This window comes from Canis lupus, chromosome 13, assembly GCF_048164855.1.
Source record: "Canis lupus baileyi chromosome 13, mCanLup2.hap1, whole genome shotgun sequence".
In the NCBI taxonomy this organism is placed as follows: domain Eukaryota; kingdom Metazoa; phylum Chordata; class Mammalia; order Carnivora; family Canidae; genus Canis; species Canis lupus.
The window spans coordinates 2,269,941-3,127,922 of NC_132850.1; the positions used below are offsets into that span (position 1 = coordinate 2,269,941).

General features: G+C 49.4%; 6 protein-coding genes and 5 long non-coding RNA genes across 26 annotated transcripts; 4 read left to right on the forward strand and 7 right to left on the reverse strand.

Moving 5' to 3' along the window:
* Positions 1-1,286: 1,286 nt before the first annotated feature.
* FOXJ3 (forkhead box J3) lies at positions 1,287-143,063 on the forward strand. Of its 5 annotated transcripts, none has more exons than XM_072771645.1 (13): positions 1,287-1,617; positions 24,892-24,952; positions 44,588-44,912; positions 58,256-58,330; positions 89,632-89,715; positions 107,187-107,288; positions 119,144-119,272; positions 122,358-122,532; positions 124,765-125,181; positions 128,634-128,735; positions 129,115-129,306; positions 137,873-137,980; positions 140,037-143,063. In XM_072771645.1, exons 1-13 carry the CDS (start codon positions 1,302-1,304, stop codon positions 140,150-140,152), a joined length of 2,202 nt encoding a protein of 733 aa, XP_072627746.1. In that variant the 5' UTR covers positions 1,287-1,301; the 3' UTR covers positions 140,153-143,063. The 5 variants fall into 5 exon arrangements, with proteins under 5 accessions (XP_072627746.1, XP_072627749.1, XP_072627747.1 ...); XM_072771648.1 differs by having other exon boundaries at positions 1,287-1,491; XM_072771649.1 differs by lacking the exon at positions 1,287-1,617 and adding an exon at positions 2,106-2,244.
* Positions 13,703-71,560, reverse strand: LOC140602328 (uncharacterized). The gene is made up of 5 exons (XR_012005279.1): positions 71,342-71,560; positions 39,602-39,729; positions 38,490-39,440; positions 35,913-35,995; positions 13,703-14,185 (listed from the first exon to the last, which is right to left on the reverse strand). It is a non-coding gene; the product is annotated as an uncharacterized lncRNA (long non-coding RNA).
* Positions 143,064-151,673: 8,610 nt separating the features above from the next.
* Positions 151,674-153,026, forward strand: GUCA2A (guanylate cyclase activator 2A). The gene is made up of 3 exons (XM_072771532.1): positions 151,674-151,831; positions 152,338-152,533; positions 152,826-153,026. The coding sequence occupies exons 1-3, from the start codon at positions 151,757-151,759 to the stop codon at positions 152,888-152,890; spliced, it is 336 nt and encodes a 111-aa protein (XP_072627633.1). The 5' UTR covers positions 151,674-151,756; the 3' UTR covers positions 152,891-153,026.
* A 2,806-nt stretch (positions 153,027-155,832) lies between these two features.
* GUCA2B (guanylate cyclase activator 2B) lies at positions 155,833-158,120 on the reverse strand. Its single transcript, XM_072771533.1, has 3 exons — positions 157,971-158,120; positions 156,610-156,796; positions 155,833-156,062 (listed from the first exon to the last, which is right to left on the reverse strand). Exons 1-3 carry the CDS (start codon positions 158,073-158,075, stop codon positions 156,001-156,003), a joined length of 354 nt encoding a protein of 117 aa, XP_072627634.1. The 5' UTR covers positions 158,076-158,120; the 3' UTR covers positions 155,833-156,000.
* A 72,002-nt stretch (positions 158,121-230,122) lies between these two features.
* Positions 230,123-689,542, forward strand: HIVEP3 (HIVEP zinc finger 3). Of its 10 annotated transcripts, none has more exons than XM_072771652.1 (13): positions 230,130-230,222; positions 322,408-322,522; positions 386,986-387,221; positions 387,613-388,140; positions 527,041-527,121; positions 595,225-595,422; positions 628,786-634,422; positions 638,653-638,798; positions 672,085-672,260; positions 678,399-678,485; positions 681,156-681,212; positions 682,842-683,755; positions 684,752-689,542. In XM_072771652.1, the coding sequence occupies exons 7-13, from the start codon at positions 629,350-629,352 to the stop codon at positions 685,496-685,498; spliced, it is 7,200 nt and encodes a 2,399-aa protein (XP_072627753.1). In that variant the 5' UTR covers positions 230,130-230,222; positions 322,408-322,522; positions 386,986-387,221; positions 387,613-388,140; positions 527,041-527,121; positions 595,225-595,422; positions 628,786-629,349; the 3' UTR covers positions 685,499-689,542. The 10 variants fall into 10 exon arrangements, with proteins under 10 accessions (XP_072627757.1, XP_072627753.1, XP_072627754.1 ...); XM_072771651.1 differs by lacking the exon at positions 230,130-230,222 and adding an exon at positions 320,774-320,946; XM_072771653.1 differs by lacking the exon at positions 322,408-322,522 and having other exon boundaries at positions 230,132-230,222.
* Positions 607,126-626,541, reverse strand: LOC140602332 (uncharacterized). Its single transcript, XR_012005280.1, has 3 exons — positions 626,162-626,541; positions 608,255-608,482; positions 607,126-607,383 (listed from the first exon to the last, which is right to left on the reverse strand). It is a non-coding gene; the product is annotated as an uncharacterized lncRNA (long non-coding RNA).
* Positions 651,356-658,606, reverse strand: LOC140602333 (uncharacterized). 2 transcript variants are annotated; one of them, XR_012005281.1, is made up of 3 exons: positions 658,107-658,606; positions 652,523-654,483; positions 651,356-652,351 (listed from the first exon to the last, which is right to left on the reverse strand). It is a non-coding gene; the product is annotated as an uncharacterized lncRNA (long non-coding RNA). The 2 variants fall into 2 exon arrangements; XR_012005282.1 differs by having other exon boundaries at positions 652,523-657,058.
* LOC140602334 (uncharacterized) lies at positions 689,228-711,113 on the reverse strand. Its single transcript, XR_012005283.1, has 3 exons — positions 709,447-711,113; positions 692,157-692,316; positions 689,228-690,905 (listed from the first exon to the last, which is right to left on the reverse strand). It is a non-coding gene; the product is annotated as an uncharacterized lncRNA (long non-coding RNA).
* Positions 710,419-717,807, forward strand: EDN2 (endothelin 2). 2 transcript variants are annotated; one of them, XM_072771663.1, is made up of 5 exons: positions 710,419-710,615; positions 711,753-711,909; positions 713,413-713,531; positions 714,496-714,594; positions 716,108-717,807. In XM_072771663.1, exons 1-5 carry the CDS (start codon positions 710,551-710,553, stop codon positions 716,199-716,201), a joined length of 534 nt encoding a protein of 177 aa, XP_072627764.1. In that variant the 5' UTR covers positions 710,419-710,550; the 3' UTR covers positions 716,202-717,807. The 2 variants fall into 2 exon arrangements, with proteins under 2 accessions (XP_072627764.1, XP_072627763.1); XM_072771662.1 differs by lacking the exon at positions 710,419-710,615 and adding an exon at positions 711,253-711,420 and having other exon boundaries at positions 713,409-713,531.
* Positions 717,808-813,260: 95,453 nt separating this feature from the next.
* On the reverse strand, positions 813,261-834,474 carry FOXO6 (forkhead box O6). The gene is made up of 2 exons (XM_072771666.1): positions 833,702-834,474; positions 813,261-815,391 (listed from the first exon to the last, which is right to left on the reverse strand). The coding sequence occupies exons 1-2, from the start codon at positions 834,113-834,115 to the stop codon at positions 814,102-814,104; spliced, it is 1,704 nt and encodes a 567-aa protein (XP_072627767.1). The 5' UTR covers positions 834,116-834,474; the 3' UTR covers positions 813,261-814,101.
* Positions 826,677-833,234, reverse strand: LOC140602336 (uncharacterized). Its single transcript, XR_012005284.1, has 3 exons — positions 831,759-833,234; positions 827,094-827,188; positions 826,677-826,714 (listed from the first exon to the last, which is right to left on the reverse strand). It is a non-coding gene; the product is annotated as an uncharacterized lncRNA (long non-coding RNA).
* Positions 834,475-857,982: the final 23,508 nt, after the last annotated feature.

Here is an 857,982-nt window from a genome sequence, read left to right on the forward strand (position 1 = left end):
GAAATGCCTCAGCTGAAGCTAGAAAGGAAGCTGGACTATGAAGATGTCAGGTTTGAATTCCAGCTGGTTTTTCTCTCCTGAGCCTCAATTTCATCAGCTGCAAAGATGAGCATAAGAGTCCTTTCTCACAGACTTGCGAAAGCATTGCATGAGAGGACACGTGAAAGCACCTGGCATGTGGTCTCCACTAGCTGGACAGTCCACCAGGTCGGAGCTTTGGCTTGTTCTCCACTGAGGCCCCAGCACCTAACACATGGTTTGGCTTTGTTGAATAAACCTACTACTACTACTACTACTACTACTATTATTATTATTATTTTAAGATTTCATTTATTCACTAGAGAGAGAGCAGCACATGAGCAGGGGAGGCAGCAGAGGGAGAGGGAGAAGCAGGCTCCCCTCTGAGCAGGGAGCCCAACATGGAACGCAATCCCAGGACCCTGAGATTGTGACCTGAGTGGAATTCAGATGTATAACCAACTGTCTGGCATAACCCAGGTGCCCCAAATAAAACTAATATTGATAAATAAACTGCTATTGTTAAAAAAAAAAAAATCCCAAGCCCTACCGTCCTCCAGTTTTCTTCACATCTCTTACCCTGGTCTCTTTTCAGCCATAGCGCTGAATACCTTTTAACACACCAAATAATTTTCTTGTTAGGTTAATCGCCTTTCTCTCCACAATAAATGAAAGCTCCGAAAGGGAAGGATGCTTCCTCCTCCTCCTCTCTCTCTACTGTTTGCTGATGCATCCAAAGCACTAAAATAGTGTCTGACAACCTTAATAGTAATTGGCAAGTATTTGTTGGACAAATGCGTGAATGAACCTTTTTATTTTCAGAGACTTGCTAGCGTCTTAAATATAGAAAAGGAGGGCAGCCCGGGTGGCTCAGTGGTTTAGCGCCGCCTTCAGCCCGGGGCCTGATCCTGGAGACCCGGGATCCAGTCCCACGTCGGGCTCCCGGTGCATGCAGCCTGCTTCTCCCTCTGCCTGTGTCTCTGCATCTCTCTCTCTCCTCTCTGTGTATGCTCATGAATAAAAAATTAATTAATTAATTAAAATGGAATACAGGAGTACTTTGAATGCCCAGCGCCTAGAAATGTTTGGCCAATGGCAGGTGTTCAGTGTTTGCTGAAGGAGCTGGGTACTCAGCTCCTTAACTACCTGAGGTCTTTATCCGATTCCCTACCAGACCATTGTCAAAAAAAGGTTCCTAGGGCCAATTCGCATCGAACACTGAGCACCTACTGTGAGCTCAAATGCATGCTTGGTGCTCGCCTTTTAGAGACGTGACTGACCCAATGATGCAACAACAGATTAGAGGTCTGAACGTAATCAAGCATGAAATTACAGGGCAGATCCGCAGGGCTAATAATCTAGAGAAGGAAACCGTGAAGATTGACGTAGAAGGAGATTCCGAGTTCACGTCTTCCGAGCTACCCTTGTGCAGGTTCCACCTGTTGGGAGCAAGGACCGTAACCGGGACAACAGGTGTCGCATCAGAAGGGCCTCGGTGCTGTGCTCTCAGCAGGAAGCTAAGGCTCGACCGGGGATGGGCTCGGTGGACGGGTCTAGAAGCCTGGGCTCGACCGCGCCAGCTGCCCGCGCCGTGCAAAGGTGGAAACGGGGTCCGGTTTCCCGGCGGGGGCGGAGGCGGAGGCGGAGGCGGAGGCGGAGGCGCTCGTCGCCACCGCGAGGGGGCGGGGGGGGGGGCGGACAAGGTCACAGGGCGCCGTGGCTCTGGGGCCCGAGGAGTCCGGGAGCCGCGGGTCCCTGCCGTCCCCCACTACGGGGCCGCCCCCAGTCCCCAGCCGCCGCTCGGAGGCGCAGGGACCCCCGGAAGCGCTCGGAACCGCCAGACGCGAGCCCCCGGCGCCCCGGGGCACTACTTGTCCCCGCGGAGGGATCCCGCGCGCGCCGATCCCGCGGAGGGGAGGGGACGCCGCCGACGCCGGGCCGGTGACGCGCTGACGCAGCGACGTCGCGGGGGGCGGGGCGGGAGGGGAGCGGGCCGGGAAGTAGTTCCGGGTGCGCGGCCCCGGATGTTGGCTGCTCCCGCCGCCGCCGCCGCCGTCGCCGCCGCCGCCGCCGCCGCCGCCGCCGCAGCCGCCGCCGCAGCCGCTCTCGGCGCTGCTCGGGGCCTCGGCCGCTCGCACCAGGCGCCGTTGGGGCCTTTCCCGGGGGGCGGAGACGCACGCAGCGGCCGGGGGCTCGGCCGGGCCGTCCCGGCCTGCGCAGCCTGAGGTGAGTGCCCGCCGCCCGGGCGGCGGGGCCGAGGCGGCGGGCGAGGAGGCGGGGCTGGGGCATCTCCCGGGACGGAGGCAGGGGCTGCCCTCCGCGAGACGGCGGCTCCCCTCTCGGCCGCGGCCGTGCGGCGGGGCGGCGGGGCGGCGGCGGCTGGCGGGCGGCGAGCGCTGCGTCCCTCCCTCCCCCGCGGCGCTCGGCCTCAGCTGCTGCTGCCCCTCAGCCGGGAAGCGGCGGCTCCGCGCCTGCCGCCCCTCCCCCAGCGGGGCCCCGGGGCGCCGGACGGGCTTCCCGGGGGCGCCGAGCGCGCGGACAGCGGCCGTCCGCCCCTCCCCGGGGCCTGCCCGCCGCCCCGCCGGCCCCCGACCTCGGCACGAGGCAGCTGCTTCCCCTCCGGCCCGGGGCGGGGCGGGGCGGGGCGGGGCGGGGGGGTCGGCCGCCGGGGGTGCCCTGCGGGTGCGGCCCGCGCACCCCGACGCCGCGTCCTCCGCGGGCACCGGGGCGAGCGGCCGCTCCATGCGGACGTGTTGCTGTCCCGTGTGTGTTGCATCCTGCCCACGTGGTAGGGTGTCTCCCCCCTCCCCCCTCCATTTTTCGCAGCTGGCGAGGAGGGAGGTCTGCGCCGTGCTCCGTCCTCCGAGGCTGGTCGTGGGGTCAGTGCGCGTCGCCCCGGCCGACCTTAGGTTGGGGGGCGGCGGGAGAAGCCGGCGTCGTACTCTCGGAAACTGGAAGCCGCGGGGGACGCGGCAGGGCTTACTTTCCCAGACCTCTTCCCTTCTGCGCTTTTAGCTGTTTTCGTCCCCCCCCCCCCCCCCGCCCCATCCGTTGCCTGCGACTCCACCGAGTGTGCTCTAGCTGCTGATGCACCGAGGTGTGCAGTTTGCACTTCTCCGTTCTACTTTCTGTGTGTCTGGTTGGCAGAGGTTTTTCTTTTTCTTTTCTTTTTTCCTCCTGTGTCGCGCCAGTTTACGTCTCCGTCTCTAAGCGGATTCCCGAATGAGCGGAGTCGGGCTGGCCAGGGACCGAGCGATCGGTGGGCATCTGTTTTGTTTTTTCCAGACCCTCATTCATTCATTCATTCATTCATTCATTTATTTTTATTTTTTATATTTTCCTTTTTGCTTCCCAGCGAGACGAGTGCGTGTTGTGGAAGTACTTACCTGCTTACCTGTATGGCTCTTGGAACGCGGCGCTCCGTAGTGTCCCTGAGTCCCAGAGGTCGTGGGAGCTCCTTTATATCACTTTTCCTGTTTTTTCTTTTTTTTTTTTTTTCTGTTGAGTATCTTTGCGCTCCTCTGTTTTCTGAAACTGGTTTTGAAACGCGTTTTGGGGGTAGTTTGTTTTCCTTTAATGTCCGCGTCCCAGGTTGAGGGCTCCTTGCATCTTCCCGTGTCTCGCTCCTGTGTGACCACAGATTGCTCCCTTAACAGGGCGCAGGCTGCACTCGCAGTGAGAGAAGCCTTATTCCTCCTAGACCAGAGCAAATATTTATACAAAAGCAGCAGCTCCCTTCACTTTTCTGTTTGGATGGCATATATTCATGAGGTGGGATTGAATTCTTAAAGGTTTTCGTTTTTATGAGACACCTGAGGATTTTTGTTTTCTTTTAGTGTCTCGGAGTTGAGGTGAATCTCGTTACCGATATTTGTGATACTGGGAACTTTTCATGTATTTATGAGGTGTTTGTTGGCTGGGGTCAGGACATGTTTATTTTGGCTCTCTTTGGTTCATTAGTTTGGGCCAAATAAAAAAAATCCTTAATATTACGAAGTCACTTTTTAGATTCCAAGTTGGCTGGCATTCTCTTTCTTGATTTTTTTTTTTTTTTTTTTTGCGTTGTGCATTCTTTTTGAGTGTATATATATATTTCCTTTTATGTGGTACAATTGTTAGTGTATTCTATGCAAAATAAAAATATTTAAATACAGATTCTATCTGCTTTCATTATGCTAAGTATGGGTGGGGCAGTGGAAAATAGAGACTGTTTTTCTGATGTATTCTGAAGCATATTTTTTTTTAGCAAGTCAGCATTTGTGTCCTGAAAAATACTGTGCTGTGTGTGAAGTAGTCTGTGTGAAGAGACACGGGAATAAAATATGTCTCTATCTATAAATGCTTCAACTTCTATGGGGAAACAACACGTAACATACGTGTTCATAAACCACCAAGCAACATCAGACGCCTGATTGGGATAACAATGCCCAACCTCAAAAGTATAAGTGAGATTTGCAAAAGATAGGAATTTTCAGAGGGGAGGAGATGTATTCTAGGAGAGTGAAGGAGTATTTACAGAGATAGAGAAGTGACAATGTGTATAAAAGATACAGCAAGCGGGTTGACCTGCACAAAGAGTCTGGATTGGTAAGTAGTCATAAATGAATTCAGGATTAGTGAGTGGGTATTGGTTGAGGACCTATCAAGAATGTAATGTTTAGTTTGTTGGGGTACCATATTGGATTCTAGACTAGAAGTAAGATAGTGCATATTGTTCCTGAGGAAGGTTTTGTATTATCGGAGTGTTCTGGAGTGAGGAGACTGACAAGAATGGTCTTGGAGAATTTGGGGAATAAGATGAGGGTCTGATACAAGGTAATGATTATTATGGAAATAAAATAATACCTAACATTTATTATTTCCTGTATGCCAGGGATTGTTCTAAGCTCATTACATGTATTTATCTCAGAATCTTCTTAAAGGTCTTACTATTTTTTTTTTTTTTTTTAAGATTTTATTTATTCATGAGAGACAGAGAGAGGCAGAGACACAGGCAGAGGGAGAAGCAGGCTCCATGCGGGAAGCCTGACACGGGACTTGATCCTGGGACTCCAGGATCACACACAGTGCTAGACCACTTAGCCACCCAGGCATCCCCGAGATCTTACTATTCTTATGAAGAAATTGAGTTACAGAGAGGTTAAGTAACCTGTCCCAAATCCTTGCAGAGCCAGGATTTGAACCCCGGCAGTCTCATCTTTGAGCTTTTGCACTTAATTGTTAAATGAAACTGTCCTAAGAAAGAAACATAGGATATGTAAGAAGATGTATGTGTGAGTAAAAATTAATTTGAACTTAGTGATGATTGTGGACGAAGGGAAGATAGCAAATAAAACATTAAAAGATAAAAGCCTAGAGTCCTGGGAGGATGATTGATAATAGGAAATTAGGAAAGTATCACTGTGGGGCAACATTAATTGGGGTAAAATCAGTTTTTCAGTAGCAGGCTAGTTTCTTGCCAGTCCTGATGGTCTTTTCTCCTTGCTGGTCTGACTCTGGAAATGAAGACTAGTTTAAGCAAAACAATTAGAAAAACATCTTTTTTTTTTTTTTTTTTAAAGATTTTTATTTATTTATTTGTGAGAGGGAGAGAGTAGGAGAGCACAAGTATTGGAGAGAGAGAAGCAGGCTGCCCATCCAGTGAGGAGTCCAGGATTCTGGAATCATGACCTGGGCCAATGGCAGCTGCTTTACCAACTGAGCCACCCTAGCACCCTGAAGAACAGATACCTATTTGGAAGAAAAAAATGTACTCCACATTGCAAAGTCACATAGAAATAGGATAGAAATTATTTTAGTTGAGCCTCAGTACTGCTTCCCAGCCTTAGAAAAGACCATAAAGAATGACTAGAGTAACATTGAAATATTTGTGGTACATTACTATAGGATTAATAGAGATAAAAATATTGATTGTTCACTGACCAGGGCTGTAGATGGTAGTAAAAAACAGGTGAGTAGATGAGTGATAGGAAGTTAGTAGTATGATGGTGAAAGGCCTTTGAGGTTTGGAATTTTGGGTGACGTTATAGACTAACAGGTAAACATTCTGAGGAGAACCAGGAAGTACATCAGTGCTATATGGAAGCCAAGGATAGGAGAAGTAGTATGGTTGATAAGTGTCAGAGATAGTCTGAAAGTTCAAAAACAATCAGCATGGTGAAGACTATTATTCAAGTAGGCCTGGGAAGTAAATTTTAACCTTAGAATTTTGAAAGGAAAGAATAGGTGTTTGATTTGTTTTCCACAGAAGGATTTGTAGAGACATTATGGTCTGGTGTGGTAATTTTTTTAAAAAGATTTATTTATTTTAGGGGGTGGGGAGAGAGAGGGAGAGTCTAAAGCCGACTTTGTGCTGTGTGTGGAGCCTGACGCAGGGCTCTTCTTACAAGCCTGAGATCACAACCTGAGCCGAAACCAAGAGTCAGACTCTTAAGCTAATGTACCACCCAGGGGGCCCCGGTGTTGTAATTTTAAGGATTTTTTTCCTAATGCTTCCACCAGTCTCTTTCTTGTCCACATGTCAGAGCTACTCAAATATCAGAAAATTCACTTTTTTTTTTCCTTAAAAAGAGAAACAAATGTATTCTAAAACCAGTGACTTTATACTTGAATGGTTCTCACAAACTTTTCTTACTCTTTTTTTTTAAGTTTTATTGAGGTATAATTTACATAGTATATAGTTTGCTCATCCAAATTATACAGTTCAATGGTTTTTAGTATATTTAGTATATTAAGTTGTACGTCCATCACCACAGTCATCTTTAGTCATTTCATCAACCCATAAGAGAAAGTCTGTATTCTGTTCTGGACATTGCATATAAATGGAATCATAACAGCATAAGGTATCTGGGTTCTTTGACTTAGCATAATGTTTCAAGCGTTATCCATCTTGAGGTTTGTATCAGTATCTCATTCCTTTTTATTGCTGAATAATACTCCATTGTATGGCTATACTACTTTTTATTTATCCCTTCATTAGTTGGACATTTGGGTTTCTTATTCTTGTAAAAACCTTTCCCTTTCTTCATCTTAGCCCTTACTTGTCAATCTTATTCCTCCAGTGGCTTTTCTTTTAGATTGTAACCTCTGCTATGCATTCTAATAGGAATTGGGGATATAAAAATGAGTAAGACATGGCCCTTGAACACTTAACATATATTTTCTCATACATCATCTCATTTCATATCACAACAGTCCTGTGATGTAGGCAAAGCATTTTTTTAAGATGAGTGATTCAAAGTTTAGGTGACTTGCTCAAGATTGTACATCTAAATCTGTAATAGAGCTGTGGGATCTTCTTAGTCCATGTTCATTGCCATTTCTGCTACTCTGTGCTATTGTCTAAGTTAAAGGATTCCTATGTGAATTTCTGGATAATTACAGGGGCTGGGAAATCTTCTTAGTAAATCAGTAATTTTTAATGATTAATCTTTAGGACTTAAAATGAAGAAATCTGTATGTGTGTGTATTTTTTTTTTAAACCAGATTCTGTCACTTGTTTGCTGTGTGATTTAGAGAAGTCATTTCATATTCCTGTCTTTTCTTCAGATCACCAGTGAGTATTTATGTGATGATAATAATAGTAGAGAACATTTTCTGAAGCCTTAGTATGGGTCCAAAACTTACTATGAGTACTTTACGTTTATTATTAATATAATCCTTATAACAACTCTAAAAGGTAGGTTTTATTTTTATTAATTTTATAGGCACAGAGAAGAAACAGGCACAGAGAGATTAAGTAGCTTGTCTGAGATTCTATAGCCAGGGATGGAAAGAGGCAGGATTTGAACGCCTGCAGTCTATTTTCAGAACTTAGTGGCTGTTAATCACTACATTGTACTGCTTACTGTGTTATGAGTTAATAGAGGGTAATATTTCAAGTAAGGGCATGATGAGAGTATGAAGATTGGATATTGAGTATGTTGGGGAAGCAAACAGCAAAATTAAAGCTGACATTGTGTCCACATTTTTTAAAACTACGAACCTGATTCTAGTGTACAGAGATACATGTTGTTTATGCTTACAGGCACCTTTTTTGTTTGTCCTTCCTAACAGCCTTTCAACTCAGAAATTGCATTATTTTCAGTGCTCTTCACCATTGGCTTTGGTAATCACTTAGCTTTTCACGTTGCAGCTGTTCAGAAACCTTGGCTTGGGACAGCTAAAGCTTACTTTTACCTCTCCTCAGCCTTTCTATAACTGAATTTTCGTTTTCCATTTTCAACAGTTAGTGTTTCAGTCCTAGATAGAGGTATTCTACCCTCCTTCACTTGAAAACTCAGAAAACATCGCAGTGGCATTTTATAACAACTGTCAAAAAAATTTGATCATCTTAATTGGCATAATTGGATTTTAGTGCACAAATAACAAGAACCAAAGCACAGTGTTTTGGTTAAAGAGATTGACTTACACTGAAATTGGAAAAGGCATCTGCTATACAGGATTTTGGATTTAATAGAATTTGTTATAACCAGATCAGCAAAGCATTATTACTGTGGGCCATCTGTTGGGATATGGAAATAGCTTTGTTATATGGAACCAGATGTTGTATTTATATTTATAACAATGGCATTCTACTTATTTTAAGTAACCTTTGTAGTTAGGTAGCTTCGGCTTCTATTCTACATGACATACTAACTGATAACCTGAGAATGTGATGTCTTTCAAACTGGTTATTACTTTTTTATAGAATTAAGACAAAGCAACTGAAACAGAAAGCAAATGAGACTTATACATGTCAGACTTTTGTACTGTGACAAGGTAAAATATAGGATAAATAAGAATATGATTTTATTAGGACCGTATTCAAGAACTCTTTTTTTTTTTTTTAGATTTTATTTATTTATTCATGAGAGACCAGAGAGAGAGAGAGAGAGAGAGAGAGAGAGGCAGAGACACAGGCAGAGGGAGAAGCAGGTTCCACGCAGGGAGCCTGATGTGGGACTCGATCCCAGGACTTCAGGATCATACCCTGGACTGAAGGCAGGCGCTAAACCTCTGAGCAACCCAGGGATCCCCAAGAACTCTTACTTTGACACATTTAATAAAGCGTAGAATCTAATAATTACTAAACCACTCTGGTTTCTTAAAAATTTTAGCATAAATGTGAAGTGATTTTGTTTTGGTATAATCAGACCTACATTGCCACTGTCCTGCCTGACTTTATTTCCTATCATCAATGGGTAATGGACTCCCACTTATGGAATGTAATAAGAGGAACTGACTGTTGTTGGAACATAATCTTAGAGGACTCTCTTTTGAGTTGAATGCTAATAGTTTAGGAGTGGGCAAAGTCCTTGTGTGGGAGTTTTTAGAGTCTCTATAAACTTTACATGTTGGCTTTCTTAGTCCATTTGGGCTACTACAACAAAATACCACAGCCTAAGTAGCTTGTAAGTAACAGAAGTTTATTGCTTATGTTCTGGAGGCTATAAAGTCTAAGATCAAAGCACCAGCATTGTTGCCTTTTGGTGAAGGCCCCCTTCCTGGTTCATAGCTGGCACCTTAACATAGTGGAACTCCAAGGGATCCCTCTGGAGTCTCTTACAGGTTACTAATCTCATTCATGAAGGCTCTACTCTTAAGACCTAAGCACCTCCCAAAGACCTACTTAATATCATTTTGGGGGGTGAGGATTTCAACATGTGAATTTTAGAGGGGACAGAAACATTCAAACTCTAGCATAGCATTAACTATTTTTTCATTATCTTCATCTGTAGAGAGAGGGTCATGAAGAATTGGGTCACATATGGGAGAGGGTCACTGAAGAGTTGATCCATTATTCCAGGATGACCCTATATTTGAAGGATACTACCCAGTAAACTTTCAGCTAAACTTTTCACCTGGAGTACAAAGCTAAAAGCTGTAACTGAATTCACCTACTGGAGAGCATCCTGCCCAGTGGTACAATGATATCAAGGAAATAAGATTGATCTGATTGTTAGAGTGCTGATGTTATCCTATTTAAAGATCTCAGAAATTAGGATTAGAATTTTTCTTAAAGTTGAGACCTGTCTTTACTGTATATTGATACACAGATTTGTGAGGGGAATGGATGAGGGGTCAGACTACTAGAACTCGCTAATAATTTCAAATTCTGTTTGCTTACAGAGAGATGGGAGTACAATATGGTAAAAACAAGTTATTGTTGAGATCCTAGATTTTGGTTGGTGGCCACATGGATGCTTATTAAATTGTTAAAAATGACTAAAGGTTTTGTGCCTTGGCTGTAGAACTTTGGGAAGTACAGACATACAACAGTCAAATATGCTGTAATCAGGAGCAAATTGACTGTCCTAGCAGGAGATGAATAATATATGGCATCATTTTCTGCTAGTGTGGTTGGGTCTGTGAATTTATAACATGCTTTACCTGTCTACCCTGTGTGTAAGGAGTTCTTAATGGTGTTGTCTCACCATGTGTGTGTGTGTATGTGTGTGTGTGTGTGTATAGTTAGTATCACCATCGGAAAAGGCATTTTGCATATTTGGGGAAGTACTGTTTTATAATCTATATTATAGGGGATGTGTGTTTTGGAAAAATATCCATCTTACATTTGAATAATACTTTCTGAAAAGCATTTTCTCTGATCTGTTGGATTTTGGAACCTTGCAACAGCCCAGTAATAGTGGTAGGGCAAATAATACACCTATTATTGATAAATAGAGAAAATGATACAAGTTAAGACTTAGTGTTACTCAAGTCCTTTAATAGAGCAGAGACAGGAACAAAGATCTTGCATTCTGTTTCTGGTCTTGTACTCTTCATAGAAAACTGGCAAAATTTTTATAAAGAACATACTTTGGATTTTTGAGGTAGAAATTAGAGGTTATGGACCCCAAAGGACCTGGGCTATGTAGAGCAGAATTTGTCTTGTGATAATATCAGACTAGGGACTTAAAACTATTGAGAACAACTTCTTCCCTTGTTAAATTTGGGTCTATTTCCAGTTGTTGGATATATTTTTACTTGAGTCTGCTTTCTTTGTCTTTGTAGAATTTTGGAGGCAAGGAGGGAGATAGAATCAAAAGGGACACTTTCAAGAATTACAAAATAGCAGATTTGGTCTTATGGAAGTACATATCTATAACATGTAGACATTAAGAAAATGTTCCTGGAACATGAATCTGCTGAGGGAACTTAGGTTACTGTCATAATGTGAGTCTATTGTCTCTTGCCTAGGGGGTAGGAAGAGTAATAGTATATAAAGAAGTTACAACTGCATAGAAAAAAAATTTTGAAAGAAAGCATCACAATGAGTAGTCTTTATTTTCTCCTTTAACCTGTTTATATTTTCTGAGTTCTCTACTGTGAGCTTATATCATTTTTATAATCAGAACAATTAAACATGTATGAGAATTTAGAGGATTCAGAGAAATGTGAATCATAACACTTTTGAAAAGCATTTTAAACACTTGGTGCTATCACAGTATTTTGCTTTCTAGACAGTTAGGTTCATAAATCAGTTTGATAATAAATTATTTCATTATAATCTATTGGTTAAGTTGTAGGTGTAATAAGTGTTTTGGGTTTTCTTCACATTAGAATTTGGTCATTTAGCTTTGCTGATTAAGGAATTAATTTTAGTTCCCTAGAAGCAACCAAGACTTTAGGTTTACTTACAGTAATTACTTATCAATAAGTGATCTTAAAATAGCACTGTGGTTTATAATGAAAACTAGACTTAAGATCTGCTTGTATGCTACCATATCACTGGCATGTTTCTAATAAGAAAAACCGCTTGTTAGTGCTTCTTTAAGGTACTGTTTTCTTTCTTTCTTTTTCTTTTTTAAGATTTTATTTATTTAAGAGAGAGAGAGAGTGAATGAGAGCACAAGCATGGGGGAGGGGGGGATCAGGGCAGAGGGAGAGGGAGAAGCTGGCTCTCTGCCGAGCAAGAAGCCTGATGTGGGGCTCAATCCCACGACTCCGGGATCATGACCTGAGCTGAAGGCAGGCTCTTAACCAACTAAGCCATCCAGGTGCCCCATAAGGTGCTGTTTTCATTCAGGGACATTGGACTCATTAATTTCTCTGACTTGTTGCTCATTTATTCACTGTTTGTGCTATGTCCTGGGCATTCTACTAAATGCTGGGGAAACAAGTAGAAGACAGGGTTCTTGCCAGCAAAGACTACAGCTTTTAGTTTGAGAGAGAGACTGCAGAGAAAACCTTTGTTATGTAGAGGTATCTTCTTCTCTAGTTTTTTATTTTGTTTATTTTTTTTTTCTCTAGTTTTTAACTAAAAAGCCAGAATGGCTACCTTTGGTTTTTGAAGAACTTAATGTATTTAGTGGTGTCTGTAGAGATCTTTAAGAGGAGCGAATGGCTTCATAGTTATTCCTCTGCCTGCAAAATATTCAGTCATCTAAAGAATTTCCTCATCTAAGGAGTATTTTTTTTCCCCCGCTAAGGAACAGTTTTTATTAAGGTAAATGATCTATGCTTTCAGATTAGCTTTGGGAGCAATGTTTTGCTTTTAGATTCTTTTAGAATAGAGACTGTGTCTCTATACTTAGCACTGTAAATGACATTAACAGGCATTATTATATATTCACTATAGTTGTAAGTGAAAGGGTACTTAATGTTTAAGTTTAATTTTAAGATTTTTTTTGGAAGGATTTTATTTGAGAGAGAAAGAGAGTGAGTGAGCGGGAGGAGCAGAAAGCGAGGGAAAAAGAATCTGAAGCAGACTCTGCACTGAGTGGGGAGCTAACTTGGGGCTTGATCCCACAACCGCTATGAGATCGTGACCGGAGTCAAAACTAAGGGTCTGACCCTTTAACTGACTGAGCCACCCAGATGCCCCTGGAATTTTAAAATTGATACAAATCTATTTTATCAAAAGTTTTCTTTTGTCTAAAATAGAAGTAAAGTAGTTCCTAAATTTTAAGAGTTAATCCTTTATTTAGGCCAGTGAGATTTCCCTCTAAAGCTCTTCATACATACTTACTTGGCTACCCTTAGAACACCTATAGTCACTGAACACCTGTAAGGTAGGCTGCATTAGTTCTAATTGAGGCAGCATTTCCTTTAACTTCATCTCTTAGTCCTCTGTGGAACAGTAGAGACCTAGTTTGCGTTCTTTAACAAGATAATCCTTCAAGTATTTCAGTGATTATTCCACAAATATTTCTTGAACACCTGTGCATGCAAGACACTGTCTTGGGCATTATGAGAAATCTGAAGGTAATTAAGAGGCATAGTCTATTTGCAAGGAACTGATACAGAAAAAAAGCCATTGGCTTGTTGAAAAGTGAGTTTTTGCTTATGATCAGAAAAGCTTTGTGGAGGAGATGATATTTGAATTAAGATTAGTGATGGATGTTCTAGGCTGATAGCATAATAAAAAACCTAGAGATATGGGAGCACAATGCAAGTTAGAGGAGTAGCAAGAGGATCACTTGTCTTTTCACAAAGTATCATCCAGAATATTAAAAGTGTTCATTGTATCCCTAGCACTTAGAGAAATGTTTGGCAAATATTTGGGGCTTGGTGAATTTCTGTTGCATGAACAAATGGTTCCAATTGGAAATACTGAATGAACATCCTTCCTGAAGAATCATAAAGCACTTGAGGATGTTGAACACTATGGTAAGTCTGTTAGAGAAAAAAAAGTTCATCTCAAACTTAACTTACCTGACAATGGAATCCTTATTAACTCTTGAAATCCTCTGGAAAATAATATCCTCAGGGTCTCTATGGTTGAGGTGACAAGGAAAGCAGGGAAATGTTTTCTTCTCCATATTAAACACACCCAGTTTTTTCGGACATTCTGCACTTACATTTGGCTTCTAAACTCCTCACTAGGTTGATATCTCTCCCTGCAAGCGTTCTAGCTTGTAAGTGTTATTAAAATGTGACGCTCAAAACAGAGTATAATACTCCAGTTGTGAACCAACCAGGGAAGAGTGCTTGGGACCAGGGCCCTTCCTTGATCTGGATACTATTCTTTTAATGAAGTTTAAGATTGTATTTTGTTTCTTTTTAGCAGCTGAGTCACTCTCTTGGCTCATATTCAGTTCTCATATTAATTTACAAGAAGTTCTTTGAGTAGATTCAGAGAGATTTCCTATTAGTAGAGCTAACAAATGAATGCCGGTTTTCTTCTGATTGAGTCTAGGCTGTTTTCTTCAGAAGTACCAGTCATTCTTAAGCTTCCTGAAATCTGAGAAAGAAAAGAAAAAGAATTAATTGTACAGTGCTGGAGTTGACCAAGTAACAGGAAGGTCCACAAGTGCATTGCTGAGTATTTGCAAAAGTAGGTAAAGTATAATGAATCCTCATATACCCATCACAGGTCTGTCATTAAGCTATTTGCCACATATGCCTCAACAGCCTTCCTTTCCTTTCCTTTCCTTTCCTTTCCTTTCCTTTCCTTTCCTTTCCTTTCCCTTTCCTTTCCCTTTCCTTTCCCTTTCCTTTCCCTTTCCTTTCCCTTTCCTTTCCCTTTCCTTTCCCTTTCCTTTCCCTTTCCTTTCCCTTTCCTTTCCCTTTCCTTTCCCTTTCCTTTCCCTTTCCTTTCCCTTTCCTTTCCCTTTCCTTTCCCTTTCCTTTCCCTTTCCTTTCCCTTTCCTTTCCCTTTCCTTTCCCTTTCCTTTCCCTTTCCTTTCCCTTTCCTTTCCCTTTCCTTTCCCTTTCCTTTCCCTTTCCTTTCCCTTTCCTTTCCCTTTCCTTTCCCTTTCCTTTCCCTTTCCTTTCCCTTTCCTTTCCCTTTCCTTTCCTTTCCTTTCCTTTCCTTTCCTTTCCTTTCCTTTCCTTTCCTTTCCTTTCTTTTCTTTCTTCTTATTTTATTTATTTTTTTAAGTCTTAAAAATATTTTGAGAGAGAGAATGAGCCTGGGGGAAGGGTAGAGGGAGAGGGACAGACAGGTTCTCTGCTGAGCAGGGAGCCCCACTCGGTGCTTGATCCCAAGAACCCTGGGATCATGGTCTGAGCCACAGGCAGACACTTAACTGACTGAGCCACCCAGGTGCCCCCAGAAAGGTTAATTTGACATGTACCTGGACCACTAGTAGCCAGCAATCCAATGTTAGAGATAGATGGATACAAAACAACACAAAGCAGATTATTTGCCTTCCAGTGTCATGCGTTGATTATATATTTTTGGTTTTTTTCCTGGAAAATGCTGCCAGTGGAATCTTAACCATTACTTTAGTCATGTATTGATGAGGAACCCCCAGGTGATTCCCTCTTGAATCTATCTAAATTATACTGTTTTTGCTTGGTACTCAGTGTTCCCACTAGCTCCCACCTTTAACAGATGTGGAACTCAAGGCACAACCTCCTTTTTTTTTTTTTAAAAGAAATTTATATAATTGTGCAGAATTTTCATTTTTCAAACAAGATTATTGACATTTTGAGAGCAGAAACCTTGTTATTTTCTGTGTAATATTGGGAAGCTTATATTAATAAGTATTTATGGAGAGTATGGGTACCCATGCTAGTGGTCCTATTCTTGCTTCCTCTTACCCCCCCCCCCCCACACACACACAAGAGTCAGCCAAAGCTTTTGCTAGTTAAAAGTAAATAATCCAGATCTTAGTCTCTTCTCTTAACCCCAGAAGCCTCCTTTAAAAATAAAAGCCCTTTCAGTGGTCTGAATCACAGATGATAGATACGTGGTTTGCATGTGGCCATTTCCCCATCACTTTGTCCATGGCAAACTACTAATTACTGGTTGTTTTTAGACATGACCTCCTCAGAGTAGCACTTCAGGTAGCTATTACCTATTGAACATAATTGGTAAATGATATGAAGCCTTTCTGCTAGCCATGTTGTAAACCAGTAGTTCCTGTGCATCAGAATCAGCTGATATACTTTTATTTAACAAATTCCCTAGGTTTCACCCTAGACTTGAGTCAGGGTTTTTAGTGATGGGATAAAATTTGTTCTTACAATGTTGGCAGTGGTTTGTGGACTGCCTTTGGACCAGACAGGTAATTTTTATTTTGTTAAACAGCTCTAGCAGTGGGAGACTGTAGCTTCCTATCTTTTTGGTTGCAGTACAGTATGACATTCCTCTGGTGATCAGTACATTCTGATGTGTTCAGTTTACTTTTCAGGGATATGGTAGGATCTCTTGCTTTGAATTACACCAGGCAAAGCACATGAATCAAATGCCCAAGATAAAGATACAGGATCCAGAGAGGTGGCATCTTGGCTTTCTAAATATAACTGAGTTTAAATTTAAAGCCTCAAAACCCTTCAGCCTTCTGAAAGCCTATTCTGTTTAGTGAATACCTTTAAAAGTTTAAAGTGGAAGAGTTCAACATTTTTGATTAAGTAAACAATCTTTTGAATTTTTCATATTTCAGTACATTCAATAAAAGTGACTTGAACATAATATTTAATTTCATATACTTTTGTCAGATTTTCCATTAAAAACAAATCTATAAATTGGGAACAAGTTCTTTATTAGACCACATAATAGGATTTTAGGACTGGAAATTGTGGTTAAGTTATTGAGCAGAGTAGAGAGACTGAAGCTTCAGGATTACCCAGTGAGTTAATGACAGACCCAGAAATAGAATCCTGTGTTATTTACTTGGGTTATGATTTAGTTTGAAGAGGGTGGCCTGTGATCTGTTTACATAAATTGCAGGAAGTAAGGTTTGGGGTTTGTAAAAAGCTATATAGTTCTGTGTTGTTTGGCCAAGAAGCTCCTCTCTCCCCCACATTTACCACCTGTTTGATTGACACCAGACCTAAACTATGGAGTTCAGGAAAGAGGCAGTTAGTTCAGACTCCTTAGTCTTAAAACAGTCTTAAAAAGCTAAAAGCTGATTGTTGCTTGGCATGCACTTTTTTTTTTTTTTAATCTTCCGTTATTAGAGAACAACAAGACTTGTCCTTGTTTTAGGAGGAGAGTGGCAGTTAACCTAAGTAGTTGATTTGTAGATACTAGTAGAATTTTCTCTAGAATTTTGTATAAAACTTTTTTTTGTGAACCGTAAGGGTATCTTCATTAAACATGTTTAATTAATAGATGGTGCAGTTTGGAAATAGTGGAACTCACCAGAAAACAAACTTTCCTGAACCACTAATGATTCAGGGGTTATATATTTGAAAATATTGCTGTGGTAGCATTGCTTTCTGGTGAAGTCATTACTTTTTTACTCTACCTTTCCTGTTCCAGTTTGGGGGTGGGGGTGGGGGTGGCTCCTGTGGCACTAGCGAAGGAAGCAGGAACTTAAGAACATTTGTGTGATGGAGTTCTAAACTTCTCTCATTTTTTGAAGCTTTATTGAGATAGAATTCATATACAGTTCACCTGTTTAAAGTGTGAAATTCAGTGTTTTTAATGTATTCACAGGGTTGTGTAAGCATCACTGCAGTCTAATTTTAGAACATCTTCCTCTCTCTGAAAGAAACTCCATACCCAGTCAGTCCCCTTTAGTCCCCTACTCCTCAGACCCTAAGAAACTACTAATCTTATTAAATGTAACCAGTGATCCACAGTCTAACTACTAATATAAATTTGCCTGTTTTGGACATTTGATGTAAATAGAATCATGTAGTCTTGTGACTGCTTTCTTTCACATAGCATGTTTTCCAGGATCATGTTGTAGCATGTATCATTCCTTTTTATTACCAATTACTATTCCACTGTATGGATATAGCATATCTTACTTATCCATCAACTAATGGGCATTTGGATTTTTACTTTTTTGCTGTTAAGATTTAATGCTGCTATGAACATTTGTGTATAGATTTTTCTATGCATGAATGTTTTCATTTCTTTGGTATATACCCTAGGAGTGGAGTGGCTGTGTCATATGGTAACTGTTTAACTTTTTAGTAAACTGCTCAACTGTTTGTGAAGTGGCTGTGCTCTTTTACATTTCCACTAGCAATATATAAGTTTCAGTTTCTCTACACCTTTGCAACACTTGTTATTGTCTATTTTTTTTTATTATAGTTATCCTGGTGAGTATGAAGTGGTATCATTGTGGTTTTGATTTGCATTTCCCTGATGATTAATCTTTTCATGTGCTTAATGGACACTTACAGATCTTAGTAACTTTTATCTTTGCCCTTTTATTTTTGCAGTCAGATGCTCTACCCATGAGCTGTATCTCCAAATTTTTGCCCACTTTAAATTGTGTTACTTTTTTATTATTGTGTTTTAAGGGTTTTTCATATATTCTGGATACTTGTTTTTCTAACTGCAGATTGGTCCTAAATTATTTGCCTTGAAGTAGCGAGAGGTAGTTGATGGATGCAGATTTTATTTAAAAGGTCTAGTGAGTTTTCAGTCAGATTTTGTTCTTAGTTTACCTGGACTCTCTTTTTTCACTGCTTGTGGAACCTGTTCTATTCATTTATTGAACAAACATGACAGTTAACTATATACTAGGTTCTGGGGATGTAACAGAATGAAACAAACTTTTTCTCTGCTTTCCAGTGGGAGAGAAACAGTAAAACAGGTCATATCTGTTGGTGATCAGCTGTAAAGAAAACAGGGTAATGGGGGATGCAGTGTGATGAATGTTGTAACATATTCACCTTCTCTGATTCCTTAATCTGTTCCTCTCTGACTGCTTGACCTTATTGCATTTCCCATTTATTTTCATTTTGTTCAATTTGTAGCTAAACCTGTATTTTAGCTACAAACCCAGTCTTAATTCTTAACCCTTTTGCAGTCTATTTTTTTTTTTGTTTTCACTAGGACACAAAATCTACCCTCTTACTATTAATTCTCTTTTAATAAAAGCCAATATTCTGTTTTCATCATGTGTCCATCTTAACATGTAGCATTATTGCTTTTCCTGTGCATTAAATCACTTGCAGCGATCTCCGGTACAATTTTCTTAAAAAAAAATTTTTTTTTTTAACTAGTTCCTCTTCTCTTAATTATCAGAGCTCTCCAAAGTTATGTTTGGCCTCTCGTTTTCCTTTAATACTCCCGTGGTGAATTGATCATTCTCACATGATTTTTTTTTTTTTTTTTAAGTTTTATTTATTCATGAGAGACAGAGAGAGAGAGAGAGAGGCAGAGGGAGAAGGCAGGCTCCTTGCAGGGAGCCTGATGTGGGACTCAATCCCTGGACCTGGGATCACGCCCTGAGAGAGAGAGAGAGAGAGAGAGAGAGAGAGGCAGAGGGAGAAGGCAGGCTCCTTGCAGGGAGCCTGATGTGGGACTCAATCCCTGGACCTGGGATCACGCCCTGAGATGAAGGCAGATGCTCAACTCCTGAGCCACCCAGGCGTCCCAATTCTCACATGATTTTAATTGCTTTCTGGAGCATAGGACTCTGAGATCTCACTTTTTAGCTCAAGCTGCTCCAATACCTTCAGGTGGAGGTGAGATGGGCAGCTTATGGCTACTCAGCAGGATTCTTTTCCCTTTACTCCATCCTCTGGCAGATTTCTTTTGTTCAGGCTGATTAAGATAGGTAATTTCTTTGACTGCAATAATAATTACCTGTGACTAATGGTATAACAAGTCACAATGCTCAGTTAAGTAATATGAGTCAAAGGGGTTATTCCTTCATGGATGCTAGTGAATTTTATACTTTCAAGTCTTTTATTAGACAGGCCTAAGTTCAGAAGTAGAAAAAAAAAAAAGGAATAGTCTCTTAACCTCTAGTGCTGTAGCATTTATTTTAAACAAACTTGTAGTTCTTTTTTCTAAGGTTACACTGATGCTTTCATTCAAGCTGTAGTCACTGAGAAACTGAGGCATGAATCTTCTCTTTTGTAGAATAGGAAATTAAGCCTTAGAGAAATTAATAGTACCTAAGGTCACTGTTGGTATTCCAATCTATGTCTTGACTCAAGGTCGTGAATGTTGAGTTCTTTGTAAACTTATAAAGCATTACATCTCTGTGTCAGTGGGAGAGGGAAAATTAGATAAGAATTAGGGAGCTTTTTAAAAATACTTCATCCCATTTCACCTCCTGCTCCTAAATAATGCGTTATTATACTACTGTTAGTCTGATAAACATCTTCCTAAATGTAAATACTTTATAACTCATATATATATATATTTTTTTAACTCATATATTTTATTAAAAAATTTAAGTAATCTCTGTGCCTACTGTGGGGCTCAAACTCACAACTCTAAGATCAAGCTCGCATGCTCTACTGAGTTAGCCATGTGCCCCTGTAACTCAATTTAATATACACTTGAAGACTGCTTATCTTAAAAGGAATTCCATAATCTTGTGTTGGTGACGGTATAGAGTACAGTTGCTTCTATTGGAGCATACTCATCAGTGAATGATTCATCTTTACCACTCATTTTCTGGTTGCCATTCTATACAAACCTACTTGTATGTTGGTTTTTAAAGGGTTTGGAGAAAATTCTACTAGGTGCTTTTGACACTAGCTCAAACTGTATAAATTATGGATATAAATGAATGAATGAATATATTCAACTATAGCTGGCTTCAGAAATGTGAGTTTGTAATTCAGAGGACACTGGGACTTTCCTGACCGAACTGTAAACTTTAGCCTTCTTTTCTTTCCATGTTGCTGGTCATTTGCTGGGTAGAGAGAAGATTGGCAGATGTTTGTTCTTTCAGTTAACCAGCCTAGAGTTCACCATTTAGGAGGAGTAATCTAGATTAAAAATGAATTAAAATTCAGATTAAAAACTGAAACTAAGGCATTGAGGCTAAAGCAAATCAGAAAGATACCTGGGAGCTAGAGTTGGTAGTAAATGGTAACTAATTGGGGGTCCTAAGGTTGTTGATGTTTGGGGGACTCAAAATATAAGATCCTTTTCCCTGGCCTGAGGAGGGAATTTTGAACTGAGGAGTTTAACGAGAACCAACAGAAGAAAAAAAGTTATTTTTTATTTTTTTATTATTTTTTAAGATTTTATTTATTCATGAGAGACAGAGAGGCAGAGACACAGGCAGAGGGAGAAGCAGGCTCCATGCAGGGAGCCTGATGTGGGACTCGATCCTGGGGACTGCAGGATCACGCCCTGTGCCGAAGGCAGGTGCTAAACCACTGAGCCACCCAGGGATCCCAAAATTACTGTTTTTAAATATAGTTTTTTATTGAGCTACAAACTCACATACCATAAAGTTTCCATTTTAAGGCATATAATTGGGTGATTTTATACTGAAGGTTTTTTTTTTTTTTAGAGATTTTTATTTATATTTATTTGAGAGAGAAAAGAGGGAGAGAATTAGCACTAGTGGAGGGAGGAACAGTGGGAGAGGGACAAGCAGACTGCCACTGAGCGTGGAGCCCAATGTGGGGCTTGATCCCATGACTCTGAGATCATGACTGAGCTGAAACTAAGGGTCAGACACTCAGTTGACTGAGCACACAGGTGCCTCTATACTAAAGGTTTTTATTCACAAATTTGTACAATTGTCACTGCTATTGAGTGCCAGAACACTTTCATCATTCCAAAAAAAAAAAAGCCTGATAGAAGTGTCCCCCCCCCCCCCCCCCCCCCCCCCGCCGTTCCCTCATCTTCTGGTCACTACTAATCTGTTTTCCAAATATGTGATCTATTGTGTCTGACTTCTTTCACTTAGCATAAGGCTCTCAAGGTCATCCATGTTGTATCTTGTAACAGGTCTTCATTCCTTTTTATGACTGAATAATATTGTATATTATATGAATATTGTATACCACAATATACCAAATGTGGTATACCACATTTCATTTATCCATTCATAAGTTGAACATTTGGTTTATTTCCACTTTTTGGCCATTATAAGTAATAACTGCTATGAAAATTTGTATGCAAGTTTTTGCACATATATGTTTTAAATTCTGTTGGGCATGCACACACATGTACCTGCGTGAGTGTGTCCATCTATCCATCCCCAAGAGGATTTCTTTTCTATAAACACATACATACATATGTGTGTAGGATTGAATTGCTGGGTCATATGGTAACTTTTGGAGGAGTTAACTTTGTTTTTGCTAAAGCTGATGTTGTAGAATATTACAGAATGTGATTTAGATTTTAAAGTCAAGTGGGCTGGCTCACTCTCCATTCTTTTATCCCTACCTACGAATCTAGACCATGGGACAGCCCATCTGATACGTAGATTGTTAGGGTCAACAGATCAGTGCATCCAGATCACTCACTGCCTGTGGAGTCCTGATGTAGAGTCCCGAGTTAGCTCTACCCAGTAATCAAGTTACTTACCTCTTCGGTGGGGAGTGGGTTAAGAGCTCAAGAGTGTTTAGAGAAGTCATTTCTCATAGAAATCAAAAAATGGAAAGAGGTGTTCTGTTTTAACAAAGGCAAAGAAAGGAGTTAGGCTAAAAGGCCATTCTTAAGTAAAAGGACTTATGTCATTTTATGATAGGAACTTTATTAAAGAAAGATGATCATTTTTGCTTTGGAAAGACAGATTTGTTTTTTCCAGGATGGAATGTTGTTAGATATTTATGTTCGGAGATAGGAGATTGATCCCTGTTAGAGATACAGATTTGAGAGTCATACAGGTAATTGAAACAGAGGAGTAGTTAATCACTCATAAAGTAAAACAGAAAAAAAAAAAGGCTTTAGTAGGGTTGCCTGGGTGTCTTAGTGGTTGAGTGTCTGCTTTTAGCTCAGGTTGTGAACCCTGGGTCCTAGGATTGAGTCCGCATCAGGCTCCCTGAAGGGATCCTTCTTCCTGTGCCTTTGTCTCTGCCTCTCTCATTGAATAAGTAAATAAAATCTTTTTTTTTTTTTTTTTTTTAAGGGTCTAGTAATTACCATATCTGGAGATCTTTGAGGTTTTGGTTCTGTAAACTGATACTTCAGCTTTATCTTACTCTAAGGTGGCTTGTTTCCTTTTGTGTTTTTTTTTTTTTTTTAATTTATTTATTCATGAGAGACATAGACAGGGATAAGCAGGCTCCCTGGAAGAGCCGGATGCAGGACTTGATCCCAGACTCTGGGATCACACCCTAAACCGAAGGCAGATGCTCAACTGCTGAGTCACCCAGGTGTCCCTCCTGGGTTTTGTGATACCCCCCTTCTGGGTTTTGTGATTTTTGATTGTGAATTTATTTATTTTGGTACCTTATCTGGGAGTTCTAGGCCTAGATCAAAGGCAGATTCCCCAGAGAGGATTTGCATTTGTTTTTCTCAAGGACAGGTGGGGAATAATACCATTCTAGGACTACTGTAAACAGAATTCTAAGTATGAAGCTTTTTAAACCGTGAGAGGGGAGAGTCAGCTTAGGTGAGAGTCAGCTTAGGTGAGAGTCAGCTTAGGTGAGAGTCAGCTTATGATTATCAGTATCAGGGGAGATACTGGTTTACTGCAATCATAGGCCCCCATCCCCTGGCTGGCACTCAGTGCCAAGGGTAAGCAAGCAAGTTTTCCTTGCTATCTCTTGGGTACCTGGACTTTGCCTCTTGTACCTTGGGCCCCATTAGGCCTTCTAAGTGCAAGCTGAAATTCATAGGGTTTGGCACAATGCCTTGAAGGCGAATGAAAGCTGGTTTCAGTTCCCTGCATACTTCTTTAGTTTCTCTGTTATATTTAGTTTTTAGGCCTTGATCAGATGTTATTTTCCTTCAGGATTATTGACTAATTTTTAAAGATTTTGGAAGATTTTATCCAATGTTTGTAATTTTCAGTGACATGTTGATTAAGCTATCTATTCTGTCATTTTGGCAGGAATAGAAGTGCCTTGTCTCTCTCTAGTGTATGCAAGAACAAATAGATGCAAGGAATTCATTCAGCCTCTAGCTTAAAGGTTATAACCTTGGGACAGAATCTAATGTTTTGTTTGGTCCACATTGTATTTAGAAAAGAAAAATCAGGAGAATGCAAATAAAATTTTGGATATCTTGCTTATCTTGAAAAATTAGTTCTTAGAATATTGGGTTTGCAATTAATTCTCCTTAGCAGCAATTGGCTGGAACTGGGAATAGCAGCTGATCCATCTCCTTCAGTGTGAACATGTTCTCTTTAGTTGTACACACTCTCCACTATTTGTGCAGTGTATACATATGTTTATGCTTATGCCCATTCCAAGTTCTCTCATTCATGTTACCTGTAGACATTTGTGGATCATCCTTGTGCCCGGTAGTAGTACTAATAGACAACATTACATTTGTTCATTGATTTTAATTCTAACAACAAACCTGGAATTTATCCCTGATGAGTAAATAGAATTATGTAGGCAGTATTTATTCCCAAGTTACAGATGAAGAATCTTAGGTTCAGTGAGGTTACATAAATTCTTTAAGGTCTTTTAGTGTCATAGTTAATTTTTTTTATAAGATTTTATTTATTCATGAGAGAGAGAGAGAGAGAGAGAGGCAGAGACACAGGCATAGGGAGGCAGAGGGAGAAGCAGGCTCCATGCAGGGAGCCCGAGCGGGACTTGATCCTGGGACTCCAGGCCCACTCCTTGGGCCAAAGGCAGGCACTAAACCGCTGAGCCACCCAGGGACCCCCATAGTTGATTTTGAACCTAGAGTTTCTTATTCAAAACTCCTGTTTGAGTGCTATTTTTAACTTTAAGTGATGGAACTGTTCTTTCTTCAGGTGAAGTCTTAAGTCCAGTATAAAAGAAATCAATAAAGATAACACTGTTTTGACTGAAGAGTAGATGGTATAGGGGACAATTATGTGAGGATGGGAACCTGCAATACTCATTATTATACTCTCTGTATAATATTTAGCATAACAAGTTGTTGAATTTTATGTTTTCAGCTCCTTTGGAGTTGGAATTATAGTGTGTTTTTCTTATGCTTCCTGGTATGTCTGTCTTCAGTATAATTCCTCTCATTGTATAATAGCATTTTTGATTCATGAAAGTATGTGTTCAGGTAGAGTTGAATATTTTAGCCTTCTATTTGTTTTCAGAGTGTTTTAATTAGAAATGAATCTTATTTATAGTTTAATATACTTTGGAGCTTCTGATAACTAACTTTTCTTTACTTTTCAGATTCTCTTTGTGGCCAGATGGGTTTGTATGGACAGGCTTGTCCATCTGTAACTTCATTAAGGTGAGTGCTCTTCTTTTCCTTACTGGAATGTGTAATATTTTAAAAGTTCATCTGGTCAGGTCATATTAGAATGAATTTCAAGGTAAGGTTCGTAATAAAATATTGTTTTGTCAGTGCTATTTGATGGGTTGGGAGATATTTTTGTGTATGGAGATATTTGTAGTAATGGGATTTGGATTTTAATTTTCAACTACTTAATTTACGTATGTTCTTATACATGGAATAACAAAATTTTTATACTTTTTTTAAAAAAATTATTCTGCTTTCTACTTGTTTTAATTAGAAAGTATACAGTAGAGTTTGATTGCTTTTGTAGCAGATTAAATAAGACTAGTTTTATCTATTTTTATCTCTTTCTAAATCATGATATAAATATACCGAGATTATCCTCACTTATAGTAAATAAGTAAGGCTTAAAAAGTAGAAACTAAGTTGTATATAATCCAGTAGTCTTAGGTTTTTTGAAGTTGCTAAATCCTTTTTACAAATTAAATCTTACGTGAAATCCTGTGAATAAAAGCATACAGGACTTTTTGTTTGCTTATTAGGTTTTCATGTTCTACCCTCACAATTGCCCCTGAGGTATTGTTGCAGTTCCCAGAGCACAGTTTGAAAAAATAACCTAAATCTAGTCTGTTAATTGAAATCTTTCAGACTAGAATGTGAACTGTTAATGGTAGCATGTCCTGGTTACAAGTAACTGCTGGAGCAGTATCATGTATTTCTTTGGTATATTGAGCACCTGGGTATGTTGTTGGGCACTATTCTAAATGCTGACTACAGCAGTGAACATAACAGATAAAAATCCTATAATCATGGAGCTGCATTCTGGTGAGGGGATAATTAATAAACAAGAAATATCTGTTAGTATATATAGTGCCAGAGCAAGCACAAGAAGCATGTTAGTGACAGTGATGAGGGCTAAGTGAAAAAATAGTGAAGGGGAATGGGAAATAATAGGGTTGTGTGTCATTTTAGTCAAGGAAAGCTTTACTGAAAATGTGATATTTGAAAACCTGAAAGAGTGATGGATTCTTCCATTTGGGGTATATGGAATATGAACATTCCAGGCAGAGGGAATCCAGGAACTGATAGGCTTGAGACTTGCCTTGTGTTTTGGAAGACTAATGAAGAAGTCAGCATGGCTAGAACAGAGTAAGTGATGAAGAGAGTTGGGAATGCCCAGTTTTGGAGGGCAGAAGGAGAGAGAGGAGAGATAAAAAGCTGTTAGAGCTATGAATGTGAAGTTAGGGAATCCTAAGGCTTGAAAGCAATTCTGGTGGTCTAGAATGCCACAGAAGAAAAATGAATTTGCATTTTTAAAAAAGATTTTCTGTATATTTGGCAGAGCAAGTGAGAGAGCAGGGGCCGGGGCAAAGGGAGTGGGAGGAGCAGGCTCCCCACTGAGCAGGGAGCCTGACACGGGGCTTAATCCCAGGACCCTGGGATCATGACCTGAGCTGAAGGCTGACACTTAATCGCTTAGTCTACTGAGCCACTTAGGTGCCCCTGAATTTGCATTTTTATGTACTTGAATTTTCAGCAGGCCAACGCTGGCTATCCTTTGCTTCAGTAGAAAAGCTTTACTCTGCCATTATGGCACTTCTTTCCCTGAGAATGCATCTCCAGCTTATCATGGAAATAGATGGAGAGGTTGCTTTTCTACTTTGCTAGAGTGTATGTGTCCTCTGTCCATACCTCCAGATGAGGGACACCTATATAGCTCTGAAAAGAACCTTTTAAAAAAAGAGACTATCATCATTTCTTTTTTTTTTTTTTTTAAGATTTTAAAATTTCTTTATTCATAAGAGTCATAAAGAGAGGCAGAGACATGGCAGAGGGAGAAGCAGGCTCCTCACAGGGAACCCAATGTGGGACTTGATCCCACGACCCTGGTGTCATGCCCTGAGCCAAAGGCAGACACTCAACCACTGAGCCACCCAGGTGCCCCTATCATCATTTCTTTGATTTCCAAAGCTGCTTTGGAACTAATTGACTTAATAGTGCTCAGAATGATGGGAGGAGTCATTTTACCCCCCTCCCCTTTTTAATATTTAAAACTTTGAATATGGTTATATTGGGATATTTTGGAGACTTTGATCTACTGATTAGACTTCCTAAAAGATATTTTAGTTGTGAGATATGCTGAAATAATCCTATACTAAAGTCATTGAGATTTTAAACCTCTTTGAGTATTTATGTGTAGGCTTAAGCCTATATGTGACATTGGGTTAGGAATAATGTATATCTAACTTCTGTGCTTGGTAGAATTATAGAATTGGAAGGAATGATGAAAGAAAAGAACTGTATGTTATTTGATCATTTGTAATATTGTATTATAATTCTTGTGCATAATATTCTAGAATCAAATTTTTTTTGTGCATATAGCTATACCGTTAGCATTTAATTAGTACTCTGTGGTGTCTGAGTTGGATTATTTAGTATCCTTATATACATCTTTCATTTTTGTAATATTCTGTATGGTCCATCTATGAAGCATGAGTTCCTATTCTTAAATGTGTTAGGGTAGAAAACTGTTGCTTGTCGTTGGTTTTTTTTTTCCTTTTTTTTGGCAACTGGAAGCAAGTATAACTTAATGATATAAAGAAGAGGAGAAAAGAAAGACTATTTTTTTTGATGGTGGCGATAGGGGAGGAATCTGGATTACTGAAACCACAATGAACTTTAGTTTACTTTTGCATAGTCTTCTCCAAACCAGAAATGGCCTCCCTTGTTGCTTAACCAACTGAGCACCCAGGCACCCCTAAACAAGTTACTTTTGACACTTCTTTGCTTGTTATTATGGGTAGCATTGAATTTTAACAGAACTTACTGTAACAGTATTATATTCTATATAATGAGCCTTTTTTTTTCTTTTAAATCAGTCAGGTCCCAGTTAGAGGGCAGAAACCACACCGTTTGTTTGAACAGAGATTTTTCTTTTTGAAGATTTTATTTATTTATTTGACTGAGAGAGAGAGGGAGAGAAAGTGCACAAGTAGGCAGAGCAGCAGCCAGAAGGAAAGAGAGAAGGAGCAGGGAACCCGATGTGGGGCTTGATCCCAGGACTCTGGGATCATGACATGAACCAAAGGCAGACACTTGAGCCACCCAGGTGCCCCTGAATAGAGATATTTTAACAAAATGTTAAACAAAATGATTTAACAAAATCATTTACTAGATATAAAGTTGTTAAGTAGGTAACAAAGGATAAAAATAAAACTATCATGGAGAGAGACACTTCAAGAAGCATCTATCAGCACCAAGGGCTTAGAGACTAAAGGGAAAACCTAGAGACTTAGGAGGAAGGGTTCTGTAGAATCAAAGCTCAGACCTCTGAGGAAAAGACACTACATGGCTGGTGCTGGTGTCTGAGCTCAAAAGAAGGGTCCCACAGGTTTGAGCCTCAGACCTTTGAGGAGTGGGCATTGACTGGACTTGGTGTCTTTCACAAGTCTTGGGAGAACTATAACCTGGATTCACTTCTACTATGGGAGGATATGCTGTTATAGGAATGAGGAAATCTTTGCTGGGGTAAAGCCCAAAGAACAGACAGGAAGGCACCAGTATCTTTTTCCTACTCTGGGGTTTCAGTCCATCTTGAAATACTGGCTCTTGGCAGCCTGAGAGACAACCACCTGGCAAAGTGCAAACATGGTTTGCAGAATCCCAGTTTCAGCATCATTAAGGCAGATTGGAAAGAAGGGTGGGAGTTTGGAGCTGAGAGGCAATAACTTAATAACTTGTTCCAGCTAACTACTGAGAAGTAGGGTATAAAAAGATGCTTTTTCAGATCTGTTTTGCAGCCAGTGTTTATCTGATTTTAGTAGAATACTTACATGTTGCTAAAAGAAAAAATCCTAATTTTGTAAATCATGTGAAATTATATTAAAATTTGATATAAGATTCACAGTGATTCTTTGCAATCTGAATCTATTGCATTCATATCCTGAGTTTGGATAGTAAGAGTCTAGATAGTGAATAGTGCATCCTCTCCATCTGTTCAATTCCTCAGTTTTGGATAACAAGAATGAGAATTCAGATGATGATTGATATGGTTTCTATTAAACAATAGAATCTTAAAAATTTAGCAGAATCTGCTTGGTTCCTGAGTTTGTATAAGATAGATTTAGGGCAGTCCGGGTGGCTCGGCAGTTTAGCGCTGCCTTCAGCGCAGGGCCTGATCCTGGAGACCTGGGATCGAGTCCCATGTCGGGCTCCCTGCATGGAGCCTGCTTCTCTCTGCCTGTGTCTGTGCCCCTCTCTCTCTCTCTGTGTTTCTCATGAATAAATAAATAAAATCTTTTGAAAAAAAGTATAGATTTGAGTCCTGAGATGTACCTGTATTTTATTTCTAATTACAGAGTAAGAACGAAAGCTTACCAAAAAAGTAGAAACTTTCCTTGACATTTCCTTTATGTAGACAAGTAAACACATATGTGTATATAACCTACTTCTTTTGCATGTTGTAACAATAGATTATTATAATTTGGTTTGATTAAAGCAAAATAAAATTTGATGTTTCTTTAGACTTGTTTAGTTGAGGCCCTTTATGTATTTCTGCATAGAGGATTGATTTTACAGTTCCCATGTATATAAATCTTGGGACACTGGTGGTTATCAGTAGCACTATAAGTAGTTTCTGGTGACACCACCTTCTACATGAGATCTCGTTTTTTCTTTTTTTTTTTTTTTTTCCTATTTTTACCCGAATTTTTGCACTTTTTCCTTTTTGTTAGGCTTCTCCCTTAAAAATTATTTATTTTAGAGAGTGTGTGTGTACTTGCCTTTGTGACCTGGGGGAGGGACAGAGAGGGGGAGGGAATCCTCAGGCAGACTCTCCACTGAACACAGAGCCCAACATTGGGCTCCATCCCACGACCCTGAGATCATGACCCTGTCAAAATCAAGAGTTGGCCATTGAACTAACTGAGCCACCCAGGGTACCCTTTTATGCTTCTCCCTTAAAGATGCCTTTTATTATTGATCCAATCTGTCTGTTTAGGATATACTAGGAAACACATACGGATATTTTAGCACAGGAGAACCTCATGTGTTAGTGTCCCAGATAAATTTCCTGTCCATCTGTTTCCTCATTTCTCTTCTCTTGATATTGATGACCTTACTATTTATTTAGAATGACCAGAAAAGGGTGGATTTATTTTAAGACCTCTTATTGCCTTATTTCTAGTAACAGGCTTGGTATTAATAAGGCAGCTCTGGTATATAGTCTTAGAATTAGGTAAATACAGGCCTAAGTTTCTGCCACGAATTACCCATATGATCTTGGAAAGTTATTTCACTTTACCCAATTTTGCGGTAACAGGGTTGTTAATGCTTATCTCACTGGTCCGTTAGGATTCGTGGGATTAAATATATACATAAGTCACCTGGCGTATTTTTTCTTTTCTCTTTTTCAATAGTAGAAAGCAAAAGGGATCATCATTTTTAGAATAAAAGAGGGCAGATTTGTATCCTTTGCTGTTAGCTCAAGAACATGAGAGATTTCCTCTATTTGCTCTGAATTCTTAGATTCTAAAGTAACTGCCAGTAGTGTTCAAGTTTGCAGCAGGCCTTCAGGCTAAGGATGTTGCTGACATTGAATATTATATGTTTATTATATTTATAATTTTACGCTATTAGGTCTCTCCCACACAGTGGCAAAAATAGCCATTGTTTATCCTTGTTACCACGTTTATCAAGCTTTTTGGGGGAATTGATAGAATCTATTAATTTGCGTGTTTAGGTGTGGCATATTCCAATTAAATAAAGAGTAATGAGAAACCCTCTCAATTTTGACAATTACAGAGACTTTTCTAAACCATATTTTGAATTTTTCTGGCTTATATTGTAAAGCTTTATTGTCTGATACAGTAGTCCTTAGCCTCATGTGACTATTTAAATTAAATAAAAATAAAAACAAAAAAATCAGTTTTTTAGTTACACTACATTTTAATTACCCAGTAGCTACACACGGCTAGTGGCTATCATACTGGATAGCACACATACATTTTCATTGTTGCAGAAAGTTCTTTTTTTTTTTTTTTAAGATTTATTTATTTATTGAGGGGGTGGGGAGAGACACAGGCAGAGGGAGAAGCAGGCTCCATGCAGGGAGCCCGACATTGGACTTGATCCCGGGTCTCCAGGATCACACCCCGAACTGTAGGCGGTGTTAAACCGCTGCTCCGCCGGGGCTGCCCTGTTGCAGAAAGTTCTATTGGACAGTTCTGGCCTTGAGCATCCTAAATGTAATTTTATCTTTGATCTTAGATGACAGAATGCCCCAGGGCTTCCATTTCTGATTATTAGGTATTGAAGAGTATCACTTGACTAGTCATTGACTTAAGGATATTATTAAAAGTTAACTTTTGCGACTAAATATTGACTTTGATATCTAGCATGTATGGTGTTCTCACTACTAGACCAGGCATTATTTAAGCATTTTAAAATATATTAATTATATCCCTCCAACAGCTCTGTTATAAGGCTGATACCATTGTTGTCTTCATTTCCTAAGTGAGGAATTAGAGATATAAAAGTTAAGCTAAATTGAAGGATATGCAGGGAATGAAGGGACAGAGCTGGGATTCTTATGTAGGCTTTGCTCCAGTGCCCATCCTCTTAATCATGAAGTTCTGCCTCTTGGCTGTCAGTATTCATCATAATTTGAGGCTTTTTCTTAAGATGAGGGATGTCAAAAATATTCTACTTAATTGAGGATACTAGAAAAAATTATAAAAGGGAAATAGGGCAGCCTGGGTGGCTCAGCAGTTTAGCACCACCTTCGGCCCAGGGCGTGATCCTGGAGACCCAGGATTGAGTCCCATGTCAGGCTCCCAGCGTGGAGCCTACTTCTCCCTCTGCCTATGTCTCTGCCTCTCTTTTTCTCTCTGTGTCTCTCATGAATAAATAAATAAAATCTTTAAAATAAAAAGGAAATATCAATTCAGGAAACTGGAGAGAAAAGTAGAAAACTAGTGAATTTACGTTCTCTAAAATTGAAAAAAAAACTTGTTATGAAAGGCAGCAGGTTTTTTTATAGGGAGGTGGAGAAATTTGAGTTGTCACGAATTCATGTATGTGGGGGAAATGATATCAGAGGTAATAGGGAATAAAAAGCATCACTGGGTATGTTGGCAAAGTAAAAGAGTTAAGTATAAAATCTGTGCCTGTCAACAGTGTATAAGATAAAAAATAGTACTGAAAAATAAAAAAGTGTTATGATTTGATTTAGTAAGCTTAGTTTAGTCAAACTGCTTGGCTGCAAGTAAAGGAAACTGGCACTGGATATGTTAAACAAAATAGAAAAGAAATTTATTTGTGGAGAATATGGGAGTATTTCACAGAACCAAGGGGATAGTTGGATCTCTTGAGGGGCTAGAACTTAGGTTCTTAGGAACCTAGGCAGTATACTCTCTTCTCTCTTGCTTTTCTCAGACTGTAATTTGTTTCCTCATTTCTACAAACCAACTTTCTTTGCCTTTTTTGGCACATGGCCATCCCATACCTCTCAAGTTCATAGCTGCTTCATTCAGGAGGCCATCTCAAACCTAATTTCAGTCCTAATTCTGAGTTCCTAAGGAGGAAAATTCAGGTGAACAACTTAGGTCAGGTGTCAACCCTGGTTCTCCTCCTTTAATTTGTTGGTATAGATATGACTTTCAGGGCCCTGGGGATGCAGATAACTCTGAGAAAGGGCATGGTGAGCTAAGCAAACTACTGCAGGAAATATCTGATACAAAGCAGCACGTATCCAGTGTTGGGTGAGAAGAGTTAGGATTTCAAGAGAGGATTTTTTTTTAGGATTCAGACCCTTTTCTTGTAGTCATACGGGTAGTGAATGGGAGACTAGATTGCCACCTTCCTTTTAGAATTGTGCATTTGGAACTGGAATCTTGTTCCAGTTCTGTTGACTTTGACAGATACGTATTGAATACATACTCATTATGTGCTTACTATCATTCAAGATTCTCATAGAAACAATAAAAGAAAAGGACAACAGAAAGATTATTTTGCCTCATACTGATGCTTACTTGAGAATCTGAGGGATAGGTGCTTATGGACAGGTCCCTGTTAAAGGTTATGGTGCTGATTGGAGATTTTAAGCTGAGGGACCCCTTTCTTTGCAGTTAACCTTCTTTCTTTCCCTTTTTTTTTTTTTTAAAGGTGTCTAATAGTTGTCATTTGTTGAGTGTCTACTGTGTGCCAGGCATTAACTGTATTCGCGTGTTCCATATATATTTTGTCATTTGCTACTCACAGGAAATCTATGAGACTTACAGGTTTGTTTGACTTATCTAAGGATGCAGTTAATAAGTGGGAGAGTGAGAATTCAATCTTTTTGAGTGACTGGAAAGCCCATACTGGAGGCGCCTATTTGGGTCAGTGGTTGAGCGTCTGCCTTTGGCTCAGCGCCTGATCCTAGAGTTCCGGGATCAAGTCCCACACTGGGCTCTCTGCTTCTCCTTTTGCCTATGTCTCTAGCTCTCTCTCTCTGCATCCTTCATGAATAAATAAGTAAAATCTTAAAAAAAAAAAAAAAAAAAAAAGCCCCATGCTGTTTTCATTACATTGTACTATATTGGAAACTGTGATCTTCATGATGAGTTATAAAATTAAGGTTATATTAGCCATATAACATGGTTCTTAAATTTTTTGGTCTCTCAAAAATTATTTAGCATCCAAAGAGCTTTTGTTTATGTGTTATATCTGTAAAAATTTATTATATTAGGGCTTAAAACTAGGAAAAAATGAAAATACTTATTAATTTACATAAAATAACAGTAAACCCACGATATGCTAATATAGACAACATGTTTTATGAAACATTAACTGTATTTTACAAAACAAAAAAAATGAATAAGATTGGCATTGCTTTACATTTTTGCAAATTTAGAAACTGTTTTAATAGAGACAGCTGGATTCTCATCTCTGCCATTGCGTTCATTCTGATGTGATATCACCCATCACATAGCATCTGAAAAGCTCCATTGTACACTTACGAGAGATGAGAGTGGAAAACACAGATAACATCTCATTATGAAAATTGTTTTGATCCTTCAGATCCCCTGAAAGGGTGTCTGGACAACACTTTTAGGATCACTGAATCAGAGACATGACATGTAGAAGTTGAAGCTGTTTCTTAACATTTTCTGTGCAACATATTTAACCCTAAAAGGTAAGATGGGATTACCTTCCACTATGTCAACCTCTGCCAGCACTGATGCCAAACTACTGGTATAATGTATGGTGAGTTGGAACAGTATGGTTGTAAGAGGTTAGGATAAACACTGAGAGGATGAATTAGTGATATGTGTCACTCAGAGGACTTTTATTATATATACTACATATATATGTGTATATATATATACACACACACACGTATTTTAAAGTAAGTATAAGGAGTATTAATAGCAGATTCTGTATGGGTTTTTAACTTTTTTTAAGAGAGCTCCTATGCACAAGCTCACGAGTGGGGGAGAGGGAGAGAGAGAATCCTAAGCCAGGCGCCAAGCTCAGCACTGAGCCCTACATGAGGCTCTGTCCCAGGACCCTGAACCAAAATCAAGAATTGGACACTTACTGAGCCACCCAGGTGCTCCTGTGTGGGTTTTTTTTTTTTAAGATTTTATTTATTTATTCATGATAGTCACAGAGAGAGAGAGAGAGGCAGAGACACAGGCAGAGGGAGAAGCAGGCTCCATGCACCGGGAGCCCGATGTGGGATTCGATCCCGGGTCTCCAGGATCTCTCCATCTCGCCAAACCGCTGCGCCACCCAGGGATCCCCTGTGTGGGTTTTTAAATAACAGCTAGAAAGGTGACTTCGAGTGTTCTTGTGTTAAAGGGACTAGTGTTCATCAGTCTTTCCAAACTACTCAGAGATTCTAGTAGGTGAGTGAGATTTAAATGTAAAATACAGTATTTACTTGATGACAATGTAGTTGAGTGGTTAATGTCCAAAAATGTTTATTTTTCCTTCTCACATTGTGGAGCAAAAGATACCTTAGATGATAATTATACATACAGTGTGAAAATATCTTTTGACCACATGATCCCTAAGTTTGTACCTTAAATGGAGTTCTAAGAGTATGGCTTGTATGAATTCAGAATACAGTTTTTTGAATCTAATATCATATGTGGGGTAACTTGGAGAGAATCTGGAAAAGAGCAATAAATATATTAGGGTTCCAAATTCAGATACTATTCGAGTAATTCTGGACTTTAAACTTAACAGAAAAAGGAACTCCAAGTTGTGTTAATACTGTACAATACGTGAAGTATCGTGAATAGAATTCTGACCAGTTCTCATTTTCCAAGAGAGAATTTAAAGAATTTTACTTCCCATAGCAAAGGGGATATATATTAGCCAGTTAATAATTTTAATTTTTAAAGGAATTTATTTTTAAAGTAGTCTTTATGCCAAGTGTGGGGTCAACTCATGACCCCAAGATCAAGAAATGCGTGCTCTTATCAACTGAGCCAGTAAAAAATTAAAAAAAAAACAACAACACTCATTGAGTTACATACCTTAGAACAGACTGAGTTAAGTTGTGAACTTTTCTTCCCTTGAAGATCTTAAAAGAATATTGTTGGTCTCCAAAATAGATAATAGCAGGATTTTAAAAAATGACCTACTGAGATTCTTTTTCATCTCTGATTTTATGATAATAGCTCTGAAATCATAGTAGTTTTACAAATGACAGTTGCCTGACTAAATCTCCCAGATTTTTGCTTGAGCTGTGTTGTGAAAATTCTTGGAATTTTAGGAGGGGAAATAGAAGTTGTGAAAGTCATGAGGTTTGAAGAGTGACCTTCTACTATTTGTGTATTGGATTCCTTCTCCTAAATTGATTCCTTCACCTCTATTTTCACTTCAAACCAGTGAGGATTTTTCAGCTTATTTTTTTTAAAAAGGTCATTGCTTATAGGAAGTTTAAAGGCTCAGTTATTCATACCTTGGTGGGGATTAGTTTGATGCTGTCCATTTATTTCCTAAATGGAGCAGAGACCAACTGTCTTGAAGAGGTGCGAGTTTTTACTGAAAGAGAAGATCAAGTAATTATGCATTATATGATACCAACATGGTGGCCAATATTAGAGGCTTAGGGCATGTGAGATGAGAGAACCAAGGTATAGAGGGTAATTAGAAGTATGCCAGATATAAACCATATTGAAATTTTGTCAAGAACAAGCTGATCTTGCACCAGGAAAATGGAAAAGCTTCTTTCTTTCTCCCCCGCCCCACATTACTCCTTTGTCTCTCTGCTCCAAGATATCCAACAGGGGCTTTTTTTTTTTTAATTAATTAATTTATTTATGATAGTCAAAAACAGAGAGAGAGAGAGAGAGAGAGGCAGAGACACAGGCAGAGGGAGAAGCAGGCTCCATGCACCGGGAGCCCGACGTGGGATTCGATCCCGGGTCTCCAGGATTGCGCCCTGGGCCAAAGGCAGGCGCCAAACCGCTGCGCCACCCAGGGATCCCGAACAGGGGCTTTTATACTCTAAGAACTGTTGAGTTAGAATTCCTTTATGGAATAAATAGGATTTTGTGGTCTGCTTCAGAAATCATCGTCACATCATCTAATTTCTGTGGGGAAGAGTATGTTCTCAATTCTCATATGTAGTCCACAAACAAAAATTTAAAACCTTATCCTTTCTGGGTCACTTTAGTGTAAATAATTGAATGAGGGGCTCATTTCCATTGAGGTGGTTAAATGATTATTTTGTCAGTTAGGGCATGTAAGTCTAAAACTACTGAGTAAGAATGACAATCATTTAAAATTTAGAAAATTCTGGGGCACCTGACTGGTGCGGTAGAGTTCGGTAGAGTTTGCGATTCTTATTCTTGGGGTTGTCAGTTTGAGCCCCACATTGGGTATAGAGATTACTTAAAATCTTATTTAAAAAAATGAAATAAAATTTAGGAAATTCTGAAGAGTATGAATCTGATAATAAAATTGTATGTTAGAAGCTATTCTTAGTACTTTGTATGTATTAACTCATTTAGTCCTCATTTAATCCTCACAGCAATCCTTTGGGTTGGATGCTATTTTTATCCTCATCTTAACAAATGAGAGAACTGAAGACATTTACTTGTGTAAGGTCACATAGCTTAAAGCCAAAGAGTTTGGGTTCTAACCCAGGCAGACTTGCTCAAGAGTCTGTGTTCTTCATTACTAAGTCATATCTAATGTAGGACGCTGTTACTTTGTTGAAATTAAACTAGGAAACTTTGAGTTTGCTGGTATATGAAAACTAAAGTAACACCAGCTACTTTTGCTTGGAAATAGCTTAAATTTTTACCTTTAAATTAGGTAAAAGTAGCTTTAAATTTTTACCTCATTTATAAGATAAAATTTTATTTTTTGTCTTGACTATAAAACATAAAGTCAATCTGTAGATTATTTTATTTCTTTTTAGATTTCTGCCATAAGCTGCCCCTGTGGGTACACAAATATTCATGTGTACTTTCTCCTATATATTGAACTTATTTGTTCTTTCCAAAGGGGAACAACCCAGAGTTTCATCCAGTTATTATAAATAACTGAAAATCTAAGCTCTTTAGGTACACAGTCTTTTTTTTTTTTCCTTTGGTACACAGTCTTTTTCATTAGATCGTAGTGTGGGTTTTTGTGGTTCAAAGTTCTGTAAACCAAAGATGAGTTATTGACGTTCTAACTAATACTAGTGGTAGGGAAGGAATTAGGATAACGGTGATTGAAGCTATTATTCAGAAAAGGGGATTATTAAGTGCATTATAAAATCTTACTGGTTAGGAGTGACAGTGACTCCCTGATAGTATAATACTTGATTTTGTTCTTTGATAGGGCCTCCATTGTCTCCTATGCCTTCTGAAAGTCTTAATCTTGTCCAGTGTCTTCCATAACCACACCTGAGATGGGTATTAGTGAAGATGCCCTTTCTGGGAAATGTACGGCTTTTATAGGTCACTTCTTGTTGATGAATTTGGTTATTATTTTGGAAACTTAAGAGGCTTTTGCAGTCTAGTCTCTTTATCTCTCCCCACCTCCCATACAATTATCTCAAAACACTTAGTTTCTAGATTTTTTGCTGCTTTGATCCAAAGTGCCTGCCCAGACAGAATTTTTCAGTGTGAAGATTGTGCCCTTTGTGCTCTGTTTACCCAGGAATTTCCAGTCTTGTTTTGGTGCTGTGGAACCCCTTCAACAGTCTGGTGAAACCTGTGGATCCATCTCAGAATGATGTCTCAAAATTCACAAAATAAAGTACTTAGGATTACAAAGGAAACCAGTTATATTGAAAGACGATTAGCAAAATATTAACTTTGAAACATAGTAATATGTGCTTTTAACTTACTAAATAAAATATCTATTGGCAAGTCTAATATAATAGCACAATTTTTAAGTAATTAAGTTTAAATTAAAAAAGTTGAGATTCTGCAACATTTGCATGTGAGAAGAATATATTGTGATTTTTATTGGTAGCAAAGTCATAAGTACTATGATTTGTCTAATTTCATAATTAAAAGAAATGCTAAATTTCACTTACAAGTTGGTGGAAATAAAGAGTATTTTTTCACCATCCAAGTTCATTGGCCTCTTCTGGCTTCTGAGGGAATGATGATTCTGATGAGGCCATTTGAAACAATGGTGGAAATCATGGGTGGAAAGACAACACCCTTACGACCTTAGTTTTGTGTGGTAAGGTACCAGTCTTCCCTACTGCCAAGGCTGTAGTTTTGTAGCTACCATTCAATTACTTCAGTTTGCTACTTCAGAAGCAGTTGGTGTTTTTTCAGCTATGCAAGACTTTGAATTATAGGACTATTAGCTTGAATTGCAGGCCATAGGCAGGGAGTTACCCCTCCCTTAGGAAATCTGCATTTTCTCCATCTCTGCTTGCAACTCTGAAGTTTATTTCTCTCTCAGGACTTTAAGTGATAAGAAGCCAGCACATGCCAACATTCTGATTTCTTTTTTCTAGATTTCTCTCCTTGCTATAGCATTAGTTGACATATGGTTTGTTTCAGTTTCTGTAGATGACCACAGTTGACCAAATCCTTCACTCTCTTTTAATAAGGTCACCGGTTTTCCAGCTAGCAATATCAGAATTAATGTTTGCTTCATCAACTCCCTTAAGGGTGCCTTATTTTAGTCTCTGTTACTTGTATCACCCCACTTCCATGTCCCAAATTTCATATTTGTTAAGAATTGAATTCATCTGCTGGTAGATATCTTTTTATAGTAGTTAGACACATAAGAAATCTGGAAGGTAGGCAGTTCAGGGTTTGGATGGCAGCTTCACAATTGTTTCTCAAAAAACTCAGGGACCCGGATTCCTTCTCTCTGTTCCCATATCCTCAGTGTTTGGCTTCCATTTTCAAAGATCACCTTATGATCTAAGATGACTGCTGGAGCAATAGCTCTTGTGTTCACATTGCAGAGAGCAGGCATGGCAAAGAGGTGCAATGCCATCCAGAATGAAATTGAGATTATATTCCTAAGGAAGAACATAAAAACAGATATTAGGTGGCAGTTGATGGTTTCTGCCATAGATCTTACTTCTTGTTGCCTTGAGTGCTAGGTTCTGTAATAGGAGTCACATATTTTAAGGTGTGTGTGTGTATATATGTGTGTATGTGTGTGTGTATGCACACATACCTTGATGGGTCAGTCGGTTAAGTGTCGCTTTGTTTTGACACATGTCATGTGAGATCAAGCCTGAGTCCATCGTGGTGCTGGGCATGGAGCCTACTTGATTCTCTCCCTCACTCCTTCCCCTCTTCCCTCTAAAAAAAAAAAAGGAAAATATATATATTCCTTGAGATGCATGTGATCAGAATTATTGCTGTGGTAATTACAGAAATTTCTTTTGAGTTTTCAGTTGCTTAGTTTTTCTTAGAAGTTTTATGATAAATGGGTCTTGTGATTGTTCTTAAGTCTTTTTTTTTTTTTTTTTTTAAGATTTTATTTATTTATTCATGAGAGGCAGAGACATAGGCAGAGGGAGAAGCAGGCTCCATGCAGGAAGCCCAATGTGGGACTCGATCCTGGGACTCCGGGATCATGCCCTGAACCAAAAGGCAGATGCTCAACTGCTGAGCCACCCAGGCGTCCCTTTAAGTCTTTCAAGATGAAATGCCAAGTGCTAGGAATAGAGTGGGAGGATTCAAGAATATCTAGGTCATGACATCATTATCCTCATTATTATTATTTTCCTTGTTGTTGTCTTACCTTTATTTAGGAAGCCAACAATATCTCTACCTTTTCCCTCCCTTTTCCCCCCCTCCTTTTTGATACTGTTGAAAGCTTGAAAACTTCCTGAGTAATTATTGATTACTCCTTGGTAGTTAGGGAGGTTGCAGAGGGAGGCCAAGCAATATGTTAAAGTACCCAGAAAGCTTATTTGAGATATCAGTGGCAGTGTTTCATAAAGTGGGATTAGAATCCCTTCCTCTCCCCCATCTCATGACTTAATGTTGAGTTGTTATATCTCAGTGCTGTTTACAGTCTCATTTTATGCAGAAAAGATTCCTCATGAAACTTTTTTTTAGCAATAAATATTGTTACAGAGTTAAGAATTTAAGACTTCAATTTTCCATGCCCTGTTTTCTCCTATAAGTAACATTATCTTTTTATCTTTGCTTCCATCTTCCTATTTTTCTCTGCTATTCCAGAACTGTCTCTGTTCCTGTGTGGTGCTACTTGTCAGTCTGAGTCATACTTTTTTCCAATTCATAAAGTTCTTGAATCCTGTGATTATCCTTACCTCATGCTACTGAGTCCTTTTTTCGTTCACTGCTTCCTTTTAGCTTGTCATTGTGTATGATTTCACTTTTTTTGGGAAGGATCACATTCATACCTTCATTGGCTAGTCACTGTTCAATCATTTAACCATTTTTCATTAACCCTTCACTTATTATGTTCTTAGGCATTAGAGAGAGAAAAGAATAAGAAAGTTTCTTCTTCCAAGGAGCTCATGGTCTCTGGGGAGATAGATAAAGATAGTTATAATTCTATGTAAATCCTGGGATAGAGGTGTTGATATGCTACTATGAGAGTAGGTTCTAGTTCAGTTTAGGAGATGGAAGAAGAGTGGATTGACCAGGCTTTTGGCGGGGGTGTTTAATCTGAGACTTGAAAAGAAGTAGAAACCAGCTAGGCAGTGTTAGAAGGAAAAGACGTTCCAGAAAGGAATGTTTTTAATCCAAATTCTGTGTTATTTTTCAGATAACATGTACCTGGCATGGGTTAGTTAGTATCTGAAGTATGGGTACTCTTCTCAATGGGGAGGTAAGAGAAGAGGGAATGAGGGTGTAGTAAGCTTAGGTGTATGACGCAATTATATGTATGAAACAGCATGGTAAATGCCATATTGAGGTTATGATTGCTCTGGGAATTTAGAGAAGGATTAATAAAAGATTAATAAAAACTAAGGTAGTTGAAAATGAGTTTAGATTTAGTATAATAGGAGAAAGGGAACCATTAAAAGTTTTGGGGCACAAGGACGTGAAAATAGTGTTGCCAGATTTCTCTTGGAGTGTATGCATGGACTCTGGAGGTGATTAGCAGAGAGGAGTGGTAAGAAATCAGTCAGGGAGGCCAGCTAGGAAGCTTTTGGAATGAGGTGAGGTAATGAGGGCCTGACATTTCTTAACCAGATTTCCATAACCAGATTCCTCAGAGCCTCTCATGCTGTTTTTAAATTTACCACCATCTGTTCTCTTATACAAGTGGACTTCTGTCATCACCATTCCATTAAGAGGTTTCTTTCTAAAGTTACTGATGATCTGGCCAAATCTAATGGTCATTTTTTGTGTTCTTCATGCTTAATGGAGAACCATTGCGGCAACCAAGTGACACACAGCAGTGGAAGCACTTTTTACCTTACTACCAAGAATATATAAAATTTAAAAATTTGTGGGCGCCTGGGTGGCTCAGTTGGTTGAGCACCTGCCTTCCACTCAGGTTGTGATCCTAGGGTTCTGGGATTGAGCCCCATGTCAGCCTTCCTGTTTGGCGGGGAGCCTGTTTGTCCCTCTCCCATCTACCTGCTGCTCCTCCTGCTTGTGCATGCGCGCGTGCACTCTCTCTCTCTGTCAAATAAATAAATAAAATCTTTTAAAAATTTTAATAATTTGCAAACAGAAACCCCACTTTCTAAATTATCTTGTTTTCTTTATTTCTTAATTTTTATTTTTTTAAATAATTTATTTTTTTTAAAGATTTTATTTATTTATTCATGAGAAACAGACAGAGAGGTAGAGACACAGGCAGAGGGAGAAGCAGGCTCCATGCAGGGAGCCTGATGTGGGACTTGATCCTGGGACTCCAGGATCACGCCCTGGGCCGAAGGCGGTGCTAAACCGCTGAGCTACCCAGGCTGCCCTATTTCTTAACTTTTAAGAAATGATTTTATTTGAGAGAGAGAGAGAGAGAGAGAACATGAGTTGGGGGAGGGGGAGAGGGAGAGGGAGAAAGCTCCCAGCTGAGCAAGGAGCCAACACATGGCTTAGTCTCAGGACCCTGGGAGCATGACTTGGGCCGAAGGCAGTCGCTTAACTGACTGAACCGCCCAGGCGCCCTTGCGTTTTCTTTATTCCCTAAGTTCCTATAACTTATTTCATCCTGGCAACGAGCATGTCATATAATGCTGAGATTATAGAGCAGGATGGTAAGTTGTTTTTGTTTTTATTTTTAATCTCTGAAGGTGCTGTGTAGAGAATTTAAAGTTCACATTTTTAGAGGAATATATAGAGTAGAGATGGAGGAAATTTGAGAAAGTGAAAAAGGTAAAACTGTGGATGAAAATATCCAAAGAGCAAGATAATAGGTCTCTACTGGCAGTACAGATAGACTCCTCAAGACTGTCTCTTGATTTATAATTACTGTTGCCTAATCTGGTTTACTTTATACTCCAGTAGTACCCTCGCCAGATAATCCTAGAGTAATATTATTATTAACTAATGCTTAACGGATGTTTCTTCTGTGTATATGCTACCACATTTAATTCTCAAAGTAATATTTTAATTTTTTAAAGATTTGAGAGAGAGAGAGAAAGTGCAGGTGAGCGTGCTCCAGCTGGGGCCAGGGTGGGGGACAGGGGTGTGTGACAGGGGAGAAGAAGAGGGAGCAGCAGACTCCCCACTGAGCAGAGAGCCCTGATGCAAGACTCCATCACAAGACTCTGAGATGATGACCTGAGTTGGAAGTCCATGCTTAACTGGGTGCAGGTGCCCCCTCAAAGTAATATTTTAACTGTAGGAACTATTACTGTTTCATTTTACAGATGAGAAAGCTGGAGTTTAGAGATGTTAATTTCCATTTCCTGGACCTAGTAACTAGTAGAATTAGTATGAACTCCGATCTCTCTGACTTGAGAGCCTGCATTCTTTATCAGTTCTGTATTGGCTCCCAGAAGTGCATATCCCAAGCACGTATGCCAGAGTCCCTTTTGCAGCCATTTGGGATGAGGGCCCGTATTGGATTTTATTTGCCACAAAATTTTTCCTTTCGGTGAGGTACTTTGTTTTTTCTTGTTACTTTGATAGCATTTAGAAGTCTGATTCTTCTCTATCACCACAGTCATTATTCCTGTTTCTTTAATCCCATGGTAGACAGGTTTTGTATCTTCTGCTGAAAGTTAGCAATTCCAGTGTGAAGTGTCAAGCTTTGTTTCTATGTTTTTATCCTCAATTCTACAAGCAGCCTTTTCCCTTCTCCGGAATATGTGTTAACCTGGCAGATTTTGTTTTTCTTTTCTTTCTTTGGGTTGTAATGGCCTGAATTTTTCAGCCTTGGAGAGAAATACATTACAGAATCCAGATCATTAGATGTTTGCATTAGACCGCCCTGAGTTTTTAATGCTTCTTGCTATCCATTTATATGATTTTATCTCATCTATCCTACACTCCCAGATCTTTAGTTTTCTTAAGCTTGTTCATTGATTTTTGTGGTGTTTTACTTATTTATTTTTTTTAGCTGCCTTGGTACTGCCTATCCTCCTCTTCTCTTGTTCATCAGTGTCCTTGAGTTTGCATTCCTCTTTTCGGTCAGCTCCCCCAGCTAGCTTGTCTGCTTACTATTCTTGTCTACGCTTCTTGCTTTTCCTACCTCCCACCTGCTCAGCTCTACCTTCTTTTCTCCTTGCAAATTCCTGTGCTTATTTCTCAGTCACTTTTCTGACTTCTTTACTTTGGATAGTCTTTTGTTTGTATGACTCCCCTAAAATTTGTGTAAAAGAAATGCCAAGTGTACAGTCTTAAGATTTTAAAGGGCCTGCGGTATTGGTGAGTAAAGAGCTGGACTGCAGACTTATTTTTCATACTATGATCCTGTTGCCCTATTTAAAGTGACAGTCTTTTTTAGAAACATTGGCATTGGGATCACTTTGTGTGTAGGTATTGTTCTGAATCTTAAACATTTTAAAACCAAATTTATTGTATTTTGGAGAGGAAAAAATTTAAAAAGATTGGAAATGTTGAGCCCTTAAATATTTGTTTTGGTCATTAACATACTCAATCTTTTTCCTCCAGATTTAACTCAGGCTTTCCCTCACTTTGGAACTCCTAGATTTGTGAATATTGGATATTTTGAGAAGCAGGGGTTCTTTCCTTGATATTGACTAAGGAGTCTATTTACCTTCAGGATGACATCTGAACTGGAGAGCAGCCTAACATCTATGGACTGGTTACCACAGCTCACCATGAGAGCAGCCATCCAAAAATCTGATGCTACACAAAATGCACATGGAACAGGAATTTCCAAGAAGAATGCACTCCTTGACCCAAATACAACACTGGACCAAGAAGAAGTCCAACAGCACAAAGATGGGAAACCTCCATACAGTTATGCCAGCCTCATTACATTTGCAATTAATAGCTCACCCAAAAAGAAAATGACTCTAAGTGAGATTTACCAGTGGATCTGTGATAACTTCCCATATTATAGAGAGGCTGGCAGTGGTTGGAAGGTAAGGATTTTATTTAAATTATTATTTTTATGCTATAAACATAAAAATGGCTCTATTGAAGATAAAGCTTTGTAGGGGCTTATATAATTAAAAAGTGAAATTCTGATGATTAGTCATTTTTAAGATGTCAGACAAGTAAAATTTTTTTATTAAGTGATTAATTTTATCTTTGATGGAATACCAATTCGTTAAAACTTTATTATGTTGCATGACTGAGAGAACATAAAGTAAGAACAGAGATAATTAGCATTTACTGGAAAACAATACTTACAGCTCAGGTAAGTGGATAGTGGGTCTTTAGTTTAAAAAAAAAGTATTGTAACTAGTATTGTTTTCCTCATCTAAGGTTTTTTTTTAACTTTCATTTTGAAAGAGTTTTAGATTTATCGAAGAGTTACATAAATAGTCCAGAGAGTTCCCCTGTGTCCTTCAATCACTTCCTCTATGTTAACATCTTAGGTAATCATAGTACAGTGATAAAAACTGAGAAATTGATGTTAGTTCAGTACTTTCGAGTTTTTTCTTTTCCTTTATTCCTTCTCTATTAATTGGGATTCTTTTGTATTCAAGACTTCTACTTTCTCGTTTTATTTACTTATTCAGTCTTTTATTTTGCATAGTATGCATTCATGGACATTTATTTGTGCTGTCATTATTTGTCAATCAGATAGTTGAAGCTTTGGCCATAAAGAGCTCTTAGAAGTTGGCTCCTGTGCCCTTTTGATTTGGCCCTGTTATTTTGTTTGTTTAGCACTTTTTAACTTTCTGGCACAACAAGATGTTCCAGGCTCATCTTGTATTATTCCTGTCCACTCGTAGAATCAACCAGATTTTAAGAAGCCCTCGTTCCTCATCTAAGCTTTTTGATGAACTGTCAAATTGGTTTCCTACCTAATTTATGTTCTACAACAAATAATTCAATTTAACTTTCTTTTGTGTCTGCAGATATTGTTTATATTCCCATATGAGAATTACCCAGTTGTATGCTATGTAGGGTATGTGTATATGCATGTGGAAAAAGGGAGTTTAGAGTTTTAGATGGTAATTACTCTTGTTTCTTTTAAGCCTTCCTGTCTCAACACTTTTGTCTTTTTTGTTTGACTAGATTTATTAAAGATATTTACTGATTTATTATGCATTGATGATGTGCTATGCACCATGTCAGATAATCAGGTGTCTCAAGGGAAGGGATTTTTAACATATCCACTTCTATTCCATGTCCTAGTACAGTGCTTCCATTTAGTAAGCCTAGGAAATGTGGTTCAAATGAAACCTTGAATCTTGGTCCCAGCCTTCTTTCATAGCTTTACTTTTTTCTAGTTCTTTCTCATGCATCTTTTTTCTTTTGCCTATTCCAGCCTGCTAGCTGTCCCTGGAAATAAAAGCTGTGATTTTTTTTTTCCTTGCTTTCAATTTTCTCTTATTTGTCCTTGGACTTTCTGCCTTTTTTTCTAGTTGGCATTATCCTATTTTGTCTTTCAGCTTGTGTGTTACCTCTCTCCTCCCTATAGAACTAATCTCTTCTGTTTCCATATGCTTGATAAATAACAGCATCATAGACTTTTAGATTTTTGCTTAAATATCTTGTTTCATTAGTTTTTGTTTCTGTACCCAAATACTTAAGTGATAGTTGCTTTTATTTCTATGTGTCAGGTGCTTTACTCCCAAGTGCCTTCTGACATCTTTGTCTTTTTAAGTCACACAACAGTTTTAGGAAGTAAGTATTGTTACTGTCCAAATTTGCAAAGTAAGAAAACTGAGGCTTAGAGAACTAACTTTACAGTTTCTCAAAGAATGCAGGAACCCAAGATTTAGTAACAAACTTGGAGATTTGGAGATTTCAAATCTCATGCCTTAACCATTACACAAGGCCTATAATTTTGTAAACACTGTATAAATATTTATTGAATTTAATTTTCCAAGATGGTCTGTCTCTTAACTGGCCAACTCAGTATGAGCAGCAATTGTTAACAGTATAATATGAATAAGAGTCTACTCTTAACAATATTTCATTGGAGGAAATACATAAAAGTATTTGATCCATGAATAAAAAAAAAAACATCATTTTAACCAAGTAGTAGTGATCCATGTAAACTGTGTGCTCTGGCTTTAGGCACTACTATTCAGTAGAGTCCTTCTGTCAAGATTTCGGATGAGGGAAGGCAGATTTTGATAAACCTGTTTAATATTGGAAAAATATGGTGGCTAGGGAATAGACATGCCAAATTTGAATAAGTGGCTTTGGCTTAGAAAGCCCATCAGGGATTCATGGGTCTCTTTAACTGGTTGTAAACCTAAATATTTGCTGAAACCAGACAGGTGACATAAATGAGTAAAGCAAAAAAGATGCCTAACAGAAGAGTGCATGTCTAATGTAAGGCAGCTGTGCTCTAGGCACTTGTTGCATTTTAGAGAATATGACAGATCTTACATCCCCCCACCCCCTGAAAATTCAGAAATCTGGATTTTGTGTGTTTTTTCCCTATTTATTTATTTATTTATTTATTTATTTATTTATTTATTTATTTATTTATTAAATTTTATTTATTCATGAGAGACACAGACACACACACACACGGGGGGCGGAGGGGAGCACAGACACAGGCAGAGGGAGAAGCAGGCTCCATTCCCATGCAGGGAGCCTGACGTGGGACTCGATCCCTGGTCTTCAGGAACACACCCGGGACTGAAGGTGGAGCTAAGCCACTGAGCCACCTGGGCTGCCCTGTTTCCCAATTTTTAAATTTTAATTCCAGTTCTCTTTAATACAGTGCAGGCCAAACATAAGTCTGTTGGCTGAGTTCATTCTGTGGACTCTGGCCTAGATCATATCCTCTTATTTTCAGCTACTTTAGTCTTTAATTTGAAAAGGATTTACTTACTGTATACTCTTGTGAGTATGTTGAGTTTGGCAGTACTAAGAAACTTATTAACACAGGCCCCCTAAGGAAGCTTATAATCTTTATTGGATAAGGGGGATAATCTATAAACAAGTAAGTATGATGTTATGTAAACAGTTCTGTAATAGAGAAATACAGAATACTGTGCTGTGATGAATTGACTAATGGGGCACACCTACTGTGTGTAATACTATCCAGTATATGTGTGGCTTAGTAAAGAGTGTTAAATGAAGATTGAAGTTAAGAAGTGCTGTGAGAATTTAGAAGAGCTTATGGCAAGTGTGATGAGATTCTTGAGTGGCAAAAAGACTAAGTGCTAGGAGCACACAGGAAGGGTGAATCAATAGAAAACTATTGAGGAAGTGTAATTGAGCACTATTTTGAAGACGAGGAAGATTTGGGTTTTTATTTAAAATATATATAAAAGGGGGATCCCTGGATGGCTCAGCAGTTTGGTGCCTGCCTACGGCCCAGGGCGTGGTCCTGGAGTCCCGGGATCAAGTTCCGCATCGGACTCCCTGCATGGAGCCTGCTTCTCCTTCTACCTGTGTCTCTGCCTCTCTCTCTCTGTGTCTCTCATGGATAAATAAATAAAATCTTAAAAAAATATATATATATAAAACATTCAGGAAACAGTTGCTTATAGGGGTTCTTGAGAGAAAGCAGTAAGAGTTGGGATAGAGCCAGAATGCAGAGATTCCGTGAATATATGAATGCCAAGCTGAAGAGCTTGGTCCAAATTTTGAAGTGAATAGTACATGAAGATCAATTATGTACCTCATTTACTGTCTGACCTCAGCTTGGCTCAAGTGTAAGTCCACATGAGAGTGCCACATCCATTCTGCTGAATTTTGTGCTGCTGGCCAGCCCAACTCATGCCCTGACACTGGTTTGGAAGTAACTGATAGTTTTAGCTGGAAGATAATGGCTTAGTTATAGTGAGGAAAGAAGGGGAAAAGGAAGAAATGGGAATAGGTGGAGGAGTATGTTCCTCATAGAACCAAAGAGATTGGTCCAATCTCTTGCTTTAGGCAGATCTTTAATATTTCCAGGGATTGCTATCTTATAGTTTTTCTTTTAAACCCCAATTTTAGGGTGCTTAGAACTTGCCAGGATTGTTGCCAATTTTATTTCTGTAGACAGAGAAATAATTTAAAATAAACATTGCAAATGGAGACAAATGGAAACTGGTTTACCACCTCCTTTGCTCAGGTCTTAACTCTATTTTCACATTTTACAATTTGCTCTCCTTAGATTTGTTTTGCACACTCCTACAGTCTGGTGCTCAGTATTTCTTGTCACCCAGAGGAGAAAATTGCCATGGTCATTTGAAAGGATTCAGATAGAACTTTAATATTTAGTTAGAATTCCCTTTCATTTCTGTGCTAGGGCATTGAAGGGAGGTTATATACTGAAAATAACTCTTTGAATATTCCAGAAGAGTTTAAAAAACACTATTTTAATTTCTATGATGGAATGATTTTGTAATCTGAACTAGAGTTTTTCCTCTAATTTAATTTTTATTTAAATTTTTGTGCTATTCGTTTACTAAATTTAAATTTTTGTGCTATTCGTTTTACTAAAGAAAACCTTTTAGCTTACTGGAGTTTAGGGTAATAAAAAGAAAAATACAAAAAAATGTTATGTGTATGTGGAGTGTATTCTTTTTATGTGGGCAGAGAAAGAAAAATCTATATTTGTTTATTGTTAAAAAGAAACAAATAATAAACTAGAAATGTAGTGAATATAGTTACTTATAAGGGGTTGGGTGGAACCTGGGTGGAACCTAGGTGGAAGGAGTATAGAAGAGAATAAGATTTTGAGTACACTTTATTTCGTTCTAAACCATGTGTTTTTACACTATATATATATATAGAGAGAGAGAGAGAGAGAGAACCAAAAAGGATGGAAAAAGGAAACTTTAGAATTGAATATAAGCAGAAACAGACAAGCCATACGTCTTACCAAATGAATAACACAATCACACAAAAAAAATTCAAGGAACTTTTGAAAAGAGTATTCTATTATTTCCATATACTAAGATTGAAAAGAATTGCAAAGAAACCGTGATGTTTACTTAATAGCTCTGTTTAGTGGTTTTTCACTAGGGGCAGTCAGTCTCTACCTCCAGTAACCCCAAGAAGAGAAGTTGGGAGCAATTCTAAAACTATATAATATGCATGGTATGATAGAATACATGAGTACATATATTTGATGTTGGGAAACTAGGGCTCTCACAGTGAGGGGGAAAACGAGATACAGGTAGGAATGTGGTGGTTAATTTGAATTAGAGGTACCAGTTTAAACTTAAGTTTAAAATAAAAATCACTTAGAATGTTTTTAAAATTTAGATTCCTGGGTCACAACTCCAGAGATTTTGAATTAGTCATCTTGAATAGAGCCTAGGAATTGGCATTAAAAACCATTATAAGTGATTTTAGTCCAGATAAATTTTACTTTTGAGAAACCACTTTTGGGGCTGAGATTTTTAAGGCCAAGCAGTATGCTTTGATCAGTTATTTAACCTGGGCCATTTTTCTCCAGGTTAACCTAGACCATTTAAATTATATCTACCTCTATTCTCCTAACTTCTTTTCTTGGAATTATTATAGTTACAGTCTGGCCAAGATGTGAGGATCTTCATTGCGTGTGTGTGTGTGTATATATATATATATTCATGTCTTGACTTTCGTATCTCTCTGGGTATTTTAAAAACTTTTTTAAGGATTTATTTATTTGAGAGGGGGTGGGGCATGCACATGCAGGGGGAAGGGGAGAGGGAAAGAGAGTCTTTTTTTTTTTTTAATTTTTATTTATTTATGATAGTTACAGAGAGAGAGAGGGAGGCAGAGACACAGGCAGAGGGAGAAGCAGGCTCCATGCACCGGGAGCCCGACGTGGGTTTCGATCCCGGGTCTCCGGGATCACGCCCTGGGCCAAAGGCAGGCGCCAAACCGCTGCGCCACCCAGGGATCCCGGGAAAGAGAGTCTTAAGCAGGCTCCACTTGGAGCCCAACTTGGGCCTTGACCCCACAACCCTGACATGATGATCTGAGCTGAAACCACGAGTCAGATGCTTAACCGACTGTGCCACTCAGACACCCCTTTCTCTGGGTATTTTATTTTATTTTATTTTATTTATTTTATTTTATTTTTTCCTCTGGGTATTTTAACTTTCTAAATATGCTTTTGGTTTTTTTTTTTCAACTGATTTGTGATTACCATATGAAAAGCATTATATTCTAGGTTATGAGTTGATAGACAAGGTCCTTACCATCATGGAGCCTACATACATTTTGGTATAGGATGCAGTATGTGGGAAGAAGACCATTAAACAAATAATTATAAGTGTGATGAGAAGTCCAGGGTGAGAAGTTTATTACAGTGAGACCTAAACTACTGAGAAAAGTCAGAGAAGACTTCCCTAAAGAACTGATGTTTAGGGACTTCTGGGTGGCTCAGTGGTTGAGCATCTGCCTTTGGCTCAGGGCATGATCCTAGGGTTTGGGATTGAGTCCCGTACATCAGGCTCCCTGCAGGGAGTATCCTTCTGCCTGTGCCTGTGTCTTTGCCCCCCCACCCCCCTTCTCTCTCTGTCTCTCATGAATAAATAAATCTTTAAAAAAACAAACAACTGATGTTTAAGCCAAGAATGAATTGAAGTTGAATAGACTCAGGTGAAAGGGATAGAGTGAGTAATGCTGGGGGCAGTCCTCTTTGAGGGAGCAACAAATGGAAAGCCTAGAGGTGAGAAGGAACATTAGAGGGGATGAATATAGACAGTTGGGTAAGGAGGGTAGGGTCAGATGAAGGAGTTTGGAGGCTATAAGGTTATTGGATTTTATCCTAAGTGCAGTGGGAAGTCATTGAAAAGTTTTAAGTGAAGGAATAATACTGAATACCTTGTGGAGAACTGCCTGCAGAGTTGAGCATGGTGGGGGAGAGACAAAGAGAGAAAGGTGGAGGACGACACCACTTAGGAAGCCTTTGTACTATTTTTGGTGAGAATGGTGTCCTGGATTGAGATAGTGATGGGAGATGGAATAAAGTAGGTGGATCAAAGGTAGACTTAAGATCTGGTAACAGATTGGGATGCCTGCACGGCTCAGTGGTTGAATGACTGCCTTTGACTCAGGGCATGACTTCGGGGTCCCATATCAGGCTCCTTGCGGGGAGCCTTCTTCTCTCTTTGCCTATGTCTCTGCTTCTCTGTCTCTCTCATGAGTAAATAAATAAAATCTTTAAAAAAGAAAAAAGATCTGGTAACATTTATTTTAGATGGTGAAGAAGAGAGAAGGGTTTTAATTTTAAGTATGTCTTAAAGCTTTCTTTTAAAATTTTTTTCAAAGATTTTATTTTTGAGAGAGAACGAACATGAGCTGAGGGGAGGGGCAGAGGGAGTCTGAACAGGGAGTCTGATGTGGGACTCAGATCATGACCTGAGCTTGAAGGCAGATGCTTAACCAGCTGATCCATCTAAGTGCCTATCTTAATGCTTTCTGATTAGAGCTGTTATGTGAATAACTAACTGTCTTTAACCTGAGAAGAGAAAACTGGAAGATCACTGTGGGGATAAAGATTGAGTTTAATTTTAATCATACTGAGTTTAAGGTGTTTCTGGAGATGTCTGGTAGATTGTTGAAAATATATGTTAGGAACTCAGGAGACAGGTGTAGTTTGGAGGTCCAGATCATCACAGATGGTCATTGAAGCCATGGCTGTAGATGAGATTTACGTAGGCAGCAAATGTAGAAATGAAAAAAGGACTTGGGGGGGAGTCTTGATGATTTCCAACATACATCTTAGCTTTTTGTAGAGGAGGAAGCCCTAAGTAGAGATGTGTCCTTCCCCTGAGGCCATATAGAAAAATTTTTTCACCCCCATCTTAAACTTTTAAGGTGGGTAGATGAACTCCAGTTTGTTTAAATTAGTTCCTTTTTTTTCTTGTCTTTTTTTAGATTTGGGCTATTTTTTATGATTCCATTTTATTTCTGCTACTATTTTATCAGTTATACCCCTTCTAAATTTTAGTGACTGTTCTAGTTTTACCATACGCATCTTTATGAAGGTTTGCTTTCAACTATACCATTTTATGTATAGTGTAAGAACATTATAAACCTTCTATTTCTAATTCTTTTGACCCATCCTTTGTGCTATTGTTGTCATACATTTTACTTTTATATTATAAACTTCATAATTGTTATATTTTCTCGAGATAGTTTTATTTTATTATTTTTTTAAAGATTTTATTTATTTATGAGAAACGGGGAAACATAGGCAGAGAGGGAGAAAAGGACTCCCTGCAGGGAGCCCAATGTAGGACTCCATCCTGGGACTTCGGGACCACACTCTGAGCCGAAGGCAGACGCTAAACCGATGAGCCATCCAGGAGTCCCTGGATAATTAATATTTTTAAAGTGTTATAAATAAGAAAAAGTGTTTTTAAAATTTACCTTCATTTTTACAATTTCTGGAACTTTTTTTTTTTTAAGATTTTATTTATTTGACAAAGAGTGCACATGGGAGAGCACACAAGCAGAGGGAGAGGGAGAAGCAGTCTCCTGGGTGAGCAGGGAGCCTAATATGGCACTTGATTCTAGGACCCTGGGATCATGACCTGAGCCAAAGGCAGCTGCTTAACAAACTGAGCCATCCAGGTGCCCCTGGAACTCTTATTTCTTTTTGTAGATCCAAGTTCCTATTTGTTACATTTTTGCCTGAAGAACTTCCATATAGCATTACCAGCCAACTGGCACTATAAAAAATAAAATCTTTTAGCTTTTGCTTTTCTCAGTCTTTATCTTGTCTTCATTTTTGAGAGACATTTTCAGTGCATACAGAATGTTTTTTTTTTCTTTTAGTATTTTGGAGATGTCACTCTGTTGCCTTCTAATTTGCAGTTTTTGAGATGTCTCAAAAACTTTGCACAGTTTTGAGATGTTATAATTTTTATCTTTATTCCTCTGTACATAATTTTCCCCCTCTTGCTGCCTTCACAATATTCTCTTCATTTTGATTTTCACCATTTTGACCTCTAATGAAAATAGGTGTGTGAATTTTTAATTTCTTCCGTTTGGCGTTCTCTGAAATTCTGCATCTGTGATTTGATGTCTTGAATTATTTTCAGAAGAGTCTTGTCTGTTCTTCACATTTTTCTTCTCCATACTTTTTTTTTTCCTCCTCTGGGACTCCCATTACATATATTGTTCCACAGTTTTTGAACGATCTTGTGTGTGTGTTTAAAGTTTGTACACGTGTGTGTCAATTTGGGTAATTTCTCTTGATCTAGCCTCAAATATCTGAGCTTTTCCCTGGTTGTGTCCAGTCTGCTGATGAATCTATTTAGGGAGTTCTTTATCTTTGATTATGTCCTTTAATTTTATTATTTACTTTTCACTCTTACAGTTTCCACATCTCTGTTGAAATTCCCCATCTCTTTTTTTTTTTTTTTTTTTAAAGATTTTATTTATTTACTCATGAGAGACGCAGAGAGAGGCACGCTCCATGCAGGAAACATGATGTGGGACTCAATCGTGGGACTCAGTATCATGCCTTGGGCCAAAGGCAGGTGCTCAACCGCTGAGCCACCCAGGTGTCCTTGAAATTCCCTATCTCTTTATGCAAGTTACCACCTTTTCTACTTGGTCCTTGAACATATCAGTTAGTTATTTTAAAGTTCTAGTCTGATAGTTCTAACACCTTTCATTTGAATATTGATAGTTTTATGTCTTGACAGTGGAGTTTCTTCCCTTGCATTTCTTACATGTCTTGCAGTGTTTGAGTGCCAGATAATATGTATAGAAGAATGGTCAAGATTGAGATAAATGGTATAGAGAGCAAGTGAGTGTGGTTGGTGGGGGCTGAGGAGAGAGGCAGAGGAAGAAGGGAGAGAGGGGATCTTAAGCAGGCTCCACACCCAGCGTGGATTTCATGACTCTGAGATCATGACCTGAGCCAAAATCAAGAGTCAAAGCTTAATCAGCCAAGCCACCCAGGCAACCCAAGGTAAATAATGTTTATACCTGTAGATGGACAAGTGTCTTTCTCCCCAGGCCATTTGTTTGGAGAGTTGAATCAATTTGTCAATAATTGAGTTGGATTTGGGTTTTGTTGTTGGTATCTTTACCTTCAGTATACCACAGACTTTACATTGCTGTAGCAATAGGCTTTTATTACCTGTGCTTGGAATGAGGTGCCTGGGTACTATAGAATTTTCTCAGTTTTCCTGTTTTCTCTTTAGATTTTTGTTGTCCCTGCCTACCTTGCTACAATTGGGGATCTCTCCATGTTCCTGCCTGTCCTCTATCAATAGGCTGTTCTCACTTGTTATTCACTGCTGGGCTTGGGATAGGGGCTTTGAGTTTTCTCTGCTTTCTTTCCTTCCTCCTTTTCCTTTTCCTTTCCTTTTTATTTTTTATTTAAAAAAATTTTTTTTTTAATTTATTTATGATAGTCACACAGAGAGAGAGAGAGAGGCAGAGACATAGGCAGAAGGAGAAGCAGGCTCCGTGCACTGGGAGCCCGATGTGGGATTCGATCCCGGGTCTCCAGGATCGTGCCCTGGGCCAAAGGCAGGCGCTAAACTGCTGCGCCACCCAGGGATCCCTCCTTTCCTTTTTAAAATAACTATGCCCAACTTGGGGCCCCTACTATGACTCCAAGATCAAGAGTCACTTGCTCTACCCACTGAAGGAACCAGGTGTCCCTCTTTTCTTGATTCAGCCTCAGTCATACTTAGGCCCTTGGACTTGAGGTATGGCCTTTCAGTGTTTCTTCCCTTGAGCCATACTAGGGTATCTGTAGTTTCTTTTAATGTAGGGTCCCGGGTCCAAGGCACTTTCTGACAGTTTTCCCAGAGGTAAAGGGGGTTTGCTTCTACTCTTCCTTCCCAGCCATCAGTAGATCTTCGCTTGTGTCTTGAGAGGGTTTTCATTTCCATTCTTCCCTCAGAATCAGTCTTTGCCAGAGTCCTGTCGGTGAGTTTTGCTGCTCCTGCCTCATAGTTAAAGTTGCTTTGTGAGATCTCTTGAAGGTGGTAGGGCCTTATTTCCCACTACAACTGTCTATTACCTCCTTCCTGCTTATGAACTACAAGGGAAACGTTCTTTGTTCTCCTTTCTTATTCCCATTCTTTCTTGTGAGCATGTAATAAAGGCTCATGGGGAAAGAGCTTTAAGAGTGAGTAGGAACTTCCCTTATGGTTGGGGCCCTTGCTACTTTAAACTGACACATAGGAGACGCCTGGGTGGCTCAGCAGTTGAGTCTCTGTCTTTGGCTCAGGGAGTGATCCTGGGGTCTGGGATCAAGTTCCGCATCAGGCTCCTTTTGGGGAACCTGTTTCTCCCTCTTCCTGTGTCTCTGCCTCTCTCTCTGTGTCTCATGAATAAATAAATAAAATCTTGAAGAAAAAAAAAAAAAACTGACACACCAGCCTATGCTTTACCTTACAAATTTTAGCTAGTTTCTTGGATGCTTGGATGGTGGCCACTTCTTTCTCCCATACTCTGCCAAAAGATGAGACAGTTTGTCTGCTTTCTCCTTGAATGGGCTTGTCCTTCTTAGGAATTTAATTTGTTGTGCTGCCTTGCAGCTTCATCTCTCTGATGTGACTCAAAAATAGGATTTTTTTGGTTTTGTTTTTTGGCTTTACCATTAAACATTTTTTCATTGTTTGGGAGTGATCATTACTCTCTGTAGCTGTTTATATCCCAAGCAGAGGTGGAACTCCCATTCTTAAGTTTGAAATTAATGTTTGGTAATAAGATAGGCTTGAATTTATATTCGGTGGTCATTTTTAAAAGACTTTTGTAATCCTGATATTCCTCTACGAGGGGAAAGTTTTTCTCTCTTTTTTAAAGATTTTATTTATTCATGAGAGACACAGAGAGAGAGGCAGAGACATAGCAGAGGGAGAAGCAGGCTCCCTATGGGAAGCCCGATGTGGGACTCAATCCCAGGATCCTGGTATCACAACCTGAGCTGAAGGTATGTGCTCAACCACTGAGCCACTCAGGTGTCCTGAGAGGAAAGTTTTCATATAGGCATTGTTGTTAGAGTTCTGGATTTTATGTTTAAAATATGCCCTAAATGCTCTCCCCTAAAATTGGCTAAATGCTTTTGGAGCCCCCTCTCTATCTACTAAATACCTGGCCATGTTGGCACAGAAATTATGGAATGGATTTTGGAACATTGTATTAAAAAGAAATGGCCTTTGGGTATTTTTTGTAAAAATTGTGGCACAGTCCTTATTCAAGAGAAGATTTTCTGTTTCACAGATTCTTCAGGTTGCTGAGTGCATTTTCTTGCCATCCAAGATAGTTATTCTTTCTTGCTGCATTGATGGAGCTAGATGTTCTTGCTAGCCCTCTGTAGCCACTGTTTTATGTGTGTGTGTGTGTGTTTTAAGATTTTATTTATTTATTCATGAGAGACATAGGCAGAGGGAGAAGCAGGCTTCATGCAGGGAGCCCGATGTGGGTCTCGATCCTGGGCCTCCAGGATCACACCCTGGGCTGTAGGCAGCGCTAAACCGCTGCGCCACCAGGGCTACCCTGTTTTATGTGTTTTCTTACAAATTGAAGTAAGAACCTAATTAGCTTCTATACATTCTTGTAATGGAACAGTGGAATTGTTTTTGCTTAAACATTTTTTTAACTCATTAGAAAAATGATAATACTTGTGCATTATAGCTTATTTGAACATTGCAGGAAAGAAAAAAATTATCTCCTATAATTCAGGTAGAATAACTGAGCATTTTGCAATTCTGGGTAATTCTAAGAATGAGTGAATGGGGGTTGCCTGATTGGCTCAGTTGGTAGAACATGCAGCTCTTGATTTCAGGGTCATGGTTCTAGCTGCATGTTGGGCATGGAGCCTACTTTTAAAAAAATGAATGAATGAATACCACAGGTAAAGTCATAGTCATGGGGCAGCCCGGGTGGCTCAGCGGTTTAGCGCTGCCTTCAGCCCAGGCCGTGATCCTGGAGACCCGGGATCGAGTCCCACGTTGGGCTCCCTGCATGGAGCCTGCTTCTCCCTCTGCCTGTGTCTCTGCGCCTCTCTCTCTCTCGGTCTCTCATGAATAAATAAATCTTAAAAAAAAAAGTCATAGTCATGATGTAATATACAATTTTATATTTCGTATTTAATATTTAACATTAATCATAGGCGCATCTTCCTATGATTAGATCTTCCTAAAAGGTCTTAATAAACGTTTAAAATGGGATACATATTTCATCATTTGGAGTTTTATAAAGTTTACTAGAAGCTGTCTTTCCCAGTAGTTACTTTGCAGCACTGATAATTTAAAAATTGGAAAGGTTTACATTTGAAGCTTGGAATTGTATTCTAGTGCACAGAGATATTTAGGCCTCTGATTCTGTTTTTAAGAGTAGATTTTGTCTCTTGGATTCCAATGACCCTGTGGCTTTTCTTTAATTTCAGAATTCCATACGACATAATTTGTCACTGAACAAGTGTTTCCTTAAAGTGCCTCGATCAAAGGATGATCCCGGAAAGGTAGGATTCATTATCTTAAGATAAAATAATTGGATTCTTCATTATTTATCTGTTGTCATGTTTGTATCTGAGTAATCTGTTACACATAGAGAAAGAGAATTGGAATGAGAGCACTCAAGAACCTGTCTAATTCATTGGTCAGGAACCTTCCTGATGCTCCTTCACTTTACCCTACTTCATCCCCATTTAGTTGATAATCTTCAAGGACCAACCAGGCACTTCTCTTTAAGCAGTGGGAAGTAACTTCTAGTGTAGAGCTGGTCCTCTGTAATAGGTTGCTGCTTCTAATCTAGTTTTGTTTATTTTCTTAAGTAGTGTCTATTTGGTTTTTGAATTGCTTGTCAGGAACCACAATTCATTATTTATTGCATATAAGAGGTATATTTGGTAGATCTTGACAGAAGTGCCAATAATTCTTACCCTGAAATAAAATTCTCTGTTTCCTTAATTTCTTAGTTGATGTTTTTTCCTTTTCATTCTATTTATCTCCTGCCACCATTATACTTCTAGTATTTTATCTACAGGGACTTCCCTTCTTTTTGGTTTTAATAGCCATATCAACTGCAGTGTGACCTGAACTTGGTACTAGTTACTTGGTTTCTAAAGCTCAGAGTACTTTCTTGGGCCATAATTTGGTTGTCAGGATGCATTATTAGATGATTTTGAGACAGTGTATTTATCTATTGGCAAATGCACTATTGTTTGGCTGGTTAAAAAGTCTAACCAGCCAAACAGTCTTTTTAAGTTAACTATCCCTGGAAGAATCTTTCTAAAATCTGTCTAAAACCTGGCTATGTTACCACCCCTACTTAAAAGTACTGCCTGGTCAGTATCTTGGAGATGTTTCCTTGTGTTATCAAATACCCTTTATGCTTTTCCTTGATCTACCTTTCTAGCTATGATTCATATTCAAACTGACTGTGAGGAACTGCTTGAAGTTTCCCAAACATGCTTTTCGTATGATTATCTTCTACGGCACAAACTCCCTTTCTCTACTTGTGTGGCCTACTCTTTGGGTCTTTTAAGGTTGATGAGCTACAGCATTTCTTCTCTGAAGCTTTTTTGTTTCCGTATACTTCATCTGAGTCTGTTATTCCCTCTTGATTTTCTGTTACTTGGTCATCACTGTAGTAGCTCCTAACCAGTCAGTCTATCCTTGGGTTTACTACTTCTTTATAGTAACTTTTACATAGTAGCCAATGCTGTCTTTCAAAAATGTTATCCTGTTATATTTTCTTTTCTTTTTTTTTTTATTTTCTTTGTTTAAAATCTTCATGGACTATCTGCTGTCCTTAGGTTGAAGTCTAAACTTTAAGAGGGTAGGGATCGTGTGTGTGTGTGTGTGTGTGTATATATATCCACATATGTATGGATACACACACACACACACACACACACATATACTTTTTAGCTCCTGTTGCTTGCACAGTGGCTGGTTTCACGGATGAGATACTCTTGTTGAATGAATGAATGAATGAATGAATGAATGGTATCCTCTGCTAGATAGATAACTTCTAGAGATTAGAGATAAAAAGTTAATCATTTCCACTATAAAGAATGCACTCTTAATGTATATTTTATAGTACCTTCTGTGATGTGCCCCATCAAGTTGGTTCTAAGTAAGATCGAATAGATTATTATTATAGTCTTATTTGACTCAGTTATTTGCTGTGTTTATAATTCTCTAAGGTTGTGTTTCTTTTCTTTAAAGCAGGCTTATTATAAAAAAAGAAATGTTATATTTGCTTCATTACAATTTCTGATGGGCAGTGAGTATATATGAATCTGACTGAAAATGTTCCTACAAGAGTTTAGAGATTATTTTAGTAGAGTTCTTTGAGAGCACTGATTTAATACCATAAATAGTTGGTTCAGATATAATTTTTACATGACGTTTAAATCATTAAAAAAGCCCGGTACACCTGATTGCTTTACTGTGTTATGTACTAAGTCTTAACCAATTGGCGATCTATTTAAAAAGAACTTGTGCTGTCAGGTTTTCTTTTGTGCAGAACCTAAAACTTTCTCCACCTTTAATTAAATAGTATCATGGGATAAGGCGTATGTGGAAAACATGTTTTCTCAGAATCCTGATAATTTAACAAATTTCAACTTTTCCCATTAGTTTCCAGTTTTAAAGTCTTGTTTTAATCAAAGCACGTCATTGCTATAATTAATTTTGGTCATAATAGTGAATATCATACATTTAATCTTATAAAGTACATTATATTAATAAAGACATTTTTATTTTCAGTCTCAAGGTGAGATTTAAATATCCATTGTTCTTTCTGTGGTCAGAAGTACATTAAATTGGATCTTAATAAAATGCATTTATAGGAATAAAGTCATTTTAATTTTTGGTACCAAAATACAATTTTTTATTTAAAAATACTATTGCCTAAAAAACATTTTTGAAAAACCTCAGATCTAACCCATTTCATAGAAAAGAAAACTAAGGCTAATATATGAGGAATGACTTGTCCAGATTCAGTGTGGAATTAGAACTCAAGTGTATTGGCCAGACTTACCTGTAGTCACAGAAACCCATTACAGACCAACTAAGGGAGAAAATTTATATAGGAGGAACTGGAGCCTGGTTCTTAAATTGTGTCATTTTAGTCTACTAAAGTCCCTTAGTTCTACCGGCTTCTCTGATGGCTGCTTTTATCAGCCCAGTTAATGGCAATGATGACCATCCGCAGCTTCTGATTTACGTTCCACTAGTTTACTAACCTTTAGCAGGTGGGAGTTTTGGTGTCCTCCCCTACCTGGAATGTAACAAACATCTTACTTAGAATGAAGGCTGCACAAGCAGAATACCCTTGGTTTCCTTGGTTCCTAGACTAAAGCTTTTTCTACTACACCAATCTTCCTTGAGAGGGAGGCCAAAATGTTAGTTAAGTTTTGGTACTTATGAATTGTTTTTTCTTTTTGTATTACAGTGTTGCCTGGCATTTGAGGAGCTTTTCCAAAACCACCCTCACCACAGTGGGAGAAAACCATTGAGCCAAGGTGGGGTGGGAGTAGTTTTTGATCTTGGGTATGGGGTGGACTTTAACCCCTTAGGATTTTACTAGTTGCTGCCGTGACTCATAAGGGTCCAAGAGATAGAGGTAGAAGTAGCGCATCCAGTATCATCTTCTTGTATTTTTATCTGTATAGCTTCCTGTTCAGTGTATCACCAGAGAAATATGAAGGCCAGCCTAAACCTAGAAGAGTATTGTTGAATTACAGATGTTTTTATATGGCTATTTATTCCTAACTCAATCCTTCATCTTCTAGAAGTCTTTGCCGTGAAATCCCTGAATATTTGAATCTCCCCCATATACATTAATGGGCTGAAATCAGTCTTCTTATGTTCCTTGAAACTAATTTCAAATAGCCACAATATTGCTTTCTTTAAAAAAGAAACACAAAATGAAATTATGTTTTGCATCAGTAACTCTGCTGCCTGTTTTAAGACAGATGTCTATTTTCTTTTATCTTCATTACAATCCTGTTTCTGCATCTTATAGTCCATCTCCATTTTTAATTATTTTTATCTTTTCTATTTTTATTAGTTTTCTGTTTGTTTTATGATCTAATTGTCTTTAAAGTCTTCTTATCCTGCCTTTTACTTACACATGCCTCTTAATTATCTTAAAGGAAGGTAAATGTTTTCACATTATGGGAAAAGAAATCCTATCTCTTTCTTTGCTTTCTGCCTTCATCTTTTCTCAACCTTTTTTCCTCTTCTCCAACTCAGAAAAATGAATCTTTGATTTTAAAGGAAATAAAAGATTACAGGAAGTGGTTTCAACAGTTGTATAATTAGCGGCAGTGAGTTCTAATAGAACTGAGGTAGTAGCTAAGAAGACACTATGAGGGCCACCTGCCTGTTCTGAGAGAGACTAACTTTAGTGGATTCATGCTAAGAAGAGCTTTTTAGGGCAGGGTGGGGCATGCTTTTCTTGCTTGGAAATAGGAAGGTCATAAAGGCTTGGTGGCTGTGAAAATCAGAGTGGTTTGTGAGGAAACAGCTGCTAGAGAATTTTCTGGAATTCTGAGACTAATTTTTTTCTATTGTCCACTGTCATAGTATGGGGACCATAGCATAGTTGACTGATCTCTTTTTTACAAAGAGTTTTCTTTTTTGGCCATGTTAGTATTGTGTTGTATTTATTTATAAATTATTTCTTATTCATAAGTATCCTATTTTGGTCACTTGATTTGTTAAAAGATGTAGAAGAACTAGAGAGGTTTGAAAGTATGTAAGATATAACATTAAGTGATTAACAGTGTTGTAGAAATCACAGGTATGTGGTATTTACTCTGAGGAAAGAAGATAAGAGTGTAATTTTAATACTAGTCTTAAAGTAGATGCATGATTTTTGTGAAGAGTTTGACCTCTTTGTATAAAACCAAATAGGAAGTGGGATTTAACGATAAAAGCAAGAGTTTGGTTAGACAAAAATAAGGACATGTTATTTATTTGATTGAAAAAACACTGGTAGGGTTCCCAGGGATATTTTAGAGTTTGCCACTTCTGAAGCACTTTAGGGATAGATCAAATTAATAACCTTTGTGGCTTTAATTCGTGGTAGGTAAGAGCCCCACTCGAAGGCTGAGAAGAGGACATGATCAAATTGAGCTAAGGGACCAGTGAGTATAAAGTTGAGATAGAATCAGGAATTAAGGGAATTAATGTAAGTACAGTAATCTGCCCTTATCTGCAGAGGATACATTGCAAGAACCCCAGTGGATGCCCAAAACCTTGGAAAGTACCAAACCCTATGCATGTCTTTTTCCTATACATATGTACCTATGATAAAATTTAATTCAGAAGTTAGGCATAGTGTAAGAGATAATAACTTATGATAAAATAGAACAGTGTTAATGTTATTCTGTAGGAAAAATGTGAATGTCATCCCCCCGAAATACATTATACTCTATTCCCACTTTGATGATATGAGATGATAAAGTACCTGCGTGATGAGATGAAGTGAGGTGAGTGATGGAGGATTGTGATGGCTCATTAGGCTACTCTTGACCTTCTGATGATATGTTAGAAGGACCATAGTTTGTGACAAACTGCAGGATGTGAAACTGGGGTTAAAGAGGGGGCCACTGTACTCACATGAGATCCAAGAGTGAAGAAAAGGATGAGTACCAGGGAATACATGTTAAGGCAAAGGTGGATTTTGAATGTGAGACAGTTCAGTAGACAAAGCAAGGTTAGAAAGCCTAAAAGTAAATAAGCACTGGCATTTGAAGAGATTTGAAAGACTGAGTTGAATGAGATGAGGATCCTATTCAGAGAGAACATTGCAGAAATAAATGTGCTGCACAGAGCCCTAACAATATACTCAGGAAAGGCAGTTGAGTTAGAGTGGCCTTTTATTTCCACATGCCATATTCTCCATTATCTTTTAAGGATGGGAAGTCACAGTTTGTTCTTGTTGGCCTCCTCTATTTTTTTCCCATCTCTAAACTACTTTTAAAAAAAGTATTTTGTAAAAAAAAAATATATATATATATATTGTCAACAATTTTTTTTTAAGATTTTTATTTTATTTATTTATCCATGAGAGACAGACAGAGGCAGAGACACAGGCAGAGGGAGAAGCAGGATGCTCACAGGGAGCCCGACATGGGACTCGATCCTGTGACCGATATCATGCCCTGAGCTGAAGGCAGACGCTTGAACCACTGAGCCACCCAGGCGTGCCTTGTCAACAAATTAATTTAAAAAACTATATATGGTAAAATTCACTGGTGTATAATTCTATTTTTTTTTTAAGATTTATTTATTTATGATAGAGAGAGAGAGAGAGAGAGAGAGGCAGAGACACAGGAGGAGGGAGAAGCAGGCTCCATGCCGGGAGCCCGACGCGGGACTCAATCCCGGGACTCCAGGATCGCGCCCTGGGCCAAAAGCAGGCACTAAACCGCTGAGCCACCCAGGGACCCCCTGATTCTAGTTGTTTTGACAAAAGCATACAGTGTAACCAACACTGTGATCAAGATATGGAACATATATATATTTTTTAAGATTTTATTTATTCATTATTGAGAGAGAGAGAGAGAGGCAGAGACACAGGCAGAGGGAGAAGCAGGCTCCATGCAGGGAGCTGGATGTGGGACTCGATCCCGAGACTCCAGGATCATGCCCTGGGCTGAAGGCAGGCACTCAACCACTGAGCAACCCAGGGATCCCCAAGATATGGAACATTATTGTCCGTTGGTAGTCAGCCTCTTCCTCCACCCCCAGGCCACTACCGATCTGTTTTCAATCTATATTTTTGCTTTTTCCAGAAGTTCATGTAAGTGGGACTCATACAGTGGCCTTTTGGATCTGGCTTCTTTCAGTTAGCATAATGTATTTGAGATTCTATCTATGTTGTTTTAGCAGTTCATTGTTTTTGTTTTATGTATTCTGTTGTATGGATTTACCACATTTAATCACCATTTGAAGAATATGTGGATTGTTGTCAGTTATAATTTCATTTGGCCATCAAAATCTTTTGGTCTTTGGGTCAATAATTAGTTTGACAAAATACTAAGGTACAAGACAGTGTTGAATTAACCTAACCTAATAACATAGTAGCCATACTAAACTGCTTTGTGGGTTATGTTAAACATAGGTGAGAATTCTGTCTCTTGGAAATCAGTTGTGATACATTAAAACTTTATTTTTCTCCAACTTAAAAAAAATTTCTACAAGGACTAAGCTAAGGCAATGGTGATTTAAAAACAAGATACGACCAACTATTGATCACTTAATCGGACATACTGTTTTTAAGTATCTTTAACATTTAAGGAACTGTTTACTATAATCAATATGTTTATTATGTATTATTTTTAATCCAGTGATGAAGAGTAAATTCCTTAACAGTCTTCTTTCCTGAATAACACTTAGCTTATATACAAAAACAAAAAACAAAAAAACCACGTAGCTTAATTTGGTAATCAATATATTTAAAAGTAAAAGTAATAAAAGCCTGTATTTGTTCAAGAAAAATGTTCCAAGGACCTGAGCTATCATTAAGATAGTTTTTGTCCAAACATTCATTCAGCCAGCTAGCCAACCAAGCTGCCTGCCTTTGAGTATATTTGACTATTTACAGTCTATTTTTGTGGTCTGAGTAGAGTGACTATTTAACTTCTAGTCCAAACTAGAAACTTCTAAGAATGAAAGGGGGTGTTTCTTAATTATGCTTAGGCAATAGGTGTAAATCAAGACAAAAATTGGGAAGTATGTTTACTCTATATAGTACATGCAAATGCTGTACCATGGAGCTCTGGGCAATTACCAGCATCTTAAGATGTTGGAGGGAAAACAAACAGACTTTTAAAACTGGATTGGCAAATTTAAACTGGGAGAAAAATAAAACATTGAGACATGGTATGAAGCCAAAGAAAAAGTCAGGGACAGAAGGGATTCAGTATGTGTCGGAGGCCCTGATGATGGGCATTGAGAGTTAAGGATGAACACAGAATAGTCTCTGGTGATTCACTTTATCAGTGAATGTGTAACTTGTCAATAGGGTTAGTTGAAACCAAAAACATAAAATTCACAGATTTAGCCATTTGGAATGGTTAGTAATTTATGATAGGGACTGCTTTCCCCAGGAATATGAAATAAATAGTAACAACCTCTATTTATATTTAATCAGATAATGGCTTTATTTTTTAAAGATTTTTTTAAGTAGTCTGTGTACCCAACGTGGGGCTCAAATTACAACCCTGAGATTAAAAAACACATGCTTGGGCAGCCTGGGTAGCTCAGCGGTTTAACACCACCTTTAGCTCACGGCATGATCCAGGAGACCCGGGATTGAGTCCCAGGTCGGGCTCCCTGCATGGAGCCTGCTTCTCATTCTGCCTGTGTCTCTGCCTCTCTCTGTCTCCCTCTATGTGTCTTTCATGAATGAATGAATGAATGAATCAAATAAAATCTTAAAAAAAAAAATTACATGCTCCAGCAACTGAGTTAGCAAAGTGTACCAGATAATGGCATTTTTATTAGGCTGCTTTTAATCTGAAGGCTGTTAAAGAAAGGTCAAATTAATGTGTGATAGAGCAGGGTACTTCTTATTGACATAAAATTTCAATCAGAAATAAATTATTAGGATAATTGTACTTTATTTTAAGTGATAAATATTTTGTAATGATGAAGTTAAAGGTATTTAAGTCCATTGTTGGTCTTTGGCACATTTTAATTTTTGATGCATTTTCTAGATTTTGATTACCTTAATTTTCCTGAAATTGATGAATTATCAGTATTGTTTGATCACTTCAGTTTAGGATTCCTACCTGGTTTTTAATTGGGTGCCACTTTCTTCCCCCTCTAAAATCAATTGGGTGCTATTTTTCCCCCCTCTAAAATCCATCTTTGTTTTAGGATGGATATATATAATCTTTTTTAATTGTTAGTATTGTTCTTCAGTAATCTCAACACCCAACATGGGGCTTGAATTCATGACCCCAAGATCAGGAGTTGCATGCTCTTCTAACAGAGCCAGATAAGACAGATAGAGGCACCATATTTTAGGATATCTCGAAGTTGGCAGTTGATTTGTTTTTAGAAGGTGTGTTCAAAGCTGTACAGTTCTTTTTTTTTTTTTTTAAGATTTTATTTATTCATGAGTGACACACACATAGGCAGAGACACAGGCACGGGGAGCAGCAGGCTCCCTGAAAGGAGTCCGATGTGGGACTCCAGCCTGGACCCCTGGGATCACGCCCTGAGCCAAAGGCAGATGCTCAACCGCTGAGCTACCCAGGCATCCCCAAAGCTATACAGTTCTAATTTGTGATCTTTGGGGTTTTGCACACTAGGTAGGCTGTTGGAGTCTCTCCTTCAGGAGAACATTAGTGTGCTGTACCAGAATTGTTGATACGAATTAATGTCTACATTTGTATACTGCATTACAGATTAGGGAGTTATTTTATAGGTATTATCTCAATCTTTACAACAAACCCCAGTTTCAGATTGTGATATTTAAGTCCACAGTAGAGTTTTCCATAGTAGGTTAGTTTGTGTAAAACTCACATAATGTAACTTCACATAAATGGAATCATTCAGCGTACAATTGACCCTTGAATACAAGGTTTCTACTGCACAGGTGCACTTATACATGGAATTTTTCAATAAATACAGTACTTTAAATGTATTTTATAATTTTTTTAAACACTTTTTTCCTCTAGCTTACTCTATTGTAAGAATACAGGTAATAATACATATAAAAGAAAGTATGTGTTAATTGTTAATCAGTCAGGCTTCTGGTCAACAGTAGGCTATTAGTAGTTAAGGTTTGCGGGACTCAAAGGTAACATGTGGATTTTTAACCAGAGGTGGGGGGCTGTTAGTGCCCCCAAGCATGTTCTTGGATTACCTGTACCCTCTGTTTGTGTCTGACTTCTTTCAGCAGGATGTCTGTGATGCTATTGCACATGTCAGTTGTTTGTTTTTTATTATTGCTAAGTAGTATTCCATTTATTCATTGATTTGTTGGCGGACATTTGGGTTGTTTTCATTTTGGGACTATTAGGAACAAGCTACTAAGAAATTCTCATACATATATACCTTCATTTCTCTAACATAGTGTTTACTGTGTCAAAGGGTAGGTGGGAGATTAACTTTATAAGAAACTGCCAAATCTTTTCCCAGAGTAGTTGTGTATTTTAAATTTCCAGTAGCAGTGCATGAGAATTCCAGTTGCTCTACATCCTGGTCAACAGGTGGTATCATGTATCTATCTTTGACTAAGTCATTTTAGTGGACATAGAGTGGTATCTCATTGTGTTTTAATATAGAATTTTCCACATTGAGCATTGAGTAAGTACATGGAAATGTACTTACTGGTCATATGTATATCCTCTTTTCTGGAGTTTCTTTTAAAGTCTTTTGGCCTTTTTTCTTTTTAAAATTTGGTTGTCATTATTGAGTTGTAATTTTTTTTTTATTTTAATGAACCCAACAGGCTTGCTTTTTTTTTTTTTTAGAGAGTGTGAGAGAGAGAGAGCAGAGCGAGAGCGGGGTTGAGGGAGAGGGAGAGAATCTTAAGCAGGCTCAACATTCAGTGTGGAACCTATGTGGCTCGATCTCATGACCCTGAGATCATGACCTGAGCCAAAGTCAAAAAGTCTGACATTTAAACTGACCAAGCCATCCATGCGCTCTGTAGGTTTTTCAAAAATATGTTCTGGATATGTTTTTTCCTAGATTTATTCTATATAAATATTTTTTCAGACTAGTTTGCCTTTTTCTTATTATAATAGTGTCTTTCATATTTTTATATCTTTGTTGCTGAATGTAATGATTTCTATTAATAGGTATTCTGGTTTTTTTTTTTTTTTTTTTTTTAGTTTCAGAAGTAGAATTTAGTGATTCATCAGTTGCATGTAACAGCCAGTGGGTGCTCAGTATTCACAGGCCCTCCTTAGTGCCCATCCCCCAATTATCCCTTCCCTCCAGCAACACTCAGTTTGTTTCCTAGAGTTCAGCGTCTGTTATGGTTTGTCTCCTTGTCAGGTTTCATCTTATTTTAATTTTCTTTCCCTTAGTTCATCTGTTTTGTTTCTTACATTATACAGATGAGTGAAATCATATGGTATTTGTCTTTCTCTGACTTAATTTGCTTAGCAAAATACCCTTTAGTTCCATCCACGTCATTGCAAGTGGCAAGATTTCATTCTTTCTGATGGCTGATTAATATTCCAGTATACATATATATAATATATGTAATATATAAATGTAACATATAGGTAATATACATTATATATATATGTATATATATATCACATTATCTTTATCCATGCATCTGTTGTTGGACATCTGGGCTCTTTCCATATTTTGGCTCCATTGCTGCTATAAACATTGGGCTGCATGTACCCCATCAAATCACTGTTTATATCCTTTGGGTAAATATCTAGTAGTGCAGTTGCTGGGTTGTAGAGTAGTTTTATTTTAACTTTTTGAGGAACCTCCATTCTGTCTTCCAGAGTGACTGGACCAGTTTGCATTCCCATAAGTGTAAGAAGGTTCCCCTTTCTCTGTATCCTCACCAGCATCTCTTGTTTCCTGAGTTGTTAATTTTAGCCATTCTGACTGTTGTGAGGTGGTATCTCATTGTGGTTTTGATAAAATGGTGTCTTAAAAAGAGTAGACATTTTGGATTTTGATGAAGTCTAATTTACCAATTTTTAGTGACTTTTGTGTCCTGTCCAAGAAATCAACCAAGGTCATAATGATGTTTCTCCAATGATTTCTTCTGTAGATCTTATAATTTTATTTATTATTAAAAATAATATTTTAAAGTAATCTCTGTGTCCATTTTGGGACTTGAACTCTGGACCCTAAGATCAAGAGTTGCATGATCTACTGACTGAGCCAGCCAGGTGCCACAGATTTTATAGTTTTAAATTTCACATTTAGGTCTGTGACTCATTTAAAATTAATATTTGGGGCAGCCCGGGTGGCTCAGCGGTTTAGCACCACCTTCGGCCCAGGTGTGATCCTGGAAACCCGGGATTGAGTCCCACGTCGGGCTCCCTGCATGGAGCCTACGTCTCCCTCTCCCTCTCCCTCTCCCTCTCCCTCTCCCTCTCCCTCTCCCTCTCCCTCTCCCTCTCCCTCTCCCTCTCCCTCTCCCTCTCCCTCTGCCTCTGCCTCTGCCTCTGCCTCTGCCTGTCTCTGTCTCTCTCTCATGAATAAATAAATAAAAAAAACTTAAATAAAATTAATATTTGTGTGTGATGTTTAATCTTCCTGTTTGTTTTTATATTTATGAAATACTCTTAAAATATTCTTTAAAACTTACTTTTTTCTTCTAATATAGCCACTACAGCTTTCTTAAGTAGCTTCACAGCATATATCTTCTAGTATTTTGCTTTTAGTCTATATATGCTCTTGTATTTTATAAACAGTATATAGCCATTGGCTCATGCTTTTTAAATTCAATCTAACAGTTTCTGCCTTCTTAGGGTGCTTAGTCCATATTTAAAATGATTGTTCATATGATTACAATTTGTTTTTCTTTTGTTTCTTTGTTGCTTCATTTCTGCAAGTTTTGGGATTAATCAAATAGTTTATTATTTTTAATTTATTCATGAGAGACACAGAGAGAGAGAGAGGCAGAGACCCAGGCAGAGGGAGAAACAGGCTCCACGCAAGGAGCCCGATGTGGTACTTGATCCCGGGACTCTAGGATTACACCCTGAGCCAAAGGCAGACGCTCAACCTCTGAGCCACCCAGGCATCCCTCAAATTGTTTGTTTGTTTGTTTATTTAATAAAGATTTTTATTTATTCATGAGAGACGCAGAGAAGCAGAGACATAAGCAGAGACGTAGGCAGAGAGAGAAGCAGGCTCCATGCAGGGAGCCTGACATGGGACTGGATCCTGCGTCTACAGGATCACACCCTGGCCAAAGGCAGACACTCAACCGCTGAGCCACCCAGGTGTCCCCCTCAAATAGTTTAAAGTACTCTCTTCTTTTTTCTCTTTTGACTTCTTAGCTGTGCTCCTTTTATTTTTAGTAGTCATGCTAGAGCTTAATATGTAATATTAAAAGTTTAGAAGTAAATAAACCTTTTCACTTCCTATTTCATACTTCCTACTGCTTACCTTTTCCCACCCATTTCACAAATCTAGTAATCTTACAACAGTACAGTTTTATTTATCTGTGCATCCCTTTCTTTGTGCTGTTGTCATATCTTCTACTTGTATCACAAATCTCACTTTAGGATTGTTTTATTTGCTTTAGACAGTTGCGTTTTAAGGAAATTATGTTGGAGAAAGTGTTTTCCTAATTATTTACCTTCCAGTGTTCTTTTCTATAAATCCAAATTTCAGACTGATCTCTTTTTCCTTTAGCCCCTAAAGGATGTTTTCTTTGGCATTTCTTATAGTGTAGGTCTGCAGGCAACAAATTTTGTTGGCTCTTATTTATCTGAAAAGGTCTTTATTTCCTCCTCTTGAGTACTTTTTCTGGATGTGGAATCTTGAGTTTGCAGGGTTTTCCCTACCTTTCAGAATTTTGAAGATGTTCTTTTCCTTGGCCTCCATTATTTCTGGTGAAAAGTCAGCTGTCATTTATATGTGGTGGTGTGTCCTGTTGTGTCTCTCCCCTGCCTTAGAGTAGAACCTGTCTTATCTGTGGATTTATTTTCAGCAGTTTCAGTTACCAGTGGTCAACTGTGGTTGCAAAGCAGATGATCCTCCTTCTAACATACTGTCAGAAGGTCAGTCATAATAGTCTCATATTGTGTCACAATGCTTACGTCATTTACCTCACTTCATTTCATCACATAGGCATTTTATGATCTCACAAGCGTTTTTATCATCTCACATCATTACAGGAAGAAGGGTGAGTACAATAAGATATTTTGAGAGAGACCACATTCGTATAATTTTTTTTTTCTTTTTCGTATAATTTTTTATAGTATGTTACAATTGTTCTGTTTTATTATTAGTCATTAACTCTTATTAAACCTATTTTTTTTCTTTTTTAAAAGATTTTATTTATTTGGGAGAGGGAGAGGAGGAGCAAGCATGAGTCGGAGGGAGAGGGAGAAACAGACTCCTCACTGAGCAGGGAGCTCGATGCAGGGCTTGATCCAGGAACCCTGTAATCATGATATGAGCCAAAGCCAGATGCTTAATGACTGAGCCACCCAGGCACCCCATGCCTTTTAAATTAAGCTTTATCAAAGGTATCAAAGGTATCAAAGGAAAAAAATAGTATGTATAAGGTTTGATACTATTCACAGTTTCAGGCATCCACTGTGGGGTCTTAGAATGTATGTCCAGTAGATTAGGAGGACTACTGTAATGTGCCTCTTAATCCTTGTCTCTTTTGGTTTTCAAGATTTTTCTCTCAATTTTTAGATTGAAGGTGTTTGTACCTCAGTGTAGTTTTCCTTGTATTCATTCTGCTTGGGATTTGCTAATCTTCTAGGATCTACAGAAGAGGCTTTCATCCAAATTTGGGATATTTTGGTCATTAGTTCTTTTAAAAAACATTAGGGCTTCATTTTCTCTTTTTAGTGTCCATTTAAAATATAGACTGTTTGACATTGTTTCACAGGTCATTGAGGCTTTATTTTCTCTTGTCTTTTTTTTTTTTTTCCCCTTCATATTAGGTAATTTTTACTGATCTGTCTCCAGGATTTCTCTTTCACTCTGTCTTGTCATTAAGCACGAGATGAACTTTTTATTCCATCTATTGGATTTTTTATTTGTAGAATTTCCATTGGTCTTTTTTTCTGTATATTAAGAGATAATTGGTGAAATGAGTTCAACAAAGTGCTCTGATGCTGGAACGTTAGGTTGTATAATAAGGTATATAGTATTGTCCCTGATCCATATAAGGTTTTGGAAGCTCATGAACATTATTTAATTTTAATTTTTAATTTTTTAAAAATTTCATTTATTTATTGATGAGAGACACACAGAGAGAGGCAGGCACATAGGCAGAGGGAGAAGCAGGTTCCCCGCAGGAAGCCTGATGCACGGAACTCGATCCCAGGACCCTGGGATCAGGACCTGAGCCAAAGGCAGATGCTCAACCACTGAGCCACCTAGGTGCCCTTCATTTTTTTTTTTTTTTAAGATTTTATTTATTTATTGAGAATGTGAGCATGAGAAAGAGAGCATGAGAATGAGTGGGATGGGGAGAGGAGAAGTGAGAGGAAGAAGCAGGCTCCCTGCTAAGGACCCTGGGATCATGACCTGAGCCAAAGGCAAATGCTCAACTGACTGAGCCACCCAAGTGCCCCAAACCTAATTCACTCTTTCATCTGATTCCTTATATCATCACTGATGTTTTGAGATCCTGTGTTTTTACATCTAAAACAAAGTTATTAGAAGAAGTGAGATTTTTAAGAAATAAGTTGATTTTAATTAAGACAAGTTAGATTACTTGTCATCTCTAACTGGTCTCTTTCCTCTAATTTCTCTTTCCCTTTGCTCGATCTTCTTTAGTGTTGCCTTTTTTAGGTATGATAAACAGAACCACAAACCTGTCTCTCTTGCCACATTTTCATTTCTAGCCCGCAGCTTCATGCCCTAAACTGTATATTTAAGTTGTACTGCATTATTTTTCTTGCATTTATGACGCAGTTTTATATCTTCTTATTTTTGAGGATATCTTCATATCTCAAATATTATATCTTAGACTATTTAAGATAGTCTTTCTTTCCATCTTATTCATCCTTTGGTGGTCAGTTCAAATGTCAACATTACTCTGAAAGACAGTAACAGTTCTTTTTCTCTGTTTCACCTTTTTTTTCTTTCTTTTTCCCTGTTTTCACCTCTTTTCTTTTTATGACCATAACCTTTTGAGTGTACAACTTTTATAGTTCTTAAATGATGTAGGCATCTGTGTTTTGACCTGTTCTAATCTGTTGTGTTTTTTTGTTGACCAAGATTGGATTTTTGAGGGGCATCTGGCTGGCTCAGTTGGAGGAGCATGTGACTTTTGATTTCAGGGTTATGAGTTCAAGCCCCACATTGGGTGTGGAGATTGCTTTAAATAAAACTTAAAAAAAATAAAGATTGGGTCTTTGACATCTTCATATCCCCATAGCACCTAGCATAGTATCTGTACATAATAGATGCTTAAACATTTATTGTAAGAATGATGTTTGTCTTTTCCTAGTTAAGAAGTAGCTGGTTTTATGTTTTGTTTTGTTTTGTTTTTAAGATTTACTTACTTTTGGAAAGAGAGATTGAGAGTGTATTTGAGCAGGGGGAGGGGCAGAGGGAAAGAATCTCAAGCAGATTCTCCACTGATGCAGAGCCTAGTAGTGGGGCTTAATCACACAGCCCTGAGATTGACCTGAGCCAAAAATTAAGAGTTGGACATTTAGCTGACTGAATCACTCAGGTCCCCCAGTGTTGGGTTCTTCTTAAGGAAACTTTTCTAATTATACATTAATTCTTTAGCTATTTTCAATTAAGGCTGGCTTTTAGATGTTTAGAAATTGTCACTTTGCATCTTTTTTACTCTTTTGGTCAGAAAGGCAGGGTCAAGACTATTTATTCCATTTTACACTAATTCACTTATACTTTGAATCCGAGAGAATCTGGAATTCTTAAAGTGGATGAACTACTTGGCTTTTTCTGACATTAATGACTGTTTAGAATATTTATCAAAGATTGACATGGTCCAAAGGAAAGCCAGGAAACAGCTACAAATCAAGGGAGTTGAGTTCTTTTTGGGCAATACCACTGACTTTGTTTTGTGAAAAGTGGCATTTGACTGTGTTGGGCATACCACTGTATTAAATCAGAGCTCCATGACTCCTGTTTTCCTTAATTAAAGTATTTTTAAAATTCACATACCATAAAATTCACCCTTTAAAAACATCATATGATTCAATGGTTTTTAGCATATTTGCAAAGTTGTGGGACCATCACCACTATCTAATTTCAGGACATTTTTACTTTATCACCCCAAAAGAAACCTTGTCCTCATTAATAGTCATTCCCACTTCATTCTCCATTTCTATGGATTTATTTTGGACATTTTGTATAAATGGAGTCATGTAATTTTTGGCCTTTTGTGTCTTCTTTCAGTTAGCCTAAGTTTTTCAGGGCTACCTATGTTGTAGCATGTATCAGTATTTCATCCATTTTTTGTGACTGAATGATACTCCACCGTATGGATATATCACAATTATTTATCTGTTCATCAGTTGATGGACATTTGGGTTGTTTCTATTTTGGCTATTATGAAAATTCTGTTGTGATCAGTTTTGTACAAGCTTTTGTATAATATTTTCATTTTTGTAGGAGTGGAATTGCTGGGATCATATGTTTAATCTTTTGAGGAACTGCCATACAAAATTTTCCATAGGAGCTACACTATTTTATATTCTCACAATTATGAGGCTTCTAGTTTTTTCGTACCCTTACCAACCCTTTTTATTTATTTATTTATTTATTTATTTATTTATTTTTTAAAATTTTTATTTATTTATGATAGTCACAGAGAGAGAGAGAGAGGCAGAGACACAGGCAGAGGGAGAAGCAGGCTCCATACACCAGGAACCCGACGTGGGAATCGATCCAGGGTCTCCTGGATCGGGCCCTGGGCCAAAGGCAGGCGCCAAACCGCTGCACCACCCGGGGACCCCCAACCCTTTTTATCACATCTTTTAAATTATAGCCATCCCAGTGGGTGTGAAGTGGTATCTCATTCTGTGACAAGTTTGATTTGCATTGCTCTATAATGGGACACGATAATGCTTGTTTTTTCATGTGTGTATTTGCTATTTGTGTATCTCTTTTGGAGAAATGTCTCTTTAGGTCCTTTGGCTATTTTTAAAACAGGATGTCTTTTTATTAGTGAATTTTACATGTTCATTATATATTTTAGATACAAATACTGTATTATATGTTTTGTGGATTTCCTTCCATTGTGCAGGCTGTGTTTTCACTTTCTTGATAGTGTCTGTTGATAAATTTATCAATTTTTCTTTGGTTGCTTATACTTTTGGTGTCATATCTAAGAAGTCAATCCAAAATCATGAGGATTTTCACTTCTTTCCCTAGAGTTTTATAGTTTTAGCCCTTACATTTAGATCTCTGATCCATTTTGGAATAATTTTTATGCATGATGGTAAGAGGCCCAAATTCATGCTTTTGCATGTTGATACCCAGTTTTCCCAGGACCATTTGTTGAAAAGACTATTCTTTCCCTGTTGCTTTATCTCATTCTTTGGAAAACCATTTGACCATAAAATACATTTATTTTTTTTCCTAGACTCTTAATTCAAATTACTGTAGTTTCATAGTAAGTCATAAAATTAGGAGATATGAATCTTCCCAACTTTGTTTCTTTTCCCCAAGATTGTTTTGCCTGTTTTGGGTCACATACCTATTTATTTTTGGATCAGTTTGTCAGTTTCTGCAAATAAACTGACTGCAATTTTGATACAGATTGTGTTGAATTAGAGATCACTTTGGGGCATATTGCCATCTTAACAATATTAAATCTTTCAGTCTGTGAGCATCTTTTATTCCTCTTAACTTGAGTAAAATGCTGGGTATATATAAAAGCAAGTAGAGCTACAGAATGTAATAAGCCCTGTTTAGCTCCGGGATGTTCTGAATGTTTTAATTATTTTACAAATAAGACATTTTTTGGAGTTAAGTTTGGCAGTCACTTATTAAGTTACAGCTTTTGCTAGTTATTGTTTGGCTCTGGAGATCTAAGGATAAATAAGATCACTACCATTAAAATTTCTGGTCTGGTAAAATTTCTGGTAGGAAAATCACTTATAAACAGAATTTCATACAGTATATTAGATTTAGAGATAAAGATTTTTTTTTTTAAGATTTTATTTATTTATTCATGAGAGACAGAGAGGCAGAGACACAGGCAGAGGGAGAAGCAGGCTCCCTACGGGGAGCCTGATGCGGGACTCAATCCCAGGACCCCAGGATCACAACCTGAGCCAAAGGCAGACACTTAACCACTGAGCCACCCAGGTGCCCCTAGAGATAAAGATTTCTTGAAGTTGTTGGCTAGTCTTTACTGTGTAAAGCTTTCACTATATAAAACAGTGAGTATAAATTGTATATTAGCATAACTTTTTAGTGTTGCCTGTTGTGACAGCTTATGGAGAATTTAAAAAGTAAGTACTTTAAAGACTATTAAGACTTAGAATTTTGGATGGGTTAATATAATACATTTTAAATGAAATTTTGGTGTTTATGAATTAGTAATTACAAGAAAACTTAAAATCAACATGCCACATAAATATTGAAGGAAATAAATAGTATTCAAATGGAGCAAAAGAAAAATTAAAAAAAGAACTCAGCTGTCTGGACCCCTCTCTTACTATGTCTTATGATTATTTTAACCTAGTCAAATGAACAGATTCTTTCTTATTCTCTCTCATAGATCTTTGACTTTAGTACCAGAATTCTCTCTACAGTTTATTTCATGGCTTCATTTGGCAGTTCTTTTGAAGTCTTGGAACCCCCTCTCAGAGTATTTTTAAATGCTTAAACTAGAATACAGGATTGAAAAGATAAACAGTTACATTAAAATAGTTATAAAAATATTATAACATTTATGATACAGTAATCTATATGCTCCCTTAGAAACATTAAATAATGAAATTGAATGTGGTAGCACATTGTTATTTTTGGAATATAGCATTAAATAACAAGTAGAAATGAGTAATGAGTAGTAATGACTGACATTTTGAAATAAAAACTATTAATGTGACAGGAATTAAACTGATTTTTAGGTATTTCTAATATTGTTTGTTTGTTTCTTACATTCATAATGGAAGAAAATGCCGAGTTTGTGTTTTCTCCTTACCCAGTTTCATGAAGTCCCTGAATCCTGTGCATAGACTGAGAGTTCATGAATGCCAGGTTAAAAATGCTAATTGAGCTCTTTTCTCTGCCTAAAATTGTTTTTATTCCCTTTTCCTTCTTCCACATATGAGCTTTTGATCATCCCGAGATGTAGCCCAGTTGTCTCATTTAGCACTTGCTGATTATTTATTTGCCTGCTGTGTGCTAGTCATTATTTTAGGTATTTTGAATACGTAAGGAAACAGAACAGACAAAAAATCCATGCCCGTGAGGAACTTACAGCCTTATGGGAGAGTAACAATAAACAAATACATAAATTATATAGAATGATATAGAATGTTAGATAATAAAGGTGCTGTAGATGGCACCTGGCTGGCTCAGTTGGTTAAGCGTCTGCATAGGTCATCATTTCAGGGTCCTGGGTTTGAATCCTCCGTCATTCTCTCTGCTCAATAGGGAGTCTTCTTCTTCCTCTGTGCTCATGCTCTCTCTTATTCTCCCCCTCAAATAAGTAAATAAAATCTTTTTTAAAATGCTGTAGAAAAATATGTAGGATAAAGTGGATTCAGTGTGGATTGCCATTTTCAAAAGAGTAATAAGCAAGCTAAGCCTATTGAGAAAGTGACTTTTGAACAGGGACATGAAAGTGGTGAGAGTTAATTACCCAGGTATCTTTTCTGTCCCTTTCACCACAGATGAGGACTGAGACTTTCTCTGTATTATATTCCTAGTGCTAGCATTGTGACTAGCACATGATCAACCCTTCATGAACTGTCATTAACAGAAAGGTTGTTTACCTTTCTGATATCTGCCCATAGTTTGAGAAGTTTATCCAGTTTGGGTGATTCAGCATGTGTCATTTTCCCAGTAGTGGATTAGATAAATATTTAGGTTTTGTACAGGTATGGCTTGTTCTTACATTTACTTTCTGATATTAAGCTTCACTAAATATATTTTGACTGTTATTATTAATTTGTTTTTTCTTGTGCATGTAGGAATAAAACAAATGTTAAATGAAAAAAGATGAGGGGCACCCCGGTGGTGGCTCAGTACACTGAGCATCCACTCTTGATTTCAGCTCGGGTTATGATTTAAGGGTTGTGTGAGAGATCAAACCCCAGGTCAGGCTTTGAGCTCAGTGGGAATCTGCTTTTCTCTCTCCCTCCCCTTGCTTGTGTGTGTGTGTGCACAAGCGTGTGCTCTCTCTCAAAGTCTTTTTTAAAAAAGAAAAGATAAATTTTTAGAATCATTTAACTTTTGTAGGCACAAGTCTCTTTGGCAATCAAATGAAAGTTGTAATAGTTGTAATAGGTCCTTTTCAGCCCTTAAAATGTAAGATTTGCCAAATATTTTTATGCTTCTACCTTAGAAATTGTAGGAGATGAGAAAAAGTACTAACTGATTAGTGCAAAACTATATGTGATCAAATACTAGAGGAGGAAATGTTTCGTATATATTTAACCCTTTGTATATCATCAGGGTCCATTGGACCCAATTCAGTTTTCAGGTATCTGTTTTGAGCAATTTTAATTTGTAAAGATGATTATTTTATGACTTTTATTCTTTCTTAGAAATCTTCTGAAGAACAAATAGGAAATTTATGTATTTTTTAAAAAGAGGGGCACCTGGGTGGTTCAGTCCATTGGGCATCTGCCCTCAGCTCAAGTCATGATCCTGGGGTTCTGGGATCCAGCCCCACTTCAGGCTTCCTGCTCAGTAGGGGATCTGCTTCTCTCCCTCCCTCTGCCCACCACCACCACTCCGCCCCCACATTTGTGCTCTCTCTTGCAAATAAAACCTTTTTTTAGGTTCTAAAGAATAGAACTTATGCTATCTTGCAATTACCATGTGATTCTTTTATAAATATAACATGCATTATAGATTTATTTATTTATTTATGATTTTATTTATTTATTCATGAGAGACAGGCAGAAACATGGGCAGAGGGAAAAACAGGATCCCTGCGAGGAGCCCAATGGCGGACTCCATCCCAGGACTGGGATCATGCCCTGGGCTGAAGGCAGGCGCTCAACCACTCAGTTACCCAGGTGTCTCTGTAGAATTTTATTGATCTTAATTTTCCTAAATCTTGAAATGGTTACATCACCTTTATTATTTCATCATTGCCCATCAGTTTTTATCCATATGCCCAAACATTAAAATCAGAAGAATACAAAAGAATGATTGAATGACCTAGAAGGATGATGTAATAATGAAATCATCAGTTATACTTCAGTTTTCTTATTGAGTTGCCCACTTTCAAGAATGTATAATAAAAGTCTATAGGTGCCATTTTAAGTTTATTTTTTTCCCCCTTTTAACTTTTATTGAATATATATTGTGAGAGTTAGGGTTTTTTTTTTTTTTTTTTTTTTGTAAGGACAAAGATGAAAATTGACAAAAGAGGATGGTTTATTTTTATCTGTAGAATGAAAAAAATGAATACAAAGAGAGCAACACTTCAGACTCTAATTGTCATGTTTATAATCACCATCTAATAATATCTTAGATATATCTTCCCAAACTCAAAAGATACTGAGTTATTGATATATTTCTGAGGACAAAAACATAATGTAATATTCTCATCCCTTTAGTCATTCAACAAGAAAATCTTCATGTTGTATTTTGTGACTAGAATCAAAATCATCCTGTTTTTTTTCTATAAAGCAATGTGACAGATTTTTCATCTTTTATGGTATTTCTGCACCAAAACTCGGATAATTCGTAAGAGGACAAATCCTGAAGTTAGATGTGTATACAAAAGTGCTTGGGAGGAAATATATGATACAGGAAAAAATGTTAGAGTTCTCAATCTTTTTGGTGTTTATAAACCAAATAGAATGCTTTTTGTAATTTTGGGACAGATGGCTATCCTTCACCAAAATCCTGGGCCATCAAAAATCTCAAAAGTACTGCATTTTGAAAATATAAGAACAACCAGAAGTAATAATATGTTAAATCTATTCAATATATTTGAAATCTGAAATCAGTATTGCCTTTTGATAGTAAAATATAAGTTAAAGAACCAGAAGTAATAAAAAGTAGAGCGTATATATAGAGATTGGAAATTTGGAATGAGTATTTTTGGGTAGATGTTTTAGTTTTATGCACGACAGTTGATGAACAATTAGTTATATTCAGGACTATTTTGGTATATATTTTTCCAAAACCAGAAAAACTTGGATATAATAAATATATTATTATATGTTACAGAAAATCTGGATTTAGGGACACTTGGGTGGCCCAGTGGTTAAGTGTCTGCCTTTGTCTCAGGGCATAATCCCGGGGTTCTGGGATCAAGTCCCACATCAGGCTCCCTATGGGAAGCCTGCTTCTCCCTCTGTCTATGTTCCTGCCTATCTCTCTGTGTGTCTCATAATAAATAAATAAAATCTTAAAAAAAAAAATAAAGGAAATCTGGGTTTACTATACTTAAATTTGTATTAAAAATCTCATAAATTTGTTTCCCACTCTCCTTGTTATTTATCCTAGAAGTTATTTCTAAAATGACCTAACTTCTCTGTCCCATGGACACTTCTTGTTCATAGTTAAATAGTAATAACTAGTTTTCCTAGTATATACTTTGGGCTAATTGTCATGATAACTCTATGAAATAGATAAGAGAAAAGTAGATCAAAGGTTTGCCATCTTGTTCAAAATTCTTGAACCACATCTGGGGTTTAAATCCACATATGTGGATTGATAGATGTTCTCTTCAGGATATCATATGACCTTCTAAATATTATAGTACTTATTTTGGAATCCAGCATGATGCATTCATTATTCAGGGAAAAATTCATAGCCTAAAAGAGACTGGTGTCAGTATGGCACCGGAAAGTGTTGGGAGTTATCTCAGCTGACCTTCTAAATATTATAGTACTTATTTTGGAATCCAGCATGATGCATTCATTATTCAGGGAAAAATTCATAGCCTGAAAGAGACTGGTGTCAGTATGGCACCGGAAAGTGTTGGGAGTTATCTCAGCTCCTGAATCAGGTAAACAAGTGGCCCAGAATATGGATTTAGTAGACACAAATTTCAAAACAGATACTATAAACATGTTGAAAGAATAAAAATAATGTATATTCAAATAATGAATGAGTGAACAGATAGGGAATTTCATTACAAAGATGGAAACTATGAAAAGAACCAATGAAGAATGTAGAGCTGAAAAGAACTATAACTAAATGGATGTCATTGAGTGACCCTAACAGCATATTATATAGGTAGCAGAAAATAAGACCTCTGCATCAGGAATATATAAGAATTATAAATGTGTGTGCCCCAAAAAACAGCTGCTTGGGGCTCCTGGCTGGGTCCATCGATGGAGCGTGGGCTCTTACTCTCTAGGTTGTGAGTTCAAGCCCTGCACTGGTTGGAGATTACTTAAAGATAATATCTTGGATAAAACAACAAGCTAGAGCTTCCAAAAACAAAAACAAAAAACCTGTCAGAACTAAAAAGAGAAAACAAAACAAAAAAACAGAACTAAAAAGGGAAACAGACAAATCCACAATTATAGGAAGATATTTTAACATATTTCTCTCAGCAAATAATAGAACAATTAGACAAAGTATTTAAGGCTCTAAATACTATATTCATCAAAAGCAGATTCTAGGGAAGGAAGCCTGGGTGGCTCAGCTGTTTAACACCTGTCTTCTGCCCAGGGTGTGATCCTGGAGCCTCAGGTTAGAATCCCACATCGGGATCCCTATGGGGAGCCAGTTTCTCCCTCTGCCTGTGTCTCTGCCTATGTCTCTCCCTCCCTCTCTCTCTCTCTCTCTCTCTCTCTCTCCCCCTCTCTCCCTCTCTCCCTCTCTCCCTCTCTCTCTCTCTCTCTCCCTCTCTCTCTCCGTCTCATGAATAAATAAAAATCTTGAAAAAAAAAAAAAGGCAGTATATTCTTTTCAAAGGCACAGTAAATATTCACCAAGATAGACCATAGGCTGGGCCAGAAAACAAGTTTTAGTAGATTACTAAGGGGTGAAATTTTAGAGTATGTTTTCTGACTGGTAGAATTAAATTAGAAATCTGTAACAAAAATATATTTAAAAAACCGCAAATGTCTAGAAATGAAATGGTACATTTCTAAAGTACCTCTGGGTTAAAGAAAAAAAATTATAAGAATGTTAGAAGTATTTTGAACGAATGATAATGAGAGCAGAATAAAAAAAAAAATTTGTGACATGCAGCCAGTGCAGTGTTAAGGAAGAAGTTTATAGCTTTAAATTAGAAAAATCAGGAGGGTGTGAAATCAGTTATGCAAGTTTACCTTAAGAAGGTAGAAAAATAAGAGCAAATTCGAAAAGTAAGTGGAAGGAAACAGGAAAATTAGAAATCAAGAAAATGGAAAATGAACAAATAAAAGCAATGAAACCAGAAGCTAAAATATTTAAGGAAAAACCAATGCCAATCTTCCAGAAACTTTAAAAAAAAAATAGTGAGTGAAGGAGCAGTTTACAACTCATTTCATGAGTTTAGCATTACTGTGATACCAAAGTCAGGCAAAGAAATAAAACTACAGACCAATATCCTTTGTGAACACAGACCCAAAATCTTCACAAAATATTAGCGAATTAAATTCATTGATATATAAAAAGGAGAATATGTCATGATCAAGTGGAATTTGTCCCAGGGATGTGTTGCAGGTTAAAATTAGAAAGCCAATTAATACATAAAACTCACTACATATTAGAAGAAAACAGAAAAATCATATCTCAAATGTAGAAAAAAATTTTGACACTCATTCAGCAAACTAGGAATAAAAAGGAATTTCCTTAATTTGATTAAGAAGGCATCTATCAAAAATTTACAATTTATATCATATTTAATGATAAGAAACTGAATGCTTTCCTTCTGAGATTGAGAACAAACAAGGATGTTTGCGTTCACTGTTATGCAACATTCTATTAGAAGTCCGAGCCAGTGGGCAGCCTGGGTGGCTTCAACAGTTTAGTGCCTGCCTTCAGTCCAGGGCGTGATCCTGGAGACCTGGGATCGAGTCCCACATCGGGCTCCCTGCATGGAGCCTGCTTCTCCCTCTGCCTGTGCCTCTGCCTCTCTGTCTCTCTCTCTGTGTCTCTCATGAATAAATAAATAAAATCTTAAAAAAAAAGTCCAAGCCAGTGGAGTAAGGCAAGAAAAAGACATCCAAATTGTAAAATACTAAGTGAAAGTGTCTTTATTTGCAAGCAACATTATTGCATATGTAAAGAAGCTATGGAAAAACTGCTAGAACTATTAAGTGAATTTAGCAAAGTCACAAGATACAAGGTCAGTATTTTTTTAGATTACCAAGGAACAACGGCAAGTTAACAAAAGCAATTCCGTTTATAGTAGCCTGTAAAATCATGAAATACTTTAGGGATACATTTTAACAAAATAAATGCAGACCTGTTCACTAAACCCTGTAAAACATTATCAAGAGGAATAAAAGAAAACCTAGGTAAATGGAGAGCTATAACATGTTTATGAGTTTGTGGAATAGAGGACTTGTTAGATGTCAGTCTTTCCCCCATTGGTTTATAGAGTTTATGCAATCCCAATAAAAATCCTAATGGAATTTTTTTTTCTTAAACTGACAAACTGGTTCTCATAGTTATGTGGAAATGCGAAGGACCTAGAATAGGCAAAAACAATTTTGGAAAAATGGGAACTTTAGGACTTGCAGTGCCGGATTTCAAGATTTTTTGTACAGCTACAATAATTAAGACACAGAGGTATTGGTATAAGGATAGACATGTAGATCAGTGGAACAGGATAGAATTCAGAAATAGACCCATGTATATATTCAGCTGATTTTTGATAGAGGTGCCAATGTAATTCAGTGGGAAAAGGATGTAGTCTTTCCAAGGAGTGGTGTGGGTGGAAGGAAAATTTATATTGATCCTTGCCTCATACAGAGAGTTAACCCTCAGTGGATCAGAGACCTTAACATAAAGGTTAAAATTATCTTATGAAACATGTAGATGAAAACATGGGTGAAAATAGGGGTGCCTGGGTGGCTCAGTCAGTTGGACATCTGCCTTCCACTCAGGTCATGATCCCAGGGTCCTGAGATTGAACCTTACTTACTCCAGGCTCTCTGCTCAGCGGGAAAGTCTGCTGCTCCCATTCCCTCTGCCACTGTTTCAGTGCTCTCTTGCTCACTCTTTCAAATAGATAGATATCTTTATTTAAAAAAAAAAAAAAAAGACATGGGTGCAAATATTTGTATGTTTTAGTAACCAAGTATATTTTTTTAAAAGAAACAATCAGTGCAAACCACAAAATGAAAATTGATAAATTGGACTTTTTTATTTTTAAGATTTTATTTATTCGTGAGAGACACAGGGAGGCAGAGCGATAAGCAGAGGGAGAAGCAGGCTCCCTACAGGGAGCCTGATGTGGGATTTGATCCCTGGACCCTGGGATTGGGACCTGAGCCAAAGGCTGAGCCACCCAGGTGCCCCGGTAAATTGGACTTTTGAACTTGAGATTTTTGTTCCTTAGATGATGCTGTTTCAAAAACGAGGAGACAACCACGGACTGGGAGAAAATATTAGATAGAATATATTATATCTTTTGTTAATCAAAAAGCATTTTAAAAACTCTTATAATGCAAATAATCCAGTCTTAAAACCCAAATAAAATATGGGCAAAATTTGGATGAAAAATGGATGGCAAGCACATGCAAAGATGCTGCCTACTTATCGTTTATTAGGGAAATAACATGAAAATCAGTGAGGTACAATTATAATATTCACTAGATGGGTTATAATTGTAAAAGACTTAAAATGCCAAGTGTGGGCAAGGACATAGAGCAGCTGACCTCATATATTGCTAGTGGGCATTGAAAACAGTTTGACAGGCTAATTTCATTTATGTGAAATTTTAGAAAAGGCAAAACTAATTTATAATATTAGAAAACAGGTCATTGGTTGTATGGGATGGAGGTGGGGGCAAAGGAAAGAGAATTGCTTGCCAAGCCACACAAAGGTGCCTTTTAGGGTGATGGGAATGTTCTGTATCTTGCTTTTGGTGTTGCATGAATGTGTACATTTGCCAGAACTCCTTGAACTGTATACTTAAAATAGGTGTGCTTTATTTAAAAGAATACATGCTCCATTAAAGTTGTTTTTAAAAATAAAACCACATGAAAAAAACTGTTGTTTCCTTCTTGTCACACATGGGTCTAGAGTGCAACTTGCTGAGTGCAGGCCTTACTCTGAGAAGAAATTGAGTGGAATGTGTTTGTTGATAGCCTGTATCTGGGCAGTTCAGTTTCTGTGAGAAATATTTAATAAGGAAGAACAAAGGTAACCTTTGTGTGGCTTGGCAGAACATAAAATTTACCATTTAACCTTTTTAATTTTTTTTTAAAGATTTTATTTATTTATTCATAGAGACACACAGGCAGAGACACAGGCAGAGGGACAAGCAGGCTCCATGCCGAGAGCCTGACGTGGGACTCGATCCAGGGTCTCCCGGATCACGCCCTGGGCTGCAGGCGGCGCTAAACTGCTGCGCCACCGGGGCTGCCCCATTTTAACTATTTTTTAAGTATATATAGTACAGTGGAATTAAATATACTACCATTGTTATACAATCATCACCACCATCCATCTCTAAAACATTTTCATCTTTCCAAACTGAAACTATAACCATTAAGTGGTAATTCCTCATCTTCTCATCCCCCACCTAATGGCAGCCACCATTCTACTGTCTGTGTCTGTGGCTTTGTCTATTTTAAGTGAAATTATACAATATTTCTCTCTTTGTGATTGACTTACTTCACTTAGCATGCATGATGTCTTCATGGTTCACTCATGTTACAGCATACATATATCAGACTTTCTTTTTATCTATTTAAAAGACTTATTTTAGAGAATCAAAGGATTTAGAGAGTCAATTAGGAGAGGCAGAGGGGGAGAATCTTCAAGCAGACTCCTCTCTGAGTGCAGAGCTCCACATGGGGCTTGATCTCACAACACATGAAATCATGACTTGAGCTGAAACCAAGAGTTGGGCGTTTTCCCTATTGAGACACTCAGGTGCCCCAGAATTTCTTTCCTTTTAAAGACTGAATAATTTCCCATTGAAAAAAAAATATATCACATTTTATTTATCCATCTATTGATGGACCTTTGAATTGCTTTACATTTTAGGTATTATGAATAATACTACTATGAACATGAGGATACAAATATCTGTTCAGGTCCTTGCTTTTGGTTCTTTTAGGTATCTACCTAGAAGTAGACTTGATGGATCATATTAATTTTTTGATGAGCTGCCACTTATTTTCCACCGTGGCTGCACCATTTTACATTCCGTTAGTGATGTGTAAGGGGTCCAGGGTGTCCACATCCTTGTCAACACTTGCTGTTTTCTGTTTTTTGTCTTTTTTTTCCTAATAGGCCTTCTAATGGGTGTGAAGTGGTATCTTGTGGTTTTGATCTGTGAAGGGAGATGTTGAGGTTATTTAATGCAAACCTGTGATTTCACAGATGAAATTCAGACAGTGGGTTAGTAAGAGCTACTTAAGGTGGAGGATTTTACAATTTCTTTTTCTCTTTCTTTTAAAGATTTTATTTGAGAGACAGTGAGTGAGAGAGAGCACACGAACAGGGACAGAGGGAGAAGGGAGAAGAGTACTCCCTGCCAAGCAGGGAGTCAGTCCAGTGTGGGGCTCTGTCTGACACTCTGGGATCATGACCTGAGCCAAAGGCAAATGCTCAACCAACTGAGCTAAGCAGGTGTCCAGATTGTACAGTTTCTTTTGTGAATAATTTCAATGTTTGTGTTTGCATTTGGGCATTTAGGGTTTTTTAGTATATCCTGAATAGTTCAGATTATGAACAATTTTTTTGATATATTTGTGATAAATTATAGCCAATCATATTTTGTGTGGAAGTATATTTTTTATGGTTTTATTAAAATGTTTAACAATAAGTCAGTCTGGTGTATGGACACTGAGTGGTTTCCCCAGGTTAATACATAAATCCCATGAAAAACAATACTAAACACTGGTAATTTGTCATTTCCATGAATAGTGGATTTTAAACTATTGTCCGATGAGCATTGGTATTTTTCTTCCCGCTTTATTTATCAACTTATGTAACAACTGAGTATAAAACTTTTTTCCTCCTTTGTTTATTTGGAAACTTGCTAGCTGAACTTAAAATCATTTTCATTTTTGGTGCTTAATTTCTGTAACATGTACATTTTATTACATGGTTGTTAGCAGGCTTATGTCAGGTCTGGTAGACTCATTAGCTGAAACTGCAGTGATTACTTTGAAAAGATATGGAAGAAATCTTCTGGTAATGGCTGGGTGATGAGTGCTAAGTTCAGGTACCAGTTTACGCTAGGATCTGGGAAGGCATAGTATGATGCCCTGTACTCTTAAAATTGTTGACACAGTTTGTTCACATGCTTTTCTTCCCATTTCAGCAAGTGTTTATTGAGTACTTACTATTGTCTGACATTGTGCCTGGCACAGTAGACATAGAAATGAGTTTCCACCGTCAGGAACTCAGCCCGGAAAGGATATAAACCTATAAATAAGTTTATAAATGTTAATTGCAATCAGTTGTCTAAATGGTATGGAGATCTTACAGAGGAAGAGAGTCATGAGTTTTTAAGGGTAGTAGGAGGATCAGAGGAAGGATTCCTTTAGATAAGATCTGAGCTAAATTTTGAAGGTAGAATGTGAGGTTGTCGGTGGTAGGGTAGATATTATAGGCCGTGAGATCAGCATGTAGGGCAGGCAGAGCTGTGTGAAAGGACATGGTATGCTTAAAAAACTTTAAGCAGCTAATTGATGTTGGACACAAAGTTTGAGGATTGGTAGGTGAGCGCTTTATTTCCCCTCATTGTCAAATACTGCCTGTAAAAGGAGCCTGGGAAGCTAAAATGCATCTCTCCCTTCTTTCCTTTTCTTACTCTCTCCTTTATTCCTTGCCCTCCTCCCTTAAGAGTGAGTGTGTGTGTGTGTGTGTGTGTGTGTGTGTAAACAAGTAACTGAGCAAGAAAGGAAGTTAAGACCTTGATTCTGGTCCTGGTTCTCAATACCCTTGGTTGAACAGACCCATTTCTTTTTTTGAGCTTTGGTTTCTTCATCTGTATAATAATGTGCAAATGCTGGGATCCCTGGGTGGCTCAGCAGTTTGGTGCCTGCCTTCGGCCCAGGGCATGACCCTGGAGTCCCAGGATCAAGTCCTACATCGGGCTTCCTGCATGGAGCCTGCTTCTCCCTCTGCCTGTGTCTCTGTGCCTGCCTCTCTCTCTCTCTCTTTCTCTCTCTCTCTCTCTCATAAATAAAATAAAATCTTAAAAAAAAAATAATGTGCAAATGGTATACTTTTCAAATATTTTTTTAAAGGAATCACAGTTTCTGAGTGCCTAGAACACAGTAGGTGCTAAATATGTATTTTCAAATGAGTAGTCTAAAAAGTTGTTTCTAAGAGAGGATAAATATTTAAAAAGTTGTGATAGAATAAGCAATAAAAGATTTATGTACAGACCATTGCTTCCCAGGATGCGTTTATTATATAAAATGTGTTGAGGCAGTTTGTCCTTATAAGTTGTTTAACTTACCATTTGGATTTGTGAGGTCCCAGAGTGTAGTCTCTTTATACATAAAACTCTATTAGACTTGAATGTCATATGTTGTAGTTAACCATATTTGTGTCCAATTAAGAATCCGAATATATTTTAAAAGTGTGTTCATTGCACTGCACTTTGGCTGTGCCAGAAGTTCTCAGACCTTGATACTTCAGATTACGATTTTTTTCTCCTGCAATAATCTAGTTGTAAATGGACTGTTTTTTCTTCATATAACTTTACTTTTCTCGAAGCTAGTTTATCTTCTTATGCTACTTTTCCACTGTTGTATCTGCAGAATGTTTGCTTTTGGAGCAGAGGATTATAAAAATCCATTTTTAATGGTATGGGGTTGCTGTAATATACTGTTAATGTGATTTCTGTCTTTACCTTTAGGGGTCCTACTGGGCAATAGACACCAATCCGAAGGAAGATGCGCTGCCTACTCGGCCAAAGAAGAGAGCACGATCTGTAGAACGGGTAAAAAGCTCTTTATCACAAATTTAGTATGGTAGGGTTTATGTTAGTAGTACAGGTTTTTAAATTCATTTCCAGTATAACAAGTACAACCTTAATGAAGGTAATATGTTATTTGTATAGCATTTCTGTTGTTTGAAAGCACTTTCAGACTCATTTTATTTGCTTTTAATAGCCCCTTGAGTGAGGTAGGCAGTTTAGGAATTACATAAAAAGTTTGTTTGTTTGTTTTTGTAATTAGGGCACAGCTAATGTGAGACTTGAATCCAGGTCTCTTGAATTTTAATTTGGTGTCCTTTCCTCTGTATCTACAACATTGTAGACTGCTTTTATGTAACAAAGTTACTGCCTTTCACTGCAGGCAATCAGTCTGATTATATTGAATTTTCCTGATCGTCTTCAAAATGCTTTTTCCTGCTTCCAACCATGTAGTAGTAATTTTGTGTACCAAATCCTGTTTGTATGTGTTGTTTGTATAAGATCACTCTTGTAAATTTGTGGTGGTTGTTTGTATAAGATCATTCTTGTAAATTTGTGGTTAAAATTAATTTGTAAGAGTAGAAGAGAAAAGGAGCTCTAGTTGATATCCTAAGTTATTTGTTGCAATATACTTTTAGTCCAGTTTGGCTGTCATCAGATACTAACTTTACCTTTCAGCTTTCACCAATCTGTATTTTCATCATCTCAACTAAAACACATATATGCACCATTCTACCTTACTATTCCTTAAGACTCATTTCAGATGTTAACTATCTTGTGAAACTTTTCCTCACTTCTTTGTGTTCTTGTAGAATTTTTACAGTTTTTTTATAGAATTTCCCACACTTTGTAGAAATAATTTGTCTCTGTATTTGTCTCCTTCACTGGACTGTGATCCCTTAAGAGCAGAGAAAATGTATTTGTATCTCCAGTGTTAGTATGGATCAGCTCATAATAAGATCGTAATGTTTGCAGAATAAATCGGGGCAAAGGGAATAAGATGAAGGAAACTGGGTAATAATCGGTCAGATAAATTTGTTTTATCACCATTCCTGGTAGAGAGAACTTCCCAATCTCAAAGATAAGGACCTTACGCTGGGTGTAAGTTGGGATCAGGTAAGCTCGTGAAGTATAGCAGCCGTGGGATATTTGGTAAGGCAGATTTATGGAGCCGGCGGTGGGAATTCAATATTCCAGTACTAATCTGTATTGAATTAGAGGTGAACTCTTAGGCCAGAATGGTTTTTGGTTTTATACATACCAGTTTAAGAAATTAAAATTTAGTATTGGTGAGATGGTCTTCTGGTAAGTTTTAAGACTGAGATATTGATGAACCATGTATGTAATGGTTTGAGAAGGAATGAACCTCAGTTCCTGTCCTCCAAATTCTGCCTTTTAAAAGAGACTTATTTTTTTTTCTTTATTTATTTATGATAGTCACAGAGAGAGAGAGAGAGAGAGAGAGAGAGAGAGAGGCAGAGACACAGGCAGAGGGAGAAGCAGGCTCCATGCACCGGGAGCCCGATGTGGGATTCGATCCCGGGTCTCCAGGATCACGCCCTGGGCCAAAGGCAGGCGCCAAACCGCTGCGCCACCCAGGGATCCCTTAAAAGAGACTTAGTACGTGGACTTTAATTGTGTGAGGACATGGGGTAGAAAACATTTAGCATCTATTGTAAGAATTTGAAGGAAGAGGAGAACTATCCACATTGTCAACCCATGGCATCAACAGCATGTGTATCTTGGAAAGCTGAGGAATCATGGTCTTCTCCCATTTGTTCTCTTCTTCTGAAGTTCCTGGAACTTGAATTATTTTTGGAAATTTGAATTGGTAGGTGGATTGACAACTGTGCATTCCTTTTGGATATCAACTCTGAATATTATTAGTTTCATAGTTCTTAGAGCAACCATTCTTTACTTTTGAGAGTAATTTTTTTTCCCCGAAGACCAAATTACCTGTTTTCCAGTGGAAATTCATAGAAATAAAGGATTCAGATTTCAGAAGTATGTTTTATATATACAAAGCATGTATTCTTGAATGTATATTTTGGACCTGTATTTTCTACTGTTTATCTTTTTATCTTCATTTTGAATTGAAAAGCATGTAAAAGTTTCAACAACTTACCTTTGTAGTGTAGTCTCATAAGATAGCCAGTCTTTTGGTTAGTACTATTGATAATTATTTTGGCCTGAGCTCTGTATTGGTTGCTGCTGTAGGAGAGGAACTATATTAAAAGATTCTAGCTGTAAACAGACCACATATAATCAGGCAGACAGATATTGTTTAATAAATATTCTGAAAGGCAGCCTTCTTACAAAATATCATTTCTTGCTCTGACAAACTAGTTACATTTGTATTTTTCATTTAGAGGGTTTTTTGGGGGGGAGTTGAAGGAAGGTAGTAGTTTTATTAGAACAGAGATTGTATTTTAAATGACCATTGGGATTTATCTAAGGAAATGCATATGACAGTCAAATAATGATGGTTCTGAATATATTTATAAGTTTAAAGTCTTCTTAAAAACTAAACATGAGCCATCAATTGAAACTTTTTAAAAAAAGATTTTATTTGAGAGAGTGTGTAAAAGAGCCATCACAAGTGGGGCGGGGTGGGGGGAGGAGTAGAGGGAGAAGCAGACTCCCCACTGAGCCAAGAGCCTGATGTAGGACTCTATCAGATCCTGGGATCATGACCTGAGCCAAAGTCAGATGCTTAACCGAGTCACCCAGACACCCCATAAGTTGAAACTTTAAAAAAAATTGTGTTTGTTTTAGAAAGAGCAAGTGAGCAAGGAGGGAGGGGCAGAGAGAGAATCTTAAGCAGGGTCCTTGCCCAGGTGTGAGCCTGAGGGGGCTTGATTCACGACTCTGAGATCATGACCTGAGCTGAAATCAAGAGTCAGACATTTAATTAGCTGAGCCACACAGGTACCCCTATTTTTATTGTTTTAAGTAATTTCTATACCCAGCGTGCTGCTCAGACTCACAACCCTGAGATCAAGAGTTACAAGCTCTCTTAACCAGTCAGACACCCATAAACTTTTAAAAGTTTTAAAAATGCAGATGGTAAGTATGTTGACATCATTGAAAGTTTATTAAGTTTCTGAAATATTTTTCTCAATTCTATGTGAAAAATCAAAATATTTTACACATTTTTGAAGAGAGATGAGCTTTTAGTGGGACAGAATTGGCCTTCTAAACTGCTAAAGAGAAAGGATTTTTAAAAATGCAAGTAACCATATCTTTATGTCCTAAATGAAAAATAAAGAATGATAGTTATCTCCAACCTAGTATTTGTAATTCAGTTCTCTGGACCACCTCCTTGTCCCTTCCATTTACATGAACATAAGCCCATGTTCTGTCTTAATCATTACATGATTCCTTTCTTTTTTTCTTAATCCTTTCATATATAAATGTCTCTCAGTTTCCTTTTTCTTCTTCTAACTTCTTGCCACTTTTTCTTTACCTTAAAATGGACCTAGAGACCTTAAAAATATTATTGAATAAAATTTAGTTTGGTGACATGAATAGACTCCTTTAGAAGGAGTCCTTTGTTTCTCTTCTGGCTTTATAGTTTACTTGTTCTTGTGACTTTTGGCAAATTGGTTTTTGTTTTGTTTTGTTTTGTTTTTGAGTTTCGGTACTTCCATTTATAAAATAAGATGGAAGTCTCAACAGCTACTTTGAATTGAATGTTTGTGTTCCCCCAGAATTCATGTTTGAAACCCTAATTTTATTGTGATAGTATTTGGAGGTGGGCCCTTTGGGATTAGGTCAGAAGGATGTAGCCTTCATGAATGGGATTAGTGGCTTTATAAAAATGGGCCACAAAGCTAGCTAGCTCTCTTTGCACCATGTGAGAAACCAGTGAGGATACCTACTAACAGGGCTCTCACCAGAACCTGACCGTGTTGGCACCATGATCTTGAATTTTCTGCTTCTGGAACTGTGAGAAATACAGTTCAGTTGTTGATAAGCCACCAAGCTTATAGTTATTTTTTCTAGCAACCTGTGCTAAGACAACATTGTAAAATAATAATTATATTGAGTTTATGTGCCAGATGCTTTTTATTTTTTTAAAGATTTTATTTATTAGAGAGTACGTACGCACATGAGTGGGCAGAGGGACAAGCAGACTCCCTGCTGAGCATAGACCCTGACGTGGATTTGAACCCGGGACTTGATCCCAGGGCTCTGAGATCGTGACCTGAGCCAAAATCAGACACTTAACCGACTGAATCACCCAGACACCCCTCAGATGCTTTTTAAAGAATTTTAAATATATGAACTCTTGTAATTTTTAAAAAAATATTTTATTTATTTATTCATGAGAGACACAAAGAAAGAGAGGCAGAGACATAGGCAGAGGGAGAAGCAGGCTCCATGCAGGGAGCCTGACGTGGGACTTGACCCCAGGTCTCCAGGGTCACACCCTGGGCTGAAGGCAGCGCTAAATCTCTTGAGCCACCTGGGCTGCCCTAACTCTTGTAATTTTTATAGTAACTTCAAATAATGAAACTGATAGGTATGGATATTAAGTAAGTTATCAAAAGGTACTAAGGCCAGTAAGTACCAAGGCCAGGATTATGAACCTGGGTAGTCTGCCTTTAGAGTTTATGCTGTTTACAACTGTCCTTTCCTGGTGTTAGTGTTTGCTATGTTGAAGACTACAACAGTGAATCAAATTTCAGATTTCTTTTTATATATGCATATCTTGTGAGCTAATGGTCCATGATTTTAAAAGAGAATCCCTACATTTAACGTATGTATATATAAAATTTATATTATGTACATACATACAGAGACACGCATATACGATTAGGGGGCTTAAATATGATTACAAGTGACGAACAAGTATTAACTAATAAATCTATTAGACCAGGCAAGGATAGCTGAAGTGACTCAAAATAGATAGTGCTGTCCTGGAAAGGCCTCTGGGAAGAGGATTGAAGCTTAGCATGTAACTTTTTTTGCATAGAAATAGTAAAGGATGTTGTTCCACGTGAAGAAAACAGTGTGCATGATTGATGGGCAAGAAGTGCAGGTGGGCATAATTGAGAACCTTTTTATTAACTATCATGTAAAGTTTAGGCTAGGGTGTGGACATTTAGATAAGGAGTAGAAAGCCTAAAGCCTTGGGATTAAGGAAGTTACTTTGATTTGATAGCCTGTAGTGTTGAGAAATGAATCAAAACACTTAAGAAAGATATATCTCTTTATAAAATACTCTTTTAAGAGGAAGATGCTGTTTTTTCCACTGCCCTTCTAGGTTGCTGGCCCCCCTCCTCCTTATAGAAAAACAAATTTAATTACATAAGTACTTATGGGAGTCCCACAAAAATATGAGACTCAGGGCAGCCAGGCATTTGAGGTTTATAAACCATCCTGAGTTACGGAAAGACATAGGGGTTTGGGCCTTCACAGAAGAAGGCAATTCACAGGAAGATGGGAGAAGAGCAAATGTTTAGTAAATAAATGTTTGCCCTGTCATGCAGATAGGTATAAAAACTTATCTGTGGTAGTGACTTTCTTCCTGATACAGGCCCCTTTCTAATTTCTTTTGGGCAGTTAAGGAGGAGGAAGTAAAAAGTTTTTCCTGAGTCTCCTGGGTCTGGTTTGCCTTAAACTCAAAATAATCCACATTCCGAAATGGCTTGTTCTGAACCCCCTCAGTGCTGAGTAGATATCATTGTAAAATGACAATGGTCTGGGCTAGGGATATATGCATGAGTTAGTAAGTTCTCTAGAAGAGCAGCATAGTATCCAGTCTCTTACTATGTATTCATAATTGTGTGAAATGCTGCCATTTTACCAGTTTCATTTGATACAACTTTGTTTTCTAGATACTGTGTGTCAGGCATTGTGCTAAAATGTTATGTGGTATCCCAAGAACAATGAGACATGATAAGACACAATTCTAGCACAAGAACAAAGTATGTATAAAACATATTAGGAGAAAATACGACACATTGCTATATGCAAAGGAAGGAGACATTTTTTTATTGGGACTATCTGGGATGGCTTCTTACGTGGCTTGGCTTTCAGGTGGAGATTGCAGCAAGGCAGGGGAAAGGAGCATTCACTAGCACACAACTCTTGAGTGTTGAGTGTCTGCTCTGACCAGGCACTGTATTTAGGTGCTGGAGAAACATTATTTAACAAAACAGACATTTTCTGCATTCCTGAAGTTTATATTCTGATTGGAGAGGGTGCAGATAGGGAAATAAGAGATCCGTGATCAAAGAAGATAAGATATAGGGGTGGAATAGTATCAGGTTTGCGAGAGAACAGAGCAGTTCATTTTATCTGGATGAGGTTTTCCTCTTTTAAATTTATTTGCATTGGGGATCCCTGGGTGGCTCAGCACCTGCCTTTGGCCCAGCGTGATCCTGGAGTCCGGGGATTGAGTCCCGTGTCAGGCTCCCAGCATGGAGCCTGCTTCTCCCTCTGCCTGTGCCTCTGCCTCTTTCTCCCTCTCTATGTCTATCATGAATAAATGAATAAAAAAATGTTAAAAAAATAAATTTGCATTATTTTTGCCATTTATTGAGAGAGCACACCTTTTACATTGTAAGCATAGAGCTAAGTGTTGGGGGAATAGTGGTAAGCAAGACAGACTTTCCTTTGAAACTCTTAGTTAAGCAGGAAATCTAAACTGATAATTCATAATATTGCTTGTCTCAGCATAATTAATAGTTCCCTATTCATTCTCAAAATTGCATTTGGATGATAGATTGTGTGGTCACTATAAAAGATAAGGGTCTTGAGAACTTTGGACCTATAAAGCAGAGAACTGGTGTTTCCATGAGGCCTGGTAAATGGACAGAAATAAGGCAGATGAGGGTGGTTGGCAATGTGAAAGAGCAAGGGGAATTACATGTACAAGCCTAGTTGTTTAAAAAAAAAAAAAAAAGTGCTCAAAGGGGCACCTGGGTAGCTCAGGCAGTTGAGCATCCAACTCTTAGTTTCATCTCAGGTCATGATCTCAGGAATCATGAGATCAAGACCCGCCTTCTGCCCAGGGTAGAATCAGCTTGTACCCCTCCCCCCCTCCCTCCCTCTTTCTTTGTGCCCCTCCCCCGCACCCCCCAATAAATAACTTCAATAAAAGAAGTGCCCAGAGTTTTAAGGAACTGGCTAGTCTGTATGGCTGGAGCATAGAGTCCAACGATAGTAATTTCTTTCATTTTTTCCTGTCCTATTAGTTTCTGTTTTTATATTGATTAACAAATATTCTCTTTAACCATTTGCATTTATTTTGTTTTTTTAATTTGGTTTTGCTTATTCTGTTCAACCAACGGATATATTGATGAAAAGTGCCCTGCCTACTAGAAGCTGCTTTAGGGTAGAAAAAGCAGAAATTGCTGGATATTACCTATGGTGATTTTCTTGAAGACTGGAAAACTGAAACTGTTCCAAGGGAACTGAATGTTAAGGAACAGAAAAGAGAACTCCTGTTCTAAGCAGTTCTTTGTTAAAAAAAAAAAGAGAGAGAGAGAGAATGAGTGCTTCAGATGAGTATAGTTCATCTCTTATCATGTTGATAATCACAGAAACATATTCTCTGTTCATTCTTTGATTGCCTTCCCCCCTCCTCAAATTTAAATCATGTGTCTTGGTCATTTGTAGTATTATTCTTTGCTTATAGGAATCTGTTATACTAAAGCTGTGTGAGGCACATTCAGGGGATCCAGGGGGTCAAAGCTGTGTTCATAATATTAGATGTTCTTTGCTTTTTTTACTTACAATTTTTCAGAGGCTGTATGACCTGTGATTTTGTAATAGATTGAATGCAGAAGACTTCTGTTAACCAAAGCATTAAAGCAGCTTGTTTAAAAATGTAAGATAATGCCATTTTTCTAAGTTTTTTATTTTCTCACTATATTTTCATACAAAATATTTATGTTAACACGCAGTGTATCACTGTTTTAAATAAATTAATAAATTTTGTTTCAGTTTAAATTTCTAATAGGTAAATACAAATAGATATAAGTCACATAAATAAAAGCTCTTTGGGAACCTCAGTAACTTGTAATAGTGCAAAGGAGTCCTGAGATAAAAAAATTTGAGGACTGTTGTGCTAAAGGAAGATTTCCTGTCTCTCCCAGGAGACATTCCTTTTGAGAAAAGAAGATCCCTGTCAAGATTTGAGTTCTACTGTGAGTAGACAAGGAATTCAGTACAGGTAGTTTGAGGGGTGATACTAGGAAGGTGGGGTGGGGTGATTAACAAGTCAGGTATCACCGTGAGCACTTAGAGCTCAGTCCAACTGGGAAACACTGGGAGTTCTGGACAGTGAGCTGTCAGCTCTTCCACTTCATTGAGTGATGATGTTACTAGAGACATTACCTTTTTTGTACTTCTGGCCTGCCCTGCACAAAGCCAAATCATGTTCCCCAATTGGAAAAAATATGCTCAGGTAGAGAGGTATAGGTGTTTGTAGTAAACAGGCTAGAGATGAACACAGAGGAGAATGTGGTTGCTACATGTCTTCTTTTCTATTGGTTGAATATGTGTGTTTTCAGATCTATGTGCACTTTTGTTTTTCACAGCCTCTTGCATTTTCACAGCCCTTGACTTATTTCTTAAATTGGATCTAATCCAAAAAATCTTTTAAAAATCTTTTGTCTCTTCAAGGTGTATATGGGCACGACTGTTAAATTAGTAGACTGGGGGTGCATTTTTTTTTAGTATATTGTTTCTTTTTTTATTTATTTTAATTTATTTTTTTAAATTTTTTTATTTTTTATTTATTTTTTTGAGTATATTGTTTCTTGTAATTGAAAGAGACTCTTCCTGGTCACTGGTTAGTGTTTGCCTGAGTGCCTCATTCAGGGTTTTAAAATAAGTGGGCATACTTAGTATTGTCATAGAAGAAGCTGAAATGGTTGTATGTAACTTGCTTATGGGTAACGAGGGCACATGTTTACTGTATTTCTGTTGTATGTTTGGCACTGGTAAGGTGCTTTGAGAGTTCTAAATAGGAGATAATGCCCCTGGGGTGCTGCCAGTGGTAGGAAATAGAAATTCTAAAGACAAAAACATCCCCCTCCCACCTCCCGTAGATTGTGTTATATTTTGGCAGCATTTAATCATCCAGAGTTGTTCTGTGTAAAAACATAATAAAATTATAAGTAAAATCAAGTCATGTTACAAAGTCATGGATTACAAGATTTAGGGGAAATAGAACTTAGCTAGAAGGTTAGGAGACCTAGTTTTAAAGTTACTGTATTTATAATTTAGAGGTTTAATTTTTCTGGCCATAGTTTCTTTATATATAAATGTAAATGACAAGCTTGTCAGCTGTCAGAGCCGATAAGCTCTTTGGGCCCTGGAAATCCCACAAGTGCAGAGACTCCAAGGTAGAAACATACCTGGAATCTTGAGAAACAACGAGATCGTCACTGTGGCTGTTCTAGCCTGTGGAGGAGGGAAGAGTAGTAGAACTTGACATCAAAGAAATAAATGGGAGTAGGAGGAAGATTGTGCAGGGCCTTGTATGCCTTTGTAAAGAGTTGGGTTTTAGGCCAAGGGAAGGGTAGGGTAGAAAGCCACTGGAGAGCTATAAGCAAAGTAGTGATATAATGTGACTTACATTGTAACATGAACACTGTTAGCTGCTCTAGGAGAACAGTGGTAGAAGCAGGAAGACAAGGAGGAAATTGCTATGGATAGTTCAGCTAAAATCTTACAATGCATTGTTGTGGAAATTACTTGGGAGTAAAGGCCAGATACATAGAAGTATTGTATAAACTCACTATCTTAAACGTGTTGGCCTCTGGGGGAAAAAAAAACATACAGTCTGCAATTATCCAGCTTTTATTGGAACAAAGATGGGGGCATACACATTACTTATTCTTAAGTTGTGTGTGACAGTTCAAAGGCGATTACAAGTTTAATCAAAAAGATGACTGGAATGGGACACCTGGGTGGCTCAGTGGTTGAAATGTCTGCCTTTGGCTCAGGTCTCGGGGTCCTGGGATTGAGTCCCGCATTGGGCTCCCCACTGGAAGCCTGCTTCTCCTTCTGCCTATGTCTCTGCCTCTCTCTGTCTCTCATGAATAAATAAAATCTTAAAAAAAAAAAAAAGATGATGATGACTGGAAGATGGATGGATAAATAGAAAAGAGGACATTCTTCTAGGCAGGATATTCTACATTGGCTGCATATCTGAGATTGTTGTCATTTTGTGACTTAGTTTCTGTCATTGTTAGAGTGGTTTTGTTGGTTAGGTGATCCCCTTCTGTGTACCTTTTATCTCTGAGCCTGAGTAAGGGGGGATTCGGTTAAAGGTAGAAGTGAGCAGAAGGAATGCAATCTACATTCCTACTTTTAGAACTCCTAGAACTGAAAAAAAAATTTTTATTTCAATTGGTAAACATGTACTGAGTATACATCATGTGGGAGGAACTACATGTTGCCTCTAAAAGGTAGGTGTGAATAAAAGTTCCTGGGGATTATAAAGCCAAGAAATCCTGTCCAGTTAGAGATTATAGGCTAGAAGTGTTTTCATTAGTTCATTTGGATGAATGGGTAGGATGTAGTTTTCTGCTATTTTACAATACTATTGAGAGATTGTTTATATACAATTCATCAAATAAAGTTTATAGTTTAAGGAATTTGCACATGCGAAATTATCACCAGTGTCAAAAGAACATTTTAGTCACCACCAAAAATTTCCTCATTCCTCTTTGTCATTCATGCCTTCTTCCATTTTCCTTGCCAGGCAGTCCTGATGGTGGCGGGCGTGGGGTAGGGGTACCCTGGGAATTGAAATCTTAAGGATATTAATTATCCAAGTGTTCTGTTTCTTCATTCATTAGTTCTCTATCAGGAATGTTTTTTAAGTTTTCAGCGTAGGGGACCTGGATATTTCCAGTTAGATTTAATCCTGAATATTTTGGTTTTGAAAGCTATATATTTTTTTAGAATCAGTTTTCCAGTTGCTTGCTGCTAGTATATAAAATTAATTTTTAAAAAATATTTTGTTCATTTTTTAATGAGAGGCAGAGAGAGAGAGAGGCAGAGACACAGGCAGAGGGAGAAGCAGGCTCCGTGCAGGGAGCCAGATGTTGGACTCAATCCCTGGTCTCCAGGATCACTCCCTGGGCTGAAGGTGGCGCTAAACCGCTGAGCCACCCAGACTGCCCATAAAATTAATTTTTATATATTAACTTTGCATCCTATGACCTTGATAGTTTTAGTAGTTATTTTTATGGTGCCTTGGGATTTTCCACTTTAACAGTTTCCTGTCCTTCTTACTCTTGTTCCTTCCCACCTTATTATAGTGACTAGAATCTCCAGTACAGTGTTGAATAGAAGTGATGAAAGTGGGCATCCTTTCCTTATTTCAATTTTTTTGGGGAAAGTGTTCAGTATTTCACCCCCATGTGTGACATATCTGTTGGGATTTTGTAGATACCCTTTATTAAATTGAGGAAGGTCTCCAGTAAGCCTAGTTTCAGAGAGTTTTTAATCATGAATGGGTGTAGGATTTCATCAGATTTTTTCTATACGACTTGAAATGGTATAGATCATACGGCTTTTCTTCATTTTGTTAGCATGTTTAATTACACTGGTTGCATTTAGGATGTGTTAAACCTTGTGTTCCTTGAATAAAGCCTACTGAGTCATGATATATTATTCCTTTCATATATTGTTGGGTTCAGTTTTCTCTACGTTGTTAAAGAATTTTGCATCTGTGTTCATGAAGGATTTGGATTTATAATTTTCTTTTGTAATGTCTTTCAGGTTTTGACGTTAGTATTATATTGGCCTTATATTGGGGATATTCTTTCCTCTATTTTCTAAAAAAAGTTTCTGTAGATTGGTATATCTTTCTTGAATATTGGAGAAAATTCATTAGTGGAAACCATCTGGCCCTGCAGGGTTTCTTGTGGGTAGGTTTTTGATGTTTAATTTATTTGATATGAGACTATTAGTATTTTTTCTTTTTAATGCCGCTTTTGGTAAGTTATATTCTTAAAGGCATTTGTTCCTTTGATCTAAGTTGTTGAATTTGTTGGTATAAAGTGGTTTATGATATTTTCTTTTAATATTTATAGAATCTGTAGTAATAACTCTTCTTTCATTCCTGAATTTGAGGATATGTATTTTCTCTTTTTTTTTTCCAGGATAGCTCAGTGTTTCTCAATTTTGTTAGTCTTTTCAAAGAACCAGATTTTGTCTTTGTTAAATTTTGTTGTTGTCTGTTTTCTATTTTATTTCTGTATTTATCATTTACTTCCTTCTACTTACTGATATTTCTAGCTGTGTCCAGCTTAGGTTTACCTTTAAGATTGCTTTAACTGCATCTCACAAATTTTGGTATATGGCATCTTTTTTTATCATTTAGTTCAAAGTATTTAAAAAAATTCTCTGGTGAGTCTTACCTGACTCATGAATTACTTACATAAATGTGTTATTTCCAAGTATTCCAAATATTTGGATATTCCTAGATATCTTACTGCTTTATAATAAAGTTTTTTTTTTTTCATTTCAGCTTTTACATATTTATTAAGACTTATTTTGTGGCTCAGCATGTGTTATATTATAGTGAAATATCTGTGTGCACTTGAAAAGAATATGTATTCTACAGTTGGATATAGTGTTCTCTAATATCAATTAGATCAAGGCATTTTGCTAATGCATGCCAGTGTTTTTCTTACTGATTTTAATTGGTTTTTGCTTCATGTAATTTGAAGCTCTTTTATTAGTCACATTTACATTTTATTTTATTTTAATTACTTATTCATGAGAGAACACAGAGAGAGAGAGGCAGAGACATAGGCAGAGGGAGAAGCAGGCTCCATGCAGGAAGACCCAAGTGGGACTCCATCCCAGGACCCCGGCATCACACCCTGAGCCAAAGGCAGGCGCTCAACTGCTGAGCCACCCAGGCATCCCTATCAAGTGTTTTTTAATCGTTTGGTATACTCTGTCATAAAGTCTGTTTAATCTGCTATTAATACAGTCATTTCATCCTTATGTTTACTGTTTACAGTGTATATATTTTTGAATGTATTACTTTCATCTCCTCTGTGTCTGTATGTTTGAAGTTGTGACTATTGTAGGCTGCAGTTAGCGGATTCTTTTTTAGTATCTTTGATAATCTTTTTAGTGGAGGTTTAGATTATTAACTTAAATGTAATTATTGATATTGTTAGATTTAGGTCTTCATTTTGTTTTCTGTTTGACCTCTATGTTTTTAGTTCCTTTCTTTCCCCCTTTCCTGCCTCCTTTTAGATTACTTAGATGTATTTTAGGTTTCTATTTAAATTTATCTATTGGCTTTTTAGCTATAGATTGGGACTTATATATTTGAATTCCAGTATATGTTCCTAACCTTTTGTAGTCTACTCAGACATAATAATTTACCATTTCATATAAAATGCAGAAATCTCTTCCAACCACATGGGTCCCTTTTGCCCCTATTCTCATCATTCCTTCTAGTTGTAATATGTATGACATCTGCATATATTGTGAGACAATGTTACAAATTTTGCCTTAAATAATCATACTGTTTTTAAAACCTAAGAGGAAAACAAGCTTTTATATTTACCCAGATGTTTACCATTTCTGGTGCTTTATTTAATTCACTTCTCAAGGTTCACATTTCCCTATGCTGTAATTTACCTTTAGCCTAATGAACTATCTTGCAATATATGCAGGTCTCTTGGCACCAGATTCTCTTAGTTTTTGTTTCTCTGAAAATGTCTTTCTTGTGCCTTCTTTCCTAAAGAATATTTTCCTATGATACACAGTCTAGATTGAAAGGTTTTTTCCTTCAGTACTTTAAAGATGTTTACTTTCTAATGACCTCCATCATTTTTAAATAAAAAAAGATTTATTTGAGAGAGAGAGAATGAGCAGGGCAAGGGGCAGTGGGAGAGGAAATCCACAAGCATACTCCGTACTGAGTGCTGAGCCCAACTTGGGGCTCCTTCCTAGGACTCTGAGATAATGACCTGAGCTGAAATAAAGAGCCAGCCACCTAACTGACTGAGCCACTCAAGTGCCCTGACCTCCATCATTTTTATGAGAAATCTGATCATTTCCAATCAGTATTCTTCTATATGTGATACGCCATTTTTCCTTTGCTGCTTTCTGTCTTTAATTTTCAGTAGTTCAATCATGAAATATCCAAGTGGGATTTTTTTAAAAAAATAGGTCTTATGGAGGTTTACTATGAGATTCTCAAATATATACATTTGTCTTTAAGAGAATTTCTGAAGTGTTCAGTCATCAATCCTTGCATATTTTTTCTTTTTTTCTCTTTCCTCTCCTTCCTGATCTCTAAGTATGTTACACCATTGAGATCATCCCATAGCTTTCTGATGCTCTAATTTTTTTTAATCAATCTTTTTTCTTTTTGTCCTTTAATTTTTGTTGCTTCTGCCTTTGAGTTCACAGATTCTTTACTGTTTTATCTCCATTCTAATATTAAGCCTATCCTCTGACTGTCAAAATACAGATAATGTAGTTTTCTTTTGTAAATTTTGATTCTGTTCCTTTTTATATTTTTATTTTCTCCACTAAGATTTGCTTTATTATGTTTTCATTCAAGTGTGCTTCGTTTTTGTTTTTTACTTTATCTCATTGAGCATGATTAGAATTAGCTAAAGTCTGTGTCTCATAATTTCAATATCTCAGTCTTCTTGTGGTAGGCTACCATAGATCATCTCTTCTCTTGACAGTAAGTTGTCTTTTCCAGTTGCTTGTATGTCTTGTAATTTTGGATTGTATCTTGGACATTGTAAGTAATAATGTTTTATAGATTCTGGATTCTGTTACAATCTTCCATAGAATATTGGTATTTCTGTTTTAGCTGGCAGTTAACCATGTTAGTCTCAAACTGTTAAGTTCTCTTTTCTATGGACAGTGGTTCCAATTTCGATCTGATTCTGTAAGTCTGTCTGCTTTATTCTAGTCTGCATTTGCATAGTCACAGGTCAACCTTTTGTGACTTGTGTGGTGTCTCATACATAGTATTAGAGTATCCCTTTTGACATTCTACCCTGTTCAGATTTATTTACCTGGGTTCTTTTCCCTAGTTCCACCTGACAGAAAGACAACTTTAGCTACCTACCTCCACATCTACTGCCCAGCCTTGGGGCAAAGCTGCAAGAAACCAGGAAACTGAGGCTAGTGTCTCCAAGTTTTGACTTTTTTCTATATCTGCCTAATATATTTACTCCTTGGAATCCTCTGCTTGTTGTCATCTTATGCTCTGTGCCTCCTTCCCTCACCCCCCCTAGTTTGTAGTTGTTACCAGCTTGTTCTGTGGGATATCACATCACCATACTGGAAGTAGAACTTGAATGGGTAGGATTTTGATTTTGACAGGGAGTAAGAGGAAACGCCAGAAAGGATCTTTCATAAACTGACTGGTTCCCCCAGATTAGACTCATTGATACTTTCTTTGTCCAGAATTTGAGGTTTGGCTACAATAACAAGTTATCAAGATACATTTTGGGATACCTAGATCCCCTGGCTTTATTAATCAGACTGTTTATTGTCTGTCAGTGTGCCTGTAAGTAAAAATATATACCACACTATTGAGCATATCAAAGCATGTTGTAAAGAGAGTGTTGTTTATTCTCCTGATTGAACCAGACTGAAGTGTCCATAAATAATATTTAATTAAAAGATTTTTAAAATTTACCATCTGATTTATAATAGCTGAAGCTATGAATCTAGCTTTGTAGGAAAACAGTGTCTCATATCAAATCTGTCCCTTTTCTCATTAATCACTATTAAATATCCCTCGTTCAAAGATCCTCAGCATCAATAGCAGATAGGTTCTAGTAGTCAACAGGCTGGCCCTTACTGTGTTTCAGGTATCATGCTGAGAGCTTTGCATAAATTATTTCATTAATGCTCTTAACAGACTTCTGGAGGAAATGACATAATCCTCCTTTTTATAGATGGGTGAAAGAGCATAAAGGTTGAATAATTTGCATGCCATCATACAGACACATGCTTGCTTCTTCCTACCAGTGGGGAGGAGTGGGGAGGAGTGAGAAATCGTGAACCAATAGTTGGATTGGAGATGACTCAGTTAAGTTAGAGGAACATGAGATACAGTGTTTTAAAGTAATCTTATATGTTAATTCAGGTTTAGCTAAGTTGACTGGCACTAGAATTGAGGCATAGACAAAATCGTCTTTGTACTTCTTCCACTTGTATTTCTGAAGCCCTTTGCCACTTTTGCCTCACTCTCAATGTGTACCCATGTACCCAGCACAAAAGTGCTAGATTCTGTCTTCGCGTGGGGGGTGGGGGGGGGCGGGGGCTTGCCTTTTATTTTTTTCATTTCAATCAAACTGCGTGTCCCTACCTTTTCTTCAGTTGTCTGAAGAAAAAAATTCATGATGAGGGATTAAGTGATAAGTAGATTAATCTTAGAAATATGTCTTGGTGAAACTGCCCTCTTTTTCATTTAGTGTGGTGTTTTAAAAATGCATCCTCACTTGGGACCATATATGGCTTTTGGGGGGGGGCAGAAGAGGAATATACATAGAACTAGCATCATAGCCACAAATTGTTTATGTCTATCCTTCTTCAGCTTTGGCATTGACGTTGAACGCTCTTGAGTACTCACCAAAGCCATAAATCATCTCTTACGAAAAAAAGAAGTTATCACCATTTATATCCTGGATTCTAAATGTAGAATTTTGACCTCCATGTTAGCTCTATAAACAATGTGTATGAAGTTGTGTTACTCAGATCTGTTCTATTGCACTAACAGATAAAGGAAGAAAAATTAAGCAACTGAGAACCTTAAGTCAGAGATTTATTTCTTTCACATAATTAGAGCTGATAGATTAGACAGATAACCAACCAGCTGTGTTCTACAAGTTCATTCAGATGTTTTTGTTTCTTCTCATCTTTTCGATGTTCCCTAGGGTATTACCCTTGGCTTTTTGATTAAGCAAGTTTACCACCTCATGTCTGTGTCCCAGCCTACAATAAGAGGGAAAGACAGTGGAAGACAAGCAGGTTCTTCAAAAAGGTAGACAGAAGTTGCACATATCACTGTTGCTCACATCTGCTTTACACAAGTTAGTTACGTGGCCACTTGTACACCTTAGTCACATGGCCACAACTGGTTGCAAATGAGGCCTGGAAAGGTGGTAGTAGCAGAGCCGCCATAAGTCAATAACTATAGGGTTTTATTACTAAAAGGGAGAAGACGGAAAATGGATATTAGATGACCGCAAGCAGTCTCTACTACAGAAGTTTAGGATTTTTGCTCAGCTGTTCCACAGTCAGTTAAAAGAGCTGGTTCAAAGTAGCCAAACCAATGGACTTTGTGATATCAAGTCAGTACCATATTAAAATACAGTACAAGAGATTTCAGTAAGGATTTAAATTCATGTTTTCAGAAACAGCACAAAACTGGATGTTGGAGAATTTGATGAAATACCTTCAAATTGTGTTAAAGTTGCTGGATATATAAGCTAATGATTATTTATTTTGTTCTTGTATTTTAGGCCTCAACTCCATATAGCATAGATTCAGATTCTTTGGGAATGGAGTGTATTATTTCGGGAAGTGCCTCTCCAACTCTGGCAATCAACACTGTGACTAACAAAGTAATTCTGTTTTTTTTTAAACACTTTTGAAATGTCATTGAATAATACGTTTAATTTGCCTTTATAATAACAATAGAGTTCTATATGATTGCATTTAAAGATGATACAAATTTGGCTATCCTATACATGGGAGCTTGAAAGCTTGAATCCACAATGTTCTGAGGTATATGCAGTTAGAAGAAAATATTTCTCTAAAGAAGTTGGAGGATGCTTATTGGGAAGCTCTATTTAATTTAAATTCTTGCCACTGCCAGTTCCTATTGATAGAATTTTTTAGTCAGTAATTTGTTGAATCAATTTGTTTCAAAAACCATTAATTAACCCTCTAAATATGTGCTTGAAGAAAAGATTTTCAGATTCCCAAGGAGTTAACAGAATCCAGTAAAATGAATAATTTAGACAAACTCGTAGAGTTCTTTGAATGGTGGTCAACCTGTTTCATGATACTCATATTCAAGTGTAGGTGCATATCCAGAGATAGTATGTAGTAGTCTGCTGTTTTTTCCTTCCTTCCTTTCCTTCTCTTTTTTTCTTTCTCCCTTTCCCTCTCCTCCCTTCCCCTTTCCTCCCCGCCTCCCCCCTCTCCTTCCCTGTCCTTTTGAAGCAAGAGTCAGAACTTCAAAATTTCATGCAAGTCATTAGATACTTAGTGAGATACAAATATCTCTTCTTTACAAAGTAATTTCTTAGGCTCATCTTTTAAAACCTAAAAAGTCTCTGGGAGGTTCATGAAGTAGCTAAGTTTTATGCATGTATTTCCTCCCTTACTAAACCATGAGCATCTTGAAGCCATATATGTCTCACAGTCATGCTCCTTCTCACTTTCATACCTTGCTTTTACCCTCCCTTCCTTTCCCCCTTACTTACACTGGTTTTTGGTTTATCTCTTCCACTTTATCATGCACACACATAAACATACACCTATGTATATACATAACTATACTGATACAGTATACATAGATTCTTTTTATTTGTAGAAGGATAATAAACCAATACAAGCAGATTATCATCTTAGTGGCTGATCGGATTTATAATTCAGAAAGGAAATTGGCAGCTGAGGTATAGAGTATTGATTTTTTCCAAATACCAATTCATGGAATGATTCTATCAGAATCACTTCGGGAAGGCGTGTGTATGTGTGTGTTTGGTGGGGCTGGTGGTAATTCTAAGGTTTTACTGAAGGCCTGCCAACTCATTTATTTTATACTTACGGATAGGGTTTAGAAATCTGTACTTTAAGAAATCATCCCTAATGGTGCCAACTAAACTTGAGAATTTCTGGTGGAGCACATGGGTTAGAATCAGAAATATCCAATACTATTCTTTGCAGTAGTACAAGTAGGAGATACTGAGGCCTAAACATAGATAGTGTGGTTATTAGGAAACAATCAGGAAATAGTAAAGCTCAGACTTCATTATGAAATAATACGGGGGTCAAAGGAGCTGGAGTTTTCAGACTTCTGCTTCTAGATATGATGGAATAGCTACTATTAGATTAGATTAATCCTTCTTTCTATCTACATAAAATACCACCATCCCCACTACCAATAAAAAAGAGGGGAAAGACACTAGAGAACAGAAAAGCCAGGACTTCAGGGGCGAAGATCCCAGGAAAAAGGGAAATACATTGAGATAAGCCATGCATATTTCCCTTGAGACATTTCTCCGTTCTCAATGCATGGCATAGAGGCTGAACAGAAAGCAGACACCTAGAGCAGTCGTTGGGCTAGGAAGATGAAAACTGGAGTTTGAAGCTATCAAACAGCCATGACTTGAGGACTGAGATCCTCGTGAATCTCAGTAGTGAGTTCAACTTCTTGCAAGTAATATTGACTTAAAGCATTTACTAATTCTAACTCATGTATTTGGGCTCAGGCATAGAAAAATGAAGTGGATTTTTCACTAAGATTTAAACAGTCTCAGAAGGAGGGAACAAAATTATTGTTCATGATCTTCAAGGAGGAGGGGATCTATGGTAAACCCTCCAGGCTTTCAAGTCAGTACCTCAAAAGGCTTCTGTGAGTAAGAGTAAACCAAAATAGACCAGCTTCAAATTGTTACTAGGGTGGTGGCTAATATTTTTCAACTTGCCAAAAGAAAACTAAATCCTTTATGGAAGAAATAACATCATCCTGAGTTTTTACAAATTTCCATAAGTAAGATTTCCCTTTCAGTCAAAAATTGTAGACATAATAGAAAACAGGACCAAATAAATAACAAGGGAATGGGTAAGGAAAGACAGCATAAACATATTACAAGTGATCTACTAGATACTGATTTTGAAATAACTAAGAAAATAGTTGAATCATGGAAAATTTATCAGCGAATTGGAATCTGTATGGAAGAATCAAGAGGAAACTCTAGAACTGAGAACGATAATAATTGAAATTAAGAATTTGATACGTGGGTCTAATAGCAGATTAGGTACACTAGAGGAGAGAATAGTAAACTGGAAGAACTGTCAGAAAATATGTAGATTGAAACACAAAGAAAAGCAATGTAAACACAGGAAAGCTTAAGAGATCAGTGGGAGAGAGGGGAAAAGGTCTAACAAACTTGTTATTAGGTTCAATGGAGAGGAAAAAGGAATGAAGAAACAATATATTAAAATTTTTAAACTGATGAAAGATAACACAGTACAGATTCTAGAACTTCTGAAAACCTAAAGAAGGATTAATCAAAAGAAAACCTTATCAGTCAAAATCAAGTTGCTGAAAAACAGAGATTAAAAAAAGTCTTAAAATTAGAGGCAAAACCAGGCAACTTCAAACAACAGTAAGCCAGGCACTGATTTCTGAATAGAAATGATTAAATGTTTAATGTTTAAACATTAAACAAAGACATGAGAATGAAATCTGTATAGTGCTGAAAGAAAATACTGCTAACCCAAGTTTCTACAATTAAAATTTCTGTGAAAAATTAAGGTTAAATAGATTTTTACAAAAACAAAATCAGAGAGAATACGTTACTAGTACACTAGTATTAAACAGCTAAAGGGAATTAATTTTTCAGATAGATGGAAATTATCCTGTGCTGAAAGAATGAAGGACACCAAAAAAGTATGTCTGTTTATAAAGCTAAGTATGTATTGACTGTTTACAATAGCAGTTCTGTTACATAGTACAATACCTTTGAGTCTAAAATAACTGTAGAAGTTAAAATACATGACAGTATTCAGGTAAGGCAGGAAGAAATATGATCGACCTTTGAACAATGTAGAGTTGAAGGATGCCAAGGCGCCCCCCCCCCCCGCACAGTTAAACACTTTCATAAAGCTTTTGACTTCCCCAAAACTTAACTAATAAATAGCCTACTGTTGACCAGAAGCCTTACTAATAACAAAATAGTTGATTAATACCTGTTTTGTATGTTATATACTGTTATTCTTACAATAAAGCTAAAGAAAGTGTTAAAATCTTAAGAGAAAAACATTTTTGCTGTACTGTCCTTTTTATTTATTTATTTTTAAAGATTTTAATTTATTCATTTGAGAGAGAGAGAGATAGCACCAGGATCCCAACTCCAGGATCCCAATCATGACCCAAGCCAAAGTCAGATACTCAACTGACTGAGCCACACAGGTACCCCTATTTATTTATATTTTTAAATCAAAGTCTTCACTCAACATGTGGCTTGAACTCACAACCCCAAGATCAAGAGTCGCGTGGTCTACCTACTGAGCCAGCCAGGTGCCCCAGTAACTGTGCTGTTTATTTTATTTTTATTTTTATTTTTATTTTTATTTTTATTTTTATTTTTATTTTTATTTTATTTTATTATATTTTATTTTATTTTATTTTATTTTATTTTATTTTATTTTATTTTATTTTATTTTATTTTATTTTATTTTATTTTATTTTATTTTATTTTATTTATTATTTTATTTTATTTTATTTATATATATTTTATTTTAAGGCAGGGAGGAGCAGGGGGAGAGGGAGAAAGAGTCTTAAGCACGCTCCATGTCCAACCCCGAGATCATGACCTGAACTGAAATTAAGAGTCAGACACTTAACCATCTGAGCTACCCAGGTTCCTCTGTACTATATTTATTGAAAAAATTCTGTATATACATGGACCCATGTGGTTCACATCCATGTTGTTAAGGATCAACTGTATACAGTTAAAGTCTCTGCATTGCATGGGAAGTACTAAAAGTATTAAGGCAAGAGCATGTTGTAATATTTAGGGCAGTGGTTCATCAACATATGTCACAATAACTAGAAGGGCTTGTTAAAACCCAGATTGCTGAGCCTCACCTGAGAATTTTTGGTTTAGTACATTGGATTGGAGTCTGAAAATTTGAATTTATTTCTTTTTTTTTTTTATTTTTATTTTTTAATTTTTATTTATTTATCATAGTCACAGAGAGAGAGAGAGAGGCAGAGACACAGGCAGAGGGAGAAGCAGGCTCCATGCACCGGGAGCCTGATGGTGGGATTCAATCCTGGGTCTCTAGGATCGCGCCCTGGGCCAAAGGCAGGCGCCAAACCGCTGCGCTACCCAGGGATCCCCTCTTTTTTTTTTTTTTTTTTTTAAAGATTTTATTTAAAGTAATCTCCACACCCTGTGTGGGGCTTGAACTCCCAACCCTGAGATTATGTTCCACTAACGAAGCCATCCAGGTGCCTCAAAGATTTTATTTTTTTAAGTAACTCTGCATCCAACATGGGGCTAGAATTCACAACCCTGAGATCAGGAGTCACATGCTTTACCACTTGATCCAGCCAGGTACCCCTGAAAATGTGAATTTCTAACAATACTCAGATATTCGTCATGTTATTGTTTGCTACAAGAATAGTAAGAGAATATAAGGAAAATAATAAATCCAAAAGGAGACAAGAAAGAAAAGAACAAAGAAGAGATAAGAAAACAGGAAAGCAAATATGTATTTAGATTGAACTATGTTAGGAAATAAATGTAAATGTATGAAATATTCCACTTAAAATTCAAAGATTGTCAGACTGTATATATATGTGTGTTTGTATGTGTTTATATATATATATAGAGAGAGAGAGAGAGAGATAGTGCACACGAGCAAGATTTTATTTATTTATTTTAGAGAGAAAGAGAGTGTGAGTTGGGAGAGGGAGCTAGAAAGAATATCAGGCAGAGTCCACACTGGGCACAGAGCCTGACATGGGTCTCAGTCTCACAAACCTGGAACATGACTTGAGTGGAAACCAAGAGTCAGACACTTAACTGACTAAGCCACCCAGGTGCCTTGCAAGAGATACATCTTTTATTTTATTTTTTTAAGATTTTATTTATTCCTGAAAGATACAGAGAGAGAGAGAGGCAGAGACACAGGCAGAGGGAGAAGCAGGCTCCATGCAGGGAGCCCGACGTGGGACTCGATCCCAGGTCTCCAGGATCACGCCCTGGGCTGAAGGCGGCGCTAAACCACTGAGCCACCAGGGCTGTCCAAGATACGTCTTTTAAAGGACAAGATACACTCCTGAAAACAAAGATACTTTATTATGAAAAAGGATCATTTCAATAAGAATACTAAATTTATATATGCCTCAAAAGCTGACAAAACTAAAAGGAGAAATGGATAAGTCATTATTGACCAAAGAGGAAGATTTTAACATATGTCTCTATAACTTGTAGAAGAAGCAGATCAAAATTAAAACATAAACAAATTCCACTAAAGATATAGAAGATTTGAACCAGGAAATTAGGAAGTTTGACTCATTTGGTGAGTCTCACACACACACACACACACACACACACACACACACAATATTACACTTAACAATTGCAGAATATACTTTTTCTTAAAACATTTATTTATTTTAGAGAAAGAGCAAGAAAGTGTGGAGGGGAGGGACAGAGGAGAGAGAGTCTCAAGCATACTCTGTGCTGAGTGTGGAGCCTGACTTGGCTTGATCTTACAATCCTGAGATCATGACGTGAGCCGAAACCAAGAGTCAGACACTCAACTGACTGCCCCCAGAATATACATTTTTTTGTGCACATAGAATATATACCAAAATTGATCATGTAATACTGATTTATGCTAGAACATAAAAGCAGTCTCAGCAAGTTTCAGAAGACCAACACCTTATAGTGCATATTTTTCAGCAGAGTGTAATTAAGGTAGAAATAATAGCAAATAGATGATCAGAAAATCCTCCAAAGTTTACAAAATTAAGCAGTATAGTTTATAAATAAACCAAGGACAAAGAAAGAATCCTAATAGAAATTAGTGAATACTTTGAATTGATGACCAACAGAAATATGAAACCCTGTGGAAGGAATGCAGTCAAAAGTATTAGCCTTAAATTTGTGTACCAGAAGAGAAGAAAGATTGAATATTAATGATTTAAGCATCTAGATAAAGAGCAAAACAAATCTGAAGAAGACAAAGATAATAAAAAATAAGTCAACAAACAAGAAGTTGGTTCTTTGTAAAGATTAATAAAGTTTCTGGCCAAAGTGGAATAACAGGGCCTAAATTTACTCCACTACTTGAAACAACTGACAAAATATATGAAACAGTGGATTTTAAGAGATTGGGCCATAGGACAGTGATCTGTGAGAAATTGTAAACAAACAAGGTCAACCCTAAAATTGTCCTAGCTTCCTGTCCGGACAAAGTTTCCAAGGCTCAGAGGTTTCCCTGAGTGGAACAAGTGGAGCTGGGAGATCATGGCATCCCCAAAGTGGCTAAAGTTCCCAGGGCAGGAGGATATTAGAGAGGAGAAAGCTGTACCAAAAGAAAATTGCAGTGATAGACTGAGGGTGCCATCCGATTCTTCAGTTGGGTATTTATCAGTGCAAGAGTAAGGAAGACTAGAGAAAGAATCACCTGCAAGTATTAGTGGGGAAAATTACTGCTACTCCTATAGGGCCAGGTATAGTGACTGTTCACACAGGAGTGAAATGCTTCATAATTCACAGGTCATTAAGTAAAGTATTCAAAGATTTTGCTTCAGTAGTAGAATAAAATTAGCCCTAGATTAAAATGCTGCTCTGGTCCTATCTACGTACCTTCAAAGCAAAACCCAGAAAGATTGATCTGTTTTTAGGTAATTCTACTTTTAAATTTTGATTTTAATTTTTTAGATGTAATTTAGAGACCATTGTAAAAAATACCCTTTTAAAGTTTATAATTAGTGGTTTTGTGTATATTCACCAGGGTGTGCAACCATTAACCAGCATATAATTCCAGAACATTTTCATCACCCCAGAAAGAGAAGCCTGTACCCATTACCATTGATCATTGATTCCCTTTTCTCTCCATTTCCTGTGACTATTAATTTACTTTCTAACTTTGTGAATTTGCCTAATCTGGACATTTCATATAAATGGAATCATATACATAATTTGTTACATCTTCTTTCACTAAACACATTTTCCAGGTTACTTCTTTCACTAAACACTTTTTCCAGGTTCAGCCGTATTATAGCATGTATCAATACTTTATTCCTGTGGTCGGATAGTTTAACTGTGTTCCAGAATAAAGGTCAAGAATGTGGGGTGACTGGGTATCTCAGTTGGTTAAGCATCTGCCTTCGGCCCAGGTCATGATCAGATCAAGCCCCACACTGGGCTCCCTGCTCAGTATGGAGTCTGCTTCTCCCTTTCCCTCAGCCACTACTCTTTGCTTATGCTCTGTCAAATAAATTTACGCCTTAAAAAAAAAAAAAAAAAAGCTCAAGAATGTTTATAGGAACACAAAAATATCCAGTGCTAAGCAATGTAAAATTCTCAGTGTTCTGGCATCCAATAAAAAATTACCAGGCTGGCAAAAAAGTAGTTAAAAAAATACATAATGAGAACATCAAAACTGACCCAGGAATAACACAGATGATAGAATTAGTATAAAACAGCAAACAATTACAAACCAAGATCTAGAAATAACCTATCAATGAATGAATGGGTGAGTAGATCTTAGATGTTCTCATCATAAAAAGGAAATGGCAATTATGTGAGGTGATGGAGGTGTTAAAGCTATGGTGGTATTTATTTTGCAGAATTTAAGTGTATCAAACAAACACATTGTATACCTTAAACTTATATGTTAATTATATCTCATAAAGCTGGAAAAAGCCCAGTTATTATAAATAATTGTGTTCCATGGAGGAGTAAAATGATAGGTTGAACATGTGTATAGACATTTGGAAGATATAATTTTTTAAATCCAAATCAGACTTCTTGGAGATAAAAATTATGTCTATTTGAAAAGTGAACTGGATGGAATTAACAGCAGATTAGACATTGTAGAAGGAAGGATTATTGAAGATTAGAGCAACAAAAGTTAGACAAAATAAAACATATGAAAAGACTAGAAAGTATATAGGATATTAGTATGCTGGGCTAACAACTAAGAAATCTGGATCTACAGAAAGGAATTAAGGACCAGAAATGGTAACTGTGGGCAAATATAAAGCTTTGGGTGTTTTGTTTGTTTGTCTGTTTGTTTTTAATTTAAAATCTCTTCATAAAAGACAATAAACTATTTAAAGCAAAAATACAAAAAATACATTGTGGGTGTAAAACATGTAGAAGTAAAATATAGGACAATAGTATTCAGGCAGGTAGAGGAGAAGGGAAGTGTTATGAAACAAATACTTTTTTTAAAGATTTTTTTAAAATTTATTTATGAGAGACACAGAAAGAGAGAGAAAGGCAGAGGAAGAAGCAGGCTCCACGCGGGGAGCCCAATGTGGGACTCGATCCCGGGTCTCCAGGATCATGCCCTGGGCTGAAGGCAGCACTAAACCGCTGAGCCACCCAGGCTGCCCCTGAAACAAATATTAAATAAACTTTGAAAAAGCAGGAACAAAGCTGTCATTCACAGATGACATGATTGTTTATATGGGAAATTCAAAAGAATCTACAGATAAACTCTTAGAATTAATAAATGATTTAAACAAGTTACTAGTTTAACAGCGATTTCCTTGGTGAAGCAGGAAAAATAGTTTAAGTTGTGACCTTTGAGTACATGTCTTAATATTCTGTATGATGAAATGGAAAGTATTCATAAAACACATGCTGAAGTACAGTGGTTGCTTCAAGGAAGAGCAACCTTCTTGTGTGGTTGTTTGAGTCGGATGTGGAGCTAGCTGCTTTTGTTCATGGATCATTGTACGTGAAAGAATAATAGACACTGATTATTCAGATTTCGGTATTTGGCAGATTTTTTTGATAATGAACAAAGTGAATTTGTTGCCTCAAGGAAAATAATTGACAGTATCCTTTGGCAATGATAAAATTTGAGCTTTTAAGCAAAAAATGGAAGTTTTAGAAAACTTTTATCCATCATAATGAGTCTAATAGACTTTAAAGACTTCTTTTTTTAAAGAAATCACTGGTAATGTTAGCAAGTGTGTTGTTTTAATGTTGTATAATGTTATATACAATGTATATTGTATATCCAATGTATAATGCATAATGTTATAAATTCATGCTTGGATGAATGATCCATTCAAAGTACAAGGTAGAACAGATGATTTTAATGTAACAGGAAAAATTGATGCGTTTTCAGATCCACATTGTAACTAATCTTTAAAAAATTGTGACTTGGCATATTTTGGGGAAGACCATTCACAATAATCTGAAAGCCTGTTAAAATATTCTTCCCTTTTCCAAATATATATATGTGTGATACTGGTTTTTCTTTGTATAGTTCCACCTAAACAGCTCGTTGCAGCAAATGGAATACAAAGTGGATAAGAGAATTTAGCTGATCCTGTTGAAAGCCAGGCATTGAGATTTACAAAAAATGTAAAACAAGGAAACTCTAATATTGTTTATTGAGAGAAAATATTTCTTTCTTTTTTCTTTTTTTTGGTAAGATTTTATTTATTTATTTGAGAGAGAGAGAGAGAGAAAACACGACCACGGGGAGAGACTGAGGGAACCAGATTCCCCACTGAGCAGGGAGTCTCATGTGGGGCTTGATCCCAGGACTCTGGGACCATGATCTGAGCCAAAGCTCAACTGACTGTGAGTCACCCAGGCGCCCCAGAAAATATTTCTCATGTTAACATTTAGTTGGGTTTATAATTGTTATTTTTAATTAATAAATTAAAATATGTTTTTAATATATAATGTGCCAATTATTATTTTGGGGGGTATATAATATGCCAATAATTAATAGATGTAACAGCACAAACAAAAGCTCCTTGACTTCAATTTTTAAGACTGCAAAATGTTCTGGGATCGAAGTTTGAGAACTGTTCCATGCTTTGTTCTAGATGGTGATTGTACAAGTATGCCCATTTTGTAATAAATTAGTCATTTGTGCACTTTATTATGTACATGTTAAATTTTAATAAAGATGTTTATCCTCTTTGCAGATAAAAAATAAGCTATTAAGATTTTGTCCAAGATTTCTTACTTGAGTGGTAGATAACTAAGCATGGATAGGAGAGAGTGTGAGTGGCTAAGAAAATTACCATAGGGTGCTTGTAATTTTTTGAGCTAGGAGACCATAAGCTTGATTTTTTTTTTTTTTTTAATATTCTTTTCCCTAATTAGTTTGTAGGCATGTTATTCTAGCTGATGTGAATGGGGGACAGTTTCGTTTTGCCTTCAGTATAGCGGGATACATGCCTAGTTTTCTACATAGTTGGTCTCTTTTGGCAAATGTGACTCCATTTTTAGCACAAACGGTGATAGCTCAGTTGGTTAAGTCAGTAAATATTTATTAATTGTATACTGAATAGAAAGCACTGTGTTGGTTATGATTACTTACTGGGGACTCGAGCTAACAGTCTAGTAGTGGATAAAAATTAGTTATACCATAAAGCTAAATATATTGTACCCACGGAAATAGGAACATAGAAAGGAAAGTTGGTTGTACCATCTGAATTGAACCTTGAAGGATAAATAGGCTATCTGTTCTAAACTTTTGTTTGTTTCTAATTTAAGATTCTAATGTTAATACTGATAAAAATCTTCAGGAATGCCCAGCCTGCTTCTGGTTAACCATTGTTAACAGTTTGATTTATAGTTCTTGGCATCTGATATGTATGTTAGAATTTTTTTTTAAGGTTTATTTTAGAGTGAGAGCATGAGGGGGGGAGGGGCAAAGGGAGAGGAAGAGAGAGAATCTCAAGTAGACTCTGCACTGAGTATGGAGCCCGACATGGTGCTCAATCCCACAACCCTGAGATCATGACCTGAGCCCAAACTAAGTCAGATGCTTAACCAATGGAGCCACATTATTATCTATCTATGGTTTTGCAGGTATGTTGGATAGTTGAGTGTCCAGTTTTCAGTAATATAACTATAATGCCTATGATTCTTAAAAATTCCTTTTTTGTGTTCTTTTGTCAATGCCTTTTTTTTTTTTTTTAAAGATTTTATTTATTCATAAGACACACAGAGAGGTAGAGACAAGGCAGAGGGAGAAGCAGGCTCTCTGCATGGAGTCTGATGCAGGACTCCATCCCAGGACCCTGGGACCACACCCTGAGCTGAAGGCAGATGCTCAACCACTGAGCCACCCAGGCATCCCTCGATGCCTAAATATTTTAATAAAAGAGAATAACAGTGCTGCTTAACACCTGAGTAAAAATAAGTTTGTACATTGTAGAAATATTTAACAGTGAAAACCTTTAATCCCCTTATTAAATGTTGATGAACTAATTACACCTGGTAGTATATTGAGTTTATGTGCTTCTGGATAAGATATTTTTCAGTTTGAGAGTAATTATTTCATGGCGAACGTGGCATTAGCAGTGAAGGGCATGGAGTTGCAGTAGGTAAGCACCAAAGGAAAGACCACTAACGTTTTGTCTTCTTGCCATATACCATCCTAATTGGGTTTTTTTTGTGGAGTTGCTTAGAAAGAACTCTATACAGTGAGAACTACTTATGCAAATGTTTTTCTTTTCTAGGTAACTTTGTACAACACCGATCAGGATGGTAGTGATAGCCCACGCAGTAGCCTTAACAACAGTCTCTCAGACCAGAGTTTGGCATCTGTTAATTTGAACAGTGTTGGCAGTGTGCATAGTTATACACCGGTAAGTCTTGGTGAAGTTAATAACTTCTTTGCTGAGAACTCCTTTAGTGCTTAAAAATAAGCCAAATGTTATTGAAGTATAAATGAAAAAGTGAAGATGTGTGTATTTTTCGCTAATCAGTTTATTTAGGTTGGATAAGTAGATTCCTACCTTGATAATATTTTAATTGTACTTATATTTTACCAGATTAGATACAAATATGTGGTTATACTATGTTTTTGTTTTATCATTTTGGTTTACTTTATCTGTTCTGTGAGTGAAACACAGTGTTCTGTGAAAAGTAATTGGAATAGGAGAAAAGTTGTACTTTAGTCTAACAAAGCTATATTTGATGATACGTCATAGTCCTTGGTAAAAGAAATTAGAGAATGTTTATATTACCATGTTTTCCAGCTGTAGATGTGAGAAGGGAATTCTACAAACTTCAGAAGTTAGGACAACTTGGTACTCCATTGTTAACCAGCCGTATATTTTTAATTTTGGTCTGGAAAACAAAGCTATACTATAAAGGGATCTGTGTGTGCTGATTTTGTTACCTATTATAAGAACATGACCCTTGTGTTATCTGATACCTCTTTTCAAATCATCTGGCAACTGTCCTCCCTAGAAGATAGAACAGAGCTCAGGAGCCATACACTGCACTGTTCATTGGTTTCAATTTGATCTCACCAGTTCCCCCCCTGTTCCCGGATGAGTAAATAGATAAAACCTTACACAGGACAAAGATATATAGGGGACGGGAACCTTAAATAAGAAAGTAACACAAGGGAAACCAAAAAATGAGAGGGGAGAATTAAAATTCACATTGAATGTATGAAAAGAAAAGGTGGCTCAGCAAAACTGTTATCAGTGCTCTGGAGGAAAGAAACTAAAATATTCTACATTCTGAAAATATTCAGAATGTAGAAGTTACAGATAAAGGAATAACAGTTATGTACAAGAAGATAATAGATCTGGAGAATTGAGAATTACAGGTGTCCCTGAAGAAGAAGCTAGCTAGAATAGTTGGCGCAGAAGCAGTTTTCAGAAGAAATAGAGATTATAAAAGGGTTACTGAGTTGTAGGAAAAGTTAATGGAGGAAAACCTGTCCCTGGACACATCATGATAAATTTTAAAATTTCCAAAATTATCACCCATATAAATACTTAGATATAAGTTAGATACATTCAGGGAAACACAAATCATGCTTCTATGATGCTAAGTACCGGAGGATTAATGGAATAATACTTTATGTAGAATTTTGAGGGAATAGGTTTGGATTTATAAATATTATGTCCAGCCAAATTTGCATTCATATATGAAGAGAGATATTCTTTGATATGCAGAGCTTAAAAAGCTTCCTGCCTTTGCTTTCATGTGCCCTTCCTGAAAAACATTGCTGATCAGAAGGTAAACTAAATTAAAGCAGTCAGTAATGATGAAATCATAATATCAGAGGACTAGTTGGAGCATTGAAGCAAACTAAGCAAAGATTTAATAATTTTTAAAATGTTTTTTAAATAATATAAATGTGGAGAATCTTGACACCAAGAGTGTCCAGTATTACAAAATATAATAAAAAGAAAAAATTATATTTGTAGAACGAGGTGACACAAGAAAGAACAGGTCTATTATGCCAGTACACATAGGAAGGTTAAACTTTCCTGTGCAAAGCTAGGCATCATATACTGTGCATTTTCCTTTAACAAGACATCAAGTAGTCATCAAACGCTCTGTAAGCAACAGGACAGTGCCAGCTGCTGGTTGGGCTTGCCACATGTTTATGGATTGATCCTTTGAGGACACAGTGACCCCCAAGTGCACAGAGACAGTGTTACTACTTATGTATAAACCAGATTTGTATGGTGCCATCTCCCCACATCCACAAGATGACACCAAACTGGAGGAACCAGATGACAAACTCCACAAGTGGTGGGTCCCTGTAAAGGAGGAATGGATTCCAAACTGCAGCTAAGCAGTTGTATGACTCACAGCTATACCTAGAAGTAAAGTAGAAAGTCCCCTGCCTCACTGGAAATAGGGAGGCACATGAGAAACTGTCTTTAATAAGAATTTGCTCCTCATAAGACCACTCACATTCCGTGTTCCAGGATAATCACCAAGGCTTAGGTCATCCTGCCATTTGAGCGTTGCTTCCAGTCGCCTCTGTGGAGACGTGTAAGGTCACCAGAATGCCAGTGGTGGAGTCATTCCCCTACTCAAAATTCATATTTTTTTCTGTTATTGCAGACTTCTTATGAGCATCATTTTGAATGGCTGCATAAATTTACAGTGACTGTTCATATTTTAATTTCTCAAAGCACTAAAACAAAACAAAACAAAAAGGCAGTTTACCACCCCTTGATAAAATCTTTAAGAGATATAGCTGATCTTTTTTTATTTTTAGTTGTGCTACCTTTGGTGATAATTCTTATTTTTTTAGTTGTTAATGATGGTTTTTTTTTCTTTGCCTAGCTCAAAGCCATGCTATATTGTTTTTCTTAGAATCTTCTTTATATGTTACATTTCTCTTTACCTGTTACATTTTTCATTTCCCTTTAATTTCATTTGAAAAATGTTTTTCTCTAGAAATGAAAGTTAGGTGTGTTGAAGCTCCTTGCTGCTTTGGGCAGCACCATACTACCTGACTCACAGTAGTAACAGTATTTGAGCTTAAATACTAAAGATTACTTGAATAAATGAATGAAAATGTTAGTAATATCATAGTAGAGTTTGAGATGAAATTGCTTCAGTAGAAATGAAGATATAGATTGTACAGAAGCTGGAAGGGTTCCAGGCCTAGCCTATTATTTAGTTGTATGGTGTTGGGAAGGTCATTTAAATTCTTTGAACTCTTTCCTTTCTTCTCTGAAATGTGGGGGTTGGATTAGATTTCTGTGGATCTTCAAAATCCAGGGTAACGATTTTGTGGTCTTGTCCTTCATGTGTACCCAGCTTAACAGAGGATGGGAAAGTCAAAGATAGGGACATTATTTCCTTTGGATTCTAGAATCTATTCTGATATTTTCAGTTATTTATTTTATGTAACGGACCAATTCTTATATATATAGCTACTAAATTAGTAGTATTTTCTTTTAATGTTAGGTGACAAACCATCCAGAACCAGTCTCTCAGTCATTAACTCCTCAACAGCAACCACAGTACAACCTTCCAGAACGAGACAAACAACTACTTTTCTCAGAATATAATTTTGAAGATCTCAGTGCCTCATTTCGGAGCCTTTATAAGTCAGTTTTTGAGCAGTCACTTAGTCAACAAGGTGAGTTTTCTTGGGGGTGGGGGTTTTTGTTTTACTAAGGTATAATTGACATACATAACCTATTAATTTCAAGTGGAGTTTTTAAAATACTATTTGGTAAAGTATTTTTATTGAAAAATGTTAAGAATTATTTTCACATAGCAGCTGTTAAATTTCTTGAATCATGAACCGTATCATCATAGTCACAATTGAATATTCTTTGTGCCTTTACTATATCCTGTATATATTTGTATAATAGCACAAAAATGCATACACCTACTTCACTTACTAGTGGTATCCTGGAATAGCGCATGTTGAAGAATTCTGACACTGCATCTGTACCATGGTTAGATTAGTTAGCCTGGAAAGACTGCGATGGTTAATTAGTGATGTCTAGCATGTGAAGTGTTTGAGTGGTAAATGTTGCACCACGGGAATAGACGTGCTTTTCTTGTCTTTACTGTTATTAGCACAGACATAGCTGGTGGTATGTGGTAGCACCAAATTTGCAATTTCATGTATGGCACTTACAAGTGAACTTACTGATTAGTGGTAAGCTGTGGGTCACTATTTTATACAACATCCTTAAATTTTATTTTAAAAACAGTTTGGAGGGGTAGCTGAATGGCTCAGTCAGTGAGTTATGTGACTCTTATTTTGGCTCAGGCCTTAATTCTCAGGGTTATGAATGCAGGCCCTGTATTGGCTCCATGTCCAGCATGGAGCCAACTTTAAAAAAAGAAAAAATTGGTATTGAAAATGTTGGTTTAGGTCATTTCTGAGTTCCTTTTTACAATGCTAGGACTTTATTAGACATGGATAATGAAATAACTGCTTTCTTTCATCTGACTTGTAAGAACCCTATAAATTCCCTTCAAATGATAGTTTTCCAGGGCCAAGACAAGAACTTTTATTAACTCTTCTACGTATAAAACCTTAATTTATTAGTTAAGATTATCTTACAATATACTTCAATATAACTTTACTGTTAATGGGCAATGTGAGAATAATATTTTCATTTAAAAGATTTGATTCTTTTATTAATGGTAACTGTGCTATAGGATTTTCTTTTTCATTTAATAAAATCCATTGTTTTGATTCAGTAAAACATTGTATGTGACATCCCTTTGGGATTTGAAAATAGCCTAGTTATGTTGGATCAAATATTCTAATAAGATTTATTAAAATGAGTGTCCACCTGCAAACCAAAAGTACATTTTTAACATTAGTCTCTTCTGGCCTAATCATCAGTATCATCCTAACAGCTAACATTTACTGAACTAATCCTCACCTTCCACTTGCACCATGGCATTTAATCCTCACAATAATTCTGTGAAATAGATATATCCATACCCATCTATAATTAAGGTAATTGTGACTTACAGAGGTTAATAACTTTCCAGCATTAGCAGGTGTGCAGATGGCAGTACAAAGACTTTAATCCTTACTTTCTGGTGTTATAAATTATGCATTCTTAACTCCTAAACTGTATGGTCTAAAGAATATTCCAGCTGAATGAAAAAGCACTGAAGATGGCTGTTTTGTTTTGCTTAGTCTTAAGAATTCTGGCCACCTTTGACTTAAAAGTTTTTGGAGTTGTCCAAGAAGGAGTTCAGAAATAACTGTGCCTTATTTCTCTCCTCTACCTCTCTCAAATTCTTGGTCTTCACTCCTGTAGAGAACTATCCTGAATGTGACCCAACACCTTTCCCACTTTCCCCCTAAATTTACTTAGTCTTTCAAGATTTCAGTTCACATACTGCCTTTGCTTTCTTCCTTTCTTTTCTATCTCTTCTTTCTTTCTTTTTTTCTATTTCTTTTTCTTTTTCGTCTTCTTTCTGAGAGGGAGAAGGAGGGGAGAGTGTCGACTCTTTCTTTCTGTCTTTTCTTTTCTTTTCTTTTCTTTTCTTTTCTTTTCTTTTCTTTTCTTTTTTCTTTTCTGATTTTATTTATTCATGATATATATATAGAGGGGGTGGGGTGGGGCAGAGACACAGGCAGAGGGAGAAGCAGGCTCCACACAGGGAGCCCGACGTGGGACTCGATCCCGGGTCTCCAGGATCGCGCCCTGGGCCAAAGCCCAGGCACCAAACCACTGAGCCACCCAGGGATCCCCAGTGTCGACACTTCTTAAGCTGAGTCAGCATTGCTTCCTGATATGTATATCTTTGCTCTGTAAATAATTTTGTAAATGTCTGCCATAAAATGTAACTGAAATCTGACTCAGAATGTTTTTGCTTTCTCTGTGTCTAGGTTTGATGACCATCCCTTCTGAATCTTCCCAGCAGTCCCACACCTCGTGTTCGTATCAGCACTCTCCTAGCAGCACAGTGAGCTCTCACCCACACAGCAACCAAAGCAGTCTGTCCAACAATCATGGCGGTGGCCTCAGCACCACGGGCAGTAATTCGGTTGCACAAGTCTCACTGCCCCACTCCCAGATGCACACACAGCCGTCTCCACATCCGTCCCATCGACCGCATGGTTTACCACAGCATCCACAGCGTCCCCAGCACCCAGCATCGCACCCGCAGCAGCACAGCCAGCTCCAGCCCCCTCACCCCCAGCACCCCTCTCCACATCAACACATACAGCACCATCCGAACCATCAGCATCAGACGTTAACACATCAGGCACCCCCAACCCCACAACAGGTATCCTGTAATTCTGGTAAGTTGGTGTCTCCTGACTCGTGTTTGACTGTGAATTAGGATCTGTTCTTTGTTATATGAGGCTTATGTATATTTACTCCTGAAATCCTTCTCATCTGTCTTCTTTTGTGCTTCCTTGTTGTAACCCTGTAGTTGTAACTCATTCAGTCCTTACATTGATCTGGAGATTTTCTTGATTAAAATTTACCATGACAACATAGGCAAACTGACCAACCCTTGTAGGTTTTGGTTTAGACTCTCATTTGTCCTTCTGGAAAACCAGTGTTTTAGTGAGCATTTCAAAGAATGGGATACACAGTATATCTGCAATCTAGTATGATTCAGTGTGGTATAGAAGAAAGTATATAGGTTATGTCAGAAAAAACATATCTAAATTCTCATTATGACTCTTATGACCTTTCGTGCATTACTTCTTTTAGTCTCATTATTTCCTCATCTATAAAAATGGAACTAAAATACCGCGGTATACAGTGTTGTTATGAGGATTGCATTGAGAATACAAATAGGAAATGCCTCTGCTGGTACCTTGCCTTTAAGTATTCAGAGAATGTTCCCACTCTTCCTTTCTTTGCTTATTGCTGCCAAGTATCTCATTTTAGAGATATAGATTGCAAAGGAAGAAAATATTCTTCATATCCTGGTTTTTAAAAACTCTATTGCTCCTAAGATAGGTCTTGATGGTTTCTGGTGAGATGCTGAATTCACATTGCTCACAGCCCACGCATCTGCACTGCAGAACTCCCAGGGATGCCCCCGACATAGACTACAAGGTGAATGGGGCCCTTTGGAGTTGTACAGAGTACAGATCCTTCCCATAGCTTGCCTGGCTATCCATTTAGCAACCAAATCACTGATGAGATTTTTTATCTTGGAGGGACAATTTCTATATGCTAGATAGTGCTACTTCTTAACAATTAAAAATTGATCATTATTTCAGGCAATTAAACTACTGTCAGGGAAATGATCTTTAGATAGGGCACACTGTCTCTTATATTCTGACTTTGCTATAAAGCTTAAGTTTTTCTGAAACTGTTGCCCTTTTTTTTTTTTTTATTTTGAGGAAAATCATATAAGGTTCAAAAAATGCGTATCAGGGTACTTCAAATTTAGTAAATTCCTTTTCATAATTTATTTTGTTTTCCCAGTTAATAATTCTAAGGGAGAAAAATAATAATTCTAAGAAGGTTCTAGAATAAAGTTGAAAATTGGGTATAATTCTTGATAATGATGAGTCCCCAAAAACGGCTTGAAATTATTATAGGTCTATGCATAGAGAAAAGTATAAGTAGTGCCCTCTTTTCTTAGTGTTAGTCACTATTGTTGACTTAAAAAATTTTTTTTTTTTTTACTGAAGTATAGTTAACGCACAATGTTAGGTTAGTTTCAGATGTACAGCATAGTGATTCGGCAACTCTGTATGTTATGCTGTGTTCACAAGTGTAGCTACTATCTGTCACCATACAATACTATTAAAATACCACTGACTTTATTTCTTACGCTGTACCTTCCACATCTATGACTTACTCATTCCGTTGCTGGAATCCTGTACCTTCCACTCCATTTCACCCATTTTGCTCATCCCCCCCCCCCCCCCATCCACATGTTCTATGTATTTAAAAATGGAGCTGTTTCTTTTGTTTTGTTTTCAGATTCTACATGTAAATGAGATCATATGATACTTGGCTTTTTCTGATTTATTTCAGTTATACTACTGCCTCCTTTTTTAATGTCAGTACACTCTTCAAAAAGTTAAGTTTGTTCTTAATATGATTTTAAGGATTGACTAATGATTGTAAAGATTTGGTGTCAGTAGAAGTCTGTAATGCTCTGGTCATGGCTTCTATTAATTCTACTGATTGCCAGGGGAGAAAAAAGTACTATTACCACTGAAAACAATCCATCATCATGTGTTCTTAGTGGCCTGTTGCTATACCAGAGGTAGCTTGCCAGAGAAGGAAAATAGCCTTTCACCTGGAGGAGTTAGGAATTGTCTTTAATAGGGAAGGAATGGAAGAAACTAACAGTTGTTTGAGTTCCCATTGTGTGATAGGCAATTCAGATACATTATCTCCTATTGTCCTCTCAAAGCAACTATAAATTACCACATTTAATAGATAGGAAAAGTGTAACTCAAAGAAGTTTAACAGCTTGCCTTAAGATCAGAGCTAATAAGCATTAGAATTGGAATTTATATCTTGGCCTATCAGGACTTCAAAGACTATAACACCAGTAATTCCAAAAGGACTAAATCAGTAAACATTTACTGAGTGGGTCTTGCAGAGATTGCTTTGTGTTGCCATGTTAGCATTTATTATAGGTCATGGACATGAAAGTCTCATAGACTTGAATGTGGCATTACTTACTTTTCCCCAACAAAGTTCTAGTTATGAGTTGCCCTGGGGGCAGAGTCATGTTGTCTCTGGTTCATTGTTTATTTGAAAAAAATCCATAATTGGTTATTTTGTAAACCAAATAACCAGTAGTTGATACAGTTATCTGTGATGTAGCAAAAAATCCTTTTTATTAGTTCTTACCTTTATCCATCCAGTGGTGATTCTGATAACAGAATAATTTCTGATGCAGTGACTAAATGGAGGATTTTCTTCATCTACTCAGCACTGTCACTGAGTGCAGCTCTAGCCCCATGCCCCTGAGTGGTGACCACTTTGCTGACATATAGACTGTGGAGTCTTAACCCTCCTGATGATACTACAATCAGAGGATACTATTCCTGACTAGCCTTGGTTTGGATTCATCAACATTTCTTACAGATGTCTCAGTCCTTTCTTTGCTACTTTGCCAGGAAGACTGCTAAGGCATTTCTTTCTGTCAGGGTTGCCTTATAAGAAATTTGTCCTCTTGCTATACAATCTATTGTATAACAATTGTATAATTGCTATACAATTTGCCTCTCTTAAGTCAGTGCTTTAATATACTGTGTGTTACTTCTAAATGTGAACTTGCCTCTGAGTTACAAAGAACATATTTCTTAATGTCATAACAAGACAGGAAAATGGACTTCATATAGTAAGGAGGGAGGATATATTGATTTGCCTGACTTGCCCTGCCTGTCATTCATTTGTACTGTACAAATGTAAAGAGCAGTAATCAAGTTTGACATTATAAGGTGATAGGGCAGTTTGTAAGCTGTCAGACTGGGGCTTAGAAGCACCAGGTTCAAGGTTTAGATTCATCATAGTAACCTTGCTAAGTTATGCCACCTCTCTTGGTTCAGTTTCTTTTTATTTATAAAATAAAGAGAAATAAGACTCCTCTGCCTGTTTCACAGAGACGATTGCCCCAACATATGACATCAACACATGATATGATGGATGTGAATCACTCATAAAACTGGATGGAATAAGCCCAGCTCATTGTCTTCCCCCTACCATATACTTCAGACTTTCACTACCCAAGATTTATGTAGTATTGTCAATATTATTTTTGTAGGTGTTTCAAATGACTGGTATGCAACACTTGACATGCTAAAAGAAAGTTGTCGAATTGCCAGCAGTGTTAATTGGTCAGATGTAGACCTTTCACAGTTCCAAGGTAAGTGTGGGTTCTTTCTGACATAGAACCAAAAATACATGATCCTGTTTACTCTCATAGGGATGGTTCTTTGTAGTAAAGTATCTCCTTATATAGTGTTTCTTTTGCAGTTGATAGTATGCTTAAAAAACAACACTGCAAAATTCATGATTAAGTCAGTCAGTAGATGTAGCAGAGGATCAGAGGTAAGAGTTCTGAAAGAAGTGTGGCCACATTTAGAAGTAATTAAGCTTTGAATAATTTTTAAATGTCATTCTTCATTGCACAGTTAATCATTACCAGTGGAAATTTTGAGGGCTGGAAAAAAAAATTGTGTCTTGTTATATTCCTTGCAATGCTTGCAGAACAAACTGTGCTATTTCTAATACTTTTCTCATAGGTTTGATGGAGAGTATGAGACAGGCAGATCTCAAGAACTGGTCTTTGGATCAGGTTCAATTTGCTGATCTCTGTTCTTCTCTTAATCAATTCTTTACACAAACTGGCCTTATCCACTCACAAAGTAATGTTCAGCAAAATGTTTGTCACGGTGCAATGCATCCAACAAAACCTTCCCAACACATTGGAACAGGTATGGGTTTAATTATCTTCCTGATTGTCTTTCTCATTTGTGTGAAATTTAGTGAGACAGCTTGGTATGTTGTTAGTATGATAGTGATCCATTTACATCTTTTCATTTCTAAGAAATGCAATGAAATAAAATAATTTATATATTAAAGATATGTTTAAAAAGTTGAGATAAGGAGACTTTTGTCATGAACTATATGATTATTGTTTACAGTTGACTGTGATCTTTAACCTTTTAAGTTCAAACAAGAATTAAGTGTTTTAAAGATATATACAATTTTATAAGAACATAGTCTTGAAGTTATATCTATTTAAACTTGTGGAGACTTGCAGTGAAAATCAGCATGTCTTATTTTATATATCTTCTAAGAATGTTAAGATTAAAATTCAAAGCTTCAAGTAAAGAGTACAGTAATGGTAAATTGTCTCGGTGTTTTACTCTGTACTTGAAATTCATGCTTTGTGTTTTTCACCTAACTTTCTTCTTTTTCTCTTTACCCTTGTAGCCATCTATTTTACTCTAATTGCAGCACCTTTTCATTCTGTAGATGTTTAATATTCAGGTGCTTTCTTTGTTTATTTTCTTGCAACCTTTTATCTCCAAGTTGACTTATTTTCTGTTCATTATTTTTGGTTTTACATTTGATGCATTTTTAAGTCTCTTTTCTATCCTGTGGCTTTCTTCAACCATTATCCTAGCTTATTTCACATATTTGGTCTTTCCATATTCTCAAGATCCCCAGCCATGCTATAGCATTCTTTTCATGTGAAATCTTTATTTCTGTGTCTTTTTTATTTTATTTTTTTAAGATTTATTTATTCTAGAGAAAGCGAGAGTGCATGTGGGGGCGGGGGGGTGGGAGCAGAAGAAGAGGGAGAATCTGAAGCAGACTCTCTGCTGAGCATGGAGCCCAATCTGGGCCTCGATCCCACAACCCTGAGATCATGCCCTGAGCCGAAATCAAGAGTCGGGCATTGAACTGACGAAGGTACCTAGGCAGCTTTCTGTGTCTTTTGATAGAAATCTTCCATCATCTTTGCTTCTTCCATTTGAATAGTTTGCCTAACTTGAAACTCTCAGTGACTGATTTTGGTGGCTCATTCATTTCGTAAATTACATCCACCCATGAGCCTCATTCAGTGCTTGGCATATACAAGGTACTTTAGTATTAGCTGAACTTGTTGAGTGCCCTCCAATGTGCCTGACAACTAAACTGTATTTTTTGATGGCTCATTTATCTCCTTTCTCCTTCTCTTTCTCCCTCCCTCTCCCCTCTCTTTTTGTCACTTCCTATTTGGTATCTTTTGGATGTATAAATACTCTTTGAAAAAAAAATTTTATTGTAAAATATAACATAAAATCACCATCCCAATCATCCTTAAGTGTATAGTTCAGTGGCTTTAAATATACTCATAGTGTGCAGTTGTCATCACAATCCATCTCCATAAATTTTCATCTTGTAAAGTGCATATTCTGTACTCATTAAACAGTACAGGCCCCCATTTTAACCCCTGTCCCTCTGACCCTCCACCAAGCCCCTGGCAGCCACCATTCTTTCTGTTTCTGATTTTTTACTATTTCTAAGTATCTAAGGTAAATGAAATCCTATAGTATTTATCTTTTTGTGACTGACTTATTTCACTTAGCATTTCTTAATCCATGTTGTGGCATATATTAGGATTTCCTTCCTTTTTTATGGCTGGATTACTAGTCCATTGTATGTATATACCACATTTGCTTATCTACTCACTTGTCGAACACTTGGGATGCTTTCATATTTTAGCTGTTGTGAATAATAATGCTGTGAACAGGAGTGTACCAATATTATTTCAAGGCCCTGCTTTCAGTTCTTTTGGGTATATAGTCAGAAATGGAATTGCTGGATCATATGGTAATTATTTCATTCTTTGAGGAACCACCATACTGTTTTTTATGGGGGCTATACCATTTTACACCCTCCTAACAGTGCACAAGGGTTCCAGTTTTTCTACATCCTTGCCAACATTTGTTATATTTTTTAATCTCTTTTTTAAAAAATAGTAGCTATTTTACTGGGTGTGAGGTGGTATCTCATTGTAGTTTTGGTTTGCATTCTTTGATGATTATTGAATATCTTTTTATCTGCTTATTGGCCATTTTTGTATCTTCTTTGGAGAAGTATCTGTTCAGGTCCTTTGCCCATTTTAAAATCTGGTTTGGTTTATTGCTGAGTTTTAGGAATTCTCTATTCTTTTGGATATTAGCCCTTTATCAAATGATTTGTGATTATTCTTTAAAAAAAAAGATTTTATTTATTTATTTGCAAGAGATATATATAGAGAGAGAGGCAGAAACATAGGCAGAGGGAGGAGAAGCAGGCTCCATGCAGGAAGCCCAATGTGGGACTCGATTCTGGAAATCCAGGATCATGCCCTGAGCCAAAGGCAGATGCTCAACCACTGAGCCACCCAGGTGTCCCATGAATGTTTTCTTTCATTATTTTGTTTTCTTTTTTACTGTGTTGATAGTGTCTTTCAGTGCACAATTTTAAAATTTTTCAGGAGGTCCAACTCATCTTTTTTTTCTTTTATTGTCTATGAGTTTGGTATCCTATATAAGAAATCATCACCAAATCCAGTGTCATGAAACTCATGCCCTATGTTTTTGTCTAAGAATTTTATGGTTTAGGTCTTAAATGTAAGTCTTTGACCCATCTTGAGTTATTTTTTGCATATGACATTAGATCCAATTTCGTGCTTTTTTGCATATGGATATCCAGTTTTCCCAGCACCATTTTCTGAAAAGATGGTCCTTTCCCCCATAGAATGGTCTTGACACCCTTTTAAAAAAATCATTTAACCATATATGCAAGAGATCACGAGTTCATTCCTGGGTTCTCTGTTTGATTCCAGTGTTTGTAGTATATTTGCCTTTGTGCCATGACCACACTGTTTTCAACTATATTTTTGTAGCAGGTTTTAAAATCCGAAAGTATGAGTCCCCCTGCTTTGTTATTTTTGTTCAAGATAGTTTTGGCTATTCAGTGTCTCTTGAAATTCCCTATAATGTTTTAGGATGGGATTTTATATTTTTGTCAAAAAAAAAAAAAAAAAGGAGTTTTTGATACGGGTTACATTGAGTCTATAGATAGCTTTGGATAGCATTGACATCTCAACAATATTGTTTTCCAGTCCATGAACATGAAAAGTGTTTCCGTTTACTTGTGTCATCTTAAATTTCTTTCAATGATATTTTTGTAGGTTTTTTTTTTTTTTAAGATTTTATTTATTACTCATGAGAGACACAGTGAGGCAGAGACACAGGTAGAGGGAGAAACAGGCTCCCTGTGGGGAGCCAGATGCGGAACTTGATCTCAGGAGCGGGGATCACGCCCTGAGCCAAAGGCAGAGACGCTCAACCACTGAGCCACTTGGGTGCCCCTGCTGTTGTAGTTTTAATTGTACAAGTCTTTCATCTCTGATTAATTCCTAAGTATTTTTTATTGCCATTGTAGATGGAATTGTTCTGAAAATTTCCTTTTCAGGTTGTTCATTGTGTAAAAATGGAACTGATTTTTGCATGTTGACTTTGTCCTACTACTATGTTCAATTTACTTATTTTTGGATAGTTTCTACATATAAGATCTTTGGAGGTTTCTACATATAAGATCATATTTGTGAACAGAGATAAACATTTTCCTTTCCGATTTGGATGCCTTTTATTTCTTTCTTGCCTAGTTGCTCTGGCTAGAACTTCTAGTAGTATGTTGACTAGAAGTGGACATCCTTGCTTTTGTTCATGATCTTAGAAGTAAAGCTTTCAAGTCTTTCACCTTTGAACATGTTTGCCATGGGGTATTCATAGATGGCTTTTATTATGTTTAACTAGTTTTATTCTATTCTTAGTTTGTTAAGTGTTTATTATGAAAGGGTGATGACTTTTGTCAGTTACTTTTTCTACATCAGTTGAGATGAGCATGTAGGTTTTTTCCCTTTCATTCTGTTAATGCAGTGTATTACATTGATCACTTTTCATATGTTGAACTATCCTTTTCTATTCCAGGAATAAATCTCACTTGGTCATCATGTTTAATCCTTTTAATATGGTATTGAATTAATTTTGCTAGTACTTTGTTTAGGATTTTTGGATCAGTGTTCATAAGGGATATTAGTCTGTGGTTTCCTTATAGATGTCTTTGTCTCACTTTGGTATCAGGCTAATTTTGGCCTTATAGGGTGAGTTAGGAAGTGCTCTCTGTCTTTCAGTTTTGGGGAAAAGTTTGAAGTTTGAGAAGGATTGGTGTTATTTAAATGTTTGGTAGAATTTACCAGCAAAGCCGTCAGGTCCTGGGCTTTTGTCTTTATTGGGATATTTTTTATTACTGATTCAGTGTTACTAGTTTTAGGTGTATTCAGATTTTCTATTTTGTTGTAATTTAGTCTTGGTGGTTTTTATGTTTCTAGGAATTTGTTCATTTCATCTAGGTTATTCCAGTATGCTGGTATACAATAGCAAATGATGCTATTTCCTTCCCCCTTTTCTGGATCCTGTTCTCTTTATAATCAGTTGTAGTGTCCCCACTTTCATATCTAATTTTAGTTACTGTTTCATTTATCTCTGTTCTAATCTTTATTATTTCCTCCTTTCTGCTAGCTTTGGGTTTATTCTGTTCTTCTTTCTGTAGGTCCTTAAGTTGTAAAGTTAGGTTGTTGATTGAGATCTTTCTTGTTTTTTAATGTGTTTGTAGTTACAATTTTCCCCCTTGACACTACTTTTGCTATTCATCCTCTTGTCAGAGAAGATGCTTAGTTATATCTATCATTTATAAACTACTGAGACCTAATTTGCAGCCTGACATATGGTCTATCCTGGGATATGTCCCATGTGCACTTGAGAAGAATGTGCATATTGTTGGGTAGAATGTTCTGTACTTGTTAGATCTAGTTGGTTCATTGTGTTACGTCCTCTGTTTCCTTATTTTCTTCTCTCTGGTTGTTCTTTCCATTTGAGTGTGGGGTATTTATATCACCAGTTATCATTGTAGAGTAGTTAATTTCTTTCAGTTTTGTCAGTTTTTGTTTCATTTGTTTTGCTGCAGTCTGTTATTAGGTGTGTAAGTGTTTATAATTTTTCTGTACTGAACCTTTGATACATAATGTCCTTCTTTGTCACCTTTTTGATTTAAAGTCTATTTCGGGGGCTCCTGGTAGCTCATTTGGTTAAGTGTCTGCCTTCGGCTCAGGTCATAAAGTCCTGGGATCGAGCCCCACATCAGGCTCGGTGGGGAGTCTGCTTCTCCTTCTGCCTCTGCCTTTCCCCCTGACTTATGCTCTCTCTCACTCACTCTGTCTTTCTCAAATGAATAAACAAAGTCTTAAAAAAAAAAGTCTTATTTTGTCTGATATTAGTCTCTATTTCCTTTTGGTTGCCTTTTCCATCCTTTCACTTTTCATTCTATTTGTGTCTTTGGTCCTAAAATGAGGCTCTTATTCTTACTCATTCTGCCAATTTCTCTTGATTGGAGAATTTAACCCATTTATGTTTAAAATAGTTACCAATAAGGAGTGATTTGTCATTTTGCTCTTTATTTTATTTATATATATATATATATTATTCTTTCTTGTCCCTTAATTTTTGCACTACTGTAGTCCTCTGTTTTGCTGATTTTTTGTAGTGAAATGTTTGAATTTTTTCGTATTCCTTTTGTGTTTATTGTATATAGCTCTTTGTAGTTACCATGGGGATTGGGGTTTACCATCCTAAAGTCATAACACTCTAATTTGAATTTATATCAGTGTAACTTTTATAACATAAAAAACTCAGCTCCTTTATAGCTCCATCTCCATCCCTTTTGGTTGTTGATGTCACAAAGTCACATTTTTTACATAGTGTGCCCCAAAACCTATATTAATAATTCCTTTAAATGCATTAGTCTCTTAAATTATATAAAAAACATGTGGAGTTAACAAATGAAAGTTTTAATAATACTACTTTCTAGACTAACCTTATTTATTTATTTATTCATTCATTCATTTATTTATTTATTTATTTATTTAAGATTTTATTTATTTGAGGAGGCAGTAGCTCCCCTTTAAAGCCTCTGGAAATCAGTTCAGGTGGAGGGGACAAGCTTGCAGCATTGGTGGAAGGTGCAACAGTGGCCACCCTCCTTTGTGTCTGCATCTCTGTGATCAGAGCACAGGTCCCCAGTAGTTGAAGCACAATGGCCTTTTAGCCCACATTGGCTCCTCCTGTAAGCTGTGTTAGTTGTTCCAGGAACATGTATACAGCTGCCTACCATGCGGTAGAGATGGATGGATAGGTGATGGCTGTTGGGCTAAGAGTTGAAATTGACCAAAACTAACTGCAATTTATCCTCTAAGCCATCCTCTACAAATTGTAAACTGTCAGCAGACTTCCAGGGTTCCAAAGTTCCAAAGGCTCTAGGGTTTTCTGTGGTACTGGACAAAGTCTACCAGTGTAGCTTTGTCTAGGTTGGAAGAGAGGTTCCTGGTGCTACCTACTCTACTGTCTTCTCAGAATCCCTATATTTGTTTTTAAGTATCAAGATCTGTATAACTTGCCATATATTTTCACTGATTTGCTTTCTTCCATTTCATCTTTTTATCTCTTCTTGTACATAGACGGCTTATCTTCTTTGATCATCTGATAGGTTTCAAACCTATAGTTTTCCCTTTCAGGATACTTTCACTTTTCCAACTTGTATTAAATCCCAGAGGTGTACCGTCCCTTCTGTCCTTTGTCCCTTGGTTGGTTTTCCTTTCCTCTTTTCTTTCCCTGTTCAACCAAAATAATGAAGTTAGTTCTAAGTGCTGCCATGTTCTCTGCAGATCATCTCAGATCATCTCAGCCAGCCTTAAAATGCTCACGGTGGGGGGTGGGTACCTATGTTGCTTACAGATTATTGCCTCCAGCAGATCAGGAAGTTCTAGGAAAGGATAGAAGGATGTGTGGGTCAGTCTTAAGATTATTTCAAGGGCCATGGTATATGTTAGCCAGTGGCTCCCCCTTTCTGGAATTGTAATGCTTTTCTTCAATTTTGTGACCTAAATTTTTAAGTAAGGTCCAGTGTACCTTTTGGTTTTGGAACTTGGCATTTGTGGTCATGGAAAAAGCACTAACCATCTGCTGTCCCGTGTGCGTGTGGCCAAGCACCTCTTCTGGATTCTTTCTAGACTGAGATACCATAGGTTACTTTTGTTTTGTTTTAAGATTTAAAAAAAAATTTTTTTTTATTTTTCCTCTAAGAATATACTAGAGCTACAATTTAGTATAACTCTTCTCTCTTCCTAAATCTTATGTAAATTGATCAAAGAGCTTAGTTCTGACTGTAAACTTTACTACAAAAAGGCATGTCATCTTGGGAGGCAGTGGCTAGAATTCAGAAGTGCAGGGTTCTGTTCCTGGTTCTGTCACATTTTCTCTGTAGGTCTTAACGTCCTCATCTGCATGAATAGAGGGAGGCCTGAATTAGGCTGTCTCAGAGGCTATTTTAAGCCTGGACAGTCTGACATTCCACTGACAGGTAAAAACTTGTGAGCAGCCAAATAGAGTGTTCCTACCTTGAGTATCTTTTTACTTGCCTCTGGGAAATGGTTGCTGTTTTCTAGTTTGATTACAGCATTGCTAGAATGCAGTTGTAATATGTAATTCTAGACACAGTAGAATACCTAAGGGAGAAATAGCCTTTCCAGAATTCCAGATGTTCCATACAATGTGAGCCAGTGTTATGGTTCTTCTTCCCCAGGAGTAATGGGGGGCTGGGGGGAGCATATGATGTTTGCTCCCTTCCCTTTCTACTTTGCATTAGGATGCAGCATAATTGACATTTTAGAGCTGTTACACTTAATGGCTCCTGTCGATGAAAATATATTAAGAGCCTTCAGAAATGCCATTCAAATGAGATCTCTGTTTCCCATCTTCACACTTCTAAATAATACATTTTTCATCAGCTTTACTTGATGTAGCTCTTTTAAACGTGTGCAAGCCTTTCCTGTCACTCTGTGCCTCTACTCATTCATTTTGTTAATCAGCTAGGGCACACATATAGGTCTTCTTTGAAAGTGAAAAAGTAAGGAAGAGAGGGACAGTGTTTCTTAGAGCCCATGATCCAGGAGAACTGGATGTTCACGCTAGCCCTGTCAAACTGATGTGCCTTTGGGCATGTCAGCTTAGTCTTTCTTTCTGTGCCTCAGTTGCCTCATCCATAAAATGGGGATATGCCCTGTCTTGCCCTCATTTTGGACTGAATGGAAGGCTCAGATTCAGATGATAACGTAGATATGAAAATGCTTTTGAACTATTATGAAGTGTAACAGCAGCAGTAGAGATGACTTGCCTGCAGGCTTTCAGACACAAAGAGGCAATGCCATAATTAGCATTAGTGTACTAACACTAAGCCTGGCACCACCTTTGGTATTAGCATCTGAAAGAAGTACTTTTTCTTTCTTCTTCCTTGCCTTACCTGCTTAGTTTAGTTTTAGGTAATAATTTTATTAAGGTCTTAATGCTTGACTTGTTTTATTTATGTAACTCTGTTTTCCTTCATTCTGCCTTTCAATCTGATTAGGAAATTTGTACATAGACTCCAGGCAAAATCTCCCTCCTTCAGTGATGCCGCCCCCTGGCTACCCTCACATCCCACAGGCACTCAGCACTCCAGGAACGACAATTGCAGGTAATTTGGGGTGTGTTGTGTTGCAGTTGGTACTCAGAGTGTAGTATGAAAAAAGATCTTAGCTGTCCCAGTGTGAGGCTGTTCAGGAGGGAGTGAACTCCCTGGTAAGGGAGGATGGGGTGACAGTGCACAGTTACTTGGTTTTAGTGCTGGGTGAGGGGAATTAAGTGACATTTGGTATTTGGACCATATGACCTGAAGTCTCTTTGATGTTATGATTTTAATTATATTGTCTTGCCTTTCTAAAGAGGTCCGGGGGCATAGGGCTTGTCCTGGGGTCTTAGGCATCTTTGAGGCTTTTTGACTTCGACAGGACTTGAACAGGCTTCAAGAACTTGTTTGATTAGCTCCTGTATATTCTGCTCCATTCATTCTCCTCATATCCCCCCCCTCCGCCCCCCCAGCTCTAGTTTCTAAGGATGTCTCTTACAGAGGAGGTAAGTTGCAAGAGTCACTAGTTCATAAGTGTTCCCCTGGGTTCCTGAATGCTGGATAAGTTACATTTATCAGGGCAGCAAAGGCAGGCATGAGGGTGGAGGTGGAAGGGAGCTTAAGGAGGATCTAGATGAGGAAATTAAGGCTCAGGAGTGGAGATAACTTACCCAGAGCCACCAGTTTTGCTAAAGGAACAAACCAGGACTCGAGTCTTGATAACTGGATTTAGAGTTCATTGTTTTCTCCACTTAGGCTGCTTGAGGAACAGAAAGGTCATTTGCAGGTGTGAATTTAAAACACCCTCACCTAAAAAAATAAAACCCCCAACAAGTGTGTGCCAGGCAGTAGTGAAGGAGGAGTTGGGGCCAAGTGACCTGTACTTTGATGAATGTGCAGGAATAAGTGCTCAGCGGGGTGAGCTCTCCTCAGCGCTCACCAGGAACCTGTAGGTGGCAAGATACTGTAGTTAAGACTCTGGAACTGGATTCCCAGAGTTTGTGTTCTGATGCTTTGCTGCTTGGTAGCTGCCTAATCCTCCTAGCTCAACCTCTGGTCTGTTAAAAGGGAGCTCATAACACTGTCTAACTCCTAGGGTTGTTAAGAGAATTAAATGAGGATTATACATAAATCACTTAAATTAGTGCCTGGCACATAGTAAGAAATTAATAAGTCAAAAAATAAATACAGGCATTTCTGCTACACTGTGATATATTGAAAGTCTTAACATTTTATAAAATGGTGCATTAAAATATACAGGGCTTATAAATAAAATAAGATTAGCAGCAGACTACTTGAAACTTTGTAATCAGATCAAGCAAAATCAAAAACTGCAACAATCCAGTAAAAATTCCACAACATTAACAGCATATGTTTAATTCCTAATAAAATAATGAATTCTGCAAGTAAATAGAAATTACACTTAAGAGAAAAAGTCTGGCTTGGAATCGGGTTTGACAAAGCTGTGGAGACAAGGGCAGAACGCACCAAAATTGGGAGAGGACAAGCTGCACACAGCCACACTAATCTAAGAAGACTGAGTGTGGAGAGGGTGGGCATCCTATTTCTTCACTCTGGTCCACCATGGCTTCCTGCATTCAGCTGTGTTGATATCCTCTATGTTCACCCACTGTTACTTGGTGGCACAAAAGTTAACTTGCTGAGAATTCAGGATGACCCAGTGTGACATCACTGGTATGCTGGCATCATTCCCCTTTTACCATTCTCATGGGAGCCGGTTCATGTTACTGGAACATATATTGATGCAGGACAGACTAAGAGAGAGGGTTGTATCAGCATTTGGACACTCTAGTGTTCTTTTTATGCCCTCCTTGCTACCTCCTGGAGTAACCAAACAGGCATATGTATTTGGAGGTCAAGTGAACAAAGTTCAAATCTATTCGCCTTCCTAGTTGTATGACCTTGGGTAACTTGTTCCATTCTTTTGAATCCAAGCACTGCTATCTATAAAATGATCATAAGAGCCACCTCAGTGAGAGCTTCTGAGTGGACTAGGGAGTTAATGTGCACCAAGTGCCTGGCACAAAGGAAGCGCTCAGCTGACATTCATTAATTCCTTTTATCTCTACCCAAGTCACTACTGACGTTGCCTCCTTCCTTGCAGGCCATCACGGAGCCATGAACCAGCAGCACATGATGCCTTCCCAAGCCTTCCAGATGCGACGTTCTCTGCCTCCAGATGACATCCAGGATGACTTTGATTGGGATTCAATTGTGTAGAGCTTGTTTCTGCAAGGCACCAGACCCCAGCGTCACCTTTCTGTGCAGTGAAGGGAAAGGTTTAAGAGAATCCAGTTGAGAAAACAAAGTTGTTAATCACTTTACCGATGTTATCAAAATTTCTTTTGAAGACAATCAAAAAGATTTTGGCTGGATAACTTACTGCTTTTATCTGACCCAAACAAGTACTACATGTTTGTCTCCCTGCCAGCTGCCCTATGTAGCTCCTAACTGTTGTGTGATTTGAACAGCTTTTGCATATTTGTGTCAGTTTGATGTTGACCACAAGTGCCAGACTGATTTTTCAGACAGAGCCTATTTTGCTGCAAGCAGTTTATAGATACATATGTGTAAATATATGTACAAAAATTACTGACAGGCTTCAATTTTTCTAATTGGATTATTACGTCTTGAAAAGAAAGTTACTGTGAGTTTTTATTCCTCATTAGGCTATTTTCTGCAGGATGCTTTTAACTGATGTAGGCAACTGAAAGGAAATAGATTTTTTCAAAACCCAATTCCCCTTATTTAATCTTTTTTCAGAGATGTGGGTATTGAGTTCAACTCAGCAAGTCAAAGAACCCAGAGTTTGATACTCTCCAAACAATCCAGAGGGGCATGTTGTTCCTGAGCAGCATAAAGAACTGACCAAATTTATTTTGATGGTTGGGGGATTACAGAGTTTATGTCGTACCTTGTCAATGTCTGTTTTCTTAAATTTGCATTAGAACAGTTCTAAAATGTATTTGATCAGTTAGCAGCTGAGCATTGCTTGGCTCTTTAACAAAATCATTGCCTCCATAGTCACCCATGTATTTATTATTCAAAAGTGTTATTTTAATATTTATTGCTACCTTCTGTGAATGCTCAGCTCCTCTTGGGTTCATTAAGGAGAAGTGTGGTGTCTGAAAGCACAGAATTGTTTTTCTTAAGAGTTTACAGACAAGACAATCAGAGAGATTGTGTCATTCTCTTTATCATCGCTCATTTTACCATGTGAGTATATTTCTCTATCTTAGCATTCCTGCTGATTGAGACATATTAGCTAAATAGGATTTTTCTGGAATTCAAATCAGAGTTCATTTGGGCAATAGAACAGCAGGGCACTGTGTATAATGCAAGTTTCCTCACTTTCTGTTTAGGAAGCACTGAAAGGAGGATAGAGCCACACACAGATTTTATTTGCCTCAGTCTTCAGTGCAGAAACCCTTAAGTGGTCTGCTGTTTCTCTTGTCCCGTGTGTCTGTGTATGCATGACATTGGGTTACTTTCTTTGAAATGCAGTGTGCCTCATTGGGGTTTTTATTAGTTTTTTGTTTTGTTTCATATTGTATCATAGTTACTTTGCATGGATTGATTGTCTTAGTTTTATAATCAGTTTTATAAAAGTAACAGAAATGAGATTTTTTTTTAAATGAATAGGTTTTGAATTGGTTCTTTAGACCATAAAAAAAGGCAGAATTTCTTTCATTTATAATGGGGGAATGATACGTTCCATCAAATCAAGGAGTAATAACTGCTCACTGGTTGCTTTTTAGCATCTCTAGTCTCTTTATCAGCCATTCTTAAATCACTTTAATTAGCCTTAGTGATAATGTGGTTGAGTGTTCTCTACTTGAACTAAACAGACATCTTTGTTTCTGTATGTGTGTATGTGAGAGTGTTTGTCAACGTGTGTGTGGGTATTTTTTTTTTTTTTTTTTAATGGAGTGTTGCCTTTAATGAATCACTGGGAAGCCAGCCATAGTAAAGCTGGTGAGGTTGGGGAGAAAGGAAGGGCTTTATGTTCCTGTTGTTTGGACCCTGCTTGGCATGAAAATGGAAGCTCAGTTCCAGCCCCTTGGATCAGTGAAAATCGGAGGATTCTGGCAAGACCACCAACAGGCCCCTCTTACACGGATTAGAGGCCAGATGAGATAGCAGCCTGCAGAGAAAAAAACTTGAAAAAATGGGGTGTGGGGGGGTTCAATAGTCTGCTCAAGTCACTGTTTTCTAGATACCAAAATAGCTGTTTTGAAACTTTAAATTGCTTGGTTAGCAATGTGCACTTTAAACAATTTGGGTATTAGAATGCAGTCTCACATTGAATGATTTGAGTAGAAACCACTGATGAAGATTTTACAAATTCTGTGAAGCTAATTTCCCATTTGGCAATCATTTACTGATTTGCAGTGATCAATATTTTTATGAGAATTTAAACTTAACACAAATGGCCCTGGAGGCAGAGCCTCCACTCAGTCCCATTGCACTCTTGTGATTCAGGTGGCCCAGGAGCCCAGGACAGGCCTTCACAGCGGGCTCCAGCCAGCCAGAGCCACCTGGTGAGGTGCAGAGCATCCCCTCTAGTGGCTGTTTCAGTTGGTAGTTGTTAATACAGAGCAAGTTCTGTCTTGGGCTTAAATTGACTGAAGACTTTTGGGGAAAAGTATAATAAATGCATATAATCAAATGGGGGGGTACTCTGTCCAGGAGAATAATCCGACTGGCATTTGTGGCAGTTTTTGAAATGTAAATGTATTCATGTGTGTTCTTGTAAATACATGTCTCTCAGATGTCCTTTGAAGTGGGAGGGAATCAATCCGGGGATTATTTCAAATGGAATAGAGTATTTTGATATTGTTCATTCAGAGGGTGATGTGTACATATCTATATTGTATATATGTGATGAAAATGCATTGGCTTTTTGTGCAAACACAATCTGCTCTCTGTACTGCTGTTGGACAGTCAGTGTTTTAATGTTTCTACAGTTTTGCTATTGCACGATTTCATATTTTGCCTCTATGATGAACGGCACCCATTCTTTGTAACTGTTTAGTGCTGTAAAGAAATACCCCAAGTGTCATTAGGATTGTTGCTGCCAGAACTGATATGCATGAATGGCACTTAAAATAAATATATTATGTTAACTCTATTCTCAACACCAGTTGGCCTGTGTCATTCGCTATAATCGAGGGAGCAAGACTGGAGCCAGTCCCGATGCAGAAACTTGCAGACAGTCCTTACGGCCTTAGAGATCGTGTCCCATGCGTTGCTGCCTTTAGGAATATCTCACTAGCTCTGTGAATTTGGGGGACTGACTTAGTTTTTCTGAGCCTCATTTTCCTCATTTGGAATGCCTTCAAAATGAGGGGATAGTAATACCTTTCTCCTAGAGTTGTAGTGGGATTAAATTAACTAATGCATTTCAACATTTCGAACAGTACCTGGGCCATGAAAAAGCACTCAGCATGTGCCAAGTGCTGTGCTAAGTAGATACTGTTATCCTCATCTCCCAGGATGGTTCCGACTCAGAAGTACAGTGGCTTACCCAGATCCTTTATTAGAAGTGATAAGAGCTGGGTTTGAATCCGGGTCACCTGATTCTTTTACACCATCCTCTTACTTTCAAGAAATTCCCCTACTCCCTGTGTCCTTGACCCCATTCCTGCCCCCAGATGTGCCTTCCCAGAGGGCTACCACCCAAAAGTGAAAGTGGAGCTTAACATTGGCTGAGCACACACACTCTGTCACCCTTCCCGTGAGAAAGCCACGACTCCTGCCTTTAGTGGGTGCAGACTTAACCCAGGACAGGCGACGGACACCAGCCCAGGGGAACGGCCCGGGGAAGCTGCCCCAAAGGTGCGCCCTGGCAAGGCAAGATTCTGGTGGTGAGGAGTTAGGTTATGGTGAGGGCTGAGGCAGCGGTCCAGGAAGGCCTCAGCCTAGCATGGGCTACTGGAGTTGAGTCCTCAGACGGTCCTGAACAGACAGGAGAAGGTTTTTCTATTTATACCACTGCTCTGAGCCAGGCATGGACGCTAGACTACCATGGGGGGAATGGAAGCTGAAGAAGGGACGGTTTGCTGGTAAAATTTTTTTTACCATTACCAAAAATTACCATTTTTACCATTATGGTCTCATCACCATAATGAGAGCATACCTCTCATATGAGCAGGGCAATCATATGAGATAAGTGGTGAGTTCTCAACTTGATTGATGTGGAAACAGGTTCAGAGGCTAACTCCTGGGCAGACCAACGGTACTGGTGGAAGTGGACCTGAAGCGTCACCCTGCCTAACTCAAGCAGAGGAGGGTTTCCTACCAATCCCATAATCCTGCCCAGGGCCTCTTGCTATCTCTAACTGAACCCATACATCACTGCCAGGAAAAGCTATTTGTTGCAACTTTACAGTTGGGGAAACTGAGGCTCAGAAAGGTTAACTTGCCCTAGTTGTCATAGCTAATAGAGAATCTGGGGTGATTCAGTCTGGGCCTGACTCCAAAGCTCATTTGTTTTTTACCCTATTGCCTTCCAAAAGGAAATTTTCCCAAGGCCAGAGGTAATGCCTACCCACCAGTGCATGTGTGTCTCTTGCAGTGAGGAACTGTCGTCCCCCCCGCCCCCCCCCACCTCACATTACAGGTAAATTTTGGTCATTAGCAGTGCCTCTGAAGGGCTGTGGAAGGGTCGACTGCATCTAAACTGCCTAGAATCATGACTATCTCGAAGGCTTCGGGCCAAAAGGGCTCTTTGAAATCCTCTCTTACAGCCCCTGCATCTTCCTGTAGAGAACACAGACCCAGAGAGGGAAGTGACTTGTTCAGTCACATGTCTAGGGGAAGATTTGGGGAAAGGGAGTCGTAGAGAGCATCATACATTTAACAGGAATTTAAAATTCCTTCACACGTTATCTTACTTGACCTGCGCAGGAATCTTGCTGCAGCACTGTTACTGTCCCATTTTACAGAAGAGAGGCGGGCACATCACAGCTGCATCCGGCGTGCATTCAGAAGAGCTCTCCGGGGCAGTCGTACACACGTGGCCAAAGAGGGAGGACGGAGGTACTGAATAGCCACCTGAGGCCGGATGTCACTGGGGGCTGCCACCCTGTGCCGTGTGTGTGAGCACCTGTGTCACCGGGCGACCCCAGTGGATGAAGACACCCGTGTTCTACATAACATGGCCTTTGGCCCCAAGTCAGCTACTTCAAAGGCAGACTGTAACCCACATTTGGAAAAACTGGCCGTGTTGGCCTTATTGAGACACGGGGTCTTTGTCCCCAGCGTGGTTCCTTCCTAAAGGGTTTTCAAGAGTGATTCTGAACTGACCTCCCTGTGTGTCTCCCTCCCGTTGATGGTGACTAGTCAGCACGTGCAGAGCACACACCTGGCGGGCAGCTGCAGCAGGGCCCTCTCCAGCCTCCCACTCAGAGCAGCGCCCCTACGTGATGCTGACCCCAGAAGTACAGAACACAGCTACCCTTTATTAATATTACTTCTCCCAGCTGCGCCTTGTAGGTCGTATTTACTCTTCAAAACAGCTAGGTGCTAGATGGTATTCTCAAGCTCCGGTTGTAAATGAAGAATCTGAGCCGTACACTTGCCCAGGGTCATCCTCCCAGTAGTAGGAATGATGGTGATGGTGGTGATGGTAGTGGTGGTGGTGGTGGCGGCGGTGGTGGTGATGGTGGTGGTGACGGTGGTGGCAGTAGGGGTGGGGGTGGTGGCGGTGATGGGGGTGGGGGTGGCGGCGGCGGTGGTGGCGGTGGCAGTGCTGATGGCGGTGGCGGTGATGGTGATGGTGGTGGCGGCGGTGGTGGTGATGGTGGTGGCGGCGGTGGTGATGGTGATGATGATGATAGCAGGAGCCGCAGCAGAGCTGGGATTTCAAACGGAGGCCGCCCAGCCCGACCGCCCGCCCGGTCACTCGGATGTGCCGCTCACGGCTCTGCGCAGAGCCCGGGCCCTGAGACCAGAGCAGCGAGGCTGCAGTGAGCGGCAGCGGCCGGCAGAGGGCGCGTGGCCGCCAGCTGTGTGCCCTTCCAGTTACTGAAGGGCCTTCCCCACCGGGCCTTAGGGAGCCCAGCGGCCAGGCCCCAGAATCTTCTCTCCAATCAGAGATGCTGGGGGAGCCAAGGAGCCCCCTGGGTGTCGTCAGGAAGCCTCCCGATGGGGCCCGCTCCGGAGCTGCCTCTGCGCCGCTGCCCCCCCTTCCCAGGGCAGGATGGCAGAGGTCACCCCACCAACCCCAACCCCTCCGAGCTCCCGAGGCCACCCGCCTCCCCCGGAGTCGCAGGTGCAGGTGCAGGTGCGGAGGCCCCAGCCCCCAGCGCGCCCTCCCAGCCCCGCGTCGCCTCAGCAGGCCTTGGTGACCCGCACACCCCCCCTCGTAGAGTGACCCTTGCCGTCACTCGCCAGGACCTGCCCAGTGCGGGAGCCCGTGGGTTACCTGACCTAAGCCCCCGCTGCCCTGCAGGTCGCGTCACTGTCCCGTTCATCGCCGACAGTGCCAGGGCCGTGGAGAGGCTGAGGGCCCCTGCCCGGGTCACAGCCAGCGGGTCACAGCCAGCGAGTGAGGCCGGACGACCCGCCCGGTGCCCTTGGCCTCCGTGGGGCCACCACGCCCGCCCCGCCCGGCCCGGCCCGGAGCAGCCTGGGCTGACGTCACAGGGCGGGGCGATGCCCCTGTCTGCCCCGGCGCCCAGAGGGCCCCCAGAGGTCGGAGCGGCAACGTCCTGCCGCCCGAGGGCGCCTCCCAGCCCTCCTGTGGGAACCGTCCCTGCCCGGACTAGGGGCCTGCAGCCGGCTGTGTGGGGGCAGGTGGCTCCGGCTCCAACTCAGCCTCCCTCCCCTTCCCGAGCCTTCTGGGCCCCCCACCCCCAGGGGCCCACAGCCTGGGGTCACTTGCCTGGGAGACAGCGGGCTTCCGGCCTCCGTGGACCAAGGAATTCCTCCCCCTTCTCGTCCGGCCCGGCCCCTGGCCGCTCCTCCCTGCTGGTGTCAGCCCGTCCCACATCTGCCTCCACCTGGCCCGCCCCCCGGGGAGCGCCCCCCCACCGGTGCACCCGCGGCCTCGGCCCCCATCCCTGTGGGTCCAGACCGTGTCCCTCCATCGAGGCCCGGCTCGAGGCCCCGTCGGCGCCCCGCGTCCGGCAGGCATCCTCACCTGGCCCCAGCTCCCGGTGGGCGTCCCGCCGCGGCCTCCCCGGGCCTGGGGCCTCTGGGGTGAGGTCAAGGCCCCGAGCGCCTAGGGCTGCGGGAGGGAGCTCTGGCCACCTGCCCCGGCCGCCAGCCGCCAGCCCAGCCCCGCCAGGTCAAGCCAATGGCCTTCGAGGTCCAACTCCATCCTCTTCTGGGTAGCGCTGGGCCCTCTCCTCCGAGAACCTGTTTCCTCTCTGTAAAGTGGGCACCACGGAGCTACTTCATGGGGTGCGACTCAGCAGCTGCTCCCGTCTTCTTCCTTCCCTTCAAGATGCGGGGCCAGGGCCGGGGCCGGGAGGACATGTAGGGGGTATGGACCGAGTAAATGTGTCTTTGGAGTTCGTGAGAACTGGCTTCTTCTTTTTTTTAAAGGATTTTATTCATTTATTCACGAGAGACAGAGAGAGGCAGAGACACAGGCCGAGGAGGAAGCAGGCTCCCCGGGGAGAGCCCGATGCGGGCCTCGATCCCAGGACCCGGGTCACGCCGAGCGGAAGGCAGGCGCTCAACCGCTGAGCCCCCAGGCGTCCCGTGAGACCTGGTTCTGCTCTGGGACTTTCAGCTACTGCCAAGCGCACCCGGCCATGAATGGGGAAAGTTGTGTCTTCCCCGAGGCCGGGTAGCCAGCCACCTCTCTGCTGTCCGGGTGCCCCGCGCTGTGCGCTACCAGGACAACCGTACCCGGCGCCCGCGCGTGCGCCGTTGGGAAAGTCCTGGCTTCTGTGAGCTTCCGTTTAGCCATCGATAAAATGGAGCTCTGCAGTTATTCCTCACAGATCCCCAGCTGGCTTGCAAGTCTTCCCCGGACAGTTCTGGGCTCTTGGAGGAACCAGAGCATGTCACACACCCTCCAGGACACGTTTACAAGCAGGATGGGGAGGCTGTGACCTGTGAGCCGCACCCTCCCTCTTCAAGGTCACGCAGATCAGCATGGAAGTCTCTAGACTCGTGCCTGCGTGGGCTCCGTTCTGGGCCTTTTGTCCTGCGGTCACCCGGGGCCTCTGGCCCGCCAGGAAGCAGAGCTGGGCCCGGGCCACTGGGCCACCTGCGATGGACCAGCAGCACCCACTGCAGGTGCCAGGCCCGTCGGAGTCGGGGTCGTGCCCACCGTGAGCCGGGCTCTGCTTTCAGGAGCTCAGAGGCAAGTGGGGAGACAGAGGTTGGGAGGTGCTGCAGCCGGAGGAGGCGGGGTGCTCTCCAGCCACCCTGCCGGCGCTGGGGCCGGAGGGGCCGCTCCCTGATGGCCGGAAAGCCGCTCCTTGTCTACAGTTTTCAGACAGTAGAGACGGAGTGTGGGAAAGGCCACGCAGCCGTTCCCTGGAGGGGCTGGGACTGTCACCGACAACAGGGGGGCCCTCCTTCCCCGGGCCGCTCCTCGGGGCGCTTCTGGGGATCCCGGTGAAGGAGTGAGCGGGGCCTGACCCCGAAGGGCCTTGAAGGCCAGGCCAGGGAGCCTGGGCTTTCTCCTGGAGGTGTGGGGCGGCCGGCCCGGAGGCGGCACCGCCTGCAAGGCTACAGAGGAGCCAGTTTGCCGGAAGAGGCGGCCGTGGATGTGGGAGGCCCAGCACCCCCACCCCACCTGCTGCCCACAGGGAGTGAAGAGGGGTGTGGAGGGGCTGGGCCAATGCCTCGGGGCTCAGATGTGGACACGGGGTTCTGGAAGGGCCCCAAGATCCAGCACCCAGGAGCGCGGGGAGGCCGCCCAAACTCACACCTGGGCCGGTGCTGGTACGGGAAGGGTAGCTGCTTCCCATTTCCCAGGCCGACGTCGGAGGTGGAGTTAGTAGGGCAGGGCCCAAAGGTGCGAGTCCTAGGAGCCGTTTCCTCTTTCCCACAGCGTGAACCACGTCACTCCCCAGCCCCTCCCCCAGGCTCCGGCTCCAGGTAGGCCTGGCTCCAGGTAGGGCTGGCTCGGGGGCTGCGGGCGCAGGCGTTAGGAGCCCAAGCCCCTCAGCCCCTCAGAGCCGGGGAGGGGAGGGACTGGAAGCCCGGGCAGGCCCCCTCCAGCCCACAACAGCCGCCAAGCCCCATCCTTAATGTCAGTTATGTTTCAGTTCGCCTGAGCCCCACACCGACCCAACCCTGATCCCAAACCTGACCCTGACCAGCCTCCACAGCGCCTGCAATCCCGACATCAACCCAACCCCAGCAGCTCCCCAATTCCAAACCGAACCCTGACACCCACCAGCCCTTGGCTCCTATGCCCTGGACTCAAACCCCACTTGGAGTCCTGATTTGAACGCCTCCCACTAACTGTTCTTCCATGTTGCCCCGGCCGAGCCCCAACCCCAGCCCAGGACCTCAGGCTGACCCTCCCCAGCTCTCACCCTAACCCGGCTGGACTCCAGCCACCCCAGCTCAGTCCCAGGGCCAACCTCAGCTGTCCCCCAGATCTCTACATAGGGTTCACGTCCACCCCAATGACAGCAAACTCCACCCTTGTGCCAGTGTCTAGTCTCACCTTCCACCGGGCCCCATCCATAACCCTAACAGAGCCCATGCCATCCCCCCCTTCCCCTGCTGCGTGCCCCCACCCAGCGCTCGGCTAGCAGAGGCCACCACGTGGCTGCACCCCCGCCCCCCACTTCAGGGTGCACGCGCGCGCGCGCGCGCGCACACACACACACACACACAGGGGAGGGAAGTGCCCCCTCGCTCTGAGCACTGGCCTAGGAGGGCAGATAGAGCAGGTGTTTCCTGCCCCTCCCTTGGACGTGACCCCATTTATCAGCCTCGGCTCCTCCAGCCCCTTCTTCAGTACTGACTCCCTCCACCCTGCCCCGTCCCCCTCCTTCAAGCTGGCCAGGCTTCTGGCCTGGTTTGTTTGCCCATCAGGACACTGGAGCTCCCAGGGCTTTCCTTCTTCTGTATCCTGGGGACCTTGCTCACAACAGAACACAAGGAACACACACTGAGCCCGAGGGTCAGAGTCTAGAGGGGCAGAAATACACAGCCGGGTAATCCTACGCAACAAGATCCCCAGTGGGGGAATGTATCTGGTTCTTCGGGAACGAAGAGATGTTATTTAGCTGGGCATGCAGTGGGGGTTATTTGGCCTGGGCCTTAAAGTTTGAGTAGGAGTTCAGCTAGTGACAAGGGTGGAAAGGACTTCCAGGCAGCTAAGACCGCCCGTTCAAAGGCAGGGAGGCATGTTCAGGAAGGGTGGGCGAGGTGAGCCTGGTAAGAAAGTCAGGGTTGGGGGATTACGCTGCTCTAGTAGGGGAAGAAGGGGAGCAGAAGGGGGAGCACACATGGGACGGGTAGTCGGAAGACAGAAACAAGGGAGGTTAGGGGAGCAGGGGCAAGGGTATTGGGAGGGAGAGGGGAGGAGTTCTTTCTAGGACAATCTGAGGCTGACGGGCAGGCAGGGTCGGCACAGGATGAGGACAGGCTATGGCTCAGATGAGCAGGTGGTCATCAGCCAGGAGCTGCTGCTGCTAGTGATAAAAATAATAATAACGGGATGACCGTTTACTGAGTGCTTTCTGTGTGCCAGGGACTGAGTGAAGCATTTTTACATCATCTGATCTTCAGAATAAGGCCACAAGGTAGGTGTTATTAGTATTATTGACTAATAATAATTGACTAATACCCCCAAGGGGTGCTGGGGCTCAGAGAGGAGAAACAATTTGCCCAAGTGCACACACATTAAAATCATGCTGCGGGGGACGCCTGGGTAGCTCAATGGTTGAGCATCTGCCTTCGGCTCCGGGTGTGATCCCAGAGTCCCAGGATCGAGTCCCGAAGGCTGTTTGCAGGAGTCTCATGCGGGACTCGATCCTGGATTCTGGGATCACAACCTGAGCCGAAGGCAGCCGCCCAACCACTGAGCCACCCAGGCATCCCTAAATAAATAAAATCTAAAAAAAAAATCATGCAGCAGGTAGGACTTGAACCCAGGCCCACGGGACAGCAGAGCTGAGCCCTTCCTCGAAGTCATAGTGGCCCAACCTGGTAGCTACCTTGGCCTACAGCTCATCTCTCATCATGTGAAACCCTCTTGTAACCCCCTCTCCTCCCAAGGCTGAACTACTCACACTTTCCTGAATAATCCAGACCTGTTTCCCTCCTGGGTGTCCTACGTGGAGCATCCTCTGCAAGAAATGGCCTATCCCCCGCCCCTTTTCTAAGAAAATGCCACCCACTCTCCAGAACTCAGTGCTGACACAACCTCCTTTGGGAAATCATCCTGAACTCCCCAAGCCCTGGGCTGGATGAGGCGGCTCCCGCACCCACCACCACCCCCCTCTCACCTGATCACCCTGCATCGCCACTGTGTGGACCCCTCTCCCTCCTTAAGGGCTGGCCTGGGGCTGCAGGCCCACCCCAGTGCAGGCCTACCCCAGTGCGGGGCCTGGACCCCGGGAGCGGGGGTCAGTGAGTGTGTGTGCTTGGCGAACGAGTGCAGGACCTCGCCTGGCTGTGGGGAAAAGTGGGAGCCCAGGGCGGGGCTGGGACTCTGTCGGCCTCAGGGACTGATCTCTTATCTGCAAGGCTGTCTTAGCCTTATCTGATCAGGCCCCAGTTGATGGGAAAGCCCATGAGGCTCCCAGGTTACTCAGTAACCCAGCCCTCGTTAAAAAGCCCCACTGTTTCCCTCTGGCATCCAGAACCAACTGCTCCTCCCTCTTGGCCACTGCTGCCATGAACACCTTCCTGCTCTCTGCACTGTGCCTCCTTGGGGCCTGGGCTGTCCTGGCAGAGGGAGTCACCGTGCAGGTACATCCTCTGTCCCTCCCCGGGCCCCGCTGGCTCTCTGCGCCCAGGGCCCAGGGCCTGTCCCCTTGGGGATGGAGCAGAGGGTATGTCTCAAGTGTGGCTCTTTCTCAGGAACCTGTCCCGTCCACACCCCTTTCCCCTTTCACACTTGGAGGAGAGAGGAGAAATACCATTTAGGAAAGGCCGGGGGGGGGGGGTCGTGATTAGCCAATTTCTTGAGCGGCTGCCACGAGCCAGGCTGCTCACGGGAAGCCTGATGGTCACCCTGGGAAAATGGGGATGCTCAGTCCCATTTTTCGGAGGAGGAAAACTGAGCCTCGGAGAAGGCCCTCCCTCGGCACACGGCTGGGAAGTGAAGGAGCTAGAACCCATTCTAGCCCTTACTCCCCAGCCCCGTTCTCGGCCAGAGCAGCGGCCTGGGTGTTGGGCGTCGGGCGGGTGCGGACGCCCCGGGGCAGGCTGGCAGGCTGCAGCCCCGGCCCCACGCGCCGACACGTGTCTCTCAGGACGGAGACTTCTCCTTCCCTCTGGAGTCCGTGAAGAAGCTCAAGGCCCTCGGGGAGCTCCAGGAGCGCAGCATGCGGAGCGGCAGGAAGCGTGGCGGCCCCGCGCTCCCCGGAGCCTGCAGCCACCTCCAGTTTCCCGAAGAGCTCAGGCCGCTCTGCAAGGAGCCCAACGCCCCGGAGATCCTCGGCAGGCTGGGTGAGCGCGGGCGGGGGGGCGGGGCGGAGCTCCCTGATTGGCCGCCCTGAGGGGGGCGCGCTCTGATTGGCGGGCCCGACGGACCTGCCGGAGGCCGTCCCGGGTTGTGATTGGCGGAGCTTACTTCGGCGCTCCTCGCTGCGCCCGGTGATTGGCCGGCACTGCGCGGCCTCAGCGCTCCGGGCGGGGGGGCGGGCCTGGGTCCTCCCGGGGTCCCGGGGGCGGCCGTCCAGGCCCCGGCGCGCGGGGAGCGGGGCTCTGACCCCCTCGGCGCCGCGTGTCTCCTGCGCAGCGTCCATCGCCCAGGACCCGAGGTCGTGCGAGATCTGTGCCTTCGCCGCCTGCGCCGGGTGCTAGGACGGCCGGCTCGGAGCACCGGAGCACCGGGCCTGGGGAGCGCCCTGGGGAGCCCGGGCCCTGGCCCATCCGAGGAGCTGCCGGTGCCCCCCGAGGATCCCTCCAACCCGCCGCCAATAAACCAGTTCCCAGAGTCCTCCTGGTGTCGCTTCCTTCCTCCTCCGCCGGTGGGCTGGGCGCCGGCGTGGTGGGTGCCTGCCCTGCCCCGGAGGCCCTGCACACCCGCCCCCGAGGCCCCTGCACCCCGCCCCGGGAGGGGGCTGCCACCCCGCGCAGGCCCAGAGGCCCCCAGCCTGCAGACCTTCTTCACTTTTGCATGTCCCGGGGCTGCCCGCCCCCCCCCCCCCCCAGGTCAGCAGGTCAGCCCCTCCCGAGGCCCCAAGGCTGGGCTCCCTTGGCCTCATCACATGTCCCTCCCCTCCCAGGAGGGGTCTTCTCGCTCCCGCCCTGTCCGGGGTGCTGGGAGGGCACCCTGACCGGCCGTGGCCCGCAGGCCTCTGCCCTCTGCCCTACGGGGGCTTCGGGGCCTGGGCAAGCCTGTCGTGGGGAAACGCACGGCGCCCGTGGGTGCGGGAGGCTCTCACCCACGCGGGGAAAGCCGCAGCTCCGCAGGCCAGCCTCGGCGCTCCCACACTCCCACAAGCCGCTTGCCCTCTCTGTGCCTCAGTCCCCCCCCCCCCCCCCCCCCCCCCCCCCCCCCCCCCCCCCGTAAACTCGGGAGTGCAATAGCACCTGCCCCGCGGAGGGGTGGGGTAACCCGGGATCGGGGATGCTGTGCGGGCGCAGGTCAGGCCGGGGCTGAACAGAGTTCAATAAATGGTGAAAACAAAAAAAGCTGAAAACCAGGCTCAAGCCGAGGCCGTTAAGAGGGCTGCCTGTGAGCAAAGTTAGGGGGACCGGGAAAGAGGCATTTCTCAGGGAGTTGGGTGGTAGGGAAGTGCCTGGTGAGGCTCTTTAGGGTCAGGTCAGGGAGGCTTTGCAGGTGGGAGGGGAGGCGGGCCTTTGCACCACTGCTGTGGGCCTGGCATGGACATCACAAGCCAGTCTGGAGGGCAGGAGGCAGAGGGCGTTCTGGAAGGTGGAGTAGGCGCAGACACAGAGGCGGGAAGGCCCGAGGCCCTGGGGGGTCCGGTCTGGACGGGGTGGTCCCGGGAGGCACACAGGGCTGGGTTTGGACGTGGCCATGTCACTCACAAGTTGTGAAGCCCTCTGTGCCACTTGGTTTCATCTGACAATGGGGATCCTGACAGAGCCCAGCAGCGCCCTGGGCTGCAGGGGGTTTGGGGAGACGCAGGTGGGCAGGGTCCTTTACTGCTCGCACTCTGGGGCTGGAGTCTGGGTGTGGATCCTGGCTCCGCACAGCCTGTCACCGGCTGCAGCCAGTCCTCAGCCTCCCTGTCTGTAAAACAGGGATGACAAACAATCCCCACTTTGCAGGATTGAGCCAAGGTAACACAGGAGAAGCTCCTGGGGCCCCGTAGCGGGCGCTCTGCTGGTGCTGCTCTTACGCGTCCTGTGCCCCTGCTCCCCCTGAGCCTGGCACCGAGCAGGTGCCCGTCAGAGGCAGTTCCCTTCACCGCCTCCTCCCCAGGCAGGTGGGGACCCAGCGCAGCTGAAGGGGGCAGTGGAGCCGGGGCTCAATGGTGCGTGGGCTCAGTTTTAGACTTGAGAGAAGGGCACTGGGGAGCCACAGAAGGGTAAGGGGCCCCCATCAGAGCAGCACTGTGGTGTTTCTTCGGCATGTTGGGCCTGAGAGACGCAGGAGGGACTGCAAAGGCCTCAGCCAGCCTTGCCTGTGGGGTGAGGGAGAGGAAGGAGCTAGAGCTCTGGGGCTTGTGGCCTGCGGGAGGGGGGTGCTGCAGGGCTCACCAGCAGAGCTGGGCAGTTGTAGGGGGACAGCTGGCCTGGGGGGGTTCACTGTGGCCTTGGCCCTGGTGAGCTGAGTTCGGGGAGCACGGCCCCTTTGCGCCTGGCTCTCCTCTCTGGCTGCCCGGGACAGGGGCTGTGGACGAGCCCACCTCGCGGACAGGCCCAGGAGCTGGCCGCAGCTTCGAGAACCCGGAGCCCCCTCTGCTAGGCGTCCTCCATGGGGCTGGTGGTTCGGAGCGTGGGGGGCCCTGCCTGGGAGGAAGCCTGCTGTGGCTGAGCCCGTGGTCCTGGTCTAGTCCGTCCTCTCGCTCTCCCTGGGTCTCCTTGTTTGTTTGTGGAGTGGTTATTAGCAACACTTCTTTTTTTAAGATTTTATTTACTTATTCATGAGAATACACAGAGAAGAGAGAGCGAGAGGCAGAGACACAGGCAGAGGGAGAAGCAGGCTCCATGCAGGGAGCCCGACGTGGGACTCGATCCCGGGTCTCCAGGATCAGGCCCTGGGCTGAAGGCGGTGCTAAGCCGCTGAGTCCCCCAGGCTGCCCTATTAGCAACACTTCTAATGTAACTAGTTACTGGTAACTAGTAACTAGTCCCACTTCACCAGCCTGTTTCCAGGACTCCGTGAGCTTAGAACAGTGCCTCAGCTGTAGCCAATGCTCCCTAGATGGGGGCTCTATTATGATGCCCGGGCCTCCAGCCTGGGGGGCAGGGGCTCCCATCTGGAGCTGGACAGACGGTCCTGGGGGGCCTGAGAAGGGGGAGCTGATGAAGGTAAAGGGTGAAGGCCGAGGCCCCCGGGAGCCCCAGGGCAGAGGCAGCAGGCACCCACCCCGGGTTCTTCCCTGCACCCACCCAGCCCCGCGGCCCCACCCTCGGGGCAGCTTCCCGCCCTCCCTCCGCCCTGGGATTGGGGGGGGCTCATTCCACGCCCAGCTCCCCCCTCCTCTAGGAAATAGCCTGGGAAACTCCCGGCAGCCTCAGGGAATCAACCTTTCTCCCAGGCACCTGGGCCTCCCAGGCAGCTGTGCCCACGGCCGCCGGGCGGACAAACGGACGCCAGACTTGGGGCGTAGGTAGGTGGGGGATCTTTATTGGGCAGCAGGGCCTCCTCAGGGGCCAGACGCCCCTCCAGCCACGTGTCCCACGGCTCCGCATCCGGCCGCTCGGGCCTCGGCTGGGTGACGATGACCCCGGGAGCCCCGGGGGCGCGGGGTGCTCGGCTCGGGGCAGCGGCCCCCTCAGAGGCAGCCGGTGCAGGCAACGTTCACGCACAGCTCACAGTCGTCGCTGGCGATGGCCTCTGGGCAGGAGAGAGGAGCCGTCGGGAAGGGGGGCCTGAGGGGAGGCGTCTTCTCAACAGGCAGGGGTTCAGGTCCCGGGCCTCTCCTCCCTGGGGCGGGCAGGCCCGAGTTTTCCCGTGGGTTCTATGGACAGTATCAGCTGACGGGTGGTGAGGAGAGGAGGCACCTGGGGGTGCTCAGTCAGTGGCCACATTCGCTGGCCGGCTCTGCTCCCTCCCTCATGTTTCGGCTCAGATGTCACCTCCTCTTGGGAGCCTCCCAGACCCCGTGCCCCCCGTGCCCCCCACTGTAGTGCAGTCCCTGCTTACAGGTCCGTTGCCCGGCGTCCCCTTCCCTCCCATCTGGGAAGTCTGCCAGGACCACCAAGGGTCTGGGGCGCTGGGGGCTGGGGTGGGGTGCGGTGCCCAAACAGGGCAGGCCAGGGGCTGAGCTTCGTGACCCTCCTTCCCCTGGGGGCTTACTAGAGAGCACGAGAAGTGGAGGAGCTGGAGTGTGGGGAGGACAGAGAGCGAGGGCCAGGACGCTGGTAGGGGTGGGGATACTCACTCAAGGCCTGGAAGATGCTGGCAGCTTCCCTGGTCGTGCAGATGGGCTGGAGGTCCGTTGGCAGGGCCGGGTGGTGACACTCGGGGGGCACGAGGTTCTGGGTCTGGAGGCGGGGGCTGGGCACCCACGTCCCCTGCAGGTCACTCAGCCTCTTCACTGATTCCAGCTGGACCTGGAAGCCTTGGTGCTAGGGGGCCGGAGGGGGGAGGAGATGAGATGGCATCCAGACCCGGGCCAGGACGCCGCGCACCCCACAGAGCCTTCCCTGTTCTTACGGAGGGTCCAGGCCACACTCAAAGGACAGCTGGGAGGTGGGAGCTGGTGCCTGGCACCTCGCACCCCAGTGCACCACAGGCCCCCGCCTGTAAACGAGGTCGCAGCGACGCTGCGGAGAGTGGGTCAAGGTATGGGCTTTGGAGACCCGTGGAACCCCCGTTCACATCCCAGCTCTTCCCAGCTGGCACCTGTATGTCCCACACTCTGAGTCTCATCTGACAAATGATGCCTCCCTAGCGCCTGGCACCCAGGCCACACTGGGTGATCGCCACTGGGTAACTGGGTGCCAGGGCTCCTGCCCGGGATGGCTGTGGTCCTCCTGCTGCTGCTGCTGCTGCAGGGCACACAGTCAGTCTACACTCAGTAACTGGGTGATCCCCCCTGAACTGACATGGTAAAATGCCCAACCCCAAGCTGGCCGGTTCCCAGGCCGGGGCTGCAGGGGAAGCTGACTCTCCTCCACCCCCGGCAGGGAGGCTTCACCCAGAGTCAGGAATAGGACGGACACCCAGGGCCACAGACTTCCCCATCCTCGCTGCCCAGGGGCATCCTGCCACCCTGCAGGCAGGCCCTGCTTCCGTGACTCCTTCCAGCTTCACATCGTCTTGGAAGGAGCCTCGGTACACGCTGTGCCCTCTGCCTGGAGCAGCCCACGTCCTCGGAGGCTGGCTCTCCTGCTCATCCTGCAACGTCAGCTCGGTTACCCGCCAGGGAAACTTTCTGGTGACTATCCCCCATCCACCCGTACATGGGGTGAATATAGAGAGCTGTGGGGAGACCCCTCTCCTTCGGGCTCCTCAAGGGCAGGGACTGCATCTTGTTCCACCTTCTGACCTCTGACCAGGACCTGCCTTCTGAGAGAGCAATGCTGACTAGCGGTGGTTTATTATCACTATCATCACCATCGTCATCACCATCGGCACTCTGGCTGCCCCCACCCACCCGCTGTCTTGGTCCCTGGGGTGATTCGGTGTTGGGGTGAGCCCTGGGCCCTTGCTCCCCCATAGCCCATGAATTTCCTAGCATCCCCTCTCCACCCCAGCCTCTCACTTCAGGCAAAGGGCTCAGTGGCCAGAGGGACTCACCTGAATGTAGACTGACTGTGTGTCCTGCAGCAGCAGCAGCAGCAGCAGCAGCAGGTGGACCACAGCCACCCGGGACAGGAGCCCTGACACCATCCTGCTGCGCATCTTGCTCTGTCTGTATCCCACAGCCACCGTCCACGGGCTCCCATCTGCCTTCCTGGTGAGGAGCTCTTTATAGGCCAGGCTCCAGTGCCCTGGTCACTCATTAACTGGCCAGCTGGGGTGGGGTTGATAGCTGACTGTCTCTCTGACAAGCCAGGAGCCCATTCCCAGGAAAGGGGCTGGGGGTGATAAGGGCGGGGAGGCCCAGCGCACCTAGGGATGGGACACTGTGTGGCAGGCACCTGTCGGGGGTGCTCTGTGGGAGGGCCTTGGACACGCCACTGCCCTTAGCTCCATAATACACCCATTCAAGTGGGATGATGGAGAGACCATTCAGACAGGGAAAGTGAGGCTCAAGAAGTGAAGAAACTTGGCCCCGGTCAGGAGAGTCACCCCAGGCTAGTCGGTGGCAGTGCAGGGACCCAAGTGTTGGCCCCTGTTTCACTCAGGCCGGCCCCTGTTCTTTCTCTGGCGGAAGGATGTAGACAGACAGGCTGGTCCGGGGCACGGTGGGCAGGCACAGGGCTGACCTCAGGGCTCTCTGTGTCTCTGGACCCTTGTGTCTCCTCCCCCGCCTCCCAGTTTAAGGCTCATCCCTCTGATGGGGCCCTACCCAGGCCTTCAGCCTGCCTCTCTGCCACTTCCAAATGGTGCTTGGGTACCCTCAGGCCGTGTTTGCCCCATCTCACCTGCCAGTCACCTAACCCAGCAGGCTATCGGCTTGGAGGAAGAGGAAAGCATGCCAGCCTTGGGGACAGATGGACCGAGGCTCAAATCCTGGTCCCACCGCGGCTGTGTGAGTTTGGACAAGTCACACCAACTCTCATGGAGCCTGTTTTGCTCTTCCATCAAATGGGCACAATGACAGCATCTCCCATAATGAGGTCACTGTGGGGATGGTGGGGCCGGGCCCACTTTAGTTCCTGGGTAATAGGAGCTCCCGCCACTCCTTAACCCCTCTACCCCTTGGGGCCGAGCGTCAGTTAGTCGGAGAGAAGAGGGCAGAGTCCACAAGGGCGTTTCACCACTGCCACCAGGCAGCTGTAAACAGAGCTGGAGCCCGGGCTCACCTCTGCCGGACAGGGGGCCTGCTGTGTGACATCGGATTGAAGCCCAGGTGGCTCAGCTAGGCCCACTATTTGAGGCTCAGTCTCCAATTTGTCGCTAAAATGTGATGTTGTCACACGCCCTGATGCCCTCTTTGCCCATGCTTTTGCTGGGGCATTCCAGCGGCCTGACATGCCCATCTCCCCCTTTTCCGTATCTTAGGTTGGGATGGAAAAGGGCTTGGGTGAGCTCTGGCCTCTCCTGTGTCTTGCTGGAGGTCCAGACTTCAGCCTTTACTCTTTAGGATGTGAAGGAACCAATGGACTCTTACATGGGTTTTTCACTTGTAAACTGAAAATACTCATCAGTAACAATAATAGCTTTCATTTTGGGAACATTCACCAAGAGCCAGGCTCAGGGCTGGTTTGTGCGCGTCATTCCATCTAACCCTATATTGTCTCCCATTTTCCGGATGAGAAACCCAAGGCCTGAAAAGGTCAAGTGCTATGTGCATACGAGGGGGCAGCAGGCTTTATCTCTGGAATTCTTGCATCTGCTGGGCTGACTGGGTTCTAGAAAAAGGAACACGGGCCCTGGAGGCAAGAAGATCTCAGCGCTTCTCAACCATGTGACTTTGGGTTCCTTACTCAGCTTCTCTGAGCTTCTGTTTTATCAGTAAGTAGAGGAAATAATGAACATTGTCATAGTGGCTGTTGTGAGGAGAGACTGGCCAGTCCCATCCCAGGGGCACCTGTGACTCTCCCTGGCCCCAAGCTGACCCCTTTCCAGCTGACGTCTGGTCCACGGCGGCCACGTAGTCAGTGGTGGTGCCTCTGCCTCTCCTCCGTGACAGGCCCCATCTCTGAACCCACAGCTGGATCAGTTCTGATCTTTGGCTCCCAAATCCTCGCTCTTTCAACCAGAGCGAGCTCAGCCCCACTCGCCCCACAGGAAGGGCGAGGAGCAAATCTGGAGGCCCTTCCAGCTCTTCCAGCCAGGAAGCCATGTGTTACTCTTTTCCTGGGAACAAGTTGTGACTTCCCTATCTGTCTAACATGACTCAAATTCATATTTCAGCCCAGCTCCTCCCAATCGCTCTCTGAATGACCCACCATCCATCAAAACTAACTGGCATAGACGTAAACCCACGCTGCCACCCCCGTTCAGCTGGGGTCCCCTGACATTTCTCAGGGCACTTCCTTCTTCAGGGACATGGGAAGTGACTCTGGTCTCTGTGTAGAAGCTTCAAATGCCACGGCAGAGTGACAGTTCACCTGTGTGTGTGTGTTCGGGCGCTCCTCTCTCCAAACTGGGTTCCCCCGGCACCACTGGTGTCCCAGAACCTGTGACCCTCCCTGCCCCTAAATGGACCACCTCCCTAGCAGTATTTGTCACAGCCGACCACTCTGTCTCTCTGGGAACAAATCATCTTCTCCACTTGCCTTCTGGGACGCATGCTCCCCGATCTCATTGGCTCATCTCCTGAGGCTCCTTTGTTGGTTGTTCTTTCCCTCTTTGAACTCTAGACTTCAGAATGCTCCAGGGCCTTCAGGGCTCAGTCCTGGGTCTGGTCACCAGAGATCTTATCCCATCTCAGGGACTTCAGTGCCCACTGGTTCTCGATTCTCCCCTTAACCTGACTTGTCTCCTCAGGTCCAGACTCCTTCATTCACCAGCCCAGTATCTCCCATTACAGTCGATGGTACTACCAGTCACCCAGTTGCTCAGGCCAAAAATCCGAGAGTCAACCTTGATGCCTTTTTTTTTTTTTTTAATTTGCCAAATTCAATTCATCAGCAAATCCAATTGGCTCTACCTTAAAAATATTTCTAGACTCTAACCATGACTTATCATTTTCACTGCTACCTATAGGTCCAAGTTCTCATCACTAATCATTAGTCTCACAAATTATTACAATAGCGTATTAGTCAGGATTTTCCAGAGAAACAGAACCAACATCTAATACATATATATATATATATATATATATATATATATATATATATATATATATATATATATCCTATCCTATTTTATGTATATATGATTCATATCTCATCCTTCCTTTCTTCCTTCTTTCTACCTACCTACCTATCATCTAGTTATCTATCAATCATCTAATCTATGCCTGTCTATCTAGATTTATTTTAATAAACTAGCTTATTTAATTGTGGGGCTGGCAAGCCTGAAGTCTGTGGGGCAGACTGCAGACCGCTGGTCTGGAACTTCAGATGTTGATGTTGGAGTCTTGAGTCGGAGACCGGTAAGGACAGGCCAGCAGGTGGCAAACGCAGACAGGGTCTCTATGTTGCAATCTTTGGGCAGATTTCTCTCTTCTTGGGAAACCTCAGTCTTTGCTCTTAAGGCCTGCACCCAACTGGATGAAGCCCATCCCCATGATTCACCCAAAGTCTGCTGATTGTAAATGTCAATCACATCTGAAAAGCTACCTTCACGGCAACATCCAGACCAAACAACGGGGCGCCATTGCCTGGCCAAGAGAAACTTTGAGCCTCATCTCTCTGTGTCCACTCTTGTCCCCTGTCCAGGCCCTTCTCCACACAGCAGCCAGAGTGATCCTATCACAGCCTAAGCCAGACTATGTCCTTCCTCTGCTCTAGTCTGCTAACAGCTTCCCACTTTACTTAGGGTAAAGCCAAAGGCTTCCACTGTCCTCCAAGGTCCCTTTGGCACCCCTCCAAAGATTTTGACCTAATCTCCAAAGAGTCTGCCCTTTACTTTCTGGGTTCCGGCCACACTAGCTTCCTTGCTGCCACCCAAACATGCCAAAGGTTGCTTATTTTGAGGTCTTTGCTCTTTTCCCACATATTTGTATGGCTCATCTGTCACTTCATTCCAGGTATCTGCTCAAATGCCATTTTCCCAAAGAGCTCTTTCTTTTTTTTAAAAAAAATATTTTATTTATCTATTCATGAGAGACCCAGAGAGAGAGAGACAGAGAGAGGCAGAGACACAGGCAGAGCGAGAAGCAGGCTCCATGCAGGGAGCCCAACGTGGGACTCAATCCCAGGTGTCCAGGATCACGCCCTGGGCTGAAGGCAGGTGCTAAACCACTGAGCTACCCAGGGATCCCGCCAAAGATCTCTTTCCTGGCCATCCTACCTCAGAGAGCTTCCCCCATCACCCCTTGTTTCCTTGCTTTCTTGTAGCACTGGTCCTACATGTCCATTTTGTCTCTTGTGTTCCCTCCCTACTAGATTATAAACTCTGTTAGAGTAAGGAATTTGTCTATCTTCTTCTCCCAAAACAATATCTGCCAAATAGCTGGTGCCCAACCAAGAGCTGATGAGTTGAATAAATGAACGTGTTTGAAGTACCTACTCCAGGAACCACTAGATGTTTGGCCTTGGACAGTTTCCTACTTCTCTCATTCCTCGCATCTAGCACCTTCCTGACACATGTAAGGGGCCTGGCCCATGCTGTGTATTCAGAAAATGCTGAATTGTTATTATTATAATATATTTAATAATAATAATGTTATAATAATAATGTTATTATTATTCTCATCGTTGTGAAATCATTGGTTTATCAGGAAACACGATTCTTTCTGTGTCTTCAGGGCATAGCAAACTCTAAGGCATCCAATAACTTAATCAACAAATAGGGCAGCCCCAGTGGCTCAGCGGTTTAGCGCCGCCTTTGGCCCAGGGCGTGATCCTGGAGACCCAGGATCGCGTCCCACATGTGGCTCCCTGCATGGAGCCTGCTTCTCCCTCTGCCTGTGTCTCTGCCTCTCTCTTTCTCTGTGTCTCTCATGAATAAATAAATAAAATCTTTGAAAAAAAAACTTAATCAACAAATACTTACTGATGGCCTACCATGTGACAAGCGCCATTCTAGGCACAAGAGATACAGCAGCCAACACAATGGACAAAGTCACTGCCCACCGAGCCATGCTGGTTGCTTGGACAAGGAGTTGGGATTAAGATGTGAGCAGGTGTTGGATCTAGACATTCTTTGAGGTTGGAACCACAGGATTATTTTCTGTTACCTTGGATGTCAGGGGTGAATGAAGAGAGGAGTCAAAAACAACTCTAAGTTTGTCCCAGGTCAAGTGGTGCTGCCATCGAGATGGGGAACAGAAGCGAGCAGGTCTAGTGAGGGTATCAGGAGCTCTGATTGGATGTGTTGAGATGCCTGTTTGACATCTGTAAAGATGAGGGCCACAGACATATATCTTGTCGTCATCAAGGAGTATATGATACAGTGAGTTCTGACCCTGGATTGAGGGAGCGTCTGGGAAAGAGGAGAGGTCCCATGACAGAACCGTAATAGGGCACTGCGACATTGGGAGGTAAGGCACAGAGGCAGGAGCCAGCAAAGCAGATGGAGAAGGAGCAGTCCTAGAGCCCAGTCTGAGTGTTGTGTCTTCAAAGCCAAATGAAGGAAGTTTCAGGAACCAGCGCGTGATTCTCTGGGTCAAAGGCTGTAGTTAGCTCTGGTAAGATGAAGACAAGAACTGCTCCTGGGTTTGGCAACGTGGAAGTGGCTGGTGACCTTGAGAAGATCTATTCTGGGAAAGGAGCAGATGTAAAGCTGAGCAGAGTGGGATGGGGAAAGGAGGACAGGGAGTGGACCTGGTGGGGTGCGCTATGGCTCTAGAGCTAGCGTTTTTAGCTATCACTTTAAAGTTAAAGGCTAAAATGGAAAGAGGAAAAATTTATTATTTATTTTTAAAGATTTTATTTATTTATTCATGAGAGACACACTGAGAGAAGCAGGGACACAGGCAGAGGGAGAAGCAGGCCCCATGCAGGGAGCCTGACACGGGACTCGATCCCGGGTCTCCAGGGTCACGCCCTGGGCCAAAGGTGGTGCTTAAACCACTGAGCCACCCGGGCTCCCCGAAAGATGACAAATTTAAAGAAGGATCAGCATATTGGGTCCAACGCATGGGCAGAGTTGATCCCGAAGACCCTGAACCGAGAGCTGTATGAACCAAGGTGTGGTAGATTTCCCAGCAGCCCCTCAAATGAAATTTTGGCCTGTCTCTGGAGCAGTGGGTGACCTGGGGGGTGGTTCTGTGTGTGCTATGGCCAACAGGAAACTTAGAACCACATATGTACCCCCATATTAGCAACCACACTGAATCTCATTCAATCTCTGTCTTCCCCTTTGGCTCCTCCCAGCCTAGCCATATCCTACTGATGGTGCTCTCCACGCCCAACCTCCACCCACATAACCCCCTGCCCCCGGCTCCCCACATACACGCCCCCGCCCTCCCACACCCAGACATACAGGCCCACACTCCCCCACACACCCACTGCCCCACCCCAGGGCCTCCCACCTACCCACACCCATGCACACACCCACACATACATACCCACACTCCCACACACCCACACGCACTCACACCACTCCCCCACCCCACTTACGCACAGACACCCACACAGCCTCACATCCCCATCCCCCTCCTCATATCTCCTCTATTCCCTCCACCCCCTTTCTGGTTTGTTCATGTTCTCTCCAGCTTGAGGAAGAAGTGTTTAAACACAAATAAGCGGATCAGGGTTGCCCCCTGGTGTTGGGCAGCTGACACTGCAGGCAGAGAAAGCCAAAGCCCTTAATCCTCAGACTCCATCCTTCTGAGGCAGTGCTTGAAGAGTCGTGGGTGAGCTCATTTGCTGTCCCTGATTTGAGCCACAGTCCGGAGCCTCTGTCTCCACGTCTACGCCTGGGTGGGAGGTGGTCCCACCAGCGTGATCATGAGGGTCACCGTTGGTGATACTCCTTGGAGGTGCCAGAAGGGAAAAATGTGTGAGGTTGTTCCGGAAAAGTTCCTGCTAGCTGGCTGATGCCCAGGGCCTGGGCTCTCCAGATAGCGGATGCTGAGGTGAATGAGAAGGTTGAAATGGGGAGGAGAAGAAGGGGAAGTTCAGGCCATGGGGGTGGGGGGACCTGGCACTGAAATCGGGTCTTGGGGGCAGCCAAGGGGCAGCTGAGGCGGCAGGAGAAACAGAGGAGGACACGTGTAGGCTTCCAGAGACCAGAGCTGCTCTGGGAGGAGGAGGTGGTGTGTGCCTGCGACCCTGACTTCTGCTGGCATTTCTGACTTGCTTCCCCTGAGGTCAAAGGCAGGCGTGGCAAGGGGTGTGTGTGTGTGTCTGTGTGTGTGTGTGTGTGTGAGCATGTGTGCACACACCCACATGCCTGTAAGCATGTGTATGGGAACATGTGTGTGTGCATACATGTGAGTGGGTTTGTGTGCATCTGCATGCGTGGGGAGAGTGATGTGAGCGTGTGTGCGCTTGCATATATGAGAATAGTGTGTTGGTATGTGGGTGCTTCATGTGTCTGTATCTTTAGAGGTGAGAGCATGGGTGCATATGAGTGTGTGTGTACGAGCATGTGCAGGCATGTGCACACGACGGGAGGGTGAGCCGGCATGTGCGAGTGGTGCACAGGCGCATGTGCATGTGTGTATTTTTGTGTCTGTGTGAGTGTCCCCCTCCTGCTCTCTGTCCCTCCTAGGGCTTAAAGGGAGCCATCGAGGGAGGAACGCGACCTCTCACGCCCCCTGTGAGCACTGCCTCCCTACAGAAGTCCCCGGACTCTTGGAATTCTGGTCGCTTTGAAGAGACCTGGATGTCGGCGGACGTAATGACACCACCGGCAACGTAACAGTCACACCCGGGGCGACAATGCGGTTGGGCGCCGCTCTGCAGTCGACAGGGAGATAGGGACCAGACACGGGACACCCACGAACACTGAATAGGCACCAGCCAGGGTCTGGAAATGCGTGAGACAGTCCCTGCCTGCAAAGGGCGCCCGGTCCATTAGGACAGAGGGGGACAAGGCCACGCATCAGAATCAGGGAGCAGGGGCAGGAGCCCCAAGGAGCCTCCAGTGTGGAAGTGGAGTCGGGGAGCTGTCAGGCTCCCCCAGCCCCTTGCTCGCATCTCATGCCCGGGGTACCCCCTGCCCTGTCCCACCTGCCGGGGCACCAGCCCAGACCACGGCCCCCCTACCCTCCTGTCCTGCCCCTGTCCTGCCCTGCAGCCCCTGTGCCCCCACCGTGGAGCTGAGCGTCTGCTGCCTTTATGATCATGTTCTTAGTGCAAGGGACCCATCTCCCCAGTTAGACGGCATCCCCTCCGGGGCCACAGGCTCGGTTTCACCTCCTCAGACGCCCGCGCCTAGGTGGCCTAGGCTGGGACGCACTGGTCCCTCCTGATGCCCGAGTCTAGGGGTTCTTTGTTTGCGGTCCCCGGGCTGAAGCGCGGAGGAAATCCTAAGTGCTGAGTCAGGGCCCAGCTTTGGCAAGCAGGACTGCGTCTCATTAAGTGGGGACGGGATGCAAAGTCCCCGCAGCATTCATGGGATCGATGTCCAAGGCGCAGCTGCCATCTATGTTTCAAAATTTGCAGTTGGGGATCATTGTGAAACTTGATTGCTCTGTCTTGGGGACTTCTTGAAGTCCAACTCCACAATAAAGCCAATCAGACTCAACCATCAAATGTCAAATAGGAGCTAATGAACCATTCACGGGCTTGGGAGAGAAATCAGGCAATCTCTTATTTCACGATCATCCCTTCCAAATATTGAATCTGAGCCGTAAGCAGAATTTGCTGTAATTGCGTTCCCCTCCTCTCGGGTGTGGGGGATCATTGGCATTCGAGGCATGTCTCGGCTTTCTGGAGAGAGGCTTGACGAGCCGCCCCACTGCTTTCCAGAGGCGTGAGCTCCTGGGCCATGGTTCGGAGAGGGGGCAGGCAGGGGGTGCTGGGATTCCTTCCGGCCCTGTGCTTGAGCCTGTCGCGCTGGATGGTGGCTGGGTGTCCCAAGCAGTCACGTGGCATCCTCTTTGTTGGGGAAGACATCTGTGTGGAGGGAGGGGGACCCCCTCCCAGAAGCCCCACCGGCGGCTTGGATGAACTTCAGGAGGGTAGCCCAGGGACGATGTCCCCTGTCTGGTCCCTTGCTCTCTGTCGGCTGCATTAAGGTCTGCAGAGACTAGCATCTAGGCCCGGCTGAGCCCCGGTGCGTACATTGCTCCCTGCGCCCCCTGAAACATCTGGCTTGATGATGTGGGTTTGTCTTCACCTCTACCTGGGACAGTGCGAGGATACAGGACGTTGTTACTCTCATTCCCATTCCCGTAGGAATTTAGGGTAGCACGACGGTGAGTCACTTGCTGGGTCAGAGACGGCTGGTTGTCTGCTGCCATTCCCTCTCCCCTCCTGGACTATGCAGCCACGGCGGGAGAGCACCTGTCGAGCTGGGGATACGCAGCTAGGCTTGGTCACAGAACCAGCCCTCATCACTGGGATGTGTGAGGAAGTGATAGGGGCCGCTTGTTGTTCAAGGCAGCAGGCCTCCCTCCCCCATCCCCATTTTCCTCTTCTCCCTGACCAGTTGCCGATGATGACAAGGCTCTGGAAGACGACAGAGTCACAATACGGAAGGGGCCAGGGTCCTTCAACGGACACGATCGGGACGGGCCGTCGTAGAGTGCATCAGAGAGTTCCTCTTCTCGCTCCTCTGCGCGTCTGTCTTACTGTGATGTGAACGCACAGTTCCTCCCGTGAAGGTGGAGTATTTTGCTCACATCGGTGGAATCAGGCAAACAAGGCAACGATCCAAGCCCCAGCCTCATGAAATCGCGCAGGCTTCCATGTGTTTGCTTGCACCTGTGCCACCTGCGCATGAACACTCCCGCAGGGTCAAAAATCCATGTATAGGGCAGCCCGGGTGGCTCGGTGGTTTAGCGCCGCCTTCAGCCCAGGGCCTGATCCTGGAGACCCAGGATCGAGTCCCACGTCGGGCTCCCTGCATGGAGCCTGCTCCTCCCTCTGCCTGTGTCTCTGCCTCTCTCTGTGTGTCTCTCATACATAAGTAAAATCTTGAAAAGAAAGAAGAAATAGAGGAAGAAAAGTCCCATTGACAATAGTATCAAAAACTATAAAATACCGAGGAAGGCCTAAGAATTACATGAAAACTATTAAATTTATGAAACCTTTATGGAAGGACCTAAAACTGAAAAAGGACCTGAATAAATGGAAATTAATCATAAGGAAAAACTAAGATAATTAAAAATATCAGGCCTCTCAAAATTAATATATGAATATAGTGCAATTCCGAACAGTGGGCTTTTTCTGAGGTTTTCTGAACCCAATAGAATTATTTTCAATCAGGCAGCCCGGGTGGCTCAGCAGTTTAGCGCCTTCTTCAGCCCAGGGCGTGATCCTGGAGACCCGGGATGGAGTCCCACATCGGGCTCCCTGCATGGGGCCTGCTTCTCCCTCTGCCTGTGTCTCTGCCTCTCTCTCTCTCTCTGTGTCTCTCATGAATAAATAAAATCTTAAAAATAAATAAATAAAAAATAAAATATACGCAATTATAGGAAATGCGAACAAACCCCAATGGACGGGAAGCAGGTGGCCGGGGGATGAGGGGCAAGGAGAGAAGGGGACATGGGGACATTTTAGGGTAGGTTTACCACCTGGCGTGGCAGGGGCTTCACAGGTGTATACGTTTCTCAAAAGTTACCCAGTCGCAGGCTTCAGATATCTTCGGCTTTGTCTGTTATACCTCAATAAAACTGGAAAAATGAGATTCGCATGTGAAGAGTGGAGGGTTTGAGAGTCTTGGAGGCCCTGAGTGGTTCAGCGCTGGCTTCCTCTAGCTTACTACTGCTTATTAAAACGACTTTTTATTTTTTATTTTTTTAATTTATTTTTATTGGTGTTCAATTTGCCAACATATAGAATAACACCCAGTGCTAATCCCGTCAAGTGCCCCCCTCAGTGCCCGTCACCCAGTCACCCCCACCTCCTGCCCACCTCCCCTTCCATCACCCCTAGTTCGTAAAACCATTTTTTAAACTTGCATCTCCAGGGGATCCCTGAGTGGCTCAGCGGTTTAGTGCCTGCCTTTGGCCCATGGTGCAATCCTGGAGTCCCGGGATCGAGTCCTGCGTCGGGCTCCCTGCATGGAGCCTGCTTCTCCCTCCTCCTGTGTCTCTGCCTCTCTCTCTCTCTATGTCTATCATAAATAAATAAAATAAATCTTAAAAAAAAAAAACAAAAACCTTGCGTCTCCAGTGGAGGCCAGGCCCTGGACGAGGCACATCCACTTTGTGTTCTCGGGTTCTGAGAGGCTTTCCATTTTTCAGATGTGTTGTCCTGGCTTTTCCAGAAAGGGAGTTCCCTGGAGTGTTTCCCTAAAGCCCCTGCCAGGCACTGGGGGAAGGTGAAGGATCGGTGGGCTTTGGGGAGGCTGGCGGTCGGCCAGCCAGGGAAGGGGCGTCCTGGGGGGCAGGCCCTGGGCCTTGGCTCCGTGTGCTCTCATCTCCCAGCTCCTCGGGGACGTGGGGCTGGCTCGGGCGTATGGCAGCCTGGCTGCTGGGAGGGCGGACTCGGCTGAGACAATGCGTCTGTTCACGGTCTGGTGCTCCTGCCCTCCCTGCACCAACTCAAGTGAAGATTTTTAATGATGCTCAGAAATGGTTTGCAATGGAAATCACCACTGGATTCCACCCCCAGCCTCTTGGGGGGTGTGTGTGTGTAGGATACAGACCCAAGGCAGATGCTACTTGGCTCCCTACCCTCCTCCGGGGGCAGCTGTGCCATTCCCCCCACCCCGGCTTGCCAGTCCTCGGAAGTCCCCGCGGGACTGATGGAGAAAGGAGGGCTCAGCAGGAGCTGAGTTGTGAGTCTCCAGGTGGAACAGCCCATGGTGTAGACAGCAGAAGATCAGGCTCGGAAGGCAGGAGGGAACAATGAGCAGGCAATGAGCGTGCGTGAGTCCCAGAGTCCTTCCTCTAACCCTGCACACCCCTGCCAACCTCGCGTCAGGGGCTGTGCTGCGCAGTGTAGCACTTTTAGCACCTTCCGAAATGACCCCTCCAAAGTCATGACAAGCAAAACTGTCCCCAGGCATTGCCAAATGTCCCCTGGGGGAGAGAGCACCCTGGTTGAGAGCCACCGGACTAACCGCTTTAGACCTTAATTGCATCACCCGTGAAATGGCCACACTGGACCTCCCTGGGGGCAGGAGCTGGACTAGGCCTCATGTCCAGTACGGCAGCCGCGAGCCACATGAGCCTATTGAGCACTTGAAACATGGCTTGTGTGACAGAGATGTCCTGTGTGTGTAAAGCACAGGCTGCATTTTGAAGACTTAGTAGGATAAAAATAATACAAAACATCTCACTGATAATTTTATATTGCCTACATGTGGAAATGATCTTTTAGGGACATGGTAAAATAAGCTGTTATTCAAATTAATTTCACTGGTTCCTTTTTACCTTTTTTTTTTTTTAAGATTTTATTTATTTATTTATGTGAGACAGAGAGAGAGAGAGAGGCAGACACAGGCAGAGGGAGAAGTAGGCTCCATGCAGGGAGCCCCATGAGGGACTCGATCCCAGGACCCCGGGGTCATGCCCTCAGCCAAAGGCTGATGCTCAACCGCTGAGCCACCCAGGGGCCCCTGATTTGCATTTTATTTTATTTATTTATTTATTTATTTATTTATTTATTTAGATTTGCATTTTAAATACACACTCTATCTTTGCTGTTTTATCTCCTCTCCTAAGAGGTCGCAGAGGGTTCTGGAATCAGAGTGCTGCTCTAAATCTGAGCTCCATCGCTTGCTACCTCTGTAGTCTTGGGCAAGTGACTTAAACCCCAAGTGCCTCAGTTTCCACATCTGTAAGATGGGGATGACAATGGTAACATTTACTTCATAAGGTTGTTGGGATGTTTAAATGGATTATTAGATGGAGAAAGTAAGGAACAGGGTGGGAGGGCCACCGTACCTGCTTGCTGTCATTCGATATTAACTTTCTGACAGGGGACCCCTCGACCTTAGAGGTCTTGGCTTTCCTCATTCTGAGCGTAATACAAATCTGCAGTATATTTTTATGTGTTTCTCTTTTCTATTAAATGTTTTCCTCTCCCAAGAGGAAGTCCCAGCCCCTTTGGGATTTTTGTCTTCTGTTCCATGGAGCTGGAGAACGTAAAGGAAGGAGTTGGGGGCAGACACGGGACACAGGGAGAGAACTCCACCAAAGACCGTGATCCCAAGTTCTCTCCCAGAGCAGGATTCCTTACAGTTCCTCCCGACACTGCTTCCTTTTAAAGCCAGTCTGAATAAGGAAGGAGGTGCCACCCCAGCAGGAAGGAGAAGAAAAATGAGTTTCCCTTGGCTCTTGCCTACTGTAGCGCCCCAGGCTACTGGGCCAAGGCAGGGAGAAGGCACAGCTTTCACCACTCCATGCACATATTTGGAAAATTCCTTCATTGTTAAGTTCTTTGACCACATTCCAAGAACCCAGCAGTACCTCCTCAGAGAGTGACCCCTGGGAGCCAAGACCGGTCTAGGATATGTTGCAAATTGCTCAAGGGTTTATAGCAACTTTGGTGGCATGACATGTATACATAAGAGCTCAAAATCTTGAAAATCTATCTGGGTACTGAGCTGGGTAAATAAAACCCAGTGCCTCTGCAGCTCTGCATGCTAATTCAAGCAGAAGTTTCCTAGCAGTGCTTAGCCGTGAGCCTGACTTGCCATAAGTGGACAGTTTTGGGCAACTCTCCATTAAACTTGTCTCTTGGGAGGATAAAGTTCATGCTGGATGTGCTAGTGGCAAGGGAAGAGGGGCTCCCGTCAGCCTCGACCCAGGGAGACGTGGACTTGTCCATTCATCTTCTTGCTTCCTATACAACCAAGGACTAAATTTGGTCTAGGCTTGCTTAGGAACTCTGCTATCCTTGGGATAGACCTTGGGAGCTGAAGCCTTTGGGGTCCCAAGGGATTCTGGATCAACTTCATGCTATCTAAAGGAGTGTTGTATGATCCAATGTGCTGGGGCAGCTCCAGGCATAGCCCTTCCTGTATGACAGTTTCCCAACCAGAAGGGAAGGGGCTGTGAAAAAGCCTCTTTGCATGCTGTGATACAATAAATATCTTTATCTTTGTCTCTGCTCCCAGTCACAGAGTCCCTAAATCTCTTGGAATTTCCTGAGGGGTAGGGGTGCTAGGTCTTTGACCCTGGGTCCTGACACAAGAGCTTCTAATACTCTTGGAATCTCTGGGGGTGATAAGAGTGTCTTTTTGTATGCTAATGAGATGACTGGTGGCTGGGGGCCCCTAGATAGCACCAGGAGGGGGGCTGGCCACCAGAAAGATCAAGCCCTGATTAGAAGCTGGGAATTTTCAGTTCTACCCCTAACCTCCGGGGAGGGACGAGGGGCTGCTGATTGAGTTAATAATTGGTTATGCCTACGTGTTGAGGGACCCATAAAAATCCCTGACCTATGGAGTTCAGAGAGCACCTGGGCTGGGGAACAGGTGAGGTGCAGGGAGGGCGGTGTGTCTGGACAGCAAATGGAAACTGGTGCCCCCTTCCCACACCTTGTCTTATGCGTCTCTTGGGCTGGCTGATCTCCTATATCCATTGTAATATTCTTCCGAATAGGTCAGCAAACACGGATAAATGCTTCCCTGCATTCTGTGAGCCATTCTAGCAAGTCATCACACCCAAGGAGGGATTCTAGAACTCTCGATTTATAGCCGGCCAGTCAAAAGAACAGGTGACAACCCGAGACTTGCAAGTGAGCCTGAGTGGGGGGCAGGCTTGTGAGACCGAGCTCCTAACCTGTGGTGTCTGCACTAACTCCAGGCAGGAAGTGTCAGATATTTTTTTTTTTTAGGAAGTGTCAGATTTGAGTTAAATTGTAGGATGCCCATCTCAATGCCCACTGAGAATTGCTTGATGCAGAGAAGCCCATGGGTCTGGTGTTGGGAGTGTTCTGAGAGCAGGAGAAAACAGCTTTCTTTTACACATTCTCTCTTATCAGAGAAGAACTTTCCCTAAAGTGCCCAGCAGCCCTCTTCTTGAGTCTGTGGGTCAAAACAGTGTCACCAGCATAACCCACAGCGATCCTGGTGTAGGATTGAGGTGCTGGGTGGGACCAGCCAGGACCCATGCATGCCCTGGGGCCAGCCAGGCTCTGGTGGCAAGGAAGAAGGGGAGAATGGATGCTGGTAGGAACTTCTTGTCCTGTGGAGCCTTTGTCCCAAGAGCAACGGGGAGCCATTGTAAGGCTTGAAGCAGCAGAATGACATGATCAGATTTGTGTTTTTAAAGGACACTTGGGCAAGAGAGTGGAGAATGAGTTGAAAGGAGGCAAGAACAGAAGCAGGGAGATTAGTTCCAAGCTGTCCAGGCTTTTATAACAATGAATAAAGTCAGATGGGATTTCATTCTTATGCTATAAATACTTTTGGTTAAGGCTTTACTGTATCGCAGGATAATGCTTTGAAGAATCTCCTGATAGATTTTCCCTTCTTAGCAATTTACTTTTCGCTCTCTCACAGCCCTTAAGACTGGGCTAGGAGACCAAGCTCATTGCCCAGGAAAGAGGAAAGAGGCTACTACCTAAAGCAAAGAAATCATTGCTCACCCTAAGTTCCAAACTAGCCTTTCTAAATCCACGGAAAGACAATGGTCTAGAATAAGAGCCAACGATGGCACGCGGGTCAAATCTGGTGGCTGGTTTCGTAATAAAGTTTTATTGGAACACGGCTATGCTCATTCGCCTACAAATTGTGTATGCTGCTTTTGCACTGCCACAGCAGAGTTGAGTCGTGTCATCGGGACTGGGGACTCTATGGCCCGCAGAGCCTAGAAGATTTACCATCTGGCCCTTTATGGAAATGCGTTTGTCAGCCTAGTCTAGAAAGGCCGACTTTGGAGACAGGAGGCATTTTCCTGGAACATCTAAAGCTGACTCTTTCCTATCAAGATCCAACAGCTTGGAAGACTTCCCACACAGCAGGAGGGACAAGGATCTATCTCCAGGGAAGTTTGGCCACACAAGATTGGGGAATGTTCTAGAGCTGAGGCAGGCAAGGCAGGATGGGCTTTAGATGTGAATGTCTGGGCTTCCCCTTCCGAGTCCGAACTCCCAAACGTCCGTGGGCACGTATCTCGGGAAACTTCAAGGCACTCTTTCGCATTTTCATGGCGTGGCTCCAGTGTGGCTTAGAGACAGAGGAGGCAGGTGGCTGGGGGAGACCCCTTGGAAAGGTGGGCCTCACCTGGTCCCACACACTTTGGTCTCTGGACATCTTTGGCATTTCAGGAAGGCCTTGCCCGATCTGCCTTCCTCATTCCATGAAGTTAGCTCCCCCGATATATACTTACAAAGAACCCCAGCCTTCCCCTGTCATAATGCTCATCGCACCTGTAATTATTTAGTATCCATTTAGCCCAGCAGACCTTTATCCTATCAAGCAGGCACTGTAACTTGTTTGTGGCTTTATCCTTTTTCACAGAACTCAGTGATACCACTCACCGAAGTGGTGTGCAATGAATGAATGACTATCTGCAAAGACCACCCCTTAGTTTATCCCTATCTGTTTGGTATTTTATCATCTAATAGCTCTTGGCACTGTCACCAGGAAGGCAGGATCCCCATTTACTAGGGCAGAAGACAAAACCATTAACTGAGGGGCCGCATTTGCAGGCAGCACTCAGAAACCACAGAGGGCCCTAGAGCGAAGATGCATTCTTGACATTTAAGCGTCTACGTTGACAGATGCCCATTACCGGACTCTTCAGTAAGCCGTGGCTGGTATCTGCAGGGAATGAAGACTTTCCCCTGTCACTTCCTAAGTGGAAGAGGTGAAGCCAACTGGCCTTCAAGTAACTGACCCAATTAGCTTGAGGATGACCTCTGGCATGGATGGACAGAAACAATATGTTGTAGGGGGGATCATCTGGAGGAAGGGTCCTTGGACGAAGAGAGATGGGCTGGGGCTGTGGTCAAATAATTCAAATATTGTTGTACTTTTGTGCATGCCTGTTATACTTCAGTTACAAGTTAAAAGATGAAAAGGGAAAAGACAATTCTCTCAAGAAGTTTTTACCCAAAAGACAACATTTATTTCGTGTTTGGCGAGGGCCAGATGCTCTGCGAAACACTTGGCCTGCGTTTTCTTGTTTCATCTTGAGAACAGCCCTGTGAAGTGTTTATCATTGATTGGAAAGCTATGGAATGAACACCTACCTGTAGCAGGCGTTGTCCAGGCCCCGAGATACAGCAGCGAGCGAGGGAAACAACGGTCTGTCCCCAGGCAGCTCACATTCCAGTGGAGAGGTACCAATACCAGCCCCAAACTGTAATAAAAAAAATAAAAAACAAAAATAAAAACCAGAAAATGGAGGTTCCAGTTAAATTCTGTTTCTGGTAAGTGATCAGGCCAGATTCATTTCCAGAAGTCTCTGAGTCCCAAAACTCCTAGCCACCCTGCCATGCTGTTTCCTTCGCATTGACTCTCTCAAATGGTTGTGTCGACAACCCTCTAAACCAGCTCAGAAGTTCTTCAGTATCTTGTAAAACGGATTCTTTTAATTTATTTTTAAGGCAGAAAAGTTTCGTGTCACTGAAAAGTGTGAGGGAGCGGGGATTAAGGAGCTCCAGCATTGCTACAAGGCCACCCCTCCGTGCTCCTCCCCTTGGTGTCAGCTTCCTTCTCCTGCAGGAGCTCCCCACGGCGGCCCCAGGCTTGCGTGGCCCCTGCAACTGGCTATCCTGAGATGGCTGTTGTATCTCTCTCCTGGACTCTGGCAAAAATCAACAAGTGTCTGGCTTGGGGCATAGTTCTCTTTCCAAAAACTAACTGCTCATAAGGCCAAGGGTATGGGTACTCTTTTTATAATTTTATTATTCTTTGAATATGTTATATATTCAAGTGGCACAAAATTCAAGGTAAAAAGGAAAAGGCTATGATGGCAAGGTGCCCCTGCCACTCTTGCCCCTCAGCACCCAGCTTCCCTTCCTGGACTTCCTTGTTCTTTATGTACGTGGGTGGAGGACACTCGAAGACCAAGGGAGTGGAGGCATCGCTGGGTGGCCCTGCTCAATAGATAAAAAAAGATGACCAGGTTTAGCCGGAGGTGCCTAACACTGACCTGCTAAAATGTGATGGGTCCTGAGATACTTCCCCAATTCAGACTGAGGCCAGCCTTTCCATGAGTCACCTTCTATTCCAAGAAGCCTGTGTTCCAGGACCTCTGAGCAGCCAGGCTAGTGATTGGAAAGAGGAGTGTCCACAGGAGACAAATACCCTGGTGTTCTGAGTCAAGTCCTGGGGTCTCGTAATTTGGTTTACTGAGAGCCCACCATGGGGCTGGAGTGTCCCTCAGACAGGAGTGTCTCTAGCAGAGACAAGACCTAGAAATGGAACAGCCACTCTAACGTACCGTGTTCCCTCAGCACCCGTGGGTTATCCCTTACTCTTGGTGCCTGTTTCTCTCTAATGATTTTTCTTTTTTTCCCCAAAGATGTTATTTATTTATTTGAGGCAGAGAGAGAGAGAGCACAATCAAGGAGGAGGGTCCGAGGGAGAGGGAGAAGCAGACTCCCCGCAGGGCAGGGAGCCCGACGTAGGATCTGGCCCCAGGACCCAGAGATCGTGACCTGAGCCCCCAGGTGCCCCTCTGATGACTTTTCAAATGACTTTTCAAAACACCCTGAATCTCTCCTCTCCCGTTCCTGTGCAGGTAAGAGACATTGGAAACACTGAGCTCTTGGTTTTAACAGCCAGAATCTTTGACAATAGGAAACAGATCGATTCTGGTCACCAGGAATAGGCCGTGTTCTGGAGAGCGAGCGTGCTAGCGTGCGTTCCACAAGCTCACTACTAGGGGTTGACTGTAGTGTCATAGTTGGGCCATTTGGCAGGACAAGATGATTATTTCTAATGTCTGCTGAATTAATCTCTTCCCTCAGTTTCCAAAGGACCCAGACTATGTTAGAAATGGACATTCTTGACCATCCTTTGGAAATCATACATAGTATCTTTACTCTGAGGTTTAGTGCCATAAATATTCAAGGTCATAAAGTTGGCATGCTGCTTTGCTTTATCTTTCAGTTAACTGGATGTTTTCCTTTGCAACGAAACATTTTGTTTCCAAAGACCATTTGGCTCTGTTTCCATGCCCCCATCAAGTTCTCCAGACTCTTGCTAACCCAGGACCTATTTAAATAAATCATATGCATATTGGCATTCTGCGGGCACTGGGGTCACAAGAAAAGCTGTCCATTTGTTTTTTGTGTCAATCTTCCAAACACTCTCTAAATTCTCTACCCATGGCTATAAATTGTTGACAAAAGAGCGTGAGAGTTGGCACATAGCAAGAGTAGACGACAGGTCAAATACTGATCTTTCCAGCATTCACCAGGCAAGAACCAATGTCTGAGATCAGAATTCTTCAGAGACTGACCAGAGATCTGGGACTCTCGCAGGGTTGGCCGAAGAGTGCGGACAGTGGATGGTAGAAAAAATTCAACATGCTCAGTTAAGAACAGAGCACAGAGGTGATTGAGATGTGGTCCCATTTTGGGGGACCCTGTAGTCTAGGATGGGAGATGGAGGTTCATTCAGGAAATACTTATTGCACATCTACTGTGTGCCAAGGACTGGGGAGACAGGGATAAGATGGGGGCCTGCTTGTTTATAGGGAGACAGAAATATGAACAGAGATCTGTGACCTCAGATGGGAAGTGAATGCCAAGGGCTCTTGGGAAAATGGATGGGGACGTGAAAGATCAGAGATAGCTTCATGGAGGAGGTGACAGGAGCCTTGAAAGTTGAAAAGGAATTTGTCAGGCACATGAGATAGGAAGGACATTGGGGTAGAAGTCTCTGGAAGGGAAAAGCGTGGAGAAATAGGAAGTGGGACTGTCCAGAAATAGCAGAAATGGTAATAATACTAGCAAACATTGATGTAGCACCAACATCGGGCGCTGCTCTTTGATTTCAGGTACGCTGGCCCCCTTCATCCTTCTACCCAGATGAGATTGCCTATGACCACTTGCCTATGATCAGAGTTGATTAGTGGCGGACTGGGATTCCAACCCCGGCAGGCTGGCTCTGGTGTTCGTGCTCTTCCCCTCTACACTGTCACCATGTGCCCCACGCACATGGCATGGGGTGGAGGGAAGCCGTGGAGATGAGATGGGCACGTGTGTCGGGGCTGGATGGCGGAGAGCGTTGTCTGCCTTTTGCCAGCGCCGAGACTGCTACCCTGTAGCAGAGAAGGATCCTGCGGAAGAGCTTGCAGCCAGAGCTGGGCTTTGGAAAAAATCCCCTTGGCGTCTATGATGATGACCTAGAGCAGAAGAACCTGCGGGTTGGCTTAAGGCGGCTACAGGTGTTCAGGTCGGACCTGGTGACACCTGAAGGGCAGGAGCCGTGGCCTGAGAGGAGGGGAAACACTTAAGAGCTTTTTGAGGAATAATATGGCCAGGCTTAGGGGAACAAGTGGCTCGGCTGGAGGGGGGGGTGACAGGAGATGTCAGAGACTGAGGCCTATAGCTTGGGTGCCATTTGCAGCTGCCGGCTCTGAGCTGCTTCTCTGGGCTGCTGCAGTGCGGATTCCCTGCCTCCATCAACAGGCTGCACCCTTCCTCCCCCTACTTCCCCAGGCTGCCCCAGTGTGGACTGGTTAACTCCCTTTAGTACCACAGACACCAGGCTGCAGAACTAACAAAGGAGCCAAGACCTACATACAGCGCAGAGGAATCACAGCACAGGATTCACTGTGTCCTCTCAGGGGGTCGAAGGTCTTCCCATTGCAGAGTCTGCTAAACCCAGATCCTCTTTCCCCCAAGTCTTGGGGCCCCAAGTCCTCATTTCCTCCCACCCAAGAAAGCAAAAATGTGGTTGGCATCATTATAACCCCAGCACTCCAGGAACACTGCACATTTTCTGGCAACGCAGGTATCTCCTCACTGTTTTGACCTCCCTTTCCAGACTAATTTCTTCGCCTCACCTCTGCATACTCAAGGGGCTCATTAAAGCATTTCCTAAACAGGAGAGCGAGAATCTCTCCCATAGATGAATTTTGCTGCCACCCCTAGCATGCAAAAACAGCCACAGGCATCTCTGAAAACTGCAATGTTTTCATTCCTCCCATAATATTAAATATTATTTCAAAAAGGCCAAGAATGGAGACCATTTGATTTATCTCATGTCTCAGTGGACAAACACGTACTGAGGGAGAATTTCCACCTTTAGTCAAAGAGGGTCAATCTTCTCGCTAAAGACAATGAGACAAGCTGGACCAAAAAATAGTCTATTGTATTGAGAGCTTAGCCAGCTCCTGTCCAGGCCACAGCCTAGCTTCAAACCGCCTTGGTGGCCTGGAAAATCTCAATTCTTGCAACTGGATTAAGATGGTCCTGGATTGCGGGTGTCCCCATCCCTCCACCTCCCCCTCCGCTGGGCACCCAGCAACAGCAAACATACATCTTCTCCAGAGGAAGGTATCATCATCTGAAGCCTCAGGTTACACCTACAAACAACTTTCCTAATGCAGCATCCACCATTTGCATCAAAGTAAACCAGGCATATCGTGGAGTAAACGTGATGCCATGACTGGCATCCGTCAGAAAAAAAAAGACAATAGATATACAGAAGTTTATATATAAAAATAATCAGACACAAATAAAATAGTTTATGAGGGGCGCCTGGGTGGCACAGCCGGTTAAGCATTCAACCCTTGGTTTCCATGCAGGTTGTGACCTCGGGGTTGTTGAGCTCTGAGCTCGGGATAGAGTCTGCTTGAGACTCTTTCTCCCTCTCCTTCTGCCTCCCTCCTCTCTCAAATAAATAAAAATAAATCTGAAAAAAATTTTAAAAGAAAAGAAAATGGTTTTTAAGTAAATGCAGTGCTAAGTAAATGCGTACTGTTTTTTAAGTATGATATATGAGGCTTTTGTGCTAGGCACTGAGGATAAAATAGGGAGCAAACAAAACATAATTCCCACCCTTCTAGGGCTTTAGAGTCTCCTTGGGGAGACAGACATTACTCAGATAAGTCACCCTGTGGTAGATTGATTGTAAAACTGGGTCCAGTCTTGAATGTACAGTGGTGCATATGGTTACTGTGGAAAACCATATGGAGGCTGCTCAAAAAATTAAAAATAGAAATACTATATGACCCAGCAATTCTACTTCTGGGGATAAACCCCAAATAATTGAAAGCAAAATCTCAAGGCAATATTTCTACAGCCACGTTCCAGCGGCTTTACTCACAATAGCTAAAACGTGGAAGCAATCCAACTGTCCGTCGACTGACCCACAAATAAGCAAAATGGGGTATGTACCCAAAGTGGGACACTATTCAGCCTTACAAAGGAAGGAAACTCTAACATGCTACAACGGGGATGAACCTCGAAGACATTTTGCTGAGTGAAATAAGGCAGTCACAAAAAGACAAACGCCTTATGATCCACTTACACGAGGTGCTCAGAGTCATCTAAAGAGTAAAGACAGAAGGTAGAAGGGTGGTTGCCAGGGGCAGCACGGAAGACGTGAGGACGTGTTGTTTAACAGGCGTAGGGTTTCTGCTTTACAAGATGAAGTGAGTTATGGAGGCAGATGGTAGCAATGGTTGCACAACAATATGAATATATTCAATACCACTGAACTATACAGTTAGAAATGGTTAAGATGGTAAATTTTATTTATATGTGGTTTTTTAAAAAAAGATTTTATTTACTTATTTGAGAGAGAGAAAGAGAATGAGCTGGGGGAGGAGCAGAGGGAGAGAGAGAAGTAGACTCCCCAATGAGCAGGAAGCCGACACGGGGTCCCTCCCAGAACCCTGAGATCATGACCAGAGCTGAAGGCAGATGCTTAACTGACTGAGCCACCCAGGTGCCCCATATGTTGTTATGTATGTTTTAATACACTAAAAAAGAAGAAAGAAGACAATGGACCCAGGTCCCGTTCTTCCCTATATCCATCCCCTCTGTGCTGTGAGTCTGCAGCCCTCCCTACAGGTGAAGGATTTTCCCTTCCTCCAATCGGAGCTAGTGCTGCATTTGCTTCAGCAATAGAACGAGGCAAAAATTCTTAAGAGTTTTCTGATCACTTCAATTCCAGCAGTATTTGTGGGTTTTGTTTTTTTCTAATTTGTGGGTTTTGTTCTGACGTCTGTGGTGTCTGCTGGTTTTACTCACTGATTTTTTTATGTGTGTGCTCTTGTTTTTCTGTGATTATATATTCCTCAATGTCCAAGCCACAGACAGAGATTCGCAAACTTTTTTCTGTAAAGAACAGTAGACTTATTTTAGGCTTTGCAGGCCATATACTGTCTCTGTCACTCCTTTTCCTTCTCTTCCTCCTCCTCCTCCTTCTCCTTGTGACAACCCTTAAACATGTGAAAACAATGTTAGCTTGTGGGTCTTACAAAAACAGGCTGCGGCTCAGATTGGCCTGTGGGCTATAGTTTGCTAACATCTGGCCTAGGATGACTTTCTTCAAAGAGTTTTGTGTTTCTTTCAAGTGTGTAGGGTTATTATCAGTCTGGAACTACTTTAATTAAATGTATGGCTTGTTTTTTTATTGGACCACTTAGGTGGTGTGAATAAGGACTTCCAGTACATGAGGGCAGTTTACCTTTTTTTTTTTTTAACCCCAGTATAGTTAATGTACAGTGTTATATTAGTTTTAGTTGTAAAATATAGTGATTCTACAATTCTGTACATTACTCAGTGCTCATCATAAGTGTAGTCTTTTTTTAAATTCTTTTTTTAAGTGTATTTTATTTATTCATTTTATTTTATTTATATATATATTTATATTTATTCATTTTAGAGAGAGAGAAAGAATGTGAGCAGGAGGAGGAGCAGAGGGGGAGGGAGAGAATCCTAGCAGACTCTGCACTGAGCACAGAGCCCAATGTGGGCCTCGATCCCAGGACCCTGAGATCATAACCTGAGCTGAAACCAAGAGTTGGATGCTTAACCAACTGAGCCACCCAGGTGCCCCATGATAAGTGTACTCTTAATCCCCATCTCCTATTTCACTCATCCTCCCACCTCCCATCTGGTAACCATCAGTTTGTTCTCTGTGTCTAAGAATCTGCTTTGTCGTCTTTATTGTTTTATTTCTTAAATTCCACATATGAGTGAGATCATTTGGTAGTTATCTTTCTCTGTCTGACTTATTTCACTTAAGATTATATTTTCTAGGTCCATCCATGTTGTTGCAAATAGCAAGATCTTGTCCTTTTTTACGGCTGAGTAATATTCTGTCCTATATATGCTACATCTTCCTCATTCATTCATCTATGGACGGAAACTTAGGCTCCTTCCATATCTTAGCTATTGTAAAAATGCTGTAATAAGATAGGGGTGCATATATTTTTTGAATTAGCGTTTTCATTTTCTTTGCGCAAATACCCAGTAGTGGAATTACTGAATCACATGGTAGTTCTATTTTTATTTTTTATTTTATTTATTTTTTATTTTTTTATTAAAAATTTATTTTTATTTTTATTTTTTTGAAGAACCTCCATACTGTTCTCCAGAATGGCAGCACCAGCTTGCATTCCCACTAACAGTGCACGAGGGTTCCCCTTTCTCCACATCCTCACCAACACTTGTTTCTGGTGTTTTTTATTTAAGTCATTCTGACAGGTGTGAGGTGATATCTCATTGAGGTTTTGATTTGCATTTCCCTGATGATAAGTGACGTTGAGTAACTTCTCATGTCTGTTGGCCATCTGCAGGTCTTCTTTGGAGAAACATCTATTTAGGTCCTTCAAGGGCAGTTTCCTTTGGCTCAGTCTTACCTTGAGGATGTAGTCCTTTGAGAGTCTTGCCAGGTATGTAAGAGGATCAGATTACCCTGCCCCAAATATGCTTTGGTTTCTGAGCTCTTGCCTACAAAGCCGTCAAAACCAAAGTTGGAGTTTGCCAGGATTTGAAAAAGTCTTTGAGGGACTTAATTACTTTCCTGGGTGCCTGCATTTGCTCTGGTTTTGGCCTGCTAATTCCTCAGTTTTCTTGCTGGCTCTATAATACTTTAAGGAAGTTTTTAGAAATATTTTACACATTACTTCTGTTTTTTTTTGTTTTGTTTTGTTTTTGTTTTTGTTTTTGGAGTCAGGAGGACAGTCTAATAACCTAGCCTGCTATAATGGAAACAGAATTGTTGGATGAGAGAATTTTATTCTTCTAAAAATTACATCAGATATTCTTTATGTGAGAAGTGACCTAGGAGACTGTTTAAATTTGTTTCATTCAGTTATATTAGTAAGTCTTTTTTTTTTAAGATTTTATTTATTGGAGAGAGAGAGTGAATGAGAGAGAAAGAAAGAGAAACAGAGAGAGAGAGAGGGAGAGAGAGAGAGAGAGGGCGCAAAAAGAGAGGAAGAAGCAGATTACCCACTGAACAGGAAGTCTGACTTATGGCTCTATCCTGGGACCCGAGATCATGACCCAAGCGGAAGGCAGACACTTACCTGACTGAGCCACCCAGGCACCCCAGTTATGTTAGTAAGTCTTAGTGGTAAATGAAACATGCTGGCAATAGGAGAGGGGTGCACAAGGTTGAATGCCGAAAAAAAAAATCAATGTGAATTTATGACCTTAGAAAGAAATATCTTTCAAGCCCTGTTACTAAAGGTGACCCACCAGTAGCAGAAGCACGGGGCCATGAAATATGGTTTTGCATAGCTTAAAGCTGCTGAGAGAGTAGATTTTAGAAGTTCTCATCCTAAGGAAAAAAATTGTAACTATGAGCAATGGTGGATATGATCCAGACTTGTGATCATCTGGCCATATATCCAAATACCCAATCATTATGTCACATACCTGACACTGACATGCTGGTATATGTTTATCATACCTCAGTAAAACAGATAGACAAAAGAAATCTCAACCTAGGTCCAGATTTTGATAAATGAACATCATTCTCCACTTAAGTGGGAAAGATCAGAGTGATTCTGGAAAATTGTATTGTTTTCCAGAAGCAAGGATAATTTCTGATAATTTCTGAAACTTACAGAGGCTCCTACTCAACAAGTTGTGACAATCTGAGCACAGAGAATACAAGTAATTATGACTGTATTTGGAAAAAATTCGGTACCTGGAAGTCCGCAAGATCCTAATAACACTCAAAAGAGAAAAATTAATATAAAATGTATAAGAGAGTAGTTGTAGTACAACAGAAGGGATGGGTGTAATCAAATATGCTTAATTTTCATTCTTTTAAATGAGCATAGGGATCTTAATATTTAGAGTTTTTGGTGCTTTTTAAATACATGTTGGGCTATTAAACCAACACATTTAGTGTTTTAATCTATGTAAGCAAGAACGAATGAACACAAACATGCAAATGAGCCAAAAATCCTGGAAAAAATCAGAAAGGTACCAAGGACACGAAGGAATGTTTGCAATCATGGGTCAATCAAAAGAATCAAGCTGATGAGGGGTCAGCAATTATTCTGCATCAGCGGTCATTTCCAGTTAGGTCTGAAGAGAGTTCTAGGCTGATAAATTGGCCAAGTTTCCCGAAGAGGAGAAATGATTACACAGACAGACTCTCTCATTTAGATGTTCTTGCTAATTATAATGAGAATCTGACAAGGCCCACTTAAAAATTTCAATAATCCTAACAGACTAGGTCAATAGATCACAATGATAATCAATTAATTAGGTAATTCTGAATTTGTCAAACTTGAGTGCATCACATCTGGGAAAGAGGAAATGTCACAAATCTGAATTTTTCATGAAATCAATTTCCATTGATGTAATGAGTGAAATTTTATTCTGAAAGAAACCCAGGCCAATGACTGAGGACTTGGGTTTGAATTTCCTTGGGCCGTGCAGCCAGGCCTCCTATTTCAAGCAAGAGCTAATAGTTTGACACCCCAGATTGTGCAAATTTAGCTTTCTGAGGCAGTATTTGTTTCTTCGTTTGAGTCTAATAAAAGATAACTACAACCCAAAGAAGGTATAGATCAGCTGTATCCAAGTGAAATATCTGCAGTGGTGGAAATATTCTACACCAATGCCCCCCACATACTAGCCACCAGCTACGCTGCTGACTGAACACTTGACATGTGGCTAATGAGAACTGAATTTTAAATTAAATTAATTTAAATTTAAATACCATATGCAGCTACTGACCACTATATTGGACAAAGCAGGTATAGATACTATACCTGGCAACATTTTTATAGTCATTGGAGGGAACCCCAGAAAAAGGGGCACATGATTAAAATTTAAATTTAATTATGAAATTTAAATTTGGTATTTTAAAATGCATTTCAATACAACAGCATAAAGTAGATTATGCACATGCTAAATTTGAGGGGTTTAAGATCTTTAAGAAAATCTGATATGAGAGCTACAATCTTCAACAGAAGAAAGATGAAATGAGTCAGTAATCAGATTTTTCGTGTTTGTGGAATCTTCATTTTGGCAAATCCATCTGTTGTGATTTGTATCTTGTGCAAGTCCTGTGTGAGGAATGCTAATGTAGTAAACGATACTAAGTGCTCTGCAGAATTATGGATCAATAAGTTGGATATTAAGCAAAGTTCAAGGAGTAGGGAGTGTTTCTCTCAAAAGCTCCTGGACATGTTTCTTCCTTTGGATTCTCCTATCCTGGCTCCTTACGTTTTACATTTCTTTTTTTTTTTAATTTTTTATTTATTTATGATAGTCACACAGAGAGAGAGAGAGAGAGAGGCAGAGACACAGGCAGAGGGAGAAGCAGGCTCCATGCACTGGGAGCCTGATGTGGGATTCGATCCCGGGTCTCCAGGATCACGCCCTGGGCCAAAGGCAGGCGCTAAACCACTGCGCCACCCAGGGATCCCCGTTTTACGTTTCTAAATGCAGATGGGCCTCACCCTAGGATGGGGCTCGGTGACTTCCCGCCTGGACCAGTCCTATCCCTGGACTGTAAATGTCTTCAGGAAGGTCCAGTGTTCTTAAGAAGCCGGTGTCCTTGGATCCCTCTGCGTAGCCTTGGTAAGGGTACCTGGGTGGATCTCCCGGATTTGTCCACATGGGGCTCATCCTACCCGTAAATTCTGCCGAAGACTCAATTGCTGGTCCCAAGACGCCTGCCCCCTGTGCGGTTCCCCACTAACAGGCCGGAGGCACGCTCAGGAGCGAGGACTCTGGAGCCAGACAGATGGCAGGTTGCACCCCAGCCTCACCACTTAAATCTATGTGACCTACAGCTAATGATTCTGAGCTTGGTGATAATGATAAAAATAGCTACGTCTTAATGGGTTTTTGTTAGGATTAAATGACCTAGTTAATGTAGAGTGCTTGGCATTATTATTGATTTCTCACGACATATCTGAATTCTGGATACTCAGAGCATCAGCTCAGATCCTCCCTCCACCCACAAGGATCGTAGTTAGGGCCCCTCTTGTCTGACTCACCCGGGACCAGACACCAGGGTTCACGTGCACCAAGAGCATCCAACTCGGCCCTTCTTTTTTGCAAACTGGAAATGGCAAATTCGGACCGTTTCTTAAGCCTCCTATTTTCAGTTAGTGAGATGATTGGTGACTTCTCTGCTCCTTGTCCATGCTTCTTCTTCTGTCCTCCAGCCCCTGCACTGGTAGGTAAACCCATTGTCAGAGAAAACAAACCGCCAGAAGAAACTTCTGGGGACATCCTGCACTGCCGCCAGCACCTGCCAGCACCCGCCAGCACCTGCAGCCCTGGCCTCTGCTCTCTCCCCTGCTCCCCATTCTGGGCGTTCAGTCTTGCTCTGCAGCGGGGATGGAGCCCAGCCTCCCCATCCACTTCTGGCTCCTAGGTTTATCCCCCTGTGTCCAGCATCCATCCCCTCTTCCCACTGCATCATTCCCAGGGGCCAGCAGACCACAGGGGCAGGTGTCCCTTCTCTGCCCCCCATTGTAGCAGAAGTCCATAAAGACTAGGATGTTGTCGGGGCACCTGGTTAAGCATCTGACTCTTGGTTTCAGCTCAGGTCATGATCTCAGGGTTGTGAGATTGAGCCCTGCCCAGGGCTCCACACTTGGAAGCGGGTCAGCTTGAGATCCTCTCTCCCTTGGGCCCTGCCCCTGCTGCTGCTCGCTCTTTCTCTCAAATAAATAAACACATAAAGAAAATCTTAAAGAAAAAAAAAGAGTAGGATGTTGTCTCTACTCCCTTTTCTCCCCTGAGCTCTCGAACCCCGAGATCAGGCTTTTGCCCCGAGTGGCTCTACTCTCACCGAGGTCGAGGTTGGCAGTGACCTCCCCGCTGCCCAGCAAAGGTCAATGCTCAGTACTGCCCTGCTTGACCCTTTGGCGGGTGTTGCTAAAGCACCCACCTCCGTTCTCGGCCGTGCTTCTCCCCCTGCCGTCCAGGACACTTGGCCCCCACCCCTACCGCAGCCTCCCTCTCGGGCCCTCTGCAGCTCCCAGCCTCTAAACACTGAGGTGTTCCAGGGCCCAGGCTTGGAGCTTTGCTTTCCTCCCCGCTTGCTTGCTGGTCGCACCCAGTGAGGTTTGACATGCCTTCCGCACACGCTCTGGCCTCTCACCCGGGTCTGTCTTGCGGACTCTGCCTTAGGGGCCCAGCTTCCTTCGAGACGTTTCCACGGGGCTGGCTGTTAGACATCGCAGATGTAGACTCCAGTCCCCAGTGAGCTCATGCTCCTGCCCCACCTGAGCGGGTGCTCGGCCGTCCCCTCGAGCCACGCTGCACACCCAGTGCCTCGGTCAATCCTATGGTCTCCACCTTCACACACCTGGACGTGGCCGCCCCTCTGCACCCACAGCCCCCCAGCCCGTGATCTCCCCTCGTGGCCCGGGTGGGTTCCCGGGTGAGCATCCGTCCAGCCTTGCTCCCTAGGCCAGGGGCGGGGGTCCTGGGGGGACCCGAGCCAGACCTCACGGCCTCTGCTCGGGCCTTGAGGCCTCTGCAGCCCTGCGCCCCGGCAGCTGCCCTCCGACCTCATCCCCTGCCCGACCGCGCCCCACCCTTCCTTCCTTCCTTCCTTCCTTCCTTCCTTCCTTCCTTCCTTCCTTCCTTTCTTCCTTCCTTCCTTTCCTCCTTCCTCCCTTCCTTCCTTTCCTCCTTCCTTCCTTCCTTCCTTCCTTCCTTCCTTCCTTCCTTCCTTCCTTCCTTCCTTCCTTCCTTCCTTCCTTTTTTCCTCCTTCCTTCCTTTCCTCCTTCCTCCCTTCCTTCCTTCCTTTTTTTCCTCCTTCCTTCCTTTCCTCTTTCCTCCCTTCCTTCCTTCCTTCCTTCCTTCCTTCCTTCCTTCCTTCCTTCCTTTCTTCCTTCCTTCCTTTCCTCCTTCCTCCCTTCCTTCCTTTCCTCCTTTCTTCCTTCCTTCCTTCCTTCCTTCCTTCCTTCCTTCCTTCCTTCCTTCCTTTTTTTCCTCCTTCCTTCCTTTCCTCCTTCCTCCCTTCCTTCCTTCCTTCCTTCCTTTTTTTCCTCCTTCCTTCCTTTCCTCTTTCCTCCCTTCCTTCCTTCCTTCCTTCCTTTTTTTCCTCCTTCCTTCCTTTCCTCCTTCCTCCCTTCCTTCCTTTCTTCCTTCCTTTTTTTCCTCCTTCCTTCCTTTCCTCCTTCCTTCCTTCCTTCCTTCCTTCCTTCCTTTTTTTCCTCCTTCCTTCCTTTCCTCCTTCCTCCCTTCCTTCCTTCCTTCCTTCCTTCCTTCCTTCCTTCCTTCCTTCCTTTTTTTCCTCCTTCCTTCCTTTCCTCCTTCCTCCCTTCCTTCCTTTCTTCCTTCCTTTTTTTCCTCCTTCCTTCCTTCCTTCCTTCCTTCCTTCCTTCCTTCCTTTTTTTCCTCCTTCCTTCCTTTCCTCCTCCCTTCCTTCCTTCCTTCCTTCCTTCCTTCCTTCCTTCCTTCCTTTCTCTCTCTCTCTCTCTCTCTCTCTCTCTCACTCTTTTTTAAGAGAATCACATGGTGGCTTTATTCTTTTTGCTACTTAAAAAAAAGGTGCCGTGCTGATGGTTTGGGTGGTTGCCATCATATGGGGAAGGCCAAGTCCACACTTCATCCTGCATCGTGAGTTGCCACCTGAGTCTTCGCAGTCATCACTTGCATCCACAGAGACTTTTAGAACAGGCCCCTGGGTACGTGGCTACGTGGAGGCCCTTAGAGGTGTTCTCAGTAGGCTGGGCTGCCTCTAGCATATGCTCAGATGCTTGACAGATGCATCCAAGACCAGGAGTGTGTCTCCATTCTGCGCTTCCCGGTGCCCGAGCCCAAGGGCAGCTCCAGCCTCCCTCTGTGATCACCGTAGATATGGTTGCCCCTCTTTCCTTTCCCCTGGGAGGGTGTGAGGGGCTGGCTGCTGGCCAGGGGAAAGCACCTCCAACGGCCTCTGGCCTCCTTGCTGCTCTTGACTGTGTTGGAGGTGCTCCTTCTCGGGACTTGGCCCTCCGACTCATCACTCCGCTCCCTTCCCTGAGCCTCTGCTCGTCTGCGTTGGTGTGCTTCGTGGCTGTTTCTTCAATATGCCAGGCTCACTCCCACCTCAGGGCCTTTGCACTTACTATCCCACACGACTTGCTCTTGTACATTTGCCGTGTTTTTGGTCTCAGTGAGGCTTTACCTAAGCTCTGTATTTAAAATTAGAACTCCATTTTTGGATGCTTTCTGTCTTCCTTTACTGCATTATTTGTTTTTTTTTCCATGTCTCTCAACGCCCATCCTTGTTAGGATGTAAGCTCCACAAGGGTCAAGATTTTCAAAATCCCTGTATGTTTTAAAAGTAATCATCTCAAAAAAAAAAAAAATCATCTCCAAAACCAAGGCACATAGCAGGCACTCAGAATACTCATTGAATGCACAAATGAATGAAGTTCACTGAACTTAGTTAGCTTTTGTGATAGGCAAGAAATCTTTGAAATATAATTTTTAAAAGATTTTATTTATTTATTTGAGTGAGAAAAGGCACAGGCTGGGAGTGAGGGGAGAGGGAGAAGCAGGCTCCCCCCTGATCCCAGGACCCCGGCATCATGACCTGAGCTGAAGGCAGGCGCTTAACCGACTGAGCCACCCAGGTGCCCTAAAATATAATTATTTTCAATTAATTGGTTAAAACCAGAGTTTTAAAAGCTGTTTCTTAGCGTTTGGTATAATTAGTGTTCCTTTTTGACAAGACCTTGAATAGTAGAAAAGGATCACATTTTGTGAGATTTAAAAAAGGTTAAAAAGAAACACTTTTAAGTTGATGAAATAAGACTTCTTCCTCTCTTCTCCAGTCCTGTATAGATTGCGAATTGTTTTAAGAGAAGAATCACAAAATTAGCATTTCTTTTGAATTCTTGAAGCCGGGCACATAGCAGCATAAAAAAAATTGCCGTAGCTTGGGTACATGGTGGCAAGTCCAAGCTTTCTCACAGTGGGGAGGTGGGTTGACCGAGGCGGTGCTTTGAGGCAAGACGGCTCAGTGGTGTGCATCACTGAGCCTCAGAGGTGGGCTGAGGGCAGGACAAGGAAACCAGGTTTGCAAAAGCACCCAGGCTGCTCCAGGATGGGGCCAGGCCTTTGGTGGTCTTCTTGAGCACCTTTGAGGTGGGTGCTTGGGGGAGGAGGGGGGGGTTCCCCTTTGACATATGGGAAAAACAAAGTTCAAAGGAGGTCACTGCCAAAGTCATCCGCTAGATGTGAAAGAGTCAGGATTCGAATGCAGGCCTGAGCTTTTCCCAGGAGTCTCACACTCGCTTCCGGGCTTGTACAGACGAAGGAACCGAGGCCTGGAGAGGAGGGAAGACTTGTCCAGGGTCTGAGCAGAGAGCGAACCCAGCGATCCCATCCCTGGGGTCACCGTCCTCAGCAGCCTCTCCACCATCTGGCAGGGCTTCTCTGTCTTCCAACTTCCACACAGCCTTAACGTTTATTGCTTTTCATCCCTTTAAGCGCAAGAATACACTACCAGGGAGGCCAGAAATGTATTCCATCCAAAGTGACAGTTCCCCAAAATGTCCCTTCAGTGGTTTAGCGCCTGCCTTTGGCCCAGGGCACGATCCTGGAGACCCGGGATCGAGTCCCACGTCGGGCTCCTGGCATGAGGCCTGCTTCTCCCTCCTCCTGTGTCTCTGCCTCTCTCTCTCTGCCTATTATAAATAAATAAATAAATAAATAAATAAATAAATAAATAAATCTTTAAAAAAATAAAATAAAAAAATAAAGAAAGCCACCGCCATTGGCTTAAAATTACCCCCCACATGTTCTTGCTTTAGACACACACGGACCCACACAGACACGAGTCACACCACATATATCATTTGCTACCCTGCTGTTTGCCCTTTCTGGTATCTTCTGGGAATCTCTTCATGTCAATAAATGGTACAATTTCATTCTAACTGTGGCATGATATTCCGCATACGAATGTCCCGTGTGCCATATGCTTTGTGTAACTAACCCCCTCCTAATGGACATTTAGGTTGTATCTTTGGGACATTTCTCTAAACCGCCCTCCAAGGTATGGTCTCAATTTTCTGACCTCACCAACACGTAGACAGAGCCCATTTCCTCACCTTCTCACCAGCAATGTGTTTCAGTATCATTTCTTTCCAGGGGGAAGAGAATCAGGACCCCAGGATCAGTCTGGGGTCATGGACAGAGCACTGGATGATAGAAACACCACCAACTCGGCCCATCATCTAGTGGGCAGCAGGAGGAATCCCAGTTCTAGATTCTTCTCACATGGTAACTCACAGCTGTCCCCTGGGTGAGACCCTCCAGTGGCCTGTCGCTGTCTCTAAGGACACCTTCCTCAGCAAGGTGTACAAGGCCCTCTGGTGTGGCCTCAGCCCCTCCACCCTAAATGTGCACCACATCCCGCCACATGTTCCACATTTCTGTTTCTCAGATGGGTGCACCGGGCAGGTTTTACCGCTTCCCAGTCCCATCTCAGTGCAGTGAAGTGTCCTGCTTTCTCTTCGCCCCCCAGGCCCCTCTGTGAGTCAGGAACACCGCCTCCTGTTTGGAGATTATGCATGACTTGGATTGTTGACCAAGGGGCAGCTCCAATGACCCTCAGCATAACTTTGGGATCCAGAAGACTGTCCTACTTCTGTACATCACGGGCGACCTTCAGGAGCTGTCAGGGAAAGCTCCTTTCCAGAGAGTGGTGATGGCACTGTTTGTGTGGCCCAGGGCTGGCTCGATGACAGTCTAAGAGCGTGGCTCCCACTTGCCTTGCCCTTGCCCAGGACCCACTAGTGTCATCTATGGAGGAGGGCTCCCCCTCCAGCTCCCCTCCCCGCCTCAGTGCCCAGGGAAGCTGTGGACGATCTCTTCTCTCCTCTCTCCATCCCACAGCTAAGGTTTGAGTTCTGCATCCTTTCCTTTTGAAGTCTCAAGAGAGACTCTTTTTTTTTTTTTTCTCCCAGTAAAACCCAACTCTTGAAAAAAATTTTTAAAAAGTTGGCTCCCAGAACTGTTGTTTCTTACTGGGGGCTCAACACAGAAACTTATTTTAAGAAGTTGAAAAATAGAGCATTAAATATTTGTCTTTGCATTCTTGATATAAAAATCCTAATCAACTTTGCAGCAACCAGGATGCCTCTGATGGGTTTTTGAAACCTTTCCAGGTAAGGAGATATGGAAAAGAAAAGGACCAAGGTGGTTATGTCTATACATTATCATGTGCCAGACAACTTTGTTCTTACCACAGGGCCTTTGCACATGTTCCAGCCTCTGGCTTGATCACTTCTCTCCTCCCTCTGCATGATGATGCTCCAAAGCTTCCTTCAGATCTCAGTGCAGCAGTCACTGCCCCAGGCAAGCTGACGCTGTCTGTCCTCCCGCTCCAGGACCTCCTAGCACCATAAACTCCCCTTAACACTTCTCAGAGTTACAACTTTACATTTTTTTCATGGTTTTCTGATTGAATGTCTATCTCACCACTAGACTGATCTGCAAGAGGATGAAGACCAGGTCTCTTTTCCCCTCCCATTTATCTCCAATATTTAGCACAATGCCTGGCTTACTCTTGGTATAAGAAAGAATAAGTGACTAAGAACAGTCACAGACGTACTGGTGCTACACCCAGTGCTGGGCTGGAGCTGGCTCATGCCTGGTGGTGGAGCTGTGGGTGTACGTCTTTCCGCAGCTCCACCTCCTGTGATGTCACAACTGCCAAGGAATCGGCCACAGTGGCAGTATTTACACCACAGAAAGCAGCAAGTGCCATGAGCCAGATCTCCTTTGCTCCTCCTCACCCTCCATCTGTTAAATGCTTACCAGTTCACCCCTGGGTACATCTGATTTCTGAAAGTTTTTCTCCTCAATGTCTATACTCGCTTCCACACTTATTTTTTTTTTTAAAGATTTTATTTATTTATTCATGAGAGACACTGAGAGAGAGAGAGGCAGAGGCAGAGGCAGAGGCAGAGGCAGAGGGAGAAGTAGGCTCCATGCTGGGGACTCAATCCTGGATCCTGGGATCAGGACCTGAGCCAAAGGCAGGCGCTTGGCCGTTGAGCCACCCAGGCATCCCTCGCTGCCACACTTCTGATGCAATGTCACATAATCTCAATTTGCCCACAGTCAAGTCTTTGTCATATTTCCTTTGAATTCGCACACATTCTTTATTCTATGTAAGCATAGAACAACATACAATCAAACCAGAATTGAAATGTGTGCTATTTGAACGCCCGCCATCCTAGAACCTAAGGACTTTGCTGCGGATCATTTTGCTGAAGTGTGTTAGGATTTCAGGGAGCACAAAGGCAGAAGGCAAATGCACAGTCTTTTTTGCCAAGACACTACAGGCATGCTTATCTGGTGGCAGCTTGATGACACAAGATGGGCAGTGAGCAGGGGGGCAGGAGAGCTCCCCTGCATGCCTCGTTCCATTGCACAAGCTCTGCCGCTCTGGGAAGTCATCTGGTCTCTCTGGTTCTGTTTCCCTACATAGGGTGGAGTTTATTTTTTATTTTATTTTAAAGATTTTATTTATTTATTCATGAGAGACACACAGAGAGAGAGAGAGAGAGGCAGAGACACAGGCAGAGGGAGAAGCAGGCTCCATGCAGGGAGCCCGATGCGGGACTCGATCCCAGGTCTCCAGGATCACGCCCTGGGCTGAAGGGGGCACTAAACCGCTGAGTCACCCAGGCTGCCCTAGGGTGGAGTTTAATGATTCAATTAAAGGCTTTATTGAAGAAAGGTGTGGCCAAGGTTAACCATGTAGCCTCCAGGTAGCGGAGACCGTTGAAGTATGTGCTTGGCCCAGATGGATGGACTGGGGGACACTCTGCTTGGGGGAAACCAGAGCACAGGTGAGGAAGACACCCCTTTGCCAGGTTCCTCTGAGTCCCTGGGAGCAGGTGGTGGGGGTGGGGGCACCTGCCATGTGCCAAACTCTGAGCCAGGTGCTTTGCCTCTTAACTCCCCCGGAATGTTCCTACCCCTAAGAGGTCATTACCTCCAGGAGGGGAGTAGGAGAGGCAGGAGGGGGGATTCCAGCTTGATGTGAGGGTGACGGCCTGGTAAATTGGAAATTTAAAGGGATGCACCAAAATACGTTTCATGGTGAGGGGTTCGTCCCAGATGCTCATTATCAAAGGTGATATAATAAAACAGGCTCGATGACTCTTACTGCCCTCGCCCATGTCAAGTGTACTAAAAGGCCAGACTGCAACCACTGGTGGAGAGGGCTTTTAGGGAGAGCTGCAGGTGTGCCATAAGGGGCCCCCCAAGACCAACACCAAGGGGAGAAGCGGGGGTAGCGGTGTACCAAGAGGTGTATGGGGAGTGGTCTGCCCCAGTGGGGAGAAGTATTTACAAGTATTGTGTAGCGTTGCCAAATCATGTTGGTGATAAAAATCAGACCAACCTTTGGTTGGTTTTATTATGATTTTGAAATTCTCTGTAATCAGTGCACCTCCTTGTTGACCAGGGTGTCAACACGGAGGAAGAAAGCTCCTACTACCCCTCCGCCTCCGTGTGCTGCTATGTGGGGAGAGGCGATTCCCCATTTTCCTTAAATCAAGAGAGAAGGGCAATTCTGGTAGTTAACTTATGCGCTTGCAGTCTGGGGAGGGTGGTCAGCTGGGGTCTGATTCCCATCAGAGAAGTCTTCGGGGAAGGAGGAAGGGTAGGCTGGCCCAATGGGACGAGAGAGGCGCTCAGGGCCAAGGATGGCTGAGTGTTTTATACACACCAGCTTGGGGCCACGTGTGCAAGTGGCCGCAGATGGAGTGTGATACGTCCCATCTGATAGGGCTGCTGGAGGAACAGACACACCAGGGGTGCTTGACCAAGAGAATGGCAGCTGCTAGCCCCACCTTGGTGGGTCGGGGGCCATCCCAGAAGAAATGACAGAAACACTCATAAGAGGAAGGGTCAGCTGTAAACCCTTGGCTACTCCAGAGAGCCCAGAGGCCGCTTGCACAGTTGCCCATCAAATAAGAACTTTCCTGTCTCTTCTTAACCTCCTCCCTTCCCACTCACTGCAGATCTTGGGGGGAGGAGCAAGTGGGGGGCGGAGAAAGAGGAAAGAAGCCTGTCTGGGGCTTTCCACCAGGGGCCTAAGCTGGGCAGAGGGGGAGCAAGTGGTGTTGAATGGATTTGGAAGAGTTGATAACTGGATGCCCTCCTGACTGGACAGGCGATCCTGTGTTACCCAAGAGTGACCAGAACCTGAAAAGACAGTGGAAGACAAGAATACAGTTGCTTTGGGCCATAAGCCCTGCTTTGTTCAACACAATGTTATGTAAAGAACTTTCTAAAAGTGAGAACTCTCTACCCCACTAGGTCCCAAGTGGCAAGAGCATAGGGTTGGCTTTTGTCTTGCTCATCACCGCACCTTCAACCCCATGACACAGTGTCTGGCATAGACCACATACCAGTCCATCAATATCTGCCGAATGAATTGTAAGTATTAATAATGCCGATTGGGCTGCATCGTGAAGGGGTGGGTTTCTGGGGGTGAGCAGAATGGAAACAGGTGGTCCCTGTGGGGGGGTCTTGCTTTGTTCAGGAGACGGGCCAGATGGTGCCTCCATTCCCTTTCTACATTCTGGTTTCTGGCCTGAGCTCTGGCACAGCTTCCTTACTTTACCAGTAAGGAGTTAACACCTAAACCCAGGATAAGGCCGGGGCTTAGAGACAGTGTGCTTTCTTGTTTCTGCTGTGTTTTTCTTTTTTAAGCAAAAATGAAATTATCGAGCAAAGCGCAAATCTTTGTGTTCACTGTTGATACCTTATCTCTTATCCTTGAAACAAACCTGAAAAGCAGGTATTATTTTTTAATCCTTAACCTCAGGAAGGTTAAGTGACTTACCCAAGGCCACTAACCCCGGCCAGGAAGTTGCCAAGATGGGATTCAAGGAGAGGATGATTCCCTTTAGGGTTTTGTGATAACCTCTCCTTATTAATGGGGTGGGAAGCTTTCTCAGGCATGAGGGCCAAACGTTCAGATGGTTTGGGGGAAATCATGTGTGGTTTTTGGATTGGAGGAGGCAGGTTTTGAGAGGAAGGAGGGTATGCATTCAGAGTGCTTTGGGACCAAGGAAAGGAAAGGTGTGCGGGCACTCAAGCCCCTTATCTGCCGTGGCAGGTGGGCACTGGGGCATGCTGGGTGGCAGTAGATTCAGGAACAGGAGCTAAAGCCCAGGGTGTATTAGGTTCTCTGTAAATTTTGAGGAGTGGCCGGTGGGTTTCTCCAGGCCTGAGAATGCATGCCAGCGGATACCAGGGCCGCACCGCTGGGAGCGACTAGGGCTGTGGATGCCATCGCAGTTAAATAGATCTCCCTTTATTTGCCAAGCACATCGCATGAAAGCACAAATCATAAATGCATGGCTCAGTTACAATTGCAAGGTGGGTGCCCCAGTGTGGCTACCATCCAGGCCAAGAAACAGACCAGAATGAGCACTCCGGACCCCCTGTTTCTCCCGGGAGTCACTAATCCCCCCGAAGGTAACCACTATGCTACTTTCCAAGCATAGGTAGCTCTGCCTGGTTTTGAAATGCCAACAAATGGAATCATGCAGAATGTACTTTTTGTGTCTCGGACTTCTTTTGCTCAGCACTGCATCTCTGAGATCCACGGCTGTGGCCGCTTGCAGCCGGCTCGGTTTCATTGCTGTATGTTAGCTCACTGCAGGGCTTCACCACCCTTTATTTTTTCCATTCTACCAATAAACGTATTTTTTCCAGTCTGGTGCTATGACAAATTGCTAGAGACGTTCTTGTGCCCATCTTTCGGGTGCACATATGTTCATTTTCTATTGTATATACCTAGCAATGGAATTATCAGGTCTCAGCACAGGCATATACCCACCTTTACTAGATGCCCCTGAAAAGTTTTCTAAAGTGAGTATACCAATTTACACACCCACCAGGAGGATATGAAGGTTCTGGCTTATTCCCATCTTTGGCAATACTTGCTAATAGTCTATCTATCTATCTATCTATCTATCTATCTGTCTATCTATCATCTATCTATCGTCTATCTATCTATTGCGTTCTGAGAGTTTTTACCATAAAGAACATTGGATTTTGTCAAATGCCCTTTCTGTGTCAATTGAGATGATTGTGTGGGTTTTTTCCTCTTTGTTTTATTAATGTTACATTGATTAATTTTCTTAGGTTGCACCATCCTTGCCTTCTTGGGATAAAACCCTCTTGGTCCCGGTTAATAATCCTTTTAATGCTGTTGGAGTGGATCTGCTAATTTGTGTCGAGGATTTTGCATAGTCATAAGTAGCAACGGTCTGTAACTTCCTTTTTTTTTTTTTTTTTTTTTCATGTTTGGGCTTTGGTATCAGAGTCATGCTCACTTCATCGAATGAGTTAGGAAGTGTTTCCTCCTCTTCAATTTTTTGAAAGAGTTTGAGAAGGAATGGCATTAATTCTTTAAATGTTTGGTGGATTTAACCAGTAAATTATTTTGGGGGCTGTGCTTTTCTCTGTGGGAAGTTGTCTTTTTAAAAAAATATATTATTACTAATTTCATATCTTTACTTGTTACACAATTACTCAGATATATTGTTTCTTTTTAAGTTGATTTTGGTAGTTTGTGTTTTTCTAGGAATTTGCCCATTTTATATGGATTATCCCAAAACTTAGTGTTATTCAGCCATTTAAAATGAGCCTACAAACCAATATTTAATGATAGGGAAAAATGTTCACAGTATATTATTAAGTGAAAAAACTAGGTTTCAAAACATTATTCTGATTTCAGGTTTGTAGAACTCATAGTTTATGTGTATATGCTTAGAAATGAACAGTCCAGAAGAACATGTTTAGGGAGATTAGTAAGGGGTGATGGGATTACTGGTGTTGTGTTTTGCTTTTTTACAGGATGATATTTATAATCTTCTTTAGGCTTCTCTGTATTTTCTAAAATTTCTCAATTAAATACGCCACATCTGTAATATGAAATAAACGACAAAATTTTGTTTTTAAATTTATTTCAACTGAAGTACATTCATTTGGGTTAAGATTCTGTATCTTCAGTGTAACCCATGATTCCAACCCATTTTCAGGCTGTGATCCCTTGGTAGAGCTCTAGTCTGTTAGATAACTAATTTGTTATCTCGGAAAGATGCGAGTGGGGCAACATGGTCCTAAAAGAACCAGACAGGCCAGATTGCGATTGTTGTTTTCTGTTTGTTTGTTTGTTTGTTTGTTTGTTTAGAGTGGGGAGGGGCAGAGAGAGAGAGAGAGAGAATCTCCAGCAGACACCCCACTGAGCATGGAGCCAGACTTGAGGCTCCATTTCATGACCCTGAGATTATGACCTGAGCTGAAACCAAGAGTTGGTTACTCAGTGACTGAGCCACTCGGGTCCCCCTGTGTTTGTTTGTTTTTGTAAAGTAATCTCTACACCCAATGTAGGACTTGAACTCATGATTCTGGCTCTCTCTACCGACTGAGCCAGCACCCCTTGGATTGGTTTTGAGGAGGGAGTTGGAAAGGATGGTGGGGTATAGCTGAAGAGGCAGGGTTGAGCTTGACCTTGGCAAGGCCTGGGAGTTAGAAGCCAGGGCGGGGGAGGGGAGGGTGGAGGAAGGACTTTTCAACGTCATTTACAACCTGTCCTAATATCGGTGCATGTCCAGGATTTGTGGGTCTGAAGATTGTGTAATCCAGGGTGCCTGTTTTCAGAAAAATGACTATGAATATAAAGTTAGGTACTAATGTGTTTTCTTAGAAGGAAAAAAAGGGAAATCACAGCAAATTGCTAGGTTCAGAAGCTCTAGGACCCTTTCTTCTGGGAGTTCTTTCAGCCACCAACCAGAAATGCCTGTTGTTTCTGATTACCACGTGGCTTCCCTCTCCTTCTGGAACCCTCCATCACTCTCAGCACCTCCAGTGGACACAAGGATTTACCTGCCGGAGGGGCCTTGAAATACTAGTCTCAGTAGCTTCATGGGAACTCTTGCTTCTGATGGGCTTTCTCACCGCCAGCCCTTTGAAGCCTTCTCCCAGTTAACACTTGTAGGTAGTGATACTACAGGACAGCAGCGACTATGAATTCATTCTTTTCTTTCTTTCTTTCTTTCTTTCTTTCTTTCTTTCTTTCTTTCTTTCTTTCTCTCTCTCTCTCTCTCTCTCTCTCTCTCTCTCTCTCTCTTTCTTTCTTTCTTTCTTTCTGATAGTCACACAGAGAGAGAGAGAGAGGCAGAGACACAGGCAGAGGGAGAAGCAGGCTCCATGCACCCGGAGCCCGACGTGGGATTCGATCCCGGGTCTCCAGGATCGCGCCCTGGGGCCAAAGACAGGCGCTAAACCGCTGCGCCACCCAGGGATCCCACGACTATGAATTCTTGTAGGCTCGTCCTGTGAGCTGCTCACACCTCAAGCTGTTCCCTTCTCTTAAAGCAGAGGCTCTTATTTCTTTCCTGTTCTTCCTGGAAGAAGAAGGGAAACTGAAACTAGGATTTGCTGAAGAGGAATTCTATGGTTCGGTCCAAATCAAAGGCTGTGGAAACTATGTAAATGGTTTTAATTCCTTTTTTCTCCCTCTCTGATATGACAGTGGGCGATTCAGAACTTGTTCCAAGTGTCAAATCTCGATTTCTCAAGTGGGGAAATTGTAGGTTGAGGGGTCACACAGATAGGCCCAGATTTCGCTTTAATATTTAGGTAAAATATGCAGCCGAGCCTTCCGAGTGCGTAGGGAAGGTGTTGCTAGAAAATATATTTCCCTGGATGATAGACTTCCAAGTAATACTGAATATCACATGTCTTTTTTTTTTTTTCTGATCTGAGAAATTCAACATGCAGAGCAAACATTTATTACTTAAGCCTCATATCTCTTCTGGGGAGAAGGTTCAGCAAACATTATCTTTGTTGCACGGGTGGGGAAAACTGAAGCATGAGGCGGTTTACAGGGATATATGTCAGGCTTGTACAGCAAAGCTGAGATACCAAAGAGGCTCCATGACTGGCAAGTCATGCCCTCTTCTCCCTTCCCTGTTCAGTTTCTCTGGAGAGAAAGAGTGAGGTTGGTTGTATAACCAGTGATCTTGTCCAGTTAAGTCAAGATGCCTGCAACCTTCTGCTCTTGCTCTGCACAGGCTGGAAAAGTCAGTGGCACTCTTTTGGTTGTGAGGAACAGAAATCCAGTTGAGTAAACATTACCTGGGCAGGGGGACTTTGCTGTAAAGACTTAGGGGTGTCTCCTGGACCTCCAGAGTGGGAACGTAGAATGTGCCCCTCTGTGGTTTCAGGAAGGGCGGAAACCTTTCCCTCCATCCCTCACCTCTGGTTTGGTCTTTATCACTGGTGACAAATGTTCTCTATCTCTTCCATTCATGGGAGAGAACGTGGCTTCTGACTTGTAGCTAAGGCAGGGACTGATTTGCTGGGGTCCTCTGTGCCAGGCAGAGGGAACCTGAGGGCCCCAGGGACAGGTGATCTCCCAGGTCCAATTGTAGGCCATCAAACAGTCCAAATGGGGTTGCTGGCAGCCTGCTCTGGGGGGATCAGAGGCAGTTCCAAGAAGAAGGGGAGGGGTTATTAGGAGCTGGGCCAATCATCCCTAAAATGCTTATTTTAGGTGGTAATTTTATGAAAGCATTGAAGGCCTCCTCAAGGTCTGCCTCAGTGACATCAAAATAGCACAGCAGGATCCTCCCTTGGAAGACTGCCCAGTCCTTATACCACTTTCTAAACACTCACGATGTGTGAATAGCATTGGTGGCAGCTGTACCTTTAAGGTGCTTGGACAAGTGCATGGGGTGGGGGTGGAGAGGTGGGTGGGGGCTCATCAGTTAAGCATCTGCCTTTGGTTCAGGTCCTGGTCCCAGGGTTCTGGGATCGAGCCCCACAGGGGTGGGCGTGGGGTGGGGTTGGGCCTTCCTGCTCAGTGGGGAGCCTGCTTCTCCCATTGCTTCTTCCCCTCCCCCTGCTTGTACTCTCTCATGCTTTCAAATAAATAAATAAATAAATAAATAAATAAATAAATAAATGAATAAATCTTTTCTTTTTTTTTTTTAAAGATGCTTGGACAGCCTTTAAAGGAGGTTGTTTCAATCCCTCAAAGTGCAAGATGAAACTGCCTTCAGCAGTAGTGGCCTGGAGGGGCTGGGCAAGGTTCTTTGAAGAACTTCTTAAGGAAAGCAGAATTTAATTATTAATTCTTCTAATAAATACTGCTGCGGCATGGGAATGCAATAATGGATAAGATATCATCCCTGCCATCAAGGAACACAGCCAATTGGGGCTAAAACAGATGCACAGACAGGCTATTATCATGCAGTGTGACAGGTGCCAGGACAGAAGGGTGTGCGTAGGGAAGGGGAGGGTGGAAGGGGACCGTGGGAACCACAGAGGGGCACCGCATCAGACTTGGGCTGAGGGACATGACTCGGAGGGGCGGTGGTAGTGGTTATGGGACAGTTTCTGGGAAGTAAGGATATCTGAACTGAGTCTTGAGTCCACGGCAGAGGACTTCCGAGCTATTGAAGAGAGTGAAGAGAATGGCTTGGAGAGTAAGTCAGAGAAATGGGACTAACCCTACAAAAAGGCACATGCAGGTAGCTTTTAGCATAGGTAAGTCCAGCCCGTATGCTCAGGAAATTTGCTAATAGACACACTGTCAAGTGTACACACACACACACACACACACACACACAGAGCCAAGTCGGTGAAGGAAATTAGGATCCAAGCCAGACCTTAAGAACCTTGAATACTGTTTGTGCTCTGATTATATCTTCTAATGTAACTTGAGAGAAAGTGTGATCATCTCATGGAGTTCACTTGAAAATTGTAAGGAAAACGGTCTTGATGTTTCTGAGAGTTTGGTCAGCGTGATGGTTCATTTTGTATGTCAACTTGCCTACTTACCCATGGTATCCGGGTGTTTGGTCCGCTACCAGTCTGGATGTACTGTGAACATTTTCTTTTCTTTTTTTTTTTTTACTGTGAACATTTTCTAGGTGAGATTAACATTTAAGTAGACTTTGAGTCTACTTAAGACTCAAAGAGATTAACACTCAGTAGACTTTGAGTGAAGCAGGCGACCCTCCGTGATGTGGCCTCCAATCAGTTGAAGGCCTTTAGAGAAAAAGACTGAGGTCCCCCAAGGAAGAAGCAACTCTGTCTCTAGGCAGCTTCCAAACTGAAGCTGCAGCATCCACTCTTCCCTTGGCCTCCAGCCTGTTGGCTTGCTCTGCAGAGTTTGCACTTGCCACTCGTCAGTCCCTGTTCCTTAAAATCGGTCTCTATCCTGTTGCTTCTGCTTCTTTAGTGAGCTCTTTTTGTTTGTTTGTTTGTTTGTTTGTTTCTTGTTTTTTTTTGTTTTTAGTGAGCTCTTGACTCATACATACCGCGTGTCTATCTTTATCCTGTAAGGTTTTATTTTTATTTATGCATCTTAAAGAACTCCATGCTGTTTGCTGTACCATCTTAGGTACAAGGAGAGAAAGAGGCTATAAAGTGGAATTTGATGTCAGTCTCTAACAGGAGTGGCCGGTAAGGGACGTAAGGCCAGGAGTCACTCTGGGGAAGTTTTGAACTGAGCTGCTCACACTTGTTTGAGTGACATTTCTTCTTCTTGCTTCTTTTACTGCTCATTCACAGTTTCACGTAAATGCTTGCTCACCTTTGTCTGTAGGAAAGGAGTCTTTCTTTTCTTGTTCCTTCTTCCCTCTTTCTTCCTCCCTCCTATGCACAGATACCCTATGTTAATGACATGATCCTATACAGTTGTACATACCCACATACTATTTTTGTTTTTATGATGTAATCTTTATTTTTTTAAAAAGACTTTATTTATTTATTCATGAGAGACACACAGAGAGAGGCAGAGACATAGGCAGAGGGAGAAGCAGGCTCCCTGTGGGGAGCCCGATGTGGGACTTGATCCCAGGACCCTGATCACAACCTGAGCCGAAGACAGACGCTCAACCACTGAACCACCCAGGTGTCCCGTGATATAATCTCTAGATCTTGCTTCCCCACTTAGTAATACTGCCTGGAAATCTCTCCAACGATGTGGGCAGACATGAAGGCTCCATTTTATTTCCTGCATCACATTCCATAACATGCATGTGACAACACTTCTTTAACCAGTTCCCAGTGACAGCCTTTCATTCTGTTTTGAGGTTTTTTTGCCTCCACAGTGCTGCAAAGAACATCCTTGTACATATGTCCCTGCAAGTTTTACCACCACTTAATTACTTCCAAAATATGCCTCAATTAACCTGCTTTGGTAGAAAAAACAAAATGTGCTGTGATTTTAAATTAAATACCATTTAATTAATCACCCTGAGAACAGATTGAGCTTTCAATATCTTTATTTATATTTAATTTTTCATATTTTGGCATCTCTCAATATGTTCTTCTTGTACTTAAGGAAAGATACAAACCCCCCCAGCACAGAGTTTTTAAAAACTCAACTTTCAAGAAGTTTATTTATAACAATTTAGATTAAAAAAATAACATGTTTCTCCTTGCCCCACCCTCCCCATTTTTGAACAGAGTTTTAAGATGTGCAAATTCAAGGGTAGGACTGACACAAGTTATTTCTAATTATATACAAATTATATATTTGATAGGCCATTGTCTCAGATTATCATTTTATTTATTATTTTATTATCTTTATTAAAGCACAGCTGACATACAGTATTATATTAGTTTCAGGTGTATGGCGTATTGATAGAACAATTCTGTACATCACTCAGTGCTCACCATGATGTGTGGTCACCATCCGTCACCATTCAACACTATTACCATATTATCGACTATATTCCTTTTTTTAAAAAAAGATTTTATTTATTTATTCATGAGAGATACACATAGAGGGAGGCAGAGACACAGGCAGAGGGAGAAGCAAGTTCCCTGCAGGAAGTCTGATGTGGAACTTGATCCTGGGACCCTGGGATCACAACCTGGGCTGAAAGCAGGCGCTCAACTGCTGAGCCCCCCAGGTGTCCCTATTGACTATATTCCTGATGCTATAGTCTCAGGTCATCTTTTAGAAAGTTTTATAAACAGTGCAGAACAGGGACGTGTCAACTGTCTTCTTGCAACAGTCACAAAGATTGTAAAGACAATCTTTTAGAAAAAAAGTAGGATTTGGTGATTATTGCTACAGAATTGCAACTTTGGAGTCCAGAGCCACAGTGAGGCACTCAGTGCTGTCAAACACCGCTGGGGGCAAGGAACAGCAAGGTCAGTTTGGGGAAGCAATTCATGGAAAGATTCGTGTTCCGAAACTAGATATCCTAGCTCTCAAATCATTCAAAATACAAAAAAATATATTTTCACAAAGTTTTTGTCTTGGATTTTTATTTCTATGAATGTGGATTGAGAGAAACCTCGCTGTCAAGGGTGACAAAACATGAGAGACACCTAACTCTGGGAAATGAACTAGGGGTAGTGGAAGGGGAGGTGGGGGGGGTTGAGGTGACTGGGTGACGGGCACTGAAGGGGACACTTGGCGGGATGAGCACTGGGTGTTATGCTATAACACCCAGTTGGCAAATTGAACTCCAATAAAAAAAATTAAAAAAGAATAAAAATAAATAAAAACAAACTTCATGAAAAAAAAGAAACCTCACTGTCCAATAATAGAAGAAAGGTTAAATAATTGTAGAAAGGTGGGCTGGACTATTACACAGACAGTAAAGAGACATAAGAGAGATGAGGAAGAGCAGGGAGGGGGCACCAGGGGGGCTCAGCGGTTGAGCATCTGCCTTTGGCTCAGGTCATGACCCCAGGGTTCCAGGATTGAGTCCCACATAGGCTCCCTGCAGGGACCCTGCCTCTCTCTCTTCCTGTGTCTCCGCCTCTCTCTGTGTGTCTTTCATGAATAAATAAATATAATCTTAAAAAAAATAGGAAGAGCAAGGAGACCACAGGGCAATACTGACTTAACAAAACAACACAGGCTACAGAGTTAAGTGTGCAAATTGGTTACAAGTGCACTGACCCATACACAAGCATGAGAGGATAGAATAGTTGAGTAAATAGCATTTTGGGGAGAGGAGAATTTTAAGCGATTGCTATTTCCCAAATTTTCTATGATTGTGTTATACATTACTTCTATACTCTGTTTTGCCAATTAGTATCTATGAAGAGCTCAGTAAGTGGTCAGACCCTCCTCGATGTGGCTTCGTCTCCACATTTAGTCCTGGGGTTTATCCCGCCAGTCTTCGGGTCGTTTGCTGGAGTATTTACACTGATGTGAGTGTTCTCTAGTTGTTTCCAAGGCACAAGGAGAGCCTAGGGTCCTCCTACTCTTTCATCTTTCCTGGAAATCTTTTACTTACTTCTGTACTTTTTTTTTAAGATTTTATTTATTTATTTATTTATTTGAGAGACACAGAGAGAGCACGAGAGAGTGATGGAGCAGAGGGAGAGGGACAAGCAGACTCCATGCTGAACTTGTCAGGACACAGGACTCGATCTCATGACCCTGAGACCATGACCAGAGCTAAAATTGAGGGTTGGATGCTGAATGGACTGAACCACCCAGGTGCCCCTATACTTTTTTTTTTTAAGAGAACCAACTAAAAATATAGATTTCTGATGAGATTACAAATTCACCCTTATGAACCAGTGAGAATTATCTGTACTGGAGTGACATAAATGAGGCAACCATACAGGTTTTCAAAGCAAAAGCATCTATTGAAGACAAAGAATATTTGAGAACCGATAATACAAGAAAGATTTTGCTTGTTTTGTTTAGGTCTTTCAATTTATTAATACAGAAGTAATTCAATCACATGGTATCACAATCCACAAATAAACAGAAAGTGGAAGAGGATGGGGTTAACACATCTCTGTGCTGAAGAAATTATTATTTTTTTTAAAAGATTTTATTTATTGGGACACTTGAGTGGCTCAGCAGTTGAGCATTTGCCTTCGGCTCAGACTCAGGTCATGATCCTGGAGTCCTGGGATCGAGTCCCACATCGGGCTCCCTGCATGGAGCCTGCTTCTCCTTCTGCCTGTGTCTCTGCCTCTCTCTCTCTCTGTCATGAATAAATAAATAAAATCTTTAAAAAATAGAAGCTATAGATCTTCTATAGAAGATCTAGCTAAGACCATTTTAAAAAGATTTTATTTATTTATTTGAGGGAGAGAGAACATAAGTGGAGAGGAGGGGCAGAGGAAGAGGGAGAAGCAGACTCCCTGCTGAGCAGGAAGCCTGATGTGGGGTTTCACCCCAGGACCTTGGGATCATGACCTGAGGCTGAAGGCAGATGCTTCATCAACTGAGCCACCCAGGCTCCTCTGTGCTGAAGAAATTGTGATGAAATGCAGAAAAACATGGAGAGTGACAGCAAACACCTGTGTACCCTGCACTCAGCTCTGGAAAGACCTCGTATTTCCCTTTTTTTCTCTTATGACAAAAAAATTTAAAGATTGAGTTGAAGCCACTGAGAACTTGTCCTTATCCCATTTCTCCTTTTCCTTGCCCAGAGATAATCAACTATTTTGGTTTTATCATTCCTGTGCCTGTTTTAATATAATTACTACATTTGTGTGTATGCAAATTACGGATGGCATAATTTTCAAGTTTCCAAACTTATTGCCACTATTATTGTCCCAAGCATATTATTATGCAACTTGCTTCTGGATTCAGTGTCATGTCTTAATATTTATGGACATAGGTAGCTTTCGTTGATCTATTTGCCTGTTATGGAGTCATCCACTGAAGAAGCATGCCACAATTCATTTGTCCTTTCTTCTATTTATGGCCATTTAGGTTCTTTCCATTTTATGCTTTCATTACAATGCTGCAGTGAACATTCTTTTTTTAAATTGGGGTTATTATTATTATTACTATTATTATTTTAATTCCAGCATAGTTAACATACAGTGTTATAGTAGTTTCAGGTATACAACATAGTGATTTGACAGTTTCATACAACACCCAGTGCTCATCGTGACAAGTGTACTCTTTTTTTTTTTTTTAATTTATTCATGAGATACACAGAAAGAGAGGCAGAGACACAGGCAGAGGGAGAAGCAGAGGGAGCCCGACGTGGGACTCGATCCTGAGCCTCCAGGATCACGCCCTGGGCTTAAGCCTGTGCTAAACCACTAAGTCACCAGGGCTGCCCAACAAGTGTGCTCTTAATCCCTGTCACCTATTTCCCCCAACCGCCTGCTCCTCTACCCTTTGGTAACCATCACCTTATTCTCTATAGTTAAGAGTGTTTTTGGTTTGTCTCCTTTTCTCTTCGTTCATTTGTTTTGTTTCTTAAGTTCCACATATGTGTGAAATCATATGGTATTTGTCTTTCTCTGACTAATTTCACTAAGCAGTACACTCTCTAGAGCCATGCATGTCATTGCAAATGGCAAGAGTTCGTTCTTTTTTATGGCTGAGCATATTCCATTATGTATGTTATATAATAGTATATATTACATATGTTATATCATATGTATTATACATTAGATATATTTTTGTGATATATATATATTTATATATATTTATATATATTTATTTATATATATATATATATATTTATTCATGAGAGACACAGAGAGAGAGAGGCAGAGACACAGGCAGAGGGAGAAGCAGGCTCCATGCAGGGAGCCCGATGTGGGACTCGATCCCGGGACTGCAGAATCACACCCTGGGCCGAAGGCAGGCGCTAAACCGCTGAGCCACCCTGTGATCCCCCAACAGTTAATTTTAATGACAAATATACCAGTCTTTCACATTATGGTTGGTCCTTTTTGCTTCTCATTTAAGAAATCTTGTTTTAAATACTTCTTTCCTCACAACCTTAAATGTATTCTATATATTTTTTGAAAATTTAAAGTTCTTTAAAAAAAGATTTTATTTTTTATTTATTCATGAGAGACACAGAGAGAGGCAGAGACATAGGCAGTGGGAGAAGCAGGCTTTCTGCGAGGATCCTGTTGCAGGACTTGATCCCAGGACCCTGGGATCACAACCTGAGTCAAAGGCAGATGCTCGGCCACTGAGCCACCCAGGTGACCCTGAAATTTTAAAGTTTTAATTGTAAATCTTTACCTGGAATTTATCTTATAGAATGTGAATGGATGATTACATCTTAATTTTTTCTTTTGGATGTGTCACAGTGTAAATTCTCAAACAACCCTTCCTTTCTGCATTGATTACAGTGCTACCTCTGCCCTAGGTGGTTTTCATATGTGTGCCAGTCTGTTCCTACATTCTCTCTGGCTGCATTGATATGGTTGTGCATTCTTGAGCCAATTCCACTTGTCTTAGTTGTTATGGCTTCAGATAAATCTAGCTTTCTGGTAGAGAAGCCCCCCATCCTTCTTCTTTTTCAAAATTATCCGAGTTACTCAGATCTTCTTACTCTGCCAAATGAATTTCAGGGTAGATATATTTCTGTTGCAATTTTGATTGGAATTATATTCAATATCAGAGTATTTTAGAGAGAACTGCCACCTTTACCATATGAAATCGTCATCATCCTTAAACATGGTATGCCTCTCCATTTATTCTGGTCTTCCTTTATATCTTTTACAATATTTTTTTTAAATCTTTTTTTAAAAATTTTTATTTATTTATGATAGTCACAGAGAGAGAGAGAGAGAGGCAGAGACACAGGCAGAGGGAGAAGCAGGCTCCATGCACCGGGAGCCCGACGTGGGATTCGATCCCGGGTCTCCAGGATCGCGCCCTGGGCCAAAGGCAGGCGCCAAACCGCTGCGCCACCCAGGGATCCCTATCTTTTACAATATTTTATAGTGTTCTTTATAAGGCCATGCACATCTTTCACCAGATTCATTCCTTGGTGATTTATGTTTTTGTTGCTATTATGAATGGTAACTTTTGTCTATTACATTTAATAATTGATCATTACTGGTATTTAAGAAAATTATTTTTTAAAGATTTGTTGATTTTAGAGAGAGAGAGAGAGAGAGTAGGGGGAGGGCCAAAGGGGAGAGAGAGGGGGAAAGAATCTTAAGCAGACTCCCAACTGAGCATGGAGCCCTATTGCGGGGCTCTGTCTCCTGACCCGGAGATCATGACCTGAGCCAAAATCAGGAGTTGGATGCTTACCCGACTGAGCCACCTGGGTGCCCCTAGGCATTAAATTATTAATGTTTGTTATTCTTGTGTTAACCTTGTTATGTTATCCTTGTGTTAACCTTGTTGACCTCTCTTATTACTACTAAGTTTGTAGATTCTCTTATGTTTTCTACCAGATAATAAAATCAGCTGCAATTTGTCTTACTCAATCTTTCAAACTCATATCCTCTTGATTCCTTCCCCCCCCCCATCGTGAATTGACTTTAATCTCCAGTACAATGTAGAATAGAAGTGTTTACAGCAAATATCCTTGCTTGTTCCAGCTTGTATGCTTCTGTGGACTCACCATTGTAGATACTGTTTACTGCAGGTTGAAAAGAAGGTTTGTTACTTGTTGGAGGCATAGCTGAATATATTTATAAGATCTGTGTTTTGTAAATTAAAGGTCACAATCCATTCTTGGGTTGTGAAATCATTTTAGTTGGTTGCAACTCACGTTTTTTAACAAATGAAATAGAATGGAACGAAATAAATTGTATCAGAATGTATCACTTGTATTAAAGATGAACATGGTTTATAGAATTATTTATTTGTCATCTATCATCTATCTGTGTATGTGTCCATTTGTATACTAGGTTTTGCTATAAAATATATTTCTTAAAGGGACCACATAAAAAACATTTGGAAAATTCTATATTATACCATGGTTTTACATTTTGTTCTTCATATTTACTATATATAGTCTTACTAATTTTTTTCTTACTTGATCTATGTGTGTTTGATAGAAGTGTTTCAAAAATTTTGAACTCTGATTATGGATTTGTCTGTTTCCCTGTAATTCTGTTTTGCTTTATGTATTTGGAAACTACGTTTTAGATGCATGTAAATTGACAATTTTTCTATCTTCCTGGTAGATTGCTTGTTATTGTTATGCAATACCCCCTAATTCCCATTAACTTTGTGCAGTAAATTAACATCATCTTACTAGCTTTATTTGGAGATAGACATATATAAGTTTTTCCATCTCTTTTTTTCAATCCATACAATCCTATATGTTGACCTCTGTTTTGTACTAAATGAATTTAGTGCAGTTGGATTTATGGTGATTTCTGATATACTTTAACTTATTTGTATTTTCTCTTTATTGGCATTTTCCTTGTGTTCCTCCTCACCCCCTCTCTGTTCCTTTTTAATTATTTATTAGGTTGGCAAATTGATTTTTAAATGTTCCTTTTATTTTTCCTCTGTTGATTGTTAATCTTTTAATTTTCCTAAAATTTTAACATATATTATTTGAATAAAAAATATTCTAAAAAACACATTGTTCTTTGGCATTTCTATCCTTCTATTCATAGTGTATGCACATTCGATATTTAATTAGGCATAAAAACATATTTTGTGAATTTTTTCTCACTGTTATTTCATTGTTCTTTCTATCTTCAACTTCTGCTGTAGTTTCACATTTCTTTTGACTGAAATTCATCCTTCACTAAGTATGTAGATGTGGAGCTGTCTGTGGGAGGACTCATTTAGTCTTCATGTTTTTGAAGCATCTTTTTTTGTCTCTAGTCTTAAATAATAATTTAGCGGAATATAAAATTTTAGGCTGACAGCTAGTTTCTTTTAGCATATTAAGGATGTTACTGTATTGTCTTGTGGCCACAATTGTTACTGAAAATAAATCACTGTCAACCTCTTGGTTACTTCTGGGTATTTTTTTTGGGGGGGGGGTCTTTTCTCTTTGGTAGCTTTAAGGGTTTTCTTCTTAGCAACAGTGATCTGCACTTTCACTGTCATGTGTCATGCTCTGTCCACAGAGTGTCCTTCCCATCAAAGGACACGTGTCTTTTGCAGTTATGAAAATTCTCAGGTCTAATCTCTTCAAATATTATCTTTCCCTCATTCTCTCCATCCTCTTCTCTTTGAACATCTCTCAGATATAGGGTGGAGCCTCTCAAGGCATCGTTCATATCTGTCAACTACTATAATAAAAAATCAGCTTGTTGTCACTCAGGACGAAGTTCTGTGTGTGTGTGGCTCGCAGCTATTTCTCAATTCAGTACTCTCTGGATCTAACCTAGAGTTTCTCTTTTCTTTTGAAAATTTTTTTTTTTTTAATTTTGGTAACCACATTCTTTTAGCTCCACAAATACATGTTTGTGGTTTCTTAATGCCTGCTTGGATTTATTTCATTCATGTCTCTTGTGTGCTTCAGATTTCTTACTCCTTAGTATTGAATGTATTACCTTGGCTTATGGCTTTGAACATTTTAGACATACTTATTTTATTTTATTTTTTAGACATACTTATTTTAAAGCCTTTGTAAGACTGTTGCATAAAAGTAATTTTATCTCTAGACATTTCATGTTTCAGTGAATGATTTTGATGGTTCTGCAGGCTTCCTTCTTTGGTATTAGATTTCTTCATTTGCTATGACAGTCACATTTTGAATGTGTGTCTGAGAGAGAGAGAATGTGTGTGTGTTTCTCTCATCCTGTTTGTCTAGCGGTTTTGGGATTTACAGTTGCCTCCATCTGACCCTCCTGCACGTCCCCAGTACAGCACCAGGTGGAATTTGCTCTGCAGTGATGTTGGGGCTATCACAGATCCAGTCATGGGGCAGCAGGTGGCTGGCTCAGTTCCTGGCCAGGAAGTTGTATCTACAGCCCACTTTTCTAAGCCAAGAATCCTCTATAAAATTGTAGTCTCAGGAAGTAAGTTGATAATTGATTTTTCTTAACAGACTCCTTTAGAAGGAGGAGCCCAATCTAGCCTCTGGCTTCGAGCAGTGAGCATAGCTCTGTTCCACTGTTGTGCGGGAAGCACTGTTAGTTCCCATTATGCGGTAGAAGCCAAAATTTGAGCTGCCGCTATGTACTTGCAGACTTGGAACATAACAGACTTGTGCCTTCAAACCTACTCACCACTTTGTAATTCACTGCCAGCTCTGCTCAGTGGAGATGTTTATCTTTTTTCCTGCCTTCTTATATTTTATCAATCATTGCATGTGTTTGGAGCAAAGGGGGTGGATCAAAGCATTCATCTTTAGTGCTTCCTCTTGATTGGAAGTCCAGTCTACCTTGTAAAGATAGACATTACAAATATCCACTTTGTTCAAATATCCATTTAATTTTAGTTTCTGAATGCTACATATTATAGCCATATAATACACATGTATATATAGCCATATAATTACACATTGAAAATACTATTTTTATTAAATACTTTTACTTTTGTTTATTATAAGATATTCCCAAAATTTATAAGAGTTTTTATGGTTTTTTTTAAAATTTATTTATGATAGTCACAGAGAGAGAGAGAGAGAGAGGCAGAAACACACGCAGAGGGAGAAGCAGGCTCCATGCACCGGGAGCCCGACGTGGGATTCGATCCCGGGTCTCCAGGATCGCGCCCTGGGCCAAAGGCAGGCGCCAAACCGCTGCGCCACCCAGGGATCCCGAGTTTTTATGGTTTTAATGAAAATAAGGCAACTTAAAAAATTCTGTTGGTCTTTTTTTAAAAAAGATTTTATTTATTCATGAGAAACATGGAGAGAGAGGCAGAGGCATAGGCAGAGGGAGAAGCAGGGTCCACACAGGGAGCCTGATGTGGGACTCGATTCGGGGACCCTGGGATCACACCTTGATCCGAAGGCAGATGCTCAACCACTAAGCCACCCAGGCATCCCCCAAATCTGTTGTTTTTGATGGGGATTTTTGTGTTCTTCATGTAAGCATGGTACCGCCCCCAGCAAAGCCAACTCAAAAATTCTATAATTCAACTGTAAGACTGGATGGAAAAAGTGCACAATTGATTTGTTGATAGAAGTCAGCCCGCTGTGGTGGCTAAGAGGATTGGGAATCCCTGGGAATCCCTCAGTCTTGGCTTAAAGTCCCAGAAGCCACTGATTACTAGTTGTGTGACTCTGGGCAGTGTACACACCTTTTAAGCATCATTTCCCTCATCTTTGATGTGTTGATAATAATAGAAACAAAGAGGATTGCTTGAGGATCAAAAGGCATAATACATCTGATGTATTTACATGCAGCACCTGGCACATGGTAAGTGCCCAATAAATGTTAAGCATTGTTATCTTCATGATTAAATCATGAGTATATGTGTCAATTAGCCTTGATAGATAAAACAACCAAACCATGAAGTTAGGACAGAGCTAGAAAGCTCATCTGAAAAAAATAATAGCAAAATAAACTCACAACGTATCATGTGTCGTTCAAACGATGAACACATCAGTCTCCTCTACCACAGAACAATATAGTTATATCAAACCACAGCAATGAAGAAAATTTGGTGAAATTGAGTTTTCCAGACTAGTCATTTTAATAAAATTTGCCCCAGCTTCCACTGGTCAAAATATCACCTTCAAATTTTCCATATCACCGTCAAAACTTGCCAGGAGAGAATCTGCCTTTCTCACCACTCACAAGTTAGCATCTCGACATCTTTCCACTCTTCTGTTTTTATCAGTAGTTTCTATTAATGAAATCACAGTTCATTTCTTCCCTCCTGAGTTAAAAAAAAAATCCCAACAAACTGAAGGATGATCTCAAGCTGAGAAGAACAGTTCAACTCTGCAATGATGCAATGCCTATAAATATTGTCCTATTAGACAAGGGCTCAGTGGCTTAAGTGGCCTAGTTAAACAATTAAAGCTAACCTGCTTGGTCCCTTGGGATCACAAAACCAAGAACTTAGGGACTCAATACAATCCCAGAGGACTCAACTTTAAAAGCACCTGATTTAACTTGTTTTTAAAAATAGTGCACTGTGTGTTCGTGTGTTTTACTTAGCAGACTCACTGACGGTGGGTGTAGGGGGTTGGTCTGTCTGCCTGGTTTCACATCAGTGCAACACCTTTCGTTAATGGATGTGGGATGGAAGGGTGCTAAAACAAGGCATTGATGCATGTGCGAAAGCTTGTCACCTGTTCACAGAGTAATGAACAAACCGTAGGAGAAAGGAGAGGTCAAAGCAGGATTTCTGCTGAACAGAGAAAAAGCAGTGTCTCTAGGGCTGAATTCACACCATATTTAGAACAAGTGTCAATGTTGGAACACATGACACCTTTTTCTTTGGAAGCTGGATAGGACCCTTGACATGCTAGGACTTCAAGGACACATTCAAAGGCTTGTAGGTTTACCTTTCACACCAGCTAGCATGGTTACCAGTTCACTGTTGCTTGTGTCTTCCAGGTGAACTCCTTTGAAGAATAGGTATATTTATACTGGAGGACGGAGGAGTTCGTCTCACCCTGCCATCAAGTGGAGAAGGACTGTGCCAGGCACCATGGTAAGCGGGAGACTGGAAGTATCCATGTTCTGGTCTTGTTATTGCCAAGGAAGAACATCAAGAGAAAAATAGAGACACAGACTATGTTTTCAAATACCTGTTGGCATTTGTATGTTGTTTTTGGAGAAATGTCCATCCGAGTCCTCAGTCCGTTTTAAAAATCAAGTTATTGTTTTTGCTACCTAATTGTAGGAGTTCTTTATATACTTTGGAAATTAGCCCCTTATTGGTTCTTTGATCTTCAAATATTTTCTCTTGTTCTGTAGGTTACCTTTTCACACTGTTGGTTATTTCTTTTCTGAAAAAAAAAATGCAGATCACTAGTCACCAGGGAAATGTAAATCAAAACCACAGTAAGAAGTCACTTCACACATGTCAGGATGGCTATTGTATTAAAAAAAGACAGCAAGTGTTGGTGGGTATGTTGAGAACTTGGTACTCTTGTATACTACTGGTGGGATTGTAAGATGGTGCAACCGCTATGGAAAACACTATACAAATTCCTCAAAAAATTAAATGTAGAATCATCATATGATCCAGCAATACCACTTCCGGATATTTATCAAAACAAAAATCAGAATCTCAGAGATATTAGCATGCCCGTGTTCATTGCAACGTGATTCACAATGGCCAAGATGTGGAAAGAACCTAAATGTACACTGACAGGGGATCCCTGGGTGGTTCAACGGTTTAGCACCTGCCTTTGGCCCAGGGCATGATCCTGGGACCCCGGGATCGAGTCCCACGTCGGGCTCCCTGCATGGAGCCTGCTTCTCCCTCTGCCTGTGTCTCTGCCTCTCTCTCTCTCTCTCTCTGTCTCTCACGAGTAAATAAATAAAATCTTAAAAAAAAAAATGTGCACTGACAGATGAATGGATAAGGAAAATGTGATACATCCTATATACATACATATATATACATGCATACACACATGCGGTCATACACACATGCATTCAATGAAATACCATTCAGCCTTTAGAAAGCAGGAAATTCTGCAACGTGTAACAACATGGATGAACCTTGAGGACATCCTGCCAAGTGCAATAAACCAGTCCACAGAAAAACAACTACTGCATGATTCCCCTTACGTGAGGTATCTAGAATAGTCAAATCCGCTCACTCATAGAATCAAAGAGTGGAGTGGGGTTGCCAGGGGCTGGGCGGGGGAGGGGGATATGGGGAGTCATTAATCAATGAACATAAAGTTCCAGTTAAGCAAGATCAATCAGCCCTAGAGACCTGCTGTACAACATTGTACCCAGAGTCAGCAATACTGATTGTGCACTTAAAAACTTAAGAGGGAAAAAAAAAAAACTTAAGAGGGTAAATCTCATGTTAAATGTTCCTAACATACTACATTAAAACAAAATGAAAAAGAAAATTGAGAAGGCAGCCAAGGAAAGAACCTTGGAGAACGACAGAAGTTTGTAAATGTGCAAACTGAATCTCTCTGTGGTCTGGCATTCCTAATTTTGATGTCTTTGCTCAGACTCTTACCTTATGTTTGGATTCCCTTCCGCCATCTGGGTCTGAACTCTTCCAATGCCTCAAATGGAAGTAATCCCTCTCAATATGATGTCTGCTCCTCTTTACTGGCACCGATCACTCTCTCCTTCATGTCCTAGTTATTTGTATAGACGCATATATATGCTTCAGGGTCTGTGTTTTCAGGAGACCAAGAATCTCGGCTTCCTGATCTTGTGGTCTAGTTCCTCACTGAGCTTCCTGAAGAAGAAGAAAATGAGGATGATGATGATGATGATGATAGTGAGGAGGAAGATGAAGAAGAGCATCGTGATGGCAGCACATTATAGTGGAACAAATATAGCTTTGCAAGCAGGCTGTCCTTCTGTCCTTGGTTTGAACTTAACCCTGCCATTTGCTAATTGTGTAGCAATTGGCAAGTTCCTCAACATAGCTGCGCAAAGTTATTTTGAGGAGTAAATAAATTAACCTACATTTATATGTGCTCTATTCTGGATCACACAACAGATGCTCCAGAAATAGTAAATTCTTTTTTCTTCTCTGTCTGCCCCCTCCCCAGTCCATGATAGTTTATACGGAGCTTCCATCTTCTGTGCACTGGAACAAGCTTAAGGTGCAAGGGACAGGAACCCAGCTTAAGTAAATGTAACAAACGAACATTTGCTCACGTAAGTGCAAAGGCAACACAAGGCTTGGTTCTGGGCTCAAGTGAGATGATTGGAACCCAGATTTTCCCTCTTCCTCTCTTAGCTCTGCTTCCACCGTGATTGGTCACTTCTCAAGCAGGCTCTGTACCTCAAGGCAGATGGGCACCAAAACTTCAGGTTATGTCCTCAGCAACATCAGAGGAAGGAAAGCACCTTTTTCCTAGCTGCCCTAGCCAAAGTCTGAGAATTTCATCCAAGTGGTTTTTATTGGCCTGGCTTATATCACATGCTTATCCCTGAACCAACTGTGGTTGGTTCAACCAAACAAACTGTGGTTTGGGGGAACGTGGTGTACTGAGTGGCAGCGTTGGGTCTCACGTTTCCTCACAGCTGAGGGAGAGAATAGCCCTCCCTAAACCACATGCACCAAGAGCAGGGAAGAGATGGCTCCTCAAGGGAAATCAGGGGGCGGTGACCAGAAGAAGGTGACTAAGGCAAAATCTCTTCATGACTTCCATGAGATTAGCCATGCCTAGGGAAAACTCCTCTTCTGCTTGGTGGAATTTCTAAAAACTCTGTACAGACATAAAGGCACCTCTATACTTCAGTGGTTTTGGGTTTCCTTATCACTTTCCCAGGGCTATGGAACGTGTGCGTGTGTGTGCACGCGTGTGTGTGTGGGGAGGTATCTAGTGAACCAAGTGACGTCCTAGGAATATGGTGGTTCTGTTAGTGTGTTGGAAGGCAAAGGCACACTCAGAAAGGCTGAACATAAAGGCCTATTTATATAGATGTGGGCAGGGTTAGCCCACAGCAGGTAGCGAAGCTTGCAGGGCCTAGCCTGGAGTCGCAAAAGGAAGGAAGGGGGTTCCCAGAGGCCAGTGGGAGCTGGAATTGCAGAAAAAGGTGACCATAGAGGAGCTGTGGCCTAGGAGGAGTACAGCCGCCTTCTGAGCCTTGGCAAACAGGGAGGGAGCAGGGAAGTAAATACCCCAGCCTGCCTCTACTCTCACCTCCATTCCACGCTGCTGACTCCCATTGGCCAAACCCAAGCAGAAGCCAGACAGCAAGGGAGCCCAGGTGAGAGAGTGCACAGAGCAGGGCAGAGAAGGGCAAAGAATAGAGAGTAGCCAGCAAGATCCTACTGTTCTGCAAGGTTTATTCTCCGGGAGGAAAGCACAGCGTGTTAGCCACTTGGCCCGTGATCAGTGCAGTTGGGGGAAGGGGGTGTTTAGTCAGCGTCTGGCTAAATTCTGATTTATTCTCTTTGCTTTTGGAAATGTAATAATCTCTCCATCAAAGCTCCATCTATCTGCCAAAATAATGCATGTCCTTTTGTACAAATGAAAGAATTACTGCTATTATGCAAACACTGAAAGGGGAGCACATTTGCATGCAAAGGGGAAGAAAGAAAAATCCTATTTGCAATAAAATTAATTATACCAGTGTGGCAAAGAGACACATGAGTATCCATTTAACACTTGGACAGGAGCAGAACCAACTTTCCTTGCCAACCCTGATGAAATAATGGAAGCCAAAAAGAAAAGGCCTAGATAGAATAAATAGGAATTGGGAATTTCTGGCCATTTTAAGACTCCCCCCTCCCCGTGCCCACAACAGAAACAAAAGATTGAAATGAAGGTTTTTACAAATATTAACCATGAATATTAATGTTCTACGGCTGATGCCTGAACCAAGTTCCTCATTAACATGGCCTTAGCATGCAGGGTTTGTGACTGGTATCAGGTGCCGTGGAGAATGTGCTTCGCATCTGAAACCAGAAGGAAGGTAGATGCTTTAGGGTTAGAACTTGTCAGGTGTTTCTTATCCTGCTGTATTTGGTCACTAGGAAATAGGAACTTTGAAAGAAAAAAAAAAGCGAAGGAATCACTTCTTTCTGGGGAAGAGAAAGTTGAACTGTCACCAAGGGACATTCAATTTATAAAATGCCCCCTTGCATCCCAGGCCCTCCATGGTAATATAGGTACTGGTGGTTTGCTTGTTGGCCTCCCCAAACCAGATTGAGAGCTTCGAGGGGCAGGGACTGTCTACCTGTCTTATCACCCTGGATCTCCAGTCTTGGCACAGAGGAGGCACTCCATAAATGTGGAATTGAGAAATATATTAATGAATGAACCCCAGAATTTTACTTTGAGCTCCAAGTAGTCTCAGAAATCACTAATTTCAATGGCTCTGAAAGAATAAGTGCACTTGGGATGAGGGGTTGGGCAGTGGTGGGTGGGAGGTGAGGTTAAGAAGATGAGATATGTATGGGAGAGACTTTTTGGAGACACATCCCCCCCGGATCCACCTGCTGCTCCAGCCTCCACATGGATATCAGCATCCAGTGAACACGAGCATTTATTTTGAAAAGCTCCGTTAGGTGACCCCTAACCAGGCTGAGAACCACCGGCCAACACATACCCACCCAGCCACCCCTCCAACCCTCCCTGTTTCCAGGACTCAGCTCTGTGTTTGCCACAGAACAGGTGCCACCATTGGTTTCTGAACAAATGGATGTCGCAGGGGAGACTATTCAGAAGTGGTAATCATTTGCCCAAGACCATGTAGAGTGAAGTCTTGGTGGTCCAGGCACTCGACACAAAGGATCATCGCAGAAGAAATATTGACTGTATTTTTTTTTAAGATTATTCATCTATTTATTTGAGAGAGAGTGAGGGGGAGAGAGAGAAAGAGTGAAGAGCAGAGGGAGAGGGAGAAGCAGCTTCCCCAATGGGCAGGGAGCCGGATGTAGGACTTGATCCCAGGACCCTGAGATCATGACCTGAACCGAAGGCAGGCACTTAACTGACTGAGCCACCCAGGTGACTCACTGACCATATTTTTTTGACATCTTCCCCACTGCTCCCAAAATAAGGGTTAGAGTTGCAAGCTCTCCTATGTGAAAGAGGATGCACGGCAGGACTTTCTGGAGAAATGGGATCCCATGAAACGGTGGAACCAACCCTCAGGAGAGGAGTGGGATGCCCTTGCTAGATCCTCCACGGAAGTGTTAAAACGTGATAGACACTCACCTTTCTGGGTTGGTGAAGATTAAATGCAGCCTTTGTGGAGGCAAGGAGCGGACTATTCCAGCTATTTAATAGCATGAATCGCACCATAATCCCATCATCCTCACTGGGAAATTACATTGCTACTGCCTTGCTCGGGGGAGTAGACGGGAGACACGAGTGCTCCATGGAATACTGGCTCTGTCACCTACTAGCTATGTGACCTTAGGCAAGTTACCTAACCTCTCTGTGCTTCTGTTTCGTCCTTTGTAACAGGGGATAACAGTAGCACTTCATGGGGTTGTTTACTGGGATTCAATGAACTAGTATGTGCAACACTCTTAGAGCAGTGTCTGGAATGCAGTAAGTGCTCGCCACACAGGAGCTCTCATTAGTAGTGCTACTGCAGATGGCCCACCCCAAGGGGAGAGGACGCTGATATTACCGTTTGTTGCTTGTCTACAAGGCTGTGCATTATTTAATAGATGAAGTAAAGACAATTGAAGTCGTCTTAGTGGCATGACACTGAATCAGAAGGAGCCTCTTTGTGAGGGAGGACAGTTGGTTTTCCTAGGCTCAGTGCTGACATCAATGATTTCCTTTGCATTTCCCGAATCCCAGAACCTTAAGTGGTGGGAAGGGGCTCACAGTTCATCTCAGCCGGAAAGGAGAGGACACTGACTTGCCCAAGGTTGCACAACTAGCGTGGCCCGGTCTTCTAATTGCTAGAACAGTGCTCTTTCTGCCCGTCACCATAGTTACAGTAGGTTGGTCCATGGACATGCAGTTTGTTTTCACATCTGTAATGTTTAAAGTGACACACACACACACACACACACAAGAATCAAGGTGCAGACAGCACTTCAGTTTTGCAAGGAGCCATCAGCCTTAAGTAGGAAGGCACCATGTTTTCCGTTTTGAAGGGAGGGTGAGGCTGCATCAAAGTGCCAGGGGCCCTAGTTATAAGCAACAGAAAGAAGCCCTGGGTAACTCGAACAGTCAAGGAGTTTATTGGGAGGTTGTCAGGTAGCTTGTGACCCGAAGGGAGGCTGGCAAATCGGGCTCAGAAGATGATCAGAGCAAGAGGCCCAGCGGCTGCCACAGCCAAGGTCACCCCTCAGGGTCTGTGGTGAAGATGCTGCCAGGTGCAGCTGCCCCCAGACACCAAGGCCAAAGCCCCACACTCCACCCTCTGTTGTCGCCAGTGGACACTCATCCTGGGCCTCAACTCTCCCGAGCACTCTCTGGCTGCCTCTGTCGTGGCATCACTCTCTGTGACTCGAAGTCCCAGGAGGAGTACTCTGCTAGCTGAGCCAGATGCTGGCGGCTGGGGGTGCGGGGCCGGGGGAGAGCCTCTGGCCTTCCCACACTCAGTCCTGGGAGGAAAGCCCCTCCTCATCACCAAGGTTTACAAAGGAGGATACCCCCTCACTTGGAATTCTCCCAATAAGAAGGTGATCGAATGCTGAGTAATCACAAACAAACGAACAAAAACAACAGAAAATCCATGATCTCAAAAAAATAAAAAATAAAAAAATCCAGGAAAGATGTGTGGCCCAGACGCCTGCCCTTCTCCTTCTCTGGAGCTAGCATCCTCCACTTGGCCTGCTCTCTCCCTGCTCCTGTTCACCCCATCACTTCCCCAGGCTGAAGGAAACAGATGCTCCGAGAAGGAGTTCAAGGTCACGTGATTCTCCTAGAGCTTCGTTTACTTCAGTCACAGCCAGACTCATGCTGGACACCTTGAGCATCTTGTCTCCTATGAACATAAAACCCAATGACCTGGCTTTTTCTTTTTTTATTATTGTGATAAAATTCTCGTAACATGAGAGTCACCGTTTTAGTCATTTTTAAAATATACAATCTGGTGGCATTGGGTACGTTCACAGGGGTGTGCAACCATCACCAGCAGCTAGTTCCAGGACATTTTCATCACCCTGAAAGGAAGCCTCCTACTCATTAAGCAGGCATTCCTCATCCTGCTTCCCCTGAGTCCCTGGAAACCATCAGTCTGCATTCTGTCTCTATAGATTGGCTTGTTCTGGAAATGTCATATAAATGGGATCATATGCTAGGTAACCGCCTTCCTATTAATCCTCTGCCTCATCCTGCTACAGGTTCTCTGTCTCCTCCCTCCCTCCAAAACCTCATCTCAGCACATAACGGGGAATCATCACTGGCCACTCAACCCTTCCCTGATGAAGCCACAGAAGGGAGAGGAAAGTCGATGCATCTCGGGACCCATCACAGAGATCGTGAGAATCCCTTGGGGAGACAGAGCATAGCTGGCTGTCTCTGTACGATGAACGATGACACAGAACAGAAGAGGGCTGGGTAGGAGGTGGAGGGGTAAGGCCAGGCGAAAGCTGCTGAGTTGAGTCGAAGTCTTTCTCTTTCCCTAGGCTGGTTCATCTCTTCAAGGCAAAGAAACAGCAGGGCCATGTCAGTGCTGGCTGGGATGATGACATATGGCAGGGCAGTGATGGCCTCGATGGGGGCAGGGAGTGGGTCAAAGCAGGTTCAAACAGTCCTACCAGCCTGAGCGTTCCCTCTTCCCCCACTCTCCCATCCATCGTCGAGGGAGAACACCTGAGCAAGAGCAGTCCCTGCAACTGAAATACAGGGTGGGTTTCTGAGGCACAGGTTTGTCCACTGGGGCAGGTGCAATAAATAGGTATTTTTGAGCCCCAGTGATAGGGCTAGAGGCTCTCTTCTCTCTCTGTTCTCCACCCCAACCCCCCTCTTGGCAGCCTCACTGGAAAGAGCATCACTTATGGTCGTGCTAAAAGCCATAATTGCGGTCTTTGGGTAATGTTTACAATCAAAGAGATCCCATTAGAGAATGGCTTAAAGAATACAGGTGTGCATTTCTCTCATATATAACAATTCTGAAATCTACTGGAAGCTCTGCTCTGTGTTGTCATCCAGGGCTAAAGACATTGTTTCTGTGATATTCAACGGGGCTTCTGAGAGGTCTAAGATGAAGGCTCAGTAGGCCAGCTGGGCTACAACACCACGTAAGGCCTGAGCTCACCCGTGGGACAGAGCATCGTGCTCTCATCCAGCTGTCAATATCTTTTTTTTTTTTTAAGATTTTATTTATTTATTCATGAGAGACAGAGGCAGAGACACAGGCAGAGGGAGAAGCAGGCTCCATGCAGGGAGCCTGATGTGGGACTCGATCCTGGGCCTCCAGGATCACACCCTGGGCGGAAGGCAGACACCAAACCGCTGAGCCACCCAGGCACCCGCCCCTGCCCCCGGCTGTCAATATCTGATGATGTCTCCATAGTGAGAACATGTGGGTAGGAACCAAAGGTAACCTCGGGAGGGGTCCTTCTAATTATTGCAATGAGTACTTGGCTTAATGCTGTGTTGTGTCCATCACTATGATCTTGGGCCTGACAGATTTGGGGTGTTGATATTCCTGAAGAAGAATGTTCTCCCCCCCCTCTGCCCCCTCAGAGAAACATGGCCATAGTTTTGATGAAATGGAAGCTGAGCTCATCCCTGGCCATTTTGGGACTCCTCATGCCATTGAATGACAGGAAGAGAAGGGGGTCACTGTCCTGGCTGTCAGAGAGAAATGGGGTTGCTGCAGTGCAGTAGTGCTGAGAAGACTCAGCACTCAGCACTACCGAGTCTTCAGGACCAGGGGATTCATGGAGCCACTTAGAACCTCCATTCTAATAATGAGGTTCAGAGGAAGACTTGGCAACCCAACACAGAGAAGATGAGTAAGGGCTCAATTATCCTGACGTGAAGACGTGGGAGGTGCTCCCCACCTGTGGAGGTGCTATAGAGGGTAAGGTAAACACAAACTAGATAATGAAAGAAGGAAGCCGTGGTTATCAGCTTCGGCCCCATGACAGGCTACAGAAGGGGAACTAGCAGCCATACGTATTTTATGGATTCTTTTTTTTTTCTTAAGATTTTATTTATTTATTCATGAGAGACACAGAGAGAGAGGCAGAGACACAGGCAGAGGGAGAAGCAGGCTCCATGCAGGGAGCCCGACATGGGACTCAATCCCGGGTCTCCAGGATCAGGCCCTGGGCCGAAGGCGGCGCTAAACCACTGAGCCACTGGGGCTGCCCTGGATTCTTCTTTTTTCCCATAATTGATTCCCACCCCCCCACCCCTTTCCTACTACTTGAATGAAGAATACCCAGGTAGCTAACCTCCCACCAGGGAGGACACTTGAAATGACATCACCAGTAATACTAGAGTGCCTTATGACACATTTCTCCTTGTGTTTGAGATGAGATTTTCGTCACTCAAATGAAGGGGAAACTAGAGGCTGGATGGTCAATGGGGTGTAGTGGACCGATTCTCTGTTGATGCTGCTGGATTCATTCTCCACCCTTCTCAGTTCTATTCTTTCCCCGGGAAGCTGTGCCCTCTGGACGACATCATCTGGACCCCCTTCCTTGCTGGCGGGTTTTCTGCTCAGGTCAGCCGATGACAGGCACTTGCAGATTAGAGGATGAGAGGCAGCCAAGAGTTCAAGATGCCTCTTCCCTTCTGGCTCCGTTCTGAAGCCATTCCTCTGGCAGGATCTCTGCCCGACTGTACAGCTCCTGCTCGGCAGCCTCTCCTCCACATTCCCACTCTCCTGTTTCCTCTGCTTGTTCTTCGCTCTCAGGGGTGGTAATGGTTTCCTGCTGTTGTTGGGATCTGGGTGCCTCCCCCGACCCCAAACAGTCCTTTCACTGAAATCTTCACTTGAGCCATCTGGGGCGAGCTCTGTTTCCTGCTGTGACCTGACTGATCCAGTGTCCGTTTCCTCCCCGGGTCCTGAGCTCTTGAAGAATAGGAACATTGTCTTCGTCATCTCTGTATGCAAAGGTTATCTGGTCGTAAAATGTTAAATGAATCAATCAAAGCTGTGCTGAAGATCTGTCTTTTCCCATGAATTTCGCGAAGCCAGAACAAAGAACAAACTTAATCAGCAGCATGTTTTTAACTTCTATTTCCAGGAAAGCAGCCCCGGTTCTGTCCACATCACCTCTTCCTGATGTTCCCAGCGCCTGGTGTCCCAGTGCAATATTGGACAGGGACCCAGGCAGTGCCTTTTCACATCAGGATGTTGATAACAACTGCATGTCCAGATACGTTATTCTAAATGGGCTGCGTATCCCTGCGTGAAGCCTTTGCACATAATTGCTCGTGCAGTAAAACGGACAGTTTGTTCGACCCTTCAGGCTTCTACAGGTGCTTAATCTCTTTTATTAAGTGACTCTCCTTACTGAATAACCATCCCTGTCTCCTTCCTCTAGGCCTTGTTGCTATGGATAAACGAACCTGTGCTCCAGAGTTGTTGGCTAATAATACATCATCACGTCCAACTGATTGAAGTTGGTCAGTGCTGGGAATGCAGACGTGAGGTGGGGAGTGGGGGGCGGTAGGGGGGTGGCCAGCAAGTAAAATGTATGAATCAGAAATCAGATCCCGGGAGAGAGAGAAGGTACAGAGGAGTGGGGCTCAGGTCAAAGGGTTTGGTAGAAGAGATCAGAATCTGAACAAAGAGTCTAGGCCACAGGCACCATCCTAAGAATCCAGTCTTCTAAAGCAGAGCTTCCTTATATGCTTCCTTCCCAGACCACACTTCCCTCTCTTACTAATTTCAGAGCCTAGAAACAAGTGGCTGAAGTATGAGGGGGGCGGGTAGAAATCTGGGTAACTCCTGATAGAGGCAAATATTAAGGATTTCTGTTTATCTTTCTAGTTTCAGCTATCTTTTGTTGGGTTATGTTGGAGAGTCTTATTTTCCTTGGTGCTTACTAGCAAATGATAATGTGCTTACATTTTTATGAATACATTTACCCTTCAGAGACTTATAGGATGTGAAAGCTGGCAGGATTCTTCAAGATTATTCATATTATCTTTATTTTATTTATGAGAAGATAGAGGCTTATTTTCATTTGTTTTGTAGGTTGTGAAGTGTTATTATTATTAGGACTACGCATGTTATACACAGAAAACTAAACTCTAACCATGAAGGGAATTTATTGGCTCATGTAACTGGAAAGTATGGAGTAACAGTTTCAGGTGTGGCTTGATCTGGTCGCTCACTGCTCAGCAATGTAACCAAGGTTCTGTTTTATTTTCTATTCTCCCATTCTGCCTTCCTCAGGATTCACACAATGTCTGGCATCTGGTATCTATTCTTGTGGTCACATGTGCCTGTATTAAATCTAGACTTTATAGCATTGACAAGAGCTATGGCAGGGACAGCAATCTTTGTCAGAAGTCCAAGAAAATGTTTTTATGGATCTCATTGTCTTGACTGGGCTCCATGTCTTCCTTTGAACCGATTTCTGTAACCAAAGAGATGGGATAGAATGACGGCTTTAAGCCAACTAGGCCTAATTCCTAAAGTTTGGAGTCAGGTTAAGAAAGACAACTTGGGTTAGAGTGGAGTAAAACTGAGTTTCCAAAGAAATGTTGTGGTTCAGATGATGGTGCAAAAAAGGAGTGGGTACTGGGGAGGCTGACTGCAAGGATCCAAGGGCAGGGACTCATTCAAGGTCAAGCAACTGGTCATGGCCAGAGTGGGACTAGAACCCAGCTCTCCTCAGCATTTGCATATGATTGGCTACATAAGCTCACTGGAGGTAGTACGTGCTACACAATAGACATCCAAATGAAACTATGGGTTTGCTTGTTACATGCAGTTTATTCTGTGGCTATGATTATAAGCAAAGACAAAAACATACCTCGCCAGGTAGTCACAATAATGAGTACAATTGTCTGAGTTACTTAATTTTGCATCTCATTAAGCCACGAAGGTTTTCAGGAGACATTGGGTAGATTTTTTTTTAATTTTTTAATTTATTTATGATAGTTACAGAGAGAGAGAGAGAGGCAGAGACACAGACAGAGGGAGAAGCAGGCTCCATGCACCGGGAGCCCGATGTGGGATTCGATCCCGGGTCTCCAGGATCGCGCCCTGGGCCAAAGGCAGGCGCCAAACCGCTGCGCCACCCAGGGATCCCAACATTGGGTAGATTTTAAAGATGAGAGCCACATCATTTAAATAAGTGCCTCTCAGTATTACTGAGGGTTTAGCCATCTTCTGGAACATTTTTTGGAATTGGAATACAGTTTCGGACGACCTGTATGAGATGCCTTAGGCCTGAATTTCTGCTTCTTATCCTTCTGGGGGAAAAGGCTTGTTAATGTTCCTCAGTGAGATCTCTTTCTCTTATTCAGTAATTATACAAGCAAAGAAGAAGAACGGAAGGTTCTGAGCACTTGCCATGTGCCAGGTGTTAAGCTCTAACAATATAGGAAGGAAGCCTCCAAGGAACTCCAAGTTTAGTGGGAGAGGCAGATAATTAAATGGATAAGTAAGATACCACAGCAGTAAGTGTGGTAACAGGTGGAAGAACAGGGTGCTTTAAGAACACAGAGGAGGACAGAATGTTGGTAGCAGGGAGAGCCAGGAAGGGTTTTCAGGAGGAGAAGTCCTTAAGCGATGGTTGGAGTTAGCTGGGGAGAACAGGGAAGGGCACTCTACACAGAGGGGACTCCTGAACACAGAGGCGTGAAACCTTAGTGTGTTGCCATGAATGCCCAAGTAATTCAGAAGGGCAGAAATGCAAGGGCAAGGCAGACAGTGGGGAGGAAAGGCATGGGAGAGGCAGGTGGGAGCTGGGACTCAGCTTGGAGGCTTTCCAATGGGTGATGGGATGCTTCGAAACAATTGTAGTAGGTAAAGACATGGTTGGTGTCTTAGACATATTTCTTTATCGAATAGGTTCTAGGGTTGCAGGCAACTCTGCTTAATTTCCGAAGCAGGAATACTCTGGAGAGAGATAGGGTCATTCAGGAAGGAAAAACTGCAGCACCCAGGCTCTGAATGGAGCTCCCAGGGCACAGGTAGCAGGAATTGACTGGGAGTCTCCTTGGTTGGGAACAATCAGTTCCAACCACTTTCACTTTTTATGTGGCTCTGCCTGGGATTCAAATTCCGGTTGGAGACTGTCTCATTGCTTCAGCTCGAGGGCACACCGAACCTGGGTCAGGTAAGGTCAGCACCTTTTTTTTTTTTTTTTTTTTTTAAGGATTTTATTTACCTATTATTCATGAGACACACACATACACACAGAGGCAGAGACACAGGCAGAAGGAGAAGCAGGCTCCCCACAGGGAGCCCGACGTGGGACTGGATCCCGGGACTCCAGGATCACACCCTGGGCCAAAGGCAGGCATTAAACCGCTGAGCCACCCAGGGATCCCGTAAGGTCAGCATCTTGATGGACAGTCTCACCAAGCCTATATCTCATGGGGGAGGGTGGCTTCCCAAAGCAAGATCTGGGTGTTGCCATCATGAGAAAGAGGAATGCCAGCTATGTCAGCTAAAGCAATGGGTGTCCCCTTCTCAGCTGTTTGGAAGCTGGATTTGAAGGGGGACAAAAGATGAAGGGAATTAGAAGGCAAAAGATGATGGGGGTGTAGATTAGGGCTGGGGTAGTACCACCAATAGAGAAAGATTGTGGGATTTAAGAATACTTATGGGATAAAAATTGGTGGCTGAGTCTAGAAGCAGAAGGAAGGAAGCATCAAGGATAACTTCCAGGTCCCAGCATGCAGCAATAGATATCCCTCCTGCAGAGAAGTTAGAGCAGGGGGACAGAAGATGACAAATTGTTTAGGACACACTACATTTGAGAAACCCGTGGCACATCAGGTGGATGCTGGAATTTGAAGTATAACCGAACTCATAGACATGGACAATAGAACCTAGGAAAGATTTTGGAAGAAGCCACAGGAAACATCAATATTAAAATAGGAAAGCTCAAAAGACAGAAAGAATGGAGAGGAAGAGGAAAACCAGGAATTTTCAGGGTCACAGAAAGCTTCAGGATCCAGGGAGAGAAGAGATTTCAGCTCTGGTACCAGCAGAAGCCACATTCTAGGGAACAAATATATAAATGGGAGATGAGGAGGGAGGGGTGAAAACATGTTGCAAGAATCCTGGATAAGAAGGGCTGAGAAAATGCGAAGTAGCTGGAAAGGGTAGAGCCTCAAGGGAGTTAGCGGATCTTTGTTTTCAAGTGTTTGGTAGGTTGATTAAAAAAGAGAGAGAGAGAGAGAGAGAGAGAGAGAGAGATAATCCACATGCCATACAATCCACTCTTCTAAAGTTTATTATTCAGTGGTTTTGGTGTATTCACAAAAGTTGTACAATCATCACTCGTCTCTAGTTCCAGAACATTTTCATCACCCCAGAAAGAAACCCCATGCCCATTAGCAGTCACTCCCCATTTTCTCTTACTCCCAGCCCCTGGCGACCATTCATCTACTTTCTGTAGATGTGCTGATCCCAGACATGTCACAAAAATGGAACTCCTATGCTATGGGGTCATTCATATCTGCCCTTCCTCATGTAGTTTCCAAAATTTCATCCCTATTACCCCATTCCTTTTTACGGCCCAGTAATGTTCCATCGTATGGAAAAGCCATAGTTTATCCTTTCATCAAATGATGGACCTTCTAATTGTTTCCACTTTGGGCCATTACGAATAGGCGTCCGTGTACAAGTTCTTGCATAGATACGTTTCCAGTTTCCTTGAGTACATGCTCAGGAGTGGAAATTGCTGGGTCTCCATTCTGGCTGGGAGAGGCTCGGTCTGGTTCACAGGCTGAGGGCGCAGGAATCGGCGCAGAGGGGCGCAGGGGGCGCGGGGGGGTAGGTGCTGGGGAAGGCCACCGCCTTCAGCATCACTCGCCACCCTAACGCCCTAACCTCGCTTCTCCACTACTGGACCCTCTGCACGCACATCCCTCCCGCTGCCCAGGCAGCCAATGTAGCGCGCGGATAAAGCACCCCTGGGACTCGCCGCACGTGCAGGGGGCTGGGGGCTGGTTTTCCGCAGCAGGTCACATCTTGGGGTCTCCTCTGGGTAGAGCCTGGCCCACTCCGGTTTGGTTGCCTCCCGTCGACTCGTTTCCAGGTGACTGCGGACCATGCACCCCGTAGTGTGGGCCTGACTCCCGGCTCCTCGGGCCACCCGGGGCTCCCGGCCGCCCCGGACCGGCGAGGACGCCCGGCCGGCGCCCGCCGCGGGGGACCCAGCCCGCCAGCACCGCGCATGCGCCGCTCCGGGCCGCGGAGGGGGCGGGGAGTGGGCGGGGCGGGCGTCCCTCGGGCCAATCGGAAGCGAGCGCCCCCGCCCGCCCGGCTGGTGGACCGAGCCTGACCCCGCGGAGGGCGGAGGGGGCGGGGCCAGCCGCGCGGCCGCGGGGGGCGGGGCCCGGGGCCCGGGGGCGGGGCCTGGGGCTGTCAGTCCCGCGCCCGCCGCCGCCGCCGCCGCCGCCGCCGCCGCCGCCGTTCCGTACCCGCCGTGGCCCGGTGGCCGCCCGCGCTGCCGCCCGCCGCCCGCCGCCCCGGCATCCCGAGCCGCGTCCCGCCGTGCCGGCCCGGGCGCAGGTAAGGCCGGCCGCCTGCCGAGCCCCGGCGCCCCCTCCTCCGCTCGCTCCGCCGCGCGGGCGCCCCCTCCGGGCCGTGTCAGCGCCGCGGCTCCCCGCCGGCCGGGGGCGGTCCCGGGGGGCGGTCCGACGCCCCCCCCGCGGCCCGGGCTGCGCGCTGCAGCGGGTGCCGGGGCCGCGCTCCGCAGCCGGGCGTGGGGCGGGGGCGGGGGCGGGGCCGTGCGCGCCCCCCGGCCGGTTACACAATCGCAGGGGCGGCGGGCGGGGGTCCCCACCTGTCCCCGCGACGCGCCCGCGGGGACCCGCAAAGTTTCACTCTGTGGCCGGCGCCCGTGCACATCCCCCGGGGCTGCGCGGAGACCGAGGCCGGGCCGCGAGGATGCGCCCGGCGCGCGGCGTCGCCTTTCCCGGGGCGGCTCCGGCCCAGGTCGCCCTCCCCGAAGTCCTGCCGGGAGCCCGGCCCCGGGGCTGCAGCGGCCCGGGCGGCTCAGCCTCCCCTCCCGCTCGGCGCTGCTCCCGTTCCTAATTTAGCATTGACATTCAGACCAGGTAGGCGAACGGCCTTAGCGTTTCCCCGACAGTTGATACCTGGCCAGGTGCTTTGCAAAACAGATCCTGAAGCGCGTGGCTAATGCCTCGGGTCTAGCAACTCTGCAAGAGCCCCCCCCCCCCCCCCCCCCCCGAGAGCTTGAGGCTGCTTGCAGGGGGATGCTCTGGGCCGAGGTGCAGGCGGGAGAGCTGCTCAGGTCCTCTGGTGGCCCGGGAAGGGGTCGCTTTCCTGTGCTTCTCGCTCACGCCGTGTGTTGAGGGTCCCCGATCGTCTTCACGCAGGCAGAGGAGGTTTCAGAAGTGTTGCCGAGGCAGTGGCTCAGGGAAAACCAACCAACCTGAGACTCAGGCAAGTTTGGATACTTGTCTGCTTCACCAGGTGACCCCTCCTGTGCAGGGAACCTTGGCTCTTCCTGTCCCGTCCCCATCTTCCCCGTATAGGACTGTGTCCACCGGGGTTGGCAAGGCGGCTCCTCCTCTAGTCCCTAGACCTCTTGCTACCTGTGGTTTCCACACCTGCCTGGAGACATCCTCCACGAGTGGGCTTAAGAATTAGCACTTTTATCTGCCCATTAAGCAATACAGCCCGAAACTTCTGTAATGAGGCACTGTCCTAGCGTTGAATCTTTAATAATGTCTAATTCATGTTAATAGTGTTCCTACAATGATCATTCTATTAGCATGCCAGTTCTGCAACACCAGTACGTTTAGTATAGAAGCAGCAAGGCACTAGAAATATTATCACGGCAAAAACAGTTCTCCAACAGATTTGCAGCCCACTTTACTTGGATAATGACTGTTAAAGGCTGTTAAGGTTTTTTTTTTTTTTTTTTTTTTTTTAATTCTTCGGTGCAGTAGGTGTTACTGATCTCTGAGGTCATTCCTCCCTGGAGTAGTCACTGGGTTGCAGTCACTGGGTCACTTAGATATTTTTTCGAGTTGTATCATCTGAGTTTCTTCCCCATGCTGATTTCTTTTGGGACAAGGTATGGAGCTAACAAGATGTGGTTTTGATTTGCCGGCCTACATTTTAAGAAGGGTGACATTTATTGTGTTTCGGGGCTTCTGTGAGAGCTGTTGATGCTGATTTTATGAGCACACGTACCAGACACTGTTTTGGGTGCTTTCCCGTTCTCACAGTGACCTTGTAAGGGAAGTACTGTCATGACCTCATGTTTCAGATGCTGAAATTGAGGTCCCGTTGATGGACTCAGGTGGCACAGTGGGGTAGATGACAGCTGGAGTCTAACCTAGACAGCCTGAGTTCAGAGTCCAAGTACTTAACCAACCACTGTGCTATCCTGCCTCCGTAGATTATTCTTTCAACAGGTATTTATTTCTGCCTTCTGTCTGTAGGACATTGCATTCTGTAGCGTGGGTGAAGAGTGCTTTATGGCGCAGCAGCAGACACTGGGTTACGGGTTCTTGTGGTCTTTTTTATTTTTATTTTTATTTATTTTTATTTTTTTGTCTTCTTATTTTTTTTTTTTCTTGTTGTGGTCTTAACTCTGCTGCAGCTCATGTGTGATTTCCAGCAGGATGCACACTCTCCTGCTTTGTATTCCCTCATTGGTGGAACAGCAGCAGTCGAAGCAGATGAACTAACTAGACTTAACCTCATGGGGTGCTGGAGAGATGAGTGAGTGCACGTCAGAATTAAATGTCCTCCTCCCTAAGGCACTGTGTAAGATCAAGTTTCAAACTAGTGTTGTGTGTGTGTGTGTGTGTGTGTGTGTGTGTGTGTGATGGGGAAGGAACAGGGGCATACCCAGCACTCTGGGCTGCTAGGGGCTATTATGGGAGTGTAATGGTTGAGAGATTTCATCTTAAATACTCCTCTATTATTTTATTCTGTTGCCACCAGCATCATTCCTTTTGTAATGAGGAGAATGAAAGCCGACCAGGAAAGAAGTCATCCTGTAGAAGTGAGGTAACCAGGTCCCGTCCTGTGTGAGGGGCATTTGTGGGGGACAGTGTGGCATTACTTTGCAGGAGGCTTGGGGTCCGATGATGGGAGGCTCTGAGTGGTGGACCCAGGAGTTCTCAGAATCACAAGAAGTCAGGATTGAAAGGGAACTTTAGGGTCATTGAGTTTGACACCCTCCTCCCTCCTCTCTTTTCCCCTTCCATCTGCCCATAAATCCAGTGGGTAAATCCCTCCCACTCAGTGCTCATCCTGCTCCTACTCGGACACCTTGTGGGTCAGACATTGGATGGGCTTCACAAATCTGTGCACCAAAGAAGTTGGAATTGTATCCAGTGACAGGGAATGGGAACCCACAGAAGGATTCTGGGCCCTTCTGGCTTGTGCTCTTGATGGATCATCATTGGCATAAAACCTGGATTAGAAGGGAAGTGTGAAACCAGGGAGATAGGTAGGAAGCCTTGGTCAGAATCTAGGATTGGGGTGGTCCAGACTGAGACAGGCAGTGACTTTGGGGTAACAGAGGGAGGAATGGACCCCAAAAGACGGAATCCACCCCCTCTCCCTCCCAGTGCTTGACTGTCCACAAGCGTCAGAGGGGGAGAACAAGTCAGTGTCTCCCTGGGGTGGGGTGGGGTGGGGGCATTGGAGAACCCCCGAATGGAGCTGGGGAGTGTGATGGGGTGGGCAGGGGAGACAGCTACCTTTGTTCCCCAAAGCTGGATAATAGACTGGGGCTTAATGGGAAGGCCCCTGTAGACTGGAAACAGATTTTCTTTCTTCTCTAGAAGGGAGTGTCCCATTTAAATACAGTGGGAAACTCCCTCTGCCTAATGAAGAAATGTAACAGTATTTCCCTGTGGGGGTTGGAGTCCCTGTGGGAGTTGCAGACTCCTTGGGCTCCGCCAGTGGTGTCTGGTGCTTCTTGGTCACGGTGGGAATCAGGTGTTATCTGGAGTTGTACCTGACCTGTTGGTGATGCTGTCTTTGTCATTTCGTTAGGAAACCTTCTTTGGGGGGATTCTGTTTTCCCATGACACCTGTAAAATAAGTGCTGGAGAGCCAGCCCACCTTGGGGAGTGCTCAGGGTCATTAGAAATTTTTCCTTCTAAGGCAGATGATGGGGCACTTCAGAGGAGGCCTGGGTGAAATGATTACCACATTGACAGGCAAACAGAATAATTTGGAGGAACCAAGATTTACGCAGGAAACCACAAAGACAGGAAAAGTAGTCAGGAGTATTATAAGTTGAATTTTCTCTTGTTAATTTATGTGTTTCCGGCTTAGGATGCAGCATGTCTTGAATATTCATATTTACCAATTTATATGTTGACATATATTATCTAATAGTGCCTGTGGAAATAAATTGTATAACCTCAATTTTTTTTTCCCAGGACAATAATTGGTCTTGGGTTTTCAATATCTTTTAAACCTGTGATTCTCAAACAGGGGCAGTTTTGCTCCCTAGGGAACGTGGGGGCAATGTCTGGGACATTCTGGGTTGTCACAACTGGGGTATGAGCTCCTGGCATTTAGTGGGTGGGGGCTAGGGATGCTGCTGAGCATCCTACAGTGCACAGGATGCCCCCCCCCCCCAGACCGGGAATTAGTAACCCCAAATGCCAATCTCAACAGTGTTGAGATTGACAAAATCCACTTTAGATCATAAAAACAATTTCTTATGAGGAGCAAGTTGAAGTTACAGGAAAAGAAGAAGAAGAAAGAGAAGGAGAAGGGAGAAAGAAAGGAGAAAGGAAGGAGAAAGGAGAAGAAGGAGGTTATACGAAGTGTTCCTTGACTTCCTGAAAGTGATAATGGTACCCTGGCTTCTGGCCCCCAGGAAGGAGAATCAGCTAAACGAGCTGCTGGAACACAGGCATTTGTCTGCCACCCAGGAGCTATTTCAATAGCTAGATTGCTCAACACACTAGTTTGGAACAGGAAGTAGAGGCCCTTGTAGTGGGATGAGGCTGTAGGGGTGATTTCTGGAGGCAGAAGGTTTGCAGGCCAAGAAGGGAAGCTGGGTCGTGCCAGAATCATTTTGAAAAGTTCTAGGGAGTTTTTCAAAGGTGATTTTGTTGAGGACAGCGAGTGTGATGTGTGGTGCTTTAGAAGTTGCTGTCTCTGCCCTGGGAGTGCATGAACCCTCCGGCCTGTGGATCTGAGAGGCTGAGGACTTCCCAGATTTTTCTGTGTTCAAACACAGGGTGGAGAGCAAAGGACACTTGGTTTTGTTTTCAGGTTGTAACTAGTGTCCTCTCGCCACACCCCTTTAACAACTTGTTTATTATGGTACATTTTAAACATAGATGCAAATAGAGAAAAGAGGACCCCTGTTCACCCGATGCCCAGCTTCAAGGATTGTCAGCCCCTGGCAGAGCTTCAATTTTATTCCACCCGTCTTAGACTCCTGACCCCCCCACCTTTTTTTTTTTTTTTTTTTTTTTATTTAATCTAGAAAATGGCTTATGTAATTCCTGATCACCTGCCTCCTAGGAGAGGCTTGGCAGTGAAGGAGGGAAGTGATTTTCCGGTGCTTGGGTCTCCCTGGAGCACAGTGGATCCTGGACATGTAGGATTCTGAGAGCCCTAGGACCTAGGAATAGGCCTGGGTGTATCTGGGGTGGAAGAGCTCAGCGCCTCTTGGCGGGAGAGTACAGGCGATTAGGGACAAGTTTCTTTTTAAGCCTCATGGGTGGACAAGCCTGCTTTGAGTCTCTGCTGGTAGAAATGTTTCTGGATTTCGCAGTTGAGGCTCCCCTTGGTTCCTGGAGGGCACTTCCTCATAGGATGACCCCTTCTTTCATGACTCACTTGCTGGGTGCTGTGTGGTATGAAGTCAAGTGTTCTGTGTGGGCATCTGGTTCTGGCCTGGGGCAGGGGTGGTCTTCACTGCCTGCCCCCTCCCTGGAAAGCACAGGGCAGGGTAGGGGTGGGAGAAGGAGGCAGGATTGCCAGTGGTTGCAGATCCTTGTTTGCAGTGGCTGCTTCCCCGTGTTTGTTGGTAGATGGAGGGCTGTCCCAGTGTAGTCACTGGCAGTCCACACCAGATGGGGATGGCATTAAGGTTTACCCTTTGCAAACACGGCTTTCTTTTCTAAGTTGTGTCTCCCAGAGCTATAGAATTAAAGTTTTGATTTTTTAATTAAAAAAAATCTTTTTAGGCCGTTGGAGAAGTGGCATGTGTTTACTTGACTTGGGTGTTGTGTTGAAATATGCATACAAAGAATGACTTTAAAAGTTGAGAGAGGGATCCCTGGGTGGCGCAGCGGTTTGGCGCCTGCCTTTGGCCCAGGGCGCGATCCTGGAGACCCGGGATCGAATCCCACATCGGGCTCCCGGTGCATGGAGCCTGCTTCTCCCTCTGCCTGTGTCTCTGCCTCTCTCTCTCTCTCTCTCTGTGACTATCATAAATAAATAAAAATTAAAAAAAAAAAAAAAAAAAAAAAAAAAAAAAAAAAGTTGAGAGAGTTCTTGGATAATCAGATAATTGATGTCTACGAATTTTAATTAGTGCTGGCTTCTGTAAATGTAGATGCTCTGGACGAGGTTCACAAGCAGCTACTTTAGTGTGAGCTTCTGGAGTCCTGAAGGGCTGTATTTCCCATCCTTATTTGCCTTGCTAAATACATTTTTTTTTTATTCCACATAGAAGTTTAGGTGGCATCAGCTTATTATGAATATCCTGTACCTGCAGTTGTGGATTTTCCCCACCTTTCTGTGGGGAAAGCAGCTCCTAATCTGTTACCAGGGGTCATTTACTCTGTGCCTCTGTTAGGTTGCAGGCACTTTGCTTACATTAACTCTGTTCCTTAGGACCCTGCCACGTGGGACTTAGTATTCCCACTTTGCAGAGGAAGAAACTGAGGCCTAGACAAGGTTAAGGAATGTCAGGAGGTAGCCCCGGCTTTGAATCCAGGTTTGCTTGATTCTGAAGCCGAGTGGTTTCCACTAGACCCTGTCTCTCCCAGTGAGAAGTTGGTGGGAGTTTGTAGGAGCGTTGGTGGAGAGGCCGGGGCAGGTGCTGTGAAGGGGGCTGAGAGGCCTGGTTACTCCAGCTAATGAAATCCTCACTCTGAATCCCCCTGGGAAACATTGCTTTTGAGTGTGATAAATTACTTGTGTCCTATTTTTGAGCTGACTGTATAAAACAGAATCACACACTGGTAGCCCTGAGCCAGATTTGGTCAGCAGATGTGTTTTATTTGGTCTGCACAGTGTTTTATTTTTTAAAAACTGGATTAATTGTCATCATTTAGAAAGTAGTAGATTTCACACTGAGATTCCCCAATTTCTTGGCTTCTCGGGAACCCTCAGAAGACGGGGCACCACCAGGCCTGCATTCCTCCCTGGCAATAGTCAGGAACAGCGGCTGCTCCCAGCTTGCCGTCTTGCCACCCTGCCCTCTTCACTCATTTGTGTTGCTCGCCAGGACTCGGAGGGCATTTGAGTTAGAGGCACCCTTATGGAAGTTAGGCACATGTTCTCTGCTGGTGGCAGGGATGCTTTAGTGGAGGCTTGTTCTGTATGTAAATTAATGATCCCCAGCAATTTTTCCGCTTTGCAGGGTGCCTAGAGAGGGTGGCTCTACTTGGCATGTGAACAGACACATCCACCCTCTCCTTCTGCCCCCCAGCAATGGCTAATTGGATTCTGGATGGGTTCTTGGACTAAGGGGGACCAATTAGATATCTGGGATTTGGACACTGAATCGGTTGAGCTGAGGATCCTCAGGCAGGAAGGACTTCTAGATTCGGGCTGACAGCAGTGACAGCAGAAAGATAGATGAGTGAGCAAAGAAGCTGGATGGCAGGCAGGTGAGAGAGCGCCTGGCAGCAGAGAGGGCGGCGGAGTTGCCTGGTCTCTACTTTCCCTATCCTTCCTGCAGTGGGTTCCTCTGTAGCCACTGCATTCACTCAGTGGTATTTATTGAGTGTTTGCTATAGGGCCAGGCACCATTCTAGATTCTTGTGATAGATCAGTGAATAAAACCAGACAATGGCCTTGTTCTCATAGAGCTTATATTTGGGTGTGGGGAAAAAACAACTCCGAACAAAAAAGGAAGTAACGTAAAGTATATAAGGTGGTGATAAGTGCAAGGAAGAAATATAAACTGAGTAGGGAAACAGAGTGGATGTTGGAGGTAATGCTGTTATGGTAGAGAGGGTGTTCAAGGAAGACCTCTTGATGCAGTGATATTTGAGCAGAGATGTGAATGAGGAGAGGTGTAAGCCATGAGGAGACCCAGGGGTGCTGCGTTCCCTGCGGAGCGTTCAACAAGTACAAAGGCCCTGAGGTAGGAGTATGCTTGACTTATTTGAAGAATAGCAAGGAGGGTATATTGTGGCTGGAATGCAATGAATACTGGGAGAGAATGTAGGGCCTCATATCTCTATTAAAGACTGATTTTATTCTACTGAGATAGGAAGCCATTGGAAGATTTTTTTTTTTCTTTTTTTTTTTCTTTTCCATTGGAAGATTTTTGAGCACAGGTGGCATGATCTGGCTTCTGTTTTGAAAAATGTAAATACTGTATAGACAATAGACAGTAAGGCAGCTAAGGTGAATCCAGGACAACTAATTAGGAGGCAGTGCGATAGTCCAGATAAAATACAATGGTGGTTTCGACTTGGGTGGAGGTGGAGGTGGTGAGAAGTGGACAAGTTCTGAATATATTTTGAAGGTAGAATTGACCGGACTCGAGGACATATTTGGTATTAGATGTGAGAGAAAGAGAGGAGTCAAGATGAGTCCAACCTTTGAATAAAAACATTGCTGTGTTAGTTGGCATTTCCCCTTCTTTTCCTGAAAAACATTCAAAAGCAACAAAGGAAGGTGAAAAAATAATAATGAAAACCTTGCAAACTATTCTACTTTTGGCAAAATTAGGAGAGAAATTTAATTCATAGGCTTCAAAATGTGTGTGAAGAATATCCTGAATTGATGAGGTCAGGTGGCAGCCATGTGGGAGGAAATGAAGAGAGGCAGCATGGAGATGGTGAGAGAGCCCTGTAGCTACAGATCTCAGAAAGTTCTAGAAAATCATGCTCTTTAAGGTAAAAAGTGCAACCTGATGTGAAAAAGCTATATCCCTTGCTTGTAGCAACTGTTGGGAACTGGGTGTAGCTGAAGGAATATACCTTCCTAGTTTGGGTCAAAGAAGCCAAAGAAATGGGGTTACCTGGAGAACCACACCTGTGAGCTACCATGTTTATGGGGACTGTTCTGTCTCTGTGGGAGGCAGGGAGGAAGACAGCCTTTGGATTGCAAAAAAATAGCTCATTTGAAAGAGTATCGTGGTCGTCCTCCCCTCCCCTGGCTAGAGGAACCTCATGCAAATACTGTAACTGCCAAGGAAAACTAACTCCTTCAATGGTAACAAAGAAGGAAATGGTAGCCTTTTTTTTTTTTTCTTCTGATAATGGTAGGCAGGGTTATGTGGACCAAAGTTCCCGCTGAAAACTATTAAAATATTTGGGTATATTTTTTAAATTAGAAAAAATTAAATTTCCTTAAAAGCACTAAAGAACTGAGAAGAGAAAAAGGGGCAATCAAGTGGAAATCTATGGTCTGATGGGAACCGAGAGGGATGTGCAGGTCACTAGAAGGCTTCAGTCGCTTTTGCCCTGAGAATGTTTGTTGATTCTAATAAAATAGGGCTTTGGTTTTGGCAGCCTCGCAGGGCAAGGAGGTTAGAAGTCAAAGTCTGTAGCTTGCCCAAGGTGGAGAGTCTCATAGGAGACTATTTCCATATAAAGCTGGAACTACTCAGGGTAAAGGTGAACCAGAAGTAAAACCATCTCTAAGTGGTTTTACTTAGAGATAGTAGAGGTTTCCCAAGACAAAAAGAAGAGCAAGACAAAAAGGAAGAGGTGGGTTGTGATCACTGGCCAGCCTTTGCATAGATTTTGAGGACTGTTTTTTTTTACCACCTTGATTTTACAGAACTGCAGCCATGAATTTGGTTTGAGGTGGTTCCAGATTGCTATTGTGACCCTCCTCTTGTTGTGGGACCCCCGCCTTGTCATTATTACATGAAACCAACTACAAAGCCACCATGTTGGAAAGCATAGCAGAGAAACTGCATCCAAGTGACACTATTAGAGCCATCCCCGGTTTTTCTTTCATGGCCTAAGCTTATTGGAGTTGGATTGTTTGTTGGAATTGAAGGACTCAAAACTGATACAAGGATTGACAGAAAGATCAGGAAAGAAGAGTATTAAATTCAGAAACACACACATATGGAGATTTCACCTCATTGGATTGGATGCTCCTCAGTCATCTTTGCTGCGGATTCTCTCTTCCCAGTTTTTTTTTTTTTTTTTTTTTTTTTATCTTTCCAGTTTTTAAAGTTGGGAGTATTGCAGGCTCAGGCCTTGGACTCTTCTCCATTCTTAGATGAATTTATCCTGTTTTATGGTATCAAATATCTATTTGTACATGACTCCTAAATTTATATCTCCGGTTTTCATCATTCTTCTGAAGTTTAGACCCATGTATTCATTTGCCCACTTTGATTCTATACTGGAGCATTTGACAAGATCTGAAACTTAACATGTCTTATACCAAAGTCCTGATTTTGAACTCCCTACTCCGAACCTTTTCCTTTATTCTCAGGCTTGTAGAAGGGCACCGCCATCTACCCAGTTGTTCAGACCCCAAACCTTGAAGTTATCCTTGAATCTTCTCTTTCCTATGACTCCCACATTTAGGCCAATAGGAAGTCCTGTCGCCTCTGCCTTCAAAACATGGACTGCATCTGAGCACTTAGCCTGGCCTCAGCTGTTCCCACCATCATCCAAGTCATGACCATCCTTTGCTTGGATTATTACAATAGCCTCCCTCATTCTATTCTACACACATGGTTAGAGGAGTCTTTTTAGAAAATTTAATAAAATTAAATTTTATACATAAAGTATATTTATATAAAATTTTATAAATTTTATATAAATTTTTTCCCTCTTCCTTTTTTAGAGGGGCAGAAGGGGAGGGAGAGAGATAATCTAAGGCAGGTTCTACACCCAGTGCTGGAGCTCAGTGTGGGGCTGGATCTCACAATCCTGAGGTCATGATCTGGGCTTAAATTAAAAGCTGGATGCTTCACTGATGGAGCCACCTAGGCGCCCCTAGAGAAGTCTTTTAAAACATAAAAGATATCACGTTACATGCCTGCTTAAAACCAGTGTTTTCTCATTACATTTAGAATACCCCAAATCATTATCAGAGTCTATAGGACTGTGTACAATCTGGCTCCTACCTAGGTTTCTAAATTTATCTTATGCTTCTTTCTCTCTCACTTACTCTGCTACGGTTACACTGGCCTCTTTGCTCTTTCTGGACCTTCCCAAGTACATTACTACCATAGGGCCTTTGCCGTTCTTCCTTCTGATCTTGTTATGGCTCATTCCATCATGTCATTCAGGTCTATGACAGATATAACCTCTTCAAAGAGACCTCCTCTGATTCTTGCATGTAAATAGTCCTTGCCTTCCCCCTCCTCACAACCTTATCCTGCTCTGTTCCTCAGAATACTTGTCATGATCTTGTTCGTTGTCTGTTTTCTTCACTAAGTTTAAACTTTGTATAGTAGGAATGTTGTCTTATTTAATGCTTATTCCCAGCACTGGAATAATGTCTGGGTCATGATTTGAGCTGATACATATTTTTGAATGGCTTATTAAATGAAATTCATGAATGATAGAGGTGGCATATCATAGTTTCTAAGAGACATATTATTTAACAAGTGGTTTTGAGAAAGTGATTAGGCATTTAAAGATAAAATAGATTGTTATTACTATTTTCTTAAGTAGGCTCCATGCCCAACATGGGGCTTGAACTCATGACCTTGAGATCGAGAGATGCATGCTCTACCAACTGAGCCAGACAGACACCCCTGAAATAGATTATTAATAAGGGGATGTTATGAACAATTTTATGTGAACATATTTGACAATTTAGATGAAAAAACAAATTTCTTTAAAGCCTGACATATCAAAACCAACACAAGAAGAAATTGAAAATCTGAATGGAACTAGATCTATTAAAGAATTGAATTCGTTATTAAAGACATTACTACCAACCAACCAACCAACCAAAGAGGCTCTGTAGGTCTATATGGTCTCTCTGGTAAAGTCTTCCCAATGTTTAAATGAAGTAATAACACCAATCTTACACATTTCCCCAGAGAATAGAAAAAAAGTGTAACATGTGCTCACTCATTCTTAAGAAAAATCTTTGTATCAAAACCTGATGAAGACATCACAAGAAAAGGAAATTAAAGACTGAACCCTCTCATGGACATTGATACAGAAATCCTAAACAAAATATAATCAAAATGAATTCAATAATGTATAAAAAGGATAATATGCCATAACCAATGGGACAGGTTTCAGGAATTTACAAGTAGTTTAATATTTGAAAATGAGGATAATTCACAATAACAGAATAAGGAGAAAATACATACAGTAATCTCAATAAATGCGGAAAAAGATTAGATAAAATTCAGCATTGATTCATGATAAAAAGAATAAGTCTTAGCAAGGGAAATTCTTTATCTGATAATGAGTGCCTACAAATAACTTAAACATCATACTTAATGGTGGAATGTTGAAAGCCTTCTTTCTCTCTGGGATGTCTGCTAGCATGAATTCTATTTATTATTGCATTAGAACCGCTAGCCGTGGCAGCAAGGGCAGAGAAAGTAATAAAATTGTCACAATTAGGATGTAACATGATTGTGTATCCAGAAAATCCAAAAGAATCTTTAGATAAACTCTTGGAATTAATAAGAAAATTTAGCAAGGCTGATGGATACAAGATCAACATATAAAAATCAGTTGTATTTCTGTATACTAGTAACGAAGAATAGTAAACAAATTTTAAAAAATGATACCATTTACAATAGCCTCAAAAACACCAAATTTATAGGTATAAATGTAATAGAGATGTACAATATCTCTACACTGAAAATAAGAATATATATTGAGAGAAATTAAATAAGACTTTAGTAGATGGGGAGATATACTATGTTCATAGACTGGATGACTCAATGTGGTAAAGATGTCAGTTCCCCCAAATTTATGTAAACCATTCAAAATTATAAAAGACTTTTAAAGGGACATTATCTGAACTGTGAAATTTGTATGGAAAGGAAAAGAGGCAAAATTAGCTAAGACAATCATGAGGAATAAGAACAAAGCTGAGAGAACTTCCACTACCAGACATCTAGACATTTTTTTTTTTAAGATTTCCTTTATTTACTCATGAGAGGAACACAGAGAGAGAGAGGCAGAGAAACAGGCAGAGGGAGAAGCAGGCTCCATGAAGGGAGCTCGACCTGGGACTCGATCCCAGGACCCCAGGATCAGGCCCTGGACTGAAGGCAGCGCTAAACCGCTGAGCCACCCGGGCTGCCCAAGACATCTAGACTTATTATAAAGCTATAGTAATTAAAGCTGTGGTATTTGTGCCAGAATACACAAAGGGCCCAATGGAACATATTAGGAAATTTAGGAAGAGATCCTTATATGATCACCTGATTTGCAACAAAGGTAATCCTGAAATGTAGAAGAGAGTGTCTTTTCAATAAATGGTGCTGGTTCAATTTAATGTCCATATGGAAAAAGTGAATCTTGATCTCTTCTTCAAACCATTCACAAAATTAATTCCAGCTGCATTGTAGATCTAACTATGACAGGTAAGACAATAAAGGTCTTAGGAGGAAACATAAGAGAATATCTGTGTAACCTTGGGATAGCAAACATCTTTTAAAGAAGACACAAAAGCACTAACTATAGAGGGAAATATTGATAAACTAGATTAGATTGAAATAAAAAATTAATGATCAGGGGCAGCCCGGGTGCCGCCTTCGGCCCGGGGTGTGATCCTGGAGTTCCGGGATCGAGTCCCACATCGGGCTCCCTGCACGGAGCCTGCTTCTCCCTCTGCCTGTGTCTCTGCCTCTCTGTGTGTGTGTCTCTCATGAATAAATAAATAAAATCTTAAAAAAAACCCACACTTCAACACCCGTAAAACAATCAATGTGATTCATCATATCAGCAAGAGAAAAACCAAGAACCATATGATCCTCTCATTGGATGCAGAGAAAGCATTTGACAAAATACAGCATCCATTCCTGATCAAAACTCTTCAGAGTGTAGGGATAGAGGGAACATTCCTCGACATCTTAAAAGCTATCTATGAAAAGCCCACAGCAAATATCATTCTCAATGGGGAAGCACTGGGAGCCTTTCCCCTAAGATCAGGAACAAGACAGGGATGTCCACTCTCACCACTGCTATTCAACATAGTACTGGAAGTCCTAGCCTCAGCAATCAGACAACAAAAAGACATTAAAGGCATTCAAATTGGCAAAGAAGAAGTCAAACTCTCCCTCTTCGCCGATGACATGATACTCTACATAGAAAACCCAAAAGTCTCCACCCCAAGATTGCTAGAACTCATACAGCAATTCGGTAGCGTGGCAGGATACAAAATCAATGCCCAGAAGTCAGTGGCATTTCTATACACTAACAATGAGACTGAAGAAAGAGAAATTAAGGAGTCAATCCCATTTACAATTGCACCCAAAAGCATAAGATACCTAGGAATAAACCTCACCAAAGATGTAAAGGATCTATACCCTCAAAACTATAGAACACTTCTGAAAGAAATTGAGGAAGACACAAAGAGATGGAAAAATATTCCATGCTCATGGATTGGCAGAATTAATATTGTAAAAATGTCAATGTTACCCAGGGCAATATACACGTTTAATGCAATCCCTATCAAAATACCATGGACTTTCTTCAGAGAGTTAGAACAAATTATTTTAAGATTTGTGTGGAATCAGAAAAGACCCCGAATAGCCAGGGGAATTTTAAAAAAGAAAACCATATCTGGGGGCATCACAATGCCAGATTTCAGGTTGTACTACAAAGCTGTGGTCATCAAGACAGTGTGGTACTGGCACAAAAACAGACACATAGATCAGTGGAACAGAATAGAGAATCCAGAAGTGGACCCTGAACTTTATGGGCAACTAATATTCGATAAAGGAGGAAAGACTATCCACTGGAAGAAAGACAGTCTCTTCAATAAATGGTGCTGGGAAAATTGGACATCCACATGCAGAAGAATGAAACTAGACCACTCTCTTTCACCATACACAAAGATAAACTCAAAATGGATGAAAGATCTAAATGTGAGACAAGATTCCATCAAAATCCTAGAGAAGAACACAGGCAACACCCTTTTTGAACTCGGCCATAGTAACTTCTTGCAAGATACATCCACGAAGGCAAAAGAAACAAAAGCAAAAATGAACTATTGGGACTTCATCAAGATAAGAAGCTTTTGCACAGCAAAGGATACAGTCAACAAAACTCAAAGACAACCTACAGAATGGGAGAAGATATTTGCAAATGACATATCAGATAAAGGGCTAGTTTCCAAGATCTATAAAGAACTTATTAAACTCAACACCAAAGAAACAAACAATCCAATCATGAAATGGGCAAAAGACATGAACAGAAATCTCACAGAGGAAGACATAGACATGGCCAACATGCATATGAGAAAATGCTCTGCATCACTTGCCATCAGGGAAATACAAATCAAAACTACAATGAGATACCACCTCACACCAGTGAGAATGGGGAAAATTAACAAGGCAGGAAACCACAAATGTTGGAGAGGATGCGGAGAAAAGGGAACCCTCTTACACTGTTGGTGGGAATGTGAACTGGTGCAGCCACTCTGGAAAACTGTGTGGAGGTTCCTCAAACAGTTAAAAATATACCTGCCCTACGACCCAGCAATTGCACTGTTGGGGATTTACCCCAAAGATACAAATGCAATGAAACGCCGGGACACCTGCACCCCGATGTTTCTAGCAGCAATGGCCACGATAGCCAAACTGTGGAAGGAGCCTCGGTGTCCAACGAAAGATGAATGGATAAAGAAGATGTGGTTTATGTATACAATGGAATATTACTCAGCTATTAGAAATGACAAATACCCACCATTTGCTTCAACGTGGATGGAACTGGAGGGTATTATGCTGAGTGAAGTAAGTCAGTCGGAGAAGGACAAACATTATATGTTCTCATTCATTTGGGGAATATAAATAATAGTGAAAGGGAAAATAAGGGAAGGGGGAAGAAATGTGTGGGAAATATCAGAAAGGGAGACAGAACTTAAAGACTGCTAACTCTGGGAAACGAACTAGGGGTGGTAGAAGGGGAGGAGGGCGGGGGGTGGGAGTGAATGGGTGACGGGCACTGGGTGTTATTCTGTATGTTAGTAAATTGAACACCAATAAAAAAAAAAAAACCCACACATAACAAAACAAAACAAAAAAACTTCTGATCATCAAAAGACACTGTGAAGAAAGTGAAAGGGCAATCCATAGGGCAGAAATGTTGTAAAGAACTAAAAACCAGTAAGAGAAAAGCAAGTAGCTCAGTACAAAAATAGATAAAAAAGGACAAAGTAAGTAAACAGCTTGCACAGAGGATTTTCATATGGTCAATTAGTACATTAAAAGGTACTCAACTGGGCAGCCCCAATGGCATAGCGGTTTAGCGCCGCCTTCAGCCCAGGGCGTGATCCTGGAGACCCGGGATGGAGTCCCATGTCAGGCTCCTTGTGTGGAGCCTGCTTCTCCCTCTGCCTGTGTCTCTGCCTCTCTCTCTCTGTCTCTAATAAATAAATAAAACCTTAAAAAAAAAAAAGGTACTCAACTTCATTTGTTCTCAGAGAAATGCAAATTAAAGCCACAATAAGTATCTCTACATATCTATTCGAATGGACAAAATGAAAAAGGTAAAATCAAGTATTGACAAGAACATGAAGAATTTGACTCATATATTATTGGTGGGAGTGTACAACTACTTTGGAAAACTGGTAATATCTACTGAAGCTGAACACACATACCCCATACTCCAAATTACACGCCTCAGTATGTACCCGAGAGATGTGTATATATGGTTATAAACAGTCATTTAAGAATGTTCATGGCACTCCTATTATGTTATTAATAGCCTCAAAGTAGAAATAACCCAAATGTCCAAAGGCAGTAGAATGGATAAATAAATCATAGTGTATTCATACATTCCATTGTATGAATTCTTATTCCTGTGTAAGAATAAGTTATCCATAACTACATACGGAGACATGGATGAATTTTACGAGCATGATGCAGAGATAAAAAGAAACCAGATACCAAAACAGACAGAATTACTTTTTGGTGATATAAATCAAGATAGTGCTTGCCTAGGGGGGGTAATGACTGGAAGGGGAAATTTACGGGGTTTCTTGGATATGGGTTATGTTCAGTTTTCTGCACTGGACGATGTAGCTCAGGGTGTGGCATGCAGGGGTGTGGTGCATGGAACGCATGAAATTTACTTTTGAAAATTCAGCGACCTGGACATTTATGCTCTGTGCACTTCTCTGTATGTATCTTATGCTTCATTAAATTTTTGATTTAAAAAAATTGGATTGGATCCAATTTTAAAGATCCAATATTGGATCTTTACTTCTGTTCTTAAACCCAAGCAAGTTACAGCTAGATTCAATATTTAAATATAAGATGAAAGTTCCACAATTAAATATGGGTCAACATTTTGAAAGTCTTGGTGTACCCTAAATTGTACTGCATAAAACGAAAAATTCATTCAAAAGGCACAATTAAAATTATAATTAAACCAAAGGTAAATGTCAAGCTAAGGGAAATATTTGTAAAATAACATATTATGTCTGCCAGTCATGTCATCAAATATTAAAAACTGGATAATGCCAGGTGTTGCTAAGGTTTTTTAGAAGAGTACTCTCATACCCTGTTGTTGGAACTATTTCTACAGCATTTTTAGAGGTGTTTGGCAATGTCCTTTAAAATTTAAAACATACATCCTATTTGACCTCACAATCAATTTCCAGGAATTTTATCTCAGAAAATATTTGTATAAGTGTGTGAAATTATATATATCAGGATCAAATATTCATTAAAGGAGTTTTTGTGATAAAACTGGAAATATCTTAAGTGTCTATTAATATAGCACTAGTTAAAAGGTATGATAGGTATGATCTATATAATAAAATATTCTATGTCCCATAGAAAGGATGATATTGCTTTGTATCAAGTGAAAAAAATCAGATGGCTAGGAGAGACTGGTGAATAAAAAGAGTAAGTTGATGAGCATTTATTATCTCCTTTAAAGAAATATACATTTTATTGGAAAATATACACCAAACTATTAACCATGGATATTAGGAGAAATACCCTTTCTTGAGGTGTCTGAATTTTTTTTTTTTTACAACAATGGGCATATTACTCTAGCAGGCAGAAAAAGTGTCAAAAATTACACAAAAGCAAAATGAAATTTCTTGCACAGAATGATCCCATATAAGTGAAAATATTCATGGGACATGTGTTAAGTTTGGTAAAAAGTAGACCAGAGTGTCCACACTGGCTGTCTCCTGGGGATGAGATTACTCATGATTTTCATTTTTATATTTCGTTGCATTTTCCAAATTTCCTACAAGTTTGTGTTGCTTTATTAATTGAAAGATAACTAATAAGGACTATGAAATTCTGTCTGTATTTTACCAGCTTCATGACATGGATGAAACCCCTAACGAAGGCATTTTTTCCCATCCTTCTTGCCTATTTCCCTGTATCTGCTGGTTCTTTTCCACAGGCACCCTACCTTTCATTTTTCTACAGAACACAGATACGTTTGCTTTGGAAATAATTGAAACAATATAAGGCATAGAGGGAAAAAGGGGGAAGTTCTTTTCCCTGTTTCACTTCTCTCCCACGGTTCTTTCTTTCTTTTTCTTTCTTTCCTTTTTTTTTTTTTAAAAGATTTTATTTATTTATTCATGAAAGACACACAGAGAGAAGCAGAGACACAGGCAGAGGGAGAAGCAGGCTCCCTGTGGGGAGCCCGACGTGGGACTTGATCCCAGGACTCCCGGGGTCATGACCTCAGCTGAAGGCAAATGCTCAACCACTGGGCCACCCAGGTGCCCCCCCCCCACGATTTTTTTCCTGTACATTTTGCTCAAGTATGTACATCCAGATACAAAGTCTTTTTTTTCAACACAAATGGAATGCTTGCCCAGTACTTCCTATCACATTCTACTGGCTGCTGTTCTTGGACTTTTCATGCGGTTTCACCCCTATGTGCCCAAAGCCCCTTTTGCTCTTTCCTCCAGTCCCTGGGCAAGCAGCAATTACAGCATGTGATCATTTGATGTTTTCACTAAGGGCTTTGGAAGGGGACAGTTCCAAAGGGACAAAGCACAACAGGAAAGCCAACATCACCATAGCTGTGAGGCTGCTGGAGGACGATGGGCAGCATGGCAGGATACCGTTTCCAGTTGCTCACTGGGTTTTCGGCCCTCTGGTTCCATTTACTTATGGCACACCCCCCTGCCTAGGCAGCCAGGGCATTCCACGTTCATTGCCTTGGGGGTGGACAAGTGCCATCGCAGATTCCAGAAATCAATGCCTGGCTTTTGATTTTCCAAAGCCCAGTCCTGAGGGGGGCACCAAAGGGCTCAGTGCATAGACAGTAGATTTAGAAGGATGCCTGCTGAGCAAGAGAAGGCTTTTCTAGCCCCCCTCAATCTCCCTGCCCCTTTCCCAGGGCGGTAATAGTGCCCTTGGAAGGGGAATGGGAGGAGGGCGACAGGACCAGGTCAGTGGCCCCTGACAAGGCTGGCTGCACCTGTGTCTAGGCTGAATCCCCAGGGGCTGTGACCACATAAACCCATAAATCCTCATGAGTCTGGGGATCCAGATATCGGAGGAAGGCTGTGCTCCTGTATTTAGGCAAAGCCCAGGACTATGGTGTGACCCTGCTTCCCAATGCCTGGAGCATCCATGCAGAGGTGGCTTCTTCCTCGGTGGAGGCAGAGAAGCCCCCCACCCCCTACCCCCAGCATTTCCCAGAGTCCTTGAGCAGCAGGGGGCAGGGAACGTGCTCCTGGGAGGTGCAAGGGCCTTGGAGGTTGGCTTAGAGAAGGCTGAGGAGGCCTGTGCTTGGGAGGGCCCTGTGGTCCTCTGAGTGGACCAGTCAGGGATCCAAGGGGAGAGAGGAGGTGTGGGCAGGGGCCAGGGGGGTGGGGGCGGCTTGGGGGACCAGGTGCCCCTCTGCCTCTGGCTCCTTGGCGCTCACTGAGTAAGGCCCAGGAATTTAGATCTAACCCTGTGGAGGTGAGGCTGGGGAGAGACTTGGAATTGGGTGCAATTGCCACATGGAGGGTTTAAGTAAATATTAGCCGATTAGAGAGCAGTGAAGGCGCATGCTTTGCACACCTGAGTTTGAGAACTGAGGATTGTCTCCATTACAATCAGGAAAGGAGGTTCGCTTTTAAAAAATTTTTTTTAAAATTAAAAAAAAATTTTTTTTAAAGGAGGTTCGCTTTTATTTCTTTGCCCTGATTGTGGTGCCGTGGGGCTTGGTGTGACGGCCAGGAGCCCAGGGATTTCCTGAAGTATGATCTGCAGGAGGCATCTCACCTTCCCCCCTGCTTGGCTGCTCAGGGTGGGGCAGGTGGGGGTCGCCACGGGCTCTTGGGGACCAGCAGGTCCGGCAGCCACAGCTGTATGGGAGTATGGCTGTATGGCTGTATGTCCGGCAGCCCTTGCAGCTGTATGGGAGTAGAGTAGGGAAGGATGAAAGCAGCAGAGAGGGACCTTTCTGGACAAGGCTATACAGCGCCCTTAGAGCTGATGCCCAACAATCCAAGAGATGCAAATGAAAACCAACAAGGAACCATGTTTGTTTGTTTGTTTGTTTTAAACATAATCTCTGTGCCCACCATGGGGCTCGAACTCACGGCACAGAGATCAAGAGTTGTGTGCTCTGCTGACTCAGCCAACAGGGCACCCCAAGGAATTGTTTTTCAGCTCATTAAATTTGGGGGTGAGGGGAAGATGCTTGTCACTGACTTGCATTAATTCAAGGGTGGGTTAAGTGATTTTCAGACCTATGTTTATCAGTGGTTCATAGAATTTGGAGTTAGTTCTGGAAACCACCTGGCAACTTTAGCTCCATTGGTGCCCAGAAGCTTTGCTTCAGTGGACATCACAAGACAACAAGCTAGTGGCAAGGAGAGGACAGAATGAGAGGACAGCACTGGGCTGTTTGAGAGGAAGTTTCTTTGGAGCCGCTTGAGGGATTCTGTGAAGCTCAGGATGTAGGTCCTTTCGGTGGCCCAGTTTTATTTGTGCTCTGCTGTCTCCCCATTATTTCAGACTTTGCTGATCTTTGCCACAAATCCTAATCTGCTCATCTGCTCTGTCCCCCTTTCTCTTCCTGCCTTCCTGCTCCTGCTTTGCACACTCTGCTAACCTCTTTGCTCTATGCCATTGGCTGTTGGTTTTTCTTCTTCTCCCTGAACTCTGACCCCACTTGCCCCTGGCCTTTTTCTTTCCTGTGATGTGCACATCCTTGCTCAAGTACGGCTCCATTGTTAACTTTGTGGCATGCCTTTTTCTTTTCACCTCGCGGACTCTCCACCAGCTGGGAAGGAACATGTATCTGCTCTTCAGGAAATGCTGTCCTTTGGGTGGAAAAGGACCGGTTTCCTGGCAGTGCCAGAATGAAGATCTTTCTCTACTGGAAACAAACAAAACCCCTTTATCTGTGGAACTTCCTGTTTCCTCCAGTGAAAGCTGTGCTTCTCAAACATGGGGCGTTATGCCAGGGGCACATGAAATCATAGGACAAACTGGGCACATCTTCCTGGATGTGACTTGGAACTTTGGGGGAAAGTCATTTTGAGTTTTTCTTCCTCATCAAAAATGCTGCCACATATGGGCTGAAGAATAAAATTCACATGGCATTTAAAGATTAAACAGGAGGTATAAAAATTTCATGCTTCTAGTAAGCTGCTTTGGGTTATGTCTTCAGAATTCCTGGGGTGTCTTTCTGCTGCTCTGCTGTACTTCAGTGGAGAATTTTGAGAAGCCTATCAAGCATTCCCTGGAAGTGGCAGATGGCTGCAAGTTTGACCCAGTGAATTTAGCACCTTGGGCTGATTTAATGAAGTTGGAAAAAACTTTGAAATATTCATAGAGATTTCTTTCCTCCCCATCCCTTAAAGTTCCCCAGTCCTCCTACTTATTGCTATTAATTCATTGCCTGAGGAGCATTTGGATTGTTAATAGCAGAAATGTAAAGATAATAAAACAGGGTTTCTATCGAGATTTTACATTCAATCGAGATTGTGTGTGTGTGTGTGTGTGTGTGCATAGCAGAGACCAGCAAGCTTTCTGACTTGTCAAAGTTGGTTAATGAACATCAAATGTAAATCTCTTGGAAGGAATCAATGTACTCTGAGTTGAAGTGTGTTTTCCCCATGATTTGTATGTTGAAAACCCCCAAAACCTGAGAATGTGACCTTGTTTGGAGGTAGGGAGTACAGAGGTAGTCAACTTAAAATGAGGTCTTTAAGATGGGGTCTAGTCCAGTGTGCCTGGCGTCCTTGTAAAAGAGGAGAAGAAAAATGGACACAGCTATGCATAGAGGAAAGGTTACATGATCCATAGTGCAAGAAGAGGGGCCAGGAATAGATCCTCTGCTAAGCCTTCAGAAGGAACTGACCTTGCCAATACCTTGATCTAGAACTTCCGCCTCCAGATGTGTAGGCAATAAATTTCTGGGTTTTTTAAAGTTTACAGCAGCCTTAGTAAACTAATAGACAAAGGATAAGGTTATGCCATAAACCACAGATTGGAAATATCATGTTTCCTTAAATCTAAGATGTTATGAGTTTTAAGGTACACTCCAATTTAAGAGATATCTATGCGTAAGGAAATGTCTATCTTAGAATCAATAAATATGGCAGTGTAGACGAGAAACAAAAGTACCTTGTTCTGCAAACCAACTAAACATGGTATAAAGCAGGAATGCGGAACAACCAGAGGAGATGTGCTGCAGCTTCTATGGCCATGGATTCATGGAAAGAGATCCAGTGTCCTATCTTTATGCCATGGGCTGATCCTTGCAGGTGGGGTGAGGTGAATCCAAGAGCAGCATCATTACCTCACTCTTATTTCCGCTGTTTCACAGGGTGAAGCCTTGTAGAGAAGTTCTTTGTGTCATCATGGTGCAGCACCAGCAAAAGTGCAAAAGGTCAGGGTGACATGTTTGAGATTGACATTAGAGAGCAGCACAGCATAGTGTCCCAAACTCCTGGTCTTCAAGTTAGTTTTGAAGTAAAAAAGAAAAGTGGGAGAAGACTTTGAGAATGAGTGAGCCAGTGAACCCAAAGGAGTGTGTGGATGAGATTGAAAGGATGCAGATGACCCTTCTAGATCTGATGCTTGAAGGCCAGCATGAGAACCAAGGACCTCAGTGAAGGATTTGGTGGGGGTAGAGACCAATGACCAAAGATTGAATGGGACAAGGACAGTGCGATAGAAGCCAGGGTAGGCACCAGGTGCCCAAATGTCCGAGCCATGTTTGACAGAATCTTGGCAAGAGGGATGATAGTAGTGTGATATTTTTGAATTCACCAATTTTTAACTTGAAATGATTGCTTTCAGTCAGAAGTGACTGTGTTTACCTGGAAATAACCGAGATTGAATTTCTGGCTTTGGAGGGAATTGGGGGCAGGGGCTGTCAGGACAGAAATTAATTCTGGTTAAAGTTAATATGAGAAAAATGTATCTGACTTTGTACCTTTGTTTTGATTTAGTTTTTCTTTTTTTTTTTTTTTTTTTACTTAGTACACCAATTTTTTACTTCTAAGCTGTTGCCCACTTCCCTCCCCCCATGTTTTATGGATTTCACTTGCACCAAGAACATTCAGTTGTTTGTCTTATCCATTTCCCCTTAGTTTCCTAACCTGCTTTGGGTTACAGACCACTTGAGCATGTGATGAAAACTATATTTCTGTAGAAATATGCATGTGGATGCACATACATATCGAATTTGGCATTGAATTTCAGGGAATTCCCAGACACTCCAAAACCCCTCATGTTGTCAAAAATGGAAATAAAAAGTTGGTTTGTGTTAATAGAAATGTATTAAGAATTCTGGTTCAAGATAAAAGAGTTGTGTATATTCACTTGCCTCCCCAGCCTTCCTAGAAACCACTGAAATGAGAGTTGAAGATACGTAGAAAACAACGAATCCATGACAGCTCTGAAAACAAGGAGTGCTATGGGGTAGACAAGAGATTTCATCAACTTTTTGGAAGATGGAGATTAGATGGGCTTGAATTTTATTATTTCAAGTTCAATATATAATTGGAAATATGTTTAATAGTAAACCATGGCCTAGAACTCAAATGGGGGGCAGTTCCAAGGAGCGAAACTTTCTTCAGAGAGGCTCTAAGCTTGGGATTGGTACATATAGAGGATCAAAGTGAGCTCCAAGGCAGCAGTCTGGGTTGTTCAGTGGAAAGATGTCCTCAGGACATTTTGGATTAAGTAACTCCTTCCTTTCTTTGATGTGTATAGAGCAGTTTGAATTCTAAGAACTGTTTTTTGTGAACTTCTGAAAGATTTGCTGAAGGAAAGCTCAGGGTGTGAGTTAGAGCAAGACAGAATAATATTTGAAGCAGACCCAGTGGATAAAATGGAAATCCTAGGAGTTGAGCCAGAGAGTGAAAAGGAAAGCCATCTCAGACTAGGAGGAAAATACTTTTAAGTGCCCCCCCCCCCTTTTGCTTGACAGTGGTGGGAGTTCCAAATCCATTTGCCTGCTTTCCATCCAGGTATTCCAAAGAGAAGGATCTCTCCCACAAACGCTACAGCCTGCTTCCATATTCAGAGCAGATAGATCTCCTTAGTTGCAAAGGAAACTTGCACTGAGCTGCCTATCCTTTCTATGAAGTCCTTCATCAATAAACATAAATGGTCAACTAAGGAGAACCTGACATCCGAGAGAAATCAACATTATGAAAGACAAAGACCAAGGTAAACAAAACAAGAAGTCACCTGAAAGGTTCTGGAAATATTAAAAGCAATTCAGAGATTTTCACCTGACCAAAAGAATGACACATTGCTATGAAAAAGATGTAGTTTTAGAAGAAAGAAGTTCCCCAGAAATTAAAAATATGATTGTTGAAATTTAAAAAAATGAGTAAGATGTTGGGAGGACAGAAAGGACACTGATAAATTACAAATGATCACACAGGAAGATGAAGTTGAAAGAAATCTTTCTGAACCTAGTACAAGAAGATAGTATATAAGAGATATGTAAAAAGACCATAAAAATGGTTTGAGAAGGTCCAGTATCTGTATAATAGATACAAAGGAAATCATCAAAGAAATAGCAGAATTAACTTTCTCTGGGGCAAAGCTTCAAATTCTTGAATTAAAAGGAGTCCATTGTGTGTTAAGCAGAATAAGTGAGAAAAGACCCAAACTAAGTAAGCTCTTATGGAGTCCTGCTATTCTGGAAATGAAGATAGATACTATGAGAGCTCTCAGCAAGAGGAAAAATCAGATTATTCACAAGGAAATGGGGGAATAGATTCACGTCACTTCAGTAATCGACATTAGATGCTAGCAGACAATGGAATAATGCTTTCAAATTTCTAAAGGGCAATGAACCAAGAATTCTATACCCTGCTGTATTAATTAGGGTGCTCTTGATGGAAAGGAACAGAAAACCAACCTCAAATGGCTTATATAAGAAGGAAATGTATTATCTCACACCTATGAAATTCATAGGTAGGGCATCTCAAGGGTTGGTGAATTCACTGGTTTAATAATGAAAAATGACAAAAAAAAAAAAAAAAAACCCTTTCCTGATTCTTCTGCCATTCTGCAGCATCATCCTCAGCGTTTTGGCTTTGTACTCAGGCTGGTTCTTCTCTGGTGACAAGGTATCCACTGTAGTTCCAGGCACCACATCCAGAAACAACAATCTCCAGAGGAAAGACAAGAATGTCTCTTATTCAGAAGCTAACCTGCTTTTCTTCATGTTTTGTTCACTAACATTTTTATAACATGTTTATTCCTCAGCCAATCATTGGAACGATAATAGGGTGACCGTATTGATCTAGACAGGTCAGGAATTAGCCTGCGTGGACACGTGGAGAGGGAAAATACCTGCACCAAACAAGATCCCATAATGAGGTGGGAGCAGATGAATGTTATGACATGTAGCAGTGTCTGCTCTACCAGCCACATGAATAATTAAATGTGAGAGTCAAGGAAATATTTTCATATGTGTAGGGACTCAGGAAACTTGCCTTCCACGTAGTCTCTCCAAAAAAAGAACAATTACTGGAGCCTATTTCCTAGCCAAACAATAAATCAAGAAATGATGAAAATATTGGATCTGGAAACCATAATAATCCAGTAGGGCAATGAAAAGAAATCCTAGTGTAACAACTGGAAGCAGATCTAGAAAGCAACTAGCAACAATCAAAGTCAAGAATATCTTCGAGAAGAGAGTGGATTCCATTACTTGTACTGTAGAATTGAGAACTTTTAGGGACTCAGGCTGGCATATGGTCTCCCCTTTCTTCTTTTTAGAAACTCTGGGCTACAGTGGAGTCTGGAGTGGGAAAAATACTTTTCTGCTTTGCATTTTCTACTCTTTCTTGCTACCTTTTTTTTTTTTTTTTTTTTAAGTGCACGTATTGCTTTTACAATAAACGTTTTAGTAGAGTACAGGTACTGGCGTCTTGTGGAGTAGGCTGCCTTCTGGTAGCCATCAGCACTAGAAAAGTTGAGAGCCCTGGAATGTGTGGCAGTGCTGTGTAGTGTCTGGTAAGCAATGCCCACTGGCTCCCGCTCTCCTGGCACCCCCCGGGCCTCTGCTCTCGCGGGAAGCATCCTGGTCACCACGATGTTGCTCCTCTGTAAGGAGACTTGCCACTGTGTGAGGGTGAAGTTTCAGAGACGGTAGAAGGTCAGTATCACATAGAAAGTCCTCGAATTGCCCATCAAATACTCTATTTACCTGCAGGGCTGGAGATTGTGCTTTCTCTCAAGCTTTTCAATAAAACTGCCTTTTCTCCACACAAGTGCTGTTTTTTGACTAGGCACTCAAAGACGCTCTTGGATTGTGTTTATGAGCCACACTCTACCAAACCACACCACACCACAGACGACACCACACCTCATATCATACCTCACTACACGCCACACATCACACCATACCACACATCACAGCATACCACATACCACACACCACACCACACCACACGTCATACCACATACCACACCACATGTTATATACCACACCACGCCACACACCACACTATACACACCATATATCATGCCACACCACACACCACAGCATACACCCCACACCACACTATACACACCACATCTCGCCACATACCACACCACACACACATCACAGCATACCACACCACACATTACACCATGTATCACACCACACCACACACTTCTCCATATACCACACCATACCACATATCACATCACACCTCACCACACACTATACCACAGTACATGCCGCACCACACCACACCATGCACCACCTCTCCACACACAATGCTACACCATTGATCACATCACACCTCACCACACTCTATACCACACTACATGCCGCACCACACCACACCATGCACCACCTCTCCACACACAATACCACACCATAGATCACATCATACCTCACCACATACCACATTTCACCACACACTGTACTGCATATACACCATACCACACCACACCACGTCACACACTACACCATACCACCCTACACATTGCACCACGGCACACACCACCTCTCCACACGTGACACCGCACCACACCTCACACCACACCTTACCACACACCGTACCACACCACACCAAGCCAAAGTATATTAATCTCCGGAATCCCACTCAAGGTGACGAAGTGCGTTACACTTGGAGAGAACTGCGCTACCTGAGCTGGGAGGAGGAACAGGGATTCACATCCCTACCTCATGACCCTGTGAGGCCACAAGCTTTTGGAAAGAAACGGAGCATGCAGGGGCTCAGGCTCTAAAAATCTGTCTTCTCTCTGTGTTGTGGGGATGGTGAGGAGCGGGGTGCCTGAACTTATGTCCATGTAGGTTGGGTACTTGATGGGCTCCACGCCACTATATTTTATAAGTGTACTTACTACTCAGAAAAACTCAGATTCGGCAGAAACTACTGTGCACACCATCTTTTCTAGTGATGAGCTTTCACATACTTTGTGGTGACCTTAAAGCTCTCTGGGTAGAGCCGTTTTATAGAAAAAGAATATTTAAAACTGGAAATTCCCAGGAATATCATAAAAAGAAGCTAGTTATGAAAGACTGGACGGCCTCCTTCCAGATCATTCCTGTTGAAAGATCATAGGCATTTGGCAGTTTCACATTTCCCACTTTAAACTTGATGTGGAAGCATTGAATCTGAGTTGACTCTGATGGTTGTGCAATTTAATTATAGTCTTTATTTTATTTTTTAAGGATTTTATTTATTTGACAGAGAGAGAGAGAGAGAGAAAGAGCACAAGCAGGGGGAGTGGGGGAGAGGGAGAACTAGACCCCCCCCACAACTGCAGGGAGCCTAATGTGGGGCTCAATCCCGGGACCCTGAGATCATGACCTGAGCGGAAGGCAGACGCTTAACCGACTGAGCCACCCGGGTGCTCCTAGGGTTTATTTGGGAAAAGATATTGTCAGATAAGTGGAACATTTGATTGATGGCTAAGATTTCCACGCTCAGCACTTTCACTGCTGGTTCCTAGAGTGGTTCTAGCAATGCTCTCTTTCCTTGGTGTTGGTTGCAAAACATTATCTATCAGCCGCTCCCTTATCTTCAGAAGCCTTTGCTGTGGGCACCGACACGGGGTCTTTTTTTTTTTTTTTTAAGATTTTATTTATTCATGAGAGACACACAGAGATAGAGAGAGGCAGAGACACAGGCAGAGGGAGAAGCAGGCTCCATGCAGGGAGCCTGACGTGGGACTCGATCCCGGGTCTCCAGGATCATGCCCTGGGCTGAAGGCGGCGCTAAACCGCTGCGCCACCCGGGCTGCCTCTGACATGGGGTCTTTAGGCGAGGTACATGCTAGATCAATTGTCCACTGGCCTTCCGTGGGAGATGGAAGCTTCTCGAGTTCATCAAGGGAGGCCCTCATTGGCGTCTTTACAGGATAAAGGAAGGCCGTACCCGCTGCTCCCAGACGTTGGTGCTGGAGTTTGTCTGATTCCTTTAATACATTCAACAAATACATATGAGTGCCTACTATGTGCTGGGCGCTATTCCGGGCTCTCTTAACAGGCAAAGCAGCTCACTGTCAGGCACCTTATACTTCCTCCTACAGGGAGACACACAGGGAAACCCCATATATTAATAAGGAAATTGTAGGTTCTTTAGAAGGAGATAAGAACCTTGGGAAAAATAGAGCAGGGTAAGAGGAACCATGGGCAAAGGGTAAGCCTCATTCAGAGGGTGACGTTGGCGCTGGGTCCTGAATGGGATAGGAATGGAAGGGTCAGGGCAAGGGCCCTAAGGAGAGGGTGGCCAGGACAGCGAGGAGGGTTCCCTTCCTCTCTCCTGGAGACACTGACTGTTTGAAGTCAGGGCTCTAGAACCCCGGAAAAGTCATGCATGCAGAGATTTCTGATATTTGGAACAAATACATTAGAAGCTATTTTGTTTATGAAATGAGTCACTAGGGCAGTGCATCAGGGAACCCAGATTGCCGGTGCCCACCCCCAGAGTTTCTGAGTCACTAGATCTGGGTTGGGGCTCGAGAATTTTACCTTCCTAACAAGTTCCCAGGTGATGCTGTTGCCACTTCTTTGATTACCATTATTGGAGAACTGCTGCTCCATAGACAATGAGATTTCTCTCTCTCTCTTTTTTTTTTTTAAATAAAGATTTTATTTATTTGAGAGAGAGAGATAGTGAGAGAGAGTGAGAGAGAGCACAAGTGGGAGGGAGGAGCAGGCTCCCCACTGACCCCAGGACACTGGGATCATGACCTAAGCTGAAGGCAGCTGCTTAACCAACTGAGCCACCTAGGCGCCCTGACAATAGGATTTCTCTGATGGGAAGTCAGTGGTGCATTTTAGATACAATTTAGTGACAACTAGTTTAGGAATGTATCTTTAACATAGATAACTTCTTTTCCTCAGGAGTTTATACAGTCATATGTTGTGAGGCTCAAGTGGCCATCTGGGCCAACCCTTTACCTTTTTACCATTCTAGCCCCATTTTGACTAATGAGAAATTGACACCCAAAGAGGCTGTGGCTGGCCCAAGTCACATACTTAAGGTTTCGAAAAGACACTGGGATTGCAAAAGTAATGCAAGTAAAGCTTCCTCCGCTTCCTTGTTTCCAAACCGCTGGATGTACAAACTTAAATCTGTACTTTTTAATTGGAAGGGCTTCCATTTTAGTTTTAAAAGAGAATTAGAGGGCAGCCTGGGTGGCTCAGCAGTTTAGCGCCACCTTCGGCCCAGGGCCTGATCTGGAGACCCGGGATCGAGTCCCACGTCGGGCTCCCTGCATGGAGCCTGCTTCTCCCTCTGCCTGTGTCTCTGCCTCTCTCTCTCTCTCTCTCTCTCTCTGTCTCTCTGTGTCTCTCATGAATAAATAAATAAAACCTTAAAAAAATAAAAAAAATATTAAAAAAAATAAAAGAGAATCAGAACTCCCAAGTCCCCTTTATATCTTTGCTACATTTTTAGGCCTGGAATGCCCATTGGGTTCTGCTTGTCTTGAACTAGTGTGCTCCTCATTTCTTCCTCAGGCCCCTGGTGTGCTGCTGTGGTTTGCTTTCCTCTCCTGTCTCCTCACCTGGCGGCCCTCCTGTCCGTGAGGGCGGCTTGCCAGGAGGGGCGGTGTGCAGGGGCCTCCAACACGACGTGTCTCATCATTCTGCCAGGGGTTGGTACCTAGCCTGCGACATCTGTATTGACTTGATTCCTTTTTGGTGGCAGGATTTGTGAGAAGAAAAAAAAACTACACGTTTAACAGCAGGCAGCTTCATGTCACTGGTATCTCAAGTTTATGTCTCCCCAAAGGCATGTCTGAGGTTTTTCTCTTTACTGTACCCTTGAGATGATGAAAGTGACATTTTTTTTTTTTTTTTGCCCTAAAAAGACATTTGCCCGTTGAATTGGTCCCTTCACCTCCCCACACCTTAGTTTCCTTGTCAGCAGAGCAGGAAATGTGATCCTTCTTTAGAAAGGAGACCTTTAGAGGTTCTGGGGCTTGAAGGCTTGGTTCCCTGCCAGTCTGAGCAGCCACCTGGGAGGCGCAAGATTTCAGGATCTGTGCCAGGAAGGAGTGCCTGAAGGACTTTCTTCCTAAAGCAATTTGTCTTTGGTCATCCCTGCCTTCCCTGTGGCCCCATTGACATTAGTGTGTGTGGACAGGACCCCTTTGCTGAATTAAGGACAGGGTACTTTGCAGAGGGGCTCAGAAGGTAAGAGGGAATCATTTTCATTGTATTTTTGTATGTTATCTTTGAAAAGCCAGGTTTGAAATTGTAATTTCTACATAGGTCACTAATATTTAAGAAAAAAAAAATTAGCAGTGAGAAAATACCCCAGAAATCCCTGGAAGGCAATAATGAATGATACTGTTAAAATTTGTAACCTCATGTGAGGGTTTGAATCAAGGTCTTCCTTGTTCTCACTGTCTAGTCATCATGTGTAGGCAAAATGCTAGAACAGTTTACCCTCTGGGCCTTGCCCTAGGCAGAAGCGGGACACCACTCATGGCTCAGTCTGCTGTAGAAGCACATGGCAGGGTGGGTGGGAGAGCCTGGAGCCAGAATGACATCCAGACATTCTCCTTCTGGGCTGTAGACTGTATATAGGAAAGTGGAACCTTCCAGTCTGACTGGTCCATGAAGGCAGTTCACAGACCTGGAGCCCCCTACACCATGGCAGGCCCCATGGGATAAGTGGTCAGCACTGCTGGTGCCTGGCTAGGGCCTGGCATCTATATTTAAAAGCACTTGTTGGTGGGCGGGGGAGGCACCTGGGTAGCTCGACTGGTTAAGCATCTGCCTTCGAGCCAGGCGGGTCCTGGAATGGAGGCCCACATGAGGCTCTCTGCTCAGTGGGGAGCCTGCTTCTCCCTCTCCCTCTGCAGCTCCCTCTGCTTGTGCACTCTCACTCTCTCTCTCTCAAATAAATAAATAAAATCTTAAAAAAACACAAAGGCACCCTTGGGTGATTCTCAGGGGTTGAGAACACAGTGTTAACAGGCAACTCGGCTGCTCTGAGCCTGCTTTTGCACATCTGAGCCAGTCTTAATCTCTCCTAGCCCCTGGGCAGGTAGAGAGATTTCCCAGTGAGGAAGGCTGTCATGTGAGTGGGTGGGTGACACTCTGATGGGGGTTATTTGCCACTCCTTCCCGAGTGACAGCCAGCAGGAGCCTGGGCCTGCAAGAGGTCCCTCTGGTTACCGTGGTTGCCCGGCCCTCTGGGTCTGTCTCACTGAGGCCTCTATTCTGAAGGTGCCTGTTGAAAGGCTCTGCAGTGGGTGGCAGGGGAGGAGAAGGTAATTTGGTCCCATCTTGGCAAGATGTCCTCTGCGTCAACGGTTAGTGCTCAGACAGTTGCTGATTGTCACATTGTGTGTCGGATGCTTTTCCTTTTTTATAAAATAAAGACCTACTGTTTCTAAAGAGAACTGGCATCAACCAGAAAAGTGCGAGGCTAAAGCTTGTTTAGAGAGGGAAGACACTTTTTACAATTTGGCTGCATTTAGTGCATATGAAGAGGGGCACAGGCACCCAGCATCAGAACAGATGCAGCCCATGTGGGGTCCTGGAGTGGGGTCCTGGAGACCCCTCCTGCACCTGCGTTATCCCTCTAGCTGATGGATGTAGGGACATCCCAGGGGTCCTGGGAGAGGGGCCAGGGCAAGGTGGGCATTGGTCACAGGTCCAATGATCTACAGTCAGGAGACTTAGTCGGTGGCTATTTACTGAACATATTTTACCAACCAATATGCCTGTAGGGGTGCTTACTGTCTAGATACCAGATCTGCTTGTAAAAGATGTAAAAAATTCTGGTTGACTTCCACCAGAGTACGGGACAAGCCAGAGCTGGGTGGACAAGCCATGAGCACTGAGTCGTGTCTGTCTGGTTGGGAATGTCTTCAGGGCCTAGCCACCCACCTAGAAGGTGCTCAGTAAATACTTGATCACTGAACCTAGTCTTTCAAACTTTGTGAGTCTCCTAAGAACAGGGAGCCAGAGTTGCCTGAAAATTCAAGAAACACCGTTGCTGATGCTGCGTCAGGTCCTGGGTAGAAGGGTTATCCCCAGACACCATGCCTTTGTGCGCCCACCATCTTCAGGAGGGAGAGGATGTTTTCCTACTGTGAGCGTGTGAGGAGCCCTTAGCCTGGATTAGTTAAACTAGGTCACTCATAGCCTAGTTAGCCAGTGTGTTCTGGTGTCCCGGCCAGTGTTGAGGCTACACTGACAGGTGCGTGCCTCTGAGCCGATCATTCAGTGTCTAGATTATGTTATTGTATCTGCTTTTTCTGGTGTTCTCTTGCAGATTACTTTGTTTCAGTGTGGTGTTCATCACTGTCACTTTTTTTCCTGTTTTGTTCTCCATTTTTACACTATGATCTATCTTGAGTGGAGGCACTGAGTCTAACTTTGGGGCTAGGAGCATGGCTCTGGAGCTGGACCACCTGGGTTGTGACCTCTCTGTGCTTTGGCTTTCTCATCCATAGGAGACATAAGAATAGGTGCTGCCTCGTGGGGTTGTTGCGAGTATTACTATATGTGATGTACTTAGAACAGTACCCGGCAAATCCTAACTGCTGTATGAATGGTTCCTCTGCAGACGATTTGATTTCAATGGCCAGATTTCAGATATGCTGACATAAGCCCTGAGAGCTGAACTAGGTGGCTCTTATTCTGGGGGTGTGTGGTTGGGGGAGTGATTGGATTTTCTGATTGTCTGTCTTGGGAATTCAAAATAGAATTTGGTGAAGACTTTTGACCGTGAAGAGAGTCTTTTAGGTGCTAAGTTGAATGTCTTTAGTGTAGTTATCATCAGTGTGTGTTGTAGGAGAATTGTCATCCACTTGCAGGCCTTCCCAGGTGACTGGATAATTGTGATAATGGATCCCTACTGTTGGGGTAGAAGACCCCACCCCCCCAAATATCTGAAAGATAAATGGTGATGGTTACCATAATCTCCCATCCTCCTTCTCTTCCTGCAGGAAGCTGTTCTCCTACCCCATGTGGTCTTGGTGCTGCTGTTTATCTGTTGTGGTGACTGGTACCACCTTGTGCCCTCAGGTGGACCTGTGACCAATGCCAGGCCAACCCTAGGACTACTACATCCTTCCAGTCACAGTGGTTGATTTACAGATGGGCATTTACCCAATCCAGACCACAGAGATACTACCTGGAGGGTTTTCTACTAGATCTTGTGGGGACAACTGCATTCTTCACTTACGTTGGCGAGTTGCAAGGATGTTGGCCTGGGACTACCAGAAGCTGTCTTCTCGTGATATGAGAAGAATCTGTCTACTGTAGGAAAGAATGAAGCTGACATTCAAAGAGAAGCAGATACGAGTAGACTAGAGAAAGAGAAGCAGAGACAGTAACAAACACATCCTTTGAGCACCTAGATCCAGCTTTACCTGAATTGGTCTATACCAATTCTAAGCTTGTGATTTTAAATAAAATCTTTAAAACAAACAAACAAACAAACAAACAAAGTGATTCCTGCTTATATAGATGGGCTCAAAATAGAAGTAGCAGAATCAGATGAGGGAAGTGCTAAGCCAGCTAGTTTTATCTCTAGCAATCTTCTTGTACTATCAAAGAGGCGAGCAGACCATTTGTTAACTAATGCTTGACCATTTCACATGATTTCGAATGGTTAAGTTTTGAATAATCAGATCTCAACTCAGATTTTATGGTCAGATTTTCAACAATTAGCTTGGGCATCCAACAACTGTCTAGTGTACATGTTTAATTTTACATTTGACGGAACTAAGCTATCCCCAAACCCTCAGGATATTAAATATATGCTGGGTGGTGTACAAACATCCATTGAAGATAGAAGAAAGAGGCCTGTCTGAAATGCTCAGTATTCTTAAAGAATATATAAAATTGAGCAAAAACCATGGCATTGTATGGGTATACATTTCTTAAGCCCCCACCCCCTTCCCCACTTAATAAAATGTGCCAGATACCCAGGATCAGAGGTAGGTAGAAACAAATAACAACGGTCAGTTTAATTGGGCAAAATTCGATGTCCAGTTGCCCGAATGCACGACAGTAAGACAAAAATGGTTTGATGTAAAACTTAATTCAGAGCAAATCAAGACCGAAGACAGACTCTTTTTGACATGAAATGTGAAGTGTTCATTTTTTACAATAGATTGGCTTTACTTTTTGATATTAATCTTATATTTACCCCTTTGCTACTCCTTGTCTTTTTAACAGACAAGCTTTTAACTCTCTAGGGCTGGTTTTGTTCATTGATGTGAAGCCAGAGACCTTGGGATATTTTACCAACACATCTGTTGAAATTGCTGACTTCTCCAGTTTTGACAATTTACTAAACTGATATAACAGGTAGTTCGATTGAGCCGCTGTATGGAGAGCAATTGTTTAGCACAGTTTGATATTTAACACTGCAGCTTAACCATAAAAAATACAATTTATGCTAATATGTTCTATTCAGGCCTGTTTCCAGTGAAGCCTACAATTTAGCCACTTCGAGTTCTTACAACTGCTGTTTACTAATAATGCCTGATTTCAACAGAAGAAACATTCCTTCAATGCCAACAGCATGGGAAACTTGTATTTTGAGGGAAGTTAATCATCTGGTGATTCTTTAATCCTTATGCTAAAAGTTGAATGTGATTTTCACATCTCGCCTGCTTTCTTTCCTTGCGTTGTGTTGTATTTTGGATCCTTACAAAATTCAACCAGGTACAGGGTGGTCGCAGTTTATGCAAGGATGCATTCCTGAAATACTCACATGATTCAAAACTTATACAGTTCATGTCTACTTTTTCCCAAGAACTAAGTAAGAGGTAGGATTTGCTTGACTCAGCTGTGCCTAGTGAGAGGACGTATTGTTTCATACAACTTTATTTATTTATTTTGGAGAGTGGGGGGAAGGGTGGAGGGAGAGGGAGAGAGAGAGAATCTTAAGCAGGCTCCGTGCTGAGTGTGGAGCCTGACGCAAGGCTTGATCTCACGACCCTAAGATGATGACCTGAGCTGAAATCAAGAGTCAGACACTTAACCAACTGAGCCAGCCAGGTGCCCTATGTGACATAATTTAAGTTGGCAAGAAAAATGTGACTGCACCATGTATCTTTTGCCTTTAATCATGCCTGTGGAATCATCAGACTGTCTCTTTGTGTCTGCGTGCTGCTGAGTCAAGAGTGAGAGTGGAGCCCCTCCCTGAATAGTAGGCATGGGGCAGCCACGCAGCGATGGTGGTGGGACAGTTTTAACAACATGATCACAAATTCATTGACACTCCTTCCATTGGGAGGTTGGTCTGTGCCCCTTCCTCTGGACTCGGGGCTGGCCGTGATTGTTTTGACCAATAGTGTGCGGTGGAAGTGATGTTGTATGACTTTCACAGTATAGCAGGTGGAATAACATCCTCCCCTTGCCCCTCTATAGATGGCCACATCCTAATCTCTAGAATCTGTGAGTATGTTACCTTCCATGGCAAAATGGACTTTGCTGGTGTGATTAAGTTAAGGATCTTGAGATGGAAAGATTATCCAGTGGGCCCAGTGGAACCACAAGGGTCCTTATAGAAAATAGGCAAGGGTGTTAGAGGAAAAAAGAGATTTGAAGATGCTGTGCTGCTGGCTTTGAGGATGGGGGAAGGGGCCACGGCCAAGGAATGCGGGTGGCCTCTAGAAATTGGAAAAGGTAAGGGAACAAATTCTCTTTTAGAGGCTCCAGAAGAAATGTGACCCTGCTAACACCTCAATTTTAGCCTAGGGAAACCCGTTTGGGGCTTCTGACCTCCACACTGTAAAATAATGAATTTGTATTGTTTGAAAGCACTATGTTTGTGGTACTTGTTATAGCAGCAGGGGGAATCTAATACATAAGGCTAGGAAGGCCTGATTTCTCCTGGAACATCCTCTGCCCTGACGCTCCCTTGCAGGACATGCCACTCTGAGCAACCCAAGCTGCATGGAGAAGCCAGGTGTGAATGCTCTGGTCAGCAGCTGCGAGGGGCCAGTCCTTGGGTCATCCCAACCCGGGCATCAGATTATAAGTGAAGATATCTCCATATGGTCCTAGCCTGCAGCTTTTCGGGTTACCCCCAGCAGTTTGAATCTTTCCAGGAGAGACCCCAGACATAGTGGCCAGAGACAAGCTATCTCTGTTGCCCTCTGCCCAAATTCCTGACCCACAGAATCCATGAGTTTAATAAAATGGCTCTCATTTATACCAGTAAGTTGGGGGTGATGTGTTGGGGGTGAAGGAGGTCTGGATATGGGAACCAAGGCAAAATATCTCATTTATTGTCTGAATGCCAGCGTGGGTTGGTCTGTGGTCAGAGGTGAATGTTACATGCTGGCTTGCCCTGATGCTGTGATGGGGCTGAAGGAGAAACATGAATCCAAGAAGTCTGAACCCTCAGGTGGTTCGATTAAGGACCTTGTGTCCCAGATGTGAGGCCTTTTTGCTGAGACCGAGGGGGTGGGATACTCAGTCACATGGCATCAGTTAGGATGATCCTGGCAGCAAGCAGGGGACACGCTGGACACCAGCTTTTGAAAATATGAAGATGTTTCCTGTTCACGCACAAGAGGTCAAGAGGGAAAGGAAGCCAAGAGAGGGTGGGTTTAGCAGGTTAACAAGATTCTTCTCCTTTACCATCCCCAGCTTGTTGGTTTGTCCCCAGGCTTGTCCCTGTGTGGCCATATGCCCCAAAGGACAAGGCTGGAGAAGAACATGGAGCCACTTTAAATGTATGACCATGACGCTCAGGTGGACCCTTGTGCTGCCTGGCAGGTGTGCCCTATTTACTCACCATTCACTCACGTGGCCAATGGTGACGGAGCTCCTACATCGGTGCTCATTTCTCAAGTCCTGTCCCTCTGAACATTTCCACAGAACCTCTCTGCCCTCATTCTCCATGATGACCCTGTTTCCTATTTTTTTTTTTTTTTGAGAGCATGCAAGTGGTCAGAAGAGAAGCCTCTCACCGCCACATCTTAGGGCACCAGCACCCATAGCACCCAGCCACGCCTTCCTGCCCGACTGTGGACAACCCCTGGCCATGTTCTGGCCCGCTCCAGAACATCAGGTCCTTTCCATCCTGCATCCCTAGTTTTACTTCTCCTGCTGGATCATTCTCCTGAGCATGGGAGCATGCTCTCCTCTCTCCCATGGTAGTCTCTCTTCATCTTTCCTTGAGCTCACCTCCCTCCTTACTAGCACCTTTGATGCACTCATGAGAATGAAAATATTTTGTAGGATCTATAGGTAAGTGTGTATATAGTATGCATGTTAGAGATTTATGTCCAGTTCTGACACCTCTGTCAACTTTCTTTTGGCATTTGCGTTATGTACCTTTCCCAGCTTTCTGTAGCTTTCTGTTTTACACGGGTCTTCTGCCAATTGCATATATATACAGCAGGATGGAGGTTTTTTTTTTTAAGATTTTATTTATTTATAAGAGAGAGAGAGAGAGAGGCAGAGACACAGGCAGAGGGAGAAGCAGGCTCCATTCAGGGAGCCCGACACGGGACTCGATCCTGGGTCTCCAGGATCACACCCTGGGCTGAAGGCGGTGCTAAACCGCTGAGCCACCGGGGCTGCCCTGGATGGAGTTTTCTATTCAGTCCAAAGATCAGACTTTTAGATGGAATATTTAGTTCATGTTTAATGTTAACTTTTGAGCTCTTTGGGTTTACATTGCCTATTAGGGCTTGTTTTTTATTTTTTTAAGATTTTATTGATTTATTCATGAGAGACACACAGAGAGAGACAGAGACATAGGCAGAAGGAAGAGCAGGCTCCCTGTGAGGAGCCCGATGCGGGACTTGATCCTGGGACTCCAGGATCATGTCGTGGGTGGAAGGCAGACACTCAACTGCTGAGCCACCCAGGCATCCCTATTAGGGCTTGTTATTCATTCTGCTGGTGTCTGTGTTTTCTTTCCTTTCTTGCCTTGTTTGCATTTATCTCCTGCCATCATTTCCCCTTTCCTAGTTCTGAATTTATACATTCTATTTATGTTCTTTTCGTGGTTACTCTGGAAGATAACAACATGCATAGTTTATTCATCAAAGTCTAAAATTAATAAATATTTTTACCCTCCTTCTAATGGTACAGTGACCTCAGAACACTTTCACTCTGTTTACCTCCCTCCAGGTTATGAATTATTGTCATGCCTTTTATTCCTACTTTATATAAAAAATAACTCACAAGGCATTTTTGCTGTTTTATACAAATCATGTTAATTTGGTTCTGTTCACCTGTTGGTTACTTTCTCTGCTCTTTTCCTTTCTTGCAGCTCAGATTTTTCATCTGGGATTACCTTTCTTTTGCCCAAAGAACATTCTTTTAGATTCGCTTTTAATGAGTATCTCCTGATAGCAAATTCTCTGTTTTTTGTTTGAAAATGATTTTATTTTGCTCCCATTTAAAAAAGATATTTTCATGGAGACTATAATTCTAGGCAGTTGTTTTATTACAGTGAAGATATTCCATTGTCTTTGGCTTTCACTGTTGCCTTTGGGAAGACAGCTGCCAGTCTTTGAAGGTAATCTGTAGCCTCTGTCCCCCACCTGGCTGCTTGCGAGATGTTTTCTTGTCTTAATTTTATGAAATTTTACTGCACAATGTGTCTGGAGGTAGGTTTCTTTTCTCTTGTGATTGGGTTTCACTGGGCTTTTTGAATCTGCGATTGGCATCTGGAAAGCTCTCAGTGATGGGGAGTTAGGGGTGCACTTGTGATGAGCACTGGGTGTTGTATGGAAGTGTTGAATCACTATACTGTACACCCGAAACTAATATAACACTGTGTTAACTAACTGGCATTAAACTAAAAACTTAAAAAAAATAGAAATCATCACACATACACATAGGCACAAAATATCACTTCTGTCCCATTCTCTCTCTTTTTGTTCTGGGGCTGAATAAATGTATGTTAGACATCATCTTCTCTGAATCTTAATTTCTCTTTTGTATTTTTTTTCCTAGTATTGTCTCTCTTTGCAATATCTTGGGTAATGTCTTTGGACCTTTTCACTAATTCTCTCTTCAACAACATCTAATCTGTCGTTAAACATAGCTGCTGATCTCTTATGCTTTTTTTTTTTTTTTTTTTTTAATTCTGGGGGGTTTTTTGGTGATTTTTTTTTCAAATCTTTGATGTCATTTTCAAATTCTTGAAAATATTCCTGGCAAATATTGTCAGGGTGGTACTTTATTTCTTTCAACAAAGTCAGCGTGATTGTTGTATTATTTGCATTTCATATTTTTAATGCTGCACATCTTGTCTGCTTCTGCTCATGCTGTTTCCTAGGGTGCATGGGTATTTTTTTTTTTTTTTTGTAATTTGTGGGGAATTCTTTGAGGCCCAAGATGAACATGCTTTGCTCCAGAGAGGATTCCTTTTCCTTCTGCCAGGTGCATAGGGTCTCTGTTATCCTGGCGCTCTCTGTCCTGTGGCTTGCAGTGGACTTTCCACCTAATAGCTACCCATTAGCAAAACCAGGTCTTTCTGTTAGAAGTGAATGTACCCGTTCAGCTTCTCTGCCCTCTGTCCTCCATGCTTTCTCTTTATCCTTCCCTTTGGCCTCCTAGATGACTTCTCCTTCTCCTCTTAAGTCAGGACTCCTTACCATCATAGCTTATGTTTTCTGGAATGTTAATTTTGCTTCTGGACTTTGCTCAGGCGGTTTCAAGTTCTGAGTTGGTGTTGCTTTTCTCCTCATTTCTCCCTTGGCTCTGTTATATCGACTTTGATCAGACAGCTTCAATCTCTTTGTTTTTCTTTTCCATACAGGTGATAGATATTTTTTTTTAAGTTTCCCAAAGAGAACAGAACTGTTTGAATTCTTCTGCGCATTTTTTCCTTCTCGTTGTTGAAGAGTCCTTATTTGTTGTCTGCTTGCTCTTTTTTTTTTTTTTTTTTTGTTTAACCAAGGACAGTTCTCATCTAGGACTATTATTTGATAAAAAGAGCATTAGAAAGAATTTTTCTTGATTCCTCTACTTCTTTATCTGGCTACCCTTGAATCCTCCCCTTTGTGCGTAAGAGTCTGTCCTTTTTTTTTTTTTTTTTTTTTTTTGAGAGTCTGTACTTTTGTTAAGTCCTTCTAGAAGGTGGGCCATGGACTGAGGCTTTCAGTAGGATAGCCATCAGCAGGAAACTTTCTTTTTCTTTTTCTTTCTACTTCAAAATGCAGCTAAACAAAACCTGTAGGAGCTACTTGGCTGCTCAGAGGAAGATGGGTCTGCTGTCCTAAGGAGTCCTTCTGGCTTTGGTGTCCTGTCCTGTCCTGCTTGGGGGTAAGCCAGCCACTTTCGAGTGTAGAACCTGTGGCTCCAGGGGCTGGCTTAGGTGTGACTGTCTTTCTTCACCAGCTGCACCTTTGTTTGCTGTTGCTGTTCTCTGCTAAGACTGTTACTGTTTGGTGCTTATTCTCCTATACTTTTCCTACCTTCTCATTCACAACTGGGGCAGGAGAGGGAGTGAGGGGAATTATCTGCCAACACTCTCTCTCTCTGTCTGACTGTAATTAAGGAAAAGAATTGCAAAGCATGTACTATGGTTTAAACTATTGTGCGTTCCCTCTATAACATTGGCTCTTGCCAGCCAAATTAGATTCATGTGCATTATTGATATGTTGATCTTGCTTTAGGTGAGTTTTGGCTATGTTGTTACAAGAAATTTTAGATTCATTTAAAATTCATAGGAGGCATCAGTGAAAACTTGCTGATGGGTACCTTTTCCTTCTTCAGGGAATCGCGTATGCTGAGCTTCTGTCTTGTTGCCATTTATTTGGTCCAGCCAGCATTTATTGAGCACCTGTTTTGAACCAAGCAGAGCCCTGAAAATACCAAATGGTTTCTCTCCGTCTTCCAGTTTGTCAAGACTTGTTTGTACTTTATTTTTTTCTCTAAATTGGCAGCTTTAATGATACACTACTAATTCTCTCACCTATTCTGTGAGCAAGTAATTAATGAAAATGTTAAATAGTACTGGGCAAGAACTGACCCTGGTGGAACTACATGTATTGAACCCCCCAAATTGACATTTATACTGACCTGTTAATCAATTTTGCATTTACTGGATACATAAATTATGGTTTCCCAGGCTCATGATGGGCAGGTCATGCAAGATAAAACCTGCAGTGTTAAGTAAATTCCTCTTGTTAAAGGATGAGAATTGTCAGATTTATCAAAACCATGTTGCTTTTTACCCTGGCTGTAGCTTGTTTATTAAAATAAGCAAGGGTGGCTTTCATGTTTTCTAGAGGCTTTGAGCTCCACAGTAGGTTGAGGACTTTGCTCCATCAATGCTGTTAGCTGTTTTGTTTGTAAGGTAGAAGAAAAGCAAAGTGTAAGAAGAATCTTGTTAGCTTCGAATTCCTTTTTGTATGTCCATTCCTGAAACTCTAGAAGTGGCTGTCGCTCAAGTAGATCCTGACCTTCCTGGTCCCTTTGCTTGAATGACAGGTACGGCACCAGTTTCAATACCGTATGTTTGTTGTTAAATGAAAAGCAAGCAAACCAGGAAAACCTATCAAATGCCATCGTGAAGAAATCCACTTTGAAAGTAGCATATCCTTCAGCATACGGATAGGGGTACTCACAGGCGGGGTCAGGATACTGCTACCCCCTCATCCTTTCATGCCCTCAGATCCTTGTTTTCAAGAAGAAAGCATTTCTTTATTTTCTTTATTTTTTTAAAGATTGTATTTATTTGTGTGTGAGAGAGAGAGAGAGAGAGAGAGAGAGAGAGAGAGGGAGAGGCAGAGACACAGGCAGAGGGAGAAGCAGGCTCCAGGCAGGGAGCCCGACGTGGGACTCGATCCCAGACTCCGGGGTCACACCCTCGGCTGAAGGTGGCGCTAAACCACTGAGCCACCCAGGCTGCCCTAAAAGTTTTTTTTTTCTTTCTATATAGTAGATACTTTTTCCCTGTAAAGAAGGGAAGTGGGGCACCTGATGGTTCAGTGGTCGAGCGTCTGTCTGCCTGTCAAAATGCAGATACTGCTAAGCTGTAGAAGGGTGAGCTGAGCCCGGTTAGGCCAGGTGAGATCTGACTGGGCCTAAAAACGAAAAAAAGAAAGAGAGGGAGAGTAATTGGAAGAGAAAAGGAGACAGTGAGGGTCTGAAGAAGAGCATGCAGTCTGGCCTTTAGTATCTGGATCCTGTGATGAGCAGGACCCTGGGATCATGCCTTGAGCCGAAGACAGACACTCAACCACTGAGCCACCCAGGTGCCCCTTTCTTTTTCTTTTTTTTAAAGAAAAATTTTATTTAAAAAAAAAGAAGAAAGATTTTATTTATTTATGTACTCCCTGAATTTATGATCTGGGAGGTCAGGGTGGGGCCTGAGAATGTGCATTTCTTTTTTTTTAAAATTTTTTAAAAAATTTATTTATGATAGTCATACAGAGAGAGAGAGAGGCAGAGACATAGGCAGAGGGAGAAGCAGGCTCCATGCACCGGGAGCCTGATGTGGGATTCGATCCCGGGTCTCCAGGATCGCGCCCTGGGCCAAAGGCAGGCGCCAAACCGCTGCGCCACCCAGGGATCCCAGAATGTGCATTTCTAACAAGTTCCTGGTGCCACTTTGAGAGCCACAGACATAGGAGGGAGGAACTGCTGGGGAGGGCACAGGGGCCAGTGTCCCATGCTTCTAAAATTTTGTGAGGGCTCCCCGCCTCCCCTCCCCATGATTTTTATTTATTGCTCTATTCTGGGTGACCAGAAGAGTGCCTGGCACAGAGTAGGTGCTCAATAAATATTTGCTGACTGCGTAAAAGCTGAGACAGCATTTCTGTTCATTTGCTAGGGCTGCCACAGTCAAGTATCACAGACTGGGTGGCATAAACAAGTGTATTTTCTTTCAGCTCTGGAAGCTGAAAGCTTCCTCTAAGAGCAAGGTGCTAGTAAGTTTGGACTCTCCTGAGGCCAATCTGCTCTGCTTGCAGTCAGCCACCTTCTGGCTGTGTCCTCACACGGCCTTCCCTCTGCACACATGCATCCTCGGTGTCTGTTCATCATCTTTTTTTTTTTAATAATAAATTTATTTTTTATTGGTGTTCAATTTGCCAACATACAGAATAACACCCAGTGCTCATCCCGTCAAGTGCCCCCCTCAGTGCCCGTCACCCATTCACCCCCACCCCCGCCCTCCTCCCCTTCCACCACCCCTAGATCGTTTCCCAGAGTTAGGAGTCTTTATGTTCTGTCTCCCTTTCTGATATTCCCTACCCATTTCTTCTAGGGATGTCGCTCCTATTGGATTAGGGCCCCAGTCCCTGTGACTTCATTTAACCTTAGGTATCTCTTTCAAAGCACTGTCTTCTAATACAATCACATTAAGGCTAGGACATCAGCATATGAGTTTTGGGGGAATACAGTTTAGCCCATAACACCACTGGGATGTATCCTGGCTGCTGACCAGGGAGTGGGGCGGGTCATATTTCTCAGCTTGGGATGCCATAAAGGTTGAGAACACCCCATCTAATAGACTCCTTTGTGCCTTACTGAAAGGCTGAGTTAAGACATAGCATGAGTCGTAATGGGGAAAAAAAATGGAATTAAAATATCACCAGTTTTTTTTTTAATTAAAATTTTTAAAAATTTAAGTTCAATTTGCCAACATATAGTATAACACCCAGTGCTCATCCCATCAAGTGCCCTCCTCAGTGCCTGCCACCCAGTCACCCAAACCCCCCTGCCCGCCTCCCCTTCCACAACCTTTTGTCTGTTTCCCAGAGTCAGGAGTCTTATGGTTTGTCTCCCTCTCTAATTTTTCCCACTCAGTTCCTCTCCTTTCCCTTATAATCCCTTTTACTTTTTCTTATATTCTACATGTGAGCAAAACCATATGATGATTGTCCTTCTCTGATTAACTTATTTCACTTAGCATAATACCTCCAGTTCCATCCACATCGAAGCAAATGGTGGGTATTCATCTCTTCTGATGGCTGAGCCATATCCCATTGTATACAGAGACCACATCTTCTTTATCCATCATCTGTCGAAGGACATCTTGGCTCCTTCCACAGCTTGGCTATTGTGGACATTGCTGCTGTGAACATTGGGGTGCAGGTGCCCTTTTGTGTCACTGCATCCGTATCTTTGGGGTAAATCCCCAGCAGTGCAACTGCTGGGCCATAGGGCAGGTCTATTTTTAAGTCCTTGAGGAACCTCCACACAGTTTTCCAGAGTGGCTGCACCAGTTCACATTCCCACCAACAGTGCAGGAGGGTTCCCCTTTCTCCACATCCTCTCCAACATTTGTGGTTTCCTGCCTTGTTAATTTTCCCCATTCTCACTGGTGTGAGGTGGTATCTCATGGTGGTTTTGATTTGTATTTTCCTGAAGGCGAGTGATGTGGAGCGTTTTTCATGTGCTTGTTGGCCACGTGTAGGTCTTCTTAGGAGAAATGCATCAGACACAGTGTTGAGAAGGAGCTGTTCATCTCCTTTACTACAGAGCCATTCCTACTGATGGTACAATGAGGTTTGTTTTTTTTTTTCTTCTTGAGTCCCTGGTGTGCTACTGCGTGCGATTATTCATCAGTTACATGTTGCTCATAACCCCAAATCTTCCCATGCTTCTAAAATTTGACTCTAGAGCTAAAGCATCCGCGTGAGATGTCCGGCCCAGAATGGGGTCAGGAAAGCCGGATTGCTGGAGGAAGCAGACAATGGGACAGGCACAGCAGGGCGTCCCGCTGTTTTCCCTCACTGGTGGGAGGAATTATGGAATTTGTCCCTTATGCTTTGAGACTGACAGCATCTGGTCCCCCCCACGATGCAGTCTCTGGACATTGTAGGTTCTTAACAAATACATGACCCCAGAGACCTGTCTTTTATTTGCACATGGTATGATGAGTGGGTTGGGTATCACTTGGTTTCCTGAACTGCCTGGTCTGACTCCTCTGTTCCTGCTCAGCCTGGGAGCTGCAGGAGAGCTGTGCTCACCGCCTGGCCTGCGCCTGCTTCCTCCCCCTGCTGGCAGGCAGGGACCACCTGAGGCTGAGAGAGGAAGGCAGGAAGGCAGCCGAAGCGATGGTGGCTTGGCGGGGAGTCACAGCAGGTGGCAGCTCACACAAAGCTGGGAAGACCCAGCTGTAGCCTCTGCCTTGTGGAGTCCCCTGGGAGGGGCTCCTTCTCACTCGGTCCCTGCCTGGTCCTGCCCTGAGCTCCCTGTCTCATTTTCGTGCTCTCTCCCTCTCCCCTCTCCCTCCTCACGCTGCCTAGTTTAACACACCCTATGCCCATCTCCTTCCCACTGCTCAGCTCCCCTATCCCTCCCCTGTGGTTGTGAGCAGATGGGCTGTGAGCAATAAGGGTTCGGAAGCCATGAACTTGGGCGCTATTCGTTTGCTAGGGCTGCTGTAACAAAGCGCCACAATGTGGGTGGCTCAGCTTAGAACGACAACGACAAGACCTTGTCTCTCGGTTCTGGGGTCAGAAGTCCAAAATCGAGGAGTTTGTAGGGTCAGTGCTTCCTCTGAAGGCACTAGGCCTCCCTCCTACTTCCGGCAGTTCCTTGGCTGTGCCAACAAGCTCCTGTCTTCACGTGGCCTTGTCCCTGTGCGACCATCTGTGTTCAGATTTCCCCCTTTTGTAGGGACACCAGTCATACGGGCTCTGGGGCCCACCCTCTGCCGGCATAATCTCATCTTAATTTTACTAATTACATCTTAAGTAAGCCTCTGTCCCTACCAGTAGTTTTGCATTACCGTGAGAAATAACTTAAGATACAGTCTGAATTGGAGTTTCTAAGAAATGCTTGTAAACAAATACTTTCCCCGTACATTTTGATGACCTTGCTTACCTGCAAGAGAGCAAGAGGTGGAAATGACACTTGTGGGAGGATGCAAGGAAAGGGGTAGTAACATGCACAGGTGAGAATTCTTAGAATGAGAATGAGAACAAACCAGAGGTTTAGCGGGCCCTTGGCTGCCTGGTTTGGGGGTAGCATTCTGGAACCGGCAGGCCCTGCCAGGCAGGCTGAGGTGGGATTGCCCAGTTGGGTTCCTGGTATCCCTTGGCTTCACTGAAGCCAGTGACTTGCCTTCTTGGGCCTTAGGTTTCTCCATCTGGGGAGGGTGAACTGTCATGCCTTAGAGGGGAGTGGTGGGCATGAATGAATTACGCTGTAAACGTTCAGAGATCCTCAGATGGAAGGTGCGCTTTCAGTCACCACTTGGTCTGGACACACACAAAACATGACCTTCCCCTTCCTTTTCCATTTCTCTCCATGGGTCATAGCTGCGATCACAGGGGTAGAGGTGAGAGCATTATTGATACAGAGGTGAGCATGGCTGACCTCAAAGAGAGAATCAACCAGGTGGCTGAATTCACTGCTCTCGACCTGGAATTCCGAGGGTGGCACCTGCTGATTCCAGCAGGAGGACAGGTCACCCTCCGGTGAGGGCTGGCCAGGTCCGCCTGGGCTTCTGATGGTCTCTGAACCCTTCGCCACTTTGGAAGCCCGCAGTAGGGCCCCTTCCTCTCCGAACACGGCCTTGTGGGTTCATCCACTTCCAACGGGTCAGTTCTTGCCGAAGCATGATTCTCACTGGACATTTGGCATCACAGAGCGTCTGTGTTGGCAGCAGGTCCTGGTCTGCGTGCTCGCTGCTTGGGGACTCTCGGCCTCCAGTTTGGACTCACTTGGTCTAAAGACACATTGTGGGAAAACAAGCCCTGGCAATCCGCTTTCCCTTCTAGCAGTAGCTAGCCGCGGCGTTCACTTACGCTGGCTCGGATGGACGTGTTGTAACGGACCAGCTGGAAAAATGATGAAAATTCTTTAAATCGATTTTTCTCACTTCCAAAGAAATATAGTCATGGGAATCACTCACCAGAGGTGTGGGGAGAGTCACCAGAAGAATTCAAGGACCAAACAACCACATTGATTCATTCAGTCGGTGTCTACCTGTGCCACCGGAGAGGCCTAGAAATACTATAGCAGACTTGTGTTGGGGAGTGGTTCGGCCAAAATTCATTTCTGTTTATCCACTTGTCTCAGGGAGATTCACAGGCATGAGGCATATTTAGGAATGTTTTCTGGGGGATGCCTGGGTGGCTCAGCGGTTGAGCATCTGCCTTTGGCTCAGGTTGTGATCCCGGGGTCCTGGGATCGAGTCCCACATTGGGCTCCTTACAGGGAGCCTGCTTCTCCCTCTACTTGTGTCTCTGTCTCTCTCTGTGTGTCACTCATGAATAAATAAATATTATCTTTTTTAAAAAAAAAAAAAAGAAATGTTCTCTGGAGCCACCGCAGTGGGAGAATGAGGGAGGCAGGACTGGGTGGAGGGGGAATCTGAGCTGGGATGGAGTCCCAACTGAGGCTGTGGCTGATCTCACGGGAAGCTCGGGGACCAGGATGGCCTCTCAGAGTAGAGATAAGGGGACGGGCCTTTATCCCCCTGTATCTACTAGTCAGTGGGCACCAGGACTGCCCCCGGGAATGTGGTGGAGGCAGCCCTTGCAGTCCAGAGCAGTGCCTAGAAGTGGAGTCAGCCGAGAGCCATCAGCAGTGGTGGGAAGGTGGGCCTCAATCCTGTTTGGCAGGCTGTGTGGAGATAATGACAGATGTCCTAGGGCTTCCTTTTAGGGTAGTGATACCAAGTGTCTAATACTGAGGCCATGGTAAATAACACAGGCATGGCCTCTGCTCTCGAAGGACTGCCAATCCTGTAGAAGGGCAACGAGAAAGGAGGTGATTACAGTACAGAGTTTATGGTCCTATGGGATTACATGGGTGCCACGAGGGCATCCTGGAGGAAATCACGTCTCGGCTGAAATCTGAAGAATAAGGAGTTGGTCATGTTAAGACGGGGTGTGAGAAGAGTATTCCAAGCAGAGAACACAGCATACAGGACACCCCAAGGGCCAGAGGGGAGAGCATCATATCTTTGAGGAAAGAACAAGGTTCAGAATGGCCAGAGGGTACAGTACGTGTAGGGGTGAGGTGGGGTGGGGTGGGCTCAGGTGTGACAGCACCCTGAAACCGAGTGTGCAAACTGGCCTAGAGGAGGTTTAGGAAGGGAAGGGGAGGGATGAAGTGGAGCCATTGGTCATGAGATGGGCTTAGAGGAGCAGGTGGCAGTAACTGAGGAGTCGGGAATAGGAAATCCCAATGGTTTCTGTTCCTTCTAGTCTGAAATCCTGTCAGTATGTTTATGTTTGCCTGAGCCCGTGGGAATCTCACACTACAAATGGGCATCGTCCTTTCTTTTCTCTTGTACTTGGACTTTCTTCCAGTGCCCCATCCCCAACCTCATCCCCTGCTGTAGCCTTGCTCAGGGCTGTCCTCTGTCCCCTTCTCCAGTGGCTACCCTAGGCCACTCTTGCCTTTGCTGCCCATTTCCCTGAAGACACTCATTTTTGGTCTGTCCACACCTCACATGCCTTCATTCCTGAGCCGTGATCTAGTTTCCACCCTCTTCTGTGGAGGTTCCTTCAGGTGGCATGGATGATTTTCTCAGTGACCTCCTCTGTCACTGTCTTCCAGGCTCACAACTGCATTTCGTTCTGGTGGCCCACTTTTCCCTTGGAGTCTTCTTTTTCAGGGTTTCCTGAAACTGGGGCTTCTTGATTCTCTTCTTAATCTCCCCACTTTTGCCTCCTGTCCTTCCTACTCTTACTTCTCTAGAAGTAGGAAGTCCCATGACTTTGTCCCTTGCCCTCTCTTCCTTCTCTCTTTTCTAGAAATTCCGTGCACTCTCATGGCTTCAATTGACATTCCCATGTGGACATTCCCCTCACCCCAACTCCGGATTGGCATTTCCAAGGGATGCACCTTTGTCAACCTGGTTGTTTCCTCAGTGCTACAGACTCCCAAGTTCCATTATCCTTCGTCCTGTGTCCATACCGATGCTGCTTCCTGCCTTTTGATTTTGGTGAACCACATTCTTCCTATTTATCCTTGTTGGAAAAGTTGAAGCTTTGACAAGTCCTTCTTTTTCTTCTCCCTCTGCACCCCAACCCTGCCCCACAGCCTGACAGTTGCCAAGCATTAACAGACTCTTCCTTTGCATTCTGGCCTTCTTTTCAATATTGGTTAACAGGTTGTTTAACCTCAAACCCTTAATTTCCTTACCTATGAAATGGGGACAGTTGACAGTAGGTGACTTGATTAGCTCACGAGGTTTTTGTATTTATAACATGATGTATGTTAAAGGTAGGTAGTGCTTTAGGCCTTCACTATCTAGAGTGTTGGCCTCCTAGTTGGTTTCCCCAACTCCAGTCACACTCTCTGCTTCCAATCCATCATCCACAGCATTGTGTAATCTATGAAAATGATCTTCCTGTGGAGAATCTCTGGTCATGTCACTTCTGTGCCCCTAAACTTTCACTGACATCCTACGACCTGGTAAAATACAAGTTCCCTTCACTGCATTCAAGACCCTACACGGTATGGCACTGTGTTCGACATACTTCTAAGATGACCCCCAATGACCTTCACTCCCTCTTATTCCTTATGCGTGGGCTGGACCTAATGACTCGTTTCCAATGAATGGAATAGGGCAAAAGTGATGGGATATCCCTTCCATTATTAGGTTACAAAAGACTATGGCTTCTGTTTTGTCTGCAATCTCTCTCTCTCTTCTCTCTTCTCTCTCTCTCTCATGGCCTTTGAGGAAACCAGCTGCCATACTACAGAGGCCCACATGGCAAGGAACTGAGTATGGCCTCTAGCCAACAGTCAGCAGGGAACTGAGTCTTTCAGTCCAACAGTCCATGAGGAAATGAATCCTATGAGTGCTGAAAACCAGCGGATGATCTTGGAAGCAATTCCTGTCTCAGTTGAGCCTTGAGATGACTATGACCCCAGGAGATACCTTGATTGCAGTCTGTGAGAGACCCTGAAACTAGTGAAGAAGACTCAGCTAATAAGCCTTGCCTAGATTCCTGACCCACAGAGCCTGTGACATAATAAATGTGTGTTGTTGTAACCTCTCAGCTTTGGGGATAATTTCTTATTCAGCAATTGATAACAAATACCTCAATCTCTTTATCCCTTACTAAGGCCTCTTGCTTCTTTTGAACTAAGTTCCACATTCTTTCCAGACCACACTGTGGGCTCTCTAGCCTCCATGATTTTCCTGGGGTCTCTACTTTGCTTATAACACTTTCTTCTGGGGGATCCCTGGGTGGCCTAGCGGTTTAGCGCCGCCTTCGTCCCAGGGCCTGATCCTGGAGTCTCGGGATTGAGTCCCACATTGGGCTCCCTACATGGAGCCTGCTTCTCCCTCTGCCTCTGTCTCTGCCTCTCTCTGTGTGTCTCTCATGAATAAATGAATAAAATCTTTAAAAAAAAAAACAACACAACACTTTCTTCTGTCTCCTTCACCTGGGAAAGTCTTGTTTGTCTTTTTGTCTTGAGTGCTTAGATACTTGCATATAATTATGTTTCAATAAATATATTTGAATTATTGAAAAGGATTTTTAAATTATTATTTGGAGGAATTCATTTAGGAACAAAGTGGTTAAGGTACTCAGAACTTAAAAACAATTTAATTCAATAAACATTTACTTAGGGTCTCCCTGGATGACAGATCCTATGGATGTGATCTCAGACCAGAATGCTTGGTTTGGAACATGGAATGCTCCTTTCCCACACATTTAACCCTTCACTTAGTTGATTCCTATGTATATCTCAGGGCTTATCTGTTATGTGTCATCCCTTGAAGGCAGTTTTCCCTGACTCTCAAAATAGATCAGATCCACTTATTATATGCATTCATTGATGCCTGTACTTTTCTTTTGAGACATGCCCTACCATTGTAATTAAATAATGAATTGTGTGAGTGGTGGTTGAATGTCCATTAATCCCACTGGCCTGTGAGCTCCAGGAGGCCAAAGACCCTCCCTTGTCCTTGGTCACCCTTGGATCCTTACAACTGGTCCAGTGCTTTATCTCTAATAGGAGGCCGATAAATATCTGTTGAATCAGTGTAGACTTATTTTGTTGCTAGTAGTCCCTGGACCCCCCCTCCGGCCCCCCAGCCCCGCCGGAAGATCGCATTGTGGGTGGAGCTGCTGCAATGGCAATCCAGCATGATGGCAAGGGCCACGACACAGGGCTGTACTGAGTGCAGCGCGAGTATAGCAGAGGAGAGATGGGAACGAAATCACAGATGACATGGTGAGTGAGCTGGGTTTTGAAGGATAAATAACAGCTTGGGAGGTGGAGGAGTGGTGAACTGGAGAGGCAGGGCTTTGTGGTGTGAAAACAAAGGCAGGAAGGATCGTAGTGAATTAAAGCAGAACTTCCGAATGGAGTAGGGTGCTGTGGTGTCCTGGGGTGCCTTGAATAGGTGCAGGTTTGCCAGTTTGTTGATCTTTGTCTCTTTACCCTGGTGAAGCCTCAAACATGATTATTTTCTCCGTATCCCTGGGAGGCCTTGGATCAGCTCCACATGGAACAGGACAGGTGTGATAGGATTTGGCAAAGATGAGCCTGGGAGAAGGGCTGTGACCAGGTTGTAAAGGGCTTCTGTGCTCTGCTTAAGGGTTTTGGATTTTGCCCTGTGGGAAGTGATGAGCCATTTGTAGTTGGACTACCTTTATATACATTTTTATTGATTCCAAATTAATGTGGTCCAAATGAATGACTTTTATAAGTTCTACCTCTAATTTTTCAGAGATCCAAAGCGGAATATCCTGTGCTGTGGCAGTTTTCACTGTTGTGTTGTGACTCATTGGTGCCTTGGATCAGTTGTGATCACATTATAGGTAATTTACTACAAGTTAGTAGAATGTGGGTGTTTTCAGATTACTATTTTTTTTTTTTAAAGAGCACTTTTAGGTTTACAACAAAATTGAGAGGAAGGTATGGAGATTTCTCATATATCCCTGTCCCCATTATCAGTATCCCTCACCAGAGTGGTACATTTGTGACCAAGGATGAACCAACACTGACACATTTTAATCACCCAAACTATAGTAGTTTACCTTAGGGCTCACACTCGGTGTTGTAGTTCTGTGGGTTTGGACAAATGTACAATGACCTACTCATCATTATCGTATCATACAGAGTATTTTCACTGCCCTGAAAATCCTGTGTGCCCCACCTGTTCATCTCCCCTCTCTCCGCTCCAGGTGACCACTGATCTTCTTAATGTCTCCATAGTTTTGCCTTTTCCAGAATGTTGGAATCATACAGTGTATGGCCTTTATAGATTGGCTTCTTTCACCGAGTAATATGCATTTAATGTTCTTCTATGTCTTTTTGTAACGTTTCTTTTTATTTCATTTCTTATTTATTTCCTTTTATTTTTTTATTTAAATTCAACTTGCCAACGTATAGTAGAACACCCAGTGCTCATCCTATCAAGTGCCCTCCTTAGTGCCTGTCACCCAGTTACCCTATCCTCCCACCCACCTCCCCGTCCGCAACCTTTATTTCATTTCTTTTTAATATTTGATTGCATTCTGTTGTCTGGATGTCCCACAGTTTATCCATTTACTTACTGAAGGACATTTTGATGACTTCCATAAGTTTTGGCAGTTATGAATAAAGCTATAAACATCTGTATGCAGATTTTTGTATGGAACTCGGTAGTTTGTTGGTGTCTTTTTTTTTTTTTTTTTGAGAGAGAGGGAGGGAGGGAGGGAGAGAGAGAGCGAGAGAGAGAGAGCGAGCTTGACTGGGGAAGTAGGGTAGAGGCAGAGGGAGGAGAGAGGGAAAATCTTAAGCAATCTCCATGCCCAACACAGAGCCTTATGCAGGGCTTAATCTCACGACCCTGAGATCATGACCTGAGTCAAAACCAAGAGTCGGATGCTTAACTGACTGAGCCACGTAGGTGCCCTGGAACTTACTAGTTTTTAAAAATAAAATAAATTTAGTAAGTTTTCCTAGTTTAAATCTATTAATTGCCTAGGGCTGCTGTAGTAAAGGACCACAAACCAGGTGACCTAGAACAACAGAAATGTATTGTCTCATAGTTCTGGGGGCTAACAGTTCAAAATCAAGTAGTCCAGAGGGCCATGTTCCCTCTAAAGTCTGTAGAAGAGGACACTTCCTTACCTTTTTCAGCCTCTAGTAGTTCCAGATGTTAACTTGGCTTGTGGTAGCACCATTCCACTCTTTCCACAGCCCTCCCTTGGTGCATGTCTCTATGTCCAAATGTCTCCTTTTTAAAAAAAATTTTTAGGAGTGAGAGAGAGCAAAAGAATATGCAAGTGGGGGGAGGGGAGGGGCAGAGTGAGAGGGAGAGAGAGAATCTTAAGAGGTTCCATGCCCACTGTGGAACCTGACATAGGGCTCTATCTCAGGACCATGAGATTATGACCTGACCTGAAATAAAGAGTTGGATACTTAACCAGTTGAGCTACCCAGGTGCCCCCAATGTCTTCTTTTTATAAAGATGTCAGCCATATTGGATTAGTCTCCACCTTGATGATCTTATCTCAATTTGATGAAATTCCCAAAGACTTTATTTCCAAATAAGGTCACATTATGAGGTACCAGAGGTTAGGCCTTCACCATATCTTTCTTTTTAGGTGGGGAGAGGAGACCACCATTCAGTCCATAACAATAATCCATAATTTTCAGTCATGTGCACTTCAGTATTCTTTCTTGGGTCAGAATAAACTGGTGGAGTTTTGCATTTAACCTATAGTCATATTATGTCAGAATCTGAATATGTCTATGGCAGTGCCATGCTTATGAACTTGAATCTACCAGATAGAAGGAAAATATGAGAACCCTTGATATAATATAACCTTGTCACATTGACTTTTGTTTCTCAAAGACTTTGTTTCTCTTTCATCCTTCAGGAGCTGGCCCTTTAAGACTAGACTGCGATAGTGCATGGTTGTCAACTAAGAGTGATTTTGCCACCCAGGGAACATTTGGCAATGTTTGGAGATGTTTTTGGTTATGACAACTGAGGTGGTGGTGGCAGGATTTTCCTGGCATCTTGATGGTACATGCCAGGAATGCTGCTAAATAAACATCTTGCTGTGCTCAGGACAGGTGCCCACAATGAAGAGCTGTCTGACTCAACATGTCAACTGTGCTGTTGTTGAGAAACCCTGCAACAATGGGTTTTGTGTGCTTCAGTGTCTAGGGTGGTAGTAATAAAATACTTGAGTTAGACTGAACTCAAGTTCATCTTTCTCTGAGTAGACTTAAAAAAAAAAAAGATTTTATTTATTTATGAGAGACACACAGAGAGAGGCAGAGACCTAGGCAGAGGGAGAAGCAGGTTCCCTACAGAGGAGGACTCCGGGATCACTACCGGAGCCAAGGGAAGATGCTCAACCATTGAGCCACCCAGGTGCCCCTCTCTTAGAAGATTTTTAATGTTGTCTAAGATGTTTTGATATTCTTAATACCTTTGCCAGTCTGGTTAGTGTGATGAAATAAGTTTGAATATAGACTCATCAGTCTCCCTAATGCCATTCAAAGTTGAATAAGAATTCCAGTATCCATGGGATACTGGAATACCTTATGGCCCAGAGAAAGATGCATAACTTTCATATACTCAGTGTCTAGTGAAGCCCCAGGGGGTACTTAGTAAGGACAGTTTTCACAAATGACAAGTGTTTTGTGAGATTAACATTAAAATCAAAAGATGATTCATTGAGTAGTTTGGTATGAAATTTCCTTTCCCAATCAAATTTAAAAAGGCACTAGGTAATAATTATTCCTCATATACTGTCAGTTATTTTCAAACATTCTTTTGTATCGTTGGACCCAGGAAAGCCCAGCCCTTTTGGCCAAGAGCAACCCTCAATAAGGCCTGGCCTTGAAGTTTGATTGGATCTGGAGAACTGGGCCTTGGCTCCTCTGTCTTTTTCATGGCTTCTCACTGTGGTCCTGAGTGTCTGTGGGTAAATATCTATTGTTTTTATTCTTTTGGATTAAAGTTTATTTTCTATATTCTTGGCTTAAATGGATCTCTTGATGCCTTTTTACTTATAACCCTAATACACTGTTTGGATGGATTACTACCCATTCCCTTTTTGATAAGATTCTTGATCTCTTATCTCAAGGGACTTATAAACTAATTCTTGGCTTCTGGTGCTTCTCATTCTAGCTGAGAATTGCTGGGAAGATTTTCTATCTATCCATTGTCTTCTTTTTGAGTCATGCAAGGCACGTGACAGCATTTCGTTCTGTAGAGGCTGATTAATTAAAGCCCATGAGGTCATTTGTCATATGTCTTTAGGGCCTCAGAAAAAGGAACAGTATCACTAATTGGGCTTAAGAAAGAAGAGAGAAGAATATTAAAATTTCAGGATAAAGATGTTATTGGATAATGCTGCTGTTTTCATTATTTTTATTGATAATAATCATAAAGCCTCCTTAATTACAAATTATGAAATATCCTATCTTTGGGCACAGGGAATGCTTTCATCTTTCCTCTTGGGTCAGTTATTGCCATAATGCTACATAACAACAACAACAACAACAACAAAAATCCCACAAAATCTTGGTGACATGCAGCTATAAGCATTTATTTCTCATTCATTCATCTTGAAAGTCAGTTTGACGAAGGTTTGCTGATCTGGGCTGGCCGCAGGTTTTCTTGCTACACACGTCTTTTACTTTTCCTGCATGAGTGGTGTGCTTATACCTAAGACATGCTCTTCTCATGATGATGGCAAACGTACAGAATACAAATTCCATTGGCAAAGCTCAACATCACAGTAGATGTCCTGGTTACCATTGCCATGGCAAAAGTTTTCCTGAAACTTAGTGGCTTAAAACAATAACAATTATTTTATGGTCTCTCACGGTTTCTCTGGGTCAGGTGCTCAGGAAGGGCTCAGATGGGCAGTCGCGCATCAGGTCTTTTGTGAAGTTACAGTCAGGTGAGTGTTGGAGCTGGCATCGCAGGAGGCTGACCAGTGTTTCCAGGACTCCCCACTGTTCTCTCACTTCTCCAGTGGTCACTCTGTGTGGGCTTGTTTGGGCTTTCACTCAGCATGGTGGCTCTAGGGTTGTCAGCATACAAGGTGGTTGAGAACTCTAGTATAGTTGTTTCAGAGAACCAAGTGGAAGCTACATTGTCTTTTATGACCAGCTTTGGAAATTACATAGCATCACTTCACCACTCTTGATTGAAGCAGTCGCAAAAGCCACTTTCAAGGGAAGAGACACAGATCCCAACACTCTATGAGAGGGGTGTTAAGGTCACTTCGAGAGAAGTGCATGAGGGATGGGAAATAGTGTGGTAGCCCTTTTTGAAAAATACAGTTGGTTGCAGTGAGGCATGGAAGGATTTTCTGCTCACAGTGGAAGGGGAGGAGAGTGGGTATTTGCTGAACAAAAACTCAAGCTCTCATACCTTTAGCATATTATATGGGGTTGTAAACACAGTGGATGCATAAAAATGTATCCTGGGTAAGTGGATTAAGTTGGGTATTTAGAAACATGGCCTGGATGTGAGTATATGCAAAATATTCATTGAGGAACTGATTTTATGGAAAACCCCTAATGGAGTAAGAGCAACAACACAGGACAGGGAGAAACTAGGTAAAGGTGTGGTCTTGGAAGTCTGGCTTCAGCCAGTGTTACCCAATGAATGTTTGTTTCCCCTTCAAAAATCGTACGTTGAAATTCTAACCCTTAATGTGATTCTATTAGGTGAGGCCTTTGGGAGGTAATTAAATCATCAGGGTGTAGCCCTCATGAATGAGAATGGCCTTATAAAAGAGGCCCGGAGAGATCTGCAGTCGTCCTCACCATGCAAACCCACCATGCAAGGGTCCAAGAAGACAGCCCTCTGTGACTCAGAAGACAGCTCTCATCAGAACTCAACCATGCTGGCACCCTGCTCTCAAACTTCAGAACTGGGAGCAATAAACTTCTGTTGTTTATAGGCTGTGTGGTCTATGATGTTTTGTTATAGCAGCCTGAGCAGATTAAGACCACTTAATCCCATAAGGAACTGGACAGGGGGGATTGTACCACAAAGGTTTTCCTGCCTGGAGGCAAGGGGGTTGACCTTTTATCCCCCTGCATTAGCAGGTTACAGGTACCCCTGGGGGGAGGTGGAGACACATCTCTAGATTAGACTGCTCTCTTAGGAGGCTAAGAAGAATCCTCCAGAGAGGAGTGCAGGTGTGAGCCACAGCAGCCAACACCTGCAGCAGTTAAGAGGAGGATGGGTACACCTGCCCGGTAAATGGGGACCTGAGTGGAATGCCAATAACATCTGCTGCAGTTCATCCCCTGTACTTCTCAGATCCACTTATTTCTTGCTTTAAACTTCCTCCATCCTCCCACAACTTCTTTAGGATTCTTCTTGGTCAGGATTTCAGTGTTAATGGGACAAACTACAGTCCCACTGTTACAGCTGGTTCCGAGGCCATAACTGCTACACATCATGTCCCTTGTTGGCTGCTGTTTCTAGAATCTCCTTCCTTGGCTCTCACTTCTGTTAGGACTGAGTCAGACTTGCATCCCTGAGGGGTCTGCGTCCCCGGTTACCACGTCCTTACCAGGCTGTGGTTGTTGCATTTGCCAGTTTACAGTTAAAACTGGGCACTGAAATACCAAGACACACCCCAGAGGATCACCTGTCAAATCAGTGACATGTCATCTGTATTCTTTCCTGCCTGTTATATGGCAGGACCCCCACTTCCCCATGATGGTCATGGTCAAACCCACCTGCCCAGAAGACTAGCTCTACTTCTTTGCTTGCTATGAGGATGAGGAACTTACAGTAACTAGGCAGGCAGCAGCTACATCTTTAATTTTAACAAAATCTATGCCCTAAGTTGGAAGCATCTCTAGACCTACAGAGCCTAAGGTATCAAGTGTAAGAAACACAAATTTCTCCAGTGACACTGGGATTAATAGTGAGTGAGGCCACTCCCAGGCCCCCTGCCCGCTTGTTCCCAGACCTATGTATTCTATTTATTGGAAATGAGCCTCATATAAAGCTCTTGATTTTACATCAGGAGTCTATGCTGCTACTCAGAGGACTGCACTGCACCTGTGCGAGGTGTTCTGTCCATACGCACTCCCTAGCTGTGCTTTCAAAAGGTCCTTCCAATGTTTTGTCAAGCCAGCAGCTTCTTCATCCTTTTTTTTTTTTTTAGATTTATTTATTTATTTATTCGTGAGAGACACGGGGGTGGGGAGGGGAGAGGCAGAGACACAGGCAGAGGGAGAAGCAGGCTCCATGCAGGGAGCCCGATGTGGGACTCGATCCTGGGTCTCCAGGATCACGCCCTGGTCTGAAGGCAAAGCCAGCAGCTTCTGAGTGGTCTGCTAAGTCGTAGGACCGGTGGATTGCACGGTCCTTGCCCATGTGCACCTTCTTTGCTGCAAAATGGATTTCTTAGTCCAAAGTGAATTGATTGGAATTTCAGCAGTAGCAGCCAAGCGAAGACTTTGTGAGTCCTGGTGGCCGAGGCCCACAGGCAAGACAGACAGATCTACACCCCAAATATTTGTCAGTCCTAATCGAGATGAAACACTGCCCTTTATAGGGTGGAAGGGAATCAACTCATGGCCAGCTAGCTCGCCGGTCTCCTCTAAGGATGTATCGTAGCAGGGGCTCAGTAGTGGCCTTTGCAGCCGGCAGCTTGAATGCCCAGCAGGTGCAGAGGCTGGAGAAGCTGTGGATTGCGAGAGCTTATGGGGCCTCCATCCTGCCATTTAGGCTGCTCCATTTATGAACCAGCTGCATTCTTGCTCTGGGCCCCCCTCGAAGCCGGCAGCCTTCTATGCCACCCATTCTCCAGACGAGAGATGTTAAGTTCACAGGGGTTAACATTTTTTTCAAGGGCTCAGAGCTAGTAAGTGGTGGTTGCGGAGTTTGTACCTGCCATTCCCGTGGCACCGTGTTGCCTCCTCTGTGTTTGCAGACCTATTTCTAGGATATCTATGAATAGAAGAAAAATCCACCTGTGGTTGATTGCATGTGGGTGAATTGGCTTGCCCTTGAAATGCCAGATGTAGATCAGTTTTAGCTTTTCAAAATAGGCTCTGACTCAGGTAACGTACCGTTCAAGGACAGGAGCCGGCGTGTTGTCCTGTCCTGACTCAGGGAGTGATTCACACTCAGCTGGCAAAATCTGGGAGGCTTTTGCATTGCATTATAACCTTTTAGGTATTCATCTTATTCCTTAGCTAAGAATAGATCTGGACCATGAACAAACCCTTCTGAAGTCATCCTCCTCCACTGGAGTTCTAAGTTTTCTTTTTGTGTCCAACCTGGACAATAGGGATCATTGCATTTTGAACTTTTGCTCTCCTCTGCCCAATTTGTCCTTGGATGATGGAGCTCTCCCAGATGCCTTTGCGTTGAGTGGGACATCAAGGACGCAGTTAGCTCGAGAAGTTAATTCACTTGCCTAAGCTCTATATGTGGGAGCCAGGACCTGACCCTAAGTGGCTTGGTCCCAGAGCCCACACTCTGTTCGGCTGTCTCTGACTAAGGCTGAATTTGTTTCTATTTATTGACAACTCGTGATGAGAAACTCATACCTACGTATTTAGCAGTGTTTGGGGACTGGGTCAGGACTAACATAGTCACAATTTTAGATTGTATTCCACTTTATTTGACAAAATGTACTTCTACTCATTTGCATAAAGATTATTCTGGCAAAACTAAGTCTTCTTCGGGCACAGGGTGGTTCTTTGAACTTTTGTTTATAGTGGCTTACAGATTAGTGGGAGGTAGATTTTTAGCAAGTATGGTAAAAAACATAAATAATTCTCGTTTTGTTGAGTAAAGATGAAAAATAAATCATTGAATTCTTTTACGCTAATATCATTAATTTCGTATATGAATTTTCCTTTTAAGTTGTACGTGTGTGTGTTTCTTTTATAAAATTAAACATACAGTTTTGACTAGAAGAAAGTTTTAGGTGCCTTCTCCACCGCTTGTAAGACTGCTTAGGCCACCCAAGTGATTCACTCCTCATCAGCCTGCAGCGTGGAGAAAGGAGTTGGGAAAATTTATGTCTGTGAATAAGACCCCAAAGCAGAAGCAGCTTCAGTTCCCTCTTCTTCATGGTTCATGTCGTCACTTCCATGATTTTTTCCAGTGCTGTTCAAAACCTACATATTATATATTCCTATAGTCAACAAAACCCGAAAATGAATTCAAACTCCATACATAATGTTTGGGCCCACACCTCTTTCTGCTTCCATTGGCGGAAATACTTTGGGGTTGTTCGTGTCTCTCCACGTTGCCAAAGCAATTGCCTCTGTATTCTGGGGGGAGAGATAAGATAGCCTTGGCCCTCTCGAAGCAGAAAGCACACTTGTATGGAAACAAGACAGTTGATATTTGGCATAAATTTGTACCGCTGGTCCATTAGCATGGCTGACCCGGAGTGGCTGTAGTTATGGAAACTCCCAGAATGGATTCATTGGCAGAGTGTCCTTACTCTTGCTGTTGTTTTACAGAGATCCCGACCCAGGGAGTATTGTATTTCTTGATTAGGATCAGCCTGCATTTCTCCTAAGAACTCAGAGCCCCCTGGACTGTTTCATTTCTAATTCTGACCACACACAAATGGGTAATCGGCTGCAGGTTGGCGTGTGGACTTCTGTGAACCATAACAGCCCAGCCTTCCTCCCCTGAAGGCCGCACACGCTTGTCTTCCTTACTGCCTCTCCCCAGCCAAGCAAAATATTTCCTGGGTTTGGGCTAAAGAGTGAAAATCCAGCGTGATGCTACCTTTTTTTCACCTTCTCCTGTTATAATCTGCAGGAGACTTATCTCCACCAGGGAGGTTATTGACATTAAAGCCTTGTGGTGTTAGCATTGGAAGGGTAATGAGTCCCTTGATGACTTCAGCCTTAGCTGTTGTTCAGCTTCTGCTGGGAGTGAGTCCTGGCCACCAGTCTAGATCATTCAGGGAGGGAGAGGGAGAGGTCCAGGCAGCCTACCTCTTCTGACTGTGAAAGGATTCCAGAATTTTCCTTCAAGTTCCAGATCACCTCCAGAAATAATTTAAGTCCCAGAGGCCCTTTCCTAAGCACCCGGAGCCCTGAGTCATTCCTGTGTGCTCCCCCCTACCACCCCCCCCCCCCACAGTGATTGTATTCCTCTGTCCATTCACAGTTTTAATTATGCGCTTACTCAATGGGCTTCCCTTCTGGTTAACTTCTCCTGGTAACTCATTAAACCTCTGAGTCACACGTTCCTTATTAAAGAGAGGGAAAAAAGGGAAAGAGCGAGAAGGAGCTGTGCCCTGGGAGGAACCTGGGGGTGGATCACTGTGGTTAAGCGGAGCTGGATCTCTGCAGGCCTCGGTTAGCTCTTCCCCTGACTAGAGGTGTGCCCTGTGGTGCAGGCCGCCATGCTTTCCGCCTTGAGGGCCTTCACCTGGGCTTTCACAGGAGTTTCTGCTGTTGGGGGAGACCGGCTTCCAATTCTGGTACTTCCCTCCTGTGCCCTGTGAACTTCGGTGGTCTCCTAACAATGGAGCTACTAATTAAAAAGGAATTCCAATTGTAACTTTTGTCTCTGAGAGAACATTAGAGGGAACCAATTCATAACCCACAGAGACGCCTACTCTTTCCTGTCCTTTCCTCCTCAGTTTTTCCCAGACCCCCTCCTCCCCTCCCCTGTCTCCCCGTGCCCCCACCGCCCCTTGCTCCTCAGCCCACCAGGCTATTTCTTTTCTTCCTCACCCCTTCCCCAAGGTAAGTTATTTTACTTCTTTGGGCCTTGTACACCCCTCTCTAAAACGAGGTTCATGGTAGTGTACGTATGTTGAGAGGATTAACTGGATAAAATCCGTAAATACCACCCATACAGTGCCTGGAACATCCTAAAGGTTAGCTGTTATTCTAAATTTTGTGCAGCATCCTCAGCCTCAGCTTTGACTTTCTCTCAGTGGAAATGCTGCAGAACAAAATCGGGAAGCAGAGAAAGTGATCCCTAAATAATGGTAATAATAAGCTATCACAGACTGAGCATGACTTGTGTACCAAGTACTATCCTGACTCCTTATTGTGCATTATCTGCACACTTTCCATTTTTTCCCCTTTGGGTATTTAATGGCCTCCCACAGCCCTGAAGGGTAGATGCTATTATTATTCCCACTTCACAAATGAGGAAAGTCAGATTTAGAGGGATGAGCAACTTGCCCTTGGCCACATAGCTAGTAAGTGCTGCAGCTGGAATTCAAACTCATGCCTAACTGATTTCCCAGTTCATGATTTAATCACTTTGCAAAAATCTGCAGGCCCGTGATGCTGCCAGCCACTAGGAAGGCGTGTGTTCTCTGTGTGGGATTTGACTCACGAGGGCCATGATCCTCCACTCCGAGACTTGGGGCCTCTGCTGATGAGTGAACTGCCCTTGGAAACAGCTGTGGGGGTGGAGCTGGCCCCCACGGCTGGGGTGAAACCACCAGGCCTTTCCCGAGGTGAAGGCCCCAGAGGCCTCCTTCGTATTCAGAGACAGAGAAAAATGTGTTTTTCTGCAAAGGTTGGCATTTATTTCTTAATAATCAGTTAAAAATTTATGTAGGTTCCCTAATCAGCAAAACAAAGGCTTTCTGTACTTTTATGTGTGCTAGGAACCACTAATGAGTTCTTGGGGATTTATCACTGACTCTAGAATAGAAGTAGAAGCCAGTATATCTAGAGTCAGTAGACACAGGTTTTGCCAAGATGCCTCAGCTACAAGGGAACCTTGAAATATTCCGCTCATGCAGGGCTACATCTGTCCTGGAGAATTGGGGGATGAGACGATGCCTATCTTCCTCCTCAGATGACCTGGGTTGGCCCTGTACAGTCCTTGTCTCCTAAGGTCACCTTCGGGGGTCTACTTGGGGGTACTCTATCAGGGACCTGTCTGGGACTGTCTCTGAGCAGTGACAAATCAGTTGTCCCAGGAGCCCGAATGTAATGTTGAACTTTGCATCAAGTGTAAGGACCAACATCTTCCTGGACTCCAAAGCATCAGCAGCAGGAGAGGCCATCGCAGGCTGGGGTGCTGTGATTGATGCCTGTTTTCTGGGCACACAAGTGTCAAATAACCATTATTAACAATGACAGTCCATTACTATTTTCTTCTTCTTCCTCCTCTGCTTCCTCTTCCTTCCTCCTCCTTCTCTTGTATCTCCTTTATTCTTCTCTTTCTCCCCATCTTCCTGGTCCTTTTTTTGATTTCTCACCATGAAGGTATATGTATAGCAAGAGAACATGTCAAGACTTGGCAGGTCATTCATTCATCCTTCAAACATTCATAAAGCACTTTAAACTGAGCATGGGGTCAGGGGTACACAGATAAAAAAAAGGAATCTGTCCTGGGGGACGTGCAGAGTCCAGGGGGAAGAGACAGACATCTGACAATCATAATAAGCCACACGTTCCCTGAACTTACTATGTGCCTGGCATTGTGCTAGATTCTTTGACCTTTGACAGGGTCATCTTATTTAATCTTTTTATTTTTTTTCTTTTTATTTTTTTTCATCTTATTTAATCTTCACACAGATATTATGTGGGGAATTCTAGCATTTTCCCCCCTATTACACATGAGAATGAGGCAAAGACAGATGAAATAAGTGGCCCAAGTCACACGGCTAGGAAGTCACAGATCTGACTTGAACCCAGGTGCTTTCATTCCAGGGTCAATATTCTTGACAGCTCTGCTACCTTCCCCACAACCACAGTACCTTGTGACAGGTGTCAGAGTACGGCCTAGCAGAAGTAAAGTTTGAAACTGGCCACGGCAGATGAGTGGGAGTTTTTGAGGCTGGAGAGGTGAAGGAAGAGCACTGTAGGCATAGGGAATGGTGCAAGCAGAGACGGGATGCCACAGGACACCTGACATCCGCAGCCCGTGACCACTGTCTCACAGGCAACAGACTGATTCGGTTCCTCCTGGGAAGAGAGGGTAGTGATCAGACTTGTACACTAAAAAGACAGTCATCATTTAAAAATGATAAAGAAAAATAGTCATGTGATTAAAAATCTTTGAGTGTTAAGAATATGAATGATAGGGTCTATTTTTATTATTTTACATCGTTTCCAAAATTTCCTTTAATGAGCTTGTCTTGCTTAGATAAAGTGTAAAGGGCACGTGTGTTGGAGAAAGGAGTTGTGAGTTGGTGACAGGGCAGAATGGGGAGCAAAGTGGGGAGGGAAACTTGTTGGTGAGACAGTGCAAGAAGTCTCATCTGCATAGGAAGCACTTGGAGGTGAAAGTCTAGGGCTTTGGTTGTCAGAGACCCTATCTGACTTGCCTCCACCCTCCTCAGCCCCTCTCATAGGACCTAGCAGGCACTAACCACTGCACAAATACACATTAGATTAATGTAAGAACGAATGAGTGAATAAAAGAGGACAAATGAAAGCAACGTGGCTGGAGAAGAGGGCTTGGACCTGAGGAAGAGTTCTGAGATGGAAGCTCCAGGAACTAGCTACACAGTGGTGGCTCAGGGGTGAGGTCTCACCTTAAGCAGCAGGAAGCTGAGCATCCTCTTACCTCTGATAGGGAACCCGGGAAGAAATGCCTTAAGGGAGAAGCAAGAGCTGGTGAAGAGTTTGATCTTGGATATGTTGACTTGGCGATTAAATTGATAAAACAACTGTAACCACTTGCTGTAAAATCCACATTGGTTGTGGAAGGTGGATGGGCTAACGAGAGAGTGGGGAGACAGCCCTGAAGGACAGCTGCTGCTCGGTGCAAGGACCAGTGCGTCACAGTTAAAAGCTGTCTTCGGAACCTTCCAGTTCAGGTTCCCTCTGCCTCCACTGACAGGGAATGTTTAGTTGCCCAAACTAACATGTATTTCTGACTCCATGTTTTGGTTACTTTTTATTTGAGTATATCACATATACACCAAAATGCACAAATCTTAAGTATAGAGTTTGTAGAATTTTCGCAAAATGAACACACTTTTCTAATCTCCACTCAGAACTAGAATAGAACATTAGCAGCACATCAGAAGTCTGACTTGTGCCTCCCTTGATCATTATCTGCTCTATTGCCATAGGCTACTTTTACTTAGTTTTTATCATTACATAAGTAGAATCATTCAGCATGTTCTCTCTTTTTCTTTCTTTTCTTCCCCCAGTGTTATGTTTATGACCTTTATGATCATGGGTCATGTGGATGAGGTTTGTTCTTGTTCATTGTCTCATATTATTGGATGAATATGCTACCTTGGGATATACCATTGTTAATGGACATTTGGGCTACTTATAATTTGCACTGTTATAAATACAATTTTTGTGAATCTTCTTGGCTTTTATCTTTTGGCTGACATAAATGTTCGTTTTCATTATGTACATACCCTGGAGTGGAACTACAGAGTCATAAGGTATATGTATGTTTAATTTTTGTAATTTACACAAAACAGTTTTCCAACATGTTTGCGTCTATTTACATTTATACCAGCAATTTATAAAGTACAAATTGTTCTATCTCTTTACCAACATTTAATATTTTAATTTTTTTAACCATTCTGGAAGATTTGTAGTGTTACCTCGTTGTGGCTTTAATTTTTCATTCCCTTTTAAAATAAATATTTTATTTATTTATTCATGAGAAACACAGAGAGAGAGGCAGAGTCACAGGCAGAGGGAGAAGCAGTCTCCTTGTAGGGAGCCTGATGCGGGACTTGATCCTGGATCCCAGGATCACTCCCTGAGCCAAAGGCAGATGCTCAACCACTGAGCCACCCAGGCATCCCTGCATTTCTGATGATTAATGACTTGGAGTTTTTTTTCATATACTTCTTGGCCACTTAGTTATTCTTCTTTTCTTGTGAAGTGTTGTTGGTTTAAGTATTTTGTTAGCTGTTAAGTTGAAAGTCCATGTGTGTTAACTCCAGATCATTTGTGGATCTGTTTCTACTGTCTGTTTTTCTCTTGGTTTTCTATTATTTGGTTCTGTTTTCTGGACTGTTTGGCATTCTCCATTAAATGCTGAACATTATATTTGAAAAATTATAGAGCCTCTGGATGATATTTCCCTTCAGAGAGGATTTAATTTTCCCAGATAGAGCAAGGAGAGATCACTTTGATCCAGGTTAGGCAGATCTATTTCTAGTTTGTTCTTTCTTTCTTTGTTAATTTATTTATTTATTTTTTTTTTCTTTGTTAATTTAAAGATATATTTGTTTTTTTTTTTTTGAGAAGCAGGGAGGGGCAGAGGGAGAGAGAAAATCCCAAGCAGACTCCCAGCTGAGTGTAGAGCCTGATTTGGGGCCTGATCCCATGACCATGAGATCATGACCTGAGCTGAAATCAAAAGTCAGACACTTAACCAACTGTGCCACCCAGGCACCCCTGTTTCTGAATCCTGTTTCTAGTTTCTTCTTAATCACAGGTCATGGATCTCCCAGAGTCTCAGTTGAAAGCCTGGTGTTTAGTGAACCCCTCCTCCTAGTGGTCCTTGAATCTCAGTTTTTATATCTCCAGCCCACTGAGACTGCTGATTACTATTTGGCTCTGCATTGTATATCAATAAATGTCCCCATGGGAAAATGTGATCCTGCCAGAGGGTTTGCTTCAGGAAACACTTAATGTTCTTTGGGATCTTAGTTCCTCAAGTTGTTTCGGTTGTTCTCCAATGTCATCAAGCAGCTGGTGAGTATGTGTGTGTATGTGTGTATGTGTGTGTGTGTGTATGTATGTGTATGTGTATATTGTTTTGGCCAGCTTTTGTAGATGTTTTTAGCAGCAGAATTAGTCTGATACCAGCTACTCCATCATAGCTTGAGGTATAAGCTTGTTATTTCCATTTTAAGTAATGTTGAGAAGAACGTTTAAAAAAATCTCCTCCTTTTTCCAATATTTAACTGTCTTTATGGACAAGGGCCTTAGTGTGTCTATGTGTGCTTGTCTCAGTGGTACAAGAGAAGGAAAGCCATGTGTTAAAAATGTGGGGTTTTCAATGTAACCAGGAGCAGAAACTAGGGGCTTATAATACATACAGATTGCATCTAATGATGTTTCCTTTTTTCCTTCCCCAATGTTCAAGTATGGTTGGAATGGTGACTAGCTCACAAAATATCCTTAAATTTATGGCCAGATTTATTGCATGCTTAAATGAGACTATATTTCCTTAATAAGAAAGCATCATTTATACTTATAATAAACAAGTAAATCAATACAAATAGACCAATAAGACTGAATGCTACACCAACAACTCAAAGAATTTAAGATGCAGAGTTTTAATTTTTTAATTAATAGACATTATTATTATTATTTTTTTTTTTAGCAGTTTTAGGTTTATAGCAGATCAGTCAAGAGTACAGAGAGTTCCCATATACTCTCTCTCCTCTCCTTCCTGCACAGTTTCTCCTGTTATTTACATCTTGTATTAATGTTGGACAAGATGCAGAGTTTTACCTTGGGAAGGTAAATCCTTCCCAAGTGGCTTCTCAACCTCAGTAGTAGCTCACAGTGCAGCAATTTTTCCTGTGGGAATGGAGGGGAAGGATAGAACTTTCCACTCTGGAGCATTTTGGTCAGAAGCATAAAAGCAGATATTATGGATCAGTGCCCATACAAAGCTCTGATTAGAAACAACCATCAGAATCTTAGAAAAATCTTTTAAATTAATCTGCTATGTGTAACTCCTGGTTATACAAACCCCAAGGGACAAAGTAATCCTAGGGTAGACAGTTTTTGTTAGAAATACCCTTTTGGGGAGAGTGCGGTACCATATTTTAAGCAAAAAGTCAAATCTCTCTTTCCTAAGTGATCCCCAATGGTCTTGGAGAAGATAGCCCTGGTTAAAACTGTGTTCATATTAATAAAAGATATTAAAACATCCAGCATTAAAAGATATTCCTATGGCTAATTTTTTTGCTTAATTTTTTTTCAAATTGTAGTAAAATATACATAACATAAAATTTGCCATCTTAACCATTTTTTAAAGATGCATTTCTTATTTAATTTTTAAAAGATTTTATTTATTGCGAGAGAGAGAGCACAAGAGAGCACTAGTAGGGGAAGTAGCAGAGAGAGAGAGGGAAAAGCAGACTCCTTGCTGATCAGGGAGCCCAATGTGAGGCTTGATCCCAGAACCCTGGGATCATGATGTGAGCGGAAGGCAGATGCTTAACCAACTGAGTCACCCAGATGCCCCAAGACTTATTTATTTGAGAGAGAGAGAGAGAGAGAGAGAGAGAAGAGGGAGAAGAGAGAGTTGGGGAAGGGACAGAGGGAGAGAATCTTTAAGCAGACTCCCTGCTGAGTGCAGAGCCCAATGTGGGGCTCAGTCCCATGACCCATAAGATCATGATCTGAGCTGAAACCAAAAGTTAGACACTTAACTGACTGAGCCACCCAGGCAACCCATTTCTACCATTTTTAAGACTACAGTTCAGTGGCACTAAGCACATTCACATTGTTATACAACCATCACTACCATCCATCTGCAGAACTTTTCTCATCTTGGAAAACTGTAACTCTATACCCACTAAACAATAACTCCCTACTCCTCCCTACCTTTGGCCCCTGGAAACTACCATTTTACTTTCTGTTTCTATGAATTTGACTCTTTTTAGGAATCTCATATAAGTGTAATCATACCGTATTTGTCCTTTTTAGACTTTTAGACTGACATATTTTGCTTATTGTCTCCCTTCTCTCTTCTCTGCAAATCTCTTACCCTCCTTCCTTATTGTCAGATGACATCCTCCCTTACATTATATGTAGAAAAAAAATCCAGGTGATGATAATTCCCTCACATTTTCACCACCAAATTTATCACCATGCTGGTACACCCATCTTTTCCTACCTCTCTGCAGTGTGATAGCAGAAGTGTCCCTCCTTCAATCAGAGACTGCCCTTGTGTATTCCATTCCCCTCCTCTAGTATTTGACTCCTTTGGCCATCTTCCTTTAACACAATCAATGGATCATTCCCTTTAGTAGACAAACTTGAATTGATATCAGTGGGTTTTTTTTTTCAATTTTTAAATTGTGACAAAATATACATAACATGTAATTTATCATAACTACCTTTAAGTATACAGTATACATTTATAATGTTGTACAGCCATCACCACCATCCATCTCCGTAAGTCTTTTCATTTGGTAAAACTGAAACTCATACCCATTAAACAATAACTCACCATTCCCCCTTCCCTCCCATCCCTGGCAACTACCATCCTACTTTATGTCTCTATGTGTTGACTACTTTAAATATCTCATATAAGTGGAATTGTATAGTATTTGTATTTTTCACTTATCGTAAAGTGCTCTAGATTCATCCATGTTGTGGCATATGTCAGTGTCCTAAGTTTTTAAGGATGAATAGTATTTTATTGTATGTATATACCATATTTTGCTTATTCATTCATCAGTGGGCACTTGGGTTGCTTCTGTGTTTTGGCTATTGTAAATAATGCTGCGAAGAATGAGTGTACAGACAGCTCTTTGAGACCCTGCTTTCAATTCTTTTGGGTGTATCCCCAGAAGTGAAATGACTAGATCAGATGATAATTGTATTTTTAATTTTTTGAAGAACCACCATACTGTTTCCCACAGTGCACTAACAGTGCACAAGAGTCTCAATTTCTCCACATATTTGCCAAAATTTACTTTCTGTTTTTTTTTTAAATAGCAGCTATCCTAAAGGTGGTATTTCAATGTAGTTTTGATTTCAATTTCCCTTATGATTAGTGATGTTGAACATCTTTTTATGTGCTTATTGGCATTTGTTGGTACCAACTGCCTTTCAAAAACACCACCTCTTCCATGACTGCTTGTTCCACTCTTTTTTTTCCCCACTCTTACTACTGCCCAATTTCTTTGTTTCCTTCAGAGTAAAACTTATTGGAAGGGTTGTCTTCAAGCAATGTATCTTTCTCTGCCTTCCATCCACTTTTCAGTATACTGCAGCCTGGCCTCTGACTCTACTACACTGCTGAAACTGCTCTTGTCGAGGCTACCAGTCAGTGACCTCAGTTTTGTCAAATCCAATAGATAGTTTCAGCAAAATTTGACACTGTTGACCATCTTCTCTATCTTGAAACACTTACTCCTTGTGAGTCTTGGGACACTGTGCTCTCCTGGGTTTTCTTTTATCACCCTGGTCTCTACCTGACCTCTCAGTGTGGAAGTCCTGGAGTTCCTCAAGGCTCAGTCCTGGTACTTTCCCCTTCTCTCCCCTCCCTTCCCCTTCCTCTTCTTCCCTCCCTCTGTACTCTCCCCTTCCTCATCTTTCTCCTCCGCCCCCAACCTTTCTCCCTCTTTCTCCTCTCTCCTTTTTCTTCTCTCTCCAGCCTTCTCTTATCTTCCTTTCTCCTTCCTCTCCCTCCTCCCTTTTCACCATCTCCTCTTATTCCCTTTCTCTCTACTGTATCTTTATCCCTTCTTGCTTTCTCCTCTTTCTTCATGCTCTCCTCTCTTGTGTTTTCTCTCTTACTTTTTTCTCCCTGCCCTTCTCACAGCTTCTAACTTCTCTTTCTCCATCCTTTCTCTTAAAACAAAGAATAAAATTCTTTTAGAGGGACCATTTGTTTTATATTTTGCATTTCCTGTTGCCTAACACTCACCTTGTTTCATGCATGATATCATCTGCCTGGCCTCTGTGGACATTTGAGTTCGTGATCACTCTCATAGGTCATATATTGTAGATGTTTATACAAACATTTTCCTTTATTTCTTCATTATATATTCTCTAAGGGATGGGTCTGCATCTGCTTTATTCCCAACAGTACCTAGTAAAGTGCTCTGAGAATAACAGAAATATAATCAATTGAATAAAATAAACAAGCAAACAAATACAAGTATTCTTGAAAATATAAAATTGAAAACTTTTTTTTTTTATCTTGAATAAGACACATTTTTGACCAATTCCAACAGTATTGGTCACCTAATGGGCATTCAGGGTTTTTGGTTAACCAATTGAATAGTAGCAACCTATGGGTTGCTGATATGACAGAGAACTCAATGAGTATCACTTCCACCATTTAGAATTATGCTGAAGCATTTATATTTTTAAAGATTCAGCTCAATTATATACTTTATTAGAAGTAGAAATAAGAGGCAAAGAATCTCAGGGTATCAGAAAAGTGTGATAGATTATTTAATGACTTGATTGAAAGCAGAAATGCTGTTATGAATAAAATAGTGTTTTTTTATTGAGATGAAAATGTATTTTCTTTTTATGTGTGGCTCAAAAATCATTTTTGTTAATATTGCTAAATGAAAATACTAATTAATACTCTAGGTCAGGCCAGGTGCTTCAGACTAAAGTAAAATATGATCAATAGTGTGATTTAATTATCAATAAAGAAAATCTATCAATAATGGGAATTGAATAATAGGAAACAAAAATAATGATTTGGAGACTGAAGCATGTATTTAGCCAAATGATCTTGTATAAATACTATGCCATGGTTTTCTCAGCTCTAAAACAAGGAGATTGGATTTAATTATCACTGAGGTATTTTCCAGCTATCAAATTTCTGTATTTCTATAATACATCAGTGGTTGCCAGTTCTATGATCCCAATGTTTGCTTTTCCAGTGCATGCCTGATTCTGTTAAAGAAAAATACCTAGTAAGCCCTAATGGAAGCCATCTGTTAGAAAAGGCAGGAGACAGAATTTCAGGGCTCTGTACCTGCTTTCTGGCTTTCTGTATAGGTAATCTTCCCCAGTCCTTCTAAGAGAAAGAGAGGAAATGTTGACAATTTAGAGAGAGAGAGAGAGATAGAGAGAGAGAAAGGCTGTCCACCTTTCTCAAGACTCGTCAGCACCTGCCCGGTGGACAGCACCACAGTTCCTCTAAGGTTCACTCCCCTCTAAGCCCAGGTTGCCGGAGTTCACTAATCAAGTGGTTTGCATTCTTTAAAAAAAAATAAAAATAAAAAAATAAACAAGCCATGAAACCAGAGAGGGCCACACAGAAGGCTTCAAGGATAATATTCTAGATCTTAAGTTGGAGCTTGGTTCAAGGATGTCATTTTTTATTTTGTTCTTTATATCATAATAAACACAGTTTGAATTCTTTTATATCTATCAACGTCTCCGTGATAAAATTAATGAGCTAAAAATATGTACCACATTTATTTTTTAAAAGACTTTATTTGTTTATTTGAGAGAGAGAGTGAGCAAGAGAGAGAGCACAAATGGGGGAGGGGCAGAGGGAGAGCGAAAAGCAGACTCCCCTGCTGAGCAGGGAGCCTGACTCATGGCTTGATCTCAGGACCCTGGGATCATGTCCTGAGCTGAAGTCAGACACTTAAGAGGTTGAGCTACCCAGGCGCCCCATATGTATCACATTTAACCAAAACAGAGAGACATTCTCATTTAAAGAGAGGCTTCACATCCAGAGGAATAATTAAGAGACTATATGTATCAGTCCTAAAGAGTTTCAGTCATAAAATTTCCTTCCTCAAAGTATAAAGTAAAAAGAGTAAAGCCAGCATGGTAGACCCCATGTGAGAATAAGAATGTATATAAGGAAATAACAGCTATTCTTCACTTTGAAGGAGTCCACAAAGGCTGGCTGGCCTATAACTGGGGTGAACCAGGTTCATGAGAAGTTCCATAAAGTAGAAGTCAAGAGTGTGATCTTGTCTTAGAGCAGAGTCAGAGCCCAGGTCCTCCCATATTATTGTGTTAAGGTTATAAGAATGAGTCTAAGAACCATGTTGTCACTAACAGAAAACAAAATCTGAGGCAGACTGTTTATTGTGTGAAGTTCAGGAATTCTTGAACTGCAGACTTCACCATTTGTGTCTCTGATCATTTACTTTATGCCTAGGGGAAAATCCAGGGAACCACTGACTTTCAAATCCTTCAAGACCTGCTGTTCATTTGTCAGTTCTCACCCTTACTTTCCTTATGGTTCTGATAAACAGCATTAACCAACCCCTTTCTGTGGCTTGGTTACATGGATTATCTGGATTCCCTTACCATACTACTTCACCTTCTGGGCCTTCCTCTTTCTCCTGTCCCCTTTTACATTCATTCTTGGCATTCAGCAGATGTTATGGAGCACTTATGTAGGGTACTATGCCACATGCTGAGAATAAAAGGCTGAACCACATACCCATGGTCTACACTAATGCTGTTTATAGTGTAGTGGGAAGGAGTAAGATAGACATTAAACAGACATCTAGAGAAATTGATATAAAGTTGACCCTAAAAACGTGAATTTGAACTGTGTGGGTCCACTTATATGTGGATTTTTTTCTGGACAAATACAGCATAGTACTGTAAAGGTATTTTCTGTTTCTTATGATTTTCTTATCTCTAGCTTATTTTATAATAAGAATAAATATGTAGTACATATAACCTATAAAATAGGTGCTAATCCACTGTGTTATTGGTAAGGCTTCCATTCAACAGTAAGCTATTAAGTAGTTAAGTTTCTGGGGAGTCAGAAGTAATACATGGATTTTCAACTTCTCAGAGGGTTGGTGCCCATAGCCTCATGTTGTTCAAGGATCAATGATATATTTTGGTTCACACATATAGAGTAGATGAGGTGCTATGAGAGGCAATAATAGGAAGACCTACTCTAAACTGAGTAATAAGAGAACTCAGCTTTGAGGATGTGGCATTTAAGTTGTGATGTGAGGGATCAGACAAATGCAAAGAGAAGACAAAGTTCCAGCAGAAGTAAGTGTGTACAAAGGCCTGAGACAAAAAAGAGTGTTGATACCAGAGGTCCTGAAAGCAAGCTGGTGCCATATCCTGGACACAGCAGTATAAACAGAAAAGAAGTATGTGATTTGTCCAGTACAGAAAAGAAGTATGTGATTTGTCCAGTACGGAATTCTTTGTGCAAATCTGGCCTCACTACTTTTAAGGGTATCTTCATGGATAAATGCCCATGATCTGTTGTTCAGTGAAAAGAGTAGTATCTTGAATATGTAGTATCATTCTACATTTGACTATACATTATATTAATTAGGACTTTCAGGTGCAGGTCCTAGGAAGCCCAGTCAGAATTTGTTTTAGCAAAATAGGCATTTATTAGTTCAGATACCTGAAAAATCCACGGGTAGGGCTAAAATCAGGTCTGGCTTTATCAAGGTTTCAAATGTTCAAATGTTCTAGACCAGTGCTGTCCAGTAGAGGTAGGATATGAGTCACATGCATCATCAATTCAACATGTAATCAGTACAAAAATTTTGAGTGAGATATTTTACATTCCTTTTTCTTAAGTTTTGGAATCTGGGGTGAATTTTACATCGTGTCTCAATTTGTACTAGTCACATTTCAAATACTCAACAGCTACATGTGGTTAGTGGCTACCATCTTGGACAATGCTGTCAAGGCCTTAGATCCTCTCAATTTCAATACACACGAGAGTGAACCAGATTGTCTTCTGGAAGGCTGACCTTCCAGAAGCTTCTTTGGAAGCTTCTTTGCATCTCACTGGTGCTTTAAAAAATCAGGTGACTATGTTGAATTAGCATTGTGACTAGGAAGAAAGTGATTTACTCCATGATTTAGGCCCAAATCATATGCTGTACCTCAGGAGTGCAGGAAAGGGGTAAACCCCACCTGACCTCCGTGTGTGGGATAGATATTTGTTATTTTGGTCACTTGGTATTCAGTTATCTAGTTTTGGGTAATAGTGTTTGGGGAGTCTGTCCTCCCTATATGGAAGACTGAAAAGCTGATTGTTAGTAGAAATTATTTCTAGGAAATGAGATTCCTAGGGTTGCAAAGAGAACTACTTTTCTTTTTCTGTTTTATATATTTCAGGTTTTAGTTTCTTGATACTAGCATGTACTGTGTTATTTTTGTTTTTAAAGAAGAGGATAGGTAACTAAGGTTTTCTTGTTCTAAAATGGTTAGTACCAGGGGGCCTGGTAGCTCAGTCAGTTAAGCATCTACTTTTGGCTCAGGTTATGACCTTGGGGTCCTGGAATTGAGCCCCATGTCCAGCTCCCTGCTCAGCAGGGAGTTTGCTTCTCCCTCTCCCTCTGCCTCTCCCAACCCCCACTCGTGTTCTTTCTCTATCTCTCTCAAGGAAATAAATAAAAGTCTTTTAAAAATTGGTTAAGAACAAATGGGGGGAATAGTATAATACTAAGGTAACCAAATGTTTTGGTTTGGCTAAGAAAGTCATGGATTTAAAGCATTATGTATATTGATAAGGTTAATTCAGAGTTTAAAACAATATCTTAAGAGTAATTGGGCAATTTGATGGAAACTTTGAAGCCCAATGAATTGCAGAGCATTCACGTTTTGTATTTCTGTATCCTCAGGAAGCAAGGCATTCCAAGAGTTAATTTTTCTAATAACTGAAGCTTACCCTTTAAGCATCAAAATGTTTTAATATTAACCACTTCTGATGAACATATTGCTCTGATGTATTGCATATTTTCCCAACTTCTTAAGTAGAGTAAATCAAACATAATTGAACTACTTTTGGACACAGGTTATTGCGGAGTTTTCCACCTGGTGGGCAGCCACTCACTGGTGTGTTGTGAATGGATTTCAGGTGTGTGGAAATATGATCCACCTCTTATGGAAGCCAGGAGGGGTTTGGGGTGACAGAGGCCCCTGGGTCAGGTAATTGCCTCTATCTTCCCCAGTGTCTCATGTAAATGGAATCATTTTCTATGTATATCTTGACTTGGAAAAGGTAGGAAAGCACTAGTTATTGCTTTGGGTTAAAATTCGAGATCCTGGCAGGGCCACCTCGGTTGGTACTTCATCTTGGGGTGATTTCAAGGGTGCTTTACATTCACCCTTGAACTGAATTTCTCCAGATGACTACTGCCCTTTGCTCTTTGTGGCAATCTTTAATTGCTGGCAATTGCCATTGCTTCTTATTGTTTTTGCTGTCTTTTTTTTTTTTTTTTTTTTTAAAGCTACCAGTTCTTTTTTTTTTTTTTCTTTTGATATTTTATTTATTTATTCAGGAGAGACACAGAGAAAGAGGCAGAGACACAGGCAGAGGGAGAAGCAGGCTCCATCCAGGAAGCCTGAATGTGGGACTCGATCCCGTGACTCCAGGATCACACCTTGGGCCGAAGGCAGGCGCTAAACCGCTAAGCCACCCAGGGTACCCTGTTTTTGCTATCTTATTTTACACAGTTGTTTAGGTAAAGTGAACTATGCTTGAGTGTAGCTTGTCTCTCCCACCTGTAGATTTAGTAGTGACTATACACCATATATTTAAGATAAGCTTAGAAGGTCATGTTATGAGTCTCTTTATCAGAGATAGTAGATACGTTACAGAGTTCTTTATTATTTAGTTTTATTTTTAAATTAATTTTAAGTTGAAAAAATTATATCTTTTATTTGTATTTGAATTTGAGTTCCCTATTCTTAAGAATTGTGATATATGTGTACGTTATATGTATTATACCATATGTAATTTCAGGCAGACTACAAATAAATTACTGGATGACAGCATCATAATGTAGTGTTTTAAGGAAGAAAAGAATATTTGGTATGTACACATATATGTATACAGAGAGAGAGGGAGAAATTCAGAAAATATGGAGGGCAGTTATACCCTTTTTTCAAACCAACCTCATAAAGGTCAGTTGTCATGCTCTCAACAAATGGTCTCTTGTTACCATTCTGAAACCAAATGTCTTTCTGGTCAGACAACTGGTGTTAGCCAATAAGGCATTTCTGATGCTTTTGTGTTCTTATGCAAGGGTGGACCTCTTCCAGCATTGTAAATGACAGAAGGAAATACTCAATGGGCAACACAAAATCTTAATTAACATTATTCTGGGGCACTCAAGGTCAGCAGTTAAAAGTAAGATCTTAGTAGTCTAACCTGGGGTTTAATTCTGGTTGTACCACATACTAGCTCTGTATATTGGACAAGTTTTGTAATCCCTCTGAGTCCCAGTTTTCTCACTGAGTTTTTATCTGATGAAATGAGAAAATATTTGTATTGTCTCTGGCTTGTAGTAAGCGATCACTAAATGGTATTGTTCCATTTTCATTATTGATGATGATGATGATAAATGAAGTAGTTACTGGTTAATGGCAAGACTTACCTTTGGAAAAAACATCATAAATAGTAAAACATAAGTATGACATTTTTCTCATTGGCCTAATTTTGAGTAGTCAGTCACCTGTTGTATTTCTCACTAAATAGTGACATGTATGAAAATTCTGAAATTGACTTAAATGGGTTAGAAATTCTCTAGAGTTAATTTATTCTTAGCTAGCCATAATGTTTGCTGTGTAGCATCATATTCTTTGCCAGGCAATTGCAGACTGGTAGGTACTTTCAGCCAGACAATTGTCCTGGATTATAGCTGACTGATAGTCAGTTCATATAGGTTCCACCTTCTACTTTATGAAAATTGGTGTACATCATTTATATTTTACTTAAACTCCTATGGGACTTTCCCCCATATCTTATATTTCTCAAAAAACAACAGATAGAGGTGTTTCTGGGACATCTGTCATTGCTAAGGCCCTTAGAGAAATTTCCAAGAAGGCAATGATTATTCTGACCACCTGCCATATCTTCTGATTGCTATTGCAAAAGATGCATAAGAGCCACATTAAAAGAAGTAGGGTTCTCGTTTCTACTCACAGATGTAGAGAGCTTGAAAGAGAATTACTCCTGAACTTACAGTGAAAGAAGTCTTGACAAACAGCAAATTCACTTTTCTTGAGCCCACTGGAGTACTGAGGTTCTTGGGAAACTATCAGTGTCAGAATATAGGAAGAGACAGGATCTGCAGGGAGAAATGAGACATAAGCACTTACTTACCTGGGCAGGAGGCAGCCAGACACCTGTAAAAATTCAGCCAGGGTGATTGATGAATAGGTGGAGTCTGGCTGAGTGCACACTAGCAAAAGAGGGTGAAACTAGGGTCCACAAATAAGATCTATGCCTTCTGGCAGGCATTTCTCCATGAACCCACCATGAGCTCACAGAAATGGTTGGGAGAGACTGCAGAAAGTCTCCCTTGTGGTACATTGCTGAAGAAGAACAGAAGTTGCTGTGGGAGGGGTAAGAAGTTCCACTAGGACCCTTTTTTCCCTATGAATAAAAGCCTTAATTTGTGTAGTATGTGTGTAAGGATGAGCACTATCATCCTTAGGATACTGGTGAAATCCTACTATACCTAGAGAAAGGGAACAGGAAAAAACTCTTAACTCCTAGGGAAATGAAGGTACATGTACTAGATTCAGAAGTAACCCAGAGGTGGGGTAAGATTACTGAGAAGACTACACCTCCAGGACTCAGTGATGCAGTGCTTGTCTAAGACTGAGGCTTAATCAGAACAACAGAGAACGCTTCCTTCTCTCCATTCCCAAACCAGGTTAACAACAACAACAAATTAAATTAAAAAAAGAAAGAAAAGATGGAACAAATATGAAAACAGCTAGCAAGATAGTAGATTTTAATTCAGTCATCTCAATAACCACATTAAATGTGAATGGTCTAACCACACCAATTAAAAGATAGAGATTGTCAGATTGGATTAAAAAAAAGCGAGACCAAACTATACAAAACCCACTTCAGATATAAAGATAGATGGGTTAAAAGTAAGAGGATAGAAAAAGATACCTATGCAAACACTAATCAAAATAAAACTGGAGTCTTTATATTAATATCAGACAAAATAGACTTTAGAGCAAAGGCTTTCTCAGGGATAAAGAGTGATTAAATAATTATAAAAAGCTCAATTCTCCAAGAAGTAACAATCCCAAGTAGGTGTGTACTTAACAACCAAGTTCTTAAATACATAATGCAAAAACTGTTAGAATTAAAAAATGAAATAGACAACTTCATAATTAGAGTTGAAAACATCAATGTTTTTTTCTCTATAAGTGTTAAGTAGGAAGAATGTTAAGAATATAATGACCTGAACAATGATGTCAACCAACTTGACCTAATTTATATTTATAGAATACTCCTCTTTACAACATATCCTTCTGTAGTGCATGTGAAACATTCACCACAAGATGCTATATTTTTGCCATAAAACAAATCCTAACTTTAAAAGAATACAAATTATACAGAGTATGTTTATGAACCACGATGGGATTAAACCAGAAATCAGTACAGAAATATACCCAGAAAACTCCCAAATATATGGAAAATATACAACATACATCTAAATAACCTATATGTCAAAGAGGAAGAATTTGAAAATATTTTTAACTGAATGAAAAGGAAGCAACATGTCAAATTTGTGAGATGCAGCCAAAGCAGTGCTCAGGGGGAAAATTGTAGGTTAAATGATTTATATTAGAAAAGAAGAGGGATCCCTGGGTGACGCAGCGGTTTAGCGCCTGCATTTGGCCCAGGGCGCGATCCTGGAGACCCGGGATCGGATCCCACGTCGGGCTCCCAGTGCATGGAGCCTGCTTCTCTCTCTGCCTGTATCTCTGTCTCTCTCTATCTCTCTGTGTGACTATCATAAATAAATAAAAAAAAAAAAAGAAAGAAAAGAAGAGGGCCACCTGTTTGGCTCAATGGTTAAGTGTCTGCCTTTGGCTCACGTTGTGATCCCAGGGTACTGGGATCGAGTCCTGCATCAGGCTCCCTGCAGGAAGCCTACTTCTCCCTCTGCCTGTGTCTCTGCCTCTCTCTGTGTCTCTCATGAATAAATAAATAAAATCTTAAAAAAAAGAAAAGAAGAAAGATCTCCAGCCACTAATAGAAGCATCAACCTTAAAAATAACTAGAGAAAGAAGAGCAAATTAAAACTAAAACAAACAGAAGGAAGGAAATAATTAAAATAAGAGCAAAAGTCAATGAATTGGAAACAGAAAAGCAATTCGGAAGTATCAAACCAAAAGCTGGTTCTTTGAAAAGATCAATGAAATTAATAAACCTCCAGCCAGACGGACCAACCACTGGGATTGCCTAGAAACTGCACCCTAGTAGTAATGAGCACATTCAGTGCCCAGAACTCAGTTTCGAAAAGCCAATTACAGGAACCAGAGACTTTGAGACTGAGAAGGGGAAATACAAGGTGATCCTGGAGCATCAGTGGTGCCACAAATAAGGAAGTGCTAATCAACAACAACAACAACAAAACAACAACTAAAACAACAGGATTATGTGAAATACAGGAGCTCTTGTGAAAGAGGTCTCAATGGTCAAAGCTGGAGCAATTTTAGCCAAACAACAATAGCAACAACAACAACCCAATATATTAGGCTATAACTCAAAAAACAAAATAAATATCCATGAGTTCATATTGGTAAAAACCAAAGTAGAATAATCTGGTTATTTAATGGGGAGAAAGGATAATTCTTCTCATAGAAGAATTCCAGTTAACAAATGTAGAGAATAAGGGAAATAGAAAGTCACCATTGGAATACCACAGCCATAATTGCTGACAGTTCACATAATGAATCCTAAAATTAGTGAGTGAAAGTCTGAAGAGAAACAGACATTTGCATGGATTCAAAGTACTCTCCTCCAATTTTTGTCAACTGCAAAGGGAAAAATAGTAGCTTTATAGTGGAGAAATCTCGAAGACATTACCTTAACCAAGGGATCAAGGTTCATATCACCACACATACTGACATTATGACCCCCGCCCTGATTGGATGTATGAAGGCACATCATTTCTGTGGTATTGTTGCCGAAAACTATAATTCCATTCTAATCACGAGGGAACATCAGACAAACCCAAATTAAGGGACAGTCTACAAAATACCTGACCAATGCTCTGTTAAAGTGTCAAGGGCATAAAAAACAAGGAAAGACTGAGGAATAGCCACAGATCAGAGGAGACCCAAGAGAAAAGACAACTCAATGCAATGTGCAATCCTGGATTGAAACCTAGAACGGAAAAAGAACATTAGTGGAAAAACTGACAAAATTAGAGGAAAATTTATAGTTAATAGCATTGTACCAATGTCAGTTTCCTGGTTTTGATAATTGTACAATGGTTATATGAGATATTAATTACCCTCAGGGAAAGCTGGGTGAAAGATATGTGGGAGTTCTTTGTGTAATCTTTACAACCTTTTTATTAGTCTAAAATTATTTAAAAATAAAAAGAAAACAAAAAATTGGGAGAACTTTTGATAAAATAGCTCCAAGGAAAGAAATAAAAGCTCTTTTGTACTATCAGGGAGTAGTATGGACACCCTTAGACTGTAAATGAGACTTGTTTAGAAGAGCATCCTGCACACTACCTTGGCCCCCTGTGATTCACTGTGCTCTTGGAACTCCAGCCTGAGAATTACTGATGGGACGATCTGACCAATTTATTTGAAGACATCCTCTTTTTAGAGGCATTCCTTAACTCTTTCTAGATCTTACTTTGGCTTTTTATCCTGTCTCAACTAGGTCTTGGAGGTGATGATGACTTTAAAATACTTTTTTAAAGTTAATTATTTTTATCTAAGAAAGGATGAAAGTTTTTTTCCTCTACTCTTATGGATTAATCACTGGGGCCAGGGGGTACAAATTGGCAGTTCATCTTCTGATTTAAACTGTTTCTAGCCAACACAGCTTTTGTTTGTTTGTTTGTTTGTTTGTTTGTTTATTAGATTTGCAAGGAAGCATGATCGCTATAGCTCTCTTCTGCATATACCATGCGGTTTCATACTCTTATGTTATTTGTATGGTCCCCGAAGGCATGTGAGTTTTGATCCCAGGTGAATGTAATAAATTACATATAATTTGTGGTGTTTATTCATGATCTTTACTAGTCAGAGCCCTTTTCCAGTCTGAGATTTCTGATCCTGCTCCTATCATTTTTTAAGATTCCTCTCTGGAGTTGTGGCCTTAAATCTGCTTTTTATTATGACTTCCCCATGTTTATCCTTGCAGCATTTTTGGGTGGGCTGTGAGTTGCCAGAAGGGAAACTTCCCCCTTCCCATACATCATACACACATGGAGTTTATTTAGCATGGATATGCAAGCTGCCCAGAAGCCAGGTGGTCATATGGAGTGGGATTCATGTGGCCGGTCAGTACAGGAACTGGTAGGCACCCAGAGTCCCCATTTAGGGCACATGACCGCCATGTCACTGGCTACCCAATGTAAGATTTTACAAGGTCTGAGAGGCTTGTTTTGTGCTACATCATACTCCTTTTGCTCCAGAAGCTTCCAACACGGGAGGAACTTCTCCAATCACGTGGCTTAATGCTTCCTTAGAAGAGAATTCTTATCATCATTGGGTTCTCCTGGTTCTTGAATTCAAACTCAATCTGGCAAGGCCATGTCATCATCTGGGAGAAAAAGTAGAATCAGACTTCAGGAGCTGGTTATCTGAGCAGTCTCTGCCTCCAACTTTCTGGCATATCAGAAAGCCCTTGTCCCTATACCTTCCAACTCCATTTCTTATCCTGACTTTAGCCAATGGTATTTATGTAATACTGTTAATAGACTGAGTCTATGGATGTGATTTTTAGACTCCTTCATCTGTTAGAATGTCTCTATATCACATTTATTCTATTGGTATCTGGACTTGGCAAAATTTGATAAGACCATAGCTTTCTTGCTTTCTTTCTTTTTTTAAAAGATTTTAATTATTTATTCATGAGAGACACACAGAGAGAGGCAGAGACACAGGCAGAGGGAGAAGCAGGCTCCCTGTGGGGAGCCTGATGTGGGACTCAATCCCAGGACCCGAGGATCATGACCTGAGCCAAAGGCCGATGCTCAAACACTGAGCCACCTAGGAGTCCCAAGACCATAGATTTCTACAGCAGAAGCCAGCAGTAATTCTTCACTAGGATTTTTGGAATTATCTATGGAACTTTAAAGATGTACATTTACCAAGGCCCTCCTGTAGAAACTTGGGAGATCTTATATTTTTCCAAAAGTCTACAGGAATCTTGATATACAGTCACAAACAGGATCCTCAGGCTGCCAGGAACTTTAGCTCACATATTTTCTTAATTTATCTTAATATACTTTAAAAATTTTTTTTCAAAAAAAAAAAAAATAAAATTTTCCAGTCATAAAAACACTCCTGCTAGAGAATCTGTGTACTTCCTGGTGATACTTAACATCTGCCATGGGTCCCTGGGGTCCCTGATGGACTTCCTCACATATTAAGGTTTAAGTCCTCCAAAGTTTTATTGTGAGTGTATGTGCTTGTGTGTACATGTGTGTGACTTTAGATACCAAATTATTTACTTTTAGGTAAGCAAAAGCAAGAAGGGGGATACATCTTGGCCTTGGCTGTTTTTTTTCTGGCATTGGAAACCACCCCACCAAGGCCTCCAGACAAGCTGAAGCATGTGGAAAGAAGGACTTGAGCCATCCTGGGGTATTGTTCCACTCTAACCAGTGACATCTTCTCTAAGGAATTTGAAAGAAAACCACCATTAACTTCATTTCACTGTCATCTTAGGCTTCACATGAAGAGTCATCTGACCTTACCTCTCTGGTGGGCAGATCACCATTTTTGGCATGATATGGTAACTTATTTTCTGCCTTTATCATCATATCTTCCTTTATTTTTGGAAGAGGAAAGAGCATGAGGTGGGAATCAAATGAACCTAGGGTTGAATCCTCATCTGATGGTCACTGTGTCTGCCCTCAGACAAAGAACAAAAGCCTCACATTCATCATCTGCAAGCTAGGTGGGAAATCTAGCTTAGATGGTTGTGGTAAGGCTAATATAACCCTAATTTACAAATAAGGAAATTAAACAAGAAAGGATTAGACAATTGACTCAAGGTCCACAGAGTTTGAATCCAGATGGTCTGACACCACTCAGAAGCCACCTGCTCCGTCCTGCTGTGCAGTTCTACAGAGGGCCAACATGAACTTCTTTTCTGTCTCAAGATGACCCAGTGTAGTAGAGGTTTATGGAAATACTGTCTAGTGTTCTACATTGGACAATTCTTAGACAAGTGCTTGGAGTATTTTCATCTTTGGCTGTGAACCTGGCAAGGAATGCTGGTAGCCAAAGGAGGGTGGGTGTGCACATGGACTCAGGCTAAGAGGGATTTGAATAAGCTGTGGTTTTCTGCCCCAGCAGGAGGTGTTTGTAGTTACCACTTCAGAAAATTAAAATTACAACTTTCAAAATGAATGAATGAGTGAATGGAATATTTAATAAATGACATAATAATGGAGGAATTCCCAACAGAGTGCCTGGAATGTAGTAAGCGCTTCATAACTGCTTATCTCCATCTTCTTCTCTTCCTCCTTCATCTGAATTTAGCTTAATCTGTTATTTCTTTCCCCATAAACTGAGGTCACTCTCCTTTTCCTTACATCATTCTTAATCTTGATCAGGTGTTGATGAGCACTGGCTTTAGGGTGCTAAAACTAAAGTGCCTTTTGAAGAGTGATGTGAGATGAGAAAGGATGGAAGCTACTTGGGATGATGGAATTGGGTCCCAGATGTCAGGGTAAAATGATGGACTGATTCTCATGCTATGAAATATAATGGAGCTAAATGTAAGGTGTTGTGATGGGGCCTAGAAAATGACTGCATGAGTGCAGAATGGGAGAGATGTGTGGTTGGCATGCACAAATGTGAAAAATACCTGGGAGATGAAATTGATAGGTGTATTGGTTAGGGCACAGACTCAGTTGCTATCATAGACCTAAAATAACAATGGTATAAATAAATGAAAAGTGTATTTGTCTCTGATAAACTGAGAATAAGCAGTATAGGGTGGAATGATGACAGGACCAGAAACCCAGGCTCCTTGTATCTTGTTGCTCTGCTACCCTTTGTACACAAGGCTATCAGGTTCAAGTTTCCAGTCACTGGGAAAGGCAAGAGAGGAGAGAGGGCACAATCCTTCCCTTTAAGAGCAGGAGTAGGAAATTTTACAGTTTACCTCTGCTTATATCCCACTGGCTAGAACCTAGCCTCCTGGCCATACCTTCCTACAAGGCAAGGGTAGGAAACATAGTCTTTAACTAGTAGCCATGGACCTAGCTAAAACACTATTGCTAGGTAAGGAGAGGAGAATGGATACTGATTGAACAATTTGGAGTCTTATAATTAAATCATATGATACAATAATGCAATCTGTTTGCCAAAAAAAAAAAAAAAAAAAAAAGTCTTGGGCAATGTTACATTGTGTTGATAGAAGTATAGTATCTTCTAGAACTGGAGTTGGCAAACTTTTTCTAAAAAGAGCCAAATAGTAAATATTTTAGACCCTGCAGGTCATGTATGGTTGCAAATTGTTTTTTCTTTTTTTTCTAAAATTTTATTTATTTGAGAAAGAGAGAGAGCACAAGTGAGGGGAGGGACAGTGGGAGAGGGCTCTCCGCTCATTATCATTATTGTCATTGCTGGGCGATCCCAGGACGCTGGGATCATGACCTGAACTTAAAGGCAGATGCTCAACTGACTGAACCACCCAGGCGCCCCTGCTTTTTTTTTTTTTTTTTTTAATAATCCATTAAACATGTTAAAACCATTCTTAGCTCACAGATTATAAACAAAAAGTAGCCTGCACGAAGGGCTATTGTTTGCCAACTCCTATTCCAAAACGATGATGGTGATGAGTCTGGGACCAAACCCTAAGATGTACAAGAACATGTTTAGGGTTGGTGATCAGGATGGAAGCGGACTCTGGATGAATTTTCAGGAGTGGTTATTGAAGGAATTGGTTACTTTTAGTTTGGAGAAGCTCACATTCTTGAAGGCATTGTCTGCAGAGATTTGAATGTTAGGTACTGTGTATCCAAAGGGAAGAACTAGAATCAGAGAGAAGATTACTAGAGACAGGCTGTAGCCCAGCATAAAGGACTATTTATGGAGATCCTATCACCAGGCACTGTACTGAGCACTTTACTTAGATGATTGTACTTTGTTTTCAACAATCACATCAGGTAGGTGTCATTCTTACCTTGACCTTCCAGGTGATATAAAGCAGCATTAGAAGGTTTGATAACTTGCCCGGGCATGCGTGCTACTAAGTGCTAGGGTCATGGTAACTACAACTCTCCCATGCAAATTAGATGAAATTAATGTATATAATTATAAGGTATATATATATATAAGGTATGTATATAATTTAGTAGCACCAGACATAGAGTGAGTGTTCTTGCAGGCCCTAATCACTATAGATCCCATAGGAAGTACTCTGTCTCATCATGGTGCCCGTATTGGTTTCTTATGGCCACTGTACCAGATGACCACAAACTTGGTAGCTTAACACAAGGTATTTATTTGCTTAGTGTTCTGGAGGCCAGAAATCTGAAATCAGTTTCACTGGCTAAACTCAAGAGATCAGAAGGGCTGTGCTCCTTCCAGAGCCTCTAGGAGAAGACTCTGTCCCTTGCCTCTTCTGGGTTTATGGTGGCTTCCCAGTTTCCTTGGCTTGTGGCCACATCGCCCCAGTCTTAGCCTCTCTGCTCACATTGCCTCCTCCTCTCTGCCCTCCGCCTCCCTCTTACAAGGTTACTTTGATTACACTTAGGGCCCTCCCTGATAATTCCGGATAATCTCCCTGTCTCAAAATCCTTAAATTAACCACACTTTTTTTTGCCATGTAAGATAATAGTCAGGTTTTCCAGAGATGAAGAAGTATAGATATCCTTGGGGCCCTACCATATGGTAGTTAAGCAGAGAGTAGATAGCCACATTATTTTCTTAACACTATTAGGAAAACAAAACCCAACTTTATAACACTCTATGATTTATTGATCAATCATAACATCTACTTTTTCTTGTGTTTTTTTTTTTGTGAAGATAGAATATATTTTGTATAAGGTATGATTGAAAAGTAATATTTTTTTTAAATAGGCACAGTCTGACATTTATTGAGTAATATGTTCTTTGCCCTATTGATTTAAAATGCAGTTTTCAGCAAATGTTACACTTGAATCTGTTACTTGACTTTATTCATTTCTATTAGTCCATTTTGTAGGTTTCCAGATCTGCTCTATATACTGTTTTATTTACTATAGCATTAGAGTGTATATTTATAGTTGGTAAAATGAATCCCCTCACCCCAATTCTTATTTTTCAATTTTCTTTTTTTTAAAGATTTTATTTATTCATGGGAGACACACACACAGAGAGAGAGAGAGAGGCAGAGACACAGGCAGAGGGAGAAGCAGGCTCCATGCAGAGAGCGGGATGCGGGACGCGGGACTCGATCCAGGGACTCCAGGACCACGCCCTGGGCGGAAGTCCGCGCTAAACCACTGAGCCACCCAAGGATCCCTTCTTTTTCAATTTTCTTGGCTAATGGCTCTTCTCCTGTTTTCTGTATTATTGTGTATTTTGACTTGAAAAAACTTCCTTATTATCATTTTAATATGGCTGTGGGAAGAGGGGAGATAGATGGAATTCTAACTGCCTCCCATAATGATCCTCTCCTCCTGTTTTTTATTCTAGTGATTTTACTTACTCCTCTCTATTGAGATTTTCCTTTTGTTGTTATTGTTGAAATCATATGAATGTTTAATTCCAAATATCTCTCTTTCTGCCTCATATTTCAAAACTTCTAGCAATTAAACTTTAGAACTGCATTATTAATTGTTTTTATATGTAACCATACCTTTTATTGACTTTATTCCTCATTACATTTCTTATATAACTTATCTTCTCCTTTCTTGAGTCCATTATTCTGGCTTATTTTTTTTTTCTTGGCCAGAATAGACCTTCAAGTAATTTTTTAAAAATGTAGTAAAGGGTATTGGGGTGATATAATTTCTGTGTCTTTGAACATGTCTTTCTTTTGTCATCACATATGAGAGAAATTGTAGTTTGGCAGCTGAGAGAATTCTTGAGTTACAATAATACTCTCTTAGAAGTCTGTTAAAATCGTGCCACTGTCTTCTAGTAGAACATTGAAGATGAGAAATATGATATCAGTCTGATTTTCTTTTCTTTTAAGCAGCCTGATTTTTCTCCCTTATCAGGAAGCTTGTAGTTGTTTCTCTTTGTTCTTGGAGTATCGGCCTACATCTAGAATTGTGTATTTTTTAAAAAGGTTTTTTTATTTATTTGAGAGACAGAGAGAGAGAGACAGAGATAGCGAGCGAGAGAGTATAAACAGGTAGGAGAGGGAGAAGCAGGTTCCTCTCTGAGGGACCCCGATGTGGGACTCGATCCTAGAACCCTAGGATCATGACCCGAGCTGAAGGCAGATGCTCAACCGACTGAACCACCCAGGGGCCCTAGAACTGTGTATTCTTTCAGGCATATCCCTGCGTAGCACTCACACTTATATGCTCTAAGGCCTAAAGTCTTTCTTCAACTCAAAGAAATAGTCTTTTTTAAAAAAGATTTATTTATTTATTCATGAGACACACACACACACACACACACACACACAGAGGCAGAGACACAGGCAGAGGGAGAAGCAGGCTCACTGCAGGGAGCCCGATGCGGGACTTGATCCTGGATCCTGGGATCGTGACCTGGGCTGAAGGCAGGTGCCCAACCACTGAGCCACCCAGACATCCCTCTTCTTTTTCTTCTTTGATTATTGCTTTCTCCTTCATAAACAATGTTGTCTCTTTCTGGAACTCCTGTCAGACTAACTTTGGATGTTTGGGAACTCTCTGTTACATCTTGTCTCTCATCGGATGACTTAAATAACCTCCTCCTCCTCCTTCTCCTCATTCCCTAATGAGCTGGGGTCTTGCCCCAATCCAGCCTTTGACTTCTACCCATATTAGGGACAAACTTCCCATTTTCCAAAGATGCTGTGAACTGACTGCCATTCTGTGTGGACAGAATCAGCTTAGTTCCCAATGTCCTGTAATTTGCTTCTGAACCAATGCCCATGACCCTCATTGACTCTCTGATCCTTTGAGCTTGGGATTTTCCCGGACTTTTTCTGGAAACCTGTGCACTTTCTTCTTAGGAGGTCTATGCAGAACGATGACTTTTATCAGGACTTTTAATCAGCTCTTGCTAACCCACATTCCATCTACTTTACATCTTCCTCATATTTTCCAAAATGCTGGCCTTATTGATGGCATCTTTCTCTGGCTCCCAGCACTGCCACTCATATATTGGTTATATAATTTTTTCCCCAGAGGAGTGGGAATAAATGTATGTGTCCAATTTATTATCCCAGAGACAAAAAAGCCCCAGAGTGGAAATAGAGGGGAGCATCATTTGGTTTCTGGACCAAATGACCTTTCAGCCTAGCTCTAGGAAGCTTTTCTTTAAAGACTAAAGAATAAAGCAGCATAATTAAAGGTTTGAGAATCAACTTTCACAAAAAGGTCCAGAGAGGTAGGGTTTAATTTGGTCAAGGAGAACAGAATAAGGTGAGACAAATGGCAAGACACATTAAACCTGCTGAAGACAGGACAAGAGGGACCAAGCTTACATTACAGCCACGGTGATGCGAGTTGGTCACTGCGAAGACCATTTAACTCTTAAAAACTTGTGGGGTATCACGAGGCATTGCCAAGCCAAGTGAAGATGCTTCCTTCCTTCCTTCTCTGGTTGTTTTCTGGAGGGTCAGGGCTGTTCTGTGCAAGGAAAGAGGATGGACTGAGCCACCTCCTGGGTTCCCTGTCAGCCTTGGGATATCATGATTATGATACCTTGGTGCATGTGATGTTGGATGTGGAATGAAGAACGGCAGCAGATAAACTCCCAAGGGTAAAAAAATAAAATCTTAAAAAAAAAAATCTTGTCTTCACCCCAGCCTTACTGATCATTGTATTTTTTTTAAATGTGAGAGACTGTTTTTTGTCGGGAACACTTTTTCCAAATCTTTAAAACCGAGTGGAGAAATCTTCAGTTTCTTCCCCAACATGCTAGGAAGAACAGGAATTTGAGCAGCTCCCTCTCCCAGCAGCTGGAGGCAGCCCTGGCTCCCAGCACTGCTGGAGATTCCATCCACATCCCCTGGCAGTCCCCTCCCCCCAGGGCTGGGTACATAGAGAAGCTGGGAGAGGGCACCGGGCCAGGCCAGGGAGAGGAGTGCCGGGCCCCCTGTGGTAGGTCTGAGCCTTGTCACATTGCCTCCAGGGCTCAGGTCGCTGGTGGCCGTGGGAGAGCCAGTTGCAACCTGTGTGGCTGGTGACATTTCCGGCTGCCAGTGCCCAGCCAATCGGTGACGGGCCCAGCTAGCTAGAGCGATGACACATGAAATATGATAATTTTCTGCTAAGGAGCCCTGGAAGAGAGGAGAGAAGAGAGTGTGTGTGTGGCTGGGAGAGCTCAGCATAGGCAGTGCCTGCCACGAGGTGGGAGGGGACAGCCCATTGGTTTTAGTGGTTTGCCAAAGGAAGGAATGGGCTCTGATACTAGGGCTAGAGGGACATGCCCCAGGGAGTGGCTGTAGGAACACCAGGGTTGCTCTTCAGGTAAGCTGCTGCTGTGCTGCTGCTGCTGCTGCTGCTGGGTGGGAACCAGAGAGAGAAGCAGCCAGTGCCATTCTGGAGCTCTGGGGCTCCCAGGGTGAAAAAGAAACTATAAGGAGCAATTTCCTTCCTTTCAGGCATAAGTGAGGTTAGGAGTTTTGGTTCCTTTTCGGTGCTAACCTCTTTATTTTTTTTTTTTATTTCTATTTTTATTTTTTTACCTCTTTAAAAGCTAAAACAAAATTGGAACAAATACCACCTGGGTGGCTGAAATACTTAATGAATAATTTTTTTTAAAATTTGGGCTAGGGGTTATCTCCCCCTCCCCCACTGCATTTTGCTACCTCGATGCTCAGCCTTGCCCAGAAAAAGAAAAAAAGTGTTGTTAACACAGTCTTGAAGAAGGGCCTAAGTCTGAATCTTAGAGACTCTAAAGGTTCCGGTGGTAGTTTTGATTCCAGACTCTGGTTGGAGGAAGAAAATGTCTTGGAATAAGATCTGGTCCTAGATTACATTATACTTTTGAAATAGTGCCAGCATGATTCTTTAGTTTGAGGACATGGCACCTGAAGCATGGGGCAAGATTCGGAAAGAGCACCCTGGGGTTAACTGTTAAGGTGGCGAAGCCCACACTTCCTCCAGCCCCTTTGGCAGGCTTCCTGGTCCTATGACAGCAGTTGGGGCTTGCGAGGGGCGCCCTCTGTGCTGACAGTCGTCTCCCTGCATTGTCTGACCCTGTGAATATGTGTGTTCAGAAGTGAAGGATCATAGCGTTTACATAACATGCTGATTAGTCACTGAGAAGCCCATCACTGCAATAGATGTGTGTCTCTAGCTTTACACCTTGCGTTTGCATTCCCTCTCTCTCTCTCTCTCTCTCTCTCTCTCTATATATATATATATATATATTTCTTTTTTTGTTAAAAAGCCACAGATAAATGAAATCACGACCACTCTGTCATGATTTCACAGCCGGCCCTGTGGCTGTAGGCGTGGGACTAAGCTTCCTGCGCTCGGAGGAGTAGCTATTCAGAAGTGATAATTGGTGCACTGTATCTTTAAAGGTTAAAACCCCTTTCAAAAAAGGTCTGGACTCATAGTGGCAAAGACGAGCGAGGCATGGGTTGGCTCCGGCTTCAGCAAACAGCTGCTGATTAGATTCCGTGTCTGCGGGCTGAATTTATTCCGTGCCTTTCAGCAGCAGGAATCCAAGAGGGATGCTACTGTTTGGGTTTCTGATCGTGATTTATATTTATTCAGAGGAATAACAGAGGGTGGATCTGTTCCGGCGCGAGCATGCTCACAAGCAGCCGACTCTCCCATTATCCGGCCGCCTAGTTTGGGGCTCCAATGCCCGTGCACACTCCGTGTGCTTATGTGTGTGTACAAACACGCGTGCATGCCTGGATGGACAGAGGCACGCACAGTGCCCTCAATGAGGTCTCTACCCCTTACTTGAAACAGGTGTTCAGGAAAAAACCGCCCCAAGCCCCGACTGGCCGGAGTATTTCATGAAGAAGGGGCTGTGGATCGGTGGGGTCCGAGGACGCGGGAGCAGCGTGCCACCCCGAGGCCGAAGGTAGGGGGCTCGGGACTTGTATGCGGCGGATGGATCCCTGGCGCCTGGGTTTATTGATTGTGCTTTTTTGCCTGCGGCCGCCACGGGCGAGCGGCGCGCTGCGTTTCCATCTCGTCGTTGCCTTTCTCGGGCACCGCGTCCGGGGCTGAGCGGCTGCTCTGCGGGGCGGGGGGGTGGGGGGTGGGGGGGGGTGGGGGGGCCCGGACGCCCCGAGCGGCCCCGAGCTGCCCCGAGCGGCCCCGAGCTGCCCCGAGCGGCCCCGAGATGCCCCGAGCGGCCCGGCGGGCGCCGCGCACCGACGCGCAGCCCTCCCCGCCCCCGCCCCCGCCCCCGCCCCCGCCCCCCGCGACCCTGAAGCGGGACCGCGCGCTGCCTCCCCGGCCGCGGAACCAAACGGAAACCAAACTCCAGCCCCGCTGGGAGCCTCGCCTCGCCTCGCCTCGCCTCGCCCCGCGCCCGCCCCCGCCCGCCCCCGCCCGCCCAGCCGGGCCGCACACGTTACCGTCTCTTCACAGTAGAGACCCTGGTGGTGCCACCTGGCACCTGTCCGTCGGCGGCGCGGGGCGGGACGCAGGTGGCCGCGAGGCCCGGCTCTCCCGGCGCCCGGCGCCTTCGGCTGGTTGGTGCGGCCGCTTCCGTGGCTCGGCCCTCCCTTGAACTTTGGGGGCGGGGTGCAGCGGCCTTCGGGGTTCTGGCGGCAGCAGCCAGGTGCGCCCCCGGCCCCCCGCTCCCCGCTGCCCTCCGCTGCCCTCCGCCGCCGCGAGCCACAGCGTGCGCGCGCGCTCTGGGCCTTGGGGGTGGCGGAGAACGGGGTGTGCGCTGAGCTGGTCTCCATGGACGTCCTCCAGCGCTCGTCTGGGTGATTATGTAACCCCCACTAATGATCAGCCCGTGCGCCCCAGCGGCGCCCCCTGGTCTCCCGGCCCTCCCCCGGACCCAGGGAGCTGGGTCCCATGTTTAAGATGTTTTTATGTAACTATGTGTCTGCTGGGGGAGGGGGGCAGGGAGAGTGTGGGGAGACGTGGAAGGACTGGAGCAACTTCTGTGAAAAACAGGGGCAGAGAGCACGTGTGTACTGGGGACAGGGTGGGATGGACTTGGGGTTGCTGTTGATCTGAAGACCCTCCCACAGCCCTTTCCGCTGGTCATTGCTTGTCTGAATTTTCCCTTCGGTCATCCGACCCCTGTTGAACCCTGTAGAAGGTGTGAACCACTCCTGCGGAGCCCCTAGGATCCTAACTGAAGGGGGAGGGCGGTCCCCAGTGCAGGGGGACCGCCCAGGCTCACTTGCTTTAGGTCCCAGCTGTCCGCCATGCCTCCCGGAGGGGAAGAGTTCCTGCCCTGCTAGGGTTTCAGTTTTGCTCTGGGGTTAGGCTGCCCTGTGGGGCCTGAGAAAACCTGAGGCCAGCTGAGATGTTTGGCATTTGCTCTTTAAAACTGTGATGACTTTTGCAGAGGCCGGAGACCTTGGGCATTCTTGCATTAAAATGTTGTGGGTTTTTTTTTGGGGGGGGGTGGACGGGGGGAAGTAGGAGAGTAGCCATCCTGCAGCAGCATCTGCAGGCAGGAGAGGAAGATGTATATGACACTTTACTCTCCGTTCTTCCTCCCCATTCTGTTTGGTGAAGGCACCCAGAAGACACAGGATTGTCACATGGGGCTCCTTTATCACACCCCTTAGCACCTCAGTCCGGGGCCGCTGGGTAGACTTGTTAAATTTGATGGGAAAGTCTGGCCTCTTCAGGCTAAAATTGTTTTCTTCTCCCCCCAGCACCCTGGTGGGTCTCCTTTAAGAGCCAGCTACTAAAGTGTACACAATGCAGCAGGGCAAGATGTGTTCAGCTGGCACCGTTGTTGGCTTGTCTCCACCAATTGTGTTTCAGAGGCAGCCACCCTCCTCGGAGTGGAGAAGGGTGTGCTGCCTTCAGGGTCCTTGCCAAGTGGGCCTTTGAGGCGTTGAGTGTGTGAAAGGGACCAGCAAGTAGAAGATGCATTTAGTCTGAAGTCCTGGCAGGTTCCAGGCCCCAGCTTGACGGGGAGATGATGTGGGGAAAGCTGTGTGACAACTGGATGGCCTTGAACTCGTCTCTCACTTCCTGCTCTGTGAGTTCCTGATGTCTCTCAGGTTCTTTCTGTCTCCACACTGTCCACCAGGGAGATCCTGACATGCTGTCCTTCGTTCCATTTCTGGTGGGATCACAGCATGTTTGCAAAGCTACAGACACACAGGGAAGGCAGGGCAGGGCACACTGGCTGGGTGAAGAGGCAGCTGGTGTTTCAGGCCAGGCTTGGCCACATGTTGACCAATGTTGTGTTTCATCTGTGAAGTAGGTATCATGAGCATAGCCTTACCGAGCCCACAGAAATGTCTTGAGCAGAAAATGACGTGAACATGGGCTCTGTAGCTAGCCGGCATGAGGATAACACCACAAGGATCTGAAGCTCACATTTTCACAATTTCACTTACCCTGTTGGGACCTTCGTGGTATAAACCAAGAGAGATGTCCTGAGGTCCATGAGCTACAGTTCATGTATTTCGGCCACTGCAGAACATTTCATACTTTCTTTCAGGCGTCTTCGTTTATGTAAAGCTCTAAGCGGCTTGGTTTTAATTTGCCAAGTACCCCTAACAGATTGGAAGAGATTGACATAGTACTTACTGTACAGGGGTTATCAAAGTTCTTTTTGTTAAGTGCCAGTAAGAAGTACTAGTAATGTAAGAAACGGGAAAAAGAAAACAGATGAAATGAAATTTAAAAGGCACGGGAATTAAAAGCATAGAGTTTTAGGGCATCTAATAAAAGTACTTAATGTAAGCAGTACAGTGAAATTTTATGTATTTTGATAGGTCCTCAGAACTCTGTTTTGTAGCCAAGTAACTGATGCTTAAGATGACCTTTATGCATCAAGAACAGTTTTTTAAAAATTTTTATTTATTTATGATAGTCACACACACACACACACACAGAGAGAGAGAGAGAGAGAGGCAGAGACACAGGCGGAGGGAAAAGCAGGCTCCATGCACCGGGAGCCCGACGTGGGATTCGATCCCCGGTCTCCAGGATCGCACCCTGGGCCAAAGGCAGGCGCTAAACCGCTGTGCTACCCAGGGATCCCCCATCAAGAACAGTTTGAATGACATTTTGTGTGTCCAATGTAAGAAGGCATGAGATTTTGCAGTAAACCCCAAAGGATTTTTTAAAAAAAGATTTTATTTATTTATTCATGAGAGACACACACACACAGAGAAGCAGAGACCCAGGCAGGGGGAGAAGCAGGCTCCTTGCAGGGAGCCTGATGTGGGACTCAATCACGGCACTCTGGGATCACGCCCTGGGCTAAAGGCAGACGCCCAATCGCTGAGCCACCCAGATGTCCCTCAAAGGATTTTTTTTTCTTTTTTTAGCATGATGTTTAAAGGAAAAAGTGCATTTGTGAAGGATAACAGAATCCTTGAAGTTTCTTGACAACCAGGGGCTTTCTGATCAAAATTATAACTGTAAAGCACTCCGGTTGAAATTAATTAAGAATTTTCTGACCTTTTGCTGAAATTTAGCAGAGAACTATTATGCTGGTATTAGTACTGCTTATGTTCTAACATTTGATGCTACAGAAGATACTAAGAGGGAAACACGGGAACCTCAGCCTGTCTTCTTGTGACCAGAGACACACTTAAGAGCCTTCCTGCTTGGTGACTTTAGTGCTGGAATTAATTGGAAGAGACCCCATGATAGAAAAGACGAAGCAGGAGAGGACAACCCTAGTGGCGTGTGTCTCTAACGTCAGGGTGGGCAATGTGGACTCCCCACTACTAGTGTGCTGTTGAAAAGCGAATCAGAAAAATGAATCCAGGCTGTCATGGCAACACTCTCATGCTGCACTGTGGTGTTGATGCAACTCCGACACCGTGCTCGAAACTGGAGGGGTATCTGAGTTACCCCAGCAGTGCTACACTTTGCCTGACCCAGTGCCGGTGTTCTTAGTTAACAATTTATTCCAAAAACAAATGCAGATAGCAAAAACAAAAGCAGAGGACAGTGAATTGAATGCTGACACTTCTTAAAGAGTATTTTTGAATCTGACGCATATATCAGAAATGTGAAGACACCAATTTAAAGTAGCAGAAGAGTACTTGTTCAATTTCTAGATGCACATAAATTCATCGTTTTGGTAGATCATTTTTGAACTCACTAAAAAAAAAACGACAACAATAGCTGTCAATAGCAGGCCATTGAATATGATCAGAAGTGTTCAGAACTGTCCAGAAGTTCCATATGTATAAGCCAAAGGGTTACTGATGTAATAAGGTAGAGTAATAAGGTAGAGTAAAGGTAGTGTTCTCCAAAATCAGGGGGCTTGGAAGGCAGAGGAAGTAATGTGGGGGGGTGACAGAACCCCACTCAGGGGTCACACTTGGGAATATGTGCTTGGGCCATAGATCCAGCTTGTTGCTGAAAGCCATGCATGGTAGTGAGGTGATACTTCCCCTCATTACTAAGTGTTACAAAATATCAGGTGTGGCGGGCATTCTTGTGAGAAAAAGGCCAAGAGTGGGGCTTTATATCTGCACAGAGGTGCAGTGGAGATGAACTGAGAATGCCCCTCAGATCTGGGGAGGGAAGTCAGGGTAGAAGCACAGGGAAGTTTGTCTCAGGCATCTTGGAAACTCTGAACGCACATGGGTCCTTGGATTGGGGTTCAGGGCCATCTTTTAAAAAAAGTGAGGAATGTGTGCGTACCTGGTAAGCAAATAAGAGCCACGAAGAAAAATAAAAGTAGTGTCATAAATACATGACATGCTCTGCTGACCCTCTGTCACCAACGTGAGTCTGTTCAGCCATTCATGGGAGTTTCAGGCTTGGCATTAGAGGCTGAAGCTATCTTGAGATCAGAGGAGCCCTGATAAAAAGGAACTGATTTAGTTTTGATAGAGGAAGAATTCTGAAAACCCTCTCCATCAAGAGTCAATACAGCAGACCCTTGACGTTTTCTTTTTCTTTTTTTTTTCCTTGACGTTTTCTATGGATAGATCTCAACCTGTTGGCAAATCCCCAGATTTGCAAATGCAGAAGTATTTGCGTAGGCTCTCGATTTGCTTCTGAATCAGATTTCTGGCGGGAGAGGAGAGGTCCCCATGATTATTCACAGCCCACCGATGATGAGGGCCTTTTCAATGTGCCCTCAAGGAAATAAAGTTTCTCTCACTTCCAGAGGGTTTCTGTTTCCCTGGCCGGGAGCTTTGACGAGGCTCCCTCTCTAGCTAAGGGAGGATGCCCTGTAGCTTTATGATGCATCGTTAACACGTGTGCTTCGGGAGGAGGAAGATTGCCATTAGGGGTTGTTCACGAATAGCTGAAAAAGTGAAAGTTGAAGCTGCCAACACCAGGCATGGCTGGAGTTGCTTAAAAAAAAAAAAAAAATCACACGTGTGCAACCTCCCTGCACTCCCTGCACTCCCTGGTGCTCAATATATACTTAATACACTCTTAGAAACTTCCCCTGACTGGCAGCAAATCTCCGTGAAGAGAATTGGGGCATCACACAGCTGAAGCATATGGTAAAGGACTTAAAAATGAGAGCATCACCACCGAAATCTAGGCAAGAGAGACAGGACCTAGTCGTTTGTTCCATGCCCTCATTTTAAAAGATTTCAAAATTTGAGAAGATTCCAGGAGATTTAAAAAACAGCCAGCATTGTGATTGTGATTACATTAAATAAAAGAGTCAGAGCAAATGGACTCTGGAGGCCGGGCCTTGCTGCACCTTACCAGAGAGGTTCTTGCAAGGATGTTTCTGGAGTGATTTGGGTGGAAGCTCCTAGAATTTTAAGTGAGTTTAAGAGCTCTGCCGATTACAGTTGAGGAGATCGTCTTTGCCAAGCAACTAGAAACAGCAATTTGTTTTAAGAGTGTCTTATTAAATGTTTCTCTATGAACTTAAAAAATTTTTTATTATTATTTTTTTATGAACTTCTTTTTAAATAACATTAATAAAATAGCCTAAATTCAAAACAACGCTTACAAACTGTATATAATGGTGTAAAGTTACTTACCAGTCCTCTTACAAGAAATGTTACTCTTACCTGTGAAGAACGGTACCCCTATCCATCCTGTCCCATCTCTTTACTTTTGGGATCACCATTTTCTGGACATTTCTCTTTTCCCCCACGCTTTTCTTTATTGTCTTACCCTCTTCTGTTTCACATCCCTAAACAGTGCGTCTAGCTGTGTATGTCTGTGAGCTTTATATAAATGGAATCGTACTCTTGGTATTCCTTGTTCTCATGTTCCCGTTAGCCCATGCAGGCCAGAATGCTGTACTGGTTGGCAAACAAGTGGGATATTTCCAAATCTGTTGGTGGTAAGTTGCCATCCCTCTGCAACCCGCCCCCCCACCCCTGGTGCTCTCCTGACCCCTCTTCAAGTCCCTTCACCTTGGAAGGGATCACACCTGGCATGGCAAGGGAGCCTTGGGCCCACTATGCTGAGAATCCCTTCTGTCTGACTGTGGTGACTAGTTGTTCAGTGTTTCATTCTTGGATTTGTTTGTGCTGTTGAGTGTAGCTGAAATTTTTTCACTTTGCTGAACTGTGATGTTCTACTAGAAACACTAAAGTTATTTCCAGTTTTTTTGCTATTTTAAATATTGCTGCTGGGAATATTCTTGTTCAAGCCACCGCTGTCCCCTATGGTGAACACGTATGTAGGTTTTCTTAGGGAACATACATAGGAGTAGAATTACAGGTCAGAGACTGTGGACATTTTCAGGGCTACTAGACTGGTTCAAAATCAATTAAAAAAAATCAATTTCCATTGTGTTATGTGAATCTCACCTCAGTAAAAAAAAGAAAAAAAAAAGCTAATTTCCATTGTGTTTGGCCAGTTTCTATACCCAGCTGCAGTGTATAATTGTTCCTTTTGCTCAATATCCTTGCTAGTACTTTATGTATTGTTGGATATTGTCAGAAATTTTTGCCAGTCTTGTGGGTGTATAATAGTATCATACCTGCTTTTAATTTGTATACATTTGATTATTCAAGAGTTTCAGCATCTCTTCATATGCTTATTGACCGTGTGTGTGTGTGTGTGTGTGTGTGTCTGTGTGTGTGAGGTGCCTTTCAGATCTCTTGTCTATTTATTTAAAATTTGGATAGTTTGTGTTTTTCTTATTTATTTGTAGAGGTTATTTATGTATGCTGGAAACTATTTCTTAGTGTTGAAAATACGTTCTAATTTGTGGAATATTGCTGGATCCTTTTTTAGTATTTTTAGAGTGGCGGAAATTCTGAATTTTAACGTAATAAAATTTTATCTTTCTTTTAAAACCGAACTTTTTGTGTCCTTTTAATGATGTTTTCCCTACAGCAAAGTCATAAAGTAGTCTCTTGTATTGCCTTTTAAAAGTTTTAGTTTTGCCTTTCATATTTAGTTATTTTCCCTTGAGAATGATTTTTTCTATGGATTTGATATTCTTTATCAGGATAAGGAATTACCGTTCTTCAATAGTTTACAAAGTTTTTTTTTAAATTCATAAATGGATATTTATAAAATACTTTTCTTGTATTTTTGGAGAGAATTTATGTAATTTTTTTCTTCCTTTAATTTGTTAATGTCTGGTCAACTATTTTCTAATGTAAAATTAATTTTGTTTTCCTAGAATAAACCTGATTTGGTCATGATGGATTCATTTTGTTATGTGTTGCTAGATTTGTTTTACTTTTATTTTGTTTAAGAGTTGTGCATCTGTGTTCCTTCATGAGTGTATTGGACTGTGATTTTCATTTCTCATATTATCCTTGTCAGGCTTTTGTATCCAATTCTGCTAGACTTGTGAAGTGTGAGCTGTAGAATGTGTTCTCCTTATCTCTTCTCAAAACGAGTTATGTGGGGCTGGGATTCTTTTTTCCCTCAAGATTATTAACCTCTGATTCAGTTTCTTCAGGAGTTATTGGCCTATTTTCAGGTTTAATTTTTTTTCTTTGTAAGTTAGATTTTTAAAAAAGAATTTATCCATTTGTCTGAGTTTTAAAAATTTTTACCATAAAGTTATTTATGATATGCTTTTGTATGCTTTTAAGCTCTGTAGCATTTATGGTGATAATATCTCCTTTTCATTTATAATACTGTTGTGCCTTCTATGAACCTTTGTTGAATACCCTTTTCAGAATTTTGTCTATCTTATCAATCTTTTAAAGAACGAGTTATTAACTTTGTGAATCTCTCTGTCATTTATTTTGTTTTCTAGTCTGTTAATTTCTACATTAATTTTTATTATCTTCTCTCTTTAACTTATTTAGGTCTGACCTGTTGTTCTTTCTGAACTTCTTAAGTTGAATGTTTGACCTTTTTCCTATTATGAACATTACAGGTTGTGTATTTCCATTCTAACTTCATTGCACATTTTTTGATATGTAATATTTTTGTGTCATTTGGTTCTAAGTATTTTAAGATTTCCACTGTTATTTATTCTTTGACTCATCATTTATGTGTACCTGTGTTTCTTCATGTCCAGATCTCTCTTTGTTTTTCTTTGTTATTACCTTTTTGATACTGATTTCTAACTTAATTGTATCATGGTTGGTAAATGTTGTTTATAAATTTTACTCAAGGGATCCCTGGGTGGCTCAGCGGTTTAGCGCCTGCCTTTGGCCCAGGGCATGATCCTGGAGTCCCGGGATTGAGTCCCGCGTCGGGCTCCCTGCATGGAGCCTGCTTCTCCCTCTGCCTGTGTCTCTGCTTCTCTCTCTCTCTCTGTGTCTCTCATGAATAAATAAATAAAATCTTAAAAAAATTTTTTTACTCAACCTTTTGTATTTACATTTGTTGAGGTTTATTGTGTGAGACTTAGTATGTGGTCAGTTTTCACAGCGTTGAATGGATTCTGTCATTGTTAAATATAGTGTTCGGTGTAACTCTATTGGATGAAGCTTCTTAACTGTACTGTTCAAATCTTTTCTGTCATCACTGATTTTTGTTTGATCATTGAAGGAAGTGCATTATAATCTCCCACTGTGATTGTGGATTTTTCTTTCTTTTTATGGTTCTGCCAGTTTTTTGTTTTATATATTTTGGGTCTTTGTTGATATGTACCTACAAGTTTAGAATTGTTTTATCTTTCTGGTGAATTGGATCTTTTATAATGGGGTGGTATTTGTATCTTTAGTGATTCTTTTAGGCTTAAAGTCTATTCTGACTGATATTAATAGAGCTCTACCTATTTTGCTTTGTTTAATATTATCTGAGGTGTCTGAAACACATTCTTTAGAATTTTCTTATGTGAGGGTCTGCTGGTGACAAGCTCTCTGTTGTTCTTTGCTAGAAAATACAATAAATTTTCCCTTGTTTTTGAGAGCTCTCTTTTCAGGGTAGAATTCTAGGTTGACAGTTATTTTCTCTCCAATACAATGAAAATAGTATTCAAACATCTACTGTTTTCCACCATCATCTTTGAAATCTGCCATCAGTCTTGTGTTTCCTATGAGAATAATCTTTCTTTTTCTCTACTTTTGGATGTTTATTTTTTTTGTCTTTGGTGTTCAATATTTTCACAAAGATGCACCTGGGTGCATATTTCTTTTAATTTCTTAAACTTCATACTCATTAGACTTCTATAATCCATGTGAGAGTATCATTTATGGGAAATTCTTAGCCTGTCTCCTCAGGCCACAAAAGATGAACCTCAAGGTCACTTTGTTTGGCAGGTATCCTCAAACTGGCTTTAGGGCTTGGCTCCCATTCTGAGTTCTAGCTTTTACTTGCTTTTCACTTGAATATATCTTATAAACTTCCCAGCTCAGTAGTCATTCAAAATGTTTTTCTTTAGTATCCAGTTTTCTTTGTTGTTTTCAGCAGAATTGCCTACATATCTAGTCCATGGGGCTTATAAGTAAAAGTCTACATAGTTTTCTTCAATACCACAATAAGCCTTAATACTTGTTAAACATGAAAGACTATGCTGAGTCTACTGACAGGATATATGTATTTATACACATTTATTTCAATGGTTGGTCCATTCCATGGTTCATTCAGTTTGAATGAACATACATATTTATATATATTTATACATATTTATATTTCATACAGTTCATTCATGGTTGTTCTTAGCAATGTAACTCGCACAGGTTTCTTCCAGGCTAAGATAGAAGACTAACTGGTGCTAATGGTTGGAATATGTATGTTTTAAACCTGTCAGTAAGAGTCTTACCAGAATAGAAATGAGTGACATTGAGTGGTTAACAGTTTAGCCTTTGTTTTTTTTTAATGTTTTTAAGGATTTTATTTATTTATTCATGAGAGACACACAGAGAGAGGCAGAGACATAGGAAGAGGGAGAAGCAGGCTCCCTGTGGGGAGCCTGATGTGAGACTCAATCCCAGGGCCCCGGATCACAACCTGAGTCAAAGGCAGATGCTCAACCACTGAGCCACTGAGGTGGCCTCAACAGCTTAGTCTTTAAATGGAGTTCATCCACTGCTAGGGGGTTAATTCTTCTTTTTTGGTAAATTGGGACAACTGATGGATTTTTAGCTGATCTTCAGCTCCACACATTGGCTGCCCTGTTTTGACAAGGCATTTCTTCTGGATGTAGCTTTTTTTTCCAAACCTGGAATAAGAGGTAATTAAGATTAGAGATAGTCTTTTTGCTTTTCTGCTCACTAAAGGCTAAATTCTCAGAATTGCTACCTTTTCTCTTGTGGATAGCTGTTTTTTTGGTTTTGTTTTGTTTTTCCCTGTTTTGGTCCAGAGTCCCACCTTCCATGTTACCCTTATCTCTTCATTCTTTGTTATTGAATGATAGGCCTTCCCACCTAGGGACCAACTCTCTTTTGGGGGTAAAAATAAAGGAGTGCAAGTATCCAGTTCTCTAAAACTGGCTCTTTCAACTTTCAGCAAGCAGGACGTGGGGACAGCTGGCATCCCCAGACCCTCCCACTGCCCATGTGGCTGGGTTGCGCTTGGCTGAACTCAACTTGCATTCTTTTTGGCTGAGGGACTTTATAACTCACTGTTGCTAGGAGGGGTTTGTCCAAGAGAGTCCTGACTGGTGAGTCTCATGTGGTTTACTCCTGGGCAGGTGGGCCCTGCTGCTCACTTCCTGGTGTATTTCTGAGTGAGGGGCTGCTGGGTTGTCATTGTCCCCTTCCCTTCCTGTGAGCCTACTAGTGGTGGGGCATAGCAGATGGACATTCCGGCTGCCACGGACCCCCTGCAGGCCCAGTGAAGGGAACCGTGCCAGTCTCCTGTTCTGTCCCCATTCCTACTGCCTGCCTGCCCTGTTAACTTCTCTGCTCACCTCTCATCCGGCTAGGGCAGGGACGCCCCAAGCGTTAGAGAGCCAGGCAGAAAGTAGTTGGGTGAAGGCTTCCTCTCTCTCTCCATCCTTTCCAGGGTTTATGATGATAGGAGCTCCTCTTGCTGCTACCCCAGAGCAGCGTGGCAGTTGCTTTCCTTGTTCTCTCCACCTCTTTTTCTCCCCTGCTGCAGCCCCTCACCCCATTGCCAAAGAGTTTGGAGAGAACAATTCAAGGGTGAATGATATTTTTCTTGGACAGAGACAAATGACCGCCCTTCTTCCCAAGGCCAAGTAATTCTTGGAAAGATGTTTCCTCTTTTTCATCTAATACATGCATACTTTCTATCTGGGAGGCAGAAGCCACAGAGGAGCCCAATGAGAGAGCCTCATGGGCTTGCCAGCCTTCTCTGTGGGTCACTGGCCAGTTTTGCTGAACATCTGCCCCTCTGAAGTAGGCTGAGAATCAGTCTCCCTGGATGTCTGAGCATTTCCACTAATTTGTAATGGCAGTGCTGGAAATGCTTGGGGCTCAGGGGCCTGCCACTAGCTTGGCAAGGACAGGGAGAGAGTAGACTTTCAGGAGAGAGTGGAGAGAGGGATGGAAAGAAGGAGAAAGGAAGGTAGGAGGGAGCAAGGAAGGAGGGAAGGATGGGAGGAAAGAAGGAAAGGGGGAAGGAAAGAGGGAGAGAAAGAAAAGGAAAAAAAAAAAAAAGAAAGAAGCAAAGGAAGCAGAATGTATATAACTCACTCCTGAGCCCAGAACCTCCCAGGTGGGACTGTATGACATCAAGTCTCTTTTTGAAATTGTGCACAATGGACGTATAACAAAATTCACCCCTGTAAGTATACAATTCAGTGAGTCTTGACAAACATCTCTACCCATGTAGCCACACCACTCTCAAGATACAGGACATTTCCATCATCCCCTAGAAGTTCCCTTGTGCCTCTTTGTAGTCGAATCTTTCCTTCCACCCCCTTCCCTTCCCAATCCATCACCGCTCGGTTTCCTGAAGCCAGAGTCCTGCCTCTTCCAGAACTCCGTATAGATGGAATCTTAAAACAAGGGCTTTTATGGCTCCTGAACTTCTTTTACTCAGGACAGTGCTTTGGCAACTCCCTTGTGTCGTGAGCATCAGCAGCTCATTCCCGCATGGCCCCGGTACATTCCTTCACTCGGATGTAGTGTATCCGTTCACCTGTTGATAGATATTTGGGTTCTTTTCTGTTTCGGGCTGCTATAAATAAAGCTACCATGCACATCCACATACGGGCTCTTGTGGGTACCTATCTTTTCCTTCCTCTTGGGTAAATACTTAGTCAAGTTTCTTTTCTTATTTGTTGCTCCAGCAATTGGAAAGGCCATTTTATCTCTCTGGGCCTATCAGCCTGTCCCCCAGGGGTGCCTTCTATTTCCCTTCTTATGGATGAGCATGGAAATAATGAAGGGATGTGGACACCACCACTGGTGCCAGCACCTAGTGTATCCCTCAGACATTGCGTTCTGTTTGTCCACCTGTTTGATACCCTCGCTAGACTAGAGACAACGCGGCACAGGGATAGAGAGCACTGGCATTGGAGCCAGACTCCCAGAATTCATATTCCAACTCTGTCACATGCTAACTGTGTGACTATGGACAAGCTCCTTTTTCCTTAACTTCCAGGTGCCTCAGTTTCTTTATCTGCAAAATGGGGATAAAAAGAGTACCTACTGAATGAGGTTGTAAAATCTTGATAATAGATATGCTTAACCCATGATAAATACTATGCTGTTGCCGGGTAGGGATATCAGGGTCTGGAACACACATGGTCAGAGCTCTTCTTAGCGGCTCATGATGGGACCAGAGCAGTTCCCATCGACTGCTGTGTTGCCTGGCACCCCCACACTGGAGCTCCCATGGGGTAACAGGCACTGCCTTCACACTGGGCAGATAACACTTTTTTTTCCCTCTTGTCTCTATCAGCTCTTCTCACTTGGGCTCTAGCTGCTTCCTTTTAATTCTTAAATTAAAATTCTGTCTTGGCTCTCTTGTGTGGTTATTATGCTTTGAAACCCATAACTGCAAGTTGCAAGGGAGTCCCACTTGTTTGCTTTGTCCCAGATCCTTCCCTCAGTTCTGGGTCCACACACATCAATCATAGAGGAAGCAAGGCCTGGAAAGGTCCCTCCCACACTCTGGGGTCCTCACACCCTGGTTTGCGTGAATCTTCTCATATCACAGGGCTTGAGGCCTAGGTTGATTAGAGATATGGCAAGGGGGGCATAGGCCCAGGTAGATTTTCCTATAGTTCCATCAAGGATGTAACTGTCAGGGCCTTGATCGTAGCCAGGGTTGTGGATGCCCATCCCTGACCCTGTCACCTCTGCAAGGTAACAACTGAAGCTCTCCTTGGGGGGTGACTCTCTTAGTGGAGTGAGGGATATGGGGCCCACTGAGTACATAATTGGAAACGAGGACTTAGCCTAACAGCCCTACATTCCAGGAAACACTCTGTGGGTGTGACCTTTTTCTCTCCAAGAATAAGATGATTCTGGGCCAGGATGATGAAAAGAACTAGAGAAATCAGAATGTGGGATTGATCTTTGATATTTGCCAAAGCGAGAATAATGCATCCAAAGTACAGTGTTCTGTGGGTCTGTGGGGAGGCTGGGAGCTCTGAGCAAGACAAGGTGGTGACCACTCTGGGCACTCTGGGTAAAGCATGGCATTAAACGGTTTCCATGGGGGGAATCTCTGGGTGGCTCAGTGGTTTAGCGCCTGCCTTCAGCCCAGGTGTGATCCTGGGGTCATGGGATCGAGTCCCGCGTCGGGCTCCCTGCATGGAGCCTGCTTCTCCCTCTGCCTGTGTCTCTGCCTCTCTTTCTCTGTGTCTCTCATGAATACATAAATAAAAATCTTTTTTTTAAAAAAAAAAAAAACAACAACCCTCCCCTCCCCCGGTTTCCGTGGTTAATCTCAGTTAATGCACTCCAGTGAGTTAGAAGATAGCAGCCATGTGCTCTTAGAGCAGTGGTTCCCACCTTGGGGTGCCCTGATTTTATTGGTCTGGGGTGAGTCCTGGGCACCTGGAATTCTAAACACTGCTCCAGCGATTTTAACATATAACCAAGACCAGGAACTATTTTCGAGACAAAAAGAATTGGGCTTTCAGAGGTCAAAGTCACTGGCTCAAGGTCATACATCTGTGAGTGGAGGTGGAGGATAGGAGCGCAGGCCTGCATGACGGCAGCACTTGGACAGGGCGCCCCATTCTGTGTGCTGATCCGAAAGGTGTCAGCATCTGCCCCTGGTGCTGGGCAGGAAATGGTCCACAGGGACACAAAGATGCTGATGGCTTTCCTAGCGCTTCCTTGCTGACCCAACACTCTTTAGAGACTGAGCACATGCGTGCTCTGAGCCTGAAAGGCTTCCAGGACAGAAAGTCACTGGCCTCGGCTCCTGGCCCACTCGGGAGAGCAACATGCCATCTGCCCGCAACTCTTGGTCTATCCTTGGTTGGTCACATCTGGATCCAAGAAAGCAAGGGTGGATTTTCTTGTTTTTATTTTATTTTATTTTTTAATTTTTAAAAATTTTCTCCTAGTGTGACTCCATAGCCAGGCATGGGGTCTTGGTCCTTCCTGAGCAGGGCAGGATGGGGGAGACAAGTGCGGTGAGTAGTGATCTTTGCCATCCCCTGCCTCCCATAATAACTGCGGCAATGGGACTCCCAGGAGCTCGGTGCTTGCTGTATGCACCAGGCACTGCTCTAAGGGCCTGACACATATTAGCTCCTTTTATCCTCACAGGAGTCCTGTGCAGTAAGTGCTATTATTATTATTATTCCATTTTTCAGATGGGGAATGTGAAGCACTGAGAGTCCGGTGGCAAAAATGGGCACAATCCCAGGCGGTCGGAGTCTGGGGCTCACTCTTAATCCATCAAACTAAACTGCCTCCCAGGGATCCTATTTTGCCTTGTGTTTTAATTGTTCCAGGACTGTCATCTGGTGATAGATTAACTTTTAGCACAGGGGCATCTCTCCATCTCCCCGTCTCTGGCACAGAGCTGGATTCATAGCAGGTATTCAGCAAATATTAGCTGGTTGATGGATTCTATTTTATTTAAATTGATTTTGTTTCGGAGGGGTCTGCTATATCCCGAGACTGTGATCATCGTGAGTGTGTTCCAGGAGCGTAGTACAGGTTACTCCATTTTTCTACTTCTTGACTTGTAAGTATTTCTAAATACTCCAAGTACCTTTTCAGAGGTGCGCACCGCATTCAGTATTGGTAGCTGCCCTAAATTCTCACCCATATCGGTTTTCCGAGAGGAACACTTTTGTGCACTTTAGGAGCAGATCTGCCTTTGAAGGATTCTTTTCCAGAACAGAAAGGATTCTAAATAGTAACGGCCCCTCCACCATCCAGGCCCTGGAAATGAAGTCGTTTGTATGTTGGGCTCTTCCAGGACAATCCGCTCAAAACTCTGTCCCGATTGAGTGGCAAACATCATTGGCGCTCTGCCCAGACACCGTTGGATCCCGTTGACAGGTTCTGTGCATCTCTGGGTCCCCCGCAGCTTCTGTGGCTTTTGCCCCTGTCCCCTTCTCCAAAGCACTGTCCTCCTGCCAAGCGAGCTGGAGCATCGGTGGCCAGTATTAACCGGTGCAGGACTATGAAAGCTCAGCTGCCTTGCCGTGGGGAGGAGATGCCAAACTCTGGACGAGGCACAATGTATACTCCAGAAGTCTCCTGGGATCAGGGCAGAGGCTGGGACTTCACCTGGGGTCAGACCCCAGCCTGGCCTCTCCCCTTCTCTGTAGGGCTCTCCCCATTCCTTTCCCCACTTCCTGGGGACATTTCTTTGATGAATCCCCTGCCCTGGGATCCCTGTCTCAGGGCTTGCTTTGGGGGCGTGTGCCCTAAGTTCTGGACAGTGGGTTGGATGTCATTTAAACCAGAAAATATCCGGCAGCCTGGGTGGCTCAGCAGTTTAGCACCACCTTCAGCCCGAGGTGTGATCCTGGAGACCCGGGATCGAGTCCCATGTTGGCTCCCTGCTTCTCCCTCTGCCTGTGTCTCTGCCCCTCTCTCTCTCTGTGTCTCTCATGAATAAATACATAAAATCGTAAAAAAACAAACAGAAAATATCCCCTCAGTCTCTCTTTTAAGCTTTTGTGCCAGTGTCCCACACCTGCCCCACTGCTCTCTCTTCTTGGGGCATCCATTCTCACCCCCAGCACATCCCTATCCATAGCTTCTGCTGGCAGCCCAGCCCCTTCCCTGCGCCCCTCCCCCCCACGTAGTAACCCAGCTTGTTTCTACCCTCTGATTCTGTTTCATTCGCTCAGTATTCGACAGGTATTTCTTGAGTCTCTGTTCTGTGCCAGGCGTTCTGCTGAGTACGGGACGTACCGTGTGCATCGCGGAGGCGAGGCACTTGCCCTGGCGGCCCTTACACTTCCAGGGAGGGAGGAAGACAGTAAATCGGCAAACAGATGAATAAGCAGGGTGATCGTACGTTGAGGTGACGGCTGGGCAGGACATGCCGGGTGATGTGCCAGAGGACAGGCTTGGGGGCAGCCAGTGAGATCCAGGCCCACGTCGCACCTCCCGCTTGCTCTTCAGGCCTCGCGTGTTGGTTCCCAGCCACACCTGCTCCTAGTGAGAACACCTGTGACCTGCGGCTCTCGGTGTGGATGACCTCATTCAGGCTGCATCTTCCTTGCCCTCCAAGTAGCATTTTATGAAGTTTAATTAAAATTCTAAAAATCTTCTTTTCTTCTCTTGGCTTCAGAGGCACGACCCTCTGCTGATTTTCTTCCTCCTTTTCTGGCTGGTCCTGTGTGGCCACCTTTCCTCCACCCCCTGCTTGGCCATTAAGAGTGGGAGTACCCCCCCCTCCAGAAAACTCTTCTTCCTGGGGCCTCTCCCCAGGGGGCACACTTCATCTCCACGGTTTCTGTTTCCATGCATCCCGTCTGGACTACTCTTTGGAACACCTGACTTTCAATTCAGCCGTCTTCTCAGCATCTCCACCTGGATGACTTAACACAGGTACAGCTTGGCTCAGTGTCTGCTCACCCCCCACCCCCCTCACCCAGCCGCTGCCTCCTGCCTTTGAGTCTCTCCTCTTCAGATATCCTCTGTCTCAGTAAGGGGCACCCCTGTTCCCCCAGGTGCTTAAGCCAGAAAATAGACGACTTTACCCTCCCTCCTTCCCATTGCCCATCACACCTGAGCTTTCTATCACCAAGGGCCATCCATTCCTCTTCCCAAGGACATGGTTCTGAGTGCGCCCACTTGTCCATTCTCACTTCCACTCCTCTTGTCCAGGTGCTGCTCCCCTACACACCTGCCTTGACCCTTCCAGGCTATTCTTTGTGCTGGCCCCGATCATGTCAGAGGCTGAATGAAAGAACTGAACCGTCTTAACACAGCCTGTTCACCTCCCCGCCTCTTCTCTGCCACTCGCCACCCACCCCCCTCCTCCTGAACAGCGTGTTCTTTCCCAGGTATGAGCTTTGCTTGTGCATCTCCTTTTCCCTGGAAAGTGTCTGTGGCCAGGCCCACGTTGTTTGTGAAGGAGCTCCTTGCTTTTTCCTTGAAGTGTTGCAGTCGTGATGGGGATGGGGTGGGGTGAGATGGTGGGAGAGACCACTGCCATCTCTCTTTTCCCTCTCTTTTGGGAAATTTGGTAGAGATCAAGGAGGCTGTGGCATGCTGGGGGTAGGGAGGAGGGAGTGGGTGATGTCTAACACGGGTGCAGGCAAGAAGGGGGTCCATTGTCTATAGAGAATTTAAATGCAATAATAAAACCAGTGAAAAGTCTATCTGCTTTTTACTGTCACCATGGATGAGAAATTTTTAAAAAATACTGATGATGAGATAATTTTTCCCACTGAGGAAGACTGTTCTCCTCCTCTTCCCTGGGTCTAGGAGTAACTCCTGGAGTCCACCGAGAAATAGTAGCAGGAACCCTGGCTTATTGACCACCATGTGCCAGGCGCTTGTTAGATGCATTAGGATTCTACTCACGTGACCTCATACTAGTCCTAAAGGACAGGCAGGATTGTATCCATTTTAAAGGTTAGGAAACTTTAACTTTAACTTTAAGGATACCAAAGAGACAAAGTCAGTCCACATCCTGAACTGCTGGTGGGGAAGCCCTGAACGTGGGCAGCTGGTCCTGAAGCAGGTGGCTGTGTTTGGCCTGGTGCAAAGCGAGCTTTGTGATCTGGTTCTGTTTTTCCCTCATGAGGCCTGTGCTTCCAAAGACTTCGCTTTAGGAGAGGCCTTTGGAATTCAAACCTAACCCCCAAACACTCCTGACAAGGTCTGGCTTCACCAGAATGCCAAGGTCCTGCCGATAGGGGAGGAGACTGGGGCCTGCAAGCGGTCGGTGCAGAGACAAGAATGTAGATTTGGAGAAAAGTCGGGCTGGATTTGAATCCTAGACCTATCACTTATGTGACCTTGGGAATCTTATTGTCAGGGAGCCCATTTCTTCATTGTAAAACTGGGATTTTGGTAGAAACTGACTTGAGAGAACCCTTGGGAGGGCATCGTGATTGGAGGGCTGTGATGCCACCATCATTGTGCTCATTCGCATTAAGCATCAGACCCTACAGTGGATGGTAGCTCCTGGAAGAGGAAATGATGTGTAATAGACATGTGACAAACGTTTTCTTCCACACGGAGGTCCTCAGGAGCAGTGTCAACATCAGTAGTTTTAGGGGCACACCCCACTCCTCAGTGGGGTCCATGGAACAGACAAGAGGGTGCTGAAAGCTCCTGACCAACACGGAAACCACGTTATATGGGAAACCAAATTTCTGGTTGAAGCCATTTCCTGGTGGTGCCAGGGTCCCCCCCCCTTTTTTTTTACAATCAGTAAAATGGATATTTTCCCTCAACATAACACCTTGTTCCAAAAGGAACGTATTGATATAATTCGAGACATCACAGCAGATGTTTGATTTTTAACAGTTTTATTTGTATTGGCTCATTGAGGCTACAAGGGAACATGCACAATGGTGGTAGCTGTGCGTTTCCCCTTCAGCATCTGGTTGGTGCCTCTGTGGCAAGGATGCCAGCCCATGGGAGTGCAGGCGCTGCACTTCCTCTTTGCAAAGAGCCGGTGGAGTGGTTGGTGTATTAATTAAGCAGTGGGTTTTTAATGCTTGCTGAATGAATAGATCTGCTCTGTCTTCTAGCCTGGGAACCAGAGCGCTTAGATTTTATGTTATTTCCCCCAAACAATCAATTCTTACAACACTCCAGTGAGAAAATAAAGCCTCTGTTTGCTTCAGCTGGAAGGAAGCTTGATTTGTCTCTCTTCCTACCTGTAGAGACGTTGTTGCTTTCAGAAAGTCTGACTTAGATGCGGCCCTGTGCTCCCCTGCCCTCAAATTCTGAGAGAGGAAACCTTTCTATCTCCCGTTGTCTCTCCAGCGTGCAAGGCTGTGGGTGTGTGCATGTGCACATGTGTGCCGCACATGCGTGTGTGTGGCCCATCACCTGCGGGCAGGCTGACCTGAAGATGCAGCTCAGTCCCGAGGCCCTGAGAGAGCCCTCCTCTGAGCCAGGGCAGGGATGTGGGCTGGAGGTGCAGAAGCTCTGCAGACAGGAGTTCTGGACCCTTCCTCCTGGGCTGTGGGAGAGCGCGAAGTCAAGCCTGCTCTAGGACAATGCTTTTTCACGGTGTGGCGTTGGCACTTCTTCTGGGGTTGGACCCCAGATGACTTCCTTCCTCTCTCACCCCATCCCACCTCCGAGAAAGAATGGCTGGGAAGGACAGGCCTCCCCTTCTGTCGTCTTGGCTTTGTGCCCAGGAACGGTTGTTTACTGGAAACTAAGTTTTTCTTTCTTAGGTGGATAGAAAGAGCCGGACTTAGTTTGATATTGATGTGGAAAGAACTTGGGTTCCAAGTTTTGTACCCAGACATTGAGCGACAAATAAACAAGACAGGTGAAACCAATGTTTTAGGGATGACCAGGGCTGCGTTACCACGTAGAGAGGCCGAGGCTGTAAGACAAAGATGTCATTGGTTACCCAAGGGAGTGAGCACTTGGGCTTCTGTCCTCCTCCCTGCACCTCCTTCCTTCCCTCTCTCTCTGCCCCGTTTTTTGGCCTCCCTGTCCTCCCCCCAGCACAGAAGAAGTAGGTCATTCAAGGAACCACCTTACCTGAAGAGTTTGGGTGTCACCCACAAATGTGCTGTCCCAGAGGTTGAGCCCAACAAAGTATCTCTCCAAGACCAAACCCTAGCGAGACTCTTCTGAGCCCTTTATCTACTGGGATTCGACTTCTAAGCTTCTGTGTTGTCCAATTTCAGCAAGAACCCTGCTAATTTTAAATTTCTGAATGTCTTGGTATAGTCGCATGTTTTGAGAATGGAGGTGTTTGAACATTTGCCATTTTCTGGGTGTTGGAGGGGAAAGAGAAAAAGCCGGTGGCATGATCCTTCATCTCAGGGTTCAAGGTTAGTGCAGATAACTAGGGTTAATGCCAAACGAAGGCCAAGAAGCCACATTCGCTGCACACCTTTATAGCAGGGGCTAAGTTAGGTATTTTTTTTTAAAAAAAGATTTTATTTATTAATTCATGAGAGACACACAGAGAGAGGTAGAGACACAGGGAGAGGTAGAAGCAGGCTCCTTGCATGGAACCTGATGTGGGACTTGATCCCAGGACCCCAGGATCATGACTTGAGCCGAAGGTAGATGCCCAACCGCTGAGCCATCCAGGTGCCCCAGTACACAGTGATTTGAATAGTGCCTGGCACTTAGGAGCTGCTATGTCAGTTTTGTTAAAGATGTGCAAGGTACGTGCTCTGAGGAGTAAGTCACTTGTATGAGGCCCTTGAGCTAGTAGGTAGTAGGTTGGGATTTGAACCCAGTGCTCTCTGGAGCGAGGTTTCTCAACATTGGCCACTGCTGGCATCTTGGGCCAGATGATTCTCTGTTGTGGGGGGCATCCTGTGCCTTGTAGGGTGTGTAGCAGCATCTCTGGCCTGTGCCCACTAGGTGCCGGGAGCGACAGCCCAGCTCCAGTTGTGGCAACCCAAACATCTCCAGACATCCCCAGATGGCCCCTGGGTGCAAAACCACTCCTGGTCGAGAACCACTGGGCTGCAGGGACTCCCCCTGGGAGGGTGTAACAACGGGCTCATTTTTCAGTTCTAAGGCAAAAAGCTCAATTTCCAGTTATCACCTTTCTTCTTTATAGACCAGCCGTCGGAGAAGGCTGGGCCCCGGGTGGCTGCTGTCTACACACGCAGCAGCCGAGAAGTCTCTGCATCAGGGCCCAGGCCGGCGGCCGCTCAGCCACAGTTGTGACATCTTTTCTTTTCCTCCTCTGGGGAGGCACGAGGGAGCCCATCAGGGAGGCAGGCCCAGCCTGGGCTGCTTGGAGTTTCCGTCCACAGCAGGCAGCGCTGGTGGTGTTGCAGCCAGACCCACGGGGCCGGCTTTCCCTGGAAGCACAGCTGCTGGCTTTCACTGGAGGTGGGTCGTGAAGGTCCCAGAGCAGAGGGTCCGCAGACACCAGGACGACTCATGCCCGTGGCTGCTGTGTCATGGTGCCGCCTCACCGAGCGCCTCCTCTCTCGTGGGCCTATTTCCCGGGCTGGTGTTCACCTTGTGGACTTTCCTGTGCTTTCAGCAGTGCAGAGGCTGCCTCCTGACTGTGACGGGCTGTGGCTCGGTGTTGGGCAGATGTGGGATGTGTGCAGAGCACCCAGCTGAGCTGAGCCATGCTCCCTTTGCAGGAACTATGCTGGCCAGCCGCTCGGTGTCTGCCCAGGTGGTCAGAAAACTGAGTTAGCAGCACCTGTTGCTCTGGATGGGGGTGGGAGTCGGGGGGTAGGGGAGGTAAGGGGCAGAGGATAGTTTTCTTTTCTCTAAGGTAAAGCTGTAGTGTTTGGGCCAATGTAAAGAGGGTCCTATGCAGATGATTGTTTTTTGTAGGTCAATGGTTTTATTTTATTTTATTTTATTTTATTTATTTTATTTTTTAAAAGATTTTATTTATTTATTCATGAGAGACACAGGCAGAGGGAGAAGCAGGCTCCATGCAGGGAGCCCAACGTGGGACTCGATCCAGGGTCTCCAGGATCACGCCCTGGGCTGAAGGCGGCGCTAACCGCTGAGCCACCCGGGCTGCCCGGTTAATGGTTTTAAATCAGTGCTCATGGCTTGGGTGTCCCAGATGTTTGGTTCTGGTCCAGATCTTGCTCTTCCCACGTTCTGGTGCAAGCTCTTTTCCCAACATGCTCGATTCCTGTCCAACCGAAAGGTGGTATTTGGCCTCATGTTGAATTGAGGCTGCGGAACAGACAGTTCTCCAGTGTGGACAGGTCTGGAGGTGCCATTCACATGAAAATCCCTCGCAGAATTTCTCTTTCGTGAGTTCAACTCTCCCCTCTTTCCGTTGGAAGGCCTTGGCTTTGTATAAACTGTAAAGTCAGGATGCGGGAAGACGGGTTTGTAGGGTATGTGGTGGAAGACAGCTCCTCAGTGAACACAGTTGAGCCCTGGTCCCCTCTGAGGGCTGTGTCTCAAGTGAGCTTGGGCCCTAAAGCAGCCCGAATGGCCACTCAGAACAGAGAGAGGAAGGGGATTGCCAAGGACTTGGGACCGTGCAGTGAGGAAGCCTCATTTGTTCAGCTACTATTTATGGATGCTAGCCGGGCACTGTGCCAGGGATCCAGCGATGCCCGGGGAGGTCCTGGTCCAGCGGACCCAAGTCGACTAGATACCCAGAGCAGGAGGGGGCGACCCCTCAGTGAGCATGGCCCTCGGTGCAGTAATGCATGCTGTCATCCCTGCCACTGCCCCGATGCCACTGCCTTACGGTGGGGAAGCACACTGAGGGGAAATGAGTTTGTGTTTTTGGCCAAGTTAAATGAAATCTCCGAATCCCTCCATTTGGATACCAGCTGTCTTCTGCAAGTAAAAATAAATGTGAGACCCAAGGTGGGGAGGTAGGTTTGGGGCTTTTGTGTGATCTGCCTACTGCTCCCATGGTTTTGTCTGTGATCCCGCACCTCTACTGGAATGCTTGCCCCTCTAACCCCGGGGTCGAAGAGGAAGACCAGCAAGTTTGGACACATAAATCCGACAGCAGACAAGGTCCCCAGAAAGGACCAGGTTGTGTCTAAGGCAGAGGTACTCCCTCCAGCTGAGAGCTTCAGTGCAATCAGATGGCGGTGGCAGTCCGGGGACCCTGGAGCCCCTGGGTCAAGACAGCGTACTGGTCAGCCCAGCTTGCCTGCTCACTTCAGGGCTCCCATGTGGTGAGAGCGGGACTGCCGGGAAGCAGTAGGCCTCCCAGGCAGGCTAACGATCCAGACCTCTTCTTTACAGATTATCTGATCATTTATACGGGGAGGCCCACGAGTGGTGCCTGCGCCAGGTATTTATTTCCAGGTGAGGGCACTATCCTCTTGGGCCCAGGTCAGGCCCATTGACTTTTTGCAGGGTTATGTAAGGAACCTTGTACAGAGACCAGAGTTAACTGCCTCACATTTCTCATTCCCCTGAGCTGGTCTACAGCCTCTTAGAGGGTTGTGTTCCAGGCAGGTGCCTGGCCAGCGCACACCTTGCTGGGACTTGGAGTCAGGATGCTGGAATCAGGCACATGAGGGCTTGAAGTCTGGCTCTATCAACTTACCAGTCAGGTGATGGGTGAGGGTGTTCCTTCAGTTCTTTGAACCTCAGGCTCCCCATTTGTAAGATGGCCAAGGATTAAATGAGAAACTCTATCATAAGGGCCTATATGGGGTTCCCTGGGTGGCTCAGTCAGTTAAGCATCTGACTCTTGATTTCGGCTGGAGTCATGATCTCAGGGTCGTGAGAGGGAGCCCCCATCAAGCTCTACTCTCAGCACAGAGTCGACTGGAGATTCTCTCCCTCTGCTCCTCTCCCTGCTCTTTTCCTCTCTCTCAAAATAAATCTTTTTTTTTAAGGGGCCCATAACAGTGCCTGTCCTATGGTTCTTCAAGACGTTAGTTGTCACTTGCCCAGGCCCTTTCTGGCTTCAGGGTCCCCCCTGTGTGCCCCAAGCATGCTCTACAACTTGTTCACTTTTCTGTTCTCCCATTAAGCTGGAAGTTTCTTGAAGGCAGGGGCTGGGTTTAGTTTTCTTTATGGACCTGGTGTCTGGAACAAGGCAGTCAACACAGAATGCTTGCCACATTCCAGGCTCAGTTCTGAGTACTTCACGTGTATAAATGTATTTAATGCACACAGTGACCCATGGGTAGGTGCACTCTTATTATCCCCATTTTACAGACAAGGAAACTGAGGCATGGAGTGCCTGAGTAACATGCCCGGAGGCACAGAGCTAGTAATTGGCAGAGCCAGGATTCAAGCCCAGCGAGGCTGCTCCAGAACCCGGGCTCTTGCCAGCTCCGCAGGCTGTCTCCTAGGAGTTGTTCGAGGGGGTGGTGAATGGATCGGGCAGTGTTATTATTAGCAGTTAATGCTGGGCAAGTCGCTTATCTCTACTAGGGCTGTTACTTTGTTAGTAGTGAGTGTAGGTCAGGGTTCTTAGGAGGGTGAGATGGGAGTGATGAATGTGGAGGGCGCTGCGGTGTCAGCAGGGTCCCCATCGTCATAGTCCTTTCTTCCTCCTGGAGCTCCATGTGAGAGTGGCTGTGGGCTGTGCACTTCCATACCCTCCTTTCTCTGGGGCTCCCCACCTTCCCAACTTTGGGCACCAAAATGTAGGAGAAACGTGGGTCCCTCACTCTGCCGGGCCTTCTTCTTCTAGGACTCACGGAACGTGTGCCCTTGGCAGCCCCTGAAAGGAGCTAGAAACGTCCACTCTACCCTTTAATCTCAGAACATGGGAGGTTGGGGATATGATCTATTTCTGAAGCCAGAAGGAGAGCGGAGGCCAAGGGTCCCTTCAGCCCCCCCGCCCCCAGAGAAAGGGGGTGCCACCCTTGACACCTCTGCAGGGTCTGGACTTGGCAGTGGCACTTCGGGGAGTGGGGTGGCAGTGGAGGGAGAGGCATGATGCAGCGGGAACTCTGCACTTGGTGTCTGTAGACACCCTGCTGTGCACAGCTGTGACTAAGGCTCCCAAGCAAAGCACATGTTAGAGAGAGAGAGAGAGAGAGAGAGAGAGAAAGTGTGTAAAGACACAAATAATCAGGATTTTGGAGCTAATATTTCTACTCCTTATTCTTTCCTGGGTGTGATTTTTTTTAAAAGATTTATTTATTTGGGGTGGGAGCAGAGGAAGAGAGGGAGTCCTCAAGCAGACTCCTTGTTGAGTGCAGAGCCCATCCCAGGACCCTGAGATTGCAACCTGAGCTGAAATCAAGTCGGATGCCTAACTGACTGAGCCACCCAGGCACCCCCCTCGGGTGTGATTTGAATCATTTCCTTGGCTTATGTGTCTAACAATGTCCTTGTTCTCTGTGAGGCTCCCCACGTCAGCCAGCTGGGGTTGTACTTCCTCTTTGGCGTTCCCTTGGCTCTTCTGTGTCACCACGATGCTCCACTTTGCTTTTCTTTCTGGACAGGCCTGTCTTTCTGCTACTTCTCCTCCTGTCCTCACATGTCTGCCATACTCACCTGAAAATGCCCTCTGTTTGGGGGAGAAGAGCGTAGATATGTCTTATTAATGAATATTTAAACCAGTTGAGCTGAGCAATAGAACTTCTGGGGATGATGGAAACATTCTATATTTGCACTGTCTGGGGCAGTAACCACCAGCCACACGAGGCTGTTGCTTACTTGAAATGTCACTAGTGCAAATAAGGAACTGCATTTTTTTTATTCTGTGTCATTTAAACTGAGTATAAATAGCCACATACGGCTAGTGCCTGCCTCGTTAGACAGGGCAAGTCTAGGGAATATGGCACCTGGAAGCATCAAATCAGGGCCAGTTACGTTGTGTGGGGATGTGGGATGATCTGTCCTTAATCTGGGCACTTGATTATTAATAGGGTCAAGTTTTGTCAGTGTCAGGTCCTCAAAATGCCTCCTGCCTGCCTACCCAGGTGAGGTAGAAGACGAATTAATGCATTGGCTGTGGTGATAGAGCCTGTGGCTAATTTATGACCCTACACCCTTCTGTGTTCCAACCCAGAGCGCCCAATGACTGGGTGCACGTGGGGTGAGTTGCAGGGAATCCTGAACTCAGGGCGCCAAGTCTTGCAGTCTGGGGTCTGCTACTTCCTGGCTGGAGCACTATTTCACCTTCAGGGATGGATGGAGATTTTGGTAGGGCTTGAAGCTTATGCAAATTTTGGGCACCTGTTTAAGAGAAAAAATATATATATAAAATCACAAATACAGAATGAGGTCCAATTGTGAAAATTTACTTAGAATGATAAAAGAAATCACATCCAACATAAGTTTTAAAAGCCCGACATGTATCACAAACTTCACAAAATCCAGAAAAATCACCACATGTTTTTTATGAATTATTTGCCTACCAAACCTCTATACTTCTTTCCCTTCACATCCTTTGGCTGAATACTCTTTGATCACCTCTTCATATGATAATGACTTTGTACTTTTTGTAAAGGGAGATTGAAAAGATCATTTAGTTTTTCTCCTAGCATGGTTGACGAAACTTGTTTTTTATTATTGATAGTCGCAATGCATAAAATATGACTTCATCAACAGACATCCACTTTTTGCTGTATGGCTACAGGTTTGGGTCCTGCTGTGCAGGAATCTTCTATTTTGCATAATTCCCATCCAAAAAGGGGAAGAGGATTGGTGGGGCTGTGTTCAATGTTTCATCAAATGCATTTCTGACGGGAGAAAACTTCCCTTTTGGAGTAGCTATTATTGTGAACGAAATGACCCTCCTACAATTCCACATGGCTCGTGACTGGAAGAAATGTTCAAAGACAAGCTTCTGGCTCCGGGTATTTTAAACCTTGTTTTTCCTCCCCTGCCCACATATCTGAGGTGCCAGATGTTGCACCTTTGAGTCTCAATGACAGTGAGCTGGCCCAGTGGGCGGTAGGCTTGTTCCTGGAAGCCCGGGGGATAGCTGAGGAGGCAGCGAGCAATAGCCTTGCTCTGGATGGAAGGGGCCAGAGCCACACAGAGAGATCCCACTACACCTAAACTAAATTTATCTGCAAGTCAGCTTCCCCTTAGCTGGCTCCCCAAATGCCTGTAGCGACTCTAAGTGCATTTGACACAAAGGGAGATGCAACAAGAAGAGATGGAAGAGTGGAAAGAGGCACTGTTTCTAACCAATTGCAACTAAAATAGCTTGATTTTGTACATCCCCCCCCCCCCAAATTATATGATTCTGTAAATACATTGCTAGAGCCTCGAAAGGGACCCATGCAAAGGCTTTGAAGCTTTCTTCATTAGTTTCATGGTCAGTCTTCACCTGTTCTTTGCTCAGAACCTCAGGATCTTCATCTGTAAAATGGGAATAATAAGGGATGCCTGGGTGGCTTGGTCGGGTGAGCACCGGATTCTCTTCTCTTCTCTTCTCTTCTCTTCTCTTCTCTTCTCTTCTCTTCTCTTCTCTTCTCTTCTCTTCTCTTCTCTTCTCTTCTCTTCTCCTCTCCTCTCCTCTCCTCTCCTCTCCTCTCCTCTCCTCTCCTCTCCTCTCCTCTCCTCTCCTCTCCTCTTCTCTTCTCTTCTCTTCTTTCTCCTCTCCTCTCCTCTCCTCTCCTCTCCTCTCCTCTCCTCTCCTCTCCTCTCCTCTCCTCTCCTCTCCTCTTTTCTTTCTTTTCCTTCTTTTCTTTCTTTCTAGCACTGGGTTCTTAATTTTGGCTAAGGTCATGATCTCAGGGTCCTGGGATCGAGCCCCGAGTCAGACTCCATAGAATCTGTTTGAGAGTCTCTCTCCCTTTGCCCCCCACCCCCACCCACTGTTTTCTTTCTCTCTCTCTCTAAATACTTTTTTTTTTTTTAAAGAATGAACAAATGAATGAACAGATCAGTGATAGAATTTATGTTTGCTAGCCATCTGCTTACATCCAGTGGCCTGCTCTGACCTTGCAGTGTGTCCCAGGCGGCTGAGGAACCCCAAGGGAGGCTCCCTCCGCAGGTCAGAAAGGGGAGCCGAGAGCCAGAAACTGAAACCCCGCTCGCAGGAGTGGGAAGACTCTGGACAGCGTTTGTTAAGTTTTCCTCCACCCAGTCCTGCTGCTCACGACTCTTTCCCATGCTCTGATTCAGGGGGACTGTGCCTGAATTACATTAAGGCCAGAGTTGATTCTTGGGTGGTGTAAGACTGGAACACGGTTCTCAGCTGCTTCAAAGCTTCCCCGTAACAGAGGCTGCTCTGTGGTGAGTGTAGGGGAGCGATGCCTTTGGACACCCCCCCCCCCCCCCAAATTCCACAGCCAGACTGAGATGCCCTGGATCTGAAAATGGGTTGTTGGGCCAAGAGCTGTGATGGTGATGGTGGTGAGTGATCCCTGGGATTTGGAACATGTGTCCTGAGCCCCTGGGCCCCGCCTGGGCCTGTCCTATGTGGCTGCTGCCTTCTTTCAAACACAGCAGGTCGCTGGGGGCCGGTGAGCCGGTGAGCAGAGTTGGGGCACAGACCACAAACCCCAAGGGCTCTTGGCCTGCTGTGGAAACACCTTGAGACTCCAGCAAAGGCCAAATCTGTCTCAACTCTGCTTTTGTCATTTACAAGTAGGGGCACTGGCCCTGGTCACTTTTACAATTCCTTCCATTCCTAACCTTTTAGGATTGAGAACTATGGGCCAGGTTGGAATCAACACCTCCAGGTAGTAACCTTCTGAGGGTGGGGAGATGGGTAGTGTCAGCAGAGACACAAGTTTTCAAACCCTCGGTGTCCTGATTTCAGTTCCCCACCCTTCTGCATCGGCACCACTTGGCCTTAGCCCCATGCGTGGTCAGTATGGCCACAGAGAACTGTCCATCGATGGCACTGCAGGCACGCCCGTGCATCCTTCCAGATGGCAGGGTTGCATGTGTTCATGCTCAGCCGAGCGGGAGAAGCACGCCTCTAAACAGTCTGGCATAATACCATTTTTTTAAAAAAACAGAAAAACTGTATCTGTGTCTGTGTTCATAGAAAAATACTGGAAGGAATTAATCCAAAATGTGAACAGTGTTTCTCTCTACTTGGTAAAACCGCAGGTCACTTAATTTTTAAAAAAATTCTTTAAATTCTATTATTAAGAAAAAAAAAGTTTTTTTCTTAATTCTTAATTCTTTTAAACCCCCTACCAAATTTTCTATCTTAAGTATGGGCTCTTTCCATTTTGGAGCTGGGGGAGGGATGGTGGTGTTCATAGGGAGGGGTTTGGGAGCCCCTGTCTCCCTGGGAGATTAGCTGGCATAATGATCATGCAGGGAACTTGTTAAAACTGTAGGCTCCTGGGCCCCACTCCAGAGATCCTGACCCTGTGGATCTGGGGTGGGGCCTGGAATCTGCTGGTTTGCACACACGTCTCGGTGACCACCCTCTTGGGAACACTGGCCTGGGGACTCTTTCTTTGTCTGGAGCTGGGCTAACAGGAGTGGCAGGAGAGATAGATCTAGCATGAAGGAGGCAGGTGAGATGAACATCCGGCAGGGCAAGGTGAGGCTCTGACAAGATGTCTCCAGATGGAGGTGGCTCTGGGACAGAGGTCGGGGAGAGGCAGGGTGAAGCCAGCAGGCAGTGAGTTGTGCGAAGTAACCCGCAAAGCTCTCAGAAGATCAAGCTGTGCCAACAGCAGCTTGCTGTCAGATTCTCTGGCCCACCAGGCTGCCTGGGACAGGCACAGGAGGGCGGGCTGGGTCCTGTGGGGCCAGAGTTCTGGGTCTTCGGGCCCCAAATTCAAGTTCTGGTTCTACTTCTTACCATTGTGTGATTGTAGGTTGAGTTACAGCTCTCAGGTACAGTTTTGGGTAATGCAAACGATGTCACCAGCCTCATACACATTTCGTGGCGAATGAGGTGGTCCATGGCAGGAGGTCGAGAGCAGTCCTTGCCCACTTCTCACTCCTCGGCCAGCTTCGGAGAAGGCAGCCTGAGAGACCTTAGCTGGGGGGAAGGACACCCCGGCTCACAGCACTGCAGTTTGATGGCTGCCTAGGTCGTTTTCACAGCAGCTTCTTCCCTGCAAGGCACAGTTTTCCTGGAGGATGTTTACTGCCAGGACCTCCAAGGAACTGGCCCAGCCTGACCCACTGCTTCCTTCCAACCCCATTGTAGCCAGCCTGCGTCTGTGAGTCCTCAGAGCTCCTGTGACCCCTTGGATGATGTCCCTCAGACTCTGTCCATTAGGACTTTGCTTTAACCTTCACGCTCCCTAAGCAGCCAGCTGGCTCTCTTCTCCTAGATGGTCCCTCATTTTAATCTGGAATGTCCAGCAGACAGTTCAGTCTTGCTCCTTTTGATATATATATATATATATATATATATATTTTAATTGCCTCTTTAGCCCTGCTTACAACACAACAAACCAAAGCTGTAATATAGTGAGTGGATCCTATTCCAGCCACTGAACTCTAACGCCAAGCATTTAGCAAGAGACTTTCCAAGTGAAAGTCATATTTTTCCATTCTTTCCACTCTTCCATTCATTCAATGGATATTTCTTGAGCACATGTGGTGGCAACAACAATTCTCCTGTGTTGGGTGCTCATGATGTGCCTGGGGTGTCTGGTCCCTTAGTCCCTGACTTCAGGAGCTCCCAGTCTACTGGGGATACAGACGGGCAGGTGGTTATTTACAGTGTGATGAGTGATGTGAGAGGGAAGGTATGGGGAGCCTTGGGAGCAAGTAAAGATGGACACCCCACCCCCCATTCCTGAGCCTACCTATTGCATCATACAGCCAACTGCATAATGATCTCTTTTTTATGTGAAATCTGCTTCTCCCAAAGCTCTTAGTTCAGCCATCCTTTTCTGTGCCTACCTGGAAGACAGAAGATCTGCCGAGGCCTCTGTCCAGAGCTGGGGCTTAGAAACCTCCAGCCCATATAGGGCCTGGGGTTGGCCCAGCTACATACAGAGTAGTGTGTATAGGTGTGCACTGCCATCTTCCTTTTCAAATTGAACAGAAAAACAGAAGTGCCAGCCAAGCATAGGGACAGTCCTTTGGTTCCTTTTTCCTCCTTAGTGTAGCAGGCAGCTGTTTATCTGAGAGAAACAGGTTTGCCCAGTGGGACGTTTATTTGGTTTCTTTGGCCGATCATGGGAACACACCTGCCACTTTGCCACTTCCTGCAAGTCAAGCAGTTTCTTAGAAAAGGGACATATTCCTTAAAATACATTGTGTGGTTTGGGGGTGAGATCTGGTTTCTTGGATTTTTATGATTTAACATGTCTGCAAAAACATTGAGCCACAAGGTAAAAATATATTGAGTGCCCCTTATGGGAAACTGGACTTTCCTTAGGGTTAGGGGCTAGTCATTTTAGTGTCTGTGCTCAGTTTTCTTGCTTTTAAGTTTTCATTTGCTCCTCTTCCTGTTTCTTAGCACATCCCTTATACATCTCTCTAAATACATCGTGGGCGGGCTGTAACGGGTCTGGTTCACTCCAGTAAAATGTCTACCTGTCAACCAAAATAGTTTAACTGAAGCTGTACAAGAAAAAGACAAATAATAAATTTTCTTAGCTCTTATTTTTTAAATACCCCTAACCAGGGTGTGTTCTGAAAGTGGAGTATTAAAAAATATATAAATTATAAAAAATAAGATGTAATATAAATTGTAAGAATATAAATATTACAGTATAAATAGGATATAAATATAAAAAAGATTAAATTGTAATATAAATTATAAAGAAGACATGTCGCCTATATATGTTATATATAATATAGTACATATATCTTAAATATGATATGTATACACAGACACAGTGGGCTTTTCTGTATTAATACGGTCATCTTCAATTTCTCTATCTATATCTGAAATACTGTACGATCAGACCTCATGGGCATGGCACATAGCTAGGACATATTTAGTAAACTATACTTACTAAGACAGGAAAGAGGACCACGAACATTTAGGACAGTTTTCAGATGAGGATTTGGAAATGACTGCATATGTACTTACCAGGAATTTTGAGTGATCAGCACACCTTGTTTCTAGAGCTTTCTGTAAGATTTGTTTGTAAGAAGAGACAAGCACTGGGTGAAGAGTGTGAAGTTGTGGAATCAGATTGGCCCAGGTTCATATCGGATCCCAACCGGGATGCCTTGACCCAGGTACTTGGCCTCTCTCACCGGATTCCTCTTCATTAAAGTGGGTGTTGAGATGGCTCTGACCTGTCACAGCAGGTGTGGAGATTAGATAAGATGGAGCGTGCAGAGCACCCCACAGGGGCCCTGACCCGTAGTAGATGGTGCATGAGCTGCCGTTGGCCTCTCCACCTGCATCGTGGTCACCACCTTAGGGGCTGGCCCCTCCCTGGCAGGGCCCTGCTGCAGTCAGCTCTCTACTGCAAAGGGGCCTGAGTTTGAGGACCTGAAATCGTGGGATGCTGTGATTCAGTGTTTCTGGGAAGTTAAGCCAGGATCACAAAGGGAGTTCTTGAGTTTTACATTGGAACTTCTAGAAGTAATGACCTTTTATGTTTTAATTTGGTTATCAATAAAATTAGGTGAATGCCACTGTGTTAGCACTAGAGAATCTGCTTACACAACCCGATTAAGCCTGTTGGTACCAATACCTGATCCAAGATGACGGAGATTTTGGCTCCTGGGACACCACTGTCCTGTTCGCTGGCAACCCCGCAACCAGCACCATGAGAGCTAGGAGGCCGCACAGAGGTCAGACTCTTGTCATGCCTCCCCGTTCAGATGACTTCCTCATGTCTGGAGACCTTGAAAACTGATCTTGAAATCCAGGGTTTAGTCTCTTCTCTCTCTCTCTCTCTCTCTCTCTTTTTTAGAAATTAAAATAGAATCTCTCAAGGGCAGAAGTCTCCTCTCCCCCTCCTTCTCCTTGTCCCCACAAACCTTCTTTCTGAAGGTGACAGGTGAACATGGGCTTGAACGTGGTATACACGTGTGGTGTATCTGCAGGGCTTGTGGGGGTCCGCAGAGTGAGTGCTGCATTGAAGGGGGCACCGAGGTGCCTCGGTTGTCCTGCTGAGAGCGTCCCCCTCCTGGTGGGCAGTTCCACTGAGTCTGAGGACTTAGGTTCAAACCCCGGCCCTACCACTTATTCATGTCACGACCCTAGGCAAGTTTAATGGGCCTCTTCAGGCCTCACTTTTATTATCTGTAAAATGAGGGTAATAATACCTACAGCCTAGAGCTGTGGTGGGGTTTGGTATAAAGCGTTTGAAACTGTACCAGGTGCACAATCAGAGCTGCAGGGCAGTTTACTGCTGGAGTTAGCTTTGCCTTTTACCTTTATCAAGTCACTCCCTGGGCCACAAAGTTCCCTCACTTTTCTGCAAAATGAATGAAAAGCTCAGATGTTCCTCAAGTACAAGAAATAGAAGCAGAGGTTTCATAGTGCGGTGCCCCTGGGTCTGAAGTATGTGAAGTCGGGTATATACTTTCCCAGGTGAAGGAAACCAGAATTGGAGCAGGTGTAGGGGGGCTGGGGAGCCTGGGGAGGGGGCCGGGTACTGGGGTCCCAGGAACCAGGGGAAGTTGGCCTGAAATGCTGTGATCCTGAGACTCAGAGGTGCTGTGGAATGTTCCAGAACATGTCAACGCAGAACTGGTTTCGTTTTACTTCGCTCAAGAAGCTCATGGTATCTTCGGGAAGAGGGGAAGAGAAGGCAGCCTGAAACAAACAGGGTAATCCCAACTTGGAAAGTTGGGATCTGCATGTGTGACATGTAGAGAGGAGGCCAAGTCTTGCAGGGCTGGAGTGTCTTCCTTGAGATCTGCCCCAGTGATGGGAAGGGATGCTTGGGATTCCTGTGGCGAGTCGCACATCCTGTTCTCTTAGGAGAGGCAGCCCTTGATGTAGCGGTGACTGTGCCGGGAGGGGGCGCTCCTCTAGGCGGCTCCAGACACGAGGCACATGTCCTGTGGGCCAGCTGGGATCCCAGGTGAGTCCAGGAACGCTTTCTGTCCCACTGGGCTGCCTTCTCCCTGAGGATGTGAGGGCAAACAGGGGCTGGGCCTTTTGCATCTCCAGGTTTCCAGGAAAGGCTCAAGAAATGCTTAGATGCCTGTATTCGTGGATTACAGATCTGGGTAACTTAGGAAGTAAAATTTTAAAATTGAGCAAGTGGGGACACCTGGGTGGCTCAGCAGTTGAACATCTGCCTTTGCTCAGGTCATGATCCTGGGGTCCTGGGATCAAGTCCCATATTGGGCTCCCTGCATGGAGCCTGCTTCTCCCTCTGCCTATGTCTCTGCCTCTCTCTGTGTGTCTCTCATGAATAAATAAACAAAATCTTAAAAAAATTAAAATTACAATTGGGCAGGTGCTGAAGGAGACAGGCCCAAGCTTGGCAGGGCCACGTCCTTGCTTTCTCTCACAAACCACCCCTTGTTCTTTGACGCAAGGTGAGAGTGTGAGGTGTTCCTGCGGGCACTTGGCTTTGTTGATGGAATAGGGAAGGTAGGGCAAGGAGGAGATGGAGGGAAGGAAGGAAAGAGGAAGGAAGGGAGAGAGGGAAGGAGGGGGGAGAGCGAGTCTTTTTTTGTATCCAGCTTAGACCAGTTCTGCTTTCACCTCTGCTTGGTGAACTTGGGTCCTGTGGTGTGTGTGTGTGTGTTGGTTTCCTTTCCCACCCTCTCCCCAACATCAAGTTAAATGCTATCACTTGTGAAAGTGGCTGTAAATGAACACAAAATGACCAAATATCACACATCCAGATTGATGTTAATGAAGTGATTGTTAAGAGATAGTCTCACCCCCTTTTCCCTGTGAAATTATTTCCTTCTGAGCTTTAAGGGGTTTGGTTCCATTGAAGCACAGCAGGACCGTTTTGCAGAGGGTGAAGAGGAGGCCCTGCAGAATAGGGCATCCTTAAAATCGGTAGGGAGGGGCAGGGTCCTCGTGGGTCTTAGAGGAAGCCTTCCAGATTGCCTGAGCTGTGGCTGCAGAGACCTGAATCCTCCACAGGGTCAGCTAACTCGGGGGTACTTAATTCCTATTTATGGATTTCTAGATGTGCCGTTAATTAAAAACCACTCTTAGCTGGACGGTTCCACGGAAACTTGCTAGGATTCCCTGGTGTTCTTTACAAATAAAATTAGGCTTTGTGGGAATTGTAAAATTATATATGTATGTATATTTCTTTAAACCTCAAATGTAAGAATGTTCCTGAATCTAGTTTTGCTTCTTGTCTTTAATGTATGCTTTCATCCTTTCTCTACATCTAGAGCAGAGCTCTTTATTTGTGAATAGACTCCAGGACCAGTTTAGGAATCAGATAATTTTGTAGACCCTAGAGTCAGAAAATGCATTGGCTTTGGTTTCTGGGTTCTAGATAGTGAGCAACATCAGAAAGATAAGAATTTCTTTGAATATTTCACCATCTTTCATTCTTAGCCTTATTAACATCAACTTAATACTGTTATTATTTTTTAAAGATCTTATTTATTTATTCATGAGACAGTGAGAGAGAGAGAGAGAGAGAGAGAGGCAGACACAGGCAGGGAGAGAAGCAAGCTCCCTGTGAGGAGCCCGATGCAAGACTCGATCCCAGGACCTCGGGATCACGAGGTCCTGGGCCAAAGGCAGACGCTCAACCACTGAGCCACGCAGGCGTCCCTAAAAGATTTTATTTTTATGTAATCTCTACACCCAACGTGGGGCTCAAATCCACAACCCTGAGATCAAGAGATGCACGCTTGACCACTGAGCCAGCCTTCCCTATTAATTCTTCTCCTGGAAACTTACTCTACTCCCCAGAAAAATCCACTTTATTTTCCCAGGGAAAATTTGCAAAATGATTTATTAACACGAAAAATCATTATTCCTAAATGTAAAATTCAGAATGGCTGGATCAATCATTGTCATCTACTAAATGGAATAAACAGGTCAAAGCGATAGTTACAAAAACCAGGTTGCCTAATACCATCCTCCAGTCCAAGACTCTCTAAGGCTGGGGCAGAAAAAAAGTTAAGATGAGCTTGGAGCATCTCACAATGCTGTAAGGAAGTGCAAAAAAATAAAAATAAATGAATACTGTAATATAATATGAATCGCCTTTCACATGGACCATGTGCTATATGACCCATATCCCTTGGTGTTTTGGGGTGTGGGTGTATGATGTTGCCGGTGTGGGGAGAATGGTTCTAGCCTCAGAAAGGTGACACCCACTTGGGTTAGAGCACGGAATTTGGTGGAATTGGCTTTCCAAGTAAAATGCTAGAATTTGTTCACACGTCCAATGTCTGCATCTTCAGAAAGGCTTCTGTTGAAGGGAACTAGGGTTCAGTTACAATTGCTTGAATCAGGGTGTGAAGGGCTGTGAGGAAGAATGGTGTCTTTGTCCAAGACCCAACAGAAATACCACGACTTCAAAGCCTGTCCTGCCTCAGGAGCAGCCTGAGGGGTCAGTTGCTCTGTTGGCCACATGAACGCCCCCAGGAAGGAGCTCCCCCCATCAGAGTTCCTGAGGTGTTAACCCCACTGTCTTCTGGGTGGGGGCTTGGGGTTTTGGCTGCGTTGGGGAAGGGGGAAGTTTACCTGGAACCTAAGTTAGGGCAGACTCCTGAGTGAATTATTAACCCAAAAAAGGATAGGAAGCATTAGGAAGCAAGCACGGTGTGTGCACTTGGCTCATTAGGACCAAATGAACCTCTCTCTGCAGGTGACCTCCCCCCTTATCTTCTCTGCAGAGGAGGAAGGCAGAGCTGGGGTGAGGGTGTTGAGCGCCTTGCAGGACAGAGCAGAGAGGCTCCAGCCCAGGAGAGCCTTAGACCTGCAGGATTTTCCAGGCTCCACAGCACCATCTGATAACAACCGCCCCCCCCCCCCCCCAATCAGAGTTGGCTGAGAATCAGGAAAGGACATATTTTCCTCACATTTGTATCCAGCATGAATCCCTTTTATCAGGGTGGGTGCCTGGCTATGAGGAAATGTGGTTGGCTGGAGGAGGAGAGTTTTCAAGTGCTGAAACTCTTCAAAGTGAAGTTTGGAGGGAGGGGTGACCAGGTGATGCTGGGAGATAACATTTGAAAGAGGAAGGAGTCCTGGGCAGGGATTTAGGAGACCTGGGTTTGGTAGGACGAACAGTAGTAAGAACCCTAACCTTTGTTCAGCGTAACATGTGTGCTGGACCCTGTTCCAAGAACCTAACAGTATTCATTCATTTAGTTCTCACAAAACCCCCCTGATGTAGAACCTGGCATTATCCTTATTTTATAGATAGGGAAACTGAGGCACAGCGGTTAAGTCATTTGCTGGGAGTTTCTCAGCTACCAAGCAGCAGAGCTGGGGCTGGAACTCTTGTCTGACCACAGAGCCTGCCCCTGCTCTGTGACTCAGTTCGCTTCCCTTGGGCTCCACACTGTGACCCTGGAAACAAGTGCTGCATCAAGGGATATCTGTCATAGACTCAAAGTTTCAAAAACAGTTTGGAGAGCTGCCAAAGGTTGCCGTCTAAAAATTTTGGCAGCTCCCATTTACTCTTACTGTAATTTCATGAAAGGAAGGAGAATATGAATACCCCCCCCCCCAACAAAGGAAGAAGGACACAATTTCAGATTAAAGAATGGTCCTTCCTGAGAAAGGAAAGTTGTCAACGTTATCTGAACAAACACCTAGTCATTCATTTGGCAAATGTGCCTTGAACATGCCTACTGTGCTAAGGGACAGGTTTACAAAATAGACCAAGTTCCCACTTAGGTTGGAACTGGCATTCCAGTGGGGGAGACGATAATTTAAAAAAGCAAACACAAAATTGTATAATAGCAAATTTGTTAAGGATATGAGCTCAGCTCAGGGGTAGAGAATAAAAATGGGAGGGAGCAGGTGCGCTGCTCAGGAAGGCCTCTCCCAGGAGGCCAGGAGACAGCGTGTGTGTGTGTGTGTGTGTGTGTGTGTGTGTGTGTGTGTGTGTTGGGGGAGGATGCAAAGGAACCAGCCAGTGCACATGAGGTCAGTACAGGACTAGGAAGGGTGGGGGGCAGGAGGAAGGCAGGGGGCCAGGTGGCTGCCCCAGCTAGCTCAGGGCCCAAGAGGGGGCTACAAAGAACAGCCCAGCTCTGGTGCCCTCTCAAGAGCCAGGTTAGGAGTTTTGATGCTTTAAAAGTTTTTATGTAAAAAAAAAGAATAAATAAATAAAATAAAAGTCTTTATGTAAATTCCAGTTGATCGACAGTGTAATATTAGTTTCAGGTATATAATGTAGTGATTTAACATGTGGGAAAACTGGGTGGCAATATGCAGAAGAATGAAGCTGGACCACTTTTTTTTCTTAAAGATTTTATTTATTTATTTATGAGAGATGGGGGTGGGGCAGACATAGGTAGAGAGAAGCAGGCTCCCTGTAGGGAGCCCATTGTGGGACTCGATCCCGGGACTCCAGGATTATGCCCTGGGCTGAAGGCAGGCGCTAAACTGCTGAGCCACCCGGGCATCCCTGGACCACTTTCTTATACCAGACCCAGAAATAAATTCAAAATGGATGGAAGACCTAAATGTGAGACCTGAAACCATAAAAATCCTAGAAGAGAGCACAGGCAATCACTTCTTTGACTTTGGCAGTAGCGGCATTTTTCTAGATATGTCTCCTGAGGCCAGGGAAACAAAAGCAAAGATAAACTATTGGGACTTCATCAAGATAAAAAGCTTCTAAAAGAAAAAAAAAAGATAAAAAGCTTCTGCACAGCAAACGAAACAGTCACAGAACTAAAGGGCAACCTACGGAATGAGAGAAGATATTTGCACATGACATATCTGATAAAGGGTTAGCATCCAAAATACATAAAGAACTTAAAAAGCTCAACACCCCCAAAACGAATAATCCAGTTAAAAAATGGGCAGAAGACATGAAGAAACGTTTTTCCAAAGAAGACCTACAGATGGCCAACAGACACACGAACAAAAAGGCTCAACATCACTCATCATCCGGGGAATGCAAATCAAAACCACAAGGAGATCCCACCTCACACCGTTCAAAATGGTTAAAGTCAACAATGCTGGAAACAATAGGTGTTGGCGAGGATGTGGAGAAAGGGGAGCCCTTGTGCACTGTTGGTGGGAAGGCCAGCTGGGGCAGCCACTCTGAGAATGTATGGAGGTGCCTGGAAAAGGAACTCTGATTTTACTGGGGTGCAGTGGAAACCATTGCACGGTCTTAAGCAGAGGCGTGACGTGATGGGATTTACATTTCGTGGCCTAGCTCTGTCTGCAGCCAGGGAGAGCAGATGAGAAGGGGCCAGAAGGAAAGCCAGGGCCCAGTCTGGATGCTTTTGCAACTGTGGGGGGGCCAGAGGGGCTGAGGGTAGGATGCAGGTAGACCGGGACGTGGAGGGGCAGTGGTAGCAGGAGTCAGTGCTTACCCCAGTCAGGGTCAGAACAGGAAAGACAATCTCATATTAGGACAACTCGGGAGGGGCCGTTTACACAGGCAGGGGTGGAGCTGGGGCTCAGGGCAGCGGAGCTGAGGGTGGGAGGACGTTATGAAACCCATGAAGGGAGCGGGAACCTCCAGTGAGGGTCAAGCCGGGCTGGTATTCAGGCTCTTTCCCCTGCGGGGAGGCGGGGAGCTGGGGCTGGGGCACGAATCCCTGACGTCTCCACCTCCCTCCTCGCTCCTGTGATCTCGTGCCTGCTGCCCTGCTGGCTGGACACGGCACACAGGGTGCCCATTGCTGTGGGCCTTCCAGGTCAGCCGCTGCGCGGAGGGCGGTGCAGGGGGTGGGGGCAGATGTGGTGGGGAACAGGACACAGTGGGCTGCACCAGGGCGATCCCCGGATCTGGGTGTGAGCAGCTGGGTGGAGGTGGAAAGGCCGAGAGAGAGAGAGAGAGAGAGAGAGAGAGAGAGAGAGAGAGAGACAGAGACAGACAGAGACAGAGAGAGAGAGAGAGAGACAGAGGAAAAGGTGGCTGGGGAAGAGGGTCAGGAGTTTCCTGTCCCCGTGGACCCACATTTGGGAACCACTGACTGAATCCGTCTGGGGCTCTGAGTTTTCATGGGCAAAATCAGTAGTCGGAGGGAATGGCCTCTGCGATTCCTTGCAGCTGGTTTCCTTAGAGGATCCTCTGGAGGGCCCTGTCCGAGTCTTCTAGAACGCTGGCCTCCTTGCCACTGCCCAGATGCCGAGACAGAGGCCCAGGGGAGCGATCGCGGCCAGGGCGCCCCGTCTCGGGTGTGCGTTGCCCTGCGTGCAGCGGAGGAGGCCCGGCTCGCAGACGCACCCTGGGGAGCAAGGGGCATGCTCTTCTCTTTACGGACGGACGGACGGACGGACGTGTGTTCTCGCCCGCCAAGCCCAACAGCAGCCGAACCCTCTAAGTGGAAGGGAACGGGTGGGCAATCTTCAGGCCTTTATTCTCCTCTCCAGAGGAACATCCCAAGTGAAATCCCAGCAAATAAATATGTTCCCTCTTCCCTCTCTTGACTACTCTTTAAAAACCCAGTTGGATGAGAATAATTAAAAAAAAAAATACAAATAGGCTTGTGTGATCTGCTCATATCTGTGATAAGGAAACTTTGAGGCATAGTAACTATATTCCAGATCGCTTTTGCAGGCAAGAAAGGATGGTTTCAGGGAAGCCAGGGAAAGTCTGCTGTCCCCTGAGTCACCACAAGCTCAGGCTGGCAGCGCTGGGTCATAGGGTGATCGCTGTCCGGGCAGGTGTGGAGGGGCGGGGAGGAGGGAATGGGGTTCCCGACCCCGGGGTGAGGCCCACCAAAGGCTTGGGGCTGGAAGCTCTGGGAATCTTCCCTGTGTTCTGAGGACTCCTCGTTTCCTGTGCACCCCACAGTTTGGTCTCTCATCGCTTGGCACCAGACTCCTGAACCCCTGTAAGGCTTCTGAGTCCTGAGATTCCCTGTCTTTGAGAAATCACAGTCCCCCTTCTTCTCTTTGTCCTCTTCCCCTGCTTTCTTCCATTCTGAAGGTGATGGGGAATTCTGGAAGGATTTTCAGGGGAGTTTATTGCCTTTCAGAAAACAAGATAAGGCCCTTGTGAAATATATGTCAGTGAGAATACAGAAAATCGAAATTCATAAAATTTCAATTTGATGTCTTAGGAAGTTATCTTGTATAAAAGAATGAACAGCCCTGAAACAATGTAGGTGTGTGTCATCCTGGTAGTGTTTTTATAACACAACATCGCATGAGGCGTTTCGCGGCCTAGGTGAGGACAGGATGTGAGGACCCCCCCACCATGTTCTGAGGAGAGGTGCTGGGTTCTGGGCAGGGCTGGCTAAGGTGTGGCCCACGCTTTCCCCCCCGCCCCCCTCCCGCCCCCCGACAGGCAGAGGGGTGTGCTGGAGTCGCTACCATGAGCCTTGCCTGGCTCCTCTCAGAGGGGAGAGAGGGAGATGCCCCCCCACCCCATAGGCCAAGGGAAGGGCTCCATGACCCTGATGCTGCCATAGATCCAGGGCCCTGTCCCCTGGATCTGAGGCCCCTCCAAGTCCAGGCTCTTCTAGAGAAGTCTGCGGGTGATGGGCCAATCAGCACTGCCCCCAAAGACAGAGTGAGCAGAGTACCACTGAGGGGAGGGCACACCTCCTCTGAGGTGGGACAAAGGTGACCTTTTCCCCGGGTGATGTGGACACAGGGGAGGTAGCCAGCTGGACCTGTCCTGATAGGACCCTGGGCCGGGGAGCACCTGCTGGCTCCCTCATCAAAGCAGCCCCAACGTGTTTCTGGATACATGTGCCTCCTTCCCTACTCTGCTTTCCTTTCTTATTTTCTTTTTAAAGATTTTATTTATTTATTCATGAGAGACGCACAGAGAGAGGCAGAGACACAGGCAGAGGGAGAAGCAGGCTCCATGCGGGGAGCCCGATGTGAGACTCGATCCTGGGACTCCAGGATCATGCCCTGGGCCGAAGGCAGGTGCTAAACCACTGAGCCACCTGGGCTGCCCTCCTTTCTTATTTTAAAAATCTCTCTAATAAGCACTTTGAGAGGGAGTCTATATTGATGACTTCTATTACCTAGGATAAGTTTGGTATTTTCTTACGAAGCTAAACATACATGCACATGACGCAGCAAATTTACTTCTAAACGTTTACCGAGAGAAATGAACATTTATACTGGCAAAAAGATTGGTGGGTACACGGATATTCACAACAGCTTTATTTGTAATAGTCCCAAACTGGAATGAATGCAAACCCAAGTACCCATCAACTAGGGCACGTATAAATGACTTGCGGCCCAATACTTGCATTCCGGAATACAACTCAGTAATAAAAAGGAGCATGCGGCAGATACAGGCGGTGTTGGGTGGGTGTGAGTTCTCTGCATGTTACGTGGAGAGAAGCCAGATGTAGAAGTGCACACTGCATGCTTATATAAATCCTAGAATCGTCAAGACTAACCTACTGCCCTGTGATGGGGTTGGGGGATGTAGGACCAGGGGTGCACCAGGAGGAGGAGGTATAAGGGAACATTCTGGCGTTACAGAAATTTCTGTCTTGATTCGGGGGTAATGGTTACCTGGGTATATACAACACCCAACTGTTCCTCTGAAATGTGTGTGTGTTAATACATATAACTTACACTTCAGGAAAGTCGATTTTTATGAAGGAACCTAATAAATGGAACATAAAAGTTTTCTCTAAAAAAGGTAGCACAGAGGGATTTGCTTGTGGACAGCCTGGACTCCTCGATTTGCCAGTTTTTGGCTTATTCGCCGTAGAGGGTTCTGGGCTCCTTGAAGTAGTCCCCTTGTCTGTTACCAGCAGCCCGTTGAAGCTCTCTGTGAAGTTGTTGATAAGACCATCATTTTATTGATTTCGTTGTCAGATACAAATACACGCTCTGGAATAGCATGTCGCAGAGACAGTGCAGTGGCCCCACTCTCTGGGCATTTGCGCAGATCGGCCTGCCCCTGGCCTCTGGGGAAGCGCATTCATCATCTGATTTGTTATCGGGAGGACTCTGCGTCCACTTTTTCATTGTCCACTTAATGTGAGGGGGGTCTCAGCGGTAATTGTCACTTTCCGTGTCATCAAGCGACTCCTCCTCACTTTTGCCATCCGTTCTCCTGGGGCTTGGTACCTATGCTGAACAGTAAGATGTGTAGACTTTGGAATGTAGACACTTTGCTCGGCCTTATTTCTTATAGAGTAATCAAGTGAGCATTTTCTAGGCTTTAAACGTGTGCTTGTCACCACGTTGGGCACCGTGGGATGTGTGAAATCAAATCTTAGACTCTAGGCCCGGGGAAGCCTCGACGGGTCGTTTGGTCCAGCTCTTAATTGCAGGTGGGTAAGGTAACCGTCACTCCTTCGTGGCTAAAGCATCCTTGTCCCTCCTCCACCTCCAAGGCGGAGGTTGGTACCCTACCCTCCACTGTGGCTGGATGCAGAGGTTGGGCCTTGGAAGAGGTAGCTGAAGTCAAATGAGGTCATAAAGGTGGAGCCCTCATGCCAGAGGGTTGGTGTGTTTGTGAGAAAGGGAGGCAGTACCCGGGACGCACGCACAGAGGAAAGGCCATGTGAGGACAGACACCGTGAGCGGTGGCCATCTGCAAGCCGAGGAGGGAGGTCTCAGGAGAAATCGAACCTGCCTGCACCTCAATACCAGAGTGGCAGCCTCTAGAACTGTGAGAAAATCAGTGTCTACTGTGTAAGCCCCCAGTCTGTGGAATTCAGTTATGGGAGTGCCGACACACGTACAGCAACACGCGTACAGATGCTTGAGGTGGGCAAATCATCCTGAGCGTGTGCAAGGCCCTGTTCTGAGTTGTTCATATGTACAAACTCATTTAATTATACATGTGATCATCTGAAGTTAATATTCTTTTTTTTAAGTTTTTATTCCAATCCCAGTTAACATCCAGTGTAATATTACGATATAGTGATTCCACTTCCATGCATCACCCGGTGCTCATTGTGACAGGTGCATCCTTAATCTCTGTCCCTGTTTCCCCCATCCCCTCCCCTCTGCCCCAGCCACCTCCCCTAGTTACTATTCTTATTATTCCCAGTTTGCAGCTTTGAAAACTGGAGGACAGAGAGGTTAAGTAGCTTGCCCAGAGTCGCACAGCTCGCACTGACTCCTGGTGGGGTCAAGACCCTAAGCCAGGCAATCTGTCTTCATCCGCCTGGCTCTTAACCAGTACCCCTTACCCCTTCTGCCAATCCCAGGAGAACACACCCACAGGCCTGTTCTCTATCTGTACCGTAGAGCTGCCTCTGGGGAAAGGAACTTTCGGCTTTTTGCCTGACATCTTAGTGTTTTCCTTTATTAATAAATTTATAAATGAATTAATAAATCTCCTTTATGTTTATTTTTTAAAGATTTTATTTATTTACTCATGAGAGACACGGAGAGAGAGGCAGAGACACAGGCAGAGGGAAAAGCAGGCTCCATGCAGGGAGCCTGATGTGGGACTTGATCCCAGGACTCCAAGATCATAACCTGAGCCAAAGGCAAATGCTTAACCGCTGAGCCACCCACACGTCCCTATTTTAATTGTTTTAAAAATATTTTATTTATTTATTCATGAGAGGCAGAGACACAGGCAGAGGGAGAAACAGGCTCCCTGTGGTGAGCCCGATGTGGGACTCAATCCCAGGGCCCTGGGATCACAACCTGAGCCAAAGGCAGATGCTCAACCACTGAGCCACCCAGCTGCCCAATAAGTCTCCTTTATGAAATTTAGAAGTCTTGTTGATTGTGACATCATATTACAGCTGTGTGAGGTAGACAGCAGGGTATATTTTGAAATTTTGGAATGTGAGTGGAGTTTTTAAATGCTTTGACTGACACGTTTGTATATCCGTTCAGCAGATACTTACAGAACACCTGAGGTGTCCCAGGGACTGTGTCGGGTGCTGGGGATGAACGAACAAATGAATCAGATATGATCTCTGTCTTTATGGAACTCAGGAGGGAGAGGGAAAGTAACTCAGAGTCTTGTACATGTAAATATTTAGTTAAAAAGTGAAAATAGACAGTAATAAGGAGACATTGACCCATTGTGGGAGCTCAGTAATCATTGTTGAGTGAATGAGTCAAAGAAGGAAGAAAGGAAGGCAGGCAGGCAGGCCGGCCCAGTCATTCTTTGAAGAAGGGACATTTTGGCTGAGGTCTGAGGTGAGAGCAGGCTCAGCCAGGTGAGGGTGGCAGGATGGCCAGTGATCATCAGGACTGCAGCACCCCCCTTCTCCGAGCAGCAGGGGCTCTGAGTTTGGGCCACCAATGACCTCAGGTCCTTGACTTGGACTCACATCCCGAGAGAAGCTTTTTCCTCTTGCGGCCACACACATTCACATTCTGTTTCTTTTCAAATCTGTTTAGACACTGTTTGGGCTGTCTCCTTGTTATTTGTCCTCTAAATGTGTCACCTAAAAGGTTTGTTCCTTAATAATTTACATTTTTATAATGTCTGAGGTCTGTTTTTTTTTTCCTCCAGGAGGAACACATTTTCGACTTGATGATGAAAGCTAACGGAGAGAGCACTTTGTACAAAAACTTGCTCCATGGATAGGATTACTGAATGCATGAGCTGCATAAAGAACATTACTTGTGCATGAAAGACTGTTCCTTTCTGTGGAAGCTTTTGGGTTGAATGTGGCTTTTGTGCTTTGGCATTGGATCTCGGGGATGCTTGGGTTGGGTTCTGCTGTTTGCGTGGGGGATGCTGGTCTTGGGGTTCCCTGGCTCACCCCACTCATACTGAGGGTGGTTTCTCTTCCTCTGTTGGAAAAAGGGAAGCAGTCCCCTTCCATTTGTATATCTTAGGGACAATTAGCAACCGGGGCAGCTGAGTTCTTTTAGCTTTTTGATCCCTTGGGACAATCAGATTTCTCAATGTTGAGATGTGACCCTTCCCCCCACCCAATGTGGTGTCATGTAGTGAAGCCAGAAGGCCCTGTTCCAAGGTCTTCAACAAGCAGGTTGATGGAGGGCCAACACTTGCTTCCATCCTCCCGACGTAAGCAGCGTGGAACGTGTGGAATGTAAACAGACGGGAGGCTGGATGCTAGGAAAAACGTACACCACCGGTTTGAGCCCCATCTTTCTGTGGAGCAAGCCCTCGGGCCTCAGGCAAGTCACCTGATATTCTGAATTTTAGCTTCTCTTTACTAAAGGGGAGATGTTAGTGTTTATGGAGTCATTAGGCTGAGAGCTGTTTTTCTTTTTCTTTTTTTTTTTTTTAATAATTCACATAGGCCTTTCATCAACCTTAGAGAATAAGTATTAGCATCTCCATTTGACAGACGAGGAAGCTGAGGTGTAGAGCACTTGGTACCGCGCCCAGAATCAGTCTGCTTGTAAAGGCATCACTAGGATTTGAAACCCAGACCTGTTGCTGAAGACCAAGCTTTTTCCCCCTTTCCCTCCCTCTGTGCCTGTGGAGGGGCTTGGGGTGAGCGCCAAAGAGCCATGAGCAGGGATGTTCTAAACCTTTAGAGCAATCCCCCCCCCCCCCCCCCGCTGCCTCCCCATCGGTAATTGGTTAGTTTGGCTGAAATCTGAGGATGCTCTAGGGTTGAGTATAAACAACTTGAGACTGTTGGCTTCAGGGGTATATCTTTTTTCATTGTTTGCTAGTCCATCTGGCCACCCGAGGGGGCTTAAGAGCGAGATGTTTCTTTGCATAAAGGTATCCCAGTGCAAATGGACAGCCTGTCCCTGCAATGCTGCCATCTCTCACCAGTCAGCAGGGGACCCTCTCCCTGCGTATTCTAGATATCTGTGCATCTGCAGGGCACTTACTCTGTGCTGAACATTGGAGAAGTCAAACCGCCATCTGATGGAGCTTATTATATTCTAGTGAGAAAAACCAAAAACAAGACCAAAAGAAAAAAAGAACCCATGAAAAATCGCATCAACTATTGGTGATCAGGGCTAAGGGGACAAAGAGAGCTGGGCAAAGGAAAGAGGCCAGTGTGGCTAGAGTTAGAGCATCAGCCAGGACAGAGAGGTGGGAGGGGAGCCTGGCAAGTGGCCAGCACAGACCCTGGGGGCGGGGGGTGGGGTTTACTGGGCCAAAGGAAGCATCTTGATGCTGGATTTGTTTTACTGTTTAGAGACATTGGCTTCCACTTTGCATGCGCTGGGCAGCCTCTGGGGCCTTTGGGCAAAGGAGAGGGAGAAGGCAGAGATGGAAGCAGGGAGGCTTGATGAGGGGCTGTGGCAGCGGTCCACGGAGACGTGTGGCCTGGGTGACAGCAGTGGAGGGGTGGGAGGTGACTGGGTCCTGGCTGTGCTTTGAGGTGAGACTGATGGGATTTGCCATGGCCTTGGTCGGCCTGCCCTGTACTGCATAGGTGACAGGGTGGGAGGAACCCAAGGTAGGCCACTGACCAATTGGTGTGCCCCTGGCGGGGACATGGGTGGTATGGCTGCATGAGTACGGTCAGATGAGATGTCATGGTGGGAGTGGGGCCATCTGGACCTTGGGCATCTCACGTTAGGCACAAGGAAGACAGAATGGCTCACCATGTGCATACACGCTGAAAGAAATGAAATGCATGGTGTAGATGGGCCATCCCAAGGGAAGCAGGGGCCTGCCCTGAGGCTGAGTGCAGCTAGAGCCTGTCAGGGGCAGTCCTTGGGCCTGGGGGAGGCTCTGAAGGAGTCAGGGCAGGGAGGGAGGTGGCAAGGGGCTGCTTGGTTGGGGGGGGCAATAAAAAATGCTGCAGTTTCTTTCTTTATGCTGGAGAGTCTGAAACTGCAGCCAGCCTGTGAGCCAGATCTGCCTGCCACCTGTTTTTGCCCAACCCCTCAAGTTAAGAATGGTTCTTATGTTTCCAAATGTTTGTAAAAGAGAGAGAAAAAAAAAAGGTCAAAGCAAACTAGAATATACAACAGAGACATATGTGACCTTCCAGAGCCTAAAATAGTTCCTCTCTGGCTCTTTATAGGGAAAGCTTGCAGTAGGCAGATGATGGCTTAGAGAAACTGGGACCAAGATGAGGCCACCCCATCCACCCCACTTTGTGCCACTCTCTGGAAGATTGTGCCCCAGGTGGATACCTGGTGCGGGACAGCACACTTCCTGGAGTCCCTGCCGAGCACCCCTGTCTAGGAGGGACGGTCCTCCGTAGCCAGTTACCACCTGGATGATTGGAAGGGCCTGCCCTGGCTCCCCATCATGGTGCCTGGGGGGAGGGTCCTGGAGGATGAGAGAATCATGGATTTTATACACTTCAAAGATGATGGTTTTGCCTGTTGTGCCTGAAATACTCAGAGGTTGCCCTTTCTGTTATGGGTGCCCTGGCATCGAGCACCCTTGAGACAGAGTCTGGGTTTAAGGCAGGTTGTGTATGGTGAGTTGGGACATTGAGAGTCTTGTCTAGCTCTTCAGTGACCTGTGAACAGCCTTTAGCGTCTCAGGGACCGTGCTCTGACACTGCTGACTGAACGGGGTGGTTTGCTGGGGGAACAGACTAGCCTCATGTCCTCTGAAGGCCTGATGGGCCAGCTGTGCTCCTTGGAAAAACACCCAGTATGCCAGAGATCAGCCAAGGTCAGGGAGAAACCGATCCAGGAGAAGACTGAGTTGGAGAAGGGAAGGTAGCCAAGGAGGAGGGCAAGAAGGAAGAGGTAGCAGGCAGGGGTCACCTTGTCGAACATATTTGACCTTCTGGTCCAGGCTCGCCAGGCCAGTTCTGGGTCCAGACCCAGGAAATCCCACAGGGAGCAGCCAAGTTCACTGTGAATCCTTGGCAAGTAGCCTGCCACGGAGAGTAGGCTGGCTCCAGAGGGAGGCCAGGAGGCAGGCCAGGCAGTGGCCAGCCTGGGGTTGACTCCGAGCTGCAGGTCAGCCTGACCTCTTTGGCTTCCAGCTCTGGCTGAAGGACAAGGGCCTTGGCATCTACTTTTGCCAGTGCAGTGGCACCAGGGGTTTCCACTCTGTCCCCATCCCTGGGGTAAGTGAAGACCCAGGCTCTGGGAGCAGTGGGGCAGAGGGGTTGGGCCCGGCCCCCACCCTACAGACATGTCCATCCCCCCGTGCTGAGCCCACAGACTGAGGGCCCCTGCACCCCACACTTTGAGAACTGCCTGTGTCAAGGGCACTGAAGATTCCTAGAATGTCAGCCCGGATCTGCCTCCAATGGTGAACTTCAGCTCGGCGGGGTGGTTATCCCTCTCTGTCCTTGGAGAGCCAGGGCTAGGACACCAGTTGCAGTCACAGGAGGGGAGATAAGGGACAGAGGGGCTCCGATTCTGACGTTCTTTTCCATCATAAGAGCCTTGTTAGTTGACTGGTCAACTCCTTTGGGCCTGTTTGGGAACTCGAAGCTCCAGGTTATGTTTTTTGGTTTTTAGTTTGTTTTTTGTTTTGTTTCCAAATCCTGAAGTACCTGTAAGAGACATATGGTGTTAACCTGGGTACTAGCCATAGATGAAACTGCTGCCACTGCTCATCCTCCTTCTTGCCATAGCTGTACATTTTAATTCTTGTGTCTTTTTCTTACAGCAAATGTACGGGCCCTACCTGATTTTACTAAACCTGATTTTACTCCTAACCAATAATTGACAAACTGAATTCAAATCCCAAGTGCCCTGGTCATGTCTTACTTTGCTATAAGATAATTCCCATCTCTCCAGGGTATAATGCAGACAGTTTCCCCAGGTCATTCCTTTTTTTTTTTTTTTTTTAAGATGTATTTATTTATTTGTTCATAAGAGACACACAGAGAGAGGCAGAGACACCGGGAGAGGGAGAAGCAGGCTCCATGCAGGGAGCCCAATGTGGGACCTGATCCCGGGTCCCCAGGATCACGCCCTGGGCTGAAGGCTGCACCAAACCGCTGAGCCACTCGGGCTGCCCCCCCAGGTCATTCCTAACAGGGGGCGGCAACATGCAGAGCTGCCCCTCTTTAACAGTTGGAAGACAAGAGAAGGCTGAGACCAGAGCTCATCCCTGCAGTGAGGGAGGTGGCAACTCTGTGGAGCATCCTTTGAGGGCAGGGGCCGGGTGGCAGGTGCTGGTTGTGCCTCCATGAGCCTCAGGATTGGGGAGCCCAGTCCCCAGCTTCCCCTCCCACCACCACCTAAAGGCTTATAGGCAGAGGGCATTTAACAGGAGGGCTGCATGCAGGTCTGGCTCACTGGTGGTGCCCCTTGGCAGTGCCAGGCCTCCTGTCTGTGCCTGTAATTCCTAGCCCTGTGCCCCTAATCTGTGTTTAGCTCCAGATGCTGTTCAGGCTCTGACTAAAAGCTGGCATCAAGGAGGATATAGGCAAGGGCTTTAAATTTCCTGGATACTGAGGAGAAAGTGGATTTAAAAAGAGAGAGAGAGAGAGAGATCCGAGTATCAAAATGGAAAAGATGCCTGAGTTAACCCCTAGTGGGGTCAAGGCCAGTGATGCGAAAGTTGGTACGCCTTATGACAGGTCCCTTCACTTTTGCAGTTGAACTGCTCCAGCCTCAAACACCGGCAGGAAGTGCAGTGCTCTCATTAATCTCTGCAAGACTTCTCTGGAAACCCAGATTAAGTAGCTCTGTGAAGGGAATCTGCTTATCAAAATACTGATGAATAGGCTGGGTCAAGGGTGAGAGCCAGAGGCAGCCAGTGCCGAAGCATAAACCCCTTGGATTAGAGCGAGTCGTTCAATCTTTATGCCTATTTTAGCTGCTAAAGCAATTTGCAGTCTGGATCTGATGTTCCTTTGAGAGTCTTCCTTATCCAGAGTTTTTCCCTGGGCCAGCCACCACTCAGCTGTGTCACTGGGTAGCTGCCATCAAGACATCTTCTGTGAGTTCCCTTCTGTCCTGGTGGCAGCAGTCGCTCCGTTCTGTATAACCAGAGGTCCTCACCATGGCTCAGGGCCCCTCTGAGAAGAGAAGCAGGTGAGCCAGACCAATCACCAGGTATGCTTCGGGGCCTGGTTGTGGTAGATCCAGTCCTTCTGTCCCAAAGTCACCCATCAGAGGCCTTCTGTAGAACAAGCAGGTGCGCTTCAGTGCGAGAGGACCAGCCTAAAGATAGGCATGGGCAGCTTCATTGTTCTTTTGGGGGTGGGGGTGGGGGTGGGGGAGCTTCAGAAATAGTGAGAAGTTCCACCACTTTTCTGGATCTTCATTTTTTTCTCATCTGAGGGCCTCTGAGTCTTTGCAGCATCCAGCTGTCTGCACACGGCAGGCCCTCTGTGTGAACCATTTCTCCCCTCACCTGCCCCTCTGAGAAGAGTCCTGCTCCTGCTGCAGGACCCGGATGCCAAAGATGCGAGGGGAGTTTGGAAGGAAGGAAAGAAAGCTGCATGCCCCCATCTTGAGGCCACTGGGGGATCTCAGGCGGAAGAGCTCGGGGGACCTGACGGGGCAGGCAGTACTGCAAAGGGAACAGTTGTTTTCCACTGTGATGTAGAGGATGGCATCTTCACTTCTTTCCAAAATTTTGTTTTTCCAGGATGGATGATTTGAGGGGGGGCGGTTTCTGCAGACAGCTAATCCCATTCAGAAATTCTTCTTCGCTTCGATCATGGCCCTTCTTAACCTGGATGTACTGCCCATTTCCGACCACAATCAGCCCTTACAATTGTAAATTCCGGTTTCAGCTTGGCAGACAGGGAACCCTGGGCTACCAAATGCCCAGGGACTCGTCCAAGATCCCACAATCAATTGATTGGGAGAGCCAGAATTACTGGCGTCTAATTTATATACAGGAAAATGCACGGATCCGTTTTGACAAATTCTTGCAGCTGTATAACCCACATCCCCATCCAGTGACCCAGAATTAGAGTCATTCTCTTGGCCACAAATGCGAGATTATGGGAAGCGCAGAGCTTGATGGGATTTCGGCTCCCATTAAGAAGACCTTCGTGTCCCCTGCTGGCCCCATTCCCTGAAGTGGCACACGGCATTGACCCCTTGCCTCTCCTCTTTTGTCCCATTCCCAGGGCCTGTGTTATTCTTCGGGATGGACTTCAGATTTCTACCTGTTTTAGACAGGGTTGTCTAGGAAACTAGAAATAACTGCAGATTCCGGGCTGTGCGGGTTGGGTGATCTTCAGCTACTGCATTAGAGCCCCATGATACCAACCTTCTCTGCCTTTCCCCTACACTCTCCTGCCCTCAGGTCACTGGAAGCATCCCTACATGGCCCCATTTGCCTTCAGCTCCCCTGCCGGAGCAGAGCTGAGCCTCCAGCTTAACTTACAAGGAGGGGGTGGCTGGTAGCTCTAGATGCTGGGTGACACAGGGACGGATGATTCTGTGTCTGGGAATGTGTGTGACAAGTGGAGGAGGAATGCCTCTGAAATTAAGCTTCTGTTTGACTCATCTTTGTCTTCCAGGAACTGGAGGAGGTGTGTGTTTCACACTGTTCAAGTCCATTCCACCTTAAGCATTTGCCTTTTTTTTTTTTTTTTTTTTTGCACTCATTGTTTCCTTCCCTCCCTCCCACTGTCATTCAGAGTAACTGCAGCTGTGAGCATGCACTTGGGGTTACCTCTCTGAAAGGGAACTGCTTATCTGCCATCTGTATCTGTGGAGTGAGAACACTTGTGTCTACGTCAGCAAAGCTGGGGAATCATGAGACCCCCTTGTCTCTAAGGATCTCTATCTGATTCCCTTGCCTGACTCTGAAAATCCAAGGCTCCTGACTAGCCTTCAGTGCTCCTTTCACAACTAGCTGCCTGTCTTTGTTGAAATCTGTGGTCCTCTGTCCCCTGCATCTGTAGGTCACCTCCTTGGACTCCCAGCATTTCTAAAGAGGTAGGAGGCAGGCCTGGAGGGAAGAGGAAATGTGGAGAGTCGCACAGTAATGTGATGGAGAAAATGCAGGCCGGGATGTTGGCAGGGGTTAAGGGGGTGGAGGAGGAGGAGGAGGAGCTGATGGGAGGAGGAGGGGATAGGAGAGGATGAGGGACAAGGGAGGGGAAGGGGAAAGAAATGACTCAGTACTTGAGCACCAAGCTATGAGCATGTGCTTAAGCGTGAGAATCACTAAGTCCTTCTGTGCTTCAGTAGAAGAGAGAATTTGAAATCTGGGCTCCTGAGTGTCCCTGTTCCTGTTCTCTATGGCTGATCGCAACCTGGGGTCTGACAGACTGGCAGGGGAGAATCAAGAGCGGAAGAGGTGGGGACCAACTGGCTGTTTGGACGGCCAGCTGTTTAGGCACCGCTGGCTAGAACTTCAGCTGTGTCTGTAATTCCCTTTCACGGAATTACGGGGCCTGGTCCGTGGCCTCCTGTTCCTAGTTGATGCCCTGCCTTTTGGATGTTTGGGCCCTTTCAGGTTCTTGCAAAACTGTCTGAACACTCCTTACCCCCTCAGCTCCAGCCTGCCTCTTTACGCTTGACAAAGCCATCTCCACCTCCCGGCCACCAGCCACCGAGCTGTGCATTGCCAGATTCATCCATAAGCCCTCTTACTGCATCCCTCCCCGGGCCCCTTAGGCCTTTGCTCCACGGCATCTTTCCGGTGTCTTTCTCTCCTATGGCCAACACCTGGCCGCTGCCAGCCTGGGCCATTGTAGAAGCTGTCTAATGTTCTTGTCACCTCTAGCCTAGGTAGTGTCCCCACAAAAAGCTCAAGTCTTTAAGATTCTCCTTTAATTATGCTAATCTGCTGTTCACACGTCTCCACTCCAACTGCTCCCTACTGCTTATTGGATAAAGCCCAGACTTCTCTGTGTGGGATTCAGACCTCTCTGAAATCTGGCCTCCTTCCTCCCTATCAAATTCTCTTCGTCTCTGCCTCCCTTACAGCACCCCCCCACCCCGGGGGGCCGACAGCACAGGCAGCGTGGGCTGCCCTCAGAGCCTCCCAGGCTGCTGTCAGTCTCCCCTGCCCCCGCCTGCCAGCTCCCTTCTTCTCTACCTGCCCAAACTTTCCCTGCCCTGCAGCATTGGACACAACCCCTTTTCCCATCAAGGTGGGCTCGTCTCCCCCTGACTATGCCAGCTGCCCTCTGGGGCTTCTAGTGGCGCTGGCTGCCGTCTCCTGATGTCCTATATCGCCAGCTGCTACTGTGACTCTCATCTCCTCGGCTGAATCACAAGCCCTCGGTGGGAGCAACGAGGTTTGGCATTGATCGGCCCCAGCTCTTGGCCCGGTGCAGCATGCTCGCAGGTTCTTTTGGAGGGAGGGAGGTGTAGTGCTCGAGCAAGGTTCAGAGTGACTCTACACTAGGCTGCAGCAGGATCCCCAGACGAGGATGGAGAGAGACTTTTGTTTGACATCAGGAGCCAATCAGTCCTCGACTGAGGGTCGCATGCCGAGCTCCAGGGCTCAGAGGCCTCCCCACACCCACTCCCCATCCGAGGGGTGGGCCTGGGGGCTGGCAGTAAGGACTCCCTTCCCTCTTAGTTTGGAGTTTCACTCATGTTGCCAAGAACCTAGTGCTGGCTCTGCCTCAATCTGATTCCGCCTCCCTCCTGGAGGATGTTCTGCTTTGGGCTTTATTTTGGCTGCCGGCTTTACTGTTCTGCTGCTTCAGGTTTGTATGTTGAAGGTGTGCCCACGGGAAAATCTGCCAGGTTCTCACCCCACATGTGACTTCTTCCCCAGACTAGTAATTTAAGAGATGTGAGCGTTGTGTTTGCCACTGCCGTTATGCCTGCAGGGCCAAACCCAGCAAGAAGCTTCAGCTGTGACCGCCAAAGCGGGGCAGATTTTAGGGAGGGGAAAAAAAAAAAACCCTTAGTGAAAATGTAGAAGGTCCTCTGACAACACTGCAGCATTCTGCCTAAGGATGCGGATACATTCAGACCGATTTCTAATCCAAGCACAGCTCCGTAAGAGCGGACAGCCAGCAAGTCTGAAGCCAGGTGTCTGCTTACTACGAACACAGTAGTGCACAGTGGGCATTCTCCAAGTCCTCACAGGCTTTCGACCAGCTCGGGAGAAAACTGCAGTGTGAATACTTGTGGATGAGTGGGGTGAGGGGAACGTTCCCTGTCCAGTGATTGTACCAAAGGCGAATGCAGAGCCAGGAAGAAAGTCCTACAAATGTGGCTGCGTAAACAGGCTGCTGGCCGCACCTTGTAAGCCTTTGTGCTATGTTGTCTTTGAGTGGGAAGGTGTTGGTGTAGCAGGATTTAGTCTGTGGCCCCCTCCAAAAGTTTCTCATCTTGTCAAGGGAAGACTTAAGGAATTCCCTGCTCTCATCTACTAGAATTATCTACTAGAGGCCTAGCCTTGTCACTTTGACTTCTCTTAAACAACCCAGGTGTCCTTATGCAGAGGCTCAGGAGGGATGTCGAGATACGAATTTCATCTTGGGAAAACATGGAGGCCACTGATATTGGTGGGTCCCCAGAGTCCAGCTGTTGATCTGCAGGCCTTCTTTTCTGTCAGATTTGCTTGCTTCCTTTGCTGGTCTGGACCAGAGTTAAATAATCCCAGTGTTAGAAAGAACCTCAGAGCTCACATCAATCCACTTTCCACAAGGTAAAAAGATGCCCAGTTCCACAACTTGTGTCCATCGAGCCCTGTTTGACCCTTCTCAGCAGTGGGGGTTTTGCTTCGAGCTGTCTGCGTTGCTGCTTCTAATTACTAAAAGGGACTTCCTTTTTTAAATAAGAAAGGGCAGTTCACAGGAGAGGCAATACAAATGAAAAACTGTTCAATATCCCTGGTAATTAAAGAAAGGCAAATTAAAACAATGAGATGTTCTTTCCCCTAACAAATTGGCAAAGATTTTCTCAAAGGTTCGTTCTCGGTGTAGACGAAGATTTAAGGAAATGGGTCAACACTTGGTATGTGTTAAAAGCCTTAAAATCCATACATCCTTCGATTTGGCAACGCCCTTTCTAGTGCTTTCTCTAAAGGAAAATAATCCTGTTTGTGGGGCGGGGTTTGGCTGTAAGGATGCACCTAGTGGTGATGCTTCTAATAAGACCTGAGGAGTAGCCAAGTGTCTAACAATTGGGGCTTGGTTAAGTCAGTAGTGCCACATCCTAAGCATTTCTTGGGCATTTTGTATTCATTAACTCACTTAAGCCTCACGATACCACTACAAAGTAGGCCTGTTATTTTGGCAATTTTACAGATAAAATAACAGCTGCGAAGAAGGCAGATAACTTCAGCAAGATGATCTGGATGGCTACTAGTGGTGGCAGGATGTCCACCAGGGTGGTCGCTCTCTCCAGAGCCCATACATCCTTAACGCATGCGCCCCGCTGCCTCTCGTAACAGACACGTGAAGCAGAAAGTCTGTACTAAGTGGAATGTGGGTACTCTCCCATTTCTGTTTAAAATACTGAAGACCCGAAGATACATGGCATTAATTTGGTAACTGGAAACATTTTGCTTAAAAACAATCTATTTTTTTTTTATATTTAGCCAAACTCGGATTTTCTGTAGCCTTTACCCATCTCATTCATTTACCAAATTTTCATTGAGCTCTTCCAATAAGCCAGGCATGGTGACAGCTGTTCTAGATCAGCAAGGTCGAAAACTGGCCAGGCCTAGCTGGTATAGAACTTGTGTGCCAGAGGGGAGACCAGTGAGAAACAAGTGAACAGCCATCAAGGGCTGCCACTTATTGATGCCAGCTGTATGCTAGGCATCCTTCCAAATGAGATTGATATCTCATGTATGTAGTCCTTTACATGGTTCTTTTTGTAACCCTGGGAAGCATGTGGTTTAATCCTCAAGGTCACCCAGTCCATAGGCAGTGGGGCCTGGATTCATCTCTGGCAGGGACTCCCTAGCCTAAGCTTCTTACTTTTCCAGCGTCTCCTCCTAACTCGTTACAGTCCAGCCACAGAGGCCCTCCTTGCTTCAGGGCCTTTGCACTTGACATTCTCACTCTCCCATTAGATCTGTGTATGGTGGCCTCCTCATCATGCAGCTCAGAGAGGCCTTCACTGAGCTCCCTGTCTAGGGTGGCTTGTCTCGTCACCTTGTAGGCATTCTTCATCACTTCTATCACATCACCTTATTTTTTTTTCTTTGTGCAGTTTTCACTATCTGGTATTATTTGGCGTTGTTTCACCTGCTAGATTGTAGGCTCCATGGAAAATGTGTTCCTTGTCCTTTTGTTCGCTTTGCTATCCCCAGTACCTAACACAGTCCCCAGCCTAATGGGTGCTACTGGAGATGGTGGTCTCCAAAGTGCGACATGCATATTGGAAGCCATGGAAGGTGAGATGATCCACTGTGGGGCAGGAAGAAAATAATGACAGACAGATGGACACATAGATACATAGGTAGGCACACATGCATATATCATTCTTTCTATTTTTATGAATAATTTCATAAATCGTTGAATGAAGTATGAATATAATTTACAAATAAATATAACCCATATGCAGATATACTCAAATGTTTGCTGCTAGGGCACATTACCAAAAAACTTGGGGGACCATTGGCCTAGAAGGAAAGACATATGAGGAAATAGGCCATTCCCATGTGGTATCATAAATGCTCTCGACAGAGTGAGTGCAGAATGCCATCGGAGCATATAGAGGGTTATCTAACGTGCTTTAGGGGGTTGAAAAATTGTGAAAACTTAACATCTGTTTCTTACTGTTTTGTTAATATTACTAATTATTGTTTTTAAAACTATCTAGAAATACACAAGGTTTTATTTTTAGGCCATTAAAGCCATGTAAGTGACCGTAGTCTTTATGGGAATTTTCTTAATAAATGGTGAAAGAGAGAGCACTTCAGATTTCACAGTTGACTGGTTAGAGAGGTTAATTTCTGAAGAGTTCAAATCTGACTATTTATGACCTGTGGTTAAATATCCAACTTGCCCTTGCTTTCTGAGCTGCAAAATTAATCTGAAAAATAGAAAAATAAACATGTCTTTAGACTCGGTCTTCTAGCTAGAGAGGCCATAAGGCATTGCAGTGGAAGAACTTGGACGCTAGAGTCTGGTGAATTTTGGCTTGAGTCTCCTTCTTGCCTCTTTCTGCATGACTTTGAGCAAGTCCCTTTTCTTGGCTCCCTCATCTACAGAATGGGCAGACCTGCTTCAGGGCTGTGATGTTGTGAAGATGAAACAGAACAATGAGCGTGAAAGGCCCAGCTCTTGGCGCCTGGTGGGTCTTTCCCAATGTCAGACCCTCCCGAAGTCCTCTGTTTAGAGAGAAAACTCCATGTGGTCAGAAAGCACGTAAGCATACATCCATCAGAATACCATCAAGACATGCTTTCTCTTTTATGTACTTGATTAAACGGAGTCATGCTCCGACAAATTCTTCTTTAAGTCATTGAAATTGATTTCACGTAGACCACAGCCATCCTTCCTGAGCTTGTCTTGACCCTTGACATTTTGCTGGCGATACTATCAGGCTGGATGGAACCCTCCTTTCCCTTCTGGGCTCGAGCTGGAACGATGCTGCAGCTGGATTTCTGCGCTACAAATAACTCTTGTCTTCGGGGCACCGAGGGTTGCAGTTGGGTTGAAGCAGAGTAAACAGAGAGAAGCCGGGACCTTGGCCTGGGAACCTCCTGTGTCCTGGGAGTGAGGCCTCTTGTGGAGTGGGGGAGGAGGGGCGGGTGGCCTGTCTGAGGGAGAGGAATTGGACGGGGAAGGCAGAGCACAGCAGACTCCTTGGCATGCGCTGCAGAAGGATTCCCTGAAGGGCTGCACAGAAGAGAAATGTGCTGTGTGCTTGGCAGGCCAGAAACCACAGAGAACCTGGCAATGCTTTTTGAGGATTTGGGAGCAGAAAAGCAGACTCCCTAGGTGGTTATTTATAGAGCCGGCAGCAGTAATGATCAGTTAGAAAAAATAAATTATAACTCAGTTGAACCTGAAATAACTTTTCTTTTGCAACCCCAGGCATTCCACACAGGCTGCTTGCACACCACTCCCTCCTCATAGTGTTCCTGGAGGCCGAGGGTCCGCGCCAGGCTTGCTTGTGCCTTCCCTGAAGCTTCAGAGCGGACAATGAGGCAGCAGAGAGAGAGAGAGAGAGAGAGTGTGTGTTTCTGGCCAGAAACAAAGAGTTCTGGCTGGATGATTCCTTTCTTTTCCCCCTGCACCCCCAAATTGCAAAACCATCCTTTCTCTCCTCCCTCAACACGTCTGTAACATGCAGCAGAAGGTGGGTCTTGCTGGGAATGTGGAATCCGTGGCACGCTGTGCCTCCACTTTCGCACGCCTCGTTCACGCGAGCGTGTGCGCATCAGCTGGGTTTCGGCGTCTGTGTTTGGGCTGCAGCAAGAGCTTCTTTAGTAGAGTGCCTTCCGAGAAGCTGGCTGCCGGCTCGGAGTTCACGAGGCCCCCAGGTTTTCATCCCCGCTCAGCCAGCAAGCAAGACCACCATGATGTTCACGCTGACAGCTTGGCAGTGGGGTCACTGTGAGCTGCCCGACCTGCCACTTGGCATCTTGACGCTTGGGCACCATCCTGCTTTCCCTCTCTCACCCATCTGCTCCTTCTTTTCTCTTCATTCATTCACTCCTTCAGTTGCTTTTCAACCAGCAAGCATTTGCTGAGTATCTACGATGCAGAAATAAATCCAGAGACTACAAACTGGTGGCACTTGAGCCAGTCTGGCCTGCAGATGCATTTGATTTGGCTCGCAGCGTGGTGTCTTAAATTTGAATTTGCTGCTGACACATGACGATGGGGTGATTTCACATGAGAATGCTGATACCAGGCTTCTCCCCCCCAAATCTGAAGTTCTGGCAGTATGGGCTCACATTTCCACGTGGTAGTATTTTCCATAAGGGCAGCTGCCTCCTTTGGGTAAGGCCAGCCCATCTGATTCAGCACAGATCCCGAGGCTCCCAATTGTCTGATCACCACCAAGACAGCTACCATCTAGGTCCCATACATGAGCTGTTTCACCCATTTATGTGACCTGTGTGATCCTATGTGCGTTTGAATCGGTGACCCCTGGTGCAGACCCTAATCTGAGGGATTTTATGGTCCAGTGGGAGAGACAGACAGGTGATGTTAGTCCCTAAGGAGGACTGCTATGAGAGCAGTATACTTTGGGAGCACGAGGAGGAGAAGATTGATATTGATGAAAAGAGTCAGGTGTTGATGGAGGTGTTTGGAACCAGGTGTTGAGAAGGCAGTTCAATGCCAAGATGAAGCTGGGAAGGGCACCTCAGACAAAGAGCTCACGTAGGAGCTCAGAGCGGTGAACGGGCAGGAGAGTGCAGTGTGACAGGGTGAGCAAACCTGAACGGGTTGGGAGTGAGGCTCTTCTCTCTTCGGTGGGATGCTGCATGGCCAGCTCTGCCCAACCCCAAACCAGAGACCATGGGGCCCTTCACACCCACTTCCAGCTGGTGGAGGCCCCTCCTCCAGTGTCTGCCCCGATGGCAGGGTGGGCCCGTGAGCAAGTCCCAGACCTGTCTGCCAGGATTTACCTTGAATAGCAGAGTCCTGCTGTCCCTCCCCACCCTAACCCAGAACCCAGGGAGATTGGGAGGACAGAAGGAGATGGAGAGGATAAAGTGGGTCTGTGTCCTCCATCAGAGGGCAATGGGTGGCCCTCAACACAAACGCAGTGAGTGGACAGGCTGAAGAAGTCTCCATGGTCCTCCTCCCTCTCCTAGCATCTTTGTCTCTGCATTCCTTGAAAGCCAGCAGTCCTCAGCACATGAATTCCCCTGGTCCTCTCCCTGGCACACTCACGCTTTCATTATTTTTTATAGGCTGGTATCTCCCCAACTGGCATCGTCAGCCAACCCAGAGCTGAGGGGTTGCGGCGGGGGTGGGGGAGGGATCTTGTAGCTTCTGGACGATTCTCCCTGGAGAGTTCATATGTACCTCAAACACTACCAGCCTCCATCCCTTTCATCCCAGGAACTCCCTTTCTTGCCCTTTCTGCACCTTGATATCCTTCCATTCATGAAGCCCCTTGATGCATGACGTAGCCCCTGAAGCTTTTCAGATTCAAGCAGCTACCAGCACCCATCACATCATAACACTGCCAGAAATGAAAGCACTTGCCTGTGACCCAGACACCCTGATGGGTGCAGCATTTAGGAGCCAGAAGAGAACTTAGCTACTGAAGGTGACCTTAGTGCAGCCCCTAACCTTGGTCCCCACATACTGCACCCTGTGTGTCTGGCAGGACCAAGGACTTCTCGGTGGTTGTGATGAATTCTGTGCCCCCCCCCCCCGCCAGACTCTCAAGGGCGGGAACTGGCTGCTGTGCTTGTCTTTCCCCAGATGGGCCGCTGCGTAAAGCCTATGCCCAGTTGTATGTGGTTAGTAGCCAGTTACCCGACTGAATCGAACTCTTGTAGAAGGGATGAGGGGTTACTCTTTGCACGCAGATTTGTCATTAAGGTTATCACTTAATGAAGAGTAGAGACAGTGTCCAGTGGAGACTGGAGTGACTGGGTCAGAGGAGGTGACATCTGTAACGTCAAGGCACCCTATGGCCAAGGGCCTCTTTGCCTGGAGCATTAAAATTTGATTAATGGGAACCTGGTTGCTGCTGGGGTGGTGAGGAGACCTTCGGGAAAGGAAGGAGTGCACCCCTACCCCCAGCCCCTGCTGGGACCTCAAGAACCCAGAGCCTGGTGATGAGATGGAAATTTGGCTTCTCTGAAGTCCCCATCTCTGGGACTCTGGGTTATCCAGAGAATTTTGGCCAGAAGTTGAGGGATGTCAGCCAGTTTTCTGCCACTTGCCCTGGTTCAGTTCCACTGACGGTTTTCCCCGTGCTCTTCTGCGGCTTCCCACAGTGGTCTTCTCCTGGGCCTCCTTCTGCCTGCACCATCTGTGGCTGTCGCTCTGACTGCGACACCGCAGGGCAGCTCCAAGTGGCCCACGCCAGGGCCCCAGGGCCGCAGTCACGGGCCTGGGGGCCTCCGCACAGCAGCCTGGGAGTTGCCCTCAGTGGGTAGAACTAAGAGAGGTGGCCACGCAGGACTGGGTGGAGATGCACACCCTGAGAAATTTTGCAGATTTGGATCCCTCCAGAGACTGCATGGTCTGATTACTAATAATTCAATAGCAAGTTATAGTCTTTTACCAAGTACCCTGAGCCTGGAGCATTTGCCATCCCCATTTTACAGATGAGGAAACTGAGGCTCAGAGAGACTTAAATGACTTGTCTAGGGTTTGAAGCCAAATCTTGACTCTAAAACGTCTCATCATCTCACTGTAGGGTTTGCCTCTCTCACCCTGCAACCAGGTAGACCCGACCCAACAGCACCCTCTCTGTGTGAAAGGGCACCAGAGCAGGGGACAGATTCAGCAGTAACCCCAATCCCTGGAACTTCCTGTTTGCTCTCTTCTGTCATTGAGGACGCCAGCCTAAGGCTTCATTTCCTCTTCCTACATTGTGTTAAGGCACAAGGAGTCCAACTCCTACTGTTGGGAGGGTGAGAAATTCGAAGCAAAGTCTCAAATTTCAACTTTGGGAGCCACGTTGGAAGAAGATGCTCTGTTTGATTCCTCTGTACATTCATTTCTTCGTCCACCAGGTGTGTGTAGAGAGCCTGCTACGTGCCAGGCACTGTTCTAGATGCAGGAGTTACAGTGAACAAGACAGGCTAAGTCCTGTCCTCTTGGAGCTCACATCCTAATGCCAGGTGGTGATAAGCAAGGCAATGATGAAACAAAATGTTTCAGGTGGTGTTGGGGGCTGTACAGAAAATGCAGAAGGGTGATGGGATAGAAAGTCACCGCATACGTGGGGAGTGGGATCTGCTTGGGTTGGTGCTCACGAGAGACTCTTGAGGAGGACGCACCCAAGGTAAGGTGTGGGTGACAGAAGGAGCCTGACACGAGAAAAGTGGAGACAGCAGTTTTCCAGGAAGAGGGACCGGGAAGGGCAGAGGACCAAGTGGAAACCCAGAAGGAGATTTTAAGGAAATAATATGCACAATGGTGTTTGATTTTGTGGACTGTCATCACTGTGGTCCGGCGACACTGTGCCTGGTGGGAGGACTTACCCTGGGACCCTACATACGCGGAATGGGATTTCTGCAAGAAAACCAGTTCTGACTTCTAGGCAGCAGATTCACAGTTGAACTTGGAGAATCAGGAACGGCTTCCATCACAGGCCTGCTAAGAACTGACCGTGGCATAGGATGAGTGCTCTGGCGTGAAGGACAGACAGGAAGAAAAAGCCTAAATTCACCACCAATTGCAGAAACTCCTGACCCTTGTGACTCTCGTAATGGCAAAAGTCAGGAGGTTTTGTAAGATCCCATATACATGATCTGGAATAGTGCTGTTGAGGTTTCTAGTCCGGGTTCTGCTATTGATTATCTGTGTTTCATTGTCTCTTGGAACGAGTCAACCTTCCTAAACTTGGTGATACTGCATGAAGTGAGCGGGTTAGATCATCAGATGGATTCTAGGGGCCTTCTTATTCTTTTTCTGTTAATGCCTTCAAATGCCTGCATTGATGATCAGCAGTGAGTTTTCTTTGTGTTGTAGCCTTTTCTGAGCCTCTGCTGTGGGTGAGGTTTGAATGCTAAGTGAAAGTGAGTCATTCGTAATGGTAGCGGATCCTTAACATGATAGGTGCTACTATGAACCTCTCTTGGCGTAGACCAGCTGTTCCCAAACTATAGTCTCCAGACGGGCACTAGCAGCACCTGGGAACTTGTTAGAAATGCAAATTCACAGCCTCTACCCCAGAAACCTTGGGGATGTCACCAAGAAAATCTGTGTTTCATCCGGAAGACTTTCTACACACTGAAGTTTGGGAACCACTGGTGTAGAGTAGGTGCTTTAGGATTTGGGGACTACCAGTGATGGGCTCTTATATTTCAGTCATTCTTGTGGTCACAAGAAATGGTTATATTTGTAAGATGTTTATCCAGCTTGGCTCGGTGAGCACTCCTGTGGCCGTAAAGCAGAAGGAAAGCTCCCGGCCCGTGCTGGGATCTTTGGGTTGGCATCATGTCCCCAGCCACTACCCCAGGGGAGCAGCTTGGAGGAGAGCCTTAGCAAGGGGGTGTGCTCATCCTAGAGGAAGCCTCGAGTGAGGGCACCCCTGCATGTGCTTCCGCGGAGTCTGGCTTGATCAGAGCAGGTTGTTGATTATGATTAGTGTTCACACTTTTTGAGAATACGGAGCTGTTCTGACGGTAGACGTGTTCGGCGGGTAGATCTGCGTGCACCTGTGTTTGTGAAGATCAGTGGTGCCGAAAGGTCTTGGGTCCCAAATAAAAAGTAATCTGGTGACCGTGCTGTATGGTGAACTTAGACTTCGGATCCAGTTTGGTCTCTTGCCTAAATGTCCACTTATAAATCTAGGATGAGGTGACCAGATGGTCCAAATCACCCAGGACTGTCCCGTGTTTCCCCTTCCTGTCCCTCTCAGTCTGGTGTCTCGGATTTGGCTCTGCGTTGCCCACTCCTGCTGGATCTTGTCCAGTCGAGGGACATAAACATCCTGGCACCTTCCTGAAGAATGGGAAGAAAGGAGATTCTGGAAGCACAGACTGAGCCGCCGTGCTGGAGGCCGAGGAAGCGGACGCCGGAAGGGAACGCTCCCACACCCCCAGGATCCCCGAGGAGAGCCGGCGCTGGAGGCATGCAGGCCCAAGAAGGGGAGAAGTAAGTCTGTTTCTCTGGCAGGGCTTAGAGGAGGGTTAGTAGTAGGTGGGGGTTGGGAGGTGGGGCTGGGATGGCGAAGGCTGGGAGGCAGATGGGCCACGCAGGAGGTGACAAGGGCACGGCGAGGAACATGAGTGCTTCAGCCCAAGCTGGCCTGGCCTCTCTGCTCACGCCTTCTGCCCCCTTCCCGAACTCTTTCATCTCTGCTCCTCCCTGGTCCTTCCTGTCATTCTCTCGGCCCCACCTCCCTCGTTAACCCCTGCCCAAGTCCCTGCTGTGTCCTGCCTGCTGTCCACTCCGTCCTGCTTGCCTCGTTTCTGTCCGTTGTTGACATGATGACAGCAGGAGAATGGTAGAGTCCAATCGTGATAAGTGCTCTCCCTGTTCACAGATGCCAGCCGTGACCACGAGCCACCCCCAGCAGTTCCCGAGCAGTCCGCCCAGGGCCAGCGCGTGGAGGACGCACAGCGGCTCGCTCGCAGTTTGCAATGGCCAAAGCTGGAACGGAGGCCACAGAGGCCGAAGAAGCAGCGGGGGTCCACAATTTTCAGAATAGCCCTGAGAAAACCATCTCCCGAATTACAGCCAGTTTTGCCAACAAATGTTGTGAGAAGAAGGCCCCGCTGGGTCCCATCGTGCCCGGATGCCATTCCTCATGGACCGTGAAGATCTCGCCTCTGCCTTTCTAAGCAGGTTGCTCTCGTTTCAGCTCTGGTAGTCCTGGGTGACCTTCTCCAGGAGGAAGTGTGAACTTTGTTTCTCTCTGAGTCCTGGATTAAACTGTCTCACCCGAAACTGGCTCATTTTAGGCTAGAAGCACCTCTAAACGTTGCTGTTTCTCAGAAGTTGCCAAGTTGATGGCACACTTGTGTCATATGTGAGCGGGGGTCCTCTTCTGGCCTGGTCAGCATGCCTCCTGGTAGGCTCCTTGGTGCTTTGCTGCCCTGTCCTCCCTGCCCCACCCCATCCTATCCCAGGGGAGACCCACCCAGCAGGGGGGCCCTGCCTCTCCTGGTGAGGACCGTGTCTGTAGTGGATATGCTGTGGCCCGATGTGTGAAAGAAAGTCTGGTCTGGTGGAACCAATGTCTTTTTAAGTTTGAGGGGAGACGGGGACAGGGCTCCATCCCTGGTAGCTTTCAAGGAGGCCATGCCCTCACCTCAGCCGTTCCTCTTCCAGCCTCACGCTGTTACTCTCACCTTCTCCAGGACAGTGTTCTTGTCTTTATTCAGTTAAAAGTAACGTTGGTTGTTTTTTTTTTTTTTGTTGGTTTGTTTTGTTATTGAAAAGCAGCATGTCCTTATTATAAAAACATCAGACATGTGGACAAAAAAGAAAGAAAAAATACGAGCTCCAAATCCCGCTTACCCCAGAGACAACCATGGCGATTCTGTTGAGGAGCTGTGCATAGATGTGATGCCACACACATGCCTGCACATACGCGTGTGCATACAGATATATATACACTCATGTGTATAATTATATATATAAATGCAACTGCAATGTCACGATGCCACGTATGTCCTTTGATAACATACATTGTCATTTAATGCCTTATGAGCATTAGCTTTCTAGATCAAGCTTTTTTTTTTAATGATTAAGTAATGCCTTTAATTACAGAAGAGACAACTGAGACCAGAAATATAGAGTAATTTTCAAAAAATGAGGGCGTTAAGTCATTTAGTATGAGGGAACAAAGCCAAGCAGATACAACTCAAAGAATACACGTCTCATGGCTTTTGTTTTTGCCATGAATTGCAGGAGTCTATAGCCATGGTAATGTTAAAGTATTCAATTATGGAGACAGACCATCATTTATTTACCTAATTTCATATGGCTTGAAGTTTAGGTGGTTTCCGATTTTCCTCTGTTTTAGGCAGCATTAATAATAATGAACATGGTTCTAGTTAATTTTCATACAATTATTTCCTTAAGGTAAATCCCAAGAAGGAGATCAAAGGACAATTGATGAAGGTTACAAAGACCTTGGAGTATGGAGCCTGCATTAATTGCTTGGCACCTAAGCGCATTAGGGCCTGGGCCACTGGGAAGGCTGCATGTGCCCTTTCTTTGATGACTTTATATATCCACCCTTGGGTAGCTCTGGCCTCCTTTCCCTTGGCCACAACAGAGCATACCCATGAGTGACAGCTAAGCTAAGCAGATGACGGATGAGGGAGTGGCGTCTCTCCGGGTTTCGTATTGGGGTATATCTCATGGTTCCTTACTGGATGCTGCGAAGTAGTCATTCCTTCATGACCCATTTATGGAGCAGTCACTGTTGCAAGGCGCCAAGCTGAGGGTGAGAAGGCAAGGGTGAATGAAACAGGGGCTCCATCCTCTGGAAGATCCAGTACCTAGAGAGGCCAATGACTAATCACACACACTTACGCCATAGCATAGTAAGAGGAGAAACTTGATTGTATACCTCAGGGCAGAAAAATCTGGAACAATCCAAAAGTCTCAAAGGAAAAAACATGAAACCACACCTGATCCACTGGCCTATTCATGACAGCTGTCATCTTTGAGTGTGTCCTTTAGGCGGTGACACGTGCTTGTGGTCGTCCTCACTGGATAGCACCTCCTTGAAGGCATTGTCTGTGTGCCTCCGGAGACCCTGGCACCGCTTACCCAACGTATTCTGAAATCTGTTAAGTCTGAAATCCAAATGGGAGGAAACAAAATTAAAGGTAAAGGGATTCATGACTTAAACAAAGTCTCAATGTTTTATGTATGTAGGGAAACTTGCATTAATTCATGTCCTTCTGCTTGATGGAAACGTTTTCAAATATTTCATTATGAAAGTAACGATCTCGTTTAAGAAAATATGGGAACCAGAGAAAAAGGAGAACTGTTCTCCCATTTCAGCATCCTACCCCAGGGCTGGTAGCATTGTAGACCTTCACCCAGAAAAATCTGTATTAAGATGGTGTTGAGGACAAGAGCAGAGGCATATGGGAGGGTTTTTTTTTCCAATTTTTATTTTTAATTAAATACGTTTAATGTTTAATTATATTCGCTTTGTTCCAAATTTAAATAGTACAAAAGCATAGAGACTGGAAGTCTCTACGGCTCAGCCTTCTTGTTCCCTGGAGATGCCCAGTGGCATCAGCTTCTTGTGAGCCCTTCTGGAGTTTTTCATACGTATAAAGCCATGTATGTACGTAAAATATGAATTTTTAATGGAGATCTTGGCAGTATTATTACTGAATGTTCTAAGTTTAGCCTAAACTATCCTTGATATTAGCGGCAGGCCTGGGGTACAGGTGGAGAAGAGACAAAAGGGCAGAATGGTGTGTGTGCGTGCGCGTGTGCGAGCGTTCGTGAAGGGGAGTAGGTGGTTGTTGCTAGCGGAGGTAGTACAGGGAGGATGAGAAACAAAGGAAGAGAGCTACCGTCCATTCATGTCTCCAACCAGTATTTAGTGAGCATCTACTATGTGCCAGGTTACTGTTCCAGACCCTGGAGACTCAGGAGTGAACCACGTTAAAATTCCTTGTCGTCATGGATATTGTTTAAAAATAGAAGGTGCTAGACCATGAACATAAACATAAACATAATAGTAATAAGTAAATTATAGTCTGTTAGAATGTGGTAAGTACTATGGAAACAAGGAGGTAGAATGTAGGAGATAGGGAGTTTCAGGAAATGATTTTAAAGTGAGTGGCCAGGGTAGGCTTCGTTGAGAAGGGGGCATATGAGGAAAGACTTGGAGGGGATAAGAGAGCGAACCCTGTGGATATCTGGGGAAGGAGCATCCTCAGAGGAAGAAGGCAGTGCAAAGGCCCTGTGGCAGAAGTGTGAGGCCTGAAGGCTGCCAGCGGCCACCCCTCTGCCCCTCACCCCTGCCCGGGCTACTCCTGGTGACCCCTTCACTAAGGCTGGCTTCCCTTGGGGCCTGAAGAAGCTGGTGTGGGGGATGATGTGGCGTTGAGATTATTCTATACTAACATTATAGTGTTTTTCCTTTCTCTGAATTTTGATCCTAATGTTTTATTTTGCTCCTTCCAAGGATAATTCTGTGGTTTGGATATTCATTTAGCCAAACTTAGGAAAGGCGTGTCTGTGGGGTGGGGGCGGCGGGGAGAGGTAGCATGGCTGTAATAGCAAAAAGCAAGATTGAGGAGCTCAAGGGGTCCTCAATCTGAAACCAGTCCTGCCCCCTTTGAGTTCTGGCCTTTTGTATTGGGCACATTATTCATCCTCTCTGGTCCTCGGTTTCCTTACTTAGAAATTGAAGGGGGCGGGGTGTACTCAGGTGGCTTTAGGGCTGTTCTTGGACTGTGTCACCAGCCAAGATAAGAAGTGGTGTCGGGGGATGTTGAGGAGCCCTGCGAGGGGGGCAGGGGCGATTCTCCCCGCACACGACTGCGCACATGCTGATACGTGCCACCACCTGATTTTCCCTCTTGGACTAGGAGCTCAGCTTGGCCCTTAAAATAGAATATTCCATCTGAGTGAGTCCCCGGTCCCTGATGGTAGCAGAGGAGACACGGCCGCACTGCTAATTGCATTCCTCTCCCCGTTTCCTTTGAGCTCTTGAAGGGCTGGTTTCCTCCCTGTCCCCGAGCCACCAGCCTGTGTGGACAGGACAGTGCTGGCATCTGGGGCTCCTTCCTTTGTTCTTTTTTTTTTTTTTTTTTTTGGCCTCAGTGTGTCCCTCCCCTCGTTGCCTCCATCCGTGCATGTGCCTGGAGTCTTTCGTCTGCCCTGGTGAGCTAGGCAGTGGGGAGGAGGAGGAGCGGGCCATTGGCATCACCAGTGCTCCACGTGGAGCAAAATCACTGTGAATTTAAAAATCGGATTGCGCGTAAGAGGTTGTGGGGGCAGAGCTGGGGCCTTGAGCAAGTCCCTGGAGGAGCCAACCGCTAAACACAGTAAAAGGCTTTTTCTCTTTCACTCTCAGTGCGAGGCACCTTGGTGGTAGCGACAGGCTTGCCCATCGCTCAGCGTTGCCCCTGGTTCATCCTCACCCACCCATCTCTAGCATCCTTCGCTCAGCAGGGCGCTGGAGGCCTGGAGGCTTCTCCCCTTCCCGGAGTTCTGTTGCTTAGGTTTTCTGTTGGGGGCGTTGTGTCCCCTCAACACGGAGGGGGACGTAGCCATCCTCGGGCACCTGCAGCCGAAAATGGATTCTGAGAGGCTTAATTTGCTGAGCTCGACTTCTGAGTGACGTGATCGTCCCAATCCCCTTTTAATAGATGCATACTGTATACAAAACCCCCTTCTATTACTTTTTACATTTCATGTGATGCCCTTTGTCTCCATCAACTGTTGGGGAGAGAAATTTTATTTGGAATATTCATAACAAGTCTATCGCTAATTATCACTTTAACAATGTGTTATGGAGTGTATCCATGCAGTCATCTGGAAAGGCACATATGCCACGAAATTTGGGATTTGCTGTGTACTGTGTGTGCCCACTCTTAGTGTTTCACCAGATCTTTGCTCCGGGAGGAAGTAGAGGTGCTTTGTAGGGGAGAAGGGAGGACTGACGTTGCAGCTGAAGGCACGCATCCTGCATGCATTCAGTCCTGCCCTCGTAGCAAGGATTTCCAGGCTTGATCGCTTTTGAGTGTCAGAAAACCCTTCATGCGAAACAAAACTGGGTGGCACAGCGAAGCCCGGTTCTGGAAAGCTGCAGAGATGGGATCTGAGGTCACCCCCCGGCCCGCGCCAGGTGGACCGATTCCAGAGAGATCTAATCACAGGCAAAGAAGAGGCCGTTGGCCTTCGTGCCTTCCTGATGCTGGCAAGAAGGGCAGGGCTCCAGGTGGGATCTGCACACCTGAGAAGCAAACACAGAGGAACTTCAGCATCTCCCCAGGAGACAAGAAAATGCCCTGCCCATTTCTCCCCGCTCTCTTTTCTCCTGGGAAGGGGAATGAACCCGTGCGAGTTCCCTCTTCGGGATGCTCAGTGGGTCTGAGCCTGGGGAGCATGGGATTACATCCTGGGGGGGGTGGGTGCAGAGGAACAGAGGGGGATGGAGTCGAGCTCCTGGACCCACAGCCCCTGTCCTGGTGCAGTAAGAAGTCAGGTGGCCTGCAGGAGGGGCTAGCGATGGCTCAGCCCCTAAGCACCTGCCAACCCTGGCTCCAGGCGGCTTTGTGGATCTCTGTGGGGCCTTGCTTGTAGCTCTGGTGGGAGACGGGGGCTCAGTCGTTTCTGGGTATCCTGGGAGTGCGCTGAGGGAGGTACTTTGGGCAGCTGCAGAGTTGAATCTGTTCTAATGAGCTTTTTATAAAAAGTTTTTATTGCATTTGGAGTCTGGTTTGCTAGATGTCCCTCCAGAAATGATAACCGTGATTATTATTTATTGAGTACTTACTATGTGCTAGGCGCCTAATTCATCAACAAGCTACATTAACGAGGAACATTAATGGAGAGTTTATGATGCACCAAACTCTCAAGCCCTTTAGAGACTCACCTCACAGGTGGAGGAGAAAGCTCCCACTGGAGTCGTCATTTGCATGGGAAGAAACTGAGGCTCAGAGCGCTAGCTAAGCTGTGCTAAGTGGCTCTGCCCGGAAGCTGCATGAGGGAAGGCAGCAGTTTTAGGCCTGTCTTGCCACAGCAGTGTTCTTCTTTCCCATTTTGAAGATTTTCATTTATTTATTCATGAGAGGCACATAGAGGCAGAGACATAGGCAGAGGGAGAAGCGGACTCCCTGGGGGAGCCCGATGTGGGATTCGATCCTGGGACCCTGGGATCACACCCTGAGCCAAAGGGAGGTGCTCAACTACTGAGCCACCCAGGTGCCCAACCACTGAGCCACCCAGGTGCCCCTTCTTTCCCATTTTAAAGCAGCAGAAGAGACAGTACCTAGAACAGCCCCAAGAAAGTGGGGTAAATGTCAAAAAAACAGGGTGTTTCCTGGCTCTGTGTGGTGGGACGATGATGCTGGCTCTGGACGGGGTTTATCGGGGCTGTGCAGCGTTTGGTTCTAGGGGCTTTGCACGTGTTGAGGATACACTATAAAAACTCGATGCTGGCCGCTTCCTTAAAGAACAGGTTTAATAAACCTTGGATTTCTGACTGGTTTGGTTTATTTGTTTTTGTTTGACGTTGTGGCAGGATCCTGGAGTTGAGTAGGACTGTATGTGAGAGGGATAATTCTGGGCGTACTTAAAAAGCAAGCCACCACAAACAGGTTCTGATGCAGCCGTCATCCACTGGCAGGTGGCTATGGGCAGGTGGGCTGTGTGGAGCCCGGATGGGCGGAAGAGGTGGTAGGGTCTGTAGGTGGACAGGCCGGCTGGCTTTGTTGTGGTCCAGCCTGGGCCCAGCCAGGCCACGACCATTAACTGCACCAGCACCACCCTAATAGGTGGGTGATTCAGCTCCTTCCTGCTTTTTATTACCGGACAGAGACTATAACAGCCCTTTGATTTAGCTAGTTAATAAAGTAAGCTATCAGGCTCCACTGTTTAACTACTGACTGGATCGCCTGGGGCTTGTTGCTTTCTGGGAAGCTTCTGATATTGTTTTAGAATTGAAGAGAGAGAAAGTGTGGGATTTGCAGGCTCCCTGCAGGCCTCCCACTCCTTCCTGGGCAGCCCCACCAGCCGAGCGTGCAAGCACCCCTCCCATGCCAGGCCTCCTCACTGTTACCTCGTCCAGTGACTGGCTGGCTGGCATGGCCGGGGATCTGATTGGCTCTTGGGTGTCATGTCTAGGGGTTTACTTTTTGAGATGCCTGAGAGGGAGGGAGAGAGGGGGTTGTATGAGAATGTTGGGGTCTTCAGGTGGGGCCCTATATTTGTCTCCTAGAACTGCTTTAACAAATTGCCATGAACTGGGTGGGTTAAAATGACAAGTTATTCTGCTCCAGTTCTGGAGGCCGAAAGCCCAAGGCCAAGGTGTCAGTAGGGCCATGCTTCCATCAAAGGCACTAAGAACCCATCCTTGCCTCTTCCTAGCTGCTGGCAAAGCCTAGTGTTCCTTGGCGCGTAGATGTGTCATTCCGATCTCTGCCTCTGTCATTATATGGCATTCTCCATATGTGAGTCTTTGTGTCTTCTTCTTGTCTTAAAGGACACCAGTCATGTTGGACGTGGGGGCCACTCTAATCCAGGATGGCCTCATCTTAACTAATTACCTGTGCAATGATCCTATTTCCAATAAGGTCATAGTCTGAGGTCTGGATGGACACCCAAGTTGGCAGGGGGTCATGATTCACTCCAGCCTGGGCCCTTTGGGAACAAGTGAAGAAGATACGGGGAGCATGGTGAGCTGATTCTCAGAAGGAGGTGTGGAGAGAGCTGGGCTCAGGTGTTCCAGACAGTTCTGGGCAGCACAGTCCAGTCGAACTTTCTGTGATGCTGGAAATGTCCTGGAGCCGTGCTGCCCACTACACTAGCCACCTGAAATGTGGTTAGTGCCACGGTGGAACTAGATTTTAAATTGGATTGAAATTCAGTTTCAATACTCAGGTGTGACAAGTGGCTACCATATTGGCCAATGTAGCCCCAGACCCTCCGGACACTGGATTAAGAGAAGAGGGGATGTGAATATTTTCAGAGTTTGAGCCTGTTCATTTGCATCCAGGGTGGTTATCAGGTGTTTACAAACCTGAGCAAGGTCGACCGTTGCTCCATTTTCCCTCCTTGACCAGGAGAAGGATGTCACATGAAATCCTCTGCTGTTAACTGTGCTTCGCGAAGTGAGCCATGCTGCAAGCCACTTGGGGTCCTCACACCTCCAGGGGGTGCCCATGAGTTAGGGCTGAGTCAGCGCCCGTCCTCACCCAAGGGCATCCACACAAACGGAGCACAGGGTGAGGAAACCACAGGCCAAGGCTGCCTCCCCTCTGACAGACCGAGAGGAAGAGGTCCAGAAAGGTAGAGAAATCCGACAAGGGCACGCAGCCAGTTGTGTGATGAATGCCACTGATTGGCAGATTTCCTGAGCCCTCCCCAAATCCCTGACGCCTTTTTTTGACAGACAATAGTTTGATTCGATTATCAGCTGTTACGAGCAAACTGTGGGATTTCTGTTCTAGGATCAGATGCCCTTTCTGACTTTAATCCCACTAGGAAATGGTGTTTTGTTTCGTTGCTATTTTTATTTTGCACACTGGCCAAGGTTTATAGGTGATCCTAAGTTATGCACGGTTCCCCCTCCCTGCTGGTGTGCATCAAATACCCACCCCGTGCCAGGTACCCAGGCAGAGTCACCTCACCGTGTCACTTAATCTCCTCGGCTTGGGCTGGGGCTTACTGACCCCTTCTATAGACGAGAAAACTGAGGCCCAGAGAAGTGGAGACAAGAGTCCAAGCCCATGCTCTTTGCACAGGGAGACGCCACCCCCTTAGGAAGCGGGGAATAAATGTAAATGCCCTGCATGAATCAGAAGGGCCTAAAAAAATCAGAGTGTCACTTCAGGGCAATGATCAGATGATGCGCCTCCACAGGGAAGGGGAGGCCAGCGTGGAGGCCGAGCGCAAGCAGATGCGAGGGAAGCAAGCACCTGACGGCCACGCTGTGGGGTCTGAAAGTGTGGAAGGAAAGCAAGGGACAAAAGGACCGAATTGTGGAAAGGGAGAAGAGCTTGTGGTTGTCAGTGTTAGGGAGGGCAGGGTGGCCGGTCCAGGACACCGGGAGGGCTCCTTGTGCTCATGCAAATGTTCTGTATCGATGCCAATGCCCGGGGTTCGATGCTCTCACATTATAATATAGTTTTGTGGGATGTTATCACTGGGGGAAACCGAGAGGAAGGTTCGTGGGGTCTCTCTGTATTATTTCGTACAACTCTGTGTCAACCTACCATGATCCCAACACGTTTAATAAAGTGTAAATATATATTTATTTATATATTTATTAATTAATTTATTAACATATATTTACACTTTATTAAAGTGTATACACATATATATACGCTATATATGTACATAAACCCTAGGAGGGGGACGAAGAAAGGGGGAGTTGGGGGTCATTTGAGTCAAAGAGGTGGAATTTGGTTCCTTTCGTGCTCCGCAAGGAGTGCTCGGGCATTGTCCCCTGCAGCCCAGGTATATCACGTCCGCTCCAGGGACGTTCATGCAGAGGCCACAAGGCCGCCCCTGCCTGGGAGCCACTGTGCTGGACGACAGTACGAGAGACAGAGAGGACAGAGGCCAGTCAGGATCCCCAGAGGGGTGATGTGCGATAGATGCTGGTCGGGCAGGCATCCTTCCAGGGCTGGGGACACAGGGAAGAAAACCACTTGCCTATCCCGAATTCTTGTGTTGTACAGTGGGAGCCAGACAATAAACACGGGGCAAGAAGGCGAAGGGGGCATGTTGGATGCTGACGGGTGCTGTGGAGAAGACCGAAGCTCAAAGTGGGACAGAGGGGCTGAGCGGGGCTGCTTTTGCTGGAGTGGTCAGGGGAGGCTTCTCTGAGGAGGTGACATTTGAGGAAGCCCTGAATGACGAGGAGGAGAGGGCTGTGTAGGAAGAGCAGGTACAGAGTCTTTGAGACAGGGGGCCTCCGGGTGGCTCAGCGGTTGAGCACCTGCCTTCAGCCCAGGGTGTGATCCTGGAGACCCGGGATCGAGTCCCACATCGGGCTCCCTGCATGGAGCCTGCTTCTCCCTCTGCCTGTGTCTCTGCCTCTCTCTCTCTGTATCTCTCTCATGAATAAATAAATAAAATCTTAAAAAAAAAAAACAAAGTCTCTGAGACAGAATGAGCTTCTTGTGTTTGAGGCAACATGAAAGCCATCGCATGTGAGGAGTGGGGTTGGAGTAGAGGGGCAGAGGGGAGGCGGGAGAGATGGCCAAGGGCCAGATCCTATAGGCTCTTGGAAGCTTCGCTAAGGAGTTGGTATTGAGAAGCCCATGGAAAGTTCTAAGTGGGGGAGGGACATAATCTTCTGTGTGGGAGATGAACTTCAGAGGGGCAAGAGTGGAAAAGTAGAGGGCATGCTGTGCTATTGCAGCAGTCCAGGCAAAATGGCGGCTAGGACTTTGGTGGTGGAGATGGAAAGGTTGTTGCACTTGGGGAGACTCTGGAAGTAGAGCCAGCGGTAGTCAGAACATAGGTTGGCAGAAAGAACAAAAGCCAGGGTGGCCCTTACGTTTGTCGGTCACGTCTTACCATAGGGCACTGGTCACACTGTTCTGGGTCCTTGTGACACTGGGGATACGTGCGGATTGGCTGGGACCCAGGAACTTGGGTGGTACGGGAGTTTCTGCTGCCGTTTTCACTCACCTGGGGTCTTAGGCTCATTCTGGCTTCGGAAAGCAAAGAACGTGCTCAGATTGTCTTGTTGATATCAGCACATCAGCTTGGTGAGAAAGTTCCAGAAACCACCCTGGCAGCTGCCCCTTGCGCCCCAAGGAGAACTGCAGTGTGTCCCTCACCATCTGGGGGCCACAGGCAGCCCTCAAGGCCGGGGCATCCCTGGACACTGGTGACTTGTCCGTGGGCCTGGCCCAGCTGTTTTTGTTCTCCAGAAGCCACCCTGGCCTTGCGTTCTGCTCTGTGGAGCTCACGCGTCCAGCTCCCAGCAAGGAGACTTTGCCCAGATTGGCTGGTCCTCCACAGGGCGTGTCCGTGGGGCAGAGGCCTCAGGCCCGGCCCAGGCCCAGGCAGCTGGAGTCCTTCATGTCTCTCCTGAAGGTCACTGTCTCTGGCTTGTGCATCTGTTGTTGACCTCGTCATGGCTAGAAGACTGGGGAAACTCAGGTACTGAGGCCTGGCCGTGGCCCCACGGTCACGGAGGCACCAGGGTTTATGGACTCACTGGTTCAGGGATGCTCCTGCACATAAAAGTCATGTCATCTAGAAAGAAAGTGTCAGCTGGACAGGAGCAGGACAGTGGGGGTCTCAGCGAAGGTGTCCCTGTGTCTGCAGAGAACAGAACAGGGGGCGATAGGCTCTGGGTGGAAGGGGAGGTTCTGATAGTACCTAAAATTCCCATGGGGGTGCCTGCACAGCCACCAGCCAGCCTGTTCTCTGTGTCTTCGTGCTTCTCCGGCCCAGCTGTGAGGAGGGTCGAATGAGGGCATGGTACGCGAGGTCCAGCCACAGGCCCGGAGGGAGCGGGGCCAGCTGGTCCCAGGAGGCCCTTCCAGCTCTGGGCCCTTCTCATTCTGTGGCTCAGCTGGGGCCTCCTGGCTGCGCTGTGACACACAGGAGAGCAGACCCTGGAGAGGGAGGTCCTTTCTGGGGTCACAGCACCGCTCCCCTCTCCTGCCGTTGCCTCCCCATCCGGGGGGCCCTGCTGGTCCACAAGCTGAGGCTCCCGTGCTGGGGGCGCCGGGCTGCATCTCCTCAGGGGCAGCCTCCTATGAGAGTTTATCAGCGCTTGGCTTTCCCCCCTGGCCGGCTTGTGTCCAGCAGTGTCCAGACGAGCTGGACGCCACCCGCAGCAGGGCTCGTGAAGGGGAGGCCCCTCTCTGCTGTGGCCTCAGGTGAGGTGCTCGTGTCCACCGTGATGCTTGATGCCAGCCGTGCTCAGCTGAGGCTCCGGAGCACCTCTCCGCTCGTTCCTGGGGTGCAGGGTCCTGTCTCTCTTTGCAGGAGTGGTGATTACGAATACGGGAGGTGGAGGGAAGGGTGCAGATTTCAGTCAGGTGGCCCTGGGTTCAAGCCTTGCCTCTCCCATTCATTCGTACCTCTGTGCTTTGGACAAAACTCCTGAGCCCCTCTGGGCCTCACCTCCCGCTGTCTAAGCTAGAGATGATGCCATGCTCTCACTTCAGATTCTTTCCTTCATCTTCCCTTGTCTGAGCCATTGGGCCTCAAATGGAATTGGTCCGTGGACAGAAGACTCCACACACCAGCCTCCGCAGGTGGCCCTGCACCGCGTGGGAAGCCGGCAGCTGCAGCTGTAAAGCCGTGTCGAGGACAAAGCATCGTGGTCCGCAGGGCCCTCTGGAGACCCTGCTGGACCCCACCTTGGGAACCATTGCTCTTCTTTTGTTTCTTTTTTTCCTTCTTTTGGAAGGAAATCAACTAACTTTATTTATTTTTTAGGTATTAAGTTTTTAATTTTCATTCCAGTATGGTTAACACGCTCCTTTTGACAGTCTGGATGCTTGCTGGCTTCGGGGCCCCTGAAAGTAGGATGCCCCTGACCTTGGTTCTCATTGCAGAACACTCGAAGAGTTTATTTGAGCCGGATTATTGTTTCTGCACTTCCTCCTGCCCCTGAAATGACAAGCCTCAGCTTGCATTTGTAAGATCCATCCCCAGACCGGAGCCCACAGTTCAGAGGCCCCATTTATTCAAAAGAGGGGTTGGACGCCCAGTGTCCATGTGACAGGCACAGAAGCACAACCTGTGTCCAGGCCTGTCAGCTGGAGGAACAATGCGGATAAAGGGTGCAAACCAGACAGATCTTGGTTTGAATCCAGGTCCCAGCATTTACTGCTTGGGTGGTCTGGGGTGTGGTAGGTAATGTCTCAGTTTCCTTATCTGTAAAATGGGAAGCAGAGATTGCTTTGAAGATTAAAGCAAATAATATTTGAAGTGCTTGGCACTTTGACTGAACACCTAACTAGTTACCTGCTATGTGCTAGGCAAGGCACTGGAGACCCCTCCAAGACCCTTACCCCTACCCTGGAGGGCCCCAGACCAGTGGACAAGCAAATTCCTGCCCCCTCCCTTATGAGTTTTCTGGTTAATGAGGTACTTTCACACACACCCTGTGATTTAACCACCATGATCATCCTAGGCGGTGGGTATAAAGGCGGGGCCATCTCCATATTATGGACAAAGACACCGCATCCAGAGAGGTGAGAAGGAACCTGGCTGTGGCTTCGTCACCAGGGTTCGCCAGGGTTAGACCAGAGGCTGGTCTCTGACTTTTAGCAGGAGTTCCTTCCCCTGTACCTTTGCCTCTCAAAGCCTGATCCAGGGGCCGGCAGCACATGAAAACATTAGAAATGCAGATCTCAGGCCCGACCCTGGATCTTCGGAATCAGAATCTGCATTTTAAGAAGATGGCTCAGGTGTACGCACAATATAGTTTGAGAAGCTTGGCTGCAGGTCAGGCACATCGCTTCTAGTTGAGAGTCAAATGATGACTTGTCTGCAAGCCAGGATTCCCAGCTCTAAACAGGAGCATATAACTGTTGGGTGGCCGCATAGTGTCATAGCTGTGTGGCCAAGCTTTGGACCTGTTCCTTCAAACTCTGCCTCTACTGCTTGTCAGCTCTTTGACTCCGCGGTACCTTGTGTCATCTCTTCAGGCTTCACTCTACAACCCCAAGGCGCATAATACCTCAAAATGGCTGTTGTTTGCATTAAAAGTGGTCAACGTTCCTTGAGGGCTTGCTCAGGTCAGGCAAGTCCCATGGGCCACTTGGGCAGCCCCAACCAGTGTTTGGTTTTATCATGACCTCATAGGACTTGAGAAAGAGGCTTAACACATGGCATAGTATTTATGGACAGAGAAGAATGGTTATTTCATAGTGCCCTAAGGCTTGGCTGACCCCCCATGCTAAACATATCCCTAGATACAAAGTTTTTCTAGCACTCACATAACCGTGAAATCGGCATCTGAATGTCCATACCCATCAGACACTGCAAAATGCTCCGAGAAGCTCCTTTCCAGCCTAGAAATTCTATGATACCCATGTAGTTGATAGACTAGCTCTGAGCTGCCCAACCATGTAAGATGATAGCATGCTAGGGATGTCAAAACCCTAGCAGTCACCACACTGGCCACCTCATTCTGCAGATGAGAAAAGGGAGGCTCAGAAAGGTCAAGGGACTTGCCTGAGGTCACACAGGTGGTCAATAGCAGAAACAGAGCAAGATGAGGGCTCCCCACCCTCAGCCCAGTGCTTTCCCCTTAAGAATATTCCTTAAGGGCTTGCATTGTGTAGGGTGATGCTTAGAAGCTGGGCATATAGGCAGTGAGCAGCGTAGCACGTATCTGTTCCCTGGAGCTTACATCCTGGTGGGGGGAGGGGGGGCGGGGGGAGACCACAAACAGGTAAGGAAGCTAAGAACAAGACAATTTCAGATGTTGATGACTGCACCAAAGGAGGTCCAGTGGGGGTAACATGCTAGCAGTTGTTTTGTACGGGGAGGCATTGGGACTGTCAGAGAAGTCCTCTCTGAGATGCATTTGAGGTGAACTCTGAATAAAGCGAGGGGTGAGTTGTGCAGGTATGAGGATGAGAAGCTCTCAGGAGGAGCCAACCTGTTCCTACGTGGTGGTTCTTAATCCTGGCACGACCTGTCACAGGTCAGGTTCCTCTAGGTGTCCCCTGGAGTGGAGACCTGTGTGCAGGGGGCTTGCCAGGGAGGGCATTGTCCCACGTGGAGGCAAAGGGGCCAGTCCTTTGTCTCCATGCCACTGATCAATCATTGGTGCAGGCTGCTTTTAGGGAGCGTGTGTGGCTCCTTTTGGTAATGCAGTTTGGGTAATGCAGTGCCCTTTGTTGAAGGCAGTGCTAGGGAGGGATCCAACTGTGAGCCAGCAACATTCCCAGCAGCTGGGACAATGAGGGCCACATTCTGGGCAGCATCATAGCATCCACCACAGCCTGTCACTAGGACACCAAAGAATTTTTGCTGGTAGGGCTGTACCACTGAAGGAGATAGGAGGACATCTTTATCTTGATTTATTTTTCCTTTGTCTGAATATTCATTTATTTATCACATTCGTTGATGATGTTTAACTGCCTTCCAAACTAAGGGGCCAAAGGGGCAGTAACGAGTTGGGCACAGTTCCCATCCTGGACTTTACAGGTCTTTGGGTAGAGAGAAAAGTTGACAGAGAGACAGTTAAGTATCTCCATGTAGCTCTTCCAATCCGTGAATTGCACAAAAATACTTCTGTAATAGATCCTGCAGTCACTTAAACATTCAAATCCGTCAACGAGAGCTTTACGTAATGTGTCACATCTGAATAAGTTCATCCTTATTTAATGGACAGAGGTCACGGGGATTTCATAAACCCATTTGATTAGCTTCTTTTGGGAGAAGGAAGGAGGGAAGGGAGAGATAAATAGCCCTGTACAACTGAATAATAATAAATATAGCAAATATTTGTTGAGTTCCTTACGCTGTGCCGGGTGCTGCTCTGAGCCCCACATGTGAATTGGCTCTCGGTCCTCCTGACTTCTTGGTAAGACGTATATTATTGTCACTTCATTTTATAGATGAGGAAATTGCAAGAAATTTAAGAATTCTTGAGTCATTTTTTAAAAATTAGGAATATAAAGGCAAAAAAGGAAAGGAATTAAAAAAGGAAGCCAATTAATAAAACTAAAATTAGGCAGACCCCCCAGATTTCCTTCTGACCTTTGTTGAATGTATAAAATATATTTCATAGTTTCTATCTATTCCAAATGTACTAGATTGCATTGTCCCTTTGTAGTTTTATTACATGTTGGGATCACATTTTTCCTCTTAATCCTGCATCTATGAGGATCATTTTGGAAAGCAATAGGAAAAATGGCTTCCTGTGCTCAGAGTTTTCTGTTTGGATTGGCCTCTGGCCACTGATCTGGACTTATATCCAGGCCATATTCAGGACCTGGGACAAGCAGCAGGGTTAGAGTAGGAACAGAGAAGAAAAGCCTTTGGATTAAAGTGCATGAAAGCATTTGAGAGTGATAAAGCACTGCGTCAACATGATATTTTTGTTCTGTCATTATCATTTGGATTTCTGTAATTATGTATCAGGTCTGACTCCAGTTTCTTTAGATAAAAGCAAAGACTGGTGTTTCCTGCAAGCCTGATAGATGGCATTCCCATTTAGTAAGACTTTACTTCTGTTCATGGTGTAACGCAGGGGTCACAAAAACAGATGTGACATGGCCAGGCAGGTCAAGTCAACAACCCATGCAGTTGGGAAGGGGTGGCCCCTAGAGAGCCTACAGGTCCAAGGGAGGGCATGGGCTGAGCCAGCTTCAGGTGAGCCCTGCCTGTGGGAGTGTCGCACAGCATTAGCCAGAAATACAGGTCTTTAATGCAAAGTTTCTAATTCTTCGCCAACTAACTCAGAATTTTATAAAAGACCATGTATGCCAGAGAAAAACATACCCACAGACGAGATTGAAGGGCTGCACTAGATACAAGCTCTGGCACAGTGGGAGAGATTCTGGGTGGGTAATTAGGTTGACGAGGCCACATGATGCTCAACAAATCTCATTAAAGGAGCTTGAGTTGGTACTTTGAGCTCTAAGATCTTGGGCAAGCCATGTGTTCTTGATCAGCATCAGGTTCTTCAACTATACAATGAAGCCTTTGCAGATTTACAAAATTGACCATGTTCATGTACGCACCTACCACTACTGGAGTGCAGTGCCCACTGCATGTGTTTATGGTCCCAGTGATTCCATCAGCAGTTAGCAGGGGTGCTCCACCTTGGAGGGACAGTAGAATCACCTGGGCAGCAAAAATATCCCCATCAGGCTACACTTTAGACTTCTCACACCAGAATCTCTGAGAGTGAGATCTAAGTCTGTATTTTGTTTTCAGTCCTCCCAGTGGGTTCCAATGCTGGCCAAGGTGGAGAACCATTGCCTTAATGTATCTCAGAAATGTCTTCAGAGAGACATTTGGTCCATTACTAGAGTTCCCCAAGAAAGATCAGTCTTCATTGTTTAAGGAGGGGTCACCCTTTGGAAATAATTGAAAAACAAAAGTCCATCAAATCAAATCCAGCAATGCCATTTGGATTGTTTCAAAAAGTGAGTTAGGATCTCTTCTAAATAAGGAGGTTAAACCCATGATGTGGTTAGGAATTGGCGCTTGAAGTCTAGAGGAGATGCTGATAATAACTACCCAATGTCATGACCTCCAGAGGACCCTCTGAGCTCCAAAACATGCCAGAGTCCAGGGTGCGCTTGAAAGAATTAAAATCATTATTTCCTATAATACACAGCTGGATGTGAGGTCTGGATTTAGACATATTTTGTGATGTGGAAAGAACTTTATGAAAAGGGAACCTGTGATCTCAGGTAGTGTATTGTGTGCACAGCATGGATTTTGGGTAGGGATTGCCCCCTTTATGTTGCTCCATCCCCTTCCCGTTATTTCTCACCAGCTTTATAGCCCTGGACCTTTGTCTCTCCAGGCCTGAGCAGTCTTGCAAGATGGTTGGGATGTGCCAGATCCATCTTCTGGTAAGGGCTGCCCATCTTCCCCCTGCTTCTCTGGTTAACACAACTGCCATGAGGGCACACATAGCCCAGTAGATGCAGGAATTGGCCAGGTGATGGTGGTTGAGGAAATTGTGAGACTGAAGAATGCTACTCATGAGGATCACTTATTTTATTTTATTTTATTTTATTTTATTTTATTTTATTTTATTTTATTTTATTATATTATTTTATTTTATTTATTTTAGTAAGAACATGGCATGAGGTCTACCCTTAAAAAAAAGATTTATTTCTTTACGAGAGAGAGAGAGAGAGAGAGAGAGAGAGAATGAGCAGAAGGGGCGGAGGGAGAAGGAAACTGAGTCTCAAGCAGACTCCACACTGAGTGTGGAGCTGTGATATGGGGCTCGTCTTATGACCCTGAGATCACGACCTGAGCTGAAACCAAGAGTCAGATGCTGAACCAACTGCACCACCCAGGCACCCTAAGATCTACCCTTTCTTTTAACAATTTTTTCAGTGTACAATATGTATTGTTAACTGTAGGCAAAATGTATAGCAGGCCTTATTCATCTTCCTTAACTGAAGATTTGTGCCCATTGAACAGCAACTCCCCATTTCCCCTCCTCCCACTCAGCCCCTGGAAACTACCATTCTTTGATGATGAATCTCTTTGACTCAATGAATTGGACTATTTCAGATAGCTCGAATGGTAAAATCATGCAGTAGTTGCCCATCCATGACTGGTTTATTTCTCTTAGCAGAATATTCTCAAGGTTCATCCACATTGTTGCATTTGGCAAGACTTCCCCCCCCCCTTTTTTTTTTACAGTTGAATAATATTCCATTGTATGTATTTATCAGATTTTTCTTATCAGTTCATCTATGGATGGACACTTCAGTTGTTTCCACATTGGCCATTATGAATAATACTGCAGTAAGCACAGAGTGCTGATGTTTCTTCAAGGTCCTCTCCAATCCTTTTGGGCAAATACCCAGAAGTGGGATTACTGGGTCATATGGTAGGGACCCCCATGCATGGTGGCTGCGCCAATTCACAACCCTTCCAACAGTATACAAGGGTCCACTTTCACGTGGGTCACTTTTAATTGTTCTGCTGACTTCCTCCTCAGTCTTCTGATGACAGCCTCTGTGGGGGAGGCCCAGGGTCACTGGCTAGAACTCTCTGTCCTTTGTGAATACAGCCACTGGGTCAGGCGCTGCTTGAGGGGCTGTCCACGTATCTATTCAGTCAATTCATTCATGCCACGATATTTACGGAGAGTGTACCAGGTGGCAGTCCTTGTCCCATGACCTCTCACGTTTGGAGAACTTGCATTTTTTTTTTTTAAACTGGAGTTCAATTTGCCAACATATAGCATAACACCCAGTGCTCATCCCGTCAAGTGCCCCCTCTTTGAGGTTCCTCAAAGAGTTAAAAAGAGAGCTTACATTCTTGTGAGGGAAGGCAGGCAATAAAGAAACAAGTTAATGTATAATTTTTCAGATAGTTATGGGTATTGTGGAGACAAAGGCAAGGAGGGAGGAGGACAGCCAGTTTTTTCAACCACTCTTGGAGGGGTGGCATTATACCCATATTATGTGAGGCTCTGGAGGGGGTTAAGTAACTTTCCAAGGTCCTGCAGCTCGAGTGATGGAGTCCAGCCTTAAACCCAGGGCTACCTGACTCCGTGAAAAGGACTTACAGTCAATGTCAGGCCCAGAGTTGGGACCGGAGTGCAGAGGTGACAAGGGGGTCTCATGTCCTCAGGTAGCATTCAGCTCGGGATGGGAAAGGACAAGGAGGGGGCATCCAGCTACTCATGACTGTGACCGCTTCCACTGCGGTTTGCACAGGGAGCTGGGCATTATCTCAGGAGCGCCGGTACTGCCTGTGGCTCCCAGAGGGAGTTGCGGGATCCCGGGTGACACTTGGGGAGTTTGCTGGTTGTACAAGTACAGGAAGGGCTTTTAGGGTCAAGGAAGTAACACTTGCAAAGGTGGAGAGACCAGAGTCTTGGCTTGTTGGCAAACAAGATGTAAAATCACCGATACTTCTCAAAGGTGTTCTTTGATGCCAGTGTTTGAAGGAGCCAAAGAGGTGTCTTAGGGGTCCTAGCCCGTGCCTCCCCTGCCCACCTTCTCCCTCTTTTCCTCTCTTTCCCCCCTGTCCCTCCCCCTCCAGCACCTCTGTCTCCCTTCCTGTCCCCCTACACTCTCTCTTAGTAAGCCTTTAGAAAAAGCAGGCCCTGCTGAAATGGCCCAGTGAATTAGAATCAATGAGATGTAAGTTCAGCCTTAAAAAGAGCCATCCTCATGTTCTACACTGTGGCTTGGTTCTACAGGAATAATTTAATTACCGGAGTGTTTAATGTGTTTATTAATGATCTAGATCTGTGGCCTCCAATCACTTGGGTCTCTTCTTCAAACAGAGCCTGGTATTAACCCAAAGATGAAAAGAGCTGCTGTGTTTGGAAGGGGCAGGGGAGGGAGGGCGTAGGCCTGGCCTGGCCCAGTGCTCACTGTCCCCTGCCCACCTGTTGCCAGTAGCACCTCGAAGGTCTTACCCGAAGCCTCTATAGTCCCCAGAAATGATGTAAAGTCAGCTGGCTCATCTAGAAGGAGGCATAAGAGGAGCAGTAGTTTGTAGGTGATGGTGAATTGGCAAAGCTGGCAAGTAGCGTCTGGGAAGAGGTGTCACAAAGTCAACCAATAGTGTGAAGGGTGGAAACTGATGCAGGAACAAAAATGAAGTGTTTTGAGGTTTTAAGTGTTGCCACTGGGGACATTGAACAGATTCTCTTGGCGATCAGAGGAAGAAGAGAATGTAGCGTGGGTTTGTGGCACAACCAGAAGGCACCTCTCCCTCCATCCAGGCCCAGGTCCCTTGACTGTTTCAGGAAGAAATCCCTGATCCTTGTGTCAGCAGTGCCCAGAGCTTTGGGGCAGCCTGGTCACCACCTTCTCTGGGCAGCAGTTGGCCCAGGTAGGGAATGGCTTCAGGAAGAGGAAAGAGCTGGGACCTTGGAGGCAGACACATGTGGGTTCCGTGTGACCTGGGAAGAAATCACACCTCTCTGAGCTCCACTTTCTCCTGTGGTATGGAGGTCTCAAGTTCTCCACCGAAGAAGGAATGGGGTGATACAGGCCGCTGGTGCCAGGTGCGTGGAGGCTCGGCGGCACTGGTCATCAACTCTGCTGCTGTGAACAGATTTCAGAGTCACCGATGCTTCTTCCCATTAAAGTAATATGTGTTCATTATAGAATATTCGAAAAGGACACCAAAGTATATAGAAGAAAAGGAAATCACCCATTATCCCTCCACCTGGTGACTTTAATGTTTTAATGTGTATAATGTAACCATACATTAAATTAATATCCTGCTAATGTTTTGATATATTTCCTTCGTCTTTTTTTTTCTGTGTGTATATAACATATTCTCACAAATGGTTTTTACTATACATGTAATTTTGTATTCTCTTATTTTTCTCGAACCTTTCACCAACATTTTCCTATTTAATAATTTACAGTTATTTCAAAAACCTGATTATTAGCTGCATGATGTTCTATCATTTGGATCCATCATAACTTATGTATTCATTTCCCCCGTGATCATTTAAGGTCTTCCCAGTTTTTGCTAGTCTTAATTATAATGAAGAATATCGATTAGCAATGTCGAACGTCCGTCTACACATTCTTCCGGCCTGATCAATTCATTGGGTTAAATTCCTAGGAATATGTTACTGGGTCCTGACATTTATTGCTAAACAGAAAGGATGTATCAGTTTACACCCCCTGAGCTGGGTTTTGGAAAGAGGGACGATGTCTGAGTGTCTGAGGTTACATTTCCTCTCCTGTAAAATGTAGATAGTAGTTTGAACTTGGCAGTGTTCTTAGTTTTGAATGGGGTTGTGTACATGGAGTAAAGCCCCTGACCTAGTGTCTGGTGCCCTTCTTCCTTTATGGTCTCTGTTGTTCAGCCTAATTGTTTTATGAGATAAACCACATTGTCATTACCTGATCCTTAAAAGCCTCGGGCACCTCACACCCAAGCACACATATTTAAAACCCTGAGTTACTGCCACTGCCACCAATCCAAGTCCATGCACCCCGTTTAGAATCTCCCAGCTACTAGAATGCCTCCATCCCTCACACAGCTTCCCCCAGCAGCAGGACAGTTCTCAGTCCCTCGCCTCTGTGACAGTGACCTGGGGAAGCAACTGTAGGAAAGAGAAGTAAACCTTTTACAAAATGTTGATTAATGAGTGATAACATATGCAGCGAGCTCACAGATTCTGGAAAAGAAAGGGGCAGCCCCATTTGGGAGAGAGAAGACCTCAAGTAAGTCCTGTACCAGCACAAGGAAGTAATGATGGCTTAGCCGAGCAGGGCTGCCATGTCTGATTGTACAGGTCACGCACTGCACAATTTTGGGTGCACGTCATTCACAGGATGGGTTGTCACTCAGGACTGCGGGGAGGTGGAGCTGTTTATGGGACCAAGTGTCTCTGGAGGTCAAGGTCAAATGTAGTGAGAGGTAAATGTAGTTATTGCATATAAAGAACATTTAGAACAGGGTTTGGAATCGGTGATCACTACTAAAGGTTAACTCTGATTCTTATTCATGTGAGTTAATGTTCCTTGTGTTCGTGGGAAGGACTAGCTTGTCACAAACAGCATAGCCCAGACACCAAAAATATCTTTCTAGTTGCTTAGGCATGACGTGAAGACAAAGCTAGATTGGTATAAACGTGCTCTGAACGCTGAAAAGTCCTGTGCAGATTAAATCTGTTACTTGAGTCCACAAACCAGCTTCTTTGCTTCTGTTGACTCCTTGGAAATAGCAAGTAACCAGACTTTTATGTGCCAAGAGAGAAATAAATGGATTTTTAAAATATTTTGTCTCAGTGCCTTTGAGCTACTGGCAGGAGTGTGCTGGTGTCCCAGTGCTCTTGGGGAATGAGCAGGGCCTAGAGACAGAGTTGTGTGTACTCCCAGGGACACCAGAAGGACAGACAAAAGCCGCTGTCTCCCCACCCACCTACACACTGGGTGTTCATTGGGTTTCTTTGTTGCCCTCCCCAAAGCCTGGGAAGGAATGTGCAACTGATGCAGAATTCCTCTTCTGTCCGTCCCCCCCACCCCACCCCGAGGTCACCACTCTGGGGTGGCTGGTGCCTAAGGAGGGTGTTGAATGAGGTGGAGGGCAGAGCCAGGAGCACCCAGCCACCAGCTGCGAAGGAGTCCGGGATGGTGCCTCCTCTCTGAAACTACAAATCAAGAGGGAAGGTACCAGAGGCCTCACAGCACGGGACGTAGAGCATGGGCCTTGCCGCCAGGCCTACTGGGCTCCAATCTGTCACTCGCGGTGTGACCTTGGTCAGGTTACTCTAACCAAAGAAGGGTTAGGGTTTCAACATATGAATTTTGGGAGACACAGTTTGGTCCTTAGGATTGGGGAGAGTAGAACTGTACAAAATCATCAAAAGGAAGTAAAAATGCCAAAGAATAGGACCTGGATGCTTAAAGTAGGGACAGGTCTCAGCCACATCCTACAGGCATTAGTAGGTCTCTTCCAGATTCAGAGCAACACAGACCAAACGGCAGGCAGATGTTTGGGGTTGATGGAGAGCTCCCCTTTTTTTGGAAAAAGATGTATTGTGTGGTAGAAAGAGACTGCAGGGAGTTTTGAGGAACCACACGGATACCCCCCAGTCTGGAGACTTCAGGGGTGTGGTTGGACTGGGAGAGATGCAGAGCAGCCTCCTCAGAGCTCCTCCCCTCCCTCTCCTGGTAAGTACTAGCTCCAGAGATGAAGGCCACACGAACCTCTAACTGCTCAGCTATTCTTTCTTTGTCCCCATGAAAAGGATGGAGCACGATCTCTCAGGAATTAGCATGGAATACGAGCAGACCAAAGAAGGACAGTGGTAGTGCTTCTAGATGGCTGTCAACAATTCCTCCCACCCCTCGATACACCCACTGCTCCTCCCACCCAGAAGCGAGTCCCTTGAATCTGATTGGCCTTATGACTTGTGACTCACTTTGTTCAATATGATGTGGTGACAGTGACACTGGTCAGCTCCAGCCCTGGACCTTTGGAGACCTGGGAGCTTCCACTTTTGTTCCCTCAGAACCCAAATGCAACGCAAAGAAATCTAGGCGATCTTGCTGGAGAGAGAAGCCGTGGAGGACAAAAGACCACGTGAAGAAAGGGAGAGGCCACATGGAGGAGAACCTAGGCCAACAGACTGAGGGAGGCCATCTCGGGCCCTTCATCGCCAGTCAAGCTGCCCAGTTACTGAGCCTTACACGGATCTCTGACCCACAAAACTGGGAGCAGTAAAATGGTGGTTATTTGAAGCCACTCCATTTTGGAATCACTTGTTAGGTGGCAATAGGGGGACTTTCCCATCAGAATGGCCTGTGTACTTGAAGCCAGCTCTTCACAGAGGCTGGAGGTGCACCTGACCCAAGGGAATGCCCTGGTATGGAACTAGGAACAGAGTTAAAGTGAGTGAGTGCCCAGAGGCAGTGGTGTGGACTGAGACTGCCCGAGGCCCAACCCCACCCTCCTCTTCTCCATCTTCCTTAGGCAACCAAAGGACTAAGCAAATCATGGCACTCATCTCTCTAGTTCCTGTTCCAAGGAGAGGAATCAACCAGTGCCCTGGAAATAGGAAAGCGGAGCCTAAGGTGAATCTACCAATATCATTTGGAGAATAACAGGCCCAGACAGAAATGAGATGAACCAAAGGTAAGGAACCAAGGAGAAAAATGAGACCTAAGCAAAAATTCTGCTTCCTCATCTTTGTCTTCTCTAAAAGGAAGAAATAGAACATGACAGAAAGAATGATGAAGGAAGAGCTCATTTTGGAAGAACGTTCACTCCAATAAACAGAAAAGGATTGTCTTAGCCAATTGCTTTTGTGGAAATCACGAGAAATGGACTTTATGAAACGAGGAAAAATAAGAGAAAGCCAACAGGGAGGTAAATAGAGAACTGGCACAATTAAGGCAGGAAGTTGATGATAATAGTACCACTGCAGAACTTTGGAAATAGCAAGTAGAACCATCACTGCAAAAAATTAGTGACCTGGCTTGGCAAAATTGCATAAAATAAAGAAGGAAAGGGCGAAGGGCAAAATGCGCGAACAAAATAGTTATAGAGAGGAGGCAAAATGCAAAAAAATACTATTGTTTGTGATTTTCATATAGACAATGGAACAAATGAAAGAGAAAAATTACTAAAACACATGTTAAATGTATCTGAAATCAGTTTGCAGAAAGGGCTCACCAGCAGGGAATGAGAAGTTACATTCCATTCAACAGACTTTTATTTGAGCTCTGATTTCATTTTCAGGCCCTGTGCTAGGAACTAGGGATACCAAGAAACACAATTTAGAAATAAAGCCTATCTTGATAAAGTTCACGATTACTGGAGAAGACTGATATTAAGCACACAATTACGATAACCACTGAGTGTTATTATGGGAAATGAAAAGTATGCTCTGAGGACCACTGTGGGGAGGGATTTGAGGGCCACTAGCCACATCTCCAGGTCAGGGGACATTTCATTCCCCTCCCCCCTCATAACAACCCTCTAGTCCATCTGCAGTCAATCTCTGTTCTTGCCTCCAGCCCCGGACAACCCCTAATCTACTTTCTTCCTCTATACATTTATCTTTTTTGGACATTTTATTTCAATGGGCCCATATAGTATGTGGTCTCATGTCTGAATTCTTTTACTTAGCATAATGGTTTTGGGTCATCTTCATTCTTGAAGAATATTTTCACTCAATATAGAGTTCTGGATTTAATTTTTTTCCTTTCAGCACTTTAAGGATATTGTTCCACTGTCTCCTGGCTGCCATTACATTTTTTTTTTTCCTAATGAGCAGTTACTTGAAATTTGATGCTCTGTATGTGATGTGTCAATGTTCTTTGACTATTTTCAAGATTTTCTATCTTTAGTTTCCAGCAGTTGTTCTGTGAGATATCTAGGCAGCGTTTTCCACATATTTGTCTGAAGGTCACGGAGATTCCTGAATCTATAATTTATGTCTTTTACAAAATTTGGGAAAATTGGAGCCATGATTTCTTCAAATGTTTTTTCTACCCCCATTTTTCTCTTTCCTCTCCTTCCTGGACTCCCAACTGTGTATGCTAAATCTTTTTGAATTGTCCCTCTACTCCTGAGTTTCTTTTCATTCTTAAAAATCTTTTTTCTCAGGGCACATGGGTGGCTCAGTCGTCGAGCGTCCAACTCTTTTTGGTTGAGCATTTTGGCTCAGGTCATGATTTCAGGGTTCTGGGATCGAGCTCTGCATTGGGCTTCATGCTCAATACAGTGTCTGCTTGAGATTCTCTCTCTCTCCCTTTGTCCCTCCACCCCCATGCACACACACACTCTCTCTCAAATAAATAAATAACATTTTTTTAAAAAAAATCTTTTTTCTCTCTGTTCTGGATATTGGACAATGTCTATTGATCTGTCTTTGAGTTCACTGTCTCTTTCTTCTTTCATCTCCATTATGCTTTCAAACTTGTCCAGCAAATTTTTATTGCAGGTATTGTATTTTATAGTTTTAGAATTTTCTTTTGGTCTTTCTTTTATAATTCATGTTTCTCTGGTGGTGTTTCCTATTTTCACATTCATTGTAAGTATATTTTCTTTTACATCATTAAGTGTAGTGATGACAATGGCTTTAAAATTCTTGTCTGCTAAATTTAATATATGGGTTATCTTGGTGTTGATCTCTGTTGATTATCTTTTTTCTGGTAAATAGATCATGTTTTCCTCTTTCCCTGTATCAAGCAATTTTGGACAAGTATGTGAAGAATCCTGGACGTTGCTAATGTTTTGTAGTACAGACTCTGGATTCTTATATATTCTTCCAAAAAGCCTGTTGACTTTATTTGTTTGCTCACTTATTTTAGCAGGCAATTAACTTGATTGGATCCAAGTTGAAAACTCAAACTCTTGGCTAACAATTTAAAAGTCAGTCTATTTCTTTGTCCTTGCCAAGACTTCTCAGAGTCTAATATGCACATGCATGGTTAATGGATCCAGAGATTTGGGTGAAAATTTTAATTTGAGACTACATTTCTGGATCTCTCTTTTCTTGGATTCTCCAATCACTTCCTATTATTGCCAGTATGGGTGTTTTAGCCACCTCCAAGGTGGTATGGCCTGCCATGAGTCTAAAAGCTACAAAAGTGTAAAACTTACCCCCGACGGTCAATTCCCCTCCAGACTCTGTCTATTTTGTGTTTTCACTCTCCAATGCTTTTGGGTCACTGTTTGTTGTTGTTTTGATTATATTGCTATCTAAAGGAGAGTCAGTCTAACAGGGACTTACTCAGCTATACCAGAAGCTTAGTTAGTGCTTTTACATCTGGGTATAGTTACTGATTTTAAACATCAGTAGATGGATTAAGCATCTCATACGACACAGAAGAAAAATGTATTAGGAAACTAGAAGGGGGACCCAGGGAATAACCACATTTTCAAAATGTAGCACAGAGAGATGAAAATATGAAAGTTATGAAGGAGGGGAGAAAGCCCAAAGTATGTCTCAGAAGAATTCTAAAAGGAGAGATTAGTGAGAATGGAGAAGAAGCAATAAACAAATGAATAATGGTGAGAACTTTTAGTAACTGAAGATGTAAATCTGTAGCTAAAGGAATCACAATGATTTCCCAGCAGGAAAAATGAAACTAATACTATCCTGTGCATATTGTGGTAGAGCTGTAGAACACCAGTGACAAAATGAGATTGCAAAATAACTGGAAAAGAACACATCCTCTACAAAAGAAAAAATGATTTGATTTAGATAACACAATAACAATGGAAGCCCCATCCCACCACTCCCATGGAATGATACTTCAATTTCTGAGAGAAAAGAACTAGGGGAGAATATTATACCTTGCTAACCTATCATTCAAGATTAGGATAACAGAAGACCTACTACAGAATAAACCTTGGGAAGATAGAAGCTGAACCTAGGTGGGAGGAAAAGAGAATAACATTGGGCGCAGAAACTGGTAAACATGTGAATTCATAGAAATAAGCATTCACTTTTTAAAACAACAATAACCACAAATTAGAGGGTATAAAAGCCAGCTAGAACTAAAATATTGAACAATAATAATTTTAAGGCAAACAGCTTTTCAGGGACATTTAAACATTCTAAAGTTCTGTAAGATTCAGCAGATGAATAGAGCTAACTTCAGACTTTGTGTGCGTTTAGAAATTTTAACTGTAAACCACAAAGGGAAGCATTAGGATGTACAACTAAAACAAGTTGTTAAATGGAAGTTTTGACAGGGGCACCCAGAGGCAATTATACACTACTTTCAAAATAGGTGCTCGATCAAAATGCAGAACTTCCATAGGAAATATTTGACCATGACTCCATTTTCTTACATGACTCAGACCCATCAGCAATATCCAGTATGTTAAAAAGGGATCCGGGTGAGGATTTTGAAGAAAGGATTTTGTGGGAGGACTTTGGGAGAGTCCCTGAAGTCAGGTCCCCTCAGGAAGGAGAGGTGAGGGTGCCTACCTTCTTAATTCACCCTAAGTGTGAACGGTGCTGTGGTGTATGGGGGGAAACTCTGCAACTGGACTGATCAGAAAGCCTGATTTTGTTTCCAGCATCTGCTCTGATGTTTGGCATGGGACTGAGATGCTAAAGTGGCCTTTGGCAGGGAAGAGAGAGTACAAGATTGCATTTGGGAAGTAGCTACATTCCCCCTGCAGCAGGGCAAAGAATACATGACTGGTTTCCGTGGACCAGATGGGGATCATGCAGACAGGGTCACATGGGAGCCTTAATATCTTGCACTTGCCTGGGAAGATAGGGCAGTTCTCTGTGATTTGGACCTCTGGAGGCCTGGAGCTAAAGAGTGAGGCAGCTAGAAAGATAGGATGCTGTCTTCACCTTAAGAGATTTGCAGCCAGAGGAGTCCACTGGGGAATTCTCTGAGGCTGGAATCAACCATAACTTCTGCTTGGCCCAGAGAATGCAAAGCCAGTAGAATTAGCCAGTAGCCCAGAAAGTTCTTTACTGTCCTTGCTTCTCCTCCCTCTGTACTCTACCTCCCTCAGAAGAGCCCAAAGCTCTGCTCAATAAACTAGGGACCAAAGGGTGAAAGGAAAAAGCAGCTCACCATACCTCCCTTCCTTCACTTCAAGTTGCACCTGCCATAGGCCCTAGCTGGGGAGGAGAGACACCACTCACATCCTGCCTCTTTAGGGACAGAAGATGTCTTACCTTGAAGGGTCAAGTGTTCATTCACACGATAAGGATGTTTTGAGTGTCTGTTCTATGCCATGCATCGCTCCACATTGGGGATTTAGCAGTGAACAAAAAGCGTAAGAATATCTTCCCTTGTGGAGCTAACATTTTAATGGATTAATATTGAGAACTAGACATTTTTAAATTGATATTTTATGTTGTGTCTTAAGTGACCACAGGACTGTTACCTTAAAAAAAATAAAAGAGTAGAAGATTGAGGGGATAAGTAAATATAAAATAAATATTGCAAACATTTGCATTTTAATAGATGGCTTTTTGCCAGGCAAATACTAACAAAAGAAAGCTGACATAACTTTATTATCAGAAAACAGCCTGTTAACAAAGAACATTAAGGATTTTTAAAAAAGGGTTCATGAAGCCGTAATACTTTGGAACTAATTTTTACCTAATAACAGAACTCCAAAATACATAAAGCAAAGATTGGCAAAATGACAAGGAGAAATGGACAGGTCTATTATTATAAAGGGAGAAACATAACTCTCTCTCTCGACAACTGATGAGCAAAAAGAAAATTCAGGATATAGACTATTTTAGCAGCACAATTAACAAGTTTAATCTAAGGTACAAATCGGCAAACTATGAGCCGTGGGCTGTTTCTAACCCACAGCCTCTTCCTGTAAATAAAGTTTTATTGGAACACAGACATATTAATTTATTTAGTATAGTCTATGGCTGCTTTTGTGCTGCAAAGTTAGCATTGAATAGCTATGTCAGACTGTATCTGTAAAGTTGCAAAAATTTACCATCTGGCCTTTATAGACCATTGGCTGACCAGTGATCTAAAGCATTTATGCAAAATAATAATAATAATAAAAAATTAAAATAAAAAAATAAAGCATTTATGCAAAGCCTTCCTCTAACAATCACATGACCATGAACATTTGTAAAACCTGATAATGTAGCATATCTCAACTAATAAAAGTAACCAATATCCATATCTAACCACAGAAAGAAAAACAATATCCTGTCTATTTCTGACCACAAAACAATTAAAACAGAAATCAGTAATTGAAAGATAACCAACCAATCCATCCATAAGGTAGAAATTAGGGAAAAAAAAAAAAAAAAAACCTTTGGGACACCTGGGTGGCTCATTTAGTTGTGTCTGCCTTCAGCTCAGGTCATGATCCCAGGAGCCCCTGATCGGTGGAAAGCCTGCTTCTCCTTCTCCCTCTGCTTCTCCTCCTGCTTGTGCTCCCTCTTTCTTTCCCTCTTCGTTAAATAAATAAAATCGTCACAAAAAAAAAAAAAAGCTTCTTAAATAATGACTCAAAGGAGAAATCTTGATGGCTTAGAACAACTCAGAGGAAAATGTTGAGCAGCAAATGGAGCTTAAACTGGAAGAGCTTAAACTGGAAAAGAAGAATCAAAGGCAAAAGTAAGAAAAAGAACCAAAGAGTAGACTCAAAGAAAGGAGAAGGAAACGCTAAAGACTGAATTAATGAAATAGGAAATAAACAACCAATAGAAAAGACCCATTAGCCCAGAACACAGAAGAGACAGAGAATCCTTTGGCAAGACACACCAAGGAAAAAAAAAAGACAAAGGGAACAAATAAACATTATTGACAATGAAACTGCTTTGTGGTTAAATGGCAAAGGGCTGGATAGAGCGGGTGATGGGCACAATGTATTCTTTTTTCTTCCTCTGTGTACATTTCTGTATGTTTGAAAGAGCCCCTCACACGCATACACATGCACGTGCAATAAAACGTGCAAACAAACAAAAAAGAGCGTGGGCTCTGGATTCGAACTGCCTGAGTTTTAAGACCAGTTTTCCAATTTATTAGTGAGTGCCCCGAGGCGAGTTACTTAGATTCTCTGCTTCTGGTCCTTTCGGTATGATGGAAATAATAATAAGAGCATCCGGCTCCTTGGCTCCACGCTCCCTCCTTCACCAGACACTGGGGTTTCAGGCCAAGGTTTCACTGACACTGATGCTTAAAACTCTTTCTCCAGACTTCAGCTTGCCCCAGGATCATGTAAACCATCTCCATCACCTTTGGATGGGAAGATTGAAACTACCCTGGGGACCATGGGAAACTCCCGGGTGCTCTAAAATGCCCCCGTGGGACAGTCAGGGAAAGGTATAGAAAGAGGGGTGGAGCTGGAAGGACACGAGGAAAAAGAACCAAGATTTATTAACTCCCCAGAGTGCATCAGCAAGGGCACGACATGTGAACACCTGTGTCCTCCCATGGAAGGTGATAAGCGTGTCACCCACCCCCGGCTGTTTTCACTCAGTGTTCCGTGTCAGGGTAGCTCCGGGCTGTGGTACATCTTGGCTCCTAGTGGGTGGAGGTATTGAGTGGTGCACCGAGTCTGGCCGAAACCTCAGCCTTTCCCCTAGTCTTGGACGCTGGCATTGCTTTCAGTCCCTGGTCACAAGAAACAGGACTTCAGAATGTGTTCACAAGTGGTCCCTTACACAACCCGGTGGACATCTCTCTAGGATTTATCGCTGAGGATAGACTTTCTGGGTCACAGGGAAGATAAACATCTTTTTATTTTAACTAAATCCTGATGCCAGGTTGTTTTCCAGAATGGCTGCACCTGTTTGCACGCCTTCCAACAGGGCATGAAGATTCCCATTTCCCTCTATACTTAACCAACACAGATATTACCAATATTGACAACATAACAGCTTAATAGTATTGCATTTATTTGGACATTTTTCTTATTTATAGGTTTGGAGGCCTCCTAAAACACTGTTATCCATTTGGATTTCCCTTTCTGTGGGTTTCCCCTTTGGTCTCCTATGCTTTGCCATTTTTTTCTTTTTTTGCCATTTTTTTTCTATTGAATTTCTTGCCTTTTTTTCTAATGGGTTCTCAGGAGTTCCTGTGTATTCTAGAAATTTACCTTCTGTAGAATTTAGACATCACAGATACCTTCTCCTGGTCTCTCCATGTGTCTGCAACTTTGTCCTGGTATCCTTCCTTGGACGGAAGAGCTGGCCTATAGTCACTCAGCTTAGGAGAGCAGAGTCAGGCTTGGAAGCCAGATCTGTCTCCCTCCAGAGTCTGTGCTTTCCAAAGCCCTCTCCCCCACACTGCTCTCCCCAGAGAGGACAGTTCTACACTTGGCCACCAAGGTGGCATTTGGGTGTCTAGAAAGGAAGGTGGTAGTTCCTCCCAGAATGCCACTAATGCTGCAGAAGCCCTGTTGATGTTTAAAAGATGAGGTTGCATGGTTTTTTTTTTCCCATTTTTTTTTATTGGTGTTCAATTTGCCAACATATCGCGTAACACCCAGTGCTCATCCCATCAAGTGCCCCCCTCAGTGCCCGTCATCCAGTCACCCCCACCCCCTGCCCACCTCCATTTCTACCACCCCTTGTTCGTTTCCCAGAGTTAGGGGGCTCTCATGTTCTGTCTCCCTCTCTGATATTTCCCACACATTTTTCTCCTTTCCCCTTTATTCCCTTTCACTATTTTTTATATTCCCCAAATGAATGAGACCATATAATGTTTGTCCTTTTCCGATTGACTTGTTTCACTCAGCATAATACCCTCCAGATCCATCCATGTTGAAGCAAATGTCATTTCTAATGGTTGTCATTAGAAATTTGTCATTTCTAATGGTTGAGGAATCGTCTATTGTATACATAAACCACATTTTCTTCATTCATTCATCTTTCGATGGACACCAAGGCTCCTTCCACAGTTTGGCTATTGTGGACATTGCTGCTAGAAACATCGGGGTGCAGGTGTTCTGGCGTTTCGCTGCATCTGTATCTTTGGGGTAAATCCCCAGCAGTGCAATTGCTGGGTCATAGGGCAGGTCTATTTTTAACTCTTTGAGGAACCTCCACACAGTTTTCCAGAGTGGCTGCACCAGTTCACATTCCCACCAACAGTGCAAGAGTGTTCCCTTTTCTCCGCATCCTCTCCAACATTTGTTGTTTCCTGCCTTGTTAATTTTCCCCATTCTCACTGGTGTGAGGTGGGATCTCATTGTGGTTTTGATTTGTATTTCCCTGATGGCAAGTGATGCAGAGCATTTTCTCATGTGCGTGTTGGCCATGTCTACGTCTTCCTCTGTGAGATTTCTCTTCATGTCTTTTGCCCATTTCATGATTGGATTGTTTCTTTGGTGTTGAGTTTAATGAGTTCCTTATAGATCTTGGAAACTAGCCCTTTATCTGATACGTCATTTGCAAATATCCTCTCCCATGCTGTAGGTTGTCTTTTACTTTTGTTGACTGTATCCTTTGCTGTGCAAAAGCTTCTGATCTTGATGAAGTCCCAATAGTTCATTTTTGCTTTTGTTTCTCTTGCCTTAGTGGATGTATCTTGCAAGAAGTTACTGTGGCCAAGTTCAAAAAGGGTGTTGCCTGTGTTCTCCTCTAGGATTTTGATGGACTCTTGTCTCACATTTAGATCTTTCATCCATTTTGAGTTGATCTTTGTGTCTGGTGCAAGAGAGTGGTCCGAGGTTGCATGGTTTTAAAAAGGCCTTTCTGCCCCTGCTGGGAGCTCTTCATGGTCTTTGCCTGCCTTAGCATAACTGGCACCTTCCTGGCTGTCATTATCAAGTACTAAGCATATGTCTAAATGCAGCCTCGAACCACAGGTCCTCTCGGTGGTGTAGGGTCACATGGACAGGCCAAGCTGAATATGCAGAGCTTTCCCAGACTCCCCATGTCCCCTGCTCGGCCTCACATCCCAGCAGGCTGTGTCCTCCTTTCCCGTGGAACCGTAATTCACCTCTGATTCAGGTCTGCCCTCTTTTCTCCAACTCCCGTCCCTCCCTGCCCATCCTTGCCTCCTCGTTACTCTGAGCTTCTTTACTGTTCCTCTGATCCAGCCTCCTCTCTCCAGCATCACTTCCTCCACGGTCCCTTTCACGTCTCCATCGCCTCTGTCCAGACCTCCTGGTACAGGGCGGGTACTTCTCACGGCTGAAATGTGGTCTGACACCTGGACGTGGGTCTCAGCTTGGCCGTTCATCAGCGCCGCCTGGAAAACCTTCCTCGGCCAGCAGCAGACTCATCGACAGGCATTCCACAAACGTCGACTCTGTGTTCAGTGCTGTGATGGGCACCAGCAGCTCAACATAATCCTGCCTCAATATGTTCACAGCGTGAAGGGGGTGGACATAATAAGCCATCGGATACATGCGGTGTATGTCTGGTGAGTGTGATGATTAATTAGGCCTGCAAGGAGATGGAGATGTTCAGGGCAGACCTGTTGGAGGAGCTGGCACTTGACCCAAGGTTGGGGATGGACTTTCCAGGTGGGCAGCAGCACCTCAAGATGAAACAAGTTGGGGGACGCCTGGGTGGCTCAGTGGTTGAGCGTCTCCCTTCGGCTCAGGGCATGCTCACGGGGTCCTGGGATCAAGTTCCGCATCGGGCTCCCTGCTCAGTGGAGAGTCTGCTTCTCCCTCTCACTCTCTCACTGTACTCTCTCTCTCTCTGTCTCAAATAAATAAGTAAAATATTTGTTTTTAAAGGGAATTCAGCTTTCTATCGCATTCTTCTCACGGGGCGATGAGACCTGCATGTGAAACCACATATTGTGACTTGCCAACAGGTGCTGTACAGATGCTATTAGCTGTTTTAAAATTTGTCTTCTGGATTTGTTCTGAAATAAGAGAAGTGCCGGGCTTCCTGTCTCAGTAGGTTTGAGTGGTCTCCTCCTGGGACTGTGTTCCAGGTACCCACCCCCGGTTGCGCACAAGGGAAGCACTGCCCAAGACTATGCTTTCTACTAAATGTTGGGATTCATCTTTCTTCCTTGCTACCTTTATGTAGGTTCTGTGTCTGAGCTTTACGTGGGAGCTCCTGAGAGGCTGGAGTGGAGAAAGACTCAGGATTGTGGAATCAGGCTGATCTTGGTTCAGATGCTCGGTCTGCCACCTTCTACTTGCTAATTCTGGCTCTGCCTCTGAGACCACCTCAGTTAGTCTGGGGTGCTTCATGGTTCTTGGGTACTCACTCCGGGAACCAACAGGAGGCTAGTTACATCAACAATGTGTGGGGTTTAGTGGTTTAATTCTGCAGGCGATTTGAGTCCTAAGTTCTGGGGGCACGTTTGACATATAACTCAAATAACACCCAAACCTCTCTGCTTGGCCTGGGAGGTCTTGTGTGAATCAGCCCATCTCGTCTTCCGCTATATTCATGGGGCTCTTGAAGTCTCTTGATGCTAGCCAAGATCATTGCCACCTCAGGGCCTTTGCACTTGCTGTTTCTTCCGCCTGAGTTTCACATGACTGGCTCCTTCTGACTTATCAGGTATCAGTTCACATGTTGCCTCTCAGTGCTCCAGCAATTAGTCACCTGTTCTATTTTCTTTATAACACTTATTACCTGAAATTATCTTATTTATTTACTACTTCACTGTCTGTCTCCTCTACTAAAAATGTAAGCTCCGTCTTCGTTGGGGCCTTATCTGTCATGACCACTGTTGTATCCCCAGACCCTACAACAGGGCTGTGTATACAATATACACTCAATAAATGTGTTAGTCAGTGGGCAATTGAATAAATGGATTTACTGAAATAAGAAGCAATTCTCCACTTAAAGAGGGAAACTAACTTCTTTGGTTCCTATAAATACCAGTGGAATTGAAACATAAATATTTGTGGAACTAAAAAATATTAATGCATAATAAAGCTTTTGGTTGAGAGCACCATGGAGAGTGATCATAAGTGAGTAATAATTACAAGATTAGCATGCTGTGGGAGGCACCGGGGATTGAGCCTAGCGTATTTTAGGCCAAGTCTTGATTCTGAAATAGAGTTTGAAAAAGTTTCCACCCAGGTTATATAAGCTCAGTGGCTTTAATGCAGGGGGGAGGTACAGGCCTTGGAGAAGCAAGGCCTGCGTCCAAGTTCTGGTTCTGCATCCTCTCGGCTGTGTGACTTTGGGCATCTCCCTGGATCGTTTTGGGCCTGTGTTTCCTCGTCTGCGAAGTGAAGAGCACTAACTGCCCTAAGAGCTGTGAAGATTAACTGAGGTGATGGATGCGGTACACGTGAAACAATCACTGGCTTGATGTGGGATGGGGAGGGAGTGGGGATGGCCAGCCTGTGACCCCGCTACTCTCCAGGCGGCTCCAGCCCTGCCAGCGCGGGCTCAGAGGTCATGCAGATAAATGTCTGCTGAGCGCTGGCTGAGGCACATACACCCTTCTCCAACTTCTGTGGTCAGAAGCCAGCTTTCCACAAGCCTCACAGACATGACATCCTGGGGCTTGAGTTTCATCCATGACCCAAAAAAGCCCCTGTCTTCTTGGCTCTTCCTATTCAAGTGTCTTCTGGTGATTTCCTTCAGATAGCAGAATTAACAGCACTCAAGGTCAAGGAGGTCGAGAGCTTCTTGGGGGCTGGGCTGTGCAAGGGTCAGCAGGGGGCTTTCACTGTGGGAAATTGCAGGAAGGTGGCCCTTAAGTGGGGAGGACCAGGCTGCCAGGCTGAATGGTTGGGGAAGAATCTGCTGCCTCGGTGACGAGGTGTGCTGAGTCTGTGAGGCACATAGTGTCATGGAGGGACTTTTGTGGGAGGGACTGACTGGGAAGGACCCAGCATTCAGGTCCCGCTTCTCTGATCTGGAATTAAAGGAAAGGGGTTGTGTGGCATGGTTGGGATGCCTCAGCTCTCCTGTTTTAACAATCTCTCGTATGTGTTAGAATTACATTTTGAACAACTGAGCATCATACACAGGGTCAGAGGGCACCTAGTCACTCAATGACCTCTGGTAGTCCTTCCTGTTTGCTGGCTCCCTGACTCTAAGGCTTCTACTCTTGGGCTCTAAGATACAGTCCCTTTGGCCGGTGGTAGATTTCCACAGCAGTGTCTGCTCAACTGTGGTCCTGGAGAGAGAAAGAGCCTGGAGAGAGAAAGACAACCGGAAGACAGCATGTGGTCTCATAGTCTCTCAGGCTCCCTTATGTCACTGGGTCTTACCCAGTGTGTGTGGGAGGAAGAACAGCTGGTGATAATTGCTTGGCAGATGTGTGTGTCACTGTTTGGAGGCTGTCATGCCAGTGCTGCCTCTGGGTCACCGGAGAGACATGGCGTGTCTGATGGCAGCGGCGCCGTCTGCTGGTGGAGGTTGCAGGCCAAGTGGAAAGAGTGCTAGATGGGGACCCAGATGACTTCGGCCTGGGGATCTGGGACGGCAAAGTGCTAATCTCTGCAACAAAGGCATTGCACGAGGACCTGGAGACAGCCAGGACTCCTGCTTGCCCTAAGAGGCCTCCGAGGCCTCAAGAGCACAGGCTCGTGGGGCCCGGCTGGGTTCACCCAGGTCCAGAAAATTGCTGTGCTCTGAGCCAGGTGGAGTGGAGCCCTGGCCCATCCTAACAGGCAGCATCTGTAGGACAGAGAACCTTCACGGCTGTGTCTCATCTGTCTTGGGGCGGGGGCGGGGGGGGGGCTTCTCACTTTACAGATGGAGAAACTGAGTGGTGGGGTTCTCAGCAGCCGTGGTCTCACTTCTCTGGGCCCGGGACCCCCAGGTCCTCCCCCACAATCTCGGTATTTGCTAGTTTCCCTTCCCAGGACAGACTTGTCGCTGTCATTGGTAAAATGGTGTGTGCATTTGGGAGCACGACACAGAGGTAACCTAGCTGTTGCAGAGGGGGTGCTCGAAAGCTGCTGAGCAGTATCTAGAACTCAGCCATTTCCCCAGATGGCCTTATCCTCTGTTCCAAATCTATGGCATCCTGTTAGACATCTGTGCATCTCAAGCCAAGATAGAGTTGTACGCTTGTGTTGTGTTTGTGGGTGTGAAGCAAGACAAGGACTGTCTCTGGCTCCCCCTTGAGGACAGCTCGCTGTGATTAGGCACCTCGCGTACCCGGGTGGCTGCGTGCTACTGGGTCTGTCTCAGGGCAGCAGATATTGAATGACCACGGTTGTTCTGTTTAGTAAAATATCATCTTGGGGGTTCTTTATACCCTTGTACAAAAGATTTGACCAAGTTCCTATCTGTCTTTTTAAGCAAGTGCCTCTGGGCACTCTTGTTTATAACTTGGGCACTTGGGGGCTTCTCGAGGCCTCTGCTTGCTCATCTTTAAAATAAGGCGATTTTTCTAGCTCTGAATTATGTGATTCTTTGGGAGGTAGGACCTATCCTTACAATGACAGCAGGGATAGCTGCTATTTTTGTGAGTATTGCTGCTCTTTGTGGAATCTATTGAGGCCCTAAATAAAAGAACTCACCCTTTTCCTAGTTTTATGCCTCACCTTCCTGTTTCTTCCTGAAGCATCAACATTCTCCTGATGTTTTGCTATTCCTCACCCCCTGAAGACACTGTGAGTTCAGCAGGAAACGGCATCACACAATGGTTAACGGCAATGTCTCTGGAGGGGCGCAGCCTGGGTGTGTGGCCCGGGGTCTTCACTGACCAGACAGGTGACCTTGGGTGAGTCACATAATGGCTCCGTGTCTGCTATGTTGTCTGTAAAAAGGGGACAATGTCAGCACTTGTGTTATAGACAAATGCAAGTAAAATGCTTAGAATAGTGCAAAATAGTGTACAAAAAGAAAAAACATTCTTTGTTACTGTTGTGTTTTGATGGGGTGAGGTGGCAAATGTAACCCAGAGTCACCACCAGACTTGTTTCCTCTAGGAAATACAGCAAACAAGTGAGCAAACAAACAGGAGACATGGATCTTGAAGTTTCCAGTGATATCTGTTCTGGAGACTGGCACAGGCCACTAGCCACTGACCCCCACCCCAGCATCCGGAGGAGACCCCAGCTTGCCGGCCAGCAGAATGGGCCACAGAGAGCAGGTCAGGCCAAGGGTTTAAGAGATGGGATTGTAGCCAGGGGATTATTCATTATGTATCCAGTAGGCAGTAAAGACTAACTGAGGCCCCTGAGGGCCACACATTGCAGCAGGCATAAAAAGGATCCAGTCATTGGAAGACTGAGATAAGTGGGAGACATAGACCGGTCAACAAACAGTCGGATGGCCCTGTAGAGACTGGCAGGGAGCATCCTAGGAGTCTGGAGCTGCTGGGGAGGGGTTGGGACGTACCCGAGGTCAAGATACAGAACAGGCGAGATCCAAGCAAGTGAGAACCTGGTAAAATCAAAGGTTCAGGGCCATCGTAGACAAACTCATGGCCCGTGCGCCACCTAGGTCTCCTGGCTTCTCAAAAGCACCCCCATTATAAATGAGGGGTAAAAAGTCAGAAAGCCACTTCTCTAAGTGATAGGAATATAGATATAGGTATGCTTCTATGAGACGCAAATAGTACAATGAAGCTTACTGTATTCTGACTCGATTCCTCTTTTAAGGAATGTAGTCCTATATTTAACCTCTGAATAAGCCCTGCTCACCACCTCACTTTTTTAGGGGCCCAGCGGGGAATGAGGGTCAGTACCTTGGAGAGCTCCCAGGGGGTTCCAAGTAGCCGAGGCGGCTCCTCCAGGACCAGCAGGTGCCAGCCCCCATCTGCTGTGGGCAACCTTGCGAGGGCTGGTGCTTCTTTGAGCCGGAGGCCCAGGGAGGGGGTGGTGGCAGATGGGGAGCAAGAGCCTGGGATGGAGACGGGACATCTGCCCTCTGCCTGGATGCACTCTTCCCCGCACCCAGGAGAGATCATTGCGCCGCTTGAGGGTCAGCCAGGCCCTACCACTGGGCAGCCTGTGGAGTTTTGCTGCCTTAATGGTGATTGGTGACATTTGTCTTCTCGTGGAGGTGACTTGGTTGTTTGAGATAAGAAATTGAAGGGGTTGTTGCTGCCCGAAGGCAGAAGCAAAAAACTGGGACAAGCTGAGCGGCAGTTGTGCTGTTTTGGCCTCACGGATGTGCGGATTTCTCCGATGACCCAATCCATCCAGCGCTTTTGGGTTGCCAGGGGGCTCTCTAGGAGACATAGGGTGAGCCCAGGATTTGAAATGTTTGTGGTTGGCTTTTGGCCCTGAACAGCAGAGCCTGATGAAGTTTGGTATAAAACCTGACTGACTGCACTTTGGGGAGATGCACCCACATGCATCTGGTGTGTGCGTGTACGCTGTTCTCTCCCATCACATGGGGCATATGGTTTGGCTATGTCTCTTCTGGAACAGGGCATTTAAAAAAATAATTGGTAGGTTTAGGAAAGGCCCCAGCCAGGGGTGGACTCGGGTGTGATTTGATTTGCATGTAGGAAATATGGTCACCGTATGTCAAAGACCGAGAGAGGAAATCATTTCCATCTCCTGGGCCGGTTCAATCCACTGGAGGAGTCAGCTGTGTTGAGAATGAGCCTGAGGCTGTACTGGGTTCTGTGGGAAAGAGGGTCCCGAGTGATTCGTGATGTCTGCCATGAGCATCATGGGGCCAGTGGTGGCGTGTGGCCTGCCTTTGGCACCAGCCAATTCTGTTTCAAGGTCCTACCGTCCTCATGCTGTCTCATGTCTCTCTTGTCAACATAAAAAGCTGCCTCAGTCATCGATGGTGAAGGATTATTACTCTGATGTGATGATCATCCCAGAGACTAGAAGAGACCCATTCCTCAACTGGGCCTTCAGGGATAGGCCAGGGAAAAGGAATATGTGGGGACTTTTCAGTACTCCTTGCACAGCATGTAGCAAGCCCTGTTCCAGTTCTCAAACTACGTTTCTTGGCTTGAGACCACTTGGTTTGACAGGAAGAACCCAGAGAGACTTGGCTATACTTCCTGAATGTTCTAGGTGTACTGTGTGACCCTGGGAAGGTCACTTAACTACTCTGATTCTCAGCTTGTTCCTTTATAAAACAGAAATAATAATACCTCCTCCTCAGGCTTATTATTATAAGGATCAAATTGCATAACACGTTTAAAGCACCTGTATTGGTGCCTGGCACACACGGAGGTAATCCATAGGTGGGAGCCCTTGTAACAATTTATAAGGACTGAGGATGGTGTTGCCTGCTCCAGGTTGGCTATTTGAATACATCTATTTTAAATAGTGGATGTCATTTGTACTTTGGGCAATATTCCACCCCACTTCTACTCCCAAATCCGAAAAATAAATAAAGGAAGTGACCTTTACTAAGTGATTTGGAATTTCAGTGGAAGGTTCTATAATTGCTGGTTAACAGGCCCGGGAAACCAGCTCTTGTGCAGTAATTGGAGGTGTGCGGGTCAGGACATTTAATTACAGCCCGGCCACCTGGAATAGAATCCTCACAACCATGACAACACCTTTCTGCATTGGCCTGATTAAGTCAACAAATTGTTGGTTCCCAGCCCAAACTGGATAGCGACTAGGACTTTTCCCCTTCAGGTCTTCATGTGCCAGTCAAGTCCTTTTACTTGGTGAGGTGTGGCAGGCGGACGCCCAGGGGGAGGATAAGGCCCAGTGCCTGCTTGGAGGTGCCTGCAGTCTGGTGGGTGAGGTGAGCAGAGATGGACCTTTTAGGGGGAGGAAGGCAGGTCTGCAGAGACAGCAGAGTGGAGCGGTCGGTGGAGCATTCCCCCCGGAGCCCGGCTGCCAGGTTTGGATCCAGCCCCAGCACTTACATTGCTGTGTGCTTTGGACAAGTTACTTAACCTCTTTGGGCCAGTTTCCTCGTGTATAAATGGGGATAATCAGAGGACTTACCTTCTAGGGTCGCTGTGAGGATTAAACAGGTTAATGTTTATTGAGTGCTTAGAACAATGTCTTGGTGTCTGGTATTTATGGGGTTATGACTCTACTTTTCTGGGAACAGAGTGACTTCTGAGATCTAAGTTATCCGGAAAGGTAGCAGGGGCCATTGGGTGCCTCCTCCACAATTCCAACCTCGGCTGGAGCCTCCTGACTCATGCCATCTGCCCCCACCCCACTCCCCCAGTGCTGGACACCTCTGTGCCTTTCCTCTTTGCTCTCTTGACCTCCTGACCTATTCCCACACACTCACCATTTGAGATACAGGCCAAGCATCATGACCATCACTAAATCCTTCCTGGTCCTCAGCACCCCCAGGTCAGACTGTCTCTTGACCTCCCAGAGCATCTTTTGCCTGGTAACATTGGCCATTTTCACCTGTGCCCCAGTGATTTGGCTTCTTGTGTGTCTCCATCATCTGCCATATGGGAGACAGGCAGATCTGGGTGTGCATTCTGGCCCCTAGCTCTCTAGAGGTGAAACCCTAGGGAAATAGCCTCCCCTTACTTCTTGTCCTTACAAATGGGCACCTCCATCTGGCAGGGTTGTATGGAGACTGTATACCTGGCCCATCAGTGAGTGAGTCTCTATGCAGGTCACAGTGTTCCCTTCTGCCCTCTCTTCTCTCCTCCGTCTCCTTGACCTGGCATGAGGTCTGGCACTCCAGAGAGGTCACATGTGCTAGGTTCTGAGTGCCCTTCCTCTCCTGTCCTTTGGGTTCCCAGGATCTACCACAAGGCCTAACGCATGATGAGAGTCAACGTCTGTCTGAATCTCCCTTTCTCCCATCTCCCCTCCTCATTTCCTATCTCCATGCTCTAGCACAGGGCTGTCTGATAGTGGGGAGGGCCCCTCAGGATGAGCCCGAAGAGCAGGAGTAAATTGGGCTCAAAGCAGCATGGGAGAAGTTTCTGGGGCTGGGCCCAGGGCCCGCTGCTTGGCTCAGCCTTACTCTGCCGCAGGAGAGACTAAATGTGCTCTACTTTTAATTTGGAAATGTATCAATGGCACTCTCCCTCCCACATCAGAGCACAGGAAAGGGGCAGGGGTCGAGAGTGGGAGGGACGTGGGGGTGGGATAAGTCTAGAGGAAGAGAGGAAATTAGGCCCCCGGCAGCCCCAGCTGCTGGCTCAGTGACTGAATGACCTGAGGATGAGTCACCCTACCCTCCTGAGGGCTGTAGGGTGTGTGTGGGTAGGTGGGGGTGAGGGTGGAGGTGGTGCGCACGTCACATCTGGGTCCTATTGGGTTGACCTTTCTTTGGAAAAGCAGGAAAGGCATTGAGGCTGGGAGTCCCCAGCTAACTGAAGTCCTCCTGAGATGCCCTCCCCAGCCCCCCGCCCCCCGTTATCTGAGTGAGGCTCTTCCCAGCTGCCACCTTCACTGAAGTGCTGTGGAAGGAAAGCCCATAGGTGGTCCTTCCGGCCCAGCATTTAGTCATAAGGCCACTGTGGCAGAAACCACCCTCGCTGGCCCCTGGCTCCGTGCGGGCGAGGGATGGGCCCTTCGCCCTCTCACCATGACCTTCAGAGGCACGTGCTGCTCTTACTCCATTCCACATTACAAGGAAAGGGGTTCGCAGAGGTAGAGTTGTGTGCCCAAGGTCTGAAAGAATGTGAGTGGCATAGTGGGGACCCACTCCCAATCTGTGGGCCCCCAACGCAGTCAGTTACCATGACATTCTCTCAGGGGGTGTAGGGAGCAGAGCAAAAGACAATGCCAAGATCTTTGGATCATCTGTTCCCCTCTATGTGGTCAACTTGGTCACCCTTGGCTGAGTGTCCTGAGGTTATGGCACCATTGCTGCCAACAAGGGGAGAGGAGACGTGAGGGGGCAGCTCTGGGGGATGCAGCTAGTCTAGGCTGAAAGGAGCCCTGGTGGGACAGTACAGGTTTTGGCCCAGAGAACAGAAGAAAGCAGCCGGAGGCCCTAGAACCTTCAGGAATGGAGGCAGAGGGCAGGCTCCAGAGGCCTTATCAGGCAGGGAGGACGGAGAAGACTGGTATCTTAGGAATATCTACCGTGTGCCAAGACTTATGCTAGGAACTAGGGGGCCCAGATGGGGATAAGTCTGAATTTCTGCCTGGAGGAAGCCCAGGGCAGTGGGGGCAGGCAGGTGAACAGAGCCGCACTGGCCGTATGATGCCGTCCTGCTGCCGGAGATGGACGTGTCCGGTGCTCTGGTGGAACAGACAGTGGCTCTGGACTCAAGAGTATGTGGGGGTGGTGAGCACAAGGATGCCCATTTGGGCTGACTCTTGAGTGGTGAGCCATCGTCCACCAGGCAGCCCGAGGGAGGCAGTGTGGACAAGTGCGCTAGGGGGCTGGGTCAGCACCACAGGCCGACGCAGGGACAGGGAAGACAGATGGGCCGGCCTCTGGAAGAAGCAGCTGGAGGGGTAGGCAGGGTCTGGTTGAGAAGCTCTCTGGGGTTTGGCCAGGGGCTTCTGGACCACCGGGAGGTGAGGCCGAGAGTGAGCTGGGTACTTAGATCCGTATTCATCTAAGTGAGTCCACAGCCAGCAAGGAAGAGGGACAAGGTGGGCGTGGGGCTAAGGAGCCTGGGACATGGTGCCAGGAGGGTGCGTGTGGAGAGTCCTGCTAACAGCCACAGCTGAAGCCCACCTGCCACACCAAATCTGGGAAGCCGGAGCGCAGCAGGTGGCCCCAGCCTCCTCTCTATCCCTGGGAAGGGGGGAAGCAGCACGGACCAGGGGCCTGCGGACAGAGGCAGGGACAGGGAGACATAGGATGGAACCTGTCGCGTGACTGTCCTGTGCCAGACCCTAGGCCGGGTGCTGTGCCTTCCAGACACATGTCTCGTGCTCAAACTTGAGATGGAAAAATGGGAGCTCGGCGGCAATAAGCCAGTTACCCGGGTCATGTGGCTGGTGGACGGCTGAGCTGGAATTGCTCCATGGGTCTGCCCACGGCCATGAGGGGCCAGGGTCTTGGACTCCCACAGGCTCATTTTCACCAGCTCTGAGATAGCTGCTGCTCCTGCCCTCACTTACTCATCCAACAAACACCAATCTCAGCCACACATACCACACCCGGGGGGAGCCCTGGGGTGCATTAGGCATAGCAGGTCGGTGCAGGGAATGTGCAGCACTGCAGAGGGGACACACACACACACACACACACACACTCCCAGAACACAGCCCCCCAAGAGGGAAACCAGACCCTCTGACAGGATGATCTCTGTTGCTCTATGGAAAAGTGGCTCAGAAAACCTTTTCCTATAAAAAATAAAAGAAAAGGAAAGAAAAGAAAAAAAAAACAAAAGGAAGGAAAGAAAGAAAGAAAGAAAACATTTTCCTTCCCTTCTACTAACATCTTATGCCTTCTTCCCTTATCTCCTCAACTCTTGCTTTCATTTTAAAGTGAGGGAGCACAAGGTCTAGAAAGGGGGGCTTGGCTCTTGCTTGGAATGTGGTGATTGAATGAGCATTGTCCTGGACCAGCCTGTCCTCACTGCCATCCTAGAGTCATCCCCTAGGTACACAGGGGATAAACTGAGGCATGGGAGGTGGCCCAGACTTGCCCAAGATCACTTGGTCCCAGACCCAGGCAGCCCTCTGTCTTTCTGCCTCCCTCGTTGAATGGAAATGCACTGGTGTGTGTCCAGAAGGCATTTTAATTTAAAGGCATCAGACCAGTTAGGTTCCCAAATAGAACATTAAATATTTAAAATCCTTTCATGTAGTTTCGTGGTCTGGGCGCTACAGGGCTGGGGGATGAATGGCCTCGTGGTTCATGTGCACTTGCTCACCAGGAAATTGGAAAGTTGGGTTCACTTGGTTCTGGAAGCTTCTTGCAGAATTAGCTCTTGTCTTCTGTTGCATTTTATGCTGTAACCACTTCCCAAGATTTAAAAATGTGTGTGTGTGTGTGTGTGGTGGGGGGAGAACGGGAGCGCTCTAAGTGATTAGTTAAATTCTCTAAGGGGAGGGTAAGCATGAGAGAACCCCGGTTAAATGCATGTCAACTTTTTAAGACCGTTGTAGAGAATGGATTTTTATAAACCAAGCCATATGATAAATGCTTCAAATGGTGTGGATGAGTCTGACGTCCACAGTACATTATTTAATAATCTAAGGAAACCTAACTTTCTTCCCCCTTTCTCCTTTTCTCTCTGTCTCTTTCACATAAAAAACTCTTTCTCATATGTTGGGTCATCTTAGGGAAACGAGGCCAAGGGTAGGTTAGGACCCGAGGCTTTGGTGTCGGTCCTGCTACTTAATGGCCCATGACCTTGGATAAGCATCTAATGTTGCTAACCCTTAGTTTGTTCAGCTGTAAAATGGGCAGAGTCATCCTTACCTGGCAGGTGTGTCTGTCTTGAGGATGAAACAGGCTGATGTGTGTGGGGCAGTGGGTACGAATCTCAGCAGAGGGTGGGCTCTTTGGCTTCGCCCGAGAACTTTGTAACGTGACGGTGGAAAGAACCATGAAAACACGCCAAGTACGGTGCTGTGGATAAGTGCTCATCCAGGGCGGTGGGCACCGGCCTGTGGGACCACCGGGGAGGGAAAGGCCGCCCCCACGGAGGCTCCGGGGGAGACAGGTGGGCACGTTCAGAGTAGGTTTTGCAGACTTGAGTGAGAGTCGTTTGCTCTACTCGTCACATACACCCCACTGGACTCCCAGGAAAGATTTGAAATGGTTTACAGGTTCTGCATGAAGGTGAGAGAAAGCAAAGGAAGACATGAGGCATAAGGCAAATAAGGGGAAGAAACTCAAATAAAGCTGATGGAGGGGATGAACATGTTGGCCATTAAGCCAGGCGGGGAACAGTGTTCTTGGCAGAGGGAATAGCATGAGCCCAGCTCCCAGTCTGTATCAGGGGTTCAGTGAGGGAAATGTCTGCAGCAGGGCCCTTGGATGAGGGTGACCCACGGGGGCTTCTGGGCTCCTGTGGAAGCAGTCAGGGCGACTGGCACTGCGCAGGGTGGGGATCCACGAGGAGGGCGACGCTGGGGTGTGGGAGACCTGTTGAGAGTTGAGGTGAGACAGAGGTCAGGGCTTCTGTGGCCCTTGTGGTTGGGCCGTTTGTAGCTGGTGGGAGACTGAGAAGGCGGGCCCTCGGGAGCCCCAGGAGCCTCATTGGCCGCACTGCCTCCTGGCCCTGGCCCCCAGAGGCTGATCACTTTTGTAAACACTTGCAAGACATGTTCTCGGATGAAATTCAGAAAAAAAACAAAAACAACAACAGCACACACACACACACACACACACAAAAACAACCAAAAAACCCCTCATACTCTGCAGGCTGTCAGGAAGCAATGTGAGAAACCTGAGCTGCCCCACTGTCAGAGCCTCATATTTTGGGGTTTTTGTCTGTTCTATTTTTGAGGCTGGTAAACTGGTTTCCTGTTTGTTGCAAAATGGGTGGTTGTCGCTGTCTGTGCCCGGCCTGAAGGGAGGTGGCCTCGCCAGCTGAGGCCTGTTGTTGTGCCTCGGGCCCGCTCTCTGCTGTGCAGGGGCCAGAGAGGAACCCGGGAGCACCGGGCAAGGAGCAGGGGCACCGGGCGCCCTGCCAGCCGCCTCCCAGGGTGCCTGCATGTTCGAGGAACACTTGCTTCTGCAGGGCCACTCCGGGAAGGCCAGCCCCCCCCCCCCCCCCCCCCCCGTCACAGAGAGGGGACGCATCGTCCCCAAGGGTCCAATTAGAGGCTCGGTAGGAAGGCGGGACTCGGGAGGAAGAGCCACCTGTCGCTGGAAGGTTGAGAAGAGAGGAGAGCTAAGGGTAATTGGCACTTGCTGTGTGGCTGCCACTTTCACAACTGTCACCTCGTTTGTTGCAGAGTGCTCCCATTTCACAGAGGAGGAGCCCGAGGCTCGGAAACTGTCCCCTAGAGTCACTCGCCCCAGGACCTTGGGGCTTTGATGATGCTTCTCGCCGCTCCTTGTCCACCCCACCCCCCCTCCGCCACTAGCTCCTTATCCTTCAGAAGCTCACACAGCTAGTTAGCAGGAGGACCAAAAAGTTAGGTAACTAGTGGTTTCTGGGCTCCTGGCTTTCCAGACGGCCTTGGGTACCTTCTGAACTGGCAGGGAGATGAGGCCTGTGAGGCCAAGGACAGAGTCAGAACCCCTGGCCTGGCCCAGCTGGCCCAGCCAGCCGTGAGGCCTCTCTGGGTCCCCCTGCCTGGTGGTGGCCTCCAGGTCACAGAACTCTGTGACCTCCCCACCCCTTCCCTGCACCCCTTCCCACACCATTCTAGACCCTACAACCCCACTCCCACCTCCGCCAAAGTCATTTGGGGTTCAGACTGTGAAGGCCTTTCTGAAGAGTCGGTCTCATTTATTAGTGGGCGACCCCTGTGGGCCTCATGGTAAGGAGGACCAAAGTCTATTTTTTTCCTTTTTTTTTTTTTTTTAAGATTTTATTTATTTATTCTTGAGAGACATAGACAGAGAGGCAGAGACACAGGCAGAGGGAGAAGCAGGCTCCATGGAGGGAGCCCGACATGGGACTTGATCCTGGGACCTGGGATCATGCCCTGGGTAGAAGGCAGACGCTCAACCTCTGAGCCCCCCCCCCCCCCAAAAACAATCTATTTTCCCAGGTGGATTTTCTCAATCAACAGATACTAAAAGTTGTTACTAATTTCTTGCAGGAGTCCTTAAATTCCCAAGGCCCGAACCATGACCTGGGGGCACCCTCGGGTCTTAGTAGGTCTTCTCAAAGGATTAATTTCCCAGAGCAAGCCAACCCAGGGCTGGGCACAAGGTCGGGGAGAGGGATAGGAAAAGCCCTGAGCCTAGATGGCAAGCCCTGAGGGACCTGGGGAGGGGTGGGGAGTGGGGGGGCTTTTGCTCTCTGAGTGTCCCGTCCCTTGTTGCCTCCTTCCCATTTCCTGCCCCCCTTCCTGCTGAGGCCTCCCGCCCTCGGATCAGATGGCCCTCCGCCAGAATCTGCCTCCTCCCTCCAGTCTCTACTGGGCCTTGGCTTCTGCTTGTCTTCTGAGCCGCCTTCATCCTGCCACTTGTGATTGATTTAACTTGACGTGGCTCTTGTAGCCCCTTGTGCATGAACACAGCATGAGTTATAGTCTGCTCCGCCCACCGGGGCCTGCCGGCGTAGAAGAACGGGTGGCGGAGGTTAGGCAGGTGCCCATTCCTTTCCTGGTCTCGGGCTGGGTCCCGGCCAGAGCACAGCGGGAGGGGCAGGGAAGGTGCCCCCACCCAGGCCCGCCCTGTCACCCTGGGCCCGTGAGCTCCCCACGCAGGAGCCTCCTTGTCACCTGGGTTCCTGATTCCTCGATACTTTGCAGATTTTGTGAAGGGGGGTCCGGCCCTGCTTTGGCATCTTCTCCCCCTTCCCTGGCCACACTGGGCCTCCCGCCTTAGCTCTGAGCCTTTCCTTCTGTTTTTGCCTCCTGCTGCTGCATAGTAAACTACCCCAAAACTTAGTAGCTTAAACCAGTGATAACCAGTGATATTTTTTCTTTTTTTTTTTAATTTGTAAAAGATTTTATTTTATTTTTTTTATTAGAAAGAGAGTGAGCACAAGGGGGAGGGAGGGGCAGGCTCCCCACTGAGCAGAGAGCCCCACGTGGGGCTCAATCCCAGGACCCTGGGATCACGACCTGAGCCAGAGGCAGATGCTTAGCCAACTGAGCCATCCAGGCGCCCCTCTTCCTCCTACTTCTGTCTGGGTGGCTCTGTGCGTGTGTGGTGTGGCTGGGCTCGCTCCTGTAGCTGCTCTGAGCTTGCTCAGGCTGAGCCGGGAGCCCCAGGGGAGCGGGGTCCCACGCCTCAGCTCTGGATCCTGGTGATTCTCCAGTAGGCCCGACCCAGCTAGGACACAGCACAGCCTTCTCTGGGTCCTGAGAGCGTGAAGGTGAAGCTGCCAGGTCTCCCGAGGCCTGGGCCAGCTCTGGCACGGCATCACATTTGCCACATCCTTTGAGCTAAAGCAAAAATGAAAGGCAGCCAGATTCAAGGGGAGGGGGGGTGGACCCCACGCCTTGATGAAAGGAATGACAAAGTCACACTGCAAAGGGCTTAGGCCTCTTTAGAAATGACCCACTACCCCCTTCTTCATTTGCTTTGGAGGATAAAATACTCTTTTTGGAGACCTTTGTGAAATGGCTTCTGAGGAAGTATCCTGCCCAGGGGCGCAGTTAAGGGGTTTAGGGATTGGCGCCCTGGTCCCAGCCAGACCCAAAGCTCTGGGAGAGGCTGTTTGCAGAGTGGGGCTGCTGATGGCTGCTTCCAAGGACTGTGGACACCCACCTTCTTGATTAACGTGAACATCTTAGGGGGGACACAGTCCTTGAATTTCACAAAGGTCTTTCTTAGCATCCAAGTCCCGATGTGCGTGCAAAGCCTCAGACACCACTCAGATCTTGCTGATTTTTTTTCCTGGAGTTTTCTGAGCATTAATCCCCCTATGAAAACAGATCTGATTTTTTTTTTTTTCATTTTCAACCTGTGTTTCTTGAGCTAGAAATGTTCTTTTGGTGGTGGTTGTTGTTGTTTTAAGATTTTATTTATTCATGAAAGACACAGAGAGAGAGGCAGAGGGAGAAGCAGGCTCCATGCAGAGAGCCCGATGCAGAACTCGATCCCGGGTCTCCAGGATCACGCCCTGGGCCCAAGGCAGATGCTAAACAAACCGCTGAGCCACCCAGGTGTCCTGAGCCAGAAATGTTCTAAAGCATTTTTTGTTTTAGGTTTTGGGTGTAGAAAGTAGGAATTTTGTTTTAGGTGTAGAAATTAGTATTGTTTTGATTCATAAACAATAGAAATGAATCCTTGCTAATTTTTTTTTAAAAGAAGAAATGTATTAATTGGGAAATAAGACCGTTTTGTTTAGGGGCCTGCAGGAAGTTCAAATATGAGTGGCAGGAGAAGAAAGGGAAGGAGGAAAGCAGAAAATGAGCCTGGAAAGGGAGCCATATACCAGACAATGGAAGGCCCTGAGTGCATCTGAGGAGTTGGGGTTAGAGCTGGAGAAAAAATGAGTGGGAAATATCAGAAAGGGAGACAGAACATGAGAGACTCCTAACTCTGAGAAATGAACTAGGGGTGGTAGAAGGGGAGGTGGGTGGGGGGTGGGGGTGACTGGGTGATGGGCACTGAGGTGGACACTTGATGGGATGAGCACTGGGTGTTATCCTATATGTTGGCAAATTGAACACCAATAAAAAATAAAAATATATATAAGAGCTTATAAATCAGTGTTTTCCAAACTGGGTTACCGGAACCCAGTGGCCTAGGAAATGTTGATAGATGTCTTTTAAGTAAAGGATTCCATGACCACATAAGTTTGGGAAATCTATCATCTATCCATCCATGTATCTATCATCTATCTATCATCATATAGTTGTCTCTTGGAAGATCATCAGGACATTAAAGGCTCTGAGAAGTTCTGCAGTAAAGAAAACAAGGAAGTAGACCAATTGGGTAGGTGAAATGATGCTCCAGGTGAGAAATGCCCAGTGCTCTCTGTCCATGGGCTAGAAAGGGAGGATTTTCCCCATACCAACCCCAGAGCAGACATAACCTAGCCAGCCCTACAGGGTATTCCAAGAATAAAGCACTTTAATACTGTGAAAAAGGCATACTCCAAAGAGAGGGGCTTGGTTGTAAAGACACTAGAAAGGAATGTAGCTTGTATAGCAAGTAAGCTCTCTGACAAAATGCTAATTTTTAAAAAATAAGCTCAGTATTTCCAGAGCCCTTAGTTCCCTTTGGCTTTTGCTGAAAATAATCAGTTTTTCCAGAATGTGACTTTTGCTGCCATGATTGAACATGCTTGCACTCTTAGTTCTAGAAGGGCAAAATAATCCCCCTCCTCCTCACTGGTTCTCTTTAATTCTTTTAAATGAAATGAAGTGTCTCAATGAAAACCTCTCTCTCTTTCTGCCTCCTAGAAGAAGGGAAAGGGGAAAGTCTCCCAGAGGAATTCATCTTGGATAGAAACACAGAGTGTAGGCTGGGGCCCCTGAGATGGAGACTTGGGGCCTGGAGAGAGGGTGTTTGGCTCTGCTCGCCGTGAAGCTGCAAAGCCTATCACCTGTGGGCTTCCGGAGCCAGTCCTGAAAGTTCTGGGGAGTGACTGCAGCCAAGCTCTGGTTAGAAATGAGCAGAGGAGTTTGGAGCCTCAGCTGGGGCCTCCCGCTGGTGAGGACAGCCTTGCCCAGGTGTGGGCTTTGGTACTGGGTGCCCCGTGTTCCTCAAGAATGTTCCGGCAAAGACACCTCCACCTCAGGAGGAGCCTAGGTAGGGAGGACTCTGGGTGACAAAGAAGGGTCTCATTTGATGATGACTTTTTTGCCATGGCCACCCTGGCTCCCACTAGGGGAGAGAAAGGGAGAGGAAGACTCCCCCCCCCGCCCCCATCAATTCCACAACATAGCTTCTGGAAGGATCAGAGAGAGAAAAGTAGGAGCATGGAGGCCAACACCTATTAGGTACCTACTTTATGCCAAAAACTTGCAGCGTGCGTGTGTTTTGATCCACATTGGGCCTCCGTGTGAGCCTATGAAGTACTTACTAATTTTAGGGAAGAGTACATACTGTTGTTTTAAAAACTCATTTCATTTTATTAATGATGCAATAACATGTTTATTTTAGAAAATTTAGAAAATATAGAAAGTGTGGAGGAGAGACCTGGTAAGGGCCAGGCTAGTAAGTTGTGGTGTGTATATTTGAGCTGGAGAAGGGTCCTGGCGCGTGCTGGCCCTCCGTCCTCAGCCGGCATTCACTCACTCGGCCAGCACTGGGGAGCGCTTTCTGTACATCATCGATTACATCAGCTGATTTAATTTTCCGGGGAAAGAATCTATCAGGAGGCAAGCTTAGTGGCAGGACTGGGCTGTATTTCCAATATACTTACAGAGCGGTGCGGACGTGCGTACAGATGGGTGTTCACACGAGGGTGAGGATGCACACATGGATTTCCTAGCCGTACCCACCAGCAGTGACACTCTGGTACAAATGAGCGCACCCAGTGCCAGATCGTAGTTTCCAAGCACCATTTTCCAGTAAAAGGAACCAGAACTGCTTGGAGAAATGGCTGATTCTGGGGGCTGGGCAGGGAATATACAAAATGAGCCTGAAACACCTTGTATGTAGTTCCAGAAGGTAGGGAAGTGCTTCAGAACAGAAACAAACACAAAGCAGAAGATCGAGATTTGCCTAAAGGACACAAGGACACAAGGGCCAATTTGGTTGGCCAAAGCCAGAATCATGAAAGCAGCAAAAGTACATCATGATTGTTTGGGATTATAATCCAAAGGATGCATGAATACATTTATCATGAATAATCGAATGAGTGAGTAAATATGGAAGAAGGCTCAGATCTCCTTTACAGAATTGCATCTCATGTGTGCTGCTCCCAGCAGATGGAGCTTAAATCTCCTTCCCTTGATGGGGATGGGGCGGGGGGATGGGGGGCAGCTAGACTCAGTGACTCGCTTCAAAAGTGGAGAGGGCGGTGGGGAGAACAGCATCGTCATAGTTAACCTACCAGAAACCATCCTAACTAAGTGATCAAAGTTGACATCACCAGTTCTTACGCATGGTGCTCTCATGTGACCCCAGAAATAGGGCAAGGGGAAGAGCACTTCAGCCCTGTGGTGTTCTTCCCGAAAGCCTATCACCCAAGACTAATCATGAGAAAACATCAGACAGACCCAAATTGAGAGACAGCCTGCAACAGACTCAACCTGTACTCTCCAAAAATATCGTGGGTGAGAAGCAAGGGATGAATGAAGACTCACAGATTAGAGGTTAGGGAGGAGACGTGACAGCCAAGTGCGATGTGGGATCCTGGTTTAGATCCCGGAACTGAAGAAGGACGCTAGTGGAAGAACCAGTGAAAGCCAAACGAAGTCTAGGTGTCAGTTAATAGTTCATCGTTTTAGTTTTGGCAAACGTACCCTGGTTAGGGGAGATGGTGACGTGGATGGAAGCTGGGCGAAGGGTCTACGGGAACTCTGTACTATTTTTGCCATTTTCCTGTGAATGTAAAATTATTCCAAAGTAAGATTTTGCAAATAGGCAATGCGCCAAAGAAATACGAAACCCCAGTGAACGTGGGAAAGGTTCAGCTTGCCTAATCATAAAAAAGGGGCAAGTTACAATAATGAGATGCCATTTTGACCCGTCAGCTTGCCAAGCTTTTGACTATAAATCCTAATACTCGTAGAGTTGTGCCAGGCACGGGTCTCAAACACTCTAAACAACCCCTTTTATTTTATTTTATTATTATTTTTTTAACAACCCCTTTTAAAAGTAAAAGTTGCTACAAATATCCTGGAAGCAGCATGGAGGTTTATAGGTAATAATTGTGCTTGTTTACCTGTTAATTTCGCCTCTCGGGAATTTATACTACTAAAATAATCACTGAGATGGATAGAATTGCCTAGAAAGATGCTCTCCACACCGTTGTTTGCAACAGTAAAACAATCCAAACATACAAGAAGGTGGGAATTGGTCCTGTACATTCCGATGCATAGACAGTGACCTGCCAACGTAGCAAATAAAAATGGTATCGTATAATACCGTTGAACAAATGGGAAGATAGTCATGATATGATAAGTGAGAAAAGATGCATATGCAGGATGATAGAAATTTAGGGGAAAATATATTACGTGTGTGTAAACATATTTAAAAATATCAAAATGCTTGTAAGAGCAATTTCTGAGTGGTGGGATTACCAGTGGTTTCTATTTTCTTCGTTGCGGTTTTCTATGTTTTCAAATTTTTTTGCGCCTCAAAGGGCCTGCATGCTGAGCCCCTCTTGGGGGTGGGGGTCACAGTGCCCCTGTTACCATAGGAAAGGTTCTGAGTCGTACAGGACAGAAGTCTTTCCGCTTCAGTAGCTCAGTCTTCCCTGGATTTATTTGATCACGTTAATTTTTCTCGTGGCTTTATTCCCAGAACTGGGCCTAGCACGTAGTTGGTGTCCATTATATGTTTTGAGAATAAATGAGTGAATATATGCTTTTCACTGATGGGAGATGCACAGCGCAGCGTCCTCCCACCTGCTCTAGTGGCCTCTCCAGGGGGCAGCTTCTCTGCCTCTCTGTGCGTGACCTGCGGAGATCAGTCATGGGACACCGAGACCAAGCCATGGGCAGAGACGGGAAGGACCAGGGAAGTGGCCAGATTTAAGGAAAGGACCTTCAGAACTGACCGAGCAGGGCAGCCCCGGTGGCCCAGCCTTTTAGCACCTGCCTTCAGCCCAGGGTGTGATCCTGGGGTCCCAGGATCGAGTCCCACTTCGGGCTCCCTGCATGGAGCCTGCTTCTCCCTCTGCCTGTGTCTCTGCCTCTCTCTCTGTCTCTCATGAATAAATAAATAAAATCTTTAAAAAATAAAAAAATAAAATAAAATAAAGAGCTGTCTGAGCCTCAGACTCAAGCCATGAGTAGGGTTACTCTGCAAATAGGGAGCCTCCCAGATGAAGCAGAGGAAGCCCAGAAAACTGGTCAAGGTGTCAGGAGGGATGAGCATTCCTGGGAACAGACTGCACGGATGTGCTAGGAAGGCCCGGGGGAGGGTGACAGGGCCCACGTTCCCAGAACCCGAGCTCTCTGTGGTGGCCCGTGATTCAGAGTATGCCCGCAGGCTTCATGGCACACAGGGCAGGAGCCGTGCGGGCCGCCCACTCCTGTGTGGGCCAGTACTGAGGCTGGGGAAGTTCTTCCTTAGGTTGAACTGAGATTCTCCTCCCTGTAACCTCGGGGGGTTGTCCAGCCATCCTGCCATATATGGTGGCCATCCACGTCCGGAAGAACGGAATGCAGAGTCCCTGAGCCTTCTCCTCTCCTGCGGGTCATCTCCCTGTCCTCTAGGGACATACTCTGTCACCGCAGGGTGCTGGGGGTGGCAGTAAATGCACTCAGGCTACCTGGCACTTCCTGGAATGGTGCTGCTAGTTCTTCCGTTGTCCGTCCGGCTGTCTTCGGCACCTGCACGGAGCTTGAGCTGAGCTGCCGTGGTGTACATCTGAATCGCCTGGAAGCTGTCCTCTCTCTACATCAGAGTTATGGTGGAAGGGAAGACCTAGGCCTGATTTCTGCAAGGCTGCCCACCTCCCCCCAGCTCCCTGTCCTTGCAACAGCTGTTTCCCTGCTCTCGGCACTTGGTGGCCACCAGAAGGATAGGTTTCAGGACGGCAGCGGCTGGGTGTTTTCCTCTTTGCTTCATGTGAGCCTCCTGTCTTGGGGCTTGAGCACCTGCTCCTACAGCCTGGAAGGGAGCTGGGGAGGGATAGGTGGCCACAGGCAGGGCCATGGTGGGCAGAAGTTACAGCCCTAGAGAAGGTTTCCATGAGCACTAGGGAGGCTGGAAGGGAGGTGGGATTGCACATTCATTCATGCACTCAGAAGACATTTCCTGGGACATGTATTGAGGAGATAGTGTGCCCAAGAGCAGCCCCGTTGCTTTGCGGGAGCCCTCATCCTCTCCCAAGGACATGGGAGATGAAGCTGTCTCAGAGGAGGTTCCCTGACAACTTTTATGCCCAGATGCCAGAGACCGAGATGAATGACATAGCTCCTGCCTCCAGCCACCCAGGACCTAAGAGGTGCAGGCGGACAAGTAAATGATGACATGATGGAAGTGCCCTGGTAGATATTTGGGAGCACACAGTACCGAAAAAATGGTCACTTTTTTCTGGTGAGGGGGGTGGAGAGTGTGTCTGGAAGGGCTTACTGGAGGCGGTGTCCTTCGAGCAGGGTCTGGAAAGCAGAGAGGTATTCCCAGGCAGTCTGTGGAGGGGCGCTGAGGAGAGGGCAGAGGGTGTGATGTCTGAGAAAAGCATGATGCTTGAGGAAATTGAAAATAAATAAGCAGGTTTGGAGGCAGGGTTTGGGAGTGGGGAAAGGAAATGTGTGTGGGGGGAGATGAGCAGGAGACAAATTAGGAGATGGCTTGTATGTCTGCTGTATTGGACAGCATTAGATTTTCTACACATAACAACAAATTAGAATAACAGTGGCATAAAATGAAATAAAATAAAATAAATAAAAAATAAAATAAAATAATAAAATAAAATAAAATATACAGTGGCTTAGACTCATAAGGATTTATTTTCTTTCGTCATAGAGCACCCAAAGTAGCCAGCCTAGACTTGGTAAATGGTGATTCCCACCATATAAGCAATATCCCAAACTCCTGCCCTCCAGTCCCTCCATCCACAGGGCATGGCAAAGTCACCTCAAAGTCACCTCATGTTCCAAGATAGCTACTAGGGTGCCAGCCATCACATCCGTTTTACGTAAAGGGACAAGAGAAAGGCAGAAGGGCATGCAGCGCTCTGTGCCTCTTTCAAAGAGCCTCCTTGGTGGTTCCACCCTAGTGATTTGCACCTACGTCTCATGGGCCAAGGCACAGCTCCCTAGCTGCAAGGAAAGAGGGGAGGTGGGAGCTTGCAAAACAAAATGCCTCATTTCAGCAAGGCTTTCTTTCAAAGGTCAAAAGGGATTTTTCTGTCACAGAAAGGGACTAGGGCGTTCCAGGGAAAAGCAGCAGGTGCAAAGGTGAGCGGCTAGGAAGGACCATGGGCTGTCGGGGGAACAGAGAGTGGATCTGAGTAGCTGTGTGTTTAGCACACAGTGTACACAGTGTAGCCTGCGTGTGTGTGTGTGCGTGTGCACGGATACCCGGCTGGGTGATGGGAAGGGGGTTGGGCTGGGTTCTGGGAGGGGGGACGGGGCTGGACCCTAGGGACTGGAACACGTGGAGTTTGGACTGCGTTCTGCAGGGAAGAGTGACTCATGCAGACGTTCAGGCAGTAAGTCCATCAGATACGGGTTTTTCGCAGATGCGTCTGAATGCTGCTGACCGAGACCGCGGGCTGGGAGCGCTGGGGTCGGCATGGGTGCATCTCGTCATTGGCGGGGTGGGGAGGGAGCATGCGGCACCCTGGGGTGGGCGTGGGGACCAGGGGGATGAAGCTGCCTTGGTGTGGAGGGGCCTGGAGACGTGCCATGGTAAGAAACAGGGAGTCCCGAAGATTTTGTAGACGGGCTTCCCAAATACGGATTTTTCCACGGCCGGTGGGTGCCTGTTTCCCACAAGGGAGCTCGGTCTTGCTTTTTGGAGGAGGAAAAAAAAAGGAAACTCCTTTTACAGAGTACTTCCACAAACTTCATATCTCATTTTGCAGATCGGAAGACAGAAGCACAGAGAGGTTAGGCTACATGTCCCCAGTCACACAGCTAGGAAGTGCAGATCCAGTGAAACCAGTTCCACCAGTCACGTCTGACACTGGAGGCAGAAGACAGCACCTGACCCTGTTTCACCGAAGGCTTGTTTTCATTCCAAGGGATTTAAAAAAAATTTTATTGGCCTTATGTTACCTCGGATTTGACCTGAGTGTCATATGTCAAACTGTCCAGTGACAAGTCAAGTGTTCCTAAGACTTTTTTTTAAATTTTTATTTATTTATTCATGAGAGACACAGAGAGAGAGGCAGAGACACAGGCAGAGGGAGAAGCAGGCTCCTTGTGGGGAGCCCGATGCGGGATTCGATTCCAGGACCCCAGGATCACACCCTGGGCCGAAGTGGATGCTCAATGGCTGAGCCACCCAGGTTCCTAACATCTTTTCAATGTACTTATTCAAATGAAGCCCTGAGTCTCCCATGAGGCAGCCTGACAGGAGGGGAGACTGCGGGCAGGGCTGTGAGCCCTGGGTGGTCTGCTCCCAACCCTGCTAACTGCACAGGTGGCCCATGGGCCAGCCCTTCGCGTCCTGTTCAGAGTTCCCTCCCCAGTAACCCAGAGGGTTGGGACCGGATCCGTGTTTCCAGCCTGTGGGCTCCACCTTCACAGCGCCTGCCACGCTGGCCCATCCTTCGTCCTGAAGCTTATTTACATTCTTCTAAATATATTCACGTCAGGTTTGTTTTGTTTTGTTTAACTCCGCTTTGACATAAGCAATAACCTCCGCAGAGGTCACGGGTTTGATTTGCCCTGACTTTCTCTGACTCGCGTTAAAATAAACTGGTAGCTCCAAATAAAAGACTCCCATTTGTGTTTGTAACAACGATGTCGAACAGAACAGCCGTCAAGCTGAGCACTTCCCTGAGCTGCGTGCAGGTGTGGGCTCCTCCACCTTCCCAGTAGCCTCACGTGGTAGGTACCTGGCTGTCCCCGTTTTTGCAGATGGGGAAATCGAGGCACGGAGTGGTTCGGTAACACACCCAAGATCACACAGCTAGGTCCACCTAGAAGTAGCCTTACGATCCGCCAGCTTTGGGAAGCTCGGGGCAAGTCCCCGTCCAAGGCGCTGCAGTTCCACGACTGGCTTCAGGGCCGCAGGTGTGGCACCCTGGGGTTTTTGGGGAGGGCACCTGCAGGGGCCACCAGGCTGGGGCTGGCTCACCGAGTACCTGGAGGGACAGCGAGCAGGAGACCTGGGAGTTGGGAGGTTGGGAGGGGACGTGGGGGGCTGCGTGAGAGGGAAGAAGGCCGGGAGGGAGGAAGGGCCGCTGGCCGGCGTGCCCTCTTGTCCGAGGGCGAGTTTACAGACACCCGTTTAGAGTTTTCCTTACTCCATTCGGGGTTCACCTCTAGCAGGCTGGTTGCACCCTTCCCGGCTTCCGCAGATTTCCCTCCTGGGCATGGGACACAGGATCGAGAAACTCGTGCCCAGGGCACTAATTACCTGGACCGCATCCCGGGCCGCCTGCAGACTCACCTGCACTTCCCTGTGACAAATGGACTTGGCAGGGCCTGGGACACATCAGAACAGAGGATCCACTGTGCTTCGTTCCCTCCTGGGAAGGGGAACAGCCCTGTCCCTTCTCCTTGCCTGGGCCTCTCTCTCTCCCCTCCTCCCTGACGGGGTGCTGGCTCCTGACCTTTGGTTAGGGGTTACTGGCTGGGCGGCCTTGGGCGGCCACTTAGCCTGTCTGGGGCCCCGACTGGGTCTGTGCTCATCTCGATGAAGCCCAAACTGTCTCCTGGGACTTCGAGGAATCCTCCAAGGGGTCCCCGGTATCCAGCCCCACATGCCAGCTGCGGTCACCTCCCTCCCTTCCTGCTCTGGCTCCTGCTTGTGCACATCTGCTGTCCCAGAAGCTGCTTGGCGAGGCCCTGTTCCTGCCTCCACCCCTCTGGGGACTGGAGACTGTGTCTAGATGGTCCCGAGCCCCCCAGGACTCACACACAGGAGGGTCTGGACTCTGAACAGAGATGGCTGGCACTTTGTTACTGGAGCCCCAGATCAGCTTCGCTTGGGCCCAAAGTCTCATGAACCGCTTCTTGAGTGGTCCCCTGAGCATCTATCTCTGGTCTCTCTCTCTCTGCCGGGGCTCAGAACCATCAGTGCTCCTAGGGACATCCGCTACCCCCTCTCTTTCCTTGTTTCCCTCACTACCTCTGCCCCGCTCCTCACCAAAAATTCTTCTCTCCCAGCTTGAAAATCACCTTGCATGTGAAAGAAGCCACAAAGTGGCCTGCCCTCTGTGTGTGTGTGTGTGTGTGTGTGTGTGTTTAGGAGAAATGGCACAGTATATGTAGGGACGGGGTGATGGCCTAGGTCTGCACCGTCCAACGTAATGGTCACTTGAAATGTAACCAGTGCGACAGAGAAACTGGATTTGCAATTTTCATTTAAAGGTGGATTTAAAAACGAAAGCACTATGGAACGTTTTCCCAGTAACCCCACTTTATGGCTTAGTTCCTACTGCAGCTCACCTTAACCTTGACACTACCGGAGTATCATCGTGCAGGTGGCGGTTGCTGGCACCGTTTCCAGTAACTCACTCAAAATTTTTTTTGATATTTGTTGCTCAATGCAGTGATGGTATTTTGGCTATATGGAGTTAAATGAGCTACTTTACTAAAATTAAGCTCACAGTGTTTTTCTTTTTCCTGTTTTTTTTTGTTTTGTTTTGTTTTTTTAACGAGGCTACTAGAAAATTATAAATACTGCTCGTATTCTATCTTATGGGACAGTGTTGGTCTAGTGCAGAAGTCAGAGACCTTTTCCTGTTAAGAGGACCAGATAGCAAATATTTTAGGCCGCGTGGATCGTACGGTCTGTGTCACGGCCACTCAGCGTAAAGCCAAAGCAGCCACGAATAGTGCAGAAATGACTGTGCGGATCCGTGTGCCAATGAAACTTTATTTACAAAAGCGGGTGGCGGACGAGACTCACCCTGTGAGTCGCTGTGCAGGCTCCTGGTCTGGAGGAACAGCAGGCCGCAGGAAGCAGATGAGGATGGGATGAGCAGCCCCGGGCACTGGGCAGATGATGGAGGAAGGAAGGTGTTCCAGAGAGGTAGCTGGGACAGAGGAAGTTCACGCTGCCCCAGTGCCTAGCATGTGCCCGGCATTTTTCACGTATTTCACTTGTGCTGACTCCTTGAATCCTCTCAACAACTTGTTGAGCATGTGACCCAAGTGATTAACCCTGGTTTCTAGATGAGGAGCCGGGATTCGCGCCCAGGCAGGCGGGCCCAGAGCCTGCACGCTCTGCTGCCTCTCCCTGCTGCCTGCTTTTCTCTCTGCCTCTCCCTCCCCTCGAACGAGGTGGGTGGTCGTAACCTAATCTCCCAGGGGGCACATGGGGCTTGCAGGGACAGGAGCTTGCCCAAGCCTACATCCCCTCCCTGAGCCTGCCCTTCAGCCCAGGTCACCCACCCCACAGGCGCCTTCTCTTTCTACTGTGCGTGTTCCCTTTCTTGCAAGGGATGCTCTTGTGTGCCAGCCCGGGTCTCGATGGCCTCCCTGTGTTGAGTCCCTGGCACGTGTGACAGAGGCCATGCCTTTTGGCATGGGCCCAGGTGCTCTCGGCTCCTCCTGGATGTGCCGGCGGCTGCAGCCCCAGGGAGTTGGGGACTGAGCTGGGCCAGATTCCATGCTGTGTCCTCTCCTCATTGCAGGCCACAGAAAAGGAGGAGGCACCTTGAGAAAGTTCCGTGACTTTGTGCTTGCTAGGTGCCTTCTCCTGGGTTCTTAGTGATCCAAGGAGGCTGGAAAAAGCCTGGAGTGGGGACATCAGAGAAGCACTTTTCTATGTACGTATGCAACTTGGAACAACATTGGCATCATAGTCTGTGTACAGCTTTGTGTTCTGTTTTCCTTGTTGTTTCCCTTAATGTTATCATGGGCAATTTCCCCCATTAATAAGTATTTTCAGAAACAGAAATTTTTGTTCCTTGCCCACATTCCATTTTATAGCATCATGATTTATTTCACCACCAATCCTTGTCGCTTGGATGTTTAGGTTGTGTCCAATTTATCTGCTGTTGCAAACAGTGCTCTGATAAAACATCTGTGTAGGTAAATCTCTGGTCTGTTGCTCTACTGATGTATTCTAGATTCCTAGCAGCGGACTTCGGTGCTCGAAGAATGTGAAAGTCTGGGTGTAGATGCTCCCTTCCCCTACTCCTTACCCACGCAGTCAGTTTCGGGCTTCTCAGGTTGGTCTGACCACCTGGGCGGGCAGACGGGAGGACGGAAGGCAGGGAGAGGAGCTGAAGTGATCTTATCAGAAGGTTCTGGAGGGATGGGGGGAAGGGAAGGCAGCCACAGGGAGATGGGCCGAGAAGAGCTTGGCCAGCGGGGAGAGGAGTCTGAAGGTGGGTGGCAGGGCAGGTTTGAGAAAGGGGAAAGGAGGAGGATGGGAACAGCTGGCCTCGCACAACCCGTGTTAGAGAGAGAATTATGGCCAAGGGTAGTAAGGAAGCTCGGCTCTGGCGCGTGCCAGGTCGTCTCCTTGGCTGCCTCCTCGGGAGACCTTACTCGAGAATTCATAGTGTTTCTCAAAACTCAGGGGAAACTCCATTTGGGTTTCTTTGGATGCGTCACCACGCCGGGACAGGCATCAAGGCCCAGTTTCGTCTGGGCTACAGGATTTTGAGATTATTAAATGCGGATCATTAAATCACCTGCTAGAAAAAGAAATTGTAAAAACTTACGCTCTAACCAGGACCCTATTTTGTGGCTCTCTCACTAAAATGACTCACAGTTTCAAAAGAGGGTTTTGCTGGGATGTGATGCTCGGAAGATCAGGCTAGAATTCATGAGGCTTGAGCCTAAGCCAGGATCTTATTCACTGGCTTGAGCAAGTCGTGGAAACACTCAGGTCTCCCCATCCCGTTATTTATGTAACCAGCGGGCCTGACCCTTCCCCTCTCCGTCTGGGGTGTTGCTGCCGTCCCTCAGCACATCCCGGAATGTGTGAGTGGAAGCCTCCCCCCCATACCCTCCATACCCCCACCCGTAGACGTAAGGGCGCATAAGTCAGGAGCAAAGGCTTTTCCTGTTCCCAGTGCAGGGCTTCCCCGCTGAGCAGCGCCTTCCCATAGAAATATGATGCGAACCACAAATGTGAATCATGTGTGTCTTCGAAATTTTCTGGGTAGTCACATTTAAAAAAAGATGAGAAGAAACAATTGAAATGAATAGTAATGATACGTTTTCCTTAACACGACATATCCAAAATGTTGTATTTTCAACATGTAATCGATATAAAAAAGTTAATAGCAGATGTGATTTTTTTTTTCATACTGTGTCTTCAAAATCCAGTGTATTTCACCCTTACAGCATATCTCAAGGTGGACGAGCCACGTTTCAGCAGCCGCAGGTGGCTGCTGCCTCCCATCTCCCAGCCAGGCATGGCCCTGAGCCTGGAGCCCACCTCCCCCAGGAGCACCCCGGGGACACAGCCCTGAGCCTGGAGCCCACCTCCCCCAGGAGCACCCCGGGGACACAGCCCTGAGCCTGGAGCCCACCTCCCCCAAGAGCACCCCGGGGACGCAGCCCTGAGCCTGGAGCCCACCTCTCCCAGGAGCACCCCAGGGGCACAGCCCTGAGCCTGGAGCCCACCTCCCCCAAGAGCACCCCGGGGACGCAGCCCTGAGCCTGGAACCCACCTCTCCCAGGAGCACCCCAGGGGCACAGCCCTGAGCCTGGAGCCCACCTCCCCCAAGAGCACCCCGGGGGCACAGCCCTGAGCCTGGAGCCCACCTCTCCCAGGAGCACCCCAGGGGCACAGCCCTGAGCCTGGAGCCCACCTCCCCCAAGAGCACCCCGGGGATGCAGCCCTGAGCCTAGAGCCCACCTCTCCCAGGAGCACCCCGAGGACACAGCCCTGAGCCTGGAGCCCACCTCCCCCAAGAGCACCCCGGGGACGCAGCCCTGAGCCTGGAGCCCCCTTCCCCAGGAGCACCCCGGGGGCAGGAGGGCAGGGGAGGCAGGGCCTGGGCTGTTCCAGGAAAGATGCTCTCGGCAAACAGGGCCCCCTCCAGAGGCAGCAGGTTTCCTGGACTAACTCAGCCTGGTTTGGTCCGTGTCCATCTGCCTCCCTGCAGACCCAGAATCCCCTCCTTTCTGCGTGGTCCCCGCAGGGCCAGGCAGCTTCACTTTGAAGCTCTGGAAGCCCAAAGGATCAGATTCTATATCCTTCCCCGGGTAACGGGCTACTTGCCCAGCCCCACACCTCTTTCAGAAAGAACCTCCTGCCATGGTTCTGACCTCGGTCACCCGCCCTGACTCACCGTTGCAAGGACAGTGCCTTTCATCAGCCCCAAGGGGCCTTATGTTTTCCCTTTCTGAGGGACTCTGCCCTCTGTGGGCTGTGGGTGACTTTCTGGCCTCTTCGTTCTGAAAAACACGCACAGATGTCCTCTCCAGCAAGGCAGCCTGCTCCTCTTATCCACGAGGGGTGAGGCGGATGACCTTGAAGCCCTTTCTGCAGCTCTAACTATCCTTCTGCTGTCATCCTCATGACTCAGCGCTTTCGGGAGGTGGGGGGGGAAGATGATCTTGGTGGTTCTTTTGTTTTTTTTTTTGCACTGAGGAGGAGAGTACCCCCGTGACTGGGGAGCGTCCCGAGAGCACCCCGTCTCCTCGCCAAGGGCTTTGCGAGCCCCTCCGGCCGGTGTCGCCCAGCTTCCCTCCTTCCCGCCCTCCCTTCGTTAAGTGGCACGCGGAGAAGGTATTTATTGTAGCATTCTGACAAATAGAAACCATTCCGATGATTTACGACCCTGCAACCTCCTCCCTTTGAGTCAGTGTGTGATTCATCTCTTTGATGCGAGACTTCCGAAGTGTGGCTCACTTGAGGGGGAATGAACCTGGAGGTGAGCCCTTTCTGCCGGCCTGTTCCCCTGCCCCCTCCCCACACCTGACCCCCGACACCCACACCTGACCCACGCCTCGTCCACGGCAGCGTCCTCGGCTGAAGGCTTCACTTTTACTCCTGGGGTTCTGTCCAGGGGCTGATTCTCTACCTGGTTCCCAGGAAAAGATGTAGGACCCCGGCTGGGGAGTGGGGGAGGTGGTGGGGGGGCAAACGCTGACTCAGAGCCAGCTGTAGCCCCAAAGATTTGGCTTGGTGCCGGGAGGTCTGGGTTGGAAAATTCTGGCCCAGCAAGAGCCTACAATACAGGTCACAGTGGACCAGAGGAGGTGCATAGCTCCCCCCACCCCAAGATGCCAGCACAGGAGGCCTGAAAGCAGCAGGAAGGGACAACAGAGCCGACCTCTGATGGATGACAAGGGACAGACGGACGTTGCAGCAAAAGGAACAGCATGTGCCATTCTCAGAGGCCAGAGCATCTCGGTTCCCCCCTCCAAACATGCCAGTGCCGGGGCCTGGCTTCGGGCGAGGAGGCGTGTTGGGGTGCAGCAGAGGCAGGTGGGGTGGGAGCAGGGCCCGGCCTTAGGGCTGACACCGCTTCTCTAGCCCACTGACCCTGGGGAGCACACAGAGGTTTTAAAGAGCCCTTGCAAGGTGGAAAAGCTCACCCTGGGGGTGGGGGTGGGGGTGGGGGCGACCGTCTCAGAGTGAGGGTGACACTAGCAGGCTGGAGGCGAGACAAGGGAGGCCGGAGAGGCGATGGCCTCCGTGGTCCTAGTGGGACACGCCGTTGAACTGAGGCCGTTGTGTGGAAAAGAGGCAGCAGCTTCCAGAGCTCTTTAGGAGGGTAGAGAAGACAGACGGAGGGACCATTTGGATTTGGCAGGTTCATGTCGTTCCAAGCACCATTTATTGAGGGGGGTAAGGAGATCATTAAGAAATGACATTTATTGGGGCACCTGGGTGGCTCAGAGGGGTTGAGTGTCTGCCTTCGGCTCAGGTTGTGATCCCGGCGTCCTGGGATCGAGCCCTGCATGGAGCCTGCATCTCCCTCTGCCTGTGTCTCTGCCTCTCTCTCTGTGTCTCTCATAAATAAATACATAAAATCTTTAAAAAAAAAAAAAAAAAAAGGGAGGGCCACCTGGGTGTCTCCATGGGTTAAGCAGCCGACTCTTGATTTCGGCTCAGGTTGTGATCTCAGGGTCCTGGGATGGAGCCCCGCGTTGGGCTCTGCGCTCAGCAGGGAGTCTGCTCCAGGGTCCTCTCCCCACCCCCCGTGCCCCTGCTCACACATATATGTGTGTGTGTGTCCATGTGCTCTCTCTCTCTCTCTCTGTCTAAAATAAATAAATAAGCCTTTCTTTTTCTTTCTTTTTTTAAAAGGCATTTCTGGTTTAGTGTGGAATGAGCCGGAGGGAGGAATTACAAGCGTCCTTGGGGTTTCTTTTTTTTTTTTTAATAATAAATTTATTTTTTATTGGTGTTCAATTTGCCAACTTACAGAATAACACCCAGTGCTCATCCCGTCACGTGCCCCCCTCAGTGCCCGTCACCCAGTCACCCCCACCCCCCACCCTCCTCCCCTTCCATCACCCCTAGTTCGTTTCCCAGAGTTAGGAGTCTTTATGTTCTGTCTCCCTTTCTGATATTTCCCACACACTTCTTCTCCCTTCCCTTATATTCCCTGGGGTTTCTAACTTGGACAGTGTCGCACAGTAACTTTCCTGATAGTACTTTCCCTGCCTGGTGGCGCAGACTCACCAGCTCTCAGGGCCCTTAGATGGTCTGCTCCAAAGGCCTGATTTGAACAGAAAGAGGAAGAGAAGCTCAGAGAGGGGCTCGGTCTACCCAAAGGCACACAGCCAGCTCCTCTCCTTCCACAGGTTGGCTGTAAAACCGAAGGAAATTTTCTCTCCCGCCCTGCGTCACTTTAGGAGATTTTTATTCTGTCACCACTGGGAGATCCAGAGACGTTAACCAAATCACGAACAATGGGAAGCAAGAACTTGTAATTAAAATTCTCAGTTTTTGTCCTTGCTCTTCATTCAGATGTTGGTGGAGCCAAGCCAGCCGGCATACTTTTCCTTCTGAGACGCTTGGCTGGGGCGTCTCTGGGGAGCGCGCTGCTGCTCCTGCCTTCTGCATCAGCCCCATGCGGCCTTCCTCGCCTGGCTCACCACTGGGCCCCTTCTCACTCGGAAGGCCCCCCCCCCCCCCACGTACGTTTGTGGGACTGCCCTGGTTGCTGATCTGGGCTGCTCCCACTGCCGGCGCCCCGGACACAGTCAGGTCAGCCTCCCTGGGGTTAGGTGGGGCCTCCAGGCCCTTTCTGCGTCTGCTTTGAGTCTCTGCTCTGGTTTGAGCTCCATGTGGGGGAGGAAGGGCTCCCCCGTCTTGCTCCGGAGCTTCCTGCTGGGGTGTCAAAGGGACCTGCCCTGTTCAGGAGGATCAGGAGGTGGCCCCTGACCACCGGACCACAGCCACTGTAAGACAGATGTGGAGCAGCCTCAGAGCCAGTCGCAGTACTGTCCCTGCCTCCTGCCCCTCACCTGCTCGGCCTCGACCTGGCTCGAGTCTGGCTTGCGGGATTCCTCCATAGGTGCCCTGACTCTCCTCCCCGGCATGCTCAAGGGCTGGCGGTCCCCCCTTGGCACCGGCACCTGGTACCCGCTTTGGCAGAGGCCCCCCAGCTGGCCCGTGGTGGCCTGGCCAGGCCCCTTTACCCGAGTGCCACTCCAGGTCCTGGGACAGCCCCAGCTGTGTCTGCGGTGCCGTGGGGTGGGCCTCTCTGGTTGCCCCCTCCTTCGGCCCCTCCTCCGAGACCCTGGGCCTCTGCGTCTGGGTCTTCTTGTCTCTCCCGTGTGCTTCCTCTGGTCCTGATCATCCATCTCAAACCTCATCCCTGGCTCCACGGAAGGGCTGATCCCACTCGTCAGGGAAACTGCTTCTCCTGCGCCACCTCTGGGTCCCCTTACATCATTTCATCGACTCTTTCCTGAACGCTGTGAGATGGACACCATCTCCGTATGAAGGTGAGGAAAGTGAGGTTTAGAAAGGGCAGCTCATTTGTGTGAGAGCGCCCGGCTGGGGCTCAAATCCACATCTGTCTGACCTCAAAGCCTGTGCCCTTTTACTCTCTCCCCGTGCAGCTCGCACCCATCCTTGGCCGCCTTTACCTGGCGAGAAGGGTAGGAGAAAGGACTTCTGATCCTTCGTATTTTCCCACTAATGTTTGCTGAGCATCGTTCCCTATGCACTTTGCATGCGTCATGCATTTGCTCTCGCTACAGCCCCCAGACTTCCATTTTCCAGTTGAAGAAACTGAGTCACAAGGCTTGTCCAGGCAACAGAGATGACTGACTGGGACGTCCTCCTCACCATCCCTCCTACACATCCAGCATACTCGTGCCTCACGGCCATACGCATAGTCTATTCCGTCTGCTGGTGATGCTCTTCCCGCTGACCTACACCTGGCTTGGCTCTCTCACTCTTCCTTCCCCTGTCTGCTCAGGTGTCTCCTTCTCCAATAGCTCTCCCTTACCACCCTATTTAACATAGCACCCCTGTCAGGTCCCATCCCCTTGCCCTATTTTGCTTTTCTTCTTACCACTTACCAGCAGTTGGCATATGTATTAACATGTCTCCTCCACTAGAATATAAAGTCTGTAAGAGCAGGGATGTGGCCTGTTTTACTCTCTGGGGTACATACCCAGCCCCTAGGACAGTGCCTGTCTTGTAGTCCTGCTCCTGCTCAATCAGCGTTGCTTGTACAAGTGAATGAATGAATGAATGAATGAATGAATAAGCAAGAGCCCAGTCCCTAGAACAGAGATCCAGTGTCAGGGCAGGACCATCCGTCACACTGACCGGCCCTTCCCCCACCAGTGTGATTGGCTGGCTGCCTGGGGCAGGGCTGAGCCCATAGCTGGGGACTACAGGGTCCTCACTGCATATTCAGAGATTCATTGTCATTTCAGGTACCCTCATCAGAGGGCAGGGTGTGCTCCTGGGGCAGGGTGGGGATGTCCGGGTCTCTGCTTCTGAGGCCTGTGGGTCCCCAGCACCACCCTGAGTGCCCGGACCACTGGGCCAGGGAAGCGAGTTCCCCTGTCCGTAGGGCTGAGAAGGGGCACTCCAGGGGCCCAGGGTGGGAGGCGGGACAGAGCAGACCCCGTTCACCCCAACTCCAGGGAATGACAAACACCTCCCTTGGCTTGTCTCCTCTACCTGCCCTGGTTACTGACGGTGGGGAAAAGTCAACTATTGTGTCAGCGCCTGACTAACAGCGTCACCTGCGGTCTTTGCACCCTTGCTGAATGTACTAGAATGGAAGTTCCGGGTGGACAGGGATTTTGTCAGTTGTGCACAGGGACTGGCGCAGGTGGCCGATCCAGAGCCACCTGTTGGATGAGCGGGCTTGTCGGATGTCTGTACCCACTGCATGTTATGCCCTTCCTGGTGATTCCACGCCCATTGTCCCCACGTGTTTTCGGGCCCAGCCCCAGCAGGGGTCTGTCATGAGGGTCACCCATGTAACGCATGCAGTACACGGGAAATGCCTGATCTCAAGGGGCCCCCAGGAGACATCAGCACTTACGGTGAATCACACCTGTTCCCGTGTGGCGCATGATGACACCGAGCCACCGTGAGGTCTAGCCAATGACCTACCTTGACCTTTAGCCTGGAGCTGTGTCCCCCGCACGGCCAGCAAAGGCACGCATCAGAACTGTAATCTCTTGTTTGAACTCACTCGATCAGATCGAGGGAGGGAGCACACCTCCCCGGTGGGGTGTTAAGCTTCATCCTAGATAAATATCGGGGAGCATGGATTTGGCTTCAAGGGCTGATGGGTTTGGGATCTGCAGGAGGGCCTGAGGCTCCACGGCCTGCCCCATGCGGCCTGGAACCCCAGGCACACAGCCGTGGTCCTGGAGGCTGACAGACGCCCAGTGTTCCCGCAGACAGGCCGGGGAGATGGGGCCGCGCGGCCAGAACAGCTGGGTGGAGGCTGGTGGCAGGAGGTAGCAAGAGGCCCTGCTTTGTTCCTGGATGGTCACAGGGTCAGTCAGAAACACAGAGAAGCCCCTTTCCTTTCCTCTGGACCACAGCCCAGGCTCAGAGCTTCCTGCTTGCCGGCCAAGGAGAGCCACGGGGAGAGCCCTGGGTGGGCCTCCGCGCCGACGCTGGCAGGCCACCAGCACCCAGGGCTGTGTTCCGGGGTGTTCTGGGGCCTCTCGGCTCCCGCAGCCCTCCGCTCACTCCAGGCGCCGCCCGGGGACCCAGAGCCCGAACCAGGAGCCCGCATCCCGACTGGCCCCAGTGCTGCCACACCATGCCTGTGTGGCCTTGGGCAGGTCACCTTCCTCCTGGCCTCTCTTCCTCACAACTGCCTGGGAGCTCAGATGAAGACTTAGTTCTCTGCCAACCACCTAGGGTATGTGCTGCACACAGTCAAGGGTGCAAGAAAGAAGGAAGGGGGGGGGGTGCAATACTCAGGTATTCCCTGAGTCTTGTTTTTTTTAAAAGATTTATTTATTTATTTATTTATTTATTTATTTATTTATTTATTTATGATAGACATAGAGAGAGAGAGGCAGAGACACAGGAGGAGGGAGAAGCAGGCTCCATGCAGGGAGCCCAATGTGGGACTCGATCCCGGGACTCCAGGATTGTGCCTTGGGCCAAAGGCAGACACTAAACCGCTGAGCCATCCAGGGATCCCCCTTTATTTTTTTTTTAAAGACTTTATTTATTCATGAGAGACACAGAGAGAGAGGCAGAGACACAGGCAGAGGGAGAAGCAGGCTCCATGCAGGGAGCCCGATGCGGGACTCGATCCCGGGACTCCAGGATCATGACTTGAGCTGAAGACAGGTGCTTAACCGTTGAGCCACCCAGGCATTCCCATTCCTTGAGTCTTTAAGGAGGCCAAAGGGGTTTCCAGAAAGGCAGCAGTGGGTGCGTGTTCCCAGAACTCCCTTCTCTGAAGCCCTCTTAACAATCAAGAGTCCCCAAATGAAGAGGGGAACACGTTCCTTACTGGAAGCAGCCGGTAGCCACAACCTCATGCCCCAACCCTGAAGACTGTCACCGAGCAATGGGATCTGGGTGAAGCAGAGGGCTCACCTAAGAGCCAGCACCCCCACCCCCCGAAGTGCATCACAGCCTCATCGGCAAGGTCATCTTCACCCGCTTAAGGACAGGGCCACCTCTCGTCAACAGACGGGCAGAGTGACCCACAGACAGACCCAGGGTCCCCAGGGCCGGCAGTGGAAGGAGGCTCCCTCAGGTGCCAGGTCAGGCTGACCGTGTCCCCTGGAGCATGCTCACACGCTCACACACCCACACCGTATGCCATTGACCTAAAGACGGGCTCAAGTGTGGACATGGCCTGGCGGTGCTTGACACTAGGGTGTGCTCAGGAGATGTCTGTGCTGCTGAGCTCACAACCTCTTCCAAGAAAGGCTCGCTCATATTTCTCCAAGGATACATGGCCGGTGTTCTGGGGCCCCTCCTGGTTCTCAACCAAGAGAACAGGTTTCTTGCTTTTGTAAAACTCTGGAGTCCATTAGATTTTCTTTTGTGGACTACATGGGCAGGGCCTGAGCAAGCAGCCTCTTTCCTTTTGTCCACATTCTGACTGAGGGCTTTGTTTAAATGCCAAGGAGCTCATTCTTTTATCATTATTGTTATTTCAGTGGCAGGAAGCCCAAACATTTGTAGATTTCCCCTTGCGCTAGATCTTCTGTGATCTATTCATCACTGACAGTGAACACATAGAAATTGGGTGCAGAGGCATATGACTGTGTCCACATTTAACTTCTGGGACAGTTCCAGGAACTCTCCAGAGCTGAGCAAGCAGAGCCCTGGGACATCGGGTTATCTGCCAGAGTAACCTGCTGACCCTTCTGGTGGCTTAATGTCAGGAGCAACGTGGCTTATTTTGCCACACAGTGAATCCATAAAATCATGGAGTCTCCATGTCGGAAACTCAAGTATCGAACCACTCCTACCTACCATCCTCCTAGAGCCATGAGGTGATCTGGAAGATACCAGAGTTGTTTGGGTAAACTGAGTCTTTCATTTTAGATTCTGAAGCCAACAACTACTGGAAAGAACAGTATGTCTGAAGCTCTTCTTAAGGAAATCTGTTTTGATTCAAGTTACATGCTCCACAGTAATTTCTTCTCCCATAATGACTACTAAAAGGGAGACTTTAGACGTTTGTCAAAAGAGAGATGTGTATCAAGAACATGAAGGATGGATGGGTGGATGATGGATAGATGGATGGATGGACAAATAGATGAGTGGATGGATGGATGGGTGGATAGATAGGTAGATGGATGGGTGGATGGATGAATAGATGAGTGGATGGATGGGTGGGTGGATGGGTGGATGGGTAGAAGAGTAGAAAGAGAGAAATGGAATGAGTATATGAGCAAGTTTGTTTCAAAGTTTTCATGCTTCAATCCCCAAAACAGAATTTGATTCAGATATTCTAGTACCAAAAATAGTAGTTGTGAAATCTTAAGTGAAAATCCACTTAAGATCTGAGTTGGATGTGATGCTCCTAAGAGTCCACACTTTATTTTTTTTAAAGATTTTATTTATTTATTCATGAGAGACCAGAGAGAGAGAGAGACAGAGAGAGACAGAGAGGCAGAGAGACAGACAGAGAGGCAGAAACACAGGCAGAGGGAGAAGCAGGCCCCATGCAGGAACTCGATCCCGGGACCCCAGGATCACACCCTGGGCCGAAGGTGGCACTAAACCGCTGAGCCACCAGGGCTGCCCTGAGAGTCCATCCTTTAAATGCATTATTTAATCATCCTCTGAAGTAGCTCCTTGTATTGGGCAAGATGTGATTTTTTTTTCCATTTCTGAATAACCTATACAGAAACCCTGGGAGTTCCAGTATACATACAGTCCATGGGTTATTGATTGCAAGCCTTTTTGAAAAGTTTGTGTCAAAGTATTTCTGAAAAATCCAAATATCTACTAAGTACATGCTCATTCGGTACCCAGGTTCTGTCTCGAAAAAGATATTTACGTAGAAGTAGCAGACCTGGGCAGCCCCGGTGGCGCAGCGGTTTGGTGCTGCCTGCAGCCTGGGGTGTGATCCTGAAGATCCAGGATCGAGTCCCACGTCGGGTTCCCTGCGTGGAGCCTGCCTCTCCCTCTGCCTGTGTCTCTGCCTCTCTCTCTCTCTCTCTGTCTTAATAAATAAATAAAAGCTTAAAAAAAGTAGCAGACCTTTAAAATACCTAAAACCGAATTCATTTTTATTCTTAAAATTTTCAAAGCGTCTTTTGCTCCCAGTGTATCAGTCCCCTTATGCTGCAGGGACAAATAACCCAATGTACTAATGACTTATGAGACTAAACATTTATTTCATGCTCCCTTTACATGAGGACCGTGGCATCTCTGAGCCCTAAAGGCTTCCACATGTCTTGTTATTCTGGGCCCCGAGCTGAAGGAGCAGTGCAATCTAGAACACGCTGTTTTCTTGCTGCGGAGGGCAGGCTCAAGAGAGGCCGAGGTGGACCTGACAATCAAAAAGAACTTCTGCTCAGACGTGGCAAACGTCATCCCCACGCATCTCATTGAGAAAGCATCCCAAGACCAAGCCTAAAGACAACAAGGCAGAAACATGTGATCCCACGACACTCAGGCAGGTGACATGACACGGAGTAGGGCTGTTGAACCCAACTGCAAGGAGAGAGTAGATAGCGAGGAATTCAATCCACCACACATCTAATACGTTCATGGATCTTTTGGTTAAGTCTCAGATCTACTGAATCTTTGCAAATAGCGTCAAATTTGTTTTTAACTAGCAAGTCTCTTTTGTGAACGCTCATCCTTGCTCTGTAATCTTCTCTAATTTAACCTGCCTTAAAGATCTTAGCACTGCATGGTGTAAAATTTTCTTTCTTTCTTTTTTTTCTTTTCTTTTTTTTTCCTACTAAGCAATTGAGTTTATTGTAATGTGCAATATGTGCATATATGTATATTTATATAAAATATAGTACATGTGTATATGGATATACATACTTGCACACATACCTACATATATAGTAGATTTTCATTTCCATGTAATTAGCATTATTACATAAATACAGTTCTTTATTTTATTTGGTATTTTTTAATTTGGAGTTCCAGTTACCAACATATAACATTTTCTATCTGAGTGATTAAAGGCCATATACAGTGGGAGGAACTGAATGAAAGTCCGAGGGCTTAGGCTCAGGCCTGGCGCAGATCTTAACTAGCCATGCAGTCTTCTTGGGGCCTCACTTTCTCATCTGTGCATGTCAGAGGTAATAGCCACATGAGTATTTGGGAAGGAGGAAGCACTAAAGAAACATGTTCGTTAGAGACCGCGTTCTAAGAGTTGGACAATTGGCCAAGGCCGATGCAGGCCGTGGCACCAGAGCAGCACTGTGGAGGCCCCAGGTCCCTCTTTAGGCGCTGGATTGCTGGGGGTGTCTGGACAGGAGGAGGCAGGGTGGCATTTGAAGATGCCCAGAGCCGTGGCTGGGTACCGACTGGCACAGGTAGTTCAGCATCTTAGCGACCCATATAGTCATTTCAGTGTATCCCAGCTACATATCGGTCCTGTGTGATATTTTTTCTTATTCCTGCAGTTGAAAAAGGCAGAGTTGCCAAGCAGAAAGAGTATTAAACTAGAAATCCCAAGACATGAGTTCTAGACTTAGTGCTACTGGTCACTTTGCAAGTTACAAAACCCCTATGTGCCCGTTTCTCTATCCATGGGATGCAGGAAATGGCCTCCATCCTACAGAGCTGGCTGGCATACAGAGATAATGGGGTGATGGGAAGAAAGCCCCCTGCCCAGTGTCTGGCTTACTGGTAGCTGTTTCCTGAATCCACATCCAAACCTGATCATATCTTGGCCTGAGTTTGGGTCCCAGTTCTATCACCCTCTAATTCCGTGAACATGTTTCCTAGAAACTTCCTAAAATGGATTGATCTGTGGGACAAATAAGAGGAGTGGATAGATGCGCTGCACTGTTCAGAGAAGTGCTTGTATGTCGTGAGAACACGATGCAATCTTATTTGGACTCCCCGTTGTCACTGATCTCGGTACTGGTTTGCTGTTGTTGCTCCTACCCTCCTTCTCTGTCACTTCTGATGACTGTCATCTTCGTAGTTCTTCTTCATTTCCTTTATTTTCTGTCCTTCATTTGTTTCCTCCCTTTCAACTCCCCCCATCCCCACATCAGGGGCTTGGATTTGAGAGCTCTGATGCGTTTGGGGGCAAGTAACAGAAAGCCCTGTTGCGCTGGCTTAGCCGCTGTCACAGAAGAGGTGGAGCGGTGCAGAGCTTTAGGGCCCAACCAGCCGTGCAGACCCAGTTCCATCGCCTCTCTCCCCTCCTGCCAGGGGGATCGCCCTTGTAATTAGAAGCAAGAGGATGCCATTTAGCAACTGGGGCTAAATGTTTTCTTGTTCGTGCCCAGGGTTGGAGAGATACTGGCAGAGAGGGAATGCCACATGCCCGGGCAATTTTTAATACCTTCCCCCAAGAGTGCAGTCTGGAGGCGGGGGCACTGAGAACTGTGAGGTCACACATGACCTGCCTGAGATGGCATCACTAATGCAGGGAGCATTGGCAAGAGTCCCCCAGTGACCGGTGGGGGTCTCTGAAGAACCCAAACTGGCCCAAGACAGGAAGAATCAGCTTGAATGTCTGCCAAGCTCAGAGAAAGACACCATGAGCCCCCAAGAACATCAGACAGACACAACCTCTCCTGCCCCTTCCCTTGTCCAGTCACACCCCCCCCCCACAAACCATGAAGGAGCCAGGGACAGTCCAGCAGGGATGGGTAGACACTTGGACAGCAAGGAGACAAGATGACACCCAAAATGCTCTCGCAGGGCTGGTGCCAGCCCCAGCTGCAAAGGGGGAAATGCTCTAATTTGGTTAAAGCTTAACTTTCCCCCCCTATTATTATTATGCCAGGCTGGCCTTACTAATTACTTAAGTGAAACTATTTTATGAAGACAAGTGACCAGAGGATTTTATTGTTTTATTTAAATACTTCTGCATTGGGCACCCCGGGTGGTTCAGTGGTTTAGCGCCACCTTCAGCCCAGGGCGTGATCCTGAAGACCTGGGATCGAGTCCCGCATCGGGCTCCCTGCATGGAGCCTGCTTCTCCCTCTGCCTGTGTCTCTGCCTCCCTCCCCCTCTCTCTCTCTCACTCTGTGTGTGTGTGTCTCTCATGAATAAATAAATAACATCTTTAAAAAAATACTCTTGCATTATTGACAGAAGTGCTGCACAGGGCTGGGCCCCCTCTAGAGCATTTCTCAACCTCCTTTTTCATTATTGCCCCACCCCCACGCCAGGAGCCTTTTTTAGGCTTTTCGTTTCTATCATTGATCCCCCCCCCCCGAAATCTTAATACCACAGATATGCTATGTCTGTATTTATGTCCCATGGCCACGAACCATCGTCATAGCTACAACTTTTTTCCACCCAACTACCAACTCTTGCCCCTTGGGGGTAACATCTCATTGACAGCGCGTGCTCTAGAGAGTTCTGGTCACCCCACACCCAGCCTCCCCCGATGTTAGCATCCTGCCCAACCGTGGCACGTTCGTCAAACCTAAGAAATGAACATTGGCACACAGACCATGTGTTTTGGCTTCTCCGGTTTTCCCACCAACATCCTTTCCTCATGCCAGTGTCCCGTCCAGGGTCCCAGACTGCGTTTACTTGTCGTGCCTTCCTGGGTGCCTCCATTCCGTGACACTTTCTCAGGCTTTTCTTGTTCTTTGTGACCCCAACACTTTGGAAGCATGCCCGTCTGGTATATCGTAGGATGTTTCTCACTTGGGGCTTGTCCGAAGTCTTCTTGGCACTAGACTGAGAATGTGAATTTTAGGGGAAAATACCGTAGAGGTGCTGTCCCCCTCTCATTGCATCATTTCGGGGGTGCACATCTCAGCATAGCTTATTGCTCCGATCCCTCGGTCAGGTGGTGCCTGCCAGCTGTCCCCACGGTGCAGTTACTGTCTTCCCCTTTCCATACGCTGTGAGTTAGGAGCCAGTCACATCTGGCCCACGTGCTGGGAGGGGAAGACACTAAGCCCCCCTCCGGGAGGGAGGAATAGCAGGGACTTTGTGGAACTCCTGTTAAAATCACCACAATAGGGGTGCCTGGGTGGCTCAGTCGGTGAAGCATCTGCCTTTGACTAGGTCATGATCTTGGGGTCCTGGGATTAGACCCCGCAATGGGCTCGCTGTTCAGTGGGGAGTCTGCTTCTCCCTCTCCCGTCCCCCAATGACTCTCTCTCTCTCAAATAAATAATAAATAAAATCTTAAAAAATTTTTTTTTAAATCACAATAATTACAATTTGGGGAGAGATACTTTGAGGCTATGCAAATATCCTGTTTGTCCTTGAAGTTTTACCCCCCAGTTTCAGCACGCACCAGCGGATATGGCTTGTAGCAACTGTTACTGTGGTGTCTGGTAGTGATTTTGTACTCTCCTCGCTTGCCTATTTGCTGTTTGGAATTCTTCTGAAAGAAAGAGTTATCCCTTCCCTCCACTGATTTCTTTATTCAGTAAGTTATTTGTATCAGTAGGTACTTGTGGGTATTTATTTTATTCTTTGCATTATAATACAATACTACTGTTATTTGTTTTGTTCCTTACGTGGTCCCACTTTTGGTCATTGGGAGCTTTTTCTGGTTGGCTTTTGAGTTCTTCTGACATGCCCCCATCCTTCCCTCCCTCCTTCCTTTCCTTTCTTTTTTAAATGCTTTCTTACTTTCTGGTAGTGCAAGATGCTCCAGGCTCAACTTGTAACTTTCTGCACCCCAGTGCTAGATTCAGCCATTTCTCCAAGGTTCTTAGAAACTTTTAATTACCTGAGAGCGACCAGGAACCAGGAAGGTCATGGGATGTACACTGAATTCTTCCAAAGGGCAGAGGAGAACCAGCTCTTCAGCACAGACTTAATGGGCCAGGGGCAGACGAAAATGAAGTTGCTTTTTGACTGTCTGCTGTGTGGCCCCTTGCTCAATTTGATGGTAACCCCAAGTCACTGCCCCCTCATAGGGTTGACCAGATAGGCTGAGGCATGTGAAAAGCTTTGGGAAGTGGATCCTGCTTTCCATGTGCAAAGGCTGATTCCTGTGGCCGGCTTTGGATACTCTGTTGTTTCAGGGCCAGAGGTCCCTGAAAGTCAGTTGTGGAAGAAATGATTGTTGCTGCAAGAAAGAACCATTTAGTGTGTGATTTTTCAGCCTCCCAGGGCCGTGATGTTGAGAGAGACTGGTCAGAAAGGACTTGGCATTGCAACACCTTGGCCAAGTGCTTCCGCAGCAGAATGGACATGAGATCAATGGGACTTCCGAACATCACAAAGCCGTTCTTTCCTGTAACGGCTGCAACGAGGAGTCTGTGGGGAGACCAGCTGGATGCCTGAGCATGCCACTGGCCCAAGGCCCTGAGGAGAAGCCCTGAGCTCAGAGATCAGATTTCACTGGAACCTTTCTGGTTGGGCCCAGAAAAGCCAACAGGGCAGGTTTTAGACTTCTAGTGAACTATTGAAGTTACATTTGGAATAGCCTAGGTCAAAACCCTGCAGCTTCCTCTCTGCCAACTCCCAGAAGCAGCAGCTCTTCAGTGTGGATGAGACAAAGGCAGTTCCTTCTTCTGGACTGGTGGGTTTCCTCCTGGCCCCCCAAAGGAGTTCCTCTCATCCCCAAGAAGGCAGCTTTCACTTTGCAAGAAGGGAAGCTGGCTAACAAGGGTTAGTACATCCAAGGAGCTGGGTGCTTTGCGTGTTAAGATCAATTCCAGCACCAATGGTTTATAATTCTGCAAATTTGCAAATTGGTAGAAGCGCCTGATTGGTTTCCATGGGAGGTTTGCATGAGAGTTTACAAGTTAGCCTGAGGGAACAAGGAGCAGCATGGCTCAGAGCCAAGCTTGGGAGGCAAGTTTTTTTTTTAACCTCAGTTTCTCCATCTTTAAAGTGAGACTGAATGATGTTTGCTATTTTCTACTCCAAATGATATGAAAGGATAAACTCTAGGCTAAGAAGAATAAGGTAACAATGAATCCTGAGCAAACTCAGCCTAAAATTTCGTGTTCTTCACCTGACAAATGCAATCTAGTGGGAAGAGACGCCACCGAGAATGGAAAAGTTAAGGCCAGATGATCAAAAATGTTGCCAGCTGAGAATCTGTGCTCTTGGTTATTCTTGGGTTCCTGACATACACCAGACCAAGCCCAGCTAGAGGTGAGGGCAGGAGCAAACTGTCACCAGTCCAAGAGGTGTATCTCAGCCAATGTGGGCTGTGCAGGCTCAGAGGGACACTTGGGAAGAGAGAAGGAGCAAAGTATTGTCTAGGCAAAGGCACTCCCTCAAAGGAAATGCCATGCCATGAAGCCCTCACTGCCAAACAAATGGAGAAAAGCAAAGGGATGGGAAGGAGGAAGGGGATTGCTATTATTTAGCACCTACTATATACCAGGCTTTGTAACAGGCACTTTACAAGTATTATCTCACTGGCTTTCCAAGTAACCCTATGGTGGTCATTCATTTATTCAGTCACCAGTAAATGCTTTCTGAGTGTCTGTGATGTGTAAAGAACTGTCCAAGGTTCTGAGTCTGTAGCGGGGAACAAAACAGACAAATCCCTGCCCTCATGGAGCTTACATTCTAGGGGGATAGACTGAGACAGTACACAGAAAACAATGAGATTGATGTATAGCTTGTCATGCATGGTAAATGCCATGGGGAAGGTGGAAAAGGGGACTGGGAAGGTGTGGGGTCATAATTGTGCACAGAATGTCCAGCAAGAGGCTTGCTCTGGTCTAGAGCTAAGAGTCTGATTTGAGTTTGCTTCTTGCCCCAATTTTACCAACATATTATTTGTGACACAGATTATAAAATGAATCAACTAAAGGTCAACCTGCCAACAAAGAATATGGTGGCGAACCATATTGCTCGTAAGAGTACAAGGCTCAGAGAGACTTTCCCAGAAATACTCAGCTAGTAGGTGTAGGAGCCAAGCACTAACTGACATCTGGCTGACTGGAAGGCTTGTGCCATTTCCACGGGGCTCAGTTTCAGGACGTGTCATGGTTAAGCAACAGGAGATGAGTCTGGGGCTGGATGGTGGGGAACCTCCCTCCCTGGGGAAGACCTTACAAAGGAGAACTAAGAGTGAGAAAGGAACAGGGTTGTAGACTGGGGGAAGAAGGGTTTATAAATAGTTGGGGGGGAGGAGGAAGGCGGAAAAAGGAACAAGGCTGACAGGACCAGGGAGGGAAAGAATTAATTAAAGTTAGTCAGACTGCTCAGTTAGGCTTTTCCAGCACTCCGAAGGCTGGAACCCTTCACCCTACAAATTTCTGGGAGCTCCCCAAATCCAGAAATACATGAAAGGACATGCAAGAAGCCTGAAAGATAAGAGTGGGAGGGGTTGCAAAATCCAAAAGCCACGTGCTGCACACTCTGAGGTTAGCTGGCTTGGCAGAGGGTGACACAATGGATGCCGTGCCTTCTCCAAAAATGCGAGGTCACGGGCACCCAGCGCCCATGCCAAACCAGTCACTGTTCCATGCCACCCACGCCGCGATGATGGCTAAAAGCTGATTATTACGATGACCTTGAGTCATGAAGAGAGGTTGGCTTTGCTCTCGGGACACTCCTGTCTACTGAGCCAGGAGCAAGTGTAAAAGGTCACCTCTGTGAAGCCTCTTCTGGGCTCCCGTTGGAGCCCTCAGCTGACAGATTGTCAAAACCTTATCCATGGGGCTGTCTCCCTATTGGACCGGAGACCCCTGAGGACAGGGACAGAATTTTCTTCCCTCCCGAGGTCGCCAGTGTCTGGCATGATGCTTTTCCCATAGAAGGCATGCAAAAATATTGGTAGAATGAACATGGAGACTTATTTCCATCAAAAAGATTCCAACCAAAAGCTTTAGCCCTTGGAGAATTCATCTTTTTCTGCAAACCACTAACCCAGCAACCCAGACCCTCTAAGCTTCAGATCTTTGTTCTAGACAGTGGCATTCCCTTTCCCGGGGCCCCTCCTGCTGCCCCCCTCAGGGGGCTGGGCAGTGAAGGGTGAGCCTCCCTTGCCCCTCCTGTCCTCAGCTTGTCCCTGCCTTTCCGTCATATAGCTTTCAGGTGATGCAGCCTCTCTGGTGTTCTTGAGCTGGATGTGACGGTCACCTTGGATCTTCCCAACTGGCCAGCCAGTTGCCCAACCAGTCTCACACTCCCCTCCCACGTTCAGATTCCCAAACCCAGGTGGGCTGCACCTCTTCCCTCCTCCAAGGAGCTTGCTCACTTTGTTATCCCTTTCTCCCGTGCATTCCCTGAATGTCCCTTGCATGTTCAGAGCTCCTTCTCTATCATCTGCTCCCAGCTCACCCTTCCCATCTCATCCCCTACTGCTCTTCCAGCATGTAAGCCCGACCTGGGGTCCCCAGGCCTGGTGCCTGCCCTGGGCTTCCCAGCCCTGGCACCTTGGCCCTTTTAGTCCTCCCCTCCCGGGGCCACAGGCTACATCCTGTCCTTCAACGCTCAGCCCCAAAGCCACCCCTTCTAGGGAGACGTCCCTGACTCTCCTCCCTCCTTCTCTTGGTGATAATCACATGCTTTCTGAACTTGGGCTGCATTGAACCTTCATCTTTATCTTGGCATTTGTCACCCAACATAGAATTACATTTATCACTCTATGTGTCTTACCTCCCCTAGAGTGGTTTCCAAACTTTATTGGTTTCATACACCTCTAGAAAAGTGTTTTTGACAACACACACCAGCATTTACATTTTTTATTTACTTATGAATTGAACTGCTGCGCTAATGTATCTTGTGCACACTAAAACATGTTAAAACTAGGAACTAGAGAAGGATGTGACGAAAACAATGAGAATAGCAGCTCTGGTGTTTATTCCTGTGCCCATGAGAACGGTCACGTGTGCCTCACTTGGGAGACCACGGGTCTAACGAGTGAAGGGTGCTCAGGCTGCAGGGGACACAGAACTGGGGCTGATTGTGGGGTGGGGCACCCAGCTGGAAATGGAGGCAGGTGACAGAGCTGAGCAGGAGTGGGAGAGGAGGAGCGCTCCCTGGAAGGGGCCCAGCAAGCCAGATTGAGTGTGGCGGTTGGGGGACAGATTCCCGGAGCCCCAAGCAGGAGGGGAGCAGCAGCTGGGCAGGACGGCTGCGCCAGGGTTCCAGGCTGTGTCCTTGGGGAACAGACGCCTCGGGATGGGGCAAGCTGTCAGCAGTGCATCCCCTGAGCGTGCATCTCAGTCCCCAGTGGCAGCTCAGAGCAGAGATGATAAAGAAGTGTGAAGAGAGGGCCCCTGACTCCCAGGAGATTTGATGGGCAGGAAGCTGAAGCCCGAGGGAAGGTGCCCAAGGTGACTGTGGCACCGTTGATGTGTGAACTCCCCTCGAACTTGGCCTCTAGTTAGCATGTCAGCGTTCACATTCTCAGGCACCCTGTCACCATCGGCAGGCATGCAGCCCCTGCTGCCTAGACTAGGCTGCTTCTGCACGATTGAGCTGGCTGGGCTCTGGGAGGGAGGGGCAGCTTCCACTACACACGTGCACACACACACACACACACACACGCACATGCACGTGTGCATACACATACCAGGCAGGACCCCTCTCTGTTAGGATCCCTTCACCAGCAGTGTTTTTGCCAAGGGTCCCGATCACCTGCACGACCAGAGTGGTAGCCCCGGTGCCTCCACGTCTGGCCACACACACTTTGTCCCGGGGCATCTTTGATTTTCAAAGGAGAACATGGCCTCGCTTGAGGGGGGAGATGAAGCAGGGCACAGATGGGGCAGGGTTGAAGGCCAGTGCAGGAGGACCCGTGTCTGCTCTCACCACCTTCTGAAACGCAAGAGTGTCGAGGAAGGTTGGAGGGACCAGGTGGCTGGGCCTTGTCGCTGCTCTGCTCTGCTTGCTCCTGGATCCTGACATGGCCTCTGACTACTGCTTGCCAGATTGAGGGGCTGGGGAGAGGTATTGTGGTAGGATTCCAGCATATTCCTGCTCCAGTGATACGAAGGGACCCCAAAGGCCCAAGTCCCTATGCCACGATCAGCTCCAGGGCCAGTGCCCCGGTGGAAAAGAAATTCATTCTTTCATTTATTCAGTCAACAAGCATTTATTGAGTACCTACTGTATAATAGGCCCTAGAGAAGATGCACAAAAAAAAAAGAAAAAAGGCTGGAGGCTACACTCAAGTCGAAGGTAATAAAGTTTGCACAAAGGGGCATGGAGCGCAGAGGAAGGATTAATCCCGAGGTCAGTCGTGCATGGACCTGTCCATATGAGAGAGAAGCAGAGAAAGTGAGGAGGGGCGGCATGAATGGGGTGCAAGCTGTAAGCAAGCACGTGCCCCTTGCCACCAGGATTGCTAAGAGGCAGCAGCATTTCATGGCAGTAGCTAAGTCACCATGGCTTTGCAGTGACTGATTGACTGATGTAATATAGTGGTCCCCTGGGGCAGGTGCTCGTAATCGCCCCATTGCATAGATGATGAGACTGAGAGGCTCTCCGAGAGGCTTTGTAACTGCCCAGAGTTTGTGATCACTGAGTGATGGGGCCGGGCCGAGCCCTGACCCCCCCACTACTCTGCTACTCTCATCCTTAGTCTCGGTTAATGTCTGGCTCAAGATTCAGGACACCCTTTGAGATCCTTACAAGGAAGCCAAGGTACTATGCTGTGGGTGACCAGAGCATGGCCTCACAGCTTGGAGGGGTCACAGTCACACCTGTGACCAAGTCTCCTGACCCCCAGATCTCTTAACTTGGGCATAATCTCCCAAGATACCAGGGCACAGGCTGGGATGACGGGTGCCTCATAAGAGTGAGGGACGGTGGAAAAGTTTGGAGGATCCTGAGTAAGTTCAACCTGGAGTTACTGTGTGACCTCCTGGGTATATACCCCCAAGATTGGAAAGCGGGTGTTCAAGCCAAAGCTTGCACACCAGTGTTCATAGCAGCACTATTTACAGTAGCCAAAAGGTGGAAACACCCCAAAGTATCCATCAGCAGATGAGCAGATAAACAAAATGTGATATATCCATCCAATGGCACATTATTCAGCCACCAAAGGGGTGAAATTCTTCACAATCGACAGCATGGATGAACCTTGAAGACATGCTAAGTGGAAGAAGCCAGAAAGACACAGGATCCTGGGTTGTATGATTCCAGTTACACAGAACACCCAGAATAGATAGATCCCTGGAGATAGAAAGCAGATGCTGGATGCCAGGGGCTGGGGGGAAGGGGAAGATAGGGAGTTACTGCTAATGATTACAGCGTTTCCATTTGGGGGTGATGAAAAAGTTCTGGAACTACACAGTGGCGATGGTTGCATGATACTGTGTATGTACTTAACGGCACTGAATTATACACTGAAATGGTTAAAACTTTTATGTCACACATACTGTACCACAATAAATACACAGGGATGAGGGGTCCCTGGGGAAGTGACTTCTTTTTTGGGAAAGCAGAGGGTCACAGTACTCTAATGAGAAGCATCGGGGACCATTCCCCTGGTTCTCTTAAAGGAGATGTGTCTAAGATTCTAGGAACGTCCTTAAAATTCCCTGAACTCTGCAGAAAAGGCTTCTCACAAAGCAGTAATCATCAGGTCTTACATCACTTCATCACAAACGGCAAAACAACTAATTTGTTCGTCCAGCATGATGCTGTTTTGGATTTCTGCCTCCAGCGTGGAGTTTCCCAACTTTTCCATACAACACCATCGCTCCGGAAGTTTTGTAAAATGACGCATCCCTGGGCCTCATCCCCAGAGATTCAGGTTCCGTGGGCTGAGGTCAGGAACCCTATATTTTACGAAGCTTCCTGGAAATTGTGATGTGGCCTCTCTTCAGACCGGTCTGTAGGAGCTGTGCTCTGGCCCACTGCAGTGTTGAAAGCCACACGTGAGACTCTGGTGGATAGAGACGCGCTTGCAGATTTCCGTCCTGCACCTGCCCTCAGCTTGAGTCTAGGGCAGATTTTGCCCCGGGGTTGACCCCAGGGTTGATATGTGCCCTCCCGTTCCCCGTGGACCCCACATCCAGCACTGCTCCTGCTCTGAATGTCAGCCCGTCAATTCTCTGGTTCTTTTGGGGCCTCACTGTTCCCCAGATCTCTTGCAAGAGTTCTTTTCAACATGGTGTCCCTCAGACCAAAGTCTGGGAACCTGAGTCCTTGGGGATGGCCTGGGGGGTACCTCACAAAACCTGTCCATTCTGGGGTAGACAGCCTTGGTTGGGCATGACCCAACCGTATCGACTCCAGATTTGTCCAGTTCGGATTGGAGGGCACCACAAAACATCCTACACTTTGTTTGTGATTGTTGCCTTTTAAAAAAATAGATTCTATGAATGACACATAATTATCATCACTAAAGAGTAGAAAATACTAATCAGCTGAAGGGAATGTGACTAATTAACCCAAATCCCTCTACACTCAAGATAACCTTTACTAATATCATGTTTTAGAACTCTCTAGACTTTTTCCTCTTTTTCCTGTGCAAATATGTGTGTCTTATGTGTTTATTCAACAAATATTTTTGAGTGCCTACTCTGTGTCATGTGCTTTCCTGGGAGCTAGGAACCCTGAAGTTCATGATGCAGACAAAAATCCCTGCCCTTGTGGAGATTGAACCTGATAAAGTTGCATAAACTTTGGGGGGGAAAAACCCTCAAAAACCATGTTCTTCTTTTAAGCAGCCTTTTCCTCTTAATAATAATATATTGTGAACGTCTCTACAAATCAATGAATGTAGATCTACATCATGATTTTAAAGGTTAGGTGCTATTCCATTGGGCATGTATATAATAATCTATTTAACCAACTCTGGCACAAAGTGTTTTTGGTCTGATTTTTCACTGTTATAAACAAGGTTGAGATGAGCATCTTTATCCAGTGGTCTTTGATGCCTTTTTGATATTACCTTAGGATAAATCCATAAAAGTGGAGTTTTGCGTCTGCCTGTCTGTCGCCGAAACACAACGTGTCAGCAAAAGTGGAGTTTTGAAGTCAAAGGGCATGTGCTTCCTTTTCTGTTTTTAGGATAGTTCCTATTTCTTTTTTAAGGATTTTGAAATATAAATACAGGTTCATTGGAAGGTGCAAAGATAGTAAGTATCTAGAGGTCCCACATACCCTGCATCCAGTTTTCCCCAATGGTTGCATCTTACGTAACCAGGAATAGACATTATTACAACGTGTGCCTATGGTTCTATGTCATTTTGTCGGACGTTAGATTCATGGAACAGCCACCCAAATTAAGATACAGAGCTATTCCATCACCCCAAAGATCTCCGTCTGGCTAACTCTTCCTAGTCATTGCCATCCTCCCCTCCAAACATTTCCAATTGCTGGCAACCACCAATCTGTTCTCCATCTCTACAATTCAGTCATTTTGAGAATGTTACGTAAACCAAATTATACATTATATGACTTTTGTGAATGTTTTTACTCAGCATATTACCCTTGAGATCCATCCAGGTGGTTGTGGGCATTGATAGTCTATTCCTTTTATAAAATTGCTGAATGGTATTTTATGTAACCATGGTTTAACTGTTCACCTTTTGAAGAGTAGCACTGTTTTTTTTTTTTTTTTTTTTTTTTTTTTTTTTACTGGTTTGCCTGCTGTGAATCCTAACAGGTATGTGGGTATGTGGGTCAAAGTTTGTATCTTTTGTTGGATCATATGCTAAGTGTGCATTCAGGTTTTTAAGAAGCTGCCCAACTGCCTTTTAGAGTGGGTGTAACCATTTTACATTCCCACCAGCCATATATGAAAGACCAGTTTCTCTACATCCTTGCCAGCATTTGATATTGTCACTACTTTTAACTTTAGTTGTTTTTAATACCCCTGTCATGATTTTGATGTATTGTTTTACTTTGCATCTGGCTAGTGGCTAATGAGATTGAATACTTCTCCATGTGCTTATTTGTCTTCTGCATATCCTCATTGGTGAAGTGTTTGTTCATGTCTTTTGCCCATTTTCTAATTGGATTACCGTTTTCACCGTTCCGTTTTGAGAGGTCTTTATATATTCTTGATACTAATGGTTTGTCAGATAAGGTAGTTTGCAAATATTTCCTCCCAGGCTATAGCTAGTCTTTTCATCCCATCTTAGGGTCTTTTGCAGAGGAAAAGGTTTTCACTGTGATGAGGTCCCATTTATTGATGTTTTTTCTTTTCTAGATGATACTTTTGATGTCATGTCTGGGAACTTTTCGTTGAGCTCAGGGTCTAGAATATTTTCTTCCATGTTATTTCTAAAAGTTTATGGCTTTACATTTTATGTGTAAATCTCTGACCCATTTGGAGCTAACTCCTATATGAAGTACTGTATATGGTTTGGGCAGAGCCCCGTTGCTTTTTCCTGTGGGTAGTCAGTTATTCCATCCTGACTTGTTGAAAAGACTATCTTTACTTTGTGGAATTGGTTTTGCTCCTTTGTCAGGTCTTTTCTTGTGCAGAGCCACGACTGGGTCTGCTGTTCTGTTCTAGTAATGTACGTATGTATCCTTCTGCCAATACTCCCAAGTTTTAATTACTCTAATTATATAATCAGCCTCAAAATCAGGTAGCGTGGCCACTCTCACTTTGTTTTTCCTTTTCAACATCAACTTAGCTGTTTTAGCTCCTTTGGCAAGAACTTTTGAGAGGCCTTTGATGATATGTTACCCAAGTGCCCCCCAAAGGTGGTACTAACGTAAACTTCCGCTAGCAGTGTAGGGGAGTGCTATTTCCACACTCCCACACCAGCACTGGCTCTTATCATTCTTGTTAAATCTTTGCCTATCTGATAACTGAAAAATTATATCACATCCTTATTCTGAATTGCCTAAATTAAGGCATCTTTTGGTTGCCTTAAAATCTAGGCAGGCAGGCAACCAGAGCTCTCAGATGATAGGTATAAAAGTTGGGTAGGCTCGTGACATGAAGCTTCAGGTTTCAGATTTTAGAAATGTCCAACAGAGACAGCAGACAGGTCTGTGTGGCATCCAATGATGACTCCTGTTCCTCCACCAACCACACTGCACACATTGCACACCCTCTTCCTTGCTGGTTCTTGTTCTCAGCTTCTAGAGATGATATCATCTGTTCAGCCAGCCACACGTGTTCATCTCCAGGCAGACATCCCTCCACAGAAAAGCCCAGATGTACCTTCAAAACACATTCAGAAGTTGACTACGCGTCACCTCCATTGTCACTGTGCACTGGTTCGCATGCTGCTGTCTCTCGCGTGGATTATCACAGTAGCCTTCTAACGGAGTCTTGGCTTCCGTGCTGGTCCCCTGGGATCTGTTCTCAAGCCCGAAGCTAGAGGGTTGTCTGACACACAAGTCAGTCAGAGTCTCTTCTATGCTTCAAATCCTCCCTTCTCACCCAGAGTCAAAGCCAGAGTTCCTAAGTGGCCTCTACTGTCCTCAGGCCCACGTCCCCACAGTCTCTGCTTTAGCCATGTGGCATCCTTGCCCTTCCTCAAACACATCCAGAAAGTGGCACGACCTTGGTCTCTTTTGCTGTTCCCATCAGTCTGATGAAAGTTCCCTTTGCCAGCAGTGGGTCCCCAGACATCCACACAGCTGGCTCCCTCACCTCTTGTCCCAAATTGGAGCACCCGCCCCAGCATTGCCTTCACTGCCCTGTTTCCTCATGGCCCATCAGCCACTGACACATTGTGTGTGTTATACTTGCCTTTTTGTTAATTGATTGCCTTCCTTCCTAGAAGGACAAAGATTTTGTTCCTACTGTTCTGTCACCAGGATTGATACACTGCCGGGCATATAGTGGAGTGCTCAGTAAATATCTGATGAATGAATGAATGAATGAATGAATGAGTGACACCTTGCAATCAACTCTTTATTTTAAACATTTAGGTTATTTCCAGTTTTTGTACCAAACAATACTAACGTGAATATCCTTGAAGTGAAATGCTTAAGCACAGTTATGAATGTTTCCTTAGGATTAATTTCTAAATTTGAATTGCTGGGTCAGGGGATGTACATTTTTAAAAGCTTTTGGCAGTTATTTCTCCAGAAAGGCAGTATCAATTTCCATGCTTACCAGAAACGTGTGAGTGTGTCTTTTCCCCACACACTCACCAACACTATGGGTGTTGTCATTTTTAGAAAGCCTTGGCCAAGACGTTACTTGCCACTGTATACTCCATGTGAGTTTTATAGAAGGAGCTTTATGTAACTGGATCAAAACCAATCGTTCTATAGCAGCCCAGACACAGTCTTCCTATGCTTGTTTCTTGTCACCATCCTCCATAACAGCCCCAGGCAGAGCCCAGATATGTAACCAACAGTGACATGGCAAGATGTCCAGACACAGAGCTTTCTAGAAGTCTAACGCAACCTCCTGTAAAGGGGGCAGTTAGGTTGCCTGGTGGAGAGAATGGGGGACAGATTTTTTAGACTACTTTCCTGAATTGTTAATTTTCCCAGCCAAGCTCTGAGTAGGACCCAGGGAGCCAACAGTTCAAGGTTTTGCTATCTTCCAAAGGTCCCCCCTAAGCCGATGGCTCTCAAACTCAGAGAGTCTCAGGATCACCTGCAGGGCTTGTGCATGCACTGCTGATTCAGTAGGTCTGGGATGGTGGGGCCCCCAAATTTGCATTTTTAACAAGTTACCAGATGATGCTGATGTGGGAACCATACTTTGAGAACTGCTGGCCTAGATTATGGATGTTTATTTTGTCTTTTTCCTACTGGTCCTTTCCCCCATCCCCTTTAGCCTGGGTCAGGCCCAAGCCTCTGTGCCCTGTGGGGGCTCCCTTACTGCACTGGACTCCATAACAACACTATGCAATCTTTTCCTGGGGTTTTCACCCCTATTTGGAGGTGGACTCTGGTGTGGGGCCACATTTTATCTCAATCCCTATAGGGTGTGTTGAACCGCTTGGCACGGAGGCCTTCCATGAAAGTTCCCCAGAAGAATGAGGAGCAGTGAGCGCCCCCTTCCCGCCCCCCTGGGGCCTGCATCAGACTCATGTGTGCTGACTAGCACAGAAGCAAAGGGTAGAGGTCACCCCATGGCTTGAAAGTTGGAGAATTATCCCAGGTTTTGCTCTCACTTCCTCTGGCCCTCAGATTCTGGCCTTCTGATGTCATCAAGAAGACATTCGGGAATGAGACCAATCCAGACCAGTAGGTTTGTTTTACAGGCAAGGAATTGAGGACCCAGGAAGAGGAGTCACTAACTCAAGATCACACCCTTGACTGATGCTGCGGGTGAGACTTGAACCCCTGGGCTCCTGACAGCCTCCTGTACAGGACATACAGGGACAAGATGGGTATAGTGTGGGCTCAGGGCAGGGACCTGGCAACCAGCCTGGGTTCTCCACTCTCAGGCTTCCAGCACCCCTCTCCACCTGTAGCCTGAGTAGGAAGTCATGGAGCCATGCTGTTGTATGAGTTGAACCAGGTGACCTGTGGGAAGGGGCTTAGCACAGTGCCTGGAGCATGAAGGGCCTTTGTCATTCCTTGCCTTTTGTGACTTCTGCTGGACTTCCCAGGGGTCCCCGACCCCCTCTGCAGTCAGGGCTGTCATTCCAAAGGGCACACTCTGGCCAGATGAGTCTTCTACTCCCAGAGGAAGAAAGGGCGAGAAGCTGAAGAACCTTTCTGCGTCTTCCAGGAAGAGCCCACACCTGAAGGCGCAGATGGTACCTCATGTGATGTCAGCCCCTGATCACATTTTGTGAACTTCCCTTCTCTCCTCACCACATCCTCCTGGGGTTTTCAGTGTCAGAACTCTAGTGGAAGGTGCAGGCTGCAGTTAAATATAGAAAGGCACCTACTCATGGTGAAATGCGTGGGCTGAGCCTTGGGTGAGGGGGCGTAAGCACCTGCTAAATTTAGCCACCTTACTTCCTCTCCTGTCCCCTTACATGCCATTATGCAAACAACAGTGCTTGTCTGTTTCCCTCTGAAGAAAACTTCAGGGGGTACAGAGAACTTGGAAATGAAGCCACCCCCCTCCAAGTAATCATAGCCCCTCACCCCTGGACAATCCCATCGGTTGTCACTTTTTGACCCCTTCAGCTGTTCTGAGAGCCGCCATGGAGGGTGTTGCTGGACTCACTTTAAAAATGAAGACACTGAGCCCCAGAGAGGCTGAGGGACTTGCCCACCATCATCTCGGGGTAGAGCCTAAACATAAGCTCAGGGTTTCTCACTAACTCCATACCAGTTCCTGAGAACTCAGCCAACAGTGCTCTGGACTGAGCAAATTGTGAACTGCAGACAGACAGAAAGCCTGCACTCGAAAGACTGACTGCCAATGGACCCAAGGCTTGCAACTCAGAGTGTGGCCGCAGCCCTGTTAGCACTGGGGCCTCATCTGGGAGCCTGGGAATGCTGAGGCCCAGCGCCCTCTGAGACCTGCTGAATCAGATTCTGATTATAATAAGGTTCCTAGGTGACTCGTGTGCAAATTTAAGCTTACAAAGCACCGGACTAGTATTGTGAGTGGTGCTCACTTAAAGAGTCAATTCATGGAATTTTGGTCTCTGGAAATTTGTTTCTTCACCCCCTCATTTATTCAACTGCCATTTATCAATTGGCTTCCACATTTGAAGCCTCGTGCTTGAATCTGAGGCAGAAAATGGTTGCTCACATTTATAAGCACTTTCTGTGTGTCTAGCAAGATGACTTAGATTTATTGGTTTATTTTTCATTGAGATATAATTGACATATAGCATTATGTTAGTTTGGGATATGCCACGTAATGATTCACTATTTGTGTGCGTGGTGAAGTGATCACCACAGTGAGTCTAGTTAAAATTCGTCACTGCATATGGCTACACATTTCTTTTCTTATGATGAGATCTGTGGGGATCTATGAGATCTTGAGATCTATTCTCTTCGCAACTTTCAAATAAGCAACCTGGTCTTAGTAACTATAGTCCCCATGCCATACATCACACTCCCAGGATTTATTTATTTTATAACTAGAAGTTTCTACCTTTTGACCACCCCCACCCATTCTGTCCATCCCCTGCCTCTGATCACCACCGGTCTGTTCTCTGTATCCGAGTTCAGTTTTTGTGTTTTGTTTAGATTCCACGCCTAAGTGAGATCATATGGTATTTGTCTTTCTCTGTCAGATTTTACTTATCACAATGCCCTCAAGGTTCACCCGTTTCATTGAAATAGCAAAATTTCCTTCTTTTTAAATGGCTAAATAGTATTTCACCATATAACCATACCACACATCTTTATCCATTCATCCACTGATGGACACTTAGGTTGGTTCCATGTCTTGATTTTTGTAAATAATCCTGCACCAAGCATCAGGATGCGTCTATCTTTTTGAGCTAGTGTTTTCATTTTTTTGCAGATAAATACACAAGAGTAGAATTGTTGGATCATATGAAAATTCTATTTTTAGTTTTTTTGGGGACCTCCATAACTGTTTTCCATAGTGGCTGCACCAATTTACATTCTCACCAATAGTGCTCTAGGGCTCCCTTTAGCCACATCTTCACCAACGCTTGATATTTCTTGTATTAGTTTGTCCAGTGATTGCAATGATCTGATGAGGTAGGTGTGTGTAGTTTATAGATGGCAAAGCAGACTTTAGGCAACATACTTAAAGTCATGGTGCCTAGTAAGTGGCAGAGCCAGTATCTACCCAGACACCTGGTACTTAACCAGGTGGCTTTGCCACCTCTAAGGATTAAAGACAAGCCAGAGCAGCTTGGTTCAGGCCAGAGCCCAGGCTCCAAGCTAGAAAGGACTGGAGCGTTCAGTTGTGCCAGGACTTTGGTTTAATTTTGGCTTTAAGCTGCAGAGACATTGACTCAAATAACACCTTTTGGAGGCTCTATGAGAGCCAAGGCTACTCTGGTTGGACAGGAATGTCGCCCTTGCCCCGTCCCAAACCACCACTCTTCCCTGTCCTCTGGAGCTCCATGGGCACAGGCTGAAAGCCACTCACAAACTTCTTCATTTCGTAGATGGGGAACAGGAGCCAGAGAGATGAGATGCCTTGTCCAAGGTCATGTAGCTAAAGTGGGCTACGGCTGTGTGGGACAGAAGGGAGCTGTGTTCCATGTGGGCCATCCCATCCCAGAGAGCACACGACTGACTTCTATAATGACATTCCGTGGGGGAAATCACTGCATCGTAGCATTGGATTGACAGCTACAGCCGCTCTTTCCAAAATTTACCTCTGTCTCTGTCTCTCTCTCTCACACACACAGACACACATGTGTGTCATAAGGTTTCATAGAAAGCCCCTGGAGCCCAGCAGAAACCTGAAACCCTTGGGTGGGAATCCTTATACGGGTTTTCACCTTTGCTGAAACATACCAGGTGGAAGAGAGAAGGGCTCAGACGGGGGTTGGGTGAATGGCCATCCATGGATGACCCACCATGACTGGAAGGGTGGAATGGGAAGTCACACATTTCAACAAACCTCTCTTTACACCCACACCTTTCCAGTGGGGGATAGTCCCTGTCCAGAACTTGCTGGAAGGCAGGAAGGTAGGAGGAGACTCCTCATTCTGCCGGTGGCCTGAGGAGGGAAGAGAAGGGCAAGCGTGTGTGTTGGCTGAGGGCACATCACCTTGCAAGCAGCATCAGCCCTCGTTGATTGCTCCTGCCTCTGGTTCTCTGCCCAGAGAAGAACTGCCGTGCTCTGAGCTGGGTTGGGGGGCTAGGCACCATGCTCTCAGATGCCCCTGTGTGCATCAGGCTATAGAGATTGCTTGACAGCCAGTATCCCCATATTACAGCTTAGGAAACGCAAGTCTCAGAGAGGCTAAACAAACAGCTCAAAGGACCCAGCAGTTGGGGCAGAGGCCATGTGGCGTTTGGATTAGGAGCCCTGGTTCAGTAGGAGGCTACTGGACCCCAACAATGTAGCAGACCAGCTGTGGGGCCAGCTGCATGATCTCTCAGCTTCTCATCTCTGTCATATGGTCGTGATTGTGATGGCATCAATGCCATAGAGCCAGTATGAAGGTGAACATAACTGAAGCACTTAGGATAGGACCTGGCCGGTAACAAATGCTCAGTGAATGTTAACTACCTTTCTCACAGTTGCTGTGGGGCTGCTTCTCCTGCTGGTGTTTCTTTAAAGTCTATATTCAAATGTTACCTTCCAGATGGATTTTTGCAGGGGGTGGACCACCGTTTCCCGTTCAACAGCTGAAGGAAATGAGACAGAGAGAAGGGGGGATGGTCATGATCAGGGACAAAGCAAGGATACGTTCAGCTCTGGTGTGTTGTTTTTCCATAAAACCAGGCCTTCTGGCCACCTACCTGGCCCTGGTATCTTCATTTGCTTTCCCTGACACTGAAGGCCCCTTGGCCTCACCCAGAGGAATGCAAGACCAGTATGCTGGGGTCTTAGCCTCCAGCCAGCTTTTGCAAAGATTCTGACTTCTAACCAGATTCCCACCTTGCATTTGAGACCAATATCACCTTTCATTCTGCATTTGTTAAGTGCCAACTCCATGCCAGGCACTCAGGACAAAAAGATAAATAACATTTACATAGAAACCATGCTCCTGTCCTGACCCCAACCTCAACAATGGAATGTCTTTCCATTGCTGCCTTAGTCTTTGTGTTGATAACATGCTTGGTCCTCCAGGTCCTGCCCCTCCTCTGTGTCCTCCTCACCAGTGGCCTTTTCTTTTCTTTCTTTCTTTTTTTAAATCTGATTACTGCCTTAGGATGAACGAATGCTTCAGGGTGGAACCTCTGGGTCAGAGGAAATGGTACCTTTCTAAGACTCTTGGTTCATGATCTTAGTTGGCCCTTAGAAAGATGTCATCTTAGGGGCACCTGGGTGGCTCAGTTGGTTAAGTGGCTGGCTCTTGATTTCAGCTCAAGTCATGATCTCAGGGTCTTGGGATCGAGGCCCATGTCAGTTCTGCATTTAGTGAGATGTCTGCTTGAGGATTCTTTCTCTCCCTGTGACCCTGTCTCTGCTCACAGTCTCTATCTTTAAAATAAATAAGTAAATCTTAAAAAAAAAAAAAAAGGAAAGATGCCACTTTAAAGATGTTCACTCCAGCATTCTTTACTGTATATCCAACTGGTCTATCAGTAAGGGATGGTTTATATAAAATGTGTTCAATCTACAGAATGCAGTACCACGTGGCTATTAAAAGTGGTGACATATGTGAACATCCAAAGACTCGAAAAGGCTCTGATAATATATGGATAAATGAAAAATGCTGCACATCTAATAGACATTTAATATGAAACCAAATTGTGTATGTGCGTAGAAAAGGGTCTACCAGGAAGGACGACAAGTGTGAGCAATGGAAATTTCTGGGATGGGGTTATAAGTCATTTTTACTTTCTTTTTATACATTCTGAAATATTCACAATAGCTACTATCTTAATAATCAGAAAAAAAAATCAATGCCTTCTTCATCCCCCTGCCGGAAATGTGGGTGGGGGTTGCCAGTAACCTTGGAGGTAGGCAGCTGCCAGACTAGGTCCTGGGCACCTGGCACCCATGTGATGCATGGTGAAGGCTGGTGGGCCCAGGTCTGGGGTGGGGGCACGCCTCTCGATCCGGCTGGCCCAGCACATTCTTAGGATCAGAAGTCTTGCTGGCCTGCCCCCCACCCCCTTCTTTGGCCCTGGTTCTCATGAGCAGGCCTGGCAGCTCAGGATGGAGAGAGGAGCTTCCTCATCTGTTATCTCCACCCTCTCTCCTCTTCCTAACCCTGCGGTCTGCACATCACAGTTGAGCTACTTCTCTTATTCCTTTCCCTTCTCTTCTTCCGTGGCCAGTGCTGGGCCTTTAAATAGGACAGACCTGAGCTCACATCTTGTTATAGCCACAGTCCTCAGTTTCCTCATCTGTAAAATGGGAGTCATAGTGCCTATTTTGTAGAGTCAAGGTGTAATTTAGTGTTTAGCATGCTCCTTGACCCATGGCTCCCCTGGCCCCTGCGTGCTGGCCCTGCCTGACTTTCTCATTTCCTGGTCTGGGTGTCTGTGATGGAGGCAGGGTATGAATACTGTTAGTTAGGATTGGTCCGTGGTTGGGGACACATGATTCCCAGGCACCTCCGGCTGTCTCTATACTCAGACCATGAGCTCCAGGGGCTTAGACGCAGTGCTGGCTCTGGAGGTCAGGCTGGCCTGCTATGACAAGGGGATGGGTGGGTGCGCAGGGCACAGACAGCGTCTGTTGCCGACCTGGCTGACTTGGCTTAGCTAAGTGCCATCACCCCCCAGGGGATGTGGCTCCCCACAACAGACCATTCGTGAGTCACAGCAACCTAGGGACAGATGCCCTGAGTCAGGAGCCACCGCAGACCATTTGGGACCTACCACCATGTACATGGTCATAAATAACACTAAGTCCCTTCGACTCTTTTTATTGGGAGGAGTGTGACGGGGAGGTCGGGATGGGTAGGGGAGCGAGTCCCATTGCCCTTGCCTCCCACTGCCAAGCAGAGAACAGAGTGAGGACTTCAGAGCCACTATCCGGGGCCCATTTCCTCAGCAAATATGTCACCATGAGAAGTCCTTGGTTTCTAATCTGAACACAGGGTTGATGGAAAGTTGGCGTGAGAAGTAAATGGATAATGGATGTGAGGTGATTAGTAGAGGCCCAGGCATTTGGTACTCATTATTACTGTTGTTTTTATGGGAGATAATTTTTGTCTAAATACAATTAGTGGTTTATAATCTATGGCTCTTTTTACTGCATTCGCCACAGAGAGAAACCATGGAGCCAGAAGGCAGTACATCAAGTTATTTATTTAGAATGGGAACAGAATGGGTGGTGTAGCCACCTCAAATATGCTACTTAGGGCCAAAAAGGGCCTTAGAATCATCTAGGCGGAGGCGAGGGAGCTCTCAGTAGTTCTTGGTGACTTATCCATCTGTTTATTCACCATTCATTCTTTTATGCCTTCAACAAATCGTGATTGAGGATTATTATGTGCCAGGCACTGTACTAGGCACCCGAGACCCTGGAAGCTACTGGCACTTATTAAAACTCTGGCGTGGAGGCCTGCATTGCCACATCCTCCTTCTCGGGGAGTTTGTTGTATTCTTTCCAGTGAAGAGGGGAGAGCCTCTGGCTAGAACATTCTTCCCACATCCCCATGCCTGCACACCCAGCCCAGTTCTGGCTTTTAGCTACCCACATCGTCCTGCCCTTCACTAGTGTCTTCAGAGACCTGAGCCGCCCAGCACGGTGGGACCAAGAACCACAGGGGCCCCTCCCTGTGTTTGAGGAAAGACACGTGGCCTGTCCACAGCTAATTGTAGATTGGAACCCCGGGCCAGGGGTTTCCTCTGCTTCTCGAATGTGGTGCCCATGTCCATGTAGAGTGCCAGAGGCCTAGGGCACCACAGCATAGGTTTGACTCGTCTTTCAGCTGAAGAATTGAACACATGTCTATTTTATCCCACGGATGGATACATGCAGAGTTCGCAGAGCAGAATTTTACATGTGCATGGATTTTAAAGATATAACAGGAGACTAAGGAGGGCTTTAGTCCCCCTTAGGGGGACTTGTGGGAACGGCTTTGGGTGATGTCCCTGGACCTCCCTGAGAGAGACCTTTCAGTGTCCTCCCCCTTGGGACTGCCTTAGTGGAAAAGTTCAAGAACTTTACCACAGTGATATCCAGAGGATGGCATCGCCCTGTGCTTTACCTCCTCAGTGGAGGGAGTATGGAGAGGGGCTGAATGGCCTCATGCCAGACATAAGTCAGACTTATGGGAGGTTATTTTTTACTCATGAGGTTGTGAGAGGATCAAAGGAAATCACTGTGTCTGGGTCATTCGGGCTGGAAGTCCACAGACAGGAGAAACTAAGGAAAGGAACCATCTTCCTCTTTTGGTGGTGCTGGGGCCCCAGCTTTTGTCCAGAACCCAGCACTTTCCAGAATCATGATTTACGCAACTCTGGCTGCTGTTGAAGCTCTTCTGAGAGCCACCCTTGCAGGCTCCTTCCTTTAGGCCTCTGCTCGCATGGCACCTGATTGGAGAGACCCCTCTCCCCCCTGCACCCTGCCTTTCACCCCATTATCCTCAAACAAAGCTTGCCTTGCTTCAGCACTTGGCAGCACCTGACAGGTTAGATATGTATGTGTTGGAAGGTAAACTCTACTTCTCCTTGCTTCTCGAAGGAACACACCCTATGAAACCACGCTTAACCAGAATCTTCCTGACCAGTACCACCTATGGAACAGAATTTGCAGGAAAACAAATTAAAAAAAAAAATCAAACAAACAGGAAGACCCAGCTAAATTCAAGAACATAAGCTCCTACTGGGGATTTAACCCTCAAAACAGCTTCTGAAGAGTGTCGGTAACTCAGCTACATTTGACATAATCTAAAGTTTCTACATCCTGCCCTTCTGGCCAGCACCCCCGGATCATGGTCTTACTTGGTATATGGCTATCTCCCCAAAGACTGGAGCCTCCAGCATCAGGGACCTGATTGGATTTATTCTTCCCCTGCATGCTGTAGGCACTTAGCAAAGGTTTAGTGACATAATTTCAAAACTCTGAGCCAGAAGGATTCTATGTGTTACCAAGGAGGAGAGGAAACCAAGGAGGGGAAAACGTTGGCTAAGAGTCGGAATAGAGTGTTCTGGTTAATTCATTATTGCTTGGAGCATTCAGGAAGTCCCTCCCTTCACCTGTTTCCCTTTTCATTTCCCAAACACTCCGCTTGATCAGGTGTGTCCTCAATAAACATGAAGATGCCTGACTGCATCCATGCAAAGAAAGGTGTGGAATGCACTCCGATATCTGCCAGGCCCTGCTGAGGGCCAGAACCCCGTGTTTCCAGGAACAGAACAAGACAGGAGGAGGACCCTCCCCACATTGTGGTAAGGGAGCAGAGAAAAGCCTTTGTGAACAGATAGTGTTCACCAGTGAAGGACAGCTATGAGCCCCCAGGGGTCGTCTCCATCGGGCTCAGGAAGGACGGAGCGGGACCTGCAGAGAGGGGCAGCTGTGCCTGCAGCATCTCCCCTTATCCTTGGTATGGAGCTGCTCAGGAAACACTGATTGTAATTGCAATTGGTGTTTTTGCCAAACGCCTCCTCACCAATCATGGACTGAACGCATAGCATTGATTCACTCTCTGGTCCGTTCATCCAGTGCCTGCCATGTGTTGGGCCCTGTCCTAGGTGCTGGAGACTTGGCAGCGCTGAACAAGACAGGCTCGGTCCCTCCCTGCTCTTGTGGAGCTTACGTGGCCGGGGACGGCAAACAAGTCACAGTTCATATATGGTGGACACCGCCCATGTGCCAGGCCATGATGTGGCCCTTTCCATGCAGAGATCCGGCTTAGGGGTGCATTTTCAGGGGCACTTCTCTGCCGTACAGGATGGATGGCATGTTGCAAGATGTAGTATCTCTGGTTCCTGCACCCTACGGTCGTGGCACCCTTCCCCGTGGCCTTTTCCAGGCACCAGAACACCCTCAAATACCCACTCACAGTTAAAAATGTCCCATCAGGCTGCGGCACTGCCCTCCCCATTAGAAACATGCCATGATCTGATTTAATCCACACAACAACTCATGAAATTGGCTCTGCTCCTCATCCCCATTTTACAGATAGTGAAGGTGAGCCACAGAGGTGTTGGGCAACTTCTTCAAGGTTGCACAGTCGGACTGATGGATTTGAACCCCAGGAGCCTGGCTTCAGGGACTGCACTCTTCACTCTTCTACCCTGCAGCCTCTCAGGCAAACACAGTTAACTGGAAACTCTAGGCAGCGAGAGATGCTGTGCTGAAAATAAATCAAGATGATATGATAGAGGGAGGAAATGTTTCCTCTGCGTAAAACATCCTACTGACCCAACAGGGAGAAAAGAGAGCGTAACAAGAATCAACTGCAGGGCACCCTCCCCCCAGCCCCTGGTGCTTGGCACACAAGCAGTCTGGACACAATATTAAAACGGGGAGGGCAGTACGTGTGTGTGCACATGAGTGAGGTGGACTTTAGTGAAACCCTCCGCCATGATGTTGTGAAAGCCACTAGCATGCAACAGAGGAAAGGCAAAGTCAAGCAAGCCAGACTCTGGGAAGGAAGGCAGCCCTTTTTCTCTCTCATGTCCAACCAGTGGAAAAGTAAGTTAGTTGCCTATGGTGTGGGTCTGAGCTGACAGCAGTGGGGTATGTGGAACTTTGAAACCGACATTTAGATCCTCACTTGTTTGGCATACAGTAGGTATTCAAACATTGGACAGGTGGATGGATGGATAGATGGGTGGATGGGTGGATGGTTGGGTAGATGGGTGGATTGGTAGATGGATGGATGGTTGAATGGATGGGTAGGTGGATGGATGGATGAGTAGATGGATGGGTGGATGGATAGATGGATGGATGGATGGATGGATAGGTGGATAGATGGATGGGTGGTTGGATGGATAGATGGATGGATGGATGGGTAGGTGGATGGATGGATGGGTAGGTGGATGGGTGGATGGATAGATGGATGGATGGATGGATGGATGGATGGATGGATGGATGGATGAATGGATGGATGGATGGATGGATGGATAGGTGGATAGATGGATGGGTGGTTGGATGGATAGATGGATGGATGGATGGGTAGGTGGATGGATGGATGGATGGATGGATGGATGGATGGATAGATAGATAGGATTTGGTGCCAGCCCCACATGGAACTTCTGGTTGCAGAGGCCAGACATATTCCGGGACCAAACTAAAATGGTGTAGACTTAAGGGCTAAATTACCAGTCAAGATCAATTCCAGGAAGCACTTGTTCATCTTTACTCAAATCGAGTCAAGAATAAGGAGGGGATTTTCTGTCATTTTTCTTGGCCGACTACTGTACACAAGTGCCCTGATGCTCAGTCTTCACAGTACATCCTAGATAGTTGGGCACCTACTATGAGTCTGCCCTTCAACAGACATTATGACTTTTAGTTTTCAAACTAGCCATGCACAAGTCAAGGAGGCAGAGCAATGCAGTTGGTGGTCGAGCAAAAAATCAAAACCAGGACTGTCATTTCTCTGGGCCCCCCCCCACCCCCACTGGAAAGCAGTTCTGAGTGGCTGTACCCTCAGTGTGACTCATGTAAGTTGTGGGTTATCTTGAGGTACGACGAAGGGTTTGGCAAGAGTCCCCAGGTCAAAGAGACGGGAGTGAGGACTAAAGAGAAAGGAGCCTGGGTTTGTTTCTAGCGGGGAGCCCAGGGAGGGCGGCGTGGTCAGCAGCGGGGCCTGTTAGTCACTGAGAACGGAGAGGAGCGTGAGGGTGGGTTGAGGGTGTGGTGTGGAAAGGTAGCTCGGGACCTGGGATCTGCTGGGGAATGCAGGGGTGGGGAAACAGGTCTGTTCCCCTTCTCCTCCACTTCTGTCTACCACATTTTAGCTGTGGGGAGTTGGAGGGGGAGGATGCTGCGGGGAGGGGGGGCAGCAAGGAAAGAGAGAGAAGAGATGACTCCCTCGCTTTCTTTACCGGCAAACAGACCTTCGTCCCTGCTGCAGCTCCTCGTGTCCCAGCGTGTGATCTGGGCCGGGCCACCTGCTCTCTCCAAGCCTCAGTTTTTATCTCACGGGGTTATCTTAGGAATTAGACAGGAAACCGTATGTGAATAGGTGTGGCCAGGGCCAGGGGTAGGTGCCTGGGAATTGGCTCCTCCCTACTCCCTCGTCCCCTCCCCGGGTGAGTCTGATGAGAGCAAAGCAAAGAGCCAGCCTCCGGCCAGGCAGGCACAGGGGGACAGAGCCTTCGCCTGCTGCTCCCACCCCTTTCTGCTTCCCCGGGGACCTGGCTGCCTCAGCAGGGGTGCTACTTTGAGTCACACCACAATCATGCCAGGTGGCATCTCGGAGGGGCCTCAAAGTGGACCCACCAGATGCTTCAGAAAGGTGGGGACCAGGGCCCCATGCGCCACAAGGGTTAGCTGGTCACCCAGCTGGGAACAAATGGCGCTGCCAGGACTGTGGCCTCCTTGTGCGGTGCTCGGGTCCCGGGTCCCCTGCCTCTCCGCCTCCTTGGCGTCTTCGGTGTGGGGCACAGGGCGTGGGCTTCCCAAGTGTTGGCTGTAGGACTCAATGACGGAGGAGATGCGAGCGCTCCCAGCCCAGGCCCGTGTGACGAGGGGGTGTGGATTCATCCTTGTAGAACCAACAAATGAATAAGAGCACTTCCCTCGGAGCCAGGCTCTCTGTGCGTGTTCGTTTTCTGACTCTTCTCCACCACGTCTCTCATCCAAGGATGCCGTCCTGGGCTCACCCTACCGGGACCTGAGAAAGAAGTGGGTGGTGCCATTCCAGAACTTTGCTGAGCACCCCAAGGCCTGTCCACTAAGTGCACCCCTCTGATCCCTGGCTGCCTGTCCCTGTAGCCCTTGCGGTGGCTGCTTTCTGGATGGCCTCGGACGCACGGGCTCAGGGCCGTGGGGCTGCAGCATCCCGGTGCCCGTGTCTTCATCCCATCTACCAGGTGGCCATATGGTTCGATGGACAGAGCCCCGGGGAGGCGGAGGACCTCAGCGAGTCATGGACCTGCCACTTCTTAGCTGCATGACCTTAGGCAGGTTACGCCAATTCCCTGGTCCCCCTTTGTCATCTCTAGAATGAGGATAGGCTCACGCCCTGGTTTGGGTGGGGAAGGGCTGTCGATGACTGGAGGCTGGGTAGCTGGGAGAACACTCTGGAAGCATTCGAGACGCGGTCTGTGGGAACACCTGTCGCTGCCACTGCGTCATGGCCAGGGCCCCCTCTTCTGAAGGAACCTGGGGAGGTGGATGAGAGAGCCTGGACTTGGCCTTAAGCAAGTCCTGTGGTCTGTGAGAACCTTCTCGGGTTTTCCCATCTGCAGAGTGGGCAGGACTAGCCTGTCTGCCTCTCCGGGGTCATCTGTGAGCGCCTGAGACAAGACTGGGAGCCTGTGGTTGAGAGGAGCCATGTACATAGGTGGATTTGGGGGCAGTTGGGTAGAGTCGGGGAAGGTATAAAGAAGCCCAGACTTCCTTCCAAGAGAGGCAGATGGGGGTGGAGGGATCCCCAAGTCTCCTGTGAGGTGGGTGACTACTGAGGGCTTGTTACTCACCTTCCCGGGCCTCACCATTCTCATCTGAAGAGCTCCCGTGCCCAGAGCTCAGGGGACAGTCACTAGGACAGCACTGTCATGCGGTTGCCTCCAAATGGTCTGCGGGAACTAGGCCTCCCTCTCTGGGCCACCACCCCCCTAGGACAACAGAGCCTCTCTGACCTCACTTGGCTCCTGCCAAAGTGCTCCCCCGGCTCCAAGTGCTTCTCCGAAACTGCCTGGCTTGCCGGGGTGCCCCGCTTGCCGCCGGCTGCTCCGTGCATGTGATCTCCAGCTCCAGATGTCGAAATCCTGCTCTGGGCTGCCCGGAAAGCCCCGGCTGGCTGCGGCGGCAGGGGGGCTCCTTGGCTAGCCCCACGGAGCAGCTATTTGGGTTCTGTTTGCAGACGTCCCCGTTTCCTCTCTAAGGAGCAGTGGGCCGTCGAGGGAATTTGGGCTTCCGGTGCTTGGAGATGATTCCAAGCCCCATATCATCATAGGGACGGTGAGTTTGAGGAACCGTGTGAAATGCTGTGGTTTAGTGACACCACGGTCCACTACAAACGGAGACCAGATGCTGGAATCCACTGTCTCGGGTGTGCGGGTGCCGATGCGGAGGTTTTCCGCTCACAGGTCTCTTGACACTGTTTCTGGGGCCGGAGGGGCAGGGAGGCTGGCTGTGCGTCAGGACAGACGCAGGGTGATGTGCCTGCGGCGCTTGCAGCATCAGCTCACATTCTGCCAAGACGGCTGCCCCATTTTATTAGTAAGGAAACTGAGTCCTAGGGAAGTGAGTTGACCAACCCCGGGCAGGACGGTGCGTGGGCGGCAGACCTTCCCGGGAACCCAGGATCCTCTGACCACAAAGCCGCTGCTCTCAGCCTGGGCTTTTTGGTGCTTCTCTTCTGAGCCAAGTGCCAGGCTGTGTGACCTTGAGCCAGTCACCTGATGTCTCAGGCTCCGGTTTCTCCCTCTGCTTTGTGAGAGGGGGAGGCTAGCTCAGTATTTCTCAAGCTTTTCCCCAGAAAAGAGTAAATGAATTTCTTGGGAGTTTTGTTTTTCCTTAAACATTCTCATGGCATTTTATATTCTGCTCCATGATTTTTATCAGTGTTTGTTTTAAACTTTAAAAAAATTTTTTTTTCTCCCCTAAATTCTCCCAGTCGACGGGATGCTCTGAGATGTGCTGTGTATCCCAGGTGCAATGCCAAAGGTCCCCACCTGGGCTGAAACCTGGGGCATGAATGATTCCTGAGGGCTGTGATTTCTGTGTACCTGATGCGTGGCCGAGGTCTGCGAGGTCACGCAGTGCGTTCGTGTGCCTCTGGGGACACCGTGACAGTGTTGGAAGGCCCTCCTCCCGCCCTACACCTGCCTGTGATTCTTGCCCTTCCTGGCCCGTCCTTGCTGGGGCAAAGGCCTGGGGCCAGGCCTGCTCCAAATTGGTCATCCTTCCATTGGCAGCCGATGACGCAGGCCAGGGCCAGAGCAAGGTGGAAGAGGACCCCTGCTCTCCCAACAGCTGGCCAGGGCTAAATTTAAGTCTCTGTATTACCAGCTGTGGCCCTGGGCAAATCACATGCCTGAGCTTTCTGGTTCTTTATGAACACGGGTGTGGACTTGGAGCCTTCATCACAGGATTACGGTGACACAGAAGAGAGCAGGGGTAGGAGAGATTCCCAGCATGGGGCCCAGTGGCAGGAGGGATGTGCCAGGACAGATAAAAGATACCTGCTGTATCTTAGGACCCCAGAGCCACAAAAATCTGTAATCCATTTTGCAATAAAAGGCTCCTTTTCCAAAAATATCTCCCTCCCCAGTATTGTTTCCAGTCTGAGGTCCTCATGGTCACTGAGGCTTTGAGTTAAGGTGTGGTCGGTCAGCCCTTATTAAAATGCAGTTGTTACACAGAAATGCTGGGCTCAATTCCACACCCCACTTTCTGTTTAATTGGCCACGTGACCTTGGCAAGTCATTTATCTTCCCTGAGCCTCTGTTTCTTCATCTGCAAGCCAAAGATGCTAAAGCAAGTGAGTTGCTGTAAACAAGAGATTTTTACGGTACTCAGAGGCTAGTGAGACAACAACAGATGACTCAGTGGGCCCGCTGTAGCCTGAGACATCAGGTCCAACACAGGCTATGTCACAGGCCATCTGGGGACACAGAGGTGCCAGGCTCGGACAGTCAGGGACCCTTCATGGCAGAGATCAAGGTCTCATCTGAGATATGAAAGATACTGGAATCACCCAAGAAAAATGAGACTGTGGGCTCCTCGCAGGCAGTGGAGATGGCAGGAGTGTAGGCCAAGGCCCCGTCCTGGGCCCCCGGTGCCCCACGCAGACAGTGTACTCCAGGCTACCCTCCAGGCATTGCAGCTCACCCCACTTCACAGATGAGGAAACTGGGCTGAGCACGTCAAGCAGCTTGCGTGAGAGGCCACGTGGCCTTTAGTGGCTCAGCCAGGCTTCAAACAGACCCAGAGTCTGTCTTCCTCGGTGGCACCCCTCCCTCCCCGCACTGGTGAGTGGGAACCAGGGGCCACGTTTCCCAGTGGATAAAGGAAAGGGCGGAGGCGGCCTCGCTCTGGGGCTGGAGCCTGGGGGAGTCAGCCCTGGGGACAGAGGGCCTCAGCCACCACGCCACTTCTCTGTAGAGTGTCCTGTTGAAGGAGCCAGACTCCCTCTGCTCCTTGGGCGCCTCCTCCAAGGCCCCACCTTTCTGACGGGCCCATCCGGTACCCCAATCCTGCACAGGGCCGTTGCTTTCTGTTTGTTCCTCTCTTCAGACTCCGAGTCGCTGAGGCCACACGTGTGGTCTTCTCTGCGTCTTACCCTCTGGGCATCCAGCAGAGTCAATGAATGTTTGCTGGAAGGAAGCCAAAAACCCACGCCCCGGGCCCAAGTCCTGCCTCTGCCCATAGTAAATGCTGCCAGTGTGTCTGGGGTGCGCAAGGGTGGCGTGCGGTTCAGCCTGGAGAAAGCCGGGGTCCAGAGAAACGGATTTTCTCCAGGCCTCAGAAACTACACGGCGTCCCCTGGATAGCCCTGTTTCTCTGGCAGAGAAGGAGTTGGTGAGCAGTGGGCCCGCCTCCCTCGTCCTGCAGCCAGGGAGCCTTGCCATCCCCAGGATCCTACCCTTGCTTGGGCCGTCCTCCCCTTCTAGGGGGTTCCGAGCCTCTGCTGTTTGCCAGAAGAGCTCGGCCTGTAATCTCATCCACAGGAGACGCACCCTCTGAGGTTGCACAAGAGGGAGAGGCTCTGGGGACACCACGGAGGGGGGCAAGGGGGGGCACCCAGCTGCAGATGGAGAGCAGACTCCCATCTGGTTCCCTGAAACGGCTGCGGCGGAGGCCCTAAGCCTGACCACTGCTTGCTTCTGAGCCTGGCGGCACCAGAGTTCTGGAACACCCAGTTTGCCCCCTTAAGTGGGAGCAGCCGGGCTGTTGTGAAAACCAGGGCCTCCTAGACACCCTGGGCGGGCACCGGCTGCGGATGCTGCCTCATTGAACGGGAAAGGTGGCTCTTCAGAGGCAGCTGTCTCCCCCGCACAGCCGACAAATCATTGTTTTAATGAGTTGTCACTTGGACAATGGGGCTAAGTCTTGGCCCTGATTCAGTGCTCTTGCCTTCTCCCCACCCGCACCCCCTCCTTCTATGCACCCCCCCTCCCCGGCTTGCTTGCTTCTCTCTCTAGCCTCCACTTACTGGAAATGAAATCTCTCAGCGCTTGAATGGCAGGGAGGGAGGGAGGCGCCCAGACAAAGAGAAGGCTTTGTCTGGCGGTGAATTTGGATGGCAGGTGGGTGGCGGGGAGCACACAGACTTCCTCCATCCGCCTGTCACGGAGCTCGCCTAGTGTCGGAGGAGGGGAGCTGGGTTCAGTCCTCTGGCAACGCCTGGCTTCCAAATGATGGGTTTGCAGAGAGAGCCCCAGGCTGCCAGCCCCTGGTAGGAGGAGGCCAGAGCCGTGGCAGGTCGCTCGGTGGGGGCAGGGGTGTGAGTGGGGCTGCAAGCTCCCACTCGAGGGCAGCCAGGGAGCCAGATGAGGCTGGCCCGTGGGACCCGGCTTGGCATCTCGGGACCCGCCCCCCCGGCCGGCGCCCCCGCTGCTGCCGCGCAGCATCCCCGGGCAAGGGGACCCCCGCCCCCTCCTCCCCACGTGGCCAAATGGATGAAACAAATTGGAGAACCAAATCGTCAGCCCCAGCCTCATGGGCTCTGCCCTCTTCCTCACCATCATCCTCGCCGCCTCACGGCGGGCATTTACGCATCACACAGGGCGACACCAGGTGCCTGTAGGTAGGAGGGCCGCCCCGTGCACCAGCTGGCCCATGGAGGTGACTTGCCGCTGACTCCTGTTTCTGCTTTGTCGATAACTTCTTGGGCAAGGTGGCGTCACCCTCTGGGCCTCAGGCTTCCGACCTGTGACACGGAGATAGCAGTAGCTCTTTCTGCAAAGGGTTCTTGGAGGTTTAGGGGTGCTGGGGCACCGAGGGTGCAAGGAAGGGGTCCCGGTGCTGGCCGATTTCTGAGTGGCACCGGGGCAGCATCTTGGTAAGGGATGGGTAAGGATGCATTCGGTGTCACAAATGCTGCACCCACAGTGACTTGCCCCCAATGCCCTGTAGACACCCCCTCAACGCTCCAACGACCGGTTGCATCATTTTATCATCTTTATTGTCCACGGCCCTCGAGTGGCTTGGCCTCCGCATCTCAGCTGTGGCAGCAGCAGGCACCTCGTCAGTGGCTGGTACCCTCTGTTCTTCTCCCCATTCTCCATGCTCCTCCCAGTCTGGGGGGACCAGATGCCACCACTTCTGTGTCTCTCGCTAGGCTCCCTGCTGCCCAGCCCCCTGCCCACCACGCGCCGGGCCCGCTCTCTTCTTCTGCGAAGCGATGCTGCTGCCTCCTGCCTGGTCCCTTGGTTTCTGGCTCGTTCCCCAGGGTGCCCTCCCCCGACTAGCCCGAGGAGCCTTTCCGGGTCCCAGACTCCCCTTACTGGGTCCCTTACTCCCCTCCTGAGCACCCTGCTGTGGCAAGAGGTGGTCAGTCATTGGAGTGTTTGGTGGCCGTTGCTTGTGTCCCTGTCCCACACCAGCGTGGGCCCCGAGCACAGAGGGGGACGGCTGGGAACGTCTGCCAAGAACCCGCTCTTGGTAGGTCCACCGAGTGAACGTTTGTCCTGCACCTTCTCTGGGCCAAGTGTCGTGCCCTGCACACGCCAGGCAGCTCGTCAGTCCTGCCTGTGAAGGAGGGGTCACTGCTCCGACTAAAGCCTGGCTGGCCAGGGCCACCAGCAAGCACGCGTGGTGGGGCCTCGATTCTGACGCCACGGTCTCTGCGGCCAAAGGCACTGTCCCCTCTCTCCCGCGGGCAACACGGGTGAGCCACGGAGACGCAGCCACAGCCTCTGCTCCCCGTCTATAAAGGGAATAAGGGGTGACCCGGCAGCTGTGGCAGGGTGGGACGTGAAGAAGATAGCTCGGAGCAGGTGGCAGGGTGGCTCAGCCAGCTGCGAGGCAGGGAAGCACGGGGCCAGGGCCGGAGTGTGACTGGGGGGTGCTGTGGGGTGAGTCCTGCAGGCCCTGAGAGCCTTAGGCCCTGCTAAGCTGATGGAGAGAGGGCCGGGGGCAGGATGGAGGGGGCATCAGGAGGAGACTGGGGGCAGGGTGAGCCTGGGGAATGGGGCAGTGGCCTGCAAGGGCCATGACCCTGGAGGGGGCGTAGGAGGTCAAGAGGACATCAGGGGGACAAAGTGAGGAACCAGGGAGGCCTGCCTCAACCCTTGCCACCCATCCTCCCGCTGGCACTGTGCTGCTGCACCTTCATCTCCACAGGCATTGCTGGTGCCCCGGGGTGCCCAGACTCTCTGGGCACAGGCCTGTCCCCAGCGCAGGGGCCGAGGAGGGGTCCCCGAGTCCTAGCACGATCCACATTAGCTGAGACTTGAAGGAAGAGCAGATGGGAACTCCGGCTTCCAGTGCTCACTCCACACCAACTCTCACTGACCTTTGGGAACCTCTGCCCCCCGCTGGGCCTCAGTTTCCTCTTGGGTACTGAGAGGGCTGGATGGCCACTGAGGGCGACGCCTACAGATAGCGAGGCCTATGATGTCTGTGGGGGACACAGAGGAAGGAAGGCCTGGGACAGAATCGCCACTCCGCACTGTCAGGCTCTTGGCTTTTTATAGTAATTACCACTTAGTACTTGGGCGTTGGGCAGTTGTCAACACTGGGGTTTTCGGAATCCAAGGACATCCCAGCCCTTGGCCGTCCCTCGCTTGTGTCCTCGTCCTCAGCCCCGCCCGCACCACAGTGTCTCAGCCCAACTCCGTGTGGCCCGGTGCCCGGTGCAGCCAGGAAGATACGAGTAGTCCCTGGGGGCGATGACAGTAAAGACTGGGATTATCCGGGACCCACATGAAAATTCATTGCCACACTGCCTCTGCGTGATCTCCCAGAAAGCCCCGAATGGCTTTGTGTCTGCAGGATGGAGCTTCGCCTCTGCCAGTTCATTTATTCTGCGAACATGTCTTGCACACACGCTCTGCACCAGGCCCGGGGCAGCCTGCGGTGACTCTGGGGGCCAGGCGGGCCGGGGGTGCTCTTGCCTCCTGTGGGGGCTGGGCCCCGGGTACCCTGTGCCCTCCTGCCCGCCCCAGGCCCCGTCTCGTCCCAGCAGGGGCTCTCTGGACAGGGTAGCTTGCCGTGCCGGGAGTCGTGTGGAGGGGCAGCCAGGCCGGAGCAGGGGGGCTAGGCCCGGGGGTGGCGCTCCGTGTCCCCGGTGCCGTGTGATGATGGCACCTGGGCAGAGCTGCCGGAGAGAATTGTTCAGCCAGACAAGCATCTCAGCGGGGGCAAATGGTGAGCAGTGAGCGGCTTGTGGAGACGCAGGGCTCAGGCAGGGGCCAGGCGTGTGTGCGGACAAAGCCACGCGGTCCCCGATTCCCAGTGTGGCCTTTCCTTACCCCCCACACGCAAGGCTGCTTTGCTCGGCTCCCCTCTGCCCCGAGGCCCGGGCCCCACGTCTGCGGCGGCGCCCCCAGGCCTGGTGTGCCAGCGTGGGCTGGGCCCTCGCTGCTTCCTGAGCTGGGCATCTCCCCGGGCCGCTCGAGCGTCCTCATGGTGTGGCAGTTGGCTCCCCTAAGGGACAGTGGTCCAGGAGAGAGCAAGGGGGAAGCACATGTCTAGGACGGGGCCTCGGAGGGCACACGGCTGTTCCCAGCCATCCGATCGGTTCTGCGGGTCAGCTGCACCCGGTGCGGGGGGACGAGGACCACAGGGGGGACGCTGGAGCTGGCTCCCGGGCTCCCGGGGCCTGGGCGGGGTTTTGCCCCCGTGGGAGATGGGCAAGCTGGTCAGGTGGACGGCCTGGAGCTGCTGGAGGACAAAGGGGACCCTCAGCACCCTCGTCTCCCACATCAGCTTCTTTCCCTGGCTTCCTCACCCCATGCTCAGTGGCTCTCCTCCCTGGGCCGCTGCTACAGCCACATCTGCTCCCCGCGGTCCCACCTGCGTAGAGACAGGCTGTGTGTCATTCTAAGGGGTCGTAGTGCCCTTGCCCTAGGGGTGTGCGGGCACCGGCTGCACAGCCCCGGGGGGCGAGATTCTGATCGGCCTCCCCTCAGCCCTGTGTTTCTAAGACTCCCCCACTTTATGACCTGTCCGCAGGGGCTTGGCCCTTGCTCCTCCTCACAGACACACCAGCCCCCTGCAGGAGGCCTCAGCTCGCCCCATACGATCCCCTGAACAGGGCTCCGGTCTGTGGAAGCTGTCCTCTTGCCCCCCGCCCCCAGCCTCCTACCTGTAGGGTCTAAGTGCCCGGAATCCTGGCTTCCAGCCACGCTGCCCACATCCCATTGGGAGCCTTCCCCAGATCATCAGGCCCATTAGAGGCCTCCTAATGCCACCTGACCTCAGGCCTGTGATGGGCCGTGCGCCGGCTCCCCATGCATTATTAACGCACAGAGAGCATGAGAGAAGCGCTCAGATGTATTACACCCCGGCGTCCCCCGTGCATTAGTTTGCAGCAGTCGGAGTAGCCCTCTGGTGGCTCAGTGATGTCCCCCTAAGGTCTGCCCCGGGAGTCAGCACTGATGGGGTTGCTGGCTCCCCGGGTACCGCGCACATGCAGCAGAGGGCACCTGGCAGCGCCGGCCCCGGGGACGCTGGGCTGGGCAGGCCTGGCACGTTGGGGTGGGGGTGGGGAGGAGGCTGAGGGGTCAGCTCATCTACTCCTCACCTCCGCTGAGCGGGCGGCCAGAGCTGGAGGAGGGAAGCAGCCTGTTCAAGGTCAGGGCGAGGTGGGGCCCAGGCCTGGGCCCCTGTGCTGCTCCCACCACCACCCACCCACTGAGAACTCCCTTGAACTGAGTCTTGTCAGCTTAGACAGGCCTCCCCAAGGGGACAGAGGAGAATTCTGGGCAGATGAGGGTCTTCTTCATCTCCCGCTCCCGTGAGAAAGTCAGATGAAAGCCCCCAGCTGCGTTGCCTCGGGTTAAAAATGCTCACTCAGCTCCGATTGAGTGTGGGAGCCAGGCCTCGTCACTTGTCCTCTCGGCCTTACTGTCCTCATCTGGAAAACAGGCACAGTAATCTCTGCCTCCCTGCCTCCCTCCCCAGGCTAGTGAGGCTCAAGAGAGGTAGTGGATGAGAGAAATGAGAGAAACTCACGGAATTTAAGATTACATGGGAAGTGCAGGCACACGTCTTCCCCTTCCTGGACTCTAGAACTTTGCACCTTTCAACGCAGGATCAAATACTGGGCCGTCTGACATTGGGTTAAGTTGAAATAATCAGAGGAATGGGACAGTGGCTGTGAGGCCCCAATGACCATAACTAATTCAGGAGACCCTGCTACTTATGAGCTAATGACCTCATCAGGACCCCTTCGTCTCCTGCTCTTCTTGCTTTTTCTTTCTGTAATATGGGTAGGGAGTTGGGAGGGAAGCGATCTGAACCTCGTAGAGAACATTCCAGCTCTAAAGTCAGTGGGGGCTCATTCAGACTAAAAGATAAATGACTTATTTCGGTCCTCTTTTTTAAAAAAGATTTTATTTATTTATTTGAGAGAGAAAGAGAACGCACAGTGGGGGAAGGGGCTGAGGGAGAAGCAGACTCCCTGCAGAGTAGGGAGCCCAATGTGGGGCTCGATCCCAGGATCCCAGGATCCAATGGCAGAACTTAACCGACTGAGCCACCCTGTGCCCCATTCAGGTCCTTTTCTTTTTTTTTTCTTTTTTCTTTCTTTTCTTTCTTTCTTTCTTTCTTTCTTTCTTTCTTTCTTTCTTTCTTTCTTTCTTTCTTTTTTTTTGTTACAAACCCTTGTGTCAAGGGCTGACTTTCAATGATTCAGGTCCTTTTCTAACAGCAAGTTTGGGAAGGGGGTTCAGAGTCCTGGGAAGCCCATGGTACCTAGAGGTAAAAGGGTGTGGATGAGGGTAGTGCGGATGAGTGTTGCCAACTGCCTTTTTTTCCCCCAAAGGACACACACTCACTCGATTTCTTCCCCATTTTGCAGATGAGTGAGCTGATATATAGAGAAAGGAGTGAGTTGTCTCAAGTCATAGAGCCAGAGCGCAGGATAAAGCAGGCCTGGGTCTGCCCTGGCCCCTGTAGTGGACCAATTAGCAAGGAAAGGAGAGGCGCTGCCAGTGATGGATCACCTCTGTGGATTTGCTGCAAAGTGCATCCCATCCGGGGTCTCATTTCATCCCCACAAGCTCCTGGGAGGTGGGTGTGGGTAGTGTCTCCATTTTGCAGATGGAGACCCTGATGCTTGGGCAAGTGAGCAGGAGCCCTGCTGTGATGGCGCCAGTGGCCTGACTTCTGCTTGCCCCTGGATGGCCTAGTGGGGGCCACGTGGCTGCGGCAGCCTGGGTAACCCCCAGTCAGTGTGGGAGGTGGCTGGGACTGACTGGTCTGCAGCCACGCAGAGGCAGGTGATGTGCAAGAGCAGCAGCTGCCCTCTATGCAAACGAGGCCGAGCTCCGAGCAAACACATGGTGGAGAAACCCCCTCCTTCCCCTCCCTGTGCCCCCAGCCTGTGCCTTGTGACACCTTCACCACTGCAGCTGCCTCACTCCAGCTGTGCGTCCCAGGCCAGGCCAGTTCTCATGCACATCCCCCGGGGGAGTTCCCGGAGCCCATCTGGAGGCGGTTACGGCCCGAGCAAGTTGGCCGAGGGAGCCAGCCCTGCAGCCAGAGGTTGACGGAGCATCCCCGGTGACATGCCCATGTCACTTCCAGGGCCAGTGTGACCACGTGGATCAGAGAGCTCCTCAACCTATAAGGACAAGTCTGGCCTCCTCCATCCCCCAGTGCCCGAACTCATCCCCCTCCTCCCTGCCTCTGTGCCTTTGCTCCTGCTGTTCCCTTGGGATTGTGCTTCATGCCTTGTCCTCTCCGCCCAGTCTGACACGGTGGCAGAGCCAGTCCCACATCCCTGCCCCGGTCCCTCATGCTCCCTGCCGGTACAGTGCCACTCAGACCATTGCCGCGTCCAGCTCCCTGTCAGGCTGGGTGCTGCCTGGGCTGAGGCTGGTGGACATGTGCGCCTGGCCCTGGATGGGGCGTTTTGTGCACACAGTCCCCCTGAACCCTCACAACTGAGAGGGCAGGCATGCCTCTCATTCTTGCTTTACAGATGAAGAAGGGTGCTCAGAGGGGTCAGGGCGCTTGCCCGAGGTAACGCAGCCACCAGGTGGGAGAGGTGGGATAAGGAGCTGGGAATCTGTCTGCAAAGCCTGTAATTAAAAATAAGACCGAAACTTCTTCAGCCTTGGGCCAACTGGGCACAGAGGGATTAAGGATCACTAAGCCTCAGATAAATGTTTTAAGTGATGAGACTGGACCCTCCTGCCAGGTGTGCACCCCCAGGCCTGTCCAGGGTGCGTCCTGCAGCTCTGGGCACTACCCTTCACTTCCTGCCTGCTTCCCCCGGCACGGGCGAGGGCTTCCCAGGAGGTCCTCCCACCGGTACTGTGGGCTCGGGATGGTTAGACCCATCTTGTAGGGCGGAAATTGGAAACTGAGGCCCAGGGAGATCTGGTCAAGGTGGCTGAGGCACCCGGCAGGTAGGTGTCGTGCCAGCCTCTGGCCCCGGGCTCCGAGCTCTGTGACGCGCTCCTTCCCTGGGCCACAGGAGGAAGCCTCCCAAACCAAAGCCACTCGGCTGCCTCTGGCCCCGAAGTGACGAGAAGTGACGAATGACAACGGGTGGCGCAGATGGTCAGCTGGTCCCCCACCCCCAGTCTCTGAGAAGAAAGGAAATACCAGGCTGCGGGGGATTCCTTTGGTGGCGCCGCGCCCCTTGGCCACTTCCTCTGGATACTCTCGTTTTCTTTGTCACTTGTTTTAGTTTCTGCTTTTCTTCCCTTGTTCCTTTTTTTCAAGGTCACTTTCATTTCCATCCCTCACTGTCTCCCCCATCGCACCCCCACCTGTCCTTTCTGTGCCCCCATTTCCCTCCTACAACCTTGAGATCCCCAGGGGCCGGGCTGTCTAGGCCTCGGAGTCCCGGCTGGGGGTGTCAGGGATGGGGAGAGGCCGTCACCCCGTCCCTTCCCCCACAGCACGACAGGGAAGGTGGCTCTCAGATTGCCCCAAGAGGCCAGGCAGCGGTTACCCGTCCCCAGGCTCTCGGCTGAGCTGCTCTGGGCCTCAGGCTCCTCATCTGTGCAATGAGAGTAAGAACACCAACCCCAGAGGATGTGAGGAGAAAATGAGATGACACATGTAAAGCTCAAATAACTAGTATTTAGAAAAACTCAATAAATACCAGTTCTGTGTCGCCAGGAAATGCCTCTCAGTTCAGCCTCCTACATCTGTGGTCATCTCCCCCCCTCCAGCCCGTCTGGACCCACATCTGGCCAGAGGCAGGAATTGCTCCTGAGCCACCGAGGCCTGCACGGGCTAGGCCTGAGGAAGGAAGAGAGCATCACCACTGGTGCCTTCCACGTTCACACAGCTCCCCGGCCAGAGCGGGAATCCCGGCCAGCGTGCCCAGCGCCCGGCCTCCGCCTTGCACACCCACCGCCCGCTGTGCTCCCCAGGGCGGCCCAGGCACCGGCGGCCAGCTCTGCTCGGTGCACGGCTCTTCCCTCTGGTGAGCTGAGACCTGCCTGCCTTCGCTGCCACCTTCCCCCCTGGGGCCACCCGCAGAGGGACCGCTCTGCTCCCCTGCGTTGTTCCAGATGTTGGAGTATTGCCGCTCGGCCGCTCCGGGCCGCCAGGATCCCTCTGCGCCGTGAGAGACGCGCTGCTCCACAGTGGTTAGGACCTTGGACTCCAGGGCCCGACTTCCCACTTCACCTGCTGACGCCACCTCTTGCTGCCTGAGGTGACCTTGTGCCCTCTAGGCCCCAAATTGGGTAACTCTGGGGCTCCCGTGAGCAGATGTATAACGTGCCGGCATATTGTGAGCGCCCAGTGACCTCACCTCCCACCACTCTGCTTGTTCAACACCAAACATCCACGATTCTTTTTAATTAAAAATTTAAATCTAAATAAAATAATGATTAAAATGATTATTAATTTACAATCTTATTTAAATAAGGTTTTAAAAAAAAAAAGAGTCTATGTATGGGGCGCCCGGGTGGCTCAGGGGTTGAGCATCTGCCCTCGGCTCAGGTCGTGATCCCGGAGTCCCGGGATCGAGTCCCACATCGGGCTCCCTGCATGGAGCCTGCTTCTCCCTCTGTCTGTCTCTGCCTCTCTCTCTGTCTCTCATGAATAAATTAATAAAATCTTTAAAAATTAATAATAATTGACATAACGTTGTATTAATTTTAGGCGTACACCATAATGATTCAGTATTTATATATGTTGTGAAATGACCACTGACTGCAATAAGTCTAGATAGCATCTGTCATTACACCTAGTTTAAAAAAATTTTTTTTTGGTGATGAGAACTTTTAAGGTCTAGTCTCTCAGTGGCTTTCAAATATACAATACCATGCTGTCAACTATGGTCACCAGGCTGTACATTTACACCCCCAGGACTGACTGATTGATTGATTTTAGGCCCTACTTATTTTTTAACTGGAGTTTTGTACCTTTTGACTCCCTTTCACCCATTCCCCCCACTGCCCACCCCCTACAATTCCTAGCAGCCACTCAGAGGACATCATTCCCAGCCCCCCTCCACGCCACGTAGTCTGCTGGTGTCCACCTGGCGGTCTCCCTCCTATAACCTAGAGGTGGAGCCTTGACCCGTGGGTGCAGCTCCCAGGTCAGGAAAGAACCTGTTTTTTTTTTTTTTTTCAAAGGTTTTATTTATTTATTCATGAGAGACACACTCAGAGAGAGGGAGAGGCAGAGACACAGGCAGAGGGAGAAGCAGGGTCCATGCAGGGAGCCCGACGTGGGACTTGATCCCAGGTCTCTAGGATCACACTCAGGGCTGAAGGCAGCGCTAAACCGCTGAGCCACCCGGGCTGCCCAAGAACCTGGTTTTGGGATGACACCTGTGCTCACATCCCAGCTCCCCACTGGCATCCGATTTACCCAGGTAGCATCATGGGCCATCCAGGGCTTACAAAAACATTTGAGACATGGAAAAAAAAAAAGTTGGGGCCCCAAGATATGATAACGACTGATCAGAATGAATGTTTAGTTAATATATTCAAACATGATTAATTGTTTGGTTTTGGTTTTATAAAAACAGCCCTCTCTTTCGCGGCCGTGCCTCGCCTTTGCCAAGGTGCCTTATTATAGATGATGATTGCTAAGAAGGCAGAGCTGATCGTTAATCTTATTAGTTACTGCCTGCAAATAATTTCAAAAGCAAAATTATTTTTAAAAATCAGCGTTGTTTTTCTTTTCTTTTCTTTTCTTTCTTTTCTTTTCTTCTTTTCTTTTCTTTTCTTTTTTTTCTTTTCTTTTTTTTCTTTCTTTTTTCTTTTTTTTTTTTGTCAGCCGAAGAAAACATGCAGAATGAGATGTGTCTTATATGATGTGGGCGAGGCCTCCAAAAGCAATAGCACCTGGGTCTTAAATTGGCCCTGGGACGGGTCGCTTTGCCTCTGAGTCACTAGCTCCTCATCGGCAATACGGGGACAGTACACCTGCTTCCCGGAGTGGCTGAGCCTCCCCTGGATCTCTGGTGGTGTCTTTTGAGGACCATTGGGAGAAGGGACAGAGGATGGGGGACCCTGGCTCCCTGTGCAGTTTCCATACAGACACTGGCTTAATAGCTTGATTTACGGATCCTACGGATCTTCAGTCCAGGCCACCAAGCATCCTGTTTGGGATGAAGCAGGACCATCAGCAGCAGGTAATAGTTGGGCTCTGGACATACGCATTAATCAAAGACAGGGATTTGTTAAACCAGAGACGGACTTTGAAGTGATCCCACGTAACCCAGCCTTTGTTGCCCGTGTAGATTTGCTAACTGAAACCAGGGATGTTGAGTGACTTGCCCCAGTTTGTGCTGGGCGTGTGTGTGTGTGTGTGTGCACGCGCGCGCTCGCGTGTGAGCTGGGGCTGGGGCTCAGACCTCCAGTTCTTTTTTTTTTTTTTTTTAAGATTTATTTTTATTTATTTATGATAGACATAGAGAGAGAGGCAGAGAGAGAAGCAGACTCCACGCGGGGAGCCCGACACGGGACTCGATCCCGGGACTCCAGGATTGCGCCCTGGGCCAAAGGCAGGCACGAAACCGCTGAACCACCCAGGGATCTTCCAGACTTCCAGTTCTTTACAGGGCACCAGACTTGCACCTTAGCATCACACCTCACTACGGAGGCTCCGCCCCCTTCACAATTACCTGCTCCCAGACTGACATCAGCTCAGAGCTGGATGCTTCCAGTCTCCCTTGTGTGTGTCAAAGGATCTGGGAGGGTGGTGTGGCCAGATGTTCAGGAACCTCTTGAGTGTGTGATCTGAGCCACGTCTCTTCGCTGGTCCTCAGTTTTCCCATCTGCGGAATGGTGTTCTTGGATAAGCATTTTTACCCACGTGCTTTGGCAGCAGTAGTGCCTCGTGAAACAAAGCCCATCCTGCGCTGGTTCGGTACTAGGCGTCGCATGTGAAGGCGGCCTCTTCTCTTGGGGGTACCCAGTCTCACCAGCTGCTCTCGGAGGGGTTCACGGGCAGCACTGTGGCAGGGGTGAGCGTACCGGAGACTCATATTAAAGCTGCCTTTGCAGAGTCAGCACACTTTTTACTTAGGTTCTGTGCTTGGGCTACAGACTGCGTGTGCCCCCCAGATGCACACGTTGGAAGCTCACAAATGTGATGGTATCGGGAGGCAGGGCCTTTGGGAGATAATTAGGTGATGAGGGATTGGGATCAGCACCCTTGGAAAAGATCCAGAGAGTTCCCTGGTCCCTTCCACCATGTGAGGACACAGCAAGAAGATCCATCTGTGAACGAGGAAGCAGATCCTCACCAGACACTGAAACCACAGATGCCTTGGGATCTGGGATCTTGGGCTTCCCAGCCTCCAGAAGTGTGGGAAATAACTTCCCGTTGTTTTCAAGCCACCTTGCCGGTGGATTTCTGAACTTAACTGGTTTGCTTATTTAGAGTGGCTTTGGAAGGTGACATGGGTGGTGGTAGGAGGGATCGAGAAGGCTCATCCCGAGACACGACCTGATGCTTGCCCCTGCAAACTTGCAGAAGATGAGCCACGTTTAGGCAGCCCCGAGGCTGTGGTGATCCCTGGAGACACTCCAGGCTGTGCTGTCTGGGTGTCCAGGTGGACGATGACATTGGGAGGCAGTTGGGGGGAAAGCTCCTTGCTCTCCATTCCTCGAGCCAAGCTGCTAGCAGCTCTAGGGGCGGTCGGGGTACCCTGTTGCCGTTCACTCTTTAGCATGAATAAGCTAATCAGATGGCTCTCCAGCCTCGACCAGGAGAAACCTTCAGGAGCGCTTCACCCCTCGTCTGAAACCTGTGCTGCTTTCCATTCCACTGCTGAACTATATTGATACCTCCCTCCCCCCAGTTTGTAGTCAAGAACAAAATTATTACTTAGGAATTTTCTCACTTTTTTTCTCCCATTGGCCTTTCTTTAGCTCCTGACCCCTGGTACTGCTTGCCTGCGGCTGAGTGCACGCGGACGGTGAAGCAAATAGTGACAGGAATGATCAGAATTGGCCAGTTCTGCTGAGCCCCACAGCATCTTTTTTTGTGGGGCAGATGTGCATGCGTGTGGGTTGTGATTTTATGGTGGGGACACATTTTCTGCTGGTAAAATGGCTCCCAGGTCATGGAATGGAGCCAGAAGTAGAGTATTTCATGGAGACACCCACCCCCACCCCCGCCCCCAAATTCCTTGGCTCCCAGTTGTGACAGTGGGATGAGGATGGAGATGGTGTGTAGAGAGGAGGGGCTCGGGAAGGACTGGGATGCCCCAGGCCCAGGCTTCCTCTAGGACCTGCCTCCCTCCCCCCACCCCACCCCGCCAAGCAATCAAGTCAGGTGTCCCCCCCCCCCGCCACCCCGCTTCCAGTAACTGTCTTACTCAGAGCCTGTAGCTGGATTTGACCCCCACCATGCGCCCCTCCAGTCTCTTCTCCACGGTGCACCAGGGGGAGCTTTCAAAAACACAAATCAGGTCACATCATCCTTTGCATAAAATCCGTTAATAGCTCCCTGTGGCCTCCAGTGTTAAATGCCAAGTTCCTTTCAGAGTGGCTTGCAAGGGGCCCGGGGATCACGCCCAGCTCCTTCTCCTGCCCCCACCCCGTGCACATCTGTGCCACAGCGTCCTGGACTGTGGTGCAGTTCTGTGCCCCCGGGCCTTTGCAAACGTGCTTCCCTCTTCCTAGAAAGCTCTGGGCCTAACCTGCCTCCCCGTAGCTGGCAGGCATATGCATGTACACACACGCGCGCACACACATGCACACGCACACATACGTGTGACACTGATTCCTCCTCGGTACTCAGGGTGCAGTTTAGATGCTGCTTCTGGGAAGCCTTCCCTGACTGCCCCTCCGCACCTGAGCCATCCGTCCAATGTACTTCTGCGCCCGTGGACTCACCCCCACACCAGGACTTGTCACTCTGCAATTGTCTTTTTGCTCATCTCTGTCCCCTATTCTGGGCTGCAAGATAGGGGCTGTCCTGTCATATCTGTCATATCCCAGCTGTTGCATACAATGAATTCTTACTGAATAGCTGTTGAAAGTGAAAGGAAGGAGAGAGGAGAGGAGGGAGGGAGGAGGGAGGGATGGGGGGGCAAGAAAGAGTGGGCCAAATTTATTTTGCCGATCTCATGGTTCCATCAGGGCCAGCCCTGGCGTCTATGGGAAATTCATATGAATCCCTGCCTGGATTCCAGTTCCAGCTCTGTCCTCAGGAGCAGAGCGATTGCAGTCATGGTGGGCAAGTCACTCAACCTCTCTGTACCTCAGTTTACCCCTCTGTCAGGTGGAGATGATTATGGGACACCCTCCATAGTATCGTCGCCGGTGTTCAATGAATTGATATACGCAAAACCTCGGGATAGGAGTCCTATAAATGTTCGCTATTAGCATTATTAGTTAACCTGGGCCCCATCTCCATTTCTTGGTCTAGCTTATGAGCTTTAATTTTTATTTTTTTTTATCGTCGTGATGACATTTAGCATGCAGTGTACCCTTTCAACAAGATCATAAGCGGGCGATACAGTGTCTGTTAACTACAGGCATGATGTAGTTAGCGGAGCCCTAGACCTTTTTCATCTCGTGTACCTGAAACTTCATACCTGCTGAACGGCACCCTCCCCAATTCTCTCTTCCGCCAGCCCCTGGAAACCCTACTCTCTGTCTCTGTGAACTTGACTCTTTTCCTACCCCATCTAGGTGGAATCAAACAAGATTTGCCCTTCTGCGACTGGCTTCGTTCACTTAGCATAATGTCTCCCAGGTTCACCCGTGCTGCTGCATACTGCAGGATTTCCTTCCTTTTTAAGGCGAAATAATATCCCACTTGTACGTACATGCGGCATTTTCTCTCTGCGCGCACCCGTCAGTGAACACTTGGGTTGTATGCCCATCTTGGATTGTAAATAATGCTGCAGGGGTAGGGGAGTGCTGATAGCTCTTCAAGATTCTAATTTCAATTTTTTTTTTTTTGGATAAATACCCAGAAGTGAAATTGTTGGATCATATGGCGATTCTATTTTTAATTTTTCGATGAACTACCATCCTGTTTCCCCCAGTGGCTGTGCTATTTTACATCCCCTCCAACAGTGCCCAAGGATTCCAGTTTCTCTGCTTCTTGATCTTCAGAGCCTGGCTCTGGTCCTACCTGTTTTACCTGTAACTCCTTCAACACCTTGCCTAGGAATTGTACATAATAGGGTTGGAAAAGGTGGGATGATGATGCGGGATATTCAGTGCCTGAGGTGGGGGAGCCAGGACCAGATGAGTGCATTTCTCTAGCGGGACCCAGAACTATTCCAGGGGTGTCCAAACAGAATCAACCTATGAAGGAGCCGTTCTGTTTGTGGGGTGTGCCCCACAACTGCCGGAAGTGGAGAAAGGGGTAGCATTTTTCTCCCTTAGTCTCTTCGAGAGTTGCACTCTGGGGCCTGAGAACAGCCCCGGGGCCGGCTTGGAGGTGCTATAGCGAGCACATCTGGTTCAGTGTACCGATCATGGGGTTCCCTGGCTGCCCTGAGGATGGTTCAATATCTGGGACCCAGATGGAGGCCTGAGAGGATGTTTAAGGCTGGGCAGGGGAGCCATAGGAAGGGCCAAGGTGGCTTGGAAAGGACACTTGGCTGAAAGGAAAGCCATAGCCTGCTGTCTCCAAGAGGCTGGGCCCCTGGAGTAGCAGATGTGGCCGGGCCCCTGTGACCCTCCAGTCTGAGTCTTCGTAGGACCAGATCTCGCTCCCCATCTGGGCTTCCATTCTTGGCCTGTGTGACTTAGGGGTGAGAGACTTAGGGGTGAGAGAGCTCCGATGGAAGGGAGCTCCACTGTCCTGGTTCCAGACCCTGGCCCTGCCACTTAACCAGGTATAGGACTCAGGCCAGGCACTGCACTGTTCTGAGGTTCGGTTCCCCGCCGTGGTGCACATGGCCCATCATCCCACTGGGGGTGCCACGTGGTTGAGGGGAGGCTGAGGAACTGCTCTGGCTGTGTCCCTGTCCTGAGCCCGGTCACTGCATCATCCACCTGATACCGTGGCTTTTGCCCCAGCAGGACGGGTGTCCCAGGAAATGCGAGGCTTTCGGAGGAGCCTGGGGCTTCTTGATGGGCACGGGGAGATGGGCCCTGGGTCTCTTGAGCAGTTGGGCGCAGCCAGTGACCCCCTGCTGGTCAGGAATATCTGTTCTGGAGCTGTCTCCCTCCCACGTCAGGGCCACACTCAGTCTGGGAGACAGAACAATTCAGTTGCAGGAAGGGACGATGTCCTGCTGCCCCGGCTCTTTTTAGGTGAGTGAGTTATTTGCATGAATGGAAGAATTATTGTTTCCTCCCTTCTCACTTCCAACTTAGAAGAAGCCCACATGGCCGCTGGAAGCTTGCTGTTGCTCTCCACCCTAGAAGCCCCAACCTGTGTGCTTTTGTGCTTTGTTTAGTTTTCTGCCTGCAGTGCTGTTCTTGTACTGAGCAACGAAGTCCATTTGGCCAAATCCTCCTCGTCCTTCGAAGCTCAAATGAAACCCTCCTCTCCCTCCTCCTCCTCTCAAAAGTCCTTTTGCACACCTGCCGTGCATGGCTGCTGTGGTACACATGCTGAGCCCCCGCTCTGGCCATTGGGCCCTGGGCTCTTGCCATATCAATGCTGTATTTCTTACCAGCCCCTCCTGACCACAGGCCCTTAGCCTCCTGATGTCAGAACCGGCCCAACCCCTATCAGGGTTAGTCTCAGCCCCACCAAGAGGGTGGGTTAAAACATGTGCCTCCACTCCAAGCTAGACTCTTCTAGAAACTTCTCTGCTTCCCTTTGGTCTTGGCTCCCACTTCCTGTGGTGGGTTAAAGTCTTGCGGTCTTAACTGCAGCATGTGCCTCTGTGTGTGTGTGTGTGTGTGTGTGTGTGTGTGTCTGTGGGTGTGAGAGAGACAGAGACAGAGACAGAGAAGAGGGTGGAAAAAAGGAGAGAGGGTCGCCTGGGTGGCTTAGTGGTTGAGCGCCTGCCTTCAGCTCAGGGCGTGACCCCAGGGTCCTGGGATCGAGTCCCGCCTTGGGCTCCCTGCGTGGAGCCTGCTTCTCCCTCTGCCTGTGTCTCTGCCTCTCTCTGTCTCTCATGAATAAATAAATAAAATCTTAAAAAAAAAAAAAAAGGAAAAAAGGGGAGGGAGGAATGGCGAGGATGCAGGGCAGGCCGCACACACGCCGTTTCTGTTTCGAGGCGGGAGTGAAACGACCCTCATTCTCCATCAGCTAACACCCGGGCAGACCCTCTGTGGGATACTCAGCCTGCCAGCTGGGGCCTGTCCGCTGTTCAGAGCCCCCAGAGTCCCATCTCTGTCACCTTCAAAAAGAGATACTAGTGTCCTTGAAGTTTCACTAACAATTATAACAACAAGTGCGAGCAGTTGGGGCATTTACCACGCCTAGCCCTGTACATATGTTTTCGTAATTTTTCACAGGAACTTTGGAGACAGATGCCATCTTAGTCCCATTTTTCAGATGAGGAAGGTGAGGCTCACGAGCACTCCACACCACAGCCGGTGCGAGGTGCGGGCACGCAGCCAGTCTGTCTGGCTCCCAAGCGCTTGCTCATCATCTCCATCGCCCACACGCCTCCCACTCGGCTGGGAGCCTGGAGGGGCGTGAGGTCCTGGCTCCGCCACTGGCTGCCACGCGTGGGGCCTTCAGCGCACCAGGCCTCAATCCCTCTGTCTTTAAAATGGACCAAGTGCTGCGGAAGGGCCCTGCCAGCTGCCCTGGGCCGCGAACCTGTGCCTGAGTGATCCTGAATCCTCTGAGGCTCCGACGCGGTCACGTTCATTCTGGGACCCCCGGATTCTGGGCTGTTCTGCAGCTGTGATTGGGACGTCAGCTCCACGATGGCCCAGGCTTCCGTCGTGTGACCCCTGCTGTATGTCGGGGCCCCGCACAGCCAGCGCCTGGCAGGTGGTAGGTGCTCGGTTAGTGTCTGTTGACCGAGTGACCGTCTTACCCGGCGGAGCCCTCTCGCCGACAGTCGGCAGCCAGCACCCACACTCCAGCTGGAGCCCACGCCCTGAAATGTGGCCAGGTGCCCATGGGACCAACAGGCAGCAAACTTGTCCCCCCACCCTGCTTGGCCGCTAATCAACAGTATGACTCTGGGCAAGACGCCTGACCTCTCAGTCTGTTTTTCCCCCCAAGAGCACTGGATGAGGAGTCCGAGAAACACACCAAACTCATTCCTGCCTCAAGTCTTTGCATGTACCATTCCTCCCACCTAAAATCCTCTTCCCCCAAAATACTCTTTCCATGGCCGCCTGGCTTCATTCAGGCCTCTGCTGAAATGTCACCCCCTTAGGATTCCACCGCCTTAGGGAGGCCTTCCCGGCCCACCTTCACTCGAACACCTCTGGCCACTTTCCCTCCCCTTAAGTTGTTCTTTTTTTTTTTTTTTTTTTTAAGATTTTATTTATTTATTCATAAGAGACACACACAGAGAGAGGCAGAGACCCAGGCAGAGGGAGAAGCAGGCTCCATGCAGGGAGCCCGACATGGGACTCGATCCCGGGACTCCAGGATCACGCCCTGGGCCAAAGGCAGCGCTAAACCGCTGAGCCACCTGGGCTGCCCCAAGTTGCTCTTTCACAGGACTCATTACTACCTCGTGATGCTTATTTGTTGACTGTTGACTGTTTCCCCAGTAGAATTGAAGCTCCAAGTTTCCAGGGACCTTTGTTTGGTTCAATGCCCCCGGAGCAGTGCCTGACACATAATAGATGCTCCATAAATATTTGTCGAAGGAGGAGAAAAGGCAAGAGCCAAGCTTCATGGGGCGGCCCTGGCCCAGCAGCCTCCACCCAGGTTCTGGTCCCCCAGATGCTGAGCCTCGTTGGGGCCACTCTCTGCCCCTGTGCTGACCCTGCCTGAACTCCGTGAGGCCCAGACCCTCTCCCAAACACACCCTGGGCACCTCCCTCATGGGAAAGGAAGCCCAGGCACCTAGCTGTCCCTGCAACGGGAAACAGGAAGGCTGAGGCTTGGTGTTGGGGGTGGGGGGCTGGTGTCTTCTGTTGAAATAAGAATAGTGGTTGAGTGAACATCCCCATTCTCCGTGATGTGCCGCTGGAGGTCTGGTGCCAGCACTCAGACAGCGGGGAAAGGAGGGCAGAGGAGCGAGGTGCTGGTGTCCGACCCCGCTCGGCTTCCTCAAGCTGCCTAGCTCGCATCTCCCACCCTCCTGGGCCCCTCCTGGTTCCCCACAGGCCTTCACTGCCCGCAGGAGTTGCAGCCCCTCAGCCTGCAGCGCCGGATCTCCATGACCCAGCCCTGCCCAGGTCACCGAACTGCCCCCTTCCACCTCTCCGACGGGGCCTCCCTGCGGCAGGGCCCAAGAGCTGTGTCCCCAGGGCACTATGACCAGTCCCCCACCAGGCTCTACTCGTGCTGCACCTGTCTTCCCAAAGTGCCCTCTGCTGCTCCTCTCCCAGGAAGCCCTCCACGACCACACCCCCCCATGAGACCTCCCCGTCGCTGCCCCTGCAGCTCTCCTGGACCCGCCCCTTCTAGAGGGTGGGCGATCTATACAGGGGAGGTACCTCTTGCCTCTGGGAGGCCCTGGAAGCAAGAGTGGGAGAGAGCTGGGGTTGGGCAGTACCGTCTGTCCATCCGGGGAGGTAACAGGCATGCATGCACCTGATGAACCGTAAAACCTCGCCGCGCCTTAGCCCGGCTTCCTTTATCCGGCCTGCACGCCTGCACCAGCGTGCCCATGGGCCACCCTGCCTCCCGCTCGCAAACCCACAGAGCTGTTTCTGAGATGCAGATCTGGTCACTTCCCTTCTGCAGCGACCCCTCCTTGGAGGTTCTGGCCCGGTGAGCCTGACCGCTGCTCTCAGACCCTCCCTGGGCTTTCCCGCCTCCCTGCCTTTGCTCACATCATTCCCTCTGCCTGGAATGTCTCTCCCTCCCTCTTCTTCTTCCTTTGGAATTCCAGACCCCCCCCCCCCCGCAGGAACATTTGGCCACTCTGGGTCCCCAGCTGCGTGTCCTCCCTCACTTATTTGCCTAGAAATATTAGCCTCTTAGAACGTCACCTCCTCAAAGAAGCCTTCCCAGATTACCTCCACTCAAACATCTCCTCTGGCCACTCTCCCTTCTCCTTCCCAAAGTCCCCAGGCACTTCTGTGGCCTTCAGGGTGGCCTGACACGGAGACATGCTAAGGTAAAGCTTTCTCCTGGTGGATGGTGCCATCCATGGAGGACATTACACATTAGTTTATCAAGGCCAAGCCACACTCCTTAAAAAAAAAAAAAGTCATTGTCTTTCTACCACTATGATAGGACCAAGGCTCAGAGATGCTAAGGGCCTTGCTCGAGGTCACACAGCAGCGTGTGGCACAGCTGGCCTCGGCCCCCAGTTGGGCTGATTTCACAGCTTTCTTCCATGTTGTTTGACTGTGACAAAGGTAACGATGACAAAGCTCTTCCCGAAACATGACTGTCGATGAGCTGCCCTGGGGGGGGGGCTCTGTTTGTCTGTTGTTGCCGTCCAGTTCTGTGTGTCCCACGAGAGCTTCCATCCCGGCCCCGACAAGTGGCCAGCTGGTGTCCAAGGGGCCACGGTCCCCATCCACCTTCTCGTCCCTCATGGGGCCTGCTGGTGGGTCCCTTCCGAGCCCTGGGGACCCAGGCTCCAGACCGAGGTCAGACCTCGTGCTTCTCTCCAGGACCCCTCTGAGAGCCCGGGCCACCCTGTGCCCATGTCTGCCCCAAGCCACCTCCCACCCTGACACCCATTCTGTAGATCAATAAATCCACCTCCTGCTCTTGTCTCCCAACCATCTGTGTTCCCTGGTGGTCCCCGGGGAGCCTGCCAGGCTGGATGCAAGCTCCCAGGTCGGGAAGAAGAAGTTATTTTGGGGCCGTGTGTTGGAGACGTGCCTCTGGCTGGGGTTCCGCAGCTGAGGGGAGTGGGGGGCTGCCCGGAGGGGACCACAGGGAGGGAGAGGAGGGAGCCACCTTTATCTTTAGGCTTGGGGCCAGGACGTGCCAGCCCGCCCGCCCTACCCGGGCAGCCCGGTGAGATCCCAGGCCCGGCTACATCTTGGATATGTCCCTGGGGCAGATGGTACCAGAGGGAGTGGGGAAGACAGTCTGAACCTCACCCCCCCCCACTTCTTTTAAAACACATACACACACCCTTAAAATTGGGTTGCCAGTGACAACCTGGCATATCATCTTCTTTTTATATTATTCTTAGGCCCTCTGTTGCCTTAGCAACGGAACAATGCTTTTAAATATAGCAGTTAATTTTTTCAGCTCCAGCAACAAAGTTCTGGTGCCGTCCAGAAGGCCAATGGCTGGTTTCTCTCCCAGGGCAAAGCCCCACGAACTCCGCTGGCCACACGTGGGGCCCGGCGTGTGAGCCCGGGCTGGGTGTCCTGACGCTGGCGGGGACCCTCCGTGTTCCCTGGCCTGGCTGCACTCCAGAGTCAGGGCGCAGTAGGAAGAACCTGGCTTCTGGAATCTCTGGGCCTGGGTTTGTTCCCGCCCCACCCCGCCCTGCCCCACCACCCTGAAACCCTGGCTTTTCTTCTCTGAGACTCAGTTTCTGAACCCGGTGACAGGGTGGCCGTTCATGGGGGTGATGCTGTGCAGATGGCAGAGGGGCTTGGAGGAGCTGAGGGAGGCGGAAGTAGCACGTGGGGAGCACTCCCCGAACGCGTCTGTGCTTCTGTCCCTCCCCCACCCTCCCTGGCCCCTCTCCCTCCTTCCTAACCTCCCTCTCTCTTCCTCATTTTTCTCAACCCCTCCTCCCCACTGCCTTGAATTATTGATGTTAAATTCCCAGCCAGCAACATCAGAGGGTTAAAATCCATAACCAGCCTTCCTCTGGCCTCCCCTCGGATTGCCCTCCCTCCACGGGCTGGTGAGCTCATCAGAGTCATTAATCATACATCAGGCCTTGAGAACCCAGGCCCCCATGGTCCCGCCGCTGAGCAGCCCCGGGCAGGAGGCAGCCCAGGCAGGATGCCTTCTGGAAGGGCTGGGCTACAGCACAGCTCACACCTGGAGTGGGAGCTTCTCTGGGAAGGGGGTGCTGACAGCCCGTGAGGGGCTCCATCCGGAGTGCTCCCTGGTGCTCCTCTCAGCTCCTGCACCCCCCTTCCACCCTCCTGCACCTCTCCCCAGACCCTCCCCGCCCCCGGCTGGCTCACCACCCACTCTCTCCATCCCAGAGCTCAGCATGGCAGGTCTTGGAGCCACAGACAGCTCCTAACTGCTCAGAAGCAGTCAAAACATGGGATGGCTGCTCAGCAGGTAGTGAGCTCCCTGTCAGCGGCAGGTTCGCTGAGAGGAGGACACGGTGGGGCAGGACCTTGTGGGAAGGATCGTAGAACCAGGTTACAAATTGAATACTCTCTCCTCTACCTGTGATTGTTTCACAGAAACAATGATATTAAAATCACCATATAATTTTGCAAGAACCTTAGGCACCGGTTATTATCCTCATTTACAAAAAAAAAAAAAAAAATTAACTTGTCCGGGGTCATTAGGCTGTTAAAGAAGCTGACTCGGAACCTGCAGTTTTGCCTGATTTTTCAAGGCTCAGCTTTTCCGGGCTGGGAGCAGAAAGGGGCACGTTCGTGAAGTGCTGGTTGGGGGGGACTCTGCTGGTCCAGGGCTGGCTCCCTGGGGGCTGGCAGCCTCGTCCAGGGCCTAGTGGCGGTCGCCGCGAGAGGACACGGGGGCCGTCTGAGCCCGGGCACCCAGGAGAGGGAGTGATGCTCTGGGCTGGCACCCAGGCGGGGGGACAACGTGGGGAGGGGAGGCTCCCGCCGTGGGCCGCAGACCCTCGGGGGCCTCCCGCACCCTCCTTGGCTTAATCCTCTCGCGGATCCGTGGCAGCTGCACCACATCCAGTCTTGACAGATGCTCGTCAAGGCCGCAGAGCTCAGAAGGGGGGAACCACAGGCCCCAGCGACGTCCACGGGAGGTGGCGAGGGCGGGGGGCCTGCGGCACCTGCAGGGCCTGAGGAGCAGCTGCGGGGCCTGGCTCCAGCCCCCACCAAGCCGGGGAAGATGAGCGGAAGGGGAGGCTCGGGGGGTGCAGAGGGGTGTCATGCTGTGCAGGGAATCGGCTCTAATTTACCAGGCAGGAGCCCCAGGGCGGTTCCTGACTCTGCTGCGGGTTTTCTGTGACCCCCCAGGTGGGTCATCTTGGGCCTTGGTTCCCCTCTTTACTGGAGCCTAGAACATTCGTCGCCCTGCCCACCTCATGTGCTAACATTAGTTGGCCATCGTTGGCATCCCCCTGCCCATCTACCTAAAACGTCAGTCGGCGGCAGGTGCCTGCTGTCCCCTTGTGCTGCTGTATTTTTCTAGAGCGTCACATGCCCCCGTGTTTTGTCACTTGTCTCTTCATTCATGTGTGACCACCTCCCTCCGCCCTGAGACTGGAACTTACTGAGGGCTGCGTCGATGGCACCGAGGCTGTGCCTGGCACATGTGAGCACGAGCACATCGGTGAGTGAATGAATGAAGGAGTGGATTCAGGACCCACGTGATTCGTGTGGCGTGCCTTTGTGCTCCCGTAGCCCCGGCCTGGCTCCTTCTGGCAGTTGTCACCAGGCCCCGTGATTGTGTGGGTGCCATCTGTGTCCCCACACGCTGTGAGATCCCTGAGGCTGAGCACGGAGCCCAGCCTGGAGAAGGTGCTTGATGAGCGTTTGTCAAAGCCTTGAGTCAAAGCGCTCGCCGCCCTGAGCCTCAGTTTCCCCACTTGTCCACTCCAAGTGTGGTCACCCTAGAGCCTTGTTAAGCAGCCGCCCTGGGTGACATTCTGGGATCTGGAACCTGTTGGCTGGCATTTCCGCACCCGCAGCTTGGTGTGTTTGCCGCCCCAGTGCTTGTCCTGACTCTCCAGTGCTGGTCACTGCCCAGAGCCTGCCTTCCCCTTGATGAGCAATTAAAACCTCAGAATAGTCCATTGTTTAGAGTCAGGTGCCTGGACCCTGTATTTATCTCCAGCGTGCTGAGTGTGCTCGCGCCCCTGCCAACCACATGCTGGGCATCGTGGGGACGGCTCAGGCGTCTCAGCCCTGAGAGGCCATCGCCCTGGCCACGGTGCAGGACACAAGGAGGGAAAGGTGTGGATGGGAACCAGTCTTCACTGGGGCCCAGGCATGTGACCTGGGTGTTCCGTATATCCTCATGAAGGCCACCCACCGTGGGTGTCATCGGCCCCATTTCACAGCCCGGGAGTCGGAGGCCAGGAGAGCTACCCTTCACTTGGAACTGCCTCAAGTTCGTAGAATTTGTGAGGGACAGAGCTGGGATCCGAACACAGGACCGTCAGACTTTCTCAGCTTCCCCCAGAGGGTGGGTGTGATGGTCGGCAGCCGCCAGCCCCTAAAGCTGCAGCCCAGTGACTCCCAGTGAGTGAGTGAGACAGGGAGCGAGCCTCATGGGTGCTATTATGGGGTCTGTTTGCAGATAACCAGGCTTGATTTCTGGCTTCTTCTTCACCCCCCTATACCCCGCTTGTTCTTCTAGGGCCATTAAATCTCGCATCCTCCCTGGAGGACGACGTAGCAGAAGCCTGAAGAGCTAGAGAGAGATAGGCCGGGAGGTGAACCTACCATGGCCACAGAGCAGAGTGGGCACTCAAGGCCAGAGGGTGGCAGTGGGAGGAATCCAGTCCAGGCCTGCAGCAAAGTCCAGGGAAACAGAGTCCAGCCAACCAGCTGACTGTCAGGGGGACACCCCGGCACTGCCACTTCTTAGTCAGTGACCTCTGGCAAGCTGGCCTTGACCTCCCTTATCTGTAAAATGGGAGTAGTGATAGTCGCTGCCTGACAGCCCTCTTTGGGGATTTGATCAAGGAATTCATACAAAAGTCTCACCCAGCAGGAAGCACCTGCTTCATAAGCTGCCGTTGGCCACCATCCTATCCCCACCGAGCTGCACAGGCCCAGCTCGGGGGGCCAGGGTGTGGGCTGTGGGGTACAGCTGGGCACTGGACCACAGCTAGCAGTAAGGCGGGTGCTAGGCCTTGGGAACAGGAAAGTGACACAGTTTCCGGAAACAGGCACAATATTAGAGCAGGCAAGTCTGAACCAGAGATTCCTGAGATGCTTGTGATGATCATAAGAGGGAGAAGAGTTGGTTCGAGAACAAGTGGTAGGGGACCAGCTGTTGGAAGAGGAGACATGAGGGAGAGGAGAGCCAGACCCTCACTGAGGGCTTAGGACTAGCACCATTCTGTGTGACTCGGAAACATCAATTTACAATTTTGCAAGTTCATCCTGTTGAAGCAGAACCAGGGAATGTCAGAGGTGGTGTGACCTCAGATGATGCTGACTGCCCAGGGTCACAGCAGGGGGGGAGCACACCCCTGCCCATCTCCGTGCCTCTGTTTCCCTTTTGATCACATGAGAATGGTACCTTAGATGACCTTTTAGGATCTTGCCAACCCCGAAAATGACCCCTAGGGATTATTTCTGGGGCATGTTCAGTGTCAGGCAAGGGCTTATGGGTACTCTGAACAGGTGTGAATGTAGCAGGAGGAACCTGACCCCCCGTGACTGATGCATGAAGAGTGGGATGGAGGGAGGAGCATTGGTCTTGCTGCTATCCCTTTAGTCTCAAGCAGGGCTGTCTCTCTGAGGCACTAGGGTCATTTGCACACCATGGGACTCAAATTAGCAGAAGCTGGAAATCTTGCTGGAGGTCTCCCAACTCCGGATGGAGATTGCTTCCTGACCTAAGCCTGCTAGCCCCCGACTGCCCTGCCCTGCTCCGGGCACTGTCCCTCCAGTGCAGCTGTCCAGCATCCGAGCCACAGTGGTCAGAAGCTCATCTGTGCCCAGGCCTGGCAGGGGCTGGAGTTGGCCTGGTTGCCTTGAACTGTGCATCTGGCATTCCCGTGGTTGCTGGCAGTCGATGGGGGGGTGGGGGGTGGGGTACTGCCTGCTGAGCTGTAGCCTCCCTTAAACCCCGCTGTGTTGGTGACTCTGCGGAACTGGTTTGCTTCTTTCTGCCTTTTTCCCTGCCTTAGACTCCAGTTCTCTACAAGGGTCAGAGCTGCACATGAACCCCAGACCCAGAGACCCCGACTGGCTATTACCATTCCACCCGGACCCCACTTTGGGCTAGATTCTGTTTCCCATGATCCTCAAGCTGCTGGCTGTGTTCTTGACTTAAACACATTGCCTCTGCCATTCTTTGAGCTTTAGAGATTGCCACTGCTAGAAGCTGCCTGTGTCCCACCATGAATGGCCCTGCTGGGCCACCTCGCAGGCTTGGCCCCCACCCCCGGGCTCCCCTCTCCGGGCTTCCTCCTGCCACTGGCCCTGATGCTGCGGCCCCCGCCTGCTGTTGGGGCACACATTCCCAGGTCTGGAATCAGGATGCTTTGGGCAGCAGATAACAGAAACTGAGGCCTGGAAAGAATCGATGACTTTCCCATGGGCACAGCCAGAAGTGACACAGCAGGATTCAAATCTGATCCGGAGCACCTGTTTCAGTCACTTCCCTACACTGTTCCACACCTGCTTCGACTAGAAATGGGATGGTTCACACATTTGTCCCCACCAGAGACCCTCTTCACCTTGGACTTCAACCTACCACCTGTCAGAGCCTTCGGACTGTGCTAGAACTGCAGTCCTGGAGAGGTCAAGCCCTTCCTTACGTCACCCAGGGCCATGGAAGGCCATGCAAGCATGATCATGAGGTCCACTTTTTTTTTTTAAGATTTATTTATTTATGATAGACAGAGAGAGAGAGAGAGAGAGAGAGAGGCAGAGACACAGGCAGAGGGAGAAGCAAGCTCCATGCAGGGAGCCCGATGCAGGACTCGATCCCAGGACTCCAGGATCGCGCCCTGGGCCAAAGGCAGGCGCCAAACCGCTGAGCCACCCAGGGATCCCCAAGGTCAACTTTTTGATCTTGAAACCTTGTCTTTGTCCTCAGAGGTGTGTCTCTGGAGGATATGGCTCTGCCTTGTGTGAGTGCAGAGCATCCTTTCTGCTGCTCTTGTCAGTGCCCTCAACCTGGCGAAAGACCAGAGACAGGTCCCCGGGGAGATGGGTCCAATGGAGCTGTTTGCCAACTGGGCTCCAGAAAGCCCTGGAAGCTCTGCAGAACCCCTTCAGAGGCTGCACCACTCAGCTGCTGCCAGAGCACCTTGTCTTTCTCTGTTTCTCATCATAGTCTTCAATGTCAGTTTTATTCTCTTAAGACTGTCTGTCAAAAACTCATGGGTCCATTGGAGACGTGGATGCTTTTCTTCCACAAGATTCCACGAGATTTTCCTTGCATGCAAATTCCTATCACTGGGGTCCCTGAGACAGGTTCCTCTACAGAACCAAAGCTTAATGTTCTCTCTTGGGCACCATTTGAGGGCCAATAACCAGGAATAGCCATGTATGCAGGAAACAGTTAAGCATATTGGTAAAAAAAATAGAGAAAGTTGTTCACTGTTTTTGCTTGGCTCTCTTGAAACAAAGACGGTGGTCACCAAGCCCTCGCAGAAATCCGGCCTGGGAGAGTTTGACCTTCCTCGTCCCCTGGCACCGTCCTACTATTGATAATAGAACCCCGCTTGTTTGACTCTTTGCTTGGCTACGAGGATGCCCAGAGCTAAGATCCTCAGCCAGGCAGCTGTCTTTTCAAAACATGTGTATATTTTTCCATTATATAGTATTTGCATATTTCTTAAGAATTAAAAAATAAAAACAAGTACAAGGAAGCAAAAAAAATTTTTTTTTACTCATTGTGAATCTACTAAAAAACAAAAAACCCCGTAAATAGTTTCATCTATTTCTTTCTTTTTATGTTCTTGTTGTTGTTCTGTTTATGTACAGTTTCCTGTGATTTTGTTTGCAGGGTTATTGGGGGTTTTTTTTCTTTTTACGTAAGGGAAATCAGCCAGTCTAGAAAACTTTGTAGCTTGCTTTTCTCAACCTCACATCATCTTCTTAAAGGATGCATAATATTCCACCAAGGAGATCAGAGGTCAGCAAGCTCGTTCTGTAGAGGGCCGGAGAGTAAATATTTGAGGGTTTTGAGCCATAGTATTTTGGTCCCCACTCTTCCATTCCGTCACTGTGGCACAAAGGCAGCCATGGGCATTGTGTGCCTGAGTGAGTGTGGTCGTGTTCCAATAAAACTTTATTTATAAAACAGGCTGCGGATGGGATTTAGCCTCCACTATAGATGTACTCTGGTTTTCAGAGACCTGTTAGCCATTTTCACGTGTCAGCACTTAGGTTTGCTTCCAGTAGTCAGTGTTTCGGTCTCGGAAATGAGGCTACGAGGAATTTGCAGAAATTTTTTTTTTCCTTAGACTATACTCCTGGAAGCTGGGATGACTCTGCCCCAAACTATGGATGTTTGTGAGGCAGAGCTCTTGGTGCAAGCTGTGAAATCGCTTCCCAAAACAACTCTGCTAACTTCCACTACCAGCAGTGATGTGAAAGTGCCCGTTTCCCTAAACCCTGTGTGCATGGGGCATCATCCTTCAAGGCGCTTACTTCCACCCGGCCCTGCCCCTTTGCAAGTGGACTCTGCTTTCATCTGATGTATAGCCCTAGTCTATACTTTTATTCTTTAAGCTTACTCATTTTTTTTTGAAGTAGGCAAGATATAAGCAACCAGGGGACACCAGGTAGGCACAGAAGGCCCAGTGTGGGTGGCACTGGCCAGTAGGGCTGATAGCTGCCCTTCTCTGCAAGGGAGGGACCATGAGGACAGGAGCTTACAGAGCCTGTGGGCCAGGTGGGGGTTGGGAGAGAAAGGAGCAACATGCTGGGAAGGAAAGAGAGTGGATTTGCAGGGCAGATGATTCAGGCTTCCCTCAGGCTCCACATTTGTGAGTGTGGGCAGGTTCTTTGCCTCCCTGAATTGCTCATGTTGTCATCTGTCAAGGGGGTAAAACAGTCAACTGCGCAGGGTTGTCATGAGAATTCCACATGATCCTCAATAGCAGAACCTCGCACGGTGCCGGGCACATAGGAAGGGCTGCGGGTGTCTTGGCTAACGTGGAATCGACTTGACGGTTGGGTCTTAGGAGTGATGGTTATATGAATATGTTATATGAACCTATATTCATAGGTTATATGAATGTATTTTTAAAAAGAGGGAGAGTATGGCTCCAGTGCTTACCACATGGTGGGCTTTCGAGATGTAATCGTTGGGTGAATGAATGAATGGAGCTTTGAAGCCAAACAGCTCCAGCTTTGTCACTTGGTTGCACGATCCTGGATGGTGCACCTCCCCTTCTATGCCTCTGCTTCCTTTGCTGCGGGATGGGTTTAATAGATAGAGATATTTATGTAGTGTTCACAGATGAGGAAACTGAGCCATGGGGTGGCTAGAGCTACAGCTGCCACATGGAGAGACCAGGGTGCCCACCCGCAGGCTGCTGCAAGGGTGAATGAAACAAGGAATGGAAAGTTTCTGACTCAGTAAATGTTTGTTCCTTTCCATAAGCAGGATGCACTGCCAGCCTCGGGTCTTGGCCAGAGGAAACTGAGCACGAGGGTTTGCAGCCCCCATGGGAACAGGGACTGCCTTGGAGGCAGCTGCACGCCGGCTGTGGGTTGCTGGCACTGGCGCTTAGGAGGGACTCTCCAAGAGGGTTCTCTGGAGACCACCCTTCCCAGGGGGCCGCTTCCCAAGCAGCTGTCTCGCCTCTGCAGGGCCCACCTGCACTGGGGCCAAGTAGAGAATGTGCCTTTTCGCAGCAGTGTTTTGGCCTCAAGAGTGGATCCCAGGCTGCTCTGACAAGCCATCTCCCGGGCAGAGGCATCCAAAGCCCACATGGAGGAGAGTGTGGTGGAAGCAACACCTGGCACAGGACAGTCCCTAGGAAGAGCCCTGTCACAGTTACCTGCTGTTGACCTTGTGAGGCTCTTTATCATTGTCACTATGGACTGGGACCAGGTACAGGAGGCTTTACCTCCTCCATATGACATTTCATCCACCCAGCATCCCTTCAGGATAGGTGTGAGTGTCCCCACTTTACAGATAAGGAAACTGAGGCAGGTACAGGGAGGTAAGCACATAACTAGTGAGTGACAGAGTGACAAGTGAGAACTTGAATTTAATTATCTGACTCGAGAGACCATGTTCTTTAGCACCATTCATATTTACTGCCCTTCATTGGGCATAAAACCTCTTGGAGAAGTAGAAGGGTCTTTGAGTCCTAGAACAACCAATCTCTTTCCTCCTGGATTTGGCTGTGACCCAGGAACTGGGGGACCCTAGATGCCTTGGGGTCAGAGCTCCAGCTACTCTTTTGACTCGCTCATCCACACTTGACTTCTTTCCAGGGAGTATTTCATCCATTCAATGGTCCAACAAACGGTTATTAGGGATCTTCCATGTGCCAAGCCTTGTTCTAGGTACAGGGATGCACCATGAACAATAATTATAGCCAGTCCTTACTATGTACAGGTACTACTCTAGACACGGTGCCTGGATTAGCTCATTTAATACTCACAAGAACTCATAGATAGCTCTTACCTTTCTTGACAGATGAAGAAACTGAAGTACAGAGAGGCTGAGTAATTTGTTCAAGATCGCACAGCTAATGAGTGTCAGAGGCAAGATTTGAACCCAGGCAGTCTGGGGTCAGCATCAAAATGTGTGACTGCCCCCATACTGTTGTGGCTCTTGTACTTCCTGCCTTCATCGAACTTAGAGTCCTTCTTTTCTAGCAGGCATGATAGCTCCAAAATAATTTAATTCAGTTTTGTTTGTCAAGAAGTGTACTGGACAATGAGAATAAATGATCCTGGGTGTGTAAAGTACTTGACATCCCACGGCCACTGGGGAGAAGTCAAGGTCATGAGAGGGACCTTGTCCCACTCCCCACCATGGCTTTGACTGCTATGTGCCTTTGGCAAGTTTTGTCACCTCTCTGAGCCTCCATTTCTTCATTGTTAGTATCAATTCTACATGTTTCCAAGTACTTTTGTGAAGACTAGATGACATGGCAGATGGAAACAAGATTTCATAATAGAAAAAAAAAAAAGCAAAGCACCAGGCAAGGATTTGTTATTAGACCAAAGTGAAAATGTGATCAGTTTGATGAATGAATGAATGAATGAATGAATGTTCCTGACAGGCTTACAGATTGGCTTGGGTAACAGATGGCTCTCTTCAGGAGATCTGTTGAAGTTTTTAAGGATCCCATCAGGCCTCTGTCCTTGGCTATGTCCCAGCCTCCTGTCCCTTGAGTTCTTTTGTGTCTGATTTTTTGTGAGCCTTTAGCAAACACTTATTAATATCTGTTGGGAGACAGGCCTTGTGCTAGACTCTATGGGGAGACCAAGATGGATTTGGAATGGTCTCTGCCCTCCGGCATTCACAGGCTAGGAAGAGAAATGATAATCCTATTAACTACTACTAATACCACCACAAGCAATGATGACCAACGATTATCAAGCATTTACCACATGCTGGATATTGTGCTGAGTTTTTATATACATCATTTCATCTAATCACTATAACAGTTCCGTGAATTTGCTAAAATTACTGTCCCACTTTACATGTAAGTCCACACAACTCTGAGGTTATAGAGGTGGGCATGAACCCGAGAAAGATGTGAATGCAAGTAATCTATTATAAGATAGAAACCACTGTGTATCCTACTAAAGGGTCAAGGACAAGCCTCTCAGGGATCAGAAGGAGAAGGAAGAAGGATGACGGTGGTGGTGGTTGGTGGTGATGGTGATGCTGCTGCTGTTGATGGTAACAATGATATTTATGTGGCAGTGATGGTTATGATGATGACGATGGTGTTGCTGCTGCTATAGATGGTAATGATGATGATATTTATGATGATGATGGTGATAGTGATGATGGTGGTGATGGTGATGATACTGCTATGGTTGATGGTAATGAAGATGGCATTTATGATGATGATGATGATGATGGTAGTGATGATGATGGTGGTGGTGATCATGGTGGTGGTGATGCTGCTGCTATTGATGGTAATGATGATATTTATGATGATGATAGTGATGGTGATGATGGTGATGGTGGTGACGGTGATGATGATACTGCTATGGTTGATGGTAATGATGATGGCATTTATGATGATGGTAGTGATGATGATGAGGTGGTGATCATGGTGGTGGTGATCATGGTGATGGTGTTGCTGCTGCTGTAGATGGTAATGATGATATTTACGACGATGATGGTGGCGGTGATGATGGTGAGATGGTGATGGGTGCTATTCGTGGTAATGACGAAATTTATGATGATGATGATGGTGATGGTCGTGATGGTGGTGATGGTGATGATGATGGTGATGGTGATGGTGATGATGATGATGATGCTGTGTAATGATGATATTTATGATGATGGTAATGATGTGATGGTGCTGCTGTTGCTATTGATGGTAGTGATGGCCATATTTATGATGATGGTGGCAGTAGTGGCAATGGGAATTATGGGGATGAGGATGATGGCAACAATGATGATAATCCTCTGGTGTCCAGTTCTTGAGCTTCTGCTTTACACCAGGCCCTGACCCGGTTGCTTTCTACTGTTTCATTTCATCCTCACAACAACTTTACAGTGTCAGGATCTCATCTCTATTTTACTCATGAGGACTCTGAGCTGGAGAAAGGCTGAGTGGGTTGCCCACAGGCAGACATCCAGTCAGCTGGACTCAAACTTGAGCATGCCTCATTGTAGAGCCACCACTCTCTGCCATACTAGGGTCCTTAACCTATGGGCCATGGGTCCAGCCATCTCAGAGATGTTCCATGAATATCTGTTGAACAGATATTGACTGGATGGATTCTTAAAGGATCAACACCTTAAACCCAGAAGGCATAAATACCATGTCTTGAATGAGCATGTGTAACCATTATTTAAATACACGTGGTAATGCTGTGATGACTAACATACAAGTTAATTGTAAAGCATTATGTTCATTGTGGCTTTTGTATTATTCTTTTTTTTTTTTTTGCCCAGTGAAAAGATGCTAAGTGAATAGCTACGGGGAGTTTTGAGAAATGTTTTCATAGAAAAAGGAGTCCTAGTGCTGAAAATGGTGGGAAGCATCATGCCGCCCTACATGGCACGTGCAGGATGCTTTGCCTGCTGTCTGGCACAGAGATCCCTCAGAGGAGGGAGGAAATCCACCAGGATGGGGATTGGGAGCCTGTGGCATTTGTCCTGCATGTCTAAGTCCTGAGCTGTCATTCTCAGTGGCTCTCTCTCTATAAGAGCTGACACCAGCATCTAATAGCTTTCCCAAATGGCTATCAGATTCTCACATGAATGAATGAATAATGAAAGCAAGAATGAGTGAATTACAACGAACGGTGCTCAGGGAGCCCGTGAGGGGATGTTTTCCCCAAGGAGTGCTTGAAAGTGAGAGTTCCTCAGCCTGAGAGCAGAAACAGAATGCAGGGCTGCTGGCTGGACTTGCAGCTCTGTGAGTGGGGTCATGAGGCCAGGGCTGCGTCCCTGGGGGAGTCTGACCTTGACCCTGTGCTGACCATGTTGGAGGAGTGGAGGTGACTGGAATTTGGCTGTGAGGCCATTCTCAGCAGGGCTGTGCTCACCATTTTTGGATGCATTTTTCCAACTCAAGTGTAAGCTGACAGATGGTAGTAGAATAATATTCTCACTTTCTCTACTTCCCACAGGCCTCCCTCCAACACAGTCCTCTAAGCTCTTAGAAATCTCTGACACATCTCTACCATGAGACCACGGCTGGCTTTTGGCAGGTAAGCTCCCTCCATCTCTCCCCTGCACCCCAGGACACAGAGCAATTTCAGCACAGCCCAAACGCCGCTGGGCTGTGCTTGCGGCCAGGAGATAGGTGGGAATGACTTCAGCCTTGGCAGGAGGATGGAGCCCCACACTCTACGGAGACGTAGGCAAAAAGCTACCAAATGTCCAGAGTCCCGCAGCTGGCATTTCTGCAAATGGCAGCATATGGTGGTGGGAACGTATCCTGGGATGAAAGCCAGGGAACCGGTTCTGACCCCAGGTCTGCCTTTATGGCTCAGAAAAATCTCAAGGAAGCACCTCCCTTTGTGGGTCTCCATTCTCCTGTCTGAAAAATGAGAGAATGAGACTCAGTGAACTGGGCAGGCCATAAGCCAGCTGCTCTAGGCCCCAGCCAAGGCCATGGGGCGGCAGAGAGAGGCAGTGGAGATGCCACTGTAGCTGTCCACCACTTCCCTGCTTGTTTGCTCTCTGGACCTCGCAGCCACAGAAAACCTGGGCTGGGCTGTGTGTGTGCTGTGTGTGTGCATGTATGCATGTGGGGGCAGGACCCGTGTCCCGTCTAGCACACTCTGCTGGAACTCACACTCAGACCTGGACGGAACAGGGGTGAGGACAGGGCCAAAGCTCATGGGCAGAACTGCAGGGCAGGCTGGGACAGCCGCTTGGAAGACGAGGCCGGCAGGGTACTGAGAGCCAGAGATGAATAAGGCACGTCACCAGCCTCAAAAAGTGTTGCATCCTAAGGGGGAGATGCTATGCAAATAGTGACAGTGTGGGGAACCCGGGAAAGGCAGGAGGGTTCCATTCTGTCTGGGTTTGGTGATAGAGATGGTTTACAGAAGACCATTTGAAGGTAACACTTGAACTGGGCTTTGAAGGATGAACAGAAGTTCACCAGATTGAAAAAAAAAAAAAAACTGGAAGAAGGGCATTGTGGGCTGAGGAGACAGCAAGTGCAAAGGAGCAGTGGCTGAGATGTAGGCACAGGGCAGGAGGGGGTCGGCTTTTGGCTGTATGCCAAAGGGCTTGGGTTGGGCCCTGTATGATCAAGGAAAGGAGGTAATTCGGCTCCGTGGGGCCAGGAGAGGCCTCTGGGCCCCAGGGAGAGGCTGAGCTAAGAGGAGGTGGTCCGTTAGAACTCACTAAACCGAACCAATGGGGGCCAGGGCAGGTCACCCCTTGCTGAAGTGCTGGGGCCCTTCAGGTCTTCCCGTGCAGGGCATCAGGCCCCCCGTCCCGTGGTGGAGACCTCTCTGGTCGGGGGCTGCTGGGATTGCCATCGGAACCCCCTAGCCCCCCCACTAGCTCTCCCTGCCCCCCTCCCCCATCCCTGAAGACCATGCCCCCCCACCACACCCCTTTAAGGACCCAATGCTGTTATTTAGGCCCTTTCCAGCCCTCTGCTGTCCATGAATAACAGGTGGCCCTACCCCAGAGTCATTTTCTGTGTGGTAGGTAATTCTGCACAATTTTGTACTTTTACAGTTTCCTCTCTTGGCAGAACTCAGAATGCTCTCACATCTGTCATCCCCTGGGAGAGTAGAAAGAGTAGGCTCTGGGGCCCATCAGCGCTGGATTCCAGCCCTGTCGTGTCACCCCCTTGGGGAGCGGTGTGACCGGTCTGAGCCTCAGGATCTGCATCTCTGAAACACCTACCACCTCAGGTGGTTCCAAAACCTCCTGCCCAAGCAGGTGAAAGTCTGGCTCCCTGTCCACTCTGCATCCTTGAATGCTTCTCCATTAGCTCACATGCCTGCAATGGAGCGGGTCTTACAGGCAGGGGGACATAGACAGGCCTGGGGATTTGGGGCTCAAAAGGTGACATACGCGGTGAGCACCTGTGCCTTAACAGGCAGGCAGGTCAGTTAACGTGATTTTCCTTTAAAAAGTTCATGCAGCAGAACTTCCCTGACACCCCTTCTGTTCCAGGCTCTGGTGGACACTGGGGATCCAGACAGGGATAAGATGGTCCCTTCTCCCTTCACTGTAAGAAAGGGAAAGCACTGTGGAGGAGGGGCATGTGAGCCGGCCGGAGGGATCAGGAGATGGGAGGGGACGGAGGGGGTTCCAGGCAGAGGGACCAGTATGTGCCACGCAGAGCCCATAGGAAACATCTCGGTGGGGTGGGGCATCGGTGTTGGTGTTTATGATCACCCACCCTACAGAGCTCCCCGTCACAGAGAAGCATTCTTGGGAGCCTAGCACCCTGCCCCCTTGTCAGCTCCGGAGGGTCACATCCAGGGCCAGTCTCCACGGTTTAAGATTAGCATCAACAAGCTCCACGAGAAGGCCAGATATGCAACCCCAGTGCCCAGCAGCGAGGAGCTTCTGAGGCTCTCCTTGGCTAGCGTTGAGGGCGTACGTTGCCTACAGCTCTGAAGGGGTCTGGGGATGATGTTGCTGTGTCTGCGCTGGGAGCAGGTCAGAGATGAGTGACACTTGGTCCCTGCCCCAAGTGCAGAGAGGGAGGTGGAGCGGCCTGCATAAGCCCACACTGCATAGCTACTGATGCTCTTATGGGGGGCGTTCAAAGAGCTATGGGACCACAGGGGAGGGGAAGCCAGAGGGCAGGAGCAGGGGGCATGCTAAGGAGGGAATCTTAGCCAGATGGTAGTGAATAAAAACAGTTCTGATAATTAACAATTACTTAGCCCTTACTACATGCCAGGCACTGTTCTTAGAGCTTTATATGGCTTTACACTTGACTTGCTCAAGTCCACAAAGCAGGCGCTGTTATTATCCTCTTGTACGGATGAGGATGACTCATGCACAGAGAGGCTGAGTAAGTGTCCCAAGCACTCACAGCTGGGAAGTAGCCTAGCCGGGCTGAATCCCGGCGGGCTGGTCTCAGAGTCCATGCTGGAATGACCCAGGGCAGCCTAAACACTAAGCCCTCTCTGAGAACTCCAGGCACCGACAGGCCTGGGACTCTGCTGTCCTCCAGCACATAGTAGGTACTCCGTAAAAACGTGCTCACTGACTAGAACGCACAAACGCATGGATGAAATGGCCCTGGGAGAGGTGGGGTGGAAAACGGGGTTGGGGACAGGCACTGCGGGCAGAGGTTGCAGCTAGAGCAAGGGCCTCGGGTCCCAGCTGGGGCTGCCTCCAGTCACTGGCAGGTCTGGAGCATGGGGCCAGATACAAGAGAATTTGAATGGCAGCCTCCCTGGCCGACCGTCCCTGCCCAGAAGACCTGGCACCTTCCCCTGAAGCCTCCCCACCTGCCCCGACCCACATCGGGGAAGGGCAGGCGCTGTGCTCTTCATGTCCCTGCACCACTCTCTGTCACCCAGACTCCAGGGCTCCCGGGGACAGGACCCCAAGCTGCCCCACACACACCCCCAGGCAGGGGAGGCATACACCACCCAAGAGGGGCCCAGGAGAGACAGCTCAAAACTTGTTCCTGTAAGAAGTTGCTTCCGCACCGAGATTTCAAAGAGCAGGTGATTTTCAAAGACCCCTTTCTTCAAGCTCTGGGGGCCTCGAATGGAAACCCAGGCTTGGGACCGTGCTCTCTGGCTTCCTAGCTGGGCACCCTTGGGTGATGAGTTCGCTTCTCTGTACCCCAGTGTCCAGCTCCATAAAGCGGGGATAGAAACAACTGCAGAATTAGAGGGGGGCAAGGTGGGGGCATAACTCCTATACAGGACCGGACTCCGTGAAGTTTCTCGGCTTCCTGCCCTGTTGCCGGGGCCTTGGTGTCCTCCATAAAATGTAAAATGAAGACGGGAAGACATCCGGCTAGCTCTGACATCCTAGGCTTCCAAGTTGCCAACACCAGTCGACTAGATACATAAACACATTTACACACACAGAGACACTATCTGCCTTGGAACTAGACCATGTAATCATTTTTTATAAATTTAAAATATATATTAAGTTACGTCTAGCGTGAATACACTGCTTATCGTGTCTTTTCTCATGCTTTCTTCCGGTTATGAGAGAAGACCGAGATGCGGCCTCTTAGGGGTTTAGTGAACTCCTCTCGCGCATGTGTTCTATGCACAGATTTCTTAAAAATCTATTTGGGATTCTAGTCTGTTCTATTTTTTAACTCAAGCCGAGCTGCTGGAGCAGGTCCCTGGGCAGGGCTGCGCCCCCGAGCCGAGCAAGGGAGCCGCAGGCGGCAGCTGCCACAGCTGATCTGGGCAGGGGGCCCCCCCAGCCCCTCCCGGCGGCCCGCTGGAGACATCTGACCCTCGGATGTTCTGTGTCACTGGCGGGGGCACATTCTACACTAATTTTAGCTTAGCCTCTTAGGCCTGCTGGCCTGGGGGCCTGCACATAATGGACGCCTTATGTAGACAGCTGCCAACGGTGCAGGAAGGAGCGTCCCACCTTAAAATGTTCCCCGTCCCCGGCCAGTCCTCTGCTCTAGGAGAACAAGCCGGCTCCCTGTTCCTCCTCCCACCAGGAAGGGGCCTTGTTGATGTTCATGGCCCAGCAGGCTGGACCTGGCGGGCAGGTGGCCCACCAAACACACGGGTGATTGCTTCTGTGGACGGGGCCGTGTTTTTATAGGACGGGCTTTGATTTGAGCTGGAACAGCTGAGAGACTTCCCGAGAAATTGCTGGGTGGTGTGTTTGCAGCAGGGCAGCAGGGTGTCTGAAATGGCCCTGGGTGCGTAGGTAGAGCCTTCTGGAGCCTCACCTTGATGCTGTAACTCTATCAAGTATGAACAAATGTACAGTGTCCTTTGACATCCCGTTTGACCCTGATGATGTGGGTCTTGGGTGACAGTGCTCCCCTGTTACAGGCAAGGGAGCTGCGGTTGGGATGAGGCGGTCATTCGCTCAAGGTCACCCAGCAAGTCTGTGGCAGAGACTTGAGCATGAGTGTGGGTCTCCCCTGTTCCAAGTCTGGGGCTCTCTTTCCACTCATCCGCACCATCTAGGTGAGCCGCTCAACCAAGTCCGTATCCATCTGCTCCGTGTTTCCTTAGGTTTGGTGTTGTTTATCGCAAGGAGATCTTTTCGTTTTTCGCCTTAAAAGTCATACCTGTTTATTGAAAATACCTATACCTAGCTGGTCTGTATCTGTTTCCACGGCACAGATCTGATCATGGAAGACTCTTGCTTCAAAATGCAGGACGTCTCTCTTTGGCCCCCATGCCTTCGCCTGACACCCCACCTCCACTGGTTGCTCCCCGCTGGACCCCCTGAATCTGGGCTCCTGCAGCACTTAGATTTCTCTCTCAGGGCACCTGGGTAGAGTTGGGAAATTTTCCTTATGATCTGGTTCCCGGCCAGAATGGAGCTCCCCGGGCAGGAAACCTGCAAGCTGCTCATCTGCATGTCCCTGGGGTCTACACTGGGCCAACCTGTCAAGCCCAGTAAATGTATTGGGCCCCCAGCCCACAGGCTTTCATGAGAAACCGGATCTTTAATCCAGGCTTAGAAATGAGCCGAGGCCTGCCCAGCACCTGCCAGCCCAATAAGGAAGTAGCTGTTGGCTGGGTTCCCAGGGGGACCTGCAGGGCCACATAGCCCCCAGCCCTGTGCAGACTGGGGAGAAGAAGACAGAAGGGTGTCCCCAGATGTGTGCTGGAGACCAACCCCTGTCCCTGTGGCAGATCCTCTACCTCCCCCATCCCTCCACTCCCCCGTCCCCTGGCAACAATACAGCCTGTGTCATGTGGTCCTCAGCCTGGACAGTGGCTCTTTGACCAAGTCTGATGCTCTTCAGGAATGATCCACAGGCATCACATGCTGCTCTGGGGGAAGAAAAGTATTCTAGGGACTATGCTGGCTTCATCAGGGCAGGACCTTTGCTCTCTGACTCCACGTGGTACTCTTCTCTGGGCCATGGGCCCTCAGCCTCCCAGATCTGGGTGCTCTAGATGTGGTTATGGGAGAGGCAGGGCCGTCCTGAGTCCCAAGGCCTCAGTTCCAGCTAGTCCTACCACTTAGGAGTTCTGGGCTCCACTTCGATGGACTTGAGTCTCTCCTTCTGCAAAATGAGGCTGGTGATAGCAGCCTTACAGGGTTGCTGTATTTCATAGGAAAGTGCTTTTAAAAAGTGTAGCAGAACAGCAAGCACACCATGAATGCCTGCATTCCTTCTTCTGGAGGGCTCTCAAGAGCTCGAGAGCCTCCCCTGAAAAGTGCCCAGGCTGCTCGGCGATGGTGGTGGCCTCAGGGAGAAGTAGCGTGAAGGGCTGCATGTGGCACTGTGGGCTAACTGTGACCATTTCTTTGATTCTGACATGGTCTTCGGGGTTTAGCCAAAGACAAGAAAGAGGGAGAAAAACCCCTCTTGTTTTCTGATGGAAGTCTGTGGACAAGTGAGTTTTTGTAATAGAGTCCTTTCACTTTCCTTTTAGCTTTCTAGAAAAGTGTCTTTCATTCATTTGTCTCTTGGTTTATTCATTCATCCTACAGATATCTCCATGGCCCCGACCACATGCCATATGTGGGCAAGGGATGTGCTAATAGGTGGATTGGGGACCCTGCCTTTAGAGAGCCCAGCGTGTAACTGATAATTGTAATTTGGGGTGACAAGTGACATAGGAAAGGCACGGTGTTGGGTGAGGGAGTGGTCATTTCCTGCAGGGCTGGTTAGAAACGTTTCCACTGAAGATTGTGGCAGCAAAAGAAATAGAAGCATAAAAGACCCAAGAATAAACTTAAGAAAGTACTGTGGATTGGTCTGTAAATTAAATAAAATCCCCAAAATTTTATTTCATAAAATTATTAGAAAATACCTCTGGAAAAATAAACATGACTGAATAGCTTAGAAAAAAGTCAGTGTTATCATAATAATTAAAAAAAAAGAAAAAGAAAAAAGTCAGTGTTGGTAAAAGAGTAAGCCTTTGGCTCAATGGACAGAACTGAACACCTAGAAGTAGCCGTAAGTGAGCGCAGCACTTAGCATTAGAGAAAAAAAAGTGAGAAGATTCCTAACAAACTCTCAGGACAACCTGCTAGCTACTTGCAGAAGAGAAACAAAACAAAGCTGGATCCATACCTCAGTCCTGGTGCCAAAATAAATTTCTGGGTGATTAAAAAAAAAAAAAAAAGGTATGAAGCCGTAAAGCTATTAGAAGAAAAACAGTGAGGGAATTTCTGTATTGTATTGAGATGGAGAGTGCGTCCTGAACTGTAAAACAAATCCAGAAGTAATGGAAGGAAATAATTAAAGACTCCGTGAATCAAAACCACAATAATCGAGGTCGAAGGGTGATAACCAATTAAGGGAAATGTCTCAAGATACATATGATGGGTACAAGGTTACTACCACCAGTATCGGAAGAGCTCATAAATTAAGTGAAGGCAGATTGTCAGTAGAAAAACAATCAGGCACCTTGCAAATAGGCAATTTGCATGAGACAAAATACAGGGTATAGTAAGCATAGGAAAAGTGTAGTCCCCAGGAGTCAAAGCACATTAAAGAATTGAGATGTACTTCTGGGGGCCTATTTCAAAGAGTAAGAATCCTTGGAGAGATGAGGAAGGGGGTCCCAGGGATACTTGGGCACTCCTCACGGGCTGTGAATTGATAGACGTTTTCTGGGGTGGGTGGTGGATTTAACAGTGTGTACCCACATTTTCAAATGTGTATACCTTCCCCTTGGCAGTCCACTTCTGAACAGGAGGTCCAAGGAAACCATCAAAAAGTGCCTGCACTGAGGGGTGCACTTGATGGGATGACCACTGGGTGTTATTCTATATGTTGGCAAATTGAACACCAATAAATAAATTTATAAAAAAATAATAATAATAAAATTTTTTTTAAAGTGCCTGCAAAAAAAAAAAAAAAAAAAAAGTGCCTGCAATGGTATATGGAGGAAGACAGCCAGAGCACGATGGTTAAGAGTGAAGCATCAGAGGTCAGAGAGACCTAACTTTAAGCCTGGAGGAGTTACTTAACCTCCCTGAGCACCAGAGCCCTCTTCTGTAAAGTGGGATCATCATGACATCACCACCATAGGCTTGTAGTGCACCTCATCCAAGATAATACTTATAAAACTTAAAATGAAGGCTGCGCCCCCAGTAAGGTCAACATTAGCTACTTTATTACTGCCAATGAGGATGTTCATCATAGTGTTGCTTATAACAGTGAGTAACAGGAAATGACCAAATTGGCCATCAGTAGGGAACTACTGGTTAATAATTGAAGAAATGCTCACAGAGAGGCAGCTGTCTGGAGACCTGTATTTATGGACACAGAAAGGTACCTTTGACATATTCATGCGTGACTTTCGTTTTTAAAAAGTTATCAAAAGCATATGGAGGATATGTTCCAAGAAGCATAAAAGTATGCATCTGTGTATCTAGAAAAGCACCGTCGATTCCTGTCATTCCCAGTAGTTAATGTTCTATGAGGTTCCCACAAACCCTGAATTAGTGAACACTGAGCCGTTGTTCCTACGGGGAATATAGTATTCGGTTCCTGCGAGCCTCTGGTCACAACATTCTTATCAAAGGATCAATGTATAATGTTATTTTACGTGTGTTTCTGTCAAAAACACCTCATGTAATAGATATTGTTGGTTCATTAACGTTGAGTTCGTGGCCAGCAGTAATGTAACTCATACCTGAGGGCGGCTTATCTAACACACGTACTTTCTCTGGAAGGCACGTCACAGCAAAATCACCGACGAAAAGCATAAAAATTCCAAAAAAAAAAAAATTGACACTAAAGAGATTGTTAAAGGAACAGTCGTTGACATAGGAGAGCTGAAATGAGAAGGTGGCATTGTGTTTCTCCACCTCAGCTAGAAAGATGCGTGTAGGGTGGCTCACGTTTTTCACCGTCCTGCTCAGGTCTGCAAATGACCGTGAAGTACCCTGAACATTGATTTTGGGGGTTACAAGTAAGTTTTAGCAAGTAGGTGAATTTGCAGATACAGACTCTGTGAATAATGAGGTTTGACCGTATCTAGAAATGTGGTTGTTATCCAAGGGCCAGCATTTTCCCCCTTCTTCCTTGTGCTTAAAACTCTAGATAGTGGACATGTATGAGTATCAGTCAAAGCAGTAAGTTTTCTTTTTCTTTTTCTATTTTTTTTTTTTTTATGATAGTTACAGAGAGAGAGAGAGAGGCAGAGACACAGGCAGAGGGAGAAGCAGGCTCCATGCACCAGGAGCCTGATGTGGGATTCGATCCCGGGTCTCCAGGATCGCGCCCTGGGCCAAAGGCAGGCGCCAAACCGCTGCGCCACCCAGGGATCCCTTTCTTTTTCTATTTTTTTGGGGGGCGGGGGGAGGAAAAAATTGTCATCAGTGGTAATTCCATTGTCAAGACAAAAGCCAGAATTGTTAGGATAACGAACACAGCTATTACTTTTATCTATTGCTTCTGACGGGCCACACACACTTCTAAGCCCTTTACGTCTATTAATTCGTGTACTTCTCACCAGAAGGGGCAGGTGCTATAAATATCTTCACTTTGCAGGTGTGAAAATGGAGACAAAGAGAGGTCTGTTAACTTGCCCAAGATCTCACTTCATAAGAGGCAGAGTCTAGATTGGGACCCAGGCAGTCTGGCTCCAGAAGCCATATTTTCAACCAGAATTCTGACTGGTGCTAGGTTGCAGAGATCCCCCGGAGCCTCTGACCAGGTCCTTGTCCCAAGAGACCTCCGGTCTAGATTGTGAGCAGTGATGGGGGCACATCAGGCATTGCGGGTTCATGGAGGGGGAGGCCTTCCCAGCCCAGCCTGAGGGCTTAGAGAAGGTGACACTGGCCAGCACTTCACAGTCTGGCTCCCTTTCCTGTCTCTGCTCCTTACAGGCATGCCCTCCCTCCCACTGGAGCATTCCACCAGCAGACACACCCAGCCATCTCCCTGTCCTCGAGCCTGCTGTGCCTTCTCACACTAGTGGGCCATCTGCCCATCCCCTAAGGCTCAGCTCACACATCGTCTTTCTCAAGCCATCAGGAAGAAGCGAGGGCTCCTTCTCCCAGCCGCTCATCTATTTTTGACCTATATGGCCCTTATCTCTACTCACCCAACCATCTACCGGTCTCTCATGAACTTGTCCTGGAGATCTTTGGGCGCCCCATACCCAGTATGCTCCTCGTGCATTTCATCTATCCCTACGAGTGTGTTGAGTGAACAGGTAAACAAGCAGATGGAAATGCCCAAGACCCTCCCTGCAAAGATCTAGGCAAGCTGAGTTGTAATGTGGTTGTCGTTGAAGGCCGCCAAGGCTCTGGAGGGTTCTGGAGGCCTGAGCTGTGTGACCAGGAGCCTCTGTGACCACAGACTCAAGAGCCAGAGCTGACAGGGCTGCGAGGCCAACATTAGCTATGGTGTCGTTTCTGTGGCTTCTGAAAAACCCCCACCCCAGTGGGAAAGACTAAGAAAGGTCCCATTCAGCTTCTCTTGGCATTTCCAAGGGAAAGGATGGGGTTTGGATTGGCTGGGCCACGGACATCTTTTCTAAAATAGCTTCATGCATATTCAACTGCTCCCTGAAATAGTCGAGTGGCTATTTTAAGCAGCTTCTACTCAGATGCCCACACATAATGGCATCTACCTTGAGCATGTAAACCAGTAAGAAGCAAAGAAAAGGGTACGAGAGGACAATGTTAGGAGGCCTTTGACGGATTCCGACCCCTCCTCCCCCACCCCTCGGTGTTTTCTTCTCAGGGACTCTCTTGCATGAAATTGAAAGTCATGGTTACTATGACAACTCCCTAGAGGACTTTTCCCATCCAGTGACCTCACCAACCCGGCTCCCAGAAAGCTCAGCCGCATGGGGGGCAGCAGGGTAACTCGAAGCCTGGGTAGGAGGTGAGAGGAGTCCTGCGGGAAGTCAGGTCGCGGCCTCAAGAGAGAGCTCCTCGCTGCCCATTTCCTCCTGCTTTATGCACGATTCAAACAGGTTCCAGCAGGTTGGAGGTGGAGGCCGGGTGGGGAGAGGTGGGACCCGACCGCAGCGGGTTGAGGTTACAACACAAAATCCAGCCACAGGGGTGAAAAGAGAACAGCTCCACAAAGGCAATATTTATTAAGAAGGGTGTACTGGAGCATCAGGGTACCCGGTGCTGTTTGCTGGGGAAATAAAGGTAAATAAGCCGCAGGTCAGGAGATGGACAAGTACATAAACAATTGTGTGTGTATTTATCCAAGCTTTGACTGTTTCCGTCCACCCCTCACCCCAAAAATAAGGTTCAGAGGAGAAGCTGGGAATATAACGTAGTAGGTGGCACCGTTGAGGTGAGGACACGGGATTCACCGAGGAAGGAAGCGGGTCTGGTGAGGTGTGGGGTGAGGTGTGGGCAGAGCCGTGGGAGCTTCCTTGTAGGACAAGCAGGGTGGCCCCTGTTCCTGGTGGCAGGCTCTGCACACACCAGAGGCGCAGAGGAGGAAGGCGGGGTCGGCCCGGGGAAGGCCCAGCCCAGGTGGCTGGAGCGTGGCACCAAGGAGGAGGTGACATGCTGAGAAGGGGCAGCAGAGGCCGAGCAGCCAGGTCCCTGGGGCTGTGGGGACTCTGCTCTATCACTTCGCGTGTGGTCAGAGGCCCCAAACCCCCCGGTCACCTCTGCAGGTCTCCCTGCATCGCAACGTTGAACAACGATTGGAAGAAAATGAGATTGGGTAAAAAAAAAAAGAAAAAAAAAGAAAAAAAAAAAAAAAGCTTCCCAGTGAGAGATGTGGTGATGAGCCATGGGACAAGGAAGTGACCCAAGCCTGGGTCCGAGGAGGGCTGAGAGCCGGGGGGGATGACCCGGGAGCGGCTGCTCAGCCCGTGTCCGTGGAAGAGCCGGCTTGCTTCTACACGGCTGGGCCTACACTCCCACGGTCGCCCTGTGGTCACCCAGGAAAGGTTCTGTTTGGTGTTGTTCAGGGCACCCTGAGACAGGCAGGAAAGTGCGTGATGCCTTCCAGGAGGCTGGGCACCCAGAGGGTTTGGGTGAGAGGCACCCATGGAGCTCAAGGAGGGGAGCTCCGGCTCTGCCCAGGACACCGGGCCGGGGGGGCCACACGTCGCTCCTGGGGGGCTTCCTCGAAGGCTTCAGGAATGATCGGCAAGCGGCCTGGTGCCCAGAGGTGGCGGTCTCTGGCTGTCCTATCCATCCCCTGCCATTCCCCTACTCGCATGCGGATTCTTTACCCTCCATTCATTCGTTTGCTCGCTCATTCATTCCTTCAGTTGGAACAACAGAACAGGAAGTCGTGGCACAGGTGACGGCTTCTTCGCTGAACGTTCAGGGATCCGTGATATCCCTGAAATTATAAGAGAATGAACACATCTCCTGTGTTCATCATCTGGAGAGACAGTGCATGGCTTTTAACAGATTCTCAAAGGGCCCGATGACCCCCTAGAGTGGTTATGAACCACTGATAGGGATAGGAATGGTTTTATTCATTTTTTTAAAGATTTATTTATTCATTTATTCTTATATTCATGAGACACACAGAGAGAGAGGCAGAGACACAGGCAGAGGGAGAAGCAGGCTCCATGCAGGGGGCCTGATGTGGGACTCGATCCCAGGACCCAGGATCACGCCCTGGGCCGAAGGCAGATGCTCAACTGCGGAACCACCCAGGCGCCCCAAGAATTGTTTCATTTGAAAACAAATGGCTTTGCCTTTTGATAGGCAAGCAAGCTGGGTGAAATCTCTGCTTCTGGTCGAGCTGTCCCAGATGATGAAGCATGACTGGGGACGCTGCCGGGGTCCTGGGCATTGCCGTACACCTAGCGTGTGTGCACACGGCAGCCGAGCTGGACGCCGAGGCCTTCTGGGCGTCGGGGGAGGCCAGGATCCTCCACCTAAGGCTCCTCTCTGTGTCTCTCCCCTCCCGACCACGGTCTCTCTGCAAGGCCTCTTTCCAGCCTGTACTTGACAGAACGTGAGGAGGCCCTTCTGGTTTGGATAGAATTAGAAAGCTGGAAGAAAGCTGAGGAAGGAGAAAGCATCTGAGCTGGAGGTGCAGAGGCCTGGGTATTGAATAAAGGCTTTGAAGGGAAGGAGAAGCTGAAGCTTATTGATCAGTGTAATAAAAGTCAGGTTGTCTCAGACCCTGTCTGGAAAGCCTCCAGTGGCTCCCTGTGTCTGAGTAAAAGCCAGAGGTCTTATAAATGCCTTCACAGCCCCCGTGATGTGGCCGCCAATGACGTCTTATCTATCCCCCATCCTCTGGCCTTCATACTGTTCCTCAAACTCTGGCCTCAGGGCCTTTGCATGTGCTTTTCCCCTGTGAGGAAAAATATAGTAAACATAGTTTCCTCTCTTACTTCCTTCAGGCCTTCCTTTAAATGCCTCCTCCTTGATGAAAACCTTCTCTGGGCCCTATTTAAAATGGCAAAACCTCCTCCTGCCACTACGCCATCTCCTGCTTTGCTCTTCTTGATCACCATCTAACATGACATTGTTAAGTACTGTTCCCGGTGCCCGAGACCATGCTTGGCCCACGGTTGGTGCTAAATTAATATTTGTGGAATGGATGAATCGCCTCTCTTCATGCTCTGAGTTGGCTGTTGTAACAAACTCTAATCTGCCGATCCTGTAGTAACTCTGCAGGACAAGTTTTATTCTCCCTTTCTCAGACGAGAACCAGAGACTCAGCAGCTAGAACCACTTCCTGGGTTCTAGGGGCTCAGATACTCCAGCTGTCTTTTTTTTTTTTTTTTTAAGATTTAATTATTTATGAGAGAGCGAGCAAGTGAGAGAGAGAGAGAGAGAGAGTAGGGGCGGGGTAGAGGGAGAAGGAGGAGGAGACTCCCGGCTGACGTAGGGCCTGATCCCAGGACCCTAGAGTCTGGACCCGAGCTAAAGGCAGTTGCTTAACTGAGCCACCCAGGCATCCCTTCCGCTGTCTTTTTTTTTTTTTTTTTTAAGATTTTATTTATTTATGCATGAGAAACAGAGAGAAAGAGAGGCAGAGGGAGAAGCAGACTCCATGCAGGAAGCCCGATGTGGGACTCGATCCCCGGACTCCAGGATCAGGCCCTGGGCTGAAGACAGGTGCTTAAACCACTGAGCCACCCAGGCTGCCCGTGTTTTGGGTTTTTAAAAAGATTTTATTTACTTATTCATGAGACACACACACACACACACACACACAGAGGCAGAGACACAGGCAGAGGGAGAAGCAGGCTCCATGCAGGGAGCCCGACGTGGGACTAGATCCCCGGTCTCCAGGATCAGGCCCTGGGCTGAAGGCAGGTGCTAAACTGCTGAGCCACCCAGGCTGCCCCCTTCTACTGTTTTTTGTTTGCACATCCCTGTCCTGCAAGCCTTTGACGCTGCCTTTACCAAGGCTCCTTGCACCAGGCAACAGGCTGGGTGTGTACATGGTCCAGCCATGTCCGGGTCACATGGTGTTTGATATGTCCTGGAAGTGTGAGCCGCATGCACTCATCAGAAGCAAAGTAAAGGTGAAAAGAAGATAAGTTCATGGAGCTTTTGATGGATTCCTAGTCCTCGGTGCCACCCCACAAAGTATCTTAAACAGCAGCTCACTTTTCTGGAAGAGATTACGGAAATGAGGACTTTGCTCTTTGAAAATAGAGGCCCGAACCCAGACAGAAGCCCAGAATGCGTCCGATAGCCCCAACATACGTCAGCCGGGTCCTTTGCCTAGAGTAGAATCCACCGGGTGGTCCTCTGCCCCTGTCCTTCACTGTTACACACAATTGTAACACACGCTAGGGGTGTGAGAAGTTGGTGAGATGGGATGGGGAGAGAAATGCGCTACAACCACCGCCCCCCACAGGTGGTCCAGTCACTGAGAATTATGAAGATGGATACACACAGCATGTATCTTTAGGGAACTTACTGTCCAGCGAGAGAAACAGATGGAAAACAGTTAAGTTGAAGTGTATTCATTTATGCAAACCCTCACCCTATTCCGACAAGGCTTCAAGAGAGATTTGGGGACGATGATATGGTGATATTCTGTGGTTGAGGCGGGGATACGGGCTCCCGAAGGGGGAATGGTCTCTTCTTCCTGGGGAGTCAGGGTCTCTGAGGTGGTGGTGCTGGTGCTGGGAGGAGGGGAGGCAGCTGGCCTGCTTGGTGACCCAGCAGGAGGCCCCAGGGCTGGAGTCGGGGGCGCACAACCATCCCCAGGTGCTGGGAGCAGGTCGTGCCCCTTGAGGAACTTCTAGGCCAGTGAAGCAGAGCCTCGTACCTACAGCCCCTCTCTCCTCACTCTCAGAGGCCTGTGCTCAGCATATGGAAAGCCCCAGGCTAACGGGGCCTGTGACATTTCCTGTGGTGGCTGAGGGAGACGCTGCTCCGGGCTTGACCCCCACATCTGGCCACACAGATCACGATCCATAGTCGTTGGGGTCACAGGAGCAACACCTGGCAGCGCCTGGCCTCCAGACAGCACAGTCCCGTTTGCAGAGCTGCAGTGCACCCCTCACCCCCTTCGTTCTGCTCCCAGGAAGGCCGGGGGCGGGGGCATTCTCCAGTGTGTGGATGGGACCAGAGAGGCACAGAGACTCCAAACCTCCCTCCCAGGAAGTGGCAGGGACAGTTCTGGAACGCAGGTGGAGGGGACAGGAGCCCTGCCCGCACAGACACGGGCAGAGGACCACCCAGCAGCAAGAACTGGTGGGAAATGGCTGGGGCTTCGCCATCAGGTTGGACCAGGTGCAGAGCCTGCCTCTCCCAGCCACAGGCTGTGTGCCCTCGCCTCCCTGAGCTTTGGGCGTCTCGCCAGTTAAATGAGAATAATTGTATCTCCTCTGTGGGTTTGTCATAAGAATTAAATGAGGTGAGCTGTGTACGTCCACCCAGCGAAGCGCACAAGGGCTAGAGCCATGCACGGCTCAGTTTGTGGCGGGCTTTCCGTGAATTATTCCATCCCATTCTCCATGCACCCCACAGACTGGGTCCTCTCACCTCATTTTATGGACTTACAAAGACACCGAGTTCACCAAAGCTCCCCTGCCAGCCGGTGAGGGAAACTGAACACTGGCTCGAGAGTCCCGGTCATTAAACACGACGCTGCTGTTACGCACCTTGTCTCGTTTCTTTTAGGAACCTTTGGCCCACACGGGCTTGGCCCCTCACCAAGCTTGTGGAGGTGACCCCCTGACCCAGCAGGAGGGAAGCACCAGGGGACGGTGTGGCAGGGAGTCCCTGGAGACGCTGGACAGGCCGAGGGAGCTTGACCCTGGAGGAAACGGTCAGCAGCTGGGGCTTTGGGAAGGAAGGGCTGCAAGGTCACGGGCATGAGGCAGAGCCGCATGGCCAAGGTGGTTGGTGGCTTTGGACAAGCAAAGTGGTGACCTGGAATCCAGCGGGCTGGGTTTCCCTTCCCACTTCCTTCCTGTGCGACTGTCTCGCTGAGTCACCTCCAGGAAGTGGGGGTGGTGAGGTGGAGAGTGAGGAGCCCTGGGTCCTCCCTCCCCCTCCCCCTCCCCTCGCCGCGTGACCCTCCACCAACCACTTCCCCTTGCTGGGGCTCAGTTTCCACATCTGTCATACAAGAGGCCTGGCGAGATCTCCGAGGTCAGTCAGAGGGCCTTAGCAGAGGGAAGCACCTCCTAGAAGACAGTCTAGGACAGAGGACCTCTCAGCTGGTCATCAGTTAGGGATTTAATGGGCCCGGGGCCCCACAGAAGCACCCCTGCATCCCCACAACTTGCTGGGCCTCTCCGTGAGCCGTGAGTGTCACCACCAGGTGGTGGGACCAGGAGGGCAGCACAGGGCAGGGCCTCCAAATTCTGGGATGATGATGATGGTCACAAGGGGCCTGACTCCAGGCCCTACGGTTCTTCTAAGTTGGCTCTGTCCTCTGCCAGTCTCCTGTGATTCCTGTTTCTGACTTTTTACTGTGTCCTGGGCCCCGGCAAGGGTCCGAGTAGATGCTCCAGGATTCTCAGCGCAGGTACATACAGTCTTGTGGGCAAACGCCCAGCCAACACGGGCCTCTCTCAGCTCCCTGCAGCGTCCAGCTGCAGCCCTGGGCGTGCATGAGCCGTTCCGCGCACCAGGCCCAGGAGAAGCTGCCTTGGCCATCCAGAGTTCCAAAGCTGTTTACAAGACTTCTCCCTCGAGACAGCATGTCCTGACGTCAACGTGGACTCGGTTTGTGCAAGTGTCAGTTCCTAACATATCACAGCCCCAGCTCTAGGATATAAGGACATCTGTGGCTAGGAGGAGCCGGGAAGGGCGTGTAACTCCTCTACCGACTGCCTCGGTAGGTGAGAGAGAGGGTATGGCATCTGTCTGAGTGTCTTGCCGCTCTGGGGATGGTGGGAGGACAGAGGAAGGGGCATGGACTCCAACTATAAGGTTCTTTACCCACGAGCCGGAGTCCCGTGGGGTTAGCATGGCTCTCAAGCTCATCCTGACGTGGCCGGGGCCTCCCAGGCCAGCCTCAAAGCGCGGGTCCCCTCCTGTCCTCCGGGCTTCAGCCTCACCGCTGGGCCTGGGCAATGCCCCATCTTGCTGGATCGCTCCACGTTTCTGTGTCCTTTAATGGGACCATCACTTCCCCTCGCCCCCTCCAGCTTCATCCTTCTCACCGGCTCTCCTCGGAGACCCCATTTGATATCACTTCTTCCAAGATGCCTCCTCTGACCTCTTCCATCGCCCTGGGTGTCACATCTGTGACTTGTCACCCCACCTTACAGCTCTTGGGGTACATGTCTGCACGGCTCCTTGAGCACCGGGACTGGGTCTTGGTAGCATTTGTCTCAGGCTGGGCCCAAGGCTCAGAAGGTGATGGATTCATTTCTGGGGAAAAGAATGCCCCAGAGTGGGTTACCAAGGTTCAGGGGCAGCAAGAGAACAGAGAGAGGCCTGGGCAAGCTCGGTTGAGTCCCTGGCTCTGCCGCTTGTCCCCAGCTGGGTTTCAGTTTCCCCTCTGAACATTGGATTCATTTCACGGGTCTTTCAGGAGCTGACTTTTTGTGGTGCTTCTGGTTAATCTGCACATAAGGCTGCTTTTGCAGACCTGCCCAGGTCACCAACCACAGGGCTTTCGCTAAGATCTTTCCTTTAATTCACTGGCCCGTTTCATGAGCCCTCCCAGTGTCCGCTCAGGGCCAGCCGAGCTGGGTGCTGGAGGCACAGGGGGCAGTCGGACGCAGCCCCCTCCTTGGAGGGGTCCTAGCCCAGTTAAGCAGCCGGATGCATCCCCAGCAGCATGGTAAACACAGAGGGCTCTGGAAGCCTGAAAGAGGCAGCCCTAAGCCAGCTGTGGTGGTGCCCAGAGGGACGTCCTGGTGGGGGCAGACCCCAGGGCAGCATAATTCACAGTGAGCACAAAGCATGTAAGCCCCTGGACGTGGCCAATGGCATGAACAGAAGATGTGTCCTCGGCTGCCCCACTGGGCTGGGGTGTGCAAATATGTGTGCCGGGGCATGTCTGTGTGTGAGACACAGAGAGACCAGAGGGGCCGAGAGGTAAAAGGGCCTCGGCCGACATAGCCAGGTCCCCAAGGCCCTTGGGAGAGAGCTCTCCAATTAAAGTCCTGGCTGCTGGGAGCTGGGCTTCCTTGATTATGTAATAGCCAGGAAGTGTCATCTGGGAGAGCCTCAGAGGGGGACAGATGTGTCTGAGCCGTGCTCCATTCCCAGAGGTGAGCCGGGAGCAGATTTGTAAATGAACCAATTTGCAGACAGAAGGAACATCAGAGCCGGAGCAGCCGGTCCGCCTCAGGAGGAGCCGGCACCATGGTCCCCAAGCTGTGGCAGTGGATCCACGTGCAAGGGGACCCAAGGCCTCCTGGCTCCTCCCTCCCTCGGGTCTCACCAGCCAGGACCCCCGTGAGGGAGGTGTCTGGCGCTGGGTGGATGGGGACAGGCCAGCTCCACACGGCGCTGGCGCAGAGGACGTGCACCGGGCCCACTGTGTCCGTGGAAGATTACAGCACCGGGGGGCCTTGTGTCCTGTGGCCCCTAAACCGACCCCAGAGTCAGCCAGGCAGGGGCCCTGAAGCCGCGCTCAGCACTTTTGTGCTGCCGGCTGGGGACACAGCACAGGACATTTTAGTTCAGCTGTGAATTGTCCCTGGGCCCCCAAGAAACAGCCCTGGAAGCCCATTGACAAGACACATGACAGTTCTCAGCTTCCGGGGGATGAGCAGGGCTTCTGAGCGAGTCAGACCTTGAGCCTTGTTTTCCTCATCTGTGAAATGGGGGTAATATCTGCACCACAACTCGGATTTTATTGTGAGGATTACCTACACCTGAAACGTGAAGCATTCGTTAAATGCTGGCTAATGGGTAGTTATGATTATTTCCATAAGAGGTGAACTTCCACGAGGAGTTTGTCCTCTTTGACTTGACACTCCACGTGCTGTTTTAAAAGGTTTGGGGCGCCCTGCCCGGGGTAAGTAGCCCACATGGGAACAGGGTGGCACAGAGCCATTTCTGGGCAGGAGGCGAGTGGTGGCTGCAACACCAGCAGAGAAGACACCCCTTTGCCCAGCTTGGGACAGAGACGGCCCAGCAGTTAGCTCAAGGAGAAGCGGATGGACTATAGCGTTGGGTCTGTATGGGGAGCCAGGCCGCGCTGGGCTCTGTGACTGGGCTGGGAACCTGGAAATTGCATGCCTGCGTGTAGCTTAGTGCCACCAGCCCTCCCCACTGTCCCTGGCACTTCGAGTGACACCCTGCTGGAGGTGGAGCTTGGCGGGAGGGAATCTGAGTATATGCAGCCAAGGCCAGAGTGACCCCTTTGTGGAGTGACTCCCTGGGGGGCTCAGCAGCTTGGCCTGAGAGAAGTGGCCCAGCCTCAGGCCTGCCCCCCAGCTGGCCCCCAGAGAAATGGCTAGTGCGGTGTCCTAGCTGTGGCTGTAGGGACCTCTGTGTGTGGCCTGCCTGTGACAGCCAGTGTCTCTTAGATGGGGTGGGGTGGGGGGGCTCAGTGGTCCTGGCCCATCTTACTTCGTGGCATGGTCCAGACATAGTAGCCGTGCATGTGAGGCATAGGGCCCAGCCCGTGCAGAGAGTGGCTGTGAAATCAGGCATGCGCCAGACTCTCAGTGAAGTGAGCTGGGCCTGAAGTTCTGATGAGGACAGCAAGACCGGCCTCAGGTCAGACCCCCAGAGAGATGCCCTGACCCCCCTAGGACACTACAATAACATCATGGTGGGTGAGCCTGGGCAAGCCCAGGGCACCCATACTGTATGTGGTTTATGATGAGAAGATTGATTCTAGCCCTAGATGGACCTGGGTTTCCCACATCCTCCCAGGCCTGTGCAAGATGAGCTCAGTGATGAGCAGGGCTAAGCCCTCGGGTGCTGAGCCCAGAGCGTGGAGCTGAGTGGAGCTGGGGGTAAGGACTGGCTCACCTGGTCTGCCCAACAGCGGTGGAACCACAGCCGCACGTCACTGCCTCTGGGTGGTCAGCTCCCTTCCGTCTTAGGGTGCAGACTGTCCTCCTGGCCCCTTCCCAAATGCGTGCAGCTGGTCTCTGGACCACAGCGTGGGGACAGACTGGCTGCTTCCACTACAGGTAGCTCCCAGGCAAAAGAGCCCCTGGGCACTTTCTGTGTTCAGCAGCAGTCGTGGTGCTATGGAAGGAGTGTGGGACTTGGGTCCTGACAAATGAGTCCAAATCAGGCTCCGCCTCACCCTGCTCCGTGACCCTGGGCATGGACCTTGGCCTCCAGAAGCTTCTGTTCCCTCATTCCACAAAGTGGGGTGGGGTCCCAGAAGGCCCTCATCATGGTAACTGGTGGGTCCTAACCCACCAGAATGGGATGCATGTCGAGCGAGTGGGTGGGGGGTGGCTTCGGGGAGGTGAAAAAGATAGAAGAAAGAACAATATTCACACCACCGCGAGGCCCCCCTCCACGACAAGGGTCTTTAACATTCCAGATGCTCAGGCACAATGTGAGGTCCCCTGGCCAGGATCCCTGTGGTCCATCCCTGGCGGGCCGTCTCCTCCCTGGGCCACGGGTCCCACGCTGCAAACACCTGCCCCCATGCCTGGAAACACCACTCCCTCCGGTCCTTTCTCTGTCTTGATTGACAGACCCTGATCGTATGAATCCATCTTTCCCTGGAAATCTGGCCATGGCAGTGGGGAGCGGGGAGCAGGGAAAGCTCTCGGGTGAGCTGGCTCGGAAGCGTGATGCCCCCACCTCTACCTACCTCGTCTTTGAGATTAAGGATGGGCTCTTGGCTGGCCAAGGGTTGTCACAATCTGAGCAAGCACGAAGCCTGGCATCCAGAGCCTTGGCAGCCCTCGGAACCTGGCCTCGAAGGGGTGGGGCAGCAGTCACAGTCACCGTAACCAAGAAACATGCTATGCTCAGGCCCCTGGGGCTAGGGTTTCTCTCCAGAGGGTGTTTGGATGGGGCGGGGGGGGATGGGTGGGAGACAGTGGTCTGGCTCCGACTGCACAGGGCCTGCTGTGTGGTTGTGGCTTCAGGGAGAGGTGAGTGGGTGGAAAGGAGCAGGAGCAGGGGGCCACCCTGGGAAGAGGAAATGGACAAGGCCACATCTCTAGGCCCACAGGAATTCCAAGCCCCTGGCCTAGAGCAGCTCAGCTAATTACAGTTTCCCCTAGTTGGTGGGAATGAGGTTCCTAAGAGAGTGCCAGGCTTGGCGGGGACTGGCGAAGGAGGGCAACGTTGAGCTGGGGAGTGAGGGCTCCGGTGGCCAGCTGCCTAATGCATCGTCACCATCAGGCCCCCATGAAGGGCCGCCGGCCCAGCCTCTCCAGAGCAGAGCATCCAGGTCCCAATGGCCCAGGAGTGCAGCAGACACAGATGCCTGCCAGGAACAGGCTGTGGGGATCGCAGGGAGTAAACAACAGAGGAGAATCGCCTTGCAAACCACACTCAATGGAAATCTCCCCCACAGCCACATCGCAAAATGCAACCAAAATATTTATTCTGAGTAGCAGTTTTCAGAATTGCTCTTTGGAAGGCAACATAGTCTGTCCGACTTCCCAGGCCGGCCAGCGCAGAGGGGCACACCCTGCCCTCACCCCGGCGAAGCCAAGAACACATTAGACGGGGACTCGGGTCAAGTTCAGCCTTTGGGGAGTCCTGGCCCATCCTTTCAACACTGTCCAGGGGAGAGTAGAAGCGTCTTAGGCCCTTCTGGGAACCCTAAACAGGCTCCTCGCTCGGTGACCTGTCACCACTCAGATGGAGCTGCCATCCCTGGGAACGCACCTGACTGCCAACATGTGGGGAAGCAAACCCGTCAGCCAACCTCATGTCACTGCTGACCTGGAACCAATAGCCAATGTCACGTGCCCGGAGGTTCTCACACATTTCTCTCCTTTTGTACCCATGGGCAGCACCCATTCTTAGAAATAAGACCCATGGACTATCTAGAAAGGACTTCTAGATCTGACAGGCTCAGCAGATGATTATCAAGGCTTTCGTAGCCCGGAACAGCAGTCTAGGCTCTTTTGCTTGGTTCGTCTCATGATTCCTCATGGCAACCTTTGAGGTAGACATTGCCAGCCCATTTTATAGAGGAGGGTAAGCCCAGAGAAGCTAAGAAACCAGCTCAACATCGCACAGCTAGTGTATGGCCGAGCCTGGATTCGAACGCAGGTCATTAACACCCTACCGTAGTGTTCCTTATCTTCCATCACTCCAATGTCTTTCTCTATCATTGGCTACTCTTGTCACGAGGATTAGCAGGACACACCGTGAGGCGTGTTTGAGTAAGCAGGGATCCCCATGGATGCTTGTTTTTCTTACTACTCCCTTCCAAGAGATTGTCTATGTAGTACTATGGGATAACTTTGGACATGGATGGAGTGGACAGCATTCTTTCAAATGCAGGGGACAGAAACTGAATTCTACCTGGTTTGAGAAAAGAGAGGGTGAGGGCGAGGAGGAGCGATTGAGCTTTGTCTTATGGCCTCGTTTTACTGGGATGGATGAGTGAGTGGACGTCAGGCATGGCTAAATCCAGGAAGTGATACAATGTCATCAAGTCATCAGACTCTTACTTTCCGTACGTGTTTTATTTTTACACTTTCTTGTTGACCTTGGTCTCACAAGACTGGGACAGAACAGATACAGGCAAAAGAGCCCCTGGGCTCTTTTGGGCTTTTTCTGCCGTACAACGTGACACAGTAGCTGTAGGGAGTGGAGAAAGGTCATGGGCCCCTGATGGCTCCTGGCCTTCACCATCCCGGCTAGTAAAGCAACCTTTCCTTTCAGCTGTTAAAGTGAGCAGAAGCCCAGGGAGGTTCTCCGCTGAGCCCATCATAGGTCCCATGATGGCTCCTGGCCCAGTGGACTACAGTGTTTAGCCAAACAGGTGGCCACAGGCAGGTTAAAGGGGGTCCTATGATGGAAACCTGTGCCATAATCATGATTGGAGCTGGGGACGACAGTCCCCAAGGAACTCTTACCAGAAGAAAGGGAAGAGAGGATCCTGGATAGATAGAAAGCAGTTCTGCCCAGACTCTAGGACTAGAAGAAATAGTTTGGTCTATAATAAATCAAAATGTAAGTCATTCTATATTGGCACATCCTTTCAATCTTACAGATTCAGAAACTGAGGCTCAGCAGCATTATGTGACCTTGTCATGCTCTTACAATGAATTCTGGAGACACCTGAGCCTGGAGTCTGAGTCCCGTGTTTTTCCACCTCACCCTGGTGGGGGAGGAGATTGAGATCACAGTGACACCCGCAGCCATCTTCTGCCTCACTCCAGGTATCCTGGGGAGTGCAGAGAAAAGCCTGGGGGCCAGCAGCCACTGTGGCAGGATCTGGGGATTCAGTGGTGAGGGAGACATACAGGTCACCCTAATCATGGGGTTTCTATTTCAGTGAGGAAGCTAGTCCTCAGACAAAAACAGCACACAAATGAAAAGAACTTACAAATGTTGATACTTTGGGGGCCCTAAAGATGAAGTATGTGGTATAGAGACAGTGTCCACAGGTATACAGAGTGTGCAGAGGGAATGTGCACAGGTATACAGAGAGTGTGCAGAGAGTGTGTTCACAGGTATAGAGTGTGCAGAGTGTTCACAGGTATACAGAGAGTGTGCGGAGGGAATGTGCACAGGTATACAGAGAGTGTGCAGAGGGAGTGGGCACAGCATGGAGAGAGCGTCCACAGGTATACAGAGAGTGTGCAGAGGGAGTGTGCACAGCATGCAGAGAGTGTACACAGGTATGCAGAGACTGTATGCACAGGTATACAGAAAGTATGCAGAGTACGTACATATATATGCAAAGAGAGTATATGCACATGTATACAGAGTGCACGGGCATACAGAGAGTGTGCAGAGGGAGTGTACAGGTATTTGGAGAGTGTACAGGGAGAGTGTGTACAGGTATACAGAGTGTATACAGAGAGTGTATACAGGTATAAGAGGATATACAGACTGTGTACAGAGAATGTGCAGTGAGTGTACAGTGTGCAGAGACGGTGTATACAGGTGTACAGAGAGTATGCAGAGTGTGTTCAGGTTTAACCAGGGGCCAGTGAGAGCTTCCTTGAGGAGGCGACATGCAAAATGAAATGAAAGTTTGGAGAGGAGTTAACTAGGAAAGAGGAGTTGTCCAGAAAAAGAATTCCCAGCAAAGGACACGGCGTGTGCAAAGGCCCTGGGGCAAAGAAGGCTGAAAATATACCCTTGTGCCCCAGGTGGAGCGGTGCGGACATGAGACGGGGCGCGGTGTGGGGGGCACTGTGGCCATGGGGACCACTCGAGGTCTCTGTCTCAAGAGCGGAAGGAAGTCACTGAGAAGACTTAAGTGGGACAGCCTGAGGCTTGTGGGCACGCGGATGAAAGCCGAGACTAGGGATCACTTGGGGTGCTCATGAGGGAGCAGGGGCGCCGGGGGGCAGTGGGTTCTGTGCATGAGAAGTCTCACAGGGGGTCCCAGGCTACTCAGCCCCCGAACTGCAAGAAGCCAGTGTGCTAGAGGAGGGGGCGCCGGGGGCGGGGGGCCTCTGCACGGCCGGGCGGTCCGACCCTGAGGGAGGCGGCGGGCCAGGGCGCTGCTCGGCGGGGCTGGGGCTGGGCCCAGGGGCAGGTCTCTACCCCGGGCCGGCCGACTGCAGGACGTCAAGAGGCTGTCTCGAGAAGCCCGTCAGCATCGGATCTGCTGCCACCTTTTGGAGGGGGCGTGGGTCCAGCTTAGGGAGGAGGCTCCTGCCCTCTCTGCAGCCCCCTCCCCCCACTCCCCCACCCCCCCACCCCCCGCCTGATACCGGTTTTCCTTTCCTGCCCTGGGAGTTCCATGTCCTTAGGATACCCCGGCCTCAAACTCAGCCTCCCCGGAGTCCGCACGGGCTGTGAGCATGTGTCCCCTCGGACCGTCAGCCTCAAGGCCTCCCCTTGTGTCCTGCATCCTTGTGTCCTGCGTGAGGAACGGAGCACGGGGCGGGGGGTGCCCCCTTCCTCCACCCACCCATCTGTTTACCGATCGTTGAACCCACTGAACCCACGTCTGGCCCTGCACTGGCCGCAGGGGACAGACACGGTGGCCGCCCCCCTGATGCCGAGCTGGGCCTATACCTGGGGGCCTTCAGTGCTCCTGGAGGGCCTGCTTCTGCTTAAGCCGGGGCCAGCTTTGGGGAACGTCTGGGGGGTCCCGGTGTCGGAGGGGCCTGGATCGGGATGCAGCTGTGTGTCTGTGGGGATGTTGCATCTGCTGCCCACCCCTGGGTGTCCTTCTCTGCAGAGGAGAAGCAAAGCCACCTTCTGCAGGGGCCAGGTGAGGGTCGGGGAGGTGCCATGCCCCTGCCCCCCCCCCCCATGTTCCTGTCTCCTCTCCTCCGCACCAGGATTTGACCAGGTGGCTTCTGATAGTTTACCTTTTCCAGAACCAACCACTATATACCCTCCCCTCCGACCCAGCGCCACATGCAATTTGCAGCCGCGACCAAACCCGATTTACTGGGATGTAGGGAGTCCTCAAAAACACTGTGCCAGATACACCAGCTTTGAGGAGCTAACCCAGCCTTTTTTTTTAAATAATTTTTTTTTTTTTTTTTTAATGCTCAGTTAAACTGGACGTGGACTCACGGTTTTGGTTTGCTTCAAAGCATGGAGGTGCAGTGTGAGCAGCCCCGGGTGAGTGAGTGACAGGGAGCCCAGGCTGTGGTCTGGTGCCTTGTCTGCTAGCCATCCAGGGCTCCCAGCCCCCACCCCCACCCCGAGCCTCGGTTTCCCCTCCTGTGAAGTGGGGGTGATGACTCTTTCCCACCACGGTTGCCAGAAGAATTGAGCGAGGTACAGAAGCAATTAGGAACCGAAAGCACTACACCTGGAACGCCTGCCTCCCCACAGTGTCTCAGCGTCTCCTCTTAGAGCCCTTCCAGGCCTCTGGGACATTCCCAGTGGCTCCCTCCACCTGCGACCACCACCCCGTCTCCACCTGCGACCACCACCCCGTCTGGCCCCCGGGGAAACCCCAGCCATTCCCGACCCAGATGTTTGGCTCCAGTGGTCCTGTGGTTAGAGCATCAGGCCTGCTGTTCTGGGAAGTCTCTTTCTCAGGCTGGGTCCCTGGGGAGGGAGCTGAGCCCTGTTTGGTGTGGGGAGAAGACAGGGCCTGGGGAGGGGAGGGGAGAGGAGGGCCAGCCTGGGAGAAGCTGGGTGAATGCTGTGTCGTGTTTTTCAAATAACTCCATGTCCACAAAGCTAGAAATGCGGTCTGGCCTTACATATTTTATACGTGTATGTGTTCCCAGTACATTTCCTTCTAATTTTTAAAACCATACGTAACGTCAGGGACATTTAATCCATATGGTTCTGATTCCTTAACACTTAAATCATCCAAATGTTGTTTTGTAGGATCTATTTGCAAATCTCTTTACATAAGCTTTTAACTCCTTCTTTCTGGAGGGCGTCAAGGTAGGGATCCCGGGTGAGGGCTGTCTCGCCCTCCAGGTCTCCCCGACCCACCAAAACTGGCCAGAGGGCTTGACCGCCTGCCTCTGCTCTGGACCAGCTGTTCAGGCCCCGCCCTCAGGGGTAGGGGGAGAGGAAGAAAGACAGACAGATGGGGGTCCATCCCCCAGCTCCACCACTTCCTGCTGGGTGACCAGCCTCCAGTTAACCTCAGCAAACTCCTGATCTGTCACCTGTAGAAAGGGATAAATGATAAACATCGCAAAGAGGCGCTGGAGGACCCAAGCAAGGGGATGTAGAAAGCCCATAACCTCGAGAGCTCACCTTCCACAAGCCAGAACCTTCCTGGTCACCACAGGGCGGTGCCGAGGGAGGAAGAGGAGGCCAAGGTGGACCGTGGGGTCATTCTCAAGGGCTCTTGAGTTGGCGGCACCAGCTGGAAAGGTTGAGTCCAGAGTAGTGAAGGATCCTGCCCGTGGGACTGGGAACTGAGGCAAGGATGGAGCAGTGACCCCAGTGGCCAGGAGGGTGGGTGTGACGTCAGGAGACGCGTGGCCCGGTGCTCAGGTGGGGGTCTGGGAGGGGGCCCTGTGGTTGGTACTGCCCTGAGTGTGCCAGGGAAGTGGAGGCGGGCCCCGCGGGGCCAGATGGGACACGGACAGAGGGGACAAGGAAGATGGTTCCCCCGGATTTGAGGGGCCTGGATTTTGTACCTGGGAGCCCCCATACTTACCCATAGGGGGAGTGCGCTCCAAAGCCCGTCACAGGCTCTCCCACTGGGGGCATAAGCCCAAGTCTGGCTCAGAGTTAGGGCCCAACAACCCTGACACACAGGTGGCTCACCCCCTTGCACCTCCCTCCCCCGCTTGCCTTCAGGCATTCCCAAACATCCAGAGCTCTTGCGGGCTTTTGTTCCTTCAGGTGGAACACCCCACCCTCCACCCCACCCCAGTGGCCCTTTCCACTAATAAACACCTACCCAGCCTTCAAAGTCCAACTCAAAAAGTCACCTGCACTGGGGAGACTTGGGGACAGCAGACCCTTCCTGGGTGCCTTCCTAGGCCTGGTCCTCCTGGGCTCTACTCCTCTGGGGTGAGAGCTGGGCGCGCGGGGATGGCCAAGAGCCATTCCCATCCAATGGGCCCTCCCGTGCTGGTGGAGGCAGACCCACATTTGCTCCCCCAGCTTTGGGGGAAGCAGAATGGAAACCAAAGCTGGCACCCCCAGGAACCCACGGCCGTTGGATGTGAGACAGGAGCCCCGTGAGGAGGAGGCAGATGTCCTGCTGTAGCACAGCTCCTAGGGGCCTCCCCGTGGCGGGGGCCCCGGGGCCAGCTCTGATGTGGGTACCGCCAGGGCCTGCACCCGTGGAACAGGATTGGTTTCTCTGGCAGTTGCAGACGGAGTGAATCCCAGACAGAGCCGAGTCTCTGGGACGGAAGAGCAGATGCCCAGTCTAAAATTAGGCTGCTGACTGCAACTTCATCTAGGCTGCGGAACGGATCTGCTTCTTACACCTGCCGTTGTGTGGCAGAGGCAGAGGGGGCCCTTGCCTCCCCGCAGAGGCCCAGTGGAGGTGCCCGCGCTCCTCCACGGTCTACCTGTAGCGCTTTCCAGCTCCTTCTCTGATTCATTCCTGCAAATCCCCCGAGAGCCCCCACCCCACCCAACTCCCGCCTCCACCCAGCCCTCAAGAGCTGGGTCTGTAGGCATTGAAGGCTTCCCGTGGAAGGTTAAACAACCCGTCCAGCATCATCCCCAGCAGCGAGCGTCCCAGCAGGTGTGCAGCCCACCTCCGAAGTCAGGCAGCAAGGAGGCTGGTCCCCGGGAATGATACAGGTGGGAGTTTCGGGGTGTCCAGCAGAAGCTGAGGAGGGTGGTAATCAAGGAAAATCTCTCGCTGCCTCTTCTCTGTCTGCTGCCCTCTCCTGCGCCGGGGATCCTCTGCCCCTCTCGTCGCTTGCCCAAGCTGGAGCCTGCTCTCCGAGAAGAGGGAGGGTATGCCTCCGAGGCCTGCTGCGGGGGCCAGGCCCACGGCCCTCACCTTCATTTAGTTCTCCTGGGCTGCACTGCTCACAATGGCCTGTGAGGCGCCGAGTAATTAAAATGCCCGACGCAGTCTCGCCCCAGGGCCTTTGCTCTGACTGTTCCTTTTGCCCGCGAAGGTTCCCCCCACCGCAGTAGCTGCACGACTCAGTACTTCACCTGCTCCAAGCCATCGCTCAAGTGCCACCTTCTCCACACAGCTTCCTCTAACTCCCCTGTTTAAATTTGTGACCCGCCTCCCACCCCTGGTTCCTGATCTCCCTCCTCTGTTCTTTCTGTGCTTTCTGCAAGCATATACTTCCGGCTGACATGTTATATAACTCACTTATTTATTCCATGTCTGGTTTATTGTTTGTCTTTTCCTTCTAGAGTGTAAGGTCCAGGGGAGCAGGCGTTCTTGTCCATTTTGTTCACTAATGTACTTACTCCGAGTCCCCAGAACAGGACCTGGCCTGTAGTAGGTGCTCACTGAACGTTCACGTGAGATTGTATGGATTTGGGCAAGGCAGAGGCCCCTGGACCCAGGGCGGCATCCTTCCTCAGCCCTTCCAGAGGAGGGTCCCTGCTGTCAGGACTGGCTCTAGGTCCTCTTTGGACCACCTGCTCATGTGGCACCGGGGCTGCTGGCCCTGTCCTGCCTATCTCAGAGCCTTGGAAATGAGGCTGAGATTGTGCCCCATACTATATAGGGCTACCCAGATAAGTATGAGGTATTTATTTGTTCAGTCAGCATTACTGAGCACCTGTTGGGTGCTGGGGGCCCATGGAGGGGCGACAGGTAGCGTCTATCTGCAGTGAGCTTCTCCAGGTGAGTGCGGTCAACTCCAGATGCCAGGAGATAGGGAATGTCTACCCATTCTGGAGAGCCGCTGCACCAGTAGGCCTCTGAATAAGGACTGTGGGCCCCTCCTGAGGTCCATGGAATTTGTACGCCAGTTGTCTGTAACGAGGCAGGGTTCTCTAGAGGAACAGAACCAGCGGGAAAAAGGGCTGAGAACCAGTGGAGCCAATGGTACAAGTTCCAGGCTGGAAGCCAGCAGCCTTGCAACTCAAAGACAGTTGGTGTTTCAGTCTGAGACCAAAGGCTGGAAGAAAACCAGTGTCTCAGCATTGTCACGCTAAGGAGTTACCTCTTACTTTGCCTTTTTGTTCTATTCAGGTCTTCTATGGACTGGGTGAGGCCCATCACTGCTTGACTCAGTCTACAGATTTGAATGCTAATCTCATCCAGAAATACCCTCAGAGACACACCCAGAAAAATGTGTGGCCAAATATCTGAGCCTCCTGTGCCCCAGCCAATCTGACACATAAAATTAACCATCACACCCTCCTCCCCACCCCCAGACTGCTGTTGATCCTTTACCTCCAAGCTCAGAGCCAGCTACTGAATCCATGTGCCTGCCTTTCCCTCCCCAGGTCCCTGGGGCTCTTTCAGCCCACCACCCTTGAGGACACGGCCACTTATCCCTAGCTCCTCTGACCCAGCCCTCTCTAAGTGGTGCCCACCAGGTGCCCCAGGACATAGCCGGGATTCTCGTCTCATCAGATTCAGGGCAGGGTTGAGGGGCAGGTTGGAAATCAGCAGGAAGGCTTGGGGGCAGATTTCCAGGATGGAGGGAGCACGACAATGTTAAGTGCCTGGAGCTCTGAAGGGATCACTGAGGACTTTATCTGCAATTCTGGGCAGAGTGACAGAGGCTGCTATACTCCTCAGCTGTGGGAAATACAGGAGAAGGCCTTCCAGGTGCCCTGGATGTGGAGCAACTACTAGGTGTCAGGCACAGAGCCTCGGTGCTCTCCCAACCTAGTGGGGGCATCAGACACGGATACCCTACTATACCATGCTAAGAGCTCTGGTGACGTATGCAAAGCAAGGAACATTGGAAAGGGAGCTTTTAATTCTACTGAGAGGGTGGGTTGGTTGGGAAAAAGTAAGAAAAACAAGGCATTTGAAGGAGAGCTTGCAGGGTGAGTTCACGACATAGTCAAGGAGAGTTAATAGGGGAGCTGAAGGGAAGGGTGGGTGCAGGAAGAGGAGACGTGAGAGCACAGAAGGTAGAGGGTGCAGCATGAGCAAAGGCGTGGAACGTGAAAATTCATACTGTGTGTAGGGAACTTGGTGGCCGTCACTCAGGCCGGGCCCACCCTGCAGGAGGACGTCAAGGCTGAAGGATGGAGGTTGGAGGCCTCACCTAGGGCCCTGGGAGGTCAGAAAGGCTGCGGGGGAGGGGGGCGGGGGGGTAGTGAACCTAAAGTAGTGAGCCTTGCTTCCGAGGGCTGAAGCAAGACCATTTCCAGATTTCTTTGTTGGTGTTGGATGATGGAGGCTTTAAAAGGCCTTCCACCCCGTCCCACATTCATGTCCCCTTCTGGTATGTTCTGTGCTGTGTGTTATTGTAGTTATCTCCCAAGGGTTCGGATCCTCTCTGGAACCAGACTGTGAGGGGCACAGGCTCCATCGTGCCTCACCGGTCCGGCTTTGGGATCTCTTCCCGACTGCCCACTGCCCGCCCCGCCACCCCTTGCACCAGGCTGGCCTCAGGGGCGGCCGCAGTCACTGTTGGATACAAGTCACACAAGGGGAGAGGGCTTTCAGGCCGTCCCAGAATTCCCCTCTCCCCCTCGCTGCTCCCAAAACTCTCTCTTGTCTTACCGGTTACTGTTTACCTTGTCTCTGTGTTTATGGGGCTATGGTGAAATTCTCTCCCCCAACTTTATGAGCTACTGCCAAAGACTAAGTTTTATGCATCAAAGTATCCCCCAAAGAGCCTGAGTGGAAGGGGGGGTTCCTTTACTGAGTGTCTGCTGCCAGCTTCTGCTCTTGATACTTAAAATGTATTTTCTCCTGTAATTTCATCAGCTCCCATTTCATCTTTGCAATCCTTCCCTGAGAGCTGTTCTCCTCCCATTTTATAGCTGTGAAAACTGAGGCTAAGCAGGGTTCAGTGGCTAGTCAGCGTCAGAGTCAGGACCTGCACCCAGACTGTCTCTATCCAGGCCTTAGAAGTTGATGCACTACTTCGGCACCTCCCGTTGGCAAGTCAAAGCCATGTGCAGAGTAAATATTTATTGTTATTGATGATCTTGCAAGTCAGTCCCTTGGCTTGGGGAAAACCTGTTCTCATAGCTGCCAGGAGAGTGTGTGACTTGACTAATCTTCTGATTTCCTGGAACCAAAGGCCCCGCCCTCCCCACCTGGGCCCCACGGAGTCCCCCGAAATGCTGCTGAAAAGCCAGAATGAGGCAGATGCAGGGCTCAGGCTGGGCCAAAGGGTCAGTCTGAAGTGTAGGAAAAGAGGATGCTTTTGTCATTTGGGGAAAACAAAGTCGATGGGCTTGAGGGTGGCTGCCCTCTATAGTCATTTACTGGATAGGATGGCCAGAGGGGTCCTTGGCCTGCCCTGAATACCCGTGACATTCCTGGCCCTGAGTAAAATGTGGTTGGGGACAGAGCTGCAGAACATAAAAGGGGCGACAGAGAGAGCAACAAGATGACTACATGTCATTGGGCACGTGCCAGACAGTGTGTACCAAGTGCTGGAGGTTCACTGAGAGGGAAGTAGCCACTGCCACCTGGAGAACAGAGAGGCCTCCGTAAGGGAAGTGGCCTCTGAGCTGACCTGGAAGGCTGAATGGGAGCCAGCCAAGCAGATAGGAGTGACGGGAATAGCACAGGGAACTGCATGTGCAAAATGCACTTGGCAGGTTCAGAAGCAATGAGCAATTCTGTATGGTGGGAGCAGAGGGCAGACAGGGATGGTACAGAGGGCGGGAGGCTGGGACAGGTAAACTGAGGTGCAGTTATAAAAGGCATTAATACACAGGGTAGTTCGGCTGGGCAGGGACCCACTTGACTTTGTCCTAGGGAGTTCCACCTGTGTGGAGAGTGGACTGGTGGGAGGGGTGGGCAGGGCACCAGGGAGAAGGCTGCCGTAACCGGGAGATGGTGGTGACCTGGCGTGGACAGTAGGCATGGGGAAGGGATTCTGGCTTCAATCTTGGGGTGCTGGGTGCCCCTGTTGGTGAAGGCAAACAGTATGGGAGGAGCAGGATTCTAGGTCACAGTGTGCAAACAGAATAACTATTACTGTTGTTTATTGAGCACCTACTGGGTGCTGGATACTCCATCAAGGGCTCTACTGCAGTCGCTTTTCAAAGCTTTACTGCAGCCCTTTGAGATGAAGAAGTCAAGGTCAGTGACATACGTACTATGCCCAAGGTCACAGAGGAAGCATAGGGCCGGGATCTGAACCCAGGTCCGCGTAGCTCTAAGGGCCCCTCTGTTACCCACAGCATCAGGTCAGGGACGACGTGAGTGCCCCCACTGAGGCAGGAAGCTGGAAACACAGCCCCCAGGCTGGGGAGAGAGGTGGAGGCTGGGACCTCAGCCTGGGACCCCAGAGGGTGATCTTTGTGAACTGTAAGAGTCCGTAGGTCTCTTTACTAGGAGAGAGGTGGCTGCCTCCGTGAGAAGTGAGGACTGATGTTTCGTGTGACCTATGGAGAGAGCACCCGCCGCCTGTGCACACTGTGCACACACAAACAGTAGAATGACTCAAAGCATCTGAGTCCAGAAGAGTGTAGCCACAGGGGACAGGGTGTTGGAGAGGGGATGGCTGGTAAGTAGGTATAAGACTTAAGCATCAGTCACCTGGAGGGCCCACAGGGCGGATTGCTCAACCCCACTTGGAAAGCTTTCCCAAGAACACCATGGCAGTCCCCGGCTCCTTAGCAATGACAGGTGCTCTCAAACCGTGTCTGTAATTTGGTTGTTAGGAGCTGGAAACGACCTTTCGCAGAGAGACAGCCTCCTAGAGGACAGATCAGATGCCAAGCCTGCCCTCTGCTATAATCTCTTCTAGCTTGTGAAGTCTCTACAGAGTGATGTTGACTTTACAGCAGAACCAAGCCCAGGGTGTGTGTGTGTGTGTGTGTGTGTGTGTGTAGCACTTCCATGGAAATAAGCAGTCAGCGATCTAACCTGGGATACCTGGGCCACAGCCTCCCTGAATTATAGCCCCAGACGTGGAATGAATCTTATCTCCCACCTTGTGTGCCCCCCACCTCGGCCCCAGCTTGGCAAATAGCAATGTAGCATTTAGCAAGTTCTTATGGGGACGATCCATCTACCCGCCAGTCTCCATCCTTGGATGGAACTCCTACAACACAGGTTTGTGAGTTGTATGTTCCCATAACAGGGAAGGGGCCTGATTCATGTGTGAGGAATGAAGGAATGTGAGAAGGCCCCCAGGGCCAAGCTCTGGAAATTTCTCAAGACCTGGCCCAGTTAGATGCTGGGGATAGGCTGATAGGAAGAAACTGGCACCTGGTACCACCTGCCTTCTAACCTGGGATCCATCCAGCTACAGGATGGGAAAGGTGCCCCAGGCCCCAGGGGAGGTGTGGTGGCTCACAGAGAGGAGTTGGGCTCAGTTGCTAGCTTTGAAGCAGGGCTGTCTGCCCCCATCCTGCATCCTGAGCCCTGTGGCTAGAGGCCTGAACACCTTTTTGGTCTCTGGTGAGAATTTACCAGAACTGGGATGGGAGCTAAGTCTCCAGGTGGGGGTAGGTGGCTTTAGTTGTGGGAGAAGCTGGATGAGGATTTCCAGGCTGGAGAATGGCCACAGATGGATGGAGCCAGTGTGACTATGTCTGGCACTGTGAAAGTGCTCCTTACATGACACCTTCCTGCCTCCCTTCTCCACCTTGCTAAGGCCAGCTCAGGATGGCATGTTGGGGGACTGGGGTAGGGACATCCCAGGCTGCCTGGATGGGGCTGCACAGGAATGAGTCTGGAGTGGGGAGACAAATCCCAAGCCACAGAAAGTTGGAACAAAGGAGCAATCCAAGGAAAGAGCTCCAGCAGGGCAGCCACTCTATTGATGGCACCCTGGCTCGGCCTCCAGAGCAGCCAGTCCAGTCTGGCCACGAAGCCCACCCTCTACCCCAGCCCCTAGCCTGCACCCCTGCACCTCAGCCACAATTCTTTGTTGGATCATCCTGCCCCTTCTCATATTTTTGTCTTTCAATCTGCCCCGGAAGACCTTTCATTCATTTAACAAACATTTGTGAACTTGTCAGTCTTGGCAGGAGAGAAGAACCAAGATGGAAGTTCTTTGTTGTTCCCAAGCTGGAGAGAGGAGAGAGCGCTCCCAGCGGACTGCTGTTTGGGGAGATGGGTGCATCTCTAGAGGCAGGAAGCATTGAGCTGCCTGTGGCCGCACAGGAAGGTGACTGAATCCACTGGGAGGTTCCAGTGGGGCAGGGCCACTCCTCAGAGCCGGGGGAGGGTGCTCATCACGGCGCAGGAGCAAGGCTGTCATCTGAGCCTTTGCACAAGTGACGAAAAGTCACCCCTCGGGGCATATGAATCATGACAGGACATCCACTTTCTCCCACCTGGAGTTGTTCCCACCAGAAATGCAGGAGTGAAAAGCAGGACAGTGGAGACTGGGCAGGAGTGGAGTGATGGACAGGGACCTGACCCAGGGGGCACCGTGTCCCTGTTGCCCTAATCAAGGGAGGAGGGAGGGACCTGTATGGAGGGCAGACTCGATTCAGGGTGTGAAGGGCAGCAGGAAGAGGGGAGACCACATCTCGGGCAGAAGGAAAGTCTGTGCAGACCCCAAGGACTGAAAACTGGTGCAAGGTTGGAGAGCGGGTGGGTGGGGGCGGGGCACTGGGCAAGTCACGGCGGCGCTGAGCTGCCGGGCCTTACATTCCAGGTTGGGGAGTGCGGTCCTTCCCTGTGGGAAGAGGGGAGAACCCAATTACAGCTGAGATCAGGCTCTGGGAGCTGATGGAAGATGGGGAACACTGGGGTGGTGGCGCACACCAGCACAGCTGGGAGGCTTGGCGACTGGCGGCAGGTGTGCAGTTGTGCATGTGACTGTGTCCAGCCGCCATCCCCCCTCCCTTCTCACCCTGCGAGCCCTGGAGCTATGGCTTCCCCGCTGCCCCCCAGCTCCCCCACCCCTGCCAGAACCTAGGAGTGTGGTGCCCCTTTGGGAGTCGGGGCTCCCTCCAGTGAAGCTGGTGGTCTGGAAGGGGTTTGCTTGCTCAAGCTGCCTTTGGAAGGAGGGTGGAACCTCTGCTGGGTGCTGTTGTATGGAGAAGGCACAGAAATCCCCCGGGGTCACTATGTCCCCTGGACCCAGGTGGCCTCTGGGCAGGGGGAACCCACTCCCTTTGATGGGCAGGGCCTCCTGGGGCCTTCTTGCAGGCCTCCCTGGTCAGAGTAATGGCCTGTCACCTTGTGGGTCCTTGAGCTGTCAGGACCTGAGGATGCCTCCCTCAGGTGGCACCCTGGGCACTGAGGTCGCCCTGCTGTAGTCCTGGCTTAGGCCCCAGTCCCTGGGCCCTCCTGAGGCTGTTCCTGGCCCGAAGCAGCTTGGCTAGAGGCAGCCAGACCTGGGGTCCGCGCGGCGGGCAGATCACCTGACTCGGCTGAGCCTCAGGGGGCGCATGTGGCAAACGCAGATCCCAAGGGGTGTCCAGGCGCCCCCCCCCCCGCCCGCTCCAGCCAGTGTGCAAACGCGGCTCCCGAGGGGTGTCCAGGCGCCCCCCTTCCAGCCACTGTGCTCCCTGGGGGGTGGGGGGGCCGAGTGGGGCTGGCCAGAGCCTGGATCCGAGTGATTGAGGGCAAAGTCAGGGTCGGGAAGCCCGGGGTGCCCCGCACCGGCTCCCCAGGGCTGGAGCCCCGCGCGCGTGTTCCCGCCTCGGGAGGGCAGCGGGCGGCCCCGGGGCGCCGGGCGGGGAGCGCGCACCTCGGGGACGGCGATGGGCGCCCGCCGGGCGGGGTGCGGCCGAGGGTCCGCGGGGCTTCCCTGGCCGCCCTCCCGGAGGGCCCGGGAGGAAATGACAGCGCGGGCCGGGGCGGGCGCGGAGGGAGGGAGGGGCGGCGCCCGAGGGCACGGCCTGTCCGCAGACCCCGCGCCGCCCGGCCCGGGGATTCCCCGCGCAGACCCGCCCCCCCCGGCCCGCGGGACCCCGAGCGGCGCGGGACCGGGCAGCGGGGCGCCCCGAGGGCGGGCGCCGGGGTCCCCCGGGCCGGGCGGCAGGAAACTCTGGGGAGTGAATGGAAAGAAGTGGGTGGTCCGGGCGCTGCGACTTCCCCTGACATCACTGCCCAAATAAGGAGCTTCCAAGCGGCCGCGGGGCGGCCCGGAGCCGCGCCCGCCCGCCAGCCCGCCCCGCGCCCACCCCGCGCCGCGTGGGCCGCCTGCGAGCGCCCGGGGCACCGCCGGGCGGAGCCGAGCCGGGCGGAGCCGAGCGAGCGGGCGCTGCCGAGCCGCGGAGGCCGGGCGCAGCCCCGCGCAGCCCAGCCCGGAGCAGCGGAGGGCGGCCCCCGCCCGGCAGGTAAGCAGCGAGCCCCCTCCCCGGGCGCCTCCGCGGGCGCCTCCCCGGCCCCCTCCCCGGGCACCTCCGCGGGCGCCTCCCCGGGCGCCGCTGGCACTGGGCTGGGCGCGGGGCGGGCGCCTCCGGGACCGCGGGGACTCCGAGCGCCGCTGCACGCGCTCCCGCCTGCGCCTCCCGGACGCTACTTCTCCGACCGCCCTGGGGTGACACAGGCGTTCCCGCCTTCCCGCGTCCCTCGCACACTCGCGCCTGGCACAGCGCCCCCCAGCCCGGGGCAGCCCCTCACCCCGCCACGCCTCTCGGGCCGGGCGCTCCCGGGGGACCCGGCGCCCGGGGAGGGGGGCCTGCGGAGGGGCTTTGGCAGCCCGGCCGCCCTCCCCCTGGAGGCGGTGGCAGTTTCAGCCGGTGCTCCCGGGCTTCTGGGGAGTGAGTTAAACAACGTAGCTCTGGCTCTGCCCGCCCCCCCCCCCCCGCTCCCTTCACCCTGCAGAATGGCACCTGGCACAAGGGGTACAGCCGGGGGGGCGGGGGTGTCCCTGGCATGGTGGGGAGGGTGTGGTGACTGGCAGGGAGCTACTCCCAGCCTCACAGCCGGGGTGTTTCCAGAGCAGCTCCTACTCCACGGGCATCTCTCTGAGCACCCTCCCCTCCCCTCCCCGCCGCCAGTGCAGGGTGCCCGGAGTGCCGGCGGCGGCGGCGGCGGCGGCTGCAGAACAGGTGCAGGTGGGGTCAGCCGCTGCATCTTGCAGGGGGCTCCGCTCAGTGGCTACAATGGCTTATCCATAAAAAAAAAAAAAAAAAAAAAAAAAAAAAAAAAAGCCCATAATGTCTTCATTGATGGTTTTTGATCAAGGACACAGTGCAAACGGGTCAAGTCAAGTTCTGAGCCCATCACTTAGTGGCTCTGGGCAGGTTCTTTCATTTCTTTCAGCTGCATTTTATCATTTGCAAACTGGGGAGGGGTAGGAAGGTCCACACGTGAATATTGTCGGGGAGAACTGAGATCATGTAAATAAAAATGTTTTGTAGATCTAAAAGCCCTGTGCACATGCCGCTTGCCATGGTTTGGATGATTCTGGGCTGGCATTTGCCATGGCTCTGCTCTGTGATTTAGGGAGATGGAGTGCCATTTCTGTTCAGTCATCTGCAAGAAAGGGGGCTCTAATAAGTGTCCTGTGTGCCTGCTATCGGAGCCCCCAAAGCATGTTCTGTGGAGCATTAGTTCTGAAAGCTGTGTGGTGAGTAAAGGTTTCTGTGTTCTAACAAGTCTGGCAGATTCTGCAAGCTCTTGGTCCCCCGCTGGACAATTACCATCCATATTGGCAAATTAAAGGTTCTGAGAAGTACTGCAATAAAAGAACCTGGTTGACATTGTCAAGGCCAGCATTTCCCCTGTTGACCCCAGAGCCCTTTCAAGTTCCACGTGCTTCCTGTCCTAGGAAACAGTGCTTCTGGGGCTACCAGCGGTGATGCTGTGGTGCTGCAGACCTGCAACCAAACTTCGAGAGCTAAGTTGTAATTGCCTTCTTGAATGAAGAGCAGATAGAAGCTCAGAGAAGTTCAGTGGCCCCTCTGAGGTCACACAACTTAAACAGCATCCCAAGATAGTGGTAAAACAGGGACCAGAACCCAGACTCCTCATCCAGTGCTCTCACCCCCCTTCAGTTATATCCAGAAGTTGATCATTCTCTTCTGGAGCCAGTTTTGTTGCTTTGTGTGGACACTCTGCAGGATGTACTAGACAAACATAAAGATTTAAATGATTTATTGTTGAATGAATCAAATGGTCATTGGGTCGCTACTGTGTGTCATTTGTTTTGGGGACTTTAGTGTGTAAAGGTGTAGAACCTTTGGTAAAGAGTCATGGAAGCAGAGACCTCGTAGACACACACACACACTCCTACACACTCACATATCAATTTATAAACACAAATCCCTCTCTCCCTGTGCACAAATGTGCTCACACTCGACCCGGTGTGCTCATTCACACTCATATCCCACACCTACACACATGCTCCTCCATATGCACACTCTCACTCACCTGCTTCTGTACACACACACCTCCACCGTTATACACACTTTCACACACATCCATCCTGTGGTGCTCCAGGCTGCAGCTCAGAGGCACCTGTAGCAATGGGCATGTCCCCTGGTCCCCACCTCCCCAGAGCTGGTGGGAGTGCCTGGCACCAGCTCCTCGGGAGGAGTACTGAGCATATAGGAAGCCCTTGCAGAGCCCATCTGATGTTTGCATTTCCCCAGAGTTGTTTCATTTTTCCCATCTTTGCCATACTGATCCCCCCACCTTTTTTCTCTTTTTTCTGGTCAGCTATCATTTGGTCACATGTGACGTGACTGACAGCTCTGGCTTCTGTCTTGTTTGTTTTAATCAACCATCACAGCTCTGTTAGGGCAAGGATTTTGTGTCATTTGTTTGATTGGAATCCCCAGCTCCCAGCAGAATGCCTGGCACCGAGGAGGGGATTCAATAAGCATTTATTGAATGAGGGAGCGAGCAAGGGACTGCTGGCTGCTAGGGTGGCTGTGACCCAGACCAACATCCAGGGGGACTCATGAGCGTGTTTGCTAAGTGCCTGCTGGGTCTCGGGCACCTTTCTAGGGATTACAGCACGGAAAACCACTGAATCCTCTGTTCCTGGAGCCCACATTCCGCCGGGGGTGGGTTGGGGGGTGGGTGAGAGAATGAATAGTAATGGACAAGAGAAGGCTAAACAGTGACACACACCATGGAAGTGTGATGGTTAGGGAGCAATGGGTGAAGCTAAAGATGGGGCCCAGGGAGTCCGCTGGTGAGGAGTTGACATTTATGCCGAGATCTGAATGATGAAAAGGTGACAGCCATGCAGAGATTTGGGGAAGGAGTATTCGGAGCAGAAGAACAGCAGGTTCAAGGCCCTGCAGCATGAAGGAGCTGGGCTCAGGGCCCGTGGGGACGCCGCACTTGCAGCTCATGCCGTGTCCCTTACCGACACCCCTTGGAGAGGGTGGTGGCTGGTGCCTGATTTCAGTGGCTCCATCACTAAAGCCAAACTTGGCGAGTCCTGGGCTATGGGGGCAGGGCTGCCTCTGGGCTCTCGGGGAGCTGCCCTCCCTTCTTGTCTACCTCTAAACCCTATAAATGAGGAGAGGGTTGGACTCCTAAGGCCCCTGCCAGCTCTACCGTGATAAAATTTGATGCTCTGTTTGCAGGAGGTTCACAACAATTCAGGTGGTCCATCTGGAGGGATCGTGAATTAGTTGCGCCGCTTCCATTATTAATAACCATGATGTCATACATCTGTGCAGTTCCTGATCGGCTGCAGAGCACTCTCTCCTATTATCCCGCGCACTCTGTGGGCTAATCTGCCAAGGGGGGGAGGGCCGGCCGAGGGGGGTGTGCTAGGGTGGGGAGAAAGCTCTGTCACCACCACACGGCCACTGCAGGCTCATCCAAGCCGCTGACCCGGCCCCTGAATCTCTGCTTCCTCAGCTGCAAAGCAGAATATAGGAGACCCTGCCTCCTGAGGCCCTTGGGAGAGTGAAGAGAGAACCAGAGGGTCCAGGGCCTCACATGTTGTCATAGGCACTTAGTACCTGTTGGTTCCCATTTTTACAGATGAGGAACTGTGAGCTAAGAGAGATTGTGGTGGCTTTTCTGGTCCACTTGTATCTTCACTCTTCCCGGCCCAGAGCTGATGGCTGCATGACTATTTTGTTGAATGCATTTGCCTGGAGTTGCACAGCTAGTAAAGGGCAGACCTAAGACTCAAAGTCAGGACTTTGGGCTCCAAAGTCCTTTTCATAAACAGCACGCTGTTTGGGAGCAGTTGTCATGGTGAATAAAGACACACCTTTACACCTCACTTGTGGATGATCAGAATTATTGTCGCTCTCTTGAAAATCTGAGAATTGTAAGGTCTCAGCTTCTGAACTACTCTTTGTAAACCATGAAATTCTTTGGATTTCATAAGAAACATTTTGGAACCCTCTGGAAGAGGGTACAGATGTGAGAAAATGCTCCACTCACCCCCCGCCGCCCCCGAGGACTGAGAACAGGGTTCTTCACCAAGGGCATCCTTTGCTGTCACCTGACAGTTTTTAAAGGAAGACTTCCAGGTCCCACCCCAAATGATTCAGAGCGTCTCAGGATGGCATGTGGGCATGTGGAGAAGCCCTGGTGCTCGAAGTTCAGCCTGGGGATGAGGAGCCCAGCCACCTGAGTGCCCCGGAAGTCTGGCAGGCACAGCCTCTAGTTCCTACGTCCTTAGCTGTGACTCTAACCTCCCTGTCCCAGGCCCACACCAGCTGCATGGTGGGAGGGTGACAGACCCAAGTCTGTGTCTCCTCCTATCTGGCATGTTCTTCAGCCAAGTCCCTTTACCTCTCCTAAGCCTCAGTTTCCTATTCTGTAATATGAGAACACTAACACTGACCTACAGGGTGGCCGCATGGAGGATAGGAATCCACCTGCGTCAGGCATCTTAGGAGATGTGTGTGTCTGGCATGTAGCAGGTGCACAGCAACCAGTAGTGTCGGTGGTTAATATAAAACATGCATGATAATGATAAAACAACTACAGTATTTGTGAATTGGCTACTACATGGCTCAATAAAAAATGGGCCAGTTTGCTCCAAACAGCAGACTTTTGAAAAGAGGGTACACTCCAGGTCGTAAACACCAGTCCTTGGGCTGAAGCATCCCCGGCTCGGCCCTCTTTCCGCTCCTCTGCATTGCGGAGCTCCAGCTCTGGGGGAGAGCTGAGGGCCGAGTGGGGACCAGGGACAGCAGCACTTTCCATGCCTCTGACAGATCCATTGGCTCAGAGAGGGGGAGTGAGGTTTGTGCTCCCCCCACATCAGCGGGCCCTCCCATCCCCGACGCCCGTGTACGGGGCAGCTGGGGGGAAACACCTGGCTTGTGGGAGATGCAGGAGGTGCGCTTCTAACCTACTCTATCATTCACGCGTTTGTTCACCACCAGTGGATTGTGTCCTTCTGTGGGCTCAGCTCTGGGCAGAGCACTAGGAGAGAGGCTGCTTCCTCAAGAATCTCGGAGCCTGGTGGATCCCACCGCTCACTAGCCACGTGGGCACAGACAAGTTGCATTTCCTCTCTAGATACTGTTTTCCGCATCTCCAGAACGGGATTATTCTGGCTACTTTTCCAGAAGAATAGTCTGTTGTTTTAAGGACCTACCTGTCTCTGGAGTGCTAAGTGTGAGGGTCTCTACTAGAACCGCTGGGGAGAGCGCAAGGGCTTAGGAACCAGGAGGAACTCCACTCTGCCGCTGGCTCTGCTACGCACTTGCTGTGTGATTTGCTGTATTTTTAAACTTCTCTGTTTCCTTTCCCTCACTGTATAATGTGGTTATGACACCTTTGTTGCAGGGCACTATGAGTGTTAGGTGAAATGATGAAAGAGTATCTGGCTCTCAACAAATGTGACCCCCATTTCCTCTCCATTTGGCTCTACTGTCCTCTGTGTTGCTGCTTTTGAAGATTCACCTCCACCTATTGCCACCCAAACTCATCAGGTACCCAAGAATGGGCACAGGTGGGCAGACAGCCAGATAGGAACTCAAGGAAATAAGCGCATGCTCCTTGGTGAAAGTGGGCATGGGAGAGTGGGTCCAGCCCAAGAAGGATCGGGAACCAGGGGGCAGAGCCGGCAATCCTGGATTCTGTCCGGGACCCGCCGCTAGGCCACCGTGTGTCATTTGCCAGTTCCGTCTCCCTTCTCTGGACCTTAGTGTCCTCCCCAAGGCCAGTCTGCAGGATCCCCTGGCTTTCTTCCTGCTCTGAGAGGTCTGCAGGCCTTTGATGTACAAGTGCTGAGTGGCCACAGTAATGGAGTAGGTTGGCTGGGTGTGAGGATTTCACCAACTTTTTCCAGCCTGGGCTCTGCTGGAACTGATTGTGCAGAGAAGCCAGCAGACCGACTCTGGATGAGGAGGAGACTGTGGGTTCTAACTGCCAGAGCTGCTCATGGGACAGGAGGCAAGTGAAGGGGTATTAATGGCATTAAATTAAATTAAAAAGAAAGGCATTATCCCCCCCCCTTTTTTTAAAGAAGGCTTAGAAGCCTCAAAGCCATCTGCTTCCCAAGTGGCTTTTCTCTTATTTGAATTAAATGGTACATTTGGATTAGAAGAGTTTGTTTTCGGGTTATCAGGATGGATGCAAGAGATGCAGCGTAAAACTGAGCATCCAGTTGTTCATGTACCAAATATCTGTTGAACACTTTCCAAGTATCAGGCACTGTTCTAGGCCCAAAGATACAGCAGTGGCCAAAACAGATAGCAGCCAGTGCTCTCCTGGAGCTTATAAACCAGCAGAGGGAGGCATACAGTGAACAAAGGAGCACATAAATGTGTAATAATGCCAAATGGGGTAAGTGCCATAGAGGAAAACAAGGTAGGGTTAGAAGCCAGAGAATGCCAGGGAGAGGGATCAGGGGACTTTGTAGGAGGCTCAGGGAAATTATCACTGAGAAGGTGACACGTGAGCAAAGCCACGCAGGAAATGTGGAACTGAACAGACTAATTTAAGAAGAATTTTGTTTCTCTGTGGTATACGTGGGGGCCTTATGGAAAGATCTTCTTTGAAGCTCAGGTGGTCAGCTCAGCCAGGCAGCTCAGACTCAGAGCTATCCCCCTTTAGATACAGGATACCGAATTTAATTCGTGATTGTTGTTATAGCAACGCTAATAATAAGAATAACAGTGAGCCGGCTGGGGCTCTCAGTGAATTGGGCTTTAGGCCTTCGAAATGCCTGTCCGCATAGACTGCCTCAGAATGCCTTCCTTCAAGGTAGAAGGAATCACTTCCGTGTTGCAGATGGGGCCTCGGAAGACTCTTGTATATGAAGTGACAAACCCAGGACCATATTCCAAGTGAGGGGTAGAGTGGACACCCAAACCCGGACTCCACTGCCCATCAGATGCCATGGGTCTCCTTACAGGGCAGCTTGGCACCCAGCATCCCACCTTGCATGCAGTAGAGGACACTGTTTCTTGCAAACTAAATAAATCCAGAGACGGAGAAGATGTAGATGGCTAAAATGCAGTATGGGATCCTGGGTTGGATCCTGGAACAGAAAATGGACATCAGTGGAAGAGCTGGTGAAAGCTGAATAAAGCCTGTAGTTTAGTTAATGGTGGTGTGCTGATAGCACTGTCTGCGCTTTGACAGATGTGCCTCGGTTATGTAAGATGTCAACATTAAAGAACAGTGGGTGAAGGGTATATGTGAACTCTCCCCTATCTTTGCAACTTTTCTGTCAATATGACATTATTCCAAAGCAAAAATAAATGAATAAATCCACGTATGTTCCGGCTAGCTGGCCTCCTCAAGGTTATTGAGGAAAAACCTCAAAGGTCATTAAGTAATTGAGTCCCTGCTGTTATTTGTACCCCAGGTGTGCTACCTAGAGTGGCCTGTGCGAGAAGAGGTGAAAGTATAACCCGAGGTGTGGCATCATGTTCTCTTGGAGGCATCTCCGCTGGAGACTGCCCCCAAATGAGTTTCTAGTACACAGTATGACCTATATTTTAGGCTCTACCAAGCGTGCCCTTTACACGTGATGAAAGTTCACCGGCTCATTTTCACTTGATGCTATAGCAGACAGATGGAAACCTAGTTTTATCTGTAGAGCTGTATCATGTGACTGTATGAATCGTAGTGAGTAATGGCTGGGAAGAAGTGGTGCCAGGTAGTGAGAACAGAATCAGAGAATGGGAAGGGCCTATTATTGCGAATCTGGTTTTCTTTTAGGGTGGAAAACATTTACGGCCAGGGAAGGGTGTCTTCTGGATTGAAGGGAAGAGCCTGGGGCCAAGGGATTCTGAGGTTTGCTCCCTTCTGGCTGGGATTCCCCATTCACAAAACAAGTGAGCTAGTTTAGGTGGGTCTCCGGTGGCCCCCCTGGCTGAGAACCTCTGAGCCCAGAGCAGGTGACTGGTCCAGGCTCACCGCACAACTGCAGAGCGACATAACTTCGCCTGCCTGGGCCACTTGGTCTCTTCGGGGTTTCCAGAAGGCTCAAGTCACTCCACATGTCGCCTTGGCATGTGAGCATTTGGTGTTACCCTGAAATAGAGGAGGAGCCAGAGATGTTCAGGCAGACAGGAAACCATCATCACGAGTCTGTTAGAAAGCATTTAATGTTTATGAGAGCAGGATGGCCCTCCAAGATGGGCTCCTTTCTTTTTTTTTTTTTTTTTAGATTTTATTTATTTATTCATGAGAGACACACACAGAGAGAGGCAGAGACATAGGCAGAAGGAGAAGCAGGCTCGATCCCAGGATTCTGGGATCACACCCTGATCCAAAGACAGACGCTCAACCACTGAGCCACCCAGGGGCCCCCAAGATGGGCCCTTTTATTTCACTTGGCTCTGATCATGTGAAATAAAGAAGTCTAGCACTTCCCAAGGTGTGTGCCAGAGAACACGGGGCAGAGAGATGGAAAGATGTGTTACAGGGAGGAAATAAATGTGCTACAGCCATGTACCAAAAGGGCCATATGCTGTAGGAGTTGGGGGTCTTTATCAGGGAAGATGTGCATTGGAAATCTCCAAAAAAGTGTGTGTAGGAGAATGGGGTGCACATGTGTAGAGGTAGGTAGGTATTATGTGCGGTTTTGCATGCTTGGTGGATCAGAGAACTCATATATGTCTCATGTGGATGTACGTGTAAGACCTGGGATACACACACACACGAGGGTATGCGTCAGGAATGTGTGTATATGTCAAAGGAGTGGCGGGACTGGAGTTCCACGTGAAAATGTGGGGAAATGCTAAAGTCATCTGAGGTCAAAGCTGAAAAAAACAACATGAATGTTAAACTGTGGCTCTAAAAGTTGGTTCTGCATATTAGTTTCAGCATGTCAGTTTCACACATTTTTCCGATTTTGTTAACTTAATTTCTTTCTTCTCAGAAGAAAAGTGGCAAATGGCATGCAAATGATCCTTCCTCCCACCCCACCCCCCGCCCGGCCGTGTGCTGTGTTCATGGGAGACAGCAGTAATGTCACTGAGATGAGGGTAACCGAGCCCATGCGGTGGGTCTCTAACCCAGAAACCCACTTGTGACACGGCTCTTTGGGGAGCTGAAAAAGAACCACATTAAAAAAATGCCACTAAAGGCCCAAATCGGGTCTTTGTCGAGTATGGCTTTTTGCAAATAGCATCTGCGCTTCCACATACCCAGGTGTGTTTTTCACACCGAAAGGAGGGCATTGTTAGGGTCCGTGTGCCCGTCAGTGGACATGCCCGGGGAGGTGAGGACACCCTTTGATTCGATGATGATTTCCAGTGAGGCTGATCTTCACAGCACTCCTGGGTCCCAGCCTTTCCCAGGTCCATGTGGCCCACAGGGGAGGGTCCCGTAGACCACCTGCCTGCTTGTCAAGCCCTAACTGCTGGGCCTCAGCTGCCACGTTCCCTGACTCCTGTCCCCACACACCAATCCTGCCCCCACCAAAGCCTACTCAGGCTCCTCCAGGCATATCCCTGAGGATGGCTGTGTCCCATCTAACCTGCAGGGTCCAATTCCATTTTGTGATTGCCTCTGTCAGAAACTGAACTTCAGTTTCCTGACCTGGTATTATGAGAACAATTCGCTCTTAAAAGACTCCACAAATACAATCAAGGAGAAATAACAGAAAGAGGGAAAATTTAAGTGGGGGGGGGGAAGGTTTCTTTCTCGATGCCTTAGATGGGGCGGAGGGTGGGGGGTGGGGTGGGAAGCTTTGCAAACATCTCATTTGAGGATGACATGGTTGGTTCAGCTCATCTCTTAGACTCCGGCCTGTCCTGCATCTGAAATGTGTGACCAGAGACGTCATATGGAGTCTATGGACTCCATATGGACTCCAAAGGAGGAGGAAGCCTCTCTTCCTTTGGCTGTAAACGTGGGCTGATGCTGTCACCTCTGTCTTAGGGTTTTGAGTCAATGCTGTGAGCTTGTGGGGAACCTAGAGCAGTTCCTGGTACTCAGAAAGCTACCTGTTAGTCGTCATCACTCTTTTTTTTTTTTTTAGTCATCACTCTTAATGAGCAATCCATCACCTTAAAAAAAAAAAGCAAGTTTTCAAAAGTGTGCAAAAGATATAAACAGGTAGTTCTCCGAATGGCCGTTAAACACAGGACCAATGCTAGCCATCAACACCCAAAAGATTATAAATTAGAAGGCGTACAGATGGCAACAGTGAGAAAACAGATAGAGACGTGGTGCTGGCAAGGGTCAAAGGGAACTTGCAAGTCTAAATTGGTATCAATGAAAATGATAAATGCCTCTAATGGTAGTTAGAGCATTGGTCCTGTGCCTGCTTCAATCCGGCAATTCCCCAGCTGTAGGAAAATGCAGACGCACAAAGCTGTGTTACGTATGAGGACGTGCCCTTCGGCCTTGCTTGCCTTATGGACAAACTGGAAATGACCTCAACGTCCAGCAGTGGCGATGCTTAGAAAGGCGACGGAGACTTTGTACCGTGGACTATGTCGTGGCCACTTAAAAAGAAAGAAGTGAACATCTAAGTCCCAACCCGGGGAGACATTTCCAACGTGCTCTTAACCAGGAAAAGGTTTCCGTGTGATATATTTAATGCAATCCCATTCTTATACAGAGAAAGTGAAATAATTCTGCATGTGTCTGCACGTTGAAATACATTTCTGTGCTCGTGGAAGCAGAATGGGAACATATACCAGGGAAGCCGTGTGAGTGGTCGCTTCATCTGGGCAGCACAAGGGACGTTTGTCCCCTTTTTGCATTAAGTAGTTTACGTTAAATACGTCTGTGGGGTTTAAAAAAAGATTAAAAAATTAAAAAAATTTTTTTAATTTAATTTAAAAAATTTATTTTTATTTTTATTTTTATTTTTTTTTTTTTAAATTTTTATTTATTTATGATAGTCACAGAGAGAGAGAGAGAGGCAGAGACACAGGCAGAGGGAGAAGCAGGCTCCATGCACCGGGAACCCGACGTGGGATTCGATCCCGGGTCTCCAGGATCGCGCCCCGGGCCAAAGGCAGGCGCCAAACCGCTGCGCCACCCAGGGATCCCAAAAAATTTATTTTTAATTTTAAAAATTTAATTTAAAATTTTAGAAATTTAAAAAATTTAATTGTTCAACAAAGAACACAAAAAAGGAAGCCCAGAAGAAAAAAGAGAGAAAGAAGAGCAAAGGCTAATGTCTGCAGTACAGGATCATTGAGAGGTGATGCTTGACGAACATGCAATACTGTGCCTGAGCTTAGTACGTGTCCCTTCTCCCCTCCTGCCTAGACCCCGTGGCACCCCCCCGCCCCCCATCCATCCCTGAGTTCTCCCCCGCCCGCCCCAACCACAAGCTCATAAGTGGTTACAGCCCTGCTGCCACACTGAGTGCCTGCCCTCCAGGAGAGCCCGGGCTGGGGAGCCCACCCTGTCTCCTTTCCAGCAGTCCCCCGGGGCCTCTCTTCTTGGCCCCCACACCTCCTGTCTCCCTGCAGGTGCCCCTCCTCACCTTGCAGCGTGGGGCCACCTTTGGCACCTGCTCATTCTGAGGGCGAATCTTCTCGCTTGGGTCAGGTCCACTCACCAGTTTGGTTCTCTCCAGTGTCCGTCCGCGGCCAGGCCTTCCTACCCCTGGGCATGTGGGCTTTCCTGGGTCCCTTCCCCCCACTGGCTTCCACCTGGCCCTCATGAATGCCATCATGTCTGCTTAAAATCACTTTACTTCCAATTTGCTAATTTAATTCTAAGTCTTACAGAATTTTGGCAACCCTGCCAAATTGAGTGCCAGATGCAGATTTAATGAGCATTTTTCAGCTCTTTCTTTCTTTCCTGTCGGCATGAAGATGCTGAAGGGAGCAGGGTTTGGAACGGGTCCCCAGGGGGCTCCCTGGAATATCCCTCCCTGGGTTTGACCCCGAGCCGCTGGGCACTGACCCTCTCGCCAGGTGTCTCCCCATCGTCGTCGGGCAGGAAGAGCTCGTGGGTTCTGCTCCTCAGGGAGGGGAGGGCTTGCATCATCCTCCCCTTCCTAGAAGCCCCAACCCAATTCCCATCATTTGGACTTCACAGGAAGTGTATTTGGAGAAAATTGCTTATTTCCTCCGGCCCATGCCTTCCAGAAGCCATGTGCAGCTCAACAGATGTTCAAGGATTCGTCTCTTCTGTTGAACAAACACATATTGAGGGCTTTCTGGAGTGATTTCTCCATGTGGTCCGTTGACTACCTGGGATAGCGTGATGGTGGGGGAAGAGGGGCTTGGGAAAATGCAGGATTCCTAGGCCCTGCCCCTCAGCTATGGAGTCAGATGGTGTGTAGGGTGGAGGCTGGGATTCCCTCATCCAGGGGCTGCTCGAGCCTCCAGCATTTCCCTGCGTTACTTCATTTCAAATTCATCCCGATCCCTCATGGAGACAATTTTATCTCCAAGAGTAAGACTCCCAGCAGTCAAGTGGGTGGCTGAAGGCACGTAGTGGTGAGTATCAAAGCTGGGGCTTTGCTAGAGGCTTTTGATTCTAAGTATAGGGCTCTTTCCCTCACCCTGTCACTGCGCTCAGGACTCGTGATCATGACGCACGGCTCAGGCTTGACACACGGCCTGTCTGTGCCTGCTCTCGCCTAACCCACACGGGCCCTACGGTACAGGCGAGGAAACGGAGACTCTGCTGCCCTCACTGCCAGGCCGCCAGGCATTCAGCACGGTGAAAGCAAGCCAGGATCCACACCACGTCTGATTCTAAATTCTGTGCCAAGCGGTGCGGAGGGCTTGAATGGAGAATAAGCGGAGGCTCCTTCAGGAGCAGGAGAAACAAGCAAAGCTCTCTGGCTTCGGCAGCGAAGGCCTTGCCTTTGAGCAAGACACGTCTGCTTCTGGGCCTTGGCCTTGTCCCCAGCGCAAGGATGGGGTTGGTGACTGCCGAACCTTTTAAATAGTGGAACCTCCCCCTCTCCTCACTTCTTTTTCGCTCAAAATCTTACAAGGAATCGTAGTATATACAAAGACACAAAACTGAAGACACTTGCATGGCTCTGGGCTTTTTTAGGAGGCAATTTGGAAACACAGCATTTAGCATTTAGTGTGAGCCTCCTCCCTCCACCTCCACCCCCAACCCGCTCCCCCGCCCCCCAAAGTGACACAGTAGCTATAGTAGCCTCAGCTTTGGGATCTGGGACATGGGGGTCCAGTCTGGGCTCTACCACTGTCTGGCTGTGTGACCTTGAGCAAGTTGTTTGCTTTCTCGGAGTCTCCGCTTCTCCGTAAAATGGGACTGATAAGGGTTGAGTCCAGGTGAGGAGCCAGTGAACTAAGTGCATGCAAAATGCTCAGCCCACGACCCAGCACGTAGAAGCTGTGCTCACTCTTGTTTGCCTCTGATGGGTAAAACATGAGAAGGCCATGGCGAGTATTTCCCAGGGTCCCAAGGACACCATGTCATACGTGTCATGTGGATAGCACGGCCTAGATATTTGTTGGCTTCCTCTATACTTCAGCACATCTTTTAGCCCCCACAGGGGATGAGATCTTGTTCTTAGAGGAAACCTCCCTAGAGGGTTATGGGAACCTTGGGAGGAGATAGAGTTTAGAGCCAGCTCCCTTATGGGTCTCCCAGGGCAGACATGCAAAAGGCGGGTGGGCTTGCCACCCCTCCCCCAATGGCAGAGCAGGGGACCACCTGGGCTCGTGAGAGTGGTCGCTTCCCTGTTTGGGCCCGCATCCCAGGCAGGATCCAGTCGCATCCTGGAAGCCCGAGGAGGGGCAAGGGCCGAGCAGCACGTGTGTCGGGGCCAAAGGCGTACCCAGCGCATCCCAGTGTTTGGTGGCCAGACGTCAGAGAAGGAAGGGCTGCGATGCTGTAGGGCCCTCCAGCTCAGCGGTGGTGAGCCCAAGAAGGAGGGTAGACAGCTCTCCAGGGCGCATGAGGAGGCGAGGGTGCCAGCCCAGCCGCACTCAGATCCCTGGGGGCGAGTCCACACTGCGCCCGTCCCCCTAAGTGGCCACCAAGCCCTGGAAGGGCCTCTTGCACCTGCAAGACCACAGCGACAAGGGAGAGTAAGTGTCTGAGAGCCAGTGGAGCACCAAGGAAGGGATGTTTTCCACCTCAGCGAGGTTATTTCTGGCTCTGCTCCTGCAGTCACTGTGGAAACTGCACATGCCTGGTTCGGTGTGGAAACATGACGAGTTTTCTAAGGGCAATGTGCACCAAGCAGGCGACCAGGAAGCTGCCACGGCAGCTGCTGGTAGGATGTGAGTGCGTGTAGGCCTGCCCTGCACCCCCCCCACACACACCACCACCTCGTCTCATCTCTCCCTCCCTCTGTCTGCCTGCGCTTCTGTCTCCTGCAGCTAAATTTGGGGGAGATGAGTTCCGTCCGTGCAGCATGATAGGCAGAATCAAGGCTCCAAAAGGTGTCCACGTCCTGAATCCCAGAACCTGTCACTAAGTTACTTTGCATGACGAAGAAGAATGAGGGCAGCAGAGAGGAGGATGGCTGCACACCAGCTGACTGTAGAATAGGGGGATGCTCCTGGATGATGTGCTGTCACCAGGCCCTTTACATGTGGAAGAGGAAGAGGAGAATCCGTGTCAGATGTGAGGAAGGCTCCGCCAGCCGGGGCTGGCCCTAAAGATGGAGGGGGCCAGCAACCAAGGCATTCAGGCAGCTTCCAGAACCTGGAAATGTCAACACACAAGGGCTTCTCCCCAGAGCTTCCAGAAGAAACAGAGCCCTGTGAGCCCCTTGGATGTAGCCCGGTGAAACCTCTGGATTTCTGACCTCCAGACTCTAAGATAATAGATTGGTGTTGTTTTAAGCCACTGAGTTTGGTGGCAGTTTGCTGGCGTGACAGCAGGTCATACACGGGGGAAACTGAGGCTGGACTGGTGGGAGTTCCTCAGAGGGGAACGTGCTCCTCTGTTTCCCCAGGGTCTGATCACAGGTGCCCGCCGGCCAGCTCGCTGTCCGGGTGGGGAAGTGACTTCCCCCAGGGGGCGTGCAGCTCTTTAGACCCCTGTGCAGGGTCCCCTGCAACCACACCGTGCAGATGTTGTCTCCCCAGCCCACGACGCCAGCCCCATCCCCTCCATCAGCCCTCAGGTCCTCAAGCCCCCCCTGTCCTGTCCCTTCTATGTAACTTCTTCCTCTGATGCCCAGTGCCACCCCTGGGGAACCTGTCACTCTGGTGACTTGTATTGTCTGGGTTTTAACCAACAGCGTGCTGCTGCCCCTCCCCACACACCCAGACACCCACCCACCCACCAGCCGCACCCCAGAAGGCTGAGTGGATTCTGCTGGTTGGAACCGGTTGTGCCCAGGCTGAGAGGAGCCACGCTGTGTTGAGGGTCTAGACTTGCCCACAGGACGCTCAGGGTCAGTCCTGGCTGCAGCACTGGCTAACTCTGACCTCGGGGAGATCACTTCCCTCCTTCCTCATGCCAAGGCTGGAGGTGAGCAAGATTGACGTGAAGGCCCTTGAGCAGGCCGTGGTCCTGGGTCAGGTCACTGTCGGTGTCATTTTTCTTGTCCCCAACATGTGGCCCAGGAGTGACCTTTTTTTTAAAAAAGATTTTATTTATTCATGAGAGACACACAGAGAGAGGCAGAGACACAGGCAGAGGGAGAAGCAGGCTCCATGCAGGGAGCCCGACGCGGGACTTGATCCCAGGACCCCAGGATCAGGCCCTGGGCCAAAGGCAGCGCTCAACTGCTGAGCCACCCAGGGATCCCCACCAAGTACTCTCCCAACTGGGGCATATGCCACCCCCTGCCTGGGAGTCCTTCTCTCCTTGCTTTCCTGGGCCCCTCCCATATGCCGGGATGTGGACAAAACCTAGAGAAACCATGGGACACCAGGGTCGGGACGTGGGTGAGGCCGGTGAGGTGCCCGGGACCAGAGTCAAGGCGGTACGCTCCTCAGCATCACACGAATGTGGCACAGAAGGTGTGACCCCGTAGTCCATGTGATAGATGAGGGAAGCGGGCTGGAGAGTGGAAATGCTTTGCTCAAGGGCATGGGAGAAGCTCGGGGCAGAGCTGGGACCAGCACAGCCCGCCTGTCTCCTTCAGCCCAGGCGAGTCCCTTCCTCCTCCAAGTCAATGCCTGAGTGAGTAGCTCAATGAGTTTATCACGCCAGCACGTATTTCTTGAGTGCCTATTCTGGTTGATACTATGCTAGGGGCTGGGCTACAGCTTGGGAATGAGACAAATGGCCTGGTTCTTCCCTGAGAACTTATATTCTTTAAGGAGAGAGTGAGTAATCATGCATTAGCTCCTTAATTACAGTGGCGATGAGTGCTGTGCGGGGATGGTGAGACATCATGGGCTGTGCACGGTCGTGCGGGTTATACACTGAGCGAGTCCACGCAGAGGGCCTTAAGTGAGCCCCCATTTAAGCATTTGTAGTATAATTTGGAAGTCGGGACCCGGATGTCCTCAAAGGAATGGCACAAGGCCATGGGTAACAAGTGAGAGAGCCAGACCCAGAAGAAGGGCCCAGAATCACGGCCCTAAATCCTTACCCTGTCTCTCACATGCAGTCAGCCCTCACTGGGGGTGCTAGAGGAGGGAGCCAGAAGGGCCTGGGAGACCAGCAGGAAGAGCAAGGCATTGCCCTGTGTCACGGGTGCAGTTTCTGTTGTCCTGGATTGGGCGTCTGCGATGGCAAAGGGCGCCGGAATCCAGGCCTCTCAGCTGAGACAACATCGGGTTCTCAGCATTGCCTACTGTCTGGAATGTTGGGCCTGGAAGGAGCCGGCTTCTAGGATCTAGGCATCTCCCGGCCAGCAGCTCACTGTGGGGCTTTGTGCCCTCACCTCTCGGGGTGTTTCTGCCTGCGCGAAGAAAGCTCACGGAACAGCACAGAGGGAGGTGTGTGCTGTTGTTTTGTCAAGGTCCCTGCCTGTCTGTCGGGTGAGGCCCCAGGCAGCTGTGGGGTGATGACCTGGGGGCCGCTCCCCTCCCCGAGCCTCACTGCATCTGTGAAATGAAAGTGAGAAAGGCCGATCTCACCCAGTTGTGAAAATTGAAAAAAAAGAAAGAAAGGAAGGAAGGAAGGGAGGGAGGGAGGGAGGGAGGGAGGGAGGAAGGAAGGAAGGAAGGGAAAGAAAGAAAGAAAGAAAGAAAGAAAGAAAGAAAGAAAGAAAGAAAGAAAGAAAGAAAGAAAGAAAGAAAGAAAGAAAGAAAGAAAGAAAGAAAGAAAGAAAGAAAGAAAGAAAGAAAGAAAGAAAGAAAGAAAGAAAGAAAGAAAGAAAGAAAGAAAGAAAGAAAGAAAGAAAAGAAAGAAAGGGAACAGATATGCATCAGTGTTTTAAATCCTTGGCTCACGAGGACATAGACGTTGCCTCCTACGGAGAGCATCCCATTGAGGATCCATAGGGCACCTGGCATATTTGCAGAGCTAGAGATGCATCTGGGCTTTCTGGAGGAGCAGAGGAGGAGGCCTGGTTCTCTCTGTTTGTTTTCCTTTGATGGGGGAGAGTTATTCGGGCTGGTAAATGATACCAACTCCTCAGCAGGGAGGTAGAACAGAAGGGGTTCTGTAGAGATGGGCATGTTCCGTCTTTGGTTTGACAGAAGGGGGACGTGGAGTCCCGGAGAGAGACCAAGGCAAGGGGAGAGCTGCTAGGGGCCCGGGGGCCGCAGCGCAGAGAGATGGCAGATTCCCCGGGGATGTCCCCGGGGTCGTTCAGGTGGGCCGTGGACCTGCCAGGTTGGCAGCATCACCTGTTGCTGGTCCTGGAAGGTGAGCTTCTGGGTGTGGTGATGTCAGGGGCAACGTGGGGGAGGGGGCAGGCCGGTGCAGGTGTGCTTGGTCCTCACGCTCTTCCTGCCCTTGAGCCTGCTGTCTGTGGGGCGGCAGATGGGGGAGGGCAGCCTGCACGGGCTGCATGGTTGGTGTGTTGCAGCAGAGCCCCAGACGGAGGGCCAGAGCATGAGAGATGGGGCTTCTAGAAAGTTCCCAGACAGCAGTGGGGCTGGTGCAGAAGGAGGCTTCGCCAGAGCCAAACCTTCAGGGGATGGGTGGGAGCCTGCTTGTGGTGAAGGGGAGGGGAGGATCCTCTTAAGGGTGGGGGGTCCCTCCTCAGAGTTGGGATGATGCAAACAAGGGTTCAAAGGCTGGGGAGGAGGCTCCAGTGTTTTCAGATGGCTGAGAGGCCAGGGGTGGGAGAGCATGGCAGGGGAAGGGGGAGGCTGGGTGCTTATGGTCATTCCTGTGGGGAAGAGGCTCTGACCCCTTCCAGAGGGATCTGATTCCTGACGGCAGTCAGCAGGCCTCAGGAATGGTCAGGGGGCACCGTCGCGCGTGCCTCTTCTGTGATGCGTGGAGGGTGGCCCCGGGGCCAGTGCGGTGGAGAGGAGCTGACAGGCTGGAGGCGCTTCAGGAGCCAGTTCTCTGAGAACCCGGTGGCACATGGGATGTGGGGGGTGAGGGAGAGGGTCATGATGGCCCCTGGACTTTAGGGTGCTTGACTGACCTTCAAGACCTCCGTGCTGAGGCTTAGAATCTGACCCTGGGCTCGGGGCTGCTGGCCTGGGATTCAGCATTGGAGACCGGGTTAGGGTGGGGCTGTGAGCCCCTTGTGGTCCCAGTGCCTGGATGACACCCCCATCTGCTGGTTCCCTCAAGACGAACCAAAAAAAAGTGTGTGGATGCTGTCGGGATGTTGATTCATCTTCACCAACCCACCTACAGATATTTTCCCCTGTTACCCAGGGGTAGTAAATTGAGATAACTCAGTGTTTATTCACTCATTTATTGTCACCAATTATGTTCAAGGCTTTGTGAGTGATACAGAGATGAATCACACACATCCCAGTCCTGTCCTCAAAGCTCGTGTGGTTTGTCTGTGATGCCGACAAGAATGTGTGTGTATTTTATTGCACACGCAGGGGTAGAGGAGGTAAATGCCACAATAAAGAGACCAAATGCTGTAAATAAGAGACCGTTTCTGGCCCGGGAGGGTAGGTCAGGGAGGGCTTCGTGGAGGAGGTGGCATGTGAGCTGGGCTCACACGGGCGGATGTGGTTGGATTAGGCCATGGGGGAATGGAGAAAAGCATTCGGGACAGAGATGTGCTTGAAAGGGGAACATGAACACTCGGAGCAGACGTTGTGGCTCCAGGGGCAGGGTTTGGTATGGGAACGTTGATGTCAGGGGCGTCTTGGCATTTTTGTGAAGCTGATCCCAAGTGTAGCCTGTACTCTCCAGCAGGGACCACCGGAGGATTTGGGACAGGAGAGGGCAGGGAGAGAGCTGGATATCAGGGCGGTTTTGTGGGCCTTATAGAGAGGGTGAGCTTAGGAGGGCAGCTCAGACCCTGTTACGTCTCGGCCCAGATCGGGAGACGGCCACTGGGTCTTAGCAAGGGTGCCATGAGAAAGAACCGCACCCACACTTATTGACACTTCTTGAGGCTGTAGGCCGGGCACTCTTCTAAGCCTTCTAAGTGCGTTACCTGGTTGAGGCTCCCCACCATCCAGCCAGGTAGGTGCTCCTTTTAGTCCCATTTTACAGACTGGTTCACCGAGGCCCAGAGATCTGACCCTGGGAAGCAGAGGTAGGGGAAGGATTCAAACCCAGGAGCTCGTGCCCTTAAATCCCACCGTGGAAATGTCTTCGCAAAGGGAGAGCAGACAAGAGGTGGCCCTGCCAGGGGAGGGGCCGTCCCTCCCACCCGCCGTTCACCCCACTATAGTGGCTCTGAGGGCCAATCCAGGCCTTCCAACTCCCCCACCACCACCACCAGTAAATGGTGAAGGGCCCCACGGGCCTGATCCGGTTCACCAGCCCTGACAACCTACATAGACGTGGTGGCGATGTCGATAACTGATGGAGTGGAAACTCTATGGAAAAAGGTACCCACTCAATCAGCCACAGGGTCCAAAAAAAGGAAGAAGAGCAGAGCAGACCCAGAGAGCTCTGTAGCAAACAGTTTCCTCTGGCACCACCTCTTCTGCCTGAGTGGGCCCTCGACCTGGGGGCGGTGGGGGAGGGCCGGCAGCGGGCAGGTCTGGGGGCAGGTTGGGACCAGAAGCTTGGCTGGGCCCCTGGGGGGTCCTGGGTCACCAGGCTTCCCCTCTTGGCGCTAGGGAGGCAGTCACTGTGGGGACACAAGGCAATTGTCCCTCCAAACACACACACCCTGCTTCCTTCCTCCCGGCGGGCCTCGATCACTAACCTCCTCCCGAAGGTGGCCTGGCGGTTGAGGTTCCGCTTTCCGTGGGGGTCTCCCGGGATCGCCACCTGCTCATTTCTCTGTGTGCCTCCTGTGATGGGATCTGGAAACTTCTTTTAGCAAACAAAATCCTCGTAAGTGTAAGTAAAGCTAAACTGATCAGAAATAACCAGAAGAGGTCACGTTCTGGAAAGTCAGCTCCGTATCCTTGAAGTCTTGCATGGTCCGTTTTAGTGATGGGGAAACTAAGACCCGAAGGGTTAAGTGCCACCTGAGGCCACGTGGTGGCAGAGATCGGGGGTGCCCGGTTTCGTCTGCACCCAAAGCCTGGGGCTGTCCTACTGTGCAAGGCTGCCCACCCATATCTCTCTGGTTTCTAAAGCTCCGCACCCTGGGCTGTCGCACGGTGGAGAGGGGAGCCTGCCCGTGGCATCAGTGCGACAGTGGGAGTGCAGGGGCAGCTTGGGAGCATGGCAGGCTCTCAACAAACGTTGGTTTCCTTCCCGACCCCTCCCTTCTGTCTCTACAAACAGGGGAAGGTAATTATGAGCCTTTTTTGGGAGGAAGCCACCCAAGTTCGGGGTTCTTTGGGAGAAAGAGCCATGATCACTGATTTTCTGGCCCACCTTCCCCACCCGATCCATGACACCTGAGGCAGGGGCCAGGCCTCTTCACCTTGGCACCTTGCGGCCTAGCGCAGGGACAGGGAGTACCTTGCGGAGGGTCACTCGGCTGGATGCAGCGGGACCCCACACGTGGGCCAATCCGGTGGGCTTTCTACTGTACCAGCGAGGGGACTTCCAGTGCAAGAGCCCCCCCCCCCCCCCCCCAAGGACCGGTATGGCAGGAAACGACTCCTGTGCTCTGCGCCTGGGCCCTGGCAGCTCGCATCTTCCTGCCTCTCTGGTCTCCGGGACTCTACGTGCCCTTCCCTGAGTGCCTGAAAACGGAATATCGGGCCCCAATACAGGCAATGGGCCCCCATATGCCTGCCTATCATGAAACAGAATCTGTTATCCTGCACTTGACATTCCTCTTTCTCTATCCTCAGTACAAATGGAAATGCATCCCCGTCCTCTATTTTTTAAACACTTTTTAAAATTTTTTATTTATTTATTCATGAGAGACAGGGAGAGGTGGGGCGGGGGGGCAGAGACACAGGCAGAGGGAGAAGCAGGCTCCATGCAGGGAGCCCAATGTGGGACTCGATCCTGGGACCCTGGGATCACGCCCTGGACCGAAGGCAGATGCTCAACCCAGGCATCCCGTCATCCTCTATTTTTAAAAACCCTGCTTTTTTTACTGGAAAACATTTCCCAAGTATTCTCAGAGTACGTCTTATCCATGTCAAAGGCTCTGAGAGCCCCTGCCTTTCTCCTCGCCCTCTTCCTTTGTCTGGGCCACCTCACTACTCCACAGGAGGGAGCAGCCTCTGGTCTGGGGAACGCAACCAGGAGCCAGGAAGGAGCCAAGGTGAGCACCCCAGGAAAGTGAGAGCCCCAAGCCTGGCCACGGGGAAGGTGGCAGGGAACCTTGCAGAGACAGTCCTCAAACAGGAGCTATAGGCGGAGAGATGGGCCGAAGAAGGGCAAGTTTTCCCACCGTAACGAGAAGGGTGTGGGTATTGGTTGAGTGCCCCACGTACGCCGAGGCTGTGCCACATCTCACATGTGTTGTCTCATCTGATCTGCACCACAAACCCAAGGAAGGGTGATGTTTTTCCTTTTTTACTCAACGAAGAAAGTGAAGCTCAGAGAAGTTAAGTAATTCAGCTGAGGCCACACAGCTAGTAATGGGTAAAACCAGGGTCTGAAGCCAGGGCCTGCTGATGTCTGGGACAATACTCTGCACTGAGCGTGCTCTATGGGGTCGGGTACATGAGGCATGCCAGCAGTTCTCCTCGTCTCCCCTCCCAGTTGCTAAGTAGACAGCATGACCCACCAAGATTATTCCGTGTGATCCTGCCATGTGTGTCCCGGGGTCCTGGATGTGCACGTTTTCTTATTGACCCTCAGAACAGGATAGCAGAAATGAAAAAAAAAAATAGAAAGATTGGTCCCACAGTTCCCCACCCCAAGCACATCAAACTCCGCGTAGCCACATGCCAGCCCCGTCTGCAGATGTCCCGCTCATGGTGGAGGGACAGGTGGGATGTCCGGAGGGCAGCCAGGGCCTTCCCTGGGGTCAGGGTGTGAGGTCCAGTCCTGGAGTCCTAGCCCCCTGGCTGCCTTGCCAGCCCTCCTCTCTTGCGGCAGGGTGGCCGGCCCCTGCAGGCATCTGGGGGTTTTCTTTAACTCTTTCACCGCTGAACTTCCCCTACAGCGATGCCAACCTCAGTGCCCACACCGGATGTGGGGCGCCTTCCACCTGCCAGCAGAGGCCGTGCTGCGCTGCTTTGGTTCCTCAGGGAGGGTGGGGAGTGGGGAGGACAGCCCTCCCTCCCTCCCTGAGGTTTTGGGTGGGGCCTGCACCTCTTGCCCTAATAGGGCTTCCCTGTTCAGCTCTTTTCTAAAAAGAAGACATTCTGAAATCATCTTGAAATTACAATCTTTAAATCCTAGAAGTGATAACATGCTTGTTTTTTTTTTTTAACTTACTGTTTTTTATGATAGTCACACACACAGAGAGAGAGAGAGAGAGAGAGAGAGAGAGAGAGGCAGAGACCGAAGCAGACTCCATGCACCGGGAGCCCGACGTGGGATTCGATCCAGGGTCTCCAGGATCGCGCCCTGGGCCAAAGGCAGGCGCCAAACCACTGCGCCACCCAGGGATCCCTGTTTTTTTTTTTTTTTTAATGAACATATAGAAATGTAAGGAAGAAATATAAGAAAGAAAATAGGAACGGGTAAGGAAGAAAACGTGTGCTCCAAAGCCCATCACTCCCCAGTCCCGTCCACAGCACTCACAGCTACGCGGACGGGTGTGTGTCTGTGACGCTGCCCTTCCCCGTTTCTCACACCCTTCCACACACTGACAGGAAGCTTGTGCGGTAGCTAAGAGTGGAGGTTCCTGGGTCAGACACCCCGGAGTCCACCTCTTGTCGGGTCTGTTAGCCTTGCTAAGCCTCGTGTGAAAAAACGGGGTCCCGGTCCTGCCTTCCATCCCGCAGGCTGTTGGGGGGAGAAGGGCTGAACCCCACCTTCAACACACAGGTAAAGCCATGAAGAATCTCTGTTATTGGTAGGAGTATCTGATTATTTTTAATCAAGAAAAAAGTTATTGTCCCACTACTATTCCATTGGATGGAGTGACCATCACTTACTTCTTAAATCACTTCCCTGGTGATGGGTATTCAGGTTTCTGCGTTCACTGGTAAAAATGTTGCTGCGGTGATCACACACACGCGTGTGTCTGTGTGCAGGTTTGTGTAAGATGACGTGCATTTGTGTGCGCGCTTGGGAAGCTAGCTGCTGGGTTGACATAAATTTTGGCCACTTCTCGCCAACACTGATGGTGGCAGTCGTTTCCCCCTTTGCCAACCAAATGGAGAGTCGATATGGACCTTAACTTATATAGCCCTTTAAAAAAAAAAAAGATTTATTTGTTTATTCATGAGAGACACAGGCAGAGGGAGAAGCAGGGTCCATGCAGGGAGCCCGACGTGGGACTCAATCTGGGGACTCCAGGATCAAGCCCTGGGCCGAAAGCAGGTGCTAAACCACTGAGGATCCCTATATAGCTAAACCCAGGGATCCCTATAAAGCCCTTTAATTATTAGTGAGGCCAAGCATCTTTGCAGATCTTTAATAGGCATTTCCATTTTTCTTCTTTTTTTTTTAGAGAGGGTGGGAAGAGGGGCAAAAGAAGAGGGAGAGAGAGAATCTTAAGCAGGCTCCATGCCCAGTGCTTTATTATCTTTTTATTAGCCTCTCGTATTATTTAGTGAGTACTTATCATAAATATTAACCTTTTTTTTTTTTTGGTATGTTACAAATACTTATAGGTAGGCTGTTATTTGCTTTGTAACTGTTGCTGGGGCCTTTTGCTATATATGGTGCTTAATATTTTTATGTAGTTGCATTCATCTCCTCCTTTAAGGACGCTGAGGTCCAGTTCAGGCTCTGAAAGTCATTTTCCGACACTATGTCACACAAATATCGTAATAGTTCTGGTATTTTGTGGATTCGCTGCTGTGTTTTATTTCTTTAATCCAAATACATGTGTGTGGGTATGGTGCCCGTACCCTATTTAAAATAGGATCCTTCACCCTCCCTCACTTGGAATCATCCCATTTTGCTGTCGTACCGTTGATTTGACCTGTTGAAGGTTTAGGGACCGTCTTCCCTGGCAACAGCCTCAACTCCAGAAAGGCCTTTCTTTTCTGCTTTGTTTGCCGCTGGATCTCCAGGGCCTGGAACAGCGGCCACCACGTCGTCGTGGACACTTCGCCATTGCCTGTTGAAGGGAGAGGCAGCCAGTTGTCCCAGCTTTCTCATTTAAGGGATGCATCCCTCCTCCACTGTCGTTCCACCTTTGACAGATGCTTCTGTCTCTCCTAACATTCCTGCGATGTCAGGTTTTCTCCCCTTTCTTCACTTTTACAATTTATAATTTTCTAGAAAATGATCAGTTTTCAAGTTCACTGACATCAAGTGACGTATTAATTTCTCTCGATTTTTAAAAGTGTTCGGATACGTGTTGCCGTCGCCCTTCTTGGTGGTGGCTCTGTCCTCTCGCTCTTGGCTGCTGCTCAGATTAGCCAGCGGTTGATTTATCCCTGTCGTTGGTCTCAGAGAACCGTGTCTCTTGTGGTGGTCGCTGCACGCTTCTCGTTCTCATACTGACGGATCGTTTTGCCTATTTTACCCCTTTCTCACTTTTCTTGGGTTAGATGCTTCATCGATTGGTTTTGAGCTTTCTTATTTTATCATCAAAGCATTTAAAGTCTGAATCTCCCTCCTAATGCTGTTCGGTTATGTTCCCCAGCTTTTTAAAAGCAGGGTTCTCGGTGTTGCACATTTATAAATATGCTGCAATTGTAATCTTGTGCCTCTTTGACTCCAGTTATTTAGAAAAGTGTTTTTAAATTGCCATGTCCGTAGTTTACGTTTTTTTTTATATTATATATATTTTGCCGTTTCTTGATTTCTAATTCTGTTGCGTTGGGAACGGAGACTGTGGTATACATGTTGGAATTTGAGATTTTCTTGTAGTCTAGTACGAGGACATTTGAGAAAAATATGTTTTCTCTGCTTCTTGCATATAGATGAAGTTAAGCTCACGAACTGTATCTTCAAATCCTCCATTCCTTTCTTTGGCAGTTATTTATACCATCAGACTAAGAGTAATGTGTTCAAGATCTATACTGTTCTGCATTTGTCTTCTCCTTATGGTTCTAAAACTGGGTGATGGGCACTGAGGGGGGCACTTGACGGGATGAGCACTAGGTGTTATACTATATGTTGGCAAATTGAACTCCAATAAAAAAAAACACAAAAAAACTATATTATTTTATATATTTTATGGTTCTGTAGTTCAGGGCGAAGGCAAGGTTCATGATTCTTGTGTCTTCTTGGAAAAACAGATCCATTAGCCATCGAAAATGCCCCCCTTTTTATTCTATTTAACATTTTTGCATTTTGTCTGATTTTTTAAAAAAGATTTTATTTATTTATTCATGAGAGACAATGAGAGAGAGAGGCAGAGACACGGGCAGAGGGAGAAGCAGGCTCCATGCAGGGAGCCCGACGTGGGACTCGATCCCAGATCCCGGGATCATGCCCTGAGCTGAAGGCAGACGCTCAACTGCTGAGCCACCCAGGTGTCCCTGTCTGATTTTAATATTAACTTTCCTACATTGTTTTCATTACCATTTTGCTTGTTATGTCTCCTTGCCATTTCTTTTGAGTTCAACTTTTGTCAATTTGTTCTAAGTGTATCACTTCCAAACAGCATATGGCTGGATTTTTGTTTTGTTTTTTTTTTCACTCAACCTAATGTCTTATCTTAAAATAGAGTAATTTAATTTAGTCACATTCTTACATTTATTGATATGTTTGGGCTTATTTTATGTCTTCAGGTTAAGATACTTTTTTCTTTCCTGTCTAGCTGTCCCTTTCCTGATGCTTAATTAATTGAATTAATTCATGGAACTTTTTGTTTGTTCCTCCCTCTCACACATAGTGATTAAAAGGTCCGCATCTCAGGGATCCCTGGGTGGCGCAGCGGTTTGGCACCTGCCTTTGGCCCAGGGTGCGATCCTGGAGTCCCGGGATTGAGTTCCGCGTCCGGCTCCCTGCATGGAGCCTGCTTCTCCCTCTGCCTGTGTCTCTGCCTCTCTCTCTCTCTCTCTCTCTCTCTCTCTGTGTGTGTCTACCATAAATAAATAAAAATTAAAATTAAAAAAAGGTCCGCATCTCATTTTTTTTTCTAGAAATGGTTACCCTTAAATTAAAAACCTAAAACCCATGCTTCTCTCTTAACGTCCAGAATTAAATGGTATCTGATTCCCAATGAGATGAGACCATTGTTATCCACATGGGCTTAGATCTGACTGTACATTTTTCTACTTTATTATTCATCAGTGTTTCTTGTGTACCCAGTCTTGCCCTTTCTCAAATTACTTATTCTGATACAGTTTTTATTTTGTTGTAGTAAATTCCTTGAGTAATTGTTTTAAGAAAAGATAAGTGGGTAGCAGACTATTTTTAGTACTTCTCTCTTTGGCTTTGAGAGGGGACGGAGTAACGGATCTTTTAACCCATTTTTTTCAGAGCTCCGCAGTCTCTGTTGCCCTCTGGCAATTAATGGTGGGGATGTCAAGTCCAATGTCAATTTGATTCTCAGGATTTGGGGACAGGCAGAGACAAAGCTGCTCACCTGGCTAAGGAGTAACATCACCCCCATGGAGCTTTGGCATCTCCAGAGAAGGCAGGCAAGGTCGGGATTTGCTGAGGATTGAAAGTCTCCTATAAAATAGATACACCAGGGATGCCTGGGTGGCTCAGTGGTTGAGCATCTGCCTTCGGCTCAGGTCATGATCCCAGGGTCCTGGGATCGAGTCCCAAACCGGGCTCCCTGCCTGAGCCTGCTTCTCCCTCTGCCTGTGTCTCTGCCTCTCTCTAGAATAAATAAATAAAATCTTTAATAAAATAAAATGAAATGGATACACCGATGTGGGGCTTCATCAGGATGATGCAAAGAAAACAATACAGCAGTCTGGGACTGAGGGAAATAGGGGGAATTTTGAGGCAAGGCAAGGGACTCAAAGAATCTTCAGGCACACACCGTTGATGGAAGAGCTGAAGGATCCTTCAGGAGTTTCTGTCGTGAGCAATCAAGCCACCTGTCAGGGCTAGCGCCTCCTGGAAGAAGAGTCATGCTAATGAAGACAGGAAGGGGTAGGGCAGGTGGTATTTGTTCGCCTCTCCTTCCTGCTCTAGTCTCTTTGGAAACCCAAAAGATTTCACTCATTATCCTTAGTTTTCAGAAATTCCAGCCAGCCGGCCCTGCCGCAGCTCCCACTGTCTCCGACAGGATCCCCTGGGGATTTGGCAGGTGGGCCTTCCCCTGCCCCTGGTGGGCGAGGCTGGTGTAGCTTTGATTTGATTTTTCTGTCATTCCTCCTTGTCTGCTTTCCCTCAGACTTGCTGGCCAGCTGGTGCTACCGTGGAGCTGTTCTCACTTGCACATTTCTCTTTTTATTTCACTGGTGTTTAGCGGGGAAGAGGTGAGCTCATGGGCTCCGTTTGCCATGTAGCACCTCAGGTGTGTGTGACATTTCCTGGTGACCCGGATGCAGGTGCGTCTGCCCAGCTCCCCCACCTGCTGCCAGAGGCCAGGAGTGGTGCTCGAGTGGTTCCGGCCCCACTGGTGGGTGGGAGCGCAGTGGCTCGCTTCCTCCACTTGATCCCGTCTTCCCCCCTCCAGTCACACCTTCTGGTCCTGACCGCATTACCTCACTGTTGAGAATGATTCAGTGACCTCACTCCACCGCAAGATCAAGTCCAGGCTGTTCCATATGCCAGCTTCTCCCCCTGCCGAGCTCTCGCCTCGTGAGCTCTCACTGCCCCTCATCCCCAGCCACATGGACAGCATTCAACGTGTCGAACATTCGGCCAGTGTGGGCTCTCCTGTCTGTGAACACTTCTTACCGTTTGAAACACTGTCTCTTGGGATCCCCAGGTGGCTCAGCAGTTTAGTGCCTGCCTTCAACCCAGGGCCTGATCCTGGAGTCCCGGGATCGAGTCCCACATCAGGCTCCCTGCATGGAGCCTGCTTCTCCCTCTGCCTGTGTCTCTGCTTCTCTCTATCTCTGTGTCTCTCATGAATGAATGAATAAAATCTTAAAAAAAAAATACTATCTCTTTCTCTCTCATCCATTCAGACACTGTCATTTTTTTAAAGATTTTATTTATTTGTTCATGAGTGACACAGAGAGGGAGGCAGAGACACAGGCAGAGGGAGAAGCAGGCTCCCTGCAGGGAGCTCAATGTGGGGCTCCATCCTGGGACCCCGGGATCACGCCCTGAGCGGAAGGCAGACGCTCAACCATTTAGCCACCCAGGGACCCCAGATGCTGTCATTTGGACCACTCTTTTCTTTACACCTTCAAGGTGTAGTAACTTTGAACTGGTGACTCTCTGTGTTCCTGCATTCCTTCCTTCCTGGCCCCCCACATATGTGATCCCCTTGAAGGCAGAGACTGAATCTTTACTGCATGCCAAGCACTTACCGTTGGGCTTGATCCCAAATAGCTGTTGAATGCGTATCTGTTCAATGAATGAGCCACCCAGTTAAGTTCTACAGAGAATTATTCTACACCAACTGCGTGAGAGACCCTGTCCCAGTCCCTCAGGTGGGCAGTGGGTCAGGCTGGCCCTGCCCAGGTGTGTGCAGTCAAGGCCTACAAGACTCCGAGAGTCTCTGTGCAGTGGGCTCTGTTATTTATCTTAAGAGGCACAACATGGGATCCCTGGGTGGCGCAGCGGTTTGGCGCCTGCCTTTGGCCCAGGACGCGATACTGGAGACCTGGGATCGAATCCCACGTCGGGCTCCCGGTGCATGGAGCCTGCTTCTCCCTCTGCCTGTGTCTCTGCCTCTCTCTCTCTCTCTCTCTGTGACTATCATAAATCAATAAAAAATTAAAAAAAAAAAAAAAGAGGCACAACAAATGCACTTAGGGTATTCTGGGGAGGCAGGACTTATGTCTGGTTTTCAGGGGGCAGGCTGAGCCTTTTGAGGGAAGATGGGCCGGATTTGGCCAGGTAGGCACGCTTGTGATGGGGAGGGCAGCAGCATTTGAGCCAAGGCTCAGAGGTGGGGAATTGTGGACTGTGTTCATAGGATAGCGTATTCTAAGAAATCAGTGTTTCCACACTGGGAGGGTTGGAGCACAGCTGTTTGTATTAATAATTGAGATCTGCCAAAGGGCCTGGGGTCAGATCTGGGGCCGATAAACACCGAGGAGTGGTGTCCAGCTTGGGTGGTTTGGACAACAGCATCATGAAATGATAGATGGAGGCCACTGTGCGGTGGTGTGATGCTGCCCTGGGGTGTGGTGTGGCTGGACTCTGGAGCAGCGAGGGGACCGCACAGTGGCTTCGGTTGCCTGCACGCTCCGTGGCAATCAGCAGAGGGGTGTAGTTGCCAGAACACAGACTCTTCCAAGGCTGTGCCAGTACAACAGCACGGTGCCCATGACAGGGAAGGTGACAGTACCCCAGGCCTGTGTGCAGGCTGCTCCAGACCGAGGTCCCCAGGCACTCTGTGGCCCAAGGAACGCCCAGAGCAGAGCCAGCCACCGGTGTAGCCGAATCATTAAAACCCCTGGGAGGTACTTGCCGTTCTTAGCAAGCTGATTAATAAAAACTGGTGCTCACTCCATTCATCCGCTGACCTGGAATCACTGTTGAGCCCCTGCCCTGAACCAGACCTCCTTTGGCCTTGAATGTGCTCTTCTGGTTAGTGAGTTGGGGAGTACAGAATGCTCTTAGGTCTCATCGTTGGATTTAATTTTCACCCAGGCCTGAATCTAAATCACTTGTGCTGTTGTATTTGTCCCCCACCCCCCGCCGTGTAACAAAGCATCTCAAACTGAGTGGCACTCATTTGTTAGCTCATGGTTCTGGGGGTCAGAAGTCTGGTTATAGAGAGGCTGGATTTTCTGCTCAGAGATGAAATCAAGGTACCTGCGGGCTGAGCTCTTGTCCTGAGGCTCTGGGGAAAGCTCTGCATTTCCAGCCTCCTTTGCTTGTTGTTGGAATCCAGGCACGATCTGTTGGTTGTAGGACTCAGGTCCTATTTTCCTGCTGGTTGTTAGTGGGGTAGGGGGCTGCTCTCATCCCCTAAAGGCAGTCCTCAATCCTTTCCACCTCTCCCTCCATCTTCAAGGCAGCAGACTTGAGAGTCAAATTCTCCTGATTCTAATCTCCATGACTTTCTCCTCTGCCACCAGCCAGAGAAAAATTCTGCTTTTAAAGGACTTTCTTGGTTAGGTCAAGCCTGTGGAGCAACCTATTTTGAGATCAGCCGTGCCATGTAACATAAGCTAATCACAAGAGTGGAGTCCACCATATTCACAGTCCTGGGGCTCAGGCAGCGTGTGTGCTCCAGGGGGACGGGAGACCTTGGAATTCTACTTACTTCTGGTGGAGAAATAGGGGCTCTGAGATGTTAGGTGCCAGGTGCAAGGTACAACGGGGCGCCTGGGCCACCACGCTGCACTGTCTCCCCAGGGCACATGGGGACCCAGCCCCAGGCAAGCAGCTTGGGGACCTGGGCCTCCTGGCACCAGGCAGAGATCGTTCTGTGTCTGAAGAAGTGGACCAAGCAAACCCTTTGACTGTACTTTCCGATCGTCCCCTGCAGGATTCAAGGCACGAACCCAGCAGCCTCTAACTAGTTCATGGCGGAGCTTCAAGAAATACTGGCCAGGCAAGCTCTCCCTTCCGGAGGGAAGAGCAGAGCGTGAGAGGAAGGCCACGCAGTGGAAGTGGACATGAACGCTGGTTTCCAAAGAGAGCAGTGTTTTAGTTTTGGTCATCGAAAGTGGTGTCTTCAGCACAGGTGAGAAACGGGCCATCGTTGAGTTTGCTTGCTGGGGGCACCATTTTGGTCTTTCTTGCATGAGCTTGTGACTCTTCTTCCTCTTTCAAGTGTACTATTATTATCATCATCATCATCATCATTATTATTACTATTACTATTGCCTTCCTTGAACCTCTGTGGAAACTGGAAGTCCCCAGGACTTCCTTGGCCAGGAGTAGAGACCTTGAGAGCCACCACTCTTTCCCTGCCCCCACCTCATCTCCCCCAAAATGCAGTTGTCTTCCCAATTCCTCAGTTTCCATTCTGTCCCTGGCAACAACTCCTCTCAAAGGATCACAGCCTCCCCACACGCCAGAGCTCCACCACTTTCTCTGCTCCCCTCTCCACCTGCCCCTGCGATGGCTCTTGCCTCAGGAACCCCTGGCCACCCCCTCCCTACTCAGAGGAGCACAGTGGGTGTTGAAGACTGAGCTGCATCTCTTCAGGGCCCTCCCTGTGGTGAAGAATTGAAAGGATGTTGAGTTCTCAGCCCTGGCTGCACATTAGAATCATCCAGAAAGTTTTTAAGAATTCCAGTAGCAGGACCCGGCCTGCAGAGATGCTGATCCAGTTAGCCCGGGGAGGGGCCTAGCATCGGTATAGGTATCTGCGTATATATATTTAGCCCTTCAGGTATGTGCTGTGGTTCCAGGTTAGGTTCAGGTGAGGTGTGTGGTGTTAGAGCTTTTCAGGCTGGGAATATGGAGGTTTTGTCCGGCTTTGGGGGTATATTAGAATCACCTAAGTAGGTTGTGGGGGGTGCCTGGTTTAAAAAAAAAAAAAAAGTAGATTCCCTGGCCCACCCATGTTCCCTGAATCAGACTCTTGGGAGCCGGGCTACAGGAATCTACATTTTGATTCAGATCCAGCCAATGTTTGGGTGCTCCAGGGCCTCTTCCTTGGGACTCTGGTGATGCTTACCCTGTGTTTGAGTCTGTGGGCTTCCAGTGCCAGGGGGGCATGCCAGCCTGAGTGCCGAGAGCAGTGCCCCATCCCCTTTCTCCAAGTGCTCTCTCACTTACAGAGAAGAGGATGGGGCCTCGGCAGCCCTCAAAGATGGCATCCCTGTGGCCACCTGAACCATGGAGTGGCTGGGCCCGGGCCTCTGCCCACAGGTCAGACGTGGGTGTGCGAGACACAGGCCGTGACCAGGGTTTTCTAGCGCAGCTGGAGGAATCACCCTCTGGACTCTGAGGGAGAAGGACTGAGCATTTGTGCCTCCTTCTGAGAGGAGAGGTTTGATGCAGTGCTTCCTATTGGAGACTCTGGATCTTTCTGAGTTCAAATCCCAGCTCTAGTACTTACCGGTTTTGTGAGGCATTCACTGTTGAGGAGGCAAGTTGCTTGGTCACCTTGCCTCATCTTTCTCGCTTGTAAAATGGGAAAGTCATGGTATCTACCTCACAGATCACTGTGCAGATTCAGGGAAGGCCCCTAAATGTTGCTGGACACATAGTAAGGGCTCCCCATACACGAGGCAGCCCTCCTGACCCATGCGGGCAGGTTGGCCACCTCTCTGCCTTCCTGGCTGCTGCACTGTGACATGTCTGCCATGCGCTGCCATCCGGTCCCCAAGCATCAGAGTGAAGTAAAGCGACCAACACTGCACACGGGGCCTGGCACTTTATAGACGAACCTGAGTGCCGCACAGACCCCAGGAGTCTTGGTTCTATCACCCTTCGTGTAGAGATAAGGAAACTGAGGACAGAGAGGCTCAGCAACTTAAAGACAGTCACACCGCAAGCAGGAGAAGAGCCTCTGGCTGCAAAATTGGCCTGGCCCTGTCTTCTCCACCAGGATGCTTCCTGAAGAAAAGCAGCAACAGCTTCAAGAATGAGCCTTCCCCGAGAATATCCCTATTTTAGTAGGAATCAGTAGCACCATAATGAATGGGTCCCTTTCCCTGGCATCCTGGGGCATCTCATGCCTCCGTTTAACGCTTGTTTCCTTCTGCCTGTGTGGGTCTCCTCCACCAGCGGCCTCAGGGCAGTAACTGGGTTTATTCAGCTAGGTGTGCAGAAATCCTGGAACTGAGCTGGAAACAGAAACCTCGAAGGGATGCAAGGAGAGATATGAGAGGACCATAAGGGAGGGTGCAGGGGGGATCCTCTCCAGACCTGGCATGTGCCCTCTCCTCCTTCACTGCTAAATTCTCTTTTTGTCCATGTGGGCTGTGCCAGCTGTGTAGAAGAATCCATAAAGGATGGGACTGGCCTAGAAGGAAATGAGCCGTCAGTTCCAGCAAGAGATCTGGTCCCCGCCCCTTCCTGTGCTCTCCCTGGGGAATAAAAGCCTCTGTGATTAATGGGGTGCTGACTCAGGGCTTCTGGAGTGTCCAGGTGCTCATGGCCCCACTGCTGGCACAGCCCCCCACCCCACCCCGGCCAAAACGGAGGAGTCTGTTATATATGACACCTGAGGAAGGTAGAAGGCTTGGACCTGGGCAGGTGGGTGTGCCCAGGCAGGAGCCAGCTGCCTGCGGGCCTCCGGGGGCTCTGCAGACTCTCCTTTGCTGGGGAGGCCCATTCGCACCCTGTGAGTTGGGAATGGCTATGTTTGAGATTATTTGAGGGCAGGGAGATGTAGGGTCAGGCCCCCCCACACCCCACCCCTGTTACTAGTGACCTGGACTGGGGCTCTCTCCAGAGTACATGTGATTTCTGAATAAGTCGGGATGAACCTAATTTGAAAACAGGCACTAAAGCGTTTTCTCAGCAGCAAAGGTCTCTGCCAGTTGTCTGCAAACTTCTGTGGCCTTAGAAGCTGTTTTTAAAAGTCAAATCCTGCATGGGACGCCAATAATATGAAACAGATTCCAGTGGTAGTTTATTAATAAACATTTCTCATTTCAATTCAAAATTTTGACATCTCATAGCGAAAGCCCATCGATAACCACACTGAGACCTCAGAGTCTAGGTCAGAGATTGACAAACTACTGCCCACGGGCCTAATCCAGGCCATTGCCTGGTTTTTGTAAATAAAATTTTATTGGGACATGGTCATGCTATCCATTTATACATTATTTATGGCTGCTGTCCTACTGCAAGGGTGGAGTTAATTATGACAGACATCCTCTCCCACAAAGCCAAAGATATTTAGTATTTGGTCCTCTATAGATTTTGCTGGCTTCTGTGCTAGATAATCATTTTATCGCTTACCAACTATAGCATCTACTATTGCTTTTTTATTTTTGCTTTGGGTTGGTTGTGCAGTATTAAGAAAACCCTCGTTCATATCTATCCGGTGACGTGAATGGTGACAGACTTCTAACAACTTACCTTCAACCCAGAATGATTTTCCGTTCAGTTTTATATGGACTTTGGGGAAGGAGCAGAAGGGACTTCTGGTTTGCATCCCTGACACTATCAAGACGCTGCTTGAATCCCTTCTTATTACAACACACTCAGACAGGAAGCCCACAATCAGTGATGACGTTTTTGGGATAATCCACATACTATGTTCTCAGATCGTGGGAAGTTTTAGAGTGTACTTGTTTGTGTGGTTTTATGGAAGCGTATGTAGTCCTGAATTTGGGAAGCAACAACATAAAGATGCCCAGTAAAGAGCTCTGATATTTCCAGTTGAAGATATATTTTATTTTTATTTTTTTAAAGATTTTCTTTATTTATTTATGGGGAGGGGGCAGAGGCATAGGCAGAGGGAGAGGCAGAGGGAGCCCGATGTGGGACTTGATCCTGGGACTGTGGGATCACACCCTGAGCTGAAGGCAGATGCTCACCCGCTGAGCCACCTGGTGTCCCGAAGATATATTTTAACACTGAAGTTCGAGATCTACCCAGGCTTAAGTCTGAGTTCTGCACAAACCAGGTTAAGGTGGCCACGTCTATTGTGTGTCATTGGTGTGTCACTGAGATGTGCCATAGAATGTGTTTGAATGTGCAGGCCCAATTTCCATGCCAGTTTTAGGTAAGAGTCATACTATATTTTTGGAATAAATCTCTCGAGTGACATTTGAAGAACCTCTGAAACACCTCTGTGGAACATGATTTGAAAGGCACCCCGTCAGCAAATATTGGTGGTTCTCATTTCTGTGCTTTACAGAGCCGGGGATGCTGGGGCTGAAAGGCAGAGGGGCAAGTCGTGGAGGATGGGGATGGAGTGATGCTAATTTTTTGCTTTTTTTTATTTTTTTATTTTTTTTTTAATGAGAGACACAGAGAGAGGGGTAGAGACACAGGCAGAGGGAGAAGCAGGTTCCCTGCGGGGAGCCCAATGTGGGGCTCAATCCCAGGACCCCGAGATCACAACCTGAGGCAAAGGTAGATGCTCAACCACTGAGCCACCCAGGCGTCCCTGGAGTGATGCTGTTGATGGCAGGAGAGGGTCACAGGCGGGGTGTGGGGGGGTCAGTGGTAGAAGAAGTTCTTGGGAAACCGTGAAGCCTCCTGGGCTCCTGCTGAAACAAGGGTGTCTCCTAAGGATTGTTGACCTAGACGCAGCTCCCAGGACCGCTCTAATGACTTCCGGCCATCAGCTTTGGAAGAAGAGGTCTGGAAAAATGTGGGGAGAGTAAATCCGAGGCATGGGGCCGAGGGAGATGGAGTGGGGAGGACACAGATGGCTTCTAAGCAGCGTGCAGAGCCCCTTGCAGCCACTCAGCAGATCCAGGTGTGGGCCAGGGTAGAGGGAGCAGGTGGGTCGGCATGCCAAGCAGGTCTGTGTGGGAGAAGGGTCTTATAGGTGCCCGGAATGGGGACCGATGCCCGCGGGAGGTGGTGGCCGGGGTTGGGCAGTAGCTTTGGGCATCCAAGGCGAAGCCACAGAGGCAGGCTGCCTGCCTCCCCCGGTGGGTGCGAGGAAGGGAGGGGTGGGCCTGGTGTCTTGGGAGACCGTGGGCCGGAGACGGCTTCTCGGGGATAAAAAAGCACCAGTTCTTTCTGAGGTTTTGCTGCTCACCCCATAGGAGAAGAACATTTTTAGATTTTAAAAAGATGACCTCATTTTTTTTCTTATTTACATAGCCCTGTTTGTTTATATAGTCCTTTAAAAATAGCGAACGTGTGCTAAGCTTAGTGCTCTCTCCGACCACCAGCGGCAGAGCCACCGGGTGGGGAGAAACACCTTCGTATCTGAGAGAGGGGCAGCCTTGTTTCTGAAGACAGATGGGAGCAAAACGGGACAGGTAGGAAGTTTCGTGGTTTCTCGTGTCGCTTTTCCAAAATAGCCATGCTCCTGCCTCCCACTTCCTGCCTGACTCGCCTGGGAGAAGATTTTCTCCTGCAGAGGACTTATGTTCTGTGAATTCTCAGGGAAGCTCCAAGGGCTCTGTCAACAAGCAGACACGCTTGACCCCGAAGACCTCGGGCTTGGCGCTGGGTGTGCGTCCTGGCTCCGCTGCGTCTCCGCTGTGTGGCCTTGGGCAAGTGGCTTCACCTCTCTGTGCCTTCTCTGTGACCCAGCGAGAACCACACTAGCTGGGTGGCTGTGCAGGGGAGACGAGGCCTCAGCCCAGGGCAGGCACACAGGGACTCTTTACCGATCTCTTGATAAACAGCAGCAGGGGGGTCCTGTCCACCCCCCACCTGGACGCCTATATACTAACCTCCCAGCCTCCTTCCCCTCCCTTCTCACCGGCTTGTCTAACTCCAGCCCATCCCTACATTGTCCCCGAGTGATTAGAAAACACAAATCTGACCGTGCTGTCCCCTGCCTAAAATCCACCAGCATCTTCCCACATGCCTGGCAGGGAGCAGCATCACTTTTTTTTTTCCTCGAAATGGCCAGATAGTAACTATTTTAAGCTTTGCGAGCCCCACGGTCTCTCTTGCACCTGCTCACCTCTACCGAGGTGTGTAAAGGGATGCGTGTGGCTGTAAAACGTGATGTACGCAAATAGGCAGCAGGCTGGATCTGCCAACCCCTGACCTGCAGGGTGACCCGTCGCCTCGGCTCAGCTTCCCGGGCCCAGCCCACTCCTGTTCTCCATCCCATTGCCTCTCCCTCCTCCTCCTCCCCACCTTCGGGGCCAAAGGGGTTCCTCCCACTTTAATCCTTTCCCCTGAGTCCCTTCCTTCTGGAGTCTCCTTCTCCAGGCCTCCCCCCTCGTCACCCCCCTCCACCCCCATGCTGTTAGGAGCCTCTGCTCTGGGACCCTGTGGTACCCCCTCTGCATGTCTACTCCAGGCAGGTCTGCAAGTGTCCTCTGTCTTTGCTTTGCAAAGGGACCCCCGACGCAGGAATCCTGCCCTTCCTCCTTTGTGTGCCGCTGGGTGTGTGTTTAAGCACTTGTAGATGCTCAGTAAGCGTTGCTAGTGAACACGGAGGTCTGTAAGGCAGGCCGGCTGCCCTCAGGGAGCTCACAGTCTGGATAGGAAGCTCAGATGTGAGCTGGTGAGAAGCCAGCCAGCATCTCAGGAGGGAACTGACAGTGAATGTGTCCACCGGGGTCCCCATGACGAGGTGCTTCTGACCTTCATGGAGGAAGGAGAAGTCATTTAAGTTGGACCTCGCAGGGTGAGGAAAGAGACTTCCAGAGGGAGGGAGGTCAGGAAGGTTTTCCGTGCTGGGGAAATGGCAAGAGAGGGATTCTGGGTTCAGGCCAATGAGTGGACGGACCAGCTTGGTGACCTCGGAGAGCCGTCCTGCAAGAGACTGGGACCTGTGCCTGGAAAGCAGGGTGGGGTTTGCTCGGGGGGCTGGGGGGATGGAGAGAGAGTTTGAACTCTGTCTCGTGAACCAGAATTTCTCCAGGTGTGGTTCACCAACCACCCGTCTCCTACTACAGAATCGCCTGGGATATTTCTTTAACATGCGGAGTCTATAGCCCAATCTCTGGGGCCTGGGAGGGTGAAGGGGGTTAAGGCCATGGTCTGGAGGAGGAGGAAGTCCGCAGTCTGGTTGAAGGCAATGATCATAAGCGTTCCTTAGATTGACACCACCTGGGGATGTCAGCGCCAGGCTAGGGAGAGAAGCAGGAACCGATGATCTTTTCCAAGAGCAGATAAGGACACCCAAGCTCAGACGTGGCAAGTGACGTAGCCAAGATCACTCTGTGACTCACTTGCAGATGTGGGACTGGCTAGTTTGGAATAGGCTTCTTCTCACAATTTCAGGGCCTGGGGTGGTCCTGGAGGTTCCACAGAGGGAAGAGGGACAGGCATGGTGAAGGTCCCCTGACCCCAGGACAGCCTGGTATGCAGGGTACATGGTCATAAGTGTTGAACCAGTGAGAGAATGGGTGGGGTGGACGGGTGAATGGCTGATATGGGGGTAGAAGAGTGGGGTTCTGGGATGCTTCTGATGCTGCAAGCCCAGAAGTGTAGGGGAGAGCAAGAGGGGAAGCCATGAGGTGGGTGGTAAGCATATGGAATTTAAGAAGCCAGCGTGTTGTCCAAGCCGAACCATCACCGCTGGAAATGCAGGCCTGGGGAGTTCCAGGGACAGGGCAGGTGACGTGTGCAGCTGCCGAAGCTGCTCATCAGACAAGGTGGGGAAATGCAAGAGACACATGCAGGGGATTAAGGGCCAGAGCCTGAGGGATGCGCACAGGCCTCTAGAAGAGAAGGCTCAAGTGAAAGAGCCTGAGAAGTATGCGGAGAGCGGAGTCAGGATGGGCTGGGGCCGGCTGAGAAAAAGAGGTGTCAACAGCTAGTCACCCGGGAACATAGTTTGGGCCCTTCTTTAGGATAAAACCAGCCAACCTCAAAGAAATTGTGCCATGGGTAAATAAAAAGGTCAATCAAAATAAAACTGAAATCACAAGTTTCTGTTTGCTTGAGATTTGTGCTTCCGACCAGCGTAGCTGCAGGTGTGGGAGAGCAAGTGGGAGCCGCAGCCGCCCGTCCCACCTGTCCGGACAGGCCATTGTGTCTCTGCTGGGGCTGGCTGGCAGGCTGCCTTGCGATCGTTGTGTTGCTCTGAGCCTTCGTCTCCTCTCCTGGGTCTGTCTTAGCTCCTTCCCCTTCCCTTCCGTCTCTCTCTTGATTCACTCAGCAGATATTTATTACCGGGAATAAAGCTCTGTGCAGAGCTGCTCAGCTGAGGTCCCCCCGGCCTGGCGGGGCCTGTGAGGCTCCCACGGGAGAACTTTTAAAGTGATAGAGAGATTTTTGGACTTGTAGGTTCAAGATACCTGAAAGCAGGGAGGGGCGAGGCGTGCCTCGGTGGCATCTCTCTGTGGCTGCCTCTGGGAATTGGCTGTTCTGCAGGAAGCACTGGCGCCGGGGTCTGGTGTCTCCCCATCATGTCCTAAACATACAGCCTCTTGGCCTCTCTGGAGCTTTCAGAGCTTCTCCTTCCGTCGATCCTGCCTGTGCCACCAAACCTGTCCCCTGTGCCCACTCCTAACTCATGTGCACAATGGCACAGTGATGTGAGGAGCACCATCACCGTCATCCATCCTTAGAGGGGGACCTTCCTTAAAAATCAACCATGCCAGGCAGCCTGGGCGGCTCAGCAGTTTAGCGCCTGCCTGCAGCCCAGGGCGTGATCCTGGAGTCCCGGGATGGAGTCCCACATCGGGCTCCCTGCATGGAGCCTGCTTCTCCCTGTGCCTGTGTCTCTGCCTCTGTGTGTGCCTCTCTCTCCTCTTAAAACCTTTAAAAAAATCAGCTTTGCCTAAATAGAAGGTGCCACATACCCTTCTAGGTGACAAAGAGCAGCATCCTACCTCTTAGAGTTGCATTGTAGTAGAGGAAATAGGCACCTGCATAGTTACCTTGCCACAGACTATTTATCTTATATTATCTGTAAAATAAGTATGCAGATATTATCTTTTTAAGAGATTTTATTTATTTATTCATGAGAGACACAGAGGGAGAGGCAGAGACACAGGCAGAGGGAGAAGCAGGAGGAGGAGGCCTAGGAGGAGAGGCCCACCGTGGCTGTGTGTGGACAGTGCGCTGTGGGAGGCCAGCACAGACGGGAGGCCTGTCGCCATCCGGAGGTGATGGTGTCGCAGACCAGGCCGGCGGCGGAGGTGGTGGGAAGTGGTCGGGTTCTGGGAAAGGTCTGAAGGCCGAGCCAACGTGAGCTGCTGACAGATGGGATGTGAGGTGTGAGGGAGTCCGGGCAGGAGCACCCTGCTGACATGGCACTCCGGCCCACTCTGTCTGCGCTCAGGCCCATCAGCCCCCCTCAGCCTCGGTTTCCTCATCTGGAAAATGGAGCATTTGGATAGATGACATCCAAGATCTCCTTTGTTTTGAAAACTAAGTCCCTGAGCTCTGGGATCGACGGCTGGGGTGGTCAGCAGAGGCTTTGTGGACATGGGGAAGAACGTGTGCTTGAGGACGAGGGGGGCTCCACCAGCACCCCTGGCGGAGGAGGGAGGGTGACAGGGGTGCCGGCTACTGGGACAGGCCCTGGGGCCTGTGAGCGGTGCCTGAGGGGCAGTGGCCAGTCACCATGGCTGGGGCCCCGGGCCTCGGTAGGAAGGTGCCAGATGGACTCGAGACACCCTTTGGAAGAAACCAGCAGTTTCAGGGCCCGAGCGTTTTTTGCAAACACGGAGGCCCTCGATGGTGAGCGTTTTTGGATGGCCACGCTCAGGCAGGAAGAAGCAAGGCCTGGCTCTCGTCTGGGGAGAGTTAACCTTCCGGCCCAGCATTGCATAACCACAGAGTCTGCTGAGTGCAAGGAGACTCTTCTGTGTGGCAGCCGGAGTGGCAAGCCTGGTGGCTCCGGGCTCTGGCACCGTCCCGAAGCGGAACAAACAGCCCTCCCTTCCCAGATAATGGCCCTCATTGAGCATTGTGTCCATGGCCAGCACCCAGCACAGGGCCGCTCAGCCTGGGTAAGTTTCCCCTCTTGGCTCCTTAGCAAAATATTTACACTGTGCCTTTCTAGTAAAACGGTTCCTAGGGACCAGCAGGCCGAGGGAGCTGGAGCAAAGCACCCCCCGGTGACCCTGCTCCCAGCTCCCACACCCCACGTGTGAACCTGGCCTGGTCGTGGCCCTCCAGGGCTCGGTTTGTAAAATAAGGCATTGAGCTAGAAGATGCTTGAAGGTCTGTCCGGCTCTTGAGTCATCAGTGTTTGCCCCAATCGAAGAATGAGCTCCAGTCTGTTGGGTGGGGGTCGCATCTGTTGGGTGGTTGGTCTTTTTCTCAGCAAGGCATGAGTGTGTCTGGCGGGGAGCTGAAGATAAGGACTCAGAGCCCTACCTGCTTGGACCCCTGCACCACTGACATCAGAAAAGATTCTGGCCCTCTCCATGTGTCCTTCAAGGGGGACGAGGTCACCCCAGAGGGCACTCGACTTAAAGAAGTGTCTGGATCAGCCACAGGGGACACACAACCATGTTATCAGGAACGTTTGAGGAAATGAGGGAAGAGAAGACTGTCCTCAACCATCCCAGGGATTGTCCTGGAGACGAGAGGTCCGAGGTGTGTCTTCAGGACAGAGTCAAAACCAGTGAGTGAAAATCACATGGCTCGTTCTTAGGAAGATGCAGCAAACAATAGGCCCCATAACTGTTCCCATGCAAAATACACATACCCTTTGACCCGTGGTCCCATTTCTGGGAACCCGGCCTCTGGAACAATAGCACCGTCTATAAAGATATGTGTACAGAGGATGTTTATTACGAAATCCCACTGGCAAAAAAAAAAAAAAAAAAAAAAAAAATCAGAAAAAAAGTATGAAAAGTGAATAGTAGGGAAGTCTGAAGGTGTTATATCCAAACCGTGGCCTGTCATACAGCTATTAAAAAGAATGAGACAGACCCTGAATCTATTTAGGAAGGCAGTAAAGAGTAGTGACTGGGAACCCAGGGTCTAGAGACAGATTGCCAGGGTTTGAATCTGGTTCCCACTACTTACAGACTGTTACACGACCTCTCTGACCATCAGTCTCCTCTTCGGTAGAGGAGGGATTATAATAGTGCTTGCCCTATAGGGTTGATGCATGTGAGGTGCTTATAACTGTGCCTGGTGCCTGGTGTATACTAACTACTCAAAAAATGTTGGCCTTTGACCTAGAAAGATTGTCCATGAGAAAAGCTAGATGCAGGGAAATATGCACGGGTGATTCCATTTTTACAAACAAACAGGACAAAAAAAAAAAAAAAAGGACAATTACTGTTGCCCCTGGTCATGAGTGGTCTCCTTAGAGCAGCCCCTAAGGGAGGCTTGCAGCTTGTATGGGGGCTAGTCCCAATGCCCTAGAAAGTCCCTTCCAGCCTCCACACTCTGAGACTTTGCGGGTCCACTTTGGCAATCTCAAAGTATGTCCTTGTCTGGCATTTGACCCCCCAAATAGTCCATTGTTCACAAAATATATGTATGCCAAGACTCGTCCTTTTGCAGCTGGGGGAGAAAGATGCTGGTTGGTGGCTTGGTTTTACAGAAACAGTCGTTGCCCCGATGGGGCCCTCATCCACGGAGCCCTGGGGGTTCTCCAGGTGTCTTCTCAGATCACTTGGGTTTGTGTGAGCCATACCAGTGACACCATGGCCAGGTATGCGATGCAACCTCTGCCTTGGTTGGCCTCATTCATGCTCAGGTTCACCGCCCAAGCAGGATAGGCTTTGGAAGTGGAAGGAGAGGTGACCAGCTGGGGAGATCTGCAAGGGTCTCCGTGGAAATCCGAGTCATTTCTTCCACTTTGGTTAAAGCCACTTGAGCTGCAGCTCATGTGTTACGTGAGCAGAGAAAACACGCACACACACACACACACACACACACACACACTTATTAAAGTGATACTAGATTCATTCCTGTATTTAACAAATATATTTAAATTTTTAAAAATATTTCAACCAAATAGTAACAACAAAATAGGCAATAGCGTAGCCAATAGCAGAAAATCTGCTGCCCTCTTGAAAAAGACTTGAGCAGATACAGTTGGAAGCCAGTGCACAATCCAGGGCCCTCCCTCTCTCCACGAGTGATCATCATTCTGAACCTGGCAGTAACGGCCCACTTGTGTTTTCTGAGCACCTGCTGTATGGCAGGCTGAGTTCTGGGTGCTGGATTTATCCTGGTGAAAAAAAATAGAAATGTTTCCTACCCTCACGGGGATTGCCATGGAGTTAAGTGAGACCCCATCCCTCTATTAGCCAGCCTCCTTCAGGGAGTCCCAGTCATCAGTTTATGTAAGTGTTTGCCCATCCATGGGAGCAGTAGTGAAGGCAGGACCGGGAGGCTCCTGACACCAACACTGTCATTGGTCTTGTGACTTGAGACAAGTCCCTTCTGCTGCCTGAGCCCTGAGCATCTTCATCTATCCCTTGCTAGAGTTTGATGAGACATCCTGAACCAGGGCTGGCACATGGACCGTCTCCATCACTCCATCAGGTGGAGGGTGTGAGGGAGAGCGTTGCTGTCCATGAAGGGAGGTGTGCGAGGGTATCAAGAGTGAGGAGTGGGGGCGTATTTCTCAAGTGCAGGACACAGACCACAAGTAGAACATGAGGTGATTTTCAGGGAACAAGGGTGAAATTCTCTATGTTCAGAGTAATTCTTTTAGTTCAGTAAAATCCTGGAGTTATACCTGTGATCCCTATTGCTTAGGGGAGCCTGTGTTTTAACAAGTCAAAATTCAAGTCAATGTAAATGAAAATATCACATAAATAATAGAACAGATGGTAATTGTTTCTGGCAAAACTTGAAATGATGGTCACCAAGAGGCACTGTGTTTCCCAAACAAGAGCTAATGATGTAAAGGGTGGGGCCCACCTGGCATCTTAGATGCCAGGTGACCCAGCCCAGTCCTGGCCCATGGGAGCCCACATAGTTCTGGAGGAATAACTTCATGGATGGCTCCCTGTTGAAAACAGCATGAGACAAATTCCCTTCAGATCTTAGCACCAAGAAGAGCCGAGCTTTTTCTAAGCAACTGGTGTTTTTACCATCATGACACTGAGAATGAACAGCTGTGTTGTCCTTTCTTCTTACTGCCAGGAAGCTGCCCCCTGAGTCTGGGGCCCAGACACAGCCACGCTGTGGGGTCTTCTACTCTGCTTATCCATGTTCTTCTATCCCTCTGATCTAGACCTTGTATCTTCCATTTTCCCTGCATTGATTCATCATTTTTAATTCACGCTCCTATTTTGTTTTCGTAAACCACATCAGATGCCCTGTGGAATAAAGCAAGTTAAGATTGCAAACAAACAAAAACACAAAAAGGGAATTAACGGTTAATTAAGTCATCAGTTCATGGACAAACTACCTAAGACCAAAGTGTTCTTGGCTCCACTCAGCCTATTGGGATTTCCTGCCAGGACTGACTTCCCAGCTAAAAGGATGCCCAGGTTAGAGAGGGTGGTAAAGCAGTTAGGATGGCCACTGTCCATTCTGCACCTCAAGATCTGAACCGGCAAGCCCTGGGGACCCACACCTGCTATTGAGCTCTGAGGCCATCTTAGAAATGGGACTCTCCCTTCAAACTCAGAATAGCAGGCCCAGGACTGGTGGCATTGACACATTGCCCTCCCCACCAGAGAGTGGGATTTGCAGGCAGCTATTCCCTTGGGCTTCCCTGAGTACACCAGAGGGGTCCCACCCTACCCCCAAGGAACATTCCCCATGCCTGACTGGTTCCTAACCACTGGTTCTGTTGCCAGCCCCAGACTGTGCTGTGACAACCATCCAACTCCCACACCACCTGGTCCCATACATCCGCTACCAGACCCCATGCCATCCTGAGGCTCACGGTGGCTACTTTTGACCTGCATGTCACATAGGCATTATGGTCTTAGAACCCCTGAGGCCCAGAGTGCTGAGAAACACCATGAAATAGTGATAATGTTAAAACAAATGACTAAAAACATTAGGCTAAGTGAAAGAAGCCAGATACCGAAGATCAAAGATTGTATGATTCCATTTATATAAAATGTCCAGAATAGGCAAATTCCTAGAGATAGATAAATTAATAGTCGCCAGAGACCAGGGCGGGGGGCAGCAAGGAGAGGAATGTGGAGTGATGGCTAGTGGGTACAGGGTTTCTTTTTGGAGTGATGAAATGTTCTGGAATTAGATAGTGATGATGATTGCACAATCTTATGAATACCCTAAAACCCACATCATGGTACATTTAAAAGGGTGAAATTTGTAGTATGTGGATTATACTAGACACTATGTAATACAGCAGGTTGCAAAAGTTATGTTTATGAGAGCAACACTCAACATTTAGAAAATTCTGTTCATTAACAGATTGATCTACTCTCCAGTTTCAGAGATGAAAATACCCCTTTTCACCAGAAAGGAATTAAGATAATTTCTGTGAACTACTCACTGGCTAGAATTTTCCCCACAATTATAATTCTGCTCATTCATTCATTCATTCATTCGTTCATTCACAAGCACCTGTGTGTCCCTGTGGGGTGGGCGCAATGGACATAAAGGTGATTAAACATAGTCTCTGCTTCTAAAATCTGCCGCTAAAGATATGACACATGAGACTCTTAGCTCAGTGAGGGGACACGATATAAATCCCCTCGAGCCCAGCCCCCCGCATGTAGTAAGCAATCGAGAAGGGGTCACAGGAGAGGGGAGTTGTGTATGCCCAGTGTAGGAGGGCAGGGCTGTGATCCTGTTTGGGAAAGAGAAACACTCACTGGGGTCAAACTTACTGGGAAACCTGTTTGAAGAGGACTGTCCTGTGTTAGAGGGATTGGAAGTTCTGGGAAGGGAGTGGGCAGTCCCTACAGGTGAGTGAGCAGGGCTGGCACTTCGGGGACATGACTCAACACCCAGCAGTCCTGGCTGCCTTCCACCACTCCCTCCCCAGGCCACCTCATCCCCCCTTCTAGATGCCCCCGAGCCTCCAAGGCTGTGTCCTGCTGCATTAACCCCATCAGACTGGTGCTGGCCTGTAACTGGTAGAGGCTGCCCCACTTCTGCAGGATAAACAAGAAACGCTATTGGGTCTTCTGAGGTTCTGGACAAAGGAAAAAGACACCAGGGCTCCGTGGTCTCTGCCCATCTTCTCAGGTGTAAAGATGAAAGGTGGGGGCAGGGCCTGGAATTGTTGGATTCTGGAGGGAGGCACTTGGGTGATTCTAGGCTCTGGTGAATTCATTTTTCATGTCAATGAACCCCTCCTTGTTCTTGAGTTCAGGACACTATACTTGTCAGGGCTAAGGCCAGGAGGCAGAAAGGGTGGGTGTACTCTGGGTGAAGGGGAAGGGAGAGATTGGGAGGCTGGGGAGGTGTGGGGCATGGGGAATGAACATCACAACCAAGTAGGAGGGCAAGACGAAGTCCTCCAGGAATGGCAAGGAATGGGAGTCTATACCCACAAAGGCCTAGTTGGAAGGTTTGGGGTAGGCTAGTATGAGGCCTTCTGGGGTGATTGGGCCTTGGGGCAACTGGTAGGCCCAGCAGAGAGCATCCAGAGTACCAGGGTGGATAAAGTCCCCAGAACCCAACTAAGGTCAATACCCTTTTTTTTTTTTTCAAATATGGAAGCAGGCAACACAGATCAGGGATGAGTAGCCTCAGACACACAGAGGGTAGGGGCAGAGCCAAGTGTCTAGGTCCCTAGACCTGGCTCCATCCCCTATACCTTGAGCCAAATCCAGGTTTTTCCTTGTTTCCTTGACCACATGCTGCCAGTGCCACAGGTGGAGGTTATAAGGGGAGGTGGTTAGGAGCCCATACTCCAGAGCCACCTGCCAGCCTTGACTCCCAGCCCAACCCTGTATTGAATGAGTGCCCCTGGGCAGGTCATGTGATTTTCTTCACCTGACTTGCCTCATCTGTAAAATGGACTTAAAGATACTCCCTGCCTCATGGGGCTGCTTTGGGGGCTCGATGCATTTCAGGTACTCAGTGGAGCACTTGGCACATAACACTCAGTAATGCTAGCCCCCCACCCCCACTCCGCCCCATAATTATCCTAGTTGATTCTCAGTTTGTCCTCTTGTCACAAGATGTGATTCATCTTTCTTAAACTGCCAGTCCCTTTGTCTGTCTGTAGCTTATCTTTTCCTCTGACTCTTTTCCTTTTTCCTGAATTAAAGGCAGTTGGGGGATCCCTGGGTGGCGCAGCGGTTTGGCGCCTGCCTTTGGCCCAGGGCGCGATCCTGGAGACCCGGGATCGAATCCCACGTCGGGCTCCCGGTGCATGGAGCCTGCTTCTCCCTCTGCCTGTGTCTCTGCCTCTCTCTCTCTCTCTGTGACTATCATAAGTAAATAAAAATTAAAAAATAAAATCTTTAAAGGCAGTTGGTCCTAGTTTGTTCTGCAAGGAAGAACTTAGGATGTGTTATAACCCGTCCAGTTTAACATTTGTCTGTTCACTCCCTTATTTGCTCACAGTGCACTGGGCAACCAGAGACCTGTGCTTGGAGCTCTGGGAAATAAAAGGGGTCCACCTCTCGCCCTGCATCCCCCCAAGGCCATGCCTTCTGCCGGGGTGGGAGTTTTAAAATCACCTGGTCTGGTTTCAGTTGAGATGGAGAAAAGGATCTGTGTGGATTACAAAGAGCCTTTTTTTTTTTCAATTCGGCCTCAGAAAAATTAGACTTGACAACATCTTCTTGCTTGATGAAGACTGAACTAGAGAGATTTGGAGAACAGTCGACAAGTCCAAAAACACAGAAAACTGCTCCCTTCAAGGTCACAGACAGTGCATTCCTCAAGTGTTTCTGGAGCTTAGGTGTCATCAAAAAAGGAAGACCCAAAGTGAGAATTCCTGACAACAAACTGTGGCCGGGATCCACTAGGTATTGAATTAAACTGAGCTCCTGGGTGGAGCCCAAGAAGCTGTACTGGTCACAGGCTGACCCTTGGGGTCCTCCCCTAGATTGAACAGCCCTTTGCTAACTTGTATTTCCAAATAGCTCTATGAGCCTGGTTTCTGGGAAGTAGTTATCTTGTCCCCCTCTGGCCCACCTTACAGGATCCCTTTCAAAAGTTTGACCTGGCTCCCTCTAGCCAGTGAGAACCACCCCCAACCTCAGACCACCTGCTTTAGTCTTCTCTTGTTCTCAGTAATTCGCCTACCCTTGGACGAGCATTAGTTATGAAGCACCATTTATCTGTGTGTCTAATGCTGCGCTAGGTGCGAGGGATTTTGTGGTGAATGGGAGGCTCCTTGGCCTAAAAGCCTGTCTCTCTGGAGGAGAAAAGCCTGTAAACAAATTACAGCACAGTGTGAGACATACAGAGATATTTGAATGTTAGAGGGGCACCCAAAGCTAGCTGAAGAACTGGATGTCTGGGGTGGTATACACTCAGGGCTCTCCGGAGAAGCAGAACCAACAGGATGTAAATACATATAGTTATTTATATAGTTAGATTTATTTTAAGGAATTGGCTAACACGACTATGGAAGCTTAACAAGTCCCAAATCTGCAGGGTGGGCCGGCAGGCTGCAGACCCAGGGGAATCACAGTTCAAGTCCAAAGGCTGTCCATCTGCTGGCAAAACTCCTTCCTGCTCCGGGGAGGTCAGTCTTTGTTCTACTCAGGCCTTCCACTTGTTGGATGGGGTTCACCCCTATTCTGGAAAGCGTTTGCTTTACTCAAAGTCTTCTGTGGGTTTATTTATATATATATATATATATATATATATATATATATATATATATATATATATATAAATGTTAATATCATCTACAAAATACCTATCTGGGGGCATCTCGAATAATGTTTGACCAAAGGTCTAGGTACCATTGCCTAGCCAAGTAGGCACATAATATTGACCATCACAAGTGGGTTTGAAGGACACTGAGGAGTTTGCCACATGTCTAGGAAGGACAGAGCATTTTGGTCAGTGGGAACCATGGGCATTCTGAGAAGTCTACAGCTCCCTGTGGTGAGAACACACAGGCTGGAAGGAGAAGGGGTGAGATGAGTCTGGAGATGCAAGCAGGAGCCCCTCAAGAGACCTTCGGAACCATGCCATGGAGCCTGTACTATGTGGGAAGAAGGCCAAGGGGTCTTAGGAAGGAGAGCTGTTATGAACCAGAGACAGCCTCTGGGAAGCCCCCAGGGGATGGGATGGAGCCCCTTTCTCCCAACAGTTGATGCAGACAACTACATGACTCTCAGCTCTGCGGATGGCAAGGTACAGAGGGTAGGGTGATCAGCTACCTCCAAAGGCTCTTCCCAGAAGCTGAAAGAGGACAAAACCAGTAAGCCAGGTGCCCATACCATGGCTTTCAGGCCTCTTTGGCAGTCCAGTCACTGACTACTACTGCCTGGTGGACCACAGGCTGCCCAGGCAAGCAGGACGAGCTGTTCCTGCCCTTCATGGAAGTGGGTAGGCTTTGCTGCCTCAGTGTTGGGACCATCAAGTGCATTCTCTATGGAGGTGGACACTGTGGGGTTCTAAGCTGATGGACTGACATTCCTCCTAATGCAACAGGATCCTGGAAAAGGCATCAGTGACTCAGTGAACCACAATGCATAGTTTCCTAACCACCAGCACACAAGTGTCCAGATCCAGATCCTGGAATTATCAGAAGATAAAGCCATTTTTGAGAGGAGGACATCTTAATATTAGAAAACAAGATAGAATGCCATTCATGGACCAAAATGTTGATAGCTCTTAGGAAGATAAGAAACCCACAAGATTGCATAAACAGAGAAATCAGAGCAGAAGATACTACAGATAAGACCCCAAAGGACTGAGTGATTTTTTTTTTTTTTACTCCAGAAAAGCCAAGCATTGTTCAAGCCAGAAGCCAACAAAATGAAGAATAGGAATGGGCTGCCAGAGTTGAAGAGTCCCTTAAAGAACTTTTTAGAAGAGCAAATACAGCTCAACCCCTTTCACTTTCTATGTGTGGAGGCAGGTGGCCGGTGGTAGGCCAAGCCCAAGAGATACTCTCTAAGGAAAGTGATGGGGCCACGGTCTAACAGAAGCCCAGCTGAGAGAATCCAGTCTCCCTACCAACCTGGTATGGGGGCAGGGAGCACACAGGGGGCATAGGCACCCTGCCTCCAGTGGAGTCTACCTCCATGCCCACTGCAAAGTCAACCCCTTCTTTCAGTGATTGCTAGACTCACCATCATAATCCTCTTCCCTCTTATATAGAGCGCCTTTCCCCCAATAGGATGGGCTCATGATTCTACCCTCATATTCAAGGACAAACCTGTCAGGAAAGAGACCAGAAACTTCACAAGAAGCCCTATGCAGTTAATTATTTCATCAATAGCCTCTTCCTCTTCTTCTGTGGTGAAGGATATTTGATCAGGGTACATGGCCACCCAGCTAGAGACTATGTTACCAAGGCTTTGGTAGTGTGACCTGAAATAACATGTACAATTTCCAGTCTTGCCATGCCCTTTTTCCCTTTTCTGCTGACCAGTGTGTGGACACGATGGTGGATAATGGCAGCCAAATGCCGTGGGTGGAAGAAGAGCAAGTTCAAAGATACCCACACTGGGAAGCCACATATCAACCCATGGCCACTTAGACTGTTACATGAGATGGAAGCAAACCCCTGTCTTGTCTAAGCCACTCTTCAGTTGGGTCCTTGTAGCAGGAACTGGAACCTATATCCTAGCACATATACCAAATTCACAATGCAGTCCTACATTCACAAATAGGATCAGATGTTAGAAGAAAGCCAATAGCAGAAAGAGAAGGCCTGAAATGAAAATAAAAGAAAAAGAAAAAGAAAAAAGGAGAGCTCACTCCAAGAGAAATAGTTCAAATATAAGAGAACCCTAGAATCAATAATCATTAGTATCTTTGGCAATAATTGATATTATATTTCATTTACTAGAAAGGAACCAGTGGCTATAAAGGAGGAACCAGTGGCTATAAAGGAGGAACCAGAGAAAAGGAAACAATTATTGAAAATTTAAAATATAACTCCTGAAAAAAAATCAGTGGGTGAACTGAATGACATAATTGATATGGATGAAGACCAAGTTGGTGACCTAGAAGTTAAAACTAATATCCAAAAATGCAAAGCAAAACATCAAGGAGAAAGAATTCAGATCCATAGAGGCCATATCTAGGAGGTTCATAATCCATCAAAGAGGAGATCTAGAAGCAGAGACCACAGACAATGGCCGAGGGAGAGGGAGGGGTAGAAATAGTCAAAGATATAAGAAGAGAAATTTTCCAAGTTGAAGAAACACAGAGAGTTTAAAATTAAAACAGCACACTGAATTCGGGACAGGAATTAGTGGAAAGAACATGTAGACCCATCTTGCTGAAATGTCAGAACAATGGTGAAAAACAAAATGCTTCCAGAGAGAATAAAATCTTACATCAGCATTTCTCATCAGTAAAACAAGATGCCCAAGGACAGTGGAGCAGTGCTCTCAAAAGTGTGGAAGACATTGATTTTGAACTAAAAATTCTATCCTGATTTTGAAATCAAAATAAAGATTTTTGTTTGTTTGTAAGAGCTCAGGAAGTTTATTACTCAGTCGTCTATATTTTTCTGAGAAAAAAAAAAACAGGAATAATAATGAAAACCTCCTGGAGTTATTTCTGTCAATCAAAAATGGAATCCAAATAGGTGATGATGTGGGATTCAAGAAGTGAAGGAAGCCATAAATACTTTATAGGAATATGTGTTGGCTCTTAAATTATGGTAGGCTTTTCTTGTGATGAAGTTTCAGTCCTATGGAATTAAATTTCTTTTTCTCAAGTCTATTCATACTAAGTGGTTCCCCAGGGAGTGAGATCTTCACAAGCATATTGTTGATTAGCTTCAGTTTTAAAAATCAACCTAAGTCTATAGACTAGAAATGTGTTATGAAACTTAGGAAATGTAGGAGTAATAATACATAACTCACAAAAATTTGAAGGTGGATGCAAGAAAGGAGGTGGAAAGAAGAGTGTGTGCACATTTCTTCATTGTTCATAACAGAAAGTGGATAGTGTCTAAAGTTGATGGACAAGGAAACAGCAATTAAAATATATTATTTGAAGATGTCAGAGGCAACTGCCACGACAACCAATATGTAACTATCAAAAATGGCAAGATGGGGGATCCCTGGGTGGCGCAGCGGTTTAGCGCCTGCCTTTGGCCCAGGGCGTGATCCTGGAGACCCAGGATCGAATCCCACATCGGGCTCTTGGTGCATGGAGCCTGCTTCTCCCTCTGCCTATGTCTCTGCCTCTCTCTCTCTTTCTCTCTCTCTCTCTCTCTGTGACTATCATAAAAAAAAATTTTTTTTAAATGGCAAGATGGTTGGAAGGAAGGTGGGGAGAGGGCACATACAGAAAATTACTCAGCTTTCAGAGCAGAGGGTCAGTCCCATAACTGAGTGAGGATGGTTTTAAAATCTGGGGCCTGGAAGACATCAGACTTTGGGGAAATTAATAACTTTAGAAGAAAGGGACTCCACGACCACACCAGCACTGCATCTCATCAGTACTTGCTGCCACACCAACACACCTGCTCTGCAACTCCAGGCATCTGATGTGTCATGACTGTGGGAAGGCCCATTCATTCATTCATTCATTCATTCAACGAATGTTTATGGGGAACTCATTGAAATAAACATATCAGAAGCCTGTTCAATTCATGTCCTTGGCTGCTTCTCCGCCCTACTGTGCACTGTACACCTACCTGATCTTCTAATGCTGGACTGGCCACCACCTCCCACACTCAGGGTTACCCTAGCATCATCCTGTCTTTGCCCACGCTAATCCCCTTTCCTGCCTGATGAAATCCCTTTGTCCTTCAGAGCCCAGTGTACCTTCTCTATAGCCTACCCTCATGATCCCTCTCTCCACCACCAACCTGTACTCAGAACCTATCGCTGTCATGGTGTCTACTACACCTTATTACCTGGTTTTGTTTGTGTCTCTTTCCTTAAAGGCTTTGTATCTTTCAAGTGCAAAGACTATGTCTTTTTTTTATTTTTATTTTTATTTATTTTTAATTTTTATTTATTTATGATAGTCACACACAGAGAGAGAGAGAGAGAGAGATTGAGGCAGAGACACAGGCAGAGGAAGAAGCAGGCTCCATGCACCAGGAGCCCGACGTGGGACTCGATCCCGGGTCTCCAGGATCACGCCCTGGGCCAAAGGCAGGTGCCAAACTGCTGCGCCACCCAGGGATCCCCTATGTCTTTTTTTTAAATTGAGACGTAACATACATACAGTTACTTACACATATCATAAGTATACAGCACAGAGTTTTTACATATATACAAATATGTAACATATATGTAACCAGATCCATATGTTTTCTATCATAATCTTCTAGTCAATATCCACCTGCCCCACCAATGCTATTCACTATTCCAATTTCTTATTTTATTTTATTTTATTTTATTTTATTATTTATTTATTCATGAGAGACACACACAGAGAGAGGCAGAGACACAGGCAGAGGGAGAAGCAGGCTCCATGCAGGGAGCCCGATGTGGGACTCGATCCTGGGACTCCAGGATCACTCCCTGAGCCAAAGGCAGATGCTCAACCACTGAGCCACCCAGGCATCCCCATTATTCTAATGCCTAATACCATAAAATTAGTCTTGCCTATTCTTAAACTTCAGTTAAGTGGGATTATACAGTATATAGTCTATTGTGTCTGAATTCCTTGCTTATTATTATAGCTGTCAGATCCATCCATATTCTTTCTATAGCAGTACTTGTACTTTTTTATTATTATGTAATAATTCTTGTATGAATATATGGCAATTTATTTATCTGTTCTATTCGTTGTTGGCATTTAGGTTTCTTTCAGGTTTTTGCTATCCTGGATAAGCCTAATGTGAACGTTCTTGTTTGTGTTTTGTGACAGACAGATGTATGCACTTACGTGAGATGTCTTCTTAGAAGTTGAATTTGGGGGTCATAGGGCAGGTGTGTGTTCGGCTCGGAAGATTTTTGCCAGTTAGTTGTCCCAAGGTTGTGTCTATTTACCTTCCCACCAACAGTGTACAAGAAGAGTTCCAGTTGCTTTATGTCCTTGCCAATATTTGGTAACATTTTGTTTGTTTCACGTTAGTCATTCTGGTGAATGGGTGGTAGATTTAATTTATATTTCCCTAATGGGAAATGGTGCTGACAACTTTTCATACATTTATGGATCATTTAGGCAATCCGTTATTTAAAATACCTGTTCGAATATTTTGCCATTTAAAAAAATTATGGTAAAATACATATAAAATTTACCATCTTAACTGTTTTGATGTTCAGTAGTGTTAAGTATTTTCGCATTGTTGTGCAATGTGAATGCATCTCCAGCTTGCAAAACTGAAACCCTATACTCATTAAGCAACAGTTTTTAACCCTCCCCGCCCCTCAGCCCCTGTCAACCACCATTCTTTCTATCTTTGTGAACTTGACTGTTGTAGGTATCTCACGTAAGTGGAATCATACAGTATTTTTTTTTTGTGGCTGACTTATTTCACTTAGTATAATATTTTCAAGGTTCATCTGTGTTGTAGACTGTGTCAGAATTTCCTTCTATTTTAAGGCAGACAGGTTAATATTCCATTGCATGTATACACCACATTTTGTTTGTCCATTCATCCATTGACGGATACTTGGGTTACTTCCAATTTTTGCATGTTATGAATAATGCCACTATGAACATGAGTGGACAGGTGTCTCTTTGAGACTCTGGTTTCAATTTTTTGGAGTTTATACCCAGAAGTAGAATTTCTAGATCATATGGTAATTCAATTTTTAATTTTTTTGAGGAATCACCACACTGTTTTACAGAGGCTTTACTATTTTGCATTCCCATCAGCAGTGCACAATGGTTCTAATTTTTCCACATTTTCACCAACACTTGTTATTGTTGCTATTTATATATATAATGTATTATATTATATATTATATATAAATAGTTGTATATATTTTTTCTGGGTTTTTATAAAAATAATAGGCATCCCAGTGTCTGTGAAGTGATATCTCATGGTTTTGATTTGCATTTCCCTAATGATCGGTGATATTGAACATCTTTTCACATGCTTGTTGGCCATTTGTATGTCTCCTTTGGAGAAATGTCTACTCAAGTCCTTTGTTCATTTTTTAATCTGGTTGTTTGGTTTTTGTTTTTGAGTTGTAGGAGTTATTTACGTATTCTGGATATTAACCCCTTCTCATATATATGTTTTGCAAATGGTCTCTCCCATTTTGTAGGTTGCCTTTTTATTCTGTTGATTATGTTCTGTGGTGCACAGAAGTTTTATTTTTTTTTCTTCATTTATTTATGATAGTCACACAGAGAGAGGGAGAGAGAGAGGCAGAGACACAGGCAGAGGGAGAAGCAGGCTCCATGCACCGGGAGCCCGATGTGGGATTTGATCCCGGGTCTCCAGGATCGCGCCCTGGGCCAAAGGCAGGCGCTAAACCGCTGCGCCACCCAGGGATCCCCACAGAAGTTTTAAATTTTGATTAAGTCCAGTTTATCTATTTTTGCTTTGGGTGCCTGTGCTTTTAGTGGCATATCCAGGAAATCATCACTAAATCCAATACCATGAAGTTTTCCCTCTATGTTTCCTTCTAAGAGTTTTACAGTTTTAGCTTTTATCTTAGATCTTTGATCCATTTTGAGTTAATTTGGGCCATTTTCAATTGGGTTGTCTGCCTTTTTGCATTCATTTTTAGGACTTTTCTATATTCTGGATGAGTCCTTTGTTGAATATGTATCGCAAATATCTTCTCCCAGTCTCTGGCTTGTATTTTTGTTCTATTGTTGGTATCTTCTGATGAACAGAAGTCGTGTGTCTGGCTTTGAAGATTTTGCCAATATTTAGAAAGTTTTCCATTTTAATGAAGCCCAGTTTATCAGTACTTTCCTTTATGATGATGTGATTGTGCGTTTTATAAACCGTGTAAGAAATCTTTGCTGGCCCCAAATTCATATGTTCTTCTATTTTCTTCTGTAAGCTTTGTTATTTAATCTTTTGCATCCAGGCTTCACATTAATTTGTGTATGTGGTAGGGGTAGGGCCCAAGGTTTATTTTTTTATCCACATGGATACTCAGTTGCTTCAGCACCATTTATTGAAAAGATTATCATTTCCTTCACCAAGTACAATAGTACCTTAGTTACAAATCAGGTAATTTTGTATGAGGGGATCTGTTTCATTACTCTGTTGTTTCCATTGATGATTTCTTTTTTTTTTTTTTTTTTTGGTGCCACACTGTCTTGATTACTGTAGCTTTATAGTAAGAGCTATAATTTATATCTGTTTTCACATTACTGGCCTGGCATTGAAAAGGCCCATGTAATGCTTGCAGACTGAGTGAATAAATGAACGAATGAGTTGTTAAGTAATCATTATAACTGCCATCTCATTACCAGTATACTTCTATGCATCCTGCCACATGGGCAAGAATGGTGGAGACCACAGGTAATACCTACTTTTGTCATTGTCCAACTTTGGAACAAACTATATATGTCACCCAGTCGCCCTAGTCATTCTTCTTTATGTGGTTTATTCTATAATGTGTGTGTGTGTGTTATAGTATATTGTGTATATTGCCCTTTTTAGTAGACCTAAGAACCTTAGCTACCCAGGAGGTTTGTAGATCGGTGTGTCTTTTTTTTTTTTTTTGAAAGATTTTATTTATTTATTCATGAGAGACAGAGAGAGAGAGGCAGAGACACAGGCAGAGGGAGAAGCAGGCTCCATGCAGGGAGCCTGACATGGGATTCGATCCTGGGTCCCCAGGATCAGGCCCTGGGCTGAAGGAGGCGCTAAACCCCTGAGCCACTGGGGCTGCCCTAGGTGTGCCTTTTATACCACAGTCATTTGCATAAAAACAAAAGCCATCAAAGGAACAGCTAGAGACCTGCTGGAAACCGAGAGAACAGGCCGTGGCATCAAATGTGTGGGTCTTTCTTAGGCAGTGTTGATGAGAGACTGGAAGAATGAAATGGCCAACAAGTATACCCACCCTGGCCCAGCTCACTTCAGACTTTGTTCTTCCCTAAGTCTTTTGACCTGCAAGTACTTCCTGAACCACTTAGATAAGCAGGTTGAGTTAAATTCAGAAGCTCACCAGTTCTCCTGAATATCCAGAAGCCTCCTTTAATCTTGACTAAACAAGGTGGATATATATAAATGATGAGATAGGTGAATAGATAACTAGATTTTTTTTGATAACTAGATTTATAACAATGGAGAACTTAGTAAATTAATCAACTACAAGCATCTGGGGTTCACCAAGCCCTTGCTGAGGCGAGACCACAGTCCCTGACTACAGTTCATTTTCAATCTCAACGAAACAAGACTTTAAAATTGTACTTTTCTACATGGAGGGGGGCAACAAAGCTCTTAATAAGGCCAGTCCAACTACTAGGAATGAGGTTTAATTCCCCAAGTGTTAGGACTGTGACTCGAACCTGAGTTCTGTCTGCCAGGATTCTACTGCCTTAAGGGTCTCTACTGCAGGTTGTGGCTGTGCCATTACCAGCTTCATGATTCTGTGCCCCAGCTTCCTCATCCACAACATGAGGATGATGGTAGTGCCAGCCTGACACTGAACACTGACACTAGAACACTAGGAACAGCCCCAGCACGTGTTAAGAGTTCGGTTGTCAATCTAGACAAAAGACATAGGTTAGGACTTTCTTTGCCTGAGCTGTCACAACCACATGTACTCAGGACCAAGTCTGGGCTTCCATGGGTTTGGCAGAGTACAGTTCTGTCTGCATTATTTCTTGATCTTGACTGTGAAACAGGTTCCTGCATTCCTCGGGGCTGTTGCTGGAGACCTGGTCTGCCCGGCAGTGTCAATTCCACCTTGGTCCCTGTGCTCTCTGACAGGAAGACAAACACCAGCCTGGTGTAACTCACCCAGGATTGTCTAGTTTCCCCTTTGTTCTGAAGAAACTTGGCTTTTTGACCACTGTGCAGAAATTCCAAGCCCTGTCTGGGTCTTGGGGTTAGGAAGGAGGAGAAGGAAAACTAGAAATGCAGAGACCACAGTCATCCAAGGGAAATGACTTGGGAACCTCCCAGACAGTGAATAATCTACTACTCACTGCGGGGAGGGAAACATTTATCAAGAAACTCAGTCCTGAGGTTAGTAGGGTCATGAAAAGGGATTTACACGCAGGGAGGAGAATTTGGTGCAAGTGGAGGTGGCTGTAGTTAACCAGGAAGACTTCCTGGAGGATCTGGGGTACTGGGAAGGAAGAGAAAATCCACCTGGGCCTTTGTGATCAAAGTCAGTGCTCTTGGGGGTTTGTTAGGTGGCAGTCTGCTCTTGGGGTTCAAATTCTACCTCTGCCCTTTCTTGTGTCATCTGAAGCAATTGGTGTCACTTCACTGAGCCTTGGTTCTCTCCTCTACAAAAAGGGAACCTGTGTGAGAATCAACATGTTAATCTTTAGTATAGTTTGGGGACATGATAGGTGCTCATTTAAGTATTTTGAAAATATTTTCAATATTTTACTTAGCACTGGGTCCAGTGCCAGGGACTGGAAATGTGAAGATAAATCCCAGTCTCTGTCCAGTCCAAGGAGACATAGGTTTGCTGGGAAGATGCTGATGAATTGGTTAAGCCACAGACCTGACATGTTGAGCTTCTTAAGGAAGCACCCCTATTTGACCTATTGGATTAATGGAAAACTTCATCTTGGCACAGGTAATCCAGCAGACCCTGGTAGTGCCTATTTTCCATGAGTGAATCCAGGCCAGACCGTGTGTGGGTCTAGTCGCCCTGAAAACATTATCCAGCCATCAGTCTGCCCCTGACTATCTCATGGGATAGACTCTGCCTTCCACCTGCTTTCCAAGGCGCAATACAAACCCCAGCTCAGTTAGAAGATGTGTGGTACAACTGAGCCTTCACAGTTTGGGGCTTTTTCTTTTGTTTTGTTTTGCTTTGTTATTCTAGGGCCTAGGAGGGAATGTGCGGAAGCTCCTGCCTATGCCCTGAACTCACCCCAGCACAGTGTGGGATCCTTGCCCAGACACTCTGGGCTCAGGAGCCCCAAAGCCTTGGCTAGGGTAGAGGCCACAAACTCAACATTCCCTGTGGCCACATTCCAGCCTCCTGTGCTCTGCATATGCTGTACCTCCCACCTAGACTAGAATCCCTTCCTTCCAAATCTCACCATCAGTATTTTCCCCATCTTTCAAGGCCTAGCTCAAACACATCTTCCTTCTGCAAAGCATTCCCTAACTCCTCTGTGGGATCAGTCTTCAGATTCCTTTCGCTGCTTGTTCCCTTGGCAACAGCAGTGTGTAAACAGAGAGAGGTCAAGAGCATGCCAGTTAGAGGGCGATGCATGGTGAAAGTGCAGAGTGGAGAGAGGAAGCTGGGAAGGCTGTGCAGGGCTTGTTATGAGAGCTGAAATGTCATTGGCTGAATCTCCCTGCAGTGGGGCGCTCCTGAGCATTCTTGACAGAGGGAGAGGCTGGGTGAGGTTCACAATTGAAGAGATTTCTCTTTCCACAATGGATGGTGGGTGGGATGGGAAATGTTGGGAACCTAGGGACAAGGTGATTAGTTACAGAAAGCACTTAAAAGAGTTTCATAAGTTTTCCCAAATGCCAGGCTGTGGAAAAGAAAATTGTATGTTAGATTTACATGGAGAAATTTGTAAAAAATATGGCTCCTGTGGCCCTTGCCTCAGTGATTCTTTTTTGGTGGATCTGGAATGGGACTAGAGCCTTTGCTTTCGGAAAATGTCCCAGGGCATTTCAGGAGAGTGGAGGTGGTCTCAATAATGATGTTAGGAAAACTGGATAAGTGTATTGGAAAAAATTAAGCTTTATCCCTACTTCATTCCTTACACAAAAATAAATGTCAAATGGAGCCAAGATCCAATGGAAAGGAAAGAAGCAGGAGAGGGAAGGATGGAGGAAGTAAAGAATGGATGAACAAAGGGGTGGAGGAGCAGAGGGAGGAAGGGAAAAAATTAATTAATAAAGGAACTAGAAGAAATTGGGTGACATTCTAGAAAATTATCTTGGACATGAAATCTAGAAGTCCAAAAGGGAAAGATTGATGATGCATTTGACCACATAAAAACAAAATTTTTCTGTTCAGAAAAACAAAATTTTTCTGTTAGAAGAGGTAAAGATTACTGACAAATAGGAATATTTGCAGTTCATACAAAAAAGGATTAATATGCGCAAAATCAAAAGAAAACCAACAAGAAACCAATAAGAAAAATATAATTTACTAGAAACATAAACAAAGGATATGAAACATAATTCCCTGAATGAAATAATGGGTTAATAAGTTGTTCCAGAGTTATAAGCCTCACTAGAGATCAAGAAACACAGATTTAAGAAAAAATAAGATATCACTGTGCAGAATAATGGTCCCTACACGTCTTAATCCCTGGAACCTGTGACTATGTTGCCTCTTGTGGGAAAATGAATTTTGCATATGTGGTTGAATTAAGAATCTGGTGGTAGGAGATGATCCTGGATTATCCAGGTGGGCCCAATGTCATTACAAGAGTCCTTACAAGAGAAAAAGGGAGGCAGGGCAGTCGGTGTTCATGATTCAATGTGAGAAGGATGTGGCTGGCCATTGGTTTTGAAGAAGGAGGGGGCCATGTGCCAAGGAAGCCGGCAGCCTCTAAAAAGTAGGAAAAACTGGAGGGTATTATGCTGAGTGAAATAAATCAATCGGAGGAGGACAAACATTATATGGTCCTATTCATTTGGGGAATATAAATAATAGTGAAAGGGAATAGAGGGGAAGGGAGAAGAAATGGGTAGGAAATATCAGAAAGGGAGACAACACAAAGACTCCTCTAACTCTGGGAAACGAACTAGGGGTGGTGGAAGGGGAGGAGGGTGGGGGGTGGGGGTGACTGGGTGGCGGGCACTGAGGGGGGCACTTGACGGGATGAGCACTGGGTGTTATTCTGTATGTTGGCAAATTGAACACCAATAAAAAATAAATTTATAAAAAAATAAATAATTAATTAAAAGTAGGAAAAGACAAGAAGATAGATTCTTCCCTAGAGGCTCCTGAAAGAAGGTTGGGAACCTAGCTCTAACTTGCTTTTAGCCTAGTGGGACCCACTTCAGGTTTCTGACCTCTAGAACTGTACAATGGTAAGTTGTGTTGTTTTAAGCCCCTGTCTGTGACAGCTTGTGACAGTGGCAGGTGGAAACTAATTCAGCCATTTTGCCTCTTATTTTAGTAAATATGAAAAAAGAGATCAGTTATATTCTAGGTAGTAAGGAGTGTGGAGAAATAGTCCTCACACGTAACCGGTGGGTCTGCAGATTGGTGCTTCTTGGAGACCTCTTTGTCAAGACCCATCAGAAGCTTCAAGGTGCCTTCCCTTTAGCCAAGTATCCCTCCTTCTAGGAATTGATCCTGTTGTTACACTCACACGAGCATGCAGAGGGTACTCTAACACTCTGTGGGTCTCTGGCCCCAGCACCCTGCCCCCTTCCCTGTTGGGCTATCCTGACAGCTAGACCTATGAAGCTTCCAGAAGTAGAAGCTGAGTTGTCTGATGTGTTAACCAACTGGCTCTTGAAGCTCAGTTTCTCCTTGTTGTTCTAAGCCGGTTTCTAAGCCAGAGCTTCTGAAGGCTGTGGCCTGAGTGGCACACAACATGGAGCCCGGGGTCATTCTCCCACCATCAGCAGATGGTGTCCGTCCTCCCTCTGGCCTGAGGCTCAGGCCCCCGTTGGTCCGGCTCCTGGGCCCTGTCAGGGAGACCCTCTACCTCTGACCTCATGTCACTGGCGACTTTTACAGGTGCCCTTACCAAGTCTCTGGAGAAGCAGCTTTGTCCTCTGTGACTTCAAGTTTATATGAAAATCATACCCATACCCTCAGAAGCACAGAAGGTAGAAAAAAACCACTCTCTGGGTGTCACTTGGTCACAGTGATTAGAAATCGTCCTTCTAAAGGAGTTAAAAAGTAAGAAAGCGTTTATACCAGTGTGCACCGCAATCCATTCCGAGGATGAGGCCTTCATTGTTCTCGTAGGTTTGCCCCATGTCTGCACCCACAGTTCTGGCTGCCTCTTGTATTAAGAACCTCGGCCCAGTCACGAGGTGTAGAGCAGGAGAGAAGAGAGTACTGTCCCAGGAATCTGAGGACGAGTATGGCCCTGGACTAGTCACTGCCCACCATGGCTCAGGTGCCTTCTGTGCAGAACGAGGGCGTGGGCCTTCCGGCTCACAGGCCTCACTGACTCCATGGTGTGGACGGATCCTGGTCGCTCCTCCCTCAGAGGGTTCAGGAAGGAGGGCCCTCCCTATAAGAGCACCAGGCACAGCCCACGGGGGCGAAGGCCAGATGCTGACCCTAGGCACGTGGTGCTGGCCCAGTGAGTCACCTGATGACACAACAGTTACCTGACTGTCTTCCTCATCCACCCACCCCTCCTTCCTGGCCTGTGAACTGCTCCAAACCTCAGCCACTGGGTGCTTCCCCACCTGCCCCTGGAAAGCCTGTGGCTGGGTAAAGGGACAACCACAGGACCCAACAATGTAGAGTTGGCCAACTGACTCCTACTCAGATTCAGTCATGTCTCAGGGTCCCATCCATCCATTGGAAGGAGCAGAGCTTACCACTAGCTAGAATTTGGGGGGTGCTTTGAGATCCTTGAATGAAAGGGTCAATAGAAACTGTAAGTACAGTAAACCCCTTATTATTCATACATGGCACCCAAGGGCCCCCACCAGGAGTTCTGGACCAGCCCAGAGAACAGTTCTCTCCCTGCACTGCGAATGACCCCTGCCTTGTCCCACCTTAGCAAGGCCTGGGGGTGATGCCACCATCATGGTCTCTTCAACCTTAGCTGGGACCCCCATTTCTCCTGTCCAGAAGTCACAGCAAGTCTAGAATGTAAGTTGAAAGGCCTCCTTTGCTGTCACGCCTCTAGACACCTGCAGATGCTTTCCAGGGATACGGCCATGCCCCTTGGGGCCAAGCCAGTGCTTTGGTAGAACATGGAGCTGCAGACTGCAGCACCCATTGAGCCACAGAAGGCCTAGAGGACATCTCTTCATTGAGGCAGGGGATGCGCCCTGGCCAGGGGTCGGGACGCACTGGGTGGTCTGACCATGCCACCATCACAGTGGAAGTTTGAGGGAAAATCACATCATCCTTCTAGCTTCAACCTCCTCATCTGTCAAGTGAGGGGATTAGATGAGACACTCCATCTCTAAGAATCCCCTAGGAGGCCGGGGTGTAATTTAAGTCCCCAGAGCAAAGATGAAAAGTTTTCACCAGACGCCCAGAGACAGCACTTGTGCCTGGTTTGGGTCACAAGGTAAATATTCATTGTAAGGAAACCATTTGTTCCAGCTTGCCTGGGACAGCCCTGGTTTATTCCTTTTGCTCTTCCATAATTATTAGTACTGCCTCTTTCACTCTCAAAAGTGCCCCAGTTCAGATAATATGATCTGGTGTCCACCCTACGGACAGGAATACGGGGAATGAGATTCCTCAGCCTTCCCCACCCTTGGCCTGCTTTGTGAGGATGCCTTCTCTGCCTGCGTTAAAGGAGGCCTTTGACTTGCTCAAAGAATAGCCGAGTTCTGACCTTCTGTCGACAAAAGTCAGTCGCTGCATTTGCTGGAGGACTGTCATTTGAAGACGTGGGTGACCTCGTGCACCATTGACTGCCCCGTGTGAAGTGCCACATGAAAAGGTTCTCTGCAAGCAATACTTTGCTTCCTGCAAAGAACTTAGATATTTCCTCCTCTCTGGCTCTAAGGGCTCTGTGATGGACCACATCTCCCTCTCCTCTTTGGCTGCCAGGAAAAGCTGGAGGAACCTTCCAGAATGATCCTCCCAGCTCTTGTTTGGCAGAGTAGCCACGGCTGTGTTAGACTGTGAGTTTGCACAGGCTGGGGTGGTGGTTTTAGCTTTTCCATGAAACATGGGCTTGGGTTAGCAAGGAGAATAAAACCATGAATGGTGCCCCTCATGGCTACCTTCAGAGCCCAGGGCCAGAGAAAGAAGAAGAGTCACCTGAAAATAATCTATCCCTTGGAAAGCTCATCCCTGAATAACACCTCCGCACCTCCTCCTGCACCAGCTGTAGGACCAGCCCACATCTGTCCAGTGACATCCATGGCCATTGTCCTGCTGGATTCCATTGAAGCCCCAAGGCACAGTTGAGGCAGGACTTGATGTTACCCCATTGTATAGATTGGGCAACTGAGCCTTCGGGAGCTGAACCTACCTCAGGGCAGAGCTGAGGCCTCCCATCCCCAAGTGTCCTGCAGTTTCCAGAGCCTTCCCCTCCCCTTCCACTCCTACCACCCCACACAGCCACAGTCCTCAGAACCGCAGGTGGCACTCTGGGCACCCAACACCCCTGTGAATGCAGGTGAGGGAGGTTCGGGCCATGATCAGGTGCAGAGAGTGGGGGGCTGTGACTTTCGGTCGAGTCTCCCTGGTTAATCTTCCAGGGACATCACTGTGTGTCACAGAGTCTGAGTTGCACGGGTCATGGACAAATCGCAGTAACTCTCTCTTCTCTTGTGTGTGTGTGTGTGTGTGTGTGTGTGTGTGTGTGTGTCTGCGTGTGTGCTTTCATCAAGTAGAAGAGCGTGAATTTCCCTCGGCGGCCGCTGTTCTCCATCCCGGGACCAAAGGGGAGAAGGGACCTGACAGAGCTGCCCAAGGCTCCAGCGTGGCTTCTTGAGAGCCGGGACCAGGGATGATTGGGCCGTGCATACAGATGTCTCTAGCCTCCAACCGTTCGCATAGCACACAGGGGACTCGTGGGTGGCCACTTGCCACTGCCAACTGAAACAGTATGATGGCGACATCGACGTCCTTCATGACGTTTCCACGACAGACATTCAGGCAGAAAGTGCCGGTGCGTTTTCTGTCTTCAAAGTAGAGGGCCATGCCTCACCAATGTGAATAGTTTGGGCCCCGATGACCTGCTCTGAGTCCACTCGCAGCCAGTGACACTTGCAAAAAAAAAAAAAAAAAAAAAAAAAAAAAAAAAAACCACCTCCCAAAGCCCATCTTGGGTTTGGTTTCCGTAACTCTTGACCAATGTGGCCAAAGCCAGACGCCTCCTTGGGACACTTGGATTATTCATAAATGCAGCCTGCCCCAACCCTCCCTGAATAGCATCTGAAGTCTCTGTGGAGGTCATGGATCCTGAACAAAGTGTCAAGGGCACCAAGAAGGCTGAGGGAAGTCCCCGGAAGCGGCTGACCAAAGGAGAGGCCGTGCAGGCCAGCGTTGCGTCCAGCACCCCATACCCAGGCAGCAGCACAGCCGCCACCCAAGAGGGCCCCCTCCAAGAGCTCCTAGCCCCGCAGCCCTTCCCGGGCCCCCCGTCGGTTCTTAGGGAAGGCTCTCAGGAGAAAACCGGCCAGCAGCAGAAGCCCTCCAAGAGGTCCTCCATTGACACCTCCGTCCCCATCTCGCAGCTTCCGCAGCACCCTCTGACACCAGCATTCATGTCGCCTGGCAAACCGGAGCATCTCCTGGAGGGGTCCACGTGGCAGCTGGTGGACCCCATGAGACCCGGACCCTCAAGCTCCTTCGTGACCCCTGGGCTCCATCCACCAAGCCAGCTCCTCCCCTCCCATGCTTCCATCATCCCCCCCGAGGACCTGCCTGGCATCCCCAAAGTCTTCGTGCCCCGTCCCTCCCAGGTGTCCCTGAAGCCCCCAGAAGAGGCGCACAAGAAGGAGAGGAAACCGCAGAAGCCGGGCAAGTACATATGCCAGTACTGCAGCCGGCCCTGCGCCAAGCCCAGCGTGCTCCAGAAGCATATCCGCTCGCACACGGGCGAGCGGCCCTACCCCTGCGGCCCCTGCGGCTTCTCCTTCAAGACCAAGAGTAACCTGTACAAGCACAGGAAGTCCCATGCTCACCGCATCAAGGCCGGCCTGGCCTCGGGAGTGGGTGGCGAGATGTACCCCCCGGGGCTGGAGATGGAGAGGATCCCCGGGGAGGAGTTCGAGGAGCCCACCGAGGGGGAAAGCACAGACTCGGAGGACGAAACAGGCACCGCGTCCGCCCACCCCGCAGAGCTCTCCCCCAGGCCCAAGCACCCGCTCCTGTCCAGCGGATTGTACAGCTCCGGGAGCCAGGGCTCCAGCCACGATCGCTGCTCCCTGTCCCAGTCCAGCTCGGCCCCGTCGCTCGAGGACCCCGCTCCATTCACGGAACCCTCATCCGAACACCCCCTGAGCCAGAAACCCGAAGACACCCACACCATAAAGCAGAAGCTGGCCCTCCGCCTGAGTGAGAGGAAGAAGGTGATGGACGAGCAGGCGTTTCTGAGCCCGGGCAGCAAAGGGAGCACAGAATCTGGGTATTTCTCCCGCTCTGAGAGCGCCGAGCAGCAGGTCAGCCCCCCGAACACCAACGCCAGGTCCTACGCCGAGATCATCTTTGGCAAGTGCGGGCGGATCGGGCAGCGGACGGCCATGCTGACGGCCACCTCCACCCAGCCCCTCCTGCCCCTGTCCTCCGAAGACAAGCCCAGCCTGGTGCCTTTGTCTGTGCCCCGGACGCAGGTCATTGAGCACATCACCAAGCTCATCACCATCAACGAGGCCGTGGTGGACACCAGCGAGATCGACAGCGTGAAGCCAAGGAGGAGCTCGCTGTCCAGGCGCAGCAGCATGGAGTCCCCCAAATCCAGCCTCTACCGGGAGCCCCTGTCGTCCCACGGCGACAAGACAAGCAAGCCCGAACAATCACTGCTGAGCCTCCAGCACCCGCCCAGCACCACCCCCCCTGTGCCTCTGCTGAGAAGCCACTCAATGCCTTCTGCCACCTGCACCCTCAGTACCCCCCACCACACCTTCCGAGGTAGCTACTCCTTCGACGACCACATCACCGACTCTGAAGCCCTGAGCCGCAGCAGTCACGTGTTTACCTCCCACCCCCGGATGCTCAAGCGCCAGCCGGCCATCGAACTACCTTTGGGAGGGGAGTACAGTTCCGAGGAGCCGGGGCCCAGTAGCAAAGACGCGGCCTCCAAAGCCTCAGACGAGCCAGAAACCAAGGAAAGCGAACTCACCAAAAAGACCAAGAAGGGTTTGAAAACGAAAGGGGTGATCTATGAATGTAACATATGTGGTGCTCGGTACAAGAAACGGGACAACTACGAGGCCCATAGGAAGTACTACTGCTCGGAGCTTCAGATCACGAAGCCCATCCCTGCGGGTGCTCACACGTCCCCAGAAGCCGAAAAGAGTCAGGCCGAGCACGAGCCCTGGCCCCAGATGATGCATTATAAACTGGGGACCACCTTGGAGCTCACTCCGCTGAGGAAGAGGAGGAAAGAGAAGAGCCTTGGGGATGAGGAGGAGCCACCTGCCTTTGAGTCCACCAAAAGTCAGTTTGGCGGCCCCGGACCGTCCGAGGCTGCTCGGAACCTTCCCCTGGAGTCCACCAAGTCACCAGCAGAACCGAGTAAGTCAGTGCCCTCCCTGGAGGGACCCACGGGCTTCCAGCCAAGGACTCCCAAGCCAGGGTCTGGTCTAGAGTCTGGGAAGGAGAGGAGAACCATATCCAAAGAAATTTCTGTCATCCAGCACACCAGCTCCTTCGAGAAGTCCGACTCTCTGGAGCAGCCCAGTGGCTTGGAAGGGGAAGACAAGCCCCCGGGCCCATTCTCCTCTCCCCCACCCGCCCCGCACGGACGCTCGGCCCACTCCCTACAGCCCAGGCTGGTCCGCCAGCCCAACATTCAGGTCCCCGAGATCCTGGTGACTGAGGAGCCCGACCGGCCAGACACGGAGCCCGAGCCGCCCCCTAAGGAACCCGAGAAGACGGAGGAATTCCAGTGGCCCCAGCGCAGCCAGACACTTGCCCAGCTCCCGGCCGAGAAGCTGCCGCCCAAGAAGAAGAGGCTGCGCCTGGCGGAGATGGCCCAGTCGTCGGGGGAGTCCAGCTTTGAGTCTTCTGCACCCCTGTCTCGCAGCCCTAGCCAGGAGAGCAGTGTCTCTCTGAGCGGGTCCAGCCGCTCTGCCTCCTTCGAGAGGGATGACCACGGAAAAGCTGAGGCCCCCGGGCTCTCGTCTGACCCACGCCCCAAACCCTTGGGCACCCACATGCTGACCGTCCCCAGCCACCACCCGCATGCCCGAGAGATGCGGAGGTCAGCCTCAGAGCAGAGCCCCAACATTTCCCATTCTGCCCATATGACCGAGACACGCAGCAAATCATTCGACTACGGCAGCTTGTCCTTGACAGGCCCTTCCGGGCCAGCCCCGGCGGCTCCAGCAGCCCCGGCCACCCCGGCCGCCCCGCCAGAGAGAAGGAAGTGCTTTTTGGTGAGACAGGCCTCTCTGAGCAGGCCTCCAGAGACCGAGCCGGAGGGCACCCCCAAGGGAAGACAGGAGAGCGAGGAACCAAAGCCCTCATGCAGTAAGCCTTCCACCAAGAGCTCGTTGCCCCAGATTTCCTCAGCGGCCACCTCGCACAGCGGGCACCCGGGAGGCAAGAGCCAGGTGCAGGACAGACCCCCACTGGGGTCCACTCCGCCCTACACAGAAGCCCTGCAGGTGTTCCATCACCCCATTGCCCAGCTCCCCTTGCACGAGAAGCCGTACCTGCCCCCACCCGTCTCTCTTTTCTCCTTCCAGCACCTCTTGCAGCATGAGCCAGGACAGTCTTCAGAATTCTTCTCCACCCAGGCCATGTCCAGCCTCCTCTCTGCACCGTACTCCATGCCCCCGCTTCCCCCTACCCTATTTCAAGCCCCGCCACTTCCTCTCCAGCCTACGGTTCTGCACCCAGGCCAGCTCCACCTCCCCCAGCTCATGCCTCACCCAGCCAGCATCCCCTTCCGGCAGCCCCCTTCATTTCTCCCTGTGCCGTACCCTGCCTCGTCGGCGCTCTCTTCTGGATTTTTCCTGCCTCTGCAATCCCAATTCCCACTTCCGCTCCCTGGCGATGTGGAAAGCCATCTGCCCCAGATCAAAACCAGCGTAGCCCCGCTGGCGACAGGAACCACCGGCCTCTCCCCCAGCACAGAGTACAGCAGTGACATCCCACTTCCCCCCGTGGCTCCCCCAGCCAGCTGCTCGGCACCCACCTCAGCCCCTCCGCTGACCCTGCCTGCCTGTCCAGACACCATGGTGTCCCTGGTTGTGCCCGTCCGCATTCAGACCAACATGCCATCCTATGGGAGTGCCATGTACACCACCCTCTCCCAGATCCTGGTCACCCAGTCCCAAGGCAGCTCAGCAACTGTGACTCTTCCTAAGTACGAGGAGCCCCCATGCAAAGGGACGACTGTGTGTGGGACAGATGTGTACGAGGCTGGGCCTGGATTGGCCAGGGTAAGTGAAGAGCAGAGCAGAGGTTTCCCGACTCCATACTTGAGAGTGCCTGTGACATTTCCTGAAAGAAAAGGCACTTCCCTATCATCGGAGAGTGTCTTGAGCCTGGAGGGGAGCTCTTCAACGGTGGGGGGGAGCAAACGCGTCCTTTCACCAGCTGGCAGCCTTGAACTCACCATGGAGACCCAGCAGCAAAAAAGGGTGAAGGAAGAGGAGGCTTCCAAGGCAGATGAAAAACTCGAGCTGGTAAAGCCGTGCAGTGTGGTGCTGACCAGCACGGAGGATGGCAAGAGGCCAGAGAAATCCCACTTGGGCAGCCAGGGCCAGGGCAGGAGGGAGCTGGAAATGGTGTCCAGCCTATCCTCAGATCCATCGGACCCCAAGGAAATGACTCCCCTTCCTCACTCCTCACTGCCCCATGTGACGGCCCCAGGCTCAGAGGCTTTGAAGGAATACGCCCAGCCATCTGGTAAGCCTCACCGGAGAGGGCTGCCCCCACTGAGTGTGAAGAAAGAAGATTCCAAGGAACAACCTGACCTCCCTCCACTGGCACCTTCCAGCTCGCTGCCTCTGTCAGAAACGTCCCCAAGACCAGCCAAGCCGCAAGAAGGTACGGACTCAAAGAAGGTACTGCAGTTCCCCAGCCTTCACACGACCACTAATGTCAGTTGGTGCTATTTAAACTACATTAAGCCAAATCACATCCAGCATGCAGATAGGAGGTCCTCTGTTTACGCTGGTTGGTGCATAAGTTTGTACAACCCCAACCTTCCGGGGGTTTCCACTAAAGCTGCTTTGTCCCTCCTGAGGTCTAAGCAGAAGGTGAGCAAAGAAACATACACCATGGCCACAGCTCCGCATCCTGAGACAGGAAGGCTTGTGCCATCCAGCTCCCGCAAGCCACGCATGACAGAGGTAAGTCAGCCTTGTTCTTCCCGCTGATTTGGCAAGCCTCTGCTGAGCTTTTAAGGCCACGTCCCCCTCAGGGTCCGTTTACGTAACTAGAGCCAGATGACTGTGCAGATTTCCTCTCCGTCCACTGTGACTGGCCACCTCAGAAGGAAAAATGTATTTATTGGGTTTCTTTGTCGGTGTGTTCCTCACATCACTAGACTAGATACATCTCAGTAAAGTGAGCTTTGAGGTGATCCTGCATCCCCGTTAGCTGCTATCATAAAATCAAAGACGCCATCTGAGCCATGAAAAAAAAACTCTCCAAAAGACTGTGTAGGAAAATTTGGCTGATAGGAAAGCCTGCAGCAATTTCAGAATTTTATGCCACCCCACAAGTTCTGTTAGCCTTTTCTTGCTTTTCTTATTCTCCACACCCACTATTTCCATTCTCTCGTACCACTCAAAATCTTCTCGTACCCGAGTTTCTAGAATGTGACACAAGAAGCTCCCAAAATACCCACTCTTTCCCTCCTATGAGTGGGATAGCCCACAGAGCTCGACTGCCATGTTCCTCATCACCAGTAGGGGTAAGAGCACTCACAGCCTGACCCATCTGTGCTGTGTGGGAACACCTGGCCCTGACTGAGGGCTTGTCACATGCACCCTCCAGGGCCTCTAGCCCGAGGCTGCTCTGGGAGCCATAGAGTAACTGACCCCTGCAAGTTCAGGAAGTTTGAAATTTGATCATTCCAGCTTTGCTTCAGATACATGACACCCCCGTACCCTGAGAAGGCTGGCCTGGGCATCCAGGCCATGCGATGTTATGCCGACTTGGTGTTTGTGGAGTAAGAGTTGAGCTTGTTGCTTGAGTACCCTCAGTGTGCCAAGTACTGTGCCAAATCCATTAAGTGCTTGTCCCTACCTGCAAGGCAGCAGTACCATCTCCCATTTATAGAGGAGAGACCCAAGGGTCAGAGGGTGAGAGATGTCAAGGTCACACAGCAGGTAACGGGCACACCGAGAATTTGAACTTAGACCTGTCTGACTCCAGATGATTGATTTTTCTTCTTGCAATTATTTGAGGAAAGAAAACCGTAAAAGTGACTGCAGATTTTTAAATGTTCAACAATGTGTTTTCAGACCAGACACTTTGATCAAATCAGGCATAAATCCACTAAACTAAATTCATATCTCAGATACATGAACAAAGCTGTGTTCAGGGGCACCTCCTATATTCGTTTCCTCCCTTTTATCACCGAGTGCCTTTTGTGCTCAGAATTTGTCCTTGGCTCAGCTGACTCTTCACAGGATCATTTCCCACATATGTTCTCTGAATATCCTTGTCAGTCTACAGGCATCCCTAGACGAGATGTCCACTTTTGCTGTAAACATCATGACCAATGTGCTCTCCATTGTGTCCTACTGGTGATGCCCACGATACTGTTGTAATTATATTCACACTTATGACTTCTTGTGCCCCTGCTGTGGGCCAAGTAGTGTGGAACTTTACTTTCATCCTCACAACCACCTTGAAAGGGTACTATATCACCATTTTATGGAGGAGAAGGCCAATTCACAGAGATGTTAGGTAGCCTGTACACGGGTGCGCAGTTAATAAATGGCAGAGCCCGGATTCAAACCTAGACCTCGCCTCGAAGCCCTTTCAAATGATCTGGACTGCCTCTCTGTTTTAATGACTATACACTAAAAGGCCATTTTTAAAAAAGGAAGAGTTAATTTAGCTTAATCAAGTTGGGGAATCTTTTGTTTAAAATACTGCTTTCAAAATAAAATAAAATACTGCTTTCATAAAATGAGCTGAAACCTACAAACTTTTCCTTGGAATAATTCATTTGATTCACTGGCCTGTTTCCTACCAGAAGTGCACCAATCCAGTGCCTTAACATAACTGCATGGCCCATGGCTTTATGCCTTCCCACATTCATGCCTCTATCTCTGGCCTCTGCTTGCATATCTCCAGTGATGGGGAGCTCACTACCTCTTGGTACAACACAACCCATCTTTGGGCAGTGCCTTTAAAAAGTTCTTTACTGAGTTTGTCATCTTGTAGCTTCCATTGTTTGTTAGTAGCTCTGAAAAGGCCCTTTAGGCTATCTTAGCATTTTAAAAATCTTCCAAACTGTCTTCATGTAGTTCTAGGCTACTCTATCAGGATTGAGTTGGGTCACAGGTAGTTTTTTCCCATATATAAGGCCTGAAGAGGGCAGCCCCAGTTGCGCAGCGGTTTAGCGCTGCCTGCAGCCCGGGGTGTGATCCTGGAGACCCGGGATCGAGTCCCACATCAGGCTTGTTGCATGGGGCCTACTTCTCCCTCTGCCTGTGTCTCTGCCTCTCTCTCTCTCTCTCTCTCTCTCTGTGTGTGTGTGTGTCTCTATGAATAAATAAATAAAATCTTTAAAAAAATATATAAGGCCTGAAGAAACCGAAGCTTATTACAAACATCACTTTGAAGCCACATTACATTCCTCAATTTCTCCTGCTTTTTTTTTCTCCTTGGGGATCATTTTTGACAACCACATACTGCAAACAGATTGAAAACTAGGACTCCAGTGCCAAATTACCCCGATTTGAATCCCACTACCTCACTTACTAGCAGTGTGACCTTGGGCCAGTTACCTCTTCCATCTGTGCCTTGGTTTCCTCATCTATAAACTGGAGATATTAAAAATAGCTCACAGGGCTGTGAAGATAACTGAGTTAAAATATACAAAGTGTGTTTAGAATAGTGCTTGGCACGCTGGCACTCAATAATCATTTTTACAATTCAAAGACAATCATATTATTGTCTTTAAAAGCCAACATGGATTCCTGGTCCCCCACCCTGCCCCCCACTCAGTTCCAACAGCGTTTCCTGATAGAGTAGTGTGTTGCTGCCCAAACCAGCCTCATCTAGCTTTGCCCAGACATTACAGCTGGTGGTGAGAGAGAAGTCATCCATCAGCCTATGGAAGGCCCCTTGGTCATTCCACAGATGGCCCAGATGAGATAGTAAAAACAGCATGCTCTGGAAATCCATGGGCATTGCACAAAGTCCATTGCCTCCTGCCAAGGCAGCAATCCGTGGCCTCACTTGGTTTGCACTCCTCATCTCCAATTCTGAAGAAACTGTGTGAGTGGGGTGGGAGGGCACTGAGTCATAGATGTTGGCCCTGGAATGGATCTTCAAGATAATCTAAATCCCCTCAGAGATTAACTAATCCCAGAGAGAGAAACAATCCACCCAAGGGTGGCTCAGCACGCAGTGGTGGCCTATGTGGTGCTAAGAATCAGATCCCCTGATTCCCAACCAGCTACCTTTCTGCTCAGCTCAACCCACCTGCATAGGGACAGGCATGACGGCTGGCACAGGAACCGGTGGTTTAGATTATCTCTGCACCGGGAGACGTGGTTGCTTTCTCCCTCTGGCTGTAAACGTGACCTTAATTGGCAGTGGTGTGAAGTAGGATGTAGGATGAGAATCTCACTCTGGGCACTGTTGGCCCCAGCCCCCAGCCCTGCATCACAGCTCCCTATTCAAAGGTGGGCCCACTTGCTGCTGCCATCAGAGGGTCTAGATGGCAGCATGAGCCAGCTCTCCTGAGCCAGCTCTCACCACTGAGGCCCATAGCTCTGTAGAGCATGGGTTCCCTTAGACTACCAGCCAGAGCCTGCACACCCCCGTCCAGGTGCGTGGCCATCAGTGAGACGCACAGCCTTGGTCAGGGCCCTCAGGAGACCCGCACTCTGCTCCAGGCAGTGCCCTTCACTTGCAGAGTGACCTTGATTTCCTGATCTATAAGACAGAATTGGAGCAGTTAATCTCCGGGGTAGAGTCTTCATTTATGTGCGCAACATCACTCACGCTAGCTTCTCTGAGGCAGGCTCTGCTTTGGGTGCTGGTGTGACCGAGGACACCCAAGATGAGGACCTGTCCCCGGAAGGTTCTAGGCTAGTGTGAAAGGGAAAGCAAACAAAGCTTTTGTGGGAAGGCCTGGTCCTCCCAGGAGAAAGTCCTGGTGGGAGCCCCCATTTCGACACAGCTAACCAGGTGGCCTTGCAGGAGGGTCTTCACCTGTCCGGGGGTCCATTTCCTTCCTTCCGCAAACCGCAGCTTCTAGCCCCTCTTCACAGGGTAGAGGGAAGTGTACGTGAGCCAGGCACAGCGGAGAGTAAGCATGCAATGCCATCGAGGGCGCCGTCCCATTGCTCCCGTTTAACAGCAGTGATTTTGTCGTTCCTGCGGTGGGCCAGGTTCACCTCCCTTCGCTGGTTTCCTCGGAAGGCCAGAAAGATCTAGCTAGAGTGCAGAAGGAAGAAGAGAAGCGAGGCAAGCCGGAGGAGGATGCTCCTGCCTCCAAAAGAGGGGAGCCAGCGAGGATCAAAATCTTCGAAGGAGGGTAAGAATCATGTTTGGTTTGCAATGTTTGCTTCTGCTTCCTGTGGAGTGAGAGCCAGTCCCGTCTGCGCCGAGGCGGGCAGCGCCTCCCCGGGCAGGGCCCGCAGGTGCTTTCCGGCAGATGCCACCTTCGTGGGACTCGCAGGCCATCTGTGTTCGGAGCACCGGGCTCCCTGGCAGGGGATGGGAAGCTGAGGCCTGCAGCAGTCTGGGTCTTTCTTCAGCCTCTCCTTGCCTCAGACGTTGGCCACGGGTTTCTAGTCGCTGCATTGGGGCGGATAGTGCGTCCCCTCGGTCCTGTCCGGACTGCCACCTACCTTGGTGCACGTTTCCCAAAGAATCACCTCTGTCCTGCCCAAGCGGCCGTGTGGACGTGCCTGGTGGCCCACAGGGGACTCGGGCCCTGCCCACAGGCTGTCTGCAGGGCTCATGATGAACGCGCTGCCCACTCCAGCTGTCTACACCGGTCCCAGGCTCGTTGGTAACTATTTGGAATATCATCCCTGGATTTTTACCGTTGGCACTTATCTTTGAAAACCTAATGATCTGAACATCTGACACCTCACTCTGGGGGGCCCTCTGGGCTTCAGCAGGGTGCCTTGTTTCGGACTTGCTTTGTGGAAGTTTTGTGCAAGCTGTGTTCTGTGTGACCACGTGTTTGCTCCCTGAGATGTGGGTGTCTGTAAGCAGAGCCTGTGGTGTCTGTCTCAGGGTCCTGTGTCTGTGTCCCCAGTGTGATCAATGCAGCCCTCATCCTACCCGGTCCCAAGGGACGATAGCATGAGGGGAAACCTCCCTCCCGTGGAGGATAGTCCTCGTGAGCACCAGCCAACATGGGGTGTCACTGGGGGGGGCCTGCCATCCTCTAGCGCCTGCGGGTGCCTGACTCACAAGGTCAAAGCGGGAGGTGCTGAGTTCCTCTGTTAGTTGGGGACAGCAGAGGTGGCCAAGCTCCCCAGAGCCACCAGAGGGCATCTTCTGGGGGCAGTGAGGAGCTTGGGCTCTCAGGAGCGGGGGCGTTTGGCAACAAAACTTGGGGAGTTGGGTTGTCACAGTGATGTGGGAGGGAGTCAGAATGGCAAAAAAAAATGCAATGGTGGGGATACCACCGTCTAGGGGAGAAGCATCCCCTACAGGGGAGTTCCAGTAGCGGCTCCATTGAGAACCACTAGACCAAAGGTTTTTCGAAATACCCTCTTTCCAACTGGAGAAGGACCAGTTTGTCTCCTGCTATTTGAACGGAGCGCCCTCTTGTGTCTCCGTGTTCTCACATCACTGGCTACGTAAGAGGCCCCCTAAGACTTCGTCCAAGGATTGATGCGTCTGGTCACAGCAACTTGCGTCCTCTCCTCGTGCTTCCAGAACTGTCTGTGAGGCCCCGAGGGGCTGCTGAGAGATAGCTGGTGTGCAGGAAGAGGTTTGCTTCTTCCCTGAGAAGCCGCTGCCTGCAGACTGAGATCGGGTCCCCCAGGCGGCCCTCTGCTGCCCTGGTTTCCCCGGGAGGCCTGAGTGGGGGCAGGGAAGCTGGCAGGAGCCTCTACCCCCGCCCCCCCGAGAGTTCACAGCTCCAGGCACCTGCTAGAAGCTCTGCCTCATGGTCTGCCTTCAGCTGCAATGCCAAAGGTTACACCTGAGTCCCCTTCTCTTCCTACGGCCTGGGCGTTGTGCTCGCGCACATACACACACACACACCTGCCGCCCCACTGTCCCGCCCAGGTTGCCGCTTAGTCAGTCCCACCTGCTCTGTTCCAGAATCTCTGCTTGCCATTGCCAGTTGGAACACTTCAGGGCCGTGTAATGTCACCCATCAGATTCTCTTCTCCTGCAGCCCAGCTGTCCCATCTGGGCTCCTGCTGCACCTCCCACCCCAGCTTCTGACGACCCCTCTCTAGTCGTGGTCACCTGGGGGCTGGTATCTGTCACCAGGAGTGCTTGGAAACTTGGAGGAGAATTATGTTTGGTTGTCACGTAACTAGAGGCACCGCCAACCTTTCATGGATGGGGCCAAGAATGCGACCATCCAGTCAACCAACCACGAAACCCCTTATCCCCCTCAAACCGCTGAGGGTGTCCCCCACCCAGAATTGAATATACCCTTCAAGCACACCCATCTGAGGCCTCTTTGTCTTAGACTCATTTACTCCTTTTTTCTTTCTTCTTTTTTTTTTAACACAGCAAGCAGGCATAGCACTCCAGGACACGTTTGGCAAGGGTCTGCAGTCGGCTCCTGTTCCTAGGAGTCACTAAGAGATCTAAGGCGACAGAGACTGAGAAAGATGAAAAATTGTCAGTTGTGCAACGGCTCATATAGCTTCCACCCAGAAGTTTCTACTTCCATTATACTGGCCAGGGCAAGCCCTGCAGCCTCACCAACCCCAGTGAGAGTGGAAGACTGCAGGCCTACTGGTCCTACTGTGCACATGGGGGGCCAGATATTTGGGTTGAGAGGTGCACATGGGCGGGGCACAGAGATATTTTGTAGACAGCGCTGACTATTCTGGTGGATTTAACATATGTCTGCAACTTGTTTTTACTCAACAGTATTGTTGAGATGTCCCCTTGTTGATCCGTGTAGATCTCATTCATAGCCATAAATCGAGAAGCCAGACACAAGCAGTAGATGCCATGAGCCCCACGCTCATGCGTCTTTTTGTCACTAGTCAAGCTACTCACTAGTCTCGCTACCTTTCGTCCTGACCTCCAACCCAGCAATCAATCAAGTAATCAATCCATCAAGCAGGAGCCATTTATTCAATGCCTTCTGGGTGCTCTGTGCCAGAAGACACCCAGAGTCAAGGGGGTAAACCGCAGGTCTGCCCTCAAGGTGCTTGGAGATTGTTTCACTTGCCATCAGAGGCCCGGTGCTGAGGTTGGGCTGCTAGTGTTGAGATGCTCCCAGCGGGTGAGGACCTCTGGGGCTGGACAGCCACAAGGGGCTTCCCGGACAAGGTGGGGCTCGGCCTGCAAAGATGGGTGACACTGGGGCAGGTGGAGAGGGACGGTAGCTCGGTCGCTGGGTGTAATGGTGACACACGTACCTGGTCAGTCGGACTGATTTCTTTTGGCCTTGAGAGTTCTCTCTCATCAACATCACCTCTCTCTTCTTCAAACCTTGTCCCTGCGCCAGCAACGCTAAATCTGGGTCTCCATCTATATCCCCTTGCTTCTGAGGCTTCCTGGTCCCCTCGATTTCAGCATCATGCTAACCAAGCGGCCAACAGAATCTTCTTCTATGTCCAGACCTCAGATGGTGTACCCAGACCTTCATGCTCAAAACCTTAGCATCATTTTGGGTGCCTTTGCTCCTGATCCCCACCTTCCAGTGAGCCCACAAATTCTGGTGTCCACACGAAGTGGTTCATGGCTCGGGTGTGATCTCCCTTATTCCCTGTGCCCTGTCTCTGGTCTCCCTCTCTCCAGACTCCCATGTGGGAGCCATTGAGTGTCTTTGATTGTGGTTCTTCAGCCCCAGGGCTTCCTATGGTGGCCTGAGCCCCAGAATCCAGTTAAAACACAGGCTGGTCTTCCTGGACCTGCTGTCTGACCTGCCCCTGCTGTACGTCACCCTCTGTGCCCGGCTGAGCTCTGCCCACTGCCAAGTCCTCTCTGGCCTTCAGAGGCGGTACTCAACCCTCTCTTTTAACTAACCTCCCAGCTGCCCCCACACTCCCTAGTTCTCCATGTTCCTTCTGGAATAACATTGGCCCTAAAGTTCATTCCAGGACCCCTCTTGACTTGGGTCCTGGGCCCTTGCTTTGTGCACACTCTGCATCAGTCCCCATTTATTGCATTCATTTCCTGGCACACAGCCCCCTCCCTTCATTCCCCATCACTTCCACACCCAAACAAAGCCTGCATTTTCCAGCCAGGCTCTGGGAGTGCCCATCAGGAATGTGTTGGCGCTCTCACCCAGCACCTATGCATTTGCCCTGGTTGTTTTAGAAGGGCTCCTTTGTTAGGGAATGTTGTTTTCACACATACAAAGTTATATTGTTCATTGAGGGTAATGCCTATATTGTCCTAACTCAAGTTCACTTGTTGCAAGGAAAGCTGGGAGCTTAGCCCCAAGGGCTGGTGTGGAAGAAGGAGAGACTGGAATGAGTAAGAACCACCCGGCTGCAGAAAGTGGTCATTCGAGCCTTGAGGGTTGGGGAGGTTGGTGCTCAGGTCTGCAGGGAATGATGAGCTCAGACACAAGAGCCAGGGATGCCAGGCCCAGCCAGGGTGGGGATGCAGACAGCTGGCCATGGGCAGGGAGCAAGGGATTGGGGGAGGGGGCAGTGTTTAGAGGGGAGCCCAGCCTCAGCTCGGAACTGGAATCCAGGGCAGGGGAACAGCAGCTCCGCTCTGGGTGGGCCAGTGAGGTCCATCGGGTGACTCATGGACGCGGGGTTCCCCAGGGCTGTCCCCTGAGCCCTTCAGGCTTTCAGCAGGACTCTGTCCCAGACCCTGCCAACTGCATCACTCAGCTGCTGAGCTGAAAGCAGCTGGGCTCCTGTCGGACGGTGCTGGGTCCCATCCATCCTCACCTACCCAGTGTACCCCAACCCCTCACTGCCGCCGTTACCCCCCTCCTGGCCCATTCAGTTCAGCATATCCAAACTCAAAGTTTCCCACCCTAAAAACACTCCTTTGACTGAAGGGCCTACATCTCCAGATTTTTCTGCTGCCCTTTAAGGAAAAACTCTAGAAGCTGTTAACTACCCTCGCTCACCTTCCTGTCTCTCCTCCCATTCTCTCTGAGTCCATTCCAGGTGGGCCTTTGGGCTCCTCACGCCTCAGAACTACTCTTATCAAGCTCAATGGTGCCGTCCACCCTGTAGAATTCTGTGGTCAGTTCTCACTTCTGCTCCTCCCTAACCTGCTGGCAGCATTCGACACAGTGGATCCCTCCTCCTTCCCCCTTCCTTGTAACCCTTTGGTTTCCAGAGCACCATCTTTGTTGGTCTTCTTCCTTTGCCAGTGGTGCTTTCTCATCGTCTTTGGTGATTTCCCATCATCTCCTTATTTCTAAACATTAGGGTTCCTAGGGCTCGGTCTCCAGGACACCCCTTTTCTCTCTCTAAACTCCCAAGGTGACTCGATATACTGTCTGAAGGCTGATGACTCCCAGACTCATATGTCCAGCTGGACCTCTCGCCGGGGCATTGTGTCAGGTCTCCGGCCATCTGTGTAATGTCCACTGCGCCCGGTGAACTCATCCTTAGAACAACACACGCAGATGCTGAGGACCACGGTTACTCATCAGGTTCTTGGTACAATTGTCAGAATTTATTTTAAAAGTCGACTTAATCCAATGTTGCTCCATTTGAGAGAGTTTTATTTTGAACATATGTGCTTTTCTATCTCATGTATTTTCATTTCTAATAGCTGAATTTATTTTATTCAATTCTGAGAGATCATGCGGCGTACGCAGCACGTTTTATGGTGCACTCCTATTTTTTAAAGCTTCTGTGTGTGTGTGTGCATGTGTGTGTGTGCTTATGAAATAGTCGCTTGGAGAGAATATGTTTTCATTTAAAAAAAATTAAAGGTGATTCTCTTTCTCAGTAATTTTTCAGAAACCCATTTCTTCTTGGACTTTGGGGCCTACAAGTGTATCATTATTTTTCATCCTAAAGTTCCGAATTTCTGCCTTGCCTAGCCCCACCGACCTGTGAACTCCAGATTAAGGACGATGTTGAATTATGTTTTTGGCAATATTTGTTATCTCTAAAAAAAATTATAATATTTGTTATCTCTGTAATATGTGTTGAGGAACAAATTGATTAAATTTTGAATCAAATAAATAGTGATAAGTTGAAGCTTTGGGGATAAGATGTAAGCAAAATCTCATCCAGTAAACCACTCTAAAAATCCACAATGGAATGAAAAATGCATACCACTGCAGAGTTGGTAATGTGCAGGTTGTGGTGTATGGGTAGAGAAACTATGTCCATCACTGCACACTTGCTGAATGTCCTTCTGGAAGTCGTGTAAGTGACCAGGGGTGGAAGGAGTGTCTTTTGAAAGAGAGAAGCAAAGTCACTTGTTCAGATTCTGCACAGGCAACCGTATTTTTCCAGATGTTCAGCCCCAGACTGCTGTGTCTCGTGTCCATTAGTGAATCTTGTCAACTCAGCCTTTGAAACCATATCCAGAATCTTCCTATTTGTTTCCCTCACCTCCTGGGTCAAGCCACTGCCATTTCTCACCTGGATTATCACAGTGTCCTCCTATAATCGCCTGCTTCCCCCCTTTCCCACCACACTGTGTTCTCAACCCAGCAACCATTGGGATCTTGTTTCCTGTTTAATGTCAACAGACCCTGTCAGTGCTGTCCTGCACCCTCCACAGCCCTCGAGTGGCCTGTGTGTGCTGGCCTCAGCTCCTCCTTGGCCACTGGCTGCCACTCTACCCCTGCTCTCTCACCTACAGCTAGTGGCCTCTTTGTTGTTTGTCGGACATGCTTCTGCCTCAGGGCCTTTGCACTTGTTGTGCCCTGTGCCTGGAGCACTTTTCTCAGGAGTCTCATGGCTCCCTCACTTCTTTTAGTTACCCTTCAGTGAAGCCTCCCCAGACTACCTACCCACTTGTACCCTTTTCTGGCATTTCTTATTCCCCTTCCCTGTTTTATTTTTTTCCCATGTATCTACTAGTTTGTTTCTATTTCCTCCACCAGAATGCAAGCTCTGTGAGAAGGCAGGAGTTGTATTTTAGTCATTGCCGTATCCCTGACACTGAGAAAGGTGCCTGGCACATACGGCAGTGCTAGAGCATGTTTATTAAATGAAGGAATCTCCCTCCAGCCTGGTCAGGAGACTGTAGGTGAGACTGCACGTCCCTGGTCTCAGCAGCTTTTTTTTGAACCTGTGAGTAGGATCAAGGCTCTGGGTCTCAGGAAGGAGCAAGGACAAGAGTCAGGGCTGAACCAGGCTGGGCACCTGGAGTCAGGCTTGATCCAGGGCAGGGAAAGTCAGATGGTGTCAGTGATGGGGCCAGCGTCTGGGTTGGGCAGCCAAGGTCATTTGCTTGCTCACCTGTCCTGCAACCATTAAAGGTCAAGATGAAACATGTGATGCCAAAAAGGGCTGGCTCTCGGGATGCCAGCTCCCAGGCTGAGCAGACCCCCTGTGTCTTAGGGGCTGGAGAGAAGTGGCCCTGGGGGACCCTGGGGGGCCCAGATGAGTCCAGGCTGCTGGGGCCCTGCCTTCTTCCTAGACTCTCCTCATTCTCAGACTTCTCTCTCAAATAATAAGTGTGGATGGGCAGCTCTGAGTGTGGCCCCAGAGGGCTGGGGAGTCAAATGTCGAGCCCCATCACATGTGCCCACACTGGGCCTTGTTCTCTTTCTCCTCCTCCCCAAATCCTGTTGCCCCATCTCTCCTAAGGAATGTGACCTGGACTTTGGGAGGGGGTAGGAGTGGGGCACAGAAGGGCAGGCTACTGCAGAGTCCACGTGAGACATCCAGTGCCTGCGATGGGGAATGTGGCTGTAGGCCTTCCGGTGCATTAAGTATGGAGGGTGAGAAAGAGAAGCTTGGAATCAAAAAAGACCACCCTGCTTCCGGCTCGAGGGACAGTGGATGGATGGTGGTATCATTGACTGAGATGCGCAGGGAGGGCTGAGGAGTGAGAAGGAGGTTTGGGGGAGGGAGATCAAGACTTGGTAGACATGGTAATTTCGAGACGCCAGTCACACATCCGGGTGTTCAGGGGGGTGTTTGGCAGTCCCGACAGGTGAGCCTGGCATTCAGAGGCCAGGCCCGAGCTGGAAACACACACTGGGATATGTATTTGTCAATGCATGGATGCTACTTAAGGAGTGGGTCCCCTAAGAAGGTCCCCTGGGGAGATAGAATGAGAGAAGAGGAAAGAACATCCAGGACCCAGCCCGGGATCCACCAGCAGTTGGAGGCTGATCAAGACAAAGGTGCAATGAGTTTGAGAAGGAAAAGCCAGAGGAGCAGGACACCCAGCAGAGTGAGAGGTCCTAGAAGCCAAGAGGAGACGGTGTTTAAGGAGGGGGTGGTCAGCTGTGCTGAGTGCTGCTCAGAGGCCCGGGAAGGTGAGGACAGGTAGTGTCCCTGGGAGGTGGCCACCGGGGGGGGTCTCTGGTGGCCTTGATGGGAGCTGTTTGGGTCAGGGCCGAATCCCAGTGGCATGGGCTGAGATGAAGAGTGGGGGCATCGAGTAGGGAAACCTCCATCCCAAGAGGTTGGCTGTGGAGGGAAGCAGAGAAAATGGGAAGAGGGACTAGAAAGAGTGGAAGGTGAGTGTTTAAACGAAGGGGTCCTGGTGCTTCGAGGCATGACTTCTGGCAAGGGGCAGGGTGCAGGAGAAGGTTCGAGCAGGTGGGGCCAAAGCAGTGTTGAGAAGGGGACACTTCCTCTGGGGCAGCAGGAGGGAAGATGCTGGCTGGTGTGGGAGCAGGATTGATGGTTGGGCTGGGGAGCAGGGAGGGACCCAATCCCGGCTCTGGGTCTTGGCCAACAATCAGAATGGCTATTCTGAAAACAAGGGCGGGAAATTTCTGTTCCTGGGAAACCACTGAGGTTCCCGGGAAGGCTATTCCTTTGTGAAAATTATCCCCTCCAATAAAAATACAGGCACACCTCGTTTCTCTTGCGGAGAGTCGTTTTTTGAGACGTTAGAGGTTCACGACTTGAGTGGAGGACGTAGCTGCAGACGAGGTGGAAAGAGCAAGAGAACTAGAATGACAAGGGGAGCCTGAAGTTGTGGCTGAGTCGCTGCGATCTCGTGACCAAACCTGAACGGGCGAGGAGCTGCTGCTATGGGTGGACAAAGAAAGTGGTTTCCTGAGATCGGATCTCCTCCCCGGGGAGGATGCCGTGAAGATTGTGGCAATGACAGCGAAGGATTTAGGACATTCCATGCACCGAGTTGATAAAGCAGCAGCAGAGTCTGGGAGGACTGACTCCGATTTGGGAAGAAGTCCTCCTGTGGGTGACTTGCTGTCAAACAGTGTCACGTGCTACGGGGAAATCGTGAAAGGAAGAGTCCATGGAGGCAGCAACCTTCATTACTGTCTTCTTTTACGAAGTCACCACAGCACAGCCTTCAGCCCCCGCCACCCTGACTGGCCAGCAGCCACCAGCACTGATGAGAAGGATGATGAGTCGCTGAAAGCTCAGATGATGGTTTGCATTTCTGTAGCAATACAGTGTTTGTAAACTAAGGTCTGTGCACCTTCCAGACCTAACACTATTACACACTTACTAGACTCCGCACTGCGTAGGGTCAACACTTGGAAACCCCAAAATCCGTCTGTCTTGCTTTATTGCGAGGTCTAGAAGTGAACCTGGGATATCTCCGAGGTGTGCCTGGCTATGGCTCTGAGGGAGGTCGACGCTCAGGTACTGGCCTGGCGTCTGTCTTTCTCCTAAGTCCTCACAGGGCTTCCCAGGGAACACTCACTCCAGGCATTAGAGAGAACCGATCATGTCACTACAAAACCCAAGTCATGGACAGGAAAAAAAGAAAAAAAAAAAAACAGCATGAAAGCAAAATGGAAAAGAGAAAAGCCATATTGATCATGGGGCAGACTGAGTGTCTGAGTGGGCTGGGGCCAGAGTCCCCGGGGCCCGGAGCACTGTCAGAGAAGACCTAAATGCATCCTATTAAAATTTAAAGGAGAATCCATTTCTCAAGCAGCCGCTGCACCCGCCCCCCCAACCCCAGGTTCCAGCAGGGGATCTGAGGAGGCACGGAGCTCAGCCTGAGGGGGAGAGGGATGTGGGAAGTGGGATCCTCACCCCAACGCGCTGCGGCCCCTCAGAGCTGAGGACTCTGCACCTGCGAGGCCTGGACCGTGTCTGCCCGGGTCCAGGCTGCTCCTGTCCCGGGGGATCTGGCCCAGCGCCTCGGATGATGCTGGCTTCTCCCCATCTCTTCTGTGGGAGCCGAGGCTTCTCAGGGACACGGTGGCAGGTGCACACCCTCTCTCATTCTTTCTGGCTGTAATTTTATCGAAGTTGCACAGGCGCAGAGTTTAAAGAATGAAATATTTCTGTAAATTGTGTTATGGGAAAGAGCAGCACCCTTCCTCTCTGTTTACCCTTCTACCTCTGACAGGTGGGCCCGGCGGCTACCACCGTAGGCATTGAACTAGTGGGCCGAGAGCCACCCCACATGCCCCCCAGGTCCCCGGGTCCCCGTCCTCTCATCAGAGTGGCGCTCACATACTTCACAGCCAAGTCATATAATGACTGGTGGTTCCTGTTTCTTTCCTGTACGACTTTTCTATCTTTTCTGTGCATAAAAATGGATGTGTGTGTGTGTTCACTTATTTTGAGGGTTGATTCAACCCTCAAATTCTGACCTCACCCGAAGCCGTTCCAGACCCTTGGCTGCCCAGGCTCCTATTGGAACTCCGTGTGCTGACACAGGCCCCTCCCCGGGTCACACAGCGGCTCCCTCGGCCCGGTGCCCAGCTGCCACCCCGGGGCCTCCCTTCACCCTCTACGCCCGGGGATTCTCTTCCTCCCCTATTAGATGTCCTCTCTCTGCAAACTTATAATCTTCCTTTTCTTCATTTGCTTCCTCATTTTCCCAGAGACCATCCTTCAGAATGGTCTTCCGGAGAGAAGGGGTCTCTGCTGGGCGAAGTGTTTTAGCCCTTGACCGGAAATGATGGGATGTCTTTCTTCTGTTTCTTGGTTGCTGAAGTGCAGAACTCCAGGTTGGAAATCATGTTTCCAGAACCTTCGGAGTCCTAAAGGTGCTGTCCAGTTGCCTTGTTGCTATGAAGAGTTCCAAATCTGGGGACCCCTGGGTGGTTCAGTTGTTTAGCACCTGCCTTCAGCCCAGGGCGTGATCCCAGGGTCCCGGGATCGAGTCCCACATCGGGCTCTCTGCATGGAGCCTGCTTCTCCCTCTGCCTGTGTCTCGGCCTCTCTCTGTGTGTCTCTCATGAATAAATAAAATCTTTAAAAAAAGAGCTCCCAGTCCGTGCTGGCTCTGATTGCGTTCTCTGCGACAGTCTCTGGATCGTCCCCTCCCTGTCAGAGCTGTGGGATGTCCCCAGCGTGGCTCCTGGTGCAGGATTCTCCGCCCCTGGCAGTGCCTCTTCCAGTCTGATGACACGGGGACTCGGGCTCTAGGAGATGGTGTCCCAGTGCTTCCTTGGCGACTTGTCTCCCTTCCCTCTGGACGTCCTGTGGTCCAGGCCTTGGACCTCTTGGCTTGCTTCTCCGATTTTCCAGCCTCTCTGTCACGTTTCCCATCTTGTCGCCCTTTTGCTCTACCTTCTGCGTACTTCTTCCCATTTTGTCTTCCAGCCGTTTTGTTCCTTTCTCTGCCATCCAGTCTTTAATTTTCAAGAGCTCCTTTCTTCTCCTGGATGTTTCTTTTTAACAGTATCCTGCTCTTATCTGGTAGATCCCAGCACCCTCTCTTAGCTCTCAGAGGTCATTTTTGGTTTTAGTTTTCTTTTCTACCTGGTTTCTGTCTCCCTTGGATCCTTGATTGGTCCCTTTTCTCAGGTGTCTGCTGACCTCTGGTGTCTTCACTTGTTTAAGAGTGGGAGGCCCACAGGTGATTGGCAGCTCCTGGTGTGATAGAGACGCATCAATGGTGCGTGTCCTTCCTCTGGGGTCCCTGCCGTGGCAGTGTCTCCAGGTCTTTCTGCTCATCCAGAACCCCTATGAAGACTCCAGTTTCTTGACAGAAGGGTGTAGGGTTTCAATTTTGGGAGCCACAGAAAGGGAAAAGGTGGGAGGGGGAGGGGCGAGGAGCGCTGGCACCCAGTTATGCATCCGCTTCAACCCTCATTTCCTTAGGGTGCCCCTGCCTGCCCTCAGCTTGCCTGATGCCTTCCTCAAAGGCCTCCCATTTCATCCCTTGCCGAGAAACTTCCAGACTTTCTCTGGGGCACAGGAGGGGTAGTCTCCTGGCTGCTGGAGTTGAGGAAGGGATGGGGGGTCTAAAAGCAATCATCTGGGGGGAGCTTGGCAGGCTCAGCTGGTGGAGTATGTGACTCTTGATCTCGGTGTTTTGAGTTCAAGCCCTGTGTTGGATGTAGACATTACCTTAAAATTTAAAAAATTAAGAATAAGTGAAAATAAAAGCAGTCATCCTGGGGGTGCCTGGCTCTTGATCTCAGACTTGTGAGTTCGAGTCCCATGTTTGGAGTAGAGTTTACTATCAATCAATCAATCAATCAATCAATCAATCACCAGTTCCTGTCAGTCTTCATTGCTGTCCCTGAATGAATAGTTAGCAGTCGTCCTTCCCTTGATTCCCTTCACCCCCGTCTCTAGCTTCCTTGATGGAGCCTATGGTGGAAGTGGGGACGGTTCTCGTATTCCCCACTGTCAATGCAGGATTCTGTTTTCTTGAGTCTACATAGTCTTTTCCACCCATTCATTTCTGTCCAGCTTCTGCAAGCTTATTGGCAGCATCCTCTCCTATCTTTCTGTTCTTTGTGGGTTTATTATGCCAAAGGAAAAAGAGAGACAGAGAGAAAAGGGCAAAGAGAGAGAGGAGGCAAAGCGGGTGTGGGGAGTGGTGGGGGAGACAGAAAAGCAGAGAGAAAGGAAAGAATGCTTTCCCCACCTCTTTATTATTTTTTTTTGTTTTAAATTTTTTTTAATTTATTTTTTATTGGTGTTCAATTTACTAACATACAGAATAACCCCCAGTGCCCGTCACCCATTCACTCCCACCCCCCGCCCTCCTCCCCTTCCACCACCCCTAGTCTGTTTCCCAGAGTTAGCAGTCTTTACGTTCTGTCTCCCTTTCTGATATTTCCCACACATTTCTTCCCCCTTCCCTTATATTCCCTTTCACTATTATTTATATTCCCCAAATGAATGAGAACATATAATGTTTGTCCTTCTCCGACTGGCTTACTTCACTCAGCATAATACCCTCCAGTTCCATCCACGTTGAAGCAAATGGTGGGTATTTGTCATTTCTAATAGCTGAGTAATATTCCATTGTATACATAAACCACATCTCCCCACCTCTTTAATATCAGACTCCTAGTAGGGTTGTTTTTAAAAATGTCTTAGCCATGGAACTTATTCTTCTGAAGAATCCCAGGGAAATCCACCCTCTCAGGCTCCCCTGTAGGCCCCGGGAGCCCCTCTGGCACCTCCCTCAACTTCCAGGAGTCAGAGGAGCACGGGGCAAAGTGCCACTTCCAGGAAGTCTAGAGAGTCTTCAGGCTCTGGACTGAGACAGAATCAGATTCCAGCCCAACCTCCAGCAGTTACGAGCCAGTCCCTAAAAATAGGGTCAGGAGCATCTGCCTCACAGGCTGCTTATGAGAAATGAATGGCCAGATAGTGTGGGCTGCTCCCCGCCGGCCTGGCACCCAGGAAGTGCTCGACAAAGGCGCCCCTTCCTTCCTTCTTCCTTCCTTCTTTGTGGTTCTTTCCTCCCTCCCATCTTCCTCTCTTCCTTCCCGCCTTCCTCTCCCCCAGCCGAGGTCCTCTCTGCCCAGTGGGTAGAACCGCTGAGGCCCGTAAGCCAGGGTGTCTTGGCCGGCCGGGCCACGTGTGGACCGCACAGCAGAAGGGTGAGGGTGGGAGGTCTGCTCCAGTTCTGTGTCTGGTCGATCCAGATGGTAAAAATGAAAAAAATTTTATTTTATTTATTTTTTTAGTTTTTGAAAAAAATTTTTAAATGACACAATGGCTGTGGGGGAGATGGAGTGTGTGACTCTGGGGTTGAGCATAGGCCCACCTGGATTTTATTCACTGCAAATCACAGGAGACTTACCTTTTCCACCTTTGGGCACTGTTGGAAACGAGGTCCCTACAGGAAGGAGGTAACACAGTGTGAGCCCAGCCATGGCACGTTGAGGTCAGTCTGTCCACCTCTCTGGATCGCAGCTTCCTCATTGGTAATTAGTTGGACGATGTGGGAGGGGGCTTGAATCCTGGAGTCGGGCTGGGGTCCGAGTGCTGGCTCTGCAGTCACTGGCTCTGAGATCCTGCTCGGTGCCTTTGCTCTTTCAAACCTCAGTTCTTATCCGTAGAACGAATGACTGCCACCTGGCCTGGGTGAACGATCTCTGGCTGTCATGATGCGACGTGTAAGATCTTTCCAGCTCTTGTCAGAGGATGAGCTCATTGAGCTCCGCACTCGATGCTGAGAGTAGCTGTTGCTCAGATACAGTCTTCAGGGAGAGGCCTGGCCCAGGGAGCTGTGCCGGCTACTGCGAGCCCTAGTCTCTTCCTGAGGAGAGTCTGGCCTTTTCGAGCTGTCAGAGAGTCGAATCCCAGCTCATCTGCAGGGTGCCCCTTCCTGGACAGAGGCCTCTGGCTGTACGCCCCAGCCTGAGACGAGACATCTGTCGGGAAGAATTTCTTTTGGAGCCCAGAGCTGGGTACTGGGTATTGCTTGCCTGAGCACACATGGGTAAAGGGACGAGGAGGGCAAAAGAGAGGCTAAATCTCCAGGGTTCTCTGGCCCCACAGCTTAGAACAATGGGAAGGGAGTTGCTCTTTCTCCATGGTCTGGAGTCTCTTGGAGCAGGGTTCCAGCTGCAGGGTCTCCCCCTCCAGCGTCAGCGGCCCCTTGCTGTCCTCGGGGTGGAGGCCCAGCCCCAGGAGACACTGATGCCTCCTGCCAGCCACACGCTGCTGCCCGACGTTTGCCTACTTCGGTCTGTGGTGCTCCTGGGGTGCCTTTCTCCACTCTGGAGGCTGTTGGGAAACTCTTGCCCGAAGCTTGGCACCCTCCTCCCGAGCTCACTGCCAATCAGAGGGAATGGGGGGCATCCTTCACTCCCCATGCTCTGCGCAGAGCACCCATCTCAGGTCGGCAGTAGACCACGGTGGCAACAGCACGGCTTTGGCACCGGCTAGACCCGGGTTCAAATCCTGGCTCTGCCACTGGTTGGAAAGACCTAACCTCTCCATGGCTCAGCCCCCTCAGCTGGAAAAGTGAGAATCGTAATAGTCCGTATTTATCAGTTATTAAGAGTAAAGGGAAACAATGTTTGTAAGTACCTGGCACAGTGCCTCGCACCCAGTAAGTTGACCTCTCAGTCTGCCGTGAATTTATCAATATTTACTTTATACGATTGCCTCTTCAGGTAAAGGGTAAATTCCTGGTACCTTCTGCCTTCTGCAAGCACTTTGTGGTAAAACGTACGGAAGGCGAATGCCCTGCATGGGAATCCTGGTTCTATCAGGGTGTCCTTCTGATGTTAAGTAAGCTAGGTAACGCCTCTGTGCCTCGGTTTCCCCATCTATAAGATGAAAATGATAACAATAATTCCATCTGAAAGGGTTTGCATGAGGATTAAGATGCTCCATGTAAAAAAAAAAAAAAAAAAAAAAAAAAAAAAAAAAAGATGCTCCATGTAAAGAATGTCCAGTGCTTGGTGCGTAATAAGTACTCAGTGAAAGTCTACTATGTTTCATATTATGGAAGAGCCCCCAAAAATCATTTCACCCAGATTCCTCACTTTGCCAATGAGGAAACTATGGCCCAGGGAGACATTAATACAGCATGCTAGTGACAGAGGCCGTCCTGTTGAGCCCCACTCCAAAGGAGCCAATGGGAGGAAGGGAGGAAGGATGTTGTGGTCCATGTGTAGGAGGATAGGGGCCATCTTGCTGTCGCTGCGCTGATGGCAGGGAGGCGGTTCTTGTGTGCTACTGAGTTGGAGATCTGCAGTGCCTTCAGCTCCCATGAAGAGAGATGATCAATCCCAGAAGATTCCTTTGGTTCTAGAGAGAACAGAGGGTGGCCTGGTTGGGGGAGAGGGAGCATGACCCACACAGGTTGAGGATGGCATTGCCCGCCACCCAAGGGGATAGGCTGTGGCTGGAGAGACAGAGCCTGACCAGGCTGGTGAGGCCCAGCGGCGTGGCCTTAGATGGAGGAAACGTGCACTAAAGAACTCAGGGAGGATAGGACTTGGCAGTTTGCTCTCCACTGCTTTGGGGAGAAAGTGGTTTTTCTCATGATACTTCTAACTTTTTTGTGTGTTTGCAATAGTTTCAGAATAAAAGCATAAAAGAAGAGAACCATTTTGGCTCAGAAGAAAGGAGACTGAGGAAGCCAGAAATCGAGGAAAGGGTTGAAAGGGGCTGTCCGGCAGATTCCTGGACGTGTGGAGTCAACCAAGGGCAAGAGGGGGAGCTAAAGGCATCAGACCAAAGGACAAATGGGGCCCCAACTCCAGGCAGAATTTTGGACCTGTGCTGTAGACAGGTGTCATCTGTCACCGTGGGTGGCTTACAGACCAAAGAGGGACGGCCCAGCTGGCAGGAGGGTTGAGGGAAGTGTGTCCTGGGGCGCAGCAGCCAGCAGGAGACAGATCGGGCCAGAGCAGGGCAGCAGGGGGTGGGTGTGCCAGGCAGGCAGGTTCCCAGGAACATGGTGGCAACAGACCGGGCAGGACACAGGAGCCAAAATGAGCCTAAGGCAGCCAGGGAGAAGCCAGGCTGTGAGCGAGGCCTTATGACCCTTTGGCAAGTGCAGCCGGCAGACTGGGGCCAGGAGGCGGCCAGCCAGGGGCCGGGCCAGGCTTCCAGGGACTGGAGCCAGGAGCAGGGAGGGCACCTCCCCAGGGACAGTGGCAAGGAGTGGAGGCAGCTGGCAGGGTCCAGAGGGCCAGGGAGGCTTGTCCGCAGCCTGTGCCCTTCGGCCGGGAGCAGGGTGTCTAGGGGTCAGCAGAAAAGCGTGTTCACCCGGTGGGGCCAGGTGGGCCGCAGGCTGATTCAGAAGGAAGGAGAGCCATCCCCTCACAAAGAGGAGGAAGCCAGACTTTCAAAACGTCAGCAGATCTAGCAGCTGGGCCGCCTCAGATCCGTCTCTCGGAAGGTTCTGGGACTGCTTAGCTTGCGAGCTCGGGAGCAGACTCCAAGAACCATGATTTTCCTGAGGTTCGTAACCCACTGGCGGTGGCATTCTGTGGACTCTGGGTTTCCAGCGTCGCAGGGAGTGGCAGGCCCTTCCAGCGAGGAAGGCAGCTGCAGACCGGCATCCTCCTCTGTGATCAGCCGTGATGAGGGAGCCCCCTCGGGACCCAGCAGGACACAGTGGCTTGAACGGGTCTGGGACCTGGGGAGCCCAGTGTCCCCTGAGGAGCCGGCCGCAGGCTGAGCAGTGCCCCAGGAGCTCCCACCAGGGATGGAAGGAGGCAGTGGAGGCAGGACTAGGGCCCAGCTGCGGCCCCCGCCAGGCAGAGGGACATGCCCTGCCCAGACTCCAGCAGGACGTCCGGGGTCTGGCTGCCGCGGGGAGGAGCAGAGCAAGCACCCTTGGGTGTCCCCACACTGGTCTGGGCTCCCTCCCTTCCCCTTTGTAGGGCCCTTCATCTGCCCCCTTCCTCTAAAGGGTCTCTGAAGGTCAGCCCTCACCCGGGGCAGGGGAGGGGCTGCTATGAGTGTAGCAAGGCTCTCTCTGGGGTCCTGACGGTCCCTGCATCCCCGGCACAGTGATGGGATGGGGGTCAAGCGCTGGTCTCTGCAGGGAGGCCCAAGGAAGCAGTCGGGGTCCTGGCAGTTCTATAGACAGGCCAGGCCGTCCGCCACGGGGCCCCGGGCACGCTCTCCACACCCAGCTGCCGGCTGCACGGAGGCCACACTGTCGCTCTCCCTCTGAAGAATCGTGGTGCAAGCGTGCCACACTCGGAGCGTTGCTCCCATCCTTCCAGGAACTGCTCACCCGCCACGTCCCCTCCCTGGACGCCTGGGCACCTGGCTCCTGCCAGTGTCGGCTCCTTCCTAGCAGGTTCTTTGTGTTCGCGGCTGCCTGGGCAAGAGCCCCCCACAGACCCTGATGGGAACCGTCCGGGGGATTTTAGGTGGCACCAGGACAAATGCTCCTTCTTTCAACCGTCACGTCTTATTTTAACGTGTGTTGGAAAAATGTAAGCAACACGTGAGACCTGCGGGTCCGTGACTGTGAGTCCCTAGGATGAAGCTGCGGCGGGGTGGGCCCAGAAGCAGGTGGTCAGGAGGCCTGTATCCCAGCTCGGATGCCCGAGCCCGAGCTGTGGGGCCTTGGGACCAGCCCCCAGGAGCGTCACCACAGGCCTTTACCACGGCCACAGAAGAGCCCTTCCGGTGGGTCAGGCAGTGGCAATAGTGGGAGGGAGGCAGCACCCTGGCTGGAGCTTGGGCCCTCCGCTCTGGGCCCTGTTCTATGATTTCGGGGGAAATCACTGCCTCCAGAGCCCAGGAGACCTGGGGGTGGCCTTGGCTGGGCCCTGATGGGCCATGTGATTTGGGGCAAGCTGTTAGGCCATCTGCACCAGTGGTTCCTCATCCAGAGGGTGACAGGCTGCATCCTGGGCTGAGGTGAGGATTAAATAAACAGATAATAAGATTAAATAAGGAAACACCCCCACCCCCTTCCCCCAAAGCTCTGCAGCATCCTGTTTGCCAAGGAGAGCATCCCTGGGCAGGGCAAAGGCAGGATTGGGAGGTCTCGGGGAGCAGGGCCTCGAGTTTGAGTCCTGGCTCTGTCACCTGCTGGGCATTAACCTCTCTGTGCCTCCCTGTGTCCCCTGGAGAGTCCTCGTGACCCCTCAAGGGCTGTCCTAGGACTGAGCATGTGACCACACGTGCACGCACCGAGTGTCAGCTTGCAGGAACCCTGGACGGATGGCCCAGCGCTGGCAGCCGTTGAGCGGGAGGCCTGGGCAGTGCTCTGGAAGCACCTCTGAGGACTAGCGGCAGTTGGCAAAGGTGTGAGGGGAGGGGCGGCGGAGGGAGAATTGTTCCAGAGGAACCAAGGGGCAGAGGCAGAGGCCTGGGGCTGCAGGAACAGGGCTCGGGCGAGGGTGGAATGAGGCCAGTAGTGGCCGCGAGTTGGAGGTGACAGGACAGGACAGGATGGGTGGGGCTGCGGGCAGGGGCCTGGGATCCTGGCCCAGGTGAGGGTCGTGGCTGGGGCAGGTCCCCTGTGCCTTTTTATTCACCTCATTTTTGTGAGAGGAGAGTGGGGACGAGCAAATGGGACTTACGTGGGTTGTAAGCGCATGGTGCATTCGGAGCTATTTTTAAATCCCCAAAGCTTGGTATTTATGTGACTCGACCACACCATTGGCCCTAAAGCCTGGCTCAGAAAGTCTCTGCCGGTGCCCCAGTCCCCTCCCAAGCACCACCTCCTCAGTCTCCGCTCCCCGTCCCCGGCCTCTGTGTGGCCCCTGCATCTCAGCCTCTGTGCCTGTTCCCTTGTGCTGTTCCCTCCGCTTGGAGGCCCTCCCCCCGGCTGCATCTCCACGTCCTCACAGCTGTCCTCCCGAGCCCAGGTCAAGTACCCCCCCCACGGCGCCTCCCTGACCTCCCCCTGCCACACCCCGTCTCCCCCTCCGAACCCCCAGGACCTGTTATCTTACCTTCGCTCGACGTTTCTATCTCCTGCTTGCGCCAGACGAAGGACGTTCCCCCTGATGGCCAGCCTTAAAGCCCACAGGCAGGGGCAATCCCTTAAATGAACTCCATGTATGGTTTAAACCTGTGAGTTTATACCTGTGTAGGCATCGGGCACAGTAAGGATGACCTTTGGTGTGACATGGTGCCACCGAGTTGCCGTGCGGCCGAGGGCAGGTCCCCGTGCCTCTCTGAGCTCCGTCTCGCTGTCCCTGCTACCCCTAGTTCGCAGGCTCTTGTCAAATCCGGGTCTGCAGGAAACGTTAGCGGGATCTACTCTCTTTCAACCATTCCGAGCTGACTCTGCATCTCCTCTGGACTTAGTTCTGGCCACAGGGTCACTCTGAAAAGCACCCCGGGCCGTAAATAGCAGGCGTAAGTGACACTTGGTCCAGGCCAGGCCAGTGCTGCTGGACGGCTGCCCAGGGCTTTCTGGAGACACTGTGTGTTGACTCAGTTCTCTACTGGGCACCGGGCCTAGTGCAGGGAAGCGTGTGGGGAGCGACCGGTCATCTGTGACGAGGGCACGCCCAGTCCCATCAGCCCTGCCTCGGGAGGCTGGAGTCTCCAGTCCATTGCGGTCCTGGCTCTGTTGGCAGTGTCTATGCGAGCTTGGGTGAGGCCCAGGCCCTCATACGCCCGGGGTCTCCTTACTTAAGACCTGTCTGGTGTATCTATTCTGGGAGTGTCGCTAGACCCTCTTGAGAGCTCCTGTTCTGTCGCTGGAACTCTTCTCTGTTGTCTCCTGGCCTGCTGAGAAGAACACTCGTTGCTTTTTCATGCCTGGGATTTACCGTTCCTCAGCCAGGTTCTCCCACGGAGAGGTGGCTTCAGCTCCAGCCGCCTGGTCCCCAGTAGCCCTCACTGTGCACACTCAGGACAGACCGCAGGTAGCCGACTTAAGCTCTGGTGGCCACCGGTTGAGGTTCAGCGCGCGGTGCCCTGTCCCAGTCACCTGCCCTGTTGCCCACCCTTCACCTGCCGTAACAGCGGCCCCTGTCTGTTGACGGCCTGCCGTGCCCCCGTACGGAACTGAGCACTAAGCACTTCACACACATAATCCCTAACCCTCATCACTACCCGCTAAGGTGTGTTTATATACGTACACACATGCACACCCATGACCATTCTGCAGATGAGGGGGTCAAGGCTCAGAGCAGCAAAGGGACTTACCTACAGCTCAGGTGGGAGGAGCAGAGCCAGAATTCAAAGCCAGCCCTATTCGCTCCAAATCTGCATTCTTTCCCCCACAGCCCCCCGCACTGGGGTGCCCTACTTTCTGCGTCCTCTAACTCTCGGTCACCTGCATGGCAAGCTCGGGGTGAGACTCTGTGGCTGCCCCTCCATGTGCCCAGGGCCAGGCCCCAAGGGGACCCCCTGCAAATGCTTATGCACAGAGCTGCTGCTGTTGGTGCTGCTTCCCTAGGGCTCATGGTGAGGGCTGGACATCTCTCCCCATTCCCTCCATCCTTCCATGCTCTGGAGAATGGCCGCCCCATCAGCAGCATCTCCTCCAGCCCTGAGAACTAGAAGGGTGTGGGAGCCAGAGAGGAGCGTTGAGGGTTGGATGCTCTCCCTCTGCTGCTCACTGGTTGTGCGACCTTGGGCAAGTCATGTTACCTCTCTGAACCTCCACCGCCATATCTGAAAAGAGGCACAACATGCTGCACCTCCCTGATCTCTAGGAAGGAATAAATGAGTCCCCGGAACGAGGCAGGTGTCTTGTTGGTGCTAAAGGATCACAGATACTCAGTCTGTATTATTGTAGCTGTTGCGGCCCATCCGATGCAGGAAATGACTCGGCGACTCCGTCAGACTGGAGGCCTTCCCCTTCACCTCGACCACAAGGGTGACCTAAGGCTTCCCCACCGGAAGGTGAGGCTGTGTCAGAAGCTGGGATCTGTTGAGGCTTGCAGACCCAGGGTGAGACTGGGGGTCCCGGCTCTGGGAGAGGAAGGCTGTGAGCTGTCAGGAGAAGGGAGCGTGGCCACAGCTTTGTCTGAGGTGCAGAGCTCAGCCAGTGAGAAACTTCTCCGGGGGGTTAAGAAGCTTCTACATCCCTTTCATGTACATTTGAGGATTTCAAAAGAACCGAGTCCGTCGCAGCCTACGCCTTATTTTGTACCCTGGGTCTGCTTTCTCACATCCAGCACCTGGTCACACTCAGCTTCACTGTGCTGGGGACAGATGTAGTGTCCTCTGCTAACTGGTCCATGTGCTTTTTAGGGTCTGATGAGGTTTCATAGAAACAGCATTTTTGAAGGCCACCTGAGCCAGTGGCAGTAGTTCCCAGGCTGATCATAATGGATGAGCTCTGGATTACCACGTGTCCCACCCTCCCCGCCTCTATGCAGTGTCTCTTCTATCATGCTAAGGACTGTCCAAAGCATTGGAAATTTTAACAGAAGGGAAGATGAGATGCAGATTGTCCGTGATGGGACCATCCTGCTCATAGCTGTGCCACTACCCCGTCCTCCTCACACTCCCCTAGTGAGGACACTAATTAGGCCGCAGTGTTGAATGGCCACAGGGTTAAGGTGAAGCATTGGAGAAAGGCTGCATGTACAGTCAAAGCCCGTCTGGTCTCACGTACTAGGGGAGTCACAAGTTTGTGGTTTTCAAATGCAAATAAGCAAATCCCTGTATTCAGAAGCTTGGAATTCCTTTGAAAGCAGTTGCCCATTTTGCACCTGTATTACCCTAGTATAGTTTGGTTAACTTCACTGAGGCTCCTAGGCCGGAAGGACACTGCATTCTCTTTATCTGGACCTTGATCCTTGTCCTACTGATTTCCATTTCAAAAGTAGTCTCCCGTGGGTGGACCACTGGGGTCTGAGACTGGTCAAGCTCCCCGTCACACAGATCGCGTGCCCTGTATTATTCAACATCAAAGTTCGGATGCTGGAATGCTTCACATTCCAAGTCAGCTGTTCCGTCTTCAACACTGGAACTTGTCTCTCACCACCATCACCTTGGCGGTGGTCTTGGGGGGCTTCCCAGGGCACCAGCATCCCCATCAGCGTGTTTTGGATTCCTTTGCAAAACTGGCCATGGCGAGGGAGGAGGAGAAGATGGCAGGGGTCTGGCATAACTGCTTATTGCTCTATCAGCTGGTCCATGTGTGGTCACCGATGGACGGTTCTACTGGCGTCCTAGCACCAAGCCATTGGCTTCCTTTCTCATCTGGGTGAGCGGCTTCTCATCTCCAGGCTTCGCAGTCTATGGACAATGGGGCCTTTTGGTTTTCCTTACATTGTTGAAGAATAAATTCAACTGTAATGAGTGCTGTCAAGGCCAAGGGCTAGAGAGACGGGGCAAGTACTGACCGAGCCCTTGGTACATGCTGTTCTAAGCATGTAACTTGTATTAACGAAGTTAACCTCACAGTAGCTCTGTGAGTGCGTAATATTATTGTTCAGAAATGTTTAAATGGAAACTATCATACATACAAAAAGCAACCCAAGTCACAAGTACACAGGCCACGAGCTATTCCGCAGGGAATACACCCATGTAACTATGCTCAGTTATCTACAGGTCAAGAAACAGGACATGACCTCGGCTTTACAGATGAAGAAACTGAGGCACAGAGAGGTTATATAACCTGCCCACAGTTACACAGCTAATTAGGATCAGAGCCTGGTTTCAGCCTTGGCAATTCTGGCTCCTAAGCCCAATCCTCTTGACTGCTGCACTTCTCTGCCCCTAGGAAAGCTATTACCAGGGGACAGGACCAGGATGAGGCCTTGCAGTCATGGTGACATTTGAATACACGTCACCGCTTTTTATCTTATTTGCACCTCGATGCATATGCAGGCATCTGTGCTGCCTGAACACTGACGCTGCACAGATCACGGTGGCACGGCAGTTCATCGCCGCTGGCTCACAGGCATTGGTGGGACACTTAGTGTATACACGTAGTTCAGCACCTGCTGCGGTAAGACGGCCCTGGTCGGTGTCCCTCCTAGCTGCAGCAGCCTACAGCCCCAGCGTGTGCTTCCAGAACGCAGCTCCCCACGCCCGCGAGACACAGTCCCAGCCTTTGTGCTGGCATCTGAGACTTTTCCAAGCCAGCCTCAACACGACCTTCCCACCACAGTTCCTGCCACTAGTCATACAGAATTGTGCCGTGGCTTCCACAGCAGAATTCCTGGAAAAAGCACCTATCACAGAGTGAGTGCTCAACAAATGACAGCCCTTTCTTTTTCCGAGATAAAAGATTACCCTTCTGACCCTGGCTGACTTTATTCTGGTGCTCTTGGGTAAAGAATAGGCAGGTATTCAATCTCCAGGATCTGGTCCTGTCCCCATTCTGGGCCTGCTTCCTGTCTGGAGAACAAGGAAGTGAGGCTGGAAGGACTAAGAGACCACAGCCTGGCTTCAGTTGGGCTGGGTCCAGCCCCACCAGAGGGCCCTGGGTGCCGTGAGCCATTTGGTCTTACTAAGGACAACCTGGAGGGGCCTGGCACAGTCCAGGGAGGCATCTGGCATCCATCCTGAGTGGAGTAGCTGGGGTTTGGAAGTGATAAGCCTGGAGAGAAGTAGTCTTGAGTGCAGTGCCACCTTTTAGGAGACTGTCCCGTGGAAGAAGAGTGGCAGGAGCCAGAGCTCAGACCACAGGTGGGAGCACAGGTTGACACCTTCAACTTCAGAGAAGAGCTGCCCAGAGGTGGGAGGTGCTGCCCAGAAACCCTGAGACCCCAGGTGCCCAGGCGTGTGCATTCCCGGGAGGGTGCGGAATGGGATCCGCCTGACGATGACCACGTCAGAGGATGCACAAGGCCTCTCCTCCCTGGAAGTCAGGGGTTTTAAGGTCCTCCCAAGCTTGGATGTTCCTTAACAGTAATGTTCCAGTTGTTTTCAAATTCACAGAACCCTTTGCTACAGGGTTCAGTTTACACAGATGCCTACTCTGAAAAACAGCCTGATGTGGTGGGGGAGGAGGGGATGCAGAACCCCGCTGCTCCTCAGCCTCCCCACCCCTGGAGTCCCAGGCATGGTTTGAAAGCCATTGTTCTAGAACCCTGCGGGTCAGGGCCTGCTGAAAGCTGGAGCAGCTCCACATAATGTGCACGTCTAGGGAGTGCGCGCCTCTTTGGCAGTTTCACTTCTCTGAACGCGAGAGGCCCGGCTTCTGGCTTCCTGCCTCTCTCCCTAATCTCCCTGTCTGGTCGGAAACAGGGCCTTTGGCTGCATTCTTTTGACCCCAGCTGGCATCAGCCCAGGCGTGGTGCCTCCTCCGTGGTTCTGGGTGTCTGCGCTTGGTGGTTCACTCCACAGCATCTCCACTAATGGTACCGATGTCCTTAGAATAAAAGGCACCTCCTGTTCTTAGAGGTGTGCCCGGTCAGCGCCCAGAGCTGCTGCTGTCTCCTGGGCACCTGGTGCTGTCTGCTGATGTGCCCCTAAAATGGAAAATCATTCCGGCAAAACCAGGGCAACGGCCCAAAGGCACAAATGCAAGCCGGCAAAATGGACAAGGACTTGCTCTAGTGGTGCGCGTCCTTCTAGAAGGTGGAAAAGAAGGGTCTTTGACCTGTTTCCCTCCTGCCTCTGGAATCTGCATCTTCTTTCCTCTTGCCTCTGCCCTGGCTTGTACTCCGTATAGTCAGCAGATGAAAAGCATTTCGTCTGAGAAAACCACCTAATACCCACTCCGCTGGTCCTCCTCTGATCATCCATAGCACTTTACCCATTGTCTGGGTTGCTGTTTGTCTTTATTTTATGATCTTGTAAGTACATGTTATTCACACTTGAGACCAAGGACAAAGTCTTATTTAGCTTTGTATTTCTGGTCCTGGCCCAGCCTCGGGCTCAGACCAGGCCATTGTAGGTATTGTTGAGTAAATACACGGAGTACTGCTTAAAATAGACACCCCGCAGGTGGGCTCTGCACCTGCGCTTGTCTTACAGATGTGCTGTGGAATTCCTGGCCCAGCAGGCCTGTCCCTGGACCTCGCACTAAGTGCCCCCCACCCCAGATGTTGTGATGTCATGTCCTCTGCAGAACCCTGCAAAAGGACAACAATCTAGGATGTACCCAGAACCCTGTAGGAATGCCCCCGCCACTAGCCCCATCCCATGGCCCACAGCTCAGCCTCCCTAGTTTATTTTTCACCGAAGGGTGTGTCCCCTACCTCTTGGCAGCTGAGCATTTGTAACAGATACACAGCTCAGTAGGCTGTGCCACCTGGCACTTGCCCCTCTTCCCACATCCTTTCCCTTTGGGTTTCACTGGGAGAGCAGTGTCCCACTGCGGACCAGCTGATGGGCTCGCTGTGGCTGGACCTTCCAGGGAACTGTGACCTCTGGGAACTGGCTCTAACCTCACTTCCGGGGACACAGGCTTCCTGCAAAAGTGGAACTCAGAGCGACAGTGTGCGCCTCTCCGATCACATCTTCCTCTTGCTTGGTGTGATTATATGCAAATTTGGAGGATTGTTGAGAATTTAATGATAAAATATTAATAGTATAGGGAAAAGTCAGTAACATATCTGCAGAATAGCCTCATAGGAGCTCCGATTAAGGAGGTAACTGGGAGGCCACAGAGTTTACCCCCTCATTAAAGAGAAAAACGCAGCTTGGTGGAGAGAAAAGTCATGGGCTTGAAGGTCAGACAGGCCCCTACTGGCTTCATGACCTTGGGGAAGTTCCTTGGAGCCAGAAGTTTAGCTGTGGGCTGGATCTGCCTCTCCTATTTTATTTGCCTTGAAATGTGTCTTTTAAAACAGGTGATTTCAAGTGTTAGTCAGAACGGCTTGGCCTCTAAGCACCTGAACTTTATAACATGTGGCCTGGGATCAAATTCTGGCTCTGTTGACTTACTGGCTGTGTGGCCTTGAGCAGGTTACTCAACCTCTCTGGGACTCTATTTTCTCATGTGTAAATAAGGATGATTAGAGAGCCCCTGCCATGAGGTTTAAATGAGGGAATGCGTAGGAAGCATTTAAAATAGTGCTCAGTCTGAGGGGGGCACCTGACAGGATGAGTACCGGGTGTTATGCTGTATGTTGGCAAATTGAACTCCATAAAAAAAAATAAAAATAAAAATGGTGCTCGGCACCCAGGAAGGGCTATGGAAGAGTAGACTAATATTGTCAGTTTTTTTAAAATCTGTATTTGTGGTTTTCTTGAAAACCTGGAAGATCTGACATCATGCAACATGGGCTGGAAAGGTGTAGCCACTGTCCCTTTAGAGAGGGACTGTGTCCTCCCCGCATACCTCAGTGCCCCCCCCCCATGCCTCGTCCACTTGCGTCATGTTGGCACCCTCCCCATAGAGCACCCTGGGCCTCCGTTTAGCCAGGAATGGGTATATCTATTTCTTTTTGTGGGACTAAATCTGAACCACTTAATGGATAAATGTGTCCATTTTACAGCACTGTCACAGGAGTGGGCCAGCCATCCCCCTTCTGTCCCTGTGCGGGGACCAGGAATTTCCTCCTGCTGCAGGCTCTCCCAGCCTGCTCCTCTGGCCTCTAAGGGTGTCACAGTGCCAGTGACAGGGAGCTCACTACTTCACAGAGCAGCTTCACTGCTGAATCTTTGTCAGAGGTGGAGCCAAGGACAAGTCCCCCATCACCATGACTAAAATGCCGTCTATTCTCGACCCCTTCCCTCTTCCGGCGTCTGGAGCGGAGCGGGGGGCGCCGTGCACGCCGTGTTCCACTGTGTTCGGTAGAAGCTGTGGGCTTCAGAGAGGCCTCTGAAGAGTCTAGAACCACAACCCAAGGTGTCACGTGCTGACTGCTCACCGTCAGGCGGCTCGGCATCCCCGGGTTGCAGGACTGGAGGAGAAGCGGCTGATGTCAGATGTGGGACCCCTGGGGTCAGGACCAGGCTCCGGGTTCTGCTTCACCACTTCGTAGTTGTCTTGTAACTTTGGCGAGCCAGCCGACCTCTCTGTTCCGGTTTTCTTCTGTATCAGGGGAGTATTAGAAGACCCCCTCGATCGAGGAAGGGGTTGCTTGAGACTCTTCCTCTTTTCCTTTGAGTCCTCGAATCTTAACTGCTGCAGCATAAGAACAAAAACAGGGCAGCTCAGGTGGCTCAGCAGTTTCGTGCCTGCCTTCAGCCCAGGTCGGGATCCTGGAGACCCGGGATCGAATCCCACGTCAGGCTCCCGGTGCATGGAGCCTGCTTCTCCCTCTGCCTGGGTCTCTGCCTCTCTCTCTCTCTCTCTCTCTCTCTCTGTCTCTCATGAATAAATAAATAAAATCTTAAAAAAAAAAAAAAACAGACCTGGAGGATTCTGGGGGCTCCACACCCCTCCTGGCAGCCTTGCTCTTGGCTCCACCTGAGGCCGCAGAACCGAAAGCCACATCCAGGCAGGGGGCTGGGACCCCTGGAGCTGCGGCCAGGGTCAGACCAGCCTGCCCCTTGCTGCATGGCCAACCTGAGTCTGGGCCTCGGGTCGTCGGGCTGCCGGGTCTCAAGGTCCCTCTAAGACATTCTGGAATCCACAGAAACAGCTATTTTTTCTTTAAGAACAAAACTAAACATTTCCCAGACTGGCTGACACCTCTGGCTTGTCAGGGCAGCAGAAGGCAGGCAGGTGATGGGGCTCAGAGCAATGGCTCCCTGTTCTGGGAGTGTGAGTCAGCAGCACCCCAGCCTGCCAGTGGGGACTGTCTTGTGGCCTCAGAACTGAGAGGGGGTCGGTCACTTCTCCCCCCGGGGAGAGTAGCCTGGGGGGGATAGGGAGGAGCCAGCAGACCTGGGAGGCAGCACTGTGCCCCTAGGGGCCCCACCATGGTTTTCTGGTTTCCTGCTCTGGCTTTCTGCAGGGCATTTTTCTGTAGCTGTCAACACCTGCGGGTCCCACCCAGAGCTGGCGGCCCTTTCAGGAAGGGCTGGGTGGAGAATGATGCTGTTCTTGTTTGTCTGCAGTGTTACAGGCCCCTGGGAATCCTGGAGAAGGAAAGTGCTAAGGAAACCTTGGTCCACATCATCTGAAAGTATTTGTGCAGCAAGTCTGTGCAGGGATGGGGAGCTGGGTGGAAAGATCGCTGACTGGCTGGTCTTGGCCACGTCACTCAAACTCCTCGGGCCTTAGTTCTCTTTTCTGTAAAATGAGGATGGTGGTAAAAGGGGGATGGCAGACCGGTGGAGGTCAGGCATGTGATGGTGCTTGCTGTGCCTCGGGGCAACAACTGTTTGCAAGGGACAGGAAGTCACTTACCCAAGGTCACCGAGCAAGGTCAAGCAGGAGCCAGAACTGGGCCCCAGGTCTCATGCTGACCTACGAGCCGAATAGTTCCTACCAGGGAGTGGGGAGCGTTCGGCCAGCCAGTCCCTCCTGGCTAGGAGGGCCTAGCTCTGTGCCGTGCCCAGGGGGAGGCCACAGCGTCGTGTTGGGATGTCCAGGCCAAGAGTCGGATTATAGCAGACCCGGAAAGAAGGCCTCGGTTTGGCTCTGTGCAGCCGAGGAGCGTGAGCGCTTGCTGGGTGGCAGGCACTGTGCTAGGCCCTGGGGATATACCAACAGCTGAGGCCCACCTGGCCCCTCCTTCGGGGGGATAACGGGGACTCCGCTGGTTGAGAAGACTGTCACCACGCACACAACTTAGTGCTGTGAAGGGGAGCACGTGGGACCCCAGGCTCGGCGGGCTCAGGGCTCCAAGGGAAGGGACCTTGCGGCGAAGCCCTGAAGGAGCAGAGGAGCTGGTCGGGGGGGGGGGGTGGTGCTGGGGAGGCTGGAAGGCTGGAGGAAGGAACTCTGAGGCCCCCAGGGATGTTTGGCACAGGGGGTGAGGCCCTGGAGAGGTCGCTGGGCCGGGTGGGGTCCTGGGCCTCTGTGCCATCCTGTCCCCCGAGTGCAGGGACAGGGCCTTATCCTGCAGGGGGTGAGGGAGCATTGCCCCCAGGCTGGGAGGAGCAGCTGGGCTGCATGTGGTAGGGCTCGCTCCCTCTGGCTGTTCTGTGAAGAAAGGCTACAGGGAGGATGGTGGCCCTGGCTGCCTCCTCGGCCACACTCGGGCGGTGGGGGGACAGCATGGACAGGCTGTGGCGACAGGCTGAGCACGGAGAGGGATGGCAGTGGAGGCACTAGGAGGAAGCCCCGGCGTGTTCCATTTATGGAGACGGGTACCCAGGGGGACGTGGTACTGCACGGGGGACCGGAAACGTGGTTCTGGGCGTGCAGGCTGTGAGGTGCCTGAGAACCACTAGGAGGGGTACTGAGGGGGGCATTTGGAGGTTCAGCAGGGAGGTCAGACCTGGAGAGAACAGGAGACCCATTGGCGTCCAGGTGGAAGGTCAGGCCTGGGAGGGGTGAGGGGAGGAGAGCGCAGGCTGGGGCCTGGGGACTGACAGCATGGGACAGGGGCAAGGAAGGAGCCTGCAGAGAAGGGTCACCAAGCCAAGCAAGAGCCCCTGGAAGGTGGGCGCGAGGGCAGACAGGAAAAGACAGCCGTCCTTTGGATTTAGCAACGTGTGACCTTGGCAAGGACAGATGGCCAGGGAAGCTGAGTCGAGGGGCTCAGGAGTGGGGGTGGTGAGGAGGCATGGACAGCAGGTGTGGGCTGCCCTTTCCTGGCTTGGGCTGAGAAAGGAAGAGCAGAGCGAGCAGGAGCTGGAGTGGGTTGGGGTCCAGCGAGCCTTTGAGGTTGGCTGTTGACTGGTGACAAGCTTGAACTGAGCGTGTGGCCCATGATGGCGGAATGTACCAGAAGGCAGAGGCTGTGGAGCTGCTGGGGAAGGAGAGGCTGATCCTGAGCTGGTGTGGGGGGATGGCCCCACGCAGGAGGATGACCCAGCCCACACTGGACGGCTGGCCCATGCCTGTCCTTGGGCTGGGCCCTTTGGGGACCACAAAGCCGTCGAGCTGTATGAATCCCAGTCTCGGCCTTCAAGGGGCAGAGGACTCACAGGCTCTGGGCTGCTCCACCAGGACTGCTCTCTCTTCAAGTCCTGGGGCCCCCCAGGAACCAGCGTCCTCCATGACGTGGGACCAGCTGGCTGCTGCCCACCCCAGCCCCGTTCTCTCTGCTTCCAAACCTCCTGAGCTCCCAGGAAGTCGCTGCTCGGGGGTAGGTGTTGGGACCGGCTTTCTGGTCACCCTCACACTGCCCCCTTCTTGTTTTCAATCCTCTCCTGGGCAGTCGCCTTCCTCCTCACAAATCCGCCTGTCCCATCGTGAGTCCCGAGGACTTCTGGCCGTGTCCTGGGCATCTCTTCACGGCTTCCTCTCGGGCATCTCACACTCAGCAAAGCCCTAGGGGCCTGCATCGCTTCCCTCCAAGCCCACGGATGGAATCGCTTGAGCCAGCCAACTTGAAAACGTTGGTCTTTGTTTCTGCCTCCTTGTGATCCCCGCCCCGTCCAGACGACCGCCTGTCCTAGAACACGCACCTCTGGCAGGGACCCCAGGTCTCTCATCCTCCAGACCATTCCCCCGTGGTGCCAGGGAAGCATCTTCTCTCTGAGACTTTATCTTTAGGACAACTTTGACCAAGTCTAAACTTCTTAGCACGCATCGAAGGCTGATGGGGATGGTGATCCAGTCCGAGCTGCCCATCCCACCTCGTCTGCTTTCACCCACCAAATCCGTCCAGCCTCTTAACACCTCTTGCCTTTGCTCCTGGTCCCTGCCTGGAGTATCCTGCCTCCATCTCTCACCGCCCTCCCCAGCCCCTCCAACCCCTCCCCGGCAGGTTCCACACACCTTCCATGGTCAAGACACCCAACTCAAGGCACAACCCTTGAAGGTTCAAACGGTTTTTCTGTGTTTTCTGCACATAAGTGTGAGCCTGGGAAGACCACTTGTCATCTGAGCTTGCTATAGAGGAGGAAATGAGGGATCTGAGAGCAGCCACAGGAGACCGACTCTAGCACTTGACTCTGAGTTGACTTGAGCATAGGGTGGAGCCCAAATACAGGGGCAGTCAGAGTGGCAGTGGGCCTCGCTCGCAGTGGCCACCCCAGCGGGGTGGAGGGAAGGGGAAGGAATGCCGAGGGACACCTTTGTCATTGGAAGTTGGAGGGGAGGGAGTGTCAACGGACCCGCCGAGCAGGGCCGAATGGAGGCCCCTGTCCAGGTGGAGGCCGAGCCTCGTGCAAAGAAGAGACCAAGGCATTCTCGCTTCTTTCTTCTCTGGCTGGGAAAAGGGTGCTCCATCTCAGAGTGGGTCCTGGGGGCCACAGAGGGACACAGGAATTAACATCCGGGTGTGGGTCGCTGGTTTGGGTCCAGGAGTCCCGCTGCGTGAGGGTGAACTCCTGTCACCGGGAGACAGACATCCCCAGTTTGCCCATAGGGTGCTCTTCATAAGCGCGACTAGAGTCACTTCCTCCTACCAGCCCCACAGCCTTCATTTCCTCCCCTTGAACACAAGATGTCACTTTGCCCTGGTTCAGATGGAAGTTGGCTCCTAACCTGAGAACAGGGTGCCTGCAACTGGCCGGTCAGGGCCTCTTAAGGAGAAGAAAAGGTGGTTTTAGACAACATGAGGCCAAAACTGAGGTGACAAAAACCAGGACCCGTAGGGACTTGTGGACAGCAGCCCCACGTGTGAGAGAACATGCGTGTATGAGTGTGTGTATACGGGTGTGAGTGTGTGCTTGAGTGTAAGAGTGGGGAGGTGGTGTGTGTGTGAGTGTGTGATGTGATCACTCTGTCACCACCAGCTGGCCCCCTCTCTTAGAGTCCCCTCTTTCAAGTCATCCTGTGACATCCTCTCATCCATAAGCTGATGGCCATGCAGAGTAGGACTGAGCCCCAGCTGCTGTCCCACCTGCTCCCAGCCACCTCCCTGCCCCTCTGCACCTGCTCCGAGTTTGAGTGCCAGGCACCTGGGCTGGGACATGTTGTACAGCATGAGTGTGGGGCACAGGCAGGCCTCCTGCTGGGTGTTGGGGGCACGCTCAGCTGGCCGAGAGGCCACACCGCCCCTGAGGCACCCGTGCCCTCAGACGCCCCTGGCCTCGTGAGTCAGAAGACACTTCCCCTGGAACCATACCAGGAACCCCTCCCCTGGCCCCATCATAGACTTTTCAGGGGGGAGACGTGCTCATCTATGGCATTAGGCCAACAAGGCATTTTGATGAGGATCGTATGGAGTGAGACTCGTGGGCTTCCTTCTAGGTGGAAATCACAGCCTTCTGGTTCGGGTCCAAGAGCATTAGTGGCCCTGACGCCCGGCAGGTGGGCTGGCTACCCTAGGAAAGCTCTTGGCCCTGGTGCTCTGAGCCCAGGTGTTCCCTGGGAGCAAGGTGGCTAGAACCTGGGTCCCCAGGGCTTCACGGCTCATCCGGAGATGCGGTCGGGGAGAGAGCGCAGGGCTCCTGGTTTCTGACTCTGAGAACAGGGAAATGATGGCTGTGCCTCAGACCTCCTCCCAGCAGTGTCCGGGTGGCTTCCTAGCCGACCGTTTTAGCGATCGTTACCCTTCCCGGGAGGTGGACAGGCTTTGGAGCAGGCAGGTTCGGATGGATCTTAGTTCTAGATCTTTCTGGCTGCAGGAGTTTGAGCCTCAGGCTGGCTCTTAAGGGCTCGTGCTCAGGATCGTGATTTAATTTGTGTAAAGTGCCCGGCGCAGAGTGAGCACCTGGCAAATGGTAGCCGCTAGAGCGTGGTCGTTCCCTTCTCTCACTCGCGTTGCTGCTCCGGTGGCCCAGCGTGGCTGTCCTGTGTGGGGACAGGCTGGCTCTGGAGCCCAGGCCCTGCATGGCTTCACTTCCCGGCAGGAGGCGCGGGGTCTGCTGCGGCCGGATGGAAGAGAGGGGGCAGCCGTGCCTGGTCGAGGGCAGGGCAGGTGCAAGGGGTCCCTGGTGGATCCCCAGGGCGACTCCCCCACCCCCGCCCCACGTGGTTCTCTCTGGGTCGCGTCCTCCTCGCCCAACACACCAAGGGCTGGATGCGGCCAGGAAGCCTGTGCATCTTCTGAGGTGGGAACCAGCCTCTTCTCCTCCTTTTTTTTCCTTTACCATGACGCCTGTTGCTCATAGGTACAAATCAAACGAAGAGTATGTATATGTGCGAGGCCGCGGCCGAGGGAAATATGTTTGTGAGGAGTGTGGAATTCGCTGCAAGAAGCCCAGCATGCTGAAGAAACACATCCGCACCCACACTGACGTCCGGCCCTATGTGTGCAAGCACTGTCACTTTGCTTTTAAAACCAAAGGTAAGAGACAGTCAGCTGGGGCGCTGCCCCTGCCCACCGTAGGGAGCTCCCCTCTGGGAGCCCTAGCACAGAGCGCAGGGGCCCGGACCTCTCCGCCTGGGGCCTGGGCCACCCCCACGGCCTGGGCTCCCCAGTGGCAGAGCAGCGCCTCCAGACTGGGCAGTGGCACCCCCTGGCTGCCCAGCCTGTCCTCTTGGATCCCACACAGCTCCTCCACCTGCGCGCCTGCCCCGCCGCCCGGAGGCGCTCTTGCACACCGTTCCCAGTTTTGATTTTTCTCTCCTCCACCCCGTCCTTCTGCATGTCTCCTCGGCCCCTTGCCCACTGATCTGGTGAGCTCCAGCATCCGCACCTGTCACCACCACTCTTGCGTTTGGAAATCCATTCCACTCCGAGCCACTCGGCACACTCACATGGTCACTCCTCATGGCAGACTCGCCCTGCCTCCACCCGCCTCACCACTCAGACCATGTTCCTGCCCACCCGGCTCCTCTGCAGCTCTCGGCACAGCCCGCTCGCCCCCCGCCCTGCCCAGGCTGGCAGCCCCGACAGTCCGGCCCCAAGGCAGGGGCAGCAGGCTCTGGCGGCCACCTGAGCGAGGAGGAAGGGCAGCCGGTAGAGGCTGGCGTGGCCTGGCCTGCTGCAGGCCCCCCGTGTGAGCAAGTGGGGCCGAGTCCGTGAGACTTGGAGCAAGCTGCTCCCTGCACACTGCGTGGACTGTTCCTGCAGGCCGGGCGGGGAGGACGTGGGCACTCGCGCATTGCTTCCTGGTAGCTGAGCAGAGGGACGGGGGACGGAGGTGAAGCAGAGGAAGGCCTGGGGCTCTCAGTGCCCCTGACAGCTTCAGCCTCTTGTGCTCTGCAGGTTCTTGGGTCAGGGTTTCAGGGTTTGGACGTGAGGGTCCCGCCTTCTCCTTTGAGCAAGTGGGGGGCCTCCACGCTGGCCCCCGCTGGAGCCATGTGCTGTTTCCGCGGACAGAGCCCGAGAGCAGGTTCAGTTTTGCCTCTTGTTGACCTTCCTTCTGGTGGGGAAGCTGCTCCCAGGCAGAGAGGCTGGGCCGAACCCTGTGGAGTTCGCCAGCCTTCCTCACTTTCTCCTCCTCTTGCCCCCCCCCCACCCCACCTCCGTGCTCTCTGTACCGGGTCCGGGGGGCAGTTTACCACGTTTACCAGTTTACCACTTCCGGCCCCTGTCTGACCAAGTTCCATCTTGGCCGTCCTAACCCCGTTCACCGACCCCTGCCCTCCTCTGTCCTCCGGCCATCGTTCTCGCTGGTCCTTTCCCACCTAGGTTTTGGGTAGCATAGAGGCGCTTCTTCTCTCTTGGCATCTCATAAACAGTGTTCTGGAGGATCCCCAAAGAGGACAGACGGGCCTGGAGCTCAGCCCCCTGTGTCATGGGTGCATCCAGCCCCAGGGCCCTGCCTTGGCCCCGGATGTGGGCCCCGTCCCTACTCTGTCCCCTACAACCCCACTCCCTCTGGCCTTAGGTGGCCAGTGGAACTTTATGGAAGAAGAGAGATGGGAATGATTGACTTATGTCTTAAACAACAGAGTAAAAAAAAAAAAAAAAAGAAAAAACCTCTTGTTGAAGGTAAAGAAAGTGGGTCCCCCAAAAGCCAAGTGACTGTTAGTACTAGAGCTGTACCTAGAACCCAGGACCCCTCCATCAGGGCATCTCCCCCATCACCTTCCTCGCTGTGAGCAGATCTCCGTTTCCCTGGAAGGACTGGCTAAATCAGGTGGCCGATCGGGTGGCCTCCGGAGCGGGTCACAACCGCTGCCCCTGTTTCCAGGCGGCATCAGGGGACCACCCCGTTCTGCTCTCAGCGTGAGGAGCCCAGTCCTGAGAGTACGTCCCAGCCCGGGGCCATCTGGAGCACACCCGTGCCCGGCACACAGAGAACCATCTTGGGGAGACTAGAAAAACCCATCTGGCTAAGTTCCCAGCCAGAGCATCCTCTCCAAAGAGGGGGCCCTATTCAGTTCCCCTTGTCTTTCTGGCGAGAAAGGGCCTGGTCCCGGGCAGGAACGCCTCGTTTCCAGAGCTCTTGTCATTGTTTCATTGGAAGCCACGCCAGGCCTGCCCGCAGTGCCTCTGGGGTGTCTCTGAGCCGGCATGGAGCCCCGGGGGGGTGCCCAGAGGGCATTACGGGAGCAGAGGGACTGAGTCCCGGCTGTGCAGGCCTGCCCAACCTGCCCCGAAGGCCAGGCCCAGCAGCCTGTTCCCAGCCAGTGATCAAGGAGCGTGCTGAGCTCCCTTCAAAAGCTCATAGAAGCTTCCAGAAGACAACATCTTCAAAGCCGAAGCAGTGAGCGAGTCTGAAATGATGGAACCTGGACCTTTGTGACTGCGGAGAGGGGCCGGTCGGGGGTGGGTGGCGGCAAGTGGCAGCAGAGGAGGCTTGCACGCTGGGCGTGAGGGAAGCAGCGGGACACTGAGGCTCCTGTTTCTCGGGGTGCCCACGTCTTCCCGGAGGGGTGGGCCTTCAGCCGTCCCTCAGGAACCTCCGGCGCCTCCTCATCCCCGCCCTGCCCTCTCCCGCTGGGGCTCCGGCTGGGCCTGGCGGTCCTCAGGACCCTCCATCTGCACCCCCTGGCTGCGCCCAGGCCCGGCGAGCCCTTCCTGTCCGTCTCTGTCTGCTCGTCTGTGTCTCCGTCTCCGTGTTAGACATTGTGGCACAGCTGGGGCCCCGGGGCGCTAGCCGAGGCGTCTCGGGGGCCGTGCGGGGAAGGCCGCCAGGACGGCCCTGTGGCGAGCGGTCTGGGGGGTCCTCTTTCCTCTTCCCAGATGGTCCCCAGAGGCCAGCGGGGTGGCTGTGCCGCGTAGGGGCCCCTGCACCAGTCGCCGCGGGGTCAGCGACGAGAGCAGCGGGCAGGCCTCAGGTGGCAGGGCCTGCAGGGGCGGGCGGGAGGAGGGCGGCCAGCCGGGGAAACCGAGGCAGAGTCCTGGGCCGGTGCTCTCAGCAGAGGCCCCACCTCTCCTCCAGACACTCCTCCTCTTCCATCCGCCTGCCTTTCCTCCTGCATCCCAGGACTGTGGGGCTTCGGGTGGGGGCCGGCAAGGCTGTGAGAAGCTGCCGGCTGCCCCGCAGGCCTCCGAGCCTCTGTCCCTTGCCAGAGAAGTGGCTTCTGAGCCGAAAGAGACGCCTGCGCCCTTTGGTCCCCCTCCCTCGATTCACAGAAGAGGCCCGGGGAGGGCAAGCCAGGGAGGGTACCCCATAGGCCCCAGGGCGGCTCAGCCAGCCTGGCCTCCTGAGAGCCACCCGGCCTGTCCCAGCAGAGCCCCTCAGATGCCCCGAGTGCCCCCTGCAGCCTCCAGGGCCCACGGGTGCCTTCTGGGAGCCCCCGAGCCCACCCTGGAGGGGAAGCCATGCCTCTGTCCTCCACACCCAGCACGTCGGCGCGTGGCAGGGTCTCGGCACTCGGTGACGGTGACGAGTGGTGGTCACGGGGCTAAGGGTGGGGTCCCAGCAGGGGAAGGAGGAACATCCCAATGTGCTGAGCGTCTGCTGTCTGCCAGGCTGCCACTCGCCTGCGCTCCCTCCTCAGCTTCTCCCAGCGCCCCCGAGAGGTAGGTATCACTTCAGAGTTGCAGAAATTGGGGCTCAGAAGGTTAAGAAACTCGCCCCAGAGCACACAGGTAGCAGGCAGCAGAGGCCAAACCCAAACCCGAAGCCGGCGAGCTCCTAGAGCAGCCTGGGTGCATTGTGCAGGCAGGCGTGGAGTGAGCAAGACCCCTGGAGCCCCAAAACCTGGGTCTCAATGGGGCTCTGTGCTAATAAGGGGCCTTGGCTGGTTCAGCGTGCTGGTCAACGGGAGCCTGCCCATGCCCAGCAGCTGAGACAGTCAGTAATCGGATCTAATGGCATCACCAGCTCCAGGGCCCAGAGTTAGAGCAGAAGCAAGAACCCCACACACCCACCACCCTGGGCCTGGTGGCGCTTGGATTACAGGGTCTGTGAGGCTCCTTCCAACGCTTTGCTTCTGCGATGAGGACAGCGTTGCCCATGTGTGGTTATTGTGACCTACTGTGTGCTCGGCACCTAACTTGGTTGAAAAGAGACCTAAACCTTCCTGGCAGGACACGTACAACAAATAATGTCAAAGCCAGAATGAGCAGTGTTCACAGTCCTCTGTGGTCAGGGGCTCAGGGGACAGTGGGCTGATCCCAGAACCTCAGGGGACCATTGATCTGTCTGGCCCATGGAAGGCCCCAGCGGCCTGTCCCACCCCTTGACGTCCCACTCAAGCTCTACTTGCTCATGGCAATGAGGGCAGAAGCCCCCAATATTAGGTAGGGACCTTTAGGGACCCTCTGGCCTCAGTTATGGCTCTGCTTTCCCTTAGGCCAGCAAAAGATCCAGGTTTCTGTCTGGTGATAGGAAAATCTGAGTTATAGGATATAGTCACAGACTAGGAGCAAAGAGAAGGAAGAGTAAAGAAACAAGTCACCTTCCACCCCTGCTGCCCTTGACCTGTGTACCTCAGGGAATCCCAGGTTAAGGTTCCCATCACGCTCTCAGCAAAACCCTGCAAATTCCTTAAAATTCTCAGAATGATTGGAAAGCACCCTTTGGTGCACCCACGGGCTCTCTCCTACTTGCCCACCCATCCACCCATCATCTATCCACCCATCTATCCATTTCTCCCATCTACTGTTGGTCTTCCTGGCCATCTCCCTTTCCATTTATTTTCTCATCCTGTTCCTCCTCTTCTCACATCTGTCCTCCCACCAGTCCGTCCTTCTATCCACCTGTCCAGTCTGCCCCGCTGCAAGTTGATGTGCAACCCAACCGGCCGCTGCCCCAGTCGGCCCTGTCTCTCTCCTCCTCTCCAGCTCCCCATCTGTGTATTAGCCCGTTTTCCAACTAGCCTGCCATTTACTGTTTTCATCTAACCATCTCCTCCCGCCTCTGTCTATCCATCTGTCTGCTTATCTAACCATCCAGTGTCCCATCCATCTGTCCCTATTCTTCCTGTTGTACTGTCACCCCATTTTTGCCCTTAGCCCCCTACCCATCTACCCATCAGTCCATCCATCCATCCATTCACCCACCAGTCTCTCTATGTATCTGCTCAAGTGTCCATTCTTCCCTCTTCCGTCCATCTACTCAGACTTGCCGAGGACCACGCTCAGTGAGACAGAGCACCTAACTCGGGGCACTGAGGATTATTATGTGAACGATCATGTGGAAGTGTAGCAACCTGCAGGCCCACAGTGAGAACATCACAACTTGGAGGTAGCTGCTGAGCCGGAAGGAGCATCCTGAGGCACCTGGCCTGCATCCTCCTGGAGCAGGCTGGGGTCTCTGCGTCCCCTTCCCAGAGTGTTCCTGCCCATAGAGGCTCCCGGCCTGGGATGTGCTGTGCACGCATGGGAGAGACTGAAGGCGTCATTACCTTCCCCCCCCGCCCCGATTGTGAAGACCTGCTGCCCCTACTCATGAGCCGTGGGGCTGGGCTGGCCGCTTAGGGCAGGGGCAGGGATGGAGTGGGTGGAGCCTTTGCCCAGCCCTCCCTGTGCATACCCTACCTGTGTCTGCACCGCATGGTGACCTGGGGGATACTGAGGCCCAGGACGTGACTTCTCTAAGGAAGGCTCGCAGGTCCCTGTCCGGCAGACTGCCCTAACCCTTCAGCCCCTTCTCCATTTCTAACAGTAACTTTGTCCTGGTTCCTCTTCCCAAACCCGCTGGGCTGCCCCACACGTGGCCTCACCTGGAAGGGCATCGTCAGTACCCACCCACCGCGTCGGTGAACAGGAGCCCTCTGGGCATCCCAGCATCTGAGAAGGTCACAAATCCTGCTCCATGAGCGTCCCCGGCAACTGGGCCCCGGAGTTAAATCAAATGCAGGAGAAACCTATTGCACATGAGTTGTCTTTTTAATTTCTTTTTTTGTTTGTTTTTTTAACCAGCATCTCACTTCCTCATTATACCCTCTGCCCTCCCCCACCCGCCCCCCAACCTCCTCCCCCAGCTCCTGAGTACTGTCCTGAATGCCCAGCCCCTCCGCAGCAGCAGCAGCTGGCAGGGCCCTGACTGGTCTTCGAAGCCCACTGCCTCTGCGAGCCCCAGGCGTGCCCAGGCCCCCCCGCCCAGCGGCCCCGCCTGAGTCTCTTCTCGTTTCTTTCTAGGGAATCTGACTAAGCACATGAAGTCGAAGGCTCACAGCAAAAAGTGCCAAGAGACAGGGGTGCTGGAGGAGCTGGAGGCCGAAGAAGGTAAGGAACCGCCAACGCCCCCCTCCCACCTCTTCCCTCCTCACCATCTCCCCCTCTTCCTCTGCCCCGCTCCTGCACCTGTCCCCCTCGCCCTCCCTCCCCTTCCGTGTCCCCCCCACCTCCTCTCCCCCTCCCAAGCCCTCCCTGCCAGTTCTCCCACCTACTGGGAGATAAAGGTTAAATTCACAGAGAGATGGCCCCCTCCCCTCCATACACTTACAGTATGTGCTGTGCAGCCATAGAGAGTGCGCATTACCGTCTACCAGGGAGGTGGGGTGCCTGGCACCTTGCAGGTGCTCAGTGAATGTGTGCTGAATAAACTAACACAGGAGTAATTGGAGTCAGCATTGACTGATCACCCACTACGGGTCAGGCGTGTTCTAAACACACGCTGTGAGTTGTCTCCTAAATCCTCATGGTGATGCTGCGAGGGATGTACTCTTACACACTCCACACCCACACTCTCACACCTACATACTCTGGGCAGGAGCATGACACCTTTTAGAATTTGGGAGGCTTTCAAGAGAGCCAGAGTCAGACCTGACAGCCTCTTGCCACCTGCCGATTTCATCCCACATCCCAGCACCGCACCCTGGCCAAAGCCCTCCATCAGCAAAAGGCACATGAGAGCCTACTTCTGAGACAGCCCAGCAGAGCAGAAGGTGAGTCAAAGGCCCCGGCCAGCCGCAGCATCCAGGGAGGAGGCCAGAGGGACTCTGGCAGGTGCATAGGCAGTGTCCCCCCACCCCGCCAGCCACCCCAGCAAAGGGAGGTCAGGGCAGCCAGAAGCATTCCCCTTGTACCCAGCAACCCTTTGACCAGATTCCTAAAATCAGAATCAGGATTTAGAGTGTGACAAAGAAAGGTGTATGTGTGTGTGTGCGTCTGCGTTTTTCTGATTTCAGGATCTATTTGCAGTCTTACAAAAGAATTAAAACACATTTCCTTTTAGGTGGAATAAATCCCCTTTACTGCACTCAACACAAAGAAGTTGGGGCTGTTCCCCCCAAGATGAGAATGTGGGGTTAGTGTCCCTTAGGCCATTCACACTCGTTGTCTCACCACGTCCTCATAACTAGGGCCAGAAACTTGTGTTGCCCATTTTAAGTTGAGGAAAGTAAAGCTCAGACAGGTAAAGGCAGTTGCTCAAGGTCACACAGAAATGCTGGCCACACACCACCCCGGTGCCTGGTGGGCTGGACCTGCGGCACCTGGAGCCCAAACCAGAGCCCAGAGCCCTCCCTGGGTCAGAGTCAAGAGGTGGCTCACCCCACACTGAGGGCCTGCTGAGGGACCCTGGGCTGCTCCCTGCCCCTCTCTCAATCTCTTTTTCCCAATGAAGCATAAAAGGATAACCATACCCACCTCGTCTGCGGAGATGAGTGGTGCATTTCTTCTAGAAATAATTACTGAGCACCAGCCCTATTCCAGGCCCTCTTCTAGATGCTGGAGATTCCACAGTGAATAAAACATAGTTCCTGTCCCCTGGAAGCTTACATCCTGCAAGGGAGCAGGGCAATGAACAAATGTGGAATAGGGTAGGGGCGGGGGTTCAGTCTGTGAGGTGTGAGCAGAGAATGGGAAGGGAAAGCTGGGAAGCCAGATGGGGTCTGGAGAAGGGCTCTCCCTGCAGAGGGAGCAGAAGGTACAGAGCTCCCGAGGACCAGAGTGGGGGGACATGAGCTCAGGGAACAGAAGCCATGAAGGTCAAGGGGTGGGCTTGGCAGGGCCCTGGAGTGATGTCCCACAACTCTCAGTGACTGTGTGCGGAGGACGGTGGAGAAGGGGTGCAGGACAGTGGAGAAGGGGTGCAGCTGGAGGCAGTTATCAGGCCCAGGGCATGTTGGCCCGGATGGGGTGGAGGTGGGGAGAAGCCGTAGGGCCCTGGGAACGTTCTGTAGGTGGAGCCCACAGGATTGGCTACCACACAGGGCGGGGGGTGGGGGGGGTGGGGGGGTGGGATAAGGATAGGTGATGGCGTGAGGGAAAAAAGGAGCCAAGGATGAGGCCCAGGTTTATGGCCTAAGACACTGGAAGGACGGAATTGCCACTTCCCGTGATGATGAGGAAGATTCAGGGAGGAGGAGCGAGTCTGCTAGACACCAAGTGGCGCTGGGGACACGGCCTGGGAACGACTGCCTCCCGGTGGCCAGGCCCCTCCGGCAGCGGCAGCGAGGAGGTTGAGGAGGTTGGGCAGCAGCGCCACCGTGTGTCCAGCCCCCTCGGCGCCGTCGCAGGCTTCCTTCTGCGTCTCCTCAGTCCCTTGGCGGGTGGAGCCTGGGCGGTGATCCCAGCAGTGGACCAGCAGCGCCTTGAGGGGTGTGGGGAATGGGCCGCCAGGGCAAGGCAGGAGCCCAGCTGTGGGGGGCCTGGAGCACCCTGTTCAGGCAGGGGCCCCTTGGCTCCCATCATCCCTGCCCTGGGAGCCTAGGGCAGGCCACTCTGGGCCTCTGCGTCCTCATCCCTAAAGAGGCTGTTTAGGAGGACTGTCTTGACTCCCTCACCGGTAGTACTACCCCTCTGACCATCAACTGTGAGATGCTTGCAACGGTGCTGGGGCACTGGAGATACTTGCTAAGTGTTACTGGGGCCTAACTAGGTGTCAGACCCTCACGATCCTCCCAACAGCTTCAGGAAGTGGCTTTTATTGCTCTTACCCCCATTTTACAGATGAGAAAACTGAAGGAGAGAAAAAGCCGATTAGACAGCATCATACAGCAAGGAAGGGTAATAATGCTGGGATCCAAACCCAGACCATTTCCTGCTTCTTGGCGCATAACATCATTTTTATGCTGGCAGTGTAATAACGCAAGAGTTGTAAACCTGAGTCCTGACTCAGCCACTACTCCCTGGTGATCTTGGAGAGGAAGCCCTTGCCCCCTCTGGGCCTGGATTTCCCCATATGTAAATGAGGGGTGAGGCCCGGTGACCTGCTGGGTCTGAAATAGGTCTAAGGCAAAGCCTGGGTGCTGTGTGTTTTGCATATTCACCCCCACATCCCTCCTGCCTTCCCCTCTGCTCCCAGCTGCCAGGAGACCTTGGCCCCTTGGTCCTTTGGCCCACCCTTCACCTGCCAACCCCAGTTCCACCCCATGGTTTTTGACCCACTGTTGTCCACTTCATGCATCTCACGGCTGCCTGCTGAGCTATGTGGAAGCATGAAGGCTTAGGCTCTCCAGCCCCAGGGCTGCTGGGCCTGATAGAGTTTGGAAGCCCAGCTGCACCCACCGTCCGAGTCAGCTTGTGTGTCTAGCTCTCTTGGTTGGCGGTGGAATGGGTGCTGGTGTGTCCAAGGGAAGTGCTGGGTGATGAGCCCAGAGAGGGGCCGGCAGGACCCAAATCCTCAGGAGCCTGATCGGTAGGCCAGACATTAGCAGGGCTCTCTCAAGAGTCCTGATTGCCGCCCATTTTCAGGGGTGCCCAAACTAGACTGCTGTCAGGTTAAAAGTGACCCAGATGCTTGGGGCTGCCCCGCCAGAAGCCAGACCAGGAGGTGCTGCAGAGCCCTACTCCTCACTGGCTGGGAGCAGCAGGAGCTCTGCAAGGGGAGCACGTCCTCTGGACAGGAGCAGCTGGGCCAGGACCCTGCTCTGCAATCTAAGGCCACCTTAGTCCTCCCCCCACCCCGCCCCTCAGAGACCAGGACCTGCCACCTGCCAGATGCTCTTGCACCAGCCGGCAGCAGCCTGGCCATGATGGCAGATGCATGTTTAGACTGACCACAGCCAGTGCCGCTGGACCGGCCTGCATGGCTGCTGTGCCCCAGAATAGGATAGATTTCTTCTTGAACGTACGGAGTGGCCATAGTTACTTGAGCCATTTCTCTGTGCCAGGTGTGCATTTCCTCCTCCCAGTGCACCCCATGAGGGAGGTGAGACTATCACACGCTCGTCTGACAAAGTGGGGGGACAGCACAGCAAGGTGACTTCCCGGGCTCCTGGGGGAGCCAGCACTGAAATCCTAGTGAAGGGAAGACGAACTAAGAAAAAAGGCCTGTCTCGTTTGCTGGGGTTCAGTCCCAGCCCTACTACTTATCTTTCCTGAGCAAGCTACTTAATCTTGCTTACCTTGGTTCCCTGGTCTGTAACGTGAAGATACGAACAGTGGCGACCTCACGGGATCACTTGAGGACTAGATGCATTAACAACACGAAGGTCCTAGAACTGACCCTGGCCCGGGGTAGACACAAGGCCCCTCTTGCTCACCGTGATTATTTACCAAATGTTCCCGCACCTATCACGGCCCCCATCCTCTCAGCCCGCTCTCAGGCCCAGCCTGCAAACAAGGACGGGGGCGCAGAGGGCGGCGGGGTCGGGGCCGGCAGTGACCCCAGGGTCTCCTGTGTCCACCCCTCAGGAACCAGTGATGACCTGTTCCAGGACTCAGAAGGGCGAGAGGGCTCGGAGGCGGTGGCGGAGCACCAGTTTTCAGACCTGGAGGACTCGGACTCGGACTCGGACCTGGACGAAGACGAGGATGAGGACGAAGAGGAGAGCCAGGACGAGCCATCGGGACCGGCCTCGGAGGCACCCCCGCCCGGCCCGCCGGCCTCGCTGCCGGCAGACTCCTCACCCAGTGCGGGCCCTCAGCCCCCAGATGCCACCTCCGGCGGCCAGGCCACACGGGGCAGCTCGGTCCTGGACGCCGAGCGCCTGGCAGCCGGCAGCTGCTCCACGTCCAGCCAAAGCGCACTGTGCCTCCCCCCGCTGGGACCGGCCCCCTCGGGCCCCGTGGAGAAGGACACAGGCTCAGCCCCGAGCGCCAAGGCTGTGTCCCCGAGAAGGCCGTGGTCCCCCAGCAGAGAAGCAGGCAGCCGCCCACCACCGACCCACAAACACTCACTAACCAAAAGCGACTCGTCTCCCCAGCGACACTCACCGGCCGGAGGGCCACAGGCCTCAGCCCCAAGCCCGCCGGGCCCCCCGCCGGGCCCTCTCCCCTGTGGGTCTCCAAGACTCGAGCTCTCTCCTCTCACCCCCCGCCCCCTGGGGAGGGAACTGCCCTCCCGAGTGCATCCGCCCCCTGAACGCAAGGGGGCCCCAGACCCGGGCCCCCCCAGACACTCCCCCACCAGGAGACGGTCCCCGGGCCAGGCCGAGTCACCGCCACGGTCAGCGCTGCCGGGGAAGTGGGCCTGGGCTGGGCCGGGCAGCCCCTCAGCAGGCGAACGCGGCCCAGGCTCGGGGCCGGCCCCGCGGGCTCTCCACCCGCCCGCGCCTCTACCTCACAAGCTTCTCGGCAGAAGCCCCGAGACCTGCGCCTCCACGTGGGTGAGTTCCTACCCCTGAGCGGCCGGGGTGCTCCTGATGGGGGGGGACACCGTGCACTCGTCCCCGAGGTGTCAGACCTGTAGCTTCACAGCCCGGCCAGCCCGGCGATTGCTGATAACGTAGCAAGTGTTTGTGGGGTGCACCCAGTGCCAGGCAGCACGCGGGGTGCCCCGGAGGCAGCCAGTGTAGACTCAGAAGCAGCCGAGCGTGGACGCTGGGGCTGGCCTTGGATGCAGGCCTAAATGCTCGTGCCCTTCCCCTCCCAGGCCCCCAACCCCACACCTCCGGCACCACTGTCACCAGCGGCCTCAGAGATACCACCTCCAACACCATCCCTGCCAAACCACCAGAACCGTCCCTGCCCCGTCCTCCACGCCATGTCCGCCGTCACTGCACTAGCAAGCCCCTGCCACCACCGGTCAGCTGCCCCAGTGTCGCCACATCAGCAGCCCAGTAGCATCCTGTCCCCACCACCGCCATGCTGCACCATCACTGTCAACCTACCTTTACCTCCCAGTGCCTCCCCTGTCAACGTATTGTCACGAACCAACCCCCCCCCCCACCCATCCACTACCAGCAGGACAGATGATGTCACTCAGAGACTCAAGCTCCTGGAGGGGCACGGACTGGGAATCTTGGTTTTTAATTTTGGGGTCACATGACAATTCTTGATGGTGGGAGGAGGTGAAGAGCCTAGAATGGGAGCTCACGTCCAAGGGGAGAACAGGGTCAGGCCCGAGTCTAGGAACAGGAGAGGCAGCAGAACCAAGATAGCAGGGGAGGCCCACGGCACACAGGCACGTGGGGGGCGGCGAGGACCGGGGGCCTCGTGGGCTGCCTGCCTCAGTGCTCCAGCACGGAGCTCAGCCCCCACCCCAGCACCCCCGGGACTTGCCGGGGATCCCGGGCCAGCCCCCGCCTCGGGTCTAGGCCTCGGGGGTGTCCGGGAGCCAGCGCGGAGCCCTCGCCTGACCCCGTCTTGTTTTCTGACCCCAGCAGAAGGCCGCACCCCGGAGTCCCTCCTGCTCGCCCGGCCCCGCTCCCCCGCCCTCCTCCCGACCCTTCTCGGCCCCCCACGACTTCCACGGCCACACCCCAGCGCGGACAGAGGAGAACATCTTCAGCCACCTCCCCCTGCACTCCCAGCACCTGCCCCGGGCCCCGTGCCCCCTGATCCCCATCGGCGGGATCCAGATGGTGCAGGCCCGGCCGGGCGCCTGGGTGGGCGGCTTCTCGGGCGGCGGCAGCGACCTGACGGGGGCCCGGGAGGCCCAGGAGCGAGGCCGCTGGAGTCCCTCCGAGAGCTCGCCGGCCTCCGTGTCCCCCGTGGCTAAGGTATCCAAGTTCACGCTGTCGTCGGAGCTGGAGGGCAGGGAGCGCCCCGAGGACCCGGGGAGGACGAGCGGGGGCCCGGGCCGGCCCCCTGACCGGGAGCCCCGCGCCGCCCAGGTGCCCGCACAGCCCGGCCCCCGCGCCCCGCCCGAGGCCCGGCCGCCCCCTGCCCGCAGGCCCGAGCCCTGGAGCCCCCGCGGGGAGCCCGCCCCCCCCGCGGCCTGCGCCCCCGCCCTGGACCGCAGCAGCTCCGTGGGCTGCCTGGCCGAGGCCTCCGCTCGCTTCCCGGCCCGGAGGAGGCACCTGTCCGGGGAGCCCAGGACCAGTCGGGGCTCCCCCGAGCCCTCAGGAAGTGGGGGGCCCGGGGCACTTCCACGCCAGCCCCAGGACAGGGGCCCCCCAAGCGCTTAGCCTCTCTCCGGCTGCTTCAGCATCTGGCTTCCGGTGTTCGGCAACAGCAGACGTTTCCAGGCCGCCTCCTCGAAGTCATCTCGCTCTCATGGGCTCCGTCTCCTGTCTGTCCGTCTGTCCAAGCAGCTTCTGCTCCGCCCCCACCTGTTCTATCTTCCCACGTATGCAGTTACCTGTGCCTTTTTCTATACCTTTTGTTGCTTGAAAAGAAACAAAACACACGCACACATTAAAACACACACACACACAACCAACAACAACCCGTGAGGAGTTTGAGGCTGTGAATATTTTGTGCTTTTGTGAGAAAGGGTGTAGGTGGGGCCTCACCCTGGGCCACTGCAGTCTGCTGGCCACCCGCCCCCTCCATCCCCCCAAGGCTGGCCAGAGGTAACCATTGGCTGAGGGACAGGGGGATGAACTGAAGGAGAAAAAAGCAAAAGCAAGAAGCTTTGAAAAACATATAATTAAATGTAAAAGCAAGCACTCCTGTGTACAGGTGTTTATGGTTCCTATTTATTGCCGCTTTATTCCACCCCAGCCATGGCCACCCTCGCTGCCGGGAGAAGGGCCAGAGGCCCGAGGCAGAGGGACACGGGCAGGGGGACCCCACTCAGCCTCCACGGGCAGGCCCAGAAAACCCCGGCTTGCTTTTTTCCCCCGAGGAAAAGAAAATGCCACCTTTCCTAGGATTTCAACACAAGTAGGAGGAGGCGAGAGAAGGTAGGAGCTTGCTGGTCCCCCCGGGCTCCCTGATACCCAGGTGGTGTGAGCTGTGGGCCCATCCTCGTATCCTGACAAACTCCCCCAGCTCCCCACCCTCAACTGCTACCCTCCACCCCCCACCCCTAGCCCCTCAGCTGCGAAAGGAGCCCTGAATGTTCACCTCCTGGTTCCTGAGCGCCTGACGAAGGCCTGGCTTCAGGGCTGAGCTAACAGGCTGCCTCCCTTGTTCTAGAAACTACCCACGAGGCCGAAGTGACAGGGCCCAACCCATAGGGGTCAAGATCCAAGGTGCACTGCCTCACCGTTCCTGAGGCTGGGGCTTGGGTTTCATTGTATGTTTGGTCCCTGGGGTTCAAAGGGCCCTATTTCTTCCATGGCGGGGCTTTTCCAGGGCTGAGCCCCAAACATTTATAGGGACCTGTTTCTGGGCCTCTTTTTGGTGAGATGGGAAACCCGCCCCCCACCGCCATCCCCACCCCACGCACCGTCAGGCCTCCACAACCCCCAGGAAGTACCCAAAACCATGACTGGTGGGAAGTGCCCAGGCCTGTTTGTTGTGTTGGCTTAAATCTCTTTTAAAAATTACACACACACACACACACACACGCGCGCGCGCATAAAAAGAAAGGATGGTGTTTGGTACTCTCCCAGCCTCCTCAGATTCTCTTGACCTAGAAGAATTGTCCCTGAGTCAATTGAATAATTCTCCCAAGTAATCAGTACTAGCCAGTGTCTCCTTCCTCATCCCCGTCCTCTCCCTCAAGAAGCTGCCCTGGACCCCCTGAGGCAAAAACCTGCTTTGTAAGAAAAATAATATGACCAGAAATTAAAATCCCAAGTTGAAATATAGAACTCATGTTTGCCCTGCCCTGGGAGAGGCGAGTTTTCTCCCAACCTTCTAGAATTTATTTTCTTTAGTTTCTACAAGGAGGAGAAAGCACAGGGACCATGGTCCTGGCCCACCGGGGCCAGGTGCTGAAGCCACCTTACAGAGCAGAGACTCCCTGACCATCCCCAGTCCTCAGCCAGGCCATGTGAATCCTGAGCCTGGGGCCTCCTGAGCCGTTGTGTAGACAGGACACCGGTTGAGGCCCCAATTCCCTCCTGTGCCAGTTCAGGGCCTTTCCCTGCCTGGCCTCTGCTGAGCAGATGGGCCAGCCCCAGGTTCAGCTAAGACACAAACCAGACAATAGGGAAGGGCCTCCCTGGGGATGTGCTGGGCTCCAGGGTGCTGGGGGTGAGGTTAGCCGGAGGTCTCAGCTGCCCGGCCCGGAGTCCTGGGCTCCTGTGCGCCCTGAGACAAGGCCAGCAAGCCCAGCCTTGACTGTTTGGGCCTCACAGGAAGTGGGAAGGTGCCCAGCCCCGGTTCCGGCCCCGGCTTCCCTCACCCTCACCTCTCAGCCCTACCAGTGGACACTTGTAACACTGGACCCTGGGAGCTAGATAAAGAGCATCGCTCCAGCCCAGGTTTGAAACTCTCTTGGGCAAGATCGTCCAGCCCAGAAGGGGTTTCTGCTAGCAGAGCCCAGCCCCAACCTTTGGGGGTGGCCACGCCCCTCCCCCCAGCCATGCACCACCCCCCAACTCTCCTCCGTGTCATTTCCCTGTTGAAGAACCTGGCCACTGAGCTTTCCTTCCTGGGAGACCCAGTCATGGACAACGTGGCCAGCAGGGGACAGTCCTCTCAGCCACTCCGGCCCACAGGCACGGGCAGAGAGGACAGGCACCGGGAGTCACCAGAGACCCATTTCTCAATGACAAGGACACGATGCACAAATAGAATCTGGCCAAAGGGCTGTTGCTCCACACCGATCCTCAGAGGGATGGAATCAATGCCACCAGCCTGGGACGTATGTCCCTGGGCACAGTGCTAACCCCTTTTGCCAGACTCTCCCCCTGCTCCCCCGAGCACAGGGCCCCAGCCCACACACACCCCTCCATAATGTGGAAAGGACTTCACTGCATGCCCTCCCCCCGTCCCACTCTCAACCACTCCCACGTTTGCAATTTGCGTGTGCTGCTCGCTACTGTCCCTGTTAAGGGGGACGGGGCCGAAACGGTGCTGGGTTTCGCCATAGACACCTGCTGGTGCTCGGTCGAAGTGTGCGGGCCGGCGGCTCCTCGGTCCAGGCTCACTCGGGTCCTTGGGTGTTGGCAGTGTGGCAGGAGCCAGATTGCAGAGGGCTCACAGCCAGCCCTCGCCTTCTGTTGGGGATCCTGAGACACTTAGCCCCCAGGCCGGCCCTCCAGGATGCCCTCACTGTCGTCACACTCGGGGGGGTTCTGGATACTGACCCCGTTCTTCTCCAAGTCACCTTTCCCCAGGCTCAGCCCCAGACTCCCACCCAGGGCTTACACTCTGCCCACCCACGGACACCCTCCAGGACCCTGACAGCAACAAGCTGCCCCTCACTCCCTTTCCCATCACCTCCAACTTGCAAACCCAGAGGTCCCTCTGCTTCCCTCTTTCGGAAAAAGTCCGAAAGAATCAACTCCCCGATTCCTGTAGCCCCATTTCATTCTCACCCTGCACTTCTGAATAGGAACCAGCAGTATATCTGAGCTGAACGTGCTCTCTAGTCCTTTCTCCAGAAAGAAAAAAAAATCCTCCTGAAAGGAAAAGTCCTGCCTTGGAGACAGATCTGCAGCATTGACCAGGGAAAGTTCCCGAAGGCCTGTCCTACAAATTCTGCTTCCGTGTAGTGGCTCCAGTCTGCTTTCCATTAGAAAACCGCTTCGGCACTTATGATCACTTTACTAAACCTAGTGTTTAAAAAGAAAGAGAGAGAGAGAGAGAGAAGAGAAAAAAGAAACGTGTAGGCAAATGTAAGATATACGCTCTCTGTAAGATAAATATTTGCCTTTTTTTTTCTAAAAGGTGTATGTATTCTGTATGTGAAATCGTCTGTAGAGAATTTCTATGTTCTTAAATGGCAATACATTCCAAAAATCGTCCTGTAGATATGTACAGCAGCCACACTGGGATGGGGTAGTTTTGCCTGTAATTTTATTTAAACTCCAGTTTCTACACTTGCATCTTGCAATGTCGGTATGGTATATATCAGTGAAAAAGAAAAACAAAAAAACAAAAAACAAAAAACCCATGCAGGTCTAAAGCACAGAGTCTGATATACAAAAGGAAAAAAATGCTCAGTATTGATGTGTGTGACCTTTGTTGTAAATTACATCTGTACTGTGAATGAGAGGTTTTTACAAGTATAATAATTGCCTTTATTACAGCTCTGGCTGGGTGTTCAGCCTGAGGATATTTTTTAAAAAAAAGACACAGCACGTTGGAATAAATTTGAAAATCCCAACATAGCCCTGTCGCCTGGCTCGTGGTTTTTCTTGAACGCTGTAGAATGTCAGGGTTGGAGGGACACTCGGTGTATCGAGTGCTGCTTTCACTACAGAGACATCAGGCCCAGGGGAGGCAGGTGACCAGGCCAGCAGGACACAGCGGGTGACCCTTGTGCCCCTCGCTTCCGGGCCTGGCGAGGAGCACCAGAGAGCACACGGTGTGGTCTGCGGTCTGGGTTTCCCGGGGCTGCCGTAACAACTTACTGCAGAATAGGTGGCTAGAAACAAAGAAATCTATTCCGTCATAGTTCTGGAGACCAGAGTCTGGAGTCTGGGTGTTGGCAAGGTTGGCTCCTTCTGGAAGCTCTGAGGGAAAGTCCGTCCCCACGCCTCTCTCCCAGCTTCTGTGGTCGCAAGCGAGCCTTGGTGTGCCTTGGTATGTAGCCATGTCACCGGATCTCTTCTTCCCGCCTTCTCTGTAGGGTCCCCCCACCCCCAGGCCTTCTCTTCTAAAGACACTGGTCATGGGATTTGGGGCCTACCCTAATCCAAGGTGATCTTATCTCCTGATCCTTCACGAATACATCTACAAAGATCCTTTTTCCAACTTAACGTCCCGCTCTGGTTCTGGGGACTGGGGCACGGGCTGCACTTTGGAGGGCCATCATCAAACTCACTACAGAGTAAGACCTGGAATCGGACCATGACACAGCTTCTCATTGCCCGTGTGACCTTGGGCAAAGTACACAACCTCTCTGGGCCTCCTCCATTGCCCAACCGTAATGTGGAGGGTGGTTGTGGGGATTAAGTGAGATGGCGTACTCAGGGTGGCTAATGGAGCCTCGAACATAGTAAGCCTTCAAATATCTCTGAGCAGGTGGCTATGGGGGCTGCTGGGGACACCAGGGAGAAAAGGCAGGCATGGATCCCCCCACCTTTTGCATTCCATCATAATTTGCTGAGCGCCAGTGAGGGGTGAAGGTTGGATACAGCAGTGACCAGACAGTCCCACCCTCGAAGAGCTTACATTCTAACACGTCATTGCATGTACATTACCTCCTCGTGACATCATTGCCTGTAAATTGCCTCCTTGTGATGTCATTGCCTATACATTGCCTCTTCATGATGTCATTGCCTGCAAATTGCCTCCCATGACATCATTGTGTGTATATTACCTCCTTTGTGATGTCACTGCATGTACATTACCTCCTCGTGACATCATTGCCTGTACATTGGCTCCTCATGACATCATTGCGTGTATATTATCTCCTGGTGACGTCATTAATGACCCAATCACGTGGCCATAATTGCTGTGACAGGAGAGAACAAAAGCTCTCATCCAGACTGGGTCTGAGTCGTCCTGGAGACCTTTCTTGGAAAACACCTAAGGGTCAGAGGAGGAAGAGGAAGCCATGAGAAGGAGCAGCCCAGAAGTTCAGCACTGAGAAGCTAAGAAGCTGTTTCAGCACTGAGGGGATCACTGCGGACTTAGGGAAAGCCTGGCCTAGTACGGGGCCTGGTGCATAGCGAGCCCTTCGCAGGTACTGCTGCGTGTCGAATAGCGGACAGGAAGCGGGGATGACAGATGTGACACTTTCCCAGGGGAGATTGGGGCTCCAGGGGGCATGCAGCCCAGGGAAGACTTGCAAGTGCTGCAGAGGGCAGGGTAGGGGGGTGCTGATGGGAAGGAGATGGTGAGAACGAAGCCGACATCTGTCCCCCACCCACTGCCCCGCACTGCTGTGACCCTGTGAAGAGGTGCAGGGGACGTCAGTGTGTCTGCTGGGGGAGAGGAAGTTGGGGGCGGCCCTGCGGAGAATGAAGTGAAGCCACCTAAAGATTACAGACTTGAGAAGGGGTGAACGACCTCGGAGGCGGGGAGGAGAAAGCTGGCCAGGGGACCGCCGAGGCCCGGGGTGCTGCACTGCGTGGTTTCTCCCGAGGCGCTCAGCAGCTGTGGTGCGGTGCGGACAGCCAGGCTGATGTCCAGCCCAGGGACAGAGGGATAGTGGGGTGCAGGACGTGAGAATATTGGCAAACAAAGAGGTGAGTTTGCCAGGGCAGGGAAGCAGATGGGTGGCTGACACAGAGAGAGGCCAGTGGTCAAGGGACAGGGCATCTGGACGAAGACAGAAAAGGCTGTGAGCTGTCCTAGCTCATTATTTCAGAGGCGAGCCAGGTGGGCAGAGGACGGTCGGCCTCTGACGTGGCTGCTGAGGCGCAGGGAGGGAGGAGGCCACTGCAGAGGAACAGGCCAGGAGACGACTGGCCAAAGTGTGGAGGTCACCTCTGGTCACTGCAGGGCTCGGGGGGAGATCAGGGAGTAAGCAGCAGTCAAGAGAGGGAGAGACAAGCAGCCCTGAAACTCAGGGGCTGACTCAGCAAAAGCTTATTTTTTCCCTTGGCCACACTCTCAATGGGGGTCAGCAGGGGAATGCTACTGACCCCCCCCCACTTAGAGACCCAGGCTGATGGAGGGCATCTCCACGCCCCCATGACCTCAGAGGCAGATGAAAAGAGCACTGCGCTCCCTTGCTCATAAATGTGTCCAGCTGGAAACGAGCCTCCCGCCCCTCACATTTCAGTGGCCAAAGCAAGTCACGCGGCCAGGCCTAAGGGAAGAGACCAAGATTACCTGGAAGCAGTCCTCGTGACGGTCACACAGCTAGGACTTCCCAGAATCAGAAGTGCCCAGGAGATGAGCAGCTGTCGGGGCTGGCACGGGGCAGGGCAGGGCCTGATGACATCGGCCTCAAAGATGCTGGATTTTTCCAGGTGATGAGAAAAACAAAGGTCTAAAAGAGACCCCAGAGAGTGAAGATGGCAGCTGGCATTAGAATCGTGGGGGTGTGCGTGAGAGCGAGTCCTTGTGAAGACCCTGGGCCTCAACCTAGGCGACTGGGAAAAGTCCCAAACAGCCCCAAAGAAAGAACGGCATTAGCATGTGCCTAGCATTTTGCAAACCTGACTTGTAGTCCTTCCGACAACCCAGAATGACGAGTTACTGTCCCTGTTTTTAGAGGAGAAAAGACCCCGACCTGCCGCAGGTGCACCACTAGTCAGAGGCAGCTCCTCATGGAAGTCCAGGTTCCTTCCTTCTCTCCAACCTGATCTGTGGCCCGAGGGGAGCCCTGGGTCTCAGACAGCTCCCCTCCTCCGCCCAGGAAGCAGTGGGACCAGGCAGGCCCACCCAGGCTGGGGCTTCTTCCCAGCAGCTTCCCGGCTTGTCAGCAGTGCCACCTGGTAGCCACTTGGCTTCCCCGTGCCTGAGGCCGCAGGCCCAGGGATCAACCGGCAGGTGCCCAGGTATGGCTTCCCATCCTCCAGAGCATGAACACTGCATGTGAATTCTCTGCAGGACCCGCCACCTGCCCTCGCCCACCTGCCACAAGGCCCAAGGCCTCCCAGCCATTTACACTGCCACCAGGCCTCCCACAGCTGCTCTCTAGAGGTCACGAAGCACGTTCCCTTTTGAAGTAAGGCAGGATGGGGCCCACGCCCCCATTCCCCACATGAAGGGTCGAGCCCCAAATCACACCCTGGCCCATGGCAGGGCCGCTGATCTAGTAAGACCTGCCCCAGAGCCTCAGGAGGGCTTAGGCTGCCGTCTGTGGCCATGGAGGCCTTAGCCAAGCTGTGCCTGGCTCCCCATCCAGGGTTGGGCTGATCCTGCCCTCACCCCAAAGCCTGGACCGTCTCTGGGCTCAGGACCTGGAGACTCCTGGGGCCAGGCCACTGTAGGCCGGACAGCTTCAGAAGGCAGGCCAGCCTGAGATGGGCATGAATGCAGAGAACCAGGAAGAAGTAGGGTCAGGGGAGGACAGAGGGCAGCTGAGAAAGAGCAGGCGGGGGCTGACCCCATGGGCTCATCACAAGGTGGGGGGCTCGTACCCCATCCCATTCATAGAGGAGGAAGACTGGGGCTTGGACAGGTGCTGCTGCCTTCCAAGGTCATAGTGGCCAGCGGCAGAGCCAGGATTTAAAACCAGGCCCTTATATTCAGGAAGTGGTTGGCTTCCTATGGAAGGGGGATCTGCCTCTTTGCTACTGAGCAGCCCTCGAATCTGGGTTGGGTTTGGGGGACCCTCGCATACGTTTCCCCTGATCCCATCAAAGCCTCGGCTGCTTTAGGGAGACCCTTTTATTCATGAGAAAATTGATGTCCAGAGCCAAGGAGGGCTTGGCCCGGGGCCAGGGCTAGGATTCCCAAACCCTCAGCACAGCCACCTGCACAGCCTGCCCACCCTGCCCACCCCTCCTCTACCCCAGGCCCAGGTTCACCTGCCTGGCTCTCCTGCCCAGCTCTGCCTTTTTAGGAAAGGAAAAGAGCAGCCCCAGTGGCAGGCAGGCCAGTGGGCAGGTGGCCACGCTAATCCATCAGCTCCTGGCGGCTCTGGTTACCGTGGTTTGGGGCCCCGGCGGCCCGGGCTGGGAGTGCCAGCCCAGCCAATGGGTGCCGCCAGCTGAGCTACCCTGCCAGAGCCATACAAGGCCTTGCTGCGGCCCAGTCTCAAGCCAGCATAGGGCAGCCCCAGCGCCGGCACCTGCCCCGCCCGCAAGCCTGCCAGCCCAGCACGTCCTCGGACTCCTTCTAATCCAGCCTGGGAGTAGGCAAGGCTAGGGTGCACGTGCACCAGGCCCAGAGCTCCCCAGGGTCAGGAAGGTGGCACCATGAGGGCAGAGGCCAGGAGTGGGGCAGGGGCCTAGCTGGCAGTAGAGATCCCAGCTGGGGTCAGGAGGATGGAGTCCGACCTGGCCCAGGCTGAGCCATCTCTGGACAAGATGCCCTTCTGTCCCCGTCATCCCTTTGGCCTGACTGGCCACCTGTCCGGCCCTGTCTGGGAAGCGTCTCAGCAAAGTTAGTATCTGGTTCTTTCCGGGGTCTTCCCAGGGTCCAGGCCCCAAGTTACCTAATCCATCCTGAATGTAAGCCTCTCAGAAGTGGGGGTGTCCGATGGTGTGTGCATGTTGTGAGAGTCACGTACCTGTACGTCCCCTTGTGGACCTTGTGTGGCTCCCGGTCACTGCGATGGGTCTGGGCCTGGGAGGGTGGAAGCAGGTAGGGACAGGAAGCCATCCCCCTCACCCAGCAGAGCTCAGCCCATCTGTCAGCCCCTAGTGGCTTCAACCTAATGCTCACGAGATCCCTGGCAAATACAACATCTTGGCCCCGTTTGGCAAATGAGCAAACTGAGTCACAGAGAGGTTCTTTGTCCAAGGTCAGGGTGCCAGGATTCAACCCCAGAGCAGTCCGACTCTAAATCACTGGATACATAGAGTTCCTCCTCTGGGAATTTCAGATCTTGGAGGGACAGGGGCTACCACTTGGACCAAAGTGCATATGGAGGGATGAAGATGACTTTCTGAGACAAGGGGACCTTTTGATCCTGTGTGGGGCAGGGTTTTCCAGACCCGGGAGGCACTACCGTTCCCCAGGCCACGGCTGTGGCCGCCCAGATGTTCAGAGGCCCGGGTGGGGCCTCCTTGACCACCACTGGCAACTAGATTCCTCATGGAAGCCACCAGGTTTGAGCATCCCCATGTGTCCTACATGGACCAAGGTGAGCTTAGAGCCAAGACTGTGGTACTCTCCAGGGCGACCTGGCAGGTGAGGGAAACGTGCTGCCATGGGGGGGGGGGGGGGCGGGCCAGGCTGGCATTGGGCTCTGTTTGCTCACCCAAGAAAGGAGGAGATAAATATAGACACAGGATTACTCAGACACGGCCTGGGAAAACCGGCTCCACACCTTGACTTCAGCCCTGGACCAGTCTCACCTTTACCTGCCTGCCCACTCCGTGCCTGCTGCCAGGCCTGCCCCGCCTCCTCCCAGGACTCCCCACCTGGAAACTCTGGGACAGCCCTTCCTACCTGCTCTCTGGGGGCGGGACAGAAACCGAGGCCCAGAGAGAGCAGGGCGCTTGCCTCAAGTCCCCCAGCATGTCAGGAGCGGGCAAAGCTAGGGCTGCACCTGGCATTCGAGGTCATCTTTTCGGGCCCAGGCACTACATCTGCCTGGACTCAGTCTCCCCAGTCTCCCCCGCTGAGAGACAGGGGCCTGGCACACCCAGTCCTCAATTGCCTTGGGCCTGCACATCGGATGGAGCTGGACACCAGCCAGCAGGAAGGGGCCTGGTGCGGGCCTGAGCGGGACGTGGGCGCTCGGACGCTGGAGCCAGACTGCGTGGGCTCAAATCCCGGCTGTCCATTTGTCAGCGGTGGGACTTCGGTCAAGTTACTTAACATATTTGTGCCTCAGTTTCCTCGCCTCTAAAATGAGAATGATAAGAATAGCTATTATTATATATTATGATCTACTATATTTATAAAATGGTATAAATGTATAAATAAATTTATATTTATTAAATGTTAATATTGTGTACATGCGATGTAATAATAATAATAGCCCAATAACGGCACCAGCCTTCTGGAGTGTCAGGGAGGTTTGGATGCAAAGCACTTACACCAGGCCTCGGCGCAGAGCAACTGCTCCATGCAGGTTTGCTACGATCACCCCACAGAGGCAGGTGGGGGCTGTGACACAGGGGCCCTGGAGGGTGGCTCTGAGGCTCCCGCCCGCCCAGGCCAGGGCTGTACAGCGCCTAGGCCTCTGCTGTGCTGTGGCCCCTGCAGCAGCCCCCTCCCTCCCGGCCCTGCCTGCAGCTTCTAGAGTCAGGCAGACGAGGGGTGAATCTGGGCCCGTGTGCGGCCCCCTCCAGGCCTCAAATCCTGCTCTGTCCGCCCTGGGATTGGTGGGAGGCTTACCTAGGGAAATGTGTGGGAAACGTGGAGCTCAGCGAGGCAAATGGGCGCTCCACACCTGATCCATCCCAACCCCCTTTCTCTTGCGTCCCCCAGCTGCCTCCAGGCCACCTGCCCAGCCTGAGAGAAGGGGTACCTAGCTACGTGACCCTCACGCATGCAAGGGTGCTCAGGTATGGGAAACACGCACCACCTCTGACACTGTGCACGGGCCCCTGCCCACAGGCCTGCGGGACCCCCAGGGATCCTTAAGTTCCCTCCTGCACCCTTCATGCACTCATGAGCGTACGCACGGGTGTCCGTGCTCTCCCCCGTGCGCACCTGCAAACACACACGTCCGTGAACGCATGGGCTCCCAGGGCACAGCCGTGCACACATATGCACACCCATGTATGGGCACAGAGAAGCAGGTGCCTGCAGGTGCGTCCCTGCCCATCCTCCCCAGCACGCACGCTCTCACACTCAGGGGTGTCCCAGCCAGGCCCGGCCCTAAGGTGGCCGTCTTCACAGCAGAGGAATGCAGACAGCTGGGGATACTCTGCCAGCGGACGTGAGGGAGAGGCCCAGGGGAAACCACACGGGCAGGAATCCAGGCAGGCATGCCAGGCTGAGGCGGGGCCCTTGGGTGCCAGGAACTGTGCTGGGGTGGGGGCGCATGTGCAGATATCTGCTCACTCCCATCTCTCCTGTCCCCCAGCGTCCTCGGAGTCTCTGGGACCTACAGGCCAAGGGGTCTCACATACCATCGTCCTCTCCTCGACATGGCAAGCAGGTGCTCCCCGCCCAGCCCTGTTGTGTGGCAGGGCCCCGTCACTCCCCGGGTTGCAGTGGCTGGTCTGAGCTGTGAGGGGCTACACCAGGAGGTTTTCCTCACGGGGGCCCCAAGAGCACCTATGACCACAGAGATCTACAGGAGAAGTGTAGTCACTGACTCAACTCAAGGGAGGTGATGGACACCATGTGGAAGGCACCAGAACTCCTTGGGTAGGGCTCACGTTGACCCAGCAGCCACTGTGTGCGGAGGCACTTGTGTCTACCAAGTCTCCAAGTGTTCGCAAAACAGGCCCTGTTTCCATTTACAGATGCGGAATCCGAGGCGCCGTGACCTACCCAGGTGGGACCTACCCAGGTCCCAGCCCAGCACGGTGCACGTGTGTGGCCTCCGCCACCGGGCACATTTCACGCAGCAGGTGAACAGGTCTGCAGGTGAGGCCCAAACACGGTGGGCAGCATAAGAAGCACGGACCCAGATGCAGGGATCCCTGGCCCCAGGTGGCGCCAAGGCCTGCCAAGACCCTCACCACATCTCCCTTCTCCAGGTCACAGCTGTGCTACCCGTGGGTGGGACCACACGGGGCGGGGGTAGTGGGGGGACAGGGCCACCTGGGGGCTTCGGCCTCTTTTGCCAGCACCCAGCATGGGGGACTAGCTGAGGCTGGGTGGTGGACCAGTATGCCATGCTGGTGTACCCAGAGAGAGCAGGCACTAAGATGGGGACAAGGCCTCTGCATTGTTGGCCCCGGGGTGGGGGAGGTCATCCCCTATCTCCCCCATAAAGAACACATGGCCTCAGTGGAACAGAAGCCAACAAATTCCAGAACAGACTGAGCAGGGACAGGGGCTGGTGAGGACCTCAGTGAGGTCCTACCCAGTTGCAGAGTCCCGGAGACCAGAGCTGATGCCCGCAGACCCCTGTGAAAGGTCCCCAAGCCAACTGGGTCCCCCATGTTCCAGCCCCGGGTGGGACAACATGCACTCCGCCCTGGTGTGTAGGAGCCTGTGGAGGAAGGAAGGGGGAAGGAGGGAGTACATGACCAAAATCCCATCCAGAGAACCCCCGCTAGACTGGCCACCCTGCGTGCCCCCTGCAGGCTCTACCCACAGGCTTGGCCACTCAGCTCCTAGGGAAGCTAAAATGCCAGTGGGGTCAGGGTAGGACCCAGCAGGCCGGTGACAAGCCCGAAGCCATCCAGGGCAGGAAGGATTCTAACTCCAGCCACCAGCGCTGCTCCTGAGGAGAGCCCGAAGTAGAGCCTCAGGCCTGGTCACGGCCGCAGCCCTCGGCAGCCTGGGGTGCCCAGCCTGCCCCTCCAGCCCAGGAGGAGGGCCCATCCCCTTGAAGAAGGGGCCCCCTCTCACTGCGCCAGGCTCCCACTCGCTCCCCCGGGGACCAGAGTGTGGTCCAGGCCGATGACTCCTCCTCTCTGAGCCTCAATGTCCGCCAGCAGCAGCAGCAGCAGTGCCCACCACTCAGGGTGGTTCTCATCATTAGAGGGCACCACGTCTAGAAAGATCCAGGCGTAGGCTTGCCCGCAAAAGGTCTCACCGTTCGCCATGTGTGGTTCCCAAAGACCTCGAGGCCCTTGCACTCCCAGGCTTGACACATTACCCAGCACGGGACTCTGGAGAAGAGCAAGACAATGTCACTCCACTCTTGGGCTTCCCAGGCCCAGACACGGCGGGGGGCAGGGAGTGACTCGGGGAAACACACAGGCAGGGCTTGGAGGGCTCGTGCGTGCCCTGCGAGATGTGGGCAAGAGAGCGCGGGCTCCCGCAGGGTCCAGGGCAGCTCTCTGCGCGCCCTCGAGGTGCCACCGTGGCGCTTCCAGAGCACAGGCCTTCCTCCTTCTGGGCACCCCCACCGTGCAGGTGCTGTTTCCCTGGGACCCACGCAGGGGGCGCGGGCTGCCAGGACCCCCCTAGGCCGGGCCCCCGTGGGGTGTCCCCAGGCCCCGAGGCGCGCGCACAGCCGGGCGCGGCGGGGGGCGCACGTGGGGCGCTGCCCGCGGTGATGTCAGGCCCCGCCGCGCCCCGGTCCCAGCACGTTCGGCCCAGAGCAGCGGGAACAAAGCGTCCTGCGCATTCCTGCGCGCTGACTCACCGCCCGCACGTAGCGCCGCCGCCGCCGCTTTGCCCAAAATTGGTCGCGAGCGAGGGCGGGCCGAGCGCTGCGCGGCGGGAGCGCGGGGCGGGGAGCGCGGGGCGGGGAGCCCCCCCAGGATTTCCCAAAACGGGCAAGAGAGGGGGCAGCGACCCGGGCGGCGGGGATGCCCGCGGGTCAGGCGGGGGCGGGGGGGGGCACCGCATGCGGCTGGGAGGGGGCGCAGCCGCCCCGCGAGCACTGCCTGTCTCTGAGCCTCAGTTTCCCCGTCTGCCAAATGGGGATGCATGCGCAGGGCACGGTCGTAAGCGCTCCCGGTATGAGCTGGCTCAACGAATTCTTACACCAACCCGACGAGAAACGTGTAGGATCATCACCATTTTACAAATAGGGAAACTGAGGCACGGGCACTGATTGGCGTGAGGTCCCCTACTAGTGAGTGGCAGGACTGGGATTCGAACCCAGGTTGGGGTCTGCAATGATTCCCCCCTCCCCATAGGCTGAAGTAGGCAGAGCAGCGTCTCGGCCACGGTGGGTGGAGTGGGGGGTGTCGTCCCTGCCCCCCCCCCCGCCCCCGCCCCTCTAGGTGTTGCAGCCAGGCCCCGCCTCACTTCACTAACCCTCAGGTCCCTCACCTGTAAAGTGGATGCCTGCCGAAGGGCGCCCTCCGGGGGCGGTCCGGGAAATGACAAGTGGGGATCCCAGTGTGATTGGGGGCGCCGAGGCCCGTTTGATTGTCCCAGGTGCTCCTCCGCGGTGCCAACACCAGAGTACAGACAGGAGCCAAGCTAAGCCCGGGGCCACCTGCCAGGCAAGGCCAGGCTGGCGTGAGCCTCCAAAGGGCAACCAGGAGGCTGAAGAGCACTGAGCCACCCCCTGAGAAAATATTGAGGTGGCAGGAGGGTCCTTGCCCCCTGGCTCTGCCAGCCTGGCCTCTTTCCCCCATTGCAGTCTGATGTCAGGGCAGGTGGGGCTCTGTGCAACTGTGAGGTGCCGGGGTCGGAGGCCTGCCCTGAGTTTACGGGACTGAGATGGCCAGCAGGTGGCCTGCCTTGCCCTCCCCAGGCTAAAGTGTCACCCACCTGGGGCTCATCTGAGAGTCACAGAAGGCCCTGCAAGGAAACTCCAACCCCAGCCGGCACTGGTTTGGGTCCCACGGCGTGGACCTCCACGGCACAGATGTGAGCTGACTCCACTTTGACCCCAGGGGAAGGTCAGCTCCTGGCCGGACCTTCAAGGCCTGTGGACGGGCCTCCAAGCTGCTGTCCCATCACCGGGTCCCTCCCACTGTTCGCTGCAGCTCCTTTAGGACAAGCCGGACCTTTTCAGGCCCACCAGCCTGCACCCACGCGGCTTCCCCAACTACCTGGAATGCTTTCTCCGCCTTCAGAGCCCCGTTCTCGTGTGTCTTCTGCTGGAAAGCTCTCCTGACCCTTCACCAGCTCTCCTGACCCTGCAGGCAGAGGCAGCACTCACTCCTCCGGGGTCTTTGGGCACCGTGTCTATCCTTCCTTTTCGAGCAGCCCCGAGCTGGGCACAGGGCACTGTGGTCCTTAGGCCCAGAGCCTTTATCACAAGGCCTCCACGCTCCTAGGTCCCCCTCCCAGGCAGGTATGGGGTCTCCCCAGATCTCAGTTGGCCCAGAGACCCAAAGACCCAGCCCGGGGCTGACACAGAACAGGCTCAGCAAGCTTGCTGCGGGGCAGCGGAAGGCACGGCCCTGGGCCCTGGGGACCCTTCTCTTCTGGCCCGGGCTGCGTGACCCTGGGCAGCCCACGCAGGCCTGTCCCACCAGCCTCCTAGGCCCGCTGGGAAGATCGTTTGAAGGAAAGTGGAGAGAGTGCTTGGCGCGTGGGCACAGCTCCCCGCACGGCTGTCATCATCACCGGGTCATTAGGACGGACCTGCCTTGCGCCCCGGGCCTGGGTGCCGAGGCTGGGCGGCAGGAGCCGATGAACTCAGAGGCAGCCCCGGCCCCGGGCTGACTCAGGCGGAGAAGCCTCTGGGAGCAGCGGCTGCTTTACGGTCAGCCCGAGCCAGCCCGGCTCCGGCCCCCCCTCCCCACCGGACTCACCCAAACCCGAGGCCATTCCGGGGCCTCTTATCTGGGGAGATAAAGGCCCCCTGCCCCTGAATGATAGATCTATTCAGCTGGCTTCTGTGTGACCTTGGCACCCCTCACCCTCTCTGGACCAGCCTTGGGGAGCGCCTGGGGTGGGGGGACAGGCAGTGACTTCACAAACCTCCCCGGCATGCCTTCCATGGGGGCATGGTTGGGGGCAGAGGGACTCCCTCACTGCTTCTGGGCCCCTGGGGAGAAGGTCCTGCTCTCTTGCTCCTCAGTATCCGCCCTGAGGGGCTATTAGGAGATTCCAGCAACCCTGTGACATCATCCTTCTGAGAGCCTGCGGTTATTATTTTTATGTGACACTTAGGGAAACTGAGGCGCAGAGCTCAGAAGGCCTTCACCCCAAGCCACACAGCCAACCGCCGGGACACTGGTGTGGGCGTCAGCCAGCACAGTCAGAGCCCATTTGCTCTAGCCCCCCATTTTCTATGGGTTCATGGCTGGTAGCAGCAGCCTCCCTCTCTCCACCCCTAGGACACCAGCTGCGTGCCAGGGCTTGGACCAGAATCAGCTTCTGAGGTCCTCACCTGAATCCGTGGGACAGAGGAGGTGGTCAAAGCTCAGAGAGCCGGGATGGCTTGGCCGAGGTCACGCAGCAGAAGAGGTAGAGGGAGAAGCTGTCCCCCAACCCCCTGCCTGCTGTGTGCCCTCCACCAGCTACCTCCCCAATCTGTTGGGGTTTCAGGGCTCTGCCAGCACCAGGCCTCAGGGAGCCTGCAGAGACCCTCTGGCCTCACAGACACCCCCTGGCAATGGGTGGCCAGAGAAGGTATGTGCCCAGCCTGCCAGGGTGGGCCCACCAGGCCTGCCTGGGCCCGAGGCTCCTTGCCAGACTCACATGAAAGCGTGAGGTCATTGGCCATCCCAGCTCCCTGTCCCATCTCGCTGCCGTGACTCAGCCCTGCCATACCCAGACCTCTTCCTCCAGGGGACCCCAGCAATGGCCTGGCCTGGCCTGGGCTGCCCCCGCTCCCTGCCCGCCCACTCGGGGCCTCCCACCCTGAGTCACCGCTCACCTCACCACCCAGCACACGGCTCACTGCATAAACAGCCTCCTCCTCCCCTCTCCAAGCTCCCAGAGTTCCCACTGCTGACACCCCAACAGCCAGGCTGACCAATGGGGGACTATTCCCAATGCCCTCAGGCTCAGACCCCAAGGCTCACCTCCAGGACCAGCTTTTGGGGATTGATAGGAAAATCTGGAATTGAGCATCAGAGCTCAGACCAAGGGGACAGGCTGACCTGGGTTCAGATCTTGGCTCCTTCTGTGCTAGAATGGGTGACCTTGGACCAGATACCTCAGGTTCCCTATCTGGAAAAGGAGGGTACTGATAATCAGCTGCAATCCCATGAGGATTCTGTATGGCATCGCATATACCAGCGTAGCCCTTCAGGGTGCGGGCCTGAGGCAGGCACGTCTCAATTTAAATGGCTGTGTGACCTCGTGCGAACCACTTCCTCACAGCTCTGAGCCTCAGACTCTTCATCTGTAAAATGGGAGTAATGAAGAGAATATCCCCTGCTGTGGTGATAACTGTGCCAACACGTGCAAAAGGTCTGTGCGTGGTCTGACCCCTGGAACCAGATGTGGGTAAATGTCTACAGGGGCAAACAGTGGCGATGATTTTAATTCTTAAAGTGCCAGCCACTTAATAAGCCCAGGCTGGTTTCAGGGTGAATGATGGGGAGATGGAGAGTACACGGTCCCCGATGTTACTCCAGGGAAGGGCTCCCCGGATGCTGAAGCTCCAGAGTACCCTTTGCAGGCTGGGCACTATACTTCCCAAGGGGGATCCCAGAAGGCTCTCTGAAGAAGTCTACACGCTCTACAGCCCCCGGGTACTCAGGGAGCACCTCATTCAGCCAGAAGAAGGGGATTGCCTGCAGCCACCCAGCCACCCGAGCCTGCCACTCCTCTGCGCCCCCCTCCCCAGACACCTCCCTGGACCCAGGACACCCTCACCTGCCAGGGTCAGAGACAGCCCCTGGAGGAGTCACAGAGCTCATCTGCCCACTGGAAGCTCTCGGAAGCCCTGCTGGAAACCCAATTTCCCAAACTCCTTTGGCAATGGAATCCCACCGGCTACCTGCATCTTTCCTTGGAACATCCTACAGGAAACGCTGGGCTAGGCCGCATCAACCCAAGAGGACTTTGTCTTTGTCTTGTCCCATGAAGCTCAAAAGGCAGCTCCCCAAGCTGGGGCTCCCACATGGGAACCCAGAGAGCCTGGGCTGAGGCCAGTGGAGGAAGAGTGGGCCCAGGAGAAACATCCCTGACTCCCCCACTTCTGATTCAACAAGTCCTTACTGAGTATCTGGTCTGGACAAGGGCACAGAGGCCGGGGAGGTCACATGGGCAGAGAACAGAGGGAAGAGAAACGTCACTGGCCCCGGGGTCCGCAGACCTGGGCTTGAACCCCTGACCGTAACAGGGCAAGCTACCCACGCTCCCGGAGTGTGAGATCTCATCTGAAGATCGAAGCACTGGCACCGCTCAGAGGGTTATGTTGTAAAGATTGCGTGAGAGCAAGAACGTGACTCTGCTCTGGGATTAGGTGTGATCCACAGCGACCACCGGTGGGGCCCTTTCTCACCTAACCCTTCCCACAGCCACCATGCTGTGATGATGGCCATTTATAGAGGAGGAGACGGGCTCCGAGAAAGAGGGAAGGGGGGCACAGGTAATGAGAGGTGGCCCTCTGATGCAAACCCGGCTCGGCCTGACCCCAGAGGCAGAGCCCTTAGCGCAGCCTCGGACACAAGGGGTAAAGCCTCGCCAGAGACTTCGGAGCCTAGCAAAGCTGTAAATGAGAACCACACAGGCATTCAGCGATGGTTAGCTCTCCTATGTTAGATGGAATTGGGAAGGCTTCCTGGAGGAGGTGACATTCGTGGTGAGCTTTAAGGATGGCCAGCATAAGTCAGGTAAGAATGGAAAGAGGCCAGAGGCCCCAGCCTGCACAGAGGGCCAGGAGGCATGAAAGTCTGTGGTGTATCCAGGGAATGACAAGCCCTGTGGTCTGGTGGGCTAAAGCTTTGGGCACCCAGGTCAGCGTCGACGGGATGGAGATAGTTCAGGGTCAGACCCCAAGCAGGCCGGATGCCAGGGTGGGCATGTGGGCTTGGCGAGTGGCTGCACCCTGACACCAGGCTGGGTCCCGGCTGCAGGCTTCCAGCAGCAGCCTGGTTTTCATAAGGCAGCATTGGCCCAGGTGTGCAAACACTCCTTGTCTGGCGTGGCATTGTATGGTGTGCCAAAGCAGAGGTGAGTGAGTGGAGCGAGCCAGGTGGCCAAGTGCTCTTGGAGGGACTATGTGACCCGGAGTAACAGAGGGGCAACTCATGGGGGAACTCGCCCATGGCATGCAGATTGTGCAATGTCTAGTACCCAGCACGCGTGCACACACACACACACACACACACACACACACACACACACACACACCCTGCTCCTCCTTAGGAGCAGGTCTACACTGAGAAGCCCACATGCACCTAACAGGCCAGGGGGACAAAGGGGAGGATAGAGCCTGGCTCAGAGCCCTCCTGTGCCCGGCAAGGGGCCAGACCTGCCATGGGCTCTGCCACAAAGCCTCCCAGTAGCTGTGAGGTAGGATTTTCCTTCTTGGATGCCTTTGACGGATGCGGCCTCTGACACTCCAGAAGGTGAAACTGTGGTGTGCCCTGGGTCACATGGCCAGTGAGCAAGAGAACCAGCTGCAAACCACGGAGCCCCTGCCCTACCCTACCCATATCCTGGCACGGCACTGAGCACTTGTCCATAGGGGTCTGGGGGTGGAGTGGGGGGCCGAGAGCAAGGGGGTTCAAGCCTGAGTCACAGGGCTTTGAAGTTGACAGCTCGATCTGCCAAGCCACAGAGGTTCCAGGGGTGGGCTGGCCCCTGACTCACCCCCACACCCGGAGCCAGCCCCAGGCAGAGGCTTCAGCTCCTGACCGCCCTCTTTCCTGCCAGAGCCCAGCTGTGCCTCTCCTGGGTCATTCATGGCTCAGGATTCCCAGGAGCTGGGCAGGGAGGCCAAGGCCTTCAGGCAAGGAAGTATCCCGGGCACACCTCTGCTCAGGAATTTCAGCCTGGAATCACAGGGGGAACCCAAGCTTTGCCTGCCTGCTGGGCACCAAGCTACCCTGATGATATAGGCACCAGGCACTTATTTTTAGCTGACGCTTAATTCTAGAACCACGTACTGTATTTCTGGTGGCCCGACCTCCTGGTGGCTCACCCCTTCCCCGAGGGGAAAGGCGTCCTCCTGGTGGGGCACTGGGTGCGCCTTGGAAAACCTGGGTTCTAGGCAACAGAGTGGGTGTGACTCTGAAAAACCGCCAGCTGCATGTCCTGGCTGGTGGTAGCAGTGGGATGGGGGAGAAGGTGGGGGCTCCAGCCCCTCCAAGTACAAGAGCATAGGTCTCAGGAAAGAGTCCAGGCATTCTGGGTTTCCTCATCCAGGCCTGGCAGGGTGACCTCTGGCGGGCTGCTCCTCTACCCGGACCTTGGCTTCCTCATCTAGGTATAGGCCAAGGGCCCTTCTGTCTTTGGATGCTTGTCTGATTTTTTTTTCTTACACATTATCTCAAGTCTTCATCATTAGAAGATTTTGAAGATGGTACCGGGCAGGAAAAAGGGCCTAGATCTCCCTCATCAGGAAGATGTGTGTGCAAAGCCAGGCTTTGTCTGGTGGGGCAAGGCCATCTTGTTGCATTTCACTGTAGTGTCGGGCATCATAAACCAACAGTGCCCTGGCCTGTGGTAAGCCCTGGGGTTGGTGATTTCAGAGAAGACCACGTCTCGGTGAGCTCATGGGCTCAGTGAGGAGACACACCACTCCCCAGGAAATAACCAGATAGTTTCAGGACAGGTATGTGCTATTCCAAGCTTCTCAAGGTTTGACCCTTCTAATCTCTCTAACCACATCTCTTACACAAGAGGTGGATGAATGGGAGACTGGTTGTGTAGACGTATGGATAGAAGGAAGGTGAAAGGTTAGATGATGGATGGATGAGTGGATGGATGGATGAGTGGGTGGATGGGTGAAAGGAGCATTGGATATACATGTTATAGGTTGTTGAGCCAAAACTCCAACCCTGCCTTTTATTCAGTGTGTGACCCTGAGTAAATTATTCACTTATCTATAAAATGAGAATCTTATCTGGAAAGACCTCATCTGTAAAGTGAGAATTACGAGCCGAGCTTGCCTCCTGGGTCTATTGTGGGTATCCTGTGAAATAAGAATGGACAGTCCGTGTCTACCTAAGAGCTGTGACGAGGCCTCGGACACTGACCTTGTACACATGGGCTGAGTGCTGTGTTTTTACTAAGGGGTGAGCCCCCCCCCACCGTGGACACAGGTGGGAGGCTCCTTCAGCTCTCGGGGACCCCACTCTCCCAGCCTGCATGGGGTTCCCTGCCTCATCAGGGAGGACAACCCCTGGAGAAGAGTTGCTGCGGGAGAGCCCCCTGTGGGCTGCAGAGCCAGGAAAGTGCACGGAGGGCACACAGAGTTCAGGGTTAGGGCTTGGAAGTCACACAGCCCCACTCTGTAATCTTGGCTCTGCCACTTGCCAGCCGTCTGACATTGGGCCAGTCGTGAGGCTTTTACACAATTTCCTCAAATAGGGACTAATTACAGTCCCACCTCTTAGGTATATCGTGTCTGTTAACGGAGCTGAGGCCTGTGAATCAGTTAGCACGATGCTAAGAATACATTACATATTCAGTACGTGTGTGTTTACCCCACACCTGAAAGGCTGGGGGGTCGGGGGGGTGCTGGGCCCTTAGCACTTGGAAGGTAACTCAAAGCTTTGCATCCAGAGATTTCCATCCTGGATGCTGCTGAGTCCTGAGTTGGTTTCCTTATTTTGGCAAGTCCAGCAGGACTTACACAGCCTCTCGACAAGGGTGCCTTGACTGAACAAAATCTACTTTCGGCTGAAATTCCAGCAGTTCCGTGGGCCTCGCTGACCCTGGCCTGATTAATAACAAGCAAGGCACATGAATTATTCCTTTAAAAGTACAGTTTATATGGGAGATATAAATCTCTCCAAATGGGCTGAGGCAGAGGGAGGAGGAGAACTGGCAATGGGTTGTCCTCCCAGGGAAGCCGTGGACACCGGGGGAGCTGGTCCTGCAGCGCTGAGCCTGCCCTTGCGGAGACCCAGCGTGGGGACGATGGTGTGGGTGGTGGCAGGCCCTGCTGGCTCAGGGTGAGCTGTGGCTGATGGCAGGAGGCCCAGACCACCCACCAGAAAGAGGCCATGAGGCTGAGTGGCCCCAGGCCTGGAGGGGGGCAGCCCCGACCTGCAGCCTTGGGGACAGATGATGATGGGAATGTCTGAACCTCCTCAGTCCCTAAATCCCCAGCCTGGGCTGGCTCCGGGGCCAAACGCTCCCCAACCCCTCATGCCCTGCAGACTCCAGACATCACCCCCTGGCCAGCCCCATCTTCCCAGCTGCTCGCTCCGCTAAGCCGCCTGCACGGTATGTGCTTGCACCCAAGACGCTGTGTCCCTTCCACTGGGGCTGCAAACAGAACTTTCTGAAACCTAGCGGGGCCAGGGTGGCGGCAACAGGGAAGCAACCTGGTTGCTTTCAACCTGGTTGCCTTCTGGTTTTCCAGAAGTGAGGGTGCAGACGGTCCCAGGCTGGGAGCAAGAGGTTGCAGGGCTGCCCAGGGAGCTCTAAACTCTGGTCAGGTTGGTTTGGAATGCCATAGGCCGTCAGAGCTGAGAGCACCCCGCTCCGTCAGTGGGAAAGCTCACGAGCTTTTCGGGGAAGCCGGGGAAGGGGCAGGACTTGTCCAAGGCCACACAGTGTGCACAGCTGAGCTGGGCCGGAGCTGGTTGGTCCTGCAACCATACCAGGCCCCTGCTCCCGCCCCTGGCTGCCGGGTTGGACATTTAATCATCCCTGCTGTGCGCTCTCAGTCCCACACTGTGGCTTCGGCTGCTGGACGGCCTAAGATACTTACTCTTGGTGCAGAGGGTGGAGAGGGAGCTGGGAAGATGGCCCAGCCCCGTGCCAGTGCCCTGGCCTTCCTGCCACCGGGTCCTTCCTAGTGGCCCTTCCCACACAGACCCAGGGGCTCACCTTGGACCCCTGGCCGCTTCCTGGGTGTACTGGAAAGAATTGGGCTGGATCAATAGCCAAGAGGACATGTCTGGCCCCATCACCGTCTTGACCAAGTTGCTCCTCCTCTTGGACCTTGGTTATCCCATCCGGCAAATGGGAGCAGAGGCTGGAGAGAATTTCTGAAGGGCAGTTTCTGGCGCCATGTCCCACCCAGAATATGCCTCAACTTCACTCTTCTGCCAACCTGCCCTCCCCACAAACCTCTCCTTGGGTCGGGCCGGGGCCAACCCTGAGTGGAGCACATCATGTGTGCCAAACAACTCCCTCCACATCCTGACAATGGGGGGTTATTTCGATGAATCCCTGCTGCCTTTAGCAGCCCAGGCTGGTAACAGGGCCAGGTCGGGTTGGGGCAGCTGGCGGGGGCCGTTGATGGGAGCCAGAACAGTAGGGTCGGGGCCATGTCGCCAGGCCAGCCAGGAGGGGCAGCTGGTCAGGGCCCGGCTGGGGAGCTGTGGGGCCGAGGCTGGCTTTTTTTTTAAATCAGCTTAATTTTCTCTACCTGGAAACCAACTGTTGCCAGTGGGGTAGCCGTGTTCCGGGAAGGCTTTCACCCCCTAGGACCTGGGCTCGCTCAGGTTCCGGGCCCAGGCCTCTCCATTTCACAGGAGCCCTGTTTGTGGCGCGCGGGGAAGGAGGGGCACCGGAGCCGGGCACGGCTCCCCACACTGACCCTGCGGGGCCCGGGCAGCGGCCCCTGCCCTGTCGTCATCCTCTTTTCACACCAGAGAGGGATCCTGTCTCCTGGTCTGTTTAATTCTTCTATTATGTTTCCCAGACTCAGAGCCTCTGGTTCCCTATTGTCCTCAGCAGCACTTTGCATTTGTGTAAAGATTAGACGCAGTAGAACCTTCGCTCTCCTTCCAAATGGTCTTTCTCTTTTACTTTCTCAAATCCGAGTTCTTTCTCTGGCGCTGGGCTCTGCTTCCTTGTCCTCCCTCTCTCCCTACCTGTCTTTATCTGCCTCCCTGTTTGGGTTCCTCCCCACCCGGACCCCCTCCTGCTCCCGGCTGACCTGCTTGTTCTTCTCTCTTCTCTTCATGGTTCAGTAGTTTGAATTCTCTCTCCGCCCCTTCCCCCACCCTGACCCTGCTTCATTCCGTATTTATATTCTCTGCGAGGCTAATAGAAATGACTAGGAGTATTGCTCACCTCATTCCAGAAATACTCTTCTAAATTCTTAGAGAGGTGCCTCGCGGGGGAGGGCGGTGAGCACTGCGTGGGGAGTCTGGGTTTTTTGGTTTTGTTTTTTTTTTTTTTTTTTTTTTTTTTGCAGGAGGGACGGAGATCCGAGTCCCAGTGCCAGCTCGGTGGCATCTAACAGCTGTGTGACCTTGGCCAGGCCAGACTCCTCTCTGAGCGTCCCGGGCAGTAGTGGTGCCAATCCCCGGACCGTGACAGCTGCCTCGCATCCCAGGGCCACGACAGAGAGCGGCTGAAAATGCTCCGAGCACACAGTAGGTGCTCAGACGTGTTTGTTCCTGCTTCCACTGCAGCCCGACCCAGCCCCGGGGAAGGAAGAGAAGGCTGCCCTTCTGTCCCGGCATGGCACACACGCACACGCTCACATGCACACACACACACATGCACGCTCTAGTCACGCCCTAGGAAGAAGCAAGCTTGCCCGTCTCCGTGGTCATGTTTCCCCCTTGGGAAACGTCCGATGACAAAATCGCTGCTGAACACAGGAGCTGACAGTTGAACAGCCTGGGTTCCTGGGGGACCCGATCTCCACAGTTCAGAGCCAGGCGTGTGTTCATGCAGTCCCTCCTCCCTCTGTGAGCGTGCACTCAGGGGCGCCTACTGTGTGCGGGGCAGGCTCCAGGCCTGGCGCTCTCTGGAGTTCTGGGCCTCGAGATTGCAGGGGAGATAAGCCCGGCGTCATGAGTCAGGCAGGCTGGAGAGCCAGGCTCTGGGAGTTCCGAGAAACAAGAGGGCTTTCCAGGTGTACCCGGAGACAGGGTCCCCGAAGACGTCGCAGGAGGTGGACTCTGAGCCAGGCCTGGGCAGGAACAGAGGGCGACTGCCGGTTGTGCAGGCTGCTTAGCTCAGCACCGGTGCAACCCCACGCTGTGCCCAGAAAAGCCCGGCTTCTGAGCTGGCAGGAGGCAGGAGCAGAATGCCGGCCCCCGGGGTGCACCACCCCCAACACTGCCTCGCCTTTCCTGAAGACAGTGGCCGCAGGTGAGCCAAGCACCCTGTCACGTCCAAGGCGGGAGACCTTTCGAGGGGTGCTTTGTGTGGTTCCCACGAAGGCCATAGGTTCTGGAAGGGACCAGAGCTCCTGTCCCAACGCCCTGGGGAGGGGGGCAACTCCAGGCCCGTCCGACGTCAGGGGTGAGCTGTGTCCTTCATGGCCCAGAAACGGCTCTGATTTGCCCAAACCACACAGCCTTGAGCACCCCCATTCCCCTCCCACACAGCAGAGAAGGGGCGTCCTCAGCCTGGGTGGCAGTGGCAGGCGGGATGACCGGGTGTCCCCCCAAGGAGAGGGAGGGGTTTGCTCATGGATCCCCCCTTCCCACTCTTAGCCCCGGGCACGCCCCGTGGAGCAGCCGTGCACACGGAGAGTGGGGAAGGGGGACGGGGCGCCTGGGGATGACTGGAGGAAGGCCAGCAGAGCTGGGAGGGGCCGGTACTCCAGGAGGTGCTCCAGGCACAGAGGGCGGAGCGGGGCCTCCCCTCCCGCCTCCACCCTCCCCTGTCCCCCCCACCGGGAGGCTGGGGCGGGCGGCACCCCGGGAGGAGGCGGCGTCCCGGCGGGCAGGGCCGGCGGGCAGGGGCGGGGCCGCGGCTGGGGTTATAAGAAGCGGCCAGGGCACTGAGGCAGTGAGCTGTGGGCTCGGCTTGGCAGCAGGACGCCGGCAGACAGGCGCGCTCCGTCCTCCTGGGCTCCGTCCTCCGCCCAGCCCGTGGCCCGCCGCTATGGTCGCCCTGCCCTCTGCCTGGTGCTCCGTGGCGCTGGCCCTGCTCCTGGCGCTGCACGAAGGTGAGCTGCCCTAGCCTCACCTGCTACAGCGGCCCCCCACCCCCAGGTCTGCTTGGGGGGGTCTCCCTCCCCAGGGCTCGGTCCTCGCAGGTCTGCCGGGGGGCTGCTGGGGGGGCGCCCGCAGGGGGGCGGCTGCAAGGAGCTCTGCAGGTACGGAGGCCCTTCCCGCCGCGGCTGCTGGGGCTTCCCCAGGCTGGCCCAGAGCTCGGGGGCCGGGACGATGCCAACTTCCTCGATTATGCAAGAGGAGGAGCCCCGCGGGTCCCCCTCCGCCTGCGGTGCCAGGCACCCCGACCCACCTGTCCGCCTCTGTCCCCCTGTTGCGCACGCAGGCAAGGGCCAGGTGGCCGCTGCCCCGGAGCATCCAGCACCCTCAGCCCGGGCCCGAGGCTCCCACCTGCGGCCTCGGCGTTGCTCCTGCAGCTCCTGGCTCGACAAGGAGTGCGTCTACTTCTGCCACCTGGACATCATCTGGGTGAACACTCCCGGGTGAGCTCCCGCGGGGACCCAGGCGGGGCTGCTAGAGGCGGGGCAGGGGGTGGGGAACCTGTAGCTAGCACAGCTCTCCCTGGGCCTCCAGACGGATCGCTGAGCTGACATGAAGAGCGGCTGGGTGTTGTCCCTACTCCCACGTGGGGGCTGCCTCGGTAACCCCGGGCCGGCTCCTGAGAACTCTCACGACAGCCTGGTGTCGGCCCCATTTTCCAGATCAGGGTACTGAGGCCGGGAGAGGCTGGGGGCCTCCCCCAGGATTGCACAGGAAGGAGTAAGCGAGTGGTAGGTGGAGGCTTCATCCCAGGCCCCCGGATGCCAGAGCTCACACCCACTCTCCATGCCGCCTCTGCATGATCTTCCAAGAATAATACGATTAATGACAGCACCCATGTCTTGACTGTGCCAGGCTCTACGCCAAGCCCTGCTTGCAGGTTATCGGCTCACGCATCCCCCATCCTCCCCACGAGGCAGGCACTGCTGTCGTCCCCAGTGACAAGATGAGAAGCCTGCCCCATGTCACCTGGCAGGGCGAGGGTGGGAGCCCAGTGCCGTCGGTTCTGTCTGCACCCGCACTGCCTCCGGGCCACTGCATACTTCAAGTTGAAGTTTCTCTGTGTGTTTGTGTTTTTTTTTTTTTTTTCCTCCCTTCCCCAAATTGCAAAAGGCAAGAGAAGCCCTGCACGTAAGCGTGTGTGGAGCTAATCCGCATCCAAACACTCGCTCAGGGCGGGAACCCTGCCAGTCCCTGCGTGCTGGGTCTACCTGGAGTCATTACAACTTCAACCACATTGTCTAAAATTAGCTCTGGCACCCGAAGGTGCTGGTCTAACCGGCCACAGGGCCCCTGCCCGGCCCCCAGCCTGCCTTGGCCAGATTTTGAGTCCGAAATCAATCCCACCTGATCTCACACACACGCACACACACACACACAGGCACTTGCACACACCATTTTTTAAGTCAAAGCTCCAAGACACATTTATCACCCCTCCAGGCAAGGGGTGACCAGGTGAGGGCAGCTTAGCCGGGAGCCTGTATGTTTACTTCTGTGAGATGGCATTTCCTCCCCTCCTCCAGGGGGACCAGCCTGGCTCTATCCATCAGCTCAAGTTCCTGTCTGGGAGGGAGGGGAGGAGCTGGGAGGACTCCCCACTTCCTGACTTAGGGAGGGAGCACGGGTCCGCTCCCTCCTTCTCCACGCTGGGAGTCTGACGGAGCAGGGGCCAGAGGTGTGGGAGCAAGCAGAGGCCCAGAAGGGGGAGGGCCCTTGTGCAGGACCACCTGGCACCCAGGGAGGAGCCTGTGCTGGGGCTTCTGGAGGTCAGGGGCTGGTAACCCTTTGCTTCCACCCTGGCGGCATGGGTGGCCATTCCAGCGTGCACCGTGGACAGTGTCTGCTTGCCAGTGGTCGTAGTTTATCTAATCCTCTCTCCCTCTCCCTCTCCCCTCCTCTCTCTCCACCCTACACCACTACCTTGCTGGCTGCCTGCCCACAGACAGACAGCTCCTTACGGCCTGGGAAACCCGCCAAGACGCCGGCGCCGCTCCCTGCCAAAGCGCTGCGAATGCTCCAGTGGCGGGGACCCCGCCTGTGCCACCTTCTGCCATCGACGGCCCTGGTAAGTGGGCACCCAGCCTGCAGGGGCCAGGGAAGCAGGGTGTCTGGAAGACCAGCGGAGGAGCAGGGTGGCTAACGGTGGGGGCGGGCAAGGCTCCTGGGGGCCCACAGGCTGCCTGGAGGCCACGGGCAGTGACCCTTTCTGTGGGGAACCAGTCACTCCAAGTGCCTCCCACTTTCCAGCTCTGGGGGCTTCTGAGAACATGCCACCCTCACTCCTGGGCAGGAGGGAGTCTCCCCAGGTGACAGCTGAAGTAGCTCAGGCCCAGAGAGGGGATAGGACTTGTCCTGTGGGGCTGCCCAGCAGGTCAGAGGGAGAGCTGGGCCTTCAGCCTGGGTCTGACCAAGTGCACTGGGCTGTGGCTTCTGACCGTGACATGCAGGGCTTCGGAGCTTTCTGGTGGAGAAGTAACATCTGGGCTTAGGAGGCTGTGGCACTATCCCAAGGTTGTCACAGAGTTGTTGGGGGTGGGAGGGTGTGTGGGGGGGGTGGAGTTCGGCCAAATATCTTAACTCTCTGGGTCTCAGTTTCCCATCTGTAAAAGGAGCGGGTGGGAGACTTTGTTCCTTCGCTTGGCCACTCGGAGCATTCGGAGAAAGCAGAAACTGGCCTCCCAGTCCCAAACCTGCCATTCCCGTGGTGATGGTTTATGCGAAACTCCTCCTCTGAGACTCAGGCGGTGGCTTTACCCCTGCCTCAGTTTCCCCTGCAAAGGGCCGTGCTCAGCTGCAGGTGGCTGGATTCTGGGAAGGCCGGGCACCCAGCTGCGTCTTACTGAGGCTAAGAACGCATTCCCGGCAGCTCAGTTTTCCTCAGCTCCCACCCCGCCTGGGAAAGGAAGGATGCCAGGTGCACAGGGGTGGAAATGGATCTGCTTGGGGCGGGAGGGGGCACTGGGCCCACAGCCAGGTGTTCTCAGCGCCCTGGGCAGCCCCTCACTTGGGTCCTAATACCGTTCATTCAGGGCCGAAGCTGTGGTCGTCCCAGGCAGCAGGTCCCCCGCAGACGTGTTCCAGGCTGGCAGGACGTGGACCTCCGCAGGAGAGCTCCTCCGGCAGCTGCGGTAAGCGGTGCTTGCACTGACTGAGCACCTACTGTATGCCTTGCACATTGCCCTCAGTCTCCATATGAGGCCAGACCGGGTCCTTACTGGGCAGCCACAGGGACTGAGGCTCAGAGAGGTAAAGGCACTTGCCCGAGGTCACAGCAGTCGGTGGCAGGCATCCGGCTGGCTCCAGAGATTGGGATTGTGACTGCGGAAGGCCGTCGGTTGTGAGCATCTCCTACGTGCTAGGTCCAGAGGGGTCAGCTGTCTATTCTGTCCCCTCCTCCCTGGCCCAGACGGGATCCCCTTCCCGGCAGCCTCAGCATGACTCAGCTCGAGGCTTGGCATACAGGACATGCCCATGAACGTTTGTCCAACCAAACTGGCTTGAGATTAGAGAGCCCACATCTTGGTTGTGCAGCCAAGTGGCTAAAGGGGCAGCTCCTGAGCCGGGGCTGCCCTGTGTGAACCCCAGATCTGCCACAAACAAGCCTTTGTGACCTCGGACTTGTCACTTAACTTCTCTGTGCTTCGGGGTCCAATTTGAACCAGGCCCATCAGCGCAATCCATCTCTGGGAGGGTCGTGAGGTTGGATGAGCTGATGCATGTGGAGCGCCTCAAACACGGCCTGGCACCCCGTGGGAAGTCTGGAGGTGTTAACCATTTAGACCTCCCTCCCCGAGGCTCCTCGGAGCTGACCTCCTGAGAGGTTTCCTGTCTGTTGGCTACAAACCAGCTGCAGCCCCCAGGGACTCCCCTGTCTGGTGAGAGACTGAAATACAGGAGACAGGGCAGGATGGTGGGGCTAGGGAAGACCCAGTATATACTTAGGAACTATCTGAGGATGAGAAAAAGTCAAGATTAAGACTTTTAAGTATGTGGTACCTCATGATGGGCGAAGAGCTTGCTCTGCTGACTTGTCCTCATCGTCACTCCAGCTAGGCCTGCGTTTATTTTGCAGACTAAAAAAGGGGCTCAGAGAGATTCCCACACTTGCCTCGGGTCCCATGGCTGGGAACAGAAGCCAGCCTCCTAGCTCCAGGCTAGAGCACTTGGAGCCAGGACGAGGCCACTTGGGTGATGCTGGAGTCCCCACCAGGGTCTCATCCCAGTTCAGAGAGCAACTGGGACCCCATATTCGTCTGGCCTGAGCCACCTGGAGCTGGACTGTGAAGAATGGGAATTTTAGTCAATGGAATTTGAGTGAGGGGAGGTAAAGAGCCTAGAAGGAACGGCAGGAGCAAAGCTGTGGAGGTGGGAAGGCAGGTCATGGGAGACACTCTGGTCGTTCCGGCAGCATTCGATGTCAAGCATCAGCTTCTCCAAAGTCCCTGTGGGCAGAGAAGCTTCTGGGCCTGGTGAGGCCCATCCATGCAGTGCAGACTGTGTTTGTGGGGTCAGCTGCGGCTGCCCCCTGGGCCCAGGGCGGCTATGGTCAAGGAGGCCAGGTCCTATAGCTCGGCCTCTCCTAGGGAGCTCTCAGGCAGCCCGCCTCTCCCGGGATGCTGAATTGACCCTTCTGGATTCCAGGAACATTTCTGCCGCCAAGATCCGCTTTCCTAGGCGACCCCAGGAGGCAGGGAGGCAGCTGAGGCCCACACACCCAAGGCGGAGGAAGAGATAGCGCCGGTTGCCAGGGACCGCTGGCAAGGAGCCTGTGTGGAGCCGCGAGCAGAGGAGCAGCCCCGGGCCAGGGACCCTGCCCGCCGGGGTGGCACAAGCTCTGGCCTCCCTGCAGGGCGACCTCATGCTGCCCAGGAAAACCTTCAGCCCCCAGGCTGCAGAGTGGCCTCCCCGGCCGGCCCCAGCCCCACCGCCCCGCTGGAAGGAACCGCATGAGGAGTGTGCTCACCTGGAGGCCACGTCCGGAGAGGTTTCCTGTCTGTTGGCTACAAACCAGGATCGACGAGCAGTGGTGGACACGCAGACCGAAGCCGGCCCTGGGGCCCGGAGGGCCCTGGGGTCCCGGGTGGCCCCCGTCTGTCCCCTCCCCAGAGTCCTCCTACCCTCCTGCCCTGGGGACACTCCAGGTGAGAAGGGCCTGCTCTGTCTGTATATAACTTATTTGCTCTAAGAACTTTGAGAATCCCAGTTATTTATTTTAATGTATTTTTTTAGACTCAGTTATTTACCTGCGAACTTGTGTTTGTAATAAACAGTGAAATGGTGCGCTGCTGGTATGGTGTCTTGGCTGAAGCAGAGGGAGGAGACACCTCTCAGGAGCGGGGCAGCTTAGAAGTTAGGGGGACACAGGAAGGAGAGAGCAAGGGTCCGGGGCAGGTGGCCGGAGCCCTGGGTCCCACCCCTGGGCCCCTGCTGGGCACCTCTAGCTGCTAACCCAGCCTCTCTAGGCTTTTGCCTGTCATGTGCCTGGACAGCCATTTGCAGCTTTGACACCCAGGATTCCAGGACCTGTGTCCCCATCAGGCCAGTCACCTATGGCCAGGCCTCTCCCAAGAGCATGTCTGGAAGGAGTCAAGACCTGCTTCTATGCCAGCAGCCCAGGAATCGTCCGTGAGGCCCACAGTCCATCTGTCCAGTGAGGGCCAGGGCCAGATGGATTCCACGACTGTGCTCAGCCTTAGTGGCCAGTGACGGGTGCTTTGTGGAGCTGCGACCTGGCCCTGGCTCGTCCCTTGCCCTGGACCTTGCGAGTGAACCAGAAGTAAGCTTTGGCCGAAGAAGCCCAGGGATCCGGGACTGGGTCGCCCAATCCTGCCAAGGCCCAAGAAGCAGCCCCCCTGAGTTCCAAGGATGGCCGGCAAGTCGCAGTCACCCCTGTCGGCAGCTGCCTGCACCCACAGCCTCCATTTCTGCCAAATCCTCCCTCGACAAGCTGTCCGCTTTGCCCCCGGCCTCCCTGTGCTGGGAGTGGCAGGCGGCCTGAGCTGGCATTGAAAAATAATTATTTACACACTGCTCTAATCCTGCCTTGTCCACGAAGCCAGCCCTGACCCCCTCACCAAAGAATGTCATGCCACACATGGGGAAACCCTGCTGTCTACCGGCACTTCAGCGATGTCAACTCATTTTCTCCACCTCAATCAGCCACCCTGTGACAGAGGGAGTTTTATTACCTCTGTTTTACAGATGAGGAAATTAAGTGCACAGGGAAGGCAATTTACTCGCCCAAGGCCACACAGTAAGTGGTGGCATCAGGATTTGAACCCAGAGTCCAGAGTAGATATGTATGTATATATGGATGTATTTAATAAATATTATTGACTGAATGTATGGATCATCACTGCCGCATGACCTGGATTCATGTCTTTCTCTTTCTGGGCCTCAATTTCTTTTAATCTACACAATGGGAAACAATAGTCTCCAGCTTGTAGGGCAGGTATGCTCTCGCAACAGACTGCTGGGCTCGGCCCTGGGCCTGATAAGAGGCAGAGGCTGCTCGTCAGGCCACCCAGAGGGATCCTGTGATGAGCAGAACGGCCCCATCGCTGGACCTGCGGCGGGGCAGCCGGGGTAAAGAGGAAAGGTCAGAAAAAGACTCTGGACAAAAGGGGCTGCTCCCGTAGCCTCCAAAGATGAGTTAGGAAGAAATTTGAGAGGGAATTCCAGGCAGAGGGAAGAGGGAGGGTGAAGGCGTGGCAGCAGGAGTGACAAAGGACGCCCCAGGGAGGACCCTGTGCAGCTGGAGCATGGGAAGGGAAACACAGCAGATGATGCCAGAGAGACCTCGAGGCCAAAACCAGGAGGCTGGGCCTTCTCTCATGGGCCGCAAAGGGTCTGTGAGTCGCAGGGGACCTGGTCAGAGCTGGGCTTTGGAACTATGCCACCGGAAGCAAGAGTAAACAGGGAAGCAAGCTCACCCTCGGCCCTCAGGGGTCCACAGTGCATCCTGGGGGGTGAGGGTTGGGGTTAGGGGGCCCAGGGGAGGGGCCCACCTCTCAAATCTCAGCAGAGCCTGATGCCAGGGGAGTCTCACTCCCTGGCAGCCCAGCATTGCATGCAAGACGGCCCTGCCCCCTGGGACGCCCCAAATCAATAACCAGTGGCCAGTGGGGTGGGCAGCTGAGTAGGGCAACCCCAGGATAGCAGGTGTGATGGAGGCCTGGTGGAGGGAGGACGAGATCCTGGCTGAGGGTGTGTCAGAGGCCCAGGGAAGCAGGCATTCAGTGCCCTTGGCACAGGCCCCTGTGGCCCTGGCCAGAGTTCAGAGATCAGAGACCTAAATGATTAAGTCATGGAGATGATTAAAGGGAGGGGAGGAGGCCCAGGAGGGTGACGGTGCAGTCTCTTGGATCCTTATTCCCGGGAAACGGGGACCTCCGGCTTGGACCCTGCCCTTTAGGGGGGCCTCTCTGGCCTTCCTGGGTCACCTCTGTCTCCATAGGATGAGAAGTTTGCAAGGCCGAGGGGGTCACGTGTGCCCCAAGTCTGCGCCTGCTACTGGACCACACGGCAGCTAGCTGGGGCCCCAGAAATAGGCCAGAAGGGGGACCACGTAGGGAAGGAGCAGGGGGAGATCTGGGGGGAGCAGCTGCCAAGTCAAAGCAAACCTCAGGAAGCCAAGATGTCAGCCCTTTAGGAAGCTTGTCTGGAGTTCGTAGGACAGAAATCTCCCCTTTTCCTGCCTCTTTCTGCCTTTGCCATAAATACTTAACTGGTTTTGTCAAGGCTTTGAGTCAAATTTATGTTCCTTTGGGCTGGAAGACCAGGCAGGGTTAGGCCAGAAGGGGGCACAGGATGACCCAGATTTGCTCAGGTTGCATGTACAGATGGAAGCCAAGGCGGACGGACGGGAGCGTGGTCCCCCATCCAGGACTACACAGCCAGGCCCGGCGGGTCCTCGGGCTGCCCTCCCCGCACAGGTCAGAAGAGTCATCTGCTTATGAATAATCACCTCTCAGGAGACTCTAGTGAGCAAGACAGACACAGCTCCTGGCCTCACAGGCCAAGGTTCTCACCCTCCAGAAAAACCCTGCTAAATATTAAGATAATAATAATAATAATAATAACAGCTAGCACTTACAGAGCATGCATTAAGCGCTCTCTGCACGTGATTCAGCAAAGCAGCCCCTGCAGCAGGTTCTAGCATTAGTGTTCCCATTGCAGTAGAAGAGGTAACTGTGAGGTTGAGTCACTTGCTCAAAGTCACACAGCTAGTGTGTGGCCGAGCCGGGATTAAGACCTGCCTCTCTGATAGGACATCGGCTCGGTGATGGAGTCCATGGGGTGGGGGAGCCCGGGGTGGCTTCCTGAAGGAGGTGACAGCTAGGCCAAGCTTAAGGGAATCAATCAAGTGAAGGAGGAGAGTAGACAAGAGTGTTCCAGGCAGGGCAGCCTGGGTGGCTCAACGCCTTTGGCCCAGGCCTGATCCTGGAGACCCGGGATCGAGTTCCACGTCAGACTCCCTGCGGGAAGCCTGCGTCTCCCTCTGCCTGTGTCTCTGCCTCTCCCTCTCTCTCTGTCTCTGTGTCTCATAAATAAATAAATAAAATCTTAAAAAAAAAAAAAAAAGAGTGTTCTGAGCAGATGGGCCAGCAGAGGTATAGGCCCAGTGGGGAAGGGAGCTAGTCTCAGCCCCTTTCAGGGAGCCAGAGAAGAAGGGAGCCCGGGGAAGGCTGGAGACAGGGAAACAGCAATGGGCAGGGCCCTCCTGAGCCCCAGGTCAAGCCGGAGCACCTGGCGTGGGAGAAGGGGCTCCGCGCAGGGCTGCAGCAGCTGTGACTCCCCCGTCACGGCCTCGGACAGTGTCTCCCAGGAGTATATTTCCGTGCCTGAAAGGCTCTCCACTCGCGCTTCATGCCTTTGGATCAACCCACACTGGCTCCACTCAAGGGTCTCCCAGGCTGGCAGGGAAGACAGTCAAGGCAAAGTGAAGCGACAGGAGGTGGGACATGTTCCAGATTGCCCTTCCAGCTGGTGCGGTGGTCGGGAGAGTTTGGAGAAAGGCTAGGATTTGCACAAGCTGGAGTGAGGGAAAGGGCATCGCCGCTAGGGGAAGGGTGTGAGGTACGTCTGGCCAGAGCTTGGAAGAATCTGGAGAGAGGCAGCCGGCCTGCTCAGCAGGGGCCAGGCGGGGAATGGCATCCAAGGCCAGGAATCTGAGCTTGAGTGATGGGAACCAGAGAAGGTGGCTAAGCAGGGGAAAGCCAGGGCAGGAGCGGGCCTGGGGCTGCTGGCTTGTCGTTGTCCCCTCCCTAGCCACTGATGCCACTCACCGAGGCCCTCCCAGCCCCTCTCAGGGGAGAGCAGAGGATGGGCCTCGCCTCGGCCTGCCAGGGACCTGAGCCAAGAGCCCTCAGCAGCTCGGAAAGGGGCTGTGTGCAGGCCCGCCCCAGGAGCCCTGGAAGAGGAATGTGGCCTAATTAATTCTCCAAAGCTCAGAGGGCCTCGCCTTGTGGGAGCAGCTGCCAGGACAGGCCTGCCAGGCCGCCACTGGCCCGGCCTGTCGATCACTCAGTGCTGGAGAGAGTGAGGGGGACAGCGGGCAGGGAGGCGGGAGCCAGGGGCTCAGGGGGCTAGCCCCTTGCCTCCGGGCACACACGTGTCCTCCGACCCCTTCCCAGCTAAAAATACAGTGGTAGTAGCCAACAGGCCTCCAGGGCTCACGGGGGGGGGGGGGGGGGAGGCAGCCCCTGAGCTAAGCAGGTTGCAAGCACTCTCGTCTGCGAATCACGAGGCCCCGTGAGGTGGGGGCTGTTATCTGCAGCCTGCTGACGAGCTCACGCTCACGGAGGCTGGGAGAGGTAAACTTTCCTGCCCGGATCATGCATTCAGAAAGCATAAGCAGGGAAACTGGGATTTGGACTCAGGCAGTCAGGGTCCCCAGAGCGCGTTGTCATAGCCACCATGCTGGGCGGCTCAGCAGGGGAAACCAGGCCCAGGGAGGTAGGATTCTGTTCCCAAGGACAGCCGCCTCCGAAGGGCCCCAGAATAGAAAATGCAGTAAGAACCTCGAGCAGGCGAGGCCGTGCCCCTGGCCTCTGCTTCAGGTGCCTCCTCCACAGGTTTCCCATGGGGCTTCTCCTCCCATGCCCACCAGTGACCCCCAGGGATGCGCTGCTCACTACTCCAGGCAGGTGCGGGGGGGGGGGGGCACAGAAGTGATCCTGCCCCCCTAGAGTCTCCAGCAATTTGGTGCCAGGTCTGCCACCTGGGCCTGTCCCAGAGGCCCTGTCACAGCACCACCAGCTGGACCCGCACCCTGAGACCCCTCCCAGTGACCCTATGCCCCAACACAGGGGAGACACTGAGGCCAAGGGGGGTTTGAAGGGGTCAGGGAGGGGCTGGACCAGGGCCTTGTGGCTAAAAAGTGGCAGAGGTGGAACAGGCGCCCACACTGGCCTGAAGCAGACCAGAAGGAGGGCGGTGTGGCCATGTCGCATCCCACCTCCCAGCCCCTGCTTCCCCAGCTGCCAGGCAGGGAGGAGGGGGCGGCTGCATAGGCTTGTCCTGGGGAACCTGAGTAACAGCCCACACCAACAGCACTCCATGTGTCAGGCACCATCCTAAATGTTTTATTTAATTTTAAAATTTTTTCCAGGGGCGCCTGGGTGGCTCAGGTAAGCATCTGCCTTCGGCTCAGGTCATGATCCCAAGGTCCAGGGATTGAGGCCCACATCAGGCTCCCTGTTCCGCTGAAAGTCTGCCTCTCCCTCTGCCTCCCCCCCCCTGCTCATGCTCTCTCTCTGTCTCTGTCTCTGTCTCTCCCTCAAATGAATGGATAGAAGCTTAAAAAAAAAATCTTTTTCCAAAATAAGACTTTATTCCTAACTACATGATATATCATCATAAGGCTGTACCATAACATATTTGCCAACTCATAGGCGTGCATTTAGGTTTGTCCAATCTCCCACCAATAAAATAGTCCTGTGTGCCATGTTCGTACATAAATTTGATATTCATTCCTAATTCTTTTTTTGCTACATATTTTTTTATTGAGGCATAATTCACACACCATAAAATTCACTCTTTTAAAGGGTATACTTCACTGGGTTTTAGTATATTCACAAAGTTATACAACCCATCACCACCATCTAGTTCCAGAACATTTTTATCGCCCCACAAAGGAATAGCCTTTGGCAGTCATTCCCCACATCCCGGGGGTGGGGGGCAGCTTCTGGAAATGATTGATCTACTCTCTGTCCCTACGGCTTCTCCTACTCTGGACATCTCATATAAATGAAATCAAACACTACGTGGCCTTTTGTGTCTTCTTTCACTTAGCACTAGGTTTTCAAGGCTCATCCATGGCCTGGCGCGCGTCCGTACTTCATTCCTTTCCATGTTGTAGGGAATGGATTACTTTGGGTTTATCTGTTCATTCTCTGATGGACATTTGGGTTGCTTCCACTTTTTGGCCTAAGCCCTGTTTAGCCTTCATGACCCCTATGGGGAGGTGCTAATATGTCCTCATAGACAAAGAGACAATGGAGTGTCCCTTCCCAGGTCACTTAGCAAGTGAGCAGAACCCGGTGGGGCGGGGGGGGGTGCTTTGTCTCAGGAGTCTGAGTCCATAGGCGATGGCTTTGGCCATTGGGCAATGTTGCCTCCTCAGGCAAATAAGATAGTGTAGGTCGGTGCCCACTGTAAACAGTACTGGACGTGGCACCCATTGGGCCTTTAGCAAAGGATGGCATTGTTTCTGCAGTGTTTCTGAAGGCAGCAGAGCCAGGGGCTGCCAAGCAAGGCCCCAAGCTAGAACAGGGGGGACGTCAGAAAACCCAGGGATAAAGAATTGCCATCTTGGCACACAGATATTTCTTTTAGGAATCGGGACATCTCTTCTCGCCCGAGGGGGCCTGCTCCCTGCTGAGCATCTCTGATCTGCAGCCCCGAACCCGTTTCTCTGCCCATCCCCACCTCGGAAGTCATGGTTCCCCTGCCCCTGGGCAGCACAGGAAGGAGGTCAAGGTCACAAGTACAGCCAAGGCCATAGGTGACCTTGGGTGGGTCTCTGACTCTGCCAGGCTTCCTCCTATTAAATCACAGGACAAGAAACCTTAATGCTTTCTTTTATATTTTTTTCATTACAAAGTAAGACAATACATAGATAACAGCTGGTGGCTATAGACACATATACAGAGAGAGAGAGAGAATGAGAATAGGGGAGCATCTAGAATAAGTAGATTAAGAAGTAAGTCTCCCCTAACTCTGGGAAACGAACTAGGGGTGGTGGAAGGGGAGGTGGGTGGGGGGCGGGGGTGACTGGGTGACGGGCACCGAGGTGGGCACTTGACGGGATGAGCACTCGGTGTTATTCTGTATGTTGGCAAATTGAACACCAATAAAAAATAAATTTATAAATAAAAGAAAAAGTAAGTCTCCTCCCTGATTCTTACCCCAAGGTAACCACTCTGAGAATGAGGTATGAAGCCTTTTCCTACGGATTCAGATACAGGCTTTATATCTACCTTCTTAGAAGTATTTTTTTAATATTTTATTTATTTATTCATGAGAGAGAGAGAGAGGCAGAGACCCAGGCAGAGGGAGAAGCAGGCTCCCTGCAGGGAGCCCGACACGGGACTCGATCCCGGGTCTCCAGGATCACACCCTGGGCCGAAGGCGGCGTTAAACCGCTGAGCCACCCAGGCTGCCCTTAGATGTATTTAAAATAACGAGCGGAGACCTAAGTCTCCCCATTCCACAGCCTGCCTTCCTCACTCCAGAGGCATCTTTCCAGACTACACGTGGATCCATCCCAGTCTTAATTTTCACAGCTCCACGGTGGCCCCTGGGACAGCCGGACAGACCGCTGTCTGTTTAACCATTCACCTGCTGACACCTTTGGGCGGCCTCCATTTATCACTTTTATAAACACGCTGCAGTGAACAGCTTATTTATATGATTTGTCCACGAAGAACAGATTTTTAGACATGGAAATAGACGGGTCAAAGGACATGCACATTTGAAGTATTGTGCCAAGAACGATGCACTCACCGGGCACGAGCGTCCCTTCCCTAACATCCCTTCCAGCACTGGCAACTCTGATGCAGAAACCACTTCTTCACCCGGAATCTGACGTCCAAGAGCCATGCCTCTCGCCCCCTGGGTTGAGGAGGGTGAGGGGCCTGGTGGTGCCCTGATGGCCCACCCCTCCCAGCGGGTACAGAGGGCCCGTCAGCGTCTCCCAGGGCTGGTATCTAGGATCGCATTTGGCTGTAAGCCTGTCCCCCTGTAAGTCCCAGCTGGTACCCCAGGGAGCTTGGGGGTGAAGCGGAGGCTGGCCAGGCTCCTTCCTCTGCTGACCCCACTGTCCCCTGGTAAGTGTACCTTGGAGACACACTCCGGGGACATCTTCACCAGAAAATCTGTGGAATTGGAGACTTCAGGCACCTGAACCTGCAGGGTCTTTTGAAGAGGGGGAGCCTGGGGCTCCCTAGTTCGCTCTCAGACTGTGAGCCAAAGTGGTCTCTTTGAAAAGACTGGGTCCTGCTCTGGCCTCTATCAGGCTTTGCTGTGCGGACCCAGGCGGGCCACTGACCCTTCTGAGCACCAGGCTCCCAGCTCCCAGATGCCTCCCAGGGAGGAGGTGCAGAATCTGCTCCCTGCAGAGGCTCCACGCTGGCCATGTGTATCAATTACCTCCAGGGTGGAAGGAGAGCTCCTGGGAGGTGGCAGCCGGGAGACAAGGGACCGGCAGGGAGAACAGAGGAGGGGAGCTGCCCACACCCCCTCAGGGCCAGGCCCCCGAGGCTCCCTCCTTGTGACTGAAGCAGCATGTTGCGAGCCTGGCACAGTGGAGTCCCGCCCAGCTACTACGAGACCGTGCCTGAGCACATGCCCACGAGGGTGCATCTGAGTGTGAAATGTCCTCTCGTGTGCAGAGCTGGCCATACTGCTGCATGTCTACAGGCACTCGGGTTTGTGTCTCACGAGACAGGTATTTGGTATTTGTGCACAATTCACACGTGTACACATTCCCGTGCATGCTGACATGGACAAGTCTACGTGACTACGAGTGCCCCTGAGTGTGTAAGTCGGTGCACATGTGTGCTACATCTGCGTGCCTGAGGGAGGATGTGAGTGCGCCTGCATGATGTGGGTACAAGTCCACAAGGATAGGTCATGGGTGTGTGGGCGCCAGAGTGACATAAGCACACACCCAGGTGCACGTGTCTATATCTGGGTACGTGTAAGAGCACGCACATGAAGTATTCATAAATGTTGACTGAGTGTGTGCCTGAGTGTGCACACACGAGTGTGGATCTAGGCGTATCTCAGTACGCGTGTGAGCATAACTAGGTGTGGAAACGGGACTCCTCTGGGACCCACCCCACCTTGCTGGGACCTCCCGGCCCGCCTCACTAGTAAGTCATTATAAGCTGTATTGATTTTAAGAACAAACATAGATATATCAGAGATGTAAATACAGAATTTGAACAAAAAGCATGGAAGTGGAGGGTTTCTCACCCCCAATCTCCAGGGAGCTGTTGGGGGGTCTGGGCTAGCCGGGCTGGGGAAGTGCACACAACAGAGGCCCCTGCCTCAGTTTCCAAGGCTGGCCAGCCCTGAGCTCCATCCCCACCCTACACCAGAAAGCCCAGCGTCCCGGACCCAGGGGCCTCCAGCTGTGGTTCAGGTGGGGGTGGGGACCCTGGCCAGCCCCTGCTCTGACACAGCCCCCTCGGCCCCCGTGTCCTCCTCTGTAACCAAGGGTACCTCGAATTACAAGCCGCTGTACCTGCCTGCCTTTTTTGGCTCACCTCCCTCCTCCCCTAGAACAATCTCTGCGCCTCCACCCCAGCACCTCTGGCTCCACCCTCTGCCTGCAGTCCCTCCTCACCTCTGACCTGACCCACAAACTTCTACCTCCCTGTCAAAGCCCCCACCCAGGTCACCTCCTGGCCACATATTGTGTCTCGCCGACTGGACTGTGAACTCCCAGGGCAAGGACAGGCTCAGGGCATTCCTGGGTCCCCAGAGCCTACCCCAACACGGCATGGCTTAGATAACAGTCACTATTTGACTTCAAAAATAGAAGATAAAGAGCAAAGGGGAGGGAGAGGACAGGCTCTAGGAGTAGCAGTGTTTCCTGCACGCGGCGGCAGGTCCCGGTGCCGGGCACCGTGGGTGAGTCATCTGATCTTTGCCCTGGAGGAGGGATGAAAAAGCATCGTTTATCACTCCCCACCCGGTGCCAGCACCACTCCCGGCCACTTACAGAGCTTATCGCATTGGATTCCCCACCACACACCTGGGAAGTAAGCAGTATTTTTATTCCCATTTCATAGATGCAACGACTGACCCTCAGAGATGACTCAGCAGCAGCCGCAGCTCTGGGACTCAGGCCCTCCTGACCCTGGGGCCTTGGGGCTCTTTCCACCCACGTCCCTTCTCTCCCCTGCAAGCTCCTTCCCTGCCTGTCCACAAGCTTGACAAAGCATCTGTGGGTCCTGGGGACGGGGGGGGGGGGGTGCCCAAGGTGCCTGCAGCTCACGCCCTCAGGAGCAAGCTCTGAGCAAGAAGAACAGGGTCGATGAACAGCTGCCCCCCACTCCCTGGTGCCTCAGGGGGGACAACTCTGAGCCTGGCTCTCCACCCACTGCTGGAGGTCCCACGGGGGCTGAGCCCCAGCCCCACCTGCTGCTTGGTAACTTGCCCATATGTTGGCTTCCCTCCCTGTTCCCATTTCCCGCACCCTTTATGGCTTCCCAGAATCACCTTGCAAGTCAACTCTAGGCCCTCAAATTCTAGTGTCCCGAGTCCCCGGCCCAGAACAGAGGGGCAGGAGCTGTGCGGCTGTGAGGGGCTGGGCGGCCAGAAGGCCTTCCCCCCAAGGGGCTCCTGTCTCAGAGGCCGTGAGGCTTGTGTGGGTCCACAGCAGCTCAGGGGAGGTCCTAGGCGATCTGAGGAGGCCTAGCAGGCAGGAGCCCAGCCCAGCGGCAGGCCAGGGCTGTGTGCAGTGTCAGGTCGGGGCGTGGGGCTCCATGTGTTCTGGGGGACAGAGGATGTGCATGTGAGCTCAGCGACTGACTAATCTCGGGGCCTGAGATAGCACCCAGGCCTTCCACCCGTCCGTGGAAGCACACCTCGGACACCCAGGCCTGCAGGCCTCGGGGTGGCCCCTGCGAAAAGCCGCAGGGCCCCCAACCAGCCCTTTCCCATTCAGCCCCCCTGGCTGGGGGGGGCTAGGCCCTGGGTGCGAGTCCCAACAACCCGGTGCCCTCCCTGGGCCTCAGCTTTCCGGTCATCAAATGGTGGGAGCGAGGAAGTGAGTGAGGGGATCATAGTGCACCACTTCGGGGGACCCTGGTCTCCCATCTTGCCAGGCAATTGTTTACACTCAAACCATTAGATGCGGCAAGTCTCACCCCTCATCTCTACGAGCTTTCAGAATTGCTTTACCCAGAGGAATCCCATTCTAACGGTGGAAACTCAAGCCCTGGGCGAGGTGTAGCCTGACTTTGGGGGCGTAGGCCCCTCAGATCACACCATGTCAGCCCCCCAGGCAGGCAGCCACATCAGGTCAGGAAAGTACAGGCTTTAAAACCAAACGGGGGGGATCCCTGGGTGGCGCAGCGGTTTAGCGCCTGCCTTTGGCCCAGGGCACGATCCTGGAGACCCGGGATCGAATCCCACGTCGGGCTCCCGGTGCATGGAGCCTGCTTCTCCCTCTGCCTGTGTCTCTGCCTCTCTCTCTCTCTCTCTCTGTGTGCCTATCATAAATAAAAAAAATAAAAAAAATAAAAATAAAAATAAAATAAAAAATAAAAAAAAAAATAAAACCAAACGGGGGATGCCTGGGGTGCTCAGCGGTTGGGTGTCTGCCTTCGGCTCAGGTCGTGATCCTGGGATCCAGGATCGAGTCCCGCATCGGGCTCCTGCGAGGAGCCTGCTTCTTTCTCCCTCTGCCTATGCCTCTGCCCCCGCCCTCCCCCTGTGTCTCTCATGAATAAGTAAATAAATCTTAAAAGAAGAAAACCAAGAACCCTTTAAAATATGTATTAATTAAAAAAAAAAACAGACTTGGGCTCAAATCCTGTGTGACTCAGAGAAACCCTCTAACCTCTCGGAGCCTCAGCTTCTGCGGCTGTGAAATGGGCCGACAATGTCCCAGGGGCCCCAGGGAAGCGTCTTCAATCTCCTTTCATCCTTGAGCTGCCGAGGAGGCAACTCTGAGCAGAAGTTGACAGAAGAGGGAAGAGAGGCCCAGAGAAGAGGAGGCAGGCACTAAGGAGGTCCAGGCCCTGCTCAGGGGTGCACAGAGCGGTCTGGGATCTGCTTGTGCCTCCCTGCCCGGCAGCCACCAGGCCTGGGCTGTGCCCTGTCCATTCCAGCTTCCGCTGTCTGACCTGGCCCTGACCCAGCCCTGACCTGACGCTCACCCACTGCCCTATTCCTGCACCTGGCCGGTGGAGCTGCTAAGGCTCGGCCCGCAGCATCCGCCCTCCCCTGGGATACCTTTGGCCTCAGGAATGCCAGGAGCTGGGCCAGTAGGTCCAAGGGCCCATGACCTGATCCTACTCCCTGGAGAAGCTCTTAGAGCCTCATGGCACCTGGGGGAGGCAAGCATGCTCCAGCCACAGAGGGAAACTGAGGCCCTGTGACTTCAGCCAGCAGGGGAAATCAGAGGCCTCTTTGGTTACCCTAAGTGAATCAGGGCAGCAGAAGAAATGAAAGCAAAATAATTCCACTAATAGGTGTATACCCTAAAAAAAGTTCACCGAATTATTCATGTAGTGGTGCATCTGTGACTTGAACACTTTTCTGTGTGAATATTATGCTCTTGAACTTCATGTAAGTTAAATATGACAGAAGGTACTTCTGCACTTGGCCTCTTTTGGACAACGTTGGGTTTCTGACATTCATCAGTGCTGTCACGTGTGACAAAATTTCTCCTTTTTCAGTGCTCTGTAGTATCCCATTGTGTGACTCGACCCATTTGTTTATTCATTCGACCGTTGATGGAAAGTGGGCAGTTTCCAGTTTGCAAACCATTACAAATAGTGTGGCTTTGAGCCCTTTGGCACCTCACTTCTGGTGAACATCTGTATGTGTTTCTGCTGGGGTAGCAGAATTTCTGGGGCACCCAGGCGTGGGATTGCGGAGTCATAGGATACCCATGTCTTTTAGCTTTCTCGGACTCCAGCAGACAGTGTCCCAAAATGGTTTACCACTTCACGCTTCCATCAGATGTTACGTGACTGCTTCACATTCTCTGGTAGGGCCAAATTTTCTCCTTTTAGCCATTCCTACAGCCATGGAATGGTGTCACACTGTGGTTTTATTTTGCATTTCCCCAATACCTGATGAAGTGGATCACATGCCTGAGTTTGCTTTCCCTGGGAGTCAAGCCTGAGACACGGATTCGAGCAAGTTGGTTAGCTGGCAAATGTATGCCTCTCCTCGGGTTGCCATAATAGAACATCACACACCATGTGGTCCAAGGAACATTTATTTTCTTTCGGTTCTGGAAGCTAGAAGCTCAGGATCGAGGGGCCATCAGGGTGCATTTCTGGCAAGGCCTCTCTTTCTGTCTTACAGGAGCCCTTGTGCCATGTCCTCACATGGCCTCTTCTCTGCATGCGTGGAAAGAGATCTCTGCTGTGTCTCTTCCTCTTCTTATAAGGAGATACCAATTCTATCATATTGTGACCTCACTCTTTTTATTTTTTTAAAGATTTTATTTATTTGTTCATGAGAGATACAGAGAGAGAGAGAGGCAGAGACACAGGCAGAGGGAGAAGCAGGCTCCATGCAGGGAGCCCGACGTGGGACTCGATCCCGGGACCCCAGGATCAAGCCCTGAGCCGAAGGCAGGCGCTCAACCACTGAGCCCCCCAGGCATCCTTATGGTCTCACTCTTATGGCCTCACTTAACCTTAATTATCTCCCTAGAGGCCTTGTCTCCAAATACAGTTACAGGGGGAGCTGGGGGGCACAATTTAGTGCCATACTTTATCCCATACTGGCGGGTGATGCTAGAAAACTCATGTGGGAGTTCAGAAGCCAGAGAGACCAAGGAGGAGGCCACTGAAGTGTATGTCAACAAGCAAGCTACCACCCAGGGCACCTGGACTTTCATCCCGCAGGGAGACTCTGGGAAACTGTGTAAACCACACCTCGGAGTTATCCCACTCAGGGAGCGAGGGCGCTGGGCCAGTAGGTCATTGGCTGGGGGCTGGTTCAGGTGTGGGAGGACGTTGACTCTCTGGAGCTTGTACAGCACAGCCTCTCCAGGCTGCACAGAAGCCCTGCGGCTCGAGCCGGAGGCGCTGGCTGTTGGAAGGAGCACATGCTGCGACGCGTCTTCACATACTAGGAACGGCCATAGATCAAATTCCCACTTGTGTGCAGTGGCTACTTGAGTGAGTGGGATTTCGAAGGATGCCTACTGATCGGTGGGCAGGAGAGGGCATGCCAGGAGGGGGAACAGCATAGACAAAGGCCTAGAGGAAGGAACAGTATTGTCCAGCCTGGGGCCATGAGGGAAGGGGAGGCAGGTGAGACCGAGGTGGGCTCCAGCAGAGGCCCCACCACGCAGGTCAGATGGGAGGGTTGCCCCCTTGGAGGCTTTGGGAAGGACAGACTCCCCATCTCTCTGCCTATCTGCCCAGAAACCCAATCTGGGATAAGACCATCCCCAGATGCTGCCTTCCAGCACACCCCTGTCCTCTGACTCTCTCTGATCCAGTCCTCAGCACAGCAAGCACCCCCAAATCTCAAGCATGCCCCCCCGTAGCCAAGAGATGCCACTCTCAGCAGAGAGGCTGCAAGCCAGGCCTGGGACCTGGCCAGAGAGTGAGGACAAAGGAACTAGGCTTTTCCCAGGGCGGTAGAGGCCCAGGCCACTATATGGGAATTAGGGGAGTCAGGGGCTGTGCAAGGATGGCCTGAACAAAGGACGTTGAGGGCATCCCGAAATGCTGACAAGGGCCACTTAGTATTTAATCTCAAGCCACCTGCACTGGGACGGGGCTGCTCCACTGGGGTCTCCTCCCAGGTCAGGGCTGTTTGCACTGCACGACAGTCAGGGAAAGCCTGGGCCCCGGGTGCAGGCTTGGATGGCAACCGCCCACTCGCCACCACCTTAGCCTGAGGGCGACTAGACCGTAGGAGCCTCACACAGGCCGGAGCAGGGCCCAACCGCCCTGCGTGGCTATCAGTTTGGAGTCCAGCCGTAGCCAATTCTGTATTCAAATAACAAGCATCTTCTCTACAGACGGAGGTGCAACCCTGATGAAGGCCAGGCGTTGGGGACACCTGTCTGTCAGGCCAGACTGCTTTTGGCAGACGCCGTCTCCCCCCATTAATCCTACTCCGTCCGTGTGGCTCAGTCGGGGCGCTCTCCCCACAGGCCCAGGCAGGGCAGCTCCAGAACCGGGCCTGGCCAACCAGAGCATCCACCCCGCAGGCACGGCACTTGGCTCGAGGATAAACTCATGACCCAAGCCAGGCCAATAGGAGTCTTCCCTGAGACTTTTGCCAGAACTCTCTGGAAACTCTCTCTTCTGAGGCTATGAACATAAAGATGAGGCAGTAGCAGCTGGTGGACATCTTGCATCACATAGTGAAAATCTGCCTGGAAAAAAACAAAGGCGGGCAAGCCTGAGAGATGGAGAGATAGTCTTAATGGCATCAATTAAACACCTGGATGCAGCATGTCTGAAGTTCCTCAGACTTGTCATTTGCATGAGACAACACATTTCCTGCTCTGCTTACATTTCATCAGGGTTTCTGTCACTTGGAGTCTAAAGGGTTCTGATTAAAACACCAGGTGAGAAAACAGCCAAGCCCTTTCTGCACCTTTATATCCCAGGAATACACAGAGATATGCAGGGAGTTTCTTGCTGTTGTTGTTAGGTTTTGTGTGTGTGTGTGTGTGTGTGTGTGTGTGTGTGTGTTTTAAAGGCCGTTGCAATTAGAATGTTGCAATGAGGCAAAGATCCATGTCCTGCTGCCCTTCTTTGAGAAATGACAATTGACTAACAAGGTAGAGCAAATGCTGCCAGCAGGTTATGTTCAAGAGTTCAGAGTGTTACTCACACTGGAAGGGACGTGTCTTGGCAAGCTGCCTTGCACCTGACTTCCCAGAGTGCTCTGGAAGGTGGCCATGGCTGTGGTGCACTTTTCTGACCAACGGGTCCTGGAGCCATGTCATTACTCTTTCATCTGCTGAAATGTGAGGGTCAGAGCTACACTGCTTTTGGAGAAAGGGAAGAAAATATTGCCATTTTTGCAACCGCAACATGAAGGGGCATTGCTGCACATTGCTCAACTGGTTCACTTGTTAATTCCAATAAATTCAACAAACCACCCGAATGGCCACCCGTAGGGGTCTGGTTAAATAAATGATAGTGTGTAGATTTAGAAAGAAGTCAGGTAGCTCTGAGATAGACTGTCATAGAAATATGTCTATAATGTATGAGGTATTAAAAGCAATTTGCACAACTGTACTTCAATAAAGTAGTATTTTAAAAAAAGCAATTTGCAGAACAAGATGTGTAGCATAAGCACATTAAAAAAACTGGCAATCCCATCATTTGCAGGAGGCTTATAATGGATATACTTAGAGGTGGAGAAGAAAGAAAAATAAACTGTTTGCAATTAAAGGTAACTCATTCTCTTTGGGGGATTCGGTCGCTGCAAACTTGAGCTCCCTGTCAGAGCTATCTCCTCATCACATAGGGTCTCCCTCCTAAGGTGGGGTCTGAGGACTGGAAGCTTCGGTGTACTCACAGCTTCAGGGAAAGGCCTCTCTTGGCCTCATGTCACCCCCCTCTGTCGGAGTGTCTCATTCTGATGGTTCCGAGCCTCGGTTTCTGTCCCCTTACCTATGCAGCCGGTGGAACCAGGGTCATTCTGACTTGGGCAAGGATTGGTTTGGAAGCTCCAGAGAAGCGAGGCTCACCAAGATCCACAACAGTGAATCCCTTGAGGTCTGGCTGGAAGTGGAGGGTCATTGCATCCCTGTCCAGGGTCCTGACTGGCAAGTGACTGGCCAGAGCTCTCAGTGGCCTTCTGCATCCTCCCTTTATCAGGGTGCTGGGAAGTTGGGGCATCCCTTCTGCACCACACAGGAGATGAGCATCATGGCAGGGTGGGGAGGCACTATCCACGGTCTTCTCTCTGTGTGAACACATTGTAGTGGGCAAAATGCTGGCTCCCAGAAAGACATGTCCACATCCTAACCCTCAAAGCTTGTGAGTGTGATTTGACCAAGGGAAAGAAAGAAGAAAGAAAGAAAGAAAGAAAGAAAGAAAGAAAGAAAGAAAGAAAGAAAGAAAGAAAGAAAGAAAGAAAGAAGAAAGAAAGAAAGAAAGAAAAGAAAAGAAAAGAAAGAAGAAAAAAATTTTTTGTAAATTTATTTTTTGTTGGTGTTCAATTTGCCAACATATAGAATAACACCCGGGAAGAAGAAAAGAAAAGAAAAGAAAAGAAAAGAAAAGAAAAGAAAAGGAAAGGAAAGGAAAGGAAGAAAAGAAAGAAAAGAAAAAAAAAGAAGAAAAGAAAAGAAAGAGAGAAAGAGAGAAAGAAAGAAAGAAAGAAAGAAAGAAAGAAAGAAAGAAGAAAGAAAGAAAGAAAGAAAGAAAGAAAGAAAGAAAGAAAGAAAGAAAGAAAGAAAGGAAAGGAAAGAAGAGGGAGGGAGGGAGGGAGGGAGGGAGGGAGGGAGGGAGGGAGGGAGGAAGAAAAGATCTTTGCAGACACAATTAAGGATCTCAAGATAAGATCACCCTGGATAATCTGGTTGGCCCTAAATCCAATGACATGTGACTTTATTAAAAAAAAAAAAAAAAAGAAGAGGGCGATTTGACACAGAAAGAAGTCTCACAGAAACAGAGAAAAGAAAAAGCTGTTGAAGGCAGAGGCAGGGACTGGGGTGACCCAGCCACAGGAATGCCAGCAGCCACCAGAAGCTGGAAGAGGCAAGGAACCAACTAGAGCCCTACTGCTACCATGATTTCAGACATCTGGCCTCCAGAACTATCAAAGAATAAATTTCTGTTGTTTTAAGACACCAAGTTTATGGTCATTTGTCCAAGAAACTAATATCCACGCCTTACTGCCCTTTCTGTTCCACTGTGGGTGTGGACCAAACATCCTTCGTGACAGCTCCAGCAGGGCCCTGGGGTTCTAGAAGTGGGCAGAGGCCTCTGTCTGAGGCTTCTAGCTTCGCCACAGCCCCTCGCCAGGCTGGGGCTCAGAGAGAAAGGTGGGGCACTGGATCCCTCGGGCAGCTCTTCAGCTCACCCTTGCCTCCCCCAAATATGCTTTTCTGACTCTCTAGTGGCTCTTCTGCAAAGTGGAAACACTGCCCACTTCCTCTCAAGCTGGACAAGAATTTCCCTACATCTCTCTACCTGTGCCTTAGAGTAAGACTGCACGCGAGTCCACCAAGACTGACTCTTGATGTCTGCAGAAGGGACGTAGGAGCGGAGAAATCTGCTTTCTCTCTCGTAGTCGATGGTGGTGATCCTCTGCCCATCTTCTATTTCCCTGCTCCTCTTCTTGAAACCATCCGTTTTCATTCTGAAACCCATCTTGCCTTCTCATGACCTTCGTGCTATCCCCCCAACCTCGCTCCAGGGATGGTTCTGACCGGTATCATGGAATCCCATCCCATTTGCCGGGGAGATGGTCCAAAAACCCTAAGGCCTAAGTACCAGTGCAGGGGTGCACCCCCCAGCCATAGGCATCAGTATGTGACTCTAGCCACGATGCAAGGGGAGACTTCTGGGAGCTTCTAAGAGAGGTGCATCCTTGCTCTTAAGAAGGATCTAACAGAAGAGACATGCTGTCCCTTTCTCTAAGTATCATGGTGATGAATGGGTAGCCTAGCCATTTGGCTTTTTGAGGGAAGCCAGCCAGCCCATGGATGAAGCCATCAGATAGAGGAAAGCCCAGCCAAGGGACTGCAGAGAGATGGTTCGGAGCTGCTGGATTAAGCCAGACCTGAAGCACACCCAGTCTCAGGAGTCTGGCTGCCTGAGCTGGTACATCTCATTGTTGAAGCCATTTGTGTTGCACTTCCTGTTATCTGCAGCCCAAAGCACCCTAACCAACCTGTCACTCACCAAAGACTATTGAGCCTATTTTGGGGAGTTGAAAGCTAACTAAGCATTGTTCTTTGTTCCATTTTGCATGACTATTGTATTTTAACCCTCCCTGAGGGGAATGGATGCCTCCGGCTGAATAGCAGGAGAATGTCACAAAGGGAAGTATGAGGCAAAAAATACACATGATTGGATTTCAAAGGAATTATCCACATTACACGGACATTCGCACAAAAATCTGGGGGAGGACCCCCTAAACTGTTAACAGTGGTCATCTCTGGGGATGGGGATTTGAGGGAAGGGGACCTCCCCTTCTAGGTTGGGGTTACTGTGATGTTTGAATCTTAGAGTAAGGATAAATTACATCTATAAATTAAAATCCTGATGATTTAAAGTAATCCAAGGCACCCAGAGTTCCCTTAGGTGCCTGTTAAGGCTCAGCTGCCAATTATGCAGGGGGTGCATCTGGACCAAGCAACACCCCGAGAAGCCCGGCTGGGCTGTGATGCAGAAGTGAAGTCAGTCCCTGACCTCGACAGGTGGCTCGGGTTCCCAGCTGGGATCTGTGGGGACACCCTCACCAGAGGCTCAGGCCCCTGGTTCGGGCTCTTGGAAGCACACATTGCCTTGCTTTTCGGTTGCCTGCCTTCCCCACGCTGCAGTGTAAGCTCTTTGAGGGCAGGGTGTCCGTGTGGTCCTTGTGTCCCCAGTCCCGAGGGCGCTGCCTGCATCCAGCAGGCACTGACTGTGTGTGTAGGTTCAGTATCTGGATGGGGGTGGCGGTTGGGTGCAGTTCTCATCCCTCCCTCTCCCTCACCAGTCACCTTGCACACGGTTCCCAGTTCCCGACTGCTACAGAGAGGACCTTGTCCCTTGCTCTGTCACCTTGCCTCTCCCCCTCCCCAAGACTCTAAGTCCCACCCCCCAGCCTCCCTTGGCATTTCTTTTAAAGATTTTATGTTGAGGAGGCCCTGGGTGGCTCCGTCGGTTAAGCGTCTGCCTTCAGCTCAGGTCATGACTCCGAGGTCCTGGGATCGAGCCCCACATCAGGCTCCCTGCTTCTCCCTCTCCCTCTGCCTCTTTCATTTTATTCATTTATTTGAGAAGGAGTGAGCGATAGAGAGGACGAGCGGGGTTGGGGGCACCCTGGCGCCCCTGGGACAGCCCGGCCCCACCACTGCTCCTGAGTGCACGGTCTCCCGAGCTGGGCAGGGCGTCCGCAGCTCCCCAGAGAGCAGGACCGGGTATAGCACAGAGCTCGGGAGAGGTTGCTCATACGACAGAGGGTGAAGAAGTGAATGGGTGAGCCCCCGTTAGTGAATGGGTGCTTGAAGAAGCAGGCACATGCATGAATGAACGAGACAAGGAGTTATGGGGTGAATGAGTCAGGGACTGCGGGAAGGAGGGGAGGGAATGGTGAAGGAGAGTGAGCCCAGGCAGTTTCCAGCCTTCTCCGGAGGCCCTGGCATCAGAAAGTCCCCACCACCCCTGGGCCTGAGCTCTGTGCCAACCAGACCTCACGATGCCTCCTCCCCGAGCCAGCTCACGTCAGTGCTGCTTAGCACACGCTCCCTGATGCTGGCCAGACCCTGGCTGGGCCATGAATCAGACAGGGCCCTGCCCTGGGGCTCCCGGGACCGGGGGCAGACAGACAGCCTCATAAATAAACCCAATGCCATGCTGGGCAGACGTGTGTTCCTGCAGAGTGGTGAGCTCAGGGCTGGCTCTGGAGCCTGGAGCGGAGCAGAGCCTGACGGAGGGATTTGGGAGAGCCTCCGGGGGAGGGACCTCAGAGCTGCCCCTGGAGGGACAAGGAAGGGTCCACAAAGGGCACTCGGGCCGGAGGGACAGCGCCAACGAAAGCAGAACGCCTGGAGGCCGGAGAGCACTGGGGAAGACCAAGGGGTGGGCCTGGCGGGACAGGAGCTCTGGACAAGCTGGAGCCCAGCTTGGGATGGGGACATAGCAGATCCAGAAGGAGGGTGGGGGAGAGGCCACAGCCAACACCGAGGAGCTTCCAGGTGCTCGGAGCTCGGGCCTGCTGCAGGTTTTGCACGATGTGGCTGGTGGTTTCTCTCCATGAACAAGCAGCCATCACCCTCCCAGCCCTGAGACTCCCCACCAGCAGCACGAGGCACTTAGGGGATCCCAGACTGTGGAGGGGTTTGTTTTTTGTTTTTTTGTTTTGGACCGGGGCCGGGGGCGGAGTAAGACTTCCAAGCTGGTGTTCGTAAGTCAGGGTTGTATCCCAATGGTTCCCAGCATGGGGGAGGTTCTGGGGATCCCGAGGCACATCAGAGAATTTCAGCATTTGACAGGGAACCTCGACACTGGGCCAGCGGAAGCCGGGGAAGCTGCTGAACAAACATCCTACGGGGCACCGGATGGCCTTCCGCAACAAAGAACGTTTTAGTCCCAATCATCAGTCATGCCGAGGCTAAGCGAGCCTGAGAGGGCTGAGGATGCTGGGTCAGTAGGTGGGTCCCCAATAATGACAGTCGCTCCTCACATGCACCAGGAACTGCACCTGGGACCCACCCCTATAGGTTCATGGGACCTATTCCTGCTTCGGGGACTGAGGAGGTGGGTGCTGGAGGCAGGGCTCCCACCCGGGCAGGCTGGCCCCAGAGGCCATGCTCCCTGTCTTGACATCTCATGGCCTTCCAGTCACGCAGGAGTTGGGACAGAGCTGGTGCCAGGGCCCCACCCTCCAGGACAAATGCTCCTTCCGCTGTGCTCCATGCCAGGGTCCCGGGCTCCTCCGCTACAGGAGGGCCGCTTGGCCGCCGGGGCCTCGGTGTGTCGGGGAGGCGGTGGGCGGGCAGGAGGCAGAGCCCAAGGACAGAGGGCCTTTGTCTGCCTGCAGATGGGCAGGCAGGCCTGGGCTGTGCGGCCCGGCCCAGGGGCCAGTCGGGTGCAAACTCATTAGCCGGCGGCCGTGGCTGCCAAGGAGCCGGGAACAATTACAGGGCCGAGCTCCAGCCGGGAAGGGGGGGCTGAGTTGCCTGCCCCCCGCCGGGGGCCGGGTTCCCTGGGAGGCCGTTGCAGAGTCCGCCTTCGGGATGGCCACAGCGGCTCCTCCCTCCCTGCTGACCCAACCCACCGCTGCGGGCTGGAAGCATGTGGCCCCTAGTGTCCTTTCACCTCTGAACACACTTGGGGTTGGAATGATTGACTCGGTTGCATTCACTTACCTGTTCCCCCCCATTCACCAAATATTTGTTGAGTGCCTACTACGCGCCAGCACTGAGCTGGAGCCGGGAGCAACAGCGAGGAACCAAACAGGACAAGGTCCTTGACACCCAGGAGGGGGGAGAGAGACAACAGAGAAGGAAAGAACAAGGTAACCGCAAGGGACCTGCAACTGCAGAGCTCAGCGCCTCAGCTTATCCGAGGGCCCAGGTGGGAGGTAGGCTGGGGAGGGGCCCGTGGGACCAAGGGTCAGGGAAGGTCCCTCTGAGGAGGCAGCAGAGGAGGACCTGAGGTGCCCGGAGGAGAGGGGACTTGTCGCAGGCCACACAGCCAGTGAGTGGAGGAGCTGGGGCCTGCCCGCCTCCGCACCTGACCCAGGCTCCTGTCCCCTCGCAGCCCCTCCCCGCCGGGCTGTCACCACCAGCGCACTGGTACGTGTCATGGGCACAGTGTCTCCGATCCCTCCGGCCACCACCCTCAGGAGGCAGGTGGGCCTCCCAAGGTGCAGCGAGGCAGGAACAGACAGGGGACGTCAACTGGAGTCTTCTGATCCCCAAACCTGTGTTCCGTCCGCCACACCTACCTCTTGGCCAAGCCCTCGGCCTGTGCGGAGCACCCAGGAGGCCTGTAGGACACAAAGTGATGGACGCCTGTGGGGCCTGGGGCAAAGCTCATCTCCCTCTGGGGCTTCCATTTCTCCATTAAAAAAAAACATGAAGTTGGGCCAGACCAGCTCTGAGATGCCCATGTTCATTCTACTCCATCTTCGTTCCTTGAGGAGCGCTCTGCCCCAGGGAGATGGAGAGGCAGGAGCCTCCCGGCCATCACAGTCCTATGGCAGAGACAGGGGCCGGGCGGCCCAAGGCAGCTTGGCTGGGAAGAGCACTCCGGGCGGAGCGAGTGCGCAGCAAAAGCAGGAGGTGGACAGCAAGAGAGCCAAGGGTCAGCAGGCATCGCTTAGGGCACGGGGAGCCATCCGGGACTTGTATCCAATGCCTCCCTCCTGTCCTCCTGTTCCCAAGGCCTGCGACCCGCATAAGGACTCAGGTCACCACTGCTCCTGCCCCTTCTCGTTCCAGCCCTGGCGTGGGCCCCCTCCCAGAGGAGGGGCTGGGACAGGTCCCAAACACGTCCAGGCCACCAACTGTACAGACCGTGTGACCTTGGTCATGCAGCCATTCCCCTTCCTCGGCTTGAGTTTTCTCCTCGGTCAATGGAAGAAGGGTGATCCGAACAAGTGGGTAGCGTAGTAAAAGATAGGGTTTCTGGGCACTTCCTTCCTGTCAGGCAGCAATCCCTTGAGACAGGTAATGTTACAGATTTACAGATAGGACATCTGAGGCCGAGAGACGGGAGGTCACTCGCCCAAGGCTGTGTGCTGGGAAACGACCCAGTGGGGATCCACACGCAGGTCCATCGGACTCCAGAGCTCCGCTCATCACAAAAAGCTACGCACTTGCATGTCTCTGCACCTTGACCCAGGCCTTTACCGGTAGGAAATAATCCTTGAGAGCCAAGAGATACTCGTGCAACCGTGCTTGCAATATGGCGGGTAATTGGAAGCCAACTGAGGGCCCGCGGCAGAGCCCTGCTCACGTTAGAAACCAGGCAGCTCCGGTACACGCCCTAACCCCCACCCCAACCCTGTGACGAGGGTGCTGCCTGCCTCACCCCTGGACAAGGCCTCGAAGTTCAGAGGATGAGGGACTTGCTGAGGACACACAGCCGGTGGCGGTGCAGGCCCTCGTGGTGTGCAGGCCTGTCCACAGTCACCCCAGGGGAGGAGAGGGTAGCTCTGTTCCGCAAGAAAGGAAGGAAGCCAACCCTTCAAAGCCCCACAGCTGAGTAGCAGGGAACTGGGGTTCGACCCAGTGGTCTGGGAGCACAGCCCCCCACGCTGCCCCCAACTGACCCGGAAACCGCGGGTGAATCATTCAGAACATGGCCCTGGCCTCTCTAGGCCTCAGTTTTGTCACCTATCAAATGGGGGAAAGGTGTTGAAGACATTTCCCACTCCTTTGGTCTCTGAGGCAGGGAATCCTGTGCACCCCTAACCTGGGGCACTGCCGGCCCGTTCTTGTCACAGGCTGGGCTGGGGGCACGACGTGGGTCTGGGCCTGAGGGTGCTGAGGACACACCCCGGAGGACGGGAGGCCCGGGGACAAGGTCAGCAAGGGTGAGCCGGGGGCCCTGCGCCAGGTCCACCAGCACAGTCCACGGCTCGTGGCCTGGGGCTTACCTCAGAGAGGTGTTCTGGCTCCTTCCACACCCTGGGTCATGGGCAGTGCCTCGGCCGCCCTCAGAGGAGATCCTGAGCCTCTGAGAAGAGGCAGCAGAGGAGGGCAAGCCGAGCGATGTGCATGAGGACAGCAGGAAGGGTCAGAAGCCCGCAGGAGAGCAAACCCCAGGTGGGGTGATGGGGGTGGGACGTGGGCCTGCTGTAGACACAAGGCCCCTCGCTAGCCCGCGTGGACACTGCCTGCTGGGGCCTGGGGACCGGCCACACGGGCCCCGAGGACGCCTGCCGCGGTGGCCCCAGCCCCAGCACAGGCTGGCCACGCGCGGGGCCCGGGGCTGTGCGCCCCGGGAGAGGCTCTCAGAGTTGAGGGGGTGTGAGCCGCACCGGCCTGCCCTGACCCCTGCCGGCCCGACGAGGGGAAGGGTGTGCTCAAGGTCAAGGACGACGGCGGCTCAGGCCTCTGTCCAGCCAGATGCTGCAGCGTCCCTCGGCCCCGAGTGGTGGCTGCAGGAGCTCTGGGCCCGGTTCCCGCTTTCCAACCACCCGGAGACCCGGCTCAGCTGGAGGAGGAGGTCCCGTAACAGAGGTAAAGTGCTTGGGAGGAAAAGCAGTAGAAGGGTGGGGCGCGGGGCGGGCCCCAGTGATGCTCTGACTGCGGGGTGGGTGAGGGCGGTGGCCGGGACCGCAGTGCTGTAACGTGGGGGGCGCACGGGAGGTGCCCGGAGGCTGAACCCAGGCCCCCGACGGTGGGTGGCAGGGAGACCGCAGGGCCTCAGAGCCGAGGCTCAGCAACACGCGGAGGGGAGGCCAGTGACCCATCAGGGCACCCGAGGGCAGCGGGACGAGGGGCGCAGTGAGGCCAGGCCAGCTGCGGGTTAGGGCTTTCACAAACACGGAGCTGCAGCCAAAGGTGGGAGATCAGTTTATACACAGACAACAAAATCCCACAGAGAAAACACCCTCAGACGTGTTGCAACCACCTCAGCGCTGGGCTCAGACTCCCCGCCCCTCCCGGGAGTGGGCCGCCAGCCCTGGGCCCCAGCGGCCAGCCCTTCTGCCCTCTCCCCACTCAGATCCTGCAAGTCCCCTCGGGATTATTGCTCGCCCTCCTTCCCTGCTGGACCCCAGCTTCGTCCCCACCTGTCTCGTGTGGATCCCGCTCCTTCCATGGCTCCCCTTGTCTGCAGGCTCCAGCTCAGACCCTTGACTTGGCCTCAGCATCTCCATGATGGGGTCTCTGGCCTCGGTCCCCACTACCTCCCCCGCGCCCCAACGACGACCCTCAGCCTTGGGATGCTGCCTCCACGTGGCCTGCTCACCCCAATTCCGGATCTGGCCTATTAGGCCTCGTTTGGCCCTTGCCCCTTGCACAGCCTTATGGCCGAAGGAGGGACCCCAGCTCATGGGCGTGCTTTCCTCGGAAGAACAAGCGGCCCGTGTGCTTGCTCCCCTGTCAGAGGAGCCGTGGCGGAGGGGAGTCCCAACCCCGCCACTTTCGAGACGTACGACCCGGGACAAGTGAGCTTTGGTTTTCTCATCCATAAAATGGGCACGATGATCCCTCCACAGGCTCCAGAGCCCTCAGCAGTGCCGATCCCACAGATGAAACACACTTCAGCCAAGACTCCCACGATCAGTGCCGTTAGCATTTGATGCCCTAAACGTATCGAGCACCAAGCCACCCGCAGGTAGGGAGGCCCTCAAAGCCCTCCACGTGAAAATATCAGAGGCACCACCAGCTCGACTTAAATATGGGAGACTGAGTCCCGGGGCCCCACAGCCAGTCGGTGGCAGGGCTGGACGGGAAGCCAGATCCCTGTTTCCCCAGCCGGAACCCTTCCGCTACAAGCTGCTGCTGCTACGAGTCAAGTTCAAACACCAAACCTTAAACATGATCTCAAAGTACCCGGAGAAAGCCTCAGCCGCATATAAGGATCTTTATTACTTGTCCACACTTTTAACTTTCCCCGGTTTAGTGCTCCTGGGTGCCTCTAGAGAATGCCCCCCCTTCCCAAGCAAAGCTCACTTCTCCAGCTGCTTTGTCTCCCCCTCACTTCCTTCCCCTCTCCGTCCCCGTCCCCCGGGGAGGCCTTTCTCTGACCTTCCCTGGCAGAGCCATAGGGCAATTGCTGGCTTGCCTTTTTGCGACTCAGCTAAAAAGCTAATTCCATTTCTCCCAGGGCCCTTCTGGATGCTGTTGTTGCCGTTCTTAGCCTCGAGGGTCTACTCTGTGAAGGAAACCAGAGCCTTCCTCCCCCCAGCCCTCAAACCTCCCCAGCTCCTCCTATCCTAAAAACCAACCACCAAGCAGACAAAGCCAACCTTCTGCCCTCTTCTGCTGCGGCCCCTGTCCTGGTGGTGACCTGCTATCTCAGGGGCATCTCTTCTTGGCTCCACCCCTGCTCCCCACCCCGTGGGGCTGCCCCTCGCCCCTCTACCCTCCACACAGACTGCTTCTGCTCAAGGCACCGGTGACTCCGTTCCCCAAACCCAGCAGGCTCTGTGTGGTCCTCCACCTGCCTGACGTTCCCACACCAGTGCCCCAGCCGACCACGCCCTGCTGGGGGCTGGCTGTCGCCCCTTTCTCCCCTCACCCCCCTCTGCTCTGCCAACAACTTCTCAATCCCTTTGTTGTCACCTCCTCATCCCAAGCATTGCTGTTCTGTCTTGAGGCCCCTCTTCTTTCCGAGCTCTCTCCCTTGGTGCTCCCATGGATTGAACTGCCAGCTCTAGCCAATAAGTCCCAGGGCCACATCCCAGCCCGCACCTGTCACCTGAGCTCTGGGCCTGGGCGCCCAAATGCCTCCACTGGGCAACCCCAGGGCAACTCGAACCTCGCACCTCAGAACCATCTCATGACTCCATCCCTCAAATCCGCCTCCCCTCCCAAGACCCCACGGCCATAAACAGCCCCATCGCCCACCCTGTTGTTCAAGCAGAAGACCCGGGAGTCCCTGACCCTTCCCTGGCTCACCCCACACACGGTCACCAGGCCTTGTAGAGTCCACCTTCCAAATGCCTGTGCACTTTATCCAGAGCTCCTGATCCAGCTACTGCCACCTAAACCCAGGGCTCCCCACCTGTGCCCCGGAGAGGCACTCTCCTTACAGCAGCCAGAGGAATCCTTCTAGAACACACATCTGTGTCATTTGCCTGCTTAACGTTCATCACCATCTCCCAACTGTTCTCCAGTGACACCCCCGAGGATGCGGCACCCTGGGCCGTCCGCCCCCCAGCTCTCTGAGCACCAGCCTCCCCGGCCCTTTTGCTTTCCTTCAATTCACCACGCTTCTCCTTTCCTCCGAGGCTTTGCCCTTGCTGTCTTCTCTTCCCAGAATGCTTTTCTGTCTCCCATTGACCCATCCCCAAGAGATCAGGCCAAGGGCTGCTTCTCACATTTCCCACCAGCCCACAATCCCGCCCGGGGCCCCTGGGGTTCATCTGCCGCCAGGTTGTTTGCACTCACCCATAGGTGCCTGTGGTTGCTTGATTCATGTCTGTCTCGGCTCCTGCCCTGAAAATTCCATGAAGGCCAGGGGCCATGTCTGTCTTGCTCATCCTACAGCCACACTGTGCCTGGCACAGAGCATCCCGGAGCCCCACCTGCCTGGGCCATCCCTGTCTACACAGTCAGCGCTGATGACCCCAGAGATAAATGCGAGTCTGGAATTCAAGGACTCGCCTTCCCAATGCTCACTGTCCTTAACCCTGCACAGGTACCTTCCCCACCCATGCTGGGGAGCCTTCCCTTCCCCTCCTCGCCTTGCTCCCACTATTTCCCCCAGGTCCCACAATGGCCAGCTCAAGCCCACCATCCCCAGTGATGCTTTCCATCCCCAGGACGCTTTTGTTCCCTGACCACACAGCCCATGGCCCTCTGGCTTGGGAGGTGTCCCTCACTCACTCCGGGATGAAACCATGAGGCACTCGGGGCCCCTCACGATCCAGCCCGGCCTTCACTCTCAGCTCTCCCCCGTGCACGGGCCCGGCAGCCTAGAGTCCAGCACAAGGGGACCTGGCCCTTCAAGCCACGCTTCCTGGACTCATGTCCTGCCTCCTTCTCTTACAAGCTTCAGGACCTTGGACAAGTTGCTGACCTTTGTTAAGCCTCTGTTCTCTCACCCATGAAATGGGACCAGTAATAGGAACTGGTCCCTATTAGGAACTCAACAGGAAGGGCTGAGCCCAAGGATTTAGCTTGGCACCTACTGTGTGCTACCATGAGGCCCTGGGCGTCTTGCCTCTGTTGTGGCCATGGGTGGTTAAGGACCCTGTCCTCCCCACTGGTCCTGTGCTAAGAAGGGAGGCTGGGTCCCTTTCTTCTATGTATCCTCCTTGCTCAGCCCAGTGCCTGGTCCCAAGAAGACTCAATAAATGCTTATTAATGAGTAGATAGACCACACACTTGGCACAAACCATCTTATTATTACTTCACTTTGGTGTGTATAAATCTTATCTCTCCTAACACAATTTGAGCTCCAGGGCATGGAGGAGGGGGAGCGAGGCAGGAGGGAAGAAGAGCTGGGGTGTCTTCATGTCAGAGCATTCAGACCTGGGAGGGCTCGCTGAGCTCCTGACATCCTGTACCCCCCACGGTGCCCAGCCCAGAGAGAAGAGTCAAGGCGGCCTTGTTGACAGATGGGCCCACCATCTTCCCCCAAGAAGGCATGCTTCCCCCTTGGAGATATCGCCCTAATTACTCCGTGGGCCCTCCCCTCCACACACACATCTGCTTTCTTAGGCAAGAGCCTGCTTGACTTACGTGGAGTTCTTTTGGCTGGCGGTTCTGAGCCAGCTTGGCCAGTTTCTTCAGAAACTACAGCAGGAAGAGAAAAAAAAAAAAGGTTTCTTAAAGCCACAAAGCACAAAACAAGAACCAGGGATGGGGCAACCCTCATCAGCAAAAGACCAGTGATAAAGGAGCACTGGCTAGATAATGTGACACTACCCAAAAGGCAGACCTAGATGGCTTAGCAGATGGGTTAAGTGTGTCGACCTCTGCACTCAGAGAGTCCCGGGTTTGAATCCAGGCTTTGCCCCTAACCCGTGAGTGACCTTGGGCTATTTACTTACTCTAAGGTTCAGTTTCTTTATCTGTAAAGTAGGGATGATGTTAGTACCAGCTCAGGATGATTTAATTAGATAAGTACTCAAAAGCTTGGCTGTTGGGCAGCCCGGGTGGCTCAGCGGTTTAGCGCCGCCTTCAGCCCAGGACGTAATCCTGGAGACCTGGGATCGAGTCCCACGTCGGGCTCCCTGCATGGAGCCTGCTCCTTCTGCCTGTGTCTCTGCCTCTCTCTCTCTCTGTGTGTGTCTCTCATGAATAAATAAATAGAATCTTAAAAAAGAAAGAAAAAACCCCACATATTTAAAAAAAAAAAAAAGCTTGGCTGTTATTACTATACATTGATGTCATCCGATGTCAGATCTGGAAGGGAGCTCAAAGGTCATTCGGGAGGAGAGGGCCCTGCAGCCCACAGGGGTGGCCCAGCTCCGCTAGGACACACAGGAAGCGCTTGTTTTGTCTCTACGGCTGCTCAGGATGCCTTTCAGAGACCCAAGAGGACTTTGCTCACCTACCCCCTGGATTCAGAGGTTCCCCACCTGGATGCAAGGAGCTCAGATTTGGGGTTCTTGAAGGAGCACGTGCAGGGGTGTCCATGCCAACATCGGACTAGTTATCAGGAGCCCATGTGTTCATGGGTGAGCCCCCTATAGTTGAGGGGGGAGTAGCCCTGCCCGCCTCTGACGCCATGGCTGGGAGGTACAGCATGGCCTTCACTTGCCGTCCATCTGAGAGGCGGGGCTGTGGCTCGGTGTGCCCTGGACACCGCCTGGACCTTGCAGGGATGGGGACCTTAATGCCAGGTCGGCAAGGTACCTCCTCTCCCCCTTCCTTGGCTGGGCTCAGCAATCTGGCGGCCCACCTGCCTACCAGATGGAACGCCTGCTTCTCCCCCCAGGTGCACCTTCCCTGCTGCCCTTCCCTCTCCCTGATGCTGCAGAAGACCTGGCTGGTCCATCTGGAAAGGTCCAGGCGAGCACTGGGCAGGGGGCAGGGGCCAGGGCCTCTGAACCTCGGCTCAGGGAGGCGCTGAGGCAGCTCTTTCCTCACGCCATGGAGAGGGCTGCACTGGGTCCAGAAGGCAGGTCCCAAGCAATCTTTAAGTGAGGGAGGGGCCTAAGATGTGTTTTCATTGCTGAAGGGAAACCCAGACTGGACTCAGCACCTGTAATAACAGCACCTGTCCTTCCTTAAGCAGCCACTCTCTTCTTGGCCCAAACCATACACCATTCCCTTCGATCCTCAGAGCAGCACCTTCTGCACCGGCTGGTTTGGGAGGATGAAGTGGGGGGGATGCATCGGTACCAGGTCACCTGGGAAGAGGCAGTTCCCTCGGGTTGTGCCCCTAGTTGTCTGTGGAAGTACACACACGCGTGCCCCTTGAACAGGCAAGTGTCGCCGGCCAGGGTAGATAGAGGAAGCTCTCCAAACACAGAGCCGGGGATGGGGGTGTCGGGGCGCATCCTGGAGAGGGTGGGGCCGGGCTCCCTGGGGCCTGACAAAGGGATCTCCCGCTCCAGATCCCCTTGCGGACCCGGTGTCAGAGACGCTGGTGGGCAAGTCCGCATAGAGCCCAGGAATCCTCCGCGTTCAGTGTTACATCCGAAAGATGGCGATAACCCACGGCCCAGGAAAGACCCCCAGGACCAGCCCCACTCTCCATGAGTAAGGGGAGCGCCTGAAATGATGACCAGGTCGCCACAGGGTGTGGGGGACTGGTAGGACGGCTGGTGCTGGGTTCCCATGAGGCCGAGGCTAGAAGCCCTTCCTCACCTGGCAGGTGGCTTGCTTTGGGGCCAACGGCTGAGCGTGTGGATGTGAGCCTAAGAAAGCTATAACCCTGGGGCCAGTCTGTGGTGATCACAGAATCACAGGCTCCATCACAAGGGGGACAAGGGTCCATGAGGCTGGCAGGACACATCTTCGACTGCGGCCCCAGGTGGTAGCCACCGAAGCCATAACACCAGCGGCCTGATGGGAACTGGCTTCTCCCTGGCCTTGGAAGCAGAAGTCCCCTCTTTTTGATTGTTTTTTGTTTGGTTGGTTGATTTGCGGGGGGGTAGATTTTTTTTTTTATTTATTCATGAGAGCTACAGAGAGATGCAGAGACACAGGCAGAGGGAGAAGCAGGCTCCTTGCAGGGAGCCTGATGCGAGATTTGATCCCAGGACCCCTGGGCCAAAGACAGACACTCAACCACTGAGCCACCCAGGCATCTCAGGAGTCCCCTCCCCTCTTTGGACAGGGACAATTCGTGGGTTCATTTGGACAGACAAGGGCAAGCAAAGGCTTCAATCAGGAGATACTAGACTCCTGCTAAGCTGTACAAGCAGGAATTTGAGCAATTAGCCAGAAAATTAAGAAACTTGTGAATAATCTCTCCAAACCAGGGAGGTGGGTGATTCTGGTCACAGCAGGGAATTTAACTATCCCGTAGGTTCCTTCTAGCAGCCCTCTGAGTAGGCATAACTGGGCACATAAATATAGGAGGAGGACACAGAGTCTCCAAGATGTCCAAGCCGTGTGCACATTCGCCCGGCTGGTAAGGGCTGGACCCAGAACCAGAAATTTCTCTTTTTGGGGCTGCACGAGAGGAGAGCAGTGGCCTGAGGCTACACAAAGTCAGCTCTTCTCAGAGCAGCTCTTCTTTATCCTTCTGACCGCAGCTGCAAGGTCCCCTTTATCAGAGGCCTCTGAGCCGCAGGACGTACTGTGGGGTCCCCCTCACCATTTCCTACACACCGGGACATTGTTTCTTTCTTAGAATATAATCATAATGATCACAACATCATTTTTTCATTTGTATTTTAAAATCCCCCATGGTCTGTCTGTGTCAGGAGAGCATAGGCCCCACGAGGCAGCACACTATGTGCTATGCTCGCCAGAGGCCCAATAGTAGGAGCCCAGGCGCTACTGGTCAGATCAAAAATTGTTGGATGAATAATGGGAACTTGGAAGCATGTCCTCTTTGGATGAAGTGAAAGTCCCGTTCACAGGGAAATGGGAAGATTCAGGGATGGACAGGCCCTGCCTTGGAATTCTAAAGGGCTGTCCTGTAGCAACAGGGACAGGTGGGGAGGGAGTCACCTGAAAGCAGGACCCTCCATGGTCAGGGGAACGGGGACCCTTGGGAGGTGGTGAACTCCCTGCCCCCTGGAGGTACAAGCAGGCCCTGACGACCCTTCCCTAATCTTCCCTAGGAAGGTGCAGAGAGGACTCCGGCCATAGGTACAAGAGGCCTGTCAGGCCTGAGTCACGGCTGCTCAGGGACTCCAAGCAAAGCAGGTAAGGGGGCTCCAAGGAGGAGGTGAGGTTGCAGGGTTTCCTGGGGGATTATCAGGAGCAGCGATCTCTAGGCAGAGACATGGGTTTGTCTGCCGAAACTTGCTCACAGCAGCTTCTGGGCTTCCTGGCCAGATAATTGCAAACCGAATAGACTGGGGCCTGGGCAGACCTACAAGCCCTTTCTCCAGAGGGGCCTGGGACGGGGCACGCAGGAGCAGGCACCGGGGCCCTGAGTCATAGGGAGAACCCGCAGGTTCGGAGCAGCTACGATTCTGGCCTTGGAACGCCTCTGCGTAACAGTGGACGAGGCCCTGCCTCTCTCTGGCGACAAGTTTCCCCTCGGCAGGCTGGCAACCCACTGGGCACACGCATCGTGCCTGGCCAGCCCCGAGGAGAGGAGCCAGGACACTGCCTTCCAGGCAGCGGGAGGGAGCACCTACTCTGTCCCCAGGGCACTGATGGATATGCACCAACATATCCAGGCAGCAGGGAGGGAGACCAGCAGGGACCCTCCCAGAGGAAGGCGAGGGGATCCAAGCTCCGAGCTCTTTCTCTGCTCTGGTTGGGGCGACACTGACCGCCTGGAGGGGACAGGAAAGTGGTGGGAAAGAGCTTTAGCCTGAAGCGCTGCGGGACTACCGCGTGACACCTGTCATTCTGCCGACTGCCTGAGTTTCCTGGAGGAAATGTGTGTGCGTGTGCATTTGTGTCATGCGCTTGTGTCTGCATGCACACACACGTGGGTCACGTGTTCGTGTGTGCACGAGAATCTCTACATCCGCTTGCCTGTGTGTTCCCACTCTAATTATACCTCATATACGCCTACTTACGTCCTTGTGTGTGTGTGCACGCGTGCATGCTTCGAGGTACACCTGGGAGTGCAAGTGATGCCTGAGTTAGGTTCATTGGTGGAGCGCCTAACGTGTGCCACACGTCGTCCTCTGGGCTGTGAATACAGAGACGAACAACAAGACATTCGAGGTCTCTTTCTTTGTGAGATTCGCACAGCGTTAAGAGACAGGTAGCAAATGAGTGTGCAAATAAATGAATAAATAACCTCAGGTAACGATCACTGCCGCTCAGGGGAAAAAAGCAAGATGATGACAAAGATGGTGACTTGGGAAGAATCACTTTATATAAAGAGGTCAGGAAAGGTTGCTTAGAAATGCAGAGTCTCTGGCCTCCACCTGGATCTCCTCATTCAGAATCTGCATTTTAACAAGATTCTCCAGACAACTGCAGGTGTGTTAGAGATGAGGAACCAGTAAATTAAAATATATTAGCACATATACGACAAGAAGGGGAAAAGGGAAATATAGGCAAACGCTCCACATTTCCCTCTACTTCTCAGCATTAGCCACTACTTGGTGTGTGTCGGTTTCCTCCTGCCTTGGGAGGCCCCAGTAAGGTCACCCCAACAGTCATTCCCATGGAGCTAAGACCTTGAAAGGCCACCCAGGGTTGGCCTTTTAGCCTAGGACAGTTTCCATCCCTGCTGCCCCTGAGTATCAGAAAGCTAATTTCCTTGTGATAGAATCATTAACCCCAATCAAACCATAATTCCCTTTTCTGCTTCTTTGCCCAGTGACACAAGGAGTTTCCCATGGCCAGCTGGCATTCTCAACTCCCACTCGAGTGCGAATATTCTTACATCCTCTACTGGAAGCATTCCTTTTTTGGGGGGTACTAACAGTTTTAAACCTCAAGTTTGGGGCAAAGGTCATTAGGTGGAACTATGAGCCATGCCACCCCTGCTCTGTTCCTTGGTCCTAGAAAGCCATGCATTCTGGCTTTCGGAGAAATAACACCATGTATAGGTGGCTGGTTAAGAGTGTATATGGCATCCTATAGCATGACCCCCTGGCATCATCGTCTTTTTTAATTCCATTTGGCTCTAGACCTAAATTTTCATTAGATCATCCCATAATTCTATAGGTCCATCTGCTTCTGGGCAATGGAGTATCTGGTACAACCAATGGATCCAATTAGCTTTGGTCCATTGACTTACTCCTCTCTATAAAATGAAGTCCTTGGTCCATAGCGATGATGTATGGGATACCATACAGTGGATGAGGTGTTCAGTGGGTCTGCAGATGGTGCTGCTGGTAGAATTATGGCAGGCAGGGAAAGCAAATCTGAATCCAGAATAAATGGCTATTCCAATGACGGAAAATTGCTGTTCCCTCCCATGAAGAAATAAATTCAATGTTGTTTACCACCACCAGGTGACATCCATGGCTTTTGTCACTGAACCCATTGAGCGAGCACTGGGGTGACCAGGGAAAGAGACTAACTGGCACCACAAGGAGATCATCTTGTCCACCTGCTTATGAAGGCCCTCCCTTCCAGGGTCTTCAGGAACCTCTGGTGAGTTGTTCTCAGAGGACATAAGTATGCGTATGGTGCCGGGCCCATTCTGAGAGTCCAATCACCTGCCTCTTTCCCAAACTCCCCTTTCACTGATCCTTCAGCCTTCTCTCCTCCAGGTCCCAGTCCATCTGGAAGAATCATTACCACTTACCGTGAATCATTGTAGAACGTAGGTCTTCTGTTCTTCCAGTCCGAGAGATAGACCAAAGTGCTGCCCTAGAAGGATCTCCCTCTTCTGTCCTTCTGGGATACCTCTAAACAGGCTGCAATATCGCAGCATCCCACTTCCAGCTGGTGCCAGCAGACCATGCAGAGCCATGTGTTAACAAGTTCAGAATGTTTTCTCCTCAATAAGCTGCCATAGGGAATTCCCATGAGAAAGAAGTGCAGGCCGAGAAAGACAGAGCGTGCTGCAAGGTGGAGCCCCCAGCTTATGCAATGTACTTGTGTTTTCAGGACCTGCTTGGGTCCAGACCCGTTTATACCATTCCCCCATTTATATCAATGCCCCAATGAAGGAGCAATTTAATGGCTAGGTGGACCAGATGACATGGCAGGGTTTTTTGAACTGACGATTGCTTCATAGTTTACGGTCAGGTGTTTAGCCTCCATGCCAAGGGGCAAGCCAAGAGCTGTTTCTCAAAAGGTGGATCGTTATTTGCCAGAGAAGGCATGGCCTCACTCCAAAAATGAAGAGTCTCCCATTAACTGTGATTCTCCTATCTGGTCTTGCCAAAGACTCCACAGAGCATCGCAGTCAGCCACAGACACTTCAAGCACCACTGAATCAAATGTATCAGAAGGACTTGGCTAGAAGTCTTAACCACCTCTGACCCCATTTATAGCCAGAAGCTTTTTTGATCACTCATGGAATGGCTTGAAGTAGTAGTATACACAAATGCAGTACGTGCTGCCTCTAAAATTCAAAGTAGCCCACCAGATGATGTGCCTCTTTCTTAACCATCAGGGATGCAAAGTTTCACAACCTAGCCTTCGTTTTGAAGTGGATATTCTGAATTTCCCAGATTACTATTTTCCCAGCAGCTTAGCTGGGTTCCATTTATTTTTTTCTCAGGCAATTCTTCCCCCCTCCCACCCTCCAAGACACAACTGTACTCCAAGATACTTGCCATGTTATGATCTCTTGGTCCTATCAGTACAGTATCACCAACATGCTAGACTAGTGGGGTACCCTGTGGAAGGATGAAGTGTGAACCAACTGTGAACTAATGTGTTGATTAGACATAACGTCAGACCGCTTGCACTAAGGCAAGATGGAAAGTGTACTGCTGTCCCTGCCACGAGAAATCAAAGTGCTTCTCCTGTCCCCATAACAAAGACAGAGAGGGAAAATCTCTCAATATCAGATTTGCGTTCATTTGTTCCAGTCAGGGACCACATTTGGAACATCGTGGAACTGTAATTGGAATCACCACCTGATTAATTATAATAATCCATTTTGATTTTTTTAAGACTCATCCATCTTAGGCATTTTTTAAGATTCATCCACCTTATGCAAACTAGGAGGGTAAATGGCATCACTACCCCTGTGTCTTTCACTGACAGTAGCTTTAATCTTTGTGATTTCACCAAAGAAGTATTATTGCTCTGACTTACTATTTTGATGTGGTTTGGGAACCTATGGTAACTTTCGTTTGGCCTGTCCATGCTCCATGGTCAGGGAGCCAGTGTAGTAAATCTGCCAATTGTGAGGTTATCTATTCTAACGATACACTTCGAGCATGAGTAAGCAGCCATAGATAGAGCTGCTGTCTGCCAAGGAGCAGTCTCAAATCAACATTCTGTTTATCATCAGATAACCCATTAGATAATCCATTAGAACAATAAACCCGGGCCCTAATCAGCAAGTCTCAGGGGTAATCTGAGTCTTTAGGAATTAGCATTAGTTTAGGGCCAGGGTCTATAACTCCTGAAAGATCTAGGATCTTTGCCAGTACTCTGCTACCCTGAAATATGGCCATAGATCGCTTTGGGGAAGGACAAGAGAAGCTTTAAGGAATTAAATTATTATTACCCTTATTATTATTGCTGAGTATTTCCTCGGGGGGGGGTGGCCCACTCTGTTCAATAGACTCTGGTTTTACATATTGACTGGGTTAGGCTCTGAAAATTTTTTATTATAATGGCTCAAGTCATTTTCCATCCATGGGATATACATCTTTTTTATTGTATGAATCAATACGGACCATAGTGGGCTCCCCATCTCTTTCAGCCTTAAATGCATGATCATTAACCACGTTAAAAAAACAACAACAACTTTTAGTTCAGACCTTTCTGATTACCATGAGGCTCTGGTCCTTATAATGGTCACCTTGTCCACCCAACCTCTGACCTTTGAGTGCCACCCATGGTCTCTGTCACACCAGGATCCTCCTATTCCCATGAAAATCAAGGGTCCACTTAACCATGGCAACTTCCACCAGCGTTCCTGGCCCACAGAGCAGCCACTGAAGGGTTTTTCAAAAAGGTTGGCACTTCCCCCCCATTGGAGATTCTTTTCCAAGGTCTTGGGGAAAGGAGTCTCTTCTGCGCTCTCGTAGGGGCCAGAGTTTGAGATGCGAGGACTCTCCTTTCTTCTGAATTTTCACATCAAGGAAATTCTTTCAGCCCCTCAAACCAGAGCATCGAATACAGATCTCAGACAGGTTCATCAACATCGAGAAATTCCTCCAGATTTAAAATGATACTCCTTTTGAGAATTCACCCCCACACATATTCCCTAGAATTTTGCCAAGATACATTAGCAGAGTCTTGTAATTCTGTCAATGAATAAACTTTCTCCTCCAAGGTTTGACTTTATAATTGGTCCCCAGGAACCTGCTGGAATCTGATCTAGCCATGAGCCTGGAGGGACATTGAGAAATGCTGGTTTCCCTTCACGAGATAGCACTCTTAGGCAAGGAGAATTTAGCGAAAGCAGGGCAGCCCCGTCTAGGAGGGGAGCAGGGCCAGTTTGGCCAACAGGGCACGCTCCAACGGGGCTTGGGGGCCTGCGTCTGTCATCCGCATTCTGCTTCTCTGGGCGAATTCCTTAAATTGTGTGTAAGAACCCTGCGAAGGTTGAGAATTCAACAAATACTCTAATTCAGCAACCCACCAGAACGGATCCGGCATCTGGCGTTGGGTTGTTTCAGCCCTGCGTCGGTGAGAGATGAAATCCTTTTTCTCCAGTCAGAGAGTTCCTGAGTTTTGGTCCATGCCTTGCACTAAGGCTCTAGGGATTTCTATTCATTATTTTCTTTCTTTAAGCTATCCAGTGCCATTAAGAGCAGACATTCCAGCCCCCAGTCCTTGAATCCCTCCTGCCCTTCATGCTGCTCTATGGCAGCCCTCTAACATCTTGGCTTCAGTGGGTACTTCATTTTCAATAACCCAAGGGACACTTTAATTAGCTGTTTCAGCACTGGAGTCCATGAGCTTCCAGACCCCACCCCTTAACACTAGCTGTTATTTCCCTGCCTTCAGCCCTAACTAGGGCAGTAACCAATCCCAGATTCCCGAGATTCCCTCAGGGTCTCTGCCTGCACCCCAATTATGGCACCGATATCCGTACTCATCAGGGTTCTGGTTTGCAAACAACAGAAATAAACTCTGGTTGACTCATGCTGAAAATAAATTTATCGGACAGGCATCCAGCAGTTCATAGACTTTGTATGGAAGCCAGAGGATGAGCCGGGGGCCAGGGAGACACAGGCGAGCCCCTACCGCAGGAATGACGGGCTTGGGACCTGCTCCCATGCTACTGCCACCAGCCTTCCCGGTCCACCACGGCAGCCCTCGCCGACCCTGTGCCTTGGGTCACTCTGCCATGAAGCCCATCTGTGCATGTGTGGATGTGTGTGCAGGGACGAGGCAAGGGAAGTCCGGTGAGTAGCGCTCTTACAGGTGTCGCGGGGTAATGGCACCAGCTCTGAGTTAGACGTGACCTTCCCCGGCTGGAGCCCCACCTGACTTCAGCCAGCTGTGTGACCTTGAGCGAGTCACTGAAATCCTCCGAGTGGGGCTCAGGTTCATCATCCGGTTTTCCAGACAATATCCATTCTTCCGGCCTCACTGGGGCGTGGCGCTCCCATGGCGCCCTTCCCTTCCCGGATAGGACCTAGCCCAACGTGTCAGGAGACGCAAAAGTGTGAGTGGCACCAACAGGCTCTGCTCCACCCGCCGACCACAAGCTCTGTGCTGTCAGGACTTCATCGAGCTGCTCAGTGCTGTTTCCCTAGTACCCTGAAACAGTGCAGGAACTATATGCTCTGGGCCCGACAAATATTTGTTGAATGGAAGAATGAACGAGCTAGGGGATTAAGGAGGGCTTTGTAGGGACGCGTGGGTGGCTCAGCGGTTGAGCACCTGCCTTTGGCTCAGGGCGTGATCCCGGAGTCCTGGGATCGAGTCCCGCTTCGGGCTCCCTGCATGGAGCCTGCTCCTCCTTCTACCTGTGTCTCTCATGAATAAATAGATAAAATCTTTTAAAAAAAGAAAAAAAAGAAAGAAGAAAGAAAGAAAGAAAGAGAAAGAAAGAAAGAAAGAAAGAAAGAAAGAAAGAAAGAAAGAAAGAAAGAAAGAAAGAAAGAAAGAAAAAGAAAGAAAGGGCTTTGTAAACTCTAAGGGCTGTGCACATCTAAGTGCTGGTGCTTTGAAGCCAGAGAGACCTCCGTTCCATCCCACTGTCTTTCTTGCTGGGCCAGCGCCTGACTAAAGACCTTGTTTCTGTGTCTGTGACCGGGCTGCCACTGTCCCCTGCGATGAGGGGCTGTGGTGAGGCTTCAGTGAGAGAGTTGGTGGAAGGCCCTGGGGCATGGAGGCAGCATGGGGGGCAGCCAGGAGGCTGGGCTCTGGTGCCAGCTCGGCCCTCTCCTCTCTGGGAGGAAGGGCATGGCCAGTGATCATGAGGTTCCTCCCAGGACAGATGTTGAGGTCTCTCAAATGCCTCTGCTAACCGTCCTCCAAAAACGAAGCTCTTGTGTCTGCTTGTGCTCAATGACAGGGACAGCAGAGCCTGCCATCAGACTCTCAGCCTCATGCCTGGCGGCCACAGAGGAGGGTCTAGCCCTCGCGGGAGCCGGGCACACAGGGGCCCCAACAGACTTGTGACCCGGACAGCTCTTTCCCTTCTCTGGGCCTCAGTTTCCCCTACTGTAAAATTAAGATGGAGACACAGAAAGCATTGTGTGTAAAGTGTACACCCAGTAAACAGTAACTATCGCCATTACTAGTACTGCAGGTAAGACCAGCCAAGAAGGGGGCGCTGTCCCCCTTCCTTCCCACACTTGAGCCACCTGGGCCTCCATTTGGTTTCTGCGTGATTCCCCTGCCTCAGGGCCTTTGCACTTGCTGTTCCCTCTACCTATTTACCCTGCTCTTTGAATGACTGGGTTCTTCGTTTCAGATTTGAGCTCACACCCCATTTCCTCAGAGAGGCCTTCCCCGACCATGCCACCCCGGTCATTCTGCACCATGACACCCAGTTTTCATCACCGTGTCCCCTGAGTTACATACGCTCCGATGACCTGAACTAATCTTTAGTGCAATAAATACGACACTCTCCTCTCTCTCTGTTTGTCTCTGCTTTCTCTTTCTCTCTCCCAACTCTGTGTGTTCAGTGTCCTCCCTCTCCTTCCGGGTCCAACTCAGGGGAAGTCACTCAGTGTCACCTGTGAGCCCCCACCCCCACCGCGTCACCTGCACAAGGGTCTCAGCGCTGACTGTGCTATGACCACCCAGGAGCAGAGTGGAGAGAGAAGCTGAGCAGGAGTGAGGTGGTCAGGGGAGCGGGCCTGCCCGGGCGGGGAGCGCCTTCCCTGCTGGGCCGGTCACCACCATTACCAGCCTCCGGGTGTCCACTCAGCTCCTATGACCCCCTGCTCCTCTCCACGGGTCCCCATCTCAGGGGGCTGTGACTCTGCAGAGATGGCAGTCGGGAGACACGCTTACAAAAGAGGGCCACTCACGAACGAAGAAAGAGCTTCTGATGGCGACCGTCTAATAACAGGACAGCCTGGCGCAGCAGGTAAGAAACTCCCTGGCGGGGGATCTGCACACAGACTTGGCGAGCTCGTCATCATGATGCTCGCACACCAGGGGGGAGCCCAGGGGAGCCTCCTCCCCTGTCCACGTGGGCTGGGCATTGAAGTCATTTTCTCAGGGAAAAGCTGAGATTTGGAAAAAAAAAAAAAAAAGGCAAATTGCCTTGAATTTAAGGCCCAGGACATGAGGGCCCCAATATTTATTGAGCACAGACCGTGTGCCAGATACTAGGCTAGAGCCTGGGAAGACACTGCACACACAGTCTCTGCTCTCATAGAATTTGTAATCTGTGGGAGACAAATAAGAAACAGCTAATGAAGTGAGGGCAATCTTTTCAGACCCCCACGGGTGCCGTAAAGAATAAAACCGGGTGTCATGGTGCAGAATGACCGGGGTGGCGTGGTCGGGGAAGGCCTCTCTGAGGAAATGGGGTGTGAGCTCAAATCTGAAACGAAGAACCCAGTCATTCAAAGAGCAGGGTAAATAGGTAGAGGGAACAGCAAGTGCAAAGGCCCTGAGGCAGGGGGATCACGTAGAAACCAAATGGAGGCCCAGGTGGCTCAAGTGTGGGAAGGAAGGGGGACAGTGCCCCCTTCTTGGCTGGTCTTACCTGCCTCAATCTCTCATCTTTGCCTGGAAGCTGGGCCTCCTGGGCAGGCAGAGTGTTCAAGGGGAGACCCTCACTCCCTACTCCCCAGACTCCACTGCTTGGAGGATCCTGGGTCTTTCTGGCAGCGAGTTCCAGCTCATCTCACTCAGCTCTGCAAACAGCCCGCTGCATCCTGCACATGCACCTGGGCCTCTCAGCCCATCCCCCAGCCCAGAGCCCAGCACCCACCCAAACCTCGGCTCTAGCTCCGGCCCTTTAGAACCCAACAGCCTGAGGAGCCAGCTGGGAGGCGGGGGGCAGTGTGTGGGGCCAAGGGTGGCCGGGGTGGGCGCAGGGCAGGGAGGCACAGGGCAGGAGATGGCAGAGCCAGACACGAGATCCTAGACTAGATAGGGCTGCTGGGAACAGGGGGGGTCCGGGCACCACGTTCCTGAGCGGTGATGCCATCGCCCCGGCCTGGAGGGCGGCAGGCAGGAGCCTCCGAATCCCCCAGGGGACTCGCTGCTGAGGATTCGAGAGGTTCCAGGGAGGCAGGACTGTTAACAGGACAGCTCCGGGGACCAGGAAACGCACCCACCCCAACCCCAGGCGGAGGCGCAATTAGGGCCCCAGCTCTAAGGGAAGGGACCAAAGACCCTACTCGGTGGGGGCCCTAGAGGACTTTGGGGGGCGGGATCCGTCCCTGCTCCCCACACTGCCTTTTCCTCCTCTCCTTTCTGCTTCCTCCTGGCGCCCTGGCCCCACCCCCACCCTCTGTCCAGCCCCACCTGTGATTCAGGGCCGGGCTCCCTCCCACCTGGAATGCCTTCCTGCTGGGCTCCTCCTCCCCCTTCCCGCTCCCCCATCCGGCTCCTCCTGGACCAGCCCCGTGGGAAGGTACCATCGGGCCTATGTGAACACAGCCTCTTCGGGTTTGGGGGAAGGAAACACTCAGAGAGGGCAACCATCTGCCCCGTGCTACACAGCAGAACCAGGCCTAGAGCTTGAGATTCTTAATTCTTGGGCTAAGTACCTAAGTCTCTTCCTTTTTTTACATGTTTACATTTTTTTAAAAGATTTTATTTATTTATTCATGAGAGACAGAGAGAGGCAGAGACACACACAGAGAGAGGCAGAGACACAGGCAGAGGGAGAAGCAGGCTCCATGCAGGGGCCCAACGTGGGACTCGATCCCAGGTCTCCAGGATCAGGCCCCGGGCTGAAGGCAGCGCTAAACCGCTGAGCCATTCAATTTGCCAACATAGAGTGTGCCTCCTAGTGCTCATCCCCTCAGTGCCCGTCACCCAGTTAGATGCGGGCACCTCCTCTGTCCCTCTGCCCAGCCTCCTCCTCTTCCGTGCCCCTCTGTGTGTTTCCCAGAGTCAGGAGCCTCTCATGGTTTGTCTCCCTCAGTTCCCCTCCTTTCCCACGTAAGTCTCTCCCCAGCACACTGAACTCAGTGACAGCCGATGTCCAAAACCTGGGGCGCGGACCAAGGGCCACAGAGGGTTCAAGGATCCACTGTCGTGTTTATCCAGCATCTGCTTCATTCTGGGTTCTGTAGTGGGGACCAGGGGGCCGTGGCAAAGCAGACACAGACCCAGCCCTGCCCACAAGGGGCTGGCGGGCTGTTGGGGCGGAGGGCTCTGCCCAGGGTCACCCAGACGTATGCTCAGTGATAAACCAAGAAAAGGCCCAAGGAAGAGGCCGCAGGCTGGCGAGAGCTTGAAGCAGAGGCATTTAAGCCCACCCGGGGCCCGGGGCAGGCATCTCCGCGTCTGGACTGTGATCTGGGCGGCGGGAGGGCGATGGTGGGCCAGGGAAGAGCTTTCCAAAAAGGGGGAATGGCACGTACCAAGGATGGCGGAGGTTGCCCAGGGTGGCTGGAGCTCAGAGGGAGCGCAGAGCGGCCGAGGTCCAGCACGGAGGGCTGGGAGGCCCAGACAATGCAGAGCCTCCAGCTGGGACACTTGACCCTTATCCTAAAAGCACTGAGAAGCCACTGCAGGCCCTTCAGCTGTGCGAGGGGAAAGGGTAGGATGGGAGCCCGGGAAAGTGTGACCTACTGGGGGGGGGTGCTCCGGAGCTGGGGTGGGGTTGGGGGGCCGCAGGAGGGCAGCAAGGACAGGCTGGGGAAGAGGAGTGAGGGTGAGGGAGGAGTCGGGGTCCAGGATTCTGGTTTGCAGGGGGCGGGCAGGGGGACAGGGCCGCTGCGGAGAGGGGGGCTCCCCTCCCCTCCGTGCGGAAGAGGCTGAGCTCCAGGGGCTGGTGAGAGACGGCGGCAGCTCAGAGGAGTGGAGACCCAGAAGTGAGGCGGCCTCTGGGCTGGGTTGGGCCTCGGGGCCTGGCGTGAGCCACCCCTTCGCTGCAGCTCCCTTGGATGGCAGGTGTCACCGCTCTCATCTTCCAGATGAGGAAACTGGGGCTCTGGCGGGGAAGACAGCTTCCCTGGAGTTCCACCATGAGGCCTTGGCGGGACCAGGGTTGGAACCCTATCTGCCCTCCCTGAGCTCTTCCCACTTCAGGCTGCCTCCAGGAAGCCTCCCTGGCTTGAGCTTGGCCCCCAGAAACAGAGCCACCCACACGTGCATGCAGAGGGGGCCGCAGGGAGAGGGTCCGCATCGATCAGATGGGCACTTGGTGGGACCTAGCCCTGCAGGGGTGCCCTGCAGGGGTACCCTGCAGAGGAGACGAGGGCGAGGAGGACCGCCTGGGGACCCGCAGGGCTCCGGCCCCTCGCAGCCACGGCCACTGAGCCAGCCCTCCATGCACTGCACAGACACGTACAGACACCAGCTTTGTGCTAAGCCCTCCTCTGGGCCCCCTACGCCCAAGAAGAGGTGCTACTGCCCCCGCCCCGGGCTGCAGTTGAGGAAAAGAGGTGTGAAGAGAGGACAGTCACAAGGCGAGTTAGTGGCAGCCTGCAGAAAGGGCCCAGGCATAGCTGACTCCAGCTCACGCTTTCCAAGAGCTGGGGACGCTCGCTGAGTGGCTGGTTGGGGCAGCCAAGGAGAGGCCCTAGGCTCAGAGGCCACCTGATGCCCCATCTCCCTCCCTATCACCCCCTCAGTGCGCCTGGGGCCCCGGGGCCCAGGCAGTGGAGGCTTACGGGAGGTAAGCCAAGGAAGGAGGCTTACGGGAACCTCCTGCCCCTGTCTCCTCACTTCTTCAGTCGGGCCCACTGGAGGCAGTCCAAGCAGGAGCGGCAGCCTCGTCAGGTAGGGAGGGAACAGGGACTCCTGCGACCCCAGCTTGGGGACGCCAAGCTCAGGAGAGGGCCCGCGCTGTCCTGTGACTCCTTGGACTTGCAGGTGCAGCAGGAAGGTCTGGCTGTGCGCAAGCCAAGGCGAGGCAGGGAGGCGGCAGGGCTGGGAAGGCCCAACTGGGGGCTGGGGGCGGGAGGGTGCTGGGGACAGGGACCCAGTGACAGCGGTCATGGCCAGCAGGGGGTGCTGGCGCAGAAGAAATCAAGCTGGGTGACCTGGAGGGAGTGGGTCGCCCTGACCTAGGTCTGGAGGCTACCTAGGCTAAAACAGGACCCAGGCACAGGGAGCGAGGGGACGGGGGAGGCACCTGCCTGTCAGACCTGGTGGTTGAGACACAACCCGGACACAGGAGACCCGGGACGGTGTCAGGAATAAGCACGCAGGCTTCACGGTCCACAGGGACCGACTCGTTGGAGCCCTGCTTGCTACGCCCTGTGTGACCTTGGCCAAGGCTTTTCTCCTCTGCTCTTCACACCATAAAAATGAAGATGCTCATGGCACTTCCTCCACCGCGTTGACGTCGCGGGGCATAAATGAGAGAATGCAGGAGGGGCAGGGCACTTGGCAAGTAGTAAATGCTCAATAAACGGACAAAGTCCTTACAAGGAACAAAGAACGCGTTCAGACATAAGGACCAGCTTGGCAGATGTCCCCACGCCCTGGAGCCACTGGCCTGGGGTCCTTCACCTTCCTTGGGCAGCCCCTCAACGGAGGCCAGCGCGGAGCCTTCTCCCAGGGAGAGAAGGGCTGCAGGGACAAGGAGCTCGAAAAAGCAGCAGGGACGGCGCTGGGACCTCAGTCACTTGCCAGGTTTGCTTCACTTGCCCAGCAGATGTTTCAAGCACCTGCCGCCTGTCGGGCTGTGCGTCAGGCACACACTTGTCCTGCCCTCCATGCAGGGGACGCCGCCTGCCGGGCCCAGGTGCAGCCTGTCCCTAGGTAACACTGGCTGCGCTCCTCCCAGGGCCTATTCCAGTGCTCAGCCTGGCAAGGCCCCGTGACGGCCACAGGTGAGGTCAACTGTGACTCAGCAAGTGCAGGCTATGGAGGGCCCGAGGTCCGGGCGTGCGCTGGTGGCCGAGCCAGGCCAGCCCCCGCTGTCACGCTGTCTCCCCCGCAAAGGCCTCTGCTCTCAGAGATTCTGGAGCTCATATAACACCTGGGTTCACATCCGGGATTTGCTACTTGGTACCCGGAGACCCCGGGTCTTTCCTACCCTCACACAACGGACCTCCCTCGGTCGGTTAGGAGAATGCCAGGAATACTTTTAGTAATTTGTTATATGATTTCCCTTTCTTTTTCGTAACGAAAGCTCCCCTGCTACCAACTGTTAGTACCCAGCAAAGGAAAGACTCAGAGAGGTTAAGCGACTTGCCCAGGGTCACACAGCATAAGCCAGGTCTATCTGACTCTATGCTTTTTTTTAGAGCACAGACCACTGAGAACGAATTGACTGTTCCTACTGCGCAATGGGCCCGTCTGAGACTAAACGAGTTGGTAAGAACAGTTCACAGGGAGCTGTCAGTGGTGAGGGGCCATTCTGGGGGTCCTGACCCCTTCCTTGGGAAGCCTAATATCTTGGGTAATAATCCTGGCTCTGCTGAGACTAGATGGCCTTGGATAAGTCTCTTACCTCAAACCTCAGTCTCCCCCCTCCTTAAAATGGGGGCAGGAGTTACCTAAGTGTAGGAACAGGGTCTTCTGTGCCCTTCTTCGCTTCTCATCTCCACCTACTGTATGCCAGAGACCCATCCCCAAGCTCGCCTCCACAGGGAACCCCAGGATTAGCCCACTGAAGAGTGCTCCAGCTTCTTGGAAGCATGGTTCCCTCTGGGGTTGGGGCTGCAGGGGCCCAGCTCAGATGCCCTCCTGGTGCGCCGGGTTTTCCCTGAAGATCTCCCGCAGGACCGTGGAGCACACAGCCCAGCTGAGGAGTCTGCACCTGGGGGCACTAGAGACCCAGGAGCAGGCTGGGGAGGCCGAGGCCAGGGGCTGGGGGCCCGCCCTGGCCTGCTCTGTGCTCCTGCCTGGGCCTCTGGCACTTCTGGGTTCTCCTGTCTGGAGGGGATGGTGGAGGCCCAGCCTGACTCAGAAGGAGCCCCCGGACCTGGGGGTGCCCAAATTATAAATCCCGCAGCCAGGCCATCAAACAGACTGCATCGTCGGCACACGAGCATGGACCTCAGCCAGCTAGGACGCCGCACCCATGGCCCCCCGCCCCCGGCCCACAAGGGAGACCCTGCGGGGGGAATGCAGGGTCATGGAGGAGGGTTGTGCGCTTTGGAGGGAACGAGGAAGAGTGGAGGGAACGGCCAAGACGCCTCCCGGCCATTGCGAGCTAAGACAGCAGGGATCATAGGAATGGGTTTCGGGCAAGACTGGCACCTCATATTTAACCAAGGCTCCCAGGGTTCCTCAGGGAAGGGACTGGACCTCACTGCCTGGTGGGCCCCGGCAGCGGGGAACCCGTGCCCTCCTGGACCTGGGCATCCATGCCCTCCCTGGATCTGGGCACCCAGGGCCCTCCCTGGACCTGGGCATCCATGCCCTCCTGGACCTGGGCATCTGTGCCCTCCCTGGACCTGGGCATCCGTGCCCTCCTGGACCTGAGCATCTGTGCCCTCCCTGGACCTGGGCACCCAGGGCCCTCCCTGGACCTGGGCATCCGTGCCCTCCTGGACCTGGGCACCTGTGCCCTCCTGGACCTGGGCATCCGTGCCCTCCTGTACCTGGGCATCTGTGCCCTCCCTGGACCTGGGCACCTGGGGCCCTCCCTGGACCTGGGCATCTGGGGCCTCCCTGGACCTGGGCACCCGGGGCCCCTCCTGGACCTGGGCACCCGGGGCCCTCCCTAGACCTGGGCACCCAGGGCCCTCCCTGGACCTGGGCACCTGGGCCCCTCCTGGACCTGGGCATCTGTGCCCTCCCTGGACCTGGGCACCCGGGGCCCTCCCTGGATCTGGGCATCTGTGCCCTCCCTGGATCTGGTGTCCAGAAGCAATCTAGTTGTACGAAGGGAAGGTCTCTCTGTGTGAACATATCCCCCGCCGCCCGCTAGACAATAAGCACTCATTAAATCAGTCTGGAAAATACAACAAGCAGAAAGCGCACGGGAGCAAAACCACACCGCCCGTCTCACCACGAGCCCGCTTGGCATTCCGGTGACTTCCTTTTGTCCCTGGGGGGTGCTGTCCCCTTGGCTCAGGTAAGACCTCCTGCACGTGTCCCTTTGGCTCTGAGTCTGTCCTTTGCCCAGAGGCGGCCCCTGACTCCCTTCAGGCTGTTCGCAGGCACTGCTCTCCTGAACAAGCCTTGCTGCGCAGGTGTGTGCCAGAACTTTCCCCGGAGTCTGGAACAGCAACCTGGGATGGGTGTCGGAGCAGGTGGCCGGCCAGAGAGCACAAAAGTGTGGAAGGTCTGCATCCCCAGGCCCATCCTACAGACGGATTCTTGGTGTCCGGGAGCCAGAGTCCGTGCCCTTGGCCTAGGAGCCCAGCACATTCTCTGTCCTCAAAATGGCCAGAGGATAGCCCTGGGGAGACACCCTCTTCTGCTCACGGCCTACAGGATGTGAGTGGCCCCTCGGTGGCCCTGGAAGGAGGACCGGTGCCCCTGAGAATACGGAGATTCACGTTTGTCTCATCCACGAAGCAGCAGCCCACCGGCTGGAGGTCTCTCGCAGTGTCATGCTGTCCCTGCTACCGACTAGCTGGGTGACTCTGGGCAAGTGACTTCACCTCTCTGAGTCGGCTTCCTCCCCTGGAGAATGGAGATGGTCATGGCACCTGCTGTCCCTGGGGGCTGTAAACATTGTGTGAAATGACGTCCGTATGGCCCTTAGCCCAGCGGTGGCCGCGGCTCGGCAAGCAGCCGGGACACTAGAACCGTCGTGACGGGCATATCCCGTGGGGTCCTTGAAAGGCTTCCTCGACTTCTCTGAGTGTTCATTTCTTCGGGGGTGAATGAGACTGAGCCCGATTCCTGCCAGAAGGTGAGAACTGCTTTCCTCTGAATGTCGTTGGCATCCTCCCAGCGGGGAGCTCACCACCTTTGGATTAGGCCTCGGGGGCAGCTCTGGGTGAGAGAGCCTCTTCCTCCAGGAAGCCAAAGCCTTTCTCTCTGGAGCTGCCTCTCAAGGGGGCCGGCTCTACACACCTAGCTCCAACTTCCCCAGAACCCGTCCAGTTCTCACGCCCAGGATCTGGGCTCGCAGAGCACTGACATCAGGCCAGACTCACCTTTCCCAGTTGTGTGCCTGGACACTGGCTTCTCTGAACTGCAGGCTCCTTATCAGTAAAGTGGGGGCTCCGATCATGCCCCGCCTTGGGAGTTGTTAGAAATGCTGGGAGCTCACTGGGCACACAGGTGATGCTCGTGGTCTGCGAATGTCCCGGTGCCGGCAGCCCCTGGTGGGCGCCATGGATGACGGAGAGTCTATCCTCATGAGAGTGCAAGAAAGAGCCTCAATTCTGGGGGGCCCTGGGAACTGGGTCTGGGCTCTGGTGGATCTGTCTCCAGAGGCCAGACCCGGAGCCACATGCCACCCCAGAGGCCAGGCACAGCGCTGCGGTGACGGGACAGGACTCTGTCGTTGAGCCTCCTGAGGACCAGGCCCCAGGAGAGCCTCCAGGATGGAGGATGGAGTCCTTCACCCAAGGGCCTGCGTTCCAGGGGGATTTGGGAATAAAGACTACGAGTTAAGGAGTCCAGCGGGCTGAGGGGCTTGACTGAATAGGGCAGGGCGGCTGAGTGCAGCTGAAGCGGAGACCGTTGTGTGGATATCTGAGGGCTGAGAAGGAGCCCTGGGGCCTGGGGGCAAATAGCAGAGAGTGGGGTGAAACAGGATACCCCAGGGGAACAACAAGCGGGGCGGGGCTATGGCAACCCAGGCAGGTGGGCGGACCCCCTCTCCATCCTCAGCCTGGAGCAGCGGGGGTTTCAAGGAATGGATGTTGCACTCTGCATTCCTCGAAGGGGAAGGACAGCAGATCTATTCTGTGCGGCTCAGGGGGACCGAGAGGCCCCTCCAGGGGCAGCTGCAGAGAGGCGGCTCCTTCTTTACCATCAGGGCAGAGTTCTGGACCAGTAGAGCCATCTGAAGATGAAGTGGAGCCTTCATAAGGGAGTGAGCCTCCCGTGGCGGGAGGCATGCAAGTGGGGGGGTGCAGATGGCTTGAAAGGGTGCTTCGGGTTGTATCGATGTGTAGACCTTCATTCAGCCACTTAGTGGAAGCGGGCAGTCACGGGTGCCTCTGCGACCAGCCCTGAGCTGGGTGCAGGGGTGGCTGAGTCTGCCGTGGGCACTGCTCTCGCGCAGGCACGTCCCCAGGTGTGTGAACAGAGTGGGGAGGACAGAGAAATGGTGAGGTCAGCAGAGGAGGGAGGGAAGGGGGAAGGGAGACTTGTGGCTAGACGGGGAGGAGGGCTTCACGGTGGAAGGACTGACATCAGGGTCGGGGAACCGGGCAGAAAGAAGGGCAGGACCAGGAACCTTACCCGACGAGGAAGCTCTACATGCACACTGTCCGGTGCCACAGCCAGCACACACCGAAGGTGGAATTTCTAGCTTTATTTCATTTTAATGAGATTTAAAGCACCAGGCGTGGCTCGTGGCTGCCACGCAAGCAGCACAGGCCTAGAGGCGGGAACGCGTGGTCTGTGATCCGGGTTGGGAGTGCGGCGAGCCGAGGGTGGAGGGGTGAGGGGAAGCTGGCCGGTTCCCCGAGACCCCACCCTGAGCCGGAGGAGTCACTGCCGTGTGCTTGGGGGAAGGAGGGAGCTAGAAGCAGAGAGACGTGTGTGACCCCCCCAGGGAGCAGGTGGGTGAGCAGAGGCCGCAGTGGGGAGGTGTGAACGGGCCAGCCTGGGACGCAGGCCCCACGGGAGGGGGACGCGGCTGGATGTCAGGAGACTTCATGCGGTGGCCCCCGTCCTTGGAGAGCACGGTTGTGGGGGGTGATGAGTGGGGGAGTCCAGTCGAAGGGAAGTCAGGGGTGTGAAATGACTCCGAATAAGTCACTGACCCTCAGTCTCAGGTGACCCATCCGTCGAATGGGCACTAACCCACTGCAAATGAGAGGGGGTCTTTGAAGGGTTTGGAGAACTGCCTCCTGGGGTGTTTGCAGGAGGTGTACCCATTGGGGGGGGTGCGGAGTGAGAGGTCGGAGGAGGCTGGGGCCTAAAGGGACAAAGGCAGGGGGAGGCTGGCATCTGTCCATGCGCCAAGCCAGGGGCTGCATCCTGTATACAGTAGGAGCTTCCTCATTGCAGCACAGAGTTGGCCCAGGAGCACTGGACAGAGAGTCAGGAGTCCTGGGTTTGCGTCCCGGGGCTGCTCCCGAGGAGGAACAGAAGTGAAAGGATGCATGCTGACCACCTACTGTGTGCCTGCTGTGCCTTGTCGCTGTGGGCAAGTGGCATCCTGGTGCCTCCCTGGGCTTGAGCTTCTCCCTGCAGAGGGAGGCAGAGGTGCGCCCACCTTCAGTAAGCACCTACTACGTGCTTCACCCGCAACCTCCTTTCTTACTTTCCCCCGGGGGGATACGACTGCAGCTCATGCTTGACAAGTGAGAGGGACTCAGAGAGGCGGTCACTTGCCAGAGGTCACACAGCCCACACATTGGCTGCTTCCCGAGGGCCCCTGGGCAGGCTGTGAGGGTGAGAGGACTTGGGGGCCCCTGGGGAGGGAAGAGCAGGTGGGGGACCCAGCTGTGTGCCCGCGTGCAGTGCCCACCCAGGGTCAAGGTAGAGCACAGCACCGCCGGCCCCTCGTGCCCCCTGCCCTGGCTCAGGTGCCCAGGTTTCTGCTGTGCTACGAGTGCTCTCCTGGGGGACGGTGGGGTGTGTGCGTGCACGTGTGTGCGTGCACAGGGCTGCCAGGGACTTGCGAGTGTGTGTGTACGTATGCGCTGTGCCTACGTGAGTGCTCGTGTGCGTGATTGCAAAGCCGTCTGCAGCGAGAGTGTTTAGGGGTGGGGGGGCCCTGTGACAGGTGCAGGCAGGAGCCTCTGAGGAGCAGGGTGGGAAGGCAGGGCTGCGCTCAGGACGGTGCTGCCGGGGCGCTGTGAGCACCTGTGCCTTCCTGAGCCCTGAGAGGCCCCCACCGACCTCCCCCTTGGTCATGGCCGCGCGGCCCCCACCCGGAGCTAGAGACCTGCAGGGGAGGCCTCCTCCATCACAGTCACAGCAGGTGGCACTGCCCGGGGATCCCCTCACGGGGGGCACACTCAGCATTGGCCGGCTCCTGCCTCACCTCCTGCGGCCACCAGCCCCCCCCCCAGCCCAGGCAGGGCCTAGAGCGCCCCCACGCGCAGCCAGGGGCCACGGGGAGACCCCAGGTGAGGTCCAAGCAGGTGGGCACGCCCGAAGCTGTGGGACACCGGCAGCTGGGTGGTGCTACTCACCGCACCGCCCGGCCCAGCAGCCCCCCAGTGAGGCCTCACAGCACCCTCCCAAGTGGGATCCTCGCCACCCATCTGCAGAAGAGGAAGCCGAGGCCCAGAGAAGCCACGGAAGCTGTTCCTCCAAGCACCGGCCGGTCCAGGGGCCGCAGCACACAGGGGGCATTGAGGGGCGCCCCCCTCCCCCGCTCGCCGGTGGGTCTGGCAGCGTAACCAGGAGCAGGACTCCAGGCGCACATCCTTCCCCAGAGGAGCCGGCTCCGGCAGGCCAGGCGGGGCCCCAGCGCTCCCACTGCTGTTCCAGATTCGCAGGAATGTGGGAAAAGTCACCCGTGTCCCCTCCCCGCCGCCCCCTGCGCGGAGAGCTGGGGTGGCCTGGGAGAGGCCCGGGGTCCGCACTGGGGAGTCTCAGCTGCGACCCCAAGCAGGGGGTCACCCTGCCCCTTCCCGACCAGGGTGAGGACCTACCAGCAGGTGCCCGGCCGAGGCAGCCCGCAGCCTGGCGCAGAGGGAGAGGCCCGGCCCCCTGGCGCTTCCAGGGCTGCGGGCGCCGGGCGGGGGCGGGGGCTGGGGCCTGGCACCTATCACGGCCCACGGCCAGTCGCTCAGGAGTCCGCCCTCCACAGTCTCTCCAAAATAACTTAATTAGCCTGGAAGAGCCGCTGGCAGGCGGCCAGGGAGGGGCCCCAGAGGAGGGGCCCACAGCCTCCTGAGGAGCGGCCCCCCACACTGCAGGGAGGGGCCCTTCACGACGCCCCCCCTGCACACACTCTGAGGAATGTGCCTTCTCCCCGTCCTAGGGACCTGCCCGGCCACGGCTCTGCAGGTCCCAGCGATCTAACCCCATTGGACAGCTGAGGAAACTGAGGCTCACAGGGGCAGCCCAGCCGCAGGTGGGACCGGCTCTGCGGTACTCGCAAGGGACACCCACTTGGAAAGTGGCGGGGAAGGTGCTCAGCCTCCGGAAAAGCCGGCAAGGGTCTCACAGGGGGAGAAACTGAGGACCCAGCAGCCAGAGGGACTCAGGTTAGCAGCAGGAGGGGCTTTCAGCTGCTGGAAAGGACCTGAGCCAAAGGCCGGAAGGAGAAAGCGGGTGGCACGAGGTCTAGGGGAGGTGGGCACCCATCACCTCCAGGAGGTTCAGACCACCAGGCCCAGCGCCAGACGCCCCGGCCCCTCAGGGAGCCTGGCCCGAGCCAAGTGTCTGGTGGGATGGCGTCTAGAACCCTCTCCCCCACAGCCCACAGGGACGCTGGGAGCCCAGGCCTGGAGCTGGCCGGCCTCCAGACTGTTCTCCGTCAGTGCCGGGCTGGGTGCTGGCCTGGGACCCTGGGGGAAGACGTGTGTGCGCGTGTGTGTGTGCACGCGTGTCTGTGACAGCTCAGAGAGGCCCACAGGACACCCGGTGAGCAGGAGCTCTGCCCTGCTCTACCCCCGCGTCTGGTCCGAGGCCGAGCTCACCCCACCCCCGTCTGCTCCTCTGTCCCAGCCCCGAGAATACCCGCACCGTCACCCAGTTCCCAAACCGGACCCTCACCCCTCCTGCTCCCCACTCACGTCCAGTCTCCCAGCAGGTCCTGTCTGAGCCCCTCCTGTACCCTCCCATCTCTGCCTCGTGCCCCCCGTCGCACGGATTCCAGGCCACCAACATCACCCCTCTGGATTGCTGCTAATCCTTGTCACCCGTTTCCCTGCCCTGCACACCCCTGCCGCCGCCACCACATGCACACGCACACACACACACACTCAAAGCCCCATCAGCTGTCAAGGGGCTCTCCCCAGAACCCCAATCTGACCAGGTCCCCCGCTTCCACTGCCCTCATAGCCTGGCCCTGAGGCCACCAGGACCGCCTGCCCCCCTCACGGAGGCCTGAGTTGCAGAGCAACTTAAAACACAAGCTCCGGACCAGCGAGACGGGGGTCTGACTCCCAGGTGGGCCTTTCGGGGACTGTGGTCTAGGACATTTCAAACCACCTCTCGGAGCTCTTTCCTCACGCGGAAACAAGGCTGCTTCACCCCGAGGACTAATGAAGCACGGGGTGGGGCCGTAGCAGGAGCCCAGTTGGCCTGGCTAACCCCCACCGGCCTCACCACCCACCTGCGATGCCCCCAGCCTGTCCGACCCTGCGGCTGCTCCCCCCTCCGGGCTCCAAGGACCCCAGCAGCACCCAGTGCCCTCTACATCTGGCCTCTCTACCTGTGAGCATCTCTGCCCCTGAGCAGGACTAGGGCCTGGGACAGATTCCAGTTATGTCGGATGGATGGATGGATGGATGGATGGATGGATGGATGGATGGATGGAAAAATATGGATCCCTCGAGATGGACACGGTCACATGGAGAAGCACACACAGACGCACGGCAGCCTCTTTGCCATCTACGACCCAGGTTGGCTAAGGGGCAGAAGGGAGCCCCTGGGTCGGGCCATCTTCACCTGGGAGCTTTGTCCACACCCCCTGAGCGTAGCCCAGCTGAGCCTGAGCATAACAAGGTCAGGACCTGTTTTCCAAGATGCCCAGAGAGTGTGCCTCCTGCCAGGATCACACAGCCCCCGGGCCGGGCCTAAGACCCTCAGGCCTACAGCGGGCAGCCCAGCACCCTCCCCCAGGCTGAGACTGGGGCACCTGAATGGGAGGTGCAGTCACAGGCTGCCAGCCGCCTTGTGCCTGGGGGCCCCCGGTGCCCCCAAACACCCACCTGCATCGATCCTTAATTTCCAGGGCCTCCCCAGGAGCTAGCGGACCTGCTGGGCCCCGTGACCCTAGAGTGTCCTGCCAGGAGAGTGGCAGCGGACAGAGGGCAGGGAGGGGCACCTCACATCCTCCACCTCTGTCTCCCCAACCCCCTCCAAGGCTCCCAAAGTGAGGACTTGAGGCTGGAGGCCAGGGCCACCCTCAACTTGCAGGGTGGCCTGGGTCAAGTCACAGCGCTCTCAGGGCTTCGGGTGCCTCCTCTGCAAGGCAAGGGGGGGTGGTTTTGATTGAGGGACTTGGGGCAAGGTGGGGCTTGAGGGACTCGGGGTGAGGCGAGGGGGCTCCCAGGGCTCTGGGGCAAGGGGAGGGGACTCCTGGAGGAGGGGAGGGGGCTCCCAGGGTTGCAGGACGAGGGGAGGGAGCTTCCAGGGCCCCCTGCACGTGGACCAGCCCCCCCAGATTCGGTCCCGGGGAGGGGCGGTGCGGGGTGCGCTGGAGCCACAGGAGGGCGCCCGCGCCTCACCTGCCAGAGCGCCTGGGGTGTGGTGCTGCCCCAGGGGACCTCCCAGCGGGAGCTGGATCCTGGGGGGGGTTCCCTGTGTCCCCCCCAGGCAAGGCCTTTACCGGTGCTTTTCATCCAACGGCCACGCGGCCCCAGCCCAGCAAAAGTTTGCTGAATAAGCACATGAATAAATTAAATGACCGAGGTGTTAGTCATTGTAAGGGACTTCACAGAATGGCCCCGAGGTTCAGGGATTTGCCTGGGTCACACAGCACGGAGCAGGTTATTTCCCCTAACTCCCAGAGTTTTGCAGAAAGTGCTAGAATCCACCCCCTTGGGGGGTGGCCAGCACTCAAGCCCTCAGGACAGGGATGAACTCCGGTCCTGGCATCTCCTAGGCCCCCCTCGACCACGGAGACCCGGCCCTTCCCTGGGCGGCATCAAGTCACAATAATAATTCAGAAGAAGGGAGGTGACTCCTGAGCTGAGTCTCGAAGGAAAAGGCAGAGGAGAAGGAAGGAGCAGTGGGCCACCCTGAGGGGAACCCACGTGTGCAAAGGCCCTGAGGCAGAGCGGGGTGGTGCAGCCGAGGTGGCCGGACACCTTGAGGATCTGAGAGGAGCCTTTGCCCCTAGTGGGGACCCCAGGGCTCCTTCCACCCGGTCCTCCGCTCCTGGCCTCCCTGGGGCACCTCATGAGTTGCTGGAGGCGGGACTTGAACCAAGACAGCCACTTCCCTGCACCAGCATCCCCTGGGTGGGGTACAAAGGGGGCCTGGGGGGTCCGGGGGGAGGCGGGAAGGCGCCGCAGGTTGGGTAAGTGGCCCCACTTCGGATCCCAACTCTCCCTCCCCGAGACTCCCAGGCTCGTCACTGTCACCGCCTCCACCCCCACCCGAGGGGTCTGGCTGTCTGCCACCTGCCGTTCCCAGTTCTGGGGTCCCTGATCACCAACAGCCCTCCCAGCCCTCTGCACTCTCTCAGCCATCCCCCCCCCCTCCCCCGCCCCAGGACACTGTCCTCACCACCCGGGTATTTCCTCCCACCCACCGTTGGTGCTCAGTAAGTGGCCCCGGAAAGGGGAGCTGCTGTCACCACGGCAGCCTCCTGTACAAGGCGGGGAGGTTGGGGGGCGTCCAGGGCCTCGGCCACGCAGCGCGCTGGCCTTCCCGCACTTAATCAGAACGGCATGCATTTATAATCCTGCATGTTTGGCATAAAGGCACAATTTTTCAAAAAGCCAAAATAAAACTCCAAGAAGCTGTAAAAGCCCAGGAGTTTGAAAGGTTCCCTGCAGGGTCAATTAGGGTGAATTAGAACCTGCGGGTGGGAATCTCCCCCAACCACATAATGGCAACCGAGGTGGGTGCGCTCTGCAGGGCTAATGCAGGCCCCTGAGGAGGGGGGAGCCAGAGGCCCTGGGGAGGGAAAGCCGGTGGGGTGAGGAGGGGCAGGACCTCGGAGGGGCAGGACCTCGGTGTGATTCGGGCTGAGCCGCACCCCCACCCCGGCCCCTCAGCTGTGGGGCTTCCCCTGGGCGTGGGGTTACTATGCACTTAGGAGACTAAGTTCAAGGCCTTGGGTGGGGACATCAATGATGTGTGCAGCCATTCGCATCCCTCGGGCACAGATCTCAGGATCTATAATAGTGACTGCAGGAAAAATTCACCAATTTAGGGTTGACGTCCCCCATATTTGCTGCATGAGGGTCTCCACAAGGCGGAGTCATGCTCTACCTCAACCCCAGAGTCCTTCCTGCTTTGGGCAGGGCAGTGTGTGCAAGGCCAGATTCAGTCCCACACTCTGTCCCTCTTACCTAGTCTGTCCCCACTCACCACCACCCCTAGGGATGCTTGTCGCTGGCCTCTTCCTACAGATGAGGAAACCGAGGCCTGACTCCCAAACCCAGGATCTTAACTTCCGTACACACGTGTGGGACCAGGTCCCAGCCTCGCCCACCCCCCTGCCCACGGCCCTGCTCCGGGCGCTGCTGCCTGGCAGAGCACACCTCTCGGAGCCCCAGAGCCCAGCTCTACACTTGCAGCTGGACAACCAGGACCAGGCCTCCCCCGAGCCTCAGCGCCCTGTCTGTACGTTGGGGCCGACGACAATAAAGACGATAAAGCCCTCGCACTGGGCCTGGCACGGAGGAGGTGCTCAACCCACGGTAGATGGTCTGAAGGCCTTCACCACCCTTTCGTGAGATGGGATCCATCCACCTTTGCAGGTAAGTAAGCTGAGACTCAGAGAGGTTTACCATCGTGTCCAGGCTCACAGAGCTCAGGAGCCGGGGGTGAGGCCAGGGGCAGGCAGTTGTCCCAGGAGGAGTGAGTGGGGGCGGTGCCCAGGCTAGGGGTGGGTGCCCTCACCCTCACTCTTCTCCCACCAGCGGTGACCTTAGTGGCTCAGCCTGTGCCACTGACGTCCTCTTGAGGCCCGTAGGCAGGGCTTCAGGGATGGCGCTCAACAGAGCCTCCATCACTAGGCCGGAGCCAGGCTGCCGTCCCCTCCCCTGGTGGCCACCAACACCCCCCTGGGCCACAGGGGCAGCAGGTGGGCCTAAGCCCTGAGTGCCTGATGGCCCAAGATGACCTCTGAGACCCGGGCCCCTGCAGGCTGGGTGAGGTCCCCCACGGACCTTGGGCCTCACCCATCTCTCCCAGAGGCCCCTGAGCCTGGGAGTTCCTGTCGCCTGACCAAGTCAGCCTCTCTGGCCCCAGGAACCTGGCCTGGCAGGCCAGACGCAGTGAGGTTAGGGCTCTGGCTGGGGGTGCCTGTGAGGCCATCGCTGGGACTCAGCTTCTCCAGGCGACACGAGGCCTGAGCCACAGCCCAAAGGACCTTCCTACCCAGGGAATCTCAGGGTCTGGAATCACAGGCGCCAAGGGCTGGAGAGTCCCTCAGGCTGTGAGCTCCCGGTACTGGTCTGCAGCCTGTCAGAGTCAGGGTCACCTGCGGAGCCTGTGAGCATGTAGGTGTGGGGGCTCCCTTGCACCCCTAGCAGATGAGGGGATGGGGGCCTGGGTAGATTTAACCAGTGTCCTCGCTCCATGCTCTCCGTGGGCTTCCTGCCCCCTCTGACTTCTGGGGGGTGGGGGAGGGTAGGGGGAGAGGAAGGCTCTCCCAGAGACCCGATGCCCAGGGATCCCTGAGCCTCCCAAAATCGTTGAAGCTTCACCCCCTGCCCAGACTGCCTGCCCAGAGCGGGATCCCAGCATTCGCAACCCGCCCCCATAGAATTCTCCATCCAGGCCCTTCCAGCCTTCCCACATCCAGGGCAGAAAGTCTGTCTAATTTCTATCTTCTCGTTCTGAAGTTTACAAAAAGTTGGCTTTTCCTAGGTGTGCAGCTCAAGGCTCCGCTCGCCATGTGCACTGTGGGTGCCCACCGCCCTGTTGGCACCGGGATGTCCCTCACCCGGGGAGCTCCGGGCAAGCCCCCACCCCACCACCACAGACGACGCGTCAGGGGCCCCTTCGATTGTGCTCAGCCGGCTGGCTCTCAGGGTCCCCTGGCAACACGGGGCACAGGCAGAGCGGGAGCCCAGGGAAGCTGGCAGGAGCAAGCCGAGAAGGCTGGGGTGGCGCCCCCACTACAGCCGCCGCCCTGACCAGGCCGGGCCCCTGGCTGGCTCTGGGGGCTGACCCGCAGGACACCTGCCACACGGGCCCGCAGGTGCAAGCCCCCCACCCGCCCCCACCAGGCCCGTATCCACGCTCCGACACCTGTCTCCTGCCCCCGGACACTGGCTCTGGGAATTCGAGACTCACCTGGGGTCCGGGAGCTGCCCCTTCCTCTGCAGGGCCTCCGGGCTCACCCGCTGGGGACTCGTTTGTCCCCAAAGGCTGCCCTGTCTTCTCTGCCTGTCACACGCTGCCTCGGCCCACGTGGTGGCTGAGCAGTGAACTGAGCACGGAAGGCCAGCTCGCCCACAAACACACACTCACCCGTGTGGCCTGGGGACGGTCACTGTCCCTCTCTGGGCCTGTTTTCCCATCTGAGAAATGGTGTAGTCAGACTGCGTGGATTCTATGGGCGCCTCTGGCCCTGACGCTTCCCGCAGGGCACTGCCCACCGCAGGTATACATAGACATTTGTCAGACAAGTAAGTAGCCCCGAAGAGGGGCACCTGGGTGGCTCAGCCAGTTAGGCGTCTGCCCACAGCTCAGGTCCTGACCCCGGGATCCTGGGATCGTGCCCGGGCAGTGGGGTGTCGGGCTCGCTGCTCAGCTGGGGCGTCTGCTGCTCCCTCTCCCTCTGTCCCTCCCCTTGCTGTCTCTCTCTCAAATAAAGAAAATATTAAAAAAGAATTTTTTTAAAAAGGTGACCCCAAAGAACGAAGTCATCACCGATGGTGGAATTTTAGGCATCGGCTGCAGACCCTTCAGAGGCAGGGTTCCGAGTGAGGTGGTCAAGCCCGCGGTCACACTGCCTGGCTTCGAAATGCTCACCTCCACTTTCTCATCTGCAAGATGGAGCGAATCCCGAACCCCGGGGCAGGGAGAGGATAAAGGCAGATAGAGCACAGAAGCATCTGGAAGACGGCTAAGCCGGCTGTGACGGCGGCAGAAGTGTCTACCTGCTGCCACCAGAGGGCGCCACGACGCAGCCAAAGCTGCCCAGGTGTGCGGCGGCCTCCGGGGCTGCTCCCCTGGGGCAGGAGCTGGGGAGAGGAAGGCAGCGCCAGCCAGAGGCCAGCGGCTGGGGGTGCCAGGGCAGAGGCCCCATAGCCGTGCGTCCTTCTCCACGAGACGCTCCCCACCACCTTGGTCTGATATTCGGTCCGTGTCTATCGCAGGCTGGGACCAACAAGAATCCAGAAGCATCTAGACCTTCCCACCAGTGCCCTTAGACCCATTTCACAGAAGGGAAACCTGAGGCGGGAGAGTAGGAGAGGCCAGGTCCCGGCCATGAGGTGAAGTCTGGCCTCCTTGCTCAGATGGACCTTCCTGCATATCCCATTAAACATCCCATGGGGTGACCCCCCTCAACCAAGTCTGGGGAGCTAGCACACCCCCCCACACCTGGTGCCCATGTCTGACACTCCTTGGCCAGAGATGGCTGGGGAAGAAGCGTATGTGCGATGGAGGGGAGACCTCAGGGAGAGGGGGCCGGTGGGGAGAGCTGTGGGCTGCGTGGAGAGAGACAGGGAGACAAAACAAACGTGGGGGGCAGCAAGATGGGGGGCCTGGGAGGGATGGAGATGTGGGAGAGATATTCGGAAGAGACAAAGGCAGGGAGAAAGTGCATGGGAGAGAGGGAGAGAGAAGGGAGAGAGGGAGGGAGGGAGGGAGAGTGGAGGAAGGGAGGGAGGGAAGGAGTGAGAGAGGGAGGGAAAGTGGAGGGAGGGAGGGAGGGAGGAGGGGGAGAGGGAGGGAGGGAGGCAGGTGGGGCACAGGCACAGAGGGAGGATGGAAGTGGAGGGAGAAGGGAGACTGCTCCCCAAGAGCCTGGTGCAGGTGACAGGGACACCTGGAGGGAGACAGGGAGACCTGGGTACAAACATACAAAGAGCTGGGGAGAAGGGCAGCCCACCCCCCAAGGCCACCCTACAGCAGCTTTGCCCCCCTGGTGCCCCCCAAGCCCCCCCATACCCCCTCCACCCAGCAGGCTTGCCAGCCAGACGGCCCCTCCTGGGGGTGGTGGTTGAGCGGAGCTCCCTGGGGCGCCTAAGGCAGATGGGCAGGGGCCCCTCCAGGGCCAGGTTGCTAGGAGACCCGCCCAGGGCCCCAGCCTATCTCCCGAGCCTCTCCTGGGCAGGGCTTGGGGCTCACCGGGGGGCTCACCTGGGGGTCACCTGGGGGCTCAGGGCCGGATCCCCCCGGGTCTCCCCAGCTCCCACCAGCCCCTAGCCCCGGTTTCTGCACGGCCACCTGTGGGCCCCGGCGGAGTAAGAGGCAGTGAAGACAGGGAACTCGCGCCCGGTGAGCACCTACTGTAGGCCAGGGCTCCTGCCCCAGCGGGTGGGGACCCATGTGAGGAGCACGGAGCTCCCAGGATCCACCGGCCTTTTACCAGCTGCGCGCCCTTGGGCAAGTCCTGTGCCCGAGCTCGGAGCTCGGCACCACTTCTTTAAACAAAGGTATCAGTAATATCTGTTTCCAAGGGTCCTCCAGAGGAAGCAAGGCCCTAAAGGGGTCACAGAGAAGGGATGGGAGGCTGCTTGGAAGCCTGTGCCTGCAGGAGCTGCAGCTGGCAGCGCCTCCCAGGGGGCCCTGGCCTGGCCCCACTTTGAGGCTGCTGAGCAAGCACCCCTCGGATGCACAGCAGCCTCTCGGAAGGGCTGCCCTGAGCCCTCCCAGGCCCACAGACACCTGAGGCAGAAGCCCGGGGCCACAGGCCAAGCCAGATTTGGCCCTGGGGTCTCAGGCCAGAGCGACTTACTTCTCAGGCCCTGTTCTTAGCACTTTAGCAAACCCACTGAACCCTCACAAGGGCCCAGGAGCAGGTATGAGCATTATCCCCATTTTACAGCTGAAGAAACGGAGCCCCGAACCTGCGCCTTGGCCCCAGCTCCCACCCCAGGCGCGGGGACACTGGTGTGGGGACCCACGTAAGGGTCTTCCAGAGCCCAGCTCTTCACGTCCAGCCTCAGTGTCAGTAACCAGACTGGCCCCGGGGAGGTGGAGGGCGGAGGGCCGGTGCTCCCCGCTGGTGCCCTCGCCCTGCTCCGGCCTGGCCTGGGCAGCACGCGAGAGGAGCCTGAAGCCCGAGTGGAGGCCCAGCCTGAGAGGCCGCAGCTCCGGCCTCCCGCAGGCTGGCGCTCACCTCCCCGCGAACCCCTGGCTGCGGGCTGGCCAGCCTGGGGGCCCCGGGCAGGCTGCGGGGGGCAGCTCCAGGGAGCTCCAGAGCCTGCCAGCGTGCCAGCCCTTCCCAGCCTGCCCCGGAGCTGCCTCTGCGGGGAGATCTAAGAACCAACCGGCCCCCCAGCTAAGGCCTGGCATCCCCTGGATCCTCTGGGTGCAAGGACCCTGGCCATGCCCGAGACCGCCAGCCCGAAGCCTTACCCCCAGCCTGCTCATGCGTGGCCTTCTCGTGGCCTCGGGCCTCGGCGGGGGCAGCCAGAGACAGTGCGCAGATTGGGGGCTCGCCCTCTCCCACCCTGGCCCCTTGAACCCTGACCGCCCCCTGACCTTTAAAATGTGATGAGATGAAAGAGGCCGGCATCCCACAGGCACCCAGCAGCCACCCCTCCACAGGCGCCAGCCCCTTTCCACCCCCCTTTATCTGGCCTGTGGACACTCAGCACAGAGTCAGGCTGGCCAGAGCCTTCTGGATAATTTTCCAGGTGCACCGGCCAGAAGCACCCTGCCTGGGCCTCAGGAGATGGGCCCAGGGAGTTAAAAGGAAAACCAGAGGGGACATCAGGCAGGATGGGGCAGGGGGCACCCGGGAAGTGTGTCTGGGCAGTTCCCCAGAGGGTGTGCGGTCTGTCACCCATCCTCCCCCTCCCGGGGTGCAGGGGCGTGGCCCTTGAGGGGCTCCTAGATCCGCCCCCACTACTTGGTCTCCCTGCACCCTTTAGAAGCACACGCACACACTAAAAGGAGTTCAAATCCTGGCCCCAGCTCTTTCGAGCTATGCGACACTGCAAGTCACAGGCGTCTGTGTGACTGAGGTGGGACAGAGGGAGGCCTGTGGGCCTTCGGGGGAGCCTGTGCATGAGGTACTGACTGTGGGGGAGCACGGGAGGGCATGACTGGGGGGACTTGAGTACATCTCCATGTGCATGTGTGCTCATGTGTGTCTGTGCACACGCTGTGTGCTTATGTCACGTGTGCAGGCACGTATGTAGTGTATACACTGCCCTGTGCGTGCTGTGCACTCACGTGTGTGTGTGCATGCTCATGTGCACACTGTATGTGCTTTGTGTCCGTGTGCACGCACAGTGCATGTGTGTGCACAGGTACACCTGCATGTGCTATGTGCACTGTGTGTGTGTGTGTGTGCGCCTGCATGCACTAAGGTAGGGGTGCAGCAGGTGGGTCTCCTTGGCTCTTTTGAATCCCTCCCCCTGACTCCTTGCCTCCTCCCCTCTCTGCTCCCCTTCTTCAGCCTCTGGCACTGTCTGCTTCCTTTCTACCCAGCCTGGCGTGGAGCAGCCGTGTGTGTGTGTGTGTGTGTGTGTGTGTGTGTGTGTGTGTCCGCCACTGATCACTCTGTGCTGCTCACGAGGACCCTCTAATCCTCTTAGTTCCCACTTAACCCCACAACCCCCCGCGGAAGCACCCCCTGCCCACACTCAGCTGGCCTGGGGGCACCCCAGCTGAGGGCTAACGAGAGCCCAGGCCAGCCCTTACCGGCTTCCTTGCGAACAACGAACCCCAGATCCTCACTGGGGGTTGAGAGGGATGCTTCTCAGTCTTCTCAGTCAATAAGACCCTTTCTTACCCATGATCCTTCTGATCTGAGCTGTGTCCTGTGGGGGGGATTGTCACCGCAATCCCACAGGGAAGGGCTCGCCTCCTGGACAGAGTGATGAGTCTTCTCGAGCAGGTGAGGGACAGAACCCGCCCAGCTCACCGTGCTCCCCCGGCAAGGCCACCCAGAGGCACTCCCCCAGGGAGCCCCCGAAACCCCAGGCTCTGGCCCCCGGGGGGGGGTCTCCTCCCTGCCAGAGCTCTGCTCAGCTCTCAGGTCCCCAAGGGCCCCCAGCAGGCTGCCCTCCTTGCTCTGGCCTCCCCAGCCCCCTCGAGCCTCCTGGCAGGTGGCCTCGCCTCCCTCCTCCACAGCTCGGCCTGTCCGTCTTCTGGGGCCGCGGGTCCTGCTCAGGACCACCTTGGTGACAGTCCAGCCTTCCTGCCAGTCCCCACGTTTTGCATCTCCAGAGCCACACTGGCTCGTTTGTCACACAGCAGCCACAACCATCTAGTCCCGTCTCGCGGTTGCAGTCACAGGGAGAGCCCGGACCGCCAGCCCCACCTGCCCTGCCCTCTCACCCCCTCCGCATCCTCTCCCTTCTCCTCACGGGTGGCACTCAGGCCCCCCTGAATTCTCAGCATGCCCGCAGTTTCCCCTCCTGGCAGGCTTTGGTCCCCACACCTTAGACTCTTTGCCTGCCTTGACCCCTTGTTCTAGACCTAAATGTCCCCTCCTCGGAGAATCTTTCCTGACAACCTTATTCAAACTAGGTGTCCTGCTAATCTCCTCCAAGACAGGTTTCACAATCTGTATGAATAACTCCCTTTATGTCTTTATTTGCTTTACATCTGTCTCCCCCACTAGACCATAAGCTTCACGCACAAGGTCAGGGGAACCCATATGGCCACGTATGTTCAACGTGGGTCATAGAAATGCCAGGCGCATGGCAGGGTTTTGACAAATCTTTGTTGGCTGAATAAATGAAAGGTAGAGGGAGGAACAAGCACACGTGCCCCCCGTACACCTGCATGAATGGAGCGGGATGGGGGTGGGGTAGGAGGTGGGGAGAGCCTGCCCAGGTCTGGCAGGAGCAGCCCTGCTTTATGGCTCCCGCTCCAGGGGAGGTTGAGGAGGGAGGTTCCCCCCTCCAGCCAGCTCTTGGAGAGGTTGGCCAGTCCTTCAGCCTCCTCTCCCCACCCCCTGCTGGTGCTGGGTGCCTGGCTTCTGCCTCTTGAGGGCCTCTCTGCCCACCTTCAGGCCTCCCAGAGGACACTGGGCCTATGTAGACGAGGCTTCCAGCCCAGGCCCTCGCCCAAACTTGCTGTGTGGTCCTGGGCAAGTCCCTGCCTGTGTCTGCCTCCACTTCCTCCCCGACAGAACAAGGGAGTGGAAAAGGGTGGCCTCTCTCTCTCTGCTAGCCAGCTTCCAAGAGCTCCCCAGGTGTCATGTCCTGGCATGGACATGACATTTTTTAAAAGTTATTTTTTTAAAGTGAATGCTACCCCAAATGTGAGACTTGAACTCAAAACCCTGAGATCGAGAGTTGCATGCCCTACTGACTGAGCCAGCCAGGTGCCCCCCACCCCTTTGCAATGATTGAAGAGGTCCGATGTGTGTAAACCATAGGAGGTCATGGAGATGACCTGGCTCCTGAAGCCAGGTCACAGAAAGACAACGAGGCTTCTGCCCTGCGTGTTCCTGAATCCCGGCGCCCCCCACCCCCACCCCCGGGAGTTGGTGTGAGACACAGACAGCCCGATGGAGAGGCCCTGGGGCTTCCTGCCAACAACCAGCACCCACTAGCCAGGTGTGCGAGCAAAGTCACCTTAGAAGCAGACCCTTCAGCGCCGGGTGAGCCTGCAAGCAACCCCAGCCCTGGCCGAGATCTTGGCAGCACAGGAACCCTGGGCCAGAACCACCCAGCAAAGCCAGTCCCGATTCCTGATCCCCTGAAGCTTAAGTCTCCAAAGTCGAGCTCAACCCCAAAGTCGAGTTCAACCAAATTCAGTGGGGAGCTCATCATGATCCCCCCAGGTGCCCCCTTCCACCCTGAGCCGTGGCCACCCTGCGGCCTTCCGAGCCAAAGATTAGACACATGGGTGGGCCTCCACCCCTCCCTCCTCCCCAGCACCCAGTCACTGGCAGAACCAGAACCGGTCCATTTTCTCTCCTGCGCCTCCCGGGGACCCGGAACCCTCCCCTGCTGGCCCTGTCCCCACTTGGGCCATCCCCTCTCTGTTCTGCAGCCTCCCACCCCCACCCCCAGGCCTTCCTGGCCCCCACCCTTTGCCCCCACCTTTTGGCGCCTGCCTCCCCTCCGCACCCCACACTGGCTGCTGGAAGGGGAGACCTTCTAAGACGTCCATCCGACCATGCTGCTCACCTGCCCTGTAACCTTCTCTGGCTCCCCTGTGGCTCACAGGATAAGGTCCAAACTCCTTAGGCTGCCATTTAAGGCTTTTATTTTATTTTTTTTTAAGATTTTATTTATTTATTCATGAGAGACACAGAGAGAGAGAGGGAGAGAGAGAGAGAGAGAGAGAGAGAGAGGCAGCGACACAGGCGGAGGGAGAAGCAGGCTCCATGCCAGGAGCCTGATGTGGGACTCGATCCCGGGACTCCAGGATCACGCCCTGGGCCAAAGGCAGGTGCTAAACCGCTGAGCCCCCCAGGGATCCCCTAACACCCACTTTGGATGGAAATATCTCTACAAGGTGTTACGGACCTCTCTGTCTTTTAAAATGGTAAGTGGGGGGTGCCTGGGTGGCTCAGTGGTTGAGTGTCTGCCTTTGGCTCAGGTTGTGATCCCAGGGTCCAGGGGTCGAGTCCTGTATTGGGCTCCCTGCATGGAGCCTGCTTCTCCCTCTGCCTGTGTCTCTGCCCCTCTCTCTCTGTCTCTCATGAATAAATAAATTTTAAAAAATTAAAATGGTAAATGGGGCCTGACCAAACCTTGCTTGAGGGGCTGTATGATTTGTGCCCGTGCAGGTGCAGAGTTTTTCAGCAAGAACCTTGGAGATCATCAGTAGATGAGGAACCTCAGGTCTGGAGAGATCATGCAACTTGCCCACATCAAGCAGCTTGTGTGATAAACATTAATTAATGTCTGGGCTGCAGGATGGTGACCTTCCCGCTTTATAGGACGACTTACAGCCCTCACCCTGCAATAAATGACCCCAAAGTCTGTGCCCTTGGAGTTTTGCACGTTTTCATATCTTCCCTTCCCAGCATGTTACATGGCAGTGTACCCATTCCCTACCTTACCCCTCTAATTTGCTACACCAGATCCACTGGAGGCGGGAAAATCAGGCTGCCAAGCTTGGTGGAGCCACGTGGAAAGGAAGAGCTCCCATCCCTGACTGAGACCTGGGAGCCCCTTGGCCCCAGAGAGCGTGGCGGGAGCTCCGTGCAGGTGCTTTGCGATGCCCTCCTGTCTCTGCCGCGCTCCAGATACGACAGTTACCGAGAGATAAGACATTGAAAAGGCTGGGCTGGTTCTGGCTGGCTGAAATGTCCTTGTCACAGAGAGATCCTGCAGGTGACTCCCCCCGTGGCCAGGTTAACTCCATGGGGGAGGAGGAAGAAGCAGACCCTGGAACCGTGGGCTCCACCTGAAGGAAATCCCCCTTCCCACAGCCTGGGGACGGCGATAGCTCTGGCTGCTTTATCCTAGGAGCAAATGGTCAGGGGACAGGATGGGGAAGTGAACAAAAGACGTGGGTTCTAGTCCCGGCTCCAGTACTAATGGGCTGCGTGTCAAGAGGCAACTCAACCAACCTCTCCAGGTGTCATTTCCAGAATCTGTAAAATGGAGATTCTGACTACATCGTGGGGCTACGGTGAGATAAATGTGTGTGTGTGCGCGTGTAAGAGCTTAGTGAGTTCTAAAGGAACATGATCTTAGTTCATTCATCAAATACTTAGTGATCACCTACTACGTGATCCTAGGTAATGTCCTAGGAGCTGGGAATAGGGGCAGTGAATGTGACACGAAGCCCTTGTTCCCATGATGCTGACACTATAGGGACAGAGACCCATAGAGGAGCAATGATGTATCCAGAGAGACGTCAACCACAATAGGCAAGGTCCTGTCGCCACCGGCGGCTTAAAGCCACTAAGAATTCTTTCTCACCCATACCGTATGTTCTTGGAGGTCCCTCCAAGGGGCTCTGCTCCGTGCTCTCCTCATCAGGGGCCCAGGCTGAAGGAGGCGCCCTCTCCAACTTTCACAACGGAGAACGTGGCCAAGGGTGCAGTACGTACAAAGCCCCCAGCCGCAGCCCTGGGGGTGATACATGACAGTTTTGTCCTATTTCACTTCCCACCAGCAAGTCGCATGGCTACATTCATCTTCTCTCAGGGGCAGGGACGTACAGGCCCATCTCTGACCCAGAAGATGGAAATGGGGAGTCCTTGGTGGAAAGCACTGATGCCCACCATGGATAGATTCCTGGGTAAGCGTCATGAAGAAAAACACAGTGTTTGCAAGGAGATGGAGTGAGTGGGTAAGAGAGAAAGGGGGAGGCCTTCGGAGGAGGGGTGAAGCCTGAGAGCAATCTTGGAGGGAGAGAGCACATGCTTAGAAGGGAGGAGCAAATGCCCTGGGGCAGCAAGACCAGTGGGCTGGAGCAATGAGCCAGAGGCAGAGTAGGGGGAGAGAAGGGGACCATATGGACACTATTGGCCACGGCAGGGCTTGGCCTCTCCCGAGTGAGACGGGACATTTTCACAGGGTGGCTGTGGGCAAGTGAATCAACACTTGCAGTCCCTAGAGCCAGAATATCTGAGGCCAAGGCCCAACTGTACCCCCTACTGGCCGTATGACCTTGGGCAAATCTCTTGACCTCTCGGAGCCCCAGCTAGGGGTAATAAGAGGGCCTAGCTCTCAGGGTTACTGTGATGACGAGGTACTTAGAACAGCACCTGGCATTCCGTAGGCACCATAGAAGCACCAGCTGTCATTGCCAGGGAGGTCCCTCCCCTGCACTCCTGTCCTCTTCCCTGTCACCACCAGACCCCTCCCTGAGACTTCACTTCCGGATCACCCCTCTCTAAAGCCCCAGAGCCCCCCTCTCCTCCTCTGGGCTTCGGCCTCTGCTAAGTGGGACCAGTCCTCCCCACCTGTCTAGGCTGCAGGGCACCTGAACTCCCAGGTGAGCACAGCCTCTCCCTGAGCAGGCCCCCTGCAGGTGGGTGCTCCCTGCTTGGCCACCAGGTGGATTCCTAGCCGCCTGTGCTCTCCAGTCCCCCTTCCCCGGGGGCTGAGGAGACTGCTGGTCCCTCCCCTACAGTCGCCCCCCACCCCAGCTCTGGCTGCCAAGCTCCCTCTCTCTGGCAGGAGCTGGCACCTCACCCAGGAGGGGAAAGCAGCTGCGGAGATGGTGGGGGAGTTCCTCCCGCTGCTGGATTTGTAAAACAATTGATTAAAGACAATGCAATTAATTATTCCTTGATGAAATAGTGGAAATTACCCAAGAAAATGAAGATTTCAGCAGCAGAACATTAAATCCCTCTAATTATGTCATTTCTAAAAAAGGGAGGAGGGGGATGAAAAGGATGGAAATGGTGGGACAGAGGGAGGACAGGGAGTGGAAACATGGATGGAGTGACCCCGGGGCTCCTCGCAGGGTGAGCCGGGGAGCAGGGGAGCAGGGGAGACTGCTGTCCTGGCCTTCACCGTACTGTTCGAGGGGGAAGCCAGAGGTACCAGGGCGCCGCGGGCCCAGGAAGCAGCCTGGCAGGCCAGACACTGGATGCGTGCCTTGGGTGCATTAGCTCATTGTCCTCGTACCGAGTGTCCGTGCCTTATTCCCTTTTCACAAATGAGAGGATGAGGTGCAGAGAAGTCCTGTGATTTGCCCAAGGATGCACAACTAGTAATCAATGGAGACGGGACTTGAACTCGGGTCGGACTCCAGAACCTGTCCTGCCCACCCACCTGCGGAGTCTCAGCACTGCGCAGGAGGCACGGCTGATGCAGAAGCCGCTCTGACCCTAGCTCCCTGAGGGTCCGGTGGCCCACACAACCTCAGGGCTGGGTGTGGGGGGAGATGAGCAGGTGTTGACGTCTCTGCCAGCCTGAACTGGGCCTGTGATCCTCTGGAAAGGAACCTTTCTAGCCTTCCATCCTCTCTGATCCTTCTGGTTTGCAGGCCAGAGAGGGGTGGCAAGTGGGACCTGGCATGGCCCTGGAGAGCCACCTGTCCCTGGGAACCCTGGGTGCTCCACTGAGCCCAGAACTAGGGAGCTGACTCCTAGATTCTGAAGCTGCCTCTGTCAAGGATTGCTGTATGGCCTGCGGCACGTTCGCCTGCTTTCCCAGCCCTCAGTTTCTCTATCTGTAACAGCGGCTATCGGACCAGCGGATATATTGGTCCACTTGAGGATAGGGACCCAGCCCCGCCCCAGGTACAATGGTGAACTCCGTTCTAAGGAGCCAAAATGGGCTCTAGGGAGGGCAGGGAGAGGGGAGGAATGAGCAGCGGGTTCTTGCTCTGGGGGCCGGGCTGACAGGAGCAAGGAACCCTACAGGGATAGGGACTGGGAAGAGACAACCTCAGGGTACCCCTCCCAGGGTCTGTTGAGGCCAGGCCAGCAGTGGAGGGCCGTGTTGGCGGGAGGAAGGAGGAGGCCTTGGAAGGCAGCCACGCCACCCCCACCTCCGAAGAAAAATCCAAGGTCCATCCAGTTGACTGGAATGGCCGGGCTGCTCCGGCTTAAAGCGGAAGTTTAATTCTTTCTCAGCACTACTGACATTCTTTTCCAGAGCTTGCTCTGGTATTTCCATGACCCTGGACCGTACCTGGAGAATATCCCATTAATTTTTCTGGATCCTCTCTGGCACTACTGGTCTCATTTTTAGGAGTTAAAATTTCCAATCTAACCTAACATCAAAACTTCAATTTCTCATTCAATCTAAACATCTCTTCCTTACGTTTCCTAGCTCAAGCCTGACCCAGGCTAAGAAACCTAAGGAAGGGAGGCCCGGTCCTCCAGGGGGAGTAGGGCTTACAGGTCCTCTCCGCAGAGATTTCTCGTGGGTCTTTGGAGTCCCCCCTCGCTGGCAACCTTCAACTAGTAGGTGCCGCAGCTGAATCTCATGACGGTCCCCAGCTCATTTCTCGGGCTTCACCCTACTCAGACTCCAAGAGGTCACCTACTCTTGGCAGGCAGACCCTTCGTGCCGCGTGCCCTGCTATGGCCACTCAGACTCACAGGAGAAACCGGGCTCGCTGGACTCTCTCCTCCACTACCACGGATGGTTCTGAGTCACTCTAGACTCTTTTCAAGCCAGGGTCAGCCCTTGGCCGCTGTGCCCCCCCCAAATCCTAGGGGACGCGTGTCAGCTTGTTCATATGTTTCTCCTGAAGCATCACCCCTTCACCCAACTAAGGTGAGAGTAGGGGGGCACCCCTCATCCCTGCAAAGGAATCCTCAGGGCCCATCTCCCCCTGCCTCGCCGACATCATTCTCTCTCCTTCCCTTGCGCAGCACGGAGGTGGGGACCACGGGTCCCAGAAGCAGCTGGGGGTCACCAACCTTGTAAGGCCTGAAGAAATGAACATTTCTATCTAGAACATGGGGGTTCTTGGTGCCAGTGACCCTCAGAGGCATTCTGAGTCAGCATGTCCCATATGGAAAGCCAGCCCCTGCTCCTCCAGCGAGGTCTGAGTCTTTGGCCACATCCCCCTCCTTGTCACCAATCCCAGGCTGGGCCCCATCCCTCTCCGTGGGTCTGCCGTAGAGCAGCGCCTTTACTCCAGCCATTCTGTAGGGCCTCGGACACAGGGACTGTGGCCCCGAGGGGGCCGGCCCTCAGAGCCAGGCCCCAGAGCCAGGCAACAACTCACCTACTGGTGCTCCCTCCACCTGCTCAGTGCCAGCCATCACCTCTCTGCCTGCTGGAGAGCTGGGGCAGGGGAGATCCCGCCACCCCCACTCGGAGGCTACAGCAGGGGTTCCTGCAAGAGCCAGGCTGGGAACCAGAAGGACCTAGGTTTGAAGCCTGGGGCTCCCACTTTCCAGCTGGCCCATTTGTGGCAAGTCGCCTCACGTTTCTGAACCTCAGTTCTCCTCTCTGTAAAATGGGCATAATAGGAAGCTCACAGGGGCCGTGGGAAGAGTGGTTGAGGTGAGGGCCTAGCCAGGCGCTGGCACAAAGCCAGCCAGGTCCCTCAGGACCCCTCCCTTGCAACCAGGCCCCGGGGTTCTGCTCCAAGCCCTGAGACCAATTTTTCTGGCTGAACTGGGTCTTGAATTTGGCATCTGGGCCCAGGAGAGGAGGGAAGGCCGCGGTGCGGCTGAGCAGACGGCGGTGGCCTGCGGGGTCAGGAGGGCACCCTGGAAAAGAGTCTTTGGAACCTGGGGGTGGTGGAGGTAGAGCCCAGATGGGAAGGGCTGTTCCTCCCGCCCATCTGCTCCCAGACCCCTCCTACCAGGGATGGCACTCTAGCCCCTCCCCCAGCTCCCAGCACAGATGGCAGGAAGGAAATGCCAAGGCACAGAGGCAGGGAGGGGCCGCCCAGCCCCCGAGGCTCCAGCCCTTGCCAAGCCCCCCCCCAGGAGGAGGAAGCAAGGCCCCTCCTTGCCCGTGGCACTGCCCCTCCAGGAGCCACAGCCCACTGATGCCCTGGTGCCTTGCATCCTGTTGTCATGGTAACCAGGACTAGCTGACGTGCCGACAGGCAGACCAGGAGCTGCTGCCACATGAATCACTTGAACTTGATGTGACAGACACAGGCGGGCAGCCTGCACAAGGGCGGAGGGAGGTGGTGCCCCCATGGGCAGGGGGGGCTCAGGCCGGGTCCGGCCGGCCATGGCGCGTGTAGGGGCCCCCAGAGCCCAGGAAACCCTGGGGGTCCGTACTGCAGGTGACGCTCCTTGGACCAGCCTTGAGCCCATCTCCAAGCCTCCATCCTCTCGTTTATCAAATTGAGAGAATGGACTGGGTTGTAAAGATCAAATGAAAATAATCAGCATGGGCTTGCTTTGTAAATTCAATCATGACACAAATGTTGGCTGTTTGGGAAAGCTCGAAGCCTCCGTCCTCACAGGCTTGGCCTTCAGCCCCCATCCTGCCACTCCCTGGCTCCGCGCCAGCCCCAGCTTGCTGCTCTGTAGAATGGGCTGATACCGCAGCCCTCACTGGATTCAACTTTTCGCTCATTTAGTTAATACTCACCAAACCCATCTGTGCACCAAGCACTATGTTAGATCCCAGGGACACAAGCGGGCAAGAGGCGGGCGCATTTCCTGCCCCCTCTGAGCTGACATCCTAGGGAGAGGCAGACCCCAAATAAAGATGCAGAGGAGGGCAGCCCGGGGGGCCTAGCAGTTTAGCACCAGCTTCAACCCAGGGCCTGATCCTGGAGACCTTGGATCAAGTCCCGCATCAGGCTCCCTGCATGGGGCCTGCTTCTCCCTCTGCCTGTGTCTCTGCCTCTCTGTGTGTGTGTGTGTCTCTCGTGAATAAATAAATAAAATCTTAAAAAAAAAAAAAAAAGAGATGCAGACGAACAAAATGTCTCAGGTTGCCACGGTCCTGTGAAGAACACAAGCAAGGGACGGGGGCGGAGAGTACCTGGCCAAAGGCTGATTTTAGGAAGGTGATCGGGATGGACTGAAGTGACATCTCAGCTGAGAAGGAGCTGGGCTCTTAAGTGACCCTGAGAGCTCCAGGTCCCGGGAGCCACAGAGCAAGCATCCCGAGGCGAGTCAGCAGGACAGGACCACTGTGGCAGCAGCGGGGCAAACAGGCACGGGTGAGCCGGTGATTTTATTCCAAATGCGATGAGCAATGGAAAGCCAGGGAGCTTTACAGAAGCCATGGGATTTGATAACCATGCACATGCTAAGAATGTTTTTGCTGCCACGTAGAGAATGCCCTTCTGGGGCCAGCTCAGGTAAAGTCAGTCGCAGAGACCCAGAGCAGAAAGAAGGATGCTGTGACCCCAGACGTAGCCATGGGGTCAGATCATCGTAGTGATGGCGAGAAGGGGTCAGATTTGGGATCTTTGGGGCACCGGAGTGGCTCAGAGGTTGAGCATCTGCCTTCAGCTCAGGGCGTGATCCTGGGGTCCTGGGATCGAGTCCCACATCGGGCTCCTCTAGAGAGCCTGCTTCTCCCTCTGCCTGTGTCTCTGTCTCTCTCTCTATGTCTCTCATGAATAAATAAATAAAATCTTAAAAAAAAAAAAGATTTGGGATCATTAGGAGAGTGAGAACTGTGAGAACCCTTTCATGGTCTAGATATGGGGGTTAAGGGAAAGGGAAGAAAGAAAGGTAATGTCTGGGTCTCGGGTCTGGCATATAGGGGATTGGTGATGCCAATTTTGAAAATCAGGAAAACCCATTCACTTGTGAGTCACCTATGAAGATGAGACTTAAGTCCATGGCACTGGTTATTCCTCCAGGGGAGAAATCACACTTGGAACAGAGCAACTCCTCAGGCCACGCCGCCTCCCCTTCCCCCGTCCCCCGGGGGCCTGGAAGGGGCTGTGCGGCCAGAAGCCCAAGTCAGAACTCTCGCTTTTTAAGCTTTTTAAGTAACAGAAACGTAACTCCAACTCCTAAAAGTACAAAGAAGGATTTAGTGGCTTGAGGAATCCAAGGAATTAACCCACAGGAATGGCCCTGAGCAGTGGATCTGCTCTGCTCTCCATTTGTCCCAGGGCCAGCTCATCCACTCCATCAGCCACAAGAGCCACTTCTTCCCCAAGGCAGGAAACACTGGATCTTTGATGATTAAAAAAAAAAAAGAAAGAAAAAAAGAAAGAATCAAGCATTATTTTTAATTTTTCTTCTCTTCGATAGGACCCGCTTGGCTACCTTTGACCTAAAATAGGAAGAAACGTGATTATGAAGTTTGTGAGGAGGGAAAAGATTACTCCAAAAGCACCTATATTAAAAAAAAAAAATGGGTCGCCTGAGTGGCTCAGCCGTTGAGCGTCTGCCTTTGGCTCAGGGTGTGATCCCAGGGTCCTGAGATCGAGTCCTACATTGGGCTCCTTGCAAGGAGGCTGCTTCTCCGTCTGCCTGTGTCTCTGCCTCCCTCTCTGTGTCTCTCATGAATAAGTAAATAAAATCTTTTTAAAAATCACTATTCTGGGGATCCCTGGGTGGCTCAGCGGTTTAACGCCTGCCTTCAGCCCAGGGTGAGATCCTGGGGTCCCGGGATCAAGTCCCACATTGGGCTCCCTCCATGGAGCCTGCTTCTCCCTCTACCTGTGTCTCTGCCTCTCTCTCTCTCATGAATAAATAAATAAATAAAATATTTTAAAAAATAAAAAATCACTATTCTAAAAAGTATTCCCATACGAAAGCAATGTTGTTTAAAATACGACAAATAAAATATGGAAAATACACACCATCATCGTTTCCATTTTTACATCCTGTAACTTCCAAGGACTGACTCTTTCACTTGCAGTTGAAAAACTTGGAGAACTTTACCTGGCGAGACTTGAGTCCTACGCCACAGCCAGAGGATGGTTCCTGTAAGAACCAGGAGGCCTCCCACTCTGGGTGCAGGGCCAGTGGGGCCGGGTAGGGGCTGTGACTCCCCAGAGAGGGGGAAGGTGCTGGGCCAATAGGCTCCCAGTATCTCTTCCGTGGTGTGAACGTCTGCTGAATTCCTGACCAGAGAGATGGAAAGCAACTGTGAGAACAAAGAAAACTTGGCCAAAGTTTAGAAAACGGAGCAGACATTTGGAGGCCCAGGAGGGCAGTGGGGGTGGGGGGAGGTGGGGAGCCTGTGGCCCTAAAAGCCACCCACTGAGAACAGAGGATAACAAAGCATTATCCGGACAGGGAAAAGGATAGGCTTCCGACAGATGCTGTCCACACGTGAGAGAGGCCAAGGGAGCAGCGTCCACGCTCCTGCAGCGGCCGGATGAGCGGCTACCTGAGCCTAACCGTTATATCTGGTGAAGGTCCCAGAAAGATCTTTTTATCCCCCCAGAGACCAGGGCTGCCCAGAAAGGGCCAGCAGATGGGAGCTGAACTGGCTGAGCAGACAAAAGTGGAGGGTGGTCAATTGATTTCTCTCAAGCCACTCACAGGCTGTGTGCCCCACCCCACCCTCGTAAATTAGATTTATTAGATTTCACATCTCCAAGCCTCAGTTTGCGTGGATTTAAACTGGTGACTGTGGGGCGGCCCCGGTGGCTCAGTGGTTTAGTGCCTTCAGCCCAGGGCCTGATCCTGGAGACCCGGGATCGAGTCCCATGTCAGGCTCCATGCGTGGAGCCTGCTTCTCCATCTGCCTGTGTTTCTGCCTCTCTCTGTGTGTCTCTCGTGAATAAATAAAATCTTTTTAAAAGGGGGGAGAGGGGTAGGTCCAGGAGGGCTCCCTTAACTTGAGTGTCTATGAGAGAATAGTATGAAATGCAAAAGGCTCTGCTTCCTGGTCCATGACTCCCCGCCACCGCACCCCCAGCCACAATAATAAAAGCTCTACTTTCTGATCACCTGACGTGCTGAGCGTTCCACCACGCATTTGAAGTACGTTAGCTCAGTTTTTTTTTTAATTTTTTTAAATATTTTATTTATTTATTCATGAGAGACCCACAGAGAGAGAGAGACACACACAGGCAGAGGGAGAAGCAGGCCCTATGCAGGGAGCCCGATGTGGGACTCCATACCTGGTCTCCAGGATCAGGCCCTGGGCTGAAGGCAGCGCTAAACCGCTGAGCCACCCGGGCTGCCCCGTTAGCTCAGTTTTATCCACACAGCAATGGTTCGAGATAGTGTACCAGTTAGCTTTTGCTGCGTAATAAGGAAACCCACCCAACTTCCCATTTAGGGCTGAAAACAACCACCGCTTATGAAGCTCACGAATTCACGGTTCGGAAATGCAGCCAGGCCATTACTCTGGCCTTGGCTGGACTCATGCGTGTGCGGTCAGCTCCCTGTCAGTTTGATGGCTCCGCTTCTGGGAGTTGCCCGGCTGTCATCTGGGTGACAGGGGTGACTGAGCCATGTGTCTCTCTTCATCCAACAGGAGAGCCCAGGCTTTTTCACACAGCAGTTGGGCAGGGTGCCAAGGGAACAAGTGAAAGCGTGCAAGGCCTCTTGAGGCTTGGGCTCAGAAGTCACGCTGGCACTTCCAGCACATTCTTTTGGCCAAAGTCTCAGGACCAGCCCAGATTTAAAGGGATGCGAGAAGCTGCAGAGTTATATTGCCATGGGGGCTCGGAGAAGAGGGGAGGGTTGTGGCCACTTTTACGACCCACGGCGGTAGGTACTGATACAACTGCCATTTGTACCTGAGAACCTTGAGACTCATCTTGTCCAAATGAGGCCACGAGGAAGCCGAAGAGCCAGGACTGGAACTCAGAGGTCTCCACGCTCCATTGCATTGGGGTCCAAGCGCCATCCTCTCAGGGGACGCTCACAGGGCCCTCATCTGGCACAATCCCAAGCAGCCCAATCTTTTTTTTTAAGATTTTATTTATTTATTCATGATAGACACGTGGGGGCGGTGGGCAGAGACACGAACAGAGGGAGAAGCAGGCTCCACGCGGGGAGCCCGACGCGGGACTCGATCCCGGGACTCCAGAATCACGCCCTGGGCCAAAGGCAGGCGCTAAACCACTGAGCCACCCAGGGATGCCAAGCAGCCCAATCTAACAGGCACCAGGGAGTGTGGCTGAGATGACAGTGGGGCAGGCTCAGATAAAACATTGAGTCTGAGACGGGTCAGGACCAGGGGACACAGATGGGGCCTGCAGCCCCGACAAGGTTGCCAGTTCTGTGACACGGGCTTCAGCCCGCCTCACAAAGCCGCAGAACTCAACTGGATGGATCAGAGCGGAGCCTCTTCCAGGCAGAAACCTCGCCTGGGCCCCTGGCTGGCAGGAGCCCACGGTGAGCCCGTGCTGAGAGGCGGCCTCTGATTTCGGCTACTGAGCTCCCAGACCACGGGTGGCGACAGCGCAGGCCAAAAAGATCAAAGAGGTGTCACAAGGTGAAAGGAAAGCTCTGTCGTCTGGAAAGCACTGGGCGATCATCTCTGGAGTCCGGGGGTGCACAGAGGGGGGCTCCGGGCCGGCCAGGAGCGCCCCACCTCCTCACCTCGGCGGTGACCGGCCCTCCCCCCACCGAGACACCAGCGCCAGGAGCACAGCTGTGCCCAGCCAAGCTGCCGGGTGCCAAGACGGGCCTGGCGGGCTCGCTCTCATCTGTCTCTCTTTAGCAGGAACAAATGGGAATGAGGGAATCAATTAACAAGGCTCCTTAGCCAAATGACTGCTGCTCCCGCCTTCCCCAGCCGGTTAACCCTTTGCTTCCGGGGCTGGGCAGGGCCGCCCTGGCTTGCCCACCAACGCTAGGCCCCCGGAGCCCCCGGCTGGATGCTGAGCTCCTGCCTCGTCTGTGCCAAATGCCGGTGGCAGCTGCCAAGCTGAGGAACCGGAGCCAGAGATGCGGACACCTCTGTTCCGCCTCGGCAGAATTTGGGGGCAGTCTCAAAGGATCCTCAGGGGCGCTGGGCCCCTCTCTCTCTCCAGGGACCTGAGGCCCTCCCCTGGACCAAAAAGCCCTGAACAGAAGCCCCAGGCCTCCCAGTGGCCTTCAAACTGGGACAGTGGGTCCCTGGCAAGCCCCACCTGGGGCCCACGTGGGTCAAGACAGGATTCACCAAGCCACATTCAGTGAGTCCCGACAACTCCAACTTCAGAAGCAAATGGCCAGTGCCGGAAATTCTCAATGAGGAGTTCAGAAAGCCACACTGGGGGCTGTGAAGGCCTGGGTTGCAGGGAGCCCTGGGTTTGAGGCCCAGCTCAACAGCTGACAGGGGACCTGATGACATTTTGCATGATTTATCGATAGGCCACTCTTGGGCAGCCTGGTGGCTCAGCAGTTTAGCACCACCTGGAGACGTGGGATCGAGTCCCACATCGTCGGGCTCCCTGCATGGGGCCCGCTTCTCCCTCTACCTATGTCTCTGCCTCTCTCTGTGTATCTCTCATGAATAAATAAATTTTAAAAAAATAGGCCACTCTTTCCCCCACCCACTCTCACCAAAGGTCTCGACTTGTTCTCCGAAGGTCTTTCCTCCCGGCCCCCACAGTGAGCTTCAGTCCTGAGCCACCACATTCCATCACGGGGAGTTGGGGGTGGCCCTCAGAGCCTGCCTCACCATATAGGGTGACACTGGGGTGGCTCCTGCACCAGAAGCAAGAAACAAAGGTGTATAGTCTCAGCTTTTACATTCAAAAGATACTCTTCTAAGTTAAGACCAAAAACAACTGGCTGCTGCTTTCCTCCAGCCCCACTCCCCTGGACTAGATGAAAGACTCAAAGGCTGGGAAGGGGGGCCGCAAAAGGGACCGGAGGGGACTGGCTGGTCAGCAGGGAGGACCACCTGCGGAGCCCCGCACTGGTGAACGAAGTCTGTGCCCAGCCAAGGCCCGAGACATATGTCAATTGACTCAGCCATTCATTCATTTCACAAATAGACAGCGGAGGCCTTCTGTGTGCCAGACACGGTTTGGGGGCACAGCGAACACGGGACCGGGGCCCTGGCTTCGGGCAGTGTTGGGGGTGAGGACCCCTCAGTGACCCCAGGCAGCCACTCAGCCACAAACTGTCGGCAGGAGTGAGGCCGTCCTGTGCCCTGAGCCTTGCCCCAGCCCTCCGCTGGGCCCTCCAATGGGCACAGCCACCTCATGCCTGGCTCCAGTCCCCAGGAGCCCCCTGGGTGATGATGGTGGGCGCTAGAAGAGCAGAGGGGTGATGGAGGGGTGGAGGGGAGACTCGGACAAGGTGGACACAGCTGGCGGCCGCCCAGTGAGCTGAGGGCACGCTGAGGGCACACCGACTGGCCCCATTCCAGGAGGTGGTGGCCACACCTCCTCCCTTCCCTTCAGCGCACTTGCAGCTTCCCTCCTCTCACTGCACAAGGGGGTCCGCGCTGCTGCAAACTCCAAAGCCTGGACCACAGGCCCCAAGGTGAAAACTCTCAAGTGAGGGCACCGATTGGCTCACTTTGAATCACGTGTCTGTCACTGACACCCCCCCATCAACCCTGCACAGGAGGGTGGGGCCCTAAGAGATGGCACCTCCCATCCCAGAAGCAGGGGCAGCATGGTTCCCCACAGACTAAACCACAGGTGTCCACCCACTGCCCCCCACCGTGAGGAGATACACTGAGCCTCACTTTTCTGACCTGTCAGATGAAGCTAGAAAGTGGGCGAGCCTGAAGAATAAAGGGGCAGTCAGGTGAGGGCTTGGCACACAGCGGGTATTAAAGACATGGGGGTCAGTTTGACTTGGGACCTCTCTGGCCTCAGGCACCCCCTCCCTATAATGGCAGGGGGAGTGCCCTTCCTGGTCATGCCCCCACCCTTGACGCCCTGGGTCCTCACGGCCCCAGCTTCCATGACAGGTGTAAGTGAGCAAGGCCACCCCCTTAGAAGTTGAGCCCCCTTCTATTCCTCAGGGCTCGGGAACTCCTCCCAAGGCTCTTCCCCTCCCCTACTTCTGTCTCCCCACTGCAGGTGACTGCCCCCCACCCTCCGAGTGGTCCTGGGGAAGAGCCCACGCAGGGCTGTCCAGGGCCAGACACGCAGAGTTCAGGTGCCAGCTTGGCTTGTCACTTAGAGGCAGGACGATCGCCACCAGGCTCCTTAATCGCTCTGCGCCCCGGTTTCCTCATCTAACAAGGGGGTTGTTAACAGGCCCCCCACCATGGGGTCGCTGTGTGTGGCCCAGCACACAGCAAGTACCAGGTATTAGCCGTTCGCGTTATTAGCCCTGCCGGCTCCTGCTCCAGCCTGTTGCAGAAACGGCGCGGGTGGGTCGGGGTGAGCGGAGCACTGGAGACAGAGCAGCGCATCAGACTGACGCCACCCAGTCCTCCTCCTCCTCCTCCTCCTGCTCCTCCTCCTCAGGCTTCCTGCCTGGTGCAGGCAGACACATCAGCAGGCCAGTCACAGTGCAGTGTGACCAGGGCCACTCCCGGGGAAGCCCAACCCCACAAAGGGCAGGCCAAGGGCAGGCTGCTGGGGCAGGATGGGGGTGCAAGTGGGCGGAAAGAAGGAGACTGGGGTGGGGGGTCCAGGCAGAGGGGGCGAAGGCCTGGGAAAGGCAAGCCTGAGGGCGGGGCCAGGAGACTGGGGCGGGTCTCTGTCAATGCCAGTGGGAGGAACAGGGCCTGGGTGGGGTGCGGCCTCCTACCTGCCTCCCACTGCACCTGGCCTGGGTGTGACCTGGGGTGAGGTGATGGCCGAGCTGTGCCTGTGGCTGTATGTGTGTGTTGGGGGGGGGTTGGGGGGGACAGTGTGGCTATGGGCATAGTCCCTGGGTGGGACTATGCATAGTCTGGAAGGAGCGGGGAGCTGGAGCCAGGTGTGCCTGCCTGGGACAGCTCGTGGTGTGACCCACTGTGGGGAAAGTTGGGTGTCGGTGATTGATTGTCCACGGGTGTCCCTAGGCTGTAAAATGTGGCTGACGGGCTGCAACCCGGAGTGCCGGTCCGCCTGGCGTGCACTTGTATACACTGATCATATTTGTGCGCGATGGGTGTATGTGTCTTTGTGTAGGTGTGTGGATAGAAGTGTGTGTGACGCACACATGTACTGCTGTGAGTCCAGGGCCGGGAGAGCTGCTCTCCCCCCTTCCAGACCCTGCTGCAGATCTCTCTGCGCACACACACACACACACACACACACACACACAGGGGCGGGAGGCTGGGAGGGTGGCTGCCCGTCGCTGCCATAGCCAGTCAGAACTTGCTAATTTGCATGTTAATGAAGCTCGGGGAGCTCTCCAGCTCGAGACTGACAGGAGCCCCCGGCGCCCCCCCACATCCTCCCCTGACAAGCCTGGGAGGGGGGAGAGGAGAGGGCTGAGAACCCGCAGAGGGAAGAAGAGGTGGAGGCGGCTCTGGGCTGGGCTCCCCCCCCTCCCTCCCACCCAAGCGGGGGGCCAGGCTGCCCCTCCGTCCCTGGCACTTGCCCTCCGGCCTAGCTAAGGGAGCAGGGCTGGGCCAGAGCCCTGGGGGGCAGGCAGGGGTTCCCTCCCTTGGGGGAGGCTGCTCAGGGTTCCCTAGGCGTCAACACGGGGCTGCCACCCCTGCCCCTACACGGAGCACCCTCCTACCCCAGGGGTGGATGCCCTGGGATGTGCACCCAGAAGCAGGTTAGTGCCACCAGTCGGGAGTCCCTCCCTGCCAGCTTCCATGGCACAAGGGGCCACTGTGAGCTCTTTGGCCTGCACCCCAAGGTAGGGGGCTCTGCTTGTATGGGATCAGAGCTCCCACCGCCACCCACTGCCATTGGCCTGGCCCCGAAGAGAGATAGGGGGATGGGGTGGGAGGCTCCAGAGATATGATCTGGAGGGAGACCGCAGCAGGACTGGCGCCTGTCTGACCCCCTGAGGGCTGTGCTGCCAGGGAGGGGTGGGTGGGCAGCTGGTGGAAGAGCCGTGGGCAACAGGTCAGCCCCGCACTGTGTCTGTGCCACGCTCAGTCCTGTCCCACCAGTCCAGTCCGTCCCCATCTGCATGCTCGTCTGGTTTCTGGATCCTTCACCTTTCCCAGCCCCCTCCCCACCCATGCCCCATCCCCTCCTCCCCCACCTTCCTTTCTTCATCAGCCACATCCCACCCACCAGAGGCTGGCTCTCTGGGGAGCCCTCAGCAGCCCGCTCCTAAAAACACTGTCTGGTTTTGTCTCAGAGGTGTGTCCCCTGCCTTGGCAGAGAGACAGTCTGGGCTCGGCTGAGGGCGGGGGGTGGAGGGGCTGGCTGCTGCTTCCTCGGCCTGACCCCCACCGGGCGTTCCCTTGTCCCCCATCTCTCTCTGCCCTGGGTCTGTGTCGTACTGACCCCACTGCCCCCTGCAGCTCCCTGGACCCTGGAACGGGGGTCTCCATCTGGCCCCTTCTTCTTTCCCCCAAATGCCCAAGCATTCGTATTCTCTCCACCCCCTCCCCCCACCACACCTTGTCCTGTAGGTGCTTCCTGGGGCACCTGCACCTGCCCCGTCCCCCTTGCGGCCAGGCCTGGCCCCCAGATGTGCCCTCACCAGAGCTGGGAGGCAGAGAGGTGAGGGCCCCTGGGGCCCTGGGGCTCTGCAGGTGAGAGGGGAGCCAGGCAGTTGCTGGTGTTAATTGCAGGGAGGATGTCTGGCAGAAATAAGGTGGTTTTTCTGCTTCAGTGACGACTGTTACAATCAAATTGTCCACAGACAATTAGCGGAGTGGGAGAAATAAGAATTAGATTTCTAATTATTTCCCCAGTAAAAGCCGCCCTGGCCCCCATGGGTGAGGGGGAAGGGCTTTTCGGTGGAGCCAACAGGCACTTCCGTGGGCCAGCTTCCCTGGGCAGGGCCCCCCACCCCAGTAGGAGTTCCCAAGGGGGTTGGGGGGGAGCTTGTTGAGCCTCGAGCGGGCCCCCGAAAGAGCCGGGAATCTGGGCGCTTGGGTCCCAGAACTAGCCTTGGAGCTAACTTGCTGTCACTTCTCATTTTTGAGACTGAGTGCTCACCCCAAAATGAGGGTAAAACCATTGCCAGGGAGCAGAGTCATCGTGAGGACTCAAGGGGGTAAAGAGGAAACCCCAGACTCTAGCCCAGGGTGGGGCGTCCCGCCGGGGCCCAGCCCCGAACTCACACACGCCTGCAGGGACGTGTGAGCCCACACACGTGAGTGAGCACATGAGTGTGTGCGCAAGGCCCGTCCCTCCACATCCCTCCACGTCCCTCCGCGTCCCTCTGCCTCCCCGGATGGCTGGGACTGGGTCAGCGACAGAGGGAGGGAGGACTGACCCCACATGGACTCTCAACGAGACGCCTCTCCCGGATCCGAGTGAGCCTCAGTTTCCACAGCTGTCACACGAGGCTGACGATGGTGCCTCCTGCCTGGGCTCCAAGTGAGGGTTCAGTGACACACGTGGCTCGTGCCCGGCGACCGCCGCCAACGGTGGCAGTACGATACTGTGTCCAGCCCAGGCCTGCGAGGCCGAAGGGGGAGCCGAGGGGGGTGTTTCTGGAAGGAACCCATTTAGAAAACGGAAGGAAGGGATGAGTGAGTTCTTTCCAGCCCCGACTAACCGCAGGACTCCGTGCCTTCGTCGGGAGCCCCGGACACCCGGAGCCACCAGCAGAAAACCCGGCAGAGGAGGGCGGCCAGGGACAGTCCTGGGCTCACGTCCGGGCTGTGTCCCCTCCGGCTGGCATACCTCTCCCCCCAAACCTCAGTTTGCTTCTCTATAAAGAGGAAAGAATGGCAGCAGCCTTCCCCCCGGAGTCGCTCTGAGGCTGTCACAATGCTTGGCACCCGGGGCAGGCTGCTGGGGGCCGGAGGGGCTGGTGGCGCGATGGCTCTGACGGGAACCCCAGGACCCCACCGTGCGCCCTGCACACGGACTCGGGTCTGCCGGTGGCAGCCTCCAGGCTGCCCCAGCCCTTCAGGTGGGAGGGAGGACCCATCCACTGCCGTCCCCGAGCGTCAGGCCTGGTGACGGCCAGTCCCCCTGGCACAGGACATCCCATGCAGGTGCCACACGTGGTCGCGTTCTCTCTGTCCCTTTTGCACACACATCACACACACACACCCTTCCGGGGCAGCCAGAATGTCCCCAAGTGAACTGAGGGGAAGCTCACAGCCGCACCCACCGCCCGGCTGTGCTGAGGGAGAGGCAGCTGCAGCCCAGCTGTGAGGTCTGGGTGGAACAGAGGAGCTGCCCGGGGACCCAGCTGGGAGCAGGCCGAGGGGGCCTCAGCTGCATCATGGGCGCCAGGCCACCTTCCTACCTCTGGGGCCGGCCGGGGTCCACCTGGGTCACTCTCTCCCCTCCCCCACTGCCCTTGGCTCAGTTCAGCGACAGCGACCTGGACCCTGGATATGGTGCCTCTGCGCACCTTCCCCCACCTCCCCGCCCGTCTCTTTCTTGCTCCCCTACCCCCGTCTCTCTGTCTCTGTGTCTCTGACTCCCTCTGTCTCTGCCTGGGTCCCTGGATCTCTGTCTCCGGCCCTGGGTCCCCCTGCCCTGGGTCCCCCGGCCCTGGGTCCCCCAGCCCGGAGCGGGGCTATGTAAATGTGGTATTTCCCATCTCATCAGCGGGGCTGCCTGCTTGGCTCACATTTAATTTGATCCGTGGCGGCGCCTCTGCGGAGCCACTCATCAAAGCGGGAAGACAATTAGGTGAATGTCAGGGTGGCCTAGGCCCCACCGGGCGACCGACCGGGACCTGGGCCTGGGGCCATGAGGGGTGAAAGGCAGGGGGCTGGCGGCTACTGTCCTCTCCCTCCGGGCCTGACCGTACCAGATGTGGGGTCCAATGCCTGTTGGGTGGCCAGAGGCCCGGACCGCCCCCCCTTCTGTGAAGACCCGGCCCCCCTCTGCCCAGGATCCGCAGCACCGAGGGGCCTGGCCGGTGTTCCCGTGACAGAGGAAAGGCTTGGCAGGTCCCCCACCCCCCTACACCCCCACCTCCACCCCCACCATGGAAGCAAGGGCCCTGGCTCTGGGGGGCTCCGGTCAGGTGGATTTCTGGATTGGGCCCCAGTAGGTCCTGGGAGAGGGTCTGAACTCTGGGCTGGCCCAGGGGGCCTGAGAAGAGCGCACACCCCTTCCACAGGCCCTCCCCGCCCTGCCCACCCTCCAGTCCCTCCTGAGGGGCCTCTCCTGAGCCTCAGCTCAGCCTTTTATCCTCCCCTCCCTGGCGCTCTTCTCTTCTCTTTATTTCTCTGATTACCTTTGTGTGTGCATCTCTTACCTCTCACTGCTATTTTCAGCTTCCTGTCTCTGCGCCCACTTTCCTGGTGTCTTACACCCGCATCGCCCCCTCCCACCGCCCCCCACCGCACCCCCTCCCCCTCCCCGGCCTCCCCGGAGCCTCCGTGATTCTCCACGGCTTCCTCACAGCAGACCTTCCAGGTGAATCCCCATCTCCCAGCCCAGCCCTGGATTCCTCCCACCGCCCCCAACTCCTCAAGGAGCCCCCTGAATCCAACATCTTCCTCCCTACCAGCTCCTTCCCCTCAGCTATCAACATACTCAAATCTCTCCCTTGTTGCCGGGGTGGCTCAGTGGTGAAGCACAGCCTTCGGCTCAGGTCATGATCCCAGGGGCCTGGGGTCGAGCCCCCTCCCCTGCCCACCCTGCTCAAGGAGGAGCCTGCTTCTCCCTCTCCCTCTGGCCCTCCCCCTGCTGTGCCCTCTCATTCTCTCAAATAAAGAAATAAAATCTTTATGTTTTTTTTAAGATTTTATTTATTTATTCATGAGAGACACAGAGAGAGAGAGAGAGAGAGAGAGGCAGAGACACAGGCAGAGGGAGAAGCAGGCTCCATGCAGGGAGCCCAACGTGGGACTTGATCCCGGGTCTCCAGGATCGTGCCCTGGGCCGAAGGCAGTGCTAAACCACTGAACCACCCGGGCTGCCCAGAAATAAAATCTTTAAAAAAAAAAAATCTCTCCCTTCTTAAAAGAAAAATAATAGTAATAAAATACTTTTTCAGGAATAGCCTCCCTTGACAGGCTGTCTCTCTCCTTACCCTCCAGGGAAGCTTCTGAGACAGTTGTCCACACTTGATCACTCCAATCTGGCTTCTCTACCCATCATGCCCCAGCAACAATCCCTGCCAAGGTCACCAGCCACCGTCTTGTCACTAAGTCCCCTGGTCATTCCTCATCTGGACGCCGGGACGACGTCAGACACGACAAACAGCTCCTCTCTTCTTGGCTCTCCCCTGCTCCCATGACATCTCCTGGCTTTGCCCCCATCCCTCCGGCTTGCACCTCCTTGGACTCCTCCTCTGGCCTCACTTTACAAGGCTGCTCCCCAGAACTCTGTCTGGGCCCCCCTTCTCCTTTCACCCTTCCAGTGACGCCATCTGTGTGCCTACCCCTCTGCCCTTCACTCGGGCCCAGCTCCTCCTGAGCTCAGAACCCAACTGTCCCCTGCCTCCTGACCCCCTCCCTGGAGGGGGTGCCCATCTCAAACCCCACATGGCCCTAACCAAGCTTTCTCTCTGACCCCACACCAGACTCCTTCTCTCGGGGTCTCTGATTCGATGACAGTGGCACCTTCACCTCCCAGTTTCCCAAGCCAAAAAACTGGAAGTCAAACCAGTATCGCCTTCTCCCCCCACACCCCCACAGGGGCTGGTGATGGGCTCCTGATTCATCAGCTCTGCCTCCCAAATATTTCTCTCTCTAAGGCCTGAAAGGCCACCCTTTGCTTCGTCACCCTCCCGAGACAGACCTGCTCAAGCCAGAATGTTCTTCTTTTTCCCCAGAGGCATCTTCTGCTCTCCTACCTGCAGGCGTCTGCTCGTTCTCTGGGCCCACATGGCACACGTCCTCCTTCCCCTCTTTGCCTTCCGACCCCGCCTTGCCTCTCTTCCTCAAAGCCTCCAGCCCCCTCCAAGGAAGCCTCTCCTCTCTGCCCCATCTGCCCCGGCTGGCCGGACGTCCTCCTGCCCGAAGCTCCGGGGCCCTTCTTGCCTGGTCCACGCCTGGACGCAAGGAACCACCTGCGCCCTTCTCCCTCCCGCACACCCGGCCTCCTGCGTCTCCCGGGCTCCTGACTGTAAGTGGGTCCCAGGACTTCTCCCGGCCAGTGAGCTGGGGACGGAGGTGAAAGGGTCACTCCCTGGCCAAGAGCTCATGCCTGACCTGCTAGCCGCTGTGGCAACCAAGAAAGCCTTTTTTCAGAATGATGGATCCTCCAGATGAAAGCAGCACCGAGCCGAGTCACCCGGTGAGGACCACAGCCGTGAGAGATGCCAGGACCTGCAGTGCACTTAGCAGCAGCCAACAAGAAGCCTCTGTTGGGTTGGGAATCTCACCCACTGAGATTCCAGGGCTGCCGGTCACCACGGCCTGGCCTCTCCCAGCCTGACGAGGCAGGCCTCTCTAGGCTCAGTTTCTCTATCCCTAGTCCAGAGGCCACCATCTGCTCCTCACCGGGTGACCGTGAGGGTTGATTACTGCAGGGGGGTCCACCGTCAGTTCCTGAGCGCCTCCTGCGTACCACCAGGCCCACTGTGAAGTGCCTGACTGTGTGAGATGGCCTGGTGGGGCAGGGTTGGGACAGAGACGTTTCTGTCAACCCCAAATCCATACGTTGGCTCCAGTGGGTTGGTCTTTGGAGGTGGGGGCTTCTGGGGGCCTTAGGATTAGATGAGGTCATAGGATGGGACCCCTGTGATCAGTGCCCTCATGGTGTGAGGAAGAAACCAGAGCTCCCTCTCCTGCTCTCTTCTGCCATGGAAGGAAACAGTGAGACGGTGGCCATGTGTGAGCCGGAAGGGGTCTCACTGGGAGCCAAATCTACCAGCACTTTGATCTTAGGCCTCCTAACCTTCAGATCTGTGAGAAATGAGTGTTGGTTAAGCCACCTCGTCTATCGTATTTTGTCATAGCAGCTTGAACAGACTAAGACAGCAGGGATCCCTGTATGTTATGTTCAGTTGCTCAGGTTGGGTACTGAACAACTGGGGCACTGGCAACACTTGGAATTGGACGTCACCCCCCGGAGTTGTGAGCTGTAGTAACCTGTCATAGTTCCACTGTCAGTTCTGTTTTGAACCCACTGATACATATGGAGACTGCCTCTGTTGCTACAAGAGGAAGAAGGGAGGAGTGTCTAGAAAGGGCACAGGAGAAAGCGGAATGATGGCTATACTATCATAATATGTTCAAAATGATATCAGGAAACATTCACATTGTGCTGCACATACGCTGGGTATCGCTCCAGGCACCTCACTTACATTTATTCGTTTATCTTTCACAACAGCCCTAGGAGGTAAATGTCATCAACTCCATTTTACAGATGAGAAACTGAGGCAGAGATAGGTAGGTACGTTACCCAACATCATGCGGCTTAGAAACGGCAAAGCCAGAATTTGAATCTGAGCAGTCTGGCCTCAGAATTGCCCCTCGGCCCCGTGCCACCCGTAGGGGCTGTGGGAGGAGGGCAGTGCGGGCCCGTCCCCAGCCCCATGCCCGGCCTAGAGCGGAGCTTCCGGGATTAGGGTGAGGGCAGAAGCCAAAGAGGCCGATTTCCTGAGAGTGTCGGAGAGGTGATATGCACACGCACGGCTCTTTGGGGCGCAGGGGACAGAAGCGCGGGGCGGAACAGAACACGGCCACCTCTGCCCTTCACCCCCTCACCTCTTCACCCCTTCCACCCCCCACTCCCACCCCCACCCGCCACCTTGGCTTTGATGCAGAGCCAGAACTGCTCTGGCATCCAAGGGAACTTGGAGCACATCCAGAGGACACCCCCCTGGCCTGGCGTTGACACCGCATGGCGGGAGGGACGTGGGGAGGATTCCCTCAACGTGTTTAAGGCGGGCAGATGGGCATCAACAGGACTTTTGGGCAGAACCAGGGTGGAATAAGAGGTAGGCCTCTCTCATGAAAGACAGGTGTGTGGGTCCCTGGGAGACCCCACCTCCGGAGCCTCCCAGAAACGGTGGGGACCACGAGGAGGGGTCTGAGCCCCTGCCGTGAGCATGTGGGGACTCAGCCTGAATCCCTTGGGCCTCACAATAAATGCAGATGTGACCTCACTTGGGCTCATAGGCTCCTCAGCTCGGTGACACATCATGCCACAGCCAGGGACTCATCCAATTCTTACATCAACCCACTTTACAGATGACAACACCGAGGGCCTGGGAAGCTGATGGCCCAAAGTGGCTCAGCCAGGAGGGAGGTAGCAGAGTGTGGCCCAGCCCAGAGCCCAGGCCCCGTCCCCATATCCAGCTGCCCCCAGAAGTGCCAGCCTTCCGGGGGGAAGCCCCCGCGTCCCCAGGGAGACCTCCTACCAGGAACCAGGTTACACAGCCCCCCACCAACCTCGCAGCATAGCAGAGGTCCCTCTACCAGGGTGAGCCTCTGCCTCACCCGCCCACCCGTGTGCTAGGGACAGAAGGGGGACTTTATGTGCAATCTGCCCGACTCTCCAGAAAGCACTTAGGTTTACGATGTGCATGAAATTGATCGCCAGTTGGCGCAGCCCCCGCGCACTCCGTGCCAGCCCAGCACTGGCAGGAGGCTGCCCCCCACCCCCCCGCTTTCAAGGAGCGTCAGAGCCGCCTGCCAAGGCCCCTCGTGAGGGTCCTTCTCCACTAACAAGTACAGAGTGGAGGGGGAGCTCTGCCCAAAGGCCTTTCCACGGCTCACCCCCCCCCACCCCACGGTAGTTAAATAGCTCCGTGTTTTATGCCAATTCCAGCCTCTTCTGCTTCCCCTCTAACGAGCTGATGCTTTCAAAGGCCCCACTAATTGGTGTTTGCGCCTCACACACCACGACACTTTGATAGTCACTTAGGACGTGGGTCCGTCCATCACACCCGCGGTACGGGAGGCTGCTCACCTCGCTGCACCGGAGTGCCCGGCCTGTGCTTCTGTTCCTGTGTGCACATGTGAGAGGACCCGTGTGCCCTGTTTCGTACGTGGAGGACACGTCTGCATGGGCCCACGTGTCTGTATAAGCGTTCCTTTGAGGATATTTATTGTGTACCCGTGTGTTTGTACGTCAGTGCGTGTGCACGGGTAAATACCACCAAGTGTGCACACGGGGGCGTGCATCGGTGTGCGGGCACACCTTCCTGGGGGGTGTGTCTGCATGCATATGCAACAGAGTTTGTGTGTGTTTATGCATGCATTCATGTGCTTTGCATGTTTGCGTGTGCACATCTCTTTGCAGGCAGGCACGGACAGGTGAATTTTTGCAAATCTACCAATAAAGTCCATATATGTGTCTCATTGCAGCTGTGGGTGTGCCGGTCTGTACGCCTAAGCCCGGAGGAGGCCTGACATGGGCAGATATGTGTGTTGGTGTGCGTGCAGGAAGGGGGTGGAGATGGACCCCCTGGGTGGGCTCTAGATGTGCAGGTGACATGCATGCACTTGGGCGTTTGTGTCTGACCTGTTGAGGCAAGGTGCGACACAGCAGTGAAGGGACCACAGGCCTGGGTTTGAGGCCTGGCGCTGTCCTTTCTAGCTCTGTGACTTTGGGATAATCACTTAACTGCTCCAACCATCAGTTTTCTCATCACTAAAATGGAGGCGATAAAAGCATTGACCTCATACTGCTGTCATGCGGGGCAAATGGGAAAATACACTCAAAGGGCGAGCAGGAATGTGCAAGATGCAGCGGTGTGTGCCTATGTGCAGATGGAGAGGCCCTTCCCACCCTCCCGATCCTTTGCTCCTCCCTGGGAACACCCCTGGTGCACACACTCCCCACACCCCACACCCGCCCCAGCATGGAGCTCACTGCCTGGAAGAGACCCTGTGGCCACCTGAGGGGAGACCTGGCCAGGACCGGGTCACAGAGTAGCAGCAACAACCTCCGAGATCTTTGTCACATCCAAAGTGAGTTCACACTTCTATTACCTACCTTTGACAGGTGGGAAACCTCGATGCAGTAGACGGGAGGGAGTCGGTGGCAGCGCGGGAACCCGCTGTCAGGACCTGTCAGGGCCGTGGGAAGCCAGGATGTCCCTCTTATTCCTGAGGGAGGGGGAGCAGCTTCAAAAGGCCCGAGTAATGCACATCTTGATGCACCTCGAGCATAAATATGCACGTACAGAGGGGATTCCTCACCTGTCCCCGGGCCTGGGCTGCCTGCCTCGGGAGAAGGTCCCTGCTGGGGCTCGGGCTGAGGACAACTCTGGGGAGCCCCACCTGACCCCTTCTGTACACACAGCCCCAGTCCAACCCTGTCATTTACTCCCCGAGAAACTGAGGCCCAGAGAAAGGGGCTTGCTCAAAGCCACAGGCAAGGAAAAAGCTAGAACAGGTGGATCCAGACCACCCCGGGTCACCTCGCTTGCTCTCCTCATTTGAGCTGCTCGGTTGGCACTGACCTGGCTGGGGAACCCCGGGTGGGGCACCCCCCGGCGGGCAGGTCACAGGGCCCTTCCAAACCACCTGCTTTGGAGCCTGAAGGGCCGGCCCGTGGTGTCCCCAGGGGGAAGAGGCCTGGGTTCCTGAACAGCCCTCGCCTAGGACTGCAAGCTGCCCGCGTCACTTTTTTTTCTTCCTATTTCGCAGGTGGTATTTTATGTTCCTTTTTTAATTTAAAAAAAAAAAATCAAAACTTTCGAAATCATCACCAGCAGCGTCGCCACCTCGCCATTAGCACTGCCAGCCCCCAGGGTCCTCACCGTCTATCTCCAGCATCTCGAATGATGACTGTGCCCCCCACTGCCACCAATCCCCACCCCTTAAGCTCCACTGATGTGACTCCCAGCCCTCAAACTCCTAAGGCCCGGACCCTGCAGAAATGCTCTCCTCCCCTCCCCAGCATTTATGTTCCATTTCTCCTGCCCCGGTCCCACCCCCCCCCGCCCCCCCCAGGCCGGGCCAGTGCTCTCTCCCATCATCTGCTTTCCATTTTTCCTACTCCCTCTGCCCCCCGCTGCAGCAGGCTCCTGCCAGGACCCTGTGACCCAAAGCCCCCCCCCTTCCCCCATCTGCACCTCTCCCTGCTTCTGGAGCCCTCCCAGCCTAGCCAGCTCTGCGAGGCCCGCTGGGCTGGGCCCAAGGCCCTCCTAGGCCCCCTCCTCAGGCCTGGCGCCCCACCCACCCAGCCTGCGGCCTGTCTGCCTTCCTGAGCTCATTAACTGCAGGTCACCGTTCAGCAGGAAAGACAAGGCGTGGGTTCTGCGGGCGTTCATTAGCCGTGAGAGGAACAGTGTGTGTGAAATTAGCAGTCACCTGAGGACCTCGATAATTTCATAATTAGGAGGCCTAATGGCTCCAGCTCTGGATGCCAAATGACTTAACCCCTTGCCTGCTGGGCACCTAACCCCCAGCCCCGGGCTGCTGGAGGGGCCTGCACTCCCCTCTCTGCCCCCTGCCCCTCCCTATGGCCCGATCGTGTTCATCTCGGCCACCCCAGTGCCCAGGCCCTCGTTTAAAGAGTGGTAAGGTTTAAAGGGTGAATGAATGAATGAATGAATGAACGAACAAATGAATGAGCAAACAGGTACCTGAATGGGGAAAGAGTTTCCAGCCCCCGCTGCAGGTGCTCAGGGGAGGAATGACTCTCCTTCTGCATGAGTAGGTGTGTAGCTGTGTGCATGCCTGTGCGTGTGCACGTGCGAGTATGGGGGCACCACACACACACACACACACACGTGGATCTGTGATGTCTGCTTCCAAGAAACTTGCATGTGTCTGCATCCACGCTCACATCTGTGATACTCATCCTGCTGCCTCCTGTCTGGACAGAGGGTACTCTGCGACGGGACCCCAAGTGCCTCCCTTGATGCCAGCGTCTCCTGGCACCCCCCGAAAGGTGGTGGCTCCAGAATTTCTATAGGTGGCACTTGGTCGGGGAGGGGGACAGGGCCTCCGGAGTTTGCCAAGAATCTGCATTGGCACAGCAAGTGCACTGCCTTTTAGACCGAAGGTTTCTTGGGGGGGCTGGAGCGACTCAGCCTTTAGCAGCGGGGAGCTGGCTCGGACAGCCTCTGAACTATCCCAGCCTGCTCTCTCTCCTCCCCACCTTGCCCTAGTCCTGAAGAGGTGAAGGCTCAGGTGGAGGGAGGGGAGCCCTGGGCTCCAGGCCGGCTCCCCCAACCTGGGATAACTGGTTCTGAGGCTCCTTAGCCCTGCCCGGCTCCCCTAATTGTGGAGCAGATGAGTGGGGTGGAGGCAGAAGGAAGAACTGGGAGCAGAGTTGAGCAGAACAATAAAGGGATAGGAAGGGAGCTGAGGGAAGCGGGGAGAAAGGATGGGAAGTCCCAAGAAGGTGAGAGAGGAGGAGAGAGACAGGAGGTGGGGGGCGGAGAGGCAAGGAGGCCCAGAGCATTATCACCACTTAAAAAGCAGCGGCTTGGTTCTTTGGCACAAATAATGGCTTTTTATGAATAAATCATGTGTCAGCCGCCTCCCAGGGAGTGGGCATGGAGGGGGGCGCGTCTGCTGGGCTCCAAGGCTGGCAGGGAAGGGCCAGCTGCAGCCCCCCAGCTGTAGGGGTGTTGTCCCCTTTCTCCTGATGGGGTCCAGCGAGACAGACGCCGTCTCTGGAACTACCACTGGCCTGAGCCTAGCAGAGCTGTCTCTACGCTGAGGTGGTCTCGCTGCTCCCGGCTCGGAGCCTGGCCCGGGCCCAGGGCTGGGAGTGTCCCTCTGCTTCCCTGCTCCCCCTCCCCCCGCAGAGCGGCCCAGCAGCCACTCCTGGCAGGGGAACACCAGCTCTGGTGCACCCAGAGAGAGGTGTGCGCCAAGACAGCAGACACACCCAGAGAGGAAGCATGCAGTACACACAACTCACACAGGCACAGACTCCCCAGCCCCGGGCGCACATGTGGGCACACTCGGAGGTGGATACGCTATTATTCCCAACACACACACACACACACACACACACACACATGCTCACTCAGGCATGTGCACAGACAGGGAGACCCCAACCATCATCCAGCAGGCCCCCTTCCCAGTGCTCACGCACATGGGGCCACACAGACAAATGCATATGGGGCTACATGGACACACACAGACCTGCACACGCATACCGACAGCCCACCCTCCATCAGCTCAGGGTGGGGGCAGCTTTGCAGCCCATATGGAGCCCAGACCCAGCTGGGCTGTCCTGGAGTCTGGCTGTGGGGTGGGGCTGGGGCATCTGTCCCAGGGGATAGTCCATCAGCCTCTATATGCTCCCCACCCAGCACGGACAGCTACCACACCCCACAGTGAGGTCCTCCCTCCCACCGCTGAGCCCAGGACCTGTGTGGGTCCTGCTGGCTCCAGGCTCCTTTGCTGCCCTGCTCACAGCCACGTCCCCAGAGGCAGCGGGGCCCACGGGAGAGCCTGGGCATTGGAGGTACACAGTCTGGGCAAGAACCTCGGCTCCGCCCCTGGCCAGAAGTGTGACCTCCGAGAATAATTCCGATCCCGTTCACTCCTCAAAACAGATCTGAGACAGGTGCTACTACTGCCCCCAACTTCCAGCCCAAGAAAGGGAGGCTCCGAAAGGTAAAAGCACTAGGTGTTATTTCTAGGACCGCGTTCTTTTCACAAACTCTTAAGAGCTCAGTGTTCTGGTTTTCCTCCTCCTCACCCTTCGGCTGCTCCTTCTCAGCCAGTGGGTTCCTCTTCCTGTGCCAACGTGTTCTTAGGTGTTCACCGGAGCAGACCCAGGTCGCCCTGCTCTTCCCACTCAGCACGCTCCCTAAGCCACTCCTAACACCTCCATGACAACCTCTGTGCCCCCGATTCTTGAACTTCCCTCTCCAGGGCTTCTGACTGCGTGATCCGGCTGGGCTTCTCCAGGCCACCGCGCTGCCAAGTGCCAGGGACTGCCATCCACACCGTAGACATACCGCTGAGCAGCCCTCCGAAATCCCAAGGGTTCCATAAAATCTAACTCAAATGGAGCCTGTCTGAGGCTGAGCGTCCCATTGTCCCCAGGGCTCCTCCTGCCTCGATGTTCTCCTTCCTTCTCAGGGAATGGCCCTGTCCATCCAGGCGCCCAACTAGAAACCAGGCATCACTTCATTCTTCCCTGTCCCTCACCCTATGTCTAACCCCAAAGCAGTCCCAGTGATTCTGTATCCAAAATCTATGGGAACTCATCCTTTCCCCTCCTGCCCCACTGCCCTCCCCAACCCCTCCTGGTTTGAGTCACCACCGACACCTCTGGCCTGGCCGCTGACCCTCTCCTGCTTCCGGCCCATTTGCCTCCCTGTCATCAGTAATCTCTCCAGCTCTTTGCTCTGGCCACACTAAACTGCTTTTGGTTCTTGGAACCCACAGGATCTCCACCCTGGGCCTCTCAACATGCCATTCCCTCTCTGTCTGAATCCCTCCCCTTCCCAAACCCAACTCACCCTTCAAAGCTAAGACAGCACCCCCTCCAGGTACCTTCCCTGACTCCTGGAGCCTGGAATGGGCGCGGCATGTCATTCATTCCCACAGCAGCCTGTCTCCTCCGTGACAGCTCTGATCGATCATCACCGGTTTACTCACCTGTGTCCCCCTCGAGCCTCTAAGTTCCTTGAGACAGAGATCGTGCCTCTGATGCTCTGTCTGGCAGCCCCATGCTTGGTACGAGACCTTGGCACTTAAAGGTGCCCACTAAACCTTTCCTGGGTGAATGAATGAATGAATGAGTGCAGGGGTGAGCACTTTGCACACCTCTGTTCATTTACTCCTCAGCAGAGGTCCATGCAATGGGCGCTACTATCCTGTGGTCTAGACCAGGAAAGTGAAGAGGTTGAAAACTTGCCCATGGTCACAGAGCTAGCAAATGGCAGGGAATGGAGTCAAAGAGAAGTCTGTGTGCCTTCGAAGGCCTCCCTTCCATTACCACCACCACCATCCCACCTTCCCAAGCCATTTTCTGTCTCTGACCCTGTTTTCTCATCTGTACAATGGGAACAAAACTCATACCTAACGCAGGCCCTGCCGCTAGCGGGTTCCCAGTGAGTATCTGTGCCTCCTCTCCCAACCTGAGGCTTATGTATTCAGGACAGAATTTCCCCCAAACCAGAAACTTCCTGCATGCATATGTTCCCAGAAACAGGTGCAGAGCTCCACACAGGCACATCGCCAGCGTCCAGAACCCGGTGGGCGCTTAACCAGCGTGTGTTGAGCAGACAGGCATCAGGCAACGCCGACGTATACTCAGACACAAAAGCCACAATAGGGGCTCAGGCCCCGGGAACACCCACCCTCCCACCACGCGCGGTCCCCGCCAATGCCCCTCCTCTGCCAACCACCGGCCCCCCACCCCCCAGCCCAAGGCGCGGGAAATATTTAAAACAATTTTATTCATGAAAATATGCTGTACAATGCACTCTACACGGCCTCGACACGGCACACACGCACACGCACACGCTGACGGCACGGCCACGGTACACTGCCTACGATATGCGCCGGGGACGCCGCGCCCACAGCCCGCCCCGACCGGACACTTATAAATACGGGGGAGGAGGCAGGACTGGGGCGGAGACAGGGGTGTTGCTGGGGGGGGGGTCCGGAGCTGAGGCCTGCTGGAGAGGCTGAGACCAGTACTGGGGTGGGGGGGGCGGGGATGGGAAGGGGGATTGCCTCCAACCTGAGAGGAGAGGGGCAGCTGGGGCCTGCAGGGCTGGGAAGTGGGGGGGGCTGAGCCCTGGGAGTGGGGACCCTAAGGGTGGTTTCAGGGCTGAAGGGAAACAGCTGGGGGTGAACAGCCAACAGGTAGGTGTGAGTGCTTCCAGGGACGGGAGGCGGTTCCTGGCTCCGGGGGGGTGAGGCTGGGAGGGCGGGAAGGGGTCAGCTGGGGATGGGCTGGCGGTGGGCCGCGGCGAGGGCGCGCAGATGAAGCCTGGAGGCTCGGAGGCGCCCCAGCCCCGTGCCGCCCCTCCTGGTCGGCGCCCACCTGGCTCGTCCCACCGCCACCGGCCCCAAGCCCGCGGGGCCCGGGTCTCAGGAGTGGGCGGGAGCGGCAGGTGCCCCAGCGCCCTCCTCCAGCGCCCCCCCCAGGGGCCTCCCGCGGGGCGGGGCGGGGCCGAGGTCGGGGTGGGGCGCAGGGGGTCGGGACGGGAAGACGAGCCCTCGACGGGGGCGGGGCGGGGCGGGGCGGGGGCGCCCGGGGGCGCGGAGGCCGCTCAGCCCGGCACCCAGCTCTGGTTGGGGGGCGGGGCCCCGGCCAGGCCGGGCGGCGGCGGGGGCAGGGCCGAGTCGAAGTTGAAGTCCATCTCGTCGCTGTCCATGAAGTCGTTGAGGATGATGGACTCGACGTCGCACTCGAGGCTCCCGCTGAACATGTCGAGGTCCAGGTCGGCCGGGAAGCGGTCGGGCGCGGCCCCCAGCGGCCCGGCGGCCGCCGCGTAGGGCCCGGGCAGCGCGTCCAGCAGGAGGCCGGCGGGCGGGGCCCCGAAGGCGGCGGCGTGGCTCGGGGGCGCCAGGCCCGCGGCGCCCGCCTCGCCGGGCAGCGTCATAAGGCTGATGGGGTGGGCTAAGGCACTGCGCGAGGGCGCCGGCGGCGCGTACGGGGCGGCGCCCTTGCCGGGGCCGGGGTAGGCGGCCGCGCCCGCCAGCGCCAGCTCCCCGGGCGCGCCGAGCACCGGGCCGGGCCTGGGCGCGGGCGGCGGCAGCAGCGCGGGCAGCGCCCCCGGGCGGAAGGGCGCGGCGGCGGGCGCGAAGCTGGCCTGCTTGTTCTCCTGGATGGTCTGCATGGGCAGGCGGCGCAGCGCGCCCAGCGCCGGCGGCCCGAAGGCCCCGCCCGCGCCCCCGCCCCCGCCCCCGCCCGCGCCCGCGCCCCCGTAGGCGCCGCCCTTGCAGCCGCCGAAGTAGGCGGGCGTCCCGGCCCGGGCCCGCGGCCCGTACGCGTCCTGCGCGCCGTCCAGCAGGGCCTCGGGCAGCCCCGCGCCGCCGCCGTGCAGCCCCAGCGCGCCCCCCAGCTCGGCCAGGCGCGGCAGCTCCCCGGGGCAGCGCGCTCCCAGCGCGGGCGACAGCGCGCTCGCCGGGCTCGGGTACATGAGCGGCGACGACGGCGCCAGGGCCTCCAGGGCCTCGTCGTCCTCCAGCTCGGCCGCCTCCCCGAGCAGGGGCCTCCCGCCGCCGCGGAAGTCGGCCCACGCCTCGTAGTCGTCGCTGGCGTGCGAGGCCGGGCTGGTGGCCCACTTGGCGGCGGCGGGCACGGGCCCCGGGGCCGGCGCGCCCGGGGGGCTGTCCTCGGGGCTCCTCTCCGGCGCCTGCAGCTGCTTCTTCTTGCTCGCCTTGCCCTTGATGCGCAGGAACTTGGCCCCGTTGTCCATGGACACGGCCCGCCGGCGCGGGGTCTTGCCCGTCTTTCCGCCCTCGGGGTTCAGCATCCACCAGGAGCTCTTGCCCGTGCCCTCGTTCTGCACGCGGATGAACCGGGTGTGCAGCGACAGGTTGTGCCGGATGGAGTTCTGTGGCCAGAGACAAGGACACGGGGGGGGGGGGAGGGGGGGGCGAGGAGGCCAGGAGGAAAGAAGAGGAAGCGATGGAAGGACGAGGGGCAGAAAACAGAGAAAAAAAAGAGAAGAGGAAGGAGAAGGGGCAATGGGAGGAAACATACGATGGAGGGTGAATGGGGTGAAGAGGGGGAGGACAGGTGTAAGTAAAGGTTGGACAGGAATACCCACCTTCTACCCCAGCACCGCTCCACTCTTCCCCAACACACACACACACACACACACACACACACACACACACACACACGCGGCCCAGAGGGTGGGGCTGCAGCTTTGGGCCTGGCCTGTCCCCAGAAGGCGTGGCACAACGGGAGGGCTACTCCCCAGGAGCTGCAGCAGGGCCCCCTCTCCCCAGCCCAGCCCCGCCTGAGGCTAGCCAGGCTGCCAGGGCCCCCCAGCAGATTATGTAAGGGCTCCTGCCGCTGCGGCTCATTTGTCTGCCCCCCTCCCTCCCCAGCCTGGCATGGCGCCAGGAGCCCGAAAACCCAGGGCTCCAGAAATCAATCTCGCGGTGACTGATTAAGCCCTGTTTAGAACTAATTGCTCTTTCGTGTGTGGGGAGAATAAATTACCTGCTTTAATTTCGTGTCTTTAAAATGCAACTGCAGGTAGAGAAGACTGTTAACCCTTTGCTGGGAGGGCCTGGCCGGGGAAAGCAGAAAAGGCTGGGGGTCCCCAAGGTGGGGACAGGCCCGAAACTCTTCTGAAATTTCCCCCAAGTCTTGTGAGCGCCTGTCAGAACTATAGAAGCCTAGATTCCCAGCAAGCCCCTCAAAGCACATCCATCAGCCACGGGGACCTCAGGCCCCACCTCTGCTCAGTGCCCACCTTCAGGCCCGCCCAGCTCCCAGCCTGTGCTCCCCTCAACCACCTGAAGCGGAGGAGCTTTGCCCCCAAAGCCTCCTTCTGATAGAAGCTTCACAAAGTCCCCATCAGGTGGCATAATCCCCATTTACAACCAGAAGACCAAGGCTCAGAGGGGTGAGGCGGCTTGCCCAGGGCTACGTGCGGCCCCTTCTGCTGTTGCTCGTCCCTCCCTGGGCCCCACCTCTCCCAGTCCTGTCCACGCTTTCTAAATTTCTGCTGCTCCAGTCTCTAATGCTCCCCGTGTCGAAGCCTGCTTTTGCCAAGAAGGCGGGGTTAGGGGAGCAGGGGGGAGGGGGCCATAGCTCCTGCAACCTGGCTCCCCACAAGCACCTCAATGAGGACTTGGGGGCTGCACCTGCCCTGCCCCATCTCTGGGGCCTGCCGCCTGGGGGCCTTGACCTCCCGACTCAGGTACTGCTGTGGAAGGAGCATGGGCTGGGCTATCGGAAGGGCTGGGCGGGATGCCTGGCTCTTTGCAGCCACCCAGCTATGTGACCATGGCCATTGACTCCATCTCCGTGAGCCTGTGCCTCAGTGAACGACGCTGACCAAAACAGGCACCATTCAGTAACGGCCTCAGAAGGCTGTTAGATCACTGCCTGGGGTGATGTGTGTGGGCACCTGTTAGGTGGATGCACCAGGTGCTCATAAACACCGGTTAAAGGCCTCACTCTGGCCAGAAGACCACACTGTTAGATCACCCAGCAGACCTGCTCTGTCTCTACCTCCTTAATGTCGTGACCCGAGTATAACTGTGCTAGGCACCAGCAAGTCTGGGAAGCTGGCATCACCCCATCTCACTGTACCGGGGAACAGAGGCCCAGAGGCATGATGTAATTTGCCCAGGGTCCCACAGGCAGCGATGCCAGGTACCACTCCAGATCCACCCAGCTCTCGGACCTACTCTTAACCTGTTTGTCCACCAAGCCCCATAACCACTGACCAGTGAGGGCCCTCCCTCCTGCCTCCTTCCACCAAGTCACCAGAAGGAGGGCTCCTTCCCCACTCACGCTCCCAGCTCCTGGGACCTGATTCTTCAGGCACCACTCCCTCCCTCCCTATCGCTGGCACTTTCTGGTCTTGGGAGGTGACAGCTCCAAGGCCCCTCCCAGCATTGCCCTGCCTGGCTTCTCCTGGGACCCTGTGAAGAGGGGGAGAGGAAGCCCCAGGGAGTGGTGCTCCCTCCAGTGGATACCCCCTTCCCACTCCTGCCCCTGCACCTGGCTCCCTAGCCCCTCCTGCACACCTGTGTTCAGAGGCCTCGGGGGCCTCCGTTCTCCTCATGGGACTGTCTGGCTTCACAGAGGCTCCACCTCCCAGCTTCTCCAGCTGGAGGTCGGGCAGGCAACACCTCTTCATCAGTGTCACTATGTGCCAGCCTGAGTGCTGGGGGGCGCGGGGCGAGCGGGGGGAGAGAGAGGGAAGGACACCGCCAAGTGCCAGCACCCACTCAGTACCTGCTTGTTCGGCCCTAGGTGTTAGAAGTACTTTATCTCCCGCATTCTATCAAACTCCATACAAGTCAGGGATTGCGATCCCCATCTCAAGATGAGGAGAGTAAGGCTCAGAGAGGTTAAGCAAGCTGCCAGTCCCACAGTTCAAATGGCAGGGCCACGTACTGATTTCAGGTGACTCTCACCCAAGTCTACAGGACGTCACATACTGCCACGGGAGAGAGAAACGAGTCCGGGAATTTCCAAAGAATCTTAGGAAGCCAGTACCCTAGTGCTTCTCAAACTTTCCATGTAAACTATCCCTAGAAGTTGGCAGCATGAGAAGACCAGGGGCATGGTGCAAGGTCAAAATTTCCTATTAAGTCTTGGGCTTCATTTTTAGCATTCAGGGGGATTTCGCATTGTACCTCTTAGCGCATCTAAGCTTTCTGAATATACAAATACTGTTTTAGATGATTTGTACCAAGAGCGCATGCTCTGCACCTATGAGGGTTTGCACTCTTCCCCACTGTGTTCCTGCCTGGTCGGGTACCCCTGGGAGCTGGAGCCCCAGCCTGGAACCACAGCAGGTCACTCAGAAGAAAGGACTCCCCCAAGGTTGCCCAGGACCTGGAAGCAGAGCAGGGATTTGAGCACGGGCCACCTGACCCCTGGTGTGGTGCTCTTCTCACCCCACCAAGCCTCACCTGAGCCTGTTTCCTCACCTGGACACTGATGAGATGTGCCAACTGTACTCTGTGACTTTTTCATATATGACACTGAAAGTTCTTGAACTCATTCAGTCCACAGGTTTTCAAACTTTTCTCTTTTTTTTTTAAGATTTTTATTTGATTGCTTCTTGGCCTTTTGGGTAAGATCAAGTGTAAAGATTTTTATTTGAGAGAGAGAGGGAGAGAGCATGACTTGGGGGGGCAGGAAGGGGCAGAGAAAGAGAAGGACAAGCAGACTCCCCACTGAGTAGGGAGCCGGATGCCTCCTGCCCAGGCTCAATCCCAGGACCCTGGAATCATGACCTGAGCCAAACAAAGGTAGAAGCTTAACGGACTGAGCCATCCAGACCCCCAAACTTTTTTTTTTTTTTTTTTAAGGTAGTGGAAGTCTGTTCACAAATGGAATCTAATGCAAAATGGAGTGTCACACTCAAGCCATCAGGGAGCGGGGGCAGGGTGCCTGGAGCTGGGCTGGCTCAGCACCCCTGGCGCTCTCACAGGAAACCAGGCCCCCGTGGAGGGAGGCTGCAGGCCAGATGGATGGGCAGTCAAGGCCTAGAAGGCTGCCGTCACCCAGGGAGGGAGCCCAGAGTTGGATAAAGACCTAGGCCCCTGACTGCGGAGCCCAGGCTGAGCACCAGGTGTGCACCAAGGCTGTGGCCCCTGAGGGAAGTCCTGGCCCTGCAGCCCAGTCAGGCTCCTTGGGGCCCAGCCACCTGGTACCAATCAGAGCTCCCAGCCAAGAACCCAGTGGCAAGCACAGATCACAACTCACCCACGAGGCCTCCTGGGAGGCCAGAGGCCACGGAGGAGGTGAGGGAGGCAGAGAAGGGAGCCGCCTCTGCCAGGCAGCAGTAACCAGGGCTCCCTCTTAGAGTCGCCTAGCAACCCGCCACCACAGCCACAGCCCCGGCATGCCCGGGCTCCCCTGTGCCCAGAGCTGGGCCTGGCTTCTGGAGCCTCATACCTCCCACACCTCCCCGCAGGCCTGGAGCAGGTTAACAGCGGGGGGGGGGGGGGACACGGACCTCGCTGATTTGGGAGGGGGACCATCACGGAGCAGAGGGAAGGCACAGCAGTGGACATCCGTGCCCACCCCGCTCTCGCTCAGAACCCGGGGCTAGGGAGGCTGGGCCCGTGGGGCTCAGCCACCGGGGGAGAGGAGGCTGGTGCAGGGTAAAGTGCATGGGCTCTGGGTTGGATCTGGATTCCGGTTTTGGCTCCAGCACCCCATGAGCAGCTCAACTCTGGGGCAGGATGCTTTGAACCTCTATTTCCTCAAACAGCTACCTGCTTCCACTCTTGTGTCTCCACAGCCCTCCACCACCCAGCAGTCAGAGTGGCCCTTTAAATAACTTGGATAGAGTCTAGTCTTGCCGGACCCCTCTGATGCTCCCCATCTCGGAGTAAAGAAGGAAGGCCTTGCCCTAACCCACAAGCCCCTCCACGACCTCTCAGACTCCTCCCCTAACGCTGTCCCGCTTGATCTGCTTGATTCCTCCCTCTAGTTCCTTGAACCTGCTGGGCGCGGTCCCACCCTGGGGCCTCTGCCTCAGGGGAACACTGTTCACCCAGATACCCAATCAATCTCTCATCACTCTCCAGGCTGTGTTCAGATGGGATCCTTTACCCATCCCGACCACTATCACCATTTGCTCCTCCTCCCTGCCATTTCTTGGCCCCCTTACCTGCTCTCCACTTTTCTAAAGCAATGATCACTTTCTTAATTAACAGATCGCTTGTATATATATATATATATATTAAGAAATTAATATAGAGTTATATGTAAATATGTAATTTTATTTAGTTTTGTGAGGGATTTTTGTCCACTTTTGACTGTACCCCAGGTGTTCGATACACACGAGGCATCTAATAAATGTTCACTGATTGACTGAAACAGAGAGAGAAGGGGGGTGAGACTGGGTGCAGGGACAATTAAAGAAAACTGGGCCGACTAGCTTCCCCACACTGGGCTGAGAGAAGCAAACACAGAATGAGAGCCGGGCATGGGGTGGAAGGAAGTGGGGAGCAGCCCGATCCACAGACAGCAGCGCAGAGGAGGCTCCGGGGTTCCGTGAGAGGTGAGCAAGGCCTCACGGGGGGAATGTGCACCTGCACACCTGCACACCCCGCCCGGCTCCTCCCGCTGCCCAGATAGGCTTGGGTGATCCAGGGCTCGCTGGGGCCAAGGTTTCCGAGAGCCCGTCCCGCCGGGGCCAGGGGGGAGCCCCGGCGGGGAGACAGCCACCTCCTCCTTGCTGACGGTGCCTCCCTCACGGACAGGGTCTGATCCATTTGGTGGTGGCAGCTCATCTATCCAGCAGGACGCTCTCATTTATTCCCAGGACACCCTTCGCCCACGAGCAGTAATGCATTCATCTGACAGCACAACCCCATTTATCCAGCACCCCAGTCCCATTTATCCAGCAAGTACAACCTCATTTGCTAACAGCACTCCATTCACCTGACGGGCCCCCTCATCTATCCAGCAGGACACCCTCATTTATCCTCCAAGTCGGAGTCTCTCCTTCTGCCGGTGGTGGGCTGTGTTCTCTGACGGTGTAACCCGGCCGGTCCGGCAGGACGTCATCTCTCCTACAAGTACTCTTCATCCCCTGACAGGACAACCTCATCTATCTAATAATGCAGCCTCACCTTGCCTCCAAGTACCACCTCATTCCCTGACAGTACAACCTCGTTTATCTTCCACTACAACCTCATTTCTCCTCCTCGCACAGCTCCATTCCCTGATAGCTCGCCCTCCTCCAGGCCAGAGCCCGCCAGAGTCCCAGGGACTGGCGGGGGGTGGGGGGGGGTGGGGGGGGTGCAGGGGGGTGGGGGGGGGAGGGAAGACCTAGAGAGAAGAGTGGTCTCACCGCTCCTTCCCCCTGCCTACAGAGGGCTGCCTGGCGCTAAGGCTGTATCTGATCTCCGCCCGCCCCGCAAGGGCCCAGGGACCCCGAGTTCTAGTCCCGCAAGGGCCCAGGGACCCCGAGTCCTAGGTTGTTCAGCACAGCCAGTGCCCGACCATTACTCCACTTCCCATTCTGTCCCCTCTAAGGCTCAGAAGGGCCCACAGGACTGATTTCCTCCAGCTCTCCAGGAGGGAAAAGATCCCACCTGATTTGATCTGTAGCTTTTGCTGATTTCTGCGGCATGGATACTCCCATCGCAGCCAATTTTTAGCTGCCAGCATGACGTCACCGAGTACAGAACTGGGAAGAAGTGTGCAGGACCAGCTCTTCCGAGCCAAGGCCGCCAGCTCTAGCACACCGCGGGCACGGGCTTCAAATACCAAGGCAGCAGAAGGGCACCACCTACCACACGCCAGGCCCCGCCGGCTGGGTCCTTCAGACACATTTCTTCTTTCAGTCCCGATAACCACCCTGCAAAGCAGCGCTGCTATTTGACAAAGTGGGGAAGTGGGCTTGGGAGGGTAGAAGGACTACCAAGGTGATGAAGCTGGGAAGTCCTGGAGGCAGGTCGGGGTCTCCAAGCTGTCGGGTTCCAAAGCCAGGGCGCTCCCCACCCGCTCCACCTGGGTGGCAGGGGACCCGATCCCGCCCACCTCAGCGGCCATCCTTGCCTTGGTTCTCAAGCCCAAGCTTCCTGGCTTTCAGCAGAGACAGGAGACCCAAGTCTTGTGTCCCCCACCCACCACGAGTCCTATGCTACCTCCTGGCCTTCCTGACATCCGGGGAATCCCAGGACCTTACAGTTCAGTCCTAGGACTTGCACGCATCCAAGCCCAGAGCTGGGTATGGGAACCTCTCCAGGTTCCATCATTATCTGAGGTTTGGCTCAGCCCCTCCCCTAGGAAGCTGACCTTGCCTACCCAAGGGTGGTGATGATCCCTGGGCAGAGACCACCTCTGGGCCTATGTGAGTTCTCTGATCTCCTCCATGGCTCCTGTTTGCCCTCTCCCTCCCTCTGTTCCTCTCTCCCTGCATGAAGAAAGGTTGAGAGCTGGGCTGGAATCCCAACTTCATTCATGTGACCTTGGGCCTCCCCTGTAAAAGAGGGTAACAATATTCATGGGGAGGGCTGGGACCCAGATGGGATCCTGCATGTCATGAATCTCATCCTCTCCCTGACTCAGAGCCCCGGGAGCAGCCCCTGTCCCACCCCGTACCCCACACCCCACTCTGGAGTCCCAGGCTGGCCAGACAGACACGCCTGTCTCAGAGCCACGGTCTCTCTGAGGGTCCCTTGCTCTGCCACCTGGGCTAAAGCTGGGATGCTCAGTCCAGGCAGGCTTCCTGGCAGAAGGGGGTGACCTGGAGAGGCCTGAGGCCATGTGCAAATCCTTGGCACCAGGGTCTGTAGTGGAGGAGGAGCAGAAGGGCAGGCGGGGGCATCAGGCAACAGGTGTCCATAGGTGACTGGGCTTGGGGTCAGCAGTGGAACAGAAGCAGGCAGCCAGGGGCCAAGAGGAACCAAATGTCCAAAGCAAGGCATGAGGTCAAGGACAGGCCCTGACATCCCACACCGCCACCCCAGAGAGAGCAGAGCCCGCACACCTCGGCTGGGTACAGGCAAAGCAGCAGCAGAAGTCGAAGCTCACCTCTACTCAAACCCCATGGCTCCTCGTCTCCTGGGGGCTCAGGTCCAACTCCAGACTGACACAGAGGAGCCCTGAGGCTCTACGGCCTCATCAGCCCCATGCCCTTCAGCCCCCTCCCCGGGCTCCAGCCACCCGGGGGGGTCTTACACTGCCTGCCTTCCGCACTCTGCTCCCGCTGCCCCCCACTTCTCGGCTTGACCAGTTCCTGCTGCTCCACCGAGGCAAACTCTGTGATGTCTCTCTACTTCCCTCTCCAAGTCCCAAAGGTGGTGGCTCCCACCTCAGCGCTGCTGCAGAAACATATCCACGACCCAGAGCGACACGGGGTGCGACACCGGGTATGACACTGGGTACGAGTGGGCCTCCGCACTTGAACTCGGCGGGGCAGCCCTTGGAGCACAGGCTGGGGCTCCGGGCAGCCCTGAGCCACGTGGGCCCCGTGCGGTTCCTGGTCCCCAAAACCTCAGGCCAGAGCTCCCGGCCTCGCCTCCTGCCTCGGGCTCCCAATCCTGCTGCCTCGGCCACCTCCCTGCTGCTCCTCAGCACTTCCAGGCTCCCGGGGAGAATTCAGTAAAGGAAGGAAAAGTACCAACTACCATTTACTGAACACTCCCTACGTGCTATGCGCTGCGCTGGCACGACGACACTTCAAACCTTACCGTCTTTTTAACAATTCTCTGAGTTGGCTTAGTGTGCCTATTTCACTGCTGGGAAACTGAGGCTCCAGGAGACAGATGGAGCTGCCCCAGGCTGCATGATGTAAGTTAGTGGTGGGGAAAGGGAGTCACACCCAAGGCCTTTCCTCTGCCTCCCACCCGGAGATGCCTCTGAGGAGGAGCCAGGCCTGACAGCAGCTCTAGGGGGTGGGAGGGGGGTGAGGCTGTCCACCCTGGCTCATTGAGTCCTCCAAAGATTCTTTCCTCCCTCATCCAAGATTAAAGGGGATCCCTAAATGCAAAGCCATTCCGGCCTCTCCCTATCTCTCCTCAGTGTGAACCCTGTCCTTCCCTCCGCATGCAGCACCTCCCTAACACCCCTGCCCCAGGCCCTGGGAGCAGCTGCGGTGACCTCACCCAGCCCTGCCCTGGGCCCAGCTCTGGGGAGGGCCCAGCAGCTGTGCCCCAGCCCTGTAGGCTGGCTCCTGGGGGAAAGAGGAAGAGTGGGCACAGCGCCAAGAGAACCATCTGCTCTCCCGGGGGCATGGCCACCAGCACAGACACTGGCCTCACCCCCAGGGGCTGCCCTTGGCCCTCTATCCCCATGCCAAGGGGCTCCAGGAGCCCAAGGCAGCCCACCCAGACCGGGGCACCAGCCCTCATCTGCCATCTGTCTTCTGGATACTGAGAGGTCCTTGCAGGACATGTTGGAGCATGAACGTCCGCTGAAAAATGAACAAGTGCTCAGGGTAAGCTCTGGGTGTAGAGGCCAGAGGCCAGGGCTGGGTGTGCGGAGCCCTGCATGCCCAAGCCCCAGCCTAGCTGCGCTAAGAGCCTGAGATCCCCTGGGGGGAGGGGGCCTCCATCCCCTCACATCTGCTCAGCTGGCAGGTGCCTCTGGCAGAGGGCAAGCCCCCTTCCCCCACAGCCCCAGCTCAGGTTACAGAGCCGGCAAGGCCAGCAGAGGACAGGGGGAGGGGACAGACGGGGTGGAGGAGGCAACACTGCTTCCCAGAGTGTTGGGGGAGGGGATCTCTAGATGGGACTCAGAGCCAGAGAGGGAAGGGCCATGTCCAAGGTCACACAGCCTCCTCGTGGGCAAAGAGACGCCCGCGTCCAGGAGCAGGTGGCCCTGGGTTCAAGGGTGACCTTGAGCAAACCACTGCCTTCATCTGTGAAAATAGTGAGTCTTAAACCTGCCTGCTGGCCTCCCAAGGCCACGAGGAAGGCTCTGGAGGCCAGAAAACAGTGGGCCAAGCTAGAGGCAGGTGGAAGCTTGGACATCCTGAAGAGCCGCCACCTTGGGGAGGGTAAGGGAGGCATTAGAGGAAGGACACCCTCCCCCAACACACACACACACACACACACACACACACACACACACACACGCCTGTGTCTCTCAAGGATCAGGACCCAGGATACCCACCCTACACCCCAACAGGGAAGGGATTCCTTTCCTTTCCCAGAGCAACCTATAGCCCTAAGGGTGTCTGCCAGGATTTCTTGGGGACCTTATTACACGGATCTCTCCTGTTACTCTCACAACAAAGCCTGGGCATGAGAACTATTATTATCCCATTTTGTAGAGGAGAAGACAGGCTCAGTGGCCAAAGGCCACGTAGATGGTGAGCGGCAGAGCTAGGTTTGCTCCTCCCTGCTGCCTCCAGGACTCCTCACCACACCACCGTCTCACCTCTGAGATCCCCTAGGTACCAAAGGTTCCTGCAGGGCACCTCAGGCCTGCTTCTTGGACTCTTTGGGCCTCTACCCCCTCAGACCCACCTTCTTCCCTGGTCCCCAGCATCTGGGTGGCCAAAGCCACTCTTTCCCCTTTGTCCACACCAGGCCTGAATGATCTGTCTGCCTCTGTCATTCCCCAGCTAGTAGTGCCACTCCCCTGGCTGGATATTCAAGACCATTCCTCTCTGGCCCCAGCCTCAGGTCCTGCTGTGCTCTGACCAACAGAACCAGACCCCAGGGGGCTCCTAAAGAGTCCTGAGGCTCTGACCTCCTTTGTCTGGTTCCCCTCCCCACCTCCACATACCCAGAGCTCATTATTTGGCCTCCCCTCGTGACCCTGAGCAATCTTTATCCCGAATCAAATTCACGAGGCCTCATCTTATCTCCCCCGCTTGACCTGTGGGTCACTCGAGAGGTCAGGGAGCCAGACTGGTTCCTCTGAGCAGCACCGCAGTGGGGGGTTAACAGGTGTAAGCCTGGATGGAAGTGCATGGGGGAAGTTGTCATCAGCCTTGGGCCTGCAGAGGGGGGTGCAGAAGAGGGGAGTATACCACAGAACACCACGGCATAGCACCCAAGCATGCCGGTCTGAGCCAGGTACCCCTGGAGCATCCCCCAGGCTGGAAGCCTCAGGGCCACATTCTTAAGAGGGAGCAGAGAGAGACAATGATGGGGATGGTGGGATGGTTTGGGGGGGACATGGTGTAGGGGGGGTGAGGGGTGTGTGTGTGTGTGTGTGTGTGTGTGTGTGAGCTTGGATTGGCCTGGCCTGAACACTGGGCTAGGGAGGAGTAGCCCGGGGAGTTTTATTTCTGTCACTTACAGCAGGATACAACGAAAGCCACTTTCTCCAGCCTTATTTCTTCCTAAAACAGAGGAATCACAGTAGCAGCCTCACAGGGTGCCGCGAGAGTTCGATGAAAGCATGTGTGTAACGGCACGTGGCGGCTGAATCCTGAGCTAGAACCGTTCAGGGTGGCTAATTCGAGGGTCAGAAGAGCAAGGAGTGGAGTGATCCGCTGGGACCAGGGAGCCAAGCGCTTGAGTGTCATGCTAAGGTCCCTGGAGGGGGCCCTGTCGGGACAGCACCACACTGTACACACACTGTACACACCAAACTGTGCACATCAGAGAACAGGGGCTGTGACTTGCAGGCCCTTCCTGGTCCAGTTCCAGAGGCTCGCTGAGTATTTACACCAGCACGCGTCCTCCTGCAGCCACAGGCTCCCAGTGGCAGGGGGCATCAGCCCTGGCTGCTGGCGCTAGCCCCTCCAGCTGTGTTCATACCTAAGACAGGAGGGTGAAGGTGTTGGGGCTGGGGAGTCCACCCCTTGGCCCTCAATTCTCTGGAGGGCCCAAAAAGAGTGAGAGGGAGGGGAGGGGGGCTCCACCTGGACAGCCTGCTTAGAGAAGAAGCTGGTCTACACTGGGAGCAGAAGGGAGGGACACACAGGAGCCCGGGACACTGCCATCTGAGTCATTGGCTCAGAATCTGGTCCATCGGTAGACAGTCCTATTAAAATCAGACCCTCGGAGGATCTGGTATGGAAACTGGAAACCTGTATTATTTTAAAGCTTCTAGGTGACTCTGAACATCAACCAGGTTTGCCAACAACGAAGGATTTAAGGCAGGAATTCTCAGAGATGTAGTAGGTTCCAGAATCACCTGGGAGGTGGGCCTGTATTTAGTCTCCCCAGCCTAGTTTCTGACGGGTGGCCCAAGGGCTCAGTCCAGGAGTCAGGAGCCACCTTGATGAGCATCTGTCAACGGCAGGGGGTATGGGGTGGAAAGGTGGCAGTGTGAGGGGGTCCTGAGGTTACAGGCAGCAGGGAAAACAGGAAGGAGGGCAGTTCAAGCTCGGCTGGCTCCCAGGGGAAACTGAGGAGCCCCAGAGGGTTCTGGAGCATGAGGGATCCTTGGGGCAGGCGGGCTGGGGTGCTTGGGGCTGAGACTGCACAGCGCTGGGAGAAACATGGGAAAGACCGGCCGGTGTCTAAATCCAGCCTCAGCCTCGTCCCAGCCATGCTGCCCCGGCCAAGTGACTTCACCTTTCTTGGCCTCCATTTCCTTAACTGAAAAATGGGGCTATTAACACATACCTGGCAGGGTCCAGGGAGGATGTAAAACAAGAACGTACGCATGTGAAGTGCCCAACAGCCTAGCACCCAGACGTTAATTCTCTTAATTCCTGTTCCCCTTCCCACAACAGGCAACGCCCCCCCAGAGACCAGAAAGGTTTCTCTGCAAAGAGGGAGGCCCTGGGGGGGGGGAGGGTGTGGGAGGCCCCTCCCCCACACGCCACCTGGCCCCCCTCCCACCTCCACATATGGGTTGGGGGGTGGGGAGAGGCAGCAAACAGCCAAACCCTCCCAAACAGGAGTTGGTTTCCATGGTAACCAGGGTGCCAGGAGGAAGGGGGGGCACTCCAGATCCAGCTGTCCCCCTGAGCGCCCTACCCAGGCCCCAGAGCCTTAGTCAATGCCCACCCAACACCCTGCACTCCCATCTGTCTGCTCTGGGGGCCCACCCCAGAGACTGCCACGAGCACACCCTTCATAGTGTCCAAAGTATGTTTGCACCAGGGTATTGCCAAGGTCAGGGTAGGCCTCCCCAAGCAGGACCCAAGTTCTAGTCCATCCACACCTGTATTCACAGGCCCGCACCCCTGAGAAGTCCTATTAGTACTTCGTGCCTAGGTCCCAACTAACCGACCCCCCTGGCTTCTCGAACCAGAGGGCTTGTCAGCCGGAGGCCTGAAAGAACCAGGGATCCCGCGAAGGGCCTTTGGGTGCTGATGAGGACCTCAAGGATCAGAATGGGAGAGAGCCTTGCTCCAGCTCACACACTGGATCAGAACCCTGATGGGCGCTCTGTGGGCGCTCTGTGCACCCCTCCACCGCTCGGGATCCCACCGCTCCAGCTGACCCAAACCCTGAACTAATACACCGGGACAGGGGACAGACAGGGGACAGAAGCGATGCCCTGGGGGACTGGGCCGCTGCCAGGGAGAAGGAAGGAAGTGCTCACAACTTTGAGGCCTAATAGAAAGGGCACTCCTGCTGCAGCACTCAGTCACCAGGGGTGTGTGAGCCAGGAACTGGGCCCGGAAGGTCATGCATGGTCCCATGACTCCCCACCCTAGAGCCCTCCAAAGCCTGATCCACAGGTGGAAAGGGAGGGGGGCAGTATGTGACCTGTTTCCCAGGTACCCACCCCCAAGCTGGGAGGCAGGCTTCCAGGCTGCAAATTGGGAGGGGCTGCTGGTGAGCCTCCCACCAGGTAAGGGAGGCAGTGAGGTAAGGAGGGGGCTCCCCCTGCTATATACCCAGTAGGTCCGTACCCCAGAAGCTTGTACCCACACCCCCTTGCCCCTCAGACGACGGGGACAGAGAGGCTTCCGCGGCCCCGTGTGGCGGCCACCACCAGCTGCCACTCAAAGACAAGACCCTGGGTTGCCAGGAACAGGCCTGTGCCCTCTCAAATCCAAACACAAGCCCTCTCCTCCAGCCCCGGTGGCGCGGAAAAAGTTGGAGTCAAGGGGTCAGAAAGGCGTTCAGTTCCCAGGCCAGACGCTTCCTAGGGACGGGACCTCGGGGCAAGTCACTTCTCCAACTGGAGGACAGGGATGCTCCTACACCCCCCGAGAGCCGGTGGCCAGGATGTGAAGGGATCTGCGCGGGGCCAGGGGGCGCCCCTCTCCTGACCCTCTCAGCCCTCCGGGTCCCTGGCAGAGGCCCCCAACTCCAGGGGGTCCTGGAGCTGGAGTCCTCGGGGTGTGCAGAGAGGGGGGCCCCAACCCGCAGAAAGTGGGGGTTGGGGGGCGCTGAACTTTCGAACCCGCAAACCCCCCGCGCCGTTCATTACCTTAACACGAGTTAAAAATAACCGTCTCATCTCTTTAAATTAGTCTGTCTGCAATTACCGCCTGGCACGGCGCTGCCCGCCATCGGCCCGCTGGAGCGGCGCCAGGTGGCAGGCGGGGCCCTCACCCTGTCTGTCCGTCTGTCTGTCTGCCTCCGGGCCCTCCTTCTCCCGCAGCTACCCCAGGGGCCTCTCCCGAGGCCCAGACTCCGGAGCTCCCCAAGTTGCGCAGGGAGGGGGCCGGCCTGGCTGCGGCGAGGGGGCCCCGGGGTGGGGGGGGCGCCCCGGGGAGCAGGGGACGGGGTGGGGGCTCCCGAGCGGGCGGCGGGGGAGGGGGAGGGGCGCCGGGAGGCCCGGGAAGCCGGAAGGGCCCGCAGCGCGCCAGCGCTCGTGGGTGGGTGTGAGCAGGTGGCCGTGGGAGTCTGCCGGGCGTGCCAGCAACTGTGCCAGGAGCGGCTGGCACGGGCTCGTGCCCAGGAGGCGGGCAGCTGCCAGCCCCCCGCTCGTGCAGTGCGGGGGGTGAGGACACCCCCCAACCGGGGCTCACACCGCCTCCTCCCGCACCCCCACCAGCCCTTGGGGCTGGGGATCCCCGGAGGACAAAGGAGGAGGAGGGAGCCCTGCTGGAGCAAGCTGGAGGGAGGAGGGAAGGGGGAGCCCTCTGCACCCGCAGCCACTGCTCCGCCTGCCTGTAACAGGACCCTCCTACTGGCCTCTGGATCCGGGGCGGCCCCCCCCCTCCACCCCACCTAAGACCCACCGGCCAGCCAGCCCGGGCCACATGGGGGTAGCACCAGCCCTCCCCACCCCATCCCCCAACCGCGGGGCTGCTCCAGGCCCGGAGGGAGAAGGGAAGTCCCCATCCACTGAGCTCCTCCCCCATCAGGCCTGGGGACAGGAATGGGAGGTGCCCAGGCCTGGCCTGGGAGCTCTCAGGGGAGCTGGCAGCCAGGAAACACAAAAGCAGACAGAACAACTCCAGGGGCGCTAAGTGGAAGGAGCACCAGGACCCAGAGCAGCCGGGAAGGCTTCCTGGAGGAGTCCTGTGCAAGGGAAGGTGGGGCTGGAGCCTCAGGGAGGAGCCCGGAGGCTCCACCTGGATGCACTTTGAGGACACAGGCGAGTGAGGGCAAGTCTCCTGTCCAAGCCCTCACCCGGGGCCTGGAGACCCTGTGTCCTGAGGGAAGCAGGCCAGCCCCTTTGGTGGAGCGCCCCCCACCAAGGCGGGCCTCTCTGCAGGCTGCAGCCTCTTGGGGGCCCTGCACCTGCGGCCATCCTACCCACCGCACCTCTACCTCCCCACGTCACAGGTGGGACCACAGGGCAAAAGCCAAGCACACGGGCCCTTCCGGCCGGGCCGCTCTGCCCTCCCCATGCCACCTCCCTGCCGTCCCTAGAAGCTGCTGCTTCCGGCCTGGCCGCCCAGCCCTCTACCCCCTTGCCTTTGCGTCTACAGTCAACATCCCTTGAGAGACTTTCTCCCAAATTCTACCCCCCAGCGAAGACAGCCCAGATCAAGTGCCACTTTCTCTGTGAGCATTTGCCCGGGCTCCCGGGGGGGGGGCGGATGTAACCTGCCTTCCTTGCCCCCCGGCCCCCACCTCCCGCCCTTCCCGCCTGTAGAATACACAGCCTGGGTGTGGAGCCCTGATGCATCCTGAAGGCAGGCCCCATGCCTTCCCCTTTGGTCCTCCACCCTCCATCTGACACAGGGTTTGCTAAGCCCCAGGGATTCGGGTGCAACACTTGTGTGGGGGAGGGGAGGGAGGAAGGAACAATGGGCCCCAGCCCCCGCCCTGGCACCTGAGCTGTACCACAGCCTCTGCTAAAGCACAGGCTAGCTGGGAGTTGGGGATGGTCCCTCCTCCACCAGGTTCCCCAGAGGGACTGAATGCTGAATGGGAATGCAGTGGGGTGGCGTGGGGGGGTGGGGTGGGAGAAGGGGAGGCAGGAATGAGAGGAGAAAAAGGATGGGGGGTGGGGTAGAAGGAGGACAGCCACTGACCACATGAGATGGGGAAGGCCAGGGCCCCCCTCCAACAGCCCTCATCCAGTGCCTGGGTGGTCTCGGCCAGGGCCCAGGTCAGGAGCCTCAGGCTCCCTCTCCCATGCCCCAGCCCACTAGGGCGTCTTCCTTCTTGAGCCAGGTGCAGGGAGAACCAGTGTGTCCCCAGCAGCGTGGGGCCGTGGGAAGCACTGCCAACACGCAGGCAGGAGACCTGGGCCATCGTCCAGCACCTGCCGCTCACCAACAACCTGAGAAGTTCCCTCCCCTTCGCGGCCTCAGTCTCATCGTCCCAGAAATGAACTCAGGGGACCAAATTATCTCCCAGCACATTCCCAGCCACCTTCTAGGATTTAGATCTGCACCCCACAGCCCGTTCTAAAGCCATCTGTGTCCCCCTCCCACACCCAGTGCCAGCAGGACACTATGGCAGAGGCTCCGTGGGGCCTCGGAAGGAGACACACCTGGACTGGAGTCCAGCCTTCCCATCCGCTGACTGTGTGACCTTGGGCAGTTCACTCCTCCGCTCTGCCCCTCAGCGCCCAGCTCTGTAAATGGTGACAGTGACAGCCACCTCGGGGACTGCTGAGAGCGTTAAGGAGACACCTGGCACCGACGCCTGAAGGTGACTGGCACCTGCCACCCAGCAGCCCCTGGAAGCCCTGCCTTGGCCCTGAGACCCTCAGTGAACTCCAGCTCATGTCTCCTCTTGCCATCCTCCCCCACCACTCCTGATCCCTCAAGCTCAGGTGGGGCTCCACCTCCTGCAGGAAGCCCTCCCTGGATTACTCTGGCCCACGGCACCCTCCCCAGCCTCGGCATCCTCTGCACCAGCCACCCGTTTCTTCACACTCTCACCAGACAGGCACCGCGGCTTCTCAGTGCCAGGCTCTATGCTGGGTGCTGTGGGCACAGAGATTGCTCCGCCACTGCCACTGTCTTCTGACGGGTGGGTGGGGAGGGGAAATGTAACAGGACACAAAAGACTGAGCCTTATGACAGGCAGGAGAGGGCCAGGGAAGAGGGAAGTCCTTAGTCAGCTCAAGAGGGCCAAGGAAGGCTTCCTGGAAGAGGCATCGGAACTCTGTGCTCTTGAGGACAACAGCGACTGAAAGGTGGGACAGTGCTTGGGGACAGGGAGGCAGGGGGGCACCAAATCCCAAGGGCAGTACCCACTTAGGAGGAGCAAGTGTTCTCGTGGGGGCTGAGCTCAAGGAGGCTGGAGAGATGATGTGGGAGGAAACTCATGGGGCCGCCTCCAACCTGTGCCTCCACCCCATGGTGGCCAGAGAGAGACACAGAAGATGCCAGCATGAAGCCTGAGAGCCACGGGACCTGGCGGAGCACCGAGGCTCCTACAAGGCAGCACCCGGGCGACCAGAGCATCTGGGTTCACAAGGCTCGCCTCCTCCCAGGCACACCTCCTTCCTCTGACCCTGGCCGCAGCCACCCCTCCCTCCAGGCCTGCCTCCCTCGCAGAGACCCACCCCCCCCAAACCTCCTCCTCCTTCTCCTGCAAAGGCATCGACCATCCCCACTCCCCCAACAAGATGGCCAGAGGAGGGTCTGGAGGCCACAATCCAGTCAGGCCCTTGCACTCTCCCAAGATGGCTCCCCCCTTTCCACTGGATGGCACTGAGGCCTCCCTAGGGTGCCCCTGCCCCTGCCCCTCCCCTCCCCTCCCCCCGCCAATGCATCTGGGCTCAGGAAGCCAGCCTGGGGTGGGCAGGGACAGGTCCCCAGCCCTCAGCACCCTGCCCTCACACCAGCAGAGGTCATCACCCGGCCGCCCACCGTGCTGATCCAGGCAGGGGGGAGACAGCAGCTGCCCCACGGAGAACTCAGATTCCAGGTCACCTGACCGGTTCCCCACCCCAGGCTGGCGGGTGCCCTAGGGTGAACTCTTGGCACCACACGCAGAGCTGCGGGGGCTCGGGGGCTCACTCCTTACCCTGGGGCCAGCTCCAGGGAGGGCAGTGGGAGAGATCTGGGGAGAAAGCAGACACTGGCCCCAGGCCATTATTCCAGCTCTTTAAGGAGGGTGCCCTGGCGGAGAGGGTAAAACAAGAGTAACGCACAAAGCAAACTCGCGGGGGGCTTAAGCGGGGGCCCCCACACATCAGAAGCCTGGGAATGGGTTCCTCTGCTCTGCAGCCACGCACGGGGTGGCGGCGTCCCGGGGGGGGGGTGGGCCTCAAAGTGGCGGTCCCCGGTCACCTCACCAGACCTCCCGCCCTGCACCCAGAGCACGCACACAGCTGCTCGCAGCGCGCCCCCGCCCGCCGGCCCCTTGCTCCCGGGCGCACACTCCGTGACCCCGAGGGGTGCCCCAGGGCCTCCCTCCCCTCGGCGCCCCCGGAGGCCCCGGCGGCGCCCCCGGCCCCCCTCCGCGGCCGGACGCTCCCACCTTCCAGCCGGCCGAGCTGTTGCTGTCGCCTTTATCCTTGAAGTAGGGCACGTAGCGGACCATCCAGTCGTAGATCTGCGAGAGCGTGAGGCGCTTGTCCGGGGCGCTCTCGATGGCTTTGGTGATGAGGTCGGCGTAGGACAGGTTCCCCCACGCGTTCCGCCGCGAGCTCTTGGCTTTCCGCAGCGGCCCGACCTCCGCGCCCAGCGGCGCCGCCGGGGCCATGGCCGGGGCCGTCGCCCTGCGCTCCGGCCCGCAGTCCTCGGCGCCCTCGGCGCCCCCCGCGCCCAGCGCTCCGTCCTCGTCGCCCGCCAGGTCGGGCTGCGGCAGCGGCCAGGTGCACGAGCGCGGCCGGCTCTGCGGCGCGAAGTCCGGGTCCACGTCCACCTGATGCGCTCGCAGCTTCGCAGCCATGGTCCCGCCCGGCTCGGGCGAGGAGGGGAGGGAGGCTCCGCGGAGGGCGGGCGGGCGGCTCCGGGAGCGGCGCGCCCCGGGGAGGCCCGCGGGAGGGGTCCCTGGCGGCGCCGGCTCAGCCGCGGGGCGCCATGGGCCGGGACGCCGAGACGGGGGGCTGCGCGCGCTGGGAATCCCGAGGCGAGGGGAGGATGGGGGCGGCGAGGCAGCGGCGGCCCCGGGGCCCGGCGGGCACACAGCTCGCCCCGCTCCGCTCCTAGCACCTGCCGCCTGCTTGCGCCTGCAGCCGCCGCCGCCACCGTCGCTGCCGCCGCTCCCCCGGCGCCCGCCCCGCGCGCGGGCCCCGCTCTCCCGGGACGAGGCCGGATTGCACCATGCCGGAGCCCGCGCCGCCGCCGCCGCCGCCGCCGCCGCCCCGGGAACGCCGCCGCCGCCGCCGCCGCCGCTCCGGCTCCAGCGCCAGCTCCCGCGCCCGCCGCGCTCAGCGCCGGCTGCACCTCGGGACGGGCGGGGGCCGGGGAGGGGGCGGGCCCGGCGCGGGAGGGGGCGGGGCGTGCCCGCCCGCGGCCCCGGCCCTCCGCCCGCCCGGGCGCCCCGCCCGCGGCCCGGGGGTGGGGGCGCGGCGCTCCCGGCTCGGGGCGACCCCGCCGCGGCCCCCGCGCGCCACAGCGCCGCCTACGGAGCGGGGGAGGCGCGGCGGGAGCGACCCCGCCCCCCGCTCGGCGCGGGGGGGCGCGCGGGGGCGGGGCCCGCGCCCTCTCGTTGGTCCGCGGCCGAGCCGCCCCGCCCACGGGCTCGGCGGGATCCCTCCCGGCGGCGCGTCAGCGGGTTATTGTTACAACCCGGGGTTTCCCGGGGCAACGGGGAAGGGGCGGGGCTCGGGGCGCTTGGCTCCGCCTCCTACTCCCGCGGGGAGTGCCCCGCCCCCCTGGCTCCCGACCCCGGTTTCCAATCTTGGAAACCCGATAGGGCGCGGGATGGAGCTGTCCTTTGTGCCCTGGACTGCGCTGGGGACAGGGGAGGGGGATCCAGAATATCTGAGTTTGGGGCACACTGGGCCACAGTTGCAGCTTCCGCATCTGCACACGGGTTCCTCACGGGCTCCTTCTTAGGGGACCTGTGTCCGGAGTTTAAGAGCCCCGCTTCTCAAAGTTTGGCCCGCAGCAGAATCACCCTCACCCTGGAAAGCTCGTTAAAGCACTGCGGGGCCCCAGCCCAGCAGGCCTGCGTTGGGGCGCGAGACTTTGCGTTTCTCCAAGTTCCCCGGTGATGCACCCGGATCGCAGTTCACAAACCGCTGTTTTATAGCCTCTGGGAGGCTCCTGCGGGGGCTGTTGGACACATACTTGCCCCAAAGTTCGTCCTGTTTGGGGAGAAACTTCTCTTTGATTTAACAGACATTTACTGAGCACCTTTAATGCACCAGGCACTGTTCGGGCCACTCCTGCCAGAGTGGCAGGTGACGGACACAGATGAGGTCCCCACTGCACAGGCTAGCCGAGGAGTCCGAGGTTGACTGGATCATCATCCCACAGGGTCCTGGGCTACGTTTCCAGCCACCGCTCCACCTGCCAGCCTCTGCCCCCCCCCCTCGCCTGGGACACCCTTTCCCCTCCTCAGCGCCCTCATCGGAGATGGTCCCATTCCTCAAAGCTCAGCTCAAGCGTCAGTTCATCCTGACACCCTCTCTAGCCCCAGCTCCCACCACTAGCTCTGTTACCTGCCTGCCCACCCCCCTCCACTTGTGGCTCTGCCAGCAACACCTTGCGGCCCTTAAGTATATCATTTCTCTTTTGCCCGCCAGGATACAGAGGTAAGGGGCCAGGACCAGGATCCCAGGCTCTCCAGCCAGGGTGGTACTGCATCTGGAGAGGCTGGAGACCAGCCTGGAGGCTGCAGCTTACCTCTTTCTCTGGGCATTCGGGGGCCAGACTCCACCACGGGAGACAGCCAGCTCTCAAAAATTCCTTCCTTCCAGCTTAAGCCTTGAGGAGTAGGGCCAAGGGTGATGGTGGGGGCAGGGTTGGAGGGCTCCTCCTTGCTCTCCCCCCACCCCCCGTGGAAGTAGGCCCAGCTTGCAAATGCCTGGCATGGCATCTGCCTGAGTCACATCCCAAAGGCAGGGGTGGGCATGGGAACTGTTGGCTGCCCCCACTCTGCACACACACACACACACACACACATACACACACCCTCCAGGTGGTTCTGTTTAGAGTCACGAGGGGCCTGAAATCACTGCTGGACCCCCTCCCACACTTTCTCCTATGCCCTGCCTGCCTGGGGAGCCCACACTGGGGGCAGCCCCCCGGGTACCCTAGGGGCCACGCAGGCCTCTTGCCAGTCTCCAGCCTTGGCCCAGCCCGCTGTGTGAGACGGGGGCCTGCTGGGGGCCATACCAGAGCTGGGAGGATCCCTTAGCTGGGGGGCCTGGCACAGGCTGCCACTGCAGGGCTGGGAAGTCAGATTGGCAGCGATGCCGTGGAGGCTGACTCAGGCTCTGCTCGGGCCCCTGCCCCGCCCAGTGTCCACAGCTGCTGCTGGGACTCTCCTCTGGGACCCACGTGTGGCACACTCAGCCTCCCACACACACACACTCAAACTCACACCTACCACAAATACAGACGCTCATTCTTTACTCACTACTTGGCCCCTGCTCACACATTCATTACGAGGCAGGATAACACAGTGATGAAGAGTATGGGCGAGGTACTTAGCTGTGCAAAGCCACTATTTCCTGATCTACAAATGAGTATCATCACAGCACTAACTTCGTAGGATATGTAAAAAATTCAACAAGATCACAAATGCCAGCACCAGGCTCAGAGTAAGTGCTCAGTAAATGCTAGCTGTTTTTATTACGGTTACTGGGGCTCCTACACATCTTCCCTTCCTCCTTGCTCCGCTTCACACCATCCCCCCTGCTCTCACCATGCACATACTGGCCTCCACCGGTGCACACTGGTTCGCTCACACACACATGCACCTGCCTACATCCCTTGACTTGTGTCCCTAAAGCACACCCTCCCGAGGGTTCCCTTGGCCTCGGGGTCTCTCACACCCCGCCCCCCTCCCCCACGCTTGCTCTCCCCTGTATGCCCTCCTCACCTCTCCCACGTTCATTCCTGCACAAACAAGCCCCCACTTGCTTACCCTTGCGTGCCTCCCCGTTCTACACACAGGCTCGTTTGCTTCTGCTCACACCTTCCCATGCACTCGAACACGCTCGCATTCCAATGCCTGTACACTCGCTGGCTCGTGCACCTACAGCTGCGGGCTTTACCCACTCAACTCGAACTTGGATCACAAAGCTCATACCTGGACACCCAAGCAATCCCAGTGCGTGCCTCGCTACCCCAGTGGTTCTGTCCCCTCCCCGTGACCAGTGCACGTTACACAGCTCTCCCTGCCATGAATGCGGACACGGCCTTTGGCGGACACCCCCTCACCGGGCCCTAGGGACACTCCCCTCACCCTCACAGGACTGTCCTCTCCTGGGCTCTCCCCTCCTCCCGTGTCGCTCCCCAGCCCGGCCCAACTCTCAGAATAGCCCGTGCCACCTCGGCCACTGCCACCTCCGCGCTGCCACTGCTGAGCTGTCAGAGCCCTCCAGAGCCCGCGTCCCCAGTGCTTGGTGCCAGCTGTCCCGGCTCACTCGGGGCAAGTGAGGACAGGAAGACTGGCTTCTCTAAGGTTTGCTGGGCGTAGCCATTCTGCACCCAAAGAACCCTCTTCCAGAGCTCACCTAGAAGGAAGTCACTCTCGGGGGAGTCCACTGCCACTTGCCCAGCACTCTCTGAGCCCTACAGGGTACTGCCTGTGTCCCCTGATTCTCATACCACCAGGTGAGGGCAGAGAAGCCTGCCTCCCCCTCGTGGCTCAGACAAACCGAGGACTGAGGAGGCAGCACAGTGATCTGGGAGCAGAGCCAGACCAGGGCCATTCCTAGCCCCTCACGGGGAAGGGGGGGAGCAGGGGCTCAAGAGGACCCTCCCCTAAACCACACAATTATCAAGAACCAGCCCCCCTGCCCCCACCTTCTGGTGCTGAGCAGAGCCTGGTTGACATTTGATGCCACAGTTGTCAGGAAAAAAGAATAGCACAGGAGTGATGTCTGGGGACGCTTCTGGAGGGGAGGGGCTGGTGCCCAGACGAGGCCTCCAGGGGTGGAAATGGGGAGCGTCTGCAGAAGCCAGAGGGGACATCAGGACAGCTGGGAGAGCCTCCAGAGCAGGCTCAGGCCTGGCCCAGGGACAGTGTCAGGGAGTGGGTGGGGCCGAGCTGAGGCTGTGTAGTGGCGGAGGGGGACGGAGCGGCAAGGAGGGGGGCCCTCCTGACGACCCAAGCCTCCTTTGAGCTGCCTCCACAGTCCCTGCCCGGGGCAGAGAGTTCTGCTGGCTCTGGGCAAGCAGCGCAGACAGGGACTGCTGGGTGCCCAGGCGTTCCCCTGGGCCCGGGGGCCCTGCCGCAGCGGCTCTCCAGGCCAAGCCTGCACACCGCCCCATTCACACCCCTGTACGTTTCCCGGGGCGCTTCCGGTCAGCCCCTGCAGGGCACCTGCAGCCATGATCCAGAAGAATCTGCCTCCTTGGGAGCAAGACCTTTGCCCGTCCTGGTCACTGCTGTGTCCCTAGGACCTAGAGTAGGGGCCCACACAGGGACCTTCAACACGTTTGCTGAATGACAGAGTGAGCCCGTTTTGTTCTCCCAACCACCCTCACGGGGCAGCTGCACTGACCCCCAGGCCAGGCGGGATCACATGGGTAAGGCATCTGGCCCAGAGCACAGGTCAGACCGACGCATGCCCCTCTCTGTCCTTCTCCACCATACGTTTGCCCTGATATTCTTAACATCTCAACAAAACCACGCCCGGGGGCCGTGAGGCCTGTACGTCACCCCTCTTTCTGCACAACAGGAAGGAGGCATATGTGTTTGCTGGGGGCTGCTGCAACAGAGCACCGCGGGGGCTTCAAAGGACAGTCTGAAATCAAGGTGTCGGCAGGGCCAAGCTCTCTGAAGGCTCTAGAGGAAAATCCCTGGTCACCTCTTCCCGTTTCTGGTCACCACCCGCCAGCCTGGGGTTCCTGGCCTTGTGGACACATCGCTTCAGTGTCTGCCTCCTTCTCCAAGTGGAGCTCTCGCCTGTCTCTTCCCCGGGTCTCCGTGGGGCACTCTCTCAGCACCTCTCTTCTCCTAAAGCCAGCCACCCTGGATTGAGGGTTCACCCTTCTCCACTATGACCTAATCTTAACGAACTGCATCGGCAACGCCTTTGTTTCTAAAGCAGGTCACATTTTTGAGGCTCTAGAAAGAGAATGACTTTTTAGGGGGTGCCCTGGGGGGCATGTTTCAACCTAGTACAGAGGCGTAATGGAAAAGCCGTAGGAGTTGGAGACAGGCGGCACCAGGTTTGCGTTCTGCCTCCCTCACTAAGAAGCTGTTTGACTTTGGACTTCTCTGCGTCTTGTTTCTTAGCCTGTGAAGTGAGGACAACAGCCCTGACCTCCCAGAGATGTGCAAAGGAAATGACACAGTGAGGACTTGACAGCAGAGCCCAGCAGAGGAATACCTAGCGTCTCACTGTGGCCTCGTGCCCTGCCCAGCCCGGCCCTGCCCGGTCCTGTCCTGCCCTGTCCTGCCCATGTGACCTCTCCTCTGGAATGTCCTGACCCCGGCCTGTCATCTCCCCGATCCAGTGACGCTCTCAGAATGTTGGGCGGCAAGCTTCTGCCACTGGCCCTGCTCTCAGCTAAGTCACTTCTCCATTCCTCAGGGGCTCCGTCTGCTGATTAGGCAAATGGATGGGAGGCTTGGAGCAGATGATCTCGAAGATTCAGTCTGAGGCTGACGTTCACAGAGCCCTGAGACCTCCTTGCAAAATACTAAAGTCGTTTGGAATTCCAGAGCCATGACTCTTAGGGGAAGGAGTCCTGCAAAAGGGAGTGAGGTGTCTAGGAGAAGGCTGCCTCTTCCAGTCCCCTACCCCCAGCGCTCCCCACCCTACGGCCCAGCAGGCCCCAGAGGCAGCAGGCTATCCCGAGCTGGTGAGCCTGGGTCTGTGAGGACCCAACGCCCAGGGGTTGCTGCTTCTCCCCTCGGCAGTCCCAGCCCCAGTACTGGTGAGGGAGGCAGCCAATACCAGCCCCATCAAGGACATGCTCTGCGACCCCGGACTGGTCACCAACCTCAGTTTCCCCATGTGCAAAATGGAGATCTCCACACCTAACCCCAGAGCAGGCAGGACAATGAAGGAAGAGAAGTTGGGGAGAAGGAGTGGTGCAGCCTCCAAGGAATTTCTCAGGGCGTGCTTTCTCCAAGGCTCACAGCTTCGCCTGCCCCTGTGTCTGCTCTTGGTCTCCAGACCCCACAGCCTGAGGGCCTGGGGTAGGAGGGGCAGTGGGCTTCTGGCCAATGAGGACCATTGGAGCATCTGGGAAGGGGTGAGGAGGCTCTCCGTGATGGGGGGCCTGCCCTGCACCAGCGCTTGTTCCATCCCCAAAGGCACCCTCAGAATCTCAACATAGTCCCATTCTGCAGGTGAGGAAACAAGGCATCTGCCAAGGAAACTGAGGCAGGATCTGCTGAAGAAGGCTCACAGGGCTGCGATGAGATCGATGACAATAATAAATACAATAATAATACTCATGGAGTGGCTCCTAAGTGCAGCCCTTATGCTAGATGATTCCATGGTCCTCCGTGATCCTTAACTGACTGTGAGAGGTTGGCGTTACTTTAGAGGGGGCAGCAGAGGCTCACAGAAGTCAACTAACTTCCCCAAGTCACTGAGCTCCAGGGTTTTCTGACCCCAAAGCCGGTGCCTTTACGCTGCAACTGCTTTATCACACCTGGGTGCTGCCTGCACAGGTGGGTGAGGCCAAATAAGGGTGGGGTGGGGAAGACACGGAGCGCACCAGCCAAGTGCGGCTGACAGGAGAGCAGGGGTGGGGCGTGCCCTCCTCTCCCCTCCACGTTTTGTGAAACCTGCTCAGCCCACACCCTTAAACTCGAATTTCAATCCTTGCAGTTTAATAGCTAGGCCAGACTAAGTGAGGACAGGCCAAAACTGCGGTCCATGCAAATGACACCATCCCACCCTCCTAAGCTCTCAGCACCCAGATGTCAAGAGATGGCCCCTTCTTAGGTGGCTGGGCCCTTTCAAGTGCCCTGGGACCTGGGCCCAGCCTACTTTGCAGCCGCTTCTCTACGCTCCTCTGGGGACTGTGTGTGGCCCAGGCATGGCCCCACCACAGTGACGGCAGCTCCAGTTGCTGGGCCCAGGCCAGCCACCCATGCCAGAGCTCTCCCTGCAGCTGCCCTTTGGAGGCCCCCTCACCCAAGTGGGGCCTGACACCGTTAAGCACTCACCCAAGCCTGGCTGCCTTCCGCATGGCTGTCCTGGGCCTTCATTTTACCTCCTGGGCTCATCTCTCAGCGTGGAGACAGCGCGGAAATTGAGCCCAACAGGCTTCCTGCTCCAGCTCTGTGACCTTGGGCACTTCCCTTCCCGGAGCCTCAGTTTCTCAGTCGTAAGGCAGCATTGGCAATCCCTACCTCACGGGACTGTTGTGAGGTTGATCATCTTAATGACAAACATAATAACAAGAATGCTTATCGATACACTTAGCTAGCTCTCTGCCAAGTGCTTCCATGGCTCTCCCTTGATCCTTAATCTACCCAGGAGGCTGCCAGTATTTTACCCCCTTTCCCAGATGCAGATGAGATCTGGAGAAGGTAGCAGAAGTTCCTGGCACATAGTGGGCACTTGACAAGGGCTGGTTCTTTCTTCTGGCATCTGGTTTTTCAACAGTCTAAACTCCTAGATGAAACCAGCTGAGCTCACGCCAAGCCAAGGCGCACAGCGGTCTTGGCCACCCGGACATCCACAGGGGTCCAGCCCGTTCGGTGACACCAGCTTGGCAAACTGGACGCCCAGGCTGGTTCCCATCCCCGGCTCCCTCCTGCTGAACTGGTAATGAGGGAGGGCTGGGGTCAGGAGATGGGGGCCCAGGGACAGCCTGGCCCACCTTTCCCCTAACTCCTCTGAGCCTCGGCTTCTTCTCCGTCTGTGTCTCGGAGTGAAGCAGTTATCAAGGAGTGGCACATAGTAGGTGCTCCGGGGCTGTGGGATGCACAGCTCATCTATTCCTCTCAGTCACGTGAACGGGTCAGAATTAACGATCCATTCCAAATACCAGCCCAGAACCCAAGGGAGCCATAAGCACAGGGAATAAACCAGGGGTCAAGTGTGGGGTGGAGGGGACATGACTCTGCAGATGGGACTGGGTGGGCCTTTGTCCCCAGAGTGCAGCGGCTGTGGCCCTTTCTGGCCGCGGGGAGCGGAGAGGTCTGCTTTGTGTTCCATCGCAGGAACTAGCCTCAGTCTAGGATGAGGGTCATTCTCTTCTCCCAGTTTATTACAAAACTCTTACTCCTTTTCCTCACTCAGTGGTCCTATTGTTATTATGTATGTGATTTTATAAAAATCAGAATCCATCTCAATCCTTTTTTTTTTTTTTTTTCGGAAGCAGATGAAGCATGAGTGGTGATGAGGGTGAGAAGCACAGATGCAGGAAGCCAGTCCCATGGAAGGTAGACAGAACCGAGGCAGGGCCCTGCATACCTGCCACACCCCTTCCCAGGCTCAGCTGTCCCCTCCTCCAAGAGCGTCCCTGCCTCCTGCCCCTGCCCCCCAAACCTGCAGGGACACCAGTCCTTCCTCTTCTGTCCTTCTCTCCACGTCTGGCTGCTAGTCTGTGAGGTCCCCTGGCACCGAGTCTGAGTCTTGCTCATTTCTGGGGCCCAGTACAGAACCTGAGGGGGTTCGCAGGGCGCAGGGGAGGTCTTCTGATAGTTTCTCGAGCACCTAGTAGATGCCAGGCAAGGTATACAAGAATGAGAATGACTTACCATAAAAATGTGTCTGTAAAAATGTGTATGTAATGGGCCTGCTGCAGTGACAGGCACGAGCTAGGTGTCCCAGAAGTGACAGTGCCGTCGTAGCAGGAAAACACTGGAGGCCATCTGGAGGCCATTATGTGAGGACACAACCACACAGAGGACGACTATGCAGCTCTTGACAAATAAATGGACCTGGGGCGCCTGGCTGGCTCAGTGGGAAGAGCGTTCAATACTTGATCTCTGGGTCGTGGGTTCACGCCCCACATGGGGTACAGAGATTACTAAAAAACAAAACGAAGAAAAACAACTTAAAAAATATTTTATTTATTTATTTGACACAGAGAAAGAGAGAGAGAGAGCACAAGCAGGGGGAGCGGCAGAGGGAGAGCGGGGAGCAGGCTCCCCGTGGGGCTCCATCCCAGGACCCTGAGATCATGACCTGAGTCCAAGGCAGATGCTTCACCGACTGAGCCACCCAGGCGCCCCAAGAAAAACAACTTTAATAAATAAATAAATACTAAAAAAAAAAAAATAGACCTCCATGTGCTAACACAGGAAGCTGGCCGTGATATAGCATTAAGGGAAAGAAAAGTCACAGAAAAGTAGTAGGCACCGACTCCGTGCCCGGCCCTGTGTAATATTATTCCCTTTCTGTCAATACTACACACTGAATATGTATATACGTACATATACGGAAAGTTATATATACATACACGAAGGATTGTCCCAAACTGTTAAGAACAGTTAGTTCTTCTTCTTCTTTTTTTTTTTTTTTTTTTTTTTTAAGATTTTATTTATTTGGGATCCCTGGGTGGCTCAGCAGTTTGGCACCTGCCTTTGGCCCAGGACAAGATCCTGGAGTCCCGGGATCAAGTCCCACATCGGGCTCCAGGCATGGAGCTTCTCCCTCTGCCTGTGTCTCTGCCTCTCTCTCTCTCTCTGTTTATCATAAATAAATAAATCTTTAAAAAAAAAGTAAAAAAAAAAAAAAGATTTTATTTATTTATTCATGAGAGACACAAGCAGAGGGAGAAGCAGGCTCCATGCCTGGAGCCCGATGCGGGACTTGATCCCGGGTCTCCAGGATCCTGCCCTGGGCTGAAGGCAGATGCTTCATCACTGAGCCACCCCGGTGTCCCAAGAACAGTTAGACCAATCAAGAGTGATGTGGGGGGTTAGCGAGAGCCTTCTGTCTTCGTTTATATCGTTTTGTGTTGTTGGATTTTTTTTTTTTCAACAAATTAAGGGTAATGAAAGAAGAAAGAAGAGAGTTGTTAGAATTCCTGTCCTTGGGTACATACTTTAATGGATCAGTACCCCAAAAAGAGTCCAGCGGCAAAGCCCAGTGACTTGGCTTAGTGGCTCCAGCAGCCTCATCACCTTGCCTCCATTGCCTCGGACGAGACAGGCTTGATGAGTGCAGATGGTGAGAGGCTGATGGGGAGGGCCTTGGGGAAGGTTCCAGGAATGCAGAGGAACCACAGTTAGGTGAGTTGGCCTCCACTGAGGAGGGTTGAGGCTGGAGACACAGGGGTGGCCCCAGCTGCCTGGATATCAGCCATGAGGTCAGGAGGCTGGTCTCCTGCCAGGGCTCGGCCCTGTTCCCCCCGTGGAATTCGAGGCAGAGCCATGAGGACAGGACCCCGTGCTCTCAGATCTAGGAGGAGACTTAGAAATCACCAAGCCCGTTGCCGGAATGGGAGCTGAGTCCCTTGGATGGTATGAGGCGCCCAGGTAGGGGTAGAGTGGCCAGAATTTGGGCATCACGATTCTAAGTGGGGGATTTTTCTGGGCTCCCCCGAGACCTCCAGGTGGGAAGGGTGCGGTGAGTAGAGAGGACATGGGTCTTAGAGACAGACCGACCTGCTTTTGGACCTTGCTGCCCACCCTGTGGCACCCTAGAGACTCAAATCCTCGGGGAAATGGAGACCACGCTGCCTACCCTGAGGGCAATTGTGAGAATTGTGACAAAGTACAGAAATGGCCAAAGAGTGAGAGCGAGACCAGACCCATGGTGCTGGGTAGGGTGGTGATGGCTTTACGAAGAGGAGGGAGTTAAGAATGAGGGCGAGAGGAGCTGGAGGTAGGGAGTCTGGTGCTCGGGGCTCACGGCCTGGTACCCCTCAGAGGGGGGTGTCTACGCAACCCAGGGTAGTAGTTGGAAACTCAGGTCCAGAGTCAGTCCCTGATGCAAATTCCAGTGTCCAGCTTCCTCGCTTCTAATCACGCGACCTGTTTGGGGCTCCCAGCCTTCATCGTTAAAATGGGGATGATCATGGCTCCTGCCTCTCAGGCTTGTCACGAGGATTGAACAAGTAAGGCATGTAAAGTGTGCTTAGTGCAGTGGCTGGCACAATCAGGGGTGATAAGACAGAAGGCCTTGAGTCCTTCCGCCCTGAGAGACAGGGACCAGGGGTTCCTAGGTTAGGGCCTTAGGCTGTGGCTGGGGGGCTGTGCAGAGGGGAAAGCGTGTGGTCCCGGCAAGCACACCACGGAGCGAGTGGTGCAGAGCTAGGCAGGGTGAGCAGAATGCCAGGCCATGGAACTCCAAACAAAGTACGACGCTTCTGTAGCCTCAGTTTCCCTCCCTGCCCAGAAAAAGGGATTGTTGTGCCTGGTCACCCAAGGCTCCCTCCTGCTTCTTCCCCAGCACCTGTTCCTGGCCACTGTCTCATGGGGAATGGAGCACTGGGCTTGGAGTCTCAGAGGCTCGCCTTTCCATCCCAGAGCATCATGGCCTGTCACCCGGGTGACGTGGAGCAAACCCGGGTACTGCTTTGGTGGAATCCCTGTTTCCGTGTCTGGGATCGGAGGACACCCCCGCCTTCCTCACAAGGTCGGTGGGAGCCACAACTGAAACAATACAGGTGCATGTGCCTCACCCAGGACTTTGAGTAAATACTCCCTGAGCCCAAACTTCAGCCTTTTTCTAGGGGGATCCCTACATCTTACAGGTTATTTCGAGAAGAATTTAGCCTTCCTCTCCTAATGGGAACAATCACCTTGAAACCACACATCGAAGGAAGACACACACCGAGTCCCGCAGGCCCAGCGTGGGTCCTGGCCTAGCTGTGTGGACTTGGGCAGGTCACTTCAGCTCCGGGGCCCCAACTATGTTAGCTACATAGGGGCGCTGCTAGTACCTGCTTCACAGGCTGTCTTGGGGATGATGATGGTGATGACAGGAATCATAATTATAACTGTAACAAGGACAACTGACATGCAGGGGGCCAGTACCCGGCCTCATGCCCCCTCGCCATGGTGGGACAGTTCTGGAAAGCAGATGCCTCGGCAGATAGAGGAGACCCCTCGCGGATCACCACCTGCAGACACACCTGGAAACGCTGCCATCACGTGACCTGTGGCTTTACCTGGGGAGGGGACAGCTTCCTGGATGACTCTCTTTGCACAGCAGCTGCCTCTTGAGGCAAGGAGCTCAGCAGGAGGGAGCCAGGGATGGGATACCTCAGGACAAGGAACCAGCCTGGGTGTCCAGTTTGCCAAGCTGGCGTCACCGAACGGGCTGGACCCCTGTGGATGTCCGGGTGGCCACGACCGCTGTGCGCCTTGGCTTGGCGTGAGCTCAGCTGGTTTCATCTAGGAGTTTAGACTGTTGAAAAACCAGACGCCAGAAGAATGAACCAGCCCTTGTCAAGTGCCCACTATGTGCCAGGAACTTCTGCTACCTTCTCCAGATCTCATCTGCATCTGGGAAATGGGGATGATGATAAAATACTGGCAACTTCCAGGGTTAAGAGCAAGTGAGAGCCATGGAAGCACTTAGCATGAGTCTCTACAAGCCCTTGAGAAATAGCAGCCATATTATCATAAAGGCTGAGAGAGTCAAGAGGGGGTCACGGAAGGGAGTGGGAGCCTCAGGTAGGGGGATGGACTCGGTCTGGGGTGCAGAGTTGGAGGTGCCAGGGAAGGCGTGCATCCTGTGTACAGCCTGGCGCTCTGGGAAGAGGGCTGCACAGGACCTGTGAATCTGGGAATCCGCGGCACAGAGACGGTGAAGTCATGGTGTTAGCCCCGGCTAAGACCCTGGGGGTGATGTGGAGCAAGATGTGGGGAAAGCAGAGAGCTAAAGTGGGTGCTGAAGGGTGCCGGCACATGAAGGGGAGCAGAGCCAGGTCAACAGCAAAGGAATCTGGGAAACACAGCCCAAGAGCTAAGAAACAAACAGGGGCTCGTGAAAGCCAAGAGAAGAACGTGTGACAGAAGCAGGAACTGGGGGACAGTGCAGGTGGCTCAGCCAGGTCAAGGAAAGGCTTGAAACCTGTGCCACAGTATTGCCTTTCTCAGCCCAGCGGGGCCCACAAGCAAGGCAGCAGCTGCCCCCGGTATATGCCCCCAGCCCCCAGCAAGGGCAAGGCCAACCTCTAAGGCTCACGTAAGGACTCCTAGTCAGTCAGGGGCCCTAGAAGAAGAGCCTGAAGGCCATTGAGAGGCCACGCTCAGGAAGTGGGGTAAGACTGGGTCCCTCTGCAGGGATGCCCTGCCAAGTGTCTACACAGCTCTGGGCCTCAGCTTCTTCCCACCGTGAGAAGCCGTGATATCCAACCTCTACATCGGGGTCATGTAAAAACTGGATGGTGCCATTGCAAGGGATTGGTGTGCAGAGAATGCTCAATGGGAGTGGGTGCTCTTACTCCTATTGTAATAGAAAAACATCTCCCTGTGATGATGATCCTGAATCAAGAAAAACTTACATTCACATCAATTATCCTCTTTTGGGGGACACAGGGAAGGGTGCAATATATGTTAGAATGTTTCACAACAGAAGTCACATCTTGGGGCTCCTGGGTGGCTCAGTTGGTTAAGCGTCTGACTCTTGTATCTTGGCTCAGGTCTTGATCTCATGGTTGTGGGTTTGAGTCCAGAGTTGGGCTGCAAGCTGGGCATGAAGTCTACTTAAAAAAAAAAAAAAAAAAAAGTCACTTCTGTCTTATTTTTGAAGATGGTTGGTCTTAGTGATGAGGTGCCCCAGGTATGACCGCCAAGACCCCCCATCCCCATCACCCGTGCTCTCACCAAAGAGAGTGGTCATCTGTGGGTGATCACGCCACTCAGAGGACGGTGGGGAGCCTTCCTGCCAGGCGAAGAAGGCTGGCTGGCTAGGGAAAGGGAACAAAGCTGTGCAGAGCACTGTAGAGTAGAGCCTGCAAGGTCCAGTTTGGAAGAGTACAGCTAAGTCGCTCTTAAAATGACAAGTCAATATTCAGTCACAACTAACATTTACGTAAAGTACCCAGCGAGGCACGTTCACATATGTTGACTTGGTTGCCTCTCTCATCAACCTTGTGAAGAAGGGGAGATTCTCGCCTATCTCAGACGTGGAAGTGAAAAGAGTCTGTCCAATAAGGTGATTCACTTGAAGTCACATAGGTGACAGGTGACGGCTCTGGAATCAGAAGACAAGGCTGTGGTCAGGAAGGAGGAGTCAGCTGGACTCAAGAAATAGGGGAAGAAGCAGATGGAGGGAAGGAGCCTTGAGTGAGATGATGTCTGGGTTTTACTCTGATACATCCTGGTGGAACAGAAACAAACAGGGAAGGGCCAGGACCTGACCTCAGGCCCCCGCTGTGGCAGGACAGCTATGGAGAGTCAGAGCAGACACCTGAGCAGATGGAGGCGTTGTCTTCCAGCAGATCTTCACCCTCACACGCTGTATACACCTGCATATGATGCCATCACCTGCCCTTTGTCTGGTCCTTAGGGGAGGAATCACAATAAGGAAGGGGACAAGACTGAGGGCTGCCTGCCCAATACAGCCCCAGCGGTATCCATGGTGGCAGCGAGGCAGACGCAACCAGCCCAGCAGCTGGGTGAATCCACAGCCCCTAATGGGAGGAAGAGGTCAGATCTCCCTGAGCTCCCATTTCCCCACTTGGTAAACAGAGACAAGAAAACCCACATTGTGGGGCTTTCCTGAGAAATACATACGAGCACATATAAGGAGCACGTCAGCGAGTTCCTCATATTTGTCAAATGAGGAATCTGGGGTCTGGAGAAGAGCAGTGACTTATCCACAGTCACATACAGACTGAGCTGGTCACAGAACCCACACTGGGGGCCAGACCTCCCAGATGCCCTAACTCCCAGGCCTGGATTCCTTTTTCCTCCTGAATCAGAGTGATGTGTCAGCCGCAACACCCAAGCCAATTCCGACCACATTAGTAGAGCTGGAGTCTAGGAGTACGTCCCCCTGGCCAAGATATTGTACGAAAAAAAAAAGTTTAGGGTTACTCATTAATGATTTTTATATTATGTGTTAAAATGACCCTATTTCAGATATATCGGGTCAAAGACAATATAGCTTTAAGTTAATGTTGCCTGCTTTTTTGTTTTTGTGAATAAAAGACTACTAGGAAATGTAAACACACACAGGGCTGGCATTATATTGCTATTAGGGCAGGTCTCAGATGTAGGGGGTAGGGCAGGGAGGAGCATATGTAGAGAGAGGGGGGACAGTAGGGAGGGGACTCAGAGGCAGGCCATCGCATTGCAGGACTCCAGGGGCACCGCTGCCATCACAGGCCACCTGAGCCGCATCCGCTGACCCCACGAACTATGTCACGGAAGGGACCTGCGAAGGACACAGACTGGTTCCACCTGGAGAGAGGCATGGTCGCTGTCTCCAAAGAGCAAGGGGACAGTCCAGCCCCAGGGGCCAGGGAGCAGACACTTTCTGGGTGGCCTGAGGGAAAACTCCGGGCAGGCAGGTGCCCACTCAAGGGCAGGCCCGCTCTGTCTGTCCCCTTCTGAGGGCGCAGAGGGTGGACGGAGCCAGATCCGCCTTAGAAGGGGTGGCTGGGAAGGAAGAAGTGTTGTTAGATTATCTGCAGGGGAGCTGTCCTCACTCCTGGAGCCTCGGGACCTCCTTTGGGCTGGGTGGCTGCCCCAGGGGGGTCAGGACAGAGGGGTTCCCTCGGGTTCCAGCCTCATAACCACACTACAATACCCACTTACTGAGCATCTATTATGCACCAGGGGACTTGAGACACATTACTACTCTTCCTCCCACCCACTCTGATGAGGTCTCTACTATTTCCTCCGTGGGCTGGGCGGGGAAACTGAGGCTCAGAAAGGCAGAGTGGACGAGGAGCCTTGTCCAAGGCTCCACAGCCAGGACGGGCTGGGATTTGAACCCAGCCGGGCTGATACCAGTGGCCACAGGAGTGGGGTGGCCTCCTCGGGGAGCCGGAGGGGCAAGGGCCAGCTGGAGCCCTGGGGACTGGCTTGTTCTTCCCGGGAAGCCAGGGCCCCACTGGGCTCTCCAATTAGCGGGAGCAGACAAATCAGAGGCAGCAACAAGCTCTGCTAATGAGCTGCCACATTAAACAATGAGTCACACTTCCATACGGTGCCGCTCCAGCCCTAACCCGGAACAAACAAGCTGTGAGAAACAGTTTACAAAACAGCGAGGTGTGACTGTCTCCCTGCTGCCGCCCGCCGCTGCCACCACCGCCACCACCGCCACCGCCACCGGCACTGCAGCCACGAGTGCGCCTGCCACCCACGGGCAGACACAGGCGCAGGGGCCGCCCGGGGGCTCAGAGCCAGCCCCGGCTGCTTGCCAGCTGAGGGGGCCGCCGCCACCCCCGGGGATGACCCCTCCATGCCGCTCCCTCCACCGTTCTAGCCATCTCCTGGGACTGGGGTGCAGGGGTCTGTCATCGGGTCACTCTGTGACCCAGAGCGAATGACTTAAATTCTCTGAGTCCCAGTCCCCTTGTCTGTATCACAGGGAGAAGAAGAACATGTAGCTCATGCTTCAGTTGTGAGGTCTCAACGGGATGGTCCTGCGCAGCGCCTGGCACCCAGTAGGGGTGTATCCTGGGCCCCTTCCTCTGCCTCCCCCATAGAGGGTCCAGCCAGGCCTGTAGAAGCTGCCATGAACGGCAACTGCTTTCCTTCTCCAGTCCTCTCTCACACTTGTTGGTGCCCCTGGCCTACCCCTCCACTGGGGGGAGGAACCAGCTTACTCATTTCCATACTTCCAGGCCCTGCATGGGGAGGCTGCATGGTGAAGGGGGGACAGAGCAACAGATTTCGGGGACAGATCATGCCTCGGGCCATTATTAGCAGCGGGACCCTGGGCAGTAAGAACCATTTCTTGGACCCTGTGCTAGACAGCATGCCAAGTGCTTCATGGGTATTATTTCATCCAATGAAGGGTATTATTATCCCTTCTCGCAGATGAGGAACTACATTCCCAGAGCAGATAATTGATGTGGTGTGATGGCTCCGTGATGTTGGCACCTGGGTTCCACTGCACTACATTTCCCAGAATTCCCTTTCCTGCACAGTTCTGGTCAGAATCTCCTAGTTGTTCCGTGTCTCTAGCTGAACCTTGACTAATACACGTATCTTGTGTAACTTGGTAAGAAGTTCATGATGGAGCTGGAATCCCAAATGAGTTTGCCCGCCACTCAGCTCTGGGTCTAACTACTCTACCTTGATAATAACAACTAATACTTACACAGTGACTGCATGGCAGTTACATAGTAAGTCATTTAATTCTCATAATCCCATCAGCTGTTCTTATTATTATCATTCCATTTGTACAGGTGAGGAAACTGAGGCACAGAGAGGTTAAACAATTTGTCCAAGGTCACACAGCTAATGAATGGGGAATCTGAGTCAAACCCCGGGGTCTGGCTACGCAATCCATCTTTTTAATCTGTTACATTCTTCTGCCTTCCAATGCTACTGTAACTCACTCTTTAAGCCTCAATCTTCCTCATCTCTAAAATGGGGATAATCATTCCTAATATATAAGATTATAATTATGATTAAATACAAAAACGCAGCTATAAGGCTTCTGGGAAGAGGAAAATAACAGGGAGTCAATTTGCCCTCTGTTCTGAGCAACTGAAAACCCACATAAAATACACGAAACAACAGTTTTCAGACATTGAACATCAGGCAGCACAAAATAGCAACCCCTGAGAGAGGAGAAACTAATGAGGTGAGCCCTCTGATTGCTAGCTTCTGCCTTGGGAGAATTTCCAGGCTGCAGCACAGGGAGCAGGGTCCCAGCTGCCTCTCTGCATAGAGAACACGGAGCAGAGTCTAGGGAGGCCAAAGCAACTAGCGTTCACAGGGCAGAGCACTGCAAAGAAGAGAGCCTTACAGAGAGAGAGCTTCAAAGATCTACAGAGAGTTCACCTCAAGCCTTCAACTGAATATTGAACAGCACTTGTATGTGAGGAAACTATCCGGGTTTGAGGGAAGAACATCCCAAAGGAGCAGAGGAGACAATCTGCAAAGCACACATAAGACCTAGAATGGTTTGCATCCCTGCCAATCAGAGTGAAAAACCTCATAAGTCATGGGGCATCAAATTGATTCCTTAGAAGGGTATTGCTTCAGCAATGGGGAAAAAAGGTCACGGTCCTGCCTAATAAAGTTGAAAAGCAAATCTCAACAGAATCAAACTCTTTTTCAAGTACCTCGACTGCATCCTAGTACAAAGCTCAAGAATATTTATAGGAATATTAAAATGATCAGCACACAAGGTAACGTTCACAATGTCTGGAATCCAACCAAAAACCAACATGCATGAAAAAAAAGCAGGAAAATAAAACCCTGATGATAAGGAGAAAAGTTCATCAATAGGAACAGACTCCAAAATAACACAGACGATAGGCTTGGTATATAAGAATATTAAAACAATATAGCTATATTCTATATGCTCAAGAAGCTAACATAGAGACTGATCATGTTAAGTGGAGAATGGGGAAGGGGAAGGCCAAATTTAACTTCTAGAGATGAAAAAATACAGCATCTGAGATGAAAAATACACTGAATGGGATTAACAATGTATTTGATGATACAGAAGAAAGGATTCAAAAAAAAAGAGAAAGGATTCATAAATTTGAAGACATAGCAATAGAAAGATCTCAAATGAAATAGAAAAAAAATTTTTAAATATGGACAGATCATCAATGAGCTGTGGGACAACTCTAAGAGGCCTAATATATATGTAATTGGAGTCCTCAAAATCCAATTACATTTGAGGGGAGCAGAAATATTTGAAGAAATAGCCAAAAATTTCCAAACTTGACAAAAATTAAATCAGGGGTTCAAAAATCTCAAAGAACATCAAGCACAAGAAATATGAATAAAACTTCACCAAGGCAAGTTTATTATTATAAGCTCATAATAACAAAATTGCTTAAAACCAGTAATAGAGAGAAAATCAGAAAAACAGCCAGAGAATAAGAGACACATGACATACAAAGAAATAAAGTAAGAATTACAGCAGGCTTCTCATCAGAAACAATTCAAGTCAGAAGACAGTGGAACAACACCTTTAAAGTACAGACTATAAAAAATAAAACAAAAAACCCCCATCAATCTAGAATTCTATACCCACTGAAAATATATTTCAAAACAGGGTGACATAAAGACCTCTTCCAAGATAATTTTTTTAAAAAGCTAAAGTAACTAATCACTATCAAAACTGCACTATAAGAGGGGAACCTAGGAGGCTCAGTCAGTTAAGCACCTGACTTCGGCTCAGTTCATGAACCCAGAATCCTAGGACAGAGTCCCATGTCAGGCTCCCTGCTCAACAGGGAACTTGCCTCTCCCTCTCCTTCTGCCTCTCCCCCCTGCTTGTGCTCTCTCTCTCTCTCTGTCAAATAAATTTAAAAAAATCTTTTTAAAAACTTGCACTATAAGAAATGCTACAAAAGTCCTTGAGACAGAAGGAAAATTATACCAGATAGCAATCTGGATCTACACACAAACAAATGGTAACTATGTGGAAAAATATTGAATACTTTTTTTCTTATTTAAAAATTGTGGGAGAGCGGGACCTGAGCAGGGAAAAGAAACAATAAGAACAAAGACACACATAAATGGCAACAGCTTTATGAGTGTGGCAAAACCCAATTATTCCTGCCATCAGTCCCTACTGAAAACAGTACGTGCTGAAAACAGCAATGATGTTGGATAGACTGTCAGGCCTGCTGAGGTCAGATCTCCCATCCCCGCAGCCCCCTAGTTAATGCTCATCCAAGACCCATGCGGATAGTCATGTACGCAGTTCCCTGCTGGCCCTCTCAAGATCGGTTTCTTGAGTTGTTTTTCCTTCCTTGTTTCCGCATACTTTACATTCTATGATAATGAAACCAAGAACCAACCCAGACTCGGCTTCACCTCAGCACCTGCACTGCTTGGTGATGCTTGGTGATGCTTGGTAACCCCTTCGGGCCTCTCTTTGTTCTAAGGTATTGGACTCTGAGTAATCATTTCATCTCTCATCAGAACACACCATGTGGCACAAAATATATTTAAAAGATAATTTATTGGTTAAAGCAAATAAAAAGATAACAAGTATTCTGGGTTCATAACACACATAGAAGTAAAATGTGTTACAACAACAGCGTAAAGGCTGGGGGATGGGGAAATGAAAGCATTTAATTTATTGTAAGATTCTTATTCCATACATGAAATAGTGTAATATTACATGAAGATAGATGGGGTTAAATTAGAGATGTATACTATAAACCCCAAAGTAATCACTAAAAATATATATAGCTAATTAAAATAATAAAGGAGATAAAATGAAATTGGAAAAAAAAATCAGAAAAATAGGAAAAAGGGAGCAAAGATCACATGGAACAAAGAAAAAACAAATAGCAAGAAGGTAGATTTAAACTCATTCATATTAATAATCACATTAACTGTAGATGGTCTAAAAACCACAATTTGAAGGCCAAGATTGTCAAGTTGTTTATCCAAAGCAAGATCTGACTACACGTTGCCTACAAGAAACCCACTTTAAATATAAATTTAAATACTATCAAAAACTGATAAAATTGCAAGGATACATGAGAAAATCCACAATTATAGTTGGGGATATTTCAATATCCCTTTCTTCATAGTAGATAGAACAAGCAGGCAGAAAATCAGCAAGAATATGGTAGATTTAAACACTATCAACCAACTTGGCCTAATTGACATTTATAAAACACCTCACCCAATAACAGTGGAGTACACATTATTAATATCCACATAAAACATTTACCAAGACCATAAAACAAGTTTTAATAAATGTAGTATTAGATAAAGTATGTCCTCTGAGTATAATGAAATTAAATTCAAAATCAATAATAAAAAGATATCTAGACAATCCCCTAAATAATTTGGAAACTCATTAAGAGACTCCTAAATATCCCATTGGTTAAAGAAGAAATTCTAAAGAATGTTAAAAAGTATCTTGAACTGAATGAAAATGAAAATACGATATATCAGAGTTTGTGGAATGACACTAAAAACATACTTAGGAAAAAATTTATAGGGCCAAATACGTAAATTAGAAAGGAAGAAAGAAAAAAAAAGAAAAGAAAGGAAGAAAGGTCTCAAATCAGTGTCATTAGCTTCTACCTTAAGAACTAGAGAAAGAAGAGTAAATTAAGCCCAAGTCAGCAGAAAAGAAGACATAACAAAGATGAAAGTATAAACCAATGACATAGAAAACAGAAAAATAAGAGGGAAAATCAATGCAACAAAAGTTCCTGTTGCTGTTTTTAGAAGATCAAATGACTATTGGAAAAATACCAGATGAATAGGATGCAGCATAGCGCGAGCTTTGGAGCCTGACAGTCCTGATTTCAGTTGCATCTTGGATATTATTTATTGTGTGATATTGGACTGTCCATGCCTGTTTTCTTTTTTTTTTTTTTTAAGATTTTAGTTATTTATTTGACACACACAGAGAGAGCACAAGCAGGTGGAACAGGAGAGGGAGAAGCAGGCTCCCCACTGAACAGGAAGCCTGATTTGGGGCTCAATCACAGGACCTCAGGATCATGAACTAAGCCAAAGGCAGATGCTTAATCGACTGAGCCACCCAGGGGCCCCCATGCCTCAGTTTTCTGTATAAAATAGAGATAATAGTACCTGCCTTGCAGGTATATAGTACCTGCCTATATATGAAGATATACTTCATATATCACTAGCAGGAGTGAAAAATGTGAGAAATATGTCATATTTCTCAAATATGTTATATTTGCCATAGCCAAATATGTCAATATTTATCAAATTTTAAATGCATTTACCCTTTTGCACAACAGTTGCAGTCCTAAGACTCTATTATGCCAACAGTTCTATTGAGATAGAATTCTGATGCTGCACAATTCACCCATTTAACCTGTAAAATATAATGACTTCAGTTTATTCACAGAATGGTACAATCTATTTTAAAAGATTTCCATCTTCCCCAAAAGAAACTCCAAATCTATTAGCAGTCCCTCTCCTTTCCTACCAACTCCTTCAGCCCCAGACATCAATGAATCTAATTTCTGTCTCCACAGATTTGCCTTTTCTGGAAATTTCGTATAAATGGAATTCATATAATATGTGATCCTTTGTGACTGGCTTCCTTCACGTAGCATAATACTTCCAAGTTTCATCTATATTGTAGTATGGACCAGTACTTCATTGCTTTTATGGCTGAATAATATTCCATTATATGGACGTACTACATGTTTACCCATTCATCAATTGAGGGACATGTAGGTTGTTTCTATCTTTTTGATAGAAAAATCAAAAAGATATTTTGAATAATGCTATTATGAATAATACTGCTCTGAACACACACTTGCCAGTTTTTGTGTGAACGTATGTTTTCATTTCTCTTGGGTGTGTACCTAGGAATAGAATTTCTGGGTCAAATGATAGTTTCATGTTTAGCATTTTGAATTAACTTCCAAACTGTTTTCCAAAGTGGTTGCACTATTTTGCATTCCCACCGACAAGGTAGGAGAGTTCCAATTTCTCCACGTTCTCACCAACTGTTGTGGACTGAATGTTCTTGTGCCTCCCAAATTCCTATGTTGAAGTCCTCACCCCCAGTGTGACTATATTTGGAGATGGCCCTGTGAGGAGGTGAAAGGTTAAATGAAGTCATAAGGGTGGAGCTCTAATCTGATCACTGCCCTCCTAGGAAGAAGAGACCTCAGAGCTCTCTGCACTGCACAAAACCATTGAGTACACGGTGACGGGGAAGCCACCTACAAGCCAGAAAGAGAAGTCTCACAAGAAACCAAATTGGCCAACACCTTGATCTTAGACCATAGAAGGGTTGGTTTCAACACCAGAAACTTATTTCTCAGCATTCAGACTATGAGAAATAAATTTCCCTTGTTGAAACCAACCCATCTATGGTATTTTTGTTATAGTAACCTGAGCAGACTAAGACACGGACACTTCTATTTGTCTGTCTTTTTGATTATAGCCATCCTGGTGGCTGTGAAGTGGTATCTCCATATGCTTTGGATTTGCATTTCCCTAATAGCTGATGACGGTGAGTATCTTTTCATGTGTTCATCAGCCATTTGTATACCTTTTATTCAACTACTTTGCCCAGTTTTTTCGATTATCATTTTATTATTAAGCCTACGCATACTCTTGTACTCACATAAAATGATACATACAAAGTCTATTTAGTGCAACAGATTGGAAATAAGCCTAGGAAAAAAAAAAAAAAAAGGAAATAAGCCCAGGGTATGTCAATACGAACTGGGTAGTTCATGACCACATTGGAATATTAGGTAGCTGTAAAAAAGAAAGACAAAAGCCAGGGTATTTTATGGAAAGTACACCAGAAATATATTGTTAAAGGAAAATAGACAAGGCGTAGAACTATATCTATTATAACACTATATAATATTGTGTGTGTGTGTGTGTATAGTATTCTTTTTTTTTTTAAGAAAGAGGGGGGGAATAATAATATATATATTATTGTTATTTGCTTATATTGCCATAAAGAACCATTGGAAGGATCCACAGGAAATATTTTAAAGTGATTATCCAGGGGCACCTGGGTGGCTTAGTCAGTTAAACGTCTGACTCTTGATTTCATCTCAGGTCATGATCTCAGGGTTGTGAGATGAAGCCCGACCTCAGGCCCTGCCCAGTGCAGAGCCTGCTGAAATTTCTCTCTCTCTCTCTCT

Coding starts and splice junctions, on each gene's coding strand:
- FOXJ3 (XM_072771645.1), top strand. CDS start 1,302: ATGATGCAACAACAGATTAGAGGTCTGAACGTAATCAAGCATGAAATT. Junction 1,618..24,891: donor GCTGCCCGCGCCGTGCAAAG/GTGGAAACGGGG, acceptor TTTACTTTTCAG/ATTCTCTTTGTGGCCAGATG. Junction 119,273..122,357: donor GTGTGCATAGTTATACACCG/GTAAGTCTTGGT, acceptor TTTTAATGTTAG/GTGACAAACCATCCAGAACC.
- GUCA2A (XM_072771532.1), top strand. CDS start 151,757: ATGAACACCTTCCTGCTCTCTGCACTGTGCCTCCTTGGGGCCTGGGCT. Junction 151,832..152,337: donor CAGAGGGAGTCACCGTGCAG/GTACATCCTCTG, acceptor CGTGTCTCTCAG/GACGGAGACTTCTCCTTCCC. Junction 152,534..152,825: donor GGAGATCCTCGGCAGGCTGG/GTGAGCGCGGGC, acceptor TCTCCTGCGCAG/CGTCCATCGCCCAGGACCCG.
- GUCA2B (XM_072771533.1), bottom strand. CDS start 158,075: ATGCGCAGCAGGATGGTGTCAGGGCTCCTGTCCCGGGTGGCTGTGGTC. Junction 156,797..157,970: donor CACAGTCAGTCTACATTCAG/GTGAGTCCCTCT, acceptor CCGGCCCCCTAG/CACCAAGGCTTCCAGGTCCA. Junction 156,063..156,609: donor CAGCATCTTCCAGGCCTTGA/GTGAGTATCCCC, acceptor TCTCCTGCCCAG/AGGCCATCGCCAGCGACGAC.
- HIVEP3 (XM_072771656.1), top strand. CDS start 629,350: ATGGATCCTGAACAAAGTGTCAAGGGCACCAAGAAGGCTGAGGGAAGT. Junction 638,799..672,084: donor ATCAAAATCTTCGAAGGAGG/GTAAGAATCATG, acceptor TGTTGCTCATAG/GTACAAATCAAACGAAGAGT. Junction 672,261..678,398: donor CTTTGCTTTTAAAACCAAAG/GTAAGAGACAGT, acceptor GTTTCTTTCTAG/GGAATCTGACTAAGCACATG.
- EDN2 (XM_072771662.1), top strand. CDS start 711,357: ATGGTCGCCCTGCCCTCTGCCTGGTGCTCCGTGGCGCTGGCCCTGCTC. Junction 711,910..713,408: donor ATCTGGGTGAACACTCCCGG/GTGAGCTCCCGC, acceptor GCCTGCCCACAG/ACAGACAGCTCCTTACGGCC. Junction 713,532..714,495: donor TTCTGCCATCGACGGCCCTG/GTAAGTGGGCAC, acceptor CCGTTCATTCAG/GGCCGAAGCTGTGGTCGTCC.
- FOXO6 (XM_072771666.1), bottom strand. CDS start 834,115: ATGGCTGCGAAGCTGCGAGCGCATCAGGTGGACGTGGACCCGGACTTC. Junction 815,392..833,701: donor ACAGCTCGGCCGGCTGGAAG/GTGGGAGCGTCC, acceptor CTCTGGCCACAG/AACTCCATCCGGCACAACCT.